This window comes from Dermochelys coriacea, chromosome 2 (assembly GCF_009764565.3).
Source record: "Dermochelys coriacea isolate rDerCor1 chromosome 2, rDerCor1.pri.v4, whole genome shotgun sequence".
NCBI lineage: Eukaryota > Metazoa > Chordata > Testudines > Dermochelyidae > Dermochelys > Dermochelys coriacea.
The window spans coordinates 182026730-182993686 of record NC_050069.1 but is presented as its reverse complement, the minus strand read 5'-3'; the positions used below and the strand labels follow the sequence as shown (position 1 = coordinate 182993686).

At 40.7% G+C, this 966957-nt stretch overlaps 10 protein-coding genes and 4 long non-coding RNA genes across 62 annotated transcripts; 8 read left to right on the top strand and 6 right to left on the bottom strand.

Moving 5' to 3' along the window:
* Positions 1 to 13281: 13281 nt before the first annotated feature.
* On the bottom strand, positions 13282 to 21043 carry LSM5 (LSM5 homolog, U6 small nuclear RNA and mRNA degradation associated). The gene is made up of 5 exons (XM_038392862.2): positions 20900 to 21043; positions 17016 to 17111; positions 16736 to 16763; positions 15967 to 16039; positions 13282 to 13539 (listed from the first exon to the last, which is right to left on the bottom strand). Exons 1-5 carry the CDS (start codon positions 20943 to 20945, stop codon positions 13507 to 13509), a joined length of 276 nt encoding a protein of 91 aa, XP_038248790.1. The 5' UTR covers positions 20946 to 21043; the 3' UTR covers positions 13282 to 13506.
* On the top strand, positions 20681 to 30842 carry LOC119852045. Of its 2 annotated transcripts, XR_006279220.1 has the most exons (4): positions 20683 to 22045; positions 26170 to 26520; positions 26638 to 26708; positions 29984 to 30842. It is a non-coding gene; the product is annotated as an uncharacterized LOC119852045 (long non-coding RNA). The 2 variants fall into 2 exon arrangements; XR_006279219.1 differs by having other exon boundaries at positions 20681 to 22045; positions 26170 to 26708.
* A 2406-nt stretch (positions 30843 to 33248) lies between these two features.
* AVL9 (AVL9 cell migration associated) lies at positions 33249 to 106892 on the top strand. Of its 2 annotated transcripts, none has more exons than XM_038390044.2 (16): positions 33249 to 33499; positions 53987 to 54107; positions 62556 to 62641; positions 71777 to 71848; positions 73279 to 73368; positions 73772 to 73838; positions 74627 to 74667; positions 75872 to 75910; positions 79337 to 79406; positions 80296 to 80840; positions 87164 to 87298; positions 88586 to 88805; positions 91083 to 91189; positions 92150 to 92203; positions 99863 to 99951; positions 100914 to 106892. In XM_038390044.2, exons 1-16 carry the CDS (start codon positions 33404 to 33406, stop codon positions 101098 to 101100), a joined length of 2019 nt encoding a protein of 672 aa, XP_038245972.1. In that variant the 5' UTR covers positions 33249 to 33403; the 3' UTR covers positions 101101 to 106892. The 2 variants fall into 2 exon arrangements, with proteins under 2 accessions (XP_038245972.1, XP_038245974.1); XM_038390046.2 differs by having other exon boundaries at positions 91083 to 91200.
* Positions 106893 to 124064: 17172 nt separating this feature from the next.
* Positions 124065 to 140752, bottom strand: KBTBD2 (kelch repeat and BTB domain containing 2). Of its 7 annotated transcripts, XM_043508776.1 has the most exons (6): positions 138675 to 138885; positions 134991 to 135098; positions 134492 to 134541; positions 132866 to 133391; positions 127344 to 127509; positions 124065 to 126783 (listed from the first exon to the last, which is right to left on the bottom strand). In XM_043508776.1, exons 4-6 carry the CDS (start codon positions 133033 to 133035, stop codon positions 125248 to 125250), a joined length of 1872 nt encoding a protein of 623 aa, XP_043364711.1. In that variant the 5' UTR covers positions 133036 to 133391; positions 134492 to 134541; positions 134991 to 135098; positions 138675 to 138885; the 3' UTR covers positions 124065 to 125247. The 7 variants fall into 7 exon arrangements, with proteins under 7 accessions (XP_043364711.1, XP_038245977.1, XP_043364712.1 ...); XM_038390049.2 differs by lacking the exons at positions 134492 to 134541; positions 134991 to 135098; positions 138675 to 138885 and adding exons at positions 133658 to 133773; positions 138976 to 139080; XM_043508777.1 differs by lacking the exon at positions 134991 to 135098 and having other exon boundaries at positions 138675 to 138886.
* LOC119850987 lies at positions 139501 to 151067 on the top strand. 10 transcript variants are annotated; one of them, XM_043508771.1, is made up of 7 exons: positions 140794 to 140841; positions 141069 to 141149; positions 141823 to 141978; positions 143842 to 145767; positions 147853 to 147978; positions 148664 to 148789; positions 150747 to 151067. In XM_043508771.1, exons 3-7 carry the CDS (start codon positions 141831 to 141833, stop codon positions 150782 to 150784), a joined length of 2364 nt encoding a protein of 787 aa, XP_043364706.1. In that variant the 5' UTR covers positions 140794 to 140841; positions 141069 to 141149; positions 141823 to 141830; the 3' UTR covers positions 150785 to 151067. The 10 variants fall into 10 exon arrangements, with proteins under 10 accessions (XP_043364707.1, XP_038245959.1, XP_038245963.1 ...); XM_043508772.1 differs by lacking the exons at positions 140794 to 140841; positions 141069 to 141149 and adding an exon at positions 139501 to 139725; XM_038390031.2 differs by lacking the exon at positions 141069 to 141149 and having other exon boundaries at positions 140761 to 140841.
* Positions 147708 to 164466, bottom strand: RP9 (RP9 pre-mRNA splicing factor). 5 transcript variants are annotated; one of them, XM_043508787.1, is made up of 10 exons: positions 164129 to 164251; positions 162722 to 162810; positions 161615 to 161645; positions 160882 to 161011; positions 160509 to 160600; positions 158360 to 158421; positions 156649 to 156828; positions 154789 to 154862; positions 150285 to 150430; positions 147708 to 149257 (listed from the first exon to the last, which is right to left on the bottom strand). In XM_043508787.1, exons 2-9 carry the CDS (start codon positions 162736 to 162738, stop codon positions 150297 to 150299), a joined length of 720 nt encoding a protein of 239 aa, XP_043364722.1. In that variant the 5' UTR covers positions 162739 to 162810; positions 164129 to 164251; the 3' UTR covers positions 147708 to 149257; positions 150285 to 150296. The 5 variants fall into 5 exon arrangements, 4 of the variants coding, with proteins under 4 accessions (XP_043364722.1, XP_043364721.1, XP_043364720.1 ...); XR_006279216.1 differs by lacking the exons at positions 147708 to 149257; positions 150285 to 150430; positions 162722 to 162810 and adding exons at positions 150866 to 151365; positions 153634 to 153715 and having other exon boundaries at positions 164129 to 164466; XM_043508786.1 differs by lacking the exons at positions 147708 to 149257; positions 150285 to 150430; positions 162722 to 162810 and adding an exon at positions 150866 to 151425 and having other exon boundaries at positions 164129 to 164466.
* Positions 164467 to 164910: 444 nt separating this feature from the next.
* On the top strand, positions 164911 to 187527 carry LOC122458900. The gene is made up of 6 exons (XR_006279217.1): positions 164911 to 166995; positions 168798 to 168864; positions 176967 to 177072; positions 185256 to 185435; positions 186191 to 186347; positions 187210 to 187527. It is a non-coding gene; the product is annotated as an uncharacterized LOC122458900 (long non-coding RNA).
* A 1801-nt stretch (positions 187528 to 189328) lies between these two features.
* FKBP9 (FKBP prolyl isomerase 9) lies at positions 189329 to 220518 on the top strand. 2 transcript variants are annotated; one of them, XM_043508780.1, is made up of 11 exons: positions 189329 to 189503; positions 189586 to 190492; positions 194219 to 194364; positions 196142 to 196331; positions 198617 to 198762; positions 200335 to 200524; positions 204041 to 204186; positions 205479 to 205665; positions 207342 to 207487; positions 213701 to 213864; positions 217321 to 220518. In XM_043508780.1, the coding sequence occupies exons 2-11, from the start codon at positions 190239 to 190241 to the stop codon at positions 217501 to 217503; spliced, it is 1752 nt and encodes a 583-aa protein (XP_043364715.1). In that variant the 5' UTR covers positions 189329 to 189503; positions 189586 to 190238; the 3' UTR covers positions 217504 to 220518. The 2 variants fall into 2 exon arrangements, with proteins under 2 accessions (XP_043364715.1, XP_043364716.1); XM_043508781.1 differs by lacking the exons at positions 189329 to 189503; positions 189586 to 190492 and adding an exon at positions 191100 to 191118.
* Positions 220519 to 223950: 3432 nt separating this feature from the next.
* NT5C3A (5'-nucleotidase, cytosolic IIIA) lies at positions 223951 to 259302 on the bottom strand. Of its 7 annotated transcripts, none has more exons than XM_038388492.2 (11): positions 259164 to 259302; positions 241329 to 241609; positions 240811 to 240917; positions 231527 to 231625; positions 230943 to 231012; positions 230126 to 230172; positions 229530 to 229615; positions 228990 to 229079; positions 226143 to 226305; positions 225595 to 225795; positions 223951 to 224619 (listed from the first exon to the last, which is right to left on the bottom strand). In XM_038388492.2, the coding sequence occupies exons 2-11, from the start codon at positions 241477 to 241479 to the stop codon at positions 224518 to 224520; spliced, it is 1116 nt and encodes a 371-aa protein (XP_038244420.1). In that variant the 5' UTR covers positions 241480 to 241609; positions 259164 to 259302; the 3' UTR covers positions 223951 to 224517. The 7 variants fall into 7 exon arrangements, with proteins under 7 accessions (XP_038244420.1, XP_038244424.1, XP_043364718.1 ...); XM_038388496.2 differs by lacking the exon at positions 241329 to 241609 and adding an exon at positions 235105 to 235169 and having other exon boundaries at positions 259164 to 259185; XM_043508783.1 differs by lacking the exon at positions 259164 to 259302 and adding an exon at positions 235105 to 235169 and having other exon boundaries at positions 241329 to 241362.
* Positions 259303 to 259405: 103 nt separating this feature from the next.
* On the top strand, positions 259406 to 721372 carry BBS9 (Bardet-Biedl syndrome 9). 21 transcript variants are annotated; one of them, XM_043508764.1, is made up of 24 exons: positions 259691 to 260086; positions 262203 to 262325; positions 262497 to 262571; positions 264799 to 264938; positions 266187 to 266251; positions 268581 to 268694; positions 301047 to 301221; positions 311900 to 311984; positions 316917 to 317097; positions 318199 to 318328; positions 333400 to 333581; positions 344230 to 344309; positions 349546 to 349599; positions 361915 to 362017; positions 363016 to 363120; positions 366055 to 366069; positions 384246 to 384386; positions 385906 to 386001; positions 393205 to 393377; positions 396460 to 396612; positions 501572 to 501754; positions 520249 to 520471; positions 565751 to 565861; positions 589080 to 591246. In XM_043508764.1, exons 4-24 carry the CDS (start codon positions 264874 to 264876, stop codon positions 589253 to 589255), a joined length of 2610 nt encoding a protein of 869 aa, XP_043364699.1. In that variant the 5' UTR covers positions 259691 to 260086; positions 262203 to 262325; positions 262497 to 262571; positions 264799 to 264873; the 3' UTR covers positions 589256 to 591246. The 21 variants fall into 21 exon arrangements, with proteins under 21 accessions (XP_038245413.1, XP_043364696.1, XP_043364695.1 ...); XM_038389485.2 differs by lacking the exons at positions 262497 to 262571; positions 589080 to 591246 and adding an exon at positions 718783 to 721372 and having other exon boundaries at positions 259406 to 260086; positions 264805 to 264955; XM_043508761.1 differs by lacking the exons at positions 262497 to 262571; positions 589080 to 591246 and adding an exon at positions 667879 to 667898 and having other exon boundaries at positions 259406 to 260086; positions 264805 to 264955.
* On the top strand, positions 357821 to 359944 carry LOC122458901. The gene is made up of 2 exons (XR_006279218.1): positions 357821 to 357870; positions 359638 to 359944. It is a non-coding gene; the product is annotated as an uncharacterized LOC122458901 (long non-coding RNA).
* On the bottom strand, positions 603361 to 611817 carry LOC119850825. Its single transcript, XR_005291043.2, has 3 exons — positions 611775 to 611817; positions 609493 to 609646; positions 603361 to 605301 (listed from the first exon to the last, which is right to left on the bottom strand). It is a non-coding gene; the product is annotated as an uncharacterized LOC119850825 (long non-coding RNA).
* A 20470-nt stretch (positions 721373 to 741842) lies between the features above and the next one.
* Positions 741843 to 950447, top strand: BMPER (BMP binding endothelial regulator). The gene is made up of 15 exons (XM_038390677.2): positions 741843 to 742222; positions 743497 to 743582; positions 768454 to 768553; positions 780739 to 780821; positions 782736 to 782826; positions 783797 to 783879; positions 850551 to 850650; positions 869695 to 869804; positions 870216 to 870356; positions 872799 to 872903; positions 879160 to 879205; positions 887332 to 887661; positions 894058 to 894394; positions 934117 to 934247; positions 946633 to 950447. The coding sequence occupies exons 1-15, from the start codon at positions 742096 to 742098 to the stop codon at positions 946812 to 946814; spliced, it is 2052 nt and encodes a 683-aa protein (XP_038246605.1). The 5' UTR covers positions 741843 to 742095; the 3' UTR covers positions 946815 to 950447.
* Positions 950448 to 965976: 15529 nt separating this feature from the next.
* FANCD2OS (FANCD2 opposite strand) lies at positions 965977 to 966495 on the bottom strand. The gene has a single exon (XM_038389092.1). The coding sequence runs from the start codon at positions 966493 to 966495 to the stop codon at positions 965977 to 965979; it is 519 nt and encodes a 172-aa protein (XP_038245020.1).
* Positions 966496 to 966957: the final 462 nt, after the last annotated feature.

Below are 966957 nucleotides of genomic sequence, written 5' to 3'. Positions count from 1 at the left end.
ATTTCCCCTTCAAGTAGCCAGTCACCCTGTGACACAGCCCAATAGATCTATCTACAGTAAGGATTTTTTTAACTTTAGTACTCTCCTCCATTAATAATTTCCTTTGTTACTTGCCCTTGGTGTTCTGTATAATAGGACTACTGTTTTCTGTAGAATTAAATTATGTGTAATTCTTCTTTTTTGGGTGGTGCTCAATGTAGTAAATTCTAACTTCAATGTTAGAACTAGCTTCTGCTCTCAAGGTTGGGGAGAATATTTCTGCAAAGTTTGAAGAAAATGTCAGGTGGGGGGGTTGTTTTGTTTTTTTTTAATAGGTCATCTTAACAAAATATCCTAAATTGGAGTTTTGACTTTGGGGTTTTTTTTGTTTTTTTTTTAAGTCTCCCACAAATTCAAAAATGGCTTGCTACTATCCCAAACATTTAATTAAGTCTCCTTGAAAACTCATCTACTTATATTTGAAGAACACACATAATTAAGCAAAGTTAAAGATTTTTGTTATGGATCATTTGGGGCCTAGTCCTGCTTCCATGATTTCAATGGAAATTATCATCCCAAATTGGATGTCCCTGGGTGGTTGTGTTGTGACAAAAGATGCATTCACCTATATTTGCTAAACATAATGTGTTATGTGGGCAGTGTAAGATTTATAATGTCATTAACTATTAATTTCCACTCTATGAAAGCATTAAAACATTTACTTTATATTTCTCAACCTCAAATTTGTAAAATGTATGTTAAAAGAAGTTAACTGTAATTAAGGCTTGATGCTCCAAGATGCTGAGCACTCTGTCTGCAGTCCAGCAAAACACTTAAGTATGTGCTTATCTTGAATTAAATGGGAATACTCATGATCTTAAAATTTTAGCATGGATTAAAGTGCTTTGCTAGATTGTGGCTGGAGTGATCAGCTCCATGCAGGACCCAGCCTCTGCCGATTTATTTCCCTATCCTATCATTACAGATATGAGACAACCAGATTGAGATCACAGTGACAAAAGAGCAACAGATGTGAAAATAAATGACACCTGAGTTAATATTGACTTGGTGGTTGAAACTCAGGAAAGAAGCAGCATATCAGCAGAGTGGCCTTTGTCAAGAGGTAGTTGAAATGTACTCTTAAATTGTGAGGGTCCTTCATAGCTCCTGCTTCATAATAATTTCTGATAGAAAGGCTTCAGGTTCTGGATGAAATGAACAGATGCGTTGTGGTAGCACCACCAAGCTAGCTCTTTACTTCATGAATTAGAACACAGGGCCTTTGTGTCTCCACTTCAAAACCCAGCTTCTCCTCCATTCTAGCCATTTTAAGGGGCTCCTTCACTGGGGTGAAGAGTCCCTTCTTACACTCTATTTCTAGTATATGTACTTTACTGCAGGAGAAGCTAGAGATCCTAACATAGAACAAGTAACTGATTAAAGCTGCCTTGATATATAAAATGTTTGAGATTCATTTGTTTGGGTCAGATTTTCCAGTTGCCTACAATTGATTTTAGGATTTCTTTTAATTTTTGGGGAAAAAATAGTATGCTTGAAAAACCACCAGTGGAACAAATTCATCCCTGATGGAACTAATTTTATAATTGAAGTCCTCTAATATTATTTATTTATATATTAAACATAAGATCATCATTTTCTTTTCAGAGCATCCTTTTCTTGCAAAGTAGATCCATTCTCTATTCTATAGAGAATTAAAGTTTATATAGTTTCAGACTACTGATGTACAAAGCAACAAAAAGATTCATGGACACATTTTCTGCTTAAACCTCATGAAACCAGTCTGCAGACAAATGTTTTAACCTCACTACAAAGTATTCAGAAAATGAGCTTTTCTCCAGAGTTGTTTATACCCCAGAGTGTCTGAAAAATTACCATAGCTTATACTGTAATTTTAAAGAGAAATATATAGTATCTTCATCTGGTGTTTTCATATTTTCTTTTTTTGCATAAAGAACTTGGAAGAAAATATCTGGTACATTCACACTATGATCAACATCACATTTCTTCAAACAGGCAAACAATGAACACAGCCACCATCTTCTTTTGTGAACCAATATCAAATCAAAGTACAGACCCCCCACTCTATGAATATACTAATTATTGATAAATGAATGCACAAAACTACCTCAGATTTAGAAACTACACACACTGCATTTTGTATATGAAATGGTCATTCTAATTTTTAGGGGTGTCATTAAAAGTGAAAATTATGCATTGTGCCTTCTATTTTTTTCTTTTCATTATTTATAGCTCTGCATTTTCACATTTCTTGAGCAGCTCACTGGTGTAGCAAGGTTGGCTGGATGCTTCATGGCCAAACGTGATCTTAGCTCAACTTAACAACCAAATTCTATCAGGAGACAATCACTGTGCTCTAATTAATATTGCAAAGCCCTGAGTGGTATGAATCATCAACATGCTTCCACCCTAATGGACAAATGCTATTTCTTTTTCCAGTAGGAAGTTTTCTACCTAACACAGATCTAATTTAGAGATTAGGCACATGCAACCTTGTCAATGCGTAACTGTCACACAAGGAAATTATTAACAGCTTCTGTGCTACTGGTCTGTGGATAAGCGAAGCAGCTTTCAAGTCTCCAAATTACAGTATGTCCCCTGTGACACTGCACCCCATATTCTTCACAGAGATATTATCATATGATTCTGGCATACCTATGATGTATTTTATGCAGGATAGGTCATGTAAGATATCATTGGAAAGGTTATGATTTACTAAATATGATTCTATTTGTATGCATGTATCATTTTTGTAGCTGAAGTTAGGAATATTGACTGTATATCTGTATTACAAATGTGCTTACACTTGCAGAATCCCCACTAGGCAGAATGCACTCAGTTCAGATGGCTGGCTGGAGAAGGGCCCATTCAGGTTAATGAGCCATTAGAGAAAACAATAGGCCTTAGAAGTTGTTTAGCTCTCATTGGGGATGGGGGAGAGGTCTTCCTGAGGATGCTACAAACAGCCTCTGACTCATAGCTGCTATGACACTACAGGGTCCTATGACCAGGTCACCTGGTCCTGGACTCCATCTTGGGCTACCAGTGTTTTTCCACTGACTGGTGTGAGAACCAAGCTTTGAAACAAAGGGTTCCCACCATATGCAAAATCTATATAAGCCAGGGGAGTGACATCATTGTAATTCATCACTGACTTCCCACTCAAAGACTCCTGGAACCACCCAGAGGAACAGAGAGACTGAACTGGGGGAGGTGCTGGACCCAGGCTAAAGGGATTTCTAGTCTGTGAATGAAACATCTGGGGATTTTAAACTGTAAATTAGTGCAGCTTGCCCCTTAAGAATCCACAGTGTAGTGGTATCATCACTTAGGGTGAGAATTTGCTATTCAAGGCCAATCTCCTTAGTATATTAAGCTTACTTTGCATGTTTTGTTTATTTGCTAGGTAATCTGCTTTGATCTGTTTGCTATCCCTTAATTAAACTTTTTGCTTTGTCTAAAACTAGTGTGTATGGAAATTATAACTCTGGGAAGAAAGCTGTTGTATATTTCCTCGCCACATTGATGGAGGGGGCAAATTTCAGAATCTTGTGCTGTACAGTTCTCTGTGCAGTGCAAGATGGTATAATTTTGGATTTACACTCCAGGGGTGGGGAGGGGGTGTACCTGAGTAGCTGTGGAGTGTCTTAGCTGAAGTCTCCCCCTGCAGGAGCTAGTTAAGCCTGCCTGCATGTACTGCAGCTGGGTGTCCCTACCTGTATGCGTGCTGGTGAATGTGCAGGCTGAAGCCTGGGAGAAGGCATGGCAGGTTCGTCACAGCAGAACAGTGTAAGGGGAGCCCAGGCTGGTGGGTCAGGGGGGCTCAGTGGTACCCCAGTTCCAGGTGGCATCCTAAGGGGAACCCATCAAACCCCATCAGGTATCAACTGATCCTAAACAAGGAGAGAGAACTTGTGCAGTAGGATCAGTAAAGATGGGAAAGACCTATGAAATCAGTCAGTCTTCCTGGATTCCACTTCCCTCCATATTGACATATAAAGGAACATGATCAGGTTCATAATCCCCTTGATGTGTCTTCATGAATGGAGCATAGATGGGGTATTAAATGACTATAGGGAAGCTTTTAAAGTCAGAAAGGGGTGTTATGTGCCCAACTCCCATTTGTGCCTTTGAAAATCTCCCCCTTAATTTCTTATTTGCTTCCTTGTGTGGACTGCTTTGTTTTGGCAGGATATACAGTCTAGCAAATTTAACTCAAAATTAACAAATGATTTTGGTGGGAATGATGGACATATACAAACCTCATGTTCAGAGCAGCAGATACCCCATGGAAAATATCGGCTTTCAAAACATTTTTAAAGTGGAGCCATAATATTCTCTTTCATCACGTCACTGGGTTACACAAATGACCTGTGGCAAGACATTTGAATTAAAGCTAACCTAATTGCTGAAACTCAATAAATGAGTCAGAGACTTTAGTCTATATCATTTGATCTTTCTGGTTTTGTTTGCTATTCTCAGTATCTTAGACATCATCATCCTGAACAGCCAACATGCCCAGCATTTCCAAGGCATTGCTCATGTGACAATACCTAGGTTAAGGAGAAATTCACATCCCTCATACAGTCAGTCAGTCTCTCTCTCTCTCTCTCTCTGTTTTAGGGCCTCTGTGTTTGGACACATAAGAAAGGTAAGTGAAGATTTTAATTTATAAATGCATGTGGGATATGATTGTGTGAGATCATATCTGGTTTTCCATACAAGGCATTAAAGTGCAATACAGCAGGGCTGTAAAGGACTTAATATGCACACACATTGAATGAGGATGGCTGTGGAGCCCTGCCTCATTCAATGCTCAGTCCTGTTTACTCAATGAAAATTATGAAAAGAGGCAGCTGTTTGGTATTCATTTTTTTTTTAATTCTCAATTCTTGAATATGTTCCCTACCTCATCACTGCACACCAGTGCAACACTGCAAGCGGCGGGGATACAACCTTGCCTTATTCACTGTCCAACCTACATATTGAATAATACAATGACCCTGCAGCAATAATTAAAGACAGAATCTTGCACACCCACAGTAGGGTTTGAAAGTTAAGGATTTAGGAGCAATCTTAAATTATGCATTTCCAGTCTATTGAGTACTTCATTTTGAAACCTTAACGTTGTTTTAACAGACTTTTTTTTTATGGAGGGTGCGTAGGTATGTCTACACTGCACACCACTGGTGGCAGCATATAGGGTAGGTGGACAAGGAACAATTAAAAGCAGATTGCATCCATACCACATTGTGTAGCTACACACATCAGTGAAATGCTCTAGAAGCGGGGTTTTCCCTGCAGCTGGAGTCTCACTGCAGTGGGGAAAGGCTCTGGCAGCAACCTGTGGCAGAGAAAATTTCCAGCAGTGGGGAGCCAGCAGGACATTACACTGCTACAAGGCATTGCTTGGGCATCTTAAGTGCCATGTAGCGTATGTACTCTAAGGATTCAGGTGTGTCTTTACTTGTCTATACAGCTATTTATACTATTGCTAAGGGTGTGCAGTGCAGGTTTTTTCCACACAGCTGTAAAGAGTATACAGTATAGATATGAACTATATATGCGCACACTTACTATTGATGTAAACACATTTTCACGTTATTTTCATGGGTGCTTTACACAACTCCACCTTTAATGTTCAGTTTGAAGTTGGATGAATCATACCTTAGAAAGTCTGACTGGATCAGCCTGTAAAATTATGGATGCTCATCTCAAATCTGAGCCTAGGGAGTTGCAAAACAGTTTAGAACCTCCAATTACCAACAATTCTTGTAATTTGGCCTGTCTGCTGCTTCCTCATTCCTCAAATGAGGAATTCGCATTTAAAAAAATTTCCAGCCTCAAAGGAGGTTTGGTTCAAATTTTGGACAAAGGTTAGGGTGGATCTTTCTCCTCTCTGAAGAGGTTTCCCTATCTGCACTTTTAATCTGATGGGTTTAAACATTTCCATTAGTTGCAGTTTCTATTGACATATCAGTTTAACAGAAAATACAGTCCAGCCCCCTACAGTAGGGAAAAGACAAGATTTAAGAAATGGAACACCTATAAAAAGACTTAGGGCCAGATTTTCATTTGCTCAGCACCCTCAATTGAGGTCAGATTTTCAGAAGAAAAAGGTGTTTTAAGGCACCTAAACTAGGGCCAGATCATCAAAAGAACTTAGCACCCAACATGGAAATGCAGTCATTATTTAGGTGCCTAAACAGCAGATAAGATCTTATGAACATGTCCCAGCCTGTGCATGCTGAGCTCTATTGGAAGTCCGCCCCCATGTGTCAGATTCAGGACTTTGGCATTCAGCATTTTAGCTTTCATGTGTAAAACATATTGGTAAAATATCCACCTTTATACAAACATTCCTCACCACCACAATCTAAAACTGCATTCTCCTTCAAATCTCTCAAAGCCATGTGAAACCTTGCTACTAACTTCTTTATAAAGCATTTTGAAATCTGCTGATCAACAATGCTATAAGAGTATTTATTATTATTCATCTCTTCACTGATGTTTTCATACCTTCATTTGTCAGAGCATGCTTGTAGGGTAGACACCTTGTCTTTTTATGTCTTTCAAGTGCTACATACACTTTCTCTACTAGTCTGTTCACATAAGTAGTATAGTTCGACGCATGCATAAATAGGCTGATTAAAGGAAGAGTCTCCAAACCAGATGGATTATTCTGTGTATCAGAAAAGAGGGGTATGCAATGATAAATGATACCTTATTCCACCTCCATGTACACCTATACAAAAAATATTTTTTCCTTAATTTTCCTAGTTGCATTAAATTTTTTTGTGCATGTGTGTTACCTGCAATCGATTAGAATTCAAACTCTGTAGCTGTAGTCAGGGCAGAAGCAAACTGACCTACCTTTTCTCGCTATGAAGCCACTTAAGCTGCCATGCATTCATTCTGCTGCCTTTGAAATGAATGCATGAGCAGCAAAAACTGGCTAGATCATTCAATACCAGACTGTTAAAAAACAAAAACCTGTTACAATACAAGCTAGTCATTTCCCAACAGAATCTACAAAATTAAGTGAGAATCCTGAAATTTGTCACCACTTAATACTAAAATTAAATATTAAACAAAAAACATTTCTGAAATAAAATGTTTAGAAAAACATGGTAAAATCACTTTAATGAGGGGCATGATAGAAATACCAACTATACACCGAAGAAACATTACAGGAGGATCTGTGCTTTTCCACCGATAGGTAACAAGTGACCAGCTTTGTGCCTCCCACTGCATCTGGAGCATGCAGTTGCCTGGTAACTTATGTGTTATTGCATATTTATTGCATATACATATAGACACACAGTTTGCCTATTAGCTTTAGCAGACAAAATAATTTATGGGGGTAGTACAGGACTTTACTTCAGTGAGTTTTAAACAAGTCAGGGTCTTAATTTGAATGTTTTTCCACAAAATTGTTTGTATGTGCATCTAAACTCTAACCCATAGAAGCAGCAGTCTAGAAACCAAAATAGTGTCAAATACTAGTAATTTTTAGTTCTCCCAGAATATCATGGGATTAACTTTTTGTAATAAATATTTCCTTACATTCTTTCAATCTCTGGGCTAGAACCTCAGCTGATGTCAAGTGTGCAGATTTACAGCAGCTGAAGATTTCACCCCAAATTCTTACCCTGTTCCCAGTCACTGAGTGCTTTGGTTGACTAATTGCCTTATGCAAAGAGACAATATCATTCACAAAAACAATTGTATATAGAACTATGAAACTACCCAAATAAGACAAATTAAGATTTTACCCTACAAAATATTGTGGGGGTTCTACATTCATTTTGTCTCACTGATATCTAGATATAAAGTACACTCAGTTTCCAAGTTTTTTTTTTAAAAAAAGCTTTAACTACCACCCTCACCAACTCAACTGGGCTATTGCAATCAAACTGGATTTCTTCCATGTGAAAAACCATTATATGTGCAGCCCTTATGCTTTTCGTGTAACCTTGTTTTCTTCAGATTCTATCATTTAGTGACATTTGAAGAAACTTACTTACTTACCATGGATTTTCAGTCAAGGTGGGTTCTTTCCATCTTAAGCATCATCACAACAGAAACTAAATTGGGTCATTTTTTTTTATTAAGATACTGTTTATTTCTAAGAGGCAACTCGATCACAGTGTTGAGTACAGCATATCAACCTCTACCCAGATCCTCAGCTGGTTTAAATCACCACAGCTCCACTAAAGTCAGTGCTGATTCGCACTCCAAAAAATGTGCATTCACATTCTTCCATGCTCAAATCTGGAGGCCATTCTTGAAAATTTGTCCTTAATTTCTTAACACAAAGACTCGCCACTGCACCTCTTTCTAGGCTTGCTTGACAGTGAATAAGGGTTGACAGAGCTAAGGGTACAGTAATACCTTTAGTATATATTTTATTGCTTAGTTATAGCTAATTGAAAGGGGAAAGAAAGTCTGCTTTGGTTTACAGAAAAACTTTAATAAATCATAATATCTACAGTGAAAAGCAGAACTGACAGAGTATATACACAAGTTCTAAGACAGGGATAGTCAATTTTTTTTTGACAAGGTCTAAAATTTCTTGGTCAAGCTTCAGACTCCAGAGAAATATAAAAAACCACAAGTAGTAAATAAAAAGATTTCGGGGTCCAAGTCAAAAGCATCTGGTGATCTGAATTTGGCCCACAGTCCACCTATTAACTACCCCTGTTCTAAGGTTTTGGATTAATGGTTTATAAAGTGTTAACAGGGTCTCAAACACATTAGCCCAGAGTGCCTTAACTGGAAACATATTTCACTCAGTTGCAAGAACACTTCTAAAGCCCACTATGTTTTCTTTAAGGAAAATCAGTATAATTCTCTATTAAAATTAAGAATGTAGGCAAGCCATTTTATTCTATTAGTTGCATAAGAAACGGCAAGTTTCAACATCCTAATATAAACTGTTGAAGCTTTACACAATTGAGGAAAGGATATGCACTGTATCACAAACTAGTCTACTCACAGGAAGATGATCAGTAAACAAGTTTTGGAACATAATCTCAGTCCCTAATAGCTACAAACGTAATTCAGAACCCATAACAGGTGCACAGCAGGATAACAAATAAAAATTATTGAAGATACCCCATAATATACAAGAAGAGATTCATAGCACTGGATATTGAACTTGGGCATCAGCATGTCAAAACAAAGAAGAAATTTACAATTAGTCAATAATCATGCCTTCTAGTTATGGTTGGATAAGGCTGAAATGGACAGATGACCATAGTCAACATTTACTCTTGATGTGGGGTGGTTTTGGTCAACTTTGGCTTGTTTTTAGAACCAATTCCAAGACTCCCCAAAATATTTTAAAAAAACCCTCTAAATTATATTTGTAGGGAGATTAAACTGACAAAAAATAATTGTTATCTGAAACTCTTATTTGCCCTGTTATTTTATTTTCAGTTTTCAAACAAACATCAAGGGTAAAATCCTAGTATACCAGAAATCAGTGCAGGTTTTGCCACTGATCATCATGGAACCAGGATCTAGCCTCATGTATCTTTTATTTTATAAACCATCAAATGTTTCAGTCCGTGGGGATTTTCACAGCACACATTGGTATAGGAAACAGTCTTTTACCACAGAGACCCAACTACAGCAGCTCTGTCAACTATTGTCATGGAAAACCATAAATAACCGACCAATCCTGGCGTACATTTTGAAACCACTACCCCAATCATGTACCTGCTGTGGTTTTTTGCTTTGAAATCTAGTTGACACGGGAAGATTGCAGACAGCTACGTTCCCCAGGGCCACTGACTAGTTCTTTTCAGTCAGGTGAGTGACGGGGAAATCATGTTTTTTAAATAAGTTATAAAAATAACTTCACCATACAGCCACAAAACCATATACTCAAACTGTGTAAGTTTTTATTAAGATTGCTTAACTTGCATGCAATTTGGCCATGATCAGTGATGAAGCACAGTCAGAGTTCAGCAAATTAATTGCTATGCACTTGACTAATGGAAAGCTTACATATAATGTAATACTTTGTATTATATCAGGGATCTTTTCTCTGTTTCCATCTAATTTGGTAAAAGACTCTGAACACTCAAAGAAAATGTCTCCAACTAAGAATGATCAAAAACAGAAAAATCTCTGAAGTCCTATTCAAGGGAATAAAAATTTTTTTTTATAAGAATGCAGTAGACAAATATAAAACCAACTCATATGAATCTTGGGTCTCTGTGGTAAAAGACTGTTTCCTATACCAATGTGTGCTGTGAAAATCCCCACGGACTGAAACATTTGATGGTTTATAAAATAAAAGATACATGAGGCTAGATCCTGGTTCCATGATGATCAGTGGCAAAACCTGCACTGATTTCTGGTATACTAGGATTTTACCCTTGATGTTTGTTTGAAAACTGAAAATAAAATAACAGGGCAAATAAGAGTTTCAGATAATTATTTTTTGTCAGTTTAATCTCCCTACAAATATAATTTAGAGGTTTTTTTTTTTTAAATATTTTGGGGAGTCTTGGAATTGGTTCTAAAAACAGGCCAAAGTTGACCAAAACCACCCCACATCAAGAATAATTTGCTTTACATCTTTATCTGCTAACAAAAAGCAATATACAAGAGCTAGGTATTATTACATAAAACACTGAGATCAACTTAAAATCCTGAAACTCTGAAATACAGTTCAGTTAAGACACTGGTGGTTGGGTTTTCTAGTTCTTTCTGCAACTGATATGTCAAGAAACTTTTCTGTAAGGGGGCACAACTTGAGAGACAAGAAGTATAAAAGAAAAGGAATACATGAGGAGTATCCGATGAAGTGAGCTGTAGCTCACAAAAGCTTATGCTCAAATAAATTTGTTAGTCTCTAAGGTGCCACAAGTACTCCTTTTCTTTTTGCAAATACAGACTAACACGGCTGCTACTCTGAAAGAAGTGTAAAGAAGCTTGTGCCTGTATTAGAGAATAGTACTGTCAGTTTTGCTGGCTAGACAAGTTAAGGAAGTCACTACATCAGATATCAGGGAAAAAACTGGCAAAAGAAACTGTCAATATTACTTTAAACTGTGTTCATAAAACAAAATGTATTAATTTTACCCGAGTCCTACTTTAACTTTTAAGACCAAAAAGTGCAGCCCTAATTTTAGATTTGTATATTTTATAAAGCTACATCATAAAAACCTTTTGGTTCTCAGCCTTGTATAATTTTAGTTCAGATATTGTCCCCTCTAGTGGTGACTTAAAACACTGTGTTCTGAAAAGCAAAGCAGGCTCAGATATTTCTAGGGACAGTACAGTATCAATGTGATTTAAAGTGCAAGATTTCCAGAGAAACCAACGTCATACATAATTCATTTAATTAAATAGCTTATTATTTGCACTTCCAAATGGCAACTGGTATAAATATTGTTTGAGAAACTGCACTGGAAGACAAATAACGGGTGCGGAATTTAATTCTTTACAACAAAGTTGCAAGTAATCTCTAGAGCATTAACTCTGCTCCCTTGTAACCTGTGAATATTTAATACCATAGGTTTACACACAAATATATCAAGAGGAACATATGCAGACTTCAGAAAGTGGTATACCAAAACACTCACAGAGATAACAGAATTAGCACTTCCTCCTTATGAACAGTAAGAAACTAACAGCAAAAAAAAAAAGGCAATATTAAATTTAGTTCTCATGAGAACACTCAATGCGTGCAGAGAATAGAATGCTATACATTTCACTCTTTATGTTCTGACAAAAGACCAGATGTTGATCACCTTTCCCATTCAAAACTCTCTTTGGACCAAGTTCTACTAACATTACTCTCCCAAAATGTCTGATTTGCATGTTCAGTTTATAAACATATATGCAAAACACCAAGTGCAACAAAGCCCGGTGAATACAGACAACTATTTATAGTACTTGATTTTGGAACAAGATTCTACAAGGTACCTCCTAACCTGGTAGTACCAAACGTGGGATACAGCATGTGACAGAGACTCAAAATGAGGGGAAAAGTATTTCCGGAAAACTTTAAAATGCTCTGAGATTGTCAGGTAGCATAAATAACTTTCCAAGTTTCCTGATTATTTCCCATGTAAACAATTTTCAACAATACAAGTCCAAATTTGTGTGAAATGCAGGTATCTTTGGGATGATAGGTAACGATATCCTTCAAAATGAGGTACAGTTCAGAGGTATGTTTTGCACTAGCCTATTTTCAGTGTCAGGAGAGTGAAGACTAGGATAGTAACTATGAAGATAGAGAAGACTGAGAATTGTGCTGGCTGGAGCCAGTATCATTTAAAAGGAGTGAAGACAATTTTAGTAAATGAAAGAGAGAGTTTGGGATTAAATAGCATGCAAAGGTAATGTTCTGATCAACTGAAAGTTAGCACTTTCGTAAAATAATACATAGAATTAAACCATTGTCACAGAAGAGGCTGGAGGGGGAAGGACAGAGGAAGCCACTGAAGGTTTACTGTCACAGGCCAATCTAAGCAGGACTGACAAAAAAATAATTCACTCTCAAAACAAATACACCCTGAGAAGTTTTACTGAAATAAGGCCTTTCCCCATTTAAGACTAAACAAAGTTGCCCTCAGCTTACTTCAGCCAGAGTCCCAGCAGAGAGACCATGGCTCACCTCAGTCAGATAAAGAAGAAGGACATCATTTGCTTCAGCACAGTCCAGAAGAACAATTTCTCTGGCATACTTTCCAACCCTGGAGTCTCCTCCTTCACCACGCCCTTCCCGCTGATTCTCCTTCCCTTTTCTGGTGATACTAGGCAATTTATTAGTTACGTACACCAGGGTCCATCCCTCTCTCCTGCACATCTGTGTAGTAATGGCAGGCAGCTGTGATCTTTCTCCAAGGCAGGAGGAGACCAAAGGGAAAGAGTGTAAAGAAGGAATAAGCTGCAGTGGGCATACTTTAGAGCCAATCTCCATTTTTCTTGTCCATTGCATTAAAGACTGCACCGTTTTCTTACTTTATTTAGAAAAGCACTAACAAACATGGAATCACATCCAATGAGCTGAGCCCTCTGGGCCTAGAGGAAAAGCATCCAGAAGAATCTACTTACTGTTGAATGGTACTATTTTGAACCATATATAAGTGAGAATGGGCATACTTCGGAGCCACTTAGAGATTGAGTCTCAGCCTTAACTTTCTGATCTCAAGTGCCTTGTTTCTTCCTATTTTTTATTTTTAAAGATTATTATAACTGCAGATATCTTTTCTACTGCATTAAATAAAACCAACCAGCATATTTAACAAAAAGAAAATGTTTGTTTTATTCTGAACAGCAGATCAGTGTTTACAATAAAGTCATGATTTTAACTTACAAAGTCAGCATCAGCAATACATCTTCCCTGAATAGGAAATTTTACTTTTTATCGAATATCAACTTCAAAATGTAAACAAAAACTAAAAGCACTCCATTGAGATAACAGAACATATAACAAGAGTCTTCATAGATGACAAATGAATCAATTTACACTTCAGGTCCTTCTCCTCCAGGAACCAGCTGTATAAGAAAAGGACAATTTAAGAGATACAGTATGAAGAAACATAGTACACGTTTGATTTCAAGATTTAAAGTGAGAATTGTCAGATATGGCTTTGTACATATTTATTATTAAACACTACTGAAAATATGTTTACAACAGATGAAAAATTTAAAATACTAGAACATAACACACGTGTACCTTTATAGGTAAACTGACCCAATTTGAACTAAATCACCCCCTAATTCTACTCTTACAAAGAGCAGCTAAATAATCAGATAAAATGAGTGACATTACAGCTTTTATAAGATAGTGAAATGTGAACCTTCCTGTACTTGCTATTCTCCTATTCCTCTTAAATTTTCTAGCCTATATTGTATATCATTTATACCAGGGGTCTCAAACACACGGCTGGCGGGGCTATATCCTGCAGCCCGCCAAGTAACCCGTACCCCCCCGCCCAGGCCTACCTCCAGGCCAGGGGTGGGCAAACTACAGCCCCCCCCAGCACAACATCCCTGCAGCCCGGGGGGGCGGGGGGAGAGAAGGGGGCATGAACCAGAGTTGCCCTGGCTTCCAGGCACTGCCCCCCGCACTCCCATTGGCCGGGAAAGGGGAACCGCGGCCAATGGGAGCTTCGGGGAGGTACCTGGAGGAGCACCAAAAGCAGCGCACAGAGCCCTCTGCCCTCGCCCCCCCCCCCCCCCCCCCCGCAGGGGCATGGTTCCAGCTGCTTCCCGGACAGAGCGGGACCGGGGCCAGGGCCAGGGCGCCTGCCCTGGCCCCAATGCGCGCCGCTGCCACCCTGGAGCCGCTCTAGGTAAGTGGCACCGGGCCAGAGCCTGAACCCCTCCTGCACCCCGTCCCCCAACTCCCTGCTGCACCCCAACCCCCTGCCCTGAGCCCCCTGCCTGCACCCCAAACCTCTGCTGCACCTTAACCCTCTGCCACACCCTGCACTCCCTCCTTCACCCCAACTCCCTGCCTTGAGCACCCTGCTCCTCAATTCCCTGCCCTGAGCCCACACCCCACAGCCCCTGAGGGCAGGGAGGGGGCAGACTTGGGGTGGGGACTTCAGGGAAGAGGTTGGAATGGGGGCAGGAAAGGGGTGGGAAGAAGTGGGGCAGGGGCAGGGCCTCATGGAAGGGATGGAGTGGGGGCGGGGCCAGCAAGGGGTGTGTGTCAATGATGCACCCCTCAGGCCAATGCACTACTCCTCATGTGGCCCTCGTGGTCATTTGAGTTTGAGACCCCCTGATTTATACCATGACTGATCAGTACTTGAGCAGAACATTTACCAATGTAAATGTTCTCATTTTATATATGTATTTTAGCCAACAAGTCATGATGGAATAAAATTTTTCCTCACTCCAGTGGGAATCTGTTGCCACCAGATAAATGCATGCATAGATATGTTTCAGGAATGAGAAACCAAGGAATGTAGGAACATTCAACACAATAAAAAGGAATGTCTAGATAAAAAACTGCTACTAATTTTCTTTTCTTTGGCATTCAGTTGGTGAGAAGATTTTCAGTTTAAAAACACAATAGCACACTTTTAAAAGTAGGTAGACTATAAAGTTTGCTTCCTAAATGAGGAACAGTTTTTCTGCTCCTGTCTCCTCCTCCTCTTCTTCTTGTGTAGCAGCAGCCCCAAATAGAGGTATACAGCTTGGCTGCTCATTTTCAGCTGCTTTTATAAACAGACTTGCTTTGCAATGAAGAGCCTGGACATTCGCAGATGCAGTTGTAACAAATAGGCAAGACAGCACCATGTGCTCTCTTCAGAATACAGTTTAAGAGCTGATGCTTTAACTCAATAAATATTAAAGAAAGAAATGTAAAAAAAGATATAGGAACTATCATTTATTTTACTGACATTTCTCTCTAAGAAAAGAAACAAAAATTGAAGTAGTTTTTTTTTTCTTTAAAGACAATAGACAAAACAGATTACCATGATAGATATTTATTGTGCAGTCTTTAGTCCTTCAGGTCCTCATCCTACAACACTTAAGCAAGTACTTAGTCCCTCTGATTACAGTGGGCCTTAAGCTTCCCTGGTGAAAAATCAGGCCCATAGTCTCATAGCAAGCAATAGGAAAAATAAGATATTGGCTGCAGGATCAGACCTACAATAATTAATTACTGCTTCAGCCCTCATTCGCATGCATCAGAAGCATTATGTTTTAAGTTTACTGTACATTAAGATACAACTAAGTTCATGCTTATATTTTCACTTTTGTTTTCAAAACATAACATGGAACATGTGTAATCAAGAAATTTAAGACTAGGATTACAGTATGAGATTTCATAGGATTACTCTGTCAGAAAATGTGTTTAAAATTTAAAGTAAACATGAGTTCAATCTTACTTTAATGAATTAGTCAATAACTGAATTCCACATATACTAAGAACCAGTGCAAAAACAAGTAGTACACCTGACTTACCATTGTTATGTTATTTCCATTTAGCAAGATCTGATCTAATTTTGTGATTCTTCTTCCTTCAGGTGTGATTTCGCTGATCAAACATTAGGAAGAAAAATATTTAGTATATAAAGTTTACAAAATAAATCTGGATTTGTGGTAAGAGCTGTAGTTACACACGGCGCTATAACAGGCTGGGTTATTTACCAAGAGTAACACAGAATTTAGATGAATCACAATACAGTTTTGGGACACCCTCCACTGCCCTCAACATATGAAAAAGAGTTTCAACTGGCAACATGAATAACGTTGCAAGATAAGGAAACAAATGCCTTCTTATCCCAGACTACACCTACTTTTTAACTCTTTGTCTATGTGTCAAAGCAAACATTAAACTAATGGAGAATTCAACATGGAGTTCAGGGGAAAAAATCAAGGGTGCCAAACAGGAAATGTTAAAACATTTAATATGACAAAATGTGTGACAGTCATTCTGTGAGGCCGACTTCAATACCCAAAAAAATAAATTAAAAAAATCCTTAACCCGATTTTTAAGCACACTTAGCACCTGACTTTGCCACCTGCCACACAGCTATTTAAGAGCTGGCTGTACAGGATGAATCCCCATTGGATTATTTACAAATAGTTTAAATTTGAAGCCTAAAATTACTTAGTTGTGTCAAATCTTTTAAAGAGGTCAAAATGGTTTGCTTCCTAATTCAATATACCTTTTCTGTAAATGGGAAAGAAAAAAAAGCACACAGTAGCCACAAACAGAAGCAATACTTACAACTCTGTAACATCCTCTAACACCATATCTGAAGTCTACCATCAAGGAAAACAAAAAACTAAAATATCCTTGATTTAATAACTTTACCTGTATTTTCATTTTATAAAAATGGTGTGGCCTAATTTTTAAAATTTCAGCTAGTGTGGCATATTTATCCATGCAAAATGTAGAAGCATACATTCTAGCCACCCAATTCAAAATATCCAAACAAACAGCTAAATAATTAAGCTTATTCTAAAAAGAAGATTGGTAAATAGCAAATAATCCATTTAAAGGATACTGACGAAGTCATCAAATCCTAGGAGTGTGCCAACAATTTCTTTATCACTCTTCATCACAATGTGAATACGTGAACCTATACACTTGTCCACAAGCTCTGTAAATCAGAAAATATTTTATACAAGATTACAATCTAAATTTAAACATATACCAAATGGTCATCTTTTTTTAAACACATTCCTTTTAAAGAATATGTGGCAAAACTGTACACATTCAAAATGATTGCCAAGAATACTCAACTGTATATGCAAAAATAGTTTTTATTTTTATATCCGCTATTATACATAATGTGCATCCTAAGATATCCGTAAAACACCTACAACACATTGAGCACTATATATCGGCTTAGCAGAATTTAATTTTCACTTTTATAATTTTGACAGATGTTTATTTTTAAGCTTTTTATCTGTATTTTCACAGCTTTGCAAAGTTATGGGCTTTAAGCATTTCCCCCTACCCCAATTTTTAATCCATTTAAATTTTCACAGCTACAGTAAATTATGGGGGATCTGACAATTATTTAATGACAGACACTGAAATTTAAAAACTTAAAGCTTTATAATGTAAAAATAAATTGTCAAAATATACAAATATCCTTATATCAAACTCTAATAAGTTCTCAAGCAACATTTTTCTTACTTTGCCCTTGTAAATTTAAAGTATCGATGGAAATATTTTTTTCATTAGTTTGTGTACAGTGAAATCAATTTTTACCAATATTTACGGATAAAAATATAATCCTCTCAAGCTTAAGTATGTAGCAACTGACTTCGTAGTGAAGCTAGAATATTATTATTACTGTTCATCATCTGTTTTGGTAGTGCCCACAATGTGATAGGCACTTTCCAGGTATATCAATAATTTACATTTTCGGAACCTTCAACACATTTTCTGTCTGTATCCTATTAATCATAAACCAAATTTTCTTAATGTTCCTGATTCTAGGAAATCTTTGGGAGAAATATAATCTTACATAAGGAAAAGTTATTTTGAGAAAATATTTATTTCTGTAGGAGAAACTAATCAACCAACCATTGGTCAGCTGCCAAGAAATTGCTCACCGAGGTTACTTTTCCTCCCCCAGCAATACACTGTTTTTTGACATCACCATCTCTTTGCTTGAAAGAATGTTCCCACAACATTTTGCAGATTCAGTTTATTAAATGTTAAAAGAAAAGTTGCAACTTGTTTTGGTACTATACACAGTAGAACCTCAAAGTTACAAACACTTCAGGAAGAGAGATTGTTCATAACTCTGAAATGTTTGCAACTCTGAACAAAATGTTTTGGTTTACAAAAAAGTTTACAACTGAACACTGACTTAATATAGCTTTGAAACTTTACTATTAAGAAGAAAAATGCTGCTTTCCTTTTTTTTTTTTTAAAGTAGTTTACATTTAACACAGTACTCTACTGTATTTGGGTTTTTTGTTTTTTTTTTTTTTTTTTGTCTCTGTTGCTGCCTGACTGTATACTTCTGGTTCCAAATTAGGTGTGTGGTTGACTGGTCAGTTTGTAACTCTGAGGTTCTTCGGTAGTCACTCCACTCTCTTGTAACGATGTGTATGAGTATGTCTACACTAGAAATGCTACAATAGCACAGCTGCAGCACAGAGACTTACAGCAACTAAAGGGGTTTTCTTACATTGTTATAGTAAATCCACTTCTCTGTGAGCCTGTAGCTAGGTCAATGGAAGAATTCTTCTGTTGATCTAGCACTGTCTCTACAATGGGGTTCAGGTTGGCTTAACTCTCTCGCCAGGGCTGTGACTATTTCACACCCCGAACAATATAGCTAGGTTGACCTAAGTTTTAAGGGCAGACCAGGCATAAGTCACTTAAAAAAAATTAAATATAACATGGAGACAAGAGATTTCTCTTACTTGGCCATTAACAAAAGCCTTAACCCTGCAATCAGATTCACCCTGGGAAATCCCTTTGCCCATGCAGAGCCCTACTTACATCAATGGGTATATCGCACTGGAAAATAAAAGTGTACACTTAACTCCAGTTAAACTAGCAGTGAACTCTTGGCAACTCAATATTTAACTCTGATTAGCAGTTTCAATTAAAGGTTATAGGGGAGCCTGGGGTTAAACTCAAACTAGTCTGGTCTACACTAGAAAATTAGGTCCATTAAACTACTTTGGTCTGCAGTATGAAAAATCCACATCCCTGAACAGCGTTAAGGCAACCTAAGTCCATTGACCTAGCTACCGCTCTCAGGGCAAGTCTACATTGATATTACTTATGTTGCTTAAGGGTGTGAAAAAACCTGTAATTTGCATCGCTCAGTAACCTAAGCACTATCCATACCAGTGCTATGACAGTGGGAAAGACTCTCCCACCGACACAGCTTCCGCCTCTCACAAAGATGGAGTAATTATGCCACTGGGAGAGCTCTCTCAGCGGTGCACGTGCATCAGAGCAGCTGTGCCAACGTAGCTTCTAGTTAGGGCTAGTCTACTTTGGCAGCACTTTAACATGGTTTGTGTAGTCAGGGCAGAGCACTGGGAGAGAGCTCTCCCAGCACTCTAAATAACCACTTCCACAAGGGGCGTGGCTCCCAGCGCTGGTGCACTGTCTACACTGGCGCTTTACAACACTGCTGCATGGGGGGGGCAGGTTTTTTTTTTTCACATCCCCTAAGCGAGAAAGTTGCAGCACTGTAAAATGCCAGTGTAGACAAGCCCTTAGACTAGCCCTCAGGGAGGTGGTTTATCTACAGCGATGGGAGAACTCCTCCCTTTGGGATAGATAGTGTCCACTCTGAAGCGTTTTAAGTGTAGACAAGTGCCGAGTTGATGAGTCTTCAGGCAGGTCTCTACACGTGTAGCTGGGGGTATGATCCCCAACAGGAAGAGAGACAGCTGCACTAAATCTCAACAAGTTAAAATTGGAGCGTAGCCCGTAGCCGGGCACCCCACAGACTGCACGGGGACTCCGACTGCCGCAGCGAGGGAGCTGGGCCAGAGTTGGCGGCTGGGTCTCCTCGAGCTGGGAATCGCGGCCCCGGCTCCCGGAGGAGCCGGTCTGCCCCTCACGGCTAGCGGCGGCACCCGAGTTAAGAACATGCTGGGGGGCACTGCAGACACGCCGGATGGGGGGGGGGGCTCCAGCAACATCCACCCCCACCTGGCAGCGCCATCCCTAGCTAGTCTGCGGCCCTATGCAGCCCCCTGACGGGGGGCAGGCCCCAGGCCTCTGCGGGGGGATGGGCTGGCTTGGGGGGCAGGAGGGAACCCCCCTCCTCCCCCGCACTCACCGGCGGCGGGGCTGGGTGGCTGCACTTCCCGCCGCCGGTGAGTGTAGGCCCGGACCTGCTGCAGAGCTCAGGGGCGGCCTGGGGAAGCGCCGGAGCAAGGGCTAGAGCAGCACGCAGCGGCGCGGGGCACCGGGAAACGCGGCGCCCCCAGGGAGCGGGGTACTTTGCGTCTGGGGAAAGGCAGCCCTGCCGGCACGCGCCGCTTCTGGTGCGGCAGATGCTGCCAGGCCTCAGCCCAAGCTGCACCGCCGCTGGAAGGCTCCCCGCTGAAGAGCCGGGGGAGGGACACACCTGCCGTCAAGCTGGGCCCGGGGGGGGGGGGGGGGAGGAGGCGCGCGCTCTCCTACAGGCGGCACGACGCCAAGAGCGAGCGAGCGCGCGCGCGCGCGCTGCCCCTCCCGCCCGGGAGCTGTGGGGTGGGCGGGCCCCCGGCCTTGAGACGTCACCGCCCTGCAAGTTCCCTCTTCTTTCAAACGGCACCAAGGGGCCCCGAGACCCGCCCCCAACCCGCTCGGGAGGGGAGCCCAGCGTCACCGACAGCAGCCTAAACACGGAGTCCGCGCCGACCCCGGACCGGAGAAACCCAGGACCCCCTGTCCCTGGGCGGGGGCGCTAGTTACCGAGGGGCAGGAGCTGAGACGGGTTGGTAGTCGCGTTGGCCGCCATATTGAAACCAGACCTAACCAATCGCCGCTATCGGAAGAGAGGGCTGACGGGTGGCGGCGGGTGAATAGCGCTCGGAGCTCCCTCCGCCAGCAGCCCTAGCCAATGGATGGCAGAGTAATCGTGCTCCCGCGGAGTCGTAGCTGGGGGCGGCTGCGGGGCAGGTGCCACCAGGGCCTGATTTGCGGAGCTGCTGAGCGCTCCTCCGCCGCCTCCTTCCAGATTCAATGGCAAACGCAGGGGCTTTGACCATGAGGCTCCAAATTAGGGTTGGCTCTTGTCCAGGCTCTCCCAGGACAGTCCCTTTTTTGGTGGTAGCTGCCCTGGGAAATCCGCAAAGGTGCTGGATATACCCTGCCACCAGCTGTCCGGTTTGATGGGCTCCGGGTCCTCCTGGATGGCCCAGGTTTTTTTCCGCACAGGTGGCAATGGTACATCAAATGGTCTGGTCTACGCTAGGAATTTCCATTGGTATAACTACATCTCTCAAGAGACGTATCTAAACTGACTTCACTCTCCCTCCCCCCCCAGTGTGGACAGCACTAGGTTGACAGAAGGATTCTAGCAACCACCTCTCAGGGAGGTGGTGTAGGCAAGGCCTAAACAACAATGTCATTGTGGCCTTAACTCTGCACTCGCTAGCATCAATACCATATTATAACAGAGTGCCAGCTCTGCTCTAAGTTTCGGTTAAGCATCACTTTCCGTTTAAAAGTTGACTCTTCTAAGAGTCCAAAAATTCTTGTGCTTACTAGATTGGCTTGAAATTTGGTGTGCCTCGTAGTTTTCTGTAATGTTACTGGTACAAATTTGGGATCATTTGACTATGGGGTTCCTGAGATACAGCATCTACTATTTACAAAATCAACTAATTCTTCCAACTTTTTTGCCCTCATCTAGGGCTGAGACTATGGCTCTGATCCTCCCTAACCTGTCACTCGGGATTTATTTCAGCTAGTGGATGGCACCCACTGCCCCTCTGGGATGGTATCTTGAAGAAGTTATTCGGAGTTGTTACAAAAATAGGTGGAGCCACAAAGAATGAAATGTGCACATGCCCATGCAGCAAAACTAGGACCCTGCTGAAACAAGACGGTTCCCAGGTAGGCTGTTGCTCCAACAGCTGGGTAGTTTAAAGGAATATGCTGTGGCTATTGAACCTAAGCTGCACCCATGCGCTGTGAATTTAAACTCTGCCTTTGTCAGAAATCTAAGAATGATCAGTGGGAATGTTACTACCATTTGTCTGCATCAAAGTGGTTTTATACTTTTGGGAAATGGGCTCTGAGTAGTACAGCTATTTTAGAAGTTACTCCATTTTCTGGAGGGACCCTCTCCCTGACCCTCTTATGTGAGCTGACATTTGGAGGAGCCATGCCTTTCTGAGGGAGTCTGAGCCCCTTCCCCTCCCCCCTCACGTGAGATCCTCTCCTTAACTCCCTTCTGCCTCTGTGTGTCCGGATCTGGGAGGACCCTACCCCTCTGGATGGAGAGCTGAGAACAGGAATGTTTGGAGCACATGAGGAGGTGAAGAGTTGAGAACTGACAACATGCTTAGTGCATAGGACAGGTTCACAAGTACTGACACTGAGGAGCGGCATGAGAACACCCTCTGAGATGAATGGTGCAGTTCATACATCTCAGACCTACTATTTCAAGCTATATTTATCTCTATGGGATGTTCTCATTCTGCTGAGAAAATCTAATTGAGATGAATGGGCTACTTCTCACCTCTCAGCCTCCTGTGCTGCAGATGGATAGGGAGAGGCTGCTCCCCATATACTGGGCCCAGGTTTGAGGTAGGACTCTGCATCCATTCTTCTGCCCCTTGGTGTCTCTGACTGGTATAGGCACACTTCACAGCCCCACAACTTTCCCACCTCTCCGTGGCCCCTCCAAGCTTATGAGAGGCATGGAGTGGCAAGGAGGAAAGTTGAGTTGGGGGTGCTGGGGGAAAGGGTCAAAGTGAATCATTCTTCTTGATCAATTCCAGTGGCTATTGCCAACTCCTGGGAGAGCAGAGTGAAGACTGTGTTGCACGGGGAAGCATAACTTTGTATTTCCTAATTTTCAGAGTTTTTACATTTGTGTCACCTTAAGTTTTCATTTCTTGGTTTTCAGAAGCTTAAGTTATGCATTCTCCACATTCTGTTAGGGCACGAGAGACCACTGGGCAACCTTAACTCTGCATTAGCCAAGTTTTTTGGTCATTTAATTTGGTTAGCACTAACAATATGCATGTACACAAACTATAAACAATCCCAACTCAAAAAGAGTTTACAAGCTAAAGATGGACACAGGTGCCCCATCTTGGATTGGCATCCAAAGTGGCAATGCTTGTAGTGTGATGATGGTACTAAATATTGTGACTAGTCCTATTGACTCTGAGGTGCTGCACCTCAGGAGTTGTGGATGCTCAGCTAATTTTAACAGCAGAACCAAGCAGACAACGCAAGTGTGGGAGAAAGGGTGCAGTGAAAGGCACTTTTTTAACCTTTCCTACTTTCTTGTATGTGTGAAACTTCATTTTTCATTCTTTTTTATGTTGTTGTTTTTAAACCTTGCCTTGTCCACACTAGAAAGTTTACCAGCAAAAGTTCAGCCAATACAATGTCAACAACAAAACTATTTCAGCAGTGTGTTCACGCTTGACTGTTGATGCCAGTGCATTCTGTCCAGACAGTGTCAATTTGTACTGCAGAAGGCATACTGCACTGTAGGAAGCCATCCCAGTGTTTTCCATGCCATCTTCAGGCATACTGCCTTGTGGGAAATCATACTGTATTGTGGGATACCTACGCACTTCTTATGGAATTGTAGGAATTTAGAGTTAATTTTCACACAATTTTCTCTCTGTTGACATATATACTTAAGTTTAAGCATTTGAACAGTCCCACTGATGTTATGGGATTACTCATGTACTTAATGCTCAGCTTGTGCAGGATAGGAGCCTTTGTTTGTACTTTTGTATTTTTTCCAACATTTGCCTCATTGCCTTTTTCTGTAGTTTTAACAAAGTTGTAGACTTTTTCTAATGATCTTTTTTGTTTGTTTTTTTTAACTGCTGCCTCTTTGACTATTTTTAATATCCAAGTAGAAATGTTGTATCTGTATAAAGCAAGTTTTGACTTCCTCATACTCGGTAGAACATGCAGACATACTATTGAACTCCACTCTCTGCTATCACTAACTTCCTTGTCCTTCCTCCCCTCCATTTCCCTTATACACTGGTGGCTGTCTCACCAGTCCAAAGAGAAATGAATGACACACACAAGTCTATTTCAGGCCCTTATCTCAGGGCACAATGTGTTGTTTAAACACAAAACTCAAAGAATTCCCCTGACCAATATAGACTAGCTCTCAGAGGCTTTTTCCTGACCAGCCTCCCACTCTATAGAACAATGCTCACAATTCTCCTTTCTGCTCACTATCTGCTCTTCAATTCCAGAAGGCAATTTTTTTGTTTTTATCACATGCTGTCCATCATGTGACCCTTTTGCTCTCATTTCATTCATCTGGGGAGGTGAGTTAAGCCTGGCACATGTGCACTGAGTCCCAACTCCTCTAAAAGCCAGCTCATCCTGTGATATGCCCTATCTCCATACATATAATTTGTCTAAACTAGAACCAAATACAAATTCTACACTAATTAATTCTGCAAATGGTCACACTACTAGCAAATAAGCAGAATTACGTGCAAAAGTATATTCCAAAGTCATTTGCAGTGGAAAAGCTGAAGATAAAATTCTGCTGAATTTAAGCCTTTATCTGAGAAATAGAAATGTATGTTTGAGACTTCAACTAAGAGAATATTAGAGTGGATGTGGAAATGTGTTTCTAATCAGAGAAATTTGATTTAAAGCATATCCATTAAAGAAGCATCACGGCAAATAAAAAAGGGTTGGCAATTCCTGGTTGTCATTAGTTATGAATGCAGTAACAGATAAAGAAAGTCCCTCTAATTATTGTGCCAATGGTATAGTAGCAGTCAATATTATTAAAATCTGACAGCTAACCATAAGAGGGCTATGGTTAACATATGGTTAATTACAGGTTTCAGAGTAGCAGCTGTGTTAGTCTGTATTCGCAAAAAGAAAAGGAGAACTTGTGGCACCTTAGAGACTAACAAATTTATTTGAGCCTAAGCTTTTGTGAGCTACAGCTCACTTCATCGGATGCATTTGGTGGAAAATACAGAGGGGAGATTTATATACACACACAGAGAACATGAAACAATGGGTTTTATCATACACACTGTAAGGAGAGTGATCACTTAAGATGAGATCACGCTCCTTACAGTGTGTATGATAAAACCCATTGTTTCATGTTCTCTGTGTGTGTATATAAATCTCCCCTCTGTATTTTCCACCAAATGCATCCGATGAAGTGAGCTGTAGCTCACGAAAGCTTAGGCTCAAATAAATTTGTTAGTCTCTAAGGTGCCACAAGTACTCCTTTTCTTTATATGGTTAATTGTGTTGTTTGTATATTAGCTATGCACAGAGTGAGTAAATTCCATAAGGAAGGTGCACTTTGCAGGTGTCTGTAACTGTTCCAATTGTGTATATCACAGCATCCACCTCCCTTCCTCTTTCATAAGTACATGGGTACAAAATTAATAGGACAAGCTGCAGAATATGCAGAGAATATGGCAAGCAAGTTGCTTTAAAATATAGCAGCAGGCTCCCTATTTTATTACATGGCCTGGCTTTTTGCAGAAGAATTTTTTATCCTTTCTATTGCCTCACATAGCAGGAAAGAGAATTTTGAACAATGACAAAAATCTCATTCGGAAACAATAATTAGGATTTATCCAATGTCTACATCACAAAATGCATACTAGTGAGAGCAGTTTCAAACTTCGTTTCTTTGCTGTATTGAATATGAAAAGTAGGTATTCCCCTGCCCTTTTTGTAGTATTGAGTGGTGTAGCTCATCACTGAAGGAGACAGTGGCTAATATTTCATATCACTTTTCTTTCTTGAAATTATACTAACAATCAAAAAAGTGAGACAGAAAAGGCCTAATAACTAATCATTTGGCTGCCAGGGCAGATTGTTCCCTACAGACTTTTGTTCCCTAAAGTATATTTTATATATAATAGAACTTCTGTTGAAGCTGAGAAATATTATATAATTATAGGCTTTAATCTATTGTTATTGTCTGAGCCCTTGGGTATTGTGTTAATGCTGAGATTTTCCTGAAACATTTTTTTTTGTGCTTTTAGAAAGAGAGTCCTTTCATCTGATTTCCACAAAGAAGCTTAACGACTGAGAGCGTGTGTGATGCTCTGTACCTCGGGGAAACACCCTACACCCCCATGTTCATCTTTATAAAATGATTGTGTGGTATCCAATGCAAAGTTTGTCATGTTGGGTGTCTTCAGAAGACTCATGATGCAGGCAAAACTCTCTGAGAGCTGAAAGGCAGTTCATACCTCATCATGGCATGTTTGGGACAAACCTACCCCAGCCTCACAGGAACAAAGGACGCTGGCCTAGACATCAACAAAATAATCTGTTGGGCTATCGAGGGAGTCACCCCCCCCTTCCTTTGGTCAGTTTGGGACTACAATGAGGTAATGCTCACCTGACTCTGGGGTGGGGGGCAAAGCCAAGAGGGAAGAAAGGACGTGATAAAAGGGAGATACATTTGCCATGCTCTCTCTCTTTCTCTCTTCCGCCTACACCTACAGACACCACACCAAGCGACTGAAGCGCTGATCAAAGGGGAGAGCCTGGCTGAAGAGCAACTGGCCAGCCTGTGGTGAGAACCTAAGTTTGTAAGGGCATTAAAAGTGTTAAGGTCAGCTTAGAATGCGTTTTGCTTTTATTTCATTTGACCAAGTCTGACTTGTTATGCTTTGACTTATAATCACTTAAAATCTATCTTTGATATTAATAAAGCTGTTTGTTTATTCTACCTGAAGGAGTGGATTTGGTTTGAAGCATGTCAGAGACTCCCCTTGGGATAACAAGCCTGGTACATATCAATTTCTTTATTAAAATGGTGAACTCATATAAGCTTGCAGTGTCCAACGGACATAACTGGACTCCGCAAGACGGAGGTTCCTAGGGTTGTGTCTGGGACCAGAGATATTGGCTAGTGTCATTTGGTTGCACAATGCAAGGAGCAGCTTACACGCCAGAGGCTGTGCATGAACAGCCCAGGAGTGGGGGTTCTCATAGCAGAGCAGGGTAAGGCTGGTTCCCATAGTAAAGAATTGAAGTGACCTACCAGATCACAGGTCCAGACAACAACAAAGGGAATGTCACAGCCTGATCCTGCAGCCCTGAATGACAATTTTGCTATTGACTTCAGTGGAATATGTTCTGACCTTAAGAGAAAGCAGTTTGGTGGTGCCCTGAAACCTGGAACTCCTAATTTTTAATTTTGTCTCTGACACTGAATTTCTCTGTGGCCTTTGACAAGCCACTTCACCTCTCTGCCTCATTTCCTCTATCTGTAAAGAGATAATACTTAATAACCTGGGACTCTATTGTAAGAATTGTGGACTTGTTCTTGTATCCTTTACACATTTAATAGTCTCAAGTAAACAGACTGATTGAATTGAATGTTATTACTCATGTAAAGACTATTCAAATGACTGAGGAGCTGCAGGATGAAGCCCTGCTTAGTTATTGCTTATAAAGCAACACTTTGAAGATCTAAATATTATATAAAGATGTCATTATTGAAGTTTATTATCAATTTTTTTTAGTCTTCAGGAAGACTTACCATTCATGATCTTACCTGTAGAGACTAAAAAAGAATCTCACATCAACTGTCTCTCATCAGCTTATGGCAGTGATTCTCAACTGTGGTCCATCACTTCTTCAGGGAAAGCCCCTGGCAGGCCGGGTCACTTTGTTTACCTGCCACGTCCGCAGGTTCGGCTGGTCACGGCTCCCACAGTTTGCTGCTCCAGGCCAATGGGGGCTGCGGGACGCCAAGAAGGCCAATGGCATTTTGGGCTATATAAGTAGGGGCATTGCCAGCAGATTGAGGGACGTGATCTTTCCCCTCTATTCGACATTGGTGAGGCCTCATCGGGAGTACTGTGTCCAGTTTTGGGCCCCACACTACAAGAAGTATGTGAAAAAATTGGAAAGCGTCCAGCGGAGGGCAACAAAAATGATTAGAGGACTGGAACACATGGCTTCTGAGGAGAGGCTGAGGGAACTGGGATTGTCTAGTCTGCGGAAGAGAAGAATGAGGGGGGATTTCATAGCTGCTTTCAACTACCTGAAAGGAGGTTCCCAAGAGGATGGATCTAGATGGTTCTCAGTGATAGCAGATGACAGAACAAGGAGTAATGGTCTCAAGTTGCAATGGGGGAGGTTTAGGTTGGATATTAGGAAAAACTTTTTCACTAGGAGGGTGGTGAAGCACTGGAATGCGTTACCTAGGGAGGTGATGGAATCTCCTTCCTTTGAAGTTTTTAAGATCAGGCTTGACAAAGCCCTAGCTGGGATGATTTAGTTGGGGATTGGTCCTACTTTAAGCAGGGGGTTGGACTAGATGACGTCCTGAGGTCCCTTCCAACCCTAATATTCTATGATTCTGTATAACCTCAGATGTGCAACAGTCTCTTCTGAAAATAGCAGATGTTGGTGAAGAACAAAAGGAGAAATTTGTGAGAGGTGTACTTGATTCTGATGGGACATGTAGCTTCTTCAATCCAGTCAAGAAATTTTGAAGCAAAACATTTGCTGACATGGCCAAGAAGACCAAATTTAAATTTGGCAAGGGCAGAACAATCACAGAAGCTCAGTCCAGAAATTGTTTTCCACAGACCCCTGTCCTTAGCAAGATGCAGAGATGATGTTTCAATGGCAATTGTTTTTAGTCACCGAATAGGACCTATGCCTATGTCTCTCTTCCATGCTGATGGAACAATGAGAAGAACAGACGAACGTGAATTAGAGTGTCAGCTGGAAGCTCAAACTGAAAGAATTCATCAGCTAAGATGGGGGTGGCCAACCTGTGGCTCTGGAGCCACAAGCGGCTCTTCAGAGGTTAATATCCAGTTCTTTGTATAGGCACTGGCTCCGGGGCTGGAGCAACAGGCACCAACTTTCCAATGTGCTGGGGGGTGCTCACTGCTCAACCCCTGGCTCTGCCACAGGCCCTGCCCCCACTCTATCCCTTTCCGCCCCCTCCCCTGAGCCTGCAGTGCCCTCACTCCTCCCCCCTCCCCAGAGCCTCCCAGCTTATCAGGAGGTGGGGGGGAGGGAGCGGGAGGCGTTGATCAGCGTGGCTGCTGGTGGGTGGGAGGTCCTGGGAGCGGGGGAGGAGGGGCAGCTGATGTGGGGTTGCTGACTTATTATTGTGGCTCCTTGGCAATGTACACTGGTAAATTCTAGCTCCTTTTCAGGGTCAGGTTGGCCATACCAGAGCTAAGAGCATGTAACAAAGAAACCACAGTGTACATCAGAGATGTAATGGTTGTCATACAAACCATGGCTGGAGACAAAATGCACATATTTGATGAATTGGTGACTAAAAGGATTTGACAAAGCTAATTCTGTAATCGGAGTCTTTGACAGATATAACAGAAACTCTGTGAAAACAGCAGAAAGACAGTGCCAGGCAGGATCTAAGGTTTGTGGAAGAAAAATGCAGTCTTCATTCTTATGTTGTTTGCAACAAGCAAGAGACAGTTTATTCTCAAGCAATTGCAAGGAGGAGAGTGTGCATGGATAGGGATTCCCCCTTCCTAGGCAGATCTCCGCCCGATAAACAATAAGAGCAAGCATTTATATCTTTTGTTACATACAATAATGATCAACTGCTGCGTCTTGTTTATACATATTCCTTCCTGACATCTTACTTTTTCTCAGCAGCTCCTGCTACAGTCTGCGTTCCATTCTTATCCAACACAAAGTCAAAACAGCATCTCTTACAGTTTTCCCACTCGCTTCCCATTCGCCCAGGCTCTGCCTTAAAGTCTCACATTATTAGCGTTAGAGTTAACCTGACTCTTACTCTATTCCTAAGAAACTAAAATGTCTGCCTTTATCCCTTTTTTACTTCCACAGGTTGGATGAAAGAAATACCAGGTTGCTGGAGGACGCTCTATGCCTCCATGGAAAAAGTTTTTAAATGTGGTATCCAACAGTTACTTGTAAAATTCCTCTGTGACTATATGGTTCAAAATGCACCTGAGAGTGTGCAAGCTTACCCAGAACAAGAACTTCTTCTTGCTGGAGCCTTTTGCAATGGTGAAGTAGCAAAATCCATTACCGATAGAAAGTGTAGGGAGTTGAAAAAGCCCAAGAATTGTACAGTACTCAAGAGGAAGTGGACAGAAGGATACTTCTGCATGCTTTATGTGCCATATGGCTTTTGGGTCTCTTGGTGTCAAAGAAACCATAGGTTTCAGAGTAGCAGCCGTGTTAGTCTGTATTCGCAAAAAGAAAAGGAGTACTTGTGGCACCTTAGAGACTAACAAATTTATTAGAGCATAAGCTTTCGTGAGCTACACCTCACTTGAGCTGTAGCTCACGAAAGCTTATGCTCTAATAAATTTGTTAGTCTCTAAAGTGCCACAAGTACTCCTTTTCTTTTTTTAAAGAAACCATAGTAATTAGGTCTGCTAATACAGATGTCTTGGCTATTGCTGTTCTCTATTTTCCAAAAATGGAACACCTAGATAACATGTGGATTAAAACAGACACCATGACCAGCACAACTGATGATCATTTCTTCATACCCACACATGCAATTTGTGGCACACTCACTCTTGACTTCTGCAACTTACTTCCTGTTATATACATTAACAAGATATGATTGTGATGCTCTGTACCTTGGGGAAACACCCAGGACCCCCATGTTCATCCTTGTAAAATGATTATGTGGTATCCAATGCAAAGTTTGTCATGTTGGGTGTGGAAGGCTCATGATGCACTGAGCATTGCTGTTATAGTGATGTTATAGTAATTGTTGTTACAGTAATGTTATAGGTTATAATTTCATGTGCATAGTTATGAAACTGAAATGTATCCTCATGGCTTAAAATAAGCCCAGGCAAAAACTCTCCAAGAGCAGAGAGACAGTTCATACCTCATCAGGGCATGTATGGGACAAAACCAGCCCAGCCTCACAGGAACAAAGAACGCTGGCCTAGGTAGCAACAAAATTATCTGTGGGACTCTCAAGTGAGTCACCCCCCTTCCTTTGGTCAGTTTGGGACTGCGATGAGGTAATGCTCACCTGACTCTGAAGTGGAGGGCATGAAGCCAAGAGAGAAGAAAGAATATGATAAAAGGAAGATATGTTTGCCATGCTCTTCTTCTCTTTTCCACCTACATCTACAGACACCACACCAAGCGACTGACGCGCTGATCAAAGGGGAAAGTCTGGCTGAAGAGCAACTAGCCAGCCTGTGGTGAGAAGCATCCAACTTTGTAAGTGTATTGAAAGTGTTAAGATCAGCTTAGAATGCATTTTGTTTTTATTTCATTTGACCAAATCTGACTTGTTATGCTTTGACTTATAATCACTTAAAATCTATCTTTATAGTTAATAAATCTGTTTGTTTATTCTACCTGAAGCAGTACGATTGATTTGAAGTGTGTCAGAGACTCCCCTTGGGATAACAAGCCTGGTACATATCAATTTCTTTGTTAAATTGACGAAGTCATATAAGCTTGCAGCGTCCAGGGGGCATAACTGGACACTGCAAGATGAAGGTTCCTAGAATTGTGTCTGGGACTGGAGAGATTGGCTAGTGTCATTTGGTTGCACAATCCAAGGAGCAGATTACATGCCAGAGGCTGTGCGTAAACAGCCCAGTAGTGGGGGTAAGGCTGGCTCCCAGAGTCAAGGATTTGAGTGACCTAACAGATCACTGGTCCAGATAACATCAGGGGGGAACATCACAATGATTCTGTGTCATTCCTATTTGGTATCGGGGGGAAAAAAATCTGTGTTTCATGTCAAACTAAGGGAATTTACTTGTCAAATTGAAAGAGAGCATTGGACAAGTCAGAATTTCTGCAGCAAGGAGATTGGTAGCACTGCTGTATGACCACAGCAAGGGGGAGAAAAAAACCAAAGAGACCTGAATTACTTGTGCTTCAACCTAGCCATCATAAAGGATAAGTTGCTGGCCAAACTCCCACCATGTGAGGACACTTTTGAAGATTATGTCAAAACATCTTGGCAAACAAAGATTTGGATGTCTTCACATGTTGGTAAACAAGATTTTGGATCACTATTGCAACATGGATGGGAAAATGTGGATGATGAATTACTTCCTGTATTCTTCAAGGGCCCAATCGCTTCTGAGCTTCTTCAAGACCTTATTTGTGCCTGTAGCAGTAGGGACTTGCTGCACAATCAACTATGTCTGTAGAACTATGTACATGCCAAGTTCAAGGCAATGAAAACAGTGGAAACCCATGCACTCTCAACAAAGATCATGATAATGATAATGATGGTAACTAGAAATGTTACCAGTCTTATTATTTTTCAATGATTCCTGTACACTGATTATTTGCATATGTTTTATCCTTTAGATAGCTGCTGTGATGCGTTGAGCTCACAAAGAAACCCAATTTTATGCCTTGAAATAATATATAGCATCACCCACTTAAAATAAAAAGAAAAGGGGTACTTGTGGCACCTTAGAGACTAACACATTTATTTGAGCATAAGCTTTCATGAGCTACAGCTCACGCATCCGCTGAAGTGAGCTGTAGCTCACGAAAGCTTATGCTCTAATAAATTTGTTAGTCTCTAAGGTGCCACAAGTCCTCTTTTTCTTTTTGCGAATACAGACTAACACGGCTGCGACTGTAACCACTTAAAATAAATGACTGCAACTATTTCAGAGTGGTCATTTTAACCTGTTGAGGGTGTCACTGTTTACCCCCATTTTTACAGCAACTACCTGATAGCGGGTCCCCATGCCTCATCTGAAAGTAGACCGAATAGGCTTCCAAAGGATGTACGCGGGCTGTGTGTGGGTAGGTAGGCGGGAGGGTACAGTACGGCCACCACATGGGTGGTATCACATGCCGCTGGCCCTGTAGCCCCCTCTCAGCCCCCGACCTCCAAAAAGAAAAGGAGGACTCGTGGTACCTTAGAGACTAACAAATTTATTTGAGCAGAAGCTTTCGTCCTTCTCCAGCATGTGAAGTCGAGAGAGAGAGAGAGCAGGATGGAAGGAAGGAAGGAAGGAGAAGGAGAGAAACGAAGGAGAAGAGGAAGGCGAGGAAAGGGCCAGGCAGCCGCTGGAAGGGAGAAGGGAGGTGGCTGGCCGGCCCTCGTGCTCTGCACCACCCCCCGGCGGGGCGGGGCGGGGCGGCTGCGGCGCTGCGGAAGCGGAGGAGGGCGGCACAGGCAAGGAGAGTGGAGCGGCCCTGGCCGGCTCGGGGCTTATTCCGTGTCGGCCCCGGCGCGGGGCGCGCAGGGGCGCCCGGCCCGGCCCGCTGTAAACACCGCCGCGGGGCTCCATGGAGACGCAGGGGAAGCCCCCGCCGCCCAGCAGCCAGCGGGGGCCGGTGCTGCACATCGTGGTGGTCGGCTTCCACCACAAGAAGGGCTGCCAGGTGAGGGGGAGAGGCCCAGGCACCCCCCGCCCCTGCCCCCTCCCTCCGGCCTGCCTTGCTTCCTGCCCTGTGCTTCCTCCTCCCTCCCCTTCCCCACAGCCTCCCCCCCCCCCTCCGGCTTTCACCTCTGTTCACCCCCTTCCGACAACATCTGCTCCTCTCCCCAGCCTTTTCTTCCCCGCCCCCCCCCCGTCTGCAGTTCTTTAGCTGCTCCCCTCCTACCTTGCGGGCCTTCCTCCATCCTCCTGCCCTGCCCTGCGCTGCGCACATCTTCCCTTCCTTTCATCTTCCTACCCCGCAGCTCACCCCCCCCCCCCGCTTCTGGGTCCCTCTTCCTGCGTCTGTGCTTGTGTGCTTCAGCACCAGGCTGAAAGATAAAAGTGTGTCTGCGTTATTATTATTTCTGGCAGGGGTCATTTGCTGTGTGTCTCACACTGCGGGGGGGGGAGAGGGGAGGGAGGAGGAGAGACAATATAAATGCGATTTGGAAGTTTCACTCATTTGATTGAGAATCTTGGTTGACAAATACAGTAAAATCCTTTCATCACCAAAGAGACCTTTAATGCTATCTCTAGAACTAATTTGGGTTCCTGATTTCTGTCACCCTTCCTTCCTTGAATAGTACTTACTGTGGTGAGCAGTCCCATAGAGTTTAGTGTTAGTACTTCTGTAAGGTTGGTACTCCCCAGCGTGAATAAGGGTGATAAAATTGGGGGCCCCAGAGGAGGGAGACTCCCCCAGATGCATGGGATTTAACAGGTCTGTTAGTTCTGTGCATTAATTATTTGTTGTTTTTCAGTTCCATGTACCATACTGGTTTCTTTCTCTTTCTCTCATGCACCCTCCTCTCCTCCCACCCTTCAATTGTAGAAACTGGTTATGATGATACATACGACATCTAGGTCCTACGGTTCTGGGTTTTCTTGTTGACTGCTCAGTGCTTTTTTGTCAGTGTGTATGCTTGAATATTTAAAAAAAAAAAGATATTCTAGTAGAAACCAATACGAAACTTTTGTGGGTGAGGCTGCATTTGCTCCGACTGGCCTCTGTGAAGAATTAGTCCTTAGAGAAGCAATGACTCAATTGCTTAGTTGGCAAATGTTGGCTATACCGAGGTTAATATTTATTCTGATGGATAAATGATTTTCTCTAACTTCAGACTTAAGGACTTCATTCTGAGGATAAAGTGATCTTAAACAGAGTTGGCAGAATAGGATTTGACTATGCAGACAAAAATATTTTAAACTACAATAGCTGTTTACAATAATACATACAGATCAGGAATGAGCTATAGGGGATGGGAATGTCCCAAAAGGTAAAGAAAGAGATTTAAAAAACAGTATTGGAATAGATAAGCATTTATAAATGGAGGACAGCTTAAAAAAATAAGAGTTGGGTAAATTCTAGCTTACTCCACCTTCTTCTTCTGATAGCCCAATATGTCACTGCAACATCACAGGCATAACCTTAACAAAAGGATAAATAGTTCAGTGGCTTCCAAATATTAAGTTTGTGTTAAATGTTAGGTATGTATATCCTTCTCCTCCACTATGTTATGATTATTATTATTATTTTATTTTTTTAACAGTTGTTTAATGGGGACTGTAAGGGGAAAGAGCATCATCCTTTATACTCCTTCAATTCTCTTACTTCTCCCCTTACCTTTTTCAGAGCAATGATGAGTGCAGGACTTTGGTCCAAACCTGTGTGGTATTTTGGCTTGTTCACACAGTTCCTGTGCCATAAAGCAATGACTGTTTTTTCATCTTTTGCATCATCTTGTTCCACTGTTTAACTAAAAGAGCTTTTTTTATCATGGTGTTTAAATTTCTAAGGTCTGTATGATTGCTGGAGTCTGGAATGTGTCTTGTAGATGCTTTTGGGTATCAAAAGGGAGAATCAACGTAAATGGCGTGTTCAGAGTTGCGTCTCCCTGTCAAGACAGACAGTGCTATGTCCAGATTTGCAATCCAGCAATTGGTAGACATTACTACATTGCATAACAGTGTTAAATGGCCTAATGCTGAATTACATTTGCCCTGTAATGTACATTTGTTTACTGATTTTAAAATGAAGTTAGGTTTGTGAGATTAGTTTAGATGTATCTCATCTCAACTCTTGAAGTCCTGGACAACCTCTCTCATCTCTACTCCCAGCAAAAAACTCTTAAATAGTGCTGTCTTTTGTTTGTTACCTAAACAGTCATCAAATTAGGCTGCATTAGGCTGCGTTATCTTTATCTGCAGTGAGAGCCATAGTGAGACTATTTCTACTGAGTAAAAGATTTCCAAAGCTCAGTCAGTAGTTATAGTAAGCATTTTTCAGTTATATTGTGAATGAAAGTTATTAATGGTTTTTCTTAACACACATAAGTTCTAAGTATCATTCTTTTTGTCCTTTTTTTTCCTTTTTTTCCCCACCTTCGCATTTTCTATCATATTCACACTCTTTACAGGTTGCACTTTACTATCAAGGTGATAACTGTTCTGTAGGCAGTTTATTTTTGACAGCATATTTGGGGGGGAAATGAATTTTGTATTTCTGAACTGTTGCAGCTTGACACATTAGAGTATTCCATCATCCATTTATCTACAGGACTGATTCAGCATGGACAATGGCATTGCAAGGTCCATCAGTTTATGTCCATGCTGTCTTGGAAGGATCATTTGTAAAAATGAGACTATAGTTCAGTCTCTGTGCCTATGCGGTCTTTGGCTTCTGCTGAGACTGTCAACAAGGATACCAGTTGTGATGGTGTGTTCTGTGATGTGGATGATTATTATCTGAGGATTGGTCTGAAGCCACTAGCTCATTTCGTTAAGGACCAAAGACCCATTGTTAATATTTTGGGATATGTTCCGAAACCACATAGTAGGGTAGGTAGAAAACAAAACAAAAAAGAAAAACTCATAGAACTCCTCCTCTGATCTTACTAACAATGGCTGAAGCTTAAAAGCATTCATCTAGCACAAGCATTACTAATCAATAGATGTTTTGGATGACACAAATATATTTAAATCAAATATTTGGAACATTTTTGATTACTATAGGCCTGATTTAATGGGGCTATTCACATGAGTAAATTTACTCACAGGTATGTGTTTCCAGGATCAGTTGCTATAACAATAATTAGATGGTCTTTTTGGGCTTGCAATATTTATCAGACACCTGCTAGCCAGTGGCTGTTATGGAAGATGGGCACTGATTGTGTGTTAGCAGAAAAGCCAGCACATATTGCCCCCAGCTGCTTAGAGGGAATGGAGTTTGGAGTTGCATATACTTTTGTCTTCTGGCTTCTATGGTTTCAGCATTCTGTTGGGGGAGAAAAGTATCCTCTCCTGTTGCCCTTCCTCTGCCGCCCCTCCCTCTGCCTACAGGAGCAGCAGCAGAATGAAAACGATATGATTATTGATGACTGGAAGTTTCCCTCTGCTACTGGGACCCTGCTCACTGGAGAAACTTTTCAAGTACTATGATCTGTGAGGTTCTTTTATGTTTTTTCAGAAAATTCATATAAAATTGAATCTCTGCAAATTTGGTGTTATGTTGAAACACACTCGCACCTCTTAGTTGACTGTCTTTCAGTCCAAAGTAATCTTTTTGGTAGAAATTAAAATCTGTAATGCAAAACTGCTGCCTGTGTAGATGTACTTTTTATAGATCTAACACTTGGCATATATATTCTGGATTCTTTGTGTATGATTATTAATAGATAGCAAAAGTAATGGGACCTTTATGTGCTCTGAGGATAGACATTTTAATTATATTGGAATTGCTCTGTATAGATACCTTCTGATTACCTGAAGTGTCTGTCTATTCCTGTTACCCTTGTTCAGGAATAGGAAGATAAATATAGGAAAAGTTAAGCTATATAGAATAGAAATTTAATTTATGTTAAAGATAATGCTGTAAATATTTTTTTCTGCATGTATTTTATTTTTTTCTAAAATTTTGTGCAGAACCATGACTAGTTGTACATGAAAATGATTTATTTGGTGATCGTATAAAAAACCTCAGAGCATCAGCCCATTTGACATGATTTTATAGTTTGAGCTCATGAGGTTAACTTCTAATTTTTGCAATGCTCTTGTCAAATCTGATGCATCTTGTGTTTTCTTCTGGGTAAATCTTGCTTATATAACATGAGACAAATATTTACAATACATGAAATAGAGTGTTTGCTGAATAACTAGAGAAAGCTGACAGTTACATTTTCTGGGTAAAAAGAAAAGGAGTACTTGTGGCACCTTAGAGACTAACAAATTTATTTGAGCATAAGCTTTCGTGAGAAGTGAGCTGTAGCTCACGAAAGCTTATGCTCAAATAAATTTGTTAATCTCTAAGGTGCCACAAGTACTCCTTTTTCTTTTTGCGAATACAGACTAACACGGCTGCTACTCTGAAACCTGATTTACTGGGTAGTTGTGCAAATTTCAGAATTGCCACTGACCATTGAGATAGACTTGCAGTGCGTAGAAGCAGCATGAAATCAAGAATCCTGATTTCAAGAACAGATCATGGGCATCTCTCAGGCTAGTAGAGTTTAAGCATGTTGAGGAGCCGTATGTTCAGTTTCTCTGTAGCAGCAGGCATCTAAGTATACTGCTGGTTTAGCATCCATTATTGACTACTTATGTAGTGACATTGATGAAATATTCAGAAAGAGCTGCTTACCATACCTCCTCGCCACAAAGAAGATGTGGATATGATAATGACTTCTTAGAATGGGAAGAAGACACTGTCTTGGAGACTAGATCCCTCTGGTATTTGATATGTTTTGCAGCAATACGTTAAGAAAGGCGATAATCTATTTGAATACTGTACTATGATGGATTTCTGTGCAATACTTACGGGGTGAGTCTACATGAGCAGCATTGAGTCTCAGGACCCAGGTCATCAACAAACTCAGGCTTTCATAGACTTTAAGGTTAGAAGGGACCGTTATGATCATCTAGTCTGACCTCCTGCACAACGCAGGCGACAGAATCTCACCTACCCGCTCCTGTAACAAACACCTGACCTATGTCTGAGCTATTGAAGTCCTCAACTCGTGGTTTAAAGACTTCAGGGTTCAGAGAATCCTCCAGCAAGTGACCCGTGCCCCATGCTGCAGAGGAAGGTGAAAACCCCTCAGGGCCTCTGCCAATCTGCCCTGGAGGAAAATTCCTTCCTGACCCCAAATATGGCGATCAGCTAAACCCTGAGCATGTGGGCAAGACTCACCAGCCAGACACCCAGGAAAGAATTCTCTGTAGTAACTCAGATCCCACCCTATCTAGTGTCCTATCACAGGCCATTGGGCATATTTACTGCGAATAGTCAAAGATCAATTACTTGCCAAAATTAGGCTATCCCATCATACCATCCCCTCCATAAACTTATCAAGCCAGATATGTCTTTTGCCTCCACTGCTCCCCTTGGAACTTCACTCCTTTGATGTTTAGAAACCTTCGTCTAATTTCAAGTCTTAACTTCCTGATGCTTAGTTATATAGCTCAGGCTACGGTGTTAAAACCAGTTGTGTAGCATAAACCCCTCCCTTTGCTTCAGAGCCACAGCTCAAAGGGCCACTCAGCTATTTTTAGTGCCGTAGTGCAAGCCTGAATCTGTCAACCCAGGCTCTGCGACTTGCTGCCGCTTGCTGTGTAGATGCATTTGTTGCGATAAATTATATGGAATGTCACTTTCTGGATAAAAAATAAAATAGCAAATGTCATCCATCAACTTATGAAAGTTGCTGAAAGTCCCCAGTGGCATGAATTTAATCAAAATAGTTTTTTACTATGAATAAAATTACTTAGAATATTTAATAACATCTAATGGGTTGTTTTAAAAATATTTAAAACCATTATCTTTAGTGCCTGTCTAGTCAGCCACAGAGCAGTAAGGCGGGAGGATGGATAGGAGGGAGCAGCCGCTTCCCCTTCAGCTGTGTTCCTGCCTCTGACTCTGTATAGTCAGAAAGACCAGCAGCACGTCCAAGATACAGCTTTATAAACTATGCAGGCCTGATTCACTGCTATTCTGCACCTTGTGTAGTAGCCTGTGCCAATATGGAGTGGATGTTACCATTCTGATTTGGTAGCATTTTACACCTACTTTGCGTAAATGACTACACAAGGTGCAGGCCAGCCATGAATCAGACCTTGTGACCCTTTGTCTGAATCAGATAATCAAAACTGACTCCCCATAATTGCACAGTAAAGCATTAGTTATAAAAATGATTGCTCCTGCTCTTCCTTGCCTTCTGTACAGTACAGGTTTTAACTTGGCAGCTCTCAGGGTTCCACTGAGACTGGTTTAGTTGTTTATTACCACAACCTACCCACATACAAAAAATCAGAGCATGGGAAAAGTTACAAATATTAAGGAACAAAATAAACCCCAAACCCATAAATCATGGAATCTGTGACAGTAAGGCTGGCTTTTTGTCATGGCTTACATATTATAATGTGTATAGTTTTAGGTGAATATGTAATATATTTCTCTTTCCAGTACTTTTAGAATGAACCATATCTAATTCTGTGTTCTACTTTCCTTATTGGCAAAAGCCTCCTTTATTTGATTAGTCAAAAGTGTAATTGGGAGATATGAAATTCAGCTGATATTCCAAAATAGATGTAAAATATTTTGTCCCGCCAAAACTAAATTCTGAAGCCACTTGGTTAGATAACCTCATTGTTGTGGCTAGGGAAGAATTAATATTTAGCTAGTTTGCTGATTTTTTTTAAACTCATCCCTTGATTACTCCAAAGTGTTACCAACAGCACTTTCCCTTCTTTGTCAGCTGTGAAAATGTACCTGTATATCTTACCCATTTTATTTTTTAAATAAATAACATGGCTCGAGTATTGAGAGTCAGGAAGAAAAATCATTTTACTAGTGAGATAAGAGGGAATGTTCTGAGTATTCTCTCACCCTCACATATTTGTGTGCGTGGTATGTACATGTTTTCATGTTTTTAGAGTGCAGGAAAGTTGAAAGGAGAAAAGATGTTAATTCAAAAATGTCTTATGCCATATCAAATCCCAAAGCCTTAAGATAAATAATAAAAAGGACCAACATGAAAAGATTTGGCTCAAAAGTATATATCGTTATTTTCCTACTGTCTCCTCAATTTTCTCAGCTCCAACCCATAGTGGGGTAAATGTGTAGTAGACCTGATCTATGGAATATCTGCAGTACTGTATTTCTCATGTAGACATGGAGGAGGCTGCTTTCAAAGTATTTGGTTCTTTATCCCCTTAATATTTAAAAATTACGGTGAAAATGTTGCTTTAATCAATTTATGAAACTTGGAGTAAATGAAGGAAAATATTGATTAAAAGGTTTCAGTTGTGAGAGAAGTCCTCAAAATAAAAGCAGTTGCAGGTTCTTCAGAAATGAAGATCATGGCAGGAGGACACTAAGCCAGGACAGCTCAAATGTAGTACAAGTACCAGCAGGAGGACTATGTGTTTATATGGAATATCTGAAGGTGGCTTGCTCTCTTGGCACTTCTACATTCTTTTGTTCTGTTGTCCAGCTAGTTTCAGGGTATTTTAGAAAGGCTTGGATTGCTAGAGTTGTTTCTTATATACATTAGTGCTTTTCATCTTTCAAAAGTAGATCATCTCTTGTAGCAGGTAGTCCTGAGTTTCACAGTCTTGTAGAGTAGCTGACATGAGCAAAAACAAGTTATTCCTGGTTTTGGTTTTCTCTGCCACAAAGGTATTGCTCAGAACAATAAAATATTTTCTCTCCGTTAAAACTGTATTAGCTCAGGAACATGATTTGCTTTTAAAAATGTTAATTATGTTATACAAGTACTGAGTAGCCTACTAAACTCTTATTTCTCTTTAAGATTTTGTTAGACATTTCTCTTTGGAAAATTATAGACACAAATCATGTGATGAAAATGCTGGCTTAGGGGAGAAAGGGTTATCTTATGGTTAAGGCACAAGACTGGGAGTCAGGAGAATTTAGTTCTGTTCCCAGCTCAGCTACTTCCTGTGTGACCTGGGGCAAGTTGAGATCTGTGACTTAAAGTTTCATTATCTGCAAAATGGGGATGATGGCTTAAAGTAATTTATTGGTAAAGTGTCTTGAGTTTCTCAGAAGGAAGCTGCTATAATAGTGCAAAGTGGTGGTGGTCATATTTTAAAGACTAAGAAAAATATTGACTTTTCACCTGGACCTCTCCACCAAGTTTAAGAAACAGTTCTTCTACCTGAAACTTATGTGGGGATTGAAAGGATAGAATTCACTGCAGACCCACATGCAGATTGTTGAGCAAATACACAGTCCCTTTATCGTTTTTGCCTCTGATCTGGAGTAGGAAATCTGACCACTCGTGTATGTTATAAATTGGGTTTAGTGGCCACTACATCTGTGTAATTCAGACACAGTGACCATGTCACCAGCTAACCTCAAATCTCTCTTCCCACTTGTTTATGAAGAGCTGGAATGAAGCTCACTCAGTGTCCAGGATCCCATGTGCAATCATTCTGCAATCTGCCCACACCCTAGTATGATGGGTGAATATTGCCTAGAATGCACAACTCCAAAGCATTCTTTCTGCTCATTTAAATGTTCTCGTCTCTAATGGTGCTGAAAAATTAAATTGGATAATGGGATATTACCTTTTATGTCTTGGACTGATCATGCTTCCAGTTACTGTTGTTTGTTCCAGATCCTTAATTTGTAAGACAGCAGTAACTATTGCTACACTTTCCTATGGAGAATGAGTTTGCTGAATACATGTAATAATGGACCACTTCAGTGCAAAAATGCCTATTCTTTTTAGTGGGGCAAAAGATTGTGTTCCGAGAGATCGTCCAAAACTTGTCTTTAACAAGTAGCATAACCACTGAATGTGAATGTTTGTTTTCCCCAAAACTACAGTAATGAAAAAACATGTCAGGTGGTGGTATGTTTTTGTTTTCCTCCTAAGAATGAGTTCACAATACAAGTTGCCTGTGTATTACATTACAGGTACAGTGTGGGTTCCAAGAATGAAACCACTGATACTGTCTTTCTTAACTTAGACTTTTAGTTCCTTTTGTGTTGCTGGCACATCAGGCAGTCCAGTTTCTCCATTGATCACAGTCACTTTGTAATTGTGATACTTCTTCCCAGATGATGCCAGCATATTCAATATTCCCTCTCACTGTTTTCTGGCAGTTCTTCCTTCGGCTTTCTTGTTTTCTCTTTCTTTTCTTGCATACCCAATTCAATGCTTGCTTAACCTGTCTCGCATCTTCCATATGGCGTGCCTGTTCCAACCACCTGAGCCTTCTTTCTTTGATATTTTCTAAAATATCCTGCTTTGTCAGTTTCCTTAGTCTTGCATTTGTTGTTTTTGTCTTTCCATGAAATGTGTAGAATCTTCCTCAGCCATCTGTGGTGAGCATCCTCCAACCTCTCTTTTTTAACCACTTAATTGGCCAAGTCTCTGCTCCACATAGTAGCATGCTCAGTGCAATCGCCTGGTATAATCTGACCTTTGGTTTGGTGTGGAGACCTCTTTTTCACCAGATGTTGTTCCATCTTCCAAAAGTCATGTTTGCTTTTCCTAATCTCATACATGTCTTTTTCATGGCCACCTTCAAATGTCATCACACTCCTCAAGTGGTAGAACTCTTCTACCTGTTCACTTTCTTTTCTATCCGCAGCTGCTTTTGTGTCACAGTTCAGGGCAATTCTACCTGTATCCCCCACCGTGGTCCAGCAAGGCACCCACGCTGAAGCTTCCAGCTCTCCAGCCATCACTTCTCTTGGTCAAAGACATGTATTTCTTTCCCTCCTGGTTGGGGTTTTTCCAAGCTGCACAGTTCCTTGTTTACACTATGAATTCCCTAGCAGACTACATAAGCAGGCCTTCTCTGCTCAGAAGCTATAAACAGCATAATGACTCACAGTTGAGTTACCACATAGTTCTTAGCAAGACTATTTATTTTTAAGGTAAAGAAAACATGTTAAAAATGAAAGAAACTACACACACGAATAAGTTGAGGAGATGGGGGGAGTGTCTTTGCTAAAGTGCTCTGGTTGGTGTCAGTTCCAACCCTTCCCTAAGGATTGGGGTCTTCCTTGTTTGCTTTATCACAACAAAGGCCTTGAGTCACTTTAAACTCAGGTTATTTATTCAAAAGTCTTTTCTTTGTTTGCTGGTCTCTAGAGAATCCAGTTTGAACCAGTAAATGCAGATCTGTTCAGCTGCTAGTGCCTCTCAGGATGTGTTAGGACCTGAGTGAATTTGCTAGATTACCACTGTTCTTTGTTCCTGGAGGACTGTGGTCCCCCTCCCCATGAAATTGTATACAGTGCCTAGACCACAGTGAAACATAAATTAATACGGTAAGATTTAACTTAATTCAGTCTGGTTTGTCCAGGGTATTGCAGGAAATTGCCATATCTGTCACAGTTTGCATCTGTTGTTCAGTTTCCTACCTTTATAATCATGGTTTTCTCTGCATCAACTTGATGCTTCCTGTTCTACTTATGATGTAAGGGCAGTCATTATGTTCTATGTCGTACTTAGTAAAACAATGTCGTTGGCAAAGTCAGAGTTGTGTAACTCATCCGCTAACCCATTTTGCACTATCCATGATGCCTTTTATTGCCCCTTCATCACCCTCCTATTGTTAATGGAGAGAGGATTGGTGATAACACACACCCTTGTCTAACCCCAGTAGCAAACCCAGGTCTGTATCATTCTTACTGTGCATTTACTTCCATCATATAAACTCATTGATCAGCTTCTCTGGTATCCCATAGCTTCTAGCAATATTCCTCAATCAAACACTTTCTTAAAGTTGATGAAGTTGATTAAGATGGATTTTTGCCAAGTAGTAGCTTTTTCAATGATCTGTTGAAGAGTGAATATCTGTTCACAGTATGATCTATCTAGAGGGAACCCAGCCTGCTGTTCTTGTAATATTTCATCCATTACCTTCTTCATTCTATTCAGCATAATGGTAGCCAGTATTTTGCCTAGGATTGATAGCAGTATAATACTTCTCCAGTTTGGGCACAGAGTAAGATCACCCTTTTTTGGTAATGCCACTATGATACCATCTTTCCAGTGTTGTGGCACTTGTCCTTTCACCTATATTTAGTGCATAATTTAGGAACATTGGAAAATTAAACTATTCTTTGTATACTCGCTGTTTAATGTTGTACACAATTTCACAAGTTCCATTTTCTTTAGCACTTATGGTGGTTAGACACATACACAGAGGGGAGATTATTTCCCTTAATTAGCATTTTATGTACACGTTTAAAGTGTTCTTCAAGTTTTCCTTTCTAATAGAACAGTATTACTATTTTAGTGTTACTGCAGTTATTTCTTTGAAGTCCCATACTAGCCACAAGTGATTACCAGATATTACTTTGTACAACTCCATACTTGATCTTTTCCCTCTTTTAACATATTTTAACAGCTGAACTATGACAAGACTACTAAATATTCCTTTACAATTCTATATCACCTGTCAACTCCAGTTTAAAATTTGAACTGAATATGCATTAAAATTAATTTTTACCTGTCTGTCAGTTTTTAGTATGGATAGCTGATGCACCCAGAATTCAGCATTGTTGCAGGTATTTAAATGGCATTAAAAGAGGTCATCTTAACATTTTGGATGAAAGCGCTATAGAAGTGCAAAGATTTCAAAGCACTTTGCAAACATTAATTCAACCTGTGACACTTCTGTAGATAACTTTTATGTCCATTTTACATATGGTTAAAGTGGAGGGAGGCACAAAGAGGTTACACGATTTATTCAAGCCACACTGCTTGCCAGTGGCAGAAATGGAATTAGAACCCAAGTTCCCTGCACTAATGCCTCCTTTATTTTATAACTTTGTAACTTTGTCCACCTATAAGGCAATTTGCATATGAATGGAACTCTGTGGGAATTGAATTACTGTATGACATTAATTCACATACAGGTAAGCATTTCTTTCATATTTCACTCATATTTTAATGACACTTTAGTCCTTGTTTGGGGTGTTGGTTTTTGTTTTTTTTTAACCTCACTAATGGAAAGGAGCTGTGTCTAATGGTTAGAGCCATGGGCCTAGGAGTCAGAATGCCTGGAATCTGTTTAGGACTCAGCCAATAACTCTGTTACTTGTGTTTTGTTATTGTTATATGAATGTTAGGGGCTGTGAGGCTGATTTAAATGTTGTAAAGGACTTTTACATTCTTGTATGTAAGCATAAAATGGTGTTGTTTGCACTGAAGTACTAGACACTTGCTCTGTGAGAAGGTGGCCTTACCTAGAATGTTGTCTTTTGGCAGGCTGAAACGTGAGAGATGGGCTTGCCTCAGTTTCCTTCCTTCGAAATCTCCAGTAACTCCACAACAGCTCTCTTCCCTAATAGTACCTCCTTGGGCTGGTTTATTACCAAAACATAGTTTAGGTAATCCATAACAAAAGTTCCAAACATAGTCTGTTTCTTACACCCCAGTACATAGGGTTCTTAAAATTCCATGACATGATGCTCCCACGAACCACATTCTGGTATCTTCTATCACACTTGGGCTCTTCTTCGGTCCTCTCCTAACCTTTTTCCAGGACAGCCACCTGAGCTCTTCCAGCTGGAGTGGAATACCACTCTTCCCAGCAGGAATCCTCACAGCGTGTCTGTTGGGTGTTTATCCTCACCATGGGAGCATCCCTCATTACTCCTGTTCTATTAGTCTTTTCCAGCTTAGAAGCCAGCAGGCAACTCTCTTTGCTACTGTTTTGCCTTCAGCCCTCTGGTGCTGGTTCTCTTGCTTGTGGGGGTTGACAGAATAAACCTCTGTAGTCACACTCGACACACTACTGTAATAATATTTGTACAAAATATGTCTAGTGAGGTATCCTTTAAAAACTCATAATTTGCTGGTCATTATTGTCCTGCGGTAATGTGTGTGGCAACATTGTAATGTGAAGTTATAAAATTCCCCTGTAAGATGTTGTTAACATATGTTCCAAACCCCACAGCCCTGCCCAGGCAGAAGTCAAGTCTGTCCTAAAGAAAGGAAGGAATGTGTGCTTACCTTAATTTGCATTTAAGCAGTAAACAGTTATCAAGCAGAGGGGGAAAATAAAGGAAATTCAAACAGGTGAAAAATCTGCAGGAAACATCCTTCCATATAGACTCTTTGTCTCTGGACTCTCAGGTGGAAATGTTTTTCAAGAAGGGGACTGAAACTGTAAAAGGGAGGGACAAGTACCCCAGAACACACACCTCCCCTCACATCTCATTCACTGCACTTGAAAAGAAAAAGAAAGCAACAATTGGATTCAGGGACCAGCATCCTGACATAAAGAGTTTAGTCAGTAAGACTACTGAGAACCTGTGGTGAAAAATTTTGCTTGAATCTGCTATAGTTTGTTAGGTATTAATAAACATCTTATCTTTATTTTTCTTGTAACTGTTTGTCTTTTTATGCCTTATTACTTGTACTCCCTTAAAGTCTATCTCTGTAGTTAATAAACTTGTTTTATTGTTTTATCTAATCCAGTGTGTTCAGGTTGAGTGCCTGTGTAACTCCATTTGGAATAATAAGTTGTGTGCATATTATTCCCTTAAGGGAATAACAGATTTAACATATTTGCACTGTACAGGAGAGGGCTGGCCAGTACAGGACATCAGTTTCTGGGGGAAAATCTGAGACTGGGAGTGGGCTGTGGTCACCCTCGTAATCTTTAAAGCTGGTAAGAGCCAAGGGGTGGCTGCAGCACACACAGACATAGCTGGAAATGATTTACATGCTGGAGGCTGTTTGTGAGCAGTACAGGTTGGAGGCTACAGCAGCAAGGCCTCGTAAAGGGTACCCCAAGTTGCAGGGGTGACACGGCTATTCATAGGTCTGGATTGTAATGTGGTATGACATAGGGAGGTCAGCTGGCAAACCTCTCTTGCTGCTCTTCTGCCTTCCCATAGGAACCACGTACCATCTCCTAGCTCTGGCAGCTCTCACCTTCCAGCTTCACTGCCAGGCAGGTCTCACCTGCCCATTTCCTTACCCATTCAGGCAACTCTGAGTCATGTGCTCTTTCGCTTTCTAGGACCCAATTGCCCTCTTTTAAGTCCAGTTGGGGTCAGCTGATGAGTCATAGGGGCACAGTTAAAAGGCCAGTGTCACCCTATGACTTTTTTTTCCTCATTTTATTAGTTGGCTTCAGATTCTTCAATATTGTTCTGTTAATTTCTTTCCTTTAAAAAGTTTTCAATGATTATTCTTTCTTGGATTTCATTACCAAACAGCATCTCTGTATGGCATGTAATTATCTAATTTCAGTTTGGGATAACATTCTGACACAAGATGACCAACTGGTGCTAATGTGTTATGTTTAAGTTTTGGGAGAGCAATTATATGATGCCTGATTAAAAGACGTGTGTGTGTGTGTGTGTGTGTGTGTGTGTGTGTGTGAGAGAGAGAGAGAGAGAGAGAGAATTTACTGCTGATGAAAGGTACCAGGTTGGCAGTCCGAGAAATTAAGCCACAGGACAGGTACAGCTTATGTAGTAGTCGTGAATGATTTCCTCCCCTGCCCCATTAATGTGTTCTCCTGGAGAGATGACTTTTTGGGGTCAGAAGATACCTATCTCCATGCCCATTGGCCTCTGTGCTGGGCTTGCCAATAAGATGGACAAATTAAAATCAATCATAGTGCAGTCTGAGTGAGGTGGAAATCTTTCAACTAGGAACTGGACTGAGACCACCAAACTTCCTTCACCTGAGACTCTGAAGTCTAGGTGACTACTAACCTGGGCCGGATTCAAATCAGTGACTTAGAGAAGAAAGTAAGGTATTTTTGAGCTTGCCTCTCTCCGTCCGTTGCCCCCATCTCCTTCCCCATTTTTTGTTTGCTTGTTGTTTTTTTTTGTTTTGTTTTAATGTCTAATCTGCACTGTATATATATACCAAATCTGCAGATTGTGTTCGGAGTCTATATGGATGAACATGGGAGGAGGAGGGCATAAGGAGCATTGCCCCAGTTCTTGTGTCCTCCACGCAGTGCTCAGGAAGTAACTTCTACAAAGTGGATGTGGCAGGTTGAGAGTAAGGCCACAGCTTCCCGTTTCTATGAGTCAGCATAGCTAGCCGGGGTAGGTAGATGTGGGAGAAAGCATTGAACAGAAGCTGCACTCCCTGGAACACCAGGAGATGATGTGCCTGCCAAAGGGGACAGTACTGCTTGGAATTCTCCCTGGGGCATTTTTTGTGAACTACAATGTGTGTGCTGTGTTCCACTCTGGAATATGGTGTTCAGATCTCAATCCCCTACTTTGGGATTGCTGCAGAGACTGCACATTCATCATCTAATAGTTTTGCAAGACAGGCTTGTAACACCCTTACCCCTTCCCCTCCCAAGCTAAATGTGACTTTCTGGAAAGGCAGCCTTTCTTAGCTTGTAGGAAAGTCACTGTTTCTGACTAGTCTTTAAGGAAAAGTGTGCAGGAAAAGGGTCCTGAAGGATTCCTCCATTTCATTTACCTTTTTTTTTTTTTTTTAACTAGTGCTCTTTATGAAAGCAAAATGTTTGAGTAACTGTAATTGAGAAATGGCAAAGAATATCTGAAAGTGTTACTGGGAACATTTCTGAAGTCAAATATGAAGGTTTTGTTTGTAGGGTTTTGGGTTGGGTGATTAAGAATATTTTATTTTTATTTTAATTAATTTAATTTTTATTTACACTAGCTACTGTATCTGAATGTTATATTAATATAAGAAGTCAGATTTTTTGAGGCATACTCTAATGGACAAGTTGTAAATATCTATAGCAGGACAGATGGTGTCACTGTAACATAGGCTATGGGGATTGGAAGGGACCGCAGGAGATCATCTAGTCCAACCCCCTGCTCAAAGCAGGACCAATCCCCAATTTTTGCCCCAGATCCCTAAATGACCCCCTCAAGGATTGAACTCACAATCCTGGGTTTAGCAAGCCAATGCTCAAACCACTGATATCTAAGTAGCTGTCCTATTTATAGTTTTAGTGTTAAAGGGCGGGGCATGATGATAAAAGGTATTCAGGAAAGATTATCAGCTGTTTTTAAAGTCTGAAAGGAGCCCAAAAGGAGTCTAAAAAGAGCGCAAAGTCAAATTTAAAAAAATTATCTATTAAAATGAAGGGAAAACTTTAATTTGATATTGTCTATATGTATTTGTCTAATAGAGTTAATGGTATTTGTGATGTAGGTGTGTCACTGTTTTCTCTGTCAACTGTTTGAAGTTGTTAACACTGATTCTGTGGTTTTGTTTGCCAATACGATGGGAGGGAAATGTTAAAATAAACTAAGAATTGAGTCCAAAGTGTTTATAGACATTAATGCTATCTGGGGCTTGTTTTTTCACTCTATTATGTATAACAATTTCAGCAAGTGCTTCAAATTAAACCTTCAGATTATTCCTCTAAATAGAAATAAAGTAGTCTTTTGTGCAGAGCTTCTTTTCTTGACTTGAACTGTTTATTCTACAAACTGTTAAAAGAAGATTATTAAGGTTGCAAAGTCAAGCACTCAAAACTTAGGAAATTCAGAATTAAGGTTGCCTGTACAGCCTTAGTTCGGCCCCCTTGTGCACATGCAATATGATACCGTCTTTAATTACATACTATTTGTTCCACAGGCTCCTGCCTCATTCAATGCATAGGATGGAGGATGCTCACTTAATATTTTATTGTCTCCTCATTGTTCAGTGTGTGGCCACACACCTTATTTACTGCACATTGTTCAAACCGTGCTCTGGAGACAGAATTATTAATTTTCTCATGGTCTATGGTGCTCATTACAATAGTACCTGAGTTTCATAAATGTACATAAGTTGAGCTTTACAAAACCCCTGTGAGAATAGGTGGTATTATCCCCATTTTACAGATGGGAGAACTGATTAAGGTCAAAGAGAGATTAAGGTCAAAAGTTTCCACTAATTTTGGGTGTCCAGTCTGAGACTCCTATGAACTGATTTTTCAGACCACTTAGCATTATTTTCATGTTCAAAGCACAGCTCCTATTGACTTGAGTTGTAGCTCTGAGTGCTCAGCACATTAGCAAATCAGACCCCAGGATATAAGATGGGCACTCAGCAAATGAGGAACACACAGTCTGTGGTCATCTGTGAAAAGTTAGTTGTAAGTGACTTGCCTAATGTCATATAGGAGTTCTGTGGCAGAAGTAGGAATAGAAGCCAATTTTCCAGGGCAGCATTCAATTATGAGACCATCCTTTCTGTTCCTAGCCTCATTCACTATACACCCTCCACCTTCTGCAACAAATGAGGCAGGGATCCTATGCGCAACAGCCTCCTTTGCTACAGAACCCTCATTTATCCCCAGAGCAGGTCCATCTAGTACACTGAATGAGGCATGAGTCCATGTGATCATGTAATTAAAGACTGTATCACAATGCATCCATGCCTGGGAGCTGAATTAAAGGGTGTCACAGAGATCATAGGCTCCCGGCTCTTAGTTCTGGTGCCTGTTCCCAGACCAAACCTGAGCAGCTGTTACATGAAAAACCACTTATGCCCCCATAGGCCTGAGCTGGAGCCTACTCAGTCTTTCTGTGGGAATGGCGCATGCGTAGTCTGGTCACACATGGAGATGGTGACAGGTTTGAGAATGCTCAGCGTGGACAGAATCTTCAGAGCTTTAAGAAATTTTTCTGAGCATGTGCAAACTGCAATTTTTCATGGTTTTATAATTTAGCCAAATTTGGGCAGATTTTCATGGGGGTGGCAAAATGTTTTTCCCTGGCACAAAAATCAACTCGCTTTTCCAAAGCATAGAAGAGCTAGAGAAAAGATCACCAGGTCAAAGAAAAGGCTTTTTTTTTTTTTTCTTTTTTTGTCTTATTCTTGGAAACAGCTGAAATTTTCTACCCCCCCCCCCCAAAAAAATCAATCTACCTCAGGCAGACATCTGGCATGAAAAATTCCAGCACAAATAGATATATTTTTGCAAGCTGATTATAAGCAACTGAAAATAAAGTCTCATATTAGGAAGTGTTAGGCAATCTTATTAATAAGCCATGCTACCAGTCCTGTGTATAGTTAAACTACTAAAAATGTTTTTTTTAAATTATAATTGAGATGTACATGACTTTTAAACTTCTGTTCCGTAATTGTTAGATGGCGCTGAAGTCAAAATATCAAATGTAGATATTAAGGTGTGTCTTTAGATATTTAATAATCACCATGTACACATTAAGTTCTTTTGCATACAAATACCAATTTGAAATTTTACTCCAGTGAAACGTAGGCACCCAAAAAGTCTCTTAATGTAGAATTTTAGACCGTCCAACTTTGTTTTTAAATTATCCATTTGTCCAGTTTTCTCTTTCTCTCCTTTTTATTTTGTTAGTAGTGTTTGAGGTTATTCCATCATATAATTTACAAACAAACAATGTAGTTTTAAAGTTCTTCAGTTTGTTTTGAAATTAGTAAGTCCATCACTTATAAGCAAGCAGAGATACTGACTTCCATATCCTTACTATAATATATTCCTTGCGAGGAACAATGTTGTACAAACATTTGGGTATTTAAAATTTATTTTTTGCATTTTCTATTTCCAAGGTTATATTGACCATATTCCTCATTCCAGTAATATTTTTGTTAGCCGTTACTATTTGCAGCCAAGATGTCTGAATTTTGGAACACCATCAAATTATACATTCTAAATCCCTTTCTCTGTCGTAATTGCTCCAGCACTCTTTATAATACTGTAATTTCATGGTCTATAATTTGGAAGGTATATAATAGACTCTTGATTCCCCCTTGTTCCTCCCACACCATTATTATTATTATGGGGGTTTAAATTTGATTATCCATATACTACTGAAATGATTTCCTACATGATTTCTTTTGCATGCTCTTCTATGGAAGTTTACAGTGTTTGAAAAATACTGTACTTTTACAAGTTTGACAACTGATTGATCTTCAGCTGATTCATCTTCTATCAGAAATTATATTTTTCTCTCTTAATAACCTCTGCTCTCTTTACTGATAAATGAAGATTTGGCTAGAGCTCTCACTCCCTCATTGTGACAAGTTGATTTAACTATTACATTTAGAAATTTCTGTAAGATTTTTTTAATTGGCAATATTACATTGAGTTACAATTATTGAAGATAGTACCCATAATGTCAGTGACTCTGTAAAGCAGAACCTCCATCTCACTCACTTTTCCAGTGATTGCTTGATTAGTCTGCACTACTCTTACTTTTGTAGAGTCTTGCATTTTTAAGGGTCATCTTTTCTCTTTCAATCGCTGACAAATTGATTTGTGTACTTGAATTGAAAACATCTCCTTCTCTCCACCCTCAAAACCATATAGTAGGTGTAGATTTTAAACTGCACAAAACAAGATGCTTTGTTCATTCTTTTACATTCTATTTTAACTATAACCAGTCAGGCAGAAGACCTAGGTGTCACTAGACAGCTTAATGAAAATATCTATTTGATGCACAGAAGTGGTCAATAAAAAGTTAGGTTGCATAAAAAATGGGATAGAAAGTACTGACTATATTATAATGCTGTTATATAAATAAATACTATGTTTTTCCCTTTGAATGTACTCTGTTCAAGTCTAGTCAACCCTTCTCTAGAAATACACACCAAAAAAAAGAAGGGGTCCAGAGGTGGGCAATAAATGATTAGATGTATAGTGAGACTTCATGTGAAGAGAGATTGAGAAGTTTAGGATTCTTAACTAGAAAGATGATGAATAGGGGATATGATTGAGGTATTCAGAATAATGAATGAGATGCAGATGGTAAATTGGAAGTTCCCATTTATCTCTTCTCACAATACAAGAACAAAAGGACTTCAAATGAAATTGAAAAGCAACACTTTTAAAACTGATAAAATAAATACTCTTAGCACACAGCTAATCTGTGGAATTTATTGCACCAAGAGATTACTGAAGGCAAGAGCTTAATAAGATTCAAAATAGGATTTAGTTATAAATATAGATGTAGTAGAACCTCAGAGTTACGAACACCAGAGTCATGAACTGACCAATCAACCACACACCTTATTTGGAAAGGGAAGTACACAATCAGGAAGCACCAGAGACAACACCCCCCCCCCCAAAAAAAGGCCAGTACTGTACTGTATTAAACCTAAACTAATAAAAATAAAGGGAAAGCAGGATTTTTCTTCTGCATAGTAAAGGTTCAAAGCTGTATTAAGTCAATGTTCAGTTGTAAACTTTTGAAAGAACAACCATAACATTTTGTTCAGAGTTACGAACAACCCCCATTCCCGTAACTCTGAGGTTTTACTGTAGTGACATCATCCACAAGTAGATGGTATAAAGGATGTAGATTCTCATGCAGGTTGTTCACAATGGAATTTCTTGCACCTTAGTCTGAAGCACTTGGTTCTAGCCTCCAGTGGAGACAAAATTCTAGACTTGAGGCACTGCTGGACTGATCTGGTGTGGCAGTTTGTATCTATTTCCGTTTTGAATAACATGGCCTCCCCCCTCCGCCCCTTTTCAGGTTGAATTCTCCTATCCTCCCCTCCTCTCAGGAGAAGGACATGACAGCCATAGTTTACCAGAAGAATGGAAATACTTGCCTTTCCTTGCCTTGCCAGATGGAGCTCACAATTATCAAGAAGGTAAGAAAGCAAACATGAGGTTACAGCATCTGAGTGAGGATCTGTGGCAGTAGCTGAAGACTCTGGGTTCTCCTGTGTGATTCTACTAGGTGGGAAAGAATCCTGACACTTGATTAATTAACCAGGCTTCTGACTACTTGAATTCTATTAATCTTTATTTTGTAGTTTAGTTCACAACTGCAGAAATGGATTTTACAGAAATGGAATCTGTAAAAAGAAGCAATTTAAAATACCTGCGCCTTAAAACTGAACCCTGATCACAAAAATGCATCCAGCAGAAGGAAATCTTCACTGAATACAGGAGGTTCCTTTAAAGGTTACAACCTCACTTGCCTATGGTTATAAAATAAAATAACCCACACTCCCCAAAACCTTCATTAAGGAAATCTGGTCCTGTAAATATTTACGGAGGTAGGAGAAAAAGTATTCAAAAGTGTGTGAACAAAGCAATCTGTTTTTGCTTAAATAGATCTGTGGTTCTCAAAATGTGTTCTACAGATCCTTATGGACAGTCTGCAGAAATCATATAGTGAGAACCAACCAATGAGAAGGGCAGGAGGACTTGCTATGAAGAGTAGTGGCCTTCAAAATGAAAAGGTGGGAGAATCATTTTGCGATGTTGTTACTATTTAGGACTTAGCCAAGGCATAGCAGTTTACAGGTAAATATATCTATAGATGGTTTTGCTCTGTCTATAGATGGAAAAATGAAATATTTTATTTAACATTTTTCTCTTAATCTTGCTTAATGCTTCCTCCTCAAGAAGACCAGGTCTCTGAGAAACCAAAGATTAGTTTACACAAGTCCTATTGTCTGAGACTTGCAGTTTCAAATTCTGAATCAGTATTAAAATAGCACTATAAGCGCTGGGGAAACAGGGATCACTTTAAAATGAACACTTGAAAGTGTTTTACTTTTACAAGTAATGCCAAAGGGTCCTATAACTGAAAGATTAGAGGGAAATTTTTTTTTCATTCCAGATTTTTTACTTTGTGCATTTGTGACTGTACTTTTTATGTACTATGGTACCTTTCATTGTGTACTGTGGTGCCATGTACAGTCAATTGGTCCATTTCTTCTTTGAGTGCTTGTTCATGTCAATTCCAATCAGGTATGCGTGCGCTGCATGCACGACACCAAAGAATTTTCCCCAGCAGTATCCGTAGGGTTGGCCTGGGCGCCCCCTGGAGTCGCTCCTTCATGGCGCACAATATAGGGCCCTGTCGACCCCCCCCCCCCCCGCCAGTTCCTTCTTACCGCCAGTGACGGCTAGCTGGAACTTCCCTCACTCTCGCTCTTCCAAGCGCCTTTAGTAGCGTCCCACTGTCAGTTGTATATAGTTAGTAGTGTTAGTAGTTTCTCTTAAGTTTCCGCTGCCGGGGCCTCTTCTCCCCCACCCCATTTCGTTCCCCAACACTGGGGCATGCCTCGTTCGCCAGGGTTCAAATTGTGTGCAGTCTGCGGGAAATTGATGCCAAAGAGTGACTCACACACTTCTTGTTTGAAGTGCCTCGGTGATAGTCACCAAAAGGACAAGTGCTGCATTTGCAAGGGGTTTCGGCCGAGGACCCTTAAGGATTGCGAGCAGGGACTCAGAATTCTCCTCATGGAGGCAGCCCTCTCTCTGCAGTCCAACCCCAGATCAGCGGAGCCCATGCCGAGTGCTGCCGCCTCCGTGCACAGCATACCGGTGCTGACTGTGTGTGAGCTGGCACCAAGGAAAGAGGCTAAGAATTCCCGGCACCGAGACAGTGCTGAACATAAGACTTGTGGCAGGCGCTGATCTTCATCCCCAGTGCCCCAGAAGAAAAAGAAGCAGGAGAGGGGACGCTCTCCCACTCCTAAGCCTAAGGAGCCAGTGGCAGCGAGGGCTCAGCCCATCCAGCTGGCTTCAGGCCTGGTACCTCCTAGGGGCTCATTGACTCCTGCCCTGCAAGGGGTCCAATTGAGCCCGGCCTACTACCTTTCTCTGGACTGTCATGGCTGGGACATTGAACTCCCCTCCACTATGGAGACTTTTTGAGGTGGTGCAGGACCTTATTTGCCTGATGGCACCGCCTTCTCCAAGGAGGGACGAGACACCAGTGATAACCCGGCCTCCTATCTGATCTAGGGGCAAGCCTTCGATTATGTCACGCCACTCCCCATCTCCACTGCACCACTCCCCGGTGGCGACAGCTCATGTGGGGGGATTGCATCAATCCCCAGAGGCTCAGCACCACCCAGTACTGCTCCTCCATGGTCTTCCTTTCCAGAGACCTTGGAGTCTTAGCACTCAGATAGGTCCAGCAGCAGGAGGTCTAGATCCTCCAGTGCCCCGGCCACCTCAATGGCAACCACCAGCTCAGTGGCCTTTTAGGCCCAGGGAGTCCATTCATCAAGCCTAGGGTCAGAGCCAGACTTCAAGATCCTGGTGAGTGTCAGTTGTGTCAGCATCCTTCACCCCCTTAGAGCAGCTGGCACCAGAGACTATACTGATACCTCCGCCTGCCGCTCGGACCTCGGCGCCGGCGCCCATCCTGGTGCTGGCCTCTGTGGCACCGACCACCTTGGCACCAGCGACTACGGCACCGGCAATAGAGCAACCTAACGAACAGCACGACATCTTGGTGCTGAGGGCAGTGACCAAGGCCATGTGCCAGTGCTATCATCTTTGTCCTCCCTAGATGAGATCGTTGAGGGCACTTCAACAACCCCGGTCTTGGAGGATAACAGTGTTCTGCAACAGTTGTTGCGTAGGGTGGCCCAGAACCTGGGGATCCAAGCAGAGCAACTGGTAGAGGATGCTGATCCCATGGTGGACATCCTCGCCCCCTCTGGGCCCTCGCGTATTGCGCTCCCACTCATCAAGTCTATAAATGAGACCACAAAAAAGACCGGCACACTCCGGTCTCTTTGCCCCCTATAGCTAAGAGAAATGAGAGATGCTATTTCAAAGGGATACGAGCATCTCTATTCTCACCCTCCACCCAACTCTTTGATGGTGGATGCTGCAAACCAAAGGGAGCGTCATGGGTTTCAGGGACCCTTCCCTAAAAATCGGGAGACGAAAAAGGTGAACTTGTTCAGGAGGAAAGTCTACTCCACCGGTTGTTCACAGCTTCACATTTCAAACCAGTATGCCATCATTAGTAGGTACTCCTTTAACACCTGTGGAGCAATGGCCAAGTTTGACGAGCTTTTACCACCAGACTCCCACGCCAAATTTAATGGCTTGGTGGAGGAAGACAAATTCATTTCCAGGGCCTCCTTGCAGTTGGCTCTTGACGGTGCCAAAATGGCCTCCTGAACCATGGCTACCATGGTGGCCATGAGAAGGTCCTCTTGGCTTCAGGTCTCTGGACTCCCTCACGAAGTCCAGTGACCATTCAAGACCTACCCTTTGAAGGTCAGGCCCTAGTCTCTGAAAAGACAGACAGGAGACTTAACAGTTTAAAAGACTTGAGGGCCACCCTCAAGTCCCTGGGCATACACCCCCCCCCCGCTACACAGCGCAGGCACTTCAGGCCGCAGCCTCCTCTGCGGTTTTACCAGCAAAACAGACCATATGGTTACCGGAGGAGGAATAGGGGCGTCAGGAAGAGGTCGCACTCATCCTCAGGCCAGGGCTTTGGCCAACCCAAGCTGCCTTGGCCCCAAACCAGTCTTTTGAAGGTGTGGTCGAGGATGGCACACCAGAACAAGAACTGGATCTACCCTGCCTCACCTTTTTCGTCCCGACTGTCCCCTTTCTACTGTACATGGTCCCGTATCCCTTCAGACCGCTGGGTGATTCACATGGTAGAGAGGGGATACTCCATCCAATTCTGTGCCCTCCCCCCACATTGCCTCCCTTCCCCATCCCTCTTCATGGACTCCTCTCACGAGCAACTCTTATACAGGAGGTATATTTGCTCCTCTTGCTAGGGGCAGTGGAAGAAGTTCCTCAGGAGCAGACGAGCAAGGGTTTTTATTCCCGGTATTTCCTAATACCGAAAGCCAAAGGTGGGCTCAGGCCCATCCTAGACCTGCGAAAACTCAACAAGTTCATGACGAAGCTCAAGTTCCGCATGGTCTCTTTGGCCTCCCTCATCCCTTTATTGGATCCAGGAGACTGGTATGCCGCCCTTGACTTGAAGAATGCGTACTTTCACATAGCAATAATTCTGTCTCACAGAAAATACCTCAGGTTTGTGGTGAACAACATCCACTACCAGTTCAGTCCTTCCATTCGGCCTGTCAGCAGCACCTAAAGTGTTTATCAAGTGCATGGCAGTCATGGCTGCATTCCTGCGCAGGCGGCAGGTAGTGTTCCAGTACCTCGATGACTGACTCATCAAGGGCCGCTCCAGGTCTCAAGTGAAGGCGTAAGTCGACTTCAGAAGAACGACATTCGATGAACTGGACCTCCTTCTGAACGAGGGGAAATCAAAGTTGTCCCCGGTTCAGAGGATAGAGTTTATAGGGGCAGTACTGGACTCATCACAAGCCAGGGCATACCTCCTGAAAGAAAGGCTTCAGTCCCTCGGCGACACCATACAAGGTCTCAGGCAGTTCCCCACCACTGCAGTAAGGAATTGCCTGAAACTCCTGGGACACATGGTGGCTTATACCCATGTAGTACAGCATGCCAGACTCAGACTTTGACCTCTTCAGTTGTGGCTAGTGTTAGTGTATCAGCCAGTCTGGGACAGCTTCGACAGGATTGTAACCCTGCCCGGTACTCGACTCCCTCCTGTGGTGGCTTGACCCACAGGTAGTATGTGCAGGAGTCCTCTTCACCAGCCCCCAGCTTTCTCTCTCGCTAGTGATAGATGCGTCAGCCTTGGGCTGGGGAGCACATCTGGAAGACCTCAGGACACAAGGCCTCTGATCTCAGGTGGAACTCGCTCTCCATATCAATGTCAGAGAGTTGAGAGCCCACTTGACAGGGAGATGTGTATCAGTTATGATAGACGACACCATGGTAATGTTTTGTATCAACAAACAGGTGGGTGCATGCTTCTCTCCCCTGTGCCAAGAAGTAGGACTTCTGTGTAGAGCCTTTGATACATTTGCAAGCATCGTACCTCTCTGAAGTACAGAACGAGTTGGAAGACTATCTCAGCAGTTCGTTCCACGGCCACAAGTGGTCCCTTCGCCTGGACATTGCAAACTCAATCTTCCATCAGTGGGGTTTTCCCCAGATAGACCTGTTTGCCACGCGATGCAACAGGAAGTGCCAGCAGTCTTGCTCCCTCCGGAATCAAAGCCTGGGTTCCATCGCGGTCACGTTCAGCCTTCCCATGGGAGGAGGCTATCTCCTATACATGTTTCTGCCTATCCCTCTCGTTCACAAGTTGCTTCTCAAGATACAGAGGGAACAAACTTCGGTGATATTGATAGCCCCAGCCTGGCCTCGCCAGCACTAGTACACATCACTCCTGTAAGCTCCAGTCAATATGCCGCTCTTCCCGGACTTACTAATTCAGGATCACGATCAGCTTCAGCACCCGAACTTGGAGTCGCTGCACCTCACGGCATGGAAGCTCCATGGCTGAACCCAATGGAGCTCTCTTGCTCGGACCCAGTTAGACAAGTCCTCCTTGGCCGTAGAAAGCCCTTCACCAGGGCTACCTACCTTGCCAAGTGGAAGAGATTTTTAATCTGGTCGGTGCAGCATCATTCGTCCCTGACACTCATCTCTGTGCAATCTATATTAGACTGTCTTCTCCATCTCAAGCAGCAGGGGCTGTCCATGTTCTCAATAAGGGTTCACTTGGCTGCCATCTCTTCCTTCCATCCAGGCTCAGAGGTCCGGTCAGTCTTTGCCAGCCCTATGGTCAGCCGTTTCCTCAAAGCTCTCGACAGGCTATATTCATAAGTCAGGCAGCCGGTCACAGCCTGGGACCTCAACCTGGTCCTTTCCAGATTGACGACGCTGTCTTTTGAACTGCTAGCGACATGCTCCCTACTCTACCTCTCGTGCAAGGTGCCATTTCTGGTGGCAATAACCTCAGCCGGGAGGGTGTCTGAGCTCAAGGCCCTAACATCAGAGCCCCTTTACACCATGTTCTGTAAGGACAAGGTTCAGCTCCGGCCACATCCAGCTTTCCTCCCAAAGGTTGTCTCCCAGTTTCACATCAACCAGGACCTCTTCCTCCAGTGTTCTATCCTAAGCTACACTCGAGCGGCAGAAAGCAGAGGCTTCATTCTTTGGATATCCTCAGACCTCCAGTCTTTTATATTAAAAGAACATAATCATTCTGTAAGTCCACTCAACTATTTGTGGCTGTGGCGGACAGAAGGGTCTTCCAGTCTCTTCCCAACGAATTTCGTTGTGGATCACGTCCTGCATTTGACAGTGCTATAACTTGGCCCGGGTGCCAGCCCCTCCAATCACTGCACTCTCCACCAGGGCGCAGGCCTCTTCAGCAGCTTTCCTAGCTCCGATTTCTACCCAGGAAATATTCAGGGCAGCAACGTGGTCTGTAATAAACACTTTCCCCGCACATTATGCAATTACCCAGCAGACCAGAGACGACGCGGCCTTTGGTAGAGCGGTATTCCAATTGGCGGACAACTCTGACCCCGCCTCCTGAAGGGCTTGTGATTCACCTGCTTGGAATTGACATGAACAAGCACTTGAAGAAAAAACAGTTACTCACCTTCTCGTAACTGTTGTTCTTCGAGATGTGGTGTTCATGTCCATTCCAATACCCTCCATCCTACCCCTCTGTCAGGGTACCTGGTAAGAAGGAACTGATGGGGGGGGGTCAGTCGGGTTGGCAGGGCCCTATATTGGGCGCCATGAAGGCGCAACTTCAGGGGGCGCCCAGGCTGACCCTATGGATACTGCTAGGGGAAAAACTTCCGGCTGTCATGCACACGGCATGCACACACCTGATTTGGAATGGACATGAACAGCACATCTCGAAGAACAAAAGTTACAAGAAGGTGAGTAACTGTTTTTCCTCTGCACAGCAACAGGGGAGAAGAAAACTTTTAAAAAGAAGAAATTGTAAAATCCACAAATACCCTGATACTACTTTTAATTAGGGTTTTGTTATGTTTCTAATTCAAATTGCGTCTGACCCTCTAAATTTTAGAGAGATTTCATCTGGAATTGGTAGCAAAAGTATAGGAGTTGTATCAAAAGAATTTATCTTTGCATCAGTAAAAGGCCACTCCTTGACTCTATGTTGGGTCCTGACTTTGTTTCTTTTCTGTATAATTAAATATCAAATGATCTACCGAGTGCATTCTAAAGCAGGAAGTAGGAGCAGGTGAGTGAAGTTGTTTCTACATTGTCTCAGTGCCACAGTCCTATGCATGAAAGCTAAATAGTTGACTTTCGGTCATTTCATTACCACAGGAACAGGTCATTAATGCATATTTTGAAGTGAGAGAGTGCTTCAAAGCTAGCATAGCAACAAAGCAACTAAACCTGGTTAGGTGTATATCCTTGGGTTTTATGGCCAGAAACACACTAAAGATTTCATTTGGGATTACCAAATATATTTCAAATTAAGATTACTGTAAATTTACTATAACATATTGGGCCTGATTTTTCCTGTGCCGGTTATGAGTAATTCACAGTGTAGTAGTTACTAGGGTTCCATGAAATGAGGAATTAGGCTACTTGTTTGTTGGCTTGGAGAAACATTTATTAAAAATTCTACTAAACTCCTAGCCTATCTCTTTAGAATGCAGTGAAATCTATAAAAGGGATTGACAATTTTTAGTACCTAACTCCTTGTCTCAAGAGACTACTCCATATTTTTAAGTACAGTTCTGTTTCATTTCATTATTACAAAGTCAGTAACCAATTTTAGTCACTCTCAAGACAGGGTTCGCTTCAGTGTGAAATGTTGTGAACTGCAAAACAGAATTCTTTTAATGTCTGCTTTGCCTTTGCTGTATCTATAAATTGGCAATTAACACAGTGGCTCTCAAACTTTTTTTTACTGGTAACCCCTTTCACATAGCAAGTCTCGGCGTGCAACCCCCCCTTATAAATTAAAAACTCTTTTTTATATATTTAACACCATTATAAATGCTGGAGGCAAAGTGGGGTTTGGGGTGGAGGTTTGAGAACCCCTGAATTAACAGTTAGTGGCAGTAGTATATCTATCTGTTTGCATAATTATTAAACACTATATAGCTTTGAAGTAAACCCTATAGGTTTAATGAAAAGCTCTTATTTTTAGTGCCCTTTGTCATGTCATAGCATAAATAGTGCCTATTTTGCACCTTTGTATGGAGAGAAAGTGAGTTGTTTAGTAGTTACTTGAACAGTTTGGTCACAGGCTTAGACAAAAAGACTTCAACTCTACTTACAAAGGGGTAGAGCTGGTAGAAAGTGCAGTTCCTTCAGTAAGGCTTTTGTAAAGGAGAGTAATGTTTAAAAATGACTACAGAGCTGAAAATACAAAATGTTGATATATCGTTCTGTTGGTGGCTGATGAAGTTTTTTCTCTCCTTTCTTAGATACTGTGTTTTTCCACTTGCCACCAAGATGTGGAGATCGAACCACAATATACGGTGTCTCTTGTTATAGGCAGATTGAAGCCAAGGTAATTTATAGTTGTAAATATGCAAGAGTAAAATTGTAGGCTTGATACAGAAATGAATGGGTGAAATTATATGACCTTCATTATGCAAGAGATCAACCCTAACTGATCAGAATGGTCCCTCTGGCCTTGAAACCTATGAATCTGCAGAGTAGGTACCTTCAGAGCTGAAGAAGTCTGTCCTTTCACCACCAGGATCATTGTGTCTCCCTACATGTCCCATTATATGTTTTGGTTACAGCGAATCTAAAAAGCAAGAGCTCCCAGAAGCTGAAGTAAGTTGGAAGAATCTGTCAGACTAGCTAAGAATTTATATTGCCAGGGAAGAGCTGAAAGCAGGTTTAAATTATTCCAGTAGCAGCCCTTAGAAGATCTTTATGTACCTCTATTGCACAGACACACACATTCTTCCTTCATGTATCTCCTTTATTTCCAGAAAAGATATTGGTCTCCTTTGCAAAAAGTAAATGTGTGGTTCTCTATTGTCCAGACCAGTTAGATTTTCAGGGAAGTATTTTGTAAAGGCAGTAAGCGTGGTTGTAGCGTGTATTGTCCCACTCTCTTTGGGGAAATTGTCTTGTACTTGATCTGATATATGTGCAACGTGCCAAGATTTTAAAAAGTGATGGGTACATTATAAATGTTTGTAGTTATAATTATTCTCTAATGTTGTTACACATTTATTTTAAAATATGTATAATAACCTTTCCAATGACATGCAACAACCTTGAATGTCTAATAGTTTTTAGAGGGAGTTCTGGATAACTTTTTATTTCAGAAGTGGTAAATGACATGCTGTGTACTTTGTATTGTCCCCCAATCACATTTGGATTACATTAAAGTCTGTTTGTTAATTCTTGTACAATATTAAATGCATAATTGCAATTTTATTATTATTTTTGTATTGACTCTGGTTTATTCAGTATTTGTGCAGTAGGCCCTTATTGTGGTAACCTGTGGTTAAAGTCTGTCTATTTAACTGTATGGTTGTTTTAACTTAGTTTTGTTATACTGCTGATTTCAGTTTCTGCTGTTTACTAACCACTAAGAGGGTAAATAGATTTTAAATTGAACTGTTTTGGAACAAGTGGAATATAAAGCAATATGTGTTTTATGTAGCAACAACTTCAGAATTCTGCCCAATCTGGCTCTTTGATAGATATGTGGGCTGTAATCCACATTGTTGCTGTTTTGTACAGTATAAGAGAATCATTTGGCTATATGATTTCTGCCTCTACCGTTTCTAGCCTTGCTGATAAATGTTAGAACTGTTTGTTTGTTCTAGCTGAGAGTTGCTGACTCCACAGGTGGTGTCACTTCCATTTACAGCAGGCTAGAAGAAAATGCCCAAGCATGACACTCTTTCCAGGCAAAAGCTTTTCAACTGGTCCCTTTGTATAGGTATTGTGTCAGAGAAGGAGGAGGGAGAGGTTGTGGCCTTTTGCTTGTCAAATCACCTGTTTCTTCCCCCATCCCATTGCCTTCTATTTATGCTGGTGCCTTTTCAACAGTCTTCAGTACCAAAGACTGTGTGTATCATCTCAGTAATACTCAGCAAACTAGTCAAATGTGGTCTAGATGAAAGTACTATAAAGTTGTTGCATAATTGGTTGAAAACTTATACTCAGAGTAGTTTTCAATGGTTCACTGTCAAACTGAGAGGGCATATCTAGTGGAGCTCCATAGGGATCTGTTATGAGTCTGGTACTATTTAATATTTTCATTAATGGCTTGGATAATGGAGTAGAGACTCTGCTCATAAAATTTTCAGATGACACCAAGCTGGGAGGGGTGCAAGCACTTTGGAGGACAGGATTAGAATTCAAAATGATTTTGATAAATTGAATAATTGCTCTGAAATCAACAAGATAAAATTCAATAAAGACAAGTGCAAGGTGTACATTTAGGAAGGAAAAATCAAATGCACAAGTATAAAATGGAGAATAAACTGGCTAGGAACTACTATCCCACAAAAGGATCTTGGGGTTATAGTGGATCACAAATAGAATATGCAACAACATTGTGATGCAGTTGTGAAAAAAGACAAATGTAATTCTGGGGTGTATTTACAGGAGTGTCATATGTAAGACATAAGAGAGAATTGTTCCAATCTGCTCTGCACTGTCAAGGTCAGCCTGGAGTATTGTGTCCACATTTGGGCACCACATGCTAGGAAACGTGGACAAATTGAGAGAGTCCAGAAGAGAGCAACAAAAAATGATAAAAAGGTTTAAAAAAAACCTGACGTATAAAGATTAAAAAAGCCTGTGTGTTTAGTCTTGAGAAAAGAAGACTGAGGGGGATGACCTGATAACTGTCATCAAATATGTTAAGAGCTGTTACAATGTTCAGTTGTTCTCTTTATCCATTAGAAGTAGGACAAGAAGTAACAGGCTTAATCTGCAGCAAGGGAGATTTAGGTTAGATATTAGAAAAAACTTTCTAACTATAAGGGTTACCAAAGGAGATTGTGGAATCCCCATCTTTGGAGGATTTTAAGAACAAGTTTGACAAACACCTGTCAAAGATTGTCTAGGTATACTTAATCCTGCCTCAGCATCGGGGAGTAGGGGTGAACTAGATGGCTTTTTGAGGTCCCTTTCAGCTTAACATTTCTATGCCCTGGTCTACATTATGGGGTTAGGTCAAATTTAGCCACGCTAGGTTGATTTTAAAATGAACGCATCTACACAAACAACCCTGTTCTGTCGATCTAAAGGGCTCTTAAAATCGACTTCTGTACTTCTCCCTGGCGAGGGGAGTAGCGCTAAAATCAACCTTGCTGGGTCGAATTTGGGGTAGTGCAGACGCAATTGGCCGGTATTGGCCTCTGAAAGCTATCTCAGAGTGCTCCGATGTGACCACTCTGGACAGCACTTGGAACTCCGATGCACTAGCCAGGTACAGAGGAAAAGACCCGGGGAATTTTGAATTTCATTTCCTTCACCATGATCAGCATGGTGAGCTCAGCAGCACAGGTGACCATGCATTCCCCCCAGAATCAAAAATGAGCTCCAGCATGGACTGCTGGGAGACACTGGATCTAATTGGTGTATGGGGAGAAGAATCTGTGCAGGCTGAACTCCGATCAAAAAGAAGAAATACTAATATATATGCCAAAATCGCACAGGGCATGGTGGAGAGAGACTACAACAGGGACACACAGCAGTGCCATGTGAAAGTTAAGGAGTTCAGGCAACCCTACCAAAAGACAAAGGAGGCAAATGGTCGCCCCTGATCAGAGCCCCATACATGCTGCTTCTATGATCAGCTGCATGACATTTTATGGGGGGGACCCTACCACTACCCCACCACTGTCTATGGACACCTGCAAGGGAGGAGTCCCACTCAATAGTGTGGAGGATTTTGTGGATGAGGAGGAGAAGGCACAGCAGGCAAGCGGTGAATCCGTTCTCCCTGGCAGCCAGGACCTTTTCATCACCCTGGAGCCAATACCCTCCCAAGGCGGGATCCCCGACCCTAAAGCTGGAGAAGGCAGCTCTGGGTGAGCGCACGTTTCTAACTATAGTACAGGGTTTAAAAGAAATAGTATTTAATGTTTGATTTGCCCTGAAGAATTGGGATGCATTCACGGCCAGTACAGCTACTGGAAAAGTCTGTTAACATGTCTGGGGATGGGGCGGGAATCCTCCAAGGACATCTCCCATGAAGTTCTCCTGGAGGTACTCTGAAAGCCTTTGCAGAAGGTTTCTGGGGAGGGCTGCCTTATGGTAGGACACTTTACCATGCCAAGCTAGTTGCAAGTAGTCTGGAATTATTGCAGCACAAAGCATGGCAGCGAATGGTCCTGGGTTTTGGTCGCATTCATGCAACATTTGGTTTTTATCTTTCTATGTCAGCCTCAGGAGAGTGATATAATTCATGGTCACCTGGTTGAAATGGGGGAATTTTTGTAAGGGAACAGTAAAAGGACCCCGTTCATGCTGGGCTGTTTGTGCTTGGCTAAAAGGGATCATCCCAGAGTATAACCACGCGGTTCGGTGGGGGGAGGTGTGTGCTGTACATCCACCCGAAAACTGCAGCCCCTCCTTTTAAATGGCAAACCCAACTGGCATTGCTTGCTATGGGAAAGGATGACAATGCAGTTTGAAACCATTCCCACATGTTATGAAGGCATAAGAAGCCTTTTGGTACACGGGGTTGGCTAAACATGACTGCTTGGAAACCGAATTCTGTTGCCCAGCCATGTGTGATGTGTCAGCATACCGGCAGGCACTCGATATAAAAGGTAAAATGCGATCGTGTACCTAAAAGCACATGTGCTGTCTGCTGTGAATTTGCTCGATTCACTGTGAAAGATTTCCCTTTTTATCTCCCCACCCCTCCAGGTGCAAATGTTTCCCTCTATCATCTCTGTCCCTGAGGTTATCGCAGATTAGAAGGAAAAAATGACATGTTTTCTGAGCTCATGCAATTCTCCCACACTGATAGGGCACAGCTTAATGCATGGAGGCATTCAGTGGCAGAGGCCAGGAAAGCATTAAGTGAGCGTGATGAGCAGAGGCAGGAGACGATGCTGAGGCTAATGGGGGAGCAAATGGACACGATGAAGCATCTGTTGGAGCTGCAGGAAAGCCAACAAGAGCACAGACCCCCCCCGTTGCATCCGTTGTATAACTGCCTGCCCTCCTCACCAGGTTCCATATCCTCACCCAGACGCCCAAGAACAAGGGTGGGGGGAAGGCTCCGGGCACCCAGCCACTCCACTCCAGAGGATGGCCCAAGCAACAGAAGGCTGTCATTCAAACAGTTTTGACTTGTAGTGTGACTACAATAAGCAATGTGCCCTTGTCCTTCCCTCCTTCTCCACCCCACCCCACCCGGGATACCTGGTCAGTTATCTCACGTTTTTAAAATTAATAAAGAAAGAATGCATGGTTTCAAAACAATAGTTACTTTATTTCGAAGGGGGAAGGGTGGTTGGCTTACAGGGAAATAAAATCAACAAAGGGAGTGGGTTTGCATCAAGGAGAAACATACATAACTGTCACACCGTAGCCTGGCCAGTCATGAAACTGGTTTTCAAACCCTCTCTGATGTGCAGCGTGTCTGGCTGCTCAAAATCAGCCACCAGGAGATTTGCCAAGGATAACTATTGGCATTTCAACATCCCCACCAGTAATTTTCTGTCTGTGTTAGGGTTTTCTGTCTGTGGAGTAAGTCCCTTCTTGCAACTGCTCGAACAGCCTGGAGTTCCTAAAGATGCAAGTGTCCTGCACCTTTCCCGGCCTTCCCCCATTGATGTCGGTGAAACGTCCCTTATGATACACCAGTGCTTGCAACACCATTGAGAAGTACCCATTGCGGTTTATGTACTGGTTGGCAAGGTGGTCCAGTGCCAAGATAGGGATATGTGTTCCGTTTATTACCCCACCACAGTTAGGGAACGCCATTGCAGTAAAGCCATCCAGTATGACCTGCACATTTCCCAGAGTCACTATCCTTATTAACAGAACATCAGTGATTGCATTGGCTACTTGGATCACAGCAGTCCCCACAGTAGACTTGCCCACTCTGAATTAATTCCTTACTGACCGGTAACAGTCAGGCATTGCAACCTTCCCCAGGGCTATCGCCACTTGCTTCTCAACTGTCAGGGCAGCTCTCATCTTAGTATTTCGCAGCCACTGTGAATCATCCCATACCAGCAACACTATGCGGTCCCACCGGTCTGTGCTTGTTTGCCGGGCCCAGAATCGGCGTTCCACTGTATCAACCAGCCCCACTGCCGCCATGATGTCCCAATTGCCAGAGCCCATGCTTTCAGGAATGTCTGTCCATGTCCTCCTCACAGTCGTCCTTGTGCTGGTGTCTCTTAGCCCGGTTCTGCACATACTCCAGTATAATGTGCGAGGTGTTTACAATGCTCACAACAGCTGCGGTGAGCTGAGCGGGTTCCATGCTTGCCATGCTATGGCATCTGCACGGGTAACCCAGGAAAAAAGGCACAAAATGATTGTCTGCTGTTGCTTTCACGGAGGGAGGGAGAGAGGGAGGGGTGACTGACGACATGTACCAAAAACCACCTTTGACAACGTTTTTGCCCCATGAGGCATTGGGAGCTTAACCCAGAATTCCAATGGGCAGCGGAAACTGTGGGATAGCTACCCACAGTGCACTGCTCTGTAAGTCGATGCTAGCCACTGTATTGAGAACGCACTCCGCTGACTTAATGCGCGTAGTGGGGACATACACAATCGACTGTATAAAATCGATTTCTATAAAATTGACCTAATTTTCTAGTGTAGACATACCCTGTGATTCTATTTGCAACTACTGTCTGCACAGCGAGTTAAGAACACAACTGTGACCAATTGTTCTGACTATTTGTAGTGTTTTAAAGCATATTGCCTTAAGGTCTGATACTGCACCGTTGAAGTCGAGGGAAGTTTCAGTGGCAGAAATGGGCGGGGGGGCATAGACAGCAATGAGCTAGGCGGAGTGGCATGCTGTCTACGTATACAGCACATGCATTGCATGCCTCAGAATTCATAAAAAATGTTTTGTTCTACAAGCATATGAAAGCCTTGCATGTAATTAATCTGTTCATGTCGGCTGTTGTCTTGTTTTGCTGGCAAAGCGTGCAGTGCTCCGAGTTACATCACATTGCCTAGGCAACATGACTGTAGGCAGCTGACTTCCTGACCAGCTGTGCACTGGAAAAAGTAGCTTAGGCATGCAAGTGTAGAATTGTGTCATCTGTGATTGAACAGAGCTAGCAATATCAACTCCTCATCAGGATGGAAAGTTTTGTGCCAAATTTGTTCAATAATTCATTTAGTGCAAGAGACTACAACAGAAACACACATTATAAATAATGGAAGCCCAAACCAAAATTGCAATTAGTGATCTGAAACTGTATTTCTGTGAAACTGTGTACAAATGTGAATGGATCTGTGAGTGTCTGAAAACAAGCTATACTACTGACTCTGTCTACTTATCATCAATGAAAAGAATGTATGGAATAAGGCAGGATACAACGACCTAAAGAACCATTATAAAGCTTGTGGTTGTCACTAGTAGTCAGCAGCACCTAGCAGGCTATATACAGTTACGAACATTTGGACAAGCTTGCACTGATCTTCAGTTAGATGAGCTGTGGAGAAGTGCTGTGAGACAACACAACAAAAAGACTGTCAGAATCAGGCTATTTGCAAAGACTAATTTGTGTTTTATGTAACCTCATAGAAAAGAGCTGGTGTTTTGTAGGGATAACTAAGTGGATGACTCCCTGAATCATGGCAATTATGTAGAAACCTTAGAATTAGTTAGAGAGTTAGATCCTTTACTCAAGCAGCATTTGAACCATCTACTTTATTTTCTGGAACATCGAACAATTCAGAATAACCTCATCAAAGCAGTAAGTAATATCCAACTTAATGCCATTGCCAAAGAAATTGAAGAAACGCCATTTGTTGCTGTTTTACTTGATGGAATGTCAGATAGTCCCAATAAGTCCAGCTTTTGACTGTACTGCATTATGTGACCAAGAATGGTTGTTACCGAACACTTTGTTGCTCTTAATGACATTAGTAACAATCGAACTGCAGCTGACTTTGCCAGCATATTGAAACTGTGTGCCAGAAGTCTAAATTTGTTGACAAGGTTTGTAGCTCAGACATATGGCAGTGCAGCAGTAATGGCAGGCAACGTAGGTAGGCCTCAGATCGTGCTCATGAAAAGTTTTTCTTTTTGTGCACTTTTTGTTCATTGCTATGTCTGTGTTTTAAATCTTGTCCTCAATTTTGCAGCAAACAGTAGCAGACTGATTTTCTTCAAAAATTCAGAAGGAATATCTAGTTTTTTTCCTCTCAATCTTCAAAGGACTGAACTTCTTGGAAACCTAGTTAAACAGAGACAGCCTTCTGTTTGTACCACAAGGTGGAATTTTCATTCAAGGCTTGTACAAACTGTAAAATGGGCAGAGAAGCTCTGACCGAACTCTTCAAAAGTGTGAATCCAGAGTCCAATAGCTTGGGATGACCAGTCTTTTCACTCAGCCATGGGTTTGCAAATTGTGCTTGATAATTTTCAGTTTGTGTTTCTTCTTTGCCTCTATAACAACGTTTGAAGTGACAGAAGTGATGTTTCATGTTCTTCAAACCAAGATGTATGATACTGGGTTTTGTATTCAGCAGACTCCCGAGACGGTAGAGGATATTAGTCAAAAGCAACAAATTTTTGACGAGTTTTGAAAAGAGGTGTCAGAGTTAGGTGCATGTGAACCTTGAGGGGAAAAAAGAGCAAGTGAAGGCCAAGCAATGTATAAACATCTCTTCTTTGAGGTTATTGACAATGTCAGATAATAGTTATTGGTACAATTTGAAAGTGTAGAGAAACTTTAATTTGTACAGTTGCTGAATCCAAAACAATTCAAGGAGTATCAGACACATTTTTTGATTAATGCTCTCGAATCTCTGGAAGAAGCATCTTATCCAAATATTTTTTACATTAGTAGATTGCATTCCAAGCTGTGTACAAATGAGAACAATGGCAAGAGAAAGGTACATTTGACTTGTATAGAACTATTCATGTGCTGGATTTACAAACTTGCTTCTCTAAGGTCAAAAAATTGGCTACCTTAATTCTGATTATTCCCTACTCTGCAGCCACAGTGGAAAGGTCTTTTTTAAACTTTAAAGCGCATTTAGACATTCACATGCAACACCCAGAGTGGCAAACACCTGTCCAGCTTGGTTTCACTGACCATCGAAAAGGAACTGCTTAGGTACTTGTGCAGCTTACTAGATTTTTATGACTTTGTCACTGAGGAGTTTCTTACAAAAGATAGAAGAATGGATTTTTGATTTCAGTAGAAATGTTAGGTATGTATTAGTATAGTCTCAGGTTTCATTATATTTGGCTTACTAGTATTTGGCAAAAAATGTATTTGGTTTATTAATCACAATCTGTACATTAGAAAAAAATCTTTTTTTTCTGTCATCTAATAAGTTGTTGCATACCTTATTAAAAATGTCATTTGTATGCCACTGGGTAGGCCCATTCTGAAATAGCACATTCTGGGTTTTGTTTTGATCAGTGGCGGTTTTCTGGTAACTGGCTTTAAAAATTTTTAAAATACATATATGTAAAAATATTATAATACTTTTTTCTTAGGCACTGAAAGTGCGGCAAGCAGATGTCACCCGAGAAACAGTACAGAAAAGTGTCTGTGTTCTAAGTCAGCTGGTAAGAGAGTGACTAACAAATATTTAAACTTTTGTTTTTAAAGAATACACACAGAAAACTGGTTTGACAAATTTTTGTTTGAAAACTTTCATTATTTTAAATGTTCTTTGTTAGAAAAACTTTAAAATGTAACAAAATGAGCACTGAAATCACAGCTGTGTTAGAAGGCCAAGGCACTCAGATTTTATTATAACTCCTTCAACTGGAGAGACAAGGTGAGTGAGGCAATATCTTTTGTTGGACCAACTTCTGTTGATGAGGGAGACAAGCTTTTGAGCCACAGAGAGCTCTTCAGGTTTGGGAAAGGTACTCCCAGCTTTTGCTGTGACACTAGGAGTTCCTTCTCCGGACCTGAAGAAGAGCTCTGTGTGGCTCAAAAGCTTGTCTCTCTCAACAACAGAAGTTGGTCCAATAAATGATATTACTTCATCCATCTTGTCTCTCCAACATCCTGGGGCTGACATGACTATAACTACACTGCATGGAAAAATGCATGTACTTTATCGTGAGTCTTGATATGATCTATTTGCATTTTTAATAATTGTTCCCGGAAGCCTATCAGTAATTGTATATTCCATTCAGTGTATATCTATGCTGCAATTGGAAGTATGGTTGCAGCATGATCTGGTGTATCCATGCTAGCTTTAGACTTGCTACTATGGCTAAAAATAGTGATACCATGATGGCACAGATTTCAGTGCAGGCTGTAGAAGCATGCTGGGGACCCTGGGTATGTATGTACTTTGCTAGCCCATGCCGCTACGTCTTCACTGCTAGCTAGATTTAAGATCGCATGAGTATGCCAGCCAATGCTGCAACCATATCTCCAACTGACGTGTAGATATATCCATGGTGATACTTCTTATGGTGGAGGGTGGGAGTTATACACTATAAAATTACTAGTTAAGTTATCAGATAATGAAAAACCTAGCAATGGACAACTGTGAAATGAAGCTTCTTTCTAGTGGTTAGTGTAGTATGTTGTGTGGAATATGACGTGTCTTCAGAATACATTAGGTGTAGCTCTAAGTTATCTGGGAGTCTATGTTGTGATGCAGGCTGCTTTTTACATTCAGACTATGCAACTACACTTTACAGGGAAAGAAGGGAATTCTTTATTGAGAGATGAAGAGCATGAGCAAGATGAAACGGGAAAGTTCCCGCTTATTCTAGCCCCACAACACTATTGGCAGGATATTGAATGATAATGCACTATCTGCCAATGAAACACAAGATAAAATTTTTACCTAATTAAAATGCACAGTGAGGGCTTTTGTCTTTAAAAATTATACTTTCATCTATCTGTATTAGAACACAAGGACAGTTGGGGGATATGGAGGAAAGACACTGAAACTGGAAACAAGCAACAAACATGCTTTTTTAATCTGCCTTTCATTCATGACATAACATGTCTATTTCTCTGTCTCAAGCCTTTGTATGGATTACTTCAAGCAAAGCTACAGCTCATTACTCATGCCTATTTTGAAGAAAAAGACTTCTCACAAATTTCAATTCTTAAGGTAACTTTTCAATATATACTACTACATTATAATGTCCCTGGTGTATGACTATAGATTTTAAGTTACAAACATTTTTTAATCAATGTATTCTTGAATGTATTGCATTTTCATAGGTGATACTTCTATTCAGCTATTTTAAATAATTACATGAAATAATATATTATCCTATTGTGAATCTGAGAAAGGAACAGAATTCTGATTAGTAAAATATCTAGGAACAATATCTTCAATGACACCTTAAAGTAACAATCCAGTTATAAGCAAAAATGTTCTTTTGTCTGTCCATCTCTTTGAAACAAATTATTTTATTTATTCTGGTCTCTTGGGTAGCTTTTTAGAACAGGTGTTACTAATTGGATGTGATATTCATATGCCATTAATATTTTTTATTTAACTTCTACAGGAACTTTATGAGCATATGAATAGCTCTTTGGGCGGAACTACACTGGAGGGGTCACAAGTTTATCTTGGTAAGGGATGTTTTTACAAGCAATAATATATAATGTTATATCAGCCAAATCATTCCCTCTAAACTAGTTTGTTTATGTGCACTAAAATTAAAATTAAAATTTAACACCATGGGTTTATGTGCCTGCATGGGACTTTATTATTTTCCCTTTCATTTATGGAGTTAAATAATTTTCAGGTAAACTACCCTTTATCTGTTTTTCCATAATGTGGATCTCATTTTAGGTTGTAATCCATGATAGTTCAGTCATGCCTCTTGATATGATATACATTTAGTGAGTGAGCTGTTCAGCTCCTTCTGAAAACTATGCTTTTTTGCAAATTTTAATTGTGGAGAAAATTTTCAAAGGCATAAATGGCAGTTAGGAACCCAGTTCCTCTTAACTTCAAAGGGAGTTGAGCACTTAACTGCCCTTTATGCCTTGGAAAATCTCCCCCTACATCCTTTGCTCCACATACCATAGGAAGAATTGTGATCTAGAAAGAGAACGAAAAGTCGTTGTTTAATCAAATGCTCCCATAGTGAAATGCTTTGGCTTCAGTATTAAAGTAAATAGCCATCTTCTGGAATGGAGAGTCTCCATCTTACTTTCAACTCTCATTCTTAGAAGGAAGAGAAGGTGGTTTGAATTCTTTTAATGAAATCACCAGCATGTTTTCCATGAGAATGGGAAAATATTGTGTGTCACTTTAGCTTATGTAATTTGGTCAATAGAAAAATGGGGGACAGAGAGAAAGGAGTTGATACCCTTGCAATGCTTCACTAATGGATTTGTTCTCAATGTTTTAGGTCTGTCTCCTCGAGATCTTGTCCTTCAGTTCAGACACAAGGTACGCTTTCGTCATATGTCTAATAAAGTATAGCAGCAGCATGCTTTTTTTACATGGTAAAAATGTAGGTTGCATGATGAGCAACTGACAGCTAAGCACTGCGTGTGTGCATGCATGCGCGTGCACACACACACACACACACACTTCTTCATATTTTAATGTCCAGACTCTCTGCTGTACCTAAGGGGTGCTGCTAAGGAGCTGGATGCAGCCTCCTGGGACTTTCTGGCCTCAGATGCAGGTTGATGCAACCTGGGGGTTGTTGTTTGAGGGACCATATACCATCTGGAGATATGTTCCTGCCACCACACACTGCCCATATTTCCTTGCCAGGAGTTGTGGGGAGGGAGGTGTAGCAACCTCCTCTGTTGGCTCTACCCTTGTTAGGGGTTCCCTCCCTCACCCTCCCCTACTAGAAGTAGGCAGATTTCAAGTATTCTTCACTTCCTTTATGCATATATCACAAAAAAACACCCCACAAAAAAAACCCCCACATACACCAAGGAGTAGGAGATGGTGGTGCCACCCGACTTAAACCTGTTATCCCAATGGTTAGAGGACTTATGTAGGATGTGGAAGACTCAGGTTCAAATCCCCACTCTGCCTGATAGGAGCAGGGTCTTGAACCTGACTCTCCTACATCTTGGGCCGGTGCCCTAACTGCTGGGCTATAGAGTCATTCTCATTCTCTCTATGGCTGAATGAATATTTTGTTGTTTTATGCAAAGTGGAACAACTTCAGTAGTAGAGATTGAGAGAAACTTGCCTCAGAATATACCATAGTGCAGTGGTAAGAGCACTCCTTCAGGAGGTGAAGACCTGGGTTTATGTTCCTGTTTCTCTCAGGCAGAGTGTGGATTTGAGACCAGGCCTTCCACCTCCTGGGTAAGTGCCCTAATCACTGGGCTATTGCGTAAATTGTGGGAATTAGGAATGCTTAGAGCAGTGGTGGGCAACCTGTGGGCCGCATGTGCCCCTTCAGGGTAATCTAATTGCAGGCTGCAAAACATTTTGCTGATGTTGACCATCCGCAGGCATGCCCCCCTGCAACTCCCAGTGGCTGTGGTTCGCTGTTCTGGGCCAATGAAATAGCTAAGGGAAACATTTTTAATGAAAGATAAACTTAGGTGTATTACACATGTAAATGTGTTTTTCCCTGCGTATTAGTCACTCACCATGTTAATTTTCCCTTCTTATTTTGCAGATCTTAATTCTTTTTAAATTGATTCTTCTAGAGAAAAAGGTAGGGTCTGTGGGATGAAGGGGAGGACTGAAATGGAGATGTAATTGTCTATATGATGCTATAGAGCGTATGTTAGTGAAAGATAAACGCTACACTAAATATATCTGGAGTAAAACCCAGTGCTCAAGTATATTTACATGCAGGTATAAATAAAACTGGAAAACTTTATCCCCTTGATTAACTGCTGTGTGTGTGTGCTGGTGTATAAATTCTTCTCACACACTATTAATTTTTTCCATTATTGACAGGTACTCTAGAGTAAAGGCAAGTAAGATATGGTACACTTGGGCAGGGAAATTTTCATAACAGTTTTTAAGGGATGGAGGAACATGTCATGAAAAGCCACTGCGAGAATTGGTACAAATGATAATGAGAAATGGTCAACTGCATAAGGGAATGGGTGGGAAATATCAGGACCTAAATAGTGCCCTCACCATTGTAGAGTGAAAATTCTTAGTGCATAAGGTCCAGCAAAATAGAACTTCATTTAAACATAAAACAAATAGTAATATTAATACCAAAGGAAGCAAGCTTCAGATTTTTTCAAGTTTTAGATTTTTGTGAATTGTATGGATACTTATCTGCAATATATATATATTTAGTTTCCAAGCTCATGTCTCTCTAGTCATGTTAACTTTGATTCACAGTCAATAAAAATAAATATTAAAATAACTCAACCTAGTTTAAATCCACAGAAAAGTGTAAGTCTCAATTATATTTTTCTTTAGGCTGTCTTACAGCCTAAAAGAGGTTCTGTCTTGGCAATTTAAGAGGAATCTGGAACATGTACAAACAGATAAGAAATAGAAACAAAAGAGTACCAATTTGTAAATTCAAATGTCGGGTCAAGATCTTTCAGTAAAGTGACTGAATATCAGCTCACAAATATATGACCACAGGGATCTTTTTTTCCTACAATGTTTTTTTTTCATGTTAAAAATAAAAATCTTACTTTGCTCCCCCAGTGAACAAGCTAAATTATAAGTTCATCTCCTTGACAGAAATGACTTGAAGTTGCCTTTATAGGACAACTATAAAAAAATCATTCATTGAAGGGCAGGAAGTAATATCAACAAATCAGACGTGAGCACAGTTTTTATCAAGGTTGCACAAAATAACTGAGAAGTCAAGAAATACATATATTAAGATTGCATGCATAACCATAACTCTGCTCTATATGCATTGTGATAGCTTATAATTACTCAGATGTAATACCACGTTTTTTCTACATCCTCAAGCCTTTTCTGTACAAAGTGTGTGCTGTTTTCTCTAAATCAATTTAAAAAATTGATCTAGTCAAATCAGCTCAAATCTCTAATGTAGATACACTTAAACCAGTTTAACCCTTGCTTGTATAGATTTTTGCTTCAGTTGGTTAACCTTGAGTCATTAAGTTACCAATATAAGCAAGGATAAAACTGGTTGAAGTGTCTGTTTTGGGGCTTTGCCACCATTTTAACTAGATTTATTTTGAGTAATTTAAAGTTGTAGAAAAAGTATTTTGGAAAACATGAAAGCGTAATTAGACTGGAAATGCCTTCATAGAAGTGGGTAAAACTAAAATTTGATGTGCAATCTTAACTGGAGCATTTTATACTATTTTTTTTTTTTCATTTCTTAGCCTTGTTCCTTTAACATTCTTTCAATGTAATTTTTTAAATAGATATTTCTAGTTTTAAAATAACTAATTGTTTAAGAACATGAGAATTAGTGACCATATGTGATGTTTGGGTGTTTTAAGCAATTCAGGCCCAAACCCTGGGATTTGGATTCAGTAGCATAGATTCCTTTGTCCAAGTGAAGCCCCACTGCTTTCCTCTGGGCTATGTAAAGGCAAAGTCATCTGCCCTACCAGGCCTGATTGCATGATCGAGATCCCGGTGTCTCATTGTGTACTTTTTCATTTGCCAAAGCTGACGTGTTGAGTTTAATTTCAAAAAAGTGAGTAGCAGTGCCACATGGTAATCTTAGCAACAGTCTCGGAGTACACCAAAAAGCCTGTCAGTTTAAAATTACAAATATAAACTCCTACATTTATTGTGTGTTATAACATTTAGTTTCAGTAATCTCAGTGTCATGATGGGGTGGGGGTTGTTTCACTTTCCACATCTACACTGGTCTGTTGAACAGTTTCCCGAATATTTCAAAAGTCTACTACAAATATTTTAAACATTAGAATTAAAAATAATTGTTTCACTTTACATTGATCCAAGAAATGTTTTAGTAACCGCCTTGCTTATTTGATTTAAAAACTGATTATGGTAGCATTTCATAATTACAGCTAAACATTCTAGTTGCATAGTACTGAGCTATAATTCCATTCTGAAGGTGTACAAACCACAAGACACACATTCACAGGAAGAGTGGAGAGAAAAGCTTTCCCATGCATGCTCAAATGACTCAAACACATGAGTCTAGTCTGAAAAAGCTGGACATCTATTGAATAAATGTGAGAATTCTTTCTGAATTTAGAAGTAGAAAGTGAACCATGGCATCTGCAAAAAGAGAGAGAGAGAGAGAGAGCACACTGTTTTCCTGTACTGCTTCTGAACAGCTGCTAAGGTTCCAGAATAGTTGTGGTAAAACCTGTATAGTCAAAGAGCTTAAACATACTAAGCCAGTATACCCAATAATGCCACCCATTCTTGATCAGAAAGATGCCTTTTGTTCTGTGGCTCAACTCCCATTAATCCATGAGTTGATGCCTGTCCCACAGGTAGGAGGAAGGTGTCTCAAACTCCAACTACTGCTGGGTTGAGACACCATCTCCAGATGGTGGCCATTTGGATATTTATTTCCAGGATCACGCTATTTGCTGACTTGTTGCAGGGGGAAAGGAAACCAATGTGCACCCAGACAAACTAAAGAAAAAAACACATTAGAATTATGGAAAGCACTAATCTTAAATATATAACGTCCAATGCTACAAACAAAACTTTGGCCATGTGTGGGAAGAAGAGGTATTTCTTCACATGGATTGGTTTTTAAAACTGTTCTGACTGCCTGACTAGGGCAATTCTCCAGTCAGCTAAAGGCAATGTGGTATCACTCCCATTTTTCAATAGTGAGCACCATCAAGGACCAGATTGATTGAATTGCAAAAATGACCTTCAGCCATCATTTAAGATTCTAGCTAGTCATTCTCACCACCCCCGAAACTAATCCAATCAACCAGTATAAGATTGAATCATCCAAGTATAGTAAATGCCTTGTTATGCCTTCTCTTTAAATATTTATCTGAATAAAAATGTTATGGGGACTTTTATCAAAGTGAAATTCTCCATGAACTGATTTTTTTTATTTTTTTTAGATAGATAGATATGGATATTTAGATGTCCTCAGATTCTCTTGTTTGTTTGTTTCTGTTTGTTTTTCTTTCTGACTTAAGCTGTCATTTTAATTTGCCCTTCATCCCCGTCCCCACAGGTGTTGTTTTATATTTCTCCAGTAAATAGACTGGTGGGAGCACTGATGACTGTCTTGTCTCTCTTTCCTGGTAAGTAAAAGCAGGTTTCGGCTATTTCTTGCTTGTGTAATTGCTGTTCATAACTGAAATTGACAGTGATATATTTGGGGCAGGGGGAACTTATGTGACACGGGGGCTGTGTTGGTATATTGCCAGAGTACAATTGCCACAATGAATTCACACACAAAGCTATGTAATATTTTTATGAAGCACACATGCACACGACCTGATAACACTTGATATTTATGGAGTGCTCCTTACCTTAGTAATAAGAAACTAAGTCTATTTTATCTCTGCGGGCTGCATATTGGGCACCCTCGATATGTCTGTGAATAAGAAGTCATTGGTTCTGTGTTCCTGACCAAATGTTTATCAAAGTTTAAATAACACTTGCCAAGGCAGAAGGTCAGTACTGATCCACTTGGGCCAAAGTCATAGGTGTCGACTCCCTGGGTGCTCCATGCTGGAGCACCCATGGGAAAAAAAGATGGGTGCTGAGTACCCACCGGCAGTCTCTCTCCCTCCCTCCCCCCCAGTGCCTCCCACCCGCCACGATCAGCTGTTCCGCAGTGTGCAGGAGGCTCTGGAGTGGCGGGTGGGATGTGTCTAGGGGAGGGGGTGGAATGAGGCAGAGCAGGGGCAGGAAGAGTCAGGGTGGGTGTGGGGCCTTAGGGGAAGGGGTGAAGTGGATCAGGGTCTGGGGCAGAGCAGGGTCAAGCAGCCCCCAGCACATTAGAAATTCGGCGCCTCTGGCAGAAGTGGACTGGATTTTTAAAGTGGCAATGAAAATGCATGACAGTTTTTTATATATATACACACTAAAAAGCATTTCCTACTTTGCTATTATCAAAAATCACTAAAATCTTTGGTGAGATATTGTGTATGTTTGTCCTGATAATTGTGTGTGTTTGTCCTCCAGGTATGATTGAACATGGTCTTACTGACAGTTCACAGTACAGACCAAGAAGGAGTGTATCAGAGGATACTGGCTTGCGGGAAGCTAATCCCCCTTTAGATGATTATGTTTCTGTGTCTGCTAACATTTCAAATACAAACTCAGGAATGGGTGAGGAAGGCAGGAAGCTATCCAAAAACCATGTGCGGAAGGCTCAGAAAACAGATGTGCCTTTATCCCATTCTGAAAAGAATTGCAATGGATCACAGTCCTCCAATGGCACTAGACAACATTTGAAACCTCCTTCACGCACTTCTCCAGAGTCTTCTGAAAGTGACTGGGAGACCTTGGATCCTAGTATTTTGGAGGATCCCAACTTGAAAGAAGGAGAACGTGAAAATATGACATCAGAACAGACTGAAATCCTTTCAAAGGAATGCACAACATCAGAAAGCCCTCCAATTACTGTGCAACCTCAGGCTAAAACAGGACATGTGGTTCTTGTTCCAGGACTGATATCGGGGTTGGAGGAGGACCAGTATGGCATGCCATTGGCTATTTTTACTAAGGTAAACATTTTGATAATTATACTTAGTAAATATTTACCAACACTTTCAGGCCTAAGTTTTCAAAAGTGACTAGCAATTTTGGGTGCCCAACTTGAAGCCTGTTCAAAGTACTGCTCCATATTCAAGTGGAGACTCTGACAAGTGACTTTATGTTTATATAGTAAAAAAACCCAACACTTTCCTGGATGTATTTTCCACCTCACATGCATATGCACTACTTCTCATGATTTATGACTGTTCAGCACAGCTGAAATTGGAAACACTATAGTTATGTGCATAGACGGGAAAGAGTAGGAGGGTAGAAGGAGTGTGTCTGAGCATTAGGTGAGTCTGACCTTAGTTTTGAATCTCAGGATACTCGGCATGTCTATTTAAAAAGGCTCGTCATATAATAGGACACTGATCTGCCATGACCACTTTTGCCTGATTTCTGAATCTTGGAAATTAATAATGTGAACACAAACTCATATTTTAGCATCGTCCTTTGCAGCTGTACTCTGAAATTCTCTGCATGTTGACAGAGCCTTGAGATGAGTTATGTCAGATATCTAAAGGTGGTGTTTTTTTTTTAATATTTTGTGAATGTAGATGGGAAGTCATAGTAAATATCCAATCCTTTTAAAAATGGCTTTTGTGATGGGAGTTGGGACTGATGTTGATGACGTTATATCAATGGCTTTTTAGGGACTAATGGAACTGTTTAGAAAATCTTAAACTGGTAGTCATAGAATTAGAAGTTGTTTTTATTAAACTATGTTCTCAGTGTTCTGATCCCATTAGATCAGTAACTTATATTAGAAGCAACGTGTTAAATTGCCCAAAGCTAACAGCTGAGATGCCACCTTCTCTGTACTGCCATAACTCATAATAAGAAAAAGCTCTTTATCAGTGATCCACAATTAGGTGCTTTACCAAAACAAAAGTGTCAACCTTCAACGCTGGCTCTACAGATGACCAGAGATGCAAATTACACAGCCAAAGATTTGCCACAGAAAACTCAGTCTTTGATGTTCCAGAGTTAAAATTTAAGGAATGTCAATACAAGTGACTTGAAGCTGCAAACTTGCCAACTAACATAGATATATAGAGGCCCTATGAAATGACAACCAAATGCAAAGAGACAAGGTGGGTGAGAAGATATCTTTTATTGCACCAACTTCTGAGGGCAAGTGAGACAAGCTGTCAAGCTTGCACACAGCTCTTCTTCAGGTCTGGGAAACTTACTCAGAGGGCAGGTATACACTTAAAAGGTTTCATCGGTGCAGCTGCACTGCTGTAGCCCTTTAATGAAGAAGCTGTACACCGACAGCAAAGAGCTCACCCGTCAGAGTAGTTCAGGGCAAAAGTGGGGGTCGGGACCCCTCAGAGGCTCGTGAGGTTATTACATGGGGGGTTGCGAGCTGTCAACCTCCACCCCAAACCCCACTTGCCTCCAGCATTTATAATGGTGTTAAATATATTAAAAAGTGTGTTTAGTTTATTAGGTGGGTCGCACTCAGAGGCTTGTTGTGTGAAAGGGGTCGCCACTAAAAAAAAAGTTTGAGACCCACTGGTGTAGTTAATCCATCTCCTTGAGAGGCGGTAGCTATGTCGATGGGAGAAGCTCCCCTACCAACGTAATGCTGTCTGCACTGGGGGTTAGGTCAGTATAACTACGCCACTCAGGGATGTGGATTTTTCACACCCCTGGTTGATGTAGTTATACCAATGCAAGTCTGTAGTGTAGACCAGAGCACAGTGTCGCAGCTAAATACAAGATGGAACAGATTGTTTATCATCAGTATTTAACACATACTTCAAGGAACTGTGAAGAGGCCCATTAACACCCCTCCAGTCATTGGGAGGAAAGGAAGGGAATGGCGGAAATGCAGTTGTGGAGGGATTATTAGTGGGTTAAGGATTGTTGTAATAAGACATAAATCCAGTGTCTCTATTCAGTCCTTGATTTTTAGTGTCTAGCAAAGTTATGAATTTAAGCACCTATGCTTGTCTTTTAAAGTGTTGTGCAGGTTACCTTTGAGGATGAGAACTGAGAGGTCAGATATAGAGTAATTTCTTTGTGAAAAGAGTTCACCAACAGGTGATGTGATTTTTTTGTCCTTTACCATTTTCCTGTGAGAATTCATTCGAGAGCTTAGTGATTGTCTGGTTTCACCCATGTAGTTATTTTTTTGGGGCATTTAGTGTACTTGATGAGGTACACAACATGTTTTGAAAAGCATGTGTAGGACCCAAAGATCTTGAAAGGTGTGTTGGGGGGGGGTTGTTGATCAGTTGGTGTGTCCTGGTCTGTGAGCAGTTTGCTTCTGATGATCACAAGAGGGAGATGTTGAGGGGGGGGTTGTTTGTTTGAAGGCCAGAAGAGAGGACAGGAAGGATTTCTTCCATCCTGGAGTCCCCATTAAGTATGGGTTCTAGTTGTTTGATACCCCATATGGGTTTCAATAGGGGGTGGCAGGTGACAACTAGGGGTGAGTGATCAGAGAGGTGATTTTATTTCTGTATTGAAGCAGGTTCTCTCGGGGTATTTGGGTGACCTGTTCCATGATGCGATCTACTTCTCTGGTGGAATGTCATTGTTCTGTGAAGGCGATTTTGAGTGTGTTAAGGTGTATATCCCAGACTTTCTCTTTGGAGCATGTTCTGTGGTATCTGAGTGCTCGGCTGTAGATAACAGATTTCTTGGGGTGTGTGGATCTGTGAAGGTAGTTGTGGTGATCCGTGGGTTTCTTTTATAGACTTGTAGAGGGTTCCATTGTTGAAGCTGATTGTGGTGTCCAGGAAGTCGATGCTGGTATGGGAGCGTTCCAGAGAGTTTAATGGACAGGTTGTGATTGTCGAAGTTGTGGTAAAAATCTGAGTGAGTTTTCATTGTCTGTACAGAGGATGAAAATCATAGAATCATAGAATATCATATCATTGCTGTATCTCAGGTATATAATTGGTTTAATGACGGACAAATGATATACTTGGGATACATCGATTATATTTTCATCCTCTGGACAGGTGACTGAATAAAATGGTAAAGGACAAAAATACTACATCAACTGTGGGTTAACACTTTTCACAAAGTGATCCCGCTATATCTGATCTATCAGTTTCCTCAAAGGAAACCTGCACAACACCTTCAAAAGACACTGGATTTATGGTTTATTACAAAAATCTATAACCCACTAACAATCCCCTGCCAACTGCTTTCCTCCCTGTGACAGGAGGGGTGTTAACAGGCCACTTCACCTTGAATGGTCCCTTGAAATATGTGTTAACTACTTATGCTGAACAATCTGTTCCATCTTGTGTTTAGCTGTGACACTCTGAGTAAATTTCCCAGATCAGAAGAAGAGCTCTGCGTAAGGTCGAAAGCTTGTCTGTCACCACCAGAAGTTGGACCAATGAAAGATATTACCTCACCTACTTTCTGTCTCTAATATCCTGGTGCTGACATGGCTACAACAACAGCTTTGAGCAGGGGGTTGAACTAGATGACCTCCTGAGGTCCCTTCCAACTCTGATATTTTATGATTCTAACAAAGCATACAAGCAAATGCAAAGTCATGTTAACAAGTTCAATTAGAAATACCAGTTTAAAGGGGGAAATCAGTGTGTTTTTTCATTTGGTAAAAGGACAAAATCACTAATGGGGGAAAAAATCTTGAAGATTTTAAGATGGGTTTTAAAATGGAGAACTAAACAATTTAAATGTAGCTGACAGTATGGTTTTTAATGTTTACCTTCCATCCTACAAAGGCACTCTCTCATTCAAGTTTAGCTAATGAAATCAAAGCAGAGGACTAGAAATTTCAGATATACCAATTTCTAGTGATGAGCATCCTTCAAGAACATCTAGATCAGGGGTGGGTAAACTATGGCCTGCGGGCTGGGTTCAGCCCATCAGGGCTTTGGATCCAACCCATGGGACTGCTGCTCCCGGAAGTAGCTGGCACCACTTTCCTGCAGCGCCTCAGGGACGGGAGGGGGCAGAGGGCTCCACACGCTGCCCTCACCTGCAGGCATCGCCCTGCAGCTCCCATTGGCTGGGAACGGGAAACTGCAGCCAATGGGAGTTCTGGGGGAGGTACCCACAGGCAAGGGCAGTAAGGGCCTCAGGGACGTGGTGCCGGCCACTTTCGGGAATAGTGCAAGGCCAGGGCAGGCAGGCAAGGAGCCTGCCCTGGCCCCAGTGCATGCTGCTGCTGCCACCCAGGAGCCGCTCCAGATAAGTGGCACCGGCCGGAGCCCGCACCCCAACTCCCTGTCCTGAGCTCCCTGCCGCACCCTGCACTCCTGCTGCACCCCAACCCACTGCCCTGAGCCCCTGCTGCATCTTTCCTGTATCCAACTCCCTGCCCTGAGCCCACTGCCACATCCTGCAACCCAACCCCCACTCCAAGCCTCCTCCCTATACCCTTACCCTGAGCCCCCTCCCGCACTCTGCACCCATCCTGCACCCAGCCCCCTTCCCTAAGCCCCCTTGTACACCCTGCATCCCTCCTCTATCCCAGCCCCTTGCCCTGAGCCCCTTCCTGCACACCGCATTTCCTCCAGCACCCCAACCCCAGCCCTACATTCATGGCCCTGCATGCAATTTCCCCATCCAGATGTGGCCCTTGGGGCAAAAAGTTTGCCCACCCATGTTCTAGATTGTCTACTCTCAGCAAACAATTTAATTTAACATGAAACTGAACTCCATTTTAGATCTGGCAATTTTTAAATCATGAATGGATATTTTTCTAAAAGATGTACTCTAATACAAGGAAATCTTATGGCCTGTATTATACAGGCAGTCAGACTAGATGATCATAGTGGTCCCTTCTGGCCTTATAATCAGCAAATCTCTTTGAATAGGATTATTTACAAGTTTGTTTTCTTGTTTTTGTTTGTTTGTTCAATATTATGGAAAGAAAGTTTAGTCCACCAGACCGAACTTGGATGAATGAGATTGTGCCAAAAGGTCATGAACTGGCTTAATTGGTAATGTATTTACTAGTATAAAAGAGCACAAAACTACAGGGAAAAAACAGGTTATGGATTTTTGTTACTAATTTTAGTGCCAGCTGTATAAGGTCAGATGCACATTTCATTTACACCAGTGTAAATCAGAAGTCGTCATAGTTGCATGGTGAGTTTGGAATCAGGCCCTCTTTATTTTAAATGGCAAAGCATTTCTAAAATTTTACAACTTGTCTGGTTGTTGAAATTACATGACAATTAAATATTGCATTTTCAACTTCCTTAATATTATTTTTCCGGAAACCTAATACTCCAGGTTGGTGACTCTCTAACACAGGACTATTATTCTTTGACAAAGACGGTTCTGTTTTAGATGTTAGTATTTTTCATTTGGATAGCAATTCCTGTGTTTAATCTAGAAAAAAAGAGTAGTTGTATTCCTTTCCTCCATATGTTTCAAATTGCCATGTACTGCTTGCTGATATACATTCACTCTTGTTGTTTTCTCCAATATGCCTGTAGTCCTTCTGTTAGTGTTTGTGAATGAACTGGACAATGCTTTATGTAACTGAACAGCTGGAATTGGGCTAGAGTTTCAAGGGGTACATTGATTCTATTTTAAAATGAAAACTATAATGCTTCCAGCTGTATCACTAGAATGTGGGTGTAACCTACATCAAAGACTTGGACTTTTTTTAAATAGCAAATTTTCCTGGAAAGGATTGGTATAATTAGTATCATAAGGACACAGTGGTTAAAAAGCATAGAGCATCATCTTTTTCTCCTGCTGCTTTTTTTAAAAAGCATGCACATACTCACAAAAAGTTATCCCTGGAGCCTGAAAGTCCCTGTCCCTGAAAAACATGGATAGCAACAGTGCAAGAGTCTCTTAACTGTCTTGGAAGTATACCTGAGTCCTGCCAGAAGAGACTACTGTGGAAGAGAGGATAGTCTGCCTGTCCATTCAGTTCTTGTCCTCTTTACTGTGCATGCAAAGGACATGAGAACTGGATTGAGACCACCAAACTCATTTCACATTTGTCAACTCTGTTACCATCTGAAGGCTGTTTGGGCTGGATTTCAACCAGTCACCTAAGAGTGAAAGCCGCCATAAGCCATTACCAAGTATACTCCATTTCTGTGAAACCTGGTTTGCTTAATGTAGCAAAGCAACATCAGACTCCAGTGGCAGTGTAGCTGGGAACATGGTGCAGAGCAATAATCATGCTTGTTCTCTCTGTGTGGTGGTGGTGGTGCCTTTGTTTAGCTCTAGGTAGGACTGTGGAGATGGGTAAGTACAATAAGATGGTTTTGTGGGGGTGTTTTGCCCTTCCCCTTTTCTTACTAATCATTTAACATTTCCATTATCTTAGGGTTACCTTTGCTTGCCATACATGGCACTGCAGCAGCATCACCTCCTCTCTGATGTAACAGTTCGTGGCTTTGTTGCGGGAGCCACCAACATCCTGTTCCGTCAGCAGAAGCATCTAAGTGATGCAATTGTGGAAGTATGAATTCTCTTCTTAAAAACTTTTTAAACTTAAAAAGTGGTTGCCTTATGAACGTGTTTAAGTCAAAATAAGAGCCTTTGTTTACTAATGAAGTTGTTAAATACATTATTTTTATAATTTGTATTGTGTTGGTACCTAAGAGTTCCAGTCATGGACCAAAACTCTACTGTCCCAGGCTCTGTACAAACACACAACAGAAAGATAGTTCCTGCTCCAAAAAACTTACCTGCACACTTTCTTTTCAAAGAGCTTTTGTCAAAAAACAATATATACAAAAATATTCCTAAATTTCCAGTTAGGGTCACTGAAATTTTCTGTATTTTGTTTAAAGTGGACAACAGAACAAGTTTTCATGATGTGCGTTCAGTTACCTATCTATGTCCTATGCTATGGGCTTGTCTATCAAAGGAAATTGACCGAATCAACTGTGTGTCCACACAAAGAGCTATTCTGGAATAGCTATAGTGCTGTAAATTCATACCCTATCTTATTCCAGAACAACTTCACTCTGGACACAAGCCCTTAAATACAATAGAGATGGAAAAGTCTCACACCTATGATGCTAGAATTCTATATACTTGCATTTATATAAGTTATTAAGCAGGAAACCTTAACTTCATTCACTTTCAAAAATATTAATAAGTTTCTGGTGTAATACCTTATATCCAGTATTTACACTTTATAGAATATTTTTTAAAGCTCCATACGACTCCTTGTTAGTCATGGTTTATTTTTCTCATAGTGAACTTTCATAGCTGTCTAATAAGATCTTAAAAGTAAATGTTTATAATTGAGAAGCAGACACAGCTGTGATAACATAAATATGCTCTTCCTCAGATTTATTTACTTTATATTTAAGCGGCAATAAAAAATGCCCAAACAGAAAGCTGTAGATGCCCTAAGAATTAAGTTTACAATTGCATAATGATGACCACCCAAAAAAATTAAAAAATTATATGCAGGTAGCAAATTAACTCAGCCAGCCAATAAATCAAAGTCTTAGAAAATAATCTCTAGGAACACACTCTATAGGAATGTACCCAAAATTCTGACAAAGAGCTTCCGCAGGTTTTGCCAGGAAGTTCAAGTTCAGGCTACTTCAGCCCATCATCTCATATCCTGAGAACAGTTGAAGCATAATTTGGTCATCCGTTTCTCCTTACCTTTGGTTGTGGTTGTAGTTGTAGGTGGGGATGAATTGCTCATTTGACAAAAAATAGTACAGGTTATGTATGCTGAAAGTCTTATTTAGACTGTTTCCCCCCTTGGGATTATTTCAATCAGATAGAGGAAGCCCTTGTCCAAATCCATGATCCAGAACTCAGGAAGATCCTGAACCTCACAACTGCTGACCTGAGATTCGCAGACTACTTGGTGAAGCATGTAACTGAGAACAGGGATGATGTTTTCCTCGATGGTACCGGTTGGGAGGGAGGAGACGAGTGGATCAGGGCTCAGTTTGGTGCCTATCTTCATGCATTGCTTGCTGCTGTGCTGCAGCCAGGTAAATTCTGGTAACCTCTTTAGAGGCTGAGGTGAGGATGGGCGGGGAGGCTGAACGCATAGTAAACAATTGCTCCACTGCATTTTCAGCTTGGCTCGTACTCATCCTTTATCTCAGTTGAATATATTTTTTTTAATCCCTTGACCATCTTCATTAATTTCTTGCTTTATTCTGTGTTGTTAACTCTCAATGATTTAGCGATTATTATATTCCCCCTTTGTTATCTTCTGCTGGGTATTTGTGTTAATTTCCATTACACTTTCCTCATAAATAGAAGTACTTGAAATGTATACATGCAGACATCCTGCTAATTTAGGGTCTCTTTGTGGATTTTAGCTATTCCTAATTGTTTATGCAGAATTTAAACAGCTTTTTCTCTAAATCTTTTAGGAAAAGTTCTGTTTGCCCAGTATTAATCCTTTTAATTGCCCTCTCCTTCATAATTATTCTCAGTAGACTGCCTGTCAACCAATTCTGTCTCCACTTCATGGTATTCCTGAGCAAACATTGTATCAAGCTTCACTTCAAACATAGATATGTTACGTTCTCTGTGTTCTCTGTATCTCCAGCTTTGTACTTTTATTTAAGATTACTAACCGTTTGTGGCATAACATGCTTTTCATGAACCCCATGATAGATTTTACTTTTCCCTTTTGAATATTCTAGATTGATTTTCTGTATTTGTAAATATATTGCTAAAGGGTCATTAACATAGTACACTAGTAGTATATGATGGTTCATTAATTCACACTTTAGTAACTCTCAGCTTCACCCTCAAATTGAATTTGCAGTTTAATGTAGTACAGTAAAGCAGGGTTCTGCTATTAGGGCAGAGGTGGGCAAACTACGGCCTGCGTGCCACATCCGGCCTGCGTGCCACATCCAGCCCACGGGACCCTCCGCGCCCCCCCCTTGGCCCCTCCCCGGCTGTTCCTTCTGCCCCGTAGCCTCAGCTCACTGCGCTGCCAGTGCAATGCTCTGGGCGACGGGGCTGCGAGCTCCTGGGGCAGCGTAGCTGCAGAGCCCAGCCTGACCCGGTGCTCTGTGCTGCCCGGTGGCGCAGCTGCAGTGCCGCCAGCCATCGGTGCTCCAGGCAGCATGGTAAGGGGGCAGGGAGCAGGGGGGGTTGGATAGAGAGCAGGGGAGTTCGGGGGTGGTAGTCAGGGGGTGGGGGTGTGGATAGGAGTTGGGGTGGTCAGAGGGCAGGGAATAGGGGGGTTGAATGGGGGCGGGGTCCTGGGGGGCCAGTCAGGAATGAGAGGGGGGGTTGGATGGGGTGGCGGGGGGCAGTCAGGGAAAAGGGGGGGTTGGATGGGCAGGGTTCCAAGGGGGGCAGTCAGGAATGAGAGGTGGGGTTGGATGGGGCGGTGGGGGGCAGTCAGGGGACGGGGGGGTTGGATGGGGAAGGAGTCCCAGGGGGAGGACATCAAGGGGCAAGAAGTGGGGGAGGCAGGGGCTGGGCCACGCCTGGCTGTTCGGGGAGGCACAGCCTTCCCTACCCGGCCCTCCATACAATTTCCGAAACCCGATGTGGCCCTCAGGATAAAGAGTTTGCCTGCCCCTGTGTTAGGGCAAGATCATTACAGGTGATGTCAAGTTCTTTGACTTGTTTCCTGCTGTTGGGTGATGCCTTGCAACAGAGCTAGGCCACTTACCTTCACTTTCAGATTCTCATGTGGTGGCACAGTGCGGTTTGGGTTCATTATATGGGGATATTTAACAGCCTGATATCAAAAAATCAAAATACAATTTTATTCATATTGATATTTTAAAAAAAAAACAAAGTTGTATCTAAACTAAATTGTCAGTATCCAAGGGGTAGCCTTGTTAGTCTGTATCCACAAAAACCATGAGGAGTCTGGTGGCACCTTAAAGATAACAGATTTATGCATAAGGTTTTGTGGGTAAAAACCCCACTTCTTCAGATGCATCTGAAGAAGTGGGTTTTTTACCCATGAAAGCTTATGCCCAAATAAATCTGTTAGTCTTTAAGGTGCCATCAGACTCCTAAGTTGTCAGTGTTCCTTTAAATGAATTTCTTGGTTGTCTGAACTCCATTTTCCTTTCCTTAACTCTGTGTTGGGCAGTGGCATTTTTTAAACCCAGAATAATGAGCTTGTTGCTTTGCTAATGTTTATGGAACTGGAACCCCGTGTTCTCTGATTGACAAGAATCAAAGAAATTTCTATTTTCTTTCAAAACCTCCCTTTCATTTCTTCTTTTACATCCTCAGTGCATTGCTACAGGTGCATTCACATTCTGTCTTTTATTCATCAGATAACGAAAAGATATTGTCAGACTTCGGAACAGCCTTTGTAGCAACTTGGAAAAATACACACAATTACAGAGTATGGAACAGCAACAAGCATCCTGCTCTTGCAGAGGTAAATTCTAGGTAAGAAACCAAGTTCAGAAATAAGGGGGGAAATAAAGAGTTTATTGTGCTGTTCTTATATGGAATCAGAGCGCTTTTGTGTGGGATGTTACAAGGTTCTCTTTCATTGCTCCTCCCTACAGCCTATATGAGGCAACTCTGGGAAACTTTGAGATATTCAGGACTGAACTGCTGTAAAGATTCTGGAGGTACCTCCTTTTCTTCAGACCAGGGTGATGCAGTCTCTCTCAATACTAGCACCTGACTCAGATTGTGGGACATAGATGAGAAGAAGCTTGCTAAAGCTCTGCCTAAAGGCAGAAGTGAAGCTGGTAGGAAGTCTCTGAATAACTTTTTGAGAGTTGGCTGTCCTCCTTATGTGGGAGGGTAAGTGTGCAGAGGCTTCATCCATCTTTCCTTAGAGGTTTACAGTCTGCTCGTTCCTGTGGATTTTTGGTTGCATCTATTTTTCCAGGGAGTAGTAGTGGCCAGGATCATCATTTGACAGCACTGTTATTGGTTCAGAGGTTGTATTCTTTCCTTTTTAAATGTAGACTTTGCCATAGTTTTTATGCCTTTTCACTTTAAAATTGGACTAGTTAAACCTGTACTCCATATGTTGCATTGGCTGCTGTTTGAGTTCAGTTTATGGCATTTTTTTTTTAAATCTAAGAAGCCCTACATGGCTACCTAAGACATCACTTCTCTCATTATGCCTCATCTTGTCAACAGGAGGAGTGTCTCAGCTGCCAGCTTTTATGAGGTTTGAAAAGATGAAACATGTCTAGTTTGTAAATGGATGGCAGATTACAGGTGATTCGTCAAAATCCTACAACTGAATCACAACTGGGACGTGTATAACTAGATATTTTCTTTGTTTCAGTGGAGGACAACCAGCAAATAAAACCATTCTGTTTTTTCATTATGGAAAAAATGGCAAAATTAAAACACTATACTTTTCCCCTTCCAGCCACCCATTCCAGGGCCAATACTCTGTATCAGACGTAAAGTTAAGATTATCACAGTAAGTATATAATACTTTGATATTTTATTGTCTGTTGCTAAACTGAGAATATGTAGATAAATCGAGATTCTTTTAAAGATATGGGAATTGACCCTTTTTGTGAAATTATATGCTGCACTAAACTAGCAACATATAAGGATGTATACCCCAAATCAAAAAACACAGTAAAAGAACTCAAAAAGAGCTATATTGGCTTAACAACCATGTAAAAGAAGCAGTGAGAGATAAAAAGGCATCTTTTAAAAAGTGGAAGTCAAATCCTAGTGAGATAAATAAAAAGGAGCATAAACACTGCCAAATTAAATGTAAAAATGTAATAAGAAAAGTGAAAAAGGAGTTTGAAGAACAGCTAGCCAAAAACTCAAAAAACATTTTGTTATTACCTTTTAAGTACATCAGAAACAACCAATGGGGCCTCTGGACGATCGAGACACAAAAGGGGCACTTAAAGACGATAAAGTCATTGCGGAGAAACTAAATGAATTCTTTGCTTCAGTCTTCACGGCTGAGGATGTTAGGGAGATTCCCAAACCTGAGCTGTCTTTTGTTGGTGACAAATCTGAGGAATTGTCACAGATTGAAGTGTCACTAGAGGAGGTTTTGGAATTAATTGAGAAACTTAATGGTAACAAGTCACTGGGACAAGATGGCATTCACCCAAGAGTTCTGAAAGAACTCAAAATTGAAATTGTGGAATTATTAGCTATGGGTTGTAACCTGTCCTTTAAATCAGCTTCTGTACCCAATGACTGGAAGATAGCTAATGTAATGCCAATATTTAAGAAGGGCTCTAGAGGTGATCCTGGCAATTACAGACTGGTAAGTCTAACGTCAGTACTGGGCAAATTAGTTGAAACAATAGTAAAGAATAAAATTGTCAGACACATAGAAGAACATAAATTGTTGTGCAACGGTCAACATGGTTTCTGTAAGGGGACATCGTGTCTTTCTAATCTATTAGAGTTCCTTGAGGGGGTCAACAAACATGTGGACAAGGGGGATCCAGTGGACATAAAAAGAAAAGGAGTACTTGTGGCACCTTAGAGACTAACAAATTTATTAGCGCATAAGCTTTCGTGAGCTACAGCTCACTTCATCAGTTACATCCGATGAAGTGAGCTGTAGCTCACGAAAGCTTATGCTCTAATAAATTTGTTAGTCTCTAAGGTGCCACAAGTACTCCTTTTCTTTTTGCGAATACAGACTAACACGGCTGCTACTCTGAAACCAGTGGACATAGTATACTTAGATTTCCAGAAAGCCTTTGACAAGGTCCCTCACCAAAGGCTCTTAATGTAAATTTAGCTCAATGGTTTCAGCATTGGCCTGCTAAATCCAGGGTTGTGAGTTCAATCCCTGAGGGGGCCATTTAGGGATCGGGGGGAAAAATTGGGGATTGGTCCTGCTTTGAGCAGGGGGTTGGACAAGATGACCTCCTGAGGTCCCTTCCAACCCTGATTTTCTATGACAAATTAAGTTGTCATGGGATAAGAGGGAAGATCCTTTTGTGGATTGAGAACTGGTTGAAAGACAGGGAACAAAGGGTAGGAATAAATGGTAAATTTTCAGAATGAAGAGGGGTAATTAGGGGTGTTCCCCAAGGGTCAGTCCTAGGACCAATCCTATTCAACCTATTCATAAATAGAAAGGGGTAAACAGCGAGGTGGCAAAGTTTGCAGATGTTACTAAACTGCTCAAGATAGTTAAGACCAAAGCAGACTGTGAAGAACTTCAAAAAGATCTCACAAAACTAAGAGATTGGGCAACAAAATGACAAATGAAATTTAATGTGGATAAATGTAAAGTAATGCACATTGGAAAAAATAACCCCAATTATACATAATATATGATGGGGGCTAATTTAGCTACAAGTAATCATTGTGGATAGTTCTCTGAAGACGCAGTGTGCAGCGGCAGTCAAAAAAGCAAACAGGACGCTAGGAATCATTAAAAAAGGGATAGAGAATAAGACTGCAAATATTTTATTGCCCTTGTATAAATCCATGGTACGCCCATATCTTGAATACTGCATACGGATGTGGTCCCCTCATCTCAAAAAGATATACTGGCATTCGAAAAGGTTGCCCTCCCCGCTTCATAATCTCTTTGCTAAAATGAACAATCCCAGTCTTTTTAATTTCTCCTCATATGGAAGCTGTTCCATACCCCTAATAATTTTTTTTGTCCTTCCCTGTAACTCTTTCAATTCTAATATATCTTTTTTGAGATGGGGCAACCAGAACTGCACATAGTATTCAAAGTATGGGTCTACCATGGATTTATAGTAGCATTATGATATTTTTGTCATCTTATCTATCCCTTTCCTAATGGTTCCTAACATTGTTAGCTTTTTTTGACTGCTGCTTCACATTGAGTTGGATGTTTTCAGGGAACTATCCATGGTGATTCCAAAATCTCTTTCTTGAATGGTAACCGCTAATTTAGACCCATTACTTTGTATGTATAGTTGGGATTGTTTTTTCTAGTGTGCATTAGTTTGCACAAATCAAGTTTGAATTTCATCTGCCATTTTTTCACCCAGTCATGCAGTTTGGTGAGATCCTTTTGTAACTTTTTGTTCTCTGTTTTGGATCTCACTGTCTTGAATAAATACCTAGCAATTTTGCCATTTCACTGTTCACCCTATTTTCCAGAACATTTATGAATATGCTTAACCGTACACATCCCAGTACAAATCCTTGGGGGACCCTGCTATTTATCTTGCTTCATTGTGAAAACCTGACTATTTATTTCTACCCTTTGTTTCCTATCTTTTAATCAGTTACTGTCCAGGAGAGCACCTTCTCTCTATCCCTGACTGCTTAGGTTGCTTAAGAGCCTTTGGTGGGGGACCTTGTCAAAGGCTATGTCTACACTGGAACATAAATGCAGGGTTCCAACTCGGGCTCAAACCTAACCCCCCTTCCGTCTACACACATATTGGACCCAGGACCCTACAAGATCTGACCCTGAATCAACATCGTACCACGGGTTCAAGCCCTATTGCTTTGCAGTGTAGATGCAGCTCCACTGGACTCGTGCTCTTAGAGTCCACCAAGAGTATCCCACAGGACAAATTCCTTTGTCCTCTGGAGAGTCAAGTTTGATGGATAGTCAAGTTTTCCCACTCTGCACCACAAACAAAGGGCTAGAGCGGCTACATTCTGGTGCAAAGAAGTCTGGGATATGGGTGGACTTGGGCCCACATAGTACTGTGAAGGTGCTGGAGCCCCATGCTAGAACCCAGAATTAAACAATTCATAACTTGGGGTTACAAATGAGCATAGATGCTAAAACCTTAAGTTAACAAACCCAGGATCTGCTAACTCAAGTTCTACTAACCTTGGGCTTACATTGCAATGTAGATATACGCTGGAAGCCCAGGTATATTATATGGACTGTATCACCCTTGTCCACATGCTTGATGATTCCTCAAATAATTCTAATAGATTTGGTGATGGATGATTTCCCTTTACAAAAGCAGTGTTGACTCTTCCCCAAAATATCATGTTTATCTATATGTCTGATGATTTTGTTCTTTATTATAGTTTCAACCAATTTGCTTGGTACTGCAGTTAGTTTTACCAACCTATAATTGCCAGGATTATCTCTGGAGCCTTTTTAAAAAACACGTTATATTAGCTCTCCTCCAGTCATCTGATACAGAGGCTGATTTAGGCTATAGGTTACATAACACTGTTAGTAGTTCTGCAGTTTCATATCTGAGTGCCTTCAGAACTTTTGGGAGAATACCATCCAGTCTTGGTGACTTATTACTGTTTATCAGTTTGTTTCACAACCTTCTATAATGATACCTCAGTCTGGTACAGTTCCTCTGATTTGTCACCTAAAAAGAAAGGCTTAGATATGGGAATCTCCCCCATGTCCTCTGCAATGAAGACTGATGCAAAACAATTAATTCATTTAGTTTCTCCACAACAGCCTTATCCTCCTTGCATGCTCCTTTAGCACTTCGGTCGTCCAGTTGTCCCACTGACTACTGCTTCTGATGTACCTAATGATTTTTTGTTTTGTTTTGTTTTGTTTTTTTGCTGTTAGATTTTGTGTCCTTAGCTACTTCCTTTTCAAATTCTTTCTTGGTCTGCCTTCTTATACTTTACACTTGACTTGCCAGAGTTTATGCTTCTTTCTATACTCTGCACTAGGATTTGACTTTTTATCTTTAAAGGATGTCTTTTTGCCTCTAACCATTTCTTTTACTTTGCTCTTAGCCATATTGGATCCTCTTTCTCTTTTTTTATTATTATTATTATTTGGTGAATACATCTAGCTTGAGCCTCCATTATGGTGTATTAAAATAGTCTTCATGTAGTTTGCAGGCATTCCATCCTTGTGACTGTTCTCATTTTTCTGTAACTGTTTTTTTTGTTTTTTGTTTTTCATTTTTGTGTAGTTCACCTTTTTGAAGTTAATTGCTACTGTGGTGGGTTTCTTTGGCATTTTCCCCCCCCCATACGAATCTTAAATTTAATTATATTATGGTCATTATTATTAAGTGGTTCTGCTATGTTCACCTTTTGGAGCAGATCCTGTGCTCCACTTAGGACAATATTAAGAATTGCTTCTCCCTTTATGGGTTCCAGGACAAGCTGCTCCAAGAAGCAGTCATTTAATATGTCTAGACATTTTATTTCTGCCTCTCTTCTCAAGGATCATAGTTGAAATCCCCCATTAATATTGGGTTTTCTACCTTTTGTATCCTCTCTAATCTCTCTGAGCATTTCACAGTCACTGTCACCATCCCGGTCAAGTGGTTGGTAGTATATTCCTACTGCTATACTCTTATTGTTCAAGGATGGAATTTCTGTCCATAGAGATTCTATTGTAAAGTCTGATTCATTTAAGATTTTTACTTTATTTGACTTTATGCTTTCTTTCACATAGAGAGCCATTCTCCTACCAGTGTGACTTACTCTCTCATTCATATATATTTTGTACCCTGGTATTAACACATCTCACTGATTATCCTCATTCCACCAAGTTTCCATGATGTGGATTATATCAATATCTTCATTTAATGCCAGGCACTCTCGTTCACGCACTTTAGTACTGAGATTTCTGTAATTTGTATACAAGCATTTGTTCATTTTGTCAGTATTCAGTTGCTTGCCTTTATATGTTGTATATAAATGAGACTCTTTTATGTTTGACTCTTCCTCACTAGCTCCTACCTGTACTTTACCAACTTCTTTCCTATCCCCTTTACTAGGTTATAGAATTCCCCCTTCAATAAATGGTGGGAGAGAGGTCCCAGAGGCAGGGTCGGCTACGGGTACCAGCTTTCCAAGCAGGTGCTTGGGGCGGCATTCAGAATAGGGCGGCAGTCCATGTCCCGCGGCGGCAATTCGGCGGCAGGTCCGCCGCTGTTGCGGCAGTGGCAATTCGGCAGCGACTGCTTGGGGCGGCAAAATTGGTAGAGCCACCCCTGCCCAGAGGACAAATTTAGGCTGCTAAGAGAATAAAGCCCAGGAGCTCCATGGTAGCACTCTCTGAAACACTTCCAGTTCCATGCACGCGGCCAGAAAGACAGGCAAAACTGCAGGGTCTCAATGCGTGGATGAGATGATGGTATAGGGAGGAGGATTTAGGTTTATTACAGGAAGGATGGGCTGCATCTAAACCAAAACGGAATCAGATTGCTGGCATGTAAAATTAAAAAGGTCATAGAGGAGTTTTTAAACTAAGAGCTGGGGGAAAGCAACAGGTGCTGAGGAACACAGTTTGGGTGGAGACATCCCACCGGCTCCTCCCCAGCACTGCACAGAAGGCTGTCTAAATGTCTCATGAGACATGCAACTTTTTTGCACCTGGTAGGCAATTTACCATGTTGGTCTCCTGGTCATCACAAACCCAGCTATCTTTATTTCTAATAATTGAATCCCCCATTATCGTTACTGACTCTTCCTAGTAACTGAGGTTCCCTCCCCAGGAGGGGTATCCTCAGTGGCCTGTGTTTAGAGTGTTTGTTGGGTGTTTCTGCCTCTCATACTCAGTCTCTAAACTCCCTTGCAAAACTCCTGTTTGCTAGCTGTTCTGGTTGCTTAGGAGCTGGCTTTTTAAACCCCTGTTCTCCTTGAGTTAGCGCCGCCCCTCCCCCGTAAGGGATCCTAACTGGGTTAGGGATCTTAAGATGAGCTGGAGCCTCATTAGTAAGCTTTCAGCCCTTGGCTCAGAACTGTATGGCAAGCAAGCAAGCAAGCACACAACAAACAAACTCATTCCAGGGCGTGTCATCCTTCAGCTGGAGAATTCTCTTGTTTGCTGCTCTTGTTCACTAGCTGTCACTCTTGTCACTAAAGTTAGCAGATGTGACTTTAAGAAGAGGGAGAAGATCTATGGAGGTACAAAGGTATCATTTTTACAGTCAATTTTTTAGTGTAGAAACAAAACCTGACTTCAAGGGACAGCTCTAGAGAGAAAAGGTTTGGTCCTTGTTGCCTGTGCTCCTCGTAACAGTGGCTAGGTTTCCATGATGAAAACTGAGATCAGAAACTCATTTCACAAAAGCTACCTTACCATGATAATGGCAGTTGCTATCAATTTCAACTTAAATCTTGTTTTAGCCTGTAATCTGGAGATAAATGTTCTTGTAACTAATTTTTAATCCCCAAAGCCATTGGTGTCCCCCTTTTTATTTGATACTGTTTTATCACCTAAACTTTTTTTTTGAGAGGGGAGACATTTAACACTTTGTGAAATCTAAACTGAATTTAAGGGGATCAGTAGTCCTTCAAGTATGATTCTAATGAAAGAAATATTCTTGCAACAACATATTTATTCTCCATAAGTGACAGTGCTGTGAAAAATGCTCACCTTATCAAAATTAGACTTTGCAAATCCAGCCCAAACTGGTACCTGAAAAGAATCTGCTCTTTATCCCTTATATATTAACAATAAAGATTTAAGTTATTTGACAATTTGCCTGGAAATGTTTTAAGTGGAATAGAATGCAGCTTGCTTTACTATAGCTGATTTGTTTAAGGTTTTGATATATGTACATATATATGGAGTGGATGAGGAAACTGACATTTTTATTTGAATGTTATATTATAAAACCAAATGAGAGGATTTTACAACTGCTGCCATTTAAAATGAATAGAAACTAATTGCTTTATGCTTTTTTTTCTTCAGTAATAGTAACATAATTCTCCCTTCTTTGTTTGAAAAAGCATGAAATGAAAGGCATACTTGTTCAGAAAGTTGATTCTTATGGATAGAATCACAAAGTAAAATTAACATTTCTTCTGAATGGACAAAGCAATGACAAACATTCAGAACCAGCCCACCAGCCACATGCTTTTTAACAAAGCTTATAGACTAAAGGTAAAATTTTCAGAGGTACCTAAATATAGATGCTGTAAAATTTTATCTTGTAATCTACAACAGAAACACTTCCCACAAATGTCTTCGGGTCTTACACCAAAGAGCACAGCGTTTTCCATAATGATGAATCTCTTGTTCCCTTCCTCCGCCATGCCTGACACACGTTTGTGTGTAACCGGTCTGTGGTGGAATGAGGAGATAGATCTGAATCTTATGAGCTTGATTATACTTAATTGATATTTTAGACTAAATTTTGTCCCTTGAGCGGGTAGTGAGTCACTTGACTAATGCACTTTCAACATACCTCTTGCTTAGCTCTGTCCAGAACAGCGAACGTGGCAAGAAAATTGGAACTGCCATGGTCAATACCAGCCGGAATGTTGTGCAAACAGGAAAAGCCGTAGGTAAGAAATCTGTCTGTAACCAGGTTGAAAGCGTGTGCAGCTAGCTAGATACTGCAAGCATGATATGCCATAGTTATTTAATAACAGTGTATCACAATACTATAGTGCATTTTATCCTAATGGGCTTTACAGATATATCTACCCTCCACAGAAATGCAGCCACCTCTGGCGAGGGGGAGGCGGGAAGGCTGGCAGGCAGGTTGATAATTGGGACACAGCACACTACACAACAATAGGACAAGGGGATATTTTAGATAAGGACACCGGAGTAAACTTCTGTTTAAAATGCAGGCTTTGCCCAGAGTAGATATCTGTTTTTTAAGGGTTTCAGATGAAAGATTGTTCATCCTCAGTAAGTGCCTAAACTACTAAGCCATACGCTCCAGCAATAACAAATTATTCTCATTTTGTGTTTCTCTGACCGTACCTGATCTAAAGACCATTGAAGTCAATAGAAAGGCTCCCATTGACTTCAGTGGACTTTAGATCAAGTCTATACTGTTTTAATTGTCCAGCATGACCTCATCAAGTGGTGAAAGAGAACACAAGGCCACCAGCTAAGGAGCCTCATAAGTGCTTGTTCTCTTGTGGCTTTGCCAAAATTCTTGAACTGATTATTCAGAATGGAAGTAATCTGCCTGCTCCCTCTTTCTCTCTTGGAGCCTCTGCTGCTACTGTTCTGAGATGAACTTGGGCCCTGAGAGCCTTTTGGGCTGGGACCTGAAGAGGGAACTTAGACTATAATTATTGCTGGTTAGCACAAACCATTTCTTCTAAGATGCCACCTTTAAATTCTTAGAGTGTATCTGGATATTTACATTTTAAGTTGCAAATTAAACCATTGAGGTGTTTGTAATCATTCTGTGCTCTCTTTTATATATGTTATGGTGTATATATTATCTAGAAAAATCATATTACACTTCCATGAGTAACTTTCTCTTTTTTGTTTGTTTATAATGCAGGTCAGTCAGTAGGAGGGGCCTTCACAAATGCAAAATCAGCCATGTCTTCGTGGCTTTCCACTTTTACCCAGTCAACACAAGGCCTCGGGGACTAAAAGTAGAGTCTGAATACAGACTTTGCACTCTGCTGTTGAGTATTTCAGTTGTATCAGTTTCTCTCAGCTGTACAAAGACTGCTCCAAAATGAGGTATGGAGACTTCTTAGTCAAGGAGGACCAAAATGCAGTGTGTTTGTTTACAGAGAAAAATGGAATGTTTACCCTTGGGTTTTACTAGAAGTATGAATGTCTCCAAACAGAGCATGAAGAATGGCATGTAAAGCTCTTTCACAGTTCATTAGTTGTGTTTTTAAATGACTACTTTTGTTTAAATCTGAGCCTTTATACTCTAGCAAACAGGGTTTATTGCAAGCAAAATGATAGGTTTGAATTCAGATTTGTACATTTTGGAGAGTGATGATATCTATGTAAATTAGCTGTATTTTACGATTCAAATAGTCAAACATTTGCTGTAATGTTTGTTAGGATGAAGCAGTATAATAATGCTGATTCACATTTTAAGGTTGGATCTGAGGGCATGCCTGTGAACTTAATGATGCATGCCCCGTTGAAACCCTTCTTAGTTAAGCTTGCTTTCAGTTTCAAACTAAATTCAACACTGGTGTAGATTGAGACTGTTTTTGATTTGTGACTTTTTCTTTTCCCCCATCATATACATGAATTGTATTCATCTGTATCTAACTTTCTTCTCTGTACCTGCAGAGGTGAGAGAGTAGACAATTGTGCAATCAGTTTTTTTTTGATATTGTCTTCACTCATTTCATAGGGCAGAATATAAACTCTTTTTCCTAACACTTAATAGTGTTGCCACTATATTTACTCTAGGACATTCCAGCTGAAGAGATTTCTTTGCAGCATTCTTTAGGGAAAATGTCAACAAAATAGTAGGTTCTCTGAGATCAAAAATTAGAACCATAGGCAACTCTGTGCAGACCTGCTCTATTTATAAATGCAGTGTGTGTGTGTGTGTGTGTGTGTCTGTACATACACACACTGTGTTAAAATTATCCCCAAAACTAATGCAGTAGTTAACAAACTCTTGAATTCTTTTTGTTGCAAGGCAGGCCATGAAGACCCTTCTGAGTGAAAATTGGCCAGGTAGATGACTCTTTCATTTAGTCAGGGAGTATCCATTTCACAAAACTGTTTTTGCATTAGGAAAGAGAGGCCTCTATTTTAAGAATAACTGAAGCTGCTGAGTCAGTAAGTAATAAGTAAGTAAATAAGATAGCATAGCTCTTCGTACTACTTGGTGTGATACTCCTGTATTTTGTATACCCTCTGCATGTGTTGTAATCTGTATGGGTATTTATCCTAAAACTGGAGCATTTCCTGTTCTTCAGACCTGAATCTTTACTATTTCTTTCAATGATATATGCCTGCTAGAACCTTGATATGATACCTATTAACATACTTTCAAATTTGTATTTTCTAAACTATAGTAACAAAAATTCCCACGTTAAATAATGAAGAGATTCTCGTAGCATGAAATCATGACACCACAAAGATCAGTGGGAGTTTTGCCATTCTCTTCCAAGGGGCCAGGATTTCCCCACACAGTTATCTTGGACATCCCTACTCTTGTAGTCCTGTAAGTAGGCATGGGCTGAGCTGGTTGGAGCTTCCACTAGCTTTTCACCTTTCATTTTTTGGGGTTAAATGAAGAGAGCATCTCATGCTCCTTATGCAACTCTTTACATAAGGAATTAAAATTAATAACTTGTGTTTTAAAAGCTGTTGAAAGCCATGCTTTCATTTACCAATGAAATCATTTATTATTTTTACGCCAACTTCTCTATTCCAGTATTATTGTTGTAATTCTATTTTTAGCTTTGCTGCTTCCCTTTTAACAGTATAAAATAACATTATAGCTTTTTTTTAAAAAAAAAAAAAAGCTGATCAATTTTTTAAGCTAAATTACAAGTGGAAGAGCCATGGATTAAACTAAAAGCTTACAGCTACATGAGTAGTTTCATTTGAAAAGCAAAGCAAATAACATCTCTAGAAAGCTGTACTATTTGTTTTTTTCTGCTTGTCACACCAGCAAACATCTACCTTCTACTGAAATACAACTGGCACATACTAATAAATGTAAACTTTGTTGCTTTCAGACTGTATATATAAATTTTGTTCTGTAACTTCTGCTGCAGTATTTGGATATTGTTCAGCTCCCTGGCCCTCTTGCTTTCTTTTGCATTATTCAGTCTTCCCTTAGTAGATGCTTCTATCTTCATAGAGACTGGGGCATACCCTATGCCACATGCATATTTCTGATAGAGTTAGTTTAGGTGTGTGATCAAAAAAGCTTTTCTTGTTTCCTAATTAGTATCTACAGAGTTTTCCAGTTTAGGCTGGAGATTAGAAAACAGCAATTTGCTATTGGGAGACACTTTTGTGAAGCATTAAACAATATGTATACTGTTGGCCTGTCTCTCTCGTACTTGAACTTTTTCTTGTAGTAAAGGCAGTCTGTGGCCTCTGGAACTTGAGCACCTGTGTTGACTACCTCTGGGACTTAGGTATTCTAGTGCAGTTTAGTCTAGGAGCTTGGCAAGTAGCTAGGATTTACAGGTACAAAGCATAGGAACAAGGGCCCTCTTCTCTGTATTTTTTTTTTAAATACCTTGTCTCTCTCTGTCACCCCTCCTTCACTTTTCTTCCTTCTGACCCAATCCCGTGTCTCCCCTTCTTCAAGAACAGGGGCTCAGAATGTCTGAGGATTTCTCAGAGCTCTTTATTCTGTGTTGGTTCTGGTCAATATCTTCTGCAACAGCAGGCACGTGCTCTTGTGTTGTGGGACTTGCAGTGCTCCAGGATCCTGCTGTCATTGGCAATCATAGTCTAGGAAAGGTGCTCAAAACAGTCTCCCCTTCCCCACAATCTTGCCAGAGTTATGGGAATTAGGGGTACAGGCTTCATCAAGAGTATTTTCCTTTTTTCTCTCTCTGAAGTTGATCCAAGATATAATACTGACAGCCTTCATTTCTGCCCCTAGGGTGAATGATGCGCAAGAAATAGAGGAAGCTATTGTGGTATATATATTTTTTAATCCTCTTTCAGATGAGCTTCCTTCTAGCAATTTGGACAGTAAGTGAAGTGCTTATTAGCATGTATTCTCATTTGAACAGCCACCTTAATTACTTCTGGGCAGTAGAGCACGCAGCCACCAAAATTAACAAACAAACTATACAAATGAATAAGTCTTTAAGCTTTCTTAAATTAACAATTGTAGTAATCACTCTAGTAAATCTTAGACAAACTCCAAACTGTGTTTCCACCGTTCTATTTATTTACATGTCTTAAATCCCCAGTATGAACATAAAACCAGTCCAAAGAGACTAATGAAGTGATACCTCATCTTGAAGAGCTGGAGAGCCATTTCTTCATTACTTGGTTTCTGGGCCACAGTATAACTTTGAAGACACTGCCCGTAATGACTGAGCTGTGACATTGTCATTTAGCACGTCTGGCTGTCACTCCACAGTTTGGTGGCTGTTTGTGATTCCTCTCCAACATTTTCTCTCTCTCTCCCCCCACTTCCTGGCTGCTTGAGTGCTCTTGTATGTGCCAAAAAGCATGGGGAGCTGTCCTGGTGATCAGACCTATACGATATATATGAATCACATACAAGTCCTAAAGAGAGAGACTGAGTACCACTGACAGTGAAGTTCTGATGGATTCAAATGTTCACCTTTCTTTCTTCAGTCACTTGATGTCACAACTATAAAATTTTTGCACATCTGACATTAGATCATCTTAAATGTTACTCCATTTTAATAAATATCATTTGAGAATCAATCTTCTAGTGCAGTGGTTCCCAAACTTGTTTCCGCCGCTTGTGCAGGGAAAGCCCCAGTGGGCCAGGCCGGTTTGTTTACCTGCCGCGTTGGCAGGTTCAGCCGATTGTGGCTCCCAGTGGCCGCGGTTCGCTGCACCAGGCCAATGGGAGCTGCTGGAAGCGGCGTGGGATGAGGAACATACTGGCCACTGCTTCCAGCAGCCCCCATTAGCCTGGAGCAGCAAACCGCGGCCAGTGGGAGTTGTGATCAGACGAACCTGTGGACGCGGCAAGTAAACAAACCAGCCCGGCCCGCCAGGGGCTTTCCTTGCACAAGCGGCGGAACAAGTCTGGGAACCACTGCACTAGTGTATTTCACTCATTTCACCTTCTACAGTGTTTTAAAAGCATTGTTGTAATTTAAACTTAGTATTTTACCTAAATAAAAACTTGTGGTTTCGGCCAAAAAATTATTATTAGCAGATAAACTCTTCTGTGGCAGTATTTAATTGTAAAAGTGAAAGTATAAATGGAATTTTTAAAAATGAAAACCTGGTATTTGATAACTCTACACTCATATATACTATATCTGGTTGTAATTTTTCATGTGTGGCTTGGAAATAAATATATCAAGCCTGTTTAAAAGCTTTTACTGTCTGCTCAGAAAGCTGTTTTATTGGAAGAATTTATAAATACCTATAGATAAGTCATTTAAGTCCATCATTCAATGACTGATCTTAAGCCATTAACCTCTGAAACTGGTGAAATATGAAAATCATCAGTAGTTTTACTGATTATTCTTGCAATATCATAATGAGGCCAACTTGTGAGAAACTGTAGCTTATAGTCCATTTATACTAACTATTTGGTAAGAGATTGCTTTTGCAGATTTGGGGTAATAGGATAGTGACTTTTTGAAATGTAAATACTTGTTTCATCTATTTGTGAGCTAGTATTTTTTCCCCAAGTTTCCAGAACAGACTGAACTGTTATGTCTCATCAAGAGCTTTCCAGTGAAGAGATGTAAAACAATTTAAAACTAGATACAGCCTCCTAAAAATTAACTTTAAATTAAACAGCCTCATAAAAATGTAGAGATCATTGAGCATTTTAAATATCTTGTCAAATGCAGGAGGCTCCAAGTGACTCTCTGCAATCAGTACAATTTGCACTGGGTTGGCAGCAATAATAATTTTCCCACTCATTTGCTTTATGTAACATTAAGGGTGTCTTTTGTTGTTTTTAATTTAGTCAAACATGCTAAAGACTCTGATCAAGGTAAATCTTGAAGCCATTCTCAAATATATAGAGTTTTGATAAGTAATTTGTTTCCATTAGGAAGGGAAAGAAAATAACTCCCTTGAATAACAACTTCCAAATCTGAAAGAGATGCATGCATAAATAAGTCTAATATTTTGTAAAATTTTGTTGCCTTTGTATTTGTCTACCTTTCTACTGACTCTCTGAAAGAAAATATATATTTAAACTGTGTAAATGACAGGGTTATAGCTTGTTTTTTAGTATATTTATAACTGATCTCTTGCATGTATTATTTTTCATTATTGCACATTTCAGAAATGTAGAGAATGTGCACCTATCCCTTTCAAGCCAGAAAAAAAATTCTGTACTCCATTACAATTCCCAGTATTTCAAGTTTTCATAGAGAGTCCCTTCATGGAGATATGATAAAGTGCTAAGTTTTTTTAATGCTAATATGGAATGGAAATTAACAAAAGGGCTTAAGTGACTCTCCAGTTTTTACTGTTTGAATTTCTTCTTTTGTTTGTTACCAGATACAGGAAGTAGTTTATTAAAGAAACATTCTGCAAATTGTTATAAGAATTCAAAGTCACTGAACAACTGTCAATTTAAATCTGATCACTTTATTGGGTATAAAGTAATGTGTGCTGTAGTATGAACCAGTTACCATGCGTAACATCTGATCATAAAACAGTTTAGTATTCTTTGCTGCTATTGTAGACTTCGTAATTTTAGCTAGACGGTTTGTCAAATCCTTTACCTCTGTGACTATTTTAAAATCAAATCATTGCCTAATCATATACTGTGTTGAAATGATTCCATTGTATATTTTGTTCTAAAAGTGATAGAAAATAAAATTGCTTTGTTTATGCCCTTCTTGAATAAGTTTTACTTGTATTTATGAAAGCACATGTTCTTATAGTTCAGGTATAATTACTGTGTGTCTTTGGCAGTAGTAAAGGTCTTCTATTAAATCTTCTTAACTTGTCTGAGTCTACAGCTTACTAGGGAAATAGTTTCTTTCTGGAGCCAGTCCAGCATGAAGAAAATTAATCAAGGACATGTTTAGACTTCAGGTTGTATTAAAATTATATTTTCACTTCCTATTTAATTTTTTGTGTTTGGGGGAAAAAAGCATGATGACCATAAACTAGGTTGCTACAGAAAAATGACAGATGTTTTCATTCACGTTATATAGACCTTTTTGTGAAACTAAATATTACCCAGAAAAATTAGTTTTAAGTTACACTATCCACAATACTGCAGCAGGCATTTCATGAACTTTGTTTTAATCTATTTTTGTTAAGATGGGCAGGGACACATTGGAAAGTGGAAGAGTGATATTAATGCAGTTAACATGGTGCCTTCTGATCTTTTCTGACTACTAGGAACTGCCACCTAGCCTCCCTCCCCATGACTAATACCCTGTTGTAAATGTTTAGATTTCTGATGTGTCTAAAGTTGACTTGAGCAAAGTACCTGTCATCTAAACTTTAGTGTGCTGGTCTTTCCTCAGCTTTGCCAGTAATGGCAAAAAAAGTGGTTAAAGATGAAAGATAGGAGCCAGAAATAATGCCTGGCAAATCTCCAAACGTAAAAACGTAGTTGTGTTGCTGTTAGTGTCGAGCTTTAGCTTGCTCCAGTCAAAGTTAACCTTAAACCTCAGATGAGATCACCTCTACCACCACCCATGCCCACATGCATACTTGTACTTCACATTTATTTAAAAAACAAAATGCAAATGTTAAACTTCAGTACTCCTTTGGGATCATTGAGTAATATTGTCCTTGTGTATCTAAAGTACCTTGCCTGAGGGTATACAGAGCTGGGATTAAAACCCATCAAAACCTGGTTTCAAGGCTTTGCTCAGTCAGCACATCAGTGTGAACAGAGTTACTCATAGAATGGCAAGTTTCTTCTTTTACAACTGAAGAATAATTTACTAGTTTGTATTTTGCAACTGCTGTGGTGTTTAGATAATGGTATTTGGCTGCATCTATTAAGTACATCTAAGTGCTGTGTAATATCTGACTTACATTCTTCAGACAACTTAAGGAAAATGAACCATGCATGTAGTACCCATACTAAGCAGATGCTGTTTGACTGGATATTCAACTGACTGTGATACGGTTTTATATATGTACATATTTTATGTAAGATTTTTAGCAAAATGTTTCACCTTTTAAAACACTTAAAAGTCTCACAAGTCTCACTTGTGTCTTCAATTGAATAGTCATTTCTTTCTACATTAAGAAATGTGAATGACACTTAAGTACTCATTTGCTGAAACAAGGGGCAAGTAAACAAATTTCACGTTACAAATAAGACTAAACCAACCACAAGGTTGGCTGAGCTTAAGCACTACCATTATCTGTACCATTCTTTTTGCCATCCTGTCTCTCTCAGGGCACAAGGAAAGGAGAAAGCATTCATCAGTATTTCTATTACTTCATTCTATTGGCTCATGCATCCATCCCTTCAGATTGTTCACCACTGGTCCTTTATCTTTCTCCCAAATCTGTTCTCTCCTCCTGATCCTGAGATCAGTGTAGACCCAGACTATCCCATTGCCTGCTTTTTCAAACTCTTGGTCAGTCCCATAAGAATGAAAAGGAGTATTTGTGGCACCTTAGGGACTAACAAGTTTATTTGAGCATAAGCTTTCCGATGAAGTGAGCTGTAGCTCACGAAAGCTTATACTCAAATAAATTTGTTAGTGTCTAAGGTGCCACAAGTCCTCCTTTTCTTTTTGCGGATACAGACTAACACAGCTGCTACTCTGAAACCTTTGGAAAAGGCACCTGACAAAGTGAGTCTGAATTTTTGTTTTATTAAACTTGCACTTGAGATGCATACATACCTGTAACATCTGTAGACCCCTTTAACTGTGCTCAGCCAGCCAACCACTCCTTTTACCACAACAATAGGCTCTTTTAAATAAGACCTATCCTTACTACCTAATAGCATTGGAGTCCTGGTTAAGTACAATAGGAGAGTGCTTGCTCATGTCCATTCCAATTAGGTGTGCATGTGTCATGTGCACGATTGTTGGAAGGTTTTTCCACTATGGTACCCGTCTGTGGAGCCCACTGGAGTGGTGCCTTTATGGCGGTGTATATCGGATCTTGCTGACCCGCTGCCTGCTCTACTCCTTCTCAGTGCTAGTGACAATTGTTTGAGCAGCTTGGTCTTGCATATTGCAAGTGCCTACTTAGCCGTCTTTCTTCGAATAGTTGTTGTAAATAGTTACCCATTAGTGTTAAATAGTTGAATAGCACTTAGCTGGGGGATCTTCCCCGATTTCCCTTTTCTTCAGACCGAGGCATGTCTCGGTCCCAGGCTTTAAGCCCTGTGAGAAGTGCCTCAAGTCTATGCCACATGGCAATCTGCACAACTCCTGTCTCAAGTGCCTCAGGGAGGGTCATCAGGCAGATAGGTGCAAGATTTGCAGGGGCTTTAAGCCCAGAACAAAGAAGGAGAGACTCTAGCCTGAAGCTCCTCCTAATAGAATCTGCATTTTACCCACAGCCGGCGCTGGAGCAAGCACCAGCAGCCTCAGTGTGCAGTGCACCAGCATCAGTGCGGGAACCCTCGACACTGAGGAAGGACTCCAGTAAGGAGCATCAGCACCATTCCCCAGCCCTGAGGCCCAGCTCCACCTTGCGGCACCGTTCACAATCGCCAGCGGTGGCCAGGAGCTGCTTGCCTGCACAGCACACCAGTGGGGTGTATCCTGGGTTGGAACACCCCAAACTTGGCCTGCAAGTCCCACACCTGTCAAGTCAGGTGCAGGTGGACACTCTGGTGCAGGAGGACTTGGAGGGAGAAGACCTCAATCTTCCCTCTATACTGGACACATTTGTAGCAGAATGGGATCTAGCCACCATGACTACTCAATCCTGGGGCCCACTAGTGCCTACCACGGCAGCAACATCGATGGCTCCAACAATGATGGCACTGGCACCATCCCCATCAGACATTCAGGCAAGCCCATGATAATAGGTCATCTCTCATCCTTTCCCCAGCACTGATCTCCGGCACTGTTGGGTGCTGCTCTGCCTTGCTCTGCATCTGAGTACTCCTCTGAGTCGGAGGTGGAATCCTATGCCTCCAGGCAGAGCTCGTACTGCTCTAGAGACCGGCCCCATTCCTGCCACCACTCGAGAAGTGATACACCCCAACCGGTGCCAACAGTGTCATGGCCTTTCCAGTGGCAGGGGCCAGTGCAGGGGCCCTTCTGGAGCCCATGGGGCTACCATCAGGCCCAGGGGCTGGGATCGAGGGCAACTTCAGTGGCCTTGGGACACCGTGGGAACCCATTAGCCACATCGGTCTCCAGGAACCTAGGAGTGCAGGCTCTCTTCCAGCAATGGACACCAGGAGCCATCAGGGCCTCCTTCGCCGGGTGGCATAAAACTTGAACCTATAGGCTGAGGAGGTCACAGAGGATTCAGACCCAATGGTTAATATCCTGGCTCCTGAGGACCCCTCTAAGGTGGTCCTTCCTCTTATTAAGACTATTATAAATACAACTAAGGTGCTCTGGCAGACTCTGGCCTCTATCCCTCCAACAGCTAAAGGGGTAGAACGCCAATATTTTGTTCTACAGAAGAGGTCTGAGCACTCTTCTCCCATCCCCCGCCGGGCACATTGGTGGGGGACCCCGCCAATCACAAGGAGGGGCAAGGACAGCCGGGTCCCACTCAGGAGACCAAGGAGCTGGACCTCTTTGGTCACAAGGTGTATTCGACTGGGGGCTCCAGCTTTGTATCGCCAATCAGCATGTGGTTCTTAGACAGTACGCTTACAACTCCTGGGCCTCCCTGTCCAAGTTCCAGGAGTTGTTGCCCACGGACTCCTGTTTGGAGTTCACTGCAATATTCAAGGACGGTAAGATGGTGGCCCAGACCTCCTTCAAAGTGACCCTGGACTCGGCGGATTCAGCTACGCAGACTGTGGCCACTGCAATTACTATGCGCAGAAGCTCATGGCTTCAGGTGTCGGGCCTTCCTGCAGAGGTCCAGAATATCATCCGGGACCTCCCCTTTGTCTGTGCTGGTCTTTTTGCAGAGCAGACAGACTCATGGCTGCATAGTCTGAAGGGTTCTAGGGCAACCTTTAAGTCCCTGGGAATTTCACACCCCTCTCCACAAAGGAAGCCCTTCAAGCCCAACCTCCTCAGTGCTTCTACGTGGGGAGCACAAGGCAGGACTTCAATAGAAGGCGGGTAGGAACAACACGAGGAGGCCATTGAGATCCTCCTCTGACCAGGGCCACGGTTCATCCAAACAGCCTCCTGACCCTAAGCCTAATTTTTGAAGGTGTGCCCGAGGATGGAGCACCAGTCCATCTCCTGGATCCTTCTCCCGCCTTTGTGAACAGTCTGTTCCACTTCTGCCATGCCTGGGCCCAGATTACCTCAGATCGCTGGGTACTGAGCATGGTAGAGGTAGGATATTCTATCCAGTTCTGTTCCCTCCCTTCCCCATCCCTCTTCAGGGATCCCTCTCATGAGCAACTCCTTTTACAGGAGGTGCAATCACTCCTTGCTCTCAGGCCAATAGAGGAGGTTCCTCAGGAGTTCAGGGAAAAAGGGTTCTACTCCCGATACTTCCTCATCCCCCAAGGGCAGGCTCAGACCTATCCTAGATCTGCGAGACTCCAACATATTCATAAAGAAAGTGAAGTTTCACATGGTCTCCCTGGCCTCCATCATTCCTTCCCTGGATCTGTGGGACTGGTACGCCGCCCTCCACTTGAAGGACACGTACTTCCACCTGTCCATCATCCCGGCCCACAGATGCTTTCTCCAGTTTGTGATCAACACCCAGCACTACCAGTTTACAATGCTCCCGTTCGGGCTCTCGCGGCACCTTGGGTATTCACAAAAAGCATGGCCATTGTGCCGGTTTTCCTCTGTAAACATCGGGTCCAAGTCTTCCTGTACCTGCACAACTGGCTCATCAAGGCCAGCTCACAAGCACAAGTAGAGGAGCACCTAGCCCTCGCTCATGGCACCTTTCTCAGGTTGCGTCTCATGCTAAATGTGCCCAAGTCCACACTAACCCCAACGCAGAGGACAGAATCCATTGGGGCTTTCCTGGACTCTACGCAAGCCAGGGCATCCCTTCCCAAGGCCCCTTTCCAAGTTCTCAGGGACATGATCTATAACCTCAACCAATTCCCCACAACCATTGCCAGAAACTGCATGAAACTGCTGGGGCATATGGCGGCCTGCATATGATGGTCCAGCATGCCAGGTTGCGTCTCCGTCCCCTACAAATGTGGCTGGCGCAGGTGTACAAGCCCAGTTGGGACTCTCTGGAAAGAATAGTCTCACTCCTCCTTCAGGTTCTAGAGTTCCTCCGTTGGTGGTTGCAGGCTCAGGTGGTCGGCCGGGAGTACCCTTTGCCAAACCGCAGCCCTCTCTAGATTTAGTCATGGACACCTCAGCCGTCGGGTGCGGAGCGCATCAGGGCAATATCAGGACACAGGGCACGTGGTCCCATGCAGAACTATCGCTGCATATCAGTGCCAGAAAGTTGAGGGTGGTCCATTGGGCATGCCCGGCGTTCCAAGCTCACCTTTAAGGCAAATTGGCTGTTGGTACTGAAGGACAACACCACAGCGATGTTCTGTATAAACAAATAGGGTGGTGCTCGCTCCTCTCCCCTGTGTCGGGAAGCCCTCAACCTGTGGGACTTCTGCATTGCCCATTCCATCCACCTGAAGGTATCATATCTGCTGGGATCTCAGAACAAGCTAGCAGACCAGATCAACCACTCATTCAACAGGCACAAATGGTCCCTCAGAGCGGATATCACCCTGGACATCTTCCGGAGGTCAGGCTCTCCCACTCGGACCTATTCACAACATGGAGCAACAGGAAGTGTCAGCGCTTCTGCTCCTTCCTGAACCACCGCCCAGGTTCCATCGCGGATGCGTTTCACCGGTCATGGGTGAATCACCTGCTTTATGTGTTTCTGCCCTTCCCTCTCATACACAAGAATATGTATTCTCTCTCAAAGTCCACCTGGACAGGACCTCATTGATCCTCATAGCACTGGCATGGCCCTGCCAACACTAGTTCATCATGCTGTTGGACCTATCAGTATGACAGACCCATAGCCCTTCCCCTGTTCCTGGACTTTATCACACAAGACCACAGCAGGTTACAACATCCCAACCTGGAGTCCCTTTACCTCACAGAGTGGAAGCTCTGTGTGAATTTCAATGCTCTGACTTAGCTCATGAGGTCCTTCTCAGAAGCAAGAAGCCCTCTACTCGAGCCACTTACCTCGCCAAGTAGAAGTGGTTCTCAATTTTGTCTATGCAGAAGGGTACTCCTGCACGACAAGCCTCGCTCCCTTTTATTTTGGACTACCAGCTCGACTTGAAACGGCAGGGATTGGCAACCTCTTCAATCAGGGTTCACTTGGCCGCCATCTCTGCTTTTCACCCGGGGTGGAGGGTAGGTCAGTCTTTGGAAACCCGATGGTAGGCTGCTTCCTCAAGGGGCTGTATAGACTATATCCACAAGTGAGGTAGACTCTTTCTCCTTGGGACCTCACTAGTTCTCACCAGGCTTATGTTGGCAAAAACCTATATTGTATTATAAATAATTCCCCAACTCAAAGTGTTGCAGCCCACACAGGGGGGTTCTTAATTAGATCTCTTCTGAACTGATAAAGAGAACTGATCACAGAACTAAAAATTAATGGTAGCTTTCATACAAGTCCTCATGACTTGATCACATTTATAAGGTTCAAGCAGAGTAAAGTCCAGACCAGTAATATATATACTTGGTACTTTAATAGGGCCCAGTTCACAAACCTGAAAACAACGGAGAGCCAAGTCAGCTGGGAAGAAGAATTAATCCAAAAAATGTGAACGATAACTAGGAGTTGTTTAAGAATAGCTTACTACAGGGGTGGGCAAACTTTTTGGCCTGAGGGCCACATCTGCATGGGGAAATTGCATGAAGGGCCATGAATATAGGGCTGGGGCAGGGGGTTGGAGTGCAGGAGGGGGTGCGGTGTGCAGGAAGGGGCTATGGGGAAGGGGTTGGGGCAGAGGAGGGGTGCAGGCTGTACAAGGGGGCTCTAGGAAGGGGGTTGGGGTGCAAACGGGGCTGCGGAGAGGGGAAGGGAGTTCGGGGGAGGGATGCAGGAGGGGGTATGACAGGGGGCTCAGGGCAGGGGGTTGGGGTGCAGGCTTTGGCCTGGTGCTGCTTAACTGTAGTGGCTCTGGGATGGCAGCAGCACGCACCGGGGCCAGGGCAGGCTCCCTGCCTGCCCGCCCACCCTGGCCTTTCTCCACTCCCGAAAATGGATGGCACCAAGTCCCTATGGGAGAGGAGGGCACAGGGCTCCATGCACTGCCCTCTCCTGTGGATACCTCCCCCAAAGCTTCCATTGGCTGTGGTTCCCCGTGGGCCGTAGTTTGCCCACCCCTGCTTTACTGGATTACCAGAAAGCCACAATCAAGGAAGGAGGCCAAATAGGTTTTAAAAAAAGACCTTATTTAGAGAGGAAGTGAAGCTGTAAAAAATAAATTATTAACAAATGGAAGAAAAGGGAAGTTGACAGTAATGAATATAAATGATAAGTTAGGAATTGTAGAAAATAGGTAAGGGAAGGAAGGGAAACAATGACAAATGCCAGCAGCATTAAGGACAATGAGTTTTTTTTTGTTTCTAATATTAAAAAATCCTGATAAAGGTATTGGTCCATTACTAGATGGAAATGGAAGAATTATCAATAAGGCAGATGCTTTCAATAAATATTTTTGTTCTGTATGGGGCAGGAAACAAATTATATAGTCTCACCATACGGCGATAGCACATTTTCCATTCCACTATCGTCTCTGGAGGATGTTGTTGGAATTTATGATTAATAATCATACAGGACATAACCAAACATTAACCATAAATTCCTTTATAAGCAAGTCCAAATGTTATCTATACTGTTGCTCTAAACACGCATAAAGCTTAGCTAATAAACATTACTACATTCCATACAATAACAAAACATAACTATCTACAGTACGTACTTTCAAGAGGACCAGATGGGAGAAAAGTCTTTTCACACTGGTTTTCTCAGCATAATTGGACTGGATCTAATAAAGAACTTTCAGTTTCCTGGCTCTCTTTATACCCGTCAGCCCACTTGCTAGCTTTAGCAAAAACACAGTTTGAAGCAGTTTATTTTCTTCTAAGCCTTTTTTTTTTCTTTGTCTCCTCCCCTTTCCTTGCTTACCAGTAGTGTTTTTTGTTTTTTGCTTCTGTTGCCATTGGTTACACATAGGCCTCACTTTAAGATAGCACTGGTATGTGAGAAAAAACTGGGCTTGCTTTTGAGAAGGGTTCTTCTTTGTCTTGGTTATTGCAGCTTCCTGTTTTATTAGTTTTTGAACCATACATTCTTTCCTCATTGCATTCTGGTCTTTTGACTTGTTATTCTCGTGGCCTTCCTTTATTGGATGATAAAGGCCTTATTCTACTTACAAGCCACAAACTATAAAGCAAATATATTATTTCCTAACTTTAATTCTTTATTTTAATAACTATCCCTACAACTGTTAAACAGAAGCTACTAAAGTTAAATTCTTTGAAATCCACAGGTCTGGATAACTTTCATCCAAGAGTTTTGAAAGAGATGACTGAGAAGCTCATTGGACTGTTACTGTTGATTTTCAGTAAGTCTTGGAGCACTCTGAAGAAAGCTAATATTGTGCCCGTTTTTAAAAAGGGATGACCTGGATAATTATAGGTCTGTCAGTCTGACATTGATCCTGAGACAGATAATGGACTTGAGGGTAATATAATTAATGCAAATAAGCATGGGTTTAGGGAAAATAGATCTTGTCAAACTAAATGATTAATTTTTTTAGATACAAGTTGGGTTAATAAAGATAATGATGGTGGCATAATATACTTAGATTTCTATAAAGTGTTTGACTTAGTACTGCAGGACATTTTGATTAAAAAAAACTAGACATACTGTATATACTTGATCATAAGCCAGTTCGTTTATAAGCTGACCCCCACAAGATAAGTAAAAATGGACATTTTTTTATGACCCATTCATAAACCGACCCTATAATTCAGGGATCGGCAAACTTTGGCTCCTGGCCCATCAGGATAAGCTGCTGGTGGGTCGAGATGGTTTGTTTACCTTGAGTTTCCACAGGCACGGAGGTAAACCTAAGAAAACAAAGTGTCCCAATGCGCCAGCTGCTTACCCTGACAGGCTGGGACAACAAGTGGTGGAGAAATTTTGGGGGGGGGAGGGGGAGAAGCTGGGGGTCGGGGAGCAGCCTGCTCTGGGGGGCGGGGCCGAGCAGCACAGCTGCAGCCTGCCAGCCCCAGAACTGCAGCTGCTTCAGAGGCTGTGGGGAGAGCAGCGTGGCTAGAAGCAGAGAGACTCTGGCCCCAGAGATTCTTCCCTTCTGGCTCTGCTGCCTCTCCTTGCTCCGTTGCGGGGAGGGGCTGCGTCCCACCTTTCCCTCTACCCGTTCATAAGCTGGCACCCTTCTCTGATGCTTCCCTTTTTTACTAAAATTTGGCTTATGAACAAGTATATACAGTATATAAAATTAACATGGCTCACATTAAATGGATTAAAAACTGGCTGATAGGTTTGAACATGTAATTGTAAGTGGAGAATCATTATCAAGCGGCTGTGTTTCCAGTGGGGTCCTGTGCTATTTAGCATTTTTATCAGTGAGCTGGAAGGAAACATAAAATCAGTGATAAAGTTTGCAGATGACACAAGTTGGGGGAGTGGTAAATAATGAAGAGGACTGGTCACTGATTCAGAGCAATCTGAATCACTTGGTAAACTCAGGTGCAAGCAAACAATATGTGTTTTAATACTGCTAAATGTATACATCTAGGGTGAAAAAATGTAGGCTAAACGTACAGGATGGGAGACTCTATTGGGAAGCAGTGACTCTGAAAAAGATGTGGCGATAATCAGCTGAATGTGAGCTCCCAGTGTGATGCTATGGCCAAAAGAGCTAATGCACTGCTGAGATGCATAAACAGGAATCTTGAGTAGGAAGTGAGAGGTTATTTTAACTTCCAGCTTCAAAAGATCACAAGAAATTTAGGGGTAAGAGTTGGGCCAGAACCATACCTGCTTTGACCCTTGGGTAATTTGTTCTCTGTATTGTGTTCAAACAGTTCTTGATTTTGAACACTGGTGGATATAACCTGAGCCTTACGATGACTAAGCCATTTCTTAGGACTTCGGCTAAAGAGGGGGATCAGAAGGAAGAAGAGTTGTGTACAGGAATTCTCATACACAGCTGCTCACTTTGTCAGTCATAGTGAAGATTTTGTAGAAGAAAATATTTGTTTCTTAGAATATCTGCTTCTGATTTTTGCTTCTGCTAGGGAAATAAATACTTCTTGAATAGCCTGTATTAGCAATCTATTAGTTGTTATTATGCTGGCTTTTATAGTGTGTGTGGGGGGGTGAGGTTTCTGCATTCTCAGTTACTAATTTGTTTCCCTTAGCTTCTCACCTGTAAACTAGGAGGCCCAGGGTATCAGTTTAGGATGGCTGATAGCTATGCATGAGTGTAACACAGCTTCCTTGCTCCTGCTAGGAGCCATTGTCACAAGGTTTTGACTATAAAAGAACCTCTGACATCTCATTCTAAGTAAAGAACATACCCTAAGTCCATGAGCCATTTTATTAAACATAGAAATTTTTTTTGGTTTGAATGCTTTTAGCTGAGGCTTTGAAATGTGTGAGGCACATCTACACTTATTCTATAGCAGGGGTGGGCAAACTTTTTGGCCCAAGGGACACATCTGGGTATTGAAATTGTATTGTGGGCCATGAATGCTCATTAAATTGGGGGTTGGGGTGTGGGAGGAGGTGAGGCCTCCAGCTGGGGGTGCAAGCTTGGGAGTAGGACCAAAAATTAGGAGTTCAGGGTGCAGAAGGTGGCTCCAGGTTGGGGCAGCAGGTTGAGGGCTCCAGCAGGGGGTGCAGGCTCTGGGGTGGGGTTGGAGGTGCAGGAGGGTGTTCTGCACTAGGACTGAGGGGTTCAGAGGGTGGGAGGTGCGGGAGGGTGTTCTGCACTAGGACTGAGGGGTTCAGAGGGTGGGAAGGGGATCAGGGCTGGGGATAGGGGTGTGGGAGGTGCGGGAGGGTGTTCTGCACTAGGACTGAGGGGTTCAGAGGGTGGGAAGGGGATCAGGGCTGGGGATAGGGGTGTGGGAGGGGTTCAGGCTCCAGGTGGCACTTACCTCAAGCAGCTCCAAGAAGCAGCAGCATGTCCTATGTGGAGGTGTGTCCAGGCAGCTCTGCATGCTGCCCCATCCACAGGCGCTGCTCCTGCAGCTCCCATTGTCCATGGTTCCTGGCCAATGGGAGCTGCAAGGGCAGCACTTGGTGGGGGAGCAGCAGGTGGAGCCCCCTGGCTGCCCCTATGTTTAGGAGCTGGAACATGCCACTGCTTCTGGGAGCCATGCAGAGCCATGGCACACAGGGAGCAGGGCAGGCCCTGGACCTTACTCCCCAGCAGGAGCTTGAGGGCCTGATTAAAACATCTGAAGGGCCATATGTGGTCCCCAGGCTGTAGGTTGCCCACCCCAGTTCTATAGGATGTTTTGGAAGGAAGTCCCCTTCTGAAGGTATGACTTTCTCACTGGTGGAGCTGCAGCTGCACCAGTCTTATATTAGTAAAACTTTGAGTTACATTTATATATAATGTATAAAAATAAAGTAACTCAAAGTTTTACTAAACTTGGTTAGTATGTGCACAGTACTTCCCCTGCCTTTTTACAGAAGGGAGAGAGCATGTCATGCAGCCTGGTCTGAGGATCCCTCAGCCAAGGGGAGGTATTAGTACAAATAGCTTGATTAGGGGGAATAGACTGCTGGATAGTACCAGGAGCTTTCTTGTTTCTTGAGGCTGGCTAGCATCCCTAGAAATACTTTAGGGAAGACTTATTACCATTCCGAGTTTTACACAGAAAATGGGAGTAATTTGAATATGAGAAGGAATTTCTCACTTACCTCTTTGTAATGCTACAATGATGCAGCTGCATGGAGAATAGAGTCCTCATCTACCTTTGTTCTGGTCACAGATTAACTGAAGTGCTCTTTATGCTTTAGTGTGGAGCCAGCTTATTCAGAGGGTCAGAGCGGGAGGCCCCTTTCCCTGGCAGGGCAGGAGGTCATGGGCTGAAAACCAGCATGCAGTGAGCTAGATAGAGCGCAGAGGTTCTCAACCTTTTTCTTTCTGAGGCTCCGCCAGCATGCTATAAAAATTCCATGGCCCACCTGTGCCACAGTAGCTGGTTTTCTGCATATAAAAGCCAGGGCCAGTGATAGGGGGCAGGAAGCAGGGCAATTGTCTGGGGCCTCACACCACAGGAGCCCCTGCAAAGCTACATAGCTCAGGCTTCGGCATTAGCCCTGCATGGTGGGGCTCAGGGCCCTGGACTTCAGCCCCATGTGGTGGGGCTTCAGCGTTCTGCCCTGGGCCCCCGTGACTGTAATGCTGGCCCTACTTGGTGGCCCCCAGGGGGCCTCAGCCGCCTGGTTGAGAACCACTGATCTAAAACATGCTGGGGTGGAAGGAGAGAGAAAGGGTTAAAAAAATATCAGGGTTTAAACCTACATACTCATTGGCAATGTGAACTGCCACCTGCTGGATGCTTGTTACTCTGAGACTCTGAGCCTCTGGGGTTTGCAAGACTGACCCCTGCATAGGCTGTGAGGGATTTCTCCTCCTACTGGGCATGCTTATGCTCATGCTCCTGGTTGAGCCTCTCCTGTGGAATCATGGCTTCAGGCAGAGATCAAGGATTTACAAACTGTCCAACTGAAAACCTGTGTGGACAGCTTTCAGCAGCAGGGTATAGCTCCCCTCTGAAGGGCCTGAAAAGCTTTACCACTTTTAAGTTGACTCAGTGCTTGTGAGGCTGCTGCAGTGAGTGGCAGAGGAAGCCTGCCCAAAGGGTGTACCATAGATGCCAGAGGATTAGAGCTTCACTTCATTGGTCGTTCTTCACCTCTGGAAAGTGAGAGGAGCTAGAAGCTGAAATGAAGTAGCTACTACACAAAAAAATTAGTTCTAAAACAAAGTGGTTGGGAGATAAACCACCAACTAATTCCACTGCTGGAGGCACAGAACAGGGTAGCCTGAGGTGCAGGGCAGGGCTGAGTCCTGGAGCCTCCACCAACATTAGACTATGTGTGAGTTCCATAAGTGGGAGGTTTTACCCATTAGCAGTGATTAAGGAGACATGCCACACAGCAGAAGTTAAAGGACATTTATTCTTCCCTGAGCAATGCAGGTTTAAAAAGCCAGTCCTCCCTTCTGCTGTAGTTCTTTTAAAACTGTAATTTGAAAGTCTTCTCATAACAAAGGAATCCTCTCTGCGTCTTGACTGATGGATTAACCACACCCACAAAAGCAGATGTATGTCAGTTTCCATGCCAGACTGCTCCTCTATGAGCATACTGGAAACTGTATCAACTTTCCCCTGCTCCCCTCCTCCAGTTGAGATAGTGCCACAGCTTCATATTCTAGAAAAACATACATTTTCCAGGCTGCGCTAAGAATAAAGCTTGGATTCTGAGTGAGATTTCTTTAGGAGATGATAGAGAAGGAATAGCCACAGCTATTAACAGAAGATAGTAATGAAGCCTCTTTTCTGTTGGGCCACCGCTAGACAGCAGCACAAGTACTCATTTGGTCTGCCAGGGGACCCTCATGCCTAGCACCCTCTCAGGGAAAGACCCTGCAGGAGTGAAGCATTCAACAACCAGTAGTCACACCAATGAACGGTCAGTAGGCATTGGCCAGAATGTGGCTGCATGCTCTACAGACCCTGTGTCAATGTCTGGTACCAAAGCTGGGAGCACAGGATCCCTATAGCTCCCTGAATGGTCAGCTATTACTGATGACAAAAACAGAGCTGGGTCAGTTTGTCAGGTACCATGGATTCAACAGCTCTGTTGGTTCACAGATGCAAGGGGTCTCCTTTGCTTATGATCCAACCACAGGACCTACCTTTCTCCATATCTCTGCAGAACCTCACTCAGCTCTCTTCTGAGACTAGACCAGTCATTCAATCCTTAGATAGGCACTCTGGACTCTGAAAACCTCTAACGAAGGATGGCAAACCAGTTTTTTTTTTCCATTAGGGCTCAACACTTTTGCTACCAAGGATGCAGGTATCACCACTTAGGACAGCTGGGAAGAGAAAATGTAAGGGTTTACATCCAATAACCCGTTGAGCAGAGCAGCCGAAGACAACTGTTGCAACTGCAGCAGATCAGAACGGTGAAGCAGTTGCAGGGTTTATACAGGGGAAGCAATTTAGGCACCATCACACTAAGGCTGCTCTACACTTACGTTTTACCAGTGTAATTTTTGACAAGGAAAATGATTTTTTTGTTTGTTTAAATAAAGTTAAAGTTAAACTGGTCATCCTTGGGCTTTTATAAAAATGTTTGCAGGAGTATAGCTTATTCCTCTTCCCATACAGGAATAAACTGTACTAACACTTTTATACCAGTATAACTGAATCCATGCTAGTTAAAGCAGTACACCTTTTATGTTTAGATGAGCCCTATGTTTTACTTGCTTTCAAAGTGTTCGTTAATTCAGTAGTCAGATCCCAAATCAGAAGAAGATTCTTCCATGAGACTAAAACATTAAATATTTTATAGGAGCAGCTCTTCAGGAAACTTGAGCCTCCAGTGATGGCACACTGAAAAATGCCTTTCTGTAGCACTATAGTTAGCCCGGTTGTATTGCTAGAAAAAAGGGCTGGATATTACTGCAGGAAGTTGTAGGTTATTGAGATCAGCCTTTTGTGACTTCCTTAAAAGGTAGGATGAAAACAAAAAGCTATTTGACTAAAAAAGTTGTCCTTTAATGTATGATCCAAAATCAGCACGTCTTAAAGCTCAGTCTCTCTGCTTTGGGTGGAGATAGGTAACATGTATGGAGTCTCATTGTGAGAAGAATCAATCCTGCCCTCCCAACACCACATGAATTGAAATGACCTACATAACAATAGTCTTCATTGCTGTGTTACATAAGCCCTTACTTTAAGGCAAATCACAACTGAACCACACTAAAAACAGTATCCTGAGTGAAAGTTTGCACAAACTTCAACTATCAAAACCAACTAACCAGAAAAGCAGACAAGAGAAAATCCTTGTTAGAATGTTTTGGGAACTGATTTCCCACTGAATAGGGCTGTTACTCATGTATTAGTAAAATGTTAAATAAAGCAACCAAGAAACTAAGTTAAAAAATCACTAAGGCATGGTTTAAAAAAACCAAACAAATGGCTATCATAATGTTTAAGGACCATCTAAAATCCTGAGTTCAAAGAGTTGAGACACAGACAGAGGCTTGAAATGTAGGCCAGATAAATTAGAGAGAAATCTGTATTTTCTGAATACAAGGTGATGCACTGTAGCTGTTATCAATGTATGCTTTGGATGTATTGGGGAATCCTGCAATGTGACATCTGAGGAGGAATCTTTTGTAGAATATCTTTTACACAATGTTAACATGAATAAAGTCAGTAAGTGTGACGGAATGGTGGGGCTGGGGAAAGCCAAATTACTTGGTTATGGCCCACTGCATCCACCCTAAGTATCTAAAAAGCCATTGCTTTCCCCGCAGAGACCCTGAATAAGTGAAACCAAACTTACTGCAAATGACCCCAGCTTATGAACTCCTATGGTTCACCATGTCAGCCTTTCAGTGTCTGCTGAGGCCTATCTCCCTAGTTCAGCAAGCTGTGTGCAGAGCACAAATGCAGTCAAGACAGTACTGGAGAATGAAATAGCCAGCAACATTAATGTTCATCAGCCTCTATTAGACCAAACTTAAGACAAACTAAGAAACAAATTTGGGGCAACTAGTACAAGTAGTATGTTCCAAAAGTGTGGGTTTTAAAATGTTGCCAACACAAACATTAGAAGGGGAAAAAGATTGGTGAGACCATTACAAAATCTATTTTTGAATAATTAAGTGTAGCAACTTTTTAATCCATAAAAATACTTGGAAAATTCTTTTAGGTATGCCAAATTTGGTATTAAGCGCTTTCATTTTAGTCTGAAAGATTATTCAAATCGCTACTTTAAGTAAAAAAATCTCAGTGCAACCTGAACTAGAGCTGCTACCACCACCTCTATCTATAGTAAGTGGTATGGTAGTTATTAGGCCACAATATTTAGGACAAGACCTTCATAGTTACGTTTTCCCACATGATAATGTTTTGCAAACAAGATATAAATTTCCTGTAGTCCATGCTGGTTTGGTACTTGGAAGCTGCTCATTAAGTTTGAAATACCTGGTTCATGGGGGATAAAGTTAAACTAACAGCAAAAAAAAAAAGAAAAAAGAAAAAAGAAAAAAAAAATCAAAGGGACAGTGTAAATATTTCTAAGCCCCTAATCTGAAATATTAATATGGGTGCAAATGCCAAACATTAACACTGGATAGAAACTGCTTTATATATGTTCTATATATGATCTTGAACCACAATTTGAATTTTAACAACAACATTTTAAGAAGCATATCTTGTCTCATGAATGGCTGGAAGAGTCAAGGGTTACTCTACTATACCAAAAACGTGCACAAGCAATGTAACCAAAAATCAAACTGTTGCTATAAGAATGCATACGTTATTTCTTGAAATTTATACCTTTACTTCTAATTCTATTTATGAAGATCAAGGAGTCTGTCCCCTGACAGTGCGACTGTATAGTAGGACTTCTGAATTAGCATTTTATGTAGACCATTCCACACAACTTTTCCCTCTTACATTTGATAAGCATTATATGGTAATTTGGTGCAAGTAGACATGAATTTACTAATCTCAAATATATCATCAAGCTGAACTTCCAGTTTCACTGAACAAGTACAGCTTTCAAACATGCACGTCTCATGACTCATCTTAACAGCCCTTAAACAAGCTAACTCCCTATCACCAAGCCAACTGCTGAAAGTAGAGAAATTCATAGCTATACTCTTTCCCACCACAAAGCACACCAAAACTCATTTAGATTCAGTCTTTTTTTTTAATAAATTAATGTCATTCAAAATACAGTGCCAGAACATGATGCAGCTGAACATGCTAGTAAGGTTGTCATGAAGCACCTGTGTTCATGTTAGATTGGCGGCGCCCCGCTACTGCTAGTGGTTCCTGGGATTAATGCCAGAGCAGCACTAGTCATCTGCTCTCCTGCACACAGCGTACAGAATATTCCTGAACAATTCGCTCCCCCCCCAAAAAAGTAAAAAACCTGATAGCTAAAGGATATCTATACACAATCACACTACAGTAATGCTTGTTATTAAATTAACAAAAAATAAAGACCTGGTTAATCCACACTAAAACTTTGTTTTACATTGGAAAAATACATCAGCAGCAGGAAGTATTATACATGAGCCAATGTTACTGTAATACAGAATGTGGAGGCATTTATTGATTAAAGCTCCACACAGACCCGCACTATGAGTGGCTGGCAATTCCTATTGCAAGCCCAGCAATTTAAGTCCACATCTGGTAAACCACCAGCTGCTTGGAAGACCTGTATTCTAAACAGACAGGTATAAGTTAGTGAAAATAGAATACATGCACTTAATACACCTTGACTGAACCCGCAGTCATTTTGCCCTGCATGTTACCATACAAAGGAAGATCTACCCTTCCTACCACAGGTAGATCCATGGGATTTGTTTATTTTTCTTTTAAATGACATTACTATACCGATACGGATACTGGTGTTAAGTGCAGCACATTCCATTACTTAGGCCACATTGAAAATTATATAACTAGCACTAAAGTAGAATATCCAGAAGTAGTTCAAATATAACTGGAAGATATTTTCAGAACAATTGTGACATACCATCCTAGCAACAATAACTGCTGTGATTCTTTTTGAACTGAAAGACTTCATAGGACTAGAAATTAATTCTTCAGACAGTAGTCAGATGCTTAAGCTCATGATATACATATAGGTTTCTCTCAATTATCAGATAGTATCTCAGATTATGGAAGCATATCTGCTTATAAAAGTCACTGATTCATACTGAATGACGGCAAATGTTAAGTAGGGCATAAAAATACAACTATGAAAGACAGGTTTAATGTTTCAATTTCCAGCCCTGTTCTTTCATTAAAGTTTCTATTTCAAGGTAACTGAGCCCAGAAGCAGGTGTGCAGTCTCTAATTTGGGAGCTATACGGGTGGCAGGGTAACCATCTCCCCATCCAGCTCAAACTCATCAGCCCCATCTGGTGAAAAGAGATATGTTGGAGGTTTCCATGGGGACTCTTCAAGGCAAGATGGATACAGCTTTCCTACAGTGCATCGAAAGTCTTTTCCCAAGTCCCAGAGCACACGTTCTGATATATGCTGTCGTAGAGACCACCGATCAAGCTCCAGATCATATTGGTAGGTGGCATACTTGGCTCTCTCATTCATGTGGGTTTCTCGTATGAAGACGCACAAAGAATTGGAAATTACAACAGCTCTAACACAAGGGTCAGAATATCGCTTGGCAGGGATATTAGCTGCCATTCTCCATTCATTTTTATTCACATCATAGACTTCCACAGTTACGGAAGACCCATCTACAGTGCTAGTTGGGAGTCTTATTCCAGAATTGCTGCCAATATGCAATCCTCCAATATAGAATATTTTGTCACCAAAAGCGGCAGCAGAAGCAAAGCATCTACTAGTTTGTCTCATAGCCATTTCTATCCAAGCATCCGACCTAGGAAAATAACAGTACATCAAATTGTGGGCCATTACATAAATGCAGTTACGAACCGCTACTGCTGTACTCCACTGCCATGCACAAGGCAATGGGCTTACCATGGTCCACTCATCTTTCTCAGTATCGTACCTTTCCACAGTTCTTCTGTTGAGTTCTCCACCTACGCTATCTCCTCCAATTGCATAGATGTATCCTTCACAGCAGACCAAGGATGGCTTTATACGAACAAACAACATTGGAGTCTTTGGAAACCAAGTGTTTTGCTGTGCATCAAACCAGTAAAAGCAATTCACAGTTCTGAAGGCAGCCTGAAGTTTGCTAGTTTTACTGTGATTGGTTTTTGTGTTTTTCAGAGGAACTTGCCCACCTGCTATATAGATATCATTATCAGGAGTTACAAGTGTTCCAACCTTATGCAAGTCAGCAGGAGGATTGCAAAGCTTGTAAACTTTTTCTGCCTGGGGGCTATAACAGACAGAAGAGTAAAGACTACCAGGGTTTTCAGCAGCAGCTTCAATGAATATCATCATCTCCTCTTTAGTCATACCAAGTCTTGGTTTGAAAAATTTGGGCATAGATTTGTATAATCCTTGCACCACCACTGATTTATCATTAGGTGGTAATCCTTGAAACCAGGATCGCTGTGTTACTTCTGAAAGTGCATCAATTCTGATTTGGCTAAGAACAGAGGACAAATACTGTGATCGTGATTCTGTGTTGTATTCCAGCCATAACATAGCAGCTTCACGAACTGTCTCCTCTTTTTCCACATTTAAGTTGTCACTGCTTAAAACATCTATCAGTAGATCATGTGACAATTGCATGAAAGCATCTTGGTGGTACACAGCAGTGAACTTGTGTTCTACCATTCTCTTAGCACTTTGTTTTAACTCTTCACAGCTGAAGAGATCAGCAAAACTTAGTAACCGCACACAGTTCTCTGCATTTATTTTTTTAATTAAATATTCTCGGCATCGCTGTAACACATCTTCTACCTGTAATGCAAAAAACAAAAAATAAAACAAAAAAAACAGACCACTTAAGCACAGTAGACAAAGACCTATTCCTTTACCTAAACAAGATGCAAAAAAAAAAAAAAAATACAAAAAAGGAAGAATGCTGCATTGATACTGCTAGTCGCAACAGGTTTCTGAGCCAAGAACATGTCATTCCACCTAGAAAGATGCATGCAATTTGACTACACAATATGATTTTTTAAAACATTGCCATGTTTACCTGACATGCAATTTGTTTGACCCTCTACCTCTTTGTGCATTTTACTTAGCTTCTTACAAAAGTAAAGTGCTAGAAATTGTGTTTAATTCTACTCCTTCAGAAACCATAGAAATAGGTTGGCTGTGGGATTATTCTGGTAATGGCTGCCCACCAAAATGAACAAACTTGATAGAATAATTTTTAAAATTACTCTTTTTTTAAAAAAAAGGGGACAGATGGGTATTTAATTGAAATTTAAGGAAAAAATTAGAACCAGGTATTTTGGTACAGAGATTAAGCAGTTATGCATTTTTACTCAAAATATACATGATGTTCCTACCTGTAAGAAGCAAGCAGTCTCATAAAGCTGTTCTACCGTGCTGTCACTTATTGCCAAGTTACCCGTGTATGCATAAGTTATTATAATTTGTAAAGTGGCTGCATCCACATTCCTTAGATGTACATGTGTTTGTTTACTTTCACTTAGCCCACTCATGAACATGGCCCTGAAGAGAAAAATACCACATTAAGACTGTAATCTTAAGTAGCTGCTTTGAGTTATTTAGCCACTCCAACCAAAAAGGAGAAAGACACCTAAAAATTTGTCATTTCATTCAAACTTTAAAAATTCCTAATGTGATTTTCCATTTATGTTAATGTAGTACTTACCTTAGATCACGCATTTAAGATAAATGTTTTAAAGTTTTTTTCCAATTATATTAGTAACTTCCATGTTCTCTATACATTAAAATGTAGTACTCAATATTTATGTAAGCTACCATATCATTTTTACTCCTGGGGGAATTCTACTCCAAAAGATTAAAAAATTGTGGGAACAATATTTTAAAATTCTGCAAAATTCTACACATTTTGTCAAAACACCACAATATAATTATACCAGTTTCAATTATTTTTGTTCAAAATGTTTTTTACAAATAGATTACTCACTAGGCATATTAATACAGAACTCTGAGTAATAATTCATTTAAACTACAATACAGAACCGTATATCCTTTACCCCACAGAAGCAGTGCAAAGGCTTGAGGGAGTTGGGGTAAGGGAGGAGTTGAGGGAGAAGGAAGTAAATTGCTGGGAAGGAGCCTGGGTGTAAACATGGAGGGTTGTTGGATATGGGTGGGAAAAGTATGGAACAGGTTTTTTGGGAGGGGGCAGAGAGGGACTATTAGGAAGCTTCGCCTATGCAGACACTGGCTGACCCCTAGCCTCTCCCATTCAGTCAGGCACATCTGCCCCTGTCCCCATGCGTTTGTGCACCCCCATGTGTCCTTGACCCCTCCGTCCACATATCCCTCCACACCCACTCAGACACCTACTCCCTCCATCCACATGTGGCCCTGAATCCCCTTGTGGCTCTGTGCCACCTCCCAGGCCCTATGTGGCTCTGTACCCCCACTAAGCCACCCTGACCCTGGGTGTTCCTATACACACTCCCCGTCCACATGTGTCTGTGCCCCCACTGAGCCACCACCTGTCCCTATGTGTCCCTGCACCCCTTCCCCATGTCTGTGCCCCCACTGAGCCACCCTTGTCCCTATGCACTCCCTCCCCCATCACCATGTGACCTGGCACCTCCCTCCCCCCTCTGCCTCCACTCCCATTCAGTCCCTGCCCCAGTCTGTCTTCCCTCACTAGTCCTTATGAGCTCCTGTCTACTGCCCGCCCACCCCCCAGCATCCCATGGTGTCTCCCCATAGCCCATGTCCTTACCTGGCATGATAGCCTGCCTACCTTCGCAGTGCCTCTCTCTCTTTCCTAGCTGGCCAGGAGCTGCTGCTGCGTTCTATTGCAACAGTGCCCTCTGGCGGGCAAAAGGCAGAACTGCAGCAACATTTCAGCAGCTTTTTTTCTCAGCAGCAAAAAAAAAAAAAAAAAAAATGCACATGGCTCATTAAATATGTACATGCGCAGTAGCGCAGAATTCCCCCAGGAGTACATTTTAAACCATAAGCAGGGACGGATGTGGCATGGTTGCATACTTTGCCAGAAAAACAGAGAAATATTTTATACTTTGTCATCTTACAACAAGGACAGACACGTTCTCCAGCAGAAACTACTAGACACAAATGCAAAAAGTGCTTTCTGAAAAATACACGTGGTTCTCATTTTGTTTTTTAAAGAAACTCATATGGCTCAACCTTAACTTATATTAGGTCAGAGGCATAGAGAGGTGCTTGGGTCAACAAAAGGGTACAACTGCCTTCCATGCAAGTCTTATGGCTTATTTACTATTTGTCAAACACAATGGACTCTTTTCAGATTTGGAAGTCTGGTATATGTTTTTTCTGCCCCTGTTTTTCAGAAATCAATATTTGCATAACTCCCTTCCTAAGGCTGGAAGGTCAGCTTTAAAGTTTTTAAAAAGTGAAAATCACTAAAAGAGGATGGTTTTGTAACTTTCTTTACATATATAATACATACCACTTACATTACTTGCCTAATTTAATTCTGACAAGTAAGCACCACAAATGCTATGCTTTGTTATTGTACGTACTGGCTGTGATGAGACAAGAACTTAAGTGTTTTGTTGTAAATACTGATTTAATAAAAGAAGTTATAATTTTGCTTATGCACAGTGTAGCATTAAGGGTAGTGTTGAAAACTTGAATATGTGAATGCTTCTTGTCTTTAGATCAACCTTACCTTTGCATTACAAAGATCTGATTTAAAAGATTATTTAAAATGAAAGCCAAGAAAAAGAAAATAGGGAAAGAGTGACACCACCACAAAATTTACATCCCATCCATACCCTGTGCCCAACTTCCCATTCTAATATATAAATCAAGCACCTCTTAGAAAGAGGTCTGACTGCACATTCTAATCAAATACTTTATGAGGGCTTTCATAGTTTCCAACACTGGCTCTTGTTATTACTAGTCATCCACAATTTGTGTCTGACCAAATTTAATGGCTTGTTATTTCTAGAATTGTTGGAACTCTGGAGCCAATTACAAATATCATCTGAAAGCAGAAAGAAGCATTATTAGTAGGCCCGTCAAACGATTAAAAAATTAATTGCATGGTTAAACAATAAAAATATACTTTATTTAAATATTTTTGGATTTTTCTACATTTTCAAATATATTGATTTAGAACTACCAGTAGGGTATCCTAAATCTGCACATCAAAAATTGTTGACAGAATTGCCTTTCCTCCTCCACTAATAGGAGGCAATGGGTGGGGTGTGATGAGCTCCCCACTCAACCCCCAATCTTCCAGAAGCCAGAGAGATTCTAAGGCTTTAGTATCTAAACAACCAGAAACTGAGTCCATGAGCAAGAGTCAAGTACAGCACCTTGTTATAATTTCCTTTTCCGCAACTTTACTATGGGAAAGAGAAAAAGGTTTCTTATAATAAGATTCTGGGCAGTTGGGATTCCCCATCAATTTTTGGATAGCAAGTTTAGTCCTTTTAGGTGAGTAAGCTTTTTGAATCCTGCAGGTGACTGAACAGCCATCAGGGAAAGGAAAGATCAGAAGTTACAGAACAAAAAGCATAATATTCTGCATGTGTAAAACAGTTTATCTAAAAAATGGAAGGGGGCACAAGTAAACAATGGAAAAACGTAGAAAACAATGCAGGAAAAAGGCAGACATATGAAAGTCAAGATTGGTGGTATACTGCATTTAAAAATGTATAATAGATAAAATGTACACATTGGGACAAAGTTCCTGCTCTACCTTGGTGGGTCTTGCGCTTATTGGCAGATTTGCTCACCTTGGAGCTTAATGGCAGCCCTCAGCTTGGCCATTTTTCTGAATTCACAGACCAGGTTGACTCCTCCTGTGTCTGATCAGGAGTTGGGAGGATTTGGGGGAAACCCGGGCCCGCCCTCTACTCCGGGTTCCAGCCCAGGGCCTTGTGGAATGCAGCTGTTTAGAGTGCCTCCTGGAACAGCTACACGACAGCTACAACTCCCTGGGCTACTTCCCCATGGCCGCCTCCCAACACCTTCTTTATCCTCACCATAGGACCTTCCTCCTGGTGTCTGATAATACTTGTACACCTCAGTCCTCCAACAGTCCGTGTTCTCACTCTCAGCTCCTAGTGCCTCTTGCTCCCAGCTCCATACACACATACCAAACTGAAGCGAGCTCTTTTTTTTAAAACCCAGGTGCCCTGATTAGCCTGCCTTAATGGATTCTAGCAGCTTCAGGATTGGCTGCAGGTGTTCTAATCAGCCTGTCTTAATTATCTCCAGAAGGTTCCTGATTGTTCTGGAACCTTCCCTGTTAGCTTACCCAGGGAAAAAGGGACCTACTTAGCCTGGGACTAATATCTGTTTTCTATTACTCTTCTATAGCCATCTGGTCCGACCCTGTCACATAATATTGTATCCCTTAAAATTGTTGTGCCTCCTTAAGCCATTTCCCTTGCAACCAGTAATTTTCACTGTGGATTGTAAGATTTTTTTTTTTTCAGGCTAGAGGTGATTTTATTCAAGACAATCTTAATTTCAAGATTAGGGTCTGTTTCCTAATTGCATAGAAAAATACCACTGTATTTTGTTCCAGTGGACAGAAAAAGCCTCCCCACACCACTTTTCCCCTTTCATAAATCAGCTAGCCGAGCAATAGGGGTTGGGGAAGCAGTGGAAGACACTCCTTTAGAGTAGTTTGGGATCCGATATTCCCATTTTGTTAGGAAGTATCAGCCAAGATAAAACCATGTCAGGCTGCGTATGAGAGCGCGCCAAGCACTTCATAACTCACCAAGACTACCTCTGACTCCCCCAAAGGGAGGGAAGCAGTCACCAGCAGATTTTGTTGCAGCCACAACAGCCTCCAAAGCATGGGCAGAGATTGCAAGGAGCAAAGATCACGAACAAGGTCAGCTCCCAGCTCTGCACTGGGCAGCACAGTATGGGGAGGAGGTGACCAGTCCTCTGTGGAGAAAGAAGTGGTTCGGGACGATTTAGAAAAGCTGAACGAGCACAAGTCCATGGGGCCCAGATGCGCCGCATCCGAGAGTGCTAAAGGTGTGGGTGGATGTGATTGCAGAGCCATAGGCCATTATCTTCGAAAACTCATGGCGATTGGGGGGAGATCCCAGACGACTGGAAAAAGGCTAATGTAGTGCCCATCATTAAAAAAAGGAAGGAGGAGAATCCAGGGAACTACAGGCCAGTCAGCCTCACCTCAGTCCCTGAAAAAAATCATGGAGTAGGTCCTCAAGGAATCAATTCTGAAGCACTTAGAGGAGAGGAAAGTGATCAGGAAGAGTCAGCACGGATTCACCAAGGGCAAGTCATGCCTGACTAATCTAACTGCCTTTTATGATGGATGAAGGATTACCAGAAGTTGTAAGCTTCCTCAGAAATCCCTGCATTTAAAAGGAGCAGAAGACACTTGTTTAAGGAGCACAGAGAACGAGGAGCGTGTTGGGGGAGGTGATGAGGGGACTGTCCCCTCTCAGTGGGGAATCCCTAGTCACCTTAGCCTATTTTAGAACCAGAAACAACAATATACACTAAATGTCTAGCTTATCTGGAAAAAGCTGTTCCACATGCTGAAGACAGGAAATGAACTGCATTACACAGCCTGAACTAACCCCAGAATGGGGCTGTTGATGATAAAAAATTATTTCCTTTCTCCAAATGCTGGATGGTGATGCAGTGTCCTTGGCTGGAATAAATCATAAGATGCTAGAAAACCCTACTTTGACCTTTTAATGTTACTATTACTTGAAATATTTAAGTGCTCTACTATTCACTTCAGATTTCCAGCACTAACAATCTTTAAAAGGGCTGTACATTCATTTTTAACTATGTACGTCTAGCATTGCTTACAAAACAGTACAATATGCCTTTTACTGAATGAAAAAATCATGATTTGAACACTTACCTGAAATAAGAGCTGCATGTTGCAAGAACCATCTTATGGCAGGGGAATTCAGTGCCCTCAACAATCAACACTATGTCAGTTAGCAATTGCTGTTCATAGAACAATTTTAACTGCTCCAGCAAGGATACAGCATATTCGGTATTGATCTGCCTTTCGTCCTGAGTAGACATGACTGTGTTCCATTAATATTTCCAGACTAGATTAGAGAAGCAAGGATCTTTCTGCAGGAGAAAGGTCAAATGAATGTTTCTGGCGTAACAAGAAGAAACTGCAGGAGCTGCTTGTAGCGTTTAGAAATTATATCGATACATTAGGCAGTGTTATCTTGGACTGCTGTATCAAGAATGTTTCAGACTTCAACCTACTACTAGGTCATCACGCACTGATTTGGTGTCACAATCTGTTCTCTCGAGACTTTTTCAAGAGTGTTTGCAGAGCTCCTGCTGAGATTTGTAATGGTGCAGCACATTAATGAGCAAAAGTGAGGTCTGAGGTAGATTTCGTGGGAACATCTCATGATCAGTGGCTGCAAGAAAGAAAATAAAATTGGTTGACAAATGAATACCTTTTAAAAGCACAATTTTCTTTCACAGTTCTCCTGCCTAAAATGGTTGCCATTATTTGAAATAGAATTTTAACCACCACCACACATTTCTAGAAAAAATACCGAAACAAGTACAAAAATATTTGAAGGTTAAAAATAAAGATAGAGAAAGGCAGACTAGTTTGCACATGATTTTTCTTCAAGTTAAGGATCCTAGATCTATGAAATAGAACAGAAAAAAAAATTACATCAATACAACTCTACAGTTGAGAAGAGAAACTCGAAGTTGGATGACAAAGTTAAGGTTCACTTGGCAATACTGCATATTTATGGCTGTATTCCTCTTTCAGGAGTACCTTACATTCTGTAAAAAAAAAAAAAAAAAAAAAAAGTGGTAAGAACTCCTTTATTTACTCCAGCTAACAGTAAAGATAGCAACCATCTATAAATTTAGGATTTGTATTCCATCCCAGCATTAACAAAATTCTTTTGTCTGCATTATGTGCTTAAAAATAACAGCAATATTTTAACATTAGAGATGCTAGCCTTTCCATATTTAGGAAACTGGCTTCCTATTATTACTAGTCATATTTCCCACATCCCACCCACCCTTCAACAAAACTACACCTGTCTGTCTGTTTTGCATGCCAGATCTAATCTTTTCAGAAAAAAATTTATACTATAGGACAAGTGGTACTTGGGACATGGCGTTAAAATATACTCTTACTTTTTTCTAATTTTTGTTTGGGTCATTAAATATCTCCAAAATGGCTTCACCTAACTTTACACTTGACTTATCTTTCTAGATTTCAAGAAGTGTCTCATTATATGAGAAAAAAAAAGTTTTAAAGAGTGGTTCAAGGCAAAGAGGTTTCTTAAAAGGTATCTCAGGGCAAAAAAAATTCAAATTAAGGTTGGAAGAATTACTTCAGTGAAGAAGTCATAAGAATGCTATTATTCACAAGAACTTCTCATATTAAAGAGCCTGGAAGTACCAAGTTAAGACTCCATTTTACATAAAGAAATGTAATTGTACCATTAAGGTCACGTAAATACCCTTAGTAACAGCCTTCCAAAATTACTTTATAATCTTAAAAATTGTAGAAGACGTGTTCAGTTTTCAGGTAGAATACTGAAAATGAAAAGCACTGGTTGAATATATGCATCTACAATACCAAGATGATGCTTTGTTACTACATTAAGTGCTACAACTTTCAGATGTGGGCTTAGAACAGAGATTCTCAAACTGGGGGTCATGAGGTTATTACGGGGGGGGGGGGGGGATCGCGAGCTGTTAGCCTCCACCCCAAACCCCGCTTTGCCTCCAGTTTTTATAATGGTATTAAATATACTAGAAGTGTTTTTAATTTATGGGGGAGGGCGCACTCAGAGGCTTGCTATGTGAAAGGGGTCACCAGTACAAAAGTTTGAGAACCACTGGCTTAGAAAGTTTGTATACATATCCAACTGCTCAGATGCTATGGTGATGGTCATTACAAAAAACTAAGCTATACAAATGACTCAACTTCTTTAATGAGGAGTCTCTCTCTGGTCTGAGTCTCTGGTCTCATGACAGAATACCTAAAGAGGCACTGATGGGGAAGAGTTGAGAGGCTAGAGTGGACTGGATAGCATATTCAAGCAGAATGATCTCAGTTATCCACTGATCCACAGCAGTTCCACATCAAGCTGCCACAAAACCAACCAAGTGACAGGATGTATTAAAAATAAGTGACTATTAAAAAAATCTAATACATTTTTCTTTTAAAAACTTTTTGACATTTGACTACCTATGTTAAAACTAATTAAAAATTTAAATTAAAGACATGTTGCATCAATGAGCTCTCAAAATTTTAATGAGTTAAAGGGTGCTGCTTTTTTAATTATATCCAGAACCAGGGGAAGATATTTAAACTTTTGGTGATCAACTCAAGTCACTGTTATGGATGGCATTAAGTATCTGTTGTTTTCAATCTTTATAATGGACCAAGTGCTTTGTTGAACAGAAAAATATTTGAATTTATTACCTTTGGTTTCAGTTTAGGCAGGTGCAGAGAAAATATTTTCTTTGTTTGGACAAGTTCAGTTAAAGTTGAGTAACAGACTGTGTTGAAAGAGCAGGAAAGCTTGTTTTCCCTCTTCTAATGTTTGAATAAAAACCAGATGGGAGAGGATGAGATCTACTAATTCTAATAACTTGAAAAACATGGAGCCAGATTTTCAAAGGTATTCTAGGTGCCTTAAACATACGCATAGGCATCTAATGAGATTTCTCAAAAGCACTTATCCATATCTTTAGGCACTTTTGAAAATCTGGTCCACGGTGACCAGGAACAATCCGTCAATTCACTAACTACAATGAATACCTCCTCTTCTGCTTAATAAATCAGTTTTAAAAGCAAAAATGTTTGATCAGCTTAGTTTTTCTTATTATCCAGCACATTTAAGTTAATTAAAATAAATTTCAGTTTTCCATTTTTAATAGAATTCCAATTTTCATCCAAATGCAGCTCACAAATAAAAAAATCTAGTAAATAAGTATGTCATTAGCCATCTTCTAACAAAACGTAAGAGTTATGTGAATAAATATTGAGCTACGTAACTGCTTAAATAAGCCTGTATAGCTGTAACTCTCAAAAGCTTATGCTCAAATTTGTTAGTCTCCAAGGTGCCACAAGTACGCCTTTTCTTTTTGCATCTTCCTAGTTCACAAAGTACCCCCAAATTTGGTATAAAAGCTATATTTAGTTGCAAATCAACATGCTTTAATATAGTTATTACCAATCAATAAGAACAAACCTCTCAAGGAAAATACCTGAAAAAATACAAATACTAAATAAGATGAAAACTGTTCATTTAAATTAATCAACCATGTCAACAGATCTCCATGACAGAAAGTGGAGCACAGGGAGATGCAGAAGTTAAAACTAGCTCTGGACACTTGGGCAATATGTCAAATATGCAGACTTGCCACTGAATAAGAAATACGTGATTGATGAAGCAGTTCCATGCCTTAGATGTTTTCCTCTGCCTGTTATGATACTGCCAGGGTGTCTGTTCTTGTAGAACTGAGTCCTAAAACCTGAAGACACCAGATAGATTGTGAAACTGAAGAAGGAGGACATGGAGTTCCAAAGACCTAATCGTGGACTTTGAGACATCATACGAGCCAGAGTATCTGAAATATTATACACACCACTCTTAAAACATGCTTGGACATTACCCAGCGGTTGCCAGTTTCTTCACTGTCTGTCTCCTCCTTCTGGAGGAGGTTTACTAGAGAAAAATGCATCTTCACAAACATGAAAACAGGAGAATACTGACAGCTTGGCGACTGGCCACAGAGATTACATCAAGAGAAGACTTTCTACTGCCACAAGTGAATCTTCTTAGCATTCTTATCCAATGGGAAGAGCCAACCTGCCTAGGGACTTATTTCACTGAGTCAGGATGTCCAGATCTGGCAGCCCATCATTAATGGGGAGAATGAATTTATCTTTCCTTGAGCTCTAGGATATTAACAGCCAGTCTCTTCTTGGCTAGCTGAAGTTTTCAATTCCAGAACCTCCATCATATATCTTAACTTCTGGAACTGTCCAAAACAGTATGGTGGTGAGACGTGAAATCCAAACATCTGAGTACAGAAATTAAGATTATTTTAAACTTTGCCCTCAGTGATGTCCTAGAAAAATTTGAAGATTGAAAACTGTATCTTATCCTCCCCATAAATGACCTCAGATTGTAACAGCAACTGCACCAACTCAGCCCTTCTTCACAATCATACAGCCCAATTAAAAGATTCACCTTAGCAGAGTGGAGTTCGCTATTTGTTGTGTGTCCCAATCTTGTAAAGTACTGAAGGTAGTACTCAGCATCTTGCAAAATTGGGCCTTGAGTGTCCACGAGCCGAACAATTATCCAAGTATGACTGGACAAGAACTGAAGTGTCTCCATAGGCATGCCTTCTATGACCAGATCAGGTTATATGACTTGTAGAGATAAGGTAATTTTAATACTTAGTATGGAATTTTCAAATGCTTCTGTTTCTTGATAATTAACCTTCACTATAAGTTTCCTGACTTTTTAATGATGATCTCCCAACACCTTAACTACAACATTCTTGTAAGGCTCTTTACCCTTATAGTCTCTCAGCCATAATAGAGTTTGAATAGGAATAATCCTATTTGTTTTTCAGTTGAGCCTTCCCAAGTCCATTTCTGAAGTAAAGAGACCAATGGAAATTTTAAAAATAAATCTTCTGGGCTTTCATTATATCACAAAGCAGCAAAAAGAGTCAACTTTTTTTTTTTTTTTTGGCTTTGCAGCTCACCCGAGAAAAATATAAGAATTAGAAAAACAGATACAGTGTTATAAATCATAACCGAGTTTCAATTTTTTTTCAAAAGCAACTACTGCACGTGTCCCATCATTGTCTGTCTGCTGCAGAGAAAACTCAAAAGCCAAATGTTTAGGATGGGGAAAATCATTTGCATACGATGGAAAAACATCAAAACTATTCTACATCTTGGGCTAGGCATATTGCATGTTTAAGCAATGTAGCCACATCAGAAAAGGAAGCAGTATGTTATATTCAAACAGCAATCAACACAAGTCCAGTTAAAGCTGAAAACTGCTAGCAATCCCTCAAGTTACCCTACGCTTGAGCACCAAGGGAGCCTAGACGTCACCGCAAGCGGCAGCCCCGTGCATCGGTGCCCTTCGATGTAATGCCTGCTCCAGGATCGCTCGGACCAGAAAGCAGCGCCCTGAGCTGCCGGCGCCCGTCGCCTCAAAGGCTCCCATCACCGCTTTACAGCCAAGAGGTTCTCAAAGCGAAGTTTCACATCCTCCCCACCCCGGACAATGGACACTCTTCCCGCTAGAAGCCAAACGGGGGCGGCCCGCTGCCTCCGCCCCCCGCCGGCTGCTGTTATTGCCGGACTGTTCCGGTGCCCCTCGCAGCCGCCACGCCGGGCGGGGCCGCACCCTGCGCCCCGGGGGCCGCACCGAGCCCGACACGGCAGCGGCGCGGGGGCCTCCCAGCCGGGGAGCATCGCCAGAGGGCCCTGGGCAGAGCCCGGGGGCTACTCCCCAGAACCGCTCGCACTGCACAGGCCGCGGCGGAGCGGACGCTGCCCGAGGGCGGCGGGGGCTCAGTGCTGCGCGGCGGCAGGTCCGCAGTCTCCTTCCTTCCTTCCTTCCTTCCCTCCCGTGGGAGGGGGACAAACGCAGCCGCCCCCTCCCGCGCCATTTGCCCGGACAAACCTCCGGCCGCCGGCTCCTCTTCAGCCTCAGCGCCCGCGGGGAAGGATCCGGTCAAACCCGGGCTGCGGACGGAGGCAGGCGGTCGCGCGCGCGTTCGTTCTCCCCTCCTCCCTCAACGGCCGTTTAGCTCGGCGGCGCACGCCCCCGCCATCATGCGCGCGCGCTCGGCTGTGGGCGGCAGGGAACTCGCGCCGCGCTCCCACCGTCCCGCCCTCCTCGCGCACTTCCGTTCCTCGCGCACATGCGCGAGAGAACCAGCATCCCTCCCTCCCGTCCCTTTCGCGCAGGCGCTGTTTCTCACCCGCGCCGGGCTGAGACCCAGGCGCGCAGCGCTGCTGTTGACCTCCGGAAACCGACTGCTTTTGGGAGACTGGGCAGAAGCAGGAAGATGCGGGCCGTTCATTGCGGGGGTTGCTGGGAGGGAGGAGGTCACAAGAAGGGACCAGTGCGCCTGCGCTCAACTCAAACCGGCGGGCGGGGTAGGGCGGAAGACGCCCCCTGCTGGCAAACAGCGCCCCCTGCGGCCTGTAGCAAGCGCGTGACGCTGAGGTTCGCTTTGATTCCCGCCCTGCTGGCGGGGGCGGGTGGGTCCCCATCCTCCAGCCCTGCCTGGGCGTTTGGCGGCGCCGTCTCCGCGCTGCTTCCTTCCCCGCTCCTCGCTTGTCGGGAGCGGGCACATGAGGCCGCAGAGGGAAGGCGGGAACCTGCAGGGGAGCGAGAGCTGGGGTGTCCCGGAGAGAAGAGGAAAGACACCCACAGTGATGGCCCAAGGATGAAAAGATCATGAACTGGGCTTTAAAACCAGCCGATTTTTCAAAATAATAAATGTTCGGGGCTCTGTGTCTACCCTCTGGGGTTTGAGTCTTGAGGCTTCACATTTTCCAGCTTTCCTTTCTGCCCAGAGGAGGGCCAGCGATTTACTTTGGAAAACGAAATGGAAGCGGCGAGTCTCTTGCGTGATCACAGGACTCCAGGAGTTGGGGCTTAAAAAATATCGTGAGACTTGTGATCGAAACACTGGAAGTAAGGGAGAGAGCAATCCGATGGGGAGGTGTGAGGAGAGTGAAATCATCACTCCTGTCCATACAAGAGCTCATTTCATGACTGGGGCCTCTTTTGGGGAAACAGAGCTGACCACCGTAGTGTGAGGAGACAAGTTAAAAAAAGTAGGGAGAAAGTTCCCTAGGCTTTGTCTAGACTGGAACCTGAAAGGCAAAGTTGTCATTCAGGGGTGTGAAACTTCTCACCCCTCTTCCCCTCCCTCCCCCGCCCCGAACAACAAAAGTTTTGCCAATGAAAAGGGCTGGTGTGAACAGCGCTTTGTCAGCGGGAGAGCTGTCCTGCCAACAAAGCTACCACTGCTCTTTGGGGGTGGAAGTTTTTTGTCAGTGGGAGAGCTCTCTCCTGCTGACAAACTGGCTACACTGTGTGCCTTTTAGCGGCATAGCTGTGTCACCAAAAGGTGAGTAGTGTAGACATAGCTATAGAGACTCCAGTTCTTCCACATTTCTCCTTCCTCTCATTTTGCCTGCCAAGAATAATAGGTGCTCTGTGATTCACTGAGATGTCTCAATGAAGTGACAGTTAAAATTCCCACATTTTTTAGAGACCCTGGATTTGGATCCCAAACATTTTTCTATCATTAATTTTCATACATTTCAAGCGTTGGAGTACATTTTGTTGGAACAGACACACCTCTTGCTTAAGCAGGTCGGATGTGAATTTCAGCTGTCTTAATTCCCTATGTTGACATATAAAACCACTAGTCTCTTACTTTTGTTAGTATGAACAGCGACCAATAAAATCAATAAATAAAATTTGACACAAATGTTTTTTATGCTTTCTGAGGATTTTTTTCACAAAAAGATTCTGTTTTGAACTACAACTTTAAGTTCAGGATTAATCATATTTTGTTTTTGCCTGTGATCTACATCAGTTAGTTCGCAATTCTTATACATATTGAAAATAAAATGCCTGGAAGTGTTTGCAGGATTTGGGTACTGTTACCTGGAGTCTTCTCCCTGGGGGTTGGAACACTTGCCGCTCTTCCTGCTCCCTCCATTGGCTACCACTCTCATTGATTGATGGAAAAGGTCCCTGGATCACTATTAAATGAGCCGCAGGTGGTGAAGGGAGTGGAAAGTGGTAGTTGTGTTCCATAAACAAGGTGAGGTGAAAGTGTGGTTAGTCCCTTGCTGGGCTGTAAGCAGCAGCAGCAGCATGGACCTTAGTTTTGGGAGGCCTTTGGTGGAGGAGGAATAGCTTACCTTTGTAGGGCTTGCTTTCCTCAAAGTTCAAACTAGTCTTTTGAGTGTCTGGTCTAGAAGAGTGGGTGCAGTAAGAGTGCAGTAGGTTCATGGTGGCTAGTTAATCTGTGTTGAAACTGTGTTCTAGATGGAATCTGAAGAAAAGAGGACTCTGCCCTGAGTGCTTTTCTTTCTCTTGAGGAGTGAGCTGTGTACCAATCTGTAACAGGTTGTTGGTTCAACTTTTATTGTCATTTACTTTTTATGAAGTCTTTAGCTCCTCAAAATGTCTGCCTCACTTCATACCAACTAGTGCCAACTGTCTTACTTTTTAACCCCTCTTTTACCACTTGTAAGTTAACTGTGGACAGCAAGGTGCTTCTTATGCAGGTTGTTTCAGAGGTGGTATATAGTTTATAAGAAGGCTTAACTCTGTTCGTCTAGAAAAGAGGAAAAATTCTGTTGTGGTTTTGTTTTGGCTTAAAAAAAAACACTCTGGAATCTAGAGAAGAGTGGATGAAGTGTTTTTGTTTTTGTTATATGCTCCTAAGTGGGGTGCATAAAGACTGTCTTACTTTTTGTCATGTGGCTTCCTAGTGAGACAAATGACAGCTGAGTGCCAAACTTCTTGGCTTGATAGAAAAATCAGGTTTACTATCTCTAGATATTACTGTGGACTTCATATCTTCTCTCCTAATGGGGGCAGAAATGAAGGCAAGTTGAAAATTTTCAAGATGGAGTTGCACAGGTGTAGGAGAACTTTAATTTTTTTTTTTTTTTTTAAAGCTGGACACTTTAGTCTGTTCATCCCTGCAATACTATGATTTGTTTAGAAGTGTGGGATCTGTCCTGTCCCTTGGTAGTTTTAAAGTGGCAAATGCTAATCACTTTTTGTCTTTCAGCTTAAAAAATGAACACTGCTCCAGCTTCAGAAAATGGACCATATTCCACAAACCACACAAGACCCTTTTTTTATGCACAGCCAACAGCACAACAGCCTTTCCCAAATCCATGGTACCTCAGTCATGTATATAATCCATACTGCGTACCTGCCCCAGGTAAGGCAAAATAGAGCCATCTGAGGAAAATATGGTTTTTAAATTACTACCCAAGTGAAGGAAATACAAATTTTATATTAAAGCGCCTTTCATCTGTTGTGTAACTTTTTTGTATTTCTCCAATATCGTGGAGGCTAGAATTAGTGTATAAACTGCAGGCATCTCTCTCAAAATGTGCTCTCCTTGTCTGTCTGTTCAGCTATATTGTAAACTGGTTTTGATGTCTGTTTCATGAGTGGGACAACACCAAATGAATTGGACAAGAAGTTTCCTAGGAAGAGTTTGGTAAACAGAAGCAGGCAGCTTTAGCAACTGGCAACAATAAGGGGGATCACTACTATATCATTTGCCTATGAGGAATGTTGTGTAAAATCAGTTGGGCTAACTTTAGTCAAGGCAAAAACCTTGACATAACTCAGAGCTGAACTGTAAGATAGTGCTGGTTTTGAAACGTTAGTGGATATTGAATGAGTACCCTTGTGTGGTAAGTGCCTGTTCTTATTTACAGTTTGTGGAGAATGGGTGTTGATGAACAGACTGACTTGCCCGAGGTCCTACAGGAAGAGTGTGGCAGAGCTGAAATAGAAACTGTCAGTCAACTTCCAGTCTCAACCAGTTTCATCTTTGGGACACTTCTCTCACTGTGGTGCCTGTTAAAAGGTTCCATGCCAAAGCCTGCATTGTAAGGGATATTAAGTGGAGGAAAATGTCACTTGAGCATTGTCTGGGAGTGTCTACTAAGATTTTTAGCTTAAAAACTAAACTACTGCTTTGACATGCTATCAGAAGTATCAGAGTAGCAGCCGTGTTAGTCTGTATTCGCGAAAAGAAAAGGAGTACTTGTGGCACCTTAGAGACTAACACATTTATTTGAGCATAAGCTTTTGTGTGAGCTGTAGCTCATGAAAACTTATGCTCAAATAAATGTTAGTCTCTAAGGTGCCACAAGTACTCCTTTTTCTTTTTATCGGAAGTATGACATCATAATGCACCTTCTCTCTAATAGGCACAGGGACTACTGTTGTGGGGTTGATAATGGGACAATTTAGGGCTCAAGAGAAACTGCAAATGCTTCATTGAATTGTACAGCACAATCCTCCAAATGCCCATTGCTTTAAGGCAATGAAAAATGGGGGGGAATATATGGAGGTTTCTAAAAACTGAGTGGGATTTTTTTTAAATATACTGTAATAGCAGGGCAAAGGGAGAGTTGAGAATGTTATGCTTGAAGCTTAGCTTTACTTGCCTTCTGCATCTAGTTATTTCAGTCTTGTTTCTAGTAATGAAGTATAAATCTGACTCCATAAGAGGCTTTCAATAGCTGTTTTTATTGGTATTGATGGCTTTCTGATTAGTCTTGGCTAATATGAGACTGCATGATTTCAAGTAGAAACTTCTAGTGAACATCAGATCTTATTAAAATGCTCGTAACATACTTTAAGAGTACATGCTATTGCCTAATAAGTGCTTACCAATGCATATATTAATTACATTTCTAATTGTAGTTAGAGATGTTCTTTAAAAGGCATTTTAATAGACAATAACTTAGTAGATAAAAGCTCCAGCAATTTGGATGGAAAATTTAAGTCTTATGCTTTAGGTTACATTTCTTCCTAATTCCTGTATGCATATTACCCTGTAATTGCCAACCTATGGAGTTCTTGCACTCTCCTCTTAAGTATTTGGTACTAGACAATGTTGGAAGTGGGATATTTAACTAGATAGCCCACTGATCTGAGCTAGCATGGCAGTTCCTATGTACCTAATGAATTCGGATGACTTTCAGCTTTTATTTCAGAAGATAGTGCTGTTTATATAGACAAATGCATATCTCTCTCCTTTTTCCTTCTTTAATATCTCTAGGTTTCAGAAGTGGAAATCCATATTTTCCATTTTATTCTGTTGCACTACATGAGTACCCTGGATATCTTGTTCCACAACATCCCATGCACACAAGAGTTAACAGAAGACCTTATTTTAATGTTCCCCCACCCTCTCCTCTGTTTTATCATGCAACAAGGTTTAGACATTATAGTGGCCCTGGGAAAAAAACAGTGACCAAAGAAACACAGACTGATCCTAGACAGCCTGAAAACAAACCAAAAAAGCATCAGGATCTCCGTACAGAAACGAAAGGCTGTGAAGCAGGAAAAATGACTTGTGTTTCTTCTGGTATGGGTACAGAAACTGAAAGTACTTCAGTGAAACAAGATTCATCTGGATCTTCTCTTATGCCAGAAAGAGACTTTCAAAATAAGGGGTCTTCCAGCTCTTCACAATACAGAAACATTCCTTCAGGAAGCTATGCTTTTGAGAAAGAAGAGGTCCGAATAGAGTATGGCAATGGCTCGCCTGCAATTCAGCTATGGAAGTCCTTTAAGGAAACTATTCCTCTATATGATGTGGCAAGTGGTAAACCAGTCCCAGAGAATATTGTGCAACGTGACTTGTTTTCTGTTAGCTCTTGTGAAGGGGTAATATATAGCCCTCATGAAAGTGAGGAATTGGTGTCATGCGCTTCTTATTCAGATGAACGAAAAAATGCGCTCTCTTTGAAGCAGAGTGGTGACGATGGGCAGGAAAAAGAGGTCCAAAATAATGAAGTAAAACTAGATGCAGAAAAGCAGGGAAATGCAAGCCGAAAGGTAAAATCTTCTGTAGATGAAGCCAGGGCAGTGCAAATAGCTGAGCTGGCCAGAACTGTTTGTAGTGATCAGCTAGTGGCAAGGCAGGACACACTGTTTAAAAAATCTAATTTGAAAAGATCTGCTGCTTCAAAAACTTCTGAAGAGGAGTCCAACCTTGTTCAGCAAGCAGGATTATTTCCATCCAGTACGGAAATAACACATGACTCAAGTCCACAGCAGAAAAAGCTAAATCAGAGCTACAGTTCAACCAACGTAACGGATAAAAGCTTATGGTGTGAAGAATCCGTGGAGAAGTATGTTCCGTCTAACAGCTGGTTAGCTTGTGTGGATGATATGGACACTAACTACAACTATAATATTTGTTTGCCACAAAGGAATCGTCAAAGTGTAATCAGTCTGTCTTCTGACGAAATGTCTTCTAAAGATGATGAAGGATCATCAATTGATGATGTACCAGTGTCTTATTTTGTCCCTGACTATGTGCTTCAGAAGAGCATGTACGCTTTCCAAAAAAGTACAGAGGGCTCGGAGAAAGAGAAAATTAAAAGTGGTGGCTCCCTTAATGAAGATGAAGTGGTAGGAAGGGAGCAGACCAATATTGTCAATAGCCAGAACTTCAAAAGCTGTTCAGAAGTGAAGATTAAAAACATGGCCAGCAGAGGTAGAAAGATTGGGGTCCTCCCTAGATCTTCTGGTCAGAAGAAAATCTACTCCCTAAAGAAAAAAGCTGTTAAGAGTTTGTCTCTGTCAGAGGCTGAAGACTCTGAAGAATATTTTGTGGCAGAGGAAGATGGTGACGAGGATGAAGATGATCTGGATGAAGTTGAATATTTCTTTCAAGAAGCCACTCCGTATGGACCCTTGATCCCTGGTAAAGGCAGTTTCTACAGACAGATTGGACAGAGGGTGCTTTGGAAACCACCTAAAAATGCCATACCAGCTCACTTGATTAGCTGGCCTGCTCAGGAGAAAATAAAAACTAAGAGTGGGTTCTGTGAAAGCACTGGTCTGGCTTATAAATCAGGTGAGAAGGAACAGGATGAGGTTGCGTACAGTGATTACGGGTACTATGGAAAAAAGAGGCTTACAGCAAAACAAGAGGGATCTGACCATCAGAGAACTTCACAGAGGTCTTCAAGAGGTGAGTTAATATGACTGGGATAAAAGTGTGAGATCATAATTCAGAATACTATGCAGCATGTGTTAATGCTCTAGTTCTAAGTGCTAGCTGTATCCCTAAAACTGCAAAGGCTAAGAGAGAGAAAATGCTGTCACTTTCCTAAGTGGCTCTTAGAGAATTGTAGCACTTCTAGCCTTTAGTTAAAGAACTCTAGTGAACCTACTAAAAAGAAAAGTGTATTTTTTTTTTTCCACACAACGCACAGTCTGTGGAACTCTTTGCCAGAGGATGTTGTTCTGAAGGCCAAAACTATAATAGGGTTCAAAAAAGAACTAGATAAGTTCATTGAGGATAGGTCCATCAATGGGTATTAGCCAGGATGGGCAGGGATGGTGTCCCTAGCCCAGTGGTGGGCAACCTGCAGTCCCCAGGCTGCACTCGCCCCATCAGGGTAATCCACTGGCAGGCTACCAGTTTGTTTACATTTGCACGGCTGCCTGCAGCTCCCATTGGCCGCAGTTTGCCGTTTCCGGCCAATGGGAGCTGTGCGCAGCCATACAAATGTAAACAAACCATCTGGCAGCCTTCCAGCAAATTACCCAGACGGGGCTGTGTGCAAACAGCAGGTTACCCACCACTACCCTAGCCTCTGTTTGCCAGAAGCTGGAAATAGGCGACGGGATGGATCATTTGATGATTACCTGTTCTGTTCATTCCCTCTGGGTCCTGGCATTGGCTACTGTCAGAAGACCGGCTACTGGGCTAGATGGACCTTTGGTCTCGCCCAGTAGGGCCACTCTTGTGTACTATTTTTGCCTCGTGCATAGCCAGCAAACGTTTGGCTAAGGCTAAATTTGAAATCTCTTTATTTTTTTTTATTTATTTATTTTTTTTTTTTTACCCCAGGTTGAGCTTCAAGTGATGTCAGCTAGTAAACACATAACACTGTGGATTGATCTCCATTTAATCTTTTTGACTTGGATAATATACTTGTTCGTTTATTTAACAAGTTAAGTTTATTGAAAGACACTCTTGTTTACCACTGTCAAATGGGATCTTGGAAATATAATCTCTTAAATTTGTGTAAACACTGGCTACCATACCATACCTCCATGTTACAAAATGGGCTTGGCTACGGTGGGGAAACTTTCTTATAAATTGACACTAGTGGATATAAACATGCTTCCTGTATCTATAGTAGGGGAGTAGAGGCCACTCAAATCAGTGTGCTCCCCCTCAGATTTGGCCCAACTGTTCCTCTACAATGACTACAGTTGAGAGGTGGAGAATGGCCAGGCCTGATTTGAGTGAGTGGTGGTGTAGGCTGGCACACAGGTTTTATAATGCAACTCCGGTTTGGCTCAGCCACTTCTCTGTTATGACAGAGGGGTGGCTGGGCCAAGTCTGCTGTCCTCAGCAGTTGCTTAGCTTGCTTAAAACTAGAGGAACGTCTGCAGGAGAACCAAAATATTGACACTTCAACAAGTTAGATTAAAAAGGAAGCAGTAGTTTATCTGAAGATCACTAAATAGTTGTAGCACGCTTTTAAAATCCTAATATAGTTTAAAGTTTTGCTAAACTCCTCTTGGCCTGGGAGAGAATATTTCCTTTAGCTAGAAACAAAGACAAGCAAAGTCAGCTTCAGATAACTGAGCTCCTGTGACTAGCTAGTGATCAGTCTATTAATTACAGTAATTCTGTTTTTGCTTTTTTTTTTCAAAAGCATAGCCATGATGTACTAGTATAATCAAGCAGTCACTGGTTCCATGTGAGGTTTTGCAGCCCTTTCACAATATCTATCAAATTTGGTAATACACAAAGGTACAATATGATAAACACGTATATTGAGTCTAATGAACTACATTTAAAAACAAACAAATCCATAAACTGCTGCCCAGCTACCAGTGATTGGTATCCATATAAATATTAGATTAGGTTTTTTTGTTTGTTTGCTTTTATAAAAAAAGAAGCATCTTCAAATACTGGCCTCAGTGAACTACTCATTTTGCCTCTGTATTGTAGGTCAACTGTAAAGTCAGTATGGTAATGTTGCTTACAGTAGATACTTATTGATATTATTCAAATGTTTTACTATGTTTTAATTAGTAAGGTTACTAAAGGAAAACAGGGGGATGACAGCTGATGAGTACTGGATTAGAAGTGGCGCTAAACCCAAATTTGCCAGCCTGATTCACGGTAGCCTATCACCCCCAACCAAAAGCAAACAACAAGGTACAGCTGATTTCTTGTCACACCTCAGATCCTCTTCCCTTAAATATTCAAATAAACTGTTTTCAGCAGAATACTTTGCTATTTTGGTGGGATCTTTAACTATTGCTTTGAAGGAAATACATGTTTGGTTGTGTTCTTGCCACTCTGTGATGTGGCTCAGATAATCTATAAATCTGGCTGCTCTGAAGGAGGAGTCTGCATATATAGAGAGTTGGGGTGGTTGTGGTGGACAAAATTCTTTTTTTTTATTTTATTTTATTTTTTTTTATTTTAAAGCTACAGCAGTATATCTTAATGTGGCAAGAAATGCCTTGTATCAATGCACTTTACTAGGACAATGTATTGCTACATAGTTAGATACACTCTAACCCTGTCCTAGCTAGACATAACTCTTCTGTGCACCCTCAGCAGCAGTTTATTACTCTCGACAAGTGAACTCTACAGCTAAACCTCATGTTAGCCTATGCAAATACTGCTTTTTAGAGAATGTTGGCTATAGCTGTTGATCCACGCTAATTGTACAGTGTGGCAGAAGAATATGTGGGGAAGAGAGAGAATCCTTGCTTCAGTAAAAAGAGTAAAAGTTCATAAATACTATGAACTTAAGTGAGCCTGTTTTTAAGTGAAAACTAAATATTCTAAATTGTTTGACAAAAAGTAATACTACTTTTATTTGGTCATTCAGGTAATCTGCTTTTGGATAAACCAAAAAGGAAAAAGATAGGCAAACCCCCTTACAAACGTAGAGATACAAGATGTGAGGCAGAAGACATTGAAGTGTGGGAAATTCCTAAACCCAGTGCACACAAAGGTTAGCGTACTATTACATGCCACGAACACTAGATGTGTTCTAGCAGAAACTCTAAGCTTACTGGTGTGGTGGCTTTTTGGTTTTGTTTTGTTCTCCCCTTCCCCTCTTGGATTACAGGAACTCCTCACTTAACGTCCTCCTGCTTAACGTTGTTTCAAAGTTATGTCGCTGCTCAATTAGGGAACATGCTTGTTTTAAAGTTGTGCAGTGCTCCTTTATAACATCATTTGACTGCCTGCTCTGTCCATTGCTGGTAAGATTTTTGTGGAAGAACAGCTATTTTCTATGGAAGCATTGCACAGGTTCCTCTTCGCCGCCTCATCCCCCTCCCCCCTAGTGCTTCTCCCCCCCCCCCCCCCCCCACCGCCAAACAGCTGCTTGGCAGCGCTTAGGACTTTGCTGTGGGAAGGAAGGAGGAGGAATGCGGCATGCTCCAGAATGGAGGTGGGAAGAGGGAGGCCTGGAGCAGGGACAGGAAGAGTTGGGACAGGAAGAGCACCTCCTCTCCCCCCCCCCCCCCCCCCGCAAAGTCGGTGCCTGTTCTTCTCCAGGTAAGCGGCCACTGCTGCCACGAAGGTGCTTCCTAGCGTTCTTACCCCACACAGGCACAGCCTACTGCAGGCAAGCCGGGGCACTTCCCAACCACAGTACAGTACTGTACAGTATATAATGCCTTTTTGTCTGCCCCCAAAAAGTTCCTTAGAACCTAACCCCTGCATTTACATTAAATCTTATGAGAAAATTTGATTAGCTTAACATCGTTTCACTTAAAGTTGCATTTTTCAGGAACATACCTACAAGTGAGGAGTTAATGTATCTACATTCAAATCTTGAGTACCTTCTTAGATACTTCCTTGGTCATAAAAGAACTTTTTGACCCCAGCACTCTCTACTACAGAGCATCTTTCCCTCAAACTTCAGGCTTCCAAATTTTTATTTTAAACAATGCTTGGCATTTCATAGCACACTAATCGTACTATATCTGTGTGTTTGTATGTATTTTAAAAAAAAAAACAAACACAAAAACCCCAAAGCTCTGGAGCAGGGCCTCTCTTATTGTTAAAAGACAAACTAGAGATGTAGCAAACTCAAGTGACTGACAATTAAGTTGGCGTATGTCTTAATTCCAAGGTCTTTAGTCTTACACTAAGATCTAATGTGACTTTATGAAAGCACTGTGAGTTAAGAGTAGAGGTCCATGGTTATTGGAAGCTAGCTCAAAGATGTGAGGCTCTCCTATGGGACGTTTGGTCGGGGAGAGCATAGTCGCTTGACCTAGCGGAGGAAGAATGTTCATGTGCAGGGAATAGCATGAAGGAAAAAAAACTCTCCCACCTGAAACGGGTTTTCCACAATAAACCCACCTGATGCGAACAGTATAAACCAATGGAGCATCTGAATCTGTAGCTCAGAGGTGTAAGTGCCCAACTAATCCAAATCAGTGCGGTCCCAAAGCCTAACCATGAGTTAAGATGTGCACTGTGATGACATTTCACTCCTGATCTTTTTAGGAGGAGCATTCTCTGTCAATTTGCACATTCCAAACTGCCTCCTGTATTTCCCTGCTAGTGCCAAAAACAGCCCATGTTTCCAGCCTGCTGCCTTCAGTTTCTGCAATGCATTTATGTATTCCTGATGGTCCTGCACCAAGATTAAGGCACAAAATAAGGAAACTTAATATCAAACCAGTAATGTAAGGAATTTTATATTAGTTTGCTGAATATTTAACCAGTTTCCAATCTTCTGTACTAGTGCTATACAATCTGAGATCTGTGCTGCAGAGCCTAGGTCTGCAGAGCTGGTGGGACTTCAGTATGTCTCAAACTCCTAGTTTACTTTCTGTAATAGTATAGCTCACTTGCTAGTTGCCTATTTTAAAGGAAGACTTTACAAGCATCCATGAAGGGAAAGTGCATATGTTAAAAACGAAATCTCTCAATTTTTTTTTTTTTTTTAGGGTATGGATCAAAGAGGTCTCTCTACAAAAGAAGATAATCTGACTATTACAAATGCAAGGGGGAAATGTGATTAGTATTACAGATGCTGGGGGAAGAACACAAACATACTGAGGTTGCATGTCTCAATCTTTCAAATGAGTCCATCAGTAGCTTTTTTTTTGTATAAATCTTTCTAAGCTACTATGCACAGTTAAAGGGCAAGAATAACACTGTAAAGAGTTGAAGTACACTATATTAAATTAAAGGAACACTCTAAATAAAGCACTCTAAATTGTAAATAAGCACACTTGCTTAAAAGCAATAAAGCTAACAGAATTGCACTGATGTGTGGGTTTTCTTTCCTGAATACTGAAGTAAAAGCTTAAGGTAGGGATGGGTTGTCTGTACTAGTAATCAACTGCACTTACCTGCCTATCTTCCTACCATATTATTCTAAACTCTGTGATAACTGCAAAGCTTGTTTTTGTAACCCTAACTTCAATGCTTCTTTTCAGAGGTCAGGACTTCAGGTAATGAAATTTCTTTATCTTCAGAGAATAGAACAGAGGGGATGATTGTCAGCGCTCTTTCAGGAGTCTAGCCATGACTTTCTGTGCGATCCTCTCTTCTGTAGGAAAACTAGATGAAGGATTAATCATCAGTGGAGAATACTAATAACAAAACTCCTCTTCAGAATTCCTGAACCAAATAATTTAATATACAGTAAATAATTCCATATCCATTGGCTGCCTTATGTAACAATAACCTGGCAGATGGGGAGACTGTAGTGCTCTAACAGTTGTGATCCTTAGCACTCTGGTTTTAAGGGACAACTTCTTCAGATGTCTTAGCATCTCCATTGCTGCAGCTATATGTCTCGTATGTCCACTACATTTAATGCTGAATTTGGGTACACCTGACCTGGCCTAATACCACTTTACTTCTTAAATTCTCGTTATCCTAAAAATGACTTAATTCTGGCATTGCTGTAAAATGCGATGTCACAATACATGTACTCCAAGTAGCTTCCTTGCATGTTAAAATACCTCTCTCTGAACTGTCTTGGTGGCAGTCTGTATGGGAATAAAATAACTGGGGTACTTCAAAACATCTCAGATGCAGTAGATTCTGGGTGCTGAGTAGATACACATGGAAAAAAGATGCAGAGGGCCTTTCAATTTAAATGGCTCAGAACTGTAATAGTGTGGCTATGGACCAAAATTGCAGTGGTTCAGAATAAAGTCATTATGAAGTAGACCCTGTCACACTAGATGTTCCTCTACAGCCGTGCTTCCCAAATTAATTCTACTGGTGACCCCTTTCACATAGCAAGCCTCTGAGTGCAACCCCTCCCCCCCATAAATTAAAAACACTGTCTATATATTTAACCACCATTATAAATGCTGGAGGAAAAGCAGAGTTTAGGGTGAAGGCTGATAGCTTGCAACCCTCCACCCCCCCATGTAATAATCTCACACCCCCTGAGTGGTCACAACCGCCAGTTTGAGAACCCCTGCTTTACAGCTTTCTGAAGTGTATCTGATTCAGCTAGGTACCTAACCAGCTGATTTTCTGACACTATGGCATCAACAAGGTGACACACTTTAACAGACACACCAAGCTGAACAGCCTGTTTGTACAGACTTCTCTGTACTGCCATTTTAGGCAGTAGTGACTCAGATACAGGCTTATAACTATCACTTTGTTACATTTTACTTTTGGGGACCTCAACAGACTCTGCAAGAAACCCTACATGTGTAGGACTGCTGAAGGAAAAAAAAGTCCCCTTTTTTTGGCAAAGGAGGATGAAACAGACCCCTGAGATTCCACCACTGGATATCTTGTTGGACAGACTTGTTGCCTCTGACTCAATTTCTAAAAGCTATGGGTTGCTAGCTAAATCTTCTGTCAGAGGGTGGGTGGGGTATAATCACCAAATCTTATGCCAGTGGTGGCTTGACATACCAAATTTGAATTCTGCATTTTCACAATCAGAATGTAGAATTCTTGTGTATATTTGGTGTTTATATAAGTTCTCCCACTTCAATGTTGATTAGGAATTGTTTGTTCTTAGCAGCGGGGTAAAAAGATCAAATTACAGCTGTTTCAATTAAATGAGGAGAACGTAAGAACCACTTACAAAAATACTCTTTGCATGCTGACTATAGCTCTGCTAAGGAAAGACAGGTGTATTGTAAGACACGAAGTTCTTCCACACCACATATTCTCTGTAGCTGGTTTGTTGTGCTAGCTGGCTATTAATCAACTACCGTGGAATGTCAAAGTCATCTCTGATCTCTCACTGAATTTTCAGTAGCTTATGCTCAAATCTTGTCAGTGCATACAGAACATAGATATCCCTGCTCCAAACATCTTTGTCTTCTCTACAGCTCTCTGGTATTGCCACAACAGTTCAGGAGGAAAAAATATTTAACTAAATAATCAGACCCAGGAAGTTTGCTAGGATGACTCATAGCTCTATGAGCAGGTAAACATGTTATAGCTACTCCTCTTGATTGTCTAGTCACGTGAATGTTTCATAATTCTAGCACTCATAAGTAACATGATAAACCAGAATTTACATGCACTGGAGGCAAGAAACTTGTTAAAAGCTTCAGTCTCTGAAGTAAATAATTACCAAGATGTCAAGTGCCTTAAATAAGTAAATGGTTAATCAAAGGTAGATGCTGGTTGCTCAGTTTAACACTTTATGGGACAATTCAGTTGTTGGTTTTTTCCTCCTCCCAAGGCTAGAAAGGACCATTAGTTGTCTATTCTGACCTGCATACCAAACCTGCCTTTTGCCCAACTTGTGATTGAACTAGAGAATCTTAGACATCCCATTTTGATTTTTAAAACTCTAAGATGTACCACATACCTTGCCAATTAGTAACAATGCCTACTTACACTGTTTTCAGTTTGAATTTGCATGACTTAATTTTTCATCCATTAGATTTCATGTGCTAAAGGCCTATCAAACATCTTCTCCCTGTATAGGTATATAAAAAGTGCACTCAAGCTGCTGCTTAACTTTGTATTCAATAAACTGATTGTGCTGCTGTAGCCTCTTGCATTGTGTTTCCTGGACAAGAAGTTAGTCTTGTTGTTCTTCTATGCCTGCTCCAAATTATCATTTTTGAAGCATAGACGCTATAGTCCAGGAAGTGATATTAGTCATGTTGTCTACAGCAGCCAGTTTACCCTGTCACAGTATCACACTGGAAGCTCATGTTTGGTTTATGTATAGTGGCTCCTTTATCCTTAAGTGAGCTGCTGTTTTTAAGAATACAGTTCCCTACCTTGTAAATACTATGTTCTTTATTTCTATAGGTAAAGCTCTTTCATTTAACTCTATTAAAATATGGCTGAGTCACATCACTCAGTGACTTGTCATCCTCATTATTTACTTTTGTATCATGTATGAACTTTTTATCAGTAACTATGATATATTCCAGGTCACTGATTAAAACTGTAAATAGTAGTGGGTTGACAGCACATCCTTAGGGGGAAATCACATTAGAAACGACTACCTGTTGATTCCTAGTAACAATTGTTTGGTCAGTGAGCCACTTCTTTTCCATCACTATTAAGTGTTCCACAGTGATATACAGGGAAAATATTCTCACTTGCATACAGCTCAATAATTATTCTGATAAGTTTATATGGCTGTAGATATTTTTTAAAAAGTGAGTGCAGCGAGAGGTTAAAATCTTTCTAAATATTTTAAGAAAAAATATTAAAAATAAATGTTTAACAAAGCTTAACCCTTATAGTAGAAGAAAGGCAATCAGCACCACCTCTATGAAAAATAAATACCCAAGGAAGTAACAGAAAGGGATGGGGACATTAAGGATTAATGGGAAGAAGTTTTATAAAGAAACCTTAGTATGGCTTTCAGGATAGACTACCAAGCAAAAACTCTAAGGAAAGATGCAATAACCAAATAGAGCCTCTGTTATATTTTAAAGATTGGCTTTGCTGTAGCCACTGGTAGGAAGTTATGGAGTTGTTGCAAGACATCTCCCAGAACCTATTTATTGTGTGGTGGCTTCTCATACCCACCTTCCCTCAACCATGCTGCAAACAAGCAAGCAACTGGATGCTCTGATGACAATTCTTGTATCTCCACTGCAGCACTGTAAAGAAGGAGATCAATCAAGCCAAATCTCAGGCAGTTCTGACTGCCAATGCTACTGACAAAGAAACTGCAGTTTTAGCTAGCTGTCACAGTTACCCTACCACAGATCATTCCTGAACTGTCGATAGTCACTAATAAGTAACATTAACTTTGCATATAAACAACTTGTTTACTAAATACTATTGGAGAAGATACTCTGTAGCTGCTTTTGGAACATTCACTTCTGGGACTTAATATAGAATACAGATAAGGTCATCTAAGAAGTTACAGTGCTGTGATTTAATAGAGGATTATGCACAGCTGTGATGACGGTGACATGGTCTATACTTTAGATTTGGAGGATGTCTTGTAAAGGAGAAGAAATGGATTTGTCCCCCTTTTTATTCCCTTTGCTTCTGTTGATATAAAAATCTAGCAAGGAAAAAAGTACAGGCCTCTTCTTCTAAGCAGGGATTTTTCAACCCTGTTTCCAGATCTTTCCAGTCCTGTCTGCCTTGGGAGATTATTAGAGATCCCATGGACCTTTTTCGTAAAAGTAGGCATTTGTCCTCATGTCCTTGACCAAAGTATCCTTGTGTCCAGCCTGCTTTTTCTTTGCTACATTTCTATAGTACTAGATGTACTGTATATGCTTGTAAAACATTTGGAATTCCTTCCATATATTGATACAAGAATATTCTTTGTATTTTTCCGTATTCACAATGATTCACAAAATATTACTGTATTAAATATTTTACTAAATATGTAAAATTAAAACATGTTTAAAGTTACTTCCCCAAACCTTTTTAGAAACAAACATGTATCAATACAAAATAGATAGTGAACCATGCTCAGAAGAACATTGTTACCCATTCCATTTCCAACATGAAAACTCCTTTCCAAGCAACTAACATGGTAGCTTTTGTCAGCAAAATTAGTGGGAGAGTTTTATTATTATTTAGCAAGAGATTTTCACACTTGGAGCCAAATTTTGCAGTTCAGAGGATTATTCTAACGAGTAGGTGCTGGTCAATGTTGTAGAGTGGGGCTCAGAAATAACGTTGAAATTACAGAATTGAGCTTTTCTTCAAGTAAATAAAAATAAACCCTGCTAACAATACACTTTTGCCTTAAAAGTAAAACCCCTTCATTAACATTAATAGGATTTTCCTTATGTCACACATTTTAAAGCCTCAGCAGCTGCCAATCGTGGGATGATCAGAGTGACCATCAGCATGCGGGGAAGATACAGTACAGTCTGATTACACTTAGCTTGGCCATGGCAACATCCATTGTTGTTTGCTGTAAATGGGAAGTCCTAACATGTTTCAATGCTTTGCACAGTACAAACTGCAATTCCCATTACAGTGAAGCTCTGTGTGTAATTAAATTGTTTTATGGATAAACATTACCTCACTAGAGGGCTCCACTGAAATATGTAAGTGGTCCCTTAGGTGGTGGCTGTTTTTTTTAAACATAACATGAGGCAGCATAACAGAGGTTTTATCAACCATCAAGTTAGATGATCATTATCCCACGTTTCACAGTACATAGGTATGCTCAAGTAAAATCATTCCTTGTTAAACAGCCATAATTGAGCTCATCCCTTGCTTAGTGCACCACTGCAGAGAGGCAGAAAAGGATGGCACAAATGGGACATTAGACGTACCCGTTCGTATGTTCTCCTAGACTATTACAAAGCCCTTTTTGGTTGTTTCTTCCTTATTCTTTGGATGTTTCCTTACAGTTCACAATCTGGGGTCAAGAAGCACTTAGCAGGTGACTGCTGTCAGTCAGACTCTGACCTTTCATTTGATTTAGAAGATTTGTGCTTTCTTTTCTTTTTCTTCTTTTTTTCCTTTTTCTTTTTCTCCTTCTTTTTCTTCTTCTTGTGTTTTTCTTTACATTCTGAGGAACTGGAGCTGCCACTACTTCCATCTTCAGCTGAAGTAGAGTCTTCCAGCAGTTGCTTCAATTGCTGTATCCTAAATACACAAAAATTAATAAAAAGAAAAGGAGTACTTGTGGCACCTTAGAGACTAACAAATTTATTAGAGCATAAGCTTTCGTGAGCTACAGCTCACTTCATCGGATGTAGCTCACGAAAGCTTATGCTCTAATAAATTTGTTAGTCTCTAAGGTGCCACAAGTACTCCTTTTCTTTTTGCGAATACAGACTAACACGGCTGCTACTCTGAAACAAAAATTAATGTGAAAGAGAATCCATTCTCCATGTGTGCAGCAGTATGCTTCCCCCCCCAAAAAAAAGTAAATGATGTAGTAGACTTGTGAGAACTGTTCACCAGGTTCTCTTTGGGGAGGATTCCTGGCTATGCAAATCACGCCCTTCAATGTTCAGTCAGAGTCCAGGTTACGGCTTTGGGAGCTCCCATTTTCAGCCAGGCATTTGTCCAACTCAAGGGTTTTTCCATCCTGTGGGTGGGATGGTTGTAAAGGGGAGGGCCTCTACTAGTACCCAGTAAAATAAGTTATTTGATGTTTTTATATTAATATGTATACAGTGTACTCAGAGGCAACAGCCATCAGTATGCCCCCATACCAATTTTTATAGTACCACTAACAGACATGCAGGTGAATCCGGGATGAATAAATTATGAGGTTCTGTTAAAATGATGAAGAGGGGGAAGTCACTGATATCATTGACATAAAAAGCAGGTTCTCCTTTAGCAAAACAGGTAATTTCTGTGACAAAAGTCCCCCCTGTTTAGTTCCATACTAAGATGGATTCTTAACAGATAAGGAAAGTCTCCTTACTTGCTTGATTACTTCTATTTGGTACCATCCATTTCAACTTGCTGTGTATTTTTTTTAAACGCATGCAACTGGTCACCTGCAACTACACTGAACCCTATCCCTTAAGCTCAAATGTTGATTGGACATTGCTCATCAGTGATGCTTTCCAGTGCAAGGAACAAGAAAGAGAATTAAACGCTGCTGCCCTATTTACTGAATAACGATTTAATAGTAGGAATAAAAGCCACATTTTTCAAACATGGGTACCTAAAGCTAGCTTCCTAAATCCTTACAGAGGTATCTAAATAAAACCAACCTGGTTTTCAGAACTGCTGAGAAATCTCACTGAAGTCAATTGGAGCTGTGAGTGCCCAGCACCTTTAAAAATCAGACCACTTTTACTAAAGACATAAAAAAAATAGATTTAGGAGCCTTCCAGGTTTGAAAATGTTGGCAAAAATGAACGTCTACTTTTTGAACAGGCAGTTCTAGGAATCATTAAATATAAATCGCTTCAATTTATGAGTGAGAAGCAAGTAAAATAGCAAGTATTTATTAAGAAGGGATAAATGACATCTCCTCTTCTGCATTAGCTGTTTATTAAAATATAAAGCTTACCATTAAAAATTAACTTTTGTTTGGAGGTGATGAGCTGAACAGTGAGGGACATTTTGCCCATAAAATCTAATTTTCACAGCATAATATCAAACTAAAGTCTTACATTAAATTTTTTTTTTAAATTTACTACGAAGACATACTTACCTCATTTCCTTTTCATGACGTTTATTTTCCCTTATTACATCATACATAGGGTCTTCATGTGCCTTTGAAAAAGAGGAAATTGAAAGCCCAATATCAGTAAAAGAGAGTATCACTGGCACATATATTTATTACGCTTTCCATTAAAATATCCAATCCAACAATAAACGTTTATTCCAATAGAAGAGTCCCAATTAATTCCAAACTCTCAATTCACAAGGATGCACTGACATTATTGCAAACCTTTTGATGAATTTGGGCTGATTTTTGACATCAGAAAAGGTTTATGCAACTCTAATCCAAAGACTATGTAGCTGACTGCATAGGGCTCTCCTTGCCCACAACACGTCTCCTCCTACAGCTGGGGACTATCTCCTATAGATGCTCAAATATTATGGTGATATGAGACATAAAACTGGTTATAAATAAATTAGAACTTCTGCTGAACTCCTGAAATAATCTTAAATATGCCTCTAACACATTTGAACCTTCCCTCTCCATTGCTTCCTTTTTCAGTTACTGGGGATAACACTGACATCCTGCCTGTGAGTCAGAACCATAACCTGGATATCATCCTCTATTCAGACCTCCCTCTAGGTCCTCATATCCATGCAATGTCTACATCTTGCAGATCTCTTTTCTCTAAAACATGACACTTCTGATCCAGCCACACAGCTACAACTCTTATTCAGGCCCTTTTTATCTCATATCTTGATTACTGCAACATCCTTTCCTCAGGCCTTAACAAAGGCAATCTCGCCCCACTAATATCCATTCAGAATGCTGCTGCAAAGATAATTCTCCTAGCTCATTGCTTTGACCACGTTCCCCTTTGTATCCCTCCACTGGCTTCTTCTTTTTATTGCTTCAAACATAAGCGGCTTGTCTTCCCTTTCAGGATGTTCTTCCACCCTAGGTCTATCATCTCTCATTCACTGTCGTCAGTTCCCGTCTCTAATTAGCCCATGATGCCAGCCTCCACTGCCCGCTTGCTAAATTTGCAAACAAACCCCATAGTCCTTTCTCCCATGCTGCCTCTCATGTTTATGAGATGCTCCCTGTAAACATCTGCAAAACTTCCTCAGTATCCTCCTTCAAAACCCGTTTTTTCTGTGATGCCTCAAACAACCTGACCACAGTTAGTGGTATGCTTAAAGCACTGGTGTGCTTAAAACACAGTCTCCCATGTTGAACAATATCATCTCATTGTTTCCTTGTACTCCATCTGTCAGTATTATATCCTCTGTTGTCTCTTGGCTAAGCTTCTGGAGGCAGGTGTTTGTACAGCGCCAAGCACAATGTGGTATTGGTTTATAAAGAGGATTCCTAGGCCCATGGTAATAAAAATAATCTTCCAATTTTTTCTCTACCACTATTTCTATGGTCAAGTGTATTACAGAGACACCTGTACATTAGCCTAAAGGAGAATACCTACTAAGCATCAGCACTCAAATCCCATATATGGAAGGCATTTTGTCCATCCATAGTTAAGGAAGAAGCTAGCTTCCTATTTTAAATTAGATTCCCAACCCCGCCCCTTACTATTGCTACCTAAACAATCCCCCTGAAATTTTACATACCCTATCTTATCCCAGAATAGAATTTTTCTGTGAAATGTACGCCAAATTACATGGGAGTTTTACAGATAAGGTATTTCTAAAATTTCTGCATCATTCACTCTTTGAACATCTTCCTAACTTTCTTGTGGCTCCTCATAGCTTGGCCTACAAACTCATTTGATGCGAGGTAATCCAAATCTCTTGATGTTACCTGGGCAACTCACCTCAGATTATTTGTTAATAGAGTTTTTAGTACATTGATATTTAATCATAAATAACTGATGTTGAAAAGATTAATTAAATAGAATGGTTGAAAGTTTCTTGCAGACTTATAATTTCTATGCAAATAATTATTATCTTCCTTTTAAAGATTGGGTTTTCTGCAAATTAGTAATATATTCAATCACATCTGTGTATGAAGAGAGACATGTTTCTCTAATAAGAGGATTATGGTCAGGTTTCAACATCAATATGATACTAGATACAGCAGAAAATCCTTTATGGACCATAACCTAATAGACTTCTTTTCACTAGCAAGATTAGCCATCATCTTTAATGAAAAATACAACCAATACTACAATATTTGTACTTACTACTCTGAATTGTTCCAATTTCTGATTGCCTTTAATAAAGAATGGGCATTCTTTATCTCCTGTTCTGTGTCCATAACGTTTACATCTCCAACCTTTAGTAAAACAGAAGCAAACTGAATCTTTGAGTCAGCTCACAACCGTTTAAAAACATTAATGGAAAACATCTTTACATAGCTGAAGTACAGTAAAGAGAAACAAAGCATTAAATTCAGTCTTCAAATCTACAAAAGCCTTCAAGATACTGGCTGCTATTATATCAATATGAAGTCACTATATTTGGAATAGTCACTTATTGCCAAGATTTTTTTGCCTGAAGTCAAAAGATTTATAAAAGAAAAAGGCCCAATGAAATTTGGATGCTTCTTGCCCTTACACTGCATAACTTTGACTTCTTTTCCTAATGGCATCCAGAGTCCTTTAGTTGGGGCATGAGCCAGGAATTCTCGGGCATGTTCATTGCCTGGTACATCAGGTATGCAGTCTTCTGGCTTAGTTTCATCTTCCTATAGAAATGGCAAGCAAAACAAAACCCCTATTTCATCTACCTTTTTTTAAAACAAATAACCCAAGTGTATAAGTATACGTCATCATTTACTAATGGACCTACTTTCTCCCTTATATTCCCTTCCTCCTTTATACCCATAAAATAACTGAATTCTTTAACCCCTTTTAGTAACATTAACTCATTTTTCTTTTTTGCTACCCTTAACTTTTCCCTTCAGGCCTGAATATTCTTGCTGAATTGCTTCCCTCCTGTTCCACTTAGTCCAATGATTACATTAAAAGAATTAAACACTTTTCAACTTCTACTGATTTTCTCTTCTTTGAATTGAATATAGTGATTACAATAGCCTTTATATGTGGCAGTTTTCGTTTAAGTTGCAAACACTAAATTATGACTCTTTGAATCTGGTAAGAGGAATTCCACAAAAGATCACATACTAATTTAATGTGATGTTAATGGCAAGGAGAGAGGGAATCATACAAGGTGGATCTGGTCCCCCCGAAACCAATGGAAAAACTCCTATTGACTTTAATGAACTCAGGATTCCACCCTGTGTTTACAATTTCTTTTAAACACCAAACATTTATTACAATTTACTAACCTTAATTAGCCCTGGAGGAGGTTTCTCATAGCTGGAAAACAATAAAAATATAGTTGTATTAACATTATTTTTTACAACTTCGCATCAAACTTATATACATGGACAAAACAAAGCCATTCCATACTATAAAATTAAAAATTTCATATAATTTAAACGGACTTAGTTTAAAGCTTATTTAATTACACTCCTTAAGAAGTGTAGCAACCACAGTGCAACACAGAGATGCAAACAGAGTGAAGTGATGCTTGTGGTGTTTCTAAACAGCCAAAAAAAAAATGTCTTCTGCAAATCACACAATTCACTCTAATTTGCAAACATGCTTTCATTTTGTGTGTTTGCCTGGAAATGACAATTTCATTATGCTGCTTTACAGAGATGCTTCGTGCATCCAATTGAGCCCTAACTGCAAGAAATTCACAACTCTCTCATCTTGAAAGTCTAGCTATGGTAAGGAAAATGACATCTTGCCACTCCATCTTTGTTTTTTCCAACACTGCGTCATAAGTATGCTCAGCTGACAACGTCAAAGCAAGAATTTTCTTACTGCCAGTACTACAAGCTCAACCTAGTACAGGATAATCAAACTGTCTCTCTAGTACATTCAACATCACCAATAACTAATCCGAAGACAGCAACAGGAATAGTTTTGTTGATGACTCAGGAGGCTGTTCTGCAGCCATGTTGGATCAGCAGTGTTGACAGTAGAAAGAGAGACTTGGTTTTGTCCATACAGTGGGCAGATCTGACTTGGAAGACACCAATGGAGACAATGCACACATGGGTGTTCAATGCCAAGGTATCATTTGATCATCTTCTTAACAATAGCAACACTTTAAGCACTGTCTGGAGTAATTCACAATAAGAAATCCCTACTCCCACTGTGAAGGAATTAACATTAAATTATGATTGCAGCCCATAATATTTCCACCCCCTCAACCCCCTTTTCATAAATTAAGGCACACACATATTTTACAGGTTTCAGAGTGGTAGCCGTGTTAGTCTGTATCAGCAAAAACAATGAGGAGTCCTTGTGGCACCTTAGAGACTAACAATTTTACATATTTTACAGCATCAGAGGAATCATTCAGCACATCTTAAGTCTTTTACATTGTACATTTTTTCATTCACTCCAAAGGGATCCTGCTGATCATGCTTTGCTGCCAAACTACAGGTCCCACGCTTTCTTCAAAATGTCACTTAAAAAACAAACAGGACAGATACAAAGTCAGGGAAGGAGTTGGGGGAAGGACTGGTGACAATTTTTTTACCTATCTTCACATGGACAGGTATATAGAGAATGGACAGACTGGCTGCCTGCTGTAAAATGTTCAGAGAAATTGGTGGGCATAGCAACAACAAATAATCCTGGACCTATTTCTATGCAAAATGGGCCATATTTGGAAGGTCACTGCACACAGGGGCCCACTAGAAGACTTGTGCACCGCAGGTGAAACACTGGCTACATATTTTCCACTCTGCTTCAAGTTCCCTGACCCTAAAGAGACCAGAGGCTGCACTACAACCAACAGTAGCCACAGAGTGGAATACCTCTCACTCTGCCAAGGCCCAAATGTACAACACAAAGTGTGACAATGGCCCAAATTGAGACCATAAAAATACTATTCATGCAGCAAAGTTAAAAAGTGATGGGACTGATTCCTCAGTGTAGAGAGCTCAATAGCATCAGTTTAATGATTCTGCATTTCTAATGTTTATAACTTTCAACTATAAAAGTGAAGGGACAGATTTTTTGGGGAACTTAGGTAACTTTGGAACTAAGTTGAGTGACATTCCTCAAAAAGAGGAACACATGAGAAACATTTTCTGGGATAGGTCCAACTGGATTTTGTAAATAAAACTCCTACTCTAGCTTCATACACTGATTGTTCCTGTCAGGAACAAAGGTAACCAGTACAAGGTCTGGGGCTGGGCAGGGGTTTACTTCCAGACAGGATTTTATGGGGAGCACGTGAACATTGCTTTTGCAACATGTTTAAGAGAGATTTCCATGCAGCTGTAGGGCAGGACCTCTAAAAACACCCTGATCAAACTTTTGAAGCACCCCCTTGGCAAGGATCAGCCAGAATTCAAAGGCAGCCAGGAGTAGGTGACATAATAAAATGGCCCCACTCCCATAAGTCGGGCCGTTCCACCCCCTGTGTACTTTTCATGTATAAAATAAAATCATTGGTGTATTTTAATTCTCTATAAAGGCCAAAAACACACGAGCTGGCAACAAATGCCGCCCCCAAGGGTCACTCCGGAGTTCCAGCGCCCTCCCGAGGACCCAGTTCAGCCGAGCGTTAGGATTTGTTTTGCAAACGCACCGGAGGCGCTCGGATACCAGGGGGATGGGCGAGGGGTTTGGGTTCAGCCCGTGACAGAGGCAGGGGCTCGCCGTGAAACGGCCCCATCTCGGCAGCGACGGCGGGGGGCGCTCCCCTCCCCGGCCGCAGAGGGGCTTGTGGCGGGGACGCTCCGTCGGCTCTCCCCCGCCCCCTCCGAGCCCCTTACAAGGACTCCAGGTGCTGGATTTGCTGGATCTGCTGCACCTCCCGCTTCTTCCTCTTCCGCTCGTGCCGCTCCCGCTCCCCGCCGCCGGCCAGGGGCTCGCGCGGGCTCCTGGGCCGCTTGTGGTGGTGGCGGCGGCGGCGGCGGCGCCCCTCGGCCGGGGCGGCCTCCGCCTTCTCCCGCGCCCCCCGCCTCTGCGACATGGGGGCCCCGGGCGCGGCCGGCCCGCGGGAAGGGGAGGCCCAGAGCCGAGCAGCTGCGGCTCCTGCCCCGACCGGCGCCTCCCCTCCCCCCGCGGCCGATTTCACTTTCACTTGACTTCCCATCCCTGCCCCCGCTGCCGGCAAAGCAGGGACTTCCTCTGGGCGGCTGGGCCGGGCTCATCCCAGGCAGCGCCCCCTCCTTCTCCAGCGCTCGCGACGGCAGCGGGGCTCCCGGGCCAAGGGGCGGCGGCTGCTCTCCGCCGGGCACAGAGCGGCCCTGCTGAGCTCAGCCCCGTGCAAACGGGGCACCGGCTGAAAGAGTTTGCGGGGGGGGGGGGGGGGAATGGTGAAAGCTGCCTGGGGTGGGGGCGGAGGGGAGGCGAGCTATTGCCTCTGCATTCGTTAGGATCAAAGCAATGAGCTAGTGCAGGAGAACCAGGAGGGGGAGAACTGACCCTGCAGAAAGAAAAGCAGGACTCGGGGCACCTTAGAGACTAACGCATTTATTTGAGCAGAAGCTTTCGTGAGCTACAGCTCCCTTCAGCGGATGCATTCCCGTGAATGAAGGGAGCTGTAGCTCACGAAAGCTTCTGCTCAAATAAATGCGTTAGTCTCTAAGGTGCCCCGAGTCCTGCTTTTCTTTTTGCGAATACAGACTAACACGGCTGCTACTCTGACACCTGCCCCTACAGAAAAAGCCACGCAGCCCAGGCCGAGGCCGTGCCCCTGCCATCCCAGCTCTGCAGGTGCGCCCCAGCAAACCAGGAGCCATAGGTGCTGGAACTAGGGGTGCCGCTGCACCCCCTGGCGTGAGGTGGTTTCCATCATATAGAGGGGTTTACAGTTTGGTTCGAGGGCTCTCAGCACCCCCTCTATACAAATTGTTCCAGCACCTCTCAGGAGCCACCTACCCCTATCCCTCAGGATCAAGTTGGAGATAATGGTTACCTGCTCATTCTGCCCGTGCCCCTCTCATTTTCTTTTATATTCTTTGGTCTGCTTTATATTTTAAAAGCTATAAAGGCAAGCGACCCCAGCAGAGTTCATAGTAACTAATAACACTTAGCTCTTTTATAGCACTTTTCATCCACTGTCTCCCAGCATCTTACAGAGGGACACAAGTATCATTATCCTCATGTGACATAGGAGGAAACTGAGGCAAAGAGCAGTGAAGTGACTTGCCCCAGGTCAGAAGCAAGTCCATGGTGAAGCCAAGAATAGAAAGCAGGGTCCCAAATGGAGAAGGCTCAGGCCAAGCCCAGGCACAGAACTTTGCCACCTCTATAGCAGTCTGAGTGCAGCAGGTCTGCTGGAGGCAAGGGGACATGTTGGTGGCAGGGGAGGGCATGGACACAGGCTAGGGCAGACCTGCATCCCATTACTTTTTCATTCCTGAAAGGTCCCGAGTGTGTGCTGAAGCTTGAAATCCTCCCCTACTACCCCCAGCTTTTGAATAACCATCTGTCTTCTCTCCCTGTACCAGTGTCTACACCAGTGCAGGGATGAATCTGCCTCTAGGTTTCCTGATTCCAAGCCCCAGCCATGGCCTGTCCATTGCATCACACGGAGGATAAGATATAGGCTGGAGCCATGAAGATTGGATCTAGATCACAACCATTCCCACATCCCAAAGTTCTTGGATTTGGGGGAGTGATTGTAAATCAGTGAAATGCAAAAACTAAACAAATGTAAGTAGAGAAAGATGAGGTACCGTTTTAAAGTCATTGCAGTTTTAATAATTTAAGATGGTATTAAATACGTGTGCTAGGTGAGGGGAGCTGTTCATTGATAATTGTTAATAAAACACCACACAGTGCCAAATTTGTATAAGAATAACATGCTTCTGAGAAAACATGTATAGGCAAATATTTGTTTCTTACATCAGTTCTTATATCATGTATGTGATCTTGACCTTGACACTGCACTGGCGCTGCTGTAGTGTATCAGTGAAGATACTACTACACTGATGGGAGAGCTTTTCCCATCAGCGTAATTAATCCACCTCCACAAGAGCTGGTACCTGTGTTGATGGGAGAAGCCCTCCTGTCAACGTAGCATTGTCTAGATTGGGCATTAGGTCAGTTAACTGCATTGCTCGGGAATGTGGATTTTTCACACCCAAGCGACATAATTATACTGATATAAATTTTTAGTGTAGACCTGGCCTCAGTCACTGCACTTGATAAAGGAAGTCCTGCTTGTCCTAGCAGGCACGGTAACAACTTCATGAATGTAAATATTTTTGAAAAGGCGGTGTACATTTCACTCCACATGATTTTAGGCTCTATTGGGCACAGTTTGAAGTCTTTGGGGCCAAAGATCTGTTTTTCCACGTGCATCCAGTGAATGATCACCATTGTAGCTGTGGGTATTCATTTATTATCCAGTTACGTCTACCATGGTATATTCAAAGGATTTAGAAGCAAATTTAACTTTTAACAAAATAATCTAGCTTGTTGCATATCCTGGAGACATAATCTCTGTGATCATGCTTAACTTGGAGACTTACAGAATGTTTAGGTTTGTTGGCAATGAAGAGACTACAGTGACCATTCTACTGCAAAGCCAACACCTGGAATCATGATCTTGCAGAAATAGTTCTTGGGAGCCCAACTTCAGATCGTCATAAAGTGATTTCAGGGTAGACCACAAGCATTGGATGGACAGGTAAGGGGGGGAAAACCTTTAATGTGCCCTGAGGTATATAGTTTGTTAGCTCAGGGGAGAGGTCTCTTGTGAGTTTTATTCACACCCATATAATAGGCCTAAACTGAGGGACTTGAGTGAGTGGTTAGTAAGTATGTTCCATCCCCTCTCTTTCAGTCAGAGAGCGCACCAGCTCTCTGCGGTCAGTTTGATTAAGGCACCAATATAAGCAGGACAAACATTCTGAGGTGGGGCAATTACAGTAAAGATAGCTGGAAGAATTTAGACTAGAAACAATATCAACTTTTCATTATATTTATTTGTACATAGAATCAGGTGTCATGGATAAGCAGCTGATATAATGATAATAGCTAAAAGCGATGTACTAGCTAGGCTGATGCTCACCAGATGGAGATCTGCGAATTTGCATTAGTTTTGCTGCCATGTTTAGTGCTGGGATTGAATGGGACTCAAGTGGTGGATTGGGCTTTGTGCAGGTCCTCTTCATTATGATGAATTTCATCCTTAAGTAATGAGAAAAAAGTACCAACATTTTGCTAATTTTAAATGTCTTTATATATATATATATATATATATATATATAAGGGCCAGCTCCTCAATTGGTATTAATTGTCATAGCTCCATTGACTTCAATTGAGGATCTGGCCTAAAATATGTAGGGGTCAGATTCTGCACTTAGTGGTTTACAATATCAAGAGAAGTGCATGGGTATAAGTGAGGACAGAAGAGAGACCATGGTAAAGGGTCCCATTCCTGCTCCCATTAAAGTCATTGGGAGTTCTGTCATTGACGTCAGTGGAAGTAAGATCAAGCTAAATATGCATGCATGTGCCAACATATATGTATTTAAATACGAGTTTTGATTATGGCCCTTACGTGGTAAATAATGCTGACACTGGCACACAATCCCCATAAAACAAATTCAATGGCAGCAGCCTGTTGAAAAAGATGATATTTTTGATAATGAGAGCTACGGCCTTAATGTCTTCCTTGCTTGCTGCCTTATTGGGATCCACTGTTAAAGGATTCCCCTCCCCGCCGCCTAAGAGGGGGGTCCACAGGACCTGGAAAACCAAATAATTACAGGGGACAACTAATGAACAACAGGGACGGGAGTGCAGGCAAAGGGTCAAACGAAGGGAACCGGACAGGGACACGGAGCAGAGAACCCCGGACAGCGCCCACTGTTCCTCGATGGTGTCAAGGGAGTCAGTGGACCCCGCCCAGAGGAACTCTGCCTGGAGGCGTGAACAGACCGAGGATCGGAAATAGGCCCCACAGTCACAGAAGACTCCCGTCGGCGAACCTCCTCACTCTGGTTTTATAGATGGCCACTTTAGCAAGGGCCAGGAGGAGGTTGACCAGGAGGTCCCGTGACTTAGTGGGGCCACGGATAGGGAATGCATAGATAAGGAGGTGAGGGGAAAAGTTCAACCAAAATCTTAACAAAATATTTGTAAGGAGCCGGAATAGAGGCTGCAGCCTGGCACACTCCAGGTATACATGTGCCAGGGTTTTCCCCATGCTGCAAAAGGGGCAGGTGTCTGGGATTGGGGTGAACCGCACCAAGTACACGCCTTGCTCGCTGCAGCAGGCACAAAATCCAGAGACTCCTAGCTCAAAGGCTGCTAATCTAAGTTCTGCTGAGTCCACTCTGTAGGCTCGTGCCAATCTTTCAGGCTAGAACCAAAATGGAAAACAATTTTTAATGCTGTATAAACATCTCTTTATCCTTGTTTAATTGTATACGCTGATGGGCACAGGACCCTACAGAATCATATACTGATGCTTTTCTAAAACAGGGACAGAGACAGAGATGCTTTGAGGATGACATATAAATGCTGAAAGCACTGTCCTCCACAGGGCCAGGTTAGACTAATAAAATTCATCAAAATTACACAGGATGTAGAATTATGACAGCCCTCGGGATAACATAACATCTAGGCAAAATGGTAGTGGATCAATGCTTGCCATGGAAATAATTTAAAATTTTCTGGTGGCCTGGGTGAAATGAGTTGTTAGTTTCAATCCAGTTCCTAGTGGGCAGGTGTGAGCCTTGCAAGACCTGTTAATTAATTAGCATCCTTCCCTCCAACCCCCAATCTCAGAGAAATCAAAGATTCAGTCTTGCAAGGTTCTGAGCGCTCTGTCCAAACCAGTAACGCAGTTAAGCACATGCTTAACTTTAAGTATGTGAATAACTCCATAGGCATTAATTGATTGTCAGTGGTTTCTAAATAAATATTTTTACTTATGCAAAGATGTTTAATAAAATGTGAAAGGAAAAATACAGTTAATAAAATATTAAAGTAAAATAAAAGGAACTTACATCACTGGTGTCATGAGGAAAGGGGCTCTAAGGCAATCTAATCAAAGCAAACTCCAGAGAATAATAAATTGTTCCAGTCACTGCTGTTATTATGCTCAATATTACAGTGACAAAGGCACATTTTTCCTATAGACTATTTAGTGTTTTTCATTTGAGGATCTCAAAGTGCATTATCAGCATTAATTAACTAAGCCACATAATGCCCTGTGAGGCAGGTATTATTATATCCATTTTACTGATGGATAAATTGAGGCAGAGAACAATTAAGTGATATGCCCCAGAGAGCATCTGAAATAGAACCAAGTAGCCCTTATTCCCTTAATTAATAACAGGTATTTGTGTAGCCACTTATTCAAAGTGTTCCACAAACTGATTGGAAAGCAGCGTTAATAATGGTCTGAAATTCTAAGACTATAAAATGTTTTATGAACTTAAGCTGGTACCTCACATTTTCCTATACTTGGCTGGGCTGAGTACGCCCTTAATGCCTGATCTAAAGTATTCTTTAAGTATTGACTTCAGTGGACATTGGATCAGGTCCTAGGTTCAGTGTGGACCAGACAATGAACAAGTTTTTTCTTTTTTTATCACGGGTCCTTGGTTGTATTACCTTTCTTCTAGGGAAGGTTCACAGAAACCATGACTGGCTGCCTGTAGTGTTCATTTGTTTTGGCAGAGTTTTCCTTGATCTCTAAGAACTCATCTTTGTCATCAGTAGCGTGTTTTACCTGAGAGCCATAGAATTTGTCCTTGCGCTACATCCTTGGATTCTGATGGGTTGTAAATATAAGCACTGATCCTGCAAAGGCCATGGCACTTGCTTAACTTTGTAACTGCAAGTACTCAGTATGTAAAATTAAGCATATGTATAAGTCTTTGCAGGATAGGGCATTAGAATGGTTGTTTCTTCAATTTGATTTGAATAGTTTTCTACTCGGTTTGTTCATAGATGGTCTTATAAACATTTAAACACATTGTTTTGTTTCATCACACTGAAGCGACATTTAGAAACACATAGATGTGAAGAGAGTCTCCCTCCCACAAAAATCTATTTAGAATTTCACATTCATTATTTTCAGGCTTTCTTTTTATCCTTTGCTGAAAAAGCCCTGGATTCCGCTGGTACTGTGATCATTACACTCACCCAAGGAACTGAGTGTTTTTTCACCGGTATAAGTAGGGACAATCCAGATATAAGGAACTGTGAAAAACAAGACAACAGAAAATGTGCAAAGATTACTTTTATTGCTATACGTTTTGGAGCCAGATTCTCAGCTACTGTAAATCAGGTAGCTTCATTAGCTTCAACTGATTTACAGTAGCTGAGGATTTGGTCCTTCTGAGCTAATTTCTTTCATTGCTAAATAATGAAACAAACAATTAAGGATTCTTAGTTTTTATGTAATGTTGTTGTTGTTTTACCATAATTGCACACCACCATGGTGCTCCAGTTCCTGCTTCACCAAAACACCCAAGTACAAACATTGCAATTGCAGCGGCAGCTTGAAAAACCTACAAGAGAAATATTATATTTGTCAGTTGTGGAACAAGGATTGGAAGCTAAAGCCATTAAATAGGAGACTCTCCACAACCATCTTTACTTGGGGAAAAAAAAAAGCTGAATTTTTCATCCATAAGTTATAGGATAAGGGCTTCATTGAGATTCCATTAAATTCAGTGCAAAATGCTCCTTTATTTAAATGGGATTAGAATTGAGCTCAAATTCTGCCTCAAATGTCTGGGTGCAACTCCTATTGAATTTAATGGAAATTGCATGAGCATATCAGAGGCCAAAATTTATCTGATTGTGTATATGGACTAGGCCAAATTCAGTTGCAAATATAGCTTTGTAATCCCAAAGAAATTGATAGGATTGTATGGAGATAATTGAGGGTGGAATGTGAGCCAGTGGAATTACACGGGGATGAATCTGCTTCCCTGCGTATATTTCTGGCGGGATAGAGCTCTGGACTGGTACCTGACTCAGATTATTATGTGGCAAGTACTAAACACATGCATCTAAAACGGATTCTAATTTTGTATGCAATCATTTTGTTTCTATGGCTGTCCAGACAAGTACATTATAACCATATTTTTAAAAATTCAGATCATGGGTTAACTATTCTTGTGGTCACTATGTGGATTTACAAGGTAATCTTTAATTACTGTTAGGGCTGTCAAGCGATTAAAAAAATAAATTGCGATTAATGACGCTGTTAATAATAGAATACCATTTATTGAAATATTTGTGGATGTTTTCTACATTTTCAAATATATTGATTTCAATTACAACACAGAATACAAAGTGTTCAGTGTATATTTATTTTGATTACAAATATTTGCACTGTAAAAAACAAAATAAATAGTATTTTTCTGTTCACCTAATACAAGTACTGTAGTGCAATCTCTTTATCATGAAAATTGAACTTACAAATGTAGAATTACGTACAATAAAAACCTGTATTCAAAAATAAAACAATGTAATACTTTAGAGCCTACAAGACCTTGTTCAGCTAATCACTCAGACAAACAAGTCTGTTTACATTTACAGAAGATAATGCTGCCCGCTGCTTGTTTACAATGTCACTTGAAAGTGAGAACAGGCGTCTGTGTGGCACTGTTGTAGCCCGCATTGCAAGATATTTACATGCCAGATATGCTAAGATTCATATGTCCCTTGATGCTTCAATCACTATTCCAAAGGACATACGTCCATGCTAATGATGGGTTCTGCTTGATAACGATCCAAAGCAGTGCGGACCGACACAAGATGATGAAAATGAACATGAATCAGATACCACCAGCAAAAGGTTGATTTTCTTAATGGTGGTTTGGGTTCTGTAGTTTCCACATCGGAGTGTTGCTTTTTTAAGACTTTTGAAAGCATGCTCCACACCTCGTCCCTTTCAGATTTTGGAAGATACTTCAGATTCTTAAATTTTGGGTCGAGTGCTGTAGCTATCTTTAGAAATGTCACATTGATATCTTCTTTGCATTTTGTCAAATTTGCAGTGAAAGTGTTCTTAAAATGAACAACATGTGCTGGCTCATCATTTGAGACTGCTATAACATGAAATATATGGTAGAATGTAGGTAAAACAGGGCAGGAGACATACAATTCTTCCCCCAAGGAGTTCAGTCATTAATTTAATTAATATATTCTTTTTTAACGAGCATCATCAGCATGGAATTATGTCCTCTGGACGATGGCCAAAGCATGAAGAGGTATGTGAATCTTTAGCGTATCTGGCACATAAATGTCTTGCGACATCAGCTACAACCGTGCCATGTGAATGCCTGTTCTCACTTTCAGGTGACATTGTAAACAAAAAAAGGGCAGCATTATCCCTGTAAAAGTAAACAAACTTGTTTCTCTTAGCGATTGGCTGAACAAAAAGTAGGACTGAGTGGACTTGCGGGTGCTAAAGTTTTACATTGTTTTGCTTGAGGGTAGTTATGTAACAAAAAACCCTACATTTGTAAGTTGCACTTTCATGATAAAGAGATTGCACTACAGTATTTGTATGAGGTGAATTGAAAAATTCTATTTCTTTTGTTTATCATTTTTACAATGCAAATATTTGTAATCAAAAATAATATAAAGTGAGCACTGTACACTTTGTATTCTGTGTTGTAATTGAAATCGATATATTTGAAAATGAAGAAAAATATCCAAAAATATTTACTAAATTTCAATTGGTATTCTATTGTTTAACAGTGCGATTAATTATGATTCATTTTTTTAATCGCAATTAATTTTTTTGAGTTAACTGCGATTAATCGACGGCCCTAATTACTGTGTAGTTCCTTAGCATTTTATTAAGCTGTACAAATTATTATATTGATGAGCCCAATTGGTAATACAGTGATGACTAGCATTTGCAAATATAAACAAATACAAAAATATCTGCTGCTGCTTTGGGGCTCAATCTCCCCTAGATGGATTGCTCCTATATAGAAGGGAAACTGCAAATTTCAGCCTAAATAATTTCTGCCATTAAGTGGGGCAATCTGTCCCTTCCCTTTCCTCTCCGCCTGTGAAAAAGCCAAGGTGCCACTGCCTACCCCTGTGAGCTCACAAGATCCACTATAGTCTTGGGAATCCATCCAAGGCCTCTCACAATCACAGTGCTGCTCAGCTCCTTCCTGCCCCTAATTCCCTGCAACTGCTGGATGGAGTGGCTCCTGATGGAGCCATGATGTCAGCAGCTCCCCTGACTTTAACTGCCACCTGGCTTTGGTGGTGGAGTTTCATACTGTCCATGCATGTTGCTGTAGACTTTGTCCCAGAAGGTCTGGGGAGAGGGGAAAATCCAAACCTGTTCTCTGCACACAGATCTGGTGCCCCACAGAAAGGCCTCCTCAGGGTTGGAGTAAAATGATGGAACATATCATGAAAATGTTTCTCAATCTCTCCATGCTTCCACTCGCCAGATCCATCATCCTGGCTTCCCTCTGCTTGCATAGAGATTTTATTTAGAAGGCATGATAATAGACAAAGACTATTCAACAAGTACTTACAACAGGTATGATTGGACGCTGTTTTGTAAATTCTGTTTTCCAGACTTCTGATAGTTCATTGCTTGTGTATTCCCCCTCCATCTTTCTGTGGAGATTTGGCCTCAGTAGTTATTTAGTACATGTAGTGGTAGTATCAAAGGATCTATTCCAGATCAGAGCCAAAATGTCCAGCTTTTCTCCTTGAGCCACCACAGGCTGAAAAAGCTCTCTGTTTCTGAATCTTTGTTCGTCATTTTAACCAAACTCTGAGGTTCTGAACTATCTAAATAACTGTTGTTTCCATTTTTGTGAGCCTTTTCCCTTTAAGATTCTAATTTTTATCATTAAATATAAATTACTATAGTCAGTCCAAGTCATTCTGTATAAAGTCTCACTCACATTTTTCAGGAATAGTTGCTAGTCTAAAACTTGTAATATTGTAATTGGTAGGACTATATCTATGTCCATCTCCCTTCCTGTTAATACTAAGTCAAAGATTATAAGTGTTTACTCGTTTTAATTTCAGTGCAAGTTTTACCTCAGTAATGATGTTGTAGATTCCAAAGTGCTTCACAAATTCTTGGTGTGCAACAGCAGCACTTAAATGCACAACAGTGCAAGGGAGTTGAAATGTTAGCCGAGGATACTTGGGCAACCCCTGCCAATCTCTTATGAAATGTACCAAATGATCATTAGTGTTCATGCTGAGCAGACAAGACCTTAAAAAATGTAGTCTTGCTCACAAAGTTAATGAGAGTTTTTCTATTGTCTTCAATGGGGACTGGAGCCAGTTCCATTGCCGGGTAGCCAGTCTTTTACAATTGCAGGAAATTCCTCCTGAGCTTTGGTAATTCTTACATCAGTGATCAATTTAAAAGATCTTTTCTCCTTGCAAAGGGATTTATAATTGTCTGAAAACATACCAGACAGTGGCGATGAAGCACCTCAAGTTTAAGTCATGCCTAATGTGTTGGTTAAATGGGGCAAAATCCAACTTCAGTGCCCGCATCTGTAGTTGGTATGTCCTTAACAAAGTGCCAGCATTCTAGTGGAACAATGGGTGATGTACTTAAAAGAGCACCACTCTCTCTAATGCAGCATAGAAACGGCAGTGGTGCGAATTTATTATCTAAATGGTTTATAGCATTCCTTCTTTGTTCTCCCATCCGTCTACATTAAAGCAGAGAAGATGGGTAATTGTTACAAGGTATCTGTTCGGTTAGTTCCACGTATAAAAGATGTACACATATAATAAATGTTGGTCCAAAAACCTATCTATAACAAGTTGTCCTTCTTCCTCGCTCACAAAGGACTCACTGCCACACCTAGAGTCTCTTTCCAGGAAGTTCTCTTTTCCCTAGATTGGCAAAGTTACCAAAGCCAATTCCTCAGTCCAACCTACACTACAGCTCCCAGGGGATTTCCTCTTTACCCCTCAGTCCTTTGTTCTTCATGGCTTCCTGCAGGAATGTTCTGTGCTCTGGTCACTGAAGACCTGGCATCCAGGGCTTTCTCCCTGAAGGCCCCTTTTCCTCCAGCATGTTCCCACTGGAACCTTGCAACCCAACAGGACCCGACTATTAGTGTTGGGTTTGGATCAGGTCTGACAACAACGCAGACTCAGCTCTGATCACCACCTCCTGCTCTGGCATCATCATAGGGGCAGCTGTGTGTCCCGCTCCTGCTACCACTACCTTGGTGCTATGAGTACACTGCGAAGTGAGTGTGCTAGTGAGTCACATCGCCTCTCACTCTGCAGCACACACAATGCGGAGGGGCGGCCGGCAGGAACAGCTCATGTAGCTGCCGCTGCGCTGACCTCCCGGAGAGGGAGGCAGCCAGAGATGGCCCATGGGGCATGGAGCATGGGAAGTCCTTGACAGGCCAAGCCCCAAGGATGAGGAAGCAGCACTGTCACAGGTTCAGGGGTAAGTGTTGGGTTTGGGTTGGGTCTGAAGTGACTCAACATGCTTAGGTCAGGACAGGTTAACTGTGCTCCGGTTGGGTTAGATTTGAGTGCAGCTCAGGAATTAGAATTAGACCTCTAGTTCTCATTGCCACTCTTTCCCAGGGGACTTCCTGCTGGTCATGATTTCTTGCAGCTCCTGGGCTCTGACTCACTGGATCTCTCTCAGCAGGCCCCCTTCCTAGGGGACTTTGGCAATCAGGAACTTCTTGCTTCTGACCTGTCTCCTATTCCCTGGGCCATGTCCACTCTCTTTGACCCTTTCCTGACTGATTCTCTGGCCTGAGTCACCCAGGCTTCCCTTCTCTTATAGCCCAACTGCAGGGTTGGCAATGTCTCAAGAAAAAATAGTTTAGGACACCCGTTTTAAACCAGGAAACTGGGAAAAATAATTGCATCAGTGTCCAGTAAATTTAGCAAGCATAGAACAAATCTCTTCAAACTTTGGATCAATCCATTCAAAACTGAGGAATAGGCTGAGTCTATCCACAACATCCAAGTTGGTATTTTGGTACAGAAAGTTGCATGGCCAAATGGACCTGGACTGTAGTCTGCAACTCTGCACGCTTCTGATTGGTCAGCGCTTCAAGCCTACAACTCTGCCTTGTTGTTGTTTTCATATAATCAAATGGTTTCAACTTTTATTTATATTATATTGAAAACTGAAACCTGTCATGACATATATAACTTCCTTGAGAAAATACCAAACCAAAATGTAGACAGACATTTTGATGTTCAGTATTATGTATTAGTATTATGCCTACCTCAGTTTTACTTTTTATTTGTACAACCCAAATTAATGTACAAATCTCCTGCCTTATGTAACCATAATTTAAATATGTAACTAAAACTAAGTGTAATGTGGCGTGCATTAATAAAACAGTTTTTAAAATAGAAAATGTCTTAACCTGGGATTAACTAGTTTTTCTGAGGATGGTAAAAACCACCTCTTGTAAATATCATGCTATCCCTCCCCAACTGGGGTTCAGTTGACCAGGCATGAGTCAATTGACCCAGCTCCCTCTTTAAGGGACACTGTCAAAAACTAATACCTCTTAGGCATTACGTTAACGTACTTGCAATATGTCAGGTTACAGCAGCTGTTTCCTATGTAGTGAAAAACAAATACACTGAAACTCACAGTTCTGTTGTTCTCTTTTTCTTTCTGTCTTACAGGAAGAAAATTCTGAATGTCGAGAGCTGCAGAGCAGGGTGATGAAGAAAGTTCTTCACTGACAAAAGCAAATCTATTACTGACTTGACCAGGAAGTCTTATGATTAAGTAAGGAACACATATGTCATCGGTGTTGAAATTTCTTTTTACACAAAATGCATATAGAGAACATATCTTAAGGGAAAGCTGAAAGCCATTTGCTTTTATTTGCCGTTTGACAATTTCATCATGAACTACAGTTTAGAATCATAGAATACCAGGGTTAGAAGGGACTCAGGAGGTCATCTAGTCCAACCCCCTACTCAAAGCAGGACCAATCCCCAACAAAATCATCCCAGCCAGGGCTTTGTCAAGCCTGACCTTAAAAACTTCAAAGGAAGGAGATTCTACCACCTCCGTAGGTAACCCATCCCAATGCTTCACCACCCTCCTACTGAAAAAGTTTTTCCTAATATCCAACCTAAACCTCCCGCACTGCAACTTGAGACCATTACTCCTTGTTCTGACATCTGCTACCACTGAGAACAGTCTAGATCCATCCTCTTTGGAACCCCCTTTCAGGTAGTTGAAAGCAGCTATCAAATCCCCCCTCATTCTTACTAAACAATCCCAGTTCCCTCAACCTCTCCTCATAAGTCATGTATTCCAGTCCCCTAATAATTTTTGTTACCCTCCGCTGGACACTTTCCAATTTTTCCACATCCTTCTTGTAGTGTGGGGCCCAAAACTGGACACAGTACTCCAGAGGAGGCCGAATGTCGAATAGAGGGGAACGATCACGTCCCTCGATCTGCTGGCAATGCCCCTACTTATACAGCCCAAAATGCCATTGGCCTTTGTCATAAATATAAAGGGAAGAGTAACCACCTTTCTGTATACAGTGCTATAAAATCCCTCCTGGCCAGAGGCAACATCCTGTTACCTGTAAAGGGTTAAGAAGTTCAGCTAACCTGGCTGGCAGGCTCCGAGCAGTGCTTAGCTCCCAGCAGCAGTGGCATTTCCCTCCACCGGCTCCATGTGGAGGCGCGGCCATGTGGCTCTGCATGATGCCCCATCTGCAGGCGCCACCACCGCAGCTCCCAGAAGCAGCAGCATGCCTGTCTACAGCTCCTACACAGAGGTGTGGCGCTGGCCATGTGGCTCTGTGCGCTGCTCCATCTGTGGGCACCACTCCTGCAGCTCCTATTGGCTGCAGTTCCTGGCCAATGGGAGCTGCAGGGAGTGGTGCTTGGGGGGGGGAGGAGCGGTGTGCAGAGAGCCCCCTGTCTGCCCCTACAAATAGAGCTGGAGGGGGGACATGTCGCTGCTTCTGGGAGCTGAGTGGCAAGCTCTCGACCCTGCTCCCTGGCTGGAGCGCTGGAGCAGGGCTAACCCCTGACCCTGCTCCCTGACGGGAGCTAGAGGACCAGATTAAAAGGTCTGAAGGGCTGGATGTGGCCCGTGGGCCATAGTTTGCCCACCTCTGCCTTAGAATGTTTATTCGTAATTCCTCTCACATGAACATCAATAACATAATGTCTGTCATTTCCATAGTATCTTTTACCCTAAAGGATTCCAATGCACTTTACAAACAGAACTGGGTTAGCGCTGACACTTGCTCACCTCGTCATATCAGGGAAGGGCATAAGGAGTTTTTGATTTGGCTTTCCCCACAACATGGCTCTGATGCAGTCTGGTCCCAAGCGAGAAGCCAGTAAAGTAATTCAGCTGGTGTAGTTCTCACGTGGTGTTGGTGTGAGCTGCAAGTGCTCAGCACCTCTAAAAATCAGGCCACTTTTTATGCCGAAACCCAACAGGAGTCTAACTTTAAGCACACACTGAAAATCTGAGCCTAAAGCTGTTGTTCGTCCTTTGTAAGGAAGCTGCTCTATAGATAAACACTGCTTTGCTGAGCAAGCAGAAATACAGAAACACTCATAAGATCCTATGCTTTTGTTTCCTGAATATGACAGTTTGGGAGGATTAAACAGCAATCCCCAGTACAAATTGGTCACAAGACTTGCTGTATATGTATGTAATATCAGGATCTGCAATGACTACTGAAAATTTTAAATAATTTGTCATAACAAATTATGCAGGCAAAAACTTTCATACCTTAAATGGTTAATGCTGACTAGCCCTGATAGATGACTGCAGTGATGCCAAGATATTGTTAGCATTATTTTATAATAAATTTATACCCAGTGGGCCAGATTGTGAATGATGTTTGTATGAAAGCTCAGAGGGGGAGAAGAAAGTTTGCAAAGAGTCCTCCTTCCCCACGTGCCTGTGCAAGATTCACTTATGGTTATTATTCTTGCATTCCAAGAAGTGATTTGACTCTCTCCACTGATCCCCCTTGGGAACAGACAGAATCTCAGTCCCGGTCTACAGTACCACTTACTTTGGTATAACTTGCGTTGCTCAAGGGTGTGAATAAGCCACTCCCACCCCAAGCGACATAGGTTACACCAACCCGAGCACTGGTGTGAACAGTGCTATGTTGATGGGAGAGCTTCTTCCACCGACATAGCTACTGCCTCTCGCAGAGATGGATTTATTATGCCAATGGGAGAACGCTCTCCCGTTGGCTTAGAGTATCTTCACAGATGTGCTACAGCAGTGCAGCTGCATCGGTGAAGCGAGTCAGATGTAGACTAAGTTTCAGAGGAGTCAGGACGAGCATAGGAGGTGGAACTAGAGGTGCTGCTTCTGCCCCTTATCTTGAAGTTGTTTTCATCATATTCAGGGTTTAGTTTGGTTCAATGGCTTTCAGCAACCCCACTATACAAGTTGTTCCAGCACCCCTGGGGAAAAGGAGGGCCTGTAGCTTCCATCCATGGAAAAAGTTGGTTGTACTTAGGGGAGCAGACACTGATGGTAAAGCTTGCACGGTTCCCTCATGCACTAGGCCAGTGGTTCTCAACCCGTGGCCTGCGAGCTGCTTGCGGCCCAATCAGCACACAGCTACGGCCCATGTGACATCCTCAGGGACATACAGGTAGTACACACATTGCGTGGATGCGGCCCACATAATACATAGAGAGCTGCATATATGGCCCACATATGGCTCATTTAATCAGAAAATCGCAAAGTACTTTACAAATATTCTAAAGAAAGAAATTAATGTTGAGTATAATTTTTATCTTTCCTTTCCCTTTTAAATTCAGTTCAGAACTGACAGAAACATAAACTAAGAAGTGTTCCTCAGAGTGCCTGTAGGAAAAAAAGCAAGAAGAGTTTTAAAGATGAGTAGTATTTGAGATCTGTGCAGGAAACAAATAATTTGAGTCTCTTCCCACAAGTCATTTATTCGCCAAAGATTATCACAAATATGATCTTTCCGCACATTACATTGGGTAATTAGGATACTTACAGATTTTTCATCTGGCATTTATATCAGTTCAGAGGAAGTCATGTTTCTCGTTGCTCTTTTTTTTTTTTTATGTACCTCACAAATATCTGTTATAGCTCTTACATAGCTAAGTTATCTAAATTTGCCTGTCACAGTTTATACTTATCTGCAGCATGCCAAGCTTGACATATCTTTTCTAAGAACGAAGGACTGCTTATGTTCTGTCCGGTCTGTAGATTACAGAGCATTCTGAAGACATTAAAAGTTCAGCCAGTGTTTTACTGTCTCCGCCACATTACCCACATAGCATACACTGCACACAAACTTCAGGCATCAGGGGAATTGCCAGTCTTGCAATCTCTGCTATATGATGGGTTTTTAAGAGCCACTGGTGGTTGAATGCTGGACAGATCCACAAGCTATGCAGCAGAATATCTCATAGATTCATCCCCCATCTTGCTGGTGTCCAACTCTCCTATTCTTATCCATGTGATGCGTTATAGACATTTTCATTTACACTAGGGTTACCATCTTATTATAGTAGTTCATTTCAAGCATATTCAAAAACACAGAACATGATCTCAAGTAACACAAAAATGATGTCTTTCCATACTTCAGACTCCAGTTGGGCATTTAGTTCCCTTTCCCATGCTAGCATAAATGATTCTTCATGCTAAGAGGATTCATCAACACAACACAACACCATCTGTAGTTTCCCTGAAGGTTTCCAAACTCAGTTTGTGTAAGTAGCATCAGGAGAGATATTCAGAGGAGCAAATGTCAATTAGCTGTGTAACTTCTTGCCATGTGCCCTTTTGAAAATCTCCTGTGAACTCAAATGGTAACACTGCTCTCTGGTACATAATTTGTGACAGTGGATTGAGTAACAAAACATCTGTAACTATGAGAAGGGTAAATTATTTGGCTGTTTTACTTTCTTTCTTATCTGTTCCAAGGAGAGAATGCTTGCCTCTTAAAACAATCAGGGGCAGAGAATCAGCCCTTTGAGCTCCATTTTGGTCCCCTGCCTATTATATTTGAAAATCAAAACCAGATATTGTGCCATATCATGGTGGATGGGCTTAGGTTAGCTTGAGCTTTACATGGAATGCAAAACCGTGGCTGGGATGTGGTGGAGTGAATTTCTGCACGTTTTTGGGTGTTCTTTTCATGTAACAGCTTTAATTCTTCTACCCCTCTTACTCCTCATTCCATGTGTATCCACTGGCATTCCTGAAAGACAGTTCTCCAGGAGAGAATGCCCTCTAGCTCTGTGGTGTTTGGAAGTCTGGTAATGACAATCCTCCTGTTAGGACAGGTTTCTGTCGTAACTTCAGGACTGGTCTGTGCTCATCTTTCTGCCCAAAGGAAATTAGTCATCATTGTGGTTTTCAGGTTGGTGAAGAATATGGAAGGTATTACCCAGAATAGTGGCAGGAAAACCAGTTAATTTGCAATGCATTTGTTCTTCCTAACCAGCATATAAATAGGGGTTTTTAAATGTTTTCCCTTTGAGAAACTAGTTAAATGGGTAAGAATAATTTCCCTTACAAAGATATTGGAAACTTTCTATTCTGGTCTAGTCCCTTTATGCTGCCTGAGCAGCACTGAGGAATCAGAAAGCAGTCAGATCTGTCCAGCTGAGAAATCCATTGATGTAGGAAGATGCCACTCCCTCTATTTGGCCTTAGCATAGGGAATGTCAGATGTGGGGAGGAATTGCATTGGGGCATGGTTGAAGCATGTTGCTGATTATGCTTAGCTGACATATTGTCCTGTAGGGACCAATGCCAGCTAGTGTAAGTTACAGCAATTTCCAGGCTTCCTTAATGTACATCATTGCACAGACCCTCCCTGAGAATCTGGGAGCAGTAACCATTTTCCTGTCCACCTTCCTATCTGCTGCAGTGAACAGAAGCTGGGTCTTAGGCCTTGTCTACCTAACGAATGGTATAAATTTTAAATGTAGACCAGGCCTAAGAGTGAATCAGCCATATTATGTAACATACTGGATGTCTGGCATAAGAAATATCCCAACAGTTTAACCTCATTCAGTGTCTACTGGAAAGATGAGACGGATAGAGCCCTGCAAATCCGTGAATATCCATGGACCATTTTTGTGGATCATGGATCAGATGCAGATACAAATTTTGTATCTAGAGCCCTGCAAATCTGCAGATATCCTCTTTATGTCTGCAGATTATTTTTGCAGATTGGCTGTGGATACAAATTTTGTATCCATGCAGGGCTCTAGAGATGGAGTAAATACAGAATTTTAAATCACCCAAAATCATCAAAGAGAGGACTGATGACTTTTTTTATTGCATATTCCCAGGCACTACTAAATAGTGATGAGTGTGCAATAATCCTTTTGCCTAATGTCTAACTAACTTGAACATCATGTCTTCAAAAGTTCAATTCAAAGTTAAAGATTATTCCATTCCATTATGAAGAGAGTGAAAGAAAAAAAGATAGGCACAGAATTGAGCATGTGTGAAGCAAATACTAAGGCCCTGATGCTGAAAGACATTTAGGATCCTAATTTCCACTGCAAGTGTGTTTCTGTTGGAAATTAAGAGCCTAAACACCTTTGAGGTTCTGGGCCAAAGGAGGGACAAAAATTCTAATTAAAAAAAATACAGTGGCCAAGATTTGTGGGTATGCAGCTCCTTTTGACTTCACCACTGCTAGCACAATGGGGTCTACAACCTGATTACCCCCTTTGGGTACTACTGCACAACAAATAATATCTGATGCATATTTTCTCTTTCTTCAGTATTTTTCTTTATCTTAATAGATCATCTCTTTTTGTAAAGGATTTTTAATTGATGATGATTGTCATATTTTGTAATCCTGATTTTATACTTTGTGATTGGTCCCATTCTTGGTTGCCAAGTTTGGTTTGCGACTTCAGCAATCTGCCAGCGAGATGTGGTGGTGTTGCTGGTGAGGTTGATACCACACAGTGGATGGGATTGTTGTTGCAAGCGGGTTGTGATTTGTGACCACAAATATGACAATCTTCAAACAGCTGCCCCCTGCTCTTTATTGATTAGAACCTAACAACGGCCATACTGGGTCAGACCAACAGTGTATCTAGCTCATTATGCTGTCCTCTGACAGTGGCCAATGGCGGGTGCTTCAGAGGGAATAAATAGAACAGAGAGTGTCAATCCCAGCACCTGGCAGTCAGTGGCTCAGGGACATCCAGTGAATGGGGTAGGGTTCTTGACCATGAACTTTTCCAATTCTTTTTTGAACCCAGTTATAGTTTTGGCCTTCGCAACATCCCCTGGCAAAGAGTTCATCAGGTTGACTGTGCGTTGCGTGAAGAAGTACTTCCTTTTGTTTTAAACCAGCTGCTTGTTCATTTCATTGGTTGATCCCTGGTTCTTGTGAAGGGGTCTGATGGGGCAGCTGCCCCACACAGGTAGATGGAGGGTTAAAGCAGTCCTCAGGGAGGCTGTGCAAAACCCAACCAATGGGAGGAGGGCTTGTAGAGAGCCAATCAGGAGAAGCTTTGTTGGAGCCAGTCAGTGCAGGGAGGGTCCTATAAGAAGGGCTGCTCAACAGAGCAGTCAGTTTCTCCCTGGAGTGCAAGATAGAAGGACTGGCTGCCTTAGAGGAGTACCTTAGGTAGAGCAGTGCTGGACAGGGTCAGGGGAGCAATAGGGAGCTTCAGCCTGAGGATTGCCAGACTGAGGTCCCTGATACAAAGGGCTGGGCAGGTGCTAGGGCTACGGGGAAGTGGCCCAGGGATAGAGGTGGTGGGAGTTGGAGGAGTGGCTGTACGTGGCCTCCGGCTTTAGGGTCCTCGGGTTGGGGCCCAGGGTAGCTTTCTTTCCCCCCACTTGTCGCAGAGGGGGTTACCAGTATTTGGACTGCAGTTTATCCCTTGAGGTGAGGGGCTAGACCGAAGGCTGCAGTAGGCCATAGTGACAAGTGGATGGACTAGAGACAGCTAGTTCCCCCAATGGGGGGAGAAAGTGGAGTGGGGCACAGCCGGAGGGGTGTACCCATTGTTATACCAATAAAATAAAAAACAGCAGGATCTTATTAAAGGAGAAAAGGCAAAATGCCACATTTATTGTGAATACAGAAAGAATCATAGTAAGCAGTTAGTTATAGCTATAACATTCCATTCAATTTCATATTTATCCACACATTCATTAATACACACACACACACAGGTTCTGCAAGGTTGTTATCATTGTTACCAGCCTTAGAGTTGCTTATGCCAAGCCACTGGCCAGGTGGCCTGGACATGAGGAGGGAGCAGGGCCTTGTCAGATGCTCATCTGATGCTCCTGGAAGTTGGTTTGCAGAATCAGACCCCAAAGTTCTCACTTTCTAGAGTCCATTTTTATAGGAATTTCTTCTTATGCCAGTCTATGGGAATTGCTTCATCATGCTGTTGCGTAATCAATCAGCAGATGGCACATTCCTGACGGCTCCGTGCTGCCAGATGTTATCTTGTTCTTTGGTTCTCCCATTCTTGAGGCTGTTGGGTGGATTCCAGTCTGCCCTCCGGGGGTCCTCTGGTTATTTCCACTTGACGCCTTCTTCAGCCGATGGACACTGGATTCTTAGGCTGGCACCTCCCTGATCATTCAGTTATTATCCACACCAAGCATCCATCCACATACATCCTCTATCTCTATTTTAATCACAATTGTTAACAAAGCGAGATAAATCCAACAAAAGGGCGGGGAGTCTCTGTGTGCTGTTTCTGTTGTTACAAAGTATCGCTTTGAGTCTCTCTCTGTGTGAGTAATTGTTACAAAGTATTGCTTTGAGAACAGACTCTGTTTTAGGATGTACTAACATAATTTGCAGCCTGCAAGTTTCACACAGAGGGAGAGAAACAGTAAAAATAAGAGACCAAGAGACCTCTTAATTAGTGATATCCTGGAATTTAAACTATGGGGAATCAAACTCATTTGTGATTTTAATACAGAACTTCTTTAATATGATCCAACATCAGAAGAGAACGCTATGGTCCAGGGAGTGATGCAGGTCTTAGAGGTGGAGCAGAAGTGACAGCGGTGAGATACTACTAGAGGAAGGCACACCGGTAACCAAGAGCTAACTCCCAGCAGGAGGTGCCAAGGTGGTGAGTCCCGCCCTGTCACAAGGAGTAAATAACACTTCCTTATTCACTTTCTACACCATTCATGATTGTATGGATCTCTATCATATCTCCCTTTAATCATCTCTTTTCCAAGCTGACCAGTTCCATATGAGGAGAGATTAAAAAGACTGGAAGCTGTTCCATAGCCCTAATCATGTTTTCCCTTTTCTTTGCCTTTTCCAATTCTGATACATCTTTTTTGAGACGGGGTGACCAGAACTGCACAGTTTTCCAGATCTGTACATACCATGGATTTATATCGTGGCATTATTATATTTACTGTCTTATTATCTAATGGTTCGCAGTGTTGTAAGCTTTTTTTGACTGCCACTGCACATTGAGTGGATGTTTTCAGAGAACTATCCACGACTCCAAGATCTCTTTCTTGAGTGATAACTAATTTAGTTAGTTACAAAACCCATCATTTTGTATGGATAGTTGGGATTACGTTTTCCAATGTGCATTACTTTTGTATTTATCAACTTTTAATTTCATCTGCCATTTAGTTGCCCAGTCAACCCAGTTTTGTGAGGTCCCTTTGTAACCCTTCATAGTCTGTTTTGGACTTAACTATCTTGAGTAATTTGTTATTGTCTGCAAACTTTGCCTCCTCACTGTTTACCCCTTTTTCCAGATCATTTATGAATATGTTGAACAGCACTGGTCCCTATACAGATCCTGGGTAGACCCCGCTACTTATCTTTCTCCATTGTGAAAACTGACCATTTATTCCTACCCTTTATTTGTTGTCTTTTAACCAGTTACTGATCCAGGAGAGGACCTTCCCTCTTATTCCAGGACTGCTTAGTTTGGTGACGGACTTGGTCAAAGGCTTTCTGAAAGTCCATGTATGCTATAACCACTGGATCATCCTTGTCCACATGGTTATTGACCCCCTTAAAGAATTCTAATAGATTGGTGAGGCATGATTTCTCTTTCCAAAAGCTATGTTGACTCTTCCTCAACAAATGGTGTTCATCTATGTGTATGATAATTCTGTTCTGTATTATAGTTTTAACCAATTTGCCTGATACCGAAGTTAGGCTTACTGGCCTGTGATTGCCAGGATTGCCTCTGGAGCCTTTTTAAAAAAATCAGTGTTAAATTAGCTATCCTCCAGTCATCTGGTACTGAGGCTGATTTAAGTGAAACATAGCATAGTTAGTAGTTCTGCAATTTCATATTTGAGATTTTTCAGAATTCTTGTGTGAATACCATTTGGTTTTAGGGACTTACTCTGTTTAATTTAGCAATTTATTCCAAAATCTCCTCTATTGACACTTCAGTCGAGGACAATTTCTCAGGTTTGATTAATTGGCAGCTCTTGTTTCCTAGCACTATGTCAATACACTCAAAAATGTACAGTTGTGCAGTATCTTTAAAGCATTTAATGTTTGTTTCACTTCTGTAGCTGAAATTATGGTGTTAACCCAGTATAGGGTATTACCAAAAGGAGCTAAGGTTTTAACCACAACTTCCCCCTCCCCCCAACACACACACACACCCACACCCACACCCACACACACACCCATTCGTCCTCCCGTATCTGTCACCAGGGGTGATCAACACTTTAAGATTACTAAGAAGGCAGGTATAAAGTACAAACAGGTATTTATTAAACAGAACCCCACGACCAACAACAAACAAGTATAAACATATAACAAAAGCGCTTGGCTGTTAACCCCACAGATTGGCTTGAAGCCAACGACCTCAAAATAACACACGTAGGTATAAAAATAAATCAAGGCGATCAATACATCACCATATCTGATGCTCCTAGGGAACAAGGACTACACACAGGTTTGGGAGCATGACAAAACTACAGGGAACGCCAGACAGGTACACAGGAACAACACATGGGACCAGGAACGACAACACGACGGGATCAGGAACAATGGGTAAACAGATCTTCTTTTCTTGACTCGTAGTCTTGGCTAGGACACAATAGGCACTGGGCTGCCGCTGGGGCAGACAGCCCTGTGCGCACAGTCCTTATATAGAGTCTTATCTCTGGGCAGATTACATAGATCAGTGGCTTTCCAACTTTTTTTCTGGGGACCCAGTTGAAGAAAATTGTTGATGGCTACAACCCAATGAAGCTGGGGATGAGGAGTATGGGGTGTGGGAGGGGCTCAGAGCTGGGGCAGAGGATTAGGGTGCGGGGGTGAGGGCTGCGGGTGGGGCCGTGAATGAGGTGTTCAGAGTGTGAGAAGGGGCTCTGGGCTGGGGGTCAGGGCTCTGGGATGGGGTTGCAGCCTCTGGGGTGGGGCCGGGGATGAGAAGTTTGGGGTGCAAGAGGGGCTCTGGGTTTGGGGAGGCTCAGGGCTGGGGCAGGGGGTTGGAGTGTGGGAGGGGTCAGGGCTCTGGGCTGGGGGTGTAGGCACTGGGGGTGCTAGGGATGAGGGGTTTGGGGTGCAGGAAGGGGTTCCAGGTTTGGGGGGGGATCGGGGCTGGGGTGGGGGGTTGGGGCACAGACTTACCTCCGGTGACTCCCGGTCAGTGGGGCAGCTGAGGTGCAGAGGCAGGCTTCCTGCCTGTCCTGGCATTGTGGACCACGCTGCGCCCCGGAAATGGCCAGCAGCAGATCTGGCTCCTAGGCGGAGGCGTACAAGTGACTCTGCGCGGTTCTCACCTGCAGGCACTGTCCCTCCCCCTCCAGCTCCCATTGGCTTGGAACTGGCCAATGGGAGTGTGGAGCCAGTGCTCGGGGCAGGGGCAGTATGCGGAGTCCTGTGGCCCCCCCCAGCGAGAAGCCGGACCCGCTGCTGGCCGCTTCCAGGGCACAGCGTCGGAGCATTAGCCTGCCTTAGCTGGGCAGCACCGCCAACAGGACTTTCAACATCCCGGTTGGCGGTTCTGACCAGAGCTGCTAGGGTCCCTGGGTGCTGAGAAAGCTGACCCAGGGCCTTACATGCCACGACCCAGTACTGGTCGCGACCCAAACTTTGAAAACACTGATCAGATGACACTGTTCCCATCTTGAACAGAAAGGGCGCCAACTGGCAAACAAGAAGGGGTAACAATATGGAGGGCAAACTACAACTCAGGCAAAACAAAATGGCGAATTGGAAAATTGATCTTACAGTGGAGTCAGTGGGAGTTTTGAGTGCACAAATAATGAGGATTTGGGCCCATAGACCCTGATTCTACAATTTACAATGCACATGGACAGTCTTTTGCCTGTGCACCAAGCCCCACTGATTTGCATGGATCTCTGCTTTGGCACAAGTTTAAGTTGCGGGACTGGGCCTTGGTTCTACCGTAACGATCAATAATGAAATGTATGATCAGTGAACACCAAATAAATAGCATTGCAAAGTGATATTGTACCTTAATGTGTGTGTGTGTGTGTGTAATAATAGGTCTACCAACGTTTTCTGCAGACAAAGGCCCCAATTCTGCAAACACAAATGAACATGTTTAACTTTACCAATATGAGTCATTCCAATGTCTACCAACAATGCATAAAGTTAAGCATGTGCATAAGTGTTTGCAGAATCAGAGTATAAAGTAAATAAGCGTTGTTTACTCCTTCTCATAACACAAGAACTAGGGGTCACCAAATGAAATTAATAGGCAGCAGGTTTAAAACAAACAAAAGGAAGTATTTCTTCACACAACACACAATGTCTGTGGAACTCTTTGCCAGAGGATGTTGTGAAGGCCAAGACAATAACAGGGTTCAAGAAAGAACTAGATAAATTCATGGAAGATAGGTCCATCAATGGCTATTAGCCAGGATGGGCAGGGATGGTGTCCCTCGCCTCTGTTTGCCAGAGGCTGGAAATGGGTGACACCTGGCATTGGCCACTATTGGAAGACAGGATACTGGGCTAGATGGACCTTTGGTTTGACCCAGTATGTCTGTTCTTATGTTTTTATATTTGGCCTTAATTCTGATTCCAGTTTTGACATACTGCTGTGACCTTTGTCAAATCACTTAATCTCTGTACCTCAATCTCCACAGCTGTTTAAAACACTGGGGATTGTAACATTTACCGAGCCCAAAGGAATGTTCTGAGGATTAGCTAGTGTTTGCAATGGAATCTGAAGTTGAAAAGCAGTATTCAAGCAGTAAGTTATTATTAAAAATATTGCAATATACTTTTGGGGGTCAGTTTAAGTGAAAATATTTAATAATTTTTGTTTTTTTAAGGATGCAAGAACTAAATAAGGTACAATGCATGAATACATTTTTAAAGACATGGAGATAAATGAAGGTTGTGATCGCTTGTTCAACATAGTAGTTAAAAGTGAATGTTGGAGGCATTAAACCAAACCAAACCCTTGATCTAAAGCCTGAAAGAAGCAAAGGAACATGCGGCGGGGAGAGCAACACTCCACTGAACTCAGAATCAATGCCACGTAGCACCATGTGCACCCAGCCTTTCCTTCTGAAGGGTCCTGGGGATGTGCTGTGATGCCTCTTCTCCCTCCCTTTCCCCCAGGACTTTGAGGCCTGGATTCTGGCCTGTTTCCAGGAGAGCAGCGAAACTTACGAACCACATATAACAAAAAGAACTTGGGCGGGAGCGTAGCGCCTAGAACAGAACCCAGCTAACCAGTAGCAACAGCAGCGGTGCACCGACCACCCCGCCTGGGCTCCCCCTTCTTCCCCCCTCGGCTGCTGTCTCCTCCCTCTTGGCGGCAGGGGGCTGGCATTTTCCTTTTTTTTTTTTTTTCCTTCATCCACCACGTTTGCAAATTTTGCAGCAGCCGTAGGAGAGGCCGCACGGCGCTTGGAGGCCGGGAATCACTCGCAGGGCCGCTCGGATTCCCCCGCCCCCCCTTCTCTTCCCCTCTCGCTGCATGGCGGGCTTGGGGATGCTGCCGAGGCGGTGGAGGCGCCGCTGCTGCTCGCTGCTGCTGCCCGCCCTGCTGGTGAGCTGGGCGGCGTGCCAGGCTCCGCCGGTGCCGGCCGGGGAGCAGCCCTGGGACGGGCAGGATGTGCACATCGAGCGCAGCTTCGTGCCGGAGCAGTGCGCGCGCACGGTGCGCAGCGGGGACTTCGTGCGCTACCACTACCACGGCACCTTCCCCGGCGGCAGCAAGTTCGACTCCAGGTACCGCCTGCGGCGGCCGGGGTGCGGGCCGCAGGGAGACGGGGCTGCCCACGGGGAGTTTGGGGTGTGGAGGTCAGCAGTAGGGGCGGGGGGGAGGGTCCGAGAGGGGAGTGGCCCTTCGGAGTTTTCAGAGGGGGCTGGGGTGGGGGGGTTATGCTGGGGGTGCTAGGGGCTGATGAGGGGGGCTGGGTTGTTTTGGGGGGTGCCGGGAGATATGTGGGGGAAGGAGATCAGGCGGGTTGTATTTTTGGGGGGAGGGGGTTGAAGTGGGACCCTTGAGCCCCCAGGAATTCCCAGGCAGAAACAGACCCAATGTCCATCTAGTCCAGTATCCTGTCTCTGACAGTGGCTGGCATCAGATGCTTTGGAGAGAGGCGCAAGAAGCAATCCACGGAGTGGGCAATTACGGAATAAGCTCCGTCTCCGAGTTTCTCTCTCTCTCTCTCGCTGCCTGAAGAAGTGGGGTTTTTTTTAATCGACGAAAACTTATGCCCAAATAAATCTGTTAGTCTTCAATGTGCCACCGGACTCCTCGTTGTTCTCTCACCTTGGTCAGGCTTATGCTCTGAAGAGTGAGGGTTTATATCCCATATAACATATTTTTTTCTCTCTCTCTCTGATAAAAGGTAGGTGTTTGGCGAGCTCTAGGGAGAGTGCGGGGTTTTGGAGAAGGTGGTTTCCAGATGGGAATGGGTTGGGGCTCCAGGGTTGCCTCGGATGAGTCGTTTTGGTTCATTTACCCCCATCCCCTGGGTCATGTGAAGCAATAAGTCTTTTTGCACTGCACAAAGGTGCGAGAGCTGCATGGAAATGTGGGACTATTGTATGTATTTAAACTGTGTAAAACATATGTTTTTAATGATTTCCAATTACTTCTGGTTATGGCTGAGGAAGCGCCTGTGAAATGTGAAGCAGAAGGGGCTGTCCATCCCAAATACTCACCCATCAGACAAACTCTAGGCATGTACTCAGGGCAGCTAGCCTCTCCCGCTGCTATCCCTGTGCTCAGTTTTTAGTGTGCGGACTTCATCAGAGCTCTTGCAGGCATGTTGCCTCAGGCTGGTCATCACACCCCCAGCTTGAATCATAGACTTACCCCGTGTGTTTATAAATCCCCAGCACAATAGAGCCCCAAACCTGTCTAGGTCCTCTGGGTGCTATTTTAATAACTAGTAAGCAATATTGATGAAAAGCACCAATCTATATAGGAACATGTATGACAGAAATAAATGTAGAAATTAATTGGGTCTATTTGTCTGTTATTTTGCTCTAGATGGTCGTTTGTGGCTTACATTTTTGCGGTTTACTAATTTATAGTTTTAGAGTAATTTTAAACGTAAAAATCTGGCATTGCATCAAGTTAGCAATTCTAGAAATTAAAGAATTTTTTTTATTGTTGAGTAGATTATTTGAAGACCTATTTTTTAAGGTTTTGCATAATACCTTTGGTGCTCATGCTTACTGTATAGGAATTAAAAATTGATTGAATCAAATATATACTTACAATTTATTTATTACCAAGTTTCTATTATGGTTCTTATAGTTTCTAGCTAGTTTTTTAAATTAAAGGTGCAAGAGAAGACTACATTAATGAAATCAGAGCAACTGTATTCAGGTTGTGATTTGAAATTGCTTTATAAAAGACCTCTGTAGCCTAAATAGAGGCAGGCTTCTGTGATGGGTAACTGTCAATTTTATTTAACTTTCTGCTTCAGTGATGAAAACTTTCATGAAACTTGGAAGCTTTTACTGTACAGCTCTTTCCAAGTTATGTCTCCTTGCTACAAATCACTTTTATAAAGACTTGTAAAATGTATTGCAGAAGTAACTGTTACATTCCATCTATTTTTTAAAAACAGAATTCATGTCATTTTGTTTCTTCTTCAAATATGTGTGCTTATTTCCATGCACCTATAAATAATCTGGAGTTTAGGTCTGTCTTTAACTATAGAATATTGAAGAAATAAAACAAATGGCATCTGCGTAAGATGTCAGTAAAATTAGTCATGCAGATCTGTTCTGGTCTGGTATAGTTTTGCTCAGTTCCATTGTCGAAACAATTTTTTTTTTTTAGAGATACTGTGGATTTGTTTTGAATGCATAATACTTTTATGTGTTTTACTATTTTAAATTGATCCTTGACATAGTCAGTCAGTCATTCCCCAATTGACAAAATATGACAAGTATTGATTTCTCACTTAGAATCTTTAACGTATAAATTTAAAATCTTATTAATTGGGTGCTTGTAGATATAACAGCATTTGCTAGGAGCTTCTTTAAATTGTGTTTTCCAGCATAAGTTCTTTAGAAGTTTCTGGGAAATATTGTTCAGTAGAAAGCAAATGATGTATATCAAGTAATGTCTGCTTTAAGAAAAGTTATTGGCTGTTGCAAAATGGTGGAGTCAACAGGGAGATCAAATTTACAAGCGGTTTGGGAATTCTAGGCCTGGGGCTATTAGGAGCCTCAGTGTGTTATGGAAGTGATGTTATGCAAACTCTTGAAAGTAAAGCCCTGACTATAACAATATCCACCTCCTGGCTGGTTTTGAGAATGCTGCTTGCAGGCAGAAAGGAGGACATAGCAATTTTTTTGTTTGTTTAATGCTTTTGTTATCTGAAGAAAATGACCTGAAGACAACATAAAGGCTTTGCAGTGGCAGGGGAGCAACGTAGATGGGGAATGTTTCAGAGGCTCCATTGCCTTCCTGTTATGTTTGTGTGTTCACATTTTCCGTTAAACAAAATTAAGTGCAACATTTATTCATTCAAATAAACTGAGCTGGATTACTACATCAAAGCAAGTACTTGGTTTTGAATTTAATGTGGTTAAGCTTTTGCCACCCAGGCTTATACTGTTGGGGGGGGTCTCATATTTACAGTGCAGCTGTGACCATTTTATGGAAAACTTTATTATAATTCAAATTTACCCCAAACACTCATACATCATCCCATTGGAAGATAAGTTCCCAGTATACGTCACATTCTTGGAACTGGCAAGCTTGCCCTATAAAGCAAATCTGTAAATTTTTAATGTTCGTCTAAGTCTTAATATCAAAGAAATGGATGTGGAGGAGAAAAAATTAGCTAATTAGCACATCCTACAATTAGCACCAAAAATAGTGTCCTCCCATTTCTCAGGAAAGATATTATAGTAGCAATGAAATCTCATATTACTAAGGCTTCATTATTTTACACAATATATTACATTGCACTTAACAGTATTTTTTGAGGTGTTATAAAATTAAACTACTCTTGTCAAAATAAATGAACAAAGTATATTATGTGGTACATTTTACTTGCTTTTTAAAAAAGGGTTTAATTTGCTTCTTAATTCAGGTTTCAGAATAGCAGCCATGTTAGCCTGTATCCACAAAAAGAAAAGGAGTACTTGTGGCACCTTAGGGACTAACAAATTTATTTGAGCATAAGCTTTCGTGAGCTATAGCTCACTTCATCAGATACATTCAGTGGAAAATACATGGAAGCGTGTGTGAGGAAGCATGTGTGAGGGATAACAGGCTGAGATTGCATTGGGGTCAAATGAAGGAGTGAAGTTTAGGAGATGCTTGCATTTGTATAGACCTGGTTTCCATAGCAGGTGTGTCTAAAGTTCTAACTGGGTGAGCTCGGAACAAGATAAAATTAAACTAGGACAAGAGATGGACACAAAGCAGTTTGTAAATAACCCATTTACGTTTTTCTTTCTCTCTGTCCCTCTTGTTAGCTATGACAGGGGTTCCACATTCGATGCGTTTGTGGGAAAAGGCCAGCTTATTCCAGGGATGGACAAAGCTCTGGTTGGAATGTGTGTGAACGAGAGACGTTTTGTGAAAATTCCACCCAAGCTTGCCTATGGGAGTGAAGGAGTTTGTAAGTATAGCAATATGGTTATAAATAATTTGGTTGCATAGGATGTAGGAGATTTAATTAAATTGATAAAATCTGAGGTTACAAAAAAGAATTGTAAAAACTGCACCTGAGTTGATGTTTTTTGGGTGGGTGAGAGGGAGATTTTCAGATACCTGCCATTCAGTGTTAAAGAATTAAAATGCAGGGGCTTCACCAGTGAAGTCCAGGGCCAATGCTATGGTAATAAGGCAACTTTACTCGGCATACTTTGCTAGACACAGACAACACTGCGTCAGCTTATTCCTGGGTCATATTTGTTTGGAAAGTTGTATCCACAACCATAAACGTTAGAATTATTGTAAAAATGAGGATTCAGCTTAAAAATGAAACTTTTATGTGAATTTTGTTTTTATGTACTATTTTTACAAGTAACACCTTTGTTTACCATAACTGGAAAAGATTAAAGAGAGAGGCTTTGATCCTGTAATCAGTTAAGCACGTGTTTAATTTTTAAGCAAGTAAACATTCTCTTTGACTTCAGTAGGAGCACACAGATGCATAAGAACTTGCAGGATCAGGGCCAAAATATTTTTCTCTATTTTTTGAGATTGCTCCTCTTGTGGTTTTTCACGCAAAACAGGAGAGAGGAGAACATTACACGAACACCTGTCAGGGATGATCTAAGTCGGGGTGGCCAACCTGTGGCTCCGGAGCCACGTGTGTCTCTTCAGAAGCTAATATGCGGCTCCTTGTATAGACACTGACTCCGGGGCGCCAACTTTCCAAAGTGCCGGGGGGTGCTCAACCCTTGGCCCTGCCACAGGCCCTACCCACACTCCACCCCTTCCTGCCCCATCCCCTGAACCTGCAGTACCCTCGCTCCTTCCCCCTCCGCCCCACGAGAGCTTCCTAAATGCCACGAAATAGCTGATTGGGGAGGGAGGGGGAGGCACTGATCGGCGAGGCTGCTGGTGGATGGGAGGCGCTGGGAGCGGGGTGGAGGAGCTGATGAGGGGCTGCTGACATATTACTGTGGCTCTTTGTCAATGTACATTGTTAAATTCTGGCTCCTTCTCAGGCTCAGATTGGCCACCCCTGGTCTAGATAATACTGAGTCATGCCATGAGTGCAGGGGACTGGACAAGATGACCTATTGAGATCCCTTCCACTCCTGTGTTTTAAATAGAAAAAAGAAAATGTTGAAAAATCACAAATTGGCTGAAGACTCAGGGCCACTGTTACTACCTGAAGTGACTTAACTTTTTTAATTTTTTTTTTAACTGACTGGATTTCTAGTTGACTGTAATTTTATAAGTAAGCCCCCAGTTTCCTCAAGGAAAGCTTTTTACTCACTGCTCACGTGTAAAATTTTCAAGTCCCAAATGGAGGAGAATAGTCTAAGAGCATCAAATAGTTACTTGAGGCTTGATCTTATAAAGTGTTAAGTGCCCTCGTCTGTATCAAAGGCAGAATTCTGGCAGAGTTCATAGGGGGTTGAGGAGCTCAGCAACATTCTGGATTGGGTCTTTACCAAAGATTTAATTTTGTTCGCTGCTGTGTTATCCTGGAGGTATAATTACAGCCAGTTAGTAAATATATGAAGTTATAAAGTATAAAGGTGTAAGATTGTAAATAAATATAAAGCTATTGTTGGTTACCTTTTTTTGAAAACTTCTTAGTGGGTGGCAGATGTGTGTTGCTCTCAGTAGCCCAGGTAAAGTTAGATGATTTTATATTCGTTTGGTACCCTGTGAAAGGGTAGCATGATAATAATTTGAACTTTTTTTTTTGTTTGCAGCTGGTGTAATCCCCCCAAATGCAGTGCTTCATTTTGATGTACTTCTGATAGATCTCTGGAATTCTGAAGATGAGGTTCAAATTCAAACTTATTTGAAGCCTGAAAAATGTACTCGGACAATCCAGGTGTCTGACTTTGTGAGATACCATTACAATGGAACTTTCTTGGATGGAACTCTGTTTGACTCAAGGTAAGGAGTTAATAATTTTCTGTGGATTTTTTTAATATATCTGTTCTGGTCTACTTAAAGGAGGCTTTTTCCTTTTTTTCCCAAGTGCATAATATAACTGATGTTAATTACTACACTGTGAAACAAAGAGGAGGTTTCAGAGTGGTAGCCGTGTTAGTCTATATCAGCAAAAACAACGAGGGTGTCCTTGTGGCACCTTAGAAACTAAGAAATGTATTTGGGCATAAGGTTTCATGGGCTAAAACACACTTCATCAGATGCAACATCCGATGAAGTGGGTTTTAGCCCACGAAAGCTTATGCTCAACTAAAAGGAAAAGAGGAGCTTTCAAGACTATTGAAGTAGTTTGGCTTCATAAGAGTTATAGACATCTATTTCTAGGGGATTATATGAATGTAGTACTGGCTTAAACCAGTAAAAATGATACCTTATTACTCCATGCACATTAGGCAGCTTCTCTCCCTTTTGCGCCCCATGAGGACATTATTCTATTATAAAATAAATGAATAGGTTTTGTAACAGTTTTAATATTGATATTTGTATGTGGTGCTAGTTTTATGTACAAAACTGTACAGGGTTGTTTAAAGAAAATAAAGTATCTCCATTTCTAAAATTCCTTGGCAGGCAGGCAGCCTGCGTACTTCACTGGGGTTTCATGGAGGGTATTATTTTAATAATAGTCAGAGTTCATGTTGGGACATTATGCTGAGTGAGAATTGGAGACCATGGCAGGAATGGAAGTTGTTGTGGGTGGGCATTGGAAGGGTTATGTTTTAAAGTTAGTAATATTTTGTCAGTAACTTTTGTCTTCTTTTAGGTTAGTTATTTGGAACTTTAAAAATGGGGTTAGCCTGGTCAAGGTCTTCTAGTTTTTAACTACTCTTTTGGGAAGCCTTCCAATGTGTGTTGCTTTCTAACAGAGGATTGCCTGGAATATTGGCAGAACTTTGTGTGAAGCTTTTGCAGTGACTGCCAGGCAGGCTCTGGCCAGTGCAATTAATCCCACGCTTTCAAGAGCCAAACCTATTTCACAGAAAAATGAAAGAAATTTTGTGCTGCCAATGTCTTACAAAATCTAGGCTATTCATAAATTGTTTGATTAGTAAATTTAAAGCTGCCACCAAAGCTATTTTTAGTGTTTTCTAGTGCACTTGCTTGTATGTGTATGTACCAGCATCTATGGGATCAAACGTCAGACTTGCTCAAGTGTGTGTGTGTGTGTGTGTGTGTGTGAGAGAGAGATTCTTCCCTTCTAAAGGCTTGTACTACTAATGCTGAAATATAACAGAGGGTAAAATATTCACAGGTGCCTAAATCCTATACAGAAAACTCAATGAGGCACTTAAACTCCTAAATCTGACTCTGAGATTAATCTTCTAAATCACTTCTGAAAAAGAACTGAAGCTTCTAAATCAGGGGTGGGCAAACTATGACCCGGAGGCCACATCCGGCCCTTCAGATGTTTTAATCTGGTCCTTGAGCTCCCACCAGGGAGAAGGGTCCTGGGCTTGCCCCACTCCGGCGCTCCAGCAGGGGGCTTGCCCCATTCTGTGCATGCCGTGGCCTCAAGCAGCTCCCAGAAGCAGCAGCATAGGGGCAGCCAGGGGGCTCCGCACGCTGCCCCCACCCCAAGTACTGCCCCCGCAGCTCCCATTGGAACCACAGCCAATGGGAGCTGCAGGGGCGGTGCCTGTGGATTGGGCAGCGTGCCAAGCGTAGGAGCTGGAACGGGGACATGCTTCTAGGAGCTGCTTGAGGTAAGTGCTGCTTGGAGCCTGCATCCCTGACCCCCTCCTGCACCCCAACCCCCTGCCTCAGCCCTGATCCCCCTCCCACTCTCCGAACCCCTTGGTCCCAGCCCAGAGCACCCTCCTGTATCCCCACCCCCATCTCCAGCCCTACTGCAGAGCCCGTACCCCCAGCTGGAGCCCTCCCCCTCCTGCACCCCAACATCCAATTTCATGAGCATTCATAGCCCGCCGTACAATTTCCATTTCCATACCCAGATGTGGCCCTCAGGCCAAAAAAGTTTGTCCACCCCTGTTCTAAACCATTTAGGCACTTGGAAAATGTTACCCAGAATGTCTCCATTAGCTCAAGTTGTAGATGCCTGTGTTTTTGGAACAGAAGGTTGTAAATTGTATTCCTCGTGCCAATTGCAAAGAGCTATAGTGACTCATTGCGATGCTTGTATGTGTGGCTTTTGGTTATTAGTTTTCCTTATTTTTTTTGACTGACTCTGTGATATTAGCTTTTTCTTCTTAATTCTTTGTTTTAATTTTTAGCCACAATCGGATGAGAACTTACGACACATATGTGGGAATTGGATGGCTGATTCCTGGTATGGACAAGGGACTCCTGGGAATGTGTGTAGGAGAAAAGCGCATCATCACAATACCTCCTTACCTAGCATATGGAGAAGAAGGAGATGGTAAAAGCTGCCCCTCTTCCCACCCCAAACTCTCCATTTTCTAACACAGATCTTTGCATTACATAGTTGGCATTGTGAAAGCACCATTATTTCAAATTATATAAGGATGGAAAATATTTTTAGAAAAGTAATTCAGGATGTGGCTTATCAGCAAAGTACAGGTATTTTTCTCTTTCATAAATAGGCTGGTTTATTGACAGATGAATGCTTAGCATTGACTTAATTGTAATATATAACACACATGCTGAAGTTTAATTTCTCACAGGTAGTTTTTTCTATGAAGAATAAATTCCATGTGCTTTTTAAACTGGAAGTCATTGTCTTCCTTATTTCTTCTAGACAACTTCCACAGCAATTTGACTTCTCTTAATAAATGGAAAGTCATCTTAGAGTTCCCAGTTTCTGTTTATTTCTTGTTGCTAGTCTCACTAATTAGCAGTCCATCAGTAGGCTGTTTCCTGGGCTCCACTCACACATATCTGAGCCAGTGTTTGTGAATCCATGCCCATGATTGATGGTAAAGAGTTGTCTGTGTTACTTCACAATATATCCCAGATCAGTTCTGGATTTTCCATCCTGAATCAGACCTAAGGTCTTCCTTATCCATCCAGTATCTGACAGTGAACAGTACCAGATACTTCAAAGAAAGACGCAAAAATGCTGTAAAAGGCAGATATGGGACACCTGTCCCCCCACATTAAGTCTCATCCTGATCCTGAATAGTTAGAAATTGGCTCTAGCACTGAACAGTAAGGTTTAATATCCCTTCCTCGATTTTATCATCATGAATTATAACTCTGGATATTCTTATTATCCATATAACTATCCAGTCTCTCTTTGAAACTTGCTTGATTTCAACGACTTCCTGTGACAGTGAGTTCCACAGCCTAATTATGCATTGTGTGAATAAGTAATTCCTTTTATCAATGTTGAATTTGCTGCTTTTAATTTTGAATGACCTCTTAGAATCATAGAACTGGAAGGGATCTCGAGAAGTTATCTAGTCCAGTCCCCTGCACTCAAGGCAGGACTTGTCCTTGTCTTATGGGACAGGGAGAACAGAAGTTCCCGTATATCTTCTCTCTCCCATTTGTTGTTTTTATATATATATATATATATATATATATATACATACACACACACACTCTCAAAAGTATGGCGGAAATGCTCACTAATTCAGAAATCCTGGTCAGATTCATAAACTGTACATAGACTTCTGTCATCTTTAATTGGAGAGACCAGTATTTTGGATGCCTGGGTGTTATCACAATGGGCTCAGTGTAAATATACCTAGAATAAATAAATTAATGGAATTCAAAGAATTAGAGGATAACCCCACCCCCTGATGGAACATTGGATGGATGACTGAAAGCAGATTTGGCTATGTGATGGGGGGGGCATAATTCTGCAGTAAACTTTTTTTTTTTTTTAATTCATTGTCCTAATAGCCAAATCTGCTATCTGGGATGTGAAAACAAAATATAAATAAAAACATAAGGAAAAAGATTGATCAAAAAGTTGAATTCTTTCTAGAATTATTGCTCTGACTTAATTCTTTCCCATCTCATGTAGGTAAAGAGATTCCTGGTCAGGCTTCTCTGGTTTTTGATGTGGCTCTGCTGGATCTTCATAACCCAAAAGATGGTATTACTGTTGAGAACCAACAAGTGCCTGAATCCTGTGAGCGAAAAAGCCAGACAGGGGACTTTCTCAGATATCACTATAATGGCACACTGCTGGATGGCACATTATTTGATTCCAGGTAACCAAACTACTAGACATTACATGGAGAGAGCACTGGACTGGGACTCAGGAGACCTGGGTTCTATTAGTGGCTCTGGCCTGTTGGGTGACCTGGGACAAATCACTTTCCCTCTCTGTGCCTCCGTTTTCCCATTTGTAAAATGAGGATAATACTGGCCTGCGTTGTAAAGCACTTTAAGCTCTGGTGATGAAAAGCAGTATATAAGAGCTAATTATTATTACTTCCAGTTTATATGTGTACAGTATACTGTGTGTGTGTGTGTGTGTGTGTGTGGCTTCTGTCATAAGATTGTCATAAGCAATTGTCATAAGCAATCTTAGTGAGTAGGAATGCTCTGGAATTCTTCTCATTTCCTATCTATTTGTAAAGCGTCTGGGACTTGTGGGTTTCATGTGGTAGTTGGGAAGGGAGAGGGTGTATCTCCTTATCGGAAGTAATTCAAAACTTTGAGTGTGTCAGTGGGATTAAGAGTTGTTGTTAATGCTTTGTATTGCAGTATTGCTTAAGACACCACCTGAGGTTAGGGCCCCACTGGACTATGTGCACTGTATACACATAGTAGAAGACAGTCCTTGCCTCAAAGAGCTTACACTCTAAATGGAGAAGACTGACAAAGGGTGGAAGAAAAGAAATAGCCCCATTTTACAGTTGGAGAACTGAGGCACAGAGATTAAGTGACTTGCTCAAGATTACATGAGAAGTCTTTGGCAGAGCCGGGAATTGAACCCACATCTCTTAGTCCTAATCCTGTGCCTTAACCACAAGAGCATCCTACTTCCCTCCTTTAAAAAATACTAAAATCAATAACAAATCTCTGTGATAAAGAAAAAAAGGACATAAATATCGGTCAGTTTATAATTAATAAGATGAATCTCTGTGTCTGGGAACACTACAATTTATAAAGCCATATGGTGAAAAATGTGTGCAAGGTTAAGTTCTTATCAAGAAGATGAAAGATGGCAAATGAAATTCAGTGCTGGCAGATGAAATTCAGTGTTGATAAATGCAAAGTAATGCACATTGGAAAACATAATCCCAACTATACATCTAAAATGATGGGGGTCAAAATTAGCTGTTACCACTCAAGAAGGAGATCTTGAAGCCATTGTGGATAGTTCTCTGAAAACATCCACTCAATGTGCAGTGGCAGTCAAAAAAGCCAACAGAATGTTGGGAATCACTAAGAAAGGGATAGATAATAAGACAGAAAATATCATATTGCCTCTATATAAATCCATGGTACACTCACATCTTGAATACTGTGTGCAGATGTGGTCGCCCGTCTCAAAAAAGATACATTGACTTGGAAAAGGTTCTGAAAAGGGCAACAAAAATGAATGGCTGCCATATGAGGAGAGATTAGTAAGACTGTGACTCTTCATCTTGGAGAAGAGATGACTAAGGGGGGATATGATAGAAGTCTATAAAATCATGACTGGCGTGGAGAAAGTAAATAAGGAAGAATTATTTACTCCTCCTCGTACAAGAACTAGGGGTCACCAAATGGAAAATAATAGGCAGCAGGTTTAAAACACAAGGAAGTATTTTTTCACACAGCGCACAGTCAACCCTCGGAACTCCTTGCCAGAGGATGTTGTGAAGGCGAAGACTATAACAGGGTTCCAAAAGGAACTAGATATGTTCTTGGAGGATAGGTCCATCAATGGCTATTAGCCAGGATTGTCAGGAATGGTGTCCCTAGGCTCTGTTTCCCAGCTGGGAATGAGTGACGGGATGGATCCACTTGATGATTACCTGTTCTGTTCATTCCCTCTGGTGCGCCTGGAAGACAGGATACTGGGCTGATGGACCTTTGGTCTGACCCAGTATGGCCGTTCTTATGTTCTTAATTTTTTTATTTTAATCCTGGCACAAACAACTAAAAATTGCAATGAAACCATTGTAGAATAAGTAGAGCAATATTACTTTATGCTTCTATGGCTTCTGTAATCTGATCTCAAAGTGCTTTCTAAACATAGTATTAATTTATCTTCCCCAGGAGGAGATATTAATAGAATTATAGGATATCCACTTTACAATAGGTGAAATGAGATACAGAGAGATTGAGTCATAATTAGTGACAGAGGTGCAAATAGAATGCCAAAGCCCTGAGTTGCATATTCCCCACTGGAGTACACTGTAGAGTTTAAGCATAGCATAGGAACAGTTTTACCTGTCAAAATTTTTATCCTCTTATAAAAATGTAAACCGATGTCTCATCTTTTCTGTAGTAACTCAGTTTTTGAAAATTTCCTTCGCATTTATATGTTGGTTATTGTGAATAAATATTGGGAGATGTTGTGTAACCCTATGCATCTGAATAATTGTACATCATATTAAAGAGCTGACAAACGTTAGTTATTCATTAAATTTATTCATTAAAATGGCATGCATTCTTACAATGCCACTCCTCTAATTTCCTGCAGAAGTTACAAGTAAGGACAATATCTAATGTGTAATTAATCATCCAAAAGGAGCCAGCTGGTGGGACTTTTTCCACTGGCATAGGGAATGTGTCAGGAGTGAAGCTGGGGGTAGGAGATGTGTGTTAAGAGTGGGGCAGTAGTAATTATCTCTACACCTATTCTGGGCAGTTCTAAGTAGTAGGGCTACTCACAGGCAACTCAGCCAGGGTTGCCTAAATTACACCAGGGGCTGCATTGTCATCTAGCATCCCAGGGCCTTTATGGTGGCTTAACACCACTTCTGCACTTCCTCCCTTGCGCTGTGCGTGCACTTGGTCTCCAAGAGGTGCAGCATGCAGTAGCATCTTTTGTGGTAGATTTGTTCTCTTTAGTAACAGATGTTGGTCCAAATGCTTGGGATTGGCCTTCTGATGCTTGGCCAATAGTTTAGGAGGGAGGGATATTACCTGTTAGAACTTATTCATCTCTCCATTCCTCTAGTAGATGATTCAGGTGGCAATCACCCAGATACCAATTTCTTTTAACAGTAGTTATTCATTGCTGTTACAAAATGAGACAGTATGAGGGATGTCTGGTGAAAATGAATCCAGTACCTTATTTATAAAAACTGATTAAAGCAGTGCTTGAACTGAGGGAGGAGAAAACTGTTACTTTTATTAAAATTTAATTTCATTTAATTTTATATACACAAGGACAGAAATCTAGGGAGGTAATTCTTGACTTTTAATATTAACTTTTTGTATCCTGCAGAGGTGTTGTTGCAAAAACGTTCCACAGCCAGGGTTCCTCAATATCTGTTTATCCATCATAAATAAGCAAAATATGCACCTTTGACTGTCTAAACATTATGGGCCAGATTCACTGCTACACAATAGCTGCTTTATGCTGCTACAGCAATAGAACAGTCATGTATCTGGAATTAACTGGTTTAAAAAGAATGCTAAAGTTACACAATAATTTAAAAGACTACAATTAAAAAGTGGGAAGAGGAAACATACACACGTGTGTAAGTTTGCTATAGTACTAGGTAAGTTACAAAACTGCTGATACTGATAATAGTGTCACTAAAACAAAATATTTTCTATAGCTATTCCCGGAACCATACATATGATACCTACATTGGAAAAGGTTATGTGATCGCAGGGATGGATGAAGGTTTGCTTGGGGTATGCACTGGGGAAAAGAGAAGAATAATAATTCCACCTCATCTTGGATATGGAGAAGAAGGAAGAGGTGAGCTCAGTTTTTATTTCAGTACAGTCTTTCATAGGAAGCATTGCTTCCTTTATTCTTCAGAGCAATTAAAACTAGCTAATCTCTGAAGTGTTTATCCCTTTCTTTTGGTATTCAAAAGGTGTGTATATTAATATAGTACTCAAAGGGCGTAAAAGTGGCAGAATTAGGCCCAGAGTTTTCAAAATGATTTTAGTTAGCTAGATATAATTATACACAGTCTCAGTTGTCTGGCTGTAGGTGGGACATGAAAATTATTTGGATAATCTATGGTTCAGACAAACGGACTACTGGGGGGCCAGAAGTCTGCAAGTTTATAAACTCTGCAGTGAGAGCGTGTTTCCTGTAGATCTTAATAAACTGTGTCTGCTAAACGATTTCTCTGTGTTAAGTTTTCTTCCCAATTGCTTCCACAGCCACAAATTTGTGGACAACTAAGCCGCCGCTGTAAACAGTGGATGCATGTAACAACAAAGGATGTGTGTATATATAACATACAATTAAAATTCCTTTGTGAAAACTCACTCGCCTCTAGGAAGGGAGTGTGATATGTCAGTTTCTCTAGTCAATTGCAGTTGTGTGCTTGTGTTTTAAAAAGCTTTTCCCAGCTTAATAAAACATTATTTTCCATTAATAACTTTTTAGGAAATGTTTCATTTTTGTGACTACATTCCACTGTGCTAATTGGGAATTAGATTTATAGCAAAGTGGTGGCTGTGGATGCATCTATCGCTGTTGGTAACACAATAACGCAATAATTTGGGTGTGAGAAAAAGCACATACTTGTTAAGATTTTTTCAAGCAGTTTAACCCCTTTTCTGCTGCTATTCAATTGCCAGTGCGTGGTAGAAGTGTTGATGATCTGTTACAATTTTGCTGCTTTAATAGTGACTTGGTAGGTGAGGTACCAATCAAGTGGCTAAGTTGGTCACAGGAAATGTAAACTTCCAACTTCACTGTGCTATTAAAAATGCAAAGTAGAGTACATAGTTTTAAAACTTTGAATTATGGAAATGTTTTCCTTAATTCTTGAACTGACTGCTAATATAGTACTTTTTCATTTGTGTCCTCTGCATTTTAAGTGTCTTCCATTGGGAGCATCTTGTATCTATGTTGTTGTGTGCAGAGGTGAATCAGTGCTTTAATCCTGAGAAATGTAAATTGAAACCAAGAACAAAATCACTCAGTAGAAGACACAACATTTTATATATTCTTATTGTGTGAAGTATGAGGTTATTATGTACCTGCGTAGATGCCGTTTGTTTCTCCTTATATGATTGCTTACTATTTAGGAAAGATTCCAGGATCTGCAGTACTGGTTTTTGACATCCATGTGATTGACTTCCATAACCCTTTGGACTCTGTCAACATTACTACTCATTACAAACCTTCCAATTGCACAGTATTGAGTAAGAAAGGGGATTACCTGAAGTACCACTACAACGCCTCACTTCTGGATGGCACGTTGTTAGACTCAACGTAAGTACGTCACTTGGTATATGAAATATTCTATGTAACTATGAAAGGGTGGGTCAAAATGAATAGCATACAAAGCAATTAGGATATTCAGAAAGGAAAAAGATTAACAGTGACATTAAAATATTCATGTTAACATGGGACCAATTTATTTTTCCTGTCTGACAATGTCTATAAAATCTTTTCATATAGGGGAGGAAAAAAAGGGGGAAGAGAGAGCAACCAAAGGGAAAGAGTTGGGGACAGCAGAAATAGGGATGTGAGAGAGGAACATAGAAATTGTCACCACAATGATAAACAAGATACACATGAATTAGGGTGTTTCATTAGGTTCTGTTGCAGCTGAGATCTTCATGGAGAAACGGTTGGATCGTGATCATGTTTGTGGTGGGTCAGGTTGGGGGACAAAGGGGTTCTGACAATGTTTAGGAGTGTGAATGGAGGCAAAAGCTGCTGGCAATCCTTGTCTCCTACGTTCAAAGGTTAGCTGAATCTCTTTGCTGTACTGATCCCTGATCCTTCTTGTCTGGTTTTGTTTCCTTGTTGTGACATAAAATAGATGAACCACATTTTGGATTGAGATGAAGTAAATTCAGACAGTGTTTGCTATGACTGAATGAATTCTCTTGTTCTATTTTTGGTTCTGTGCACACCTCACATCTTTTTGAATAATATCAGTACTGTTAAATTTACCTTATTTGTATTTTATTTGGGAGGTGAGGTAGGGAAGGAATACTTTTTAACAGAAGAACATAAACACCAGAAATAGTCCATAGTTTTCATTATAACTTGTACTGCTCAATATCTATCTCTCTGTGGATATTTGTATGGTAATGGTGGCCATATATCTCAGCACCTCAAATATTTAATGCATTTATCCCCACAACATCTTTGTGAAGTAGGGAAGTGCTTATAAAATTATTCCCATTTTAGAGATGTAAGACTGAGGAATAGAGTGGCTAAGTGACTTGCCCATGGTCACACAAGAAGTCCGTGGTGAAGCAGGGACTTGAACTGTGTCACAGTTCAGGGCAACTGCACCTGTATTTCCCCTCAGTGGTTCTGCAAGGGCATCCACTTGCAGGCTTCCAGCACTCTAGCCATTGCCTCTCTTGGGTGGAGACCTATATCTATCTACCTCCTGACCCAGGTATTTCCAGGCTGAACAGTTAGTTCCCTGTTTTCATTATGTTATTCTCAGCAAAAGACAGTCTGCCTAAGCAGACCTGCTTGCTTCCTCTTCAGAGACTGATGCCTGATTCCCTTAAACTCCTCTGAAAATCCCAGCCGGATTTATTTAGCCAAGGGGATTCCTCATATGAGTAAACTTACTCATGTGCTTAAGGTTTTGCAGAATCAGGCCTGTGGCTTACAAAGTGTTTTTTCCCAAAGATATTTGCAAGGCAAGAAGCCCTTTTTTTGAATGACAAAGTATTTCAGAGTTTGATTTGATTTGGGAGGATTAAAATCCTTAATCAGGTTTAATTCAAGTGACGATGATGTCTGTATGAGATAGGAGCTACAATCTGTTACCTCAGCAACTACACCACTTGGCTGTTTAGAAGCATATAGAATTAGGGGTAAACTTGATTTTTGGCCACATAGGGACTTTGATATAGAAACTGTACAGTTTGAGTGATAACTTGGAAGTAGTAAAAATTCTTTCTCTTATTTTTCAGGCTTAGTCTTGGTAAAACATATAATATAGTTCTGGGATCTGGACAGGTTGTTTTGGGGATGGACATGGGTCTTAGAGATATGTGCGTTGGAGAGAGGCGAACAGTTGTTATTCCGCCCCATCTTGGTTATGGAGAAGCTGGTGTTGGTAAGTAAATGCAACCTAATAGACAACTGGTAGTGTAACTTATTACCTACTGAGTGACTGATGTATATATGTTGTTAGTCTTGTTTTTCATTATTTCTGGGGCAGGAGGGTACGAGTGGCTTGAAAAAAGAAGGAAAAATACTATTTTTAAACATATGGGTGGGTTTTTTTTAAACATTTTTAAAATTATCCAGTAGTGTTAAAGTGCTCTCTTTGGAGCTTTTCTAGGCCAGTAATTTAACAAAAAAGTGTTTGGTTGAAATAAACTTTCCACCTTTAATAATATAGCTCTGAAAATGTGACATTCTGGCCAGTGGGCTGATTACCATGGGACACCACTGAGCGCCAGTGCCTCCATGTGTCAGGAATGTTTCTTTGTCTTAATGGAATGCTGTCGGCAGAAGGGCTAGATTCACAAAGCATCTTAGGGTATGTCTACACTACGAAATTAGGTAGATATAATAGAGGTCGATCTTTAGAAATCGATTTTATACAGTCGATTGTGTATGTCCCCACTAAGCGCATTAAGTTGGCGAAGTACGTCCTCAATACTGTGGCTAGCATCGACTCATGGAGCGGTGCACTGTGGGCAGCTATCCCACAGTCTCTGCTGCCCATTGGAATTCAGTGTTAAGCTCCTAATTCCTGATGGGGCAAAAACATCGTTGCAGGTGGTTTTGGGTACATGTCGTCAGTCTCCCTTCCCTCCTTCCCTCGGTGAAAGCAACGGTAGACAATTGTTTCGCACCTCTTTTCCTGGGTTACCCATGCAGACACTATAGCACGGCAAGCATGAAGCCCGCTCAGCTCACCCTGCTGTTGTGAGCATTGTAAACACCTTGCACATTATCCTGCAATATGTGCAAAACCTGGCTAAGAGATGCCAGCAAGAGGACGATTGTGAGGAGGACATGGACACAGACGTTCTTGAAAGCACAGGACACTGGCAATTGGGACATCATGGCGGCAGTGCGGCAGGTTGATGCAATGGAACACCAATTCTGGGCCTGGCAAACAAGCACAGACTGGTGGGACCACATAATGTTGCTGGTATGGGATGATTCCCAGTGGCTGTGAAACTTTTGCATGTGTAAGACCACTTTCTTGGAACTTTGTGAGTTGGTTTCCCCTGCCCTGAAGTGCAGGAATACCAAGATGAGAGCTGCCCTGACAGTTGAGAAGCAAGTGGCGATAGCCCTTTAGAAGCTTCTAATGCCTGACTGCTACCGGTCAGTCGGGAATCAATTTGGAATGGGGAAATCTACTGTGGGGATTGCTGTGATCCAAGTAGCAAATGTAATCACTGTTGTTCTGTTATCAAGGGTAGTGACTCTGGGAAATGTGCAGGTCATACTGGATGGCTTTGCTGCAATGGGATTCCCTAACTGTGGTGGGGCGATAGACGGAACACATATCCCTATCTTGGCACCAGACTACCTTGCCAACCAGTAAAAAACCACAAGGGGTACTTCTCAATGGTGCTGCAAGCACTGATGGATCACAAGGGACATTTCACTGACATCAACGTGGGATGGCTGGGAAGGGTGCATGACGCTCGCATCTTTAGGAACTTCGGGCTGTTTGAGCAGCTGCAAGAAGGGACTTACTTCCCAGACCAGAAAATTACTGTTGAGGATGTTGAAATGCCAATAGTTATCTTTGGGGACCCAGCCTACCCATGGCTCATGACGCTGTACACAGGCAGCCTGGACAGTAGTAAGGAGCAGTTCAACTATAGGCTGAGCAAGTGCAGAATGTTGGTAGAATGTGCCTTTGGACATTTAAAAGCTCGCTGGCGCTGTTTGCTGACTAGGTTAGACCTCAGCACAACCAACATTCCCATTGTTGTTGCTGGTTATTGCTGCTTGCTGTGTGCTCCATAATATCTGTGAGAGTAAGGGAGAGACGTTTATGGAGGGGTGGAAGGTTGAGGCAAATCGCCTGGCGGCCGATTTTGAGCAGCCAGATACTAGGATGATTAGAAGAGCACAGCTAGGCATGCTGTGCATCAGACAGGGTTTGAAAAGCAGTTTCATGACTGGCCAGAATACGGTGTGACAGTTGTGTGTGTTTCTCCTTGCTGCAAACCTGCTCCCTTTGTTGATTTTAATTCCCTGTAAGCCAACCACCTTCCCCCCTTTTATCACAGCTGGCAAAGGAAATAAAGTCACTATATTGTTTTGAAACCATGCATTCTTTCTTAGTGAGATAACTGACAAGGTAGCCTGGGTGGGATGGGGAAGAAGGGAAGGACAAGGGCACATTACTTATTGTAGCCACACTACAAATCAAAACTGTTTGAATGACAGCCTTCTGTTGCTTGGGCCATCCTCTGGAGTGGAGTGGCTGGGTGCCCGGAGCCTTCCCCCCCCACCTCATTCTTGGGCATCTGGGTGAGGAGGATATGGAACTTGGGGAGGAGGGCAGGCATTTATACAGTGGATGCAGCGGGGGTCTGTGCTCTTGTTGGCTTTCCTGCAGCTCCAACAGATGCCTCATCATGTCCGTTTGCTCCTCCATTAGCCTCAGCATCGCTTCCTGCCTCTGCTCATTGCGGTCACTTAATGCTTTCCTGGCCTCTGCCACTGAATGCCTCCATGCATTAAGCTGTGCCCTATCAGTGTGGGAGGATTGCATGAGCTCGGAAAACATGTCATCATGAGTGCTTTTTTTCCGCCTTCTAATCTGCGATAACCTCAGGGATGGAGATGATAGGGGGAGCGTAGAAACACTTGCACCTGTGGGGAGATAAAAAGGGAGAGTAACATTTAAGATGATACATTTCTGAGAACAAAAGGGAGAGACTTTCACAGTGAATCAAGCAATTCACAGCAGATAGCACATGTGCTTTAGGTACAAGGTCGCATTTTGCCTTTTATCTTGAGCGCCTGCGGTATGGTGACACATCACACACGGCTGGTCAACAGAATTCAGTTTCCAGGCAGTCAGGGTAAGCCAAAGGGTACGTGGGGTTGCCTTTTTCCTCCTTCATAACGTAACGCCTTCATGCGGGAATTGTTTCAAACTGCAGCGCCCTCCTTTCCCATAGCAAGGAATGCTGGTTGGGTTTGCCATTTAAAAGGAGGGGCTGCGGTTTCCGGTTAGCAGTGCAGCAAATACCTCCCCAACCCTACCGCATGGCTATTCTCTGGGATGATCCCTTTTAGCCAAGCGCAAACAGCCCAGTATGAACAGGGTCCTTTTACTGTTCCCTTACAAAAATTCGCCTATTTCAACCACGTGACCATGAATGATATCAGTCTCCTGAGGCTAACACAGAAAGACATAGACTGAACATTGCTTGAATGCGACCAAAACCCAGGACCATTCGCTGCCATGCTTTGTGCTGCAATGATTCCAAACTACTTGCTATTGGCTTGGTGTGGTAAAGTGTCCTACCGTGGAGGACGAAATAAGGCAACCCTCCCCAGAAACCTCCTGCAAAGGCTTTCAGAATACCTCCAGGAGAGCATAATAGAGATGTCCTTGGAGGATTCTCACTCCGTCCCCAGACGTAGGCTTTTCACAGTAGCTGTACTGGCCGCGAATGCATTCGAATTCTTCAGGGCAAATCAAGCATTAAACACAATTGCTTTTAAAGCCTATACTGTAGTTACATATGTGCACTCACCAGAGCTGTCTTCTCTGGCTTCAGGGTCCAGGATCCCGCCTTGGGAGAGTATTGGCTCCAGGGTGATGAAAAGGTCCTGGCTGCTGGGGAGAACGGATTCACTGCTTGCCTGCTGTGTCTTCTCCTCCTCTTCCTCATTCACAAAATCCTCCTCCTTGTTGCGTGAGACTCCCCCCTTGCACGTGTCCAAAGATAGTGGTGGGGTAGTGGTAGGGTCCCCCCCTAGAATGCCATGCAGCTGATCATAGAAGCGGCATGTATGGGGCTCTGACCCGGAGCGACTGTTTGCCTCCTTTGTCTTTTAGTAGGCTTGCCTGAGCTCCTTAACTTTCATGCGTGTCCCTGTTGTAGCTTTTGTCCACCATGCTCTGTGCAATTTTGGCATAAATATTAGTATTTCTTCTTTTTGATCGGAGTTTGGCCTGCAGAGATTCTTCTCTCCATACAGCAATCAGATCCAGTGTCTCCCTGGCAGTCCATGCTGGAGCTTGTTTGCGATGCTGGGGGGACTGCATGGTCACCTGTGCTGTTGAGCTCACCACACTGATCAAACAGGAAATGAAATTCAAAATTTCCTGGGGCTTTTCCTGTGTACCTACTAGTGCATCGGAGTTAAAAGTGCAATTCAGAGCAGTCACATTGGAGCACTCTGGGATAGCCCCCGGAGGCCAATACTGTCAAATTTGCACTATCCCAAATTTGACCCAGCAAGGTCGATTTTAGCAGTACTGCCCTAGCTGGGGAGGAGTACAGAAGTTGATTTTAAGAGCCCTTTAGGTCGACTGAATGGGGTTGGTTGTGTAGACGCATTGCTTATAAAATCAACCTAGCACTGCTAAATTTGACCTAACCTCATAGTGTAGACCAGGGCTTAGACACTGAACTGTCACTTGAGTGAGGAACCTAGGTGAGTACCCTAACAGCAGAGCTAAAAGTTATGAGGGAGCTCCTCCTCCTCTTGTAAGAAACCCCTTAGGCGCCTGATTCCAGGAGAGGGTTTACAACTGTGAATCCAAACTAGATTTAGGTGCCTTCCTGCAGTCCAGACTTAGACTCCTAACTCCCTGTGAAGGGCAGGGCTTGGGGCACACGCCTTCCTTTTGCATCTCCCATTGGTTAGCTCAGGCGAATCCTCACTCAGCATGCTTCCTCTTGTGAATCCCATTCTTTGGTGCCTGTCTTTTCCCATTCGTTATACAGGGAGCCTTGGTGCTGACCCCAGGATTTGTGAATCCCAGTCATTTTTCTAGGTGCTAAAAGTGAGGCATTATGATCTATTGTTTGATAATTTTGTACTTGGGCCTGCACTTCCACTTGTCTGTGTGCACAGTCTTATTGGAGTCGCTGTAGCTCTGCATGGGATAGAGTTTATGTGCAGGAAGAACTTTGTGGGATTGAGGCTTTAATTTGGCATTATAGGTCTCCAAGAATTTATTATAAAACATAGAAACTTCAGAGGACTATCAGCTCCCAGTAATGGAGTTGTTATTGGCCTTTTAAATTAAAAGAACTTGTCCTAATGATATCAAACTCTAGGTTCTGATGGAAGGGGATGCATCACCACAGCTCACTCTGACTTTGTTGATTTGGATTCCTAAAGAACATAAACAACTTCTGTTGTATAAAGATTCAGTGTCAGGCATCACACTGAGTTTAATATAGAATAAATTTGAGAGATTAATTGAACACCTCTTTGATTTGTGTGTAAATCCAAGACAACTACCATAAATTATTAATTAAAAACACTATAATGTATTTAAAAATTCTACAAAATTATGTTTCATTGATATTTGACACTATTGAGATTACATTGGATATATGGTCTGGAGTAAATGCTAGCATGATTCTGAATATATTAGTATTTTTTTACATATCTGGTAGGACTCCTTTATTCATTTTGGAACAGAAATTCCTTTTTGATTTCTTTTTTTAAAAAATACCCCAGTATCATACAAATTCAGTCTCCTCAAAGAAGAGTCCCAGTGGAGGAAATATATCAGACAACAAAGACAGTCTTGTATCTGTAGCTAGAGGCTATATGCAGCTGCCATATAGTGCCATAAACCTTTTCTTTTTTATTGATAAAAGTTTGGGACACAGTTATTAAGAAAAAGTTAACTTTTATATTAAGTGTCTATCAAAACAACTGGATTTAAAGTTGGCTAGGCCACCAATTCAGGAAAGCATCACTATTCAGGAATGGCACCTAAGCAAATGCTTAAGTTCCATTCAAGTGCTTAAATTAAACGTTTTTATGTGCCTTTCCTGAGTCAGGGCCTTTAAGATTAAAACTCACATTACATATGTCACTTATAGCAAATATGTAGTGCTTCATGTGTCTCATATAATCAAATATTGTATGGTCTAACCCCAGTTTGCTGTTTATATAAGGCCTGATCCAGTTCCCACTGAAGTCAATGAAAAGACTCCCATTGATTTCATTGGGCTTGGATCGAACCCCTAGTGAAGCACTTGTTGCACTTTAAGTAATAGATACGTTTTTTTAATTGTGAAAAAAACTAAATTGTCCTTTTGCCATTTAACTGAAAGTTAATACTTAACTGTGCCATTTGTTGTGACAGAAGGAGAAGTTCCTGGTAGTGCAGTATTAGTTTTTGACATCGAACTGCTGGAACTAGTGTCTGGTTTACCTGATGGCTACATGTTTGTCTGGCATGGTGATGTCTCTCCAAATCTCTTTGAAGAAATCGACAAGGATAATAATGGAGAAGTTTTTCTGGAGGAGGTGAGTTTAGGGGTAAAATCACCTGCATAGATTTTTTTTTTCCTTTTTTTTTTTTTTTTCCTTCCCCTTAGCTCCACCACCATCAAGCTCATGGATAAGTCAGGTTTGTCTTTAAGTTTTTGAGTTTATCCAGCCCAGGCTATGGTTATTACCAAGTTAACAGGAAGCTGCCATTTTAAATGAAATTTACATTTTAAATTTTCAAAAAACCCTACCAAGAACAATATGGGCTGTCAAAAGGCAGAAAGACAAGTGATTAAAAGAATAAATTTTGTTTCCCCCTTCTTCCTATTATCTCTCTTTCCCTCTCTCCTATCTCCTGTAGCTGCTCCATTCCTACCCTTACAGTAGGGCTGAAAGGCTCTTGTCTATAGAATAGATGTAATGTACATTGTGTTTCAGAACTGAATGGGGAGGGAGAAGCTTGGATGTGATTGTTGGTACCAGAGCTCGATCTATAGAGGGGCTGGCAGGGAGATGTGAGAAAGGATGTTGGGTCAAAATGTTTGTAAATGTCGAAAATCATGCTTCTCTGTGAAGTTTTGTGGCTGCTATTGTTACAAATAGCACCTGAGATTATTGTAACTGAGATTGGAGGGGGAAAATGATCTAGTCAGTCTGTACAATTACTGCATTGGACAGCACTTTGTGCAGTTTCCCTGCCTCTGTTTGTGTCAGTATTTTAGATGGTAACACGTAAGGGACATTTTTTGTTTATTAAAGGAAAATTTGCTTAAAAAAAGAGAGTCTAGAGAGCTCAAATGCAGGTGTAGAGCCTGAAACTATTTTTAATTCATTATTTGAAGCAGAGCAGATTTGATGTTACTGTCTCTCTTTAAAAAGCTTTCAGCAGTGTGATAGTTCCATTCTCTTTGCTCTCTGTCCTATTGTTAATAAATTTGTTTTATTTTTACTATAAGCTAAATGCTGTGTTTAAACAGAAGTGAGTTTACCCAGTAGGTTAATAAGCTGTGATATACTTTTGTGTCTTTAGAAGAACAAATGAAAATATTCTTTTGCTGAATTGTCCAGAAGAGGGCTGGGGATATGTTGGGGTTACCTTACTGGTGGTAACCAAGGCTGGGGGAAGCCAGATGAGGCTGTAAAGCTGTAGACAGGCTGTTGGAGTCAGAGTTGCTGAACAGCACACGGCCACTCAAGGTGTGACCTGCATGCTTGTAGGCTGGCAGTAAGCGTCTCAGGCTGGGAGCTATTGCAGCAAAGCATTTAAGGCACCCAGGGTTGTAGGGCAAATAGTGACACAACCCTTTACTGATCTGGATTGCATCCCAAATCCCATGACAAAGACTACCTACAGTTGCATGAGAAAAAACTTGACGCTTTAGTGACCTGATCCAATAGAAGAGTTTCCTTTGAATTGGGGCCTAGTTTAGGGGAGTGTGTGGTGGCATCTCTCTTGTTGTCAGAAAGCTTGAAAGTTCTCCGTTATATTGTTGCCTAGTCATAGAACTAGTTGTCAGCAGAACTGGCAGCTAAGTCAGGGTGTGCAGTTTCCGTGAGACAGCATAAAATAGGTTGAGAGTATAAGTACATATCCCTTTTAGTCACTCCTTATTTACTCTCTTTCCATCTTTCAAAGCAGTTGCAATACCAATGATCCTCTTCCTTTCTCCATTAGCTGACATAATTGCTTGCAAATAGTTCTTAAACAGTATAGTAGTTTTTGTTTAAAAAAGGTTCGCAGTTTTTGGTTAAAATTTGTGGGGGTTTAGCTGGTTTCAGGAAAGTTTTCTTTACTCTTTTTTTTTTTTTTTTTATAGTCACTTCTTCAGCTTTTGAGTGATCTTCATTGTGGCAGCATGGGCATGGATGCTCTAGTTCTCAATCCCTTAAACTGACAATATGGCGACTGGGATTCTAGGGCAGGATGTCTTATACTTATCTGAAGGCAGCCTGTTGGAGTCCTGAAAACCTTCTACTAGAAAAAGTTAGCATCCTATGGAATTGGTTTAAAAGATTTGCTCAAGGTAGAGGCCTTGTCCCTGTTATCTGAGATTCCCCTTTGTCTCTTGTGTTGTCAAAGCTACCCCTGGCAACTGCAAAATTGTACTTAAAGGTTAGGAGGGTCTCAGAGTTGTAGGCCCCGATAGCCAGCCAACTTTCTCCCAGAGTCTGCAAAGAAAAGGTGGTTCTGAGGCCTCCAAATTTTTAACCAAAATTGTGCCATTATACTGGACTTTCATTTTGATCAGTCTGTTACTGGCTGTTTTTTTCCTTAATCCCTCCAAGGGAGGTGAGATTACAGAATATGGATGTCAAAAGAGCAAATAGTTACTATTTAGGGAAGCCGAAGCCTTTTAAAGACTCAGACTTCCTGGAGCCTTTAGACAAAAATCTAAAGGTTACCTACTTAGCTCAAATGCCTGCATTGGAATATGAGATTGTGTTAGAACACATGCTAATTTACACGTTAAACAAGATTTCATCCCAGGGTTAACGATAACTAAGGCTGCGATTTAGTTACGGAGGTCACGGAATCCATGACTTCCAAAGACCTCTGAGAGTTCAGCCAGTGCCAGCTGGCAGGGGGGACCGCTGCTGCTCCTGGCTGCCGCTGGCAGCACAGGGGACCCCCACCGCTCCCAGCCAGCAGGGGGAACCCTGGAGCTCCCAGCTCAATGCAGCTGCTCAGGCTCCCCATTTTGTCACGGATATTTTTAGTAAAAATTCGGGACAGTCACGGGCTTCCATGAATTTTTCATTATTGCCCGTGACTTGTCTGTGCCTTTTACTAAAAATATCTGTGACACAATCTTAGCCTTAACGATAACCAGCTGATGTGCTAAATATGACAGTCTTTACCTATACTGAGGCTCACAATTGTGTTAGAACAACTATAAACTAACACAGTGGTTTTCAAACTTTAGCAACCCGAGGATCCCTATTTTGATTTAAAATTTTTCCACAGACCCCAAGTTCCCCGCTCAGTCCTTCTGTAGCTCTAGGTATGTGTTTTTTGTTTTTTAAAGTCATAGGAGAAGTAGTTAAAGATAAATGGATTCATAAATTGTGTGAGGAAAATTTATTGAAATGTTACCTTTGCACTTGCTTCCATATCAGTTTTTACACTTGGAATTCTCCATACTAGTACACAAAACCAAATCCCTCTCTTTTCATTCAATTCCCTTCCCAAAACTTTTCTTATGCAAGGTCTTTCTCAGATAACCCATCTTCAATCTGTATTGTGGGTGAAATCCTGGCTTCACTGAAGTGAATAACCAAACTTCTGTTGACTTCAGTATAGCAACATTTTACCTCATGTCTGATCTGTCCAATTTAGATTGTAAAATCTTAGGGTAATAACAAATATGTTCTCCCGCCCCTCCAGTGGTTAGTATTGAGCAGTATGGGACTAATTGTTGGTCTTTCTAAAATATCCATTTAGTCTGTTGTTTTAATTATTCTATTGTGAACTTTTTTTTTTTTTCTCCCTAGTTTTCAGAATACATTCAAGCTCAGGTTGATTCTGGCAAAGGAAAACTAGCTCCTGGCTTTGACTCTGCAAAGATTGTTAAAAATATGTTCACAAATCAGGACCGGAATGGAGATGGCAAGATTACAGCTGAAGAATTCAAACTGAAAGACCAAGAGACCACAGAGGGACATGATGAACTGTAAAACAAAACAAAAAACCAGTGAGCTGACCTACTGTCACTGTGTGTGTACTGGAAGATGTTTGATGTACTGTGCGTATGCGTGTGTGTTTGAAGGGATGGTATTTGGGGAAGGTGTTTGTATACAACTCTTCATGTGTGCATGGCGGTATATGTGGAGTGGGTTATTACACGAGAGAAGGTTTTCAGCTGGAATGGGTAGTTACATTTTTAAAAAATCATTAAGGGCCTCAGTGTGGGATTTATAAAGAGACTGAGTGTACTGACAAACATGGTTGTGTGAACAATACGGTTAATTTTTATGCTTAGAATCACAATTTTATTATTGAATGATGTACTTCACTTGATTGGATGAAAAGTAGAAAATATGCAATTGTTTTTTTTTTTTAGTTCTTTAAAAAGCCTTTTTGTATTTAAAGTTATTCTACAGGTATGTAAACAAACAGAAAAATGTGTCCCACTAGCATACCTGCAAAATAACAAAATTGCTGCATTAACAGATTAGAGTTACTGGTAGTACCCCGTTAGAAAGCATGTATTATTTTCAATAACTGAACAAGCCCCTTTTAATACTCTCCAGTAGGATCTATCGTTTGCAGATTACAAACAAATAAATTATTAGACATGCCATTGGAAAATTCTGGCAAGCTGTGAATAAAATGCGTATTTTAAGTTGTGCCCACATGTGTAATGATGGGTTTTACTGGATATGTGACAGAAGTTTGCTACATTCCTACATCTTATTTAATTAAAACACTTCACTCTCAGAGGACTGTTAAAGCACTGTCAAGGTATGAATACTAAATTTTATATCATGTCTACTGTATGTTAAAGCCAGTACAGTCACCCAGTTGATCTGTAAATGTAGCAAGTTGTTTTAATCAAACAGACCAAATAAATACAATTAGATTAAATATTGTATTTTCTGGAAAATGACATGAACTTTCCTCAACACACACAGCACAGAAATACCTCCCTAGTCGTAGAAGAGTACAAAGGGAGGTGTATGTTTCTATTATATGCTTTGAAGTGAGACACCTGCTTTCCTTAATCTGTATATGAATGGTGCTGGTTTTGCACTTTCTGGCACACTCATTTGAAAAACTGCTATTTTTTAATTACAGAAAATGCCATGAACTTTTGTTAGGTTTGATGCATGCTGAATAGTTGGTTTTTTTGTTATATAAAATACTGATCAACACAGATTGTACTCCCCCCTCACCTAAGGGTGGAGGGTTTAATATATCTTGATCAGAACAAGAACCTTATACACACACCATATGCAAGATTGCTATCCTGAATCTATATACAGTTTCATTATTGGAACTAAAACCCTGATGAGAGAACACCCTTTTGGGCTGACAGTAGTTAAGTAAAATAATTCTAACTGATTAGCTATAACATATTTCTGTTTTGTACTTCATATTAATAAAGGGTCTTTGGAAAGTCTGGAGTTTCTTAAATTGATCACACCATCTCACCATTAGCAGTGCCTGTTCAGAATGTGCTTTGACGTTTGCTTGTACTGAAAAATAAACACAGTTCCACTAACTTTACATTTATATATAACCACCACCCTTATTAATGTCCCCATGCCCAGTGAAAGCCAGACTGCCTTTATGTCTGAGGTTTTGCCTTGTGGTGCTAGGACCCTAGTTAAAAACTACAAGGAAATCCAGACTGACTACTTAGGTATGGACTAATTTTAGCCCTTTAATGCCTGGTAGAAGATCCTAGATATTAATGGATTGCAGTTGGAATCTCATGCATTATCATACAAATGGCCCTTTAGAACCATTAACATCTCACCAAAGCAGTGTTCTTATGGAGGCTACAGTTCCTGATGTTGCATAGAGTTTCCTCCTCTATTTTGTTTCAAAATACAAAGATAGCTCACTAGTAACTATAGTTCAAATATACTGCTTTTGCATATTTCACAAAAGGTGCCTTTGGTACACAGGAGCTATACAGCAACCTTCAAAGAATCAGGGCACATTGGGCACCTCTTTTTGTGGCACTGAAAATTTGGAGACAATTTTTCACACCCAAACAACTCAACCAGTTGCACAGTGCTAGAACCCTGAGGAAGAGGGGAAAGCAGATGGGTAGTCAGAATGTACGAGCACAGCTTAAAAAGTTGTTGGTGAGTAACTTTTAAGAATCATTCCACACATTTCACCTGCAGTTGGTCTTGAAAATTCCAGTTAAATCAGAATGGTAAAACTGCCCTACAGACCTAGATGCCAAGTAGGGAGCAGTACCAGATGAGTGTGTACAGATATCCAAATTTTTGTAACAGTTCCATCAAAACGACAAGTTGTCACTTTAACCATAATAAATGGAAGTCTAAACTCCTCACCTAATAGGCAACAATCTTGTGTTGCATTCTTAGCCAGACCCATGGCAATGTCTCACTGAGTTTAACTCACTCTTCCTTTCTGACTTATTTAACTGTACTGTGTACCTTCAGTAGCATGCAAACATTTGAGTAGCCTGCCACACTTGTTTGGGAGGAAACTTTTGATAGATGGTCTCAGGTATCTGAGCCTGGATTTTTACAAAAGAGAACTGAAAGGGTGAGTAGAGGTAAAACTTAAATAAATTTACTTTCAGTATAACCGCTCTTATTTGTTGTCTGCAATTAGGTGTTCATACTACTTTCTAATTCAGGCTGAATCAGCAACTGCATTTTAAATGTACTGCCAATTGGGGAGGGGGAGAAAAGGGGAAATATTGGTTCTGCATGAAAATTTAGGAATTTGGAGTATGAATAAACTCTTCCCCTGAAACTTGAATACATAAATCATGCAGCTGTCTTAACTTATAAGAACTAAACTAATTTTTAAAAAATTGCTGCTTAAATTTTAGGCACATTTTTTTAAAAATGAAGTTTCAGCACCTGATGGGGCTCTGGAGATGAGTAGTATGTGGACAGTTGGCTGGTTATACAATGCTGGTTCTTGTTTCTAGCCATCAGAATAAATTGGAAAAGGAAGATGGAATTAGATGGTAATTTTTTTTCCTTCCAAAAAAGCAAAAAATATACATGAGTCTTAATCTTCCATATAGGCAAGATTTGTGGGTGCCACAGCAATGTTAAGAAATTATTCCTGGGGAAAGTCTGTGCCATTGCATATATGCAGAATTCATGTCCCCTGTAGAATATTTTTTCTCAGCAGAAAATACTTTCTGCTGGAGAGGTGATGCAGTTACACCTTTCACCCACCAGCGACTGCTGTGGTGAAAGAACAGAGGGCAGCCACTCCTGGCCAGGAGCAGCTAGCTGCAGAGAGAGGAGAGGGAGAAGAGACTGTGTTGCTCACAGTGCCCTGCGCATGGGGCCAGGTGATATGGAGGGAACTGGACAGCATAGGGCTGTTGGGGTGGGGTGTACACTGGGATGGGGGCCAAATGGGAGTGCGGGTACAGGGCCACTGGGGGTGGCCAAGTGAGGGTGCAGGGCCAAATGGAGACGGGGATGACTGAGTGGGAGTGCAAGGACACATAGGGATGGGGCAGATGTGCCTGACAGAGGCTAGGGGTCAGCCAGAGTCTCCAGGGGAGAGACTCCCCAACAATCTTCCCCCACCCTTCCAAAAACATCCCGTTCCATTTTTCTCCTACCCATATCCAACAACTCTTCAGGTTAGCACCCAGGCTTCTTCCCAGCAATTACTTCCCTCTCCCTGAGCTCCTCTGTTACCCGATTCCCTCAAGCCTTTTCACTGCTTTCGAGGGGGAAGCATGTGTCTGTATTGTAGTTTAAATGAATTATTTCTTAAAGTTCTGTATTAATATGCCTAGTAAGGAATCTATTTGTCAAAAACCATTTTCTGAATCTTTTTTTGTTGTCCATATTGGTACAGACATACTTGCTGACAGCTATTTTGAAATAAATTACCAAAATTATTGAAGCTGGCGTGATTATATTGTGTTGTTTTTGACAAAATATGCAGTATTTTGCAGAATTTGAAAATATTGTGGGCAGAATTCCCCCAAGAGTAAGTGATCATAGAAGGAAAGTTTCAATTTATTAACATGCAGCCCTTCTTATGGAAATATTTTTGAACCCCCCCCCATTTAGCATGTACTCAAGGAAAGAATGGTTGCTTATCTTACAGTAATTGTTTTATTGCCTTGGTGAGCCTACTGCTCTTGGAAGGGTGCAGAACATCCAACAATTTGTGGTCTCTTGTACCTCTCCCAAATGTAGGACAAGTTTCTGCCATGCATTTTAACATTTTGGAACCACTTAAATAAGTCAACTGGAGAAGATGGTGAGGGGTTCACTGCCTCCTCACGGGCAGATGAGGAAATTGCAGGTGAGATGAGTTGTTCTCCCTTGTCTGATCTTTATCTCTAGTATCTGAGCCTGTTTTAGTTGACCTGCCTGCAAAGATCTATATTGCCTCTTGGGAGGGGAGTTAGCCCTGGTAGGGGGCAGTAGCTACTGGCTTCCAGATATGGTATTGCATATCTTAGTTGGCAGGGTTAAAGATTGATAAGCATGGGGCTGGGACATAGACTGGTGGGACATAATGGAGGACACCAAGTGGCCTGTTCTTGGAAATCCTTGCCATGTTCTTTTGAGAGAGCACTTCATGTTTCTCAGTGTGATCCCAGTGGAGGGAAGATGAGTCCCTACTGCACATCAACAAGGAGGATGAAAAGGAGTACACTTCCTCCCGTGGTGGGGCTACTCTTTCAGGCATGCTGGGATGCTCTAATGTCCACTCTAGTAGGGAAATGAGTCAGCACTGAGGTCTCTGTAACTGATTGCTTACCTAGCAAGGGTGGCTGCACTATTGGGCCCATAGAAATCACTCCATCCTGCATATGCGCTGTGGCAATAGGGATGGTGTCAATGAGCAAGATATGAAGGATGTCAGTGCAAAAGAAAGGGTGGTCCACAAGTTTAGTGGGGACCAGAGGCATATGTTTAACAGGTAACACTAATGCACCAAAAGGACCTAAGTCTGGCCATTGGCTACCTTTTGCCTGTTGAGTCAGAGCCAGGGTGACTCTTGCGTTTGGATTTCATAGGCATGGCAGAGGGTAACCAACATCTCAACCTGACTCTGAAGCCGTGTTCCTTCCTACACCTCTCAGGAGTCATCAACACCGGAATGGACGTGAACAAGTAGAGTCTCTTGGGTGACAGCATGGGTAGGGCATGGGTTTTGAGTCACTAGTGTGCATTGGAAAGGGACTGATGCGATAACTGAGGTCTAGCTACATCCTTCCTTTTGCTATCTGAAGGCTTGTACAGAGCATTCCAAGAGAAAGTTTTAGGCAAGCCTCTCTAGCTTTTTGTTTGATTAGAGAGAGCATATTGAATGAGTGCCTAGCTGTAAGCAGGTACTGAAGTGTTACACAAGGAGCAGGTTTTTAATCCTGGGGGTTTTGCTTCTGTCATTGGGCTGGATCCCTTTTACTTGTCTAGCCTCTAAGCAAAAGATCAGATTGTCATTTGACACAAAAGAATTTAAAGACTGCAACTCACTCCTGAACTAATTAACATTACTAACAGTGCATAGAGCTGCAGCAGTGGTAAGAGAACAGAGGGATGGTTAGGCCTGTTTTGCTCCTTGGTGGAGACAGACACCTCAGAGTGGCCTCACTTACACTGCTGGCCAAAACAATCCAATCCTATGTGCATGGGGCACATGCACATGAAAAGTGTAATCCATATGGCCAGTCATTTCAAGAACTACCTTTACTTTGTGGGTAGGGAAAAACAGACTGCCAACTCACTTATTGTTACCAGGAGTTGAATAGATGTAGCAACCATCTGTAACTTACTGGGCTCATGTAGCAGTCAGTTTGACAATAGGTGAACACCATGGTTAATCTTGTGAAAGTAGGATTTACATAATGAACTGTAATAGCACCTCTCATTAATCCAAAACTTAAGTTCACAAAAGATAATCAATAGGATAAAACAAGTTATGTATGTACACTACTTGTCACTTTAGAGGTATTTAGAATCATTATAATATGGGATGTGATTTACTACATATAAAGCAGCATAAAGAATGAAGCCCTGACAGTGGGCTGATGTGCCAATTTGTAAAATTATCCTTACAGTACTGAGAAGTTTCCTTTGACTCAAGTGTAGTACTGATTACACCAGAAAAGCAAGCTACCTCTGTAATTCTCCCACCGCACAGCTGAATGTAAATAAATGTTAAAAGGTAACCAAAAGAGCAAATTGCTTCCCTTAACTGTGTTTTAGAGCCTGCCATGGGAGATTTTTTTTGGGTAGCTATTCTCTAAAGCTGTTGTGCAAAACACCCAAAGCCAGTCAAGTATAAACTTTACAGGTGACTAACACTTAACTTTCAACTGTTACTGACAAGGCAGTGCTATTTAGTTAAAAGTAAACTTTAGCAAGTTTTTGAAATCAGTGATTTGATTTAAAATAGTCTGTAAAGTGATACTAGAGTCCATATACTGTAACATTTTGTCTGAACCATGACATCTTTATGTTGTATCATTTTCACCACAGGAAAAACCCAATATATTATGAAAACTTATACTGTGACACATTAAAATAACACCACTGCCCTCAAGTGCAACTATGATTCTTGAATATAGCTGTCTGTGTGAGAGACAACGCAGGACTGTACAAAATGCAACACAGACCCCTGCACATTAGCTAAATCACAGAATGTTTACATTTTAAATGTTACAAAATATCTCCAATTTCTAAAACACCCCTCTTATATGCATGATTAAAAGAACATATTGCAATGTCCTCTAAGCCGTAAAGTTAATTACATCTGTTAAAACAGAGCAGAAGTGAGAGACGGTGAAGGGTGGCATAAGAACAGTAAAGCTTCCAGTTGACAATGGATGCTCTATATTACTTTTAGATACCAAAATGATCAAAATTTTTAAATTTAGAATTACAAGAGTTCAGAAAATATGGATAATAAAGACATCTCTAAGGTAGTACAAGTGTGCACTTCTGTCCAGTTGTCCAATTAGGAGAAGTAGAGTGACTTGAGGATACAATTTACAGGATTTTCTGTAGGATGGAATTGGCCACATCCAAAGACTCATCTTTCACCAAAACAATATCATAAGAGTCCATGTATTTTTCCAGAAGTTCTTCTACCTTGTTAGCAGCATGAATGAAGGGGGGGGAAGAACACCCAGTTAACAGGTTTTAATGTAGAAAAGTCAGCCACCATTATAAAACTAGTATCAAGTCTCTCCCCTCCCCCATCCCAATTATCAAGGTGAAATAAGCATATCCACTGCTAGCTACTGAGGGTTTGAGTTCCATAGTTTGTGGAAGTAAGACTAAGAGCAAGTTTAAAATTCAAACCACTTATTTAAGAGTATGTATAATAGGCGCTCAAGTACATATGGCTTTTTTTTCCCCCCCAGTATACATTTATGGCAGGCTGTACTCAAGACTTCACGCATAATGATGTTGTCAATGAGTAACAAACCAGGTTGAAACCTGTTGCAGCTCCATGACAGGAAGAGGCTGTGGAATTTGGGAACGGACTTCTATTGTGTCATTAGTGGATGAGAAGAAAATACAGGCAGTATTTTACATCCCTTGAATATGGTGTATATTTCAATTTGGAATGCATTTTCACATTAGAAGTGCCTTTTAGTTTTGCAGTCGAAGTCTTGGGTCTCATCCAAAGTAGGAGAAAGTTTCTTGCATTTAATATTGCAAGTTTGCTTAGACACAGATGTGGGACTGAAGGAAAAAGGGACAAGATTTAAAGAGAGAAAGAATCACTGCCTATAAAGGTGATTGGTTACTTTATAGCCTTTCCCCAGCCCCTGAATTTCATATCCCAGCAAGACAGCTGCTTCAGGAGAAGTTCCAGTAAAGATAATGCTAAAGGATGGGGGAAAGTTAAGCTTGTGCTTTAACAAGTCATTGGTGTGAGGTGAGGAAACCCTTTGAGTGTCAACTCTTGGGAATACATTTGAACTGTAGAAGGTATTAAAGTTACCCCTTTAGTAGGTACTTAATGTTTTATAGAAAGTCTTTATTTTGCTGCTCCACAGTATGTGTGATTAAAAGGAAATATCCTACCCCAAACTTACCAATATGTATACCACTTACTTTATCATTTAGATAGCCAATCTTAAGAATGTGTTCAACATTTGCAACTCCATCTGCCATAGTTAAGTCTCCCTGTGAATCTCCAAGCAATATGATGTTGCTGTTGTCTTTTAACTGTTTGAAGTACTCTGTGTTCTTCAAGGCACCATCATGTTTGTTATAAACATGAATCAATTCTCCTTTAAATCCCTTTAACACACCCTATTAAACAAATGCTAAAAGTTATTTCCTATGTTATGAGAACAGACTCATTACTATCAGAGACAGAAGCATTGCCAAGGGGCTAGACTGTAAATCGGTGATCTGCCATGAGCAAAAATGGTAGCACACGGTTGTGCTGCCCCAGGAACAGCCCACAAGTAAGCTATCTTCTATTTGCTTTGTGCCGAGGACAAGGACTGACTATACAGTTCTCCTTTTCCAAATGGCAGGGCAACTAGCTGCATTAACTGCTCAATTAGAGTGTTATGCTGTATTATATGCGTAATACATACTTTATCCCTCTACCTACCCCTTTCAACGCCAGAAATGTAGTATTTCATACTTACATTCTCATCAAAATCCATGAAATTGGAAACTACTTTGACATTAGAATGGTAGACACCAGCCTGATGGATGACTTCCTCTAGGATGTCTCCAAGCCCAGCAGAAAATATGAACACAGGAATATTATGTTCACTGAGCTTATCAAAGAAGTTCTCATATCCTTCCCTGCAGAACAGGATGTAAATACAAGCTAAAAACACAAAAAAATTGCCCAAAACATGAAAAGTAAATTTTCAAAAAAGACTTTCCCATCTTCATGGGGAAATTTCTTTAGGTATTTCACTGTATTTATGTTTACGTAGTTTTTTTAAGGCCAAAAGGGTCCATTATGATCATCTAGTCCAGGGGTTCCCAAACTTGGTTCGTGGCTTGTTCAGGGCAAGCACCTGGCGGGCCACGAGACACTTTGTTTACCTGAGCGTCTGCAGGTACGGCCGCTCGCAGCTCCCAGTGGCCGTGGTTTGCCGTTCCTGGCCAATGGGAGCTGTGGGAAGCGACACATCATAGACTTTCGCCACGTAATTCTTGCACTGAGTCATAACTTCTGATTTAGCGAGAATATATCTTTTAGACAGACATTCAATCTTGTTTTAAAGGCTTCAGGTGCTGGAGAATCTACCACATCTCTAGGTAAATTATTCCAATTATTAGGGCTGTCTAGTTATTAAAAATATCAAAGGATTAAAAAAAGTCCCAATTACTTGCAGTTTTAATTGTTCTATTAAACAATAAGAATACCAATTAAATATTTTTGGATGTTGGAGGGGAAGTGTGTGTGTGTGTGTGTGTGTGTTGGGGGAAGGACAGATTGTGTTGGGGGAGTGAGACACCGTGTTTGTGTGTTGTATTGAGTGTGTTCAGCACATTGTCTCTTTAAGCACTGCACTCACCAGTCTGAATGCTTGCTCAGACAGCAGCAGCTGCTGGCAGCTCCTACTCCTAACCCAGAGGCAGCAGCACAGACAGGCTCCCTGTCCCCCAACCAGCTCAGCAGAGACCAGGTACATGGGCTACGGAATGGGGACACCCCAATATCACCCTCCACCCCATGTGCACAGGAGGCTCCTGGTCCCAAGCAGCTTGGCCAGGGGTGTCTCCAAGGCAGGGGTGGGGGGAGTGTAGGAGCAGCTGCAGGCAGCAGAGCAGTGGGGGGAGGAGGTGCCCTCCCCCTTGAGTGTGGTGGTCTGGGTGGTGGTCCAGCCCGCCCACTCATAAGGCCAGTCCTGCTCATGAGCCAGCAGCAGACAGGCTCCCTTTGTTCCCCGCTCAGTGGTGACCAGGTACACGAGTGGGGAGTAGGGGGGACACCCCAACATCAGCCCCCTTTCTCCTACCCCACTCCGCACAGCGGACAGGAGGCAGGCTCCTGGTCTGGTGCAGTTTGACCACGGGCAGCTCCATGGGGAGGTGGGGGGAGGAGCAGCAGTGGAGCAGGGCAGCGGGAGGAGAGGCATCCCCCTGAACCAGGCGCCTTGGGATGGAATCAACGCTCATTACAAATAAATGCATTAATTTATTTTAAATTAATTGCATGCATAAACTGCAATTAATTGACAGACCTGTTGTTAATTGCCCTCACTTGGAATACAGTGCAGACTTTTCCCACCATTGGATCCTGTTATGCTTTTGTCTACTATATTAAAGGGTTCTCTAACTATCAGAAATCTTCTCTCTAGGTACATACAATTAAGTCACCTCTTAACACCTTCTCTTTGTTAAACTAAATAGATTGAGCCTCTTTAGGCTCTCCTTGTAAGACAAGTTTTCCAGACTTTGAATCATTCTTGTAGCTATTTTCTGAACCTTTTGCAATTTGTCAACATCTTTTAAAAAGTGACACCAGAACTGGACACAATATTCCACTAATGGTTCAACTAATGTTGTATATCACTTTCCTGCTTCTATTCTATATGCTCCTGCTTGTACAGCTAAGTATAGTATGTTATAGTTAATGCTTACATTCTGAAAGTGTTTTGTGATGATGCAGATTCATGCAGCTGAAACTCATTTATATATGTGCACAGATGCTGCACGTGCATTTCCCTTTAAAAGCAGAGAGTCTTAATATAATGCTTCTTTATGGTTAACATTTTTTTTCTTATCTGATGCAACAGTAAAAAACTGAAGAAAACTGTCCAGTACCATAGGTAAGAATAAATCAATCCAGACAAATTAAATTCTTGCATCCTAAGGCTGATTTTTAAAAAAAACAAACACCACACATTCCAAACTTACAGCCAGCACTCTGGAAGATCTCTTTGGAAATGCTGATAGAAAAGCACAGAATATAGGAGAAAAAACTGGAGCCTCAGTAAAAGTAAGGACACTGGGGCAAGAATGCTGGTTATTAAACTTGTCTCTCTTCTTATGGACAGAATAATATTCCACTATTTCAAAAATATATAGACATTCCTAAATTGTCTTGTTGCTAGCTTTGTTAGTATTTGACATACAAATGTAGGGAGATTTTCAAGGGCTTAAAGTCAAGTGCCTAAATCCCTGTGGTACTGTTGAAAACCTCTCCTATATGTATATTTGTGAGGCAGAAAGTTTATAGGAATAACAACCTTGTAAGACACCATGTCAAAAGTTGTCTGACAAGTAGACTATTTGTAGTTGCAAATATCTCAAGTGTTCATTCTAATACATCTTTGATATCATGTTAATGTATTTTTCAGATGCAAAATAGACACGAGTTATGTAATATTTGCATCCAGTTTCTTCTGAAAATATTATGTATCTACAGTTTTCAGCAAAAATGGTTTCCTGATATGAGTAGTAAGCATAATAGCAATAGTGTAGAGTCCATGAAAATACTTTAAATTGATCTAACATGCAAAGAATCTTACTTCAGCATAACATCAGATTCCCGCACGATTTCTGCAAATTTATCCTTTTGTAAACCTTGTTCAACAAGTAAAGTATGTGATTTATTGTACCTAGGAATAAAAAAAAAAAAGTCAAACTTCCATGGACTTAAGGATTGTAAAGTTCGCATTTAAGTCTGAATTTCATTTGTCTCTAGTAGCATACTACATTTAATTCTTGGCAAGATTTTAAAAAATGATCTACTAATGTGAGAAACTCTAAAAATACCCTATGACCAAGTTATGATTAAATATGTATCCAGCAAAAACATGGGGAATTATATTTCGTAAATTTGTTCACTAGTGTATCATTGATTTTTGAGGAGGAATATATTATACATTGTTCAGGATGCCCCAACTGAGCAGCGTCAGCAACAGCAAAAAATCAACAACATTCCCCAAAGAGAGGTGAATTAAATTAACTGAATTAGCAATAGGTCAATTTTAGCCCGTATATTTTAGACTTTTTTTTAAAAGTTAAATCTTACTTCATTGTGAAAACTGTAAAAAATAAACTCTTACCATTCAACCATGTAAGGATATTTTTCTTCAATGGTAAGATCAGGGTCAATTTCAATAGCATAATAGGTTTCTTTCAGCTGCAATAACTGAAAAGAAAACCAGAACTTTTAAAATCTTTCAATTATAAAAAAGCACTTAGGTGATCATTCCATGTCCAATCTCCATGCTTTTATCTAAATAATCAACTCAGTTTATCTGTCATTTTTATATTTACTTTACTAACTGTTTGTAATGGAATCTGAAATGCTTTATATTGTATTTTGTATGCCAACATACAGATGAGTGCAATAAGTTAGTTTGTATACATAAAGATGAAACATAAGTAAACTGCACATTTTGTGAAACTAGATTATTTCTAGTTTTGATAGGAATATACATTTACTTACATTATGCGAGGTTAACATTTTGAGGGCTTGGTTGGTAAACTCCTGACTTCACTGAAGTCAATGAACAAACTCCCATTGAATTCAGTGGGGCCAGAGTTTCACTTTTGTTTCTTACAGTGCAACATAAATCAGATCACACTAGAACTAAAATAAAATGTGAAGTGAATCAATCTGTACCAGTGATCAATGGCTAACTGATTTTCTGGTTACCTTTTTCCGACATTCTTCTGTGATGAGCTTACAGTTATCAATGACATCTGAAAAGATTATTAAAAAAAGTCACAAGAAGTTCTATCAAAAGGACTGAATTTCTCTCAACTTTTTATTTTTTATGCCTTGTATAATGCTGAAGAGCAATGTTTGAGTATGTACTACTATACCACAAGTTTGCTCACAACTGTTCATACAAGAGCCCACTAGAATGCATACTTGTCTTTCAAGAGTTTGATTGAAGAAAAAAAAAAAAACACCAAAAATAAAAAATACTGATGTCCCTTATTCTAAATTTTTAAAATTGAAAAGTTTCTCAACATCTTATTGTAGCCTGACAACTTTAGTAGCTCGATTTCATTAAGACATATCACCTTGTTTCCTCTGCTTTAAGAGAAGGGTAAAGCATAAATTTCCAAGAGCTGCAGGGGGTTTTAACCATGTGACTCTTGCTAATGTCATTGTTATAACCCTAGACAACTCTAAAAATGCATAACACCACATACCCAACCCTGTAACCAATAAAAATCTTCTTCAGCAAGTCTAAATTATTAATGCAATGATAACACTACTGGTGTTGTGCATTGTAACTTCAAGTCTGAGTTATTTAGATTTGATCTCATGATATACCGAAACACTGATTGAGAATTGTTTTTAAAGTGGAAAGCAATTAAGACATTCTAGAAACTCATTTATTAGACCGTACAACTCAAATAAATCAAGTGCAGATGAATCTCCATATAACAGGGAAAAAACACAAGAAAAAACTACATGCAGTAGTAAAAAAAAGTAATCATTTAATATAAAAAGTACTCACTGTGACATGTTGGACATCTTTTTCCATTGTAAGAAAATCTACTTAATGTCATATCAAAATCTGTAATGATCTATTAAAAGAAAAAAAAAAGTTATAAAACAGATGTACAGTAAAGGTAAATGCCTAGAATCTGAATGATCACTACCGATAGCTGTGAGGACAATAGAGCTGTCACAAGTCTCCTTATAAAGACTCTAATGAAATACTTTAGTGTGACGATAGAGAATTAGAACAAACAGTTCTGATCAATTATAATAATTATATAAATTGTAATTATTTGAGTAACGCATTGAAACAACATGCTTTTTGCAACCTGTCCTGAAGTTATCCTTTTACTATCCACAGTTTGGACATCTCTTGACTTGGCTACCTTATGTCACTCACTATTTAATGACATTAATGGAAAATGGTGAAGTTATACACTTGAATTTAGGAGGTGTTCTGAGATAGTTCAACAGATCTCCCAACTTTGAAGACTTATTGAAACTTAGCTCCTGTCATACACACATTTCCACTTTCTGGCCTAGAACAAACAGCATGATTGTTTGTTCATATCTTGCACACATCTTTATCCCATTTTTCACCTGAAGTTTGGCAGCTCCACCTTTGATGAGTCCACAGATAATTTCTTCTACTCTTCCTGGGTCCTTGATATGGACAGTCTTCTTCTGAAATTCTGGCATCTATAAGAAATAGAACAGAGAAGGAAATAAATTATAAACTAAATACAGATGTTTAATTGTTAAACATTAAAGGGCAGGTACTGCATATAAAGAGTTCTGTGTAACATTGAGTAGGATAATGGAGAAGTAAAAAAAAAAAAAAAAAGCCCTGGGACTGCTAGTGGTCCCTAAAGTGCATACAATCTCTGTTCATCCTTGTCAATGCTGCTTCCCAAATGATTTGTCCTCAATTAGCCACTCCCCCCTTTCCATGATCCCCCATGTATCAACTGAAAAATAAGGGATTCTAGGGAAGAAGAGAAACAAGTTATGCTGCTGCAGCACCACCTAGTGGCTGCAATAAGGCACCAAGAAGTAGAAAGAGTTGGGTTTAAGAGCGTGTCATGTGCTGTTGTATGCCCTTAAGACTGATGGTTTTATCATGGTTTTTAGTTGTTCCTAAGATGTTCAGTTCACTTATAAAGACTGAACTCAGAATCCACCTCATAATTGTGAGGACTGTGTACAGAACATTACTTGTTCTCTCAAGGTGTACTTACAGTAACCCATACAGGGCATTCTATGATACAACAACAGGTCACATTTCAGTACTGCTGGAATGAATGTAAATTCAAGGAAACAAAAAACTTAAGATGGTATTGTTAGGAGACGGCACAGAAGTTTTGCACATTAACTTCTGAAAAATTGGAAGGATTGAGCAGTCTTACTGGCAAAGTTTTCAACTTACTTAGTTTTGGGGGAGAGGAAGAGACAGCTCAGAAGAACTTGACTTTGGGGAGAGGTAAAGTACAGTAAAAAGTTAGTTCATTTACAAGTTTTCATGAGTTAGTAAAATGCTCCATCTGCATGGGTTGCACGCACTATTGGGGAACATTTATATTCAAATCCAAATCTAGTTTCAACTGATAACCCCTTGAGGACATTTGCAGGTTGTCTCCACTGCCAGTGATAATTTAGGTTAGTGGCAAAAGTACTGATCAAGGTGTGGTGGTCATTCCAACCTGGTGAGCAGAAGTGCTCCATATATTTTATTATGACTCTAAAGTGAGTAGCAGAAGCTGAGGCACTGCTTGCACTGGTGCTTTTACCATGTGAATTCTCTGTTCACTGCCCAGCATCATTCCTACCATGCCCAAATCCTCTTTTTCTTGCAAAGTCCCTATGCACCACTTATCACATGCACAGTGATATCACCTGCATCTGAGGCTTTCTGTAACCACTATGGGGACTAAGGGATGCAAATGGCCATGAGTTAATGTTTTCATTCACTGTTCAAACTCAGCCTGCATCAGTTTATGCTTAGCACATTATCTTTGCCACATAAAAACTAGAAAATTTTTAAAAAAAAGAGCTTAGATTCTCAAGTAATTGATGGGCTTCCAAAGAAATTCTTATTTGATGACTGATGAGCATCAATCTAATCATGCAACACTGATCTTCCTTCCTGTTCTTGACACTAATTTCTCTCATACTGTACCCTCGTCAATGAGTCCTCATAGTCTGTTAAATATAGACTTCAGTACCCACATTCCCTGGGCTCTCTCAGTTTTCAAATCATATAGCTGAGAGGGCAGACTAGTTTCAGTTCCACTGGAAACAATGAAGAGATGGTCATCACTGTTACTAGAGGCAGACCACCTGTAAAGACTATAAGGAAGTTGTATTCACCTTAACTGAGGTGAATCTGCTTTCAGTTCCATTAAAAGTTACAGGAAATGGCAGCCATTTTGAATAGAGCAATGCTACCAGTAATCAAAATATTTGGAGAAACTTTGGGGGAAAAAAAATGCACGCCTAAAATTGAGACTTGCAATAAAATCACAGTAGGGCAATTGTTGCCTTAGATTAACAGCAATTTATGAAGCAAACTACAAAATTTTTTTCTGTGGTTGAAGGCACTTTTCAGAAGTTAGTAAAAATTTCAAATATTTATTACAGATACATACTGAAGCCAGTTACACCAGCTCTCTGCTATATGTGTAGGATTCTATACTGAGAGCACATTATAGGCAAAATATTTCAATACCATTTGAGAACTGGTAGAACTCTGCACTGCCACTCAGGTGACAAAAATCCATTTCCAGTTGCTCATGCTACAGGTTGGTTCTGGGTGGGAACACTGCCAAGACAGAATGCTCAGATTCTTTTGTAGGAAGTTAGAACTGTCTTGTTTTGCTCACAAGTGATCACTATGGCTCATGAAGTTAGTTTTGGTGAGGAACGTCACTGTTAACACACAAATATACACACCCATCCCCTTCTCAATTCAGATTTATTTTCTATGTGGTTTCAGTGTCATATGCTGTTACCTTCATGAGCACTACATAACCAAGAAAATTGTCTGGACTGGGCTGCAATCTGGATACATTTGTTTTGTACCATCACCAACAACACTTAAAATTCTGTTGAGTAGTAAGTAAGGTGCCATTTTTATATAGTCACATTTCAGAAGAGAACCACTCTTTATACATCCGATGAAGTGAGCTGTAGCTCACGAAAGCTTATGCTCTAATAAATTTGTTAGTCTCTAAGGTGCCACAAGTACTCCTACTCTTTATACAGTGGTGCAGTCTAACTCAGCATCTGGACCTCTCTTGTCCCTTTTAAATGGATGAATATTCAGTGTTAGATAATCTGAAAGTTAAATTAGGAAAAAATAAAGAATGGGGAATCATTAAAGTAAAGGACACAGTAAACTCTTCATAAAAAATGCTTGTCAAATCTGTTGGTTAATCAAGAATCCTCTTGTGAGTCCTTTGCACCAGAGTTGCATGTGTAATTCTGCTATAGAAAAGTATTCACAAGAACTATTGTCAGTACATCAGGTCAACTAGAGTCTTATGGTATGAAGCAAAACATTGCAATTTTCAACTTTTTCTGAGGCATTTTATAGAACATATTAAAATTCATTTTGCAGTTTGTGGATTAATGATAGACAAACTGGAATAAATGGGTATTTTTATGCCTGAGCAAGAGAATTCCTACAGTATTTGAAAGAAAGAAGAGCTCCTCAGCCCTGATCTGTGGTTCTTTTACTCCAGGAATCTGAAAGATTACTCACCTCTGAATCCTTCCATTTCAATTATATAAAATGGACATGCATGTTTAGAAGGGAGGGAATGCAAAAATGATATAATTGTCCTATGCAAGTAGTATTTCAGACATTATTAGGCTGGCTTAATTACCAAGAAGAGAGGGAATGAGATTGGAGAGAGGTACATTTAAACTTCTTTTTAATTCCCAGAGATTTCTCTGGGCATAGTTTGAATATCTTGACACTGATAATGCTTTGCTTTGGACTAAATCTATTTCTTTTTTGGTTTCTGAAAATACTTTTAAAATGCTATGTTTATTTTTCTGCCCAAAAAAGACTATTCTTAAAGAAGAAAATATGATTGTTTCAGTGCATGACATTTTCAGCAAGCATTTCTGAACATAAAGAAAGCATCATGCCTCATCTATGTTGCAAAGTGGCTTACCTCACTCTCACTGGTACTAACTGATGCTGAGAACTTGTGCTGCTCCTTTAGTTCCAATATAGCTTCTACATAAGAATCAAGGAAGAAAGGCAGATTCAATACTCAATATTTCAGAACAAAACTGCCACTTCCAAAAAGAGGACAACTCATGTTAGTTAATAAAGTCCAAATCCTGTAATGTAGATATTTTCACAGGCAGAAGCAGGCCTGCATCATGGGTACAATCTGTGTCCTTCAATAGACTGGAAATCTATCAGGCAGTGTTATGTTAGATCTTTAAATAGTTGAAACCAACATCTCTACTTATGAAAAAGCAATGAACTAATCACTTAAATTATAAGTGATAATTTAATTACAAATAAGAATACAAGCTATTATATTTTGACTAAAATATGTTGACCATGGAATTACTTTAGTTTTAGTACATTTTAAGTGCACTACTTTTTATAAGTGGTCATTAGCTTCCTATTGGGTACTATAGAGAAAGTATGAATGACTTATACTTAGTAACTTCCCCCCCCATGCTTCCAACTGTGGAGCTTATTGTTTTTTTGCTGCATTTGTGATCACATTCTTCATTGTTGGAGTAGATAAGAGGATCCAAGTTGGGAGGAATTCAGAAGACATACAGAAATGAACTAACATAGGAGTGCAAGGTAAAGCCCATAAAAAAAGTCACATGAACACAGAAATTCTGAATTAACTGTTACCACTCAGAAAAGCTCTAGGAGTTAGCTCAATATACACAGGCGCATCAAAAATTCTGATGTGTTGGTTGATTGAAAAAATAAGATGTACCAAGAAAGAGAGAATGCTTATGAGCAATTGTATAATTGATGGTTATCACCATCCTGAATCCTGTGTTCAGTTTTTGTCACCTTGTCTAAATAGAAAGCCTAGAAAACAATGAGGATCATAAGAAACCAGGGGCTTCAAAAGGATTAGAAATATATGAGAAGTTTAAACTAAGTTTTATGGAAGGAGTCAGTTAGGCACTCCTATTTAACACTTATGATAAAGATGTGAATGAAGATCCACAGCCCTGGAACATTCTATAGAGGATATGCAGAAGTTACTGGACTAGCCCATCAAGATACAGTTATCTTTTGGGCTAGGGTGTAAAAGAAGGTGACTGTGTTGAAAGGCAATTCTGACATTGATGAGGTAGATTATGTGTGAGCCTACAGGTTGATGAATGAGCTCTAATTGACAGTGCAGATTCAGAAAACCTTCAGTCCTTTAGAGCCATAGTAGAAGACAACTTGTATAAAGAAGATATGGAGACAAGTTCTGAGAATAAGGGTAACAACTTGCAGGACCATTCTGTAATTTAGATCTGCATCTCACACATGGGTATGTAGTGAGAAGAATTACTTAATGAGAAAGACAGAGTTTTAAGTTCATTTAGTGTTTAATTTATGGAGCATGATGCTCCTGTTCTTTTGTTTGTTTTTACATAGTGTCCAAGGTATTTATATAGATTATTCATGTTTTTTTCATCATTGCTATTACATATAAATAATTTACATTACCCTGGTAGAATATGGTAGAGGGGGGCAGAGAGAAACTAAAATTAGATCTGATCACAAAATTCATACTAAATTTAAAAGGCAAAATCCTGGTTCCATTGAAGTCAATTCGACCAAGTGTAGGTTTAAAAATAGAATAAAAGAGCTTACAGGACTCCAATCTGCTGAAAAGCAACAAATAGAAACAGTGCTTCTAGTGATAGTTGCTTTGTTACATTACAAAATCTACTTAAAAAACTGGTGGCAGATTTAGGTGTCCCGAAACTTTGTTTAATTGAAAAGAGAGTGCGAATGAGTGAAGTTCTTAAAACTACAGGGAAATCTAGAAAGCGGATCCAGGAGATGAGTGATAAAATTCATTTTAAGTAGTGCCAGCCTGATGATATTAGTGATGTATTCATCCATCTAGGTTGTTTGACTGTTATAATGGGAAAATGTTAAAATTGACTAGTTTTGATTTATTGGGAATATAAATTCCCAGATATTGATCTTGTTTGGGCCTATATAAAAGGGGGAAAAAAAATTCATTAGGGTACAATCCTCTGCACCAGTGCCTCTGGCTTATTTAGGATTTGCTTGTAACTGGAGTGATCCAATTTTGTCAAAATTGATTCAAAATTCAAACCTACAGTACTAGTTTGGGAATGGAATACATAGGATAAGTAAATATCTCAATGAATCATCATCCAGGCATGACTGTCAATTTCCTCCACCAATTCCTTTTTCTGCTTTAATAATACAATGCTCTATTATACTTATCTGAGCAACAGAGTCAGACACATCCTTATTTTGTGTCCTGAGAGAACAAAAAGTGGAGTAGTTTTCCCACTAATAAACAAATATCTGTGGGACTGCAATTTCCTGATTTTGACATCTTCCTTCTAGGCCACATTTAGTTAAGGCCTCAAACACAATACACTAAAATATTATAAAGAAAAGGAGTACTTGTGGCACCTTCGAGACTAATAAATTTATTTGAGCATAAGCTTTCGTGAGCTACAGCTCACTTCATTGGATGCTGTAGCTCACGAAAGCTTATTGCTCAAATAAATTTGTTAGTCTCTAAGGTGTGCCACAAGTACTCCTTTTCTTTTTTGCGAATACAGACTAACACGGCTGCTACTCTGAAACCTGTTAAAATATTATACTTGGTCAAAGAACTTTTCTGCACCCACTGAGAATCATGAAAAGGATTTTGGTTTTGCTGAAGGGGTGTATAAAATGAAGACATTTCTCCTGGCAGTAAATGTTGATATGGACTTTACAACTTGTGGGAATAATGTATCTGGGTCAGAGACTAGTATTTTGGCATCTATTTTAAATGAGACTTGCAATTACAATTCATACTTTTGAGGCAAATATGCAGTACCTCTCTGGCTTGAAACCAGAGCACTGAGAGTGGCCTGGGGAGAGAAGGTGAGAAATTGCTTCCCCACCAACCCACTACTCTAGGCATGTCTTTCAGAATCTCCCAAGTGTTCAGAGAGTACCCACAGGAAAGTTATCCTTCCCTTCCCTCTAAATGAAGCTACATCTTTTTGGGGAAAGGAGAAGAGTAGGGTTTGCTGCATTGGTCAATATATTGGGGGAGGGCTACTGAGTCACTGAAGCCAAGAGCAGGTATCTGAGGGGAATATATGGATTTTAAGAGGGAAGTAGGTGAAAATACCACAGCAGGTCTCCCTCTACCTTTTGCTGGAGTTTTGGGATGAGCATAGATCAAGATCTTGAGGGAGGTTCTTGATACTGGATAGGTCACTCATGAGAACATTGGTGGTCGCTTTACATTTTGAAGGCTATTGTCACAAGGAAGGCTACACCCAGCTGTTTAACATTGCAGTTGTTAAAAAATTCACTTTATCTAAATCTTTCATTTAGTTTTTTAATGACAGATATATAATCCCCAGGGGGGAATTCAGTGTCCCCCACATTAAGGAATTCCACTTTGGATAATTAATTAATTATATTAAAGCATTATTAATATATGTGGGGTTCTGTGCACATGCTCTCATTGAGGCCTAGCTAAACAAATTATTTGAACTTTACAGACCATACCTTTTATGTGTTAAGAGATTTGGGGTAGGGGACATAGTTTGGAGAAAGTGAAAAACCTCAATTTCTTTTAAATCCTACAAACTCAAAAACAGCTTCTCAGATTTATTTCAGGCTTTCCAAACAAATCCCATTTGGCCATTGACTAACCAGGGGATATTTCAGGCTGAAGGAGGTTTTTCTAAAAATTTTTATTACCTGTAAGTGACAGGAGCTCAAAATCTGACTTGAAACAGAAAATTATTTTCAGTATTAATTGTATGGAGACATAGAAATGATTCCACAATTAGATCTAAGTGAACATCCTGAACAAGATTAATCATAATTCAGATTTTCATCATCAACTAGTCTAAGATTATAAACACCACTGTTCTGGAGATACCCTGAACGAGGTCATGGAAAAATGGGCAGTGTATTTTTAAACTGATAGCCTTGTAACCCTACTCTACTTAGTATATATAAAGTTCTTGCTTGTTTTGCCAAGGCTAATTGTGATGCATACTTCTCAAAAAGAAGAGCTGCTAGAACCCTCCCTCCTCTCCTGGATGGTATAATGATAAAAATAGAAGACAACCCGAGAATTGTACACAAGTTGTTTTACGGAGCAAGGTTTATTTCCATGTGTGTTAGTACTCTTTGTCCAGAGCCTCAGAAATTAGCTGTTTTCTTACTAAATTTGTTGAGAGATGCAAGCTGGTATGCATTCGCTTTGCAAACCTATAATAAAACTAAAGGCAACCATATGGCCACCAAAAATGTTAAGATATTGGACAAGAATTAAATCAGGTAAGAATTAGTTGTGTTTTAATGTGTATGAATGTTACTAATCTCATGAATTTTAACTGCTGTTACATTTGTTTTCACAATTGTGTGATACAATTTAAACCTCAACAAAACTAGGCAATCTTTCAGATTCTAAATCCATTAAACATCAACTTTTAATTCAGAGGAAACAAGAAAATCTACTTTGATTCTTTATGCCATTTCTGAACAAGGAAGCTGCAAATGAATGCAACAGAGTTGTGATGACTAAAAGTTAACTGCACATTTTATTTTTATGCTGTGGTGGTGACTTCCAGTAACATTTTAAAAGCAAAGAGGAGCTCTCACAGAGCTCAACTTGCAAAAGCAAACTAGTTTTTTAAAAATTACTATGTGATTAGATATATTGAGAGAATTAAAAATATCCTGGTGCAAGGCTTGGGACTCGCTATCATATACTTAGTTATGTACCAGTACCAAAATGACAGAGCAAGATACCAGTGAGTTTCAAAATCTGATATTTTGGAAACCATGGTTAATGCCACCTAAAAGTTGGGAATCTCATTTTCCTGATGACCTACAGTAATTGTTTCATGAAATCCGATGCAAAAACCCCACATCACTTTGATTACTTTCATTTAGTTTCTCCTAACCCCTTTTCACATTTGATATGATTGCAGGGACATTATTTTGAAATGTGCTAAAGCTATAAACCACTGCTGTATCTGTAAACTTAGACTGCAGCTTTCAGGAGGCATAAAGCCTTAGTTTCTAACTCCTAAAGTTTGAAAGTTAGTAGCTATAAAAAGCCAAACTGGAATTGAAGTCTGTGTGGCAAAAACAAGAGAGAGTGTAGTAGAAGAGAGATTTTTAAGTAAGACTCTTCAAATACTATGGCAAGAAATGCTCTGGTGACCTAGTAAGCTTTACTAAGTCATAGTCTTAGCCTGCTGATCAAAGAGGGAAAAAAGTCTGATCTTTGCGAATTATGACACTCAGATATCAAAGCACTGATTATGCTAATTTGTAGCATATTTTGCAACAGTACTAGAATCCTAAAAAGCATAGCATAATGGGACAGGGAGAAGTTTTTATTTAAGATCCAAGCATACTAAATATTGGAATATGTACTTTAATAAAAAATAGAAGAAATAAAAGAAAACAAATTTGAATGTTCAGGAAATTAGTCAAAAGTGTTTTCCCCCATTTCAGAATTTTGTTTATAAGATTGATTGATATGTTACAAATTTCTGTGCTTACTGCAGCACTGACTTGGACATTTTTGGAAGAAATGCATGTTTTAAGAGGCTATTCTTGGACAATTGACTGACAGCACTTTTTTTCATGCATTTAAAAAGAGTACCTGTGCGTTGAGCTTAGGGCACTCTTGCTTCTTCTGTCCTTGATTTTGTCCTACTGCAACAGCATAGGTGGTAAGCAGTGTCCAGAGATGCAGGGCTTGCATACAGGCTGCCAACAAAAACCAAGTAAACCTCTTAAAGAAATGGTGTGCTACATTATCTGATTTTTTGAAAAAATTTAAAAAAAAAAAAAAAGAAGATTTTTTGCTGTATATACATAAAGACATGGACACTCACAGTGTATATTTAGACCAATTTGAAATTACCCACATTTTAAGCGATACCAATGCACATTTTAAATATTCCTCTCCATACAAGATCTATTAAATAACTAGATCAACGATTTTTTTATTCCCTTAATGCTGTTTTGAAGTCTACATTATCAGACATTGATTTTTTAGAAAATGTATTAAGCTGTCACAATAAGCAAGCATAAGTAATACACAACTGATAATACTGGTTTATAAAATGCAGACAGAAGACAGTGCCATTTCTGTTTACATGAATTGCACACACTTACCGGAGGGGTTTGCCGGAGCAGCTGAAGGAGTGAAAGAAAATTCTTCTTGCTTGGGAAACACTAATATAGCAGCACAAGGTGCAGTTGTGGGCGTTTCCAAATACAGCCTGACTAATCCCTGTGCAAAAACCCAGGGCCCTGTGACGCACATCAGCAATGCACAGCACTTTGTTATGCTCAGCTATACAGCTTACAGACGATCAGCTGGTGCACCAACAACAGAACCTTTGACCTTCACTGAATGAACAGCTTTGATGGATGCAGCAGGCAAATTTGGATTTCTGTAACAGAGTAAGGCACTTCTTGTTTTGCAAAGCAAAAGCCTGTTTCTTTGGTATATTTCCAACCTTTTCCTACCAAATCTTTTAAAAGTGCCTTAGGACAGCAATGAATTCCCTACATCTCATTAATAAAAGGTGTATGCAACTTATTTAGTAGAAGAAACAAATTATAGGAAATTAAGTATTTACAGAGCCATTACTTATCTATGGAGTAATGAAGCAGGAAATCCAGGAGGACTGTTTGTTAGTTTTTGGGAGACAGACAGCCTCTATTAACATGCTTTAGTAATTTTGTCATTAGGAGCATTGCCAAACTGGATGAAGAAAAAAGTAATTGGGTGGGGTTGGGGAGGGAAATGGGATTGAAAATAAATTATTTTCTTATTGTAAAGCAGTGGTTTTCAACCATTTTTCATTTGCAGACCCCTAAAAATTTCAAATGGAGTTGTGGACCCCTTTGGAAATCTTAGAGAGAGTATGTGGACCACAGGTGGAAAACCACTATTGTAAAGGATAAATAGTTTTTCCCCCAGTCTCATTTGGAAAAGTAAATGTCATGTGAATTCCATGCTCATGAAAGGTTCCAATGTGACAGCACAAGTGCAAGCTTCTCCGTTGCCCCACCAAAACCTGCATGTCCTTAGGTTTTTGGTGGCTCTTTCACCCTCAGAACTTGTCCCGTAGACATCAGGGCAGTTGATGGTACAGGATGTTACATGGGCTGCAGTTGTGTGCTGATTGGGCCGCAGGTTGAGAACCACTGTTCTAACTAACCAAAAGGGACTACCTGCAGGATAGGCAATGGTTCATTCTTTGTGCCCACCATGCCCTGCCTCTGAGACAACTAACAAGGGCCCTAAGTGGTTATGTGGACATTCTATCCATTAGGATCTGAATAAAACCAAAAAAAAAAAAACCTTATTTCTCATAGGTTAGTGCACTCTTACAGAAGCAGGAAATTTGTTCCAGACCACGTTCAAAATATAATGCATCCCTTCCAAAGGTTACACATTATGATTTAGAAAGTTAGTTTGCATAGATGTTTACAAACATTTATAGCTTCTGTAGGGTCCAATAATGATTTGAGAGTGTTAACATGCTTTTGGTTTATAAATGGTCTATAAGAATGTGTTTCAACTGAAACATGATATACATAGTAATTTGACCGAGTCTGAATTATTTAATATAAAGACAGACAACTTTGCAGCTCATAATGGAGACAAGGATTTATATTTTAAATATACTTATGAAAACTGTGAAAAGTTGTCTAGTATATGAATATGTATTAATGTAAGGGCTTCATTCTATATACTTTAGTTCATCAAAAATGAACCAAGATTAACTAAGTCTGTGTCACCTTGAAGGCATGGTATGTATGGATTGAAACAGGTCTCACAGGATGTCATTATCAGTGTGCTGGAGTCAGATATTGCAAACAATGGAAAAAATGATGGGATATCGTCAGCACGTAATGCTGCTTGGGTATTGTTTAGAGGGGAAAGATAAACCTCATGATACCAAGAATTTAAGGAGGTAAGAACGCTAGCTTGCTCCCTTAAAAAAGTACTACTGTACTTTATAAGTGAGCTGAAAGTCAGGCTGAATTAAGATTGAGGGGAAGTGTTAAAATTAGCTCTTAATTTGTACATTGTATAAAAAAATTTAATACTAAAATGTAAAACCAGCATAATCTTGATACATTTCAAATAAAAAAGCTACCATGTTATATTACAACACATTTCAAATTAGTAAGAGCGCCCAATCTTAAATTTTTGAAAGGATAACTCAATTGTGTTTTCACATTATGAAAGTGGGATAGCTAGAAATGAAAGACCTACACTACAATTAAAAATGACCTTGTTTAAAAAAAAATAGTTGCCAGATACATCTGCTACTTTGACATAGGGTAAATGAAATAAAGCATTGCACACAGCAGAAGGTAACAGTAGAGCAACATGGTTATTTATTACAGACCAGATCCTGGTCACGCTGACTTTCAGTTTGACCAGGATTTAGCCTAAACTTCCTTCCAACTTCTGTACAGAGACAAAATTCAAATCACTATCTGTTTATAATGAGATATGAACAAAGCCCAGCATGACCTCTGTACAATCTTTACTCTCTCAGTACTGAAGGTCATTTTAAAATAATTTAAGTACCACAGAGGGAGGGATAATTATTTTAGCAGCTAGAGGAGGTTAAAATAGAACTCTTCTGGCTGAGTACTGTAGTAGTAAGATTTTTCTGGAAACACTTTCAGTACAAAATATTCTGGGAAATGAATTAACAGAAAAATAAGTAGTCAAAAATGTTTGGTTTTTGCAATTAATATTATGAATATGTTTTAATTTGAATTTTTACACTGTTGCTCTATGTCAGTGTTTCTCAGTTGGTAGGTCAAGATCCGGTGGGGAAAAAGGGGATGGGGTAGGGGCAATGTTGGTGTCATGATGGCACTGTGGGGTTGCTAGGCATTACATTTAAAAAAACAAAAACAAAAAAAAAAAACACAGTCTGAAGCAAAGATAATCTGATTTTCCATATCTCTTTACCCTTCAAGGTCAGGTATTCTGTCAACCTCTTGAAAACACATGCACACAAATTATGTAGATGGATCAAATTTATCATTTTTTGCTGTTTTGATTTTTACATTTATAGTAAATTAAAGTGAGTTGTGAATATTTGGCTCTGAATAAGAAATCATCAACCTGAAAAGGTTGAGAATCACTGCTCTATGTAAGATTTACTTTTCTTTTGGTTAGAATCAACTTATTACCTTATGTTCAGTTCATGTGGTATTTTGAGATGACTGAATTTTGTTTTTATACTCCATTTCCACTCAGTAGCTGTACATTGCTTTACTATTTTTTCTGGTGGATATGCTATAGTTGGACAACTGAGTATATCCATATGGATATTAGCTATTTTCACATTTCTTAAATAAGACAATATCATTTCTTGCTTTCTGTTGCAGAGAATTTTGTAATATGTTAAGAAATTAGATGTATGATCAGAAAACATATTTCTGTAAACACAGACTAAGATTTGTATACATAGTTTTCAAGAACTTCATAAGAAATAACTATTAGCAAGTGGATGAATTTCAGATGCTACGAAACCGCTTGAATTATCATTTCCAGAGAAAGAAGAGTGCCAACTCAACCTTACTATTCTAATACCAAATTCAAGCAGGAGAGAGAATTATAAAACAAGTCTATAAAGGAGCCAATCTAAAACCGTATCTTCCCTTCAACATTAATGGATAAAACAGATGGAATGGATATGCAGTAGTAAACTTGTATCTTGATACCAGCAGGATATTTGATATGGTTTCAGTTGACAGTCTCCTAGGGAAATGAGATGCGGGTTAAGTAACTGGAGGTAATATAAAGCTGCCAAGTGGGTCCTGCAGGAGTTCTGGATCCAAAACCATTAATTTTTTCTACAAGAAAATTGGAGTGTGGAACAGAGATTATGCTAGTCACATTTGTGGATGATTAGATGCTGGGAGACATTAATGATAGGATAAAATTTAGCATAACCTTTAGAGAACTAGGATGAAATCAACGAGTTACAATTCAGGGAAATATGAAGTGGCTCAAAAGTAATAATCAGACTCAAATACAGATGGAAGATACTGTGTAAGTTGAAGGACCTCGCAACTTAAACAAACAAGATAATTCTGCTCTACTCAACACATTGTATGCCTCATTAACAGTAAAGGATTCAGTCAGTGGCTCCAAAAGAACAGACAAATGAGAAAGGCAGATTTCAAAAAGAAATAAAAACCAATAATAAGATCTCAAAAAATAAAACCTAAAAGGTGAAGCAAACTAGGCACATTAAACTGGGAAAGTCTGGATAGAACAGTCCAAAAATAAGAAAGAATGTGATACAGAAGAGAGAGGCAGTTTCGTTAGTCAGTAAAATCAAGTATGATGAACGGATTAAAAGGTGCAGCAACAAAATTTTAGGTTACATATTCAGAAGATGTTTATATGCCACCAAACCATTCTAGAAAGTAAAACAAGCTACCAGGGGAGGTGAGGAATCTCCTTCACATGAGGTATTAAAAATTGTATGCAATATCATTTTATCAGGATAATAAAATTCCATCTCCACATATGATGCAGGAAAATAATTAGGTGACCTATTAGTCATCCTTTCCAACTTAAATGACTGTATGATCATAAATGAATTAGAGAAGACATAACCATAAAAGCTATTCCCATTGTGGCTGATTTTAGACATTAAAATTTTGGCTCAGTATGTTGTATATAATATGCCATTTTCCCAACACAAATTTTGAATCATTTGGAATTTCCAGAATTGTAAGTCAAGACACCATTGTAAATCAGCTGATGAAAACAGTTGTGTAATCTTACAGTTGGTCAAAAGTTACATATAAATATTTAAGATGAATTATTATATCATTTTAATGCCTTTTACATTATCTGTACTAAAGAAGATAAGAGTCAGTTATGCATAAAATCATAGAATATCAGGGTTGGAAAGGACCTCAGGAGGTCATCTAGTCCAACCCCCTGCTCAAAGCAGGGCCAATCCCCAACTACATCATCCCAGCCAGGGCTTTGTCAAGCCTGACCATAAAAACTTCAAAGGAAGGAAATTCCACCACCTCCCTAGGTAACCCATCCCAGTGCTTCCACCACGCTCCTAGTGAAAAAGTTTTTCCTAATATCCAATCTAAATCTCCCCCACTGCAACTTGAGACCATTACTCCTTGTTCTGTCATCTGCTACCTCTGAGAACATTCTAGATCCATCCTCTTTGGAACCCCCTTACAGGTAGTTGAAAGCAGCTATCAAATACCCCCTCATTCTTCTCTTCTGCAGACTAAACAATCCCAGTTCCCTCAGCCTCTCCTCATAAGTCAAGTGTTCCAGTCCCCTAATCATTTTTGTTGCTCTCTGCTGGACACTTTCCAATTTTTCCACATCCTTCTTGTAGTGTGGGGCCCAAAACTGGACATAGTACTCCAGAGGAGGCCTCACCAATGTCGAATAGAGGGGAACGATCACGTCCCTCGATCTGCTGGCAATGCTCCTACTTATACATCCCAAAATGCTGTTAGCCTTCTTGGCAACAAGGGCACACCATTGACTCATATTCAGCTTCTCGTCCACTGTAACCCCTAGGTCCTTTTCTGCAGAACTGCTGCCTAGCCAGTCGGTCCCTAGTCTGTAGCATTGCATGGGATTCTTCTGTCCTAAGTGCAGGACTCTGCACTTGTCTTTGTTGAACCTCATCAGATTTCTTTTGGCCCATTCCTCTAATTTGTTTAGGTCCCTCTGTATCCTAGCCCTACCCTCCAGCGTATCTACCACTCCTCCCAGTTTAGCGTCATCTGCAAATTTGCTGAGGGTGCAGTCCACGCCATCCTCCAGATCATTAATGAAGATACTGAACAAAACCGGCCCCAGGATTGACCCTTGGGGCACTCTGCTTGATACAGACTGCCAACTAGACATGGAGCCATTGATCACTACCCGCTGAGCCCAGTGATTTAGCCAGCTTTCTATCCACCTTATAGTCCATTCATCCAGCCCATACTTCTTTAACTTGCTGGCAAGAATACTGTGGGAGATCGTATCAAAAGCTTTACTAAAGTCAAGGAACAACATGTCCACTGCTTTCCCCTCATCCACAGAGCCAGTTATCTCGTCATAGAAGGCAATTAGATTAGTCAGGCATGACTTGCCCTTGGTGAATCCATGCTGACTGTTCCTGATCACTTTCCTCTCCTCTAAGTGCTTCAGAATGGATTCCTTGAGGACCTGCTCCATGATTTTTCCAAGGGTACACAGTGAGAGCCGCTTAACTGCTGTGACTAATTGTATGGCTCCAAATCAAAACAGACTCTCCAATATACAGTGCATAGTTTAAAAAAAAATTCTTAAATGACTATGGGAAATGTAACAAACAAATAATGAGTTTTCTAGTTAACCGCTGCTCTGTGGAAAACAGTTTCTTAATAAATTACTTAAAATTATAAAGTGATGTTACACACAATAGTGGTGGAACTAGGGGTGTTACCATACCCCCGGCTTGAAGTAGTAATAACAAACCCCAAATACATGGTTTTCATTAGCAACACCCCTCTATAAAAATTGGTCCATCACCCCAGGTTACACAAAGATATGGGTCCTGGTTCAGCAAGGTAATGATACATGTGCATACTTTCAGAAGGTAAGCCCACTGACTTCAATCAGCCTAAACATGTGCTTGAAATACCTTGCTAAATTGAGGCTATAAGGAACCTCAATTAAGGTCACGTGGCGACAGGAGTTATTCTGTGCTTGAAGGAGGACCGAAGATGTTTTTTTGGGTTTTTTTTTTGCCAAACCAAGAACTAACAACCCTACATTGAGACCAAAACAAAAAGTTATTAATCAGTGACTGTAGTTAAAATAGATGTGGCTCAACTGTCTGTTCAAAACCTTCTAGAAAGCAACAAGTTTTGTGATTCCATACAGAGCTCATGTTATCACTTGAAGGCATTAAAAAAGGACCACAGCATTAATGTGCCTCATTTCCTTCCACTTACCTAGAGCTCATAATAGAATCTCTGTAAAAGCAAGGATGGAGCTATACTGGCAATCAACTTGAAGAACTACAGTTTCTGGGAAGAGTGACCTTTCGTTCTCCTTTGGGTATTGACAGTATAGTGCCCCATTCTTGGTAGACTTATTAGCAGTAGCCACCCAAGGAAATAAGGATGAGAACTAGTTTAACTACAGGATTTCTCTTCTGAACTGGGTATTACACTTAATTACCAAGTCAAAAAAACAATACCACTGTTTGAACTGAGCTTCAGGTAAGTTTGTATGCCAAATTTTAATCCTCTACTGCTCTCCCTGAGCAAGTAATAACTAAGGCCCTAACCCTCTAATGAGCTCCAGATAGGTGGGTCCCTGAACAAAGCCTCACTGATTTCTTCAAGAGATGGCGTTTGGAATCTCACTGGGTGTGAGAGTTCCATGGGTAAGGTTCAACAAGACTAAGGGTGAAAGCCGTGTGGATATGGCACAAGACTGAAAGTTTGCATATCTGGTTCTATTCTCAGGTCTAACTAGGTGACCCTGGCATGTCACTTCATGTCACTCTGTACCTCACTTTCCCTCTCATCTGAAAAATGGGGATGATAATACTTTGAGTTCTACTAATGAAAACCAGTATATACTCTTAGTGATCAGTAGACATCTGGGAGTGACCTTTACTCAGGAACTGTAAGTACTGGGAATATTGGTCAATAAGTGACATTTTACCAAGCCACCGTATGCATCTCTTGACGTTTAGGAAAAAAAATTATTGGATGGCAACAAAAATAACTGAACAAAAGCAGAGAACTGTGGCCAGGAAAAAACTCCAAATGGAACAGATCTAGAGTTAACTACCGAGACCAAGGGCTGAAGGGTATGACATCAAGGTTCTGACCTTCACCCAACTGAGGCAAGAAGAAAATGAGCCATACTTTTGGCCCTTGGATCTCAACCTTAAGCTTCATGTATATAGTGCTATCAATCAAAGTAGGTTCCTGTGCAGCACCAAAGGCACAAGCCCCAAGAGTATGAATATATACAGACAAAGTAGGTGGTTTAACTTTCCCTTTAGAGACAACCATAAATGAAGAACCTACTTTTATGCAGAGACTTTCTACTCCATTTCTCTCTTTCCCCCACCCCCAACTGTGAAATTCAAAGAAGAAAGTTCTGCTGGGCTTTAGTATTTATATTTTGGAAGGTGACGAAACTCTCCTCCCTCCTGTATGGGGACAGGAATGCTATGATTTTTCTGGGCATGGCATAACTTTTTAATTATTCCCTCTTTCCTTCCTTTTCCATTCTTTTTTCAAACAGATTACTCCCTAACATTCAAGATCTCTGCATTTCCATCCTTGCCAGATCAATACTAAGCAGCTCCCTTTAACGCTGGTATGGTAATGGAGCGGCAGTGTTAGAGAGACCTGATCGGTTCTGACCTTTTGTTAGAGAACATCAGGTCTTTCAAGGAGAGAGGGAATTTTACAGCCAAAGAACTCCCTCTACCCCCCAACAAACACAAAAATACCCTGTACTGGAGGTAAATTTACATTTAAGGTTGCTACTGTGAATAAATCCTTATATAAAATATATAGCCCAAATATTACAATATTAAAAACCTAAGCATGGAAGTTACTATTGTAAAAAGTAATAAGTTATGTAAATATTCTACTGCCCTTATAAGTCATACATTACTAAGAAATGTGAAAATTCATCTTGCACACTAGAAAAATGTAATTCTGGTCCACACCACTTATGATAGTTTTCAGCACACAGATTTCTAATTCCATATGGTACTTGCCACAGTCCAAATTAAACATCTATTTGTTTGTATGTTGAAAGAGTTTGTAAATGCATTTTACCTAGAAAACTCACCTCCAACACAAGACTTTATCTAGAGTGAAATTTAGATTACCTAAGGTCTGCACAGAAATGGTTGCTGCTGATTCTCTTATCTACCAGTAAGAAAAAAAATTTGCTTAAAAATCACTAAGTCTAAGAATGTTGTATCTAGATCAAATAAACTCTGACCCTTGAAAAGTAGAGCTGCAAGACCCAATTTGGAACTAAAATCCTCAGTCCAAAGTTTAATCCACAATGCAGTCCTAGACATCAAGCGACATGCTATATACTTGTGTAGGAATGTAATGGTGTTAACATATTACAGATAAAGTTACCTACTAAGGCTATCAAATTAGTTCATTTCTTATCTTTTAGGATCCCTTAAAAAGTTCCTTCAGATAATTCAGTAACACTAAGGGTGAATTTCACACTTCCCATGCTGATTCCAAGGAACCAGGCTCTGTATGGAGTTAGGATGGTGTTGAAATGTATCCACCGCTTCATAGGCATCCCTGGTTACTTGATCCATGAAAGTGTGAATGACTCTGCAGTACAATAGGGCACCCACCTGGGGAGCAGGAGATGCTGAGTCAAGTCCCCCTGCTCCAATCACTGTGTTCTGCCTCTGAACACTCCCTCTGCAACCAACTATTCAGAACTGAAATAGAGCTTGCCTTTGTATCATGCAGGGAGCACACAGGGGCCTCTTGTTTTGCTATTCTGCCTGTTCTCCTCCTTCCTCTCTAGTTTCTTGACAATTTTTCCATGCTCAACTTCAACATTAAGACCCCAGTCCATTTGAACAAAAGGCCTGAGATTATCCTATATCTGCATTTAAAATGGTATTACGGGTGCAGAAAATATCAAAAAGTTGACCATAGTAATGCAGTTCATTATTACAATAATTAATATTTAGGTTGCTAAATGGTAACTAATATGTTTGTAACAGGAAGGGAGAATATTAAAAGAAGCAGGGTTAAGGACAGAGACATTTTTATGGCATTCACTGTATATGAATATCCTTGGCTACTTCAGCTATCTTAAATGCCAGAAAGTCTAGAAATAATTAAGTGCTACAGGGATTTTTTTACTTTTAAGAAATAAATGTTGTAAACTAATAAAATATTTACAGTTTTAACTATCCAACTGTTTTTTAGCTTGGAATACATAAAAGCAGAAGCCACATATTTCTTTCTGTCACCTTTCCTGCTTAAAACCATGATATCCAAAGAAGACTACAACACAGATATCACTAATTTAAGGTTCTCTGGGTGTGGGTCAGCAAGAATTGTCTATTTGTATGCATAATCATTAGGTGTTAAGGATAGCGTCAGAATCGTATGCTAGCTTACTATGAGCATACTCTTAATTTTTAGTATTTTTAAGCAAGCGTAAAGATATGACTTGCTTTGAATTGCACTCTAAAGCCTTAACGGTAAGTTAGAGCTTGACTGGGAATTGGAATTCAGTCTGATCTGCTTCCAACATTTGAGAAAATAGCAAAGAAAATATTCTGTTACCAGTACAGAACTAAACAAAATCAAGAAAAGCCATTGCACTCTTGATGAGGTACAGTTTAACAGGCGTCACATGACCTGTCCTTCCCGGGCACACACCTTGTTCAACACAAGTGTCTCCGGGTTGCTAAAACAGCATTTCTATCCCTCAGAACACTCGCCTGTAAATATTGGGCAATCCCAGCTGCTTCTCTTAACCCTATTTCAAGGGCCCTGCAGATCTCTTCAAAACCCACTGTGACTATACCACCGACTTCTGGGTTGGAAAAACCATTCAACTTTTATTTAACCAGATTAAACGTAATTTCACCATAACAATAGCTTTCCAATAACCCTTCTACTTCTTACTCAGGGACTGGGAGGGAAAGCCTAGTCTTATCGGAGCCCCACAGTTCTTCCCTTCATGGTCAGTCTAGTTCTCTGACCTACTCCCCGTCTCCAGGAGCCAGCCAGCGATCCTACAAATTCAAACCCCCCAAAGTTCCAAACGGGCAGCCTGGGTACAGTGTCCATCCAGGAGTTCAAGCCTCTATTAGCCCTGTAGCATAAATTCTTTTTGGTTCTCATCCCATTCCATTATACAATAACATCATATCAAATAATTTCAATTTAATATAGTCTCTTTTCCAGGGATAAGCTATATGTGAATGATCAAAAAGTCAGTATTCAAAGAAGGAAAGGAGAAAGACAAGGGGGATAAAAAACAGGCCTTGTTCAAGACCCAAACATATGTTACGCTGACAAGCACTGGAACTATCAAAGAAGTCTTGCACCAAACCATGGAAAGGCTCCACAAAGAACCATTTCAAAATTCACATAGTAACAGTATTTGTGAAGCTCAACAGATCTTACCAAGTATTACTTCACAGTGCTACTGTTTAAGCATAACAGACAAGATGTAGGTCATGGACAACCAAGTGCATTATTATTACTAAGTAGTCTTAGAAGCTCTGTGTCTCTTGGTGCCAAAACTGAACAGGATCTTCACTTCAGAGGAAACCCTAACTCTTACCACATTATTCCACTCTGATTAGCTGTAATTTACATTGCTGAAAATGTAATTGTAACTAGTCATCATTCTAGATTCTTTTGTAATATCATCTTTGTCAGTGGCTTTTTTTTGCCACTTGATATCCAATTCACGAGACATTTCCAACTATCTAAGAAAGTAACTTCATATTTAAAAAGCATGAGACCATTTTTTCCTCTTCCTGCAGTCTCTGGGTTCTTTCACCACATACCTTTCAGTTTCTGCAATAAGCAAGGTAGGGATCCTACAGAAAACAGCTTCCTTCACTATATAACCCTGATTCACCACATTTCCAGAGTACAGTCCGTCCTTTACAAAATCCGTATTTGTCTTTGAAAACTGAATAATACTCTCTCTTTCCAAACATAAAAACAACAGCTCCACCCATCACCTTCAATAGGAACTAAAGTGAATATATTAAAGCAGGAATTACTGCTGTAAGTTTCAGAGTAGCAGCCGTGTTAGTCTGTATTCGCAAAAAGAAAAGGAGTACTTGTAGCACCTTAGAGACTAACAAATTTATTAGAGCATAAGCTTAAGTGAGCTGTAGCTCACGAAAGCTTATGCTCTAATAAATTTGTTAGTCTAAGGTGCCACAAGTACTCCTTTTCTTTTTGCTGTAAGTTTGGCTTATCTACCTGAACACCTCAAAACTAAGTATTTCAAGTTTTAATGTTATCTTGTTAAAGAATGTAGAAAAACCCAGGCAAGAAGATTTTAGTGAAATGGAAAGAGAGAGAAGAGATCAGGATGAAAATTCAATAGAATAAAGGTTCAAGTTTTTAAGTGAAGGTAATTAAACAAACAATTTACTTAGAGGTGTGGTGGTTTTCTATCACTGGAAGTCTTTAAATCCAGGACTACATATCTCTCTCTAAAAGATGTGTTATAGCTCCAACAGAAGTTATGAGATTGATGCAACATTTACTTGGTGACGTTCTCTGGCCTGTGTTATATAGGAGATCAGATTAGTTTATAATAGTCCCTTCCATCTTTAAAATCAATCAGTGAATGATTCTCCGCAGCTTAATTCTATCCAGTGAAATTATATAACTTAATACAATAGAATTATTCTATTTTATCAAGAATAAATAAAATTGAATCAAATTCTTTTTTTCCCCTATGTATTTGCAAACCTTATGCATCTGTGAATGTTAACTGACAAATCATCATGGAAAACCTACAGTTTATAAAAAACAAAATTTAACATTTCAAATTCTATGTTTTAGGACTTAGTTTGCATCTAAAAAGCTCTACTCAAGGATGTATGCCATCAAATATATAAAAGTATCTTTTGCATAGTTGGCAGAGATGTGGGGAAGGAACGTACATTTCTTAAATGACAAGTTTTATTTTTTTTTTGGTTTAGAAGTTGTACACCTCCATAAAATATATATAGTGAAAGTGGTCATATTAGATTAATAAAGTGCATCATAAGGTTTTAAAATTCAAGTTGGTACCATCTGCTGTTTTATTGTGTGCATTGCACCTAAGCCAGCTAATAAAAGGAAAACCCTATATTTTAAAAAAATTAATATCTTCCTCTGATTGAATAAATACCCCCTTCCCCGTCATTTCAGCTTAGCTGAGATTTCTCCAAAACTGCCTAGTTATTTTTCTTAGAGTGGAGTATCAGGACAGGAAGCAGGAAAGAGTCAGACATCTGAAAGACATACTACTCCTATCAGAAGCATGCTGAAGAAAGAATGCTGGTCAAGTCCAGTAGCATAGGCACCAAATCAATGCAGGGAGGAAGCTGATGCATTTTTCCTCATGCAATGAATAAAAGTTATAAATGTCAACAGGCTGGCACCTCAATTTCTAGAAATAGTGATCTTCTCAGACTAAAAGTCTAGCAGATGCTTTAAAGTACCTTAAACACTGCATGTGCATTTAAAGCCACCGACTGTTTAATCCACAAGGAGTAGACTTTCCCCCACAGCAATGTCACCTACAATCACCAGTTCACTTCCACTGACAGTAGCTCTAGTATAGACTAACTACCGTGATCTGAACCTGCTTAAAGTTAGGTGACATACTGATTTAAACACTGGCAGTTGGTCTACGCTAGCACTCTCATTGTTACAACTAGTGGTAAAAATCAAAAGGGGAGAGGGAAGCCTACTGTAGAGAATGACTTTGTTTCACCACAGCAGTTTTTTGCCTAAAGCTTATTCAAGAAATAATGTTTATTTTCATTTTAAAAATTACTTATTTAAATTTAGTTTCTATTATTTGAACATAAATTTAAAAAAGCAAAACCAATCAACATCCATTTCATTCATAAAACCTAGTCATAAAAGCATTGAGATAGATGTCAATTTAGTTCCTGCATTAGATCATCACCTGAATTATTCAAGGAAAAATGGAGCTAGTGAGTAACTTATTACAATGCAATTGCAATTAGCAACAACAACAATCTGAACTGATGTGGTAGATGCCTAGAACTTTTTTTTTTTTTAAACTAGCATTATCAGTTGAACATTGAACAGTATCACTGAAAAAATATTTTACTGTTTTACAGACAGACATATCTTCTACCTTCCTATCTCTTTCACCAAAAATGTGTTGGTAACAAGTTAGAGCTGCCCTAATGTTTTTTAAAAAAATAAATAAATACATAAATAAAAAAAATCACATTACGGGATGCACTGAATCCTGACCTTTACTATTTGGAGCTCAAATTGCAACTGTTAGCACATTTTATTGATAATTATTAAGACTACAAGGAATCAGTTTTCAAAGAAGATAGGTTAGTAATGGTGATTTCATCAACCCTTTCAGGTTTTATAAGAAGCTGTACTTCAAAACTGGTATTGAACCAAAAAAGTTTAATCAATTTCATTTCTTGACTGGACTAAGTTCTATGAAGATCAAACTGATTCTTCAGTTGACTGTGGTAAAGAAAGTCCTATCTGAGAAAATATGAGTAAGTTTTGTACTTATTTTAGAAAAAAAACCCAGAACTCTGGCATTTTGTTTTGAGGCCATATTTTTTCCTCCCATAGGTCTCTAGAACTTGACAAAAAATGCCTAAAAGAGCATTCTGGACTCTGGACCACAGAAACAGAACGTCTGAAGTCTCAACTGCTACTTGGACCCCATCTAAAATGGGTGGAAAAAGCCTGTTAGGAGAACAAATGTTTAAACACAGTTCATGCTAATATAGTGTAAATATGCTTTTCCTGGCCTGAATAGACCAGTTTTACAAACCATTTTCTAATTATCTACTAGACATGGGTCTTAGAAGAGTCTTCAGGCAATGCCAACTTGTTTTAGTTATGCATGTCTTTGGGAATGTATCATTCAAAACAGTAAAATGATTATTCTAGGTAGACACTGGTCTAAAACAGTTTGTAAAATGGTAGTGCCTGGTCTCCACTGGCCAGCTAAACCATGTTTAATACTGAAATAAAAAACATTTAAAATCCGTTCTGTTAATACTCTTATTACCAGCAACGAGAGGTTTTTAAGGGTCACTGCTGCATGAGTGGCTCCAACATTAGTTCCTCAAGAGATATTCTCCAAATTACTACTTGAATCAGGCTCAGAATCTTCCCCTTCACAATTCTCCTTCTCTCAAATGGACCATCATATTGGATATCTTTCAAAGTTCCCGTGCTCTTGACACCATGGTCATGCTAATCGGAGAGGGAGCGTGTCTACTGGCTACTGCACGAGAGTAGGAGGCAGGACTCCCACGTTCTTTTTCCTGATTGCCACTCACATTGGACAAGTGACTTAACCACTGCACCTCAGTTTACCTATTTATCACATTTATAGAACAATGCTTATTTATCTCAAGGAGTGTTGGGAAGCCTCATGAATCTTTGTAAGCAAGTTTGAGATGCTTGAAGGGTACATGTTATGTAAGTGTGAAGTATTATACATTCCTTATTTCAAACAGAATGAAATACATTGATTTCATCCTGCACTTATGGAGGTCTTCAAGCTCCACTCGCGCTAATGTGACATCATTGTTTCCATAGTAACTAATGTACATCAATATAAAAAAGCAGAGACTAAAACCCACAACAGAATACAAAAGGAGAAACACTGAATAGCATAAACAAAATACATGGTAGTGCGGTATAACATTATTGCCACTCATTTGGGAAGACCTGCATTCTTTGTGGCAGAATTACTTTGTTTCGCCACAATTGACAGCTAACACAACTCTTCCCAAAAAAGTAGTGTTACCTTCCCCCCCCCTTATTTTAAATACCTCAACACTTTTTATACTTCACACATACTCATTATTCATATCCAAGGAATACACTCCTTTATCTCTGCAGCCATGGAATAAATTGCAGTTATTTTGCATCGCTGACCACCTCACTTGCCCTCTTCTAACCAATTCATTTCCCAAACTCTAATTCTAACATTCCAGAAACTTATGTTTTCCTTCAAATACTTACAAACAAACGTGACAATCAAAAACAAAGAAAAGGACTGTTCTTAACCTGAGTTAGTTAACTCAAAGTAAAGTCTTAGTGAAGACAAGTTTCAGAGTAGCAGCCGTGTTAGTCTGTATTCGCAAAAAGAAAAGAAGTACTTGTGGTACCTTAGAGACTAACAAATTTATTTGAGCATAAGCTTTCGTGAGCTACAGCTCAGCCCAAATGCATCCGATGAAGTGAGCTGTAGCTCACGAAAGCTTATGCTCTAATAAATTTGTTAGTCTCTAAGGTGCCACAAGTACTCCTTTTCTTTTAGTGAAGACAAGGGAGTCTGTGGTTTTCACATCAGTTAGTAGATGTAAAAAAAAAAAAAAAAAAAAAAAAACACCAACCAACCAACAACTATGCGCTCCCCCATAAAGACATAACCCAACAGCAAAGTTTTAAAGAAAAAAAACAAACCTATTTTAGCCACTGATACTTAGGAACATGCTTAACTTTAATCACAGTCCAATTGAAGTCAATGTGACTATTTATGTAAGAAAAGTTATGTACCTGCTTAAGTGTTTGTGGGTTCAGGGCCTTAACTTTCAGTAGTTTGAATGACAAAACTGCTATAAGCAATAAACAAAGATAACCTACCAGTAACAACATTTAAGAAAAATAGCATTTATAATTTAGTTCATTAATTTTAATTTACAGTGTCAATAGCACATTTTACAAAGCCTTATTTAAATCCTCCTACCCTCTTTCCAAATATTTTAGGAAAGTAGAGCTATCTGAAGCTACAAACCTCAACTTCCATACCTCCACAAGCATCTGTAACAGGAAACCAAAACCATACAAAACAAAAACAAAACCCCATACTTTCTATACATTGCATGTAAAAATTTTTCACTGGGGGGGGGGGGAATGAGCTGGTTCAGGGAGATTAGCGATACACACAGTGGATTTTTGCTGAGGTTCATATGTTGATAAAAATGTGATTTGCACATACCGGTGGGAGTAACTGCACAGACAAATGAACAGCTGAACATTTTAGTATTTGCATGTGCAATTGTGGTAACTGTTAGAACCAATTATGTATGAATAATTATAAAAATCTAGGCCTTAAATCAAGTCTAGGGCTGATGTGAAATAAGTTGATGCTCTCAGTCCAGTTCTTAGTGGACAAGTGTCCATATCACAAAACGACCCTAACAACTGGTACTTTTGTCAAGTGCCTCTGTAAAAGCCTAGTTACTAAATATGCCAGGGGCAGCAAATTACAGTCACTGGAGCTCGCTACTCCAGAACAAGCCTGAGGCAGTATGGACGAAGCTTGCATGGATAATACACCTATTTGTACTACACTTCGCAGAGCTGTTGAGCGGACGCCTTTCACAAGCATTCCATTCACCACTTCCTCAATTTTCATGTTTCAGAGTAGCAGCCGTGTTAGTCTGTATTCGCAAAAAGAAAAGGAGGACTTGTGGCACCTTAGAGACTAACAAATTTATTTGAGCATAAGCTTTCGTGCATCCGATGAAGTGAGCTGTAGCTCACGAAAGCTTATGCTCAAATAAATTTGTTAGTCTCTAAGGCGCCACAAGTCCTCCTCAATTTTCATGTCACCCAACCAACTCCACTGTAAAACTGCAACCAGTATAGGTGCTGGAACTAGGGGAGCTGCCACAACCCCCTGGCTTGAAGTGGTTTCCAGCATACACAGCGTTTACAGTTTGGTTCAATGGCTCTCAGCACCCGCGCTATACAAACTGTTCCAACACTCCTGGCGACCAGTTTGCAAACAAACAAACCCCCCCTCCTAGTCTGATGTTATCACTCCAGCGCCTCAGAGCCCAGCGGTGGATCCCCCCACTAGGATTCCAGCCGATCCTGTGATGCCAGCGTGTACCTGGAAGGACTTTACTCCCCTCAGACCAGCCCATGTAGACGTACAGAGGGATGGATTCGGACTCCTCCTCCTCCTCCTCCTCCTCTCACCCTCCCCACAGACTCAGGGCGAGCAGACTTTGAAGCTGCCCGAAACAGACGGCCGGGGGGGGGGGGGACACACACTCTCATGGGGCTGTCAGGATGGACAAGCCCAACCCTGGGGGTAGCAGCCCTCCCTTGTGCTAGGCGGCGGCGGCGACCCGCAGTCCCCGGGCTGGGGGCAGGAGGGGGTCAGGGGAGAAGCGCGGTCCCGCTGGGACCTACCATCTCGATGATCTTGGTCTTCCTGCCCGTCTTCTTCTTCATGGTGAAGATGTACTGGGCCAGGACGACTCCCCCCACCAGGGCGCACACGCTGGCGCTGGCCACCGCTCCCATTCTGGCCACCGCGGCCCGGTCCATGGCGGCTCCTCCCTCTCCGGGGAGGGTAGGCCGGGAAGTCTCGGTGTCCCCCGACAGCAACGCGGGGGCCCGCGAGCGGCAGAGGCCGAAGCGATCCCGACGATACCACACCGGAGGGAAGGAGGGGACGACGTTGGGAAAGACCCTTCAGAGGGGGAGTTTTATCAGCCTCCCTCTTCCCCCGCCCGCCCGGCAGGTTGTGGCGCTTCCATACTGCGTCGTTTTCTCAATACGTCAAAAGAGAAACGCAACTGGAATAGCTCCGTGGCTGGCTGCTCTCCCCTCCCTCAGGAAATGGTACAACCCCACCCGCCCAATGAGGGCCACTCTCGTGTCTTCCAAACTACATCTCCCGGGATGCTCTGGGGCAGCCCCCCTCCCCCCCCGTTCCGGTGCCCGCTCCCTGAGAGCGGGGTGCGGGCTTGGTTGTTAAAGTGCTATGACAACGGGCGCGAAGATGGCCGCCGCGGCTGGCGGAGCGGGGCAGCTGGTGCCGCCTGCAGCCTCTCCTTGAGCAGCGGCAGCGGCTGTCCCTCCTCCACCCCGCGCCCTGTCCCCTCGGCGGGGCTGCGAGCGGGGAGGGCTGAGCCGGCTGGTGCCTGCGGTTGCCGCCTGTTGATTTCCGTCCTCGGGGACCCGCTGAGCCCCAGGGCCGGAGCTTGGGAGGGACCCGCACCTCTCTGCTCGTGCGCACCTCTAATGTAGACGCTTCCTCCGCCGTGGCTGCTGGTCAGTTTCCAGGGCAGGTACTTGGGGGTGCAGAGGCCCCTGCTTGGACGGGTCTGGTGAGTAGCCCGCTTGTCTCATGCAAAGCAATGGGTTGTGCAGTGCCTGGAAACTTGCAGCCCTGTCGCTTGGGAACTTTAAAGCTAGAGGGGACAAAGCCCACGCTCGCAAACGTACGGGTTCTGCACCGGCTGGGTGATGGAGATGGAGGAGCCCCGTGTAGTGTCACCCTTTCCCATATCTCTGGAAAATATGAAGTGGTGCTTATATTTTCCCTGTTGTTTTCGCTCAGAAATTCTCTACTCACCTTACAGTGGTGAGAAGCAGAGGCAATAATCAAAAGATGTCAGTAGGGTATTAGGGAGAAATAATTCCCAGATCATCCTACTTAATCCCCACCTTCTGCTCTCTCCCGTGACTGTGTTGTTAACCCTGTAAAATGCCCTGCAGTACTTTTGTATGAATGTTGATTTATGTAAAGAAGAAGTTTATCCAGTTTAGTTAAAGGTTTGTATGTATTTGGTTGTTAGTCATTAAATAGTTTATATTTTGGAGCTTTATACCCTCCGTGCAGGCAACAGGCCTTATGTTGGCTGTTTTGGTTAGCATGGTGGTGTTTGTATTTTTCTAATTAGAATAAATAAAACTAACAATGCTTGAGTGCCAAGACAACAGGCATCATAGTAGTTCTTTTTTAAAAAACAAACAAAAAATAGTGAAAATAAATACTAAAAAAAGTTAAGAAATAATTCAAGAATTGTTGTGTATTCTGCATGGTGTGTAACTAAACCTAATTGTTGAGATTCAATCTTGTACCTAATGCTTTAAAAAGACAACATATGGATTTAAACAATGGCAATCTTATACATATCACACTGACTACAAAAGGATTATCCTCTCTCCAGTCTCTTCCTCTCTCTCTCTCTCTCTTCCACTTCTCCACCCAAGATAACAGCAGGCAGGTAGGGCACAAATCGGCTTTTCTACTATCGGACAGAGTCCCTCACTCATGTAATGAGGGCATCCTCCACTGTATAATCACCTTGAAGAAGTCTTGATGCTGATTTATTTTTATCTTGGTATGCTCTGAGAAATAAGCTGCTGTTTAGGAAAACTAGACAAAGCTGATGATTCTTTTGATCCCTTGAATCAGAGAAGAAACCTCCTTTGGAAAGATCCCCTCTCCTGTATAGTGTTAGGCTGGTACTCTTTTAAAGGGACAGCTACCTTGCCAAGCAGCTGCAAGGATGATACTTTGTCATGTAAAAGGTGCTAGAATAATGCAAGGAGTCTGCTTAGATTAATTTTCAAGAGCCATTTTTGGAAAATGGTTCTTGTATTTGACTGAGAAATGTCTTTTGTTAGTATGTCAGGTTCTGTGATATAGTCAGATACAAGGAGCCCTGAAAAAACAGTAAAATCATTTATGGCTTGATCCATTTCATAGTGTTTTTAAGCTGTGTGATTGAAATCCCAAGAATAGACATAACAGTAGTTTTATACCTTCCAGTATTTTTTTTTAAAATGTGCCTGTCGGATTTTGTGTGGACTCCCCATCTCCCACCTTAAGTTTCTATTATATGCTGTTAATTATTATTAACTTATGAATCTTGTACAAACTAATGTTGTTTTTGAAATATATGCTCCATTTGTATACCTTTGAAAAGCGTATGATGATATAAGAACATAAGGATGGCCAGATTGGGTCAGACCAATGGTCTGTCTAGCCCAGTAGCCTGTCTTCTGACAATGGCCAATGTCAGATGCTTCAAAGCGAATGAGCAGAAGAGGGCAATTATCAAGTGATCTATCCCGCTGTGGTCCAGTCCTGGCAACTGGCAGTCAGGTGCTTAGGGACACCTAGAGCATGGGCTTGCAACCCTGACCATTTTGGCTAATAGCCATTGATTGACCTATCCTCCAGGAACTTTTCTAATTCTTTTTTGAACCTACTTACAGTTTTTTGGCCTTCACAACATCCCCTGGCAATGAGTTCCACAGGGACATCACCTCACACGTATTTAGAAGTCCTGATTTAATTTGTTTTTGTGCTGATCTGATGTGGAATCAAAGCAAAAATAATTTAGGTTGCTATGCTTCCTAGAAAAACTAACATGATCTGTATAACTTGATATGAAAAGTATGGATTTTACCCCAGAGTCTGTTTCCTTTTAGCGTGAAGGAGAATGTCTTTATTTAAAGCTCGAGATTGGTGGTCAACAGCTCTTGGAGAAAAAGAAGAATTTGATCAAGGGTGTTTATGTGTAGCTGATGTTGACAACAGCGGCAGTGGACAAGGTAAATAGAAATTCTGCGTTGGCCTTCAGATTTTAAAGGTGACATAAACATGACTGGAAAATTTTATTTATTCCAGCAACATGTGCTAAATGCTTATTAACGAGATGAAGTAGGAGGCATTTGGCATATACTACTACACTTTGTCCCCTGCCCCTTTCTTTTTGTTTTCAGAGTTCACTTAGATGTTCTAGAATGCATCATTTCATTTTATATGATGTCATTGCTTTCAAGAAACCCTGCTAGAGCAGTAAGCAGTAAATTTTTTCACAAGTATGTGGCACCATTTTCGTATTTTTAATATTACCTCAGTGTATGTACAGTATTAAAAATGTTGAAAACGTTGCCATACACTTGAAGGGGAAAAACACTTACCAAGTATAATTGCAAAATACAGTTTTGGGCATCTTTTGGTGGGAGATTCAAGAAAGTAACTGCTAGTTTAATGAAGCTAGTGCTAGCTCAACCATGAGAGGTTGTGTTTGAGGTCAGCTTGGGTTTGAAGTAGTTAGGGTTGCATTTGGGACCTGCTACCAAGAGTTTTAAAGTGTTAGTTTTGACCTATTAAATTCCTAAATATTTTAGGATCTGCTTACCTGAAACTGCCTTTCTGTGCCATTCTCCCGCAGTTGTAATCAGAAAAAGTCCTTGAGCTTGATTTTCTCCCTCTCCCCGCTTGTTCTTTCAAAAAAAAAGAAAGAAAGAAAAAAAAAAAGGGAGCTGTTGACAGAGTGTTCTCCTTTCCTTTGAAATGTCTTGAAATAGCTGGAATTCTTTAGGTTTTGTAGCATGCCTAAAAAATCATCTTTCTGAGCAGGTATTAGCTGAGGCAATTGAAGGTGGAATTTCTGTCTAGTGGGAAAGTGTTATTGCTGGGGGAGAAGAGCTTAAACTGTATAGGTCATATTACTGGATATTCAATAGTGCTAAGGTGGGAGGAAGAAGTATTGCTGCTTTGGTCAATTGTTTTACTTTGCATTTACTATGTTCTGTTGTCTATAAATATGTTATGGGTGGCCAGAGCACTTGATGGGGTACCCTTTGGTATGTAATTTGATCAAAAGAAAATAAAATAAGAGGTAAACCTGACTGCCTGCACATCTGGATGAAGGGGAAAAAAATCCCTCTTTAGGCAAGTTTATCAAATGTAAGAAAAATATTTTGTAAAGAATGTGTAAATGAGGTAGCTTTAGGGAGCTAAGGGACATGCAAATGTCTTCATGACTATATCTTCATCTGTCAGTCTGATATACAGATAAATTGTGACAGAAATGGATGAGGTAGAGATTAGAGTGTAACGGGCAGAGGTCACTCTCTGAGTTGAATGAATTGCAGCATGAACGTTGTTCGCTACAGCAGAGGTGAAGATAACTGCCTGCTTCTCCACCTGTGTGAAATGGGGTCCTGTGAAACTGTTCCAAATGGCTAAAAGCCTGGTAAACCTTGGCTGCCTCCACTCTGAAACAGTCAGATCTTTTGTACTATGAGTATGTCCATGTGACTTATGGACAGGATTTATTGGTTACATCTCAGATGCAGATCGATGTCTGGAGGAGATAAATGTTAGTGTCTTCTCTGAAGGTTGTGAGCAGAACTGATCTCCTGAGGTACAGGGGACTTTCTGTAATTGTTTTTGTTTACTTACTTCAGATTTTTGTTTCTTAAGAATCTTTGCTGACTTTTATTAAATACTATTTCATAATAAATATTATGACTATAGGAATCCTGAACCAAATCCACTATCCCCCCTCCCCCCCGTTCCTCAGACGTTCTTGTCAACTGCTGGAAATGGCCCACCTTGATTATCGCTACAAAAGTTCCACCCCCCCCCCCCGCCCGCTGGTAATAGCTCACCTTACCTGATCACTCTCGTTACAGTTTGTATGGTAACACCCATCGTTTCATGTTCTCTGTGTATATAAATTTCTCCACTGTATTTTCCACTGAATGCATCCGATGAAGTGAGCTGTAGCTCATGAAAGTTTATGTTCAAATAAATTTGTTAGTCTCTAAGGTGCCCCAAGTACTCTTTTTTTAAAGTCAATGGGAGTTTCACCCACTTATGTCAAGCCTAAATTTGGCCCATTCTATGTTTTTGATACATTGACCTGAAAAAGTAAAAATCAATTTCTCATCTGGATAGCATCTCTGACATTGTTGTTACCAGATTTTTAAAAGTCAACCTTCTGCTGCTTGTTTGGTGAGAAGAGCATTGCCAAATCTCTAAGACTTGGGAACTGAACATTTGGAGGTACTGGCTACACTCAGAGAGTGGATTTCGGAGACTGGACTGGAGTTTGAGTACTATCGCTTCTTCGTTCTCACTGTTGAAATATTTAAGTCAGTTAAGTATTTAGGCTGCAGAATATCAGCATAATTATGTGTAAACATCCCATCATTTTAGGGATACGCTTTTAAGCACATATGCAGAACTTTTATTTCTCTGTTTTTAATTTTCCTCTTGTTGGACATTTTTCTGCAGATAAAATAATTGTTGGCAGTTATATGGGATATCTTCGAATCTTTAATCCTCACCCTGTCAAACCTGGAGATGGAATGCAAGCTGAAGATTTGCTCCTGGAAGTGCAACTGCGAGATTCAATACTCCAGGTGGAAGTAGGAAAATTTGTTTCGTAAGTAAACAGTCCATGTTGCTGATGATGATTACACAAATTAGGAGGCTTTTGGCTAATTTGTCATAGTAGCTAACTTGCCTTTCTAAAGACCATCTAGATCAATTTTGTAACGTGCCGGGGGTTTGGTGTGAGCTATCTCATTTGAATCAACATCTCCTTCTTGGCACTGCAGTGTTTGACTCTTACAGCCATTTTAAAAAAAAATCATGAACTCTGAATTATGCATTTCATCTGCTTATTGATTTATATAGTATAGAGCATAAATGGAAAAAAATGTTTATGCTCATTAAGGTAAAGTCTTAGGCTAGGTTATATTAAAATCCCCAAATGTCCTCTACTTATGTTCTGATGCTGCATATAAACATTGCTGTGCTTCTTTAAAAAAAAAAAGTACTTGTCTACTAAGTATGCAACAACCATGTTGCTTTGCAAGCTATTTTATTTATTATAAGCCAATTTAAGAGTAATGCCTATCTCTGTTCTCAACACCATTCATTTCTTAATTGGATGTTTTTGAAGGTACTGCAGAGATGCAGCAATGTCTTATGGTTTTGGAACTAGCCAAAAGTGGCTGCTGCTATTCTTATTACTTTTTAATTATTTATTATTAATTAATTATTTTATTATAGTGCAAGAGCTCTTTTCTTTGCAGTAAATGAGATTTGTGTATCGATGATGGGCACAGAATACAAAATATTGTGACTATCTTTGTATCATGGGGGTTTAATTTTGTATTGTGGATTAACTGATTCAGTCTACTGTTTCTAAACTGTGTCTCATACAAACTGTAAAGTAGTATCCATATCTATCAAATGATGCTCGCCAAAGTGACAATCACACATTTGTTCCCTATTATTACACTCACTAGAAGTATTAGTACTAGCTTGTTAGTTAACAGGATCACGCTGAATCAGAAAAAGCTTGTTTGCTTCATGTGCTCACATCTGCAAAATGTCTCTTAGAGATCTACTGAGAACTTAACTATTAACTGTCAAATATAATTTCAGATGTTTTAATTCTGAAAGATAATTTAGTTGCACAGTATTTCATTTGGCTGGTAATTAACATTTGAGAATCTGGGGGCCTGATCCAAAGCCCAGGGAAGTCCACCAGGAGGCTTTATATTGACTTTAGTGTGTCTTAGATTAGGCCCTCAGTGCTGCAGTTTACTGGAAACTCACTTGCAAATTTTCTCCTTTTTTTTTCCCCCCTCCCCCCTCATTGTCAGTGGTACTGAACTACTTCATCTGGCTGTACTGCATTGCAGAAAACTGTGTGTGTATGCTGTCTCAGGTAAAAAAAAAAAAAAAAACAAAAAAACTGCCCAGAATAGCTGTCTATCTCTCTGTCTGCCTTTTTTGTGTGCTATTGATTAGTTTAGCTATGTGGCCTGACTAGGCATATGTAATGAGAGGTTTCTCTGGTACTGAAAGTGCAAAGTCACAATCAAAGTGTTTGAAGGACTCTCATACTGTCCCTCCATTCTGGACTGATGTTTCTTCTCTTACACACTCTTGGTCCTTCTTTGTCATACAGAAGCAATTATGTATAAAATGTACCCTGTGGCTAATAGAGAGCAGGAGCTTGCTCTGAGTGTGCTGAATTGTTCTGTGCCAAGGCACTAATGAGTTGTAGTTATGTAGACTGCACTCTTCGAAGAGAAGCACTAGTGTTACCTCTGCAACATTCCAACATCTCCTTTTTGCTTGAAGAGTGATATTTTAGATCTACCTTGTGGAAGCAGTAGCTCTGCTGCTGAACCATTTGGCACATTTTGAGCTTTGTTACTAGCTTTACCATTCAGAGAATTATTTTAGAGCACATGTGGAAGATTAATATTAAAGCATGAGCATGGAAAAGCAAATGTGTGTGTTTGTCAACAAAGTGTGTCAATAATAGTGTGTGTTTGTCAATAAAAGCTTCTTATGTTACAACTTTGAATACAGAAGCTGATGCTCAGAGCTCTAATGAACAAACTGTTGGCAGATAAAGATGCCCTGTAAATATAATTGTTTTAGAAAATGAACTAAATTTTATTAAACATTAAATGCTTGATACTTGCCTTAAAATAAGAAAATAATCTTTGCAAGTAGCTTAGAGGTTTGGAGGCTAGCTCTGGGGAAGATGAATTAGTGAAGGCAAGGAGGCCAGAATAGCAAAATGAAAGGGTAAACCTGCTTATTCTTCCCCTCCTTTAGCACGTAGAAGGTCTGAATGTGACAAAACTGATGCAGCTGTATTGTTTGCAGTACGTAATCAAATATGAAACTGAATTCTTGGATGTCTAAGATGCACAAAACAAAAGAAACTTCTTTTGATGGAGTTCTGCATAAACTGGAACATGAGGAATTTGCCTCATTTTTCAGCATTTCTTACATAGTTGATAAACATGACTTCAGTTTTAGAGATTTTTGAAATAATCCTCAATTTGTAGGCCAAAAGGATCCTCCTTAATCTTGACCAGACTATATTAACATCTCACAAAGGATTACAGAAAGTTAGGTTTATTACTGTTCTTACTGATGGATCCACTGACAGGTATTCTGTAGCTGAACAAGTGGTGAGGTACAGGTTTGTTCACTATTGGAAACTTTGTGCTCACTTTGTTGATGAAATAGAGCTGGGTTCTGGGGCAGCTAATAGTATAAAATGGGGCGGGAGGAAACTTTTGGAGCTGCAGGGCTCAAGGCAGAAAAGCTCAAATCAACAATGGTTGGATTCAGTTTAGATGATGCAGCATGGAATATAGGCACTTCAAATGATGCTAAGGCCCATTTTAGACTACATTGTTGAGCATTGCATCAACCACAGTTCTAAACTGACTATTCTAGTTCTTAAGAGATTTTTCAAATTTTGAAAGTATGATTTTTTCAAATTTTATTAATTCCCCAAAGATACCAACTCCAAGCTCTTGTAGATACCTCTGAGATATAGATTATATACTTCTGAAATATCTCCAGGCATCTATCTGCAGGAGCTTGAAGTTATCATCATGTCTGGAGATTAACAAAATATGTATATGGCATTTGCAGTGTCTAGCACTACACTGAGTTACTACTTGGGTAATTATCAGTTTTCTGTCTACCATTTGAAACATACTGCAAAAACAGAGTCAGGAGCTGATGTGGCCTAATTTAGAGTCTCTCTTAAGGAGATTAAGATGTTTAGGCTGAAACAAGTTGCGAGACATACTTTGTTTGTTGGATCCTAGAACTGCAGAATCGTAATGCAAAACATTTTGTTTTGCCTTCTTTGGGTGAGTAAATTGATTTCTGATTACATGGCTGAACGATATACTGTGGAAAGATGCGAGAATCCTTTGCTCAAATGGTCTTCTTCAGGGCAGGCACTGTCTCTTACTTTGTTTTATACAGTGCTTAGTATAATGGAACCCCACTCCTGGTTTTGGCCTCTAGGTACTGCTGATGTACAAATAATAAACACGTTTGCCACTTTCCTTAAAATATACAATTGTCAACCCTCAGACCCATCCCAAAGCAACTAATAATAAAGACCTCACCATATAACCTTCTTAAATAATCTAAAAAAAGTTCCTGTTTTTCCTTCAGGTGAACCACAAGTTAAAAATGAGACATCTATATTGTTCTTTGTTTTTTCATAGGAACTTTGGGAAATGTGGAACATGGGAACCAGTATCAGATCAAACTTACATATGAACACAATCTTCAGAGAACAGCCTGCAACATGACTTATGGACCATTTGGTGGTGTGAAAGGTAAATTAATTCTAAGTGAATTTTAGCCTGTGGATTAAAGTTTATTCTTTGATCAAGAACAATGTGGGCTTGTGGCATATGCAAGCTTTCCCTCTTCAGGGCTATGTTACATTTAGCAGGGAATGTCTAGGAATCGAAGAATAGTTAAAGCCCTACTTTAATTGCGGAATGATTATCAAATAATTGTGGCTGAGTTGCAGACAAGACATGGAAAATAGCTGAAAAGTAATAATAGACCTTTATTAATTGTGGTAATTTGGGAAAGCCAGAGAAGACTTATTTGCTTAAGAAAAATTTTCTGGAAGAATATAAATGCTCAGGTATTATGTTATGCCTACTAATTTTTTTTGATAACAGGACATTTTGCTGCAACAATATTATGATCATTAGTGCCTGGGGCTCTGGCTGACAGCAGGACTCCCAGCCTCCCAGGCAGCTGATAAAATTGTGGTGGAAGCCTAATATTGCAAGATTCGCAATATTGCAAATTAAGTAGGGCCTCAACAATAGTTCATTTTGATGCTCATTCAGTCCTGGGCCTCTTCTGAAAATGCTAGTAAGCTTCTGTTTTGGGAGTTTTTGTGATGCTGCCATCTTTAGATTAATAGTTGGGATGAGAACAGTTAGGAAGTATCATTTGTTTTCTTTTTGTTTTTAATGCATCAATGAACCTAAAATAAGAAAGTTAAATACAGAGTATACTAGGATGATTAAAGGTTAAGTATTGAATTAAGGATATTAGCTCATAAGTCACTTACGTTAAAACTATATTAAAAAACAAATAAAACCCAAATTTCCTTTCCTTGTAATAATTCAGATGTTTGAAAATGTCTTTTGTTTTAATACATTTAAGTCATGTTATGCATTTTGATGAGATTGGACAATGAAAATAGAGTAGTCCTCTTTACTCTCCGGACTGCTGTGTGTGTGTTTTTGTTTTTGGCTTCTCCCCTTTCTGTTCCATCTGCCTTATTACATCTTTTTTGAAAGAAAGTCTATGTAATGTTATCCTTTGAAATGTTAAGCAGACATCTTGTTGTTCATTATATTACAGTCTTCAGTTAACTTCTCCAGCCAAATTTTAAATGCTTTGCTCCTGTTATCCTGGGAACACTTCTTTGCACATGCTTTGTTTATGCACATATGTAAGTGTTTGCAGATTTGGGGGCCTTACTGAATCATTATTTGCAGAAATCAATTTGACTACTTGTGAAGTTAATGCTACTCATTTTGATTAGGGGGTATCAAAATCTGACTTTATGTAAATATACATTTGTTTAACCACTAGAGGGCTCCCATATTTTCCCCTGAATGAAAGGTACTGTGAATTATAGGATGAAAATAAAAAGAATTGGAACTAAACAAATTGTGGTTCCTAACTTGAGGTTTTGTACATAAATTTTTCTAGATGACTATTCAATGTCTAGTCATCCATTCCATAAAATAAAAACACATAACACAAATAACAATACATTGTTAAGGGCTGACAGAGAAATATTCATGAGTAGATATGAGTAAAATGAGCCCAAACCTCTCCAGTCCTCTTCTTGAGAGAATCTCCGCCCCCCCCCGCCCCAAAAAAGGCACTTTCCTGAATGTCTAGAAAGTTGACAAATCTGAGCTCACTCCCCAACTTGTTTGATCAGAGTTCCAAAGTGGAAGACCGCTTCTGCAGGACACTGCCAACCACTTTCTCCCTTTTAGTGGGGAACTCCAACTCAGGCTTCTCTACTGATGGCAGTTGTGGTAGAGTGATACAAAGAAAGAGGCAGTATCAAATTAGCAGATGGTTTGAAATCATTATCTTGTATTCCTATTGGTAGCTAATACAAGTTGTGGAGCACCGGCGTAATGTGCTGCCAATGTGAAACTCTGTGTAATAATGACAAGTTTCAGAATAGCAGCCGTGTTAGTCTGTATTCGCAAAAAGAAAAGGAGTACTTGTGGCACCTTAGAAACTAACAAATGTATTTGATCATAAGCTTTCGTGAGTTACAGCTCATTTCATCGGATGCATTCAGTGGAAAATACAGTGGGGAGATTTATATACATAAAGAACATGAAACAATGGGTGTTACCATACACACTGTAAGGAGAAACACCAATTGTTTCATATTCTCTATGTATATAAATCTCCCCACTGTATTTTCCACTGAATGCATCCGATGAAGTGAGCTGTAACTCACGAAAGCTTATGCTCAAATAAATTTGTTAGTCTCTAAGGTGCCACAAGTACTCCTTTTCTTTCTGTGTAATAAGTGGTCCACCACATTTTGTGTGAACTTTCACTTTCTGCATGTTCTGAAGGTGTTGTCTCACAAAAAACACTTTACAGCAAAGTGTCTCAAAGTCACAAAGATATGGATGAGTGTGGTAAGGTCCACATCAGAGAGAAAAGGCATGACTCATCTTGCCAGGTGGGGGGAAAATATGCTCCAGGCAACCGCCACTAGCTGGGCTTCCAAGAGAAGTCAGTCTCTAATAATAATCTTAGATTATATGCTTTTACAAATGGCATTGACTCTTTCAGTTTTGAGCACCAATAAAAGCTTTACTAACTCTCTGGCTTCTTCCCCCAATCTACGAACTTTATCTCTGTCTTGTCTGGACTAAGTTGCAGTCAGCTAGCCTTTGTCCAAGCCTCGCACGCACTGTAACGTTGGATTATTTATTGTGTGGATCTGGCTCGGTGAGATGTGTTGGAGAAGTAAGTTATATTGAATACCGTACAGCCCATGTTTCTTTACTGATGCTGTCAGCCTCATAAAGACGTGGAATTGGTGGGGTAACAGTGGTGGGGGACTCTTGTGTTATGCTGTAGGAGAGAGAGAGGAAATATTGCCCATGACTGTCCTCTGGGTATAAGAATGGAGTCATTCAACAGCAACTTTATCCATTCCTACCAGGATCTACTAGTGAGTTAACAGAACTTTAGATTGGTATCAAAAGCTGCTGACTAATCTAAGAGTCTGCTTGGACACATTTTGTCTTCATTCATTGCTAGGAGCAGTGAATTAATTAATGCAACCACTGTAGTTTCTGTCTCATACCCAGGCCTGTCACCCAAATAATCAAGCTTTAGGAACTCTGCAGACTCAAGAAGCTGTCACGGTTGCCCCTCTACAAATTGATTTATTTCTAAGGAACAGCAGTGTGTATTTATATTTGCCTTAAATAGCTACAGCACAATGGGAAGGGCATGAGATATGGCCCAACCACCACTAGATGGTCCTCTGGTTACAGTCATTGGTTTTGCTACGCTTTTATAACACTACTTCCGATGGTCTGGTTCTACAGGTGCATTTACTGTAAGACTTAACGAGGTGTGGAAAATACCAAAATACTTTTGCTGAAAACCTGCTCCGCAGAAAGTATTTTATTGACTAAAACCAAATGTTTTTCATGGTTTATGGGGTTTTTGTAGAAAAGGGGAGGAGGTGAATTTGACTTTCACTTACTGAAAAACCATTGGCGGGTAGGGGGGAAACTGTTGCAGATTTGGCTAGACTTCTGCTCCAGAAACTAAGCTTTTCATTTTACCCACACCTTACCTGCCTCTCACCTTTTTGGTTGCAAGTATAATCTTCAATATAAACTTATGCAGTGATGTCTGACTAACTCTACCAGCAACTTTAAATAATATCTCTGCAAGTGTCTCCCAGGATTGTTAGTGTGGTGTTCAGTCTGAATTCTAATAAGGATAATTTAAATGTCAGTATTGTTAGTTATTTTGCTTCCAATCATTTTAGCAGAATCATTAAACTGAAAAACCCCATTATGGTTTGTAGTGCCAGAAATTAGTGTGTATATGTGATATTGCAGATTGCCATCAAGTCTTGCTTGGGTGAAGAATGAAGAAGTCCTCCATCTCTTCCAAAATTGTAACCTCACCTTTGCACCCAAAGGTGAAGGGAAGGATGAAATACATCCCTTCCCAAGAAAGCCAAAGAGCTTCAACAGGCTCCTGCTCACCAAAAAACGAAATGATTTGCCACACCTCCTTGAGGCTTTTAGCACCTAAATGCCCTGTCAGAGCTGACACCATTAACAGTGTGGCTATGTATTTAAGGAAAATTTAGCATGCATCTTGGAAATGTTACGGAGAGTAAATTGAAGTTAAATTTAATTTGAAAATAAATAGATATTGCATCGATTCTATTGCAGTGCTGCATAATATGAATCCATTATACCACTTGGGGCAATGGCCCTGAATATTAGTAGTTCCTTTTGCTAATTTAAAGCCATTGTGGAGTTTTCTACACAACAGCTGGGATGTGTAATTCCCAGTGTGGGCAGACGTACACGCATGTTAGCTCTGCTTGAGCTACCACCTAAAAAATAGCCATGGCTGCAGTGGCATGGGCACTGCTTGGACTCACTTGAACCTTCCTGGTCACATTGCTATTTTTAGGGGCTAACTGGGGCATATCTAGCATGTGCCTGTGTACCTGTGTTGGGAATTACACCTCCTGGCTGCTATGTGGGCAGTCTGTATGCCATACTTGGAAGCACAGGAGACACTCTGTTTAAATGATGGAAAGTACTTAACTGAACCTTTCAGCATGCCAGATAGTAATGTTGATGCCCGACGTTAACTTTTGTGGCTCTTGTTAGATATAAATTTCTAAACTCTGAATGTTTACCTTGATAAATTAATACAGTATCAAAGTGTGATACAGCAGTAATAAACAACCTTTGTGTCAATATCAATTGTGATAGGCTTGTGAGTAGGCAGTAAAGATATCGTACTAATATTATAAATTTAGCTGGAGGAAGCATAAACTTGCTTCTTAATGGAAAAGATGAATCAGAGGGCGTTGGCACCAAGTGAGACTTGTTCTTGATTCAGGGCACGATGAATATGAGGACTTCAAGTTTTGCAGGAACACTGTAAGTATATATTTTGCCCAAATATATGTACATCCCCATAATGATTGATTACCTCTATTTTGGACAGCAGCGCCACCTCTGCACAGCCATACACGAGTAGATTGTGCATGATCGGCCTCTGAATAACCCCTGGGAATATGAGAGAGAAGAGAGTGCACATATCCATTGCTGGATCATTGCAGACGTCTTGGAACCTAGGACATGAGTGCGTCTCCATGGCTCTTGCCAGAGGGCTGGTGGAGCAGTGTTTCCTCTAATATTTTTCCTGAGGGTGGAACAAATGACCATCCATGCCAAAGTTTTAGATCTGAGTGTACTCTCCCACACACTCTGTCGTCTGCATTCACTTCCTTCTTTCCTCTGCCTCACTCCCTCTTTATTCATTCCATACTCCCCAATCATTATCACCTGCTCTCCATTCATTCACTCTCTCCCATTTTCACACATTTGCATTCTTTCTCACTGTACTCTCTCATACCCTTTTCCGTCACTTTTACTTTGTATGAGCGAAACAGACTGAATAGTTCTATGCTAGAGAATTAAACCATTTCTACTTTAACCAATTACACATACATGGTTAAATAATACCACCTCACTCTTGTATAGTGCTTAAAGTACAAATGAGGATCCACCCTATATCGGAAACCTACTGACCGCTATTCCTACCTACATGCCTCTAGCTTTCATCCAGATCATACCACTCGATCCATTGTCTACAGCCAAGCGCTACGATATAACCGCATTTGCTCCAACCCCTCAGACAGAGACAAACACCTACAAGATCTCTATCATGCATTCCTACAACTACAGTACCCACCTGCTGAAGTGAAGAAACAGATTGACAGAGCCAGAAGAGTACCCAGAAGTCACCTACTACAGGACAGGCCCAACAAAGAAAACAACAGAACGCCACTAGCCATCACCTTCAGCCCCCAACTAAAACCCCTCCAACGCATCATCAAGGATCTACAACCTATCCTGAAGGACGAGCCATCGCTCTCACAGATCTTGGGAGACAGACCAGTCCTTGCTTACAGACAGCCCCCCAATCTGAAGCAAATACTCACCAGCAACCACACACCACACAACAGAACCACTAACCCAGGAACCTATCCTTGCAACAAAGCCCGTTGCCAACTCTGTCCACATATCTATTCAGGGGATACCATCATAGGGCCTAATCACATCAGCCACACTATCAGAGGCTCCTTCACCTGCGCATCTACCAATGTGATATATGCCATCATGTGCCAGCAATGCCCCTCTGCCATGTACATTGGCCAAACTGGACAGTCTCTACGTAAAGAATGAATGGACACAAATCAGACGTCAAGAATTATAACATTCAAAAACCAGTTGGAGAACACTTCAATCTCTCTGGTCACTCGATCACAGACCTAAGAGTGGCTATACTTCAACAAAAAGCTTCAAAAACAGACTCCAACGAGAGACTGCTGAATTGGAATTAATTTGCAAACTGGATACAATTAACTTAGGCTTGAATAGAGACTGGGAATGGATGAGTCATTACACAAAGTAAAACTATTTCCCCATGGTATTTCTCCCTCCCACCCCACCCCCCACTGTTCCTCTGATATTCTTGTTAACTGCTGGAATTAGCCTACCTGCTTGTCACCATGAAAGGTTTTTCCTCCTTCCCCCCCCTGCTGTTGGTGATGGCTTATCTTAAGTGATCACTCTCCTTACAGTGTGTATGATAAACCCATTGTTTCATGTTCTCTGTGTGTGTGTATATAAATCTCTACTCTGTTTTTTCCACCAAATGCATCCGATGAAGTGAGCTGTAGCTCACGAAAGCTTATGCTCTAATAAATTTGTTAGTCTCTAAGGTGCCACAAGTACTCCTTTTCTTTTTGAGAATACAGACTAACACGGCTGCTACTCTGAAACCTGTGATTATGCAAGGCACTGAATTTAGCCGTATAGAGTGGAAATCTGTCAACTTCATGAAAAAACTCGCACAGATACAGACAGACATCATCTTCCTCTCCAAATGCAAACAGATGGACATCATACCGAAAGGACTGAAGGTAAAAAATCCATTACAATCTACATACCACACAGACTATGCTGACAGCTTGTGCCACACACTCTCAAGGAAACTGCGGAACCACCTGATCAACATCCTCTACAGCAAACAGGGAAAGATTAAGAATGAGCTCTCAAAACTGGATACTCTCATAAAGAACCAACCTTCCACACAAACTTCCTCGTGGCTGGACTTTACAAAAACTAGACAAGCCATTTACAAAACACACTTTGATTCTCTACAAAAGAAAAAGGACACTAAGCTATCTAAACTACTATATGCCACAAGGGGCCACAACAATGGTTCCCGTAACCCACCCAGCAATATTGTTAATCTATCCAACTATACTCTTAGCCCAGCGGAAGAATCTGTCCTATCTCGGGGCCTCTCCTTTTGCCCCTCCACCCCCACGAACATGATACAGTTCTGTGGTGACCTAGAATCCTATTTTCGACGTCTCAGACTCAAGGAATATTTCCAACACACCTCTGACCAACATATTAACCCACAGAGACCTTCCTGCCAACACTACAGAAAGAAGGATTCTAGGTGGACTCCTCCTGAAGGTCGAAACAGCAGCCTGGATTTCTACATAGACTGCTTCCGCCGACGTGCACGAGCTGAAATTGTGGAAAAGCAGCATCGCTTACCCCATAACCTCAGCCATGCAGAACACAGTGCCATCCACAGCCTCAGAAACAACTCTGACATCATAATCAAAAAGGCTGACAAAGGAGGTGCTGTCGTCATCATGAATAGGTCAGAGTATGAACAAGAGGCTACTAGGCAGCTCTCCAACACCACTTTCTACAAGCCATTACCCTCTGATCCCACTGAGAGTTACCAAAAGAAACTACAGCATTTGCTCAAGAAACTCCCTGAAAAAGCACAAGAACAAATCCGCACAGACACACCCCTGGAGCCAGGACCTGGGGTATTCTATCTGCTACCCAAGATCCATAAACCTGGAAATCCTGGACGCCCCATCATCTCAGGCATTGGCACCCTGACAGCAGGATTGTCTGGCTATGTAGACTCCCTCCTCAGGCCCTTCGTTACCAGCACTCCCAGCTATCTTCGAGACACCACCGATTTCCTGAGGAAACTACAGTCCATTGGTGATCTTCCTAAAAACACCATCCTAGCCACTATGGATGTAGAAGCCCTCTACACCAACATTCCACACAAAGATGGACTACAAGCCGTCAGGAACAGTATCCCCGATACTGTCACGGCTAACCTGGTGGCAGAACTTTGTGACTTTGTCCTGACCCATAACTATTTCACATTTGGTGACAATGTATACCTTCAAATCAGCGGCACTGCGATGGGTACCCGCATGGCCCCCACAGTATGCCAACATTTTTATGGCTGACTTAGAACAACGCTTCCTCAGCTCTCGTTCCCTAATGCCCCTACTCTACTTGCGCTACATTGATGACATCTTCATCATCTGGACCCATGGAAAAGAAGCTCTTGAGGAATTCCACCATGATTTCAACAATTTCCATCCCACCATCAACCTCAGCCTGGACCAGTCCACACAAGAGATCCACTTCCTGGACACTACGGTGCTAATAAGCGATGGTCACATAAACACCACCCTATATCGGAAACCTACTGACCGCTATTCCTACCTACATGCCTCTAGCTTTCATCCAGATCATACCACTCGATCCATTGTCTACAGCCAAGCGCTACGATATAACCGCATTTGCTCCAACCCCTCAGACAGAGACAAACACCTACAAGATCTCTATCATGCATTCCTACAACTACAGTACCCACCTGCTGAAGTGAAGAAACAGATTGACAGAGCCAGAAGAGTACCCAGAAGTCACCTACTACAGGACAGGCCCAACAAAGAAAACAACAGAACGCCACTAGCCATCACCTTCAGCCCCCAACTAAAACCCCTCCAACGCATCATCAAGGATCTACAACCTATCCTGAAGGACGAGCCATCGCTCTCACAGATCTTGGGAGACAGACCAGTCCTTGCTTACAGACAGCCCCCCAATCTGAAGCAAATACTCACCAGCAACCACACACCACACAACAGAACCACTAACCCAGGAACCTATCCTTGCAACAAAGCCCGTTGCCAACTCTGTCCACATATCTATTCAGGGGATACCATCATAGGGCCTAATCACATCAGCCACACTATCAGAGGCTCCTTCACCTGCGCATCTACCAATGTGATATATGCCATCATGTGCCAGCAATGCCCCTCTGCCATGTACATTGGCCAAACTGGACAGTCTCTACGTAAAAGAATGAATGGACACAAATCAGACGTCAAGAATTATAACATTCAAAAACCAGTTGGAGAACACTTCAATCTCTCTGGTCACTCGATCACAGACCTAAGAGTGGCTATACTTCAACAAAAAAGCTTCAAAAACAGACTCCAACGAGAGACTGCTGAATTGGAATTAATTTGCAAACTGGATACAATTAACTTAGGCTTGAATAGAGACTGGGAATGGATGAGTCATTACACAAAGTAAAACTATTTCCCCATGGTATTTCTCCCTCCCACCCCACCCCCCACTGTTCCTCTGATATTCTTGTTAACTGCTGGAATTAGCCTACCTGCTTGTCACCATGAAAGGTTTTCCTCCTTCCCCCCCCCCTGCTGTTGGTGATGGCTTATCTTAAGTGATCACTCTCCTTACAGTGTGTATGATAAACCCATTGTTTCATGTTCTCTGTGTGTGTGTATATAAATCTCTACTCTGTTTTTTCCACCAAATGCATCCGATGAAGTGAGCTGTAGCTCACGAAAGCTTATGCTCTAATAAATTTGTTAGTCTCTAAGGTGCCACAAGTACTCCTTTTCTTTTTGAGAATACAGACTAACACGGCTGCTACTCTGAAACCCATAGCCATGTGGAATGAGCAGAGAATTCCTACATCCACAGTATAGTGTTCTCTTAAGCCTAGTTACAGTGTCCTAGAGATATTTATCTTGCAATGTACTGGACAAAGACGGGAGGGACAACATCCTCTTACTGTCTCCCAGGCCTTGTCTTGTCATATTTGTCCTGCAGTCCTCTTCCCCCTTAAAAATGCCTGTTGATTCCATTTATGCCCCTCTAATAAAACTCTGGAATGACTAATTTTCCTCTCCACGCCTAATAGGAGGCTACTAGCTGTCCTCCTGCAGCAGACCCCACTTATGGGTAGCTGAGAACCCCATTTTAACAAACAGTAGGTGATTTCTCAGACCAGCACTCGCAACTGACAAACCAGCTGTAGTTTGTAAGATGAGAATATGGGGAGCTGGACCAGAGAGTCATTAATGGAGTCCCTATACATAAAGAGTTTGTGAACTCTGGTTTTAATTAAAGTGGGCCGGGGGGGAGAGGGGTGGAAGCACACTGGAAAAAAATCTTTAAATCAAGGATTTTAATTTTATATTTTTCAAATTAGCCTGTAATATTACTGAAAGTTTACTGAATTTTACTGACAGTTGTAAAAACCCTAATCATTTTGTGTGACTCGTAGACAACATGGAATATGTTTATGTGGTGTTTATTTTCAAAGCAGCCCTTTATTTTTACTGAATAAGCCTTGGTGGCTGTCTTTTTTTTTTTTTTCTTTTTTTTTAAGGAGGATTATTTTCTAGTTTAGAGAAGGCCTATATAAAGCAACTGGCCATGCATTGTGTTAAAAGTGGATAGATATGGGCCAGGCATGCAGTTCACAAGCAAAAGCTTTCCACTGATAATGTAAAGCTCCCACAAATTTCACTCTGAGGTCCTTCAACTTTACACTGTTACTGTTTGTTAGCTAGGTCCTTATCCACTAAGGGCTTTAAAAGGACACCAGGATCTTGAAATCATCTTAAAAAGTTCAGCTGGTGGTGTTCCTTTCTTAACATGCTGTCAGTATTATATGCCTCTATTGCTGCTTCAGTGAGTTTTGTTTTGTTTAATGCAATAGAGGAGACTATATTGCAATTATAGTCTTTCCCCCACCTCCCTTCAAAATGATTTTAAAAAAGTAGTGAAATGTACTTCACAAAAACTCTGGCATTCAGATGTAAGATTTAGTGTGAAATTTGTGCAGATTTCTTTCTTGTCCTGCATAACTTCAGAATCGCTCTTATCCACTATTCAGCCCTATTTCTTGCCATTCCTTTTGCCTTATTTCTCCGCTCTTGTCCCCCACCCCACTTTTTTATTCGCTTTCTATTTCTTACCTCTATGATTTTGCTCCTGTTAGGAACGGTCATCCTGTCCTTATCCATCACACTCTCTCCTCCCTCACTCTGTTCAAATTCTTCTTTAACTCTAAGCTTTTCACACAACCCCTTGTGCCTCTTTATCAGTAATTTCCACAGCCTCTAATCTGATGCTTAGATACCAGGTTAAGTGTCTTCTGAGAACAATACTTAAGATGGAAATAAATGTTATTCTGTGTCTTGACTTGTTTGTCTTGTCTTACTTAGGGCTAAATCGTCAGTGTGTGATCTACTTCATAGTAAGGGATAGAGTGGTGGTGTGCTTCCCCTGGAGCAGTCCAGGAGGGAGGTTGTGACTTTAGAAATCAGTCTCCCAGTTGCTCCAGAAAGAGAGTAAAATGCCACAACTTTATACTTGTCTCAGCATAGGCTCCTTGACATGGTGGGAAGGGGTTGGAATCAAGGCTCATTCCACTCTTATCCTTTCCCACAAATCTTAAGGGGGATATATACCAGTGCGGTGGACTCTGCTTCCCCTTGCATATAGGGAGTGGTAGTAGGATGCCCAGGGGCAAAGAAGTAAGGGGACATTTTATACACTGCCTTGTTCAGGACAGGCCACAATCTGCCCATTAGACTGTAAACTCTCCGGGCAAGGGATGTTAACTGTCAGTAAAGTCCTACGTAATGCCAAAGTATTTTATAAATATTTTTAATAATAGAAAACGAGTTTGAGATATTGATGTTTTTAAGTAATATGAACAGATTCCTGATGAAGATGTATGAAAGAGTGCAGAAGCATTTTTAAATCATGAAATGATTGCTTGAAGTTTCTATAGGCTTATATATTGTGATATAAATAAAAATTCCTAAAATCCATGCAATCAAAGATGTGCCAGAGCAAATAGTAATCAGGAAAACAGCCAATGCATTTATAAACTAAAAATGTAATGAGAATGTAATAATGAAGAACTGGATACTGAGATCCTGTGCCTTCCAAATTGATTCCTAATTGCCTGACTCCTAGGTCTCTATCTAAAGCGCCTATGAAATGTGGCGATGGCCATATGCCGTAATAGGAAGCAACCTTTCCCAAGTGTTATGAGTTTTATGATTTTTGCGAGGGGAAAAAATGATACGTTGAGCTGCATATATGAACATCCTGAATACTTCATGAATTTAAAAAAAAAAAAGATTATAAAAGTTTAATGCTGCCTTGCATCTAAGGACTAAATAGATAATGCATTGATAGCTCATGCCCCACTAATGGGAATTGTTGACACACAAGATATAGCTCATTTTCTCTGTGTACATAAAGTATATTTGAAGTTGTGTTATAGTGATGTATATTAATTATATGCATAATGTCTTTGTTTTCACTGAAAAATGTTTATAGTCCATTTTTATTTAGTTGCACAAAATGTGTTTGTACTAAATGGATTTAAAATGATCAGTGAATTCAGCTTGCTTCATATAGCTTCTTGAAATAAATTGATAAAGTCTGTAAAGTTCAGGTTTCAGAGTAGCAGCCGTGTTAGTCTGTATCTGCAAAAAGTAAAGGAGTACTTGTGGCACCTTAGAGACTAACAAATTTATTTGAGCATAAGCTCACGAAAGCTTATGCTCAAATAAATTTGTTAGTCTCTAAGGTGCCACAAGTACTCCTTTTCTTTCTGTAAAGTTCAGTCATCCTAGTGATCAAGTGTGTATTGATTTTGAAATTAGGATTCCCAGATCATAAAATGGCTTTCAGAACTGCACAGATTTGTTGGAAGTTATTCCACAGGTCCTGCATAAATAAAAGGAAATAATAAAAACAAAGTGTTTTAAAGAAAGAGAATATTAAAACTTACAAGCAAAAAAAGAAGGCAAAAAGATTTAAAATCCACTACTCCCTCCCTCTACCTAGCTTTTCTCAGCAAATTGTCTGAATTCATTTTACTTTTATTATAGTCCTGGCCTAGAGGCAAAGTATATTTGAATGTTACAACAAAGAGGGTGCTATAAGGAGGAATTTTTTAAATAATAAAATACAACATATGTGTAAACCATGCAACCTTGTAACAGGAAACTTTATGAGAAGGGTGGACTGTACTTAACTTTTCCACAATTCTGCAAGACTGAATTTTATTAGGTGCTAGTCAGAAAAAAAAATTATCAGCTGACTTTTATGCTGTAAGGTTAAATGATTCTTATAGCTATGTTTAAATAGAGCAGTGATATAAATTTGGACATTGATTTATTGGCTAGTTCTCTTAAGAAGCAGGGTGTTTAACTATTACCTTCCTTTTAAATTGCTTCTGTATAAAGAAAGATTATTAGTATACTCATTCTTTTGTGAATTTTGTTCAAAGGATAAATCTACCAATCTCTGCTCCTGAACGCCTCCCCGTATAACATAACTTTGAAAGGCTATTAGTGGCGTGTTTTCTCTTTGAATGATGATGATACAACCTTTTCTGTAAATTGAGCATGTGATGGGGAAAATAATTAAGGAAGATCCTCACTCTTTCCAAACAGTTCCCCCTCTCTTCTTTTTTGTTTTAGGTGATGGGTGAAATTTTGGCTCTGTTGAAGCCAATGGCAAAACTCAAATGGAGTTCATTGGGCCAGGATTTTATCCCATCTGACTATATAATTAGAGCCATCATTCATTTCAGCTGCTATTAATTGGAGTGTAATAATGAAAACAGACTAAGTATAAGCTTGATAAATACAATGTACAAGGAAATGTGTACAATTGAGTCTAGGAATCCATGAGCTTGTGTGTTTGTTTTCAGGTCCTATCCAGAACAGTATGATCCTGTGGTTTTGTGCTGAACATACAAACCCTTGAAAATCCTAAATTCTGACTTTATGTTAGGTCAAACTATCCAGAAAAGGAGTTAGCTTGCCATGACAGCTGCACAGTGGGGATGGATGGGAAACATTGCTTCATATAACCTCCACAACTCTGCATTCTCAGTTCAATGCTGGTCCTGTTCTGTACAGAAACATATCACTTTGCATGGCTATCAGACTGGTACCTCTCACAAGTAGTAAATTCACTTTAAAAGCATCCCTTGGAATGGTGCAGCCTTTTTTTTTGCTGTCTGATTGTTATTATAAGGTATTTTCTGCTAATGTTTAATCTTAACGTGTCCCATTAAAAAGAATTAGATAAGTTCATAGAGGATAGGTCCATCAATGGCTATTAGCCAAGATGAACAGGGATTGTGTCCCTAGCCTCTGTTTGCCGGAAGTTGGGAATGGGCGACCGGATGGATCACTTGATGATTACCTGTTCTGTTCATTCCCTCTGGGGAACCTGGCATTGGCCACTGTTGGAAGATGGACCTTTGATCTGACCCTCAATGACTAATGAAAATAAATTATTCCTATGTCTTTATCATAGATATTTTTCATATTTTAAAATAATTTAAGGCCCATTTGTTTCTCTCATCTCTGGAATGGAAGTCAAATTATTTTACCCTTTCCTCATTGGTCTTATTTTCCAAACCTTTTATAAATTTATGTAACTGTATACTGCTTTGTAATTTTTCTTCAAAAATATTGTACCTAAATGTGAACAGTTGGTGTACATTGCTAATGTGAAGGGTACATTATTAGTGTGCAGTTTGCCTACAGGGTCTAGCTGTTTGAGTACTCAGGTCAAGGCCGAACAAGTGCCCAGAAGAACAATTATCTCATTTGTTTTTAATAGGATATGTCTACTAATATGACTCAATATAGCAGCTGTCTTTTTGATGACATCATTATATTGTTGACTCGTATTTAATTCATCCTCCTACTCTAATCCCCAGATTCTTCTCTCTGGTGCAATAGCGTAGTCAACCTTCTTCATTCTCTAGTTTCCTGGGAGACAGTTGTGCGAGATCATATCAAAAGTCTTACTAAAGTTAAGAGATGCTGTCCACTATATTTCTTTTATCCAGTATATTATTATCCTGTCAAAGAAATAGTTACTTCGGCATGATTAGTTTTTGATTCCTTCATACCTTTTGTATATCACCTTATTTTTTACAAATTAATTTCCTCTTTATCTGTGTTTTGCAATTTAGCAAGCATCAGATGTTCTGTAATTCTGTGGGTTGCCCCCTTTCCCCCTACATATAAAACGGACACTTTTTCTCTTTTCTAAATCTCTGAGAGCTTATCCATCCTCAAAGGACCATCAAAAGTAGGTTTGTAAAGATAGCAGTACATCTTCTCTTAATTCTTTTAGTACCCATCAGTGACTATCCTTGGGCTCTGTAGTACTTTTTTATTAACTATGTCACAGCCGTCTAGATTTTATTTTTTTAAATTGGTGGTTATCAAACCATGGTTCATGGTGGTACTGTATCAGTATACAGTACTGATGCATCTTCTTTTTCAAGCAGTGATACTTTCTGATAGTTGTACTCCAGTCTAGGATTATTTTGTGGTCTTGAGGTGTTTTGGCCAGCTAACCTACCAAAAAAAGTGCATATTTTGGAGGAGCTAGTGGAGTGGTCACTGAGGTTATGTCTTTACTACTGCCTATGTTATGGAATCTTCTGTCACTTGGGGTTTTGAATATTCCATCCCCCCTGAGCGACATAAGTTAAACCGACATAAGCACTAGTGTGCACGGTGCTATTTTGGCGGGAGAGCTACTGCTGACATAGCTTGTGTCACTTGTGGGGGTGATGTATTTTTTTTATGTTGACAAGAGAACTCTCTCCTGTCATCATAGAGCGTCTTCACCAGACATGTTGCAGCAGCACAGCTGTATCAGTACAGTTGCAGCGCTGTACATGTAGACATGGCTTGCTTGTTTTGTGGCTTGTGTGATTTTTAGGAGCTGAACACAGAATTCTGTTCTTGATTAGTGTTTATTTCAAAGTTTTATTGGAGGGTGAGTGTCAATAAGTGATCTTAGCATATGCTCAGAATGGGACAAACTTTGTAAAACAAAAACAATATACAGTTTCTAGATATTAAAGATTGTGGGGACACTAGGGAGAGGAGTTCTTTGAACTAAAAAAGCAAAAATGAAAGCATGTCTGGGTCACCCAGGACCTTGAGGAAAACTCTCATAATGCTACACATGTTCAGATTGCTGCTGATTGTGGCATCTGTCTGAATGTGTCTGTATATTGTTTGCAAAAACCTTGTTAAAAATAAATTGTGTCTTAAGGCCACTGTGGGTGGCAACTGGGAATTTTGGACACCCCATCCTGGCAGACTACTGACCATAATGACACTGTGTTAGGCCCATCACTGGACCACCAGGGATTTGAGGGACTCAAAAATTGCAAGGTAGGACGTGTGGGTGTAAGAGACCTGTTTTTATATTTCTTCTTGTTTGGGCCTCATGCAGTTTTTCCATTGATGGAGGTAGAGCAGCTGATACTGATATAACACTGCCATTTTTGGTTGCGAAATGAGTGTTTACTTTGGGGAAAATATTTTATTAAAAATAAAACCTGGTAGACCAAAACCAGAGAATTTCCTACAACCCTAACTCCTGACATTGCAAAAGCTTTTTATAACGAGCATCCACAACCTCAAAATGTTGATCCCTGGGAGTCTTCTCATTCTTCACGTAGGCTGTGTGCAAGTTCCTCACATCCAGGTTACGTCTAAACCTTGCAGATTTTTCTGCATCACATCTCTAAAATACAGTCTTTCCAATCCATCCGTTCAGCTATAACTCTCATCCAGGCTCTCATAATCTTGCATGTCTACTATTGCAACAGCCTTTTTGTCTGGCCTTGGCAAATGCAGTCTTGCCTCACTCATCCATTCAGAATGCTAGTGCAAAGATAATTTTCTTAGCCTGTTGCTTTGATCAAATCACCCCTCTTTTTGCGTCCCTCCACTGGCTCGCTCTTCTCTATTGTGTCAGACATATGTACTTGTATTCGCTTTCAACCTACCAGTCATCTCATTCAGTATCCGAGGCTGGACTCCTGTCTCCGATCGGTCCATGACTCCAACCTCAGTGGCCCACTTGTGAAATTATCAAACAAGCACCTTTTGTGTTCTCTCCCATGCTGTGCTTCACACTTGAGAGGCGCTCCCCATAACCATCTGCAAAACTAACTCGTTATTCTCCTTCAAATATGTCCTCAAAACTTTCCTCTGCTCTGATGCCTACAAACAACTTGACAATGGTTAGGCTGTAAAATCACAGCATACCATGCTGACCTATATTGTCTCATTGTATCCTTCTATTCTCCTATTGCTCTGTTTGTATCAATCTGTTTCTTATACTTAGATTGTAAATTCCTTGGGGCAAGGATTGTCTTTTTTGTTCTGTGTTAATACAGTACCTCGTACAGTGGGGTCTTGACTGGGGCTACAGTAATACAAATAATATCAGATGATAAGAATAAATTAATCATCGAAAGAAAAATGCTTGATCCAGTGCTGACACACCTTTATTCAGTTCCAACACACATTTAATATATATTATTATTAAAGTGGAGTATTTGCATATTTAACTTCCAGTATTAATGGAAACCAGAACATGAAGCTATTTCACGGTTTAAATTAAAATGCTATCCTTGACTGGGGATTTTTAAATAAAGTAGATAATTTAAAAGCAATGTATTAAATTAAGTAGTGATGAGATAAACTAGAGATTAAACAATGTTTAGGTAGAGTTACTAGATGACTTAATTAGTTTGGTATGCGGAAATGTTAGGCAGCTAAGCCTTGGCAAAAAAGGTTATGCTTTTAAACAGCTTTATTTCACTGTCAGTGTGTGGAACTAAGTGCTGACTTAAGATTTTAAGAATGGATCAAATGGATGATCCATTTATCTGAATAATAGGGTGCATGAAGCAAACTGATGGATATACTGTTACGAAAATCTGGTGGTGATTGTTTACCTAAATGAGTATAGCTGGGTTAGAATTTGATATAGAACCTCAAAAGAGTTGGTGAAAAATGCTGATGTTGGATGATCACAACAGCAGAATTTGAAGTATAGACTACTGTGGCTGCTAACTGGCTTTTGGTCATTTTGTGGGAATAAATATTAAATAGGTTGCAAGTACATGGGTTTTTCCAGTCCCACTATTTGAAGTCATGTGGCTTAGGTATCATGAATCTTTTAAAATATTTATTCACTATTGACTGTTGGAGTCTTAAAAAGAACATTTGTAGATTAATGTTGGGTATCACTTCAAATTTTTAATTTTCAATATGTGTTCTTTGTTTTCTCTTTGTTATGCTACTAGTGCCTTTTTTCTAAAGTATACATTTAGTACTTCTGAAAATGTGCTGGATTGAAAGAGCTGAATGTTGAAGTGTTCGGTTAGTCTATAGGCAAAGAGTTACATTGACGGTGATAATTACTTATTTTTATAGTCCCCAAAAATATGCCAGGTGTTTGCAAAGGAAAGAAGATGACATGACATGGTCCCTGCCCCAGAAAGCTTGTAGTCTGATTGTAAGCATGATTTAGTGAATGAAAGCTACAAAAAACAGGAGTGAGGTAAGTAGGTACAGTAGGGTTAAACAGCCTTGAAAAATTGCCATGAAAATTTAGCTATCCAGACATAAAATGTACTCATTTGCCACCTAATTCGATTGATAATGAAAAAATCCATGACATCTTACTGATCTGTCAAAATAATTACTGTCATACATGCATGGGCAAACAGACCTTTGCAAGGCTGGACTACAATAATAAGATCATAGGGTTATTTGCAGTGTGCTTCTACCCCATTCTGGAGGGACAAGGTAAAAAATTGTTCATTGCCTATTAAATCATGACCAGTCAGACTACCAAAGAGGTAGTGAATATTGATGGTGGTGTTTGTGATAGAGACATAATCCACCAACTCCTTTAATATTTAGCCAGCAAGCAGCTGTTACTCCATTCTGTTGGTTATTACTATCCTGGGCTATAATTGAACAACTGACCTAGAGGTGAAAGTATCTGTATTGATTACCTGTTCCCTCAGTTTTATCTCTGTCTAATCACATTGTATGATTTGTTTCTAATCACAAATGTCTTGGTTTGGATATTCAAAATTCCTTTAAAGTGATATTCAAGCTCTATTTAAATCACTTTAATTAAAGGTGGTGCCTTTTTTTCCCCATTACAACTGTGAGACAATGCATTACAAACTGCCTTTTAAAGAGTTCTTCTGCTTTCACTATACCCACAGGGGACAATACTCCTTTAGAAGAATTTGTCAGTGAATCTGTATTCAAAACTGTGATGTTTCTTAGAGATCCTTGGACTGTGAGTCACCCTGTTACTCCCTTGACTCCAGCAAGATGGAGACTTGCTTGTTCTTATGTGGGTGTTCAGATCTCAGATCCCACCAGAGAAAGTGGAGCTCTGCTACTTGCTGGCGAAGAGGGACAGGAGATGATAACGGATCCTGTCTTTGAGCTGCGCACTTCTCCTTCTGGGAAGAAGGAAAGGAACTTCAGCTGAGTTCACTCTGCTCGAGTCTCTCAGTTTACAATTCTAAGTATATGTGTCTTTTGGGTTTTAAAGATGAAGAAACATGAAAGAGTATGTTGTTTAAAATTCCTTTTGTGAACAAATTCCCTTGATGGTCTGGTCAAATATGCAACAAACCCCGCAAACCTCACTCAATGCTGTCTTCATACACTTTTATATATTAAGTGCCCCAAACTAGGTTTATATTTATAAAGCCAGCTGAGCTCAGAAAATAGTAATTGTGTCCCACTCCATAAAGTGGGAGGACCTTATCTAGAAAATTAACTTCAACAACAGCTTTGTGAGCCACCTATGGTCAGGGAGGCTGTAGCCTCAGGCTCTCAGGCAATGGTAAGGAGAACCACAGCTATATGTAAACTCTCTCCCTTGAGCATGTTTAAGTCACTTTTATAGACCTGCTTCTGTTATGCTATGTACAGTGAATCTGGTTTGACTTGTATTTAAAAAAAATACGTATTTGATGTTCTTCATCTTATGACCTCTGCCAATCTGAATGTCTTTTCTGCGTGTGCGCGCTTTGCCAGGCAGAGATTGTCTCTTCTTGAATGTCTGAAAAATGCTTAGCCTATTGTGAGGGCTACCATAAACAAATAAATAATAACTAAAACCTATTTAGATCAGTGGATGTTTCACTTTTCTCATGGCTGTAGAATGCCAAATGTAGGGATTCTTCCAGCAGACACCCTTTCCTCAAAGCTGGAGATTGACTCTGATTGCCTGTATTGCATTCAGATACTTGGAGCTCATTTAACCTGACTAGTAGTCTTTTCCTGTCTGCCCCTCCCCATCCTCAGGGTCCATATTAGTTTTAAAAAGGCTTCTGCCCAAAGTTAGCAGGTTAATACTGACTCACTGCTCAATTTCAGAGGTCAGCTGGGGAAGGAAAAAATGGATCACGTGGCTTGAAGATTACTTTCTCCAAGAGTGATGACTGGGGTGTGCGTTCATCAATTTTGTTGATCATGCGGATGAAATTCCTGTCCCTTTAAATCCTGTTTTAGGGTTCATAGAAATCTGCAAGGGACTGGGTGGAAGACATTTGATCCTAAAAATTGACAGTGGTGGGGTACAAAGGAACTTCTCTCCTTTGCACCATTCCTCTGCCAAACTTGCTAATGAATAGGCTGACCTGTTGCAGAACCAACATTTGTCCCTTGTTGGGATTTATGAAGACTCAACTAATTCAAGTTTCAATTCCATAGTAGCAGGCAAAGACTAGAAAATAATTAAAAATGTTAGTTCAATACATTAATTTCCTCAGTATCTGTTTTTCCTGGGTTGATTTTTTTATTAAATCCCATCAGCTCCTCTTATTTTCATTCCCTTCCTGCTTCAGGGGCTCATGTTGTAGTTCCTAGCAGAAGTGGACTCAACCTAGGTCCCGCAGGAGCCTGTGTACAATGCTCCTTGCATCATCCGGGGGGATTGCTGGTGAGTGGTGTAAGGCATTTTTCCTTCCCTCCTCCTATGTGGTCAGAGCACTGCCTCAGTAATGTTCTCAACTTCTGTCTGCCTGGAATGAAGAAACCCAGCTGAAGTCCTGAATTCTGATCCCCTTTGTGGCAGTGCACTGTGCTGCCATTAAACCACCAAGCTAGTCTTGTTTGTATTCTTTCTGAATGCTCATTGACATGTGTTTCCTGCTTTGGGTTGGGGAAGTAACCTAAGATTTGTGTTTTACTAGGCATAGGTTGTTTTAAGAACTCAGTGCTAAAAAAAACCCCATTTTCCCATGCCAGAGCAGGTGACTGCCTTCTCTTCCAGTCTGTATGGGGGAAAGTAAGGCCATAGTTACTTTTGCATTGGTTCATGGACTGTAGGTTTGCCTTTTCCTGTGTAAATTAAGGCTTGTGATGCTTAAGGGAAGCGCTCTTTAAGCCCTTAGATTCAGTATTAGCTGTGAAAAAAATGAACTATTACTATATGAAAATGGCAACTGCTCTTTTCTTTTACCTTGAATATCCCATTCTTTTGTCGTCTTTGTAGTGAGCTTTTGACTGGCACTTTTGATTAGCATTCCTTAAAGAGTTGTGGAGTTATCTGATCTGTTGCTTCCCAAAAAGCTATAACTTTTTGAAGCTTATTCTGATTTATAATTTATCCCATTTGATGCTGCAGGTTTTCTTACTGATTGTCACATGGTGCTCCGTCCTTGTGATTACATAATGTATTTATTTTTTTATGAAAATGCTTTGGTGCCGGGGGAAGGCTGAGAGCACAGGAAATCATTCACATACAAGAAGAACTCCAGATCCAAAATAGCTTTAATTACAGGTTTGTTTCAAAGAACCACCACCTGCCTCTTGTATTGGATTTTCATTAAAATTAAATTGTTTTTATAAAAAAAAACAAGCCCAAACCTGTGACACAAATATATTCGTTTCACGCTAGAATAACAAAAACTACAAAACAGTAGTAGCTGGACTAATACTTAAGGTAACACTTGCTGGCTGAGGGACATTCCTCTTGAGGCTGGTGAAACTATGTAGAGAACACTAAGTGATTCCATCTGATCTGTAGAGAACACTATGGGTTACATTTTCACTTTATAAATATGTCACTGGCAAAGCCAACTGGCTGCAGTAAGCTTTTTGAAATGGACATTTCTGACTGAGCTTTTGGAAGACTGGTTGTTTTTTTTTTTTTTTTTTTTTTTTTTGAGTGAAACATAAAAAACCCATTCACTGGTTACACATTAAAAACAAATGGCAAAAGGAAACAAAATGAACTATAAAAAGTTGGAATATGAAGAATATCTAATTTTGTATGAACTTTTCATTTTGTTTTACTTGTAGTAGTTTTCATAATTGGAGTTTGTCATATAACAGACTATCGTAAATTTGCATTTTAACTAAACTTGAAGTGAATAATACAGATGATGCAAGGAAGACAAACAAAAAGTTTAGTTGCTTTAGAACTTGAGGCTACATCACTGAAGTCAATGAGAGTTTTGCCATTGACTCATTGCTGGATCAAGCCCTATATGGATTAAATATCTTTTACTGCTTCTTTAACAAATATGGTTTACCTGCTATTCTACATGCATTGAAAATCCCTGAAGACTCTAAGCACCTTGTCGTAAATATTATTTGGCTTTCAACCTGTTACATTACTGTACTAACAAGACATGTTTCAACAATGGTGTTTGTGTGAAGAGGTTCATTTGTGAACCGTGAGGATAAATATAATATCCCCCAATCACTCTTATACGTATCTATTTATCTATTACAAGAGTGTTCTGTAAATTTTATTTCCACTCTTACTGATTTATTATTTTTATGATTTAACAGATTATGGTAAACATACATTTTAGATCTCATCATTTGTGTGAGATCAAAACTTATTGCTACTTCTGACTTGCCCTAACAATGTGGACAAACAACTGTGCAGACATCTATTAAAATAACTGAATCAGCGTCTTTACAGTATGACTGCTGCCTGTAGCGTGTCTGTGTGTGGTTTTTAAAGTGTTGTCACAGAAACAGAAATAATTAAAAACAAAACTTAGGGTATTCATTAGTTTAAAGGATATAGCAAAAAATCTCTTTAGCTGCTTGTGGAAGAAAGCCCCCCATTATTCACAACCAAGAAATATTGCTCTTTCACAACTATGACGGCATAGCCAGAAATTGAAATAAATGCCTTCCTTTAAAATGGTAGGAGAGAATGAAGTACAAAATGTTAGAATGTGTACTATAGAGGCTACTTTTACTGTAGTAAGGGGATGGACCATATTATTTAATCTCTTATTTCTGTGATCTTCATGGCAACTTTTACAGTATTTTAAACAATAGAAAAGGAGTACTTGTGGCACCTTAGAGACTAACAAATTTGAGCATAAACAAAACACTCACTTCATCGGGTGCTGTAGCTCACGAAAGCTTATGCTCAAATAAATTTGTTAGTCTCTAAGCTGCCACAAGTGCTCCTTTTCTTTTTGCGAATACAGACTAACACGGCTGCTACTCTGAAACTTAAACAATAGAATTATAGTACTTCAACAGACTGATTTCATTTGTATTGTAATCTAATAAACTTAAAAAAAAATTTACCTAGGGATGGGTGGGTGTGTGTGTGTGTGTGTGTGTGTGTGTGTGTGTGTGTGTGTGTGTGTGTGTGTGTGTGTATTTATATAATTCTGTATCAGTGTCCCCCACCTTCCTGCATATCTTGTGTGGTTTTAAATAGTTATCTGCTTTTTTTTTTTTTAAAAATCTTGTTTTATCATTCAAATACAAAAAAAGACAACAAAACTATTAATATGGTGTAAACACGTATGTCTCTGGATTCTGATCACTTGAAACCAAGTTAATTTTTGCAGTTACCATACCTCATTGGAATGTTTTGGTGCATGGGTGTCTGATGCCTAAGATAGTAGCTCAGACATCTGTATAACAGTCTCTCTAAGAAGTAGGCCAAATTCTGTCCTATGTTACACCTGTGCAGCCCTGCTGATTCCAGTGAAGCTTCATGGGGATAACTGAGGATAGCATTTAATGCAAAGTATAAATATTGAGCCAGAGTTAGCTGACAAGGTAGACAGAAATAAGATGCTCTACCTACTGTTTTTTCTCTTTTTGCATACTGATTTTTAGAAAGTTAAAACTGAGCAGTGTGGTTATGCCAACTGAGTTTGCACTAACTTCTGTTTCTTTTCCCCTCCATATTGTGGAAGGTCTCAGGGACAGTGATAGTAAGAGGACACCCAGGGAGCACAGTGATGTTGTCAAGGGGCAGCCAGGGGAAAAGGGAGAGAAGGCAAGAGGAGACAGCCCTTGCTTCCAGTGAACCCCTGAGATCCTTGAGCTTAGGGGCTGAAACCTATGCCTCATTTGTGGGAAGCTGGGGATGCAAATTTTTCTTTCTCCTCACAGATGGAAGAATAGAAAGGACATTCAGTGATTGAAACTCATGGAGTTTCTACTCCCCTGACCAGGAATAAGCGAAGATAGGAGCATAGAGCCCCGCATAAAAAAAAAAATAGGATTGTCCTAGATTATCCTATAGTGTTTCTGAAAAGTGCTTTTGTAATAAGCCAGTAGGAAGGAGGAGAAATATTAAATAAGTGCTTGAAATGGTTCTTACTGTGACATTGTGCTATCTGGCTTCTAGAGCTTTGGGAGAGATACTGTGTCAGCATGCAGTTTTTTCTCCAACTTTATGTACTTTGGTTTCTTTTATTATTGCAAATATATGTAAATAGTTTTTTTTTAAATTTGAAACACCTACTCACAAAACCCTTGGAATTAATTGTATTTCAGCCAAGCTGATTGTCCCCTCTTTATTTAATTCTAAAATAAAGAATAAGTATTTTCTGTTCTTGGATGCCTATAGGATGTCTGCTGAGAAAAGTTCAAAAAGAAAGGAGAGGAAATAAATGTTCATACTGCAGTTGATGCCTATGCAGGCAGGCAGTTGGAAGGACCAGATCAAACTAAGAGTCACAAGCTGATTGTCTCTGAGATTTCTGTGTTGGGGAGCCTGTATACATATAGCTCCTACTTTTCTCATGGAAATGGCAACCTCTGAGATGCTGGGGATCTTAGCATGATCTTAGCATTACATGCACCATCACCCCAACAATCCCACTTATATTAACGCAACTGAGTCCCTAATTGCAGCGCATATGGGCTCTGCTTAAAAGTTCACATTATTCCTTTTTCCCCAGTAGGGTGCAATTGGTGGAAAAGTCTTTTGTAGCTAGAGATCGACGCCTGAGGGCACTGGGGCTGGTGTAGAAGCACCTGGCCTCTAGTAGAGACTTCAACCCCAAACTTCTTCCAAGGAAGGGCAAATCCTGTCCTTGGTAATGGTAAAATTCTTAGGAAACTCAATGACGGGAGTGTCTGAGCCAGCATTGATACAAGTTTCTTTAGGGGTTATTATAGTTAAGGATCAAGGATGTAAAACGAACCTGGAATTTGATTGGTAACCAAGGTAGAAAGTTGAAGAGTTGTTAAATATGCTTTTGTCTGGCCACTTTATATGACTGGTGGAATAGTGAGTGCAGACTTGTTTGTAAATTTTGAGTAGCTTTCTGTATCTTTTAGGGAGAGCGCACATTGCAGCAATCTAATCTTGAGATGGCAAATGCTTGAATAACAATAGTCAGGTCAGCATCTAAAATAGAAGGGCTTGCTTTCCAACTAGCTAAATATGAAAAAAAACCTGCTGCTCTCTCTAATAGTTGTTGAGTAGATTTTAGTCCAGTTGGACTTGGAGGTTGTGTACCACCTTGACAGTGTACAGATGCCTTTTATTGAAGGTGTTATAACAGTTCGTGTGAGTTCCTCAAAGTTCTTCCCCTTGCCAACTGATATCTCAGTTTTACCTGAACTGTTTCCAAACCAAGTTTTTTTTTGTTTTTTTTTTTTTAAGAAGATTTTTGTTTCTTTTTTAGACTAGGGCTATCAAACGATTAAAAAAATTGTGAGATTAAAAAAATTGTGATTAATCAGTTTTAATTGCACTGTTAATAATGGAATACCAATTTAAACTTTATTAATATTTTTGGATGTTTTCTACATTTTCATATATTGTTTTTAATTACAACACAGAATACAAAGTATACAGTGCTCACTTTATATTATATTTGATTACAAATATTTGCACTGTAAAAACATTAAAGAAATAGTATTTTCAGTTTACCTCTGAGAAGTACTGTAGTGCAATCTTTTTATCATGAAAGTGCAACTTACGAATGTAAAATTTATTTTTTTACATAACTGCACTCAAAACAAAACAATGTAAAACTTTAGAGCCTAGAACACCACTGAGTCCTCTTCCTTGTTCAGCCAATTCCTAAGACAAACAATGTTTCCATTTATAGGAGATAATGCTGCCTGCTTCTTACTTACAATATCACCTGAAAGTGAGAAAAGGCGTTTGCATGGCACTGTTGTAGCCGGCGTTGCAAGATATTTGTGTGTCAGATATGCTAAACCATACACATAATGAGAAGAAAGTTCTGGCTTCAAAGAGCTTTCAGTCTAAGTTTTCACTAACCAAGAGGGGAATGGTTAGTGAAGTTCTCATGTTTTGACAGATTTTCCCTAGTTGTTTTAGAATCTCTTCTTGAGAGACCTGTCCAAATTCTGAGACTATGGCAAAATAGAAGCCTGGCTTATTGGCATTAACGCTTTGATCTTCTCATCTTCTTTTTCATTTGGTGCATGTCATTGGTAAACAATGGTGATCTATAAGAGATGGTGTATGTGTAAGGGGGCAACTAGGGAGCAATGTATTCTTAGCTGTGGACAGGAGATGGCTTAATAGCTTACCAGTACATCAATATCATGGCCCACTGGTTAGCCATTTGTTTCAGAGCATTCCAGAATGCCCTATTTGTCTCCAGAGATGGACCACTGCAGTTTGCCCATCTCCAGGACTAGGTAGAACAGGACCAGGATATAGGCATATTGCTACTTACCTGAATAACAAGGATGTTGTAAATCTTAATTCATTAAAGTTTGTAGAACATTTTGAGGTCCATGGATGGAAGGTGTTTCCCTAGTGAAAAGTACTTTATTTACCATGATGGTTGATTGGTTTATTAAACCGACAAAAGCTAGAACAAAGAACATTGTCCGCCATACTGTCTTTAGCTTAAATTGTGCCATTTTTTTCTTTGAAGCTGCTTTAGTTAAGAATAGTGTCAGTGTTAAAATGAAAAAAAAAATTGAAAATTAAGTGAGACCCTTAATATTAAACAGGTTTTAATTGAATTTAAGCGCCTTGGTTATGATTTTTTTGTTCAAATATTGCATAAGTTACTTTATTAATATATAATTTTTCATTTTGAATCGTACGTTGTTGAAATCATCTGCTGTGATCTTGGATAATGCTTCAGAGCTTCTCAACCTTTAAACAATGAACCAAATGCTTCAACTCTGATCAGTGATCAGTTTGGTTGACTTAACTCTTTGAATACCACATGCCTCAGAATATGTGACAAATTATTGTTAATAAATCATAATGAAGTGTTTGATCTTCTGAGCCATATAAATAGTATTTTAAGAGGTTAAGTAACTGGAAAGGCTTTTTAATAAAGCCACTTCATACACAATTTCAAAAGAAACTTGGCCGTCCACATACGGAGGGGGGTGGCGGGGTGGGTGGGGGTGTGTGTATATGAATATATAATATGTGTACAATATAAAATATGGTTCTAATTTTATAAACAATAAAATGTAGATTTGAACAGAAGCCATAGACCCTGCTTTATAATTTAAAAAACATGTGTTTCAGTGTAAGTAAACCTGAGGAAATTCATAATTCAAAAACAATTGTACTTTTTGGAAAATGCTATCCGGCTTTTACATGTTAAACACATACCATAATTCTATTAAAATTATTGAATTTACTAATAGGAAGCATTTGTTCATTGACTTCAAACTGTTAACAGAATTAAAGAATTCACATTTCCTAAAAAGGTGTGTGACTCTTATCTACTAAAGTAACAGGAAAGATTAATGTAGTACCACTGTTTGGAAACATGAAACGAACTTTAATATACTATAGATTAAACCTGATGGGACCAAATCATCAACTTGAAGTTGTCAGTGAACCTTGCAGCCAATGGCTTAAATGGTATGATATATTGTGTCTTTATCGCTTGCAGTTGTAAAGAAAGGCATTAGTTTGGCTTACTTCAGTAGCTGGCAGAATGTTAGTCTGAGAGCTTTTGAACATAGCTCTAATGATTTCCATGTTACAGTTGCTTTTGTACAAAATATAGGTGATCTGTACAGATCGTAGCATGATTTAACTTGAGTAGATTGGTTTTCATTGTTAGCTTAGCTAAATTTCCTTTAGAAGCCGTCATAGACCTCTTGATTAATGGACTATTTTGCTCTGTTTCATGTTTAATAAGGGAAATGGGATTTTTCTAAGGTTGAAGAAAATTATTCTCTATATGTTGATTTATGATTTTGTTAAACCAGAGTGCTATTGCTGCCTTATTAAAACAGTTGGTATAAGACAAATATGTTTTGCATCAGCAGTCAGTAAATCAACCCCCCAAAATATGTTGTGTTAAATATAAGGCAGATCTTAGGTTTATGGTTTTAAGAAAAGAGACAATGAGGAGTCCGTTGCCACCGCCGTAAAGACTTTTAGGTGCCACCGGACTCCTCGTTATTTTTGTGATACAGACTAACATAGCTACCCCTCTGATAAGGAAAGAGAGAACTTCTGCTTGAATAAAATATAATTTTTTTTATTTAGAAATAGGGTAAATAGGCCATTGCAATAGTTCAGATTTGGTTGAAATCCTATCATGATCCCCCCCCCTAAAATTATATTAATTTTAAAAAAGTTGTGCTCATCTAGTAGCACCAGTGTGCTTCCATATGAAGTACTGCAATTTGGTTCCCTTGTTTCTTAGGAAGTTGAGAAGCACTGAGCTCAACCTCTGGGAAAAGAACAAGACCGTATTTCATTCTTGAATGTCCTCCCCCATCAGATGTGTGCAGCAGTGTTAATGGGAATGGAATGAATTATGTACAGATCTTCTTGGTGAGAAGGATGAAGGGACCATTTTGAGAGTAGTATAGAATGGGCAATCACAAAAGGGGGGGAAAAGAGATCCAGTGTAGCTATTTACCTTCTGCTCCCCTTACCCGCCTCTGACGACTTGCCCTCAGATTCAGAGTTTTTACCCTAGTGATCCAAGTCTTGGGGGAGAGAATACTGATTCTCTTTTTTTTAGTCAAGATCAAGTAATAATGTATTAGTAATTTAGGAGAACTATTAACCCATTAACTACTTAGCATGCTCTGCTTCTTTTTAAATAACCATTGATATGCCTCTAATAATTTCTCTGAAGAATCAGAATACAAGGAGATAATTTTTCCATATGTATTTTACCTCCAGTGTTGCCATATATTGAACTGTTGCCTCTGTGAGCTTATATAACAATACTTGTCTAAGTGGGAAAAAGACATGATTTTTTTTGTCGTTGCCTATATCGGAGGCCCTATATTGGAGGAGTATGGTCTGAGGGGAGGACATCAAGGAGGAAGTAATTTTTTTCTCTTTAAATCAAGATCCTGTTTTAATTCTGCATGCATAGGCTATAATCCCACAGACATTTGCAGATGTCAATAACTTTGCATGTGAGTAGTCTTGTTGAAATAAATGACAGTATTTACTTACATGTTTGCAGGATAGGGGCTTGATCCAATACCTACTGCCGTTGTGTGACAGGGTAGGGCCAGATGGCTACAGGAGAGTAATAGAAGACAGATATATTAGCCTAGGTTAAGTAGGTCCCTTTTCCCTGGGTAAGGTAACACCGAAGGTTCCAGAACAATTGGGAACCTTCTGGAGACAATTAAGACAGACAGGCTGATTAGAACACTTGCAGCCAATCAAGAAGCTGTTAGAATCAATTAAGGCAATCTAATGAGGCCACCTGGGTTTAAAAAGGATCTCACTTCGGTTTGTGGTGTGTGTGTGTGAGGAGCTGTGAGCAAGAGGCACTAGGAGCTGAGTGTGAGAACGTGGATTGTTGGAGGACTGAGGAGTACAACCATTGTCGAGCACCAGGAGGTAGGTTCTATGGTGAGAATAAAGAAGGTGTTGGGAGGAGGCCCTGGGGAAGTAGCCCGGGGAGTTGTAGCTGTCGCACAGCTGTTCCAGGAGGCACTCTAGACAGCTACATTCCACAGGGCCCTGGGCTGGAACCCGGAGTAGAGGGTGGGCCTGAGTTTCCCCCCAAACCTCCCAACTCCTGGTCAGACACAGGAGTCGTCGACCTGGACCGTGGGTTCAGAAAAATGGCCAAGCTGAGGGCTGCCGTGAAGCTCCAAGGTGAGCAAATCCTCCAAGAAGCTCAAGACCCACCAAGGTAAAGGAGGAACTTTGTCACAATTGGCTTTAATATTTTCATAGATTTCAGTATGTGTTTGATTGGGCCCTTTTTTGTGGATTTCTTTGAATGGGTGCTAAAAATTATGTGCACATTTGAATTAATGTTATCTTTATGTAATGCTAAATCCACAAACTGATTCTGATCTCAGTTGACTTCAAAGTTATTGCTCTGAATTTATATCCATGTAATTGACATGTGACCAGTAGGATCTTGATGCTATTGTAGTTGAATTCTTGAATTCAGTATTAACAAGTATTTTTAACTTCTCACTACAGACTTAATATTTTTTAATCCTCCTTTAAAAATATAAAATAAAGGTAGGATAAAAGCAATGGGAAAATTGTTTTAATGATGATTTCTATTTAGACCATTTAAAATAACTGGAATGATATGATAGATTTGACAATTTGATCTTAAGGTCATTTATTTTATTTTATTTTAATAATTGTTCCCTCAGTTAAATTAGAATATTAGCTTAATCAAATCAGAAAACTCATTTTTTTTTTTGCTGTCTTTTGGTTTCTCTTAATGTATTGTCCTTTATGTAAGAAAGGAAACAGTTAACTAGTTTTAGTTTTAGCAAATAATGTTTTTACAATTTTTGGAGGGTTTAGTTTTCTTTGTTCTAGAGGATTATTTATACATTAAAAATAATCTGTTTAAGTAATAGGTTTGTGAGCCAAACTGGCAAAATCCATGAAATGCAAAGTACAGATGTCCTTCAAGTCACATCAGTTTACTTGTGGGTTAAATTATTTTATGGAAAGAACAGGAGGGAATAGGATGAGCAATGATTCTGGGAGTTGTCAGGAATTTCCTTCCCCCACTCCCTGGCAAGAGTTTGGGGTGGGGTGTAGGGCACCAGAGCAGGGAGTAACTTCTTCCAGGCATTGTCTGAAAATAGAGGGGGATTCTCCCACTTCATGGGGTACCATTTGCCAAATAGCTTTCCAGGGTGGTGAGAGCAGCACTCCTTGAGGTAAAGCCAGGTGGGAACCACCCATTCTCCATTTGCGGAGTGATTTTCACAGCTTGGACCCCTGTGAAGACATTGAATGAGGCTTTCTCTCTATATGCATTATGGATATTTTCTTCTCTCTACGATTCACTGTTTGCTCTTCCTTCCTTCGCTATCTCTTTGCTACCAGCATTGTTCTCATTGCCACTTTTCCTTTCCCTATCCGGTTTCCTTTCTTTATTACCTAATCTCTTACTCTGTTAACTCATCCCCTTGTGACTCCCTCTGTCCCTATAATATATATTTAAAAAATAAAATAAAGTAGAACTAACATGAAGTACGTCAACCATTACCCCAACATGTTACTCGTCTATTGTTTCCTTTTCCTCTATGCTTTGTGTATCTAGTCTATTTCGAATGTAAGCTCTTCAGGACAGGGTCTGTATCTTCTTTTATCTTTATACAGAACTTGACACAATGGGTCTCTAACTGGACTTTTGGACACTAGCCTCATATAAATAATGCTAATGGAGTGTCAGCCTCAATTTTGAACATTTTGAGTGGAATCCTGGCTCCACTGAAGTCAATGAGAGTTTTACAAATTGACTTCAATGGGGCCAGTATTTCACCTCCTCTTTGTTTTATGTGGGGGGGTCACAGCTATTCTGTGTTGTTTATATCTAACTGAAGTTTAACTTCATTGTTAATTTCTGTAAATAACCTGGGCCTGACTTTCAGTTACTCTAAGGTCATTGGCAGTGTAAAGGAGCCTTAAAGTGGGAGTAAATTACGTTTATGCCTACTTTGAAGCCTCTTGATGCTGCCAATGTAGTAAATTAGTATTCATTTACATTTAGTGTAAATGAGAATTCAGGCCTGTATATTTTCATAAAAATCTAATTTGTGATTAACGGTGCTTTGTTTCCTTTTCATTTAGGTCGAGATTTGATATGCATACAGTCCATGGATGGCATGCTTATGTTATTTGAACAGGAAAGCTATGCTTTTGGCCGATTTCTACCTGGTTTTCTTCTGCCTGGTCCGATAACTTACAGCTCTCGAACGGATTCCTTCATTACAGTCTCTTCCTGTCAACAAGTTGAGAGCTACAAGTATGTATAAATATTAAATAAGTAATTGTAGTTTCTTTTAGGACTGCCATCATATAACATCAATATACTGAAGATAAAAAATTAGCACTGCCTATGAAAATATAATACTATAATATTTTATTTGCTTTTACTCATGTTGTACCACATATCTATTTTTTAAAAGAGGAAAGAACAGACTTTCTTGGTGCTGTCACCTGAAGCTCAGACTTGAATTTTTGTTGTCTGGGTATGGACGACAGGAGACACTGTGTGTGTTTAATTAGGCCGCAACTTTATTCCTAAGTGTCTGGGAGTACCTGCCAGATAAAACTGTACAGTGCAGGTAATTCCATAATTATTTACATATATTTGGGGGGGGGCTGCTGGCAGCCCTCTCCCTTACCCACCTGATCCCCAGCTAAGACATTGCTGGGACCTTGCTACCTTTTTCCCCTCCCCCCCCTTGAATGAGAATCAAGAGGTGTATATAAAGGAGGTGGAGCTGACTCTCTGCCATACCAGTCATAAGAGCCCCAATTCCTTCACCCCTCCCACTGTTTCCACTCCTTAAAAGAATACCCCCTTAAAATGGATTGGGAAAGGGTTTAATCTGATCACTATCAATTCCCTGCAGAGTACCTGCATTGGACATCTGTTCCAAGTTTACGTAATGATTTGCAGCATCATAGCTTAACTTCCGTTTTGTTCTTTGCTCCCTCAAGCCTCCAACCCACTGTGGGGGAAGATGAAAAAACCTACCTTGTGTTGACCAATCTGGTGGTAACGGAAAAATTCCTCCCCAGCCCCCTGAGAAAGGAGCGACTAATATAATGCCCACAGCAGATAATGATATTTTCATGGATGAGAGGGTGGGTGCTGCTTAACCTGACCAAGTGAAAAGAGGGCTTTCACTGCCCAGATGTGGGCATAAATATTCCCCCTTTTCTGGTCACCTGCGGGGGGGGGGGGGGGGAAATGGGTCAGTGTCCCCATGCTGACCTGGAATGGGGCTACCAGGTGGAATGGGGCTACCTCTGTGTTGGAGGTAACTCACTGGCTCTCTAGCTGCCTTTAAAGGGGCAACTCACCTTCTCTGCCAAACCCAACAAAGGTCCCCACCGTTTAATGTGTGGTGAGGTCATTCAGCTTTGGGCACTCATGCATTAATCTGGTGAGGTCTGAATATGTCCTAGTTTGGAATAGTGTACATTTTGTCAGAATGTAGTGAGGTATAGATCATTGCTTTTAAAGTATGGAGAGAGACTGATGGGGAATGGCATCACCTTTGGAGTGAGGTGCTTTCTCAGTGAGAACTGAAGTGGCAGTAAAAGGGAGGTGAAATTGATGGGTGAAGAAAGAAAGTGAAAGATTGATGTGGGAAAGAGAGAAAATATGTTGTTGCTGTTTCATTGGGTATCATTGATATGCTTGGTGCTGTACAAAATACAGAGGAAAGCACCGTCCCTGCCTCAGAGAATTAACAGTTAAACAGAATGGTTTAAGGATTATCAGAAGAATGTTAGGTCTGAGTGCAGCATGATGGCTTTTTTTAGTGTTGGGTCGTGTACAGAGGATGATAGCTGTTTGTATTAGGATCGCTAATTGTATTATTGGTGGTATTAAGGAGGCAGTTGAGTGAAGAGAGGGTCACTCATTGGTGGAAGGAAGAAGGGAGCTACAAGCTCAAGGGCCGTTATGTACAGAAGTCTTAAAGAGAAGAGAGCCTTTACAAAGGTAAAGGTTAAGGAGTTTTGTATAGAAAAAGGAATGAGGAAGAAACAAGAGCATTGATTTTATGAATAACCTTAAATGGGAGAATCAGAAGAGTTGCAATAATTTCACAATCCTAGCTGATGTTAGTATTTTGCATTCAAGTTTCCAAGCAACATACCACTGGGCTAAATAAAAGGGGTTTTCTTATGGATGTGTTGGCCTCATGGTTCTATTTAAGAATGAAGTAGGCATCTATGAATCGCTTTAGAAAGCAACAAGAAACTATTGTGTGAATCTCAAGGGTCCTACTACTTCAGCTCTTGGTATTTAGTTTTGATTAGTAACAATTTAGCGCAACTTCATTTTTCCCCATAAGTGACAGCATACCTTTGTGAATCATTATTGTAGACAGCTACCAAAGAATCTATTCAAAAGCCCTTCAAAATTTGAAAGTGATCAGAGTCAGGCAGAAGTCAATTTAAGCAGTATATCATCGAGCCACGTTGCTTGTGCAAGCTCACAATAAAAGTCTGCTCAGTGGAGATGACTGATTAGCAACACAGCTAGTGGTAATAAATTTTAAAATATATATGTTTTGAAAGATTGAGGAAAAGAGTTATACAAATGGTTCAAGTCTGCCAAAAAGTTAAGCAATGCTATGAAGTTGTGCCATTCAACTTTACAAACATGCTGCTGCTAAGTAAACATGTTAGTACTGTAGCATTACCCCTAACAATACAGACCTGTGATTGCCTCCACCCTGACTTCTGTACAAATGAACACACTGTACACATATCTTTCTGTTAAAATCCTCTATCCTCTACTTTAGGCTTTTAACAGGAGTTAATTCTTATCTGTTAAAATATTAACAGGTTGCCTGCATCCCGAGTCCTTGGGTTTAACTATGCAGTTGTTGTAGGTGCCAATTTGCCTACGTCTTGTTGCCATACCAACAAGTTTCCCTCTTGACTTTCCCTATGGAGGGAATTATACATGCTGCTGCTTTAATTATATTCTGGTAGGACCCATAAACCCCACTCAGGATAGAAGACCCCTGCTGTATAAACACAGATGAAGGCAGAGTCCCTTCTCTGGGAAGCTCACAAACTAAGTGATGTAAGATCCAACAGTAGGTTGGGCGTATGGATATAACATACAGATAAATGTGTGTGGTCATGACTGGCGCAGTATGATTAACTTCGTTTTCCTCCTGTTTACATATTGGTGGGAGTGCCTCTAAATAGTGCCCTATATTGAGGCCTGTCCCTACCAAGATGATGTAGACATATTCCTAGGTTTCTGAGACCAAGCTTGGATTTGGAATACTGGGCTAAGAGAATTACCCTTTAGGAAAGATAAAAGAACAAAATTATATCTTTATTTATACAAAGCTGACCAATCCTGCTCAATAAGTTTAACACTCTATCTACCTGATTCTGTGAATGGTAGGCTATATATCAGGTATGCTCAAGGCACTCATGACTACAACAGTTCTAAATGAAATTGTGTCATATTTTGCAGGCCATATCCCACCATAGGTGACTATCCTTTTTATTACCATCATAAAGTGCTAAAGGATCACCAGTCTCCCAGCCTTTCACATGAATAGATAGGCAACAAAGCATGTACTTTCCAGTGCCAGTGCTTTGGTAGACCACACTGTTTTCACATACACATGTACCCCTGTCCTCTGGTCAGTTTTTTAAAAGGGGAGGTGTGAAGTATGCTCCTTTTTGCCCCAAAGTCCTCTGAGATCATCAATTGATACGGTAATGGCGATGTAGCATCCTAATAAATGCCTAGTCAAGCTCAGGAGAAGCATATCTCTGTAACATCAAAAATAAGTTACCATGAAGGGATCCTTAAACAATAGATGCTCCCATCCATTTAACAAATATTGCTAAGGCCTTGAGATAACACCTGCAAGAAAGTATGCAAATAGATCAGTGCAGATCCTCTGAGTTTTGCTCAACTCCCATCTTTCCATCATTCTAAACCCCAGAACTCTGTTTTATGGGTTGGGGATTGCAGCCAGTATTAAATAAAAAAAAGTGTTTTATACTGCAGTAGTACCTAGAGGCTTACATCAATGACAGTCTCTACCCCAAAGAATTTACAGTCTAAACATACATAACAGGTGGATGAGACAAACATACATAACAGGTGGATGAGACAAACAGGGCTGAGGAGATGAGATAACAAGAATAATAGGATGCATGCAGTTTTTAGTCAGGACCACTAATCTCAGCAGAAAGCCATAGCTAACAGGCTGAAATTATGGAAGAGTGAAGCCCTTTCTCAACCAAGAATGGCAAAACATGAATTTCTCTTCTAATGTAGGCCCAGGCTACTAGCTGTTAAAGTATGATTATATCTGAAAGATAAAATACTTGAACTGTTTTTCAAGTCTGTGGAAAAACCAGTCTCTGTCTTTAAAGCTTCAGCCAATGGCAGTATGTCTCTGGTTCTAGATTACTTGCTTCCACTGGCAACCCTGTAGGAAATGATATAATTTTTCTGAATACTTGACAATAAACAGCTTGTGGCTAGCTGACTTTTTGAATCAGTGCTTGGTGCAATTAGACCCAGAAACAGTTTTCCTCATATGTGTCTGGCTGTTGGAAGATCCAGTTAGAGAGCCCTCTGTCTTTATAGTGATGCTTCATTGTAACTAGGAAGAAATGCATACCATACCATCAGATCTCTATTTTCTGGGTCACCTGTTGGAAGTGTGGATATTGACTGAGTATGCTTTAGGGTGCTGAAGTCAGCTGGAAAGCAAAATGCATGTTCCCAAATAATCAAAATTCAAGGGCTCAAGCAGTGATTGGAGTTTACTTTTGGGTAATTTTTTTTTTTCAGATTAAGTGTGTTGATGTTTTCTTATCTTATCATTGGATAGCCTGGGCTTCTTGACTTTTGAATATCGTTCAATACTGAAAAGTGTTAAAATTGGTGCTGGACTGCTGACCTTTCTCTTTCAGAAAGGGATGCATAATCTGGCAATTGAATGCTAACAGATGTGATGCTGGCAGCCTGAGTACCAGCTGTGGCCAAGGGCTAGACATCAGCTGAGAACTGACAAACTCACAGCTGGAAGCCAGGCCAATTCACTTGTGTATAGATCAAAGTGATCATTAAATGCATAAGAATGTATTTGCAGTGTAATTGTAGTTGTCAGTCCCAGGATATTAGAGAGACAAAGTAGTTAAGCTCTGTGTGGCTCGAAATCTTCTCTCTCACCAGCAGAAGTTGATCCAATAAAAGATATTGTTGCAGACTTTGACTTGCCATGTGCTATACCTGGGGTCGGCAACCTTTCAGAAGTGGTGTGCTGAGTCTTCATTTATTCACTCTAATTTAAGGTTTTGCGTGCCAGTAATACATTTTGATGTTTTTAGAAGGTCTCTTTCTATAAGTTTATAATATATAACTAAACTATTGTTGTATGTAAAGTAAATAAGGTTTTTAAAATGTTTAAGAAGCTTCATTTAAAATTAAATTAAAATGCAGAACCCCCTGGACTGGTGGAGGACCCAGGCAGTGTGAGTGCCACTGAAAATCAGTTCGTGTGTCGCAGGTTACCTATCCCTGTGCTATACCATAACACTGCATTGGCCACCAGGGATCCCAGGAGCATACGGTAAAAAAATCCTATGTGATGAAACCTGCTTGCTCTTTTTTTGGGGGAATGCAGTCTCCCTAGTTTTTGTGTGGGACTGACCTTTAATTAAAAGCACCTGCTACACCTGATAAGTCCCCCTATACTTCGCAGTGCAGAAGCAGTGGCCTGCAGAAGCACTGATTGCATTGAAGGGAGCTGTGTTCTTTATAAGCCCTTGTTACCTGACTGAGGCGACTCTCTCAATTTCCCCCCTAAAGGCAGCTAAAGCCTCATCTACTGTGATTTCTTCCCCCAGAATTGCAGCAGCTGCATTGGCTGCTATTACCCCTGGTGGTGTTCGGTATACTGAAACACTCAGCTAAGGGGTTGGGAGTACTGGTACTCTAGTAAATTTATGGAAGTGCTCTTGCCTTGCATCTCTTTCACTCTCCACCCCTATAAAGGGATAATTAAATGGATCTGGAGAGCCACAGTATTCAACCTTATAGACTGGTGATCTCCTCCCTGTTTTTGTGAGCCAGTCTGACTGCAGTTGCCATGATCTGCTGATCTGTTGCCATGTCCTACATTCTTTTGCTGCTTGTTACTGAGAGTAGTCAAGAACTGCTCCTAGAACAGCTGAGTGACCTGGTGCCATTGCTCAGATGTCAGATGTGCGTGCTGCCGGGGTTGACCTGGTGGCTGAGTGGGGACTTAGAGAAATTTCCGACCCTTCCTGGGGGTCGACCTGGTGTCTGCTAGAGTATTCGGGGTCCCACCTCAGCAAAAATGACCTGGAAGGCATAAGAAAGTTCCTGTCCAGAGTAGAGGAAGCAAGTTTCCTGACCAGAGGTCCAATGTTTCTTCTGCTACTGAAGTAGCTGTCCTGCCCATCTCCTGTCTACCTCATGGGCTTCCCCTGGGAATACTGAATATTTCAGCAAGTTGGAATGGAAATATTCCCTGCCATCCCAATGATTTTTAATTCCCCTTCCTACTACCCTATGCAGTGCTGGTCAATCATAGCAAGCCGCAGATTATGAATCTGCAAGTTATGTAGTCTCTACTTACGTGTCACTAGTTCAGGTCGCATATAAAGTAAAATGTGCTTCCTGCAAAGAAATTTGGGCCTGATTACATCAGTGATATAGTTTAAGGGTACTATGATTAGTTTAGCAATTTTCTTTTGGCAAGAATTAATCTGCATGAAGCATACAGATTCCTATGTAACTCCTACCTAACATTCCAATCTGACAAGTTCATCTGCTTTCAAGACCAAAAATGCACATTTTCCTTCATCATAAGGGCTTATAGCCAAAATGCATCATCTTTGCTAGGGGGAGGAGGAATGAAGATTTTAGAGATAATCATAACCCAAAGGATTTAGAGGAATATAGCAATTTTTTTTCTGTTTTGCATTTTATGCCTCAAGAGTACAATTTATCTAATTGTAACACAATCTGGTTTGAGCTTTACTGCCATAATAAATATTTACTGCTCTTGCACCAGAATTTCTATTATCTCTCAAACAACATACTCATTTAATGGAACCCTTTATGCTTTCTACTAGTGGGAGTATTTTGTGTTGACTCCTGGATACTAAATAGGCTGTAAAGTTTGTACAGTTGCATTGACCGGGGAAGGTATAATGGTATAAAGATGTGAAATAAGTAGAAAATTGGCATGAGTCAGTTCTTTCCAAGATGGATAATTGATAGCAGTAGAATTTACTGTTTGTGAATTTTCCAGATGAGACCTTTTAAAAACTGACGTCTTTGTTTCTTTGGCTAAACTTTCCCTCTGTCTGCCTGGCTGTCACCATTCACTTCAGTGGTGGCTTTTATCACAATTTCAGGATTAGCTGTGCCTTTGATCCCTCCCTCCTACCCCTTGTCTTCCTGGAGGGCACCCTCTTATGGCTTTAGGCTTCCTACCCATCATCTCTCTTGGGGTGGAGACCCAGGTGTCTCTTGTTTCAGATTGAAGCTTGCTTGCAGTACCTCTGCATCTCTTCTGTGGTGATTTTTTTTTTTTTTTTTTTTTCCAGCAGGTCTAACTCGGGTCCAGCACATGTGCTTGTTTAACGCTTTCTCCTGGGATACAACAGAGTACACTGGTTACCAATCAGCTTTCACAAAACAAACTGTATTTATTCTAAGAGCAAAAACATTACAGAGAAAACATATAAAAACAATAAGTTCCTATATACATGCAAAAAGCTTACCAGAGGTCATCCATCAGTCTTATGGGATCCTGTAGGTCAAAGTCTTTCCAACCCTTCTGCAAGGGCTGGGGCTCTTGGACAGAAGTCCTTGTCCATTTGCTGCAGAAAGAAAACTGAGTCCATTTAAACACAGCCTTTTTATTCCAAAAACCCTTTCTTTGTCTGTTGGTCTCTGGAAAATCCAGTTTGAACCAGTCTACACAAACCTTCATAGGGGGTCGTACCTCTCTGAAGGTGTTTACAATGTGAGCAATTCATCTTAATCATCATCCATTGTTTTCATTTCTGTCCTGTGAAGTAGAACGTAATTATACATGCTATCACTGGCCTGCAGTGATACATAAACTTAATACAATATGTTCCCACAAAGATGCTGCATGTTTTTGCAATATCTGTCACAGGTTTTTTTTAGTAGTGCTGTATAGTTTGTGAAGTACTTTGAGATCCTTCAGGATTTTGATACATGCAATGTGCCACAATACTTTGAGAGAAAGAAACAATGTAATATAATTATTGAAAAGTAGGATTTACTAATATTCTATATAAGCTAAGGGGAGGATACTGGAAGGGAGTTACACAGAAGTTATATCTCAAAGCTGAATGCACAGTTGAGCCCTGAAAGGTGAGGGAGAAATAGGACCCAGATGTAGTAAAGCACAAAAAATTTCATTTTTAATCTTTTATTTTAAAGAAATGATGTGTCTTTCTGATTTTGGCAAACTCAACATGCCACTATCCAGACTGGTATTTTCTAACATGGCAACATGGAACAATTTGTCCTGTTCTGAATTTCTCTGCTATCCTGAGATTTGTACAGTACAGTGCCTTCACTTCAGCAAGCAAGGGCTATTAAACTGATTCTTATTTTCAAGCTCTGAAAGTAACATCTCTCTCCATATTTAAGTTATTTTACATGTGATGTGACATGAAAGAATGCTAAATAGCTTGATAGGTTTGTTTGGCCCTCTGTGGGTTCTGTGGTTTTAAGATTTTTAGTGTCACAAGGAACTGTCATTCAGTCAGTCATTTCATAGATATCAATGCACTTTTGTGATTTGTGTGAGACTGGTCTGAAAAATGTAGATCACCCCCATGTTATATTGTAAAATAATACTGTATTTGGTCCAGTGTTTCTGATTCAGTACTTTGAACAATAAAGTCAGGTTCCTAAGGTCATGTAATTGAACACTTATGTGGTGAAGAGAGATTTCCCCCCGCCACCCCCAGAATCTGCAACATCTATTTTAAATATTCTGTAGTTTGAAAACTGAGTGTTTTTGCTTGTGTGAAAGGCAAAGTTGGAAAGAGATATGGTGATATTTGTTTTGTAGCTCCAACAGCAATTTATTTAGTTTGTTTAGGCCATAGAAAAATTGCTTTTGAACAATTGCGTTTCTCAACTCGAGTAGAAATTTTAAAATCTTCTTTAGTAAAAATAAAATAAAGTTAAAACCACTAAGAAAAATCCTTTAGCAGCCATTGCCACAAATACAGAAATAAACCTGAAATGTTAGCATTGATCGTGTTAGTATTTAACTTTGTCTTGGAATAAACTAAAATATATTTAATATGCTGTTAAGTTACTGAAATCATCAGGGAGAATTGTGGCACTTGGAACTCTGTTGGCCTGAGCCTGATTTTAATAGGAGCTGATTCAGTATGTTCCCAGTACTGGGCCCTAATTTATATGTACAGCTTTACAAAAATTATTAAAATACATTGATTAGTTTTGTGAGGGAGTGTGATGTCTTAAAAGTGGCCAGTTAGAGTATTAAGAAAATTATCAACTTGTAGGATTGTGTGCTAAATGATAAAGATAAAGGCATTTAGCATGCATGCCTAAAATCAACTATGTGCTGAATACCTGTTACACTTACTCTTCGATATGTTTGGCTCGTGATATTATGATAATACTTTACACTTTTATATCATCTTTAATCTCAAAGTGCTTTAAAGTGTGCTGCTTCTCTGAAAAGTGATCGTAAAAATGGAAGTCTTACTCTTGCCCATCTATCCCATGTGTGTTAAGAGTAACACATTAGTAACATATTTTTTTATTGTTTTTATTCCTGTTGGATCTGCAGAGCCAACTGAGAGAGAAAGTGTTTGATTTAATTACTCATGCAGCAGGAACAAGATTGTTTACCAAGTTACATCAGTGCAAACGCAGGAAGGAAATGGAATTGTATAGGTCTCACTGAGGGCATAATTTGAGCATTGTGGGTGTTGCATAAGTGTAAATAAGGGCAGATGTAGGCCTGCATAATTTTTATTACTGTTGATAATGAGTGAGTGAGAGGAAAGAAGCCAACTTGACTCAGTTTGCTGGGCTGTCAGTTATAAAATGACACCTATGCAACTCATCCACTGCCATTTTTACAGAGACACATTTCCGAGTAGAACCGTTTAATTCTGAAACATGTTCCTAAGGTAGGCAAGTGTTACTTTATCTGAGCTTCAGTTTTTTTTTTTTTTTAAATTAGAGATTATAAACTTTCCTCATTTCAAATACTTTTTCTCACTGCCGTAAGGTCCTATTTTCAAAATGCTGTAATAAATTGTCTCTGGCCTCTCTCTTGTTTACAGTATCCACCTCTAACATTAACATTAAATTTAAACAAACAAAATAAAATCTGAACTTTTTGGTGGAAAGAAAGGTAATGTAAATGTAACCCACGCACCTTCTGGGTGTGGTGTTCTGTCCTATCTAGTGGCACAGAGACCACTTAAAGAGAGAGAGTCTGCTCTACAGCCTTATCTAACAGGCATTGGCTTTTATCTTATGCTGTAAAGGCTCATGCGCTAAGCTCCGCAGGTCCCGAGTTCAATCCTGCCCCCCGACAGACCGTCAGTGTTACATAAAGTTAAAAAATTGAAATCTTTCACTATTACTACATAAGGATGTATCCTTAAGGTAAAAAATCTGAATCTGACAGCATGTTTTAAATACTACTTTAAAATCTGTTATCTAGTTACTATACTTCAGTGCATGTGCTCTGTAAGAATAATGATATCAACAAATGCATTGTAAAGTAGATTTTCTGACAACATTTTTGGATTCTGCTTTTGCCATAACCTTTTATAGTGAACATTTTTTAAACATTTGATGTAAAACTGATAAACTGCAAAGAGATGCTATCTGTATTTTTTTATAACAGGTACCAAGTGCTGGCATTTGCAACAGATGCTGATGAAAGAGAGGAGACAGAGCAGCAAAAACTGAGTTCTGGAAAAAGGCTTGTTGTAAGATCTGTTTGTTTTACATAAAATATAACCTACAGTGCATAAATATTAAAAAGAGAGAAGACTAGCTGACAGATTGAAATACTGTGTTGTCACTAAGGGCCAGATCTAACTTCCATTTAAGACCATGGAAAGACTCGAGTAAATTTTATTCCTATTTGGATTGGGTCCTAAATATTCATTAAGCTGTCTGTTTTAAGAGAGGAGAAATTAACCTAACAGAAAGGGTAAATTCCATGTTAATTCCTATCAAAATGGAATGTGTTGAAATATGTTGTAAATGAAATTTTGCTTAGATTTTAAATGTAAAGGTTTTTTTATGACTAGTTTGTTAGATTTCTAAAATGGACCCTGTTAAAGTTGGGGGCTCATGTACGCTGTTAAATAGAACACTATTTAATTAGGAAAAAGACATTTCCCCAAATAGCCAGCTTGCCCATCCTCCTGAACCCCATCCTCCCCACCCTTGCAGTGAAAAACCTGGGAAATTAACGTCTCTTATGTTGTGCCTTAAGGCTAACATACTCAGGTCATTTTGGACTAGTGGGGGGAAAGGAATTCCCGCCTCGCTGGTACTGCACTGACAACTGCTTGATCATTTAAGATACTCCAGAAAGTGCTAGCTTAAATAGTCCAGCTGACTTTGTCTTCCATTGTGGCACATGGGGAGAGAGGTGGTCTCTGGAAGAGTCAGAACTCAAACATTTTTTGTACTATATAAATCAAAGTCAACACCTTGAATTATACATGGAAGCAAGTAGAGAACCAGCTCTTGGAAAGGTTTCAGAGTAGCAGCCGTGTTAGTCTGTATTCGCAAAAAGAAAAGGAGTACTTGTGGCACCTTAGAGACTAACAAATTTATTAGAGCATAAGCTTTCGTGAGCTACAGCTCACTTCATCGGATGCATTTGGTGGAAAAAACAGAGGAGAGATTTATATACACACACACACACAGAGAACACGAAACAATGGGTTTATCATACACACTGTAAGGAGAGTGATCACTTAAGATAAGCCATCACCAGCAGCAGGGGGGGGAAGGAGGAAAACCTTTCATGGTGACAAGCAAGATAGGCTAATTCCAGCAGTTAACAAGAATATCAGAGGAACAGTGGGGGGGAGAAATACCATGGGGAAATAGTTTTACTTTGGGAATGGATGAGTCATTACACAGTCTCTATTCAAGCCTAAGTTAATTGTATCCAGTTTGCAAATTAATTCCAATTCAGCAGTCTCTCGTTGGAGTCTGTTTTTGAAGCTTTTTTGTTGAAGGATAGCCACTCTTAGGTCTGTGATCGAGTGACCAGAGAGATTGAAGTGTTCTCCAACTGGTTTTTGAATGTTATAATTCTTGACGTCTGATTTGTGTCCATCCATTCTTTTACGTAGAGACTGTCCAGTTTGGCCAATGTACATGGCAGAGGGGCATTGCTGGCACATGATGGCATATATCACATTGGTAGATGCGCAGGTGAAGGAGCCTCTGATAGTGTGGCTGATGTGATTAGGCCCTATGATGGTATCCCCTGAATAGATATGTGGACAGAGTTGGCAACGGGCTTTGTTGCAAAGATAGGTTCCTGGGTTAGTGGTTCTCTTGTGTGGTGTGTGGTTGCTGGTGAGTATTTGCTTCAGGTTGGGGGGCTGTCTGTAAGCAAGGACTGGCCTGTCTCCCAAGATCTGTGAGAGTGATGGGTCGTCCTTCAGTATAGGTTGTAGATCCTTGATGATGCGTTGGAGAGGTTTTAGTTGGGGGCTGAAGGTGATGGCTAGTGGCGTTCTGTTGTTTTCTTTGTTGGGCCTGTCCTGTAGTAGGTGACTTCTGGGTACTCTTCTGGCTCTGTCAATCTGTTTCTTCACTTCAGCAGGTGGGTATTGTAGTTGTAGGAATGCATGATAGAGATCTTGTAGGTGTTCGTCTCTGTCTGAGGGGTTGGAGCAAATGCGGTTATATCGTAGAGCTTGGCTGTAGACAATGGATCGAGTGGTATGGTCTGGATGAAAGCTAGAGGCATGTAGGTAGGAATAGCGGTCAGTAGGTTTCCGATATAGGGTGGTGTTTATGTGACCATCGCTTATTAGCACCGTAGTGTCCAGGAAGTGGATCTCTTGTGTGGACTGGTCCAGGCTGAGGTTGATGGTGGGATGGAAATTGTTGAAATCATGGTGGAATTCCTCAAGAGCTGCTTTTCCATGGGTCCAGATGATGAAGATGTCATCAATGTAGTGCAAGTAGAGTAGGGCATTAGGGGACGAGAGCTGAGGAAGCGTTGTTCTAAGTCAGCCATAAAAATGTTGGCATGCTGTGGGGCCATGCGGGTACCCATCGCAGTACCGCTGATTTGAAGGTATACATTGTCACCAAATGTGAAATAGTTATGGGTGAGGACAAAGTCACAAAGTTCAGCCACCAGGTTAGCCGTGACAGTATAGGGGATACTGTTCCTGATAGCTTGTAGTCCATCTTTGTGTGGAATGTTGGTGTAGAGGGCTTCTACATCCATAGTGGCTAGGATGGTGTTTTTAGGAAGATCACCAATGGACTGTAGTTTCCTCAGGAAGTCAGTGGTGTCTCGAAGATAGCTGGGAGTGCTGGTAACGAAGGGACTGAGGAGGGAGTCTACATAGCCAGACAATCCTGCTGTCAGGGTGCCAATGCCTGAGATGATGGGGCGTCCAGGATTTCCAGGTTTATGGATCTTGGGTAGCAGATAGAATACCCCAGGTCGGGGTTCTAGGGGTGTGTCTGTGTGGATTTGTTCTTGTGCTTTTTCAGGGAGTTTCTTGAGCAAATGCTGTAGTTTCTTTTGGTAATTCTCAGTGGGATCAGAGGGTAATGGCTTGTAGAAAGTGGTGTTGGAGAGCTGCCTAGTAGCCTCTTGTTCATACTCCGACCTATTCATGATGACGACAGCACCTCCTTTGTCAGCCTTTTTGATTATGATGTCAGAGTTGTTTCTGAGGCTGTGGATGGCACTGTGTTCTGCATGGCTGAGGTTATGGGGTAAGCGATGCTGCTTTTCCACAATTTCAGCTCGTGCACGTCGGCGGAAGCACTCTATGTAGAAATCCAGGCTGCTGTTTTGACCTTCAGGAGGTAACAAGTCTCTATGTTCCTTTTGACTAACACTGCTAAGTAGGTGAGGACTGTATTCTGTAATATGTTTGGCATCAAAGAACAGTCTTCAAATGTAACCCCACTTAGAGTGCATTGCAGTACACTTTACCATAAACAATACCAGCTGATAATGTGTACAAGTATCCACGTGGGGAGAAATGCATAACTAGCGCAATTGCCTCTGCCTGTGAAAAGAAAATGAAAGAATATTATGTGCAGATTGCTGAAGATGTCTCCAAGAATGCAGAAAAAAGTACAAGAAGATCTTTTTTGTCTGAGGCAATAAAAATAGAACAGAAAAAAATGTGAACTTCTCATGTTCACTCATCCCAAATTTCTGATGGATGGGTGTCCAAAACTCTTTATCTAAATCATGATGAGAAAGGAATAATTGCTAACACAATTCTAGACCTTGTCTACTTTCAGGGGTAGCCTCAATTCAGCAGCTGGTGGCCAGCAATAGGTGTAGCTGCACTGGGCAGGGACATGAGGGATTTGCACTCTTAAATTAAGAACAAACAGTGCTAAGCTTCAACTAGCTCTATCAGAGCAAATCTCTGCATGATCTTGTGTAGGCTCTGGAATTCAGCTACATTGATTGTTGATATAGAGCTATTTTTGAGGGTAGACAAAAGCCATGAACTACACTGTGAGTGTTCAAAAATTCTTCTGTAACTATCATCAATCTTTGTGTTACTTGACTGAAAAAGGAGGATTGGTGCCCCATGTTCCTGATGGCACTTGATAGAGCTTTCAAAAAAATTATGAATTCACCTTTGATCCCACTACTAGGAATACGTTGAAATTTGTGTTGAACAGAGGATGATACAATTTTACCAATGAGGGACTGTAAATTAAAGTAGACACTAAACTTATAAAATAACTGAAGGACATATGGGGGTAATTTCTGATAATTCTTGGTTGGAGTCTTATTGGAAATCTGAATCTATCAAATTAACAAAGTACTGGAATTTCACTGGGCAAAAAAAAAATCAAACACTTTATGGAATCTTTCTGTTACCCATCATATTGCCTAGGTATCAGTTGATCCCAGAACAGAAAGAATTTTCCGAAAAGTGGATGATGTAACATAATCCTGATTTCTCTTATTCATTTTTAGCATTTTAAAATGAAAGGTGCACGTTGTTACCTCAACTCTACCAGTATGTTCGTGAAGGAGGTTATTCCTCATGTTTTTAATCACAATGGTGGAAAGTTGTGATTCAAAACCACAAAATACAGGACAGTTGAACTGAGAATTTTATCAGCTCTCCTGTTAAACCAGCTTGGCATCAGTCAAGTGTTTGTTTAGCACATTTGGATTGGTTTGGATATAACTTTGCATAGGAGCTGATAAACAAGTTGGTGAAACTTATCAGTACCTAAGGGCAGACACAAAGGACTTTAACTAGTTAGTAGAATGGGGAACCTTGTGTTTTATTTCCAGATTTCAAAGCTTTTTTTTGTTTTGGGACAATGTGTGCATTATTTTTTGAACAATAAATATGATTACAGAGTGAATTGCATAGCATGTGTTTATGGTTTATTTCATAAAATGTTTGTGGACTGGTTTATTTCCGCTTCCCCCAACAGTGTTTTATTTTTTGGAATCAGGAAAATCACAACATTCCTGAAGATAATATGCATCTATAATATATAACATTTTACCTCTTTCCCCCGTACCACCCCAAAGTGTCTTTTCACTTACATTGCTGAAAATTCATTTAGTTTGATGTAGATTGAACCTTCTTCTTAAGCCTTTTATTATACACATAGCTGTTAACTGATCTTTGGTTATGTTTTCTCTTTTGAAGATGGATTGGGTTTTAAACATTGGAGAACAAGCACTGGATATATGCATTGTTTCCTTTAATCAGACCTCCTCTGTTTTTGTGCTTGGTGAGAGAAATTTCTTTTGCCTTAAGGATAATGGGCAAATTCGATTCATGAAAAAACTCGATTGCAGTCCAAGTTGCTTCCTTCCTTATTGTTCAGGTTTGTAAAAGAAAAATTCAACTTAGAATCTTTGACCTAGTTACACTTAAAACTAAGAATTTTTTCCATTAGGAAGATACAATCTTTTGAATATATTGTGGATTAATATAAAAGCTTATGTAGAATTCAAATTGTACCTGACATTTTGTAACTGCAGTGGATAATTTTTCAGAGAACAGAAAGAATCAAGTTTTCTAAAATTTGGGTTCTATTTGCTACTTTTTCTTGCAAGTCATTTATGGATAAATAAAAAGAGCAAAATCTTGCCTGGATTAGAGTATAAGAAACGTAAAGTAGGGGTAGAAGAGAGGTAAAGTCCACCAAGATTAAGGTATTCAAGCATGTTGCGTGGTGCCTCAGAGCAGCTGAGATCAATTAATTTTTCAGGGCTTCAAATTGTAGCAAGAATGCAAGAAAGTCAGGGGTCTTGTAAGGATAAATGCTCGTGAGGTGCTCTGATTCTGTGGTTGAATGGTATAAAGCTTGGCTGACAAATTGATAAAGACCAGAATTAAGAATCTATAGTTCTGTGTTGGTACCAGAATAGCAAAGAATAAGTTTTAAAATGTTATATTAAATTAGTTAATTTAAACTTTACAAACAATCTCATAATCATCTTTATTTTACTTTCTGTAATTTCTTGTGTAAACATGCGATAGATAGGTGATTGATTAAAATTACTTAACCAATGTGTGTGTTGTGCCATGTCTATCCCAGTGTATTCATAGCGATGATGACAAATCCATGATATTTTACTTTTGGGGCGTTCTGGGACTTCTGGTACTAACTCTTATGAGTGATAGTTCTGGAAGTATCAGAAATGTCTCCGGCACTTCTTTTTATGTTTCACACACTGATATAATTATAATCGGTGTCCATGATTAATCACATACATTTTTGGTTATTGTCTATGTAATTTTCTTGGGTTTTTTTGACTGCTTAATAATCTATAAATAAAAAGGGAAACAAATTTGTTCACAAATATGCCATAGTGGGTTCCCCTCCCCTCCCCAAAAAATGGAAAATAATGTAAATGTGAAAGGAAAACACTTGCTCATGAAAACATCTGTTGTCTTAAAACTGTTTTTATGTTTTTAACAGTGTCTGAAGGAACAATAAACACTCTGGTTGGAAACCATAATAACATGTTGCATGTTTATCAGGATGTGACATTGAAGTGGGCCACTCAGCTTCCCCATATTCCTGTAGCAGTAAAAGTGGGCAATTTACAGTAAGTAACTTTGTAAAAGTTTAATTTTTTTAGATTTGTTTCCAGCAAAAAAAAAAAAAAATTTCTACAGATGCTAATAAGCATTTCTGTAGTATTTAACAAAAAAAGTAGTTTTATAAAAGGAAAAAATATAGTTTTGGGTATGTTGTGTGATATATTCACTGGGTCAATTTATGCAATTTCTGATACATTTGAATAATTTTGTTCAATTATTAGTATTACTTTGGATTTACATTGGTGTAAGTGAAGGCAAAACTTGGCCTCTGTTTCTGACAAAATTTCTTTTATGAAAGAATGATAGATGGGTCAAAGATTTCAAGAGAGCACTTCAGTCTAGTATGATCTTCTCTGAGACAAGAAAGTAGGGAGTGTCTATGGGAATTTATTTTTCATTATCAGTCTAATTTCAGCTGAATTACAAAGGTTATTGTTGAAATGGATTATTGTACTCTAAAGCTAGTTTTTAAGTTAGTTTAGTAATCTGTTTAAATTATTCAATTTTGCATTCACAGCAAGGAAACAAACTGTGACACCATTGCTTGTATTTGTTCCTTATCACTGACACACAGCAAGCAGAGCAGAAGAAAATGAGACACAATTGTTGAGTAGCCTTATTTCTTCACTTGTAGGTTGCATGTTTTTCACAAGTGCAGAGGCTCACAATCAAGGGGAAATGCAAAGTCTGAGTAACTAGTTTTCTCATTAAGATTAAGATACATTAAGACTGGGAATCTGTGAAGAGGGCTACAAAAGCTTTTTGTTCTCTTCCAGTGATTATCTAATGCTTTTTGAATAAATGAAAATTATAAAATTAATTTAACATGGGACAACATGAGTACAAATTGTGATCTCTTTCATCGGGTGAGTGTTAGGTGTAAAAAGATCACTAAGTATCCTGCTGGGCCACTCAGTGTAAAATTAAAAAAGTAAGTTAATGATACAGCATATGCCGGAGTAGTTTGTGTCTAAAACTTTTGAAGTCTGGGATAAAAATCTCAATCTGGTAAGAAGCTGTTAAACATGAAGTAACATGGTAACATGAAGCTGTTAAACATTTATTTTTATGACAGGAAATCAGACTAACATTTTAAAAATAGAACACAGTATAGACAGTTGTATGTGCATACAAACTTTATCCAAATGTTGGTTTTAATTGTGGCAGGAAGAAATTAGTGCAATTTTTTAAAACTTTTTTTGCTAATTTTTTTTGTCTGTTGCATGGATTTTAAAACCAAGATTTTGCTTTTAGTGAATTTTTTTGAGGAACCAATAATTTCCCCCAGATTGTCTTGCCAAGTTCACTTTCACATATTCAGAATTTTCATACCAGTCATCTTTCTCAGAATTGTTTTATGGAGAGAAGAGGAAGGTATACAGCAACAGTCACATGCATCCATTTATAATATATATTGTGTATACCGTACATAGATATGAGAACATGCACATATGGACATTAGTTGAGGCAGAGATGGGAGAAGTTCGAAAGCATATGCACTTTGGTTCCACCTCCAGAAGCAGCATAGGATCTGTACCAGGATCTCTCTCATGTGGTTGGCTGTGTAAAGGACTTAACTGAAGCATTGAGGATTAAGATGCACGGTGGCTTGCCAGATCTTTCCCTTGAGTGAAAGCAGGAAGTGGTCCAAATGAGAGTTGACTTTCATTGATTTGGAGCTCTTCTCAGAATGACTAGACACTGGAGGACTCTGAGCAAGCCCTAGAGATTATTAGTAATTCTGACTACTCAGCAGGAGCTACAGACTGATTGGGTGTCCTTTGAGGTGGAGGCAGTTGGCCAGGATATCTCATCTGCTGCTCCCATTACTGCCCTTACACCATGAGCTTCTCTTCTTCCTTTCTCTTACTATACATGAGATGCAGCAAGCTCCCAAGAGGGGTATTCAGTCTGTCTCGCTCTTAAGAGTGGAAATCTGGGGTTAAGAATCTGGACAGTAATTTACTCTCATGTGAATTTTTACAGGTATTTTATCCATGAGTGAAGGCACTGTATTTGCCCTTCATGGGGGAGAGATTCTCTTGAAGCAAATGTAAAAGTAAACTCGCAGAATTAAGTATTAAGAATTAAGTATTAAGCATTTTTAAAATTTCAATGATCCTTTTTAGAAGGGGTAACAGGTAAGAACAAGTCAGGGCAAGTTACTAGAGTACAAGCTTCTATTTTCACTTATCTTGCAGGTAAATATAATTTTATTTAGTAATGAAATTGTTTGTTCACTGAAGAATAAATAGAAAGCATTTATTACCTTAAAAGAAAAGGTATCTATAAAACTTCTTAAAATATTAAATTCCCAGATGCAAATTTTTTAAAGATGGAGTTAACGTAATAAATATGTATCAATCGTTTTAGGTGGGGAAAAACATATATTTTTTAAAAAAAAGTTCAAATGTTTAAAACTCATGAAATAAAAGTAGGGCATATACTTTAAAAACAAACCAGGACCGCTTAAGAAGGTGAAATCAGACTTAATTCTGTACTGAACTTCAAGTCTGGCTATATTTGTCTCCTGAAAAATGGTGCTGTAAAAAATGACATTGTGGGGTTCCATGTTTATCTCATTGACACTGGATCAAATTTGCTTAGTAAATTTGCAAATAAAAAATCTTCCCCCCCCCCCCCCCAATTGCCAACCCAGCAAACTCATCCTGGCATCTGAAAGTCATTTTGTTTAGTCAATTATTTTCTATGTTCTTCAGGTATGCACTCATTGTAACTTACTAGTCAGCCTTATCTATGCTTTATATCCTCACTCACTCTCCACTCAACTCCAAAAGACAACCATAGTCCTCCTGTACGTCGTCTTTATCAATGGGATGAGCCATAACCCATATGACAATGTGCCATACTTAATGTATGAACACCTGCATCAGCCAACCACCACATGTGTGTCATCTACTCAGAGGCTAGCAGTTTTAGGTCATGACTCTGTGTAAGGAATAGTAAAAAAAAATTAAGCATCTGTTTTGAAGTTTATAAGTAATATAGTAAAAACTTTGGTGAAGAATTTTTTTACAGACTCAAATATAGAAATGCAGTGACTACTGTATCACTTCAGAATTGTTGGCTGAAGAAATTAATCTAAAGTAGCAATAAGCAATTTTATAACTTGTAAGACAACAGAAAGCAATTTAGTAGTTTTCAGATCTGAAATTTCTTTCTAATACTATTTATATGGGAAAGATTTTTTTTTTTTTTTTTTGGCTCTCATTTTATGTCTTTGTCACAAGGCATTGGGTAGTATTGGCTGTGGCTGCAGCATCTCCTTTTAGTGCCTCTTGCTATTAACTTAGAGAAAAGTTAAAATAGTTCATACAACTGTAACTCTCCCATCTATCCCTTAATAGAATTTACAGAAGGACTGAATATTCTTATGACCGGAATTGTAATTAAACATGATAAAATAAGGCTTGCTGTATTTTGTGCTTCAGGGTACCAGTTGATCAGTGCAGCTGTAAGGCAGGAATTTCCCCTTCTCTGTACGTATTGCAAAATCAACTAGGTGCATTGCAAGAAGAGTTGTAAGGCAACTATTGGAGACAAGTACCCAATTTACTGGAATGATAGTCTGCTGCAGTAGGCCAAATCGTATGTTCTTCCTCCTACCAGCTGCTTTCCTTTTGTGATCCCAGTAGCTTTCTCCAACATCAGCATGATAACACTTATGGTACAACTATGAAAGAAGTCTTGTCCTCAGCTCTTCAGTCATCCAACCTTTTTTTGTTTGGAGCCTCCTTTTGGGATGAATATGTGCTCACCCTTGCACCATGCCCTTGCTGTTGCTACCTCTCCTCTTTTATTTTTGACCATTTTCTTGTTCTCACATGTATCATTCTGCCTGGTTAGATTTTATTTTTTTCATGTTTGTTTTCTGTATGTCTGTGTTTGGTGCACACACTCATTTTGCTACTAGTTTCTGGTTTTCTAGCCCTGCTGTCCTCGGTTGGGGGCATCCATCAATGATAACCATAGCTAAGAAGAGTGCGTATGGAATGGAGAAGAGAAGCTTGCTTATGGGGTTGATTGCCTTATGACCATGAGAGCAGGGAGAATGACTGGCTGCTTCCAAGAATCTTCTTTCCACTTTATCTGCAGATTCAAAAGCCTATTTGTAGAGGAGACTTGTATTACTCTACCCGCCTGCTCCTATCCTTTGCTTCCTCCTAAATCCCCAGACTAGTCTGGCATTTGCCCTATGAGGTTGAGTGATACTAAAAAGCAACACAAATTGAGTACCTTCATCCAAGGGACTGGTACTGATGCTCTCTTCCACTGAACTTAAACTTACATGTATGTTCATTTTCTTACATGTGGAAGGGAAACAAAATATTGAGAAGAAACTGCTATAGCATGTGATAAACTTACTACTTGCTCTAAATTAAAAAAGAAACCTGTTCCTATAAGTAAATAATTAGTAACTAGGAAATTACTTTGTCAGTGGCTAAATAAAAAAAAAAGTTTGCTTTCTAGCAAAATTATTTAACTAAACTTAGCAATGTTTTAGACTCAAATCATTTTTATTCCTAGAGCTACATAACAAAATTGTCTAGTAAATCCTGTAATAATTTATTTCTGTATTTTTTTTACTTAGAACAAGTAAAATGTGTGTGCTTCTTTCTAGACTTTTCAGTAGCACACAGAACGAGGCCTTCTCATGCATATGATTATAACTTGGGCCCTGACAAGGCAAACGTTTAAGCACGTACTTAACTTTATGGAACTACTTGTGAGTAAATTATGTATGTGCTTAAGGCACCAATTCAGCAGCCTATCCCTGTTCGCCAAAGCACGTGCTTAAATTCTTAGCTGAATTGAGGTACGTGCATCTGCAGGATTGAGCTGTAAGTTTGAAACTGAATTGTAGCCTAGCAATTTGACTAGCACGTTTTTATGGAAAGTTTTAATCAAAATGCTGTAGTTCAAAAGTATGAAGTTTAACTGTTAGTTAAAAATCAAATATGCTTGGTTTTATGGAGTTTAGGCTTCCAATAATTTTTTAAAAAGAAAATTAAAATGTGAGATTAATTTGAGTGAGAAAATGTAAACCTGGTCCAAATTCAAAGTTGAAGTTATGACTTGTTCTCTACTGCAAAAATATAGTGGACTGTGTGGTTAGGTTAATGCGTTGTATGCAGCTGTGTGTCTGCAAACACCGCAAAGGCAACAGGAATTGAAGTTAATGAGAAAAATATGAAGAAAGATTATAGTTGAATGAAAGTATAAAAGATGTAAAAATGCAATCAAATAACGGGTAGTAGTGGGTGGAGTTAAAAATAAAAGCACCACTTATTCAGTTTCTACAGCTGTCCAGATGCTAGAAAATACTTTGTTCTTCACTCCAGCCCATCTGTTATTCCTTATTATAACTGACATCACCACAACTACCACAACTGCTAAAGCATCACCATATAAAAATGGCAAAACTTAACACTTACTACACAATTTGATAGAAAGAAAACTGCAGGAATCAAAGTCTGTAGTTTGCTGAAAGATTTTCCATTTTTTTGCATGGTGGTGCTACAACAGAAGTGATGCCAGTTATGACACGTAGTATGAACTGAACGGCTGTATTTTTTAATTTGAGTATGCCGTAATAATATGTTGTCTGATCTGAGAAGTTAAACGTAAGGATTTTTAGAAGCTCTCTCTACATTTACACCTAATTCCACTTTAGGAAAGAAGAAAGTGATTAAATTTATATTTTTCATCAATTACTACCATATTGGCTAGAGATGTACAAAATATTGCCATTTTTAAAGGCTTCTTTGAAAAGATTGTTTTGTTGTTTATAGTGCTACAAAATATGTAGTGTTTCTTTACCTAAGTAGGGCTCTGAGCCTGCAGAAAATTCCATATGTGCCTAACTTTACACTCTGTGAATTCTCTCATGTCTGAGGACTTTCTGGAGAGGTAGAACTTGAAGAATTGAATGGGCCTACTTGCCGTGTGTAAAGAATAGCATCCATTGTTGCCAACTCTCCTGATTAAATTGCATGCCTTATGATATTTGATGTTTTTTCTTAAAGCCCTAGCTCCTAGAGTCTTGTGACTGTGTGAGATTTTCAGCTTTTATTTAAAAAAGAAAATAAAAAAGCAAGTTCCTAGCCTGATCTTTGCAGGGGAAAGCTTGAAGAAGACAAATAAAAAGAATCCTAAATTTAGTATTTTTAACTTTTTAAAATTGCATGATTTTTGAATGTTTGTGGCTGGCAATGTGATAGAATGGCACATGTCTGTACTAAATTATGAACTCCACTTTGTACTAAGTGTTGAACACTAGGCTAGACTTGCCTAAGGGCAATTTATTGTAATGTATTTCAGACAGTTGTCCTGCCCTGAAAAAATGCTTGGACACGTTGTGGAAAGACTATCACTGAGAACCATCTGAGGCTATCTATTTTGAACGACTCTTAACTACTGGCTCCCCACTCACTGAACTACTCACTGAACAAAGTTTTTTCTGTACAGGGTCCGTAAGGTGGTGCAAGCATGATGAAAAAGTGTGTAATGGAACATCCTACTGGAGCACATATCAAAGGGATAGAGAGTCTGTTTATACTCCATGGCATATTGCAGCTCAGGTAGAGATACCTCAGGTTAGCTTTACCCAAGCTAGCATTGCTAAAAATAGTAGTATAGATGGGGTGGCACAGGCTTCAGCAACACAAGTAGGTACCCGGGGTTCTGAGCAGGCTTGTACAGCCCATATTGAAGACTACGCTGCCACATCTGTACTGCTAATTTTAGCCATCCAAGCCTTGATAAAGCTAGTGTAAGTATGTCTACCTGAGCTGCAGTCACAGCTTAGACTGCAATATAGGCATAACTTAAGTGCAGGGCTCTGCCTTTTGCAGGGGAGCCAACCATTGCCACGTATAAGCAGGACTTGCAGGAGAGAGAGGGCAGGATGGACTCTGCCCAGCCTGAAATGCTGACAAACTTCAGTCACAAGAAGGATGAGATCAGACTAGGGGAGGGTGTATCTCAAGACTCTTGTTGTTTCAAGGACCTGCAACTCCTGAGTGCTTTAAGAGTATATTTTCTGTGGTTAAGGAATTCTTTTGGTAAGCCTGTGTTCCTTTCTTTTCTGCCATGTTGTCCCCAAAAGAGTTAAACTAGAAGCCCAGAGAACCCCACAGCCTAGGTGGAACTCTGGGGTAGTGTTTGTAAGTGGCTGGAGGAGCTTGGAAGGTCTCAGGTAGTGGTTTCATGGTCTAGGGTGGCTAGGTGGCAGTTCCACGCAACCCAAAGAAGGGTGTCAAACAAGAGTTAGCATCTGGGACTGTGTGCCCTATATACACAGAGAGACTAGACTCTACTCAGATCCAGGTGACCTGGATGCATACTGGACCCACTGATTGGGTCCACTTTGAACAGACTGGTGACAGTACAGCGTGGTACTGGGTAAGTTGTCATAGGCAATACTCTGAGTCTTTTCAGGATTAGGGCCTACGATGTAATTGCAAAGTAAGTGCACTAGTCCTTGATTACACCTTTATTTGTAAAATATATAATTTATTTTTCTTTGCATCTTATATCATGTCTCACATAGAACATTACCAAGACCAACCCACAACTGTTTTTCTGACATGTATTTATTTTATAGTGCTTCTAACACATATGTATGGCTCATTAAGAATATCTTTTATGGTAAAATATACTGACGTAATAGTTGTTATGGTGGCTCTTTGTGAATCAGAATGTCCTTTTCCCTGGCCTACTTATAGCTAGTTGTTTAGTTTTGCTAGTGATATTGCTTAATACTAAAGAGCTAATCTGTTATCAGCAGTTAAATGAGGTTTTTGTTATAATCAAAAACTCTCAAACATTGTGCAGGTTTTGCCAATCCAATATTTTACGTCTCTTGTGAATTCCTTATAGCAAAAATGCCCAGGGTGTAGTGGATGATGGTAGTAACTGAATTATAGAAGGAGGGGGAGACTAGAGAGGAGACGGACGGATGGATATTTTTTTTGGTAGCTGATTATTAGGGGCTCATGGGACTAGGACCCACCAATGAAGTACTGCAACTGAGCTGCTATAGGGTGCATTACCACATGCTGCCACTAGGGGACTCCTGGAAGCTATAATACATCTGACTGCCGACTGGGGACTTCTGGACCTACATCATAGATTGCAGGCAGCCGAGGAAGAGGCACAGATGAAGGAATACTAGTTGCTGTGGGGCTACGCACAGAGGCAGAGCGTAGGATTGTTTGCACATGCTCCCTGCTGGGTCTGCTGTTTTCCAGACCCAGCAACATGAGAAGGTGAGGCCGTGGGAGGTTTTCTTTTGGTATGTCACGGTTCTTCTTTATTTTCTCCTCACTGATAACTCCAAAGTTATCCTGGATAACACCATACTATAACTTTTATTTTTGTCCTGTTTCTTGCAAGGTTAGGCTGGAGGCTCTGCTCTTTGTTAAAGTCCTCATGCTTTCTTATCAAACTGCATATCCACTTTCACTTCTGCTAATGCAGCGAACCCTCTTAGCTACTGCACTGCAAGTAGTGAGTGATAATCTGAAATATGATGATGTCATGAGCGTTCTGCGGAATTAATTTTATTTTGGAATTTTCACTTTTAAATGTTAATTCTCAACATCTGCATAACTTTTTGCAAGATCGAGACTTTAGTCCTTTACTCATATTGACAAAGAAGCAAAAAAGAAATCATAGTTTTAAAACTTCGTGTTTTCTATGCCTTTGAATTTCCTGTCTTTTCTCTACTTTGTCAGGTTGTGTCAAAATCTTAAAACAAACCAAACTTTTTAATCTGAATACACAGTAACCTTTAATACAAGAAAGTGCACATTGTAATTTTTTCATTCCGTAAGTGTCAATTAAGGGCTAGATTGTTAGTTAACAAGCTACCCAGAGTAATGTAGCTGCCCAGGAGGAGGGTGATTCTGAGTTAGGTAATTGAAATCTCTTTCCCAGTCTCCTTGCTGCTCCTGGGTGAGAACAAATATGTTAGCTTTATACCTGATACAGCATATGTTCTCCACTTTGCCAGTGGAGCTATGCTACCATCTCCCATCTACTAGAGCGGCTCTGCAGACCCTGTTACTCCCTGTGCACTCGCTGTGGAAGTGATTGTATACTAGAGCACAGATGGGCCACAGTCAGGCCTTAGATTTGTCCACTTGAAGGACTAGTCAACTGCACATCGTTAAGTAAACTAGAAGAATGTTCTTTGTATGTTTCAGCTTATAAATGACAAAGGCTTGTCTTTCTGAAACACTTGGAGGCTGGTAGGCCGAGCTCCTTCTGGAAGTAATGTATTTGGCTGAATTAAAATCCAGTGTTTTACAAGAGAGGATCAAGACAAGATACAAAATTAACTACATTGGCATAAGTAACATTGTCATAATGCTTTCTTTTTCTAACAAGATGCCTTTTTTCATTTGATGTGAGTTTTAAAGCAGAGGAAAAATGGGTGGTCATTTGTGAATTTAGATACATATTTTAATGGAAAGAAATAAATTATTACTTTTTTTTTTAAAGTTTACTGTTGATTACTATATTGCTACTTAAGAGCGTGGTATGGATAATTATCTTTAATTTGTAATGTAGGCTTAACATCACTTGCCTGATCTGCCAGTGTGGTGTCTATTGTTCCAATGGAAAATATTAACAGTTTATATATACTGTATTGTTAGAATTTCATTACTTATAGTTTGTCAGACTATTATACTGATCTTGTTTAAACAAATGAAAAATCCTGTTATTCATTTAATTTGAAACAGCAGGCATTTTGTATTTACAAGTTGCTTTATTTGTCTCTCTTTGGTTCCAGGCAGTAGCGTGAAAACATTTTGTTACACGATACAATATTATGATCTCCAGTAGATGGCAGTAGTAATTTGGTCCATGACCCAAACATAACAGGATTTTTTTTTTTTCAGTTGATAGGAAAAAGGGATGTCAATTCCCATCACTTTATTTTCTTCTGTCACTTGGAAAGATTTTTTTCTTTTTTCATCTTTCATTGAACGACCTTTGACCTTGATGATTGAACTGCAAATTTTAAAGACTCCTGGTGCCTGCTGGTGCCCTATCACAAAATAATTCATACCTGATTTAGCACCTCAGTGTGGTATATTTATAGGCAACTACTTCTAATTCAACATTTTATTATTATTTAAGAAATACGTAATGCAGTTGCCAGAAACAAAAGGTGGAAAAATCATATGGTACCTGAAAATGTTACTGTCACTTCACTTGTCGTTAATGTACCCCAAGTTCCATGTTGGACTGAAGAGAGTATTATAATAGAACTGCAAGTTGGAGAGTCCTGCTGGCATTCCAAGTAGTGACATTTTGGCCAAATTCTGATCTTGTCCCCATGAAATCTCTTCATTCCCCATTCACTGGGCTTACATGTGTAAAAATGAGCCAAATTTTGCCTTCACTTTAATTAGTCATGACCTTTTATTCTTAACTTGACCTCTACCTTTCCTATGCTGTGTGACATTATCATCTTCCATCTCTCCTTTTTTTTTTTTTTTTCTTTCATCAGGCACAACCCATGTGTCTCTTTTTAAGTGGACTTGTTTCTGGCAGTCTTTTGAAATCACTGCTCAAAAGCTGTCTTGTAACCGAAAAAGCGGACTAGTCAAAAAGCACCACTTCAGTGCTACTCAAGTATTGTCTATGCCGTGTGCTGGCCTCATCACAGATGTGCATTTCATCTTAAATACGTAATATAAGTATCCTTAAAATAACTCCAATGTGTGCGAACAAATGGATTTTTTTTTAAGACTGTCTCCATGAAACAGGATGGGGAAGCCTTATCTATGAGAGTATTTATTTCCTTCCTTTACTAGAACCTTTCTCAAGGACTTCTTCTCATAAGGAGTGGGATTTTCAAAGGAGCCTAAGGGAGTTAGGTACCCAGATCCTATTAAATTTCACTGGTATTGGTGCTTAACTCCCTTAGGTCTTCTTTGAAAATCCCAGCCAAGGGTTCTAACTTCAGAGAGTATCTCAGATGAACAGGTTGTTTTGAGTAGAAGCCTCATTTTTTTTTCCTCCCATTCCTTCATGTTAGGTAGCCCTTTTCTCTCTCCATTCTTCTGATCTTTATCCTTCATTTTATTAAACACTTTACCCAGCTGCAGTTAAAGTGGTGCAAAGTGGTAGTGAGGAACTTTTATGGGGACATTCTGGATACATGGTTTGTAGTATCTATAATCCAAAAGGAAGAATTTTCATGTATACTGGTGTAAATCAGGAGTAAGTCCAGTGAAGTCAACAAGGTGACCAAAGTGAGAGGAGATGATCTGGATGAGCTTGTAAACTGGAGTAATAGAAATGGGATGAAATTTAATTGTGCAAATCATGCATTTAGGGACTAACAACAAGAATTTTTGCAGACTTGGGGACATATAAGTTGGAAGTGACAGAGGAGGAGAAAGACCTGGATTTATTGGTTGATCACAGGATGACTATGAACTGCCAATGTGATGCGGCTGTGAAAAAGGCAAATGCAGTCGTAGGATGCATCAAGCAAGATATATGCACTAGAGATAGGGTAGTGTTGTTGCCATTATACAAGGTACTGGTGAGACCTCACCTGGACTACTGTGTGCAATTGTCTCCCTTGTTTAAGAAATATAAATTCAAACTGCATTTAAATTTGTTAAAAAATAAGTTGTGAACAATTTGTTTTGTAAGAGAAGACCTACAAAAATATGCCATTATTATTATTATTATTATTATTATTATTCAGAATCCAATAAAAGGTAGATTTTCAAATTATTCCCATATGTGTGTAGGAGTTGCTTTGTTCAGTAATGTTGTTTTAAAAACCAAAATAATTTGTTTCATATTTCAAGTTCTTCACTATTAAAGTGTCCCTTCAGATTCGGTGTTGCTTTGACTGTCGTGTGATGTATAGTAAAACAGTCAATAAAAGAAATTTAACAAGTAATTGAAATCACAGATTGAGTGTAAAATGTGCCAAATGAAGCAATGGCCTTTGCAGGATATTGTATGGGCGCAGTAGCTGTGCGGAAACCGCTATAAAACTATTAAATACATCTTTAAACAATATTTTAAAAGCCCGAGAAAATAAAGCAATCTGATTGGATGACTAACATTCCAACAGAAAAATTAATACATCATAATTCACTTGCTACAACTCATTAGCTACATCCCTCTTGTCATATTAATGTACCCACAAATGCACAGAAAGAATTAACAAGAGAAAAATCGTTAAGGCTTTCAAATAATTGTAGATGTTCATTTTAAATAAATATGAAACGCCATAGATTTTAGGACCCAGCAGGAACATAAAGCCATTTCAAAAAGCTAGCTGAATCAAAGGAAAAATATTGCTTGTTATGCTGCTTTCTTAAAACAACTCATTTGTTTCTGAGCTGTAGCAGCTTTAAAGGACTTAATGACTGAAAGAGCAGTTGACCAAAATGGGCATAGTTTTATTTTTAAGGTTCAGTTTTTAAGTGAGCTTCTAAAATTGTGCTCATGATTTTTTGTGTATAAATATCTGGGTATACCACAATTCGGATATGTGAGGGCAAAATGCATTTGCAAAGGCCACAGTCTACTTAAATGTGTAAATGACTGATTTGTGTGTTCAGCTTTGGTTTGGCTCATAAATTAGATGTCAGTAAAATATATGATTGCCAAACATAAATGTACCTAGGGAGAGCTACAGTTTCAGAGGCTACTTTTGAACATATTATCCCAGGTCCTCAGCTGTTTATATTGACTTAGCTTCCTTGATAATAATGGAGTTGATTCAGACCATTTAGTACTTTAGACCTAGTCCTACTTAAGTACTAGTCCTTAGTATTTTACCCTTGAATAACTCCTTTCCTTACCCACAACCTGCTTCCCCCCCTCCCCCGAAAAAAACCCCAAAGGTTAAACAAAATGCGTAAGCTTGAACTTTGTAGTGTATGCAAATGCCGAATCGTCAGAGAAATACCATCATGTTTGAGTTACTATTTTATAAACCCAGAATTTTTTAATGGAAGGTATATTATGGTAGGCTCTCAAATGGCTGTCAAATACAGTAACTCCCCCCTTAAGTCCTCTCGCTTAATGTTGTTTCGAACTTACAACCCTGCTCCATTACAGAACGTGCTCGTTTAAAGTTGTGCAGTGCTCCTCTATAATGTCATTTGGCCGCCTGCTTTGTCCATGGCTGGCAGACCCTGCAGATCAGCACCTTCCCCCGTTCCCCCCGCCTCCTGCCCATGGCAATCAGCTGTCTTGCAGCATTCAGGAGGCTGGGGGGAGGAGCGAGAATGCAGTGCGCAGCCTTCTCCCTCCCTCCCCTGCCTCCTGAATGCCGCAAACCAGCTGATTGCTGCGGGCAGGAGGCAGGGGACGGAGGGGGAGGCTGCGTGCTGCATCCTCGCTCCTCCCACAAGCCGCCTGAACGCTGCAAGACAGCTGATTACCACGGGCAGGAGGCGGGGGGAACGGGGAAGGTGCTGATCCATGGGGTCCGCGGGCGGGAAGCACTGTGGGGAGGGGGCAGGCACAGGGGAATTGATGGGGGGCTGCCAGCCAGTTTAATACCTGTATTAAATTGCATGTTTAAAATATATATATATAATGCCTTTTGTCTGGCCAAAAAAAAAAATTCCCTGGAGCCTAACCCCCCCCCATTTACATTAATTCTTATGGGGAAATTGGATTCGCTTAACATCATTTTGCTTAAAGTCACATTTTTCAGGAACATAACTACAACGTTAAGTGAGGAGTTACTGTACATGATTTACAGTATTTCCATCATTTCTTAAAAGTAGTATTACAGCATGAACTTGGTATAATGAAATCTTCTAGGCAGGCCTAGGTAGTATAGTGGTATGGTACATTAGCCTTGATCATCTAAGTGAAGCGTTGAATCTAGGAACTACCTGAAGTTTTGGTAGTTTCATCCTAGTCTCTACACCAGAAAATCACCATATTTGACAGCAATGGCAATGTCTATTTTGGAGAGGCCTCGGGCTTGAATAAGACTATATTGCAGGCCAAGACTGTGGTGACTTATCATGATGTCTAAAAATACTAAATCTTAAAGTTGGTTTCACATATAGAATTTAAAAGTAGAATGGAAACTGGTTTATTATCGCCTTACATTAACAGGATTGCTTTACTGTTTATTTAGTAGATGTTGAGAAAATCCTCTTCCTACCTATAACAAATTTCAAGTTAAGCAGAATGGGTAGCAGCTTTCCTTTAATTACCAGTGACTTATTAAATACCTTTCAAAGATGTTTTATATGTATGGTACATGATTAGATGGAATAAAATACAGACAAAATATTTGATACATTAGTTGCAGAAAGCAGTTCAAGTAGGTATTGCTGCTCTGGGAGTGTGGAGGCGGTAAAATGGGGCCCACCCAGGGCCACCCCCCCCAGTATCCACTGGACCCAGAACAGTGCAAGCGAGACCTCCTGGCGGGCACTAAGACCAGTATGGGGCGTTTCTCTCCAAACAGCCAATTGACATTTGGGAAAGAGACTGTAGATAGTATCTTGCCAGAGAATGGCACTCTGAACAGTCTCTCCACTGATTGGCTGTTTGCACCAACCTGTCTCATTCTTCCTTTCATTAGTCTTTTCATTTAACTGATCCTCCTCCTAACCTAATATCACTGAATGGATTTAAATAAGACAAAACCAAAACAAACATGATATTTGCAACCATCTATTATTTACTCTGTTTGTTCTGTCCTTTTCCAATACCCTGTATTTAGTTTGTAAGCTCTTTAGGTCGGGGACTTCATCATAATCTATGTATGTACAGTGCCTAAAACAGGGGGAGTGGCAGCATTCTTGCTTGGTCCCTGGGTAATGTCATAATAAACATGATTGTTTTTATTATTAATGTGAATGTAATAAGTGTTTTTGTTTCTTGTTTGGTCAAATGATCTTAAAGAAAGATTTGTTTAAAATATCATTATAGCGGCAAACTATTAGAAACAGTATCAGAGAATATCCCTATAGAGTTTTATAATTGATTGTGTGATTCCTCTCAATTTTTTAATGAGCTTTTGTCTCTCTTTATGCAGAGATTTGAAAGGTGTTATAGTTACTCTGAGTGACGGTGGGCACCTACAGTGTTCCTACCTTGGTACCGATCCTTCTCTGTTCCAGGCTCCTAAGGTTGAATCTAGGGAAATAAACTATGAAGAACTTGACAGAGAAATGAAAGAGCTTCAGAAAATCATCAAGGAGTCCACAAAAACACAAGGTACATCCGTTCTTCATATAGTTGTATAGTACCACCATAACCACCTAACTTTTATATAGCAATTTTCAATACTTTTGTCATTGTTCTACTTTGACCATACTTAACAGTGCATAGGAAATGTAATATTAAATGTATTCAGGTCAAAGCATTTCACTGCCTCTTAATTACAAATGTGCAAACAAAACCATAGACTGTGTGGCTCTTGGACACATAAGGTATTTGTTTTCATCATGCCTGTTGGACCCTGCCGTAGGCCTATGTCAGATCTCAGAGCAAGCTTATTAGTGCTGTGCTTCAAAGAAAAAACTGACAGTGGGGTATAGTCTCCTATAAAAAGGCAAGAAAAATTCAGTAATTTCACAAATATAGTCTAGTGCACTTCTCAGACTTCAGAAAGAACGAAAGTGTTGCCAGTTTTCTGGTTTTTATTAAACATGCTTTCTAGAATGTTACGAAATTAACAAAGAATGAATTGTGTTAAAGTCACATTTCTGTTACCTCTTTGAAAATCGGAAATACTTGAATATGGCAAAGGAGTTATCAAATGTGTTGCACTGCACTAAAGAAGTGATCATTTCAAACTGTGGAATTTACATGCACACCTAATTACTTGACCAAATGTAGTATAACTTATGGCACAGCATTTGGAAACAGTTCCGTCCAAGGTTATATTTTTAGTAGCTGACTTTTTAAATTACTCAATTATCTTGCCTGGAGAATCACAAGCATACAATTTTACTGGCAATTGTGAAAAAATAGTCTCAGCTAGACTTATGAAAGACAGTATTTTAAATACCTTTTAGTACCTGCCAGGGACAGGTAAATGAATTCTTAAAAATACATGAAAGAAAATTGTTCCTATTAAGGAAAATCAGAAATGAAACCCTGGTACCCTCACATTACTGGATTCATGAGGTTGCTTCTGCAAGTTATAGATCAGGAGTCGGCAACCTGCGGCATGCGTGCCAAAGGCGGCACGCGAGCTGATTTTTAGTGGCACTCTGCCACCAGGCAGGGTCCCAACTGCTGACCCCGCTCAGCTCGCTGTCGGCCTGGATGGACTGAGCTCTGGGCCAGCAGCGGGCTGAGTGGGGCCAGTGGCCGGAACCCCGGCTGGCAGCGGGCTGAGCGGCTCAGCACGCTGTGGGTCTGGGGTTCCATCTGCTGCCTGCGCTGCCGGTCTAGGGTTCTGTCCGCCGACCCCTATCAGCCGGGGTCCCAGCCGCCGGCACCGCTCAGCCTGCTGCCAGTCTGGGGTTCCGTTGGGAGGCTCCTGTAAATGTAAAATTTATTACTGGCACGCGAAACCTTAAATGAATGAAGACTTGGCACACCACTTTTCAAAGTTTGCCAACCTCTGTTACAGATTAACAAAATTGAATCTATGAGACCCTTAGAAAATTATAGTTAATTTATGACCATTACTGTTGTGATAATTTTGGTCATCATCAACTTGTTCTGCTCTTTGAAAATTTATAAAACCAGTAACTAGTTGTTAAAGCTGTAATGCTTTCAAAATTAAAATGCCTGATTTACCATGATACATCCTCATAAGTGTCTGAACACTGGGAGATTTTCCTCCTTTCCTTCTTTGGTTTGATACTGGCAGCCTGACAAAAGAAAATCAACAATAAAACAAAAATCGTGTGTGTGTGTCATTGTAACTGTATGATTGATGAACAGATTTTTGTGTAACTTGCCTCAGTGCACATAGTTCCAAGAACATGAACAACCAAATCAAAAAGTCGAGAGAACAAACCACACACCTCCCCTTTTGTTCCTTTTCTAACATAAATGAATCAATAATACACATATGAAACTTTTACAACTTGATAAATTTGCTGTGAATATTTGTTTTGTTTTTTAATAAATTAAACCTAAATTTGAAAAACACAGGTTTTGCATTTTCTCTGCAAGGTGTGAACCTTCAGGTTCAAATCATGTGCTTGATAAAAATCCTCATCAATTTGCATAGGTGAATACAGACCCAAACCCTTGGATCTTAAGAACAATGAAAAAAGCAATCAGGTTCTTAAAAGAAGAATTTTAATTAAAGAAAAAGTAAAAGAATCACCACTTAATTAAAGAATCAAGTAAAAAAATCAGGATGGTAAATACCTTACTGGGTAATCAGATTCAAAACATAGAGAATCCCTCTAGGCAAAATCTTAAATTACAAAAAGACACAAAAACAGGAATATACATCCCAGTCAGCACAGCTTATTTACCAGCCATTTAAACAAAAAAATAGAATCTAACGCATATCTAACTAGATTGCTTACTAACTCTTTACAGGAGTTCTGACCTGCATTCCTGCTCTGGCCCTGGCAAAAGCATCACACAGAGAGAACCTTTGTTTCTCCCCCTCTCCCCCAGGCTTTGAAAGTATCTTGCCTCCTCATTGGTCATTTTGGTCAGGTGCCAGCGAGGTTATCTTAGCTTCTTAACCCTATACAGGTGAAAGGGTTTTTCCTCTTGCCAGGAGGGATTTAAAGGTGTTTACCCTTCCCTTTATATTTATGACAGGAGTTAAAATTACTTTTTAAAAAATTGGGGCTGTCTCACCATTTTAAAGATGCTGCAACTTAAAATGCTTTCTTTTAACTTTTAAATCATACTATGCATGTTGATCTGCTTACAGTTTCATACTGTATATTATTATTTATTACTGCATCCCTTTTGTGAAAATAGGCACACAGGGCAGAAACTAGTCTATTGCATTCCTCTCTGTCATTTGCTGCTGCTTCTATCTGCTCTGTGGTGTTGTGATTAGACTATTTTGCCCTCCCTGCTAAAAGTTCTTCTTAAGGTTTCTCTTGGGAGTTCTCACTTCCTCTCATCAGTTAGTTTCCACTTGACAACTTCATTTGCGAGTCTGTGTGTTGGGATCTGGAGTACATGCGCCAAATATGTTCAATGCTTCCTTCTGGTTCTGGTGGAAATGAGCTTATGGTTGGTGATTTCATGGATCTCTCCATTGGCAATAAAGTCTTTCCAACCAATGCCCAGAATCTTTCCTAGGCACTTATTTTTGAAGGTGTCTAGTTTTCTGTCTTATGTTTTGGTAGATCTCCAGCTTTTGCAGCCACATGTTAGCACTGAGATTATGTTTGAATTGAAAATTCTCTCTCTCTCTGATGTTATAGATCTTTGACTTCTGTATACCATTAAGTTTAGAAAATGCATTGGGTGTCTTGATGTCACTTCCTTTCTGATATCTCCATTGGCCAATATGGTGCTGAACTATTCTACTTTCTTGATATGTTTGCCTTCTAATGTGATCTTCTTAGAATGCTGTCCCTGTGGGTGCGCTCCACTTCAAGTGTTGGTGCATCCTGGTGCCATCGATCAGAGATTTATGGTAGCAGTGTCCACATGGGTCGCACATGCGCAGTAGGTGTCTCACAGTGCTGTGGTGCCCTGTGTAGCGTGTGCATGACTTGAGCCCTCCGATTCGTTCTCAGCCATCCTCAGCTAAAGATGGAGCTCAGGGACCATGTTGTTACCCTCGCCAAACCTTGAAAAAAGATAGAAGTGTAAATAATTAGTTAATTTTTTACAAATTATAGTTAGTGTTAGTGATAGTTTTAAGGAAAGAAAAAGTCCCCACTCCGGGGTCGATTGACCATCAAGCTTTAAGCGATACGGCTCTTGCTGTGAAGTAATGCCGGTTTCAGATGGATACTCTTTGTGTGTCTGATGTCTTGGGGAGACGCGTATCCTGCAAAAATGCACCCACTGTGGTAATCTGAACGTGAGAGCCCGGCATGATCAAGATCTGTGCTTGAAAATGATACTGATGGAGAAATCTCTCCAGTCAGAGCCAGATCAGTGGACCTCCTTTCTGGGCTCTCCTCCCAGGAGACACGCTTTCCTCTAACATATCGAGGAAGAGTGCACAGACCTCTCTGCAGAGAGCACCATGGAAAAATAGGTAGTTTCCTGCCAGGTTGCTACCCCCGATGCTGACACTTGGTTTGGTGAGCACCTATGACGGTCCTGGCTCCGCCGAGTCCCGAACAAAGGAGACTGTGTTGAGGCATAGATGGCAACATGCCTCCTGCACAGCACCAAATTCACCCATAAGGGATCTGGTGCAGAGTGTCTCCTCAGGCATCGTGCATCCACTTCTGGCACTGATATTGCATTTGGCACTGGCTGAGAAAACCAAGTCAGCACTGATGGCGCCCACTAAATCAATGCTATATATGATGGCACAAATGTCAGCACTGACGAGAGTGATCCCATCGGTGCTGACAGAATTTACTGCAACAAAGAGACTTGGCTATGTCATCACCATAGTCCCCACTACTCAGTACTGAGGGCTCTCTGGTAAGTTATAGAGGAGATCCCCATACATCTCATGGTGCAATACATTCGTCCACTGATGATGATGGGCAGGAACCATGCACTTTCTTGCCGCACCACTCATCGCCGAAAGACTGATGACCAGCCTGGAACCAGATAGATCCTAAATACCTCATAACCAGCTGGCCCAACCGTGGTACGGACCACCATGTACGTACCCACTAATGGCCTTCCCAGTGCAATGAGCACATTGCAAACCCTGGCCAATTTACTAGGGCCCCAATCCAGGCCAACCACGGCTCATAGAGGTGAGGTGAGGTCTAATCTCACGTCTTCCACCCCGCAACCAACAGAGTCTCAAGATGTTGGGGCCAACATGGAAACAGCTACTGATCAGGAAACGACATTGCCTGCTCACAATTCTTTCTCCTCCCTGCATGAGGCAATCATGCCACCACCACTTACCTCAGAGAATTACTTCAAACAGTTCCAGGAACTGTTTAAGTGGGTTTCCCAATGCCAGGCTATCCCATTGGAGGAAGTGTAGACAAACCAACACAAGCTGGTAGAAATCTTACAACCTGCATCTACTTCCAAAATCACTTAGCCCATCAATGATGCGATCTTAAAACGAGCAGAGACAGTCTGGCAGACACCGGCCTCAATTCTGCTGACATGCAAATGGACGGATAGAAAGTATTATGTCTCCACCAAAGGGGTGTGGACTTCCTCTTCTCGCACCCGCTTCCCAACTCCTTGGTGGTGGATGCTGCTAATCAGCATTGCAAACAACAACAGTTTAGATCGACCCCACAAGAGGCTCGACCTCTTTGAATAAAAATTTACTCCTTGACAACATTACAATTCCAAGTTGCCAACTATTCGGCCTTGCTGGCTAAAAACGATTGATAATTATGGGAAACTCAGCTTGTCCACAGCAGAGTTCCCCGAGAAGAAACCATCACAATTCCAGGCCATTGTATATGAGGGTCAGCTCATAGCTAAAACAGCCCCCAAGTGTCTTTGGACGTTGCGCACAAGGCAGCCAGAACCATGGCCACGGCCATAGTCATGCCCCAGGCATCCTGGTTACAATCCTCTGGCATACCTAAAGAACTCCAAACCAAGGTTGAGGACCTACCTTTCGACCAAGAGAAGCTCTTTTTTGAACAAGACAGATGAGGTGCTCCAGTCAATGAAGGATTCACGAGCCACCCTTTGCACTTCGGGGATCTATACTCCACCTGTGAAGAGAAGACAATACCAGCCTTAACAGAGGAACAGGGATTCCTCTTCTAACTGACAGCAACAATATGAGTACCGAAGACATCGCCAATGCTCGCAGTGATGGAGAGCACCTCAAGCTCAAATGTCAGCTTCTCAGTTGGCTTCACCCAAGCCAGAATTTTGAAATTTTGGTCGAGGGTCTGGACTATCTCCCTCACTAGGCGGTGCTTTCACCCGATCCATCCCCATGCTTTTGACACCACCTTCACCCATTTTACCACATCTGGGCATAAATAACCATGGACCAATGGATGTTAAGAGATCATATGATTTGGGATATACCATCCCCTTTACCTCCCGACTACCTACCCCATCTCTCTTCAGGGACCCTTCTCGTGAGCACCTGTTATGACAAGAAGTCAATCATCTTCTACAACTAGGTGCTGTGGAATGAGTATCTTCGCAATACATGGGGAAGAGGTTCTACTCCCACTACTTCTTGACCGAGAAGAAGAATGGGGGATGGAGACCTGTCTTGGATCTCAGGAAAGTCAAGTTCATACACACTCAAAATTTCAAAATGGTGACACTGGGCATGATACGTCCAGCGCTGCAAAAGGGGAACTGGTTTCCAGCCCTTGACCTCCAAGATGTTTATTTTCATATTACTATGCACCCAGATAACAGGAAATTCCTGTGTTTCACGGTAGGACATGAACTCTTCCAGTACAGAGTACTACCTTTCGGCCTATCCACCACACCAAGAGTTTTCTCCGAACTCTAGTGGTGGTAGTGACATATCTGCAAACAGGGAATAATGATTTTCCCTTACCTGGACGATTGCCTTCTCAAAGTTCCAACTCAACAAGAAGCACTGGATTTGGTCTGGAAGATGATCATGCTATTCGGTGATCTAGGACTATTGATAAACAAATGAAAATCCATTCTAGTCCCTGTCTGGTCGTCTTAGGGGCACATCTTGATGTCTGGAGCCCTTTCCCCCTGCACCCAGCCCTGAGCCCCCTCCCACACTCCAAACCCCCTCGGCCCAACCCCCACCACATGAATTTTGTTATGTGCACCAGTATGGAGTTGATGTGTCACACCTCATCTCCTTATTGGTGCACATAACAAAATTCATTCTGCACATGGGTGGGAAAACTTAGAGGGAACGTTGCCTGGGAATTCAATCTGGTGTTCAGATGCCTCACCAGACCACCATTTGAACCCTTAGCCATCTGTTCCCTGCTACATTTATCCATGGAAGTGGTCTTTCTGGTCAATATTACTTCCGCCAAATGGGTGAGTAAGATTGGGGTGCTCATGTCTGATCCTCCCTACACAATATTCTTTCAAAGACAAGGTCACATTACGCCCGCACCCAAAATTTTTACTGAAGGAAACATAATACTTCCACATAAACTAACCAATCCATCTTCCTATGTTCTATCCCAAGCCTCATGAGACTCCACCAGAGACCATTTTGCACATATTGGACGTCAGGTGAGCATTAGCGTTTTACCTGGAAAGGACCAAACCTTTCCAGAAATCTCCTAGACTTTTTGTTTCTACTACCAAATGTTTGAAAGGCTGCATAATATCCACTCTGAGATTGTCTAAATGGATCTCCTCCACGCACATTCAACACAATCTATTTCTACCTCGATAGTGTTCTTCAACAATGTTCCAATATTAGAGATTTGTAGGGCGGCTCTTTAGACCTCTGTCTACACATTCACTGAGAACTATGCAGTCACTGAAGACTCCAGAGCTGATTCCATAGTCGGCCTAACCGTACTTACCTCTACAACTCAAATGAACCCAAAGTCCCTCCTGCCTTCCGACTGCTCTACAGTCACCTGAAGTGGAGCACCCACAGAGACAGCACTTGAAGAAGAAAAGGTTACTCACCTTGTGCAGTAACGGAAGTTCTTCAAGATGTGTTTCCCTGTGGGTGCTCTACTACCTGCCCTCCTCCTCTCTACCTCAGAGTTCGCAGTTTGGACTCTGTGGTAGAGAATAACTGGAGGTCTCAAGTCATGTTCATGCTAGACGCGGCATCAATGGCACTGTGATTTGCCTACTGCGCACGTGCACTGCTACCATAAATCTCCCATCAACGGCGCCAGGATGCACCAACACCTGATGTGGAGCACTCACAAGGACACACATCTTGAAGAACCTCAGTTACTGCCCGAGATGAGTAACCTTCTCGTACTGCTTGATATCTGTCTTTCAAGGATGTTTGTTTTACCATAACGAATTTTGAACCCTATGTGGCATGTTTTTACCAGGTTGTCTGTCTTTATTTGTAACATTTTTGAGGGTATCACTCAGCACCTCAATATTGTCAGCAAAGTCTGTCTTCTAGACGTTTGCCATCTTCCCACCTTATACCAGTTTTTATGTTGTTAATACTGTACACTTCTTCATTATCCAGTCTGTGGCAATCCCACACAACAGCAGCGAAAATAGGCAGCACTATTTCACACCAGTGTCTATGTTGAACTAGTTTATCTGGTTGTTCACCCTTACAGGGCACTTGGCATTTCTGTACATGGCCGTAATGATGTTGACGACATTAGCTGGGGTCCTGTAGGACTGAATGCAGCCTATTTTTCTCCTCAAAGTTTTGCATCCATTGCTTCTGTCAATCTGTGTAGTGTCACAGGCTTTTCCTATAACGAAGGGTAATGTGACTCCTCTCCAGTTGTTGTTCAGTAAAATCACCCTTTTTGATATTCTGACAATGATTCTATGTTTCAACTGGTCAGAACGAGGTCTCTTTTTCCAAGACTTCATTGCACAGCTGTGTCAATTTCGTTAAGGTGGTGGTATCAAATGCTTTTAATGTCTCTGCTCTGATTTGATCATTGCTCGTCTCTGTTACTTTTCAGCTTCTTGATTGTGACCTGTATTCCTGACACCTTTACTTGACTATAGTTAATGTGAGGAGGCTCAGGTTTGCATGTTTCATTGAAGTCTGATGGGGCTGGATCTATTGGGGATTTCTTTGAAATGCTCTGCCCATCTACTTTTCAGTTCTGTCTCAGTTGTTAGCATTATTTCATCTTTCCTTTTTATTGGCCCGTTTCCTATTCTGAAATTTTCTCATTGGGTTATAGTTGCTTTGTAAATGGCTCTGTGACTTCCCATCGTAGCAGCAGCTTCAGATTCGATTGCTAGGTCTTCAGTCTCTCTTCATTTATCTTTCTCTGCATCACTTTTCACTGCTTTATCTTCTTTCTTGTACAAATTCTTTGCCTTTTTTTCACTGGTTAGATATGTCATTACACCCCATATTCTTTAAGGAAATATGATGATGATGATATGGATATAGCATAACTGAGATATATTTTATACAAGATGGGTCCTGTAAGGTATCATTAGAAAGGTTATAATTTACTGAATGTGATTATCCAATGTGTTTGCATGTATCATTTCTGTATCTAAAGTTAGGAATATTGACTATGTAACAATTACAACTGGGTGTGTATTTGGGAAACACCCCCCGGACAACAGGCAATGAGCGTTGATGAGCAATTAGGAAGAAACAATAAGACTGTGAAGATACTAATCTCTCTCATTCCTCAGAGGTGTCCTGGCACGTAGCTGTGACACTACCAGATTATTCTGTCACCTGGTACTAACATCATTTTGGACTTTTCTACCAGTAATTTTCTACTAAAAGGAGGAGTGGGAGATCAAGACTGGGAAACAAAAGATTCCCGCCTTATGTAAATCTTATGTAAGACAGGGGAATAAGGCAAACAGGACTCTTGTCCATTGCCTTGCTGCCCAAGAAGAAAGATTGCTGAAAGTACCTGAAGAGACAAAGGAACAGAGTGGTGGGAAAGGCAAGGGCTGAGTCCAGACTAAGACAGGAGTCTAGTCAGTAAAGAGAAATAACTGGAACTCTAAGCTACAGAAACTCTGCAACTTGCCTAAAACAGCATTTAGGGTGATAAATTACTTCTTGAAACCAGTCTCTTTAAGATCTTAAGCTTAGAATGCATGTTTTGTTTTATTTACTTGGTAATCTGCTTTATTCTGTTTGCTATCCCTTGTAATCGCTTAAAATCTGCCCTTTATAGTTAATAAACTTGGTTTTGTTTATTATTAAACCCAGTTTGTTCAATTTCTAACTGGGGGAGGAGGGGAAAAAGTTGTACATATCTTCCTCCGCATTGAGGGAGGGGGCAAATTTATGAACTTATGTTGTATAGATTTCTTTAGAGTGCAAGACCATTTTATTTTGGGTGTACTTTCCAAGGTGAGCTGCACTTGAGTGCTGAGTGATTTTCCTAGCTGAATCTTCTCATAGAGAGCTGTTTGCAGACTCTGTGATTCTACAGCTGGTGTGTGCGTGCGTGCTGCTGGAAGTTGGAGAGCCTAATTCAGCAAAACAGGGAGAGGGAGCTCAGGCTAGTGGATCCTGCGGGCTCAGTGAAATCCCAGTATATCAGGTGGCATCCCAGAACGGGGGTCCAACCCATCACAGATATATTAGCAATGTATGTGATTGAAACAAATATTTTAAGCCTTTACTGTCTTTCTTTATAATCCTTGAGGGTTAGAGTTAGATGGTATGAGATGTATCTAAATCCTTTGCCATCCGTGAACCAGGAAATAAGGCAATCTAGTAAAGAGATCCAAGATTAAATAAATAGATGCTGATATGAATCCTAGAAAGCTGGAAGGTTTGCTTGGTGGTATATTCAGACAATCCATGAATGCATTTTTTTTTACAGACTTTTTTTCTCTTACCTCAAAATAACAGAATATTTTCCTGTTAACTGCGAGCATTATTATTAGTGAACTTGAGCATCCAGCTCTCTGAGCAGTACTGTCAGGGCAGTCTTGTGGACTTCAAATATGTCACCTTTATAGATCTTTACTTGTTTGGGAAGAAGTGCACTTGGGATGCCTCTGAAGTCCACATTTTTGCTGATGAGCATTTTGCTGCAGGTTCTGCTTTGGGAACATTTAATTAAAAAACAAAAGTGCACTTCGTGCGAGGTTTGTGCCATTCACTGTAGAAATTGCTTTTAGGAATATAACTGCACGCAATCTATTAAAGTAAGGTTCATTGTCTTTTCTTTTCTTCTTGCAGATATTTTGCCCAAATCTGAAAAATATTACGATGATTTGAGAATCACTGCAGAAGTTTCACCTGACTTGGATGTAGCATCTGTAAGTAAATTTATAAATAGGAAAGTCTTACAAAACCAGTTTTTCTACTCTGTTACATCTCTGAAACAGCAATTTATGTTAGTGGTCTTACGTTATTGCAATAATGAAATGAGAAGGGAATTTGACCCATAGAATGATTTGTATGACTTTAGCTCAGATATTTGGGGAATGCCCAGTAATACAAATACAGACAAGGAAATTACCTTAGGCTCGGGCATTAAAAATAAATTGGTAATATTACAATAATAATAATAACAGTTAGTGATTTAGATATTCCTAGCATTGTACATATATTCATCCTCACAATCCCCCATATAAGATAGATGGGTAAGTGTTGCTCCTAGTTTACAAATAGGAAAACTGAGAAAGGAATGTGTTAATTGTTGTAGCCAAGTGGTTTCAACTGCTTACTAATATTTGGAAAAATAAACAATGTTGCAAACTATATAAAAATGGCAATATTAACCTATTTGCAACTCTTGACAGAATGTTATAAAAACTTGTATTTTGTCCTATGTTAAGAAACTAAATAGATCATAACCAGGGTCACTTTATGACCCACTTGGTTTGTGCTGTACAAAGACTACCAGTAGTAGTTTAATACAGTTGTAGAGAAACCCCACAAGGGAGCAGTTTGGCATCTAATTTTGCCTTTCATTTGTATCATATGACCAAAACTAAACCTGTAAAGCTAGTTCAGGGACCATAGTTTTGTACTTTAAAATGTGGTTCTACTCTAACAAGTGACTACAAAATATATAAAGATAATGCCCTATTCAATAAATCTGAGTTCTGTATGAATTTAGTCTGTTTAGTAGCTATCACATCTTTTTATTACTGCGATTAGTGTTGCAAGAACAGCACAGCTGGTGGGGGGAGAGAGCTGGATCCTATTCTGGCTTCCACAACATCTACAGAATTAACTAAGCCCTGGTCTACATTGAGGGAGGGAGTCGATGTAAGGTACACAACTTCAGCTACGAGAATAGCGTAGCTGAAGTCGATGTACCTAGATCGACTTACTGTGGCGTCTTCACACTGGTGAGTCGATTGCTGCCGCTCCCCCGTCAACTCAGCTTGCGACTCTTGCGGTGCTGGATTTCCGGAATTGATGGGAGAGCGCTTGGTACCGATTTATCGCGTCTAGACTAGATGGGATAAATCGACCCCCGATATATTGATCGCTGTCTGGCAGCTAATGTAGACCTACCCTAAATTTCAGTTGCCAAATTCTTTTCTCTATTACACCATGATCTTCAATGAGCTCCATTGTTCACAAATGTAAATGATGGCAGAATGGGAAGACTGTGAGGCTACACAGATGTAACTTAGGGCAGACTTGGATCTACATCTTTATTGCTGGTGATAATGCATTAGCTAGAAGGACACAAATTTTAGTCAGTTTTACTTGTAAATTAAGAACATTTGATCTGGGGGTTATTAAGAGGAAATAAACATGAAAGCCCAAAATGACCTGTTATATTAATGGTGTACTTTTCACACAGGTTGAGTAACTGCAGCTCCCATTGATTTCAGTGGAAGCCACAGGTTCTCACACTTCTACACACACAAAAAAGTCATCCGGCCATGCAACTATGTACCTTTCTGGTGGGAAACACTAGTCCTACCATAATAACTCCAAGTCTTCCTCATTTACAGATGGGAATTTGCAGACTCCATGAGAAGCTTTATAAAACTCACAAATTAATCAATAGGCTCCATAGACTTAGTCTAAATATCTGTGAAGCAATATGTGGAACTTCTTGTATAACAGACCAATTCAGATCTAGAAGGTGTGGTGAGGGGCTTGGAAATCCACATGCGTTCCAAAGTTATTACAAATCTGCCTTTTCAAATCCTAACACTGGAAGAGGAAGCAGGGATATTTCTCCGGTGCCTTCTGTTCCCATGATCCTACCATCCAGGAAAGGATATCAGGAGTAAGTCTAGATGGGATGTATGTGTAAATGCATGGTTGGGTACATGCTGGTGCTCTTTTAAAAACTAACAGCATATTACCCTGGCTAGAATATGTTGGCGATGTCACTGGGAACACTTGGCAGCTGACTACTCACTTTAGCTGGAAGATGATGTCCTCTTGGGACTGTGGAGTGTTGGAAGGTAAAATAGTTGAACACCTCCCCTGTGTTGAACATTATGTACAGCAGGAAAATTATCATGCTGCTGCACAACTAGTAAGCTACTACTTTACCCATCCCCCAGAAGAGTAGAGTACCAAATGTGGCCTCAGATGACTGCAGGCTTTAAATCTAATTTTTATCACACTTGGACATCTATGACAAACTGCTACATCCAGCTGCAGAATAAAATATGTGTCTCCACCCATTTAAGTATAAACTAGATAGGAAACCTGTCTTAGACCACGTTTATAATATAGTGACAACTGAAGGTATACAACATGACGGCCAACATCTTAGTAATTTTTTGTTAGTTTGTAGTTAACAAATATGTGAAGTGGTTTTGCTATGAAGTTCTTTTCTGCCATTTCTGTCTTTACAATCTTCTCATGAGAATTCATCAGTCCAGTTGCAAAATCTGCTTGCTTCCCTTTTACTGTGATGATACTTTTCTTGTTATAAGTCTAAAAAGAAAAGTGAATAAATAAATATAATTTGCCCCAGACAAGAGGGCATGTACAATTTTGAAAGGCTGTCTTTGTAATACCAATTTCAATAGCATTTCATGTTGCTTGTGTTCACTATGCACTGGTTACTTTGGGTTGCATTCTTTTTGTAGGTTTGCTTCAATTGATACTTTTTTATGTTGAATTACAGATGGTAAAACTCATGGATAGGCTTTGAGGAATGGTATTTATGTGAAGAAATAGAATATGTGCATGTGTCAACAAGCCTTTTTGGCTGTAGAGGGATTGATTACGCAGGGTCTGCACTAATGTATATGGATCCTTATTGAATAAAATAGTACTGGTAACTTTTATCTGCATTCCCACAGATATGAATGAGGCATTGAAGAATGTTGCCAAAATAACTATTCACTTATTTTCTATGAGAGAGAGAGAGAGAGAGAGAGAGAGGAAAACAGATCCACTTTTCAGCTTGGCAAGCATCCCAGTTTCTTTTATACAATCTATCTTGTGTAGCATATAATCCCCTAAAATATAGTTAAAACCACCTCAGATGCATGACATATTAATGTGCGTTAGCTTGTGTAACTGACAAAGATCTTGTTGTATTTGATGCAAAGATGTCAATACATTGCACTTTGATTAATAGTTTTAATTAAAATAACTGTGTTTCTCTATCGTAGCCCTTAGAAATTGGATGAAACTGAACAAAGGAAAATTTTAAGACGAGTTTCTGGAATAATTTCCTAGTGGTGAGCTCTGTTACAGTATGTCAGTAGTCTGAAGAGAAACTTAATGATCTGAAGAGAAATAGTAGAAGTCCCATTATATGGATCATTTGAAACTATACTACACAAAGCATTCAGATAACCTGTAGGGAGTGATCCTGCTTTGGCAGCAAGATTGGCAAGATGGCCTGATGGACCTTTGCCATTCTAACTTCTGTGATGCTGCAGTGCAGTTTAACATATACAGAAGTGAATCAGTCATCTTGTAGTGTTCCAGCCTACTGAAATCTCTTATGTCCAATTTTATTTTTTCCACTAAAATTTAATATATAACCTCTCAGAACATAGAACCATAGAATATTAGAGTTGGAAGGGACCTCAGGAGGTCATCTAGTCCAACCCCCTGCTCAAAGCAGGACCAATCCCCAACTTGTTAATCGTTACATGTACAATGCTGTGCCAAAACAGCTGTTAACTAGTCATTTCTGGCTATGTATTTCTGCAAAACTATGTTTACTGGGATTACTTGCTATTTGAAAAATATCAATGGAACTGCATTTTTAATATTTATAATTAGAAGTGTAACTGTCATATTCTTTATCAAAATGTTTTAATAGATTATTAATATATGCTAAGCAATGTATGTTCCATTTCTTTGTCTTGGCAGTTGTCCATAAGAAAGACTTAGTGCAAAAAAGAGGACAGAAATCTGGCAGCTTGGTCGTGCCTAGTTGTGATGAAAACCTTGCAGATTTGGGATTCCTTAACTCAATAGAAAACTGTCATTTTGTTGCACTGATGCACTTAACCTTGTGCATGCAAACTGATCTGCTTCAACCTTCTCCTGCAAAGAGAGCTGTGATATTGAGTATGGTCTTGGAGGCAGTTGTATGTCTTAGTTTCATGTGAGGAAAAGAGTTTCATGGTGGTTCTCATTGTAGTCATAAAGGGTGAAAATGCAGTAAGGAACTACCTGGGAAAGAAAAATGGTAAACATATCGAAGTCCAGCACCTTCTGGATCCTTGCATCCAGAGGGAGCCCCATTGATTTTTGAATTCTGCACGTACACTATGGACACTGCTAGTGAATCCCAATGCATGGGTTAGGGAGGGAAGTAGCAGACAGTGTATCTTGTTTATGCTGGCAGAAAGCATTGTTTTACTTAACCATATTGAAAGGTGATTATACCAATATATACTGTAGGAGATTATACCTTCATATGATAAAAGGTTAAGTTTTGTAAGGATTCGTGTGTGTGCGTGCGTGCGCGCGCACACAAAAATAATATTGCTCTGTAGGGTCAAGCTAACTTTTGCTGTGGACATGGTTGTTTATTGAAATAGAAATAAGAAACACCAATAAAAAGCCTTCTCTCTCTCTCTCTCTCTCTTTCTGAAATTCAGGACATATACAGTATGCTATTTTATTTTGATTATAAGATAGTGTGTGGTGATTATGCATTATATGCTATGGTGTGGTGTGTGTAAAAATATATACTATATGTAGGCAGATTGGAAGTCACCTTTCCTTACTGAATAACACAAGGAGTTTCCACAGTTTGAATAAACTCACAGTAAAAGGAACCATGCCAGACAAAACAGTCCCAAATATTCAAATATATATATATATATAAAAATGTATTAGCTTTTTATATACAAAATATTACAAAATAACTGTTGCTTATCCTTTTTGTGGGCAGTTTTAAACAGGAATTTTGTCTTTTCTAATGAAGGGGCCCAGAAATCTATTTTGTGTATTTCAATCTGTCATCAAAGTGATAAGTTCTTTACAGTTAACTCACTATTTAGCTAGTTGGTGGTGGGAGGGTAATACTGCATTCATTGTGTTCACTCATTCATGTGTGATAGTGCATTTACTCTGTTTTCATCTTTTTCTTCACAGCAAGCCATTGACAGTGAGGTGAGAGCAGAGGCAGTTCCTTCAGTCACAGTAAAGGTATTGTGCTTAGTTCAAACTGTAACACTTAAAACAGTAGCAACAAATTTCAGCAAACCTTTCACATTTGTTATCCCTTTTACTTATGTCATGGAAATGAGAATGGAGCTAGAATGCCATATATATATATATATATATATATATATATATATATATATATATATATATATATATATATATATATATATAATTAATTTACAATTTTATCTCCTTTTTTTGGTGTGGGAAGGGAACTTTTTTCTAACTTCCTGCCAAAATTGTAGCTTGATTAGCAGGTTATATATATCTTCCATGTTAATTTGTTTTTAAGGAAAAGTCAGATAAAAGATATGTAAAGACTATGGAATGGAAAGAAGTAGTTTTGGAGTTTTTCATAGTGGGTGCCTGACAGCGTATTCAGAGTTTTAGATCCTTAACTACATTCTGTTGGAACCCTGTGTTTGTTTGATCAGAAATTTTTAGAAATATTCACCTTTGCACAGAGAAAACATTTCAGTTCAACAGGTGAATTTTTTTTAGAAAGTTTGAGCAAAATCTCTTATAATGTCTTTTTAGTTATGAAAGAGTAAAAATAAATTAATTTGTATTTGTAAAAACTTTGTATTCATGCATTTACTTATAGCTACAGCAAAAATATTTGAGAGGTTTTAATTTGAAACAACATGGTCATAGTCCTCAGTGAAGGTTAAAGTTTGTGCTTAGTTTTGAAGAAAAGATTTGTGTGTGCGTGCAATACGTTTCTTCTGAGCATTAAATCAAATTGGTGGTAATTTAGCTTCTGAACATGCCACAGTAACTTCTAAGATTATTAGCACAACAAAATGAAGACCTTGCTTTTTCGTATCTCTGCTCCTTCTTTCTCTTTCAGACTGAGAAGCACAGGGACTGATGAGAACAAATCATAGGCTGGATTCTGATATCTTACTCTAATTAAATAGCACCTTACACCATGAGTAGATGACTTTTGTACAGTAAGGTACTCTGAGGAAGGGTTATCAGGATCTGAGCCTACATAAGGGAGATTTTAAACATCTAATTCAAAACACAGGCAATAAAATTTGCAACAAAACTGTCTTAACAGCAAGAGGAGAAAATCATGTATGATGAAAAAAACCACCGTTGCCACAAATTTTATGGTCTCAGTAATTTCTGCTGGAATAATCTGTAACTTCTGAACTTTCACTTAAATAAATTGTTTCTATTTCCCCCCCCCTCCTACTCCTTGGGGGCTTTGCCATTGACTTCAGCATGGCCAAGATTTTACCCACAATCATTGCAATGTTAACTGTTAGAAAACTATCTCCAGCCAAGCACCAGTATTAATGGTAGAACTGGCCCCTCTCCACTTCTAGTCATGTACACTGAAGCGTGCACATCAAAGTCTAATTGGGGCTATTTAAATTCTCACATTGTTAACCACAAGCAATTCCTCTATTTTTTTTTTTTAAATAAGCAAACCATCCCACCTCACAAAATTACATGAAAAAAGTTGTTGTTGCAATATTTGTCTCCACTACAAATAATAAACAGTTGTTGCTGGCAACTGGTGCAGCTAAAATAGCGCTGAATAGTTTGGCTGCTGGTGTAGACAAGGACAAACTATGTTTAGCACCAGTTGCCATTGCTTACAGCTACAGATAGTAATAGGGAACTTCTGTAGACAAGCTCTTTTGCACAGCAAAATCAGAAAAAGTGTGGAAGCACAGAAGATAAGGTTCCTAAGTTACCATGTTGCTCATGAGTAATGTTTTCTATTCTTGTTTCTCTGGCCAAATGTGTATCCTAACAGGATATTGTTTGTATGCTGATGATAAGTTAATATTAACTCTAGACCCTTAACTTGTGCATTTTTGGACTTTTTCTGACATTAACTGTTATAATATTAATGTTGGGTTAGCATAGCTTTTATAATTTAATTTCTGCAGTAGAGAAACTTGGCTAAAACTGGACACATTATGAAAAAAGATAAGCATATATTAAAATAAGGAAATAGCCATACTGATCAAGTCAATCTGTTCTGATTCAGCAAAGCTCTTAAGCATGTGAGTAATCCTGTATTTATTCAGCCAAACATTTCAGCACCTGGAATTTAAGCATGTGCTTAAGTGCTTTGGTGAATAGGGATACAAGACTGATGCTCACGGTAAACTGTATATCTATATATTTTGCTGAATCGGGACCTATATTAATATTTCTATGTGGCACCAAATATGAGAGACTTGAAAAAAGGATAATTCTATAAAACGAGGGATAGATGGCATTCCTAGATGAGATAAAAGATGTTTTTCCACCTTTGAAACTGCAGGACTAAAATATTAGACACAGTAATTTAAGGGTAGAAATCCCTCAAGCATTTTTTTTTCTGAGCAGTAATCAATCTACTCTATATTTTGGGGGTGGGAGGTGGGAGCCATGGCCTAGGGCCTTTCCAAAGCCTATTGAAGTCAGCGGAAAACTCCCTCTGACCTGGGCTTTGGATTTGGGCCTTAGTGAACCTTTGGATGTTATTAGCCTTAGAGAACCACGTCAGGATGGCTGGGTTCCAGTTGAGTTAGTTTACGCTGGTGCTTAAATGCATCCTTATGTTGGAACTTAGATAAAGACAGCACGCCATCATAGCTAACCACTAAACTTTTTGGGAAAGGGTAGAGGAGGATTGTTTTGTTATTAGGAGTGCAGATAACTTTTCTTGCTCCTCTTCATTTAATCAGAACATCCATGCACATAATATAACTTAATCTGGAAAAGCCGAACACCGTTGGAAATCAGTACAGATTTACAGATTGTGACGGGACAGGCCAGATGGCTATAGAAAAGTAGTGGGAGATAGATGTATTGGCTCCAGGCTAAACAAATCCCTGGTATCAGGATAAGTGAAATGGCAGCTGCTCCAGGTCAATTAAGACACCTGGGGCCAATTAAGAACTTTCCAGAAGGCAAGGAGAAGGCTAGGTTGATTGGGACACCTGAAGCTAATTAGGGGCTTGCTGAAACTAGTAAAAGCCTCCCAGTTAGTCAGGTGGGGGGTGGATGTCAGGAGCTGTGAGAGGAAGTTGTGCTGTTGGAGAGACTGAGCACTACACACCATATCAGGCACAAGGAAGCAGGCCCTGCGGTAAGGGTGAAGTGGAGCTTGAGGAAGTGAGGGAAGTAGCCCAGGGAATTGTACGTGTCAGGTTTCTAAAAGGTCAGCTACCATAGCTGATATTATTAGGGTCCCTGGGCTGGAGCCTGGAATAGAGGGCGAGCCCAGGCTCCCCCCCTTTTCCTCTCCCCCCCTCCCAATTAATCACTGAGACTGGGAGAGAAGAGACTGTGCAAGGGAGGATAGCGTCTCCTCACCTCTCTCGCTGGCTTATGACGAAAGTGGCTCAGTAGACTGTGACCCTTGTCTCTAGAGAGAGAGAGAGAGAGAGAAGGGTTATGTGGAGGTTCACAGTGAGCCTCTGAGGCTAGCGAAATCTGCCAGGAAACGTGGGATCCATGGAAACAAGGACAGAGCTTTGTCACAAGATGTATTTATAGACTCTACTTGGTGGATAGATTTATAAATTTAATTTAAGCTTTATTTGATACTGTAAATCAATCTAAATTACACAAGATGTTGCAATAAAAATTCCCAGGAGTAATTTTAGATCAATTAGAATGTATCAAATTTTCTTACATGACAATTAGTAGTTACTACCAATCATATAAACACACTGATGTCCCTACATCCTATTTTACTGATTTTTAAGTAGAAGCTCTTCATTCAAAATAACTAAATATAGGTGATGGAAAAGCCCTTATTAATTAATGAAATTTCATAATTTTATGATTTACGAAGTTATCAACCTTGGCTCTTATTGCTGTAAGAGAACATAAAAACTATTCACGCATTACATTTGTACATTACAAAACATGTCAGATTAATTCAAACAAGATGACCTCCTGATTGTGTTTAACAAGTTTATGCACAATTTTCAAAATTAAATTTCTCCTTGGGTTCTGTTACAACAATTACCACACAAGTTTGTGGACATGTTTTTTTCTACTAGAGTTCTAAATAAGGATTGTATTTAATTCTGAAAAAAGCCACTGGCTCAGCAGAAAAGACTTATAAAACAGATGCTTATAAAAATAGGTAATCGGCAAAATCCTCACCCTTGCCCTTTATGCCATCAAAATGGCCAGAGAAGCATAAAAAGAGCCCTAAAGACTCCAGCTGGGAAAAGATTCCCAAGGTGCAGGTTGACAGACTGACAGTATCCTGTAGTGTCCTGGACAAATCTTATGGAATAAATAAACTTTACTGAATTAAATCAGATCTTATTGAATTAGGGTTCATACTTTTTGGTCCATTGTATTAAAAATGCTGCTGTTTGCGTTATTATGGAATTGTATGTCTGTTTTCTAGAAGGAGGGGGATGCTAATTTACTTCCACCATTATCATCCCTTTGAATCCACCTCCCGGAGAGGTGTGTATATATACTAGTTCAAACTGGATTCTCCAGGGACCAACAGACAAAGAAAGGATATTTGGATAAATAGCCTAGTTTTAAACTGTCTCAGGGCTTTTTTCCTTATCCAGCAAACGGACAGGACCACTGATGCCCAGAGAGCCCCAATCTTTAGCATAGGGTTGTAAGGACCTTCTGAGGCCCTATGAAACTGGGTTCCTGTTCTGAGCTGAAGCTGTGATAAACTTACAACCACAGGAATCCCCTTGGGTGGGGATTTGAAGGACTGCTCCTGTCAGAATCTGTGTTAGGATTGGGGTGAACTTTGGTACGCTTATTAGCATGCATGTAGGTTCTTTTATTGTTTTTAATATATTTTCTCTGCAGTCCTTTTTTACCTTAAGAATAAAATAGGCTTGTATAGATGGTATGGCATTTGTAGCAGTTGACAATCACGCTGCTCAGTCTCTGAAGAGAAAGAAAGCAGGTGTGCTTTGGCTGCTTGGCTCTCTGCTCATAATAAAGCATTGATGGCAGGTAACTGTGCAGGTTGAAAGTACCCTGGTCAGAAGGGAGTGAGGCGTGGGTCTTCGCACAAGAAAGAAAATGGTTGGGCAGTTGGAAGTCTTAGAGTGGATGTCCTTGCTGGACCATTGAAGGGGAACACAGGTGCCATTGCCTTGATCTGTAACACAGGCACCGTGGAAAGTGGCTGCCTCCAAAAGACCCCTTTGCAATATGTGATGGAGGGGTGGCTGGACTTGAGATGGGCACAGGGTCATCAATTCCCTAGCAATTCTGGGACCCTTCTCAGCCCCTCCATGGGGTGTGTGTGTGGGGCCCCAGGCCTCCGTGTGGAGGTGGGGGTGGCTTGGGAGACAAGGGGGAACCAGCCCCCCAGCACTCACTGGCGGCCTGGCTGGGGCTGGGTCACTGCACTTCCTGCCACCGGTGAGTGCAGGCCCAGCCCTGCTACACTCTTCGGGAGTGGGGGTGAGTCTGGGGCAGAGCAGGGGTGGAAAGAGGTGGGACAGCATGAGCTGGATCAGCATGCAGCTGTGCAGGGCACCAGGTTCCCTACGCAGCTGCGTACTTTGCGTATGGGTAAGGACGGCCCTGGGTGGGCAAGACATATCACATGCAAGGCAACATCATATAGTACTTCAGGGATTCTTGTCAGAGTTTCAGCCCATTGGATAGCCCTCAGAGCTGTCTAAATTTACGCCAGTGCCCTCTCCAGCCCCCGTAGCTGCCCAGGATCAGGAAAGCGCAAAGGTAGTTTAAAATATCTTAGTCCCCATTCCTCTCCTGTGGGGTTGTGAGTTCTGGCTGTACCTTAGCAGCACAGGAGAGGATCTCACCCAAAACATGAAGAGCTCTGTATAGCTTGGATGCTTGTCTCTGTCACCAACAGAGGTTGATCAACTAAAAGATATTACTCCACCCACCTTGTTCTAGCCCTGGTCTACACTATGAGTTTAGGTCGATCTAGCAGTGTTAGATCGGGTTAGCCCTGCACCCGTCCACACTCCGAAGCCATTTTTTCCGACTTTAAGGGCTCTTAAAACCGTTTTCTGTACTCCTCCCCAACGAGTGGATTAGCTCTGAAATAGACCTCGCTGGGTCGAATTTGGGGTAGTCTGGATGCAATTCAACGGTATCGGCCTCTGGGAGCTATCCCAGAGTGCTCCATTGTGACTGCTCTGGACAGCACTCTCAACTCAGATGCACTGGCCAGGTAGACAGGAAAAGCCACGTGAACTTTTGAATTTCATTTCCTGTTTGGCCAGCATGGTGAGCTGATCAGCACAGGTGACCATGCAGAGCTCTTCAGCAGAGGTGACCATGCAGTCCCAGAATAGCAAAAGAGCTCCAGCAGGACCGAACGGGAGTTACTGGATCTGATTGCTGTATGAGGAGATGAATCCAAGCTATCAGAACTCCGTTTGAAAAGACGAAATGCCAAAATATTTGAAAAAATCTCCAAGGGCACGAAGGACAGAGGCTGTAACAGGGACCCGCAGCAGTGCTGTGTGAAACTTAAGGAGCTCAGGCAAGCTTACCAAAAAACCAGAGAGGCAAACGGCCGTTCCGGGTCAGAGCCCCAGACATGCCGCTTCTATGATGAGCTGCATGCCATTCTAGAGGGTGCCCCTACAACTACCCCAGCCCTGTGCGTGGACTCCGTCAGTGGACTTTCACGCAACAGGGATGCGGATTTTGGGAATGAGGAAGATTAGGAGGAGGAGGTTGAAGCACAGCAAGCAAGCCTAGAAACTGTTTTCCCTGACAGCCAGGAACTGTTTCTCACCCTGGATCTAGTACCCTCCCAACCTACCGAAGGCGGGCTCCTGGACCTAGAAGGCAGAGAAGGGACCTCTGGTGAGTGTACCTTTTGTAAATACAATACATGGTTTAAAAGCAAGCATGTTTAATGATTGATTTGTCCTGAAGACTTGGGATGCCTTCGCGGCCAGTACAGCTACTGGAAAAGTCTATTAACATGTCTGGGGATGGAGCGGAAATCCTCCAGGGACATCTCCATAAAGCTCTCCTGGATGTACTCCCGAAACCTTTGCAAAAGGTTTCTGGGGAGGGCAGCCTTATTCCGTCGTCAATGGTAGGACACTTTACCACGGCAGGCCAGCAGCACGTAGTCTGGAATCATTGCATAACAAAACATGGCAGCATATGGTCCTGGTATTTACTGGCATTCAAGCAACATCCATTCTTTATCTCTGAGTTATCCTCAGGAGAGTGATAACATTCATGGTCATCTGATTGAAATAGGGGAATTTTATTAAGGGGACATTCAGAGGTGGCCATTCCTGCTGGGCTTTTTGCCTGTGGCTGAACAGAAATCATCCCCGCTGTTAGTCATGGGGTGCGGGGAGGGGTGAAGTGATCATGCCAGAGAATTCGATGTCTCTGTGTGTGTGTATGGGGGGGGCGGAGTTAGTTGGGTTTGTGCTGCACGTTAACCCAAAAACCACAGCCCCTCCTTTTTAATGGCCAACCCATTTTAGAGGGCCAACCGTCTGGGTGCTTGGTATGTGAAATGAGGGTGCTGCTGTTTGAAACCATTCCCACATATTAGGAAGGTTAAAGAAGCCAAAAGACTGTGACTTACCATGTCTGCCTGCAAGCCAAATTCTGTTGCCCACCGGCCCCATGTGTGTGATCTCTCACACCATACCGGCAGGCCCTCGATATAAGAGGCAAAATGTGAACTTGTAAAGAAACAACCACACGTGCTATGTAATGTTAGCAGCTTGGTTCACCATTTAAGAGTCTACCCGTTGTTCTCTAAAATGTCTCTTTTTAAAGACTAATCTCCCTTTTTCCCTTCCGCAGCTGCAAATGTTTCAGTGCTCCCCCTATCATCTCCGTCCCAGAGGATATCAAAGATTAGAAGCCACAAAAAATGCACTCTCAATGAAGTGTTCTCTGAGCTCATGCAGGCATCCCACGCTGAAAGAGCCCAGCAAAATGCGTTGAGGGAGACAATGTCAGAGTCCAGGAAAGCACAAAATGAATGCGAGGACAGGAGCGATGAGCCAGAGGAGAGGTGGCGTCAGCGTGATGAGAGGAGGCAGGATGCAATGCTGAGGCTACTAGAGGATCAAACTGATATGCTCCGGCGTATGGTTGAGGTGCAGGAAAGGCAGCAGGAGCACAGACAGCAGCTGCAGCCCCTGTGTAACCAACCGCCCTCCTCCCCAAGTTGCATAGCCTCCTCACCCAGACACCCAAGAACGCGGTGTGGGGGCCTCTGGCCACTCAACCGCTCCACCCCAGAGGACTGCCCGAGCAACAGAAAGCTGGCATTCAGTAGGTTTTGAAGTGCAGTGTGGCCTTGTCCTTCCATCCTCCCCTACCCCTCTCGGCCTACCTTGACAGTTATCCCCCCATTTGTGTGACGGATTAATAAAGAATGCATGAATTTGAAACAACAATGACTTTATTGCCTCTGCAAGCGGTGATCAAAGGGGGAAGGGGAGGGCGGTTGGCTTACAGGGAAGTAGAGTGAACCAAGGGGCGGGTTTTCATCAAGAAACAAACAGAACTTTCACACCGTAGCCTGGCCAGTCATGAAACTGGTTTTCAAAGCTTCTCTGATGCACAGCGTGCCCTACTGTGCTCTTCTCACTGCCCTGGTGTCTGGCTGCGCGTAATCAGTGGCCAGGCGATTTGCCTCAACCTCCCACCCCGCCATAAATGTCCCCCCGCTTACTATCACAGAGATTGTGGAGCACACAGCAAGCAGTAATAACAATGGGAATGTTGGTTGAGCTGAGGTCTAACCGAGTCAGTAAACTGCGCCAGCGCACTTTTTTAAATCTCCAAATGCACATTCTACCACCATTCTGCACTTGCTCAACCTATAGTTGAACAGCTCCTGACTACTGTCCAGGCTGCCTGTGTATGGCTTCATGAGCCATGGCATTAAGGGGTAGGCTGGGTCCCCAAGAATAACTAAGCATTTCAATATCTCCAACGGTTATTTTCTGGTCTGGAAAGTAAGTCCCTTGCTGCAGCCATTCCCACAGACCAGAGTTCCTAAAGATGCGAGTGTCATGTACCTTTCCTGGCCATCCCACATTGATGTTGGTGAAACGTCCCTTGTGATCCACCAGTGCTTGCAGCACAATTGAAAAGTACCCCTTGCGGTTTATGTACTGGCTGCCTTGGTGGTCCGTTCCCAAGATAGGGATATGCGTTCTGTCTATCACCCCACTACAGTTAGGGAATCCCATTGCACGTTTGCCAGAGTCACTACCCTTGATAACAGCAGCTCAGTGATCGCGTTGTCTACTTGCATCACAGCAGCCCCCACAGTATATTTGCCCACTCCAAATTGATTCCTGACTGACTGGTAGCTGTCTGGCATTGCAAGCTTCCAGAGAGCTATCGCCACTCGCTTATGAACTGTGAGGGCTGCTCTCATCTTGGTATTCTGGCACTTCAGAGCAGGTGAAAGCAAGTCACAAAGTTCCATGAAAGTGCCCTTACGCATCTGAAAGTTTTGCAGTCATTGGGAATCATTCCAGACTCACAACACTATGCAGTCCCACCAGTCTGTGCTTGTTTCCCGGGCCCAGAATCGGTGTTCCACGGCATGAGCCTGCCCCATTGCCAGGATAGCCAAATTGCCGGGGCCCGTACTTTGAGAGAAGTCTGTGTCCATGTCCTCATCACTATCCTCACCGCACTGCTGTTGCTCCTCGCCTGCTTTTGCAGGTTCTGGTTCCGCATATACCGCATGATAATGCGCATGGTGTTTAGAGCGGTCACAACTGCTGCAGTGATCTGAGTGGGCTCCATGCTTGCTGTGTAATGGCATGAGCAGGAGAGCAGAGTGGCAGCGGAAGCAGCTGGTGGATGATGATGCTGACAGGAATATGGCGCCTGCATGGAAAAAGGCACAAAACGATTGTCGTCCGTTGCTTTTACGGAGGGAGGGAGGGGTAGCCTGGCAGCAGACGGTGCTGCTGGCTGGGAGAGCTATCCCTCTGCCAATATTCCAGGCAGGACTGAATCTCCATTAGACAAAACTTAAAGAAGAGAATGACCTGAGTCACTCCTATTTATGTGCAGGTGCCCCTGACGGACTTTACTGAGGTCCGCCAGGAGCACCCATGTCCGCCCAGATGCCCCCGGCAGACCTCAGAGATCTGCCAGGAGCATCATGTCTGCCCAGGCACTCCAACCAACCTGACCAAGGCCGGCCAGAGCACCCAGGAGATGACAAGGACAGCTACCAGTCGTACTACACTGTCTGCTGCCACCAGGCAATGAGCTGCTGCTATGTAGCAATGCAGTCTTGCATCTGACAGCACCCAGGAAACGTATGGTGAGGGTGAGCTGAGCGGGCTCCATGCTTGCCGTGGTATGGTGTCTGCACGGGTAACCCATGAAAAAAGGCGTGAAATGATTGTCTGCCGTTGCTTTCACAGAGGGAGGGAGGGAGGGAATGGGGGCCTGACAACATATACCCAGAACCACCCGCGACGATGTTTTTTGCCCTGTTAGGCATTAGGATCTCAACCCAGAATTCCAGTGGGCGGGGGAGACTGCAGGAACAGTGGGATAGCTACTCACAGTGCAACGCTCCGGAAGTTGTCGCTAGCCTCGGTACTGTGCACGCACTCCGCCGACTTAATGGTCTTAATGGTTTTAAGTGGTGACACACACAATTGACTGTGTAAAATCGCTTTCTAAAAATTCGACTTCTATAAATTTGACCTAATTTCGTAGTGTAGACATACCCTTAGTAAAAGTAAAGTATTTGCAAAGATATTTCTGTTTTATAAGCATGGTATTCACATATCACTTACCACTGAATTTAGGTGTCACTATTTTCTCTAACTTTTGCAATGTAAATAGATATACTCAGGCTCAGAAAACTAATTAAACTAACACCAGCAAAGAAATTAACTCAGCCGTCTCCAACTCTGTTAGTTTCATGGAGGTTTACACTTCAAAGCATGGAGCAAACTTTGCCTTTTTATGAACGTTGCAAACATTACTAAGCATGGACAGTGTGAGGCCTTGTCTACACACAAAAGTTGCACCTTTTTCATCAAAATAGTTTTAAAGATTATTTTAGCTAAACCATTGCAAATCTCTCCACGGGGACTTTTATGTCAGTTTATAAGAAGGTTATATCTGTTTAACTTAGTTTTGTGCAATTTTTGTGTATAGATATATTTAACTGGAGTTGAAGCACATTTTAAAAACATTGGGCTAAATTCAGATCTAGGTCAATGACTGCAACTTAAAGTTGTACCTACTTCCTGAGCTTAACTCATTACCTTCATATCTATCTTCTTCCTGGCTAATTTTCCCCTTATCCAGGACAGTTAAAATGAGCTTGGACACTCAAACTAGCAGCTGAGACAGCTCCCGCTCACACTAGCTTCTTGCAGCTGCTGTCATGAGTGTTCTTGGTGGAGAGCCCTTCATTCTGGAATTTGCTTCCAACACTAGTCAGGTAGAGCCTGAATCTGGAGACCTTTAGGACACTGTGAAAAACTCATTTGTTTTTTGAAGAGCTTGTTTAAGGAGATGATCTGTTTTTTTGCGGGAAATGTCCTTATTTTTCTGAGAAAAAGGCAAAAATATGTTTTTATATATGCTAACTATGATAGGATGCATTTTATAAATCTAAAAATCAGAATAAATACAAGTTTTATTTTTTATCAATACATTTTATCTGTGAACTTTACTTTGAATGATGTTAGCATGGTTGCTTGAGATGTATATGGTTCCCCCAGACTGAATCTTCACATTACATGTAATGAAGGTATGTTATATATGCATGTTAGGGGTAATGTAACACTGGAAAATAGCTTCTGCATGAGGAGTAGATTCTATCGTTGCCAAGCCATAAAAAAATAAGGATTCCATGATTTGGTGCTCACTGAACATAATGGCTGCTGAACGGAGTCCTTTTGGTGAAATAAAAATATAGAGTAATATCTTATTTAAATAATTGCCTAATTTTTTACTATTTATATTGACTACTCCCATTATTTTACATTGAAAAACCCAAACAAACTGGATATTTGCAAAATAGAAAACAAATCTATTGTATTGCAATTGGATAAGATAAATTAGTCTTGCGTGAATATTACCAAGGAATTTTGATAAACCATCTCACTTTTTTCTTCTCACTAGCTGTCAAGGCCTACCATTACATTTTCAGGGAGTTTTCTTAGCTGCTCGTTATAGTGGAATTGTGCAAGTGCAAATCATCATTGAATGTGATAATTTTTGCTAATTATGCTGGTTTTAAAGTCATAGATAGATTAATGTGTGCTATATAAATACTTGGTGTGTATAAATACTTTTTTTACTTTCAACTTACTTCAGATCACACTACAGAGCAGATTGGCTGTGCAGAAAACAAAATTATCAATATGTGTACAACCTCCTTTAGCATTGACCCATGACCAGTTCCTCTTTGATGATATAGGTAAATTCTTCTTTTACTGTTACAAAGTATTGCAATGTATTGCTTTATCTGTTTGAGCCTTATTCTAAGATTTACTTAGTGACCCTCTAAGTAGACATGCATCAAGCTTAATTTTTGACATCATGATGATGATGATTGATGATTATACTCTATTTTAAAAAAAAGAAACGTCAGTGGCAGTCACAAAAACCCAACAATGTTAGATTGTGTGCAAAACCAGAAAGATATAAAATAATGTTGAAAATAGTATACAATCAAATAATGTAATTGTGCATCCTAATTTGCAAGCCTATGTCCAGTACTGGTCACTCTACCTCAAAAAAAATATGTGGTGTTGTGGTTACTGTGCTTGTACAAAACTTCTGCTGAGCAACAGGACGGGAGAGAAGGTTCAGTTATTTGTGCCCAGTCAGGCATAAGCTTCCTTCTCAGCATTGCCCATTCTGGCTTCCTTACAGCCTCTTTGAAATTCTGTCAGCTGCAGGCTGGATTGCTTTGAAAATTGCAGAGGGAGCTGCAGGCCCCCGAAAAGTGTCCGAGGGCCTGGATCTGGCTCGCGGACCCTATGTTTGACAACCCTGCTCTAAAGCATCTAACATTTGTCACTGCTGAGACAGGATAATGGAATTGATAGATCTTTGGTCTCTTCTGGAATGCCAGTTCCTATGGTCCTACCGCATGTTCCCTAAGGAACAGAGGGCTGATGGCCCTGATGCTATGACCTCAATATAGAATTGCATTTGTATTGAGTCTATCTTATATTTGCTGCACAGAGACATTTCACAGTTGCATTTTAAGAGAGTTTTGAATTGGAGCATATTGTTTACTTTTAATAATATATATTGAAGAAAAAAATAATGTGCAGAGTTGATTTGAATTAGTTCAATGGAAATGTATACTATAACTTAACCTAAAAAATATTTCCTTAAATATTGGAAAATGTTAGGTTTTCTTTCAATTGGCAATATTTATTTAATGTACTTTGTTATTATTTGTAGAGTCATGTGGATCTAAAGCTGTAGCCCTGTCTGTCTTTCTGAAAGGGAATTGTCCACCAGCAGAGCTGGAAGGAAATGCTGTGGCTTCCTATAGCATGCCCACAGGTGAGCAACTGTGAAATGAGATTTCAAATAGTTTTTTTTCTTTTTAGAGGTTTTGATTCCCTTATGGCTCTTCTTTCTTTCTTTTTAACTTCTTTAAAATATTTTTAAGTTAATAGTACTGTGCTGAAGAATTTGGTCTCCTTTGTTTTAGTTAATATTTTATATAGCACCATTAACTTGCTTGACCTGTTTACAGAGTTAACAATATACATTTACAACTTGGGAAACAGGCTTCCCATGTGCTGTCTCAGCAATTTGCTTCTATCCTGATCTGAGAGGGACCTCCTTTAGGGGTGAGAAGTTAATTACCTCTTTATGACCATTCAGTCCTTGACCTCACTGCAGAGGCTGCCAACATAAGTGACAATTACTCTCTCTGCACAGAGGAAGAGGATTAAATGGTTGCTGGGACTGATTATTCCCTCACTCTGTTTCCCTTTTAGTCTTTGGATTAGCATTTATGATTGTTCTACTTGTTTAGAATAAATAAGAACAAAATGTGAGTTGTTGCATTTTATAATGACCTAATCACCCCAGGCCATCCATAGTGACACAACAGGTCAGTTTGCTCTGACATCTATTGTCTTTGCACATCTTGCTGGCTAATCAGATGTCAAGGACAAGGAGCTAAGTTGAATGATCCATGCCATGTCAGGACTGTCTCATGTTTAAACACTATTACACACACTGTTTAATTCTCAGTCAGAACGTGTGCGTCTGGGAGAAAACTGGGTGATATTTTATACTACTGGTAAAAGTGTTTTATACTAAAGGTAAAAGTGGGTATGTGGAAATGCATTGATTTATATCAGCTGAAGATTTGGCACCAAGTCTGCTTTCTCTTTTCCTCCTTTCCCACTGGTTGCAGGAACAGAATGGAGGGCATTTCTCCCTCAGGGAATCTTTGTTTCATGTGCTCAGTACTCCCCATACTACCATGTCTATGTCAGGCAGTATGGGAAGCAACATTCCTATAATGGGTGTTTTTCTTGATCTCAGGAAGCCAAAGGACCATTGGATTCCACAAGAACCATAGCCCTCTTCAGAGGCTCTGAGAAATACATCTACACAATATTAAAAAGTGTTGAGGACAACATCTTTTGTTTTCCTTAAGAAAATAAACATGATGTCATCCAAGGCATTCTTCTGGCAGGCCTGGGATTTACATTCTGAAGGACCTGAGTCTGCAAAACATTATTGCTAGTGAACCCTTAGCTATGGGATTCCTCTTCTCTGATGGGCTATTAGGCCCTGAGTTAGCAAAGCATAATATATTGGTTAAGCATTAATTTGAGAATGGATCATCACTGGAAAAGTTTTTCCTGTGATGGGTTGGGACAGTTCAAGGAGACGTACTGTGTTTGTGCTACCTATTTTGGCAGTTAGAAGTACAGTTTTATTTGTAAATCTGACTATAAAAATGGCTCATTATAACACAGATCTGTCCTTTCCAGGCTAGATTAGCTGGGTGTGCAGAGGGTAGAGGGCAAAGGATGCCGCCCCATGCTCCAGATCATCTGTGCAAGCAGCAGACACAGTTCCAGTTCCTGCGCTCTAGGAATGTCAGAGATTGATGGCTTCTAGTGACTGAGCATGCAGTACCTTCCTAAGAGCTCTGTCTGGGGCCATGTGGACATGTCTGCGGACAACCTCTAGCACAGAGCTAGGTGTAAATTGCACAGTTTGGTCTTGGGTTTCTTGAATCCTACCCCCTGATTTTAGTGATGTGCATTTTTACTGCTTTTTGCTCCTATTAGCCCTGCAGAGCCAATATAGCAAAGAGAGAGTGAGCTGAATAGTTATTTCTTTGCATTATGTAACGAATTATTTACTTTTTTTAATAGTTAATAACAATGAAAGAAAATATCCCAGGTTGACTTTCAGATATTGAGCTTGTAGACCTTGCAGTTAGGAAACAAATACTTGTAACCTGAGGGTACATTTGACCTGAGATCTTTGAAATACAGTAATCATAGAACACTATTTAGCCATTTCATACAGAATCGCTTTAGAATAGGACTGCACTTGAACATGTGTTTTAATTGTGGAATTCGCCCAGGACAAGGAGCATAAAATAATTACATAAAATAAATGACTTAATGGTTCAGATGTTTTGTTGCATCTTAGGCTTGGCTAGTTCAATAGAATTGTATACAAACACACTATCCCTGTTGGAGTTTGTAGAATCAAGTCCTCAGATAGCACTTAGGTCCATGAAAAAATATTCTTTCATTGTCTCACTATATCTGAATAGGAACCTTTCATTGGAATGGATTTTAGTTTGTCTAAATCAGGGGTCGGCAACCTTTCAGAAGTAGTATGCCGAATCTTCATTTATTCACTCTAATTTAAGGTTTCGTGTGCCAGTAATACGTTTTCACATTTTTAGGTCTTTTTCTATAAGTCTATAATATATAACTAAACTATTGTTGTATGTAAAGTAAATACGGTTTTTAAAATGTTTAAGAAGCTTCATTTAAAATTAAATTAAAATGCAGAGCTGCCCGCCCCCGACTGGTGGCCAGGACCCGGGCAGTGTGTGAGTGCCACTGAAAATCAGCTCACGTGCCGCCTTTGACACGCGTGCCGTAGCTTGCCTACCCCTAGTCTAAATGATCCAGCATTGTGGGTCAACATTATGGTTGGTGTAACTCTGTGGAATTCAATACAGTTGAATTTAAATTGTTTTTACTGAGTTGGATGGAGTTACACGAGGGATGAATCTGGCCTTTCCTGATTATTAATGGTTAGTGTTACGTCTTACATATTCAGACACACTAAAAAAAAACACTTATTGGATTTTGCCTTTAACAAAAGTTGCATTTATTTTTTCTAAACAGTTAATTACTACTTTTCTTTGTTTCCTCTTTAAATAATATCTTACATATTCTTGCTTTTTTTCCTCCCTTCTTCCTGTCACTGATTATGCGGTAGATCTCAGTCCTGAAGGTGAGTGAAAGAAAAGATATTAAAACTGGACAAAGTGTTATAACTGACAGCTGATTGTCAATGAAGCAGATTTGGAAGTGAACTGTGAATGTATTTTTTAGGAGGTGACTCTTACAAGCTTTTATATCCTCCTTGGAACAATGTTCTGGCTTGGCACTGCTCTAGGGATGACTGCTGGGAATTATGGGAGAGATTGAGGCTTAGACGTAAGGGGAGAATTATCCATAGGAAAAGTAGAATGCACCAATGATTATTTTTTTATTGACTTGTAATACATTTACACCTGCATAACATTGGAATCTTTAATATTAAAGTGTTTTATTCTATCTTGAGGACAGTGATGGCAAATGCAATTATATTATTATTGCTTACTTTATCTTTAGCCACCTTTCACCTTACAGTGCTATGTATTGCTCATCACCGTCAGCTGAATTTAAGCATTATTTTATTTAACCTTTCTTACTGTGAAAAAGCCTTCAGGATTTGAACTGGTGCCATGTTATCTATGCACAGAGTGAAACAGTAGCTCTGAGTGGTGTGAATTGCTTCCATTCATCCCAGTTCTTCTTAGAACTGTCTTATGGAAGGCTGAAAGTTGATATCTAGATGATTAAAAATACTAGCACACATGTTGTTCAAAATGTAGCCATGACTATGACAGGTATCATGGCTTCAAGTGGTGCCCAGCTATCAAAGTGACAATACACAGGAGGATAAAAGAGGGATAGAAAGATAACTAGCATCTAGGTAGGCTGAAAAAGAACGGTTCTTGAATTTTGGAGGCTCCCTATTGTCTGGATATGTTTAAAGCGTATATTAAGTCCCTGTGGGATATGCATTTATTTTTCTTATTTTATAAGAAATTTATTGGTTGTAAATTCCCCATTCACCCAAAAAAAGTAAGAGAAACCCCAGTTTGGAGGTCAGCTGGAAAGGAAGTCTCCAGCTGTTAGATTTCCCATTAGAGATGGGGTTGCTTAATAGGCATATGTTTTGAAGTCTTTTCCTTCTCAGCCTCTCTTTCATTACCCATCCATTTTTGAGCAGTCTGGGAGAGGTAGAGCTAAAGCTGCTGCAACTAGTGAGTAGGTAAATGAGACTGCTAGTGGCTGCCTTCCTTCTCTCTCTTTTGCTCCTGGTTTTGCTGAAGCAATAGAAGCACTCCAAGAAATGGAGTGACTCCAGCCCGGGGAACAGGCTGTGGTGCTATGCAACCACAAGTCTGCCACTGCAACACTCCCTACAAACCAGGAGGAGTGGCTGCAATGAAAATACTATTCATTTCCATCTGTTCTGGAGCGTGAGGTCAGCTACATGGGACCCAGGATACAGTAGAAGCAGGAGTATTTCAAACTATCACTGCTGCTAAGAATAGTTCTGCCTTACTGCATAGATGTGTTTATTTTAAATGCAATTTGATAGGATCAGACATCTCTTAGAAATGAAGAACCAGATCCTGCAACCTTTACTCATATGGGCAGTTTTTACTCAAGCCAATATTTCCCTCAGTTCAAGCATGAGTAAGATTGGAGAATTTTACCTGAGGATGTATTTATGGTAGGATTTTATTTGGGCTACTACAATGAGTACTGCAGTAGTTAAATTCAGCTCAGTCAGTAACAGAAAGGTCATAAATTCTTTGAATATTTAACATCCTGAATGCAGTCTCAGCTATTTCTTTCACCACACAAGGTTTTTTTATAAAGATATAATTAAGATTAATGCATTTACTTATATCTTACATGCACACAGTGTATCATATTTCAAACAAATGATATTTATAGGATCGGCTCTGGTTACATTACCAATGAGCAATTCTGCTTTTATACACGGGGAAAAAATTGTTATCGCATATGTTTTGTTATCCATTATTACTGTGTTAAAGTTACATGACATGTGCAAAGTATAACGTAACAGTAGACGAGGATGAGACAAGGCCTATTATGACATAATAGAAAGGGATCAGGGAAGTTCTGGCAGTCAGAGTTTGGTGCTTCTTTGGATTTCCTTGCTCCCATGTAAAATTACTCTAGAACACCCAAAGAAGTGTTCTGAAAGAATTCTCCAATATAAATTTTATACTCTAGTTATATATTTTTTAGCTTTTTGGTTCTGCTTCCCTTTGATTCAGTGATTTTTGGACTCTGTCTGTGTATGCCAGAGATAATTGAGATTTTTGTTTCAGGAAGTAAAGTTCTGTCATGTTTAGTTTTGATTTGCATTTCCTTTGCACATGTTGAAAAAATATTATTTATGTTGAGGCAAACTGAGAACTGGAGATCCAAGAGTAATTGTGTCATGATACTAGAAAAAAAACAAACTTGCTTTCAGTATGAAAATATTTCAAAATCTTTGTGGCAAATTCTGTTAAGTATTTCTTGTTGGCAACCCTCTGAAATATTTCAAGATTTAATATCAAGACTTTTGTATTATGTCACTATTGAGAGAAACAAAAAGATTTTTCACTATTTTTTCTAGTAGATTATGAAGAGATTTGTAAGAAAGTTATGTGAAGTTTGTTCAAGTCAGCATTTTCAAAATTCACAAGTTGATTGAGAAGCAAGTGTCCCTGAAACCCTGGAATGCCCCAGTTTTTAAGGCTTGTCTCTGACAGTTTTATATAAACAAGTTTTATTGTGATTTTTGTAAAGTGCTGGAGGCACTACCAGCCAGCGGCTCTAGTGAAGTTAACAACAGGCCAGCTGAATGCATGTATATCTGTTACTTGGCCTTGATACCTAACCCGATTTTTCAAGGCCTCCCAGTGATCTTGCCTCTGCACAAGTCCGTGAAGCAGCCCTTCCTTGCATATAGAGCAAATCCATAGGTAGCAAGAAAAAGAGGTGAGATGGCAGGGTATTGTTTGGCAGAGGAGAGGAAGGTTGAGCTCCTTTTTCTTTTATTACCTTCCATGCATGCTTCCCTGATTATCATAAATGTCACTTTCTTGCCTTCACATCTCTTCTGTTCCCACCCCAGCCATGAAAGGGGTCTTAGTTTATTCCATCTGAAAATCTGGTCATGCTAAACATTTAGGCTAAATTAAGATCTGACGAACTAATTGTCTGGAATGGTTGTGGAGATCCGGGGACTTTAGGAGAGAATGGGTGGTGGTACTGTGAAGCTGATACCAGTATCAGTATGGTAGACCTTTTTGCATACACAGGCTTTCTCCACATGAAAAAACAAAGATTCCCCTGATGGATGTTTTGGCAAAGGAAAGTGGCAGCTGCCTGCTCATTAGACTAAGGGCTTCCCATTTTACAGCTTCTAGGACTTCCATCATATATTATATATTCTATTCTATTCTATTCTAGCTAAGATCAAGTGTTATATTTCAGACTTGTTACCAATTTCAAAAGCATTGAGTCTTGGTTTACATTTGTGCATATTGTTGACAATTTCTGATTTGCATTTGAAAATAAATTAAAAGAAATCATATCTATTAAGAAAAATGTGTATTTCTGTTATGTAGAATAATTTTTCTCCCATTGTCGCTGAGTCCCAATAATGCAAAATGTAATTTTTCAGCAGTATGTTTCTAGCCAAAGATTGTAGCCAGTTCTGTCCATCTCTGCTTCTTTACTACATTACCAAATAAAAGATAAACTTTAATATGCATTTGAATAATAACTCACTATTGAAGCTGAATAAAAAGTGACTTGCTAGTTTCTTCAGTGCCACCATTCATTTAATGAATGGTTACCAACAGGAAGTCAGTGTTAATTGAATGTCAATTTTAATTAAAATTCAATAGCTTCCACTGTTGTTTGCAGTGGTGTTGTAGCTGTGTTGGTCCCAGGTTATTATAGAGACATCGTGACATAGGGTTAGGTAATATCTTTTACTGGACTAACTTCTGTTGATGAAAGAGACAAACTTTCAAGCTACAAGGAGCTACGCAGGCCAACCAATCTTCTTCATGCTTCCCAACATATACAAACAATGGCTGCCTCTGTGAGTCATCAAAGCATGTAAGGACATGTGATATACTCATGTGACTCAGGACTCCATCTTGGGCCAATAGCTTTCCACAGACAGGGACTGTGGACTTTGTTTGAGTAAAATTCCATACATATGGCAGAAGATATGAAAAGGGACAGCTCCATTTTGTCTTCATTTACTGCTTAATTTCTCTGGACTAGATTTCTAATAAGGAATCATAGAATCATAGAATATCAGGGTTGGAAGGGACCCCAGAAGGTCATCTAGTCCAACCCCCTGCTCAAAGCAGGACCAAGTCCCAGTTAAATCATCGCAGCTAGGGCTTTGTCAAGCCTGACCTTAAAAACCTCTAAGGAAGGAGATTCTACCACCTCCCTAGGTAACGCATTCCAGTGTTTCACCACCCTCTTAGTGAAAAAGTTTTTCCTAATATCCAATCTAAACCTCCCCCATTGCAACTTGAGACCATTACTCCTCGTTCTGTCATCTGCTACCATTGAGAACAGTCTAGAGCCATCCTCTTTGAAACCCCCTTTCAGGTAGTTGAAAGCAGCTATCAAATCCCCCCTCATTCTTCTCTTCTCCAGACTAAACAATCCCAGCTCCCTCAGCCTCTCCTCATAAGTCATGTGCTCTAGACCCCTAATCATTTTCGTTGCCCTTCGTTGTACTCTTTCCAATTTATCCACATCCTTCCTGTAGTGTGGGGCCCAAAACTGGACACAGTACTCCAGATGAGGCCTCACCAGTGTCGAATAGAGGGGAACGATCACGTCCCTCGATCTGCTCGCTATGCCCCTACTTATACAACCCAAAATGCCATTGGCCTTTTTGGCAACAAGGGCACACTGCTGACTCATATCCAGCTTCTCGTCCACTGTCACCCCTAGGTCCTTTTCCGCAGAACTGCTGCCGAGCCATTCGGTCCCTAGTCTGTAGCGGTGCATTGGATTCTTCCATCCTAAGTGCAGGACCCTGCATTTATCCTTATTGAACCTCATTAGATTTCTTTTGGCCCAATCCTCCAATTTGTCTAGGTCCTTCTGTATCCTATCCCTCCCCTCCAGCGTATCTACCACTCCTCCCAGTTTAGTATCATCCGCAAATTTGCTGAGAGTGCAATCCACACCATCCTCCAGATCATTTATGAAGATATTGAACAAAACGGGCCCCAGGACCGACCCCTGGGGCACTCCACTTGACACCGGCTGCCAACTAGACATGGAGCCATTGATCACTACCCGTTGAGCCCGACAATCTAGCCAGCTTTCTACCCACCTTATAGTGCATTCATCCAGCCCATACTTCCTTAACTTGCTGACAAGAATGCTGTGGGAGACCGTGTCAAAAGCTTTGCTAAAGTCAAGAAACAATACATCCACTGCTTTCCCTTCATCCACAGAACCAGTAATCTCATCATAAAAGGCGATTAGATTAGTCAGGCATGACCTTCCCTTGGTGAATCCATGCTGACTGTTCCTGATCACTTTCCTCTCCTCTAAGTGCTTCAGGATTGATTCTTTGAGGACCTGCTCCATGATTTTTCCAGGGACTGAGGTGAGGCTGACCGGCCTGTAGTTCCCAGGATCCTCCTTCTTCCCTTTTTTAAAGATGGGCACTACATTAGCCTTTTTCCAGTCATCTGGGACTTCCCCCGTTCGCCACGAGTTTTCAAAGATAATGGCTAAGGGCTCTGCAATCACAGCCGCCAATTCCTTCAGCACTCTCGGATGCAATTCGTCCGGCCCCATGGACTTGTGCACGTCCAGCTTTTCTAAATAGTCCCTAACCACCTCTATCTCTACAGAGGGCTGGCCATCTCTTCCCCATTTTGTGTTGCCCAGCACAGCAGTCTGGGAGCTGACCTTGTTAGTGAAAACAGAGGCAAAAAAAGCATTGAGTACATTAGCTTTTTCCACATCCTCTGTCACTAGCTTGCCTCCCTCATTCAGTAAGGGGCCCACACTTTCCTTGGCTTTCTTCTTGTTGCCAACATACCTGAAGAAACCCTTCTTGTTACTCTTGACATCTCTTGCTAGCTGCAGCTCCAGGTGCGATTTGGCCCTCCTGATATCTTTCCTACATGCCCGAGCAATATTTTTATACTCTTCCCTGGTCATATGTCCAAGCTTCCACTTCTTGTAAGCTTCTTTATGTTTAAGATCCGCTAGGATTTCACCATTAAGCCAAGCTGGTCGCCTGCCATATTTACTATTCTTTCGACTCATCGGGATGGTTTGTCCCTGTAACCTCAACAGGGATTCCTTGAAATACAGCCAGCTCTCCTGGACTCCCTTCCCTTTCATGTTAGTCCCCCAGGGGATCCTGGCCATCTGTTCCCTGAGGGAGTCAAAGTCTGCTTTCCTGAAGTCCAGGGTCCGTATCCTGCTGCCTACCTTTCTTCCCTGCGTCAGGATCCTGAACTCAACCAACTCATGGTCACTGCCTCCCAGATTCCCATCCACTTTTGCTTCCCCCACTAATTCTACCCGGTTTGTGAGCAGCAGGTCAAGAAAAGCGCTCCCCCTAGTTGGCTCCCCTAGCACTTGCACCAGGAAATTGTCCCCTACGCTTTCCAAAAACTTCCTGGATTGTCTATGCACCGCTGTATTGCTCTCCCAGCAGATATCAGGAAAATTAAAGTCACCCATGAGAATCAGGGCATGCGATCTAGTAGCTTCCGTGAGTTGCCGGAAGAAAGCCTCATCCACCTCATCCCCCTGGTCCGGTGGTCTATAGCAGACTCCCACCATGACATCACTCTTGTTGCACACACTTCTAAACTTAATCCAGAGACACTCAGGTTTTTCCACAGTTTCGTACCGGAGCTCTGAGCAGTCATACTGCTCCCTTACATACAGTGCTACTCCCCCACCTTTTCTGCCCTGCCTGTCCTTCCTGAACAGTTTATAACCATCCATGACTGTACTCCAGTCATGTGAGTTATCCCACCAAGTCTCTGTTATTCCAATCACGTCATAATTCCTTGACATCACCAGGACCTCCAGTTCTCCCTGCTTGTTTCCAAGGCTTTGTGCATTTGTATATAAGCACTTGAGATAACCTGTTGATCGCCCCTCATTCGCAGTATGAGGCAGGAGCCCTCCCCTCACAGACCTTCCTGCCTGTGCTTCCTCCCGGTATCCCGCTTTCCCACTTACCTCAGGGCTTTGGTCTCCTTCCCCCGGTGAACCTAGTTTAAAGCCCTCCTCACTAGGTTAGCCAGCCTGCTGGCAAAGATGTTCTTCCCTCTCTTCGTAAGATGGAGCCCGTCTCTGCCCAGCACTCCTCCTTCATGGAACACCATCCCATGGTCAAAGAATCCAAAGCCTTCTCTCCGACACCACCTGCGTAGCCATTCGTTGACCTCCACGATTCGACGGTCCCTACCCAGGCCTTTTCCTTCCACGGGGAGGATGGACGAGAACACCACTTGCGCCTCCAACTCCTTTATCCTTCTTCCCAGAGCCACATAGTCCGCAGTGATCCGCTCAAGGTCATTCTTGGCAGTATCATTGGTGCCCACGTGGAGAAGCAGGAAGGGGTAGCGATCCGAGGGCTTGATGAGTCTCGGCAGTCTCTCCGTCACATCACGAATCTTAGCCCCTGGCAAGCAGCAGACTTCTCGGTTTTCCCGGTCAGGGCGGCAGATAGATGACTCAGTCCCCCGGAGGAGAGAGTCCCCGACCACCACCACCCGCCTTCTCCTCTTGGGAGTGGTGGTCGTGGAACCTCCAACCTCAGGACATCGCATCTCATGCCTCCCAACCAGCGGAGTCTCCTTCCGCTTTCTCCCCCCAGACATATCATCTGGTCCACTCTCCGCATTGGTACCTGTGGAGAGAACATGAAAGCGGTTAGTTACCTGTGTCTGTGTTACTGGAACCCGGACATTCCGCTTACCTCTTCTGGAGGTCACATGTTGCCAAGCTTCTTCACTGGCCTCTTGGCTCCTCTGTGCAACCTGCTCTATATCTTTAGAGCTTTGTGCCCCTAGAAGGCTATCCTGAGTTTGGTCCAGAAAATCCTCAGTCTCTCGTATACAACGCAGGGTCGTTACCTGTTGCTCCAGACCTTCAATCTTCTCTTCCAATATGGAGACCAGCTTGCACTTTGTACAGACAAAGTCGCTTCTGTCCTGTGGAAGAAAGACAAACATGGCACATCCAGTGCAGGTCACAACAGCTGAACCCCCCCCTTCCATATCACCTACCTACTATGAGCTTCCTCAGAGACGTTGGCAAGATGTAAGCCTCACTGGGCTCACTCCAGGCGAACTCCCAGGCAAACTCCTGCTGTGAGCTGCTCTGCTGTCCCCGCTGCTCCGCTGCCGCTCAGCTGGTTCGCGAGGCTCTGGCTATTTTTAAACAGCCAGGCTTCCCTGACGCAAACACACAGACACCCTAATGCCCGCCCCCTGCAGGCTAGCAGCCAATCAGACACTCACTCAGGCTCCCTCCCAGCAAACACACGCTCGGATACTTCCTCAGCAAGCAAACACACACACACTCGGATACTTACCAGTCCCAGGCAAACTCCTGCTGTGAGCTGCTCTGCTGTCCCCGCTGCTCCGCTGGTTCGCTGCCGCTCAGCTGGTTCGCGAGGCTCCGGCTATTTTTAAACAGCCAGGCTTCCCTGACGCAAACACACAGACACCCTAATGCCCGCCCCCTGCAGGCTAGCAGCCAATCAGACACTCACTCAGGCTCCCTCCCAGCAAACACACGCTCGGATACTTCCTCAGCAAGCAAACACACACACACTCGGATACTTACCAGTCCCAGGCAAACTCCTGCTGTGAGCTGCTCTGCTGTCCCCGCTGCTCCGCTGGTTCGCTGCCGCTCAGCTGGTTCGCGAGGCTCCGGCTATTTTTAAACAGCCAGGCTTCCCTGACGCAAACACACAGACACCCTAATGCCCGCCCCCTGCAGGCTAGCAGCCAATCAGACACTCACTCAGGCTCCCTCCCAGCAAACACACGCTCGGATACTTCCTCAGCAAGCAAACACACACACACTCGGATACTTACCAGTCCCAGGCAAACTCCTGCTGTGAGCTGCTCTGCTGTCCCCGCTGCTCCGCTGGTTCGCTGCCGCTCAGCTGGTTCGCGAGGCTCCGGCTATTTTTAAACAGCCAGGCTTCCCTGACGCAAACACACAGACACCCTAATGCCCGCCCCCTGCAGGCTAGCAGCCAATCAGACACTCACTCAGGCTCCCTCCCAGCAAACACACGCTCGGATACTTCCTCAGCAAGCAAACACACACACACTCGGATACTTACCAGTCCCAGGCAAACTCCTGCTGTGAGCTGCTCTGCTGTCCCCGCTGCTCCGCTGGTTCGCTGCCGCTCAGCTGGTTCGCGAGGCTCCGGCTATTTTTAAACAGCCAGGCTTCCCTGACGCAAACACACAGAAGCTCTAAACAAGGACTGATGACCCCCAATCTGTTTGCATGATTCCAGATTATCATTGCTACAAACCTGATAAGGACTTTGCAATCACTTGTGTATATATGATCTATTAACCATTTATAACTCTTTTCTTAGTTTCCTTTATTAATAAACCTTTAGTTTTTACTTACTAAAGGATTGGTATCAGCACAATTGTTGGGTGAAATCTGAATTATATATTTACCTGGCTACGTGGCTAGTCTCTTAGGATTGGAAGGACCCTCTAACTGATTAAATTGGTTTTCAGTAATCACTCATCATCAAGTCTAGTGTCTGGGTGGCGAACCAAAGATTGGAATGCCTAAGCAGGCTGTATTTTTGATGTCTTGCTAACCAATGTGGTGATCCAGAAGTTCACTTTTGTTGCTGGCTTGGTATAATCTAATGATAGAATAACCACCAGTTTGGGTGTGAATCTGCCCCATTTCTCAGCAGTCTGTCCTAAATTTGGCATCCCCAGCTGTGACTAGTGAGGCATGGTGACACCTACACACTGATCTGTGTCATAATGATGGCATCATTGCCTGCCTCAAATATCTACAAGATAATGGATAATACTCAGATATCCACCCAAAGCATATTGCCAAACTTACCTATTTCATCCTCACCCATAACAATTTTACATTCAATAACAAACACTTTGTCCAAATCATGGGATCAGTCATGGGTACTAGGATGGCTTCCCATATGCCAAACTCTTCCTGGGCCACATTGAAGAAGAATTTCTGGACATATGCACCACAAAAACTAATGATATAACTGAGCTATATCAATGATATTTTCATCCTCTGGACAGATGACCCAAAGTACCTCATAGATATCCACCAGAAGTTCACCAAGCACCACCAATCTATCAGATTTTCTCTAGAACACTGCAACATTAGCACCAACTTCCTGGACGCCACAATCAGCTTCAGTTATGGAACTTGTATACAATAAACCCGTGGATCGCCACACCAACCTTCACAGATCCAATAACTACCTCAAACACACCAAGAAATCTGTTATCTACAGCCAGGCACTTAGATACACAGGATATGCTCTGAGGAGAAAGTCCTGGATCCATACCGTAACACACTTAAAACCATCTTGTAGCAAAGAGGCATGGATGCCCTCGGAGACTGAGAGTGAGAGATGGCCAGATGCCCACTGGTGGATGGAACCAGGAAGGACACACTCACCACACCAGAAGCAGAGGAGACAGGAACAGGAGGTATAAAAAGCAGGTCCCATAGCTCAGTTGAGCAGCATCTGCTAAAGGAGACACATGTGTTCTTCCCACTGCTGATGCAGGAGTCCACAGAAGATTTTAGTTACCCTGAGGACTCACCTGAGCTGCCAGACCCAACCAATGCTGTGGAGCTGTTGGGGTTGCCACTGGCGGTGCACCCCGAGGAGACTCCAGTCTCTCTCAATACTGAGGTGCCACCTCGTGGACCATTGCAGTGGAACTCCTAAAGATCTTTGCCTGGGTGGGCATGCTCCATGACATCCTCGCGGACCAGGGCGCAAACTTTACATCCCAACTCCTCTGAGAGGTCTGGAGCCTCTTGAGGATCAAAAGACTCCAGACATCCGTATACCATCCACAGATGGATGGTTTGGTTGAGCAGTTCAACCGAACATTAAAGAGAATGCTCTGGAAATTTCCCCCGGAAGAACTTCGCCAATGGGACCAACTTCTTTCTCCCCTGTTGCTCGCCGTTTGGGAGGTACCACAAGCTTCCACTAAATTTTCTCCATTCGAGCTGTTATATGGCCACCAGCTGCAGGGATTGCTGGATTTCACCAGGGAGACATGGGAGCAGACCCCATCCTGAGCCCAGGGCATACTCCAATATGTACTGCAGCTCCATGAATGCCTGGCTCATGTAGGGGCCTTCATGAAGGAGAACCTCTGAGCTGCCCAAGGAGTCCAAGTGAGAGGATGTGATCGGAGCACATGTGTGCAGACCTTCAAACCAGGAGACTGAGTCCTTGTACTGCTCCCCTCAGAGGAGTCAAAACTGCTAGCATACTGGCAGGGTCTGTATGAGATCATCTGCCAGATGGGCCCTGTCAACTATGAGGTCTGACAGCCTGACCGGAAAAAGAAGATCTTGATTTACCTTGTTGATCTTCTGAAACCCTGGTGTGAAAGGGAAGGGCTGTTAATAATCCTGTCCCCCCTGGAACCCGAACTGGGGCCACAGACCCCCATGGGAACAGAATCTGAGATGTTCGGGGATACATTCTCAGAGGATCAGCTAAAGCAGGCCAGATGTCTTATTGAGGCTTTTCCTAGGACTTTTACTGCTGTGCTGGGAGAGACCACCCAGATCCACCATATCATTACACCAAACCCAGAGAAGTTGTCTGTGGAACAACCTGACCACTCCTGTGCCACATGTGGGACACAGTAGAACAGGAGGTCTAAGCTATGTTGGAACTTGGGGTCATCGAGCGGTCCTCTAGTGAGTGGCAGAGCCCTATCATGCTCATCCCTAAACCGGACGGGACCCGTTGATTCTGTGTAGATTTCTGGAGGGTTAATGCAATTTTCTTGATTTGATGCCTACCCGATGACATGGGTAGACGAGCTCCTTGACCGCCTGGGGGATGTATGTTAGTATGTTACTAACCTTGATTTAATGAAGGGATACTGGCAGATCCCACTGGAGCCCAGCTCAAAGGAAAAGATAGCCTTTGCCACCCCCAGTGGACTCTACCAGTTTACCAAGATGCCCTTCGGTTTCCACATAGAACCATAGATATCAGAGTTGGAAGGGACCTCAGGAAGTCATCTAGTCCAACCCCCTGTTCAAAGCAGGACCAATCCCAAATTTTTGCCCCAGATCCCTAAATGCCCCCCTCAAGGATTGAACTCACAACCCTGAGTTTAGCAGGCCAATGCTCAAACCACTGAGCTATCCCTCCCCCCCCCCAAAAATAAAAAAAAATATGCCTCCTGCAATGTTCCAGCACTTAATGGACCATCTGCTGCAACTCCACGGTGAGTATGATGCAGTTTACCTGGACGACATGGTCAAATACAGTCACCACTGGGAGGACCACCTGAATCAGGTGGAAGCTGTCTTGAGGACTCTCTGCAGGGCAGGTCTCGCTGCCAACCCCAAGAAATGCCAGATCAGGTGGTAGGAAACAACTTACCAAGGATATACCTTGGGGTGAGGCAAGCTGCGACCCCTACTCAGAAAAATCCAGAAGATCCAGGATCACTCGGCCTCAACCGCTGTGAAACAGGTCTGGCAATTCCTGGGACTAGTGGGATATTATCGGCACTTCATCCCAGACTTTGCAACCATTGCCGCTCCCTTCACTGGGCTGCTTATCAAAGACCAGCCACTGTGGGTGCGGTGGAAACCTGACTGCAAGGTAGCCTGTCAGGCTCTGAAAGACCATCTATGCAGAGAGCCCATACTATATCGCCCTGATTTTACATGCTGGTTCATCGTCCAAACTGATGCTTCAACAGTGGGAGTAAGGGCTGTCCTCTTGCAGGACATTGATGGTGAAGAGCACTCGGTAGTATACATCAGCTGTAAGCTGTTCCCGTGGGAGCGGAACTACTCAGTAATTGAGAAAGAGGCTCTACTTGTCAAATGGGCCTTAGAAGCGCTTCACCACTACCTCCTTGAGAGCCCCTTCGTGGTAGTGACTGAACACGTGCTGCTGAAATGGCTCCAGCAGATGAAAGATACCAACACCCGGCTGATGCGCTGGTACCTAACTCTATATCCATTCGCCTTTACCATTCAACATTGAGCCAGTAAGGAGCACGCCAATGCAGACACGTTGTCACGACTGGGGGAAGGGGACCTGACCAGCCCTGGAGACTGGGAACTGGGTTTGCGGGATGTGTGTATAGCAAAGAGACATGGCCGCCCTCTGAGATTGACAGTGAGGTACAGCCCAGATGCCCCTGGTGGGCAGAACCAGGAAGGCCACGCTTACCACACCGGAAGCAGAGGGAACAGGAAGTATAAAAGACGGGCCCTGTAGCTCAGTTGAGCAGCATCTGCCAAAGACGACGGATGTGTTCTCCCCACTGCTGATGCAGGAGCCCACAGAAGTCTTCAGTTACCCTGAGAACTCGCCTAAGCTGCCAGACCCAACCAATGCTGAGGAGCTCTTGGGGTTGCCACTGATAGTGTAGCCTGAGGAGACACCAGACTCTCACTGCATCAAGGTACCAAAGCTAGAGAGAGTAGGGAGTAGCCCAGGGAAACTAGACAACAGTCTGGTAAAGTGCAGGCCTGTTATAAAGTCAGCGTATTGTGGGTGGATCCCCGCTGACCTAGTGGCGGACCACTCTGCCACTGTTAAGGTCCTGGGCTGGGACACAGTGGAGTTGAGTGGGCCTGTGTCCCCCTTTTCCCTGGGGTAGCAGCCTCCCCAGCTTTGGCCAGAAGGCCTGTAAGAGTCTACTGTCTGCTGAGCTAGGATGCTAGACTGTGTGGGGTGCTCACCCCTTGCCAGCGCCCCCTAGACTGTGTGGGGCGCTCATGCCTGCTTGAAGACTGGCTCCTAGACTCTTACCTGCTCTACTCTGCCTGAGGGTTGGAGTTCTAGACCAGTGGTCTCCAAACTTTTTGGCTCGCACACCCCCAGGGTGATCTGCTGCAGGCGCACCGCCAACGGAAGAAGAGCAGAAGACCTGCTGCAGGTGGGCCGCTGGAGTGGAACACCAGCCGTGGATGAGCAGAGCAGCTGCCGAAGAAAAAAAAACTGTGGAGTGCCGTCCGGCGGCACTATTGCTGCCGTGCACCCCCTGGGGTCATCTTGCTCACCCCCAGAGGGTGTGCGCACCCCAGTTTGGAGATGACTGCTCTAGACTGCTTAGTGCCACGCCCTGCCAAGGGCCTGGGTCCCTGAACTGTTCACTGCTCTACTGTGCCTTTGGGTTTGAGCCCTAGAGACAGTTAATTTCCCCCTTGTACAGACTGCCATTCTAGGTGCATGACAGCAAAGAGATGTGGCTGCCGTCGGAGTTTCACGGTAAGGGACTGCCACTCACACCTACACACCTTTACCAAATAAGGACACTCTGAGATAAGTAGATTGCATTATGGAATGGGCTATCCAAATACCCTGGGAAACTGCTTCAATACAGGGGGAAAAATACTAATTGCACATATCATCTGCAACCCCACTGAAACCCATACATGGCATCACGAAGCAATTACAACCCATACTCAATGGGAATCACATCCTGAAAAAAATCTTTCCTGAACTTTCTCTTCTATCTTTCAAACAACCCCAGAATCTTGCCAACCTCATCAGAAGCAAGCTACCCAGAGACAAGGGCCTATCAACTCCAAGTGCCACCAGCTCCTGTCATAACAACAGATGTAAAACCTGTATATGTATCTCCACTGTTATAATAATCAGTATTTCCCATGCCACACATTTCAAGATCCATCAGTCCTACACATGGCTATCACAACATGTGGTGTATCTCATCCGGTGAACTAAATGCCCCAATAACAACTAGGAGGATGAAACCAGACAATCACTATGCTTTCAAATGAACTCACACAGAAAAATGAGGAAAGACAAAAACCCTATATCACTCATGGGTAAACACTTTTCACAAAATGATCACTGCATATCTGATCTCTCAGTCCCTTGCCCTCAAAGGAAACCTGCACAAAACCTTCAGTAGCCTTGGAGCTTACGTTCATAACTTTGCTAGACACTAAGAATCATGGTATTAATAAAGACACTATTATAATAAACCATGAATCTCATCTGTAACCCACTAAGCACCTTTTTTTTTTTGTCCTAAAGACTAACAAATTTATTTGATCATAAGCTTTCGTGAGCTACAGCTCACTTCATCAGATGCATTCGGTGGAAAATACAGTGGGGAGATTTATACACACACACACACACACACACACACACACACACACACACACACACACACACACACACACACACACACACACACACACACACACACACACACACACACACACACACACACACACACACACAGAACATGAAACAATGGGTTTTATCATACATGCTGTAAGGAGAGTGATCACTTAAGATGAGCTATTACCAGCAGGAGGGGGGGGGGGAGGAGGAAAACCTTTTGTTGTGGTGATCAAGGTGAGCCATTTCCAGCAGTTAACAAGAACATCTGAGGAACGGTGGGGTGGGGGGAGAAATAACATGGGGAAATAGTTTTATTTTATGTAATGACCCATCCACTCCCAGTCTCTATTCAAGCCTAAGTTAATTGTATCCAGTTTGCAAATTAATTCCAATTCAGCAGTCTCTCGTTGGAGTCTGTTTTTGAAGCTTTTTTGTTGAGGGATAGCCAATCTCAGGTCTGTAATCGTGTGACCGGAGAGATTGAAGCGTTCTCCGACTGGTTTCAAAAACAGACTCCAACGAGAGACTGCTGAATTGGAATTAATTTGCAAACTGGATACAATTAACTTAGGCTTGAATAGAGACTGGGAGGGGATGGGTTATTACATAAAGCAAAACTATTTCCCCTTGTTATTTCTCACCCCACCCCACCCTCCACTGTTCCTCAGACTTCTTGTTAACTGCTGGAAATGGCTCACCTTGATTATCACCACAAAAGGTTTTCCTCCTTCCCCCCCTCCTTCCTGCTGGTAATAGCTCATCTTAAGTGATCACTCTCCTTACAGTGTGTATGATAAAACCCATTGTTTCATGTTCTCTGTGTGTGTATATATATAAATCTCCTCACTGTATTTTCCACCGAATGCATCCAATGAAGTGAGCTGTAGCTCACGAAAGCTTATGCTCAAATAAATTTTAGTCTCTAAGGTGCCACAAGTCCTCCTTTTCTTTTTGCCAATACAGACTAACGTGGCTGCTACTCTGAAACCTTTTTTTGTCCTATGACTGCAGAGCTGTTAACAGGTTACTTCACCTTCAGTGGTCTCTCACAATATGTGTTAACTGCTTATGCTAAACAATTGGTTCCACCTTGTATTTAGATGCTTTACTCAGAGTACCTTTCCCAGCCCCGAAGAAGAGCTCTGTGGAGTTCGAAAGCTTGACTGTTTCCATTCCCAGAAGTTGGCCAAGTAAAAGATATTACCTCACCAACCTTGTCTCTTTAATTTTAATTAAGAATTTTATTTTCAAATCGATTGTATAACTCACTAATGTTGAAATGCGAAGTTTCAGGATGTTGTTCAATTGAAAGTGGATGCAGCATTCTTTTACGCTGGTTTAGCCAAATGTAGTATAGCATGGTGTGCAGTGATAATTTGTAATGTCTTATTGCTTATTCTGCAGCTCACTGTAGTTATGGTTGTAGCATGCTTAAAGTTGACATTTAATTTTTTTAAGTATAAATGTCTGTTTTTGTTAGAAATTGCACCCAGCCCTTTATAAGCAAAAATCAAAAGGTATCTTTTCAATGTGCTACCTTCTTTCTTATATATTCTATCAAAGGTTAGACAAATGTTAACATCTACTGGACAGAATTTTATTAAGCCAAAACTTTTTGTCATTTGATGGAGGACAGATTTTGTTTAATGGTATGACAAAAACAAACAAGCATGTATGTTCTGAAAAAGTGTGTAGTTGTCATGTGTGACAAAGCTCTGTCCTTGCCTCCGTGGGTCCCGCGTTTCCTGGCTGATTTTGCTAGCCTCAGAGGCTCATTGTGACCCTCCACGTAACCTTTCTTTCTCTAGAGATAAGGGTCACGGTCTACTGAGCCATTTTCATCATAAGCCAGCGAGGGAGGTGAGGAGAAGTTATCCTTCCTTGCACAGTCTCTGTTGTCTCCCAGTCTCAGTGATTAATCAGGGGGCAAAGGTGGGGGAGGGGGGGCCCTGGCCCACCCTCTACTCCGGGCTCCAAACTAGGGACCCTAATAGTATCAGCTATGGTAGCTGACCTTTTAGAAACATGACATGTACAATTCCCTGGGCTACTTTCCTCACAGCAGCCCTCACTTCCTCAAGCTCCACTTCACCCTTACCTCAGGGCCTCCTTCCTTGTACCTGATATGGTGTGTACTACTCGGCCTCTCCAACCACGCAACTTCTTCCCACGGCTCCTGACATGCACACCCACCTGACTGACTGGCAGGCTTTTAACTAGTTTCAGCCAGCCCCTGATTGGCTTCAGGTGTCCCAATCAATCTAACCTTCTCCCTGCCTTCTGGAAAGTTCTTAATTGACCGCAGGTGTCTTAATTGACCTGGAGCAGCTTCCATTTCACTTATCCTGGTACCATGGATTTGTTTAGCCTGGAGCTAATATATCTATCTCCCACTACTCTTCCATAGCCATCTGGCCTTGTCCCGTCACACATGATAATTGAGAGGAGTGCATAATACATTGCTGCTGTATCCATACACTCCATTCAACACATGAGGCATATGCCGTACAACTCGCAGTCATATTAAAGTGGAATTGTTTGGCTGAAGGTCTGTACAAACATATAATATTCTTTAGTGCTATATAGTCACTATAAATATAGATATACAGCTTTAATTGATTTGGTTAATACTATTTTCATGGAGTCTGAAACCAAAACATTCAGTTTTTAATTTGTCATTAATAGAGTGTTTTTCATTGTTAGTTTTAATACCATGTTTAGGTTGAAAATTAACCTTAATCCAAAAGTTTGCATGGCTTGACCATTTTGTGTTAATGAGTTCCTGATCTACACTAAAAATGTATATAGCTTTTTGATAAACAATGTCATGAAATGTCTTGCCCTCAGAATACAGATATTGTCACTGTCAATGCAAATTGTCTGTCCTGTCATTTCAGGAATACCAAGAGTTGCTCAGTGCAAATTTAGACTACCCTTGCGGTTAATTTGCTTTCCAGCTCAACCTTCAAAAACAGCAAACCACAAACTAACTATTGATACCAATAAACCTCCTGTCAGTCTTGTGAACCTTTTTCCAGGTAGGACTTTTGATGGTGATGTGTCTGTAATATAAGAAATGTTAGGAATTCAGATCGGAATCTTTCATCATGAAGTAATGATAGGGTAATTATAAGATAATTGCCAAATGATAAATATAAAGCTGAATATTTTTGTTTGGCTTTAGTTTTCAAAGGTATGATATGTATTATCAGGATATCAATGTAAGGCTTTACATTTTGTTAAAATATTATAATAATTTATTTTGGTTTACTGCATGGAAACCAACATATCAAAATGCTTCATTTGTGTCTGTGATGTTGCATTACTTCAAGTGTGAATATTTTCCCTTTTATTTATATGCAATATACTGTATGTATTGATTTTCAAATGTATTTAAGCTTCAGGTAAGTATCCTATAAAAACTTGCTTTTCTGGGTTTTTGTGTCTTCTGCGTTTAGGTTTCAGTATAGGTTCCAGTGTTATCTGAAAGCTTTGAAATTTTTTCCCTGTTATGAGTTTCTGTTTTATAGATTATTTTTTAAAATAGTGCATTTTATTTTATAATTTTGCGATTCACATCAATATTTTATTGATCAAATTGAAAAATGAAATAAGACTGTTTTCAAAAAGAGAAATCTACATAGAGCGACATTTACAATTTGTCCAAAGTCCCAAAACCAGTTTGTACTGGTTCAGAACAACACATATAATTACAGTATTTAATTAAAATTTATGTTACAGACTTGTGGCCAAAAGGGTGCATCAAATTGTGTAGCTTTAAATTCATCTTTTTTACAGTGGCTGAATAAGGAGCTGAATAGATCCTCTTGTGACCTCTGAGGAAACTGGGTTTGTGTGGGTTCATTAATGCATATTGACTATTGTCTCCTCTCCTCCTTCTGATTTTTTTGTGATGATGGTGGAGTTATGTAATACCCTTGGTCCAGCCCTTTTAAGATCCAATGTGCTTTACAGTGCACTACATACAGTAGTAAAATTGCATAGTGGCTAATTTAACAAGGTAGATGGTTAAGAATGACTATGTACTGAAAGATGAGACTGAGCTCTTAAAATCTAAAGGTCTTTTCCAATAGGTTATACAGTTGTGCGGCTCATCTGTGAAATTTCCACAGAACTTTGAATAGAGGGCAGTGTGGAATTGCATCTCCCCAGGGGGAGTATTCTGGAGGTACAGTCTCTTCTGGGGCTGCAGACGATTCACCCTGTACTATCTTAGGGGATGTTGCAGATTGAAACAGTGTCCTGGTCATGTTCTGTGGGCTGGTGCACTGGGAGAAGGGGCCATGGCCATGCTTCATCTCTGCCCCTTTCTGGATTATTTACTTCCTGAAGGCAGCATGGACCAAGAAATCTCTGCTTACAGGGATGGCTGCTGTTCTCTGCCTTTGTGTGGCTCCCTTCATATGCAGATCTCCTTCACATGTGTTACCCATGCGAAGACAGTCGAGCCTTTAATGTGGATCAGAAGTTTGCTGCAATCTTTTATTGAATTATAGGAAGATAGTTATGTAGTTCATTTTGAATTTTCTCTTGTAGACTTTGCTGATCAGTCTGATGAAGATCAGGTAAATGTTCTGGGATTCCAGTTCTTAACTGGTTCTAGAATCACTCTTCTTGCTTCAAAAACCTCACGTAAGTAGTATTGGAAATAATTGAATTATGGATTAAGATAAGATTATGGGCCAGATCATAAACTGGTGTGTATTGATGTAGCTCCATTGAGGTCAATGGTGCTATGCTGATTTCAACCAGCTAAGCATCTGCCCACATGTAGTATACTAGTTGCTGCATGGGGAATTTTACACAGAAGTTCTCTTAATGTGAATAGTAGGTCCCTGAGCAAATTCTCTGAACCCTCCAATAATATTTTAGAGAAGCAAGGAAATACTGAAACTAAACAAAATCCTACTTAGTTATTGTATAGTAGTTTTCTGAAAACAACTAAAAGGGCGCCAGATAATTTGGTTTTTTTTTTAAGTTATTGCATATAAATTTTTTAATGTCACAGGTCTTTATTCAAGACTGAAAAATCTCAGAGAGGAAATGGGCTTTTAGCCAGGTATTTAGATGCTTCAGGATTCAGATAGGCATCTGATGGGATTTACAAAATACGCAAGCAGGTTAGATGTCTAATTCCATTTAACTTTTCACACCCCTTGACTTTCAGTGGGAGTTAGAAAAACACCTAACAGATTAGGCACCGGTCTGCATTTTTACATGCCTAAATGCCAAATTTCAAAACTAAAATACTTGTTGCACACTACTGAGTTCAAACTGGAGGACATAAAATGGACGATATGTGAACATTATCTTGGTTAAGTGACAGACAGTAAAGGTAGTTTGTTGATCTGCAATATTTTTATCCAAATAAAATTATAGTAGAACCTCAGAGTTATGGACACCTCAGGAATGGAGATTGTCTGTAACTCTGAAATGTTTGTAACTCTGAACAAAATCTATCTCCGGCTCCAGAAGTTCAAATCTGGGCCAGGTTCCAGAGGCAGCTAGGCAGCTTCCTTTCAGACAGCGTCTTTCCCTGGCCCGGACAAACTTGTATCCTCCTCCTCGCCGGGGTGGAAGGGTGAAAATAGTGTGTTCCCCTTCTGGTGGGGGCGAGGGTGAAATCAGCACCCACGTTCTACAGGAAAGCAGCGCAGACCCCAGTGCTGGTCCTGGTCCGGCTGTCTTGGGTTGGCAGCAGGGGCTCACAGCTTTGCCTGTGAATCACAGCATCTTCACTTTCTAGCTGTAAGTGGGTGCCCTGTATGTGGGGGTGGCGATAAGGATGGGGAAAGGCAGCCCATATGTGCCTACCTTTCAGATGCAATACAGGCACTGTACAGTATTTGGTTGGGTTTTTTGGTCTCTGCTGCTGCCTAATTGATTACTTCCAGTTTAACATGGTGTCCGGTTGAACAGTCAGTCCGTAACTCTGGTGTTCGAATCTTTGAGGTTCCAAATCAATAAGAAATATGTGTTTTTAAAATCATTTATTCAAGATGGCTTTTACAAATATCAGTGGCATCAAGGTAAGGCATTCTAAACTGTGAGAAAATACTTAATACCTTTTTAACACCATCAAAGCCATTAAAGACTGGAAACATCTGGACAGTGGTTATTAAAGACCTTTCACAATATCAGTCATTTTACTTTTATTGGATTCATATTTGTTTGAATTAGATTATGTGTGCACTATATGTGTGCTGTGTTTTATTGTTTGTTGATTTTTAATATTTGTTTAAGTTGACAATAGAATTTAAACAGTTTGAAAGAAGTTTCAGTAGTAGTTTCTACGAACCAAAGATTTTAAAGGATATGTAAATAGAGTTTTTCTTATAAACTGAAGTTAAAATCAGTTACTTAGATTCCTGTTCTATGGAATTGTTGTATTACAAGAGTTGATCTGACTGGCTAGGCTCAATGTATTTTAACATTTAGTGAGGACATGATTTTCAGTCCTTCCACTAGAATTCCCGGGTTTTTCCTCTCCATTCTGATTTTGTTTATTCACAAGCTAGGAATGATGCTTACAGTCTTAATATAAACTTTCCCACACTGCCTTATTTGTTTCCTAGACCTGACCTGTAAGGATCACACTACACAGAAGATTTAAAACATTTATTCTTCCCCCTAATCTGACTAGGCATCATTTTCTTGTCTTGTCTGGGAAGCCTTTTGAAAACAAATGAGGTGTTTCATGCCACTTTCCATGTAGCAACCTGTGATATGGCTAATATCTAATTCACACTGGCAGGAGTAGCTACAAAATGCATCAAATCTTGTTTGGTTACGTTGTATCTTGGAAAAAGATCTTTAATGTTTATGAAACACTTGGAAAAATATTATGCATAAGGAAAGTCCATGTAGTGGTATTTCATTCTCAGGGCTTCTATAGGTTCTTCTAGGTTATCAATAATGGATTTAAAATTTTTATTAAAGTTAATGTTTAAAATCAAATTTACACAAGCTAAGAGGGAAGGTACTGTACATCTGGGGTTGGGCTTAGGTTATGCGGGATTGCAAGTATCGGTTACAAGGTTCACGAGGTACATATATATCACATAACCAGGATAGATCTAGATTGGGGTGTGGGAGTTTTCAAGTGTCAGTGGATAAATGGACTCGGGTATAACACCCATGGGATGTATTAAGAGTCCAAGTCAGTATTGGTCTAGAGAATAAGTACATGGGTGGGGTGTGTCCCTCGGTTCATCAGGGAAGGAAGTGGGTTATTTCCCTGGTTGGCGTTCTCGGTTACCTGACCTGGTGCTGACAGCGTCCGGTGATGTGTTCTGTGTAGATGTCTCTGGACCACCTGATGGTGTCGGACACCATGAGCTATCTCGTGAGCTGGGCGTAGCGTCAATTGACTCTGCACGCTCTCAGTACTGGCTCATTGTGGGGGTCCCATGGGCCCAGGGCTCCCATGACTAGGGTGTGGATCTGGACCTCGTAGCCCTGGGCTCTGAGTGTTGGCCAGTGGGGTGTACTTCAACGCCTTCCATGCCCGGGCCTCGTGGAAGGCCTGTGACCTGTTTTTAGATGGCACAATACAAATGCATTTAAAATTACGCTGTTTGGTAAAATTTCATGCTATTAAAATGAGTTGTGTTTGAATGGCTAAGTTGTGTGTGTCCTAGAGTGCAGACTGAATGTATAAGTGTTAGGGACCGCTCATTATCCTATCACATAAATCATATATTAGCTATGTTGGTTTGTATAATAAATTTTTCCTTTTCAGCGAGATCATTTGAAAGTTTTCTTTTTTAAAAAACAAAAAACAAAAAATGTATAGAGCAAGTGACCTGTACCAGATGAACTGATGGTCCATGGGAAAATAACAATGCTTTGAGACTGAAGTCCTTTGCTGATGGAACAAGTACAGCATGGACAGAAGAAGTGCAAACTTCTCCTGCGTTCCACCTCAAATGTGTCTCAATCTTGATCTGGAAGGACTGGGTGCAGTGGGGGTAAAGTCTTTGTACCCATTTAGTTTATAGCTTCTTTGTTAAGGCTGCAAACAATGATGCCAGCTACTGTGTCTGGTTTTTACAATGTATTAGCTAATCCATTTTAACTAAGAATTAAAAAACCCTAATGTAGAAAAAGCACGTCAAAATGAATCCTGGGGAGGAGCTGGAGTTTCACCTTGAATGTATGTTAAAATTCGGCTTGCCCAGAATGCACTAATATTTTAAAATGTGTTAGCCAACATATTTTAAAAATTAAACCTTTTTATCCTAGTTTAGAGAAAGCCTTTAGTGCTAATTGTGTTGGCATTTTTTGTGATATGGATTCTTGTCTCCTATGCACTGGTATGGAACTCCTTTCAGATAAACTACCATTGAGTTTTAAACACTTTCAGTCACTCTCATCCTAGGTTGGATTTGAAAGAGTTTGTAATCCATTAGTCCTCGGAGTGATCTGCTTTCCCATGTCAGAATTTTCTGAAAGAAATGTACTTGTAAATTGCAGCGGAAAAGCTTTTTTTACGTTTAAATTGGTTGACTATTATAAAGGCACTTGGAAAGCAGAAATACAGCTAATTGTTACTGCTTCCATTGAATTTCTATTTTTAGAGCATTGATATGGTACAATTAAGGCTTCTCAGTTCTCCTTAAAAAGAAAAGGAGTACTTGTGGCACCTTAGAGACTAACAAATTTATTAGAGCATAAGCTTTCGTGAGCTACAGCTCACTTCATCAGTTACATCCGATGAAGTGAGCTGTAGCTCACGAAAGCTTATGCTCTAATAAATTTGTTAGTCTCTAAGGTGCCACAAGTACTCCTTTTCTTTTTGCGAATACAGACTAACACGGCTGCTACTCTGAAACCTGTCAGTTCTCCTTGTTTATGTATACTTTTTCCAAACCTAATTAACCTTCTCCTTCAGCCGAATAGCCTACTAAGTCACATAGAGTAAATGGCTACCTTGCCCCAAATAAAGTTAGATTGTGTTTGTATTGACCAGCAAAAAGTGTATTGAAACTATTTTAGGGAAAACTAGGTGGGTGGTTCCCCACCCCCACTTTAACCCATTAATGTATTAGTTATGTCAATTATAAATGAAGTTGCTGTTGATTTGGTCTGAAACTTTCCAAACTCATTTCATTAAAAGGAAAGAAGAGGCAAAATCCAATGCTATATCAAGTAGGCCCAGCCATTTCACTGTGAGATTTTAAAAAATGGAAAGTAGGTTGAATGTTATCTTTAACAGATGGTGTTCTTGTCTTTAATAGACATGTTTTTAAATAAAACTTGCTTCTTTCCTGTAACTTTGTAAACGGAATTTGTCATTCTCCCTTCAGTGAAATGTGTATTCTGGGAATGATGCCAGTGTTAATGTCAAACAATCTTGGATTACTAATCTTGAGAAAATGTTTAATAAGTATACTAATGTTCTAAAAACTTCTGGTTCATTTGATTTTACTATGAACTTCGCTAGCAAGTAAAAAAAAAATTGATTAAAAACAATCTCTATTTTTCTGTATCCAAAACCTCAGTGACCTTTTGCATCACAGCTGCACTTTTGTATTTCCTCTTAGACAGTGTATTGATGGATGAATAATGAAAAGAAATATGGCAGTGTTTAAAAATGTCTCTCTGGATAACCATTATTTTAAAAAAAAATATGGTTTTCAACAGCATTTTCTTTTCTTTACTTTTAGTTAGTGTTGATTTGTTGTACAAGAAACTGGAGAGAAAAGAATTGCATACAAATATGATGTAGAATCAGAAGGGGTAGCTTTTTTTCTGTCAGCTGTATGATTTGCAACTTATTAAAATATTATTTAACTACGTGATGTTAAGGATGACATGGGCTAATGCCAATAATTGGTTTTTGTCTTGGTTGAATATTTTATTCTTACATTAACACCTTTTATCCAACAGGATCACAAAGCACATTACAAATTATTTCTATACATTGATATAATTCCCCTGTTATCTAAATTAACAACCTCTGAGGTGGTGCATGTATCCATTCTTCATTAGAAAAGCAACACAATGTTTTTTAGAAGTTGAAGTGAAGAATGCTTTTCTGCTTGAAACTGTTGTGGAAATGTTGATGTAATGTAAAATGTAATTATTCAAAATTAAAATTGCCATGATATATATATATATATATATATATATATATATATATATATATATATATAAAAAAAAAATTTAAATGAAGGTTGTCAGGACCTTAAATGAGATGGGGCCTGGTTATCACTGGTACCACAACTTTGCTTGTATGATACTGCAGCAGTTTAGGTCACCAAGAGTGCTCAATGTTAACATTTTACCTGATTTAATCATGGTGAGGCTAGAGTCAGTGAATTTTAAATGAGGGATCTTCAGCTGGTAATTTCTCTTTCCCAGCTGGTTTATCAGAGCATAAATGAGCCAACACTGATCACACTGCAAGTTGTACCTGTTCTCCAGGGTTTTTATCCGGATGAATATTGTAGATGGGTGATGGTGCTCAGAAAGATTTAGTTTTGAAGGGATTATCATATACTGATAAAATGTCATTGTGTAGTTTTTATAAAGATTGTGCACGAACCCATCATTTTAAAAAATAAGATGAATAAATAAGTAAGAGAAAGATGCTGCCTCTATTAGCACAGTGTTTCCTAATAAAACTGAAGTGATACTTGGGGAAGGAACTGGAAGATATGGCAAGGTTTGCATCTGCCCCTCTTATTGAGGATTCATATCTGTTGTTTGTTCCTAAAATTCACATTCTTGGTGCATTATTAAATTTCTAACTGCTGTTGAACCACTGCTTACCAGTAATATCTAGGCAGGGCTCTCTTTAATCTCAGTCTGTCCAAAAGATATCAGCTGTTTCTTACATATACAGATTTCAATACCATAATCCATGCTTTTATCAAAATTAATTTACTGCAATGCATTCTGCTCTGGGATCTATACTTGTTGCATGATGGTTTCTGGGTAGAATTTAATTTGTTGGTTTTATCTATATCTTTGGACATACAGGTCTGAGAGAGCCACGTTTGTTTCCCTGATTCTTGACCCACACCATAACTCAGAGCATCCAAAAGGCTACTTAATGTTTCATTAATAGAGGATCTATAGAGATCACTGTGCTGGTCTCTTGTTTATTGGAGTGCATTAGGTTTCAGCTCTCATCCTAACCTGCCCAGGAAAGCTCATTAAACCTGGGTGGTGGGAGTGAACAGCATAAAGCTAGTTGTATTAGCTTTATACCACCACCCGAGGATTCCCCATAAATTAGGGGATTCCCCATACATTAGGGGAAGCCCTGGCTGCCATGTTAGGGCAGTTCTCCATCCCCTTTGTGTTCCATGATCTAGCCCCTAGTTTACAGTAAATAGCATTCAAGCAATAAATACTTTCATACTTTGCTCTTGGTACAACAAAGTCAAAATTTGGAGGTAAATAGTCTGATATTGCTCTTGTAGAATTAAGACTATAACATGACTAAAAAGAAATAATTTTTAAGTTGTGTACATATTTTGGTGAAATCATATTTTGGGGACTTAAAGTTCTGCATAAAACAACTGACCTGGTTCAGGTACTGGAAACTTGGGAATCTGGCTGCAAAATTTTACTATTAAGTGTTGGAAAAACATGGATAAAATCACAAGGATGGGTAACTTAGAACTACCTTAGGTAGATGAAATATCAGAAATACTTAAACAACACTAACACTAGTCTTTATGAAGACTTTTATTAAAGATTTTGGAACTATTTCACAACTTGGACTAATTCCTTTGTATAATGACTTATTTACAGTATATGAACTAGTGTATATATAGCTTTATCTTTCTTTACTTCTTTTTTGTTTGTTTTTTGTTTTTAAAGAGCGGTATAGAATCCAGAGTGAACAGTTAGAAGACCTTTGGCTAATCACAAAAGAGCTCACTTTTCGTCTTGAAGAACATTTCAAGAAGCAAAATAGTAAAGACTTCACATGTATCTTTTCTGGTTCAGTTCCTTTACAAGAATATTTTGAACTAATTGATCACCATTTTGAGGTATGTCTCATAATATTTAAGCTGTTGATAGGTACGTCATTACTTTCTAATAGTCAGTTTTGCTCATTGTTAGTTGTCCCTAATCTCTACCACAGTATTTCTGGTTTTTTTTCAAATGTTAACCAGGGCAACCCCTCGCTACCTTAATGATGGGCTTCTGATCTAGTGCATTAGAGCCAGCAATTCAACTGTATTGAAGCTTGCCTAGTGGTCTGAACTCAGGAATGAGAATCAGGATGTCTTATCTCTGACTCCCCTTGTGACGTTAGGCAAGTTACTTAACGTCTCAGTCTCAGCTTCCATATTTGGAAGATAGATATTTATGTCTCTGCATACTTTCACAGTTCAAGACAACCTGTATTCCCTTCCAGGGTCCATCAAAGACACTCACTCTAGGCTCCTGGCTCCTCAGCCATCACCTCTCCTCCAGAGACCTCTATGTGTCTCCCTCCTCACTGGGGTTTTGCTATGCTTCACAGTTCCCTGCCTACACGGTGATCTCCTCAGCAAACCAGACTTCCCAGAAGGCTAGCATCTCCACTTTGCTTTCTCCTTAGAGGTTATGAACAGTGTAATTGCCCACAGTTACAACTTACCACACAGCTCTTTCTAAGCTAGCACATGTATTCTTAAGATGAAGCATTACAGACAAAACATATTAAAACAATAAAAAAACCTATGTGGATGCTAAAAAGCTTACCAGAGGTCATCCTAACTCCAAATTTGTGTTCTGGTGGGTATCAGTTCTTCAAAATCCACAATGGGTTTTCCCTGCAGTTACAAGTTCATAACTGTTTCTAATTCAGAATCAGAACAACAATGAATAGTTTGATTTTTCTCTTATAAAGCTTGGGCCTTTGATCTTGGCCTCATGTAGCAGGTGGCCGATTCCTCAGGGCATAGCTTCAAACGGCTGGGTTTTTGCATAATCAAAGGTGGTATATTCACCTCACCCTAGACATTCCCCAGGAAAACCACTTAAGTTTTATTCCAAAAGTCCCTTCTTGTCTGGCACATTGTTCAGTATAGTCCTTTGAACTCACAGGTCTAACATATGTCTCATTTCCCCCCCTGCCCTGCCCCATCCCCCTGTGAGAAGTTGTATGCAATCCCACCCCACAATAATACATAAACCATTAATTTAATACAGTGGACTCTGAAAAGACTTAAACTTAATTCTGTGAGGTCTCCCAAGGATTTGGCAGGAAATTGCCATATTTTTTCTCACACCTACATCTCAGAGCTGTTAAGATTAATTAACTTTTTTATAAAGGTCTTTGAAGATGAAAAGGTCTGTATTAGTGGTAAGCATTTATTTATTATGAAAGTTAATTTCTGAATACAAAATTATTTAAATTAGTGATGTTTAAATGTAATAAAACCTAAAATTCTCTAGTGCTTGAAGACCATTACTATCAAAAATTGTAAAGTGTTGTTGAAAATTATTCTAAAAACCCTTATTTTGTGTTTAATTTCTGAAAGGTGGAGCATGTGTTAACCTTGAGCAATCCTTGTGATTGGGGGAGCATATGGTTTCACTGGGCAAGTGTTACAAGTGGGGATGATACTCTGTGCACTCTCCATATTGTGCCTCTGGTCAGGAGCTGACCATAATCTGGCTCTAAATTCCTCACTTATTCACATCATTTTAATGGTGAGACAGGCTCTGGGATCTGTTGCTGGTGATGTGCCAATTTACATTTGCTATTTTTAACAATTTAATGACATGAAAATGAAGCCATGAACATTTGTTTTGACTGACTCATTTTGTTAACCATAAAAAGTCCCTTTAGACTGAAAAATACTGACTTCCATTTACCTCTTTTGTTAAGACAGCATTGCAAAATCATCACACACATTTTTTTGGCCCAGGCACAAAGCCTGCAGTTTCCCTCCTGACCATGAGAATAAAAAAAATCCCGATATTTTAGCTAACTTGTGTAAATTAAATAAAAAATAAAATAAAATAAAATAAACCAAATATACTGTCCACCACCCCAGGTAAGTTAGAATTTGGCAAGCTACATGAAAGAGAATAGTCTTTGAATATTGTTTCTTTTCAAAGATAAAATACTGCAGGGATTCTCAAACTTTTTCTTTCCGAGGCCCCCCACCAACAAGCTATAAAAAACTCTGTGGCCCATCTGCGCTACAACAACTTGTTTTCTGCATATAAAAGCCAGGACCAGCATTAGGGGGTAGCAAGCAGTGCAATTGCCTGGGGCCTTGTGCCACAGAGGCCCCCAGGAAGCTAAGTTGCTCAGGCTTCGACTTCAGTCCCAGGTGGAAGGGCTCAGGGCCCTGGGCTTCAGCCCCAGGTGGTGGTACTTTAACACTGGCCCTGCGTGGCGGACCTGCTGAAACCTAAACCAGTTTTTAGAATGTCTTTCTGTGATGTGATTGTTGTGCTATAGGGATGTGTCCTGGAAAATAAAATAATAGCTGTATGAATTCTTATTGGCTGGATATTTGATGTATCATTTTGCCAAGTTTTTGTGATTATTTCAAGAAAACTGGCTGCACCACTTGACCTCTGGCTATTTAGGGGGTGGGGGGAAGGTTTACCCAAAAGAGAAAATCTAATCTCAGCAAAGACAGAATTTATTACTTTAAATCGCGTTCAAAGACTGTCATAACCCTTCTCTTTTTATGCAGTGAGTATTATGTTTAATATGTTATACATATGTGACACAGACACAGCATACTGAACTAAGGAGAAGTCCTCATATGCTAGTGGTGACAAGTTAATTTCACTCCTCTCATAAAACCTCATGATGAGATTTTTGTGCCTTATCAAGATTACTGTGGCTGTCAACAATTATTTTCAGTTTCAGTAATAGCTGGCATTATTGCAACCCATTGGTAGATCTCATGATGAATGTGAAATTAACCACATCAGTAGAAGCTGCATATAGTCATTGTCACCATAGAAGGCGGCTATTTGAATTTATAAATATTCTTAAGTCTTCCAATAATTTTATTATTATTCTACCATTTCATTATAAATGTGTAATTTGAAGGTAAAAATCTATCTACTGGATCAGACTGTTAATCTGAATTTTTGAAACTCCATAAATTATAGCTTCGCTTGAATGCTGAAAAATTTGAAGAACTGTTGTCTGAAAGAGCCATACAATTTAGAGCTATTGAACGACGATTACTAACTCGATTCAAAGACAAAACACCTGCTCCCCTCCAACATCTGGACACCTTGCTAGAAGGAACTTACCGACAGGTCAGTGCTATTTGTTTATGAGCCTACTCAGTTTCAAGCACATAAGCTGTATTTTCCTGGTTACATTTACTAGCCAAGAGGCCAGGAAGCTGTAATTTGTTTAACCTAATATTCTCTGCAAGTTTCCAGATGATTTGCAATGTTTTATTTAATCTGCAACCATAGAATTTCTACTCTTGGGTCACACCAATGTAACAGCACATCGTTCTTTCCAAACTGATGTGGATAGTGTAAATATTTTATAGTTCATAGCTTGTATAAATATTTTATGGTGCACTGTAAACCGGTGGGAATGGTTTGGCTGGTGAAACAGTCACAACAAAATAATCTGAGGCTGACCATGTTGTTCCTCAAAGGTTATTATTTCCTGAAGGTTTCAGAATGCAAGAGCTAGAATAAAAGTAATAAAAACAAATAACACCAAACTGGGCTTATCCTGCCAGAAAACACAACAGAAAAAACCCAATGTTGGTTACTACCTGAGCCCATATTGCCTGAGTCATCCCTGTCCCAAGGCATGTTCCTCTTCTCTCTCCCAAGCAGTCACTTTCTAGGCATTTCATGCCTTTCTCTAGAAAACCTGATGAGTCTGTCATTTCCAGCCTGCCTTGTTGTTGCCTCCTGGTAGGTGCATGGCTCCGAGATGTTTTTAAATAGCATTATTGAATTCTAATTTTTAAAAGAACTATCAAACTAAGTCTGATTCAGCACATGGATGGAACGCGGCACATATTGAAGTCAATGTGGTTTCGCATAGGCAAGCAGACCTCCTGTGTCCTGAGAGTTGCTGGTTCGAGACCAAAGAATGTGATCAAAATAAAATAGTCTAAATGAACTGTATTTGATCTCACATTCTGACTTTATACTTGTGTGGGCAATCAACTCAATATCACATTTCTGACTGATTTTTCTTTTAAATCTGCTGCTGTTGGAAATTATACGTAGAACTACTGTAACTGAAGGAGAGCAAAGGAATATCTCTCTCTTCAGTCTATTTACTTCATATATTTGACAGCATCTTCTGTATAACCAGTTTCACTGTTTCCTCTGTAGAGTCAGTCAGTTGTTTTCTTTTGTTTGTGTGACTCTCACACTGCCCAGAGGAGAGAGGCTTTTTTAAGTTAAGGAAAATATGGTACTAAAATCACAATAATTAGCATAGTGATTTGGGCTGGGTATGTTTATAAATTACTAGATTTATTTTGCAAAATATACTGACGTCTTGGACAGAAAAGGTTATAATGGCATTCTTATTAACAGAATTTGTCTTGAATTAAAGTTAGAACTAAACTTTGGTGAAAGTTTGGTTCTTGTTAGACATGGTGTAGTGAAAGGACTTTCCTTCATAGAATCATAGAAGATTAGAGTTGGAAGAGACTTCAGGAGGTCATCTAATCCAACCCCCTGCTCAAAGCAGGACCAACCCCAACTAAATCATCCCCGCTCGGGCTTTGTCAAGCCAGGCCTTAAAAATCTCTAGGGATGGAAATTCCACCATCTCCCTAGGTAATCCATTCCAGTGCTTCACCACCCTCCTAGTTTCAGAGTAGCAGCTGTGTTAGTCTGTATTCGCAAAAAGAAAAGGAGTACTTGTGGCACCTTAGAGACTAACAAATTTATTAGAGCATAAGCTTTCGTGAGCTACAGCTCACTTCATCGGATGCATTTTTCCACCAAATGCATCCGATGAAGTGAGCTGTAGCTCACGAAAGCTTATGCTCGAATAAATTTGTTAGGCTCTAAGGTGCTACAAGTACTCCTTTTCTTTCTGTTATGGCAGTTTTGTTGTAACTTGTTGTTCCCAGGATACTAGAGAGACAAGGTGGGTGAGGTAATATCTTTTATTGGATCAACTTCTGTTGATTTGAGAGACAAGCTGTCAGTCTGTTCTTCATTGGTGGTCAGTCACAAATGAAGAGTTTGTTTGCATTTTTTTTATTGCCCTGTCTAGTTGGCATGTAGAGATAGGAAGGCTGTTCAGTTGCAATGCTATTTTTTCACAACTATTTTATCATGCAAACCTTTAATTATAATAGGGGTAGAAAAATTGAAAAGAATGAGAGCATCATATCTACATGTTGACAGAGTTAATGAAATCCATAGGAAAAAATATAAGCATTTGGTCTACACTGCTTAGCCCTTCCGTAGAAGCATAACTTGGAGGTAGGAGTAAGGAGTTTCTCCTTTCTGCTTTAGGTGGTTTGGGTAAAAGCGGAACAAAATTTCAGTGCCTGCACTTCCCTCTTATTACTGCTCTAGGGTTCATGGTATCCCAAATGGAGCAAGCAGTGGTGCAAGTAGAAATCATTTCTTGCCAGTACTGCACCCATGGGAGGGACACAAGGGGGAGCATGTTACTCCACCCTGCCCCCAGCCCGGGGCCCTGTCTTCTGCCAAGTGAAGGGAAATATGTTTTTACTGTGAAAGATGGTGTTTGGAGTCACATGGGCAAGTTACATGTCCATCACCCCCACCCACATTCTAGTTAGAACGTTCACAGGAAAAGTTCCTTAAGTGTAGACAGTTGTTTTTCAAAGTCCTTTGTGAGCTAAGTGTTCTTTAATGGGCCATTCAACTTGACTTGTCCCTTCCTGTGCTGGCTAAACACCTTGTGGGCATTACCACAGGAGCAAACATACTAATTATCATAACTTCAGATACCAAGATGATACATGCATAGAAATAGTATAATCATAAGTACCAGCTATTTCACGTACATGACTATTCTCAAAGAGATTCTGAAAAATCACACCACGTACCTGAGACCCTATGTGCCAGCACCATGCCCCTTTGGAGTTTTGTTATCTGTTATGTAACAATAGAGATGAAGCCAATGACACAACTCTGATTAGCCTAAAAGGACAAGGTTAATTTTTAGCTGTTCAGGTGTGACTGAGCCTTTAGCTAGTGAGGGCACACTGGCTGGTGCACATTTGGGTTAATGGGCTTAAGTGTTCCTTTGCAGTTAACTTTTTCATGTTCATAAACCAGGTGCTGAGGTGGTTTAAAGCAGGGGTCCTCAAACTGGGGGTCGGGACCCCTCAAGCGGTCACAAGGTTATTACATGGGGGGGGGGTCGCGAGCTGTCAGCCTCCACCCCAAACCCCGCTTTGCCTCCAGCAATTATAATGGTGTTAAATATATAAAAAAGTGTTTTCAATCTATAAGGGGCAGGTCCGCACTCAGGTCCGCTTGCTATGCGAAAGGGGTCACCAGTACAAAAGTTTGAGAACCACTGGTTTAAAGCATAACACAGGTTTTTAGGTTTGCAAATTGGCAAACCTCTGCTTCCTAAAGATATTATTTATTTAATTTATTTATTTTATTTAATTTTTTTGCTGGTCATAATGTGGGAGGGTATCCTCTGTGCCCTCTGCTCATGAGGTTATGTATGTGTCTTGTAGCACTCTTCTGAGTACCAGTTTGAAGCATTTTTTTTCCCAGTAGGTGTGGACTGATTCTTTTCTCTTAGAAGGCATGTAATATTTTCAGGTATGCACTGATTAACACAGAAAACAATTCGTGCTGTTAAACTTTCTTCAAATTCCATATAAAATTAAGTTCAACTATATTTTCCAGTACAGTGATGAAATGGGTGTTTGTATATACAAACCCCAACTTGCTTAACTACTTACTTTCTCCCCAAATATGTAGTATTTCTGTCTGTTCATATGGAATATGGGAGTTGGGTGAGGAGCCATTTCAGCATATGTATGACTTATTAAAAGACAAATTTTAAATAGAACTGTATCCTAAATTGCATTCTGGTATTGTACACACACATTGCATTTCAATGGGAGATTCAAGTTCCTTTATAGGAACAGAACAGATTCCTGAAACTCCTACCACAAAAGTGGTCCATAGTCATGCAAATAATCCCATTGTCTTCAGTGGGGTTGATCAAATGATTAAGGGTTTACAGGATTAGATTCCAAGTTTGTAAATTGTTCTGGATGAAACGGACAAAGCCTGAGCTGTCAGATCAGAAGGAGCTTCATTCGAATAAAGGTGGGCAGATGTGTGATAAGTCTTAGCTCTGTTGCTAAGATGAGGAACATATTTTCAGCAAAGTTCTTAGAAGATTCCTGAGGCAGCTGGTTTAAGGCCATCTGTGTCTGGCATTAGTCTTCACTTATAATTCTCTCACCCACAAAGCTGGAGAATGAGGCATTTGTTTTCTTTGTTTTGCTGCTCCTGTTAACAAAATGTATGTTAGCCCAAGTCTACATTGAGGGAGGTGGGATCGACCTAAGATACTCAACTTCAGCTACATGAATAGCGTAGCTGAAGTAGCCGTATCTTAAGTTGACTTACCTGGCCGTGAGGACAGCGGCGAGTCGACCACTGCTGCTCCCCTGTATACTCCGCTTCCGCCTTTTGCGAACTGGAGTTCTGGAGTCGACGGGGATTGCATTTGGGGATTGATTTATCATGTCTAGCTGAGATGCGATAAATCAATCACTGATAGATCGATCACTACCCACCGATCTGGCGGGTAGTGAAGACCTGCCCTTAGACTACTTTGGATGCAAAGAAGAATTCTATGTACACCTGGGACAACATAGGTGATTCCTGTCAGGCTGCATAACTGGGCTGACATCAGAATCTAATCATCCTCTGGTCAGTGCAAGCAGAGGCATTCCTCTTAATGATGTGGACTTGATGTGATGCAGTATGAATGTCATGGATAATTCAGACCAATGGGGAGAAATAGAATCAAAAACACTGTTTAAACACCTTCTGTCCCCACTCCCCTCTCCTCCCGTCTTGAGGTCTCCTGACCATCATAACAGCACAATACATATGCTAACAAACTTAAACAAAGCCTTTGTTTAAGTCTGTTAGCATATATATTGTGCTGTTAAAGCCATATAAAGAATGAATGTCCTTGCAAGCAGCGTTCTGCTCCTTTAGTCTTTCCGGTACCCCGTACACACTAAAAATCTCTTGCCCGTACTGCGTACTAGAGGGTACAGCTCTACTTGAACTACTGGGGGCAAAAGAAAATGAGAAAAACTCCATGTCACCTGCACAGCTTCCAGGAGTATGCTGCATGCTTGTGAAGGTGCAGCAGTGCACATGTTGCCCCTCTGCCCCAGGAACGCTCCAGTAACTCTGTACTGCCTCTAACTCAAAACTGTCTCCAAGTGCTACGCTCTGGCCTTTGACTTTTCCCATTATCCTTTTAAAATAAAGATTTGGGGGGAACAGGGAGAGGATGATTGTAAAACAACAGCTTCACAAGTATTCCAAACTTTTTCCTCTAGAACTTGGCAATTTAAAGTTTGTGAGAATAGCTTATTTGGTATTACTCATTATACACTTTTTCATTCACTCTGAGACGGAGACTGTGTGAACTGGGACGTAGACCTGGTCTGCTTAAAGTTTTTGTACTGTGGTATAATTATTTTGATTATGGATTGGACTTTTTACTGAAATAGTTATACTGGTACAACACCTAGTGTAGATACAGTTATAAAGGTGCCTTATAGTAGTGTAGCTTATTCCCTCTCCTGGTACGAGAATTGCTATACTGACATACATATAAAATATATTAACACTGTGGGGAGTGTGTGTGTGTGTGTGTGTGAGAGAGAGAGAGAGAGAGAGAGAGAGAGAGAGAGAAATAGGCCTAATGATGATTAGTACAGTTTACTTCCCAAATATGTTGGTATCTGTTTTAAATGAATTGTGTGTAATCTTTTATCTTTAGATTCCTTTTATGTCATGACTTATATATTCAGAATGAACTTCTAAATCATGATTTCCATAATGCATGTGGAATTTAAATGCTAATTTTCATCTTTACAAATTAATTAGATAAGTTACTTATTTGAGTGAAAATACAATCTGCTGAACCAGAGAAAATTAATCAAACCACACTTGTTTCCTTTGTAAAAATACATTTTTGTGATCTGATCTTTTTTTTATTAGTCCTTGGAGATGTAGAACTTGATGCTTCCTGCCTCAGTGTATAATAAAACTATTAATGGGTCCATTATAAGGAAATGGCAATCTTACCTCTACATGATGGGAGAAAAACATATAAATAGCCTTCAACTGTCTATAATTGTGAGAGGTTTTCTTTTGATTGTGTTTTCTGTCTTCCTGTTTAATCTTGTCTAGTGTAATGATTCTTTTTGTATTAGTGTCCTATAAATATAGTTCTAATAGATTTGATTCAATACTGGCAATTGTAGCAGCTACATATCTCTCTGACAGGAAAAAGAGCTATTACACTGGAAAGTATAAAATCATTATGAACAACAGAAGAAAAAAATGTCATTCTCTCATGAGGTTACCATGAAAATAGTGGGTCACAACTGATGGATTTGTGTGTCTGTGATTTATAGTGCCCTGAGCGGTGGTTGAAAGGACCAAACACAGCAGGATACGATATTAGCTCTCATTTTAAGAAGGGATTTTGTCTGACACATGTATGGAAAACTGAGCAGCACATGAAATTGTATAAAAGGTTTGTCCGCTTAAAAAAGGCTATGATATGGAACAAGACTGAAGCATTCTGTGTGTATTTTTGTAAATTGTGTGTGTTGTGTGTAATACTCACTTGTGTTGTGTGTTTGCTTGAAAGGGTAATGTGGTCTTTATAATATGTTTTCTGCCATCCAAACTAAAAGCTTTTTTTGTAGCTTGATAATAGCTGAAGTCTTAATTCCCAGACAAGGAACCAGATCTTGGCATCTTGACATGCATTGTTAGGATTTTCATGTGTTAGCTGGAGTTACTAATAGATGACATGGGGTAAGAAATGGATATGCCATCTGGTCTTTTAGTCCACATGGATTTTAGCCCAGTAGATCTAAATGGTGCAAAGGCCCATCAGCCATGTCTAGAATGCCCATACAATGGCAATTTTGGGGGAAGGGGTAGGGAGGATTATGGATGCTTTACTGCAGAGATCTTTTGTGAGGAGTGGGATAGAGTCCCTCTCAGTGATAACTCTGCTATAGTTGATCCTGTACAACCAAGCTGAAATATTTGAGTCTTTGGGCCTTCTGTATTTGAGTAGTGTGTCACAGGAATTTGTCTCAGAATTCATAACTTCATTGTAAAGATTTTAATCATACAGAATGTAGGGATTTCATGGCAACTTAACTCTCCTTTGCACATCTTTCCTCCCATAACCATAAAACATAGACTAAAACTTAGAAAAACTGGCTATTAAACTGTAAGCTTGCCTCAGTCTTAACTATAGTGGTGCTCCTGGCCCACTATAAAAAATGAAATACTACCTAATGTAATGGTTCTCTACATTGTTTGACTGGTAGCACACTTTAATTCACACATTTTAAGCTGTTCCTTTCTAAATTTAAAAGTCCATGCTTGCCATTAGTGGGGAAACCTAACTTGCTTTTTTGTTTAGAGCTGCTAGAACTGGAGTTCAGTGGCTGTTGCTTTTTTCCAGACTTCAGTTGTTCTCTTATGTTCTTTATTTCCATCCTTGTTGAAAAGCTAATCTCTCAGGAATACATAGCTGCAAACAGTAACACAGCTTGAGTAATACAATTGCACTGTGTTTTCTCTATAAGCACCTAGAATTTGTCCAATGCCATTCACTCTACTTTATCTTTAGCATATGCTCTGTTTATCTTGGCTAGTTGTTTTTGCTCCTTGAGGGAGTCTGCACATGCATCACAGCTTGAACAGATTCACGTGTACATGAGTTACTCACCTAATATAACTGTTACTTGCAGTGATGGAGAGTTGGTCATAGATTACTGTTTCCAATGTATCTCCAGTTAAGTCTGCATCAGTAGCAAATGGGAATACATCTGATTCCAGACTTCCTGCATCTAAATGTCATCTTCAAAAAGTTAATTTCATATGAAATCTACCAGTATTTCCAAACTTGCATTGAGTTGGTTCACATAACTAGGAGTATTGGCACCAAAAAATCATCTATTAGAAGATCAACAAACATTGGTTCTTCCTGAAATACCATGAGTTCTCTCTTACTTTGAACAAAGAACATTCCCTGAGAGAGCCATCTTACTTCCGTATGTAGTAATTTGCTCTGATGGCCTGTTTCTTTATGCAACAAACCAAAAATGGTGAGACTTCTGGTTGTTTACTTTTTGAGGCTGTCATTTTCACAACTGCCCAAACACTTACCTAAGTTCAGTGGGCTCTGTTGTGGTAATATGGCATTTAATATGAAGAATGCAGCGCGTCACCAATATCAGTGGATTTCTTTTTTTTCCTTCACCATTGATCCCAGTCACTTCATGTTCCTGTCGTCATAGCCATTCCATCTGTCCTGACAGCAACATAATTGGCTCAAAGAAGTCCTCCTTCTTTCAGGTTGTGACAATTCTTGGGGCACCAAGGGCTGAGTCATCTTGTTGCCATCTGTCTCCAATGCCAACTGACTGTTAGCTTTCAGCCACTCAAGTACTCTTTCCTATCTAGGGAAATAGATTTTCACCCCAAAGTTCAGTCTCTTGAAGCATTTGCTGTCCCCAAGGAGCCATGACCCAATTATTTGTGAAGCACCCCCACTCATTCAAGGTACCTCATCAATTAATGGATCTTTTTCTCCACCTTGTGCTATATTGAATCAGCCTTTTAACTTTAATCACAGACAGGGCTATTCCTTCACAGCCTTATAGTTCCTTTTCACTTCCAAGCAGTTTCAATGTTTATAGTTTCTTTGATGGTTTTCCATTGACTTTGCTGGGTTGGTGCAATGATTGACAATCGAGCAAAACATTATGTAATTCACTGACTAGGAAGAGGTGATAACTCCCTCCCAATTGAATGTCATCACTGAGACATACTGTTCCCTAGCGACTCATACCAAGACAATATTGGCATAATTTTTAGTATAGTTACATTATTCCTTAAATATTCCCTGTATATGTGTGTTGCAATGATTATGAGTATTGGTAAGTGTCAAGCTTTGAGATCTCAGATACTGCTCTTGATAGATAAATACCATGAAAGTGACATATTAGGTGTAGTGAGTGTGTCCAGTCTGAGACATAAGTTGCTTGTAAAGAACAGTGAATCCTTTGCCAGTTGGCACCAATGGGCCTCTGTAACACAGGTAGACATTTGTTAAGCTTTTGAAAATATTTGCAAGTTGCCCACTTCTGATAATTCCTTGCAAAAGAGTTTAGCTTTTTGATGCTGTCCTCATTCATGTCCTCACTATTTGAGGCCTACCTACTTTTATCCACAGATTGGTCCAATAGAAGATCTTCTGCAGATCTTCTGGCAGTGCTTCTGTATTGGGGCCTGATGGTGAACTCTGCACATGTCTTCAGAGCACTGACTGATTGTATCATTAAACAATGGAACTTTAGAGCAGGCATTTATTTAGATTTACATTTCAGTGAATTTAACTTTACACTTGAATACTTTTTTGCACAAATAGATTGTTAATTAAAACTTCTGTTCTTTTAATTGTTCACAACTAAAGCCTTAAATCTCCAATCCCACCAAACGTCCATGTTCAAAATAGAACATCATGTGGTCTGCTGTCAAAATCAGCCAGTGATGGAAAGAGCATCCAAGTCCACAGATATTCTGAAACCAAGATGGCTGTTTAAAAAAAAAAAGTCTTTATATGTTGTTGCAACCCTATATTCCTCACTACTGTATCAGTATGTGAAAGAAGAGGAGTGAATGAGGGTTATTTCAGAGCTCAAATATCTCTCCATTCCTATTAGATATACCTGACCATTTCCCATCTTCACTGAGAATTTCATGTGATGGAATTGTTGCGAATTATACCTGCTTGGTCACGCACGGTTCAAGTTTTTAGGCTGAGGCACCAAAAACCAGGTCCAGATCTGCAGAGTTTCCAGCCTGTGTTTAATGTATTACGCTCGAGCGTGATGCCCCCCCGCTAGTCAGGAGGGGACACCATATACAGTTTATGCAAAGCTTATATACCATCTGACATCGCGTGCTGCCCTCGTGCATCGGCACCCTTAACCAATGAATTCCATCCTCACCCCATTCTCAGCCACTCTCTGGTGAGTGCTTTCTCGTGTTCTGAGAATGTCAACAACTTTATGATTAAAACGGAACATGCAGTTACACAACGTGCCTCGCATACCACAAAGACAGGAAGGACAACAGTTTCAAGGCCCGAAACGATTCCCCAAATGTGCTGCGGTCTGTGCTGCACAGAGAGTGGCTGGCGCCAAAAGGTGCCAGCTCTGCACATATTAGTTTTTCCCTCAACAGTCCTCCCTTTTTTTTTTTGTACGTCAGTTAACACTATATAGGAGCTGAGTAACCACGATGAAGGACTAATAACTGCGAATAACACATTTTACAACATTGAAGGCATACAAATAACACGGCAAAGAAAACAGCAATCAATATGAACATGTACAGAGCACGTCTTCCCCAGACCCCGAGATCCGGCATCCATGATGTGAGCCAATTCCATGCTTCCTGCAATCCAGTACTGGTATTATCAAGACTGATATGATGAAATAAAGTCGCCTGTTGCTTGAGGATATGGATATCAGTCTCTACCCTATGGTGTTGATTTATAAAAACACAACAGCTGGAGTTAACTAAAGGGCATACACCACCCTGATTAGCGAGGAGGTAATCTAATGCTAAGCGATTTTGCAGGATTGTTTGAGATAATTGTGTGACTTCAGTTTGGAGGGCAGATAAAGCATCTGCAGTGGCATTGGCCATCTGCTCTAAGGCAGCAGAAATATTAACTGTAGCTTTTTCTAGCTCACTTACTCCTAACCATGGCAGAAACCAGCGCGCAAAGGAATGAAAACCCGTGGGCCGCTCGATAAGGGAATTAAAAGGGATACTTCGCCGATCCCTCCATACTATATTGCGAATTTCTTTTCGTGTTAGACTCTGATAAACTGTTACAGCAGGGATTATTGCTCCTAGGGTGCAGATACCATACCATCCTACTGGAAGAACTTTATAGACTGTGTGGTTACACAACCAATACCATCCTGATCCTTCAGGGATGGGCCAAGGGGCCCTTGAATAATTTGAAACGGTTGCCATCCCCGAACTAATTTTGATAGTACGATTGCACCCCATAAAAGTTCCTACAAAATTCCCATTTTCAGGATTCCAATTTCTTCTAACACAGATTGCATAATTGCCCTGGACCACCATGTCGATAGACCATGTTTGAATAGTGATATTCCAATTAAAGGTAGTATTAGCCCATAATGTAGACAACCATGTTTCATTAGTAGGGATAGGGACCCCCACCAATGGAATTCCCTGACTAATATATGTGGGGGTATGGATACATATCCAACATTGTGTTTGATTTATATTGTGCGTAATAGCCCGAGTCAAATATTACCTGCCCACCCTTGTACTGGACTTGGGAGTAGGGGGAAAAGCCCCCGGGCCAACCATACCAATAATAACATCCGCCCCGGTACCATACAAAAACCCCTATTCCCAATATACAAGTCCAAAAGAGAAATACAAGAAGTCCTGGTGGGCTGTGAAGATTCCAGTAATTGGAGGGTTCGGTCCACAGGTTGGTTGTAATATTCATCCGTGGAATGGCTCGTACGCTGGATCACTCGGGTCCTGGGGAGGCGCTGTCGCTGCTTTAACGTAGTTGTGGTGGATCCACGAGCTCTTTCCTGCAACCTTTAAAGCAGAATAAGTACATAACAGAACTTGATACGGCCCCTCCCACCTAGGTTCCAAGGGGTCTGTGCGGGGAATCCTTTTTACCATAACCCAATCCCCTGGCTTAAATGAGTGAATTTGCAATCCCAACGGTGCAGTTTGACACAATTGAGCTTTAAATTGATTATCAATCAGCTCCTTTTGTAACCTAGCAACATATTTGGCCAGAGTTTCGTCACCATCCAAGAGACTAGCATGTGCTGGAACGTAGGTTCCTGGAATTAAAGCGGGTCTACCAAATAACACCTCAAATGGGGACGGGCCCAGGGGCATGCGCGGTGTCCGCCTTATATGCCATAAGATGATTGGCAGGATTTCCGGCCATTTAAGTCCAGTTTCCTTACAGAACTTTGCTATCATTGTCTTTACTGTTCGGTTCATGCGTTCCACCTGACCAGCAGACTGAGGGTGATACGGAGTCTGTAATTGTCGAGTGATTCCCAAACATTTATACAGTTCCTCCAAAATTTTCGCAGTAAAGTGCGAGCCTCGATCTGTATCTATAACTTCAGGAACACCAAACCTAGGTACAATATCCTTCATTAGAAACTTAACTACAGACCTCGCATCTGCTTTCCTCGTCAGTACCGCTTCAGGCCACCCAGATAGCTGGTCCACTATAACGAGAAGGTGGTGGAATCCTGAACACTTGGGCATGTCTGCATAATCCATTTGCAGACGCTGAAACGGAAAATTCGCCCAAGGTCTCCCCCCCGCGAACTGGCATCAGACCGAGTCATAGCAGAGAATGCCAAACAAGTTGAACAGGATCCAAGAATACGCTTCACCGCAGGATAAATGTGTGGTGCCGCCCAGGATTGGAGTATGGCAGCCACTGTGCCTTGAATACCAGCATGGCCCAGGGAATGAAAATAATGAGCAGCTGCCAGTAAATAACGACGGGGAAGAATAGGTTTGCCCCCGATTCGCCAAATTTTGTCCGCGCCCTCCACACCCTCCCAACATTTCCACTCGCCCAATTCTTCCAAGGATACATCAGTGTACGTTAATGTCCAATCCGCAGGTGGGAAAGACCCATCCAAGGGGAGGGTAACCGACACAGAAAGAGGTTGTAGAGCTGCCACTTTTGTGGCTGAATCAGCTAACGCGTTACCTTGAGAAACAGCATTATCAGAGTGCTTGTGTGCATAGCAATGTACCACTGCCACCTGGCGTGGAACTAAAATGGCTTCTAGCAACGCGGCAATCAAGGGACCATTAGCTATTTTTGCACCTGATGAAGTTAGAAATCCACGCTGTTTCCAAAGCTGGCCTGTAGCATGACAAACTCCGAAAGCATATCTCGAGTCTGTGTAAATGGTAGCAGTTTTTCCCGCGGACAATAAGCAAGCTCTCGTGAGCGCATACAACTCTGCACCCTGGGCACTAAATGATGGTGGTAAAGGAGCGGCTTCTATAACATCGGTCTGGGAAGTCACTGAATACCCCGAAACCCGATAGCCATCTAAATAATATGAGGACCCATCTGTGAAGAGAAGCAGATCGGACTCCATTAAAGGAGAATCTGTTAGATCCGGGCGGGGCTTACCATTCTGGGTGACGACGTCCATACACACATGATGAGGGGTGCCATCCTCTGGGAGGGGTAACAAAGTCGCTGGATTAAGAGTGTTGCAGCGGCGTAGAGTGATGTTATCAGCGGCCAACAAAATTAGTTCATATTTATGAGCTCGTTGTGGAGACAACGCCTGGGTAGAATGCTGTTTTAAAAGAATTTCAACCTCGTGGGGGACCCAAACAGTCAGGGGATGCCCCAGAACTATGGGTCGCGAATGCTCAACCATGATTGCCGCTGCGGCAATCGACCGCACACAGGAAACAGAGCCCCAGACAACAGGATCCAGCTGTAATGAATAATAAGCTATGGGGCGTGGGTGGTCTCCAAGATATTGTAGGAGGACTCCACTAGCCACTCCCTGTTGTTCATGACTAAAAAGAAAAAATGGTTTACCGTAGTCCGGGAATCCCAAGGCGGGCGCCGTAACCAAAGCCTTTTTAACCGCTGTAAAGGCAGTCTCCCTCTCCGTAGTCCAGGAAATCAGGTCGAGGGTTGATGACGGGGTAGCTTGGACCAGGGGTTTTACCAGTTCTCCAAACCCCACGATCCAAGGTCGACAAAAGCCGGCAGCCCCTAAGAAAGCCTGTAACTGTCTTTTTGTTGTCGGGCGCGGGTAATCCTGGATTGCCCGCACTCTATCGGGAGATGATAAACGCTCCCCAGGCCGAATTACAAAACCCAGATAAATTACCTGATTTAGGCACAGCTGTAACTTGGATGGGGACGCACGATGACCTTTATTCGCTAATGCAGTAAGTAAAACGACAGAATCAGTTAAACATGTGCTATAGTCCAAAGAGGCAATCAACAAATCATCTACATAATGAACCAAAACCGAAGAACCGGGCAAAACAATGTCCTTCAAATCTGCTGTGAGAATGCGAGAAAAGATAGTAGGGGATCCAGAGAATCCCTGGGGGAGCCGCGTCCATGTTAATTGCTGACCTTTCCAGGTAAAGGCAAATAGATATTGGGAATCCGGGTGCAAAGGGATACTAAAAAACGCAGCACACAAATCGACTACAGTAAAACAAGTGGCCAAGTGAGGAATTAATGTCAAAATAGTACTCGGGTCAGGAACAACTGGATGCGGGGCTATAACATAGTCATTAATAGCGCGTAAATCCTGAACAAACTGATAAACCGGGTGCCCGTCAGTTCCTGGTTTAGGTTTTCTTACCGGAAGGATGGGCGTATTACAGGGTGAACTACAAGGAACCAGAATTCCTTGTGCCAAGTAGCTGTCAATAACACGTGAGATACTCTCCTCCGCTTCCCTTGGCAAGGGATACTGCTTCACGGAAGGGGGCGGCCCATCTTTAGTTGTTAGACTCACCGGAACCGCAGATTTAAGGAGACACACATCAGTGGAATTTGTACTCCATAAAAAATGGGGAACACTAGACAATTCAAAGGGTACACTGGGAACAGACGTAGTCAATGTCATAAGAGAGGCAACTGTCGAATCTGGAACAATCAGACGAAGCCCCTCAGGGGCACAATATATATGTGCTCCTAATTTGCCCAGCACATCTCGTCCCAGAAGGTTTGCTGGGCCCTCCGGCATTATAACAAACCTATGGGATAGCTTTAGAGAACCAAGCTTAATGGGGATAGGGTAAGATAACCGAGACGGGCAGGGGTTTCCTTCTATACCTTGCACCCACACCTTAGTATTAGACACGGGCTCTGGCACAAACGTTATAGTGGAAAGGGTGGCTCCTATATCTACCAAGAAAGGCACTAAACGTTCCCCAATTTGCAGGTAAATTTGTGACTGCATTCCCAGGTCCCACTCCAACTCTCCCAAAATTCCCAAAATCTCTGCCTCCAGTCACTGGGGGTCAATTTGATTCAAAGGGTTGGTGGGAGGATACCCTTGAGAAGTCTGGGAAAAACCGGACAGGCCATTGTGCACTGGCTCCTGCCAAGGGGCCCCCTTTGGGCGGAGGGGACATTCCCTTTTCCAGTGTCCTGGTTGTTTGCAGTAGTTACAAGTGCCAAATTTCATATTTACCCAATTTCCTCTTGGCTCTGTTCGTCCCTGCCCCCTGCCTCTCGCCCCGCCATGCTCCCGCCAATTCTGACTCCCAACTGGGACCTGCAACGCGGCTGCCAACATACTTACTACTTCCTTCTTTTGTTTGCGCTTTTCCTTAGCTTTCTCCTCGTCCCTGCCATTAAACACGAAAGTGGCCAAGCGGACTACTTCCTGGAGAGGTTTCCCTGGCCAATCAGGCACATGTTTAGAGAAATATTTTCTAATGTCTGGGGCTGCTTGATCGACATAAAAGGAAACCATCATTGGACGGTTTGTCTCTGCTTCTGGGTCGACGCCGCCGCCGTATATGCGGACTCGTTTCGACAAGTGGGCTAGGAAGGCAGAGGGATGCTCAGTGACCTCCTGCTGACATTCACGAATTTTAGACCAATTAGCTGACTTACTACCTGCTTTACGCACCGCCTCTAAGAGACCGTCCCTGCCTGCTTTAAGGAGGTCCATTTGGGCAGAAACATTAGGGTTCCAATCAGGATCAACAAGGGGCCAGGAAGTACGGACATTATCCTCTCCTGCCCAGCGCCTATTGGCATCCAAGATGGAATACTTCTCATCGGGAGTAAAAAGTGTGTCCAAAATTACCTCAACATCCCCCCAGGCAGGATTAAAAGCAGTAAACACAGATCGAATCGTTTGTAATACCTGTTCCGGATCATTACGCAGGCGAGGCATCTGCTGTTGCCATGTTATCAAGTCGCCTGGGCCAAAGGGGCGGTGCACATAGGGGAAAATAACTTGTTCACCTCCGTCCACCGTATGGGAGACGAGGTTGCTGAATAAGAGGGGCTTGCAAAGCAATCGGTGGATCCAGAACGGGTCCACATAAACAGGGAGGCTGCGACCGGGAGGATTGCGGGCATGAATCAGAAGGCTGAGAATAAGCTGGAGGAAAGGGAGAGGAAGTAGGCAGAGGATAGGGTGGGGCCGAAGACCCCGGGACAGATAAGAAAAAGAAGTAAGAGGACGTCCTTTCGCACGCGCATAAGCCCAATTGTCCCATACATACCAGTAATCCATCTGGGCTGGAGCCTTATCTTCCAGCCTCTTTCTCAACGCAGTCAATATTTCCCCTGCAAATGACCCATCAGGTGGCCATTGCATAGATACCTGAGGAAGGGCCTGAATTACTGGCCATTCTACTTTACATAAAACAATACTTTTCTTCTTCGTTAACCCATGGGTGCCTGAAATATTCTTCCAATTCTCTAGAATTTCCACCAAAGGGGTCCCCTTCTTGATACTCTGCCCAGAGCCCATAATTGGGCAACCGAGGGGACACCTAATGTGCCACCTTATCGTCCGAGCGACTGTTCGTGTTTCCCCCCGTCGGAATTCTCCAAGGTAAATTCACCTTTTGCCAGCTAGAGCTGTCCGCGAGGAGGAACGCGACCTCAGTACGCCTTTTGTGACGAGCCTAAAGTCCCATCTGGTGTGCCAAAACTGTTGCGAATTATACCTGCTCGGTCACGCACGGTTCAAGTTTTTAGGCTGAGGCACCAAAAACCAGGTCCAGATCTGCAGAGTTTCCAGTCTGTGTTTAATGTATTACGCTCGAGCGTGGTGCCCCCCCGCTAGTCAGGAGGGGACACCGTATACAGTTTATGCAAAGCTTATATACCATCTGACATCGCGTGCTGCCCTCGTGCATCGGCACCCTTAACCAATGAATTCCATCCTCACCCCATCCTCAGCCACTCTCTGGTGAGTGCTTTCTCGTGTTCTGAGAATGTCAACAACTTTATGATTAAAATGGAACATGCAGTTACACAACGTGCCTCGCATACCACAAAGACAGGAAGGACAACAGTTTCAAGGCCCGAAACGATTCCCCAAATGTGCTGCGGTCTGTGCTGAACAGTTTCAAGGCCCGAAACGATTCCCCAAATGTGCTGCGGTCTGTGCTGCACAGACAGTGGCTGGCGCCAAAAGGTGCCAGCTCTGCACATATTAACTTTTCCCTCAACAGAATGGATATTGTTCCAGGGTACAGTCTTGACTTGCTCCCTAGCTTAGACTACATATGGGAAAGAACAGTTCTTTTCTTTGTGTGTGTGTTTCTCACTGAACTTGAATCTCATGCCATACTCAAGTTGTGTTGGTGGCATATTGTTTGAAAACCACAGACTTACCAAAATACTTCTATGGTTATGTGGGGAAAGTCAGTTTCTTCATATTATTTGCTGAATGCTATGTGATTTTGCAGGGTATTTTTTTAGTAATGTAATAAGTGTCCCCCCACCTGTTTTAATACACATGCACTAGGCCAGAGTGTGTGTGTGTGTGTGTGTGTGTGTCTAGAAATCTTGATTTTGAACTTCCTGACACAAACATGATCTAAATGCAGTCTTTACTCATGATGGGGTACCAATTAATATCATGGAGAATTTTACTTGAGTAAGGACTGAGTGATTGGGCCTGTAGTGTTTTGCATGATTTCCTTTTTTAAAAAAATCAAGAGCAAAAGCATTAAATAGATAAGGCATTATAGAGTTCTGATGGAGACTGTTTCTCCAGTCTTACCTATAGCAACTCTGTCTCAAAGGAACAATTTTTGTCTCTAGAGTTTAAATTTATATTCAGCATGAGATAAAATTAAATTACAAATAAACAAAAGCTAATCATACATAAGTACATTCTGGCAAGAATACATAAAAATCACTAAGCCTTATAAGGACAGTGCAGAATACACCAGTAGCCAGATTTTGATACTCTTACTCGTGTCGAGTACTGCCTTACTCCACTGAATAATCAATAGTCCCAGTGGCCTCAGTGAGACTATGCTGCAAACTATCTTAAATACTGACAGCCAAATTCTCACTTGTTGTAAATCATTGTAGTTCTGTTGACTTCACTGGAACAATGCCAATTTGAACCATCTGAGGATCTGTCCTAGAAACTGAGCAAATTTGTTAGCCAGAAAGGATGCCTGGAAAAATGTACATAAACCTGGATATTTGTCAACAATTAATTGAATATTGTTTTTCAGTTAAAGATGCCAGACCTTCAGAGTTGTCTGATTCAGCTTCAGACTCAACATGTTGTTTGACATCCTGATAATGACTTGCATCCGAAACTAATTTTGTCTGATTGTATATCAAGTTTAGTCATGAAATGAACAAGAATTGGAACATGGCATTTTAAATATTAAAATACTTGCTTGACAAGGTTTCAACAGTCTTGCTTGTTCACAAATCTCCTTAGGTATGCTAATGGAAAAAAAAACTGTAATATAACAAGGCTAGAATGAAAACTCCCTGCAGTTGTTCTTGTTAAACAAGGTGAGTTCAAAGAGATCCTAGCTTTGTATGTTCTGTCCAAAAATTCAGATTAATTTCACATTCTGCTCAAATCTCAAGAAACATAACAAACATTTAGTGGACTTCCTGTGGTGCCTCTAAAATTAACTTATTCATGTGGACTCAGAAGAGACTATTTTTGCTCCATAGATCCAACTTTGAAAGCTCACTGTATCATAGCTTTCTCTTTCTGGAGACTTTTCTAAAAATCCATTTATTTTATACTTTAACATGAGACGAGTGCTGTTCAGGGGTGCGTAATTAATGAACTTGATTAGAGTTTCAAGCTAGATCATAGTTGGTTTATATCAGGTGTTTTCTTAAAAAGCCGATAGTATACATTGTTTTTCTTTAAAGGTGAAACGCAATGAAACTGCCATGTCAAGCAGTAGATGTGATATCTCTCTACTTTAGTAAGGCTTTAGATATTGTCATGTGACCCCCTTATAAACCAACTAGAGAAGTATAGCCTAGATGAACCTATTATGAGGTGGACAGACAACAGGTTGGAAAAGTTTTTTTGGAGAATAGTTATCAATCAAGCTGGAAGGACATATCAAGTAGGGTCCTGCAGGGATCTGTCCAGTTCTGTTCAATATCTTCATAAATGATTTGGACAATGGTAAAGAGAGTATGCTTATAAAATTTGCAGATGATATCAAGCAGGGAGAGGTTGCAAGCTTTGGAGAACAGGGTTAACATTCAAAATTATTTTGACAGATAGGAGAAATGGTCTGAAATAAATAGGATTAAATTCAATAAGGACAAAATCAAAATACTAAATTTAGGAAGGAATAATCAAATACAAATTGAACAAATGCAACATGACTACCTAGAAAAGGATCTGCGGGTTATAGTGGATCACAAACTAAATATATCAACAATGCAATACTGTTGCAAAAAAAGCAAAAATTATTCTGGGATGTATTAGCAGGAGTATTGATAGCAAGACACATGAAGAAATTTTTCCACTCTACTCAGCACAGATAAGACTGCAAGAGGAGTATTGTTCTGGTTCTGGGCACCAAACTTGGGGAAAGATGTGGACAAATTGAAGGAAGTCCAGAGGAGAGCAACAAAAATGATTAAAGGTCTAGAAAACATGACCTATGAGGAAAGGTTGAAAAAACTGAGTTTGTTTAGTTTGGAGAAAGTAAGACTGAAATGGGACACAAGTATGTGTCTTCAAGTATGTAAAAGGTTGTTATAAAGAGGAGGGTGATGCATTGTTTTCCTTAACCACTGAAGACAGGACAAGAAGTAATGGGCTTAAATTGCAGTAAGAGAGATTTAAGTTAGATGTTAGGAAAAACTTCCTAACTGTAAGGATAGTGAAAGCACTGGAACAAGTTATCTAGCAAAATTGTGGAATCTCCTTCATTGGAGGTGTTTAAGAGAAGTTTAGAAAACATCTGTCAGGCATGGTCTAGATAATACTTAGTCCTGCCTCAGTGCAGGGGACTGGACTAGATGACCTATCGAGGTTTCTTCCAGTCCAATGATTCTATGCTAACATACAATTTTATACAATCTAGCAATGTAGAGCCAGCATAGAGGCTCCTAAGAGCCTGACACCTGCTACTGGCACAGGGATTATGCCTATTCTCTGTCTGCTGTTTTGAGCCAATGGGGCTATGAGCAACAGGCATAAGTTAGAATAGCCCTCAGGCTGCTCCAGTTTGTGCCTGGTATCAGTGCTGTGCACACAGCATATTATTCACTTGACACTGTGCCTCAGTGGATCACAGCTGAGAATGCCAACTTCAGGACAGATCACTGAGAAATGGGGCAAACTCACTGAATGCATCCGATGAAGTGAGCTTTAGCTCACGAAAGCTTATGCTCAAATTAATTTGTTAGTCTCTAAGGTGCCACAAGTACTCCTTTTCTTTTTGTGAATACAGACTAACACGGCTGCTACTCTGAAACCCAAAATGATGGTTATTTTATCATTAGATTATACCAAGCCAGTAACAAAAGTGAACTTTTGTCTCACCACAGTTTCCATAGGCATTGCAGCCCTTGGCTCACCAACCAGACACTAGACTCTATGATGAGTGGTTACTGAAAACCATTTTCATTAAATATAAGGTCCTTCTAATCCCAAGTGATCAGCCACTTAAGCAGGTCAATATACAACTCAGATCTTACCCAGTAATCACACTGATGCCAATCCTTTAGTAACTAAAAACCTAACGGTTTAATAATAAAAGAAAAGAAGAGAGTTAAAAATGGTTAATAGATCATATTCAGTAGAACTTCAGAGTTATGAACACCAGATTTACGAACTGACCAGTCAGCCACACACCTCATTTGGAACCAGAAGTACGCAATCAGGCAGCAGCAGAGATACCCTAACCCGCCCCTCAAAAAGCAAATGCAGTATTGTGTTAAAAGTAAATGACTAAAAAACTAAAGGGAAAGCTTAAAAAAAGAGACTTGACAATGTAAGGAAACTGTTTCTGTCCTTGTTTCATTTAAGTTAAGATGATTAAAAGCAGCATTTTTCTTCTGCATAGTAAAATTTCAAAGTTGAATTAAGTTAATGTTCAGTTGTAAACTTTTGAAAGAACAACTATAACGTTTTATTCAGTTACGAACAACCTCCATTCCCAAGGTGTTTGTAATTCTTAGGTTCTACTGTTCATACAAGTGATTTTTCAATGTTCATAGATCATAGCAGTGATGTAATAAACTGCTGTCTTACAAGAGTTTCTTTGGAATTACTCAAACATATTGAGGGTCATCAGTCCTTATCCTAAACTTCCTTGTTAAAAATCCAATCCAGAGCAATGAGACAAAATGGAGATGTCTCAGGTATCTTTTTATATACTTTACCATGTGCTAGAATTTTACTGTCTCAAACAAAGCTCACAGCCCAGGTGCCTGGAAAATTACAGGCCCAAGATGGAGTCTCACGTGAGCATATCACATGTCCTTACATGGTTTACTGAACCACAGAGGATGGTTGTTAACCCCTTGAGTCTGAGGGTTCTGCAGGAAGAGCTATCTGGGCAGAACGAGTTTCTTCTATGGCTTATTGTGAGAGCTAAGTGTCAGTGGGCCATCAATACATAGCTGTCTGGCCTTAATGTAAATTCTATCTGCGGGGTGTTACTCAGGAATACAACACATATTTAAGATACCAGTACATACCAATATTCCCAACTTCAGATACAAAGATGATACATGCATGTAAACAGGATAATCGAATTTAGCAAATCATAATTCTTCCACTGATACTTTACATGACATAATTTATACAAGATTTGTTGCAATTGTATAAGAGTGGTAATATCAGTGGTATTCCATCATAAAGCATCACACCACTGTACTGCCCCTGACTGGATTTGGCCCAGTCATGCATGCTGAAGCTAAGAAGCTCTAAAAACCACAACCTAGGAAATGCATCCTGGTATTCACTACTAATTGAAATAGTCGGTGCATTCATCTGAGAAGCATGCCTATCAAACTCCTTGAAAAATACAGTAGTTCACCCAATCCTCAAGAAATCCTCATTGGATCTTGAAGACCTCCCTGACTACCATCCTCAGCAAATAATTGAGACACTTGTACTTCTCAGGGTCAATACAAGTCACAGGATTCAGGACAAAGCATGTAAGAGCTGGGGATAAAGCGTTCTTGGTAAAGGGGATCTGGCTATGGAATAAATTTCCAGAGGCGATTAGACCAATCCATAGCTTTTAGGATATGTTGTAGAACTTTTCTCTTCAAGAAAAGTTGCCTTTCCACTCACAACACTGATACCCTGTTCTCCCCAAACCAGTGCAATAAATAAATAAATGTTACCCTCAAACATATCAGCCTTAAAATGAATAAATCAAAACCCTACCTCAGGCAGAGTTTTTACCCTGAAAAGGAAGAACTGCCAGAGATTCCATGAAGTCCACTAGGATTTCGCTATTGTTATTGGTTTTACATTCCAGGCACTAAACAACTACCATGATGGGGGTAGACAGCAGCTTCCAGATTAGGGGAGTAGAAAGAGGAGCTTTATGCCAAATTTACACACACTCCCTTTCCTTGATTTATGCTCCATTTTCCACTGGCCTTATATGATCTAGGATGATAAATAACAGGGAAGGCAAAATTGTAAAAATAACTTATTTGTTCCCTAGCTACTTCATTATTTTTCTGTTTAGTTTTCATGAAATGACTTCAGAATGAGAGTTCCTATTATAGCTTAGGCATGTAAACTATCAATTCTCTGACAAATGACTGAGAATCTTGAGAATACAAGAATCGTAAACATTCATGGAATTTTCCTTTTGCCTTTTATTACATTTTTATTACACTTACCAAGCTGCTGTACTGGACTCAGATCTTGTGTCCCATGTGCTCTTGGCTTACTGCGGCTGGGCAGAGTTTAGGCACTGTCTGTCTGGCTCTCTACATCTAGATATGCACTCCAGGTGCAGGCCCTGTGTGTGACGCTCCCTCTTGGTAGTGGAGACCAGTTTCCAAGGCTCTGAAACTGGTGTCAGCTCTCACAAGCCTCCCAGTACCTGTTGCCCACTCCCAGAGTTCCTCTAAAACTGTGGACCTGATGGTTTACTATTTCCCTCTCCATGGACTATGTGACGGTGAAAGCAAGCAACACACAGTCTCCTCAAAGAAACTTATAAACACATACACACCCTTTACTCTCAGACTGCACAAGAGATATACAGATCCATGGAAAACAACAAAACCTGCACACAAATACCGACTCGCTTTCCTCACCATACCAAGAGCCCTTTTGGATTTGGTCAGTCGGTTTTCAGGGGGTTCAGGATTCTCAACTCCTGATCAACCTTGTTTGCTTCTGCTCCACTTTCTAAGATTGCTGGGAAGAGAGCTGCCCTTTTAGAAGGTTCAGTCCCACGCTGTCAGGTTACTCTCCTCAGTGACTTCAAGTTGCTTGTCAGGTGATCCGTTGCTTGGTTACAAGCTGACTTAGTTGAACTGGTTCCTCAGCATGGGGACAGTTAGCTTATTGTCTTAGGGAGGGTGCTTCCATTTGAATGGGAGCCCCTCTATATTAATGGCTTGGGAGGTTTCCATATAAAATGGAGGTTAAAAGGCAAAAGTATAGGCACAGCACAGTCTTACAATAAAATGGTGCTCACAAAACAAAATGGAGTTTGTAGTTTGACACACATGAATATCTGACTCACCTTTGTTTTGGTCACCATTTCTAACTCAGTTTCTAAATCTGTTTTCTCAGACATTCTTTCTCAGCATCATCCATCCAGAGATTAGAGCCAGTAATTTACTTCTTTGAAAACTGCTGCTAACTCAACTCCATAATCAGCTGACACAAAAGATGTTATAGGTGTGAATCAGAAGCGTCTTTCTTTTAATGATCTTTCCTCTCACCTTGCTTGCTTCACTAGCCATTGATTTCGTTCAGGAAGATCCTTATGTGCCTATATCTAAATTTTAGTCTCTTAGAAGGGCAGTGAATGGTGGTGCTGGCGAGATGTCAAATAAGTATGTGTCACCTACAGTATTTTAAACAAATGTAGTTAATCTGTCTGTTTTTAAAAAAACAACAACTTTGAATCCTGGATTATTATCCAACTTCTGACGTGCTTTAAAATAGTTATTACTGGAAGAGTATAGAATAAAATAAGCGTCAATGATGAATGTGCTGTGATTATTTTTTAGACCTTCAATGCATAGGACACTGAACAAAAGTTATGGGGGTAGTTAGAAAAGTCATTACATTTATTCATTAAAATAAATTTAGAATGGTAGTAAGGGTCCATAATTCTTTGCCCAAGCCACTTAACTGCTTTACTTGTCTATTAATTGACTGATAAAGACCTCAGAACCAGTCATAGATAATCGAGTATTCTCTCTAGATTCATACTTTTGACACACATGGCCTCAGAAACATGCCATTGTGGGAATGATTCATAGTTTGATTAGTAAGAACTTTTACCTCAAAGCAAAAGCATTAGAGTTCACCATGCATGACTCAAAGGCTGTCATTTTCCTCTGATAATATCACTGAGATCTACACCTAACACATAAATCGTTGGTTTAACTAAATATGCAGTTTTTTTGAGGAGTTATATATAGATTCTCTTGTTTTATTGCTTTTCCTGCTAGATATAGTTTTTTTAATAGCCACTAAAAGTGGCTTAGTGGATATTTAAAAATAATTAAAGTACTATGTTTTACTGCATTCAGAATAGGATTATATTTCTTTTTGCATAGGATCTATTTAGCTTTAAGTATGGCCTCATTAGTATGTTATCAGAGTTCCCCCCCAACCCCAGTTGCTTCAAGAGATATTCCAAAGGCATCCAAAAGATGCTGGTCACTCTTGAGAAGTGTATATATCAAGATGGCTGGCACAAGAATTCTGTATTTTATTCCAGTAGCAATTACTTGCTCCAGTGACAGACAAAACCTTCATACAACATTCTTCAGCTTGCAATGCACTATCTTCAACTGATGAACAATACTGGAGCAAGCAAGTATTTTGTTATGAGGAACAGAAGACATGTCCAACCACTGAAAAGCAAGGTATTCTGTGTGAAATGTACCTGTGTTTTGTTGGCACAAAATGTTAGAGCCTTAAGGACCTGATTACAATTGCTTTGCATCGCTAACCCTGTGTGGATTCGCAAAAAGAAAAGGAGTACTTGTGGCACCTTAGAGACTAACAAATTTATTTGAGCATAAGCTTTCGTGAGCTACAGCTCACTTCATCGGATTCATTTCTTGATGAAGATTAGCATATAGAGTGCCAAGTTTAGGACAATGCTGAAGCTTAAATTATTGACAGGAAATATTCAGTGCTCCTTTTATTGTGTCAAAATCAGAGGAAAAAGCTGTTACTGCCAGCAAAGGAAGACAGAAAGTTTTGGTATTCCATACCAACTGCACAGTCTCAGCTCTAATATATTAATTGTTCCAGCAATTCACTGCACAGAGTAACAAAGGGATGTAAGTTTGCATTAGCTTCAGCCTTCAGGAATTTGGCAAGCAATATCCATGTGGCAACTTCTTACTTCATGTGAAATGTTTGTAAGTATCACTGGGCATACATATATCCTCAGTACCTTATTCACATAAGAACTGAGTTGCTGTTTATCTCAGACATAACTGACTTGGAAGAACCAGTCTCAAGAACACCGGGTGCACTTTCACTTAGACATACAGGCCATGACATTTCCATCAACAGATATGATAGCTCATCTTGCTTCCTATTTCAGGAAGGCAAAAGATGGAGTTGAGCTGCGTACAATTAATCCGTTTTAGTGACTATCTTTTTAAGGAAACCAGTCTCAATAACAGACTAACTAGAATGGCGGTATCCATAAGTAATCTTTCAGTTGCGAAGTGGGGATGAAAGAAATCTGTCATCTCCAAACAAAATATTAGGGTGTTCTCCGCTCAAAGTCCAGGAAGTACCATAACTGCAATGGATTTTTTCTTTCTTTAAAACAAGAGACTTTTGCACATGATTTCCTTCATTTAATCTCTGTGATGTAGGGAGATGCAAGTATTATTCAGCCTCCACAGTCCCTTGCTTGATAGGAAAATTTGAATGATCACTACAAATGAAATAACTTTGTCAGTCACTCCAGGCTACAATCTTACTACATCTGGTCACTGTACAATTAGAACATTGTCTGTATTTTAAACCTGGCTCTTTATCTCTGCTGGAATGGACTTAGTGAGCTGATGTTTACAAACGACTATGTGCTCCAACTCCTCAGAAATACTTGCAAGGAATAGACAGAAACTGTGCATCTTCAAATGGAAAATGTCTGTAACCTGGCAGAATTTAATCTCCACGTATCCCTCCCTGTGTTGCTTGAAGGAGCTTCTACACCTGTCTTGTGGTGGTATATGTTCTCCAGCTGTACTTTCACAATCCTTTTTTCTTTTTTACTGAACTAGTGAGGATATTCTATGTTTATCATAGTCAATTAATGAAATATAAATTCATCAATTAATGAAGCATCTTTTGGAACCACTGTATTTTTGTGCCTTTGTTTTAGAAGTTATCCCTGGCAGAAGACACTGCATCTTGTAGAATGGCTAACTTTTTTCTCCTCTTGTAACTGATTGTGTTTTCACTAAGTAGTGCTGTGGAGTCTTCCTAAATCCTCCCAGAGGCAGTTTCAGAATTCCATGTTAATCTATCAGTTACTCATCTAAAATGTTTTTTTCCTCCTCACTCGACTGTGTGCTTCTTGATTAAAGGACTCTGGGCTTCTGTCTAAAGTCGTACCCAATTTCTTCCAGTTTACATATTTCAAGATGAACACTCTGTTCAGCCTTGTCCAATAAACATCTGTCTTTGTATTGCTTTTCTAGGTTATTAACCAGACTCATCCTTCAGGGATCAGTTATGATGATATAGTTATTCTATGATGATAACAGCCTCAGGAGTTTTATGATCAAGTGCCTCAAGGAATTCTTGACATCTGTTTTCAATAAGTTAGTAATAATTCCAAATGGTGGCACAGTGGAAGATTATATTTCAATGACAATTTGATTTGTATATTGGAAGATTTTTAACACATAAGTAGGATTCTGACTCTTCCAATCAAAGATTCACTTTTGTCTGTTTTAATTCCAACCTCTTGAGATATGGCTATGTTTAATCTGTAGTTCAGGGACCCAGTTATCTCACCATGAAATTTTCATTGTCCCTTTGTCTGTTAGTAGCCTGGAACAGGGCTAGATTAATTGTATTTCCCTTGTTAATTTTCAGGAAGTGTTAAGTTTTATCATTTTATTCATTTAGCTTTGTGGAATATGCTGACATTTAAAAATCTTCATTGCTTAGTGTTTCTTTAGACAACTGTTCATGCAGCATTATGTGTGAATCATTATGCATTGTGTTTTTTCTCATTCTCTGAAATGATTTCTTCATTTCATTGTTTCATTGTTTCCCCATCCTTTTTTCTGTGACTCACGTTTTAATATATCCAGTATCACAAAAAATGAATGAATTATATAAAGAAGTTAGCTGTAGCAGTATTTGACATCGAAACACAAATTTTACTCTGTTACACAAGAGTAAGTAATTCTGGAGTGACTACAAAGGTGTTACTTTAGATTTATGGCAATGTAAATGAGAAAATAATTTGGTCTGGAGAATGTATATCAATATATTCAGAATGCCATCTCAATTAATTTCCCCTAAACTTTTTAGGAGAACTCCTATTGAAAGGTGTGTTTTGGCCTGAAATGGTAATAGCTCTCTTTATGCTTGTATTGGGGATTTTTGTGTCTTTTATGTACTCATTCTAGTAATTGTGACAGTACTAGTTCTATTACCATAGCAACTAAGTGCTTCAGTTGCAAAAAATGTTTACATAAGTTACTAATGCTACCTCAAGAGGGATGGATACACAAACTGAAACTCAGCCTCAGTAACTCTGACTAGCAAGTAGTGGGAAGGTCTTTCTGGTACAAAATGCAGAAAAGCCCAACAGAACCAGAACAAAGCAAGCAAACAAAGTAACACATACAATAATGAAAAATAAACTAAAAAGCAGACATTCAATCAAATGTTGAACAAAATAAAGGGGCATTTGCTCATTTCCTGAAGCTCACTAAACCTGGGTTCTGTTGGATGCTGAAGAAAGGAAATTTCAAAGGCAGAGATGCTTCACTGAGCAACAGTCTACAAGTGTCCTAGCCTAGTGTCCATTAACTGCTTTGACAAGCTATAAGGTTGGAGATGGTCTCTCAGGTAACTGGATTCCATAGCACTAAGGGTTTTAAATTTAAACAACATCAACTTATACCTGCTGCTCTTAGGCAGAGGAATGGCCACGGGGGCACCATGCGCTGCCCCTGCCCCAAATGCTGGCTCTGCAGAACGGTAGCCAACGAGAGCTGCGGGGGGCGCTGCCTGCGGGCGGAGGCAGTGCACAGAGCTGCCTGTCTGCGCCTATGCCTAGGAGCAGCAGAGACATGTCGCCACTTGTGGGGAGCACTGCCCGGATCCCGTGCCCAAGCCCCCTTCCGCACCCCAGAGCCCCACATCTCACACCCCCTCTCACGCCCCAACCCCCAGTCCTGAGCCCCCTCCCGCACCCAAACTGCCTCCTTCCATTGGTAAGTATAATTCTTAGTTAATTGGAATTTTTGACTAACCAGAACCAACCATTCCCCCAACATGCTGGATAACAAAGCTTTTCCTGTACTTAGTAAGCATCCAAATTATGATATTGAATAGCCCATAATAAAGTATGCAGAGTTTGTAGTCTTTATTTTTTCCCCCAGAATTGAGAATTACTCAGGTTTTTTTTTCTAAGGTTTATTGCAAATAGATATTTAATTTAATGGGCACAGCCACATCTTTTATGAGAATGGATTCAGAAAATTGTTGCTGCATGTTGGCCAAGCCCGGCAGAATGGCCATGGAAAATCTCAGACAGTGGGATCAGTCTTGTGTGGTCCCACCCATGGAGAACAGCCACTGCTCCATGGTGATTCTTTTTATGCTCGCATGCAAAGGGATTTTGAGGGAGTGGTGGAGAGGCCCTTGTGATACAGTAGCAAAGAAAAACATTGAAATCCATGAGTTTTGACTTTCTGTGATGTATTCGGTTTAATAGTCGGTGGTAGGTGAGAAGAAAATTAACAGTAAATGAAAGATGTTGCATACTCTGGCATCTTGCCAGAGATGGATAAGTTTGAGATAAGGGAGTCTAAACTTACTCCCAATATCTGTATTGTGTCAAGAATCTGAATCAAATCTCCTTGTTTGATACTTATTTTTGCATGACTGCATGCAGAGGGGAGAACACCATAATAACAGGCATTTTGATGCTGGAAGATCTGCTGCTTTCTATTCTACGGAGACAGCTGCGTGGTCTGCTAAAGCAGCATGGATGGAAAGTGTAGATGGGCCACTAACAGGCTGCCAAAGTATTAAAAACATTTTAACTCGCATTCACTGCAGTAGAAAAACTGATTCTGTAGCAAGGGGTGTATGTAGTATCATTTCAACACTTTACAGAAGGGGAAACTGAGGCAAGGAGATGTGACATGATTTGCCCAGCAGATGAGAAAATAGAACCCAGGTTTCCTGACTCCCAATCCAGTGCTTTAGCTACATGGTATATAAAATCATGATTATGGCACTCATTATGGGTACCTTATGGTAGAAGATTTTGCTTCTAGTTAATTGTGAACAATGAATTTTCTTGATGCCACTCCCCAGATACAACATAATCCAGGACTATGGATCCTTGAAGAAAAACATCTTGAGAGAACTCTCCATAGGAATTAATAACCCAACACTTGAACTACAAGAAAAACAGTTTTAAATAGCAGATTTTGCTCTACATTTATAGCATTTTTTGTCTTCCTCTGGTTCTGCATTCCTTAAAGTCAGCACAATCTCAGCTCAAACTCCTGGTCTCACCACTACTTCTCTGAGGAAGAACTTAACTTGTGTGGTCATTTTCCCAATTTTAATAAATAAAGATATTTTATTAAAAAGAAAAGTTTATGTTGGAGCTAAAATGTCGGTTAAATCTGTAAACTGACCAAAAAAAAAAAAGGGCGGGGGGGGGGAAGCTTATTCTCAATTTATTTTTGCCAATTGGCATAGTCTAACAGACCTAACTCATATTTTAATTGTGCTTGACAAGTAACTTTCATATTGTTAGTAAATTCCACATTGGGACGCTTTTAATTATCGCACTGTAGACAATTTTAGACAGCATTTTTTTAAAATAAGGTTGTTAGTGCTTGAACAGTGAGTGCAATGCTCTGATGTTGGGGGCTGAGGAATAAGAAAACAAACAGAACAGTATATCCCATTATCTTTGTATAATTGCTATATTAAAGATTTTGTGGAATAAAATATTTTTTATTCTTCTTTTTGAGTGAAAAATAAACCTTTAAAAATAAACGTAATTGCAATTAGACATTCTGAAACGTGATGAAGGATAATGAGATTTCTTGATGCACTTGCAGGAATGGTACACTGTATTCAAGATGCAATAATGCATAACTCAATACTGAATAATGTTGCTTTGCAGTACATTTATTGTATGGTTTAGTACTGAATAATTCTTACAACCTTTTCTTAATTACACTGAATTACTTAGACCTGAGTTTTACTAATAAGTCATCAATAAATGATTAAACGACCATATAAGCCTTCGGGTACTCTACATGTATTCTCTTCTCTCAATGTGCAATAAATTCCTGTTAACATGGCTTCTTTGAGCCCATAATTAATTATTTTTTTTCCCCTGGTAATTCATTGTGGTGCAGTTTCGGAACTAGTGAAACTTCTTTAAGTTAAGCACCTACTTAAGTGCTTTGCTGGGCCCTAGGTCAACTGGATTTGAATGTGGTGTGGAGGCAGCCTCTGTCAGGGAGAGAGAGTACTTCATGTGTTTTGCAGAAAGCCTTTTAACCAATCTAGAAGGTGGTGCATATAGGCTTTGAAGGGAGTCCTCTTCAGTCTAAGTTGCTGTAGCATGTGGTTAGATAGAGGGGGACTAATGAAGAGATGGGCCATGAAAATCAGAGGAATGGGGGAAATCTTTTGTGAAACTCCTTCTTACAAAAGTCTGAAGGTAATTTGATATGAACAACATATTTTTATCTTATTTAGCTATGCTTTTTGCACACCTGTTTTTTTTTTTAAACTTGTTAGGTACCTTTGAATTCAGAGTCTTTCATGTTACAATATGTCTATTTACAGCTGTCACTAGGTCTATAATATGTTTAGCTTGAAGAGGTTAACAAGCATACCTTGAAGTGTTACTTTTATTTTCTGGTCTGTGACACTGAGCAAAATCCCATTATACAATTGAGTCGTATTACAATGTTTAAATGTTAATTTGTTCTGCATTCCATTAAAATTGCATTTTTTCTTGTGTATTGGCCCATACGTTTTGAATAAAACCTATAATTTAAACACCTTACCATAGAAATATCCTAAATAAGTAACCTTATGCCCTCGCTACCTTAATTACCCCTCATTATTTAGTCTTTCTTTAAAGAGCAAAGTTTTAGCCATGGGTTAAATATTTGCTAGTTAATTAGAATATTTGTTATTTTAAAGAAAACAGTAGTCCTTGTCTAATTTTAATTGGATTTTGGAATTTAGAGAAAAACTGAGCTAAGCTTTTTGCATATAATCTTCTATTTTTACTTTTCCCCCCTTTAATGAACACATTATGTTCTAATAAATGCATAAATTGTTCTTTAAATACAACTGAAAAAACTGCTTTACTTTAAAAAAAGACTGTCTAGTTTGAATATGTACTATCTTCTTATTACAATGATTCTGTTCAGTTTTAAAGATTATGTGAAGCTCTCACAAATTGTTTTTACTATCTGCATTATAGAAACAAATATAAAAGAGACTACATGTAGGTGAATAACTCTTTTTTTTTATCTACTCTTCTTTGAAATGTCTGGATATTTCTTTGGTTGTAGTCATTAGGTATACAATTTATTAAAATGTCCGAACAATTATTTTTCCATTTTTTTAAATGTGAAGACCACAGTTTTGTGTGTTTCATCTGAATTTCGCATCTATTTTAGTTTGTTGTGTAGAAATATATACCGTCATTATAAATGTACATCACAATGTACAGCTTGAAATGGATCTTGACAATATTACCCAGCGTATACTGTAGTGTATTATTTTTGCATTCTCTTTTGCTTTATCTAGCACTATCTTTTACTGAGCATGACAAATGTTTTAGCTGATTGTGGTGATGTGCATCACAGTTTAGATACATTTCTTCCTGTGGAGGCCACATTTTTATCAAGAATTCCACTGTGTAGAAGTACCCAAAATGTGTAAAATGTGTGCAGCCACACATCTTGCTCACCACTCTTCTGAGATGCCACTATGAATCCATAGTGGTGGAATCTCTTGTTTGCTGCAAATCTGCATTACCTCCAGGTAATAAGGTGTACTTTCAAGGAAGGTAGATGTCCTGCCAAAACCCACTCACCATCTGTGTGTTGTAGTCATGAATGCCCACATCTTAAGGGAACAAGCAAACAGGGCCTCTTTTGGAGGTTCATTCAGACATTAGGTGAAGTGAAGCCACCACACCCTATCAGCAGTAGTACTAATCTGACCGCAATTCCCCACCACTCCCTGGAATGGAGCAGCTTTGCAATTCCTTGTACAGGATCATATTCTCTTTCCAATTCAGCTTCAGTCTCCTCTGTGCCTCATATACATTAACTTGTTCCTCTGTCTTCTCCCTTCCTCATCCTTCCAACTGCATACCTATAGTTTCCCCCCATTCATGTTGGTCCTCCCTTCCTCTTCCATTCCCATGAGCTCTCCTGAGTTAGATTTGCAATATGATTAAGCTCCCCACCACTATTCCAGTTCAGTACCCAACCTCTGCTATCCCTAATCATTCCTCTAATTGTTGGCTGAATGTCCAGTTTGCTTTTAGAGGCTCAAAATCTTGTTTTGCCCTTCTATCCTCTGCCATTCTTACATGTTGAGTGCGGTTTTATACTTATACATTCAGTGCAGGCAGAATTTCCTATTTGGAACAGGAATGGAGCATGCAGAGAAAACTCTACTCCACCTCGTTCATATGCTGTTCTCCTCAAGCTCTGATTCATTCATGGACCAGAGGAACATTTTGCTCTTAGTGTTTGGGTTTGGTTTTCTGGGAAATTGTCTTTGCTGACTGAATTAACTTACATATGTCTTGTTAAATTGTTTTATTAGGCAAAAGAAATAGGAACAAACTCCCAGCTGTGCATTTACAGAAAAACTGCTTGTCTCCCCAATTTTAGGTTGGTAGTTCAACCTTTGAAGCCAATAGTTTCTCTGATTAATATTTTTGTCATGTTCACCTTTTTTACTGGCACCGTTTTCAGGTTTGGGTAGATGTAATCATTGAGACCATTTTCTCAATCTGTATATGTTTTTTGTGGTTGGTTGACCCTTGACTGCATTTGGTCTGCTTTTTGAGTTCAGCAAGGAAATCTGTGAAGAGGCAAAAATTGCCTGAGTTCTTTGCAAGAGAAATGTTCCATGGAAAACTTTCTCCATGAACACTCTTAAAGAGATTTGTATAGATTATAGAGTATAAAGTATAGAGTCATTTTCTTTCCAAGCAAAGAGGCCAAGACATAATTTTAGCAGGTATTGGTAAAAATTGAGAAGTATGTCGTGTGTCCTGGGACCAGGGCCAGTGAGAAACACCATGGTGAAAGTTTTTTTTCTCGTGCTCAGAAGCTTGCTGAAATAAGCTTGCCATGTTTCTGTTCCATTGCATCCGTGTTATTTATTTCCCCCTTTCTCATGAAGTTCTGGGCTAATGCAAATAGATTTACTTTTCATCAGAAGATATCCACTCCTTGTTTTGGCACAGATGCATATTTGTAGGTGGGAATGCCAGAAGAAAGTTATGTTTAGTTTGAGATGTAGCATGTTTGGGTCATTTCAGATCCTCAGGTGGAGTAAATTGTACTAGAACTCCATTGAAGTCAATAGAACTATGACCATTTAAACAAGCTGAGGGAATGCGCCTCTGTGTTCCAAGTAAGGCTTATCGGGTTTTAGTTAGTAATATAACAAATGGGACTAAAACTTATATCTTGCATAATATGGTCAGTGAAATTTAGTCAATTTTAGAAAGATTAAAGTCTGGCGTCAGCTTATGTAAAAATTAAGTCTATACTGATTTGTGAGCATTCACTGTTATGTTTTGGAGTAGAATGAGAAGTAGTTTTACATGTGTGTTACTTTTTTTTTTTAACGTGGCATGTTTATCAAATTAAAAAGGGATATTCAAAATGAAACATATAAAGCCAATGTTTTTCAATCTTGAGTGCTTAAAGGACTTAAATGTGGAATTTAGTAGTTTTATTTACAGAAGGGCTCAGTCCTCTCAAACCCTGTTGAAGCTGATGACACCTGCAGGGGTCTCATTACCTTTGAAAACTGAGCCACTCTTATTTGGATAAATAAATATACATTTGTATGCCTAATTTTAGGCACCCTTGTTTGAAAAATGTAAAATGCTGAAAATAAGTCTAATTTCTCATGAGAATTGAGACAATGAATTACGTTGTTCTCTTTGACTGTGCAATTTTACATTGTTTATTAAAACAATATATGGAGCACGACTATTTTCACATGGAAAATGCAGTGTTCCAGCAGAGTGCAGCAAAAGACAATTATAGCAAAATATAACCTTGCTTTCCTTTCAAGTGCTTGCAATGTTGTGAAAGAAGGAACTGGAATAAAAGAAGTTCACAATTTTATAAAATATCAAAACAAGTACAGAGATCCTCTATCAGAACAGTGATGTTAACTAGGTTTTCTCTATCGCATAGCTTGCTGAAACTCACATAGAGAATTTTTATCCAGAAAGAGCCAGGAGAAACAGTAATACAGAAAAACCCATTTAAAGAGTTATGAATTTCTAATACTTAGCATGTTAATCTATAGTGATCTATTCAAGTATGATAAATACTAATACCACCTGTGTGTTCTAGGTAACTAAGCGAATACAGACTAACACGGCTGCTACTCTGAAACCTGTGATTATGCAAGGCACTGAATTTAGCCATATAGAGTGGAAATCTGTCAACTTTCCCCCCCCCCTCGCTGCTGGTGATAGCTTATCTTAAGTGATCACTCTCCTTACAGTGTGTATGATAAACCCATTGTTTCATGTTCTCTGTGTGTGTGTGTGTGTATATAAATCTCTCCTCTGTTTTTTCCACCAAATGCATCCGATGAAGTGAGCTGTAGCTCACGAAAGCTTATGCTCTAATAAATTTGTTAGTCTCTAAGGTGCCACAAGTACTCCTTTTCTTTTTGCGAATACAGACTAACACGGCTGCTACTCTGAAACCTATTATTATTCCTGTATTACATGCACATTAGGTAATTTATCATAGACTACGAGGCAAATTGGTGGCAGCTTTGGGATTAAAATTCAGGAATTCCTGCCTTTTTTTCCCACACACAATATACTAGACAATACTACCTTCCATAATTGTGGGCTACTTTTTTCATTTTAGCTATTCTGATGCCACTGCATAGAATTTATGATGCATTGTGCAGGGTTAAATGTCCTCACACCAGGCATCCAAAGGGGTGAGAGTTGGGACTGCTAGCCAATCCCCTCTTGCTAAATTGATAATTCAGCCCACTTGTACTATCTCTTATCTTTATTATCTCACCTACCAGACTTCAAGGGATGCTGTGAAGAAGGAAAATAAACCTGTTGCCAAGCTTGCCTGGAAGGACATTTTTTTCTGGTCCTAAAAAGTGTTCTGGTCAGATGTATAACAAACCTGGAAACCCAGCTATAAATACTATCCCACCGATAGGTCAGAGTAGGCTGACCAGCTTTAAGCAACAAGAATGGTTGCTGCATGCCTGGAAATGCTTAATCACCAGTCATCTTCTTTTCCTCCCTGATGAGGCCAGTGGTGGCTAAGGGAGCTAAGACTCCACTCCACTCTCACCAACCTGATCCACCACTCATGCATGATGTGCATGTGCATTCTTGCCATAAGGAGGAGAGAAGGAAGGAAAGTCCCAGTGCAAGAAGGGATGCACTTCCTCTAACTAGGACTTCAAGGCATTGTCATCCCACTGTCAGTCTGACCAAACAACTCCTTCCTCTGCTAAGACAGGAAGGGGCATTTTGTTCTTTTATATAAATGTTATTTTGATGGTCACTATTATAGATATTACAAGAAATATTTAATGATTAGTTTATTTTAATTTTATTGGGTATTTACTTTTAAAAATGTATATGAGAGAGAGAATGGCAGTCCTTGTTACAAGTAGCTTATAATATGTAATGACAGGTTTCAGAGTAGCGGCTGTGTTAGTCTGTATTCGCAAAAAGAAAAGGAGTACTTGTGGCACCTTAGAGACTAACAAATTTATTTGAGCATAAGCTTTCGTGAGCTACAGCTCCGATACTATCCGATGATCCGATGAAGTGAGCTGTAGCTCACGAAAGCTTATGCTCAAATAAACTTGTTAGTCTCTAAGGTGCCACAAGTACTCCTTTTCTTTTTATAATATGTAGAGTGAGAATAATGGGTTGTAGGCTGAAATGCATAGTTTGAGCCTGACCTGCTAGTTCTAACTCAGGCAAAATTTCTATTGACAAAAATCATCTCTTATGTGAACTTTATTTCCTCCTTGATCTTAAGTTACTGAAGATATATGTGCATAACTGGCTTTGATGTTGGGCATTAAATACCTGAATCAAGAAGATATTCCATAGAAATATAGTCTTCTTTATCTTATTAAAGCTAGCATTTGCTTTCAGAACATTTTCAAAAAAGAAATTGGGTCTTAAAAGGCATTTTAATAAGTGTTGGAGATACTTGGTTAGCTGAGGAAAATTGCATATATATTTTTGTCCAAAATGGAAAATTATAATGTGTACGCAAAAAATCTCAAAGGAATGTCCAGGTTCAACTCTACTTTTCATGAATCTACCCATTAAGATAATTATATAACTCGAATCTAGCCAAATGTTTATAATTAATATTATTATTACAAGAGCTCCTAAAGACACTAATTAGGATCATGGTCCCATTGTGCTTGGTGGTGTACAAACACAGAACAAAACAGTCTTTTCTCCAAAGAGTTTACAGTCTAAACTTAACACAATGCATATCAATGTGTCTAGAAAACAACAGGGTGAGAAAGAAGGAGGACGAAGGTTAGAGTGATAAGAACATGCAGATATTTAGGATAGCTGTTGCACAACATGATGATTTCAAATTCAAGTTCTGTAGTTGCTGATGTGCTGTTTATCTAAGTTTTTGGATTGATCCCAGTCCCTAGTCTAAAGTGAATGAGTTATTGACCTTTCCCATACCAATTAAAACTTGGCAGAGCCAAAAGAAAAGTGTTAAGATCATCATGTCTTATTCCTACCTCAGCTTTGTCCAGACTTTACAGATTTAGAGAAGGAGAAGGGAGGAAAACATTTAAGAATCTTTCAATCACTAATGAGAAAATGTGTGTGCTGTGACAATTATTTTTCATATGCAGAAGATAATTGCTTGCTAAATTTTATAGAATATATTGTACATCCAGTTGAAAACAGAATCTGGAAAGCTACAGTGTGGCCCTGAAGAAAATTAAATACTTAAACTTTGGGTTTCTCTCTCTCTCTCTCTCTCTCTCTTTAAAAATCCAAAGTTTAAATATTATTATTATAATTATAATATTGCAAAATTATACAATAATATGCAATATTGTATAATATAATCTTGTGTAGTAGATCTGTTGGGCCTAGTTCATGGGTATAACTCCAGCATAAATTTGGCACATTTTCCCTAGCAATGTAGTAGGTGTACGCAGAAAGAAAGGAGTGCTCTGTGGTATTCTTTTTCCATTTAATTTTAATTCTTTGATACTGTTTTAAAAGGTACTTTTATTACTGTTTTTATTAGTATTACTCATTTGCATTATTGTAGAGCCTAGAAGCCTTAATCATGGCCCAGAACCTAAGCATTCTAGGTGCTGTATGAACAAAGGCCAAAAACACCATCCCTGTCTCAAATGATCTGTTGTACTGTTCCTTGCTACCAGCTGTGAACAAATACTCACTTTGAGTTTGAATTTGAACAAACCCCAAAATCCAAAGCAAAACTTGCCTGAAACCACCTAATTTCACTTGCATTCTTTCTTTCTTTATCAAAACTATGCAAAGCCTTGAATTTCACTTGCTTAAAATGTGAAATAAAAATTTGGCCCAGGCTCACTTGAAACCTTTGAGGCTTTCTGTGAACCTGGTATTAGCTTCAACTTTGTAATGAAATCAGTCAGAAGTGGTTCCTGTATTTTGGTTTTTGATGATAGTTGTGCAAAATGTTAATAATTAGTGTCCCTGTTAATTACCCCTCTTTTCCAAAAACCACAAATGATTGCTACTTTTAGCAACTCATTAGCTTTAATCCTGCCCATGTGTTTTGGCTAAATAGGGGGAAACCGTTCACAACCAACTTTATAAGGTAGCTTCTGTTTGAGGACTTTCATTCTTGTCTGTATTTCACATCTAAGCAAGGGCTTTGGGCTTCAAATGCTGCTAAGAATGCTTAATAAGTGTTTAAACAGTTACATAAATTGTCTTTCTTTTAATCTAGGCATGTAAGCAACCCTTCAAAATAATCATAAAAAGTTCTATATAAATAAGGTGACCAGACAGCAAATGTGAAAAATCAGGACAGGAGCCTATATAGGAGCCTATATAAGAAAAAGACCCCAAAATCAGGACTGTCCCTATAAAATTGGGACATCTGGTCACTCTCTATATAAACTTGCAAGACAGTATTTTTGCAAAATTATTACTTTTTTTTATAAAAATAATTTTAAAATTAGACAGTTGCTATTTTTGCTGTGTTCCTTGATACTGATGCTATGTTCCTTGACGTGGTGTATGGCATTATAAAGATGTCCTTTATGGAAAACTGCTGCTATTGTATGTTCTGTCTTCGAAAGAAAGAACTGTGACTCATGTTCTCAGTAAGGAAGGAAAGTATACGGACCTCTGCTTAGCAGGGAAGGAGAGCAAATAGCTGATGACATCAAGAAGGCTGAGGTGTTTAATACCAATTTTGCTTCAATCTTCACAAAAAAGGTAATGGTGACCAGATACTCAACACAGTATTAACAACAAGGGGGGAAGGAATGCAAGCCAAAATAAGAAAAGAACAGGTTAAAAATATTTTAAATAAGATCTATTCAAGTTGGCAGGGCCTGATGAAATTCATTCAAGAGTTCTTAAGGAACTAGCTGAAGCAATCTTGGAAATATTAGCAATGATCTTTGAGAACTTGTGGAGGATGGTTGAAGTCTCGGAAGACTGGAGAAGGGCAAACATAGTAACTGTCTTTCAAAAGGGGGAACAAAGAGGACCTGGGTGGAGGATATTAGAGTTATAAGGAATAGCTAGCATGAATTAGTCGAGAACAAATCATGCCAAACCAATCTAATTTCCTTCTTTGACATGGTTACTGCCCTAACACATGGGTGAAAGCAGTACATGTAATATATCTTGCTTTTAGTAAGGCTTTTGACACAGTCTCACATGATATTCTCATAAGCAAACTAGGGAAATGTGATCTAGATGAAATTACTGTAAGGTGGATGCAGAACTGGTTGAAAGGTCATACTCAAAAGTAATTATCAATGGTTTACTGTCAAACTAGAGGGCTTGTCTAGTGGGGTTTGGCAGGGGTCAGTCCTGGGTCCAGTACTTTTCAATATTTTAATTCATGACTTGAATAATGGAGTAGAGAGTAAGCTTATAAAATTAGCAGATGATACTAAAATGGGAGGGAGTGCACATACTTTGGAGGACAGGATTAGAATTCAAAACAATCTTGACAAATTAGATAATTGGTCTGAATTCAGCAAGTTGAAATTCAATAAGGACAAGGGCAAAGTACTTTGTTTAGGAAGGAAAAATCAAATACATAACAACAAAATAGGAAATAACTAGCCAGGAGGTAGTACTGTAGAAAAGGATCAGGAGTTATAGTGGATCATAAATTGAATGAGTCAACTATGAGATGCAGCTATGAAAAAGGCTAATATTCTGGGGTGTATTAACTGGAGTATCATATGTAAGACATGGAAGATAATTGTTCTGCTATATTTGGCACTGGTGAGGTCTCGGCTGGAGTACTGTGCTGAATTTAGGCACCACGCTTTAGGAAAGATGTGGACAAATTGGAGAGAGTCCAGAGGAGAGCAGCAAAAATGATACATAAGATTTAGAAAACCTGCCTACAAGGAAAGGTTAGAAAAACTGGGCATGTTTAGTCTTGAGAAAAGAAGACTGAGGTGGGCACCTGATAAATCTTTAACTATGTTAAGGGCTGTTATAAAGAGGATGGTGATCAATTGTCCTGCATGTTCACTGGAGGTAGAACAAGAGTAATGGGCTTAATCGGCAGCAAGCGAGATTTATGTTAGATATTAGGAAAAACTGTCTAACTATAAGGGTAGTTAAGTTGTGGAACAGGCTTCCAAGAGAGTTTGTGGCATCTCCATCACCGGAGGTTTTTAAGAACAGATTGGGTAAATGCCTCTCAGGGAAGACGTAGGTTTACTTGGGTCCTGCATATCTCAGGGGACTGGACTTCTTGACTTCTTGAGACCCCTTCCAGCCCTACATTTCTATGATCCTGTGATAATGTTACTTTGAGACATACAGGACCTCATGCTCAGCTAGTGTAAATCAGAGTAGCTCCACTGAAGTCCATTGAGATTATATTGATTCACACCTCCTGAGGATCTGGCCCCAAATCTAAGTGGGTGGTGCTCTAAATTGGTTCATTTTTTAGAAGTCATGAAAAAATCTCTTTCTACACAGGTTTTTTTTGTTATCAGCAGTTATTATTCTATGCTGATTATGTCTATAGAGACTTCCCTTCTAGGATTTTGGTCTTAAGGAGTTTACCTGCAAAAAGGATTCTTTGAAAATATTATGGATCTCTGGTCACCCAGCCCTCCCTTAAAGAATTGAACTACTCAATAATTTAGGTCTTGGTTGAAAAGGAACTGACAGTTATGTGACCAAGACAGGTCTATATATCCTTTGAGGCACATTATATCAATCAACTAGCCACTTTGCCTAGAGGCCAAAAGCTATGAATCATTTCCTCAATTGCCACACTTTGTACGACGCATGATCTGGGGAATGTGGATACATAACAAGTGCTAAAGGCCAGTGATATACACCCTTTCCAGCTTCAGGACTACCCATATTATTTCAAAAAGAACAAAGGGCCTCAATCAACCCCTTTGGGAGCAGATTCTGGGGCATGGATGGGGGGAGTGAATGTACTGTGCTTTCTTGGGGACCATAGCCCTCAGTGGAACTTTGGGGACTCTAGCTAGCTGACATAAGTTAGACCAGCCCAGGCTACTCCGTCCTGCACTAGGACTGGGATTGGGGCAGCGCAAAGACTGCAGGCAGCAGAGGGAAAAGATACAGAGCACTATTTCCATTAGCACCACTGAAGTGGAGTATAAGGCTGTTGCTGCTATTATTATAGATGGCACAGGTAGCAATGCCTATAATTAAGGTATCCCAACATTTTCCATTATTTTAGCATTTATTCTGCAGTAGTGACTCATAGCCACAACCAGGTTGGCCCCAAATAGTTTACAATCTAAAAAACAAAACATAATAGGTGGATGAGCTGAAACAAGCCGATGGAGTGCTCTGAAAGGGAACCAAAGGAGGGTGGAGTCACAAAAGCCTAGGAATGACAGGATTTTGAGAAGACAATTATGGCTGACATTGTCGAAGGCTGCCAGGGCCAAGGAAGATGAAGAGGGAGTACTAGCTCTGAAATTTGGCTAGGAAGAAGTCATTAGAGACTTTAGTGAGAGTAATTTCAGTGGAGTGTATGGGTCGAAGCCAGATTTGGGGTGTGTGGGGGCATTTTCTAGAATGTAACGAGGACAAAATTTGAGACAGCAGTTGTAGACGGTACACTCACTGAGTGTAGAGATGAAGTGGGGCAGAGAGATGGGGTGATGATTTGAGTGAGAGGGTGGGGTCAAGGCCTTTTTTAGTTTAGTTTTGTTTTTTTAAATGATGGGAGAGACCACATGCTCCTTCCAGTCTTCAGCCCCTTGAGCCATTGTAGCACATGGGCTGCAAGTAGCAATGGGGAGGAAGCACAGAGCAGCAAATACAGTCTTCCATTGGACTATTTAGAGCACAGGGCTTCTTGCAGCCTCTGCTTTTGCTTCTCCAGGCACTGTAGCATATATGTGCTGAACTGAGTAGTTCTGAGCTTGGTGATGATGGGTGTCAGGTAGAAGGGGAAGGAGTTCTGAGCCTGAGGATGAGTTTTCTGAGGTTATGTCTATGCTACGGCCAATGTTGGCATAACTTATATCTTATATCATACCATAACTTATAGGGGTGTGAATAAACCATCTCCCTGAGCGACATAAGGTACGCTGACACAAGTGCTCATGTGCACAGCGCTATGACGGTGGGAGAGTTTCTACTGTTTGCAGAGGTGATTTTATTATGCTGACAGGAGAGCTCTCTCCCATTGGCATGGAACATCTTCACCCGATACAGCTGCGCCGCTGCATGTATAGACATGGCCTGAGTCTGGAAGATGGGGGGTTTTGGTGCTGGGTGTTCTGAGCCTGGGGTTGTTGGAAGGGAGAGAGTTTGGAACTGTCTGTGTGGTTCTCAGCTGTTGAGCTATTAAGTAGGAAGAGGAAGGGTTTTCAGCCTGAGTGTGTGTGTTTCTGGTCTGTTGGGTAAGAGGGAAGTGCGGGACAGGGAGCTTCCGAGGCCGAATGGGGATGGATTGAGTGTGCAGGATTGAATACAGTGGAGAATAGAGTCAATTGAGAGTGAGAGTGAGATAGGAGGGTAAGTGCTAAATTGGAAGTGGGGAGGTTAGAACTAGGAGAGAACAGCAAACTTGGATCACCAAGGGATAAATATTGGTTCCCCAAACTGCCCTGTAGTGTAAGTTTTTCAGTCTGACATGGGAAGACTGCGAAGCAACTTCCCCCATTTCTCCCTGGAACATGTTCTTGTGGGGCCACCGTTCCACTGAACACAGTGTCCCACTTTTTCACTTTGAGAGTTTGTGTAACTTACAGGGGGTGTTAGGAGGTGAGGGGCAGCTTGCTACCTGCAGCTCCTCCAGTAATGTATGGCACCAGCTGCCATTGGTCTTGAAAGGGGATTTTCAGAACCAGAATGATTAGAAATAATTTTAAAAAACTAGGAAAGCTTAGATTCTTTAAAAAACCGATAGGAATAAAATATAGAGAGGGCAGAAGCTAACCCAAGCTTCAGAGCAATAATAAATACTACCCTGGATGATTTGTAGATGAATAATTTGGAAAGGATAAAGCAACATTTATATTGCTTTTACATTCTTTTGTCAGCTTTGCAACAGTTCTTTCTTGTTTTCATCCAATAAAGAAAATAAATGAATTAATATGCAATATTTGTGCTCAGAACTTCTTCCTCTGTTTTCCTGAAGGATATTTTCCATCAGTCCATTACACTGTAACATTGATTGGTGCATGTAATGTATTATTCATATTGTTCTAGTTTCATCCCATTAGTAATGCCAATATTATGCTGCAGAGGTAATCTTTTGTGAAGAGCTTTGTAGAGAAACTTATGCTGTGGTTCAGAACCCATTTCACATTTAGTGACAAGACAGAGAGCAGCAGCACCTTTTTGGTAGTACCCAGACTTCCCGCCCCCCCTCCCCCTTTAGTGCAGTGAGAATCAGAAATGTAGTGTGGTGTAATAAACTAAACTGTGAAAGGCAGACTGTGCCTCAAACCTGGGTTTGTTTTTGGTCATTATTCTGTATCTCCATCTTCCCAATAGCTCTTGTCATCAGAATAGACAAGTAAGTGAAAGCGTCACATTAAAAAAATAAGAAAACAGAACTGAAAGCAGCATTTTGGTAAAAGCAGTCTGACGTTTTGGTCCATCAATATAATCCTTACGTTATAATTATGATCACTTAAATTATGTAGGTTCCTGGAGCTGACTGCATGATTAAAATATGCAGTAAAGCTAAGCACATAGAGTGGTTAAACAATACTGTAGATCTGCTTAATGCCGAAATGAAGAAATTAGAACTTTTTCAATTTGAATAATCATTTATATTTGACTGCATTGAGTATCTTCTCTTCCAATCACATTGCCACAAGTTAAAAATTAGTACTATATCCTTCTTTAGTGCACAAGGACCTGACCAATGCCCACTGAAGTCAGTGGCAGTCTTCCCATTGACTTCAATGTGCTTTGGATTTGACTCAGAATGGTGTATTTTCAGGAGTGCTAAGCATCCACATCTCTGAAAATCCAACCCACAAATCAGTAAAATCTCTTGTTAACAAGATCAGTTTGGAAAAAAAAGTTGTATCTTTTCAGCACTAAGGGAATGGGATTGTAAGTGGATAGCTTAAGAAATTTGTTTGAAAGTTTAAAAAAATTACAAAATTCGTTTCTCTTCTCCAAACAGCTGTATAAACAGTGAAACAATCTCTTCCTGGCATGTGCACTAAAAATCTCTACCAAGTTTTAAGATGAACAGGTCATGAAAGGACAAATGGTTGGCAGCTGTGAGACTGTGCTTCCTGGGATCTCATCTCTGGAGGCAGGAACAGGCTGATTCAGATCTAGAGAGCTGCCTGGGATAAGTAGGGAGCATATGCCCCAAAAGATCTCACTCTTTAGGAATATGTGTATCCTGTAAAAAATTCCCGTGGCTGGCCCATGTCAGCTGACTCAGGGTCGTGGGGCTTGGCTATGGGGCTATAAAATTCCAGTGTAGGTGTTCAGACTTGATCAGTGTATCCTGGATTTGAGAACCCAAGGCTTGAGTATTTACACTGATTGCCAACCCTAGGTTGAGAATTTTTTAAACCGGACTGGGGCTCCGGCATCCACACTCCATTATGCAGACCCGAGTCCAACCAACTGTATCCCATACTTCCTAGTACCCTCCCAAAATGTGTCTGCTCTAGCTCTTTGTTCATGGTGCAGCTTGGGACAGCTTGACTGTCCCTCCTGTAAGTTACAGGAAGTTTGAACAGTCCGTCAACACATTAAACAGCCTGCCAAGCCATCATTTTGTTTCGTGTGCTCTCAGCAACCAGAGCCAGCAACACGGAGGAGGCACCATTTGAAGAACTTCTCTCACTTGTGCTTTCACTCCCATTTCTGGAAATGGCCAGAGCTTCTGTGAGTTGCTGGTGGACGTTTCTCTGGCATTTTCTCTCCCTAGGCACCTGACAGAGCTAATGATGGAGCAGCAGGAGGAGGATGAGGATGCAGACATGGCAGACTCAAACTGCTGCTCATGACACTCACTGTAGCTGCTGGTGCCCCCTATGTAGTCTGTCACTTCTGGAATAGGACAGAAGCACAGACTGGTGGGACCGCATCATTTTTGAATACCTGTCATGCCCAGCAGTGGGACCAGATCTTTCGCATGAAGAAAGTTATATTTTTGGAGCTCCATGAGCATCTTGCCCTGGCCCTTCAGCATAAAGACACATGCATGAGGGCAGCCTTGCTGGTTCAGAAGCAGGTTGGTATAACCATCTGGAAGCTGGCTGCTCTTGACTGCTATAGGTCTGTGGTCAACCAACAGTTGACTGTGGATAAAGTGGTGGTGGAGGTTTCTGAGGCAATCAGCTGTGTGGTTTATGCCAAAGTGGCGGGCATAACAGATATTCCTGAAGTTATTGCTTGCTTTGAGACAATGGGGTTTCCAAATTGCACTGGAGCCACTAGTGGGACTCATGTGCCCATAGTTTGCCCTCCTCAAGGAGCACATGAATACATAGCTGCAAAGGATATTACTCCATTGTTATGCAGGTCCTCATGGACCACAGAGGCTGATTTATGAACATCAACCTGGGCAGACATGGAAAAGTTGATGATGCCAGGGTTTTTCACCAGTCAGGAGTTTACATTCATGGACGGACAGACTGGGACACTCTTCCCACCAAATGTCATTGTTATAAATGGAGATACTGTTCCCACAGTTATTCTGGGGGACCCTGCCTACCCACTAGTGCCTTGGCTTCTGAAACTTTTTAAGTTTCAGATATCAAAGACCCTGGCAATAGAAGGTTTAATTACACTCTCAACTGGTGCAGAATGGTTGTTGAATGTGTGTTTGGCAGGTTGAAATCTCATTCAGCATGTATACAGATGAACAAATTTTAAAACCCCAGTCGTATTTGGGACAAATTATTTAATCACCTATGAACTGCATGGACTACATTTAACTCAAATGGACTAGATTTGTAAGTGGAACACATTTCCACACTCTCTCCCATCTAGTTCAATGTTTTCAGGCTGCTCGTTACATGGTTGAGTGATTACACCATTGAGACAGCAGTGTACTCACAAGGATGGCAATGTAAGTTTATTATTTTAACAAACAGGAATGGGCTTGCAAATATGTGTGCTTTTCTATTGAAAATTCACTTTTCAAGGCATTTTTTTTTACAGTTTGCATTTGCCAATTGCCATTTTGAATTCCACATGATGGTGTGCATGTGGGGGAAATGAAGGGATGTCAGCGTGCTGGTATACAACCTGCCATTAGCAGATACATACTGCTAGCTGGGGCTTGTAATAACTTTTTAGCGTTGGTTCATTGAACAGAAATCTCTCTCATTCCTATATTAATGAAGTACATGAAAATGGAGTCCAAAATTTACTAGGCTCTGGGGCAGTTTCTGCCATTTCTGGTGCAGGTTCCTCGGCAGGCTGTTCCTTGGGCATCAGAAAGCTCCTCCAAGTACGGCCCCAGGATGTGTTGTGGTTGTTTCTGCAGCAAAGTCTCTTCTGGGACCAGTGTCAGCAGCAGTGTCACTTCGCTGGGCTCATTCATTGCCTGCTGCTGGTTGCCATCAGTTCCCATGCTGGATTCTGGGGCCAGCAGGTTGCAATTCCAGCTAGCTGGGTCACTGCTGTTGGCTCTGTGTGGGGTGCAGTACCAACACCCTATCAAACTCATAAAACAGGCATGATGTCGGCAATTTGCCCAAGGTATGGTTTTGGACTCTTGTTTTGCTGTACTTGGTCTTTAGCCACTTAATCCTCTCCCTGAGCTGGTCACCAGTCTGGTAAATTCCCAGCGCTGCCAGCTTCTTTGCTATTTCTTGTTCATATGGTCATTCCTGGTAACCGTATTAAAATCCACTGTTTTATTGGCCTCACACTGGAGATTAACCAAAATCTGGCTATGCTTCTGCAACCAGGGACAAGGCAAATATGATCCAAACACGCCATGAGATTTAATGTGATTGGGAAGGGAGAGATTAGAGAGAGCTGGGGAGAGATCTTGTGGTGAAAGTGAAATGGACTGTAGAGAGAGATTGAAAAGATCCCATGGAGGGATAAAATATGTTTTAGAGAGAGAAAGATGGGTATCTGCGTCCATTCCCTTTGGGGACAAAGGAATGCCTGTACCCTGCCTCCAAGAGAGGCTTGGCAATGGAACATTTGGGCATTCTCCCAGGCTGTAAGGAACTTCTGCAGCGTGAGCAGGGAATGTAATTGAATTAGTATAGTCTGCCCACCTCAGCTATATAAAAACTCAGCTAGTGCCAGTCAGTATCTGCTCAACACAGCAGCTGGCTGGTTCCTCAGCTTCTAGTGCTGCATTATATTCTCAGAATAAAGCCTGACATTGCTTCAGCTGAACCAGAATCTGTTATGAGTGTTCTCTTGTTCCAGGACATTGGCCTCCTGGAGAGATGGGGGTTGGGAGACTGAAACATCTTCCCTTGAGGTATTCTCAAGATGTACTGAATGTCTGTCTCATCAAAATGTTACTCAGTTTATTTTTAGATGCTTTGGGGGAATGAATCCAGATGGTCTCTACATCTCTTTACCCCTTTTTCATTTTCCATTTGTGTTTTTCTGCATACAAGTTTCTTGGTTTAAAAAAACACAGCTTATGTTAATGAAACACTGAGGTTGCAAATTTAAATGTATTTAAATGAAAGAATTAAGATGCAAAAATTTAGATACTTTTTGCCATTCATTCTTGTATCTGTTCAATATTGTGGATATCAAATGTTTGCTTACTTGTTATACTCTTTAAATAGACACTTTAATACAGGGTGTATGGGTAAATTAATTTGCTGCAAAAGTCTTACCTTTCCCCCCCCCCACACACACACATTTTGTTGATTTGCAACCTTAATGTTATCTTAGGTACTTTTTGTATTTAATTCGTTGTTTAGTTATTAGTTAAGAGGTATTGAGTTACTGAGTGTTTTAAGAATGCAGGATACTTGATCCTGATAAATTTCAGCATGTATACATGTAATTTCAGAAAGCTAATTATAACTACGGATTTTGAAATAATGTCTCAAAATCCTAATAAAAACAATGCAGAATGAGCCATGTTACAAATTATTTGCACAAAGAGGAAAGATGATCCAACAAAATGGTTCAATAATCAATAAACCACAAGTTTAGTTGATATTTTTACTGCTTCATCTCTAATGAGATTCAGCAGAAGAGTAGAAAAAAAGCATAATTTTATAGTGTGTTGTGTGGCATGTGACTTTCATATAAGCAATTACTTCTGAAAGTATTTCATATGAATAGGAATCACTGTCAGGGGTGTTACCTGATCTATTTTTTGTGCATTAGTTATGTTGATCAGGCCTAGTATTATTAGAATTACTGTTCAGTTGGGAACCCATAACGTACACGGTTGCAATACTCATACTTAAGAAAAGCCTTTTGAATTTGCAATAGTTGAATTAACACAATTAATAAAGTCACAACACTCCAGTCCATATACTCATGCCATCCCTGGCAAAAGGACCCAGAGTGTTAGTCATCATCCTCATCATCACCAGTGGTCATCATCCTGGTATCTCCCAAGAATTACATCTCCCAGGGCACACAGGCTAGGATACAACTATGCCCAATACATATTCAGTTGGGGTTTCACCCCTTTTCCTTGTAAGTATTTCCTTACCCTACTAATGATAGGATGCCCTTCTCCGATAGGTTACTAGTTCATTTACTTCAATCTTATTACAATATATGCCAGTTAGTAACCATGGTACTTTGTGGTCAGACATCTGCTGATGTTCCTAACTTGAAATATCCCAAGCGGATATAAACTAGCACCGGGTGGTTACCTGACAGCAGTTTAGTCCTTACAACATTCTGTCTTGTGAGAACTTATGATCTAGGTCACTCCTGATTATGCAAAGACTTCTTGTGCTTTATGCCTTGTTTACCTAACTTTATTGTCATTATGGGCCTTGTAGGCACATTACACTACTTTCTTAACTTATACCTGTTCCTTACCTAGCAAATACCTATACCTATAGGCTACAGGGGCAAACTATTTAGAATCTGGCCAGTATAACATAGAAGCTTGTAGGATATGCCATAACAAACCACCTTATTGGCTGCCTCCTCCCAAACCCCTCCAACTGCTCCTGGTCAGCAGGAGTAAAAATGTCTGCTCTTAATTGATTGCTTTTGCAGCCATTTAAAGCAACAGGTAGCAGTAGCCAGCAATCCTGAGAATCAATAAGAGGAGTAAATGATAAAATAAAAATAAAGAGAAAATAATAAACTAAAAATAAGGTTAAAAAGGGAACAGTCTACTAGAACCAAAACACAAGGGGGTTCTGTGCAGTAACTAAAGAGGAACCCCGTATGGAAAACAGGAGAAACTATTGCTAGGACCTTGAGACCCACCTTTGATGTTGCAGCTAGAGAACCACCCAGTTTATACATCCAAGGGATTCTATTAGCCCTTTTTGCCACAGCATCACACTGGGAGAACATGTTGAATTGCTTGTCCTCTATGGTCCCTAAATCCTTCTCAGAGTCACTGCTTTCCAGGACACATTCCCCTCTTCTGTAGATGTGACTTGCATTCCTTGTTCCTAGATGCGTAACTTTACGTTTGTCTGTATGAAAACACATTTTGTTTGAACGGGCCGACACAATTGAAAGATGCAGATCGCTTTGTATGGTTGCCCTATTCTCATAATTATTTATCAGTCAGCCAATCTTTGTATCATCCGCAAATGTTGTTAGCAGTGATTTTATATTTCCAGCTCTTTAAAGGAAATGTTGAATAGCATTGGGCCTAGCACCAATTGCTGCAGAACTCCACTACAAACATCCTCAAATTCAATGATGATTCCCCATTGAAAACTACATTTTGAGGTCTGTTAACCAGTTTGTACTTCATTTAATGTGTAATTTATTGATCTACACTGCTAATTTTTTAATCAGAATATCATGCAGTCCTAAAACAAAAGCCTTACAAAAGTCTAAGTATATTACATCTGTGCAGTTACTTTACAACCAAACTTGTAATCTCATTAAAGATTGAAATCAGATTTATTGGTTTTTTTCCCACCACCCACTAGCTATAGTAAAAACCTAGCCTTGTGTTACTGTGACTTGTGGGTGGTGGTATAGTGTTTGTGCGTTCACTGGGAGTAACTCAAATGAGAAGAGTTTTAATGAACTTTTCTCTCTTCAGAGATGTGAGTAAGCAGTGGAATAAGAGAAATTTTGTAATGTGACATGGGATTCAGAGTAGGAAGAAGAGTATAATATATAACAGTGGTCCTCAAATGTTTTATATCGTGCCCCCGCTTACCTGTAATGGAATCTGTCTGCTTCCCGGGAGTGAGGCCATTGGAGCTGGGGTCGGGAGCGGGGCCGGGGCTGGGAACGGAACTGCAGCTGAGGGTGAGGCTCAGGCTGGAGCAGAGCAGGGGACAGAATGGGCTGGATGATGCTCCCTCCCCACCCTGTGCAGGGATTGGCCCAGGCTCCTCTGTGCCCCCCTAGGGGGACACGCCCCACAGTTTGGAGACCACTGCTATATAAGATGTTCAGCTCCCTGTGAAAATGATCAGTGGCATCACACAGTTGACTTAATAATGCTATTATCCTTAATTACTCTGTTTTACTATAGAGTTGCCTGAGGGAGAAATTATCAAAAGTATGCAGAGGATGTTTGATGAATAACTTCTAGGAGGCAGCATAGTGCAGTAGTTAGACTCTGTGACTAGGAGTTGGGAGACCTGGGTTTTGGTTTCAGCTTGGCCACTGGCTCACAGTGTGGTCTTGGACAAGTAACTTTACCCTTCTGTACCCAGTATCCTTGGTAGTTTCCTCTTTCAGATCTGTGTAAGATGCTATCTAAGAGCTAAGTATTAGTATTAATAAATTACAATGAATGGAAGAACTGAATCTTTTAAAATAAGACCTCCCCCAACTTTCACCCTTCCTCTGAACTAAACCTGTTTTTTTTATTTTATTTTATTTTATTTTATTTTATTTTATTTTATTTTTGAGCTTTGGGAAATCTTCCCTATTACCCATCTGCCTTTCTTCACACTGTTCACTTTCTTAATTTTCTTTTCACTTCCTCATCAGTACACGCTCTCTCTCTCTTTCTCTCTCCACTTCTCTTTCTCCAGTTTTTATTTCTTTGTAAATCTTCCCTCTCTGTTTTACAAGTTCTGTTTCATTAATTAATGTTTGTAATCTTGTTAGGCTCTGTCTCCATCGCTATGTTCCTTATCAATATATTATTTATGAATCTGAAATTAGCTTCTGATTCCCATCAAACTCTTATGCTGAGTCACCACAAAAACAGAGGTGTCAATAGGAAGGGATAACTATTGCTTTGATGTGAAATTTTAGGTGTGCCTTTTGATCCCTAGCTCTTGTGTTATTTTGCAGCAGTCCTTGTGTTTCACAAGGTTATTTTGGTTGCTAAAGTGTTGGTTGTGATTTCATATCATGTTGCATTGGCCCAAAGCTATTTAAGGCAGAGGTTTAAAGTTATGAATAACATTAGTTAAAGCAGTAGGTCAGTGCATTAAACTGTTGTATTTATCCTCTGAATATGGAAAATTTGTCTGGATTCCCCAGTCTTGTCTTTTCATTCAAAGAAGACTCTTTGCCTGTAACTTTCAACGTTCCTTTTACTGTGATGGCAGTTGTGTGTGTGACTCCTTACTTCCTCACAATTCAACTAATTTAGCGTGTGATCCAGCAGTGAATTCATAACCCCAAACCCATAATGCAATAGAAAAGACTATAACATCACAAAATTGCCCATATAGCTTCACAGGAGGCTGAAGTAGGAGCGGAAAATGGACTGAGCAGGGGTGAAATGCTTGTTTAAACACACACATCACTTTTCTAGTGTGACAAGCAATAGTCCACTCAAAAATGGAAATATGAAGTTTTAAGAAGTTAGGCTGACCAGATAGCTAGTGTCAAAAATCGGGACAGGAGGTGAGGGGTAATAGGCGCCTATGTGAGAAAAAGACCTAAAAATCGGGACTGTCCCTATAAAATCGGAACATCTGGTCACCCTATAAGAAGTGGTCTGTTAATACATGGTGAGGATACAGTGCTGAAGGAGTGGGGTTGAACTGGCCCATGAAGAGCTTTGTGGGTCCTGTAGTTCTTGTTGAGGGGTTGTTTCATATGTATTCCTATGCATTTTACTGCAAAACTGGCAGAAATTCACGTATTAGGAATCTTCAGAGACTTGTATAATAAGAGAAGCTGCCACAGGGACTATTTTTAGGCTGCTGCTGGTTACGTTAGAAAGAGGGTTGCCTATTAATGGCTATTTGCACTGAAAAATACTGTACAAATACTTCCAGTTGGCCATATAGGACAGGAAATGGTCACCTAGAAACGGTAGTTAGTATATTTTGGGATTAAATCAGAAACCATTTTAATACTTATATTTTCCTTTTTATCCTACCACTTTATTTAATTTTAGCTTTTCCACCTTCATGTCAGATGCATGAGAGTCCACTCCTACTTCTATTCCTGCCTTCTTAAACCTTTTCTTTTAGAGGGAGCACTGCTTATTTTTCTCAGTCTCATTTTTATTTTCTACTTTCTTTTCCTCCACCATCTCTGTCTTATCTTTGCTATTCTTCATTCCCTCTACATGCTGCTTTGTTCTACATCCTAAGGTCTCTCCCTGTCAGAGTGGGTCAGGAATTTTTTGCTGAAAAATGCTGGTTCAATGATGCCAAAACTGTTCACAGTGATAAGTCCATTCCAGTTAATTTCACATACTGAAAAAAATTTAAAATATTTTTAAATGAAAAGTTCCTTTTTTGGGGAAAAAGAGCTTTTTGTTGTGAAACTTAAGTTGATTTGTAGTAAAACTAAAACGTCAAAATTGAAACAAAACAATTCAAAATTATTGGCACAAAATGTTTTTTTTTATCTGACCTGATTTGATTTAATTTATTTTTCATGTTTGGTTTAATTTTTTTTTTTTGAGATTTTGACTTTTTGACGTGATTTGGGATGAGAAAATTTTTTGAAATCATGAAAAATCTTGCAGGATGAGAAAAATGTTCCCTGCCCAGCTCTACTCCCTGTCTCATAGTCTAGCCTAAGAACCTTTCTAGTTTTACACAGTTTTATCTCTCAACAAAAGTGCCCCAGTCTTATCAAGTTTCCATCAAGTTTTGCGTCCAGACACCGCCCTGTGATGATATTCCTATCCCAGCCAACCAGCCATGAAAGCAATATGAACTGTGAGTACATGTGCTTGACTAGAAGTGGGGAAAAGACATAATGTGGAGGCTCACAAAAAAATGAAGCCTAAAATGTAGTAGAACTGATTTAATTGGAGAAGGATTTATTTTCTGAAGCAGCACTCCGCTGTGGTATATATTGGAATATATATTAGAATATATTGGAGTAGCAGCTAAAAACTGTTCCACCTTCACTTCTTCATTGAGGAAGATATAGAACACTGAGAAGTGTTAGTCAGCTTGTTATAACTAATGTAAACTACTGATGCTTTGTTCTATCTGATAATCTTTTGAAGTCTTTGTTTACAAAGGAACAATTGCAGGTTTCATTCTACTCTTTTAATCAGTGACCTTACCCCTGGTATAGTTCAAGGTACTTTGATATTTAGTCCTTCTTACTCTTTTCAAAGAGTATCCTTCATATCTTCTGGACAGTTGGCGGATCAATCACAGATATTTTCCTGCATTACTACTAGAATATTCTTTTGAGCAATTTTAAGACTGTCAGTTTGACAGTTTGCAAAAAGAAAAGGAGTACTTGTGGCACCTTAGAGACTAACAAATTTATTTGAGCTTAAGCTTTCGTGAGCAAAGTTTATGCTCAAATAAATTTGTTAGTTTCTAAGGTGCCACAAGTACTCCTTTTCTTTTTGCGAATACAGTCTAATACGGCTGCTACTCTGAAGTTTGACAGTTGAATCTGTGACATCTCGGTCCTACAGCACTCAGTCCTAATTACTATATTATGTTTGTCAAGGAAAAGGAAATAGATTAAGATCAAAACTACTTGTTTCCATAGTTCATGTCGTAATTTATAGTATATGAAAAGAAGACTGTGGTTTGTGGTGTCTAAGTTATTTGCAATATAGGAGTGTTTGAACTTTTAAAAAATTTCTCAAGAGAATACTCAAATTTGTGTTTGAAATATTTTCATATACTTTGTTTGAAACATTTCCCCAAATAATTTACAGTTTCAAAAGAACAGCACAGAGTGATAAGTAAACAAGTAGAAATTTTGCTTGGATTCAAGGACCATATTCAAGTTGGATAAATGGGCAGTACAATAATTCCACTGATGTCTGCCAAATTTATTATTCTAAATAGGATTAAAATAATACTTTGCATTTATAGCTATCTCCTTTTATCCATGGATCTCAAAACACATTACATGTAAATTAATTAATAGAGCTGCTCAGAAATTTTCAGATGAAACATGTTCCTGTGGGAAAATGCTGTTTTGTCAAAATTGAAACTTTCCACAGGCCCGTGTTGCTTTCAATTGAATTATGTTTTGAAAAAAAAATTGAAATGAAGAATTTTAATAATGTCAAAATGTTCTAATACATTTTGAATGGAACATTTTGATTTTTCATTCTGAAACAACTTTTTGTTTTGGACTGTCTTTTATATTATAAATGATTTTTTCTAAATGTAGTTTTGTAGGACATTTTGAAATAGTTTTCATTCAGATTCTCAATTGCAAAATTTCCTGTGAAATAGACATTCAAGTTCCTGCACAGTGCTATTAATTAAATCTTTCAACACTTGTGTTAGGAAGATACGTTTTTATACTCATTATGCAAATTGGGAAATTGAGGCGCAACCTTCAAACTACATAACAAGGCAGTGGTTGAGCTAGAAATAGAGCCTAATGCTTGCTCCTAGTTCTCTGCTCTAAACTCTTAATGACATTCCGTCTATCTCTTGGTTTCTGAAAGGAATCCAGATGTTTAAACTGATACACTGAAAACTCATAACACATTTCAACTACATTAGAGCTGGAAAGACCATAGATAGCTATCTGTCCCTATTTTCACTTCACACTACATTCATTTTGATGTTAACATAATTGTATTCATTACAGTGCTAGTAGTCATACTGTCTGAGATGGAGGGAGACGTTCTTCTGTAAGCAAGGCTTTATAAACAGGGAGGTTTCAGGGGTGTCTCATAAAGCTTGATGCTTTGAGAATTGACCAAGGGATTACAGAAGATGCTTTGTAGACTGTTCTGTTTAAATACTGCTGTCTTTAACAGTCCTGTATTTATTTGGAATTGCATTAACATTTGGCACATCTAAAAAGTGGATAAAGTTTGAGATGCCAGTTGTGGCTCCATGGTTAAGGATGAGATGAGTTTTGCACTTAAAACAGGGATTTTATTTCATTATATGTGAAAAATACATAGGCAGTCACCATCTTTGGGAACAATGAGAGATGGTGGAGATTTTGAAAGAGGGCAATTGTTTGCAAGTTTCTCTGAAGGAGAAGGTTTCACACAGCAGCCTCTGCTTCAAACTTTCAATTATGAAGTATAATGGAAAAATGGCTACTAATTCTAAATATTTATTTTCAGAAGATATCCATTGCACTATCTCTGCTCAACAGGACGGAGGGGGGAAAGTAGTGAATGTAGGTATGTGCAAGCGCATAGGAATAGGAAAGAGTAGAAGGGAGTGGGAAATCTGTGTGTGTGCCCATTTGTATATGGGAATGTAAGTGGTGGAGGAAAGAGGAAAAAACAATGATATGTGCAGGGGATTGTGGAGGACAGTACAAGGTGGAATTTGGGAGTGTGTACAGGGAGATGTAAAAAGATGCAAGAAGCATGGGGAATCTGGAGGACAGGAGGGAAGGGGGAAAGTAGGGTGTACTGCTTTGAGGAAAGAAAGCAGCTGAAAACCCAGTTTAACTGGCCAGTATGCTCTGATGACTTTGTGCTGTATCAGAATGGGGTAAAGCAAAAAGCTTGATTCTTCATATCATTAGAGATATCCCATGGGTACAGTCTCTTTGAATTTGTTGTTTGTGTTTCTGTATGAAATTTTCAATATAAAACCCTAAATTAAGATGTAGTTAAGGTTGAGAATACATATCAGTAACCTAGGGCACAGTTAATTACAACAATATTGCAATTATCCCCAAACCAAGCAAGAAATTCAGAGTTAAGTTTAATTTGAAAAGAAATCCAAGCAGGCTATGGAAATGTACAATTAAAGCGTTCAAACAACTTTGACTCTGACCTGTAGTGACTTCATGAGAGGGAAAAGAAATCTTGCGTGTTTTTAAAAATCAATAGTGCCAGATTGAATTAACTAACACAAAATCCTTTAATCATAAGGTTATTGTACGATGATACTAAAACTGCACACACACACACACACACACACACACACACACACACACACACACACTCTGCTCCCCTTATTGATTGTTCTGTATTTATTCTAAGATGCAGGGTTATATATTTAAATATAGGTTTCAGAGAAGCAGCCGTGTTAGTCTGTATTCGCAAAAAGAAAAGGAGTACTTGTGGCACCTTAGAGACTAACAAATTTATTAGAGCATAAGCTTTCGTGAGCTACAGCTCACTTCATCGGATGCATTTGGTGGAAAAAACAGAGGGGAGATTGATATACACACACAGAGAACATGAAACAATGGGTTTATCATACACACTGTAAGGAGAGTGATCACTTAAGATAAGCCATCACCAGCAGCAGGCGGGGGGGAAAGGAGGAAAACCACAACACTGGTTCCCGTAACCCACCCAGCAATATTGTTAATCTATCCAACTATACTCTTAGCCCAGCAGAAGAATCTGTCCTATCTCGGGGCCTCTCCTTTTGCCCCTCCACCCCCACGAACACGATACAGTTCTGTGGTGACCTGGAATCCTATTTTTGACGTCTCTGACTCAAGGAATATTTCCAACACACCTCTGACCAACATATTAACCCACAGAGACCTTCCTACCAACACTACAAAAAGAAGGATTCTGGGTGGACTACTCCTGAAGGTCGAAACAGCAGACTGGACTTCTACATAGAGTGCTTCTGCCGACGTGCACGAGCTGAAATTGTGGAAAAGCAGCATCGCTTGCCCCATAACCTCAACCGTGCAGAACACAATGCCATCCACAGCCTCAGAAACAACTCTGACATCATAATCAAAAAGGCTGACAAAGGAGGTGCTGTCGTCATCATGAATAGGTCGGAATATGAACAAGAGGCTACTAGGCAGCTCTCCAACACCACTTTCTACAAGCCATTACCCTCTGATCCCACTGAGAGTTACCAAAAGAAACTACAGCATTTGCTCAAGAAACTCCCTGAAAAAACACAAGAACAAATCCGCACAGACACACCCCTAGAACCCCGACCTGGGGTATTCTATCTGCTACCCAAGATCCATAAACCTGGAAATCCTGGACGCCCCATCATCTCAGGCATTGGCACCCTGACAGCAGGATTGTCTGGCTATGTAGACTCCCTCCTCAGGCCCTTCGTTACCAGCACTCCCAGCTATCTTCGAGACACCACCGATTTCCTGAGGAAACTACAGTCCATTGGTGATCTTCCTAAAAACACCATCCTAGCCACTATGGATGTAGAAGCCCTCTACACCAACATTCCACACAAAGATGGGCTACAAGCCGTCAGGAACAGTATCCCCGATAATGTCACGGCTAAGCTGGTGGCTGAACTTTGTGACTTTGTCCTCACCCATAACTGTTTCACATTTGGGGACAATGTATACCTTGAAGTCAGCGGCACTGCGATGGGTACCCGCATGGCCCCACAGTATGCCAACATTTTTATGGCTGACTTAGATAAACGCTTCCTCAGCTCTCGTCCCCTAATGCCCCTACTCTACTTGCGCTACATTGATGACATCTTCATCATCTGGACCCATGGAAAAGAAGCTCTTGAGGAATTCCACCATGATTTCAACAATTTCCATCCCACCATCAACCTCAGCCTGGACCAGTCCACACAAGAGATCCACTTCCTGAACACTACGGTGCTAATAAGCGATGGTCTCATAAACACTACCCTATATCGGAAACCTATTGACCGCTATTCCTACCTACATGCCTCTAGCTTTCATCCAGATCATACCACACGATCCATTGTCTACAGCCAAGCTCTACGATATAACCGCATTTGCTCCAACCCCTCAGACAAGAGACAAACACCTACAAGATCTCTATTATGCATTCCTACAACTACAATACCCACCTGCTGAAGTGAAGAAACAGATTGACAGAGCCAGAAGAGTACCCAGAAGTCCCCTACTACAGGACAGGCCCAACAAAGAAAATAACAGAAGGCCACTAGCCATCACCTTCAGCCCCCTACTAAAGCCTCTCCAACGCATCATCAAGGATCTACAACCTATCCTGAAGGACGACCCATCACTCTCACAGATCTTGGGAGACAGACCAGTCCTTGCTTACAGACAGCCCCCCAGTCTGAAGCAAATACTCACCAGCAACCACACACCACCCACCCAGGAACCTATCCTTGCAACAAAGCCCGTTGTCAACTCTGTCCGCATATCTATTCAGGGGACACCATCATAGGGCCTAATCACATCAGCCACACTATCAGAGGCTTGTTCACCTGCGCATCTACCAATGTGATGTATGCCATCATGTGCCAGCAATGCCCCTCTACCATGTACATTGGTCAAACTGGACAGTCTCTACGTAAAAGAATGAATGGACACAAATCAGACATCAAGAATTATAACATTCAAAAACCAGTTGGAGAACACTTCAATCTCTCCGGTCACTCGATTACAGACCTAAGAGTGGTTATCCTTCAACAAAAAAGCTTCCAAAACAGACTCCAACGAGAGACTGCTGAATTGGAATTAATTTGCAAACTGGATACAATTAACTTAGGCTTGAATAGAGATTGGGAATGGATGAGTCATTACACAAAGTAAAACGATTTCCCCATGTTATTTCTCCCCCCCACCCACCCCACCCCCCACTGTTCCTCAGATATTCTTGTTAACTGCTGGAAATAGCCTACCTTGCTTGTCACCATGAAAGGTTTTCCTCCTTCCCCCTCCCCCCTTGCTGGTGATGGCTTATCTTAAGTGATCACTCTCCTTACAGTGTGTATGATAAACCCATTGTTTCATGTTCTCTGTGTGTGTATATCAATCTCTGCTCTGTTTTTTCCACCAAATGCATCCGATGAAGTGAGCTGTAGCTCACGAAAGCTTATGCTCTAATAAATTTGTTAGTCTCTAAGGTGCCACAGGTACCCCCTTTATATTTAAATATAGTTTGTGGTAAGCAAAGATGTATATAAGGAACCTAACATATGAAATAGGAAAAGTTAGCAATAAAACTCAAGAAATTACTGCAAGAATGGAAGCAGGTTGTGTGTGCCTGGCACTTTGTGGACATTTTAAGAACAGCAGAGTCCTTATCCTCTGGAATTGAATGACTGAGGAGCTTTTCTGCAGTGTTTTTTGCATCCCTACTCAGGCATTCCCCTTCCAGCCTGTCTCTACAGTGGTATCTCTGCTGAAAATCTCAGCTGTTCAATTCAAATCCTGGTGTTTGTGGGATAGTAACATAAGTTAGTTTGCCACATCACCAACTGGATATTCAAATGTAATTTTCAAAATGAAAATGACCATTATTACTGGCTCTTTAATTGACTGGTAATGCCTCGTGTATATAAATTGTTTTCTCCACTTCCCATTATATTTGGAAGGAAGTCACTCATCCAGTCAAGTTGCTCCGCCATCACTCTCGTGTCTAAAAATCTCAAAATAGATATGTTTTTTTTCTCTTTCTCGCTCAATAGGAAAAATAGCTCGATTAGCATAATGGGATTTTTGTTTGTGTGTTTAATACCATGTGTGGTTGTATTGAGTTTAGGTAACTATAGGAAAACCAAGCTGAAGAGTTGAATTTTGCGTTTTGTTCTTAAAGTGATGAATCCTGTGGTCATTCTCATCTCCTATGGCAGTGAGCTCCATAGTTTAAGGCCAGCTCCTGTGAATCATCTGTCAGCAGTGTTGTTGTTCCAGTGGAACATTGCCATGTAAGAGGTTATGGTTATAATGGGAGAGTTCATCTTTCTGGTAGTTAGGGTTAATCCTATGGTGGGCTTTGAATGGCAGGGCAGAGACCTTGAATTAGATTTTGTATTCAATCTGGAAGCAGTGCAGGGAGCTGAGCATTGGGGTGATGTGGTCACAGAAGTCTCTGCTGCTAAGCACATGCACGGGTGCATTTTGTTTCAACTGCAGCCTGCTTTCTTGTTTTCTGAACTGAATAACAACGATGAGAAATGTTTGTCAGAAGATAATATATATTAAATAATTCAATCTTTGGTTCTCTTGCCATGTTTTCTGACATTTGGGCCATCTGCTTGTATCCAAAACACTGACGATAGATTTATAATTATTAGAAGAAAGTGATCAATTTATAAATTCAGCTTGCCGAGTACTGTAATTTGAAATACAATGAAGCCTTTAAGTAAGGGCCAGGCTCTGGGTAAAGCTGTCTTGTGGCTGCTAAACTTTCACATTATACTGAAGTCGGATATAAACACCGCTTTTATAACTTGTATGTCACTATAATACACAGATGTCTTGGCTCTGAAAGCACATTTATGAAGCGAGTGCGGTGCTGGAATTTAGCCAGAGCTGAGACTCAGTAGTTCAAGGAGGAGTCCCAGCACTTCTCAGGGTGGGAGGTCAACTAAATGCTAGTGGGCCTCCCTAATTCTGGCAGCAGAATTCCAACCCCGAAAGTGTGTGCTATAGATACATTGGCTACTTTCACAAAAAATAATTTGTGAAAAGTCTAGTTTGTACTATAATACAGCTTTGGATGCCTCCTGAAAATAACTTCTTGGGTTTAGTGTAGCTTGATCACTTATTCAGCATACTGAGAATATTTAACAATATTGTCTTAATTTTACAATATATCAATCCACTAAAAATATAATACACATGAACATAGATAGCTAATCAATATATAGATTTTTCCATTGCTTATTTTGATAAGAATGCCTCTTTTATAGAGCAGATTAAACACACACACACACACACACACACACACACACACACACACACACACACACACACACACACACACATTATAACATACGTTAAAAAATGAAATGTAACTTATAAAGGTGAAGTGAGCTGTAGCTCACGAAAGCTTATGCTCAAATAAATTTGTTTAGTCTCTAAGGTGCCACAAGTACTCCTTTTCTTTTTGCGAATACAGACTAACACGGCTGCTACTCTGAAAACTGCAGGGGATCTCTGCCAAAGTATACAATTTAGTTTGATTTACATAGCACCTTTTGTATACAGGGTATTTTCAGGTACTTGACAAATGTGTGAATTAAGTATTCTTAATTAAGTAAGCTGCTAATATGCTTAACTAAACAAATAGAACACCCAATGTCTGCAGAAGCTCAGCCTTCAGTAGTAGAACCTCTTTTGTTGAGAGACAAAAGGTATTGTGGGGTTTAACAGAAATGTGATGTGATGTGATTATTCATTTTTCTATAATTCAGATTGTAATTTTGTCTCTTACTTGAGATTGAGGTAGGAATTGTAGGTATTGTTACTCCATTTATTTCACAGATGGGAAGACTGAGGCATAGAGATTAAGTGCCAAGACCACCCTGTGAGTCAGTGATTGAGCCTGAGGTAGAGTATAGGAATTCCTGACTTCCATCCGGAAGCTCATTCCAGAGTAACCTCAGTAACAATGCCTAATAAGTGTGATTCTAATATTAATGTTACAAACATGTGTCTGTATTCCAACATTGCATATATTGGGTCAGATCTCTAGCCCTTAGTGGTTGCTTTGTGCTGCTCCAGTAGTGCAAAGATGATGAATAGTTGATGGATTTGGACCTCTGAAGTGTCAGCCCCGCTAAGTTTTTCTGAGGGAGGTGTATAGTCATTCTCTGTTTTGGACCCCATCATAGGTGCATGGCCATAGCATCTTTATGCCCTCATGACATCGGGCTGCCTGAATAGCCCCCAGGGAGCTGTGGGTAGCTGGTAGTAAGTGGCTGCCTTCATTTATGCTGAGATTTGAACTGGTTCCAAGATCTATGAATCTGAAAAGTACCTTAAAATCCCATTTGGTCCCAGCTCCTAATCCTGTGTCAATTGCAGCTCAGCCAAAGTAGAGTATCTTACTCCTTGTTTCTTTAGTTTTATTCCAAAGTGTGTGTGTGATCTCACAAATCTATAATGTAATAAAATGATTCTTCAGATTTCTTACATTTGACACTATTTATAAGTACTGTACATTTAATAAAGAAGTAACGTATAGTTTTTGGCAGAGAAGCTAGTGGTTGATCGTTTATTGTTTGTATCATTTTTGTTATAGCAGAAAAATACAATCAGGGTCAGATTAAAGCATAAACTAAGCAAGCTACAGTTTAGGGCCTTGCAATATGAGGAGCCTCTAAAAAAGAAAAAATGGACTCCATTTTAAATTTTATCTAAATGGGTTCATAAATAAAGGAGATGTAGTAAAAAGATTTTCTTTAAATATAGACATTTTTGTTCAAATATGGCAAAAATATACACATCTGGCTACATAAATACCCTTACCCTTCACTAATTATTCATTATTGACAGGCGGGAGGCCAGGGCTCAGAAAAAAAACGATAATTGCACTTGTAAAATTAGTATTTCTACAAGTAAGTCTGCTGTCAGTCTTCTAAGGCAGCGTTTTGTTGGTTAGCTGCTACTAGTAAAATTCTGACTGTGCTTTCATAACTACTTTAAATAAATAAATAAATAAATAAATAAATCTCACTGTCGATAAAATCGGGAAAAATGTGAGGTCGGAGACAGCAGTGTCGTGAAGCAATCCTGCCAAGCTCATAGTCGTATGGGACTCGTCCTAGGAGTAGTATCATGTACAGCGTTCCCCTTGGCTGGTAATAGCCAGAAAGCAGCCATCTTTTGTTTATGGTTCTGCATGCTCGGTCGTATAATGCTTTCGCTCCTGTTCTTTGTTTTCTTAAGTATTAATGTGTTCTTTCTTTCTTTTGATCTGTACACATATACAATTGTGTATTTTAGTGCGCACGCCGCTTCCTACTTCATGTGCTATCCATGGTTCACATGATTGAGTTTTCAGGTAATCATTTATGGACTTGGGTTGAGTGGATCTTGAGGAGGATAAATTTGTGTTGGCTTCCTTCCATCAGTTTCGGGAACCTTCACAGTAAATATCAGTGTGTGCTGATGAAAGGATAAAATAGAGGGTTTTGAAAGAAGTGAAGGGGGCTGTGTGTGTGTGTGTGTGTGTGTGTGTGTGTAAAAATATTCTGAGTACTTGGTGAGCAAGTTATTTCAAACTATGTGCATATTTGATTTATAGGCTATTAAAGCCTATAATAATCATTATATTTGCTTGAATATAGGCTTATTCTTCTTCAAGTGCTTGCTCATGTCCATTCCATATTAGGTGTGTGTGCTTGCTACATGCATCAGTGCCAGAAGTTTTTCTCTCAGTAGTACCCAAAGGGGCCAGCTCTGGTGCCCTCTGGAGTGGCGCACACATGCTGCGGTATAGGCGGCACTGCAGGATCCCCCTACCCTCAGTTCCTTCTTGCTGCTAGTGACGGTACTGAAACGTCTGCTGCTTTGGCTAGCTTTTTTGCTTCCTTCATTGTTATGAACTTTACTTGTAAAATAGTTAATTATCTGTTAGTGTTAGTGTATTTTACTTGGTTAGTCCCAAACGGGACTCAGCCTAGGGACGGGGCATGCCCCAGTCCCCAGGCTTTAAGACCTGCGATTGCTGCAAAAAAAACCCTGATGCCCATCTGCAATCCGCATAAGAGTTGTTTAAGGCATCTGGGCAATTTGCATATAAGCAACATGTGCCATATCTGCATTTCCTTCAAACCATGGACTAAGGAGGAGCAAGACATCCATCTCAAAGCGCTTCTAATGGAGTTGGCTCTCACTCTGGCACCGGAGCAGTCGAGGTCTGACTCTGCCCTGAGCACTGCAGCATCGGTGCAGAGCATACCACCGGTGCATTCAACAGACTGGCGCCAATCCCCCTCCTTGGCATCTGCCAAATGGCAAAAGAAGATCAGGAGAGGAAGATCTCCTATATCCCACAAGGGGCAGGAGGGGAGTCAAGGCCCAAGGAGGGCGGCTTGGTACCTCCAACCAGGAGCTGGGCCCCAGCTCAGGTTGAGTGGTCTAGCACATCCCGACCCATGCCTGCCACGCTGGACAGTGACACAGGGTTTCGTCAGTTAGAGGTCCCGTCGACACCCAAGGCCCTGCAGGCAGTGCAGGATATCCTGATGCTACCGGTGCCATCCACACCTGCTACGGTGGTACCCTGATCCAAGGGTAAACCCACCTTGGTACCTTTTTGTAAGTCCCTGTCTCAGCGTTACCACTCCTCCTCTCAAGAGACGTCCCCTAGTGCTTGCGACAACCTAGGTATGTCTGTGTTTGCTGGATCACATGGCAGCATGTACATCTGTTGTCTGCCATGCAAGGCTCTGGATGCAACCCTTGCACCAATGGCTGGTGACAGTCTATTCCTAGTCCAGAGATCACCTGGACAAAGTTATTGCTATTCCACTGGTGATACTTACCTTCCTGCAATGGTGGACCGACCCCAAGACTGCCCTGGAAGGAGTTCTGTTCGACAGCCAGCGCCACTTGTCCGAAGCGTCCATTATCAGTTCGACCATTGGCTGGGGAGTACATCTAGGTGAGCTCCCAGATCCAAGGGACATGGTCCCTGGAGGAGGTGGCCTTGCATATAAATGTCAAGGAGCTCAGGGCAGTACATTTGGCCTGCGAGGTCTTCCTACCACATCTGTCAACCAAGGTGGTGAGAGGGTTGATGGACAATGGCTTTGGTGTTCTACATCAACAGGCAAGGGGAAACATGCTCATCTTCTCTCTGTCAAGAGGCTTTCTGGTTGTGGGATTTCTGCATCAAGCACGAGATCCACCTGGAGGCCTGTCACTTCCCTGGCATCAGGAACACACTGGCAGATGGCCCTCAACAGGTCTTTTTTTCTCTCACCATGAGTGGTTGCTCCATCCGGACGTGTTCTGATCGCTTTCCCAGAGGTGGCAAACTCCCCGAGTGGACCCGTTTGCCACCAGACAGAACAGGAAATGTCATCAGTTCTCTTCCCTATAGGACCTGGGCAAGGGCTCCCCCTCAGACGCCTTTTCCTTTCATGGTCAGGGGGCCTGATGTACACCTTCCTGCCAATCTCACTCATCAGCAGAGTCCTGTCAAAGATCAAGAGAGACAAGGCCCAAGTCATCATGACTACCCCGGCGTGGGCATGCCAGCATTGGTTCAGCACGCTGATGGATCTGGCAGCAACCGCTCCCTGGCCCCTTCCCGACTGACTGGATCTGATTTCGCAAGATCATGGGTGCTGCCTGCACCCCAGCCATGCCTCCCTCTACCTCACGGTGTGGATGCTGTGTGGTTGAACCCAGAGGAGCGAGCCTGCTCTAGCAAGGTCCAGAAAGTCCCCCAGGAAAGCAGCACGCCTTCCACCAGAGCAACTTACCTGGCCAAGTGGACAAGGTTCTCCCACTGGACATCTGAGCATAGCATCTCTCTGGCGCACTCCTCCTTAAATCTCTTAGACTACCTGCTTCATCTAAAGAACCAGGGGCTGGTCCTCTCTTCCATCAGGGTGTATTTTGCTGCCATCGCTGCTTTTCACCTGCCGATCCAAGATCAGACCGTGTTCTCGCACGACATGACACTCAGATTCCTGAGAGGCTTCAAGAGATTCTTCCTGCCGGGCCAGGCTCCTGTCCCACATTGGGACCTTAACTTGGTTCTTTCTAGGCTCACAGGCCTGCCCTTTGAGCCTATGGCCTCCTACTCCCTTTCCCACCTGTCATGAAAGATTACTTTCCTTGTGGTGGTAACATCAGCGAGACAAATGTCAGAGATTAAAGCCCTGACATCGGAACTGCTGTATGTGGTGTTCTACAAGGACAAGGTTCAACTGGGATCCCATCTGGCCTTTCTGCCGAAGATGGTGTCTTCCGTCCATGTCAGCCAAGGCATCTTCCTCCTGGTGTTTTGTCCCAAGCTGTGCACCACTAATGAGGAAAGGAGGCTACACACCCTGGACGTCAGACATGCCCTGGCGTTTTACCTTGAGCAGACCAAGCCTTTCCACAGGTTGACCCAGCTCTTCATCACAACAGCAGACAGGATGAAGGGCCTTCCGGTGTCTTCGCAGAGGATTTCCACCTGGATCACCACCTGCATCCGGACCTGTTACGAGCTAGCACAAGTCCCATTGCTGCCGATCATAAGGGCCCACTCAACCAGAGCTCAGGCATCCTCAGCAGCCTTCCTGGCGCAATTCCCACTCAGAGATTTGCAGAGCCATGACATGGTCTTCGATTCACATGTTCACGGAGCGTTACACCATCACTCAGCAGGCCAGGGATGATGCTGGGTTTGGCAGAGTTGTGTTGCAATCTACATGTCCATGAGCTCCAACCCGCCTCCGTTGGTACTGCTTGGGAGTCATCTAATATGGAATGGACATGAGCGAGCACTCAAAGAAGAAAAGACAGTTACCTGTTTTGTAACTGGTGTTCTTCGAGATGTGTTGCTCATGTCCATTCCATGACCACCTTCCTACCCCATTGTCGGGGTTGCCGACAAGAAGGAACTGAGGGTGGGGGGAGCCGGCAGCACCCCCTATACTGTGGCATGTGCGAACCACTCCAGAGCGTGCCAGACCTCGTCCCCTACGGATACCGCTGAGGGAAAAAATTCCCACACTGGTGCATGTGGCGAGCACACACACCCAACATGGAATAGACATGAGCAACACATCTCGAAGAACAACAGTTACAGAACAGGTAACTGTCTTTTTTTTTTTTTTTTTTCCCCTCACTTTCTCAGTGCCTGTCTAGGGATTACCGGTCTCTTTTCTGGTAAATTCTTTTTCTCTTTTGCGCATATAGCTTGTTGTCACTCTGTGTGTCCAAGGTGTTTACTCGAGATTAATTAATGGACCTGGGGGAGACAGAGGATAGAGTAGCAAATGCGAAGAGAGTTGTCTGCCTAGAAAATGCTGCAAGAAAAGCTATCTGCCCTAACTATTCTGTGCATCAAAACTGACAAACTCTGTAACTTAACATTTGAGGATATCATCAATGACTTTGCTCACCAAAAATCACGAAAGAAAATGTTTTAAATTTCAGTGTGAAAATGAATGTGATGTGCAAACAGACATACTGCAGGTTGTACCTCTTCCATTAAGTAAGATGGTCTGTGTAACTGTAACTGCTTTTGTGTTGCTGTAGATATAAAGTTTTCATATCTACTAATTAAGAAATCATAGACGAAAATATGTTAATTTGAAACTGTTTTATAATGTAAACAGGCATATTGCAAGACGTGTTTTAATTAGATACTTGTTCTATTTTTACAACTTTGCATTTGTATATATGCAAATATACAGCTTTCGTGTTTATATATTCAATGTCCTTTCTGTGAAAATAATAAATTAATTTTTTAAGGTATGGAGCCTCTGATACTTTCGACATAGTTTAGGGCCTTAGAATGTCATAATCCGCCCTGAATACAATTAAAGTATTTGTCCTAATTATTACAGCTCAGTGAGCTAATAAGTCTGTTTAAAACCGTTTTTGCAACGATTCAAGAAATATGTGTATATTTTACCATAAAGATAACCAAATGATTAGGCCTCGGGCTGTAGTAATAGCTCAGAATCAAGCTGCAGAAGTAAGCCAAAAAAATCATGAATGCAAGACTCAAGGATTAATGTAATACCAATTTATCTTTTGTAAACAATTGTTGTCTACTTGGAGATACTACAGTTTAGTTTGAGATGTCAGAAAATACATAGAGAGGAGTGGTATGGAACTGATTTTTGTTAGTGTTCTTTTTTCTGCTTGGTTTTCTTAACCTGTAACTTCTTAACATGTAACTTTTGCTTTCAGGTAGAAATGATTGTTTTAATTTTCTATGGCTTTGCTTTTTATAAAAACTTTTGAGGGGCAAATTCATATCATAATGAAAATGTTTTTCATTGACAAGTGGGAAAAAGAGCCTATACAAATTATTTTAATAGATAATTGCATCTGTGCATTGGGGGAGAGGGCAAACCTTAAAGAAGAAAGAGGGTCCCATTCATTCAAAGAATAAATAAAATGATGGCCATTAATTGGGTGGTCTTAAAATAATTCAAGCAACATTTTGAGAATAATGTTCTCTTTTTTAAAGGGCTTTCCTATATTAATATCCATTAGTTTAAAAATACAATTATAATTTAATAACTGGCACTTTTTCTTGTGCTTTGTGCTAGTTTACAAAGCAGAAGGTAAATGTGAAGGGTTTTTATGTCAGTAAGTACCTGGCAGGCTCCAGGGTGAAGCAGATTCTCAGAGATTCTCAGTTGATATTGGATGTAAGCTGCAAAGAAAAAAAGCATAAATGCTTTATGGCCGGTTTGAGTTTATATGTTTCAACTAATTGAACAGGCCTAACAAAGAAATGTCTAGATATTTGTTGCCCTAATCAGTCTGAATTTTTTTAAAAGTAATTATTGACAAACCTCTAAATCGAATTGGATTAGTCGATGCTGTATCTGGCAATTTGTTGAGATTAAAAGTAGGGATAAGTGAACTGTTTCAGATAAAATAAGAAACCAGCCTTGAACTTTGCCCTTTTATTTGGAGCTGAACTCAAACCAAACATTTTCTTTTCTGAGATTCTGAAACATCCAATATGTGTTTTCACTTCTGCTTTCTGTCTGGCAGCTGGACTGAAAGGCACTGAAATACAGTGAAAGAGGCTGTTCTCATACTCTTTTCATCTGGGATCAGGAACAGAGGTGTCAAAAATACAACAAAAAGGCTTTGTTTTAAAATATTTCTAGCCTGGATTTGGAGACTCAAGAAGGTTAGGATAATGTGAAGGATCTGCAGATAAGCTTCAGATAAGCAACTGAACATTGGCTGGTTCAGATGTGCATTCAAATCTCGGAACCTTTTGAAGTTTGCCCAGCTCTAGTTTAAAAGAGAGATGACTAATTTGCTAAAGTGGACATCGCCAGGGAGTAGTAATTATTCCCCTGTAGCTGGGTGTCTGGAGTGCTGGGCTGATGTGAGATTTCCCATTTGGTCCATATTTTTGCTCATGTGGCCCTCAGGCATTGCTTATGCCAGTTTTTCAGATAGATTTGATAATCCAGTGACAGGCCATTTCCCTAAATTAGGTGAATGTCTGACAGCACTGAGCAACAGAAAAAAATTGATTCTATTTTAACCAATATATTTTAAAAATATATTTCTTACCATTGTTAATATATATTTTTTGGAAAAGACTGTGGAAATACTGGGGTTGCCAAAAGGTAAAGTCCCCCAATACTCTTTTGAAATACAATACATACTCAAATGTCTCTGCTTTTCCTGGGATAGAGAAGGGGATATGATATCATGGAATAGGAACCTCTCGAACTAAACTTGCTTCTTAAGAAATTGTATAAATTATGTTAATAGAAGAATTTCATCTCTTTTGTAGTGTCAAAACACATGCATTAATTAGAGATATTATACGTAGAGCTGGGGGAAAAATGCAGAAAAATAGTTTATTTGCTGAAAAATGCAGTTTTGGTTGACCCCAAACTATTTCAGTTTGCTGAAAAATTCTGAACATTTTTGGAAACAAACATTTGATTTGGTATGTAGTTTTGAGAATTGATTTTAGTACTTATCTCCTCCTAACACTTTCAGTGATTTATTATGTCAGATGTTTCTGTGAGCAATGGCCTCAGAATATTTCTTTTCAGATTTTAAAATAGAGAATTTCTTAACATTTTAAAACTACTCTGAAACTTAACATTTTAAGTATCAGAGGGGTAGCTGTGTTATTCTGGATCTGTAAAAGCAGCAAAGGGTCCTGTGGCACCTTATAGACTAACAGATATATTGGAGCATACACTTTCGTGGGTGAATACATGCATCCAATGAATTATGCTTCAATATGTCTGTTAGTCTATAAGGTGCCACAGGACTCTTTGCTGCTTTAACAATTTAAGTTTGACCTGTAAGTGATGAAGCATCAGAAACTAGCTGTCAGATGGAAATTGAAGAATCATTACATAAATATAAGATCAACAGTATTCCACAATAATTAGGTACTCAAAATACTGTATATTCAGTCCTTTGGTCTTGCTGAATTCTGGTTGGCCCAAGACTTGAGGCGAGGGGAGAAAGGTGATGGTATACCACCATTCTGAACTCTCCTCTCCAAATCCAAGAATTGACCATGGACCAATTTGGCCCTTGCTAAATTAGAGAAGCATTAGGATTGCTCTAAAGTGGTCTGGCTGCACTGGCCCCAATGGGGCCTTTGGTTCTGTCAGGATTACCAGACTCTGGCTATACTGGTGACATAACTCCAATGCTTGAGGTTGAGGTTCAGAGGGCATGGGATAGAGCTGACTAAAGTGGTTCTACATCTCCGCTGCTGGGAGAATCAGTAGTTAACTTGCAGTTGCTATGTGCCAGCTGACCACCAGCAGCTGCATGGGGTCCAGGATCTGGCCCCATATCTAAAATTATGTATCAGAATGTTTCATCAATAGTTTTTTATTTTTAGTGCAATCTTTTAGCACCAGGAGGTGCATTTAAACAAAGAGAAAACTCTTAGAGATAACCAAGGAGAAATGGGTTTTATAAAAATGAATGTAAATCTAACACATGCTATGAAAATTTGATTATATTAAAAATACTGACGCCAACATTTTCAAATTTGGGTGCCCAAGTAGGTTCAGTACCTCTGAAAATCAGACTACTATTTAGAAGCCTACATATGGATTTAGGAGTCTGCTTTTGGAAACCCAGCTTTGAATATTAATCCAGTGTCATGGTACTTGTCACACACAACTTTTTGGAGTTCGTTAAAAAGTAATTTTCAGCCTTTGTCTATGAGTGAATCAACAAAAAATAGTGAAAATAAGCTTTAGTGGCAAAAAGATGATTAAACTGCATACCTGAATCAGAAGAAAATGCTATTGATGATACAAGCTACATGTCATCCTTTGATGCATAATTCTCAGAATAAAATGTTTTCTCTACGATGTGCTGACATATTTTATTTATTCTTTTGATATTTAAGAGAGGATTTGGTTACACTATAAATGTGTATGACATCATCAGTGTATCAATTAGACTTGCTGTATATGAGTTAACTTACCTCATTCATTTGTAGGTTTTGCGGGTGTATTTGTGTTAACTAAACGTGTGGCATCATTTTTCTGTGTGGAAAATGTGACTACTGTCTCTCGCTCTCTATTTTCAGGCACTTTTTAAAGTAGATAAGTAGTGAGAAACTAAAGGTTGCAATTAATTGTCCAGAACATGGGATTGGAATGCTAGACCTGGCATAATCCAAATGAGTAACAGTGAATTTGGCACAGAGCATAAAAGAAGCTGAAGTCACTTTTAATGACATGTCCTCATTTGTAAACAGGTGTTTGCCCAAGGGGAATGCACCGGCATGACTTTTCAAGTGTTATGGAAGAGTGATTCACGGGAATATGTGAACATTTCTAACCTGCACACCCCAAATATATTATGTCAATCCTTTTAGCACTTTGTGTTCAGTGAGGTATTGCTTGAAGCAGTGGAAGAGATTGCATTCCAGAAATTGTGGCACCCTTTTTATCTATTAGCCTATTTAATGAATAGCGTTTCTAAATTTGATTGGCAGCTTCTTTTCCCATCCTAATTAAATTGGTCCTTTACCCAATGTCTTTGAAGGACAGAGCCTTTGTTAAAGATGTCAAGTTAGTCTTTTATTGTTTGTTTCCATGGGGAGTGCTTCTTGTTGACAACAGTTGAAAAAAGGTGTGGAATCAGGAATATACTCGTTAAAATACTCATTAAAACTGTCTTAATACCAAAAACCAGGACAAAGAGGAAAATGTGCCTAATGACATTACCTTCTCCTTCACCCTGAGAAGCTAAGAGCTCATAACATTTCAATTAAATTAAATTCTTTCTCCTAGACAAGGATTAAAAAGCAGGCAGTAAATTTGTTCTGAAAGCATAAAGACAGCTAAGAACAAAGAGCAAACAACTCAATTAAAAACTATTATGTTCCTTTCTTTTTTCTTTGGTGCTAAGGGGGCAACCTGCACTTTATTTCCTTAAAAGAGAAACGAATTTAATGAACTTTATAGAAGCACATCAGATTTGTTCACGGGCAAGTTTATTTTATCCACTAATTCAGCAAAAGGTTGCAGTTTGTCTGTACTTTAAAAAAAAGAGAAAAGGGGGGGGGGAAGAGGGCAGCGTTGAAGCAGAGAATTGTAATTTCACCAGTAGCAAGTTAATAGCATGATCTGCTGAAATTTAAACCTGTCACTTAGGAATAGATTCATTTGTTCCCCAACCACACTGGGCTTCTTGTCACAGTATAATGTTTTCATTTGCATTTGCAAATGATGAAGCCGAATTGCTCCGCATAATACCCTAAATTCCTGTACCTTATCCTTTATGATGTCAGTGTGTTTTCTACATGCAGAGGTACCTGTAATGGTCAAAACAAGGCTGCCGTGGCAAGTTTGTTGGAGAGAAGAGAATGAGATACCGAGAACTTGTCCTAAATGAAAGAAAATAAAGGAATCAAAGTATGAACAATTAGGACCAAATTGTGCTCTCAGAAATGTGCTTGCCATTCACACTGACCTTCAGTAGGAATAGGAGTAGTCTCCACTTCAGGTGAAAAATGACCCTTAAGGTCTTAACGAGAGAATAACTCTGCTAATGGGTTGTAGAAAGTATGGCTTACTTCCTATTATCTATATTGCCAATATGTTTAAAAAAAAATCCTGTAACAGCTCCGCTTTACTAAAATCTATAGTCACACTGCTTGACATACTTCATAACTTGGACATGTTTTACATTTGCATTTAAAACCAACCAATTCTTTGTTTGCAATCATGTTTTAACTAAGGTCATGTGCAAAATTTTTGATAAGGGATGTGATGCCACTTCAGGAAATGAAATCATATAATTGCCCTCAAGGCTTGGCAATAAGGTATTTACTGCTTCAGTGAGTTTAACACTTTCTTCTCCCTGAATCATCATAAACTGTTACATTAGATGCATATGTTTCCAAGCATATTTCTTTTATTATTTAAGCAAACATACCCAGTATTTACAAAACCTTATAACCTGACAGTGAAAGTAAGCAGCATTTAGTTGAATGGGCCCTCATCTAAATCATGTACTAGAAACAAATCATACTTGTGACTCAGTCTGCATTGTTTCTGGCAGTGCCATGGATTAAATTGATAGAGGATTGCTGCCCTTGAATTAAACTTTTTTCTTGGTTCTGTGCCTAAAGCAATATAGAATTGTTAGTATGGGATTTATGAAAAAAAGATTAAAAGATAACATTTGTTTTTTAAATCAGGAGATTTAAATCAGGAGATTTAAAAGAAATTAGTGAGACCCAAAGGAGTCAGAATAAGGTTGGATAAAGGAGGGGAAAGGTGCTACTAAAACGCATGCTTTTCCTGCTGTCCAAGAATTAAGTGGCATAGTGGGCTAATGCACTAACTTTTCATTTATGGGAACCAAACTCAGCTCATATGTGAAATGTATTTGTTTTGAATTTTTTATTGGTGTCTATGGCCAAATCACTGCACAATTACATCAATAAAAGTAGCCGCAACAGAACTTAGAACAGAGCTTCCTTCTTATTAGCAACCCCCTTGTCCTTTATAAAGCTGATCAGAACCCTGTCCAAACAAGAAAGTCTTATGCTTTTCCCTGAAAGTTGCCCAAATAGAACTCTAACAGTCCTCTAGAAAGAATAGGTTTCAGGGCTGTTGATGTGCCACTGAAAGTATCCTCTCTAAGCTGTGGAGAAGCCAGTTCCAGGAATCAACAGCAAGACAAACCAGATGACCCATGGCAGGACATGAGGAGAATGAAAATCTCCTAGTGAATTGTGTCCCAGCCAATCTAGAGATTTATAGATCATAGCCAACATTCTGAACTACACTTAGAGGTAAACAGGTAGCCAGTGACAATTGCAGAGCAGTGTTATGGGCCCAAAACTGCTTGCTCACTCCAGTGGTGAGACATTGCATTCTGGTTTAGCTGAAACTTCCAAATAATCATCAGCAGCTGAAATAGTACTAATTAAGATGCAAAGCTTAGCAGCTATCTGTGCTATGAGCCCTTACGCTGATAGTGTCCAAAATAATCTTCCATTTTATCAAGATGACTGCCATCAGCATTACAATCATTAATACCAAATGTACTTTCAAATACATTTCACACTTTATTCATGGTATGTTAGGTTTTTTCACTGTATGAAATATACTCTGTGTGCATGCATATGCGTGGGCGTGCTTCTGTGTTAAATTGAACTTTAGGCTTTAAAAACCAAAGTACAGATTAAGGGGAAAGCTTTAAGAGCTTTCAGGTACAGGTGTGGATTGTCTTTCGTAAATGGCTCTCTGTGGATTACAATGACCAGAAGCAGTATTAGTCAGATTAGAAACACAGGATGGCGATAAATATAAAAGGTCACTCCACAATAGGGAGGAAACTATCGATTCTCCCCTCCACTTAAATTAGTTAGTAGGATAGTTTGTGTGCAGATTACTGCTGGTAGGAAATCAATTCCTCTATAAGGAGGACTTCCTTTGAAATCCATAAGTTGGCTGTGCTAATATTCATCAGTTCTGGGTGGTTTTAAAATACCTATTTAAGATTTAAATTATGTCTCTTTGGACGAGATATGTTGCTGTTCTTCACTATCAGCTTTGCTGATATACCATAATAATAAAAAAGGCAGAATTGTTCAATAAACATTTCTGTTCTGTTTTTGGGGAAAAAGGCAAATATTGTATTCATATCATGATGATGATATATTTTCCATTCCAACAGTAACTAAGGATGGTGTTAAACAGCAGCTACTAAAGTTAGACTTTTTGAATCAGCAGGTTTGAATAACTTGTATCCAAGATTTTTAAAAGAGTAGTCTGGGAGCTTTTTGGACTGTTAATGTTGATTGATATGTCCTGGAAAACCAGGGAAGTTCTAGAAGACAGGAACAAAGCTAGTGTGTGCCAGTATTTAAAGAAGGTAAATGGATGACCCAAGTAATTACTGGCCTGTCAGCCTGACATCAGTCCTAGGCAAAATAATGGAATGGCTGATGCAGGACACAATTAACAAAGAATTAAAGAAGGGTAATATAGTTAATTTCAATCAACATGGGTCTACGGAAGATGGATCTTGTCAAACTAACTTTGATATTTTTTGATGAGACTACAAGTTTGGTTGATAAAGGTAATAGTGTTGATGTAGTTGGACTTCTGTAAGGCATTTGGTTTGGCACTGTATACATTTTGATTAAGAAACATGGTACACATTAAATGGATTAAAAACTGGCTAACTGACAGGTCTTAAGATGTAACTGTAAATGGCAAATTATCATGGAGAGTGTTTCTAGTGGGGTCCCACAAAAACTGATTCTTGACCCTGCGCTATTTAATACTTGAATCAATAACCCTGGAAGAAAGCATAAAATCATTTCTGATGTTTGCAGATGATTCAAAGCTTGGGGGAATGGTAAATAACAAAGAGGACAGGGTCACTGATATAGAGCAATCTGATTGCTTGGTAAACTGGGTGCAAGCTAGCAATGTCTTTTGATTCTGCCAAATGAAAGGTCCTACATCAAGGAGCGCAAAGATTGTAGGCCATTCTTATAGGATGAGAATCTCTCTCCTGGGAAGCAGTGACTGTGAAAAAGACATGAGGGTCAGGATGGATAATTGACTGAATGTCATTTCCCAGTGGGATGCTTGTCCAAAAAGACTAATGCAGTCCTTGAATTCAGAAACAGGAATATTCAGAAACAGAAGCAGGAGGTTATATTACCTTTATATTTGGCACCAGCACAACTGCTACTAAAATATTGTGTTCAGTTCTGGCATCCACAATGCAAGAAGGATGTTGAAAAATTGGAGAGGGTTCCAAGAATAGCCATCAGAATGACTGAAAGGATTTGGAAAACATACCTTATGATGATAGACTCAGTGAACTCAATCTGTTTTTCTTATCAAAAGAGATGATTTCATCGCATTCTCTATACATACCTATATGAGCAATGGAAATCGGAAAATAGAGGGCACTCCATCTAGCAGACAAATTTACAATAGGATCCAATGGCTGGAAGTTGAAGCTAGAGAAATTCAGACTTGAAATAAAGTGCACGTTTTTAACAGTGAGGGTAATTAACAACTGGAAAAACGTACGAAGGGTTGTGGTGGATTCTCCATCTCCAGAAATTTTAAAATCAAGATTGGATTTTTACTGAAAGTTATGATGTAGTTCAACCACAGCTGCAGGACTTGAAACAGGAATTAAATCAGGAAGTCCTATCGCCTTCCTTATACAGGAGATCAGACTAAGTAATCATAATGGTTCCTTCTGGCTGTAAACTCTATGAATCTGTGAAAAAATATATTAAGACAATGCCTAATACTGTGGCTTATTTAGTACAGTAGACAAACAAATATCTCTTTTAATCCTTAGCACTTCTGAATTTGTTGTTTGATTCCATTCATCTTTAGGCTGTGCTAAACAGTGTTGCAGTAAATGGCTGAATTTCTTCAGATGGTGGTGCCTGGTCTGTTGCCCACATTGTGAAATGTCTATTGTAGAAATGTTTTAACTGCTAAGTGGACCTTCTATCTTCAAAATACCCTTTAGTAGTAACTGTTGAAAGATGGATACAAGACAAGAGCATGTATTGCTGAATCCATTCTTCCTTCTGAACCAGGCTCTAAGTATTGGCTTTTTGTAATTAAAAGTGTGTGTTTTTTTGTGGAGTTCCTAAATCAAGCTAACACAAAGAAAAAAAGAAAATCTTAACTTCCCATCTTACATTGGATATCCTCAGGTTAGTCACAACCCACTTAAAAACTATGGAAAAATATTTTCAACCTGTTAATTATAAAGGTTTTTTATATTATTTAAAAAAATTGCCATCTTATTTTAAAGTGGTTTGCCTATGTGAATATACATTCATCCTTAACCTTTTATAGTAGATCAATCGTTTTCAACCTGCGGTCCACGGAGCCCGTCTGCAGCCTATGCCTAAGATTTCCAAAGGGATCTACACCTCCTTTTGAAATTTTTTGGGGCTTCTCAAATGAAAAATGATTGAAAACCACTGATACAGATGATTCTACAAATACAGGGTGGCATGTTCAGTCCGTGAAGAGCTGGCTTTATTTGAAATGTTGGCACATCCAAGATGAGTAACTAAGAATTCGGTGCCAGCTGTACAGTTTGCATGATGTACTGGATTTGAAATGTTTCAAGGAAATTGTTATGCTTCTGTGTGTTTTACTTCTGCACCAAGTGATGACTCAGTAGAAAAGACTGCTGAAAGGACATCATACACAGATTTTTCTGCATCAGTTTTAGTCAAGCATTCCTTATTTGAAATTCTGAGAACATTCAGCATAGGTTGTTTCTACCTGTTTGCCATTCATGGGCAATAAAACTGCATTATGCTGTGATTGCTTCAACATCTATTACTTATTTGGTAGTTTGTTTACAATATGCAGTTGACCATTCCCTGAGTTAAATAGTGGACCCGTTTGAAGTCAGTGGCAAAACTCCCATTGACTTCAACTTGTCAATGAAGCCAGAGTTTCTCCTACTGAAGAGTCTCATTATTTCCCTATAATATAAGGCCTATATGGTCAGTTGGCCTGTCTTTCCCTATCTGAAAAGATCTGTTTAAACAGAGAGAAAAAAGTTTGTAATGTACCTTTTACTGCGTAGGAGATATGGTAAAAAGAGATGAATGGAGGTTATAGTGACAATCAGGTGTATGTTTGATTTAACACAATTTATGAGCTTATATGGACCAATGGTGTCTTCTTACCTTGCGGTTCATTTCTTCCTGAATGTTCAGTAGCATTAGCAGCATCCTCTGAACCACTACTGCTTCCCTCTCTAGTGAAAATATAAACTTGATTGTTAGTGGAGCCATATGATAAATATTGTCAACCATGGCAGTGACCATAACCATATCATAAATTGTTTTTCCTCTTTGTCAAAAAAGTGAAAAATTGACTCATCCCAGACATATTCTTAGTGGGGACTGGATATTGATTTTTGTTAAATCCAATTACAGAGGTTTTTAGAACACTTTTCTGCTTTAGTGCAGTTATAATGGCCCTTAGGATGGCTATATACAATATTTCCATTCTGGAACTGCTTGCTATTTTAATTCTGCTTACCATTGTTTGTGATTAAATTTCACTTTCAAACTGTGGCTAATTTCTTTCACAGCATCATAAAATCCATGTGCCTTCATTGCAGTCTAGTGTTTATCAATGGAGTAGATTTTTTGTATATTAGGAATGCATATAGCATTTTGTGGTCTAAGAAGTAAAAAATAAATTAAAAATAATTCTATTTGGTTGTTTATGCATTGTCTTTGATAATATATCTTTTAGATATAGTGGAATGTTGTGTTCCACAAATGGTCAGTAAGAATCCAAGTAATGGCCCTCATATTGTTGATGTTCTCTCGAAGATGGTGACTTAAACCCAAGTAACCCAAAGCTATTTGTTTGCTTTGGGCAACTTTTGATTTTGTTACAAAAATATGTGGTATGTAAATTTAAGTTAGACAATCTGGCTTCAGTGGGAAAGGAAATATTCCTGCTTAACAATTGTAGAGGGAAATTTTTAATTTGTTTCTGACCAGAATTGTTTAGAGATCTATGGATCATGAATCCAAAACAGAATATACTAAAAATTATTTCCTACGGGAAGTAAAAATGCATGTGGTTACTTTGGACTGAACCACTTTCTTGGCTGCTTTTGCAGTTTTAAATAGTCTTTTACTCCCAATAAGGGAAATCATTGTGTACTTAGACCTTTAATACAAAATTAATTAAACTATATTACATTTTATAATTCTATCTACTATAAGCATTGTAGAAGCCTTAAAAAGACATTTGTCAACTGTTACCAGATAGATGCTACAGAAATCTCCTATGCTAAGTGTAAGGGAAAGCTGTAGTAATGGTATGTTGGGAGGAGACTGCCATACAGTAACTGTTGTTAATTGATGGGTTTTTAATAGCGAACCTATGCACTGTTATTCTATCATTCCTAAACTCCTTTTCCATCTATGGCTAGTGAATACACCGCACATTTATTTCTGTTGGATAAAGACTTAGCTATGATGATCCACACCTGCATACTGTGCCACCCAGAAGCTAAAGTTGGTATTACTTGCTAAGTGAGACAGACTGTCAGGTACATATTGTGACAATGCTTTACCTTATCCACTGGTTGCCTCTGGTTCTACCTCCTATTCAAGACTTCCTTCTTCCTTTGCAAATAAATAAGGACAGGATGATGCATTTTATGTGATGGCCTGAGTAAGGGGCAGATTGAGAAAAGCACAATGCTTCTTCCCAGGCCACCTTGTGTGCACCAGAGAGCATAGGTGCTGGAACTATGGGTACGGGGGGGTGCTGCAGCATCCCCTGGCTTGAAGTGGCTTCCATCATATACAGGGTTTAATTTTAGTTCAATATCTCTGAGAACCCCCACTATAAAATTGTTGCAGCATCCCTGCTGGAGACTGTGTGAAAGGAGGGGAGAAAAGTTGACTGCTACAGTATTTTTCAGGATGCAGCTTACTCTCACTGCACAGCCAACTAGTTCTGCTTGCTAGCAAATGGGGGGAATAGGCTTCATCATCTCCTTGCCCACTTTCTTTCTGCATGCTTGCTGGAGGTAGCATCTGGCACACAACTTCTGTGCTCCTCCCAGTAACCAGGGCAAAGACGTGGCTGACCAAGTAATCATTATTCCCTTCCATTCCCATGTATGGCTGTGCTAGGATTATTCCACAAGCGAGTCCTAAATGACTCTGATCCTCGCTGTTTCTGTAACAGCTTTTTACTTTCCACCTCAGAATGATAGCTGTTTTTAGGACAATTTGTCCTGTGCTCAGGAATTTTTGATTGGCAGAGACATACCTTAAAGGGGCCAGGGATAGAGTTTTCTTGGAGGAGGGCCGATGTCTGGGGAATAAAGTTCCGTGAGTGATTTTGTTGAGCTTGACCACTCTTAGGGGTTTGGTGCAAGCTGTACCTATTTCTGCATTCGCCAAAAGAAGGGGGCAGGATCCTTTTGTCGCCACTTGAAGTCTACCCCCTATAATAAATGGCTATGGGAAAAGGTAGTGATGTGCTGTTATTCCTGGTAGTGGATAAATGTATGTGAGAGCCACACAAACTACAGCAGAATACAGCACTATATTAGGGTCAGATTTTCAAAGGGGAAGGGTCCTGAGGTAATTAGGCATCTAAATTCCTTTGAAATTCTATCACTTGGGGTAAAATCCTTGCCCTATTGAACTCAATGGGAGTTTCACCATTGACTTCACTAAAGCCAGAATTTCAAACTTGTGCTCCTTTGACAGTCCCAGACATAGTCTCTTTTTGCTATCTGGGTTTTAATATTTATCTTTTGTATTTTATTTTTGTAAAATGGGTAAAAGCATTTGAAAGGTTCTTGAAAGAAAGCTAATAAATAATAGAAAAATACATTGGTGGACATGTCACAAATGCATATAATACTAATTGATTTTTGGTGCGATTTCCCGACAAGCAGTTTAGCAAATGTTGCTAATGGTGTTGCAAACTGTTAATGTCGTATCAAAAAGTTGTCCAATTTCTGCAGAAAAGGAGATGAGACCTGCCAGTGAGTTTTTTTTTAAAAAAAAAATGCAACAAAGTGATCTTTGAATAGACCTTTTGAAATAAGTATTATGAATGCTCCCAAACTAAAGGCATGGCATTTAGGATAGTATAGTTTATGAAAGATTTTTTTATTTTTTTAGAGTTCTTTTCTATGAGAGGATTTTTACTGTAGACAGAATAATACCCATTTTAATTCGTCAAGCAAATTAGTTAAAGAAATACAAAATCTGCATTCATAGATTAATATATTCTAAATAGCTATTAAATTGGTTTTGCTTGTTTATGTGAAAATCTGATCTCTCTACAGGGCCATGAAAATATTCTTCCTAAGGCCCGAAGGGGCTTAATATCACAGATTTCTTTCTTGCTTTACTTCTATGATATGTAAAAAACATTGTTAGCATTGGAGATGGAAACCCAACCCAACACTTTTGTCAAACGTTGAAGAATTAGGGTAAAATTTTCAAAAGTGCCTAAGGATCATTTTCAGTTGCACTAAGGCCCAGATTTTTAAAGGTCCTTGGACATTGCTGTACTAGCATTGCAATGCCTAACATGTTTAGGAGCCCAAATTTAATTTTCAAAAGGGTTTTTGGCACTTAGGAGGCTAAATCCCATTGATAGTTGCCATAGACTCCTAAATCAGTTAGGCGTTGCAATGCTGAGCACAATATTTAAATACCTTTAAAAATCTGGGCCTAAGGCTCATTGATTTTCTGTGGGAGGTAGATTCTTAAGTTATCTAGAGTATGTTTACATGGCAATAAAAAACCTACAGCACTGAGTCTCAGAGCCACGTCAGCTGACTTGGGCTTGCAGGGTTTGGGTTGCAGGGCTAAAAATAGCAGTGTAGATGTTCGGCTTGACCAGGAGGCTAGGCTCAGAGATCCTCCTTCCTCATGAGGTCTCAGAGCCCAGGATCCAGCGCGTACCAAATGTGTACACTGCTATTTTATAGTCCCGCAGCCTGAGTCCCATGAGCTTGGGTCAGCCGTGGGCATGTTGTGGGTCTTTTATTGCAGTGTAGACATACCTGTAGGCACTTATTAAAATTTTACCCCTAAAGTTCATATTGACACTTTCACAGTACCATTATTATATTGATATAAAGAATGTAATCTAAGCAAATAACAAGCAGTCTTGCTGGAATGTGTTGTTTTCTTTCTTTAGTGATAAAAAGTAGCTGTTAGCAGGGGAAAAAGAAGCAGAGTATCTATGCAGGCTGTCTGAGCTGTGCTAATTCTGACAAATCTTAGAGTGTGCTTATAACTACCCAAGTCTCAGTAGCATGTTCTGCATGGGAAAGAACTTGGGGCTTTAACAGTAGGGTTTCCACATAGGAAGCAATGGAAACACCTCAAAATGGTAATTAAAGACTGAAAGCATACTGTGCTTAGAATAAAAAGTTTACCAATATGTATATTCCTAAAATAAGTACTTTGTTGTGCTAATTTGTTCAACATGTGTTTTGGTACATTTTTTTTTATAAACTTAATAACATACAATGTGGTATCCGGTTACTATTTTTAAAAAGCCATTTTGAATGTCAGTACTTTAATTATAATGGAAATTTGAAAGATTTTCATAATTACATGAGTTTTCTGATGAATGAAGTGTATTTATTAGTCATTCCATTTCTGTGTTCAGTAGGTTTTGTGTTTGTCCTAAAGAGAATTCTAAATGGTAGAGAAAATATTCTCTTCACTAAGCAAGCACCTGTATTATTTATCATAGGTATTTCATCAAGCACAGTAAAGTGCTGTTTCTTGAAAATCACTAGGCTCTCTCATTAGTGTTTGTGAAATGACCATAAGTTATGTAAACAAATGCTGGATAGATTATAAGTAACAAGCTTTGCAAAAGCAAAAATAATGTAAATGGTCACTTTTGAAGATGTTTTTGAGGAGGAGGACAGGAGCGGAAAAGGAGCAAATCTGGAAATGTTCTAATGTGAAATACAATGCTTATGACTTCTTAAAAACAGAGACGTTTACAGAACCTCTACACTGGAATATTTTACCATATGTCAGCATCTTATTTAGAAGTCTGTTACTTAGCTATATACTGTATTTATTTCCTGACAGTGTATTTGAGTCTAATGAGATTTCATTGTCCTTTGAAGATATTTCACATGGATGCATGCCACAGGATTACAAGCAACTTCCTTTATGTGGATCTTACAAATACCTGGGGAGTTTTAGGGTTTGGGTTAGTTTTTTATTATTATTATTATTATTATTATTATTTTATTTATTATTAATCTGTGTTTGAGTGCCAGCATTTCTAAAACTGTTGCCTGGAGAAGAAAGGCTGATGTCTGAAAACATCTGTAACATTTGCAACCTGTATATTCATGTAGGGACTCTGCTGAACTTGGGCAATTATGTTTCGGTGACCCTAGCACCATGGCTGCAATGCAGCTGAACACCAGAGTTACGAATTGACCAGTCAACCACACACCTCATTTGGAACTGGGAGTGTGCAATCAAGCAACGGTAGAGACCAAAAAAAAAGAGGAAAAACAGTACCGTCCTATGTTAAATAAAAAATTACTAAAAATAAATAAAGGGAAAGCAGTGTTTTTCTTCTGCATAGTAAGCTTTCAAAGCTGTATTAAGTCAATGTTCAGTTGTAAACTTTTGAAAGAACCGCCATAATGTTTTGTTCAGAGTTATGAATAACCTCCATTCCTGAGGTGTTCATAACACTGAGTTTCTACTGTACATGGCTTGCCAAATGGTTTGTACCCCATCTGATATACTGTAGTGTCTTTCAGAATCAGAAAGGACAATGCCAATCTCTGCTGCGTTGGATCTACTGCTCTTGTCAAAAGTTATACCTTGTATGTTTCTTTTCAGTCTGTTTTAATAGAGGCATAGATATTTAAAGCAAAGGTTCCTCCTACTGGAATGTTTGATGGACCCACCACATTCTCCTCAGTCTCTCTTCCTCCATATGTGGGAGCAGATTTTTTTCCTCTTCTGTTCTGCTGAGAGCCTTTTTCAATTTTTTTCACCGCCACCAGTTTCTTTTATATTTTCCCTTTGGAATTTTGCATTTGAAAAGGGACATGGCCTTTGGTTCATGTTACCTTAGCACAACAGGTTTTCCTAAGGACTTGTTCTCCCACAAGTGGTGTTCAGTAACTCATCACTGGGTCCTCCAGTTAACGATTTAGCTTCCTTCTGCTTTGCTGTGCAACAAATTGGCCTCAGTAAAGTGGGTTTGTCACCTGAAATTCTTCCTATGGATCACCATTATTCCTCCATTTTAAGGCAGCCCTTCGTTTTGTGACATATGTCTTAGGATTACCAGGGAGGCAAAGCACATTTTGAACCAACTGCAGTCTTCTTCCTACCAGGATGTCCATTAAACCACAAATTCTGTGCATTTAAAATACCATCCCCATCCCTGTACAGTGACAGGTGACGGCAACATAATTATGAGCCCTTTCCACTTACAATGGTGACAAGCTACAAAATAATAATAGAGGAAGGCTCAGAGCTCAAGGAAAAATATGGAAGATCATAGAACCTTGTGAACTCCTAACAAACTTCCTTCCATAGGCTCTCCTCATTTTTATCCGTTTTAATCATGCTCTCTCTTCAAAAAATGAATAGATTCTCTAAGGTGAAAGAGAATGCTGCTCTTGTGTTAATCTCAGGAGATGCTAAAGAAAGACCCAAGTACCACTCCAAGTACCACTTCACCAGACCTAAGTGCATCATTTGGGTCATATTCCTGAGTTCCATTAGCTTGGAATAAAAAAGGACATGAATTAACTCTTGAACTTGGGCCAAATTATTCAATCACCCCAATGGGCAATACTTTTTTCTGAATTTTTTGTAGTGTAGAGTAGTGGGTAGCCAGTAAATGGCTAGCATACTTACTGTCCAGATGTCTGTTGGTAACTTTGATACAATACAATAAAGAGAACATGAATGAACTCTTGAATATTATTATAACCAGTAATGGGTGAAACAAAGTTAAAATGATTAGATTTGACTGAACGAGAGCATGAACTTAAAATGTCAGGGAAACCAGATAAAAGTGTTCAAATTGTACTTAACTTTTTTCTAGGATTTAAATTCTTCTTATCAGAAAACTTATCTCAGCCAAAATAATTAAAAGCATTTGTTGCCAATTTAGTGGTTGATGTGTGTGTGCATATGCAGACAGACAGACATAGAGAGAGAGGCCTTGAAAAATGAGCCCCTTTCCCCATTCTACATAGTTCAGGGTACTATTTGATGAAACATATCAATAGGGTCTTTGCACTAAGAGAACTGCAAAAAAAAGTGTCAAGAACAAGAAAATCTCTCTGCATGGCCTACCTGGATCTTACAAAGGCTTTTGACCTGATTAGCAGAAAGGGCCTTTTCCAGTTACTAGAGAGAATTGGTTCTGATTCAATCCTTCCATGATGGCATGAAGGCTACAGTCCAGTATGATGGTTATCAATCTGACAGATATGAAATTCTCAGTGGTGTCAAACAGGGATATATTTTGGCATCAAAACTCTTCAATATATTCTTCTCTCTGCTGCTTTGTAATGCTTTCTCATCTAGCATCGAGGGTGTAATCTCTATACAAGATCTTACGGAAAACTCTTCAACAGTACTGTCCCATTATGATGCATCAGTAGAAGAGGTTTTAGAACAAACTGATAAATAAAAACAGTAATAAGTTACCAGGACCAGATGGTATACACCCAAGAGTTCTGAAGGAATTCCAATATGAAATTGCAGAACTACTAACTGTAGCATGTAACTTATCACTGAAACAAGCCTCTGTACCAGATGACTGGAAGGTGCTAATGTAACACTGATTTTTGAAAAGACCTCTAGAGGTGATCCTGGCAATTACAGGCTGGTAAGCCTAACTTCAGTATCAGATAGAAACTATAGTAAAGAACAGAATTACCAGACACTTAGATAAACATAGTTTGTTGGGGAAGAGTCAATATGGCTTCTGTAAGGGGAAGTCATGCATCACTAATCTGTTAGAATTCTTTGAGGGTGTCAACAAGCATTTGGGTAAGGGTAATCCAGTTGGTATAGTGCACTTGGATGTTCAGAAAGCCTTTGACAAGATCCCTTATCAAAGGCTCTTAAGGAAACTAAGTGGTTGTGGGATAATAGAAAAGGTCCTCTCATTGGTCAGTAACTGGTTACAAGATAGGAAACAAAGGGTAGGAATAAATGGTCAGTTTTTGCAATGAAAGAGTGTGGTCCCTCAAGATCTATACTGAGTCCTGTGCTGTTCAGTATATTCAATAATGACCAGGTAACCAGGAAGAACAGTGAAGTGGCAATATTTGCAGGTGATACAAAATTATTCAAACTAGTTAAGTCCAAAGCTGACTGCAAAGAATTATAGGGGGAAATCTCACAAAAATGACATGAAATTCAGCATTGATAAATGCAAAGTAATTCATGTTGGAAAAAATAATCTTAACTACACATATATAATGATGGGTTCTAAATTAGCTGTTACTATGCAGGAAAGAGATCTTGGAGTCATTGTGGATAGTTCTCTGAAAACTTCAGTTGAACAGAATGTTAGAAACTATTAGGAAAGGTATAGAAAATAAGATAGAAAATAACATAATGCCACCAAATAAATACATGGTGAGTCCACACTTTGAATACTGTGTCCAGTTCTGATCGTCCTACCTCAAAAAGGATATTAGTGGAAAAGATTCGGAGAAGGGCAACAAAGATGATCACTGGTATGAAACCACTGCTGTAAAAGGAGAAACTAAAAATATTAGGGCTGTTCAGTTTAGAAGAGAGAGGATTAAGAGAGGGATATGATAGAGAGATATAAAATCATGAATGGTGGGGGAAAAATGAATAGAGACGTGTTATTTACCCTTTCCCACCGTTGGTCTGATCCAGTATGGCAGATCTTATGTTGTAACATTGCACATCTAAAAGCAAGAAGCTTAGTTAAACATCTTCTGATGAGAAAACTTCTTGTTGCTGACAACTCTGTTCACTAAACATCTTTCACACCCGCTATCTTCACCATATTCTAAATATTAAGTGGGAAACCAGAATTTCTGCTACTGAAGTAATTGAGAAAGCAAGATTGCCAAGTCTCATCTCTACTCTCAAACACAGACATCTCAACTGGCTTTGTCTTCTGTAACATGTGGACGATAGATGTGTTCCAAAGGATTTTCTGTATGGAGAACCTGAGGATGCTCTAAGGCCACTGAACCGACCTAGGTCCAGGTTCAAGGACATTTTCAAGAGGAACTTAAAAACTTTCAACATTGACAACCCAAGCTGAGAAGATGCAGCTAGGAACAAGCCACACTGGAGGACTGTTCTGCACCAGGAAGTCTAAGAGGCTGAAGAGAGGTGAGCGAAGAGGAAAGTACAATAGGCCTCAAGCTCTAGTAGTACACTGGCTTCTTCATCTGGCCCTGTACCTTTTGACTGCATTATCTGTGGTATGGACTGTCATTTGAGAATTGAACTTCTTAGCCACTCTCAATGTTGCAACATGCGCACAGTAACTGAATTGCTTTGACACTTACACCATTGTCTTTTGAGATGGCCTGTTGCCATTGGATTTGTTAAAACCAAAAATTATGCAATAAAACTGTTCCTAAACCTTCACTTGGGCAACCAGGCGGCTTGTACAAAACTAAAATGAAGGGAAACAGATGGAAAGTTAATATTTGTAGTTTGTAGCCATTTTCAAACAGTGGTGAGTACCTTCCATCTGCAGTTCCCACCCTTATATCCCTCCCCGTGAGACTTTTTCTGGGCTGGCAGGATCAGAAAACCTGGAGACCCTTTTAGGATTGCCAGCACTTTTTTCCTCCCTTCCTCCTGGGTATTGAGCTTCCTTGTGGGCTTAGGAAGTGATGCGGGCTTCTTGGCTGATTAGTTGGATAGGACAGTGCAAAGCCCATTGAATCCTGTGTACCCAAGGATAAGCTCTTTTCCCTGTTTAAGGCACTGTTCTATGTCTGGGAGCAACAGTTCTCTCTTCTTCCCCTTGGGATGAGAGTATGGGGTGGAGGTGGGGCCTTGCTGTGGGCATCGTGCTTAGTAGCTTTTGGGGGTCTGAGAAGGAATGTTTCCCTCCTTGCTAGACTGGACTTGGCAGTGTTTTTTGTTTTTGTTTTTTTCCCCCGTCAAACGTCCACGGACCTATTGGGTATGCTAGGTAAATCCTAAGTACATCCAGGGCCAGCCTTACATAGAGGCGAACTGGTGAAGGCTGGGAGCACCTCCGGAGCAAGTATAAACGGGACACCTCGGGAGCAGGAGTGCCCCTCCCCCTCCTGCTCTGCTGGTGTCTGCAGCCCTGTGGCTCCTGCTCCCTTGCCTTGGAGCCGCCCCGCAGCGGCTCCCGGGAGCTTCCTGTCTGCTGGGGGGAAGGGATGGAGGGGCGCTGATGTCAGGGTGCCCCCTGCCGCCCCTGCCATGTGCCCCATCTCTGCAGAGCAGGGGTATGCGTGTGGTGACAGGGCTCACCCAGAGAGGGACTGAGCTGCTGGCAGTTGCTGCTGTGTCTGAAGGAGTTTTCCTGCCATTCTCTTAAAGGGGCAGCATGTGGTCTCTCACATACTCCCCCAACTCTTTCACTGTCTGAGCTCACACACTCTTTCACGCTCACTCCCCAACACATACTTATATTGTTATTGCTGTTATTGTTGCTTGTTGGTACTTCTGCAATGCACATATATTCTCTGTAATTTTATTCTTTCAAAGTGCTGTTGTTTTAATTTTTTGATCGGTCTATGCCAGGGGGTCGGCAATCTTTGGCATGCAGCCCATCAGGGTAATCCGCTGGCGGGCCGCAAGACATTTTGTTTATGTTGAACATCTGCAAGCACAGCCCCCCCGCAGCTCCCAGTGGCTGCGCTTCACCATTCCCAGCCAATGGGAGCTGCGGGAAGCGGCAGCCAGCAAGTCTATGTGCTTCATAATTTTATTTCTTTCTTATGCTTACATTTAATTCTTTGAGTAGTGAGTTCTAAAATGTCTAACCTGTCCTGGCTGGAGTAATTATCATTATTACTTTTATTATCATATTGTGCTTTGTCATTCATTATTTAAAGTGGTACAGTCAAATAATAGTATCCTTCTAGAATGTAACTTTAGTTTGTTCTAACCTTAGCAGCGCCAGTTTAAAAAACATTAGCTAAACACACAACTTTGGACACTGGGCAGATGAAGATTGCTTATTTTCAAATTGTATTTTTACTTATATTTGTAAAATAACTTAAAATTTGCATGAAAATAAATGCAGTTCCAACTATGATATCAATAGCAATGACGGAGTCAATGTTAGTCACATACATGATTGTGATCAGTAAACATAAATGCCAAAATAATTATAAAAATAAATTCCCTTTCCTAATAAGAGAACAAAAACCCTTAATTACATATGTTAAAATTATGTTTTTAGTGAAAAACAGTTGACTGAAATAGAGTAGATAATGGCAGTAACACAGAGTGTCTGTTAGAGAAAGTAAACAGATTTTATTTATTTTTACTTATCTCTACTGAAGATAGCATACAAAGTATTAAACGTGTGTTTCTAATATCTGTGTTAAAGCTCCAGACTGATACCTCAAGGCTTGGGATTGGGACTATCTTGATGTATTATCTCCTAATTGTTCTAAATTTAAATATAAACTTTAATCGTGGCTTTAATTGGAGTTTGTATACATTTTTTCTTTCTTTATATAACAATTAGATACAGTGCTCCTGTCAGCTAATTCCTAAGTATTTATCTGCAAAAACCTTAAGAGTTTTTAGGTGCATAAGTAGTCCCTGAAATAACGATTAAAGTTTCCTCCCTCCCTACCCCAAATTTGAAATGGGGCTCTGGGTGAGCCAGGAGAGCTGTGGGTTCGGGCAAGATGTATCCCCCATGTGATAGCGTGAAGCCTGCCTCGAGCCACATGCCGGCATCAGGCACCATGAGCCACAGCAGCAGTGCAGAAAGGTGGCAATACACCATATACCATGCCAGCCTTACTTCTGCGCTGATGCAGGCGGGTGCCCGGCCAGTACCCGCCAATATCAAGCTACCCTGCCAGTGCTTAATTTGTGCCAGGGCTGAGCTCTAGCCTTTGGCATCTCTTTCAATATAAATTAAACACTGTGGGAGGCAGCGGGGCCCAGAGGTGATGGGGGCGGAGGGAGAAACCCAGGGAGCTTGTGGGGGCCAGGAGTGATGGGGGTGGTGCCAAAATACAAGTTCACCCAGGGTGCCATTTTCTCTAAAGCGGCTCTGTAGGTCGTAATATGTTCATGTTGTCATAACTTAGCAACTGTCTAGTACATGGATTCCAGTTCCCCGATAAATGGGAATTGGAAGCAGGATTACGGGAGGGCATTCACTAAAGAAAGGGGTAATGAGGCTGCAGGCCTTGCAAGGGGCCAACCCCAATATTCTCAATCATTATATGCCTTTTTTAAATATCTTTTAACTTTCGAGAAATCCTAAGTATATCATTAAATACTATCATATGACATGAATTTTAAAAATGTGGAAAGCCCCAAATGTCTTACAAGTAGAACAATGAAAATATATGGAAGTATGGTGGTAGAAACTAAGGCCCTGATCCTGTAAACAGATGTGTGTGCTTAATGGTAGCATTTAACTTATTGCACAACAGTGCACCTTTTTATGGTGAGATGCAGTATTGTTCTTTCAAGTGACCTTTTGGCATGTGTCATTGTAGCATGTAGACAAACGTGGTTTTTTGAGTACTACTTGAAATCCAAACTCAAAGGTTTAGAAGACCAAACACCCTGCATGCTGGGTTTGTTGTGCAGCCAGTGCAGGTGTGATGTGAACTGAGCTGCATCTGATCCTGTTCCTGCTGGCTTTGTTCTTGTGAACCATTAGGGAATTGAAACAAGAATTTTCTTACTCTGCCAGCTTACTAGAACAGAGCTGAAAGAAGGCGCAGTTCCAGAGGGATGAATTAACACGTCATGTGCATGATTGTATCGGGAGAGCAAGAGACCCAGTGCCCTGAGTGTATGTTTTCTTTTGATTACCAGCTGAAGAACTGTTATTAAGACTGTTGCAGCTGTTGTTTCACATAGGGTTTTTTCCCCCCTTCATTTTCTGAGATTTTTTTTTAATTTTATTTTTTAGAGTGGCTGATAGTTTAGGGAATTGATAATAGGGTATGTAGATCATCACTTCTAGATTGTTGTTTTGAATCCAACTCAGGTAGGCTGAGTGAAAGATACTACCCTCTGATAGATCTTTGGGGGTTCATGAGTTAATGGTCCAAATCCCAGTGGACTAGTGTCAACATCACAAAAATGAATACCACCACAGATGACACTAATTGGCAGACTTATTGGCAGAGAGGTCAAGTATTGTGTGGCACAGATGTTGGACAGTTTTCCCACCCTTAAAGGGAGTTGTTTTGGGTCATTATTTGTACATTACTAGGGAGTCTGCACTGTCACAGTCAGTGCTGTAACTGGTCTGTGGATGGATAAAAGACTTTAGGCTGGCTGTGGCTGTCATTCTGGCATTAGCACCAAATTCACACTTTTATTTAAAGGAATATTTTGAAACCATTTTTCTTTTGTTACTAATACATTTTAATCTAATCTTCTTGCTGTGTTATCTGAGTTTTACATAGGTGCTGTTTTCTGTCTCACACTTTTATTTAAAATCTCCGTTTGACCAGAGCATTCTTTGTATTGAAATGGTTATGCTTGCGACAGGAAAAAATAAACAAAAAAACAAGTTATGGGAATACTTCTTATTTTTCTTTGAGTAGTATCCCTTTGGGTGCTTCACGTGGCACGAGACGGGAAAGCGCATGTGCAGCCCAAACAGGCCCTGCTAATAAAAATCTCCGATCCTAGGCCCAGGGACGCAGATGCACCTAAAGTGGAGCACCCATAGGGACACACATCTTGAAGAACCTCAGTTACAGCACAAGGTAAGTAACCCTCTCTTCTTCTTCTTCTTCAAATAGTGTCCCTACGGGTGCTCCACTTTAGGTGTATTTGCATCCCTGAGCCTAGGATAATTGTATTTTCATTAACTTGTTGAGGACCCTTAGGAATAGAATGGGCCTCCAACTGCCATTCTTTACTTGTATTGGGAAATAGGAAATACAACTCATGGAAATGTTCAGGTTGTTGTAGCACGTGGTTTGAAGGAGGGGTGGGAGGCATCTTGGGGCCTTGACCAAATTCTCAAACTTGCCTGAAGTGGAGCACCATTAGGAACACACATCTTGAAGAACCTCAGTTACTACACAAGAATAACACCCTCTCTTCAAAGCCAGGTATTCAAGCAAGCAAGAAATAAGTTCTTGTGCACTGATATGAGAAAACCCCTATTTCCAAAAGTTGTGGCACATTTTTTTTAAGCTTCTCCTAACAACACTGTTAGATCAGATGACCTGAAAAACGGCTCAAAATAGGAGGGGGGAAAGCTTTGTATCATTAAGAAAAGAGAGATCCTGGATATAGTTCTATTTAGTAGAAAATGTTGAGCTTCTAATTACCTTACTGCTCTTTCTTTAATTGCTAATTTTAAAAAAATGTTTCTAGTGTACTTTTTTTTAAATTTAACAGTGGATGAGCCTTGGGTCTTACCTCCAGATACTATATTAGGAACCACAGTATTTTCAGTTCACTTGAAATTATATGGTGTTCAGCTCACATTGGAAATCTTGGGAAACTTCTCAGGTTGTGTAGCATAAGGCAGAAGTGAAAAAATTTCAAATGAAGTTGTCGTAGTGGGTGTAACAAGAATTGGAATTTACCCCATGGACTTTAGTGTTTAGCTGAAAGGAGTCTGTTTTCTTGATCTGGCAGCATCTGTGCATTGATATTTTCATAATTTCATTAGGGTGGAATAGAAATAGGGTTTGTTTGTTCATGTATATAAATGAAATTATCGGTGGTATGTTACTGCTAGGGTTTGTTTGTATGAAATCTTTTAAAGGACTTGCTGAGCTAGAGAATACATTTATCCTATATTTATACAATACAATATCAGTATAAAAAAAGACTCCTTTTGGAGAAAACATTATGTGCTAGACACCCCTGTGAGAGACTGATCATCTGTTTATTTAATCTCCATTTTTATACTGCACTAGCACCCAGATCCTGATATCTAACACCCTGATTCTGCAAACACTCATGTGTTCCACTTTGTGCACATGAATAGCCCTATTGAAGTGAATGGGATTACTCATAGGGTGGTATCCTGGCCTCACTGGGTATGTGTACACTGTTCTAAAAGACCCACAGCACAGCCACAGCCTTCCCAGGTCAGCTGACTTGGGTCCACGGTGCTTGCGCTGTGGGTTGATAAAACTGCAGTGTAGATGTCTAGGCTCTGAGACCCTGTGAGATCAGACCTGGGGGAACCCTTCTGATCTGAGTCTTGGTGCTATGGATTTTTATTGCAGTGTAGACAAACTCCCTGAAGTCGATGACAAAACTCCCATTGACTTCAGTGAAATCAGGATTTCATCCATAATTCTTAAAGTTAAGCATGTGAATAAATGTTTGTAGGATTAAGGTCCAAGTAACAACCGGGAGGTATTGAGCACCTTTAACTTGTAACTACCCATTCTTCATGGGAGTTGAAAGCATTGAGAATTTTGCAGGAGAATTTAACACACAGTGAGAAAATATCTGTTTTAGATTCATTGTCTGATTTGACAGATTTGTAAATAAAGCAAAATACTTCAAAATAAAAACAAAACCTCTTCATTATTACATAAGGTCAGAATGTATTATTCAGTGGTTTAAAGCCATCTGATGTTTGGTTTATCTTTTTTTTTTTTTATTAGATAGCTGCTAATTCAGATACCAACTCTGCAGTGAAAGTCTCTCTGTCTTCTATGTTAATTGACTATTAGAAGTTCCTTTCCATGTATGTGTATATAATTTGGCACATCCCAGTACTTAACATTTTTGTTTTGAAAGTATAAGTAAAGGATTCATTGTAAGTCACTGGCTTCTCAAGTTCTATATAATTTGTACCAGATGTTTTTTTCCTTAGATAAGCTACTAATTTTATAACTCCACCTTTCAATTTAGATATACAGTAGAATTCACTTTTGAACGTATTGGGAAGAATTACGTGTATTTTGGAATAAACTATATCCACTGCTCTATTTTATAATCTATTTCCATTCTCCCTCTTTCCCTTATTTTAACAATTAACAGGCATTTGCCTGCTTGCAGGCTGAGATACTTGTGGATAGACTGGCAAGAGGGCGCGCGATACATTTATTATTATTATTTATAGTGTCTGGGAGCCCTAGTCAGGGCCCAGGACTCCTCTGTGCATTGTTCAAACACAGAACAAAAAGGGTCTCTGCCCTAAAGAGCTTACTCTAAATGGACAAGATAGACACAGGGTGGGGAAAGAAGTAGAACACATAAGCAGACTGAACAATCTGATGGCAACAAACAGCGCATGAGTTCCTTGATTTATTTATTTATTTACTCATTTTGTGGGTTTAGTTAGGAGGGGATAAGCTGAAGAGAACAGAAAGTGAGGGGAACTGGGAGGGAGAAGATGGTTAGAAGAGTGATTCTGAGGTAAAGAGCTGGTGATGAAGGGATAGGGTTGGAGCAAAAAGACAATCAGCACAGAGCAGAGAAAATTTAGTCAAAACTGTAGCAAGTTCTCCAAGGGACTCCCAAGGTCCATGCTCTGGCTGCTTCTGCCCTACCGGCTGGAGTCTCTGGCTGACTCCTCTATGCAGCTTTTTCTCAAGCCCACTTGTTGGGGGTGAGGAGAGAGACCACTTCTAGTGTCTCAGAGTGTGTATGGGTTCTCCCCTTGGGGTTCAGGAAGGTAAAGGGGTGGGGGGTTGTACTTTCCCTCCTCTCCTCCCAGTGCACAGTCCCTATCTTGGCAGGTTCCTCTTTCAAGTATATTTATATTATACCTTTTTAAGTCACCCCCTTCTACTCAAAAACCCCAACCAAACAAACAAAAAACAAAACAACCTCCCCCGCAAAAGCCTCTGAAATAAATAATCTATTACAAAAAACATGAAGGTAAATTAATAAAATTAAACATAAGCCCCCAAGCCCTATCTCAAACAGTTTTGCAAAAAGATGCGCCAGAGAGACTCCATGAAGTCAACTGGGGACTTCACTTTTGCTATTTATTTTACATGGAAGGCACATAGATAGTTTGGTGATGGGCAGCAATATAAAATCCTAAAATACATTTAAAAACCAAACCAAATATACAAGAAACCCAAGACTTGCGTTGCAAGTGCTTTAGTATGGCCCACATGTAAATGGAACATTTTTCAAGATTCTTTTTTTATTGATAGGTATGATAGGTAGAGCAGCACAGCAACACCTACTTTAGGTATATATTTGGTGCCACTGGTATCTGTACATTCACATAAGGAATAGCACGTCAGATTTGTTTCATTCTTGGGTTTCACTAGCCTGGCTTGTTCATATCCCCTGGTCCAGCCATAGTGGAGACTTCTTACTAAATTGCTTGATATCAGTCCGTTAAGTGGTTTCGTCTGGGTTTTTACCAGGCATGTCCCTTTTTTCAATCCACTGAGTAGAATCCATCTCTGTCCTATAGATAGTATACAATACCCCTTTGAAATCTTTCTAGTGATACCAAAGAGGTTTGAGGAATAAAACCTTGTGAATGAAAAACTGTTTGCTTGTTGATTGTTCTTTTTTTAAAAAAAAAAAGACGACTGCAATGTGTACTGCTGTTAAAGCACCCAGATTGCATCACACCTTCAGATTTTTGTAACTTTTTCTTTGAATGGTTGAAATAACAGCTCAGTCATTTTATCCAAATTCAGCTGCTTATTAACATCGCTTCTACTAGTGGCGTTTCCTAGGAGAAATGGGTTGATGGTCTGTCTGGTTCATAGTGGACATGAGCTAACATCTCAAAAAGCACCATCACAGTTGGTACTAACTGGCACTCTTATCTCAGGGTCAGATATTCATAGGCTGAAATCCCAAATGAAAACTTAGGCTCATATGTAATGCAGTGCAGTACTATGGGAATGTTGAAGTGTTGATAGTACTCTCCTTTAGAAGTAATATATACATTAATGCCTGAAGTTTGTCGGCTGGGTGTAGCTAAAGATCATTTTTTGACTATGGTATGGCCTACCTTTCATAAAGCAGGTTCAGATGTCCAAGGTGCTGTGCCACATTAACTGTTGAGTCTGCTTGTCTACACAGACTCTTTCCAGCTAATGTTCATCTCATTGCTTTATAAACAGCTTTGAGTATTCTGCATGAAAGCGGCTATGGAAAATAAATTGTACTCTGAAGTAAAGGGCATTAGAGCTTTCAAAATAAATTACCAATACTATCAGACAGTCATATCTGTTCTAATAGTATTTATTTCTAGTGTGCCAATCATAGTAGTTAGGTGCTATGCATAAATTGAACATTAATTAGGGCAGAAAAAGATCATAGCTTGTGACCCAAAATGCCATCAGATGAGTAACACAAGATGTGTGACTGGTAAGTTTTTTTTAGATGAGCATGGAAAAAATTATAGTAGGACATAGTATTGAATTCTTTTTCCTTCTCCAAAATGTATAGTGATAAATAATAGTGATCGCTTTTCATAGGAATGAACTGGGGAATCTGACATCCTGTATTCTCTACTTTTATGCTTTCTATTAGCACAGGTATCAGCAAAATCCTAAGTTATGAGGTGCTTGACCTAATTATCTCCAACATACTAGAAAGGGTTTGGATCAAGGAGATATTGGTGGTAGGTATGTTGTGAGGAATTAGTCTAAGAATAATTCTCAAAAGAGATCTATGAACTCATGATCAGTGTTTCAGCTTGCATGGCTGTTTCCAAACATAGAATGACTTTGCCTTCTGAAGCAGTGTGAGCAAATAGTCTTCCACATAATTTAAGTTTTAATTGTGGGGCACTGTGACAGGGTGTACCAGACCTTTGTGGCCCCTGCTAGAGGTCCCTCTGCTCTGCTACACCGCACCCCAGGAAGCAGTGAGGAGGGAGGAAAAGAGTAGCAAAGATGGGTCCTCCAGGCCTGCCTAGAGAAACTTCACGAGGGCAGCCATCTTGGAAACTAGAGAGACCTGGTCCTCCAAGGGCTAGCAACAGCCAGAGCCCAGCAGGTTCATATAAAAGGAGCTGCAAGGCCTTAGCAGATCAGTTCCTGGCTGTCCAAAGGAGTCTGAAAAGTAGTCAGAATGTAGGGCTGGCTGAGTTTACACTGAGACTGCAGAGGGAGAAGAACCTGAGGATGTTGGCCCTGAGATAGGTCTGGAGCTAAAAGAGCACAGTAGGAAGAGTCCCATGGAAATAGCATCAGAGGGTTGAAGTTGAGCCATACATGGCTGCCGTTTCTAGGGTCCCTGGAGTATTGGGTAGACCTGGACTCCCCTACCATCAAAGATAAAGTGGCATAAACCCCAAAAGAGACAGAGCTTATTTGGGAGCTGTACCAAAGGGCTGAATTTAAAAGGCCCAGAGCTGGGCTGAAGACCCTAGGGAGATCCAGAATCCTGGAATCTTTAATACCCTGTAAGGGGTTAATTTGGACTTTGTGATTTAGCCAAAGCATCAAGCCACTAAGGAGCTACCAAGTATGGTATGCAGTATGGAGGTTTTGTGAAACCTGTTTTTTTGGTTATCTTTTGGGTGAAGCCTTTGTGTTGCTAAGAAACAAGGGAACTATCCAGTAATGGGCCTTGTATTGGATTGATGGATTCTTTTCTAGAGGTTGTCTGATCAAATGAAAGTTCATGTACTACAGCTACAAGGTCAGCCTGCAGGGGGCACCAGAGGTGAGAAAGGAGTGCGGTACTACACCCAGCCACTAGGAGTCCCTCAATAGGCTGTGAGTAACACTGGTTGCAGAATTAATCGATACTCAATAACTGTTTGTTTTGTAATGCGTGAGTCCATGTCTCATCAGAATAATTATACTTCTAATGCATTCCTTGATGAAGACTCTTGCCTTACATAAATAACTACCAAACACTGATTCTAGAAAATTCCAGATACCTACAATTCCCATTGACTTCTGTGGAAAATAAGCACCTACCAGAACTGGCCTGTGTGACAGAAAGAAACATTCCTGTTCGGAGAAAACAGAACTCTCTGTTTGTGTATATGTATATATAATATAAGTACACTCAATTTTTTTTGTTCCAAAAGTGATTTTGAGTACGTACATTTAGGAGTAGGGGGGCTAGCTCTGAAAATCGGAACCTTTTAGGTGTCTTAAGTTGGGCTTAAGGTGTCTTAGTTGAAAAATTCACAAGTCATTTTTCAAAGGACTAAAGGCAGTGCTTAATTTGTAATGAAAGAGATGCCGGGGATCAGGCAATTTGTTTACTTTCATAACTGATGCAGCAAGCCTAGAGGTGCCGGGACTACAAACTGCCAAGACTAGAGGTGCCAGGGCTCAGCCTTGACAAGCCCCGGCACAAATGAAGTACTGACTAAAGGTGACATGCAGGAAAAACAAGCAGTTAACCTTTGACACATCTTCCTACGTGAATATGATATACAGAAATCATAACAAAGTCTCTTTACTTAGAAATTGCTTGGAACAAATCTTGTTGGTATTACTCATGGAGGGTGAAGTCTATGAATTTCTCAGAATATTATAAAAACACCTCTGGAGTCGAGCTTTGCCCTTGCCAACTGTGACTGTGAAATGTAATGGAAGTGTGTTAAATACATGACCTTGATGTAGAGAATATTTATTCTTGGGTGTTGTTTCTTTTTTACAATGTGCTTCCATTAATAACTTTTTTTAAAAGCAGGGTTCCGCTTTACTGTAGATTGGTTTAGTGGAACAGGGTTAGAATTTGGTCAGCCAGAAAAGAGTTCACAAAAAAGGCCATAAATGAAAAGAAAACTATGATCAACTTTTAAACAAATATTATACCAGATGCTATGCTTTTGGCCTTTGCCAGTGCCTCTTTGATCTTTGCTCTGCCAGCCATTTTCCTGTCTTCTACTGCTTTGAGTATGGAGGTTTTGTGAAACCTGTTTTTTTGGTTATCTTTTGGGTGAAGCCTTTGTGTTGCTAAGAAACAAGGGAACTATCCAGTAATGGGCCTTGTATTGGATTGATGGATTCTTTTCTAGAGGTTGTCTGATCAAATGAAAGTTCATGTACTACAGCTATATTCGTGGCGGTAAGGGACAATGGGGCTAAAGCTTGCTTGCAATCATGAAGAAATAAGGGACGTAGAAAGGCCTCTACTGTAAGTGAAGAAGAGGTTTCCTTGCTTTGTTACTTTATGTATGTTTATACAGAAGGTAAAGAAGATCTTATCTGAAACAATGAGCAGATGGAAAAATTGATAAACTAGAAGGTAGTTTAGAAATTAGAGAGAAATCACAGTGGAATCTAGGGAGACTGTAGAATTTCAGTTTGCAAAGACAAAGATTCTCATTTTTCCCTCATTGTAAAATGGTTATTAGAAATAACGTCCAGGTGAAGAGGAAATAGTAAAATGGGGAAATTACTTTGAGATTTTGGAAAAAGTTCTAAGAACCTATACTTTCAGAAAGTTCCTAAGGATCTGAGTGAAGCTTCTCAGAAGAACCTTTAAAGACATTTACCTGATGTCTTAGGAATTGTTCAAAGAAATTTTCCTCTCTAAGCAAAGGTTTATTTTTTTAATCCTATACATTGAGAGTGAAACCATGTGTGGATCTGGATGAGGATTGCGTTGCAAAAATTCTGGAGACTGTCCCAGCTGCTTTCTATATTATTAAGACATCTAGTTCAGAACAGACCTCAACAAGTATTCTCCTTGTAACCTTTGCCCTATCTAATTATAGAGATTGGGTTTTAAAACTGAGATTGTCAATGTAGACATATATTATTTTATGTAATAAAATCTTTATAATCCCAGATGTTTCAGATCTTGTGAAGCTACATGTTTGCAACTCCTCATCTGTAAGCAGAAGATTTTAGACTTAAAAGCTGTTTTTTCCTTTGGTTTCTCTGTAAGTGCTGGGTGGAATAGTGTATATGTATAATACATGATGGTGTGGTATAAAGATTTCATTGGCATGTGTTTGAGGGTTGTAACACCCCGAGACCACCCTGCCTCCTTAGGAATTTAAGCCTTTCAGTAATGCAAAACCAGATTGCATATTGTGATTCTCAAAACATAATAATTTTTGGACAAAGAAGAAAACATTTTTGTGGCAGGTAGATTTTTAAAAAGCTCCTTCTTAAAACTCTTCAGAGATTTGGCATGTTAAAAGTAGTTCTAGGGAGGCGGATTCATTTATTTATTCATTGAATTCTTTTCTATTCTAGATATTTATTTAGATGTTTAAAACATAAAAAGGTGTGCATCCCTCGCTTTGGACATAACTCACAATTATATTGGAAGAGGCTGCCTCGCCTCATTGACCAAATAAAACATCAAACAATAAGACCCTTTCACTGTAAGCAATGGTAATCAAGCCGCTCCAAGATTCAACTCATCCCACTCCCCAAATCCTGGGAAGTAGATGAACCTAGTTGTCTGACTGAAAATTTTACAAATGTGGATTATTTTGAGACAAGTTTTAGAGCAAATTCCAAAGTGGAACATCCCTCATGTAGAAAGCCAAGCCAACAGGTCCTTTTCATTTCTATTGAAGGGCTCAAACTCAAGTGAATCAGCTGATGTCATTTGGGGTTGGATAGCCCAGGGTGTAATTCAGATAACCACCTTCCAGACTATTTAGGGTCTATAAGTTAAAACCAGCATCTTGATTTTTCAAACAGAAATGTACTGATGTTTGTGCTTATCCCAGAGTACTGGTCTGAAACTCCACTTAGTAAGCGGGATACTTCATTTTGCATTAGTTTTAGTTTTCAAAATGTAACTCATTACAATAGTGGTAATATTGAAGTATAGTCTTGAAGATAAAGCAGTAGATAACTGAGGCAAGATCTGTATCAGAGAGGGAAAAAATCCCACTCTCTTCATTAAGTGCAAATAAAAGAAAGTGATCTTGCCCACAGCTACTATCTGGGCATTCATGGGCAACTACTTGGGATCTAATAAGGTACTCATATTGTGCAGCGTTGCAAATGGCTGACACATTTTCTCAATTATGGGCGTTGATAGATTTGTCATCTCTTCCAACTGCTTCCTCCAACCCACCAACGTTAGTTGCATCTAATCTAGGTTAAGTCATAGCCCTCGTCCAAGCCCCAAGCTCATATAGACTCTGTGTTATTCATTACACAACATTAGCCCGGTATGATATTATAGTGGCATAGTGCTGGGTATCATAGAAAATACATCTCTGCTCCTCTTTCCTCACTTTCACTAGTCTCAAAAACAATTGAACAGGAATGGTGAAAAACCAGATCCCTTTAGTGCCCCTGTGAGAAGGTTCTTGAGGCAAAGGAACAGTTGCCTACAGTTGTCGTCTCAGAAAAATTAAAAACAGAACCACTCTGGATTAATGGGTGAAGTGGTCAGATGTGCATAACAGTGCTGCATTTATCACAGAGTGCTGGCTCTGGTCCTGGGTTTGCTTTGTACCTTTGGAATGAGAGATTCTATGTATTAAATCCTTTCTGCTTGAAGGAAATACTAGGCTTTTCTTGGTGTGCCCCAGACACCTTAGGGTTTGAGATGGAGTAACAGGAAGTGGTGGTGAATGGAAAGAGTATGACAGGATGCGAGATAGATAAACTAGTCACCTGTGTAGAGGATTATGCACAAGCATTCCTCTCTTACAGAGGCTGCAGACAGAACTTTCATTAACGTCCTGGGAACCATAGCAACTCCAAAACTGAGTAAAATTGAAATTGGAGTGAATACAGAGCAAAATGCAGTTATGAGTGATGATGGGGCAACAAGTGCAATGTGACTTAAAATTAATGTCCAGTTCTTGAGAGGCCTGCTGAGGCCTCAGAGCACGTATGTAGCTTTTGCCCCACTGTTCATCTTCAGTGACTGAGTGAGCATGTAGATTTTTTTTTTTAACCTGGACATATTGCTACTCTGGCCTTGTGCCATCTTTCTGTGGTTGGCTGGCAGTTGTGATGTGGTGACTGTACTGCATGCAAACAGTGCCATGAGATTGAGGTAAAGGAACTAGATGTGACCCTGTTCATATATATGATTAATGTCTACGATGCTGTTGCTTTCCTGTAACCAATTTTAGAGCATATTGGGGTAATTCTCACCATTTGGGATTAATTTCACTCTACTTTTTATGAGTTGAGCTTCTTTCCTTAGTGTAGCTAACTGGGTGTCTGCCTCATTACCTGGCTTTAGTTAATATAGTGTTTGGATGTCCTTGGGGTACTCCATTTTATTTGAAAACGTACACTTTAAAATATAGAACAAAAGCAACCAACACTTTTTGTTTAAAATAATTTATATTTATTGTTTCCTAAAATTCACTACATCTTCAGATCCATGTTCACCTGTAAACCCAAAGGGAACACCCCCATCTGTACTGCCAGTGTTTCACATTAAAAATAGTTTTCCTTCACCAAAGGCTCACAGCTGGTTGGATTTGTTTTCAGGCTGAAGATACATGGTATAGTATTTGTCCTTTTCACATAGTGCTGAACTTTAATAGGTTGAGCTATCCTAGCTTTCCTTTGTAAATTAATTCCGTTTCGATACTAATTATACTTTGCACTTATATAGGGCCTTTTATGAAAACACAAAGCACTTTACAAAATTAAGTCTCAGACATCCCTGTTAAGTAGGTATCGTCTCTTTGCAGATGAGTAAACATAAGAAGAAAGAGGTTAAGGGCTTGATATTGAAGAAGTGCTGTGCATTGATTTAAATGGCAGCTGCAGATGGTCTGAAAACCAACCCTTAGTAGGCAATATGTAATGTCAGTAGCTGAGATTAAAATATGTCTTGGAAGTTGTGGCTCAAAACCTACTTTTAGCCTTAGCAACCAGACAATGCTCATTTCCTTTAAATTCAATCTATGTATAGCATGGAAAATCTGTTGCTGTTGCATAAAATTGCATTGAAATGATGGGAAATTATCTTGAAGAAAGCAATAGTAAGTTGCATAGATGGAGCCCTTAGGATTCTACACCTTTGTAATCCATATTTAGAACAAATATTATTTTTCTCACATTTCTGCAAGGTAATGCCATGCATACATTTGTAGAAAATGGATAGTAGTGTCTGTAATGACAAAATACATCTAATATTAGTAAAATTCCATTGAGAAGTTTCAGGTTTTTCTCTCAGGTTCTGCTTCTAGCTTTTTCCACTGAGTACTGAAGAGGATAAAAATATCATGGCAATTTACAGGAAAAAGAGCTGATATTTAAAGCAAGCATACACTGAATTTTCTTTTCAAGGTCTGTGTAGTCCAGTATTTTACATTGGTGTTAAAAATGACATCACCCAACCAATCGCATACCAGAGCATCTACATTATTAGTAAAAAGAAAAGGAGGACTTGTGGCGCCTTAGAGACTAACAAATTTATTTGAGAATAAGCTTTCGTGAGCTACAGCTCACTTCATCGGATGCATTCAGTGGAAAATACAGTGGGGAGATTTATATACACACACACAGAGAATATGAAACAATGGGTTTTATCATACACACTGTAAGGAGAGTGATCACTGTGGCCATTTCCAGACTCCAACGAGAGACTGCTGAATTGGAATTAATTTGCAAACTGGATACAATTAACTTAGGCTTGAATAGAGACTGGGAATGGATCAGTCATTACACAAAGTAAAACTATTTCCCCATGTTATTTCTCCCCCCCACTCCACCCCCCACTGTTCCTCAGATGTTCGTGTTAACTGCTGGAAATGGTCTATCTTGCTTGTCCCCATGAAAGGTTTTCCTCCTTCCCCACCCCCCGCTGCTGGTGATGGCTCATCTTAAGTGATCACTCTCCTTACAGTATGTATGATAAAACCCATTGTTTCATGTTCTCTGTGTGTGTATATAAATCTCCCCACTGTATTTTCCACCAAATGCATCCGATGAAGTGAGCTGTAGCTCACGAAAGCTTATGCTCAAATTTTAGTCTCTAAGGTGCCACAAGTACTCCTTTTCTTTTTGCAAATACAGACTAACACGGCTGCTACTCTGAAACCTACATTATTAGTATAATGCTGAACTAGCCCGTACTATGCATACAACCCCACCTAATAAAATAAAAACATGGCAATTTTTCCATATAGAAATAACTGACATATTAAATTACAGTTTAAAAGAAATAAAATAAATGTAATACTTTTGATTGAGTTCTACAGGGATGTTAGTCAAATGGTGATTAACATCATGTGTGATATAATCCTCAATATTTACAGTTGGTTAGGGACTATTGTATTACATTAGGTGATGGGAATCAACCTGGGGAGTGCCTTATTGTTGAATATGCCTTAAACAGAATTCTCTCTACACCGACTGAATTTATTGATTAATCCCACTGCCACATGGATTTTAAATTACCTTGACAAATGATAACTTATTTAATACTGTCTGTGACTTGTGTTTATGGAAGACAAAGTTCATCGCGTCCTTCTAAAGAAAAACAACAATGTGCCAAATGTAATTTTAGTGTGGAGTGTTAAGCATGGTAAAATTATATCTAACAAAAGTGTGTGATTTTTTGCAGATAATAGCTTTAGCAGATGCGGCAGAGGAAAACCAAATCAATATGTTCCAGGCATTCACAAAGTTGAAAAGTGCCACCCAGCTGGTGATTATGCTGATTAGTCTGTGGCAGAAGCTCAGCACTGACCAAGTTGCTATTCTGGAAGCTACGTTTTTGCCATTAATGCAGGATACCCAAGAGCTGGTAAGGATTTGTGAGATTTACTGAAAATCTGGATATGTGGAAAAGTACGAACTGATCAATTAACTTGGTTTTCCCAATGTGTTCTGTAAATGGCCATTCCTTATAATGGAATGTAATATTTCCCTTCCCACTATACTGTATTGAAAAACTTTATTTAAAAGGGTTGTTTTAAGATTTGGTTGAGTCTACTTTAAATCCATTCTTCCTCATCAACTGCGGTGAAGCCTTCGATTTGTACATCTCAAGGTTTGCATTCTACCAATTAACTTTCAAGTTAACCAGTCCTTGCTTGTCAAACCAAATGGAAATATTTAATATATGTAATATAGCTGTATATACATCTATTTAAATGCTGGTGGCAATTGTGATAATAGTTTTGTAGTTTCTTGTCGTTTGAATGAGTTGTAAAAAGTCTTATCTGCGTTGTGGATTTGCTGCAGTTATAGTCGGTGTCTAGACACCAGTATAACTGCACTGGAGCAAACCCCTACTGTAAATAGGCAAAGTTGCTGTATATTATGATTTACCCTGGTTTCAAGATTGGGTAAGCACCACTTGTGCAAATAGCAGCTTTTTTAGATTGCACCAGCTACATCATTGGCTGTTACTAAGGCAAATCCCCAGCCTACACAAGGCCTTAGATTAAAATAGCACATCCTTAAAAACACATTCCATATATGAGAAAATGGCATCTTGTTTTTAAAAGACCTACTAGAAAGCATGTTTGAAAATATTGACTATATAGACCATATTGCTGGCATAGCATAGTCTATATTTCTGTTAATTTTTCCTTTCAGCCTTTGCCTGTAAACAATCTTTGTAGTAACTTCCACAGCAGTCAATTATGACATCACAGACAGGATTTAGGATTACAGTTTCATGTGGAGAATAAACAGGAGAAGGTGAACTCTTGAATATGAAAAGAATGTCATAAAGAAAGGGTTATTTGTGACAAATGGAGAAGACGACCAGATGAATTTTTAAGGAACAAAGGTTCTGTTAACGGTAATATTTAATATCTTATTAATAAAGCACAGGAAAAAGATTTCCTTTTACATCTACTACTGATTATGATAAGTGCTTTACATTTTCAAAGCCTTTCACCAGTATCTAATTATTCCTCATAGCACCTTACAGGATAGGTAAATAGCATCATTTTATAGATGAAGATACTAAAAAACATAGATGTTAAGTATCTTGTTCAAGGCTACATAGAGCCTTAAACAATTGTGTCCTGAGGCCCATTTGTGATTCACTACTCTGTGTCAGCAACTTTTGTCAGGTTTGACATACTCACTGCACCGCTCACACTGGTGATATTTAATTAAAAGGTGAAGTAATATATTGTTTGATATCTAATAATACACAGGTCATTAATGTCACTGTGAAATGTTTGTTGCAGTTCTACAGGTAAATTGTGGATATTCTCTGATATTATGTAAACAGACAAAAGTGGCAAAACCCTCGTGCAGTTTTGTAACAGGGTGAGGTGTGACTGGGTAGATTGCTGAGTCAGAGCTGCTTAACCCAGCGACACTCAGTACAGACTGGTATGCTGGCTGGCAGCGTCCTCATATGAGAACTACAGCAACAGTGCTTTTTTAAGGCGCTAAGGGTTATAGAGCAGGCAGTGACATAACACCTCACTCTCATGTTCTGGATTGTACCCCAGAATGTGACAATATTATCCTGTGCTTTATTAATAAGAAATATATATGGCATAATTTGTTTATATAATAGATATGAGTTACAGGACACAATCTTATTGAACAGTAAAATTCTCAGGTCCAGTCCATACTGTGAATATGTCATCTGTGTGCAGATCTCTATTGTATTGTGTACTTGTTTAATGTGTATAACTATCTGAGTGTTCTATGGTTGTGTGTAAACATACAGACCATGCACTAGAAAAGCACATTGCCATTAAGAAATCCATCCTACAGTTTGAAGAGAAGTTTGTCACGCATCTCTTTTTGAAATGCAGACATTATTGTACAACTCCTGTCAGAATTGAATGGGGAAATATATTTAATGAAAACAGAATGGAAAACTAAAAAAAAAAATCTAAATATCAATTTGAATATTAAATTGCATACTCTTAATTCACAATCATGTTATAATAAGCTGTGCTGATCTATTACCATGAAAACTGAATCCAGGTTTCATTACATATCCAAATTTTGGGCTGGTCAGTAGCCATTTTAGCAAGCTTAGGCTAAGTTCCAAACACACCTAGGAATACTCGTTGTTTCATCTAGAAAACAAGTGAAACTCGGTGTTTCACCTGGGTTTTACCCCAAACCTGGAAAAACAATGGTGGGCATTTGGGCTTTGGTTTTTTGACTTACTGAAACCTGAAACTCAAAGTGAAAAAGTCAAGGATGTAAATTCACATGAACTAAATCAGCAGAAGGTTCATTTGAGTCCCCTGAAAGTAAAAACTCTCTGGTTTTGCATGGCTCACTTTTATTGCTCCATTAGGGCTTATACTACTGTATTGCTTTGACACATTTTCTGGTACAACATGGGAAAATCTGTTATGTATCTTAAAATAAGAGATACCACTTTAATATATATCTCGATGTGGTTTTGATATAGTAGCTCACAATTTTCCACATTAAGATGCAAGATCTCACATATAAATGTTGTGGGGATGTGAATCCTGCAGAGAGGTTGGGATGACAAATGTAAACCTGAAATAATGGGTTGGAAATTTAAAAGAAGCCTTTACCGAACTATTGAAATACATCCCATATTGTAGTTATTATGGTACTACAAAAATCTGAATGTAAATTAAAGAGAAGTTTAGATGGGGGGAGGGAAGCTTCTGAGATATCAATGGTATTTACAGACAGAAGCTCCCAGCTAGTGTTCACGTTTCCCCACAAGCAGTTGAGTGGAATGCGGTGAAAGAAAGTACTCTAAAGAATTTTTATTTACTCTTCAAACAATTCTGCACAATGGTTTGTTGTATTTTTATTTGGGTGGAATGTGTTAGAAGATAGTTTGGATACAATATACCTCTCTAGAATATTTTCTGCTTCATGAACATTAAACTCAGAAAGTGCTTTTTTAATAAAGGGAAAATGTTTAGAACATACTGTTACTGTAAAAAAAAACAAAAACAAAAAAACAAAAACAAAACCAAAAACCTTCTTCTAACCATAACGTGAACATTATTCTCATACATGCCATTCCATTTAGAAAAGATTGCTGCTTGTCTTTTGGACCTGCCAGGCACTTCATTTACACACTTAGCATCAGAGTATTTCAGTGTTTAGAGTTCCCATTGGCAATAAATATCTTCTCAGACTAGTAAACTGTTCCTGTTGCAGACTGTATCATGGTTCACATACTCTTAACTGAAGTAAAGTCTGGTTTTGCCAACTACAAAGATATGTCAAAATAAAAAGAATAGTGCATTCTTCGAAAATAAAGTTCCTGAAAACTAAGGTTGTTCTTTTTTCTCGTGCTTTGGTAACCAAAGGGTCTTTAGGTCTCTGAAAATACCTATCTTTTCCCCTTCTCAATCCCTAAGGAGCTGTGGACAGGTCTATATTACCACATAAGTCAATCTAACTTATGTCACTCAGGGGTGTGAAAAAGCCCCCCCTGAGCAACACAAGTTTCATGCTGTCCACACGGCACTGTGTCAGCAGAAGACATTTACCTGCCGACATAGCTTATGCTTCTCTCCAAGGTGGAGTTGTTACGCAGATAGGAGAACTCTCTCCCGTCGGCATAGTGCGTCTTCACCAGATGCACTGCGCCGATGTAGCACCGTAGTGTAGACTTTCCCTGTGTCATGCCTATCATTATACTTTTAGCTAACTTTATATACTAATACTAAAACTCCATCCATCCAGCCAAGGAGGGCTAAGTGAGATTCTCCTGGATATCTTGAGTGGAAGTAGTATCTAGTTTGATACTAGTAAAGCAAAACTTTTCTCTGTGATTCCTTCTTTTATTCCATACAACTCCCGACATCTGCTTAGTCCAAGGAACATAACATCAGGATCTGAACCAAATTAAATGAGCTGGCACTAGAATGAGGCTATATGGCTATCCTTGCAAGATGCATGTTAAAAATTCAGTGTATTTGACGTGATAAATGTGCTTGTTTTATCTAACAGAAAACAGTATTGATCTTTCACCCATTGAAGCTGAAGGCAAAACCCAATAGAGGGAAATCCTGGTCCCATTGAAATCAATAGCAATTTTGACCCTGGCTTCAATAGGAGTAGGATTGAGCCCATATTTAAGATATTGTGGAAGAACGTATATGCAATTGAGTGCTTCAGTTAAAGTGGAGCTCTATGGCACACCCTGTTATACTTTAATATATATAATCTATGCTATTTTTACTCACTATTGTACAAGTTAAAATGTATTTTTTAAAAACTGTGTTTTGGGGTGGTTTTGGAGGAAAAAAATCTATGACCATAGTATTTTTATTGATGTCTTGAGGTAATAAACATTTGGTTTTTTAATAGAACTGATGAATATTTTGCAGAGCTATCTCTTTTATTATTAGCTTACTAAAGAGGAGAACAAGAATATGGATTAGAGGGGGGAAAATAAAAAAAAAAAAGCATGGGGTTATTCTTCCACTGATTTTTTTTTATTGTCTTGGTTAAACTGATCTGGAGAGAAGGAGAGATTCTAAACATGTTGAGTTTGTGATAGAGAATATGTTTACAATAGGAAATCCTTTTGGGAGGGCAGGAAATTTATCCAGGCTAATTTAAAAGGTTCAAAGGGTTCATACAGTGCAGAATAGTTGTGATATTATGGTTGTATGGCATCTGGATTGAGTGATGACTCAGATGTCTTATCACTACAGTTATTAAAAACCTCTTTGTTTATAAAATTACAAAGGAAAAAATTCTGTCACTATTAACTGCTTAATTTTATGACTGATAGAGGACCCTTATAAATGTAGTGGTCTGTGGGAACCTAATCAAAGAATAAATATTTTTATGGTTCCCATGATGTTACCAAACAATGTCATCATAGGAATTTCACTGCACAAAATCACCCATTCTCTATTATAGTCAAATTTGTGATGTTATAATTAATGTTCGCTAGGCGATGCCTTTTTGATTTTTGCTATCTTTTTTTTCTTTTACATTTGATATAGCTACCAGCTAAGTTGTTTCCACACTCAGCCTTTAATTAATCTCATATTACAGTTTTAATTTGGGGAAAGAGAAATGTTTGAAGGTAGAAATAGTTATTTTTAAAATAGTTGACTATGTTATGTAATGCTGTGAACTTGAGTTAATGATCTTACTGAGTTACAGAGAAAACATGGACACCGTATATGTTAAATATACAGAATAACATGAGGAAAACATTGTGGCAAAAGCAATTACTAAATGCCAAATAATAGTCCTATTGAAATTAATGTGAAGTGAAGTTAGAACAGGATTTGGGTGTAAGTGGGAAAGAAAGAGAATAGGATCACTAATTTGACAAGAAAGCAATCTCCTAGCATTTGTACATGATACAGGCTTTTTGTTTGTTGCATATTTTTGCATCTTTAACACAAAGAGCTCCACTTTGTGTAAGGGGATCCCTTTGTGACTGAAAGTTCTCAAGATTAAATATAAATTGTCAGTGGATTAATTTTGATATGTATAATTTTCTCAAGGCTAATAATGTTCAACATTTCTTGACTCCTTCAGCAAATGTTTGCTATTGTTATAAACTTGTGGAGAATGATTTAAACTTTTTGGACAACAATGTTCTTTGCATAACCCTTTTTTTTCACCTATTAGGAATCGCAGCTTTGCTGTTTCATTAATTAGCATATATGTAAAGTCCATACTCTTGAGTTCAGTTGAACTAGAGTAAATCTGGACCAAGTCCCAGGGATGTCTCCACCCAATTCATGTCTTCTATAACAACTTTTTAGAATGGAAGAAACAAAGCTGTCATGCATAGTGTAGTGAGATGGTCTTTTCCCTTCCCGATTTTTTTGCACCATTCAGTTTCTGTCAACTCCTCTTTAGTCCTAAATATTTTAAATTGTATTTCTTTTATCCATAGGCCTATAGAGATTACTTGTTGTAGTTTTTGCAAATATTTTTCCAGCACTCCTAAGAAATATCACTAAGCAGTGGCAGTTGGTAATGTGGGGTTAACAATTATATACCCCAGATGCTGGAATTGCTGTCAAAGCAAAGTCATTGTAGACTTTAATATCTTTCTTGGAAGTCTTTTCTTCTTCCATTGATGGCAGCTTATTCAGGGCTTTATGTAATTGTTGGCATAAAAGACACTCTAACTTGTCTCTTTTTTATTCCTTTTAATCTTTCATATTTGCAGTGTTCAGCAAGACTATGAACTGCAGTAATAAAAACACCCTGGCTCCTCCTATTAATTTTGGTCCTTTCATATATCATATTCTGTCTGTGTATGAAATGGGCATCTAAAGCCTCTTTCACTTTGGTTTATTCTTTATTTTCCTCATCTGTTTGGCACATAGGTTATCAGCAGCAATCTCACCATTGGCAAATATCAGGGAATTTACCTAGTATTCTTGTGCTTTGCCAGTTAAACCCAAAGCCATCTGGAATTGCTCAGCTCTTCGGATCCAGTAAGGTCAGCTGCAGGAGTTGCCAAAAATTAAATTTCAATTACGTAGCCATGGGCTCCGTCTGCTTCATGGAGCAGCTTTCACAGGTCTCCTCCCTGATTTTCCATTTTCCCCACTTACTCACCACTCTGGTAGTCTCTTTGCTTTCCAAAATTCCTTCTTTAAAAAGAGGGATTCACTTACTTCTGACACCATATTAGAGTAAGGATATAACACAAAAAGCCATGCTATAAGCACTAGCTAGTGAACTTCCTGACTGAGAAGTTCCTACATATATTAAGCTTCCCCTCCAAGACATCATGATTTTCTTTGGTAACTATGGTGGACCAGGCACTCTAACCACTCCACACTGTGTATTCGATGTATATATTTGGCAGGAGTTCCGGAGAGGGGGAACTTCACCACTTATTTTGAGCACAATCAGTAAATGCCAATAAATATCTGTAAATCATTCTCTTTCTACAATTAATTTGCTTCATGAGAAAATGGTACACAACAGAGGTTTGAGTGAGGTAGGGCAAACATACCAAGTCAAATCAAGCTGAATTCACTCTGATTTTTAACTATGAATTTTGTGGACACAGTTGAAAAGGACAAATTCTCTGCAGGGCAAGAAAGGAAGGATTAGTAGAACCCGTGAAATCCAGTGGTGACTTAACCTGTATTACAATACAGTTTCACCTGCTGCTTCCTGCCCTGAAGGGTTTACAAACAATCCTTGCCCTCTTTAGCTATCTCCTCTGGTATTTTCCAATCTTTTTGTCATTCATCTGCTGTCATTGGTGCGGGGAGGGGGAAAGTGTATTTTTCCCCACAAATCTTCTTCTTGGTTTTGCCTGCTTGCTATAAAAATATAATTAAAAACAAACTTTTGCAGGCATCAAATTAATTTGGTATTGTCACAGGATGGCTGTGACTGGGTTGATTAAAGTAGGTCCAGTTCCCTCGGCCAGAGTAGATGCTCCTGTTTGGCCAATTAAGAGGGCTTATAAAAGGTCAGGGAGAGACCCAGTGAGACAGACCTGGTGAATCAAAGCTGCCTGAGTGAGCATCAGGCAGGTGAAAGCTACCAGGGGAGTGTAGAAAGTCCAGGTAGGAAGCAGAAGATGTTTCCCAGTAGAAGGCTGAAAGCAAGGGGAACAACAAGAGGGTTTCACTGGCTGACGTCTTCAAACTAGAGCTTGGGACAGAGGGCTTCACTGGGTTAAAGGTAGGAGTAGCAGCAGAGGGCTATGGGTGCTGGCTGTAAGCTGGAGTGCTGGAGCCAAGGGCTAGAAAAGGCTGAAGACGGGAGTAGCAGCAGAGAGGGGCTTACCTGCTGACATCTCCATGCTAGAGAGCTGAACCCAGGGGAACAGTAAATAGGCAGAGGGGAGTGAGGGATGCTCACCTGGTTAAGATGACCTCCCAGCAGAGATGCTCTGGGGATTCCAGCTATGAAGAGTAGGGTTGCACTCCACTCTTGAAGGGTTGGGGTGGCTGTCTTGGCAGAGAGATGGTACAGGCCTAATGCCAGAGTGGCATATCCTGAAAGCTGGAGCATGGTGAGAGATGCTGGACATGTACATTTCATGTACTATTTGGGTTATGCTGGGGAAATTCTGTACGGTGGTTGTGGGACTTTTTTTTATGGCTTACCTATATAATTAACACTTTTAAAATAATTAAAACTGAAGGTACTTTAAACCATAACTTTACTCTTCACTTTTTGCATGCAGTTAGTTTACTTTTTTGCATTACATGCATTGGCCTGTTATAATAAATTAACCCCACAAGGGCCATTTGTACTAAGAAAAACTAGATTGTTTGGGCATGGGGGCGGACTCTGAAAGGGGAAACTGAGGCAAGTGCATCTGACATGCTGCGGCCTGTCAAGGGGGATCATTCCAGGCAGGGCCACCCTATGACAGGTATATATGTTCATGGTTTTACAAATGTTATTATCAAAAGGGACAATTATGATCATGCAGTTTGAGCTCCTGTGTAACACTATGGTGCCTGCATAAAGCCCATAACTTCTGGTCGAGTTAGAGCATAACTTTTAGACAGACATCCAGTTTTGATTTAAAGACTTCAAGTAATGGAGAATGCACCACATCTCTAGGAAAGATGTTCCAATGGTTAATTACCCCTTACTAAAAATAAAAGCACCTTAGTTCTGATCAGATATTTGTCTAGCTTCAGTGTTCTGCCATTGTATCTTATGTCTTTGTCTGCTAGGTTAAACAGCCCTCAACTATCAGAAATCTTCTCTGTGTGTATTTACTTAATAACTGTGATCAAGTCACTTCAGCCTTCTCTTTGTTAAGCTAATTAGATTAATCTTCTTTAGCGTCTGATTTTACTTAAACTACAAAAGTGTAGTAACTGCTGTTGTGCAATGCATCGTGGCATTTCACAAAAATTCTCATCTAGACTTCTTAATGACATCGCTGATGCGTTACAGTGAACAACAATTCTCTTTCCAAATATGTGCTTCAAAAGATCTTCATGCATTTGTAGTCCGTAATGTAATCCCTTTCATTTCTATTGATTTCATTTATTTCAAAGTAGTCAGAATAATGTCAATGGAGAATCCTGGGATATTTTTTTCTTGACGGAAAGATCTGTAGATCCAAGGTAGTGTCAGCAGCATGATCTTGTACGATATATTGCACTGCTGTTTTAGATGAACACTGGTTAAAATTAATATTAAAAACACCCTCAAAATTTCCTTAACTATATAATTAACACTTTTTTAAAATAATTAAAACTGAAGGTACTTTAAACCATAACTTTACTCTTCACTTTTTGCATGCAGTTAGTTTACTTTTTTGCATTACATTAATCGTGGACAATGAAAATAGACTGCTCAGTTTTTCTTTCTGGCTGTCTCATGGTAGCAAAGTGCTGTAGTACTTTAATTGTAAATATTGCCATGGAATGTTAACATCTAAATAAAATTGGATATCTTTGGCTTTGTTTGAGAAAATAAGATGGAAACATTCTCAACAATCCTGTGAAATTTTGTTTCATGACTGTTAATACTCCATGGCTAAGTAGGTCCTCTTTCGAGAACCAAAGGCAGTCAGATCTGTTTCCAGAAGGCCATATTAGCACTCAGTCACCAAGGCACCTGTCTTCAAATGGTCTTCCCTTGAAGGCAGGAATGATTAAGGCAGCAATAGTTTGTTTCTTTTGTAGGGTAAATGGCAGGGATTCTTAGCCATCGGATTGCTTTAAACCCTCCTTTGATTATTTTCACCTCTTTTTTTTTTTTCAACAAATGTTTATCTAGCAACATGTATCATGCATCCCAGTTCACAAAGACAGTGTTGTCTGCCAAGGAAGAAGCCAGGTGCTCCCCCCCCCCACATCTCAGCCTTGCTTCAGGAGATCAGGCAAACATTTCAGTTTGTTAAATGATCCCTGAGATCATAGACAAACTTACTATCACTTATTTTCAACAAAGTGCTGCCATTTTTACAGATGATACGATGGGAGATTACTTGTCTGCTGGTCCATGGAAAACATCTTTCTTAATTTCATAAATTAATAATTATGTTAGTTCTCCCTCAAGTGTCTGTACAGTTGGCAGGGAGATTGCTGTACATCAAACAACATCAACAGCCCCAGCAAGACAAAAATTCAATGGTCTTGACTCAGCAAATAAAACTAAGAAAACTAAGAAAAAGAAGCAGTACTTGATTGCCTGTAAGGATTTCTTGACTTTGTAAAATAATCCCTTTAGTATTCATGTGACCTGGGTATTTGGGTGTACTGTCCTCTTTGCACTCTCTCTCTGGCCCAAGCCAAAGAACTGAGATGCTGTCAGGACCATGGTACGACCTATTTCAACGATTCTGGACTGGCTCTTTCAACAAAATGAGATTTTGATATACTCAGAATCTAGGCTTTCTACCCAGGAGGTGAAGCAGCAGATTAAATTTAGAAAGGGGCACAGGAGAGCCCATGGCTACCCCCTAAGATCCACGGTAGCAAGAAACAAAGAAAAAGGAATCTAAATATAGCAAAACCCACAAATCTGAGAAGTTCTAGTAAAGACATGAGACCAGTTTAGCATTCTCCTTCACCTTCTCAACTGAGCAAGGCGAGACTATCAGAATCAGAACCAGGAGAGTCAGACGCTGAGACAGTTAAAAACTATGGCTAAAAGGGCCATAGTGGGTCTGGAAATCCAAACATATACTTTCAGAGGATTAAACTGCCGACAGGAAAATGCTTCTCTGAACTCGAAGGGAGAAATAGGAATTCCCTGTGGCAGTGGAAAACGCCGTGAAATGGAAATGGGAGCAACCCATTAAATCCAGATGTCTGAGTCGGCAGTGTTCCAAGTTTCACAGGTCCCAGAAACAGAGAAACTCATACATCATGCTTCTTTAAGTAGATGCTGTAGTGATGGTCCAATAAAGAATATTATCATAATAGAAGGGAAGCAATTCCCTAAGGACACCACTGCCATGAAAATAAAAGCTGTCCTGAGATGCATCGTGAGGCCTCAGGAGTATCTTTTCAAGTATCCATTTCCTCCGGTTGTTTCACCAGAGTAAATATATCATGGTCCAACAGGTGCTCTCCAAGTCAGGAAAATCTCACCGAGCATCACTGAACTTGTGGCCTGATTTGTGGCAGGCACACTGCTGGATGTATTGAGTTCTGCAGCAAGATCCAAAGCTACCAGTGTGTATGCATGCAGACCTCTTTGACGGTGACTACAGAAGCCAAGCAGCACCACACTTCAGCGAAATTTACCAGCATAAGGCTTTTTGGAAGAAAAAAAAAGATAGATGAGCAAGATAGATTAGCTGATTCCAGTGTAAGGAAGCAAAACAAGATAGTTTGCAAGCCAGCTACAAAGAAGTTCAACGCACACAGATTATGCAATGAATACAACAGCTCCTTTTGTCCATCACAGCTCTGTTATCCAAAAAAAGGACCAAGGATACTAGAGAGGCAGTACTAGATCAGGGCATTAAGAGCAAAAAGTCAATCAAAATATAGCCATAAAGCTTCCTCTAACCCTAGATCCATACAGTGACTGGCCAATGAATCTCAGGAGACAGATATTCCTGATATGGGGTAGTCTGTCATGATGGACTCGTACTATTGCAGTTATTACCAAAGGCATACAAGGAACTTACCTAAAACGCTGCAAGGAGATACCTATAATTATCAGTATTGAAAGACCCTCTCATACACACATCTCTCATACACTCACATGTACATCAGCCACTCATACATCTTAATCACTATTAGATATCTGCTAGAAATGGCCCACAAAAGCATTTCCTCCAACTGGTCTTTAGGAAATACTAAATAAATATTCTTCATGCTCCAGCAGAAATTAGGAAATATGAAAACAGTCCTAGACCTATAAGAACAGAGCAAATACATGCACTATCTCAGATACCTGTAATTAGTTTTGACATTCATAACTAACTTAATAGCCTGGATCAACCTTAAAAAAAAAAGGCCTACCTCCATGTACCATTCAGGTGTAGACATGGATGTTTTATAAAGATTGATTACAACTGGAACTAATTGTTCTCATTCTAGACTGTTTGCATGGATAGAGAAGAACATGCTATCAGAAAGGCAGGCCATGTAATAATTTAGCCACAGTTATCCAAGAACATTCAGATAGCTGTGCAAGGACCCATAAAATTACTATCTAGACTGGACCTTGATACATCAGGTTAGGATTTGTCATTCAGTCCATTCATTCTTGAACAGATCACTGAAAGGGAGAGGAGAATGGAAGTATAAACCTATTCTAGAAATGTGACTAATACAGTCTTCATTTAGAAAGAGATTTGCTATCTTATAGAAGGCATATTCTCTGATTTGGTTACCATTCATTATATCGGTGCACAGACCACAGCACTAGCCAGAGAAAACCTACAAACTCTAATATCCATTTGTTTCTAGAAGTGGGACTTTCTGCAGGACTGTGTACCAGATATTTAATAAAATAGCAGCTATCAACTTCATGATAAAGGCTTTATGGTACTACATGCTGTCTAGCCATCCTCCATATTACTAGAGTTCTAAAAAATACCTACAGTTTGCTCACTTCAGAAATTATCTGATGATCTTAGTGAACTGATTTGCTCTTTAATGTAAATATAGTTGTACAATACCCCTTTCTGAGCTTACAAGATTTTTCCGTCAAGATCACTAAGGTATTCCCATAAGGTATTGTTTTCCCAACAAGACCACTTTTTCGATTGGCAAAACATAGCAACAATTGGTTAGGAGTTAGGGGCACAGTCAACAGAAGGCTAGTACTGATCTTGTATGAGAATAAGGTGGATTTAAGAATGCCACTCTGCTTCCTAGCCAAATTGATGCTCATCTTTCTGCTTATTCTCAAGAGAGGCTCTGGCACAAACTGGATGTAAAAAGAGCACCCAAAATGCATGTCAGTGGACTAGAGCCCTTCAATAAATATCTTTCTCGCTTCTTGTGTCCTTACAACTGAGATCAAAGAATACAATGGACCACAAGTTGCTTCTTAGAGGAGAAAAATAACAGAGCAAAGATACTGATAAAAAGTAAAGAACACTCCCCGGGAAAAAGTGAGTCATATGCATTTATATGCTATGTATGCTCCCCTAGACAAGAGATGTAGTGCTGCCATAGGCATTCGTACACATTTTACTAAGCAGTATGAATTCATATTTATCAGCTTCAGGAGATTGTTCTTCACACTGTGGTAGAAAAGGAGTTTTTTCCCCATTGGACAGATCATGATTCCATTCCCTTTCTAATCTAAGACTAACTGCTGATTACATCCCAGTTGTATAGAATTGACAGGCATATTTCTGATGGAAGAAAAAAAAGCGTGACCTTAATCCCACTCCACCCAGAATTCTAGGTTTTACTGTTGGAATCAGATTCCTTGAAATAGTATGAAAATAGTTATTCTTGAAGATTACTTTACTTAATAGCTATTCAGAGTACTCATGTGATTTAAGCAATGTCTTATACCAATTCAGAGTATATTCTGGAAGGAAGGCATTAGGGGAATTCTGACTGCTTACAGTTCAGACTAGGCCTCTTTTGTAATGATCATTTGTTCACCGGTTCTTAATCTGTCCTTCCTTAAGTCTCCTCTGCCATGATGTTTACAAAAAATTTGACAGTAGTTAGGTAGTTGGTAAGCTGTTGCCAATGATTTTTCATGATAACCTGTATTGTCTTATTATTACTATATACTTCCCTGTCGTCTTGTAGTATTCACTTGTTGCCTCTTGTCTTATACTTAAAGTGCAAGCTCTTTGGGGAAGGGATCATCTCTTTGTTATATGTTTTCAGAGTGAGGCACTAATCCATGATTGGGCTAAGTGCTACCACAATACATGTAATTGATGATAATATGTTAAGACTTCAGATCTGATTGTCTGAAAAGAAAATGTTCCAATCTTCAGGTGTAGTTTTTCTCTCAGATATAAATGAAAATGAAATATTATTGCTGCTATATTTGAGTAAAGAAATTTATCTGCAACCTGCTTGCTCTGTTTTGGACTATTATGCCAGGGTTTTTCCTTCTTTTTCTCTTGATTTTAGTTTGTCTTACATGACTAGGTTCATCCTCACTTTAATATAATTGATAATGCCACTTCAACACCTGTTGAAACCGAGTCAGAATTTAAACTAAGTAATAGTCTATTATTCAAATTCAAGTAGAAATTCTAATAGCTAAATGATATTATGGATAATGGCCATCTGGTTTGACATCTAGATCTGATCATAGAGTAGAACTAGTGTAGCTTTCTGCTAGTGCTGCCCTTTTTTGCTGTTGAATGCTATCTGTAATTGTGTCCATGAACATACTTTGTTCCTTCCCCCTTTAAACTATCAGAGATTATCCTGGTGGAACTGGAAAGCACCTACACTTGGGTCATTCAGCTGTATCCACATCAAGACCTGGAGTCTGATACATGTACAGTGGAAAGTCTTAAAGAATTCTGTTGGTATGAAATATTCTACTAGTTCCAGAGATATCCCTTATCTTTAAAATGGGGAATTCCGTTAGACCTAGTACAATCTTTCAAACTTGTAGAACTTTTTAAGTGTGCCTTTTGTATATGTATGGACTTGTTTTGAGAAAAACCCACATTCTACCACTGCAAAGAGGAAAATCCAAAAACAATATAACCATCAGGCCACTTGACTCTTAAGATAAAAGCTTTTTGTCATGAAAAATAAAGTTTGATTATACTTATCTTAACATGACTACAAACTTTGTTGCTCATAAAATTCTCCAGTAACTTTTTCAAATCCAGGTATGTTATTTCTAACCTTGTTTTCTAATTTCAGCACTTACTGTATTTTATTCCCGTTTCCTGCATTATTTTTGCAGTTTACATTATTAACAAGTATATGGTTTATATTGAGATTTGCTCTTTATTTGCATTCTCTAAAAAAATTCAGCTTGAGGTAGGGGGAAGAGATTCCACATATACATATATAACAGCCAAACTTTTAAACAAAGTGTTGATGATGTTCTTGAGTGATAGGGATATCTATTAAAAATACATTGTTATACAGTGAACTGAATAATTTGTCCATATTATAGACTTGATTGTGAATAAGCCTTTGATACTGATAATCTGGTGGGCAAACATTTGTGCTTGAAGAGTTTAGATCCTTCCCAAAGACATGATATCTGGTCTGTGCATTTTGTCTCAGCAGACTTTCAGGAGACAGCAACAAACAAAACAATCTTCTGTTTGTATTCTTCTTTCAGTGTTACACTATCACAGGAGTAGGGGAATGCAGAATAATGTGGTGTTTTCTTCCAGAGCAAATCATTAGCTCATTTGTCTTCATTTCTAATTTTTGGCTCTTAAAACATCACTGCTATAATCTGCAAGCTAAATAATGACTTTTCTTCACTTGGCATTTACATGTTTACTTTCCGTTGCTTTATGTTCCAGTTTTATCTAGTTAGAAAGGAGATTCAAGGAAGCCTTTTAATCAATTTAGTATTGAATTATACAATGCTTAATTCCATTGACTTGTCAAATAGTTTTCATGCTATATTAAAAACACTACAAAATGCAGTGGAGAGCAAACAGTTTTCATTCAAACAGGAAATCCTTGCTATTATTTTCTGTGAGGGGAAAACTGTAACAGTTGGCCAAAATTGAGTCACCTTGATTATTATCTATGTTAAAATATAGCAAAATAACCACAATTAATGTTTTAAACGATATTTACTGTAATAAAGTATGATTTTTGGACCTGATCTGGCTATAATTATGAATACAAATGATTGTCCTTTAAGACTCGTCAATGGTTGTGTTGCATTTTTATTTAAAAAAAAATTAAACTAGCCAAAGTTTCTAGCTTCACAGCACAAAAAATAAAAATGCAATTTCCCTGGTTTTAGCTTTGGACACCCTGTGAATCTCCTGTGCTTCACTGCCACGGAGTCTGAACTGGGGATCAAAATATTTTCTGCACTCTTTCCATATGCCACAGTGTCCGGAGAGCTAACACGCTTCATGCACACCACTTTATTGTACTTATGGAATGCTTTCTTCATCTGAGAGAGGTCTAATGACCAGGTCTACTATTAATGTATCCATTGCTGTTCAGTAAAGCACTTAAGAACATACTTAAGTCCCAGTTAACTCTGAAGCTCAAAGTGAATGAAGTTATGCAGGTGCAGTGCTCAAGTATTTTGCTGAACTGAGGCATCTAGTATCAGTGCTGTAGTTGATAGCTCCTTCCGATAAAGAAAATAATACTGGGTTTACAAATTAGAAATGTAGGATGTGGCTCTGTAAATGGGCCTTAGGAGTTTCTGGCTCAAAGGAAAGAGGAAACTGCAAGACTGGAGCATACCTGAGGATGGGAAATCCATTTTATTATTGCTTATCTTTCTTGAAATAACTAAATAAATATAGGGTTATTTTTTAAAAAAAAATGTATCCTGTGCTTTGTGTGGTGCCCAAATGTCTGAGGCATGAACCTCACCTAAATGTCACCTGGCATCTATCTCCTTCACATTGGAGAGAATGGTATGAATATTGCCTCTTAAGGCCCATGTCACCAGTTGCTTATGCCCTTATGAAAGGTTCTGACAAATCTGAGAGTGGCAAGTGTAATTCTGATAGATAAATGAGGGTGGCTCAAACTATGAACTGAAAGAGTATGCAATAGTAAGATTCTCACATACCAATGTATGTCCGAAGGTTTTAATGATATATTGTTATGGGTAAGGTATATGTTCCAGACCAAGAAAACTTTGGGTGCAATTAACTTTCAAAATTTCAAATAATTTCTCTGGTCAAAGAAGAATAATTGTGTACTTTGAACTGAATAATACAATGCATTGTGGCAGGCATTCTAAAATAAACTTCATCCACAAATAGGGCAGATACCTCTTTTTTCCTTTTTTTCAACCACTAAATTAGCTGGGTAAAATTTTCAAAAGTGCAGACATCTCATTTTCAAAAATAATTTAATCCCAGATTTTTAAAGCTGTATAGTCTTTGTGGCACTGAGGATCAGAACACTGAAAAGACTTTTGAAAACAGGACTTAGGTTTCAGAAGAGGCAGGTGATATGCTTAGGACCTTCCCAAGATTTTCATTGAACCAGTCTAAAATTTAGAAACTTTGGTGATGTAGAGAAAAATGCACACTTGACTAGAATACAACTATGGAATCTTTGTCTTCTAGTACTTGTGGCACCTTAGAGACTGGTGCCACAAGTACTCCTTTTCTTAAATTTGTTAGTCTCTAAGGTGCCACAAGTACTCCTTTTCTTTTTGCGAATACAGACTAACACGGCTGCTACTCTGAAATTTGTCTTCTAGTGAATCCTCAAAATGTATAACATTTTGTTCTATAATTTGCCATGTTTTGTAGCATCTCTGGAGGGGCTGGCTTTAGTGCTTTTTCTATCCCAACGGTGATTAGATTTCAGTGCCCAATATGTGGGTCAGAGATGGAAGAGTTTTTATAGGATAGATTTTCATGATGAGATGAAAGCTCTAATATTTTATTTAATTTCTAAGAAGCTATATTAGTGGTTGCACATTCTCACCTCGTAATATTTTTACTCAAAGAAATCATCATTTTTTTCGCTGTTCATGTAAAAGAAATCAGGTTCAGAAAACCCTGGTGTGGTTTCGAAACAAATTCAGCCCTTAGTTTTACTCATGTAATCCATTGAATACATAGGATTATTTGGGTACAAGTCAGGGCAGAATTTGCTCCAAAGTGATTTAGGCAATGTGCTTTATAAACTTCAACACTAAAGAATTAAATGAATTTTTCTTCGAGGGGAGGACCAATGGGATAGCTATGAATATACTTTCCCGCTCACCATGTTGTTCCTGCTATTTACAAATATAAATTACATAACCGTTTCCTCCTAAATTTGTGGAATGTTAGCTGGTAATTCCAAAAGCAAAATAATAGGGTGAACACAGCTCTGCCCTCTCCAATTTTTTTGGTAAATATTGTAACATTTGTGTTTCCATATAATTTCTTCTAGATCTGTTTCTAAGTTTTGCTTACAGTAAATTCTGATTTTTATAATTTAATGAGTATTCAGTTTGACCATCCTTCTCATAATTTTCCTGTGCAGATGATATTGTCTCTGATTTGAACTATTTCTCTTTCTGACCCCATTTAGTTTTAGGATTTGAGATAAATTTCATTTTTATCAGTTTTACTAATTGTTTTTTTATTTCCACAAACTTTGAAAATTCTGTTTTCATGGTAGTTCATTAAACCAAAAACTCTATTTTGTGTATTAGTATTGTCTAAAACTTTTCTTTATCATTTTGAGTTTTATTTATTTGTCAGTATGTTTAAAATCAGGAGGAGGATTTTACATTTCATTTTATCTAGTTTCGTTTTCCTTCATCCAGGGTTGGGAAGAAAGTGTGGATGCTGCCATCTCTCACTTGCTGAGAACATGTCTGTCCAAGAGCTCTAAAGAACAGGCCCTGACTCTCACCAGTCAGTTGAATATACCCAAAGATACTAGCAGGCTGAAGAAACACATCACCTTGCTCTGTGATAGATTGGCCAAAGGTGGTCGCTTATGTTTAAGTACAGACACAAATATTCAGCAAACGATGGTCATGCCAGGTAAGATATTACATGTTCTTCATTCAAAATGTGTGCATATATTCAAAGTAAAAAGAATGTACCTTTGGTTAAATTTGGAGTTTATTTTACACTGAAATGAGAGAGGCCAGGAGAAATGCCTTTCCTTTCCCTCTCAGAAATTCCAGGATAACCACTGAATAAATATTCTTCTGAAATTTTGATGCTATGTGTTTTTAAAACAATATGTTTTCTTTTTCTGTGGTATTAAATATAATATGATCCATTATGTTTTTCTTCTAACGAATAAAAAGTGGATTAGAGAATAAAACTATTTCTAGCTAAAGTTGGTCTAAATTTGATCACTAGCTACCATATTTAAGGTACTTTGAAAGCTACCAGGTTCTCATGTGGAAGATGATAATACTTGGTAATGATGCATTAAGCTTATTTGTTGCATTATGATCTGTTTTCACTGTAATGCTTTTGTTCTGAATACGCAATAGTTTGCTTTATGAATACTGGCTGTTTACTAGTTAACCCTGTCATTTCCCGTGGGAGGACAGGATGGCAGGTGCTGAACTAAAGACCGGCCTGCTGACATTATCACAGTGAATTGCAGAATAGCCTAAATCTCGGGGAAGAGAGTTGGGGGACAGAGAAAGGTGATGGCTAGAGGTCTAATACCTAATTGGGGTGCCCTCAGGAGGCTGTAAATGGGTCAGAGGTTCAGTTACCTCAGGAACTGAGACCTAGGTCGGGGAAAAGGCCAGGTGTACATATGGAACTTATATTGAACTGTTTTATTGTGTTTGAAGAATAAATTGTACCTTGAAAAAAGGGCATGATCAAACCTTTAGGCCTGCCATTAGTCCTTCTTGGGCTGGAAAAATAGGCCAACAGCCCTATATGAATGCAATCAAGATAACACAAATTTGGACTGTTTTAAAGGAGTGTTACTTCCTTTGGGCAAGTGGAGGATGAAATTCAGGGTGTTGCAGGGTGGTTTCCGTTTGGATGAGAAATCAGTGGCAAGGAGTCAAGGTATTTTCTTAGTGTAATTCATTTATGTATAGTGTGTTTGTACATGCACGTACGTGTGTATGTATGTATAAAATATATATCTATCTGTTTGTGTGTCCTGTTTCCCTTGACAGTGATGGGAACAAAACAGTATCCAGGCAACTTTTGTTTGCAGAAGCCTTTGGGATAGGATCTTTGCCCTGTCAGAAGAAGCAGTTTTCTGCCTTTCTCCTTCTCCAGAGACCCAAACAGACTTGCAGGAAAAGTCAGACTCTCCTGTGAGCTCCCACAGAATATTTTTCCAGGTCCTGGGTTTAAAATGTTAAAAAATTAGCTCCAGTGTCCCCTGGGGGTCGTAGGATCTTGTCAGGTTGCTCCAGCCACCAAGCCCCTTCTTTTGTGTGCAGCAATTTTTACTACACTAAGTGCGTCAGCTGAGCATTTAGCACACCCATTTTCTTCCATGGGGTCAGTGATCCCTTAGCTTCTGAAAAAAGAAAAGGAGTACTTGTGGCACCTTAGAGAGTAACAAATTTATTAGAGCATAAACTTTCGTGAGCTACAGCTCACTTGAAAGCTTATGCTCTAATAAATTTGTTAGTCGCTAAGGTGCCAGAAGTACTCCTTTTCTTTTTGCAAATACAGACTAACACGGCTGCTACTCTGAAACTTAGCTTCTGAGACTCCCAGTGTCGGGCTATTAACACCAATTTCATAACAAGCATCACTGAGACATTATTCAGTGCTGGAGCCCTCATGAGGCTGTGTCTTCCATAACTGATCCTGTTATATTATTGGAATCTTAGTAACAGAATGAATGAAAGCCTGTTACTATCACTGCTGCAACTCTTGCTGAATGAGTTTTCATTTGACCCTTAACAGTTATACCTGTCAGAGTAACAGTGAAAAGTTAGTCAGCTCTATTGATGCAAGTGCTAGGGAAAGTCTTAATTTAGACACAGGATCGGGCTAACCTAATGTTTCTGAGTTCAAATTAATCAGAAACTCAAAATATTAGGCAAGTTTTAATGATCAAATTCAAAGATTGATGCCTGATTGGGATGAAATAATGTTGGGAGAATGCTAATAGAAGGACAGTTTTCTGGTTAAGGTGGAACTTGTGGAGTAGATGAATCAGTTAAGTATGGAACTTTCTAATTCTAAGCATCCAAGCTACTTCTAGAAACTTCTAGGATATGATCTAAAGCCTATGGAAGATGAGGGGAGTTTATACATTGACTACGATCTTTAATATGCATAATTTAAGAATTTTGTGGCATGATGTTGAATAAATGCCGCTCACTTATTTTCGGTAAGGTATAGGGGCATATTGTGGCCTATCAGGATGGAGGGGCTCATATATTAGGAGTGAGGGATGTAAGGACGCTGTATTTGAATCTGGGGCTCTCAGGTAGAGGGTTGGTGAGGTGGTTCAATGGGTGAAGGGAGGATGTTGGGGAGCGGAATTTAGTGTGCATATACTTTGAAGAAAAACCAACAGTCATGTAATTGTTAAGATGCATGCCTATCATCAGCTTGAATACTTTGTTAGCATGTTGTAATCTCCTTCTCCCTCTCCACCCCTGCCCACCGCGGACTCCCTGTTCATTTGTCTTTATTTTTGTAGTTTGTAGCAACCACTGTGATCCATGGCAACCACTGTGATCAAAAAGTATATAGCTAAGTTTGGGCCCTACCTTAATATAATAATAATAATTCATTAATAATCTTTGCGGATATCCTATCATTTTGTTTTGCAATATCTGGCATTCATTCAAAGTCATTCCATGCTCTGTGGAATGTCAAACATATATGCATACACAAATCTATAGATGTCTGTATAGATATAAATATCTCTTTGAGACAGGGAACATGTCCTTGAAAGTGTTTGATCAAGTTGCACAAAAGAGCCTTGATTAGGATTGAGGACTTTGGTTGTTACTGTAATATGAATATCAAATAATAATTATGGAAATAATGTAATTTGGTGTGGTAAAAGTCTCAATCTGCATGAATATGGGATATCCTCGTTGCTCATGAATGATGTAGAGAGGTAATTCTAAACAAGTGCTAATAATATCTGCTCTGAAAATATCATAAAATTATGCATTCTGTACTGCACATACTGTATATTTTAAAGAGTAACTGTTTTATAAATGTTACAGGTAACTTAAAATAAAGTACTGATACTTTCATAGCCATCTGCTTGAAGAGTTAGACTTCATTAGTTATCGTGAATTCACCTGTATGGAGGCCTTGGAGGAAAATTGTAAATATATAAATTAGCTAAAATACTTTTTCCATACACAGTAATATTGCTTAATATGCTTTAAGGTCCTAGGTTGTATCATGCCTGGAAGCAATCACTATATGTCTCAGTTGACAATGGGGAAACTGAAAAATCATTTTTTTATCTGGCTTTTTAAAGGTCACCATATAGGATGGAATATTGACTGTCCCGAGGCTTGGCTCAGGGTTCATTTTGCGGGGGAGGGCAGAGAGTTGGAGAACGGGTTCTACATTTTGGGAGGCGGGTAAAAATAGAAATTTTTTCTGTCACACAGGTTGTTTTATTCTTCTCGCATGTTGGTTCTTTGACACTGCTTAGAGATTTAGAACAGAGATGAATTAGTGGGCAGAGCACAGGTGAGATAGGCAAAAGTGCATAAAATGCAATTTATTATATAGTTGTGCAATTTATTTATTGAATATCACTTCAACATATGTGGTGTGTGTATATGTGAAATGTGTATATTAAGTTCCAAAATATTCTATTCTTCAGCCACGTCAGCATGTAGTTCCCTTAAAGAAGTCGTACTGGAATAAATAAATACAAAAGCTTTCAAAACAGACTACCTTGAAGAGCTCAATTAAATAGTTATGGAGGCTTAATGTCGGAATAATTAATAAAATAGAAAGAATGAAGTTGGGGGAAAATGTTTTGTTTGAAAGACTTAGTATGTCAAGCACTGAGGGCAAAAAGTGCTCAGAAGCCATTCTCCATTGTGCTCATAGAGAACTGCGAGTCACATCAGGCTGCATCTTGCACTTTGTTGGCTTTGGCAAAGCCTAAACAGCTGGGGTAGAAGGAAGCTGAGGGGTTTGGGGAACTGTGCCAATCCTTACTGTGGGTCAGGGCCAGAGAAGTTCTGTTGAAAGGTGGTGTAGGCCACCCAGGTTGTTATGCACTAAGTTTAGTGGGTGGGAGAATTTACAGTATAAATCCAGGTTACTTACAGTGAATAAATTTTGTAGCTTTTCAGGTTCCTTATAATACTAATGTATTTTGCAGTGTTGGTTTTTAAAGTCCTAAGCAGTGTCTGCTGTGCCTGTAGTGAAGACTTCTTTGGGCCTCGTTCTGATAGGAGCTGTATTTACAGTCTCATACCACCCACCACCATGACTTATTTTTGGTCGGTGATCCTGCCTTTGCTGTAGTCCCTTATGTGTAGAAATCTTCCAAAATACATTTACTTTGATTCAACTCTCCCCATAAAAAATAATCTTTAAACTATATGCTATTAAAGGTGAGGGGATTATTTTTGTTTTTGACTAGGACCATCCTTTTCCTCCCTTTTTTGTTTTGTTTTGTTTTTTTGTTTTATTCCATCAAGTATTTTTCTCCTTTGTGTTGTGTAGTAACTTGCTTTTAATATTCAATTTGACATGGCTGGAGCACTTTATAAATTATTTACTGAAACTGAAAGTCAGCTAGTGTGAATGTAACTTCATTAAAGTCTATGGAATTGCACTTGTGTCAGGTGTGAGGTTTATCCAGTTGAAGATAGTCTTTTTCTAGGGTATTTGATGAACAGATTGTGGACTCCTCAAGACTGAAAATTTAACAGTATATATTATAGATGCATAGTAATTCAGCTTTATGCATCTTTCCAGAGTTATGACAGGTATCTTAAAATATAACTTGATAATGGCTTTCTTTAATTTCTTTAATCATAGATGAATGGTTCTTCCATCTGTATCTTTAGATGAAAGGCTAACATATAACTAAGATGTTCTCAAACTTTCTGTAGTGTAGACCTATTTAAATGTAGGTTGCTTCATGGATCACCATCCCTCTCATTCACAATTGCGCAGACTGCCTGCTCCCATTTATGATTGTAGAACATCTCTGCAGGAACTCTTGCAGTTGTTTACCTGGAAAACTAATATTAGAAAGCTATTTAATGTTGTTTTATTTTTATATTAATGCTGTTTAGCAGTTTCAAATAAGGCAGAGAGGCCTCCACCATGGACCAACCAACTCTCTATGGACTACTAACAAGTACTCCACAGACCATAATTTGAGGACCTCTTTTTCTAGCTGAAGTGTTATTGCTGAATCAATGTGCATTTTTATTTTTATGTTGTGTTCTACATGGGTTCTGAGAAGCATCTAAGAGTGCTAATCTATTCTTAAAGTCAGGCATCTGACCCAAATAGAGATTACTTATCTCCCAAGATACCTACTCCCCAGTATGAAACCTAATTCCCCTTTAAAATCTTTTCCATATGTTTTCTGGAAAAAAATGAATGCCAAACATTTTTTTACTTTTATAACTCAGCCCCCCCGCATCTTCAGTTTATCACTTCTTCTTTAAAAAAGAATACTTTAAAACAACCCCCACCCTCGGTAAATGGTTAATATTTGTAGAATGGGATCTGATGTATCAGTCCCTTTGTGGTTTGCTCTCTGCTGTGGGCATGCAGAAATACAGTCTACTTCTGCTGCATCATGTACATTCTAGCTAAGACCTGATTGGCTATTTTCTTCTAACAAAACTCTTTTTATTGTATCCATTAGATTTCCCTTCTTAATTAATATCAGTGCTACTGTCATGTACTGATATGTACTGTTATCAGTCAGATTTTTTTAATCAGTTCATTCAGTTTACACATTAAATGCTTCTGGCAAATTTACTTTAGACTACAGTATATTTTTTTGCAGGGATAGGTTGTCATCTCTTTGATTCATATCCCATTCTAGCAATTCTTAAAGTGTATTGGAATATGCTAAAGATTAATGTAATAAATCATATTTAAAATTGTCTACTATATCTAGTTAAAGAAAAACTGGATTTAAAATTTTGTTCGAAAAACTATATTAAAATATACATTATTAGACTTGCCAGTGACACTGTATAATATAAGGATTTTGCATAAGGAGGCTGATATATACATGATGGATGAAATCCTGGTACATTGCAGGCAATGGCAAAACTCCTAATGACTTCAATCTAAGCAGGTTTTCATCTGTTATTTCTCAATGTTGCTCATCCATTTTTATCATCTTATTGAATAAAACAAAGGATAACTTTTGTAAAAACTCCTAAGTGACTTAGGTACTTAGGAATTTAAGGCCTGGCCTACACTACAAAGTTAGGTTGACATAAGTTGACTTTTTTTGACGGATATATGCATGTATCTGCACTGAGATTTGTCTGCAACTGACATAATCACCCTGTTACGATGCAGTAAAACCACCTCCCTGAACATTGTGGAGCCCTGGTTAACCCACTGAGGTTGATGCAGTGCGAGTGTAGACATTGTCTGACCTGTGTCAACCCTAAAACTCCACCAGCAGCTGTTCTGCAATGGCCTGTTCTCTGCAACAGGGACTGTTCTGGTCACAATTGTTAACTCCACTGGCCAAGGGTCCCGAAAGTCACCCCTCGCTTTTCTATTGTATGTGACCCAGGTTACGCACCATACAAGACAGCAGGAATAACAGTGGCCTGGTACACAAGAAGCTTGGTTTGATTCTTGATGTCACGATCTTCGAAGATCTCTTTTGTCAAGCATCCAAAAACTGCACTGGCGCATTGAAGGCAGTGTTGAATTTCTTTGTCACTGTAAGCTTTCTGTGACAGCTAGACTATCACTAAATCAGTCCTTAAACTCCAACGTGCGATGACTGTGCCCTGTGTGATCTTTTTGACGATCTTCAAAAAATAGTCAACACTTTCTCTGAGGCCTACAACCAACTCAGCCTCACACTTTACACCAAGAAAACTTAAGCACTCCAGCAGCAGGCTCCGAATCATCAGGATCCTGCTCCCATAATTCAGATCAATAAAGAGACCCTGGAGAACGTTGAGCATTGTACCAGTATCTTAAATTTGAAGTTGGCATATAGAGTACTAATAACTCATTTACAGAGTATGGTGACTGTGAAGTACTAATAACTCATTTACAAAGTATGGTGACTGTGATCAGGGTCAATAGCATAAGAAGATTAGAAAACCTTTTGTGCCATGTTTACTTTCAAACAGCTCGTAATATAACATTTTACATTTCTTTGGACACTGCTCAAGTGGCTCACTTACTTAAAGTATTACAATGGAAACTCTCACTCATTTTTGTTTCCAGCATCCTTTAAATCATATAACTTTGCCAAGAGAGAATCTTGAGGTTTCCCACGGAAGAGGGATATAATCTTCAGTACATTGTAAAAAACCAAAACCTATTCTGTCTTGTACATTCAGCTGATACATATGGTAGTGTTTCTATGCTTATAGAGATAAAACAACTAATTTTTGTTCTAGCATTTGCTAACTATAGTAAATAGATTTTGATTCAGACTGTACTATACTGAAATGTTCCCATGCCTTCGCTTTTTTGGATTAAATGTTTAAAATCCACTCACACATATCAGTGTGTGATCTGAAAATGTGTATGTTTATATTTTACCTGTCACATACTTTTGTTACTCATTCATCTCTAGACATATAAGTTTGAGTCAGGTTAGGAGTGCTTTATACAGCTGTGAGAAGAAGTTGCCCAGTGCTTCTCTGCACTATGCCTGACTCTACTGGTACAGTCAGCTTCTCTCACTTCCAAAATTCTTTGGCATGCAGTGACCTTAAAACAACATTGGAACTGCTCTTCAAACTATCCCAGTTTGTCTCACCTATTAAGGACTAGCAGATCTCTGGTGTGCAGATCTTCACAAGGTGTGCCAAGAACAAACTCTCTTGAAACATAATGCAGTCAAAAAGGATTGTAGCTGGAGCATCAGGGTGGATTTGATTTAAATCAAATTGATTTAAATCACTAGTCAGGAAGACTCGATTAAATCATGGATTTCTACATAAAAGTCCATTCTTGTTGGCTGTTACCAGTACTTGAAGATCCTGCATGTTCAGACATGTTCCTTTCATCATCTTCAGCGCAGCTTCCTCCTGAGAAGGAACACTTCTCATGATGCAAAAAGAAAAGGAGTACTTGTGGCACCTTAGACAGGAAAGCGTATGCTCAAATAAATTTGTTAGTCTCTAAGGTGCCACGAGTACTCCTTTTCTTTTTGCAGATACAGATTAACACGGCTGCTACTCTGAAACTTCTCATGATGTTATTTCATTTGGGCAACCAGGCCTTGCATTTCTTTGTTGCAGTGTTTGCATTTTGTACGCATGCCTGTCTTACCCACAGGTAGAGGAACTTCATTAAAATATTCCCAAACTGGGTCTCTTTTACGGCCCGCTGCCATTATAGGTTTTCCCTTCTAGTGAGAGAATGATATGGTAGATCTCAGATCAATGAAGGCTACACTCAGAAAGACGTCAAGACTTCTGGAATATGCTGCTCAAACAGTTTCACTTTGGTTTCTACTGCCTGTCCCTCCCTTCTCACATTTATCTCCAGACTTCTTCTCCTTGTCCAGATCTATTTCGCCCCCAACAATCTTCTATTCATTGAACTTTTTGAAACTTTGTACTTTTAGAGAGAGGTAAGGGATTGACTCTGTGTGTATATAAATTTGCATAGGAACAATAGCGTTGAGGTCTGTTATTTCTCACCTCTATATATTATTTATTTATTTATTTAAAACATTTTTGCTGTTAACAAGCATGTTATCTCTGGAGACACAAATTCACAGTTTGAGAACTGCAAAACTAAGCATCTCTGATGGTATCTTCCAGACTCAGCACTGAGTCCCATTGGATAGATAGGTTTCAGAGTAGCAGCCGTGTTAGTCTATATTCGCAAAAAGAAAAGGAGTACTTGTGGCACCTTACAGACTAACAAATTTATTTGAGCATAAGCTTTCGGAAGCTTATGCTCAAATAAATTTGTTAGTCTCTAAGGTGCCACAAGTACTCCTTTTCTTATTGGATAGATAGAAAGATTAACCTAAATAATCTATACAGAAGCCACTGAACCCCATAAGATTAGGTCCCTAATCCATAAGCTATTGGAACTCATTTACAAAACTTTTCTTAAACATTACATGGATATATTGTCTCATACTATAGAATTAAAATTTATAATCCCTATTCCATGATGAGATATCTTTGAGCTATAATGTATCTTAATTAAAACCATCTTTGGGTAGGTTTTTTCCCTCAAAAAGCACATTATCAAAAAAAAATCTGATTTTAAATTTAAAAAAAAAACATTTTTTTTAAATCATTGATTTTTATCTCCCCTGTAGAGAAGTTAATTTACTGTACTAACAAAGCTAGAACACAGTAGAGGAATCATGAAAATAATATGGATTATACAGAAATATATTAATTTTCTAAATCATTTTGGTAGTACAGTTTGAAAATGGAAAATGTAGTTAGAAAGGTAGAGTTCCATTCTCTTTGAGATCTGATCTCTTTTTTCTTGACATCAGAGCACCTTTATCTTTTCTCTGGGAGAATTTAACAGTCAGGTAACCCACTCTTAGGTTCTCTTGGCTAGTAGTGTTTAAATTACCTCATTTGGGATTATCCTCTGGGTGTAGTATGCAAAGAAAATTATATCCCTTAAGTGGAATAAAGGTATTTTCATTCCTTAGAAGTCACCCATTTGTTTGTGGATTGCAGGCTTACCTGCAGTAGATCTAGGCTTTGAGTTAATGAAGAAGTCTCTTGTCAACGAACTTCAGTTTAAGTAACTCATATGCCACAGGTATAGCTAACAAGTTTTGAGGAGCGAGTAAAGTAAGCAAGTTTGTTAGCGGGCTAGGGTTCTGTGGAGTGAGTGTCTCCCCAGGTAAAAATTGTAGTTTTGCACCCTTCTCTGTAGTTTGTGCCCTTAATTATGTTTCTCTTTACCAGTTATGTTCTATTTCCCTCAATTCTCCAACTCTTCTTCACCCCATCTCTCATATTATGCTCACTGTGATAAGGGCATGCTCAAACAGGCATATTATACCTGTGTCTGACCAGCTTCTTGATACTTCATCAAAGTGGGAAGATCATGTATGGTTTCTGACCAAAGCTAAGACTTAGTTGATTGTCATGGTTATTGCGAGATGTTTATGCAGGAAATATTGTAAGAGATATGTAGAATATTATGTTCCTAAATGTTGGAGAAGATGCATGTCACCTAGATAACACAGGTCTCCGCTAACTCCATCAAGAATGTGAAAAATAAACATCATTTGACCCAGTCTAGCCCCATATTTATGGTCTGGAGGAGATGAAGGGCTAAACATTTACAAAGACAAAAAGACTTTGAACAGGGGATCCTCAGGACTGAACTGAAGTTAATGACACCCTGACTATAAAAAGAAACAAAAAGTCTGGGATTGTATAAGAGAAGAATGAACACAATATGTTATCCATTATGATGGAAATATTCTCCCAATGTCTTATAAAAAGTGAATACCAGCTCTCTGGACTGGACAAGTAGGGACTGATCATTGGGTGAGAAATACTTTATTAGACAGGAAAGTAACATCCTCTTTGAATAATTGCACATGTCCATTCCATTGTAGGCGTTTGTGTGCTTTGTGTGCACAGTTATCGGAGAGATTTTCCCTTAGCAGGACCTGCCAGGACAACATGAGTGCCTGCTGCTGCCTGGCACATCCTGTGCAGATCTGAATGATCGTGCTGTTCCCTCCTGTAGCCCATGATGGTTGTTGGAGTTTCCTTTCCTTTCTTCTGCAAGTCTTTAGTCAAGTGTGTAAATAGTAACTTATGTAGTCTGTATAATTAGTGTGGTTTAGTAATTTACTTAGTGTGGTTAAAAAAAAATGATTTTGTTGTTTGTGTGGATCTGGCCCTGGTGCCAGTGATACGTTGTGCTCTCCAGATTTCAGCATTGCCACTCCTGCAGTAAGGCAATGCCTAACAGTAAGTCTATGATTTTATCATGGCGGTCAGGGAAGTCATGGAATCCCCTGGGAGCTCCCAGCCATCGTGGGCGGCAGGAGGACCCTGCAGCTCCTAGCCGCCACGTGCAGCGGGAAATCCTGCAGTTCCAGAACCCCAGTAGTGGTTGGGGTCCCCGCAGCTGCCCAGCCACAGTGGCCAATATGGGGACCCCACAGCTGTTTTGTCATGGATATTTTTAGTAAAAGTCACAGACAGGTCATGTGCTTGCATGAATTTTCCTTTATCGCCTATGAGCTGTCCGTGACTTTTACTAAAAATATCCATGACAAAATCTTAGCCTCACCGAACAGTAACCCTCAGCCTAGCTGCCTTAATTTCTTAGGGAGGCTCATGTGCATAACAAATGTGCTCCTGAGACTTTGAGACCGTTAGAGTTGTTAAACTTCTTGGTGTTGCTGCAATCAACAGTTCAGGATTCTTTCCCATCTCCAGGGCCCAAGGTAGTGGTGTTAGTGGCTTCACCTCTAAACTGGGCAGGTCCAGCTGCTTCAGCCATCAGGATACTGACGAAGATGGTACCATCCAGGGGAAAGCCACAGATGATCTCCCTGGCTCCCCTTTCTATAGAGACTGAACCGTCCTCATCAGTACCAACAGGTATGACTCCACCATGCTCTCAAGAAGAGTCATTTCTTCATCACAGTGTGAAGTTGGATCTCTGTATCCCTGCCTAGCCAGTCTTTCCATTAAGAGTATACCACTGCAAGCCCTGGATTCAGCCTCACTAACATCAAGGGGTGTACCAAAAGGACCCTTGGTCCATGCACAGTTGGGGATGAGGGCTATATCATTGGCCCTTTTGGAACTTGTTGGGGTTCCCCCCACAATTGAGAATGTCCCTGCATCCACCTCAACTGGCTCCATCTACTGCCTGTCAGGAGCATCAATGCCACGAGCACCCCAGTGTTAGTACCAAGCGCAACACCAAGCACACTCAAGGACCTCTAAGGACCAGGCCCTGTTATCACTGGCATCCTCTTTATCATCCCCAATTGTGGCAGAACCTATTTCTCTGGCTACTGAAGATTTTTAAGACTCATCAGGGGATGTTGAGGACGATGGTTATAGTCCTGCTCATCCACCCAGAGGAAGTTTAGGAAAAATCCTACAGGCTGCTGGACATGATAGGATCTGCTACCCCGGCTAGAATAGCTCTCCCTACTAATTATGCTATTTTAGAGCCTACCAAGTTTCTTTGAGAGATCCCAGCTTCCTACTGCCAACTGCAAAAAGGATGGAGAGGAGGTATTATAATCCCCTCATGGGTTCAAGTGCCTCTATAATCATCCCCCTCAGTAGCAGTAACAGAGTCTGAGAGGGTCACCAGGCACCAACCCCAAAGAATAAAGAGGCCAAGAAGCTGGACTTGTTTGGGAGGAAGCTTTATTCCACAGGCAGGTTACAGCTTTGTACAGAAACCAGCAAGCTTTGCTGGAACACTACGGTTTCAAAGGCAAGCTCCCATATAATGCAAAACAGGCATTCCAATCAAGAAGGGCAAGTTGGTTGCCAGAACAGCTCTGCAGGTGAGTTTGGATGTGGCACATTCTGCAGTTCTTGGCATGGCCTCAGCCATCATGATGAGGCACTCGTCTTGGTTATGCTCTTCTAGGCTCCCTCTAGAGGTGCAGCAAACGGTCCAGGACCTCCCATTCGAAGGGCCATTGCTCTTAGAAAAAATTGACGAGACTGCAGAATCTCAAGGAATCTAGAGAAACACTGAAATCCTGGACATTTCCACCCAAACAGTGAAGTGGATTATGTTTTGTCCTCACCAATCCCTGTGTTTTCAGGGGTTTGCCCCTCGAACCCAGGACCTGCCAAGGAGAAGAGGTTATGAAAGATACCCACTGCCACCCTTTACTCTGCAGCTGCCAGTTCATCAAGGCAGGCAGCATCCTCCAAGAGCTCATTTTGATGGGTGGCTCAACAGCGGACTATTTGTTCTTTTCTTCCCTGTTTTTTGCAAACTACCTGTTTTACTTCTGTCATGCTTGGGTCCACATCACAGCCGGTTGGTGGGTTCTAAGCATGGTGAAAATGGAAGGTGCACTCCAATTTATTTCCACTCCCTTGATTTCCCCATCTCTCTTCTGGGACCTCTCTCTCATGAGGCAGTGTTACTACAAAAGAGACAATCACTTCTCCTGGTAGGAGCTATTGAAGAGGTCCCTCCGTTGTTCAGGAAAAGAAGTTTTAATCCTTATATTTCCTGATCCTGAAAGCAAAAGGGGATCTCAGGCCTATTTTAGATCTAAGACAGCTGAACACTTTCCTAAAAATAATCAGAATTCTCGATGATGACTCTAGCTTCCATTATCCCTTCCCTGGACCCAAGAAACTGGTATGCTGCTCTTGACTTAAAGGACACTTACTTTTATGGGGCAATTCATCAGAGCCACAGAAAATTTCAGAGATTCACCATCAGCAGTCGTTATTTTCAGTTCACAGTTCTCTGGCTTCCTGCAGCTCCCATTGGCCGGGAACGGCGAATTGCAGCCACTGAGGGCTGCAGGGGGCCATGCCTGTGGACGGTCAATGTAAACAAATTTGCGGCTCGCCAGTGGATTATCCTGATGGGCCGCGTTATGAAGGTTGCTGACCCCGACCTAGAGGCTTCATGGTTAACGTTGGGGGACAAGTCCAGCTCTAGAGAAGTCCAGGGTCTGCTCCTGAATAGTAGGAAATAATCAGCTACAACTTACCTGACTAAATGGTCCAGACTGAAAGGGGTTTCCCCTGTTCTTAGCCCAGCACATGCTGAATAGAAACATCTTCTGTCCCTGAAACATCAAGGATTAGCTTGATCAGAGTACAGCTAGTGGCTATATTGGCATTTCTCTCACTTGTGGATAACTTTTTTTTCTTTTCCACCCTGATGACTGTAAGATTTTTAAAGGATTTGGGCAGACTGTTTCCATGCATGCAGAACACAGTCTACCATAGAGCCTAAATCTGGTCTTACCAAAGCAGATGAGTCTTTTGAGCCTTTGAGCCTCTAGCAACCTGCTCTTCGTTGTACCTTTCAATGAAGGTAGCATTTTTAGTAGCCATTACGCTGGCTAGGAGAGGAGTTGAGGACTCTAGTATCAGATCTTCCACATATGGTTTTCTGCAAGGACAAAGCCTGCCTTCATCCTCACCCAATCCATTTGGTTATGAAAGTTGTCTTCACTTTTCTTATTAATCAAACAATTTTCTTACTGACTTTCTTCCCAAAGCGTCATAGTAAGAGGAGGAGGAGAGGGGAGGAGAGATTGTATGCTCTAAACGTTAGAAGAACTTTACTGTTTTTCTGGAATGGCCTAATCCTTTCAGGTCTTCCGCTCAATTATTTATTACATTTGTGGTCAGTCTTCTTTCCCCACAAAGGATTTAATCCTGGATATCCAGGTGTAGTCACTGTGTTACCAGTTGGCTAATGTGAAGCTGTCGGGTAGAGTTTTGGGTCATTCGATTAAGTCTTAAATGACCCTTGCAGCTTTTCTGGCCAATTTCCCCCTGTTTGACATTTGCCCAGAGCAAGTCGGTCATCATGTCACTCGTTTGCTTCTCACTGTGCTATCTCTCAACAATCTAGAGACAATGCTAAATTTGGGCAAGTCCCTGTTCAAGTCAACTCTGAATCCACCTCCAGTTGGGACTGCTTGTGAGTCACCTACAGTCGAATGGATATGTACAACACATCTCAAAGAACAACAGTTACTAACCTTTCCAAAGAGAGAGCAAGAGAGTGACTGTATGATGATTTGGGTACTCACATGGGAGGTGGGAGACCCAAGTTCTAATGCCGCCCCAATACCTTTAAATAATATCTGAATTTTCTTTCTTTGCTGTTTGATTTGAAGGTAAATTGTAAATTAACAACAGTTTGGTGGGGTCAGCAGGCAGCTGCTCATTCAGGCGAGATCAAAAAACAGAGGCAAAGCATTGTTTTTTGACAATGAAGGTGCAGGCCCTGAACAAGGAATGCTGCCAGCTTTCTGGGAAACACACAGCAACCCTGTATGCTTCAGATATAATTATTATGTTACAGGTCTGATTTGAGTCTGTCCTCTTCCTCATGCAACTTTCAAGGATATGTATCTTCCCAATATTCCCCTCATGAAAGGAAGTAGAGAAGGGTGGAAGGGTAACAAGACACATCAGTATGCAGTATCATGAAAAGCTTTTTATTATGTTGTTGGAAAAACAGTCCACTGCTCAGCTGATATTACAGCTAGCAAAAGCTAGAAATTGAAGGAATATGAAGGTTAAAAAGGCTAAAGCAATAACTTTTTAAAAAAATGAATAATTTAAAGAAGAGAAAGTCATGCATAATGAATAAAAGAAGAAATCCTGGTTGAGATTTGGGATTCAATCATTTGTTGTACTATCTGAAATTTAGTTGGCAGCACCGCAATTCCAACTCACCTCATCTAAGTACAGTTTGAATCAATGCATTAGTGCCTTGGGGTGTGGAATTCTATTGCTAGTTCTGTGTTGAAACCGATTAAATATTAATATGTCCAGCTTAAGCATAAATGGTCACAAATGATTCATAATGTTGATACAGGCTTTCAGTAAAAATAATGGTCAGCGAAATAATTTTTTCTCTAATAACCATACTTGTCATTATGCTTTATTTTTTGTAATATTTTGTTTTCTTGGGAGACGAGGAGCAAACGTAATGTTGAATCAGAAGCAACAATCTAATTGCTCAAAACCACAGAAAATCAGCATGGTGATAAAGAATTTTATTACTTTGACTCTATTTCAGAATTCTTGCTAGTAGTAACAAGAGATAGAAAACATGGACAGGTTTCAGAGTAGCAGCCGTGTTAGTCTGTATTCACAAAAAGAAAAGGAGTACTTGTGGCACCTTAGAGACTAACAAATTTATTTGAGCATAAATTTTGTGAGCCGATGAACTGAGCTGTAGCTCACAAAAGCTTATGCTCAAATAAATTTGTTAGTCTCTAAGGTGCCACAAGTACTCCTTTTCTTTTTGTGAAAACATGGACAGTTATTTCAGAGGTGGTAACTAGTGAGGTGATCTTTATTTTTAAACTAAACCAAAATTGGATTTTAATAATGACTTCTTCATTTTGTTAAGGGCATGTTGCTAACAAGGGTTGTAGACATGTTTGTAGGGTTTAAAATAACAACAAAACCCAACAACTTTACTGAACAGCTCAATGTAAGAATGGATCAAGTCTGACAAACCAAGTATTCACCAGTCAGCAAAGTACCCAGGACTGCATGCAGACCTCTTTGGTGATGCTGGATTCCACTTTTTTTCTTGCTGTATTATTAAGGTTACAGAGTTAAACACCCAGCCAGGGTAAGCCAAGGTTAATAGGCCAGTTCCTCAGTTGGTATAAATGTGTGTAGACCTATTGACATCAGTGTAGCTTTGCCCATTTACACCTAGTATCTGACCTTGTGATCTCCTAATAATCGTAAGTCATTCATTTTGCACAAAATTAAGGCAATGAGAATTGTCCATGCATATCTCAGGATGCAAAGGGGCTACTGTATATTAAGGTACACATCTAACCTTATAAGTATAAATCCATCTTTATGGGAGTGATGTGGAGAAATTGAAATTACTATGATGATTTTAGCTTTTGAATAATTGTCCCAACTGAAGTCAGAGGAAAATTTTCCATGAAATTCAAAAGGGGCAGGATTTCACGCAGTGCATTTAGGGGAAAAATCTGTAGTAATTTAAATAGTACAGTGGTTTATCAGATATATTGAAAGAGAACAGTGAATTGCACTAATCTGGTATTGAGTGGGTGTTCAGAACAGTTCTAACACGGATTTGACGTTCTGTGGGAAACAAAATAGCAGCAGCCTAAGCAGCTACAGTGCTTGCTGAAGTCAACGAGAGATGATCCCATTTACACCAACAGATGTATAGCTGGGAATCCAGAGATGATGCAGTATGAGCTAAAGTAGAGTACAAGAAGTCTTTTGTTAATTATTTTTCCTGGGACAACATCTTTTTCTGCCCCCTTGATGTGTGTGTTACATTATTTTGCATATCTAATTTATACAGCTTTGCCACTTTACCACCACTTGTTCATTTTCTGACCAATTTAGGTTCAGTGGGCTTGATTCTTTTCACTGTGGTGTAAACCAGGAATCTCCCTGTAGAAATCAATGGCGTTACACCAGTCTAAACTAGGTGCAAGTGAGTGCAGAATAACCCTCAATTTTTTTTTACATCACCACAGAATTTAGCCCAGAGATTTTTGATGGGAATTTCTTACTCCAAGTTTTATTGGACCTAAGTATTTAAAACTGCAGCTTTAACATTACATTAATTATTTCTGTTTTAACCCTGTATTTTTTAAAAAGGTAAAAAATAGTGTTCTAATATCTCTTCTGATTTCACTATGTACTTGCCAGGAATAACCCTAGCCATTTCCTCTACAAGGGTAGAGCACATTTTGACCTCCTTCTTCCCCTCACACAGAGGCAAAGCCAAAAAAGAAAAAAAATACTGACCAATCAACAGAGCCAAAACAGCTGGCCAATCAGAGCCTGGAGTGCAATAAAATAAAATAAAGGCTGAGCCACACAGTGGCGTGGTACCCTCTGGAAGTTGGTGCTTAGGGCAGCCTCCCTACTTACCGGTCCTTAGATCTGGCCCGATACATAATGGAAAACGTATGCAACTGTGAAATTCTACAATGAAATAGCAGCATAAAACCACACCTATATAACTAATATAAATATAATGTATTTGTCGTTCCACAGAGCTATAAAATAGCATCCTTCTGTAAATTTGAATTTCACATTTTGTTCATGTGCATAAAACTAATTTTTTCTATTACTTTGAACTCTGTTAGCGCCTAATCCAAAACCTGATTAAATCAAAAAGAGTCTTTCTATTCATTTCAATGAACTTGGCTCAGGCCCTTAGGTATATCTATACCAATGGTTCTCAACCAGAGGTACGTGTACCTCTAGGGGTATGTCAACTCACCTAGATATTTACTTAATTTTACAACAGGCTATGTGAAAAGAATTAGCGAAGTCAGAACAAACTAAAATTTCATACAGACAATGACTTGTTTATACTGCTTTGTATACTGGCACTGAAATGTAAGTACAATATTTATATTCCAATTGATTTATAATTAGATGGTAAAAATGAGAAAGTATGCAATTATTCAGAAATAGTGCACTGTGACACTTGTATTTTGTCTGAGTTTGTAAGCAATTATTTTAAATGAGGTGTAAGTTGGGGGTACACAAGACGAATCAGACTCCTGAAAGGGGTACAATAGCCTGGAAAGGTTGAGAGCCACTGTCTACACTACAATCAAAAACCTGGGTCATGGCCGCAGGTGGCCCAGGTCAGGCTTATGAGGCTTGGGATGAGGGATTATAAAATTGCAGAGTAAACATTCGAGCTCAGGCTGGAACCCAAGCTCTGAGACCCTTCCTCTTTGCAGGGTTTCAGAGCCCGGGATCTGCCCTGTGCCCAAATGTCTGTGCAACAATTTTAAGCCCCACAGCCCAAGTTAGGTCATCCAGGCTCAGAGATTCGGTGCTGTGGGTGTTTTATCATAGTGTAGACTTAACCTCTATTTTTAATGTTTTCAGATTGGCTTGCCAAAGATTCACAGAGAGTACTAGGAACCTGGAAAGTTTTAATTTGTAAAGTGCAGCTGCTTTTGAGGTGTGTTTGCAAAGAAAAAGGTTCCTAATGGCTTTTTACAGCAGAAAAAGTATTTTTATGTCTCATAACTCTACTGGGTGAAATAGTTTTTCTTTAATATTTAAAATAAAAAAATCATGTTGGGGCTGAGAGTTAGTATGTGTAATTGCAACCAAAAATTTTTTCAGAAATGCATAAATGTGATAAAGAAGGCTAGAGAGGCAGTCTCAAAGTAACCTTAACTTTAATTTTCTTAGGGTGAGAGTTTCTCAGAGTTGCTGGGGCTGTCCTTTGTAAGTGCTGGGAAAGGACATAATGAGCAAACTACCAGAAATAAGTAGTAATGTTTTTCCTACCAATGAAAGCCATAATAATTATAAAAATAACTTACTAAGCCTTCCTTGCGTTTGGTCTTGTTTCTTTTTTCTCTTTTGGTTTACACAGTTTTTTCTTTCCTTCTATTGCATAGCAATATCTTGATTCTTGATGCTTCATCTTTTCAATATCTGTTTTCTGTCTAGTTTTTCTATAACATTAAATACTTCTGAAATTGTTCAATTTCTTTTTTTCACTAAGATTATCTATTCACGTCGTCTTTCTTTAATTATGCCTCTATCTGCAGCTCATTATTTTCCTTCTCTCCCTTCTTCCACTATGTTCACTTTCATCTTCTCTTTCTGCTTCCCCATAATTCCTCTCTTCACCAAACAATTCCCTCTTTTTGACATTCTTTCCCCAGTCCCTATAATTTCTCCCTTATTCATTTAATCTATCATCCAAAAATGTAATAGCAGGGCCTAAAGGACAGGTGCAAACTGATAGGAGCCCAATATATCAGGTCCGGAGAGGTAAGATGGCTGAAGATTACTCTTTTTCCCATTAAACAGAAGCGGGACGACCCTGATTCTTTATTCATCTTCTCCTGCTTGGATGTGGCGAGGGTGTCTTGTCATCTTCCCATCTCTGGAAGGAAAGAAAAGGACCGTTGCTTTTAATTTGCTCCCATAGTGTTTGGGTAGGAAGAAGGCAATGGTTTCTTCCCTCTATCCAAGAAATGTCAGGTTCAGTTTCACTAGGTTTTATACCATAGGGATTGAATTCATAGCTTTCCTTATTCTTAAATAAATAAAGCATATCCTAAAACCATTAAAAGTTAAGGGTGCACTGATGAGCTCTGTTAGCAAACATCCCTGCCATTTGCTTCTGCAACTCGTGTAGGTGCTTTCAGGCCCAGTATTTCAGGGTGGGAGTGCAAGGCCCAGATCCATGAATCCAAGAGCATTTATCCAGATTTGGCCAGATCTGACACTTTAATTTGGCATTTGAGCTGGTAATGTAATGAAATCAGGCATGTCATGGAAAAATTAACCACGCGTTGTGTTTGGATCAGAACAAACCTGACATTCGTTTATTCGAGCATGCGCATACAGGGAGAGTCAGCCGGAGCTGTTCTGGCATAAACAGAAAATACAGGAGCTTATATTGCTTGAAAACCACAATTTGTCAAACCCACTTCCTTCAACAGCATTTTCCTTATTTGGCATACAAGGCAAGCTTCAACAGTAGCTTTGCCTTACTTGGAGTTTAGCAAAAACAAGCTTTTCCTGTTATTGTCAAGTTGTTCTTTTGTGGTTAACAGTCTTTCCTAATTTCTAGCTGTTAGGGTGATATTTCTTAAGCTATGTTGCCGCAGTTGCCCCACACTGGAATTTTCCTAACTCTCTTTTTACGCTCTATATACACAGTTAGCTTGACCAAAGTTTTAAGCCTACTTGGGAAGTTTAGGCCTATTTGGGTCCACTGAATTTTTGCTCCATAGGCATGAAGAGCTTCTTGATTCTGGCACATTTGGAACTACATCAAGAATAACCTTTCTCATTATACTTTTGTAGTTCTACTTCTGGCTGAAACCACAAAGTAGAGAGAGAGTGTGAAAAGGGGTAGGAGAAAGGGTGAGAGTGAGAAACTGAACAAACCTGAATCTCAATATTTTTGATTTGGTTCAGTTTCAGTTCAGGGCAAAAATTTAGTTCACCCTTCCCTAATTAGAATGTTGCTGAAACACTCGATAGTAAATAAATAAATAAATAAATAAATAAAATGTGTGGTTAAATTAACATTATTAATTTTAAAATAATTTCTTGTAGAACTATAAAAAACTTCAGCTAAATGATGAAAACCGCAGACTTGATGCGTTTCATGTGATTAACATGGGAGGATGCCCCTCTGCCTGGGTGTTTGCAGTATATTATAACTTCAAATACCACAGCAGAGTCCATTGCCAGTAGCTCTCGGTATTTTGATAAAAGGCGTGCTTTATTAATTCTGACCTAAACTGAAGGCTGAATGTTGTTGCACTTGAAGAAAACTAGTTGACTGTAAATTAGAGTTATCATTGAAAGTGGTGTAACTTCAAAGTTGGGCTGTGATTAGGGGGATGTTCCACTATATTAATTGAGTTTCCATTTTAATGACATACTGTCTTCCATGTAACAATAAGCAGCTGTGCCATGCTGTGCATTTCAAAGAACATTTACTCAGCCCTTAAATTTACCACTGGAGATCAAAGAGAGAATCTGATGTGTATGGAATGATGAAGTATGCCTCAATTCAAATGGATGGTTGGGCTGGAAATGTGCAACTAGAGGGTGATAAATATTATGAACAATCATTTTAAAGTTGTGTGGTTTACTGGGTAGTGGGTTATATTAAGTTTTACTCCTGCACTAAGTACTTTTATGATGTATTTTAAAGTTAAAGTAAGTTTAAAGTTACCTCAAGGATATGGATAGGTACCCCTTTTGTAGTATTTGCATACATTTGCAAATACATTTTTAAGTCTTAAAAAAAAAAATCCCATCAGCTACATTTTAAGTTTTGAGTTCCTGTTGCCTGGTGATAGATATTCTTAGAAATAGATGATGCTTGAGCTACATCCGGGAATTGCTCAGTGAAATTTCATGGCCTGTGTATGAGATCAGACTAGATGATCACAGTCTATAAGTACCTACATGGGAACAAAATATTTAATAATAAAGAGCTCTTCAATCTAGCAGACAAAGATACAACAAGATTGAATGGCTAGAAAATGAATCTAGATAAATTCAAACTTGAAATAAAGTGCAAATTTTAAACAGTGAATAACCACTGGAACAACTTACAAGAATTGTGATTTATTCTCCATCAAGATGGGAAGTTTTTCTAAAAGATCTGCTCTGATTCAAACAGGAATGAATTCAGGGAAGAGACACAAGAGGTCAGACTAGATGATGGTCCCGCCTGGCCTTAAAATCTATGAATCTATTAAATAAATTAAAGTACACTTCTACCCCGATATAACGGGGTCCTCGGGAGACAAAAACTCTTACCATGTTATAGGTGAGACCATGTTATATTGAACTTGCTTTGGCCTCCCCCCCATTCCTTGTTCCCTGACCAGCCTCTCGAGGTAGCCCCCATCCCTATCACCCCCCCCAGACCCCACCCCCTACTCAACCGCCCTGCTCCCTGTCCCCTGACTGCTCCTACCCCTATCCATGCCCCCGCCCCCTGACAGGCACTCACCGGCAGCAGTGGGAAGTGGAGCAACGTGGCCCCAGCCCACTCCACTCCGCCCAGCCATGGGACTCTGCTTCCCGCCACCGGTGAGTGCGGGGAGGTTGGGGAAAGGATGCCCTTCGCACTCAATGGTGGTGGGAAGCTGAGCGCCGTGGTTGGGAGCTGGCGGAGTGGAGTGGGCTGGGGCTGGGCTGCTCCGCTTCTGCCGCTGCTGGTGAGTGCGGGGTGATCCCTTCCCCCAAGCCTCCTTCCCCGAGCAACACAGCTGGGGCCAGGATGAGGGAAGCAGAGCGGGATGCTCCTGGACCCCCGCTAATCCCCCGGGCTACTCTGGGACTGTGGGGCCCCCAAAAGTGCCCCCCCACAGCTCCTGCCTCCCAGACCCTGTCCCCTGGGGTTACCTATCCAGACCACCCCCAAGACCCTCTGCCTCTTATCCAACCCCTCGGCCCCCAGCTGGCACCCTTAACACGCTGCTCAGAGCAGTGTGTCAGAGCTTTACTGCATTGGATGCGAACCTACATTATATTGGGTTGCGTTATATTGGGGTAGAGGTGTAATTGACTACTACTATTTCAGTCTGCACTCTAAAACTAATGAGCTTTATGTAACTGAAATAGCCTCTGTGGATGTTGGGTTATTATTTAGCCAAATAGGAATCTACACTGGCATTCTTTCTTGAATTAGTAGTTGGATAATACAACCAACATAGAGATTATAGTCAAGATGTATGCCGTGCTGTTGGAGGTGATGGAATGGGTCTTCTCCCATGTAAGTCCGGAGTAACTCCATTGAAATGAATTGGAGTACACTGGTGAAAGTGAAAGTAGATTCAAGCCAGCTGTCTTTGTGATAAAATGTTAAACCAGTCCTTTTTGCTCAGATCTATATAATAATCATGTTGCAAGTTATAAATAAGAGATAACAATGATCTCTGGACTAAAATTCCTTCTAACAGTAAAACAGGTTCTTATAACAGAGTTATTGCTGTATAGTAACATATAATGATATACTATAATGTTAATGTTTGTTTCCTACAAAGGAACTGCATTATTTAACTAATTACTTTGCAAAGCTCTCTGAGTATGAGGAGGACTATATGAAACCAATTTCTTTTCTGATTTGGGTCATATCCCACATCATTTTAATCTGTGATCAAGGCATAAAATTTGTAGGTAACTTGTTCTTTCAGGTCAGCTGTATAATAGATTCCCAATATTTCAGAATAAAAACTGGGGGCATTTTCCTGCCAAAAAATACCTTGTATTTTGATCCCTTTTCCAGCACATTAAAAACAATGTCTTGTGTAAAATTGATTCCCATGTGGATAACTCGATCCTCTGTGTCTACTGATTTGCACGTAAATGAGATCACAATGTAGTTTCAGTGTATATTGTAAGTCATAGCTATGTGAAGGAATGTATGAGGCATACAGTATAATATCCTGGCTAATCTACTCTTAGTACTAAAATAGATGAATGAGATGTAGAACAAAAGCTTCTCTTCCAAACATTTACTGTGGGATCAATAAAAGATAAGGAATTCTAAACTAGTAGGGAAGTTAAGTTTTAAATTCTGTGACCTGTCATTTCCAGTCAGAGAGAACCTTCGCTTTGTCATTGAGCAAATGTTGTCCTTTTTTATGTAGGGTTGCTCGGGTAGAAGGAGTCTGGCAGGGCAGGGGACCTCAGAGCTCCTGCTCACTGCAGGTGGCAGGATATCCCCTCAGAGCTCCCTGCTGCCACAGATGGTGGCGCCCCCCAGAGCTGCTCAGTCACTGCACGGAGGGGATTCCAAAGGTCCCACTAACTGCAGCGGCGAGGAACACCAAGCCCCAGCAGCAGTCAGTGCTGAATTGACCTCCCCATTTTGTCAAGGATATTTTTAGTGAAAGTCAGGGACAGGTCATAGGCTTCTGTGAATTTTTGTTTATTTCCCGTGACCTGTCCATGACTTTTACTAAAAATATCTCTGACAAAATCCTAGCTTTACTGTTGTTTAGCCAAAGGAGTTCTGCTCTCTCTGACTTTCACTGTCTGACTTTTCATATCCTCTTCTATTCACAACTTTGCTTTTCAACTTCAGTGGCAGAAATCCAGGCCAAAAACAAAGCAGTGGTCCCTACATTTCTCTAATGAAATACAGTTATTGTCATGTTTGAGCCAAATGGAAAACTGACACGAGGCCAAGACATTTTTTCTTGTTTTGTTATGACTGACAGTCCTATTAATTATTCAGCCAAGCAAGTGTCCTATATAGTATTGTTAGCCAAGATTTTTCAAAAGTGGCTAGTGATTTGGGGTGTGTAATTTGAAACATCTTAAAGGAGCTTGATTTGCACACACTGTTGCACACCCTCCTTCTGAAAATTGGGCATCTTAAAGTGTCTCAAGTTGGGCTCCCAAATCTCTAGCCACTTTAGAAAGCCTTGGCCTTGATCTTTTCAGACAAGAGAGGGTGGTTTAACTTGGCTAATGTCACCAAATGAATTTACATCTATTAGTCCAAAGAGATAAAGGATATGTAGGGAGAGCTCCATACAAGACAACCTGCAGAGTTTAGTAAAGCAATCTCTGTTTTTATAATAAAATTCTAAGAATGAGACAAAGTGGCTTTTTGTACGGGGGGAACACAGGATTTACTGTACTACTTCAACTTTTACAAAGTTGACAGCGCCTCTATTGTACAAAAGAAAAATAAATTGAACAAATGACAGAGCAAGTAGAGTAAAGAGATGCTCTTTTCCAGCTATTTTCATGCCATACGCTCGTATAATTCATCTAATTCAGCTACTTGGTTTTCCAGGATTTGCTTTTAGCTCTTTGTTCAGGATTTTTTATTTTATTTTACTAACTGAAAGAAATAACGGACTGGAGCTATAAAACAGAAATCAGACCTTTGCTAAAACTGTCAAAATTTGCCTTTTTGAGATTGGAAGCTCTTTGGTGCAGATAACCTACACATCTGTACAGCGCCTAGCACAATGGGGCACCGACCTCTCTGGGGTCTCTACGTGCTATTGCAATACATATATTAAATAACAAGAAATGATGATGATGAATGTTTACTATCTTTCACAAAAATGTGCTTGTAATCAAAACTCTGTTTTCCTTCCCTAAAAACAGTGTTACAGCAGAAATGATGCAAAAGGATGAAATTGTTCAGTCATGTGATCTCAGTCTGAGTACTACCTATAAGATCATCAGTTAAAATCATATGAGATGGTATCCAGAAGATTCTTCTTTAAATTATCACTACAAAATAAAAAGAACTGCAAAAATTCAAGCCACATTTGAATTTGGGGTTTATGGTGTACAGAATGATTTCTGATACATTTTAGTATTTCTTCAGCAGAACATCTGATAATAAGTTTGGCTCAAGTCCATGCCATCTTGCCTGCAGTGCTCCAGTTAGTCAATCTGCACTTAGATTTTAGGCTGACTGAACATGCTGGAGGCCCTAGCTACCGCAACTTTCTCTTATTGGTTGAGACGTTAACCCCTGATTTTTTAAAGGAGAAGATAATACCTTGTAAATGACCACCACCAACGATAAAGTGGCTCTTCAATGACAAGTCTGGTTTGTGGAGGAAAGCTACAAACAATCAAGTTACTAACCTCTGTGCAGTAGACACTTGAAATCCCATTCACACTAGTATCTTTAAACCAGGTTAAATAATTCACCGTGGTTTAAATCTGAGTTTTATGGTTAATGTCCACAATGCACAGGTTTTAAATTGTGCTGTGTCTGTGTTACAGAACTGTATTTAAATACTATCAGCATGTGGAAGGGAATGATTCAGTGTCACATTAGTTAGTACATCTGACATTGGTATTGGAAGACTCGTAAAACTGTTTCAAACCCTGGCTCTCTTTTCACTAGCATGAACATGGTTTCAAATCAGAAAGTTCCTGTGTGTCATGTGTCTATTGCTTTGAGAATTTTAGTGATGTCCCTTCCTATATATTGGTAACATTACTACTTCCTGCCAGTTTCTTCAATTCCACTCCCCTCAATGCCCAAAAATGAAAAATCATGCATGCTTTCCCTCCTGCTTGTGTATCACTTCAAATAAACTAATGTGAGACACTTGCATCTGGATGACAAAGCCAATATTCTTGCAGAACTGTAAAGTTTGCTGTTTAAAAAAACTGCAGTTTTGTAACATAAGATGGGCATTTTAACAAATCTGATTGACATAATTTTACTACTTATAATTTCTCACATTGAACAAAACTCACATTATTTAAAACAGTCCCACACTTTTTGAAAGTCTTGCTCTTTTTGTTAATCCTAGCAACTTTTCTTTCACAAGAGTCCAGCTACCACCATGTTTCATTCTGAATGTAAGCACATTTTCTGGTCATTTTATTTTTCGCTCACTGAGGGCCGAATTCTCCTCTCTGACACGGGGCTGGGGAGGGGCGACTCCCATTAATTCAATGGGACTTCCAACCATTTATCAAAGGGACAAATTTGAGAGAAGATGATTTTTTAAAACTCTGCCTAAATACCAGACCAAGTCGTCATGTATTACACATGCTATATTCTTGAATAGAACTTTGCCTTTCAGTCAAGCTTGCTGATGATCTGCAATATATTGAATCTTTTTGCTATTTTGAGTAGACTTATGAAACAAGCCTCTTTCAAAGCCTCTTTATTTTTTACATAACTCAGCATATTGACCTGAGATGCAAACTGAGCCACTGACCATTTCATATCAGGAAACAACTCTGTGTCCCTTTGGTCTGTCATAGACTACTGTAGACTGTTGTGCTGGCCTTTAGTTCAGAATGAGATGTTTCAGAGGATGAACCTATTGACCACTGCTATAGAAGCCTCCAAAGGGCCAAGTTTATTCCAAGCAAAGAACTGAAAATCATTGCTCTTCAAAAATGACTAATTTATAATTGTCATTAAAAAAGGTATATATTTGCTACAGTTTGGCCTTAGTTAATGTAGAAGGCTGGTAATTTCAGGCTTCGGAGTTTTGTATAGTTTTATGGTAGAGAAACTAGTGATATATCATGTTTGATGATAGAAAACCAATGAAAACAGGGAAGGAAAAGAAAGTAAATTCACACTGACCATGTTTTTTCAGACCCTTTGAAAGCTTTTAAAATTAGTTCATGTCCTCGCACTTCAACATCTACACTATAGAGCTATTTTCTGACTTTCTCATACTTGCATGCGGATATCCTTTTCTTCCTCAAGTACAATCTGTACAACCAGATGAGTGTCTAACATACAACACATCCTGCCACATGCTACCAGGGACATTGGAAATGTGAGCGTATGCTGACCTGGGATGAGATTTTAAGAGTTATGTAAGTTCATCTTAACTGGGCATTAATTTAAATATATTGTCAGGCAGATTCCTTCTTCTCCCCCCCAAGCCCGATCCAAGCACCTTGAAGTCAGTTGGAATCTTTCCTTTGACCTCAGTGCATTTTGGATCAGGCTCCAGAGGAGCACATATTTGACTTGCAAAATGTTACAGCTCTACCTTCTTTTATAACATGAGAAATTGCACATCAGGATAAAGGATGAGAAGAAATGGGGTGAGGGGACCCTGCAGCAGCCCAACCCCTGCAGGTGGGGCAGGGGACCCCAGAGCTCCCAGTCACAGCAGGTGGCAGGATACCCCCTTTATAGTGGGGGTACCGAGAGCCTTTGAAACTGCAAACCCTCTATATAATGGAAACCACTTAAAGCTGGGAGTGCGGCAGCATCCCTCGCGGAAGCACCTATGCCCAGGGAGCGTGGGCTGCTGTAAGGAACCCCGGAGTTCTGGACTCTCCACCTTCCCTGTGCAGTGTGCCCCAGAGGGTGGGGACACGGGCCGGGCTCTGCTTTTGGGCCCCCAGCCCCCCACCTAGGACAGTTGGAGAGTCCGGCCTCCCTGGATGGCTCTTACCACTGCCCAGCTCCAGCTTCTGGCCTAGTCAGGTGGCAGCGCCTCTGCAGGGGGAAGAGGAGGAGCACTGGGCAGGGCCACTGAGCAGGGCAGGGCTCCTGCATGTGTCTCATTTTTGCATTTTGAAAAGCTTATTGCCACAGAGGGCCTGATTGGCAGTGCTTTCAAGGTCCATGATTGGTCCAGGCATACTACTAAAGCCTGCAGGGGACACTAGGATGTTGCCTGTAGAGTTAGGTGGATCCCCCAGCTGGCTGTTACAACAGATCAGGCTCCAACCGCAGCTCCGACCCTTGGCTCTGGGTCCTGGTTTCTGACCCTTGGCTCTGGCACTACCCATTAGGCCTGATGACCCAAGCCCTGGCCTTTTCAAGCTAGAAGAAAATATCTCCTCCACAATGTTGGATCAAAAAGGAGCAATTAATACCACTCACCTCCTGACAATAACCACAGCATACATGAGGGAGGTGGGTCATGTCTTCTGTGCGTAATTGGCCGCCAGGCAATTTGCCTCAACCTCCCACCCTGCCAGAAACGTCTCCTCCTTACTCTCACAGATATTGTGGAGCACACAGCAAGCAACAATAACAATGGGAATATTGGTTTCACTGAGGTCTAACCTAGTCAGTAAACTGTGCCAGCGAGCTTTTAAACATCCAAATGCACGTTCTACCACCATTCTGCACTTGCTTAGCCTATAGTTGAACAGCTCCTTATTACTGTCCAGGCTGTCTGTGTGTGGCTTCATGAGCCATGGCATTAGGGGGTAGGCTGGGTCCCCAAGGATAACTATAGGCATTTCAATGTCCCCAATGGTAATTTTCCTGTCAGGGAAATAAGTTCCTTCCTGCAGCTATTCAAACAGACCAGAGTTCCTGAAGATGCAAGCGTCATGCACCTTTCCCGGCCATCCCACGTTGATGTCAGCAAAACGTCCGTGGTGATCCACCAGTGCTTGCAGCACCATTGAAAAGTACCCCTTGCGGTTTATGTACTGGCTGTCAAGGTGGTCCGGTGCCAAGATAGGGATATGTGTTCCGTCTGTTGCCCCACCACAGTTAGGGAACCCCTCTGCAGCAAACCCATCCACTATGACCTGCACATGTCCCAGAGTCACTAACCTTGATAGCTGCAGCTCAGTGATTGCGTTGGCTTCTTGGATCACAGCAGCCCCCACAGTAGATTTACCCACTCCAGTAAATTGATTCCCGACTGACCAGTAGCATTCTGGCATTGCAAGCTTCCAGAGGGCTATCGCCACTCACTTCTCAATTGTGAGGGCTGCTCTCATCTTGGTATTCTTGCGCTTCAGGGCAGGGGAAAGCAATTCACAAAGTTCCATGAAAGTGGCCTAATGCATGCAAAAGTTTCGCAGCCACTGGGAATCATCCCAGACCTGCAACGCTATCTGGTCCCACCAGTCTGTGCTTTTTTCCAGGGCCCAGAATCGGCGTTCCACGGCAGGAACCTGCCCCATGACCACCATGATGTCCAAATTGCCAGGGCCTGTGCTTTGAGAGAAGTCTGTGTCCATGTTCTCATCACTATCGTGATCATGCTGTCGTCGCCTCCTCGCCTGCTTTTGCAGTTTCTGCACATACTGCAGGATAACGCGTGAGGTGTTTACAATGCTCATAACAGCAGCAGTGAGCTGAGCGGGCTCCATGCTTGCTATGGTATGTCATCTGTAGAAGGGCAGAGTTGTAGCGGAAGCGGTCCATGATGACGGATACCACGACAATAGATATTTATACAGAATGACGAGAGGACCTGCGAGGTGGATTCATGGCACCAGGAGAGAAGAGTTGAAGCGGAAGCAGTGGATGACGACAGCAGTCCTACTGCACCATCTGCTGATAGTAGTATGGTGTCTACATGGAAAAAAGGCGCAAAACGATTGTCTGCCATTGCTTTCACAGAGGGAGGGGCCACTGACGACGTTCCCAAAACCACCTGCGACAATGTTTTTGCCCCATTGGGCATTGGGAGCTCAACCCAGAATTCCAATGGGCAGCGGAGACTGTGGCAACTGTGGGATAGCTACCCACAGTGCAATGCTCCAAAAGTCGATGCTAGCCACGGTATTGTGGACACACTTTGCTGACTTAATGTGCTTTGTGGGGAGGCACACAATCAAGTGTATTAAATCACTTCCTAAAAATTGACTTCTGTAAATTCGACCTAATTTTTTAGTGTAGACATACCCTTACAGAAACTTTTTTCTATCCCTTTATACTCTCAGCCCACCAAATACTCCATCAAACATGCCCAAAAAGTCTATTTCAGACCAAAAATTAACATATGAATCTATTCTTGTGTAAAAAGAAAAGGAGTACTTGTGGCACCTTAGAGACTAACAAATTTATTAGAGCATAAGCTTTCGTGAGCTACAGCTCACTTCATCGGATGCATTTGGTGGAAAAAACAGAGGAGAGATTTATATACACACACACAGAGAACATGAAACAATGGGTTTATCATACACACTGTAAGGAGAGTGATCACTTAAGATAAGCCATCACCAACAGCAGGGGGGGGAAGGAGGAAAACCTTTCATGGTGACAAGCAAGGTAGGCTAATTCCAGCAGTTAACAAGAATATCAGAGGAACAGTGGGGGGTGGGGTGGGAGGGAGAAATACCATGGGGAAATAGTTTTACTTTGTGTAATGACTCATCCATTCCCAGTCTCTATTCAAGCCTAAGTTAATTGTATCCAGTTTGCAAAATTAATTCCAATTCAGCAGTCTCTCGTTGGAGTCTGTTTTTGAAGCTTTTTTGTTGAAGGATAGCCACTCTTAGGTCTGTGATCGAGTGACCAGAGAGATTGAAGTGTTCTCCAACTGGTTTTTGAATGTTATAATTCTTGACGTCTGATTTGTATCCATTCATTCTTTTACGTAGAGACTGTCCAGTTTGGCCAATGTACATGGCAGAGGGGCATTGCTGGCACATGATGGCATATATCACATTGGTAGATGCGCAGGTGAACGAGCCTCTGATAGTGTGGCTGATGTGATTAGGCCCTATGATGGTATCCCCTGAATAGATATGTGGACAGAGTTGGCAACGGGCTTTGTTGCAAGGATAGGTTCCTGGGTTAGCTGACAAAGGAGGTGCTGTCGTCATCATGAATAGGTCGGAGTATGAACAAGAGGCTACTAGGCAGCTCTCCAACACCACTTTCTACAAGCCATTACCCTCTGATCCCACTGAGAGTTACCAAAAGAAACTACAGCATTTGCTCAAGAAACTCCCTGAAAAAGCACAAGAACAAATCCGCACAGACACACCCCTGGAGCCCCGACCTGGGGTATTCTATCTGCTACCCAAGATCCATAAACCTGGAAATCCTGGACGCCCCATCATCTCAGGCATTGGCACCCTGACAGCAGGATTGTCTGGCTATGTAGACTCCCTCCTCAGGCCCTTCGTTACCAGCACTCCCAGCTATCTTTGAGACACCACCGATTTCCTGAGGAAACTACAGTCCATTGGTGATCTTCCTAAAAACACCATCCTAGCCACTATGGATGTAGAAGCCCTCTACCCCCAACATTCCACACAAAGATGGACTACAAGCCGTCAGGAACAGTATCCCCGATACTGTCACGGCTAACCTGGTGGCAGAACTTTGACTTTGTCCTGACCCATAACTATTTCACATTTGGTGACAACGTATACCTTCAAATCAGCGGCACTGCGATGGGTACCCGCATGGCCCCACAGTATGCCAACATTTTTATGGCTGACTTAGAACAACGCTTCCTCAGCTCTCGTCCCCTAATGCCCCTACTCTACTTGCGCTACATTGATGACATCTTCATCATCTGGACCCATGGAAAAGAAGCTCTTGAGGAATTCCACCATGATTTCAACAATTTCCATCCCACCATCAACCTCGCCTGGACCAGTCCACACAAGAGATCCACTTCCTGGACACTACAGTGCTAATAAGCGATGGTCACATAAACACCACCCTATATCGGAAACCTACTGACCGCTATTCCTACCTACATGCCTCTAGCTTTCATCCAGATCATACCACTCGATCCATTGTCTACAGCCAAGCGCTACGATATAACCGCATTTGCTCCAACCCCTCAGACAGAGACAAACACCTACAAGATCTCTATCATGCATTCCTACAACTACAGTACCCACCTGCTGAAGTGAAGAAACAGATTGACAGAGCCAGAAGAGTACCCAGAAGTCACCTACTACAGGACAGGCCCAACAAAGAAAACAACAGAACGCCACTAGCCATCACCTTCAGCCCCCAACTAAAACCTCTCCAACGCATCATCAAGGATCTACAACCTATCCTGAAGGACGAGCCATCGCTCTCTCAGATCTTGGGAGACAGACCAGTCCTTGCTTACAGACAGCCCCCCTATCTGAAGCAAATACTCACCAGCAACCACACACCACACAACAGAACCACTAACCCAGGAACCTATCCTTGCAACAAAGCCCGTTGCCAACTCTGTCCACATATCTATTCAGGGGATACCATCATAGGGCCTAATCACATCAGCCACACTATCAGAGGCTCGTTCACCTGCGCATCTACCAATGTGCTATATGCCATCATGTGCCAGCAATGCCCCTCTGCCATGTACATTGGCCAAACTGGACAGTCTCTACGTAAAAGAATGAATGGACACAAATCAGACGTCAAGAATTATAACATTCAAAAACCAGTTGGAGAACACTTCAATCTCTCTGGTCACTCGATCACAGACCTAAGAGTGGCTATCCTTCAACAAAAAAGCTTCAAAAACAGACTCCAACGAGAGACTGCTGAATTGGAATTAATTTGCAAACTGGATACAATTAACTTAGGCTTGAATAGAGACTGGGAATGGATGAGTCATTACACAAAGTAAAACTATTTCCCCATGGTATTTCTCCCTCCCACCCTACCCCCCACTGTTCCTCTGATATTCTTGTTAACTGCTGGAATTAGCCTACCTGCTTGTCACCATGAAAGGTTTTCCTCCTTTCCCCCCCCTGCTGTTGGTGATGGCTTATCTTAAGTGATCACTCTCCTTACAGTGTGTATGATAAACCCATTGTTTCATGTTCTCTGTGTGTGTGTGTGTGTGTGTGTATATATAAATCTCTCCTCTGTTTTTTCCACCAAATGCATCCGATGAAGTGAGCTGTAGCTCACGAAAGCTTATGCTCTAATAAATTTGTTAGTCTCTAAGGTGCCACAAGTACTTCTTTTCTTATTGTACCCAAAATACCTCTGCACATCACACAAACTTGCCAGGCTCTCGCATGGTGGATGTAGATTATCTTCCCACTATCCAACCTCAACAGTCACGCAGGTGAGACTGGGAGCAAGGGATCAATTTCCTATCATACAACTTTCTCCATCCCATAATGTCATCTATATCCCTTAATTTTTCTCTTTTTAAAAAAACTGCATGAACCCGCATGGCCCTCCTTACTGCCTGCCATATTTGACAAAAGCATGGAGCCTGCACATTTCTGCACTATTTTCATGAGCATTGCAATCACAGAATGTACAATCCTCTGATACAGCCAAATCAGCAGGGAATATGACAGTTTTGTGGAGGACAGATTGCTGTGGAACATAGGAAGAATCAAGTCAAAGTTGTTGGTATCATTTATGGAGCAGCTGCAGATCATGGAGCACCACTTCTGGGTCTGAGAAATGAGCACTGACTGTTCGGGTCACATCATAATGCAGGCTTGAGATGACGATCAGTGTCTGCAGCACTTCCGGATTCACAAGGCCACATTCCTGGATCTGTGTGCCAAGCTCACCCCGCCCTCCAGTATTAGGACACCTGAATGAGAACTGCACTGATAGAGAAGCGAGTGGCGATTGCACTGTGGAAACTTGTGACACCAGATTGGTACAGGTTAGTGGGAAATCATTTTGGAGTTGGAAAATTCACTGTGGGGGCCATTGTCATCCAAATGCTCAGGGCCATTAATGGTCTCCTGCTACACAGGACCGTGACTCTAGGCAACATGCAGGACATAGTGAATGGATCTGAAGCAACTACCCAGTGGAGCGATATATAGCACTCATAGCTCTATTTTGGCACCAGTCAACCTGGCCACATAGTACATAAACAGATGGGTTATTTTTCTATGGTTATGCAAGCTTTGGTGGATCACTGCGGATGCTTCACTAACATCAGGATTGACTAGTCAGGGAAGGTGCATGGTGCTTGCATCTTTAAGAACACAGGACTATTCAGAACATTGCAAGCTGGGACTTTATTTCCCAACTGGTGGGTTGCCATTGGTGATGTTGAAATGCCAGTGGTGATCATGAGGGACTCAGCCTACCTCTTGCTCCTCTGGCTAACGAAGCTGCATGCTGGCCAGGTCGAGAGCACGAAGGAAAGATTCAGCTACCGGCTCGGAAGTTGCAGAACAACAGTTGCATCTGCTTTTGATGGTATGAAGAGATGCTGGCATTGTTTACGCACAAGGCTGGATCTAAATGAAAAAAAATCCTGATGGTTATAGCCGCCTCCTGTGTCCTGAATAATATCTGTGGAGCAAAGGGGGGAAAGTTGCCGCCGGGATAGAGGGTGGAGGTGGAGATGCTCTCTGCTGAATTTGAACAGTCAGACACAAGGGCTATTAGAAGTTCTCAACGCAGTGGTGTAGCCAGGTGGAGAAAACAGGGGGAGTGGAGATAAAAAAGGCACCACCGGCTAGTACTCACCCGGTGGTGCTCCGGCACTGAAGGACAACCCCTCCACCACTGCAATGCCACCAAAGACCAGAGTGAGAGAAGGACCCGACGCCAAAGTGCTGCCAAAGACCCAGAGTGCCGCCTGACCCGCCGCCCAAGACCCAGAGAGCCACCTAATCCGCCGCCCAACCCGCCGCCCAAGACCCGGAGCGCCACTGGGGAGTAAAAATTTAAAAGGCGCCAAAGAATTAAAAAGGTGCCACTTCTGCTCGGTGGGGGAGCAGCCGCTGCCCCCCAGCTATGCTACTGGCTCAACCCTGAGCTATATGGCTCAGGAAAGCTTTGAAAGAGCACTTTAACAGCAAGCCACACAGTAATGTGGTGTGGTGTACTGTGCTCTACCCGACTCTGCAGTTTGGGGGGGGCATTAGGAATTGTGTGGTGTTTGGTGTACATCTATAAATATAACACTGTCAATGCATGTATTAATTTTGTGGTGCTTGCTATACATTTATACTTAACCTGTGTTTGTCACTGATCCTATGAGTTGTCACACTATGCAAAAACAAGTGGGTGCTTTCAATACTGCTCTGCACTCCACAGCATATGTTGTGAACTAATAAAGATGAATTATTTTTCAAAGAATAGAATTTTTTTGAGTAACAAAAGCAGTCCAAAGAAAAATCTGTGCAATTTAAAAGCAAAAACTTACTAAATTACTAAAAAAAAAAAAAGCAAAAACTTACTAAATTAATGAAACTGTAGTTATTAAGGGGAAGGAACATTCATGTCCATTTTAGCAACACATGTAACAACTGTGGCTCTCACAGGTCGGTGTATGTGAAGCTGAAATTGTCCTTATTGGCCCCTGGTGTGAAGTGGTAGGGGTAGAGATGTGGCCTCCGGTGTCAAATGTACGGGTGGTGATGTAAGGAGGTTCTGAAATGGAGTTCTCCATAGACTGCAAAAGGAGATGAGCCCATGACTGTTGAATCTGTAGGTCCACAAGAGTCTGCAGCATCTGTATTTGATGCCAGAGAAGCCCCATTATGTCTTGATGCATCTCCCTCTCCTCTTCCTGTTGATACTCTTGCAGGGATGCTGGAACAATTTGTATAGTGGGGGTGCTGAGAGTCATTGAACCAAGCTGTAAACCCTGCATATAATGGAAACCACTTCAAGCCAGTTCCAGCACCTATGTACTCTTGGGCCCTTCTCCTATCTACAATATTCAACCTCCAGGCCACTTGCTCATGGTCTGATGCAGCACTGGCTTGCAGGACCTCATTGAGCAGATCACCTTGAGTCCTCTTCTTCCTTCTCCTTATCTGGGTCAGGCATTCTGCAGCTGTGGAGAGGGAATCCCTCAAGGCTTCAATGGCAGCAGCTACAGATAAAACACACACAGGTACCATTGTCAGTATAGTCAGAACAGTAAGCGAAACTTAAGATTCAGAACTCCCTTCCCTTGCTCCCCTAAAGTTTTGAACAAGATGTGCTTATTGACACTTCTGCTCTTCAGACCCAGCCATGGTGAATATGACTCAGGAGAGGTGAGGGAAATGAGGAGGCAATTGCTTGGTTGCATGAATCTATGAGCACAGGGCAATGGCAATGAGTAATGGCACCATGTTTCAGCTGCTCCTGGTTTTCCAAAGTCACCTGGCCCCTTATGCTGCTGAATAGTGCCTGCTGAAGTTCTCGCTGACTGGCATGGGAAAGTGTCCTACAGTGGAAGATGAAATAAGGCTGCCGTCCCTAGAAACTTTGAGAGAGAATTGCAGAGTACCTCCTTGAAAGTGTATTGAAATCTGTAAGGGGGACTCAAAGGACATAAACAAACTGGTCCACATGGCCTTTCCAGCCCCCACCTAACTCTGCAGTGGATTGAAAAGAGATAATGCTACCTCTTAATATGAGTAAATCAATGATAAGTTGATTGAGGTGTCCTGTTAAGTTGGGGGCGTGATTAGTACATCACTGCAATGGGAAGTACATTGATACACTTACCTGAGACTCCATCCCCTGAATCAGGCTTGCCCATGCTCGACTGCCGTGACTGATTGGACTGCAGTTGAGACTCAAAGGTCTTGGCTCGTAACATAGCTGGATCCCCCGGTCACATGTCAAGTATGGTATGCAATGCATTGTAAAAGTGGCAGGTCTGCAGCTTGGCAACGGATTGCCTGTTGTCCTCCCTGGCGTTCTGATATGCCTGCTGCAGCTTCTTAACTTTCACATGGCATTGCTGCTGATCCCTGTTGTACCCCTTCTCCTGCATTCCCCCATGCAACCTGCTTGTAGACATCCACTTTTCTATGGCTGGTCCATAGCTGTATCCCCACAGCCACATCTTCCCATAGGCCCAGGAGAGCCCAATATCTCCTGTCTGCGCCAGGAGCATGTAGCCAGCATAGTTAGCTAGGCAGTTGCACACAACAATGAAAAGCTGCTAGATGTGCTTGCCAAGGTGGACAGTCAGGAAAGGGCATTTCAAAAATTTGGGGGGTTTTAAAGGGTGTGGAAGGGCTTCAGGTCTGTGACTGCTGGGCAGTGGAGTTCATATTTGTGTCCAGAGCGGTCAGTGTCTGGCATTGTGGGACAGCTGCTGGAGGACTGTTAGGGTCAATGTAGCTAACAGTCTCACACTGCATTGACCTCAGTACATTGACCATGGCTCAGTGCTTGCTTACACCAGTGGGAGACAAATTTAAGTGTAGACATGTGCACAACTAGGTCGATGCAAGGCAGCTTACATCAACCTAACTTGGTAGTGTAGACCAGGCCTCAGTTTTCTACGAACAATCTACCAAAACTATTAGTACAGGCTCCAATGAAGTGAGCTGTAGCTCACGAAAGCTTATGCTCTAATAAATTTGTTAGTCTCTAAGGTGCCACAAGTACTTTTCTTTTTGCGAGTACAGGCTATGTTAATCAGTGAACAAACCAGCAAAACAAGGAAACAGCAGAACCATTCCACAGTGTATTCCCAACTGGAGATGTGTTTAGATTGTCCACAGTAATTTAGGACTATATATTTAACTCAGCAGAATGTTTTAATTGCACAAAAATTAGAAACATTTTCCATGAATCATTTGGGAACAGTGGGAAAAACATTAATTTGTCTGAATTTGGTTTGTTCTGCAGTACTTAACTGATCAATCAGCTATTCCATTAGCATTTCCCTCACTGAAACTTGATGAGAAGACCGTTTTCCATTAGGCAGATGTAAAACTATTTTTAAATAAATAAAAATCTTTTTGGAAAAGCTTCCCATACTTTTTCTGTTTCTTTACAATTGCAAAGAGTATGCTGAAAAGGGGAAATCTCTAGAGTGAACAATCTATTCTCTTCTGCTCCCCAAACAGTGTGCAACTGGAGTGACCATTATGAACCCTTCAATGGATCAATGGCACCTAGACCATAACACTATTGAAAACTGCAGTTTCTTTGCACTTTGAGAAGGATTACTGTTTTGCAGGGAGGCCTACAAGTAATTGAATATGAAATTGCCCAGAACTTTGGGAGTTCTTCTGTGAAATAGACTGAATAGCAAAACTATCTGCTTTTTACAGAGCTTTTGCCTCATGTGCTGGCCTTCTTGCCACTGAGACTGAATATGTAACATTTTTTTTCTCCCTTCTGTAAGAACTCTTGTAAGAGTTAATCTCAGAAGGAGAATTCAGAAGAGAAATAAGAGTGGAAATGTAAACTCCCAGAAAAGAGATTTGATTCTGACTGTGTCTGTTTTGGGGAATTTAATAGCTATGTGAAAATGTAAAAATAATAGAACATGTCCAAATATCGTAGATCGTTTTTCTGTGCTGTGAAGAGGAGATCTAGCTGGAGGATAATAGACTGCACTTTTTGTTGATGAAGGTTTAGATATTGATCAATTGGAAAAGAAAGAGGAAACACAAATAGTCATTCCTGCCAAGTTCCTTTACTTTCTACAGCTGTTTACTACTTTTGTTTTCCTGTTTTTGAGCTTTAAGAACCATATTAACGTGTAAAAACATTGTGCTAGGACCCCGTAGCAAAACTGTCAGTACTGCAATTAAAGAAAAAGTAGATATCATATGTTTATGTTTCCTTTGGGGGTGTGTGTCTCTTTCCAACTTAAGAACTAAATGTATTACAAAAACAGATGTAGTGAAAACAAACAAGAGCAGTCTCATTTCCTTCAGTGAAGAAAGCTCACAATTACTTGGCCGTAACATCGTACCCTAACAAACAATTTTGCTGTCCGCAGTTTGCGTGCCCAAAGTGCTGGATTTATCATAACTGATAAAAGATCTGAGGTGTCAGACAAGAATTCAGCTGCATAGAAAAGGGGGAAGAGTGGGTCATAATGCAATAACATGTTCTAGGTGTTGTTCTTGCCAACAGTTAATAGGGAAATTCATTTCATGAAGCACTGTTTATAGACTGACATCTGGAGAACTTCTCAACCTGGATCATTTCCAATCTGTGAGATTTATATGCTGTTCTTGCTTTTTTGGTAAATAGCTCACTTTTCTGCTTGATATAGTTTACTTAAATAATTATCAATGGATGTGAATGATTATGCTACTATGATTTTTTTCAGTCCTTGGGATGGACAAAAGTTCATAATAGTAGGTTGCTAAAATAGATGATCAGTGGGAACCCCTGAAACAACATGCACTCGCACACACAGGGACACACAGAAACATGACAATTTAAAGATAACTGTCTGAATGTAAAGATTAATATCTATCAGATTTAAACGTGTTGACTAGCACTCATGCAGTCCGAAGGTGTGAAGGACTTGGAATTGTAATGATATTTTCAGTTTGGTGATATTTGCCCTGTGGAGTGAAAAACGTTTCTAAAAAGAGTAAAAACTGAATCAAGTGCAGTTTAATCCGTATATTCACCACTGTGCATGTGGGGCCTGATCCAGCTCTTTCAGGTCAGTTGAATGACTACCATGGCCTTCAGTGAAATTTAGAGCAGGCCCGTTTCCATTTTGAAATGCAGAAAGAGAGGCACACCATACATTAATAACTCTGTCCTGTGTGAGTGGAGGCATAGACATAGCTTCTAGGTGGATTTACTCTGCTTGTGGTAAGAATATATGTTACATGAAAAAATTATTTATCCAAGCAAATCTGTAAATAATCCGAAGATTTGGTCCCAGAGCATAGCAGCATTACACATTCAGTATTTAATAAAGACCCCTGTTAACGAGTGTGAATGAGTTAAAGCCCTACTTTAAAAAATGTGCTTTATGAATAAAATTGTGTTCCTTTTAGCACATGTATATATAAAAATGAAGTATTTTTTTGACACAGGATTGACATTGGGTAAAATTTTCAAAAGCATTTAAGTCATTTTCAGAAGTGATTTAGGCACTTAGGAGCCTAATCCTTTGTATTTTCAATTAGATTTAGACTCATAAATGCCTAAATTGCTTTTGAAAATGAGACATAGGTTCCTAAATTATGTAGGCACCTCTGAAAATTTTCCCAGTAACCATATAGCACTACACGTTTCCTTCCTGTCTCCAGGAAATACAAAGGGACTGATGCTGCTGCCATTAAAGCCAACGGCAAAATCCATCTTGGTTTTTACAGGGATGGGATAAGGCTCATAGTAAGGATGCATATAACAAGCAAAGTACAGCTATCTAATATGCAAACCATTAGATTTTTTTGCAGGGAGCATTAGTGCCAAAATTAGTAGAAATTGAATCCATATGATAGGGAGGCAGGATAAAACCATATAGAAACAAAAGAAAGTCAGATTATAGTATGTATGCATTCAGACTGGGATTTTCACAGGTGCCTAAGGGAATCAGGAGCCCAGCTACCATTGAATTTCAATGGGACTTTCTTAGCTGCTTGAAAATGCCAGCATCATATGTCAGAACATACTTGTTAATAGGGGTCTTTTATAACATATCTAAAACATTGAAACAAAATTAATATTTTCCAGGGTGGACACCTCTCCTTTCTTGAAAATGTCCATGGCAGACAGAAAGCCGTGTATTCTTGTGGTGATAGAGTTCAGTGGTTCTGGAAATGTGGAGCACCATAGTATTCTACAGAACAACTGTTTTATGTGTTAAGAAAAATTTGATCTCTTATTGTGTGGTATGATGGGTGTCGCACTCCCCCTCCCCGGTACTTGACCAGCCCAGGAATTGCTCTTATTTTAGTGTCCACTCTGTATAATTGATTCCCCTTCACCAACACCTGCACAGTGCAACACACTAGTCCTATTCCCTATGAACTTCAGCCCCTGTTCATCAGGGCCCTGTGAGGGAAAGAGATCTGTCTTCCTTGGGATGGCCTTCAGTGCGGGCACAGTTAGCACAGTCCTCCCACATCCTGATGCTTTATCAAGCTTGTCAGCTGATGGGCCAGTTAGTTCCTTAACTCACCTAGCTTCCTTGTCTGTTTAGCTACTTCTTCCCTATTTCCTCAATCAGTGGTTGCTGGGGAAACTAATGGAGGCGACTGTGATCAGAGTGCTGACCCATCTATTAGACCTGAGCACTCTGTCACATACTGAAGAACGAAAAGGAGTACTTGTGGCACCTTAGAGACTAACAAATTTATTAGAGCATAAGCTTTCGTGAGCATCCGATGAAGTGAGCTGTAGCTCACGAAAGCTTATGCTCTAATAAATTTGTTAGTCTCTAAGGTGCCACAAGTACTCCTTTTCTTTTTGCGAATACAGACTAACACGGCTGCTACTCTGAAACCTGTCATACTGAAGAACAAAATTCTCAATTTTTTCCCCCATCTTGCCTCTTCCTTCCTCCAGTGATGCCAATCTCAGGGCATTTGTTATTTCCTTCTGAGAAATCTGAGGTATAATTATCTGCCCTTCCTGATGCACAAGTTTCACACTTTGTCTTCATTCAGATCCCTTCTGAAAATTCACTTCTTTCATGAGCTGAGCAAATGCTAAACCTCACTAATATAATGCCACCATCATCACAGTGTGTGGAGAAAAATTTCAGAGTTAATGGCATCCCCATCTTCTGTGGTGTCTGATCTTTGACTTAAATGCTCCTTAGTTCAAGGATCATGTAAAATCCAGCCTTACTGAAGTAAATAGCAAAACTTCTATTGACTTCAGTGAGACCAGGATTTCACCCCCATGTTTTTGTTTGTGTCTTGTACAGCTGTGATCAGTGTTTACACTTACAATATTGTAATAATGTCTTGTTTTTATAAAACAGGTAAAGTGACCGAACATAAAATACTGGTATACTTACAAATTCTGTTGAGGGTAGGAAATATGTTGAATTTGTGTGTTGTAAATGAGGCTGATAGTATGTTTTCCAGTTCTTTCAGAGCCTGTTTGTTTTGTGTGTAACCTATGCAGTCCCTCAGATTAAATGGTGAAATTCCATTTCTCACTGTTCTCTATCAGCAAAATAAGGTAATGGAAAAAATGAATTTTGCTTTTAGTGCTGGTACATTTTGACAAAATCAGTTGACAAGTAAATCTTAAACTTCTGACATCAAAACCAAGAGCAGGAAGTCCCGCTTCCTTCCAACCAATAGCATGGGGTGCCTAAGGGCAAAGAGACGTTTTCAGACTCTGATTCAGTTACCATCAACTGGAAAATAGTGCTAATGACTAATGAAATAGTTTGGCAACAAAAGCCATTAATTCTCAAGGCCACATAACCTATAGAGTTTCAGTTTTTAAAGCAAACTTTTCAAAGTTCTTTTGTCTCCAGTAAACCAATATGCACTAATGGGTTATGTGATTTTTCACGCATAATCTCAATGTTTAATACATGATACCATTCTCAGGTTGTTATTTATATTGATCTTGAATGATTTATCAAGAGTTTACAGATTAGTGTTTAACAGGATAGATTTTATCTGAGGAACAAAAATTACAAGTATCCTAATTTGAATGTTAGAGGAATAGTTCCTAATTCTTTGAGTCATATAGTTTACATTTTACAGTCAGAGTTTGCAGGTGGGATTAGATGTGCTGGAGATTAATACTTTATTTTCATAGGATGTATGTATATTTATATGTAACAATAAGTTATTCGGTTGCAATATATTAACATATCATAGTGTTCGTATTTCCTGTTATCAGATTTGCTCTCCCACCTTCTGTTTTGTGGTGGATGTTTTAGGAATCTCTGCTTGTGCTAATACCTCTCGTGTCACATTAGGTTTACCAACAGCACCCAAACCTCCTCCCTGAACTGAAAGGATAGGAGATTCAGCCACCTCTGAAATTACATATTGAGTCCATGACACATCACAAATTGGCTGGCAGGGCATATTTGGGGTTGAGGAGCTCAGGCCTTCTCCCTTTCCTGAAAACCAAAAATGCTGGGTCAGGTTTTCCAGTGGTATAAATCAGCATAGCTTTATTGCACTCAGCAGAGCCATCTTGATTTACACCAGCTGATATTACCGATCTCCACTGTGTTAAAAAGCAGGGGTCTCCAAGTTGCTGGAGAAGTTGGTTCTTGTACCAGGCAGTATGCTCTCCAGTGCCACTGGGCTGGCATATTTAATTGTTGCAAATGCTTTATTCTTTTATTTTGCAATGAGAGAAATGCTATATTGCCACAAATCAGGTATCCCATTCATGGGGCATAGAATAAAACATTTCTTTTCACAACAGTGGAAATGTATCATATACAATAAGCATCTTTGTTGTTTTGAGTTAGGAGTTCATATGATGCTTTAAAAATGAACACTTTCAGTAGACAATAAAGGATGATTTTTCAACACCAGGCAAAGAGGTTTGCTTGCTTGCTTGCTAATGGTGATCTCGGGAGGGCACTAACTTTCACTCAGAGAGTGTATTGTACATTTATTGATCCCTCAAAGCACTTAAGCAAAAGCTTAACTTTAAGCTGATGACCATATGCTTGCAGTTAAGTACAAAGCCTTTCATGGACTTTTGATCAAGTGTTTGATTTGAAGCTGCTGAGCAAAATGAGAGAGGCCTGCATTGCTGCATTAAAAGAGAAAATGCATAAAATATTCATTGCTTCTGCCCTGAGAAAAGTTTCAGAAAGACCACCATCTCTGAGCTGGGGTAAAAACCCAGTAACTTCATAAGTTCTTCCTTTCTTCCAGATCTACATGGGCAATGGAAGCTGCTCATGTAGCTTTCTACTGAAAACAACAAACAGCATGTTCAACGCCCATGCTGTATGCTATCTTATTAGCTATGCACATACTCACCTTCTCTCTGCTGTTGGTCCATCTTGTGATCAAGGACATGGTGCTGAAACGTAAAAGGATTGTGCTTGCTGTGTGTGATATTGTGTGTGCTTTGTGATGATGCATGGGTGTTCATTTCTGTTTTAATCACACACATCCTGCAAGGAAATGTGAAACGTAGAAGTATATTTCTCCCATAGTCCTATTTCCATTGCTCTGCCCCTCCTCCCTTCAGCTTGTGGTATCTCCTTCTCCTTTGTTTTCTGGCTTTCTTGAAGTCTTCCTAAAGAAGGGAGAAGTGTGAGCCAGCAGGTTCATGCCTTTTCTCCTGAATAGCAGCCCTTTCCCAGAGGCACCGGTAGCAGATTTTTCAAACAGACTTGAATCATCCTAATCCATTTCAAACTGCTGCAGCTAGCTCCAGGTGAGCAGTGGCACTGGTAGACAGCTGGTTCCTTTGTGCTCGGTGATACTTGTACTAGATTTTCCCTTTCTTAACATTTTTAATAACAGTTTATATGTGTTTAAAGAGATAGTTGCAGGTAGTTACTTAAACGTGGAATGAAGTAGGCAAGTAGAATATCTACATGAAGTCATACAGGTAAATATTGCAAACTACAAAAGAGAAATTATGTCAGCCTATACTGGGATCACTTCTGACTTCAAGCATCCCTCACGGCAGTATGGTGCTGGGCAGTGCTATATGTCATGGTGCTACAGTAAAAAATCATGGTGCTACATGTGTGAAAATCAGTGTGTATAATCACACATCCAAAAAATGTCATCCCGAGACACCCTTGGTTGCAAACTAATGGTCTTTGCAGGCTTTGCTCACTGTAGAATTATTTTATTACTATACCAGGTTCCAGCGATGTGATATTTGGCACAATTCATCCTAAGACCTATTTCTATCCTTTGTATAAAATGAGTTTTATTTATGCTACAAGTTTAAAACATTCCTTACATGGCACAAATGAGTAAAGTTAGGAATCACCAAGGCATAATCAATATACTAAACAGAATGGTGGTAGCTCGTTTTCTATTCAAAGTATTTTTCACCAAGGATTAAACTGCAGACCATTCCAATTTTATACATTCTTTGGGACTCTTGCCACTTTATTATCTCTTGTTCTTGTTTATGCTCTGGTTGCCTGTGCACCACATGAAGGTATTCTATTATATTTTCAACTAGGTGGTTGTACTCCCATCCAAGAATCTGACTTGGAGGAAAGGACAGGTATACAGGATTCCACAACAATGTTTACCAACCACAGGCACCTCACAAAGCAGAAATCCAAAACTGGTAAGAGAAGGAAAATTACTTACTTGTATTTCGAATACAGAACAAATCTAACTCATACTTTGTGTCTGCAGGAAAAGGAGTAATTGACTGAGGTGTTTCCATTTATGTTTTTTAAGTTTCTGGTTAGTAAATGAACAGCACTTTTCTAGAAATACTTTTAATTTTTTCCTGGTTCAGTCAAATCTGATAATTTTATGGGATTCTGTAATTCTTCAGATTTTTTTTTCCAGGGCCTTCCCTTCATAACTGCTGGCAATAGAGTAGAGACTTCTAGCTGAGGTGAATAACTTCCCCTGAATTGAAGAGATTTGGTGCTACAACACGATATGTATGAGGTAGCTGAGGACTTTAAACCTGACCTCCTTGCTGAAAGTTGAAGGTTAGGTAGAAATGCAGGTTAGGATATTTCAGTTTAATTAAGGTTTTTATTGTTGGGATGTAGTGCCAATTGATTAAACTTTGGTCATTACTTACTGTTTGTGGGAAGACTTCCTAGAATTTCAGAAAAAATATTACTGGATATAAAATACATTGCATACAGTGATACATTTTCTAGAAAGATTTTATGATGTTGGAAACTGATATTGCAGTTTAACTTATTTTGAGTGTAAGAATGGTAAACAAATGAATTGTAGTTTAATAAAGTGCCCCATAAGATGCTTTCCATTTTATTTACTAAATTATGTTTGTTAAGTGGCGTATTTCTCATGATCAGTCATTCTAAACATAGGAGATCCTAAACGTGATTTGTTTATTATTGTATTTATTTTCAGGTTTCTCTAAAATATAATCAGCTCTTTTTAATGAATTTTATTTATGTGTGGAGTTTTAAAACAAGGTAAAATTTACTACTTCAGAAAGGTAATATTGAGAGATCTGTTTAGAATGATTTTTAAAGTGGGACAAACATGTCAGCATTCTTTTAGTATACACATGTATAGTATCTAATTTAAATGTGTACTGGTCATTCATACTTTTCTCCACAGCATTGCATTGAAAGTGGATTTGAATGTTAGAATTAAATAAATTTACATTCATACTACCAGGATGGTGTCATGGCACAAATCTAAACAGATGATGAAGGTGGGGAAGAAGAATGGCAAGTGCACTCAGGAGTTGAAAGGCTAAGACCTGGTCTATACTTAAGACAGGTCAACATAGCTATGGTGCTCAGGCATGGGAAAAATTCACGCCTCCTCAGCACTGCAGTTAACCTAACCTCCAGTGTAGACACAGCCAGGTTGATGGAAGAAATATTTCGTAGTTATTGCTGCTTGGGGAGATGGATTACGTACAGTGAAAAACCCTGTCCACAACCATGGGAACCATGTACGCTACAGTACTACAGCGGCATAACTGCAGTGCTGTAGCTGTGCCCCTGCAGAGTAGAGATAGCCTAAATGGTGATACATGGATAGATACTGTGACGGGGTTGGGACTCACCACTGCAGTGCCTCCTGCTGGCACATTTGGGAATTAGCTCTGTCCTCTGCAGGGCAGCCTCTGCTGGTGGTGTCTCATCCATCCCTTGCCCTGGTGGCATCTGGACCTGCGTTGCTCCTCGCTCGGCGGCATCCTCTTCAGGACACTGCCCTTCAGCCATGCCCCCAAGTCCACATTCACCCCCTTCCAGGGGAGGGTTAACAGCAGTCTTTCCAGTTCGCTCCTGCCGCAGTGGCCAACCACAACCCTTCAAATCTAGCCCCTCTGTTCACAGGCCGGTTGCAGTCTGTCACGGCCACCCTTCCATGGCCAGGTGCTGTACAAGGAGGAAGGGGAGGTCCCAAGCCCACCCACTACTTTGGGTTCCGACCCAGGGACTCTCTAGTGGCAGCTTCCCTGCCCTCCTTCTCTCCCCTTGTCTAACTGTCCCTGGGCCACTTCCCCTCTGGCCCTTCACACCCTCTAGGCCCTTTCTATCAGGGCCCACAGTCTGGCAGGTATTGGGCTGGAGCCCTTCTATGCTCCCCCAAGCCTGCCCAGCACAGCTCTGTCCAAGGTGCCTGTCTCCTGCTCAGTAGACAGACCTTCCCCCATGAAGGTCTGAGACAGACTCACTGCCTCTTGTCTGGGCAGCCTTTATATAGGGCCTAGCTGGCCCTGATAGGCTGCCTCTTGCTCAGCCCAGATTGGCTCCCCGCAGGCTCTCTCTGATTGACTTCCTGTCTGTGCAGCATTCTGGCTTGCTATAGCCCAATCTGGCCTGTGGGTGGGGCACCGCCCCACCACAGATACCTATAAAATCCTTGTGCGTTTAACAGAAACAGGTGAATTATGTGTGCAAAATAATATTTGTGTGCACAAAATGTATACTTACAAATGCATGATTTGTTTGCCTGACCAACTAACTGTTTTGTTCACAAATGTGTATTTTGCATAAACAGTTACCCGTGGTAAGCAGAGTTTAAGGGCTATTTTTTACCTTAAAATGTTTTAATTTGAAAACTTGTAATAATAGACAGGTAGGGAAGATGCAACAATATATAATATGATAAAAGTGAAAGATACAATGGGAGGAGTCCTGCATGTAGGTCAGCTAATAACTACATGATGTTAATTTTATTTAACATGCCGAGAGCAGGATGACGTTACATAGCTCTGTAGAGAGCAATACAGCTCACACATAACATAATTGCTTTGACAAAACCAAGGCAAATAAGAAGAGGAACATGGAAAATATAGAATTCATTTGATCAGGTGGATCATGTGGATGAAATAAGCAAAGGCTGACCCAGACTGGTCTGGATTTGGTAAGATACATTTAGGTGGCTATTTTTTTTTAATTTAGCCCTCCATGTCTATAAATAGTTAAGTCTTATGCAGTATACTGCAGCAAAATTTGTCCATATGTAACTGAACTCCAGAATTCTGAACTTCAGAATAACAATCTACTATGAAAAGGACAACAAAAAAACCTGTAGAAAGCTTAATGTACTGATTTTCCCTATTGATTTCAGGGCATAAGACAAAAAGATACCATCAGGGTTGACAGACACTCAGTTTAACCTGTGTTATGTTTTTAACTGTCCTTCTGATCTTGGAGAAATATATTAGCTCTCCAGAACAAAGTCTGCAACCCCAGTAAAATTCCACCTTCACTGTTAGGAGACTACAACAAACTTAGGACATGTGCCAAGCTCTCCCTTCTCTCTGTTGTTGGTCCATCCTTGTGATCAAGGACATGGTGTTGAAATGTAAAAAGATAAGCAGGACAAACTCAAAATGCCAGTAAATAAAAACAACTATGACATAGTTGGCATCACAGAGCATCGGTGGGATAATATGCATGACTGGAATATTGGTATAGAAGGGTACAGCTTGCTCAGGAAGGACAGGCAGGGGAAAAAGAGAGGAGGTGTTGCCTTATATATTAAAAATGTATACACTTGGACTGAGGTTGAGATGGAAATAAGAAACAGACTTGTTGAAAGTCTCTGGGTAAGGATAAAAGGGGTAAAACCAAGGGTGATGTTATGGTAGGGGTCTACTATAGACCACCTAGCCAGAAAGAATAGGTGGATGAAGCTTTTTTTAAACAACTAACAAAATCATCCAAAGCACAGGACTTGGTGGTGAGTTCATGATTCTAAGGAATGGTAGGAGGGAGAACAGCAAAATAAGGCCAATGGATTTCAAGAAGGCAGACTTTAGCAAACTCAGGGAATTGGTAGGCAAGCAAGCAATGGGAAGCAAGTCTAAGGGGAAAACAATTGAAAACAGTTGGCAGTTTTTCAAAGAGACATTATTAAGGGCACAAGAGCAAACTATCCCACTGCATAGGAAAGATAGGAAGTATGGCAAGAGACCACACTGGCTTAATGAGGAGATCTTCAGTGATCTAAAAATCAAAAAAGAGTCCTACAAAAAGTGGAAACTGGGTTAAATTACAAAGGATGAATATAAACAAATAATACAAGTATGTAGGGACAAAATTAAAAAGGCCAAAACAAGATCAAACTAGCTAGAGACACAAAGGGTAACAAGAAATCATTCTACAAATACATTAGAAGCAAGAGGAAGACCAAGGACACGGTAGGCCCGTTACTCAATGAGGGGAGAAAAACAATAAGAGAAAATGGGGAAATGGCAGAGGTGCTTAATGACTTCTTTGTTTCGGTTTTTACCAAGACGGTTGATGGTGATTGGACATCTAACACAGTGAATGCCAGTGAAAATGAGATAGGATCAGAGGCTAAAATAGGGAAAGGTTTAAGTAATTTTTAACTTGTTAAGTTAAATGTCTTCAAGCCACCAGGGCTTCATTAAATGCATCCTAGAATACTCAAGAAGCTGACTGAGGAGATATCTGAGCCATTAGTGATTATCTTTGAAAAGTCATGGAAGATGGGAGAGATTCCAGAAGACTGGAAAAAGGCAAATATAGTGCCAGTCTATAAAAAGGGAAATAAGGACAACCCGATGAATTACAAACTAGTCAGCTTAACTTCTGTATCTGGAAAGATAATGGAGCAAATAATTAAGCAATGAAGTTGCAAACATCTAGAAGGTAATAAGGTGATACGTAACAGTCAGCGTGGATTTGTCAAGAACAAATTGTGTCAAACCAACCTGATAGCTTTCTTTGACAGGGTAACAAGCCTTGTGAATGGGGGGAAACGGTAGACGTGGTATATCTTGACTTTAGTAAAGCTTTTGATACTTACTCACATGACCTTCTCATAAAAAAAACTAAGGAAATGCTACCTAGATGGAGCTACTATAAGGTGGGTGCATAACCGATTGGAAAACCGTTCCCAGAGAGTAGTTATCAGTGGTTCACAGTCAAGCTGTAAGGGCATAATGAGTGGGGTTCCGCAGGGATCAGATCTGGGGCTGTTTCTGTTCATCAGTGATTTAGATAATAGCATAGAGAGTACACTTATAAAGTTTGCGGATGATGCCAAGCTGGGAGGAGTTGCAAGTGCTTTGGAGGATAGGATTAAAATTCAAAATGATCTGGACAAACTGGAGAAATGGTCTGAAGGAAATAGGATGAAATTCAATAAAGACAAATGCAAAGTACTCCACTTAGGAAGGAACAATCAGTTGCACACATACAAAATGGAAAATGACTGCGGAAAGGGATCTGGGAGTCGTAGTGAACCACAAGCTAATTATGAGTCACCAGTGTAACACTGTTGCCAGAAAAAAAAAAAGCGCAAACATCATTCTGGGATGTATTAACAGGAGTGTTTGTAAGCAAGACACAAGAAGTAATTCTTCTGCTGTACTCCGTGCTGATTAGGCCTCCACTGGAGTATTGTGTCCAGTTCTGGGCGCCACATTTCAGGAAAGATGTGGACAAATTGGAGAAAGTCCCATGAAGAGCAAGAAAAATTATTAAAGGTCTTGAAAACATGAGCTGTGAGGGAAGATTGAAAAAATTGTGTTTGTTTAGTCTGGAAAAGAGAAGACTGAGCAGGGACATAACAGTTTTTAAGTACATAAAAGGTGGTTATAAGGAGGAGGGAGAAAAATTGTTGTTCTTAACCTCTGAGGATAGGACAAGAAGCAGTGGGCTTAAATTGCAGCAATGGAGGTTTGGGTTGAAAATTAAGAAAAACTTCCTATCAGGGAATTGCCGAGGGAGGTTGTGGAATCTCCATCATTGGAGATTTTTAAGAGCAGGTTAGACAAACACCTGTCAGGAATGGTCTAGATAATACTAAGTCCTACCATGAGTGCAGGGGACTAGACTAGATGACTTCTCGAGGTCCCTTCAAGTCCTGTAATTCTATGATTGTGCTTGATATGTGTTTCAGTGAATAGCTTTCTTGTATGTTTGAATAACAGTCAGGCTGATAAGAATACAGCAGACAGGCAGAATAGAGAGATGATGCAAAGTGTATGTGAAAATCCACAATGGCAGTAATATGACTTGCATGTCCTGATGCAGGTCCTAATCCTTGACAAAAATTCAACCTTACATTATATACTTGACTTTAGTTGATTCTTGATAACTTTCTCTGAAGGACAGGTGATCCATGCAAAACTGAATGAAAATTTTGAAAGCTTTAAATTAGTCTTCAGTTTATAACTGTGTTATATAAATGAGTTTGATTCATTCTTAGTCAGAATGGACTGCCCACCGGCCATGCTGCACTATAATGAGCCTGAAATATTTGCCACTGAGCTGTCTGGAAATTCTAATTGCTCCAAGTGCAAGAGCCAAGGGAGCTGCTTAAATCATAAAGTAACACTGAGAATGATATCACAGCATTGCAATGTTGTTCTGTACATGGCTTTTTTGGACTGAATTTTAGCCCGAGCATCAGTGACAGAGGCAAGACCAAGGTGCGTAGGTTAAACTCTAGATGAACATTGTTTGCATCTTAGGTGTCGTCTTTGTGATTTTACATTGAGTTTTTATAACTCTGATCAGCCAGTAAGAGATACTGAGAGAAGGGAAAACCCTTTTCTCATTTTATTTTTTCCTTTCTCTGAAGGAGCCTAAAACAAATATTTGGGCATGAGTTTAGGTGCTCTACTTTCTGTCTCCTTGGAGATTTTGTTTGTTGTATATACATAAGGCTACATTTTAGTCATGGGTATTTTTAGTAAAAGTCATAGACAGGTCACAGGCAGTAAACAAAATTCACGGCCTGTGACCTGTCCGTGACTTCTATTATATATCCCTGACTAAACCTTGGGTGCTCTGGGGTAGGGGGAAGCCCAAGGCTGCGGTGGGTGCTCTGGGGAGGAGGCAGGAAGCAGGGTGTGGCCCGGACCCATGCTGCTGCTCTGGGGGTGTGGATAGCAGTGTGTGGCCTGGGACCCTTGCTGGTGTTGGGAGGAGGGGCAGGAACTTGTGCTGGGACTCCCTACCCAGCTCCGCATGTCCCTGCAGCTCCTAGGTGGCACAGGGGCCAACGGGCTCTGCGCACTGCTCCTGCCACAAGCTCTGGCTGCACAGCTTCCATTGGCCAGGAACCGCAGCCAATGGGAGCTGCGGAGGCGGGGTCTGCAGATGCAGGCAGCAGGTGGAGCCCCCTGGGTCCTCTGCCTAGGAGCAGCAGGGCCATGCCAGTAGGAGCCGGGCAGCCCCATAGCCAGCACTGGCCACTACAGAAGTCATGGAAAGTCACGGAATCCATGACTTTCCATGACAGACTCGCTGCCTTATAAATACATAGAGACAGAAAAAATGATAGCACAGTAGCTTATATTCTCTGAAATTGACAACTGTGTTTCATTTAATACATCAACTTCAAGTTGCATAGAATCTTATCAAACGTAGACATCTCAAGGTACTTTATAGAAAATCTTCAACAGTTTAACAATTGAGGATGTGGTGCCAAACTGTTGAAAGCAAAGGAGAAAACAAGTGTCTGTTCAGCTTTGGAGTGAACAGGTGCCATGATTCCCAACATTTCTATGCAGGGAATCCCAAGGCAAATGTTGGCAGTAACAGACGGCACTAGGAGGTGAAGGTAGGAATGAAAGGATTGAAGTGATCAAATCCAAGGTGAGATATTCCAAAGTGCTCTGTAGGTCAATTGGGAATCTTTAATCTAATGCAGACTCTGATCACCAACCAACGAAATTGAGCCAACCGTGTCATAATGTACTTGCTCCATGTGGTACCAGATAGAATCTTAGCAGCTGTGTTGTGTACTGATTGAAATCTACTAATTGCGTGCATAAGGTGCCCAGCAAAAGGGCAGTGCAGTTGCCTAACTCTCAGCACAAGGACTTCTGCATCAGGAGAAAGACATGTCTCCAGCTGGAACAAAGCTCAGTTCTCGAACATGAAATGACAAAAACAAAAGTTGGGAGTGAACTAGAGAAAATAAATGCCCATATCCACTGAAGAACAAATTTTAGGGCCCTTTCTGTATGATAATGAATGAACTTACACCAGTTGTCATTCACAGAATCACAGAATGTTTTTACACACAAAACAATGTTAAAATAATGTTATTAAGGTTGCAAAAGTAAGGAAATGTCAAAATTAAGATAATCTGCTCAACCTTAATTCACCTCCCTTGTGTGTATGTTTTATGATACAGTCTTTAATTAGGAAGAGACCTGGCTCCCAGTCTCCTTGTCCAACCAGTTCCCCCCACTTAACAACTCCCAGTCAGTTTCTTCCCCAACTCAAGTCCTATCTCATCAGACACCTAGTCCTAATTGATTCCTTTCCCTCCCATTGTTCAGCATTTGTCTCATCTCCATTCACATCAGACTGCTTTGTTCTCCACGCTACCTGGGTTCCAGCGGGGAATGCTCATTGAGAGTACCGGAAAGAGAGGCTCTCTGCTCTCAGTTCCAGTGCCCAGCCACACCCTGGGCCAGAGCTGTTGGAAAGCAGCCTTTGTAGGAAAAGTCCTTCTGAGTCCACATAGTTCTGGGGTACAGCATGCTCAGTCATTCTGTATGGATGGCACATGCACAGTCCAGTCAGCACCAGAAGCTGTGAGAGGATCAAATGTGCTCAGTGAGAATGGTAGTCTGGGGAGATTTTAGCCATTTAGCTCTGGCAGACCTCTACTGAGCGTGTGAGAACTGATTTTTCAAAGACTTGTAAATTAGCCAAATTTGGGTGGATTTTCACAGGGATGGCAAAAAGCACCCTGATGCAAAGGCCAACCCAAATTTCAAGTCCTTGCTCCAAAGTATGGGAGCCGTAGAACAGTTCAAAGGAAAAGTGTCAAGAATTTTTTAACATGGAGAAAGCATAGTTTTTCCCTAGCTTCATTCTTGGAAATGGCTGAGCCATTTTGGTGGAAATTTCAGTAATAATTCAGACTGAGACAGACAGCCAGTATGGAAAATTTCACTCCAAATGGTTAAAGTCTGGCAAAGCTATAAGCAGTGGAACACAGGATCTTTTAATTGGGAGTGTAAGACAACTTGGGTAATAGGTGATAGTATTAGCCCCGCCCTAATGTCACTGGCAACAGCCAAAATAGTCCCTTACTGGCAAGTCAGTGAGAGGGAACAAATGGTTCTGGTTCCATCAGTGAGCCACTTTGGGAGGCACATTTTGCTACTGGGATGTGCTCACTCCTTCTGTGAAGCAGCTGTAAATAATCCATACTCACTAAAAAAGAAAAAAAATAGACTGTGAAGGCTAGCTAATAAATCAACCACTGGACTGAATTCTAATCTCACACTGCTTTTTTACAATACTAGTGAATTGTAATTCCACAGCTGAGGTTAGAATCAGGCCCACAGCATCATAAATGGGTGCTGATAATTAGTGGCATAGGTTTTGTAACTGGGGGAGCGAAAGGGTGATGGGTCATTGGTGGTGGCCTGGAGAGTGATCCTGCTCCGTATTTACCTGGCTGTGGTGGCTCCTATCCTGCAGGGCTGGGCCCAGCTCCGAACTCTGCGTACTGCAATCTGGTTGTAGGGTCACAGTGCCATTTAAGTTTGGTCCAATCACCTTGATGGGGGGGGGGCTAAGCCAAATTTGAGTGAGTGGCATTGCAAAATGGTGAATGGGTTCACAGCACCTTTACACCCTGTGCACCATGTTGCAATGCTGGGAGTGGGCAGCTGGGCTCAGCCCCATGGGACAGGAGCCATTACTGCCAGGTAAGTGCAAGGAAGGCTCGTTCTCCAATCCTGTGTGAAAATTCGTGTTGTACACCTTCTTTTGTCAGTTATCGGATAGGCTTGGAAAGGCACACATGCACCTTAAGGCTGCCAGCGGGGATGGTCAGCCTCTCTACTAGCTCCTCTAGTGCTACTACTGTAGTTTTGAGGAAGATGCACTTTCCTGTGGTTTTTGCTTTGGATGTGTGCAAGAATGATCTGTGAAACATTTTATAGACAAGTGATAGGAAAACAGTGCCTTTTCCTTTACTGTGCTGGTTTTTAGTGCCTTTCCTCCAAACTCTGTTTTTGTCTTGTTTACTTTCTGCCCTCTTTCATTTTCTTTTTGCCCTCTTTCATTTTCTTACTTTCTTTCTTATTTTCTTGCTAGGCTCATGAAGAAATCGGTGCAAAAGCAATTTTATTTCAGGGAGAGGTTTTCACATATTCTGGAAGGTAATAGGACAGAGTTCTGTGAATCTTAATTCTCAAGCTTTCAGTCAGCCTTGTTACTGTGTAATATTTCTTTGACCGTTATCAGATGAGCTGCTGACTGTGGTTTGTAAAGGATCATGATAGGGGAATGATTCTAAATGTATGCCTGGTTAAAAAAAAAAGTATATTTGAATATAGCCAGCACTCTTGATGCAGGTGCTATTTGAAGAGTGAAATCATCATAAAGAGATACTGAGTCTGAGAGAGAAATAAACAGACACGTTATGCTTGTAGTCATCAAGACTAGCTTGAAAAACAAGTTTACTATTTTCTGTTTGTCAGCACAACATGTTGCTTTATGAAAAACTTTTAACAGCACACTTTGAACCAAAAGGACTTGATCCTCTTTTCTCACTAGTGTAAATCAGGAGTAACTCCACAGAAGTCAGCAAAATTACCTTTGAAAAAGCAGTGTAAGCCAGAAGGTCATCTTTACCTCCTCACCAGCCATTCAGGATTTCTCAACATTCTGAAGTAGATTTGTTGAGTGTCATCTCGTGCAGCTGTTTAAATGTTCACATGTGGTAAGGTTTTTTCCCCCCATTGCAGAAAATTTCACCAAAGCTGAGCCTCCTCTAAAGTATTTTAATATAATCAACAAAATACAAATATTACTCTCAGATTTTAGGGCCAGATTGTGCTACCCATACTCTGATTGGAAAGTACTATTCCTAGGAAGGATGAGACAGATGTAGCCCATCATTTGCATTTTGTTGTTTATACAGTATAAAATATTTAGCTGGAACTACTCAGAAGAGCAAGTATGACTCTCAACCCCAGTGAGAGTCATAAAATCAAGTCCTAAATTAATACTTCTATCCAGAACTTCAGAGTTGTACTTGCTACTGTGCTACCACTGTTTCTAGTTAAATAACTGTATTTTTCCCTCATGAAAATATTTAGATGACGCAAAGATTAAATATCAGAGTTCTCATTGGATATGTTTATATTTTATAAAATAAATATCATTTCATAATCAGTGTCTCTAAGACCTAAAACAGTCTCAGAATTGATTGTTATGGACTGGAATAGATTTTTAAATCTCTTTAATTTGAAGCATCTGGCTTATTACTTTTGATTAAACACACAGACAACTATAACAAAATAATGTTAAAGTTGAGACATAATACCCATAAATCAAAGACATTCGGGGCCTTATTTTCAAAATAGCCTCCTAAATTGCACTTAGCAAGTATGCAAGTACGGTAATTTGTGTGCCTGTTTACACACCCTGTCACATTTTATCCACATAAATGCAGGGTAATGTTCATGCAGATTCTGTGGATGCAATTTAAGAGCCTCTTTCAAATTTGCCCTTCTAAACAAAGATTGCCTTGGACCTTCACTTTTTCTTGCTGCGCCTAGACAAGACAAATGAAATTACAGTACTTGGTCTGAATTCAACAAGATAGTTATTCACATGTCCAACTGTAAGCATGTTTGTAGTCCTGTTGTCTTCAGTGGAAATACTGACACACATAAATTTAGGTACATGCTTAAATGCTTTCCTGAATCGTGGCTTCTCAGAATGTCTAGCACAGTATGATGCTGCAGTCCCCAGGATGGTTCATTAAAAAGTGACAGTACAGGATGAAATTTTGTCCTGAGGATCTCATGTATTTGAGTTCTGAAAAGGATTATCCTGAAGTATTAGCTTTTGTGAAAAACAACTGGAGAGCAGGAAGCTTGAGGACAAATTCATATGTCTGCTTTTCAACTGTCCAGATTCTCTATTGATTTACATATTGCACCTCCTTACTGGTGTATGTTACCTAAAAACACTGAAAGAGGCAGACTCTGAGGATACTTAAAAATCTGCTCTCAAGATTATTTTAATATATAACGAAGATCTCCTATTTTATAAAGAAGACTGATCTATAAAGATTTCAGTATTAGCTATATATTTAGATTTATGTTATTTATATGTCTAATAAATCAACTGGGCTAAATTCTGAGCTGATGACATTTCAAATGGCAGAGAGAAGGATCCATAAAAGCTTTACAGCAAGCCTCTCAACTGGAGCAGCCCTACGATTGCCATTATAATTGCCATCATAGCTGCTACAATAGGTATTGAGCATATTTGAGATTTTTACCACTGATATACATAGGATAATTTTCAATGTATGTAGGTCAGTGGTTAATTTGTTTAGATTAGAAAGCATATTTAGAAATACAGGAATCAGTCACATCACAATGCTGCATTATATGTCAGACGGAGTAGAAGGAAAGATTTGCTTAACCTGGAGAGCTCTTTGGAAAAATGTGCTTGCTGTCCAGGACAGTGTGCCATGTCTATAATGAGCTGGAAGTTTTCAAAACTTACAGACAGCTGCAGCGGCACAGGAGCTAGCAAACAGAGCTCTAAACAGGGGAGTTTGAGTGGGAGTTCTGTTGGAGGAGAAGGTAGTTGTACTTGGTTTTGTATTTTTAGTATTTGTGTGTGTGTGTAGGGGTTTTGTGCTGGGAGAGCAGCTGAGCCTGATTAGGGGGTGGGGTTTTGTGCTGGGAGAGCAGCTGAGCCCTGCTTAGGGGGTGGGGCTTCTGACTAGGGGCCCTATAAAGGTAGCCAGCCAGTCAGGCAGCGGTACAGACAGCTGCAGCGGCACAGGAGCTAGCAAACAGAGCTCTAAACAGGGGAGTTTGAGTGGGAGTTCTGTTGGAGGAGTTTGGATTGTGTTGCTTGTTTGGGGTTTGCTTTTGCTGGGGGGGTGTGGTCTTTTTGGTGTGGCTTGTGTTTCCCAGATTAACAGGATTTAGGTGGAAAGGAGATGACAAATACAGAGGCAGCTGTGGGAGTGACTCCTGTAGTGAAAGACACATTGAGGATGACTGGATGTGGAAGCTGTGGTATGTACATGATCCTGGAGGGGGGAACCGGTAAGAGTTTTTTCTGCATGAAATGTCGTCTGATAGAGCTGATGGAGGAAAAGATCCGAGGTTTGGAGATGCAGGTGGAAAGTCTGGTTGAGTTTAGGAAGGGGTTTGAGCAGATGATGGAGCAAAGATATGAGATATCTGAAGGGAAAAGCTCAGACTCACAGATGGAAGCAGGGCTGGGGAATTTTGAGGAGAGACTGGATGACGAAAGTGGTCAGTGGAAACATGTGACTCAAAGAACCAGGCAGAGGAAAAGACGGGCTAGTGAAGGAGAAATAGAGCTTAGGAACAGGTTTGCAGAGTTGGAAAATGAAGAAGAGGCTCAGCAGGTACTTGTTGAAGGTGGAAGGGTAAGGAAGAAGAGAAGAGAGGCTAGTCCTATAGCAAAAGGGGAAGAGTCAAGGGAGACTACACCAAATATGAGCCCCAGGAGGATACAGGATGGGTTGAAGAGGATTGTAAGGGAAAATAGGAATGGAAAGAACTTGCAGCCAGAGGGAACAGGGGAGAGACTGGAGAATAGCACTGTCACCAGAAAAAGGCAGGTCTATGTGATCGGGAACTCTTTATTGAGAAGAATAGACAGGCCTGTAACTAGAGCTGATCCTGAGAATAGAAGGGTGTGCTGTCTTCCGGATGCTAAGATACGGGATGTAGACCTGAGGTTGAAAAGGATCCTAAAGGGAGCGGGAAAGAATCCCCTAATTATCCTTCATGTGGGAACAAATGATCCAGCCAGATTCTCGCTGGAAAGTATCAAGGGAGACTATGCTAGGCTGGGGAAAACACTTAAGGAAATTGAGGCTCAGGTGATCTTTAGCGGGATCCTTCCTGTTCCTAGAGAAGGGCAACAAAGGTCTGACAAGATTATGACTGTCAACAGATGGCTTAGGCAGTGGTGCTATAAGGAGGGCTTTGGGATGTATGGCCACTGGGAGGCATTCACGGACAGAGGTCAGTTCTCTCGGGATGGACTTCATCTGAGTAGGGAAGGAAATAGACTTCTAGGATCGAGGCTGGCACAACTGATAAAGAGAGCTTTAAACTAGGAATTGGGGGGAGATGGATGGGAGATGTCCAGAAAATCTCCACGCCAGATTTTAGCATTGAGAGGGAAGAAGATGAAGTAAGAAAGGATACAGCCATGGGTAGGAGAATGTATATAAGGAGCGAGGGCGGTGTGGATATTAGTCTAATAGGTTATACTGGCTGTAGAATGACTGTGCCTAATAGGGTACAAAATGTGAGCGAGTCCAAACAGCAAAAATTAAGATGTTTGTACACCAATGCGAGGAGTCTAGGTAACAAAATGGAGGAACTAGAGCTACTGGTGCAGGAAGTGAAACCAGATATTATAGGGACAACAGAAACATGGTGGAATAGTAGTCATGACTGGACTACAGGTATTGAAGGGTATGTGCTGTTTAGGAAAGACAGAAACAAAGGTAAAGGGGGTGGAGTAGCATTGTATATCAATGATGAGTTAGAATGTAAAGAAATAAGAAGCAATGCAATGGATAAGACAGAGTCCGTCTGGGCAAAAATTACATTGGGGAAGAAAACTAGTGAAGCCTCTCCTACGATAGTGCTTGGGGTGTGCTATAGACCTCCGGGATCTAATTTGGATATGGATAGAGCCCTTTTTAATGTCTTTAATCAAGTAAATACTAATGGAAACTGCGTGATCATGGGAGACTTTAACTTCCCAGATATAGACTGGAGGACCAGTGCTAGTAATAATAATAGGGCTCAGATTTTCCTAGATGCGATAGCTGATAGATTCCTTCATCAAGTAGTTGCTGAACCGACTAGAGGGGATGCCATTTTAGATTTAATTTTGGTGAGTAGCGAGGACCTCATAGAAGAAATGGTTGTAGGGGACAATCTTGGCTCAAGTGATCATGAGCTAATTCAGTTCAAACTAAATGGAAGGATTAACAAAAATAAATCTGCAACTAGGGTTTTTGATTTCAAAAGGGCTGACTTTCAAAAATTAAGGAAGTTAGTTAGGGAAGTGGATTGGACTGAAGAACTTATGGATTTAAAGGTAGAGGAGGCCTGGGATTACTTTAAATCAAAACTGCAGAAGCTATCGGAAGCCTGTATCCCAAGAAAGGGGAAAAAATTCATAGGAAGGAGTTGTAGACCAAGCTGGATGAGCAAGCATCTTAGAGAGGTGATTAAGAAGAAGCAGAAAGCATACAGGGAGTGGAAGATGGGAGGGATCAGCAAGGAAAGCTACCTAATTGAGGTCAGAAGATGTAGGGATAAAGTCAGAGAGGCTAAAAGTTGAGTAGAGTTGGACCTTGCAAAGGGAATTAAAACCAATAGTAAAAGGTTCTATAGCCATATAAATAAGAAGAAAACTAAGAAGGAAGAAGTGGGGCCACTTAACACTGAGGATGGAGCGGAGGTTAAAGATAATCTAGGCATGGCCCAATATCTAAACAAATACTTTGCCTCAGTCTTTAATAAGGCTAAAGAGGATCTTGGGGATAATGGTAGCATGACAAATGGGAAGGAGGATATAGAGGTAGATATTACCATATCAGAGGTAGAAGCGAAACTGAAACAGCTTAATGGGACTAAATCGGGGGGCCCAGATAATCTTCATCCAAGAATATTAAAGGAATTGGCACCTGAAATTGCAAGCCCATTAGCAAGAATTTTTAATGAATCTGTAAACTCAGGAATAGTACCGAATGATTGGAGAATTGCTAATATAGTTCCTATTTTTAAGAAAGGAAAAAAAAGTGATCCGGGTAACTACAGGCCAGTTAGTTTGACATCTGTAGTATGCAAGGTCCTGGAAAAAATTTTGAAGGAGAAATTAGTTAAGGACATTGAAGTCAATGGTAAATGGGACAAAATACAACATGGTTTTACAAAAGGTAGATCGTGCCAAACCAACCTAATCTCCTTTTTTGAAAAAGTAACAGATTTTTTAGATAAAGGAAATGCAGTGGATCTAATTTACCTAGATTTCAGTAAGGCATTTGATACCGTGCCACATGGGGAATTATTAGTTAAATTGGAGAAGATGGGGATCAATATGAACATCAAAAGGTGGATAAGGAATTGGTTAAAGGGGAGACTGCAACGGGTCCTACTGAAAGGCGAACTGTCAGGTTGAAGGGAGGTTACCAGTGGAGTTCCTCAGGGATCGGTTTTGGGACCAATCTTATTTAATCTTTTTGTTACTGACCTTGGCACAAAAAGTGGGAGTGTGCTAATAAAGTTTGCAGATGATACAAAGCTGGGAGGTATTGCCAATTCGGAGAAGGATCGGGATATTATACAGGAGGATCTGGATGACCTTGTAAACTGGAGTAATAGTAATAAGATGAAATTTAATAGTGAGAAGTGTAAGGTTATGCATTTAGGGATTAATAACAAGAATTTTAGTTATAAGTTGGGGACGCATCAATTAGAAGTAACGGAAGAGGAGAAGGACCTTGGAGTATTGGTTGATCATAGGATGACTATGAGCTGCCAATGTGATATGGCTGTGAAAAAAGCTAATGCGGTTTTGGGATGCATCAGGAGAGGCATTTCCAGTAGGGATAAGGAGGTTTTAGTACCGTTATACAAGGCACTGGTGAGACCTCACCTAGAATACTGTGTGCAGTTCTGGTCTCCCATGTTTAAAAAGGATGAATTCAAACTGGAGCAGGTACAGAGAAGGGCTACTAGGATGATGCGAGGAATGGAAAACTTGTCTTATGAAAGGAGACTTAAGGAGCTTGGCTTGTTTAGCCTAACTAAAAGAAGGTTGAGGGGAGATATGATTGCTCTCTATAAATATATCAGAGGGATAAATATAGGAGAGGGAGAGGAATTATTTAAGCTCAGCACCAATGTGGACACAAGAACAAATGGGTATAAACTGGCCACCAGGAAGTTTAGACTTGAAATCAGACGAAAGTTTTTAACCATCAGAGGAGTGAAGTTTTGGAATAACCTTCCAAGGGAAGCAGTGGGGGCAAAAGATCTATCTGGTTTTAAGATTCTACTCGATAAGTTTATGGAGGAGATGGTATGATGGGATAATGGGATTTTGGTAAGTAATTGATCTTTAAATATTCAGGGTAAATAGGCCAAATCCCCTGAGATGGGATATTAGATGGATGGGATCTGATTTACTATAGAAAATTCTTTCCTGGGTATCTGGCTGGTGAATCTTGCCCATGTGCTCAGGGTTTAGCTGATTGCCATATTTGGGGTCGGGAAGGAATTTTCCTCCAGGGCAGATTGGAGAGGCCCTGGAGGTTTTTTTGCCTTCCTCTGTAGCCTGGGGCGTGGTTGACTGGAGGGAGGCTTCTCTGCTCCTTGAAGTTTTGAACCATGATTTAAGGACTTCAATAGCTCAGACATGGGTGAGGTTTTTCATAGGAGTGGGTGGGTGACATTCTGTGGCCTGCGCTGTGCAGGAGGTCGGACTAGATGATCAGAATGGTCCCTTCTGACCTTAGTATCTATGAATCTATGAATGAATGTGTATTCTTAGGTTGTATGGCATTTGACCCCATTTTAAAGATGATAGCCACAGTTTTTAAACATAGGCTTTCTAAAGTTAAGCTACCAAATTCATGTTTCAGTTCCTTTAAAAAAAGGCCTGATTTCAAAGGTCCTGAGGACCTGTAGCCTCCTTGTCTTGATTCTTTAAAATTATTGAGGGCTGAATTTATCCCTGGTTTAACTCCATTGAAGTCAGCAGAAGGATGAATTTAGCTCTGATTGCATTAGTTCAGTCTAGAAGCATTTTGAGGGGTGGGTTTGAACAGGATGGATTTTGTTTGAGTTAACCAGGTGTCTCAAATTAGGATTAGAACAAATCAAGCACTAAATGTTGAGACCTGGGTGACTCAGGTAAATGACATCTCCATGAAGAAAGACTTAACCGTCTTAAAAGCCCACTTGCACATTTCCCATTGATGCAGTACCATGAGACTAAATCCTTTTGCCACCTGCCTCCAGGCCATTTCCACTCCTTCCCTGGTCTACTTCATCTAGTAGAGGTTGACATCAGCCCCATCAAGAGCAGCAGAATGCCACTTCTAGTACTGGGCTCGGTACCAGACAGGAGCCATCTGCTCTGGTGAACTCCCCCAGGAAGAATTGGAGGAGGCTCCACCTGAGCCAGCCTTGGCTTCCTCTTCCTCATTGTCCCATGAAGCAGTGGTGTCAGAAGGTTTCTAACCTCTTCTGGACAAATATAGGGCCCATCAGGACCTTTGGAAGAGGATGGCCTCCACTTTAGATATTCAGGTGAAGAGGGTTAAAGCGAGATCTGGCAGAACTGGTTGATATCTTGGCTTCTGTGGGGCCTTCTCAAGTAGCACTCCTCATTAACAAGGCTATTTTGGAGCCTACTAAAGTGCTGTGGCAAACTCCATCTTTCATCCCATCCACAGCCAATAAGAACTGAACAAAGACAATATGACAGGTTTCAGAGTAGCAGCCGTGTTAGTCTGTATTCGCAAAAAGAAAAGGAGTACTTGTGGCACCTTAGAGACTAACAAATTTATTAGAGCATAAGCTTTCGTGAGCTACAGCTCACTTCATCGGATGCATTCCGATGAAGTGAGCTGTAGTTCACGAAAGCTTATGCTCTAATAAATTTGTTAGTCTCTAAGGTGCCACAAGTACTCCTTTTCTTTTTGCAAAGACGATATGTTCACTCCTAGGGGTTTGAACATTTTTACACCCACCCTTGTCTGAGTGGTAGTCTCAATTGTTAATGAGAGCTCCAGGGGCAGTAATCATCTACCCCAAAATCAAAGGATGTAAAGTAGCTTGATCTCTTTGGCAGGAAACTATTCAACAGCTGGGCTACAGCTCAAGAAAACAGCAAGCATTGCTGGGACTGCTATGATTTTAACCTCTGGGCTAATGTTTTTTAATGTATGGACAAATTGCCAGAAGAGGCGAGACTGGAGTTCTTCCCCTATAGTAGACAAGGGAAAGTTAGTAGCCAGGATCGTGTTTCAGGATGCTGGGATGCTGCGGATTCTGTGGCTAGAGCCATGGCATTGGCTATTACGATGCACAGATGTTCCTGGCTCCAGTCATCGGGTCTTCCTCATGAGGTCCAATAAACTATCCAAAATCTTCTTTTTGAGGGGCAGTCACTGTTTTCAGAACAGACCAATGACAAGTTGCATTTCCTGAAAGACTGTAGGTATACACTCAGATCTTTGGGCATTTATACCTTGCCCCAAAGAAGAAACAGTTGTGTCTCCTAGCAGCCTCATTGGTATACTTCATTTATGCCCCATCACCAGGACCAAGCTAGAAAGAAGAGTAAAAGTTAAAGGAGGAGACCACCCCCTTCTACTTCTTCAGTGGCTGCCAGTTTGCCCGAACAGCCTAGGAACTCCAAGGAGCCATTTTGACGTGTTTGTAATGGACAGCTTATTTGTGTCCAGTTTGTCAGATTCTCCTACTCTGGTGTCTCTGACAGGCTGTCTCATTTCCTCAGTGCTTGGACCCTCATCCACAGACCAGTGGACTCTAAGCACTGTGGAATTGGAATAAACCCTTCAGTTTATTTCTGCTCCCCCATTGCCATCCCCCTTCCCAGTCCCTTTTCAGGGATCACTCTTACAAGGAAGTTCTCTTTTGGGAGATTTATTCTCTCCTCTAGTTGGAAGCTGTAGAAGAGGTGCTTCTACTTTGCAGAGGGAAGGGGTTTTATTTTCACTATGTTGAGATCCCGACAGCGAAAGGATGCCTCAGCCTATACTAAGCCTTTGACAGCTCAACAGACACCTAGAGAAAATAAAGTTTTGATTGGTCATCTGGCTTCAAATATCTCTTCCCTGGATCCTGGTGACTGGTACGCTGCCCTTGACATATAGGACATATATTTCCACATGACAATATATTAAAGCTACAGGAAATTCCTCAGATTTCTCATCAAACAATTTCACTACAAATTTACAGTGCTGCCATTTGGTCTGTCCTCAGCACTCTGTGTGTTCACAAAGGGCATGGCAGTGGTGCCAGCGTTCCTGAGGAGATCAAAAGTTCAAGTTTTTCCCTACTGGGACAGCTGGTTGGTGAGAGGCCATTCCAAGATGCTGACCAGTGTGGCCATTACTCAGTCCACCTTCAGAATGCTAGGATTGCTCATCAACAAGGAAAAATCAGTTCTATCATGTGTACAAAGGATAGAGTTCATAGGAGCGCTCTTGGACTCTATGGAAGTTAAGACCTTCCTCTGTCAGGCCAGGTTCTAGACAATTCTGGCTATTTCTTTAGACCTGAAAATTCAACAGTAAGGAATTTCCGCAGACTTCTGGGACACATGACTGAAGGGGGTTGAGTGGCTATGCCTTTCATACTATCGCACAGCAGCATGAGGCAGCAGAGGACACATGCACCACCCCAGCAGTATCTCTCAGGAAAAAATCTCTGACAACGGTGCACTGGATGTGCACACACCTGAAGTGGAATTGACATGTGTAATACATCTTGAGGAACAGTAGTTACGGAACATGCTAGTAACAGTTCCATATTTCACTTTTATGCAGTGATTCAGGCGAAATCTCATAAATGAAAATGAAGCAGATGACAGGTTGTAGATACAGAATCTCCACCTTTCCCCATCAATGTTGTTAGCAGAGATGGGCCTGAGTTAAGACCCAGTCTTAGAACTTTGGGATGTTTGGAATCTAATCCAAATGTTGTGGAGTGACTGAATCTCTACATTCAATAGAAAAAATAAAATAATATTTACATAAGTAACCTTTGTTATCTGAGGATTAATAGGGGCATTTTGAAAATTGTTTGCAAAACACTGGAGACAGAAAAATGAGAATGTGGGGCACAAAGAAACTGAAAACATGATCGGCCAATCCAAAGCTTTCTGATGTCTCTGGAAAAAACTTCCATTGATGTCAGTAGGATTTGGATCAGGCCCTATATGAGAGAGCAACAGAGTGGACAATAGAAGATACATCGTACATGACAGAGAGGATGAGAGGAAAGGAGATGCTTTTCAAAGAAAGAATAGGAAATTAAAAAGAAAGAAAATGTTATGGGTTAGAGATAGAAGAGGCCAGGCATGGATAGAGAGAGAAGAGGACAAAGAAATGGAAGAAGGTTTAAAAAAAAAAAAAGGAAGAAAAGACTTTTAGGTTAGTAAATTATTATGAGTTTAGTTTATTGCAGTTCCTTGGCAGACATCCCATATATCTGTATGTTTGTGGAAAGGGATGGATTGGCTATGAACACTTTTTTGCTAATATTTATTGAAACTGTCACTAAATTAGAGTAGAAGAGTACCCATCCGATGCTCTGGGTGAATATGACAATTTAAATATACACTAATAAAAATGCTAGCTTCTGGGCTCTATAGATACATTATTAGAGAAAAAGACCAACGATTCACCTAGAAGTCACCAGAATGCCCACCGAACTTTGCATCCAAAGAGGGTTTAGTGATTGCCGGGGTGCAGTTTGTTTCCTGAATTGACCCTTTGTAAAACATTTTTGAACAATGGCAACTGTGCATGGACCCTAACATAAACTTGGTGGGCAGAAGAAGGAAGTGGCTGCCTACAAGCATTATACCATATCTCTTTATGTAAAATGATTAATTTAGGAGTTGATATTCAAAGATACAAACTGGAGTCAGGCATCCAACTTAGGCCCCATTGAATCTTTGACAATCTTAATTTTAAGTTTTAAGAAATTGTAACATTCATTTGGCTTAACCAGAAGTTTTGGGCTTGATGCAATAATAACTGGGTGAAATTCTATGGCCTGTGTTATGCAGGAGGTCAAGCTAGATTATCACAACTGTCCTTTCTGGCTTTAATATCCGAGTTTCACCAACCTTCCTAGAATCCTGATGCTGGTTCCTGTGTGTAAATGTGTGATTATGGTGGACAGGCATTGGTTAAGTTTAGAATAGGGCTGGAAAACTGCTTTACACGATACCACAAAATGCCAAGGCTGCCTCTGTATCTTGTCAACATTGGCCACTGTACATGTACACAAAGAGAGAATAACTAAATCCTTAGGAAATGTTCACTGGAAAAAGGATATTGTGCAGGTACTGTAGCTTATTTTCCAAAATAGCTTCTTTCAGAAGTCATGTTTTTTCCCCAGAGTCCCACATTATGAGCTCATAGCTTAAATATTTATTTTTTAAAAGCCATTTTTGAAGTATGAGATTGCACAAAGGCACCTGAAGCTACTAAAATCTATTCCACTCTGCAAGGGCTGAGCATGCTACCTCTGAAAAATAAGATATTTGAATGGAAATATTGACTCTCTCTCAAATAATTATTAGCCTGCCTGAGAACGAGGGAGCATGTTCCCACATGCTCATTGTTGGAGTAGATTATTGAAATTGTGAATAGGTTTTCCACTTCATTTTGTAGGGAATCATCAGTGCCATTAAAAAAGCCAAACTGAGCATTGTTGCTACAGCTTTGTGATGACATCATCAAGGAATTGACAGCAGTGATATTTGGAATGATGCTTCCAGAGCATGAGATTTTCGATGAGTATTACTGTGAATGATACAGAAATATTTCCAAAGTGCAATTTAGGTTTTCAACAATTATTTCCTTTAACTATTGGGAATACAAGATTGCAATTTGAAAATGTACTGTAGCACTGCAGTACTACTGCCCAAGGCTTTCATGTCTAGGCAACAGGATTCCCATTGCTATACAGTCAGTGGATGCTTTCCTGCTATATCCTCGGAGTCCAAGGGGGACACTGAAAAGCTGTTCCATATGTTCTTCTCTACAGCAGCAATTGTTTCTGACACAATTAGTAGCACTGAAGCCCTATCACCTGAAGTAATGATCTTGTCAGACCTCATAAACAGAGTAGGGCTACTACTTGGGTGGGAGATAACTTAAAACTTGAGGTACTTTCAGGAATTGATACTAGTCAGGCTTGAAATAATGCCCCAGCATACTCACAAGATGTGAGGTGATATTATAGTGCTGGTGTTTCCTTCTTTCCAAGGAGATTTAAATTCTAAGGTCCGACTCTCTGTGGTTGTTAAAAATTCTCTGGTATCTTGGAAGGCAGGGAGGATTCTGACCCTATTTCAATGATTACATAATTTTGTTTGTATATGTAAAATGCATCCTTATAGTTATAGTTGGCTAAGGTATTCACTTGCTGTTCTAGATCAAGATTATGCGTCTCATTTATGCTCTTAAGCAGTTATTACACTTCTCCCCAAAGATGGTTCTACTTTGTGTGCTATGTGATATATAATTTTTACATGGATCTGACATGTCTGTAAAGTACTTTGGAGTCCTTTTTGTAGAATCATGCTTTATGACTACAAGATCATCCTGCTTTGGTCAATCTCAGAGTATTTTCAAAGTTGTGGGACAGAACCAAATGACAGCCTGGATGCTGTGTGCATGGACAGACCTCTCAGATGTGCTGTGGAGTCTCCTCTTTTTTTTCCTTTTTTTTTCTTTTTTTTTTTTTAGATGAAAAAACAAGAAGTAAATCTCTAAGTGTTAGGATAGTGGGAAAAAAACCTATTGCAGTATGTCCTGAGTATAGCTCTGAAGTATGAACAGCTCCATTCATTTCACTGGTGCTAACTGAGATGCCAATGATGATACTTTAGATGTCAATGTTGTTAACTATTTCACTGCTCATCAAAGCATGTAAGAAGAGAGAGAGGAAATATATTATGAAGATCTAAACCAGCATTTCTGAAAGTAGGGGGATTGGAGGATAGCTGAAAGACTAGCCCGGAGTGTGCAAAAGATATATAAATTCAGATGTGTAAGCCATTAACAACATACGGTGAGGTTGCACTGGGTGCATGCATGACTCGCTTCAGTTTCCTCACATAGAGCTCAACTTTCAAAAGTTTGGGAAACTCTACCATAGAGAGAGAGAGAAAAAGGAAATTTTAAATAGCAGACCAAAGTAAAGGACTAGTGTCTGCATTAATGTTCTGGCTAGCCTTATGCTAATTCCCAAGCTGCAAATGAGAAATAATAGGGAGCTGTGCTATCCCGTGAAAGCACATTTACTTTTCTCATGCACAAGTTAATTGCAGCTCAGGCTGCCTTACATAAGAAGGTGAACTTGTCCAGCAACAAGAACCATCTATTGCTTAGCCTACTACTTTTTAAAAATAAGCATGGTCAAAAGTTTCTTGTCATCGGTTGCGTCAAATAATCTTTCAACTTGATTTATAGCTTGTATTTAGTAAAACAGAAAATAAAAGTGATTACTTGAGGCTGTTTAATCAAATTCGCAAAGCAAATTTAAACAGGTAAGTGCTCCCATTCAGGTCAACACTTTGCAGAATCAAGTTCATAATGACTTAGTGTGAGCACTTAGGATAGAACCCAAGATGCTATTTCTATTTCTCTGCTCTAACAGTTGTACGCACAGCCTCATTAAACAGAAGCATAAGTTGTGTTTATTGTGGACTGAGTTTGTACAGAATGAACCATTGCTGTAAATACAACGAGCCTGATTTTTTTTCATGCCTTATTTTTGCAGTCAAAGCCACTTGTGCCAGAACTAATTTATGCATTTTCCTGGCAATTTCTTGCAAGTGCAAAATTGTGGACACAGGCCCCAATCCAGCAAAGCACTTAGCACATGCATAACTAAAGAGAGGTGTAATCTTATTGGACTCACAAGGGCGTGAGGTGGGAAATCTCTAAGCAGCCTTCAGTATTCCAAGAGTAACCTTGTTTTGTTTTTACCAGAAAAGGATTGATTGAAGGCCCCATGAGAAACTCAAGATGGGCAAGCTGCTCCACCCATCCTCCTTAGCACTATGACATGCATTCCAAATGAGGCATAGGTAGTGGTCCTCATGATGAAAGATGAGTCTGAACCAGTGCACAAGTGCCTTAAAATAATGGCTGTAACATCTCTGGATTGTTATAGCCAAAATCTTAGCTTTTGGATAACAAGACGTGAATTATGTGTTGCTTAGTCCAGACTCAATTTTTTTTCTGGCGGGGTAACAGACATCTGAGTGTGGCCTGAAAATCAATCTGGAATGGTCTGGAATTAAATTACTGCTCATTGTTTTCTGATTCCCTTTGTAAAAAGGACATTGTAGCTGAGCTGCCTGATGCCTACAATGTAATACAATAAACTAAACAAACAAAAAACCAAAACATCTTAAACTGCATTTGATTTCCAGAATTTTGGTGAAGCCGTTATTGACTTAAAATAAACTGTCACATCCAGTGTTTCATTACTTTTTGCAGGATCACAAATACTTGCAATGCTGGCATTCAAGTTAGTGGATTCCAGCATGGCAGGGCTGATCTATAAAATAGAATTTTCAACATAAGGGCAAACTTAAAAACACAGAATATTGACACCAAAAGCAATGTATGGTGCCAGCAATTATCTGTATTGCCTATTCTGACATGGAGATACGCGTGTTTAAGAGCTTTTTGTCCTACCAGTTAGCTTCTCTTTGGGGTTGATCCTGAACTGAAGCTATGATCTTGTGGGCATTGTCATGTTATGTGTTTATTGTCACATAAAGGATTGTGATACAACAAGGGTTGTGATGGCAACTTATGTATTTATTTAACTTATTTATAACTATTTATTTAATTTATTTATTTATTTATTACTAGAGGGGCGGACACTGTGTTGCATCTGTAGCCTGAGCCCATTATGTACTGTATGGGATCCTTGCATCTTTTCATTCTCCTGCATAAATACCCTATGTGCCACTCTTGCATCCCCTTGTATTTCAGAGATTCCCTGAAACTCCCACATTCTCTTCCTCATGCCAGGGGCTTTATGTATCCCCATTCTTCCCTTCCTCCATACCAGGGTCCCCCATTATCCCCCCTGTGCAAATGGCTCTGTATGCCTCCGATACCTCCTTCCCTTCCATACCGCCTATTATGCCCTTCCCCTACATCAGGGGTTATATGTGTCCCCCATCTCCCTTCAGACAGATTTCAAGAGCTATGTGTGTCCTCCATTCTCCTGCTCCCTATGCCAGGGGTTCCGTATGCCCCATGCTGTGTATGTGGAAAGCTAGCTAAGTTTGAAGTCTTAAACATGAGTATTTGCACCAGAAATCTGATTCTAGAAGTCACACCTTGCAACCACAGAACAGAAACACTACCAGATAACCAATCAAAACTGTAGCCAATACAGCTCAAATTTCAAATATTGAATACTCAAAATGAGCAGCTGGCTCACAAACAATCTATAGACCAGGAGTTTATTCTCAGAAATTATTCTGCAAATAATTTCAAGTAGTGAAAAAGCAGCTCACAGACAATTCATAAATTAAAAGTATCTAATATATTCTGTGCAATAAATTATCTTGAATACATTGTGTGTCAGTCTCCAGCTCTGAAACTCTCTGTCTTCCACCTAGACTCTTGGTCCTCAAAGATGAGGATTTAAGATCCTTTTCCCAACAGCTTCTCCTTGACTTCCAGGTCACTACTAAACTTTCCGTTGTGGATTCACTCATTTTAAAAGGCCTTTTCCAGCATGCTTTCCTCCAATATCTGCCCCTGGAATTCTGGGAGAGACAACCCCCTTGAGCCCTGTTTTGAATGTCAGCAACGTGACTGCTGTAAGGTGTAACTTTATCTCTTGCAGCTAGTAAATATTTATTTCCTGTTTATGGGATTTTTCCTCATGGCTTTCTCTTTCTTTCATTTCTAAAATGGTGAAGGATCTTCATGACTCCCTGAACGGAGGTGTTTCTAAAGTGCTGACCCTCCCCAGCTTCCCCAGAAGAAATAGGAAGTGGACTGTAATTCTTATATTTGTTTCAGGGTTCCAATGCCCTTTCAGATTTATGTACTTGATGTCTGCGTGCTTGATTTTACAATACGTGCAGTGTTTTGTTATCAATTGTAACAACAGAAATCCTTGTTGGCTATTTTTACTGTAAACAGAATAGATTTAAGAAACTACTAACATACCTGCAGTAATGTCTGCTGCCTGACTTTGGCACAGGAAAGAGTCTTCGAGGAGACCACTTTTGGCAGGCACTCTGAAATCTAGAGTTAGGATCATGGTGAGAGAGATCCCTGGGGGTCTGCTCTCTTCCTGCAGAAATGTAGAATGTGCTTTCCTGTAAAAACATCCACAGGCATCTCTCAGCACAAAAGATCTGTCCCCTCACTTTGTTTTTGTCTCTCCCTCAAAAAAAGTCTCTGCTGCACCTGTCTGCTCTCCTTCTCCCGTGAGGCCTCCTGTTTGCTTCTGCCATCCTATTAGAGACTTGAGTCACTCCCTTGAATTCTTTCTGTGATAAGACAGACCCTTTCCTTCACGAGATAATATCTGTCTTATTTCAAGCTGAATTTAAGAAAAAAAAATGTGAAAAATAAAATAACTTTGATTTTGTGTTTCTAGCGTTCCAGGTCTGACGAAAAGAAAGAGATGAATTTTATAATATTTTTAACTTTTACTGAAAAGGTGGAAGGCTACTGAGATAGAAACAGTATTTAGGCCAGGTTGCTTAGAGTATGTCTACACTACAAAATTAGGTCAATTTTATAGAAATCGATTTTTAGAAATCGATTTTATACAGTCAATTGTATATGTCCCCACTAAGTGCATTAAGACGGCAGAGTGTGTCCTCAGTACCGTGGCTAGCATCGACTTACGGAGAGGTGCACTGTGGGTAGCTATCCCAAAGTTCCTGCAGTCTCGGCTGCCCATTGGAATTCTGGGTTAAGTTTCCAATGCCTGATGGGGCAAAAACATTGTCGAGGGTGGTTTTTGGTACATGTTGTCAGTCGCCCCTCTCTCCCTCCCTCCGTGAAAGCAACGACAGACAATCGTTTTATGCCTTTTTTTCCTGGGTTACCCGTGCAGATGCCATACCATGGCAAGCATGGAGGCTGCTCAGCTCACCACTGCTGTTGTAAGCATTGTAAACACCTCGCACATTATCCTGTAGTACGTGCAGAACCGGGCTAAGAGATGCCAGCACAAGGATGATTGTGAGGAGGACATGGACAAAGACGTTCCTGAAAGCATGGGCTGTGGCAATTGGGACATCATGGCAGAGGTGGGGCTGGTTGATACAGTGGAACACAGATTCTGGGCCCAGCAAACAAGCACAGACTGGTGGGACCGCATAGTGTTTCAGGTATGGGAAGATTCACAGTTGCTGCGAAACTTTCGCATGTGTAAGGCCACTTTCCTGGAACTTTGTGAGTTGCTTTCCCCCTCTCTGAAGCACAGGAATACCAAGATGAGAGCCGCCCTGACAGTTGAGAAGCGAGTGGCAATAGCCCTGTGGAAGCTTGCAACACCTGACTGCCACCGGTCAGTCGGGAATCAATTTGGAAAGAGCAAGTCTACTGTGGGGACTGCTGTGATCCAAGAAGCCAATGCAATCGGTGACATTCTGCTGTCAAGGGTAGTGACTCTGGGAATTATGCAGGATATACTGAATGACTTTGCTGCAATGGGGTTTCCTAATTGTGGTGAGGCGATAGACGGAACACACATCCCTATCTTGGCACCGGACCACCTTGCCAACCAGTACATAGACCACAAGGGGTAGTTCTCAATGGTGCTGCAAGCAGTCGTGGATCACAAGGGATGTTTCACCAACATCAACGTGGGATGGCTGGGAAAGGTTCATGACGCTCGCATCTTGAGGAATTCCAGGCTATTCGAGCAGTTGCAAGAAGGGACTTACTTCACAGACCAAAAAATTACCTTTGGGTTTGTTGACATGCTAATAGTTATCCTTGGGGACACAGCCTACCCCTTGCTCCTATAGCTCATGAAGCCGTACACAGGCAGCCTGGACAGTAGTAAGGAGCAGTTCAACTATAGGCTGAGCATGTGCAGAATGGTGGTAGAATGTGCATTTGGACGTTTAAAAGCTTGCTGACACTGTTTGCTGACTAGGTTAGACCTCAGCGCAACCAACATTCCCATTATTATTGCTGCTTGCTGTGTACTCCATAATATCTGTGAGAGTAAGGGGGAGATGTTTATGGCAGTGTGGGAGGTTGAGGCAAATTGCCTGGCTGCCTATTTTGAGCAGCCAGACACCAGGGTGATTAGAAGAGCACAGCTGGGCGCACTGGGCATCAGAGAGGCTTTGAAAACCAGTTTCATGACTGGCCAAGCTACAGTGTGACAGTTGTGTGTGTTTCTCCTTGATGCAAACCCGCCCCCTTTGTTGATTTTAATTCCCTGTAAGCCAACCACCCTCCCCCCTTCGATCACAGCTGACAAAGGAAATAAAGGTTTCAGAGTAGCAGCCGTGTTAGTCTGTATTCGCAAAAAGAAAAGGAGTACTTGTGGCACCTTAGAGACTAACAAATTTATTAGAGCATAAGCTTTAAAGTAACTATTGTTTTGAAACATGCATTCTTTCTTTATTAATTAAAAAAAAGTGAGATAACTGACAAGGTAGCTGGGATGGGGTGGGGAGGAGGGAATGACAAGGTCACATTGCTTATTGTAGCCATACTACAAATCAAAACTGTTTGAACAACAGCCTTTTGTTGCTTGGGCCATCCTCTGGAGTGGAGTGGCTGGATGCCCGGAGCCTCTTTCCCCCCCCCCCCCATTCTTGGGCATCTGGGTGAGGAGGATATGGAACTTGGGGAGGAGGGCAGGCGGTTTTATACAATGGATGCAGCGGGGGTCTGTGCTCTTGTTGGCTTTCCTGCAGCTCCAACAGATGCTTATCATGACCGTTTGCTCCCTCATTAGCCTCAGCATCGCCTCCTGCCTCTGCTCTTTGCGCTCACTTAATGCTTTCCTGGCCTCTGCCACTGAATGCCTCCACATATTAAGCTATGCCCATCAGTGTGAGAGGACTGCATTAGCTCGGAAAACATGTCATGGCGAGTGTGGTTTTTTTGCCTTCTAATCTGCGATAACCTCAGGGACAGAGATGATGGGGGAGCATAGAAACATTTGCACCTGGGGGGAGATAAAAAGGGAGAGTAAAATTTAAGATAATACATTTCTGAGAACAAAAGGGAGAGACTTTCACAGTGAATCAAGCAATTCACAGCACATGTGCTTTAGATAGAAGGTCGAATTTTGCCTTTTATATTGAGCGCCCGCCGGTATGGTGACACATCACACGCAGCTGGGCAACAGAATTCAGTTTCCAGGCAGCCATGGTAAGCCTTTTGGTATATGCAGGGTTGGCTTCTTCCGCCTTCGTAACATGTGGGAATGGTTTCAAACTGCAGCGCCATCCTTTCCCATAGCAAGCAATGCTGGTTGGGTTTCACATTTGAAAGGAGGGGCTGCAGTTTTCGGGTGGATATGCAGCACACACCTCCCCCCCACCCCACCGCATGGCTATCTCTGCGATGATCCCATCACCACTCCCCCAACTGTGTGGTTATTCTCCGGCATGATTCTTTTTAGCCAAGCACAAACAACCCCCAGCATAAACGGGATCCTCGGGAACTTTTCTCTTACAAAAATCCCCCTATTTCAACCCGGTTACCATGAATGATATCACTCTCCTGAGGCTAACACAGAAAGATAAAGACCGAATGTTGCTTGAATGCAACCAAAACCCAGGACCATTCGCTGCCATGCTTTGTGCTGCAATGATTCCAGACTACTTGCTACTGGCTTGGCGTGGTAAAGTGTCCTACCATGGAGGACAAAATAAGGCAGCCGTCCCCAGTAACCTTCTGCAGAGACTTTCAGAGTACCTCAAGGATAGCTTCATGGAGATGTCCCTGGAGGATTCCCACTCCATCCCCAGACACGTTAACAGATTTTTCCAGTAGCAGTACTGGCCCAATTCTTCAGGGCAAATCAAACATTAAACACTATTGCTTTAAAGTCCTGTACTGTAGTTACAAATGTGAACTCACCAGAGCTGCCTTCTCCAGCTTCAGGGTCCGGGATCCTGCATTGGGAGAGTATTGGCTCCAGGGTGATGAAAAGGTCCTAGCTGCCGGGGAGAACGGATTCAATGCTTGCCTGCTGCGCATTCTCCTCCTCCACAAAATCCTCCTCCCTGTTGCATGAGACTCCTCCCTTCCAGGTGTCCACAGACGGTGGTGGGGTAGTGGTAGGGTCCCCCCCTAGAATGCCATGCAGCTGATCATAGAAGCTGCATGTATGGGGCTCTGACCTGGAGCGACTGTTTGCCTCCTTTGTCTTTTGGTAGGCTTGCTTCAGCTCCTTAACTTTCACATGGCACTGCTGTGTGTCCCTGTTGTAGCCTCTCTCCACCATGTCCTGTGCGATTTTGGCAAATATATTAGCATTTCTTCTTTTTGATTGGAGTTCGGCCTGCACAGATTCTTCTCCCCATACAGCAATCAGATCCAGTCTCCCCCTTTAGGTCCATGCTGGAGCTTGTTTGCGATTCTGGGGGGCACTGCATGGTCTCCTGTGCTGCTGAGGTCGCCACACTGACCAAACAGGAAATGAAATTCAAAATTTCCCAGGGCTTGTACTGTGTACCTGGCTAGTGCATCAGAGTTGAATATCCAGAGCAGTCTAATGGAGCACCTGGGATAGCTCCCAGAGGCCAATACCATCGAATTGCGTCTGCACTACCCCAAATTCGACCCAGCAAGGTCGATTTTAGCACTAAACCCCTCGCCGGGGAGGAGTACAGAAGTCAATTTTAAGAGCCCTTTAGGTAGACGGAACAGGGTTGGTTGTGTAGACACATTCATTTTAAAATCGACCTAATGCGGCCTAACCCCATAGTGTAGACCAGGGTTTAGTATCTAGATGCTATGATGATGGGTGCATGAAATATATCTAAGTTGGAAGGATCATACTAAACACTCTCGGTAGGAATCTCCACTCACTGATTTTGTTCCTCCATCAAGTTAAGTGGAATTATTCCAGATTTATATCAGTATAAGTGAGATCAGAATCAGGCTTTCTGGCATGTGATGGTTAGTAGGCCAAAAAGGATGAAGGTTAACCCTGTTTATGTGCTTGTTTTCTCTACTTGATTTTGTTGTAAAATTAAATTTGGCAACTTGTTATTCCATAAAAAGACAGAGAAAATAATATTAAAAATATTTAAAGATTTATCAGGGCCAAACTAAATACTAACGTACTTTGTATGTATTTTCAACACAGCTGTCCTAAATAACAACAGAGCTTTGCCTGATAGCTCCTTCAGGGACCCTCTGGTGTCATGGGAAACAAGAGTTTAATAACATTTTATGAAACATTTTGTTTTTTTAAATAATAAAAGGGAAATTATATTCAAATAACTATATTTTAAATATAGAAAGCCATGCAATTCAAATCTACCCCAAATTTATGCCAGTCTGTGGGGTTTTTTTTTGTTTTTGTTTTTACCCCTAAGCAGTGTGAGTTAAGGCAGAGCATCATTATTTACCTCAACTAGCTGGGGCTCCCCACTACCACCTTTGGTCATAATGTGATTTTTAAAATATGTTTAATATGTAAGTGCATAGTGTTGATTAAGTACTTGAGAGGTCCTCATGGGAGCAGAATTTTAGGGCTGCCAAAAGTTTGTTGTGCTGCAAGGGTCAAAAAAATGCAATTTATTTATGAATAAAAGGGATCAGATTATTCAAAAGAGAGGGGAACACTCAATAGTGAAGTTTGAATCCCCTTCCAGAATCTGCAAAACGTGTGCTAAGTGAAACGTTTGCAGCCTGAATGTATATTTAGCCAAGTATTTAGTTAAGTGTAAACCACAATAAAGGAACTTGCACATACCTGTGTGTACAATTTCTCTGCTTCTCATACCCCAATGATTTGAAATGCATAATTATGATTCTTTTTCTCCCTCTTCCTATTCTGCTGATCTCACAGGAGTGGAATGTATGAATGAAGAAAGGCTGCCAAATATTAAATTTCATTCATTAAAACTTTAAAGAAAAAGGTCTTATTAAATTATAAACATTTTTAATCTTCTCTGGAATGAAACTCCAAGCTATTTTAGAGACAAATTATACTTGAGTGTTTTGAGTTTATGTAAATAGCTTTTCATTCTATATCTCGATCTATTTGAGAATTATTTAGAACGACTTAAATTTACTTGGAATGTTTCTCCAGCAAATCAGGTTATTGACATCATCCATATTAGAATTAGAAAGAAAGAGACTTGTTCCTTTCTTTTCCAAGGACCAGATCCTTCAACGTTCCACACACTTCCTGCAAGGAGGTGCGTATTGTCAACTTCTATTGACTTCAGTGGGCCCAACAGGCTGAACTGTGGGGCCCTTTGAAATTAATGGAACTTTTGATATTGACTCCAGTGGGTCCAGGAATTAGCCTATAGATAATAAATAGGTAACTGAATCTTCTCTTATCTGAATTTTAAGGTGCATATTACTTTTGTATATAAGGACATGATCCAAGGCCACTGAAGTTAATAGAAGGGAAATCATGTCTCAGCAATCTACTAGAATTCTTTGAAGTGGACAAGGTGGATCCAGTGGATATAATGTACTTATATTTTCAGAAAGCCTTTGACAAGGTCCCTCGCCTCTTAAGCAAAGTAAGCTGTCATGGGATAAGAGGAAAGGTCCTCTCATGGATCAGTACCTGGTTAAAAGATAGGAAACAAAGGGTAGGAGTAAATGATCAATTTTCAGAATGGAGAGAGGTAAATAGTGGTGTCCCCTAGGGTCTGTACCGGGACCTGTACTGTTCAACATATTCATAGATGATCTGGGAAAAGGGATAAACAGATGGCAAAATTTGCAGATGATACAAAATTACTCAAGGTAGTTAAGACCAAAGTAGACTACAAAGAGATCTCACAAAACTGGATGACTGGGCAACAAAATGGCAGATGAAATGTTGATAAATGCAAAGTAATGCGTATTGGAAAACATAATCCCAACTATACATATAAAATGATGGGGACTAAATTAGCTGTTACCACTGAAGAAAGATCTTGGAATCTTCGTGGATAGTTCTCTGAAAACATCCACTCAATGTGCAGCAGCAGTCAAAAAAACTAAGAGGATGTTGGGAATCGTTAGGAAAGGGCTAGAAAATAAGACAGAAAATATCATATTACCTCTATATAAATCCATGGTTCGCCCACATCTTGAATGCTGCATGCAGATCTGGTCATCCCATCTCAAAAAATATATTTTGGAATCGGAAAAGGTACAAAAAAGGGCAACAAAAATGATTAGGGGTACGGAACAGCTTCCCTGTGAGGAAAGATTAATAAGACTGTGACTTTTCAGCTTGGAAAGGAGACAACTAATGGGGAATATGGTAGAGGTCTACACAATGTTGACTGGTGTGGAGAAAGTAAATAAGAAAACATTATTTACTCCTCATAACATAAGAACTAGGGGGTCACCAAATGAAATTAATAGGCTGTAGGTTTAAAACAAACAAAAGGAAGCATTTCTTCACAGAATGCACAGTCAACCTGTGGAACTCTTTACCAGAGGATGTTGTGAAGGCCAAGACTACAACAGGGTTCAAAAAAGAACTAGATAAGTTTATGGTGGATAGGTCCATCAATGGCTATTAGCCAGGATGGGCAGGGATGGTGTCCCTAGTCTCTGGTTCCAGAAGATGTGAATGGGCGACAGGGGATGGATAACTTGATGATTATCTGTTTTGTTCATTCCCTCTGAAGCTCTTGACATTGGCCACTCTCAGAAGACAGGATACTGGGTTAGATGGAGCTTTGATCAGACCCAGTGTGGCTGTTCTTATGAAAATTTTACATGGAACAGTTTTCTACTGGAAAATGCAGTTTAGTTGAAATAAATATCACAGAAAATTGTCAACATAAATTGTTTTGAATGTCGTTTCTTTTCAATGTTGAAATAGTTCATTTTGGCATTATTGTTTAGTTTCATTTTGGTTTGACTTGTATTAATTCTAATACCATATTAGTTATATTTAATATTTTATCTGTTATGTTCTGACATCGGAATGAAACAGTTCAATGTTTCCAAATCAAATTTTCTGTTTTGATTTTTCAGGATTTCTTTTCTGTGAAAAATTTTGAAATTTTGCCTTTTTGTTCCAACTTGGAACAAAAAATGAATTTCAAAATGTTGGCATTTCCCACATTTTCCAACCAGCTATAGCACTGAGCTACTTTTATAACTTTACCATTCCATTACAAAATGACCCTGGCAGGATTTCAACATTTGTTTTTTGGGAATCTAAGTATTTCAGACCTGAAGCTGAGGCCAAAATATGCGTTCACTTGGTATGGCTGTGTGTACATCTGCAGACTTCGATGATGACCACATTTCTTTTCCCAGTAAACCCTTGTGAGAGATTTGTGCATCTGTGTCTTTTCTCTTATATGTGTGTTTATGTATGTATAATATCCATTCCACTTGGATAAACACCATATAATCATAATCCATTCAGGTCAAGAGTTTGGGGAGGTGAAATGCATGCTGTCCACTGTGTATGGCTGGTGTACTGCCCCTCTTTCCTTCTCCAATAAATTTCTGTTAGCTGGAATGTCAGCTTTAGCCCATCCTTACCAGTTAGCACTTAGAGGCTTCTGGATCTGCATAAATTTGAATCCTATGACTCTCTGCTCCCCCTCCAGTCAACCTCCACCAAGGTTTTTGCACTAGTCTATGAAAGAGTTGGCATAGGGACCATTTCCATAGTGCATAAGGAGTGCACAGGCTACACTACATGGCTTCTGCCCGTATTCCATATGCATGCACTCTTTGTAACAAGTAAGTTGTGCTGAAGGCCTTGCAGATGATCCCCAAACCACAAGAGCATTTCACCCTATGATTCTATATATGAGTAACATACACACATGTTGCTGCTTATATACTTGTGTAAGCTCAGGTAGGATGTAGACCTGTTATATTTATCTTTATTGTTCTTCTTTCTTATGCTCCTGTTGTCTTTTACTTTATACTTTTTTTGGCTAATCAGTGTTTTGTTTTGTTTTCTTCAAATCTGATTTAAAGGAACTTGTGCCCATGGAGAAGGGGTAAGAGTGCAGCTATGTCTCTTTAGATTTATGCGTCTACAAAAGACTGATTTAAACAACTTTTCTTTAAACAGGAATTATTTTAGGAGAAAGTGTTTCTTCAATGGCACTCTCCCTTGGACATTTGTCTGATAAGCAGAGTTCTTTGTCAAGAGAATGACATCTCCTTAATGCAAGGGCAGGCTCTCCTTTAACTCACTTTTTCCTTATCTGAATTGAAGGCTCAGTGGTTTTTTGTTATGTCATTTTCACGGAAGGGTAAAAGGAGTTACAAAAATTATACCGAAGATGGAGATTTCCAAGTCTAATTTTTTGATATATATATTTTAAAGTAATCATTCTAGTTTATTCATTTAAAACATGTTCTTGGTATTTCCTAACAATACAGTTTTTAAGCAATTTATTGTGTTGGGGGTTATTTACTGAGGGTTGTGATAAAACTTGAGGTCTAAAGTAAAGATTTGTTTTTTCATATGTAGTTGTAGCTGGCTTGCATAGCTGGTTACAGCCCTTATTCTACAAACACTTACCCATGGCAATAACTTTATGCATACAAGTAGGTTGAAATCAAGGGACTACTCACATACATAAAGTTATTCAAAGCAGGTTGTTTCCTGGATTAAAACCTCAGCTATGACCTATTTAGGGTTTTTTAAATATATTTTTATTTTTCCATAATTTTTGGATTTTAAACCTTGGGTTTTTTTAGTGAATGAAAGAGGTTATTTTCCATTTCTGGTGTGTGTGCTCATACGTGCGCCTGTGTACACACTTATAACAATTATTTTAATCATTTTGCAGCTGGAAAATAAAAAACATTTACATTTTTTCCTCTAGTCTTCATAATTTATTCTCTTAAACCATGTACCATTATTTGTTGATTTTAATATTGCTTTGTTGAAGAATTCAGGTTTTTTTAATTGTCCAGGAAAGTAATGATCACAATAAGAACAAAACAAAGAAAATTGGGAAGAAATCTCTTTTTATACAGTGATGCATAGTAACTTTTCTTTTAGCTCTGAACACAAAGACACTAACTGTGAGGTCTATTTTGCATTGATAAAATTAGCCTCTCTACATGAAATATTAGCTCTCTTGTATACATTTCCTCCTTACTACATTCAATTATCTTAATGCATGTTGTAAATGACACTGATTCATGGGCTTAGTGCAGGCAGAAGTTCAAAGACCTACATCAGGAAAAGATCCGGGAACCAAAAGAAAAAACACCCCCAACTGACTCTATAATTAATTAACTTCACCATATAGCTTCATAGCTCTTACTTGACAGAAATTAGGGGGTTGGATAAAGAGAGAGGTTTTTTTTCTCTTACTCCTCTTCGCTTTGGACAGGTTGTGTGACTGCCTGTGTTGGGACTTGCAAAGAGACTAATTAAAGAATTCATGGGTTTATAGAATTGCTGGCTTGTAAGGAGAATATATTACATCTGTGCTAGGGGGAGGAAAACGTAACTTAATGACTTAAATGCAAAATGCAGGAGGTGGAAACCTCAATTAGAGTTAGTATTTAATCTGATTTATAGATTAATTTGGCTCAGATCAGATTTGTGTCATCATAAAGCTATACAGCAAAAAAAAAAATCATACCTGTTACTAGCATACCTCCGATAGGTCCTTTTCATTTTGAATTATTTTGTTTGTTTCAAATTCCCTTCTAACAGAAAAGCCCTGTAGCAGCAGGTAAAGAGATCTGTTGTTTTGCAAATTTTAAGGAAAGTGAAAGCAATTCTCCTTTTCCCCTGAGGGGGCTGCTTTTGAAAGATGGCTTCTAACTTTGTAGGGGAGAATTTGCACCTGCAGTTTAGTTGTACCCACATTCTTTTGCTCCCTCAATTAATTGAGCAGACATAGTTTGGGATTTGGTCATTTAAACTGCTGATGACACCTGCTGATCAGGTAGTTAGATGGCTAAACCCCATAATTTTCTCCTACAGGTGCAGGTGTAGAACTTCATGAGAGATTGGACTGAGGCCTATTTAAAATTTAGCACTCAGTTTCCATTCCTCCCCCCACTATTTTTCAAAAGTTTAGGTTAAGGCTGCTTACCCTCATTTTATTGCTGTATCCCCTGACCTTAGCTTTGGTAAAAAGTAATTTTATTGGTAGATGTTATGGTCTTATTTGCCTTGATCATGTAATTTGAAAAGTCTTAGTGTGTGGTATATTTAATTCAGATAACGTTTTATTTTCCATTTTATTTACTTTTTTTGGTGGTACAGGTATTGTATTAAGTCAGACAAAGGGTGCTCGGTAGGCTTTCTGGAGCTATATTGCATTCACTTTGCATTACTGGAATGATTAATACATGTTGGCAGTACATCCTTGAAAGAAGAAAATAGCTTCTTGTCTTCAAGGCTCCTGATTGATAACTCCATTATATACTGTATTAAACATAGCATTTCTTATTTATGCTGATCTTGATCCAGGAACGTGTAGTGAAACATCTGGCAGTGGACAGACCAGGGGCCTGAGCCTATGAGGGCCATCTTTGCACAGCAATAAGAAATTGCTTGATAATTCTGGGGCATATGGCAGCTTGTGCACACATAACTCAGTAAGCTAGCTGTCCCCTCAGAGGCATACAGGGGTTGAAGTCTGTTTACTGTTCATCTTGTCAACCAGTGGACATGTTCACTCGCACACCTTCAGGTATCTTGTAATCCCTAGATAGGTGGATGGGACCTCACCATTGTATGCAAAGGGGTCTCTTTGTTCCTCTCCGCCCTTTGTGATTCTGGTCACAGATGTCTCCTCTCTAGAAGGGGGAGCTCATCTGGGGGACCTCCAGACTCAGGGACTTGGTCAGATCAAGAACTCTCTCTCTCCCTGTAAAGGTTTGAGAATTTTGAACAATTCACCTAGCGTGTTAGCTTTTCCTTCTGTGCATCAAAGGGTGTACTGTGCAAGTCCTTGTGGCCAACACTGTTGCTATGTTCTACTAGAATAGGCAGGGAGATGCCAAGTCAGATTGTGTTTTTCAAGAGGCAATGGAACTTCGGGATTTTTATGCCTCAAATTATGTTCACCACCTCACAACTCTTGGTGTTCAGGAGTCTCTGGCGGATCATTTTAGGAGAACATCTAGCATGGATCACTAATGATCCCTCAGAACAGACAAAGCCAAGTCCATTTCTCATCTTTGAGGAATGCCACAGATAGATCTGTTTGCTACACAATTGAACTGGAAGTGTCATCTATATTCTGGTCCACAGCAGGTCATAGTCTGGGCTTTATCTCAGATGCTTTCATTTTAATGGAAGGATAAGCTGCTGTATGCCTTTCCACCCATTACTTTGATTTCAAAGATGGTTATGCAAACTCAGAGAGGCTCACACCACTCTACTCCTGAGAGCACCAGCCTGGCCTTGATCAGATGCTGCACCCCAACCCTTCCGGTCTCCAGCTTGGATGTTCAATGGTTAACACTTCAGGAGACTGAGCATTCCGTAGACTGAGCGTTCCGAACATTCTGTTGAATAGCAGAAATAATTATATGATGAAATGGAGATGTTTTTCTGTATGGTTCCAGCTGTGGCGTTCTCCTCCTACATAGTCTTCCCCTCAGTTTATTCTGGAATATTTACTCCACCTAAAGGGAGAAAAGGGCTCTTTGATCATTCACTTGGTTCCTGTTTCCACATTCCATTCTTTACAGCGTAGATCTGATTTTTTTCCCAATGATAGGATTTTTGAAGGGATTGAACAGGCTCTGTCCACCCATGAGAGTACCCACACCTGCATGGGATCTAAATTGAATGTTTTTGGCCTTAATAGATCCACCTTTTAAGTCTATGGCTACTTGTTCATTTTTGCATCTCTCCATGAAAGTAGCTATTACCTTGACCAGGAGGATAGCAGAGCTTCAAGCATTATTTGCTGACCCTCCTCATGTATGGCTTTTATAAGGACAAGGTTTAGTTGCATGTTCACCCTAAATTTCTGACTAAGGATGCTGTTGGACTTCCACCTTAATCGTTCTATATACTTAACCTTTTTTTCAAAGCCTCACTCTCATAAGGATGAAGAGAGTCTCCATGCTATGGATGCCCGCAGTGCATTAGCCTTTTACATGGGCAGGACTAAACAGTTTAGAGTGTCCCCATAACTGTTCATTTCTTTTGCTGACAGAATGAAGAAGGGGCAACCTGTTTCTTAGCAGAGAATATCTTCATGATCTCATCCTGCATACTGCTGTGCCATGACATCACTGAAGTTCCTGTACCTGAGAGAGTTTCAACACATTGTACAAGAGCACAGCCTGTATCATCTGCACCTTGAGTCAGGTCCCCATCAGTGATATTTGCAGGGTTGCAATTTGGTCATCTGTACATAGCATAACAACTAGTAAAAGTATCTCCCAAATCTTGAGAGATTATGCTAGATTGGGAATAGTTGTGTTGCAGTATTTGTTCAGATGGACTCTAAAACCCTTCTCCATTCTGAACTATTTGTGAGTCACCTGGGTGGAAAAGACATGTGGAATCACTCAAAGAAGAACTTACCTGTTCTATAACTGTTGTTCTTCGAGATGTGTTGCACATGTTCACACTATGACCCATCCTTTCCCCCTTTTGCACTGGAGTCTGTGCTTACTGGATTCCAGTTTGAAGGAACTGAGGAAGGGTTGGGGCAGCTCTGCCATTTATGCCATCAGCTGGGAGCATGAATGTACACAGGGCACATGCATTGCCCCAATGGCTGCCATTATGGGGGAAAAAATCTCTGGGTTGATGCACTTGGTGCACACACATCTCCAGTGGAATGGACATGTGTAACCCATCTTGAAGAACAAAAGATATAAAAAAAAGTAAGTAACCATTTTTAGGAAAGGTAACATCATGATCTTAGTTAAATTGAGGCTTTCTGTCCTTAGAATAGAAAATTGCCATGTTATCTCCAGTGCCATAATATTGTGATGTTTGACAAATGATGCCTGTTTCAAGACTTCTCTACTTTTTAAATTAAAAAAATGATTTGTTGATCTTAGTGTTCATGATGCTGTATAATCATAGAAGATGTGGTCCCTGTACCCAGGAGTTTACTAAGTCCCCAATCCTGCAAAAACATGTATGCATGCTTATATTTAAACACCAGTGGTCCCATTGACAGACATCTCTCAGAAATTTATTTTGGGGTTCTAATCTCTTAGTTGTCCAGATTTATTTTTTAGATTGTTTTTTGTGTGTGCACATTCATGGTGGATTATTGTTGGAAAGCTCTTATGGTAGAAATGAGTTTTAGGGAAGGATTTGAATTAAGAGATGGAGGTTGATTGGGCCACAAGAAATGGGAGGGAATTCCAAGTCTGAGGGAAGTTTTCAAGAAGATATGAAACAGAGAAGGAAACAAATGAGGCATTAAAGAGAAGGAGTTTTGGGAGGAGCAGGGCAGCAAGAACTATCTAGGAAAAATATGTGAAAAGGTGAGATCCACATGCATTGATTGCAGCCTGTTTTCCATTGCTGTGCTCTGCCTTGTTCTGTTTCATAATGATTTTCCAAGTACTACATAATTTTTAAAATATCAGCATTTAATTTTAATTTGAGCAGCTGCAGTGCTGGTTTATTTTTTTAAATACAGCTGCTGAGAATCAGTTGAGTGTTTAGGCATTTTTATGTTTTTCTTGATGAGTTATGGTCAGCTTCTTGCCAGCTAGTGTGTACACAACTTCAAAATGTGGTTTGTCATAAAACTAGTAAAATGCAATTGATGAGCAAAACTGATATTTCACTTGTTTTGAATATGGCGTGTTTTCTCACATGGCGCTATTTCAGACTGAATATTTTTGGTGGTTGATTTCCTCTGTGAAAAGTAGACAGACATGTCTTAAAGGGAACCATAAATGACATTGTAGCTACATACAATAATATCCTTCCTTGTTATGGAAAAGTTAAGTCCTACTGGTGGGGGAACAAGCAAAAATAATAAAAAAAAATCTAGATAATTTTGCACAAGTTCACCACCAGCAGAGTTCCCTCCATCACTCAGTGTTAATCATCAGTATGGGAATGGGCCTGGTCCTGTGCAACTCAATAGAAAGACTCCTTTTGACTTCTATGGCAATTAGATCAATCTCTATGGTTTTTAAATATGGTAGAGGCAAAACATTCAAATTTTGCCTTGCTTACAGACAATGTTCTTTTTTAAATGCTCTTTCTGGGTTTCATATTTAGCACTCTTTGAAATAGTGCTATACACAAAGTCCTATGTAAAGGAAAAAATACTGATTCAGAGGTCTGACTTCTTCATAAAGCCATATTTCTACCAGTATTCTGTGCTTTCCTATGTGTAGTCCTTTATCGGGAAAAGATCTGTTGTTCCCGAGTATACAGGAAATGCTATGTAGTCAAAACACCACTTGACACTTTATCTTCCTGCAAGCAGCAGTGTAGCTGAAGGTTGACTATATCATGCATGTATGATTCTTGACAATTATATTACCAAGAATAACAGTCTCTGTGACAAAACTGACAAATTTATAATATGTGTTTAATCAGCTGCCCATAAATTAAATAAATATCAGCTCAGCTAAATTACTTTCTCTGAAAGTGTCAGTGAGAGAAGATTTGCATTGCATTTGACTTTAAACCTCAAGATCTGATTAGCTTCTTGTGTAGTCAATAGTGAATAAGGCTATTTAATTGTGGCCTTTTCTGTTACTTGAAGCTTTGTAATATAAGCTTGAGTTTTCAGTGTTCAACAAATCATCTTACATGATGATTGTGCAGCAGCAGTAAAGATTTCAAAAGGAACAGTGTACTGTATCTGACCGGTGTGTAGGTTCCATGTTTTAGTAAAAAAAAAAAAAAAAAAAAAAAAAAAAGCATTAGATTATTGGTTGCGAAGATTTGGAGGCCAGTCCAAAACCTATTGAAGTCAATGGAAAAACTTCAATGGGAATTGTTGAATCAGCATATGGTAAGCAATTCAAGTAGATCCTGAGGCTAGGGCTATCTCTTTATTAACATTCTTGCAGAACAGAGTTTGGGCATCCATATTGTCTGGGTGTAAAATACAAGATTTATATCTGAGGGGGCTAAAGAGCCATAAAGGGAGATCTAATGTTCAGTAATTGTATGAAGGAATCAGAGTGCCTATGTCATCAAGTCAAGTTTTAGAAGAGTTCCCATACATTAGTTGGGGGAGGAAAGAAGAAAGTTAAATATGGTGGAAAGACTATGCTGTGTCACAGCAGTTCATTCTTGCTTTCTGTAGTGAATGGTGATGTTCTCAAGTAGCTGGGGCTTGGGATCTAGTGTTCTTTTTATCTCTCTTAGAAGGAAGTTTCCATAAAAGTTGAGAAGAGATGAACACTTATGACCTTAATATCTCCCCAGCACTGGCAATTAAAAATGGCAGTATTTAATCCTCCCATGCAAAGGTAGATGTGATCATGCAGAATACCTTTTAGTCCACACTCTCTGTTTGTATGAATCTTGAATAAGTGGATATCAGACACCTCTCTAGATTTGCTAAAGCACGTTAGACTTTCCCTATTAGAACTGAATCCATTTGAAGAACGTGTAACCTTGAAAATTGGAAGAATTCCTTTATATAAGGAAAATGAGACACTTCACTCTCCCAATTCAAACTGCTCAATTCCTCTTTGTGGAGTTGTTTATAGTATACCAAATGCTACTTTCTTTAAATCTCATTTAGTAGCTAATTCATAATTATCATGCATTTCATAAAGTATTGAGTTGTGCATATTTTGGCACAGTTTCTATGTATTTATTTTACAAATTGCACATTTTGTAAAATTTAAAATATAAAACCTTACCATTTTGAGGTATTCCTGAATGAACTGAATGTTGTGATCTTTACAGCCTTATTCTCATGACTTGTAACAAGATTTTCTATAAAGTGTGATGTTCATCTGGTATTTTTTCTGCCGTAGGAGATGTCTTGGGTTTTGTTTTCAACCATTACTTCAGCTGTTAAAAACAACAACAGTATAAAATAAATAACTTTTTACTAGCTATCAATTACTGGAAAAGCCAGACCTTTCTAGTCTATTATATATTTTCTTTCTGACATGATACTACATGACTAGCTCTTTGGGAGATTCAATTCAGCAGTTCTTCCCTATTCAACATAGCATTTAAGCAACTGAAGCCAATGGAACTTAGGCATGTGCTTAACATTAGTCACATACAGAAATGCTTTGCTGAATCAAGGCCTGGTGCAGGAACTGTCTTTTTTAAATTGCGTGCGCACGCAGGGTTTAGCCCAGCTGGGCCTGGATCCCTGACTGGTGCATCTAAGTGCTCCTGTAATAAGAGTACTAATGTTCTTGTACAGTAGCAACTTTCACTGGTATGTGGTTAATTGGAAACAAAACTTTTAGTTTAAATAGACTAACAAAACAAAAAAGAAGCTAGAATCAATTTCTGTTCTTGCTTAATGGAAATCTTTATTTCACACATCTTCAGTGCTATCTGAAGTGCCTTGGATGCACCAGAGCTCTGAATACTACTAGTATATGAAACCATATATAGCTAGCTAGCTAGATATATGAAAAGCTAACTGCAGTATCTCACACAGTGCGAGAAGGAATTTATACCATAAATTTCCTTTTTAATGTTGGATATGATCAGGCTGCTAATCAACACTCTGTTTTTCACAGATCTGTCTGATGGTAGTTTGACATCAGAATTCCAGTTCAGCTAATCGTGTATATTTTTTTCCTTCGTGTTTATAACTATAATTTTTCTCTAGGTATAATCCAAAGCAATTAAGTCCAATAAAGTCCATTTAACTATGCAGTGTGTCCAAGCCAACATTGTTTAAATAATTGGGGGTGGGGGTGTTGCACTGCTTATTGCTTTTCACATAAGAGTCAAAACAGAGCTGGTTCAATGGGAAGTGTGGCAGCAAAAGTAGTTAAGACACCTGTTAAAATCATCAGCTGCACTGAGACTTGCAAGGCAGCCAGTCAATTCATTTCATACTTTCCCAAATGATATTGTGGTGACACTCAGTTCCCAAAGTTCCAAATGTTCCTTGGCTTTGTTTTTGGTCTCATCTATTTGCAGAGTTACTGTATAAAAATTTAGAAAAAATGTCCTCATAGCCATCTCTATTTCTTTAAAAATCTGTTTTCTTCCAGGGAGGGTTGCCAATTTTGGTTGGATATATTCCTGGAGATTTCACCACATGACATAATCTTTAATTAAAAATGAATCTTTAATTCCTGGAGACTCCAGGCCAATCGTGGGGGGTTGGCAGCCTACTACCAAGTATGCTAATAGCCTGATCCAGCAATGTGCTGAGTACCTTCTGTGTTGTCAATGGGATCTGAATACTTCTAGTAAATAACAGGAACCAAACAATTGGGTTTGAAAAAAAATCTACCTAATCCCTGAATTTCCTGATCCCAAGCCATTTTGGGGTTTTGAGCATTTAGAACCCACCAGTGCTGCACTACTTGCTTATTACCGCTACTGTATCCTAGTATATTTTATATTAAGACCACAAATAGGAAGTCTCCATAAGAAAGCTTTCAAGTTTCCTTCTGCACTCTGAACTCTAGGGTACAGATGTGGGGACCAGCATGAAAACCTCCTAAGCTTACTTTTACCAGCTTAAGTTAAAACTTCCCCAAGGTACAAACTATTTTACCTTTTGCCCTTGGACTTGATTGCTGCCACCACCAAACGTCTAACTGGTATATAATTGGGAAAGAGCCCCTTTGGAAACGTCTTTTCCCCCCAACATCGTCCCAAACCTTACACCCCCTTTCCTGGGGAAGGTTTGATAAAAATCCTCACCAATTTGCATAGGTGAACACAGACCCAAACCCTTGGATCTTAAGAACAACGAGAAAGCATTCAGATTCTTAAAAGAAGAATTTTAATAGAAGAAAAAGTAAAAAGAATCACCTCTGTAAAATCAGGATGGTAAATACCTTACAGGGTATTAGATTCAAAACATAGAGAATCCATCTAGGCAAAACCTTAAGTTACAAAAAGACACAAAAAAAGGAATCTACATTCCATTCAGCACAGCTTATTTTCTCAGCCATTTAAAGGAATCTAATGCATATCTAGCTAGATTACTTACTAAGTTCTAAGACTCCATTTCTGTTCTGTCCCTGGCAAAAGCATCACACAGGCAGAGAGAGCCTTTTTCTCCCCCCTCCAGCTTTTGAAAGTATCTTGTCTCCTCATTGGTCATTTTGTTCAGGTGCCAGTGAGGTAATCCTAGCTTCTTAACCCCTTACAGGTGAAAGGGTTTTTCCTCTGGCCAGGAGGGATTTTAAAGGTGTTTACCCTTCCCTTTATATTTATGACAAGAGCGCACCTGTGTCAGTCTGTACTAAACTGAACATAAAATAGTGCCTCTCTGTAGATAGTGCAGTCATTACATTTAAAGTTCACAGAAAACAAATGTCTAGTAATCACAGAGATAAACATACACTCTCCACCAGGTTTCTGCTGTGTTCACAAATGCTTGCATTGCTTTTGATCTTAGGAGATTTTAAATTTCAGTCTGGATCCAGATTCGCAATTAGGGCCCACTTCATCCCTTCAACCTACCTTTTAGAATGAAACTCATTAACTACATTACTGCTTTCCTATAGAAAGAACTGTACTTGAGAAAGGCACACATGCAGATGTTTTTCTGTAGTGGCTTTCAACTCCTAGCAATGCAAAAATGAAATTAATAATTGGCAAATGGACAAAAGCAATTTTTGTGGATGTCTGTGTCATCTGGTGATGGTGACTTTTGTTTCTCTTAAAATTTAGCATGTTTTTTTCCAACATCTCTTCTCATCAGTCTCTGAACATGCTTTGCCTTTATTATCTGCAAAGAGTGGATCTTTAATCACCTATCTTAACTTGCTAAAGTAAATGTTAACATTGCACCTTTTTTGATCTTTGCTGTTTGTATGGAATAACCATATACAGCAGCTCACACTCTTTATCTGGAGTAACAGTCATCCTAATAACAAACCCTTTGAGTGAATGTGTGGCTGCTACTCTGAAACCAGTCTTTATGTTGTTGCTGAAAGCAGTCAGTCTCTGATGTTTTCATGAGTGATCTGTCAAGTATTGCCCTGGTTGATGCAGTTTCCTTGTTCAGCTGCCCTATGGAGCTACTATAAATAGCCTGCAGTTTAAGACAATAGTTCAGTTTTTAGTCCTAGCATTTGGGCTGGAAATCTGCATTGAGTTTGCAAGTTTTGGAATATAAAGAAGAGGGAGTTGATCTTTGTAATGACTTCTGAGCAGTTCATAAACAACAACTAAGAGCACCTCAGCACTTACACCAACATGCCACCCACAAGAATTATGATTGGTCAAGGTAAGTGTATTCACTTAGACAACTAAAAACTACTAAAGTGGAGGTGCATTAAGCTAAATAGCTAAAATTAGGTAACACACTGCTTAAGACAGATGATTTGTGGGACGTAGGCATATTTATATTGATTTTATATTTCAGCCTGAAGGTGATGTGGTTATTAATCAATAATTCTCATGATAGATTTAAAGGGAAAGGGGAGCAAATAACAGTGAGAGGGCCTGTGGTACATAGCTCCCTTAATAAATAACAAAAGGCTGCACTTTGATTTAGACTTGGAAGGATTACATTTTTATCAGTAAATGTCGGTAAATGTCAGTTTTACCATACACATGCAAACCGACGAAAATTATTTCCATTAATAATAACGAAAATTTACAGAGAGGAAAAGTAAACAAAATGCTGCTTTGGCGCTTATGAGAGATTAAGGATATTTAATTTGTGTATTTTGACATGTGATGTTGAAAATTTGTGTTTGAACGGTTATAAAGCCTCAACTTTAAATCTACTCCCATTAAATAATTAGTCTGCCCTCCCATCATAGTATCCTGCAACTGTGAAAATGCATATTGATAAAAATAGAAAAAAATGCTTAAAACCCATAATTTCCTGGAACCGTAAAAATTTAAATAGATAAAAATCAGGAAAAATGCTTAAAAATAAACATCAATATTACCCATTGAAATTGTAAAAAAAAATAAAAATTGAATTCTGCCAAGCCTACTTATATTGTGCCTTTCATCCAGAGAACTCAAAGATTTACAAAGATGGATAAGTTATACTGCTCTCATTTTACAAAAGGAGGAACTAAGATACAAAATTTAAGTGACTCATGCAAGTTCACACAAAGTCAGTGGCAGAGACAGGACTAGAACCCATGTAACAGGACAACTCCTTGTTGCCTTGTTAGAACCAATGAGTAGACCATGCTACCTCCCTCACATGATTTCATGTCCTAAAATAACAAACTTTAAATGATAAATAAATACATTGAATAAATAAAATAGTGACAGTTCCTTGAGGATCAAAAATAGCTGTTTGGACCAGTTTCTACCATCTGTATTCTTTTTGAGTAGTACCTTGTTGAATTAATTGCGATGGGGCTGGTCATGGAGTAATGTATTACTCTATGAGTGAAATCCTGTCCCTTTGCAGTTAGTTGGAGTTTTGCCATTGATATCAGGAGGCTAGGTTGGCAGAATCTGGTTCATGATCTTTGGAAGCTGATGATAAAAATTGTGTAGTTTATCCCTTCCAGAGAAGAAAATTATTTGGGGATCTAGATATCCTATCACTTCCTCTGCTGTGTTCTGAAAGAAATGTCTCCTCCACATTAATTCAACCAAAGTAATAAGTAAATGACTTCAATCTAAAGTAATAAGTAATTTTGAGTGCCTCCATTTTTGGGTGCCTAGCCTGAGAAACTTGAAAGAGGTGGTTTTGCCTGAAAATGTACATGTTAGTTTGGGAAAAGAAAACCTGACTATCAAATTAACAATGAAATTGTATCCAATTCTCAGATCTCTTTTTAAGATTAACTCATTTCAACTCAAAATGACAAATTTCATAACTCAAAATGACTTTGAAAATAATCATATTTAACATTTATTTCCATAAGAGACTCATTTTGCACGCACCTAGTATTTGTGTTAATTTTAATTTGCGTTGCACTTACATGCGTAAGAACATTTTAAAAATTTGGAAAATGTACTTTTAAGTCTTCTTTTAATTTTTAAATTAAAAGATTCTTGAAGAGCTATTTTGTTTTGGAATTCTGAGAGCTAAAACCTGAAATAGTAGATGAACTGAAGCTTGTATGATCAAAAAGAATTAGATGCCTAAGTCCCAGTTTTAGGCACCTAAATCCCATTTTTGGGACCTCTGCAATACACAAAACTCCCACTGAACCCCAGAAATGCTTAAACTCACTCAACATCTAAATTTCTGCTGCAAAAGTTCTTTAAGTGCATGTATTTCTGCTTCTGAGCATGTGCAATACTGCCTCCTTCTAGGTACCTGAATGCCTGTATCCCACCTAAGCCCCAAAGTGATTCACCAATCGGGGAAGACAAGCATTCGGCCACCTAAGTCACACGTGGCATGGCCTGATCTGGTAGGCATGGTCAGAGGGCCTCACTCATAACTTTTTGCTCAGTGGCTAGGGTACTCACTTGGGATGTGGGAGACCCCAGTTCAAGTTCCCCTCTCCCTGAAAGGAAGAAGGCATCTGAACAGGGATCTGCCACCTCTCAGGTGAGTGCTTTAACCATTGAGCTATGGGATACTCTGATTTGGGGTAGTCTCTCCTGTTGAAGCAGTTGCACTCTGAACAAATAATTAAAGTCATTCTATCGGGGGACAGAGTCTTGGGTCTCCCAGCTCCTGGGTCAGTGCTCTAATCACTAGGCTAAAAAGTCACTCTCTCTGACTCATTTTGGCCAGAGTGAGAGAAAGAGAGTGAGTGCACAAGTGTGAGACTCTCAATGCTGAACACCTTTTGTGCATGGTTTTGGATGTAAAACCATGCTCTGAAATGTCCTTAGCCTCTGTTTGCCAGAAGCTGGGAATGGGTGACAGGGGATGGATAACTTGATGATTCTGTTCTCTTCATTCCCTCTGGGGCACCTGGCATTGACCACTGTCAGAAAACAGGATATTGGGCTACATGGACCATTGGTCTGACCCAGTATGGCCATTCTTATGGTCATATTCAAGCATGAGTCTTTACTCTGCAAAAGACCTAAGTTAAAGTGAGATATTTGGCATGAATGGTACCTGTGTTTTGCCTGGCCTTTGCATTAATAGACTGCACTGTACCACAACCCATGTAGTCCATTAACATTCATATTCACATTAGCTATCCAAAATGAAATCACTTAAAATGCTGTTAACAGATGACTTTGTAGTTTCTGATTTCACAGATGCTCTGTAAACCTGGTTTCAGAGTAGCAGCCGTGTTAGTCTGTATTCGCAAAAAGAAAAGGAGTACTTGTGGCACCTTAGAGACTAACAAATTTATTAGAGCATAAGCTTTCGTGAGCTACAGCTCACTAGTGAGCTGTAGCTCACGAAAGCTTATGCTCTAATAAATTTGTTAGTCTCTAAGGTGCCACAAGTACTCCTTTTCTTTCTGTAAACCTGGTTTTCATAGATACTAAGGGACCATTCTGATCATCTAGTCTGACCTCCTGTACAACGCAGGCCACAGAATCTCACCCACCCACTCCTACGAAAAACCTCACCTACGTCTGAGCTATTGAAGTCCTCAAATTGTGGTTTAAAGATTTCAAGGAGCAGAGAATCCTCCCTCAAGTGACCCGTGACCCATGCTACAGAGGAAGGCGAAAAACCTCCAAGGCCTCTTCCAATCTGCCCTGGAGGAAAATTCCTTCCTGACCCCAAGTATGGCGATCAGCTAAACTCTGAGCATATGGGCAAGATTCACCAGCCAGATACTACAGAAAATTCTTTCCTGGGTAACTCAGATCCCATCCATCTAATATCCCATTTCAGGGGATTAGGCCTATTTACCCTGAATATTTAAAGATCAATTAATTACCAAAATCATGTTATCCCATCATACCATCTCCTCCATAAACTTATCGAGTAGAATCTTAAAGCCAGATAGATCTTTTGCCCCCACTGCTTCCCTTGGAAGGCTATTCCAAAACTTCACTCCTCTGATGGTTAGAAACCTTCGTCTAATTTCAAGTCTAAACTTCCAGGTGGCCAGTTTATACCCATTTGTTCTTGTGTCCACATTGATGCTGAGCTTAAATAATTCCTCTCCCTCTCCTGTATTTATCCCTCTGATATATTTAGAGAGAGCAATCATATCTCCCCTCAACCTTCTTTTAGTTAGGCTAAACAAGCCAAGCTCCTTAAGTCTCCTTTCATAAGACAAGTTTTCCATTCCTCGCATCATCCTAGTAGCCCTTCTCTGTACCTGCTCCAGTTTGAATTCATCCCTTCTAAACATGGGAGACCAGAACTGCACACAGTATTCCAGTTGAGGTCCCACCAGTGCCCTGTATAATGGTACTAAAACCTCCTTATCCCTACTGGAAATACCTCTCCTGATGCATCCCAAAACCGCATTAGCTCCCTTCACAGCCACATCACATTGGCAGCTCATAGTTATCCTATGATCAACCAATACTCCAAGGTCCTTCTCCTCTTCCATTACTTCTAATCAGAGACCTTCTGACCAATTTGAATGAATTGAAATCAGCAGGGCCAGACAGGTACTGAAGGAATTAGCTGAAGAAATCTTGGAACCACTGGCAATAATATTTACAAATGCGTGGATGAGAGGAAAAGTCCCAGAAGACTGAAGAAGGGCTAACACAGTGGACATCTTTAAGAGGGGGAAAAAGGCGGCTCCAGGGAAGCATAGACCAGTGAGCCTGGGAAGCTACTAGAGCAATGTGTAAAACATTCAATTTGCTAATATACCTGGAGGATGAAGGGGTGACCACTAGCAGACAGCATGGATTTACTAAGAACAAATCATGCCAAGTCAGCTTGAAATTGGCAACCCTTCTTTGACAGGGTAACTGGTTTGGTGGATAGGGAGAATGCAGTGGACATAATATTCCTGGACTTCAGCCAGGTTTTTGACACAGTCCTACATAACATTCTGATAAGTAAGAAGGGGATATGCAGATTTGATGGAACTACTGTTAAGTGGATACAATTGGTTAAAGTGGTTGAGGATTGCCTGATGGTCTTAGGTTCTTTTTGACCATTTAGACAGCAGAAGAAAGTACATAATAGGGCTGATGCTCACGTACCCAGAAAAAATCAAACCTAAAGAGCAAACGGTTCAAAGTCTTTTCTGAATCTTTGCATCATGTATCACGTTAGCCTCATGTGGTGACAGCCTTCTATGTGATAAGCAGAGTCATATGCTTTGATACTGTGTTGAAACTGCCAGGTCATTAGCCCATTCCAATGACTTATGGCTTGATCCTGAGAGTTGCTGAGCACTCACAGCTCCTAATGAAATCATTGGGAATTGCTTATTATACCTCACACCCATCAGGATAAATCAAGCCATTAAAAATGAACTGAAGCTCTTTCTGAGCCTGGAGTTATTGTGTGGTTCAGGATCTTTTAATGTATCATTTAGCCATGAGAACAGACTAAGGGCCTGATGCAAAGCCCATTAAGGCCCTTGGAGTGCTTATTACATGTCCTGAGTAATAATCAGGCATCAACAGAGCAGGCACGGTAACCTTAATATCAGATATAAAAGCTGAGACCTAATTATTTTCCCCCACTAAAGTGCAATTCCTCTTCGTACAACGTTTATTCAATTCCTGCATTTTTAGGGATGACCAAATATTTACAGCCGTCAGATTTAATGCACTTCTTACTTTGATGCAGCACAATAATATCAAAGAGAGGAGCTTTGCTTAGAATTTTCTATTAAGAAGATTATTTCAAAATCCTGCCCGAAGCTGCCATTACTGCAGCTAATTGCAACATCTTCAGCTGAATGGAAATATTTGATTTTATTTATGACTCTTAACATTGATAAAATACAAGTACAAAACAGACCTTAAGCCCCCATAAACAATGGTAACCATTTGGTTGCATTGCTCAGTTTGCTGCCGTTACTTAGTAGTAAATTTTCAAAATCCCAACAATTTGACATTGCTCCAAAGTAAAAAAAACAAAACAAAAAAACAGTCACTCTTTATGTCCTGGCCTGCCCCCCACCTTTCACTGAGGATGAGAAAGGGTTTCTCTAATAATATTAGTTCTTAATGCTTATTTAACACTATTCATATTCAAAGCTCTTTATGGGCCTTATCTAATTGATTTTCAAAATAGTGCTGTGAAGTATCTATACCAGGGGTAGCCAAATCGCAGCTTGCGAGCTGCATGCAGCTCTTTTACAGTTAAAGTATGGCTCACGGAGCCCTTTATGACCCCTGCTCCATTCTCCTACCAGAGTTGGGGAGGAGCTCTGGGCTTCTGCCCTGCATCAGGGTAGTGGGGTGAAGGACTTCTGCCAGAGATGACTGGTGCCTGCTAAGAGTGGAGGGGCACAATTTCAAGGTTTGCCCCTGCAACAGCTTGAGTCATGGCCCCTCTCTTACCCTCAGCGGCCCCTCAGGTGTTAGCTGCCTGTGGAGAGGCAGCGGCAAACAGCTGGGAACTGCAGGGATTGGTCACTACTTTAGCTCCACGGGGAGAGGCAGTAGCAAAAGCAGCAGCTCTCCCTGCAGCTCCCAGCTGTTTGCCCATGCCTATCTCTGCAGCTGCATATGGCTGCAGCTCCTAGCTTGCTGACTTCATCAGCTGCTGTATAGGGAGGGGGCCCAGCAGCACCATAAGACTGAGTTGGGCCAGCAAAGCCTGGCAAAAAATTGGGGGGGACACATGACCCCCACATCCCTGTGCCCCCCCACACTTCTGCCCAGCAGGGGGGGGGAGGGTTTGGGACTTCAGCCCATGGGGCACATCTGCCCAGGCAGGCTTCAAGTATTGGGCTGAACCCCGAGTCCTGCCTCTAGAACTTGTGAAGATTGTCATACGCAGCTTGAAGGGTCAGTAAGTTTGGCCTCCCCCATTAGGATAGTCACCAGAGAGGTTAAGCAACTTGCCTAGGGCTGCAAAGGGAATCTCTGGCAAAGCTGCTGTTAGAACTCTGGTCTTGTGCATTCCTAGCACTATGCACAGACTAATTAAACCATACCCTCTTCTCTATATATAGAGTTAAGCAAATCCTTCAGTTAAAAAGCTGAAACTTAAGGCCATGTTTGCCAAAAAGTTTTCCTGAAATCTGTTATCATTTCGACAAACCTTGGCTAACATGTTTTCACATGGAATCCACACAAAAACTCAGTTAAAGAAAAGTATTGTCAATCCTGATGATAAATCTGCATTTTTGATGCATATAGAAAAGCTGTTTCTATTTTTTCCTGTAGGAAGGATCTTTAATTGGTACCAACTGCCTTCTTTTAGCATGGGTCAAGGTACCTATATCAGGAGAGATTAAAATCTGATTCTCTTTGCCTAGTGCCTGTCTCTCTCGACTCCCTTCTTCTAAGACCCTCTTTCTATTCCTAGATTAAAAGATGCTGCAAGTGATTATAGGGAGTTGAGTGGTATCATGATGAGATTCAAAATGTACGGTATATTTGGTAGGGCCTTTTGATGTAGATTGAACCCACAGTTTTATCCAGGGTTAAAGTTAGGCACAATTTTTTTAAAAACTCAGCTAAATCCTTGTCTTCTGCTCCAGATGGAAGGCCCAGAGTTCTTATACCATTTGCCCAGACTTGGTATTCTAACATTGCTATCTAATTAACATTACCTGTTTTTTATAACTATTTTGGGACTGTGAATGTAGACATTTTCTTTTCCCCAGTCATACAAAGTTTCTGATCTGTCCATTTTTTTTACTGTGTCGGTCCAATCTATCATGTGATTCAGTTTGGTTTCCAGATTAGAAATCGTGTCCTGGATTTATTTGTTTTATTAATTATTTCCGTCTTGGAATAAATAGCTGCCTTTCTAGCCAGAGAAGGCATGCACTGGTTGTTGTCTTGTCTGGCCTCAGAGCATTCATCTTGCACATTGCATTCAAAACACACCAGCGTTCAGATTGCAACTTGAAATGGTGCAATCTTTACATTTCCTGTTCATCACTCTGTCATTTAGATATAGAAAAGGCAAGGTTTTAAAGGCTTTAAAACAATTGTTAAAATTGAAATTTATCTAAGGCCAAGCCTACATTTGTCTGATTTGCTCCAGAACTAAGCTTTTCTTCTAGAAAGTCAGTTCCAGTCATGAGCTTGATTATATTACTATTTTCCCTCACACTGAAAGTCACTTTTCTTTCCTCAGCTGTTGTTTTCCCTCCCCGAGGCCTGATTCAGGAAAACATGTATGCTCATATGTAACTTTTCTTTAGCTCTGTACATACTTAGGACCATCAATATTCAGTTAAGGACTTAAGTATGTACTGAAGTCTCATTGATTTAAGCAGATGCCTAAAGGCTTTACTTAATAGGGATGCTTTCCTGAATCAGAATCTAGTCACATGGGGTCTGATTATTCACCATTGAACCTAATGGGAGATTTGCAATTGATCTGAATGTGACCCATAGTCAGATGCCTTTTGTGCCCCACGCAATCTCTCCTTACTTAGTCAGTTGTTTCTCCTTCTCCGCCACCATCTTCTTCCACATCACCAGCAGTGTCTGAAAGCAATTGTTCAGTACTTTTTAAAAATGGTTTCATCAAGTCACCACTGAGTTTGCAAATTATGGTAAGCCTGTGTTTTTAAGCATACACCTTAAAATGGTTTTCTAATACTAGTAAAACTCCAGTGTAGACAGAGACTTAGTGTTAAGTTCCATTAATTGCAGGGAATACAGCATAAGCAAGAGTTCAAATGTCGTATAAGAATTCACAGACTGGGAAGGATATGGATTACATTTTATATTTTGGAAAAGTGTTTTCCCCAGGGAAAAACACCAAGGACCAAATTGTGGAGTTACATCAGGGATAGATTTGGCCCAGTGCCTTGATTTTTAAGAAACTGGGGCCAACCTCTCATCGCTCTGGTTTCTGCTTTGAAAATGAAAGTATATAAGGGTGAGACAACAGAGGTTATATATCATGAAAGTGTGGGTAAATGTAGTTCTGAAACAGTCTGCTGACACAGTATTAAATTTCAAGTCCTGGTCTCTGTATGAAAGCAGTGAATATTTATAATTACATGTTTTCACATGTGTTTCCCTGACTGTTGTATATTTTGGGTGTTGTTACTATATGTGCAATCTTTAAAAAGGACAAGTAAATTAGCAGAGACCTAAGATTCAAGTCAGCAGTGCAAGCTCAGTTTTTCAACAGCAATGAAGTATGGGGATGGATAAACTAAGAATCATCTAAAACGGGAAAACTGATTTATTCCTGTTGGGAAGCTTTATTGATAAAGGGTTAACTGAACTGACCCCCTCAATGACAATGAAAATACTTGTAAAATTTGCTTGTAGGTCTGCAAGTGTGCTCTCTTTTCAGACAATAGCTCTGTACTGAAACCTTTTCATTTCTTGTGAAATCTTCAATGATAGTAGACATTGTGAAATGCTGCAATGGTTTCTGTCAAGAAGAGGGCGGTGCTAGTTAGGTCCAGGACTCACACTTACAAATAGTTTGTACAGTGACAGCTTAATTAATGCTTCTGTGTATTTGGGCAGTGTAGTAGGCATAAAAGGGAGGGAAAATCAGACAGATTTCAAAAGGTATTATTCCTTTTATTCGCTGTAAACTTACTCAGAATCTTGGAGGGACAAAGTGAGTGAGGTAATATCTTTTAAAGAGCTCTGTGTAAGCTCAAAAGCTCGTCTCTCTCACCAACAGAAGTTGATCCAATAAAAGATATTACCTCACCAACCTTGTCTCTGTAATATCCTGGGACCAACATGGCTACAACAACACTGCACTTTTTAGAATATGTCAGAAATCTATTTTGTCTGGAGAAAAGCTGATGAGAGAATGCTCCCAGAAAGATGGTAACTTAACACATACATCATATTCCAAATTACTATTTCATGAAGGATACTGCATGATAGTTGGTGAATCTTCAAATAAAATGATATCCAGTGTACTACATACTCCTGTGTAATAAAATTCACCTTTTAGAAGAACTTTAATAAAAACTTGTAAAAATTTAATGGATTGTTTCTCCTTTTGCTGTTAAAAAATCTACAATGAGGAAAAAATAGTGAAGTAGACACAGACTTAATGAGGTTATCTTTTTTCACTGAAATGCAGTTTTACTGTACAATAAAGATTGGAAATTAAAAGGAAGTTCATTGAAAGCACTTTGTGTTGGATTATATTTTGTTGCTGTTTTTGTTTGCAGGCTGTTCAACACCTCAAAACTTTACACCCAGTTCTGTTACCCTTACATTGAGTAATATCTTACTTTGCAAGTCCTACTGTTATCTTAGTGGACCATCTTGTAGAGAGAGCCTCCAGTCCAAGAAGTACTTCGGATGGGATTTTTAAAAGTGCTCGGTGTTGGCCTAAGTCTGCTCTGACCAAAGTTAATGGTAAGTCAATTGATTTCAATGGGAGCACATTTAGGTCACCACTTAATACTTTTGAAAATTTTTTCATAAATTTGCCCACATAAGTGTTTGCAGATCAACACCAAAGTTACTATTCAAAATGCACAAGATTTACAGATTTGGGCCTTTTGAGTTTGGATCTGTATCCAAATTTTGTTGCTGACCTGTGTCACTAATTAGCTAACCAACTTCCACATATCCAGATCCAAATGTTGCGGTTTGGATCCATCTCTAGTCATGACTACCTCTGAGCGGAAATGAGCAGTGTCTGACTTGCTTCCTGATTACTATGAAAAAGAATTATCTGAAAAGAATTGCAATGATAACAAAGTGCGTTGAATAAAGTATGTCACTGTTTTCCACATAAATTTCTCTTCTAACTTAATCCTCTTTTTCAATTATATCAATTTATGGAATGATTTTCACTGAACATGAATAAGGAATGTCAACATGGTTACTAAACTTTTCTCAATATTGAGAGAGAATTTCCCTCAAGATTAAATCTCTTCAGAGTTTTTTGATATGGGCATCAAGGGTATATGGTGGTTACATTTTCTTTAATAACAAGAATATGATGTATTTAAAAATCACTGTTTAGACATCTGGAATATTTATTTGAAAAATATAGTGAGAATATAATTTAGTTCTCATCCTTTCTGATCATGGACAAAAGGGCTCAGCTTTAGATATTTTGCAGACTGTGCTCTGACCATTTGACCAAGTTACAACTGGCCACAATCTAGTTCTCTGTCATTTTAACTATACAGCCTTATTGTGCATTAACAGACAATGGATTGCATTTAATTTCCTTGTTGCCTCTTTTCCAAAGAATAAGAGGGGAAAAAAAGAAATTGTTATGTATTTAGTATTACAAATCAGGTCCCAGCTGGCATTGAACTTCATACTGCATTAAGATGGATGGAGTGGGAGGGTGAGTTCCCGCCTTCACTGCTACCATGGCTCTGCTGAGGGAGAGTTCTGCAAGACTCAGCTAGCCACCAAGCAACATGTGTTGATACTATGATACCCTTATCCTCATAAGGGGAAAAATGGAAATATTGTAAATAAGAGACCCTGGAAATTGCAAAATGTGAGAACACTCTTCAGAATTTGAACAAATGTTCATGAATCTCCATTTGTACAGCATTTCACCAGCTTATCTGGTCATTTAGGCACCCACTGACTTTCAGTGAGAGTTGGCTGTCCAACTGCCTTTGGTATCCTTAAAAATCACACCCTTAAATTCTTTGAACTTCAATTTTTCCATCTATAAAGTGGCCATAATAATACTATTCTACCTAATAAGGTTTTGGCTTACTTTATTAATGTCTGTAAAGTACTTTTAAGATCCACATATGGAAGGTGCTAAGCAACTTGAAAATGATTATATTTATTATTGATTTATATTTTTTATTATTATTATTAGACCTGCTAAATTAGATATTTCATACTTGGTAGGGTACAATCCTGACTATATAGTTTGGGGTACTTTATTTTTAGAGAAAATGTTAAGCATAGTCTGCAGTGCAGTTTGTATATAGAACCGATTTTTGTTTCTTTCTTTTGACACACCCTAGGCAGTGATTTGGGAAAGCTCTGAAGCATGTGCTCAATTTTAATAGAAAATGACTACATTTTATAGTTTTCTTGAAGTCTCTTATAGAATTTAATATAAAATTCTTTCTCTGCCATAAAATTCTATACAAATGATTTTTAAAAATAACAAAGGATCTCATTCTTTATTAATTTGTGTAGGTTTTTAGAATAGTCTCTATGAAACCCCTATTAGTTTAATATCTACTCAATTCTGTGGGACATTCCAAAGAAGATGAAAAATTCAGACACAGCGGTAGTACATGTTTTTCCATATTACCCATCACTGTATATTGAACATGGCCTGGACGGCATCTAAGATTGCCAAGAAGGGTGCAGTTTTGGTAGTCCTGTTAGCAAAGTTCTATATAATTTAATAGGACACATATTATTAAAGTTAAATAGAAATTGAATAAGCTTATGTCTGTTTTTAGAACAATTTCTATAGAATGCAGTAGAGATCAATGTCCATTTTTAGGGGGTGGGAAGGTTGAATCATCCCATAGAAATCTAAGCCCAGAATATAATTTTCTATTAAATTCTATAAAATAGTCTAAAAAGCCTTAGAGAAGTTCCTATTTTCTGTTAAATTCCTTAAATTCCACTGTTCCATAAGACAGTATTGTTGTGATGTGGTTACTTGTCCACTGGAATTGTAGACTGAGGCCACCAAAGTCATTTGAATAGGTCACTGAACACCCAAATTTAAGACACTAACAACCAAGGTCAAATTTGAACCAATCACCTGGAGGGGAAAAGTGCTATTGCCCATGTCTAGTCCATTTTAGCTATCCAGTCTATTGCCAGTGGGGCATTTTACAGTAGTTAGCTGTTATACAAACAGGCTACTTTCACACTGCCTGGTTTTTAACTGGCCAGAAATCAGTGTGAATTTGAGAGGTGGTTGAGGAATTCATTTGAGAAATAATGAAAACCATAATAACCTTAAATGCTGACTTGTAATGACATCGAAGAGACCATATGCATGGCAATAATCAAGGTTTTAAAATGTTTTTATATCATTTCTTTTTCCTTTTAGTAGGTAGAAAATTACATATAGAAATACATGTAAAAGAATGTGTATTATACCTTGTGTCTCAAGTCCCTTGTGAATTCTCTTTTTCATTGGCTAGGCTAGGAAAATTATTTATGTTTCAAAGCCCGTTTTTGCTTCCTTTGGGTCACCTTCCGGTGTATATTTCTTCCTTAAACTAAACTGATCAATCCATTATGATTGACCTCTAAAAGAAATAGGTTTTGATATTAAGATGTTTTCAAGTAGGAGAAAGAAAAGGAGGACTCGTGGCACCTTAGAGACTAACAAATTTATTTGAGCATAAGCTTTCGTGAGCTACAGCTCACTTCATCGGATGCATGCAGTGGAAAATACAGTGGGGAGATTTATATACACAGAGACCATGAAACAATGGGTGTTACCATATACACTGTAAGAAGAGTGATCACTTAAGATGAGCTATTACCAGCAGGAGAAATGGGGTGGGGGGAAGAAAACCTTTTGTAGTGATAATCAAGGTGGGCCATTTCCAGCAGTTGACAAGAACGTCTGAGGAACAGTGTGGGGTGGGATGGGGTGGGGAGAATAACATGGGGAAATAGTGTAATTTTTTTGTAATAATTTACTTTGTGTAATGACCCATTCACTCCCAGTCTCTATTCAAGCCTAAGTTAATTGTATCCAGTTTGCAAATTAATTCCAATTCAGCAGTCTCTTGTTGGAGTCTGTTTTTGAAGTTTTTTTGTTTCATGTTCTCTGTATTTATAAATCTCCCACTGTATTTTCCACTGCATGCATCCGATGAAGTGAGCTGTAGCTCACGAAAGCTTATGCTCAAATAAATTTGTTAGTCTCTAAGGTGCCACAAGTACTCCTGTTCTTTTTGCAGATACAGACTAACATGGCTGCTTCTCTGAAACCTGCCAAGTAGGAGAATGGCTCACCCAGGGAGCTATGCTTGGGAAAGAAGGAGTGCTGCTGTGGTGAGGAATCTGCATCTCTTCCCTTGCCTTCTTTTCTCTGTAATTCTTGGGCAGATCTACCACAGTCTAGGAGGAATGGCAGAAAGGCTAGCTGGAAGAAAAGGCACACAAAAGATTGTTTCCGGATATATAATATGGGATGATTTCTACACGTTTCACATGCAATCCAGAAAGCTACCTCATTAATGACTACCAATAGATATTTTACCATAATGAATATTCTGTACACTAATCGGGCTTTTCTGTTTCTGACTTATAAGATCTTAAAATGTTAGAACTGACAAGTTTCCTTTCACTAAGGGATCTTGATGCCCAGAAGGAATTTTAAACCATATTAATGATTTTAGGAGGTGAGGGAGTAGGACTGCATAGATGGGTCATCTATTTCTAAAGCACAACTCAAGTTATCGACACTCCTCTCAAGTTAGCCTAGCTTGGTTGGGAGGAGTGGCTATACTGAAAAATGACACTCCAGCTATACAGAGTGGTTGTGTTAGCAGTCAGTGACTTGTTCAAACTCAAGTTGTGGCGGGCCAGCCAACTTGAATTAAAAGCACCACCAGAGCTAAGCATTTTTGTGTGCAGGCAGCATTCAAGTTAGGGGAAACACTCAAGTAATAACTGGAGTTACCTCTGTAGTGAAGACTAGCCCTCAGATGACATAGTGATTACAGTTATGGCAGCAGCTGGTAGCCTGGCTAGATTAGCTCTTTCCAGGTTGCCAGCACTGGTGGAGATGAAATGATGCAAAAGACCCATGTCCTCAGGAACTTTTAAAAGGTGTGTGTCAGTGGCAAAGTTCCCATTGACTTCAGTGGTTCAGCAGTTCAGCATCTAATCCATGGGTGTCCATTTTTACTGCTTCTTCAGTCTCTTCCTTTTGCCTGCAAATGAAGAAGGTGGCAACTCTCTCCATGGAACTCCAGCACTTCAAAGGAAGTCACGCTGCACAGGAGTAGCAGCATCAAAGCAAAGAAAGGATTAAAAATTCTTCATAATCAACCTTTGTGAAAGTGCTATTGTATTTCAGTGCTTTTTGGTTTGAGAAATAAGGCTGATATTAGCTTAATGAGAAAGTGGGGTCTTCCATCGCCACCTCATTATTACTGGGATCACTCATTGGTTTTGCATTCACAGCGCTGATTCATTTTGTTCTTTACATTCTTACTCCTAAGTTTTCTGTACAAACACTGGTGCAAAGACAAAGAAATTCAAATGAAACCTAATAAATCTGCCAGAAAAATACGAACTAATAGATTCATCCGGAGGGTGAGGGCTCTCCCATTAGAGGCTCCTGTGGCTTTTTTATGACTATTTTTTTAATGTTTGGTTCCTTGCTTCCATAAATTGTGCATGCTGGATTTTCATTAACTCAGAAGGCTAAAATAATTCTTGGTAAAGGATACTTTAGTCACACATGATTCAGAAGTTCAGAAAGATCAAAGACAATTAGCATTGTGGCTGGCATGACAGCGTATATCATGTAAATGCTTCAGCTCCCTGCATTTTAACTTAGATTTTTTTCTAGTTTTGCATCTATTTTTTTTCCTGCTATTGCAGGGGCCTCAAGCATTGGTGCATCTCAATCCCTCCTTTTCCCTCCCTGTGGCACAGAATGGTCCAGATTCCTGTGGGCTATAAAATTTGGTTTAATTTTGGTTTTTGGGTTTAGGGTGCAGATGCTGGGTGGTATTGGTTGTCTGTCCGTGATATTCAGAAGATCAGACTATGTGATCTAGTGGTTCCTCCTGGCCTTCACCTCTATTTTGCAGACAAATTGGACATGCAAATACATTTCATAAAGGCTGCCATCCCAGAAGAAACCCATAGAATATTACTCACAATGGAAATATTTCAGTGAATCTGACATGGAAATTTGTTGTGTGCAATAATTATTTTTCACTATGATAAGCATTAAAACAATTCATTGTTCAAATGTCTTCAGTGTTGGTAGAAGGAAATAATTCATGGGTATGGTAAAAAGGTGGCATTAAGAGCAGACAAAATAAAGCAAGACTGTTATGCTGGACAGGTTCTCTCCCCCCCCACCCCCCCGGTAAGACTTCAAAAAAGTCTTACAATGCTAAGTCTTTGTGGTGGAAAAATATGTGAAAATGGTTTGTGAGAGGTGTATGAGGAATAGCATGACGATTCTTGCAATTTAAAAGAAAGTAATAGAAAGGGATTAAATGCCTTGTGTGTCAGAAAAGGAAGAGAAAGTGTTCTGCGCCGTGAGTACAAGCAGAGATTGATTACAGCATATGTTTGCTAAAGAGATGACAAATTGCATGCGGTCTGGGAGAAAAAGGTCCCTAGTGTTTATGTGTCTAAGACAAGGATTATAGTGCATGTATGTAGAATAGAATGATTATAGTACAGGTGATGTAGGATAGGTGGACTCATTAATGTGTATGTGTGTGACATGTGGGTGGGGGGGCAGCTAAGGTTATAATGCTCAGAGTAGTGAAGTTTTAATAGCACCTGCAATAGAGAACGTGGATGTCCTTGGGCAGTAGCAGAAGCAACAACAAATGTCTTTTTTTCTGTATGTTTGTGTTCTTTAATGGCAATATCTCCTCATTCTGAAGTACCTGTTGTTTTGTTTTCTGAACCAAACACTATTAAAGTATAATTGTCAGTAGTTAAAATAAACCTATACTGAGAGCCAATAAGTTAATGGAAAGACACTTTAAATGATAAATAATAGTAAATCTTGCTGTAAATTATGAGACAAGATAAATAGATTCTGTACTCTGAGTGAAAGAAAGGACATGCTAAGTGTTGAGAAGGTATCACAGGATCATAACTAATTAGGATGCCAGATGTTAGCATTTTTATAATTCATAGTAATATCCTCACTATAAGTCGCTGTATTAATATTTGTGTTTAACAGCTATTTCCACACCTCAGAAATTATGATTAAACTTGCTGTGTTTTTCATTGTTTTGAAATATTTATTTAGGTTAGCAAACATAAATGGGACCAGAATCTGCAGTGGTGTAAATAATATACAAAAATGGTTAACCTCCACCCTCCCTTCCAGGTATTCACAAATCTAAGGACTTGTCTACATCAGACTTTACTGCACTGCACTGCAAGTCAGGATGCAAATCTACAGCAGGGGTATAAATCTAGTACCTTAACCACAAGAGCATTCTTTCCCAAAGCAAGGTTTGCTTTTCGCCTGTGGCACTTTGATGTGTTCCCTTTTAAAAGTTAGAATGAATATTTTTCTTGCTACATAAAATTTAAAATAGGTTGGATCAAAGTCACCCCTGATATAACTACAATGCAGTTACACCAGAGATAACTTTGGTACTTGATTCCCTGACTGAACAAAATTTACAGTTACAGTCTTGAGTTCCTCTGTCCTTCAAAATCCTCTTGACTGTAATGTCACTTTTTCTGTTAGCAGAATTCACTGTACAAATGAGACTGTATTATTTTACAAGTGTCTACAGCAAATCACCTGAAAGGAGAGTATTTATAGTTGGGGTAAATCTTGGCTGTTGTCCTCAGTAATAATCTATACAGATTGCATATTTAATGCTCTGTAATTTACCCATAAATTACCCTATTAAACAAATAAATTGCAAGGTTGTATAAAAATAACATTAGTATCAAGTTTTTAATTGTATAATTGAATTACTGTGTACAGAAGAGACCATCAGTAAAGATGTAATATGAAAAGGTCACCTTTGGTTTTCCATCCTTACACAATGGGAGAAATTCTGCTGTCAGTGTCACCAGCATAAATCCAAAATAATGCCATTGGGCCTGGGTCTTCTTTCATTTACACCAATGTAAATGAAGAGTAACTGCATGGAAATCACTGTAGTTACACCCGTGTGAAACAGCGGTAAATGAGAGGAGAGTCAGGCTAAGTAGAATTATTACAGGCTTACACTGGTGTTACTGGGTACAGAATTTTTATTCAAGTTGTGATGTTGGATGGAATAACTATCAAGTTTTGAAATTCTGGCACTGCCTGAATTCAAAGGTTTGCAAACCCGTAGGGTTATCTCAATCCTTCTTCCTTCTTAGGCACATAAAGTGAACACTATAAATTTTACTATGTATGGATCTTTTGGCTGTGACTGGGCTGAAACAACCAGTACAGTCTCTATATGCTAGTTGTGCAGTTTCCTGAGGCCACTGCATCTACATAAAGTTAAATCTCAGACAACCCCATTTATGACTTTCTAAATGGCACTATGTGAGGCCAGCTCAGGCAGCTTCCTACAGAAAATAGAGAGTGCAGAGACATCCTGCATGGCTCCTTCACTAGCTGATCCCTACACAGTCTGCATATGGAGCTTAAGTGCTTTGGAGAGCCTTGAATTTCACCTTAGAGCACATCTAGAGAGGTTTTAGAACATTGCCGAATATTGGGCGTGAAAAATGGTCACAGCTTACTCCATGAGAGAAGAAAACCATGCTGCTCATGTTGGTAAATGTTAGCACTATTCAGCACTATAGACATGACAGATGCCCAGATATTTATGGAAGAGTCAGAGTTTTAGGGAGGGGGGTTAGTGAGTCAGGAGGAAAATGCTAACTTCTGTCCATCTGGTGCATTTTTCACCAGTTGGCTGCACACATGGGGCTTCTTCCAGTTTCCAACTCTGAGTAACTGAGTATCAGGCTCCCTGTGTACTGTAGAAAATGTACAATTCTGCACTGGTTAAAGGGAGATGATCCTAATAAACCCCACAAGAGATGAGAAATGAGATGCAGTGACAGGTCAGAGAGAGATGTGCATTGGGACAATGTAGGGTGCCATCCATATTTTCTGTTTCTATACCAGCTAAGGCTATAGACTGTGATAAATTGTGGAACACTGTGATACCATAAGCCTTTTTTACTATATCACCTGTACTCTGACCATTAATCCATCTCAATATTCCAAATGCTTAAGCAGCTTGAAAGAGTTTTATTTAACGCAGCCCGCCATATAAATATTTCTTTTTTTCCCTGAAAAAATTGGAGCTACAATATAAACAGGTATTAAAATAAGTACCATGTGCTGTTTCTTTTATGACAGTATTTGTGGTAATGGAGGTTAAAAAATTGCTCTGATACAAACTGTGCAGGCAATACCTTGGTTATGACTTGTCATCGTTTTCCTCCTCCTCCAGATTATTTAATTTCTGCTGTCATAATAGTGTTTAGGATGTCAAACTGCTCTAGCAGTTTGTAGGATTTTTCTTTCTAAACATCTGTTATATTAGATGAAATGTCAAACTCACATTATTTTTAAAACAAGTCTGGTAAGACATTAAAAAACAGATATTTTCAATGGTCATGTGAAATAATGCAATGTGAATTCCTATAAGGTTTTTAACTGCAAATGTATTATCAAAATATATGGGTGCATTTATTTACGTATATCTGTATTATAAACCGAACCATTTAAATGCTTAATCCATTGCAGATGTAATGGTCAGTGAACTATTTCTGTAAACCACTTCTATTGGCATTCTGAGCTTCCTGTAGTATTGATTCAATTTTGGGCAACCCACTCAACTTTAACCAGAATAAGCTAGTGCCAAACTATGCATCAGTGGCATATGTATTCCTCAGAAATCCCACACAATGGCAAATTTCTCCAGCCAGTATGACCACTTTGTAAATAATTAGACTAGACGTGGTACTAAAGAGGAACCACAAACACAGCAGTGTGCTCTGATAGATATTAATATAGTCCAGTCTCTTAACAAAGTGAACAATTGCCCAAATAATGATTTCCTGCTGTGGGCTTTTTATGCTTTGTTTGTTAAATCCTATTTTCCTTCCTACTTTCCTGTTGACTGCAACAGAATTGAATTTTGTTCAGCCCATCTCTCACTGGGTCAGCAAAACTCTTTGCCTTTGTGGAAGACAAGTTAACTCATTGAGTGCTGTCTGGTTACAAGTATATCTCATCAGAACAATTGGCTTTCAAGTTCCACCTATCGGCAAAGGGAAGGGGATAATACAGTGCTTTATTAAATGTGGGAGAAATGGGAGACTGAGATACATATTTGCTAATATGTTTAAAGCCAAAGTCACAGTTCACTGTACCATGGTTTGGTTTGTTTGCAATTCCAAACACTTTAAGAAAGAAGTGACTGTTCTTTTTTTTTTTCCCACAGTATTTGATCCTTGACTTAATTGTTAGGCTAAATGTTGTGCTAAATGTATATTATTGGCTATTAATACCATAAAATCACTGTAAGAAGTGAGAATATGATCGAAGTCACTTCTGTGGAATACCACATATATTTCAGTGAAGAGAATGGTGACATCTCTTCATATTTGTTGTGCTGCTAACATTGGAATATTGAAGCCAAGGTAATTTTCTATCAGTTACAGAATTAGTTATATTGAGTTTATCTGTCTAATTGGTATTTAGAAAGTGCCTGTCATTATTATCAGTGCTGGGCAGAGAGAACAATATTTTTATTTACATTTTTAATGGTAGTAAGCAACATTATTATACACAAATACGAAGCAATTAGCATTATTAGTGCCACTTCCCATAATTTTTGTATCCACAGCTGGAAAACTAAATGGATTTGTGGTAACTGGAATTACTTGTGTTTGAACAAGTTGGTGTAGGTGTTTCAAATGCAAGAAAAGGAAAGGGAAAGATCAGAAAGCTACTAATTTGATTAAGAACACTTAATCAGATTTTGATACTTTTTAATTATCTTTCTCATTAATAATAAAATCCATACTTCCATTCTGTCAGAATATGACAAATGGCATGCTGAAACTGCTTGTTTCAGTACAAAACTCTGTAAACAGTAGGCCAGTGTCAGTGAAAATGGTAGTAGTTCTTTCACAGAAAGATCATCTAAAAACTATTAGATGGTCTCTTTGTGTCATTCTTACTTACCTTGGGTTTTTTATTCTTGATTTTTGGGCTGAAATAAAATCACATGCCTGACTTTCAACCCTAGTAATCAGCCTATTTATAATCAACTGATTGTAAATGCTTCAAACTGTTAAGTTAAAAAATATAAACTGGTTCACACTTTTTCATATTAAAATCAGTGTTTTAGTGGGGTGTGGAGAAGTTCCACCATCAGAAGAAATGCTCTTTTCTAAGCATTAAGGATGTGTTGAAAGTAGTTTTTGGTATTCTTGAGAATGAGTTTCACCTCATGGCATCATCTGATCTTAAAAGCTATACAGAGACATCTGTGTCACATTCCCATTTTACCAATGTTTGCAGTATTTTCTGGGTTCTTTCATCTGCTCAGATGGTATTGCCTGAATGCTGAGCTGTCTGATGAAAAAAAGGTTTGAGAGACACAACAAAGGGAAGGTCACTGATTATGTAGCAGAAGAAAGTCTAAAGCTAAGCCTCCCCAAATTGCTTCCAATATGGTGGTAGTTGCAGATGCTGTTGAAATTGCAGTAGCAGTAGACTTCCCATAGTCTTCAAAAACCCTTTGAAAGATGAAACAACACATAAATTGTATAAATTGTAAACAACACACAAGCCATAAATTTTGGAAAGCTTGAATGAAAAATTCCCAGTTGCATAAAAATTATCACCTCCTGAATCAATTAAATGTGCTGTTCAGTATATATTGAATTTCCTTATTTAAAGCTACAGTTCAGCTGTTAAGTGAATGTCTCTATGCGTGGGCTTGTATAGGTATGTAGAGCAGGTTATATTGTCATATATATTGTCATGGCCAGAACATTCCTATATTGCCATAGCCAGAACTTTAATTAGCATTTTTGGATGGGCCTGTGAATCAGTTTCCCCCCTCCCCATAACCATAATCAACTTTTGTCCACCATGAAAACATCACAGTGCACAGAGCCACCCTGTGGATTTGGTTGAAAGTAAGGTAACATCTATCAGGTGCACAAACTGACTGTAATTACTTCATTTTCTATAAAAGTGTGAGTATTGTGTATGTGTTGGGGGCATCTTTATTTCCCTCCTCAGTCTCCTGCTACACAAGTGGCACTACCTGCTTGAAACTGTGCATAGCCGCCAACATTTAAAAAACTTCTGCAAGAGTTTGTTGTCCAAATAAATTAGGTCCTGGGGCCTAGCAACCCCCATGATTTTGTGAGCATTCTGCTGAATATCAGCACTGACATCAGCATGTACAGACATTAATTAATCATGACTGCCCTCCCTTGGCATGGGTAACCATTATTATACCCATTATTACATATGGGGAAACTAGAGCCAAAGAGGGGAGTCAGTATCAGCAGGGATTAAAATGCAGGATTTCTTTGTCTTCAGTTCTGTGCTTTGTCCACGTGACTAGATCACTGTGTTAACTGTTAGTTGTCCCTCTTTGTAGCCAGCAGTTGCACTGGCTGCTCAGCTACAGGTAGTTGCTGGGAGCGAACTTACAGTTACCCTAATTAATGGGACCTCACCATCAGAAGCTCATATGAGATCTTTCCAGAATTTTAAAGGACCTGTGCCCATGACTTTTACTTATCTCAAAGAATTTTTTTCGGGAGGGGGAATTGTGAATGACTGATAATATTTAGGAAAAATCAGTAATAAACTTTCAACCCTAGCAATAAATGTATGTTGCAAAGACTATCTTAGAGAGGGAATGGCTATAAATCTACTTAAAAAAAAAAAGAAGATGAAATTAGCCGTAACATTTCAGGTTCCTGGAAGTTGCAGGTTTATGGACCCAAAGGCTGGGTCTGATTATGACACTTCTTTAGCATGTTTCTTTATCTGGAGAGTTTCCTTTCCTGAGTGGGAAAGTTACTCATGTATTGAATGTATGTTTCCAGAATGAGTCAGCCTCCCTACTCCCCAATGGAATATGCAGCTGATCTTATGAGCACCACGAAGAGGCAGCTCAAGGGCCTAAATGTCAGTTCTGGAATAACTAGACTCTCTGGAACCTCAGATTCAAATCCTGGGAGAGGTGATTCAGCCTTTCATTTTTCTGAATTATATAGAGTGAGTACCATGCCATTTGTTATATGGCATTCCATTGTTGATGAAACCCCCCAAAACTGCTCTTGGTTGACAGAAAAATTGCTGTTCTGAATAAGAGGGGTTTGCTGCTCCAAATTTCCCCATCCTCAATGGTTCTGCCTCATGCCATGCACTGATTAGATGCCACTCTCCACCCCGAGAGGGCTGCATTTCAGTGGTGATGTTTGTGTGTACAGATGGCCTGATTTTGGATCTTACAGGTGTACATCAGAGGGAGCTCTGTTTATATCAGTAGATCAGATTTTGCTCTCTGTTACTTCTGTATAACTCCAGCAAAACTCCATTCACTTGGATTTTCAGCTCTGTATCTGAGAGCAAAGATAAGATCAGAATCAAGCCCAGTATATGATTTGTAGTGTACTTTTGTAATCATTGAACCTATGAAAGGAACTATACCAGTATAAGATATTATATAATTAAAGAAAATGAAGAGTAAGTTTAAGGGTTTTTTTCTGGATTTTCTTGTTAATAAGATTTTTTTTGCTGTTGTGCAAACATTTTAATAAGTATGTTCTCATTTCCTTGAGCCTTAATAAGGCTGTCATACTCAATGGAGCATATATACCTGTCCTCAACAGCAGACACACTGTTCATTGAGTAAAAAGCCCATTGGCATCGATTTAGAACACGTCCTCCATGGCACAATCATCAGCTAATCACATACATGTTATATGGGGGAAATGTATCAGAACCTTTTGCTCTAAAAACCTGATGGGCAAAAGGAGCTAGCAAAGAGATCTGATATGCACAGAAAGTGGTCTGCCATTCTATCCAATAGAGTGCATTGATACACACATGTACACTAGCCAGCAATTACATGCTGATGTATAGAACTGGCTTGCACAACCTCTAGCAATCCTGATTAACTGTATATAGCAATGCTAACTCATCCAGTCATATGCTGGACTTGGATCATTCAAAGGCAGTCAGAGTCTCTTTGTTTTCAGGGTTTTTTTTAGAAACATTTTAGATTCTGAAGCCTATAATTTTTATTTTTGGTTTGAAGTCACCACCTTTCTTTCTTAAAGCTGGTGAGCTGTATAGTGTTTTTTCTGCTAGGGAATGCTGACTGAGTCCTGCTTTGTTTTTCCTGTGGTTTATATGATTAGCAATGTGAGACAGAGCACAATATTTTGCATGACTGTCTAGTCTGGGAATCAGAGTAGCAGCCGTGTTAGTCTGTATTCGCAAAAAGAAAAGGAGTACTTGTGGCACCTTAGAGACTAACAAATTTATTAGAGCATAAGCTTTCGTGAGCTACAGCTCACTTCATCCGATGCATTTGGTGGAAAAAACAGAGGGGAGATTAGAGAGAACATGAAACAATGGGTTTATCATACACACTGTAAGGAGAGTGATCACTTAAGTGATGGCTTATCTTAAGTGATCACTCTCCTTACAGTGTGTATGATGAACCCATTGTTTCATGTTCTCTCTGTGTGTATATCAATCTCCCCTCTGTTTTTTCCACCAAATGCATCCGATGAAGTGAGCTGTAGCTCACGAAAGCTTATGCTCTAATAAATTTGTTAGTCTCTAAGGTGCCACAAGTACTCCTTTTCTTTTTAGTCTGGGAATGATACTGTGAATGGCTCTAATAGTTGATTCTTACATTTATTAGATTATCAATGTAAAGTTATATCCATACTACACATTTCTAGTCAAATTTTAAATAGAAATTAGTAAGACCTTACTGATTTTCAACCTGAATAGAAATTAAAATGTTACAATAGGTGAGCTCCTTGGTGCCTCCCTATTGTGTATTCCATGAGTTTTGCTCTCCTGACTATATCCAAAGCTTAGAAACAGCCTTGATGAACTTTGGCAATCTCCATTCAAGCATGGGTGAGGCAGAATAGTTCAGACACAACCTGACCTGTATCCAGGCCGAACAGGAACAGAGTAAATCAGTTTCCCAGATTAGATGCATATGGAAAGTAGATGGAAAATACACATTCATTCATTCTCCTTAATTGTGATCAGATTTATGATCTTCACATTTTTAAAAGCCCTTCTCTATCAGCACTGCTGAAATGAGACATACCTTTGACAGTGAGAATAAGTTAACTGTAAATTATCTTTAATGTGGCATAAAAGTTTGAATGAGGAAATTGTAACTTCTCTCTCATCTTGATTATGCCAGCAGGTTACTTCTCAAATTTAATTGGTTTTGCCGTGGTTTTTTTTTTGGTAGTCAAAAGGAGGGTTTTTTTTTAATATTCAGTTAAGATTATCTGTAAACATTTTGTTCCTCTCTCCCTCCAAGACAAGCTGTTATTCTATTCTACAATTTTTAAAATATGGAGTACATTGATTGGCAGGCATATGTTGTTACATGAGGCTGAAAATAAAAACTGGCTCTCAGCTCATTTTCCTTGAAAATATCTCCAAGTGCCAAATGTGCCCCAAATTAAACACTGGGGAGAATACATAGTAGGGAGTACATTCAAGAGTCCAGATCCAAGCAGCACTGAAGTTTGGAAAATTCACATCCGAATGCTGTGGCTACTTTCTAACGAGCCAAACCAAACCTCAAGATAAGAACACCATTGAATTCTGAAAAATTTGACTGGAAGTCTTCACTTTTGTGGCTCAGGACCATCTGCAGTAAGAATAGTCTGGGGAATAGAGCAGCAGACTGTAAATCATGAGACCTGGATTCTGTTCCCATCTCTCCCATTGGGCCATTCATTGTGTGATGTTAAGTTACAATAGGCCAAAATTTTCATAAGTGCCTCTAATACTGGATACCTCAATTTTGGGGTGACAAACTTCAGAAATACTTTGGGCTTGATTTTTCAGAAGTGCGAAGCAACCATAACTCTTATTTATGACAGTGAGAGTAGCTGGTGCTCAATATATCTGAAAACCAAGTTGGGTGCTCAAAATCTGAGGTCCAATTAGAAAATTGTGGTTTCTGTGTGTCTCACATTTCCTATTTGTAAAATGAGAACAATAGTGTTAACTGTTTTTGTAAAGCAGCTGGAGATCTGGTAAATAAATACTAAGTAGTAGTAATATTACACAATACGGTTACGTCTATACTGTGGATAGGGGTATGATTTGCAGTTTGTGTAGATATACCCACAATAGCTTTAATTTAGCTAGCTCACAAAAATAGCAGTGAGGATATGGCAGTGTGGGCTTCAGCAAGGGTTGAATAAGCCTACAAGGCCCCTCTATGTGCTTGCATTGCTAGCCTGCACTTATTTTTTACCAAGCTAGCTAAATTAAAGCTAGGGTGAGTACGTCTGCACAAGCTGCAAATTATACCCCTGGTTGCAGTGTAGATGTAACTATAGACATGTATACTCTTCAAAAGTGCAATATGGGGCACAACTGGCCAAGCTGAGCCAGAAGATTAATTTAGCAGGACATATACAAAACACGCATTTCTTCACCTTTTCAGTGCCATTTAAATGCAGCTTGCCTGGCAAGTTGGTAACATTTCACTTGCCCAGGCTTGTTTTTTGATTTTCCCAGGTTGCCTGACAGTAAGATCTTTTCTAGCCTGCTACTAGTTTTTCCTTAACACAGTCCAAATATACAATAGCTACCAGCACTGAAAATAATTCTAAATTTGTTTTGTTTTGTTTTACCCTGGAGACTACAGCAACTATAACTGAACCCAGAGACAGGGCTAAATTGGTTACTTCCTTGTTCTGCTTTGCAGCTGAAATAATTAGCCAGTTTGTGGCAGCAGCAACAACAACAAAGTTAGCATTTTCACATGGTAAATGGCCATTTATTAAATAGAAGTGGGGCATACTAATTGCTAGAGCTATTTAGAGATTAAAGCATTTTGTACCAGCACTGGCCGAGAATAATCACTCCACCAAACCAGTTTATTAAAATTGTGTTTGAATCCATCTGGCAGAATTAATGGTGAGTAATCTTATCCCTGAGGCATGCAATGACACTTGCCACCTCTTGGTTTAGGCTGCAAAACAATATGGCTCCTTCCAGAGCTGGTGTGAGACCTTTGTAGCTTTTTTGGACTGACTGGCAGAGTGCACACAAGGTGCATTTTTCTCACACTAGTCAAGACGCTGTGGCCCTGATTCTGATCTCACATAAGGTCTACAATGGTTTAACATCCCTGACTTTGATGATATGGCTCTTGATTTACACCAATTTGAGTGAGATCAGATTCACTTCCTATATGAGAACATCTTTTTTTTCCACTTCTGTCAGCCACTTCAGTCCACTGCTGGGTCTTCTCAGAATAATCACTTTTAAACTATTCTTTGCTGTTTAGTTATGAAAAAGTGACAAACTCATCTTTGACTTAGATTATTAGGGTTCGAAGAGCCCTCAGGAGGTCATCTAGTCCAATCATCTGCTCCAAGTAGAACCAACACCAGCTAGGCTTGACTTAGGTACAACAAAGGCCTTTGTCCTACTGAGAGTGGAATTTCCTAGTTGTTTTGTGGTACAATAAAAAGCTGAAGCCAACAGATTCTCCTTACTACAGAGATCTGCTACTTTCTGACCTGCTTTTGAACTTGACTTTAGTAGTTGCCACTTCCCTACTATTTGCTGTTGTGGACAGACTGAGCTAGATAGATGAATATACAGCACTTCTCTGGGTGCTGTTGTAAGGTTTTGACAAATTCTGAATACATCAAAGATTAAAATGGGAAGAACAGCCAGTACATAATGGCCTGTCATCGTTTAGCAAATACTCTTATTATCACATTAAATTAGACGATGGGCAAAAGTTCAGCTGACTCAACATACAGCTACTGAAAACACCATTTCTTCCATTCAGAATAGAACAAAATCTAGAGATGAATGAGGAAAATAAATCCACTTGAAAATCTGTGCTAAGCGCTACATCTGCATTTGTCAATAATAATTAAGAAGCGGAAGCAAATTGTCAGGGAGATGGGAAAAATGCTTTTGTTTGGAGTTCACTAGCTTAGTATTAGACTTTTTGCTACTTGCATAGAATCAGAACTGGGAATTTAAAGAAGTACTCGAAAAAAGTATTAAAAGTAATTTATTTTGTCAGTAAGTTTCTTCATTCCTCTCATTTTTTAGCATATGAATCTTTATAGTTACAAAGAGAAACAAACATTCAGATGCTCTTTGGTATTTGGGGAAATGTGAGTGTTTGTACAAAACCAGCCTCGCTATCTCTTGTTCCTTCTGAGAGGGCACAATCCTGTGTCTGTGTCGATCAAACATGGGTCACAAAACTATAGTTCTGATTGATCTGCCATTTACGGAGAAGGTGGGCTGAGAGGAATCTGTTTTTGAAATAACTTCCCAATAATTTTATACTTGTGTAATTATTACATTATTTATAAAGAAGGATGAACTGGACTCTTAATATAGTACATGGGGTCAGCTCTAACCATAGTATTGTTCAGTGTTTCAGAATGACTTGTTATAAGGGAATGGACAATATGGATGTTACCTTTTAAAATGCTGTAGTTCTATTTTGTCTGCTGTTTCTTCTCTGCCCCTCCATAGGTACCTGTAACTACTACATTTGTGTATAACTGTAGGAGTCCGAGAGCAAGTGTTAGTACTGTAGGGAGCCTCTCAAATATTTGCTCTTATAGTAAAGAGCTGAGAAAGGTATTTGGAAGTTCCTTGTTGCTGCTGAAAAAAATTGGTTTAGTCTACATCTGGCTCAGCACTGCTGTGAATGTTGTTTTTCTGAAGTTTAGGGCAGCCTACTGTGAATACCAGGAACTTCCCAATAATCTTCACTTACTTCTGTTTCACATGGGATTACAGGGAATCCTTCCTCTCTCAACTCAGCCTTCCTGCCTCAGACTGAATACCTGCACCTGTTAGGGCAGACAGAATCTTCCATGGCCAGTAATGTTCTGTAGAATCTGTTGGCTCCATTGTCCTGTAGAAATGGTACATCTGACCTTCTAAATACACTTCCTTCCTTGGGACTGAGATCTCTTGTATGCATTGTGATTTTTGCAACACTCTCAGAGTGACACAGGACCCGAGATTGATGTGGCTAGAGGTTCAGAGACAACTGGTGTAAATTATTAATCACCATTGTAGATATGATAGATTACACCATCTGAAGATCTGCCTCTAAACATATATCATAAATAAAACAAAACCTGGATAATTGGGATTAATAACTAGCTAATTCACTGCAGATGCAAATTTTGCAAATCAGTGTGATCGAATCATAGATTCATAGATTCCAAGGCCAGAAGTGATTGTTGTAATCATCTAGTCTGACCTCCTGTATAACACAGGCCATAGAACTTCCCCAAAGCAGATCTTTTAGAAAAACATTCAATCTTGATTTTTAAAATGTCAGTGATGGAGAATCCACCACAACACTTGGTAAATTGTTCTAGTAATTAATGACTCTCTTTGTTAAAAATGTACACCTGATTTCCAGTCTGAATTAGTCTAGCTTCAACTTCTAGCCAATGGATTGTGTTATAGCTTTCTTTCAGCAGCATGCACAAGGGAGGGCAAGCAGGGGCATGCCCCCCTCCCCCAATAATCAGCAGGGGCACAGAACTCCTCCAGTCCCGAGACCGAGGTGGGGAGAGCGAGCTTCTCCAGCCCCAAAGCCAAAGCAGGGGCACAGAATGTGCCCTTCCAAAAGCGGTCAAATTTTTATTTCTGCACACGCCCCTGTTCTCTCTGTTAGACTGAAGAGCCTATTATTAAATATTTGCTCCTCATGTAGATATAGACCGTAATCAAGTCACCCTTTAACATTTCTCTTTGTTAAACTAAATAGATTGAGATCCTTGAGTCTGTCGTCATAAGGCTTGTTTTCTAATCTTTTAATCATTCTTGTTTTCTCTTTTATGAACCCTCTCCAATTTATCAGCATCCTTCTTGAATTGTGGACTCCAAAACTGGATACTATATTCCAGCAGCAGTCACACCAGTGCCAAATACAGAGGTAAAATAACCTCCCTGCTCCTACTTGAGATTCCCCAGTTTATGCTTCGCAGGATCACATTAGTTCTTTTGACCACATCATCCCACCAGGAGCTCTTCAGCTGAATATCCACCATGACCCCCAAATCTTTTTCAGTAATGGATTCTCAGGAGAGAGTCCCCCATCCTATAAGTATGTGTAGCCTATATTCTTTGTTCCTATATGTATATATTTACATTTACCCTCATTAAAATGCACATTGTTTGCTTGTGCCCAGTTTACCTAGTGATCCAGATCCCCCATAGGAATGTAGGGCTGGAAGCAACCTCAAGAAATCATCTAGTCCATCCTTCTGCTCTGAGGCAGCATTAAGTAAGAGTTAAGTGATGAGTGAAAGAAACTGCTTCAACAATCAAGAATAATGCATCACAAAATGTACTTAGCTCATTTGTTTTGACAAGCCTACTTTACATCTGTTTTCTACTGATAAGTCCCTCATACAATAATATCTGAGTGCCTCACAAACAATAATGCGTTAATCCTCAAAATGCTGTGAAGAAAGGGACTTTTATTATCTCTGATTTACAGGAAGGGAACTGAGACAAAAAGAGTTTAAGTGACATGCACAAGGTCACACAGCTTGTGGCAGAGCCAGAATTAAATCCAGGTCTCCTGAATACCAGGCTGGTGCCTTAACTACAAGGACATTCTTTAAATGTGTTACTTCATTTAATACATTAAATATTTTTGTCTTAGCAATAGGCTATCTCATTGCAACCCTCTGTCATTAAAGCTTTGCTGAGAGGCAGAGGTGGTGAGAATGCCTGTTTTCCTACCAGTGGTCACCAACCCATCGATCACGATCGATTGGTCAATCCTGAGGACTCTCCCAGTCTATCACGATCTCCAGTGGTGTAGCGGGACTGCCCTAAGGCAGGTTTCCTGCCTACTAGGGCCCCATGCAGCTCCTGGAAGCAGCCAGTATGTCCCCGCGGCCCCAAGGGGGGAAAAGGGGCGGGGTCTCAGCACGCTGCTCCTGCTTGCAAGCACCGCCCCTGCAGTTCCCATTGGCCGGAATGGGGAACTGTGGCCAATGCGAGCTTTGGGGGCAGTGCCTGCAGAGAGGGGCAGTGCGCAGAGCCAAAAGCCCACCACTGTCCCAGGGGCTGCAGAGGCATGTTGCCGGCATTGGCCCCTTCTGAGAGCAGCATGGGGCCGGGGCAGACAGGGAGCCTGCCTTAGCCTTGCTGCGCCAGTGACTGGGAGCCGCCTGTGTTAAGTGCTGCCTGGCCAGAGGCTGCACCCCAACCCCCAGCCCTGATCCCCCTCCCAGATCCAGCACCCCATACCCCCTCCTGCATGCCGAACCCCCTCCTGCACCCCAAGACTCAGCCCTGACCTCCCTTCCAGAGCCAGCACCCCATACCCTCTCCTGCATCCTAACCCCTTGCCCCAGCCCTGACCCCCCTCCCAGAACCTGTATTCTGAACCCTCTCCTGCACCCCAAACCCCTGCCGCTGCCCTGAGTTCCCTCCCAGAGCCAGCACCCCAACTCCGCTCCTGCACCTCAATCCCCTGTCCCAGCCCTGACCCCCCTCTCAGAGCCAGCACCCTGTACCCCTCCTTCACCCCAACCCCCTGCCCCAGCCTGGAACCCCTTCCTGCACCCAAACACCTTCCCAAAGCTTGCACCCCTCACCCCCCATGCACCCCAACACTCTGCCCCAGCCTGGAGCCCCCTCCTGTACAAAACTCCCTCCCAGAGCTTGCAACTCTCACCCCTCCTGCACTCCAATCCCCTGCCCCAGGCTCAACCCAGAGCCTCCTCCCACACTGCGAACCCCTTGGCCCCAGCCCAGAGCCTGCACCTCCTCCCAAACCCCTGTCCCAGCCCAGTGAAAGGGAGGGGGAGAGAGAGCAACAGAGTGTGTGTGGGGGGGAATGGAGTGAGCAGGGCGAGGCTCTGGGGAAGGGGTGGGGCCTCAGGGAAGGGACGGGGTAATTCCTGGGTTGCCCTTAAATTCAAAAAGTGATCTTGGGTATAAAAAGGTTGGAGACCACATAGACATTTAGAGGTTTTGAGAGTAGTGAAGTGAAAGTTAGTGATGTTCTACTTTAGGGGCTATTTTGGGCATATTTACCTTTCTTTGGCCTTCTGATGTATTACTTTGTTCTATGTGATAATGAAACATAGCTCATGTCCTTTATCCAAAAGAGTATTACTGCAAGACAGGAGGGACTCATAAAGTAGCTTGAAAAACAACTCAGTACAATAGAGGAGTTTCAGGCTTGAATTAAATCAACATTTCTCTTACTTTTTAGAAAACAGTTTTCGTTATCATTGTAATTCAGTATTCGATTTATATCTTTGGCACCCTATTCTGCTTTAGCGGCTTTGAGATTTTCATTTGTCAGGCTGTAAGCATTGCAACAATTCAGTTGTTTTTCCTAACTCAATCTCATTGTGTTCATTTCACACACAGATTTACTGCTATGCACCCCATGGATTCTCATATTAATAAATTGTCTCATCTTCAAAAACACATATAAATAGATCCCTTGGATATTGCTTCATAGCTCTGTTACAGTTACATGGCCTCCATGTGGCCAGCACACGAGCACAGACATTCCTATTGATGTAAGAGCCAAGTCAAGATATTGCCACTGATTGTAAGTGGACTCTCTATACTGTTGGGTTTAGGATAGCATTATCCTTATTTCATCTTATGCTTTCTTCTATGTCAGAAAACTATTAAAAGCAGGTAGGAGGAGGCCTATGTGGCAGAAAGTATTGCAGAAAGTGCTCAATTTCATCCTCTCAGCCAGCAGACATCTTTCTCTTACACACTAAGTTTTATTTAATTTATTTTTATAATGGCTGACTTCGATGGCCGCCAGATGGTGACCACAGATTCTGAACAAGTCTGGTTTTGAAACCAAGCAGGAGTTATTTATTAACAGGTCGATTAAAAACAAACCAACAAAGCCCCCACCCCACCAACCTTAATTCTCTTTTTTTAAAAAAAGTTAAATTTCCCTCTTTTACTTCAGAAGAATTATACATTAACATCATTCCTGGTATTGGGGCATTCTAAAGGAATCCTCTATATCTAATTGATGCCATTTTCAGGTTAAAAAAAGAGGATTTTTCTAATGGTCAGATCTGTAACTCCAGCCTGGGATGTGATAGTGTTCTAGATTCTTGCTGGCTCATGCATCATCACTAGTAATAAAGATTCTGAAATCAGAATTTAGCTGATATTTTTTGTTAGTGAGACATTTTTTGATGATGTGGAAAATCCGCTTATCTATAGGTATGGCATATTGATTCTGCAATGCCAAACTGTAAAAACTTGTTTTTGTCACAGATATGACTGAAGGACATACATGGAGAAAAAGAAGCTGTATGGAGGAGGGTACAATATTTAGGACAAAAGCCTTTTGTTTTTCCTCCAAAATTACTTTTGGTCAAGTTCTCAAAAAAGTGAAAAATGAGAGCATTTTGCAAAAATTCTAGATTTTTTTGATGAAATTTAAAGTGAGAATTTTTTAAAAAAATATTGGCTTTACTGTTTCTGGACCTCAGTTTCCCCATTTGCAAAATGAGGATAATGTTACCTACCTATTTCATAACTAGCATTTGTAAAGTACTATATACATCTACAAATATTTGTTATCATTATCCTTATTCCCTTTATGGGGAAACATATACAATTGTGTTGTTAAGACTTGTCAGTAGCAGGACTGATTTACTCCAAAATTTCACAGAACGCATTTATGACAAATTTTGCATGAATTTTTCATTAAATATGTCCTGCTCTTTCTTGAGAAAGAAGGTTCTTTCTTAGTCATTTTTCTGACCATCCCCACACTTTAAAAAATTGCTATATGTCTGAATATCTAATTTTATAAGAAAAGTTGCTAGTCTCAGCTTCACTTATTTCTTTACAGCTGCCGGAATTACTCCTGGTATATTTAAATCATTGAGGAGTTACCAATATTAATTAATGGCATAAAGTTAATGCCTTTAGTCCCTTTAAAATGGGCAAAACAAAAATACTGTTCTATGATAATTTGATCTTGTTATCCCTTGGCAGTTACTTGACGCAGTAAACCATGCATTACTAGCTGCCTTTAGGTCTGTGTAAAAGCATGTGTTATGTTCAAGTGCAAAGGATAACGGTTCTCTATTGTCCTGCAATGAAACATTGATGTATCACTTGTCTACCCCCACCCCCAAAAAGGCTAGACGCCAGGGAGACACTATATATAGTTTTTCTTTGACTGCTTAAAAAGATAAGTGAGCTGAAAAAGAGACAAGTGTTATTTCTCTATAAATTGTGTGCCAGCAAGTTTATCACTGAACACTGTAGATTATGTTGAGCGGAGTAATCAGGAGGAAGAAAGGGAGGCTAAAATAACAGAGTGATAGGACTATTTTGACTCCACAATCAAACCCTCCTTGACTTCTGCCCTTTGGGTGGAAAGTACTTATGTTTCAAAACAACATGAGGTTAATCTCCAAATACTGCTATTATTTTCTTTCTTACTGGTATTTACTAAGACAGTAGTTGTCAAATATATTTGCATTCGTTGTTGTGTCAATGTTGCCTGATACCACTGTGTGATGAGAATGGCAGCGGCTTCTCCTACAAAGTTTAGGTGACACTGAATTTAAGGATGAAAAGCTACTTGTTAGGATTAATGGGCCAATCCCAGTCATGTTCAGGAGACATGCTGAAAAATGTGTGAGACCCCATTTTCAAACCTCCCCTTTCTGCAGAGAGAGTGAGCTGTGTGTGGCAGATTATTTTTAGAGCCATTAAAGCAGTACAGTTAGCTTGAACACACACAATTCCCCTAATAAGTCCTATGAAAATATTATGTTGAGAACATAAATCAAACCTTTGTAGGTTTGAGTTCCTTCTGAACTGTTACCAGCTCGTGGATACAACTGCTTGATTAGTGATCCAGTGGTAGATCCGTGATGTGGAAAGGTGTGGGAGCCAAAGTGTAATTTTTGTAAAAGGCCAGGGGACAGTGGTGGGGGCCTCTAACGGGAAGCAATAAAGTTGTTATTAAGTAGTGACTGTGAAAACATCATATTCAAGTATAAGGTTAAGTTGATACATGTAAATCATTGAATGTAAGAAGCTTAAATCCTCTCCTAACTCCTGTCCTCCACACACCCCTTTTATTGGGGTTTGGGGTGGGCTTTTTTGGTTTTTGAAAGTAGGGTTCAGATGGTTACTTTCTTGATAAATGACCCCCAGGCCTAAATGTACCTAACCTACATTAAGGCATGGTTTGCAAAGCAGTCTGAAGAAGTTGGTCACTCAAATCCTTGTGAAATGAAATGGAATTTGGGCACCCAGTTCTCATACACTCCATTGAAAATGCCAGGCTAACTGGCTTGTTTTCTTACGTTAAGTTTCATTTGTGAAGTTAGGTAACAAGAAAATTTTGATGTGTTCAATCATAGTATAAAAATAACAGGTGCACACACACACTTGACATAAAAAACAGTCTGTGGCAGAAACTGACAAAAGCAAGCAAATTGAACGATTTAACAAGCTCTCCTTGTTGAGTCTAAGTATGGTAGTACATAACATCAACCACACTCTTCTGAAGCCCCTGCACAGGGAATATGGCATGACTTGAACTTTAAACTTTGGATCTTTATTTCATAACATTCGTATTACTTAATTTTATTTTTATTTTATTTTTTAAAAGTGAAAATAAATTGTAAATTCCTAGAGGCTGTCCTGTGGCCAATGATATGAGACTTGAGTCAGCAAGGTATAACTTTAAACATGTGATTGGCCCATTGACTTTAATAGGACTACTCACTTGATTAAGTACCTTCGTTAATGGAGGCCTTCAGCATAAAAGGACTTTAAGCATATATTTAATTCTTGAGCATGTGAGAGTAATCCAGTCCCTATTCAGCAAAGCACTTAACATGCGTGAATCCCATTGAAGTCAATGGGATTAAGCATATGCTTAAATGCTTTGCTGAATCAGTGCCATAATCCTTATGTATTTATATATGCAATTTCACAAATGCTACCTTGGATTTTTGAGGGATGTAACCTTGTGGCTACCTTTGAGGCTTTGAAAAGCCTCTTTCTTTTTTGTTTGCAAAAGCATTTTTGAACATTGCCCATGTACAAAGAGGCTGTTCATAATTTTTTTTAAAAAACTTCTGAACCAGCCATAATTTCTCCTCTTCAACATGGCAGTTTGGTGGCAGGCTCATCAGGAGGCTGCAAATTCCTACAGTTTGTCCCTTGGCATCACCATTCCTTTCGCAACTCTGTATGTGTAAGTTTATACACACATACATATATGGGGGGCAGATTTTTTTTTTCCTCTGGGCTTGTAGCTACAAATCTTACCCTAGAATTTTTTTAAAGTTTTAATTTCTCTTAGTTCCAAAATATTTATAAAATAATGTGCGTTTGTTAGATGACGATCTTGAACATTCTTCTGATTTTCCAATGGAAACCATTAAGATATTTTTTCCTGGCAAAACCCAGCACTCGTCAGGACAATGTTGAATTGTAGCAATATTTCACATTACAGATGTGCCTCGCAAAAAGTAAAGACAAAAAGTTTTCTGCATATTATAATTTACAAATGTACCTGTACAGTCTGTGAGAATTTAATCTGCTGTGATTAGAATGTAAATGATACTGTACACATCAGCTGTCTGAACCTGAAAATTATACAGCACTATAACAGCTCTGAAATGAACACAATACAAAACAAACTGAAACCGTCTTTTAAAAAGACAGTAGGATTCCACATAGATTTAAAGATGATTTTAGGCACTATGTTGTTTGACTGGGTGTTGATCAGTGAGTGCATGTTGCTTTTGTATCTGACCACACATAGCCCAGTCAGATTTTGACATATTAATTGTGTAGAATAAAGAGAAAATATAAGGGAATTTGGGTTCTGCCAATTACTTGGGAGGGCAATAGCTAAAGTGCAATTCTTAAATTATGATTCATTCTGCTAACTTTTGTCTTTTTGTTGTTTTAGAAAACCTTACACTTTGTTTTCTTTTTATTAATACACGTTTTAAGTTATGAAGTCCTCTGGTAAATTTCAAAATGTATCTGTACAGTTGAAATAGAAGGAGAAATACCTGAATCAGTATTATACAAACCCATATCATCAGCACAAAAATGAAATTTGAGCGTTTTATCATTTTACATTATTGCCGTACTATGTAAACTCAGGTAGGCTTAAAATAGAATCTTGGGAACAGACTTAAACTGAGACACAAAACCATCAAATTTAACATATTACATTTGGTGATTTAACCAACTGAGACAAGACTTGATTCCCAAATCCAACCTGAGATAACTTGTCATAAGAAATCATAGACAAGATTATCAAATGCTTTAGACCAATTCCATAAATGTTTAAATACTGCAACGTAGTTTTAATTTCTCTTGAAAGCACTGATGAAATAATTTGTCAATTTAATTACAGCTCTAGCCACAATCACGTTTACAAAATGAAGACCGGTTATTGAAAAAATATTATAATTGTATCAAGGGAAAGAATATTTAGTGTCCTGTTTCTATTTTTCAGACTTTGATACAAACCAAGTTCTTAAAAATTGGAGGAGTTCATTCTGAATTCCTGCCATCTTAAAACAAAATAGTTGAATGTAAGAAGTCAAAATAGACCAATTATACAAATTCATTTGTAGTTAAAAAATAATTGCCAAAATCAGATTGAGTCTTATAATCCATAATCATCTCACAACACCATTCTGTTTTTGACACTGTAGGTTTCTCAGTTATAACGTAGGATTAGTATTTTTGGGTACCAGATTTTTGTTTTGCATTTTAAGATATTGAGTACTATAAGAAGCTACATATTTCTTGTCTTACTGAGATTCATTCTAGACTAAGCCAAATTCAGTAAAACAATAATTTCAAGAAGCTATTGCTTTTTATAACCTTCAATAGATTAGATCACATTGTTTGGACAAGTCGATTTAAAGTAATCCTTTGTGTAATTCAATTGAAACTAATGGAATTATTCCAGCAATTATTTGGGTTTATTAAATTTAAAGCTACTTGTTAATAAGATGGGCCCCATGATATATGTCCACTTTTTTCCCCCACAGAAATGAGTCACGAAAAGGGCTGGTTGAAATTTGATTTTTGCGAAAATTATTGGAAAAAATAAAGTCTGTTTTGTTAGAATTTTGTCATTTTCTATTTTTTTAAAAAAAGTGTATTTCAGTTTTTTGGTTTCCCTGTCTCTCACTTTTTGAGAGGGAGAGGGGGAAAAACCTAGCACTTTCACTTAGGCTATGGCTACACTATGAGGCTTTTCGTGACCCGGCTGTGCCGCTATGACTGTGCCGCTGCAACTGTGCTGCTAAGACGCGAACAGTGTAGCTGCTGTTTGTCGGCAGGAGAGAGATCTCCTGCCGACACAAAACTTCCACTCCACACGAGCGGCAGTGGCTTTGTCTCCTGCCGACAAAGCGCTGTTCACACCGACGGTTTTAGTTGGTAAAACTTTTGTCGTTCGGGGAAATGTTTTTTTAACACTCCTGATCAACTAAAGTTTTGCTGACCAAGTGCCAGTGTAGACAAGGCCTTAGTTTTTAAATTCCCATGAGGTAAAAAAAAAATAAAGTAAGATAGGAGAGGGGGAAAATACCAAAAAAGATAAAATGAAATTTTCAAAATGAAACAATCTTTTTGGTTTTTTTTGGCTTGGAATTTTTTGGTAGAGGAAAAATGAAAAAAAAAACCCCAAAAACAAATCTGTAAAGAACATTTCCTGTGAAAAATGGTTTCAAAGCCATTCTTTCTCAGAATCTTAGGCTAAGTAGGCCGACTTCTGCCAGCACAGCTATGTTGGTTATGTTGGTGTGAAAAGGGTGTGATCACTGACTGACATAGGTGTGCTGGCAGAAGTCTCTAGAATAGATGCACCTATACTGACAAAGCAGCACTTTTACCAGTACAGCTTGTTTTACCAGTATAGCTGGGGTCTGGTTTTACTATACAAGTCCAAATCAAGGCTTTTCAGGTATAGCTGCATCTCCAGTAGGAGTGCTTTGTCAGTATAGTATTATTCCAATACCAGTAAAGCACTCTTAGGACTGGTCTACACTAGGAAATGTGGTCAGTATAACTATGTTGTTCATGGGTGTGGAAAATCCACATCCCTGAGTGACACAGTTAAACCAACCTAACACCTTGTGTAGACAGCACTAGGTCAATGGCAGAATTCTCCCATCTTTTGGGGAGATGGATTACCTGTGCCGATGGAAGAGTCTTTCCCCATGGCATAGGCAGTATCTTCACTGAAGCTCTACAGTGGTGCAGCTTCAGCCGTGCAGCTTCACTGCTGCAGGGTTTTAAGTGTAGACAATCCCCTAATGTAGACATGAACTTAGACAAAAAACAAAAATTCAGCCAGGTCTAGGCATAACACTACAATGCATAGAGGTGGTATATTGGCCAAAGCCGTCAGGTATAGTGAATTGGATTCGCCCATGGCTTTATCATTAAAAGAAGCTGCTATCTATCACTTGTGGGGTATGAGGTCTCAAAAATGAACCCCATATTGCTCTAGTCCTGTTTCTTACTTCAGGAGTCAGAGAGGGGCGCTGCCAAGATAATACTGAGGCAAAGTGTACGATGGAGAGTAAAATACTGATGGGCTTATAGAATGATCAAGAATAGGGATGTGACAATCTTTGAGGAGGATGAAAGTCTCAGGGAAAGAGAATGTCCAACTGGAGCAGAGGAAAACGATCCCATAGTTGGGACCCTCCTTCCAGATGATGATGTGATATCTTCTCGCACTGAGGATACCTCTCCGGGGGAGGGAACTCCAGTTATTAGGAAGAGACAGGTATTAGTAATGGGTGAGTCAGTCATTAGAAACATAGATAGCTGGGTTTGCAATGACCAGAAGAACCACATGGTGACTTGCCTGCCTGATGCAAAGGTTGCAGATCTCTTGAGGCATCTAGATATACTTATGTATATAGAGGAGTGCTGGGGAGGAGCTGGTGGTCATGGTACATGTAGATACCAGTGACATAGGGAAGGATAGGAGAGAGGTGCTGGAGGCCAAATTTAGGCTGCTAGGTAAGAGATTGAAGTCCAGGACCTCCATAGTAGCATTCTCTGAAATGCTTCCAGTTCCATGCGCAGGGCCAGTTAGACAGACAGAACGGCAGGGTCTCAATGTGTGGATGAGACGGTGTACGGAGGAGGGGTTTAGATTTATTAGGAACTGAGGAAACTTTTGGGAAAGGACAAGCCTATACAGGAAGGATGGGCTCCACCTAAACCAAAATGGAACCAGATTGCTGGCACTTAAAATTAAAAAGATCGTAAAGCTGTTTTTAAACTAAGGGCTGGGGGAAAGCCGACAGGTGCAGAGGAGCATGTGGTTCAGATAGAGACATCCCTTAGGGGAGCATCTATAAATGGAGATTCCCTATGTCCTAGTAAGGAGAAGAGTATGGAAGATGATAAAATACAGGTAGGATCTGATGAGAAACAGTCAAATGAAAAAAATTACATCATTTAATGGGAAACAGCTAAAAAGTAACAAGTTTTTAAATTGCTTATATACAAATACAAGAAGTCTAAATAATAAGATGGATGAATTAGAGTGCCTCATATTAAATGAGGATATTGATATAATAGGCATCACAGAAACTTGGTGGCATGAGATTAATCAATGGGACACAGTAATACCAGGATACGAAATATATCGGAAGGACAGAACAGGTCGTGCTGATGGGGGAATGGCACTATATGTGAAAGAAATGGGCAACAAGCATGTGGACAAGGGGAGTCCAGTGGATATTGTGTATTTAGATTTTCAGAAAGCCTTTGACATGATCCTGCACCAAAGGCTCTTAAGCAAAGTAAGCAGTCATGGGATAAGACGGAAGGTTCTCTCATGGATTGGTAACTGATTAAAAGATAGGAAACAAAGGGTAGGTATAAATGGTTAGTTCTCAGAATGGAGAGAGGTAAATCATGATTTCCCCCAGGGGTCTGTTCTGGGACCAGTCCTGTTCAACATATTCATAAATGATCTGGAAAAAGGGGTAAACAGGGAGGTGGGAAAATTTGCAGATGATACAAAACTACTCAAGATAATTAAGTCTTAGGCAGAGTGCAAAGAGCTACAAAAGGATCTCTCAAAACTGGGTGACTGGGCAACAAAATGGCAGATGAAATTCAATGTTGATAAATGCAAAGTAATGCACATTGGAAAATATAATCCCAGTTATACATATAAAATGATGGGGTCTAAATTAGCTGTTATCACTCAAGAAAGAAATCTTGGAGTCATTGTGGATAGTTCTCTGAGAACATCCATTCAGTGTGCAGTGGCAGTTAAAAAGCGAACAGAATGTTGGGAATCATTAAGAAAGGGATAGATAATAAGACAGAAAATATCATATTACCTCTATATAAATCCTTGGTATGCCCGCATCTTGAATACTGCATGCAGATGTGGTCGCCCATCTCAAAAAAGATCTATTGGAACTGGAAAAGGTTCAGAAAAAGACAGCAAAAATTATTAGGGGTATGGAATGGCTGCCATATGAGGAGAGATAAGTAAGACTTGGACTTTTCAGCTTGGAAAAGAGATGACTAAAGGGGGATATGATTGAGGTCTACAATATATACAATATCATGACTGGTATGAAGAAAGTAAATAAGGAAGTGTTGTTTACTCCTTCTCATAACACAAGAACTAGGGGTCACCAAATGAAATTAATAGGCATCAGGCTTAAAACAAACAAAAGGAAGTATTTTTTTACACAATGCACAGTCAGCCTGTAAAACTCCTTGCCAAAAGATGTTGTGAAGGCCAAGACTATAAGAGGGTTAAAAAAAGAATTAGATAAATTAATGGAGGGTAGGTCCATCAATGACTATTAACCAGGATGGGCAAGAATGGTGTCCTTAGTCTCTGTTTGACAGAAACTGGGGATGGGCGACAAGGAATGGATCACTTGATGATTACCTGTTCTGTTCATTCCCTCTGGAGCGCCTGGCATTGGCCACTGTCAGAAGACAGGATACTGGGCTACATGGACCTGTGGTCTGACCCAGTATGGCCGTTCTTATGTTCTATGTATTAACAGTCTGCCTTGGCCATTTGCAACTAAAAGACTGATTGCCCTTTTTCCTTCTGCAGCCCCTCAGGCAATTTTGTTATTCTTCTAAAGAGTTTGGCTCTATGGCTTCTGTACTCCATCTTAAAATGATTAGAAAGAGAAACTTAGTTTGTGCACAAATAGCTCTTTTCACCCACACATCAAATCACAGTAGGAGTCTATAGGTAAGAGCAGCCGGGGCTGTTCTAACTTGTGTCTGGCTGCCTATCACATCAAAGGGCTGTTCTGGCAGCTGAGAACACCCTGAGCTCAGCAGCTCTCCACCAAAGCTTCCTTCCCCTCATCTCTGAAACATCTTGAACTCTACACCACCTAGGGACTGTCCCTTCACCAAGGGTGTTCTGGTAGCCTGATCCAGAGGAGTTTAAGGGGGTCTCACAAAATGGAGAATCAGTCTTACTCTGTTAGTTATAAGCATTGCCTGATCTCAGAACTGGAACTTGTATGTATTATAAACCAGCATCCAGATGAAAAACATTTTATTTGTAATTATTCTCATCAGCCCAAAAGCTGCTGAAAGGGCCATTCAAGAGAGCGAGATGTAGGAAGTGGGAGTTCTGGCATTAAAAGCTTGTTCCTTCACTGTCTCTCAACCTTGATGCAGATGATATAAATTGGTGATTTGAAATGGAAAGACATACATTAAAATGGAAGTTTGAAAAGAAAAATATACATACATGGTATGTATTTACCTAGTCAGTTCCAGACAAGAAACTTTAATTTAGAAATATTATGCTGTTAAAGATAAAGTTTTCAACAGTATGGCTAAGTGTTGAAATGTTTAAGATTTTTCCAACTCTCCAGGAATACTGAGTAGCTGAAAAATAAATAGCAAATGGTGAGGGAAGGAAATGGATTTTTAAGCCCCATTTAAAATTAAACCTAGTGTTTATTACTATCAGTACGATAATAGTAATACTTCTGTATGAATCACCAGCATAGAACCTTTGGGCGTAGAGTGGACGTGCTACTGCTATCCAGACAGCTTCTGTGGCTTAGCCATTTTCAAAAGACATAGTAAATTGGGGCTTTTAAACCTAACTCATTTATTATTAAGGATGTGCAACCTTAGATAAAATAAAATAAATTCCCAAATACCAGCCCATCTGGGGAACCCAAATGTTTAGGAAAATATTTTTGTATGAAGTATTTGGATTGCATACCCTGTCCCTTCTTGTGGGACTCACCACTTCATATCATGGGATCCTTGCTTATCTTTTATGTTTTCTAAGGGTGCTACCAACTGTCCTACAATTTAGTTCAGAAAAAACGCAGAGCAGAGGGATGAAGCAAATGTAGACAAAGACATCAGTATTGGAGATATACTGCTATCTCTTCTCTGTTCCCTCTTCTCTCTCCCATCTCTCTCCACATGCGCCACCCTCCACAAAACTGACATAATTTGTCTATATGCAGTGTCACCTGCAGTGGATGAACTACTGCATTGGGGCTCAGTGCAACACTTCGTCTTGCTGATTGACTGGAGACCCTAGTGCCATCCCAGGCAGCTATTTCAGCTCAGCACAGAGCAAAGATACTTCAGTGGAATACTGGAGAGTCGTGTAATAATGCACTTAGGGAAATGCTAAGTGAAATTCCATTGAAAGCCTACATCCTAGTTCTTTAATTTTGGATACGCAAACAGATATGGAGAAATGAAGCATCTTGAACTTTGCCTGGCCCTAAAATGTGAACACAGTGCATAAGGATGTATCAATCAGCACCTCGTTCCGTTTCTGGAACCTGTCATTGGAACGTCCATGGTATCACAGCATGAATTGTCCTCATTAATGAAATAGTCAAAACAGAGGTGTATTGGCACTAAATGTTAAAATAACATGGACAGCATATGAGAAAGTTAATCTACACCATATTTAATTTATTTCTGAAGGGCAGACTCAGTACTGCCACTGTATTCTTAACCAGACTTAAGAGTTTATTTCTTTTTAGTTTGGCAGCTATTTGACACACTTTTATAAATGAAAGGGAAAACTATTGCATTTATTAGCTCTACATCAAGAAATACATTTCCCATATAGGAGGTTTCAACTTGTAAACATCACAGATATAACAGAGGAAGTAGGAAATGCTGATTTATTATTTAGCTCAAGTAGTAATTGTTAAATACTGTGTCAAGAAAACAAAAGAAACATTGCAAGTAAAAGAATTTACAATCTGAACAGAAGAATGATGAAGTAAGAGGTTGCTTTTAGAGATGAGGAGGTGGGCTTTCAGGGCTTATCTGGTAAAGTCTTGACACAGGTGGTGATTTGGAAATACTTATCAATTGCTAAATCATATGACGAGTTTTATCATAAATAATTATTCTCAACACTGATTAATCAACATTTGTACATCAATTCCTGTGATGTTTCCATCTGTTCTCTAAGCTTTATTTTGACATGAGGAGTTCCCAAAACAATTTTATATAATAGGGCAAACACTCCTAGTGGTGCATTTTCTATTGTAGCTAAATACCTTGTCTGCCTCAGCACTTCTCCCATGGATGGTGGTGGGGCCTGTAGTAAATTAGTCTGACTCCAGAGAGTTTTTCTCTTTACTCTGGTTTTATTTTCCCTGTTTACATGGTGGGCCTCAGGGTAGGTCCAAGAAGTTCTCTTAAGCAAAACAACCCGCCCCCAAACCAATACTTTTCCCTGCCCCCTCTCTGGGGGGTTAAGTTACTATGCTGGTCCCAGTGGTCAGTCTTTCCCCAAGCAGTTGTTAGAATAGTTTCTTTCCCTATAAGGAAGAGAGCCAGTGTTCCACTCAGGGGAAGCCTTTCCTTCCTTCTGCCACTACCCCTGCTGCAGCTTGTCTCTCATCTCTCCACTCCTCTCACTCACCAGAAGAAGGTCACTTTTTGAAGGTCACTAGCAGCCCTTAACTGGCCTCAAGTGTCTCTAGTTAACCTGAGCTAACCTTTTTTCAACTCATAGGGAATAGGGCCTTCACCATTCTAGGGTTGATATATCTGCCCTCACCACTCTCTTATATCTGTTAGCACTGACTTTGTCACACTGTGTTTAGAAAGGTTTCTGTCAATGTTCTTCAAATATTCCAAAATCTTTCCAGTAGCAAGTGGTTACACTGAAAAAGAGAAGGGCCCATGCAGCAGAGTTTGGATCCAAGTATGTCCTTTCCAAAGGTTACAGGCTCAGATCTCAATGAGTAGAATCATTGTAGATGTAGAAAGTCCATTGAGCCACATCTGTTTCCAGCAGCTGAAGTCTAACTGCTTGGGCCTTCCATTTTTTGAGAGATAATCCCAAGACATGGACCTATGCCATTTTCCACCAGTGGAGGATCTGGCCCAGGATTTTAATATCCAGGGTGTTTTGTGTAGCCTGATGAATGGCCTGGTTTCCTCTCTGGTGGAAATAGCTGTAGCTCCATTGACTTTATTAAAGTTATGCCGATCTATGCTGGCTGAGAAGCTGGTCCAAAATTTGGATTATGATCTCTGTTTGACCTAATTTATCAATGCTCAGGCTGGGTTTTTTGGGTTGGGCCTCATTGCTACATTGAGCTACATTCTATGAGAAGTTTGGCCACCTTTTTCTACATCAACAGAATAGACTGCTAGTAATGAAGGAGGGAAATAGCATGGTCAGAATGTTGTGTATGGAAAATAGAGCATGATTTTCAAAATCTCCATATTTGTGCTCACAGTTTATTCAGGCTTTTTCCTGGCAAGCCAATACAGTTGCAATTTATGCCTGAAAAAACAGAGGCTTGGTTTGAAAATCAGGTTCTAAATTGTACTCAGCTGTATTTCTTCTTCTTCTTCAGTTTATTTGGGAAACAAAGCCCTTAATTCCAAGTTACAGCACTTTCTATGAAAGGGGATAATGCTTTCATTTGATTTGTTTTATTTAGATAGGATGTGGGCTTTCATATTTGGCTGAAAATTGACAAATGGAAACCAAAATGTACCGTATTGTAGCCACGTTTAGTCATTTATATTTAAAAGCAATCACCAAAGCAAAAATGAAAATGGAATGAAGCACAGGTTTGTATGCTGAGTGTCTCTGCTAACCCGTTGTGAGAGGCATGCAGCAAATGCATCATTTTGTGACATCATTGGTACCATCAATTTTTTGTTGTTGATAAAGTTTGTCTTCTATACTGCACATGTCTTAGGATGTGTGCATAAAAGTTAAATAAATATTCGTGATTGCTGCTTAGTTAAACAGCATGAAGGAAAGAAGATTCTCCACAGATATTTTCTTGCAATCAACAGTCACACCCATCTCCCAGACTACTTTCCCAGTCAAGTGATTGGCTTGAGAAAAGAAAAGGTCAATGGCCTCTAGCTCTTTGGGACTCAGAGGGAGAGCAAATTCCTGAGACAAGGGCCCTACACTGAGAACTCCTATAACCAGCTGTTCATTCTGTAGCCTGCTAGATCAAATGCCTCTGATGCATTTTTGGCACATGAGGAGAAAGACAGTCACTCAGGTATCTAGGTGATGCCTCTGAATTGCACTGAGATGCAAGTAGGAGCTAGTGGTATTTCAGGAGAAGTTGTGTAATGTGCTCCCTACGGATGACAGCACCTAACACAATGTGTTCTGTAGCATCTGTGAAGTCTTCAAGGGTAGACACAAATGCGGTGTTCTGCATTAATGTAAACTAGGAGTTATGCATGAGACCAGATTATGGGGGGGGGGAATTCACAAGGTCTAATCAGCTGCAGATGAAAAAAGGGGCTATTAGCCACTTATGCTGCCTGGGATACCAGGAAGAGAGTGAGCTTCTCCCAAGTTGTAAAGCTCTTAAACATAGGGCAGTCAAGATCGCTCAATAATGGGACAAGAACTAGGTCCCTGATTCCACACAGCACCTAAGCATTTGCTTGTCTATAACCATGTAAGTAGTCTCATCAAATTGGATTATTCACATGCTTAAATTAAGCACATACTTAAGTGTTTGGCTTGATCAGACCCATCCTTGTAGTATCCTCATTACTTTCCCTGTGTCACCTCATTGATCTTTGGATTTAGCCTCAGTCTACTTACGCTCCTCCAGATTTTGAACTCCCTCAGGTACTAGGAAATTAGACATTGCACAGTCTGGGTCTGATGGAAATGATCTTATTTGGGTGCAATTTAACAGCCAGCATTTCTGATTAAAGATGTTTCAGTGCTATAAAATTCAGATCTGTATCCAAAGTTCAGAGGTTTCAGATCTAGGAGGTTGATTTGGTCTGTTATATGTAGGGGCCATCTGCAAATAAATCTGGTTACCAGTATGACTCTCCAATCAAAATATATTATAAATCAAGTATAAGTTAAAATCATCTTTTGAAAGAAGCAGTCAACTTCCCACATTATAGTTGTCTATATTTAAAGCTAGAGAAAGGAGTTTAACATATACACAATGATACAATGGCACAGTTAACATTCATGTGCACCAGGAAATCAATATAATCCTAATAACAAACCTTGTCTGTGAATAAAATACATATAAACACAGTATATAACACGTTTTTACATAGTTGGCCTATTGAACGTTTACACATGGTTTTCATTTATGTGGGATTGTTCTCTCGTAGTAGATTTCATTCCATTTTTTTAACTCGATTTAAATGCAACAGACACCTTAAAAATCTTAACAAGCATAGCTGACCTTTAAATGGAATTCTACAAAAGGGATTGTATGTAACTGTGGTACCCAAAGTGTTCTTAGATCTGATTTATGGAAGAAATAATGTAAAAGAATTTACAGAGACGTTTGTGTAAAAATGTATAGCAGAAATGCCAGACCTAAAGAAAATATTGGCCTTAGTGTAAGAAGTATATTAGTGATGCATATAATTTCCCAGCAGCATTAACATGCCCCATTATACTGGTTAGCTGGTAATCAGAAGCCATTCTTTTTCTTTGGAAATCAGAAACATTAATTCCTAGCATGTCAGAAGGACATGTCTATAGTGTAATAACATAAACATATGTCACCAGTGTAATGTAGGAGTGAAATGAGGATATTCAACTTGAAGGATCCTAGAACTATCTTTAGGGGGTTTCAAAACTGACAGTAGGCCTTCCAGTTGTTTCAGGGGCTTGCTTTAATTTTGAAGATATGTCACAAATATAAACACATACACATCAGCTGTACCTGCCACCCGAACTTTACCACTAATGTACAGTACATTCTAATTGAAATAAATGTAAATTTTATTTACATTATATCTCCTTCTCGGCCTTAAAGAGACCCATTTGAGTTTTCTACTATTGTGCACTTATCAAAATCCTTCATAGATTTCCAAGAGTACATTATATACCTTTTTCAGCACTCCCACCCTCAAAAAAGAAAAACAAAAACCAGAACTTTACTTCAAATTATTGGTACTAAAAGGAATAATGTGTATATATATTCTATAGAACACAGATAGGGAGAATTCCTATATTTTGTTAAACAAAGACATTAACTGATAAGATATATAATGCACCCTATTTTAGTATTTTAAACATATGTTACCATTTTTGAAGTGTCGTTATTGTATTTTTCTCTTATACATCGGTGCTTCATTATGAATGCTTTGGTGTGTATTTGACTGAGGGTACCAGCTCTCAGTATGATGAAGTTCTGTGTTGTAGGCATTCTTAGTCATAGTGGGGTGTAATTTCCTGTTCAAAATAAGACAATATCTTTTAGGTTCTTAAAACTCAAAGCAGCTTTCATCTAAAATAGAAATAAAATTGAGAAGTGGTTCTACTCTAATATGGTCGTGGGAGGAATGCTGCTTCTTCCATGTATATAACGACTTTCAGGACAACAAATATTTTTAAAAAATGTACATCACAACACTTTAAATGTGAAGTACACCAGTAGGACAGAGCTCAGCATGCAGGCTCTGCAGGTTGCCTCCAAACTGCATGTGCCTGCATTCCAGACAGTGGAGGCACAAAGCATGACTAGTGCTATTTTAAAGCAGCCTATTTATCAGAATATAATATTTGTACATAGGCTGTGTACAGACTGTGATGCTTTGAAAAGGAAGTGGGCTCTTGTTCCGAGATGTTCATGGATATAATTTTTATTCAGAAAGGATCTTTATAAGCCAGCTATCAGAGTTGCACCCCCCTTTTTGTGGAAATAGCTTTGGAGCTTGATCACACAAGATCCTGAACAACTGCTGGAGGTGCTGGCCACACTTAATTCCCACTAAAGCCCAAATGGTCCTGCACACAGAAGTAGAGACTGTCTTAAAAAACAATGTGTATATATAGATATATAGAGAGAGATAAACTATTGCCCAAACTACAGAATAACAGCTAGGTCATGAGGGAACAGTTTGCCCTGAGAAACGGAACACACATTATTGTGCTGTCCCTGGAGCAGCCTGTGAAGGAGATTGTGACTTGGTTAGTCACAACCTCACCCCAGTCTCCCTGCTGCTCCATGGAAAGAGTAAATTGTTCCAGGTCAATACCCAGTGCAGTATACGTCTGCCAACAGGCTGGCACAACTACAATACTGACTGGTGTATTGGGGGGAGTGTGGGGTAGCCAGTTCAAGTTAATAAAGGGTCACCTTATACCCCTAGGCTACCATTTGTGGCTGTGAAAACTGTACAACCTTTCCCTAATCTTTTTGTGTAAGGTAGGCGAGGAGTTGAGCCATTGAACTCAACAGAAAGACTCCCATTGGAGGCTTTGGCTCAAACCCTTTCTTTTAGGGTCTAAAATTGGCATTGAAAATTTATAGTGTACGTAAAGAAACAAGCTCCAGCATCTTCTAAAAGCGCTTACACAGCACAGATAGGAGTAGTCCAATAATTCCAGCACTTCATATAACAGACTTCCAACAGTTTCCATCCGAGTGCTGCTGCTGGAACTCCCAAATCACCGTTCCACACTGTGATGATACAGGACAATTTAACTGGGTAATGGCAATAAGTTAAATCACTTTCATCCAGTGCTAGTTAGTCTACTGACGGCTAATGTTCTATACTACCTGGAATGAGCAGCAGGCAAAATCATAGGAAAAGCTGATTATATATATAAAACTTGATAAGATGATTAGAGGTCATTAGGGAAGAAGAATTACTCTTCTTCGTGAAAAGCCTAGTGAGTGATCATAGAAAAGCAATGGGAATCTGTAGCTTTTTAAAGAAATGGTTAGGACGGACATAAGATTTCACAGTAGATCAGTTTTCCCATGGCATTTCTTCAAATGAGGCAAGCTGTATTATGGGAGAATGTCATGAAGTTCAGGATGACATCCAAGGGGTGCTGCTGAGTCGGGCATAGTATTACAGTGGTAATCTCAAGATTCCCATGTGGGAGGTGGGAGGGTGGGGTGTGTGTGTGTGAATGAACTGCATCTACTCCCAAGTCCCCAAATTTGACTGTCAGGGTTGAGAGGAACAAAGGTCTTAAGCCTACACAGTGCTAAGTGCTCTCAAGTCCCAATAAAGTCAATGGGAATTGAGGATATGCAGCATTTTACAGGATCCTGACTCCAAATAGATAGGTCCTGCTTAGAGCATAAACTTCCTCCAGGACCCAAACAGAAGGCCAGTTAAAAAAGTCACAGGAGACCACACTTCTGTCAAGAGATATATGACTCCCAAGTCACAGCTCGTGCTCACAATTACTATAAGAGATGATAATGAAATTTAAGTTGATTCTAATTATAATATTTGCACTTTGTATTCCCTCTGAGGATGTCAAGGCATTTTCCTGACATTATGTGAATTGAGTCTCAAACATCCCTATATCCGAAGTATATTGGCTTCCATTAAACATGCATCCTGTATTATGCCCTGATGTTTGAATTCACTGTAGTATTTTTGAACTTCCTTTAGCTAGAACAGTTGAATATTCAGAATTATCCCCATTTTACAGAGGCAGAGAGAAGTTAAATGACCACTTAAGTTCATATACCATCTCTGTAGCAGAGCCTTATGAATACAAGCCTTTTTAGAAGAAGGAAAGAATCTGTGACTTGTAAATGCTGCTATCTTTATGCCATTTCGCCCATACTGTAGTTAACCAATTTTTAAAAATATGTTCAAGCCAAATAATTATGGCTGGTAATGTTCGTTAAGTTTAAGAGAAAAAATTAGGCTTCTGTCTCAGGTTTATAATGATTGTTACACTATATTCTGCAGGCCTTCTGAATTAAAACTTCTATTTGCAATATACTGAATTAGCCAGTTTGCCTAAGTTCAGCCAACTACCTAATTCTGGCTTTCTTACAATGTCTCTGACAAACTATTGAATGAGACATCAAAGACTAACTGTTCTGTTAATTTTGTGGTCTGTACACTTGACTAATCTCCTTTCCTATCACTCTAGAAGATCGAGGGGTTGCGGAGGGAGGACCAGACATGATTCATCCCCAAATATACAGCGTCGCCAAGTGACACATGAGCTCTTTTAAATAAATAGAAAAGCTGTGTGACAGAAAACTGCAGAATGAAACAATCAGCAAATTTGTGCAGGCAGCAGAACACGAAGAACATTAGAGCCTGATCTTTCAAGCACGTACGCAGATGAGTAACTTTACTCATGTGAGTAATTCCACTGATAAGTCAAGATACTTGCATAAGTATTTGCATGGCTGAGCCCATTTAAATGCCAAACCATTTTTGAAACACTATTAATCTCTTTGCCTTGTTGCAATGAGGTGCTCAGGCTGATTACTCTGGGAAACAAGTTAGAAAACCTTTTTCCTGCAGATGAAAGTCTATACATAGGAAAGGAGCAGCTATTCATCACCACTCTCTGGGTTCTGCTAGAAAGGAATAATTGGAGCCATGTTAGCACCTCACCATCTACTTCCATTGTATCATGTAGGCTGTACCTTCTGAATTACTAAGTCACAATACTGTAGAGAGGTCTAGAAGAATTAGTATGAAGATACAATCTGTATTTATATCCATAAAGAGGTTGTCTTCTACTGCTACTAACGCTATGTCCATGATGTGCAGTGCTCTGGAGCATGATTTGTGAAGCAACCTAGCTGTTGGTAGATGTCGCAACTTGTTGGAGTATGGAGCTTTTTCAACAATTTTGCCTAAGAATGGAAGTTTGGAGATTAAGCAATAGTTCCAGGGGGTAGGGGGTGTGGATCAGAGTTCATGTTGCACTTCCCATCAGTACCCGGGCCGGGGAAGCTGATGATCCAACCAGTGGATCAAATTCAGTGATGAATCCCTGTCACGTGCCACCTGAAGTAAGTTGTGCATATGCTAAGAAGAAGACTATTGCAGGGAGGATAGTAGTTGTGTTTCTTTGAAGGTGGTGTTAATGATTTCCATTAGTAGTAGGCATAAAGGCCCATGTGTTGTCAGGGATGGGAGAGTGGACAATGAATTCTGGTCAGGTTTAGAGTTTTCTGCCTTCCTTAGTTTCATGTGGTTTATATTTTATCAATTTTATCCCTTTGGGGGTATTTTTTGTTTTTGTTTTTTACGTTTTCTGCATCAGAGAAACACATTTTACTAGTTGCTATTTCGCTTATAACCTGGCTTTGCATAGTGCTTTAGTTTTAATTTTTTTTTCTTGAAACAATATAGGTTTAGGAGAGCATAAACTTCTTGACTGAGCAACTTTGACATATGCTGGAAAGTAAGAAATAAAAATGGCTATTCAACAGTTAAACTAGAAAAAAATATGCTTCTGTTTGTTTCATATCCATTTAATTACTTCCTCTGATAGTTTCTACCAAAAAAGTTTCACATTTAAAAGTCTATAATCCTCTGGATTAGGATTTTTTGATTAAAAAAGCGAGTTTATCTTGAAATACCACTAGCTAATATAAGGTGCAGGAATGACCTTGCCTACTATAGAACTTTTGTTAACCATGTTTATTATCCTAATGGTATGTTATAAACTTGCTGTGAATAATAATTTTTCTAATTTATACCACACAACAAGGTGTGCTTTAAATACGGGGTATGTTTGGCTGCATGACTTGAATGAACTGAGAAGTAGGATTCTCATGTTCACACACACAAAGCATGTTCATATTGTTATAATTTTCCAAAGAAATTATTTTAAATGGGAGGAGATTAAAAAGTAAAAAGATTCCTTTGAATGTAATTTATAATCTATTTGTGATGGAAAGTGCCGTAAGCAACTGCCTTGATTGTAATTGTAATGTCTGCTCTGATTTTATTTTTTAAGTAAATTTATATGTATATATGTTTTAAGTAAATTTTAGCTTAAAATTGAAACAGGACAGCCTTTAGGATCCTGTATTATATTTAAGGGGTAAATTCTACATTCCTTATTTGTTTCAATGAGAAGCAGTCACAACCTTGAATTGAAAGGGAGTTTTGCTTAAGAAAAAAGCATGAGGCCAGGTCCAAAATCTGGCTTGGAGGAGGAGAGCGGCACTCACACTGGGATTATATCCACATCCACAAACTGGTCACCATGTTAGTCACTATCCAACTCAGCCGGACTAGGAGAGGAACCTGGGTCAGATTTTCAGGCGAGTAGAGAAAGTTGACAGTAGCTTAAATGGAGGGGACTGGAAACCATTTGAGAAAATATTTATTACCAAATAACATGAACTTGCTTCTACTGATGCTGAATTTTGAAACTTAAAAACTCTTTGTGAAAATTAGTGGCATTGGGCTTGATTCTGCACCCACTTTGGTCAATGGTAGTATTTCCTGTTGATTCTGATGGATACAGAATCTGGCTCACTGTGAGTCACTTTAATTACATCTTTCCAGTTTGATTATGCACCCTAATATGTGTAACTTTTCAAATATACAGAACATGCACACTGACGCAACAGCATCAAGTGAATTTATGTTTAGTGATAACAATGGAGCAAGTTCCATGTAGGTTGAAGTAGTGCAGAGGATTGGTAAAAGTCAGTTATTTCATGATGTGATAGCATGGAATGAGCTGTTTGTTGTTTCTGCATTACCTAAGCTAAACACTACAATAAACCTGAAAGTTTCCTTCTTTTTGCTCTAAGTCAATTGTGGGAAAGTAAATATGAAATAGCTTTTGAGATGCTTCCTTGCACAGTTACCCTTTTCTTTACATTGATGTATTAGGAACATTATCTACATACAGTACATGATGAGTGACATCTAAAAAACACCTTACCTTGTTCCTTTTTGTAATAGTAATTTTGTGATAGTAAAAGAGCTGTGGGCCCCAAAAACATTATAGGCCAGATCCTTCATGGGTATAACTCTGTGTAGCTCCATTGAAGTCAATGGAACTATGCTGGTTTACATGTGCTGAGGATCTGATCCTGTGCTTTGGAGCCAAGTGTAAAAGGTCTTTCCTTTTACAAAGTTTACTTTAATTCAAGCCCAATGGAAACATAACAGTGGACTTGTTACAGTTGCATGCCAGTCAGTTATTGAAATTGGCATTCACTAGCGTTGTCTGTGGAATATGTAATAGGCTTGCTAATTGTATGTTGCTTGACCCATACCTAACTAGATAGAACTATGGACAGTTTTTGGCATCCAAGTGGTAGTAGGAGACCAAAATGTTAAACTTTAAGGTATATTTCACATTTAACATTAAATATCTAGAGAAGTATGTTTCACTAACACTGTCTTTGCAGCATTGAGAGCCAAGTTCTGCTCTGCATTGAATAGAAATCAATTTATGAATTTACATTCATTTAAGTGAGAGAAGAATTTGACCCTAAGTTTTATGTCTGTACTACTGATAAACCACTGGTTGTCTCAATCTATTGCTATAGTCCAGACTTCAGGCTTGAGATTGAATTAGGAAAGGTGAGCCATGGAGCTCTCCTGCGTTTTGGATGGTGTTGCAGATCAGTCCTGTTCAGTCAATCCACATTTGTTAACATCAGAAAATATGATGGACTGGATTTAAATGAAACCATCAAGTTCTTAAACAGGACAGTTCCTTTTTAAGTTTTTAAAAAAGTTTAAACCACAGGATAAAATGTTGTGCCAATTATGCATAAACTTCAGTACCACTAGAATAAAGGAAACCATAATTCTGTGAATTTATATTTTATTGAGATCATCTGTTTTCATTTATAAATAGAGAGAAAGAGAACAAGAGACTCTATAGTGGGGGACAGTGATATAATGCGGCTTCTAGCCATTTGCAGTGAAATGAACCATAACCCACACTTTCTTTCTTTGACAGGTTGAAAAGATTGAGAAAAGGCAAAAATACAAGATTGTCAGTCTTAGAAGTTACAGTAAATAGATGTTAAAATCAGCCTGAATGAAAGTACATATAACTTGTTCTGTAAAGAGGAGTTTCTGAGAGAGAAATCTTTCAAGAAAGCCTGTTAGCTCAACACTGTTAAACTCTGTATTTTAGGAGATTACTTGAATATGTAGTATACACTGTATAGGATGGGTAGATACTCAGATAGACTTATTAAGGACAGCCCTTCTATTTTCACAACCTCATTATAATGAACTGATTATCAGTGTAGACTTGTATCAGGGCTACACAAAAATATTGTTAAACTTTCATCACTTCAGTCATGGGATTATTACAGGCATATGTAAGGCGCTCTAGTCACTGTGGTATCTGGGAGTATGTTATATAGATGTTACTTTAGATCAGGAGCAAGCAGCCTTTTCTCCAAAATAAGGTACATGTACTCTGTAAGCCTCCAAAGAAAGCAAACTGACTTCCTTGAAATGCACAGGTCTCAGGGAATACCAGTTTATAGACTGGTTTCAGAGTAGCAGCCGTGTTAGTCTGTATTCGCAAAAAGAAGAGGAGTACTTGTGGCACCTTAGAGACTAACAAATTTATTAGACCATAAGCTTTCGTGAGTACAGCTCACTTCATCGGATGCATTGAGTTGTACTCATGAAAGCTTATGCTGTAATAAATTTGTTAGTCTCTAAGGTGCCACAAGTACTCCTTTTCAGTTTATAGACTGAATCACAGTATTAGTTAATACTTAGAGACAGTCTTGTTCAAATACTTTCAGGCCTAGTCATGAGGCGTTCTGAGCAATCTCAGTTTCCACTGACTTTCTGTGATATTTGAAGGCCCCTTCTGGAACTGGGCCCTTAACAGGTCTGTAGTGATTTCAGTCATGGTTAAGAATATCTACTGATTCATACGGTGTGCATATATGATATCTCTCTATCTATCTATCTATACTGTATAAAATATGGTGATGTTTTGAGTAGCTGTACCATTTTTATTGCTACGAGTGAAGAATAACTATATTACTCATAGCTTTAGCCAAAAGAGCATGTTCTCCGAGAAGTGTTTAAACCCGTGGGCAATATTTGACTGCTGTTGCCCTTGAATCCAGTCAGTGGACCAAATCCTGAAATTTTTACTTTGTCTTTATTTACCTAAGCAAAACTCCCAAATGCATGTGCAGAGTGTTTATTACTTACCTGGGGTGCCAGCCACTGATGTTATCTTCTTAGCTCGTCAGTAATTTTTGGTGCCCAGAATCACTTCGCTTAGGGCAGCTCCAGTTTTCATACAGCTGACCTTGACCCTAAAAGCTGTTGCTGCAGCAGCAGCCCCCTTAGGGACACTCCAGCCATATCCTTTTCCTCCCAGCAAATCCCACTCCTTCCTCACGACAGGGGATGGCATGCAGGAGCCAGTGTGCTGGTCTTACATTGCCAGAGGATTCCTTTTCATGCAGAGAATCATCCCCTTGCCACTCAAGCTGATTTTATTACCAAAGTGGCACAAAGCAATCTTTAAAAGGTCAAAGATCTGACTCTGTATCTTACTGTCAGTCACTTTATTGAGCCACTAGGCAATAATTTAAACCTAAAGAGTCCTCGCTGTGCATATTCAAGTGTCTCATATTACTGCATGTCTAACACCCAATTTGTATTTGCAAATACTGTACAGACTTTATGTGCATAAACTGTAGTTTCTTTGAAAATATGGCCCCGTGATTTGGTGTTTAGTCCACACGTGCTGGAAAGAGGTTGATATGAACTTAAGGCCAATTAACCTGCCTGGAGGGTGGGCTTGGCCTAATTAAAAATAAAGCCCAACTGTGGGAGAGCAAGGATATTTTTCATTAAAAGTTGGGTGATCCCAGTCAGGAGGAGGAGACCCAGAGGAGAGGAGGTAGAGAGATCCTATTCTATGAGCAGCAGCCTGAAAGAAGGATAGGAAGAACAGAGGTGAGCTGGGTGCTTGACTGGAGATAGGGGCTTTGAAGTGCTGTAGCTTGCCTGAAACCCTGAGAGGGGAGGAGTGTGCTGGTCCGTGGGGTTGGTCCCCACAGAAGCCTATGGTAAGAAAGGAGGATAGCCTAGAGCAGCAGAGGCATGCTGCAATGAGGTGGCTGCCAGCTGAACCCAGTTAGGCTGGAAGTTTGGTTTATATACGTTTCTGTTGGATATAGGAAAAAGGACTTGGTGGCCCCAGAAGGGGTGGGATTCTGCAGAGTGGTCTGGCTGGAGGGCCAGGACATTCTTATGGATGGACTTGGCCAAAGAACAGTGGGGGAAACTGAGTAGAAACCATGTCTACATTACAAGCTTTGGTCGATGCAAGTTACGTCGGAGTAAAGCTGTCGCGGTTAGTCTGTTGTGGTCAAATATGCACACACAGGAACATGTGTTGGCACTGCATGTACACAACAGGATGCAAAGTGCAGTGTACCAGAGGTAGGTATTCCAGTGTGCCACTCCCCTCCGCCCAGCACAGTGCCTTTTGGGAAATTTTTGTAATGCACTGTGGGGCAGAAACAAGTCACTCAGATATGGCTGGAAGCAAGGGGTCAAGTGCCCATCATGCAACTTTCTCCATCCATAATGCTTTTTTTAAAATCCCACAAACCCACATGGCACTTTTTGCTGTTCTCCATCTCTAATAGAAGCATAAAGCCTGCAGGGCTCTTCAGTATTGTCTTGAATGTTGCAAACACAGGACAAATGATCTTCCAGTATTTGCAGAGCCTCAGGAAGAACCAGAACAATGGAAGACATGATGATTTATTTGATCCTGATCTTGTGAAAACCAGTTCAAAATTGTTGGTGGAATTCTTGGAACAGCTGCAGATGACAAAGCATTGCTTCTGGGCCTGAAAAATGAGCATTGACTTATGGGATTGCATCGTAATACAGGTCTGGGATGACGAACAGTAGCTGCAGAACTTTCAGATGCAAAAAGGCCACATTCCTGGATCTGTATGCCAAGCTTTCCCCAGCCCTCTGATGCAGGGACACTGGAATAAGAGCTGCACTGACTCTTGAGAAGTGAGTGGTGATCACACTCTGGAAATTTGCCATGCTGGTTTTCTACTGGTCAGTGTGAAATTATTTCAGAGTTGGAAAATCCACAGAGAGGGCTGTTTCCATGCAAATTTGTAGGGCCATTAATTGTGTCCTGCTATGCAGAACATTGATTCTCGGCAATGTGCAGAAAATAGTAGATGGATTTGCAGCAATGGGATTCCCAAACTGCGGTGGGTGATAGACGGCATACATATCCCTATTTTGACACCAACCCATCTTGTCATAGAGTACATTAACCAAAAGGGCCACTTTTCTATGGTTATGCAAGCATTGGTGGATCTCCAGAACGCTTCACCACTATCAGTGCTGGCTACTCAGGGAAGATGTATGACACTGACATATCCAAGAGGACAGGACTGTTCAGAAAGCTGCAAGCAGGGACAATCTTTCCCAATTGGCAGATCACCATTGGTGAAGCTGAAAAGCCAGTAGTGATCCAAAGGGACCCAGCCTACCCTTTGCTCCCTTGTCTCATGAAGACATACACTGGTCTCCTTGACAACACCAAGGAAAGACTACTGCTAAACAGGTGCTGAATGAGAGCTGGATGTGCTTTTGGTAGATTAGCACATCTCCACACCCCAGAGCAATGTAGTTAAGCCTTGTAGATGGCTCTAGGTTGATGGAAGAATTTTTCCGTTGATCTAGCTCCCACCTCGCTGGGAGGTGGAGGGAGAATTGATGGGAGAATTCCTCCTGTCGGCATAGGTAGTGTCTACACTGAAGCACTACTGTGGCATAGCAGCAGCTGTTCCACTGTAGCATTTTAAGAGTAGACAAGTCCTGAGTACTATTTTCCACAGGTGGTGGTGATTTTAGCTGATATCTCACTCCTGAGGTTCACAAAGTCACATAGCGCACAGCTGCTGCTGATGTCCCAAAGCCACCTGGGCCTGCATGATACTAGTCTGTTCACTGCAATTGTGCGTGACTGAGTCATTGTGGAGTGGTGTGGGAAGGTGTCCTACTGCAGAGGATGAAATAAGGCAGCCATCCCTAGAAACCTTTGGGAGACAATTGTGGAGTATCTCATGAAAGTTTCATTGCAATCTCTCAGGAGGATACAAGGGACATCTATGTACATAAACAAACTGTTCTCCATGTCTTCTACTCCCACCACTACAGGGTAATGAAAAGTGCACAACAACTGTACCTCTGTACTGCTATCCCTTGTCATCTGAGTAAAACAATGAAAAGTTATTATCTCTGTCTTGCTAACTTGAGGCTAAGCTGGGTGCTGTCTTTATATTTAAACATTGTAAGTAAAAATGCATGTACACACTTACCTTCAGTTTCTTTCCCTTCAGCGGGCTCATCCATGCTTGTCTGGTGGGACTGGCTAGACTGCAGCAGAGTCTGAAAAAGATTCTGGCTCTCGGCATAGCTGCCCCCTGCTGCATGTCCCACCCTGCCCACTGTTCATGACAGAGTTCTGTGTCTTGGGCTCCTAGAAGGCATCCACAGTACTCTCTGGGAGATCTATGGTTGCATCCTGTCGTGATATGCTTACCACAGTTCCTTTGCTTTCATGCAGCGCTACTGATCCCTTTTGTATTCCTGCATCCCCTGTGCAGTCTCTTCATAGATGTCCACATTTCTACAATTGGTCCATAGCTGTACCTCCACAGCCTCTTTTCCCCATAGGTCCAGGTGATCCAATACTTTCGATTTGCTCCAGACAGGAGCGTGTCTAGTGCATGGAACTGGCATGGTCAGTTGGCCCAGTTGCACTCAAGGGAGAGATGCTAGGTGTGCTCACCAACCTGGGAAATCAGGAAAAGGCAGCTAAAGGAGAGGAAAGAGGGTGGCTTCTGTTTTCCATGATACCTTTATAATTGAAACCATAGTGTCACTATCGGACATTGTGGGATAGCTGCTGGAAAATTGTTAGGGTTGACATAGGTCACAGAGTGTCTATACTCCATGCTGCATTGACTTCAGTAAGTTGATCCCAGATTAGCGCTGTTCAGTGAGGTGGTGTTACTGTGTCATTGCAATGGGGCACTTTACATTACAGATAAATTTGAGTGTAGACACATGCACAGATAGGTCAATGCAAGGTGACTTATGTCAACCTAGCTTTGTAGTGTAGACCAGGCCTGGGGTGAAGGTGCTGCAATGCCACATCCAGCGATAAGGGAGTGTGTTGGAGCAGCAACTTTGCTACAGGCCCACATAATTCTGCCTGGAGACACCAAGGAGTATGGAAAGAACAGGAGTACAATGAATTGTTCTCTTAGGGGCTGATCCAACTCCCATTAAAACCAAAGGGCGCTTTCCCATTGACTTCTGTGGGAGTTGGGACTTATGGAGACTTTAATAGAAGTGTAAATAAGAGAGTAGACAACCTTCTGTTTAATTCCAAAGGAAAATGTTTACAGTCTTCAAGCCTTAAAATCCAACCTTCCTATGGAGGCATTTCTCGCTGTACAGAGGGCATTCCACTGAATTTACATTTTAAAATATGCCAGCACAGAGGAGTTGTAGATACACCCCCCCCCCCAGTGTTATGGGGCACAGTTCAGCAAGGGACTTCAGCACATGCCTAAATTCAAGCACGACTGAAGTCAAAGGGACTAATCACAGGCTTTAAGTTAGGCATGCGCTTAAGTATAATCAGAACATTAATGATCTTAGCCTCTCAGTTTGTCATGAATGACAGTTAGTTAACTATTGTAGGGAGCTTTCCAAACCATTTAAAATGACATTAAAAATTTTAAATACTGCTAAATCAACAGCCAGTTATGTAAGTTTCTAAAAATGCTATCCATATAAAAATCATCGTCTTAATTTAATTATAAGGGTGAAAGTGTTATCAGTATTTTTAAGTTATTACTGTACTATCCTATTTTTGAATAACAGAAAAGTGTACATTTGCACATAATTGTTTATTTCTTTCAGTTTTATATTGGAAAAAACTGGTAGCCCTTTAAAACAAAGTATAAAATTGGCAGTTAGTAGTGTTTCAATTTCAGTGCACTCACCCATTATCGGATTTTGTTCTGCTAGTGGGTTTATCATCGTGATAATTGTTTGATTTTGATGCAGTTCTTTTGGAATTTATATATTTTTTTCCTTTTGTTTATTTAGGATAACAGATTCTGTGGCATTGACGCTTTATATATCGAGTTGTGAGAAGTCAGTTGCTATAGTTTTGGTTATCTATCTCTTGTTTAAAATTCCAATCTTCTGATTCACTGTGCAGTTTTTTAATACAAGAGCTCAGCTCTTTCACAGAGTGAAATTACTGATTCATATCTTTATCAGGTTTCAGAGTAGCAGCCGTGTTAGTCTGTATTCGCAAAAAGAAAAGGAGTACTTGTGGCACCTTAGAGACTAACAAATTTATTAGAGCATAAGCTTTCGTGAGCTACAGCTCACTTCATCGGATGCATCCGATGAAGTGAGCTGTAGCTCACGAAAGCTTATGCTCTAATAAATTTGTTAGTCTCTAAGGTGCCACAAGTACTCCTTTTCTTTTTGATATCTTTATCAGTTCATCAAGGCCTATTTTACTTACAGATGAGGTCTGAATATAGCATCAACCTGATAGGATTATTACTCTAAAAAGTGAATCCTATGTTGCTTCATGATTTTCAGCCTAATTTGCCTTTGTGCATAAAATGAAAGGTATCCAACGAACTAAATAGCATAATAATTTTGCAACCTCCAGACAAACATGATTTTATCCATACTATCAAGATCATAGATATCACATATATTTTCCTTTGAGAGATAGGAAAAGACAGAACACTGTATTCACAGAAGCATCTTTGGTCTTTTCAAGATGGCTAAAATATATTTGATGTAAGCAATTTGAATTCATATTCTGCTTAATCATTTTTTATAATTTACATTAACATTTCAAGTCACTGTTAGTTTTCAAAGGAAAGGATTGTGCTTGAATGACTTACATGTAATCTTACATGGGCTCCAGGAGCAGGTGTTTTTCAGCATCTGTGGCTATGTCTATACTACCACTTATGTCGGTATAACTTACGTCGCTCAACCTAAGCATCGGTGTCAACAGAGCTGTCGGTGGGAGAGCTTCTCCCACCAAAATTGCTACTACTGCTCCTGGATTAATTAAGTTGATGGGAGAGCCCTCTCCCATCAGCTTAGAGCAGCTACATTAGAGAGCTTACCGCGGCACGGTTGCATCAGTGCACATGTAGCCATAGCCTGTATCATGTAGGGTTGGAAACAGAGGGAATAACCCCATTTACATCTAAATTTGCTAATATTTATTTGAAAAGTGTGCTGTAAAGATTAGTAAACAAAACAACCTAGTGAACCTTGAGAGGCACTAGATTTTGCACATTTCTTGAAGTATTTTTGGAGGTTTGAAATATTCACAAAATTGGTCAGTCTTTTTCCTGTATTTTTTGTATATATTATTCCTCATAGGTGATTCAGTTTAAAAAAATGTTTTCAAGTTGAAAGGCAGCTTTTGATATCTATGAGTAAAAGAGGAACCCCCACAAGTCCTCCCCGAAAAGTGAGGAGAGTTCAACTGCATGGTATTCACGGTATGCCATGTATATTTCCACTAGAATATTTCTTCCTTGCCATTTGTATTTGTTTTTCACTGGCTCTCTCTGCTCCATATTCCCTATGTATAACATTCATTCTTTTCTGAGCACAGGTAGAACCAATTATTCATAGAATATGGCAGTTGGGTAGGCATTATATATCAAGATGTGGCAGGGCAGATGGGTTGGTTGACTGGCTGGCTGACTTTCCTGAGGAGGCATTTCATTCCTCCACCAGACTATAGACAGGTCCAACCAAACCCCAGATCTGCACACTCCTAAGATTTGAGGAAATGTGTATCTCTGGTCAATCACATACATTCCATAGTATATGAGCAAAATAAGATCAGTGTTAATTCTTGAGATAGCTATGCTTCAGTATTCTCTGTTGTAATGAGGAAAAATATCTAGTGAAACTTTTTCTCATTTGGAGGACCTGGGCTGCCATTGACTAATCTTGCTAAACTCTACTGAGCATGTGGATTGGTTTGGAGCACTGTCAGTTATCCTTTCAAAAGCCAGCAGTGGGGGGTGGCAGTTTCATATTCTTCTTGTCTTCCAGACTCTCAATCTCAGTCTCTCTCCCCTCTTCTGCTCTCTTGTCCTTATTTTGTTAAGTTCCAATACTTTTTTCTCTATAACATCACCTAAATCTCTTCTTTTCTTCATGATCTACAGTGCTAAAATTCTTATCCACATTCTTATCTTATTAACTTGACTCTGATGACTGTCTCTGGCCTCCCTCTTATCACCTCTCCCCACTTACAAACTGTTTCTGACACAATTTTCCTCTCCCATCACTCTGACAACATCCTCCCGTCCTACCTCCTTGAATCCCATTATTACGTTCCTCTCTGTTACCACAGTCAGTCTCTCGGTCCTCCACTTTTAAGTCTCTACATTATATTGCGCCCATCTACATGTCTGCTGTCATTTTCTACTTCACCCACCCTCACTCTTGAGGTTCTTCCTAATCATCTGACCTTACCCATCCCCTTGTCTCTCTTTTGCACTTATGCCCCCAATACCAGAAATATTCTGTTACTGCTTGTCTGCCAATCACCCTCTTTCCTCCTTTAAATATCTCCTAAAACTTCTCCTCAATAATTCCCCACATCCTTCTTCTCCTTATCTATTGTTGCATGCCTTCTCTTACCTCTCTTAGATCATAAGCTCTTTGGGGCAGGGAACATGTCTGACTGTATCTAGTATATCATGTTGTATGCATAGGCCCAACTGTCTGTGTGGAGTTGTATGGATTTTTTATTTGTGTCTTCAGGATAAATGCTAAAATTTTTTGTTATTAGGATTGCAGTGTATGGCTTTAGCCATTGGACTTGGTTGTCTCAGTATCAGGGAATAGAGTCTGCCCCCTCAAATGGAGCGGGTGTTTGCGGGGAATAATTAGAGGATTTTTATTTTTTCAATCTCGAGTTGAGGGTATGCCATTCCTGTGGATTAAATATGAACACATCTTCTGAGCTGAGTGGAGTAAGTTTTTGTGGGAGCGTCCTATCTACTTGTGTCAGATATAATGGTATCCTAGCTCAGTATCCTGTGGCCATATTCAGATGTAGGATATCTAGCCCATGTGCGGCCCAGGGGAAATAAATCCGTATTCTTATGTACTGCTGCAGTATGTAAGTGCAGAAAGACTGGAGGTTCTCCTCTTTTATCAGTTGCCAGGATTTCCAGCCTGTAGGGCTAGCTATGTCATTTATTTCAGTCATGTGGTGCTTTTTCAGATGTTTTATAAAACTCAAAATCCAGACTGGTCTCATTCATGTGAACTTTATTTATCTTATAAGGAAAGAAATGTCTTCACTGTAGTAAAGAGTATAATGAGCATCATTTCATTCATTCATTCATTCATTCATTCATTCAGTACCAATACCATTTGAGTGATTTTTTTTTTGACAATAGGATCAAGAAGCATAAAGAAATGCATGATAAAACAAGCTTATGCTACAGTAGGTTATGGTTTATTCAAAAAGTATATTTTGTTTATGATGTTGTTTTGAGTATCCATACAAATCACCCTTTTGTAACCTCTAAGTACAGTTCAACTGTAACACAGAGCATTTCATCGAGGGCACGAGTACTCTAACAACAAAAATGCCTGTGTTACAAAGTTTGAGTTCAAATGTTCAAGAGTGGAATTGGCTGTAATGGTATCTCTGTGGAAAAAAATAAGCCTGTGGTGAAGTTGGAACCCCAGTGCCAAAGCACAACATATAATTGGGCCTAATTTTTTCCATATGTATCCACAAAAACAGCCCTTGCTTCCATGAGAGATGAAAGCTTCCCCTTTTTTGTCATATTTTTATTTTGTATATCATTCTAAACTCTTTGTGATTTGGTAGGCTTTCTAGAAAAAACATATCTGGATTTAGGGGGAGATGAACTGTCATCTTGGAATCAAGTTTATATTTCTAACAGAACCCCCGCCCCTTTTTTGGTGTGTGTTTGAGGGGCGGGAGGACGACATAAATAACTTTTTCTTCCTCACCACCAAAACAGGGGTTTTCTAATAGGGTATATATAATCATTGTGAACTGTCCAAGTGGGAATGGAATAATCTTTTGTGAATTAAATTAAATGCCTAATTGAAAATAAATAAACTAGTAGAATTTGTATCAAATTTTAACAGAATCAGCAGACTATTTAAATAGACTTGGTGGGACAGGGAGAAGTCAGTGGTGGTCAATGGACTTTAAGCCACCTTTCTGTTCCCTGGACTCTGGGACTGCGTGGAGACTTGCCTGGCTATTGTTGTGAGTTGTAGCAGCCTTAGGGATACTAGAACATGTAGTTTGTTTCCTATAGCCTCCATGTGTCCTAGAAAATATTTGTAGTGTGGTGCACTCCAAACAGACTTCTTGAGCTGCTAGTTTTCTCTGTGTTATATAATAGCCACTGTATCAGCAGTCATTACACTTTATCCCCCTCAAATCCAGCTAGAGGACACCAGGTCCTGGAAGCCTGTCCTTATGTGCCGCCACCACTGATTGCTAAACCACTGCTGTGGAAGGCTTTTAAAAGGCATTGGATCCTAAGTAAGATTCCAGAAGCAGCAACAGGCTAGGGAATAGTGAGGTGAGGAAAGCTCTTTTGCCTTCCTCCTGCTCCAGCCCAGCTAGGAAGGCATTCTGTGGACACAGAGGGCTGGTCTTCACTACATTGTTAGATTGACATTCCCTGCATTAGGTCAAATTTATAACGTGCATGTCTACACTACAGAACCCTTCCTGTCGACCTATAGGGCTTTGAAAATCAATGCCTGTACTCCACCTTAACAAGAGGACTAGCACTAGATTCGACTTTCCCAGGTTGAATTAGGGGTAGTGTAGACACAATGCATTCAACTTGTTTGGCCTCTGGGAGGTGTCCCAGAGTGCTCCAATGTGACCGTTCTGGATAGCACTTTCAGCTCCACTGCACTTCATCCAGGTAAATAGGAAAAGCCCTGGGAACTTTTGAATTTCATTTCCTGTTTGATCAGTGTGGAGAGCTCACCATCACAGCTGACCATGGCTGCCCAGGTACGCAAATGCGCTCCAGGGTGAAGCATACAGGAGACACTGGATCTGACTGCTGTGTGGGGAGAAGAGTCTGTGCAGGCAGAGCTCTGAACCAGCAGAAGAAATGCAGACTTTATGCCAAAATCACATAGGCCACGGGGAAAAAGGCTACACCAGGGACACACAGCAGTGCCATGTGAAAATAAAGGAGCTCAGGCAAGCGTACCAGAAGACAAGGGAGGTGAACGGTTGTTCTGGTGCTGAGCCACAGACATGCTGCTTCTATGAGCAACTGCATGGCATTCTAGGCGGGGGACCCCACCAGTACCCCCACTCTCTCCCTGCGGGACCCGGACGGCCACAGGAAACAACAAGGAGGACATTGTTGATGATGCTGTAGAGGCACAGTAGGCACGCAGAGGATCCATTCTCCTGACAGCCAGGGCCTTTTCCTAACTCTGGAGCCAATCCTTTCCCAGGACCTCCTGGTGCTGGACTGTGATGGCGGGGAAGGCACTTCTGGTGAGTGCACGCTTGTAATAACACTACAGGGGTTAAATGCAATTGTGGTTAATGTTTAATTTGAGGTAAACAATTGGGATACAGTGATGGCCAGTGTAGCCACGCAAAGGGTGCTCCCCGGAAAAGCTATTCATGTGCCAAGATTTGCCACACTAAAAAATGTCCCCGGGTGTGCCCTCACACCGCCTACCCTTTCATGTGTGCTTACCATGCCGCCTGCAAACCAAAATCTGCGGCCTCGCGCTCTGCCATGTGTTGTGCCTTACTGGCAGGCTCTTCTTATAAAACACTAAATTTGGCCGAGTACCTCAGGGAATGTATTTACTGCTGTGAATTGTTTCATTCATTGCAACAATTAACCTTTTGTTTGCAGCAATGTATGCTTTTCCTTGCAGCTGCAACATTTTCTCTTGGTGCTTTCTCCATTCCAGCACAAAGACTGTCCCAGATTAGAAGGCGAAAAAAGTGGACAAGGGAAGACATGTTCTGTGATTTGATGCGTTCCTCTGAGGCTGTCAGGGCCCAGCTGAATGCATGGAGGCTCACAGAGAGTATGCGCTCTCAAGAGGGCAGGAAAGCAAGCAGGGAACAAGAGCGTGACATGCAAGAGAAGATGTTGCGGCTTAAGGGGGAGAAAACAGACATGTTGAGGCGTCTGGCTGAGGTGCAGGAAAGGCAGCTAGACCTTAGAGTCTCTCTGCACCCAGTGATGAACCAGCTGCCTTCCTCACCAAGTTCCATATCCTCCTCTCCCAGACATTCTAGAATGCGGGGGGGGGGGGGGAGGGGAGGAAATGGGAGGGGGAGGGAAGAGAAGCTCCGGTATCCCTTGAACTTAACTCCAGGGGATGGTTCATGGAGCAGAAAGCTCTTATTCTTATTCTTATTCTTATTCTTATGATTGCTAGACAGTGCAATTGTAATAAGCTATGTGTCCTTGCCCTTCGTTCCCTGTGTTATAAGGCCCTTACCTGGTTATCATTGCTGTCTCTGTTCAGTGTTTGTTAGCATAATAAAAATGCATGCATTGAGTACAAGAGGCTCTTTATTCACTGTGCACACTGTGGTTGGTGGGGTTTTAGTTTACAGGACAGTACATGCAAAAAAGGGGGCCGGTTAGTAAGGAACAATACACAGAACTGTCACATCAGTGTTGGATCATTCACGAAACTGGTTTTCAAAGCCTCTCGGAGATGTAGTGTACCTTGATGTGCTCTTCTTATTTCCTTGGTGTCTGGCTGCTCATAATTGGCAGCCAGGCAATCTGCTTCAGCCCCCCCACCGCACCAGAAACTTTTCCCCCTTACTTTCACAGATATTATGTAGAACACAGCAAGCAGCAACAACAATAGGAATATTGCTGTCGCTGAACTCTAACCTAGTGAGTAAACTGCGCCAGCACCCCTTTAGACATCCAAAGGTACATTCTACTACCATTCTGCACTTGCTCAGCCTATGGTTGAACTGCTCCTTACTGCTGACCAGGATGCTGGTGTACAGCTTTATGAGCCCGGGAGCAAGGAGCATTTCAACATCACCAACAGTAATTTTCTGGTTGGGCAGAAAGCTGCAAGAAGGAACTTTCTTAAGAGACCAGAGTTCCCAAAGATGCAAGCATCATGTACCTTTTCTAAACATCCCATGTTGATATTGTTGGAACGGCTGCTGTTATCCACTAGCACCTGCAACACCATTGAGAAGTAGCTCTTCTGGTTTTAGGGATGTGCGTTCTGTCTATCGCCCACCACAGTTAGGGAACCGCATCGAGGTAAAGCCATCCAGTATGTCCTGCACATTTCCCAGAGTCACTACCCTTCTTAGCAGAAGTGAATTGATTTCCCTACTTGGATCACAGCAGCCATCACGGTAGATTTACCCACTCCAAACTGATTCCCGACTGACCAGTAGCAATTTGGTGTTGCAAGCTTCCACAGGGCTATCGTCACTCGCTTCTCAACTGTGAGAGAAGGTCTCATTTTGGTATTTCTGCGCTTCGGAGCTAGGGAGAGCAATTTGCAAAGTTCCATGAAAGTGGCCTTCAAAATGCATTCAAAATTTATGCAGCCACTGCTCCTCATCCCATACCTGCATCACGATGCGATCCCACCAGTCTGTGCTTGTTTCCCTGACCCAGAAGCAGCATTCCATGGTGTCAACAAGCCCAGCTGCCACTGCCAGTATGTGCAAATTGCTCAGTTCTATGGCTTCCAATACAGCTATTTGCATGGCATCACATTCTTCCACGCGGCTGCTCCTGGCTAGGCTCTGCAAATACTGCAGGACGATGCATGAGGTGTTTGTCACGCTCACAGCAGCAGCGTACAGTTGAGCAGAGTCCATGCTTGCTGTGCTGTGGTGTCTGCATGAGTAACCCAAGCTTAGGCTCAAAAATGATTGTTTGCTGTTGCTTTCAGGGAGGGAGGGAGGAGCCAAGTGCATCATGGGAGGCTGACAATATGAATCCAAAATACCTCACGAAAATGTTTTTGTCCCAGGCACTGGGAGCCTAACCCAGAATTCCAATCTGCAGCAGGAACGATGGGATAGCTGCCCACAATGCATCGCTCCGTGAGTCGATGCTACTCATGGTAGTGGGGGATGCCCTCCACCGACGGAATGTGCATAGTGGGGACATACACCATCGATTTTGTAAAATCGGAGGCTACAGATCGACTTTAATAAATTCAACCTAATTTCATAGTGTAGACAAGTCCTGAGTGATCCCAGCTGCCAACTCACACCAGTGGCGGCAGCTCGCTTCCAGGGACATATTTGAAATGGGTCAGCTACCCCAGAAGCAGGAGTCGCTATCCAAGGAGCAGGAAGGTGAGTGTTCACAGCCTCCAGTAGTATTCTTTTCATCTTGTTCACTGTTCCTCTGATGTCACATGCTCCCAGGGCCTGGGCTATAGGGGAGAGCTGAGACTATTGCCTCATCTTTTCATCTTTACTGGATCCACTCCAAATGTACTGCACAGAGGGCTAAAAATCCCCATATCACCACCTCAGCCACACAGGGTCAGGACCTTAGGGGTGAAGAAGTGGATCTACCTCCCACTTCAGATCAGAGATGCTATTTGAACTGCTGTGCTAGCCACAAGGTCCCTTGCACCAGCTCACACCACCAGGCAACTCATCACCCCAGAACTACCTCCCACACCCTCATAGAATCATAGAAATGTAGGACTGGAAGGAACCTCAGTAGGTCATCTAGTCCAGTCCCAGGCACTGAAGGCAGGACTAGGTAATAAGTAGACCATCCCTGATAGGTGTTTGTGTAACCTGTTCTTAGAAACCTCCAGTAACCATATTTGATTAAATTCACCCGCATACCCCGCATTTCACCAACTGATTAACCCTCTACTATCACTTGCTTAATTGCCACTCATTGATTTTACATGCTCACATTGCCCCACCATGCCACCTGAATTTGTCCTCCAGTTCCTTGCCTCCACTCTTTACTCTCTTTCTCTCCCTTTCACTTATACTGCCATCACTTTCCCTATTTCTTCTACTTTCCTTTATATGAACCCCTTCCACTGTCTCTAGCTCCACTGTTTGGGTATCTCACTCATTGAACCTTTTCTAAGATTATATTGTAAGATCTTTGACACAAAGTTCCTGGGTGAAATCCTGGGCCCCATTTAAGTCAATGGGAGTTTTGCAATTGACTTCACTAAGGCCAAGATTTTACCCCCATCTCTTCTTTGTCTTTAAAGTCCCTTACATGCTTTTGGGTGCTATCTAAATACAATTTTAGTTATTGTATACTGATCTTGTACTACACTGGTGGACTGCTTAAGAAAGAATAATCTACATTTAGTTCACTTTAGCATCACCATATAGTCTGATGATGGCCACTGTAGACTTAAAAGAACATTCACAAATGTACATATTGCTTTGATTACCAAGATTTTAGAATGTCCAAAATGCAGTACAAGATGAATAACACACATCAGATGTTTGCACAGTTAACTCGATAGAAGTCAAGGAAATAATGTTTAATAGCAACTTGTTACAAAGAGCTCATATTTTTATATTGATGGAAAATGGCACAAAGATGCCCTTAAGCCAGCTCAATATTTGTATTAGTAAGTAACCAAAACTGTGTGTCAAAGTACTCACACACATACTAATCACTTGCATTTGTAACTGCTTCCTCTGTCTTCCTGGCAAAATATCAGCATTAGGAAATTGTGACTAATGGTAAGACGAAAGAACACTGGAACACTTATTTTAACAGGCACTGTATCAATAAGATCTTTAGAGGTGCCAAATTAAAAATTAAATAGGGTTTGATTACCCCAAACAAGATAGGGTATGAATGAAGCAGGCGAGTTTTGTGAAATGAAATGAAAGAGACAAAAAAGCTCCAACAGAGTTTGGTTTTATTATTTATTATTTTTATTGCATTTGTTAGGAACATGCACAGCATATGTACTAATTTCTTAGGGACAGAATCAATCGAGTGCATGTGCAATTCATAAGGGAGGGCAGGAAGTCTTTACAATGTTGATCTGTTTTGATTTTTGGATATTTTTACTCTTTTTAAAATCTCATGTTCCTGGATAAAATTTTCATCTCTGTTTCCTTGTTTAAAAATAATGGACTTTTTGTATTGTTTTTGTGTTTAATAATTAGTTATGGCGTCGGATTGTATGAGAATTACTCTGTTTAGGCAGCATGACAGTCTGTTGTGTCCGGAGGATTTTTTTCCATGCAAATGGCTTTTGAGAATGGCAGCATTTCAGGATTGTGAAACTGCGGCTGATGATAATGGTACTGTGATAATTAAACTGTCCGCAGTCTGCCTTTTTCTGAAACTGAGACAAGGTAGTTGTGATTTCATCAAAGGCTTTGGATGAGCTCTGTCAGCAGGGAAGGCAGAAAACTCCCCATCCTGAAGAGTCTCCATTATATCTTTCCTTTGTCGGCTGAATGTTCTGCACATTTCATCTTTGCCCATCTAATAACAAGACTAGTCATCTTCTTGGTATTCTTTGTTGACAGAATTGCCAATTTGTCCTTCTAGTGGTACAATATTGAAATTGGCTCTTGGAGGCATCTTAACCAGCTGTTAACAGGTACAAAAGTCCCAAAGGCAGGAACCACATTCTCCTCGATAGTTGCTTTCTTTGCATAAACTTTTGTCCAAGGAAGTACAATAAACCAAAAGGTGCACTAATATTCAGCACAGGCTAGCAACCAGCATACATACCCATGGTCCCTGGGGTTATGTCTAACTGCAGCTATGAGGTGTGATTCCCAGTGTGGATAGACAGACTTGTGCTAGTACAGCTTGAGCTAGCATGTTAAATACAGCAGTGTGGATGTTAACTTAAGCTAGCCACTCAAGTTCAGCCCCAACAGGTCAGTCAGGCTTGGACTCATGTGGCTAGCCTGAGCCACAACCTGTGCTGAGATGCCCACACTGCTATTTTTAGTGCACTCAGTCAAGCTGAGCTAGCGTGAGTCTGTCTAACCGTGCAGGGAATCACGTCTTATGTTCTCCCAGCTGCAGTGTAGATACATACTTGCATTGCTAGCCTGTGCTGAAGCCTGCACCTCCACAGCTACATTGCTACTGTTACCTGTGCTAGTTAGATTAAAGCTAGTATGAGCATGCCTACTTGTGCTACAATCACACCTTCACTTGAAGTATAGAGCTACAAAAGGCCCTTTTATTGCACCTGTTGCTTAGCTGTTGTTTTCTGCCTTCCCACCAACTTTTTCCTTTTCTTTCAAGTTTGTCTGCTAAAACAGAGTAGCTGGCTCATGAGATAAGGTCTGGGAGGTCCAATAAATAGAGGATGATGTAATCATCTTTAAAAGTCACCTCTGCTGCCATGCCTACAAAATACTTGACAATTAAGAGAATTAGCAAACCACAACCGCTGCTTATTACACTAATTTTTTGATTTCCGTGATTCTGCAGTCACCTAGTTGTGCAACAATAGATAAGTCACTTAACTTTCTATCAGTGCATCAGATTAGCTGTCTGTAAAATAGATATCTCTTGCCTTGAAAGAGGGGTATTGTAAATGGTTACTTAGTTCATGGGGTGGAGTGACATTTAATTGGTGTGTATTATGTTCTTTGAGTTCTTTGGATGAAAGGCATTATATAAATCCTGTTTATATTAAAGTTGAAAAACCTTTGGCACGCTGATTACAATGTACAAATTCAGGTATCGAGAATAAGCTGGGGGAAATAACTGTGGCTCTGTGCAGAGGCACATGTTGTTTTAAAAGAGGAAAAATACAGAAAGAGAGGTTACAGCAGAGCAAAAGGACAACCAGAATAATGCAGTGATTCAGGGGTCTGTTACTCAAAATATGCTAGAGGCACAAAGTATATGTTCTTAGGGAAAGAAGGGGATCTCACTGAGGTAAGAGGGGATCCCACTGAGGTTGACATAGTTCTTAAGGGAATTGAAATAATGGATCCTCTAAGACTTTTCTGAGCTAGAGTCAAGAACAAAAATAAGGGGTTACAAACAAGCTTCAGGAAAGGCAGGGTAGCAAAGGAATTCGGGCAGACTTGCTCTTTGGCACAGGTGGTTATTAATACTGTGCAGCCTCCAGAATGAAAGTAACAGAGAAGCAACTGATATAAATAGTTTTGAAAATGCGATGGATGAGTACGTGAAAGAAAATATGTGGCAGACATGTGCTGACTTAAAGGAGGGGACTGTCCTAGATAGGTCTCCTGGCTTCCTTTCCTACATCCTGTCTTTCTGTGAACAGAGTTGTCAAGACAGATGTTTTGCAGCCCACAGTGGCAAACAGCGAAAGATGGGCCAGATTGTGGTAGAGGTACCGTTTGTATCGGGGCATACACACCAAAGCAGTATATTCTACAACCACTATGGCAATCATACCCATGTTCCACCCTTAAAGTTGCATCTATATAGAACATGCTAAAAGAAAAGGAGTACTTGTGGCACCTTAGAGACTAACAAATTTATTAGAGCATAAGCTTTCGTGAACTACAGCTCACTTCATCAGATGCCAGGCTGTAGTTCACGAAAGCTTATGCTCTAATAAATTTGTTAGTCTCTAAGGTGCCACAAGTACTCCTTTTCTTTTTGCGAATACAGACTAACACGGCTGCTACTCTGAAAATAGAACATGCTGTGTCTTGTTCAGCAATGCAGTTTACTAAATGTCATTTTGGTTTAGTGTTTAGGTGGTAATTGATACTTCAAAATTTTTCACTTCATGCACAGCATGATATTATGTGATTGTCCTCTGTTCTTCAAAACAGGAGGCATAAATATCTTCAGTCTATAGTCAATCAGACCAAACATCAATTTATATATGCAGTTACGCTATGTGTATATATAGAGAACAAAGTCTGGGATTTCCTTCCTTTTGATCAAGCCCTCTCTGTCCTCTATAATTACCACACAACATATAGGCACCCAAGCATTACTGAGATTAAAAATGGTTTCCCACATCAGTGCTATGCTACCATAATTATTTTAAAGTTGATGTCATACCCTAAAATGCATTGAAGGAATTTAAACACTCTTGATCTGCACTAAATAGAGTGATGCTGGAATGGGGAAGCCACATGGTCAGTCAGGCACCGACATAGTCTGGTGCCCTGTGTCATATCGTAGGATTTTGTAGTTTTCTTCCTCAGTATTGAACTCAAAAGGAAATAGCAAGCGACAGGCAAACCTCAAAATAACGAAAAGTTTGCTTTACTTAATTTTTCACTGTTTAGGATGTTTTTCCATATTGCTTAGGTTTGCAAATCAGGCTGGGAATTTAATGAGAACAAGCTTTTTCATGAGATTGCTGGAATTTAATTAGCTTGTGTGGCAAACTGTTTGATACGAGTTTTTACATGCTATAACATGATTTTAATAATTGGTGTACTGTGTTTGTGTCTTATAAATACATCTGTTTTCAGCTATGGGGCATATAAATGACCAACCTCATTTGCATGGTAATGGAGTATTCCAAAAGGTGATGCTTATAACTGTTAGTCCCATAAAGAATCAGGCCTCTTTGAAGTGTCTCAGTTTACGCGCACAGAAATTGAGGCTCTCTAACATCACTAGTCACTTCTTAAAACATAGGTTGTAATCTTTAGATTTCACAACAATCCATAAAGATAACTAAGGCAGTGCCACTTCTCAAAGCTATTGTTTCTTGCTGTCTGCATAATCGAGAAGACAACACTATATCACTTCAAACTTGGGTCACGTTATCCAGGGTTTATTCCAGCTATGAGGGCTAAACATTTAATTTTTAAAATGAAAACAGATTCTGGAGTACAATTCTTCAGCAAGGGATGGATTCTGCTGAAACTGTTGAGCTACAAAATACACAGGCCCTTGATTATTAGTGAGTTAGTAATTTTGCCTTTAGAGCAGCTCACAGGAATGGAGAAGGCTATGATCTTCCAAAGCAATACCATAAAACAGCTCGTGAAGCCCACTGAGAGTACAGTTAAGGTAAAGGGACAGAAGGGGGATGGGATGAGGCTTTGTTACTCCTTGTTTTAGCTGATCGTATTTTGGTTCTTCCAGCTGAAGATGAAATAATAAAGTTGAGAAGTATTTGGAAATGAAAACAAGAAGTTAATTGAAATCTTAATGAGCTTTGCTTTGATTGAAGATTTATGTAGGTTTTTAGTTTATCCAAATTGCCACCCCTACAAGGTTAACAGTACTTTGGACTTCTGTAGCACCTTTCATCTGAGAACCTCCAAGCACTTTGCAGACATTAACTTAAGTTTTTCCACCAAATGCATCCGATGAAGTGAGCTGTAGCTCACGAAAGCTTATGCTCTAATAAATTTGTTAGTCTCTAAGGTGCCACAAGTACTCCTTTTATTTTAACTTAATTAAGTTTCACAGCACTCCTGTGAGCCAAGCAATATTTAAATAAGGATCACTTCACCAAGCACTGAAATGTAGCCATCCTTGGGGTGGAATGTGGTAACTATTTAATAGTGCATAGCACACCAATTTAGGTGGGAAAGTGGAGAAGAATCTATCAAATTGAAGCTGCAGGGGAAATCTAGCTAGGTACCAGGAATTACCTTTGTTGGAATTTGTTCAGGATACCAAGGTGAACACCCTTCTTCTTAATTGCATGCAAAGTGCCATTAAATCTTTGACTACAAGTGATCAGGAACTTGCTGTTAGAGTTATCCAAAATATGGCTACATTTTAGTGCTGGGAGAAGTGGTCCTTTTGAAAACATGACTAGCTCCCAGGAATGCTGTGAAGCTTAATTAAATTGATTGTGTTTACTAGCGGTAACAGATCTCTCTGTGACCTGCAACCCTCAATATTGGTTTGACACTAATTCGGAGAAGAACACGTTACCTGCTCTGTCATCAATAGCACTACCTGCAGCACCTAGTTTTCACTTGGAAATTTGCCATGCGGTCCAACCCTGGTGAATTTATGACATCTGATGGGATCATTGCACAAGGTAGTACTACTCTCTCAGATCGCTTTACATTGCAAAAAAGGATGGACTGTACTTTCTGAGGGTTTATTTAGCTTTCAAATTCAAACCTGTATTAATCAATCCTGATTGTGAATTTACCATTACTGCCATGTTAAACCCACAATAAAGGATTTTGGGATTCTGTTGAGTGCTACACAATACAAACAAACTTTTTGGTAAGCGTTTCCCTTTTGGGGGCATAATTTTCAGTAATCTATACTTTTAATGTGCACCCTACTACTTTTGTCATGATTGGGAAACTTCACTGAGCAGGGGAGGGGAAAAGAGGGATTGTGCTTGTGGTGATCCCTGCTTGCTTCAGAAAGTTGAATTAGAACATTCATAGATCAGCAATGCAGTGGCTGTTGAAACTCGCTGTAGGTAGACAGAAAGTTTTTCCTACTATGCCCGGTGATGACATCATCTTTACATAAAAAGAAAATGGTATTTTCCACCAAATGCATCTGATGAAGTGAGCTGTAGCTCACGAAAGCTTATGCTCAAATAAATTTGTTAGTCTCTAAGGTGCCACAAGTACTCCTTTTCTTTTTGTGAATACAGACTAACACGGCTGCTACTCTGAAACTTTACATAAAAAGAAACTGTTATGTAGACCCTAGTTTTTCTAGATTTCATTTGCCTTACATTTAGCATACGTTTTATTTTACTAGTGCATCCAGGTGCTGTGCAAAGCAACAAGCAAAAGGGTTCCTATGTGTTTACCTCCTTCTTAGGTAAATATTTTTTCTATTAACTTACTTTTGTTTTTTAGCAACTTATTGAAAGCTGTTTAAATGTGGGATGCAGTGATACTATGGGAAACTCTGTTCTCATCATAAACAAGCTTGCAGCTAGTTTTCCATTATAAGCCAAGTTTGGATTTTCTCCCAACAGCTTCTAGACCAACTAGATCAATCCACCCAGAATGTCATGTTCCTAAACTTTTGGTTAGGGAATGCATGGAGGAAATGGGACAAGACATTGTGAGATATGGGGATTACTTAGATAGTTTGTGTGACCATTAAAGGAATAGGTTTGTGTTCACTTATGAATTCCATTTGGTTTTATGAATGCTAGCTGTACTTGTAAAAGTCACTGTAAATTAGATCATTCCTTTGGTAACAGGAACCTGGCATAGTGAGGAGCTATGTCTGCAAAAGTGTGATAAAACACTCAAAAAGTATCAGCACTGAATGGCTCTCACCTGCTTAAACAATGGGGTTTCTGCCAGCAGGGTCATTGCCTTTAAGTGGATTATCTCTTCACAGAAACCTGTCTGCGGAATGGGGGCTGGAATCCTCTTTGGCTAGAGCATGTGACTGAAAAAGCTACAATTTTATCCAGCTGTCCACCTTACAAAATTGGTAGATGGGGTGTGGGGGTGTGTGTAAAGACTGTTTTAAAGGGGGGAAGGAGGTGTGACAGTGCAGTCACATATTAGATTACAACACTTAAACTAAATTTTTCAAAATTTTGTGTCTAAAGTTAGGCTCCTTAATTCATAGATAGACCATTTTTATTGAGGTGCCTGGGTTTTCAGGAGTTCTGAGTTTCCAAAAAATTCCTAAATTGAAGTCCATAAAAACTCTAGATGTACAGCACCTTTGACAGGCAGGCCACTTGTATTTGAATTCCTAAATGTGTACTGAGCAGCCTAACACTAGGCAGCAATATATCCTGTTATGCTCAGGGTTTTTATACCAGGTACATCACCATGCTAACTGAGCACCAAGCCTGGGATTTTCAAAGAAACATAAGGATGATAACAGGTTTCATAGTAGCAGCCATGTTAGTCTGTATTTGCAAAAAGAAAAGGAGTACTTGTGGCACTTTAGAGACTAACAAATTTATTAGAGCATAAGCTCTATTTATTAGATGCATCCGATGAAGTGAGCTGTAGCTCACGAAAGCTTATGCTCTAATAAATTTGTTAGTCTCTAAAGTGCCACAAGTACTCCTTTTCTATAAGGATGATAAACACCTATTGAATTTCAATGGGTTTGGACACCTAAATTCCTTGACCTCCTTTGACAATCCCAGTGCAACTCTGAAAATGTTAGCATTTGAGTTTTCTAATTTTGTGTGCAGTATTGTTAAAATAGCTCACCAAACACATTTGTTTAAAGGGGCATGTGGAGAGTGGGTTATGATTAAAAACTCAAGACTAATTGCAGAGAAAGAACGAATCTTAAAGTTAACTAAGTTGTTTTGAGGAGAAACTAACTTTGAGATAACTTTTAAGTATTACAATGGATCAGAAGAGAGCAGCTGTTTACAAAATATATGCACTAGTGGAAGGTGAGAATTATTATTTATTATTCTTATGTATTATTATTTATTTGTATTATTGTAGAACCTACATGTCCTAGGCATGGACCAGAACCCCATTGTGGTAGGTGTTTTACAAACACAGAACAAAGAGACAGTCCCTGCCCCAAGGTGCTTCCAATCTAGGGCCTGCTCTACACTATTAAGTTAAGTTAACTAAGTCGCCTTGCGATGACCTAGCTGTGCAAGTATCTATGCTCAAATTTATCTCTGGCCAATGTAAGCACTCTATTATGGTAACACAGTAATACTACCTCCCCAGATGACATTGAGCTGTGGTCGACCTACTGAGGTCAATGTAGTACAAGTGTAGACACTGTGTGACCTCTTTTAGTGTTAACAGTCTTCCCACAGTTGTTCCATAATGCCTGACAGTGGCCTCTCTGGTCACAATTGTGAACTCCTCTACCCAGGGTTCACGGAGACCGGAAGCCACCTCCTCTCCCTTTTTTTAACTTCCCCTTTCCTGCATATTTTTGAAATGCCTTTTCCTGATTATCCAGCTGGGTGAGTACACTTATCATCTCTCGTTGCATGCAACTGCCCAACCAACCATGCCGGCCCCACACATTAGACACACTCCTGCCTGGAGTAGACAGGAGATGTTTGATCTCCAGCATCTGTGCGGGTACAGCTACAAACCAGTCATAGGAATGTGGACATCTACAAAAAGATCTCACAGGGGATGCAGGTAAATGGATACAATAGGAATCAGCAGTAATGAAAGTGAAAGAACTGTGGCAGGTACGTCACAAAGCCACGGAGGCCAGTAGTTGATCTGATGCCCAGCTACAGACCTATCACTTTTACAATGAGCTGCATGCCATACTTGGCAGAGACCCTACCATCCTCCTGCAGACCACTGTGAATATCTCCGTGTAGCCTGAGACACAGAACCCTACTGTGAACAGCAAGGAGGAAGAGAGGAGGGAGGACACGCTATGCCATGGAACAGGGGGCATCCAGCTACGCCATGTTTTTATGAGACTTTACTGCAGTCTAGCCAGTCCCCCCCAACCGAGAACAGATGAGCCCGATGAAGGGGAAGAAACCTTGGGTAAGTGTGTGCGTGCATTTTTCCTTCTAATGTTTAAATGTAAAGATGGTGTCCAGTCCAACCCCAAGTTAGCTGGATTCCTGTATCAACTTTTCATCATTTTATTCATGTGAGAGGAGATGATGGTACAACAAACAGAGATTAGAGTGTTACCTGCTTTTCATTCCCCCAAAGTATTATGGAGGGCTGTGGGGTGGGATGCAAACCAGTTTGTTTCCGTATATACAGACATAGGCGCCGACTTCTACTGGCACCAGAGGGTCCTCAACCCCCCTCTGCCCCCGGCCCTGCCCCGACTCCACCCTGCCCTGCCCCCATTCCAACCCCTTCCCCAAAGTCCCTGCCCCAACTCCACCTCCTCCCTGCCCCTATTCCGACTCCTTCCCCAAATCCCAGCCCCAGCCCCACCTCTTCCCCACCTCCTCTCCTGAGTGTGCCACATTCCCGCTTCTCCCCGCTCCCTCCTGGAGCTTGCTACAGCGGTTTGGTGGCAGCAAGCACTGGCAGGTAGGCTGAGGAGCGGGGATGCGGCATGCTCAGGGGAGGAGGCGGAGAAGGAGGTGAGGTGGGAAGGGGAGCTTGGCTGCCACTAATTTTTCCCGGTGGGTGCTGCAGCCCCTATGAATACAGATGTCCCTTGTATCCTCTTGAGAGATTCTAATGAAACTGGAGGTGTTCTGCAATCCTCTCCCAAAGGTTTCTAGGAATGGCAGCCTTATTTCTTCCTCTGCGATAGGACATTTTCTCATGCCACTCTGTGATGACTTAAACTGGCACCATTGCAGTAAACAGGCGAGCAGTTTACGGGCTTGGCCAGCTACAGGACACCACCAGCAGCTATGTTTTCTGTGACTTTGTGATCCACAGGAGTGAGATATAGTCTAAAATCAACTCTGCCTGTGGAAAACAGTGCCAGTACTCAGCGCCATCGCCCTGTACTCCTGCCCATGGAAATGGGCTGAAATTTTATTATTTCATGCAACCAAACAATTTCCTCCTCATTCCCCCCTCTCCCCCCCCCCGTGCCTGGTGGGCAATACTCACCATGGCTGGGGCTGGAGAGCAGGGTTGTTTAGAGGCACTCCATAACTGAAGTGTCAATAAGCATTTCTTGTTTAAATTATTGGAACAAGGGAAGGGAGTTCTGAAACTTATCTTTCAGTTTCCATTGTCAATCCAATGATATATCTATCTGTTTTATCTGTAGCTATTGCAGCCTTCAGGGGTGTCCTTTCCACACCCAAGTGGAATGCTTGAACCTTGATGAGATGAGAAAGAATCGGAGTAGGGAGGACATGTTCAATGAGATCCTGCAAGCCAGTGCTGCACTGGAATGTGAACAGACGACCTGGAAAGTGAATATAGCAGACAACCTGGAGAAGGAAAGAGTGGACAGGAGAGACCCCGGAGTCCCAGCAGGAAAAGGAGAAGCATCAGGTCATAATGGGGCTGCTCAGGAAGCAAACATCAATGCTACAGACTCTTGTTGGCCTGCAGATCCAACAATCATAGGCTTGTCTCTCTTTGCAGTCACAGGAGAACTCCATTTTAGCACCTCCCTGTGGGCCCCCCCGCAGTGTTCCATGTGACACTAGCCTGTGGGAGCCCTGGTTGGTGTATGTGCATCTGACATGGTCAGGAATGTTTTCTATCATTTTTAATGTTAACGTTGTATTTCATTAATTTATTTTTGAAGTTTGTATTGTATTGTATACAATAGAAGTTACAATACAGTACATTATATTGTATTTTTGAAGTTTGTATTGTAGTATTGTAGTATTGTATTTGTATTGTATTTCAATTACACAGAATTGTTTTGCACTGGATTGTTTTGTACATCCCTCGGCCTGCGCTGCTTCCCGTAGCTCCCATTGGCCTGGAGCAGCAAACCATGGCCAGTGGGAGCCGCGATCGGCTGAACCTGTGGACACGGCAGGTAAACAAACTGGCCCGGCCCGGACAGGGGCTTTCCCTGCACAAGCGGCGGAACAAGTTTGGGAACCACTGCATTATGGGATAGAGACATTTTTGTGATGGGAACTGACCCCTTGCTCCCAATGATCCCTGCATAACTTGTTTCAGGCCCACCATGCCTTGCAAAAATTTCCCAAAATTCAGTGCGCTGAATGATGTGAAGTGGCATGATGGGATACCTAACCATGGTGCATTTGACACAAGCACGCCTGGTGAATATGCACAGTGCTGACACAAACAACCAAATATGTGAAATGCCAACTCTGGTCATCGGCAGGCAGGATCAAACCTGGGACCTCAGTGCATGAGCCTCTTCTGCATGAGCTAAAAGCCAACTAGGTGTTAGCTAAGGCTGTGGAGCAAACTCATTTAATTATCTCTATGTGGTCTCCGTGCCACTAGATGGGACAGAACACCACACCCAGAAGGGTGTGTGGGTTACATATGCACACACATGAATAATATACTAATGGTGCAGCTTTAAGTTGACATAATTTGCATTGACCAACGTTTGTACTGTAGACATGGCCTAGATATTAGACAAGAAACAACAGATAACTACAGACAGATGGGGGAGTACAAGTAAACAGTGAGACAATATTGGTAAACAGAATAGGCTGTGGTCTCTGCACACTAGCAGCCAAACTGTTGTCAAGTTTATAGGCATCATGGCAAAGGAAGAATTTGAAGATGGATAATGAGGTACTTTTGCAGATGTTTACAGGGAGTGCCTCCCAAGCATGCGGTGCAGCATGGGAGAAAGCATAGTGGTGCTTGTTTGAAAAGTTCACAAATGGGCAATGGAAGCTGGCATCATGGGCCAACTGGAGGCAAGCATCAATAGCTTGATAGTGACTGAGAGGTGATAGGTAGGGTGGGGATTTTTTTTAATTCCCCAACCAACTTTTTTAAAAATTAATAATGGGCCTGAAATAAAACTCTAGCTCCAAACACATCCAATCTTCAAAGAAGTTCAGACCATGCTCTGAATTTCACGTCTGACCCATTTCTGCATTTGCATATATATTTATGTAAAATGGCAGCAGTGGACAGACTTACAGATGCAAACTTAAGACTCTTCCCTGTTTAATTTTCTTGATATGCCACAAATAACTGGCCTCTGAATCACTAGTTTTGAACAAACTTTCATATTGTTTACACAGCTGTCTTTTAATTCAGTTTCCTATTTCAGTGATGGGACAAATCCGTCTCGTTGACAGAATTCAGCATATGAGTCAAACCAGAAAGATTGGGTTAGCTGGCAACCACTTTGACTGTGGTTTGAGCACCAGAGGATGCATTGCATCAACTCTTAGCCTTGCTGGTTACAAACTCTGTTGTTTGTCCTTCAGGGGATTTTGTTTTTTTATTTTTTTTTAAATCAAATACAAAACAGGTGTTATAAGAATAAATAGCCAAACTAAAACCAGGAAGTGGTTAGAAACAAGTCAACAGTAGCCAGTTGATTTTGAGCCAGTGAAGAATGATCAGATGAACTGGTCCCACAGTCAGTGTATTCAATTTTGAAGTTGCTGGCTTTTGGTGTTGTAATAGTGCCCTCAGTAGAGCAGCTGTCAGAACCAGCCTCAGGGTTTTAGGCCTCTAGTGAGAGATGACTTAGTCAGGCTTCATTGTTTCTAGTCTGTGGATGAACAGGGTTGTTCTGTTCTGAACAGGGATGGACATGTTGTTCTTTATAAAATTGCACAAGATGCTTGTACCTTGAGTATAGCTCAGCTCACCTGGTCTCCCACCTGCAGCTCTTTGTCTCCTCTTACATGGCCCCTAACTCTGGAACGTCCTTCCTAGTCCAGTGTGCCCCCTCAAAACCTCTCAGTCTTTCTTCAGAGCACTCCTCAGAACTCACTTTTGGTTAGTTTTCATCTCTTACCTTCTTAATTCCTTAACTACTGACGCTATGGGGAAGGCGCTAACTGGATCCTTTCTTAACAATAAACCAGGACTAGGTGAGTGTTATATCTCAACTTAAACTCTGAGCTCCTCGAAAAAGGGACTTGTGACTTTTATGTCCTTCCACTGCAGAAAATTCCCAGTTTAATCAGTGGGGGGTTTCCGAGTGTAAATCCGCAGGATCAGCCTCCAGCTCTTTATGGATCCAGGATTCTCAAGATCTCAACTTTTCAATCTTCCATAGGATTGGCATACACCACTGTGCTGATGAGAAAAGGAGTCCTTGTGGCACCTTAGAGACTGACAAATTTATTTGAGCATAAGCTTTCGTGAGCTACAGCTCACTTCATCGGATGCATTTACTGATGAGAACTACCTGACTGGTATTCCTTACGTAACACCTGAGAAGTACTCTTTAAAAAGTATACTAGTATTTTATGTTGGAAATTGTTTGGCAATGAATGAGTTAATAATCCAAGATTCTGTGTGGATAAGATCAATTTCAGAATTTTTTTTAATAGGCCTTGTAAGGCCATTATTGTGCTTTGGAACAAAAAAATCCACTGCGCCTACATGCAGAGAGTTCATCTCGTGTCATCACTTATCTCCTTGGATCCATCAGCACTGACTGACAAATGATGAAACTGGATCCATGTTGGGCATAATTTGCTCAGATATGTATTTTGTCTAGATTTAATCCCTCTAGTATTGACAAATCGAACACACTGACTAACGCAGCAATGACAGTTTCAGTAGACAGCGTATGTTAGATTTAGGATTATTATCCTTCACCCTGGAGGTACGACACTAGAGATGAAAGTAAGTGGTCTCTATTGTATATGCCTCAAACATCTTTTAGTTCCTCATGACTTTCTCTTACATTTGTTTCATAAAAATATAAAACTGATCTGCGTAAATACAGATTAATTATTGTAGAACCAAGCCATAGTACACGTCCGTGGCTGAAGCTAGAAAAATTCAGACATAGAAATAAAATGCACATTTTGAACAGTGCAGAACAATTTACCTATGGATGTGATGGATTCTCCATTACTTGTAATATTTTAATCAAGACTAAGTGTCTTTCTAACTCAACCAGAAATTACGGTTTTGATGCATGAATTACTTGGTGAAATTCTATGTTCTTTATTATGCAAACTAGATGGTCATAATTTAGATTATCATAATCCAAACCCTTCTGGTCTTAAAATCTGTACATATAGGAAGAGTAATGGCATGTGTTATCATGTCACTCTGGTGTATTCATTTAGTCAGTTTGTCTTTTTATTAGTATTGTTATAAAGGGGGTTTAATAATTCAAAATACTCATTTAAAATAGTAAAAAATCTATTTCTAATTATATTTAATTCTTTACAGAAATAGTCTCTAATGAGATCTAGCCCTTTCGCACTGCTCAGGCAGCATTCTCTACTGGGTTCAGATTCCCAGCAGAGAATTCCACTGGCATAAAGGAACTCTCTGCTAGATGTTACGATGTCTGACCCATATCTGAATCTCTGTTCTCCTCACAGTTCTCCCTATAGGACCCTACCTAACTGGTGCAATTTAGAATTGTCTGGCAGCATCTCTAAGTGGTGCTGGGGCTAGGGCCCCCTCAAAATTAATGACCTTAATGCAGCCTCAAAATTAAGCAGCTATTCATACCTCCCTGATGTTGCCCCCTGCCTCTGCAGGAGAGAAACAAGCCTATAGGCTCATTTAGTGCCTGATCCTGCACTGCATTTTGATCAAGAAGTCTACATTCTGTGTTTTGACATTTTTGATTTGAAACTCATTCTAATGTTTGTTTCGCTAAAAGTTTCAATATTTTGACTTTCCATTCCAATTCAGAATGGAAACTAGTTGGGAAATGGTGACATTTTCCATGGGACAAATATACAATTTTCTGAATAGCTTTACTCCTAGAGGTTCAAACCAACACCTCTAATACAGTTTTAGCGAGTACATATATGTTGTAGGCAATGTAAGCAGTGACAGTCAAACTTCTGGATAATTCTGAGCTTGGTTATTTATCTCAAAGTTATTCCAACCTCTTGGCGCCTCAAAACTGATCAAGAAAACTCAAAAGAACAGCCTTTTTTCTCAAAAAGAAAAGGAGTACTTGTGGCACCTTAGAGACTAACAAATTTATTAGAGCATAAGCTTTCGTGAGCTACAGCTCACTTCATCGGATGCATTTGGTGGAAAAAAACAGAGGGGAGATTTATATACACACACAGAGAACATGAAGCAATGGGTTTATCATACACACTGTAAGGAGAGTGATCACTTAAGATAAGCCATCACCAGCAGCAAGGGGGGGGGGAGGAAGGAGGAAAACCTTTCATGGTGACAAGCAAGGTAGGCTAATTCCAGCAGTTAACAAGAATATCTGAGGAATACGGCTGCTACTCTGAAACCAGCCTTTTTTCTGATGCTATTTATATATCCTGCTTCCTGTCAAGTCAGAAATATCTCAAAACCAGTTTCTCTCATTGTATGTCAGCATTTTAATTTCTGACACCAGCCCGAAACAAGAATGGAAGATGAGAGTGAAAATAAAAAATAAAGAAAAAATTAACTGGCCTTTTTCATATATGCAAAAAGGGTCAGTTCTAGTTATGTGTGAAGGTTTGGGTAAATTCTTTTTTTATTTGAAATAGTCTAGCCATCTCTAGCTTTAGCATGTGCCACCTTGCTTGATTTTTTTTTTGTTCTGAGACATTTCTACCACAATTATTAGTTCTTTGCTTTTCATTTTGCAAACAATCTCTTATTTCCTGCTTTGTTTTTAAGTTAGCAAAAAACAAATACAGTAAAAGTTTTACTATTGAGTTGTTAATCTTTAATGAGCATTCAAGATGGTAGCATATAATGTTTGCAATTTGAAAAAAATTAGGATGAAAAATAAATAATATCCATCGAATAGACTTTGATTGTGTGTGTGTGTGTGTACGTACATGTACACAACTTACATAATTATATATTATAGTGTGTGTATAAATATATATGTTCTTAAGTTCTATTGTCAGTATAATATTCTTTTAAGTTTGTACCAATACTGAAGTAAAAATTGGAAGCAGTTCTGACACTCCCTCCCGCCCCAGCTCTCCTGCTAGTAATAGCTCACCTTACCTGATCACTCTCGTTACAGTGTGTATGTTAACACCCATTGTTTCATGTTCTCTGTGTATATAAATATCCCCACTGTATTTTCCACTGAATATATCCGATGAAGTGAGCTGTAGCTCACGAAAGCTTATGCTCAAATAAATTTGCCACATGTCCTCCTTTTCTTTTTGCGGATACAGACTAACACGGCGGCTAGTCTGAAACCTTTAAAAAATCTGTTTTTCTCTTTACTTATAGATAATGTCTAAATCATATAAATACAGCACAGTTAACTAGGAAAAGGAGCTTAGTGTTCTCAGTTCAGTCCAAGTTGGACAACACATAATTTGGCACAATTTGGTGGCTGAGCTTTAAAACAACTACAAGACTGAGTAAGCATAGAGGCTTTATTATTTTTAGTGAGCTGAAGTATATGGATAGAATGGATGAGAAATCCTGGTCCTGTGCCCACCTGCTTTCAGTCGCTATGCTTTCATAAGCATTGCATTTACAATGCAAATGTCTCACATAGAAATGCTATTGCTTCATATTACGTATAGAATAAATACTGAATGACATTGCCTTTTCACCTCCTGTATCATGTAGACAAAAACGTGGTTCAGTTTTCATAAGAGCATAGTGAAAACATTTAGTAAATGTTATTTAATTATTAAATTAAAAAGATGAAGCCACTTCTTAAGAAAACTAATGCTGAAATATTTCCAATTTGATCTCCAGCTAATTTTTCTCTAACGTTTCTGTGGTATGATTCTCCATACTGAACAAGGTCTATGTTAAGTTATTAAAGGGGAAATTTTCTTTTCTTTGTCTAATCTTAATAAATGAGTGGTGAAATGTCAGATGACTGTCAAGGCATGGGTACGCTTAAATACACTGTGGAGGCTTTCGTGTTTTTATCTCATGTGGATTCAAGTGCTTGGAGGGTGAATTTCACCCACTGTGTTACAAACTTTCCAAAGCTCTTCCATGCGATCAAAGGGGCGATGTGTGGTGGAAGACTGGCAATGTAGGGTGATGTTTGCATCCTTTGTGTGTCACTGGACGGGGCTCATGACTACCCAGAATATGCTAGCAGATGGCAAGGTTCAAAGGACAAGATGCTGGGGGGGGGGCACAAAGGAGTCAAAGATCCAATAACTCTAACAGTCTGCTTAGACATGTGACAGCATCTGATATTTCAGATTATGGGCTGGGATAAAAAAATGTGCAATTATTGCATTGCAGCCGGCTCACAGGTTGAGGAGGGGCAGTTGAGTTTCATCCCATACAGCCTTTGCTCAGGTGCTCTGCAGATTTTGGGCCCAATGTTACAAGGTGCTGGACGACCCTGGAGAGGTGCTGAACATTCTCCACTTCAGTTGGCTTCAGGATGAGGGAAAAGTAAATTAACACAGTTTTAGCACAGTTATAAAGAGTCCGGTAAGAGAAGTATAAGGCCTTCTTTTGAGATAGTTTTGGCCTTTTCAGACCTGCCAGAGGAGGAACTTCGATATTAAGAGTGTTGAAAATATCTAGTAAACCAGAAGCCAATGCTAATAAACAGTCTTGGATGTACTGGGAATGGTTTAAACCATGGTCTGGATTACTGTTGTTGCTGCACTAAATCATAGCACTCAAAATGCCAAGCATTACTTTGAATGATTAAGTGAAGTGGCAATCAATGAAAAAACTCCAAACTCTGTGGCAGATGCACACACAGGTGTGCTTATAGTAAGCTCTCTCAAACATTGCTTTGGACATTGTTATAGATACAGAACAGGGTGTTATATGATATTTTCAGAATCTGGCAGATTTTAGTTTGACTTGGATATTTATTATGTATTTTGGCAGACACACATATCCCCTCGTCCACAGAACAATCTGTATTAATGGCTGAAGTAACACCTACTGGTGAGGCAGAGTCAATCAGCTACAGGCTCCTGTTGACTCATGACATCATTTGACTCATATCCCAATGAGCTTTGTGGTCCACTCTGGAGCCAATGCCAGTTTGTATCCTGATTTGAAAACTCACTGACTAATATAAATTATCCTAGCTAACAGTGTGGAAAACTTGTTTTGTGGCTGAAGTGTGGACAGATGAGAACAACCCTTTAGGGCAGATAAGATAAAGCCTTTTATTAATTTAAATGAATTAAAATCATTTTTATTTATAAAAGCACCTATCCATGGCTCTAGATGTCGTATCCTCATTTAAAACTCAATAGGTCAAAATGGCATAATAAAAACTTGCCAAAAACAAGTTCTTCCTTCCTCTTTCTTTCCCTTTCCCCTTCTGGAAAAGCCTAGCTTATTACTTTAATTTACTGTATCTTGCTGAATTCTGTGCTGTGGCACAAAGGAAAGGCTAAAAGGTAAAAAATAAATAAATGAAATACAAAAATCAAAGTCAAATTAAGACTAAACATTATTAATATGTCCAGAAATAAGCTTAGTGAGTATATATCTCTATCCAGCACCTGTTGAAGTCAGTGGAAAAAATCCTATTGATTCCAGTGGGTATTGGATGGGGACCCAAGTAAACAAAATGGAAGCACTCCAACAACCATACAAGCATCAGCAAAGACAGAACTTTTGAGGGAAATCACAGCAACACAGATGCTCTCTTAACTGGTCTCCTGCTCTGCTGCTTTTTGTTGCTTCTATCATTGACCCACACTCATGGGCAAGTTTGTAAAGTTTAACCATTTGTGATGGAAAGGAAAGCTAAGACTCAGGGTCATGGAATCAGGTCTACTGTGTTTTCTTGTGTGTCTTGAGGCCACCTTTAAAGGATTTATTTCATTGCCATGAGATATGTATTTTTGAAGTAGAACTTTGCAGTATCTATGTCAGGTTTCAGAGTAGCAGCCGTGTTAGTCTGTATTCGCAAAAAGAAAAGGAGTACTTGTGGCACCTTAGAGACTAACAAATTTATTTGAGCATAAGCTTTCGTGAGCTACAGCTCACTTCATCGGACGCATTCGGTGGAAAATACAGTGGGGAGATTTATATACACACACAGAGAATATGAAACAATGGGTTTTATCATACACACTGTAAGGAGAGTGATCACTTAAGGTGAGCTATTACCAGCAGGAGAGTGGGGGAGGGGGGAGAAAACCTTTTGTAGTGATAATCAAGGTGGGCCATTTCCAGCAGTTGACAAGAATGTCTGAGGAACAGTGGCGGGGGGAAAATAAACATGGGGAAATAGTTTTACTTTTTGTAATGACCCATCCACTCCCAGTCTCTATTCAAGCATAAAGTAATTGTATCCAATTTGCAAATTAACTCCAATTCAGCAGTCTCTCGTTGGAGTCTGTTTTTGAAGTTTTTTTATTGAAGAATAGCCACTCTTAGGTCTGTAATCGAGTGACCAGAGAGATTGAAGTGTTCTCCGACTGGTTTTTGAATGTTATAATTCTTGACGTCTGATTTGGATTCATTTATTCTTTTACGTAGAGACTCTCCAGTTTTACCAATGTACATGGCAGAGGGACATTGCCACCCACCTTGATTATCACCACAAAAGGTTTTTTTCCTCCCCACCCCCTTCCTGCTGGTAATAGCTCATCTTAAGGGATCACTCTCCTTACAGTGTGTATGATAAAACCCATTGTTTCATGTTTTCTGTGTGTATATATAAATCTCCCCACTGTATTTTCCATTGAATGCATCCGATGAAGTGAGCTGTAGCTCACAAAAGCTTATGCTCAAATAAATTTGTTAGTCTGTAATGTGCCACAAGTACTCCTTTTCTTTTTGCAGTATCTATGATATTGTTTAATATTAAATAACTAATAATAGCAATTAATTAACTACCATGAAGCAAGCAAACCCTACTTGATAAAGCACATAAGATTATTGCTATAACTCCTGTCCTCTTACACACTTATCTGTCATCATTTCTCTTATATTTAAGTTTAAACTACTTTGGTATGGGATCTGAAGAAATGCTCAGTGCACTATGAGTATATCTACATTTCAACTGGGAGTGAGCTTTGAGCCTGGGTAGACAGACTCACAATAGAGAGGGTTGAGCTGGCAGGCTAACAATAGCTGTGTAGATATACCCTATAAGTACAAAATCTCACACAGTGTGTCCTGTCCCATGACAAAGGCTCTTGGGGACTCCCATAATAAATGTTTTGTAAATTCTTCAGATTTTATAAATAACATGGGCCAAATCCTCTCCTGAGTCAAGTGGGGACAAAGCCAGTTTTGCAGTCCTGATACCTGGGACTATTTGGGGTCAGTTTAACCTCCAGCATAATTTAGAACCTAAATGCTTCCTCCTGTCATGCCTCCCAGATCAGGAGGGTTCTGAGGGAATTCCGCAGAGCTGGCTATGTTGGTCAGCAGGAGATTCCCCCATGCTCGGGGGAATCCTCAGCTCACCTGCCCTTTAGGTTAATGCTTTGGCCCTTTAGTGCCACACTGAGCAGGTGCCAGTCTCTGCACTTATTTCAAATGGACTTCAATATTTTTGCCTCTCTGATTGGGTGGGTGGGGGAAGGGAAGGTGCTAAATGAAATAAGAATTTGAATTGATAAATACAGTTTTTGCTTCATGTTACTGCTTATTTGTGACTCGTTTGCACATTACTTCTATGTTTTATGCTTATTGTGTGTCATTTGTATGTATATAATATCGCCAAAAATGTGATTTGCTTCTCTTTACCCTCCGTCTTCACAGGCTGTTACAATAACAATTCAATCTCAGGATTAAAAAGGCTAAAATACTGACTCTCACAACTTCACTTTATAATATTTAACATATGTGTAATGCCTTTCCTTCAATAGGAACATAAAATACTGTGTTTTACAGCAACACCAGCTCTGAAACTGCAACTGCTTCTGGGAAAGAGAGAGTAGCATCTAGCACATTACAAAACAGTGGTAGGGGGATTTTATGGCTAAATACATTGGGGCTACCACCAGCTAGATTTTGATAAATCTTCATCTACACTACTTGTATTTCATTTTTGCTGTCGTGTAATCTGTCTCAATAGATCTCTAGTTACATCTTTTCTTAAACTGTCACTCTGAGAAACTCCAATGGAGCCTTTAGAGTTCTGTGTGAACTTTGATGTAAAAATCTCCTACAGTGAGACTTGAAATACCATATGTAAAACCCAAGATTCCTTTGAGAACAGTTTAGAGAAATAAAAGCCTCAGTTCCCACAGAAAGCAAGTTTTAAACAAAATTATATTGTGTTCAACTTAATGTATTTGTGGTGGGTGTTTCTTAAAGGAACACCATCAAGTTTTTTAAAGTTAAAAAGAAAAAGAAACTAGAATATATCCTTACCTGCATTATTAATAAATTGCTTTGTGCTGTAAAATTTAAGGAATATTAAAAAATATAATTTGCCTGTCATCACTGGCTGCGCATGGTTTGCAGTTTGCATTTCATTCTGCTTGGATAATAAATCTAGACTGATTAGTTTACATTTGTTCCTAGTCTCTGTTATATTTTCTGGTTCTTGTGCCACACTCAAAGGTAGTGTTCTAATTTTGGGGGTTTTATTATTTGTCATCATTGAAATTGGGGTGGGGGTTAGCACTGAAAATCTTACCAGTTGTAAAAATTTTCTAAAAATCTTTATTGTTTGTAAAGCTGAGACGTCAGGCCCCTATCCTGTAAGATTTTCTGTTCGGGCAGAATCCTTCACCTATGCAGAGCTTAGCTAATTTCAGCAGAGTTCTGTGTAGGCAAAGGGCTCCACCTACATGGACAAACTTGCAGGACTGAGGCCGTGGCTTGTGACCTGAAAGTGTGCTCTTTGTCCTTTCAACTTTGTCAACTTTATAAAAACAAAAAACAAAAGAAGTATTTCCTAGTGTTATGTTGATATCAGAATTTAAAAAAAATAAAATTAGTTAACTGATTTTTTAAAAATACAAACCACACACTCCAATTGGACTTTTTAAGTTTAATGGAACTACTCGTGTGCATAAATTTTGGGTAAGTGTTTGCAGTTTGCAGCATGTGTGTAAGTGTTTGCAGTATGCAGGCCTGAATTAAGATTCATATTTTTTTCTCCTTCACAGTTTGTTTTGAGACATTTTAACCAAAGAGTGATTTGGCATCTTCCTAAGCTGATGATGATTTTCAAAAATCTACTAAAAAATTTGAAAATAAATGCAGCTTTATTGAGAAATTGAAGAGCAATGGGCCTGCTTATGCCTGAGTTTTAGTATATTTTTTGGAAATTGATTCCAAAATTACAGTTTTCTATTGACAGTTAGTTCCATTTTGCTGGTATTTGGTAAATAATCTGTCCCTTTGCTTGAGACAAGGTGAATGAGATATCTTTTATTGGACCAACTTCAGTAAGAGAGAGAAACTTTCAAGCTTACATAGCGCTCTTCTTCAGGTCTGGAATATTTACTCAAAGTAGTAATAATATTTAGTCCTGCCAGCAGTGCAAGGGACTGGACTAGATGACCTCTCAAGGTTCCTTCCAATCCTATGGTTCTATATCTACACTGCAGTTAGACACCTGTGGCTGGCCCGTGCCAGCTAACTCAGGCTTCTGGGGCTCGGGCGCTGTTTACTTGCAGGGTAGATGTGTAGGCTCGGGCTGAAACCCAGGCTTTAGGACCCTGCAACAGGGTAAGGTCCCAGAGCTCACGCTACAGCCTGAAGCTGAACATCTACACTCGCAATTAAATAGCTCCTTAGCCTGAGTCTGAGTCAACTGGCAGGGCCAGCAGCAGGAGTCTAATTGCAGTGTAGACATAGCCTCAAAGTGTCACAGCTAAATACAAGATGGAACAGATTGTTTAGCATCAGTAGTTAACACATATTTCCAGGGACCATACAAGGTGAAATGGCCTATTAACACCCATTCAGTCACAAATAAGAAGGAAGAGGCGGGGGAGAGAGGGAAGCAGATGTGGTGGTGGGGTTGTTAGTGGGTTATAGATTGTTGTAATACATATTAAGTTTCTCAGACCAGAAGAAGAGCTCTGTGTAAGCTCGAAAGCTTGTCTCTCCCATCAGCAGAAGTTGGTCCAGTAAAAGTCATTACCTCACCCACCTTGTCTCTCTGATATCCTGGAACTGGCATGGCTACATACTTAATTCACATTATTGCTTACTAAGGAAATACTTCTGAACAGTTCATAATCAGGAAAAATCTAATTGTTTACTCTTGTTCTTGGCAGTATTGTAACTTAGCAAAACGGCTTCTTTTTCATGGCAGAAAATGTATTGATAATTCTGGTCAGTGCTGTTAGTGGAAAACATATATTTGAATTCAAGCTGCATTTGTTACTGAAGCAACTGTGAATGTATAAGTATTGAAATTTTGTAAGCATCGAATTTGTTAGCTCAATAGGGCAATAGCCCTTCTATACTAGTTAGACTTATTTCTCACAAAATCCCACAAACCGATAAAAGTTATATTGCTGCATGCTAACTCTACTAAGCTTTTATTGTTTCCTGTGCCTCTGAGAAAAACCATGCTGCATTTAAAAATGCTACTTTCATCATACCGAGCCTTATGTGCAGGCCCATTGGCTTCCGCTAATTGTTGTTTTTGTCTCAGCCAATCTTATGCAAGTGCTAATGAGCCTGATCTTGCAAAGTGCTATGCTCCCTCAACTCCTGTTAGCTTTGATGGGAGTGAAGGTGCTTAGAACCTTCCAGGAGGAACCCAGGATCTCACAGATTTGGGAACTTCTTAATTGGATCATCATATTTAAGTAACCTACTGCTGTTGTACTGTGAATGTTGAAATTGGCAGCTCTGGCACTGGCACCAAGATTTAGCTTGAAACAAGGGGTCTGATTCTCCTCTCGCTTACATCAGTGAGTCAATGGTGTCAATGGAAAAGTGGTGCAAGTGAGAGGAGAATTAAGCTCTAGCTTTTTCAGTAGACTGATTTTTATGACACTGTTAATAGGGGATATAATATGATAGCAAAAATATAAAATGTGTTGTATTGGTTTTGTTCTTAAAAGCATAATTCTATCACCCTTCATATTTGCAAAAATAGGATTTTAGCCAAAAATCATGGTATAAAAAAAGCAAACAAAAAACCCCAAACAAACAGGCATAGTATTTGGAAAACAATAGAAACAGGCTATTTTAAAAGTCTCTATAGAAGAATTCTCGGCTATTACTTTAATGTGTGCTTTTTTTTTCTTTTGCTTTTAAGCCAACACTGGAACTTATCAAAAGATTGCATTTGGAAAAAGGTCTCGGAGCATTTTTCTCATTCCTTTTAAGCTACAGTATATGTGTGAAATTCAAGATGGGAAAATATTACACAAGTATTAGTTTGTCTTTGTTATTTTTTTAGACACATTTTCCCCCAAATCAGCCTCCCTTCCCTCAATCTTCCCACCCTTCCCAAGATTCAAAAGGAAAAATGACATCAAATGGTAAAGTCCTGTTGAATGTTATTTCCAGAAGAATCCATGGAAATTTTGAATATGATTTTAGCACTTGCACTATAATGTACCATTGTTAAACAGAACAGCATATTGAAGAGTATTCACTCCCTGAAAACTTGCTGGTAAGCAAAAGCTGATGTTTCTGTGCACATTACAAAACACTTAGAAATTTATAACACCTCGGATTTGTTAAATGATACGTACAGAAGTAAGAGCTGGAAATATCCTGTAAGATCATCTTGATCAAATGCATCCGATGAAGTGAGCTGTAGCTCACGAAAGCTTATGCTCTAATAAATTTGTTAGTCTCTAAGGTGCCACAAGTCCTCCTTTTCTTTTTGCGAATACAGACTAACACGGCTGCTACTCTGAAAATTGATCATCTCCCTGACACTGCAGGATTGTTCTCTCCATTATGGCACTTTGTCTATCTAACTTTTAGATATGCCAAACTATGTGGCTTTCATCACCACCTCCTTTGGGAGACTCTATTTGTACATTAGGCAACCTAAATATGCCTTTTCTTGAATTTATTTCATTGCTTCTAGTCTTACCCCGTTGCATAATACTAAATTCCTAGATCTTTCTTTGCTATTCGGTTACTTGATTTCTCCCCCTCACATATTTTAGTGTTTCCTAATAAATCAGCCACTCAGTCATTTATGGTGCTTGTTTCTGAATTTCTTCTGATTTGTCTACATCCTCTGGTACTGGAGGGTACCTGTGGTGGGGTACTCACTGGAGGTGGGGCGGCAGTGACGCTCCCTGTCTTGGTGGCAAGGCAGCTGGCGCAAACCCAGGATTCTGCAGCAGCTGTCAGTCAGCACCTCTCGTGGGAATCCCTCCCCAGGGCTGGGACCTGGGTGGGCAGGCGGGCTTCGGCAGCTATGGCTTGCAGGGGAATGGACCAATCAGCTGTGGATGCGGGGAAGGACCAATCAGGAAGTGGACCAATCAGGGCTCTTTCCAAGCTGCAGCTTGCCTGCTCTGCAAACATTTTCTGTTTGAAAAATCCACCCAGACAGAGAAAGGAAACTCAAAAAGAGGCTATGTCCTGGAAAACCTGGACGCATGGGAACCCTATAATTAGGGCATATCTACACTAACACATGGTAACCCTACACTTAGGGCACTACAGTGGCCACAGCATCGGTGCTTCAATTATGACATTGTAGCACCATAGTATAGATACTTCCCATGTTGACAGAAAGTATTTTTCCATCAATGTAGGTAATCTGCCTCCCCACGCAGTGGTAGCTAGGTCAGTGGAAGATTTCTTCCGTCAATCCGCCAGGGGCTAGGTTGGCTTAACTATGATGCTCACATCCCGAGTGTGAAAAATTCACAACACTGAGTAATGTAGCTAGGTCGATCTAAATTTTAAGTGTAGAGCAAGACTTAGATGGATGAAGAGGGTTGTAAGGCTTTTTAACAAGGAGGCCATAAGTTTTCAAATGTCACTTTTGAAGTGCAGTCAGCCTCCATGAATGGAAAATTTCTGTATGCAGAGTTGTTGTAGCCATGTTGGTCCCAGGATATTAGAGATATGAGGTGAGTGAGGAATATGCTTCTCTCACCAACAGAAGTTGGTCCAATAATGGAAAACTACTGTAATTCACATATCCTTAAGGGGTCTTGACTCTTCCTTCAGGCAGGCACTGGATGGCTGCTTCTACGAGAAGCATTCATTTCACTGCCATTCATATGGAAATAGTGGAAAATCTTGCCCTAAAGGTAACCAACCCCTGCAGTTTTTCCTATTTATCATAGGGATCGCTTATCCGGGAAGACAAAGCAGTTGTTCATTGTCAGATGTCCACCTTTCTGGTGAAGACAGTAAAGCATCAGAACAACCAATAATGAACAGAAGTAAGATAGCTAATATATTATAACTTCTTCCAAGGAAAAGACAAAATTACCTATGCACTACAAATGTCTTATTCTTTGTGTCTGTCTAATCGAGGCATATTTGGTCCTCCTTATTATATCTGATAACTATTTATTAATTAGACAACAGTTTCTTATAAGGCTTATCAGCAATTCTGAATGGTATTGGATATGAAATATCATGTGTAATGAAGTATGATGGTGATGTTTTTGCGGCCACATTTATGTTTTTAGAATTATGTTATGCATATTGCACAAGCCCTCTGAGTGTATTTCCAACACTTAACACAGTTAAAATCAGCATTAGCTCCAGACTAGCCTCACATTAAATACCAATATAAACCAACATCCAGAATAATCTCAACATTCACAAAATCAGCATGGGAAGCAAACAAAAGGCTTTTCAGTCATTCTCTTTGTATTCATTTCTGAGGGATTTGTAACTTGGAAAAAACTATTTGTTCTAGTTGAAACTGGAAATTAAATCTGGGTCTCCTGTGAAAGCTGTGGATGAAAACATTTTTTTTTTGTTTTGCTTGTTTTCCATCAGATTTTCTCTAAAAATGTTCAGGTTTTATTGAAAAATCAAAACCCTGAAAACTGATTTTTGTTTGTTTTGATAACTGAATTTTTTGATGACAGCCCAAATACCTTTGATGAAAATGGAAGATTTTCAACCAACATTCTTGCTTATTTGAAAAGCCATTTTTGTTTGCATTTGTGCCTCAAACTAAATGTTTTTCAGTGACCCAACTACTGCTTCCCTTAATCATCTAATTCATTCCATTGTTATCTTCAGATTAGATTGTTGTAAATGCACTCTAACTGGGGCAACATATGGGGTGAAGGTGGTGCATAGGTAAAGTGAGGGATTTACTTAGGTGGCTTCTGTTCATTTTGCTTTTCAATATATTGATTTTATTTTTAACCAGTTGCCTAGTGTGTTATAAGTGCCTCTTACTGTTTTTATAAAGCCAGATAGAAGAAGACCTCAGCTGTGGCATCTTTATATTATAATCGTAAGAAAAAACAGACCACTAAATCAACAGATCACAATAGATAATGCCATATGGTCGCAGAAAACTGCATGAGGCTAAATATATCATGTATATTAAAAACACCTGGGCACAACAAATTAATTTTTACAGACAGAATTTCAGCCTTAAATCAGAACTTAACTCCCTTTGTTTACATCAAACTCTTAACATTGTTTTAATGTAGTTTAGCATGTCATAGCTGATTTTATTCTTATCATTTTGTGGTACTATATAATAGGGATGGAGGTGCAGAAGTACTGTGCTCAATGGCAGCTCATTAGTTCGTACCTGGTATTTTGCCTAAAATGTTACTGTGTTTCTAGTTCAGGGGGTGGACAAACTTTTTTGACCCGAGGACCTCATCTGGGTATGGAAATTGTATGGTGGTCCATGACTGCTCAAGAAATTGGGGTTTGGGGGGGGGTATGGGCTCTGGGGTGGGGTCAGAAATGAGGAGTTCAGCAGTGCAGGAAGGGGCTCCAGGCTGGAGCAGAGGCATGGGGGGTGGGTGAGGGTGCTGGATGGGGGTGCGGTCTCTGGGGTGGGGCTGGGTATAAGGGGTTGGAAGTGCAGGAGGGTGCTCTGGGCTGGGACCGAGGGTTTCGGAGGGTGGGAGGACAATCCGGTCTGGAGCAGGGGGTTGGGGCACGGGAGGGGGTTGGGGTACAGGCTCTGGGTGGCGCTTACCTCAAGCAGCTCCTGGAAGCAGCAGCATGTGCACCCTCCGGATTCTACATGGAGGCACGGCCAGGCGGCTCTGCGCACTGCCCTGTCCACAGGTGCTCCCCCTACAGCTCCAGTGGCCTCGGTTCCCTGTGTGGCGCCCCTGGCTGCCCCTACGTGTAGGAGCCGGAGGGGGAACATGCCACGGCTTCTGGGAGCTGCACGAAGCCATGGCACGCACAGAGTGGGGCAAGCCCCCAGCCCCGTTTCCTGGCTTGAGAGCCGGAGCGGGGCAAGCCCTGGACCCCACTCCTCAGCGGGAGCTCTAGGGCCAGATTAATATGTCTGAAGGTCCGGATGCAGCCCCCAGGCCGTAATTTGCCCACCCCTGTTCTAGTTGCTTCAAATCAGGTCCCTAAATTGTGTTATATGAATGTAAACAATGTGTGAGGATAGTAGGATGCGCTCCAAACAAGCTTTTAAGAAGTCTTAATATAGGCTAACATTCGCTATTTAAGGGTTGATACTCTAGTTGTATGGTGAGTTTCCAGTGGAACATCGGTTAGTCAGGGAGAACAGAATAAGGAAACTCATGATAAATTTAATTGCTCCAGTAAAGGATCTACATTTTAAACAGAGCATCCTCTGAGTATGCTGAAAAAGATGACCACATTTCTAAATACCTATCGTCTTTTTGGTGTTTCTTGTGTATGTACTTGGTGGGAATGTTTTTCCATTACAAGGACAATCTCTATTCTGTTATGCCACAATTCCAGAAGAAGTCATGTTTTCCCAACAATGTACAATACAAAGTCTTATTGCTAACAAAAAATAAATGAATTTGTCATTCTATTTAAAATGTAGATCCTTTACTGGAGCATTAAGAATGCAGTTCAGCAATCTCTGGGAAGATGGCATTTTGTCATAAAATGAATCTCTCTAATTTGTGGGTTCTCCTGTGGCACAGCTGCACTCAATGACTGTCTGGCAACTGGGCAGGCAAGTTGCAGGCCCTCATTGCTAACACCATTCAAGGTGAAGTGGGCAGTTAACACCTCTGCAGTTGTAGGACAAAGCTTGACTTATTATAAAGTTATGAAACACTTTTCACAAAACAGTCACTCCATATCTGACCAGTCAGTCTTCATCCTCAAAGGAAAGCTTCAGAACTGCTTCAAAAGATGAGCCTGGGAGCTTACCTTCATAACTACTAAAAATCATGGACTCAGTAAAGACACTGGATTTATGGCTCATTATAACAATCTGTAACCCCTTAACCCTCCTTTGTCCTACAACTGCAAAGGTTTTAACTGGCCATTTCACCTTGAATGTTCTCTTGCAACATGTGTTAACTCCTTATGCTAAACAATATATTCTATCTTGTGTTTAAAGCTGTGACACTCTGAGAATCTTTCCCAGACCAGAAGAAGAACTCTGTGTAAGCTCAAAAGCTTGTCTGTCACCAACAGAAGTTGGTCCAATAAAATATATTACTTCACCCACTTTGTCGCTCTTATATCCTGGGATCAACACATAGATACAACAACACTACAAATATCAAATAGTCATGACTATCAGCTGCAGCTACCATAGTAGTTTCATTCAAATCAGTGACCAAAAGATGAAAAACACTGTATCCTGTTATCCATACTATGGTCTATCCAGTCCCCTAAGACATACAGAAATGTGATGAGTGAAGACCTTGCTCTCATTGCCACCACTTCCCAGACCAAAAGTAAAACAAACACTTTGAATTATACAGTTCTTTTGTGAATGTGGCAGTCTTGCCTTCCCACTCCTTCATCAAGTACCATGCCCCTTTCAAATGCAAAAGCCCTCACCATACTATGATGAAATCATATATCTATAAATTAATATTATAATCGATCGATGACTCAAAGAGGGTGTTGTTCACTCTTAATTAGCTCTTCCAATAATATGGTATTGAACACAGATCTGAGTCCTATTTCTATAGACGTTTCTCTTAAAGAAGTAAAGGAAACAATTGGTAAATAGTGTGGTCTTATCCATCACCATGATCTATCTTCATAACGACAGTAAAAATCATGAATTTATATCAATCCCCTAGGCACTTCAAACTACTCAGTCACAGTTTTCTTGGGATTAATAAATTACTTTTACTTTCTTAAACTTGCTGAAACACCATTTTGGCATATGTCCGTGGGAGAAAGATTACATGTTAAGGAAAGGGAAGTTAAATTTTTTGCTCACACAGTTTTATAGTGATAATGAAAATTATGAACAATAGATGGATGGAGTTCTTAGAAGGAAATTATCATGATGATTTCAACCATGGCTGAAAGGTGATGGGAAAAGTCTAAGTTTTATCTTGCTAACAAAGAAGCAAAAATAACTATTATTAACTTTGGTCATTTGCCCTTTTTCCTCCTTTTACATATGTTAAGCAGTGACTTTAAAACTTTGGTTTATTTGGAGGCTATTCATGTATGGTCTAGGAATAGCGATATATAAACTGTCCATGAAATTGTGTGTTCCCTCCCCTTTTATATAGGGGAAGCGGTGCCTCCTTTCTAGAACCTAATCGAAAACCAAAATAGCTTTTTGTTCTCCTGTTATAACAGTCCTGCCCCTGAGTCACCATATGAAACAGAGGTTGGGAAGTATTGAATACTGTAGATAAAGCACTTCCAAACCAGCTTTTGGCTAAAGTTTTATGCATGCTACGAGCAAACTAATGTGCACAAGTATCCAGGATACTCAGCCAGTAATTCATGAGAGTCCAAAATATTCTGCTTAGAATGAACCATAACAGCATAGATGATAGAGTTGGAAAAGGCCCCTCAGGTCATCCAATCCAACTCCTCTGCATCTTCTATGATAATTCCACTAGAATTTCATCTAATGAATGTTTGAAAACCCCTAATGTAGGTGACTCAGCTACCTCATAGTCAGTTTATTCCATTGCCTAATTGTCATGACTCTTTCATGTTGTCTCATGTCTAACCTGAATGTTTCAATCTTAACTTTTACACCATTATGCCTTGTTTGACCAATTCGTGACTGCAGAACACAGTCCTTTCCTCTCCCTTCTGCAATATCACTCAAGTATTTGTAATTGGTTTAAAAGGCTTTTTTCCCACTAGTCAAATAAATAATTCTATCAAGTATCTTTCAGATGTCTTGTAGCACTTTTTGAGTGACAAGGTGAGTAAGGTAATATCTTGTGAGCTAATATCTTTTATTAGACCTCACCCACCTAGTCTCTCCAATATCCTGGGACCGACACGCCTACAAAAACAGCGTATTCTAGCACTTTTCTCATTTTATTTGCCCTTCTTTGAACTTTCTCTCACGTTTCAGTCTTTTTACAAATGAGGGGCTGAAAACTGCACTCCATATTCAAAGCATAGATTTATTGTTATTACGAATGATATTTCTGTAATTGATGACGACCTTTAAAAACATTTCAGTTGACGGTGAATTAACATAACTGCAGTATTCTGAATACTTGCTTGTATATGAAATATCTAGAGAACAGTGTGAACATTGTGGGGACATTTTCTAGTTGTCAAATGCAAAAAATGGTTTTCAGGACTGTCATTGAGCGGCTGAGAATGGCATCTCTTACATACTATTATATTCAATTTTTGATAATTGAAACTCCCAGCGTACTCCTTTAAGGTGAAAATCACCAGCACATGGTCTATGCTCCGATTTAAATAACTCCCATGCTTAAGCCCTATTTTGAGGATTTAGAGCTGGCACAGCACAGGGGTGAATTTCATCATTACTATTTTCTAAGTAAGGGTTTTCCAGTTCATAGCTATGTAGATTGTTGTATGTGAGTTAATGTAAATTTATCCATGACAATGTTTGCAGATTGTTTTTGTGGGAGATTGGTGGTCCACGGATGCTTTCTTGGTGGTCTGCAGAATGAAATATTTTGAGAACCATGCAGTGGGGGAACTCGGAGGGTGGAAAAAGACTTGATCTGGGGGGGACGGACTCTTTCTAAATGATCTGGAGAATCACTGATCTGCAGTATTTTAAATCTTACAACATATATATTTGTGTTTCTGCATAAGCTTGCCAGAGCATGCTGATGATTAACCTCCCTGATATTAATTATCCATTGTATCATAATTTTTCATATGCCGATTTAATCAATGGCATGTTACATGGTTCTTCAGATTAATTAATAATGCACATAGAAAAGTATAGGTCATAGCTTGCAAGACTCATTGTTGAAGGACAAATCTTAATACACCATTCCATGAGATGGTTGCACAATTTAATACCAGACATAATTTACACCTCATACATAAATGCACCTCACCCATAATTTATTTATTCCATGATACTTTTAGTCATACAGCATCTAAGTTCTTTAAATTTGTATTTGGTGCTATGTCAAAAAGGTATGTGAAATCAAGATAAATTCTGCCCTTTGAATTTCCTTTGTTCTGCATACCTATAATTATATCAGAAAAGGCTAGCACCTTTGAGATAATCTCCTATATATTTCCGGAATTTACATTGTTTATCATTAACACTATAATTTATCATGGCCATTTTTAGAAATAACAACATGAAGAAATCAATGTCATGAAAATATAGTTATTGAGACTCTTGGGTGTTACTTTATATCCCAAATAACGATTAATTTTCCATTTTTAGCACAGAATCAGTCAAGACACAAAAGAAAAAGATGTATTAAGTCATTCAGTCCATCTCCCTGCCAGTAGACCTGTCCCCTATAGTCAGACATTTTCTGGCCTGCATCTTCAAAAGTATCTAAAGATTTTGCAGGACTCAAATTCTGGGTGCTAAAATAGAGACCTATTAAAGGAGGCTGATTTTTCATAGGATGGGTGCTGAGAACTTTCTGAAAAATCAGGCACTTTTAAGGTATCTCAAGTTGGGCACCCACAATTATTAGTCACATTTGAAAATGTAGGCATTTAGGTTTTCTGTCCAGTCTAATTTAAAATGTCCAAATGATGAGTCTTTTCCTTTGGGGAACTATTCTGAAGACTACAATATCTCACTGTCAGGAAGTTTTTTCTGATATTTAGCTAAATGTTCCCTGTCTTAATTGCATGCCATTACTACTACTTATACCCTCCTGTCCCAAAATAAATAATTACTCTCTCCGTGGTGTTTATGCCCTTCAGATATAGACTATCAAGTTCATATCCACCCTTTTGTTGTTTCTGAGCTAATCTACTAGATGCATAATTAGCTTCTGTAAGATTGTTCCAAAGCAGTGTTTTCAGTCACCAGGTCATATATTTGTTGTTCTTTTAGGGCCTGGGCTAAAGCCCACTGAAATCCATGGAGTCTTTCCATTGATTTCAATGGACTTTGGATCAGGCCAATTTTTGGATATATTTCTGAAGCTGAACACAATATTTCAGATGTGATCACTGCAGAGCCATCCATAAACGGTCTGTTAACTCCCAGCTCCATGATGCGATGCCTCTGCAATTCTAAATTGCATTGGGCTTTTTGGCCTACTACCACGTTGCAAACTTTTGTTTCATTTGCTGTAATCTATTACCTCAAGGTCTCTTTCAGCTGCTGCTTCTCTATCTCCCAGAAGCATGTGTTTTTTCAGATTGTTTATTCCTCAAATGTATTTCAGTTTAAATCTGACTTTTTTTTCTGTCCCTCTTGTTAATCTCACTAGGTTTCATTGCAGTGTTTCTTTCTCCTCTCCAGTATCTGCAGCTCATCTCAGTTTTTGATAATCTGCAGTTACAATTAACATGCTGCTCACTTCCTCTTCTAAATCATTAACGAAGGCATTACCTGGAACAGGGCCTACTGCTGATCCCTGTGGGTCCCCAGCATATGCTACATGCTAACAGTTTTGAACAAAGGAGCTACCAGGCCAGAGATGAGCTTTGTAAACCCAGATCAGGTCTCAACATGGTATTTTTAGTTGTCCTCTTAAACAATAGCAATTTGGTGAGGGGAAACCTCATAGCTCCTTGGGGAATTAAAGCTCTTGCTGAGAAGCCACAGCTTTGGTCTTTTGTGTCACCAGGTTCTTATTCCCGAGCTCTTGCTCCCTGTTTGCCTTTCAGGCATTTTGAGGCTTCAGTCTCAAGGCTCTGAGTCTCAGTAAAGTTCATTCAACTTCTTGCCCTCACACCAAGCCATTCATTGATATGTCAAAATACCCTAGTACCAAAAGACATAGCCAACCTAAAAAAATGAAAATCTGAGGGCTTGTCTACACACAGAGTTACACCAATTAAATAAAAGGTATGTAATTTTAAACCAGTTTATTTAAACAGGTGAAAAAGGTTGTGTGGACATGGTTATGGAGGCAGTGTGTCTGAGTGGACAAAGCAATGCCTGGCTTATGTTCCTGACTCTGCCTCTGGCCTCCTATGAAAATCATGTAATTTATCCATGCCTCAGTTTCCCTATCCATTGCATGAGGTTAGTGATACTGACCTCTTTTGTAAAGTGCTTTGAGATCTATGGTTGAAAGGTGCTATATAAGAGCTAGGCATTATTATGATTATTTATTTCTTTTATTTTGGCTTGAACCAGGTTTAGTTCGGTTTTAAGTTAGAACACAATAAGCTTCTTTGAAGCTGAAATAAGAGTAAACCCACATGGGTTTGCTCTGGTTTAACTAAACCAGTTTAATTAAACCATGCAAGTTTGTGTTTAGACTACTTTAATTTGATTATTCACTGTTCTCTTTTTCCACATTTACTTCAGTCTGGAAATTTTTGACCACTTACTCCCAGATTTCTGCTTTCCTTCAGGTTTGCTGTGGTGTGGATTTAGATCAAATTCATATTTGACACACCTTCTGTTGTGTTGTATTAACATTTTAAAACAAAAGCATCAACAATAAATTAAACTTTTCCAAGACCAGTAGTTTGCTACATCAGTCTCTCTAAAGTATCAGCCTTGAATATACATATAGCCATTTAAAAAGATGCATTCTATTAATAAACGAAGTGCCTGATTCTCCACTGCTTTGCAGCTTGTGTATACCTGGGCAAATTGTGGGTAAAATGCTACCAATTGTAGCATTTTATATTTACTTGACATGTGTGTCCTGTGTCATTTTTTCCTGTGAACAAAGTGGTATGTGATCATGTAAGTTTAAGACTGTATCATAATGCATATGCACACAGGGCTGAATTAATTTGCACAGTCAATCTTAATTCTGATATTTCCTAACTTTTGAGAGTTTGATTTTTCAACTTTAACATTCTTTTAGCATAGAGTTTTTTATATGCAGTAAATTATTTCCTCTAGTATAACCAAGACTTTTCCAAACTGTGGTGGAATCAACAATTTATTGCGTATGCTTGCCAACTATAATCCAATTTTTAAGTATTCTCATCTATCTTTCTCTCCTTTAGATTTTCTGCAGGGTGCACTAGAGGAAGCAGAAAAGCCATGAAAATCTGAAGAGGATCCTCAGGAGGATTTTTCTATCTGATGTCAAAAGCATTTACAATGCAGCTGTACCAATCCAGGTTACTCTATTCCGAATGGAGTGAATGCATTCTTCAGAAGGAGAAGGTCCTACTAATTGTACAAAAAAATTTATTCCTATCAAATTGATTAGATTTTCTTCGCAACCATAAGTCTTAGCATCCATTCTGTGGATAAAGCCTAACCACTTATCAAACTGTTATAGCAAATGTTTGTTAATCTGTAATATCATCCCGTAATAAAGATCCTGTTGACTGATCAAAGACTATTTTACACACAGTTAAAAGCAACCTTTGTTTCATGGTATGTTGTATCTGATTTTTTAGATATTCTGTACTCCCTCTCCCTTTGCGGTCACGTTACCATTTTCTCATAATGTCACAGTTTGGACAAAAAATAGCTATCTCCTTGCCACCACTGCAAACCAATCACAATTTCCACATAGGTGAATTCACCACAAGAAGAAAGGCAGATAATCCACCAAGGCTTCTCTAACCCCCTCCTCCCTGATTTATACTTCTGCTCTCAAGAGATACAGTGTAAAATATGGTTATGTCAAGGGCAAAATGTTTCCTTCCCTTTTCCTGTTATACAAAAGTCATGTGAATAAGGTTTACATTGTAATTACCGTAAGCACACCAACACATGGATATTCTTATTGTGCTTTTTACTGATACAGTAAGTATGCTGAGACCCGTTATTCTTATGAATCAGTCTGTTCTGGTTAGGGACAAGATTTTCAGATGTGACTAGTGATTATGAGTGCCTTAAATTTTGTGAACGCAATCTGAGACAGTTCAAAGGGGGTCTGATTTTCAGAAGGTTTGACTCCTTTGAAAATCAGGTCCTGTTAAGGTGTCTACAAATGGGAAACCCTAAAACAGAGGCACCCAAAATCACCTTTGAAAATCTTGACCTAGATTTTTGAAATGTCAGGCACATAAATGAATTACTGAGAGTAACATGGATGCAGTGTCAATGTAAAGATGTATGGAAGGGTCTGAAAATAACTGAGACCTGGCTCCAAGTGTGGAAGATATGCAGGCGACATCTGCTTCCTTTTGGTTTGGCCTCATGGTGGTGTACAAAAGTACAATTTCCAGCCTGTTTGGCAGCATATATGAAATGAATTGTTGATCTCAGCTTATTTCCTAGTGGACAAGTGTACATATTGCAAAAACTGTCATCAAACTTGGCACCTATGTTGTTTAGGCTATGTCTGCACTATCACTTTTGTCGGCAAAACTTTTGTCGGTCAGGGTGTTTTTTTCAACCCCCCGACTGACATAAGTTTCACTGACAAAAGGGCTGGCGTGGACAGCGCTACTTTGGTGGGAGAGCATCTCCTTCTGATGTAGCTAGTGCCACTCGCTGGGGGTGGTTTAATTATGCTTGCTGGAGAGCTCTTTCCAGCCAGCATAGAGCGGCTACACAGGAGACCTTACAACAGCACAGCTGTGCCACTGTAAAGTCCATAGTGTAGCCATAGTCTAAGTCAGCATAGAGATTCACTGTTCTGACTTCTCACCCATACAAGAGATTCCCCCGGCTCAGTTGTGAAATCTGCTGGCAGGGGTGACAATTGCAAATTTATATTACTACTATCTGCCCCATATCTGTGGATAAAGAGGGAAGTTTATTCTCCAGGACTTCCAGTCCAGTAACTTTCATAAGCACAAAATCTACTTTCAACCCCTTCCTCCCTCCCCCTCTCCAAAAATCATTTTCCCTCCTTCTTGTACCAATTGTGCATTGCCTGTTAGCCTCCCATACAGTTCCATGGTGCTGCTCCATCAGGAGTATCAATAACGTTTCTATCACTGCAATTGTACAGGGTTGTCTTTTTTTAGCTGACTTTTTAAATGAAGCCAAGCAGCCAGGGAGCAGGTGGCCCTGGAGCTGGAGTGAAGCTGCAGGGCTTCCATCCAGATGGCCCTGTACCCTGGCAGCTGTAAGGGAGCTGCAGCTCAGGGGGGCCAAAAACCTCCCTGGGGGAGAAACTCCACCTCTCTGGCATGGAAAGATTCCCCCTCCAGGAGTGTTCTTCCCTCTCTGTCCCTCCCACATGTTTTTCCCCAGGAGAGCGGTATGTAACCCATTGTAAGGAGACTCTACTGCTCTGCTAAAATTGCCCAATAAAATAATCTCCTGTAGTCTCCACACACACCTCTGTGACCAAAGAAAATTCATGGGGAACTGATCAATTACTTTAGCTATTAGGCTTAAACTTTAACCACAGATTTCAAATCTTCTTCTGTGCTCTCAGTGGCTGCTAGGTAACCTAGAGAAATCAACTGCAATTTCTATTAAAAATCCCTTCACTGTAGCATAGAAGTGCCATTACACTGTAGAATCCTGAACCAAAAAATCCTATACTATTATATACATATATACCATATGTGGGAAAGAAAACCATAGGGCTTTAGTGGGATATATTACACGGTAATAATTACAGGTTTCAGAGTAGCAGCTGTGTTAGTCTGTATTCGCAAAAAGAAAAGGAGTACTTGTGGCACCTTAGAGACTAACAAATTTATTAGAGCATAAGCTTTTAGAGGTGTAGCTCACAAAAGCTTATGCTCTAATAAATTTGTTAGTCTCTAAGGTGCCACAAGTACTCCTTTCCTTTTTACGGTAATAATTATCATTATTAGATCTGATCCAGTCACCCAAAACTGCCATTGACTTCATTGGGAGTTTGGGGTAAGCAGTGAGTAGAGGTTCGGGTGAGGTATGTGAAATGCTTCTTTTTATATTGCATTTATTTGACATCAGTGAAACATGTTTGTGTTGATGTTGCTCCTGTTTGCCTATTTTACTCCTCGCTGTGGGAGGGGAAGGTTCTGTAGAGAGTCAACCCATAACACTGTTGAAGGGGGAAAATCATATTAGTTTTAAAAGAAAGAAAGACAAAATTGTGCATAATAGTATTTTATGGTCTCTTTATAACATGTTATATTATGCCATTCAATAGTATCATCAGGATTTAAAGCAGAGATATTTTCCCATGGCCAAATAATCCAGGTAATTCAGAGGAAACAAGTCACTGCAATTTAGTGGTTTAAAGAACAGTGCAACAGGAAATAGTAGTAAGAAGCTCTCAGCAGTTCTCAGACTTTGTATGAATTTTTTTCTTTTAAATCTGATCTTTGTGGCTGGGGAAAAAATCAAGGTGAAATTACAAGATACTTTTTTAAAAAAAAGTTATCCAAGCCAAAAATATGAAGGAAGCACTACTAATTTCAGGGAACAAATGTTCAGTTCTCAACATCAATGTTTCTGAGGCAAGGAAAGATCTTACTGGTCATGTCATTCTATAATGTACAGAACTTTGCACCAATACTCTGTCAGGTCTCTTGCTAATAAGTAGACCACATTATTTCAAAATGAGGTTGGGATGTAAATACAATTTTCTTATGTAGAATCCTAGTTATTTATACTATAAAATGAATACTCATATACAACTTCTTATTTTCATTCAACCAAACTTTAATATGCAGAGCATCTATGCTTCATCAAGTTATTTGAAGAGAATGTTATATTTTGTGTGCTGGTTAGAGCAAAACAAAGTTTAAGCAATCATTTTGTTAAAATCAATTTTGACAAATCTAAATGCAGAATTAGTGAGTGCATTGTGACATTTTAATACCATCCTATCAGCGGTACCAACTATTTTCATTGTTAATAGCCACAGCACTTTTAAATTTGTTTTCTAAAATAAATCATAATATGAAATGAAATATACATTAGATTTTCTTTGAACAGTTGCATGTTTTGTAAATTTTATTTGCTGAACAATATTTGTCCAAGGACTTTCACTTTTTTTTTTTTTGCCCTTGCATTTTTAGAACAACACACTAATAGGATTATTTATCTAATGACCAAAATCCAGTTGAGTTTCTGAAAACTTGGGCTCAGTTTATCTTTTGGGGTTTGAATACAATCCTGAATTCAAACCAACAGACCCTTGTGGTTTGCCTATTCCCACATTGATTCTTCTGTCCAAATAGTATTCAGCTAAGACAAAGAATAACAAAATTTCTATATTTCAAGGAACTGAATTTTACTTTAATAATAGTATATGTTTTCTCCTCTTCAACATTTACTATACAGACTGTATTAGTGGTTTATCTGAATGTTCTTATACTTGTTCTTGTACTACATAAGAAAAGTAATTTACTGCCATGAACTAAGGAATGCTGAACAGAGATTGTAATTTCCGTGTGAAATCCTTTCAGTAGAAAAAAAAAATTACAGTCTATGCATCATGCTTAATAAATATCTTTCTTTATCAAAATATCCTGTTTACAAAGTCTATATTTTAAAAATAACAAGCTGCAAAGGTATTTGCACAATATATGGCACAGTTCTGTTCCAAACTTCTGTTATGGCTTTGTTTGAAATTAGTCTTGAGTTTGCTGTTGCTTTGTTTACAATTACTTTTTGACACAAAACTTTCTGTATACTGGCTAACCTGTAACATAGCATCCTTCCAATATTTACACATTGTTTTCACATGCATGCTATAGTGGACTTAATGCCTTTGCAACCCTAGAGATCCTTAATTTTGCAAAGTGTGGATCATGTTTATTCATATGAGTCATGATGTGACAAATTCACTGAGTGCCTTCAATTCCTGTTGGAAGCAGTGAAAGATTTGGGGTCGTCGGCATCTCACAGAAGGCAGGATTGGCCCTATGATTAGCAAATGTGATCCAGAGCTTCCCTGTCTTCAGATATATCAGTTTTATGAAAACAGGCCATTCAGATGCTGCTATGGATCATGAATTAAAGACAGGATGGCCATTGGCAGGGTGTGAGACTAGATAACCCTATGATTTCATGATTCATGTAAAGGTTGAAAAACATGGTTTGGTTTAGAGTCTGAAATCACTTCTCTACTTCATCTTCCTCTGTATTTTAAGTTCTTGCAATTTTATGTAATAAACAATGTCAGGAATTGCTATATCAACCCCCTAACTCCACATTCTTCCAGGTGAAAGGAAGTTTAGAACCTGAAATATCAAACACAGGATTAAAAATAATGTTCTGAAAGCTTATTTATTTTGGGGTCTTGGTATATCAGCTTTGCTGATGTCCTGTGTGCCCATATGTCTTAACTGTGACCAACAGATCACAGCACAGATATCTTGCAGTTTTATTAGCATTAAATGTAGAACAAGTGATTTAATTAGTCACAGGGTAGAAGCATAACACAGTTACGTGATTTGACCTGGTATCCTCTGGCAACATGTCTTGGCCACTGTAGTCTGTACTTCTGCTCTGGTCAGGAGCACAAAAGAAGTGCACAAAAGCAGAGATATATCCTCACTCTTTACTTGTTATTAAATATTGTTGTATTTCCCAGATGTTTCAATGTTGTAGAAATCTGGATGGGCAATATAACACACTAGTAGTTACACTCAATCATTGTTGCATTGAAATTTCCTTCATGGTCACTGCTTGTGACTACAGTAGCGCTCTCTCTCTCTCTCTATGCACACACACACTCTACATTTAAAGTTTCAGTCTAAAATCCAGTTACTAAAAAAGGTGGGAAAAGGGTTGAAAAAATTAACCAGTTATCATAATAAGGACTAAATAAATAACTAAGAGTCCTGGAAGGGATATAAACCCTCAGGCTTCAGGGCATAAGTCGAACACTAACAGGGGGTTAGGAAGAAACTTTTCCTCTAAGCAGCTTATTTCATAACTTCCTATTACAACACTTCTTACATCTTCCTCTAAAGCAGCTGGTATAGACTAATGTCTAAGAAAAGCTATTGAGCTAGAGGGACCTCTGGTTTGATCCCGTATGGCAATTGCTGTGTTCCCCTTCAGTCTGCCAAAACAGCATTTTCCTCATGGGAAACAACCAGTCTGCTCCAATTTCCTGTTTTAAAGTTAATCTAACTTATTTATCTGGCTCCCTGTCTGTAATATTTAAGACTTGGTATAGTGCAACTACAGTATATTTCTGCAGTGCCTATCAGCACTACTGTAGTGCTACATTTTCATTATAAAATCTTTCTTTGGAAAGTCATAGCACCTGTTTTTGAAAAAAACAATCGAGTCCAGAGGAAAATTACACGGAGGAAAATTACCAAACAATGTTTGGTAAGAGCTTTTAATTCATTGTCTGGAGCAGGCTAGAGAAATGGAATGTTTCCTTAGCAGGAATAACCAGTCCAGACCATCCTTCTCAAAACACTACCCACAGAAGCTGCCCAGCTGGGTACTGACTGATACTGTATTCAACTAACACAACAAAAGCTACAACCTTTGTTCTGATTATGTATGCTCTTGGCCAATCTGTGAGCCTGAGAGGAGGACATCGATATGAAGCCACTACTGCAAACTGATTGAGAGCCCAATCCTAGCTCTGCTGAATTCACGTAAGTATTTTGCCATTGATTTTGATGGAAGCAGGAGCAGGCCCAAACTCTTCTTTCATTGGTGGTGAATGGTACAATAGCACAGCTAGAAATAAATATTAGTCCTAGTTATATTTTGACATAAATAATGAGGGTCGCTCAAAAGTGCAGCTCTCCCGGGTAAAATTTACAACAGGATGTCAAGGAAGACAGTAGAAGTATACTATTGTGCACCATTAGTCAGTTACTTCATTCCACCTCAGAAATGGCTGCAGCTTAACAGTGGGGAAGGTTACGTTTTCTGTAGAACCTTTTAGCCTGAAAAATTCCAAAACCTTGTACAATCTATAAAATGTATAGGAGTTACTTCACTTACTCCTGAAACAGTGTCATTTCCAGGATGGAATATGGCACCTGCTGAACAGCAACAGCATCACTAGCCAATAGGACAAGTTAAGAAAAATATCTTCTTCCATCTGAAACTGTGGAAGGAATGTATTTGCAGGAGGAAGGTTTGGTAAGCAAAATGCAATTGACCAATTTAGAATTTGGTCAGCACAACAGGCTGATACCTTCTATTCTAAAAATTGGCATGGTTCTCCTCAATAAACACACCTGTTATTAGTGCCTCAGTTTCATGTGCCATGCCAAAGATGGCACCTCCATCAGCACAAAGCCATCTAACATTCAGGGACGTTGGCTCATTATGGATTCAGAGGGAAGAGTGCCACTTATTGAATGTACTCTCAGCACCACTGCCTAAAACGCCCTGAATTTTCCTTAGAGGTCATTCATTCACATACTAGCTAAGACTAATCCTATTTAGCTTGCTAGTTCTGATGAGGTGGTGGATGGCAAAGTTTACAATGTGTTTTGGAACATCTGAAATGAAATAAATATCCTATTAGTATTGTATTCATTTACTAGTATTGTACTATTCCTTAATAGATGTAATATTTTAGCTGGGGAATATGTTGAGAAGTGGGTCGATTGATGATGTTAATCCAATTCATTAAGAGGCAAACATTCAATAATTAATAGTTACTTAAAGTGCCCACAACATATTTTAACCATGGACAGAATCAATTGCCAGACACATAAAGGAGTTTATTGTAAGTATCCTTCCCCTGATGGTACAGTGAGGTGGAGACAGTTGGGATCCATAAATATCAGTTTATTGCATATATTATCAAGTGGGGTGGAGTGGGAGCTGTTTTTCTAGGAGCCTTAATAAAATTACTTCTCTCTGCTATGTTTTTAATTGTAACCAGGAACTCTTGCTGAAAAACACAAAGTTGCATGTGATGTGATTGAATATGTAACAATACAAACAAGAAGAGTATATGCGAGTAACATATTTTACTTCTGTGTTTAGGAGCTACCTAGATATTTTGTTTATAGGGTAGCAAAGACTGGGAGCTTTATCTTGCTTAATGGAGGCTGGGCAACTTCTCTGTAGAAATTATACATGAAGGTGTTTGTGGCCATGGAGGACTCCCTAATCCTAATGGCAGAATCAGTGTTGTTTTGCTGTGCAGGAAGAGGAGGGGTGGAGTTTGGGCAGGAGTGTGCTTTGCTCAGCTATTTGGGATTGTATTGTGCATTTGGCCGTAGGACTGTGACTGGCCCCAGGATTGTGACTGGAAGAGATGAGAGAAGGGAAAAATAGACAGATCCTGGGAGGTGCTGAGTGCATTCACCCATTTATCATCTTGCAAGATTGAAACTTTCCCTTATTGGTTGCTTCACAGAACTGCAATGACTGTTGTCCCAGGACAAGATGAGGGAATGAGTGTCTCATCTGGACAAGACAATTCCCGCAGAATCAGTGGGAAGAAATCTTAAGACACCAGCCAACCTAGTCTTCAGGTTGGCAGCAATGGGCAATAGAGGAAGACACAAAATGGAATGCTTGAGTGCGACCAAAACAACAATACATATACACAAAAATACAAATAAATTGTTCCTGTAAAATATTTTAAATCATTTACTGTTGTCATTCGGGCTTGTTCTCTCTCTCACATCCACACCCACTCACCTTCCTGGTTTTATACGGTGTCCATTAGAATAGATAGATGCCTGGGGATCACAGGAAATATGAGGATCCTAATAACGTGTGGTAGGACTTCCAGAAAACCAACAGTTTTAACTTTAACTAGCAACTTGATTTTTGCTTTCTAATTCCTAATTAAAGATAAATAGAATTGATGATTGTACCAATTCTTTTCTTACATAATTATTAAAAAGGGTGAGAAACACAAGGTGTAAGGTTATGGGGCAGAGTTGAAGTATAGCTTCTTATGTGCTACAGGAGGCACCACTTGTTTTTATGGAAGTACACCAATGATTTAGTTTTGTTTTGTACCAGCTCATCCGATTTGACTCATCTTTCTTCATATAGTTCAATTGTTAATCTGATAAAGGCATCAAGCCCCTCAATGGCTTTCATTCTTTTATTCTGGTCAACTACATTTTATAAATGGGGATTTGCTTTTCCAATCATCTGACTAAAGTTAAAAAAAAAATTCTCATTGAACATAAAATGATGATTTCACTGATCCACCACAGTTTGTAGATGTATTTTAAGGCTCTGAAAGAAAGCAATAGTCTAGCTTACAGTAAAATGAAGACAGCATTTTGGTTAAACATTAGCAATACAATGTAGCTATTCTTCTCTCTGATGAATAACATTGCTTCCAGCATCAGAAAAATAATAAATGTCAAACCAAATGAGTTCTAAAATAGTACTTTTCTTAAAAGGGCTGCGGCCCAAGTATGTCATCCAGCAGAGGAAAATTGGTAGCTGCATTGTTTTTTTGTAAGCCAGTTACGGAGACAGTGAACTGGTACCTTTCTTGGAGTAAATTAAAATTAGAGCTGAGCAAATAATTCCTAGTGAATAACAGAGCTGATGAATTTAATCATGCTTTCTGCTTATGAAGGCCAACATTTTCAAAACTAGCTTCTAATTTTGGGCTCCTCATATACTGAGTTCCCAGCTTGAGAAATGTATTGAGAGGTCCTGATTTCCAGACATGTTCAGCACACCCTGACTTAATCTGGAATATTTTTGACAGCCAGGCCCTATGTGTCTCACAGTGGACACAGACAAATGGAGAGACCCAAAATTAGAGGAGGCTTTGGCCTTGATTGTCCATTGTTCATATTTTTCTCAAGTTATTGAAATGATTGCCCAAATCATTTCTTCAAATATTTCGTGTTCTCTACACCACTGGTACTCAACCAAGGGTACGTGTGCCTCTGGGATACACAGAGATCTTCTGGGGTTACATCAACTCATCTAGATATTTGCCTAGTTTTACAACAGGCTACATAAAAAGCACTAGCCAAGTCAGTAGAAACTAAAATTTCATACACACAATGACTTATTTATACTGCTGTATGTACTGTACACTGACATGTAAGTACTATATTTATATTCCAATTGATTTATTTTATAATTTGATGGTAAAAATGAGAAAGTCAGCAATTTTTCAGTAATAGTGTGCTGTGACACTTGTATTTTTATGTCTGATTTTGTAATCAAGTAGCTTTTAAGTGAGGTGAAACTTGGGGTACGGAAGACAAATTAGACTCCTGAAAGGAGTACAGTAGTCTGGAAAGGTTGAGAGCCACTGCTCTACACACTGTTCACAAGCAAGTTCATTGTGGGTATTCAATTGTACAAAATGTGAACTGTGTTGGTTAGATTTTAGGTCACGTGTCATTGTTTCTGTTCCTCGATTGGACTTGAGTAACTTAAAATCAAGATTCCAATACAAATATTCTTGTTTACAACTTTCATAATTTCCTTTCCATAAATATAGACTTTGAAACCCTAAGCCTGCAAAGACTTATGCATGTGCATAATTTTAAACATGTGAGTGGGCCCTTTGATTTGAATTAAGCATGTGCTTAAATCTTTGCAGGATTAGGGCCTCTGAGCTGATCCTGATCATTGACTTTTTATTGTAGCTCTGGGTTTTTCTTTCTGTTTATTGCACTCGCTCATGTAAATCTTCAGGAGCTCCCACAGTAACTGCAGCTGGAAGACAGATCTTTTACAGCCTGCAACACTTTTGCTCTGGTTTGTAGCTACTTATACGGCCAAATTCAGCAGTGTCTTAGAAGATGGGGTAAAATGCACAATGGATGTAAATTGGTCAGAAAGTGACTGTACGTGGCACAATCGTATGCCATGCACTGATTCAGCATTCAGTGGGTAAGGTAAATGGGAGTCACTTACTCACCAAGATGGTGCAAAAGCAGTTGTAGCAAGAAAAAAACAACCAGAGGGTGTAAAATAGAGCTGCACCCTGCCACTCCTTCATTTCTTATACCTACCTATTCATTGTTTAGTTATATAGGGCCACACTGTTGCTGGTTGCTGGCTCTGTGCAGAAGTTGGGGCTGAGGGATGTGAAGGTTCAGGGGACAAATCCTCATCGGATATAAATTGTCATAGCTTTGTTGAAGCCATTGTGGCTATGACAATTTACACCAGCTGAGTAGCTGGTAACCAAATATAGGCAGGAGAAATAGAAATTGGAGGCTCATGGGCCTGCAAGTTTTTTGGTCTAGCGAGCGGTGGGTGGGTGTCCATACTGCACTTTCGAAGAGTTGAACCTTCACTTCCAGAAGGTGACTCCTCTCTGAGGAAACAGCTGGTAGCCAGCTGCTGCCAGAATTTCTTCTTATTCATCCAAAGCTCTCCAAGGACTCCTTTTGCTGTGTGAATCTCCCTGTCTGATATACAGCAGCCATATAAAGCCATAGCCTGGCTCTTATTGACTTATTTTACATCCTTCCATTACTTACAGCACCAAGCATGCTGTCAGTGCTTAGTAAATAATAATAAACACTGATGCCAGTTTACGTCACACCTGACAACGGCCCTTTGCAACCATTCACAGCGCTCTTGAGTGTGTTCCCCCGGGAAATTGCCGTGTGTTATCACAAATTTCTTCCTTTGTGATAGGAATAGTATAACTCCGCCATATTTGTGTCTAGCTCAGTCTATGTTCTGCATCCACTAGGGCCCACGTTTTCGAAGCTGACAGTTGATTTAGTTTTTAGGGGCTGAGCTGGAGACAACTTGGCCGAACACCTGCAACTGCAAATGAAATGGATGGAAAATCAGCACCACGGAAACTCGAGCTGGGAACACAAAAACTGAAGGACCTAAAATTAGGGGCCACTTTTCAAAATATGGGTCTAAGTGAATTGATCTGGCTGTATTGGTGGGGGAGGGGGTCCTATGTCTATCCGCATAGCATATCTTTACTGCACATCAATATTCCATTGTATTTCTTACATGTGTAAATACTTAATTTGCCTCACCTGTTTTTTGTCTGCATAGAGAGACTAAACTGTGGTTTCCAGATACCTGTTTTCTTGCTTATTTCTTCGGTCTTCTCATAATCCTTTTCTGCACTAGGGCCAGCAGCAGAAAGACCCGCCTAAGACGTGTGCATTTTATCCCGCATATATCCTGTCAAAATCGCTTTAAAAACCGTAGAGACTATTTTAAAATAAATGGCCACTTTTTGAAATCCTATAATTATGAAGCGGAAGGGCGAGTGCTATCCTTGGAATGCTTCAGAACAGCAGAAAAATTCCTGTCTTTTGGAAATTGTACTGTCTATTCATCCTACTGGAACTGATCCAAAAATGGAGTATTGAGAAGTTGCCAGTGGTAAGTACTCACTGAATGCTAGTTTGAGCAACGTATTGCATGTACTGTCACTTCCCAGAATGTTACAGAAGTTAATTAATTACATTAACTTTGGAAGGGGATTAGTCTTGGTGTTTTCTTTTTTTGTTTAATAGTGAGATGCATAAAGATGATCTTCAGAAAGTACAATTATGTTCATGTCACTGTACTAATGAAACCAGACACAGCCCTCTTCTTATCCCCACAATTCGGTGCTTGATAGTTTGATTTTATGTTATATTTTAAAACATAAAAATGAACACATGACCTAAATGAAGAAGTTGCAAGGAATTAAATATGAATCGCAAGGAATGCACATGCAGTATGCTGAGCAGTACTGATAACATCCTGTGAGCAAAGATCAATATCTCAGTCCTGCAATGTGCTGATTGCCTCTTGCAAAGTGTTGTGATCACCCAAATCCACGTGAAGTCAATAGACATTGTGGGCACTAAGGTAGCAAAAATGTCTTCAACAGACAGAAGGATCGAGCCACATGTGATTTGTAATGCCGGATAGCTTGATATATTTTAAGGGGCTTTGGGGCAGTTTCTCTTATTATATCTAACACTTGGATAAGAAATACAATTTTCAATTATTTTTTGCTTCAAATAGCTTTCATGCAACCCCTGTCCTGAATCTATAGATCCCAGCCCCTACATTGGTGTGCATCTGGTTTTCAATAACTTCCGCCACACTGTTCTACTATATTTTGCACTTTTTCAGTGTGTAATTTTGGTGCTTATGCTCCAGGAGGTAAGTCACTGAACTATGAGTTGGGTGACCTGTGTTCTGACCCTGGTGGCTGTTGACTTGCTATATGACCTTGTGTGCCTCAGGTCTTTTGGGTGCTTGATCTAAAGATAACTAAGCTCACATTTTCAGAGGTACTAAGGATCTACAACTCCAACTGAAGTCAGTGAGGGCTCAATGGCTATTAGCCAGGATGGGCAGGGATGGTATCCCTAGCCTCTGTTTGCCAGAAGCTGGGAATGGGTGACCGGGGGCGGGGGGATCACTTGATAATTACCTGTTCTATTCATTCCCTCTGGGGCACCTGGCATTGGCCACTGTTGGAAGACGGATACTGGGCTAGATAAACTTTTGGTCTGACACAGTATGGCTGTTCTTAAGATATTCCAACAAAGTTTTGGGGTAACTGTCTCTGTATTTCCCCCTCTGTGGTCTACTACAAGAGAGGCCAGTCAGGTCTCAGGTTTCTAGGCATCACCTGTTTCTGGGGAGGGACCCTTGTCCCACTCCTTTCTAAATGGGGGTTTTTAGGCTGCACACATCCTTGCCATCCACCTGATATCCCCAGCAAGCCAGTCTGCCAAAAGGCCAAACCTTGTGCATTGCTTTCTCTCAGAGAACAATGACAGTGTTTTTACCAGCGATATCACACAGCTCTTCCAAGCAAACATATTGATTCATAGGGTATTGTAGAGAGAACATTCACATAAAAAATAAACAAATTGAAACCCACTTTAAACATATCAGAAATCATCCATCTTCCACATGGCGAGTCTGATAGGCCAACATCCCTTCCAACTCTTCAGCAAAGGTTGGGGCCTTGTCATGTCCATGTGCTGAATCAAAATGAAGGCACTATGCCAGTCCAAGCACATCCTTTCCTACCAAAGTCCTTTCTTTGTCTCCTAGTATCTGGAAAACTCACCTTGAGCCACTGTATACAAACCACACCGAGGTAGTACCTCTCTGGAGTTGTTTAGTCTCAGAGACCCACTTTAATCATTCCTCACACACACTTTTAACTCCTACAGGAGTTAAACTGCTCATAAATTTAGTACAATAGTCCCCAAAGATAGTGTGGAGTTGCAATAGCTGTCAGTCTCGGTATCTTGAAAAATCAGGCCATATTTGTCCCAGCATGAGCACCCATAATGTGAGGCACCCAAAGTCGGTGGGCACTTTTGAATGTTGGCCATAAATAACCTCTCTGTGCCTGTATGTACTTTATACATTTTTTCACATTAAGGCCCTGATCCAGCAACCACTTGTGTGAATACCTTTTCACCCATGATTTAAATGGTCTCGTTAAACTGAGTAGGACCGCTCATATATATATAAAGTTATCCAGGTGTGTAACAATTTGTAGGATCGGGGCCTAAATTATTTAGTCTGCTAGCTGGGTGGTCAGTTTTTAAAGTATTCCCAATGTAGTAAAAATGTTTTGTTTAATAGTAGCTATGTTATTTATTATTAAAATTACCATAAATGTAAAAATTAGAATAACTCTCTGCAGGATGATCTGGATTTGACCAAAAAGTATTAACAAAGTCAGACTGAACTTTATGACACAGATTGAAAAATAGTTTTATAGGTTATTATTCTCAAATCTAATTTCATTAAAATATGAATTCTCTTCTAAAGAAAGTTTATTATTAAATAAACTTTTATAAAAATCAGAGAACTTTGAAGATCTTTCTTTGAGAATTCAGAGTCTATATTTAAAGATAAAATAAATAGCACATTCCACATGTAAATACATACCCAATTTTAAAGTCTATAAAACCTTAAACTTGTTAGTTAATTGTTTGCATCAGTCACAAGTAACTCAAATGTCACTCTTGAGTTTAACCTATTCATGTGTTACTAATCTCACTTTTTTTCTTTACCTGCTTATCTATATTTACAGATTTGCCCTTGGGAAAGAATTTAGGGTTTGGGCCAAAGCGTCCTGAAGATCTCCATTCTAAAGAGGCATCGCAAGCCCTGTTCCAGCACAGTTAGTGATCCCTTCATCCCAACCTGACTGAGAAATGTCATGGCAGAAAAGCAGCTCAGGCAAAACACACTGACTTTTTAAAGTACATTTTCCTTTTCCACAAGTTTTTATGTAGAAAGGGATGCTCTAGGCTTTGATGAATAGTAGAGAAGGGAGTTGAATTTAGCTATTTTCCTTTCTTTAGTGTATGTAACTATTAATTTCTAGTTCCAGTTTTGTCTGCCACAGTCCCAGATCCACTCACGTATTGCATAAAGCACAGCAATTAGAGATGGAAAAGACCAATTAGATCGACCTATTCATCCCCCTGTAAATGCATAGTACAGTCACTCAAGAGGCCATATCAGGACTTGATCTAAACCAAAAGGCCAACAAGATTAGGGTGGCAGGGGGGATTGTAACAGTCTTTATTTTGTTTCTGGCATAAGATTACATATACTATACTACTTTAAGGGCAGTAAACTTGAATGCATCTAGCCTTCAAAGTCAGATGAGTTAAAAAAAATAGTAAATCTTGAAAATAAATCGAGAGAGCATTTTTTTTACCCATGTAGGAATAAAACATTGGCACATTTGTATTAGGTTATTACAAACAGAACTGTGGTTCGGGTTAATTGTGGAAGCAGCTCCCTGTCTGCTCTGTCATATGGCTGCACAGAGCTAAGCCAATGGCTCCCAACACTGCCATCTGCCAGCAATTCTAACACACAACAGGGTTTTGTCTTTGCCTGTTAATATCAGCAAACCACAACTTTTTATTCTATGACTTAAAATTAATCAGCCTTTTTGTCCTCCACTCATTTGAGTGCAAATCAGGAGACCAGTGCAAACTTGACATGAATGAGAAGAGAACCAGATCCAATGTATTTTATTACTGGGGCATCAGCTCAGCTCAAAGAGTTTTTAAACCTTCAGCTGACAGTCAAAAAAACCCCATAGAAATTCTTCTCTTCAATACTAGCTACTGAATGAAGAAAAGAGAGATGTGAAAACTGACTTTAATATATCCTGAAAAATAGTCACTTGATCTACTGAGGCTTTTAAAACATGTATATGACTTCTCTTTGGCAGGAGTAAGAGCTACTGCCTTTCTGCAGTTGAAAAAAGGCTGCTGCTGCTGAAGTTGCATCCTGGAAGGAGAGAGAACATTGTGTTAAAATAAACTTCTTGCCTTGTTTCTTATGCCATAGTGACTTCCAAGCGTGTGAGGAAGCTGTCATTATACAAAGCTTCCATAATAATCTAAAATATCTAACCTTCCATGCTATAAAGTGTTTCTAGATTGCGTCTCACCTGTGCCATTTATTAGCTAATTTAATATCTGAAAAAATGTAGACTTTAGTCTGTCCTGCAATTTCGGAACAAAGAAGCACCTCATTCACGTCACTTAGTGTGTTATTTCATTAACTCTTACCCTTTATCAGAACCACCAGATGCTCAAAGGTAAAACTAACACAAACACATGTAACTTACACAAAACACCTTTTATTATCCCTGGAAGACAAACTATTTACAGCAGCTAAGTAACAAAAAGAAATACAAACACGCTCCAGCTTATTCTGTTTGTTTTGTCTGTGGCCTATTTAATGGCATCCGCTAGCACTTCTAGTTAAGATTGCATCAGCATTTCTCTTATCATACCCAGTTTTCTGGGCTCTGTGAGTGAGAGATGTAAAAAGACAACTATCCATTGTCTTCATATTGATGTGGTTCCCCACCCCCCCAACCCCGACTAAATCAAAATCACTTTTTTAGTTTAAGATATTGAGGGGGGTTTTATTTGATTTTTTTTTGCATTTATATAATTAAAAATTGTAATGATTTCAACAATTAAATTTAGCAAGTAACTCATCCCTCTTGGGGGACAACTGCTTTTTGGTTTCCTGTAAAATATAACTAACTCAACCCATGTACGTAACTTTGAGATATACCTATACATTCCTTTGACACTATATAGTATTCATAAGGATTTTTAATACACCACTATGTATTTTTAGAATGAGACGTTGTGTAACTGCCAGATGTTTGTTCTAAAATGCCAGGATAAAAAGTTATTTGGTATTATTTACTAATATTTATTCAAGAAAGTGGCATTAGAAAAGGCCCTTTCAGGGCTAAGATGTTGGTAGTATCTTCATTTCTGGTACTCACACTTAATTTAATTGGATTAGTTTCTGTGTAATTTTTGGTCTTGATGTAATTTTCAGCAAACCATTGAGTATTCACTGGATCACATATGAGTTTATTTCTCTGATTATTTCACGGAAGTTGGAGCTATATCTTCAACTCCTCTTATATATTTATGCCTTTCTCTGTGTTTATAGGCTTTCTGTCTTGGAGAACAAATAGTTATGCAAGAAGTGCTGCTCCTTCTTAAATATGGTGTAAGGACCTGACCATACAAATGCACTTAACTTGAAGTACATGAGTAGTCCCACTAAAATTAATGCACTATTCATGTGTTTTAAGTTAAGCATGTGCGGAAGTTTTGCAGGGTCATAGCCCAGATTAGCAGTACTCAGCCATGAAGACCTAGACAACCACTTTGCCTTCTGGTGGAATCACACAGAGAGCCACAGAATAGCTAATGGGTGATGTCTTGCATGGCAGAGAAATGTTTACATGATGACAATTCATTATTACATCTCATTGTTGCCATGTGTTGATGAACCACCACAATGAAAATATCACCAAAAAAGTTGGAATGCTATGCCTTGATTTTAGTGGCTAAAAGATTACTAATAATTTCCTAAATAAGAATTTGACAGCATCTGACAAATCAATAATCTACATCTTAACAAATATCTACCACCCTCTCTTTAAATACTTATTAAAGCAAATAACTTGTCTGGTTAACAATTTCTGTTGATCTTTAATAAAAAGTTAGTAATTAAAATACTTATAAAAACTTCATATGCATTTACTCTGTACATCATCACATTTGCTGCACATTTATTTTTTTAAAAGAGTGTAAATACATGGTAATGCAGTGGAACAGAACTCTGAAGCAGCCTATTGTGTCAGTATCCATAGCCTTCTATAAAAGATTTTTCCTAGTGATATATTTCCTCCTTTATCTGGAAAACTACTATTTTGAAAAATAAAGAAGGTACCTTTAAATGACACAATGAAGATAGATATTCCTTTACTTGTATGTCTGATATATAAGATCTTGCACACTATATGATCTTCAACCGTGTCGCTACACAAGAGCCTTGCTAGGACAATAGAAATCCATTGGCACAAGAAAAATACATGAATTCTGAGGGATTCGGATTTTCCATGAGATTCTGCAGAATGCTTGAGAATCTAAGAATGAGGTATTTCTAGCCATTTTGTTTTTGAGTCTGCTGACTAATCAGATTCACACTTAGGAAAGTATGAACTTCCTTATTATTTTTTAATTTAATAATACTTTTAGAAATAATCTGTCACTTTTAGATGGGTGTTAACTTTGAAGCTGAATTAACATCATCTAATAACCAACACCATTAACAATTTACTGATCATAAGGAAAACATCACTCACGAAACATTCAGTTGATAGATGTATATATTTTATCAATACCTAAAATTCCATCAGTTTGTATGGCCATTCCATAGACATAAAGCTGCATGTTTCAAATATTTGTTCTTCTGAATGTATGTTTTCTTGTTAGGGTGAGACTCTGTTACTGGCCCTACAAATTAAGTAAGTGGTTACATCATTAGATACATATGAATACTCTGTGTGCATCTGATAGCAGAATTTGGTTTTTAGTGTCAGGCTTTGATTCTGTTAAAAGGTATAACTTCCTGAATGTTACTAAGAAACATGAAATTCTGTTCTCACACTCATGCATCTTCAAAAACTAATACAAATGACAGTAGCATTTGAAATGTTATGTAATGTAGTATAATACCAAAATAGGAGTAAAAAGGGCAAGATGTTTGCCTCTGATGAGGTAATAAGTGGGGGAAAAGATGTGACCCTGTACCACGGAAAGGAGGAAGATGGGGGGAAGTGTCATTAAATATGGCATAGTCCTCTCCCATGTTGGGCTGAACCTAATCCCAAGAGCAGCCACTCTGCATGGCATTCTAGCATCTGGCACCTTTGGAAATATCCCTGGGAAAGCTGGGAACTGATACTACTTCTAGCGGCATTTATTTCCATTCCTCACAACTTAAAGAGGATGTAGGCACATGAGCATCAAGTGAGTCAATAGCAGCTTGATTTCTCAAAAAACCATGCTATCAGGAGGCTCTCAGGAAGTAGTGTAGATGTGTTGGTATCTGTAGGGTTACAGCTTCACTTCCTCATGTATCCTCTGTCTTTGAAGAGTTGGAAATTCACTACCGTGCACACTTTGTGCAAACCTCAAATGCAACAGTCTAAGGAGAGCATCAATCAGGACTGTGAATTCAGGTGAACCTCATAGAGTTGCTATACAACCTTTTCCTGTTTCAGAGGTTGTTTCACCAGAGAGGTGCATTTAGGCCTAACTAATGTGCTGAAAGTTCTTCAGGCAGGATTATTAATAATTATTACTGTTTGTTTTGTTTGTTTATATTACTGTAGCACCTAGGATCAAATATTTTTGGTCAAAGAAGGTAATTCTATGCAACCAGTTCATTTATTTTACTTCATTACTGCTCTCCTTCAAATATATGACTTTATATGCTTTATTTTAAGGAGGAGAGATGGACTTGCTCTGTTTAGCAAAATGAGTTAAGTTGTGAGATAAATGTGCTTCCTTATCTACCATTAGTACCTATCTACAGCAAAATTTTATGAAATGAGATAACATTTTTTCTTCAACCAAATTCTTCACTGTTACTTGAATATCACTGATGTTTCTGTGCAACCTGAAAGTAGAGGTGCTTTAATTACTGTGCAATTTTTATTCATTTCTCACACCAGAAAGTATTAATTTTCAGTGAATGTTTAGTCTGTAAGGAAGACAAGACCCATCTTACTTATACCCAAATATATAAGTAATTGCCAGTAGTAGCTGTCACTCAAGAAGTTAACAGGAGTACATATGCTATAAGATATTTTAATAAACTTTCTACAATGCTGTTGCTTTAAAAATATTGTTCTTGTACTAGAGTGGGAGCAGTGGAATGGTAGGGGCTGATTATGAATAGAAAGCAAAGGCAGGTTTGTCAAAAGCTTCTGTATATCTGTCCAAAGGAAAAACATTCAGACTGATGAAAACATCTTCTAGAGTTGTTCTAGAGCTGCATCTACAGAGATCTGCAGTTAAACTTCTGTGAACTACTAAACAGCTATTTCCAAGAAATATCTTACATGCATTTCATACACTATATTTACATAAAGATCACTTTTGTTACATAATATAGAGTAATCTTTAAATATTATTATGGACATTTATGTTTTAGGAAAGGAAAAAGAGTAACTTAAAAAACCGATGAAGTGAGCTGTAGCTCACGAAAGCTTATGCTCTAATAAATTTGTTAGTCTCTAAGGTGCCACAAGTACTCCTTATTTTTTAAAACACCTCTGTTATTGGGTTTTCCCATAATGGCACCAGGATTAATATATCCCTCTAAATAGTTCTTGAGGGTGAATCTGATTCAGACTGAGGGTAGATGATATAGGTTTAAGTAATATTTATTTGTTGAATACAGTGGGGTTTTTGATAGTGACCATCGTAAGATTACCAATAACATTTTTAGACAGTTCCCATCTTCTGCCATTGTAGACTCTGACATGCTTTCCAAAGTGAAAGGAAAAGAGAATATTTCTCTGGATGTGGGGAATAAATCCTATGCTACGAATAATTTCAGATTGTCATACATTTTATAACAGATGCATGCTTCCATAGTAATTGTTCTTGCTTTTTTTAAAAGCAGGCATGAAAATCTGATAACCGTGTATTTTACTGGGTAACAAAAAGTCTTTCTATCCACACAGCCTGTGGTCATGCACCTGATTTGCTGCTACTCAAATCCCTTTTTTGAGTAATGACATTGAAACTCAGAACCATTTGAGAGGGAAAAAAGAGAGATGGGAAAGGAAAGGAAAGGAAAGGAAAAGGTATATCAAGCTGAAGGATCTTTTTCAAAGTGTCATCAAACGAGTTTAAGAGGTTTCCTTTCCATGAATGAAACATCGCAGTTGGATAAGAATCATTTGTGAGATAGGTTGCAAGATTCTTCCTAGAAGAAAACTATGTATTACACATAGTACATGTATGTATACGTTTATATTATACTGTGTGAATGTGTATACTTCATCTGAGGCTATATTAATAATAACAATGGAAAATGTTAAGGAATAGCTCAGAAGATTAAGAATGGCCATGGAGTGAATTCAAAGCACACGGTCAGTTTTAGGAACGGAGAAGTTATTGTCAGAACCTACCTACCTGAACTGTCATTGCCCTGTCCCTTGTAGAGTAACCCACACCCAAGCCAAGTGAGTGTAAAACGCTCCTCAGTCAAAACAACAGTATTTACCCCCCCCCCCTTAATTTGCTGTAAATGAGTACACAAGGTATAATCGGCAAATCAGGGCCAAAGCACTCATCAAAAGCCCAGCTTTCTTTTTCAAATAAGCTTCTTCAAGGAAGGACAGAATGAAACATTTCGCAAAAGTATGTGTACTAATGCTGCCTTCCTCCAGAAAGAAAAGGAGGACTCGGGGCACCTTAGAGACTAACACATTTATTAGAGCATAAGCTTTCGTGAGCTACAGCTCACTTCATCTCATCGGATGCAGCGAGCTGTAGCTCACGAAAGCTTCTGCTCTAATAAATGTGTTAGTCTCTAAGGTGCCCCGAGTCCTCCTTTTCTTTTTGCGAATACAGACTAACACGGCTGCTGCTCTGAATTCCTCCAGAAAGGACCGACTGGGTTTGCAAAGGTGCAGTTCCAGCCCTCCTGGCTGTGGGTGGGTGGTTCGAAATGTGGCTGTGTCAGGTTTTGTTGCGGCTGTAATGCGAGAGGGGGCAGCACCGGCAGGGGGGCGTACAGTGGGAGGATGCCCGTGGGTAGGCGGCGGCGTGAATGAATATTCCCTCTCTTGTCCTCTCTCGCGCGTCCCCTCTCGGCTGGTGATGGGCTAAATCTCTCCGGGGTGGAGCAGCTTTTCCCTTGAGAGACCGAGTAAATAAATGACTATTGTGGAATTTAAGAAGTCAGCCCCTTTCTTCCCCGATCTCTTGCCTTCTGCTCACTGAGAGCAAGCAAACCCAACCCCAGCCGAAACAGACGAGGAAGAAGGGGCTGAGGATGAATCAAGCTGGCAGAACCAAACGTGACCTCCTCCTTCACCACAGCAATCCCCGTTTACACTCGCAGTGGGGATCAAACCGTTTCTCCCATTTTTATTTCGCTTTAGTATAAATCTCGCCCCCCCCCCACCCCCTCTCCCTCTCCCTCTTTAGTGCTCCAGATGCACATGGAAGGCATAGCGAATAACCCTCAACCCTTGTACTCGGAAAGGGATGGGGCTCTAGTAAAGAGGGTTCAGGCGGAGGAGCAGGTGGGGGGAAAGGGGGGTCTGTACTGGCAGAGAAGCGGCGTGTGATATGCTGGCAGAGCAGGGTGGAGGAGGAGAGGGGGTGGCAGGAGGGGCGCGGGAGGAGGAGGGGTGCGGGCGAAGGGGGGCAGTGCAGGGGCGCGGGAGGAGGAGGGGAGGGGGCAGTGGAGGGGCGCGGGCGAAGGCGGGCAGTGGAGGGGCGCGGGAGGAGGAGGGGCGCGGGCGAAGGGGGGCAGTGCAGGGGCGCGGGAGGAGGAGGGGCGCGGGCAAAGGGGGGCAGTGGAGGGGCGCGGGAGGAGGAGGGGCGCGGGCGAAGGGGGGCAGTGGAGGGGCGCGGGAGGAGGAGGGGCGCGGGCGAAGGGGGGCAGTGGAGGGGCGCGGGAGGAGGAGGGGAGGGGGCAGTGGAGGGGCGCGGGCGAAGGCGGGCAGTGGAGGGGCGCGGGAGGAGGAGGGGCGCGGGCGAAGGGGGGCAGTGGAGGGGCGCGGGAGGAGGAGGGGCGCGGGTGCCAGGGCTGAGAGGGGCAGGCGCTGACAGCTGCTTCCCCAGCCCGGTGCAGGAAGAGCCGAGAGGACGGACGCTGACCCCCAGGGGCCCGAGCCCCCTGCGGAGCCGGACTCTGCCTCTCCCGCCCCTGGCGCTCGGCGGAGGGGGGGGGGCTGCTCAGCCACTCGCCCTGTCAGCGCGCGAGCCGGGATCCGCGCCCCCCTGCCCAGCCCGGCGGCGCCCGGCGCAGCCCACGCGGGCGGGGAAACGCCGCGCCGCCCTGGGGAGACTCAGAGCGGCGGCGGCGGCGGCGGCGGCAGGACCCCTCCTCCCTCCCGGCATCCCCGGCCCCGCTCCCCTCCCTCCCCGGCTCCTCGCCCGCCGGGAGCCCCTCTCGCCGCCGCAGCCCGGGCTCGGCTCCAGGGGACGATGCTCTGGCTCCCCAGCGGCAGGGCTCCGGCTCCGCTGCTCCGCTCCCCCGCCGCCCCCTTCGCCGCCTGGCTCCTGCTCAGCCCCCTGTGGGTCCAGATGTCTCTGGCTTCCTCCTTCCTGACAGGTAAGGGGGAGACTCGCCCCGCTCCGGTCCCACCGCCCACGGGCGGGGGCGGGGGCGGGGGCAGGGGCAGGGTGAGGCGGGCGGAGAGCGGCTCTTCGCCTTGCCCCGCCAGGGCAAAGCAAGCGCGATTCACGCCCGGCCAGCAGGGGCTGGGGGAACCCGCCGGGGTTCTGCGCCTGGCAGATGCCTGACCCCCGGGACGGCTCCGCTCTGCATCCCGGCGGCGGGGGGGGGGGCCGCGTGTGCAGGTAGACCTGCAAGAGGAGCCCTCAGCATCCCGGGGGGAGTTGAGCAGGGAGACCTGCAAGAGAAGCGGTGCCCATTTCCAAAGGATGATGGGCAACCTTGCCCTGCTCGAGCCCAGAAGCTCTTAGACAGCAAACCAGATTCCCACCTCCCGGGGCTCTTGGAGTAATGATCAATCCTAATAATAAAGAAGTGCCGTTGCTTTGTTTGTTGTATTATGGGTTGCGTTGTTTGTTGAAAGTGCTAGATTTGCCTTACGTTCCTTTGTTTTAAAAATGCATTTCAGAAGAAAAGGTTCATGATAGTAGGATATAATTACATGTATTCAGGCAGGTGAAGACCTACCTGCTGCTTCCCCCCCCCCCCTTGAAGGACGTACTTTACTGACACCTGGTGCATAAAGGAAACCGTTGAGTTAATTTCGAGTAAAACAAGCAAGACGTATTAGGTTTCAAAAAGTGATTCCAACATGAGATAATACAGGGCTAATCGGGGTAGAGACCATATCTCTAATTTGACTCCTTTTGTAAATCGACTCTGATGGCAGTCTGTTCTTCAGAGATCAGAAAGAGGTGCTGTGTTGAGTTGTTGGTACTGTACTAAGGGCCTGACCCAAAGCCCACTGAAGTAAATGGAATTATTTCCACTGATTTCAATAAGCTTTGGATCAGGTCATTTACAGAAGTATCCTATTATTAATGAAATATTCATTATTGCATAGGTCATCTGAGAGGAGAAAAAAAATCACTGCTGTAAATGGGGCACAGTAGGAAAGTCTAGATTTTGTACAGAATAAAAACGCTAGTCATTTACCAGCTCTCATCAGGATCTTATAGAAACTGCCCCTTTGAAACTGAATAGTTTCTGTGCATTTGTTTCTGGTATTCTTGGTTATTTAGAGCAGGTGAGATTTAATACTGAAGGCTAGGAGCTGTACAGGAGTTTAAATCAGAATTAGGAATCTGGATACTGAAGAGAGCCAGTGAATTAAAATTTGAAAACATATTTTATATTGATTTCTATTTCAGGATCTGTTGCAAAATGTGAAAATGAAGGGGAGGTTCTTCAGATACCCTTTATCACAGACAATCCTTGCATAATGTGCATTTGCCTGGTAAGTTTGGATTTCAGGTAATAACAACACTAAGGGCTGTACTAAAAGTAACTGTACAAAGAAACGAATACATTGTATAATCAAATCTTGGGTATTTGTTGCCTTTATGCAATGCAAGGTTATCTCAGTGCTGAGCTAACTAGAAAATATTCCAGTTCACTATCTTGGAATCATCATTTTGACTTTAAACTCACAAATGACTTTAATATGACATTGTGAGACTCACTGATTACTACATTCATCATGTGCATTCATGGTGAGAATTATTTTCACAAAGTCACATGTGCTGTAGCACAAAAGATTTCTGCATAGTCAATACCTATGAGCAGAGCAAAGAGGTTGAAATGTGGAGTTTGGGGGTGCTATTGCTTTCAACCTCCACAGATATTGACTGTTGAAAAAATGGGCCAAAATGAGGGGTGCAACAAGTTAGTAAAGCAAAAAAATGCAGATGATTTAAAGTCCAAAACTTTAGTTTTGAAAGTACAACACAGTATATTTTCATGCACTCCTGACTAGACTGATTGTAAGAAGAAGACAATGCGAACTCACATGATACTTTTATAAAAAGTGTCATTCTGAGGATGTCACTGCCGTTTGTGCTGGGAATTCAGCTGCCATAGTCGTTAATAATTACACTACTTTGTAATCCGTTCCTGAGGAAATATCCCCTGTTCTTGCACTGGCTTTCAGTTTCACAGTTAAACATTTTGAATGCTTTTTAGTTGAGCAAATCTAATGAAGTCAATTAGAGTCTTTCCATTGATATTGATGGATTTTGGATCAGGCCCAGTGATAACTTTTTAGATATCAATGACAAAGGGGGGAAAAATAGATGCCTGGAGATGAAAGAAATGAAAGGAAAAACAAAAAATACATGAAGATGGATTTTATAATGCGCCCAAGATATTATGTTTCCCAAATATCTGCCACACAGCTCTAACTAACAGAAAGGAGTTAGTAGCAGTGAAGAAACAATTTATGTAGAAGTTCAATGTCAGACTAAAAGTAACACATCAGGGAAAAATATCTATATTTTTAGACCTCTTTATAGTTTGTAACATTGACTCAGTCGACACACTTTTAGAAAACATGGATTAACAAAGCATGAAAACAAGGTGGATGAACATTGCAAAAATACTGGAAGAATTTTGACTCAAACTGGTCTAAAGCAGTGGTTCTTAACTGGGGTCCGGGGACAAGAAATGTAAAGTACAGAAGTCTCACAAGAGGTCTGTGGCAGAAGAGGAGTCAAGGCCAGGTTTCCTAGTGCCCACTCCAGTGATTTAACCACAAGACCATCCTTTTCCATCCACAAAACTTCCCTTTGTGAGCTGATATGGAAAGTATAGTGGCAATATTAGCAAACAAACATTTATTTTCTCACCACAATGAAGGACAAATTACAGCGTTAGTAGGACATTTTGGGGTCTGCTGACTGAGATCACTTTTTAAGTTCTGGGTGGGCAAAAGATGGCTTTATGCCAGCTCTGTGTCTTCTGGATTTTGAGAGCTTTAACTTAGGTTTGGCTGCCAACATCCTTAAAGTGCTGTTCCATGTGTTGGGATAACTGAAGTTCAGAGGTGCTCTGACTTCCCCTTTGTACTAGCAACTCACCCTACATCTGTGGCCCTGTACCTCCTGGGGAATACATGTATGTCAGGAAAATTCCAAATCCCAAGTACGTTGTCTTGCTGTCTGGTTTGTGCCATTGGAGTGGTGCAAAGCAGGCTGAAGGTAACTGAAAATAGTGCCTCTGCTTTCTTGTATATGGAGGCTTTGGAAAATGTTATGGGATCTGGACTTCAGTGTCAAAACAGTGCAGTGGACTTTTCCTAACACTAAGAAATGATAAACAGGTGAAGGTGACTGTCTATGTCAGAAATTAGTAGTAACAAAGAAACCAACCTTCTGAGAAACAACAGTAGAAAAAATATCATCACTGTAAATTGAAAATCTACAGGAAAAATGATTACTCACATTTTACACAAGAAGCCAAGTGTCCTTAGATGATACTGTATGTTCTACTGAGTTATACAAAAAATGAAAGATGGTACTTATCAATGAATTTGGTTACAAAATCAGTTTGTACTAACTTAATGCTTGAAAATTAAAATGTCTAAAATATTGCTCTTTCTGAAAACAAAAGCTGTGAAACTTTGTGGACTCTATGGTTGACTAGAAGCAGTCCAGGCTTTAAAGAACATGTATGAGTTTAATGTGATATGATGGGTAAAGATATATTTGATGACATTCATATGTATACCAGCAAAGTATTGATTCAGTTCAAGGGGGTCATTCGTTTATGCCTGCCATTAAATTCTTTAAGACTTTTGGGGATTATAGCTATAATATCAAATGTAAAATACAAGCTGCAGAAATTCCATTCTAAAAATATCTTTACAGATCTGTGAAAATCAGGTTTATTAATGTGAAGAAAAATCACCAAACCAAAAATACCCATAGACTAAAGGACTTGATCATGCCAGGTAGTACGACCTTGTAACTTTGATTCACTGGACAGAACTATAGTATTGAGGCTACTCAGGCACAGAGGTGAAACCTGGGCTAGTGAGAAGTTACATAAATATGAAGACCTATCATGTAGGATACTGGTTTGAGTTTTTCAGAGTTCAGATATGTACTTTAGACTCAAGATTTTAAAAGGAAAATGAAAAACCGAGGACTACTACTGAATGTAAAGGGAGGCTTAGATTAGAATTTGCTAATATGAATGGTCTGTATATAAAATGTGCATGGAATATTTCAAGTTAAACTATGTTATAAGTAAAGTAAATGGGCAAGTTTAGTAAATGGGCAAGTTTAACTCAGTTTTTGTTGGTCCAGAGTTTTGGCCGAAAGTGGTCTAAAGCTGAAAATAGGCTCACATCTGATATCATAGTATTTTCTTTAAAATATATATGTATGTATATATATGTGTGTGTGTGTGTGTGTGTTTTTTATATATATATATATATATATATATATATATATATATACACACACACTTCAACATAAGCTTGGAAAAGACATAAAAATGCTACAGTCTGGCAGAAATAGGCGAGATGAGACCCTGCATATAATTATAGTGCAAAAACTTAAAGTCCAACGGAATCAATTTATCCTGAATTAAACTTTTGAGCTCTGAATTTTTCAAAGGTGAGATGAGCTCATGGCAGCGGTGGTAGTGGTGGTGATGAGAGGATGATGATGGATGTTTGTGGTGGTGAAGAGAGCCGTGTAATTTCATTCTCATTCATCATCATCTGCATAAACCCAAACACTTTGCCAGAAGCAAGGAGGGATCCAAGAATAACCTTATTCATTGGCTGGAGTCAGATGGATGTAGTTTTAAAGTGGAAAAAAAATAGCATACTAGTTCAAAGGGATAGCTGAGAAGTGCCTGTTGTTGTTAATTACAATGAACTGGGTGACTAAACCCTAGACAGGTAATGATTAATTTGTTAATCTCTAAGGTGCCACAAGTACTCCTTTTCTTTTTGTAGATACAGACTAACATGGCTGCTACTTTGAAAGATTGCCTGATGGTTGCAGGAACTTATCTATCATATATTAGACCTACAGCAAAAATGGTTCTTATGGTATCAAGAATACTAGAGTTTTAGAGTGGGGGTGGAGTATTTTTTCCCCAGGATCCGTAAGAAAAATGTGTAAGTCACATATGAAATAACAGCTGATAAAAGTCAGTGGTGACCTTGACGAACCACATCTAAACCAGTTCCATTTCTTCCCCCCACTCTGCCCCCTGCCTTAAACCTGCCAGCTACACCTGAGGAGTGGTAATTGTACTTCTCAACCTTTTATCACCTAAATCCAGAACAGAAGGAAACAAATGTGAGCCAGAAAGTCTAACCCAGTGATGGAAATCTGAGAAAAGCTTTGAGGCAGGAGCTCAGGAAACTAGAAATCAGAGCTTTGCTTGGCATGAGTTTTATTTCGGCTTTTAACTCCAAATATGCAATATAAGAATTTGACCTTTGCTGATAAAAATTATGTTAAATTCAGTGTTATAAGAACCAGTATTCCACCTAACTCAGCATGTTTTTGATCCACATATTAAATTAAACCAAACAAAAATAACCCACCCAAGAAAAAAGCAAGAATGTTATCCTACCTGGATTTTCGGGATTCTTTACCTGTACGTATCCCAGTTGGTTTCTATTGCACAAATCCATATCTGAGAGTAGATGGCCAGCAGGAGAGCAAATGTTCAGCACATGTTTGATGAAGATGGCAGTGTTTTAGTACATCAGGATTCAATTTTTATTGTGTCAAGCTATAATGTAGCCCAGATGAATTTTAGTGGAAAAGTGTATATTAAAAAAAAATCATCAAACAATTATTTCATACCTATTTTATTTAATATAATTTCAATAGTTTCATCTAAAGAACCTACCAAAAGAGCATCTTCTGTCAGTTTGAATAATCCTCTCCCTTTATTACTTTATTACCCAACAAAAACAACGCTACCCAAAGAAACAAAAGTGCCTCAGTCACAGTGGTTTAATAGTAACTCTCATAGACTCATAGTGAGAGAATGTTGTTTTGATCAGTATTTGAAAGGCTCTTCCTAAAGCGCAAACATGCCCTTACATAATGCTGGGTTTTATTAGTTTTTATCCAATTTTTAAAAAAAGGCAAATATACATTCTGTTTCCTAAATAGAAAAATGATGTCGGGTGCAGCTGAGTATCTGTGTATTTTTTTGCCAGAGATGTTGGAGGCCAGTGTGTGTATATAAAGATATTGGTGGGAGCGAGGATTTACTGAAATCATAAACTAAGGTTAATTACCTGCTGTAGAAACAATTTGGTTTAGTAGACTCTGCAAAGGGATGAGTTAGCAGTTAGCTCATAGACTCTACTATAATTCTGCTACCATATACAATAAGTCAGCATAAGGCTAGATTCTGGCTTACCTGGGTGCATAGGCCAGAAAAACAGCACACAAACCAAACCAGCGCTCTTTAGAAACACACGACACAATATGGCCCATCTAGTTCCGGCTCTCCTGAAAACATATGGAGAGGTCTGCTCATCAGGGCTTCCCCAAATGGAGTTGACGAGAGATGTGATGTATATGTACTATCACATACAGATATGGATACCCAAACTTCACATGTAATTTATTTTGGTTCTGAGTGAGAATATATTATGCAGCCTGACCTGTTCATAGCCAGTGTATAGTCATAAATTATACTGCTTTTGTGACATAGTCCTTTGCGGGATCGGATCTATTTTCTGTTGTCAGCTAGTATTTGGTCTGTAATATCAGTTTAAGTTTGTAAAGTGCTTTGGAATCCTACTTGATGAAAGGCACTATAAAACTGTAAATGGTTAATATGTTACTTGATGGAGCGAATTTTTGATTTTTGTTATCTCTGTGCCTCACAAATTTTAAGTTGCTTCCAATCATCACATTTCTCCCTGCAGTGAGAGTGACACTGAGTCTTGCCAAGTGTTTTGAAAAAAATTCAAGTGCTAGGTGAACTGTGGTGAATTTCCCATTTGCCCTGCTCTCTCTGATCAGTCAGATCCATTTCAGATTGACTCATTGCTTTGTACTGCCTGGTGAGATTGCACTCCCCACAAAGATGTGTTTGCCTTTACATTTCAGTTTATTATTCTGCATCATGACATTCACTTTTGTGATTTGTTGCAACAGGATGTAATGTATCATGAGTGACACAATGTGTTTAAACTGTTCCATAAATCTGCAATAACAGATACGTGAGGCTTGAAGTAGCTATTTCACATTATCCTTGGACTATTTGGGATAGTGAATAATTCACTACTTGCACATCACTAACAATGAATTTGCTGCACTGAGCCAAACACATAGTGCTGGATTGATTACAGATCTTGGCACAACCCTGCTGGACAGAAGCTGACAATAGAAACGCAGCACTTATGTCGAAGATTTAGTATAACAATTATGGGAAAAAGCTTCGCTGTCACATAATTAAAGGCTCTGAAAACTTGAGTACAAAAGATCATAATTAAAATGAATAAATAATACATTAAATAAATTGTGAGAGGCACAGAAATGCCATAAACGAAATGGGAAAATGTAATATAAGTTGCAAGTGTCTTTGGAACATTTCTCTGGTAAGTACAAAATGGATCAGTCTATGTTAAGGCACTTTTTTTTAATTGCCAATAAGAACAACATTATTAAAAAGCTGGTCCAATATCAAAATGGAATTTTAAAGGCATACAAGTACCTGTACATGGATTTGATAGGCTTTCAAGTTTCTTCCATTGAGTTGTTAAAAAAGTCTTTTTAAAAGTGTGGAGGGGTGATGTGGGCAGGAGGTTTGAGGGGTGAGCCACACTCCAGAGTGGGAGGGGTGACTGGGGCAGAACAGGGCAGGGAGAACTGTGCTCCAGGGGTGGGGGTTACTGGGGTAGAATGGGGAGGGAGAGCCATGCTCTGGAGGTGGAGGGGTGACTAGGGCAGGATGTGGGGGCAGAACCCCGGGACAGGGCACAAAAGAGGCTGAGAAGGGGACTCGGGTCATGAGTCTGGCCACTGGCCCCACTCCTCAAATGCTACAGGCTTCAGGATCCCTCCTCCTGGATGCTGGCTGCCGGTACTTCTCTCCGCCAGAGCCACGCAAAGGTCCTGAGTGCTCCTCCAGCTCCAGTAGCAGCTGCTCGTCCCGCCTTCCCTATGGCGGAATGGAAGCCGACTGCAGACAGTTACTTAAGTAACTGGACTTTTGGTGTCCGGTCAGTAGTGCTGACCAGACACTGTTGGGTCCCCCTTTTTGACCAGACTTTCTGGTATAAAACTGGACACTTGGCAATCCTATTCAAATCTCTCCCTAAAAACCACCAGTTCTAGCTAGCATTCCAAAGCTGAACCCTATGCTAGTGCTATGCATTTCTCTCTCCTTATACCTTATTTTTAAATTTTAAAATGTCTTCATGCACGTTTTATGATATTCCTTTTCTTTATTTGTTGTTACCCACAGTTCCTTGTCCATTCCCTACACTCTCCCGGTCTGAGGTTGTCATTTCTTATGTTCTTCTATTTTAGACTTTTTTTTAGAAGAAGATACCCACAGCTTTTTGCTCCTGTAATTGGCCAAGCAGATTGATCGTGCTGTTAATTAATATTGGAGTTGGAAATGTGTTTTGTTACAGTGAAAAATGTTGATGAAAATGAAAAAAGATTTGGTTTTTGCTGAAGTTTTTCTTGAAATGTTTTTGGATTTTTGTTGAAAAACTGAAAACCCCACAATTTCTGGTTTTTGTTTTTGACAAAATAATGTACAATTAGAACTGACTGGAAAATGCTGAATATGTCAAAATTTGGGTGAAAGATCGAAGAATTTTCTGTGGAATTTTCTGACAATTTTCCTCTCTGTTTAAACCAGAAAAATCTTGAAATGTATAAATTTCAGTAAAAAGTGAGGGAATAATTAGGAACCTTTTTGCAATTCCCTCTCCTTTGCTCCTCCCTATCTTTCAGCCAGTTCCAACAGTAATAAAACTAGAGATGGGGTCAGCTGTGTAATGTTCAAGTTTAGTTTAGAGTTTGGGTTCAAGAATGAATCAAGTTCAGGCCAAGTTTAATGATGTCAAAATCTCATAACCTGTTCTCATGAGTTTTCAGTCCCAAATGTGGGGAAATCAGACTCCACACATATTCATTTTTATTATGACAGCTGAGAATTTACAGAAGCTCTATAACTGTCTTGGGTTCCAGTGTTGCAAATACTTATTCAAATGAATAACTTTACTCATATGAGCAGTACCACTGACATAAACATTATCAGCATCAGGACCTTCCCTTTATTATTATTCACATACATCCTTACTATTAAGATAAAGGCAATAATATAATCTGGAAAATATAGACTATCAAAATGAGTCCTCTATAATTTTGTCAGTCTCAGCCATGAACTATTTTCAAATAATCTGTAGAGCAAGCATTACTCACTAAAGAAATTCACAAATAATTCTGAATAGTGAGCACATTTTAGAAAATTACAGTCTGCTCACAGACAATTCACAAACAGAAAAAAAGAGATGATATTTGCATTATTATTTGCACAGTTTATTTACAAATTATCCACTCCCATCCCAGAGAGGTAGTGGTCAAAAACAACAGAAACACCACTCTTTTAAGACTGTCTACACTAGGATATGTACAATTTAAATTCTTTAATAATGATACCTGGTAAGGTATCTAGATACTCAGGTCCCAATCCTGCAAAGACTTAAAACACATGCTTAGCTTTATGTACTGTGACTATTGTTTAAAGTGAAGCACATGATTAAAACTTTATAGGATCAGGATCTTAATAATGAAATGTGGGAGTGGTGGCCTGATAATTTGGATTTCTGACAATCCATAGGCTAAAACTTCTGGTTTTATTTGATCATACTCACTATTATATTCCTTAAATTTAATGGGAAATGGATAAGGCCCAATGGCTGCAAACACTATGCCTGATTATGCTGTTCTTCTGCTTGTTTGTGTATTTGTTTATCTATTTATGTGAGAGGGTCTAGTAGTGACTAGAGAGACTGTAGTAGTGACTGGAGAGCAACAAAAAGAGGAATTAAAGATCTTGATTGTCTTGATCTTGTGCTTTGTTTCTTTAGTCTGACTGAGTCATGGCTAGTGATTAAGTATAATTGAGGAGGGTGGGGAAGAAGATGAATTAATTGATAAACAATTGCTTGAAGGCTGGGTAATGATGGTGTTTTCATGATACCAGTTAGTGAAGCACCTGCAGGCTGTACCTTTTGGAATTCACTGCTACAGGAGGGTATCATCATGTCAAATGTTGTGGCTGGAATGGATTTTAAAAAGGACCATTAAACTAACATGTAGCTGTGCAAGCTAAGACATTGACAAGGGTAATCAAATCACATACTTCAGAGTATTATTTAATGGCTTCTGGGGAAAGAAAATGTTTTTTCCTTTATAAGGCACAAGTAATTTTCATGTTTATCACTTTTTTTAACATCTGATGTTGGCTACTGCTGAAGTCAGTCTAAAAGAATTGGTGGATCAGTGATCTGAACTGGTAAATGCTTTCATGCTAAAAAAAAATTTCATTCTGGGCTGCAAATGTGGCTTGCAATAGTTTAGCCTGGAAACGAGGATTTTTTTTAAAGTACATTTTTGAAAGAATGTTGGCAAATTTTAAAATTTGACTTTAAAATAATGAAAGAGTAACAGGTACGATTTTTTTTTTTTTTGGTGAGACTTTTGCTCTAGTCTCATTAGGCATCTATGGGGAAAGGAAAAACGTTATGATGCTGAGATTTAGCAAGTAGCTAGTGTACACATGCAAAAGTATGGTTTGTTTAACTTTAACATTAGGAGTTTTAGGACACAGTGCTAATGCACCAGCTATACAGTTGCTGGTACATAATTTGATTGAAATGTGGTAAGGTCTCTAATCCCCAAACAAAGAGCTCTGTCACCCCGATGCTAGCTGTGGCAGCAGCATTAAGAATTTTCAAAATTCTACCTTCTCTTCATTACACAGGGTGATGTGTTCAATAGCCAAATCTATGTTCAATATCTTATTGTTTATAAAAGTAGGGGTCTCTTTCTCACCCTCAAATCTCTTGGTGTGTTAAACCAACCCACATACTGAAATGTACAAATGTCAGAGTCAAAAAAGGGAACCATATAACAAAGGAAAGCTCACTGGAAATCAGCCATTTTTGAGGGATGAAGATGTATCCCAGTGGCTCCTGTCTGTTTGATCACTGCTATCTGTTTTGTGCCAGGCAGCATAGGAAGCTTTTCTGAGATTGACACAGTTTCAGGCAGACTGAGAAGAGCTAGATGGGACTTCATTCCATGAAAGTTCTGTGTGACTCCAGAGCCAGATGTTGAATAGCACTGTTTGTAAGCATCTTTTCAAGATTTTACACAAGTCTTGTGTGTTTTTGGGTGTGATTCCTATATGAGTAGGGCCCTCATTTCTTTTGGCTGAATGTTAAAATGTCTAAGGGGTTCTCATTGTTACACACCCCATTTAACATACCATTTAATGTCATCTTAAAGTTACTAAGGTCTCTCAAGCACTATTATTGTGGAATCTCTGAATTTCAGACTGACTTTTTCTCCTCCCCTTCCTTCCTGCGTTTTCCTTTCTGCTTATATAATAGTATTGCTGTGTGAATTCTGGCTCTTCAGACTAATCTGTGCCATTTCACACAGTGAAATCATTGGTGGCTGGGTTTCTAGCTCTGTGGATTTTTGGCCAGACATAATCCCCTTTCCCGGCATTTGAGGCTTATTATTTGGGCTAACAAGATGCTATCTGCAGTCAATACCTATGTAAATATAACCAGCTAGCAAAGATCTTATTCACACCTGATATATCATACAGCCTTTACAACCATCAAGAGACATAACTGCAGGAGCCAGTTCTAAAGCAGGTTGTGTTCTCAGTCTCGCAGGGCCCCTTATAGGCTGTAAGAATTGCTGGTGGTCAAGGCCAACCATGCAGATGTCTTTAAAGTGTCCCACCGGTGACCAAAAGTCACTTTGTCAAGATGACAAATGGGTTGTGCATAGCTCATTCACGCTGTTGCTTCAGTCTGATGTCAGCTCCATTTACTTGTCAAAAACAGGTATTTTTGTTACTTCCAGCAGTGCAAGTGGAGCCAGGGTAGGGAGGAGGAAAAGGGAACACAGTCTATGAAAAATATACTTGTATTGCTTCTGCTCAATATATTATTATTATTGAGATTCATAAGCTTTGGACATTCTAGACTCTGTTTGTACATGCGTGAAAGAGAAGGGAATTTGCTTTCCAGAAATTAGACTGGCCCTGCAGGGCTGAGATTTCAACCACTGAATTTTTCAGGCAGAACATGGTTGTGCAATATTAGTTCCTTCTTTTAGACATGGTAACTTTCTTCCCAGAGAAACATTTACAAATAAAAACATAATTACCTGGGTCTGCTCAGCACCACAAGGCATTCTGAATATTTCTCCTTCAAAGAGTCAGATTTGAGCCTCATACTGGTGGTTTCATTGACTGCAGTGAAAGTACTTATTGTAAGGACTGCACAAACTAGCCCAAAAGTAGCAGTGGCCCAGCCACAAAATGTGGTCATGAAGCAGAGACACACAAGGAGAAAACATGTCAAATAAGGTGTCATTTTTACATAGTCACTTTTCTGACCATGACCTCATTTGGTCCCTGACTCTGATCTCATTATATCAATTGGATGATGATCGGGCCCTTTGAAAAGCCAGCCACCGAGATAAGCTATCCATGCAGTGATTAGTGCAACTGCCTCAATGTGACACTAATAACTGCAGCACAAAGCTCAGTCCTGTTTGACCTGAGGTTATGAAGTACAGAGGAAGGAGGTACTGCAGGGTGAAGACCAGAGAGAAAAGACCCTGAAAATTCTTGCCTCCTTCAAAAAGTCTAGGTTGAAGTGGCCATGTTCCTTGTACCTCCCTTTTAAACTGCTCCTCTATGGAAACTGGCATAGCACTGCTATCCCTTTTGTCTCAACAAGCCTCAGTGAATAATTATTTCTTTTTGTATCACAGGCAAGAAAACAAAAAGCAGGGTCAACACTTAACAGACTTGAACAGGGCTAAAATGCAATGTCTGGAGGCCATGTGCTTAGAAAACAAACTGTTACTACTTTCTTTTGGACTACTATTTTTATTTGGTGGCTGTTCCTCAAGCACTTTCATCCTATTTGAAAACCTGCTTAAATGAAGAACTTCTCTGATGTCCTGTTTTTTTGTAATCTACCATTTTTGGGAAACTTTTAGGACTCTTCTTGATTTTTGGGGTGGGGGAGTGGGGTATGTGTGTTGTGGGACACCCTGAACAAAATCAAAAAACCGCCATACTTTTAAAAGTCTTTTTGAAATTATTTTTAAAGGATAAAAAGAACCCCTTATGTATCTCCTGTTACTGCTTTTGGCATACATCATATTTTAAAGGATACAATACCATGACAACACTGTCAATTAGTGATGTATTGGGGTAATATATCATCAGAACATCTTTTCTTTAGAGGATACAGGCAGTAAAAGACCAGGCAGATCAGCAGGGGATCATCTTTTTTTCTTTCTTTTTCTTTAATCTAACTCTGTTTTTGGGTTGTACAGAAGTGAATTTCTTCATGGGATATGACTTGTTGCAAAATAAGCTAGGAGGCCCAGTGGGCTTTGTAAACCCTTTTAAAACTGCATGGCTTCAGGGGCTTCTTTGTTCAGAGTTTTTCATACAGGCTTTGGCCTTTAAGAAAGCCCCAAAAGGCCACTACCTGAATCTCCAGTGTAAAAGCTTAGCTAAGCAGATGTCAGATACAAAAAGCAATAAAGATTGCTCTCAGACACAATGATGGGTATGTCATTGTTCAGATAAGTTTCAGAGTAGCAGCCGTGTTAGTCTGTATTCGCAAAAAGAAAAGGAGTCCTTGTTGCACCTTAGAGACTAACAAATTTATTAGAGCATAAGCTTTCGTGAGCTACAGCTCAAAATGCATCCGATGAAGTGAGCTGTAGCTCACGAAAGCTTATGCTCTAATAAATTTGTTAGTCTCTAAGGTGCCACAAGTACTCCTTTTCATTGTTCAGACAATATATTTATACATTTATTTCATTAAAATAACTTAGTTAATGGAACTGTTTTAAATAAATGTTCAATAAAGTCACATTACAGCACTAAAAGAAAAATTAAGGACTATCCACTTCGTGTACATAGATCAAACAGAAAAATGTCTGGCTTCATCAGAAAATGAAAATCTTGAACTTGAGGACAGATGCTGATGTGTTTCTGAGCGTTTTCTGTATTTTCATGGTGGTGTGCTTCACTTTACTGCAATAAAGCCAACCCTGGGAAATAAACAGAACATGGGCAATGGGGCCAAGATGGGAAGAAATAGAAGTGGAAGGGTTGCTCTGCTGAAGGGTCAGAGTTGACGGAAGGTTTAGAGATTGAACAGACCTTGAAACTTTGCCTTGGTCAACATTAGAAAACTTGCACCACTATAACTACATTGGTTTAAAACCAATCTTATTAAACCCAAATCCCTAACATAGAAACAGTTTAACCCTTGCTTAAATCAGTTTAGTTTAATTTGGAACTTAGCTATGTAAACTTCAAAGGTTATTCTAAGCAAAGGTTAAACTCGCTTAAATTTATTTATATTTGTGGGTTTGTATCAGTTTAGCTAGATCAGCATAGTTGTACAGTATACGCAAGAGACACAGCTATAACTGGGGAAAATATAATTTGCTTTCTTAGTCACAGACTTAGATTCAAACTGACACATGTCCTATTTGACCAAGGTTCTACTTGTCTTACTGACTGCTAATTTGCATAAGATTCCGCATCGACAAAAAGCTATTTAGTATTTACCATTACTCCTTTAATAATGCTAATACCTAGCACTTTTATATAGCCCTTTCCAGCAGTAGATCTCAAAGTGCTTAACAAAGGAGGTCAGATGTAGACTTTAATAGAAATATAAAACATACTTATTTTTAATTTTAAAAAATACCCTAATGAAAGCTTGTAGCTAAGAATTTTATATGCACACAAATCAGGAAATTCAAAGGTTTGGTTCACACCCCAACTTTTACCTGCCTTCCAGTTTATATATAATATTTTGTGTTACTGTATATGCTGCTAAATTTGCACTGAAACCTGAGGTTTATGTCCCAATTGATGGAGAGTTTCTTTTCATATTATATTCTGTTGAATGGTGAGCAGCTTTGCTTTTGACTTCACTGGGAAAAAGATTTGACCCTATCACACGTAAAAGGTTAAAATGAGGAAAAATGTTTAAGTGGATAGGGCACTGACCTAAGACACCTGGGCTCTATTCCTGGCTCTACCATTGATCTACTATAAGCAAATTACTTCACCTCTGTGTGCATTGGTTGTCTGTCTACCTTGTCTATTGTAATTATAACTTACCAGAATAGGAGCCATCTTCTAATATGTGTTTGCACACTATCTAGCATAATAGGCTCGTGATCTCAGTTGTACCTCTAGGTGCTACAGTAATACAAATAAATGATCATATTAAATGAAGCTCCTCCTACTCATGGTGCTGCAATAGCAGGCCACTGGGCTGTCTTCAGGGAAAATCAGGCTTGCAACTGACCACAGAGGTCAATTTCCCCAAGCTGGTGAACATCAGGCATATTGCAGAAATAGTATGTTTGGTCTAAAGGGGGTTGTGAGCAGTGAGTACTGAACTACTTGTACATAGTACTGTGTTTTTTGGTTGTGGTGGGGAATACACATCTGCAGTGAAATTTTTGGGTCTTCTTTCAGCAAGCGAGGGCTTTGTTTTTAATTGTGCTTCCTGGGGGAGAACTGAAATTCTGAAGGGAGTAGTTGATATTGGCAGAGCTCCACTGCGGAGAGATCTGTAGCACTATCCCTGCTCAATGTCAACAGTGGCCTGCTGCTTTGGGCATTGGGGACATAGGAGCCTAAGAGATTATGAAAATGTGGAAACAAGCAAGAAACTACTGTGTGCTGTATTTGGAAAAAAAAGTGGTTTTGTGTTCACAAGAGGAAAAATTTTGTTTTTGCAAGGACTGAGTTGACATATTTGATTCATGATGAAATATCATTTGTATCAATATAACACAACTTTATGCAGAAAACCTGGTAACATTTTTACTATGAGCAAACCCCCAGTCTGCAACATTTAAGCATATGCTTAGTTTTACTCATGTATGTACTCCTATTACAGTTAATGGAACTAGTCACTTGTGTGAAGATAAGCACATGCCTCAATGTTTGCAGGGTATAGATTTGAATTTGTAAATCAAGACAATGTTATTTTTTTGCAGAAAATTGTCTGTTTCACAGACAAATATTTTTTCCATTTTGCACCATAACAGTTTTTTAGTATCCTTTTTTTTTGTTTTAGTGTCTTTTACCTGCAAAAACTTTCATTTGTTTAATTGAAACTATATACAAATTTGAGGGGAAACAATGAAAACGAGAAATTTTTCTTACCCCACTTGTCAATGGTGAGACATTTTCTTACAGTCTACTTCTTTGTGAGCGATGTCTTCTCCCTTTTCTCACTCAGGGCCTAATTTTTCAATTCTTACTCATGCAGAGCAGGGTTTACTGAAGAGAGTAATCCCACTGAACTCGAGGGAGTACTTGATTGTGTAAGTGGTACTTGTGAGAAAAGATTGTAGAACTGGAATCTGAATCATAAGCTAAGCAACAGTACCAAATGATCAAGGGTGGGATTTTCAAAGGCACCTGACTTTGGAGCAGTTGTCCCATTGATTTTCTATGGGAAGTGTGCTCCTAATGGTGTGTCTATTTTAGGGAACTTACAGCGATGCAGCTGTACTGATGCTGTAAGGTCTCTCATGTAAGTCACTCTACGCCAATGGGAGAGAGCTCTCCTGTCAACATAATTTAATCCACTCCCAATGAGCGGCTGTAGCTATATCAGTGGGAGAAGCTCTCCTGCCAACATAGTGCTGTGCATACTAGTGCTTATGCCCGCAGAATTTATGTCGCTCAGGGTGGTGGATTATTCACACCCCTGAGAGGCGAACATTTTGCTGACATAGGTGGCAGTGTAGACATAGTTGAATTTGTAGGTGCTTTTGAAAAGTTCACCCCAAATTCTTGAAGGACAATTTTTATCCTTGTTTGAAGGCTTTTAGCGTGACTTACATTATTGTTTCAGAGGATAAATGCACACACTTAAGCTCCTATTCTTCAAAAATTTAAGCATGTCCTTAATTTTATGTTGTGTGGGTTATCCCATTGAAATCCAGGCATAAAGTTAAGACTAGACTATCTGAAGAGTGCATTAGTGTGACCACCATAACATAAATAGTGGTTGGAAGTAACTGCAGGATTGGGCCTTAATGTCAGATCAGATTTCTAGCCCATGGTATCAACCTTCTCAGTCAGTCTTCCTTGTTCCCCCTTTCTATACAGATTTTTTTGTTTTTGTTTAAATGAAAGTTTAGGTAATATTTTTCCTGCTCAACAAAGAGGCACAGATTAGCTATTTAAAATCTACATGATTCAATATAAGCCTCAAAAACAAACAAACAAATAAACCAGAATGTCACAGTGGAAATTTACCCTTTGACAATCAGCATCAGTGATAACTTTACAGACAATTCTACCCCTATAGTGGCCAGTAAAACAATGGACTCAGAACACAGTCAACTGGATCACTCTTCAAAAAGAACAGGAGTACTTGTGGCGCCTTAGAGACTAACAAATTTATTTGCGCATAAGCTTTTGTGGGCTACAGCCCACTTCATTGGATGCATAGAATGGAACATGTAGTAAGAAGATAGAGAGAGAGAATACAAAAAGGTGGAAGTAGCCACACTGGTGCATTCACCAAGAAACAAGGACTCCTGATCTTTTTATCTTCCAAGCCAAATGCAGGCTACAGAAAGTAGTCCTCCTAGTGGTGGTTCTGTGAAATAGCAGAGACCCAATAGGGAATCCAGTAGGAATTTGGCTGCTGCTTCAAGCAGTTGTTTGGCACAAGTCCTGTGCAAGGTCTCTGCCAAACATTCAGTTGTTTTTTACTCTTTCTTTTCACATTGACATTTTATTTTACTGTATCACATAAGCTTATGACTGTTAGTCTTGATATACTTTGTCGTTAGAATGGGGTACTATGCACAGAATTCTTTGATGGAAGGTAAAAATATAAGCTATAAGTTGCAGATGAACAAATTATGATGAGAGGAAGCTCCAGAAAAGGCAATATGAAGTTCTAGCCTAAAATAGCCTCTGGCTAACTTATCTTTTATGTAAATGAATTTTCATCTCTTTTTCACTTACTTTGAAGAAGAGAATTTCAGTGGCAAGGTTTGGGAGACGTGAAAAAAAAAAGTGGGTTCCAAACAATATATTCTAAACTTCTCTTGAACATGTTAGAAATATAATTCTCCAGGTGCTGGACTCAATTAATACAGGAAAGAAGATTCAGTCAGACTCTGCAGCCCTTCACGAAGTCCTTTATTCCATGTGAGCCTGAGATTCCGAGCATGAACCCTACGTGTCTTTGCTGAGTAGTCACAAGGGACTTGCATCAGATGTGGTGGTATTGTTATGAATCAGCTTGACCCCTTTTAAAATATTACTTTTTCCCCAAACCTAGTAAAACAAACCTAGATGCAGTCTAGTTATGTTCTCTCCCTGTCTCTCTGAGTGTGTATGAACATTAAATTAAAAAAAATAATCCCAGATGTGAATCCATAAACCATCTGTTTAAAATAACTATTGTGTAGGACTATAATTACAAGTTATTTATTATGAATCGTGGGATCCTATTATGGATTTTGACTGACTCCCAGGTTTCTGATTTAGCAAATGGTTTATGCATATATGAGCTATGTGTCTCTTCTGCACTTTTCAGTACCCAAGTGCATGTCCTTTTAATGAAACAAACAAACAAAAAACCACTCTTATAAAAGCTGGCTTCTGCATGTTGCTGTCCGATATTGCTGTTCTTAATAGAAAACCTCTCAAAAAATCTGAGAGCTTTCAACAGCTTCAGAAACAATGTTGACAACACAGATGCAGATTTGGTAATGTAGCTCTCCTTCATGCTGCTAGTTAACAATTTCTTAAATGTATGGCTTGGACAAGTAATGAAATGTTATGATTACTAGAGGGTGGAACTTATTTGGAAGGAAAGGGCTTGCTGTTAAAATCCATTTGGCTCAATTGCTGGCTCACCCTGCTGCACCCTTCCAAAACTAATGGGGAGGAGAAAGAGAAATTTAAATAAGCAGACTGGTGGTACATATTACAAGCAATATTTTGGAAGGGTGGGTGAAACCCCTCACCCCCTCAAGAATTCCTCCTTGTCTGGTAATGTTTTATCGTCTTACTCTTGCACACCATGGGCCTAGGAGATCTGCATTGTATAACACCAGACTACAATAGACTAAACAATGATTTACCAGCCCTGCTTTATCTTCTGTCTTGTATGAATGATATGAATAGTGTTAGCCCTTTCCTCCATATCAAGTCCCCTGGGTCTTGAGTTTTGCTAAGATGTGCTCTTATATGAAAAACTAAAGAATCATAACAGTATATTCAGCAATAGATTAAGGGCTAAAATCAGTCATGGAAGAAACAAGTGCAACTCCATGAGCTTCAGGTGAGTTATGCTTGTTTATGTTGAAAACAAGAGGGCTTTATGGGTAAGGCACTGGACTCAGGAGATCGGTGCTTAATTCTTGGCTCAGCCACAGACTTCCTATCTGACCTTAGGCAAGTTGCTTAATCTGTCTGTCTGTGCCTTGATTTTTTCCATCAGAAAAATGAATATAATAAATAGTCCTTCCCTTTTTCCTCCGTTTGTCAGTCTTGACTATTTAGACTGTACACTCTGTTTTATCTCTTAGTGTGTGTTTGTACACACAGTGTGGCCTGGATCTTTTTTTGAGGCCTCCTAAGTCTAGATGCTACTGTAATACAAATAATAATAATAATGTCACAGCTGAATTTGAAGATGTTTGTCCTTTAGAATTTTGATGTTAGTGGTGCTTCCCCCCTTTCTATGTGCATGGAGAAATCTGACACACAGGGAGGCTTTCAATAGTATACGTTATATTATTACTTTGAAATTCAGAAAAGTTATTCTGTAAAATTCTATGTTGGGACTACCTTTTTCTTCTAGATTATTTCCCAAATTTGCTAATATGTCTTTTCTAACTCTCAGAGCTAAGAAGTGATCTTGGAATGTGAAAATCATGGTAGGTTCTTATCTGCCTCTTCCATCATCATCATCAGTGATAAAGATTCTACAATCATGATGTAGCTGAAAATGTTGATGATGCATGAAGCAGAATAGGATGCAACTTGTCCTGCCATTGTTTTATTAGTTCTATGGTGCCAATGATAATAAAAACTTTGGCAGTGAAGTAAGCAGACTTAAATCAGATTTATGGGGCCAAATATGAAGTCTTTAATCAGTACCCAATTGTACCACCTTTAAATGCAAGCAGAAGGCTCATCCTTACACCCATCTCCAGTCCTCAGCATGGAATGGCTGGGCAGCCACCTCCAAACTCAGAGGAAGGTCAGGATGTATGTGAGAGGAGAGGGAATTAGTGTGCTCAGGGGAGGAGTGCGTGGGCAAGATGTAGAGTTATGGTGGAGGAGATGCAACATTCCCCTGGCAATCAGGAAACAAAGGTAATCCAAATTGGGGTATAATCCTTTTTAGTAACTCTCCCTGTCATCTGCAATAGTGATTCCCCCTTTAAATTGGGGTCCCATGGGTAGCTGCCACCTGGTGATACTTTGGTAGCATGGCTCTAATGGAGCTATGTTGCCACAGAGCAGAGGAGGCCTGTGGATACACAGGGTCTTCCTGGATCGCCCTTTCCTCCTGAGATTCACGAAGTCTATAAATCAGCTTATATGACCTGTATTTATTTGGTCAAATCCTCTCTTACCCCCATTGCCCCCAATGAAACAATTCATCAGGAAAATTTCTAGAGTATCTTCCCTTCAACTCCTCGAGTGGATTTTTTTTTCACAGGAGGGGGTGATGAAGCCCTCAGTTTTTACTCAGCCTTTTCTGAGGCAAACTTCCATTAAATTAAATGAGTATTTGCCTGAATTGTTTTGAATATGGATCTGAGGATTTGGTTTACAGGTAGCAGATACTGTAGGTTTGATTCTGTTCCCACTTACACTGATTTCACCCTGGATCAAATCAGTTTACGTCAAGGGTGTTACATTGGTGTAAGCAAAAGCAGAATTTGGCATACTGCATTGAATAAAGAAAAGGAGTACTTGCGGCATCTTAGAGACTAATACATTTATTTGAGCATAACCTTTCGTGAGCTACAGCTTACTTCATCGGATGCATTCAGTGGAAAATACAGTGGGGAGATTTTCCACTGAATGCATCCGATGAAGTGAGCTGTAGCTCACGAAAGCTTATGCTCAAATAAATTTGTTAGTCTCTAAGGTGCCGCAAGTACTCCTTTTCTTTTTGTGGATACAGACTAACATGGCTGCTACTCTGAAACCTGCAGTGAATAAGAAGTTGTCGAGCCAATTTCACTAATGTGCTCTGATTGCTTTGTGCCAGTCCAGCATTGCAAAACTGCCATAAACTCAGTTTAACTGGCCGATTAAATCCAGATTTATGCTTGCTTTGCAACACTGGAGAGATGCAAAACTGGAGTAGTGTGACAGTGAATCTATCACACTAGTTACAATCTGTTACAATAGTCATGTTTCTGTCTACAACTGCACGTTAGTTAACAACTTTAGGGCCTGATTCTCATTTATGCTGATTTCACATTGATTTCACTAGTTATTCCTGGTTTATGCTGGTGTAAGAATCAAGCCCTTTCTACTCTCCACCAGATTAGACGGTGACTGTGAGAAGAATAAAGCTGTGATTTTAAGTCCAAGAGGCTTGTAATAAAAGCTTTACATCTTCCTTCACAAGCACCTTGAGCAAGGCCACAGGAAGCAAAAGGAGGCAAAGGGGTGATGTGTGCAGAGCCTCTTGTGCTTCAGTTTTCTGATTGACATTTTTCTACCTCTTTGATTTTTTTCAGTCTCTAATTAAGCCATAAAATCCATTGAGAGAGACACTAGCATCTGGTAAATGGCTACCTGTGTCATTTAATGAACTGGACTAGTAATTATAGGTGGAGCTCACTTCAGAGGGTTAAATTTAAGACAGGAATTTCAAGTAGCAAAATTTTACTTTAAAAAATAAATGTGTTTGTTTTCTACCCTTGCTCAGTGCTAGGGTTGTTCAGTGTGGTTGACAATCATAGGGGAAAACCGAAGGTTGGGGAGCTACTATTAACTGGGCAATGGAAAAGCCCCTTCATTTGCAGTTTAAAACAATTTTTACTGAAAAATTCCTGGGTTTTACAAAAGTGTTCATTTTTTCTGATTTTTCACCCTACTTTTGTATCATTCAAACATGTAAAAATAACTTGTTTTATTAGAAAAATACAATATAGCACATGAGATGTATGTATTATGATAATAAATTAGTCTGTGTGTATATGCAAAGCTGCCTGTTGAAATAAGACTATGTATTTGTCTAGAAGATGCACAATAAACAAACAGGCACACATGCAAGGTCTGAAGTGCGTGTGCATCTGAATGTACTGATGAATCTCACACCCATCATGTTCCTGTTTCAAGCTGTTAGCAGATAACAGTTTAAAGATTTGACACTCTAAAGTGGGAAGAAAATGAAAATCTGTATTGGAATACGTTTCAGAACTACAAGGAAGTATTCAAAAGTTTAAAAAAACTAAAACAGGAGAAAAGGATGAAGCTGAATGTACATGCTGCAAATGGTGTGGCCCAATTATTAAATGTAAATATTTATAGACCAATAGTTCTAAATCTACAACAGGAAACTGTTTATTCAAATGAAAAGTTTTATTTGGGGATTAGATACATTGTTTTCTTAAACTCAGAGGTGGCATTGTGTTTTGAGTTCTGTTTTAGTTCTGCAGCAAATGACACTGATGAACAGAATTCAAAGCATTAATTCACTGAATATTTCCCCCCGTCTTTCCATCCACCAAAATAAAACCCGATAAATTTACCCAGAAAAATTATTAATAGTTTTTGACACTGATTGTCGCCTGTTTTTGTTGTTGTGGCAATAAACACTGATAAATACCTGAGAAAAATTGAACAAAATAATAACTGAAAACGAAGAGCCCTACCAATGGATTACCTTGTGCTAAACATTCCTGTGTTAATTCTTCTTAGTATATTCAGTGGTATCCTCCAGCATGGTCACTGGCTTTTCTTTATAGGATGGTGGCAGTATAATATGCAATTATTTTACCCTCTTGGATAGTCTGATTTCTGAACAGTTTGCGGACAAGACATAAATCATAACCACCTCTTACTAAGAGAGGCTGGGATATTGCCAAGAATGTTTATCAACATTGGCACATAGCAAGAGGGTTGTGTGTTTTTCTTTGGGGTGCAGACCTCTCCACCAGTATCTGCGCTTTTGTCATTTTAAAATAGGATCACTAATACGTGCAGTATATGGGACTACATCTTGAGAATCTCAGGAAATTGTAGAGAGTGCAGATTGTGGCTGCCCACTTAAGTGGGATTTCCCACATGGAATACATCAAATATGTGATCTGTGGTGGTTACCAGTTGTTATCTAAATGGAGGTTAAGCCATAAAGCCCTATGTAGTTTGGATCCGGGACAGTTTAGGAACCTGCATCTCTCATGATCCCAAGGCAGATGGGATAAACTGAGTGCTCAAGCAAACAGTTCCCTGATTTAAATGAGTTTGGGACTGCTGGCAGGTTGTTAAAGGAAGTTCTGCACCAGCTTGGCTCCTTGGTGTGATAGATCCCAGATCTGATGGCCTTCAGGTCATGTTGCAAAGCTTATTTGTTTTCCTTGGATTTTCCTGAGGGGATTGGGAGTTGAGAAGGATTTCAAAATAGACAGTTTGGGGAAGGGGTAGGAAGGGAGAACCTTTATCTGCTTTTGTGCCAGCTCATATCTGAACAACAAAAAAGAGAGAATAATTTATTATATATTTCTAAAGAATTGTTGTTCTTAATTATTTGACCATGCACTGAGAGATGATACAATAGAACATTTTGGGCCATTGGTTGCTCCATTGAAGTCACTGTAATCACATCAGTTTATATCAGATGAGTATTTGGCTGTGTGTGTGTATGCTATGCAGTGTATAAATTTGTATATGTACTGTAATGAAATGCAAAAATAATCCTTGGAGTCTTCTGTCTTGCACTTTGTGTAGTAATTTACATCAGTGAAGTGTAGGTGAAAGGCAGTGGAGAATCACAGCTCCTATGTTAACACAATGTAGAAACTGATACATTTAAACACAAATATGTTAGGGAATGCAAAAGTTATACCTGCAAAGTAATCTTATGGGCCCAATACTGGAAGTTATTGAGTTGTTCCTGAGAAGAACCAACCGCCTCTATTCTGATTGAAATCCAAGGAGTTTTAGTTTACTCAGCACAGTGCAATACTAGGCCTTAAGTGAAGAAAATGTTTACGAATACAAATTATTCATTACATCATCTTTTAGTCTTTATTTGCAAATTATGGATTCAATGATTGGATCTTAGAATCTCCCATGTATGACAACTAGTTAAACACTGATTTAGCACTGGACAAATGAATCACCAATAAATGGATTTGTTGTTGTTGGTATCACTCTCCCAATTAAGCAGCATTAATGATCATTTACTCTCATGAGGCATGAAATCTGTTCCCTGGGAGATGTTCAAACAAAGCAGTAATCCCAAATAAATGTAGTTGTATTAAGACCTTCATTTAGCAGAGCACCTAAGCATGTGCTTAATCCCATACCTATTTAGCAAATAATTGAGCAAGTGCTTAACTTTAAGTATATGCTTAAATCTCATAGACTGCAGTGGGACATAAGCATATATTTAAAGTTAAGCATGTGCTTAACTTTATTAGGCCCTATGTGCATTATTATGTGTGTGCAGGGCTTAAATTCTCCCTGAATGTTTCCCAGAGCCCTGGGGCTCAGGGCTTCAGCCTGTGGGAGGTACCGGTGCTCCCAGGGGTTTGAAAATATTTACCAGAGCTTTGCTCTGGATGGCTCCGGCTGAATTTAAGCTCTGTGTGTGTGTATGTGTATACAGTAGAACCTCAAAGTTATAAACTAACTGGTCAACCACACACCTCATTTGGGACCAGAAGTACACAATCAGGCAGCAGCACAGACAAAAAAAAAAAAAGGGGGGGGGGGAGGGTGCAAATGCAGTACAGTTAGGGTGACCAGATGTTCCGTTTTTAAAGGGACAATCCTGTTTTTTGGGACTTTTTCTTGTATAGGTGCCTATTACCCCCCACCCCCATCCCATTTTTTTCACAGTTGCTATCTGGTCACCCTAAGTATAGTACTGTGTTAAATGTAAACCACTAAAAAAATAAAGAGAAAGTTTAAAAACAAAGATTTGACAAGATAAGGAAACTGTTTCTGTACTTGTTTAAATTAAGATGGTTAAAAGCAGCATTTTTCTTCTGCATAGTAAAGTTTCAAAGTCAATTATTAAGTCAATGTTCAGTTGTAAATGTTTGAAAGAACAACCATAATGTTTTGTTCAGAGTTACGAAACTTCAGAGTTATGAACAAGCTCCATTACTGAAGTGTGCATAACTCTGAGGTTTTACTGTATTTAAAACTGCTGTCACTTTAGAAATAACAGCAAATGAAAATGCTTGAAACACTTTTGTTAATATGGCCCTATTATCAGAGAGCTGTCCCTGTGCTATGAACTTTTCATAAATATCTCCTCACTTGGCATTTATATTTCTTTTTTGTTTTTTAACCTGAATCCATTCAAACCCAACTGAGTTATTATTTGGCTTGGAACTTTAGACAGTTGCACTTTAATTCACTGTACTATTTGGGACTGTTGGACAGTTGTGAGCAAATATTTTTGTTCACACAAGGAAGTCTTGGACCATGTACTCTAATAGTTTGAAATATAATTTACAAAAATATTATCATTTCTACAGTATACCAAAAAGTAATATTAGAATGGGAAAAGGAATCACACGTTTCCTTTGGCATTACTTTATCTAGGTTAGATCTCCTTTTAATGTTGTGCTTTCCGCCCCCCTCCCCTTCTCAGTATGTACTATGAGGGAAAAATACTGTCTGTTTCTATGAGGGGATTTTTGATTATTTTGAATCACAAAGGTCTCTTGTCAAGCAGGGAGTGACTTCCTAAACCCATATTTCACTTTTGGAGTGTCATGAAATGGAGAATAAATGTTTGATTTTTTCTTTCAACAACATTTGCCTTTTTTGCCTAGAATAAGGAAGTGACATGCAAACGAGAGAAGTGTCCAGTGCTTTCCAAGGAGTGTTCTCTGGTCATTAAGCAGAGAGGAGCCTGCTGTGAGCAATGCAAAGGTGCAGTTTCCTTAATATATTCTCTCTCTTTATTTATTTATTTTTTTAAGTTTCTCAGTTCTTGAATTTGTTTTGCCAGATGTAGAGTGAAGTCTAAAGCTTTCCATCTCTGGCTACTAGTGGCCCCAAAAATCGCAATAATTTTAAGAAATCCCCAAGTTATGGGGAGATGCATAGTTTTATAATATGAACATGTAAATTAGTTAGTTTCCAAGATATCATAATACCTTAAAACACATTTTTGTTTCTATTTCATTAGTAGTGCTTTATTATTATGATGAAATTATAATATTATTCCCAGAGGAAGGATGCCAACCTGAGGCAAAGCACTAAATGGAAACAAGATCTTAATAGAGTTAGTGAAACAGACTCCAAACATTTGGCAGGACTGCCAAATTGCCCTCAGAAGATGAAGAGTCCTTGCTGCTGCTACTTTATTACTCATATTCATTACTTTTCTATCCTGTCTCCCAAATAATTCCCCATTTGATATGAAGGAATTCACCCTTCCCTTTCCAAAACTTGTTTTCTGCATGTTTTCATTGTTTGTTGTCACGATCAACCAATGTAAAGAGTTGGCCAGGATGCCCCCTACTCACCCCACCCAACCATCATTCCCACCACATCCATAAGAGATTGCTGTGGTCAGAAGTGAAGTGATAGCTGGTTTGTACATTCAAGCAGACCTCTAACCTTTCTTCCCTGTATTAGAGATTTCACATTTCACACCTATGGGCTCATAGGCTTCTGGCAGGCTGATATTCTTTGCTGTCTCCTACAAGTGAATAAATATGCAGATGCTTACACCTTATGCTTCCAGAAGCACCCTTATCCCCTCTTTTTCAGTGAAGAAAAAGAGAAGTGCAGTTCAGAAAATAGCATGGCAGCATTTCTCCATTTCTGTTTAAAACAAACATCCCCCTCACCAACACAGTGTATTTTATGTTATTGAATTCTATTAATATACATGATAGCAATGAGCCATAAATCTTGTAAGAAGTTTGGACTTTAGTAAAAACTACTTGCATCTGGTGATAATTTAAACTAAAATTTCCTAAAAAGGGAACTCGGCAACAATTCAAACAATACATGCTTAGTTCTCAGCTATAATTTTTCATCTTCAAAGTGCTTTAGAAACTGAATTAGCTAATTATTAAATTCCCACTTCTTCTTTTTTTGGGGGGTCCTTTACTATACAATAAATGGATTGTGGTAATAAAGAAATATGTTTTTTACATAATTACCATACTTATACAAGTGATACATTTTTGTAATTAAAATCAGTAGAAAGTGTCTCTTTTTTATAGTGACACAGTGAGGTAATATGCCATAAAACATTGTAAAACTGTTGAGAGACTGCTCAATAGTGCTCAGCTGATGAAGTAAAGAATTTCCTATTCAGCCAGCTTTTACTTTCTCTCTCTCTTTTTTATTTATTTATTTATTTATTTATTTTATTCCCCAGTGGTAGTAGGGGTGACTTTGGGAGGGAAGTTGGGTAGAATAAATTGCTGGGGAATTCTAAATCCAAAACCCAATGCAAACATTCTACCACCCTGCCGGAAAAAATATAATGGCAGGAAAACAGACTACTCTATAATTCAGGCAGAAGAGACATGATGGATATATATTTTTTTCCTGGATGACTAAAGACATTTGATGGCTGATCTATTTATGCTTTGCTTCTGTGGTCCAGTTTAGATTTCTGAACATGCCTGGCAAACCCAAATTCATAGATTTGTCTAAAACTTTGACACTTTTTTTTAAGCCAAGGAAAGGGAGAGGCCCACCTTAAAATGACACTGAAATTAAACTGTTTCCTAAAAACGTATGAATTTATAGTTACAAGTTTCATTGTCACAAACTGTAAATTATATTTTGCTTTAGCTTTACAGCATAAAGTTCCTGAACTATATTTTGAACTGATTGGAAATCAATTCCCCATGTTCATACCAGATACATAGATGACCGCTTTCTTGCATATGAAATTATGAAAAAAACATTAAGGTTATGAATTCAAGGACTCAAAAGTTAGGAAGTGCAAAATGTAAGGTTGCCCATGGAACCTTGATTTTTCCCTCCTTGTGGGTCTTTCCTGTGTAATGAATAAGGCAGTGGTTCGGTGAAAAGAGTAGTATGTGAAGTAGTATGTAATTTAAAACTTGATCATAATGCATAAGCACAAGGGGAAAAATTATGTTTGTAAGGGAAACCTTAAATTCTGGAATTTCCTATCTCTTGAGAGCTTGGCTTTGCCACTTAAATAACATAATATTATATTGTAATTTCTTAGTATTTTTAAAGTTTTAAAAGAGGTAACCCCTATTGTGTAAAATTGGAGTGATCCCCCACAGCATACATCATCAACAAGGTTTGAATCCTGGACCTTCAGCATTGCTTGAGCTACGGAACTAACTGGATTAGCTGGTAGCAAATAAAGGCTCTTCTGTCTGTTGGGGGGGCGGGGGCAGGGGAGGATATAAGCCTCTGGGACGTGTCTTTGTGGGGAGCCTGGTTTCTTGCTTTGTCTCTCTTGTCCTCCACCCAGGAAGCTGGGGAGAGCTCCTGTCCCATGTGGTGGCCCCCAAAAGGGTATGTGATCTGCTGGGGCCATGTAGTATGTCTGGGTGGAAGTTGGGGATCCCACTTCCCTCTCTCTTCCTCTACAGCTCCCAGGATGTACCCCTGCTTTGGTGGCAGCCTGGGACATGGCCTCAGAATATTTGTATTCAGATATTGTTTTGGTAGGCTGTTTAAGCCCCCCTTGCCCTCCCCCCCAAAAAAAGTTCCTGAGCAACTCAAGCAAGAGAAGTGAAATGATGATTTGTAACAGTTTATATCTCAGTTAAACCTGAACAACATTTTCCTGGGACAAAGAAAAGGCACTTCTTGAGCCCAGTGGATTTCTCCATGCCTAATTTCAAAGGTCTGGTGCAAACAATAGTGGTGTTAAAGTTTCTCAAAAAGTCACCAGAATCTTTTATAATGGAAAGTGTTGGCCAACTGAAACACGGGGGTTGTTACTCATTTCCCTTGTAATATTCTTTGTTAATGCCAGTTTCCCAACCTTATGGAGAAATGGATGGTTGGCTATTGTTATTTAAAATATATAGGTGTCTATAATATCATGAACAAAAGGTTGGGAGTACAATTTCAAAACTGGCTTTGTGTATGAAACAAGAAGCCAGCTCCAGACAATTTGTGATGACCATAAAAATAGGCAGGAAATCTGGTGGTTTTGTTTTATTATGTGGGAGGCCACCTAATGATTGGATCTGGGGGCTGTAATACTTCCAGTTGTGTAGTCCATGTCACCACAGCAGTTTAAAATGGGATTTTATGCATTTGATTATGCATCAAGCTGAGCACTCTGCTACATACCTATGCATACCTATGCACACACAAATAATCTGAATTCAAAACATTGTGGGAGAATTTTTCCTTCTTCTAGCTGCATACTGTGCAGTGATCCCTTGCTACTAATTGCACACTTGTGTGTGATATTTAAATGTCTTCTAGCAGTTCTTCTTTCACTGAAACATCAACAAAAACCTTACCTGCCTATGCAATGAGAAAGAAAATTAGTAGCAGGTGAAAGCTGCTGAGATAAAAACAATATATTACCCTTAAACCAGTGGTTTTCAACCTCTGGACCTTGGTGGTGGGGCGGTCCGCAGATTATGTGTAAGGGGTCTGCGAAAGGTTCTCGTTACCATAAAACAGTGGTTTTCAGCCTGAATCCCAGTCCAGTATGTCCTGTCACTGTAACATTAGGGGTGGGGGGGGGTGAGGGAGAAGTGCCTTTTCTCTTCTCTCATTGTATTCAATACATTTAATGAAAACATATGAGGTCACTGAGGATTATAGAAATGGATTTGGCAACTTTTTCGTATTTACCTGAACAGATGTCATTTTAATTTGGGGCTCTCTCCATTTCTAAAAATAAATTATTTGCTCTCTGAATAAGAGTTTTGTTATTAGTGGATCAGAGATGGATAAGATGTGTGTACTATAATTGTGAGCCATACTCCGCTCTTTGTTCTTGCTAATGTGCATCTCCCCAGGATGGCTATGAGAGTGCCATGCAAAGATGTAGTAGGTGGGAAAGTAAAGGGAGTTTGTTACTCTAATTATGTTTTAAGTTATTCTAGGCTGAGTCTGGTGCTATCTTTTACTTTTCTTCATATGCAATTTGTTCTGTCCTGCACTTATTCACTGTTGATGGTTCATTTTATAAATATTTTGTAATGATTTAAGTGTTTGTGACATATATGCTCCATTGATATTCCTTAAGAATAATCCTATTTTGCCACAGAAGTGGATTATAGCACAGACAATGACACTGCAAGCATTCTCGAATATCAAAATATCTAGGGTTATAATTCACGAAAACAAAATTTTTGGAAGGGATATTAAATTCCATGATTCAGGGCTTAAGATGGCCTATAACTATTAGATATTAGAATGAGCCCTAACACTTGTGGGTAGGAGAGTGGAGGGGGTGTGCAGATTATCCTACATCTGCCTACTGTGGTGTTTTTACACCTTCTTCTGAAGCATCTGGTTCTGGCTGCTGTGGGTAGGTCTACACAGCAATTAAACACCCATGGCTGGCTCAGGTAAGCTGACTTGGACTCATGGGGCTTGGGCTGCAGGTCTGTCAAATTGGTTTGTAGATATTTGAGTTTGAGCTGGAGCCCAAGCTCTGGGACCTCGCAATACTTTTGTGGTAAGACTCTTACAATCTTTGCATGTGGATAGATCCCATTTTTTTTGTGCTTAGCTATTGCAGCACATATTGTACGAACTGTGAAATTCTCCATTGTTTAAAGACTGTACAAGTTCAGGAACTAGTGGAGCTCTAATCACACATTTTGTTGTTTTACTGTGTTCATGTCAGGTCATAAAAGAGTGAAATTCATTTGACTCCACATACAGGGGAAATACAGGGCATCTGCGAATGTGAATTTCAGCTGCCGAGAGAATGGGGGCAGAGGGCAGACCTATATCTCTGTTATGTCCACTTTCACTGTGGTAGCAGCTGTAAGATCACTGAGCTTCTTGGGCAATGTTGTAGGGCTATGTAACGCAGATCCCATGGTCTCTCTCCTGACCCACCCTCATCATTGCCATGCACGTTGTACTATGCAGGGCTCGTGCGGAGAACTACTCCTTGACACAACAGGGCTGCAGAGGGCTCTTTATCAGTGGCCCTCATGCAGCCCCAATTCAAATTGAAATGTTGTGGTCCTCTGCACTAGAGGTAAATATTATTTCAGAGCATTCTTAAGCCAAATCCTCTGTTACCCCACACTAGTGGCTGGGTTCGGAGTTGGATATATGCATCGTGGGATGAGGTAGCTTCATAGATTACTACGTGGCAACTCCCTTGCCAGGAGGAGGAATAGTGAGGGATTTATGTACATTAAATTCCTAACCCTATCCCACCCATTTGCTGGCGCCACACCCAGGTGCTGTTATGCTATGCTATTTACCCCATATGTGGCTCCTCCATGTCCACATTCTGTGTGCAATGGAACTGCACTGGTTCAGCTGCAAAAAGTGGCTATGCAGGAGGGAGCTGGATTTGTCTCTTTAATGTTGGGTGTAAACGGTGTGGAGGACATTGCACAGGCTCTCTGCTATGCATATATATCACACCAAGTGAAGTATAAGCAGCAGAAACAAATGAGCCTCTAAGAAACATGTTTTTTGCACATAAATAAAAAACAGAAGAGGAATACTAGCTACATTACTTATGCAAAATTGTCTCTACGTAGAATTTCAGCATTTGCCAGGAGGTGTCAGTGACTCTTTAACATTATGAAATATGTGAAAATAGATTTAATAATATACACATATGGGATTTGCAGTTCTCTTAACTTGGCCGACAGGTTTAATGTCAGTGACATACAGCTGAATTTGCAAGGGGTTTTTGGCTTGATCTGATATTTCTGTGCTAGTTTGTCTGGGCTTTTCCCTGAGGAATAATTTTTCAAAAATAAATAAAAGCTGTCTTATGAGTGTTTTCTTTATCCTGATGTTTATTTTTCATGCCAATAGAGAGGTTACTTTTTAAATAGAAGGGGAGGGGAAAAAAGAAAAATAGGAGGAGGATGCTTTAGAAACAGAGGACATGGAGCCAACCTACAGTATGTTAATCTGATATTTTCTCCTGGGACTATGGGAAATGACTTGTCTATAGAATTCCCATTAGCCTAAAATAAGCACAAATTCCTACTGGAATCTTGTTGGGAACTCTCAAATTGAGTAATAAAGTCCTATTTTTAATGAACTTTTGAGGACACTGTCTAAGACTTAGTATGTTAGTCCATCCTTTCCAGCCCATTTTTTCTCTTTGGAGTACTACTGTCATGTGCTGCTGGGGAGCAGGAGGAAAAAAGTTCCATTCAAATTCTTATTGGAGGTGGGATGATGAGTGGCTTACGGACTGTCCAGTTTGTCTCCATGATAAAATGGAACAAAAATAACTCAATCGGTTGTAATTCACATCTTTAATTATATCTGTTCAAATCTGTGTGAGAACATGCTTCTTTTGGAATAAAAGCATCCTAGTCTTTATTTAAATGGAAAACTGTAAAAAATTGATCTAAATTATTTCAAAATAGGGCACTCTCATTCCAAAATAAGCATGCCAACCCACACAGGGTATGTCTGTATCTGGGAGAATGCCTCCCAGCCTCGGTCCACAGACTCGCGCTAGTGGAGCTCAAACTACCAGGCTAAAAATAGCTGTGTAGACATTGTGACTCCGGACTGGAGCTCGGGCTTTCAAGCCTGGGGGGCTGGGGTGGGTTGGCTTGAGAGTTCATGCTCTAGCATGAGTGACAATGTCTATACATCTGTTTTTTGCATGCTGGGGCCACCAATACAAGTCTGTGGACCCAGGCTGAGAGGCTCATTCCCAGATGTAGAGTTGTCAGGTCCCAGACCAGGTACTGGCCTGCTCCCTGATTAACTTTGCTGCTAGGCAACCAGTGAGCCTAGCTACACTGCCTTGGAACTGACAGAGTGGCCACAGCTTTGACTGGCTGCTAGTTTAGCAACCATGCTTATATAAGCCTGGCCCCCACAGCAGACCAGTGGCTGCTTAACCTCTAACATGCCTGCAGCAGTGCTTGCCATTGTTCCAGCCCCAGCTCCCCTCTGGCTTCTGACTCCAGTTGATCCTATTGTTCTAAAATTTGGCTGCAGTCTCTCTGGTACTGATCCCTGGTTCTGCTTCTGGTTTACACTTCTGGCTCTGGCCAGGAAATAACTGAAGCTGCAATAACTGAAATTACAAGCGCTAATTTAGCTATATTGCCTCCATTTATTATGTAGATAGTCTAGATTTGGGTCCTTATCAGTTTGGCTTTATCAGGTTACTTTAGCAGCTATTGAGTAGTTTTCACTTAATAGACCACAATGGACCAACTTCAAAAGATTCAGTGGTTTGGTTTGGTTCAGATAAGCAACTCAAAGCTTGTATGCTTATCCAAGACTTATCTGAACAATTTGGAAGCAGGTAGCTTATAGGAACAAAACCACAGATAACGGAAAGTTAATATTTTACATTAATAATACACCAGCATTTCTAAGAAAGAAATAGAAGCGACTGTAAATTAGGGTCAGAATCTTAACTAGGTAAATCAGCATAGTTCCATTGAAATCAGTCTAGTCTAAGTATTTAAATACTTTAAACTGAATATTTAAGTTGAGCTCTGGTGTTCCTAGATTTTTATACATGGTTTCCCCCCCTCTTCAAATAATAGATGGCTAGCAAAAGTTGACTTAATGGGGTTTCCTGGTGAGAATTAGGCTTTTAGGATCTTGAAGAGGGATTCCATCATGGTGTGTGATTGTGTAGAAGAAAAGCAATACCTTCACTGATAACATTGCACATATTCAGAAATTGCTACTTTCTGAGCTAAATATGGTGTCTGTTCAATCATGTAGCAGGCAGAATTCTACCTGGATGAATAAGCTTATTGAAGCAGAAAGGGTTTTACTCAGCTGATTTCAGGAGAGTCTCAAACTTCCATAGTATGATTAAGTGGATTTGGAAGGCCCTGCTTTGTGTTTGCAGTGTCAGCTGGAAGATGTATGTATTGAAAGTAAGGGTCTGGAACACTAGCTGGTATGTAGTCTGTTTTCTGTTAGTTTTGAAGAATGTGTTATGGATGCAGCTTTGGGAAGTACAAAGGACACAACTATGGGCAAAGGGGTATGCCTCGGGTCAAAATAATATGAATATCTCACCTGGGCTATTGTAACTACTTTCTCTCAAGCCTCAATGATTTTATCCCATCTTCAACCTTCCCAACATTCAGCAGCTAAAACAACCCTACCTTCTCAATGCTCTGACCATGTCAACCCTCCTTTGTTGGCTCCTTGTCTCTTTCACTTACAAAATTCTGGTCAAAACCTCTGTCTGCATCTCACCTCTCATCACTGACACATGCACTCTGTCCACTGTTCTGCAATGTGGAGTAGTCAAATCAAAACAAATCAGGATTAAATCCAAATAAAATTATTTACTGGTTTGTTTGCAGATATGTACTGAAATAGGAATAGTATTTGCCACTTGGCTTCCTAGGTGAGAAAAAGACTGAGGGTTAAATCCTAGTCCCACTGAAATCAAAGGGAGTCTTAATTTAAAATTGCTAAAATTTTACCCGTTACCCGTATTAATTTCCTAATTTGTTTTCAGATTTTGCACAGAAATATTTTTCTACTAAGAAGTTATATGTTTAAAATGCTCATCCATAAAGAAAAAGATCAGTCCAGAGTCTCATTAACTCTATACACACACACACACACACACACACACACACACACACACACACACACACACACACACACACACACACACACACACACACAAAAAACTGATAAGCAAATAGCTGGAGTTATGCTGCAGCTAGTCCCACATTCTGATATAGAGCTCCATTGTGAAAGGTGCTGAGCACTCTGTCTTTGGTCATTAACTTGCAGAATGTGAATGGTTCCATTGCAGTGCTTGAAATCAAGCACATGCTTAAGTGATTTCCTGAATGGGGACCAGAGTGCTCAGCAATTTGTAGAACTGTGCCCATATTGAACTTCCAGAAGTAAAGAAGGCTGAAATGCTAAATCACCTAAGTACTTTTGAAAATCCCACCTTTAGGTGGCAAATTATGGTTTTAAGGGCCTAACTTTAGGCTCCTATTTTGAAAATGTTGACCTCTGTGTATAAAACAGTTCAGAATAACAATGTTAATGTGTTGAGTCTCAAAAAGTTCTCATTGTTAACACTGAGGCACTTTATTTTGAAGTGACAAAGGTTTTATGTCACAAAGACATTTTTAATAAAAAATACAATTTTAGTCCCAGATGCTACATACATATGCACATGTTAACTTTAAAACAATGGGACTATTCATTTGAGTCCCTTTCACATGAGTAGAGTTTCTTATCCGCTTAAGTGATTGAAGCATCAGGGCCTTGCAATATTGTTTTTTGCCTATCACAGTTTTATGAAAGACAAATAAGAGACTGTAGCAGCAGTGACATTTTAAAGAGGAGTATTTATAACTTAATGAATTATAAATGTTAATCTAAAAATGCCATAGCTAAAACTTTAAAATTAGCTTTACAAAACTCCAACCCTGATTTAAATCAATGATTTAAACAATAAATAAATAAAAATTAAATTATTTGAAATTATACTTAAATCAGTTATTCAAATCGCTCTTCCTTGTCTGGTATTTCTGAGAATGGGTGATCGTCTCATGAAATGCCCACATGAAATAGATTTATCAGAAAACAGAACAGCTCCCACCCATAGTACTGGCAAACTTGCCCACTGATACTGAATTGAGTGTATTCCCTAAAAGAATCCCAGTTTTTACTGCTGAAAGTTTTTGAAAAAAAGAACAAATATCCCAAATTTATAAATAACCATTTTAGTGGAATTTGAGGAGGAAGAGCACAGATAATCTATGCCTGTTATGTACCGTAATTTCTTTCATTTTATTGTCTCTGTATATTCCTCTGTTGCTGACCTGCTAAGGCTTTTCCACAGCTCTTTGGGAGTCTTTCCATTGATTTCAGTAGCTTTGGATCAGGCCTTATCCATACAGATCTGTCATTTCTGTATTGCCATAGCTTCCAGCTTGTTCTACACTAGCACTACTGCAGGGAAGCAGCAGAAGACTGGATGGATAAGTGCTTTAAGGGATTCTCCTAAAAAAGCATATAATCTTTAACAAACAGGAAAAGGCTGTTTGACTCTACAAGCCTGTTCAATTTTTGAGTGACATTGAACATTCCTCCCCCCCCCCGCCACCTGGCTGCTATTTTGCTATATCCTAACATCCTTTGGTCCTCCAGAAAGACTTCTCAGTTGTCTCTTACATCCATTTTATGCCATTTACTTCAGCGGCCTCTCCTAGAAACTAATTCCATATGCTCATTGCTTTTTGAGGGAAAACGTGCTGTTTAGATTCCCTATGCATGCTTAGCTTTCTATTTTTCATTTTTTAAAAAATATTATGCCTCTTGAGTTATTTTTTTAACTTTTCACCTGAGTAAAATAATTGCCTGAATTAAAATTATGAAGGGGACTGATAGTTAAAGACTTCTCTTTATTTGACTTTAAACCTCCACATTTACAAGGAAAACAAGTCCATCCTCTTGGCATTCTTCATTGCTTGGATTCTTGAGACCAAGACTTGAGCTTCTTTGCCCTGGATCCACAACTTTTCCATGGTTGGCCTGTGCTAGAGATTTTATAGAGCAGATCCTCAGTTAGTTTAAACTACCATAGCTTCATTGATGTTAATGGAACTATGCTGATTTACACCAACTGATAATATGGCCCCTGTGACAGCAGTCCACATTACCCAGGTTTGTGATGCCATGCACAAGGGTATTATCTTTAAATGGTTCTGTCATTTAAGGTGATGCTAATGTTTTAACCTGGTCCTCTTTGCATGTCCTTGGGAACATTGCTAAACTCCTGCCCTGCCCATGATATTGTTACCATCTTTACACTGGCCCATCTGTGCACTGTAAATTCTAAATTAGGTTATTTGTTGATTTATGAACTAGAAGATGGAACTATTTATAGGTTTTAACTCTTACAAAATATTGTTTCCAAGATTCTTACATATACTTTTTTTTAAAGAGATATCTTCAATTACTACAGCCAATTCCTCAACTAGTGGTCTTAAAAACATGCCAGTTTTATCTGTCCATTTCCAGACACCAACTACTCCCAATCACCCTTCCCTATCCCTTTTCATGAGGTTCTCTTATAACAAAAGGTCATCTTGCTATTTTCTTTCCAGGCTATTGAGAGGGTTCACCCTCAATATCAGGGGAAAGGCTTCTATAGAAGATGCCTTATTATCCTTAAGGAAAAGGGACGGTGGCAACCGATCCTGGTTCTAAGGGCAGGTCTACTCTTAAAACTGCATTGGCACAGCTGCACCAATGCAACCGCATAGCTGTAGGGCTTAAGTGAAGACATTGGTACGCTGATGGGAGAGAGCTCTCCCATTGGCATAGTTAATTCACCTCCCTGAGATGCAGTAGCTATGTTGATGGGAGAATCTGTCCCACTGACATAGTGCTGTCTACACAGAGGGGGCAGTTAAGGTTGGTATAATTATGTCACTCAGGGGTATGGATTTTTCACACCCTTGGTAGTTATACTGACATAGGCCTGCAGCATAGAAGTGGCCTAAGACATCTCATAAAGAAGTTGAAATTCAGGAAGGCTACTCTGGCATCAGTAATCCCCACTCTGGAATCAAGGGACTGGTTCCCATCTTTCAGTCTTCAAGATGCATTCTTCAACATAGCTATAATCCTATCAGATAAGATGTACCTAAGATTCATGGTGGGCCAAGAACATTATCAAAATAGGGTGCTTCCCCTTTGTCTCTCAGTCACCCCCAGAGTGTTTACCAAAGTACTCATAGCATAGCTCAGGAAGAGAGACACCAAAATGTATCCCTACGTGGACGACTGGCTGGACTTGGGGAGATCTTCTCAGTAGGCCTTGAGCTCTGTCCTCCTTATACGAACCTTTTCTGCAGCTTGAGCTTGAAAATCTGTCTATAGAAACCTACCGATTCCCTTCCAAAACATCATGTAATCATAAAGTAAGAGACTGTCCTGCTTCTCTCTTTCTCTAGGTTGCACTTTTGAAGGAAACAACTACAACAGCTCCATAAAATGGCAAGCCCCAGCTAATCCATGTATTGCATATCAGTGTCAGGTAAGGGCTGGAAGTCATGAAGTTAACAAATGCAGAATTGTTTGCTTTCTCTCATGAAAGTCTGAATCTTTTGTATTAAATCCAAACAATACATTTAAAATCTTCAGTTTCTTAAGCCAAGAAAAACAAGAGATCATGTTCAGAGTTAAGGCTGCTGCATTGTCCTTAACTCATCCAATTGTGACCAGCTATAGTGCAACATTCAGAACAACAAGCTTACTTATTTTAAATACTGAGATTCTAATCTAAAACGTACCTGGATGAGCTAAGGATGGAAGGCTAGCCTGAACACTGGAATTATTTTGCTTTTCTCAGCAATCATTAGACTTTTAACAAAATATGAGTGTGCACCTGTTTGTAAGAGACGCACCAATCTGGAATACTAATTAAAATAAGTTAACAAACAACCCATTTCTTTTCCCTGATCTACTGATTTGTCGACTTAGTCGGCTGCATTTCTGATAGCCTTCCTGAGTTCTACCAATAAAATCCACAAGAGTATTCATCTGCAGACACGCACATTGCATTTGTGTACACAAGCCAGGTAACTGACAAATTGATGTTTCTGCAGTCTCTAGGTTTGTCCATACAAATGGATGTGATCATGATCTTTCGGGGGTAAAAATACAAAAACCCTTTACTAAGAGCTGCATTTTCTTCTGACCCAACATTGATATCAGTGCTATCTTTAGAAATAAGGTAGATGACCAAGTTTAAATACTCTGCACAAATATTTTGAAGGGGACTGGAAATATTCAACGGGATCTTTTTGGGTACCTTTTGGCACCAGGTAGTCAGATACTAGCTCCTTTTTGCTAAGGCCTGCCTGCGGCATTAATGATTTTCATGGGCATCTAAAACTGGCTGTGTCCACAAAGCCTCTTTCGAGAGGAAAAGTAAAAGGAAAGCATGCCCAGTTTTTAAATGTGCATACATTGAGAACGTTATCGGCTGCAATTAAACAAGATTAACATAGCATATAACCATACATTTTCTTTATAATAAGATGTTCAAAGCTTACATTTGGATAGTCTGATCAGTGTTGGACATGTGAAATGAGTACCTACTTGTCTAAGTGCCAGACTGAATGTCCAAAATGCAGAATTGGGTAATCCTATTTACCCTACGTGCTCAAGTTTTGAAAATTAGGCTTCCTGTGTTCACAAAAAAATACTTTGCATACAGATACTCTTGCCCAAATTCATTCAGCAGGACTTTGGCTTCTTCAACAAGAAGTGTAGGAAATAAGTTACTAGTACCTATCAGGAGGTGCATCTTAGATAAGAGGCTCCCATCTACAGAATGAAATGCTTTAATCTTCTTTCTAAGTCCTTTTCCTCTGAGGGGAGAGTGTAGGGAATGTTTTGTGTCTGTTCTGTTTACATCAAAGCTGCATGGCAGATTGTTTCCAAGTTTCCTATGGGTGAGGACCCTTGATAAAGCAGAAAAGGAGTACTTGTGGCACCTTAGAGACTAACAAATTTATTAGAGCATAAGCTTTCGTGAGCTACAGCTCACTTCATCGAAATGCATCCGATGAAGTGAGCTGTAGCTCACGAAAGCTTATGCTCTAATAAATTTGTTAGTCTCTAAGGTGCCACAAGTACTCCTTTTCTTTTTGCGAATACAGACTAACACGGCTGCTACTCTGAAACTTGATAAAGCAGAATTCCTTTTCCTAAGAAGGTACTTGGTTTCTTACCTGACACATTATAGGACAAATCTCATGGTTGTTGTCAGGGAGATTCAAGTGCTCTTTTGAGTGTGGATTAATCTGAATCCTGATAGTGACCTGCAGATACAGAAAGAAAGAGGGATTTGAAAAGGTTTTGCTATACAGCAAATATCATGTCATTAATTGTGCATCAATTTTGCTCCTTATTATTGTGTTTGGTTTGGTTTGTTCCATTTCAGGAAGGAGTGGTAACAGAATCTGAGATGCAGTGTGTTGTCCATTGCAAAAACCCTTCTGAGCTGCCGGGAATGTGTTGCCCCACTTGTCCAGGTAAGATTTCCTAGGGATTCTACTCTTCCATCTGTGCTCAATATTTCTAGTTATTAGGATTTGGTAAGTATCCACTGTAATGGAGAGATTAGGAAGGAAGTTACTGAAATGTGGACCAGTAAAATAGAACGTCTTGAATGACCTAAGGAATAGAGTGAATAGATATTTTTTTTAACATCCATATTGGAACACACTTTTTTAATGCTGTGGAGTAGGGGATGGCGATAGTATAGGAAAGAGTTTAAACAATTTAAAATGCAGCTTGTCTGGTTTTTCATGTGTGAGGTACTCCAGAGGTTTTCTCAGCTGTGCAGGGTCTGGCTGGGGTTCATGTTTTAAGGATGAAAGTATAGAAGGCGAATGGAGAGGGGCCAAGAGTCACATGTCACAGCATTGATAGGAAGGCATTGTTTTGGGAGTTGGAACATGGGGATTATGTTGAGTGTGCAGGAGATTATTTAGGCCTAACATATGATATGACTAGGCAATAAAGGAAGGAGATAGTTTGGAGGGTTGTTTTGTGGGTAGTTTTGTCAAATTAGTTTTTACAGGACTATATAACTAGGAGACCATTGCTGCTCTAGTGATATAATTGGCTTGGTATGTTTAATTTTTTATTATATCTATCCAAATTTAATGTGGACAAGCACCTTGTTAAAAAAGTGAAATCTTCTGTAAACAGAAGTTGATTAAAATGGGAGTCCTGGCACAATGTGGCACAAACTATCTGCCACAAAAGAAATTTTCTATGTAAATCCATGAAAGCTCTTCCTCCTCCATCCTGGACCAAACTAACTTTTTAGGGCTCCCAAGGCTTACACAGGTTACTGCACTGCAATGCACATTTTATTGTTGGATGCATATCACTGAAAGGATAAAGTGATTCCTTTCCCCATAATTCTATAGTACGATCATGTAACAAACAAAGTGTCCCGATCTAAGTCACACTTACCCAAAGTCTGCTTTTCAGGTTGTATATTTGAAGGTAGACATTACCATGAAGGGAAAGAATTTCAGCCTGAAGGAAACAAATGCACCAAGTGTTCTTGTATTGTAAGTATTTCTCTGTGATATTGTAACTAACAGTACATTCTTCAAAAGGCATATTATTATTGTCATAACTTGCAAAATATTTATAGGGGAGGCAACACTAATGCACACTCTTCTCTCCTCTTATTGTTGGAGGTCAAGCTTTATTAGAAGATTTCACTACGCAATTGCTTTCTATAGTACTACTTCCATTCCCAAGTTGGCATATTTTTCATGGCTATGTGTAGTTGAGAGGGTAGAGCAATGTATTTGGGAACTGGGGATTTGATGGTCCAAATGGGAGGCTGGTTCTGAGTGAGAGCCTTTTGTTTCTTGTTGAGATCGGGTTAAAGAGAGATAAGATAGCAGTAGACAGGATTTTCATATGACATCTATTGGCCAACATCTGTTGTATGTGTCCTACTGATCTTGCATGGGATTTCATATCAGAATCATATGGCAAGGGGCATAAACTTATCCTGTAGGTTATGTTGCTTAATGAAAGGTGGATGGCTAATAAAGTCCTCACCACTATGATTAAAATACGGGCATGGCACCTGTCTTTGCTTGCCTTTTGTAGACCTGACTGTATGATTCTGTTGGCTTTGTGTTGGCACAGCTCTCACCAGTGAACTAACTGGCTCAGCATAAGCCTTCTGAGGGCAAGAAATAATGTATGGTTGTGCTTTTAGCATCCTAGGAATTGTCCAATTACAGAGAAAGTCCTCTGAGCGTGTCTATCTACATTGTGAAGCCCCAGCATAGAGTTACCTTCAAACTTCCCAAGTTGTAAGGACTATCCTACTATCCCACTGGATCCCTAACTGAAATGACTAAACTTTTTTCTAGTTCATCCTTATTGTCCATAGTGTTTATGCAGATAATGCTCCTATATGTTGACTGACATCTTATAAACAGTTAACTTTTATATAGTGCTTTTAATTTGTGGGCCTGAAAGTGGCTTACAAAGGGGGTAGGTGTCATGTGTAAGTGAGGTGTAGAATGTAAGTGGCTTGCCCTGCATCACACAGCAAGTCAGTGTCAGAGAAAGGATTAGAACTTAAGTCTAGAAGCCAGGAGACCCATGTCCAACCACTCTTCTTGGGACTACCCCAGAGGGATTTTAGCTTGACGCTTATGAAAGGGCATACTCTGGATCCTTGTCTTGCAATTGTGAATGTGGAGATTAGCAATTGCATCCTTGTCATGATGAGATTATATACTTCCTTAAGGAGGTTTGGGAACAAATTGATAAATTAAAGAGTAATAAGTCACCAGATGGTATACAACCAAAAGTTCTGAAGGAACTCCAATATGAAATTGCAGAACTACTAAGCATGGTGTGTAACTGGTTACTTAAATCAGCCTCTGAACCAGATGACCAATGGCTAACTAATGTAATGCCAATTTTTAAAAAAGGCAATTACAGTCCAGTAAACTTAATGTCAGTACCGGGCAAAATTGGTTGAGACTATAGTGAAGAACAGAGTTATCAGACTTAGATGAACATAATATAATGGGGAAGAGTCAACACTGCTTTTGGAAGGGCAATCATGCTTCACAAATCTATTAGAATTATTTGAGGATGTCATCAAACATGCAGACAAGAGCAATCCAGTGGATATAGTGTACTTTGACTTTCAGAAAGCCTTTAACAAGGTCCCTCACCAAAGGCCCTTACACAAAGTAATCAGTCATGGGATAAGAAGGAAGGACTTCTCATGGATCAGTAACTGGTTAAAAAACAGGAAACAAAGGGTAGGTATAAATGGTCTGATTTCATAGTGGAGAGGGTAAATAGTTGAGTCCCCCAAGGATCTGTACTGGGACCAATACTGTTCACCATAGTCATAAATGATCTAGAAAAAGGGATAAAGAGTGAGGTGGCAAAGTTTGCAGATGATACAAAACTACTCAAGAAAGTTAAGTCCCAGGCAGACTGCGAAGAGCTACAAAAGGATCTCTCGTGACCTGGCAACAAAATGGCAGATGACAGTCTATGTTGATAAATGCAAAGTAATGCATATTGGGAAACATAATCCCAACTATACATACGAAATGATGGATTCTCAATTAGCTGTTGCCACTCAAGAAGGAGACCTTGGAATCATCGTGGATATCTCTCTGAAAACATCTGCTCAATGTGCAGCAGCAGTCAAAAAAGATATTAGAATGTTAGGAACCATTAGGAAAGGGATAGATAATAAGACACTAAATATCATAATGCCATTATATACATCCATGGTACATACACACCAGGAATACTGTATGCAGTTCTGGTTGCACCATCTCAAAAAAGGATATAGTAGAACTGGAAAAAGTACAGAGAAGGACAACAAAAATGATTAGTCATGTGGAAAAGTTTCTCTATGAGGAGAGATTTAAAAGACTAGGACTCTTCATCTTAGAAAAGAGACTACCAAATGGGACATATGATAGAGGTCTATAAAATCATGACTGGTGTGGAGAAAGTGAATAAGGAAGTAAAAAGAAAAGGAGTACTTGTGGCACCTTAGAGACTAACACATTTATTTGAGCATAAGCTTTTGTGAGCTACAGCTCACTTCATTGGATGCATTCAGTGGAAAATACAGTGGGGAGATTTATATACACACACAGAGAACATGAAACAATGGGTTTTATCATACACACTGTAAGGAGAGTGATCACTTAAGATGAGCTATTACCAGCAGGAGGGGGGGAGGAGGAAAATCTTTTATGGTGATAATCAAGGTGGGGCATTTCCAGCAGTTAACAAGAACGTCTGAGGAACAATGGGGGGTTGGGCGGGGGCGAGAAATAACATGGGGAAATAGTTTTACTTTGTGTAATGACCCATCCACTCCCAGTCTCTATTCAAGCCTAAGTTAATTGTATCCACTTTGCAAATTAATTCCAATTCAGCAGTCTCTCGCTGGAGTCTGTTTTTGAAGTTTCTTTGTTGAAGGATATCCACTCTCAGGTCTGTAATTGAGTGACCAGAGAGATTGAAGTGTTCTCCAACTGGTTTTTGAATGTTATAATTCTTGACGTCTGATTTGTGTCCATTTATTCTTTTACGTAGAGACTGTCCAGTTTGACCAATGTACATGGCAGAGGGGCATTGATGGCACATGATGGCATATATCACATTGGTAGATGCGCAGGTGAACGAGCCTCTGATAGTGTGGCTGATGTGATTAGGTCCTATGATGGTGTCCCCTGAATAGATATGTGGACAGAGTTGGCAACGGGCTTTGTTGCAAGGATAGATTCCTGGGTTAGTGGTTCTGATGCTGGTGAGTATTTGCTTCAGGTTGGGGGGCTATCTGTAAGCAAGGACTGGCCTGTCTCCCAAGGTCTGTGAGAGTGATGGGTCATCCTTCAGGATAGGCTGTAGATCCTTGGAGAGGTTTTAGTTGGGGGCTGAAGGTGATGGCTAGTGGTGTTCTGTTATTTTCTTCTTGTGCCTGTAGTAGGTGACTTCTGGGTACTCTTCTGGCTCTGTCAATCTGTTTCTTCACTTCAGCAGGTGGGTATTGTAGTTGTAAGAATGCATGATAGAGATCTTGTAGGTGTTTGTCTCTGTCTGAGGGATTGGAGCAAATGCGGTTATATCGTAGAGCTTGGCTGTCGACAATCCTTCTTTTTGTAGTGTTGGTAGGAAGGTCTCTGTGGGTTAATATGTTGATCAGAGGTGTGTTGGAAATATTCCTTGAGTTGGAGATGTCGAAAATAGGATTCTAGGTCACCACAGAACTGTATCATGTTCGTGGGGGTGGAGGGGCAAAAGGAGAGGCCCCGAGATAGCTCAGCAGAAGAATCTGTCCTAAGAGTATAGTTGGATAGATTAACAATATTGCTGGGTGGGTTACGGGAACCATTGTTGTGGCCCCTTGTGGCATGTAGTAGTTTAGATAGTTTAGTGTCCTTTTTCTTTTGTAGAGAAGCAAAGTGTGTGTTGTAGATGGCTTTTCTAGTTTTTGTAAAGTCCAGCCACGAGGAAGTTTGTGTGGAAGGTTGGTTCTTTATGACAGTATCCAGTTTTGAGAGCTCAGTCTTAATCTTTCCCTGTTTGCTGTAGAGGATGTTGATCAGGGGGTTCCGCAGTTTCTTTGAGAGTATGTGGCACAAGCTGTCAGCATATTCTGTATGGTATGTAGATTTTAATGGATTTTTTACCTTCAGTCCTTTTGGTATAATGTCCATCTGTTTGCATTTGGAGAGGAAGGATTCTGGGTGGACTCCTCCTGAAGGTCAAAACAGCAGACTGGACTTCTACATAGAGTGCTTCCACCGACATGCACGGGCTGAAATTGTGGAAAAGCAGCATCACTTGCCCCATAACCTCAGCCGTGCAGAACACAATGCCATCCACAGCCTCAGAAACAACTCTGACATCATAATCAAAAAGGCTGACAAAGGAGGTGCTGTCGTCATCGTGAATAGGTCAGAATATGAACAAAAGGCTACTAGGCAGCTCTCCAACACCACTTTCTACAAGCCATTACCTTCTGATCCCACTGAGGGTTACCAAAAGAAACTACAGCATTTGCTCAAGAAACTCCCTGAAAAAGCACAAGAACAAATCCGCACAGACACACCCCTGGAACCCCGAGCTGGGGTATTCTATCTGCTACCCAAGATCCATAAACCTGGAAATCCTGGACGCCCCATCATCTCAGGCATTGGCACCCTGACAGCAGGATTGTCTGGCTATGTAGACTCCCTCCTCAGGCCCTACGCTACCAGCACTCCCAGCTATCTTTGAGACACCACTGACTTCCTGAGGAAACTACAATCCATTGGTGATCTTCCTAAAAACACCATCCTAGCCACTATGGATGTAGAAGCCCTCTACCCCAACATTCCACACAAAGATGGACTCCAAGCTATCAGGAACAGTATCCCCGATAATGTCACGGCTAACCTGGTGGCTGAACTTTGGCTTTGTCCTCACCCATAACTATTTCACATTTGGGGACAATGTATACCTTCAAATCAGCAGCACTGCGATGGGTAACCGCATGGCCCCACAGTATGCTAACATTTTTATGGCTGACTTAGAACAACGCTTCCTCAGCTCTTGTCCCCTAATGCCCCTACTCTACTTGCACTACATTGATGACATCTTCATCATCTGGACCCATGGAAAAGAAGCCCTTGAGGAATTCCACCATGATTTCAACAATTTCCATCCCACCATCAACCTCAGCCTGGACCAGTCCACACAAGAGATCCACTTCCTGGATGCTACGGTGCTAATAAGCGATGGTCACATAAATACCACCCTATAATAAGCGATGGTCACATAAACACCACCCTAAATCGGAAACCTATTGACCACTATTCTTACCTACATGCCTCTAGCTTTCATCCAGATAACATCACACGATCCATTGTCTACAGCCAAGCTCTACGATATAACCGCATTTGCTCCAACCTCTCAGACAGAGACAAACACCTACGAGATCTCTATCATGCATTCTTACAACTACAATACCCCTGCTGAAGTGAAGAAACAATTTGACAGAGCCAGAAGAGTACCCAGAAGTCACCTACTACAGGACAGGCCCAACAAAGAAAATAACAGAACACCACTAGCCATCACCTTCAGCCCCCAACTAAAACCTCTCCCAACGCATCATCAAGGATCTACAACCTATCTTGAAGGATGACCCATCACTCTCACAGATCTTGGGAGACAGGTCAGTCCTTGCTTACAGACAGCCCCCCAACCTAAAGCAAATGCTCACCAGCAACCACATGGCACACAACAGAACCACTAACCCAGGAACCTATCCCTGCAACAAAGCCCGTTGCCAACTCTGTCCACATATCTATTCAGGGGACACCATCATAGGACCTAATCACATCAGCCACACTATCAGAGGCTCGTTCACTTGCACATCTACCAATGTGATATATGCCATCATGTGCCAGCAATGCCCCTCTGCCATGTACATTGGTCAAACTGGACAGTCTCTACGTAAAAGAATAAATGGACACAAATCAGACGTCAAGAATTATAACATTCAAAAATCAATCGGAGAACACTTCAAGCTCTCTAGTCACTCGATTACAGACCTGAGAGTGGATATCCTTCAACAAAGAAACTTCCAAAACAGACTCCAGTGAGAGACTGCTGAATTGGAATTAATTTGCAAACTGGATACATACTTGATAACTTAGGCTTGAATAGAGACTGGGAGTGGATGGGTCATTACACAAAGTAAAACTATTTCCCCGTGTTATTTCTTCCCCCCCCCCCACCCGCCACTGTTCCTCAGACGTTCTTGTTAACTGCTGGAAATGGCCCACCTTGATTATCACCATAAAAGGTTTTCCTCCTCCCCCGGCTCCTGCTGGTGATGGCTCATCTTAAGTGATCACTCTCCTTACAGTGTGTATGATAAAACCCATTGTTTCATGTTCTCTGTGTGTGTATATAAATCTCCCCAGTGTATTTTCCACTGAATGCATCCGATGAAGTGAGCTATAGCTCACGAAAGCTTATGCTCAAATAAATGTGTTAGTCTCTAAGGTGCCACAAGTACTCCTTTTCTTTTTGCGAATACAGACTAACACGGCTGCTACTCTGAAACCTGAATAAGGAAGTGTTATTTACCCCTTCACATAACACAAGAACTAGGGGTCACCCCATGAAATTCATAGGCAGCAGGTTTAAAACAAACATGAAAAAGTACTTTTTCATACAACGCACAGTCAACCTGTGGAATTCATTGCCATGGGATGTTTTGAAGGCCAAAGGTATAACTAGTTCAAAAAAGAACTAGATAAGTTCATGGAGAATAGGTCCACCAATGGCTATTAGTCAAGATGGTCAGGGATGCAAACCTCATGCTCTGGGTGTCCCTAAACCTTTGATTGCCAGAAGCTTGGACTGGATGATTGCGGATGGATCACTCAATAGATTGCCTTGTTCTGTTCATTCCCTCTGAAGTGTCTGGCACTGGTCACTGCTGGAAAGACAGGATACTGGGCTAGATGGACCATTGGTCTGACCTAGTATGGCTATTCATATGATCATATGCTCTTACATTGAGATCAGAGCTTAATACCACTTGGGAGAGAGGACCTACTTCATTAAGCTGCTTTCTAAGACCAGTGAAGTGCAAGACTTTATTCTTTGCTAACATTACAATAGATGGACAAAATATCAGTAATAATTATGTGACGGGTGCTTTAAGTTTCAATAGAGATATCCAGTGTCTTGTAAGTATCACTTACCGATGTCCCGTTTTAAAAAAACTAACGAAATGGGGTTTTAGAAACATCTTCTTAAATGTTATTGTAAAGAAATAAAAATATTTGAGGGAAAAAGTCAGTTTGTGATCCTTGGAAGTGTTGCTCAGTATTAACTGTACTTTAAATCAACATTGTTACTGTAACAAGTTAGCATGGTCATAGTTTTTGTTTCAAGATTTTATCCTTAAAATGCACTGGAGATAGCATCTCACAGGTCCTATGTGGACTAAGTGTCTCCTGTGATGTGCTGAGCACCCTCAACTTGCAGAGGAGTCCGTGGACTCTCTTCTCCTCTCATTTAAAACAGTTTTATGACATCTTTACATTGGTGTAACTTCACTGACTTCAGTGGGATTGCTCTTGATTTCCACCTGCCCAAGTGAGAGCAGAATTAGATTTAATGATGGTTGAGGCTGCTCAGTGCCTGGCAGGAATTGCTTTCTACCTTACAAGATCTTACCCTCAATGCGCTAAATTCATCATTAGTATAAGTAGGTGCAGTCCCACAGAGGGCAATGGAGTCATGCTTGCTGCTGTCAGCAGCATATTTGGCCGTTAGTGGATACCATCCTGACTTCATCATCATCGTCATATTGTTCTGTATAAATGAGTTGTCAATATGCAATATTTCCTTTATCAACTTTCCTCCATTCCAAAAACCCAAAATGAACAAAGCCTAACTGAGTGAGGTAAGTTGGGGTGTTTGTAATGGGAAGGAAGGGGAAGGAACCTACTGGTTCAGATCCAAGGTCCATCTAGGCTAGTGTCCTCTCTCTGACAGTGGCCCGCACCAGATACTTTAGAAGAAGGTACAAGAACCCTAGAGCAGGTAGACGTAGGATAATCTGTCCCCCATCTAGGTCTCATTATAGTCTCTAATAATTAGAGGTTGACTTAAACCCTGAAGCATGAGTTTTAATATCCATTACAAAGAAGGGCTGATGTATTTCATTATAACAGCTGCGGCTATTTGTGATATCCATACAAAAGTCCAGTCCCTTTTGAATCTTGCACACAATAACAAGGCAGTGTTCCTTTTGTAACTCATGCTCATTGTTATCTCTCTTGCTCCCCCACTCCTTTCCCCTAACTGCTACTTGCCTATTTTGTTTTCTTCAGAATTTGGGGCCATATTACCTTCTATGTGATTTAAATTGGAGGCAAACAATGGACCAGCTTAAGAACTCTGATAGCAGTTTACTGCCTGTTCTGTGTCCTTTTCCTTTAAAGAAGGGGTTTGAAGTGAATCTCTTATCTGAGTGGTCTGTGGATGTCTTATTTAAGAAACCTATCTAGTCATGCGATAGTATGGGAACAGCCTTGTGAGTGATGTGCTGTAACATGTGAGGACTTTATTAGATGAAAGGTATTTCCTCACGCCTAATTAGATTTCTACTGTGAAGTGAGATTAGAACTATTCCACATGGCTTTTGGGGAAGAGGAGTGGAGATAAAGTGAAAAAAAGTTTCTGCAAGGATATTTTTTGTAGCGTTGACAAAGGACTTGTGGATATAAACACCTTGTGACAATCACATTTCAGTGTTAGACAAAACTAGGGACTAAGAATGTAACTTTTTAATGACTTATGGTAGGGGGTCCAGAATATAGATCCATCATAGCTGGTAGGATAAATGGCCAGGGGATTAAAGTTAACTATTAAACTTGGGAGAACAAGAATGAGTATTGTCTTCTCTGAATGATAGTCTGCACTCACTAAATTCATCGAAAGCAGCTATACTGATATTACTTCCAAAAATCTACCTTAAAAATGTTAAGGTTGGAAATGTAAGCACTCCAAAGTTAGGAAAAATCAGAATTCCTGCACATTTTCATCCAATGAAGTGGTGCAATTATGTACTGTTTACAACAGAAGTTTGCCTGTTGAATATGGCTGAGCTCAAAAAGCATAAGAGAGGGTAATTATGACTTGTTTGTTTATTTATTTATTTATTTATTTATGTGAATTTAGTGCCTGAGAATAGTGCCAGATTGGAGACTGAAGTATCCTTTTTATCCGTAGAACATATGCAGAATAGGCAGTGGCTGAGCAATCTTCTTCACACTGCTATGCCCATGTTTCTTAATTCTGAGCTAGACAGAATCCATTTCCATGGGTGTATAGGTAGTTCAGTCTCCAAGGATATTCAGTCCTTATCCTCTCTGCTGAGCTCACTAATAAGGCTCTCCACTTAGACCAATTTGTGTTGCTAGCTATTCTCTACTTGAAATTGGACCAAAACCTCCAGATAGGTTCCATCATACATTGGTGTATGTGGGAGTGAGATACCTGATGACCTGGTGAGTATATGGAGGAGCAGTGGGGCTGGAGTGGTGGTGGTGAGGAAGCAAGGCAGGGAGATGGGGAGCATGTAAAGGGCCGATGGGTGGGCAACAGAGGTGACACGTAACCAGCTGGCGGCTGCCCACACTCACCAGCCGCTACAGTGCGCAGCATGCAGCCAGTGCCAGCTGGAAGCGGGATGGGGGAGGCGGGCTCCTGCTGGCTGAGAGCTGGCATGCAGTGGGGGATGCGCTGACTAACCAACAGGGGGGAGTGGCTTGGCCCCACGCACTGCAGTTCTGCCCCGCCACGCCACCAGCCTTGCGCCCCCACCCCCATCGTCGGCTACTGGACCCCCCCACTGCTGGTGGATGGGTGGCTGGTGAGCAGGGATCCGGCCAGCAGCAGGACCCACCAGTACTGATGGGGGGGAGGGAGGAAGAGACAGAAAATATAGGACAGTTTGCCCATTTTTAAGAAAAAGTAGGGACACCTGTAGAAGAGCTTAAATACGGGACTCTCCCTTTAAAAACGGGACATCTGGTCACCCTAATTCTTGAACTTCATGGCCTAATATGATTATCACAGGACAAGACAACAACTACCACCATCATATTCATTTCACATGGGTCACTAAACAACTATTAGCTAATAACTTTTGGGTCGTTGTTGAGTCAGGCTGTATTCATAGTGGTGATATGGAGATGAAAGACTCTGTACTCTATTACCACTTCACTGAGCTATCTAGTCCTTAGGGTGACTCATGTTTTTTGCTGAAAATGAAAATATATCACCACTCTATTGCCTGTCAGGAGTGAGATGGCTTGAAGTGACTCACTTTCTTTGGGGAAAGGTGACCAGGATAATGTGGATCTCTTCTCACATAGACTGAAACCCAGCTGTTGTACTGTAATTCATCTGTCTAGCATTAGTCTACATTTCTTGATTTAGGCCAGTGGAGTGTTTTGGAGAAGACCTAGAGATTTCCCCCTCAGTAAGCACCTATTTAAGTGAAGGACTGGTGACTGTGATCTGTTATTTCTCAGGTACTACTTCTACAAGACTGAGAGAGTGAGTTCCTGCTCACATAGTGGGAAAAAAAGTTGGCTTACGTGTTTGTTTTCTTACAGCCTATATTAAAATAGTCAGACTCTAATTATCTTAAGTGTCTTTTCTTTTGAAGTAGCACTTTTTTTAAGCGGGGGTGGGGGAAGGCTTGGCAAGAAAGTGAGACTGTATGAGAAACTTCTCCATGGTTTCCATTATCTTTAAATAGTAGTTTTCCAAACTCATAACTAGGTCCTTTTGATTGCAGAAGCACTCATATACCAGTGTTACCCAGACTCTAGGCTTTGTGAGCTCTGGCATGTGAGGTATGTGGAGGTATGAGGTACCACCATGCTGAGAGAAGCGAGAGCTATTGAGTAGCGACAGATGAGGACCAGTTTTACATGAAATGTCCTGCTGGGGGAGAAGGAGAGAGGTAATAGGTTACCCTATAAGGAAAACAACTGGAGGCTGGATTACTGCATTGTTGGGATGGCTGAGTGTTGTACTATATCTGAACTGGGAGGAATGGGGAATAGGTATCTTCTATGGAATTCACAGGGAAGCCGTTACTGATGTTGGTCTTCCAAAAACATATTTGCCATTTGTTTCCAAGCAGCTAAGTTTCACACAGGTACACTGCTCAGCCAGTCTTCTGATGTGATTAGAAACAAATGAAGTTTGACTGTGTTAAATTACTTAAACTGGGGCATGTGAAATTGAAGCCTATAAGGAACCGAATTTAAAAGTGGCCCGAACCCCAACCTCATTTGTGCATGTGTAAATTTTTCATGCTATTTGTACCAGTTTGCAGAATTAATATGTAGAAAACTAATTTGCACCTGATTTGCATGTGCAAATGTGAGTCTGTGCAGGAAATGTGTGACATTTATGTGCATGGAATGCTAGTATGCAAAAATGGTGTGAAGAAAGTTGTGCACAAAGAAATGGAAGTTGCACTGAGAAAATTTGGTTCTAAACCAATAAGTAGGCCACATATATTAACATTTTAGACATCTACAGTCAGTTAATAACTGATTTATAAAGTGCCATGATACCATAATGGTTTGATTTTACAAATATTGAGAGCTACCGAAAAGTGATTCTTTTCCCACAAGAACTGAACTTGGAGGACAGGGGATTCCGAGAATTTGCAGACATTTTTTTTTAAAAATCCCTATAGCTGATAACTGAAGGGGGCACAAACTGTTCATAACTCCATCTTTCAACTAACCCCCAATTTGGTGGGAGCAGTTTCAGATGTCCACCATATTATTGTTTTTGTGCCTAAGACCATTAAACATTTTAATAATAATGCATAGAATCATAGAAATGTAGGGCTGGAAGGGACCTCAAGACGTCACTAAGTCCAGCCCCCTGGGCTGAGGCAGGACCAAATAAATCTGCTACTTAGGCCATCCCTGACTGGTGTTTAGCCAACCTGTTATTAGAAACCTGCAATGATGGGGATTCCACTACCTCCTTTGGAAGCATATTCCAGAATTTAACTACCTTTATAGTTATGCAGTTTCTGCTAATATCTAACCTAAATCTCCCTTGATGCAGATTAAGTCCAATACTTGTCTATCTCCAGTGTACATGGAGGACAATTGATCATCATCCTCTTCATGACAGTCCTTAATGTATCTGAAGACTGTTATCAGGTCCCCATTCAAGCTTCTTTTCTCAAGGCTAAACATGCTTTATAACCTTTTCTCATAGTTCAGGTTTTCTAAGGTTTTTATCATTTTGGTAACTGTCCTCTGGACTGCTCTCCAGCTTATCCTTATCTTTCCTAAAGTGTGGCACCCTAACTGGACATAGTACTCCAACTGAGACTTCACCAGTGCAGAGTAGGGCAGGACAACTGCATCCCATGTCTTACATACAACAGTCCTGTTAATATACCCCAGAATATAAGCTTTTTTTGCAGCTGCATCACTTTGTTGACTGATATTCAATTTCTGATCCACTATAATCCCCAAATCCTTTTTGGCAGTACTACCACCTTGCCAAATATTCCCCATGTTGTAGCTGTGCATTTGATTTGTTTTTCCTAAGAGAAGTACTTTACACTTGGCTTTATTGAATTTCATCTGATGAATTTAGACCAATTATCCAATTTGTCAAGGTCATTTTGAATACTAATCCTTTCCTCCAAAGTGTTTGCATCCCTCCTAGCTTGGTGTCACCTGCAAATTTTATAAGCATACTCTCCATTCCATTATCCAAGTCCTGAATGAAAATATTGAATAGTACTGGACTCAGGACTAACTAACCCCTATGACACTCCCACCCCTAGATATGCCTCCCAGCTTGACAGTGAACCACTGATGACTACTCTTTGAGTGTGGTCTTTCACCCAGTTGTGCACCTGCCTTATAGTAATTTCATCTAGACCACATTTTCCTAGTTTTTTTAATGAAAATGTCATATGGAATTATCAAAAACCTTACTAAAATCAAGATCTATTACATCTACTGCTTCCCTCCTATCCACCATGCCAGTAACCCTATAAAAGAAATAAATTAGATTGGTTGGGTATGATTGTTCTTGACACCATCCCTGTTGTCTTTTCCTTATAACCCTATTATCTCTAAGTGCTTACAAATCGATTGTTAATCATTTGTTCCACTATCTTTAGACATATTGAATTTAGGCTGACTGGTCTAATTCCCTGGGTCCTCTTTGTTTCTCTTTTTAAAAGATAGGTACTGTGTTTTACCTGTCTCCAGTCCTATGGGACTTCACCCATTCTTGATGAGTTCTCAAAGATAATTGCAAAACATTCTGAGATTACTTGGGCTAGTTCCTTAAGTACCCTCGGATGACTTTCATCAGGTCTGCTGACTTCAATACATCTAATTTAGCTAAATATTCTTTAACCTGTTCTTTTCCTATTTTGGTTTGCATTTCTTCCTTCTTGTTAATATTGTGTTGAGTATCTGGTAACCATTAACTTTTTTGATTGAAGACTGAAGCAAAACAGGCATTAAACACTTCAGCCTTCTTGATGTCATCGGTTATTAGCTCTCCTCCCTGCTAAGTAAAGGACTGACTTTGACTTTACTTTCTTTCCCTTGTTCCTAATGTAATTTTTAAAAAGTTATCTTATTGCCTTTTATGTCTCTTGTTAGGTGTAACCTTAGCCTTTCTGATTTTTGTCCCTACATGCTTCTGCTATTCTTCTGTATTCCTCCTTAGCAATTTGTCCATGTTTCCATTTTTTTTTGCAGGATTCCTTTTTAATTTTCATGTCATTAAAGAGCTCCTGATGGAGCCAGATTGGTTTCTTAATAGTCTTCCTGTCTTTCCTTTGCATCAGGATAGTTTGCAGTTGTGCCTTTTAATATTATCTCCTTGAGAAACTACCCACTCTCCTGAACACCTTTATCCTTTAGATTTTCTTACCTACTGGTTCTGAGTTTGTTGAAGTCATAGAATCATAGGATATCATAGTTCGAAGGGACCTCAAGAGGTCATCTAATCCAACTCCCTGCTCAAAGCAGGACCAAATCCCAATTAAATCATAAGTCCATTACTTTATTCTGCTGCTCACTCCTTTCTTTCCTTAAAATCACGAAGTATACCATTTCATGTTCACTTTCATCCAAATTGCCTTCCACTTTCAGATTCACAACCAATTCCTCCCTGTTGGTCAGAATAAGTCTGAAATGGTGTCCCCCTCATTACTCCCTCCAGATTCTGAAACCAAAAGTTGTTCCCAGTACATTCCAAGGACTTACTGGAAATTTTGTGTTTTGCTGTATTACTTTTCCAACAGATGTCTGAATAGTTAAACTCCCCTCCCTTATTACCAGGTCTTGTGTTTTGGATATTTCTGTTGTTTGGTCAAGAAATGCCTCATCCACCTACTAGTTCTGATTTGGTGGTCAATAGTAGACCCCCTACAATGACATCACCCCTATTTCCCCCCTTTTTTATCTTTATTCAGAGGCCTTCATCTGGTCTTCCTCTCACCTCCTTCAGGACCTCAGAACAAGTGTGTTTTCTTGATATATCATGCAACGCATACTCCTTTTTTCCCCAAACAAGCTATCCCCCTCTATACCAATATACTGGTCATGAGATTTATCCCAACAAGTCTCTCTGATACCAATCAAGTCATAATTTAGGTTAAGTACCAACACTTCCTGTTCTTCCTATTTATTCTGAATACTCCTTGCATTTATATATTGACAGCTTAGATGTGGAGTAGATTCTCCCAATCATTTCATTCTTGTTGCTCCTGTGAGCCTATTGTAATTTTCCATTTCTTCCCCAACATTAATAATTTCTTTAAGATCACCTTGTTTTTAGGCTTACCTGTGGGCTTTTATCACCTGCCCCCTTTGAAGCTAGTTTAAAGTCCTTCTCATTAGGGCGGTAAGTTGGTGCATGAAGATGTTCTTCCCCTTCTTGGATGGGTGGACTCCCTATCTTCTCATTAATCATCTTTCCCACAGCAGCATCACATGGTCAAGGAAGCCAAATCCCTCCTATCAACACCACCTGCACAACTATGCATACATTTCCAGGATGCATCTCTCTGCCTGTGACCTTACGCTCTACTTGGTAGATGAATGAGAACGCAATCTGCACCCCTGACTCCTCCACCCTCACTCTCAGAGCCCTGTAGATGCTACTGATCTGTGCAGAGTCATACCAGGAAGCATCGTTAGTCTGTAACTAGACATAAAGTGCCTGCATTTAAAAAAAAAAAAAAAAGCTGAATATGTGACTGCTGGTAAAGGGTTAGGTATGAGAAACAAGTGATTAATTATTATTACCCCAAATTGTGGTTAATTTAAAAGGTGATCGGCAGTTCCCTCCTGCTTTCCACTGAACCATCTTTGCCCACATCGCTTCCATTAAGAATTTCCCAGTCTCATCTATCACTAAGCAGGGGGAGAAATGCATTTTTCAGGACACCAAAGCTATTCACTTATCTGGAACAAATTTGGTGAATACTTTTGGCAAATAAAACTTTTGGAAATGTTGAAACATTGCATTTTGGCATTTTCAAAATGAAATCTCAGAATGGTTCATTTTGAAAATGTCATTTCAGATTGACATTTTGTTAAGAACAAGTTGTTTTGAAAGTCCATTTGAAATATTTATTCAACCCAAACAATTTTTTTGTTTTGTTTTGGCAGAAAAAAAAAGAAAAATTGTTACAAATTGAAACTAACCAATTTTTTTTCCAGATATTTCAGTTTGGCCGCCAAATCAGAAAGTCAGTTATTTGCTCAGCTCTGTCTGTCACTACAGCTGAGTCATCTACCATGTTTGTTTTTTCAGGAAGGTGTGTAAGAAAGAAGTTTTACTCCCATCTCTCATAGTGCCTCTCACACAAGTTTATCCATGGACATTTACAAACTAGATTACACTCTGGCTATCTTTTACAAAGTGCTCTTTCCCATGTACTAATGGCCTACTTAGTTTTGATGAAGACTTGTTCTCCACTCTTGTTTACCTTCACCATGGGGCAGCCATTGACAATGTGGATCACTCCATCTTCCTGGACCACATATAAGCATATTTGATTCAGCTCCTACCCAAACAAATCTTTTTGGCTCTATGGACTTCATTCTTCTTTGTAAAAAGGCCCATTTACGTTGCTCCAGTAGTGTAATTTTCATGAAGTGGGTGTGTTTTTTCCATTAGGGTCCCTCAGGGACTGGTTCTTGGCCCTATGCTAGTTAACATTGTTATCAGTGACCTGGAAGAAACCATAAAATCATCATTGATAAAGTTTTAGAGGACATTCACAAATTGGGGCAGTGGTAAATAATGAAGCAAAAGGTCACTGACTCAGAGTGGTCCAGTGGGATGACATGGGAGAAAGCCCGGAGGACTCTGAGGGAGAAGCTGAGTGGTGGACAGCAAAGACTGGGTACACTGATAAAGTAAAGGCAGGGGATTGGAGCACCAGCTTTGTCCTCTTGCTACTGTGAGAAGAGCATTTGTCTTTTCAGTTCCTGCCTTGCTGTATTGTATTTTTCTGCCTCAAATCTCATCTGAAAAAAATATTTCTCCCTTGCCTACACCTCATAATTTCTGTCTCACTCTGCATTGATCTTGATTTTAGCTTTGGCCCTATCTACATTGAGAGAATTCATACTGGTGTAACTATATTGGCAATAAGAACAGGAGTACTTGTGGCACTTAGAGACTAACACATTTATTAGAGTATAAGCTTTTGTGGGCTACAGCCCACTTCATCAGATGCATAGAATGGAACATATAGTAAGAAGATACACACACAAGATGGAAGTTGCCATACAAACTGTAAGAGGCTGAAATAGATACAGACTAACATGGCTGCTACTCTGAAACCTGCCATTATATTGGCAATGTGTCTAAAGCAGATACACTGCATTGACACAAAGTGGGGCTGACACCAGAGCCGTATTCTTCAGCATGTTACCAGATAAATCAGCACAGCTGTCAGCCCTGCTTCTTGGTAGCACACCTCCTTTAGTGGTTTGAAACAGATGTATCAACACGGCTGCTACTCTGAAACCAACATTGATATAGTTACATGACTGTAAATTTCCTTCATGTAGACAGGACCTCAGCAACTGTGTTGTTTAACTTGCTGCAGCATTGTGGGCTATGGCTTGCATGAGAGACACTACACAGAATGCAGGTTTATGGGGTATAAAAACTGAGATATGTGACCTTTGCTTGTTCATTTCATTTAAACCTCTGAAGGATGCTATAGACAAAATGAGTACACAGGGGAAGATACTTTTATGTTCTTAAAGTTTATAAACTGAATGCCACTTGAAAACTTAGGGTCTACACCTAAAACACCACAGAAGTGCAGCTGCAGCACTTCAGTGTAGACACTACCTACTCCAATGGGAGGGCTTCTACTATTGGTGTAGGCAGTCTACCACCCTGAGAGGTGGTAGCTAGGTCAATGGAAGAATTCTTCCATCGACGTAGCAGTGACTATGCAGGGACTTAGGTTGACTTAACACCACCACTCAGGTGTGTGGATTTTTTGCACCCCTGACCAACATAGTTAAAGTGACCTAATTTTCTGTGTAGACCAGGCCTTACATGATGATGCTAAAGGGCAACAAGTCCTATGGGCAGATCCTCAGTAGGTGTAAGCTGTCAAAGTTCCCTCAACTTCAACAGAAACAACAATTTATGCCATCCGAGAATCTGCCCAGTAGTTTGTAAAACTTCCTAATTAAGAAGCCAGAATTGATGGCTCTTATTGAAAAAGAAGGATTAAGTACACAAAGTTTTGACAATAAAAGTGGGCTGTTAATAGGCTGCCTGTGATGGAGAGGCTGCTTTTTATTGGCTTCCCTAAAGACTGCAAACCCCTTCACTGTCACTTCATAGAAATTGTAAAAAGCTGTCTCCCAGAGAAAACAAAGCAGAAAGGGGGGCATGCAAGTGAGGAAACCATGGGACCTGGTTAAAAAACAAAACAAACAAACAAAATAAAACCCTGAAGCCAGCAGGGGATGGAAGGGGGGCCGTAGATGTGTCCAAAAAGCATAATGAATTTATATTTGGCTGCAGTAGCACTTTTTATAAATTGCTTTAAATTGAATGTGTATGACATCTCAGGGGACAACTTGTTTGTAAAATTGATTTAGGTCTAAAAGATTCCCGCAAGTTGTGGTAGGAAGTCATAAAAGCAACAGCTTGTCAATTATCAGAGCATTTGTTTGCAAAACATTTTATAAAGAGTCCAAGAGCCATTTGGCTGGTATTATACTGCAGTTTGGATACATTTTAAGATTCACATGTAGCTGTTTGTGTTTTGTTTTTTTTTAATAGCAAAAGCACTGTGTGAGCTACTCTACACTGTGCTAGACACTCTTCTTCCCCTCATGAAAAGTATGGTAGAACCTCAGAGTTACGAACACCAGAGTTACGAACTGACCAGTCAACCACACACATCATTTGGAACCGGAAGTGCACAATCAGGCAGCAGCAGAGACCCCAGGGGAAAAAAAAAAAGCAAATACAGTACAGTACAGTACTGTGTTGTATGAAAACTACTAAAAAAAGGGAAAGCAGCAATTTTCTTCCGCATAGTAAAGTTTTGAAGCTGTATTAAGTCAATGTACAGTTGTGAACTTTTGAAAGAACAACCATAATGTTTTGTTCAGCATTATGAACATTTCAGAGTTATGAACAACCTCCATTCCCGAGATGTTCAAAACTCAGAGGTTCTATTGTATGAGAGGGAGAGACCCTGAAGGGAAAGAGTGCTTGTTTCATTGTTTGTTGCCATTGTGATTGAAACTGAATTTGTATTTCTTGAGCCCTGTGATCATAAACCAATCGGGGGTAGTTAATAATTTGAAACTGGTACACATCACTTCTGAATTGCACTATGACATTTTAATAGCAGATATTGCTACTAAATTGAACTTTCATATGTGAACTAAATTCACTATATAGTTCATATCTGATTTTTTTTGATCTACACAGACTAGAAAATTTTAAAGATTAGAGGAAATACACTGTTGTTTGGGGTGTTTTGTCTGTTTTCACTAAGGCTGATCTTTCTAGTTTATTTTTAAAGCATATTTGAGTAAACGTAGGCACTGAAAATGTTCAGATTTAAAGTCTTTTGTATGAGACATAAAATGTGACTTGTCCACTTGTGATCATTAAAATTCCCATATATAAGAACGCATGTTATGCTCTAATGTCATGGCCAAATTCCATCTTGTCATTACATTCTAGTTACTTAAATTCACATTGTAGTTTAAATTGGATACTACTTTATTCTTTAATTTTCAGTCTTACGAGTGTTGTGTGCTGTTAAATTACTGCTGTCTTCCAACCTTGACATAGCTGAATGTCACTGATGGGTAAAGTGATTGCTATATATTGTCAGACTAATCTATGCTAATAAAGCACTTTGAGATCCATGGACATTTTTTTTATGCTAATGCATTTATTCCTGATTTTTAATGCCTCTTTTAATGCTGGGAGTCAATAAGTATTTGGGAGCTCAGTGGAGGAAAATAGTGTAAAATTAATGTGCCAGGTAGATAAAGGTTGTTTGCCACATGCTATAACTTTGACACGTAACTGATCCTACCAGTCTGGCTGAGAGAGAAGCAGACAGAATTATTCAATAACTAATGAAATAGGTACAGAAAACAGAGAAGAAAAAAATGGCTTCAGTACTTGACAATAATTTGATCTTTCCTCTTTGCACCTATCTGGGGTAAAGCTTGGCTGCCAGATAACCTAGCACAACACATTTGGCACTGAACTATTCTTGTAGTTCACTGTAGGTGTATGTGTCTGAAGGCAAGATATAGGAGCTCACAAGTTACTTGGTGCATGGCTTCCATCATCTTCTTTCCTTTATTTGTTTCTCTTACTTTTCTCCTGTTCTATCTTCCCCGCTATGAGTTCCATGGCCACATTACTGTTGTTGCTTTTTCACATCACCGTTTAGCTCATAATTAGGTATATTGTCCATGGTTATTAATTTAAAGTACAAGATACAGTACTGGGATTTTGTCACAACTCTCATCCAATGAAATGTCAATGACAAAAAGTTCAGTTGTTTTCAAGGGGGTTCTTGATTCAATTCTTCTACATTTATTGTATTGTCTTCTCTGATTTTATCCAACATTAGGTTTTGAGCTGGTTGGAACGTTTGTTTTTTCTGGCGAACAAACAAACAAAAAATATACAAAATCACTTTCATAGAAATTTTCAGTGGAAAATTTTGACTTATCATTGAAAAAACAAACAGGTTTTGGTTTTCTGCTGGAAACTTTTATGCAACGTTGAAATTTTCCACTTTTTCACAAAAACAGTGTCACAAACCCAATTATTCAAATAAACTTTCAACCAGCCCTAATTAGGTGTCAAAATTAATGTCCCAGAACTAGAGAAAGGGCTGAGTTCTAATTTCAGACAGGTTCAGATCTCATATTTCAGTTTGCACCCATATTTACCCAGAATAGGCAGGATTTGGGTATTTTTCCCTCCAGAGTATAACACCTGGAAATTTGCTGTGAGCAGGATGAAGTTTAAAATGCCCTTTTCAATAACATTTTTTCACTGGAAAAAAAATGGGGGCTAGTCTAAAATCTTAACATCGAATAATTATGATAATACAATTCTTTTTATGAACTTCTTTCCCCCACCAGAGCATTCAGGGCACTGCAATTTAAAAGCAAAGCAATCTATAATCAAAATAACCAAATCCAAGTAGTATGAGGAATTAATGTCCATCAGCACTTTGGCCCCAGACTGCACAGTATAATTCTCCTTCTCCTGAATCAATCTGAATAGCAATTAATCCTAGCGATCCTAATGTAGCAATTGCTGATGCACTATTTCTCTCAGCAACTAGCTGATGGTCCCTCCTGAAGGCAACTCTTAACTCCCTTGGATTTTTTGCACACTTACATGCCTATAGGCTTCCTTAGATTTACATTAAGGCAAGGGTATGTATGTGTTTATCCTTGTGTTCAGCAGACTTCAGTCGTGATAGCCTACAGGTACAATACATTGATTAGTCTCTCCTATAGTGTCTGTTTTTGACCATGAATCTGTTTCTATCACATCAAACATTTTGTGAAATAGCTAAATGTGAACAAGAACCATAATTTTTGGCACCTGGAGAAAACCAAGCCAGAAAGACATTTTCTTTCACTTTGGTGTTACATTCCTGGTGGTCAGCTATAGGATTACTGCCTTCTGATGTGCAGGGAGTGGAATTGTCCCACTGGTTTTACATAGTGTTCAGATGGGCATTACTTGAAGTTTCAGCAGTTGATTCCTTTGACAGGGGGTAGGCAGTGATATTGAATACTGAGATAGTGAGTATAGCAAAGATTAAAATACTGAACAGTTATCTAATACTTCTGAGTCTTCATAATAACAGTGAAGTCAAAGGATAAAACTTGTTTGGGAGAAGCTATATGAGAACAAATTTGGTATCAAGTGTTTAATATTTCAGTGAGATGACGGCTTGTTTTGGCAGCATTTTCCACTGATACTGAGGCAAATTAGGATATTTATAATATGTATATTGACTAGAAAGGCACATCACGTTTGCATAATGTATGGTTAGGTACGTATTTCTACGTATCTTATTTTATCAAACTGCTGCTCCTAGAAGTCTGTTTCTGTGAAATCCTCTAAGGGTGCGTCTATACTTCAGGATTCTTTCGGCAACATGTAGTGCACATACATGCATAGCCTCCCCCTAGCACAGGTATAAACAGCGGTGGAGATTGTGAGGCATGGATTAAGCCAGTAAGAGTAAAGGTATGCCTGAAGGGTGCAGGTGTGTACCTGGAGTAGATACGCTATGCGTTCTCTACTGGCCCAAGATGACTCTCCCATCTATACTGCTATTTTTAGCAGTGTAGTGTTCCGCTGCAAGAGTCCTTCTCCGGAACAGGGAAAAGTTTCAGTGGGCAGGGAGGGGGAGGGATAGCAGGGAAGCTCCTCTGCACGGAAATGCTCTCGCAGTGGGGAAAGGCTGAGCCTTTCCCCCGCTGCATCCACGCTGACTTAGCGGGGAAAGGCTGTGGCAGGGGGAGCAGCTGAAATCTTTCCCTTCTGCTTTCTCTTTGCCATATAGCTATGCACTGCAGTGTGTATATGGTTTGCTTTTCAGTGCTGCAGTCTGTAGTGTGGACACAGCCTAGCCTCAGACTAGAAGTTTTAGGGAAAGAGATAATGGTGGACACATTTCTGTTCCCAAACTGAACAGGGATTCTGCTTCTGCTCTCTTTCATTGCTCTGATGACATGTGAGGAGCAGTTGGGTGTGTATGCTGCAACAAAATTTCCACCAATATTTGTTCAAACTTCTACATGAATTTTCTTTTATGTTTGCTTCTTATGAATATTTTAGTGACCAAGTTTACTGGCAGTAATCTTTACTGAAACAGCAAGTTTTAAGTAAATATTGAAAAATATTTGCCAAGCAAATTTCAAATTAACATTCTTTTTTATTCACATAGGATGCTTGATCCTAGGGATGACCATTGCCAAATCAGAGAACAGAAAAATAATATGTAATGTACCAAGTGTCCAGTCAAAACAGCTCAAATTTTGCCTCTCAAACACTGGCAATAAATCTGCTTGTGAATAAGCTACAAACCAAGAATGAATTAAACAAGTGATTTTTGTAGAGTGGATACATTTGAGTAAATCACACCCTTTCACAATTTATGAGCAATAATGGCCAAATTTATCAAGCATGCATTCATGAAGAATTATATTCCTGGTTCTAGCTGTATCAGAGATAGCATCAGACTCCAGCCTCTCTCTCCAACCTGGGAGCAAAAACAAGATTTGAAAAGTATCTATTCATTCTAGAATAAAATGTAAATAAGCAACTACCCTCTCATCAAATATCCACAGTTCAAAAGTGTTTGGATAAAAAATTTAATTTTTATATGTGGTCCTCTTTACAAACATCTAAAATTAATAGTAAAGTAATCCCAAATCAAAACATTGTAGAGGCATACATTTGAGAAATGACAGTTTCTCTTTTAGTGGCTGGAAATTAGAATCAGAGTGCCCACTCCTCTCTATAGTATAGGAAAACTATCAGGTTTTCCTTCAGCTTATTAATAGATGGAATTGCTTGGAGAACACAAGGTTCCAAAATTTCAGCGGAGAGGAAAAACGCTAAAAAAGACTAAAGCCAAAAGTTTTAAATTTGATTGCTTAAGGTTATGTTCTTAACTCCACATTTAGATACCAAAATATAAAAGGCCTGATTTTTTAAAAGAAAGAGAACACCTTCAGCTCTTGTTAGAGTTGATGGGAGTTCTGCAGCTGCAGCAGTAAGATGAAGAATGAAATCTTGGCCCCAATGGAATCAATGGCAAAACTCCCATTGACTTCACTGGAGTCAGGATTTCACTCCTTCCTTAATGCAATTCCCTTCTGTCTTCTTTTGTTGGAGTTTGAAATGTATTTATCTTTTACCTCAGGGAAACAAAACGGCAACAAAGAGATTAGAACAGTAAAATAAAAATGGCTCCTCTAGTGGAATATTCGAGCATTTTAAGATTAATTTTCTTCGTCAACATTAGATTTCAAAGGCACAATGGACATTATGAAACTGACAACTAAGTAAGCTCAATAATATATAATTTTTTATTACATATTTCTGACAGCCTAACTAGGAAAAGAGATTGGTAGTCACTAAAGGATTGTCTATGCTATGTCTAGGTTTTAAAAATAGGCCATTTTGGGTAATCTGAGCATAAAACCTCTGCAAATCATTGAGACAATTTAAGCCCTGGTTTATTACATTAATTTCAGTAGAGTTAATTCAGGGATGAATTGGGTTTAGAATTTTAATTTATTGTTTTACTATCTGGTAAAACAAAAATGGGCAAAGCAAATGTCAAACATTATACAAAATCTTTAAAAAAATTACTCAGACTAAATGGAGCATGGAAAATTTTGATCTGAAAAGATTTTTGCCAGTTTTTGAAAATATACTTTTTTATATAGAGTATCCTTCTTGACTATAACATTACTAGTGCAATGCTAAATATATATATTCACGCACACATTGCATCTAGAAGATGAGGACCCAGAGACTTTCTCTATAGAGAGCCATGTATAACCATCTTGTTTTCCAGCACCACCTAGTGGCCTTCTAATGAAACTATCTTGCTCTCAAGGGAAAGTTGATTATCTCACCTTACTAGAATGAGAATTGTTGCTGGTAATGGGGCTAAGAATTATAAAGAGAATAAAATGCAGACCAGACCAGATTGAAAGGAAAAGGTGAAACTGCCCACTGTCTCATAATGGAACAGCTTAATCTCACTGACTTTAGTAAGAACCGCCCGTCGCCTTCCCCTTGAATATATAAGGTTGGTAGGCAATGGAGACCCCATTCTGGGATATTTAGGTGCCCTGAGCCGAAGTCCAGAAATAAAAATGTAAAAAAGGTTTTATATACATAAAAATTAAGAGGTTTTAGTGTACACATGTCATTTGGCTTGTTTATTGCTGCTCTTAAAGCAAAATTAAAACGAATCAAAAAGGCACTCAATGGGCTGCAGTGCACCATTTTTTTCCTCTTAATTTTAAAGCAAGTACAGAGAAGGATAGAGATTTGTGTGTTTTTTTTTTAAATACTGCCAGTCTATTTTTTTCTTTGTCTGTTTTAAAGGATCCCTGTGCACCTATATTAAATAATAAGACACATTGCTATTTCATTATTGTTTTATAATCATTTTATAAAATCCAAAATAAAGAGTGTTTCAGTGTTTGTTGCACGTACCTAATGATTCTATTATTTATTTAATGAAAAACATTATGTCCAAAGGAGTTTATGGGGTTTGTCCTTTTTTCTGCTAGTGCCTTATAAAAGCTAAACAAAAGGACTTTAAAGCACTGTATGAATGTTATTGAACCATTTTCCCACATCATCACATATTTTTAACTACTACATTTCAAAAATGCTTTAAAAACATGGAGCAAATAAATTTTATTGTATCACTTAACAGTATTCAAAGGCTGGAAAGGAAGGGGAGGTAGTTGTCCATTATCACCTTCACTTAGGCTCCCATTCTGCAAAGCACTTTAGGTACATGCTTTAGTTCCATTGTCTTCCAGGGGATTTAGGCACATGCTCAAGTTAAGCATGAGCATAATAAACAGTACTGCCAACTGCAAGCATTCAAAACCATGAGTCAGGGGCCCAAAATTATAGAGATTATCATTAAAATAATGAGATTTAAAAAATACATTTAAAATTTGCTTTCAAATTGAATTTGGAGGCTGACCAAATTCATTTTCACTTGCAATCTAAAACCAATTTAAATCAAGATCTATGGAATTGAAAGGCACTGTACTAACATCTGACATTTTTCTGATGTGTTTACACTAATTCCCTTGTTTTAAAATGTTATCTTATGCATATTTGCACCTTGCTATTTGAGTGATGCTTTTTAATAGTCCTTTCCTCTTCCTCTTCTTTTCTCTAGTAAGGAAACTCAAGGGTTGGCCCTACAAAGTTGTTGAATTTGATTACTAATGACACTGGTTTTTGAAATGTGTAATTTTTAATATTTAGGCAGATAGTTGCAGCATTGGAGTGCAGGGAATTAATATATGGGCTTCAGGTTTCAGCTACATTAAAATAAAAAGATGACGAGTGGGAAGGAGATATCAGCAACTAGGAAATTAAAAGGCAATATCTACATGAATTCTAGTTACAAGTATTGAGTTAAAAAAGTGCACACTGTTTATTATATAAATAAAACTAAATTAAATCAGTAAATTGTTAGCATAAAATGGTTAAGGGTGAATTGAAATCCCATAATCCCAACTTTATATATAAAATGATGGGGGGCTAAATTAGCTGTTACCACTCAAGAGAGAGATCTTGGAGTCATTGTGGATAGTTCTCTGAAAACATCCACTCAATGTGCAGTGGCAGTCAAAATAGTGAACAGAACATTGGGAATCATTAAGAAAAGGATAGATAAGACAGAAAATATCATATTGCCTCTATATAAAGCCATGGTATGTCCACATCTTGAATTCTGCATGCAGATGTGGTCGCCGAATCTCAGAAAGATATACTGGAATTGGAAAAGGTTCAGAAAGGGCAACAAAAATGATCAGGGCTATGGAACAGCTTCCGTCTGAGGAGAGATTAAAAAGTCTGGGACTTTTCAGCTTGGAAAAGAGATGACTAAGGGGGGATATGATAGAGGTTTATAAAATCATGACTAATGTGGAGAAAGTAAATAAGGAAGTGTTATTTACTCCTTCATATAACACAAGAACTAGGGGTCACCAAATGAAATTAATAGGCAGCAAATTTAAAACAAACACAAGGAAGTATTTTTTCACACAGTGTACAGTCAACCTCTGGAACTCCTTGTCAGAGGAAGTTGTGAAGGCCAAGACTATAACAGGTTAAAAAAATAACTAAATAAGTTCATGGAGGATAGGTCCATCAATGGCTATTAGCTAGAATGGACAGGGATGGTGTCCCTAGCTTCTCTTTGCCAGAAGCTGGGAATGGGTGACAGGGGATGGATCACTTGACAATGACCTGTTCTGTTAATTCCCTCTGGGGCACCTGGTCTTGGCCATTGTTGGAAGACAGGATACTGGGCTAACTTGACTTTTGGTCTGACCCAGTATGGCCGTTCTTATGAAATTTCCTAGCAAAGCATAATAACAAGACACGCAAACAGGTACCGCAGTATACATAATTGGTCCCAAACTGTGGCTGCTTTGGGCATAATTGTAGGAAAATAACCTCAAGATCTGTCTTTACTGAAGAGTTCCTCTCAAGTTAGCCTAGCTTGAGTGAATGCAGCCACACTGTAAAATGACATGTGAGCTACAGAGTGATTGGGTTAGTAGCTGACTCAGCTGTGCTAACTCACGCTGTAGCTTGTACCCCCAGACAGGTCAGCCAACTCAAGTTAAAAGCACCATGGCATACACAATTAAGGGTTTTTGTGTGTGGACGGGACTCAAGTTAGGAGCAATACCAGAATTATAAATCACATTAACTCTGCAGTGCTGGCAAGCTCTAAGGCTGGCAAGGGATAGGGAAATAAAAAGGAAAGGACCCTCTTTCAACCCTTCCCCTCTTCCCGTAATGTTTGGAAAACAGTGAATGACCAACTACTCACAGACCATCACTGCTCTACCCTCTCTAATCAATCCCCTGTTTAGGACTCAGGGAGAAGCTACCTTTCCTTATTCTTTTAAATAATCTGGCTGGAGATTCCAACCCATGAGATAATTAATCAGTGAGCCACTGATAGACAGCTTCAGAAATATAATCAGACTCTAAACTGAGTGAAATATTTTTCACTTTCTGGAGTTTGACTCTGTCAAGCAGAGACCAGAGCTTTGTTGAGCACAGAATTGTGTGACAGATGACTCTGTAGTCCAGGTGATATTGGGGATTCAAATAATCTCCTGAAAATAGCTGATTGTGACTTTTCTAAAGTTTAGCCCAGTGGGAAATCATTTATTAAGCAACTTCATAATTACCACTGAAGATGCTAGTCAGTACAGGGACATAACTGACATATTAACCGAGTTGGGGGAAATAAAGCAGTGGAGGGCACTGGACTGGCCTCATGAATGAGGCCATGTCTCCCTCTAGTGGATTGTCTCAAACTACACAAGCCTACTGTTTCACAGCTAGAGGAATGATCCTGTGGATGGTAAAAGCCTGCAATTTTTAGTGCTGAAGGTCCTCAGTTTGATTATCATTTATGACTGAGGTGGCTGTGGTTTGTAACACTGGTATATATTGGATGTATAATTACCATAGCTGTGGCTTGTAACTTGTGTTGAAAAGCAGATATAAACAAGTTAATCAGTAATCAGTCTGTAATTCTTTCACATAAGCGAGTGTTAGACCCTGCCCTACCACAGCTACTGTCAAGTGAGAGCTTTTCTGTATTTCTCTGCCTCACTGACTCCCCATATATATTCAGTTCTCATCTGATAATGTATATTTTCTCCCTTGCACAGACTTCTTCACTTCTTTCTCCCTCTGCTTTAATTTGTATAGTGTGACTCTGAGATTGTGTAATTTGATTCTGTAGCTCTGTTATTTTTAACATGGGCGGGGGGCTTAATGGGACATCTAGAGCCTGCATGCTCAAATGGAATACAGGTGCATATAACTGACACGCTAATGGAAAAAAGAAAAGGAGTACTTGTGGCACCTTGCGAATACAGACTAACACGGCTGCTACTCTGAAACCTGTCATTATGCAAAGCTAATGGAAAGTTTCCAGAGGAGAACTACTCACTCTCCTGCAGTTGTGAAGTAGTAACTACCATGGTAGCTTAGTGCACTGCCTCGTTGGGGAAAGGACAAGTGACCAAGGGATTAGTTTACTCTAGTTTACCACCAGATCCAAACTCTGTGCAGGAGGAGACACAAAAGGCCACTTGTACTATTTCTCCCCATAAACGGCAACAGCCAACTGAAGCTGACTATATGCCTCTGAATGTCATGAAGTACTTTTTAGGAAAGAGGATTTTTCTCCCCTCTCTGTTGGACTTGAGAAATTTCCTTGGACCAAAGCCCCTTTACCCAGGATTTGCTCATTTGTCAGTATATAGGACCTGGAAAAACCTCATTGACTTCAGTTAGGGTTGGTTCAGGTCCTTAGCCTTCTTCTGTCTGTGCTCAGGGAGACCCTTGCCAGCCGTTTTGTGGCATTATTTAGGAAGAGATGCTTTAGCTTTCTCCATGTCCACGTACTTGTACACAGACAGCTTCCTTTGCCTTTGTTCAATGTCCTTTGAAAAGCTAATGTACTTTTGCTTTCTTGGAGTGCACCAGTCCTTGTAAAGTTGACCTATCTCAATTTGTTGGTCAGAATCAAAATGCATTTTTATTGGCAATCTTACAGAAACAGAAAGCATCATAAAATAAAAGTTGGCTAAACACAGAGATGTTTGTGTGGAAGTTTGCAGAAAGAACCACTAAGCTGGTCCTTGCCAGAAAAAAGAAAAGGAGTACTTGTGGCATCTTAGAGACTAACAAATTTATTAGAGCATAAGCTTTCGTGAGCTACAGCTCACGATGAAGTGAGCTGTAGCTCACGAAAGCTTATGCTCTAATAAATTTGTTAGTCTCTAAGGTGCCACAAGTACTCCTTTTCTTTTTGCGAATACAGACTAACACGGCTGCTACTCTGAAACCTGTGATCTTGCCAGAAAAGAAACTCCTCATGTACGTGTCTGTGGGTTAGCCCTCACTATCAGCCATAAGACAGACCATTCAACTCCTTTCATATGGAGGTGTCCTTTCATTACACCAGATGATTGTTTCCTTGGAGTAATGTCTGCTGGATAATAAGACAAAATATATTCATTTTTGCATATCATTTTGTACTAGCTAACCAGTTTCTCCCTATCCCAAACATATATGATTGATAGGCGATATTCTTAAGAGGCCATTTCCATTGGGTCCCTTCAAATGATGACTGCTGCAAATGAGATACATGTTGCTGCCCTAACCACTGAAGTATTGCTTGCATATTAATGATCCACTTTTTTGTTGCACTAACAATTCCACAACAACATCTTTGAGTAATATCTCAACACATTTGCAGAACAAGACTTGGCAGGAAATGTTGGCATGCAACAGAGCAACAGAAAGAGTTATAAAGATATCGGGTATCATTAAATATCTGAGAATTAAATCTGCCCAAGTGTGACATGTTTGTGACATGCCCTATCATAATAGCAGAGAACAGCCTTGGATTAAAAGAAACTTTTTTAAAATATCACTTATTCAATTTACAAGAGAAATAGAGAGTTCAGAATCAACTGTTTTGAATTTTCAAAAATTCAATCTTAACTGTGGAAAGTATAATCTGCTGCTGTTTGGAAGCACAAATGTTTGCAAGTTACATTAAATTACAGGCCTAATGAAGAAGAATTTGAGGGAGTAGGAAAAGGTCCATGTGAATTAAATCCTAGTTATATCCCTGGACTTGAAACACCTTCTCTGAAGAAAATAGGCACCAAGCCAACTGAGCTCTAGTATGAGCTCACCTTCCACCGGGACTGGCCCTTCCTGACTTCTTGAAAGGCATCTGCATGCAAGTACTATTTGCAGTACTCTTTCCTCAGTTGTGGCTTGTCTTGTGTGAGACATCAGAAGAGACCTGACCCTTGCGTCACACCTTATCTTTCTCCCCACATGAAGATCTTGTGAAGTCAGGCAAAGAGCCAGCAGGAGAACAGAAAAGTACATTTCATTCTGGAATGCTTAATCTCTTTACATTTTCCCATAGTCTCCCTTTTATTACCCTACCCTTTCTTTCTTTTTTGATACTTAATAGTGTCCATTAATCTAACATCCTTGAAATGTCCAAATGAGACAGTTGTAGCAATTATAGCACTATTTACCTGGTAAAAAAGAAAACTCCCCAAAGGCAGGACATGTTACAGAAACAACCATTTGCATCAAGGTATTTAATCATAGAATGATTTTTCACTGGTGCTGATAGCACAGTACACAGATGGATCTATCAGTAGCAAATGAAGCAAACATACTTAACCAAGCATGTTAAGGGGAGAGCAGGGAAGAAATACATCTATCTTCTGGTAACGGAAGGCATGTAATTTCTTTGCAATTTTCAACCCAAGAAAGTGAACTTAGTGTTGCCTCATCTGCATGGTCCTATTGCATATAGTGGGTGGGGGGGTGACTGGTGCACTCTGAAAGGAGGGAGCATTGGGAGGAACATACAGGCAGAGAAATACTTGTTTAGGAAACAGAACTGAATGTTATTGCAGTAAGACTGAAACAGTCACTTAGAGAAATGCTGCTTGTTGTTCCTTAATTTTCCTGGGCAGAGTTCACCTTTCTATACAGAGTACTTCAAAACCTTGACTTGCCTTGAACTCCTTGTAGATTGGACTTCTCCCACAAAAGGGAAATAGACCCCAGTTATGTTGAAGTGCTCAGTCATCTCCGCATAACCTTGCTAATCACTACTTCTGTCTACTTTTTTTCTTCCTGGCTCAGTTTTTCTGTCCTTCACTCACACTGATGCTTCCCAAAATGGCACTGCTATTCTGCCAGACAAGAGCCATACGGAAATTCCCCACAGTGAATCTAGTTTGGAGACATCGGTCCCATTTTAACTTTCTCATAGATTCATAGATACTAAGGTCAGAAGGGACCATCATGATCATCTAGTCTGACCTCCTGCACAACACAGGCCACAGAATCTCACCCACCCACTCCTGCAAAAAAACCTCTCACCTATGTCTGAGCTATTGAAGTCCTCAAATTGTAGTTTAAAGACTTCAAGGAGCAGAGAATCCTCCAGCAATTGACCCATGCCCCGTGCTACAGAGGAAGGCAAAAAACCTTCAGGGCCTCTTCCAATCTGCCCTGGAGGAAAATTCCTTCCCGTCCCCAAATATGGCGATCAGCTAAACCCTGAGCATATGGGCAAGATTCACCAGCCAATTGTACAAACGACTCAATTTAACACTGCTTTAAACTAGGATACAAATCTTACTGTACTCTGCATAAAAAAACACTTGTACTGAAACTTCCAGTATCCTATATTAGGGGCTCTTAAGACTAGCCCTCCTGCATGGCTGTGCTGACCTGCCTGCTATTCCTAGGTTGATCTAGGAAACAGGTCTGTTGGGCTGTCTGATCTGTGGAAATTACTTTTATTTTGGCTCAGTTAACAAGGAACTGAATGTGAGTCTCGATTCTTGTACAAGTGATGTGAAAATCATAAATCATCTTTTTCTGTCCCATGGTCTGCTAAATGCATAAATTGACCCAGACGCTAAATGAATTCTGTTAGAAGGGCCTTGATAAGAACAAGAAGTTTTAGCACCAATGGTTTGAGAAGAGGACACCTTCAAGACACCAATCCTGGGGTCCACAATAGAAATGTTAGTTGAGATTAAAATAAGAACCGACCTGTCCCATTGTGCAGAACTTCAGCAGAACCTTTTATTTAAACTTCAAAAACAGGGTTGAAAAAAAAAACTTATTTTTAATTTTTCTCTTGCTTCTGCACTTCCTGGTTACAACTGGAGATGGAATAAAATAATGAGAGACAGGCTGCCCTCCCAGCAGAAACAAGCAATACTTTCAGGGCAAACTTCGAGAGCATAAGATCAGGATTTTTCCAGACTGAAGAGATTTAGATAAGCTTTGGATAATAAATATTCTCACTTAATGTTTACCAGCTGTGCTTACTGTGCAAATGTTATAATATAATTAGAACTCTTAGGTAGAGATTAGCCTGAGCTTCTAAACTCCAATCAAGATCTGGGTTAGAACGTGGAGCTGATGTTTTGGTTTGGGTCCATCTCTGCTCTTAACAAATGTCATTTAGCAGTGATAGCATTTCCTAATGCACAATCCATGGGGCAACACAGATGTGGGGAACATGACATGGCTAATGATAGCATTAGCCTGGTATCTGATAGGCTTGTCAAATCCTCGGCAGTGCTCAGGAGAGGGCCCCAGAGGGTTAATAAACAATGGCTCTACTTACATATAGACGCACTGCTTGACAACTCATTTAATTACTAGCTGGAAAATGTTAAACTTGAGGGAACATATGTCATGGTTTTTGGAAAGAAAGCACTCTAAGGGAATTGCATCATTATTACCCTACATCTACAGTAGAATGCAGCATGGGTAAGGCTCTAAAGCCATGTGGAATATTTTTCCCTTCCATTCTACGGTCTTATTTACAGTGTGGCTCATCTAGACTAGCACTGCATTCAAGAATCAGTCAGACACACCATTTTCTTAGAGACTGAGCACATATTTGTATTATTTACAGAAGTGTCCCATAGAATGAGTCTGAGGGTAAGTCTACACTAGAGCTAGAGGTGTAAATCCAGCTTCAGCAGACATATCTATGCTAGCATTGATTGAGCTAGCAGACTAAAAATAGAAGTGTAGCAGCAGTGGCATGAACAGCAGGATGAGACAGTCGCTTTGAGTATGATCCTATCCGAGACCCTAGGTACATACTCAGGCAGCAAGCCCCTTTTGCCTTTTGTCCTGCCTTGACTACACCAATATTTTTAGTGCGCTGGCTCTAGTGTACATACCTGTAGAAAGAGAGTGTTGCCTAGTGTTTGGAACAGGAGACAGAGAATCAAGAATTCTAGGGTCTGATTCTCAGTTACTCCATTCCTGTGCTTGGGGCAGGGATGGGGAAAAAGTAACTTTAAATCACCTTTGTGCTCCCCACATTCTGAGACTGGGCAAAGAGTGCCTGACCCCCTGTAATTAGAGCAACCTCTAGGCTGCTTTAACTGGTGCTGTGTTTCTCATGATTTTATATAGAATATTTCTAGTGCAGTGCTGTCTGGCCACACTCCCATCTGCTCATTACTCCAGGGGTTGGGAACAAGTCTGGCATATAACCTTTACATCAGATCTGTGCTGACTGGGGAGGCTCTTTTTCTGAGAAGGTTATATTCTTTTGAGGTGGCTGTTTCTGCTCACTTTACCAAACGTAACTGAAAATAAGGCCTATGGGTTCTATTTCTGACTCAGTCATGTGTGACTTTAATCTGCCTGTGCCTCAGTTTATCTGCCTGTAAAATGGATATAAAATTACTTACCTACCAAGACCCACAAGGATGTTGGATGCTTTATTAACTCACAGTTATAAAGTGTTTTGAGATTCCTGGAGGAAATGTCCTATATAAGTGCAAAATATTATTCTAATTAAGCCTACTGAATTCAGCTGTTTCCATACAGCTGTATAATGATCATACAAAATCCAGCTCCTATGGAACAGACAGTTCAGTGAGAGAAAACAAGGGCCCAGTGTGGCATGGTGGCTGAAGGACGCAGCTAGAGGGCTGACTCTCAAAGCTGATTGTGGCTCAGTTCCCAGTTGTCCTTTTGCCAAGACACATTGGAAAGAGCTCTCTGGGGTTCCACAAGGGAGAATCTTGCAGCGATGTTGCTGGATGACATACTACTACTGGAAGTTACTCTGGGCAGTGCCAAGAGAACAGCTTAATACTATGTTTCATCCAAATGAGAAAAATCCTAGGGATGAATGATAAAATAAAATCAAAATTGAAGTTTACGAGGGAAAAACTATTGTGAAGAACACAAAGAGGGAGGGGGCGCAGAGAGAGAGGATGAGAAAAACTTTGCATAGTAGTCTTTGGTGTAAATAATTTTATGTAGAGAATCTGAGCTTTCAAGTTTTCCTTATGTGTGGCTCATGATTGAGACAATCTGGTGAGTCCAGTATTCTGTGGTAAGATTTACAAGAAATCCTTTTGCGGTACGTGTATTGTACTGGGCTTTGTATTGCAGTGTATCACCTTCCTACTCAGCCACCATATTGTCCTACTGTCTTTGGGCAAAAATTGCCGTCACTAGTGTGCACTCCTGAGGTATCCATAGAGAAAGTCTCTATTGCATATTGTGCTTCTCATTTCCTGTCCAGAATTTTTGTTGCCTTCAGTAAGAGTCAGGGACATGGAATGAGTGAAGATCATGCAATAGAGATCCACCATTCAGATAAGAAAAGAGCCGTAATGATGGATCATAGAGGAAATTTATGAGGTTCTGAAGGCCTCCTATGTTAGGCCTTCAGAACAAGGAAGTGTCACACAACCCATTGACCACTGAGTTTTCAAAGTCATCTACATATAGAATCTCAAGTTTCTGAGAGGATTATATTCTTCTGAGGTTGCTGTTTCTGCTCACTTTACTAAATGTAACTGAGAATATGGTCTATGGGTTCTATTTCTGACTCAGTCATGTGTGACTTTAACCTGACGGTTCCTCAGTTTACCTACATGTAAAATGGGTATAAAACTACTTATCTACCAAGCAACAGCAAATGGAAATTTATTCCATGTTCCTCCATCCTTGCCATTCCATTTAATTTGTTGCCATCTAAGGAACTGTTTGGTGTATGGAGAGCTTTTCTTCACTAATCCTGGTGCAGCAGAAACAGAGAAGTGGAGGATGTTGCTGATCTCTTTTCAGGCATAATTCTTGGGACCATGAAAAGGAAGTACGATATACTGTTTTGTTTAAGAAGTTCACATAGTAAAACATTGCTTTACAAAACATTTTAACAGTTAACTTTATTATGCTCAAGATTCTGCTAATTCCTGATGGATGTGAGAGAAGTTTTAGTAATTCTATACTGCATACTCTAAGCAAGATTTCTTATTTGTATAAATGGACTTAAAAATAGCTAGACATGTTGGATTGCTGTTTCATTATATAGTTCTATAATACCATTGAGAAGCCCTGTTTGTAATTAAAAAGCTTCACTATCAGGAATGAGCGCTCTCTCTTTTTATGGATTTGTAAATGTGACAGATGCATGCTGCAATCTACAAAGAATTTATACAAAAACAGTAGAATCCTTTTTTAATTGGTTTCTTACTGTTTTACAGAGGTTTGTTTTCTTTCTCTTTTGTTTTAGAAAGAGCAAATGTTGAATATTTAATTGAAAAAAATTAGCCTTGTTGTAAGCGACTGTAACTTTGGTGTGTTCAAAACAGACTTTATTAGAGTGGCACCTGGTTACACGGGTTTAAATTTGGCCCTAAAATTACACTGGCATACACTGAAAAGCATCATGCCTCTTCATAAGAATTCCCTGCATTAGGAAAATTCCTGTAAGAGGTCTTCCTTAAACAGGGTTCCATTGTATCTATTTAGCGGTTTTGGGGGGCTTTTGAAAAAATCTGAGTTAAATTTTGTGAGTGTTGCACTAAAACTTGGATGAAGATGGAAAGAAAGAAAATGCCTGCAAACATAATTCAGCCCTGTCTTGACTAAACGAGATTATTATGGAGTGGACTGACTTCTTTAGGATTTGCCAAAAAATAAACAAAAGCCATAAGATCTATCAAACTAGGGGAAAATATACACGGAGTCCAGAGTCTGACTGAGATACAGTAGTTGCCTCATGCTGTTGGTAGTGTTAACGTGACTGATCATCCTTCCTTGTTTCCTCTTGGATGGAAAAAAAAGAACAGTAATATATCTTCTGTTGCTAATGTTGATATGTGATTTAAAGGGATTTGAGCCAACTTGGAAAACTCTTTGAAACTAGCAGTAAAATGAATTAAGAATGTTTGAGAGGGCCATGGATGGAAGAGATAACACAGAGAAGGCTTCATTTAGCTTTGAAGAAGAGCCCTTCTGAAGCAAGTGTTTAACATTTGGGGGTGGGGAGAGAGGGATGCCTAATAATTCCTCTTGCCTTACATTTATTTCAATTACTCCAGATTGTTTAAAACAGAGCTAGAAAAAAACAAAATGTTGTATAGAAAGAGTGATGGGATCTATTCAGTGCCCTTAGTAAAGATTTTTGTTCTCCTTTTTTGCTTCTTGTATCTGTATATATTTTTTGTATGTCTGAAGGAAGGGGCAACATTTTGGGGGAGGCTTTCAGCATGAATCTTTAGTCCTTGTGTTTTTTACTTTCTGTCTTCTGATCCATTTGTGCTTGCTTCAGCATTCATGTGATGAAGCAGTGCTACCCCACAGCTGTTCTGCCTATGTCATCTCTCTTGCTAGTGCCAGTTTCAGGTCCTCTGGCAGAGAAGAGGTAGTGGACACTTTCCACCATTGCAAAGCTTCCCCCACATGCTGGGGGGACCATGCCAGAGTAGATCTGACTCATCAGCTTTACAGTAGTCCTAGCTGGCTCAGGGAAATGCAGTTTGCATCTGGCAATCTATACTGTAGAGGCCATGGGAGAAACAGAGAGCCCAAAACACATGGTAATATTTTTTTCCTCTCCACAAAATGTCATGTTTTTGCTAACCACCTGACTCAGAGTTAATGGTACCCAAGTCCTTCTAGGATCATGCTTTATACATACAAAAAACTAAACCTGCCTCTCAGCAATATGAAAGTTTGTAAAGCAAAAAGCACTTCTCTCCATAAGTAAATTGTTACATGATTTTGAAAATAGAGTTTTAAATTGCAATTGACATGTTGGAGCCTTTGAAATACAGTGAAAGACACTGTAATCCAGTGTCTCTTGTGTTTGTTTTAAATACTGGTTTAAAAATCATCAAAAGAAGTGAGTTTTTTAAAATATTAAATGTTTCATGGTTGTTAAACAGGCACGGAAATAGGAGATTTGCCAGTGCTAAACATGATTACCACAAAAAGGAAACTCTAAAATGTCTAAAACTCTAAAAACAGGCCAGTCCTTGCTTACAGACAACCCCCCAACCTGAAGCAAATACTCACCAGCAACCACACACCACACAACAGAACCACTAACCCAGGAACCTATCCTTGCAACAAAGCCTGTTGCCAACTCTGTCCCCATATCTATTCAGGGGACACCATCATAGGGCCTAATCACATCAGCCACGCTATCAGAGGCTCATTCACCTGCACATCTACCAATGTGATATATGCCATCATGTGCCAGCAATGCCCCTCTGCCATGTACATTGGTCAAACTGGACAGTCTCTACGTAAAAGAATAAATGGACCCAAATCAGACGTCAAGAATTATAACATTCAAAAACCAGTCGGAGAACACTTCAGTCTCTCCGGTCACTCGATTACAGACCTGAGAGTGGCTATCCTTCAATCAAAAAACTTCCAAAACAGACTCCAGCGAGAGACTGCTGAATTGGAATTAATTTGCAAACTGGATACAATTAACTTAGGCTTGAACAGAGACTAGGAGTGGATGAGTCATTACACAAAGTAAAACTATTTCCCCATGTTATTTCTCCCCCCCATCCCACCCCCCACGGTTCCTCAGATGTTCTTGTTAACTGCTGGAAATGGCCCACCTTGCTTGTCACTATGAAAGGTTTTCCTCCTTCCGCCCCCCCCCCTTGCTGCTGGTGATGGCTCATCTTAAGTGATCACTCTCCTTACAGTGTGTATGGTAAAACCCATTGTTTCATGTTCTCTGTGTGTGTATATAAATCTCCCCACTGTATTTTCCACTGAATGCATCCGATGAAATGAGCTGTAACTCACGAAGGCTTATGCTCAAATAAATTTGTTAGTCCCTAAGGTGCCACAAGTACTCCTTTTCTTTTTTTAAAAATGATGTAATTCTATTTACTTTAGTAACATTACATCTGCATAAGTCAGAGATGGATAAGGCCAAGCATAGTTGCTTAATCTTGAAGCTCTGAGTTGAAGAGAGCATTCTTAAATATGAAGCCTTTGGGTTACACAGTAGTTCCCTTTACTTGTATGCAAACAGAGACAATGCTTCTAAGGTTTCATTGTTCCTAGAATTCTTGAACATGTTTGTGATACAGTCTTCATATGAATTCAGACAAATAAAAAAGCCAAGGCACTAACATACATGACATACACATCTTCACTGTTCAGTTGCACTGCCCTCCATTTCCCAGCCTTTGTTTGTATATTGTTTATTAAGACTGTAAGGCTCTTCAGTGATGTTTGGGCTTCCCCTCTCTCCCCATGAGTTTTCCACCTGCCTGTTTCAGATTGGTGAATCAGAGCTTGCTGAGTTAAGTGATGCTGTACAGGAATACATTCTTTTCAGACCATTCTGTAAAGCACTGAGCACACTGTTGATTTACATATTAATAATTAATTGAGGAAGGACTGCAGGATTTGGCCCACTCATATTAACAATAGAAAAGGTCTGCTATGTCATCTTGTTTCACTGCTTCTTTAAAGCATCTCTTAGAGTGCTAACCATACCAAAAATGTGCAGTCTTCTCCCCTTGACACCAGCCATCAAAATGTCCAGTGGTGGGGAGCAGAGAATATGATCTAGGCGCTACATGCACTCTCCCTCCTGTAGAGGTTGTGCCTCTTAGAGGCAATCCAAGCACCATACTGCTCCCCCACAATGTGGTCTGGTGCCTTCAGTGCACAAAACCAGCCCTGTGTGTTCTGTAAAGCACTATACAAGTTTACAGCTCTCTCTAAATTATTTATAATACTATTACTACAATAAAATAATATGAAAATGATAACAGACTCTTAGGCCTAGCTAAATGGTTGGGCTTCATCTTAACCTCAGGCGAAATCTAGAGTATAATATTTTATTTGTGCTTTTGCAAATAACCTCAGGAGTCACCCAATGGATTCCTGTACAAGCATCACTTAACTCAGGAAATACTGACTCGCAAGTCTCAAACAGTCAGGTGGAAGACTCATGGGGGCAGGGAAGGGAGGGAGTGCAAATATCCCTCATTCGGAGAAGAATGAACCTGTTGAATCCAGCCACTTTGTACATCTAACCAGACCTAACACATGTAGCCCCAGTGACATCCTAATAAAACTGTCAGGCCTCAATATCAGTAATTCACACCAGTATTTTTAGATTCTCTGTAAAAAGTGGGGGAGACCCTTCTTCATAGATGAAAAATGAAGTGTGAATCTGAAAGGCTAGGCTGAAAAAGAGCAGATGCTGACATCTTGAGTTAATATATTTCCCTTAAAAACAGATCTGTCATCAGCCTCCCAGATGAGGAGAGGAGCACTTATCTAAATAAATATGGCAGTGGTTTCATACAATGAACCTGCCTTTTAAATAGTGATAATAATTGTTATAGCATTAGTAAAGATATGCCCTGCCATTCACCATTATCTTAAAGTTATGGGTTAGAGCACATAGCTCCTCTCTCTCCCTTTTACAATAATTTTAAAGGACACCTTCTTACACTATCAAGAAAACCATTAGCACTGCTTGACCAAAACTAGTAGAAGGAGGGTTAATAATGGTGAGATTATGCAGCTGAGAATACTACAAACACTGAAAACATACAGGGGAAAAAAAGAGGGAAATTCTTTTCCCTATTCAATGAAACTAAGAAAAGAAAGTCTTCAAGAGCTTCTGTTGTGTACATTTGTACAAATATTATATCTGAGTAGAGCTATTTACCTAAGAAATAGGGGTATAAATGAGTGGCATTTTTAGAAATATGTCCTACTAATTAAGGTTACCCTTCCAAATGAATACATTCTGGCAAAACTTTCATTTACAAATGTGTGTATCTGGTTCTGTTTCCCCTTATCTGTGCCAGCTATACAGTACCGAAAGATTCATAATGCAAGGGGATTCCTCAGCTGGATACTTACACTGGTTGTTGGAAGACCACTTCACACTACCATACTGGTGCAATGCAGACTTTACAGAGCAGAAGAGGCTCTGATCCCACAAACCAGAACTTAAGTTTGTTTCCCTGTTTGTTACCTGTATTAGGATTATTATTATCTCATGATAATGAGGTCATGGATCAAATCTGAGAAATGTTTTATTGTAGTTTTCCTAGTATTTGCATTTCCTATGATATGTGGCATGACCCCCAAATCCTAGACATTTAAGGAGGAGCGTAAATTGGTTGCATATGTACAAGTATACTTCTGAGGTGCTCTGCTTTGGTCTAGCCTGGTGATAGTTGGCTAATGCTCTCTTTGTATTAGTATGCATCTATCCACCTGCTTATCTGAGAATCTCTTAATTCTAGGTGCTTGGTGTGATGGGTTGGATCATAGAAAACCCCTTAGGAACTGCCAGCTCTGGGACTACCTCTTAAGTCCGTTTTCCCTGGCAGCTTGGGACTTCAGAACCCTGCCTGGTTGTGCCAGACACGCTAGCCTGCTACAAACACAGACCCAGGTCTGAACCACGTCCCACACAAGCTGCAGACTTAAATGAAAACACCTTAAGAAATGCTCCTGTGTCCAACACCCAGTGTCCAGTTCCCAATGGGGTCCAAACCCCAAATAAATCTGTTTTACCCTACATAAAGTTAATACAGGGTAAACTCATAAATTGTTCACCTTCTTCAAAACTGATATAGAGAGCTCTTTGCCCCCTCCCAAGGTATTAATGCATACTCTGGGTTAATTAATAAGTAAAAAATGATTTTATTAAATACAAAAAGTAGGATTTAAATGGTTCCAAGTAATAACAGACAGAACAAAGTGAATTACCAAGCAAAATAAAATAAAACATGCAAGTCTAAACCTAATACAGTAAGAAAGTGATTACAGATGAAACCTCGCTCTCAGAGATGTTCCAGTAAAAGCTTCTTTTACAGAGTAGCCTCCTTCTAGTCTGGGTCTAGCAATCACTCACACTCCTGTGATTACTGTCCTTTGTTCCAGTTTCTTTCAGTTGTCCTTCAGGGTGGAGAGGCTACCTCTTGAGCCAGCAGAAGACAAAATGGAGGGGTCTCCCAGGGTCTTAAATAGACTGTTTCTTGCAGGTGGAGAACCCCTCCTCTCTCCTATGCAGAATCCAGCTCCAAGATGGAGTTTTGGAGTCACATGAGAAAGTCTCATATCCATGTATGACTGAGCTCCTTACCAGCCAGGCCACATTCCCGGGAAAGCTCAGATGTGGATTGGCGTCTCCAAATTCATTGTTAGCTTAAGTGTTTCTTGATTGGGCACTTATTGAGAATAGTCTTTTCTCAGGAAGCTGACCAACTGCTTCCTGAGGCTACTTAAAATTAAACAAGTACATAGCCAATATTCATAACTTCGAATACAAAAATGTTACATGTATACAAATAGGATGAATATATCCAGTAGATCATAACCTTTGCAGAGATATGTTACATGGCATATCTAGCATTAAACATATTCCAGTTATGTCATATTTACTTTCATAAGCATATTTCCATAAAGCATTATGGGGTGCAATGTCACACTTGGGTTCAGATTTTCAAAGATGCCTAAAGAAATTTGACTTTCAATGGGAGTTGGGCATCCATCATTCAGACTCTCTTGAAAGTCCCAGCATTTGGAATAGTAGCTTTAAATAACATTATGCAATGTGCATATGTTTGTGTTAGTACAGTGCACACCTTAGGTATTAATAAGATGGACAGCAGCAAAAAGACATTATGGAAGTGTTTATCCAAAGGGTAAACCTCTTACGATTAAAATACTGAAAATGAGAAATCGGTAAATCAGTAATTAACAATATAATCCCAACAATATGCTATCAATGATGAGTGGACCTGATGTGATAATGTATTTGAGAAGCCTTTGAAAACTTAATGGGAAGAGGAAAAAGGACACTGTAGGCCAGATTGTGATTTGGACCAGTCAGGGTAGTAAGAGGGAATAAGAACCCCCTTTACTGCTACATGGTGTACCTGGATGTTATATATGGGCCTGAAGGTTACTTCCTTCCCTGAGTAGCTGGTTTCAGAGTTGGCAGTGAAGTCAGAGCCTTGGTTCCCCTACCACACATACATTTCTTGTCCAGCATAGAAAAATGTTATAATTTGCTGCTGGTACAGGCTAGTAGCAAATTATTACCCCCAGAGCAAGGAGGAATCAGCGGAGGAAATTGTGACTCACAGATTCTTAGGGCTTGTCTGTGACCCATCACGGTGTGGCTTATGGGGGTGGGGACTACAGCACACGCTCAAGTGTTGCATAGTAACTGACCGCAGTAGACCCTGCTACAAACTGGACTACATTAACACAAAGAAGGCTAGCAGGGTCTACAGAAGGCATTGCTTCACACCCCGGTCATCCACATTGCCTTAGTCCCAATGCCTCCCAAGGCTAATCCTGAAGCACTGCAGATTCCACAGCATCCCTTGCTCAGGCCTGTATCTAAACCAAAGCAAGCTTAATTTTTGCTACTTCACCTTAATCACATCCTAGAGGGAGGGTGGCAGTAGAAACAGCACCTGCCCTCTCCCAAAGTTAATCTAACCCTTGTTCTTCAAGTGTAGCCGCCCTAGTTAGTGCACGATGAAGAAATTAGACACAGTCTATACTAGTAAGGGTACTGTATGGACTGTCTATAAATCCCATGGTGTTACATAAAATGTAATCATATACATTTCAGATATATTGTCCTTGATTCCTGAAGTTATTTTTGTGATAATTGTACTATAGATCTAAAGAAGCTGGGTTTGTACATGTGTCAAAGATTCACAAAATATTCCAAGAAGTGCTTTGTGTGTTGCATTTTCTCTTGGTGAAGTAGGCATAACACTTTGCAGTGTATTTTTACCTCTCTCTTTGCTAAGTGCTTGGAACAAACAGGATTTCCTGTTATTACAAACCTTTGATGGGTGCATTAAAGAAGCAGCATATATGAAATCCCATATTTCTTGAGGTTACATCATTAATATGTGTGGAGTACAAATGTTTTAAGTAGAGTGTGTATAAATGTCCTTCATAATGTCATAAGCACAGCATTCCTTTTGTTATATACAAGGCAGACCATGCACAAAGAAGAGAAATAGCTAAAATCCTATGATCAATAAGAATGTTCTGGTTTTACATACAAAGAATTGGGTACCCTAGCTTCAAATCCTGGGGAAAGGTAATCCACAAAGCTGTGGAAAGGGCAAGTAGAATGCTGATAAATGCAAAGTAAGGAACATTGGAAAAAATAATCCCAACTATGCATACAAAATATTGGGGTCTAAATTAGCTGTAACCACTTAAGAAAGATCTTGGAGTCATCATGGATAGTTTTCTGAAAACAACTGCACAATGTGTAGTGGCAGTCAAAAAAGCTAACAGAACGTTAGGAATCATTAGGGAAGGGATAGATAATAAGGACGAAAATATCATAATGCCATTATATGAATCCATTGTACGCCCACACCTTGAATACTGTGTTCAGTTCTGGTTGCCCCAGCTCAAAAAAAGATATATTAGAATTGAAAAAAAGTACCGAGAAAAGTAACAACGATGATTAGGGCTATGGAACAGCTTCCATATGAGAAGAGATTAAAAAGACTGGGACTGTTCATCTTAGAAAAGAGATGAATAAGGGGGGATATGATAGAGGTCTATAAAAATCACAAATGGTGTGGAGAAAAAGTGTTATTTACCCCTTGACATAACACAAGAACCCAGGATCACCTAATGAAATTAGTAGGCAGCAGGTTTAAAACAACATAAATGTACAGTAAACCCGTGGAACTCATTGCAAGGTGGTGTGTAAAGGCCAAAAATAAACTAGGTTAAAAAACCCACCAGTTCTGTATGTTCATGGAGGGTAGGTCCATCAAGGGATATTAGCCAAGATGGTCAGTGATGCAGCCCCATACAGCAGATTTCCCTAAACCTCTGACTGCCAAAAGTTGGGACTGGACAACAGGGAATGGATCATTTTATAATTGTCCTCTGTAAGAATCTATGGGACTAGAACTTGGGTCTGCAGAGCCTGGGTTAGTTGAGGGTCCCACATTGCCACCAAGAGGCTATCCATAGGGGGCTGCACAGTGGTGAGCTGGAGCCGGTTTGCACCTGTTCGTGCAAACCGGTTGTTAAATTTTGAAGCAGTTTTAGAACCGGTTGTTAACCCGCTTCCCTGCAGGGGGCGCCTAGGCTCTGATGGGCTCCGGCCGGGAAGTGATGCCCCTGCCACGCCCCCTGCCCTGCCTCCAGCCACCCCCGCACCCCGTGCCTGCAGCCAGCCCCTGCCGCACCCCCTGCCCTGCCTCCAGCCACCCCCGCACCCGCTGCCTGCAGCCAGCCCCTGCCGCACCCCCTGCCTGCAGCCAGCCCCTGCCGCACCCCCTGCCCTGCCTCCAGCCACCCCCGCACCCCCTGCCTGCAGCCAGCCCCTGCCGCACCCCCTGCCCTGCCTCCAGCCACCCCCGCACCCCCTGCCCTGCCTCCTGCCGCACCCCCTGCCCTGCCTCCAGCCACCCCCGCACCCCATGCCTGCAGCCAGCCCCTGCCGCACCCCCTGCCCTGCCTCCAGCCACCCCCGCACCCCCTGCCTGCAGCCAGCCCCTGCCGCACCCCCTGCCCTGCCTCCAGCCACCCCCGCACCCCCTGCCCTGCCTCCTGCCGCACCCCCTGCCCTGCCTCCAGCCACCCCCGCACCCCATGCCTGCAGCCAGCCCCTGCCGCACCCCCTGCCCTGCCTCCAGCCACCCCTGCACCCCCTGCCTGCAGCCAGCCCCCGTCTCCAGCCACCCCTACACCCCCTGCCCGCAGCCAGCCCCTGTCTCCAGCCACCCCTGTCCTGCCTCCAGCCAGCCCCGTACCCCCTGCCCGCAGCCAGCCCGTCTCCAGCCACCTCCTGCCCTGCCTCCAGCCACCCCTGCACCCTCTGCCCACAGCCAGCCCCTGCCGCACCCCCTGCCCTGCCTCCAGTCACTCCCGCACCTCCTGCCCGCAGCTAGCCCCTGCCGTACCTCCTGCCCTGCTCCAGCCACCCCTGCACCCCCAGCCTGCAGCCAGCCCCTGCTGCACCCCCTGCCCTGCCTCCAGCCACCCCCGCACCCCCTGCCTACAGCCAGCCCCCGTCTCCAGCCACCCCCGCACCCCTGCCCTTGGTCAAATGACACCAAATTTGGATCACTAATGCTACTCTATGCCTCCGTTAGGCATACCACATATCAAAGCAATCCAACTCGCTATTCAGATTTTTAGAGCGCTTACAAAAGTTGATCTTTAGAGAATATAAAATTGCAGGAATGGAAACCAATTAGTGGTTTTTCTGTACTGGTGAATGCACAGTGTAAAAATATACATTTTCTTAAATACCATTCTCAATTTGGGTCCCCAGAGATTTAGTGGGTGCCATGCACTACCTCGGGTAAAACTCAACAAATGAGACTATTTTAACTTGCATCACATCAATAGTTTGCTCTTTAGCTGTGAAAAAAAGAAACCCTACCTAAAACTTTTTTGTAAATGGCTATTCTTCAATGGTCCCTATATGTATTCCAAATGTAGGTGGAGCCGGAAGGCTTTTGTAGCAGTGTCTGTGGAACCACTGGCTGAAATGACACTAACTCTGCCATGCACCCTCTTGAGGCATACTACATTTCAAAGATATCAGACTAAGCATGTCAATTTTAGAGGACCTAGAAAAGTCGACCTTTAAACAGATGTCATGCTGCAACATTACCTATTGTGATGCTACCACGCCATTATGATATACTGTAATTTGGATAGTTTGCCTTAATGTTGAATTTACAGGAATAACGTCTGTCTGTGATATTAGCAAAAGGCTCTTGTAAGTGCATATCACAAATCTTATACTGCAGTGAGGTAGGCGAGTTACCAAAAAATCCTTGGGAAAAACAACCTTTTGCACAAGTGAAACAGAGTGCTACTCATATACATATATTGTGACCGTGGCTATCACATTGTAAGTATCAAGTTAGTCTTTTGAAACTTTATGCAAATCCATTGAACTGTACTTCATGTGTTCCTAGTGCCAATGAAAACAAAGTGTTCTCCAAATAATTCAGGGGAAAATTCACTGCTGGGAGAGGCCGGTATCTAGTTTTCAAAGCCACTACTTTGCTGAGCAGTTAAAAACTGAAGCTAGAGGAGTCTCTCTTGGCTTTAACTCTAACTTTCTCATTATCTGGAGGGGGTAGGAGTAAACTGAGCAAGCTTTTAGTGGTTTGTAGTCATTTCTCTCTCCACAGACAGCTTCTAATATAACGTGTTCTATTACAATTTTATAGAAACAGTTCTCTTCAGAAAAGAAAGAAAGAACTCTGCAGTAGCTCATAGTAAAACACCAGATATTTCCAGAGTATATGGAAGCAACAGTGATATTAATCACAAATAATTTAGCTCCTCCCTCTATTTTCACTGAAGTTTCTTAAAACATTTATTAAAATGTCAAAATAATTTTCCTTGCTAGCACCAGTCTAATACTTGAATGTCTTCTCTACACCCCATCCACATCAATCTAAAGTTCTTGGTTCTTGCCTTCAGGGCCCTGAATAGCTCTTCTTGTGCCCACATTTTGGATCTCATTTCCAAATGCTGCCCCACCTTGTTCCCTGTCTCCCTGTTCAAGCTTCCAGTCTATAACTGCTCCTCCTTCCACAGACAAGGTGGGTGAGGTAATATCTTTTATTGGATCAACTTCTGTTGGTGAGAGAGACAAGCTTTCAAGCTTACAAAGAGCTCTTCTTCAGGTCTGGGACACATACTCAGGGTGTTACAGCTAAATAGAAGGTGGACCAGATTGTTTAGCATAAGTAAACGCATATTTCAAGGACCATACAAGGTGAAGTGACCCACTAACATCCCTCCAGTCATGGGGGAAAAGCAGCATGGTGGGATGTTGTTAGTAGGTTGCAGATTTTTGTAACAAGCCGTAAATCCCATCTCTCTCTATTCAGTCCATGATTTTATGTGTCTAGCAAAATTATGAATTTAAGCTCCCAGGCTGGTCTTTTAAAAGAGTTGTGCAGGTTTCCTTTGTTCCTGCACACCACTTTGAAAAGATAGTAGGGGAGAGGCTGTGAGGAGCAGCCAATCAGGGCCAGCAGGTGCGTATAAAAAAGGCCTCAAGGCCAGAGGTAGTCAGTTGCTGCTGGGAGCTCAGGGATTGAGGAGCGTGTCCTTGGAAGGCTGAGAGAACTGTAAGTACCTTGGACAGAGCAGCTGCTGGTAGGGTCTAGGGGAGTGAGAGGGAACTCCTGGCTGGCTGCTGGGACTGAGCACCTGTGTGCCCTGAAGTGAGGCCGAAGAAGGTGCTGGGGGCCATGAGGAAGTGGCCCAGGGAAACATAGCGGCATTGGAAAGAGTTGCAGCTTAAGGCTGCTATCCACAGGGTCTCTGGGCTGGAACCCAAGAGTAGTGGGCAGGACCAGGTCCTCCCCATTCACCACTGGGGAAGTGGCATGATTATTGGCTGAGACACTAACCCTGGAAGGGGGAACATGGATGCTGACACAGCCGGAGGGCTGAGTTGCGAAGAGAGCACCGTGGTTCCTGAGGTGGCAGGCAGATGCAGAGATGGAGTGACAGCGTGCAAGCCATGGACAGGTGGCGTCGGCCTTGAGGTAATCTCCAGAGTGACCAAAAGGAGGCGCCAGTCTGGAGGTGAGTGACATGCCCCATGACAGTGAGCAAGACACTGTTATCAGGATTAATATCCGAAACACTGGAACAACTGAATAGGTGTTTGAGGAATACTGGATCCTAGAGAGAATGAGACTGTAGAAAGGTTTTTTTAACCCAAAACCAAGAAGCAGAAGTAGGAATAAAGGCTTACGTTATAGAGCTGAGAACTTTGGCATCTACAGGTATTTTTGGAGACATTAAAGATTCCCTAATTAGACACAGGATTGTTTGAGGGGCATGTGATTCCAGCTTATAGGAGAGATCATTGAGGAAAAACAGATCTAAACCTGGAGAAATGACTACAAATGGCAAGGCCAGCTGAACTGTCCTGGGAAAAGATCAAAACAGTAATAGCCACTAGTGCAGAACAAGTACACAGACTCAAGCTAAAGGAAGCCAGGAGGCAGGTTAGAGACAGTCTGCTGAGATTGCAGACATGATCCAGTGCATATACTACTCCTGGGACAATTCTGTGCCAAAAATTCTGCACACAATATTTTAAAATTTGGCAAATTTTATTTGTCAGAATAACACAATATAATCATGCTCCCGCTGTCAGCCCTGGATGCCCGTGCCAAGAGGTGTGGGGAGTGCTAGGGGGAAATAAATTCTGCTGGGGAAAAAAATAAAATTTTGTATGGAACATTAATTCTGTGCAAATTCTGCATTGTGCAGTAGCGCAGAATTCCAGTAGGAGTAATAAACTGTGAAAAGTAACAAGAAAGGCAGAAAGAAAAATTCCCACCTTATGGGCAACAGTGCAAGAGGCTTGGGAAACAAAACCACTTTCTATCCCAATGTTGCTACCCAGGAAGAAAAAAGCAGCATTCCATCAGTGACTGAGGATTTAGAGACTTCCAGTGAAGGAGAATATCTGCACTGTGACTTTAGTGGATCCAAAACCTATATATATAAAACTCAATATATGCACTGCAGAAGAAGGCTGCAAATCATTCAACTGCCATATTTGTAACTATGCTATTAGGTCAATAACCAATTTAATTCCAGCTGGATTGCAGAGCCAACTGCGATGTACTCCCAGCAAAAGTGCTAAGAAACAATATTAGATTGAGAAATGTGATTAAGTGCTGGTGATGTACACTAAAATCATTCTGAGGCCAGTGGGCAAATGCACGTTGTTAAAATGACCCACAAAGAAGTCTCCATGGAAGACTGTATCACAAACATGTTCAAGAATTCTAGGAACAATGAAACAACCTCTGTTTGCATACAAGTAAAGGGAACTACTGTGTAACCCAAAGGCTTCATATTTAAGAATGCTCTCTTCAACTCAGAGCTTCAAGATTAAGCAACTATGCTTGGCCTTATCCATCTCTGACTTATGCAGATGTAATGTTACTAAAATAAATAGAATTGCATCATTTTTAAAAAAAGAAAAAGGAGTACTTGTAGCACCTTAGAGACTTAACAAATTTATTTGAGCATAAGCTTTCGTGAGTTACAGCTCACTTCATGGATGCATTCAGTGGAAAATACAGTGGGGAGATTTATATATACACACAGAGAAAATGAAACAATGGGTTTTATCATACACACTCTAAGGAGAGTGATCACTTAAGATGAGCTATTACAAGCAGGAAAGGGAGGGTGGGAAGGAGGAAAATCTTTTGTGGTGATAATCAAGGTGGGCCATTTCCAGCAGTTAACAAGAACCTCTGAGGAACAGTGGGGGGTGGGGTGGGGGGGGAGAAATATCATGGGGAAATAGTTTTACTTTGTGTAATGACTCATCCATTCCCAGTCTCTATTCAAGCCTAAATTAATTGTATCCAGTTTGCAAATTAATTCCAATTCAGCAGTCTCTCCTTGGAGTCTGTTTTTGAAGCTTTTTTGTTGAAGGATAGTCACTCTCAGGTCTGTAATCAAGTGACCGGAGAGATTGAAGTATTCTCCGACTGGTTTTTGAATGTTATAATTCTTGATATCTGAATGTTATAATTCTTGATGTCTGATTTGTGTCCATTTATTCTTTTACGTAGAGACTGTCTAGTTTGACCAATGTACATGGGAGAGGGGCATTGCTGGCACATGATGGCATATATCACATTGGTAGATGCGCAGGTGAACGAGCCTCTGATAGTGTGACTGATGTGATTAGGCCCTATGATGGTATCCCCTGAATAGATATGTGGACAGAGTTGGCAACAGTCTTTGTTGCAAGGATAGGTTCCTGGGTTAGTGGTTCTGTTGTGTGGTGTGTGGTTGCTGGTGAGTATTTGCTTCAGACTGGGGGGCTGTCTGTAAGCAAGGACTGGCCTGTCTCCCAAGATCTATGAGAGTGATGGGTCGTCCTTCAGGATAGGTTGTAGATCCTTGATGATGCATTGGAGAGGTTTTAGTTGGGGGCTGAAGGTGATGGCTAGTGGCGTTCTGTTATTTTCTTTGTTGGGCCTGTCCTGTAGTAGGTGACTTCTGGGTACTCTTCTGGCTCTGTCAATCTGTTTCTTCACTTCAGCAGGTGGGTATTGTAGTTGTAGGAATGCATGATAGAGATCTTGTAGGTGTTTGTCTCTGTCTGAGGGGTTGGAGCAAATGCGGTTATATCGTAGAGCTTGGCTGTAGACAATGGATCGAGTGGTATGATCTGGATGAAAGCTAGAGGCATGTTGGTAGGAATAGTGGTCAGTAGGTTTCCGATATAGGGTGGTGTTTAATTGACCATCGCTTATTACCACTGTAGTGTCCAGGAAGTGGATCTCTTGTGTGGACTGGTCCAGGCTGTGGTTGATGGTGGGATGGAAATTGTTGAAATCATGGTGGAATTCCTCAAGGGCTTCTTTTCCATGGGTCCAGATGATGAAGATGTCATCAATGTAGCGCAAGTAGAGTAGGGGCATTAGGGGACGAGAGCTGAGGAAGCGTTGTTCTAAGTCAGCCATAAAAATGTTAGCATACTGTGGGGCCATGCAGGTACCCATCGCAGTGCTGCTGATTTGAAGGTATACATTGTCCCCAAATGTGAAATAGTTATGGGTGAGGACAAAGCCACAAAGTTCAGCCACCAGGTTAGCCGTGACATTATCGGGGATACTGTTCCTGATAGCTTGGAGTCCATCTTTGTGTGGAATGTTGGGGTAGAGGGCTTCTACATCCATAGTGGCTAGAATGGTGTTTTTAGGAAGATCACTGATGGATTGTAGTTTCCTCAGAAAGTCAGTGGTGTCTCAAAGATAGCTGGGAGTGCTGGTAGCGTAGGGCCTGAGGAGGGAGTCTACATAGCCAGACAATCCTGCTGTCAGGGTGCCAATGCCTGAGATGATGGGGCGTCCAGGATTTCCAGGTTTATGGATCTTGGGTAGCAGATAGAATACTCCAGCTCGGGGTTCCAGGGGTGTGTCTGTGCGGATTTGTTCTTGTGCTTTTTCAGGGAGTTTCTTGAGCAAATGGTGTAGTTTCTTTTTGTCTCTAAGGCGCCACAAGTACTTCTTTTCTTTTTGCGAATACAGACTAACACGGCTGCTACTCTGAAACCTATCATTTTTAAACAAGAGGAAAGAATCAGGTCCTTTGGATACTGACAGCTATAAGATGGTAAGCATGGAGTTCCAGACTGGTGTGGCACAGGTTAGCTCCACTTCTTTGTTAAGAGAATAGTTTGAAGTTCTCAGGATGCAGTTTGCAAGGAAGTACCAAACAGCACTTGCACCTGAAAAGTGCTTTTTCCTCTCAGCTATCACCGAAGCACAGCTCTTGAGAACTGAAAGAGCTGAGAAGTGGCTGGAGTGATTTGGCTCTTGGTACTAGCCACTTCATACACATTGCGGTTGGTTGTTGGAAAACGTGACTGTAATTTAGAGGCTTGTCCTGATCTAAATTACTAGCTAATGGATAATTTAGATAATTCCTCAGCAGCTGGATGCAGCTATATAAAGATTAATTCCAAAAAAAGAAGGCTTGTCACTTCATAGTTAATTTAAGTCAAGATGTCCTAACTTTGAGATATCAAAGACCACACTGGCAACTTGCTAGGAATCTCAGGAACATGGCTAATTTGCATAAAATGGAGCCAATTGGTTTAACTTTCCTATTAATACAGCCAGGTGACACATTTATCAATATGACTGGCTACTTGCATCAAAATAAAGCATTGTGATGATGAGGCCAGATCCTCAGATGGTGTAATCAGCAGAGCTCCATAGATGTCAGCGAGCTATGCCAATTTACACCAGTTGAAGATCTGACCTGTTGTCTCCACAGGATGCACCTGAACATTAGAGAGAAGGGCAGCTGTGATCCTCATTTTAGAACTCCATGGATTGCCTTTGGGCTGCACTTTGGCTGCCTCTGCTTTAGATTTAAACTTAATGACTGGGGGAGGAGAAGCAATAATAGTTTGCTTCTTTTGTTCAAAGTGGTTTATTGCAACTAATAAATATGCTGTGTGGGTAGTACTACAGCTTTACTATCTGGCAGCATGAATACCAGTTCTCACAGATTTTTAAAAATACATCACAAGCATTTGATACTTCTAAACAAATGGCTTAAATAGTATTTTAAAATTCTGAAGCTATAACTTGTTTACTTATGACTTGAGGCAGCTTTACTATTAAAAGCACTCTAATGTAAGTAATGTAAGTAAGGTTTTGTTTTGTTTTTCCAAAACTTTGTCATGCAGGTTTTGGCTTTGCAAAATCAAACTTGTGAGTTATCTAGATATTGATCCTATTTTATCCATATCCCCCCAATAGTAGGAAAGCTCAAGTAGGCTATGTGTTAAACAAAATGTTACTCTTGTTGGCTCATCTCTAATTGTATGTGCATGTCTGGGTATACATAATTCAATATTACCTTCCTTCGGTCTATATAAACTACATAGACCATGGTTATTTTCTGTGTTCCACGAATGGTTAGTAAATCATCCTGAATTATATCTTTTTTAACTCTCAGAAGATGGTGATAAATTATTTGTATATGTGGCAGAAGTCAGCTTTAGTCACGCTGATGTGACAAATTTTAAGTTTTACTTTTGATAAAAAGGAAACTGCCATTGTTTCCCTATTCAGAGAATTGCTCACTGGTCAAGTCACAAGGGGACTGTGAAAGTTGTTGGAACCTGTGAATTTTAAAAATATATAGCCTATTTGGGGAACATCTGACTCCTGTGGCTAGTATTAAGCACCGGCAGTGCTCAAGAAATGAGATCCTGTGTGCTAGAAGATAGAATCTACTGGCAGTAGAAGCATCTGCTCCTGCCGTCTGTTGTTGTTCTCCTTCTGCCATGGAAAGAAAACTGAGTGAGAGATGGGGAAAGGCAAATGAAACTAATCATAGAACAGAACAGTTTTTGGAGGGAACAGAGAACTTTCTGTTCCCTGAGCTGCCTTCTCTGCATAACCAGCTTGTTCCTGTTTCTGAAATGTACAGCCCTGCAAATCTGCAGAAATCCATGGACCATTTTTGCAGGTACAAATTTTGTATCTGCGCAGGGCTCAACCCTCAAACATATCAGCTAATGGAGCAAGCCCTAATGAAACAGTAGTTACAAATGCCCTTGCCTGTAAGTCTGGATTTGTTTTTTCCAAAATAGGAATACTGTCAATAGGAATACCTGAATCCCACCTGAAGATTTCTCTTACTTCCTTATGTCCATATCAGCATGATTCCACTCACCACATTTACACGATTGATGTTGTCAAATTGGCATTGCTTTATATATATTTATTATAGGTTTTAGTCCCCTGCAAGGACCTGGGAACAGTTTAGAATGAACAGCAATCTGATTGGTTAATCTGTTCAGATTCATTGGGCTTCTTTTAGCCACTTACTTGGGGGTGAGCCCTGATTGAGCCTTTACCCATCAACAGGACCAGCTCCAGGCACCAGCGAAGGAAGCAGGTGCCTGGGGCGGCCAATAGAAAGGGGTGGCACTCCGTCAGTTATTGGGGCGGCACGTCTGGGTCTTTGGCAGCAATTCGGTGGCGAGTCCTTCATTCCCTCCCTTTGGCACTTCAGCGGCAGCTCAATCGGGTTTTTTTTTTCTTTTTTTTCCCCACCGCTTGAGGCAGCAAAAAAGCTGGAGCCGGCCCTGCCCATCAAAAGCTAATTTTGATCTCTAGCTGAGTAAAATCCTTATGCAAAGCCCAAGACAACTTGAACATCTGTCTTAGTTTGTACATCGACCCCTGTTGTGAATATAGCCTGCATCTGACATTGTTCTGCATCTCTATATGTATGTCTGTCCTGAGGTTAGAATAATGCTATTTTAATAGGTTTTCCCTCGAGGTAAAGAAAGCTTATCTGGTGACACATGAAACCTTTCAAACTTCTTCCAGAATGAAAGCTAAGAACAAATGTGTAACAGATCATCATGGGCTGAATCCTGACATTTTTGCTCCAATAAAATTCTCATTGAAACCAATGAGAACTTTGCCTGTGTAAGGATTTGGCCCTACAGTGACAAGGTGAACATAGATCAGAATCATGGAGGGGACAGTTTTGTCAGTAGATTATGGATTCACTGAACACAGAGAGAAAATGCTGTGAGTGGAATGGAAGGGGGATGATGATGAAGAGGCCAGGGCATGTGATAATGTCAAATAATGCCTTTAGATCTATTTGTTATCAATGAAATACAAATTTGTGGGGAAGCAACTCTGGCAATAATTGGTATCTTTAGTTTTCCTGGACCCTTTTCAATATGTTTTTAGACCTGCTTATGGTACAAAGACAGCCCTTCTCATATTGGTCCCTGATGTCTCTCTGGTGGTGGACAAAGACCCAGGGGTTGAGGCACACTTCTGCAGTGGGGTGTGCTGCTCCAGGAAGAGCTCTGGAAGGGATTGTTTCTTAGGTAAGCACATTCCAGCACATCACAAGAGAGCCCTCAGGGAAAGAAAGGCAACCACTTCGGTCTCTCTTCGAAAGACAAGAATAGAGCTATTCAAATACCACTTCTGCCAGGACCCACAGCCATCCCACAGCACTTTGTGCTCAACAGTATTAAAGGCAGCTGGTAGATCTACGAATCAGAATAGACACTTGGGGCCAGATTGTGGCTGGCCTTTATATGGGTGCACTGGAAGAAGGGGAAGGTACAACTGATTTCCTCTCTGTGCAGCCTACATATAGACCAGCCACAGTTGCCACCCCCCACATACTAATGAGAGCAGGATATACCATCCTAACAGTTTCCGTGCACTCCCTCTGGCCCCAATGCACCAGGATGTTTGGGGAAGGAAGGTAATATTCTGTCACCCCTTCTGTTCGATGTGTGCATGAGAACACTGGAGGAAACAATTAGATGTCTTGGGCTGCAGTGCCATCAGTATGCTGATGTTAGTCATTTTGCCTGACTCTGGTGACCCGGTTGCGCAGGTTTTGCAGCGGTTAGCAGAGATGCAGGGTGGGGGGTGGTAGTTGAGGGGCTTTTGGATAATTCTTAGGTGAAGTTAGCTAACTGGTGAAAATTAATATCTCCTTCCCTTTATAGTAGGGTAATCTGATTTCGTTGATAAGTTTTGTGTTTTTTTTTCTTTTCATCTACATCTGGCAAGGAGATTGACAAGATCTCTGACTGAAGAGAAAAGTTGCAAAGTTAATTGGAATTAGACCTGGACATCACTCAGTAGTTCAGAATTCATCTCTGTTTACTTAACAGCATTACAGACAGGAAACATATGGCACCTGTTCTTCCTTAGTCTGTACTGGCTTCCAATTTGTTTTCAGATGCAATTGAAGATGTTGGTTTTGACCTGTAATGCCCTTCATGATTTGACACCTGGTTATCTGAGACAGGTAACTGGGACACTTGAACTAAAAATCCCCAGATTTAAATGGGGAAGTGGTGGCAGGTTGTTTACTCTGATTTCTGCTGTGCCAAGCCTACAGAGACCTTCGGGATATTCTGAGAACCCTGTATATTTACACAGACTTTTGTCTGTGTTGGGTGACTGTCTAGGGGTTCAATGTTTTTTTAGGTTGTGAGTTAAAGTCCTTCAGCCAATTCATGAATTGTCAGTTAATGTATGTTTTTAAAATGATAGTACAGTCACTTAAAGTGTTTCTGCAGGTTTGAACCTATTTACCTGTTGTTTAGATATTTATTATACATACAGTATGATAGGCCATACCAATAGAATCAGTAAACAGTCTCAAACACTTTTAAAGAGAGACCACTGTACATGCCAAAAATTCTGCACAATTCTGCACGGCCTGATTTTCCCCTCACACCAGTTTTATACTATTGTAGCTCCATTGACTTCAATGCATTTCCTCTTGATTTTTATCAGTGTAAGTGAGAGCAGAATCAGACCCCAATTAGAGTCTGACTATCATTTTTCATAAATCTAATATAAATATATTGTTTATCCCACAACATACTTTCCTACATGATTAAAAGCTTACTCTTGGATTTTGGCAAAGACAGGTTCACTTCAGCAGAAGCTACTGTGTGAGGAATTTGTTAGCTAGTTCCACCTTGAAGTTAGCATCATTCACAGAGTTATAGAATCATAGAAATGTAGGAATGGAAGGGAACCTGAGAGGTCATCTAATCCACTCCCCATGCTGAGGGAGGACCAAGTAAACCTTTACCATCCCTAACAAGTGTTTGTCTAATCTGTTCTTAACCCCCCTCCCAGTGACAGGGATTCCACAACCTGCCTTAGTAACCTGTTCAAGTACCTAACTATCTTTATACTTAGAGAAAACTTTCTAATATCTAATCTAAATCTCCCTTGTTGCAGATAAAAATCATTACTTCTTATCTTATCTACAGCAGACATGAAGAACACTTGTTTATAGTCCTCATTATATAACGGCCCTTAACATATCTGAAGACTGTTAATAGGTCCCCCCTCAGTCTTCTTTTCTCAGAACTAAATATGTCCAGTTTTTTAACCTTTCCTCACCTTTCTAAGACTTTTATCATTTTTGTTGCTCTCCACTGGATTCTCCAGTTTGTCTACAGTTTTCCTAAAGTGTGGTGCTCAAAACTGGACACTATTCCAACTGAGGCCTCACCAGTGCTAAGGAGAGGGGGACAATTACCTCCTGTATCTTGCATTTGACACCCTTGTTAATACACCCCCACAGATGATATGAGCCTTTCACAACTACATGGTATTGTTGGCTCCTATTCGATTTGTGATCCACTATAACCACCTGATCCTTTTCAGCATTACTACCGCCCGACCGGTAGTTCTCCGTTTTGTAGTTGTGCATTTGATTTTTTTCCCTCCATCCTAAGTGAAGTACTTTGCACTTGTCTTTATTGAATTTCACTTTGCTGCTTTCAGACCAATTCTCTAATTTATAAATGTCATTTTGAATTCTAATGACATATAATGTCATCTACAGCACTTTCCCCTAGTTTGCTTATGAGAAAGCGTAGCGGAACGTGGCAGGGCCCCCTTGGCTCCTGCCTCTGATAAAATCTACAAAATCACTCTGAGACCTTGGGGTTAGTATCCATTGGTGCAGTTTATTCACAGGCTTGTTCCCACCACCGTTTCACCATGTATAGTTGGCCCTTCACTGTCTGTAGGAGGGAGACGCTACCTCCCTGCTTCCACTCCCTGCCTTTTCCCTTTCTTTCTGCTCCCCCTTTGCTTCCTTCCCCTGAAGCTTTTATACAGCCCCAGGATAATTAGGCGGCAGCTGTCTCTGCTTCCCCAGTTAGGGCAAAGTAATCTCCAGCCAGCTGTAGTCTATCCCCCTAAATGGAAGCTGGCATGAGAGAGGGCTGATCCTTTGCCCAGCAATCCTTTGCCCAGCACCCCATCATACACCTCCCCCATTTCTCCTACCACCAGGCTCACGCCTCCGCGTCCTCGCCTTCCTCTACTGGGGGAGGGGCGGTGTTCTATGGGGAAGTCTTTTTCCCTCTTTGGGGTCAATTCCAGGGTTTGCCATGTGGGGATCCTTCATTTCCCACACACAGAAACTACCTGGTGTGGGGGGTGGACAGCCCCACATCTTCACTGCAAGCCACAGGTCCTCACACCATTCACAGCTCCCTGGGTGTTCTCCTGTTTCTCCCCCTCTTTTCCGTCAGGGGTTCGGGGTTGGTCCCGGCTCTCTCCCAGACAATCATGGCTTCCTGTCCCCCAACCTTGCCAAATGAGGCCTGGGTCTCTTCCTCTGGGGGTCTGCTAATAAGGGGCTCCACCGGGCTTTGCTCTCTGGTCGAGGACCCTGGAGCGGACATCTTGCCCATAACTTCTCTCTCCTTTCTTGGGCTCTGTTGTCTAGGGGTTTTCTGCTTGGGGGTCTCTACCCCCTTCCTCGGGGAATCTCCCCTTTTTCTTATATTGGGCTTTCTCCCTCTGCCCACCTTCCCTCCTGCCTGGGAAGGGGCCCCAAGACAGGCCTTTTACTACCCCGACCTGTTGCCACTTAAACCTGCCCCAAACCTCAAGGTGCACCTGGGCCATAGGGTATTGCCTCCTATCTCAATGAATGCATTCTACATCCATCGTCACACTGGGAATCCACCAATGCAGCCTCACCAGCTTCCTTAGTACCAGAGAACAGGCTGAGGCCAAGTCTAGCAGGCCTCACTGGGGTTTCCTCCCCACCATCACTGGAATGGTGGACAGCTAGGATAACCTCACTGGCACCTGACCAAAATGACCAATGAGGAGACAAGATACTTTCAAAAGCTGGGGGGAGGGAGAAACAAAGCCTCTCTCTCTGTCTGGGTGAGGCTTTTGCCAGGGACAGAAGAGGCATGGAGTCTTAGAACTTAGTAAGTAATCTAGCTAGATATGCATTAGATTCTGATTCCTTTAAATGGCTGAGAAAATAAGCTGTGCTGAATGGGTTGTAGATTCCTGTTTGTGTCTTTTTGTAACTTAAGGTTTTGCCTAGAGGGATTCTCTGTGTTTTGAATCTGATTACCCTGTAAGGTATTTACCATCCTGATTTTACAGAGGTGATTCTTTTTACTTTTTCTTATATTAAAATTCTTCTTTTAAGAATCTGAATGCTTTTTCATTGTTCTTAAGATCCAAGGGTTTGGGTCTGTGTTCACCTATGCAAATTGGTGAGGATTTTTATCAAACCTTCCCCAGGAAAGGGGGTGTAAGGTTTGGGAGGATTTTGGGGGGAAAGACTCTTCCAAATGGGCTCTTTCCCAATTATATACCTGTTAGACATTTGGTGGTGGCAGCAATAAAGTCCAAGGGCAAAAGGTAAAATAGTTTGTACCTTGGGGAAGTTTTAACCTAAGCTAGTAAAAGTAAGCTTAGGATGTTTTCATGCAGGTCCCCACATCTGTATTCTAGAGTTCAGAGTGGGGAAGGAACCTTGACACACCCCTTCCCTCCAGCATTTGCCCAGCCACAAAACTCTGCCCACCGACTATCCACGTGTGAGCAGTCCCTCTTCTTGTGTCCCAGTTGTCTGCACTGCCAGCTGGTCTAGATCCTGTGGGAGCCCTTAAGGTGTCCTCCAGTTTGTCCTCCAGACCCTTCCCAGGCAGGGGTTCTCTGGGCCTTCTCCTGGGCTCCACTTCCTTGCTCAACTGTCCCACCTTCCCATGGAAGTCTGCCTCCGTAAGCTTTACAGTCGCCTCAACTGTATTTGGTTGGTGCCTCCTCACCCACACCTTATGTTCTCGGGGAGGCTTTGTAAGAACTTCTCTAGGATGAGCACATCCATGATCTCCCCACTGTGCATTAACTTTTGGGCAAATGCCCAGGGCATCAACCCTGCCCGCACCCCCATCGACCTCACCGACCGGAACTTCTGGTGGTACTTCTCTACAGACAGCCCCACCCAGGGCTGGATTAAGACCTTTATAGGCCCTAAGCACTGAAAAGATTATGGTGCCCCCCCATATGTAATTCAAAATAAAAATACTATACCGTAAAATAAAATATTATTTTTCCAAATGACACAAAATGTACATGTATGCTGAAACTAAAAAAGCTTCTTTCTAGATGTTCTGATTGCAAAATTCTGGATAAGTTCATCAAAGCTGACTCGATGAAACATGTCCACTTCCATACACAATAGGGAAAGTGAATCAAGTCTGTCCTGACACACTGTTGTTCTCTGAGGGTTTTTAATTCTTTTCGGCAGAGAAAAGAAGAGCATTCTGTGGAACAGTCAGTAATCAATGTTAGGAAAAATACGTATTGCGATCTCTACATTTGGAAATACACATTGTATTCAGTCTTTCAATATCGTGTCATGAAGATCAATATGACTAAATTTCATTTTTCCTGTTTCATTAACTTTGCGTGCATATAACAGTGAAACTGCTGTACTTCTCCACAGAGATTCATGTTCAAGTCAACAGGATAGGAGTCAAATAGCTTTTGGGAACCTTGTGAATATTATTCATCAGATAAGTCCATATCATTTAGAAAAGAAAATCTACTTGATACTACTTTGTACACTTCACCTCTCTTCTTCATACAAGCTTCAAGTGAATCAATTATAGCATAAAAAGAAAAGGAGTACTTGTGGCACCTTAGAGACGAACAAATTTATTTGAGCAGAAGCTTTCGTGAGCTCAAGCTGTAGCTCACGAAAGCTTCTGCTCAGATAAATTTGTTTGTCTCTAAGGTGCCACAAGTACTCCTTTTCTTTTTGCAAATACAGACTAACACGGCTGCTACTCTGAAGCCTGTAATTATAGCATAGTAAGTAGATATGCGAAATTACACAACGTACACTATTTATATATAACGAATCAAGTACGTATAACTCAGAAGAATATATCAATAATAAAACAAAATTTATTGCACTACATGACAGGATCTGATTTCCTCGCATTATTTCGATCTATGTTAGTAGGATGCCCCCCTGGTTTAGGTGGGGATAAGAGAACATAAAAACAGGGGAAGAGTGTTTAGTTGAGTGTAAGGAAGTCTAAGAAAGTTCTGATTTTTCCTATGATGACTACTTCAATGCTTTTTTTTGGAAATATCAAATGTTTTTTTTTAAAAAAAACAACCTTTTTTTGTGCCCCCTGCTTTGCTGGTGCCCTAAGCATGTGCTTCGTCTGCCTGTTGGGTAATCCAGCCCTAGCCCCACGCAAACCAGGACAGCTGCCTTTACTGCTTCATTCCTGGCCTGCTCTTCACTTAGAGCCAGTAGGCCATTGGGCTTGGCTGGCTAGGTAGGGAGTCAGTCGCAGGGCCCAGGTTGCCCTGTCCCATCCAGCCCCAATGGCTACCTGCTTAAATGTGTTTAGGAAGGTGTCAGGACTGTGTAAAATGGGCCCAACAGATGACCCTAAGCCCAGCGCCTGGATCCATCCCCTCCTGTGGGACTCATCACTTTCTGCAGGAGCTGCTATTGGATGCTAGCCTGCTCCTGAATGAAGTCCTGCAGGCTCTTCTGCTATTCTGCCTGCCAGGTGAGCAGGGCCTGTCTCCCCAGCTGGTGGGTTTGCTGAAAACTGTACAATGCCTTCTGCACTCCTCTTGCTGCTTGACCAGCCACTGCATGGTCTCCTCCATCTCCAGGCTGCCAAACACTTGCTCTGTCACAGGATCCCAGACAAGCCCCCACATGTAGCAGTTCGCAGCAGGGTCCCTTGGCTCCTTTCTCTGCTAAGTCCACAAAATCACTCTGACACTCTGGAGTTGCATCCACTGCTACAGTTTATTCACAGGCTTGTTCCCACCATCATTTCACTGTGTACAGTTGGCCCTTCACCATCAGGCGGGAGAGAGGGACTCCCTGCCTTTTTCCCTTTCTTTCTGCCTTCCCCAAGGCTTTTATACAGTCCCAGGCTAATTAGCTGGCAGCTGTCTCCGCGTCCCCAATTAGGGCCACGTTATCTCCAGGCAGCTCTAATCTATCCCCCTAAATGGGAGCTGGCGTGACAGAGAGCTGACTCAGCAATCCTTTGCCCAGCACCCTGTCACAGAATGTTATATGGGTCAGTGTCAAAAGCCTTACTAAAACTGAGATGAATCATGTCTACTGCTTCCCACCCCATCCACTAAGCCAATAATCCTTTCAAAGAAGGAAATTGGGTTGATTTGGACTGATTTGTTCTTGACAAATCCATGTTGGCTATTTTTTATAACCCCATTATCCTCCAGGTGCTTAAAAATTAATTCTTTAATCCTTTGTTCAAGCATGTTTCCAGGTATCAAAGTTAGACTGACTGGTCTATAATACAGGGTATTCTTTGTTCCCCTTTTTAAGTTTGCCTTTCTTCAGTCCTATGGGACCTAACCCATCCTCCATGAGTTCTCAAAGATAATTGCTAATGTTTCTGAGATTTCTTGAGCTAGTTCCTTAAGCACCCTAGGGTTGAATTTCATCAGGCTCTGCTGACTAGAATATTTCTAACTTCTCTAGATAGTATTTAACCTGTACTTTCCCTATTCTGGCTTTTATTATGAATATAGCCATTTGATTTTGTCACAGCAAAATAATTTGTAGTTTTCTGTAGGAATTTTCAGTGAATCAAAGTTAATACTGGGAAAGAGGGCAACAAGTAATTTTCCATTTGCTTTTTTCTTGATCTATTGTAGCAACATATTGTATTTGTACACAACTTCTTTTCATGCTGTTTGAAGCACTGGGGACTCCTCCTGGGATTTTGAACTCAGGACAAGTAATGCTGCATGTTTTTAGGAGAATAAAGGTCCAGATCATAGCATTGTACAGGTTTTGATGTTTTCTTAAAGCTTGAAACTCACCAACTCTCTATAATAGCTGAAGACCAGGTGGAGTTACTATTATTTTAAATTAAATCGGTTGATTTGTTTTATGTCTTTTTGAACATACACCATATGATGACATGTAAGTCTGGAATATCTATCTTGGGTAGCAGAGACCTGGAATGTTGCTTCACTCTTAGGACCTAAACAGCATAACAGCTGGAATCAGAAACCAGTGATAAAAAGCCAGACATGATTCAGTTTGAGAGAAAATTCCTGGATGGGGGAAAGGAGAGGTGAGCAGAATGGAAAAAGGTGCTGAGCACAAAGGAACTAAAAATAAAAGGCAAAAACAAACAACCATTTAGCATTACTTATCAATAGGACGCTACCAAATTCACTGCCATGAAAAACATGTTGCGGACCATGAAATCTGGTCTCCCCCCATGAAATCTGATCTTTTGTGTACTTTTACCCTATTCTATACATATTTCATGGAGGAGACCAGCATTTCCCAAACTGGCAGTCCTGATCCAAAAAGGAAAGGCGGGGGAGGCAAAAGGTTATTGTTGGGGGGGGGGTCCACAGTATTGCCACCCTTACCTCTGTGCTGCCTTCAGAGCTGGACAGCCGAAGAGGAGAAGTGGCAGGCTGAGAGCACAGCTTTGAAGGCAGCGCCACTGCCAGCAGCAGCACAGAAGTATGGATGGCCTGGTACGGTATTGCCACTCTTACTTGTGTGCTGCTGCCTTCAGAGCTGGGCCCTTGGCTAGGAACTACCACTCTCCGGCTGCCCAGCTCTGAAGGCAGCAGCACTGAAGTAAGAGTGGCAATACCGTACCAGGCCATCCTTCCTTCTTCGCTGCTGCTGGCGGTGAGACTGCATTCAGAGCTGGGCTTCCGGCCAGCAGTCCTGCTTTCTGGCTGCCTAGCTCTGAAGGCAGTGCTGCTGTGAACAGCAGTGTAGAAGTAAGGGTGGCAATACCTCGACCCTTCTACAATAACCTTGCGACTCCCCCACAACCCCCCTTTGAGTCAGGACTCCTACAGTTACAACACCATGAAATTTCAGATTTAAATATCTGTAATCATGAAATTTATGATTTTAAAAATTCTATGACTGTGAAATTGACCAAAATGGACCGTGAACTTGGTAGGGCCCTTCTTATCAAATGAAAACATATTTCTGTTTGGTGGAAAACACGTGTCCTAGGGCCTTTTCTGAACAACATTTTGTGAGATTCCTGATGATAAAGTATCTCCTAGACCTCTGTGTAATATCCTATATATTGGTTATGTTTAGTGACAATCAAGATTTACAAAAGTGGCTAGTGGCTTTGGGTGCTTTAATTTCTGGATATCCAACTTGCGACACCTTTTTGGGGGGTTGATTTTCAGAAGGAGGTTCTTTTAGGTGTTTGGGGGGATAATACCATCCCCCCATTTAATTAAGGTTCAGCTGGAAATAACCAGACCTTCTGTACCATGTGATATAATTTAAGCTGAGGATGTTTGCCAATTGTGGCTTTTGCAGCAGCCAATCTTGTTGAGGAGATGAATTGAAGCTGTTTTGTAAATGTGAGCCAGGGCTGAGGTGATCTGGAGGAAAAGAGAACATTTATGATTAGAGGCTCCCCCTTTTTTAGGATCTTCATTCCTGATTCACCAAGGGGATTATAAATCAAATGCAGAGATGATGAAATTTATGAGGTAGGATGAACAAAACTGCATTAACTCCCTTACTCAGCCCTGAACAGCCCCAGCTAACCTCAGAAACCACACAGTGGGTTAAAATATATACGCACCTAAACTCTTCAATGCACTGTGAGAAGTGTAGTATAAAAACCTAAGCAGAACAGAACAGACTAGAAAGGGGTTTCTCCATGAAGGATTGCACCTGAGTTTTGGCTTGATCAGTCAAAGAAGTGGGGCTGCAAAACAGTTTGGGGGATGTGAATATGCAGAAAACAATATCCATAGATGAAGCTGTGGGAAGGGGCCCTTTCATATTGCAGGGCTCTGGTCATCCAATCTACTAGAGCATTCCTTAACCCCCGTCAGTGTTCTTCTCCCTCCACCCACCCCCATCTGATCAAGGACTCCATGCTCTAATTACTCATTCACATTATCTTTTCAGGATGGGTTCTGTCTTCTAGGAGCTTTCCCCTCAGTGGATTGACAGCACCATTTCTGTGAGCCAGGGAGAGAGATTTATTCTCTCATTCTGCACCTGTGCCTCTTGCTAAAGAGCTCTTCCCTGAGCATCAGAAGAATCCTCTGTGAAGGAATTCATTTTGTTTTGTCAAAGTTTCCTGTTTGATCCATAATTTAGATTAGCAGTTTCAGCTTGCAATAAACTCTGTATTCCTGGATGCTGCAATGAAAGAATGATGAGCAGGCCATAGCCATGTGCATTCAGGATACTTCATTGGCCCCCTTGGGGCAGATGGGCAAAAATGTTCTTTTCAGAGAGTTCTGAGTCTGAAATCTTATTACAGTATGTGATACAGACAGTACATTATTTTTTTTCATAATAGTATCAATGGAGTAGTCTGCTCTCGCTACATAAAAGCTCACTCTAGTTCACTATGCTATTGTACTGTTTGGGGGTGGAGTCTTGTACCATAATTTCAAACAGTGAACTCTTAAAAGAATGGCTTTTTCCATCTGTTTCAAGGGAGGTCAGAGAAGAATCCTGAATGAATATGGCTGTGGACTACTCATAATTCTTTCATTGCAGCATCCAGGAATACAGAGTATATTGTGGTCTGAATCTTCTGCTCTAAATTATGGATTGGGCAGGACATTTAGATTAAACTAACTGAATTCCCTTCATGGGACAAAGGTGACCATATTTTATAAGTGAAAAACCTGGATACCAGTCCTGGGTGTGGAGGACATTTTGGTTGAGGTCTTGAGATGTGCACAGAAAGGTTTTGGCAACAGAGCGGTGAGAGGAAAAGTCTCTCTTTCTCTCCATCTTTAGCCAAAATATCCCCTCCCCACTAGAGTGACCAGATGTCCCAATTTCACAGGGGCAGGGGCTTTGTCTTATAAAGGTGCATATTACCCCTGACCCCTTGTCCCAATTTGTCACACTTGCGATCTGGTCACCCTACTCCCCACCATCCCCTACAAACCTCCCTTTTAGAATAAAAAACAGGATATTATTTAGACTGAAAACTCTTTGAGACACAAATGGTCTTTTTTAACTATATGTGTGTACAGCATCTAGGACAATAGGGCCCGGCTTCCTGACTAGGGCCTTGAATCACTACTGCATTACAAGTAATAAATAATGTTTCAGTAAAGAATATTTATCTCTGTCACCTTCACTTTTTTTCCTCCAGTCCCAACGCTTTTGCCTCTTTCTCTACCCTATATCTGCAAGGCCAACTTCTTTTTTCCTTTGAAATCACCTCTGAACCAAGTCCTGCCTTATTTCTACTCTTTCCCCCTTGTCACTATATTGTTGTTTGATTTCCTTCAACTGATTTATCTATTCTTACACTTTCTATACTGTTTCTCTTTTGCCTTTTTCTCATTTTCTCCTCTACTTTCTCCTGCTCCTTCAGTATACACTTCTTTCCTCTCTCTTTCTATCTGCCACACTCCTGCTATCTCACGGACTACCTGTTCTTTGTTCTCTGAACAGTGCAGACTTTTTGGGTGTGCACAGTTGTACTGAGAATGTGCTTTCATGAATGATTGTGGCTACTTGGCATTCCTGAAGTGGTGGAAATACTGGGAGAATACCCATCCTCCTCTTACTTTGTTCTTTAACTCTGCTTCCTATCCCAGACAAGCCCAGAAGTCCTACGCAGCAGCATATGTGGTGAAAAACAATGTAAAAAAGTGTTCACTGGCTTTTTGGAACCTCAAGAAAGTTTCATGGGTTATGCTTTTATCCTACCTGATTTTCCTACATCTGTATTGAGAAATCAGTTAGCCAACACTTCTCTTGGTGCAGCTATCACTTGCTTATTGTTTACCAGAATGAAAAACAGTAATACATGTAGAGATTCTGCAAGGAATGTAGGAAGTGCTTTATGGCAGTTGCATAAAGTCTCTGTGCCAGGTATGAATAGACATATATGTGGGTAAATATTGCTTTTGCTAAGGCTTCTGTAAGACTTGTCACCAGTGTGTATGTGTGCCCGTGTTTTTTCTTTTTCCTAATTGAGCCTATTTTCCCATAGGGAGGCAGGACAAAGTGCATACGAGAAGTCTGCCCCATTCTGTCATGTCCCCAGCATCTCAGTCACATTCCTTCTGGACACTGTTGTCCCAAGTGTTTAGGTGAGTTGTACTTTTCACAGGCATAATGTCTGTAATGCAATATATTTCTGCATAGTGGCTTTCATACAAATATTTCACAGCCAATAAAAAGCCAAAATTAGTGATGCTTAGTAATAAAGGCTACAATCTGCTTTTTATACAGGTAGTCTCAATAGATATGGTAGGGTCTTGAAGAAAGATACAAAGGACAAATTTTGGGAGAGATGTTGGGAAATTTGTTGTGTGTGAGAGAAAAGAATCTTGCTGATTCCCACCTTTATCACACATGTTTGGCAAAGTAGGATGAGATTGGGGGAGGCGGCTCATTGAAATGTCCATAAATCCTAGAAAGATGCTTCACCTTTTGTTATTTTATTTCCCCATATTTGGTTTTGAGGAAATAGCAATCGAAGGAAGACCCTCAGCTAAAGTGTCGTTATTAAAAGCTATTGTCAGAATGGATAGGGACCTATTAATTTGTGTAATTGTTTGCTCCCTGGAGGGGCATTATAGTCTGAACTGGGAAGTTTTTCAGTTGGATTAATATAACTCAGTAAATGCTTTTGCATGAGATGGTTTCTTTTGCCCCAGTGATTCATCAATCACTGTAAACAATATGAAATTCTGAGGGAGGAACATCTGCCCTCCAGCTGATGGGGGGCCCAATTTGGACCAGAAAGAATCAGTCTGGCCATTTGTCTACATGCAAGATATTAAAGTTAAATTAAAGATTACAGAGATTGGAATAGAAATGGGTTGCCCTTAGTAAAGTATTGTATGAAGTATTTACCTCTAATCTCAGATACTCCCCACCTCAGCTCACCTCTACTTTTGGTTCCAGAAGTGGTATCGTGACCTTCAGGTACAGCCTGGGGAGAGAGCGCTGTTTCCTTCTAGTGCCAAGAAAGCTTTTTAGAATTGCTTTGCCATCATTCTAAATGGCCAGCACCTTGAAAAGAGGGGAAGTCCAGAAACCCTTTCCCTTGAGGCTGAGGACAGTTGATGTTACCTAGTGGTCTCTCAGCTGGGCTCTGTTACTGGATGTCTGAGAAGTCTCAGAGCACATGCACTCTGGGGCTTCCTACACATTTGGGAGATGTCAAATTTAAGAGGAACAGCAGCAGGTTCCCGAAAAGAGACTTCTGGATCTAAAAGGTATCCGTGATGTGGAGACTCAAGGACTGAGCTAGACTCCTTTTGGGAAGGCAGACTGTTGCAAACCACTCTGAATCTGAAAAAGGTTAAGACTTTGGCTTGCTCTTATTTTGTTCATACCATCTCACCCACACCTTGATTCAATAATCCTCAGTGCATCACTCTAATTCAGATGCAAAGAATAGCAACAAGCTATCATGAAGGGAATCTGGGTTTTAATTTTGTCTGCTCTGTCTGACAGAGTTGGGATCATTAGAGACTTGATACAACTCCTCTCACCCAGTTAGAGGGGATTTTATTGTCTCAGCCATATCCCATACTAGAATCTTGAGCCTATTTCCAGGGCTGGCTTAGTGAAAGGACACAAAGGGCCATGGCCCATGAGCCTCCAGACCTGTAGATTGTTCCAGCATCTCATAATATTTAACATGTTTTGCCTGCTTGAAACACAGCTTTTTGGTTTTTTTATTTTATTTGAGAAGCTTTATAAATACCTGGCTTGGACATAAAACTGCAGCACCAGAGAGTACACCCCTGGTGTCACCTATCACCCCACTGGAACCCATGTGGGGTATCATCAAACAACAACAACTCGATGGGGACCCCATTATGAAAGAAATATTTCTTTAACTCCCTCTTCTGGTCTTCAAACAACTCCCAGCTTCTCATCATCAGAGTCAAGCTCGCCACAGACCAGGACACACCAACTCAAAGTGGCACCATGCTCTGCCTGAACAGATGCAAAACCTACAGACATATCTCCACTACTACAGTGATCAACACCCTCTATGACCCGGGGTGCCTTGGGAAGCCTTCACTAGAAATGCCAAGGTCAGGGCAGGCTGCAGAAGGGAGAGCAGATACTCCCAAGACGGGAGGGTAACACTGAAGTTAAGCCTTCCAACCAGTCACAAACTGTGCTTCTGATCCCTCACACTGGTTATTAAGAAGCAAAAAAGAAATCACACAGCCTCCTTTATTGCATTCCAGTTCCCTGGCTCCCAATCAGCACCTAGGTCCAGTATAGTGAGAAGTTATTTTAAAACTCTACTGTGACAGGGCAAGGCCAGATGGCTATAGAAAAGTAGTCTTATTGGGATCCGGGAAGTGGGCGGGCAAAGCCCGTCCACCGCTAAAGGATCCCCCCCCAGCCTAAAAGGGGGATCCACAGGACCTAGATACTCAAAAAATTCCGGGGGACAACTAATAAAATAACAGGGATAGGAGTGCGGTCAAAGGGTCAAACGAAGGGAACCGGATGGGGACACTGAGCAGAGAACCCCGGACAGCGCCCACTGCTCCTCAAAGGCGTCAAGGAAGTCAGAGGACGCTGCCCAGAGGAACTCTGCCCGGATACGTGAACGGACCGAGGATCGGAAATAGGCCCCACAGTCACAGGAGACTCCATCAGCCAACCTCCTCACTCTGGTTTTGTAGATGGCCATTTTAGCTAGGGCCAGGAGGAGGTTGACCAGGAGATCCCGTGACTTTGTGGGGCCACAGATAGGGAGTGCATAAATGAGAAGGTGAGGGGAGAAGTGCAACCAAAAATGTAATAAAATATTGGTGAGGAGCCGGAATAGGGGCTGCAGCCTGGCACACTCCAGGTATACATGTGCCAGGGTATCCCTCACGCCGCAAAAGGGGCAGGTGTCTGGGATTGAAGTGAACCACGCCAAGTACACGCCCGTGCTCACGACTCCGTGAAGGAGCCGCCAACTGACATCGCCGACGGGCCTTGGAACTACGGTGGAATATAGGCTGGCCCACCGGGGCTCCTCACCCTCCAAAGGTGGCAGGAGGTCCCGCCATTTTGTATCGGGGCAGGACACGAGGGTGCGGGCGTGAAGGGTGTGGAGCACGAGCGTGTAGAGATGTTTTCTTGGCGCGGTTTGAAAGCAGACCGGCTGCATCTCGTGCAGCCGGCTTCTAGTGAAGGGGTGAAGGGGTCGGTTGGGTTCACGGGGCAGGGGTCCAATTAAAAGGTCTGGCGGGCCTGGGGTAGCGGGTGGGCGGGGCGTGCCCTCCTGCAGGACCCGGTCGAGATAAACCCGAGCAGCAGGCGGCAAAGCGGTCTTTACCTCCTGAAGTATGCGCCGGGGAGTACAAGGTATGGAAAGCCCCATGCGCTGAGCGAAGGTTACGGGATCCAGCCAGTCTCCCCGGTCATAGTCCAGGAGGTCTCCAACTCTTGTGACCTCTGCCAGGACCAACCTCTGGTGCACCGAGTGGGACTCCGCCACCTGCACACAGAGCTGGGGGTTGTGTAGCAGGGGCTCCGCGAGGAGATCTGCCCCCTCGGTGGCCGCAACAGACCTGGTCGTTGTAAAGAGTTTCCAGGTCCGGAGGAGGTCCTGGTAGAAGACCGGCAGCCCGGAGAGGTCTCACGGAAGACCTCTCAGATGGAGATAAAGGAGCTGCCAGTCGTATCGGAGCCCTTGGAAGCGGCGCAGGAAGGCATGCGCCAGTATGCTCCACGCCGGACTACCTGCACCATAAAGGAGCCTCTGCAGGGTCTGGAGGCGGAAGACATGGACCTGAGCGAGCAGACATTTTAGGCCCTGCCCTCCCTCCTCCAGAGGTAGATGGAGAACCCCTGCAGGGACCCAGTGCAGTCCTGACCAAAAGAACTCCAGAATCGATGTCCGGAGGTTGGCCAGGAAACCCGGGGCCGGGACCAGGGTGTTGAGCCGGTACCAGAGCATGGACAGGACTAGTTGATTAAGCACCAGCGCTCTCCCTCAAAGGGAGAGGCACCGGAGTAGTCCTGTCCATTTCCGGAGCCGCTCTATCACCCCGCCCTTTAAATTCTGCCAGTTCTCTGGCGGAGAGGGATGCGTGGCAGAAAGGTAAACACCCAGATAGAGCAGCGGACCCGTGCTCCACCGGATGGCCTGAAGCGCGGGTGGGAGGAAGCTCGCCTGCTGCCAGTCCCCTACCACCAAGCCAGAGCTCTTGACCTAGTTGACCCGCGCGGAGGAGGCTGCTGAATAGATGGCCTGGCAAGCCTCCACTCGCGCCAAGTCGCCCGGGTCCTGGACCACGAGGAGCACGTCATCAGCGTACACCGACAGGACCAGCCGCAGCTCCGGCTCACGCAGCACCAACCCTGTCAACCTCCTTCGGAGGAGATAGAGGAAGGGCTCGATTGCCAGAGCGTACAGCTGGCCCGAGAGGGGGCACCCCTGCCGTACTCCTCGCCCGAAGCTGACTGGTTCGGTCAGGGTCCAGTTGAGCCTGACCAGACACTCTGCGGAAGCGTACAGCACCCGGAGAAAATTCACAAACCTGGGTCCGAAGCCAAATGCCTGCAGAGTGCTCAGGAGATACCCGTGATCCACCCTGTCGAACGCCTTCTCCTGATCTAAGGACAGGAGGGCGAACGACAGACCATCCCTACACCCAAGTTCCAATAGGTCCCGGACCAGATATAGGTTGTCGAAGATGCTGCGGCCCGGGACGGTGTAGGTCTGGTCTGGGTGGACCATGTCCGCCAGCACGGACCCTAGCCGCAGCGAGATGGCTTTTGCCATGACTTTGTAGTCCGTGCTGAGGAGCGAGACGGGATGCCAATTTCGTAAATCGCGGAGGTCCCCCTTCTTCGGCAATAAGGCCAGCACGGCTCGCCTGCACGAAAGAGGGAGGACCCCGCTCTGCAAAGACTCGGCCCAGACGGTGACTAGGTCTGGGCCCAGGATGTCCCAGAACACGCGGTAGAAGTCCACGGTCAGCCCGTCCATGCCCTGAGATTTATTGGTGGGCATGCGACGGAGGGCTTCCGAGAACTCGGCCAGAGTGAGAGGCAGCTCTAGCCGGTCTCGGTCGCCCGCGCTGACCGTCTGGAGCTCCTCCCAAAGCACTCTGCAAGCGTTAGGATTGGTCGGATCCGGGGAGAAAAGGCTTGCGTAGAAGACTCTCGCCCTCCCGCACATCTCCACCGGATCCGTGAGGGGGGTGCCATGTTCTGCCAGTAGGCAGATGATATGTTTCTTAGCCCGCCTCTTTTTCTCCAGGGTGTAGAAGAAGCAGGAGCCGCGATCCATCTCCCGAAGGAGACGGATGCGGGATCGAACAAAGGCACCCCGGGCCCGATGGTCCTCGAGGGTCTGGAGCTCCACCCGCTTCTCCCGGCACGCTCTGCAGAGGGGTGGATCCTCGGGGCTGGCAGCCAGACGCCTCTCCAACTCTAAGACCTACCGTTCCAACTGCTCTATCGCCGCATCCCTCTGTCGGCTGGCGCCCCGGGTGTAATCACGGCAGAAGAGCCGGGCGCACATCTTCCCTAGGTCCCACCACCGCTGCGCTGAGGGAAAGGCATGCCGCTGCCCTCGCCAGGCCAGCCAGAACTCCCGGAAGGACGCCACGAAGCCCGCATCCTCCAGCAAGCTGTTGTTAAAATGCCAATAGGCTGGCCCCGGCCTCTCCGCGCAGAGGGAGGCTGTCACGGTGGCTATATGATGGTCAGAAAATGGGGCCGGCCAGATGCTGGAGGAGTGGGCTCGTGAAAGATGAAAGCGTGATAAATAAATGCAGTCCAACCGGGAGTGGCGCAACCGATGGGCCTCCACCCGGACAAAGGTGAACGTGGAAGTGTCATCCGGGTGGTGGTTGTGCCAGACGTCCACCAGGGAGTGGTGTTCAACTATCTCCTGGAGGACGGCAACGGCGGCCGGGATCTGCTCGGTCCCCGAGCGGTCCCGCTCCTCAAGGGTGATGTTAAAGTCCCCTCCCAGGACCAGGCACTCCTGAGGATCCAAGGTGCTGAGGAAGGCGGATGCCTGCTGATAGAATTGCAGCCACTCCGGGCTCGCTGCTGGGGCATAGATGTTGATGAGGTTGACTACGAGCCCCTCCATGCGGACCCGGAGGCGACCCGGCACAGCCTCGGCGACCCCCAGCACCTCGGGCCATAGGTCGGGGGAGAACAGGGTCGCCACTCCAGCCGTACGAACTGTGAGGTGGCTAAAGTAGACCCTGTCCCCCCAATCCAGCCGCCAGCTGTCTTCGGCGGTCGGATCCGTATGGGTCTCCTACAGGAAAACCACAGAGTACCTCCCCTCCCGAAGGAAGGAGAGCACCTGGGACCTGCGGAGACTCATCCTACAGCCACGGGTGTTCAATGTTGCGATGGTAAAGGGAGCCATGAGGAGGGCTGGGGGGGATCCTTGCTGGCAGGGATGCTCGTGGCTCCCGGCGGGCCGCGCAGCAGTCCCTGACCCACCCCGTAGGTGAGTAAGGAGTCACAGAAGAGGCAGACCCGCTGGTAGGCCGCGGCGCCCTGCCTCCCGGTCCTTTTACCCTCCCCCATGAGGGCCCTTGCGGCCCGGAGGATTTGATTAAAGTCCCCCCATCACTGGAGGGCAAGCTGTACTTTGTTGCGGGAGCCACAGACGTCTTCTAGAAACTCCCGCAACTCCTCTCGCAGCGCATGGGGGGCTGGGGTTATGGTCTGGTTACTCCCCGACGGGGCTCTTGGTACAGCCCCGTGGCCCACCGAGACGGGCAGACAAGGTGCGGACCCCCGACGGGGCTCCTGATGGGTTGACCTGAATGCTGGGGCGATAGGGGGCGGCGGAGGGAGGATAGCAGCCCCTGGTAGGTCGGGACGGGTAAACACAAAGGCCGCTCCCTGGGGGTCATCTGTTGGCAAGGGGAAGGAGACAGCCCCAGGGGTGGCAATAACATCTCGGGATGTGGACGGGATAGGGACAGGGGAAGGGGCAAGGTTAGAGGTGAGATTTTGGGTGGGGAGAGGGTTCTCAGTGATGCCGGGCGCAGGCTCTATGGTGGATTTGGCAGCCACGGCATCAGGGGGTGGACTCTCTTCTGTAGGGCCCTCTCCCAGGAAGGAGGTCGAATGCTCCTCACCAACGACGATTGCCCCTGGTGGCTCAGGTCCCGGCCACGTGGCACTGGCCGACGCCTCAACAGGTTCGGCGGCTCTCAGTGGGGTGCCATCTGCAGCTGGGTTTATGGAGGAGTCCAGGGGCCCCTCGGAGGTGGTAGCGGAAGCAACGGTTAGGGGGAGGGAGGATGGGGAAAGGGAGGCTGGAGTGAAGTCGCCTATATCGAGGCCCGCTGGCATAGGGTCGTCCTCCCCCTGGGTAACCGGGGTCAGACCTAGGGCCTCGATCTCTTCATATATTGATGGAAGATCAGTTTCCGCCACCTCGGGATTCTCCCCGCTGCCACCTGACGCTACTGTTGCCTCGGAGCACACTGAGGTTTCAGATGGAGCCTCGGGGGTCTTGGAGGAGAGGGACTCTCGTGGAGGGGAGATACTGCCTTCCAGTGCTGCCACGTCTTCCCCAGCCGGCACCGGTGGATGGGACACACCCGTGGGTAAAGCGGAAGGCTCGGCATCAGTGCCCCCTTTCCTGGTCTTCCGGGGGGCCTCCGCATCAGATGGGAGGAGCGGAGCTCGAGCCTTCCACTTGCCCCGCTTCCCCTGGATTAGGGCCCAGCCCTCCATGGCATCATCTGGGGGCTGGCTAGCAGGGGTTGTGTCAGGGGGCAGAAGCGATGGCTCAGGGACTCGAGGGGGTAACGGTAGAGCAGCATAAGGGAGGGAAGATTCCCCTTGGGGCGGGTCCTCTCCCATGCCCGGCAGTGTCCCTGCCGCACCCTCCTCCACAGGCCCCACCAGATTGCAAGCAGCGGGGCGGGGCTCTCCTGCTCGTCTGGGCATAGTTGGGGAGGTGCCCCTTGGGCCCGAGCGGGAGCAATGGTGGACTGGAAAGGAGGAGGAGTGGTTTCGGGCGCCGGGCAGCCAGGGGTGCCGGCGATGATGGGGCCGGTGCCCTGCCGGGGCTCTGGGATCCTGGATGCCCCTCCTTCCCGGGCCAGGGGGCAGTCCCTCCGGACGTGCCCCATCGCCCGGCAGAGGTAGAACCGGGTCTCCCCCGTGGAGTAATGCACCTGGTAACGGGCTCCCTGGTAGGGGACTAGGAAGGACCCCTCCCGCGCCTCTCCATCACACACCGCCGGCGGCAGTTGAAGCTGCACTTGCCGGCGGAACGAGAGGACGTGACGGAGGGCGGGGTCTTTGCAGCCCAACGGGAGAGGGCTGATTACAGAGATGGGCTTCCCCAGGGTAGAGAGGGCGGGTAACAGGGCGGCATTGGGAAGAAAGGGAGGGACAGAGGTCAGGGCCAGGCGGACGCCCAGGTCCTCTAGCGGCTCTAAGGGGACAAAAACGCCCCCCACCGCCAGGCCCTTCTCCACCGCCTCCTGGGCAGCGGCCTCCGATGTTAAGAAGAAGACGACCTTGCCATACATTTTGGAGGGCGCCACAATGGCTGTGGGCCCCACCACCCTCGCCAACGCCCGCACATAGGTCTCCACGTGGGGCGAGGAGGGCACCAGGAGGCAACGGACGCCGTGCTTCCTGGTCATGGTGGGAAAGGGGCCCCGGCCACTATAGATGGTAGTGGAGGCGGTGGGCTGGAGAAATGACGTAGCGACAGGCGGGGGGGCTGCTGCCACCTGGGCGTATGCTCTGGGGGCCGGGGGAGGGACACCCGCAAAGCTGGTGGAGGGAACAGCGGGGAGGGGCACCCCAGCCAGAGATGGGGCCGGGGCATTGGGGGCAGCCCCGCCATGGAGGACCTGGTCTTTTTAGCAGGGCCCTTCCCCTTCTTCTTCCCCTGGCCCTTCCCACTGGCTGGGGGGACTCCCCCCAAATCTAAGGGGGTGAGAGACGTGGCAGCAGTGGAGGTCACCCCGGTGCCCATCGCTGCTGGTGCCCCAGCGGGGGCGATGGCAGATGGTTCGGAGGCGGAGGTAGAGGCTTGGGGGGGTGACAGAGGGGCAGGTGCGTGAGAGGTAGCTGGGGCTGCTGGTGGAGCCCCACCCGTCTCATCCTCCTCCATCATGAGCAGGGAGGGAAGGAGAGACACCAGAAGGAGGAGGGGAGAGGGGAAGCAGGTCGACCACTCCTCCCCGCTAGGCTGCAGGCAGGGGAGGAGGGCGCCAAAAGGGGTGGGCTGGACAGGGGGCAATCAGGGGTTAGGGGTCAGTCACCGACACAAGGTGGAATTCCAGCTCCTCTTGGTGCACTAGGGTAGGGGGGAATACAACAACATTCGGGGTGCAGTGAAAGGGGTTGAAACTAAAATGGGGAGTTACACAAGTACATGGGAGGGGGCATGGGCACACGGAGCAAGGGGCTAAGCGGTCAGGAGGTAGAACAGGGAAACCAAGGGGCTAGCTTCAGAGGCTGGGGCGGGGCCAACAAACAAAGGCTGCAGAAGGAAATGGGCGGGGCAGGCAAACAAACTGAAGCTAGTAAGGGGGACTGGGGCAAAAGAGGGGGCAAAGCTACAAGTGGCAAATGGGGCAGGTAGTAAAGGGCAAAGCTGGGGGGTAGGCAGTCCGGAGGGGGGCACATGTGCCCACGTGCACTTGCACAAGTCTTTTTTAAGCTGGCTGCTGCTTCTGGCCCAAAGGGTGGAAATAGGGCGTGGCAAGCCAAGCAAGCAGCTGAGTCCAGAGGCAGGAGCTGAGGTAGATGGTATACAGCCAGTGGGGGTGGTGGAGGGGGCAGCGGTGGTGGTACTAGTGGTGGGGGTTGGGGGGGACACACAGATGGATCGGAGGGCAGCTCCACAGCACACCCCCTGTGTCCCTACAAACACAGTCAAGACCCCCACCAGAAGAGCACAGTTTGAAAATTGCTCAGTCTTAGGGCCCCCTCCGTGGTGGTCTGCAAAGTCTCTAGGTGCTCCCCCACTGGTAGATGGTCCTCTTCTTCTCCTCCTCGGGCTTCAGCAGCTCCAGGCAGCAGACTCCACAGCAGCAGCAGCAGCAGCAGCAGCTCCAGGAACTCCAGGTGGTGGTCCAGGCAGGCAGAAAGGACCCCTACCAGGTGGTGGTGTTGGTGGTGATGGTATCCACAACAGCAGCGGCTGGGGTCCCTCACTCCTTCTCTCTGGGGAGTGGGCTAGCAGCCCCCCTCCTCCCAGGGCTCCAGTTGGAGCAGTAGCAGCACCCAAGGGGGGTGTCCAGCAACCAGGTAGCAGAGAATGGGGAGGTGGGGTGTCTGGCCCAGCCAGGGGAGCAGCTGGAGCAGCAGGGAGAGCTTAGGGCCTAGCAGCAGCAGGAGTAGCAGCTTCCCACCTCCCTCCAAGCTAGAAGTCTGCAAAGTGGGAGGGAGGGAGGGAGAGAGAGATTCGCTCCAGGCTAAACAAACCCCTGGTACCAGGATAAGTTAAATGGCAGCTGCTCCAGGTCAATTAAGACACCTGGGGCCAAATAAGAACTTTCCAGAAGGCAGGGAGAAGGCTAGGTTGACTGGGACACCTGAAGCCAGTCAGGGACTGGCTGAAACTAGTTAAAAGCCTGCCAGTCAGTCAGGTGGGTGTGCATGTCAGGAGCTGTGGGAAGAAGTTGTGCTGTTGGAGAGGCTGAGTAGTACACACTATATCAGGTACAAGGAAGGAAGCCCTGAGGTAAGGGTGAAGTGGAGCTTGCGGAAGTGGGGGCTGCTGTGAGGAAGTAGCCCAGGGAATTGTACGTGTCAGGTTTCTAAAAGGTCAGCTAACATAGCTGATACTATTAGGGTCCCTGGGCTGGAGCCTGGAGTAGAGGGTGGGCCTGGGCTTCCTGACCCCCCCTCCCCCGGGTTAATCACTGAGACTGGGAGACAACAGAGACTGTGAAAGGGAGGATAGCTTCTCCACAACGCCCTCGCTGGCTTATGATGAAAATGGCTCAGTAGACTGTGACCCTTGTCTCTAGAGAGAGAAAGGTTACGTGGAGGGTCACAGTGAGCCTCTGAGGCTCGTGAAATCCACCAGGAAACATGGGACCCATGGAGATAAGGACAGAGCTTTGTCACACTACTCACATATAGAAAATGTTCTTCTGACCCCAAAGGGTTAGCCACATTACCAGGTCAGTATAGGGTTGGTCTTACCCAAAATACCATGCTGCCAGCCAATCCTTTAGCCAATCCTCTAAAACTAGAGGTTTATTATAAAGAAAAAAGAAAGAACAAGAAGAGAGATGTTAAATGGTAGAGCAGTCACATACATACAAAGATTCAAAGTCCATGAGGTTCCTAGCAGTATTGGTGAGTTTGCTGGCTTGAAAGTCCCTCTGGATCACATCCACAGCTTGGATGGGTCATTCAGTCCTTTGTTCAGAACTTCATTTGTAGAAAGGTTACTCCATAGAGGTAAGAAACAGGAATGAAGACAAAATGGAGAAGATGCAGCTGCCTTTTATAGTCTTTTGCTATGTGGCCTGTGCTTCCTTTGTTTCCAACACAAACTGCCCAGTACATGGCTTGGAAGCCTTTTCTGTCCATAGGCATGCCCATGCATGCCTTGCTGAGTCATAAGGTGTGTATCCCTTACCTTTTCTCAATGGATCAGTTGTATAGCTGATGGTCCTTAATGGGCCCTCAAGCAGGCTAGGCAAAGCTGATGCCAAACTGTCTGGGGGTGTCACCGAGAAGCATAGCCCAAGTTTGAATGCAGACATACATATCTATAACTCATAATACAAAAGGTGATACAAACATAAACAAGGTTATCATATCTGGCAAATCATAACATTTTTTCAGATATCTTACATGGCATATCTGGCATATGTCATTGCAATTTTACAATATTGGTATTCACAATATCCTAAAGTGTCCCCCAGATTCCATACAGCGTCACACACACCCTCCCACAACACACCATTTAAGATCCATAGGTCCCACACATGCCCATCATAACATGTGGTGTACCTCATCCAGGGCACTAAATGCCCCAGTACTTTGTGGGTGATACCAAGCAATCTCTATGCTCTCGAACGAACTCACACAGTAAAATGATAAGGAGTACTTGTGGCACCTTAGAGACTAACAAATTTATTAGAGCATAAGCTTTCGTGAGCTACAGCTCACTTCATCGGATGCATTTGGTGGAAAAATCAGAGAGATTTACATACACATACACAGAGAACATGAAACAATGGGTTTATCATACACACTGTAAGGAGAGGTTTCAGAGTAGCAGCCGTGTTAGTCTGTATTCGCAAAAAGAAAAGGAGTACCCGTGGCACCTTAGAGACTAACAAATTTATTAGAGCATAAGCTTCGTGAGCTACAGCTCACTTCATCGGATGCATTTGGTGGAAAAAGCAGAGGAGAGATTTATATACACACACACACAGAACATGAAACAATGGGTTTATCATACACACTGTAAGGAGAGTGATCACTTAAGATAAGCCATCACCAGCAGCGGGGGGGGGGGGGGAAGGAGGAAAACCTTTCATGGTGACAAGCAAGGTAGGCTAATTCCAGCAGTTAACAAGAATATCAGAGGAACAGTGGGGGGCGGGGAGGGAGAAATACCATGGGGAAATAGTTTTACTTTGTGTAATGACTCATCCATTCCCAGTCTCTATTCAAGCCTAAGTTAATTGTATCCAGTTTGCAAATTAATTCCAATTCAGCAGTCTCTCGTTGGAGTCTGTTTTTGAAGCTTTTTTGTTGAAGTATAGCCACTCTTAGGTCTGTGATCGAGTGACCAGAGAGATTGAAGTGTTCTCCAACTGGTTTTTGAATGTTATAATTCTTGACGTCTGATTTGTGTCCATTCATTCTTTTACGTAGAGACTGTCCAGTTTGGCCAATGTACATGGCAGAGGGGCATTGCTGGCACATGATGGCATATATCACATTGGTAGATGCGCAGGTGAACGAGCCTCTGATAGTGTGGCTGATGTGATTAGGCCCTATGATGGTATCCCCTGAATAGATATGTGGACAGAGTTGGCAACGGGCTTTGTTGCAAGGATAGCAGTGGGGGGGGGGGAAGAGGAAAACCTTTCATGGTGACAAGCAAGGTAGGCTAATTCCAGCAGTTAACAAGAATATCAGAGGAACACACCACACAACAGAACCACTAACCCAGGAACCTAGTGTATTTGGACTTTCAGAAAGCCTTTGACAAAGTCCCTCACCAAAGGCTCTAAAGCAAACTAAGCAGTTGGGTTAAGAGGAAAGGTCCTCTCATGGATCAATAACTGGTTAAAAGACAGGAAACAAAGGGTAGGAATAAATGTTCAGTTTTCAGAATGGAGAGAGAAAATAGCAGGGTTTCCAAAGGATCTGTACTGGGACCAGTGCCGTTCAACATATTCATAAATGTTCTAGAAAAAGGGGTAAAAAGTGAGGTGGCAAAGTTTGCAGATGATACAGAATTACTCAAGATAGTTAAGTCCAAAATACACTGCAAAGATTTACAAAGGGATCTCACAAAACTAGGTTACTGGGCAACAAAATGGCAGATGACAGGTTTCAGAGTAGCAGCTGTGTTAATCTGTATCTGCAAAAAGAAAAGGAGTACTTGTGGCATCTTAGAGACTAACAAATTTATTTGAGCATAAGCTTTCGTGAGTTGCATCCCATGAAGTGAGCTGTAGCTCATGAAAGCTTATGCTCAAATAAATTGGTTAGTCTCTAAGGTGCCACAAGTTCTCCTTTGCAAAATGGCAGATGAAATTCAATGTTGATAAATGCAAAGTAATGCACATTGGAAAACATAATCCCAACTATACATACAAAATGATGTATGTTTGATACTCAAGGAAGAGATCTTGGAGTCATCTGAAACCAATGTTCTCTCTAATTTTTTCCATCCATGTGAGGAATGAATTTTGTTATGTGGAGCACCAATAACGAGGTAATGTGCAGATGTGTGCCACCAGTAGAAACAAAAAACCTAGATATAATATATATATTTAAAAAGTTAACATAGGTATGGAAGAAGAAATAATATTAAAACAGGGGATAATTAACAAGGTGCACTACTTAAGATGTTTGTTTAATATGAAATCAAATAAAAAGAAAATTAACACTGCAAAATTTTCAGTAGTCTCTCTCCGCGTCATAGCCCCAGGGCTGGGGGCAGAGGTGTCTCTTCCCACCGCAGCCCCAGAGCTGGGGGAGAAGAGTCTATCTCCGCCACAGCCCTGCACTCCTGAAACCCCCCCCCATCACTGCCCCCCACCTCACTCCACAGACCTCACCCAACACATATTCCCCACCTAACCCTACATATCCTCCAGGCCCATCTGTGGCTATGCCTCTAAGTGCACACCTGTGCGGCTGTACTAATAAGGTGTGTGGCCCTTGATGGGCTCTTCTGTGGCCGTGCAGGCACATAGCTTAGGAGGAATACAGCTGAAAACATTCGCTCAATGTGCAACCGCAGTCAAAACAGCTAACAGAATGTTACGAATCAGTGATAGGGATAGATAATAAGGAAGAAAATATCATAATGCCATTATATGAATCCATGGTATGCCCACACCTTGAATATTGTGTGCAGTTCTGGTCACCCCATCTCAAAAAAGATATATTAGAATTGGAAAAAGGACAGAGAAGGGTAACAAAAATTATTAAGGGTATGGAACAGCTTCACCATGAGGAGAGAATAAAAAGACGAGGACTGGTGAGCTTGGAAAAGAGGTGACCGATAGAGGGATATGATAGAGGTCTATGAAATCATGAAAGGTCTGGAGAAAGTGAGTAAGGAGATATTAATTACCCTGACACATAACACAAGAATGAGGGGTCACCCAATTAAATTAATAGGCAGAATGTTTAAAACAAACCAAAAGGAGTACTACTTCACACAGTGCACAGTCAAGCTGTGGAACTTGTTGCCAGGGGATGCTGTGAAGGCCAAAACTATAACTGGATTAAAAAAAGAACTAGATATGTTTTTGGAGGATAGGTCCATCAATGGCTAATAGCTAAAATGGTCAGGGATTCAACCCAATACTCTGGGCATCCCTAAACTTTCGACTCCCAGAAGCTGGAACTGGATGACCGGGGATGGATCACTTGATCAGCTGCCCTGTTCTGTTAATTCCCTCTGATGCATCTGGCATTGGCCACTGTCAGAAGACAGCATACTGGGCTAGATGCACTATATGGCCATTCTTATGTTCTTATGTTAATGGGCCACTTCACTTTGAATAGTCCCATGAAATATGTTTTAGCTACTTATCCTAAACAATCTGTTTCACCTTGTATAGCTGGTTCACTCAGAGTACATTTCCCAGACCTGAAGAAAGGCTCTGTGTAAGTGTGAAAGCTTGTCTCTCTCACCAACAGAAGTTAGTCCAATAAAAGATATTTACTCACCAATCTTCTCTCTAATATCCTGGGACTGACAGGGCTAAACACTGCATTCTTTGACAAGAGCATTCTTTTAACAGACACTGATTTTAGCATTTGTGAAAATCTCATGTTAATTAAACAGATATTCTGTTATCTGTTTATCTTTCTATTTAATCTTATCTTTGGACAAACTGGAAGCCTCTTCGTTTAAGTGGTTTTACTCCTTTACCAGATATTAACTAAAAAGAAATTAATTGCAATTTGGAATATAGTGGTGAGCTATTAGCGTCCCAAATGCCAAAATACGGGTTTCTCACCACTCTGAGAACTAAATTAATAGCATAATAATAAGTTAGTGCCATGCTGCACTTATTTGCAGCAATCATTTTATTCCTTGGAAATGACAGACAGATTTCTGTCTGACAAATAGATAAACTCTCAGAAGGTTGCAAAATCAGGGCTTGGCTCTCACCAAAGAAAAAGTAGGTGAAAGCATGTTGTTGTTGCAGGTTTGCTTTGCTCAGAAGGGAAGATAAGGTTAGTGATTTTATTTGAGTCTTAAGTGGATTTTTGTTCATATCAGAGAACCAATATATTGTCCATCTGTTCAAAAGAATTCAATAAAGCAGAATCTGAAGAACAAAAGAGAGACAGGTGGAGTAGCAAGATTGCATTGCTTGCAGAATTGCAAGGTGTTGGAAGACTGTGTTGTTGCAGAGCTTTGGGAGGGAATTGATGCTTCTCTAAACTTTACTCTGACCTATGCTGTCAGGTCCCTTACCGTCATGAGAACAAAACATTTCCATAATACTACCTTTCCTCCACTGCTTCCAAAGCCATGCAATTTGCTTCATGAAATGTATATTCTCCACACTGATTTCCTTTCCTTTATTTATTTTTTGATGGTTCCATTCTGATTAATATAGGTAACTTTAACATTCTGTAAATTCCTATAATTTCTGTAGACATGTTTGAGCATAATACATAAAGCTACACTAAATGAATATATCAAACATCTTTACAGAGACTACTCATTTAATGGCTGTCTAGCACATAGCACATTTGCGCCAGTTTAACTAAATTGCAAACTCCTAATATTAAACCAGTTTGAATCATGCTTTAACCAGTTTAGTGTAATTCCGTAATATACTGAATGAAGAAACATAAATGTAGTTTAGACTAGTTTAAGTGCATTTATGTTGGGGTTTGGACTGGTTGATTTTAAATTGATTTAGGTACACGGGTGCACTTGTATGGTGGTGGGGCGGGGGAAGGTTTTCTAATAGAAACATGTCCTAAATCATATTAAAATCCCCTCCCTTAGGGGAAAAGTAGTTCTTCGAGTGATGGTCCCTATTGTATTACACTGAGCATTTACACACATGCACCATGCATCCAGATCCAGAGATTTTGAAAATAGTAGTGTCAGTTGCTCCGTGAATCTGCCTGGGCTCTCCTCATGGTTTCATCCAAGGTGATAAAAGGCGGGACAGACCAATCTTGTCTCCAGTTCCTTCTCATTGCCACATGGTCTGGGTCTGAATTATTAGTGTCTTGTTGCTTGTGATGCACTTTAAAAATACACAATTGTACATAGTTTGTTTTAGAGTGGTTTACTGTTTTATGTTTTTTTATAGTAGTTTTTAGTTGTTTGGTAGTTTTAGGAGTAGAAGTGGGGGTCTTCTGGTGTAGTTTAGTTCCTTCTGAATACCCCCACTCCCCCGCTTTCCTGCCCCTATACCCACGTGCAGGTACTGGACTCTGCTAAAAATCCCAGGCTTTAAAATCTGAGCCTCCTGCCCATGTTCTTTCTCAGTCAGAGACAAACATCAATGCTGCCTCTACTGCTTAGGACAAGCCCATATTTCATCCATAGGCAGTGTCTGCCAGACTTTCCCCATCTGTACCTGAGACCTCCGGAAGCGCCTCATGGAAGTTGCCATGAGACCTGATTCAGACCCTTTTCAGGCAACCCCCTTCCTTTCCCCTGTATATCACTCTGAGGCCGCCAGGAGTGCACCTCCAGCTGAATCTGAGGCCGGCACTGGCAGTGCCACCAATTACGGACCCTACGCTGGGGCCTACTCGGGAGGTAAGGAAGCATGCACATAAGCATGGCAGTAAGTCTTCCTCTAAGCTTAAGAAGAGAGAGACTCCTTCCACAAGTTCCAGTCATGGGGACGGAGTGTGTCCTAAAGCACACAAACATGTAAAGGAGCCATGCAAATTGATGGATCCACTGGTACCAGGTGTGGACCCGCACATACAGTCAACATTGGCATCCATCAGAGCTAGAGAGCCATCTTCTCCAGGAAGACCAGTGCTCCTGTACTGATTCCGGAGATTGAAAAAGTATCCTTGACTCCTGGGAGGTCTGCAAAAGCCCCAGAGCCCCAGGAAGTGTTTGCGTTGGGAGAACCAAAGCCTTCACACTTTCTGGGGCCCTCTACTTCGAAGTAGAGTTTTTCCTCCCCCCCTTCTCTCCCCCGCTCCAGCTGTGTATTCCCTTCTGTCGGTACTGCCAATGGAACTGGTCTCCGAGTTGTTTTTGAAGGAATCAGATGAGGGACAGGTAGCATCCATCCCTTTCCACCACTACAAGTACCAATGGAGACTTTCTACATTGTAGCAGTATCCCCCACTCCAGCTGCAACAGAGCCACTGGCTTCCTATCTCGTGAAGCCCTCCATAACACCTTCCGGATCTATCATGCTGGCCTTATTGAGGATTTTGGCCCCAATATCCACCCTTGGAACCAGTCTGTTACATCAGCTAGGCTTCACCTACTTCACTGTGTCGGGTGCCTTCGAGTAGATGCTCGGAACCAATAATGGAAGATGAGCCACTCAGTTGGGCTCTGACAGTACCCCTGGAACAGGAGAGATTCCTGTCATCCTCACCAGATTCTGCAATGGCTTTGGCTTCCCCTCCATCTCCTGATGACTACGGCCAGTCCCAGGAGCTCCTGTGTAGAGTGGCTGGAGAGCTGCACATTCCCCTGGAGGAGATCCAGGACACTCAGCATAAGCTGCTGGACCTACTTCACTCACTTGTGTCGGGTAGAGTCGATTTACCAATCAACAATGCCATCCTTGAGCCAAGTAGAATGGTTTGGCATATGCTGGCCAAATGTAGGCCTACCCCCACGGGGGCAGAAAATTGTTAGTGTACCAGCTAAGGTCTGAGTTTCTCACATCCTCTTCCGACTTAGGTACGGCTTGTTAATCACCCTCAGTAGAATACAATACACACTACCACTTGAAGAAGAAGAGGGGGTTACTTACCTGTAATTGGAGGTTCTATGAGATGTCTGATCCCTATCTGTATACCACTTCCCACGCTCATTCCCCTCTGCTGTGGTTTCCTTGGATTTGCGGTGGAGAAGGAACTGGAGATGCAGTCAATTCATCCCTCCCTTTATCACCTTGGACAAAACTGTGAGGTGAACCAAGGGCACATGCATGGACCAACAGACACTACTATTTGCAAAATCTCTGGCTCCGGATGCATGGTACGCATGCCTAAACCCTCAGTGGAATACAGATAGGAACCACACATCTCAGGGAACCTCCAGTTATAGGTGAGTAACCTCTTCATTTTACTCAGATTAATATCTGCTAAATGAATAGGGAACTGTTTAAAAAGACTTTCTAGACACCCAAATGGAAATATGTAGCAAATGTCACATTGCACGTGAATTTGGGCTGGGAACTGTAAGCTGTGTTATTTTTGTTGACAACAAGGCATCCTTTCAACCACATTCTGTGTCTGTTGTTTGTATTCAGGCCAGAGGAAAGTATTTGACCTCCCATTTGGAAGCTGCCTCTTTCACAGTGATGTTTATGACAATGAATCCTCTTTTGTTTATGACAACTGCACTACGTGTACCTGCAGGGTAAGTCAGTAGCATTCCTATGCTTGGGCTGTGTTTTTTATTGCTTAGGAGAGATGTTTGTAAGATTTGAGATGTACAGGGCCTGACTCTGTACTGATAAGTACCTTGTGTGGTCATTTATATCTAGACAAAGGGAATGTAAAAGGCTACCAAATCAACATGGTCAGATTTTACATGACTACAAAAGCGCAAGTTCAGAATTAGGCCCTGCTTGCATTATTAAATAAACACACTCTGAAAGATTTCCTGAATTCAATAGAATATTTTATTCTAAGCAGATCTGATCAAAGTAGCTATTAGCTACATTGAGTGGAAATGATTACCACAACACACACAGATGTTACGATTGAGGGTGAACATTGTCCTAATAAATTAGTGTCCCCTTTGCTTTTCTTCTGTCCTTTTGCTCAGAATTCTACAGTGGTATGTAAGAAGAAGTGTTTACCTCCTGGAGAATGCAATAAAAGCAAGGAACACTGCTGCCAGGAGTGTGTCTCATACGTCTCTCCTGAGGAACTGAAAGTGTGCAAATTTGGGAACAAGATCTTTCGGGTAATGTTTTGGGTGTGACTCAGTACTAGGTATCATTGTAATAGCTGAAATAGCACTGGATTACTATAATTTAGTGTTGGGGCTTGCTTTTTAGCAGAATTTTTATTATGCTTATTGCCAACAGGTGCACATTTTTAATAGTGATAGAATAGAATAATTAACCATTGGAACAATTTCTCCATCACTCACAATTTTTAAATCAAGATTGGATTTTTTTCTAAAATATATGCTCTAGGAATTATTTTGGGAAGATTTATGGCACTGTGGTATAGGAGGTCAGATTAGATGATCAAAATGGTCCCATCTGGCCTTGGATTCTATGAATCGATCAACAGAATAGCTTGGAGGCAAATATTTGAAAAAATTGCATCTGCTGTTGTTTTTTTATGTTTGTGTAAATTCTGCTGACAGAAAAAAATTAAAATTAATTTCTCCTATACTTGGCATGCTGTCTCCCTCTCCCCAAACAGAGAATCAGGTTGCTGCTTCATGCCGAATAATGCATTTTTAATTAGAGGGTTGTGCTTCCCCTTCCCAAACAAATTCTGATAGTCATAGAAAAGGTATTTTTCAGTGGTCTTCATCAGCTGAGTCAAAAGGGAACCTCCTCCAGGTTGAGCCAGTAGGAATTGTGCTAAGCTTGTCGCAGCTGGAAGTTTTGAGTATATTATAGTTCACAGCTATGTTACAGACCGTGCCTCCTACACCCCACATTGGAACGCCATGTAGCAATGATCTCCTCCTTCTCTCCCACCCAAAATTTGTAGATCTGTAATGATTTCTTGAAAAACACTTCTTATATTGCCAGGTCTCTGTTTGTTTTTTCAAGCTGGTGCAGCTTCTTTCACATTGTGTTGGAACAGACTCTGTCACCTTGTTGGCTATCTGTGAAATAAGAGAATCAGATCAAATGTTAAATCCCTTGAGTACACTAAGTTTACTCATTCCAAATTGCTTTCCAGTAATTCTATTTTATTTGTATATAGCTGAAATGTTTATTCTGTAAATTATGTGAACAAACACCATGCTTAATAGGTGCAAAGAAACTACATTTGATCTGACTAGAACTTAACCAACGGCACTATTGTATTTCAGGTATGAATATCTATTTCTTGAGCACCCAAATGAAATTCTCTGCTTCTTGTGATTTATTTTATTTTGCTAACAAGTGTTTACAAAAACACAAAAAAGGGGTGTGTGGGAACTGGGTCTGATTTTTACCTTTTTTATACAACTGTTGGGAATAATTCTGTATAAGTCAATGGAGTTACATAAGTGTAAAACAGGTGTGAGATCACAATCAGGCAACTGTTGTATCTTCTTTTAGTTGCTCTCCTGCTTGGAGATCATTTCTTTTGTTCATGGTGTCCATCAACTTATGCTGCACCAAAATGGTTAGACAATTCTACATCACCTCAGAATAAAAAACAAAGCAGGACAGCCCTTAAAAATCATGCTGTGCATAAAAAATCAGGCTGTTTTGCCACTTAAAATTTGAGCATGCTTTCACTCTGATCGCAACACTGAGAAACTCGAGTGTAGGTGGATCCATAATCACTTTATGTCCTCTTGGACTGCCTCTATTCTCTTTCTGTCTGCCTGCCCCTCACCCTTCCTCCACAAGCATCCTATAAACAGAAGGCTTGCACATCCAGGCTCTACACGGGCTAGCACAGGACTGTATGTGGGTGAGGTGGAATGCTTTAGAAACTGCACTTGGCAAATGCAAAGGTATGTAGAAATGAGCCAGGACAGTTCCCCATACTTTCCTGAGTATGTTAAAAACATATGAAGAGCATTCTGCTGCCCACTTAATACATTTTTAGAGACACAGACTGTCTTCTGGAAGAATACCATTCCTGCTATACATTTGGGTAGTTTAGTATTGTATCTGTTCTAAACATTTTCAGATGTTTAGCAGATCCAGGGTCTGCTAAAGCACTGTAAGTAATCTGAATTAGAATTCATGATTTGTCCATTCCTGTGGACCCAGAATGATGCCACATCTGGGAATAAATTCATTGTATTCTGACATCTTAATGAAATGCTTTCACATGCAATAACTTAAACATGTCAGTTATCTGAAGGTAATGAATCAGATTTTTGTAATTATGTCAGCTTAAATGAAAATTCACAATAGGTGCGATCACATCCCACTGGTGAGAGAAACAATACAACTAATCAGGTCATTCAAGGAAAAAGAAAACATGGACTTGGAAGAATGATTTTCTAACCTGAAGGATCAGAGGGAAGAAATCCCTGCTCATCTTCATCTTTAATCGGACTGGGTGTGGATGAGCACCTCATAATAATTTAGACTAAACAATGATGTAACTCCACAAGGGAATGAAGTGCTTTTCTGTGCAATGAAAATGATACATGTTAGAATAGCTTCCTTCCGCCACCCCAGCTGATAGCTATATCATGTTCTCCCTCCTGCAGGATGGAGAGATGTGGTCCTCTGTTAACTGCACCATCTGTGCTTGTGTGAAAGGCAAGACAGAGTGTCGCAAGAAGCAGTGCATTCCAGTCAACAGCTGCCCTTATGTGAGTTTTTAATGGAATATGTTCTCCCCTCCTACCCTCATTTATCTTTGTCAGTGTTTCTCAGTCGAACTGGTGTACCCGAAGCCTGGGGAAGAAGAAACAGTCAAAAATTCTAGGGTCTATAGTTGACTAGAATTCTCAATTGTTGTGTGCAGTGTTGTAAACTGTGTTGGTCCCAGGATATTAGAGACAAGGTGAGTGAGGTCATATCTTTTATTAGACCAACTTCTGAAATGTTCTGTATAAGCTTGGAAGCTTGTCTCTTTCACCAACAGGAGTTGGTCCAATAAAAGATATTAACTCACCCACCTTGTCCCTAGAATTCTCAAAGCACTGTAACATCTCTTTTCAGGCTAGCTCTGACCTCAAGCCTCTCTCTTTGCCCTGAAGGCTCCCGTGCTTTTGCTCCCCCTTTTATATCTGAACCAAAGCTGCTCTCTCTGCTCCCAGGCTTACTTCTCTCTCTCACATACTCAATAGCTTTATTGGTGTAGCAAGGTTGCCAAAGTCAATAGATCATGTCTGTGTACTATGGAGATGTGCAGCAAAGGTTGTGTTCACTTTTTCAATACAACTGGTTGTAATCATTTTGTTAGGCATGAAAACAGAGAATGATCTCAACCAAAATTATGCCACTTTCTCCTAAGATGGAGACTGATTTTTTGGGGGGTGAAATTTTGAAGTGAATCCAAAGATTAGTGTAGTCTGCTATTATTTAATTATTTGAAAAATTATTCTTTAATAACATTTGGGCTGATGTCTAACATTTGTGTTTTGGATGCCTGTCATTTGCAAATTACTTAGTTTTAATAGTGCAAGCTTTCAGGAGAAGCAGAGCTAAAATGACATTTTATTCAGAGTCGTTTTAAAACAACCTGCTGAAGAGACCTCCAAGTTATTAGCATTACTCCTTCTCAATGTTTCCTTCTCTGTCATGGAAGCCAAAAGGAGAAAATATTAGACACAAACACCTGTGTATAAAATTTTCAGTGAGAAACTCCTGTGAATAAAAACATGTTTTTGGTGACTTTTTGAGAGCCCAGGGCAATGGAAGAGGTGTTATAGAATAAGGTGTTTGTACTTTGGATTTCCAAGTGCTATAGAGGCAGGGTCACTGCACCAGTGAACCTTTGGAACTCTGTGCAGTAGAGGCAATCTTCTCCTGCACATTTTTGGTGGTTCACAGTTCAGTCCTTCTCCCATGGGCCTCCTAAGCTTCACAAGAGAGGAGCTCTGTTACTGTATACCTTAGAAATTATGCACTAATGCAACTCTTCTGGGAATATTAGGAGGTCCCTCATGCAGTTCTTAGGGAGTGCATAGGAAATGAATACCTGGGACCATAGAAAACTTTTTATCTAGCACATCAAGTTTTCTATGAGAATTCTTAGGAGTGTGGCAACATAGAAAAAAATTGGGTGCCCCTCTATAGTGTCCTACATTTACCCAATTTAAGCTTTTATGGCTCCTCAGAGCTCAGGTTGCTAAAGTAATTTAATATGACCCATCTGCAAAATACAACATTACATTATATTTCATTTAAATAAACTTAAGAATTGAAAAGACTGGAAATGATCCATTAAGGTAATAAATAAATGTACTATTGCCCTTGCTGTTCATACAATCAATTGAGAAAAGCAATGCCACATGAAAATTCACCTTATACATTCCTATAATAGCTTTAACTCTCTCATCTATAAGGCACACTTACATGCTCTTTCAACATTTTCATGCTACAGTTCTAGCATGAGAGGTGTGAGTCCTAGACTCATAAGTGAAGTCAAGGGAAAAAGAGCAAAAAGAGTTAAAGTCCTCCATTAAAAATATAGAAAACAAAGCATAGGAAGCATGTAAATTGAACTTACAAAATGTCATTAGCAGCTTCATAAGAAATAAACATCCCTGTTAGGCTAGAAAGGCTTTTATCTGAAACTGTTAACTAAATTGTACCACTCTGGGTTCTAGCTGGGGTTGGAATCCCAATCCAAATTAAGCTTCTGAAACTGGGATGGGTTCTCAGGAATGGAGTAAACTTTCAAATCTAGAATAAGCTTCTGAACTAAACTAAATTCCCAGGCTGCTGCAGGTTTCCGAATAATACTAAACTTCCAAGCGGGAGTGAACTTCTGAACTATGATACACTCCTAGACTAAAACAAGCTCCGGAGCTAAACTGAACCCCCAAACTGAGTTTCCAAACAAGAGTCAACTCCTCCTCAGGGCTAAAAAAAAACAAAAAACGCTGTGCCATCCCTCCGTTCCTAATAGGTTCTAACCAAGCCATCCTGTCCCGGGATTCAAAATGGAGTCTCACAGTCTGCAGCAAACACTGTTGCCTTTCCCAGCTCCAAAACCTCCCAACAAACCAACCAAAAAACCAGCCCTTCGCCAAAACATTACCCTAATGTAAAAACACATTATTCTCAGGTTTTTTTTTCAAGATAAAGAATATTAGAAGGAAGATAGGAGAAAACAACCCTATAGTATTGGGTTCTAATTTTCTCTCTCTCCTTAAGGAATTTTAAAGCAAATAACACGTTACTCATTTGATCCTTTCACAAACCTACCTTATGTCGAGGCTGTTCTGTCACAAACCTACACTTTGCGTAATACAAGATATAGATTTGGTAGTGATGTGTTTGGTGCAAGTTTGTAAGCATACTATGAGCTAGGCTGAAGAAAAATTGTACAAGATAATACTGTATTGTTTAACAAAAATTATGGGTAGGACCTTGATTTCCTTACTAGCTCAGAATAGCACTCTAGACCATTAGACCCAGGCTTGTGGGATTACTTGTGGAGTAAGGCACTGCTTGGTGTGAGTAAGAGTGACCTCATGTGAGCATGCCATTAAATCCTGTGTCATAATACACACATACAAGGGTGAAAGAGTTAAGGATTTGCAGGCAAGCTTACATATTTATACCTTGACTTATAAAAGCTTAACTCTTCAGCTTTAGCATTCTGTTCATGAAGTTTTCCTGATGCAATATTGATTCATTCATCAACCTAACTCTAAATTAATTAGGACTTTTCTATATGACTCGGAACAGGCTTCACACCGGTAAAGCTGTATATGTTTTTTATACCCAATAACCACCTGTATTACTGTCTGGATTGGAGGTATATTGCCACATTTTGTGAGACATTTCTTTCATTTTTCCCAAGGTTATACACATTTTTTCTTACTTTTTTTTTAGTATCAAATCTTTTACTATTTCTGATAATTTGAGGAAGTGCCTTTCTGAGTTTCTTTCATTTGCACACTGAGTCAATATATGTGTCTCTATTTTAATGCCCTACAGCAACACTGATAGCGAAGTCAGCCCTGCTTTGGGTTTCCAGTGAGCCTTTTAGCTCATGGTTTCTGTTTCCACGTTCTCATGACTAATTCCGCAGGCGCACTTCCTCTGTTTCCTTGGACTTCATTCGGCAATGTACTGAGCATGCTGGCCTTGATCCAGCAAAGCATTTAAGCATGTAGGTAGTCCATCTGAAGCCAACAGGCATGCACATATGTTTAAAGTTGAGCATGTACTTAAGTGCTTAACTGAAATGGAGTAAACTCATCCTCTTCAGGATTGAGTCCCTGTAGATATTCTCTAACACTCTTCTTTTCGAAGGCCAGGTCTCCACTACAAACATATATCAATATAACTACATTGCTCTGAGGTGTGAAAAATCCACACACCTGAGCGATGCAGTTATACCAACCTAATCCCCAGTGTAGAGAGTGTATGTCGACGGTGTATGTAGACGGTGTACGTTAACAGGAGCTTCTTCCGTCAACATTGGTACCATCTCTCGGGGAGGTGGATTAACTACATTGATGGGAGAAACTCTCCTGTCAGTGTAGTAGCGTCGTCACTAAAGCACTACAGGGCACAGCTGCACTGCTGTACATGAAGATAAGCCCATATTCTCCTTACTTACCCCTTTCTCCTCTCCACAATTTTTACTCTTCCAAGTTCTTTGCTTCCTTTATACCAGCTCCATTCTCTCTCTCACTATCATTTTCTACCTTGCTGCTGTCCTCCTCACACCACCAGTACATACCACACCTCTAATTAGTGATACCAGCCTGGGCTAAAGCTGAGTTGCTATAGATATGTTTCTTCCAATGCAACTATGAAAGCACATGGTGATTTTGAAGCATAAAATTGTCTTTGAGTACCATTTCCATGAAATAGTTAATTGAGCTAAATTCATTGCACACCAAGCCTTTCAGAGGATTTGATTCTGTGGATAATTTTTGAACCCGTGAACTTCATGTGAGTTTAAAATTTATTCAGAACACGTTCTCCCATCCCAAGCACAGACAGTGTTTAATTTTATACACATCTGTTATTATTACAAACAAAAAGTTGCTGTTTTTACTGCAGTGCCAAATGAGGCACAAAAAAACAACAGCTGTTGCTATTGCACAACCAATCAACCCTCCCCCCAAGCCCTAATTATTCTTGCCTTTAAAAAAATCCCCCCTCAAACATAGACTTGAAAACTCATGAAAAAGAAGAAAAATCCTAGAAAATAAAGAGGCTTGAATGCAGTCTGCTTATAAATATTCATAGGTAAAAATGGGATCACATCACTTATCCCACTCCTAAGGGAACCCTCAGTGCTAACGAACTCTTGCAGCACATGTTAGCAATAATGGGCTTCCTTATTGTACAAGACAAAAACAGGATCCCATGCCAACATAGTGGCTCAAGTAACAAGGCTCAGCAGGCTGCCTTGCAGATTCCAATTTCACTTGAATTCCTGCCATTTCCAGCTTGGCTGATGATTTCAATTCTTTTATTGAAAAGGAGAGGTAAGAATATTCGGTATAATGGATGGGCATTAAGCTGCATGTCTCCCATTAATGCTAATAAGGGTTGTCCAATTAAATCTCTCTGTATATGATTTTGGGGGTTTATATGGCATTTAGTAAAAGGTGTTTAAAAGTGTTTTATTATAACAGGTGCTTGAGAAACTCAGAATCACAGTCTGGTCCCTGGTTGTCCCAATTTTCTGGGAGAGAGGTAACCCGCATGAGCTCAGTACCTGCTGCTGATTACTTCTCCATTCTCATCAGTTCTTCTGCTCTGGCTGGTGCACTGAGAAGGGCAGAGCCAAAGCTCTGCCTATTCACTGCCCAGTTGTAAGACAACCAGAGTAGCAGCTCTCCCCTTCCATGAGCTGCTATCAGTGATGTGGAGAGCCAATGCAGGGGAGTAAGGAAGTTCCATATGCCTCTGGCCTCCTTGCATGGGTATGCTGGGTGAGTTACAAAGCAGTTTCAGTTATAACTACCCTAGGTTTCACTAAGGGTTTGTCTACACAAACAATTAGTTCATGGCAAGCTGGAATCTACCCTGCAGTAGCCGTCTGCAGACTAACTCTTTGTGTTGGACAAACCCTCAGAAACATCCACCCTCCAGGTTGAGATGTTCCATGTTTATTCTCAACTTGAAGGTGAGTTTCAGCAAATTTGAACTAAATCAATTAGGCCACTCTTTTATTTAGTGAAGATTTTAAAAGAACACATACACGTGTGCACACACAAACAAAAGCTCATATTTCCTAATTCTAGCAACTTCTATTTGAGACAGAACTATTTAAACACCCCCCCCTCAAAAACGTGGCCTGAGCAAAGTGTATTGAGCCTTTGCTCAATGTTACTAATATTGGACCAAAGTCTCTGCTGATGTAAATAGTACACCCCTTGGCTCCAGCAGAGAATTTGGTTCACTATTTCTAGTTTAGTAATATGATTTTGTAAGGGATATCACCATATTTATCCTTGGAAGAGAATTTGAATAAACTTGATTTGTACCAATGAGATCTCTTCTTTATATTTGTAGCTGGATGAATGAGTCTCTTTACTAGGGATTTCCCATAAGCAACTGCAGGGATACAAGCAATCTGCATCAGAAATGAACCATACGTATTTTATGGGGAAAAGTCTTAGTTATATAAAACAACTAGTCTACTTTAGATAGCCATGAATACATGCGTACAAATTCCCTCCCTCCCCCCCCCCAAGAGAAAAGTAGCAACAGAGAACCCTTTTAGTATTTTATTTCTTAGGGGACTGCCAGGAAGCTTTTTGAATAGGTCTGTCTGTTTTTAACACCTGATATTTGAAGCTGTAACCAGGGCATTGAGTTCAAACACAACTTGAACTATTTTCAAAGGTTTATCCAGCCTTACAACGTAACAGTCATTGCTCCAAAAACTCTTTCATTAAGCCAGTCTATCTTTTTCCCAATTAGGGTAAGATCCTGAACAGAAAAGGATGCTGTCCTATTTGCACTGAAAGTGAGTAAGTTCCTTCTTCACATTTTAAAAATTCTCTTTTATTCTATCAGGAAAAAGTTAGTCGAAACGTGCTCGCATTTCATCTCCCTCTTTTTTGATGGAGGCATAGGCAGGTGCTTTTAGCAGGGGACAGAGTTAGTATAATATCTTGCATAAATTAAAAATAAAATATCTATCAAAGGGAATTTTTAATCTTCCAATTACCACTTTTTGTGTGTGTCAAATTAGAGGAAACATTTCTCTCTATGCAGTATAAATTATAGTTTGCCTGTGAAATTTGTAGCCAGAATGAATCAAATAACATTTGCAGTTATCTAAGCTAAGGTAGTGATATGAAAAAATGCAAAGCATAATCAGATATCATGCTTCAGGTCCTTCGTGGTGATTTGTGGGAGTCAGAAAAGGTTTGCAAAAGTCAAACAGGAAGTCTGTGGCAGAGATAGGGAATACAATGGAACACAGGCCTCTTGATATAACTCTGTGCTTTAGCCATAGCATCATCCTTTCCCTCTCATAGCCCTATTATCAAAATATTTAAGCATCCCTATTCAGCAAAGCACTTAAACCCATACTTAACTTAAAGGTAGGCACATAGTTAAGGTGCTTTACTGAATAGGGATGCATGGCTGAATCAGGGCTTTAATGCTTTATAACAGAGCAGCCCAAAAACTAAACATAATTTCTATGGAAAATGTCTATTTTTGTCTAAATTTTTTAATTTTTTGAAATTTGCCATCAGCTGTACTTTATAATCATTTATGTTGGCTGCTATCAGGTTATACAGATGATGTACAGTAAGTCATTACTTCTTCCACTATGCATCTCAAACGTACTGAGGCACTCTTAACATATTGCTGTTAGACATGTTTAGAGCACTTGGCCTTAGTAAAGGAATTTATGGTTGAATTGGTGTCGTGTTAATATCCTGTATTTATAAATTAATCCAACACATCACTTACCATATGTCCAGTTTTCAGTACTCCAAGGCTAGAATGAGTGACATTGATCACTCAGTGGTTTGAGCATTGGCCTGCTAAACCCAGGGTTGCGAGTTCAGTCCTTGAGGGGGCCGTTTAGGGATCGGGGCAAAAATTGGGGATTGGTCCTGCTTTGAGCAGATGGTTGGACTAGATGATCTTCTGAGGTCCCTTCCAACCCTGATATTCTATGGCATTGGTCATAGACTCAGAATGAGAGACAGAAAAGAGGAGCAGATGGAAGGATCTTGAAATGAAGCAGGTTTTGCTTTAACAGATATAAATTTTTCATTTCAAAGGCACAGAAACTTTCAGAGACCTGGGTTCAAATACAACCTTTCACAAGTGCCATGAATTTGGTGACTTGAGTCTTGCCTCTAGTGGTCACCTTGTCAATTACAAAATCACAGCTTGACTTGACGGTATGGGAAGCTTCCTGTAGAAATTCTTAGTCAATAATTGATAGTAAGGCAACATCAGGATCATTTGAGAGGAAGGTAAATTAAAATCTTAAATGGATGATGCACCCTGTAATTCAATACCATTGAAAGCCTTCCTGAGTTGAACTCGGAGGGAGAGGGTGAAGTCATTTTTTCAAAGCTATTTTCATTGAATTACAAGGTGTTCTGTTCTCCAGGTGCCAGGGGAATTGTTATTTTTATTTAAAATAAAAATAATTAAATTAAGATTAAAATGACTTTTGAAGGTTACAAAAGACTCCGTGGTGATTTATGTAAGCAATAACCCTCAACACAAGTGAAACTAAAGGCCAAGTGCCTTCACCAGTGAAGAAGAGTGTGAAGCTTATATACCTGCTGTTATTGAAGTATCGGCTGTAGCTCATCAAGTGACACCTTACTTAAGAACAGAGTCAGCCAGGCCCTGGGCAAGTACACAGACGGGGAATGCTAAAGAAACCATGCCCCTCTTGCACTTTGGGCCTGATTCAACTCCTCCAGAGGTCAGTAAGTGTCTTTCCATTCACTTCAATGGGCTGTAAATCAGGTCTTTTCTGTGCAGGGCTCGGGATAATGGCACTCCCTTCTAGCAGCTGTAGAGTTTCTAGCCAAAACAGACAGAAGGGGAGTTATGGCCCCATCCCTCCTGCCCACACTGGCTGGCAGAGCTGCCTGGATGCAGAAATGGGAGCATTTTACATTATCCTAAAAGTTGGTGCAGTAGGCATGTGCCTCTGGGCTGACTAAAAGTACAATTCTTCTTGGATCTCCCTTTGGGATGGTGTATCTCAGCACTGGCCCCAATGCTGAGGGGGAAATATCAAGCACAATGTAGCTTTCATAGAATAATTTTTTTAAAATTAACTAACGAGTTCCGAACTGTATAGTTATAATGCAAAGTGCCAGATCATCAGAGGTCTTGCAACAGCAGCCTGCTTCTGATAAGATAAGATGTACACACATTACACCTATTAATACACTAGACATTTCTGGCAGTCTAGCAGACATGACTTCCCAAAGCAAAAACAACACAGGAGGTACAAGAACACACTGTGCTCAGGAGAGCTGAGTACTGATGTGCATAGCCAATTTCTACAAACTGGGTCCAAAATAGTCATTGTTAAAAGACATTTTTTTTTGTTTAAAATGTATTTTTCAAAACAGTTTGTGGCAGAGAGAAAAAGTACCTAGTCTCCTAAAGGGGTAGTAAGTTCCTTTTGTCTATTGCTGCTGGAATTAACTGTAGTTAGTTTTGGCACATCATTTCCTAAACTCCATGGCTGGTGTATAGTTATTACTAATTAAACACAGTGGTCAGACTGGTGGAAAATGTCGTTTAGTTCAACAGTTTAGTTTATCTTCCTGTAAAAGTGTAATGAAATATGGTCTTTTGGGCCTGGTTTACAAAAAGTGCCACTGACGTCAGTTCCATAAATTAGTAATCCTATGTTATTCCCAAGTCATTTTCATATACCCCGCAACCACCACTAAACTACATTCAAATGATATTAACAGTCTAACCTCAACCCAAGACTAAAGGCAAGGACATTTGGAATTCAAGTTAAATCTCTTGTCCTTGCTTGGAAGGACTGACAACACTTGCTAAAGTTGTAGAGGGCATAGGCACTGTGAAAGCTTCCCACCACAGCTCTGTGGATATGCTTTAATCCTGATCAGTTATCATGCCTGCTATCATGACTGAGCCACGACCTCTCTGTACTTCAATTTACCTGTTGTACCTGCCACAATTTGGTGCTGTGTAGTTTCATTAATTAAGATTTTTAAAGACACTCTGAGATCTTCAGATGAAAAGTGCTATACAAGTCTACTAGTATCATTTATTATTCCAGTTATAGGCCTTTTCTGGGCAGAGTGTGGCAGTCATGCCAAATCAGTCTGTGATTTTGTAATTGACAAGTCATCACTATAGGCAAGAGAGGTCATCAAATTCTTGACACCTGTGACATGTCATATTAGAATCCAAGTCTCAGGTAGTAATAACTGGTACCTTAATTTAGTATAGCACATTGCTCCATTTTATAGTATCACTTTTTAAAAAACTCCTCTCATGGAAGTGTATATCAACAAAATAGACTGCAAGGCTAAATACCTAGAAAAACTGCATGTGATTTACTGATACAGACTTTTCAGCTGTCATGGTCTACTGCATGAGTACGTAATTAGACAAATCTGAATAGGAATTTTATTTATGAATTAGATCATATCTTCTCCTGCGGAGTTTTTTTTTCTTCTTTTTTTTTGACAAAAACACCTTACAATGTGCATTATATCAAGCTGTACCATGGGCCAATTATGATGAAAGTATTATAGGGATTAGCATTTTTAAATTAAAAAATGAAATTCTGTTGTGCATGTGCCGTTAATAATTTGCCCCATTTAATTTAGGGATTAGTTTACCATTTGGCCTAATTACATTCAAAGTTTCATTTTGGTTTTAAAAAGCTGAGTCCTTTTTGAATTATAGATGTACAAATAAATCACCTTAACCAGTAAACTTCTATTTTTCCCCCTCTCTCTCTTTACTTAGAAAATGTCCAAACTGGTTTCCTCAGATCTCACTCCAGTGGCTAAATAATAATTTATTTAGGATATCTGCTCCCCACTGCATGACTTCTTGCTTTATGAATGCCAAATTTAAGCCAGTCTGCTAGGAACTGGAACGATCTGGTCACAGGCAAATTTTAGATCCTTTAGGTGGGTGGAGACTAAGTATATTGTATGAGATGTACACAAAGGCCCCAATTTTCAACAGCAGAAGGCTAATGGTAGGCTCCTAAGTCCATGTTTAGGCTGCTAAATAACTGATCTTATTTTTAAAAGTGCCAACCACCCAGCAGATCTCATTGAACTCAGCAGTTGGGAAAATAAGGTCATTTATTTAGGAGTCAAAATGTGGGCTTAATTTGGGATTTTCTAAGGACACCAAGGGAATTAGGGATGCAACTGGATGATAATCACCTAACTCTGTTCTGCCCTTTTGAAAATCCCAAAATTTCTGAAAATCTTGGTCAAAGTCTTTAAGAGGTAAGGACCGAATGTGTGTGCATGTAAACACAAGGGAGTATGCTAGTCCCTTTACATGTCCAGTTGTTGGTACATCCACTGACTGACTTCAATATTGCTGAAGAGGGCTGCTCATACACTGTTAACTAGAGAACCACTGCTTCCACTAGGTCTCGTGGGGGATATCTTTGGGGGGAAAAGAACATTAACAATCTGTGATTGAAACCCTTCCGGGTGAGGAGGAAGGGGAAGCAAGCTACAAATGGTGGCTGGAACCCTTTTTGTGTCCTTTGCCCTTTACAATCCTGCTACACTCTGCATTTAAGCTTTCTTTTCAGGCCAACAGTCCTCCTTGTTGGCTAGTGTTTGAGGAATCTCTCACACACTCATGCAAACTGTTGATTTTTTTTAAATACATTTCTAACAGAACTTTTAGAAATATTTTATACAAAGGCACTGTAATAGCAGATAATTTAGACTATTCCTAGGTAACTCTCTTTTTAAATTTCAGTTCTTAAAGTAAACAACAACATTTGCATCAGACATTGAATTGTCCAGCCCAGAATATATTCTTTTTCTATTGTAAGTGCGCTGCACCAAGTTGACATATGATGTGACACAATTTAACATAACATAAAACAACATTACTCTGCATAACACGTTAGAAATTAAAAACAAATATTTCTTTTGGATCCTGTCAGTACTAACAATTTAGCTGGCACATATCTAAATGATGTTTGTTCTCTGTGTCTTGATTCTTAACCATGTCTGTCTTAGCTGAATTAAAAAAAGACACTAAGTAATATATACAATAACCCCATATTCTTGGTCTCCAGAAACACAGACAAAAAACAGTTTGGTTTGGGCTATTTTGTTGTTGCTGATTTCCTCATTTTCTTAGAAGTTCCCTGCCCACATGAATAGAAATAATATCTAATTTCTTAAAACAAATAAGGAAGTAAATTTTATGCAAATAATTGCATTGGTACACAGGCAAATGAAGACAAAATGCTCATATAATACTTACCAGTAGCATCAGAACCTGATGCTATAATTCTTTAAATGGGTAACCATCACTTGAAATCAATAGAACTAGTCATCGGTAAAATAAGACTCCTTTGAGGTGAATAGTATTATCCTTATCCTTTTCAGATGAGGAAACTGAGGCAGAAGTTGGTACCCACATTTTAAAAAATGCTCCTTAATTTATTTATTTTTTTAGTACTCATTTGGTAATTCATAAGGCATGATTTTCAGAGGTGCCGAGCCTCTACAGCTCTCATTGACTTCAGCTGGTGTTGGGGATGCTCTTGTCTTTGGAAAAAACCCAAGGGGTCCTCAGCTGGGCATCCAAACATAAAAAAGTGTGACTTAAGTGGCTTACCTAAGGTGGTAGCCGAAGACGGATGTATGGCATAGCTCCCAGCTTCTGATTCTATGTTTTATCCACAAGGCCATTCTTCCTTCCATCTTTGTAGGTTTGTATTAGTCCATTTTAGACCCAAGAGGCTGGACCACTGATGAATGGGTTTTTTTTTAAATTTTTCAAAAGATAAAAGATAAATAGTATTTATATAACTTCTTTATCCACTTTCATCTTTTAATGAATAGTTCTAGTGATAACTGCTTGATTGCTATGGGTAATATTTTGTTATCGCACCAAGTTCCCACCCCAAACAAGTGTATGTTGATGCTTCAAAAGCAGCATTAATGTACGTCTGTATTTTGTTGATTGCAGCACCTACATCCTTGCCATGCAGACTGTTCCTGCCAGAAACAGCAGTAATCAGCTGATGGTAGTGTTACTAGTGTTTATTGCTGCATCAGGAGGCGGAAACTCTAAAATATATGAGCCTTTCCCCTTAATCCCTAGACCCTGCCACTGAAGTCTCCTCTGTATCTCTGGTCATACATAGCCTACACACAACTTCTCCATTGGAGGGGGAGTTAGAATCTATGGGCTGGTCTTCATTACGGGGAGATTGATAGCAGGGTTGATGTAGTAGGTTTAGTGAAGACCTGCTAAATTGATGGCAGAGTACTCTCCAGTCAACCCTGGTATTCCAGCTCCCCGAGAAGAGTAAGGGAAGTTGACTGCAGAGCATCTCCCGCCAACGCAGCACAGTGAAGACACCGGGGTAAGTTGACCTAAGCAATGTGTAGCGTAACTTAGGTGGACTTACCCCTGTAGTGAAGACAAGCCCTTCCTTAGACTATATCTACACTACAAATTACTTCTGTATAATTTACATTGCTCAGGGGTGTGAATAATCCACATCCCTGAGGCATGTAAATTATACCAACCTAAGCACCAGTGTGTAGCTACCGCCTCTTGTGGAGGCAGGAGTTATTAAATTGATGAGAGGGCTCTCTGTCGGCTTGAAGCATCTTCATCAGAAGTGCGGCAGTGGTGCAGCTGCATCAGTGAAGCTGTGCTGCTATAAATGATATAGTGTAGACTTAGAACTACTTAACTCCTCACAGCAGGGATTGTCTTTTTGTTGAGTTTTTGTGAAGTGCCTAGCACAATGGGGTGCTAGTCTATGACTGGTTCCCCTACGTGCTACATCAATACAAAAAATCTATAAAAATAATAGTCGGGGTGAAAAAAATGCACTTTGCTCCCCATTGACCTGTGACTTCTCTGACACCTTCATAGACGAAAATACCAGCCAGAAATTTGGCCTACATTTGTAGAAAATATTGATGTAAGTAAATCACACTATTAGATATTCACAAAGTGCTTGTTTTTCAACCAATATTGACTTAAACCAGGTATCAACAGTACCATATTGACTAAAAAATCGAAGTGGCTAAATTATATTAGTGGTTAGATTATGTTTTATAGAATTATATAGTGAACGTGAGAGTACATTTTATGTGTAGGCATTAGATTTACTGGTAGGCAAATTTACAGCTACTTTATGTCTCTGGAGCAGAGCAGGCCAGCCAGAACAAACAAGTGAATCTGGCCAAACAACTATATCTGTCTATCTCTATAATATAAATGTTATGTATATAAATATATAAGCATGTAAGGCCAGATCCAGAAACTGCTGAAGTCAATGGTACAATGCCCATTGATTTCAATGGGGTAGGATATAACTTGTTTATATATATAATTAAAATGAGTTATATTATGGAACATATATATGTTCCATATTTCTGTCACTGTTAACACCTTCAGCCTGCAATAAAACCTACATGTCCAGACTCTTGTGCCTGCCCAAAGCCCCAGTGATTCCACGGGGCTGTGCACAGAAACAAGGATTTGGGCACAGGCGAAGATTTGACTGCAGGATCAGGGCCTTTGGTAGCTGGAACTGAAATTTTTTAAATAATCTAACATAGTTTATCCCACCTGCTTGTTTCTTTTCTATGTTTCATTCAGCCTGAGTAGTGGAATTAGACTGGTCGGTTTGTCTTTTGTTTCTAGCTAGTTTCACAAATGTTGATGTTTATTTTCCCAACCCTGAAAAGAATGTTTAAATTGAAAAAATAGAAAGCAACAAGCTTGTCATTCAATTAAAAAATGATTTATTATTATTAGTTGCCCTCCACTTCCACCTAACTATAAACCTTTGGGCATATAAGGGTGGGCTGTGTCTCTTAATTCCTATCAACTGCTGCTTTTCTGATTGTGCTTTTGTTTCTCACTTACCTGCAGAGCCTGGAGTTTGCACTGTATTTGGAGACCCTCACTACAACACTTTTGATGGAAGGACATTTAACTTTCAGGGAACATGTCAGTACGTTTTGACGAAAGACTGCTCCTCCTCTGCCTCGCCCTTCCAGGTGCTGGTGAAAAACGATGCCCGCCGGACCCGTTCTTTCTCCTGGACAAAATCTGTGGACCTTGTGTTGGGCAGAAGCACTATCAGCCTCCAGCAGCACCTCACAGTGAAATGGAATGGGACCCGGATATCACTGCCTTGCGAGACTCCTCAGTTTCAGATCGACTTGGATGGTTACTTGCTGAAAGTGACAACCAAAGCAGGTGGGGCTTGCTCCAAATCAGAAACATTAGAAGAAGCATAAAAAACGCTAACATGGTGGTGTTTGCCCTGTATCTAGTGAAATCTCCAAATGCAACAATTCCGGAATTGCAAACATAAAGAAACAATAATTTAGTGGCAATAATCATGTGCATTTTGTGCTTATGATGAGCTTTTTATGCTTGAGGATCTCAAAAAGCTCTATCAATATTAATTAATTCAACCTTACAACATCCCTTTGAGGCATGCAAGAGCAGAGATTCATCTGCAAATTACAATTTGTATGCAGATTCTCTTTTCAGAATGTGTTACTTTCTGCAAATGGCAATCCTGTCCATGGACAGTTTATGTACGTAAATGCATATATGAATTTCACTTCCAGTGACTTCTAAATGGTTTGCCTATGGTCACCATGTGACATGCTGTAACACTGAACAATAGGAAGCTGGTTCTCAAACAGGACTTCATGTTTTCGTTGACAGCAAAAAATTGTGCTCCATGTTAGTGTGTATATAATCACAATTCCACACCGGCAGTGAATGGAGCTGTGATTCAGGCGTTTGGTCTCCTTTGTGTTGTTAGACCCAGAAGTGGGAACAAATAGGAACAGTCAGAACATCTGGTAACTTTTGTGAAGGAATAAGGAAGTGAGAGAGCAGATACCCAGGTCTGCTGAATCCTAGCAAATATGTTAATTGTCGAAATGTTGGACCATTGGGCATACAGCTGTTTTGATAAACTGATCTGAGACTGTAGAACCCCAGCATAGATAAACAGAGGGTGGAAGTTAAGAAATTATTCATTAGCACGTGTCAGGTAGGTAGCAGTCACGGGAAATTTCACTTATACACTGGAGTACTGTTTCAGTGAGAATAATATTTACTGTTAATTCAATTAAATGCCATGTGAAAGCAGTGAAATCAGTCCCTCCTATAAAGTGATACAGTCACAGACATGAGGCACAGTGATACTCATTAGCTAGCATGATTATTTTACATGTATCATAGCATCCACTGCTGAGATGAGAATTGAGATACCTATTCATATATCCACTGGAAATGTAACTCTGCATAATGTGCATCCCAGCTCTGGGCTTGTTGCTCAAAACGGCAAGCCAGATTTTTGTGCCTGTCTGTAAAGTGTACACAAGATGACCATTACTCAAAAGTTCTAATTTAAAGCATCTTGAGGGTTTCTCTCTGCAGTCAGCTGAACAGTGTGAATTCTAGTGATGTGGAATTCATTAGCCAACCACAGCCCAGAGAGAGATTCTGAATCAAAGATGACTGGCAGCTAATCCTGCTGCTGTTCCATTTGTTGTTGACATAAGGCCAATAAACAACTGCATACATCTTTGTCCTTGTGGTGGAAGATGTAGTGCAAATATGACATATGACAGTGTCCTGAATAATATGTAATTGCTGCAAATTATAGTCTGAATAATTCTTCCCTTTAATGGACAAGGATCAGATTTCTTTCACTGAACACACCACTAAGGGCCAATTCCTCTTTGCCTGGGCAAACAACATCTGAAAACAACAGAACTACCTGGCTCCTCTGCACAGTGGCAGAACTTGCTACAGAGAGGCTGTGCAGGGAGATGGAAAGGGTTGAGCACCAGGAAGCAGCGATTCTGGTGCCACGCTCTCTGATGGTGCAAATAGTTGGTCAAGTGTACTGTACAAGATCTGTGGTTTTGTAGAGACTTTATCTAAAATCCCCATGTTGGAAACAGAAGGGAGCACGGCTGATATTATGCGGGAATTCTACTATCAGGATGGGGGAGTATTCTGTCTGCACAAAACTTGCACAGATCCTCTGTACAAATCCTATTTGCTGAGGCTTTGTGTACAAGAAATTGGACCTAAACCCTTAGAGCAGAATTTTGGCTGCCAGATCTTGAGGATGCTTTAACTGTGAAAAATCCTGCAGAACAATTGATGTGAGCCTCCAGCAAGTGAGACTCAGTGTGGGACATGCATAAATGAGCAATGAATTTTTTACAATTCAGTATACTGTGCCATGTTAAGCTGAGTAACAAGTTGGTTTAGCATCCTTCAAAAGAAGGGAAAATTTGAAAACCCTAAAATGTAACTCAAAAAATGTTCCTATTCTGCACATCCCCAGATGGGACAGATGCTGCATCCTTTGGCTTCAACTCCTGCCAATTGCTTACACCCTGACTCCCATCCAAGAGAATGGGAAACTCATCTATTCAGTGAAAAAAAAATAGGCACCACGTAATACTTTCAAACAGTTTCTGTCTGCCAAGGAGACCATTTCAAACATTGTTCCATAGAATAATCCCTTTTGTTAGTTGGTTTATTTAAACAAACGAAAATTTCCACATATGCACCAACAAAAAGATACACATTATACAGTGTGATCAGGCAAGAATGAAAATATCCTGTATATTACAGTATTAGCTAATGTCATAATATAAACATGATTCCTCCTTATCCAAAAGCAGAAAAGGCTCCATTAGAGAGAGAAATCTTTATTTTGTTCATCAAAACCAAAGAAGCATCACTGAATGATTGAAAAATTATTAATCTAAAATTGTAGCATTATACAGTTACAAAAGGTTCATTAAGACCTGAAAATTAAATCAGGATATAGTGTAATTAAACTAAATGCAGTTTTAGAAAAGTCCTGTTTTACTAGTGCGACAATTGCTATCTTGGTCAACGCTGGGAACTGAACCAGGAACTGACATATTTAGAAGTACAAATGTCTACAGCTTGTGTTAAAGAGCCAGAATTTGTAGTGGGAGACTGTAACTGACATCTTCTCTGGATGGGGCTCAGAGAGAGGGGGACATGAACACACACTGACTAGCTCTTTAAAATATTGTAAAGCAGTGGTCTCTAACCTTTTAACGATCAAGATATCTTTCAGAATTTAAGGGCAACCTGAGATCTACTCTGCCCCTTCTGCGAGGCCCCACACCTTCCCCAAAGCCCTGCCCCACTTACTTCATTTCCCCCCCCATCTTTGCTGTCCCCCACCCTCACTCACTTTCACCAGGCTGGGGCAGGGGGTTGGGGTGCAGGAGGGGGCTCTGGGCTGGGGCAAAGGTTTGGGGTACAGGATGGGGTACAAGGGGTATGGGATGGGATGCTGGGTCTGGGAGGAGGGTCAGGGCTGGGGCTTGGGGTGCAGGAGAGGGTTTAGGCTGCAGGAGGCGCTATGGGGTGCTGGCTCCAGGAGGGGGCTCAGGGCTAGGAGTTGGGGTGCGACCGCCTGCCGGGCAGCACTTACCTCTGACGGCTCCTGGTCAGCAGCATAGAGTGGTTGCCGCTAAGACAGGCTCCCTGCCTACCTCAGCCCCACGCCGCTCCCAGAAGGGGCCAATGTGCCCCGTGGCCCCTGGGGGAGAAGGGGGTCCACGTGGCTCCACACTTTGTCCCTCTCTGTAAGCACCACCCCCATAGCTCCCATTGGCCACAGCTCCCCATTCCTGGCTAATGGGAGCTGCGGGGGCAGTGATTGCAGGCAGGAGCAGTGCGCGGAGGGAGACCCCTGCCCCTCCACTCCTGGGGCTGCGCTGGCCACTTCTGGGAGCAGCGCGGGATTGGCCGGCAGGGAGCCTGTCTTAGTGGCTGCCCCACTCTGCTGCTGGAGATCGTGATCGACTGGGAGATCCTCTAGGATTGACCCGTCAATCACGATCGACCGGTTGGTGACCACTGTTGTAAAGGATACAGGAACATTTAGAATAGTTTATTTAGGGCTGGGCTGCACAAGCCTTATTAAAGCTGGTAATCATGAGTAGTTCCACTGAAGTCAATGAATCACTTTTTAGAAATCAAATTGCTGATGGAAAATAAATATGAAATGCCTTAAAACACCAAGTTTAGACACCCATTTTTCAGAATTCAAGTGCTCACCAACATGAGTAAGGGCTGAGTAATCTAACCCTTACTGAATTAGCATTACTCCTGAACTAGTTGGGTGTGGGCCATTCTCCCTTCCCGTCCCTTTGTGACTCCACTTCAGGTCAGCAGCCTCATGAAGCTCATTAAGGGAATGAGTTGAGCATAAACTCTTAAAGTAGAGTTATGTTTTAAACCAAGATGAACTAGAACTTATATTTGGGCACCCCAAACTTTGGTGACATTTCGATTTTGATTCAGATCTGTACTCTGTGGCTCGGTACTATCTCTAGCTCTGAAAAATTATTCTGCAAATGTGGTTTTCAATCTTTATTCTATGTCATTGACTCTTCCGTATGGAAAAGGTTTGGTTTAAATGTCAATGGCAAGATTTTTCCAAATGCCAGCACGGCAAGCTTTGTATGGGGTCTGAAAATCAAGCTGTATTTTATTTTGTGCAGTGTCGTCAGAAACAAAGATGGCTGGTGGTCTGGCAATCTTGTTGATGCATGAAGCAGTGTAAAAGAACTTTTTCCTCCTTGCTGCTCTGCAGGCTGTTTGTCAAAAATAGTAAAGCCTTTTGGTTTTTTTGGTCAGCAAACTGCACAATAAATACATAACTCCCATTATAGTGCTTTTTCTCGGTAAATCTCAAAGCACTTTACAAAGGAGGGAAGTATCATTAACCCTATTTTCCAGATGGGGAAACTGAGACACAGAGAGGGGCAAACAAGTTGCCCAAATTCACCCATCAAACCAGCAGCAGAGCTAGGAATAGAACCAGGGCTCCAGTATTTCGGTATATGGCCCTAGCTACTAAGCTACACTGCCTAGCAAATAGAACACTGCATGGAAACTAGAGTGCCACTGTGAGAGGACACAAAGGCCCTGTCCATGCTAGAACTTACAACAATGTCAGGAACTGTTTTCAGACATGATTAGGACATAACATTTTTGTAACATTGTTTACTTCCACACTAATGTGTTAGAGCCACAATAAGAAACCATACTATAGAAACAATCTGTGTGGGGAGGAATATTGGGCAGGTACTTGCAAAATCTTGCTTGCCAACTGTCTCCCAAAACTGTTGTTGCTTACATGTCTCAAGACAGAGTGCGGCCAAGGCAATATATGCCAATGACAAAGCACCTCTTTTGCAGCCATTGTTCTGACCGCAATAACCATTTAACCATATCCTGTTTTATTTGAGAGCTATGCACATTGGAATTGTAGTGTGAGCTAATGAGAACTTTTTACAGAAGAAACTGTGCCAGTTTTGAATGGAGTAATTAGTTCTTTTAGTTAGTTGTATACATAAACATAGTGGGGAATACAGATGGCATTATGGGTGATAAGATTGGGTGTAATGAAATCCAGGTTGTCTTTTGAACTCTGCCACTAACTTCTTGTGTGAATTTGACAAAGTCATTTATTCTCACTCATGTCTCATTTCCAATAAAATGGGGATAGTGATACTTACTTTCCTCAAAGGGATGTTGGGAGGAGAAATTAATGTTGGTTGAGTGATTTGTTCTTCTTTCATGGAAACATGCTACATAAATGTAAAGTATGATTATCGGGTGATAGTGGCTATAAGAATTAAAATAAAGTTTAAGAATTTCTGGTGGGAGTTGAATCTTAGCAGCTCCCACTGTTCTTTTTTTATCCAAAATAATAACAAAATGGTGGGGATTTATTATAATACTTTCTCATAGAAAACAATTTAAAATTCAATGTCCTGAAAGTGCAAAATCTTAGTTTTAAGAAAGTGCTGTCAGACACAGAATGTAGCAACCTACCTGAATCCCAGCTGCTGGGTGAGTGTTCGGTCCCTCTCCCCCTTTCAACTGGGTTGGTAATTTATGAAGATGAGTTGGGTCAAGGATTGGTAATGGGCTTACAGAGCCCGTATGCCCTTTTAGTTAAGTATTTTGAATCCATTTCAGGTTGGTACTATCTGAACATTGCTACCCATCGGACATATCCTTATTGACCTGCGTGAGATGAATTGTTGGTCTCAGACTAGATGTCCATATCCAAAGGAGTTATCAGTTGGCAACATGAGAATAGAGGGCAGGGATTGAATGCTCTTTTAGAGCAACTGGCTTCTCCAGAACTCATTGGTGATGTGCTGTGGTGTAGGCAAAGTTTGTCCAGCTGCTGCCTGTGCTGTACCTTTTTCTACATAATGAGTGAAATCCTGGCTCCATTGAAATCATGGGAGTTTTGCCATTGACTTCAATGGGGTCAGGATTTCGCTTATAGTACTTCTGTTTCATCTCCAGATCTGTCAATCAAGTACCTTCCACCAGGAAAACAAACATATCCAGATCCACCTAACACTTACAATTCCTTGTAATCATCTTTGATCTGAGTAATGTTGTACTTACTGTAGAGGAAGCATGTATAGATTTCATGAAGGAAACCAAATGTTTTTACTTAGGTTCCCTTCAAAACTCGTTTATAAACACAAATAGCTCTTAGTTATTAACTTTTCCCCCTCTTCTTTCTCTCTGGAATAGGCTTGGAAATCTCCTGGGATGGAGACAGTTTTGTCGAAGTCATGGCTGCACCACATCTGAAAGGCAAACTCTGTGGCTTGTGTGGCAACTATAATGGGCACAAGAGAGATGACCTGGTAGGGGGTGATGGGAATTTTAAATTTGATGTGGATGACTTTGCTGAGTCCTGGCGTGTGGAGTCGAATGAGTTCTGCAGTCGCCCACAGAAGAAACCTGTGCCTGAACTGTGCCAAGGAACAGTGAGGGTAAAACTTCGGGCCCACCGGGAATGCCAGAAACTCAAGGCTTGGGAGTTTCAGAATTGTCATTCAACGATGGATTATACTACGTTCTATCGGTAAGTGCAGGAGTGAGGGGGGAACTGGTGGAGGGCTGTTGTGTGGGAATGTGGTGATGCAATGCACTTAATTGGCCCTGATTCAGGAAAGTACTTAAGAAAGTGCTAACTCTAAGCAGGTTCTTAACTCCAATTGACTTCAATAGGACTCAAGCACATGCTGAACAGCTTTCTTGAATCAGGTCCGAGAACTGGAAATAGGAACAGAAAGTGCAATAGAGCAGCTACAATTGAAAAAGAAAGCTTTATAATTGCCAGATTAGAAGACTGCTGTTTGAAACGCCCACAGAAGAGAGCAGGGGTAAATGCAAGGCCACAGAACATATTGCTGGAGTCAGTTGTAAAACTCCTGTTGACTTTGATGGGACCAAGATTTAGTTCACAGTGCTCCATGTTTCCCATGGGCTTTTTAAACCTGATTTTGTTTAAGACAGTTGTACCATCATTTCCTGACTGATGAAATGTGTGTGTTTTAGAGCTTAAAAGGATACAGTAAATAGAATGAGCCTGGTCTGCCTGTTTCACCCTGGGAGCAAAGGAAAAGGGAAGACAACCAAGACACTTGGCTTGAGTAATTTATCTAAGCCTTTTTATCATTAAAACGCCCCTGGCCTAAACCACCGAGAGATTATTTCTGCTCTTTAATTGTCATGAGTTTATTTGCTCCTCTCCCAGTAAATAAAATTCTATTTTCTTTAGATCGCCTGACATAAAAGATAAAAGCAAGCTGGGTCAGAATTGCATGATAGTGGATGGAACTGACTAACTTCATAGTTGCAGCTCTTTGTACTTGAGCACATCTGCTGAACTACTGGGCTCATTTATAATGGCTTTTTAAAATTACTGTATTTCCCTTGTGAACTGTCTTTCTTCCTCTTCTGTGAGGAGACTGAAAGCCTTTTATCTACTCTAACCGAGTATGGCTGGGTGCTGGGGAATGCTAGAAAATTCAGCATATCATGGTTTCCAGGCTGTGTCTGTCTGGGTCCTCAGTCTATTGCCTGGCTCATAAGATAGGGAGATAATGTAAGAATGAGGGAGGTCCTATCTGTAACTTTTATAATGTTTAATTTTGGTGGTGGTGGTAACAACAGAGAGTATTAGAGATGCTAACACACACAGTAGAAGTGTTGAATGTACTTCGACAATATTCCTACCTTACTTTTGTCATTATTTAAAGGTAAGTGTTGAAAATGAAAATAGAGAACAGGCACACAAAGTTTAAACTAGATTTTCTCTTTCATTTCACATTTAGTTTTTTCTCTTTCCTCTAAAGTGGCTTGTGATTAATTTATTGCAAAACACACTCTGACACCATGAAAGAAAATGATTTATATCTTGGCAAGGGCAGCCAGGAAAGATCTTTGAATCCTCACACAAAATACTATGGTGGATTTCCTTTTCTTGCTTTAGAAAATAGTATTTGTGTCAGATCTGGAAAACAATGAAAGTTTGCTTGATTTAAGTATATGTCTTTTGTAGAAAAGGCTGTTTTACATAGAGCTGTGTGGGAACTGGAATGTCTATCCCATGGAAAATTTCACATTTCTGAAAAAAAAAATCATTCCTATTCGAAATGAAAAGTTGGATATATGAATTTTTCCACCAAATGGACAGTTTAAGAAATTCTGGTTTGGGGGTTGGGCAGCCCAGTGAGCCCAGGCCAGTTTCCATTGACAAGTTCCTGCAGAAAGTTTCAATTCAGTCTAGTTTGCATTTTCTGATAGAAAAGTGTTCGGTCAGCAAATTTTCTACCAGCTCAAGTTACACAGTTTAAAAGACTCTAATTTGGAATCAGCATCAAATTCTTCTGGAGTTCGTTTCCTGAAACTTTGCATTCATATTTTCAGACTTTAGGGTGACTCAGATACAGCTATGAGAATCAAAAGCAAAATGTCTAGTGAAACTCAATGCAGACATTACCTGTTACTAGAACCAAGTGAAAAGTTTGCTGTGAACAATTTATTAAGTGGATTTGGCCATTTTACATAATAGCAAAATTTCCACAACCTGATAGTGATTTTTGAAAATTTGTTCTTTATTTGAAAAATGTTTGACAAATGTTTTGCAAACAAATTTTAGCCCATGGATTTCTCATGAACTAAGAGGATTCCCTTGATCATTCAAATTTGTAAAATAAAATAAAAAATTAGTATTTTATGTGATTAGTTCCATGTCAATTAATTTCTTTTTTACCTGACCCACACTACAAGATGGCCATGTGAACCTTTTCAACATAAATCTTCACCCTTCTTGAAAATGTATGGTATTTCAATTTTCCATGAACATTCTGCTAAACAAAACATTATTGGCAAATGAACATTTACAGAACTCAAATGATAAAGGTATGTAAATATCACCAAAACAGTTTGATTCAGAATTAACAAAAATATTCACAGAATGCACATGATTCTATCCACAACACCTGTAAACAGAATTTCATTGAAGGGTTTTATTCAGATTTTTCCATTTGTACATTTTTAAAGAGAAACAAGGTTTTCTGGTGGACTATAAATGTGTCTGCTTGTTTCTTTCCATCCAGCGCTCTTTTCAACTGAGTAGCTTGGACAGATGGATTTGAATATCATTGCCTTCATTCTTCTCTATCATCATGCATTACATAACTTCTCCATTTGTAATATCATGTTCACACATGTTAACCTTTCTTGGTCATTCTCATCTTCATCATTAACACTGCCTCATTTTCAGTAAGTTGCTCTTTAGCTTATCTGCTGTTAATAAGAATTCTCAGAAATAAACTCATCAGGAACACTTCAAATTAGGGTGTGATTTCTTAAAAAAAAGGCTCTGAAAAGCATGTTTCAAATGTTTATCTCACCCTGTGTTACTGAAAAGATTTTTCTGATGACATCTCAAGTTCAGTTTAAGATTCCTTTTTTCATAGCTGTAGCTTATGCTATTGTTAGCCGTCCAAAAAACAAACTCAATCTATTTGTTTGAATATGGGATCAGGAACCATTAACTCCTGAGTTCTGATCTTGATCTTTACACATGCTTGGTGTCCCATGTGAAGTCACTGAGCACCTCTGCCTCATTCCCACTTTATTAGGGTGTTGTGGGGATTTAGGTTTATTTGTAAACTATGCTGAAGATTGTCTTAGAATATCATATCATAGAATCTCAGGGTTGGAAGGGACCTCAGGAGGTCATCTAGTCCAACCCCCTGCTCAGAGCAGGACCAATTCCCAATTTTTGCCCCAGATCCCTAAATGGCCCCCTCAAGGATTGAACTCACAACCCTGGGTTTAGCAGGCCAATGCTCAAACCACTGAGCTATCCCTCTCTTGCTGAAGATTGAAACTTTTCCTTTAATGTATTGATTTGCAATAATCCTGTAATTCTTTGTTTTGAAACAAAAATGTTTTATGGGCTCTTTGTTGTGGTGGTTTTGAAGCAGTACTAATAATTCACTGCTCCTAAGCAACACTGTAAATATCAGGGCTATTTGTCAGGGTTTGAGCACCACAGAGGAAAATTCATTTAAGTAGGGAAACAATTTCAAATTTCCAAGAGATTATGGTAAAAATTGAGTGGAGAAAAGAGAAATAGAAAACACCTTTGTCATTTTAATCTATTTAACTGGATATTTGTAAGTGTCCTGGGTAACTCAGATGCAAAGTCAAAATGGAACTACACTGACTTAGGCCCAGATTTTTAGATATGTATATGATGTGTGCTTGCAAAAAAGCAATGCACACTGTTTGCATCTACAACTACTGTCATTGTAAGCATGCACACGTACCATGAGTGCAGGGGACTGGACTAGATGCCTCTCGAGGTCCCTGCCAGTCCTGTGATTCTATGATTGTGTACTCAAATGACCAGTTAGATAGTATATAACAGTTAGTGGCTATGGTAGCATGCAAAAATCATGAAAGTGTGCATTATTAAATATCTGGGCCTTAGTGTACAATCAAATCTTTTACTTTAGGTTATACAGATTATACAAGCAAGCTCTTTAGGTTTTTAAAAAGACTTAATATTGTAATTTAACCATAGGCGAGAGCATACAAACTGACATAAAGTATCTCTTATTGTCTCTTGTGTAAAAGAAATTGCGATGAGACTAAGACCTGAATTTTTTTTTTACCTTGAATCTCTATTTTTAATCATATCCAGTCTGGTCTAGAAAAGCAGTAGTTGATTAACAACATGGTAATTGGCCTCATTTGATTCAATCAGTTAATCAATTACATTCAGTAACTGCCAATTTATTTAATTATAACCCTTGTCATAAACATTCAAACTGACTGTGCTGATATTACTCAGTCTTAACTCTAATTAGATGATTTCCTTCAATGCAGTTAATTTTGCAGACTTTGCTGTTATTCTAAGAATTCCCATTTAACAAGAGAGAAGATTGTTATTCAGAATTAGGACATAAACTATAGGCATAATTTTCATCTTCTTATGCTATATGGGCACTCCAGTGATTAGCCTACAAAGAGTGCATAAGCCCTAGCATTACTTCAACTAATGATGAGTTTTCTTGATGTTAAGTGGTAGTGGATTGTGGTTTTGAAGCAAAAGGTCCTAAATTCTAGACTCACGGTTGACCATGAAGTTCTATTTCTGATGACTGAAATCTGTGAGGCAAAGGAATCAATGCTCTATGCTCATACAGTGGAACTGTGCAAAGGAAAGTCTTGTTGGAAGAGTGACTATAAACAAGGCAGTATCAGGAATTAAAGGATTGGGAAGAATTGGTGTATCTATAACACACTGTGTCCTGATAGCTCAGGGAGTACTACTAGTACTTGGTAAGTCTGACCAAAATTTTACATAATACCCTCTGAAAAGTGGTACAACTGAAATGGATGTTGCAAAGTTTGCCATTTAGGAAATTCTGACATGATGCTGCAGTTCTTTGGAGGGGAGAGTGTTTCCAAGATCCTAGAGTCTACACTGTTGATCAAAGCAAATGCTCATAGTTGTCTCAGGCTCTTTGATCTCCCATACACCTGAAGCTAGCTGCTGTATTACAACTACACTGTAACTGTGAGTCTCAGAGGGGGCTCTTGCTAAAAATAGCAGTGTAGAAGTTTGGGCTCAGGCGGGAGCCTGGCCTCTGAAATCTGGTCTGGGGGGTCTCAGAGCCTGAGCTCCAGCTGAGCCTACACTGCTATTTTTAGATCCATAGCATAAGCCACGAGAGCCCACATCAGTTGACCCGAGCTCTGAGAGTCACTGGTGTGGGGATTTTTTAAAATGTAGTTATTTAATTATTTGCAGTGTAAACATACTCTAGGAGCCTTCCCTATGTGGCTCATTAAGTGCTTGATAGTTCGTTTTCTTTAGCGAAATATAGACTCTGTTTTAAATCATTCTACTGATTTGCAGTGATTCTTTGCAGACTGACATTGGTGAAACATGCAATGGAATAAATCTGAGTGTGTAGGCATTTGAAGAACTGGTGTTCTCAACCCCTCTAGAAATCCTGTGGTTCAGAGTAATTTTTTTCTGGTGACTTCCCAGCTTGGCCATCTTCTCTAATTTGTGATTGAATATGAATTTAGATCATTTTCAAAACCACTCAAAAGCCAACTGTTATGGTCTGGTTGCATATTGGCAAATATCATATTGTCTTATTTATATATTGGCCTGAGGTACCATGGAATACAGTGCTTGCGGTAGGCTAATAATGCATGGAGGGGAAAACACAAACTTTGTGGGATCAGATGCATTTAATAAATTCCAACAGCAAGCATCAAATTCACACACCAAGATGCTGCTAATGAAATGTACTACAGATATACTTTATTACATGTATATCAAACACAGAAATCACCACTGTTGTAAGCATCCTCCTTGCAGCATTTTTCATTTCATTTGACATAGCCAAGAATGTGTACGACCTGCCAGCAATACTATTTAGATTTAAGGATTAGAAGTTTGGACTTGGACAAATAGGCTGAGTGGGCAGGGAAGATAAATCAACCTGAGTTGAGATCAATTATCCACAGATCATGACGCCCCTTCATCTTTTCCCCACACCCCTCCCCTGGTGGGGTATTATTCCCTGTACTGAGTCCCACACACTTGTATCTATTTAGAAAAATACCTCAGGAATCTTGGGCTAGAAAACATGCTTCTCTTTGGTTATTACAGCTGTAAAACATTGAAACAGCGCCAGAGGATTCGCAGATGTCTCCCTTCCTGCTGAGGTCTTGGGAGTGGGGTGGTTAGAAGCAGGGGGCTGGAGGTAAGGGGGCGAGAACTTTGGAATCTGACAGACTATGGTGTTGGACAAACACCATTCACCTGGGAATGTCCATGGCTCTCTTCCAGTCTGAAAAATGCATGCTTCTCTGATTACCCACTCTGAGCTTCCCTATTTGGAAAGATTTTTTTTTAAGGAAAAGATTTTATAGGAAAACCAGATGAAACCACATACTATTCTGTGATTCTAATCCAGAGAAGCTTCCCTTGCATGTCTGGAATGTTTTTGCTTTGCTTACTCTAATTACATAATGGGGATCATACCTGATACAATGCTCATACATTAGATGAGAGGTTGTTTTCTAATAGGTTGTGAGTGTAATCTGAGGCGTTCTCTTTCCACTGGTTATTTCCAATAATTATGTGCGCAGATTGTATGTGATCATTGCAAAAGACCACTTATATCCAGTAAATCTTCACTGGCTTTTGGTTTGTTACCTGATTCAGTGAAATTCAAGTCAAGTGTTTCGTAATAAAATGATGTCTCACTGGTCTCCCAGTGTCTGACAGATGTGAGGATGTATATGTGGATGTGTAAGGTCAATTTGAATAAGAGCAAATTGATCCTGATGGTGGGTGAGGGACGACATCTACAGGAATAACCTGGTGCCATGACTGCACTTTCTGTTCCCAGAGTGTTTCCCACTATGATTTGTAGTCTTGGAGTTATACTGGTGGTATTGCTGTTTTTGGATGGCCTGGTGACAGGGGTGGAAAACAGTGATTTTTTTCCTTCTACACTTAGCTTGGAACCTGTGGGGAAAAAACTGGCACATTTTAGTCAATGTGAATTTTGCTACTGATTTCAGTGGGGCCAAGATTTCACCTTGCGACTGTTCCTCTCCTATGCAAACTTTGTTACACTCATCCATGGCTTGTTAGCCCCAAGTCTAGCTTTCTACAATTTGCTGTACTGTGGGCAATCTTTAAAAAGATCCAGCTGGTACAGAAGTGGATAGAACTCTGCACTGGGACTCAGGAGACCTTGGCTTTGAAATTGACCTGCTGGGTGACTTGGGGAATTCACTTCCTCACTCTGGGCCTCAGTTTTCTCCATCTGTAAAATGGGGATAATGATACTGACCTTTTTTGTAAAGTGCTTTGTGCTCTACTGATGAAAGGGGCTGTATAAAGTCTGGGTATTATTTATTTATTTTATTTATGTATGAGTGGAGTCAGCCTCTGTGAACACACCTCTAGGGACCAGTGCTGAGCCCAGCTACTTCTTTCTTTCTGGATGCAATTTAAGGTGTGGCTTTGTACATTGTAATCCTTACGTGATCTTGGTACCCTAAGCAACTGCCTCTTCAACTATTGTGTATCCAACTTGGTTCCTGAGTATGAACATCTGGTTCCTGAGAGCAAGGTACTCACAGTGGAAAATCTGCACTTCTGTAGCTTGCTCCATATGGTGGTCTTCCAAAGCCCAATTGATGGGCTTTTAAATGCCCTAGAAGTATTACTGCTATCAGTGTATTAACAGGGAGCTCCCCCACTTGATTTTTCTCACTAAGGCTCTGATCCAGCAAAACCCATATGTCGCTTCAAGCAGATGAGTGGTCCCAAGGATGGATGAAACACATTTGGCAAACAAACTTTATGTAAAGTACACTTACTGGAAATATTTATTTCTGATAAATTTCCATGGTGTCCTGGTAGAATAGTGCAATATCCAACCTGTATAGCTAGATAGCATGGGGGGAGAACCTTGTAGGAGATCTTTGGGGTAATCTTTCCCTTTGAAAAATGTTTTTTAAAAAAACAAAAAAAAAAACAAAAAAAAAACCCCACTAATTAGTTCAATTTGATCCATACCTAAGGCAAAAGTATTTGCTGTTCAGAAGTTTTGTTGCTAGCTGCACGGATAAATGTCATGGCTGACTGGGATGATTTAGCACTATCTGGAAAAGGGGTGATCATCATCAGAGGCAGTGAAAATCACCCCAAGTCTCCCTTAAATGTTTTAGAAGACTTTTAGCTATAGCTGCTAGAAACCCCAGGTCTTGGGCTCATTTTTAATTAACCTCTGTGACACTTCTGCCGCAGAGAATTTTTACTTTATTTTATTTTTATGTGTTTAAAATTTAATTTTAGATCTTTCTGTGGTGCTTTCTTGGGGCATCTGGAACAGGTGAGCCACTGTGTTTTACCCTTCTGCCTCAGCAAGAGAGAGCTTTGCTGGAACCTAAACTGAGTGTCAGCTCCCTGCCACACCATTCTGTCTGCCTCACAGGCAAACTCCTCAAGACTCTGCCAGTCATAATCTTGCTTTTCAGGTAACATTCAATGAATCCCAGTTCCTGAACCCCTGGAAGAGAATTCCTCTGCAGTATCCACCCCCTATCACTGGGCGCTCGTAGAAATTAGCAAGTCCACTGCCTCCGAAGAGAGAGTGTACACACCAGTTTGTTAGTATAGCTGAGGACCCACACTGTAGTTTAATACTGAGATGATTTAGGGTAAGATCAAAAATAAGTTTATCAACAAAGAACAGAGATGTAAGTGATGGTAAGTAAGGATAATAGAAACAGAAAATAGTTACAAATAAACCAAAAATAATACATGTTTTCTAGTGTCTAAAATTTAACAGATTACAACCCTGTTCTCAGGCAATTTCTCACTTAGTCAGTTCTCGCCATCGTCAGCCCACATAGCTGCGGGATCCACCTTTCACAAATTCCAAAAGTGCTTCATCCCTTAAGTGATGGATGACAAAATGGCTTTTTGCTTCTCTTTAAATTTCCCAAAACTCAGTGTTTTGTCCCCAGAGTCAGGATGACCCCTTGCTGTTCATCTCTTCCTGTTGACATACGTGTAAATGGGGCTTCCATAATGCTTAATTTACATTAGACACAGGAAGATAACTACCTTCTCTCCTGCCTGGGAGAAAACCTGTTTCTGCCTTTGTTTGGTCACAGACTTTAAAGCATAATTTCACCAGGTAGACATAATTCCACATATAGTGCTTATAAATACATTTCACAATGATATTAATCACCAGTGTGTCATCCCATTTCATAAGACCTTACTCCAGTGGTTTTCAGCCTGTGGTCTGCCATCCCCTGGGGGTCCACAGTCTATGTCTAAGATTTCCAAAGGGGTTCACAACTCCATTTGAAATTTTTTAGGGGTCTGAAAATGAAAAAAGGTTGAAAACCAGTGCCTTACTTGATACGCTTGTACAGTACAATAATATTGTATACAATCAGTTGATTCAATTATTCTGAGGTTCAGACCCATTGTTCTTCCATGAGGTGCCTGTACCCTGATTGTCACACTATATTTTAAGTTGAAAATCCTGTTGATTCTAAATCTAGGGATGCTGAGGTGATGGGCACCATGCATAAATCAGTAAATAAATAACAATAGGGTTCACCATACCAAATGTTAGCACATCAAGTTCACTATCCTTTCTCTGGTAGAGGCCAATATCTGATGCTAGAAAGGTGAAGCCCATCCAAAATGTAGCTGACCAACTGTGTGGTGGCATACATCAGAGAGAAAATCCATTTCAGGCCTCTAAAATGAACAGTTTACATCTCAAAGCATGACATTTTATTACCTTTCCCTTAATATGCGTAATTGCAAAGCCGCTATATTTCAGCCCCTATTTAAAGCTAATGTATTGAGAGGCTACAAAATAAACTCCCAAAAGGAATAGGGAAAAGGCATACAGGAAATAAGGATCTATAGAGGTAAGGTTCTTATGTCCAAAGTACTTATCACCATGATATCTAATCCTTGATAATATAATATGTAGCATACTCATACATTAAAGGCTGAGTCCTGCTCTCACCCAAATGGAATGGGAGGGTTTTGCAGTGAGGAAGGATACATCATCATGTATGTGGTAAAATCACCTACCTCACTTGTCGCTAGTTAATTTAACAAGATTCTAGCATGGTAGCTTTGCATATCTGAGAGCAGGACTGATACTTGAGGTCTCGATATTCAGCAATGGAGACTATTTAAGAATCCTCCTGCCTCCCATTTAGCCCAGTTGAAATTAAATATGTTGGGGAATGTGAAAATGTTGAGAAGGGAGTTAAAGCTGTACATACTGTTGCATTCCTGTGTACTCCTACAACTAATGTTCTGTGTATATAATATTTCTGAAGCATAAAAGCTAAAACAAACCCAGCATGTGAAAATTAATATCAAGTCATTTCTCATATGGCCAGCCCAGAGAAAGCTGTTCTAAGTGGTAAGGTATTCAGACAGCTGATATTTGTACATCATCTCTCAAGTGAGGTATGCAGTTTACAGAGATAGTGAGTAGTTAGGTTAGGTGCTATATGTGTATATCAAGAGTAAAAGACTGTGGAACAGAGTGGGTACCATGGCAGTGAAGAAAAAGTTTACAAAGTTCATTTTCTAAGTGATCATACTTAGCACCTTAGATTTTTAGACTGTTGTGCAAATATTAATTTATCAAGTCTCAGCACACACCCATTTTAAAGTTGTGGAAATTGAGAATGAGAGCCTAATACTGCCTCCCTTCCCCGCCACCCCCAGTGGAGGTCAAGAGCAGAGCTGAGATTAGAACACACGTGCTCCTAGCTCCCAGCCCAAGACTTCAGTCTGCTAGATGGTCGCGCCTGTCATTGCACAACAGAGATAGTGCTATTTCCACTGAGAAAATCAGAGTCCCAAACAGTCACACTCCTAACCACTTTCACCCACAGAAATGTCCTTTAAGGAGTAGGGAAGTTCTTATCACACCCACAGCAAGATGGATTCTTTTGTGTCTGGAGGAACCTGAATTCTTTCTAAATCCTTTGGCACAGAACATTGGTTTTACTGATGTAGTAGTAATAGGATTCTCGACCTGAGTCAAATGCTCTATTAATGTTTAATTAAAATCCCTTTAATTAAAGTTGTTTTTACCTCATTGTCATTTGAACAGAGAAAACCAATTCAGTGTGTTTTATGGTTTTTATTTAAGAGCATAAACAATGATAAGACTAAATAATTTATTACACTTCCCTAAAACACTAAAGGAATATGAAAATCAGATTGAGGTTACAACGTAAATGGAATTAATCAAATCAAACAGTACATTTTAAAATTGGTTAACTAGTATGAAAACAATTCAAAACCAACGATTAATAATATCATTGCATGAGCCTAGTCAATAACCATTTAACCAAAACCAATATAATACTAATGATTACATGGCTTAGTTAGTCTTTCTATCTCTATGCAGTTTACTTAGCAGCTTATACTTTCCCTTGTGGAAAGAATGGGTTAAGGTTAGAATCTTTACATACCCAGGGTGACCTCTAGTGATCTGTGGTAAGATTTGCTTTGAACCTAGATTTACTGATGTCCACTGGTACTACAAGGCTTACACTTTCTTAAGGCCTGAGAGACCTCAAGATCAAAGTAAAAAATTACAGAACTGTCACCCTACTTGGGGAAATAGGTGAAATGTTATTTTGCTCTATCAAAGCTGAAAGCCAAGCTGCTTCAAAAGCTACTTTTTAGATCCCAAAAACAGAAACTTACTAAAAATACATCAGATTAAAATTTATATTTAATGTCTACATGACAACAGGCTTATATGTCCTACAGGAACCGAAACCTTTGTGCTCCACTTACTATGCATGTTTATGGGTTATGAAACTTCCCAGCATTAGGTGAAACGTCAAAAATAAATAGATAAATGACAAATTACAGAGTGTGTCATAGGTGCCAGTATTTTAACTTGGACACAGTTTGTTACAATGACACAGTAACCTTATTCAAAGGCAGTAACCTGTCCCTGGTAATTACCCAGGTGCTCCAGGCGTGGGCCATAAAAGCAGTTGCTCTAAGAACAGAAAGAGAGACCACCTGAGAGAATCCTGGGGCTCTGAATCCAGGACTAGGGTGGCTGAGTTAGAAAGCCCAAACTTTGGAACATTTTTTCTACGTATATCGTGTTTTGTTAACTGTTGTTCTTTGGCTGATTTACAAAGCTGTCCTTGAGAAAAGTGACATTATCCCTGCTGACTCTGAGGGATATTTTTCTTTTGCTCAATTGGCTCACCAGCTTACAATCACCATACAAGGTAAGCTAAGCACATATAGGCCTTGGTTTTCAGAGATACCAGCAATTTCCAGTGATTTCAGCTGGAGTTATGGTGCTCAACACCTCTGAATATCAGGCCCATACTTTACATGGTGTGAGGAATATATGTCATGACCATTGGCTCCAAAGAAAAAGCTCTTTAGCTGGCACAGTGAAGGAGCATCTTCATTTCAACCAGTGAGGGAACTGAATAAGAAGGTCTGAAGTAATCTGTCCAGTAGAAAGAAGTGCAAAAAGATTGCAGTACATAACAGTGGTTCAAGTCATTACATCTGGCACTGGAGTTTTCAGGGTTTCACCAGCTTCTGCATATCAGTGAATTACAGGTTATGTTTCAAAACACATTTGAAATTGGCAAAGATAATGCCTATCATTTGAATTCTGGATTCCTAAAAGTTCAAGTTCAGATTCTCTGTTTTAAATATTTTATGCCAGTGTATCTCCATTGACTTCAGTGAAGCCCACTATTGTAAACTTGGAGTGATGCAGTGGCAAATCAAGTCCACAGTACTTCATACTTGGCTTGTCTTCTGATTCTTCTCTTGCTTGCCTACACTGATCTCCACACTGCAATCTTGGCCAATAAGAGAGATCCATAATCATAATCTTTGTTACAGGGTGTCTTGGTCAGGATAGTGGGTTTCTATTTGATTTTGGAAGTTTGCCCTATGTGGGTTTCCTACCAGTCACATATAAATCTTGCACTGACTAGCAGTGTGAGAATGTCATTTATCCATCCATCATATCTCTTTTTTGCTCTCAATACTGTCCATATTTTTTTCTTTGTAAATGAAAAAGTGCTTATACAGGATCCCTTTCTGGTAACCAAATACCACAGGGATTTTTGTCAACATTCTCCATGTATCTGAGTAACAGTTTTATATGGGAAGGGGGAATTTGGATAAGAAACTGGAGTTAATTATTTTAGCATAAAAGAGAGGCTATTTATTATCTGTACTGTTCTCACTGTCCTTAGAGTACATACAGTCACTGGTTTCAAAGTCTTATCCCAAGGTAAAGAACTTATCTATGTACTAAATAATTGTAGGTGGAATATACCTATGTTTTATAATCAGGATGAGCCCAAAGGCAAGCAGACTATTCAAAATGGTTAAAAGCTTTTCCATATGAAAAGGAAACCAGGAGATTGAAATCTTCCTTCAGCCTTTATAATCAAAGCCAAGAAGAAGTTATTAAGCAGTTACTGGTTTCTATTCTGTGGTCAAGATTTATTGACTTGAGAACCAACATTGACTGTGGGGGGAACCTAGTTCATTATTTACCCTAAGGCACAATAAATATGGATCCTGACTGAAAACAGAAGTTTGCATGCTATTGCAATCTGTTTACAGTATAATTAGTAGTTCTTCCAATTTTCAGAACTACTCTGAAGTTTGCTGTGCTCATCTGTACAACATATATAACATAAAAACCATGGCATTGCAATGGGGAGTCTTTGAAATGACAGCAACTACTGCAGGGCTTACAATATTTATTTTCACACCAAAAGAGGCTGGTTTAAGAGCAAAAGTACTATCCATTTACTGGTTTTGAGAACAATAGTGAATGGTACCTTTTTATTCTGGATATGCAAGTTTCCTCATTTAAAAGAAAAAAAATCTTTATTGAGGACAATATTTTCATATTTCTTAATTAGGAAAACAATTGTTTTAACACCCTTTATATGTGTTACTGTTATAGATCTACTTTAAGGAGCCTTTCAAACTGGGATGTGCAGCTTTAAGATGTATTTGTTAATATGTTACTTTTAGAGCTCATGGAAGGTGCTGTATTGGCAGCCCTGGAGCAAAAGCATCTATTTATCCTCAGAACAGGTTTTCTAAAAGGTAGATCGTGCCAAACCAACCTGATCTCCTTCTCTGAGAAAGTAACAGATTTTTTAGATAAAGGAAACGCAGTGGATCTAATTTACCTAGATTTCAGTAAGGCGTTTGATACCGTGCCACAAGGGGAATTATTAGTTAAATTGGAAAAGATGGGGATCAATATCAACATCAAAAGGTGGATAAGGAATTGGTTAAGGGGAGACTACAGTGGGTCCTACTGAAAGGCGAACTGTCAGGCTGGAGGGAGGTTACCAGTGGAGTTCCTCAGGGATCAGTTTTGGGACCAATCTTATTTAATCTTTTTATTACTGACCTTGGCACAAAAAGTGGGAGTGTGCTAATAAAGTTTCAGAGTGGCAGCCGTGTTAGTCTGTATTCGCAAAAAGAAAAGGAGTACCGGTGGCACCTTAGAGACTAACAAATTTATCAGAGCATAAGTTTTCGTGAGCTACAGCTCACTTCATCGGATGCATCCGATGAAGTGAGCTGTAGCTCACGAAAACTTATGCTTTAATAAATTTGTTAGTCTCTAAGGTGCCACCGGTACTCCTTTTCTTTTTGCTAATAAAGTTTGCAGATGATACAAAGCTGGGAGGTATTGCCAATTCAGAGAAGGATTGGGATATTATACAGGAGGATCTGGATGACCTTGTAAACTGGAGTAATAGTAATAGGATGAAATTTAATAGTGAGAAGTGTAAGGTTATGCATTAAGGGATTAATAACAAGAATTTTAGTTATAAGCTGGGAACGCATCAATTAGAAGTAACAGAAGAGGAGAAGGACCTTCGAGTATTGGTTGATCATAGGATGACTATGAGCTGCCAATGTGATATGGCTGTGAAAAAAGCTAATGCGGTTTTGAGATGCATCAGGAGAGGCATTTCCAGTAGGGATAAGGTGGTTTTAATACCATTATACAAGGCACTGGTGAGACCTCACCTGGAATACTGTGGTTCTGGTCTCCCATGTTTAAAAAGGATGAATTCAAACTGGAGCAGGTACAGAGAAGGGCTACTAGGATGATCCGAGGAATGGAATACTTGTCTTATGAAAGGAGACTTAAGGAGCTTGGCTTGTTTAGCCTAACTAAAAGAAGGTTGAGGGGAGATATGATTGCTTTCTATAAATATATCAGAGGGATAAATATAGGAGAGGGAGAGGAATTATTTAAGCTCAGCACCAATGTGGACACAAGAACAAATGGGTATAAACTGGCCACCAGGAAGTTTAGACTTGAAATTAGACAAAGGTTTCTAACCTTAAAAGGAGTTTTGGAATAGCCTTCCAAGGGAAGCAGCGGGGGCAAAAGATCTATCTGGCTTTAAGATTCTACTTGATAAGTTTATGGAGGAGATGGTATGATGGGATAATGGGATTTTGGTAATTAATTGATCTTTAAATATTCAGGGTAAATAGGCCTAATCCCCTGAGATGGGATATTAGATGGATGGGATCTAAGTTACCCAAGAAAGAATTTTCTGTAGTATCTGGCTGGTGAATCTTGCCCATGTGCTCAGGGTTTAGCTGATCACCATATTTGGAGTCGGGAAGGAATTTTCCTCCAGGGCAGATTGGAAGAGGCCCTGGAGATTTTTCGCCTTCCTCTGTAGCATGGGGCATGGGTCACTTGAGGGAGGCTTCTCTGCTCCTTGAAGTCTTTACACCACGATTTGAGGACTTCAATAGCTCAGACATAGGTGAGGTTTTTCGTAGGAGTGGGTGGATGAGATTCTGTGGCCTGCGTTGTGCAGGAGGTCGGACTAGATGATCAGAACGGTCCCTTCTGACCTTAGTATCTATGAATATAAGTAACACTAATGTAAGCTTCCCCACGCTGCCCTGCCATTATGTTTCATCCTTACTCTGTGAGAGGAATATTCGGGCCTGGTCGACACCTAAAACTTAGATTGCCCTAGCTACGTTGCTCAGGGCTGTGAAAAATGTCACACCATATACAATGTAGTTAGGTTGACCTAAAGCCCACTTGCAGATGCAGCGAGGTTGATGGAAGAATTCTTCCATCGACCTAGCTAATGTCTCTCAAGGCTGGGGTCAGATGATAGTTCACTCTCCATGCCCAGTCAGTCCTTGACCTCTTCTGAGAGTTCCTGCAAATGGGCTGATTAGCATCAATTATGGTGATGTCCAGGGCTAGCTCAAACTTTTTTGCCACCCCAAGCCAAAAAACCCCCCCCAAAAAAACCTGCTGGAGAGCCGCCGAAGTGCCGCCCCAATAGTGGCTGAAATGCTGCTCTTTCACAGGGGCCGTCCAGGCACGTGCTTCCTTAGCTGGTGCCTGGAGCTGGCTCTGGTGATGTCAATACATGTTTTATAGGAAGCAAGAAGATTCAACTGAACTCACTTCCTACAGAACAATGCACAGCTAATACCAGATAATCATTGATCTTGCTTCTGTGCTGGAAGTTTTATTTTTTGAAAACCTGAACGCAAGATGAGCTTGAGCCAGGAATTCAGATCATGAGCTTATGAAACCAATGTATTATTTAACTGTCACGCCTACATATGTGGCACATGTATTTTTATCTACTTCTGACTGCTGCCTGAATTATATACATTGCTAAAGATCTGAGCACAACTGTTTCTCGCATTCTCTATTAACGTAATTGCTCACAGATGCTGTCTTGATGCTGGCAGCATTCTCCATTTTCAGGCTTAGCTGCTAATGAAATTCTTGAGTCTGCTATCCATTCGGATATGAACCAACTCTCCAATCTGATGTGAACCAACTCTTTGATTCATCCTTTGTGGGGTGCTGAGAGCAGGGCTAACCCTAAGCAAGTGGATTGTTTGGGGGCTTTGTATTTTGTATTGTATTTTGTGGGCTAAGCCAATCTCCCATTCAGTAGCTGGACTGGAGAGGCAATTCATTCAGTAGTTCCATGACACCTCCTTTCCCAGGCAGCTTGGGACCTGCTAAATTATAAAGTCAGCCCTGTGTTAGAAAGAATTTAGGCTCCTTGATGATTGAATGCAGGGACCGAGTTGTTCTTTGAGTGTGGAATGATCCAGGGGAGGTTTATTGCATATATGTGCAGGAATCAGCTGAAACCATCATGATAATATTGGTGTGGGGGTGGTAACAAACATATTTAGACCCTTTTCTAGTGGCATAACGAAATTGGCAAAGGGACGTGTGGTTTTTCACAAGCTGATTTTTTTTTTAATGCCAGTGTCTGTTTTGAAGAGGAGTGTCCTGCAGAGTTAGGGGTGCTTCCAAGTGCCTCTTTGTTGCAGGAATGTGCATTTACCCCTTTCCTTCAGATGGTGCCTCCAAAAAGCTGTAATAACTATTTTTCCTGATAAGTCTAACATGAGACCAGTTGCCTCAACTTTAAAACTTATCCCCTGGATAGCTTGTAAACTTTAATGCTGGCCTTTCTGCTCCAAAGCATGCAGACTATACAGAAATCGGCCTGCACGTATCAGAGAGTCACAACATTTTTCTTTTACTGCCTTGTTTTGCCCTGTTTCAGTATTGATGTGATGGTGGTGGTGGTGGAACATATTTACGAGTCTGTGGAACTGCTGGAAGGAGAGATCCCCCCCAGGGTTATTCACAAAGTGAATCATTTGCCTGACGGTAACAATAAATACTACCACAGAGAACATGCAAGGCTCTATCCAAAGGTCAGACTCACCCAGAAGGCTTCTCTGCTGAAAGAGGCTCGCAGCTGTGTTAAGATTAAAGAGTGTTAGAGAACCATAGTGTGTGTGTGATTTGTTCACTCTGTGTAAAATATGAAGTGTTTGCCTAAGAGCTCCAGCTGAGAGATGCTGGTCCTCTGGTCCTGGGGTGAAACTGCCTTGGGGCTGCCATGCAAATTTCCACTGTGGTTTTAGCATTCAGGAATAATCTCCCTTGTGATGAATTGGTCAGACACATCCTAAGAGCCTCCAGTACCAATGATGTGATCTTCCTCCTGCTGAGAAAATTTAAGCAGCCATCATCAGGAAAGGGGACTATAACGTGAACTGCTTGGACAAATGATTGGATTCAAATGATAATTGGGTCCCAAACGTGGAGACTAGCCTAAATAAATCACTCTCCTTCTGTCCTGGATCTGTCTAACAAGCAGTGAGCCTGACTGTGGAGTCCTTACTCACTCCGGTGAACACTTACTCATGGGAGACCGGCTGGCTTTACTGTGGTGGTTCATCCATGCCTGGAAGGGTGCCATGTTCTAGCTCAGAGGTCCCCAAACTGTGGGGTGCTCCCCCCAGTGGAGGTGCTGAGGAATGTTTGGGGGGCTGGGCAGGCTCCGCTCCCAGCCCCTCCCCTGCCCCCAGTTGTGGCCCCAGCCTAAGCCTCCTTTCCCTGTCCGTGTTCTCCCTTCCCAGAGACTCGGTCCCACTCCCAGCCCCGGTTCCTGGGAGGGAGGGGAGGTGGACAGGGTTAAGGAGGTGCATGAGGTAAAAAGTTTGGGGACCACTGATCTAGTTCATTGTTTGAATGGAAACATCTCAATGGCTAATCTATTAATTTGATTCTCCTCTTACTTAAAATGACTTAAGTCAGGAGTAACTCCGCTGCTATTAATGGAGTTTCACCAGTTTAAAACTGATGTGGGTGGAGAAGCAGCATCTACATCTCCACTCATGCTCTACCAGTCACACTAGTGGTTCATATTATAACCCACACATACACCGTGGGGATCTCTGTTTCCATCTAGTGGCTTAGTTTTATATAGTTTTATGAGTCTGCTACTGGTGATGAAGTAACACACCTGGCATAGAGGCTCATGCTTCCAGATCCAGAGGTCTTGTCTTTGGTCGCTGCTGCTGACAGCCTGCCCAGGGACACTTGTGTTCACAAGCATGGGGAAGAGAGAGGAGTCTGAGATGTAGCTGTCGAATATGTCTTTTAGGAAGTTAATGAATGAGGCCTGTGGTTAGCACTGCATTTGTGGACAGTAAAATTAAACAGATGAATTTTTACATCTGCATTGTAGAAACATTAGCACCTGACTCCTAAGGAAATTAATTCTAACCTTAATTGCCCTTTGTCATTTCCTGTTCTTTATTCTTTCCTTTTTTCCTCTTATCAGAGGCCCCCCCATAAAAAATATGTGAGAGAGTCTGAGAGGGAGGAAAAGGGCTGCATTCCCCAGGTTCTTTTGTTCTTTACAGTTTGTTTGCCAATGTACATTGGAATTACGCTGGGTTTCAGTGCACTTATGTTTTAGTCTCACATTTCAGAGGAGTTTTAATACATATAAAGGTAGCTACCAGTAGTACCCAGAACAGCTCGCACCCAAACCAAGCCTATTAGAAAGTCAGCAAGAACATTTTATTATCTGTTAGCAATAACAGGAACTGGAGTTTCAAAAATGAACACTTTCAATAATTTAGACAGGCTGGGTGATGGTTCAGATTTGAATTTGTATTATATCACAGATATCCCACACAGTGTTTCTTCAAAAGTCTGGCCAGGCTGATCACATCTGTATAAGAGATGGGTTTCCATATGGGATATCAGCCTTCAAACATGGAGGACTGCCATCAAAAAAAACACAGCCTGAAGAGCAAGAAAAACACCTGGAGCTGAGCTGGAGTCATGTTTCTATTCGACTTCCGAAAAACCTAACTTCATATCCAAATTACATAACACAAAATAGTTTAAGTCTGTTGTTTTAGCTTGGGACGAGCTCCTAAGAGGACATTGATGCAGAGCACACAGCTTTTGGCAGAAAACACAGGGGAGAGGGTTGTTTGTTTTTTTTGATACAGTTGAAATCCAGGGCTGAGTTATTTAGAAAAGGAGATGAAAATTACACACTTTAAATGTAATAATATTTACCCTATGATACTAAATAGAGAATAACATAAGCAGAGATGTGACTGTAGTGCTAATTAGAGATGGAAAGGGAGACAGTCCCAATCCATTTTCTCCAAGTTCCCCAAACTTTAAACTTGAATCTAGAAAAGGAAGTTTTTCTCCAAACAAAACACACAGTGTGTTTGTTCCTTACATAAAAGGTCTTTAGTAAGCATCACTTTACAACAGGGTGTGTGGTCTAGTGATTGAAGCACAGGTGGTCTGGGTCCTATTCCCAGCTCTGGCACTCATCATGTGAACTAGGTCAAGACACGTAAGGCAAAATCTTCAGACTTAAGTTTGAAAAGTCAGGCACCTAAACCCATATTCAGGCATCATTGGTTGGCTGTTATTTTCAGAGTTGCTGAACACCTGCAGCTTACACTGACTTCAGGGGTATACACCAGTCAGGCAGTTGCACGTACAAACAGACACTTAGAGCCATGCAATTACCTCATTGAGTGCAAATGCTCATTTATACTCACCGATACAGGGTTTTGCAGATGCACACGTTGTGCCAGCAACTGACAATCTGGGCCTGAATCTCCAAAGCAAAAAGCACTTTAAAATGTATTTTGGATCTTAATTTATACTCCTCCCCTCCCTGATCCTCTAGCCTCAATTTATACATGCAGACCAAAAAAAAACCCTCTTTATCATGAGACCTTAAAGCAGTGACCTTCTTGTGAACTCTACAGCATGGTTTCCACTGACTGTCATGCTTGGAACAGTTTGATATTTCCTGGTTGCTTATCCATTGGCTCACTGCTGGGATTTTCACACCATCTTCATTGCCCATCTGGTGGGCAAAGGGCAGAAGTGACTTTGCACATATGGAGAGGGCTTGTTCTCCAGAGTTTAGATCTCTAGTAACAGCTCCCAACTGCTTTACATGTAATTATTTTTTGTTAGTTTTACAGCAATGGGGTGGGGTTGAGGAGGGAAAGTTGGAAAGGTTGTTTATACAGGTTAGATTCTGCATCCTGTTCAGTTTGATTACTGCAGCGCTGAGGTTAATGCCAGACTGCAAAGCCTCTAAAGGTTGGGGAGGGGATGTAGAGTTGAGAACAACAGCTGGGTGCCTGATCTGGAAATCACAACTGTAACATGTTTTTTGCTTTTCTGATCCTTGATGTGTCTATTTTCTGATTTATATGCTGTGTGTTCCTGTGAAATGGAAGAAGCAATAAAAATGGATTTAGAATAGAATGGTCCCGTTCTGCTGTCTGACTGGGTTTGCTAAACAGGTTTTGGGAGGAAGGTTGATATGAGAGCAAAAGGTGTTGGCGTAGGGTTCTAGGACTTTACAGTCCAGTCTAAATATTAGGACGCTCACTGGAAATGAGCCCTAGAAAATGATTAACAAATAAAGAAAACGGAATGACTAAGGGGAGTGATTTATATTAATCATTGCTGGCTGAAGGAAACCTCAATCTATACAACATGGGCCACATTTCCCCCCACTAGTGTGGGTGCCTGGGAAGGAAGCAAGGATCCTCAGCTTCTCCAAACATACCACACAAGACCAGATCATTCCAATAATTATTAACGGGGGAGCACAGGGACTGCTTTCCCCAGCACTTCTAGATTAGAGCCTTGGTGTAATTACTCCTACTTCTAATTATAATTACTTCCTACTAGCTACTTCTTGCTGTCCCAATGCAGACCAATAACTTAGTGACATAATCTAGCCCAGTGTAGGTGAGATTGTTCTGCCTGGCCCCTATTCCCTTATGCATGTACTTAAATCCATCCCTATTCAGAATAGCATCTAAATACATGCCTAAAGTTAAGCATGTGTTGAACTGCTCTCCTGAATAGGGATGCTTTCTTGAATCACAGGTTTCAGAGTAGCAGCCGGGTTAGTCTGTATTCGCAAAAAGAAAAGGAGTACTGGTGGCACCTTAGAGACTAACAAATTTATTAGAGCATAAGCTTTCGTGAGCTACAGCTCACTTCATCGGATGCATTTGGTGGAAAAAAAAAAAGGTTTTTTTTTTTCCACCAAATGCATCCGATGAAGTGAGCTGTAGCTCACGAAAGCTTATGCTCTAATAAATTTGTTAGTCTCTAAGGTGCCACCAGTACTCCTTTTCTTTTCTTGAATCAGGGACCCTGCAAAGTCAGCTTTATAATATGATATAATGCTCTATTATTTGTATATGGACAAAGAACTACACCTAGCTAAATGCTTTCTTTTTAGCCTTTCACCTTACAGTCCCCTGTTTGGTTCTCACATGGAAAAATATCTGTATGATTAGATGTGGTTTATTGACCTGCACAGAGGACAGGGAAAGGAAAATTGGTGTTGGGATTGCCATCATGACTGATGACGCTTAGCCAGTTTAACAGATTTTTACAAGGTTATTGGAAAAATGCAGCCTTTTTTATTCAGGCAATACTAGCCTCTTCCATTGTGAAGACAAGCCTTTCGTTAAGAGTTCAGCAATAGCCCTAATACCCACCTTCTTACTTGGACAATCCAAACAAGAGCTGCCTAAAGTGACACGCAGGATTCAGCCAGTCTGATGAGCTGTACCGGGTCTTTCTGGCTCCCTCCAGGTGGCCCCGAGGCTCTACTATACCTGGCCCCAGGAAAGCAGCAGTGAAGGTGGGTCCTCCAGGCATGCCTAGAGAGGCCTCACAGAAGCAGCCAATCAGAGCCCAGCAGACTCAGATAAAAGAAGCTTCAGGGGCTTAGTAGGGTGGATCCTGGTTGGGACCAGACGGCCCGGGCGAAAGAAAGAAAGAAAGAAAGAAAGAAAGAAAGAAAGAAAGAAAGAAAGAAAGTGCCTGGGGCGGCAAACGGGAAAGGGCGGCACTGTGGCGACTTTCGGTGGCATGCCAGCGGCAGCTCCTCCCCTTCCCTCTTTGGTGGCATGCCTGCGGCAGCTCCTCCTCTGGCTCCCTCTTTGGTGGCATTTTCCTTTGCCGCTTGGGGCAGCAAAAAAGGTAGAGCTGGCCCTCGTGAGGGCCCTGTCCCACCCCTGCCCCCAGGTACTTGAGGGATAACCCGAGTTTGGTTTTTGCTGCACTTGCTTATGCAAGGGGAGAGAAAGGACTTGAGACCTTTAACCCTGTGGTGTGAAGATAAAGGTGCCAGATGGGAAGAGGCAAAGGGAAGAAGCAGCAACAAATCAAAGTGAGCAGGACATGGCTGTTGTTTATAGGTTCTCTGGGCTGGAGCCTGGCATATTGGGCGGGCCTGGGTTCCCCTGCTGACCACAGGTAGAAATGGTGTAAACCCAAGAAGGAGGCAGGCTGGTTAGAAACCTGAGCAAATGGCTGTAATTAAAGGGGCCCAGAGCCAGAACTAAAGACTCTTATTAAGAGCTGCTAGTTTATCAGACTGCTTAATGCCCTGAAAGGGGTTCATTTTGGTGGGAGACCCCCACCCCTTCTTCCCTTCCAGCAGCAGCAGATCTTCCACCTTCCCCCTGTAAAGGAGGTTTAGATATGGGGAGGAAAGTGGGAAGGGTCACTGTCTCGGGGGGAGTCACTCCTCAGGGGACTGCCAGGCTGGTTAGGAAGCTATGCCCAGTGGGGTCTCCCTGGACAGCAGAGGCGCACAAAAAGGAACTGGTCCAGAGAGAAAGTGCTCCCAGGCAAGAGACTGGAGGAGCCCAGGAGAATTAACTGCATGTGGGACCTCCAAAAAAAAGTTCACACGGCTTTATTTGTGATATCATGAACCATTGCAAAGGAACTTAGATTTTGGCAGATATAGCAAAATCTGGAGGAGGAGCTGCTTTCCTAATATTTTGTTGTAAAGGGTATTTTTAATGAAGAAAAATCTTTTTATGGACAACTTCAAAATATAGTTAACTCATACACAAAATAAACATAGAAAACCAATGTGCAAGAGAGAAAGAAATAACGAAAACAACCAAATGAAAATACACTAAAAAGCCCTTTATTTGTCCAAAGAACATGTTCATTTTATGGAGTATTTGAAGCTATACAGTTGCTCCTGTGCTTCTTCAAGGCTCAGAGGGGGTTAGTAACTGGTACAGATATATAGCATGCATCACTTGAGAAAAGGAGGCAGTGATTTGGTTGGGGGCAGCTGTTACAAACTGCTTGTTTCAATGGGATGAGGAAACTAGGTATACAGCCATGGTATAACCACTCTTCTCCATGCCTGTGGGATTTTTCAAAGGCTCTCACACTGGTCTAACTATTCTGCTGCTGAAGTCAGTGGAAGTTTTACCGTTGACTTCAGTCGAAGTAGAGTTAGGCCAACACTAAGCACTCTTGAAAATTCTAACCATGAAACAAACAGCCTTAGTCTCCCAAGCAGCCAACTAATGTAATTTCCCTGAACACCTCTGCAAAAAGGGGGGAAGCTGAGCTGAGGCTAACCACTTCATCTGAGACCAGGTATTGCCCCTGCACAGGGTATATGTGTGCGAGAGTTAATAGTTTAACTTGTTTCCAACTGCAGAATGTGTGAGATGCATTTGATATCCAGAGTACCGGTATGTCTTTTAGCTTTTATAAAATATTAGCAACTTCCTGCTCCCTCCGATAGCACATTTTAGTGCAACCTATACCCAGAAAACACAGATGACTTTTAGTCAGATCTAAATACAATAGTTTTTTGGATTTGAGGCCAACATTTAGGATGGTTTCTCCTGCACAATATTTTGTACAATTTTCCATTAGTAATTTGATTGAGAGTTGGTGTGCATTTTACGTTGCCTGTTACATCATCATGATCAGACTGCTTCCTCTACTAACATTGCTCTTAGCCTGAAAAGTGGTTGTGCTAAGAAGCAGACAGTGGAAGTCAGATTGCATCCCTGGGGTGCTTGTCTCTGGTAATTAAATAAATACTCTCCTTTTTGTTGTCTCCTCCAACTTCTTTTTTTTTTCTGCAACCTTGTAGTGACATATATTCCATTCTCACAAACTGAGCAAGATCAGACCAGGATATGACTCAGGTAGGAAAACCCTAAGAAACACACACAATGCTGTAGGAAGTGGGGTGAGTGACAGCATTCTTCCTTGAAAATCTAGGTTGAATCAATGCCCCCAGTATGAGGTTAGGAGGCTGAGTGATAGTGGAAGTGCCTTTTAGATGCTGATGTAAAGAACTATACTAAGGGAGCCATTTGAAATACAAAAAATAAATTTTCTTGGTTTATAAAACCCAGAAACTATGTCATATGTTCCTGAGCACCATCTCCTGGCACCTCATCTATTAACTATTTACAAGATATTCAGGGCTCTTATTGAAATGTCATATGACATAAAGCCAGTGATTGACAACTTGTGTTTGTACTTCCTGTAACAGCAAAAAGGGGTTAATATCCACGATAACATGGCTAAATTTCAGTTCTAGAAATTACATTGTGCCCTACCTAAATTTCTCCTGCTATTTGAATTAACTATGGAACTTTCCTTACTTCCTATCCTGAAAATGGTTTGGTTGTGTTGTCTGTTGATAAACAGGTGTTGCATTTCACTCAGACCCAGCTGCATTTCAGTGCTGGTGGAAAAAAAAATCCTTCCACTAAATATCTACCTTACAGTGGTGTTGTGAAGCTTAATTTGTTTGGAAAATGCTTGCAATACTCAGAGGAAACGCACTGTAGATATTTGAAGTATTGATATTCCTGCACAGCTGGTGGGTTACACACTGCAGATGTTTCTCCCATGTTGTTGCATGGTTACTTAAGTGGCTTCTTCCAGCAGATGTTCCCATGAGTGAGAGTGTGCATCCTCCTTCTATCTACATTTTTCAATACAAGAGGTAGATTTTATTGCTACCGGACTTTTGATCTAAAAGATATTTCTACACCAGTCGTGTTAGTTTTCTTTTTTGGGCTGCTGGATGCTACATGAGTGTCTGCTTTCCTCCTCACTGGTTCAGCCCTCACCACAAACAACTGCATCTGCAGATGTTTACTATGGGGCCTTTCTATTTTAGCCTCCATTTCTTTCTGTGTCTTTTGTTCCCATGGCGTTTGACTCTCGGGACTCTGCCTCTTCTGCTAGTATCACATCAGTGTCACACTCTTCACATTTTGGAATTGTACCTTGGAGTCTAGGCATTACAACTATCAGTGCCTTAATGAGATGGTAGGCAGCTGGCTTTCCCGTCAGAAAAGCTGCCTCACACTTGGCTATATCAATACCTTCTGCCAGCAACTAAACCTAGTCAACCCAAATTCAAACTCTTTTTGTCTTGACTGGTTTACTTGGAGAGAGAGATGCTTAGCATCTCTTGGGTTCATGCCCTTAACAAGGAAGTCCTTCTGCCTTTCATTCTCCTCTTCTTTGCTTTACTCTTTCTCATGTTATGAAATATGTCCCATTTCCCTCTTCCTGCCCTACTAGACCTACCTATCTGCTCATTCCTCTTTCCAGCCCCACAAGAACATTAAATTGTAGCTGCTTTTTATTTTTAACGAGTCTTAAAAAATGAAATGGGAGAGCCATCAGCGGGTGTATGTTACCGCAGCTCACCCTGGAACTGTGACAGTTCACACTAGCTGGCGCTCTGCCCCTAAAACTCTAAACTCCTAGACACACATGAATTGAATGGTAAAGAACTGGCAATTTTCCCTTTATTTTAACATTTTCCTGAGGTGCTCATTAATTTTTTTATTGGTGCTTATGAAGTTTTCAAGAAAGGCAGCCCTGGAGAGCAAGCCCTCTTTTTATCCACACAACCAGTATGGCACTACAAGTTTCTTGACTTCCTAGAACCCCATTAAATGTACCTCAACCTTGTTCTGGTTGGAACTTGGCAAACGTAGCCAGCACTTACCCACTACTCCCTCCCAGCATTGCCTGGTGTCCAGGAACGTGGCTCTGCCCTCATCCCACCCTTTCCAGGGCTTCTCGTGTTGATATTTCTTCTCTCCCTAATGCAATGCACCTATCTAAACTCTGGCTATAAACCTCATCAATAAACGGGGTCGGGGGGAGGGGGGAATGAGCTTCCAGCAATCTCTCCTGATTCTAGCTCACCTGCCCTTGACCCATAAACTCTATTTCCTCTTCTTTTCTGTGTGTGAGCTTGTGGGTTGGTTTTCTTTGGTATCCCATCTGAGATGTAGCCACCATATGGATAAGGTTAGATACATCCAAATGTTACTTCAGCTTTGTTCTTCAGCACTGTACCCATTGTGAGGTGATCACTAAACAACCACGAAAAAGCAAACTTCTTTTGCATGTGGAAAAAGCCAGTTAAATTCTTGCTCTGAAAATCAGTGGCAGAAATTAGATGTGGCTGTTACTCCTGCCGATCTGGATGGAAATGTTTTGCACACAGTAGCTCTGCTAGGAATAAACTGGGCTGCCATGCTAACATAATAAAATGCAGACCACCCTGAGGGCATGAAGGAATTGCATTCCAAAATATGCACTGCAAGGAACCAAAGTTTAATGGAAAATGTTGAAAAGATCCTATTTTTTAAAAAAAAAATTCCTTCTATTCATCATACTGTATTTTATGTTTTTCCTGTTCTCTCCTCTTTTCTTGCTTGGGATATTGGTATGAAAACAGGATCTTTGTTTTCAGAGAGTTAATCTGCTCATGATTTTTTGGTCACATGGGCCCTGAGGCCCCCCACCTGTAGAAAAATCCATGGGAGCAGAAAAACTACTGCCAAGTTGGTACCTTTCATCTAAGGTGCTCGATGTGCTTCATGTGTAGCCGTAAATTAAGTTTAACACCCCCACATGGAAGTAGATTAGTAAATAAGTATTATAATCCCCATTTTACAATTGGAGAATCTGAGGCACAGAGAGATTAAGTGACTTGCTCAAGACCCTGCAGGAAATTAGTCAGAAATAGAGCACACAAATGGTTGAGGATTAGAATTCAGATAAGCAGGATCAGATAGACTCTTATAATAAAAGATCCTGTTTTCAGTCAAATATTCTGAATAAAGAACAAAGAATGAAACAGCTTTTAAAATACAGTATGGGCCTGCTCCTGCAAGGGCACTGGGAATTTGGCTGTTGTTTTCAGTTGGAGCAGGATCAGGGCCTATCTGCAGAAAGAAGATAGCTGTCTAAATAGAATTTCCATCTGGAGACCGTGGCTTTTTAAATGCTCTGCAGCCACCTAGAGGAAGAATAAGTTTGATTGTCATTAATTTTGTGTGGGTTAAGTCAGGGAGGGTGCTGTAATGAGTAATGACTGTGAGACTTTAAACTAGACAACCTGTTTATTATTACTATCACAAGACCTCCTAGGATATGAACACAGTGAATCATCATCAGAAGCTGAAGATAACTTCAGTTGTGTTTATATTTTGGAAACAGTTCTCGCTCCTTGCTCTCATTTTGCTTTTCATTGGATGTGATGTATTTTTTGTTGGGCACTTCCAGATACTGCACCATTGCTTTTTTTTCTTTTTTCTTTTTTTTCAATGGGAATAAGGAAATGATCTATTGTGACTTTTTTTTAATAGAGGATCTAAACTTTGCAGTGTTCTCACTATAGCAATAATCTCTTTATTTTGTTTATATTTCACTGGAGCTGTGGCTTTAAAAATCTTCAAGCAATTTCTGAGGCTCTAAAGATTATTTAGAAAAATCCTGAAAAATCTCTGGCTTTTGTCATCGTTTTTCAAATGAGGGCGGCCCCATACACTGGTGAGCTTTCTGACTAGTAGAATAACTGGTGCAGTGATAATACTTGATTGATTTCCACTATGTTTGCAGAGTGTGAAAAAATTGTATCTTTTTTATGCCTATGAATGTTTATGTCTCTCTCGCTCTGTAGATAGCATGATTTTAAAAAAGAGCTTCTAGTTGTACCTGCAAAAAACCTAAGCCCACTTTAAAAATCAAGCCAAGACGAAGAGAAAAATATGAAGTTATACATATTATGTACTTCCAAGGCTGCTTAATATTATTGATTTTTTTCCCTGGCAGAGGAGACTGAAAATTTCATTATGATGCAGTGGCTCTTCATCTGCAATGCAATTTGCGATAACAGCCTTAGTGTTGAGCATATACATATATATGTAATATAAGACCCTGAGGCAGCAGAATAAGTAATAGGTAACTTTGATTGGTATAACACTGTAAAATAATTGCTTTGGGGAGGGGTGTTGGGGGTGGACAGGTTTGGCCAGAAGAATCCAGCAATTATTACAATCCTAGTTATACCCCCAATGAGGAAGTGATGACGAGAAAATACCTGTCAGGTGTGAGAAAGGGGTATGCCTGGTCCTATGGAAGACCTATGAAAGATCTTTAAGAGCTGATCTATGTTTTTTATCATTGAACTCAAATATGCTTTTATATGCAATGCTCCCTCCTATCATTTTTCCTCCATGTGGTTTTACAGATGGACATACTCATCATTATCTGCATTACCTGACATAACATTGGAGCAGTTTTTACCACATTTTAGGATATATATTTGCAAACAGATGAACACAGATGTGAATTAGTGAAACTGATATGTGGTTTGCAGACACTAAGTTCCTCTATTGCAGATGGGAGTCATAAAATTCCCTTCTCTTTCTTTATATTGGTCTACATATTCTATGCATGTTGCCTTTCTGTAACAAGATCAGGGAGATGCCTGCTCCAAAGCAGACTTATTAAGGTCCTTTTACTCTTCATCTCAACCACACATCTAGGTTGTAGATGACTTCAAAGGGCCAAATCCTGTTTGCATTAGTTACACTGAAATTAATGGGACTACTTGCATGAATACTGCTAACAAAATTAAGGTAAGCAGGATTTGACTGGCATGCTGCAGAGTGCCCAGCTATTGGCCCCTTGTCTGAAAGATGTTAAGATATGAACTCTACAGGCTTACTCTAGTCCAAAAATGTTCTTAATGAGGAGCCCCTTACGATGTTTATCACTTTAAGAGCTAGATTGTGATCAGCCCTACACCAATACACACAAGGAGGAAGAGGGCACAAAATGCCTCTTGTGTCCTGAAAAGGGCTGGAATGAGGGTGGGACCATGGCCCCAGACCTCCTGCATCCTAGTTGATGGAGCTGGCCAGCATGGAAGTAAGTGCCTGATGGACCGTTTCAAAGGGTGGTGGATCTGCTGCTGTACTGTGTGTTCCCCTGCAGCTCCAGAAAACATTCTGACAGAGTCAGGCAGAATTCTGCCTGAGGCTGAGTGTAGGACCTGCTTGTCTGTCTTCTTCAGCCCAACTTCAAGTGTTTTTTACTGAAGAGCTTTTATACAGGCTTTCCTTTTCAAGAACCTGGATTTTATAGCACAAAATGGACAAAGCCCACCCAGTGCATCATGGGGAAAATATTATGAGAAAATGAGCAGGCTTTTTTTTTCTTTTTTGTTTTAACTGCCTTTAACACTGGCTCCAGATTCAAAGAAGATTGAGGTGCGTTTTAGGGTTGTGCAATCCTGAGAACTTTATTTTGTGTGGTTTTAGAAAATGTTCCAGGGCATTTCATTATTAATTTTATAAGATTGATGCGGAGTATTGTTGGTTCAAGCAATAAAAAGCAAATCTGGCTCAGAGTTCTCATTGTATAAAGGTTAATAATACATATATAATAGTTCTTGGCACTTTTAAGAAAGCCTTTGGTTAATATTTTTAGCAGCATATATTGTAGGTTTTTAGGGATGTTACGCAGCATAGTATAACTTTAAAAGGTTTTACACTGGCCTGCATTTATTGCGTTGAGTTGAAAAATAGCAGATTTTCTTACATTTTGGATGGGAAGTGTGGGTTCTGAAATTGCACACCCAGAAATATTTTGAAAGGAATGGCATGTGCTGAGAAATCCAAAATGCATTGTAGGTTTTTTCCAGGACTTCAAAGGTTAAAAAAAATATCACTGAATTTGAAGCATCCTATACCCTAAATTACAAAACTCCTTTAACGAACATATTTGGAAGGATCCTTTGGCAGTGGAAGGGTGAATAGGGGCATCTTCTACAGTTTTAACTAACTCAGAATGCCAAGTATATATACGGATATATGGAACAGGAAGCTTGGCATTCACAGAAGGTTACATTAGAACTGCAGAAAGTGTTTGTGTGTAACACACATGCCCAGGAAACTTCAGCTCAGATGCAGCATCCAATTTACAGTGAGATTCTGCATCTTACCAAGTTTTTCAGCTGGACTGTCTGAGGCACAAAGAGTTCAAGTAACTTAGCCACGGTCACATAGTAAGTCCACAGTTTAGATATGTTTGAATCTCAGACCCTTCTGGTTCCTAGCCCATTACTGTAACCTATAAACCACAGACTGCCTTTGCAACCTGGAATTCCCAGGAACAGTCACAGAACTCTCAAACATTCTAGCCAATGTCCCTTTTTAAAAGAATGAGAGCTCCCTACAGTAAACATCTCTGGGTTGCAGTTTTCAGATCTGGCCAAGCCGTGCTCAACACAGGACTCAAGGAGAGAGAGGTTGCATGAAGCCTTTATGCTCCCACACTCCCAGTGGTTTCTGGGTGCAAGTTCAGCAACCTGGTGGCTGGGGGTCCAGAAAGGGGAAGTGAAGATTCAGTTATGCTGGCTTTATTCCACCTGGAAATTCCCCCATTTCAGAGGAATTCCTATGTGATGGGTGTACAAACCCCACACCAGGTAAGAAGGGGTTGAGAAGCAAGCAGCCTTGCCCCAATGCACCTACAGGCATGCTAGTCTTGGAGGAGGAGCCTTGAAAAGGAGAAGCTGAATTCAGAAGGCCCCAGCCTAGAGAGGTATAGATCTCTCAGCCTCTGCTCCCAGAAAAGAGCATGGGAGAGAGTCACAGCTATCTTGGGTGGCCTGCAAGCACTGAGTGGTTGGGCAGATGGCTGGAGGATCCTGGTAGGATAGAGAAGTTGGTGCTGCTCCTATTTATGTTAATTTAATTTTGTTTCCTTTGTTGCCTTGAGAACTAGAACTAAAGTCTGAGCCCTAGGACAGACAACCCCACCCACCCACCTGAGAAATTGAGCTCCCCAAGGAGAAAGCAGGCAGATGTAGGAAGTAGCTCAGGAAAGAAGCGTGATCGGGGTGCCCTTAACCACTTGCTACAAAGATCCCTGGGCTAGAACCCAGGGTAGAGGGAGGGACTGAGTTTCCCTGCAGCCTCACTGGGAAGACCCCAAACACAAGGGGACAGAAAGAATATTGGGCCTGGACAGGGCTGTCAACCTGGTGTGAAGCACTGAGTTTATCCTGAAAGGGGTGAGACCAAAGGTGACCCGGCTGCAGGGTGAAGACCCAGGGCAAAAGGGGACCACCAGTAGATCTGGTTGACAACAGAGAAGAAACCTTGGAATGCCATACTTAGCCCAAGATGATGTGCTGGATAGCGAGTCATTTTGCCACACCCAGTTGCTTGATGTAAGGCCGGTTTATACTGTTCTTCAGTGTTGGAGCTGCCCAGACTGGACAAAGTTCTGGCACTCTAGTCTTGAAAGAAATGATCCATGAAAAATGACTAATCTTTAGCGTACTAGGCAGTTCTGTTCCCTAGGCAGATGTTTTGAATGCATTGAGAATGATGTAATGACTTCTGTATTTTGCTCAGGCTCCAAAATTACCTTTCCCATGAGTTATTTGCTGCTCTGGTGATAGTGTCAGTATCTTCCTGAGAGAGACTCAAGAAATAAGTATCTCCAGCTCCAAACACCAAGCTTCAGACTTAAGTAATTGTCCCCCCACCCCACCCCCACATATATACCCAAAAAGAAAAAGGGGAAAAGCCACACACACACACACACACACACACACACACACACACACACACACACACACACACACACAGAGTTTACATGAATAAAAGTGAAAGAGTGAACATTTCTGTTATATTTTGTGTGTGGCATCCTCTTCCCTTCTTAGCTTCTATACAGTACTTGGGAACAACAAATAATGAAAACCCTTTAGAGGCCTTTGTTTAAAACAAAAACAAAACCTACCAAACCCTTAACAGTTTTAAAACAATGTTGATGTTGATAGAAACCATTTTGTTTTCTTTTTTTCCTTATGAGGGAAGAAAAATGAGGTCTCATGGTGGATCAGGGGAAAAACTCCTGCATCTTGCTGCTGAACTGTAAGCATTGAAATGTGATTAAGGCAGTGACTTGCTTGGCTGCCATATAGACTTTGGATGTCTTCACTGCTGGTGTTAAATTAGGTGAGACAACCACTAAATCTTGGATTGTGCAGTCTAGTAAATGGAGTTCTCCCAAGACAACTATCTCACAGGATGCTGGGCTTGCTGAATGATCCTTGTCTTTGAAATGGTGGCTCTTCGAACAGTCTTCTCAATTTGTAAATGTGTGGCTAATCCCATTTTCCACCCATCTAACTAAGGTATGGGTTAGATTATGGAAGACTACACACTGTAAAGGAAATGTAGTGTTTAAAATTTAGGCCTTGAAGATGGCTGGTGTCTGTTTTTAAATCCAAAATGTTCATGTCTTTTAACTTGACTTTCATGTTGCCTTTCATCTATTCAGGGTCTTTGCTTGGAGGTACTGATATGTTTTCATATGTGTTACACACCATATCAGTGTTGTGATAGGAAAGGAGTAAAATATTAAATGAAAAAGACATTCTCTCTTAGTGATTGATTTTTTTTTGACTTCTTGTTCCCTGTGAAGTAAAGGGAACTGCAGATGTTCAGTGAAAAACACCAAACATCTGCAATTTCAATACTGCCCAGCATTGTAAGAGGCAGCAGCAACCACCGTGCTGCTCTTCTGTTCTGTTCTTTTCTTTTTTAATAGTACATTTAGCATAGGATTCATTTCTCTGCCCTCTTGTGGGACTTGGACACTTTCCATGGTTTAATGTGAAAAAGGCCTTTAGCTGAAGAAGTGCACTCCTCTGGTTTGCTTTGAAGATGTGGGAGCAATGTGGGCTGTCTAATGCAAGGGTGTGTCTGACAGCTGCCGGATGCCTTCACTTTCATGGATTTTCCCTTGCAACAGTTTGTGATTATATACACCCTATTAGTGCCATCTTTCTCTCTCTCACACACACACAAAGTATATACAGCATCAAAAGGAATCTAGTTTGAGATATTTGTCCCCAGCAAAGGAGTAAACAACTGGCTGCTCTAGTTGAAAAGGGCACCAGTTTACTCTGAAGTATCCTCAATATAGGAAGTTAAGGCAGAAAAGAATAGTGTTTAGGTCTGAATGAACCCACTTCTTCCTCAGTCTGAACAAAATGCAAGCAGATTTGAAGTCCTGTTGTCTGTTCATTCTGAGCTCTATTTAGTCTTACTCTCGCCCTGTATAATACCATTTCCGTACTTGGTAGACCTAAAGATGCATTCCACTGCAATCTTAACTGTAGTAGGCAAGAGAAGGGGTCTATCTTTCTAAATTGATCAGTCCCACTCCAGCCACGGGCACCAGTCAATTATTTACATAAGCCCAGAAATTAGTTAATCACTTCTTGTTATCAAGAAGGTTCCTTTCTGAAGAACAGCACATCCAAACTGAAGTCGGAGAACACTGCAGGGTATACCGAAGGTTATAGGAACAGAATGAGGAGTTTCACTTCCCTGTTTGAATTCAGGATTGTTCTGATGCTTACAGAGATTATCCTAATGCATTTGGACACAATGTTTCTTGCAATATCACACAAGTGCCTGGTGGTTTGACAATAGGTGGTTATTTGTATGTACAGACGCTCCCCGGGTTACACAAGACTCGACTTAAGCAGATTCGCGCTTACGGAAAAGTGCGTAAGCTAGAAATAGGAGTTAAGTGTTTTTTTGTTTTTTGCGTACGTTTGGGTATATGTTTCTGACTTACGCAAAATTCGAGTTACACAAAGCTTTCCAGAATGGAACAATTGCATAAGTCAGGGAGCGTGTGTATCCAAAAATAAACTAATTATATTAATTTACATAAGGGCAGTATGCCTGCTCTTTAAATCAGTGTGTGCCCCTGAACCACCTTGTAGTGTCATCAGGGAGTTGTTTTCTAACCCCCATGTTGTGTAGTTTTTGATCTCTGTTTAGGATTTTGTCGTACTGCTAAAGGTGGTGAAACTGGGGAGCTGGGGTGGGGGGAAGGGGAAGATATATATTTAAAACCCTAATGTGTCTTTAAAATCAGTTTAATCTAATTTAGGACCACAAATACTAAAATGCCTTTATCATAATCATATTTTTATTGCATGGTGTCACTACAGAGCAAAAATAAGGCTGTTTTGGTTGCCTTACTGCACTTCCTTACCTAACACATTTGGATTTTTTTTTAAGTGTAACCTTAACTCTGAATTTCCTGGGCTTGGTTATGGGAATGTTACAATATGTCTGTAATGTTTTTATCTTAGGTTACTGATATGTACTCTCAGGGCTGGTCTAGGGGCAGGCAATCATGGCCATCAGGCTGGGTGCCAACTTCTAGCTATACTGTTGTGCCACTTGGGTGTGCAGTGTGTGGTTTTTGCTCCACTGACTGGCCACCTTTAATTTATTTATTTAGACTTGGCTGCTCTAGTGGAATAAGGGAGGGACACCGAAAAGGTTTTCTGCTCTGGTTGGCAAAATGTCTTGGACTGTTCTTGTATACCCTCAGTCTTAAGTCTAATTAAACAAAAGTTTTCACCTTGGAATAGAATTGGAACACTTCAGAGGATAGCAAAGTCAAAATGTTCCATTATCAGACAATATACTATCATAAGAAAATGGTGTTTCTTTGCGTGAAACTGGGCTTCAGTTGTAGGGCATGGACACTCCTTAAGCCTCCAGATACATCCCTATAGCTATCTGTTTAGTAGTGTCTCCTAATTTATTTGATAGAACCAGAGGAGATGCAAAGAGGGGATGGGGGAGGTGAGCGGAACTTTGAAATCATTCACTGGAGTGCAGGAAATGGCTCAGCAGCAAAATTGAAAAAAGAAAACAAAAATCAGTATCTACATCACAAAGATTTTTTTTTGACACAGATCAGCATTAGAACTTGTAAATTGCATTCAAGAATCTACTGTTTCTTTTTTTTCTGGGCAGGGAGTAGGAGGCATGCTGCTTGTTTGGCAGGGGAAGTTTCAATAACTAAAACAAAACAAACAAACACAAACTCCCAATGGGAATCTAATAAGATTGAAATTAAGAATTTTACTGACATACAAGAAAAAAATTTTTTTTTAAACTGGCTCATAGTACTTACCCTATTTTCTCTTAATCATTCGGGCTTCAGAGAATAAGCATCTTTTGCCTGAAGAAGTTCTCCCAAAAAGCTGCCCTTTCAATCACAGGAAGGGATTGCCTGGAGTTCCCAGCTTGGACCACGAGAGGGAAGTAGTGATTGTATTTTGCTATCTAATTGGTCAAGTACTTTCTCACTTGTAGCTTCAGAAATGATTTTTTTAAACAAACAATTTCAATATTAATTTATTATTTTTGTTAATAAAGAATCTCATTAGAAAAAGTGTCTATTTTGACGATGGATGAATATTAACTTTTATACAGTTTTGTTTACTTTTAGTTTTGTTAAATAAGTACAAAAATGATCAGCAGTAATACTTAATTAACAAAGCAAAAACAACACATATACCCCTTGTGATTGTACCTCAGCCAAACCAGAGGATTGGGCCCATCAGCTCTTCCCAGGATTATACGACTCATGGAAGTAGAAATAACTTGAAGCCAATAAGAATGGAGTAAATTAGAGAACTATTCATTCTGACACTCATGTGTTATCTTTCTTAGGGAATATTTAATGTTACCCATACCCGCCTTGATGCTTATCCAGGCAGAAAGGAGTGGCTAAAAACTAGAGCTGTTTGGATCTGGATCCAAATTAGTCCAAAGTCTACGGGTATTTGAAACTGGAGTTTTGGGTTTGGCTCATCTAGACACATTGTTTTGTGCATGGAGACTTATCTTTAACTTAAGGCAACTGATCTGGCTTGGTGTTGGAACTGGCATTCTTCTCTGTGGCCAGAAACTCTCACAGCAGGAAGGTCTGTGATTTTTGTGTTCTCAAAACCAGATGAAGTGACTCAAATGTAACATTTTATAAGTCCCAAAGTGGGAATTCAGCATGCACACAGCCAGCCTGCCATAAGCAAGCATGAGCCTATCTCCCCCACTGCCCAACGCCTTAGATATCAATAATATAATAATTATTGTATGAATAATTATACATAATAGTAAAAGCTGATAAGGCAAGGTTAGTTGAGGATAACAGGATGCCTAGGAGAGAATAAAACTATCCTGATATCTTAACAGGTCTGCAGAAAATACAACAGACTCTCTTTGTAATAGTAATTTCCTGTGATAGCACATCAGGAATCTGCTTTGTGAAATGAGATATATTGGTTGCCATATGTCTGGTTTTCAACTGGAAAGTCTGGTCGAAAGGGGACCTGTGCAGCTCCAGTCAGATATACTGACCAGATACCAAAAGTCTGGTTACTGCAGGTGAGGGAGAGGTGCAGGATCATCAACCCACAACAGCCCCTGCTCAGCCAGGGCCACCTCCAACCTCCATCTTGTTGGCAGGCAGGCTCTGCATTAGGGGCTGCATCTCCTGACCCAGCCCTGGAGCAGAGGGAGCCCAGCTGGTGAGGGAGGGGAGGAAGGTGGAGAGGATCGAGTGACAAGGAATGGGGAGAGGGAAGCAGTTAGGGATGGGGAGAGAGGAGTGGGGGGGCGTGGCCTTGGGGAGAGGCGGAGCCTCAGGGAAAGAGGCGAGGCAGGGACAGAGGGAGGTTCCTGTGCTCCTGCTGTAGTATCTAGACTAGAAAGCTGGCAAGCCTTGATATATACCTCCTAAATTATAGGGGGAAGATGGAACCACTTATGTTCAGTAATAGTGCCTGATGCATTCAGAGCACTGCTTTGGGATGTCAGTGAAGATTTGCAGGTGTGCTGTGGTAGGACGATACTTATCAAGGGGAACTTGTTCAGTGAATCATACATAGGGCGGCGAGTCTGTCACGGAAGTCACGGATTCTGTGACCTCCATGACTTCTGCAGCGGCTGGTGCTGGCCCAGGGGCTGCCAGAAGCAGCAGTTTGGGTGTGTGGGAGGGGTCTCAGGGATAGGGGAAAGGGTTTGGGTGGGGGGTGTGGGTGCTTACCTGGGGTGGGGGGGCCACCCTGAAGCTCCCGCAGGCCCTGCCCCCGCAGCTCTCATTGTCTCTGGTTCCCCACCAATGGAAGCTGCAGCAGCTGGCGTTTATGGCGGGAGCAGCAGAGGAGCCCCTGCCTCCGCTGTCTAGGAGCTGCAGGGACAGAGCTCGTAGTAAGCCCCGCCAAACTCTCCCCCAGTACCAGCGGGGGTCGCAGGTCACCTCCCCCAGCACCCACGGCATCCCTGGACTCCTCCTCCCCTCCCGAGCACCCCTGCCCAAGTTTTAGACATGCTGGGTATTTTTAATAAAACTCATGGAGAGGTCACAGGCCTGTGAATTTTTGTTTGCAGCCTGTGACCTGTCCATGACTTTTACTAAAAATACCCGTGACTAAAACATAGCTTTAATCCTACGTGAACAAAATAGGGGATGAACCTGAATACTAACATGGGAAATGATTTTCAGATAGCTGAGCACTGCCTCGGGCTCCCACTGACTTCACTTAGAGTTATGGATGCCCAGCGCCTCTGAAAATCAGTCCCTTAATGTTTCCAGCTCACTGCAACAATATAAAGCATACACAAACGGCAAACTTTGCAAATCCATTGCCTCTTATCAGTTCTTGTATTTTCAGCCTGTGCCTAATTGACACATGTTCTAGATGAGCTAATTTTGTACACAGACATGTGCAGTAGCAGATTTACTTACTCCAATGTTTTATGATTATTCAGTGAAATAAGATGGTTGAATTGAGAGCTGAATGAATAATTGGTTCTTAGGGAGTTTTGTGGCTTTTTGTTTTGGGTTTTTGTTTTTTTGTTTTTGTTTTTCATATTTTGTTTTGTTTTGGTGATCGACCTGAAAAATCCAGAAAAAAAATTGATTTGTTTCAAGCCAAAACTAACATTTTTCAATTTTTCTCACTGAAACAAAATTTTTTTTTTCAGGTTTCGAGATGTTACATTTTTGAGGTATTTGTACATGTAAATCTCTTTAAAACCAATTCTAGCTAAATTTCAAAACAAAACATTTCAAAATGAAAAATAAAAAAATGTCAAAATGAAATATTTTAACATTTTCAAAATTTTAATTTTAATTTATCTGGCCAAAAGTATTTGCCAAATTTGAGCCAAAATAATTAATAGCTTTTGTCATCCCTTAATTGCATTTTTCAGTGACTTTACTGTTCAACTGAAAATTTTTGCTGTGCTCTAGTTGTTTCATGAGCCCTGAGGGCTTCGTAGCATAGTAACTGTGTGTGTCTTCATTGCTCCTTATAATGCTCTTAAATCTGGGAATTAATCTTAAATGTTGTTGCAATAGACATTATTCAGGAGAGCCGAGATGGAGCCTTTATGAAGACAAAATTGTCTTTGCTACAAATTGTCTTTGCCTTGCTCCCTAATTGCAGTATACAGTCTAGGATCCTCATTGCATAGCAGCTCTTGACTCTCATATTCTGGGCTCTCTACTTTGATATGACTCTCCCGTTGATGTAATTGGGAGCTCTGAGCATATAGAATAGAAGATAGCAGAACTGCAGAGATTAGACCCTCTATGTGGATTTGGGAGTAAAAAGCATTCAACCTGTTTGCCATTTCTCCAGCACAGGTTATTGCAGCTTTAAACTGTATATGATTATATAAAAAAATAATTCCAACCTTGAAGGATGTTTTTCAAAACCTTTTTTCCTTGTTTGTTTCTGGGCTGTTTTTTACAGGTCCTGTGTAACAGATATGTGTGAGTGTCCAGTTCATAAAAACTGCTATTGCGAGTCATTCCTGGCCTATGCCCGAACCTGTCAGAGAGAAGGGGTGAAAGTCCAATGGAAACCTGAGCAGCACTGTGCAGGTAAGGATACTCTGATTGCTTTGTTGCAATTTAATGCACAGTCTGAAGGAAAGAACCTTGAAATGTTTTATATCATTATAATGCTGGAGGGGAAAAAATAGAAATAAATAAAAGACTAGGCTAAAATTTGATAAGCAGCCAGCCTACGTTCTAAGCTATAGGCGTGTGTCTATAAAATATATATAATCACACTCACACACACATATATTAGTATGGTATGTTATCGGTATATTGAGAGAGAGAATCCCAGCCTGTCATGGAAATATATAGTGTTCATGTGCATTAATTTTGGTCACTGAGGCAAAGCTCCCATGTGATTTGCACTGCTTTAATGGCAAGTAATTATTTCCACAGAGAAGAGGAGGTTACCTCCTGTAACTGGAGGTTCTTCGAGATGTGAGATCCCTATCTATATTCCACATGTGGATGCACGTGTGTGCCTTGTGCCTGAATCTGTAAGTGTTTCTTAGCAGTGTCTGTTGACCCACACGTGTGTTGTACGTCTACTCATGCTCCCAGCTGAGGATATAAGATGTCATACAGATCAACACCTCTCCCGTCTCTTTCTTACTGTAATGGAATGCAGTCCTCAGCGAAGGGGATGGAGGGCAGGTAGTGGAATACTGACAGAGACGACAGATCTCGAAGAACCTCTGGTTACAGATAGATAACTTCTCTTCTTTGACTGATGGTCTCTAAGTGTATTCCACATTTGGGTGACTCACGAGCAGTGATCAGTGCGGAGGTGGGTACGAGGATTCCAATGGAAGTGCGGTCTGCAGTACAGCCTGGCCCATGGGATGTATGTTGCTGTTGCTTGTGCGATGGTATAGTGTGTCATGAACAGGTGAATGGAGCGCCACATTGCTGCATGAGAGATGTCTTGTCAGGAAACGTCCACCAGTGAGGCCGATGTGGGGGCCTGTGCTTGCGTAGCGTGTGCCATGACTCTATCAGATGTGGGTATGTTGGATTGGTTGTAGCTAGGGTTGTCAAGCGATTAAAAAAATGAATCACAATTAATCGTTCTGTAAACAATAATAGAATACCATTTATTTAAATATTTTGGGATGTTTTCTACATTTTCAAATATATTGATTTCAATTACAACACAGAATACAAAGTGTACAGTGCTCACTTTATATTTATTTTTTATTACAAGTATTTGCACTGTAAAAAAACCAAAAGAAATAGTATTATTTCAGTTCACTTAATACAAGTACTGTAGTGCAATATCTTTATCATGAAAGTTGAATTTACAAATGTAGAATTATGTACACAAAAAAACTGCATTCAAAAATAAAACAATGCAAAATTTTAGAGCTTGCTAGTCCAGTCAGTCCTACTTCTTGTTCAGCCAATTGCTCAGACAAGCAAGTTTGTTTACATTTGCAGCACATAATGCTGCCCGCTTCTTGTTTACAATGTTACTTAAACTGCAGCAAGGGAGGTTTAGCTTGAACATTAGGGAAAATCTTCCTAACTGTCAGGGTGGTTAAGCAGTGGAATAAATTGCCTAGAGAAGTTGTGGAATCTCCATCATTGGAGATTTTTAAGAGCAGGTTAGACAAACACCTGTCAGGGATGGTCTAGATAATACTTAGTCCTGCCACAAGTGCAGGAGACTGGACAAGATGACTTCTCGAGGTCCCTTTCTGTACTATGATTCTATGATTCTAATGTCACCTGAAAGTGAGAACAAATGTTCTCATGGCACTGTTGAAACTGGTGTCGCAAAATATTTATGTGCCAGATGCGCTAAAGATTAATATGTCCCTTCATGCTTCAACCACTGTTCCGGGGGACATGCATCCATGTGGATGATGGGTTCTGCTCGATAACAATCCAAAGCAGTGCAGACCGACGCATGTTCATTTTCATCATCTGAGTCAGATGCCACCAGCAGAAGGTTGATTTTCTTTTTGGTGGGTTGGGTTCTGTAGTTTCCGCATCTAAGTGTTGCTCTTCTAAAACTTCTGAAAGCATGCTCCACACCTCATCCCTCTCAGATTTTGGAAGGCACTTCAGATTCTTAAACCTTAGGTTGAGTGCTGTAGTTACCTTTAGAAATCTCACATTGGTACCTTCTTCGCCTTTTGTCAAATCTGCAGTGAAAGTGTTCTTAAAATGAACAACATGTGCTGGGTCATTATCCGAGACAGCTATAACATGAAATATATGGCAGAATGTGGGTAAAACAGAGCAGGGGACAATTCTCCCCAAGGAGTTCAGTCACAAATTTAATTAACACACTATTTTTTTAACAAGCATCATCAGCATGGAAGCTTGTCCTCTGGAATGGTGGCTGAAGCATGAAGGGGCATATGAATGTTTAGCATATCTGACACATAAATATCTTGCTGTGCTGGCTACAAAACTGCTTTGCAAACTCCTGTTCTCACTTTCTGGTGACATTATAAATAAGAAGAGGGCAGCATTATCTCCTGTAAATGTAAACAAACTTGTTTGTCTTAGCGATTGGCTGAATAAGAAATAGGACCGAGTGGACTTACAGACTCTGAAGTTTTAGATTGTTTTGTTTTTTGAGTGAAGTTATGTAACAAAAAAAATCTACATTTGTAAGTTTCAGTTTCATGAGAAAGAGATTGCACTACAGTAATTGTATGAGGTGAACTGAAAAATATTATTTCTTTTGTTTATCATTTTTACAGTTCAAATATTTGTAATTAAAATAATATACACTTTGATTTCAATTATAACACAGAATACTATATATATATATAGTATGTCGAACCGGGGTAGAGCATGCACCATTTCATATATATATATATATATAATATGAAAATGTAGAAGAACATCCAAAATATTTAACAAATTTCAATTGGTATTCTATTGTTTAACAGTGCGATTAAAACTGCAATTAATCGTGATTAATTTTTTAATCATGATTAATTTTTTTGAGTTAACCACGTGAGTTAACTGTGATTAATTGACAGCCCTAGTTGTAGCATTCACAGATGCACCTAAGACCAATTTGGAAATGTGTTGGGATGAAAGGGCTTGACCCTTGTATCCTTCACAATGATCACAAATAGTTTCAGCAATGTGCAAAAGGGTTGAATCCTGGGGAGATAGAGCACCAGTGCACATCGGACGTCAAGGGAGTGCAAGGCTCTTTCAGTAGGGGAGGTGTGTGGTTTGGGGTGGAAAACTGGCAGGCGTATGCACCGATTTAGGTGGAATTCAGACACCACTTTTGGGAGGAATTTAGGGGGAAGCCATAAGACCACCTTGTCCTTGTGGAATATTGTGTAGGGGGAGTCCGCCATCATAGTTGTGACTTCACTGACTCGTGTGGGCAAGGTAATGGCTACCAAGAAAGTCACTTCCATCGAGAGGTGGGAGAATGAACATGTTGCTCAAAGGGTGGCTTTGTGATGGCAGAGAGATGAGATTATGATCCCATGGCAGCATGGGCTTTAGTACTGGTGGAAAGATGTTCAGTAAATCTTTCATGAAGCTGATAGTGGTGGGATGCATAAACACCAAGGAGCTATTCATAGGAGGCAGAAAGGCAGTGAGTGCTCCCAGGTACACTCTAATAGAATTGAGGGCCAGATCTGACATCTTGAGGGCAAGGAGGTAGTCGAAGACAAGTGGAATAGACACTGTGCTCAGTGAGTGGCGGTGGTGGTGGCAGTGGGCCCATGCATAGGCATCAACTTCTGCTCCCACGGTGGTGCTCAGCCCCCCTTTGCCCCCAGCCACGCCCCCACTCCACCCCTCCCACTAAGCCCTCCCCCATCTCATCCCTACCCCGCCCAAACTCTGCCCCCTCCAGTTGTTTGGTGGCGGCTGGGCAGGAAATGCTGGGAGGTAGGCGGAGGAGTGGAGACGCAGCGTGCTCGGATGGGGGGGAGGAGGTTAGCTGCCAGTGGGTGCAGAGCACCCACTAATTTTTCCCCATGGGTGCTCCAGCCCTGGAGCACCCATGGAGTTGGCTCCATGAGCCCATGCTGTGAAGCATTTCCATTTAGCTCAGTAGTAGGCTCTGGTGGACTCTTTGCTGCTAAGGACTTGTCGAACCGGGGTAGAGCATGCACCATCTATCCTCCACACCGATCCAAGAACCCGGGTGTGAGGTGAAGAGGGCCAGGATTGGGATGACGAAACCTCCCCCAATCTTGTGGGAACAGATCTGGGAGTGTGCAGAGGTGGAGTGGTATACAGTGTGAGGAAGTCCATGAACCAGAATTGACAGGGCCAGAATGAGGCTGTGAGTATAATGGTGGCTCTGTCCTGGTGAATCTTGCATAGCACCTCTGGCAGGGGGAGAATGGAGGGAAAGTTGTAGCGGACATTGCCTGTCAAGGGGAGGAGGAGAGCATTGCCCTGATAGTCCTCCCCTAAAGTCCTTCCTCTGGAGCAATAGAGGGGCAGCTTTTGGTTCTCGTGAGTAGCAAAGAAAATGGGGAATGCCCCACTTCATGAAGAGATAGAGGAGTGTGGCATCAGGTAGCTCTCACTTGTGATTGAGGTACAGAGTCCTGCTGAGCATGTTGGCCCAGGAATTCTTGGTGCCTGGTAGGTACATGGCTTGAAGCGTCACATGGTTCTTGATGCACCCGTTCCAAAGTCAGTTCAACTCAAAGCAGAGGGAGGGAGACCTGGCGCTACATTGCTTGTTGATGTACACTACTGTCATGTTGTTGGAGAGCAGTTGAATGTGGAGGGATTGAATGAATGGGAGGAAGACCTGGCATGCTAAACAGACCATATGTTCTAGCATGTTTATGTGCCTTCTGGCTTCCTGTGGTGTCCACAAGCCCCGAGCTGCATGGTGGCCTAAGTGGGCTTCCCAACCCACAAGAGAGGGGTCTGTTGTGATTGTGGTCTGTGGTGTAGAAGGGGTGAAGGAGGTGCCAATCAGGATCTTGGAGGGATCAGACCATCATGTGAGGGAGGACAACATGGCCCTGGGAATGGTCCCCCTGGACTCTATATGGTCTCTGTCGGGTCTATAGATGGAGAAGAGCCAAGCTTGCAGACAATGCACATGGAGATGTATGTGTGGTATCATGTAAGGGCAGGCTGCCATATGACCAAGGAGGGAGAGACAGTGGTTGACTGTAGTGCATGGTCTGTGACTCACGTCTGCGATGAGGGCTGTCAGTGCTGTGAAGCGGTCTGCTTGGAGAAAAGCCTCATCATGCTGGAGTCAAGTCGCCCCCGCCCTCCCATGAAATATATCATCATGTAAGTATCAACGCTGACTTTTCCTCATTGACGCAGATATCTAGGGATGCTAGGAGATTGCAAAGACAGAGGATTAAATAGGTTGCTTCCTGTTGCAATAGTGTGACCAGGATCCAGTTGTTGAGATAGGGGAATATCGAGTAGCCTAGGCAGCGCATCTGGGCTGCTACTATGGCAAAGATTCTTATGAACACTCTTGGCACTGCTGCTATGCCAAATGGGAGGACCCACAATTGGTAATGCTGATGCTCTACTTGAAAATGGAGTAACTTGTGGTGGGCCGGGTGAATGTCCATGTGGAAGTAATCGTCTTTCATGTTGAGAGCTATGAACCAGGCTGCTTCAAGTAGGGAGGGGATAATCAATGCCAGCATGACCCTACCGTATTTGGACTTTTTGATAAATGCATTGAGCACTCGAAGATCTAGACTGGAACAATGCCCTTCACCCTTCTTTGAGATGAGAAAGTATGGTGAGTAGTGAAGTGTGACAGGCTCTGTTGCCCCCTTGAGGAGAAGAGCATACGCCTCTTGTTGGAGGATCAGTTGATGGGATGGGTCCTCAAGGAGGAAGCCAGGGCGGAGAGAGCGATCCAGCAGGAAAGAGAGGATCTCTGTGGCATATCCATGGTGGATGATCTCCAGTACCCAACTGTCCATGGTAATCTTGCCCCAATTGTGGGTGAAAACGGCAAGATGCCCCCAAAGATGACATGGGGCGCTGCCAGGGATGACACATGGAGGGGAGGCATGTGGAGATGCCCAGCAGCAATGAGGCAGCTCTCCCCCTGGCAGTGGCACCCTCCCTGTGTTCATGCAGCCTGGGGGAGGGAGGAAGTCTTATAGTTAAGACTAAGATTTAGTCATGGATATTTTTAGTAAAAGTCATGGACAGGTCACGGGCAGTTAACAAAAATTCATGGTCCATGACCTATTCATCACTTGTACTATATGCCCCTGACTAAATCTTGGGTGCTCTGGGACAGGGGGTGGCCTGGGGACGCCGCAGGTGCTGGGGGTCGGGTGGCAGCGTGTGGCGTGGGATTCCCAGTGGTGCTGGGGCGGGGTGACCCGGGACTGCCACTGCTGCTGGAGGAGGGTGGTGCGGGTCGGCCCTTGAATGCCCCAGCAGCGGCGGGTGCAGCTGGCCCAAGGCTGCTGCAGAAGTCCCGGAGGTCCCGGAAAGTCACAGAATCTGTGACTTCCGTGACCTCCATGACAGACTTGCAGCCTTAATTATAGTTTAGAAAGATGAGTTGGATACTCTCTGCTGGTCAAAGAGCTGTTACTCTGCGATCTATTCTGGTGATTGTGTGACTCAATGTCTACCCTCGCATGATAATTTTCCGTTACATGGAGGATACAATAGCAGGAAGGGATGAATGATACAGATAAATATGAGTGCTCCTGAAATCTCTGATTATTCTTTACAAAGGAACAGAGAAATCCAGACAGAATGTGCCTATGTGAATGTACTGCTCCCTAAATGCGGCCCCAGAAAGCATTAGTGACATGTGTCATTTTAATCCATTGATGCATCCAGTAGCAGGTCAGACTGGAGCCTGAAGAAAACAGTCCTTGCCTTGTTTTCATGAGCTGCTTTGATTCTCTTTACTTTTTACTCTTTACTGCCTAGGATCTCTAGTAATAGATGAGGACCCCACTGTAATAGGCTCTGTCCAAACAGAAGAGAAAGATGGCCTCTTCCCCAAAGAGTTTACAATCAATCTATCTCCTGTTTTATACTTAGAGATAGAGTGGGGAGTATTAGGAACCAATGAGACAACATTAGTCGTCATGAGAGGCAAAGATTTCAGCACACCAGTGGCCAAACCTAACTTTTACAATTGTAGCGGCTAATGCTCTCTTGCTTCCTTTGACACAAATGGGAAACTAATGCAATCTTCCCTGTAAGCATGAGCCGGTTGGAATGGCGCTGTATCAGTGAAAGAGACTCCTTTAATAAGGGGATGTCTATAGTGTTAGAATGTTTTGCCTTTTTTTCTACAGTGTCATCAAAGATAAGAACTTTTCTAAGGACAAAACACCCCTTGAGACAACATTTTGAGCAAGGGGTGTCCATAAATCCTCTACTAAGGCCTTGAAAGGCTATTAGTCAAGACAACCCCCCCCCCAATTAAAATGGACATTTGTAGAAACTTCTCACCTCTGTAACATCCCCTCAAAAACACTAGCACCCTTTTTATGCTTTTTTGGTTGAAAATCCTTGGGGATCTCCTCAGGAAAGTAGCATGTGTTTGACTAAATTTCCACTTGATAATCCATTTGGAAGGTGAGAATAAAGTGTAGGGGCTGGACTTTTCAAAGGGGGAAGTAAGGCCATGTCTACACAGACGGCGGTGCAGTGGCGTAGCTGTACGAATGTAGCTGTGCCACTGCAGCACGTCTGGGGAAGACAGTCTATGCGGACGGGAGACATGAACACTTACGTTGGTGTAACTTAGGTTGCTTGGGGTGTGAATAAACCACCCCCTGAGTTACATAAATTATGCCAACATAGGCTGTACTGTAGACATAGCCTAAGACACTCAAATCTCATTGGGATCTGGGCCTCCTAGCCAGGACTGAGACTTTTTTCAAAGCCAGCTAGGTGATTTGTACGTGCATTTTTCATTAATTGTAATGGAAATTGTGTCTCTAAATTCCCTGGGATTTGAAAATCTCAGTGCTGGCTCAGATCTGCAAAAGGACCTAAGGGGGCTCAAATCACAAAGGGCCTCTACAGTTCCTCCAAAGGGTAATCTTGTTCCCATTTACAAATACCCAGGGGCCAGCAGATACTCTGTATTTGATCATCTGACCTTTAGTTCAGCTCACACTATCAACATCTGGGTGGTGTCAGGATGGTACATTTTATACCACAAAACTGTATGGACTGCACAGGGAACTCATAAAAAATAAAGTGCCTCCATACACTTCTTATGGTAACAATAACCAGTATCAAGGTTTTAAGCTTTAACTGCCTTTTGTTCAACCCTACCATTACAATTATTTCATCCTATTTAGGGATGAACATTTCTAGTTATGAAACAATATATATATCATAAAATTTAGTAATCTGTGACTTTCATTTCCTGTTTGACATTTCATAGACTGCAGGATATTTGGAAGGCTCGTGTTCTAATGGGAAAGGAGTGTACTTATTAATAAAGTCAGGTTTTAATTATTCTTTTGTGTGTTATAAAACACAGGTCTCGTATGCTTGCCAATTCTTATACCTAGAATGCTGTATGCCTAGCTCAGGGCTAAATAATATTCTTTAGAATACTTATGCTGTCTGGACTGTCAGCCAAATGGGATGCACAGGAGACTAAATATATGTCCTGTTCTCTACACACTTTTCCCCTCTCTAACCAGAAAGTGGATCCTCTAGCTACTCATTTCCTAAATGAATAGCACATGTTCACTGCTGTTTAAGGCATACAGTGCACAGGTGATCTAAGATGACACTAAGGGAAGGGAGTGGAGAAGACATTAGTGAATGGGAGATTAGTTACAAAAGGATAAAAAGGAAGAAGATGGGTTATGGTATGAAGGGGTTGGTGAGACCAATGTGTAAACTGAGAAGATTTGGAAGGGCAGGAAGGGGTGTGTGGGAAGCAGATGAGTTGAGAGTGAGAAACTATGAGGATGGATATGGGGGATAAGAAAACATATGAAGGGAAGAGAAAGGAGCTTGGGATTGTGAGAGAAGGGGAGAAATAAGGGAAGGAGGTTTCAGAGGATAGAAAGAGAAGTGAGGGGGCTGGTGAGGGAGTGACAGAGTAGGGAGAAAGGAGGTGAGAGAGAGAGAGCGGGGCTGATGAAGACAGAGGAGAGGTGTTTATGGGGCTTAGGAAGGAAAAGAAACATCCCAGCCAGGATGACGGAGGGGAATGCAAAGGTATTTGGGCAGTGGAATATTAACCTTTAGCCTCTGGAGCTCAGAAGGCATATGTAGAAGATTCAGTTTGGTAAGGGGAAAGTAATTCCCTGTGAAGGGGTGGCTGTGGCAATACTAAAGAAAAGGGAAGGCATGGTTTGGGCAATGATAAGGAGGGAGGTGCAGGTAGTAGAACTGAGAAAGCCACTTCAACCAGGGACTGGCTCTCACGAGCTCTTGTCAGCTAAGTGATTTTCTCCTTTGATTCCTGTGTATTAAGAGTTGTTGTTAGAGGGTGATTCCAGATGTCATCATTTCCACTTATATGCTGGTTTCAACCAGCTGTTTTGTCCTCCTGGTTCCCTCTCATTTGCAGAATTTAAGTCTAAAGTGCACAATTTTTTTTTCCCAAATAATTTTGTCCCTGGTGGAATTTCTCCTAGATCTTACTCTAATCAGTTTCCTCTGTGTGCCTCTGTGAGAGAGGAGAGAGCTTCTAACTTTTTAATGAACATTTGATAGACGTTGGAACAGTTAGAAATACAGACAAAACTGTATAATTAAAGGGCTTGTTCAGGTCCCCTCCCTTCCACAGACAAGAATGCTCCTGAAATGATGAATCCAAATTGTAAGCAGCAAGTACCATGAATGATGCCCATACTGGATGTCCTAAGAAACACCAGGAGAGGGAAGGCTGGGCAACAGAAAAAGCAGCACTCTGTAGTCATTTGGAAATCCTAACTCGGAAAGTTCAGTAGACTTTAGAATGCAGAAAAGCAGCTAGAGGCCGACTTGAGAAAGGCAGCAGTTTGGGACTCTTATTAGACATCAGACATTATCTTAATTAGATTTGTCAGATATCAGTGAAAACAAAGCAGTTCAAAAGTTCATATTTGATATCTGTGTTTTTGTGCAGTGGAACAACGAAAGACTTTCACTGCAAGTGGATAACTAAAAGCTGTAAATTCCCATTAATGCAGTAATAGATACGGACAATTACAAGCTAGTTGTTAAAAACCTAAAGTCAGGACCAGATTGTAAGCAGCAATGCCAAACATATGTTTTTGAAGATGAGTGGAAAAATGCTAGTGGACTGGTAATAGTGCAAAATGCTGTATTTGCAACATTGATAGTAAGTTTTTGTTTTGTACTAACATATTAGAAAAGTTAACATCACTAGTGTTCAAATTTTTAAAAAGTATTTTCATCAGAAGGTGGATATGAAAACATCCCTTCTGTTTTCTGTGTCTACATGGTAATGACCCATGTCAACAATCCAGGGGAGGTTTTTAACAGTATATTGTCCTTTTTCCCCACCTTTTTTTCTTTTTTTTTAGTTGTTGGTTGACTTAAAGTCAAAGTGGAATGTTTTGGATCAATCACAATTTAAAATGTGAAATGCCCAAACAGGTTTAAATGTCAGCTATTGTATTTTTCAGTATTCCACTTGCACAGTAATTATAATTTAATTCCCATGCTCTGCCTCCCCCACCCCGTCATGTTTCCTCCTGGGTCCTTGTGCCTGCCTGTTTCCTATACAACAGGGAGTGCGAGCAGGGGGGCAGGGCAAGGGGTGGGGTGGGGGACAATGGGCAGAAGAAAGGGGAGGGGAAGGGAAGAGGATACATGAATGGGCAGGGGGGAAACGGGCCTGGCTTGTGGCACCCCCTCGGCAGTAGCAGAACCAGGGAGGCGGCCACAGCAGCACCAGAGCAGCAATGTCGCCACAGCAGCTGGTGCCAGAGAGACCCCAGCCAGCAGCTGGGCTCCATCATTAAGCTGTCCCATCCCCCTCCCCAGCACCGCCAGCCCAGGTATCCAGTCCAGGTGGGGGGAGAGAGCCAGTGAGCCATGGCTACAGTGTGCACATGTGTGTGTGCAGGGGCATACCCATACTTTGCACCCCCCCACACCTCAAAATATAGCAGTCAAACTACACTTATGGGTTTAGGTCAGAATTTTTCACCCCCTGAGCTATGTAGCTGGGTCAACCTAGCTTTTTAATATAGACCTGGCCTTAGTGTTTAAACTCCTAACCTTAGCATGACATTACTACAAGATTTTGTATTTTAATAAGAGTATCTCTGCTTGCTTTTTCTTTGTGAATAATGGCAATGCTGTAATGGCATTCTAAGCCCCATACATAGAGAAAAGTAGCCCTGTTCTGTCTCTAACAGAATCGGTGTGACTTGCATTCTTTAAAAAGTAGTGGACCTGTAATACCTCTCAAGAGAGAAGCAACCTTTTTTGTGCTGCCCTTAACTATAAATAGCAAGATAGGATTCTGGATACTTGTGAGTCTATTGCCATTTGTAAATCACTGATTGTGCTTTCTTCAGCACAGCCCTCTGAAAGAATAATACTTTGTTTTCTTTATTGTTGAGCCATGTGTTATTCTCCATACTGGAATAGAGAATACAATGTTAAGAGTTGAAAGTTCTAATCTAGTAGTGGTAGCTTAGCCCTGCATAGTCATTTATATTGAAAATACATTGAAATGTCAACTGCATGGGGCACATACTGGCCTCACCAAACATAAGAATCATTTACCTCAGTGACCCCTTGATATAAGTGTATAGCAGAGTTTTTTCCCCGCAACATGTGGTGTTGATGTTGAACTAACAGCACTATTTTGACTTGCTGCAATGTACAGTTCTATTAGTGAAATTAAAAGCAATGCCTGTGAGTTGGAAGACTTGTCACTGTCAACTTTGCCACTGGTTGTTAATGGAAACTTGAGCAAGTGACTTCACCAGTCTGGTTCCTTAGTTTCCCCATCTGAAAAATGGACATAATGAGGTTATTTATCTGCCTTTGTAAAATGTTGCAAGAATCTCAGATGAAAGGCATTATACCATCTATACAGTCAAAGCAGAGATAAGCCTAAACTATAAAATTCAAATGGGGTTCTAGATGTGAACTTTCCCCAAGTTTGGAGGTATTCTGAATCCAGAATTTTGTTTCTGCACTTTATACTGATAAAGACAGCTCTGAAGTTAGGATCTGGATTAGAATTCTCACAAAGATCAGGATTATTTTAGATATCTGATTTTGGTTCACGCTCATCTTAAGCACAATATAGCAGAATCTCTATATAAAGCACTTTTTCATATGATTGTCTCTGATGCTATGATGTTCTAGTAAATATCTGCAACTAAGACTAACATGTTATAGAGATAAGGGATTGCATTGTGGTTTTAAAAAATGTAATTAGAATGGCATATCTTTAATCCTAGTCATGTGATCTTTATCAATCACGTGTTTTGTTTTTTTAACTGCCTTTCAGCAACTCAGTGTAAACATGGTGCAGTGTATGATACCTGTGGCCCTGGATGTGTCAAAACATGTGACAACTGGAATGAGATTGGTCCATGCAATAAGCCATGTGTTGCAGGTTGCCATTGTCCAGCAAACTTAGTTCATCACAAAGGAAGATGCATCAAGCCAGTCCTCTGTCCACAACGGTGACATTAGTTCTATATCTGCGGACTTTAATGTTGGTATCTTTCATACCTTTGAAGCTCACAGCCAATGAAGGACTGCACTGTTTGTATGCAGATTCTGCAAAGTACACACATACTCAATGTTTGTGTATATATGTGTGTGTATGTATATTTATGTGTCTATATATACACACACAGGCACATATATGCATTTATTTATATATACACACACAAACGTATATACATTTATTTATATATAATGTATACTGTGTGTGTGTAAATACACATCTGTACACCAAATATAAATACAACATATATATATATATATATATATATATACACACACACACAGAGAAATATACATCATTTATGTAAACAATGGAAGGATGAATAATTTTATGTATATTTTTTGCTATAAAGTTTATGTATTATTTGTAGGATTCTAATCTGTAAGCCATTTGAGTCATTGTATAAATAAAACAGGTGTTTTTAATACAATATAGTGGCATGAAAACATTAGATGACTTTGCCATTACATAAACTTGTAGTTTCCCAGGAAATTTTTCTAGGGCCATAGCATTGCCAAACTGGATTATCTTCAACAGAGAACCTGGATTTACAGTTATACAGGAAACACGTTTCTCTGGAGATGGAGGATTTATCTAGGAATATTTCATGTGTACCTCAGAGGTGTCTAATGATTGGTGACAGGGTTTAATGGTGCAGAGAAAGCTAGGGATTGGATTTTATGCTTCATTGAATCACTGTATAAAATGACTTCCAAAACTGGATTGGCCAACTGCCAATAAAGAGAGATTTGGTTTTAGAATAGAACCAAAGAATCAATGGCCAGATTCTCAAAAGTGTTCAACATGCAGCAGCTTCCATTGAAAAACTGACCTCTTATTATTTAATTAATTAAATATCCTATATGTGTTATATTTGGCATTAACTGGGAATGAACAGTAAAGAAACAGGAACAAAACTTTGGCCCCCTTACCAGGTTTTAAGCCAATGGTTTTGTTTCATACATTCTTAGAAATATTATTGGATAAACAAAATCTAAATATTGTGAAGTAAGATGCAATCTGCTGCAGCTTGATACTTAAAATAATGTTGGCTCCCTTTCTTAGTAACTCATTTAATTGGTCAGCATGTTTAGAACCCAAAGGCAAATTCTCCCAGAGAACAATGTAGAAAATGTTAAATGATAAATGCCGGCAGCTCACCAATTTCATCTATCTTCATTAACTTATAGATTTGTGAAGTTTGCTTGACTCATGAAATCTTCCCAATGGAGATGCAGTGACATGTGATTCCACCAGATACCATAATTTATGCTGTACGGCTCTCTCAAGCTGGGGCGCAGCAGGAGGGCAAGTTACACTTCCCTTGCCATAGAAACCTCCAGTAGGGCCTGATCAATGGGAATCTTCAGTAGGCATTTGATGTGAACTTATAATGAAGTAACCTTTTTTCCCCACGGTGCTACTTCACTATAATTGAAACTTCTCTCACTTGAATTGAAATTGCACTTCATAATGCCTGGGAAGAAAAATCAGGACTTTAATCTACTTCTCTTCAACAGAAGCTTCACTGTGTCTGAATTCACTCTGAGTAAAAGGGCGTAACAGTTATATATGGTTATGATGGTGTCATGGGTGAAGCTATTTGGTAAGCAGATCTAACACAGCATAATCATATGCAAAATGCTACATACACTAGTGTTAAACAGAGCTGGGTCAATAAATCAAAAAGTTTTCCATGAATGTTTGTCTAAACTTTTTTAAATTTGACTTGGTCACTTCATGAGCACTCTGTGTTTGTGCTTTCTGTGAATATTCAAGTGATTAAATTTTACAGGCAAAAGGGGTTTAAGGAAAGCAAATTTCAAAGTCACACATGCAAGTATTTGTGGAAACCAAACTGTAAATGTGCAAGTGCTCATCCAATCGGGACACACAAACAATACTGTGTGACTTATCTAACCAATCACACAATGTAGCAATGCTGCTGAAATTCAGAATGTTTGCAATCAGTCCATATAGTAAAAACATGAAATGATATTTGCTAACAAATTCAAATATAAATTAAATCTGAGGAAATAGCAATCTGTTTGGGATATTCCACGGTGGGGGTGGGAGTGAGGCTAATCCATTGAACATGTTATTTACCCTGCTCTAGTATTAAGTGGGTATTTTTTATTTTTACATATCGATCAATAAAACTTAAAAATGAACAAAGATTAAGCACAACACACATAAACTGCTCATGGTGAAAACTGCATCTCCTGAGGATTTTTCATCGGGTTTTGTTCTGAATGATCACGATGAATGAAAGATAAGGAGACATGTCCTCAGTTGCTATACGTCAGTATAGCTCCACCGGTAAATAAAGTTAGGCCTGTTTACACCAGATGAAGCCTAGATGTGGCCCAAAGTTTCTGTGAAAAAACAAACTCTTAGGCTAGACTGTTTCAGTTTGGACCCTGACCTGCGTATCATCTCAGATACATCGTAGTTTAGCTTTGCTTTGTTATACCTTCCTAGTTATTACACTCTGGGGCTGTAGGGTACCAACAGTTCCTTTGCCTAGCACTCAAGGGAATGATAGGGCTGTACTGTGCCCTGCTCATGGGGGGAAAGAGGCTGCTTCATCCTCCCCTGAGACTCATGCATGACTGGGCAGAGTATCACTATTAAGGTTCTATTCAGCAGAACTTCCACATGAACATCTGTAGTGCTGTGTGCCCAGCTGAGGAATTCAGCATCAATCTCAGCTGAGAATGCAGAAGCTATTTGCCTTTCCCCTTCCTCCCAAAATATTCTAGGGCTGCAGTCTTGACTTGCTTGAAGTCAATAGCACAACTCCCATTAATTTTATGGGAGCAAGAATTTCACCACAGATGCCTCCTTAATAGAGCTACTCAGAGGTGCTGAATTCATTTTACTCCTGCCATCCTTCTGCTGTGAAATATTAATCCTGGTACACTAGAGCTGGAAACTTCTGGTATATGGCTATGGACGTTGTTTTTGTAATTTGCAAAGCAGATCCAGCTTTAATATGCCATGACGATAGCATATTTTTAGCCATTGGATCAGGAGCAATGTACTGGTTGCTGTTTTGATATTCTTGGATAGAAATCATACTCTGATACCTGCATCAAGTTTGTGCATTAAAACCTTGATATTGCTTATGCCTATCTGTTACTGTGACTTGGTGCAAATTCAAAGGGTGCTGCCTGTTTCAAGAGAGCACAGCTGCTAATGAAACAATGGTCTAAAAGAAAAGCCAATAGAGAGGCACTGTAGTCCAATGGGTGGAACAGAGGACTGGGAGTCAAGAGACCAGAGTTGTATTTTTAGCTCTGCTACTGACTTGTCATGTGACCATTAGCAAGTCGTTTAATCTCTGTGCCTCCGTTTCTATCTCAAGAAAATGGAATTGATATTTACCCATCTTTGTAAAGTGCTTTGTGATCAATTGATTAAAAACATAAATATAATATAAATGGTATATTGGTTCTCATTGGTAGAATGCAGAGTGTTATTTTACCAGTGTAAGAAGATCTGCTTGGGTTCAAGCAATCCCAAATTTTTGCCATTGCCTTTGTTCCAAAGGGTCTCAGTTTATTGACAAAATATATTAGTATAATTGTATTTTCTTTCTGCTCTTTTTTGATCTAATTGATGTCATTGCTGGGAGTTGTGAACCATGGAGAGGTAATACTATTCAAAATGAATAAGTTGGGTGTATCACAAACCTCTGTAGATGTTTCAGTATTTCCAGCAAGAAAAATGTTTCAGTATTTCTTTAACATGGAAAAAAAGTTATGAATCTGCTAAAAGTGAAAAGATGGTAATGAAAGGGTTCCTAATATCTTACTCATATGTAGCTATTTCCTTGCAGGAGATGAGACATTTCCAGCAGTGACCCTAGAAGATATAACTTGCTTCTCTGGTGCAGGAGAGGTACAAACACTGGAGAGCACCAGCTGGCCTCTCACTGACAACACTTTAGTGTTACTAAAATGGACTTTGGGTGTCTGGATAGAAACCTTCTATTTGCCCTTCTTCAAAGTACACTAGGGGTCCATTGCAATGCATCACAGAGCAATGACAGAGTAAGGTGCCATAAATATGCAGAGCCAGAAGAGTAGAAGGATCAGATTTAAGCAGCAGAATTTGGCAATGCAGTAGTAAGATGGTCAATCCTTGGAAGCTCCTTTCAGCCTTGTTAGCCTCAGATGACCCTTACCTAAGAATGTATTTTTGACAAAGTTTCTACATTTGGGAGATGTGTTCTTTACAGAGACACATAGAGCTAGGACGCATTTCTCCTGTGTTCCCTGATTCCACTGTTTCAGGAAGCCTTGTGTTGAGAGAAGAATGCTTCAGAGGGTATGCAAGGTAAGGCCATGCTGGAGCCCTGGCTCAAGGCTGACCCTTCTTATGGCTACATTGCAATTGACCCAGGGTCCCAGGACCCTGCAAGGTCCAAGCTTGAGTCAAGCTGGGAGCCAGGGTTCAAGCCCTATTGCTTTGCAGGGTAGCTGCAGCCCCGCTTGACTCAGGTCCTGGAAATCATGCAGAAGTATCCCACAATTCCATGTGACAACTTCCTTAGTCCTGTCTATCCCAACAATTTGCAATCCCCTTATTGAAAAAGGAAGCACATACACCTTGCCCCACCCCTTGGTTAATGATAGCAACTCAGGTCAGCGTTAACCCATTGTGTTCAATCACCGATCTGCAAGCACGCAGATGGAGAGCAAACTCATCTAGCCTTTTGCAAAGCAAACTGCTTCTTGGTAATGTGCAGGGTGAGCAGTAAAGATTTCCCAAAGTGCACCTCATTCCTAGGGATAGAGCGGTCACATTTCGGGGGGAAGGGAGGTGCTAGGAACCCCGGGGTATGGTTACTTTGACATGGGTCTGCACACTGCAGTGTGGATGCCTAGCCCAGAGCATGGGTCAGAAAAGTCTTAACCTAGGGATAAAAAGACAATGTAGATGCTCAAGCCCAGGGTTTCCTAATATGGCTCAGATAATTTGAGGAAGTGAGCTGTAGCTCACGAAAGCTTATGCTCTAATAAATTTGTTAGTCTCTAAGGTGCCACAAGTACTCCTTTTCTTTTTGCGAATACAGACTAACACAGCTGCTACTCTGAAAACTAACTCTGGGCTTACATTGCAGTGTAGACATACCCAGAGAGACATTTTCCTGTGCAATTTTTTTTCCTGGAAAAAGGCATACACCTGTATGGACACTACACAATGCTTTTGTTCTCATCTTCCTGTCCCTAGCCAATGAAGATAGTTGTACATATTAGGAATTTCTAGTGCCTTTGTCACTGTGGTATTTGAGCTCCAAATACCATATTTAAGAATTGCATAGAATTATCCGCAGTAGACTGTAAAATCCAGACCATACCTGGATGCCTGAAATGGCCTTGACTCTGTGTTCAGAAGATGGTGCAATAACATAAGGCAATGAGAGAAGCAGCAGCGCAAACTGAAGCAAGGGGCAGAGAAGAGTGGGGAAAGAAGAACCTAGTCATTGTAATCAGAGAATTTTCCTCATCACGGTTACACTGTCATTCTCAGAGAATGTGTTCAATTCAGATCTGAACATGTGATTTCCTCCTCCATAAATGATAAGTGACATACTTATGTTCTGCTGTGAGCTGGGGTTGTGACCAAACATAGGAACAAGAGATCTGAAGTTAGGAAAAGGGTTTTATTTCCTGGGTCAGGATTAGGCATACGCCTGCAGAATTCAAAGAGGGCTGCCTGGCTCTCCCACTATATAACAAGCATGTTTTTGGTTCGCTATGGGATATATATTTCAATGAGCATAAAACAATCCCCAATTGTTCAATTATAATTACAATAAGAGCTCACAAGTTTTTCAGCAATGCAGATCTTACTTTACAGCTGTTAATGTGTACATAAGGCTGCATTTTAAAAATGGTAAGAGATTTTAAGTGTGGAATTATGAATCTGCATAGTCATTCATTTGTTTTAAAAAAATTGTTATGAATTATGCAGATCCATGTGAAGGGGATCGGTGGCTTTTAGGGACAGCAGAATATTTTATAGATTGGTACTATTTACTATGCCATTTGATTCCTAACACTATACGATATCATTCCAGCAGCATCAGTATAATTCCTTTTTTGCATGTCCAAGTGAAATGATTGGAATATAAGAATTGCCAGACCTGACAAGCCAATGCTCTATATACTCCAGTGATAGATAGTACCATATTTCAGAAAAAGGTGTGTGAAACCTCAGGATGGACACCCTAACTCCAGGTAAGTAGCTGGTATTTTAAGGACCCAATCCTACGAAGCACATTTAAGGATGCACAATTTTGAGCATATAAATAATCCCATTGATCATAGAATCATAGACTATCAGGACTGGAAGGGACTCAGGATGTCATCTAGTCCAACCTCCTGCTCAAAGCAGGACCAATCCCCAACTAAATCATCCCAGCTAGGGCTTTGTCAAGGCCTTAAAAACTTCAAAGGAAGGAGATGCCAATCTGGATCAGGGCCAGACTGTTCAGTTCCTGGCAGGCTCAAGTCCTGAACTTTTGGGCTCAATAATACCATGATAGCTTGGTATCTCATTATTATTTCTATAATCAGAGCTTTTATAGGCGCATGCCAATGAGACCTGCTAGAGTATTACAGCTCTGCATGTGTTTTCTAGCATTAGTTGGCATTAAAGTTTTAAAGGGTTGGAGAGATTGCACCTGATGATTTTGTGCTTGAAGGTTTTGGACCGCCTAATTTCCAGCTTTATTTTCATACCTTTTTGCGATGAAAAGTGAAAATATTGTGGGCCTAATTCTGCTCTTGCATGGGTGTCAATCAGGAATAACTTCACTGAAGTCACTGTAATTACACCAACGTAAGACTTGTTTGAGTTGAGAATAATACTACCATGGCTCTAGTGGAGGACTAACCCAGTCTTTGTAGTAGTGCAAGTAATCCACACTACTGACCTGATTGCTAAAAAACCGATTGCCTTTCACGAAATCACTTGGCTTATTAAGGATAACTGGCTTTGGCTTCCTGCCAAGCCTGAAGCTCTGGTACTATTCCATTGGAATAAAGATATCTCGCAATCCAACTCAGCGTATAGTTTGTTACCATCATTCTTGTTGTGGCTGAATTCCTCTGTGTGAGCGAAAGAAAGAGAAAATATTTTGAAAGCAATTTGCTATATTTAACTTATTTTCTGAAGGTGAAATGGGACTTCAATTAATATAATAAGAAAAAAATAAGTGATACATATAACTTCAAGAAGGAAAGAGGATTTTTGAAATAGGAAATTAATTGTTTTCATGTAGTTCTAGTATTAGTCATCTTTATGGGTCTGATCCAATACCCATGCAAGCCAATGGAAATACTAACATCCAAACATTCTGTCCACCCCTCTTGGGCTGCATTAAAGGTCCCTGTTCTTCACCCCTACTCCTGGGCACCGCAGAGTTCTTTCTTTGCTCCACTGACTGAATGCTGCCTCACAGGGCTTTTCCCTGGAGATCTTCTTCATAGCAGGTTACCCAACTGCCTCCCCTCTCCAAAGACTCTGGCAGCTTCTCCGAAGAAACACCTTGTTTCTTTCAGGCCTTATCTCTAGACATCCTCCAGGAGGCTAACCTGCTCCCTGTGGAGCTCTCCAGCTTACCTCCACGAGGCTCTTCCCCGATAGAGGAAATGGGGCTGGGTTGAGTGGGACTAGAACTGGAACCATTAAGCCAGGTTCAGCATGGGGTCTGGTAAACTGAACCAGGCAGCAGAGTTGGAGCCTGGTGTATGGCAGGGACTAGAAGTCAGCAGGGATCCCAGTTGCTACTTCTGGATCACCTGTCTCCTCCCCTGCCCACATTGGCTTCTCCGATGAGTTGCTCCTTCTTGCCTCCCAGTTTCCAAAACGGATCATGAATTGAGTGCTCTGAATGCATCTGCTCTGAAGATGAATAAGGGTTGTGTAATAGAGGAAACTGGTGTCTGTAGAACCCTGCCTCATTCATGCAGAAGTTGGAAGGTGTGTCATGAATGAGGCAGCGGCTTGCTGGAAGAGAAAGGAGAGTCTCATGGCTAAGGTAGTTGAATGTGGTCCTGAAGACCTGGATTCTATCCCTGCCTCTGCCCACAGAATCCCTGTGTGATGCTAGGCAAGTCATTTAAACCAAAATGTTCACAGGTTGGGTATTCCTCATTTTCTGGAATCCTATCATGAGACACCTGAGGTCTGATTTCAAAAGCACTGAGCACTCACAGCTGCTACTGAAATTGATTACAGCTGTGCTTTGAATAGATAATGAGTGATAAAAGTGTAAATATTCTGAAAAGTTAGGCCCAAGATATGTCAAACTGGGCCCCCAAATCAGACACTCCTGACTAAATACATTTGAGAGTCTGAGCCTAAGTGTATACAGGAATCTGAATACACTTGAACTTTTGGTCCTGATTCTCCTTGCACTTACACAGATATAAATGAGGAGTCACTCCACAGGAGTCCATGGAATTACACTGGTGTCAAATCCGGAGACTGAAGCTCTTCGTGTCTCCCTGTTGGTTTAGAGTAACTGTTTATTACCCTGAGAATGGTTAACAGAAAGAGAAAATGGAGGGATAATTACAGTTACAGTTATATTGGTTACTTGAAATATTTTATATGTAGTTTAAGGTTAATGCCCAATAATGTCAAAGAACATTTTTCTGGGCTGTTTACAATTGCATGTTTAAAGTCGCTTAATTTTCTTTTGCTAGAATTTTAGTGATATCTCCTGAGGTTCATGTAAAATGTATTTAAAATTCTACTAAATCTCCTTCTACAGGTTGTCAGAATTTATATCTCTGTTGAATTCTAAGTGACTATGTAGATTAATGTACCTGATATGTTACTGTACAGTTTTCAAATGTAATTTGACATTAGGTATAAGGCTTGTTTATAAGTGTCTACACAGTTTTGGCAGAATATTGTACAAATGTGATTTTGTAAGAATAGGATTACGAGAGCATGTTTCCAAAAACATTATTTATTCCCTTATAAATGTCATATTTATTATCTTTACACTGATAAAAATTGTTGCTTGATTATTTCCTACTCACCACCTACAACAGCTTTTCCTATTTGTCTCCATAAAGGCCCTGATTCAGCAAAAACAACAACCCCCAAGCAACAAATGATACTATTTTCCATCAAGGATTTATGAGAAATTCTAATAGATCTGTGATGAGGTTTATGTATCTGTCTCCTGTGAGAGGAGGAGACAGCGTGATCCACTGGTTCAAACACTGGACTGGGAGTTGGGAGGTTAAGGTCCTATTCACAGCTGTTATTGGCCTGTTTGGGTCAAGTCACTCTACCCTTCAGTTCCTCTATTTCCCCAACTGCAAAATGGGGAATAATTATACTGTTTGAGATCTAAGAATGAAAAGTCTTATATGGACATGATCTAAAGCTCATTGAAGTCAATGAAAAGATTGCTATTGACTCTAATGGTTTTTGGATTAGGGCTTGTAATTGCTATGTATTCTTTAAAAAGAAGGGAAAATACCTGCCCTATCCCAAAGGGAGTGTAGGAGTCATAAGTCTTGAAGGCCAGAGCTGACAGTTGAGCCCCATTAGGGAAGCAGGCCTTTGAAAGGAAATGTTATGAAAGAAACAGACTCCACCTGTACTAGGAGGGACTTTACCTACAGGGTTTAAGGCTAGATGACATAGAAGGTAAGAGACTCACCGCTTCAAACTCATGTGACAGTTGGTATAGCATGTGCTATAGAATTAGGGACATTTGTTACTAGATAAAACCTCCACTGAGCTTGGAATCATTGTGTCGTGCCTGGGAGTGTTAACCCCAGTGCTGGATGAGCCCCAGTGCCATGTTGGGGCTGCTCCAGTACCCTATGAAATATTGTGTATGTTATAGGAAAGCTTGGATTGTGTTACCTTGTCTTATTTTCCCCTTTATCTGCTATTGTATCTAAAAACCTCGATGTTAAAAAAACGTTAAGGCTTCAAAATAAGGCACTCAGATTTGGGAGATACAGCTATAAGTAGTCATTATACTGGCACACTCTTTAATTGCATGATCACTTTCTTCCCCCTTGTTCCCTCCCGAATCCCTGCCTCATTCAGCAAATGAGGAGTTAATCAATATTCCTTTTTATCCATATTCACTGTGTGTGGTCCCTGCCCTGAATACAGATTAATTTTCCCCTGGGTGTTTCTGTGGTGCTCTCAGCATAGTACCTGATGGCTTCACAAACAGTAATAAATTCATCTTCACAACACTCTTTTGTTGTAATATTATTTCCATTTTACAGCTGGGGAGCTAAGGCATGGTGAGATTAAGGCCATGTAATCTAGCCTGGCTGTATTCCCAGGTTGTCTCTGCAACTGGTTCCCGACTTCTGCTGCTACCCACACATAGATAACAGGAACTGTGGCAGAGCATAAACACCTGCAGGGTGGGACTCTGTTAGCCTGGAAGGTTCACAGAACTGGAAGAAGGTGACCTGGCTGGACGGTATAGCCAAAATAGGCCATCACAGGGCCAAAGAAGACGTCAACAGGAAGTGCTAGATATAAAGACCCCTGCAATGCCACACCCTGACACCAAGGTTTGCTATGGTGGTGAGTGGAACCTCTTAGATAGGGCAAATAATTTGCCTTTTTAAAAGGGCATCTGTTTGTCTTTATGGTGCTTTCCTTGTCATCAGTGCGTGCTGTCTATATTGAGTAAAAAGATTTGCCTTTTAACTGTTCTTTATGTGTATTTATTCTTGAAATAATTAGGTCACTCAGACTAATAAATATGTATAATTGGTTTTATTTTTTGAAGCACCTACAATTCCTAGTCAATAGGATCTGTAACTACTCATTATTTTTTGACAATAAGCCAGGCCGGCAGGGTTGTAGGAAAGATCTTTTTTAGCATGCTGAGGGGCAAGTCTTCTGTGATTAGACTTTAGAATCTGTATGCTAGCAGCTTGGCCCCAGCTTCTATTCCTGAACCCTGGTGTCACACCAAATTAGGTCCCTCCTGAAAGCTGGCTCATGTTTCCCAGTTCTTTTAGTCATAGTGCACTCAGAAATGATGGGCTTGGTTTTCAGAGGTACTGATATTTATCTCTTGTCTTCTGCTACAGCACATGGAATTGTGTAGCATTGCTTCCTTCTGTCAATGCACCAAGTCTATCCATTCCCATTCATTTAGATGTATTTCTTTTTCTGTCTTTCTTTTATTTAAATGAATAATACCAAAAGAAGATTGTATAAATATATTACACTTTCAAGATGTGCAAGTAATGTATTGGATAGTATGAAGGAGTCTTTAAATTATTTTATTTTAAATTAATAAAACACATGGTATAGAATGTGAACATTATGGTAACTTGGATTTTTAATCATTATTTGTTACTTTCCATCACTGTTTAGTATATACAAGTGCTATCTCACATACACTTCTGAAACGGCAAACGAAGGTCTCTGAACTCAATGGGACTACTCTGCATAAAGGAACACAACATGTGTAAATGTGTGCAAGCTCAGGGCCTAACCATGGACCTTCCAAAACACCATCTTGTGTGATAGGTCAATTTACTGTTTGTTGCTATTATCAACTTTTAGAAAGAAATTAATCCATAGGGAGAGTGTATTTCCCCTAATTTTGCTTATTCCTCCAAAATCTATTAATCAAGGTTAACTAGTATTATGCCCAGAGCCCCAGATAAGTAGATGATGGATCATGCATTGAAAATGCAAATAAATGATGCATACCAACTCATTCAAGCAATATAACTAAGTAGTTTCAAATATCAGTTCCATTTTACTTCACTAAATAAACTGGAAGCAATATGGCTGATGCATGGGGTGTACATTGACCCCTTCTGGATTGTGGGTGGGGGTGTCTTTGTCTTTGGTACATCACGATTGGATAGCACTCTTACACAATCACTTTCCTTTCTCTGATTCCCATTAGCAAGTTAAGGATGGAGCTGCAATTTTGAGAGATTGTTTACATTCAGCAGGGTTGAAAACTTGAGATACGTCTTAAGATATAGCAGCTGCCATTACATATTAACATATGTTGTCTTGAGTGAGAGCCAAAAGAATGTTGTTAGGAAAGGCAGTGAGTTGGACTGTTAATGAGACTTTAATGACACTTTTAGTTTTTGTACAAGTTTTATTGATTCTGTTTTAAAAATGAAAGTTCCTAGTAATTTTTAACTGAATTTATTTGTATGAGAATTTACTGCTGATGAAAGGAACCAAATTGATCATCTTGGAGAGAGAGAGATTATCCATCACAAAAAGAAAAGGAGTACTTGTGGCACCTTAGAGACTAACAAATTTATTAGAGCATAAGCTTTCGTGAGCTACAGCATCCGATGAAGTGAGCTGTAGCTCACGAAAGCTTATGCTCTAATAAATTTGTTAGTCTCTAAGGTGCCACAAGTACTCCTTTTCTTTTTGCGAATACAGACTAACACGGCTGCTACTCTGAAACCTGTGATTATCCATCACAGAATCTGAATTAGCACTGGCAGCAATAGTGCGAGCATCCTCATGTATTCTTCTACTATTGTGTCTCAACCGTGACCTGCAAGGATCGCCTCTTAACATCAGAGGGTATTTCATTAGTGGTGGACTGCTCAGCAGTTGGTCTCTGCAGCATCTGCCACCAAGGTTGCTAGTTCTGATGGTGGTATTTGTGAAACACAGGCCTGCTCACAGACCATCACCATCACATTAATTTCACAAAAGTCACCCAGCAGCCTGATTCTCCTCTACATGGTTAAATGCCAGTGGAATTCCATATTTTTAAACACTCTCTAAGTACTCGTTAACTACTCAGTAATACTCCAGTATTAAGCCTTCTTTAACTACAATAATAAAATCTAAGCGTTCCTTCTGAGTTATAGTAGTTTATCTGTTATTTAGGGCCATATTCCTTATGCAAGGATGCATATGCATATTCCTTATGGTTCCTTATGCAAGGGCTGAGAAAATGGGCTTTGCACAGAGGATCTCCCCAGGGGTGATAATAGATGCAGCACAAACACAGCTTCTGGGCAGTAGCAGCAGATGCTATCTCTTTCCTATCCTTATGCAAGAGTATTGGGTTTGAGAAGTCCTTCAAGATACAACTTGACAACAGTGAATAGATCAGTGATGACAGTAGCTTTAGGAGCCTCTGAATTTGCACCAGTAATTCTTGCTTGTGTGATCACTTCTAGAAAGAAATGGCACCTGCATGCAGGTAACATAATCTTAATTTGCACACAGAAGTACTACTTGCATGCACAAATCTAGGGTTTGGTCCTGTGGCAGGGTGGACTATGCCCGGAGGCCCTCTGCTGGAGGCCTCGTGGCCCTGCATCACCCTGTCCCAGAATAGAGCAGAGAGAAGTCCTCCAGGAAGCCTAAATGGCTGCACAGGAGTGGCCAATGAGAGGGGCTGATGTAGCAGCCAATCTGGGGCCAGAAGGGCCCTATATAAAACGAGCCGCAGCACAGAGAAGTTCAGTTACTGTGTGGTGCTTGAGGTGTGAGGTTTTAGTGACTGGCTGGCAGAACAGTAGTACCATGGACAGCTCACTGTAGACAAGACTGAAGCCTAGGGATGGCTGCTGAAGATTTGGTGCCTGGCTAGTGGGAAGAGCAGCAGGACCAGTGGAAGGTCAGTGTGGATGGGCAGGCTGAAGCCCAGGGGGACTGAGCACAAAACCTGTGCAGGCCAGCAAGGGCACGGAGATGGGTCCCACTGGTCTGGTTGAAGACTGAGTCCAGCGAGACCTGCTGAAACCCCACCAGTTGTGAGTACTGAGATGGGCCCTGGCTAAGTGGTCGAAGAAGGTAGTGCTTCTGGGAGAAGCCTAAGAGCTCCGGCCCCATACCAGGGCTGTGATAAGACCTTGGGACTGTATACCCTGGAAGGCAGGACAGTGTGTGCAGCTTGGCTGGAGGGCTGAGCTGCTGAAGACCAGGCAAGGGAACCATCAGCTGGGGCAGTACTCGCACGAGGCGGCTGCCACCCTGATATAAGAAACAAAGAAAAGCAGGCTCACAACCAACCAAAGGGGGCTGCCCATGAGAAGTGGGTGCCACCCTAGTAAAAAAGACTGATTGTAGATATATACTGGTCAGAGAAAAGGGGGTGCTCATGCGAGATGGATGCTGACCCTGTTACAGATACATACATACTAATGATTGTATTGCAGATGCAGATCTAGTGGCTGGGTTAAGATTTATTTAAGAAGTAGTGTCTTAAAATCTACCTTATTTACACTTCCTGTATGTTAATGACAAGTGTGCTACAATTAGACTTCCCCCCCCCCCCCCCCCGCCCACACACACACATATCTGCCTACAGATATGCATGATGACCTACCAGTTAGATTTGGATTTAGAAGTCTAATATTTGAAATAGATTTGTGTCCAGAAAATGAAGGAATTGAAATACAGTCAAAAAACTAGGGGTGAAATCCCTTAGTCATAAATCAGTTTTTACTCGGACAAAACTCCCATTGGCTTCAGTGAGTGTTTTGCATCAGTAACAACCAGGGACAGTGTGTGTGGGTGAGGAAAGGGGGGGGGAAGGGGGAATGAGCAACTACTTAAAGATTTACCTGATCAGATCAACTTTGAAAATAGAGATGCTTTAAGCCCTGTCTAGATATGGGGGGAAAACAGGATTTAGAGCCGCAGCAGACTAGACTATTGAAGCCCGAGACTCTTTGAGATTTTTTTTGGAAAATCTGCCCTAGATCCAGCAGACAGGCTGGGTATCTACAGAGTCTGTATGATACAGCTGTATGGAGGGGACCTGCTGCTGTCTCTGGAGTTGGAGACAGAGAACTGTGCTTGTAGTCAATATACTGCTAGCATCTCTGCAGTATGCCAGGGGATAAATGGCTTAGATGAATGAGAAGATAAGACAAAACATGTTAACATCTCAGCTGGATCCAAACAAAGGTTAAATCTTCTGCTTGTGTAGATTTGTAAAATTACACACAGATCAACAGAGCTCCAGCCGCTTGTTTTAACCCCATTTTGTAAAACTGCAGAGGAATTCCAGACCTGACTGTGACAGGACTATTTACCAGCTGCAATCAAAAAACATTATTGGTGTAATAAGATTTCTCAGTGCACTCTCTCTGGTGTGTATGTGCTGCAGGGAGAAGGGGAAGAAGTAACTTTAGCTCAGGCACTCAACTGGGAACTAGTGTTATGAGCCAAATATCAATCAGTCTATTTCTATCCTAGCTAAAATAAATTTCCTGTTGTGATCTCAGCCCAGGTGTAACTTTGGCCCTTTTTCAGAGTCTGATGGCCACAGAGGACACTGCTGTGGTTAAGGCCAAAGCAGCATTAAAAGATTAGCTGATCATGGCTGTCATGAATCGGTAAAAAAGCCGCTCTTTTCAGTTGTCTGTCAATAATTGATAGGGTGGTAGAAATGGGTAGACTTTAACATTAAAGTTGCCACCCACCCTGCAGGTGTTTATGCTCTGCCACAGTTCCTGTTATCTATGTGTGGGTAGCAGCAGAAGTCGGGAACTAGTTGCAGAGACAAGCTAGGAATACAGCCAGGCTAGATTACAGCAGCATGACTAGTGAATGTATAAAGTAAACCATCCTTTGTTAGTTAAGTTATTCTAAAACTTGCCTCAGTCATTACTAATTAAATCCATTCTGTAGTAGTTCAGCAACGTGGGGACAGGGTTAGATATTTCTGGTTCAGATTTTCAAAGGTATTTAGGTGCAGACAGGTGCCTAGTGCGATTTCTTCTTCCCCCTCTCCCCCACACCTGTCTGTATCTTTAGGCAGTTTTAAAAATCTGTGTGTATAGCCTGCATATTTTCACAGAAAACAGTCTTGACCTGACAGCAAGCCCAAAAAGGAGGCTGCCTCTGGCAGTATCATTAGGAACTTTGCTAAACTTGTCTTGTCTGGTAGCATACAGTAGCTAGCATACCAACGAACATTACAAATTGTATGACTGAAGCCTGCAGGGGAAACTTGGAAGGGAGGTATTGAAATAACACTGTTTCTATTCCACCTGTACAAATATTTGCAGGTGTAATAATAGATACAATATGTGTATTTTCACAGCGTGCTGATACCATTTCTGCTTTGGAGAAAAAGGTAACTGGAGTAGGGAGTCCGATTCAGAGCCAAAAGGGCCTATTCCTTTGCAGCTTGATCCTGAAAACATTTATGTACATGCTTAGCTTTATCTCTGTAAGTTATTTTAGTGGGACTACTCCCAGTGGTGTAAAGTTACGTGTGTGTGTGTGTGTGTAACACATTAAATTTCTAATATAGAAATATAATATGTATTTTTGTTTAAATACTGAGTGGGGCTCCTGTACTGGATACATGTTAGTGACTGGCTCTAAGGTATATCTGGCTTAGGGGATAGACCAATATTGTTGGGCTAAAAGGTGTTAATGACTGCCACTGCCAGAAAATGTCCTTTTGATCTATGGGCAATCACAGGAATAGGTCTGGAGCCCCAATGCCCCCCTAAGTGGGGTAGGAGTGGGAGAGGGTCCCTATAACTTACTGAGCAGAAAGTAAGAGGTGAAAAAAGACATTTTAGTTGATGATGATACCAACATGGCTAGCACCCAAACACTGAAGAGTAATTATCTTGTCAAATTGTGACATGTATAGTAACTGAACACATCAAAGCTTTTCCCTATGAATGAAAAGATATATTTATAAATGTCATACATCTTTGATATGAAACAAAAGTTGCACTTTTAATAAATGGCCTGGATTGGCTGGAGACAAATCACAGCTATTTTTACTTTGACTGTTATAAGACAAAGGTGCTCTTCTCGACTGTTGTATCCATTCACTGTAAACAAATTATCAGGACTCTTCTTGGAATGTTTTAAGGCAAAAGTGCATTTCTTTGTAAACTGCATCCATTAGCTGTAAACAAGTCATAAGGAATGTGTCTTACGGATTTTAAAGTATAATGATGCTTTTATCAGTTGCATCCATTTAGACGTAAACATATAAGAGTGACTTTGAATACATGTAAGGCAAAAATGCATTTATAGTAAATTGTTTTGTTCATTTGGTTGTAAGTGCCTCTATTCATTAGGAACAAATATTTCAATGTGAGAGTTGTTTACTTCAATGTTGTAAGGTAAAGGGTGCATTTCTTTGTAGGGCTCACCCATTAATTTTAACCAATTCATAGAGATTTTACTTTCAAAACTGTAAACCAAACTGAATTGTATGTTCATGAGCTGTAAACAAGTCAAAACAATTTTTACTTTGAATGCAGGAAGACGCCACTAACTTAACTCTTGTTAGTCTTGGTGTTTTGCAACTTGCCATGGAGTAAGGATCCTTTAAATGTTATATGTGAAAACTGCATGTCTAAAATGTTCTAGCTGGACAGTGAACTCCTTCATTCATTAGTAGCAAACGATGAGAGAGTTATTTAACTATGAATGTTGCAAGGCAGAGGTCCAGTTGATTGCAAACAATCTGAATATTACTCTTCTTTGTTGTAAGACAAATGTGCACATTACTATCCATTAACTAAAATATTTCATACTGTAAATCCGCATGTCTTTCAAGTTGGAATGGTTCAGTCGGTTTGATTGTGAGGTCATTCCTATACCCATTCTGAACCCAATGAACAGTATTCAGTTTGAGTATTAGCAAGCAAAGTTACGTGTGTAGGCTTCGTCCTTTTGGCTATAAACAAACCCTAAGGATTATTTTGACCCTAACTAGTGCAGGGTGCACTTCATGCAGGGAAAACTTGAGCATGTTCGTTGCAGCGTCTTTTAAAATTGCATCTTGTAATGCAAACCTTCGTTTCTTCTCGGTTGCATGCGCTAGCTGTCAACGCGGAGCACCGTATGGTAACATTAGGCATTGACCGCACTGCCCCCTTCGAGCGGCTCCACCTTGACTGGAAGCGCCTTCAAAATCAGCTGTGCGCAAAGCTCGAGGGCGGCAGCTCGACTAGCGCCCGCTGGAGCTGCCGGCCCTGCAAAGAGCCTCCACGGCGCCAGGAGGGGACTGGGAACGGGAGCGAGGCCAGCAGAGGCGCTCCTGGGGCCGGGCAGGGCAGCGCTGAGGTGTCGGGCCGCAGCTACGATCCCCTCGGCGCCTGGCCCCGAGGGGGCGCGCGGGTCGGAGCAGCCACGTGTGACTGGGGCAGAGCGCGGCCGGCCGCGTGGGGGCGGCTCGGGTGAGAAGAAGGCGGAGGCGGGGCGGGGCGCTCAGCGGGAGTGCTGCGGGGCGGGGGCAGGGCGGAGGGGCGAGGCGAGGCGGGCGCGGCGCTCAGCGGGAGTGCTGCAGGGCGAAGCCGGCGGGGCGGGGCGAGGGGCTCAGCGGGAGTGCTGCAGGGCGGGGGCGGGGCGGCGGGGCGGGGCACTCAGCGGGAGTGCTGCAGGGCGAAGGAGGCGGGGCGGGGCGGGGCGAGGGGCTCAGCGGGAGTGCTGCAGGGCGAAGGAGGCGGGGCGGGGCGGGGCGAGGGGCTCAGCGGGAGTGCTGCAGGGCGAAGGAGGCGGGGCGGGGCGAGGCGCTGCAGGGCGGGGCGGGGCGGGGCGAGGGGCTCAGCGGGAGTGCTGCAGGGCGAAGGAGGCGGGGCGGGGCGGGGCGAGGGGCTCAGCGGGAGTGCTGCAGGGCGAAGGAGGCGGGGCGGGGCGGGGCGAGGCACTGCAGGGCGGGGCGGGGCGGGGCGAGGGGCTCAGCGGGAGTGCTGCAGGGCGAAGGAGGCGGGGCGGGGCGGGGCGAGGCGCTGCAGGGCGGGGCGGGGCGGGGCGAGGGGCTCAGCGGGAGTGCTGCAGGGCGGGGGCGGGGCGCTCAGCGGGAGTGCTGCAGGGCGAAGGAGGCGGGGCGGGGCGGGGCGAGGCGCTGCAGGGCGGGGCGGGGCGGGGCGAGGGGCTCAGCGGGAGTGCTGCAGGGCGGGGGCGGGGCGCTCAGCGGGAGTGCTGCAGGGCGAAGGAGGCGGGGCGGGGCGAGGCGCTGCAGGGCGGGGCGGGGCGGGGGCGAGGGGCTCAGCGGGAGTGCTGCAGGGCGGGGGCGGGGCGCTCAGCGGGAGTGCTGCAGGGCGAAGGAGGCGGGGCGGGGCAGGGCGAGGGGCTCAGCGGGAGTGCTGCAGGGCGGGGGCGGGGCGCTCAGCGGGAGTGCTGCAGGGCGAAGGCGCACTTCTTGTAGGCGGCGTAGAGCAGCAGGATGGCGCGCAGCATCTGGCGGCACATGGCCACGGCCATGCGCACCTGGGGCTCGCGGAGCCCGGGGGGCCAGCGCTGCCGGGGGCTGATCACTTGGCAGAAAGCCGAGCGCTCCGACACCCGGAACGAGCCGGTCCAGCGCGGGGGCTGCGCCGTCACCGGCCGCCCGAAGACCGAGTCCAGCCCGCTGAGCCGCAGCGCCTGGGGCTTGCGCAGCGCCGCGCTCCGGCGCGGCTCCCCCGCCGGCGGGCCGGGCCCCTGGGCGCCCGGCTCCAGCACCAGGCTGAGCCCCTGGAAGCAGAGCTGCACCTCCAGGTCGGCCGCCGCGCTCTGCGGGCCGCCGCCGCGCGGCGCCGCCCGGAACGGGTGCTTGGTGCAGGGCCGGGGGGTGGCGCCCCGCAGCCATTGCAGGGACTCGTCCAGCGGCGACCAGGGCGCCCACAGCTGGTACCCGCCGGCCATGGCCGCCGCGCGCCCAGCTGCATCTTTCCTCCGCCGGGCGCCTGGCAACCCATTGTGACGCCGCCTTCGGCGTGGAACCCGCGCGCCCCAGGAGCCCAGCCCGTCCTGCTCTAAGCGCTCGGCGCGCACCCTGCCGCCCCCCGGTCTCCCCTGCCCCTAGCTGCCCCCCCCCAGGACTCGCGTTTGCTTTCCGCCCGCTTCCCAAGCCCTGTCTGCTCTCCGTGCTTGCTTATTGGAAGCATCCTCGCCGTAGGGCCCGGTGCTTCCGGCTCGCCGGCTGAGATCTTGAGGGGTTGTGCTCCTAGCTGTTCTGGCTAAGATGTCTATTTTTCACGTGATGGGTTTCTTCTTTATTTATGTATTTATTCTATTTTGAAACCAGAAGAGCAGCTAAAATGACTGCCTGCCTCTGACTGTAGCAAGCCTAGTCAGGGACAGGTCAGGATGCTTACTGCACTCTGC

Coding starts and splice junctions, on each gene's coding strand:
- BBS9 (XM_043508753.1), top strand. CDS start 262,214: ATGTCTTTATTTAAAGCTCGAGATTGGTGGTCAACAGCTCTTGGAGAA. Junction 386,002..393,204: donor TCTTGCTTCAAAAACCTCAC/GTAAGTAGTATT, acceptor TTGTTTTTAAAG/AGCGGTATAGAATCCAGAGT. Junction 520,472..565,750: donor GCAAACGATGGTCATGCCAG/GTAAGATATTAC, acceptor ATTTTCAACTAG/GTGGTTGTACTCCCATCCAA.
- FKBP9 (XM_043508780.1), top strand. CDS start 190,239: ATGGCGGGCTTGGGGATGCTGCCGAGGCGGTGGAGGCGCCGCTGCTGC. Junction 196,332..198,616: donor GGAACTCTGTTTGACTCAAG/GTAAGGAGTTAA, acceptor TTTAATTTTTAG/CCACAATCGGATGAGAACTT. Junction 213,865..217,320: donor GAGAAGTTTTTCTGGAGGAG/GTGAGTTTAGGG, acceptor TTTTCTCCCTAG/TTTTCAGAATACATTCAAGC.
- BMPER (XM_038390677.2), top strand. CDS start 742,096: ATGCTCTGGCTCCCCAGCGGCAGGGCTCCGGCTCCGCTGCTCCGCTCC. Junction 872,904..879,159: donor CAGTCAACAGCTGCCCTTAT/GTGAGTTTTTAA, acceptor TTTCCCAATTAG/GGTAAGATCCTGAACAGAAA. Junction 934,248..946,632: donor ACCTGAGCAGCACTGTGCAG/GTAAGGATACTC, acceptor ACTGCCTTTCAG/CAACTCAGTGTAAACATGGT.
- KBTBD2 (XM_043508778.1), bottom strand. CDS start 133,035: ATGTCTACTCAGGACGAAAGGCAGATCAATACCGAATATGCTGTATCC. Junction 127,510..132,865: donor ACATGCAGCTCTTATTTCAG/GTAAGTGTTCAA, acceptor TTTTCTCTTCAG/GGCCATGTTCATGAGTGGGC. Junction 126,784..127,343: donor AGACTGCTTGCTTCTTACAG/GTAGGAACATCA, acceptor TTTGCATTACAG/GTAGAAGATGTGTTACAGCG.
- FANCD2OS (XM_038389092.1), bottom strand. CDS start 966,495: ATGGCCGGCGGGTACCAGCTGTGGGCGCCCTGGTCGCCGCTGGACGAG.
- LOC119850987 (XM_043508772.1), top strand. CDS start 141,831: ATGAACACTGCTCCAGCTTCAGAAAATGGACCATATTCCACAAACCAC. Junction 141,979..143,841: donor ATACTGCGTACCTGCCCCAG/GTAAGGCAAAAT, acceptor TAATATCTCTAG/GTTTCAGAAGTGGAAATCCA. Junction 145,768..147,852: donor TTCACAGAGGTCTTCAAGAG/GTGAGTTAATAT, acceptor TGTTTTAATTAG/TAAGGTTACTAAAGGAAAAC.
- LSM5 (XM_038392862.2), bottom strand. CDS start 20,945: ATGGCGGCCAACGCGACTACCAACCCGTCTCAGCTCCTGCCCCTCG. Junction 17,112..20,899: donor GTCTCAGCTCCTGCCCCTCG/GTAACTAGCGCC, acceptor TCTGATTTACAG/AGCTTGTGGACAAGTGTATA. Junction 13,540..15,966: donor ATGGAAATAACATAACAATG/GTAAGTCAGGTG, acceptor TTTCTTATACAG/CTGGTTCCTGGAGGAGAAGG.
- RP9 (XM_043508785.1), bottom strand. CDS start 164,451: ATGGGAAGTCAAGTGAAAGTGAAATCGGCCGCGGGGGGAGGGGAGGCG. Junction 156,829..158,359: donor CGTCATGAAAAGGAAATGAG/GTAAGTATGTCT, acceptor TTGTGTATTTAG/GATACAGCAATTGAAGCAAC. Junction 151,366..154,788: donor TGCAGCATGGTTGAGGGAAG/GTGGGTATGAGA, acceptor TCCTTCATCTAG/TTTTCCTACAGAAGAGAGGA.
- AVL9 (XM_038390044.2), top strand. CDS start 33,404: ATGGAGACGCAGGGGAAGCCCCCGCCGCCCAGCAGCCAGCGGGGGCCG. Junction 75,911..79,336: donor TGATTCTTCTAGAGAAAAAG/GTAGGGTCTGTG, acceptor CCGTCCCCACAG/GTGTTGTTTTATATTTCTCC. Junction 79,407..80,295: donor TGTCTTGTCTCTCTTTCCTG/GTAAGTAAAAGC, acceptor TTTGTCCTCCAG/GTATGATTGAACATGGTCTT.
- NT5C3A (XM_038388492.2), bottom strand. CDS start 241,479: ATGTGCGTCACAGGGCCCTGGGTTTTTGCACAGGGATTAGTCAGGCTG. Junction 231,626..240,810: donor GCCCTAAGCTCAACGCACAG/GTACTCTTTTTA, acceptor TATTTCTTATAG/ATGCCAGAATTTCAGAAGAA. Junction 226,306..228,989: donor GAATCTGATGTTATGCTGAA/GTAAGATTCTTT, acceptor CCTGTTCTGCAG/GGAAGGATATGAGAACTTCT.